This window comes from Natator depressus, chromosome 6 (genome assembly GCF_965152275.1).
Source record: "Natator depressus isolate rNatDep1 chromosome 6, rNatDep2.hap1, whole genome shotgun sequence".
In the NCBI taxonomy this organism is placed as follows: Eukaryota; Metazoa; Chordata; order Testudines; family Cheloniidae; genus Natator; species Natator depressus.
This window is the reverse complement of record NC_134239.1, coordinates 54,311,616-55,465,048: the sequence shown is the minus strand read 5'-3', so window position 1 is coordinate 55,465,048 and position 1,153,433 is coordinate 54,311,616. Positions and strand designations below refer to the sequence as shown.

At 41.1% G+C, this 1,153,433-nt stretch overlaps 2 protein-coding genes and 2 long non-coding RNA genes across 9 annotated transcripts; 2 read left to right on the top strand and 2 right to left on the bottom strand.

The window, feature by feature from the left end:
- Positions 1-291,917: 291,917 nt before the first annotated feature.
- On the top strand, positions 291,918-1,152,104 carry LRRC4C (leucine rich repeat containing 4C). Of its 5 annotated transcripts, none has more exons than XM_074955295.1 (5): positions 291,918-292,570; positions 659,479-659,568; positions 786,434-786,567; positions 990,289-990,375; positions 1,149,509-1,152,104. In XM_074955295.1, the coding sequence occupies exon 5, from the start codon at positions 1,149,551-1,149,553 to the stop codon at positions 1,151,462-1,151,464; it is 1,914 nt and encodes a 637-aa protein (XP_074811396.1). In that variant the 5' UTR covers positions 291,918-292,570; positions 659,479-659,568; positions 786,434-786,567; positions 990,289-990,375; positions 1,149,509-1,149,550; the 3' UTR covers positions 1,151,465-1,152,104. The 5 variants fall into 5 exon arrangements, with proteins under 5 accessions (XP_074811396.1, XP_074811398.1, XP_074811397.1 ...); XM_074955296.1 differs by lacking the exon at positions 291,918-292,570 and adding an exon at positions 640,115-640,268; XM_074955297.1 differs by lacking the exon at positions 659,479-659,568.
- Positions 426,364-433,161, bottom strand: LOC141989057 (syncytin-B-like). Of its 2 annotated transcripts, none has more exons than XM_074955302.1 (3): positions 433,078-433,161; positions 430,930-430,982; positions 426,364-428,202 (listed from the first exon to the last, which is right to left on the bottom strand). In XM_074955302.1, the coding sequence occupies exon 3, from the start codon at positions 428,152-428,154 to the stop codon at positions 426,652-426,654; it is 1,503 nt and encodes a 500-aa protein (XP_074811403.1). In that variant the 5' UTR covers positions 428,155-428,202; positions 430,930-430,982; positions 433,078-433,161; the 3' UTR covers positions 426,364-426,651. The 2 variants fall into 2 exon arrangements, with proteins under 2 accessions (XP_074811403.1, XP_074811401.1); XM_074955300.1 differs by lacking the exon at positions 433,078-433,161 and adding an exon at positions 428,963-429,029 and having other exon boundaries at positions 430,930-431,125.
- LOC141989058 (uncharacterized) lies at positions 465,567-467,896 on the bottom strand. The gene is made up of 3 exons (XR_012639900.1): positions 467,686-467,896; positions 467,452-467,601; positions 465,567-465,844 (listed from the first exon to the last, which is right to left on the bottom strand). It is a non-coding gene; the product is annotated as an uncharacterized LOC141989058 (long non-coding RNA).
- LOC141990050 (uncharacterized) lies at positions 886,211-940,858 on the top strand. Its single transcript, XR_012640064.1, has 3 exons — positions 886,211-886,288; positions 929,257-929,369; positions 940,805-940,858. It is a non-coding gene; the product is annotated as an uncharacterized LOC141990050 (long non-coding RNA).
- Positions 1,152,105-1,153,433: the final 1,329 nt, after the last annotated feature.

The window sequence follows — 1,153,433 nt, the reverse complement described above, 5'->3', positions numbered from 1 at the left end:
CTAATCAAGAACAGGGTCAGTCTCAGGCAGCAAGCTGACCATTTTAGTTATATAAGAAGAGAATTTGTATGTTAGACTGCTTTTCCCCCCAGCTTATGCAAGCCATCCTTTGTTTGCTCTTTTTTATGTTTATTATTTATTTATTTAAGCAAGCAGGAGGCAGCCCTAGTCTGGGTACTTCACAAACATTAACTAATTTATTCTCATCACACCTATGTGAAGGAGGAAAGAATTATTATCCCTATATATTAGGCAGGGAAACTAAGGTACAGAGGGTATGTCTTCACTGCACAGTTAACTTGGGCTCTTACCCAGGTTTTAGCCCAAAGCCCCTACCATCTATGTAGCAGATCTTCTGACCTGGGTTTGGAGTTGGTTTATGTCCACGCTAGCTGACCCAACTGGGAGAGGGAGGTGTGATTTAGAACCCAGTTGTGTTTTAACTCAGGCTGGAGTTTGCAGTGAGGACACAGGCTAAATCAGTCAAGTACTGAGAGTTCTCCAAAGCCTGCCTTCAGTTTCACCTGTAGGACAGACAAGTTCTCCTGCAATTGACAGAGTTGACTGGGAAAGAATCCTAGATTATCTCAGCACAAAGAACCATGGGATATGCCCCCATGGGCACACAGGCGAGTGCAGAATTGTGAGGACACAGTAACACGGTCAGGGCTTTGCTGTGGGAATGCTTGTACCCAGGCTAGGCTAACCTGGATGCACTAATTATATAGTGAAGACATATCCAAAGAGGTCATACAGAGTCCATGTTAGAGAGAGAAGTGGAATCTGGGTCTTCTGAGTCCCTGTTCAGAGTCTTAATCACAAAATCATCCTTCCTTTCCTTGTCTTGTGATTATGACCTTTGTGTTCTGACAGAGGTGAAATTTTACATGTTTTTTTTTAAAATTTTTATTGAAATATTACTTGTTTCTTCACTGTGGGATAGACTGTGATACCCTTGCCCATGTTAAATACTTAGTACCTTATACTTTGAGTAGTTCTACTGAAGTCTATGAGGCTACTATGAAGTAAAGGTAATAATTAGTGTGAGTAAAAATGTGACGACCTGGGCCTGTCAACTTTGCTATTTTCAACCACCGCAGATACTCACGCTTGCTTTTCTTTTTTAACCTGATGAGTCTTAAGTGATATCTTCCTGTTTGGAAATCCAATGCTCTACCTCCCAGAGTACACCATCTGAGTTACTTAAAAAAAAATAAGACCAGGTATCTTGACAAAGTATAAAGTTGTGTGTGGAATAATAATTTATGTAGGTTCATTAGAATCTTTTCTTTCCCCCATCTGTGTCTGAATTTGCAGTCACACTGAGTGAACTTCCTTCTTTCCCTCTGATACAGATTGTGAATTATGGCTAAATACCAAAGCGTTATTTAATGCAGCCTGGAAAGAAAGGAGTGAATGATAGCCCATTACCACTTTACACCCCGAGATCATTCTCTGAGTTCAAGGCTATTCTCTTTGCCATGCCAGAAAAATTACACAGGCACTACTGGTTTTTATAACCCCCTTGGGCAATGCTGAAGCTATAAACATGATGGGAATGAAGTCTCACCATGTGTATCTAATAGCACCAATGAGAGTAGCTAGAATTGATGCTGACACAGCATTTGGCTTGTATTAGAGGTTTAACATACTACCCAGATCCCCTTTGTGCATCTTGTTTGGAAGTCTTTAGACCATATGGAATGGGTGCGAGGAGGGAGTGACCCAGGAGGGCTCATGTGCCAGTAAGTGTCTAATGGCACCAAAATAGGTAGAAGTAATGTGCCAGTTCTGTATTCAAATCTAGACCGATGTCTGGGTAAAAGTCCCAATAGAAATCCACTTCTATACTTTGTTTGCCTAAAACACAATTATCCTGGAAAACCACATGATGGAATGTTAATGTTTATACAAAATTAATGCAAAACATTATCAGTGATATCATGTATTAATGTATGGGTGTTATCTATATGCTTTATATGACTCATATGTTCAAATACATAATATCACATGTGTATAGAACTTTATTCTTCTCTCATGTAAGTCAAGAATAATTCCATGGAAGTCAGTAAAGTTACACAGGTGTCAAAATGGTGTATATGGGGGGAGAATCATGCCTGCAGAATACAGAGATGGATTAATACAAAATCAAGCCTTCTCTGCCTAATTCATTATATTTTAAATTTATGTCATAACAAAGATTGAGTGAGTATTTCTCTGGGGTTCATTTATTCAAATATTTATTACTTTTTTCTTTTTGCAAATTGTCCAGGAACAGCTTGCAATTTTCCTGAATTTTGTTTGTTATTCTAAATTTGCATAATACATGCCATGAATAATTCTTGGTCTGTGCACTATTTACAAGCAGTTCAGTGTAAATATTTGCTATTCAAAATATGAGAGATACTATTGAGTTTTCATTTTGATTTCAAAATCCTCTTTCTATGAATGTTCGGAAGTTTCCACTTAAAATTCTCTGTGTCCACGTGAAACATTTCTTCTAGGGAGCGTCATATATTTGCTAAAATGCACACAGAAAGTGAATACTCTAGGACTCCAAATACAAGTAATTTTAATTTAAGGGAATATTCACCAACAGTTATTTTGTAACTATTTGATAAGCTCTGGCCATAGTCCTCTTATTCCTCTCCTTCCCAGAATAAACAGTCTTAGTCTTCAATGTGTGTCCATATGGAAACCTGCTTCCCAAACAACTCCAGGCCTACTGTCATTGTCAGTGCCATTCTTTAGCCCTTTCCTGTCTTTGTTGATAAGTCCTTCTTGATATGCAGCATTCAGGTAATCAACCTAGCGTTGATTTTTGAATAAATATTTCCCATAATTTATGTTCTTTAAGCAATACCTGGATTAGCTATAAACTTTTACCAACTGGGGGATATTCTCCCCTCGTTGCCCACATATGATTCCACCTTACTGGATGCAATCCTGCCTGTATTATGAACAGACTATGAGAGCTTCATTCCTCCCAACTAGAGAAGAAGTGTTTCTACTGCACATAAGGAGGAAGTATTTAGAACTCACCTCATTTCTGTTCCCTGCTTTATTCCCCCTTTGCCCTTTCACTTTAGCTTTGTTGTTGCTGTTGGCTTTAAGCCTCATTTAATGATCACAGTTCAGAAACACTGAGCCCTCGAGTTTCCCTGTGCAAGCTGGACTCAGGGTCAGAGGTAGTTGTCTTTAGCCAGCTTTTGGTTGATGCTGTACCCAGCACTAGGTGAAGCAAAAGCTACATTTAAATTAAATAAATAAATAAAATCTCTGGTCAGAGATGATGACAGCCGAAGAAATGTTGTGTGGATGCGGAAACTATTCCGTGACTCACTTGTTCACAGTGAGAAATGGCAACATGTATTCCCATTCCCTGCCAGAGACTGCAACATTGGCTGCAATACAGTACTTATGCATGCTGGGATGAGTGTACCACAGCATTCCCTTTAGTTTTTCTGGCCCTTTTAAAATTCAATATCCTTCTACCAAAGTTCTTTGGGGGGTTGAAGGGGAAGGAAACAGAAGCTTATTTATTGCAAGTCACTTCAATTCCAGCTCTGTCAACAAATAACAAATATCTTTGTCATCTTGCAACTTGTCTGTAGTCTGTGTGAAATGAATGGGGAGTTCCCAGGCTGGCTCTTCACCATGGGGGAGGAATTTGGTAGCAACTGTTGCACTGCCATTTGTGCTTCTATCCATGGCAGCCCTTACTCTGGGAGTCCTTACTTCCGCCTCTGCCCTTGTGTGACCATGTAAGGCTTAAATGCAATCTACCCTGATTTAGGACCTCAAGATCTGGCCCTGAGATAGGTCAGTTGCCTGACCTACCATGTCAGAAAATTAAATTCCAGTCAGATTCAATATATCCAGTAAACTGAAGAATAATCGTGTTTGTTACTTGGCTACTTTATGGTGGTGCACATTATTTGGTGCTACCCTGACATAGCTTCTTATCCCAAGACTCAGTATTTCCCATTGTCTACAAAATGCAGTGGATGCCTTTTATCCCCCAAATGAACTTCAAGGTTATTGCCAGTATTTAAAGTATTACAGGAACAGTCTAAAAGCGCTAACATTTCACTTAAAAGAAGATATATAATATGCTTCTCAGATAATTGAGCGTACAATTGTAATACTAATTTGAAAGTTCAGAGACTGAAAAAAGGCAGTTATAGAACTTCATGTGAAAACTGCCCATTAGACATATAATCCTCTATTATTCACGCACAATTATCTGATTTGCATGTGCTACTGCAGTACCTTTGCAAAAAACAAGGTATGCAACCACATGTGCATTTTTATGTATTAGGATGCACAAGCAAATTCCTGAAAATTATGATTGCATTGTATGATAATAACAGTAGTACTTATTCATAATTTTATAGGGGTCCAAGGTCTAACAAAAAAAATCTAATTTAGAAAAAAGATTGGTAACCAAAAAAAAGCAACATGTCAAAATATTGGCCAATCCAAAGCCAAGAACACAAGATAGCTTGTCTCTCACCCTGTAGGATTCCACAGATGGGCTCTGAAAGAAGAGCATTTTAGAGTCACAGGGCTTGAACAAGGAAGTCCCTGCATGTGTTCCGTCTCTCCGGTGGTGCAGATGGCCTGGAAAACTGAGGTAACTGGCCAGCTGGGGCGTCCCATGGCATAGAGGAAGGATCATGTAGCATACACCCACAGCAGTTTCCAGTGTAGGGGTTGTATTGGGGAGGGGCTGGCGTGCTGCTGCCCTTGAAGCTCTTAAATAACAGGAAGTGATAGTTAGAATTAAGATGCTTCAGAGAGAATTTCAGACAGTAGATTAGAAAGTATCTAGTGTGTCATGGCTTTTACTTGAGACAGGCTATATTCCACAGGCAGCCTGTTCTGGAATAATTGCAGCACATATATTAGCCATGTTAACCATTCCATAGTCTGAATCACGCTTGTATAAAATCTTAATTCTGTGTAATTGCTGTCAGTATTTATTAAGCCTCCTTGCAAAGGGAGAGAAAGACAGGTAAATCAGGCTCACTGGTGAGGTTGCATTAAAGAACAAAAGCTTGTTGCAAGTTTCACACTGTATTTGCTTTATCATTTAGAACTGTGTGTCTTGGTTTTAATGTTAATGCAGCTCACTTCCCTTTGAGAGCCCCCGGGGCTAAATTGCCCCCTGTGGTTGAAGGACGCAAGATTGGAGATAAGGAGTAAAGGAAAACTCTTTCCCCAAACTCCTTCCATTGTGGAGAGGAGGTTTACCCTCTGAGGATCAAAGAACGGGTTCCTGCTTCCAGACCCATGGACCCCATGGGAGCCAGAGGAGAACAGTTCATCTGTGTGGCAGTCTTGTGCCTTTGCACCAACTCTAGAGGCCCCTGCAGCTCCTTATGCTCCCAGGAAACACATTTCCTGCCAATTAAAATATGGAGAATTCAAATTAAAATGACATGAGGATTTCCGTAGTATACACAGAATGAGGATCCGTGAGCTCTTCTTGTCACTAAACAAGGCCATCATGTCTGCTGTGGAATATAAAGCAAGTCTGCAAAAGTTTTCTTTAAATTGCTTATTTCTATCTATTCCCAGGAGCATCAATAATTCATTGTTATCCTTGTTCCATTTTCCAGGTGCCCCAAGTACGAAGCCATAAAAGAAAATAATTTTTCTTCCAGAGATCATTTCGACGTCCTCCTCCAGCTCAGAATAGCATTCCACCTTATCTCTATGGGCTGTCTCCAAACTACAGGCATTATCCTCCCACCAAACCATAACATCCACCACAGCAGCTACACCATCTCTCACAAATATAACATCCGGCTTTCTCAAATCACCTTCCTTATTCCTCAGATGAGGTTCGATCAATGCTTTCCAACACAGCTTGTTAGTGTTATCAATCAAGGCATGGAGTATCCTATTATGCCTTTTAATCCGGGCATTTTTAATTTTAAAACATTGCCCAAAAATAAAGGGAATTGTCTCCTAACCACACCACCTATGCATTGTGTTCACATTTGGCCGACCTCTGGCCAATGGCCCTCTAATAGGATAAACATTAATACTCAATTGCAGAGCAGCTATCAGAGTAGAAGAATTGACCAAACAGCGATACTTCAAAAATGAATTACTAATCAAAGCATTCTTAAAATAATTTAAACCAACTCCCTGACATTTCAAATTACTTCATTTACTAAACTCTTCCTCCCTCCATGTTTTAGGATTTGGGGCAGAAGCACTATGAATTAAGATCTTATCTACCAAATTAACTCCAGCATATATAAAAGACAAATCTACCCAACTATCATTTAGAGAAGACATGCCTTCTCCATTTTTGAATGGCTACCTCTGCCTCTCCCCCTTAAATGAAGTAGTGGGTTTCACAATGTAATAGTGGCCATGGAAGAGTTAATACAGCCTTAGGGTTCCCTATGAGGTTTGGATGGATATGCTAAACATGCATTAAATTTTCTGTGAGAACATTAATTCTCCCTCCCCTAGGCGCAGACCAACCTGCAACATCCCATCTTGCTCACAGATGGATTTTAGGGCATTTGCAACAGTACATCTCCCACAGGGCCAGACGCATGCATGGAGTGTGAGTTCTGTTTGTGGAACTAGAGGCACTATTTCCCCTAACTTTTCTTTTTCTTGATTTCATTCTGTTTCTCCTAGTTTTATACCCCCATGGGCTACTCGAAGTAATTCCTCTTCCTCCTTGGACTTCCTATCTTTTATATATTTGCAGACTGTTGTCATAGAAACCTAGATGTCTCTTTGGGGCTCCATATTTGAGAAAAGCTCTGATGAGATGTACTATGATTGGCTGGAGACATAGGCTGGACATGCAAAAGTCACATTATTTTAGTACTTCTGCTTTATATTCTGGTTTCAGTTCACAAGTTTCGTGACTCAGATCCACTGGGATTAGTTCCATGGGATTTGCACCAATTTGGCAATTTGTGATATTTGGTTGGGGTTTGATATCCCTTAAAAACTTTAAAGTTTGAATCCTCACAACCTCCCTGTGGTGGAGACATGTCTTATCCACATTTTACTGATGAAGAATCTGAGGCTCAGAGGAACATTTAAGTGACTTGCCGTAAAGCCAGATGGCCAAAGCAGGTTAGGAGCAGTCCAAAGCCATGATAAAATGCATGCGAGTGGTCAGGAGCTGGCAAGTCAATCCATATCAGAGGCAGTCCAATGGAATGGCTAGAGTTCTTTCAGGGGTCCATAGCTGGGAGATCTAATCCAAACGGCTGGGTCAGCAGATTAGGAAGGAGAAAGTGGATAAGGCAGTAAGGCAAGGTCAGGCAACGTAGCAGAGCAGCAAGGCAGGGTCAGACGAGGCAACAGGGTATTGGGGCAGAATCAGGCGAGACAGCAGCATGGCTAGGTAAAGTTACGCAAGACAGTGAGGCAAGGCAGTCTAGGCTGCAACCAGACAGCAATGGCCTGTTGGTCAAACAGTTCCTTTTCTTGTTGGGGTCTTTATATAGTCCAATGAAAATGCTATCTGTCCAGCCAATCAGGAGCCTGGGGCGTAGCTGCTGTGAGGCCACAGGCCCTGAGCATTCAGACTGTTGGTCGGGGCAGTGGCTCAGTGTACAGTCATGGTGTGGAGTCTATGGGTGCCATCCAGGGACTCGGAGGACCGGGGTCCTGACACTTGCTCAAGGCCATAAAGCAAGTCTGCAACAGTTCTAGGAATATAAACCTAGAGTTCTGACTCTTAGTGCTGTGCTTTAGCTCCTAGATTTGCTCCATTCCTCTTGACCTGTGTCTCTTATGAGACTATTCTAGTCAGAAAACATTTAAATGCAGACAATAAATAAATCATCACCAACTTGTAAGCTGAGTCTTGAATGCTGAGTATTTATTCCTGGTATTGCTGTTCAAGGTCAGAAGGAAATGCCTTCATTTTCAGGTCATTTGCAGACCTGACAGTTAGGAAAAACAGCTTTTGATTTGAGAGACAAGGTTAGTAAGGTATTGTCTTTCACTGAACCAACTTCTGTTGGTAAAACAGACAAGCTTTCAAGCTTACACAGAAGTTTGTCCAATCAAATACATTATCTTACCCATCTTGTCTCTCTAATATTCTGGGCCCAACATGGCTACAGCACTGCAAACAAGATTTTAATTTGCACACTGACATCGCAGTGAGAAAATTAATATAGAATTACAAAAGATGACTTTTACAAAGCCATTTGCCTATGTCTGACCATAACTGTGCTTTAAATACTCTCTGTGTCTCTTGGCCTGGATCAAGCGCAGGGAAATAAAATTTCTTTTGAGAGAGGGAAGTGGGAATCTTTCAATATCTTCATGTCACTCACTGCATGCAAAATCACCAAGCAAAACCATGCTTCTTGGGCCTTAATTAAATAACCCTTGAGGATGAAGTACCACAGGGGACAAGGTCATGGTGAAAACTGTAATTATTTCCTAGAGCTATTGATTTTACGCTAATGATTTTAAATGATGCATAGCTCTGCATTTAATAATCTTGCCTAGAGTGGCAGGTGGTGATTTGAGTTCTCTATGTCACCTGGGACAGGGTGTTTTTGGACAGATTTCAGCGTGTCTCCATCATTTATTGGGAGGCTGGGGAGGAGGGAGCACAATCTCAAGTTGAGAGCAAAGTTTCAACTCTTTGGTGGAGGACTGAGAAGAACCAAAGCAAAGGGATGATGAACGTTCCTATGAGAAAACAGACTGTGGGAATACCTTGTGGAGGAAGTAGCTGTAAGTATCAGCATGCACACCATTAGTATGGGAGGTGTTTTAACTAAGGTTTTCAGTAAACTAGTTAGCTTCTTCCATGCATGGAACACTACCGCACATCTTGTGTTTCAGGCCCCCTCTTTCTTTAAATCCCTTCTAAAGGCCCATACGTGGAACATATTTACCAGTGACTCCTTCCTCTAGATTCCCGAATGTGTCTTGCCTTCTCATGTAACTTGTCTTCTCTGTTTATCTTTGATGCTGGAAACTCCCAATATAGAGATTATCTAAAAATAACTCTTTAGTCTACACACATTCTGCAAGGAATGGTGGAAGGCAAGAAGGCACCTATTTTTACTTTCATTTATTAATGTTGTAATGATTCCATAGCTATAAAACCTTTAGAGTCAACGACTGTAACACAGATTGCTACATATTTATACCATATATGATCTCATGGGTTTCCTTCTTATAAGCAGGGATAGAACTCTGCATCATCTGTTCTAGACATAGAGGCCCTACTCAACTGAGCTAAAGGAGAAAGACTACTGTTGTTACTACAGTTTATTTATTCTGTAGGCTGCAATCCATGGGGTTGGATATAATCATATATAGCTAAATTATTCTAACATCCTATCGAGTGGGGCTCAGCCACAATAGCCAATAACCAGTGAAGTAGGAGGGTTTTCTCCTGGGAAAGCAAATGAAAGAGGGGCTGAAAATGTATCTAGCTCTGAACTTATTCATTGAGCAGCACCAAAACTTTAAGGTATTAACATACTTCACCACTATCAATAAAGACAGCTATTCAGGGTATTCCTCTTAGGGCCTGGTCTTCACTACAAAGTTAGGTCAACCTAAATTGAATGCGTCTCACTCCAGTTAATTTTGTGGACATATGTCCAGAGCACAGAATCACCATAATGTACGTCGCTAATAGGCTACCTTGTTTAGCAGCCTCAGCAGAGTCTCCATGGATTAAGTGGGCCATGGGGATTGAATTCCCCCACTCTCAGAAGGGTATGATTACTCTAGAGTAGAAATGAGACACGTTGGCAGGACAGTGGGCACAGGGGAGCTTGCCCAGCTGCCACCCAAGCTGTGCTTGTTTTGTGGACTAATAAACAATTTCAGTCTCTGGGGCTATCAATGTGACACCTTTCACTAGCTCACTGAGAAAGAGAGTGAAGAAAATAATCAAGTTAAAAAAAAAGGGAAGAAAACACTTGAAAATGATGAGAGACATTCTGATGGTAGCTTCCCCTTTCTAATTTTACTGGCTTCTTATAGAACAAATTCTAAGTTTTATGCTCACTGTCTGGTCTTTACATACCAGTCTCCATTGGATTTTTCTTGTTTTTTCTCTACTCACATTGCCCAGACTCTAGCTCTCTCTAGCTATTTAGTGCAGGCTAAAGTCTCCTCTGCCTTTCTCACTAATCATCACTGCAGATTACTAATGGCACAAGGTCCATTGTGCTTTGCCCTTTGTGGCCGGCTACTTTTAATTTGGTTGGCAGCAACCACGGGAAGGGCAGAGGGCAATTACAGAGCGACTGATGTTTGGCAATAGACTTAGGGATGCATTTTTCCACTGATGGCTCTCCAAAAAATGGAGAACAAGGTGAAGTTTCAGCTTTCTGAAATAATTCAAAGACCCTATAACTCTTCCCACTCCTTTGATCTGCCACCAAAAGAAATAAAATAAAAAAGCTTTATATGAAACCTTCATATCTGATTATCACAAACCCAGCCACCCGATCTGCTATCATAGGGGCATATTATAAAATTCTTACATCAGTGAGCATTTATTCATGTGAATAGTCAAATAGTTCCACGGAAGTCAATGGGACCACTCATGTGGATAAATGCTAATTAGTGAGAGTAAAAGCTTCAGTTCTTGACACTTAGTGAAAAGTCTTGAGATATCCATGTAGCTATTGTTACTACAGCCTCCATTTCCCCCTTGCAGTACACTTAGGGTCAGCTATGCTATAGGTGTGCCAGTTTGTCTGATTCACCACAAGATGTAATATCAGTATAACTTACTTGATTTATGTGGTGCCCAGTATCTATCACTGAAATGCAGCCAGCTGTACTGTACATGGTAGTTATTTAACAGCTCGGACTGCCCGGCAGCCCTACACAACAGTTTTGAAGATAGGGAAGATCTTGTATTTGATTGAAACTTTGGGAGAAATTTTAGGCAGCTGGAACATACTCCAGCTACTTATTTGGAGTTTATCCAAGTCATGGTGGCTTCTATCCCTACACCTAAGATAAGTGTTTTTAGGATCTTTAATAGTCAGAAGGGCTTAGGACATCAGTTCTACATTTCAGCATAACCTAGTATCTCCAACAGCATAGTGCTCACAATGCGGGCATTATTTTGATATTCATGTAATGTGAAGAAGACCAATTTAAATTATGAACTCTTTTTCTTCAACACCTACAACTGGTTTTCCTAGGGGTATCCTGTCCAAAAACGGATCAGGCAAAACACTGCTTATCTTATCAGATATTTTATGGCTGTGGAGAAAACAGAGTAGTCAGTTCATATAAAATAAGAACCACTCCATCACAACTCCGAAAGCCCTCACCCATTTCTCAAATTAAATTGAACCTGGAATAATTTGATCCTTGGGAAATTCAGTAAAGATCTTCTCCTTCCATGGGATGGAGATGGCGAAGTTCAACTATGCCTCTTACATCCTTTCATGATTCCATTAATTCTGACCCAATGCATTGTCTTCTAAGGTAGAGCCGTATGGCCCGGTACACACTTCCAGTATTAGTCAGTGGGTAACTTGGCAACCCAGTCCCCTATTTTGCTGCAAATTCTCTTTAGGAGGCAGCTTTCCATCCCTCCCCACTCCAAACACGTCCAGCTCTCATCACCAGGAGGTAAACAGCTGGTTAGAAATAACCCAGAAATAGCAGCAGGAACTGCTGGTGAGGACTGAAGTGACCAGCCTGTGGGGGGAACACAGAACTGGAGAAGCAGAGTGGGTTGCAGATTAGGCTTGAGGTGCTATGACAGTACTGTGCAGGGCACCCAGGACTGGGTTAACAGGCGGTGTGGGCAGACTGGGATGGAGATGAATTAACAATCTGTGTGGGGGGAAATCTTGCACAGCCCTGCCCACACTATTCCTCAAGCCATCAGTCCATAATACGTTTTTTTCAAAGAAATCAACAAGCATTAAAATAGCAATTATTCATTGGAAGGCATTTAAACAAAATCACATGAAACTCACATTAAATTTTTATCACACTTTTTAGTGTGCTAACATTTCAAGCAAGAGCAAATAATCATCTGCTTTAGAAGCACCACTTGTAAGGAATAGTGGGTTTTTTATTCTTGTAAAATAATCTTCCAAAGAAAACATAATCTCTGCCTGGTAGGAGCCATATGCACTTCTACTGATATTACTTCCCTAGGCAACACAGTGTCTTCAGTAAGAGAAGAAATTAAAAAGCAACAGGTGAGGGCAGTGGGATGATTAGATCATCTGTACACATATCTGAATAAAACTCAGACAGTGACGCACTGTCCCATACTGTTAGAAAAAATCAGCCTCCTCCTTACTTGAAAAATGTGGTCCAGGATTTTCTTTTACTTTTAAATAATTTAATATTCCTGGGAGATCTAAGAGCATTTGCCATCTCTGCAACAGATCAGAGGGGATTTAAATTTGTGACAGTTTGCATACAAAGCACACCACTATCTACTACTAGACTAAATTACTATCCTGAAAGGTGCATGGGAGACTGAACTCTTCAGTTTTGCCAAAGAGCATGTACAGACCAGAACAAGCACCATCACTACAAGCTTCCTCAAGCAGTCCTACATATGTCTCAACTCTTGGACCAGAGGGGCCACTTCTAGGGGCTATCGTGGTGCAGTTCAGTATCTGTGCTTATAAGGATGCCAGTTATGGTGGTGTTTTCTGAGATGGGAACATCTGTCACTAGGAACTGGCTCATTTCACACAGGCCACCATAAAAGATGTTGGATAATAATGACGTGGATACTATTGACCTTGGATGAATTTGAACAGATTAACAATTGCCAGAGCCCTCTTGTTTCCTAAAAGCACATATGCCATGTGACACAGAAATATTGATTACAATATCAGCTCCACAGTGCAAAAATTTGCAACAGATTACTTTGCTAACCCTTAAATGTTCAAAGCACTATGCAGGAATTTAGCTACATGATTGTGTTGAACTTAAGTGTAAGCATCTCCAAAGGGACACTGTCAAGAAATGTAGCCACCAAATTCTGGATTGTTTTGAATAAAGAAATGGAGGTTTGGGAGGGTTTTAAAACCTGTTTTATTTTAAATAAAAATAAAGAAACATAGGGTATGTTTTTCCTTTTTGCCTTTAAATCTTCCCTATTCTGTTGTAAATCCAAATTCAACAGCAGTACAATCTATCCAGAAAGTGAAGTAGATTACAGCCAGAAAACAAATTTGGCCAATTTAGTTTCACTGTCTGAGATGAGTAGAGTGTAAATGAATGGTGTGCATAGTGAGATGTGTATTAGATTTAAAAAAAAATCTTTCAGTTATCATAAATGCACAACTATTTTTAAACATACATTATCTTAATCTTGACACAGTCCCTATAAATCAAGAAAATTCAGAAGATGTGGCTTCTGCTCTATCTAAAAAGCTTACCTGCACACAAACTGTTTTACATTTTTAAGGTTTTGAGTGTTTTTGTGGTTTGAGTGATGTTAAAAACTTTAGTTGCAGCAATAGAGGCCCAAAAACATAAATTGAGCATGGCAGAAAAGGTATAATCTATGCTTTTTCTACAGTTAATGTTCTAAGTATGTGTGTGTGTAAATTTCCACTAAAAAATAAAATCCCATTGGAAGTGTATGAGACACTCCAATAGTCTAAGGCTCATTAACCTTCTACACAGTTGTATTCATAGGCATAGGGATGCTTACGTGAATTAGAAACATTGTGTCTTTAATCAATGGATTATTGATGTGGTCAAGTCAATGAGATTGTATGTATTTAGAAAGTAATGATGTATAATGTACTTATTCAGCTGCATAGGTGCACTAGGTGCTTTGCAGACTAGGAGACTCAATATTTATATTTTTATAATAAGAATGTTATTTTACATTTACGTGACCGCAACCAAAAAATCTAGATCCAGAGCCCCTCTCAGTTTTGGAGAAATTCTGATCTAACTTCAGATTCATGTTTGCAGTTTAGCCCATTTTTAATTCATATAGAGTCTTTCATCCTGAAATACAATTCTGGGACTGGAGAGTAGCAGCTAACCAGTTCACAGCATGTTGCACGAGTGGGGGGAAGATAATTATTTTGGTAAAGTCACTAGGATAAACTGCTACTCATATAAAAAGTGTGATGAGATCTTTAATGAACAGAAAAGTCCTTGGAGTTTAATGTCTCATCTGGAAGAGGCCTGTTTCAAAAGGATAATTGTGTGGAGTTTACCAGCTGGTAGCCAGATTCTCAACCCTCTCAATCAAGTTTCATTACCAAGATACAAAGGAGAGAAGGTCAGATAAAGGAAAATCAGACTGAGCCTTTGATCTGCTGTAACTGTACCAACTGTTTGTGAACTTGTAGGTGAGGAAGTGGTACCTAGGAAAGTCTATTCTCTTGCAAACTTTTCAAACTTTTCAGTCCTCCCTGTGATAAATCTTACTTCCTCCCTGGGGAAGGGAAAATGAGGTGGGAGGCTCTTCAAGGATCCAACATCTTTTTAGAATCCTGTACCTTTGCTGGCCTGCAGCTCCTGTTTGGAGATGACTGTGACACAAATTCCACTTTGGGGCTACTCAGAAAGAAGAATCTCAAGTTGGGAGAACTGCAGAAACTTTTTCCTCTATCCCTACTTCCCCAGCATGTCCATTTCTTTTTAGTAGGCTAAAGACTACCTGAATGCAATCTTCACCTGAACTGGACTAGGGAAAATGTCCCTGTGTTTAGCTTTTTTACCTCTTTCATGTACAGTATTAGACATGACATTTTCAGCGAGTGTCAGTCCTAAGTCTCCACAAAGTGGGTAGGAAAGGGGAAAGGGGATAGAATATTTGAGAGACTTAAGCACAAAAGTAGGTAGCTTCACTGAGTATCCAGTTTGGAATGTCTTTCTGCATTTATGCTCTAGCAGTTTAGTTCAGCAAGGTGATAGCTGACAGGAGTTCAATATCTCACTGTAATAGACAGTCTGTCCTATATTGAATGGATCGATGCTTTGATTAAATGCTGCAGATGCAAGCCAGTTAGGGTGATCAAACCTTTTTGGTACTATTGATGTTCTCCTGAAACCCACTGAACCGTATGGTCCACAAAACAGAGTGGCGTATTATAGAATGATAATTAAAGGCAGGGCATTTGGTAATGGATTCACCCTCTCTTATGCATCCGCAGAAGCTGGCTATGCCGTTTTCAAACAGCACAGTTGGAATGCTCCACTTCAGTGGCTTCACAAAATCATTTAGGGAGTTCAGGACAATTTGGCTTAACATTTAACACAACAGACCTATTAAAGTGCAGCCACTTGTCTGGCATGGAAACCACTTAGCTGGAGAGATGGTAACCTTTTTGGACAGTGAATTTCTACAGATGTGCAAATGAGGGATGGAGGGACAGTCTCTCTTGCTGCAAACATGTAGGGATTGAAGGTGAAATTGAATTCTCAGGTCAGAGAGGGCTGTTAGTGTTGCTTCTACTCCTGAACGTTTGTTAAAGAAAACACTCCAAGATTAAGGGACAACATGCTCCAGAAATAGAAGTAACTTACTAATAATTTGCACATTTCAAAGATCTCTAGTTACTTTACAAACATTAAGTAAATCTTCCAACACTGCTGTGCATTAGTTATCTGTCATACAGATAGGACATCTGAGGAACAGAAAGGCAAAGTTGCTTGCCCAGGGGTACACTGTGAGTCAAAGGGAGAGCTGGGAATAGAACCTAGGTGCTCTGGCTCCTAGTCTTGTTCTCTAATCAACAGATCATACCCCCTGTCATTTTAACAGCTGTATTCACAAATCGGAGAACTGATAAACACCAGTAAAACTAATTGGCCTTTGGCAACCAGCCTGGCAGTCTAGTAGGAATCCAGTCTATCATTTCAGGAGTCAGGAGAGACAAATGTGGGCATAGTAACCAGAGCTGGAAAAGTCTGGGAGTGCCATGGAAGTGCTCAGTGGGGAAAGGATAGGGAAGTAGGAATAATTCTCACAGCTCTGGCCATTTTCAGAGTAGCATTGACAGGATGAAGAGGGGACCATACATATTTCCCCCTTGCAGTGTGGACCGTAATAGTGTTTATGTTGGGGAGAACCAGTAAACCATTCTTCTCATAGCCACCGTGCACCAATCAGTCTAGATTTACTTCCATATTCTCAACACTGATTATTTTATAAAGGATTTATGTGGCATTTCAGGAAAGTAATTGGGTTTGGGAATTAATTAACTTCTGTAGCTTCTTTCCATTACCAGAAATATACTTTGATCATGCTTTTGTTTAGTGGAGCTGTCTATGCAGAGATTGTGAGAAACTGAAACAAACCTCCTTCCTACCTGTTTAGGACAGCAATGTGGTTTACAGTGACATGGAACCGATAGTCCTATGTGTATGTGTTTTTAAGAGCTATTAAATAAATGCCTTGGTTTTTCAAGGCATTAGATTGACAGCTGTGAGGATTTAAACCCTCTATCCACATCATAGAGTGTAGTAAAGGCATGTGGCAGTGCCAGCGCCAGCTTCCCCTCTACTTTACCTTCATTCCTGTCCTGTTTTGGAATGTTCGCATGTAGCGATGAGGTGAAACTAGTGAACAATTAGTCCACTTCACGTACAGTAAGCTACCCACCAAGCATCTATTCCCCTTCCCCCCCCATCTCCAATGGCAACATGGATCAGAGAAACAAAAAGGGCTGGTCAAAAATTTTCCGTTAAAACTTTTCTATGGAAATCTGAGTTTTTGGCGACACAGATTTTTAGATTCTAATGTCATAAGGAGCCATTGTGGTGACCTAGTCTGATATCATACCGGCCTTAGAACTTCTCAAAAAGAATTATATGCCATTTATTTATCATCTAGCCAAGTGAAACATATTTAGTTCTTTCACCCTTTCCTCACCAAAGGTCCTGTATTGCCAATCTGAAGCATTCAAATAACACGTCAGACCTCACAGATCATAACTTGCATAAATATCTTTTTTTTTTTTACCGATAACTTTTAGGGGTTTTTTTCTCTGCTTTCTGGTTTTTGAGCTTTTAGGGTGCACTCGCTTCACGTTTGAATTTTTTTTTCTCCACAACCCTGAGAGCTAGGAACTGACCTTTTTCTTTAAATGAAAGATACGATTCTCATGCAATCTTCTGATTCCAGCAGCTGTGGCCTGAAGAAAAACATCAAATATCATGAGACACATGATAAAAAAATGTGAGAGCTGGTCATTCTCTGCAGCCCTCTTATCACTTCTCCTGCTGTTTTTGGAATTCTCTTCAACGCGTTATCTTCCTGGTATTCCTGTGTTCAAAACTGAACACAGTGTCCTACGTGTGGGCTTACAGAGCCACACTGAGATGGGCAATTGTGAAGAAGTAGGAATTTTCTATAATATTTTTATGAATGATATGCGTGGCACTGACTCACTTGACTGGGGATTTCTACCCAGTCGGCGCAAAGGGGTTAAAAAGCTGCTTTTTTTAGGAAAGACTGTGTGGGGTGGCATGTGCATTGAGAGGAGACAGGAGGCTAGGATAAGAGCTGGCCTTTCCAGCGACACAAAGCTGGCTCCTGGTACGGAGAGACAAAGACACAAGTATGGGGCGAGAAAGTGAAAATGGATTCCACAGCATCTTGGCTGGCTAATCAGCACTGGCTTGGCCACTATGGACTATATGTTAATCTTTGCTAATCTGTGCCAACCTAAGGGCTTCCTGTTGCTGTGTTCTAGTTGACTAATAAGCTGTGTTTTGAAACGGGTGCCTTGTCGCTGAAGAGTGTAAAAGTCTCTGACCAGGAGTCTATCTCAGTAGGACTCATTGAGCAAAGCTCGTGGTGTGAAGCAGGAATGCTGGAGCCCAGAGGCATTGAGACCCCGAGACCTACCCTTAAGGAACTGTGGGACCCCTTGGGGGTCTTGTATACTCAAGGGGGACCTCCAAGAGTCTGTTTAAAATCTGGGAAATAGCACAAATCCTGTGGATCCATGACTGCAATCTTGTCCTTACTGTCCTTACTCTGCTCCCTGAAGTCTTTAAACTACGATTTGAGGACTTCAATAGCACAGATATAGGTGTGAGGTTTTTTTTTTTTTTTGTAGGAGTGGTGGGTGAAATTCTGTGGCCTGCGTTGTGCAGGAGGTCAGACTAGATGATCATAATGGTCCCTTCTGACTTAAATATCTATGTATCTATGTATCTATGTATGGCAGAAGGCCCACTGGCTTAAAAGCAATGAAAAATCGGTGATGGAGGAGGCTACTGGTATGGAGGAACTAGTATGCTAAAACATTTGGCAGGAATAAATACCGTGGTATGGTGGTCGATGAATTAGCCTAAAACTAGAGATGAAGGATGCTAACCTGGGACTTGGGGAACTCAGATTTAATTCCTTGTTCCACCACAGACTTTGAGCAAATCACTTAGTCTCTCTCTCTTCCCCCCCCCATGCCTCAGTTTCCCATCTGTACAATGGGGCTAATAGCACTTCCCCATTTCACAAGGGTATTGTGTGAGGGTAAATACATTTAAGAGTGTGAGGTGCTCAGATACTATAGTAATGGGGGCCATATCTAAGAAAAACAGAAAACTTTTGGACAACTTCTGTAGGGACTGCTGGATAGTACGACTTGTTTATTTCCCCAGGATTGTGGTATATTGGGATTACACTCAGCTCTTTTGTTTAAAATAGGTCTTGAATTTTGTTGCTATGTATTTTCAGTTTTTAAGAACCATTTTTCTAGTTAAAAATATAGATTTCTAGAGACAAAACTTGTTTGCATGTAGGAATTTTCCACTTCTAGTGCAAACAACTTAGGTATTAAAGGAGGCCTTTAAATGAATAATAATGCTTTTTCAATTTTTTAGCTGTCCATAAAATGCAAGATCTGGCTTTTCTTTCTCCCCTGCTTCCCCTCAGCTGATTGTAGTTCTAACTGACAGAAAGCTGAAACACTATAGGATCCTTCATTTCTTCTGGCCAAATGGTATAATCACGGTGTGGGGCCACAGGTCCAAAGGAGCAGAGTCAACACATTTCATATAATGACAGGTTTCAGAGTAACAGCCGTGTTAGTCTGTATTCGCAAAAAGAAAAGGAGTACTTGTGGCACCGTAGAGACTAACCAATTTATTTGAGCATAAGTTTTCGTGAGCTACAGCTCACTTCATCGGATGCATACTGTGGAAAGTATAGAAGATCTTTTTATACACACAAAACATGAAAAAATGGGTGTTTACCACTACAAAAGGTTTTCTCTCCCCCCACCCCACTCTCCTGCTGGTAATAGCTTATCTAAAGTGATCACTCTCCTTACAATGTGTATGATAATCAAGGTGGGCCATTTCCGGCACAAATCCAGGGTTTAACAAGAACGTCTGGGGGGGGCGTAGGAAAAAACAAGGGGAAATAGGTTACCTTGCATAATGACTTAGCCACTCCCAGTCTCTATTCAAGCCTAAGTTAACTGTATCCAATTTGCAAATGAATTCCAATTCAACAGTCTCTCGCTGGAGTCTGGTTTTGAAGTTTTTTTGTTGTAATATCGCAACTTTCATGTCTGTAATCGCGTGACCAGAGAGATTGAAGTGTTCTCTGACTGGTTTATGAATGTTATAATTCTTGACATCTGATTTGTGTCCATTTATTCTTTTACGTAGAGACTGTCCAGTTTGACCAATGTACATGGCAGAGGGGCATTACTGGCACATGATGGCATATATCACATTGGTGGATGTGCAGGTGAACGAGCCTCTGATAGTGTGGCTGATGTTATTAGGCCCTGTGATGGTGTCCCCTGAATAGATATGTGGGCACAGTTGGCAACGGGCTTTGTTGCAAGGATAGGTTCCTGGGTTAGTGGTTCTGTTGTGTGGTATGTGGTTGCTGGTGAGTATTTGCTTCAGGTTGGGGGGCTGTCTGTAGGCAAGGACTGGCCTGTCTCCCAAGATTTGTGAGAGTGTTGGGTCATCCTTCAGGATAGGTTGTAGATCCTTAATAATGCGTTGGAGGGGTTTTAGTTGGGGGGCTGAAGGTGACGGCTAATGGCGTTCTGTTATTTTCTTTGTTAGGCCTGTCCTGTAGTGGGTGACTTCTGGGAACTCTTCTGGCCTATCAATCTGTTTCTTCACTTCCGCAGGTGGGTATTGTAGTTGTAAGAATGCTTGATAGAGATCTTGTATTGTAAGGAGAGTGATCACTTTAGATAAGCTATTACCAGCAGGAGAGTGGGATGGGGGGAGAGAAAACCTTTTGTAGTGGTAAACACCCATTTTTTCATGCTTTGTGTGTATAAAAAGATCTTCTATACTTTCCACAGTATGCATCCGATGAAGTGAGCTGTAGCTCACGAAAGCTTATGCTCAAATAAATTGGTTAGTCTCTAAGGTGCCACAAGTACTCCTTTTCTTTTTACATTTCATATAGTGCTTGTATAACTCTCTGGCTGTAGGCAACAAACAATGCTGAAGGAGCAGGTCAAGTCTATGAATCTTGTGAAAGCAGCCCTCTGGGATCATGAAGCAAAAATAGAGAAGTCATTTATTTGACACAGAGTTATTTTTACAGAGCCCCACAAATTCCCGTAATGTAAGACTGGTTAACTCTGTCAACAGATAAAAGGAACTAGAGAGAGAAAGAAACACACAGAAAGAGAGAGAGACCTTTCACCCTCCTAGATGTCTAAAAATGACTCTATGTGCCACAAAAGACTAACGAAAGATTCAGCTACTTCAGTTTAAAAAGACCAGCCCTGTTTAATATATGGTCTTGTGTCAAGCACTTCCCTGAAGTGGTTGGAACTGGCTGGTTAATTAGGAAGTGGAAGACACTGCACATTCTCATTATAGAAATCTATACTTTGTTAAAACGGAGACTGGGGCCGTGGGGGGCGGGGAGTTTCTGGTTCCTATGGGCTGCTTAGAGAATGGAACCCAGCAGAGAAAGCACTAATTGCTTGAGCTTTTTCCCATTCTTCTGTGATGTGTACAGTCTACAATTTATAGTCATTTTTAAACTGAGCTAGGATGTGTGTAAGGACTTCCATGCCACCAGGGACACAACTAACATGTCAGCCTTTCCAAGTGTATTTCCCTATGCTTAGGAATAGGAAATAACTCTGGTACCCGTGTGATTGACAATTTTGGGGCTAGATCCCACTTCCACTTTAGTCAACATAAAACAAAATCCCATTGGCTTCAGTAGGAGCAGGATTGGGCACTTAGTCTTTTTTCAATGGATACTAATGTAGATATTTCTGTGATACATTAATTTGTAAGTAATGTAGACTTGACACAGTGTCTGCAGCCTGTATCTCCAGATGTAAAATATATTTCACTGTAGTTTCTGGTAAAAAAACAAACAAACATTTGTATCTGTTGATGGGGAAATTTAAAAAGGTTCAGGCAAGATAAGCACCCAAAAGTTTTGGATGTTTTTCCAATTCTCTTGGATCTTCAGCATTTGGCTGAACATCTGACATGCAGCAAGGTTTTTTCATGAGATTTTTGGATATTTCCTGCTTCTGACTAAGGAAGTCATGGGTGAAAATAAGGAAAAAATAAGGAAAAAAGTGAATGGAAAGTTTCTGAATTGTTAAAAAGCTTTATTTTGGGATTAGAAATGGAAATGTATAAAAGGTTCAGAGGGCAGATTTTTCTTAACAAGTTCACCTTCCCTGAGATAATTCAATGGCCATATAAAGCCTAGATCCATGTCAATCCAGGTCACAGGGTAGCTGGTCTCTATGGCTTGAATATGCCCAGTTCCCCTGGAGTGGAGCAGGAGAGCCTAATCCAGCTAATTAAAGAGGGCTGGGCTACACCAGGGTCTATGAAGGGCTGCTAGCAGGCAGCTGAGAGGGAGGACTGTGGCAGGCTGAGCCCCGAGTAGCAAAAGTTACAGAAAATGGGAGCTAACTCCTGTGGTGAGTCCCTGGAGCAACTTCCTGTGGCTGCTGCCTCAGGAGGGGGAGCAGAGCTGGCTGAGGCTAGAAAGCTTCCAGAGTTGGAATGTGAGAGTCCCCTGGGAGGGGTGGCCCTGAAACCTGGGGGCCAGGTACTGCCTTAAGACTGCATTCTGGCTGTTTGTTTAATCTTTGTCATAAAAGAAGAACGCTCCTTAACTGGGGCTGGGCATGATTGTGCATCTCTGGGAGCTGGGTTGCAGTGGCAGCCATCTTGGTGACAAACAGAAATGCTGAAGAGCTATCCTAGAGGAGCATTCTTATAGCACCCAGTGTACTAGGTGCGTCACAGTATAGAGATGTGGTTCCTACCTCAAAGAGTGTACAATCTTATTAGAGATGTGACATAATTAGTATGGGTAATATCCAGTATGGCGTGAATAGGGTCAGAAGCTTTGTTATAAAATTCTGGCCACTGTAACAAAATCTATACCTTGGAGATTTTGTCAATATTTCATTCCTGGATGATCTAACTAGACTGTTTCAGGTATTTAAATTCTCTGAGATTGATCAGATTTTTGAGAAATGTAGAGATATTTTTCACTTTCTAGACCAAATCAGGCAAGAAAGATGGAAAGAAAGTGTTTCCAAATTGAATTTCACACATTCTAGTTTCAAAGCCTGACAAACTATTAAGGGACTGGGTGAAAATACTAGTCTGAGCAAGAGAGACTACCCAATCATACCCTCTCCATTGAATCCCAGCTGGTGACCAGTGAAAAAGCTTGTAATCCAGACAAAGCTCTTAGCCATGCAATTAAAATGGTGGTTGCTGACAGATGGTAACTTCTGAGTGAGGATATGAACTTGATGGCTCCTTTTACTGACTGGCCATACATAAATTGCAGCCTAACAAGGCTCCTAGTCTATCTGCAACAACTTTGTCTCTCACTTTGGGACAATCACCAAAAGCTGGCTGCTTTGATTTTTGGAGTGTTATACCAGGACTGCAGCATTCCAAAAGTCTTTTGCAGAGCAAAGTTTGTAGCTGTTCCCAAGCCAGGGAAGTGACTGACCGATCCAAAGAGCTACCAACATTTCTTTGCTGTGTTAGCTACAAACTGATGGACAAACTAATCCTAATGCAGATTAATGAGATGGTCTATCCTCAGATGCCTTGCATTCAGGCTAGATTCAGGAGCCAAAATCAGGTACTCCATCCAGCTCAGGATACCAAAACCACACTTGGGTCAGGAAAGAAAGTTGGTGCAGTCCTTATTCATCTGGCTGCAACCTATGACTGTGTGACAAGCTGGACTGACTGCCCAGCTGCTGCAAGTTATTTCTTGTAGTCCAATAATGTGGTTCATTCAAGAAATGATTAGAAATGGAAGTTTTATCCTGCAAGTAAGGGAGAAAATCAGTCTCCTTAAATGTCTCTGCAATGGCCTTTCACAAGAGTCAAGTTTAGCTCCCATTTTGTTCAATATATGCACATATATCCAGAAATGCAGGCCAAGAAGTATGTGCATGCTGATATCTATATTACTGACACTGGAAACCATTTCCACAGAATTGAAGGGAATCTCAGTGAGGGAATCTCACTAGGTCAGACCACCCATGTCCCAGCTAACACCTGTCCTCTTTGAGTTCTCAAATAATGGTTCTGAGATTGTTTCAGCTAGTTACTTGGGAATGCTAGGGTGAATTTCATCAGGCCCTGATGACTTGAATACATCTAATATCTATGTGATATATCTAAATAATCTTTTACCTGTTCTTTCCCTATTTTGGCTTGTGTGCTTTCCCCCTTGTTGTTAATATTAACTGTCTTGAATATCTGGTCACCATTAACCTTTTTAATGAAGCCTGAAGCAAAATAGGCATTATACACCTCAGCTTTCTTATTGCCATCAGGTTATTCTCCTTCCCCACTAAGTAGAGGAATTACACTTTCCTTTGTCTTTCTCTTGCTCCTAATGTGTTTATTCCCTTTCATGTCCCTTCATAGGTGCAACTCATTTTGTGCCTTAGCCTTTCTGATTTAGTCCCTACATACTTGTGCTATTATTTTGTACTCCCCCTTAGCAATTCATCCATGTTTCCACTTTTTGTAGGAATCCTTTTTGACTTGCAGGCCATTAAAGAGGTCTTGATGGAGCCATATTGGCCTCTTACTATTCTTTCTGAGTTTTCTTTTTCACAGTGGGAGAGCTTGCAGTTGTGCCTTTATAATTGTCTCCTTTAGAAAATGCCAGATTTCCTTTAAACTCCTTTTTCCCTTATTTTCCCCCACCATGGGACCTTACCTATCAGTTTTCAGTCCTAGTCTGCTTTTTTGACATCCATTGTCCTTATAGATCCTTCCTTTCCTTAGAATCATGACATCTATCATTTCATGATTACTTTCACCTTAATTGCCTTTCACCTTCAGATTTGCTACCAATTCCTCCCTGTTGGTCAAAATCAAGTCTAAAATGGATGCCCCCCTGTTTACTTCTTCCAAAACAAAAAGTTGTCTCCAATTCTCTTTCATGTGCTCCCTAATTACTTGGTCTTCCACTCTCCCGGACACCTCTCTTTCACTGGTGGCTCTAGTTCCATTGGAATCTCCTGCAGCTAGTTTGTTCCTGAGGACAGCTCTTTTCCTCTTCCTCTCCTGCTCTTATGTACATTGACCATTATATGAAACAGGCAGGATCATTGTCCTTATCCCACTATTTCTACAGCCCTCCAACCTGTTCTGTGTAATGATAAGCCTATACATTTTTAGATGAAGCTGGAAACAAGGAGAAATAATCAGCATCAGGTGTTTTCCAGCAGGTGCTCCATTGACCACAGTTTGAGATTTACTGGCAGAAGAGTTTGGGGCAGGTTGTGGAGAGAAATCTCTGCAGTTTAGGGCCCAGCTGGAGAGTTTTTAGGGAGATCTAAATTAATTTACTTAAATCAATGCTATGAATTGTGAACATGCATCCCATTTCACCAATGTAATGTGCTATTCATTAGTGTCCCCTAAAACACTAACATTTCATTCTTATATTGACTTTTGATATTCATGCCATGTTTACGAACATTTGCTGATTTTATGGTGTTTTTCCCCCCCTCCTTAGCTTGTTACATGATTATAAATTATTTTGAAAAATTAAATCACAAAGACTTCCAGCCCTTCCCTCCCCAAAAAAGAGAGATTACATGTTTTACTTCACCTCAGTACAGCACCAATAAGCAAGAGGCAGGAACAAGATTCTGCTTAATGTCTATTACTGTGATAAATCCAAATGGGGAACTGTCTTAAAATATAGGTAGACGCCAGTGAAAGTACACAACAGGTCAGGCAATCAATGGCAATATTGATCACATTGTGTCTTTAAAGAACTTGAATCAGAAAGGCTTTTCTATTGACTCATTCATGCTGAGTTAAGTAAGGTTTAAAACAGTGCAGGATTATGAACTGTCTACCTCTAACCTTTGTTTGCTACGTTCTAAGATACTTTAACTCCAAGCTTATATGTGCTGACCCTGGATGATATTTTATTGTATTCTAATAATAGTATTCATTGTGTATGATTGTCTTAGACCTATTGGAAACAATAAGAAGACCAAGACTAGGAATGAAGTACATCCTAGATGACAGTGTCTGTGTGAAATGAACTAATTCCAGTCTGCCTATCATAATCTTCTTGTAATTTTAATTGATACCACTGTTGTCTTCACTTCTTCTTCCACTAAACTGTAATATAATATTGTGCTTCAGTAAGCATGTGCATTCCACCACAGAGGTGGCTCCGTTCACTGATGGTTGAAGTGAAGTGATCCCCTTATCTAAAGCACAGGCGAAAGTGCCATAGTCACTAGGCAACCTCATAGTGTGTCTATCACAAGAGCAGTTCCCTCAGGGCGCTTGCTAGTTCACAGCTGTTATAAAGCATAAATAAAACCAAGTTCTCCTCTTGAATAGAGACTGATAAAGGACCAGTTTTGCAGCTATAAATCCGGATCTGTTTAGTCTTCAGCAAGGGCCTTTGTTTGACAGTGCACAGCAAAACGGAGTTGCCTGAGCATGTTGGTCAATGGTTTCTCACTAAGAAGGGCTCATCCTTCCCTTTTGCCTGCGCACTAATCCAGCGGTTCTCAAACTTTTCAGCAACTTGAGGACCCCCATTTTGATTTAAAAATGTCCATGGATCCCTTAGCCTACTGCTGTTCATTTACATTTGAAAAAAATGCTCATGTTCATGAAAAGCTCTATTATTACTAAAATTACCACTACTACTATTATTTTGTTGTTGTTTATTATTCGACAGAGATCCATAAATATATCTCGGTAAAGAACTATTCTTTATTTAATATAAACAGCTAGAAAACTTCATAAAAAAAATCCCCAAGCTGACAAAACATTAATGCAAAGGATGATGTTTTGCTGAAACAAGATCACAAATATTTGGCTCAAAGGTGGAAAGCTGTATTCTGAGATCTGGTTCCACATTCAGTCAGTTTCTGTATTTTGATTTCACATATAAAAGTGCAGAGAATGCCTGTTCACATGCGTTGTGGAAAACGGCATTAAAAACTTCAACGCTTTGCTTGATAGTTTGGCATAATCAGGTCTCAGACTTAACCAAAAAGTCTGCCAGACTGCACGGATTGCTCCACAAGGCTATTTTCTTCAGATGAAGTTCAATTTTTGGGGGGTGTTGACATCTACATTGAATGGATCCCTGATCCAATTGTTACCAGAATAGGGAAGAGGAAAATAATCCCTGAAGTTGTTCTTCAAAGCCTGCAAATGTTCAATGAGAACGTTTTGTATTTCATCAGAGAGCTCTTCATCAGACATTTCAAGAAAATCATTCAGCGTTGGAAATGATTCATACACACAGTTCTGAAGATGATTTGACCATAAGTCCAACTTTTTTAATCAGCACTTCCACTTTGTCTTCAACTTTTTTAAATATAGTTACAGCTACTCTTGTAGGTTCAAATTTAGTCCGTTCAAACAGATGAAAACATCAGCTAAGTAGGCTACCACAGCTAACCATGAAAAAGCATTGAAATGCTTGCTCAGTGGAAATGTCGTCCCTATGAAAAATATTTGAATTTCATCACGCAACTCAAACAAGCAGTTGAGTACTTTACCACAAGACAACCAGCAACTTCTGAATATAAAAGAAGCTGTTTATGATTGCTAGTCATGTCATCGCAAATGGCATTAAAGATGTGGGAATTTAGTGGACAAGCATTAATAAAGTTGACTGCTTTTACCACCTCATCCAGCATTATGTTTGGTTTTCTTGCCATTTTTCTGGCAGCTAATGATTCTCAGTGTATACAGCAATGATTCCACGTAACTGTAGGTATGAGATCCTTAACATGAGCATGAGTCCTCTGTACTTTCCTGACACTGCACGAGTCCCATCAGTACTGACTCCTACACATTTTGACCACTTGATTTCATTTGTTATTATGAAATCATTCTGATTATTAAACGCCGCTTCAGCAGTAGTATGTGTTGGTAGTGCATGGCTAAATAAATAGGAAATCTTTGTTAATTCATATTGAATGAGTGCCAGCAAATTAGTGTTGCCAGAAACATCTGTACTTTCATCCAGTTGCAGTGATTAATATTGGCTTTTGCGTACCCTTGTAATTAACTGCTCTTTTATATTCACAGACATATCTTCAATTCTACAGGTGACAGTGTCGTTGGATAGTGAGATAAAATTTTTAAATCTTTTGCAGCTTTATCCCCCAGCACTGCACTGGTTATTGCTTTTGCAGCAGGTAGAATTAGTTCCTGTGTGATACTGTGAGGTTTCCTTGACTTTGCTATTAGTAGGGATACTTGATAAGAAGCAAACACAGCCTTTTCGTTTTGCAGCCCGTTGAGTTTTTTTCAATCGATTTCTGGCTTGCATGTAGTTCTCACTGTTTGTTTTGGAAAAATTCTACAGATTTCTTCACGTGCTGCTTATGTTTCATTTCTAGATGCCAGCGAAGTTTGATTGGATAATAAATCATAACAGAGAACACATTGTACTTTCTGGCCATCTTCATAGTCAGCACCTGTAAATCCAAACAATATGTATTTGTCACAGTACTTACATATTTCGTGTTTTAGTTCCTGTGTTTTGAGTAGTTTCGCCTGAGCATGATGCACCTGCACTTGAGTCAACATCATCATTTTACATTTTAATCAGCGATCCATAATGCAATACCACAAGGTTAAGAACACAACCTTCAACGCACAAGCACTAGCTTTTAATTTTGAGCACCAGAGAGTGCTCAACCCACGCTCAGACCTAGGACCCACCCCCACTCCACAGCTGTTCCAGGGCCTGCAGGCAGTGGGAGGAAGGGGGAGGAGTTGATCAGTTATGGCAGCCCCAGCCATAACTCGCAGACCACCTGAAGCCAGACATGACTTGCAGACCCACTGGCATACCTTCACGGACCCCAGTTTGAGACCCACTGCACTAATGCATAATGTCACCAATATGTTGGACAATAATTAGGCCCTACCAAATTCACGTCTATGAAAAACGCATCACGGACCGTGAAATCTCGTCTCCCCCCGTGAAATCTGGTCTTGTGTGTGCTTTTACCTTATATACAGATTTCACGGGGGGAGACCAGCGTTTCTGAAATTGGGGGCCCTAACCCAAAAGGGAGTTGCAGGGGGGGGTTGCAAGGTTATTTCAGAGGGGTCTCAGTGTTGCCATACTTACTTCTGTACTGCCTTTGGAGCTGGGTGGCTGGAGAGCGGTGGCTGTTGGCGGGGTGCACAGCTCTGAAGGCAACGTCCTGCCAGCAGAAGCGGAGAAGTTAGGGTGGCCATACCATACCATGCCACCCATTACTTCTGCGCTGCTGCTGCTGGCGGTGGCTCTGCCTTCAGAGCTGGACTCCCGGCCAGTAGCCACCGCTCTGCAGCTGCCTAACTCTGAAGGCAGCGCCACTGCCAGCAGCAGCACGGAAGTAAGGGTAGCAGTATTGCAACCCTCTCTACAATAACCTTGCGACCACATCCCCGCACAGCTCCTTTTTGGGTCAGGACCCCTCCAATTACAACACCATGACATTTCAGATTTAAATAGCTGAAATCATGACATTTACAACTTTTAAAATCCTATGACTATGACACTGACCAAAATGGACTGTGAATTTGGTAGGGGCCCTAACAATAATATTCACTGGGACTGAGGAGAGAAATACATGTTAGATCATATCTTGCACTGATCTCCGATGGTGAATTATTTCTCTTTTCCTGATGCTTGTTGGTAAAATTGATAAGAAAGTAACTAGGAGAAAACATAACCCTTACCTGTAGTCTGTTGAGAAGCATAGCTTTGCACAAATGGATGCCTAAGTCCACTGCAGAAGTGACTGCATTTCAGTGTGTGGGAGCGGTAGTATGAAGGATCTATTAGGAAAGTATTACACCACCACTTAAGTCCAAAACTCATGTGGATACAACCTTTATAATATACTATACCATCCTTTATATATCATCTTAAGAGCTAGCACTAAACCAGAATGCAATACCAATTAGCTTCTTTAATACTTAACTTTGGTATACTCTTAGTGCAGGTGAACAGCTCCCAACTTATCCCTGGTATTTTCCAAGCTGCAAATTAAGGGCCAGTCCTGACCCAAGGGAGACAATGGAAAAGCTCCCATTGATTTCAATGATCGAATTATAAATACTGAGTTTGAGTAGAGATTGGTGGTACACATTTACCAGATGAGCACCAGAATATTTATTCTTTAGACTATCCTTGAGGATCAAAAACATGTTGCTGTAATTTGAAAGTCCATCAAGGCAAGAGTTTGAAGAAATAACATAATATTAAATCTTGGTTCTTAAGGGCCGGGATGGGGTTTGTGGCACAATAAACAACAATGATCATGTTGTGCTGTCTTGTCAGAATGTTCTTTTCAAACACATTACTTTGAATTATATTTTAACAACCAAGGCGCAGTGCATAATCTTGTTGACGTCAACCAGGGCTCTATGAATTGAAATTAATATTGGAGTGGGATCATTTCCTAATGGGTTCTCATACAGCAAAACCCTGTTTTTGCTACAGTACAAGTTGTCTTCAGTTCCAATTACTCAGAACATGCTTCCCTGCAGTTCTCATGATGCATTTTGTTAGGAAATACATTTCTCTGGGGGGAAAAATACAGATCTGTCTTTTGGTGATTCCAGATGGCAATTTATCTGAAGGAGGGAAGAAAAAATAAGAGTCTGTTTTCCTACAGTATTCACTATATGAAATTCAGTCCTGCGCAGATGGCCAGCACAAGGTCTAGGTAACTACATGTGGGCTCAGGTAGTCTGAGTTCAATTAGTAGCATTGCCACTAACTTTGGGCAAGTCCATTTTATTTCACTACGCTTTTGTTCTGTGTCCTCAAAATGGGGATAATATGCTGACTAAAGCTGCTTGAAAATTTTGTGTTGACACTAGTTTTAAATGAAAAATGCCCTGTTGTCCAAAATGAAAAATGTTCATGCAAAAATCAATTTTTCATGGAAAATTTTCCATTTTAGATGAAAATCCAAAAACTGGAGGGGCGGGAGTTCTTAAAAACAGAATGTGTATTTAAAACAAAAGAATTATAATTATTGGATTTCAGCTTTTTTCTTGGAAAAAAATGGAAAAAAAATCACTTTTTTTTCCTGGGAAATACTTACTGTTTTCCTCTCAGCTGTAATACTGACCCATTCTCATAGATCCATTATGAGGATAAATTAATTTATATTTGTGAGGTGCTTGAATGCTGCAGTGGTAGGAGCCTATACACACCTAGATAAATCTGGACTCTGATTTTCAGGGTGTCATTGCTTTTAGACAAACTAGAGAATAGCTGCTCTTCAATCCCCGCAGTCACACAGAGAGCTAAGCAATTTGCCACATGAACTCTCTGTGTATTCTGTCCATGTGGCAGATCCATTCTGTCTTAAAGGAAAGCAGTGTGCTCCAGTGGATATGGTACTAAACTGGAAGGCAGTAGGCCTGGCTCTACAATCAATTCCTGACTGTGCCATAGACCTAGGGCTATCACCTGGCTGGTATTTGACTGCTCTGGCCAGTTTTTTGGTGGATTCGCCAGTTTCCAGAAAAAAATAATTTAATCTGCTCGGGGGGTAGGGGTGGTTATATGGGTCTATATATTTGCACTATTATTACAATACACTGGGATAGCTAGTGTTTAAAAGTTTTTGTGTCCAGCTAAAGATGCTATGGCATTGTCATTAAACATAAGAAATTGCTGGAAATGGAAAATACAAATTCAAGAAATAGACTCAATGGATTTTCTTTATGTATAAAGTTCCAAAACATTCACATCCTACTACATATTTAAAATGTAGAATCAATGAAGTGTGAGGGAGGAAAAAATAGAGACAGACACAAACAAGGCAGCTTGGAGAAACACAACCAAGGTAACAAAATTATGTTATCAATCTTACCTATATATGTTAATTCTCTATATACTATAAATGGCTGTTGAAAGGGGTAGGGGTTACAGAGTTGCCTTGTGGTTGGGAGTTGGGGTTGGAGTGGAGTTGCCTTCTGTGTAGGGTAACCCTACACTGACCTACTGACTGATTTTGGTCAAGTTCTTCTCCACTTCTCCATGTCTCATGATTTCCACCTCAAAAGCCTGTAGTAATGAGACCAATTAGAGAAAGAAGAGAGGACACATGGTTTAAATATTGTCTGGTCACTCAAGGGTTAAATGGTGGCCCACTGTTGTTACATGGCGGTGGTCAAAAGCTGATTTCCCATCACATGTTTTCCTGATCAGTCTGAACCACTTTTCTGGCAGAAGCAAGCTTTTCCGAGGACTGGCTTGATGTGCCGAGAGCTGCCTTTTTGCAAGCTAATAACGCTTGTTGAGATTACACTGAGCTATAAATCATCTCTCTTTCAGAGAGGAAAGTGGTGTTGAGAAAACTAATGTTAATGTCAGTTTTATGTGACTATTTATATAAACAAGTCTGCTAGAGTCGGTTACGTATGTAATGCATTGGTTTAGAATCTTGGCATGTGCACATCCGTACAGAGCTGACTGACTAATAACGTAGGCACCAAGCATGTATGTATCACCAGTTTACATGTGCTATGTAATGCATATTCTAAGAACTTTGTGACTGTCCTGGACTTCCTGGTTGTCGTGCTGCACAGCACATCTCACAACTTCACGGAAATAAGATGAAACTCAGACAGCCATTCTTCATAAGAACAGGCCCCTTGTTCTGTCTGATCTGAAGGTGAATCTTCATTAATGGTTAACAACACAGAGCCTGTGTCACAGAGAGGAGCAGTCCTGATCTCATCCAATAGAGGGAAGTTGTGCACACTAGGTAATGCCTGACAATATTGGTTTATTTTTCCTGGGTGGTATTGAGCATAACATATTTAAAGCAAACCAATATGAGATAACACAAACCCTGGTGAGTTTCTGAACTAGAAAAGACCGTCATCAGCTAGATGCTTATGCTGGACCCAAGTCCTCTGGTCCCTTCTATATGTGCATTAATTTACAGCTGAAATGAGAAATTGGGATGCTTGATGCTTGGTACTAGTAGAACAGAGTCTTCTGAATTTTTAGTACTCTCCAGTTTCCATTGTTGTCATGTTTCCCTCATGTCTTCTCACTCAAATTTGTGACTTGACAGCTTCAGCAGCCCAGCCTGCCCTATGAATCCAAAATCTTGATGGAACATCCCAGCAGTTCCCTAAAAATCCCATCATGCTCAGGGAAAGTACCTGGCAGTGGTTTATCCCATCACAGGGAAATTTCTTGGAAGCCAGTCCATGAAAAAATGGGAAAGTTTGGTTTGAAAATAAATTTAAAAATAGGGTTAAACACAAATGAAAAGATAGAGAGAGCTACCAGTGACACCTGATTGGATTTCCTCCTTTGTAAATGGAAGTACAGCTGTTTGGAGAGGAGAGACAATTCTGGGTTCTTCTTGCAGTAATTAGGAAGGCAGGGCTGCCAAAAACTGTTTTCCCATCTGCTGCTCAGTTTGCAGGATATTTCTGGAGCCCCTCTCAGATGGCTAGGCATCCAGAGATCCCATTCAGCTGTGAAATTGGACTTGCAAAAAACAAACATTGCATCAAGAGAGCCATCCTTAATCTGAAGTTATTGCAATTTTTTTATCTTCTATTTTGAGAAGGGAAAGCTAACTGATACAAAAAAAAAGAGCCAAAATATCTCAGCCTTGGTAGTTCCCAAGAGTAGTGCACAAATTTATCCTCTCTTATCCAAAGTCACTGGTCATTTGGAAGGCCCTGCTGTAACTTGACCATCTATGCACCTTTCCCTCTCCTCTATTCTGCTTTAGAGCAGAACTGAAGGAACAAAATTTGGGTTTTGTGTTTGGGGAAAGCTCTTCAGTCATTTTTTGATTTTGCAGATCCAGTCTTACTTTCTGCCCCTCCCCAGTGCAATTGTAAGTGCTCATGGCTTTGGATGAAAGGTTCTAATTTTGTCCCATTTCTATGGTGGAGAAAATGGATTGGGTTAAAGGTAAGTATTCATAAGCAAGAGTCCCTGCCCCAGAGTTCACTCACTCTCAGAAGCGGTATAGGGAGAAGACTTGGACAATGCAAGGGGCCAGACTGCAGCACAGAAGTGGAAAAGATCTCTTGGGTAACCTGATCCATTTTCCTCTGCCAGTACAGGATCGTTGCTTATGGTGTAGCCCCCATTGTTCTGTCCAGTCTGATTTTAAATATCTTCAAAAATGGAGTTTCCCTTGGGAGACCCAAATGGTCTTTCTATATTAGTAGTCATACTGCTATCTATATTTTTCAAGCACATTATGACCATTTAAAGGAAAATCCAAGATGAGGGACTTAAACTGCTTCCCTTTAGCATGTGTATAGTACATAGAATGTCCCTGTAGCTGACATGAATTCTTAGCTTTCACAGGCAAATACTAGCAATTAATGTCAGTACTGGAAAAATTGAAAACCGCCTACACAAAATAAATACTTACATATATACTATTACTCATTTTTCCTCATGTTATTTAGGAACATTAGCATTCAATACTGAATTATGTCATCTACTGGTGAAAGGTTTAGTGGGATGGATGTACAAATATAACAGAATAAGCAAAGTGAATAGGGAGGCATTGTGATCAAGTAGTTATATCAGGTGACTGGGCATCAGGATTTCCAGATTTTGTTCCTGCATTTACCACTGACTCACTATGAGACCTTGGCCATGTCAATTAATCTCTCTGGGCTTTCGTTTCCCTATCTGTAAAATGTGGCTAACAATGCTTTACCCAACAGCGTGTTTTGAGAATTAATCAGAGTTTGTAAAACACTTTTAAATCTTTGAACTGAAGATGCTACATACAGGCAGAGTATCACTGTCCATCAGTGATCATTCTTACAGATATTATATGTTTTTACAAACTTTCTTGGAGCCTATAGAGTGGTACAGTGTTAGAGTATTGTGTGTATAGTAAAAATGAAACTAAGCATAGCTGAATAAATGAGATACACTCTATAGTAAAATGCTTATAACACTTGTCATAATGGATCTATCATAAAAAAATAAAAGTTTAGAAAACATTGAAGAATATAAAATGTTTGCTAAACCTGCAATAACACCATTCCAAAATAAATTTCCACTTGCATGGGAAAAAAATGCTACTTGCTTTCTGCTACAAATATTTATGTTGCAAGTCAAGATTGGAGTGGAATCTGATTTATGACACAAATAAATGTAAAGGGTATTAGTAAGATTAGTGCATGGGAATGTTAACACAAATCAAAATATACAGCACCAAATTGGATTGCTTGCTGCACAACAAAAGAACAGCAAATCTAATAAACTGGATATCGGATGTCATTAAAAAAAGAACAGAGCAAGGTAGAATCCAAGTATTGAGCAAATATATTCATGTTGTTAATAATGGGGTACCACAGGGTATTAGGCCTGGTCTTATTAAATAGTTTCATTAATAATCTGAAAGAGAGGAGTTAAGTGCATATTAGTGAAATTCACTTATGATGATAAATTGTGAGCAGTTGTGAACATCAGTGAGGAAAAAGAAATAATATAAAGAAACCTGGATAGATTGGTTTTAACTAAGGAAAATACAGCTAGTAGATTCTTAGTCCCTAGATAGTATGGGTTAGGGGACTTATCTGTACATGTCTAAGGTACTTCTATGTACAAACAGCCGCCTCCTCCTCCTCCAACATCGTGGCAAATAGAAAGTGACATAGGACCCTTTCAGATCGAACACAATTTAGATCTATCTCTGGCAAGGAGTTACAGGCAGTCTGGCTGCATAGTCAGTTTATGTCTATCACTGGCAATCTTATTGCACCACCGAAGCTTTTGGAGACCACACGATCACCACCAGTAGCATTTCTTGGTACATATGCTCTGGAATTCATTGGTCTTCCATTCTAATTATATGTCCATAACAAGAAAGCTGAGTAATGCAAAACATATACTTCAGTAGGAAGGAAATAAACTGAGAAGCACGAAAAACTGAAAGCAAGACCAAGGTATGATAATGGAGATAATCAGACAAGGATTTGCAACGCAATGTGGCTGCAGAAAATGTCAATGCAATGCAATTTGGGCCTAGGTATGCAGAGCCATCATGTCACAGAGCAATAAGGTCTCTCTCTGTGGCTCTGGTGGTAGAACCACAGCTGAAGATCAGATCCTCATCAGGCACAGACACCAGCTTCCAATTATCCTAGGGGTGCTCAACCCCTGCTCAGCCCCAGACCCTGACCCCATTTTACCCCTTCCCCCAATGCCCCACCTCTGCCCTGCCTCTTCCCATCCCTGCTCTGCCACTGCCCTGCCTCTTTGCCACCTCTTTCCGCCCCTTACCCCAAGTGTACACTGTCTCCACTCCTCCCTCCCCCACCGTTCCAGCACTTCCTGCATGCCGCAGAACAGCTGATCCGTGGCAGGTGGGAGGAACTTGGAGGGAGAGTTGATCGGCAGGGCTGCCGGAGGTGGTGGGAGGGAGGGAGAGGCGTTGATGGGCAGGGCCCCCGGTGGGCAGGAGACATGGTGGGGGGGGGAGCTTGGCTGCCGGTGAGTGCTAAGCACCCACTAATTGTTTTCCGTGGGTGCTCCAGCCCTGGAACACCTGTGTCAGCAGGTGTTCATTCAATAGCTTTGTTGAAATCAATGACTTACATCAGCTTATGGTCTGTCCCTTACAATGCTGAGTTAAATTCTGAGTACATAATTACAAGTATGCAAGGTAATTAGTTATAAAGAATTTACAGAACTGCAAAAGAGAATGTGCTGAAGGGAGCAGTCCTGGAAGTTGTGTAAGGACAAAGAGTGGATGCTGCAATGGAATGAGATAGACTCAAATGTTTCCAACTTCTATGATTCTGTGAATTATACTTGTGGCTAATGTTTCTTCGTGTGATGGTCACACTGAAAATAAATTAGTGGATTTTTAAGAGTTTCTTTTAATAAACCACACAAACAGTTAGACCTTTAACCTTCATAAAATTAATCAGATGATTAAAACCAAAAATAGGTCATCACAAATATCAGTATAACTGTGTCGATGTTTCTGCCAGAGACAAACAAGGAAAAATCACTGTTAGCATTCTATCAGATCCCACTGATTTACTGTTTCTTGAGAACAGTGTTGTTCCCTAGGGTACAAGTTTGTACAAAGTGTATGGTCTCTTCATGGTATATACACATGCCACCAATAGTTGGTTATATATACGTATTGGCAAGAATGGACCCCCCCCATGTTCCTGAAAATGATAATAGGTGAGTATAGAATCCCTTGAGAAACACAGGCTGAACTCTTCAAAACAATCTAGTTTGTTGTAATTGCAAGTGTTTGTCTAAATCCCCTTCACTGCTTTGAATATTTCAACCATAGCTGATAACAGAGGTGTAAACTGATGAGTCTGGAAGGGCAGTTATGATTACAGAAGTGATTACGTAAAAATAGCCTCCTTTTATGTCACAAAACTGCTCTTCATGTATCTCCAAGTTATATCAACTGATTGGTTGATTAAAAACAAGTTTTGACTCCTGTTAGTTTTGTTTGTTCTTCCTTGTTCATCATCAGGAAGGTAGTCTGCTATTTGTAAGATCTTATTGCAATGTAGAGCTGGGCAACTTTTCAGAGTGAACAGTTTCTGTTCTTTGTCCTGTTCAGGAATCAGTGATGCAGAGCCTTCCATTTTTATTCATATTTTAATGGTTTGAACATTTTATACAAACCTCTTTTAGCCTATGGGATTTATGTTTGCTGCAACTATGTCACTGATGAACTTCTATTCATGGTGTGTAACTAGCTGCCTGTGGCACATTGTATGGTTTTGGTTCCTGAGTGGAGGAGTGAAACATTTTTGAGAAGAGAGTGAGCGCTTCTGGCATTAGTAGTGCAATCTAGTGTTCATGCATGAATGTCAATCCTTGTTAGCATGCAAATAAGTACTCAGATGATTAAACTCAACATTTGGGCAAAACATTTGAACCACTGTTAACAGAAAAGTTGACCGGGGGAGGGGGAGAACTTGGCCAAACCAAAGTGATTCAGAGCTTGTGAAAGTGTTTTTGAATTATTTTCCCAATTATAACCCCAATTCTGTTGCAGAAACTTTGTTGATAGCGAGGATATCTATTGAAGAGTCCAACTGATGTTCCATGGTGTTATGTTCAGAGTTCAACTGCTCTTTAACCACCACAGTCTGGTGCTCGCACTAACAGCACCTGCCATAATATTTCAGGTGTGTAAAGTTATAGGAGATACCATGCCTGTGGGTTCAGAGACCTGCAACTGGCTGGCTGTCTCATTAGCCCTGCCTGCTGCACTTGGGAAAAAGAGCTGAAACTCAGTTGGCTGATCCTCATAAAAGAAGGCAGCAGCAAATGGATCTGGAGCCAGCAATATCCTCCAGAAAGCTGAGGGCCCAGTGGCTGTGCACACAAAGGAGTGCTGCAGGAGCAACTGTATTGCTAAGGTTTTGAGGTTAAAGCCAGGAAAGTTGGGTTGATGAGCATACTGGTGTGAGGCACAGACTTGGGAAAGGGACTACTCAGCCTGCACAGACTCTGAGAGAAGAGTCTGAGGTTATTGATTTGTTTGTTAAAAACATAAGAACGGCCATACTGGGTGAGACCAAAGGTCCATCCAGCCCAGTATCCTGTCTACTGACAGTGGCCAATGCCAGGTGCCGCAGAGGGAGTGAATTTAACAGGTAATGATCAAGTGATCTCTCCTGCCATCCATCTCTACCCTCTGACAAACAGAGGCTAGGGACACCATTCCTCGCCCATCCTGGCTAATAGCCAGTAATGGACTTAACCTCCATGAATTTATCCAGTTCTCTTTTAAACCCTGTTATAGTCCTAGCCTTCACAACCTCCTCAGGCAAGGAGTTCCACAGGTTGACTGTGCGCTGAGTGAAGAAGAACTTCCTTTTATTATTATTATTATTCCTGTTTTAAACCTGCTACCCATTAAGTTCATTTGGTGGCCCCTAGTTCTTATATTATGGGAACAAGTAAATAACTTTTCCTTATTCACTTTATCCACACTACTCATGATTTTATATACCTCTATCATATCCCCCTTTAGTCTCCTCTTTTCCAAGCTGAAAAGTCCTAGCCTCTTTAATCTCTCCTCATATGGGACCTGTTCCAAATCCCTAATCATTTTAGTTGCCCTTTTCTGAACCTTTTCTAATGCCAGTATATCTCTTTTGAGATGAGGGGACATATCTGTACACAGTATTCAAGATGTGGGCGTACCATGGTGTCAAGGTTCCTCCCCCACTCTGAACTCTAGGGTACAGATGTGGGGACCTGCATGAAAAACCTCCTAAGCTTATCTTTACCAGCTTAGGTCAAAACTTCCCCAAGGTACAAAATATTCCACCCTTTTGTCCTTGGATTGGCCGCTACCACCACCAAACAAATACTGGTTACTGGGGAAGAGCTGTTTGGACACGTCTTTCCCCCCAAAATACTTCCCAAAACCTTGCACCCCACTTCCTGGACAAGGTTTGGTAAAAAGCCTCACCAATTTGCCTAGGTGACTACAGACCCAGACCCTTGGATCTTAAGAACAATGAACAATCCTCCCAACACTTGCACCCCCCTTTTCCTGGGAAATGTTGGATAAAAAGCCTCACCAATTTGCATAGGTGACCACAGACCCAAACCCTTGGATCTGAGAACAATGAAAAAGCATTCAGTTTTCTTACAAGAAGACTTTTAATAAAAATAGAATTAGAAATAAGAAATCCCCCCTGTAAAATCAGGATGGTAAATACCTTACAGGGTAATTAGATTCAAAACATAGAGAACCCCTCTAGGCAAAAACCTTAAGTTACAAAAAAGATACACAGACAGAAATAGTTATTCTATTCAGCACAATTCTTTTCTCAGCTATTTAAAGAAATCATAATCTAACACATACCTAGCTAGATTACTTACTAAAAGTTCTAAGGCTTCATTCCTGGTCTATCTCCGGCAAAGACAGAATGTAGACAGACACACATACACTTTGTTTCTCTCCCTCCTCCCAGCTTTTGAAAGTATCTTGTCTCCTCATTGGTCATTTTGGTCAGGTGCCAGCGAGGTTACCTTTAGCTTCTTAACCCTTTACAGGTGAGAGGAGATTTCCTCTGGCCAGGAGGGATTTTAAAGGGGTTTACCCTTCCCTTTATATTTATGACACATGGATTTATATAAGGGCAATAAGATAGTCTCCATCTTATTCTCTATCCCTTTTTAAGTGATTCCTAACATCCCATTTGCTTTTTTTGACTGCCGCTTTTTTTTTTTTGACATTGCATGGATGTCTTCAGAGAACTACCACAATGACTCCAAGATCTTTCTCCTGATTAGTTGTAGCTAAATTAGCCCCCATCTTATTGTATGTATAGTTGGGGTTATTTTTTCCAATGTGCATTACTTTACATTTATCCACATTACATTTCATTTGCCATTTTGTTGCCCAATCACTTAGTTTTGTGAGATTTTTTCGAAGTTCTTCACAGTCTGCTTAACTATCTTGAACAGGTTAGTATCATCTGCAAACTTTGCCTCCTCACTGTTTACCCCTTTCTTCAGATCATTTATGAATGAGTTGAATAGGATTGGTCCTAGAACTGACCCTTGGGGAACACCACTCGTTACCCCTCTCCATTCTGAAAATTTACCATTTATTCCTACCCTTTGTTCCTTGTCTTTTCACCAGTTCTCAATCCATGAAAGGATCTTCCCTCTTATCCCATGACAACTTAATTTACCTATGAGCCTTTGGTGAGGGACCTTGTCAAAGGCTTTCTGGAAATCTAAGCACACTATGTCCACTGGATCCCCCTTGTCCACGTTTGTTGACCCCCTCAAAGAACTCTAATAGATTAGTAAGACATGATCTCCCTTTACAGAAACCATGTTGACTTTTGCCCAACAATTTATGTTCTTCTATGTGTCTGACAATTTTATTCTTTACTATTGTTTCAACTAATTTGCCTGGTACTGAAGTTACTGACCGATCTGTAATTGCCAGGATCACCTCTAGAGCCCTTTTTAAATATTGGAGTTACATTAGCTATCTTCCAGCCATTGGGTACAGAAGCTGATTTAAAGGACAGGTTACAAACCATAGTTAATAGTTCCGCAATTTCACATTTGAGTTATTTCAGAACTCTTGGGTGAATGCCATCTTGTCCCGGTGACTTGTTACTGTTAAGTTTCTCAATTAATTCCAAAACTACCTCTAGTGACACTTCAATCTGTGACAATTCCTCATATTTGTCACCTACAAAAGATGGCTCAGGTTTGGGAATCTCCTTAACATCCTCTGCAGTGAAGACTGAAGCAAAGAATTCATTTAGTTTCTCTGCAATGACTTTATCATCTTTAAGTGCTCCTTTTGTATCTCGATCATCTTTTGTTTCAAAGGAGTAAAATAAAAACAATAATAATAATAAAAAACAATTAACCCTTCTGGAAGCTGCTTGCCTGGATTCCGTGAGAAACCCAAGAGGATTATAGACCCAAGAAGGAACGTAAGGTTTGCAAATCTGTTGGAGGAGGAGCACTTGAAATTGCCAGGATATGATCTGGATCAGGTTTTAGTCCAGCCTGTGAAATTGTATGCCCCAGAAAGGAGAGTTCAGTTTGTCTAAATTTGCATTTGGACCTATTGAGCTTGAGGCCTCCTTTGCTGATGCAGTTTAGTACATGACAGGTTATTGTCATGCTCCTCAGAAGTGTTTCCAAATTCAATAATATCATCGAGATAGCACTGAACTCCATGTTGATTCTTCAGAATCAATTACATCATTTTTTGGAAGACACTTGGGGCAGATGCGAGACCGTATGGAACACGTTTAAAACAAAATAGTCCCTCGTTAATAAATGCTGTGAGGTCTTTGCTATCTTCATGCAACATAGCCTGATAGTATGAGGTCTGCAAATCAAGAGTAGAAAACATCTTTGCTCCACGGAGTTCGGCAAATACTTCTTGTATGTGAGGAAGAGGATGGCTGTCAATCACATAAATATAAAGGGAAGGGTAAACACCTTTAAAATCCCTCCTGGCCAGAGGAAAAAACCCTTTCACCTCTAAGGGGTTAAGAAGCTAGGATAACCTCGCTGGCACCTGACCAAAATGACCAATGAGGAGACAAGATACTTTCAAAAGCTGGAGTGGGGAGAAACAAAGGCTCTCTCTGTCTGTGTGATGCTTCTGCTGGGGACAGAACAGGAATGGAGTCTTAGAACTTTATAAGTAATCTAGCTAGATATGCATTAGATTCTGTTTTGTTTAAATGGCTGAGAAAATAAGCTGTGCTGAATGGAATGTAGATTCCTGTTTTTGTGTCTTTTTGTAACTTAAGGTTTTGCCTAGAGGGATTCTCTATGTTTTGAATCTGATTACCCTGTAAGGTATTTACCATCCTGATTTTACAGAGGTGATTGTTTTTACTTTTTCTTCTATTAAAATTCTTCTTTTAAGAACCTGATTGTTTTTTTATTCTTCTTAAGATTCAAGGGTTTGGGTCTGTGTTCACCTATGCAAATTGGTGAGGATTTTTTGTCAAACCTTCCCCAGGAAAGGGCGTGTAGGATTTTGGGAGGATTTTTGTGGGAAAGACATTTCCAAATGGGCTCTTTCCCCTCGTTATATACCTGTTAGACATTTGGTGGTGGCAGCGATAAAGTACAAGGGCAAAAGGTAAAATAGTTTGTACCATGGGGAAGTTTTAACCTATGCTGGTAAAAGTAAGCTTAGGAGGTTTTCATTCAGGTCCCCATGTCTGTACCCTAGAGTTCAGAGTGGGGAAGGAACCTTGACACTTTATTTGGGTCCTTTAAATCCACACAAAGGCGAATGCCTTCACCCTTCTTCTGCGTCGCTACTATAGGTGAAACCCATTCCAAGGAGTCAATCTCCTCAATAATGTCCTTTTGAACAAGTTTTCTAAGTTCCTCTGAAACAGCTTCCTTGAATGAAAAGGTAAGCGCCATAACTTCTGTCGCCATAACTTCTAACATGCCTGACTAATCTAATCGCCTTTTATGATGAGATTACTGGTTCTGTGGATGAAGGGAAAGCAGTGGATGTATTGTTTCTTGACTTTAGCAAAGCTTTTGACACGGTCTCCCACAGTATTCTTGTCAGCAAGTTAAAGAAGTATGGGCTGGATGAATGCACTATAAGGTGGGTAGAAAGCTGGCTAGATTGTCGGGCTCAACGGGTAGTGATAAATGGCTCCATGTCTAGTTGGCAGCCGGTGTCAAGTGGAGTGCCCCAGGGGTCGGTCCTGGGGCCGGTTTTGTTCAATATCTTCATAAATGATCTGGAGGATGGTGTGGATTGCACTCTCAGCAAATTTGCAGATGATACTAAACTGGGAGGAGTGGTAGATACGCTGGAGGGGAGGGATAGGATACAGAAGGACCTAGACAAATTGGAGGATTGGGCCAAAAGAAATCTGATGAGGTTCAATAAGGATAAGTGCAGGGTCCTGCACTTAGGATGGAAGAATCCAATGCACCGCTACAGACTAGGGACCGAATGGCTAGGCAGCAGTTCTGCGGAAAAGGACCTAGGGGTGACAGTGGACGAGAAGCTGGATATGAGTCAACAGTGTGCCCTTGTTGCCAAGAAGGCCAATGGCATTTTGGGATGTATAAGTAGGGGCATAGCCAGCAGATCGAGGGATGTGATCGTTCCCCTCTATTCGACACTGGTGAGGCCTCATCTGGAGTACTGTGTCCAGTTTTGGGCCCCACACTACAAGAAGGATGTGGATAAATTGGAGAGAGTCCAGCGAAGGGCAACAAAAATGATTAGGGGTCTAGAGCACATGACTTATGAGGAGAGGCTGAGGGAGCTGGGATTGTTTAGTCTCCAGAAGAGAAGAATGAGGGGGGATTTGATAGCTGCTTTCAACTACCTGAAAGGGGGTTCCAAAGAGGATGGCTCTAGACTGTTCTCAATGGTAGCAGATGACAGAACGAGGAGTAATGGTCTCAAGTTGCAATGGGGGAGGTTTAGATTGGATATTAGGAAAAACTTTTTCACTAAGAGGGTGGTGAAACACTGGAATGCGTTACCTAGGGAGGTGGTAGAATCTCCTTCCTTAGAGGTTTTTAAGGTCAGGCTTGACAAAGCCCTGGCTGGGATGATTTAACTGGGAATTGGTCCTGCTTCGAGCAAGGGGTTGGACTAGATGACCTTCTGGGGTCCCTTCCAACCCTGATATTCTATGATTCTATGATTCTGTCAGGAATCACATTATTCTGCATTTTAACTTTATGTAGAAACCCATAAGCACAGCCGAGTTTCTCCTCAACCTGGTGTTGGGTCCCAGCTGAAACTGGTGTGTGTACCACAAGAGTGCTTTGCTGAGGAAGATCAATTCATCCATTAACTACCCTGAGACTTAAAGCAGCCAATAAATCTCTGCCAAGGATAGGAGTGCCTTTGTGGACAATGTAGAACTCTGCAGTTACACAGCAATCACCAAAAGTAACTGTTGCTGGCAGGCAGCCATGTACTGGAATATGGTTTTTCAAATAGCACACCAAGTGAAGTTTGGGTTCAGTAAGAGGCACATCTTTAAAGTAATGCAAATAGATGGAATCAGGTAGTATAGATACTGCTGTGCCAGTGTCCAACATTAGCTGAATAGAGTGTGATTTGCCTGAGGGTCTGGCAGAAATGTTTACAGTGCACTTTATTTGATCTGGAATATGTGCAGTAGTGATTTTGTCCACGCTTAGCACAGTAACATCTGGTATTGTAACTGCTTGCACCTGTTGATTGAACTGGCTGCTGCGACATTTTAGCAAAATGTCAAATCTTTTTGCAATGATTGCACTTAGCTACTTTTGCCGGACATCCTGCATAGCTTGCAAGGTGTTGTGGGGATCCACAGTGAAAGCATGCTTTTACTGTATTTTGAATTTGCTGATTCAGTGGTTTTTCATTAGTTTTCCTCTTGGAGTCATTTGTCTGCAGCGATAGTGAACTTTTCTGCGAAGGAGTCACAGCCTGGACTGTGCCTCCTGTATCCATGCTCATTATTGTGGCTTCAGCTATAACTGACTCAATCTGAGTAGCAATGGTTATTGCTTTTTCCAGTGTAAGTTGTGGTTCTAGAAGTAAGCATTCTCTTACATGAAGCATGGTTGTTTTCTCAATGAGCTGGGCTCTAATCATCTCATCTGCCATATTCCCAAAGTCACAAGTTACAATCAGACTCCTCAGGGAAGCAATATATTGCATTATAGTCTTCCCTGTTTTCTGCTCACGCTGGCGAAATCTGTAGCGATTAGCTACTACATTTACTTTTGGCACAAAACAGTTCTTTAGTGCAGTCTCATATTTATCATCTGCAAGGGGAAAAGTGTAAAATATATGCTGCCCTTCTGCTCCAAGGCAGTGGATTAGCAGAGCATGCTTTCTTACTTCAGAAATCTCTGTAGCAGTGATTGCAAGCAGATAAATTGTAAACATATGGATCCAGGCAGTAAAAGCAATTGGAGGCTCACCTGGGTTTTGTAGAAAGGGTGCAGGTGTGTTCAGAGGCAGAAGATCCATCCTCATTGCCAAAATGTTGTAACAACCAGGCCCGGTACTAACAAACTTCAACAGGACTTTATTTTTAAAGTGGAAACCTCTTTACCAAGCTGCTGCACTGTCGGTAGCTCTCACTCCGCCTCCTCAACTTCTTCCCCCTCCTTCCTGTTTCCTGTCATTTCAGACTCCCAACATCCAGTGCTCCCAGTTCTAATAATTACAAAATTACCCCAGGGAGTGGCTTGGCAAAATAAAAATCTAGCAGGTAGGAGGAGTATGTGATGATATAGACCCCAATCCTTTACAAGGGGAAAGAGCGTGTGTCTCTAAGGTGTGATGCACCTAATCAATTAGGGATTGGTAGCAGGTCCTCAAACAATTTTCTGCTCTTTCGCCCCACACCAGACAATTTGGGAACTGTTGGTAGTATAAATGGAGAATAGTAGTAATACTGTCTAGCACTAATTATAACAAATGGTTTTTACTGTGTTAGTAAGGACTGCGTTCTTTAATGATAATGACTAACCTTTGATTAGTGCCTTTCATTTCAAAGTATCCCAAAGAGTTCTTCAAATTTTAAACCTGACCTTTCAGAGCACATGCAAGTCCTTTATCAAGGATGTCTAATAATGATGACTCGCTCTATTATGCAAAACTATTGATCTATTTTATCTTTATAATATTTAGCTCTTTTGTAGTACTTATCATCCAGAGATCTCACAGCAATTTACAAAGGCAGGTGCTATTATCTGCATTTTACACATGGCAAAACTGAGGCAAAGAGAATAAATGACTCACCAAGGTCATACAAATCTGTGGCAGAGCTGGGACTAGAACCCAGGTATCTAGACTCACTCCAGTGCCCAATATACTTATTTATATATAAAATAAAACTACTGCGGTGTGTAGTATGCATACCAACCTACCTTATTCTTTCCTCTGATCCTGCAATCCTCCAACTTCATACAAACTCTCCTCCATCATATCACATATATACTAGGTTTTAAACTCCTTGGGGCAGAGACTTTGCCTACTTTCTTTACATAAGTGCCATGCACACATGATATTGTGTACCAATATTAAATCATAACAATGCTCATTGATTTGTCTGAGTCAGGACTTCAGAATTGGGCCCTAAATAATTCAGAAGCACTTCATCCATCACTGAAATGCAGTAATTCCTGAACAGATAACAGCACAAGAGTTCAGGAAAGGAAGTAAAGATGAACATCTTATTCTGCTGAAACCACAGGGGGAAGTTTAGGCAGGCAGAATGGAATTAACCAAATTAAAATCTGGCCAGGACATCAGGAAAAAAGTGCCTGGAGGTTTAATGACTACTAATGGCCAGCACCTCTACTTTATGCCTCCGCCAAGTTATAGTATTTCCAGAACAACAGTGGGATATTGGCTCACTATGGAATCAGGGAGAAGAATGCCAGTTAAGTAAGAGCTATCCTCTCTGCAGCGACTGAGGTTTCCTTAGAGGTCTCCATTCCAAGTATGGATGCTCCGCATGTCAGAGCAGCAAAACTAAAGCTTGGCTTTGAATAGCTGCATGCTTCTTTGGAACAAGATCTTCCCTGAATTAAGAAATGTGGGAAATTCTAACTATTCTGTGGACTTTATGCCTGCTGTTCCATCAATTTGATATTCTCTGAACATATTTTATGAGTCACAGCTTTGAAATATGGCACAAGGGAGCCTGACTACTGTCTAAACCATTGACTTCAATGGGGTTTAAGCATATGCTTAAAGTTAACTGCTCAAGTGCTTTGCTGAATCTGAGCTTTTGTTGCTCAAGCCCCTCTTTAGTCTTATTGCTTTTCTGGGAGAACCTTTCTGCCTTTCTCAGCGGCAAGCATCAATAAAGAGGCCTGATTACATTCCAAAAATGTCTACCAAATCCACTGAATGCAGACTTTTCAGGTCATCACTGGTGGGAATAGCAAAATGGATTTTACTTTGCAAGGTAAGATTAATTTCTAAATAAATGAGGCTGAAAAATACCCTACACAGCATCTGTGGGCTGCGCTGCTTCCGCGACTGGAGAGAAAGAAAAAACAGAACAGAGCATTTTAAAAGCTTTCAGTTTGAAATATGTTGCAATATCTTTTGTTTATTTTCCCTCCTTAAAAAAAAAATCCCAACCAGAAAGATTGTACACAAAAACCATGGGTAATAATTTCTCCTAGTTGCTCTACTTTAAAATAAGAGATTGACATTTCCTCTGACTATAGTCTTATAATGCTCCAACATTGAAGTAAATGAAATATATAAGAAGGCTGATCAGCCCATTAGAGAGCCAGCTTCCAGTGTTCAATAAGCACCTTTACTTTTAGGAGTGCTGTAACAATACTGAGCAAAGCTTCTGAGACATATTCCAACTAGGGGGAGAAATGCTAGGGATTCACGAGCCATAGCTGGCTACCGTCTGTGTGAACAGTAACATTTACCTTGTGTATGTTCCACATTGACTTAGTGTGTGTCAGTAATTGCTATTCAATAATAACTATACAATATATCATGCTTTGGTGGATTAGTGTATCACTTCAGCAGCCTGCCACTGATGCCGATTCTATAAAGCATTCTATTACACTAGCCATAAAGTAAAACTGGTCTGCCCAGGCTAGTAGAACACTTAGGATGGTGGTGACTTAGGCAGTGGACAGGGACTCAAAAAATCTGGTCCAGTTCCTGACTTTTGCTTGACATTTTGGCAAGTCACTGTGTGCCCCATCTGTAAAATTGGTATAATGCTTCTTCCCTAATTCATAGTGGTATTGTGAGGCTAAATCCATAAATACCTAGGAGATGCTCAACAACCATGGAGATGGGGGCCAGATGAATACCCCACTAGCTAGCCAGAACACTGCCTGGCCTCCATTGGGAAGAATGCACCCTGGAGCAGAGGGGGCCTAGCTAGCACAAGAAAGTGCATTTATACCCTTTCCCCATCTACAGGCCAGCACCAGTTTCTTTGCGCCATTAACAAATTACTAATCTTCGCACCCCCTCAGTGAGGCATGTAACTACTGTGATCCCCATTTTACAGATGAGCAACTGAAGCCCAGAGCGTTTAAGGGACTTGCCTAAGGTTAGTGTCAAAATTAGGATTAAAACTGTGGTGTCTGTGGCTTCAGTATTGTGCTGACTCTCCACTCAGCATTGCCAACTCTTGTGATTTTTATCATGAGCCTTGCAATATTTAGTATTTTTTATAAAGCCCCAGCTCCTGAAGTTACATGAATATGTGAAACTCTCAGCTTTCATTTAAGGAAAGGATAAGTTTCTAGACATTGCGGTTGCAGAAAAAAGCTTGACAATGTGACCCAACTGCACCCTAAAACATCAGGAACTAGAAGGCAAAGAAAAAGAAGTCCAATTATACATATATGTAAATGATTTTTAAGACAATCTGTTGATATTTTGGGTGCCTGAAATATGAGTTTTGCACTATTGGAATTGGCAGTACTCCTCACTAGCCTCTACTGTGACAGCATGTGTAACCCAAAATCTGTGAAGAGGAGGAGGACAAAACCAGGAGGCAAAGAAATGTGATTCTCCAACTTCCAAAATGTTAGACCCCAGGACCAGTTAATACATTACAATCTACATACGAGGCCACCATCCTTCCAGTTGATCTTGTTTCATTATTCTTTATATATAGGGTTGGAAGGATTAGATTGTTATGGGTAAATGTTGGTATCTCTTATTAGAGTCAATTTCACCGTACATATAAGCTGATGAAAAAGTATTACCATTGATAATAATAAAAATTTACATATAGGCAAAGTTAGAAAAATGCTACTTGAAAACTTATTAGAGTTTGATTTAAGGATATTTACTTTATTTGGACATGAGTTTGATCATTTGTGTTTCAGAAAATTAAAGCTTTATTACCGTGTCTCAATGTCTGTCATTAAATAATTGTCTGCCCCCACATAATTTCCCGTAGTTGTGATATTAAAATGGATGAAAACTGGAAAAAAAGCTTAAACATAAATATCACTATTATCTTGATCTTGTCAAAATTATTTTAAAAAAGGAATTGTGCCAAGTCTGTTTATATACTGTATCTCATTTAAATGGTCCTTCATGTTAACAGGGTAAACTTGCTAAATATCAGATAGAAAAATGTAAATACAAACCCTGTTGGGTTTTATTTTTTGCTCCCTGGCAGCATGCAACTCCTACCTAGTCTTAATTGACCGTCTTTTCTATTTTTACACATCTTGATATACTAGGGGTGTCAGTATTTTCCCAATGATATTAACGTAATCTGAAATCAACTTGCATTAGCTGGCTGGCTGGGGTTGCAACAAGGGGTTAAATATTTTTGTTCTGTTCAGTAGGTATTTTAATGGATTCAGTTACATGCTTTATTGAGCCACTTACACCCGTTTAATGACAGAGATGAGCAGGAATAGGAAAGAGCTACCTTTGCTGTTCTCCCCTTCAGAGCCAGAGGAGTGTTCTACCCATTAATCACAGGTGTATACTTTCTAGCATGTCATTACCTGCAGTGATTTGGGCAACAAACAGTTATCTTAACTGCATCTTTGTGTAACTAGATGGAAAATTGGTGAGGAGAAGGATAGTTTTTATTAGGAGAGAGAGCTGGATGCTAGGGTCCTGAACATGTGATTGGATTTGTGAGGATGAATGTCTGTGCCATACTGCACAGGCATCCATCCATGCATATTCAAGCACAGAATCAGAGCCTAAAAGTGGATCATTTGTTGAAATGAGAATTATTCACTTCCCTGGTGTCCTGTTGCTTTCTTTGTGATGTCAGCACAGAAACCTCCTATTAAGGCTAAATCCATGGGAGTGCAATGTAAAAGCAAGAAAGTTAAACAAAATAAAGTATTTGTGCATATTGTTTCTTGTAAGATGCATGAAAATGGCCTTATGATATTCATTTGGAAAAAGGTCTGCTTTCTGGTTTTTTAACCCTAGGAATGTCACATTCCGGATATCACCCTTATATTTAGGAGAACTTCAGCAAGTTTCTGAAGGACCAGACAAAGGAGATTGAAACCTCAGCAACAGCTTGTCCATCTTGGGGGGGGGCGGGCATGCTGACTAGTAGGGAATGCTATAAAAAAAATTCTTACTGATCCTAACACTGGTGTTGCAGTGGCAGTAGAATGCCACTATAGTAGAATGCTCTGACAGCCATTTTCAGCGCCGCTTTGGTTAACCCTGCTCAGGGCATGCCTAAGTCACATGATGCTGAAAATGGCTGCAAGTGCTGCAGAGCCATCTATAGTGTGGCTCCCAATGTTGTTAATGCTGGTGGGAATGCTTTTGCTAAAAAATTTCTACTGTAAGCAGCATCTTAAGCTGTGTGAGATGTATGATTACTATCAAAGGTATTTGTAATGTAGCAGATACTATCCAGTCAGGTATTCCGCCTCTAACAGTAGAAAATATTCATTGCTTCAGAGGAAGGAAAATAAATTATAATATGCCTGGCCTATTGTGCATGAAACATTCCTCCCTGACATCTCCTAATCACCCCACGGTCAATGAGCTAATCCCTTCCCTGAAGCATGAGATTTGGCTACTCTTACCACTATTTTACAAATGTTGTTAGCACTCATAAAATTGTTCAGTTCATTTAAAAACCCAACAACAGCAAGTACTCATTTGCAGAACTTTTGATTCTCTTGTGTCTTTCAATCTTTCAAAGTGCTTTATTCTTGTGGTTGAAATGAGTTGGCAAGCTGCAGCCTGGGGTACCAGTACTTTTATGGAGACTTCCTTCTTCTACTCCAGAATCTAGTTTTAAGTTGTTTTGTTTTTAAACAAAATCAAATCTCTAGCTCATGTGATTACATAGAAAATCTTCAGTTTGTGAACCAAGTGTAACCAAGTGCAGCTGTATCTGCCTGTGCCTGCAAATGGCCCGAGACAATAGCTCTGAGAACGAGGAAGTGCCCATACTTGTCTCAGTGGACTGTTAACTTTGAAGCCTAATAAATGATCATTAAAAATTCCTAGATTGTTAATTCTGTAACTGAAACTCAGTTTGTTTTATCATTACCTCAGCCTCCCAACCCACGCTTACCCATGTTGTTTCATCCACCTGGTGTACTCTGTCAGATTGTGAGCTCTCTGGGGCAAGAACTCTCTCTTCTTTGCTAAATGTCTGCAGAGCATCTTGCACAATGGGTCCCTGATCCTTGACTGCGGGGTCCTGGGTACTAAAGTAATATGAATAATAATAATAATGATAAAAAAAGAAAACAATGATCAGCTGATGTCACTAAAAGTATGGCACATAAGGAAAAAAGGGCCATCATATTAGGAATAACTGCAGTCTAAGGTGAGTGGCATCTCATTTGGGTGTATGAAATGGGTGGGGCCCAGTTCACGGGCAGAGCTTGACAGAACACTACCATTATTTGTCCACCTAAACTCTTGTTTGTCTATCATTTCATTCACCAATGAGCTATAGCTGCCTCTGAGGTAACACAGCAGTTCTTGAACAATGCAGAGCAACTTTGACAGGGTAAGGTATATGTCAGGGTTCCTCCCCCACTCTGAACTCTAGGGTACAGATGTGGGGACCTGCATGAAAAACCTCCTAAGCTTATCTTTACCAGCTTAGGTCAAAACTTCCCTAAGGTACAAAATATTCCACCCTTTGTCCTTGGATTGGCTGCTACCACCAAACAAATACTGGTTACTGGGGAAGAGCTGTTTGGACACGTCTTTCCCCCCAAAATACTTCCCAAAACCTTGCACCCCACTTTCTGGACAAGGTTTGGTAAAAAGCCTCACCAATTTGCCTAGGTGACTACAGACCCAGACCCTTGGATCCTAAGAACAATGAACAATCCTCCCAACACTTGCACCCCCCCCTTTCCTGGGAAATGTTGGATAAAAAGCCTCACCAATTTGCATAGGTGACCACAGACCCAAACCCTTGGATCTGAGAACAATGAAAAAGCATTCAGTTTTCTTACAAGAAGACTTTTAATAAAAATAGAAGTAATTAGAAATAAGAAATCCCCCCTGTAAAATCAGGATGGTAGATACCTTACAGGGTAATTAGATTCAAAACATAGAGAACCCCTCTAGGCAAAACCTTAAGTTACAAAAAAGATACACAGACAGAAATAGTTATTCTATTCAGCACAATTCTTTTCTCAGCCATTTAAAGAAATCATAATCTAACACGTACCTAGCTAGATTACTTACTAAAAGTTCTAAGACTCCATTCCTGGTCTATCCCCGGCAAAGACAGAATATAGACAGACACACAGACCCTTTGTTTCTCTCCCTCCTCCCAGCTTTTGAAAGTATCTTGTCTCCTCATTGGTCATTTTGGTCAGGTGCCAGCGAGGTTACCTTTAGCTTCTTAACCCTTTACAGGTGAGAGGAGCTTTCCCCTGGCCAGGAGGGATTTCAAAGGGGTTTACCCTTCCCTTTATTTTTATGACAGTATAGAAGAGAAGAAGATCTCTTTGTCCAATTAAAGCTACAGGGGGAAACATCATTCTTGAACTGTGGATATCAGAACTGGATAGAGTATTCCAGAAGCAGTTTCACCAGTGACAAATACAGAGGTAACAGACCATCTCTACTTCTACCTGGAATTCCCTTGTTTATGCATCCCAGGACTGCATTAGCCCTTTCGGCCACAGGATCACACTGAGAGCTCATGTTCAGCTGATTATCCACCACCACCCCACAAATCTTTTTTCAGAATCAGTGTTTCCCAGGATAAAGTCCCCAATCTTGATACTTCTTGATTTGCTTTGCTTATAGACACAAACTTTAAAGCTATCACAGTGTAATTTTCTGTCCACCCACCCCGTGTTCTTTTCAAGTTTTTTGTAATTTTTGAGCTTTTTTTCTTCCTATTTCATTCTATCAAAACACCACCTTTTCCCACCTTCTTCCTTCCTCAGCAGGAGATGCACCATAAACCCCTCATTCCTATTTAAAAAGTGCCAGAGGCAGGCATGAGATCTTTTCCCTGCTGACTCATTGGGGTGTGACTTACTCTATGTACCAAAGGTTAACATAAAAAACACTAGTTCACCTTGAACAACTGTAGTGGACAGGATTTTGCTATGTTATATAAATCCTTTCACAATTTATATTCATTAAATATTCGGTCAAAATTTATATTCAGGTTATATTGTAAACCTTCCTGGACAGGGACCATGTCTTTCTATTTGCATCACAAAATGCTTAGCACACTTTTGGACTCTGTACAATAATAAAAAATAATTTGGCTTAGAGCTGCCACGTTCTATTCAGAGGAAGTTACCTCATGGTCTATGTGTTAGATGGCTGGTTATTGTCACAAATGCACACACACAGCCATTCAACGCAGGTGATGAGGTTTGCTGCATCTGCTCAGAAGTTGGGAATGAGTGACGGGATGGATCACTTGATGATTACCTGTTCTGTTCATTCTTTCTGGGGCACCTGGCACTGGCCACTGTCGGTAGACAGGATACTGGGCTGGATGGACCTTTGGTCTGACCCAGTATGGCCAATCTTATGTTCTTAAGTGCTCATTTCAAATCCTATGTCTCCCCATTGTGTTTGTCCTCTGCAACATGTGGAGGAGCAGGGCTGAGAACTGAACACACATTTTTTCTTTCCAGGAATATGCATTCTGGCTCGTTTGCCCTGACCGCAATAAAAATTTATATTATGGCATTCAGCTAGGGGAAGTTTACGTGTTTGTTTTGCTTCAGGTTTAAACAGCTAGGTTTACAATATAAATTGCATATGAGAACAACCAAATTACATTTTAATCCTCCTACCACTTTAAACTTCAGGTACTGGAGACAATAGGAACACTACATATTGCAAACCCTGACTTCCCTCCCCAACGCCCCAAGAGCTGTAAATACAACCCAAGAGTTATGATTCCCCTCTGATTTTCCTCCTAGCCAACAAACTTACCATCCTTTCATGTGAGTGAGACAAACTTCTTAACACATTTCATTCCTTGTGGAAATAACTAGCAGAACTCACCATTACTGAAGGAGGGGATAGGGAGGGTGGAAAAATGGAACTTTCAGAGAGCTCTCCCAATCGCATTCTCTCCATTCAAATATGCATGAGGTGATGAGGCAGATAAATTGTTCTGCTATTTTACATCTGTCCCTGCTCCCTCCTCCACGTGTGCACGCAGCAAGCACTTGCTGTCACATTGTGACCTTGTGAAAGATATTCATTTCCCACTCGAACCAGCTGTAACAAACAATTTGTGCATGTTGCATTTACTGAAGGAAAATTATACTTTTTTTTCCTTTGTATTACTGAGTGATTTTTATTTTGAAAACATTTTTCTATTCCCTGGGTTTTCCTTGCTCTAGATTACAGCTGGGATTTTTTCAAGCAGGAATATGAATAGTGCCTGGAACTGTCACATTCAGGTGTGATGAGACCATCATAGAATCACAGAGGATTAGGTTGGAAGAGATCTCAGGAGGTCATCTAGTCCAACTCGCTGCTCAAAGCAGGACCAACCCCAACTAAATCATCGCAGACAGGGCTTTGTCAAGCTGGGCCTTAAAAACCTCTAAGGATAGAGATTCCACCACCTCCCGGGTAACCCATTCCAGTGCTTCACCATCCTCCTAGTGAAATAGTTTTTCCTAATATCCAACCTAGATCTCCCTCACTGCAACTTGAGATCATTGCTCCTTGTTCTGTCATCTGCCACCACTGAGAACAGCATAGCTGCATCCTCTTTGGAACCCCCCTCAGGTAGTTGAAAGCTGCTATCAAATCCCCCCTCACTCTTCTCTTCTGCAAACTAAATAAGCCCAGTTCCCTCAGCCTCTCCTCATAAGTCATGTGCCCTGGCCCCCTAATAATTTTAATTGCCCTCCACTGTGTTCTCTCCAATTTGTCCATATCCTTCTTGTAGTGGGGACCCCAAATCTGGATGCAGCACTCCAGATGTGGCCTCACCAGTGCCGAATAGAGGGGAATAATCACTTCCCTCGATCTGCTGGCAAGGCTCCTACTAATGCAGCCCAATATGCTGTTAGCCTTCTTGGCAACAAGGACCCACTGCTGACTCATATCCAGTTTCCCATCCACTGTAATCCCCAGGTCCTTTTCTGAAGAACTGCTGCTTAGCCAGTTGGTTCCCAGCCTGTAGTAGTGCATGGGATTCTTCCGTCCTAAGTGCAGAACTCTGCACTTGTCCTTGTTGAACCTCATCAGATTTCTTTTAGCCCAATCCTCCAATTTGTGGTTCCAATTCAGCATGTGCTGTTGAGATAGGAGAAATTTGTCATGATGCTTGGACACCATGCTGATCTGACACAAAGTGAGCCAGCTATATCCTATACAGCTGGCTTAGAAGAGCACTTTCCTCTAATGAAGAAACATCACTGCAACATAGTGAAGAAGCTGTTTCCCCAAAGGACTGACCCAGAAGAATCACTTGCTCTAGGTATCCATGCTTGGAGGATGGTGAGAAAAGGGCTAGTTGATTTTCCATGCAGCCAATCCAGAAGATGCCAGCTCTTACACAGGGCCATGAGTCCGTGGCACTGGAATTTTCTGTGTAATCCATCTCCACATCGTAGTAGAATCTGAGCTTTCTTTTCTTTTTAAATTAAGAATCTGGCCCTTTTGACTGCAAAGAAAAGCTTCCATATGTGAACTAATGCAACATCATGTGTCCAAATCTGTAGATGGCATGAACCAGTAGCTCAGCATGGCATATACGTTCTCCGTTCATCTCAATGAAGTGTTAACTCTGATGCCTAAGGACTATAATTTAAATGTTGGCATTGTAAATTCTTTCAAGGTAATCATGTGACCTTTTGTCTTGGGTAAAATGGTTGTAGTCTGAAAGTTTACTCCCTAGCTGTCCTATTTCAAAGCAGAAACCACACAGGCAGCTTCTCAAATTGGCTGCAGTTACCTGGAAATGGAAACACTTGCTGTAAAGTGCTATGTAGTCCCACTAATGATGTTGTGGGATTCCAAGGTCCCATTGCAATCATCTAGTCTGATCTCCAGTGTAACACAGGCCAGAGAACTTCCCCAAAGTAATTCCTAGAGCAGAGCTTTTAGAAAAAAAAACAAACCAATTTTGATTTCAAAATTGTCAGTGATGGAGAATCTACCATGACCCTTAGTAAACTGTTCCGATGGTTAATTACTCTCACTGTTAGGAATGTACACCTTATTTCCAGTCTGAATTTGTCTAGCTTCAACTTCCAGCCATTGGATCATGTTGTACCTTTCTCTGCTAGACTGAAGAGCCCATTATTAAATATTTGTTCCCCATGTAGATACTTATAGATGTAACCAAGTCACCCCTTCACCTTCGTTTTGTTAAACGAAATGGATTGAGCTCTCTGAGTCTGTCACTATAAGCCATATTTTCTAATCCTTTAATCGTTCTTGTGGCTCTTCTCTGAACCCTCTCCAATTTGTCAACATCCTTCTTGAATTGTGGGCACCAGAACAGGACAACCGCACCAGTGTCAAATATCTACTCCTACTCGAGATTCCCCTGTTTTATGCATCTCAGGATTGCATTAGCTCTTCTGGCCATAATGGAGGGATTAAAGGGATATAGTGAAGTGCAGTCTCTCTTTGAGACTAGAGAGTGGAGAGACCAGGAGGGTTGAGGAGGAAGCCCAGGGGGAGAGTTGGCCCTGGGATCCTCTCCTGAGTAGGAAAAGACTGGCAAGAGGCCAAGAGAGATTCAGAGCTGTCACTGTTGGTGAGCCCTCATTACAGAACAGGATGTGGAGGACTCCAGAGAGAGAGAGAGGCCTTCAAGGTGTTCAACTGGGGAATAGAGGAGGAAGAATGTCAAGTCTAAGGAGGGCAGAAAGGGATTTACATTTGTACTTATGGTTTGGGATTTTATTGGGAGATTCCAGGGGAAAACCCTATGAATCCTGGTCCTCAGAGAAGGGTGAACCTAGAACTGTTGTGGGGAAAAGGCCTGAAAAAGAGGCTACAATAGGAAGAAGTCCAGGGAGTCTGAGCAATAAGTTTGACATAACAGACCTTGACTGCTGCTTATAGGGTCCCTGGACTGGAACCCAGTGTAGAAGGTGAGCCAGGGTTCCCCTACCAACCATTGATAAGGTGGCATGAGGCCCCTGAGAAAGAAGACAAGGATCACTTAAAGCCTTGAGAGAAGGGTGGTTCACAAGGACCAGAGTCAGACTTAAACCCCTTTATAAGGACATTAGATGGTTATTTGTTGGACTTTGCTAACCCAGCAAAAGTGTGATGAAATGTGACCTGGCCAGAGGGGCAAGTCATGAGAAGAGGTGGAGTGCTACAGGGCTTGAGTGGCCACTGGCAGGTGGCATTAATCAGAAAAGAGCTGCAACACTAGGCCTTGCCCAGGGTGTGTGTGCCCCTATCAGCAGGTCCACGCTTTTACTGGAAGCCAGCATTTAACTACCTTAATAGGCTGTCCAGAAGTCAATACGTATATAATGTTCTATGTGCTGATCTGAACTTACAGATGCACACATGCTTGAAAACCAAACCGTAAATATGGTGTCAGTGGGAGTTATGCCTGAGCAAGCATGAAGTAAAGACAGGGCTTAATTTGGATAGAGGTCCTGGGGCTCAAGCAATTAGGTGCTGGGGTTCAAGCAACTTTTTTACATTCATAACTGGTGCATCAAGCCAAGAGGTAGCAGGGATGAGCCCTGGTAAGCTTCAGCACAAATTAAGCACTGAGTCAAGACTATAAATTCAATGGGAGTTTTACATGAGTAAGGCTTGAAACTCAAGAGGAGTAATAGTACAGGGCAAATCCAACTTTATTCCCATTCATTCTGTTTCTGAGAATGCCAGTTGCAGGGCATTTCTTTTGATGGACACCTAACCATAAGGGAATAGACTGAGAGCCACTCAAATCATTTACACAGGACAAGAAGATGGTAACAACTTGCAGTCCCCACTAACCTAGCCCTTAATCTAGCAAAACACCTAAGTACCTGCTTAATTGTAAGCATGTTGGCAGCTCCATTTAATACTTATACATGGATTTGTGCCAGTGACCTACAAGTGAAAGGTTCTATAGTTCATTTTCAAGCCATCAAGTTATCTATTTGACTGCAAGAGTTGGTGGTTGTTCTTATTATTGCTAAAAAAATAAAAATAAAAAAGCCCAGGTTAATCTACCAGGTATGGAGAGATTTTAAATTCCATGTCTGCAAAATGTCAGCTTTAAGTAAGTCATGCAAAAACTCTATTTAAATGAATGAGCCTATCACTGACTATGAGAAACCAAATGGGAAATACTATTTGGTAGTTAGAATAAAATGGTCTGTATGGTGGGGATTAGATTAGGTTGCCTCACAGTCACTGAGCAGAGATAATAGGAGATGATATGAATGTGGAAATAGTAATTTGCGATGGGCCTCATAACACTCGCAGCATGTGTGAACAGGAAGAGCACGGAGGTCTGGTTCTTTCTTTCCTTATTTAATGAAAGCTGAGGCCCAGGCATTTGCCAGGGAGAGCTATGTGCCGCTGACTTCTCCACCCTGATGTGACATGTAGGGAATATTCTTTAAGCATCCGGGCATTGCATTAACTGTAGCAATATCTGGGTTACTGCAGTCAGAGAGCAGGAGTATGTACCCAAAATTCACAAAGTGGCCACTGTTATTGTGGGACCTCTGTTTTGGGGTTTCCTAGTCCTACCTCTATTTTGACACCCAAAAATGGAGGCCTGCAAAATCAGTGTCCTCCACGGAAACATTCATGTAACATCTAAAGTCATGCAGAGACAGATACATCCTGGAGGTGAATGCCTGTCTGCGAGGATTTTGTCGCCAGGAGGACTTCAGCTTCCTTGACCATGGGATGCTGTTCCAGGAAGAGAGACTGCTAAACAGAGATGGGGTCTACCTATCGAGGAAGGGGAAGAGCATATTTGGCTACAGACTGGCTAACCTAGTGAGGAGGGCTTTAAACTAGGTTCAACAGGGGCAGATGACCAAAGCCCTCAGGTAAGTCAAAAACATGGAGACCTGGGAGGAGGATCAGAATCTGGGGGGAGCATGGGCTGTTATAGTAGAAATAAGGGAGAGACAAGACACAGCTGGGGGATGGGAATCAAATCAGTATCTTAGATGTCTGTATACTAACGCAAGAAGTATGGAGAATAAGCAGGAAGAACTTGAAATGCTAGTAAATAAACACAATTATGACATAGTTGGCATCACGGAGACTTGGTGGGATAATACACATGACTGGAATATTGGTATAGAAGGATACAGCTTGCTCAGGAAGGACCAGAAGGGGAAAAAGTGTTGAGGTGTTGCCTTATATATTAAAAATGTATACGCTTGAACTGAGGTTGAGCTAAAAATAAGAGACAGACTTGTTGAAAGTATCTGAGTAAGGATAAAAAGGGTAAAAAACAAGGGTGATGTCATGATAGGGGTGTACTACAGACCACCAAACCAGGTAGAAGAGATGGATGAGGCTTTTTTTAAACAACTATCAAAATCACCCAAAGCACAGGACTTGGTGGTGATGGGGGACTTCAACCCAGACATCTGTTGGGAAAATAACGCAGCAAGTCACAGATTATCCAACAAGTTCTTGGAATGTATTGGAGACTATTTTTTATGTCAGAAGGTGGAGAAAGCTGCTGGGGGGAGGCTTTTCTAGATTTGATTTTGACAAATAGGGAAGTACTGGTTGAGAATTTGAAAGTGGAAGGCAACTTAGGTGAAGGTGATCAAGAAATGGTAGAGTTCATGATTCTAAGGAATGGTAGCAGTGAGAATAGCACAATAAAGACAATGGATTTCAAGAAGGCAGACTTTAGCAAACTCAGGGTGTTGGTAGGTAAAATCCCATGAGAAGCAAGTCTAAGGGGAAAAACAATTGAAGACAGTTGGCAGTTTTTCAAAGAGACATTATTAAGGGCACAAGAGCAAACTATCCCCCTGCGTAGGAAAGATAGGAAGTATGGCAAGAGACCACTCTGGCTTAACCAGGAGATCTTCAATGATCTAAAACTCAAAAAAGACTCCTTCAAAAAGTGGAAATTCAGTCAAATTACAAAGGATGAATATAAACAAATAACACAAGTATGTAGGGACAAAATTAGAAAAGCCAAGGCACAAAATACGATCAAACTAGCTAGGGACATAAAAAGAAACAAGAAAACATTCTAAAAATACATTAGAAGCAAGAGGAAGACCAAGAATAGGGTAGGCCCGTTACTCAATGAAGAGGGAAAGACAATAATAGAAAATGTGGAAATGGCAGAGGTGCACTTCTTTGTTTTGGTTTTCACCAAAAAGGTTGGTGGCAATGGACGTCTAACATAGTGAATGCCAGTGAAAATGAGGTAGGACCAGAGACTAAAATAGGGAAAGAAGGAGTCAAAAATTACTTAGGCAAGTTAGATGTCTTCAAATCACCAGAGCCTGATGAAATGCATCCTAGAATACTCAAGGAGCTGACTAAGGAGATATCTGAGCCATTTGCAATTATCTTTGAAAAGTCATGGAAGATGGGAAACATTTCAGAAGTCTGGAAAAGGGCAAATATAGTGCCCATCTATAAAAGGGAAATAAGGACAACCCAGAGAATTACAGACCAGTCAGCTTAACCTCTGTACCCGGAAAGATAATGGAGCAAATAATTAAGCAATCAATTTGTAAACACCTAGAAAATAATAAGGTTATAAATTACAGTCAGCATGGATTTGTTAAGAACAAATCATGTCAAACGAACCTGATAGCTTTCTTTGACAGGGTAAAAAGCCTTGTGGATAGGGGGAAAGCAGTAGATGCGGTATATCTTGACTTTAGTAAGGCTTTTGATACTGTCTTGCATGACCTTCTCATAAACAAACTAGGGAAATACAACCTAGATGGAGCTACTATAAGGTGGGTGCATAACTGGTTGGAAAATTGTTCCCAGAGAGTAGTTATCAGTGGTTCACAGTCATGCTGGAAGGGCATAATGAGTGGGGTCCCGCAGGGATTGGTTCTGGGTCTGGTTCTATTCAATATCTTCATCAATGATTTAGATAATGGCATAAAGAGTACACTTATAAATTTTGCGGACAGTACCAAGCTGGGAGGGGTTGCAAGTGCTTTGGAGAATAGGATTAAAATTCAAAATGATCTGGACAAAGTGGAAAAATGGTCTGAAGTAAATAGGATGAAATTCAGTAAGGACAAATGCAAAGTACTCCACATAGAAAGGAACAATCAGTTGCACTCATACGAAATGGGAAATGACTGCCTAGGAAGGAGTTCTGTGGAAAGGGATCTGGGGAATCATAGTGGATCACAAGCTAAATATGAGTCAACAGTGTAATTCTGTTGCAAAAAAAGCAAACATCATTCTGGGATGCATTAGCAGGAGTATTGTAAACAAGACACGAGAAATAATTCTTCCACTCTACTGTGTGCTGATTAGGCCTCCACTGGACTATTGTGTCCAGATCTGGGTGCCATATTTCAGGAAAGATGTGTACAAACTGGAGAAAGTCCAGAGAAGAGCAACAAAAATGATTAAATGTCTAGAAAACATGACCTATGAGGTAAGATTGAAAAAACTGAGTTTGTTTAGTCTGGAGAAGAGAAGACTGAGAGGGTCCATGATAACAGTTTTCAAGTACATAAAAGGTTGTTACAAGGAGGAGGGAGAAAAATTGTTCTTAACCTCTGAGGATAGGACAAGAAGGAATAGGCTTAAATTGCAGCCAGGGTAGTTTAGGTTGGACATCGGGAAAAACTTCCTGTCAGAGTGGTTAAGCACTGTAAAAAATTGCCTAGGGAGGTTGTGGAATCTCCATCATTGGGGATTTTTAAGAGCAGGTTGGACAAACACCTGTCAGGGATGGTCTAGATAATAATTAGACCTGCCTTGAGTGCAGGGGACTGGACTAGATGACCTCTCGAGGTCCCTTCCAGTTCTGATTCTATGATTCTATGTGTCCCTGTGGCTGGAAGGTTAAAGTGTAAGGTGACAAGTCAGCTATGTAAATTATATAAGTCAGCAGTGAGAGAAACCCTGACATGTCTGTTTGTTTAGGATAGGGAAGCTGGGTAAAGATACAGTTTATTCAGTTTATTGCCATGAGCATGACAAAGAAAGTCAACATGACTGCCAGAACTCAGGGTCCAGATTTTTTTCAATAGACAGTGGCCTAAGCAGCTGTGTTTGGATTCAGGTCCAGATCCAGAGTTTTGGTTTGGCACATTATAGAGATGGGTCAAATTGTGAAGTTTAGCTCCAGATAGAGAACCAAACCTCTCCAGAGATCAGGTCAGAGGGTTGGTTCAGTTTTATATCTAATGCTGAAGTGGCAAAAAAGTTGTCAGTGTCAGAAAATAGTAACATGGCTATTGTGGAGCTGCCACAAACCCCCTCACATTTTCAATGGGAGGAGGTTTCATGCCAATGGTGGCACCCTATAATGATTCTCTGATCAATCATCAGTGCATACAGAGGTGGGTAAGAGAAACGTTATGGCACTGAATTCTCAATGACATCTTGGAAAGGAGTCCTCAGATAGTATTTTGGTCCTTTGTAGTTTAGTATCAACTTTATAAATGTTATCTGTATCTATGTGAACCAGGGATTTTTATTCTGGCTCATTGGGGGAGGGGAAGTTACCGAGCTCACCCCAGGAACCTGTCAGCATATTGCATTTACTCTGAATGCCTTGATTTGCCACTGCCTAGCAGTTGGATAGGTCATGTACACTTGTGTAAAGGACACCAAGATGCTATCGAAGGAGAAGGGTAATGTTTCTTACACATTTTGCACTGGTGCAAATGACACCACCAGGGGCTGGGCTATCGTGAATCAGGCCCAATTTCTTTTCTAATTTCCTTGCCATTTTTAAGGAACAAACTGTGCTCACAGTTGCATTAACCCTGGACCTCCTATCCTTATCATACCATTTCGGATTTGTTGTTAATTAATATCTGTGCAGTGCTCTGAAAATGTAAAATGTTGTGTAAGTGCCAAGTATTATTACAGTTTCTCGATGTAAAAAGAAAACAAAACAGACAAAAACCATGACCGCTTTATCTGTAAAAGTTAATTAATGACTGACCCATTAAACTAATAAATAATACTAGCAATGAAATACTACGGTTATATGTTACTAAGGCATCCAATTATCCACTTGCCATTCATTAAAATGGAATTTCTCTAGGCCTCACAAATAAGAAAGCCTAGCAGCTTCAGTTCCTTTGTGCAGCAGAAGGCCTAGGTTGTGTGTGTTTGTGTACTGAAAGGGAAATATGCCCTGTCAATCTTGCCCACCTGCTCTCCACATTCTGGATCCCCTAATCCCACAAAACAGCCTTCTGTGATGCCAGGTGGAAGCAGGGGACCACTGTTGCATGGGCAACTGAGTCCCATTTTCATGCAGAACACAGAAATCCATGCATAGAATATCCCCTCTGCACATGAATGTCTTTGGTATATTCAGCACCTGTATTATTATGACCATTTTACAGATGTGTAAATTAAGGTACTGTGCTGTTAGTGGCCAAGACTATCAAAAGTGGCTTCAGAATCAAATCAGTGGGAGCTGTGAGTGATGAACACCTCTGATAACCAAGCCCAATGCATTTCATGTTGGGCACCCAAAATCAGTGGCCACTTTTGAAAACTTGGGTTCAAAGGACTCAACCTAAGTTTAGGAGTGAGTCATATGTAGAGTTGGAAATAGCATTTGACCCCGAGTTCCCTGCTCTAACCATCAGCCCACACTCCCTCATTAGATAGGCAGGCTGTGTATATGTAACACTACTTTGGGCAGCTTTTTAAAAAAAATTACACCATTTTACTATTAGCAAGCATCACCAAGCTTTCTTCAATGGGATTATGTGTTACAGTACATGAGGAGTGTCAAAAGAACTTTCATCATGATTAGTGGGGTGACAGTAAATAACAAAGGAAAAAATAATAGTTTGCCACTTGTTATCAGGTAATTGCTGCTTTCTTTGTACAGAATGCTAATTTGTCAGGAAAAATCCTAGGCAACGCTTCTGTGGAGATCCGAAAAACATATTCACTCACATGTGAGTGCCCGGCACAATGAGCTTTTCCACTAGGCCAGACTGTGGCCTGGGCTGTGTACCTGTGCAGAGCATAAAGTGGAGGAAGAAAAGCCCCTTGCTCAAATCTTGTGTCTAGCCACCCACATGTAAGTGGATGTTGCATGCCGGCTCCCCTCCTACTCACACACTAGGGGGTGGGCATTGCCTGTATTGGGGTGAGAGGATTACTACTTTGCTACTGCAATAGGTCAGCAGCAAACTATTGCACCCTCTACCTCCCTGGAGCAATGTGGAGCAGAGAGGGCTTATTAAAGGCTGGATTGTAATTTCCTTGGTACAGGGACAGACTTTTTGGTCAGTTTGTGCAGAATCTAGCACAATACAGACCTGGCCTAGGAATAGGGCTCTGAGGCACTACAGAAGTGCAAATAATAAATAATTGTGCCTTTAGGAACTGCCCTTCCCCTGCCCCCGGAGGAGCCTTAGGGCTTGGAGAATCAAACTTCCTTCTCTGAAGCAAAGGGAGAAATATGGGAGGGGGTAATTTTTTTTATCAGGTGAAGCATACTCCCCCTGATCACTGTCTGAGTCCCATGGTTTGGTATCTGAGGGGGTGTGGCAGTGGGGCTGCTCTTTAAAAGCCCATGCAACAAAGCAAACCATGCCAGGCATACACAAGGTCTTAGCTTCCTGCTTTGAGCAGGGTGACCCATGCCATAAGCTTGGCATCAGTCTCTTAAACAGTTAAGTAACAAAATAACTCAGAAAGGTGGCTGTCTGCACCTTATAAACAGAGAAACAAAAAGCCTCAAATGCAAGCAAGTTTTTAGTTGCAGCACATCATTCGGGGTAGCTCTAAGGCACACCTGCCCCACCACACTCTCCCCCAGGTCTGCCAGTGAGAAGTAGCAGGCAAAACTTCTTCACTGGCCTGCTGGTTCCAACTGACCAGTGTTTCTCTGGGCTCATCTAGGCCTTGGGAGGATTGCCTTGTTGGTAGTCTGGTCTGAGTGGGTTTCTTTGAGTGGGGCTGCCAGGGTGCAGATGGCTCCAGTGGAAGGCAGAGAAGATCTGATAGACTCTGTCACAGCTGGGCAGAGCCAAGATTCCAACAGGTGGACCTGGTGCATGCCCCTGGATCCAAACTGTGCCAAGGACCATGGTGGCGTCCTTTTTCCCTTGACAAGCCAGTTCAACTGCGTAAGGGCCAAAAACATCTGGTCCTAACTAATCAGAATTAAGTATTGGAACTATAAGCCTTTTTCCTCTGTGGCATAGATTTAGGAATCTGTGACATACTTCATTTTCACCTACAGATACTGAGTCCTTATATAAGTTTGTTTGATAAAGTTCAGATAAGCTCACTTGATACTAAAAAGTTCTGATTCTCTCAGTGGAAGAAATTAGATTTGGGATTTGTTTGCTTCCAAAATGCTCTCTCACCCTTTCTCTCATTGCAGGAAGCAGAATCTTTGTGACAGACACTTTACTTACTTTTTCCTTTGTGAATTTCACAGACTAGCTAAGGACACTCCTGGCAAATGCAGAGTTCTGACAGTTCTTTCGTGCATAGGAACGCATAGGTCATTAGCATCTTCAGTCTCATTTAATAATACCCTATCCTTTATAAACTTCTAACAATCTCTTACAAGCCTTTCGGCACCATCTTATAACTTTATGGAGAGTCACGCTTGCAGTTTTCATAGAAAAGATCCAACAATAATTTTAGACAAATTTCCAAGAAATCATTTATTGATGCTGTCTTGGAATGACCACAGTCTATAGGAGGGAACCTCCTGGAAACAACCCACAGCTTGTTCAGCCATTTCAAACCCACTGCTGCATGCAACATAATGAAAGAATGAGCTTATTAGTAAGGAGCAAAAGGGATCCCATTTAATCATGTATAGTTACACAAAAGATACCTACTTGCACAGCTTACTAGGCTGGTTGCAGATGCCCCACACTGAATTTGTGAGCCCTATCCTAAATGACCCACAGTGAACCCTGGGCCCTCTACTCTGCGGGCTTGGTTTGCTCCCAGGTTTCCACTGTCACAAAGCAATGGAACAAAGACTCTGAGTTCCCAGAGTTGGGAAATCCACCTGGAGGGGAGGAAAGGGCAGCAGTTCAAGACACCCACAACACCCATGTTACTTTGTCAGGTGCTTGGAATAAGTCAGCTCCAACCCAATGCTAAGCAGTGGAGGTCGAAGAGAGGTCATGGTCAGGGAACTCTGAAGATGCTCTTATTCAGGAAGCCTGTGTTGGCAAACTTCCTAAGGGGAGCTCTGGATATGTTTGAAAGTTGGCTTCCCCTACAAAGCTCAATGAGGGAAGGTAATAGTGAATGCAGAGTCAAGGCTTGATTCATCCTTCTGTTACAATCTATCCCTTCTTAGAGTTTCCTGCTTCGGATAAGTAAATTCAATGATGGTGCTTAGTTCTAACTTTTTTTTATTCTCCCTATAATGTTACGTGCATGGCTCACTGATTGCATCTATCTGAGAGTTTTACCAACACAGGACCCTGCTGTTCTAATTGGTACAAGCTCAGTAAGTACCCTTCATCGCACCAAGTAGTGCACTTCATTCCTTTGATATCAACTACAACTCTGTGCATGTCAGGTAGAATTTTACAGACTTAGATCTGCTAGTGCAGATATCACAGCAATTACTAGAGTATAATTATATCGGGAACATATGCAAGAATTTATTACAAGTGCAACCAGTGTATGTCTCTGTACTTTTATACTATTCAATGTGTACTCTATGCCAGTTACAATAAAGCATTATTGAAGTGTATTCTGTTCTCCAAAGGTGCAGCTAAGTTGTATTCCTATCTGTATGAAAATCTTAGCCTAACCTGCCTGCTCTAGAAATCGCAGTGAACAGGTTGCTCAGGCACTGTCTTCTGACTCTCTGGTTTCACCAAGGTAATAAGGAACATGAAACTGATGTTTCTCAGGGTGTCTCTATCCTTCTGTTTATGGCAATAGCCAAGACCAAGAAATATAAAAAAAGTTAAAATAAATACAAATACATAATAGGCTGAAGATCTAAGTTGTATTCCCATCTTTCCCCAAGAGTGACTATGTCATGTTAAGTAAGTCACTAAGGCCAACATTTTCATAAGTAGTGGCTGATTTTGGCTTCTCAATTGTTGGGGGGTTGGGGATCAAGATTAAGGCCTCTGATGCCTGATTTTCAGGGCTGCTAAGCACTCTCAAACCCAGCTGAAGGCAATGGGAACTGAAGATGATTATCACTTCTAAAAATCAGATCCTGGGTGTCTCCGATGGGGTACTTTTTGGCTGTCTCAGTTTAAATCAGTGGCTGTGTTTCTTTTTTAATATTTGACTGTAAGGGTCTTATCCTACTACCTATTAAATCAATGGGAAGACTGTAAGTAGTCATTGGAAGTTATAGGATGGGAGGTGCCAGAGAGCACCAAAGCATTACCCTGAAATCTAGCCTCTGATGTATAGACTACCCTATATTGGTAGTAATTCCTTGGCTCATGTCAATCATTCTCCAGCTGTTTTCATGGGAGGGCTGGTGAGCCTCTTCATAATTCAGTCAATCAAAAAAGCATAGCATAAACGGCCATATCTGAGAAGATATGTCAGTCAAAACAGCTTTCCAGTTGGTTGATATTCCATTGCTTTGGAACACAAAATCCACTAATGAAGGAACCTAGGGTAGAAGGAATGGGAAGGAAAATAGGAAGGGTCAATTTCCTGAATAACCTCTATTCCCTTTAGCACTACTATATAACATTTATAGAGGGGCTGGGTTTATAAGTCAGGATGCTAGAGGCCTGGTTTATGATTTTTCACTAGCAACGAGTTGAGATGTTGTCAGTTGGTTGTATTATCACACGGTGCCTCCAATTCCCAAGAGGCACTTGAATGCTACTATGAGAACACATTCAATGTAGAGTACAACTCATACAGTGCTCTAAAGGGCCAATGAACCAGTCTGGCTACAGAGCTCTTAAAGCACAATTCTGGGAGGGCTGGAGAGGGGTGGGAGGGTGCAGAGGTTTACTGAGAAAAGGACAAGAAAAAAGTAATAAATACTTTAAGCAAACAGGAAATTAGTCAGTTTTTCCCATCAATACTTCCCTCGTTGCCTGACAGCCATGCCCCCAGACTCCTAATTCCTTAAAAGGTGCCCCTAGTGGTGTAGTTAGAACTTGCATACACATGTAAGCGGAGGAATAGTCCTGCTATTGTGGGGAACTTTCCTGGCTTCTGCACTACCCCGGTGATGTGGGCTAGTGAAAGGATCCGAGTCCTCGCTCCTACTTCCTTTACCCAGTGGCATCCCTGCCCTTGAGAACTCCCCTTCCACTCTCCTGTCTGGCAGAGTCCTCGTAACCCCAACAAGGCTGGGCCTAGGATTCCTGGGGAGCTCAACCCCCAACCCTGCTGTGGTCACCTAGGACGAGCTAGAGTGTCCCCACTCCGGGGTACTCTCTCTGCACTGGGCACTTCTCTGACCCACTGATCATTACATACAATTTAAAGCAAATGCAAATTATTTAATCAACAATTAATTTTAAAAAGAATAAAGGAAAATGGGAAAGGTTGAAGGAAACACATCACCCCGCTCTGTGGCAGGGAACATCACAAACAGTGTCTCTGGAAGGTCAGGGTAGTTCACAGTCTGTTCCTTGTAAGTCCCAGGCCTTCTTCTCAGGCCCTGGCTGTGCTGCAGGGATGCTGTGGGTTGGACACTCGTTCTGGTGGCGACCACATGCTCTCAGGCTCTAGGTGGCAGGGCCCTTCTTCCCAGCGTTGCCCCTGCCCTGTCAGGGTTACCAATCCCCCTCCGAGTCTGGCCTGCAGAGACTCCTGGCTGACGCGTCTCCCTGTGCTGGGCCCACTGCCCAGGGTCCCCCCTCGCTCTCCCCAGCTGCTCACGACACCCGGCTCCAGACTGCTCCAGCCCCAACTCCAGTTCTGCTCTGTCTCAGCACAGCTGCTGCTGTGCCTCCAGCTCCCTGGGCTGCTTTTCTGGCCCCTCTGGCCCTGGTTGCTGCAGCTCTGCTCCCAGGGCAAGTCTGCTCTCTCTGGGCTGTGCCTCTAGTTTTGGGGCTGCAGCTCTGCTCCCAGGACAGGGTCTGCTCTCTCTGGGCTGCTTTTCTGGCCCCTCTGGATCTGGCACAGCTCTGCTCCCCAGCTCAGCTCAGGCCCCTGCTTTCTCCGTAGCTTGGCCCCACTCTGTCTGACCCAGGCAATTCCAGCTCACATGGAGGATGGGCCCTCCCTGGCCTCCTGATTCCCTGATTAGCCTGCTCACCCTGTCATTCAGGCTGTCCTGGAGCATTGGCCTCTCCCCATTGTTCCTGGGGGCTGTCAATCTCAGGGTCCTGATTCCCCATCGGCCCTTCCCCTTTTAGTACTGGGAGCTCTCAATTAAAACACCCCCACTGGATGTTAGTAAGGGGGCAACAGTCCCCTTAGAGATAGCAGTACTGAGGACTCTACTTTTCTTTGAGCCCTGTTCTTCCAGAGGGATGTGGCTGGTAAGTGCAGTGGTAGCTGGGGAACAGTCTTAACCAATAGCAAGAATCCAAGCACAATGGTAACAGCAAATTGAACCCTTCTTATGTAAACACACAGGGCAGTCAGAGATTCTATGCAGAAATGCAGGGTGTGTGAGTCCTGTATAAACCAAAGTCCATCACCCTGTGTGTCCTTCCCCTGAGGTTTCCCTGACTAACTAACCAGACAAGGGAGAGGCGTCTTTGCAGATAAGTGGCCTCTAAATGTTTCAGGAATAGGAGCCAGTTAATTAGTCCACAGCAGACAGTTCTCACTTCAACTCTTCAGAGGAACTAATAATGCTCACTGTCTAAGCAGTGAATTGTCCTCTCAGCATCACCGGGAAAGCTTCCATGAACTGGAACAGTGGATCAGATCTTCGTTGCTTTGATTATGGGACAGGATGGAGAAACAAACTGCAATTACAACTGTTTCCTCTATCAGTGAACACTTTTGTACTAGTGCAGCAAACTTCCAGCCCTTAGTTAAGACCTGACTGTGCAATGCTTGTGGGAGGGGCTGAATATGTTATCTCGGGAACACTCCAAACACCTTGCAGCTTTGTGGGGCGGGAGGGAGGGAGGGAAAGAGAGTGGACCTAAGACTAAAACACCACTACGATACAAATCATGCACAGTTCCCAATGCAAAGCTCCATACAAAGAACACTACTGATCTGACTTTGGTGTTAGCAATCACTCCTTCTCTTTGTCTCTGACCCAAACATTTCCTCTCTTGTATGTAGCACTCAGTAACAATCTTGGAGAAGCAGAAGGTCATACCATGCCAATTTTGTCTAACTAATACAACTAAAGCTTTATTAATAGTCTTTCAGTCTAATGAAATGGCAAGAGCCTGGATGGGAACAGAAGGTGAAAATTGCCATGCCAGTAAAGCCTGCGTGAAATGACACACACATTCATCCATGAGGTGGTGTCAGTATATCCTAGGTCAGTGTTTCTCAACTGCTGGATGGTGACCTTCTGGGGAAAGGGGGAATTGTGAAGGGTTGACAATTTTATTACAATCTAAAGCAAATAAAATCTCAATTTCCCCACTCGCTGAACATCCTTACCCTTCAAAGTCAAGTATGGATTGCCAACCTACACACACACAAACTATATAGGTTTATCATTATCACAGATACATTTTTAGGGTTACAGTAAATCTAAGGGGCCTGTGAAATATTTTTACTTCAGATAAGGGGTTGCCAACCTAAAAAGGTTGAGAAATACTGACCTAGGATCATACCTATCTCTATCTATTGGCCCTGATCATAAAGGGTCAATATGAAACACCCAAGAAGCGCAGGGAGCCTCTCTCTGCATTTGTAAAATCCTGGCACATTTAGACTTTTCTGGTCTTGCCAGATGAGTATAATTGTATAACACTGAATGCCTGTAAAACAAACAAATAAACAAACAAGCAAAATCGCTGCTTTCCTGTAAGATTTAGTTGACACGGAGCTCAACCCGGTGTGTATGGACTAACAGCAGCTGGGAATAAAATAAGGTCCTAAGGCCAAGTGCACAGGCAATAGATGAGCCTAGATCTTCCTTGATTATATTTTGGCTCCGTCATAACATAGCAGGTTAACTTTATAACTGTTGATGTTGCAAATAAATTCAGGGTTGGGGTCAGGTGAGTACATTCTGACAAATCTCTTCTTGCTTGTCCGAACCAAAGCATCTCAATATAAATTTATTCCTCCAATTTGCTCACTAGTGTAATTAACTCTGCTTAGCTCTAGATCCAGGAATAGCTGTTTTACAACTGCTGCAAATCAAATTGCTGTGCCAGTGAGGTAATCACTTGCCAGGAGACTGTGGCACTTCATTCATTAAATGGTTGATGTTTGAAAACAGCCCCCTTTTCTTTGTCCCTATGAGAGTGTCGCACTAAATGGACATCCTCTATATAGTTGTACTGAGGGGATGGGAGTTGAATCAGCAACATTCTTATAATGCTTAACCTCTATTATTCTACATCCAGGAGCACTAACATTTGCATGGCTTAGCAAGTTGCAAGCTGTAACAACAGCATTTAGAATGGGCAGCAGCAGGACGGAGATCCAATGAATGTAGAAGGTATAGCCCAATTTCAGAATTCACCTTACAGAGATATGCAGAGCTGTTCAGCACATGGCTAATGGTCCCTAATTCATTTGGTATTCATTGTAAGAGACTATTATTCATGCTACAGCTATTTGCTTTTAACATGGATGTAATATACAATGCTATCAAAAATTCCAAGTAATCCAGCTATTACATTTTCAATAGCTTCTACTTCTCTGCTGTGCTTTGTCCACTTTGAAGGTAAGAGAAAAATGTACTGCTGACTGTGTAACTACATATGGAACAAAAGCATTTATTTCCCCTGCAATTTCATTCTACACGTGGTATATGCCAAATGTGTGTACGTGTGTGTATATATATATATATATACACAAAAATGTCTATCTCTAGTTAAATATCTTTAAATCACTCTCCAGTTAAATATCACTATCATATGGATAAACATAAATGGTGAAATACATAATATGTAACTTATGTAAAATACACATGGGATGAGATACAATGATGCTGAAATAAGGCTGTCTTGGATCTGTCTCAGATTTTTACAAGCTGTGAGCTATATATTTGATGCTAATGTTTTGTACTGATATACTTGTAGCACCTTTCATCCAAGAATCTCAAGGCACGTAACATAGTTTATCCACATCTTTGAGGTGGGTAAGTATTGATATGCTTGTTTTACAGATGGCTAAATTACAGTCAAGAGCTTAATCCTGCAAACCCTTACTTGCATCAGTAGTCCCACTGAATTCAAGGACTATTGATAAGGTAAGAATTTGCAGTACCAGATGTATCAGATGTCTTATTTGGAGCCGCACAATAAGTCAGTGTCACAATGAGGAAAGAAGGAAATAAATGAGGAAATAAAAGCTGAATGGGGCAGTGCCATGAAAACCAAAATGCAGAGTGATGTATGTCATAGTTCATGGCAACTGCACCTGTATTTTCCCCCTCATGATCCAGCAATGGAATCTACTCCAGGCTCCTGGCTTCTCAGGTGTCACCTCTCTTGGGTGGAAACCCACATCTCTTTCCCTCCTAACCAGGATTTTTCTAGGCTGCATTATTCCCTGCCTCTACTGTGAGTTTCCTAGCAATACAAATTGGCTAAGCCTGTGTGTTTTGCTTTCTCTTCAGAGGACACATACAGTGTAATTATTTACAGTTGTAAGTTACCACACCACCCTTTCTAAGCAAACACATTTATTTTTAAAGTGAAAGCATTGTAGAAAAAACATTAAAAACAAAAAAGAACCTACATGCATGCTAATAAGCTTAGCAGAGATCACCAACTCCAACAAGAGTTATGGCAGATGATCTGAACCCCACCAAGGTTTTTTTTTCTGTGATTACAAGGCCAAAACAGCTATTATGTCAGAACAGTCACACACACAAATCGTTCAGTCTTTTCTATATATGGTTTGGGCCTTTGAGCTTGTCCTCACATAGCAGGTGATCAGCAGACAAAGGTCCACTCCCCAGGATGAAACTTCAAAAGTCCAAGTTCTTGCATAACCAAAGGCAGTATGTTTGCTTTATATATAGCTTATAAATAGTCCTTTGAAGTTCATAACACTACTCAGGGTTTACGTTGGTCACATCTCCCCCGATAGAAGTTACATACACATTCACAATAATACATCAACTTTGCATTTTTAAAACAATGGACTCCAAAGCTACTTAAAGTTTAATTCAGTAAGGTTTTTTCAAGGATATAGTAGGAAACTGTCATATCTTAATTATGCATGGACGAAGAGGGGAGTTAAACCACTTCCACATGCCTGGACTTCAGGTCTCAGAGTGTAAGGGGAAAGCCTGCACTACGCATCTGGTACCTGCCTCCTGCCATGCCCCAGTTGAGCAGAGAATGGATAGAACATTAGCTCTGCTGACCATCACAACTTAGTTAGCACAGTGTGGTATGGGTCACTAGCAGATTATTACCCGCCAGGCACAAGGAGGAGGAGGAAGGAATTGTGCCTATGCGGGGTTGCATTGCTTTGCTCTGCCTCTTATACAGTCAAGATTGTATAGCCACAAACTTGCCCCAAGGGAGGACAAGATTTTGAGAAACAGGGCATTGTCAGAAGTATGAAAGACAGAAGTGGGGGTCAAGAGGGATGAGGACTAAATAAAGACCATGAGATCTGGTCATGAGGAGGACAGTGGATACCTTGGTGAGAGCAATTTCAGTGGAGGTGGGAGAGAGTGGACGCCAAACTGGTGACTTTATGGGAGAGTTCCTTTTTTCTAATTAATTTTTTATATCTTTAGCAGCAAAAGCAATAAGAGGACATAAAGAAAAATATGATTCCATTGTAACCAGTGGCTTTCTTAATACCTTTCACTCTGTTAAATTGTCCAGCAGATGGTTAAGATTCTTTTCCCCCGATCTTTACAGGAGAAAGGTCAATTAATTACCAGTTAGATGGCATGCACAGTCTGGCAAAAATAAACCAGTGCCCTAGTTAATAAAATGAAATGCTGCTTTGTTAATATAAATTGTGTCCTCCAGCGGAAGAAAGCAAATAATTTCAGTTTATCAGCATCTGGAATGCACCCAAATGTTGTTCTCTGGCTAAAGCATTTATCACATTGAAAGGACAATTCAAAACAAGAACTCTAAACATTCCCAGGTTGGGTTTGCATTGACCTGACTATTGTTTATTATTAGGAATTGTAATAAATTCTTATACATTAGATTATATATACACAATAAGAAAAAAAACCTTATAAATGGATTAGGAAACAGTCTGGGTGACTGAAAAAAACTTATAATAAATAATTAATAATAAAAAGTACTGTTTCTGTGCAATAAATTACAGGAAGTTGATGTGTAATTGTACAGCTTTATAGCTATTGGGTTGAATTTAAAATTATATGTACTGGAAATTTAGTGACCGTTGACATTTGAACAGGGTTACACTAATTAATAAATTGGCAGTTGCAGTTCTGATTACCAGTTGTGATTGTGATTAATAGCAGGTATTGATTAATCCCCCAATAATTCTGGCACAGTTTATGTCCAGAATAAGATGCATATCACGGGATGCAGGAAGCATGATTAACAAAACCAATAATAAAATCACTTCATTCTCATTACAGAACTGTCTTTGGGGACAAGATTTGTGAAGCTGGGAAACATGGATAGACTCTCTGTAGGTGGAAGCCAAGGTAAAACATTTTGCCAAAAAATGCCTCAATAAAAGAGATTTATCGGAAGACTGGGTATATTTATATAATGATAAAGCTGCACCATGTTTACATTCATTACACCCCCCTACTACACAAGTCTGTTTCCACTTCAATGGTGTTTTCATTTCACATTGCTCCTGACTGCTGCGTTTTTAGTTCTATGGAAAAATATATGTGTTCTTTCCAAAATGCCACATGAGGTGGTTCATTCTCAACTCCTTTTGCAAAGAATCACGAACTGAAGGTCACAAGGTGATGAAATATATTCATGCTAACTAGAGCTGACTGGAGGATGAAACTGAAAAACAAGAAGGCAGATTAAAAGAAACCAAACTTAATTGTTTTATTGTTGTTGTTTTTAATCTCATGATTTTTAAGTCTATCTCATGATTTCTGAGAGCCTGACTCATGATCTCTGAACACTTGTGGCTGATACTACAGTTCAGTTAACTATTTTACTGGACTAAGGCACTGATCCTTAAATCCAATGTGTATGGAAAGACCCTTAATTATGTGTGGAGCCCCTCTGACTTCAATGTAATGCATGCACAAGGATCCCACTCACGTGGCCCCAAACGATGGACCAAGACTAGTCAGGCTGGTTCCCTGACCTGAAGCTTTCCTAGATAATTCAGTGCCAGCATTCTCAAAACAATTCCAGACTGTGAGGTCTGACTGACTTATCAGTGTAGGTTAAAAAAAAAAAAAAGATGGGCCTAACCCTCAAAGTTCTCCTCTGCATCTGAGCTTCCCTGAAGTTCAGTGTGTTTTGATCCAAAGTCTGGGTTTGGGCCTGCTTCTCTTAAAGAAAATGCACTAAGATTTAAAAAAGCAATTAAAAAACAAACAAGGAAAACCAATGACTATAAATATGAAGGGAATCTGATCAGATGTATCAAAATGTTCCTAACAGCGCATCCAAATCACAAGCCTTCTAAAGCTTTGATCTATTTTGTGTGTCTCTCGTGAGAAAGAAAGCCACAGGGTAAGAATTAAGATACTTAAGGATACATTTTTAGAGTGATGTCATGTTTACATGAAAGGAATTCGGAGGCTAGGACCAAATTCAGAAAAAAATATGACTCTAAAAATCTAAACAATGGGCAGAATGTTGACTTTTCTTTTCCCCTGACACAAAGAAATATTTTAAATATCACATTTAAATAAAACATGAGTGAAAGATTTCACTGTGTAGAAGCTGTCACAGTTTAAGGTAGCTGCATGTGTATTTCCCATCCCTGCACACTAGCTGAGGTCCGCTCCAGGAGTGCCCAGTCAGGTCTCTGGCCTCCAGCCATCATCTGTCTCTGGGCAGGTATCCCTGTCCCACTCTTTTCTGACCAGGTGGTTTTGAGGCTGATGTACATACATTACCAGTGATTCAAGGGATAGATTAAAAAGGAGGGGTAGGAGGTAGCAGCCCTTTTGTATCTCTCTTTCTAGCTGAAATGTGAGGGAAATAATTCCATTAGTTAATACTGAAGTGAGGGGAGAGTTGTAGAATACGCTGACCCAATTCAGGAATATTGATCCAAATCCAAATTTTTTTTTAGGACAGCCATTGAATAAGGCCATTCAACCCTATCAAAGGCCCTTTCTGCATCTGAGCTTGCTAGATCAAGTGAGTGATTTTTCTGGTGTTATCAGCAACCAATCATCCTATAATAAAACAAACCTGATCTGTGTGTATAACTGATTGCATGATGGTGTTCCGTCATATCGCTAAAATGTTTGCAATTATTTTGCAATCTATGTTCAATAGAGATATGGGGTAGAAGCCACCACATTTGTGATCATCTTTGTTCTTCTTTAATATTAAAGTAATTAAAACAGTTCTCACGTAATCAGAAATGGTCCCTTTTTTAAATGTTTCAGTAAATACCTTTGAAAGAATAGAAGATAGCTGATTACAAAATGTTTTGTACATATCTACTGGAAAGCCGTCCGTCTGAGGGCCCTTGCCAGAACTCATACTTTTTATAGCCTGTTCAATCTCTTTGTTGAGAAGCTTTGTCCATAAACAACACTCCTTTTGAAAAGTTAGGGTATTAAAAGACAGGCCTTCAATGAAATGATTGAATTTATTAGAGTCAAATTGGTTGTCTGATTTATGTAAAGCTTGATAAAATTGCTTAAATTGATTATTCATCTTTATTAGTTTAAAGATGGCACTCCCAATTTCTTGTTATAAGAAAGAAATATTGTTTGTTGACTAGCTCCATCCTAAGTCTTGTGGCAAGAGGCTTACCCGCTTTATGTCGCCATTCATAATATCCGTATTTGACACTGTTCAGTGTAAATGCAGCTTGGCTGGATAAGCATTCATTATATTTATATTTGTCATTGATTAGAGAGTGCAGGAGGTTTTCATTTTTTTGGGTCACTCTTGTGTGTTCTTGCCAAAGCATCTATTTCCTTGGCCAGAGAGTCTAGTATCTCTCTCTCCTTTCAGAAGGCGTACTTTATTCATTCACCCCTTACAGTCGCTTTCAGAGCTTCCCAAAAGATGGGATCTATGCTGAGTGCTTATTTTCTCATAAGAAATTAGAGATGATTGAATCACCTGTGCAATGAAAGTTTGCATCTTTTAGTAGCAGAGTGTTAAGCCACTGCCTAGAAGACTTTAATAAGTTGTAATCAGAGTCTATGGTAAGTATAATTGCAGCATGATCTGAAATGAATATATTATCAATAGTTGCTTCCAGATATGCTGGAATCAGGTCTGAAGACACAAGAAAAAAAATCAATTCCTGAGTAAGATGAATGTACTGTGGAGAAATATATATAGTCATGCACCTTGGGGTGTCTCCGTCTCCATATATGTTTTAATTGAAGTTCATTCATTAATGAGGGTTGCCTCTTATGCTTTGAGAGCTGGGTCTCATGTAATTGGATTTGCCCAGGTGTCTATCTGGTGTCATATTCCAATTGCCTCCCAGTATTACCAGAATGTCTTTTTTTATTAGAAAGAATGTCTATAATGTCTTTGAAAAATTCAGAATTATCTTGACTTGGATTGTAAATGATTCTTAGAACAGAATAAACTTTTTGAGTTGAAACAGCCTTCAAGAAGGATGTATCTTCCTTCAGGATCAGACCAAGACTGTAGACATTGAAAAATTATACTTTTATGAATTAAGATGGATGTGCCTCTCCTTTTAGAATTCAGTAATGAATGATACTCAACACCTACCCACATCTTCTTGATTCTATTGCATCTATTTCTGCTAGATGAGTTTCCTGCAGTAAAGCTACTTGGCTCTTTTTTGATCTCAGGGTTTTAATTTTTTTTAAGGTTGATTAAGTCCCTCACATTCCAGGAGCACAGTCTAAAAAAAAATTCATGTCAGAGTCTTAAAAAGGTATATTCAGAAATATAACCTTATTCTAAAGATACATATTTCCCCATTTATATTGTCTGTATTTATACATATTAGATACTGTTTAGTTTTGAATGAATTTGTCTTCAGTTGATCTTCTAAGGGTGTCAGATACAAATATACTTTGGAAGATACATTATATTTAACTATAGAGCCTTTTGTGTAACAGAAAACAAACAATTAACAGCTTTAAAACAAGCCATTGTGGGCATGTTCAGATCCCTGTGGGTTTATGCTCCTCCCTTCCCTACATTATCTAATACTGTAAACACTCTAAAGGCAAATATATTTAAGTCAAATATTACCCTGTAAGTGCCAGTAGGTTTTCTAAGAACATGTATAATATATTCAAATGTACAGAAGTTGATATGTATGCAAACATACACATATGTATGTACGTACATATTTAGACTCATCACATGTAAATTTACAATTGCTTTAGCAAATCAACACAAATTAGGACAATCTAAATATGAAAAATAGTATATATATATATTTATATATTAAATATATATTAAAATGATATTCATAATATGTCCAATGCCCTGATGAAATTGAGTAACTAGTGCTATTTAAAGTTTAGATGATAGTCTAGTTTACATGCCAGAAGTATTAATTGCTCCAAGGGTCTTGTGGTTACCAATAACATGGTCCATCAGAGGCAGAATTAGATGAGATTCTGAATAGCTGTGCAAGTTATGATTAGTGTGGCTAATGCTTCACTCAGTAGATGGTGCTCTATCCACCAGCTTAGTGCTAAACTGTTTCTCTACACATTGCAGTCATATTCAATTGTTGTTATTGCTCTGTACAAAAGGAAATCAATAGAAGAGTTCAGCCTAGCTGGTTATCTGCTAGGAGCCGGAAGATTATATAAGAGAATATTACCATATCTATAAGGACACATATTAAAATAAACCAATTTTTAAACTTCTTGAGATATGGGTGGAAATAAACATTATGCTATTTTTGCTCAAATCTGTTCTCAGTCTTTGAAATGTCTGTTAAGCGTCAGAGGGGTTTTGCAAGATCTTGTGGAGCCTGCTAAATCCATAGTGAAGGTGAATGGGTACCTGATGTTGTATCTGATGTTAGTTTCCCTCAGGATCTGCTTTATGCCATTGAATACAGCCCTCTTTTTGTTAAGCTCAGCTGAGAATTCAGGAAAAGAAATCTTGTGGCATTTGTACATAAGGGATCTAGTTTTTCTGGCAGCATTCATTAACATTACGGCATCATTGACCTTCAGCAGCTTGAAGATGCTGGGTCTGGGCTTCTCAGACTCTCACCTTCAAGTATCAGGAATTTGATGAGCCCTTTCAATATCTAACAGGGGTACTTGGGAGTCCAATTTAATAGTTAGGGAGCAGCTTCTGAAGAAATATGATATTATCCTTCTCTAAACATTCACCAATGCCCAAGAGATTAAGGTTGTTTCTTCAAGATCTGTTTTCTAAGTCATCCTGTTTTTCCTCCAGTTGATCTAGTTTAAGCTTTAGGAAGGCAGTTTCTTCTTTAATTTCATTGGTTTCAATGGCAGCCTTTTGTAGCTTGTTTTCCAAGTGAGGCATTCAGGATTTTACATCACATACATCTTTAGATCTTTACATTCATCTTTAGAGGCCAGGGATACCTCTGGAGATTGAATCTAATCTTTCAGTGAAGAATTCTTTCAATACCGCCCTATCCTGGGCTAGGTTCGGCTGTGGCCTTGCGGTCTCCCACTTTAGCTATGTAGGTGATTCAGGCCTAGGTCTTTTGTTACCTCTCATTTTTTCATTTGAATCCACATTCAACAGTTTGATATTTATTCAGGAGATTAAATTTTTATGACAAACTTATTGCCAATTTGCTAGGAAAGTAAATTATTAGAGACTAATTAATATGTGAGGAGAGAAGAAGTCTGGGACTAGACAGTCATATTTCTCCTGGGTACCACATGATCCCACAGTTCTGTCTGTTTGCTGGATCAGAAAGAAGGCCCCAAGTCAGTTTAAACACAGTGTTTGGTTGTTTTTTTTTAATCAAAAGCCCTTTTTTTTTTATATTCGTCTCCAGAAAACTCAGTTGGAAGCAGTACATGCAAGCCTCCCTAGGGGGTCATGCCTCTCTGGTATTTATAACCTAAATGATCTTAATTGCCCCTCACTGTTTTTGGTTCATGGAGGAGCTGTGGTAACTCTCCCCCCCTTCAAGTTGCTTACGATCCCTGGTCCACCGTGATATCTAAACTATTCATAAACTTAATATAATGTGATCCCCAAAGATATTTCATGGGGAATAGAAGCCATCATTCTATCCCTGTAACCCAGTAATTTGATGAAGCTGCTGCCTTTTTGGTCTATGGGGCCAGTCATGTCCTCATCCCTGCTCCTCTTGATTAGTGAGTAATTTTTAAAATGTATTAAGGAGTCTTTTGAGCTTTAAAAAGCATTGTTTTTAAGTTGGATGCCATTGTTTGGCTGCAAGCCAGAGACAGCAAATAAGAATAATGATGACCTGAATAACTTCGTTCTGCAAATGTAAGTAGCTGTTCCTAATCTTCTTGGGAGCACAGAAACACTAATGGGCATGTCTATGGAAAGTCATTAGAATTAGCAGCTAATGGGAAGTGATTGTCCTCAACTGAGGGGTCTTGTACACCGCTGGGATCTCCAGAATCAAAATACTGAAGCAGGTGGCCTCCTATCAAAAAGGTGAGAGAAATGCAGGGGCGGGAGAACAGGAGTCGGGTCAGCTAGTTCAATAATAATTAGGTAGAATTAGCTTGTAAAGATGATATAGAAAAGAAGGGCTGTTAAGGCACTTTGAAAAATGCTGAGTTAGATACCCACAATGCAGTGACTAATCCAGGCAAAAATGTCACTCTATGTCCTGGGCAGTAGCTCACATGGAGCCTTGGACCGGTTTTGTTCACTCCCCCACATGCTAGTCTTGTCTTCACTGGAGAGTTAACTCAATTCATAACTCATTTGTCCCCTAACTTCATTCCTTTCCACACACAAAACATCTTTACTCAAGTGCAATGGTGCTTTGAGCTTGTGTTGGCTGGCCAGTTGGGGAATAGGCTAAAGTTTAAGTGAGCACTACTCATCAGCTGCTAACACAACCAGTCTGCATAGCTTTAGTGATATTCCAGTGTGGCACACTCACCACAGCTAGGCTACCTCTGCAGTGAATTCAAGCACTCAGTGCAAGGTAGGCCCTGTACAGCCATTATTCCAGTCACTGGGTCACAATAGTTGCTGTAAACTGTGCTCTGCCTTCCTTTGTGTAGATGATTGTGGCACCTGATGCCAAATAAGTGTTATGCTGGGAGTTTTCTGGGGCTCCAGAATCCTCTGATTGAATTGTACCTATTCTAGGTTGTTTGAGTTCTTCTTGTGACTCACTGTGACATACCAGGGTACAATCCAGACTAATGCACCCTTTCCTGTAATCTGGGGTCCCCTTTATAATGCCTTGCTGTTGCAGCCTCCAACCTGGACTGCTCACAAAAGGCCTAGCATGTAAGTCACTCCCAGTTATGTCTGTGTGCTGCAGCCAGCCAGCCATACACTGGCTCTTACCAGTCTTGGTTATGCTGCAGGGTGACCCCAATATTGCTAGTCCCAGATTTCCCCCCCCCCCAGAATTGTGTCCTGTACTGCCCAGCCCTCTCCTGGACAGTACAAATACCTTAAGTCCGTTATTCGTTTAAGAGAATAATGCACACACAACTTGTTACACCAAATGGAGTTACCCAGACACTTCAACTTGAACACACTGGATTAGATAAGACAATAAAACCAGTTTATTGTTGACTAAAAGCTAGACTTTAAGCGAGTGCAAATAATGATGCATAAAAGTCAGAAATGATTACAAGAAAAATAAAGATACAACACTTACTGTTGCCAAACTTAACAAACTACATCAGATTCAAAGCAAAGCTTTCTCACCATGTGCTTTCAGTAGTCTTACTGACCAAACTGTTTAGGTCAGAACCCCTCCCCAGAGTCCAATGGCTGCTTCCTTGACTCTTTAGATGCAGTGAATTCAATGGTTGAATGGGTGTGCCTTGGGGTGTTTGTCCCTCTTTTTAATAGTTTTAGTCCCCCTCTTGAAAAACATTTCCAGCTGAGATCCAGGAGACAGAAAATCTATGTGGAAGGATATTCCCTGCTGGTTTTCTCCCCCGGTGTGAACTTCCTTTGTTTTCCCTCCCTGCTTGATGACTATGTTTACTACTTAAATGCAATTAAGGCAAGCATACATGCTTTCCTTTGTTTAGGACAAACCTGAATTCTGCCTGTGCAGGGCTGTGGGGTTTGGAACATGTATTAAGAACTTCATAAAGGGGAGTCTGATAACTTCACACACAATTTTGCAACACATATTTTATCAGGACAATACTGACCAGCAAATTATGAGTTCTCAAATGATGCCTTACAAGGCATACTTTGTACAAAGATTATTACAATAGTATGTAGTATAGTGTGTAACAGTATTATTACAATAATATGTGACTAGAGGGGTGTTTTCCGTCAAACTCACCCAAAAAGATGGTATAGGAACCCTGCAACAATTGAACTCTGCTGACTCACTGTAACAGGTGCAGCCCATCCTTAGTATAAGGAAGGTGGGAGTGGTTCTTCTGATCATATTGCTCTTAAGAGAGGAACTGTAGTCACAGCCAAGCCTGCGGAGAACACTTGTACTGGAGTTTATGCTGCATGTTTTGTATTAATTTGTTAATAAAACTAAACCCAAAGAAGAGTGTGAGCTTTGGAACCTAAGCAGTGCTTTGATTGTTGGAATAGAGTGGAAATATCACCCATTTAATACACTCATATCAAGAAACATTGTTGGAGTGAGTAAAGGCACACTGGTGACTGATACAGTTTAGGTATCACCACAAATAATCATAGACCTGGAGGGCTGAGAGGGATCTCAACATGTCAATTCTGTGCTGAGGCAAGATTTAGACTATCCTTGAGAGGTGTTTGCCTAACCTACTCTTTAAAACCTCCAATGACGTGAATTTCAGAACCTCCCTTGTTAACTTGTTCCAGTGTTTAACTATCTATATAGTTAGAAAGCTTTTCCTAATATCTAAGCTGAATCCCCCTTGCTGCAAACTAAGCCAGTTACTTCTTGGACTACCCTCGCTGGACATGCAGAACAATTGATCATCATCCTTTTCATAATGACCTATTATATATTTGAAGACTGCTATCATGTCCCCCTACAGCCTTCTCTAAACTAAACATGGCCAGTTCTTCCAACCTTACATCACAGGTCATGTTTTCCAGACCTCTTACCATTTTTGTTGCTCTTATCTGGACTCCCTCCAGTTTGTTCATGTCTTTCTCAAAGTGTGGCACCCAGAGCTGGACACAACTGAGGCTTCACCAGTTAATATATCCCAGAATTCCAGTTACCTTTTATGCCACTGCACTGTTGACTCATATTCAATTTATGATCCACTATAACCCCAAGATTTGTTTTTGCAGTACTGTTGCCTAGTTATTCCCTATGTGCTACACAACCTGATAGGAGAGTGGGAAATCAAGAAATCCAGCTAAGTTCATCTCTAGGTTTATTTACTTACTAATACTTTTCCTTCAGATAGTTAACTATCTTATTGGAGCCTTTAGTGGCTTGCTGTACTCATTTTATGTTCTGTAGCATTGTTTGTACTACCAACATGAATTACCTTATGCAAGAATGAGTTATCAACTATGTAGAGCCAAAATATGGGCCCCAGGCACAGTGGGAGTACCCACAAAAATGACCAGACTCTGTACATCCCTGCATTTGAAACATAAATTAGATAATTGGCCACATACCCATTCTCAGGCGGTTTCCAGTCGGAGAACACTTCAATCTCTCTGGTCACGTGATTACAGACATGAAAGTTGCGATATTACAATAAAAAAACTTCAAAACCAGACTCCAGCGAGAGACTGTTGAATTGGAATTCATTTGCAAATTGGATACAATTAACTTAGGCTTGAATAGAGACTGGGAGTGGCTAAGTCATTATGCAAGGTAACCTATTTCCCCTTGTGTTTTCCTACCCCCCCCCCTCCTCAGACGTTCTTGTTAAACCCTGGATTTGTGCTGGAAATGGCCCACCTTGATTATCATACACATTGTAAGGACAGTGATCACTTTAGATAAGCTATTACCAACAGGAGAGTGGGTTTGTGTGTGTGTGTGTGGGGGGGGGGCGAAAACCTGGATTTGTGCTGGAAATGGCCCACCTTGATTATCATACACATTGTAAGGAGAGTGATCACTTTAGATAAGCTATTACCAACAGGAGAGTGGGTTTGTGTGTGTGTGTGTGGGGGGGGAAACCTGGATTTGTGCTGGAAATGGCCCAACTTGATTATCATACACATTGTAAGGAGAGTGGTCACTTTAGATAAGCTATTACCAGCAGGAGAGTGGGGTGGGGGGAGAGAAAACCTTTTGTAGTGGTAAACACCCATTTTTTCATGTTTTGTGTGTATAAAAAGATCTTCTATACTTTCCACAGTATGCATCCGATGAAGTGAGCTGTAGCTCACGAAAGCTTATACTCAAATAAATTGGTTAGTCTCTAAGGTGCCACAAGTACTCCTTTTCTTATTACCAGCTCTGACTCTGGTCTGCTGCGTAAACTTGAACAAGTCACTTCACCTGTCTGTGCCTCAATGTCCCTATCTGTAAAATGGGATTATAATACTTATGCTTCCTTGTAAAGCTTTTCAAGACCTATGTCTAAACAATGCTATAGAAGAGCTAAGTATTGTCATGACATGCACAAAATTATGGGGATTATCACTGCAACACACTTTTTGGAAGGGAATCCAGGATAGTAGTTTGGTCCAGTAATGTAAATTAGTGTCAAGGATACAGATCATTGAGAGTATTCATGAGAATGAACATGCTCGCATTTTCTGTGTTTAGGCCACGTATAGAGGAAAGGTTGTGTTTAATAGTATCATTTGCTTTAAGTTTGTCAGAGAAGTACATTCCAAAAGTACACAGGATCTTGAGGCCACATAGCTTCTGGAAGAGGTATTAAAGTGTGCATATCTTCAAGCCAGAGTCACTAATGATCATTGCAACCAGTAGGTTTCCTTTAAATTTAATCTAAATCACCTTGAGTAACTTCTGCTGCTCTTGGAAAGGATAAGTAAGAGGATGAGTTTCCATAGGAGCAAATTTCCATTCTGAAGGTCCTCTGGAATCATTTCCCTTTTATCTGAGAGATTTTCATATCTGTTTCCATATTGGTTCCATACATCTTGCACTGAAGCAAGAGGGAAAAGGATGTTCGCTTCTGTATCAGATAAATGCCACAAAGCAGCTAAACTTGGCCAAAATTATAAATGCCTTCCCTCAGCAGAACAATTTTCACTCCCCTGTAACAGGTGGAATCAATCACTATGCCCGTTCATATGCTAATATCTGTAGCTTCTCCACTTCTCCAGTGGAGACTTGGGCACAAGACTCTTACACACAGCAAAGGGGAGAACAGAACAGATTAGGAGGAATTACTAGATCTGAAAAACGTATTGTTTAATGAATAATTATACAGTTACCCAGTGGCTGCCAATAAGCATTCTAGGCTGTGCTGTGGTTTACCAGGCCTCCGAGACCTTGCTGTCTAATTAGTGTGGCATCCAGAAAAAAATCGATCAGTATGTTTCCTAGCAAGTCTGTTTCCCCTGTCGTCAGCTGGTGGTAGTTTTATTAGTCAAATGGGCTGAGTCATACCGTGTGGGGTTTATTTATCCAAATGAGGCTGTAGGAGACATACCAAGCTGAAATGTCTTTTGGCTTTGTGCTGAGAGAGCTGGCTGTGGACAAATACATGATAGTTCCTCAGCAGGCAATTGTAAGGAGGCAGGCACCATGTATACCGGGGACGGAAGTTAATTCAGAAGTAGCCCTGCTGGAGTTGATGGAGTGATATTAATTTAAAATGAATGTAATAGGAATCATGCACACAATTACTTATGGCAACAGCCAAGTTTTTTGTTTTTCATTCAGCCTGTTTCTAACAGGTGGCTAGACCTCTGTCTGATGGCACCTGCTGAATTAATTGTGTAGTGAAGAATCAGAAAGCACCCACTTTGAGTTTCTTAGCAAAATGCCAGTAATACACAGCCTCCAAAGAATGAGAAAGGAAAACATCAGTTTAACTAGCACCCTTTTCTACACAACTCCTTTTCCTGGGTGAGAAAATACGGATGCAACGTAGAACATTAATTGCAACAGTACATCATCTTTTGTCTTTTCCACTGTAGCCAACAGGAATGCATTAACTCACAGTGACTACAGTATAGGGCATATGTATGCACAATGAGATAGTTAATTTAGTTACCCAAGTAAAATATTGTATAAAACATGTATCTTATACTAGTGAACATGCTGTATGTAATCACTTGTGGGAAACTGCAGGCATGTGGATGATGATGGATTCATTAGTATATGCATACATTTCAAGTTGCCATTTATAACCCAGGATCAAGTGACTTGTGGCAATATTTTGTCTCCATTAAGAACACATGTGGTTTGGAGATAGAAGCAAAACTTCTTATTTTAAACACTGATTTGAAGCAAAATGAACCTCCAAACCTTCTGAGCTTTGTCCAGCCCTTGTGCTCATTAGCTCGGAAAAGATCAAGAACAGACCAAAACTTGAACACAGGTTCTGGAGGCAGCTATAGGGAATAGCACTGCCAGGAAGCTAGGGTGAGGGCAGGGAACCTGCACAAACACAGGGCCTCCATCCATATAGCTTTGGCCTCATGGGAACCATGAGTTTTGGGGATGGCTCTGCTTCATGGTCATTTCCTTGGGGAAGGGCAAACCATGCTCCTCTGACGGACGACAGGAGGAGACATTCATAAAGAGTTCTTTGTGCAGATTTCCTGTCTAGGAATCTTTTACATGGGTTCCCCTTCCCTGCCCCCATACATGGGATGATCTAGGTCTCTGGCCATCACTTTTGCCATCTCTATAATGTAGATAACAATGCTTCTGTGTCTCGCAGGAGGTGGTTGGAGGATAAAGTTACTACTGCATTTGAGGTGTTCAGATACAATAGGGATGCATGCCATAAAGAAGCTTATATATGCAGTATATATAAAGAATGGTTTGGATTCTATTGCTCGCTCCACCATGTCTTACTGACTGGGCCTGCGAGTCACTTATCCTCTTTGCCTTGTTCTTCAGGTAAACAGATGCAATATTTAACAATGTGAACTGATAAGTATTTATAAAGCACTCTGAAATGCTAGTATGAAAGGTGCAGTAGAAGCAACAAAGCATTTTTATTATTTGATATTTTACATGTATAATGACCCCAGTGCTGCCCACTGAAAAGCAACAGAAGTTTGCAGACATCCAACAGGATTCTCATTCATTGTCCACAGGAAACCAACAGAACCTGAGAGACTCATGAACATTTCCTCACAAGATCCTGCTGTCTTTCAGCAGATGACACTGTAGGTAAAAGTGTAATAAGAATACATTTTATTTTTATGGTCCTATCCAGTGAAACCTTCTAGATGCCTCACAAAAATCCACCATGCAGTTAAAATACTACATTAAAAGTATCTAAATCACTTAAAGTAATATGTGACCAAAAAGAAGACCGGCACATACAAAAAAGAAAAAAAAAAGAGGACTTCAGCCTTTTTTCAGAAGAAAATGATTATGTGACACTTCTACACGGTATTTTAATTACTATGATTATGACTTACATTACATTTATATGGTGCCTTTTATCTCCAGGGATGTGAAAGTGCTTTACAAACTTTCCATAGACAAGAATCACTTCCGCTGCTGAAAATCAGCCACCCTCTATGATGGAACATGGCAGCTGCTTAAATACCATTTAGAACAAGAAATGCAAAATGATTCTTTGATGTGCAGTCCCTTTAAATCTTTGAGCACTCTCCCATCTCCACCTCACTTTCATGTTGGTTTTGATTTTGCTGCCAGAACAATAAAGCTACCACCACAGCAGACAGCTGTGTTTCTCTCAGCTCCCTCTGTGCCCATCTCCTCTGCGGGAGACAAATATAACTGATCCTGATTCCAACTGAAATGGTACAGAGGGAAATTTGGGATGCAGATTGGAATGATCCATCTTGGAATTTGGGCTGGACACTGGTTTTAAAACATAGGTCCTAAAGCTATTGCAAAAATCTCACCCTCCACCCCACTCCCCGGAAAAATCACAAGAGGCCCTCGGTTCTGTTCTTTCTTCCTATGCCAATCACTGTAACACCTCCAGAACCAGGTTGCCCTGAATGTCATGCCAAAATTTTGTCTGAGTGCTTGCAATGAAGAGTGATACCTGCTGAATCATTAACATCCCATCCTTCATCCTAGATTTACCAAACATAACATCCATGGAAACTGTGGGGAAAAAAAGGAACTGCCCTATCTTTACTCCTGTCATAAATTCAAGCCTTACTTAAGTTACATCCAAGTACATGTCATATCCATTTAATATCTTCCAATCTACTGTCTAATTAGAGGCTTCTTTCTTGAGTGAGGCAGTCAGACAAAGATATGTGTCAATGTTTAACTCTCCATGACATTGAATGAGCTTGATGTATTGTATCTTGCCAGGGTACTGAAGTGTGTCACAGTGTATCCAAAAAAACCCAAATGATGGTCCACAGATGGTAATTAAAATCCTGCTTTTCCTGGAATCTAATTCTTGACATTTTCCCCTCTCCTCAAAAAAATAAAAACTACTGAGAAATGGTGTTTTTCTTCGGAAACTTTTGTTTCTTGTTTGTTTCGCACTTGCAAAGTCCTTAGTGTCACCAACTAGGTTCCCTAGTCCAGGCCCATTCCAACACGATTTCCCCAATCACTGTAGGATGTTTCCAGAGCTTTCCCCAGTACAATTTTAAGTCACTCAAGCAATGGGGCTTCAATCCTTTCCCTTGGAACATTATTCATTTTTCTAATACCTCCCACAGTTAGGAGGATTTTCTAGTTATCAGGCCTAAAGTTTCCTTTATTCAAATTCATCCCCTGGGAACATCTTAAATAATCACTCTCCCGTCTTTGTGTGACCTTTGAAATATGTGTAAAATGTTACCATATTTACTACCCCAACATACCCCAATTTTAAGTTAGGTGAACTCTATGGGGAGAAAAGGGAGACATTAGGGATACGGTTACAGCTCCCTGATTCTCAAGCCCCAAGCCTATGGGACCATACATCATCTGAGAACTGGAATAGTGGAGTGCAGTTCTGCTGTGTGCTACTCTCAACACTCCCCTGTAGTACTTGGCATAAGAGCCAGATATGTTGCTTTATACTATCTCTGACAAAGGAATTCCCAACAGGCCAGTTGCAGCCAGATTACATCCCCTTTGTCCCATTCCAATGTCAACTAGGGCTGAGAATTTGGTTCAATATATTTAGTTCTTTTAATAATCTTTCCTCAGAAATTTGATCCTCCTGCTCCTTAAAGTCATTGCTCTTCTTTATTGCTCCTAACTCTCCAGTTGGCCATGTATTTCTAATCTTGAGAAAACCACATTGAAACAGTATTCCAGCTCTCTCACTCGATATATATAGTAGATCCTGTAGTGCCAAAATAAAACCTAAATTCAGCAGGATATCAGGGAAAGCATTTCCACTAATGCAATAATTTACTTCAGAAGATAATCATAGAAATCTAAGGCTAACAGGAGCCTTAAGAGGTCATTTGGACCAGTGGTTCTCAGACTTATTTGATCACACATCCCTTCTTTGTGCCTGTAGTATACGCTCCTCCTGCCCACCACCCAAATACATATACTGATTAAAAAAACAACACACAACTCTCACTAAATATAAAAACACAGTAAGGCATTGATTCAAACAGAGCTATTTAATTATATAGTATATAGCTCTCCAGCTGCCCAGATCTGAAGGCAGCGCCACCACCACCAGCAGCAGAAAAATAAGGGTGGCAATACCATATCATGTCACCATGACTTCTGTGCTGCTGCTGGTGGCCTTCAGAGCTGGGTCCCTGGCCAGCAGCCACTACTCTCCGCTTTGCCTTCTCACCTCCCCCCCACCCCAGAATACATTCTGCACTCTGCTGGAGAGTGCACCCCCCAATTTGAGAACCTCTGATCTAGACCATCTCTCACACTGATGCAGGATTAAGTATACCTAGACTATCACTGACAGATCTTTTTCTAACCTATTCTTAAAATCTTCCAGTGATGGGGATTCCACAACCCCTTTTTGTAACCTGTCCCAGTGCTTAATTATCCTTATAGTTAGAAATGTTTTCCTAATATCTAACTTAAATCTGCATTGCTGCTATTACTTCTTGTCCTACCCTCGGAGGAGATGGAGAACAATTGATCACCATCTTCTTCATAACAATCTTTCACATATTTGGAAACTGTCATCATAATTCTGTCTCAAGCTTCAGTGATGTTGAAAAAAAAGCTATGTAATAATATGTAATCGTGCTAAGCCAACAATGCAAATAATTTTCTACAAATATTCTTTCAAGTTTTTAATTAATTCAAATTTTTTATGTGCTACCCCTTTTGAGCTCATTTTCCACACATATTGATGTGATTGAGCTGTAGTGGCAAAATATGAATTTCAAAGTCATGTAACTGAGAATTTGCAGACGGAACATTGCATTCACATTGTGCGTATTAGCTGCAGAGATACTTATAAACTGATCCAGTCAGGGAACAGAAACAGTGCCATGTGACAAAGATCTACAAGAATACCCATGTTTTGCACATGAATGAGTGTTTGCATTAAGTACATCCAGTATTTATCTAATCTAATCTTCTTTTATTGACATCCTTGTTCATGGGAAATTGAATTTGCATGACTTATTTGCATGAAGGAAAGCCATTCCTCAACTCTCTGTTCTTGCGTTTTGACAAATATTCACAAAAAAGTGATCAAGAAGAGATGCAGCTATGGATGGATAGGAAAGTGAGCTGATATCTTCAAAGATGTTTACAACTAATTTCTCTAACAGTTGACCCATCTCTGGTCTGTACAGAAGAGATCAAACAAAGACCCCTGAAGGAGTCATGTTTGAGGGATTGTCTACATGGGAAACCTTGCCGGTATACTTATACCGATATAATTAAACCACTATCATTATACCGATATAATTCTCTGTGTGAACACTGTTTTTCTGGGATAAAAGTTGCTTGTTCTGGTTTAGATTAAACCTCTTCCAAAGTGACAAACTAAATTGGAAAAAGGCACTTATACTGGAATAAGTGTCCCCACAGTTATAGTGGTTGTGACTGAATGCACCCCTATATTCATACCCTACACATTCTTGTAATAATATTTGTACAAAATATGCCTTGTGAGGTACCATTTAAAAACTAGTAACTTTCTGGTCAATGATATCATCATAAAATACTTGTATATATATAAAAATGTGAACATAAACTGAAATTAGATCTGAAATGTGTTTACCTGACAAGTCTGGTCAAAGACAAAGGACAAGCTGACATCACTAGCCAGGTGTCATCAAAGTTGAGGGGTAATCACCTGTCAAATGGCCATTCTGTGGCAAGGATGGGGGACAGGAACAAGTTCCTCATTTTAACAAACAACAGCATTGAACTTCTTTCACCATAAAACTTTGTCTCTGTCTAAGGGTAAACTTTAAGAAAATACATTTCAGAGGGTGACTGAGTTATAAAAGTGAGGAGCAAAAACACCTCAAGGTATCTTTCCCTATCCATCTCTCTCTCCTTCACCTAAGAAGGCAAAAGAAACAGCCTTTGTACTGTGGGAGCAGATCCTGACCTGAGAATTTGGTCAACAATGTTACTGGAAACGTGGTAAGGGACTTCACCTAAAGCCAAGTCTAGTTTATTGAGTTTTAATACTAGGGAACATTTTATCTTTATTTCTCTTGTAACCATTGCTGACTTTAATGCCTTATACTTGTATTCACTTAATATCTCTCTCTTTGTAGTTAAATAAACTTGTTTTGTTCTTTAATTGTTGGGTAACTCCATTTAGGGTAGCAAACTGTTGTATATTGATCCCCTTAGAGGAATAACAGTCCTAATATATCTGAACTGTCCAGGATAGGGCTGGGCAGTGCCTAACACATGTTTGGGAGGAAATCCAGGACTGGGCATGTTTTGGGATCACCCTGCAAGTAGTAAGCAAGGCCTGTGGAAGCTGGAATGTGACTAATGTGTGGCGGGCAGGCTACAGCTATGCACAGACACTCAGGGTGTTACCTGCATGCTGATAGGCAACATCAGCAAAGTATTGTGAGGTACCTGAGTTTATAGGGCACGGGTGACAGAGCCTCTCACTGGTCTGGATTGCACCCTAGAATATCATAGTTCTAAAACTATAGTACTTTAAATTGACACCCAACCTTATACTGGTATAACTTCCCATGTAGACAAGCCTTGGCTCCTGAAGATGACAAAGAGGTTTCCTCTGCAAGGATTTATTGCCATGCAGAACACTATTGCTTGGCTTGTCATTAACATCACAGAAAAGGATCCCAGTAAACACACATGGAGCTTCCTGTGGGGCTTTTTACATTTTTATATGAACAATTTATTTAATGATGTCACACAGCAATGTTAAGTAATTTCATTTTTAAATTAGTTTCTGGAATTAAAAGGGTTATATTTAGAACTTATTTAATTAAAAATGGATAAACTATATTTCCCGTGCATAATACAAATATTCTCAGAACTTTCTACCATTTGCTATTTCACAGATATAATTAACAGGAAGGGTTCTAGTGCATTTCCAAGAAGAAAGGGCAAAAATTTCTTTTTTCTTTCTAATGATAACAAGCAGCCCCAATCCTCTGGACTCTGTAAGTGGATAGGAAGGGAATGTTTATTATTCAATGCAATCTGCTATGCTGACGTTTCTTATCATTTTAGCATAACAGGGCCAGAGGGTCTGTAAATAGTATTTGCCTCCTGGCAATTTTACACAATGATAATATCTTTTGATGTCAGGGCTGTGCCCAACGGACATGGACCCTGAGGCTATCTCTGTACTTCCCAAAGTTGATAAACCTTTTTCTGCAGCTTAAAAAATCAAAACAAAAAAGCAACAATGTCAGGGTTCCCTCCCCACTCTGAACTCTGGGGTACAGATGTGGGGACCCACATGAAAGACCCTCTAAGCTTATTTCTACCAGCTTAGGTTAAAAACTTCCCCAAGGCACAAATCCTTTCTTCTCCTTGGATGGTACTGCTGCCACCACCAAGTGAGTTAGACAAAGATTCAAGAAAAGGACCACTTGAAGTTCCTGTTTCCACAAAATATCCCCCCAAGCCCCTTCACTCCCTTTCCTGGGGAGGCTTGAGAATAATATACCAACCAAGTAGGTAAACAAGGTGAGCACAGACCAGACCCTTGGGTTTTTAGGATATTTAAAACCAATGCGGTTCTTAAAAGCAGAACTTTATAATAAAGAAAAAAGTAAAAGAAGCACCTCTGTAAAATCAGGATTGAAGGTAATTTTACATGGTAATAAGATTTAAAACACAGAGGATTCCCCTCTAGGCAAAACTTCAAAGTTACAAAAAACAGGAAATAACCTCCCTCTTAGCATAGGGAAAATTCACAAGCTAAAACAAAAGATAATCTAACTCACATCCTTGCTATTACTTACAATATCTATCATATTAGATGTATCATTTCAGTAGAAGCTGGATTACTTGCTTGGTCTCTCTCTTTGTCTCGAGAGGGAACACACAGAGAGCACAAAACAAAACCTCCCGCTCCTCCCCCAATTTGAAAGTATCTTCTTTCCTCATTGGTCCTTCTGGTCAGATGCCAACTAGGTTAATGGAACTGATTAACCCCTTACAAGTAAGTGATTCTGTACCTCTGGCCAGGAGGGATTTGATGTTACTGCATATATAAAGGTTGTTACCCTTCCCTTTATATTTATGACAAACAACAGAAAAATTGCATTCAATAATTACTGAATTTATTTTTCCACAACAGAGGCAGGAACAACAAGCTTGACGGTTACTGGACAAATTCTAAATGGAGAAGAGGGTCCCTCAGAAATTTGTTCTGAGCATGCATTGTTCCACGTACATACAGAGTATTTACCATTCTGTAACATAAATGGAGAGCTTTTTAAAATTTAGGAATCATTAATACCATATAGAGCCTGAGTTTCACAACTGTTGAATCCCCACAGCTCTCTCTAAAGTAATTTGGAGTTATGGGTGCTCAACACCTATATGAATCAGTCTAGATCTCTTGTCATGTACAGGAGGGTTAGCAGGAATCTTTTCAAAAGTCTGTTGTAGGTGACTCCAGCAGCATTATTATTATTTTTTTATTTATCATCAGTTTCTGGGAATGCTGTATTAGGTGCTTTTCAAATACAAAAGTAGGCATGATAACAGCCCCAGGGCATTCCAATCTAAAGGCCTGATCCAATGTCTATTGAAGTCAATTGAAAGACTTCAGTAGAGTTTGGATTAGTCACTAAGGATGAAATCCTGACCCCACTGAAGTTAATTGAAAAACTCCATTGATTTCAAAAGGGCCAGGATTTCACCTATTTGTATAATAATAATCTCTCGTTATAGACACTGATATATTTCTGTGGTAGGTGATGTGATTCTTGGAAATATATCAATATCTATAACAAGAGAGATTATTATTATACAAATACGATTTGTACTGAAATGGAATGGGATATCAAAATACAATACACAGAGAAAGGGTGAATTTCACCCAGGAGGGCTTACATGGGACTTGCATGTTACATAGACCTTGTGAGGGGTGAATTGCCCTGTAGCGAATGTGATGCTGATGTGTCTTATATGGAGGAGTTTGGAATGGTGAAGTGACAAGTGAGTTTTGCTGGTCATCCCAAATGAATGGAATTGGTATTACAGGGAAATTGACACTAATTGTAATGCTGCATGTGACAGATATGACAATATCCTGGACAAACTTTATGGAATTAAGTTAAACACTGTTGAATTGGGGTTAGGTGCTTAAGAACTCATTGTATTAAAAATACAATGTTTATGTGTTATTGTGGGATTGTATATAAGCTTTAAAAGTACTTTAGGGGACAAAACCTGTGAAGTGGATTTCCTAGGAAACGCTTTGGATGCGGGAAATGCAAACGCCCCCCCCCCCCCCCAATCCACCCTTTTGAAGCTGTGACTTGAGCAGAAAATCTGTCTGGCTGAGTAGGTAATCAAAGTCTCTTCCAAGGCCCAAACTGGATAATTGAGTGACTCTCAGGCTGTGGCTACACTATAAGGCTTTTAGCAACACGGCTGTGCCGCTACAGCTGTGTCACTAAAAGGCATGCAGTGTAGCTGCTGTTTGTCGGCAGAAGAGAGCTCTCCTGCCAACAAAAAACTTCCACTCCCCGTGAGCGGCAGCAGCTTTGTCAGCAGGAGAGCGCTCCTGTTCGCACCAGTGCTTTTCATCAGCAAAACTTTTGTCGTTGGGGGGTATGTGTTTTTTTTAACACCTCTGAATGACAAAAGTTTTGCCAACTAAGTGCCAGTGTAGACAAAGCCACAGCATCATGAGACTTCTTGTTCTGGGCAAAGGATGTTATGAAGTTTAAAACACAGGAAACACCCTGTGTGAGTGTGCGAAGGACTGCTTACATGGTGATCTCTGGTAATCTTGTAAGCATGTAAATAGATTCTTCTATTGTTTTTACTATGTTTTTCTTTGTAATACTTTATATCTGGGAGGGGAAAGTGCTTGCTTAGAAAAAATGGTTTGGTAACTTAAAACTGATGGCAATTACTCTGCTAGTTTCTGAAGAGATATCTAAAGGCTGATGCTGGACTTTTAGATAGTCTGCATTTCTGGGGAATATCACAGTATAGTCAGGGAACTGTTCAACCTGGAAATACCTCAGTCAGAAGAGAAAGAGATGCATATCTCCACCCAAAAGAGGGAACACCTGGGGAATCAGAAGACGAGGGTGGGTGCCTGCCTTTGCTGGACCACAGATGGGGGATACAGTGCAGCTGTCCTGAAATGTGACACTTCAGTAACCATATTTAATGTTAGAAACATTTTCAGTATTTTAAAAAATAATTTACATTTCCCCCCAATTGGCTTGTGCGCTGCCCTTTTGGATCACTTTTCCATTAACAAACTTGGCATTTTAACCCTCCTTCCCTCCCCTCCCGCCCCCCATACATGTACTGACAAGTGGCTGCTCTTCAGACAAATATCCATAGTCACATATAAGCCAGGTTGTTCCTGTGGATCATTTAAAATGAAAATATGCAATTTTGTAGAACATGGAATTCTCCGCATGTTTTCCCTGTGCTTCCACCCCAATGAATATTAAACCGTCTCTTCTCTTTAAACAGAGGATCAAATCAATGTCATGTCTTCATTTTTTGTCTTTGCATTTGTGGCTATGGCAGGCCTAAAAGTGCCTTTTGGGGCAGCCTCAAGATTATTTTTCACTCAGAGAAAAAGTGTGCAAGACAAAAAAATGCCTTTGAGATTTAATTATCTTTCTTTAGATAATGCACTAGAAGTATGCACAGATTTCTGTACTAGCTGCTCTTTTTGTTGTCAGTGGCAATATCTTTTAAAATGAATGACACCACCTTCCTTTCTTTTCCCCTTCCTACTTTTCTCTTGCTCTCACTGTTTCTTTTGTGTGCATAGATGGGCATAGGAAGTGGTGGAAATAGGGAAAAATTACTATTGGAACTCACCATATTTGTGTGGCAAGAGTTGGTGAGTTTACTGCTGACCCATAGCTATTTCTCCTACAGGATCTGGGGTGGGTTGTGGAAGATCTTCCCATGTCTCTTGGTCAAAACTGCTCCTTTCACTGGGGAAGAGAAACCTCTTTCTTCTCACTCTGCCAGCTTATTTCCACTTCGAATTCAGAAAAAAAAAACCCAAAAAAAAACCCACAGGGACTTTTTTTTATTGTCTGAAATGTCAGCCCAGCCTTTGCTTAGGACAAGCAAGCAGGAAAAAAAAGTCCTTTCATTTTCTGGTTTCATTTTCTGTGTACTTGCCTGAGCCTCCTCACAAAGAGATCTATCAGAGGAACTGTTTAGAATAAGCTATATCCTAAATCTATAGACGACACTATTGAGTGGTTTCTAGCCTGAAGTCAAATGCCTCCCCCCACCATATCCTGGTGCTTTTTTTTTTCTTTTAACTAAACTGGGCATGTCTAGATTACCCACAATTCCTGGAGGGTGAATTCCACTCCACCTGCATAAAGCCTGGGTGTTCAGGCTTTATATAAGCAGAATGTGGAGCAGTTGGGTGAAATCTACCCTCAGCCCATCATCAAGGTATGAGGCCCTTGTGCAGCCGCCTTCAATCCCCCTCCTGTTGCTATGCCATTCAGCAAAAGACGAGCTCTGTGGAAGATCAAAAGTTTACCTCTCACCAACAGAAGTTGGCCCAATAAAAGATATTGCCTCCCCCACTTTGTCTCTCTATAGTTTTTTCTCTGTCAGCTGAGGCCATTGAGGCGTCTGGATCTGCAGCTTCTCTCAGGCCCCAACCCTGACTGTACCTTTCTAAACTATATTATACACGACCAGTGCAGAGACCCTATTTATGGGGAGTGCACAGGTACCCCATGTGATCATTACACCAGCAGTTCATCAATGCAACTCCTATACAAGGGTTAAGTGATGCAGAGCGGCTTGCCCTGACCCTCCACATGATCATCATCATGACTCACCTGTCACAAGGACATTATCAGGTTATCGTAAAAAGAAAAAAGAAAAGGAGTACTTGTGGCACCTTAGAGACTAACCAGTTTATTTGAGCATGAGCTTTCGTGAGCTACAGCTCACTTCATCGGATGCATAGCATATCGTGGAAACTGCAGAAGACATTATATCACGATATGCCACGATATGCTATGCATCCGATGAAGTGAGCTGTAGCTCACGAAAGCTCATGCTCAAATAAACTGGTTAGTCTCTAAGGTGCCACAAGTACTCCTTTTCTTTTTTCTTTTTACGAATACAGACTAACACGGCTGTTACTCTGAAACCTATCAGGTTATCACAACTCTTCTCTCCAACACTTTTACAAATAGAATACTTGTTTTTTCCCACTGGTTTGTGGAGACAGTAGCTGACTTTAGATACATATGTGGTCTCTTTAAAATATTTCACCGTTGTTTAGGGCTAGCACAGGTAATCTCATACAACTTATTAAAGTCATAGGCAACTCTGTCCATTGTGAAAACTAAGCAACTACCACCACAGTTCTTCTACATCACTGATTTCATCACTTAGCACTATGTTTCTGACCAGGACTTTGGCCCAACCAAAGTAGAGACAACATCTAAATTAGTGCTGTGCATTTTTTTCTTGCTTACTTTTGGCACCTACATTTTTTCCATGCTTGCTTTATTGGACCTATGATTTTATATGTACAAAAAACAAGATGAGGGGCCTTGGTACAGCATCTTCAGGTGATCATGTCATAACCCTGAAAGGTATGTGACTAAGAGGAGTGAAAACCAAGGATGCATGTTATAGGCATTTCTTGACTATTGCCTCTAACCATCCCAAGGCACTTTTCCTAAGAGATCTTGTCCTTGAGGCAATTTATATACCCCTAGTTGTTGTGTAGCTTTGCTATTTGTTGGATGATTTCTGCATTCCTCCAAGAAGCAGCTGAATAATACTGGTCTGTAAAGTGAATTGAATCCTTTGGAGAATATAACATTATTAGTATTATAATATATCTAGACTTCACTTTCAAGAAAGGAATTTTGCCCTAACATTTATTAGGGTTTTGCACTTCAGTGCTGAGTTTTCATTAATTAATGACAGGATCCCAGTGATGTGGAACACAATCATAAGATTTACTGAGCTATTTTTATCTATAGATTTGAAAGCTGCTTAAATATACTTTCCCTTTGTACCAAACAGGGAAATCGAGGCATGGAACTGTTAAGAGGCTTTCAGAAGTTAATTCAGGAAGACTGCTGGAAAGCAGGTGTAGACCCAGGTCTTCTGAATTCAACTTCTGTCCTCTAGCCAGTGGGCCACACTGCTGCCTCAAGCATATACCTTGGTTATATGCATTTTACAATGTAACATGTTTTAAACCGTGTTGTGTTATGACTGAGGTTAGCACAAGGGTGATCATGTCAGATTGTTCTACCATTGCTTGATCCAGTGCAAAATCCTTGATGACATCTACTGTCAAGGGGGAAAGAATCCATTCCCACTAACAGTTGGTTTTGAGTGACCTTATTTTTTAAGACAAAAAAAAACCCTATTTTTTCAGCCATAATACTTTTGAAGGTTCACAATACAACCTTGTGTAACTTGCTGATTTTTTTAAAAGCCTATTTAAGCAATACGTAAAGATAAATGATCCATTTGCAGCTCAGGTACTTTTACCTTTATCCATATAGACGCTTACTGTATAATGTCAGACTTACTGTATAATGTCAGATTTTGTCCTCCTGAGGCAAGTTAACTTTGCCTCAGGAGGACGAAATCTGACATTATACAGTAAGTCTGACATTATACAGTAAGCATCAATTTGCAAAATGTGCCGTCTGCCTTTCTCCAGGAGGAATAAAGAAAAGAGCGGATGCTAAAAGAGAGGCGTAATGTCCTAGCGTTTGCCTTAGACGTAAAGCTAAACAAACAATGGGCCAATTGATTGAATTGTAAATGAAGCAAGGAAGGAAAAAGCAGCTCACAAAGAACTACATTTCTACTGCATCCTACTCCCTCCACATTTTCCCCAGAGAAGAAAAGCAGACAGCTGACATTGATTTAAAAACTCTTGCCACAGGGAATGGCATTTGGTGACAGAACAGAGGAGCTGCACGTGTTTAACAGGGAGACTGTGGGCCTGATCTAAATCCGATTCCACTCAATGGGAATCTATCAACTTCTGTTGCCTTTTGGGTCAGGTCCCATACGTAATGTGAAGGGAGAACAACTTGATGCTGGGAGGAATTGATTCATGAGGAAAGATAAAAGAAGGATTGAAAAAGAACTGGGTTGGCTAAAAAAATGACGGGGGGCTATCTATCTACAAGTGAATGAAAGAAGTTGGCTAATGTGGGCTACTGAGGTTTAGCCAGAAGCAATGGAGGGAAATTGAGGGTAAAAATCTAGGCTGGATATCAAGAAAACTTCCCACAGCACAAGGGCTTTTTAGCCTGTGGAAAAGTCTTCCAAAGGATCTATCACTGGTATCATTTAAATTAGATAGCTCTAAAATGATACCTCAGGATACAATTCTGCACTGGCCGGGGGTTGGACCAGATGGTCTCATGAGACTTTTTCATTATGATTTCTAGGATAATAAATCTCAGCACTTTGTTTTCAACTGGGTCATCAACAAGGTGTATTTTTTTTTAATGTTTTATTACTTGTTTCCTTCAACTGCATTATGCTTTAGATTGCTCTTTTCTGCTGATAGCTCCCTTAATATCAAACCAGAACAGATGTGCTTTACGAATGTATAGTTACACATCGTGATTGCTTTTCAGTGTTGAGAATAAAAAGAGGGTTTGATGCTGAGAGAGCAAGAGAGTTTGAGGGGGAAGGTATAAAATTTGAGTTCTCTAGGTGTGATGAACTGCACATTACATTCAAAGCTGCTGGTTTGAAAGAAGAGTCATGTTTGGGTATGTGGGGAAGAGGGTGGAAATGTTTTTCTTTCATTGGGGTGCATGTTGACTGTTGCTCTTCTTGAAGCCATCCATGCCATTTGCATAGAATTGATGTCACAGGATCACATTGCCCTTGTAATTCCATGATAGGATTGTGAAATAATCTCTTTCTATTTAAGGCACACTTCCTGATTCATATATTTGGGAGATTCTAGTCAAACAAATTACTGCCTAGAATTACTCCTTTCTTGAAAGGCCATAACAAAGTTTATTTCCTGTTAGGCACAATCAAATGTCCATTCTCTTGTTTGCTAGTGGTGATCATTTATTCTGAATCTTCGTTTTTATATCTGACCTTCTGAGAGTGTACTCAGAGAGAAAGTTAACAGATGACTTGCTCAAAGTCTAGAAGTACCTACATAGATAGAAGATTTTTGCTAGTAGAGGGAAGGCTTTTCAATCTGACAGCTACACAGAAAGATCAAATGCTGGAAGCTGAAGCTACACACATTCAAATTCGAAATAAGGTGCACATTTTTTACAATAATCAACAGAACAACATATCTAGGGATGCAGTGGATCATCTATAAGTCTTAAATTCCAACTGGATATTTTTCTAAAAGATCTGCTCTAGCGTAACCAGAAATTATGGGCTTGCTGCAGGAACCACTTAGTGAAACTCTAGGTCCTATATTATGCAGAAAATTAGACTGGAAAATCATAATAGTCCCTTCTTACCTTAAAACCTATCAATCTATTAAACCTTCTACTTCAAGTTTCATTTGGTTACTGAACTGTGAGAATCAAATATTTACTCCAGAGCTGTGGGAGAGTCAGCTGGATTGTTTTCTCTTACATCATTAGCAAAATTGTCCACTCAGTTTTGCTGCTCTTGCTTTATTATGGGTGATTTGGTAAGAGGCAGAAAGAACCAAGAGACCAGGTGGAATTTGCAGGTCTGTCAGTTACAACAGCAACAACATCATCTTTTGACTTCTAAACTCAATCAGATTAACAGGAAATCAGTGAGAGGGAATGAACACAGAACCTCGGGATGTTATTTTTACTGACTCACTTTTCTGACTAGAATCATACTTTGAAGTATACAGAGTATACAGTACATAAGATACTTGAAAGCACTAACTTTTTCAGGAACTGCCTGCCCCAAGTTAAACCTAATTTAAACAATTCTGGCTTTAGCATCACATCATTTTAAATTGACATAATTAAGCACTCTTCAAAGGAAAATAGATGCTGATGCCTCCAATATTATTAAATATTTAAATCACACATCATTGCTGTAAATTTCTTGATGGAGAATAATTTTACCGAAGTAGATCAAATGAGAACATCACATCCCCTTGTAGTAAGTGTATCCAGCTCCTTGAATTATTCACCACCATATAGCTATATACATAAAATATACATGCAGTAACTGTACAAAATAAAGTCTGGGTTAGTCCATGAAAGCATGTCTAGAATATGTTTTGCAATACCCTAAATCTCAGTTTAAGCAGAAAGCACACTTAGCTCTGTGTGCTCCACAGGAAGTATTTCCCCCAAAGTGACTGATTGCTCCAAGTTGTGGTTGGGGAGAATTATAATTATATTGTGTATATCAGTGGTTCTCAACTAGGAGTACGTGTACCCCTGGGCTCTTCCAGGAGGTATACCAACTCATCTAGATATTTGCCTAGTTTTACAACAGGCTACATTAAAAAGCACCAGCAAAGTCACTACAAACTAAATTTTCATGCAATGACTTGTTTGTACTGCTCTATATAGTTTTCACTGAAATATAAGTACAATATTTATATTCCAATTGATTTATTTTATAATTATATGATACAATTCAGAAAGTAAGCAATATTTCAGTAATAGTGTGGCTGTGCCACTTTTTATTTTTATGTCTGATTTTGTAAGTAAGTAGCTTTTAAGTGAGGTGAAACTTGGGGGTACACAAGACAAATCAGACTCCTGAAAGGAGTACAGTAGTCTGGAAAGGTTGAGAGCCGCTGGTGTATATGATTGTGTTTCTTGGGAGTTTTTCTCCATTTCACCTAATCAGGAAAGAGCTTGGGAATATTGTTCATTGCTAAACTACTTTAATGTGATGCCAAAATTTTGCCATGGAAGAAATGAAACTCAATTAAAATGGTTAAACAATAAGTTAGTGGAACCAGCATACTTTGTGGCACTGGAAGGCGGGTAGCATCATTGATAGTAACAGGCAAGCTGGATGAACTGAAATAATAAACTTCTTACACTTTCACCTCAAACATTAATTTTTATTTGTTTCATGTGTCGGCCTATGCAACATGAGTGCAGTGTGTCATTTTCTTGACCCCTCCCCCTTTCATCAAAGGCCATCATTGCCCTTTTCCCTCTTGCTTGATTACTGCATCTTCCTTCCTATGGCTTTTCAAGTAACTGCTCTTAAAACTCCAGCATGTGCCAAACGTTGTTGCATGCTAGCTTCACTTATGACAAAAAAGCCTGACTCCTTCTGCCTCCTCTCTCCACAAGTAGAGTGGTGAGACTATTTCCACCAGCGTTTCCCTACAGAGAAGGGAAAGAGGAGAAGAAAGAAAAGAACCATACCCAAACAAAACAATGTGAACATGGAGCAAAAGAGTGCAGTGCCTTTATGGAAAAAATGTTATTGTGATCTCAGACTTGTATTTAACACCTAGATAATACAGTGTAGATCTCTAAATCTCCTCTGAGGATAGGAAGGATAACTTTGTGGGGGGATCAGTTTCCTGTGTGATCTTGAGCAAGCATCTCATCTATCTGTCTCAGCTACAAAATGGGGAGAATCAGCATAGTGTGTCTTCACCAGATGTGCTGCAGTGGTGCAGCTTCATTGGTACATCTGCGCTGCTGCAGCACTGTATGTGTGGACGTGGCCTAATTCAAACTCAAACTACAGGATTCGTTTGTATGGAATATTATTGTTCTTGCCTTTGCAGACTTAACAAATCCAATGCCTAAAAAGAGGACAGATAGTTTATATAAAATTTTGTAAACAGGTCTGAGTTAGACAGATGTTAAATGCTTTTTGAAAGCTACATAACTCTTGGATGTATGGAATTTCAGGCAGATATGTACAATAGCATGCTCCAGCAACTGGGTCAACAGAACTAGCGATACTGCAGTCAAGAAGCAATAAAACCAGAATAAGAAGCTTGCTGGGGGAAAGAAGCATGAGCGAGTCAGTTCATTAGTGAGTCTTCCATGATATTATGAAGCTACAAAGTACTGTATTAGCCCTCTTTTAAATTTCTTGACTTTTGAGTTTGCATTTGTGAAAAGAAAGTATTTAGGTCATACGGTGAACTTACATTTTATGGAAGGTAGAAAGGAAAGGGTATGCGGAGGCATTTTCTCAAGCAGAGAGGAAGGGGCTTTGTGTATGGAGTGACGGAGTGGGAAATGTAGGCCAAGGAACCAAAATATGGAGCTGAGTCTAACTGTGGTAGCACCTGTGTGCAAATCCAGAACTGACTTCATTGGGGTTAGTCTGGGTTTGCACTTGTGCTACTGAGATCAGAATCAGATCCAATTAAAAAGCAATCTGCTGCAGTCCCAGACACTTGAGACCTACAAAGATAAGACCATTTAATCACATGGCTGCCTGGGTGGATGAACATCCTACTTTGTATCATCAGTGTATAGGGAACACTGGTAGGAATCTGGTAATTGCCAAAATCTTATTACTTCCAGAACTGAATATTGGTTATCTGCAGGCTTACTCATGATGTTGGGAGCCCAGAGTGTGGGAATTCCAAAGAAAAATCAGTACAGGCTCATAGCCTTCTAAATCTAGTCTATTAATTCTGATGCAGCAGGCTTAGGGTCTAGCTGTGTCTGTTTGCCTGCAGAATCTATCACACTGGGTTATCAGCAGGGCTTCCTAGTGTCTCCATTGTGGATAATTCAGACTAACCTACATCTTAGGTAACATATATTCATTGACAATATGACAATTTGTGAAAGGTAATGTTATAACTTGGCAGCTATTAGCATTGTCACTGATAACAGTTAAGCCAAATTGGATAGGCTGTGCATTGTAGTCATCAGTCCCTGCCCAAGACTGCTTCATCTGAGAGAGGGAATCTGTAGTTCAGGCCTTATTTATTTGTTTATTTAATGAACCCAGTCTCCCCTTTTTAGTGGGGATCAGATGATGGGAACTCAAATTTTCCCATAACTAGCCTGTCCTAACCCCCTACTATAAACAAACAAGAGGCTAGAGAGAAGGAAAATTGATTCATGAAGGCTCACTGTCACTGATACCTATTTCTCCCTCTATCATACATCGGACCAGGGTCCTAGCTAAGGTAGGTGTGGGACAACTAAATGCAGATGACATCTCACACCATCCCACTCAAGATAGGCAGGTACTGTATGTCACCTTCACTTTCCCTAACACAAGGAGACAATATCATGGGAAGTGTCAGTGAAGATTTATAGCCCTTTGAGATCTTTCCCCCCTTTCCCAAGAACTAATGTGAGCAATAAAGTACACAAGCACATGAAACCGCATAACTCTTTCTGTCAGCCATGTCACTTGGATTCAATATATCCTGGTACAAGATGACAACAGTGTCTGCTATTGTGTAGTGAATGTCCTAAAAAAATGTAATTCTCCCCCTTCCTTTACCCACACAACAAAAACCGGAATCAAAATCCTTGCACATGAGCAGGTCTGTCTAGCATTAATCTATTTGTCTCATTTATCCCCTGATTTTGGAGCGCCTTTCTTTTTTTGTAGCTTCTGTCACTTTTTCTTTCATTCAATCTTTTTTCTTTCATTTTTGTTTTTCATTCTTTGGATACAGAAGTAGCAGAATGCTATCAAATCATCAATAATTCTTGACAACTTACTCCTGTTAGGTCAAAACTGTAGCCATCTAAGCATTGTTAAGGCAAGGAGTATTTTTTCTCCTCCCCAGATAGCAGAGATAAAGGTCCAAATGAGATCTGTCACCTTCCAGAAATGAAAACTTGCAGTGAGTGATTATGTAACTTTAGGTTGAACTTCTCAGCATTTTTAAAATTTGTATTTTGTCAGCACTATTGCTAGTTGAAACAACCTTTTAAGAATCTGCAAATGGATGGCAGGGCTGTGCATGTGACACCACTGGGGACATGTAAATGTAAGCTGGACAAAGCACAGCAAAATATATTGGAAGGAACTGACAAATGTATATGTGTATCAGTACTCTGTCTTGGCTGGAACTGGAACTGCTCTGCTGTGTGTTTATAGGCCTTTTATTACTAATAACTGAAAGGGATTCTCATTTTGTTGAGAGACAGTTTTAGAGGAGGAGAAGCATGTTATAGGAGGCAATGTGGGCAGGTATTAGCAGAGGCAGATTATGATTTTGTGGGCCCTGGCCAAAGCAAGTGGGGACTCCTCCACACCCCTTCCGCCTGCAGTCAGAAGGGCTGCCCCGTGTCTCGGGCAGTGCAGCTTCGTGGCCTTAGTCTTTAATACAGCTCTTGCTCTCAGAGTAGTGTGGTCTACTGGCCAGAGTCAGTACTACAGCCCTTGCTGTCGGGGCAGTGAGGTCCAGTGGCCAGAGTCCGTAATACTGGTGAGTGGGGCCACCACTCCGGGGTGGGTGGTGGCCAGGATAGGGGGACCCAGGCCTACCCTTTCCACAGGGTCCCAACCCAGGGCCCTATCGGTTGCCTGCCACCAGCTCGTCGGGGCTCCAACCAAAACACGCCGAGCCTCGGTCCGGTTCTGTAACCGTTTCCCTGCAAAGCTTCCCTGGGTTACTTCCTACCCAAGTCTCTAAGGTTCTCCATCTCTGGGATTCTCCAATCTCTCCCCTCTCCGCGATGTCTCATGCCAGTGTGTCGGGGTCCGTCTCCAACTGGCGGGCCACTGCATCTTGGAATACAGGAGCTGCCATCAGGAGCTGGCAACACACCTCCTTCCCCACCAGCAGTCAGCCCTGACTGAGCTGCTCTGTTGGCTTTTATATTCTGCTTCCAGCTCGAGCATGCCTAGCAGAGCCGGGGGTGTGTGGCCTCCTCAGCTAAGAGAGAAAGGTTAACCCCTGCTGTGCAGGGCTGATACATCCCATCACAGCCCCCCAGTTGGCCTGGGCCCCAGGGCACGGGCCCCATTGGCCCAATGGCTAATCTACCACTGGCTCTTAGCATTGCCACTGATAACAGGGGAGCCAAACTGAATAGGCTCTGTTCTATCCCCTGACTGCTACAGTGAAGTGTAGAAAAAAATGGTGTCCTCTGCACAGCCTGACCTCGCATGCATGGTGTGTGGGAGGTCACGTTGTGCAGAGGACACCATTTTGCGAACAAAATGGCTTTCTCTGTGTGGCAAAATTGTCAGAATATTGTTCGAGTGTGGCTCAAGGAATGTACCCATCCAGAACCCATAGCAGACCCCAGGTGGTTTAGAGGAAATAAAGAAGTTTTCCTTTGTCTCATTAGTATCAGTAAGAGCCATTGTGAAATATGAAATGTGTGAAAAATTAGTTAAAATAGTTTGCATTTATACAGAAGATATTAGATGATTTTTTTCTTGAGGGAGCTCATTCACTAAATTGAAGAGTGGTTATATCGCAGCACCAGTGAGCCATTTTAGTAGATTCCACACTTACTAACACTGTCCTGCTGTTTTGGCTTAAGTGTTGAGTCCTCTGCTATATCACACTGGAATAACTGGAAGCATCTTATCTTGTGGTCAGTCCATATGGTGTCTAATGCTGAACTATAGGCAGAACAAGTACCATCTCAGGGCTGTGTGAGATTAAAGAAATATACTGTTCTTCTCAAGGTGGTCCCTTTAAATTTAACTCTGGGCTCACTACTCTCCATTTACTTTTTTCCTCTGAATGTAGCTTGGGTGAAATATCCAGTTTAACAGACAAAGAAAATGAAGTCTTTTTTTAAATCTGGGCAAGGTGCTGTGCCATCGTCTCTCTGAATGTCCTGCCAATGTGCCTCAGTCCCAAATTGGAGGGACCATTTCTTGGAGTAAGAGGAGAGTGTAGTCTCTATGGTCCATTAAATCATTGGCACTTCTGCTGAGAATAGTGTGTGTGTGTGTTTAAGGTATTTGGATTGAAACCAACAAGTCATTTCATGTAGCCCACCAAAAAGCTTCCAGGTGATATTTACTTTTGCTCAGATGTACTACCATCAGTCTGGAGAGTGTTCAAACTGGTAATCTACAGGTGAAATGTTTCATATCCCAATCCATTACCAGTGCTATGAACCATCCACTTGAATGCATGGATCACTCAAGGGCAAAGTTCTTATCTGTTGTGTGTAGATCATTTATGGACTTCTCCCCATTGTGAAGACATCAAAATAAATGGAATCCTAAAACAAGGCCCAAATTCACACTATAGTGTACCTGGCAGAGGTACCATTTGTATGTCACTGGCAGGCCCTCAGGAAGAAAGCATGGCACAAAAAGTAGATGGGCCTGACTATCAACAGTGGATGGGCAAGGAGGCCAATGGGATGTGCTATGGCACCAAGGCTTCTGTGAAATCCTGACCCCTAACTTAAAATGGTTTCCTGGTGAAGGAAACCCTGAAGGAAAGGGAGGCAGTGGTAAAATCATTTGCTATCCCTTTAGTGACTCCCCCCTGTAAAAGTGAGGGGTATCTGCTGGCACAGGGCAGAATTTGCTTGTCCTTGCACCAATTTAGATTTTCTTAGCTTCAGGAGTTTGATAAGAAGGATGATGAGATACCTCCAGGCTGTCTTCTCCCTAACTCCAGTCTTCAGAAGACTGGAGAGCACATTCAAGAAGGCACGTCTGCTGCACAGGTCCAGTGTGCCGCTCCCAACTAACAGAAGCTCTTCTAAAGTACATTCAGATGGCAACAGCTATTGCATACACCCTTACACTCCAGCACATTTCCAGGCTCTTAGCTGCGGCTCATTACCTTCCTGGCCCTGAGGCAAGATTGGCATTTTAGCAAGGGCAGAAATGTGGGATTTTGAGATAATGAAATCTGTGTCCAAAAAAATTTAAACAACTTTAAAGGGTTTAAATTAGAAAAATTAATGTACTGTGTGCTTTGCTAATTATGTCTAGGGGTTTTTCTGCTTTTTTGTGTAGCCAGAGTAAAGGGTGGAAAGCTGCAAGCTGTTTCTTATTTTGCTGTCTCCATTTAGCAGTTAGAGGGAAGGAAATTACAGTTATAATTTTGCTTTAATTTTATTGTTTTTGTGCTTTGTACTCATAATTAATATCGTGTTCTGCACTACAGAAGGATGAAATTATATGATCATTATGGAATTAATTAAAGGCAGATTAAGTCAATTGATTCCCCTACTCTGTCTAGACTTTTTGCCTTGTGTGGCCTTTTGGCAGTAACTACGATAGCATCTCTCCTCTCTGATTCCTTTGCAACTCTGGTGGATTCTTCTGCTTCCAACAAAAGTCAGAAGAAATAGAATTGCTCTTCTGTTCTTTGGGTTTTGTTATATGCCCTGTAGAGGGGTGGCTGCCCCACTCCTGGAGAACAGGGGTTAAAAGCAGCCAAGCTAGGCTGATTGGGGAAGCAGCCACAGCTGGGGCCACACCCAATCAGGCCCAGCTGGCCCTGAGAAGAGGGCTTGGGGCCAGGAGCTGGGGGAGTCTCACTCTAGCCCTGGAGTGAAAAAGGCCTAGCTGCCTGGGAGCAAGGTACCTGAGGCAAAGCAGTGCTGGGGAAGGGCAAAGGGAGCTCCAGCCTGGTAAACCCCCAGGCTGCAGGTCTTGTTGGAGGCCTATGAAAGGTACTGGGGCTGCAGAGGGACAGCCTGGGGATTGGCAAAGGTCCTACCACCTTGCCAATGATGAGTGGTTTACAGACTGCACTCTGCCCCAGTGAAAGAGGGCTAGATGATGACTGGCAGTAGCCACTGAGGAAACGTGGGTTTAGAGGGTTGGGGGTTCCCCTGGGAGGGGAGATCCAGAACATGGAACCAGAGTAAGGCGGTACTGCTGGGGGCAGAACCCAGAGGTAAAGAGGCACCGGGTCCAGGAGGGACATGGGGCCTGAGGCAGGTTAGACACGGGCCAGCAGAGGGGGCTCTGGAGCTGAGCTAATTCCCAAGAGGACCAGCAGGAGGTGCTGCACTGGTGCATCTTGACCTCAGAACAAGCCCTCATTATGCTCATCCTATATGTGTCCAAGTACGTTGTGTGTCAACCTGAGAACAAATCTCATTCTTCTTTGTCCTTTCACTTCACAAAATTCCTTTGTCTCCTCCATGAATTTAAAGTAGCTGGAGTAACCTCTGGACAGTGGTTCCACAATTGCTCCCCATGAAGCATAAAGGCCTTAAAAGCCTAAATGTTCGCCATGGGTATGCTAAAAGAATTGTCAAGGAAGACTCCCAAAAAGCTTTGTAAGTAATGCTAAGAGAAAGGTAATAGGAGTTTATTAACAGATATCATTGAAACTGTTTTCAAGAGTAAAAGATCATAATATAATTTTGCAATCCATTTTAAGACACTTTCTGCTATACTAACCTGTAGCTGAAATGGCAAGAAATGGTACGCCGGTTAAGACAGTTAAGAAAATGTAGCTCACCATGCAGGTATATGGAAAACTTGTTTTTGCTTGTGCTAAAGTTATATAGAAGCTATTAAAAATAGAGATGTTACAGCTCAGAGGAATTACATTGGTATTTCTGCTCTGTGGCCCAGCAAGGGCACCCACTCTAGGCTCCATGCTCACCAGCTGTCACTGCTTTGTGGTGGAGACAAACAGGGTGTTTCCACGCTGCACAGTTCATGAACTATGATATGATATCCCCACCAAAAGAAAAACTGAGTAAGCAGGCCTGTACTGCTTTCTTACACAGTATAATTGCCACAGGTATAAGTTACCACACAGCTCGTTATAAATATGGCGGGGTAGGTACACCCCCTCATGGGGTGTCAGGTCACATAGGGATAAATGGAAGGGCGGAGGCGATTCTGCAGCTGGTTAGGTCCTACGCTGATGACCCTTACTGTAACATGGGGTAGTGTTCCTTCGTGACTAGAGTCACTAAGCAGCCCTTCCTATCAGGGTAGTGTGGTCCAATGGCCAGAGTCAGTGAAGAAACCCACCTCTGTGAAATTGCATGGCTGGTTGGCCCATTGAGGGAGTGGGGTACCACTCAGGGGGGTGTGGCACCCCAGGTAAGGGGGCTCGGGCCCTCCTTGCTCCTCCGAGCCTCAGCCCAGGTCCCTGATGATGGAGGGGGTGCTCACCACCGAGTCAGCAGAGATCTTCCTGAAACATGCTGACCAGCAAAGAGTTCAAGTCCCTTGGGCTGCTTCTTACCCTTTCCCTCTCATTGAAACCCCCAGGGTCTCTAGGCCATGCTCCCCTGGTGTCATCCTTTCTCTGGACTCATCGTGCAGCCTGGAGTTTCCAGTCAGAAGAGCCATAGTCGGAGTTTGTAGCAACTCCCTACAGGGCGCTTGCAGTCTGCATCCTTGTCCATCAGCAACCTTCTGAGTTGGGCTGCTACCTTTTATATGCTTCCTCCATGCTGCGCATACCCTTCAGGGTCGGAGAGATGGGGCTTCCTCAGCCTGCCAAGCAGAGTTAACCCTTTCAGGGCTGGTGCAGGGTAGGTACACCCCATCACAATAAGCAATCACATTTATTTGTAAGGTAAAAGCAATACAGAGAAAAACATAGGAATGGCCATCCTGGGTAAGAACAATGGTCCATCTAGCCTGGTATCCTGTCTTTCAACAGTGGCCAGTGCCAGATGCCTCCAATTGGATGGACAGAATAGGGCAATTTTCAAGAGATCTGTCCCCTGTTGTCCAGTCCTAGCTTCTAGCAGTCAGTTATTCGGGAGTTGCTGAAGATTCTGGCTAACATCCATTGATAGATACATTCATGGAGGATAGGTCCAATTCTTTTTTGAACCCAGTTATACTTTTGGCCTTCACAACATCTCCTGGCAAAGAGTTCCACAGGCTGATGACTGCATTTTGTGAAGAAGTAACTCCTTATGTTTAATTTAAACATGCTGCCTATTAATTTCATTGGGTTCCCTGGTTCTTATGCTATTTAAAGGGGTATATCATAATTCCCTATTTACTTTCTCCACATCATTCATAATTTTATAGACCTCTATCATATCCCCCCTCAGTTGTCTCTTTTCTGAGAAGAAAAGTCTTTTCACCTCTCCTCATATGGAAGCTCCATACCCCTAATCGTTTTTGTTGTCCTTCTCTGTATTTTTTCCAATTCTAATATATCTTTTTTGAGATGGAGCAACCAGAACAGCATGTAGTTTTGAAGTTATGTGGCCTACTATGGAGTTATAGTGGCAAGAAATATATTTTCTATCTTATCTACCCCTTTCTTAATGGTTCCTAACATTGGTAGCTTTTTTAACTTCCACAACACAGTGGGCAGATGTTTTCAGAGGTCTATCCACAATGACTCCAAGATCTTTCTTGAGTGATAACGGCTAATTTAGACCCCATCATTTTGTATGTGTATTGTTACGAATTACACGTGGTAGGATACGCACACAACTGCTGCGAATTATACCTGGTAGGATACGCACACAAATGCTACGAATTACACCTGGTAGGACATGCACACAAATGCTGCGAATTATACCTGATAGGACATGCACACAAATGCCACGAATTACACCTGGTAGGACACGCACACAAATGCTGCGAATTAAACCTGATAGGACACTCACAATTCGAATCTAGGCTGAGGCACATAAACAAAGTCCACAACTGCAGAGTTCCCAAAAGACACTAAGTTTATTATGCTCGAGCGTGGTGCCCCCCTGCTAGCCAGGAGGGGACCCTCAATACAGATTATACAAAGGCTATATACTTTTTAACAAAGCATGTTGCCCTCGTGCATCGGAAACCTTAGCCAATAAACAAACCCATGTCTTATGTACCACCTATCCCTGCTTGGTTCATTCCTCGTGCTATACCAGTATGTTAATTACACAGCATGGTCCTAAAGCCATGCATCAGTAACCTTTATTATCAGGATGGGAGGCCTCACATCAAGGCCAAGAGACAGGGAGTTAGAGACTGACAAAAACCAGATACTGGGAGTCAAGGCAGGCTGGAGACAAGGAGGAGGATTTTCATAGGGATTCAGTATCTAAGGATCACTCCTCCTGGTGTATGATGTGCTGGCATTTAAACAATGGTGGGCCCCAAACCAAAATGGAGTCACGTGTGCTAACTTTTCCTTAACAGTATCTGGGATTATATTTTCCAATGTGCATTACTTTGCATTTATTAACAGTAAATTTCATCTGCCATTTTTTTGCCCAGTCACCCTTTAAGCCCAGAGGGGGCCAGATTTCCACATCCCCAAAATGTGGTTATAAAAAAGGCCTAAAGTGGCTGAAACTGGAACAGAAGAAAGAAGGTGCTCCCACAGGATTAATGGTTAGGGGAAAACCGTATCTCTTTAAGGACCTGGGACCAAGAGCCCTTTAGTGTAGAGTGGACAGGACTCCTGTCTCTAAGTCAACTGGGATGAGGAAAATATATATATGCTTCCTTCTCCTTCTTAACAGGAGGTGTTAGCAGAAGGAGGAAGCCTACTAGGAAAAGGGACTGAGTAGAAAATAGGGACCAACAGGAGAGAGAAAATAAGGCCACTGATGACTTGCACAACATCACATAGCAAATCAGTGTCCGAGGCAAGAACAAGAAACCAGTTCTTCAGTGATTACCAGTGAGACTAAATGCATCCCTGCATTCACATCCTACACACTATTGTAAGAATCTTTGTACAAAGTATGCCTTGTCAAGTATCATTTGAAAACTAATAACTTGCTGGTCAATAATATGATGTGTGCAGCAATATTCTATGTAAAGCTATAAACATAAACTGAAATTAGGTCTGAAATGTGTTTACCAAGATCGCTAGCAGGTGTCCTTAAAGTTGATGGGCAATCACCTGTCAAGTGGCCACTCTTCGGCAAGGAATGGGGACAGGAACAAAGTGATCTGAATTTTAACAAACAACAGCATTGAACTTCTTTCATTGCAAAACTCTTTGTCTCTGTCCTCAGAGTGGAAATTACCTTTATCTAGGAATAGACCTTAGAAAAATACATTTCAGAGGGTGACTGAATTATAAAAGGGAGGGGCAAAAACACCCAAAGTAACTGTCCCTATCCATCTCTAGCTTTCACCTAAGAACATAAGGCCTTTGGACTTCGGGAGCAGAATTTGGTCAGCAATGTTACTGGAAACATGTGGTAAGGGAGTTCACCTTGAACCAAGTCTAGTTTGTTGAGTTTTAGTAGTAGAAAGAATTGTATTTTAATTTCTCTTGTAGCCATTTCTGACTTCATTGCTCTATACTTGTACTCAAAATCTATCTTCATAGTTAAATAAACTTGTTTTTTTCTTTAATCAAAATTAATCGAGTGTTGTGAATTGTTGGAGTAACTCCATTTAGGGTAGTAAACTGTTGGATATTGTTCCCTTAGATGGACAATTGACCTAAAATACCTGAACTGTCCAGGAGAGGGCTGGGCAGTGCAGAACACACGTTTTTGGGGAGGGAAATCTGGGACTGGGACTGTGTTGGGATCATCCTGCAAGTAGTAACCAAGGCTGCTGGAAGCTAGAGTGTGGCTGGTGTGGTGTGGACTAGCTAATGGGGTCAGAGTTGCTGGACCAGGGCTGTGACATGCATGCTGGCAGGATGATTGTGAGTGACCCAAGTTGGAAGTTACAACAGCAAAGCAACGTGAGGCACCTAAGGTTGCAGGGCAGGAGTGACATGGCCCCTCAGTGGTTTGGATTGCACCCCAGAATGTCGTCATAAATCTCTTGCTATTATAACCACTAGACAGTTGCTCCCTGAATCAATACAACACAATGAAAATTCAGTATCACAGCAGAAAGTCAGTGTACCACAGTGGGGAAAAAATCAGTACAACACAGTGAACACATATGTAAAATAAAGAGCAGAAGTAAATTTCCATATTAAAGTATGGAGTTGAATAGAAGTATCAAACAAAGTGCTGCTTATGTATTTCAGTGTGGGTACATTTTCTTTAATTAGTAGGTGTCTATTTGCTACTCTAACAGAAAAGAAACCTCAACAAAATAGGAAGAGCCACATGACTCCCTTGGCAAATGCAAAGGAAAATTACATTCCCATTAAAAAGAATAGAAAGATCAGCACAAAGAAAGGAAAGGAGAGACAAGAAGCATAAGAAATGCATCCTCAACAAAGTCTGGAGACAAGCTACAAGGTGGATGTTGCACACACAAAATCATTTGAAAATGAAGGGACCTCTTTTGGATTATTCACTCCAACAGCATTCCAAATGTCAAGTGTTAGGTAAGTTCAAGTCAGGTGGTGCTTCCTTTGTTAAATAATACTTGCCCATATTTTTGTGTTTAGTATCTGGATTTCTTTTTAAGGAAAAAGAATTCTTTGAAATGATTGGAAGGGAAAACACTTTGCTTGCTGTACGAGGGAGGGATTAGCTTGGATCAAGTGATTAGGAGTCTGAAGTCTTGGTTTATTATCCCTGCTCTCACTAACTTGGTATGTGACTTAGAGTACTATTACCTAAGATGGAGATCTAAAATTAGACAAGTAAATCCATATTTATGCACTTAAATAAATGTTCTGAATTTCAAAGACACACAGCTCCCATAGACTTCATCTCAGTATGAATGTAGCTCCCTAACCTTAGGCCTCCAAGTTTGAAAATTTTGGCCTCGCTATCTCTGTGTGTCGGTTTGCCAGTACTTACTAATTGTTTGTGGAGTGATTTGATATCCTTGGAAAAAGGCAGCAACATAAGTTCAAAGCAACATTATACTTAAAAACACCTTCTAGGGCCAGATCCTCAACCCCTGCCATGATCTTTCCCCACAGTGCTATACTGGCTGTACACTACCTGCATATAGAGGGGAATCCTCAACTTCTCCTTTAGGGCAGCTTTCTGGCTGCTTTGCCTGCTGAGGAAGCACAAAATAATTTGGGCCAAGGATCTGCTTCTTTATTCTCTTTAAAAAGAAAAGGAGTACTTGTGGCACCTTAGAGACTAACAAATAGTTTCTAAGGTGCCACAAGTGTTCCTTTCCTTTTTGTGGATACAGACTAACACGGCTGCTACTCTGAAACCTGTCTTTATTCTCTTTATGGCTCAAATATATTTTTCTGAGAATCAGAGAAGTGGCTCAGTAACCGAGGGAAACCGAAAATTTCCCCACAGAGCATTAACGGAGACTGCAATTGTAGGCAGTCCCTGTGGCAGAAAAGTTCTTATCAGAGCTGGGTGGGAACTAGATTTTTCTATTTCATTATTTCAAACTTTTTTCCATTACAAAACTAAAAATCAAGTAATTTTGAAATTGCCCATGAAACAAAATTCCATAAACATATTTTTGGGTTGATAGTGATTTCATTTTGCTAAAAATCAAAACAGTTTGTTCTAATTTTGACATTTAAAAATTGATTTTTTTTTCAAAAATCACTTGAAAACAAAACAAAAAAATCAGTTCCAGAAATGCCAAAATGGGACATTATGAGATTACAGAAATATTTTATTCATGTTTTTTTTCAAAATGAGATTTTGGTAAAATCAGCACAGTTTTCTAAATGTTTTGATTTAGACGAAAATGGCATTTTTTCTTTTTTTTTTAAAAAAAATCCAACTAGCTCTAATCTGATCGTAGAAAGGATATGATCCATTTATTTTCACTTGTCTATCTTAGATACTTATGACTCCCATTATCATATGGGGTGAAAACCTCAGTCTTTAATGTATTTATCCTCACAACAGCCCTGAGAGGTAGGAAAGTTATCACCATTTTACAGATGTGAAACTAAGGCACAGAGTGACAAAGTGACTTGGCTAAGGTCATACAAAAGTCAGAGCTGGTCTCCCAAATCCTAGGATAGTGCCCTGACCCTCCTTCCTCACTTCACTGTCTTCCACCCATATACATAGATTGCAGTCAGAATTTCTATTAACACTAACTGGATTGCCAAGTAATTTTATCCCATCTCACTACAGCACATTTTATGAATGTGCATCATGCTCCAGACCCAACAAATCCACAAGTTACATGCTGAGCAATTCTTCTTTTACTGACCAGTCTAAATCTAGTTGGTAACATTCCCTTTGCACTAGGGGGGCAGTGTGCATCCCCCGGCTAGATAAGCAATACATTTCACTGTGAATATTACAGCATCCTACTGTTACTAGGCCAAAAAACCCTGACTCTGCAAACAACGATCTGGCAAGACTGTGCAAGTGAAAGAAATAACCCCATGTCAGCAACCCTTTGCACTGTAGAAAGAAAGCAAAATATAGCACTGACAAGGCATAAAAGTCTATTACCTAGTCTTCTGAAGTGACGAATTAAGAGAGATTTATATTCTCCTCTGATGTTGGTAGAAACGACTCTGACAGTGCTGCTCCTTATTTGTTCAGGTGATTTTGACGAATGTAACTAATTGTTTTATTGCTGTTATCTGTTGCAGGTTGCTTAATAAGTCTTCATAAAATGCCTTAGGGAGGCCATTACCCTTCTAGTCTTTGAAAGGACACTATAAAATGGAACTATTAGACTATTCCTTTGAGGTTCCACACTGAAGACTGATAACTGGCAAGTCAAGAGTCTAGGCCAAATATATTTTATTAGGTGAAAGTAGTAATAGAGCTTCTACCAGGAATGGCACAGACCCTCAAGGGGGGAAGAAAGAGGCACTGTTGTGGATCTTTTATTTTTCTCCTTGAATAAAAAAAATGAGCTCCCTAGAACGAGGAGAGAGAAATCTTGCTAGCACCAACCAATATTCCTGGACAAATTTTCTAATCCCAGAACACTGAGAGAGCCAGCCAGGTGCTTTGGGGCAGGAAGTGTCACTTATATTTGCACAGTGCCCAGCACAATGGAGCCCCCAATCTTGATTGGGGTCTTTGGAAGCTACCGTAATATAAATCTTCTGTGACATGGAAGATCTACAACGGAGAAGGTGGTCTGAAGTTTAATACTGTAACTCATTCTCTCTGCCATGGGTGGCCTCTGGGTGCTTGGCAGAAGTACCCCAGGTAAGAGTATGGCATTGGCCTCACTCCACAGCAAGATCTCGGGATGGATCAGGAGAAGTGCAGATGTGCACTAAGAAGACTTCCATTCGATCCACCTCCATGGAAGGAAGGATGTTCGCTTCAGTGTGGGGTGCTGATGAAAGAAAGAATAAGGAGACTCTCCCTTCAGAAAATCTGCTGTCCCTGCTCCCTAAGAGACATTATAATATTACTTTGCACATCTATAGCCTCTGTCCTTCAAGGATCTCAAAGCAAGTAGGAATCAAGCCACTCACACACTTGTGAGATGGGTTAATATTATCCTCATTTCATAGATGAGGAAATTGAGGCACAAACAATCAAGTGACTTCCCCAAGGCCTCCGAGTCCATGGCAGAATTCAAAAGACTGAGTCCCTGACCGAGTGCATATTCAACCATTAGATCTCACTCCTTTGAGAAGGCAACTGAGGATGACATGCAGATGTTATCAAATTCATTTCAATAAGAAGGGGATATAAGAGTGTAAGGCTTGCCATTTATGGCTCCAACTGTCAGGTAGCTCAATCAATACTTCCATTATCTAAAAGGGAAAATAAAACCAGGACTGAACCATTTTCCATCATTCCGAGTTACTCTTTTGTGCTATTGACCCTGGAGCACCTGCTTTGGAGGTTCAGTATTTGGGAAAAGGAACAAACAACTTTTGTAAAGCTGTAGCTGTAGTTGTTCAAAACTTCAAATTATTATACCAAGTTCTATGTGGGACCCCTCAATGGTCTCTGCAATAAAGTACTGACCTGTACTTTTTTCAAATCTGAATTTGCTCTTTGTATATCATTACTTCCAGGAGGTATAAGTGAAAAGAAATGCAGTGGAATAACATGCACTGAATTAATTGCCTTCTTTCTGGCAGTCTTAGGAGACAGACGGAGACAGAGGTCGTCTGTCAGGGTTAGGTCACATTGTCAGGGAGTCATGCATGTGTGAAGCTTGACCTACTGCTATCCAAGCTGTAACACTCACTGGGTAAATAAAGAACATCAAACCTAATTTGGAGCTATCACTCTATCACTTTTCAACAGCACTAAAATTTACTTTAAACAAACATGCCCATTAAGCAAAGGTCATTTAAGTTTGTCAGACATTTGACAAATGGCCAATAACTCATAGTCCTTTTTCTATGTGATATTTAATGGCAAAAAGCATTAATTAAGCTAATGACCTTATCAGATCTTTGGCAGTGTTGAATTAAATTCAAGTATTAGGTCTGTAGAAAACTTGTTCCAGGGCAGTGCCTGCTGCTTTCTGATGATCCCCAGACATGAAGACAGTCATTTTCAAAAAGTGGTCACAGATTTTGGGTGCTTCAGTTTTTGCATGCTTAAGTTTGGCCTGACTTTCAACTCCTGAAAGCATCAGCTGGAGTTGTGGTGTTCAGTTCTTCTATATACCAGACTCAGGCTCAGACTTTAAAGAGTGCAAACGCTTAGACCTGGTCTACATTACACCACAGGTCAATGTATGCTGACTTATGTCGACCAAGCTGTGGAAGTGTCTTTACTTAAATTTGGCTGACATAAGTGCCTCTCTACGCTGACTTAATAACACCACCTCCTTGAGTGGCGTAGAATCACGGTCAATGTGATTAGGTCAGTGCAATGTCAGTGTAGATACTGCATGGCTTACACTGACTTTTATTGGCTTTCAAGAGCCCTCCCACAATAACCCATACTGACAATACAATCAACACAGGTGCGTGAGGACATGCACTGCTGATACAAGGGGCCAAGTGTTCACACACACAAGTGATTTAATGACTGTGGTGGCTGTATGCTGACGTAAATTCAGCTGACATAATTTTATAGAGTAGACATGGCATGACTCTCTAGAATCAGCAGGATTTGACTTCAAGTGTCACTACTCACCTGTGTAAGGTTCTGCATGTGGATAGGTGGCTGCAGTTTGTTGCCCATCAATGCTCTTCATGCTTATGGAAGTTGAGAGGAGTAAAAGAGCTTCTCTTAGAGTGCAGTAAACTAAGCCAGAAAGCCCACCTTTTCACTGCTCTGATCCTGCTGCTGCTCTGTGCTGGTCTGTCTCCCTGTACTTTGTTAGAGTGGTCTGAGGGTGGCCATGGTCATAGACTAGTGAAAGTGCAGTCAAGGTTTGGTGTACCGCAGGAACATCTATTCCATGCACTCATTCTCCTGCCACATCCTCTTTGCCCTACTACGCAGGCTGCAGGGTGTGGAGTAGCTTATAAGTCCCTGTGACCTCTACACAACCAGAAGTTCACTTTTACGTGGGGATGGTCCTCTACAGGCTGGTTAAGATAGCTTCACAGATACCTTATGCCAACAATGTGGCACAAAGTGGCTGAATTGTGCTGGAGGATCTGGCCCTATGTCAACAATAAGGTGACAACAGCAAATTCCAGTATACGGTAACCAAATGTAATACAACTCAGGTCACACCTACAGTATTTTTCTTTCATTAAAATGAGCATCTTGCTGAAGTTACTTTGCTACTGTCTGTGTTTTGTCAGAATTAATCATTGACTTGCTGTCAATGTGGCCAGCTTGCCATGCTAATGAAATCTCTGCATACTTTTAAGGGATCAGGTTCATTTTTATATTCTTATGAAAGAGTTTGAGAATTCAGCTGCCAGAACTAAGGGTCTATACTGTGTTTGAGCTGATCTCCTATCAGCACAGGCTTGCACAAGGGTAATGGCAATTTGCTAGAGACTGAGGCCACACTAACAATGTATATATTTACATAAAATTTGTTACAAAAAATGAATGCACACAGCAGTCCCATTTACCCGCACTTACGTCTTCCTTGGTACATAAATAAATATGTTCTGAGATTTGTCTACCTGTATCACACTCATCCTCATGATTCCTGATGTAAATGTAGTCCTTGCCCAGAAGTTACAGGAAGAGCGTAGCTAGAATTTAGAACTTCCTGGCTCCAATATGGTCATCAGTTTATCCTCTCATAATGTAAAAAAGCTTCATGAATATCAGGTATCCTTCAATCAAAGCAACGGTATGCCTAGTATGTGGTAGATTTTAAAAGCACGATGTGGACTGTTAGGCCTAGGTCTATTTATGAAGATCCCAAATTAAACCCTTCGGATCTTCCTTTTCTACATATATTTTGTAAAATTTCTTTCCTAAGGCAGAAGTATTGCAAGACACCATAAGGAAGCCAAGGCCTTGTTACAGACATTGTGTGAAGACTTTGATATATCACAAATATTATCAATATATAATCTAGACACACAAGAAATAGAGAGAAACTGTAACACATCAGTGCAATTCAATCTAAGCTGAGATAGAACAGAAAGGCCGATGTAACAAATGCAGATACTGACACTGTTAAGAAGCATAAAGGCTCCAAGTGCCACCTGCTGGTCAAATGTCTCAACATGCCCATATGTCATTGGAGCTCCCTAGCAGAGACATTTTTCATCCCTGGAAAAAATAGATACTACTCTATTCCAGGCTGTAACTTTAATTCTCTTGCCAGGAAGAGCAATGGAGCCATCAAGAGACAAAATGACATTTCCCCCACCCAAGGTTTTGAACAAGCTGGCTAACTGCAATCCCAGAGTTTATGTTCCATCATACAACACCAGTCATTAAAGGTTTAGGCAGGTTAATTGGCATGGTGAATCTGCAGCCAGGGAAATCTAAATGCAACAACAAATACTACTCCCTAAAGCTGCTGTACTTGACTGAGATAAAAACCAATTGGTAATTGTTAGTTTCTTGCCTTTTCGCTCTCCCTTGGTGGAATGGGAGAGGGGTATCCTAGGCATTTAGATAAGTCTCTTTCTTCTAACCTCTTTTATCCTCATCACTCAGAGCCTTCTGTGGGTGTGTGACCATTTCTAGTAGCTTCAACATATTGGAGAATAACCATTTTATAACTGTCCCATGCATCCCAACAAGCTCTCTGAGGGCCAGAGCAGAGACAATGAGACAAGACAGGCCCCTTCTCAGTAGAGTTCAGCCAGTGGGAGGCTTTGCTAAGGTTTTCTCTACACTGAAAGCTTACACCAGCATAGCTACCATCTCTCAGGTCTGTGAAAAATCCAGACCCCTGAGAGACATAACTATACCAACCTAACCCCCAGTATAGACAGTGCTAGGTCGATTGAACAATTCTTCTGTTGACCTTTCAGGAAGGTGGATTAGCTACAGTGATTGGAAAACCCTTCCTGTCATGGTCCACACTAAGAAATTAGGTCAGTATAACGATGTTGCTCAGGGGTATGAAAAATGCACACACGCACACAGACCCCAGAGCAACACAGTTAAGATGACCTAACCCTCCCTAAAATGGGAGAATTCTCCTGTCAACCTAGCTACTGCCTTTCAGGGAGGTGAAGTACCGATGCTGATGGGAAAACCCCTCCCGGTGGCATAGGTAGTGTCTTCACTGAAGTGCTACAACAGCACATCTTCATTGCTGCAGCTGTGCCACTGTGCATTTTAAGTGTAGCCGTAGCTTAAGACAAATCCACACAGACATCAGCACTATTGTCTGCCTGGTGGCCCATGTTTTGCTTGAACCAGACATCACCTTCATGACAGAGGCAGAATAGAGTGCAGCTAATCAATCTTCTCTAATCCATAATTTAATAATCCTAACAGCCCCATGTGAAGCAAATAAGTATTGCTCTCCTGATTATTCAGATGGACACACCAAAATACAGAGATTAGGAACAGGCAGATTAAGAGTGGCCCATGTTTGGGGGGTGGTGAGGGGGCAGTCAGTGCATGAGGAACCAAATGTCATATCATGATGTTACTGCTGCATGGCACTGACTTCTGCACTGCAGTGACCAGACATTAACATGATGCCAACACCATGCTCCCTGCTGCCCAAGCAGGTGGGATTTTCTGTTTATTCTCAGTGGGTGAAAAACTGTGCCAACTCCTGCCCTATAAGGACCTGGTCAACAGTTGTACTGCAGGTCCAAGCTCAGTGTTGAGTTCTGGCATATTTGAAGAGAAACTTGGTCTATGCTATATTATTAATTACTATTCTGAGTTTTATTTTTTTTTTTCTTGCTGGAATTTGAAGACTTATCTCTTAACTATGCCGAGCGCAGCTCTATTGCCCAGGGCTTGCAGTTTCTTCCCAGAGTATGGGGCCAGCACAGATAACACTAACTCACAATGGCCAAGCAAGCAAAGCATAATAACCACTATTCAGCCAGGCAATGCAGCCACATTCTTCGCTCAATTAATGGTTTCCTGCTGTTGTGGCCTTTGTTCAACTGCTGACAACTTCTCGGCTTTCTCATTAATTTCTCAATTCTATAGTGTGGTCTGAAATCCCATTTCTGGGATGAGTAGGCTCTGCCTTGCATGACGCTTCGAGCTTTGGAGCCTCTATCACCTCATTTAGTGTTTGCAAGAGCACGCTTCGCTCCCATTCATTGCACTTTAAAAAAGCCTCCCTTCTTCTCCCCAGCTCAGTATAACAAGTTCCCATCCTGACTATAGCGCATTAAGATTTTCAACTAATGCCTTAAATTTGCATTGCTCTTGAGTTCACAAAGACAATTGCTAAATAGTAGTTACATATGAAATGATGATTAAACACTTTGTCATGGTGCTGCTTACACCCTTTTTTCATTCCCCTGAATACAGCCTTTTCGAGCATCAGGCCCAAGCCCCCTTCCTCTTTGGGATGGGGCCCCAAAGCACAGCCACTCCTGGACTGGGTCTCTGGACTGCACTCTCCTGGTAACCAGGTGTAATACCTACCACTTCTAATGGATTTAGCACTTGTCAGACTTTTCCTTTTGGAGCCTAGGGACAGGGTTAGTATGCAGTGACAGACAAGCAGCTCTCCAAAACAAAGTAAGATTTGTTTGCCTATAAAATAGACAGTGCTTAGAGAAGTGGATTTAAAATAACAGAGGCATATTGTCTTACCTACACTCAGCATTCATTTTGAGCCCTTAGGTGGACATGACTTAGCCTTGGCATCCCCCGTTCTCTGGGGCACTGAGTTGTAGCCTGCTTGCTGCAGACCCTGGATCTCAATCAATCTGGGTCAGTCTGAACCATGCATTCTGTGCATCAAGTTCCAACAGAGCTGATCACTTCCCTCCTCCTTTTTGAACAGGGACATCTTTTAACAGCTCGGTGTCTTCTGACTCTCTCTTCTCAACCTTGACAAACAAAGATGTTACTGTGGTCGCATCTGAGGAGTTCCTCTTCACGGCTGAAAACCTGGGTATTGTGTTTGAGAAGAGGTCATTGTTTTACCTTTCCTGCCTGGTTACTTCTAAGGATCCTTTTTGCTCTAGCTGTGCCTTCAAGCAGTGTAATATCACACAGATACACTGAAGGGTATATGATAGTTATAAAAAATAATCAAAATATTTCCCAGGTTTCCACACAGTAACACAACCATTTTGTCTGTATATATCCAAGGAAAAGTTAATCTTCAATATTTTGCCTCAATGAGATGATTTAATTGGGCCAAAATCTTCAGTCATTCATCAAACAAACTCCCATTGATCTTAAAGGGAGTTTTTCTCAAGTCGGAAATGCAAGACTTGGTTGAGTGGCCAAAAAAAGTCAAAAATAAGTCATAAATCCCTATTTATGCATCTAAATTTGGGATTTAGGAGTTAAGTCTCATTACTGTATTGGTAATTAACAACTGGAACAATCTACCAAGGGTTGTGGTGGATTCTTCATCACTGATAATTTTAAAATCAAGATTGGACATTTTTCTAAAAGATATGCTCTGGGAATTATTTTGGAGGTCTATGGCCTATTCTGGAGGTCAGACTCTGATCCTTTCTGGCCTTGGACTCCATACATTTTCAATCCCTTCCTTAAGATGCTTAACGAGTGGCCTAATTTTCAAAAGCACTGAGCTCCCAGCAGTTTCCACTGAAGTCAGGGAGGGTGTTGACCACTTTTGGAAATGAGGCCAGTTATTTAGGAGTCTAAATATGGTTTTAGGCACTTACCTTTACACCCCTATTTTTCAAAATCTTGGCCTAAGTGACTTCCGCAAGGTCACATGGGGGTGTCAGGGCTACTCAGGTTTGGCACCATGGCCCCTCTATCATGACCCCTGTGCACCAGGTCTCAATGCCACTCACTCAATTTTGGTCCCACTATCCCCTCCCTCCTATCATGACAGAGGGGCTGTTGGGCCAAACCTATGGTGTGCTGGTACCCCCATGTGCAGGTCACAATGCACAATGCACCACTCATTCAGTCTGAGAGGTCCGTGGGTCCAAACTTGAGTGTACAGTGTAGTTGCCAGTGCTGCTACTCCTTGTCAGTGCCGTGAGACCAGCTCCTGCACCAGTACTCCTCCCCAGAGGCCTACCCAGTGTCACCCTGCTGCCAGAAGCTCATGTCCCCTCTGCTCTGCCTGCAGGACTCACTCAGCAACAGCTCAGGACCTGCAACAAGTACAGGAATTTGTGGCAAGTGCCTGCACAGAGAAGTCATCCAGGAGAGGGGCAGAGGTGAGCCCTGGGGAGGAGGGTGCTGACATGCGGGGGGTTTGCCTCGTGTAAGATAAAATAATATATGTGTACATGTTACATTACGATAAAGTGTGAGTGGCTCAGTTATGTGTACCATGTGAAAGATTTCGGGAGTACCCTGGTTGTACTTTGAATTAACAAGCCTTGATTTGTGTGCCTAGTAGCTTAGGGGTGAATTTTAGAAGGGCCCTTCTTCCCCATCAGCACTTACTAGCCAGGAAGATCCAAGGTTCTGTAAATGTTTACATTCTTTGGTGACATGGTATTGGGCTATGTCCTGCAGATAATAGTAAAATCTATAAAGCCTGATCCGAAGCCCAGTGAAATCAATGGGATTCTTTCCATTGACTTTAATGGGCTTTGGATGAAGCTTTGTATGTACACAGCCCCTTTCATCCCAAGGGATGCCAAACTGCCTTACAGACTGCAATTCCTTCATTCGCCACTGAAGTTTAGCCTCCTCTGATGTGGAATGTAGCTGCTATCTAACAGCGCCCAAAAATCCTACATAACAGTTTTGCAAAAAGTGAAGAATACCTTATTCAGTTAAAACCCACAGGTATTTGGATTAGATAGATGGATTGTAACTCCACAAAATGGATTCTGGCTTGGAGCCTGAGGGTAGCACTTCTGACTCCTACTCTTATCAAAAACTCCATGGGATCTTTAAAAAAGGAGTACTAGTGGCACCTTAGAGACTAACCAATTTATTTGAGCATAAGCTTTCGTGAGCCACAGCTCACTTCATGAAAGCTTATGCTCAAATAAATTGGTTAGTCTCTAAGGTGCCACTAGTACTCCTTTTCTTTTTGCGAATACAGACTAACATGGCTGCTACTCTGAAACATGGGATCTTTAGTGATCACAAATGATTAGGACTTTTGTTTTATGTTTAAAAAACGAAAAGAGCACCTCTAGGAGCCAGTATCAGCACTGTACTAGGACATTAGTTCAGTACAAAGAAAGAAGGCTTTTCTATGCTAACTCATTTTGATGCTGTGATCCCCAGCGTGCATGTATTCTCACATACATACCTAGCACTTCTTCCAGCTCATTGGCATCGAGGCTCTCTTTTTGTTCTGTGTTTGTACAGCATCTAGCTAAATTGAGTCCTGATCCAAGACTGGAGTTCCTAGGCACTACTGCAATAGAGAAGGGCAACAAAGGTGTGACAAGATTATGACTATCAACAGATGGCTTAGGCAGTGGTGCTATAAGGAGGGCTTTGGGATGTATGGCCACTGGGAGGCATTCATGGACAGAGGACAGTTCTCTCAGGATGGACTTCATCTGAGTAGCGAAGGAAATAGACTTCTAGGATGGAGGCTGGCACAACTGATTAAGAGAGCTTTAAACTAGGAATTTGGGGGAGATGGTTGGGAGATGTCCAGGTAATCTCCACGCCGGATTTTAGCATTGAGAGGGAAGAAAACAAAGTAAGAAAGGATACAGCCGTGGGTAGGAGAATGGATATAAGGAGGAAGGGCAGTGTGGATACCAGTCTAATATGTTATACTGATTGTAGAATGACCGTGCCTCATAGGGTACAGAATGTGAGCAAGGCCAAACAGCAAAAATTAAGATTTTTGTACACCAATGTGAGGAGCCTAGGTAACAAAATGGAGGAACTAGAGCTACTGGTGCAGGAAGTGAAACCAGATATTACAGGGACAACAGAAACATGGTGGAATAGTAGTCATGACTGGACTACAGGTATGTGCTGTTTAGGAAAGACCGAAATAAAGGTAAAGGTGATGGAGTAGCATTGTATATCAATGATGAGGTAGAATGTAAAGAAATAAGAAGCGATGGAATGGATAAGACAGAGTCCGTCTAGGCAAAAATTACATTGGGGAAGAAAACTATTAGAGCCTCCCCTGGGATAGTGCTTGGGGTGTGCTATAGACTGCTGGGATCTAATTTGGATATGGATAGAGCCCTGTTTAATGTTTTTAATGAAGTAAATACTAATGGAAACTGTGTGATCATGGGAGACTTTAACTTCCCAGATATAGACTGGAGGACGAGTGCTAGTAATAATAATAGGGCTCAGATTTTCCTAGATGCGATAGCTGATGGATTCCTTCATCAAGTAGTTGCTGAACCGACTAGAGGGGATGCCATTTTAGATTTGGGTTTGGTGAGTAGTGAGGACCTCATAGAAGAAATGGTTGTAGGGGATAATCTTGGTTCGAGTGATCATGAGCTAATTCAGTTCAAACTGAACAGAAGGATTAACAAAAATAAATCTGCAACTAGGGTTTTTGATTTCAAAAGGGCTGACTTTCAAAAATTAAAGAAATTAGTTAGGGAAGTGGATTGGAGTGAAGAACGTATGGATCTAAAGGCAGAGGAGGCCTGGGATTACTTTAAATCAAAGCTGCAGAAGCTATCAGAAGCCTGCATCCCAAGAAAGGGGAAAAAATTCATAGGCAGGAGTTGTAGACCAAGCGGGATGAGCAAGCATCTCAGAGAGGTGATTAAGAAAGAGCAGAAAGCATACAGGGAGTGGAAGATGGGAGGGATCAGCAAGGAAAGCTACCTTATTGAGGTCAGAACAGGTAGGGATAAAGTGAGACAGGCTAAAAGTAAAGTAGCGTTGGACCTTGCTAAGGGAATTAAAACCAATAGTAAAAGGTTCTATAGCCATATAAATAAGAAGAAAACAAAGAAAGAAGAAGTGGGACCACTGAACACTGAGGATGGAGTGGAGGTTAAGGATAATCTAGGCAGGGCCCAATATCTAAACAAATACTTTGCCTCAGTCTTTAATAAGGCTAAAGAGGATCTTAGGGATAATGGTAGCATGACAAATGAGAATGAGGATATGGAGGTAGATATTACCATATCCGAGGTAGAAGCGAAACTCGAACACTTAATGGGACTAAATCGGGTGGCCCAATAATCTTCATCCAAGACCATTAAAGGAATTGGCACACGAAATTGCAAGCCCATTAGCAAGAATTTTTAATGAATCTGTAAACTCAGGGGTTGTACCGTATGATTGGAGAATTGCTAACATAGTTCCTATTTTTAAGAAAGGGAAAAAAGGTGATCCGGGTAACTACAGGCCTGTTAGTTTGACATCTGTAGCATGCAAGGTCTTGGAAAAAATTTTGAAGGAGAAAGTAGTTAAGGACACTGAAGTCAATGGTAAATGGGACAAAATACAACATGGTTTTACAAAAGGTAGAGCATGCCAAACCAACCTGATCTCCTTCTTTGAGAAAGGAACAGATTTTTTAGACAAAGGAAACACAGTGGATCTAATTTACCTAGATTTCAGTAAGGCGTTTGATACCATGCCATATGGGGAATTATTAGTTAAATTGGAAAAGATGGGCATCAATATGAAAATTGAAAGGTGGATAAGGAATTGGTTAAAGGGGAGACTACAACGGGTCCTACTGAAAGGTGAACTGTCAGGCTGGAGGGAGGTTACCAGTGGAGTTCCTCAAGGATCAGTTTTGGGACCAGTCTTATTTAATCTTTTTCTTACTGACCTCGGCACAAAAAGTGGGAGTGTGCTAATAAAGTTTGCGGATGATACAAAGCTGGGAGGTATTGCCAATTTAGAGAAGGACCGGGATATCAGGACCAGGAGGATTTGGATGGCCTTGTAAACTGGAGTAATAGTAATAGGATGAAATTTAATAGTGAGAAATGTAAGGTCATGCATTTAGGGATTAATAACAAAAATTTTAGTTATAAGCTGGGGACGCATCAATTAGAAGTAACGGAGGAGGAGAAGGACCTTGGAGTATTGGTTAACCACAGGATGACTCTGAGCTGCCAATGTGATATGGTAGTGAAAAAAGCTAATGCGGTCTTGGGATGCATCAGGAGAGGTATTTCCAGTAGGGATAAGGAGGTTTTAGTACCGTTATACAAGGCACTGGTGAGACCTCACCTGGAATACTGTGTGCAGTTCTGGTCTCCCATGTTTAAGAAGGATGAATTCAAACTGGAACAGATACAGAGAAGGGCTACTAGGATGATCCGAGGAATAGAAAATTTGTCTTATGAAAGGAGACTCAAGGAGCTTGGCTTGTTTAGCCTAACTAAAAGAAGGTTGAGGGGAGATATGATTGCTCTCTATAAATATACCAGAGGGATATATACCGGAGAGGGAGAGGAATTATTGAAGCTCAGTACCAATGTGGACATAAGAACAAATGGATATAAACTGGTCATTGGGAAGTTTAGACTTGAAATTAGATGAAGGTTTCTAACCATCAGAGGAGTGAAGTTTTGGAATAGCCTTCCAAGGGAAGCAGTGGGGGCAAAAGACCTATCTGGCTTTAAGATTAAACTAGATAAGTTTATGGAGGAGATGGTATGATGGGATAACATGATTTTGGTAATTAATTGATCTTTAAATATTCATGGTAAATAGGCCTAATGGCCTGTGATGGGATGTTAGATGGGGTGGGATCTGAGTTACTTGCCTCAGAGAATTCTTTCCTGGGCATCTGGCTGGTGAATCTGGCCCATATGCTCAGGGTTTAGCTGATCGCCATATTTGGGGTTGGGAAGGAATTTTCTTCCAGGGCAGATTGGAAGAGGCCCTGGAGGTTTTTCGCCTTCCTCTGTAGCATGGGGCACGGGTCACTTGCTGGAGGATTCTCTGCTCCTTGAAGTCTTTAAACCACGATTTGAGGACTTCAATAGCTCAGACATATGTGAGAGGTTTTTCACAGGAGTGAGTGGGTGAGATTCTGTGGCCTGCGTTGTGCAGGAGGTCGGACTAGATGATCATAATGGTCCCTTCTGACCTTAGTATCTATGAATCTATGAATACAGATAAGTAAATAATATTAATATTCAGGATTTCACCATCATGATTGCACTTGCTCAGAAGAAAACTTAGCACCATTGCTAAATCCTGGTCCTTATGCACCATTGTAGGACCATCAGCTACAAGTACTGAACCTGCAACAGTACAAATGGTGCTCCCTGTGCTATCCCTCCGTGCTGCTTCTCCATGTTTACTGACAGGCAACAGAGACGCTGCTTTTGTTCTTTCTTGATGGTTTACCTTAATCTAAGATAGTCACTTTTGTGTGTGGAAATATATTACTATTAATTATCTTTTAAAATCTTGGCCATTAAAAATGCTCTCATCAGTACTGGATGTGCTATGAGGAAGTAAAATTTCATCTGCTTTCTATTCAAACCCAGGCTTTATTAAACCATGTGTTTTCCACAGTCAAAGAAGCCATGTGTAGAATGCTCAAGACACACAATTCCACCCAGTGGCATAACACCTTTTTCAGAGTAGTTTGCTCTTTTCTTGGCTTAATTAGTCTTTGACAGGGACTGAAGCTTTTCTGTGTTATGTAGCAATGCAGTAAGTGATGTGGAGAATCTCTTGAGCTCTCGTCATGAAAAGCCTGTGCCATGAGCTCTCAACATGATCTCCTCACTAATGAGCTGTTTCTAACTTTATCCACAACATCACAGACTGTCAGTACATTATGGATTTGAACACTTCCACCCAATAGCTGGCATCCCAGAGCAAGTCAGGATGCCAAAAGACTATTATGTGTAATCCTTGATTTCCTCTAAAATGTACTTCAGGATTATCAAGCTAGCAAAGAGACAAACTTTGGTTTGTTTTCCTTCAGCATAACTCCAGATGATCTGACATCTGACAGAACTTGCACAGCATTTGTGCATTTTAATCAGGAAGGGAAAAAAATCCCCCGAACAACCCCAAATTAGCTGTAGAACAGAAGAAAAAACTCCATGAATTATTCACAAAGTAACATATGCTCCCACCCATCTTGTCTCCACATGGGACTTGTCAAACCTCTGTTGGGATACTTAGAAGCCTGAAAGCAAAGAGTGATGGTGTGTGCGTGTGCATGCATGTTTCTATCACAATATTGGTGTTGTATAGTAAAACTCAGGTAAGGCATTTATCAGCAAGACAAGGTCCCAGCTGCCATAACTCAGTTGGGACCGATTAAAAAACACTTTGCAAATCCTCAATCCTACAACTGGATCTATGTGAGTGGATACCAACTGAGCTAAGTGCATTGTGAAGGGGTTGATTTACCGGTGGCTCATCCTTGTGGCAGGCAGTGCATAGCAGCTCTCCCCCCGCAGGATGTCTCCTGCCAACAGCTACTCTGCCTCTGTGGTGACCTGTTTCTTTCAATGACTCAGCCGTCCGGGCAGGTCACTTTGAAGTCTCTCCCCTTCTGGGTTTGTCCATGAACAAAAAGCAAGAGAATCAATACAAATAACTGAGTTAATAAGAAATAGAGGGGACTGGTTCCCTATCAGGGTGTGTCAGGATCTGGCCCTCCCTTCCCTCAGGCCTGGTCTACACTACGAGTTTATGTCGGATTTAGCAGCATTAAATCTGAATTAACCCTGCACCCATCCACACAGCGAAGCCCTTTTTTCTATATAAAGGGCTCCTAAAACCGATTTCTGTACTCCTCCCCAATGAGAGGATTAGCGCTAACATTGACGTCGCCGTTTCGAATTAGGGTTAGTGTGGAAGCAATTCGAAGGTATTGGCCTCCAGGAGCTATCCCACAGTGCACCATTGTGACCGCTCTGGACAGCACTCTGAACTCGGATGCACTGGCTAGGTGTACAGGAAAAGCCCTGGGAACTTTTGAATCTCATTTCCTGATTGGCCAGGCGAGCTCATCAGCATAGGTAACTATGCAGTCCCTGAATCGAAAAAGAGCTCCAGCATGGACCGAACGGGAGGTACTGGATCTGGTCGCTGTATGGGGAGAGGAATCCGTGCTATCAGAACTACGTTCCAAAGACGAAATGCCAAAACATTTCAAAAAATCTCAGAGGCCATGAGAGACAGAGGCTACATCAGGGATGCAACACAGTGCCGCTTGAAACTAAAGGATCTCAGATAAGCATACCAGAAAACCAAAGAATCAAACGGACGCTCCGGGACAGAGCCCCAGACATGCCGCTTCTACGCTGAGCTGCATGCAATTCTGGGGGGGGGGCACCAGCACTACCCCACCCCTGTCTGTGGACTCCGATGATGGGGTACTCTCCACCATGCCTGAGGATTTTGCAGATGGGGAAGATGAGGAGGAGGAGGACAAGCTTGGGAAGAGCACACAGTACACCGTTCTCCCTGACAGCCAGGGTCTTTTTATCACCCTGACTGAAATAACCTCCCAACCCAACGAAGCCAGAGAAGGGACTTCTGGTGAGTGTACCTTTTAAAATATAATACATGTTATAAAAGCAAGCATTTTTTAATGATTAAGTAGCCCCGAGGACTTGGGATGCATTCGTGGCCAGTACTGCTACTGGAAAAGTCTGCTAACGTGTCTGGGGATGGAGCGGAAATCCTCCAGGGACATCTCCATGAAGCTCTCCTGGAGGTACTCTAAAAGCCTTTGCAGAAGAGGGAGAGCAGCCTTATTCCGTCCTCCATGGCAGGACACTTTACCACGCCATGCTAGTAGCAAGTAATCTGGTATCATTGCATGACAAAGCCTGGCAGCGTATGGTCCCGGTGTTTGCTGGCATTCAAGCAACATCCATTCTTTATCTCTCTGTTATCATCCTCAGGAGAGTGATATCGTTCATGGTAACCTGGTTGAAATAGGGGAATTTAATTAAGGGGACATTCAGAGGTGCCCGTTCCTACTGGGCTGTTTGCCTGTGACTGAAAAGAAATCCTCCCCGCAGTTAACCATGTGGTGGTGGTGGGGGGGGGCATTGGTGCTGAGCTGTTCGCGTTTGGCTAGCAGGGATCTTCCCTGATACCAGCCAGGCTGTGGAGGGAGGGGAAAAGCGATCAACCCAGAGAATTGGATGCGGGGAGGGGGTTAGTTTGTTTTCTGGTGATGCACGTTAACAGGAAAACCAGAGCACTAAATGGCCAACTCAACGGGCGTTGCTTGGTATGGGAAAGGAGGGTGCTGCTGTTATGAAGGTTGAAGAAGCCGAAAGACTATGGCTTACCATGGCTGCTTGCAAGCCGAATTCTGTTGCCCGGCACTGCGTGTGTGATCTCTAACACCAAAGCCACAGGCACTCAATATAAGATGCAAAATGCGACCTTGTACCAAAATCTCATGTGCTATATAATGTAAATAGTGTCGTTCACCGTGAAAGAGTATAGCCATTGTTCTGTAAAATGTATCTTTTTAAATACTTCACTCCCTTTTTTCCTCCAGCAGCTGCAAATGTTTCAAGCCTCCCTCCTCTGTCCCAAAGGCTATCTCAGATAAGGTGGTGAAAAAAACGCATGCACGATGACATGTTCTCTGAGCTCATTCAGTCATCCGGCACTGACAGAGCTGTGTGGAGGGACACAATAACAGAGTACAGGACAGTGGCCCATGAACGTGCAGAGAGGTGGTGGCAAGAAGATCAGAGGAGGCATGAGGCAACACTGGAGCTACTGCGGGATCAAACGGACATGCTCCGGCGTCTGGTGGAGGTTCATGAACGGCAGAAGGATCACAGACTGCTGCTGCAGCCCCTGCTTAACCGCCCTCCCTCCTCACCAAGTTCCATAGCCTCCTCACCCAGACGCCCAAGAATGCGGGGGGCGGGGGAGGCTCCGGGCACCCAACCACTCCACCCCAGTGGACAGCCCAAGCAACAGAAGGCTGTCATTCAACAAGTTTTAAAGTGACCTTTTCCTTCCCTCCTACCCTCCTCCCACACCTCACCCAAGCTACCTTGTGAGTTATCTCCCTATTTTTATAATCAGTTAATAAAGAATACATGTTTTTTAAATGATAGTGATTTTATTTCCTTTGCAAGCAAGCTGTGATCGAAGGGGGAAGGCGGGTGGCTTACAGGGAATATAGAGGCAACCAAAGGGGCGGGTTTTCATCAAGGAGAAACAAACAGAAGTATCACACCATAGCCTGGCCAATCATGAAATTGGTTTTCAAAGCTTCTCTGATGCACAGCACTTCCTGCTGTGCTCTTCTAACTGCCCTGGTGTCTGGCTGCATGTATTCAACTGCTGGTAGGACTGAATCGCCATGAGACGAAACTTAAAAGGGAAATGACCTGGCTGAGTCACTCCCATGTTTACCCAGGCACCCCGACCTCATCGAGGTCAGTTAAAAGAGCACCCAGGACTACGTCGATGACGGCTACCAGTCATACTGCACTGTCTGCTGCCAAAAGACAATAAACTGCTGCTGTGTAGTAATGCAGTACCGCGTCTGCTAGCACCCAGGAGACATACGGTGACGGTTACCTGAGCAGGATCCATGCTTGCCGTGGTATGGCATCTGCACAGGTAACTCAAGAAAAAAGGGGCAAAATGATTGTCTGCCCTTGCTTTCATGGGGAAAGGGGGGCCTGATGATATGTACCCAGAACCACCCGTGACAATGTTTTAGCCCCATCAGGCACTGGGATTTCTACCCAGAATTCAAATGGGTGGCAGAGACTGCAGGAACTGTGGGATAGCTACCCACAGTGCAATGCTCCGGAAGTCGACGTTTGCCTCGGTACTGTGGACACACTCCGCCGACTATATGCACTTAGAGTATTTGTGTGGGGACACACACAATCAACTGTATAAAAACACTTTCTACAAAACCGACTTCTATAAATTCAACCTAATTTCATAGTGTAGACATACCCTAAGCAATCTAACTCTCATTGCTTTCCAGTGAGATTTAGGGGGAGATTTTTGAAGCAAAAAGGGGAGTGCGGCCTCCTTGTGCCTTTGAAAATCTCCATAAATTACCTTTGAAATGGGACTTTAATCTCCTAAGCCATTTAGGTGCTTTTGAAAAAAATTATCTTAATCACTTGTACTTTAGCTTCTCCATCTGTAAAACAGAAATGTGAGTAATAATACAGTCCAGTATGTACTTTGGTTATCTCCTCTTTGATAGATACGTTCAAACTGTTGTAACAATGGAAAGTATTATTAAGAGAGAGAGAGAGAGACAGACTATGTTGCCAGACTTTCCTCTAGCAGGTTTTTCCATAGCTGCCAGTGACATTTTAACATCTTCCAATAGTCCTGTTATGTGTTGTCCCTCCAGTTTTTTCTTCTTTTTTCCCTGTAGGCTTTGGTCTGTGCCAGTAACTATAGTTATGCTCACTAGCAGTGGCAGCCTTGTGCATGTCACCCCAGAGTTTTCTGAAGTTGCACTCTGCCAATAGCTATTGCAGCACAAGTGGCATGTGTTGGCTTTCCCTAGTGAAATGTCATTCAATATTCTTCCCTGTTATTTACCATTCACCTCCTCCTCATATACCCCAAAACTTGGAACTGACATGACCAACCCTGTTAGTTGCCTGAGCTTGATTTTAGCTGAAGGGTACCACAACAGGTATCAATTTGAGTTTCAAATTCTCTCTTTCCTTGGTGACCACCTAGCCCACCTGTTCATTGTAGTCTGCAAGTGGCTTGGGAAAGGCTGGTTATGGTTGGTTTTGGTTTTCAGTCACTGCCATTCATCCTGATGCTTGCATCTGATTACTGAGACTTGAAGATCCCTGTCCACTCCATTGGTAACCATTTGATGTGATAAAAGTTTTGACATATTGCAATATGAGGCAAATTGCCGTGTCAAATTAAAGACAAAATCCCTGAGCCAAATGTGTTTGTGGGAGGTAGTCAAGTGGGGAAAACACTTTGTGACATCTTAGTAGTTTCCATCCCATTTTGAAGTAGGCCTAAGGTTTTGTTGCAGGGCATACCTTTCCTATAACCATCTGTAATCATTTGGCAATTTAGTAGAATTTATTTCCAAATACCATGGGGCAACATACATTGCATTTATATGCTTCTGTGGATCACTGCATAGTTACACATAGCAGATCAAAAAGCAATTACCATGCAACCAGCACTGCAGTTTAACAGACAGAAACTTACAAGAAGATTGTAATGACTATGTAATTACTGCATGATAATTAATTACTATGTAATTCAAGGGTAAGCGGTTACCATATAAAATAAGAAAACATACTTATTTCAATGTAAAGTGTGGTCTTTCATTTTATAAAGCTGTATTTTTCTAAACTGATTTACACAGTACATCTTGTGCACGTGTATGCACAGAGTTATGATACCTCATTGTACTGGTGCAACTCACAATGTCAATACTTTAATGACTGTACTTAATGCAAGTTTAAAATTGTTAACCATTGAAAAACGAACCCATGAATAATACCTTCTAGTTCTATAATGTCTTCTATCTGAAGAGCTCATAGAATTTTACATAAAGTCATGAAATGAGCCCCACAGTATCCCTTTGTCCATATTATTATCCTTGTTTTACAGCTGGGGAATCTGAGAAGCAGAATGATACAGGAAAATTTTCTCAAAACTAGCCATTGATTTTGGCTGCTTCTATTTTAGGTTGCCCAACTTTGGGCATGATTTTCAGAAGTGCTGAGCACTGGCCACTTCAACAGACTTCAGTTGGGATTGTGGGTACTCAACACTTCAGAAAATCCAGCTCTAAGTGTTCCAAGGTACCAGAAACCAGAGGCCCCCCACATCACTGAGCATTTACAAAAAAAAAAAAAAATTGGATCAAGTGATTTAGTCAAAGAAGCTTGTCTCAGAGCTGGGAATGGAACCCCAGTCTCCTGACTCCTAGCCCTATACTTTATATCTATCCTTCCTCCGTCTGTCTCCCTAAATGTTTTCAGCAATCTGTAAGTCAAGAAACAACTGAAGACCAAGGTCCATCATGGGCTGCGCCTTCCAAGTGCACGGAATTGATTGTGTGGACATGAATCAGGTGTATGTTTCCCTATCAGCAATCCACATAATTGTAAACATTGCTCCCAAATCCCTTTTAATATGCACTGTGCAAAACTCCTTCCTGGGCCCAAATTTGGTGAATGCTTCTGTTTCCCATACATAAAGAGCAACTGTGTACTTTCAGTCTAAATTGTGTTTACTTTAGATCAAGGAGAACCAACAAAACAAGCAAGGTAAAAAGTAATGCCACCATGAGACAGAACAGTGCATGTGTTGTCTCTGTAACAGTCTACAACATAACTGAACACAAAATGGCAGCTGTCTTCAGGATAGAGCACATGGCTGGGGATTTAAATGTGCAATATCCACAGAAATAAAATCATAATGGTTACATAGCTTACGTGCATGTACAGTTCATGTGATGGAGAAAGCCCCATGAGTATATTAAGGATCTGGTAAATAGAAAGTTTGATTCCAAGAACATGTGGATTTGGTACAGCCTGCAAGATGGCTGAAAAATCTCACCATGCTTGCAACACTAAGCAGAAAACCGATAGCAGAATTCAGCCCATCCAACAGAATTTAGTTTAAATTCTTTCAGTAATAAAGACACACATTGGATGGCTCGAATCCAGCCTGCTGTGACCATGTGCATTTCTTCTGGGCAGAACCTTAAAGGGAATTTAGCAATATTTGATGTCAGATAAATCTTCAAATGTTGCGGAACACAGTTTTATGTCAGTCAGCAATCCAGAAATGGATTAGATTTGTCTGTCTAAACAAGGGGCTTAAAATGAAAGTGCTAATCATGCATCTTGTTGGGTAAGCACCTCTCTCCACTGTTTGCTTTGTGAACAGTGAGAAACAACTGCAACAAGCATAACTAAAAAACTCTCAATTATATTGGTGCAACTGAAATTACCTCTAGATGTGTCTCCTTTCTCTGCCCCAAGGGCTCATTCCTAGCATCTCAAACTGACGCATGAAAACAAGGCAATGGAGGTGGGCAGCACAAGTGGAAGATGCTCTCTTTGGAAAGGACAGTGGGGAGCTGATGCAGTGGGTGGAATTATTGGTGTGAGGGCAGATGTGAGGTATCCACTAAAGACTGGATCCTGGGTGCTAAATTAACACTTACTTCATTCTGATACCCTTCCACCTTTTCTGGGGTAAAGAGCAACCGGACTCTGGATCTCCAACAACAGACACCGCCACTTCATAAATATAGGTCTCTCTTTTAGCTTCATACCCATTTGCTTAACAGCTCTGTTGACTTGATTCACATTTCTCTTCACCACCAATTCTTCTGGCTGGACAGCCTTGCGTTATATTACTAAGGATTATATCTGTTCTCATTTGAGTTAGAGTTACTTTCTCTGTCTGCCACATAATTGTGTATGAATGCAGCCAGTGAAGTCTGGAGAATAGCTATTCATCCTCATTCCTCTTATACCTCACCCTTATGTTTATCATCTGTATTGGTGTTTCTCACTCAAGGAGAAAAGAGCAACCCAAGTGAGACTCATGCCCAGCCAGCCTCTGGTTGCTGGAGTTGGGATGTTTCATGGAGGTGATATGTGGGGCTCTAGCAATAAGCGTTGTAATGGTGCTATGTTCTCGGAGTTTTCTGTTGTCTTATTTGTGGTAGGATTGATGGCAGCCATCTTGAAAGTGAAGAGAGGTAGCGTACCTTTCCCATGGTGCACACCGAACCTGGGGGTAGAAGGAGTCTCCTGGTGAAACCACAGAATGAGCAAGGTGATAGAAAACTGAGAACCATGTCCATGTCAGTCATCTGTTTGACTGACTGAACTGAGTCACAGAGTGATACAGGGGCAATTCAAAAATAAAAATAATGATAGTGTCCATAGTAGGAATTTGGACAAATAAAGAGTGGAAACAGGAGAGAATTCCAGGATTCTATAGCAATGTATGAATCCTTTTAAAAATCATTGTGAACTCATATATTGGGCCATTGGCAAGTTGGCTTTTCTCCCAGAGATAGATAGTCATTTTTCTTATGGATTGTTCCAACTATATGGGAAAATTTAAGTGTACAACAGAAGAAATACCATGGAGATTAGTAAAATTAACTTGCAATGCATGTGTTTTATTGCAAAGACATCTCTGACAAGAGGCCTGTGCTTTGACTGTAGTCTTGAGGAATAGGTTGCCCTGGTACTGTTCTTCTGTACTGTTCAGTTGACTCATTTATTATTTATTAATTATTATTATTATTATTCAATATGTGTATAACAGTGGTGCCCAGATGTTTCAATTAATATCAGGGCTTCCCATTGTATTAGGTGCTGTACAAACACACAGGCATGGCCCCTGCCCAGAAGAGCTTATGATCTTTTCAGAAAATAAAAATGATAGGATTCCAACCTAGCTAACAGAAACCAGAGCATTTCTAGTGAGAAATGAAGCTCTGTCCCTTCCCTCAGGCCATTGCATTGCATTCTGCCCACATCCAACACACACACACACACACACACACACAAATTGTGCGAGTTTGGGGTGGACTTCAGCCTGAGAGATGCACTTCCTAGTTTAAGTGCACACTAGTCTGAGGTGACACATTTGTATGTGGATGGACAATAGGTTGGCTGGTTCACGCTATAGTCTCACGCTTGGTATTATCTATGTATTTCATAATGGAAACAGAAGGGATTTCTTCAACACAAATCCTGTGCCTCAGTCCCTTCTGCTCACTTGCCAGGCACCAAAGAACAGTTAGGGAATGAATGGACTTTAGTGTAAGGAAAACCAGACAAGATATCCTGTCATCAGCAGGTGTTACTGTGAGTAGAACATCATGCTAGAAAGAGTCTGTGTCTTAGGCAATAAGCACCAATTTTGATTCTATAAAATGCACTTCCATGTCCTTTAGAAGAGATTGAAGTAATGCTGAGGAGGCTGCTCTGACAGATATGGCTGGTGCCACAATAGTGTTTGACAGCTTGTTATGAAGGAGTCAGATTGAGCCTGATAGTCTAGTATATGGGAGCCAAATGTTGCAAACCATGGGGAAAGCATTGACATATTTGGTTTCTTCTGCTTCCTTGATAGTAGTTTACAAACAGCTACTTAATGTATAATGCACATTACTCTTCAACATTGTTACTGAAATGAATCCATGACTCTCAGAAGGAGGATAAGATAGACCTATATAACGGTTGATAAGCAAAAAAATCAAGATTCAGATATTGTATCTGGTGAAAAAGTTAAGTAAGCTGCAGTTTCTTACCATACAGCTGATTGTACAACTATTTAGGAGTGTTATTTCTAGTATCTGTACAATGATAAGAAATGTACAATGCTGTGGTTGTTAAGAATATTACCCAACAGGTAGGCAAGAAGGACAAAAACTTGAATCCAGCAGTTAGGGAACAAGAAAGTAGAATTATGCACAGAACAGAAGCTCAATTTCACAAAGGATTTTGAAATTGTTTTGTTCCAATAAGGAATGAAACACAAACCAAAAAAAATTAAATTCTCCATAAAGGAGAAGTCTGAACAAATACAGTTTTTGGAGGAAGGGGGTTCATTCAAAATGTTTCATTTTGACAAAAGCAATTCATTTTGTTTCAATTTTGACTTTTTTATTTTGTATTATATAATGCATGATATTGAAACATATAACACAAAGAAGTTTGAAACAAACAAGTAATTTCCAATAGAAAAATCAAAATGTTTTGTTCCAAAAATGCTGAAATAGAATGTCTCAACATTGCTGGAACTTGTTTCCCCAACGTTTCTCCAGAACGTAATTCTGGCAAAATCAACTTGATTTCATGAGGTGTTTACATTTTGACAGAACTACATATTCCAATGGAATATAGTTCCATCACAATTTATCTGATCAGCTCTGCAAGAAACTATCGAAGCTCAGACAGTACAGCAAAGAAAACCATATAAGTATCTAGACAGACACTGCAAAAAATCAGAGAAAACCATCTTTCTACTGACTTTGGTGCACAATACATATGTGAAGCATTTGGCTGGACAATGGAATTGGTGGATGTGGTGTGGACAATGGAGGAATTCCTACTTTGTCCAGTTGGATGAATGTTCCAGAGAAGGCCTAACTGATGGAGAAAGCTTTGTTTAGTTGTCAGAAAAGATGAGCTCAAGATACATAATTTGGATTCAGATAGAGATTTAGAGTCCCAAAGTTCTCAGGTGTTTGGGTTAAAAAAAAAGTTTCATCCACACCTCAGGCTTCCTGAAAAAATTGGTCAGTTTTCTGCAACAGGCAGGAAGGGAATTTTTATTTTTCTGGCCTACTTTCTAAATAGGTCTGGCCAGCATTTGAACATGAAACCAGGATTTTGTGTGCACAGTCCTTTGAGTTTTCAGCAAATTTGAATAGATTAACTGACATGAAAAAAGTGGGGGTTTGGAAACATGAACTATTCTGTAATTTTTGAAATAGTGTTTGAAAGTCTGGCTCTAGATCTGACCTTGAGACCAATAGCATTAGCTGGATTCAGTTAAAAGGAGGGGGGAAAAAAGCTAATAATCTCTGGCCAATTTCTGATCTCACATGAGTATAAAATGAGAAGTCAATGGTGTAAAATTGGTGTAAGAGACACCAGAATCAGGCTCTGGGTCTGCTACCCATACCCATTTTGTCTTACACTAATATATATATATAAGGTATTTTCTTTCTGATCTTTAATTTAATACAATGATTTCCCTTTGCAAACCCGGGTATGAGAAGAAAAAAAAATCCATCACAATCTGTCCCTCCAAAATAAATATTAAATATACTGGAGTGCAAATAAACTTTAAAATTAACATAAAATTGATGGATTGTTTCAGATTTAATTAAAAAAAAACCTGAAAGAATCTTTGCCTTTATTTAATTTCCTTCACCTTCATTGAAGTTGGATACTTTTAGGTGTTTTTGCAATTTTAATTTTTATTTACTTTCAGGGCAAATGCTAACATGAATTCTTAGGTCTGCCAGCTCAGAATGCAACTTTGATGGAGATTATAAAATTCAGTTCACTTACCAAAGGCAGCTCTTTTCTTCAGCACATCCAATTAAGTTTTCATCCTAAAGCAAAGTCTTTACAGTTGATGCTGGAAACAAACATATAAGGGGGCTGGCTTTGACTGTTAATCATGACTTCTCTCAATCTACCCCACGTACTGTGGGTTTAACTGTGACATTCAAAATACTATAAAAGAACTGCAAGCTGCATTTTTAAAATAGTATTGTTTTAAAAGTATGTGATGAAGCCTGCATTCATCTGGTACAATGTAAATACAGCTTTCTGAATTCCTAAGTTCAGAAGGTTTTTCTATAAAGAAACAAGTGTCAGGGAGCATTATGTATATGCACTTATTTATAGAGAGAAGTATTATGTAATGGTTTAAACAAAGTTTTGTTTCTTGTAAAGAAATCTATCATGTTTTAACAAAGTAGTGGAAGAGCAATGGGATAATTCTGTGACTTCCCACCATCTTTCAAGCAACCCTGCAAATATGGAAGGAAGCTTTAACCTGTTACTACGGCTCAGAACACCTATGCTTTACTCATTAGCCAGGATGACTGAATGGTAATAAATGCCTGTGTTATGACAATTCACATGGGTCATGAGAAGAATTTGATGTTCTGATCACGAGCACTACAGCACAGATCTCTCCCATTTGAATCAATGTGTGATTGATTCTAGCAGGTGTGACGATGTGTAGTAGGCATTTGCTGCCCCATACCCAGAGGCCCCACCGCCTTGGAATACCTCTCTCTAAGAGCATGTCTATGCTATGAAATTAGGTCGAATTTATTTAAGTCGACATTTAGCATCCGATTTTACAAAGTTGATACTGCATGTCCCCACTATGCACATTCTGTCAGCGGAGTGCATCCTCACTACCATAGCTAGCATCGACTCACGTAGCGATGCACTGTGGGCAGCTATCCCACAGTTCCTGCTTCCGACTGGAATTCTGGGTTAGGCTCCCAATGCCTGATAGGACAAAAACATTTTCGTGAGTTGTTTTGGGTACATATCATCAGCCTCCCATGATGCACTTGCCTCGTCCCTCCCTTCCTGAAAGCAACGGCAAACAATAATTTCCGTACCTAAGCCTGGGTTACTCGTGCAGACACTATAGCACGGACCCCGCTCAGCTGTACACTGTTGTTGTGAGCATCGCAAATACCTTGCATATTGTCCTGCAGTATTTGGAGAGCCTAGCCAGGAGCCACCGCATGGAAGAATGTGATGCCACGCAAATAGCCACGCTGAAAACCATAGAATGGAGCAATTTGCACATGCTGGTGGCAGCAGCCGGGCTTGTTGACATGATGGAACATCACTTCTGGACCTGCGAATCAAGCACAGACTGATGGGACTGCATAGTTATGCAGGTATGGGATGAGGAGCAGTGGCTGCATAACTTTCAAATGCGTAAGGCCACTTTCATGGAACTTTGCGAATTGCTTTCCCCAGGCTTGAAGCGCATAAATACCAAAATGAGACCTGCTTTGACAGTTGAGAAGCGAGTGGCAATAGCCCTGTGGAAGCTTGCAATGCTAGATTGCTACCAGTCAGTCGGGACTGAGTTTGGAGTGGGTAAATCTACTGTGGGGGCTGCTGTGATCCAAGTAGCCAGGGCAATCTGCTAAGAAGGGTAGTGACTCTGGGCAATGTTCAGGATATAGTGGATGGCTCTGCTGTAATGGGTTTCCCTAACTGTGGTGGGGCGATAGACAGAATGAACCTCCCTATCTTGGCACCAGACCACCTTGCCAACCAGTACATAAACCGAAAGGGGTACTTCTCAATGGTGTTGCAAGCACTAGTAGATCACAAGGGCTGTTTCACTGATATCAACGTCAGATGGTTGGAAAAGATACATGATGCGTGCATCTTTAGGAACTCCAGTCTCTTCAGAAAGAAGAAACTTTCTTCCCAGACTGGAAAATTACCATTGGGGATGTTGAAATGCCAATAGTTATCCTTGGAGATCCAGCCTACCCTTGCTCCCATGTCTCATGAAGCTGTACACAGGCAGCCTGGACAGCAGTAAGGAGCAGTTCAGCCGTAGGCTGAGCAAGTTCAGAATGGTGGTAGAATGTGCCTTTGGACATCTAAAGCAGAGCGCTGGGCAGCAGATTTTGGTTTGCAGACAGGCATGGTAAGCACACAAGAAAGGATAGGTGGTGTCAGGACACACCCAGGGACATTTTTTGATGGGGAATTCTTGGCACATAAACAGGCTTTTCCAGGGAGCACCCTTTGCATAGCTGAACTTGCTGCCACTGAATCTCGTTTACTTCAGATTAAACATTAATCACAATTGTATTTAACCCCTGTAGTGTGATTGCAAGTGTGCACTCACCAGAGGTGCCTTCGCCGCCATCACAGTCCCGCACTGGTGGGTCCTGGGAGGGGACTGGCTCCAGAGTTAGGAAAAGGTCCTGGCTGTTGAGGAGAATGGATCCTCCGCTTACCTGCTGCACATTCTGCTCCTCCTCTTCTTCCTCAATAACAATGTCCTCCCCATTGTTGCCTGTGGCCACCTGGGGCCCCTGGGAGGTATCCACGGAAAGTGTTGGGGTAATCGTGGGGTCCCCACCTAGAATCACATGCAGCCGCTCACAGAAGCAGCATGTCTGTGTCTCAGAACCAGAGCAACTGTTTTCCTCCCTTGTCTTCTGGTACGCTTGCCTGAGCTCCTTTATTTTCACACGGCACTGCTGTGTGTCCCTGGTGTAGCCTTTGTCCCCCATGCCCTGTGCGATTTTGGCATAGATGTCAGCATTTCCTCTGCTGGTTTGGAGCTCTGCCTGCACAGACTCTTTTCTGCACACAGAAATGAGATCCGGCGTCTCCTGTATGCTCCATGCTGGAGTGTGTTTGTGGCCCTTGGCAGGCACGGTCAGCTGTGGTGGTGAGCTCTCCATACTGATCAAAAGGAAATGAAATTCCGAAGTTCCCGGGGCTTTTCCTGTTTACCTGGCTGAAGTGCAGTGGAGTTGAAAGTGCTGTCCAGAGCAATTACATTGGAGGACTCTGGGACACCTCCCAGAGGCCAAACCTGTCAAATTACACAATGTTGTGTCTACACCATCCCTAATTCGACCTGGGAAGGTCAACTCTAACACTACTCCTCTCGCCGAGGTGGAGTACAGGCATTGATTTTACAAGCCCTTTAGGTCAGTGGAAAGGGCTCGGTAGTGTAGACAGGCACATTATAAATTTGACCTAACGTGGCATATGTCAATCTAACGCCGTAGTGTAGACCAGGCCTAAGAAAGTGTCATTCTGAAAGGGAAGAACAATGAGTTCAGACCTCCAGGGATGCCTAGAAAGGCTTCCCATGATCAGCTGCATGCAGAACAGAACCAGTGAGTGTTGATTCTCAGACACATAGAAGGGCCAGAAGCAGGCAGAGGTCAATCAGAGCTCAAGGCAGGCAAGATAAAAAGGGCTGGCAGCTTCTACTACGGGCCAGTTCTGGGAAGGAAGGATCTCCCTGCCTTAACCCAAATAACCTGGCCCAGTCAGGGGTTAACCTTGACAATCTTAGTCTTGGACCTTTATGAAAAACGAGTTTTTATATTATGGACTTTAATGCCCAGGAGATTATTCTGAGTTCATATTTAATTATTTTTCAGTTAACCCTGGAAGGGGAGTGGACTGAGAGCTGACCTGCCTGGAAGGCAAAGCCACGAGGCAGCACACCATTGTGTATCCAGGACACAAGTGAGGCAGCGAAGGTGCTAGAGAGGAATGCTGTGTCCTCCTGTGTGGGGGTGCTCTGGCAGTGAATGCATACTATTACAGTAGATACCAGAAGTGCGCTGTTATCCTCATGGACATGCCACTAGAGAAGAATGCAATGCATACTTTACTAGCTAATTAGGAAGCTTTCCTCTTTCCTCTTGTATGAAGAGTTGACCAGGGGGTCCGAGTCAGGTGTTCCTTGCAAAGCTGAATTTTTGTAACTCATTATACCTGCAGTTGAAGTTGATAGCCACTTATTGTCCAGCTTATGTAGAAGGTGGCAGCATGTCTCCTCAACATATGTAGCTTCCAAAAGCACAGTTCCCCTCTGTTCTGCACCCTCCACTGATTCTCAGTTCACATCTGAGGCTAATTTAAAGCCTTAGTCCTGATGTTTAAAAACAACAACAGATCAGGACTCAGCAACATCAGACACCATGACTTATCCATACAACTGTGATTTCTTGGGATGTACTGGGGAGACCTGGAGATAAAATGTCCTTGATCGAAGACACAGTGGTAGGTGAGCAGAAGGAGAAAGGAGAGAGAAATGCAAGGGAGTAGGTTATTAATATTGTTTATTTTTGGTAGCATAGTTTGTTCTCAAATATAAAAGAAGGTACAATACATGCTTTTAGATCCTCAAGTCCAGTCCAGTTCTGCACTAAACCACCTTTATACCTCCAAAATCTGAACACAGGATAGGCACTGATTTGGCTTCTCGTACAATTTACAACTAATTTGTGCCTGGCTGGAAGATCATCAAGGCCCGCTGGGGATCACTGGAACACAACAGCAGTTCAGTCATGTCCTCTTCTCGTAGCCATGTCCCAGCCATACCATATATGGTAGGGATAGCACAATGGATGGTATATGGTCAGATATATTGTGTCTATCTTGCCTGAGGTTCTCTTTACATGAGATATCCTGAGCTGCCCATTACATCCACCTTTTAAGTCTATCCTGTGCCAATGGAGCAGCATAAATCAGTCTTAGTGGGGCTGAGAAATTGTCTCTCACAGGAGGAATGTCTATAACGTTTGGCAAAAGGCACACCTTGCCATCTATACAACAAAATTAAACTAAGGATGAAATTTCTAAAGAAACCTCAACACATCTGGTAAATATGTCCATCTGATGCATGCAAATGACATACGCAGGCACAGATCTGAGTTTGAAGGTGTACAATTTAGAGGTCACTTTGGGAAATAGGAACATTGTTTTATTTCAGTGGACAATAATGATTCAAACCATATGCAAAATTGTAGGTTTACTTCAGCAGAAGCTGGTGACCTCTGAAATTGGATAGCCAAACTTGGTGTATAAAAGTACAGGTTCAGAGCCACTCACAGCAAAAGGTAGATGATATGATGTATCTGATTCACAACAGCGCAGGTACTGCTCAAACTGCCTAGGGTAAGAAGTTTCACATACAAACTTTTAAAATTCTTGTACATTTTTCTGTCATAATGTCCCCACATGGCAATACATACCCAATACGAATATATATATATATATATATATATATATATATATATATATATATATATATATATATATTCGTATTGGGTATATATATCATATATATATATATATAAAAATGTTATGTTGTTGCAAAACCCAGGCATGATAGCACAATGTTTACAATTCACTAATAACCTGGAATAATGAACATACTCTGCTAGAGTTTGGTTTTTCAAGGTAATTACATAGGTAAACTTTATTCAGATTCTGCAAGGACAAGAGTCCACATTCTTAAGCAAATTATCAAAATTTAATGTACACAGAGGATCTTCAGGATACCTCTAGCGTGGGTACAAATGACTAGCCAGGTTTTTCATGAAGCTAATAACTGGCTGATGTCATTTCTAAATTCACAAAAGGGCAAAATCTGACTGTTTTAAGGTTGCCCATTGTCTCTTTTTTTTTTTTTTTTGGTGGGAGGGGAGGTTGTTGTTTAAGCAAAAACAAGCCTCTCTCTCTCTCTCTCGTCATTTCTGCCAAAATGCAGGAATGCTGCTGTTTTCATTTTCTTGGAAACATGTTTTATTCATCTCTTTCACAATTGATTTCACATCTACTTGCCTAAAATGTTCTGTATGGTAGTACAGCATGTCTTGTGTGTATTTACCATAACATTTCTCCCTGCATGTCAGCTAACTTTTGCCCTCCAATCTGCCACAGGCAGTATTTTGATAGCATCTGAATTTAACCCATGTGTGCTTGGTGCTTTTTTTAAGGTGGGTGGAGGGGAATCAAATTGTATAAAGTACACTAGCCATGGTGACTGGCTTTTGTGTTCTTGTCAGACCTACTGGGGAACTGTGCATTTTTGGACACGGTGCTTGACTGATCATTTGTTTTGTTACTTGCTGATGCTAATTATCTAATGTGCTCAATGGCTTCTTAACAATGGGTGTTGTTGGATTTCACAGTGCCCCATTTGGTGTATTACAATTAAAAATCATTTGCTGCTGGTCAGGTAAATCACTTTTAATTATATTGTTTCTAGCAAGGAGCAGTGTAGCTTGATATATAACCAGGCATATAAAACATGCAGAAACATGAAACTGTCCTTTTCTCATTTGTCTTTGGCACTGGGCTGCAGGCTGGAGTCATCAGCTACCATCCTAACATCCGATTATTAATAGAACCCACTCTTGGAACATTTCAATTTATTTTTTTAAAGTGCATTTAATGCTGCAGAGCAGTGCCAAAATGACAGATCTAAAAACTGACAACAGATACACTGCAAATAGCAGTTGTGTAGGATTCCACCCCTCCACCCACCATGTGTGCCTCAGCCTGGATGTGGAGGGACCACTTCTTGGATGAGAGGGGAAGTTAATAGCCCTACATCACTCACTGAGTCCTTTAGCCTATCTGCTCAGACTGATAAATAAGGGTGCCAACTACGGTCATTCAGGAAGGTATCTTTTCTTCTACAAACACCTTTCCATTTGGAACAGGTCCAAAACCCAGCGACAGTTTTTTTTTCAGCTAGGTAGTCAATGATAACACACTTTTGACAGGAGTATGTTCCACACAAATATTTAGAAAATTTGTTTATTTTATTTTATTTATTTTTGGGGTAGAAAAATCAGCAAAATATCTGGGTTTTTTTAAAATCATTTTTTCCCTTTCTACATACAAGCTATTTCAATGTTCAACTTTCAATGTTATTTCAATGTTCAATGTTCAAGTTCAACTTTTCACAGCCTGGCTCAACCAAAACTGAAATAAAAAGTTTTTTTTAATTATTTTGTCAGCTCTATTAATTTAACTTAAAATAAATAAACAAATAAAAGAGGTCTCTGTGTCTGTAGGTAATGTCTTCTGTTTGAAGGTGTGCTAAATGAGGAGACAGGTCCTATCTACACAATCAAAAAGTAAGCAAAACATGTACGTGGTTAAAACAAACCTAAACCATCATTCAAACCCTGTAAAAGTGAAAAATGAGTCTGCAACTTGCAGCCAGAGGAACTGCAAACTAAAGATGCAAAAGACAAAAAAAAATATTTTTAAAAAAAATTCAGAAACATGAACAGCCCCAAATGAATGAATTGCTGCATTGTCATTTCCATTGTTATTTATGTCTGGAAACCACTTGGTGGCAGAAAAGAATGCAATAATTTATAAGGTAAGTACTGTCAAATGCTTTTGGGTCTACACTGGGTCTAAACTCGTCCCCGTTTTGTTCTGGAACCTGATGACAACAAGAAAATCCCATTATGGCCCATCAGTCATAATAAGATGCATTATACTGACATGATGTAAAAGCATGACTGAAAATACAATAGCTACAGAAAATTGAGATATCATCTGCCTGTATAGAAACCCTTATTCTGCCTCACCAACACCCATGTTAATGAAAATAGATTTCAGAGGTGAGACATTTATTATGGCAGCAAGTTAACAAAAAAGACTTGTCAGTTTGATGGAAGAGGTTATTTGTGCAACAAAACCAGAGCATGATGAAATTTTCAGAAAAAAAACTATGCCTCAAGAAGAGCCAACCCCCTTTCCTTCAGGCTTGTACATGGGACATTGCATCTTGCCGACAGACGATAGCATGAGCGGGGACTGGTTAATTCAGGAGATTGGGCTGTGGAGCATTTGCGTTCTCAAGCACAGTTTCAAATACATCCTAATATGGTTGAGAAATAGAGCGGGTCAAAGAGTTTCAGAAGAAAATACTTTTGGATGAAAAAGTGACTTGTTCCTAAATGTCATTTTTGCGTGGAATATGTTATAGTTTTCCAGTTTTTAAAACAACAACAACATTGTTTAGATTTTGCTGGAATGTTTTGGTAGGCATCCCAAATGCATCTTTAGTGTATGGGAGTGAAAGAGATCTGGTCGTCTAACAGCACCCCCTTGGGGTTTAAAGGGGTTGTGTACTCAATCCAGCACTGCTAACTCACATGAGGATGCTCAGTAGGAGTGTGATGGGGACAGAGTTTCAGCCCTTTGGCTAAGTCCTTCTGGGTGTTTACTTCTTTCAGGTTTCCAGGAGAACAAACAAATAGGTGTAGTAGGAAGAGAGCCTGAGATGTAAGCCTCTGTATCAGAGGCCTGGTATGAGGCAGGACCAGCTCACAGAATTTGGCAAGAACAGGGCTGATATTACAGAAATACACATTCCTAAGAAGTGCTAGTCACAGAGTGCTCATGCAAACACATCCCAATATCAAGTGGTACCAGACCATCCCGATATCAAGGATGGTACAAAAACATTACCCAAGGATAGCAGGAACCCACTGGCCCCTCCTAAAAGATACGGTCACGATGACAGTATGTAATAGAGATCTTTTGATAAAAACCAACATGTACAAGATGATGGGTGATAACCAGTGATGTCAGGGGGCAGTAACCAATTATGTCAAAGAGGCAGTACTAGCTTGTTTGTATCAGGGTATAAAGATGTATCTCAGAGGGATTATCTTTGTCTGGCCTCGGGAGGAATGGAAAGTCCCACCGTTCAGTGAGCTGGTCCGTTGTTATGGGCATACGTGTATTAGTGGTTCGGTAGAGTCTGCGGGATACTAGTACCATGCTTCGTCGACAATAAACCTGGCTGAGTGTCTTCAGCCCTTAATGGATCTTGTGATCATTGGGCAGTTCGCTCAAGGTCTGCCATGCCAGCTGTCTGTGCAGGGCTGTGGTGGCACACAGAGGGAACACACATATGCAGCCAAACATCTATCAACATCTAACAACAACAGGAACAGGAAAATAAACAAAGGGAACCAAAGTAGTCACTCCGAGCTGAGCTGTCAACCTCTCTTCCATCAGAGGGGCCTTGGCCAGACCTGAGTTTGGCTCAGAGTCTGGTAAGCTGGGAATGGATGACTGGGGGTGTGGGGGATTATTCAAAGATTGCCTGTTGTGTTCATTCCCTCTGAAGCACCTGGCGTTGGCCACTGTTGGGAGACAGGATCCTGGGCTAGATGGACCATTAGTCTGACTCAGTATGGCCATTCTTATGTTTTTTCACCAGAAGAAATAGGTCCAGCCACCTTTTGTCTCAGGGAGTTTATTCTTTCATTAAGTGAGGGAGCAGGTTCTGCCCTCTCTCGGGTCTTTTTCTGTGAGCTGGGGGGACCAGCAGTATACTCTCCTCCCAAAGCTGCCTGCTACTGAATGTACTACCCCCTCCTGCCCAGTGTCCATTTCTGACAGGACTTGCGGGTGGGAAGGGGCAGGGCCACTCTGTTGTTGGTCCTTCACTGAGTACAGCTATAGCCTAGAACAGGGCTACTCCCAAATAATGTTCTTGATTTAATGGTTTAAGGGAGCTAGTCAAAGTATTTTGCCCCTATAAAATATTAATGTGTGTGTGATGGTGATGGTTGGGGTGTGGGGGGCAGGAGGTAATCAATTCAATTTCTACTGATTTCCATAGAGCTGGGGATCTGATTACCTTCAGCAGGAGGGCCCTATATTAATGAAGAGACAAGCTACAAATGGTACAAAGGATTAAGTGTTATAAAGAGAACTCCTGTATCTGTGCTATATTTTTTCCTAAGTCAATCAGAAGAGTTATAAGTAGGATTCAAAATTTTAATACAGTCATAAAAGTTTAATATCTAACTTGCCAGGCACCTTCAATCACTGAAAAGAGGAAAATCTCTCCATTCCTATGCAGGAAATGGTATCTAACTCTAACACAGAACATGTTCTGTAAGTAACTAGTAATAAGTATCAATCAGCATAACTTCCATGACTACAGAACCATTGGGCTGAGATATATTGTCCAGTGAATTTTGAATTCTCTGCCAACTTGTAGCTGCAAGTTTAGCTTTGACGTGTCCTTTCACTGCTGCTTTTCAAAAGGCAATAAAAACCTCAAGTGTGGAGGAAAAATTAACATCTCTTTCTAAATTATATACTCTCTGTGACTGTATCCTATTCTCATTCCACACAGGAGGTCTTTCAATAACTGTGCAGCTAGGGAAGTTAGAGCCAGAAGACAGAAGAGACCTCAAGAGGCTAACAAGTCCTGCCTCCCTGAACTTAATGCAGGTTCCTCCATCTATACTACATTGATTGTGCTGTCTAATGAAGGAAGCAGTGCTACATTATCACTCCTGCCCCCGCACTCCACCACCTTCTCCCCACAACCATCCAATAAAAATGGTCATGACAGATGGCATAGAAGTCAAGGCCCAAAGGAATGTCGATAAAAAACCATGAAGTTGCTCTCAGGCAATTTCTTCCTTCATTCTCTTGGTCCTAACAAAATGCACAACTAGAGGCAGAATATGAAATCAAGACTAATTGTGTGATGTCCCTTGGGAACCTGGAATAATCTCACAACTTGCTCCAAAGCCCATAGAAAATAACGTAAAGACTCAGGCCTTAAGACTCAGCATTCATGTAAGGAGCTATCAGCCTTCTCAATCATACCCACTCTGGTTGTTGTTGGACATCTACATTATGCTAACTAAAACTCTGAGGATCTGATTCTCATTTCAGATGCCCTAATTTCAAGGTAATTGCCCCTGTATTCCCCCTCCATGGTCCATCAAGGGCACTCACTTAAGGTTTCGGCTCCCAGCTTGGGTAGAGACTCACTTCTCTCTCCTGCTTCACTGGGGATTTTAAGGCTGCACAACCCACGCCCATCCCCAGCAAGCCAAAGGCCAGCTTCTGGGCATTGTTTTCTCTCAGAGGACAAAAGCCTTACAGAGTAAACATACACAAAACAGTAAACAACCAGAAATCATTCATCTGCCACAAAGGAAGTCTGATAGGCCAATGTCCTTTCCAACCCATCAGTAAGGGTTGGGGCCTCTGCTTGGACAGAGTGTCATGTCAATTTGCTGTATCAAAATGAAGGCCACAAGTGATTTCAAGCTCATCCTTTTATACCAAAAGCTCTTTCTTTGTTTCCCCGTCTGAACTAGTATATGCAAACTATCCCAGAGTGTGGAACATAGCAAGTGGAACTTCTCTAGAGTTGTTTAGTCTCAGTGACTCTCCTGAATCACACCCCACCATTTTTTAGTTCCTGTAGGAACAGTGGTAACCCTTCCTCATGGAGTATAACACAATCATTCATAAACCATTCATAAATTAAATACAATGGTCCCCAAAGTTACTGCACGGGGTTGCAATATTTGCCACACCCTGAGGCTACTTTTTGCTGGTCCCACAGTGTAACAGAGACTTAAAATTTGTGTGAATGTAATTCATGTCCGTACGGTAAATGGAAATCAGGCCCTGAAAGTCCTGTCCCACAAGGCGGTATATAAAAACATGGTATAGGTTTTATAAATGCAGCTTCATCTTCCATCATTACAAAGTTTTGGTGGGACAGTAACATGGACAGTAGAATAAAATCAGGCTCAGGATATTAGCTATTGAATGATACTGAGACACCATGAAATGAGTCCAAGTAATTTGTGATTTGGATAAAAAATAATTTCTCTTCTAGAAAAAAGTGATGGGCGGCAACTGGTGGGAAGGTAGACACCGTGTGGCTAAAAAAACAACAACAACCCGCATCTACTATGTACCCCATCTGTAGGAAAACAACTTGACAGAAAGGAAAAAAACATCTTAGCAAAATTTCCATAATGTTCTTGAAATTTCACTTAGTTTTTGTCGTCAGTGGTGCCCCAGACCTCACCCCAGCCTTGTACCTCACTCTGGCACACATGATGATTTATATAAATCTGATCATGGTTATCAGCATCTGAAAAGCCCATATGTACAAACTTCTGGTTTATTTTGCGTCGGGGGGAGGGGAGGATAGTAAGCTACAGGAAGCCTCTTCCACCACTGGAACACTCATACATGAGCAAGGCAGCTTGCAGACCTAAATTGTCCCAAGGGACTGGTAATGAGGCAACAGTCTCTCACCTCTAGATTGTTGTTTCACACCTGATGCGGGACAGTAGTGATGGAAAGTGGCCTCAGTATGTAAAATTAATTGGTGGCCACAGTTACTGTCAAGTGCCTAGTTGATAGGAGTCCTCACTATAAAAACAACCATAACAATAAGAGAAGGGTGAAAGCTGAACCCAACTCTCTCCCCCTAGTTTTGGAATTTGAGATAAAATGGCAACCTCCCAACAGCAATCTTGTGCAAAAGCAAAACCACCTTGATTTTTGCCCATCTCTAACGTGACTGGTGGTCTCAGCCAAAAAGTCTAGCAATGAATGTACATGAAGATTGAACTCCCCATCTTGTCTTTAGTACCTCCCTAGAGCAGAGAGGTAATGGACGAGAAGTTGGTCTCGCCTGTTCTATGGCTAGAAACAGAGGATGTCAATCTCTGGGGCAGTCAACCTAGCTCTTTTCACCAGCACAAAATTTACTACAAACATAAAGGTATGAAGTGGTGTACAAGAGAAATCAAATACCTGCTCTCTGAATACCCATCTCGTGCAAGCAGTGAAGATATGTTAAATATAAAATGAAGATAAATTCATGAAGGGGTAGGAAATTACATGAACATCTCTGGTAAAAGAACGATAACAGCTGTAACAGATTATGGCTAAGACAGATGGGAAAGGCAACTGACTTTTTTGATAAAACATCAATAGAATTATTACTGAGCAGGAAAGGGTTGCTGATATAAATATGCCTGTGCCACTTTACTTGAGCATGTCACACTGAGAAGGGTTGGTGTGTTCTGTGAGCTGTATCTAAAGATACTTAAAAGCTTTTCACTGCTCTATGTTAAAGGAAAGGGTAATAAATAATTTAAGAGAACAAAATTTTAGCCCTTTTTTCCCCTCTGTGTCCCCCCCGCCTCCCTTAACTTGCCTCCTAAACTAGGTGAAAAGTGAAATAAATAAATAAAACAATGACGACGGCAACAACAAACAATCATGTGAAATCAGGACAAGTTCACCGAGATCAAGAAAAAAAAGTTTTCACTGTCTATTCTGTCATAGCCACCAAAACCAAAGCCATATCGATGAGTTGGGAAAACTTCTGTCTATCCCTTAGAAAACCAATAACCATGAGCACCCAAGAATACAAAGATTGCATTGGCCCTTGGATGTGAGATTTCTAAGGAGGGGAAAAACAAAAACAAAATCAAACAGTAACTACAGGTAGTGTTGCTGGAACTAGGTTGGGTTTCACTAAGAGTACGTCTACACTATGAAATTAGGTCAATTTTACAGAAGTCGATTTTTAGAAATCGATTTTATACAGTCAATTGCGTATGTCCCCACTGAGCACATTAAGTTGGTGGAGTGCATCCTCACTACCGTGGCTAGCATCAATTTACGGAGCGGTGCACTGTGGGTAGCTATCCCACAGTTCCCGCAATCTCCGCCACCAATTGGAATTCTAGGTTAAGCTCCCAATGCCCGATGGGACAAAAACATTGTCAAGGATGGTTTTGGATACATGTCATCAGTCACCCCTCCCTTCGTAAAAGCAACAGCAGACAATCGTTTTGTGCCTTTTTTCTGTGCAGACGCCATACCACGGCTGGAATGGAGCCCGCTCAGCTCAGCTCACCATCACTGCTGCTGTTGTGTCCTGGGAGCTGCTGTCAGCAGGTGGTACAGTAGGACTGCTAACCGTCATCATCCACCGTTTCCACTGCAACTCTGCTCTCCTGGTGCCATGAATCCACCTCGCAGGTCCTCTCATCGTTCTCTATAAATATCTATTATTGTGGCAGCTGTCGTCATCAACTACTTCCGTTGCAACTCTGCTCTCCTGCAGACGCCATACCATGGCAAGCATGGAGCCCACTCAGCTCACCGCTGCTGTTGTGAGCATTGTAAACACCTCACGCATTATCCTGCAGTATGTGCAGAACCTGCAAAAGCAGGCGAGGAGGCAACGACAGCGCAATCACGATAGTGATGAGGACATGGACACAGACTTCTCTCAAAGCATGGATCCTGGCAATTTGGACACCATGGTGGTAATGGGGCAGGTTCCTGTCATGGAACACTGATTCCGGGCCCAGGAAACAAGCACAGACTGGTGAGACCGCATAGTGTTGCAGGTCTGGGATGATTCCCAGTGGCTGCGAAACTTTAGCATGTGTAAGAGCACATTCATGGAACTTTGACTTGCTTTCCCCTGCCCTGAAGCGCAAGAATACCAAGATGAGAGCAGCCCTCACAGATGAGAAGCGAGTGGCGATAGCCCTCTGGAAGCTTGCAACGCCAGACAGCTACTGTTCAGTCGGTAATCAATTTGGAGTGGGTAAATCTACTGTGGGGGCTGCTGTGATCCAAGTAGCCAATGCAATCATTGAGCTGCTGCAATCAAAGGTAGTGACTCTGGGAAATGTGCAGGTCATAGTGGATGGCTTTGCTGCAGTGGGGTTCCCTAACTGTGGTGGGATGATAGACGGCACCCATATCCCTATCCTGGGACCAGACCACCTTGGCAGCCGGTACATAAACCGCAAGGGGTACTTTTCAATGGTGCTGCAAGCACTGGTGGAACACAAGGGATGTTTCACCAACATCAACGTGGGATGGCCGGGAAAGGTGCATGATGCTCGCATCTTCAGGAACTGTGGTCTGTTTGAACAGCTGCATGAAGGAACTTACTTCCCAGACCAGAAAATTACTGTTGGGGATGTTGAAATGCCTCGTTATCCTTGGGGACCCAGCCTACCCCTTACTGCCATGGCTCATGAAGCCATACACAGGCACCTGGACAGTAGTAAGGAGCAGTTCAGCTATAGGCTGAGCAAGTGCAGAATGGTGGTAGAATGTGCATTTGGATGTTTAAAAGCTTGCTGGCATGGTTTACTGACTAGGTAAAACAGGAAACGCTAGCCAAACAGGAAATGAAATTCGAAAGTTCCCGGGGCTTTTCCTGTCTACCTGGCCAGTGTATCTGAGTTGAGAGTGCTGTCCAGAGTGGTCACAATGGAGCACTCCGGGATAGCTCCCGGAGGCCAATACTGTCGAATTGCATCTGCACTACCCCAAATTCGACCCAACGACGTAGATTTTAGCACTAAACCCCTCGCTGGGGAGGAGTACAGAAATCAATTTTAAGAGCCCTTTAAGTCAACAAAACAGGCTTGGTCATGTGAACGAGTGCAGGGTTAAATCAACCTAACACTGCTAAATTCGACCTAAACTCATAGTCTAGACCAGGGCTAAGTTGTGACCTTCCCTCAAAGTCAGTGCTGTACCCCTGCCCAAGTGTGACTTCAGATGGACTGAACTTCAGATGAAATGTTAAACAGAAACTTTGATTACTTGTGGTTATTAATGATTCCTTACCATTTTTCACAAGTTTAAGGAAGTGGTGTTAGCATGAGGATCTCAGGTCAAATTCCAAATTTGGGCACCTATATCCTACCTCCAAAAAATTCTGGTATCTCCATTCCATGCACCAGAGCTCAAAACCTTGATTCCAATTCTTTTCAAATCCATGAAATTGTCCTGTTTTAAATTTCGAACAAAAACAAAGTATAAAGCAAAGAAAACAACTTGACAGCAAAGAAATTTTGCTTCTATCTCTTAATCACTGAGAGTTCTCCCATTTATTCCACACAACAGTTTGATATGAGCAGGATGGAGATACCACATGTAGTGGTGCAAAGACCGATGGATTGTCCTCAGCAGATGAGTGGAAATCAATCATCATCCCTAAATATTATAGATCAACTTTCTTCAGGCACACATACCAGGTTTGTTATGAATGGGTTCTCCTCTAAATGGATTTGACATCATGTGTTTTATAACACTGCACAGTGGATGCTTTACACTGTGTTTGAATTCTGTGAATGCTGGGTTGGAGAAACGCACTTACTGTGCTTACTGACAAGTTAATGTCAAGCCAGTATTAAGCTTTGGAGCCTGTAGTCAGCATTCTAGTCTACGACTGCTTAGTTCAGGTTAGGATTTACTGGAGACACTAGATATCAAAGCTGTTCGTCAATCAAGAGCTATAGGACCAGAGAGAACTGCGGGGTTTATCTGAACTCAACAGTCTCAGTCAAATCTTTTAAATTATATTAATCTGGGATGAGGTGCCTGCCCCCACACTACCAGGAAAAAGGTTCACCAGAGCTAGAAAGCTCAGCTAATGTGTCTGGCCACATCTGGACAGCCACAATTACAAATGAATTTTATCTGGGGAAGGAGCTGGAGGTTAGTCTACAGAGAGGAAATTTATAGCAGAAATGGGACTACAGGGAGAGAGGTAGGAACATGGCAGTCACTGTCTGGCCTCAGAGAATGGAAAGAGCCCTGGGAGGTGTTCAACTGAGGACCAAGGAAGGGTCAAGCCCAAGGAAGGCAAAAGGGATTTTAAGTTTATACCTTTATCCGAGGATTTATTGGGGATTCCAAGGTAGAACCCTGTGAATTCTAGCCCTGCAAGAAGAATAAGCTTAGAGAGGCTGTGCAGAAGCCTACTGGCAGGCTCAGGTAGGAAGAAGTCAATGAGGTAGCAGGATTGGGTCGGAATATAAACAGACCTTGCATGTTAACTACAGGATCCCTGGGCTGGGAACCAGAAGAGTGGGGGGGGGTGAGGGTCTTTAGTCTCCTACTAGCTGCTGGGGAAGGTGGTGGGAACTCCCCCTGAGAGAGGGGGATAAGGCTGACTGAGCCATGAGAGAAGGGTGAGAGGATCACAGGGCCCAGAGCCAAGGCTAGAAAACATGATGTAAGGACTTACTTTCTGTTACCCTGTAAGATGTGGACTTAAATGTGAACTGACCAGAGGGATGAATCAGAAGAGCTGGAGCACCGTAGGTCTGGAGCGATGGTTTGCCAGGGTTGGTAGACAGAAACGAGGTGCTATGCTATGCCCATCCATGCCGAGGTGCACCGGCAGTGAGTCCACTCTTTTACATAATCTCAGTGAAGTCTTCTGTTGCAATTACAAATGATACAGATGGGTGTCAATAGATGCAATCAGAAAACAAGCTTTTTCTAACCATATCCATCTCCTGTCAAGTACTATGATTTAAGCCAAATAAGCCAAAAAATTACATTTAAACACTGGCACCCAATATACAACATAGTAGACCCTAATTACGTGACATTCCACTGTCTGAACTTCTCAGCACGGCTGACTATTGTAATGTATTTGGACTCATAACTATCTGATCTCTCAATTAAACATGTGTAGGCATCCCTGGAGTAATTTGGGTTTCCTGTTTTCTAATAGAAAAACCTAAACAAATAAGTCAAAACCACTTATTGTTCTTTGCCCATCTTTAAGGAATGGCCCTCATAGGTATGTGTGCATGGGAGGGGAGGGTATTAGTGAGAAGAGGTAATACTGTAGTCGGAGATCTGGATGAATTCTAGCTGTGTCAACTAGATTTTCTCCTGGGACTCAGGGGAAGCACAAGTTATATAGAGAGCTCTGCCATACATAGAAAGGGTCCAGAATGTCATTCCCATGCATTGCCTTAACTGACTGACATAGTGGCATTTGGTAAGGAGGTGCTAACAGCCATGGCCCCAGCCTCACAGCATACCCTATAAAGTGGCTAGTGTCTCCACTTGCCTGAAACAGACCTTGAACCCAGTGTGTGCAGGGGCGGTAACATGGACTGGGTGGAGAAAGGTAGATTACCATCCCACACACAGCCATGCAGGGCAAGCTACAGTCTGGCCCTTTGTCTTTCAAAACAGTGAGGTTAACTTCCCTCTCCTCTGCACTTTCAGGCTCCAGCTTGGAGTGGACAATAGAAGGGCCCAAGTAGATGGCTTTCTTGCAAGGACTCTGAAACATTCACTTCTGGCTACTGGTGGAGATATAACATGAGGCTGCCTTTTTTGTTGCATTCTGACACTTCCAGTTGTAATTCCAGTGGGACAGGGAATGTGGTGCAGTGAGAGGGAGAAGCTCATCACTTCCAGACCTTGAGAATGTTCTGGACGTGAACCTGGCAAAGCTCTGTTGGTTCTTCTATCAGAACTGGTTAAACCATCCCTGATGCAGTCTAGGCCACGATTCTAAGTGCTCTGGCATATGCAAGTGAATCCCAGCTATACTTCTACAAATTCTGGCTGGGCAACTAATGTAAAAATTGAGTTCCAGTCATAAAATTTGGTGGCAGATTTGGAATAGCCCAAAAGTGAAGAGGTGTTTAACTCCACAGTTTTGGTTTACATTTAACTTTACTATGCCAGGGGAGAGATGGTGATCTAAAGCTACATTACAGTTACATCTTAACATACCTCAGAGAGGATAGAGAGCAATGACGTTAGTGGAAATTACAGAATAATGTGCACCAGAGCACGTTTAAAATTAAACTCTCAACTTGCCATGTTATGTAAAGGGGGGGAAGGGGAGAGGCAGGGGGAGCAAGGAGGAGGATCAAAAATAGTCACTGTTAGAAAAACAGATGTGTCCTAGGAGGTCTTTCATACATCAAGATCTGTAGCTGAGCTGCTTTCTGGATCCAAAAGATGCCTTGTGTTTTCTTACTGGCAAATTCTGTACACACTGCCTCAGATGTTACTGTTTACCCTATGCAGAGAAGCTAGCAGCTGACTGCTGCAGCATTAGGAAGTCAGAGATTTACCCACACTGCCACCTACAGCACGTTAAGCAGATCAGCAAGTAAGCAGAGGCGATTAAGCCAAACAGATGCTCCAGTTCCTTTTTTTGTTAGAATATGTAGCACTTGTCCAATCACTCACATTCTTCATAGCTTCATTATGGTACATTGCAATGCCGCACTCACTTACATTCTTCCCAGGTTCACTGCAGAGCAGCACTGCAGCTCACTGCATCTTTTCCAGGTTCACTGTACAGCTACATTTTGCTCATTGCATATTTCTATTGCTGCTCACCTGGTAGAGAAACTATCTGTGGATCATAAGGACCCCTGTTTGAGTGTTGGCTATGGTAACATAGTACCAACATATGTGGTCAATCCATCCACCATATGTAGAACTCTAATATCTGGTTAAGTGCCACTCTAGTGTCAAGTCACCAGCTGGCAGACTTAGCTCGACTGCCACTCTGTTCATGACCAAGTCAGCATTTAGAGAAGAAGGAAAAGCCCCAGGCTGTTTCTTTTTCACTCATAAGACTCCACAGGGGAAGTAATAGCAACAGGTGCAGTCTCATCAGCAATCCTTGGCAGTTACAAAGGGATAAAGAAGGCTGAAGAGTCTCATCAGTGTTCAAGAAGTCTCTAAATATACTAGAAAAATACTCTACTTGTCATTCTTAATGACTCTCTGCTGCCACTTATGGTGATTGGCGCTCCATTTACAGTTTTTTCAATTGAAACCATCTCAATCTTAGAGCAAATTGAACAGATCAGAGAGTCCACATTTCAAAGTGCTGAATGGAAACTTCGCCACTCTGGATATACACACATTTAAAAAACCAAACCAAACCCTCCTTTTCTCTGCCAAGCTCCTTCTAACCCATATAAAACTCAATATAGTTTGTATACAAATCATTCCTTTCAAGTGAATGAATGGGTGTCAGCTGTGTAAGAGCTGCTGTATTCTCATCTGAATGCTCCATGCTTATCCAACAACAGGAAATAACATCATAATGTAGAAAGTCTCACAAAGCCAGTCTGTTTTGGGGGCAGAATACTGGGAGGGAATTTTGACCCTTGGCATTCATAACATTGAAATATAATGGGATTTCATATGAACTGAATATGTTTGTTAGACCTTCAGGATTTGGTGGAGGAGTGTAAAGAAGACAAAAGGTTATGAGGAGAGAGAAAGATGAAAATAAACATTTTAAATAATTCTTCTAGAAAGCTTTTACTTTTGAGAATTTAAAATCCATCCTCCCTAGAATAGTTCAGATGCTGCTTTACAAATATGGGAAGTTTTAACTCAATTTGGTTCTATCAATCTAGCCTGATCTTTTGAAAAGCAGCAAGATTTATTTATTTTTCCCCTCAAGAAGAAATAACAGGAATAGAAATAAAATCCTTCCTGACTTTCTGTCTCTTTCTTTTGAGGCATTAAGCAGCAGTCATGTTTTGATGCATGGTTTATTGTTGACTTATTTTGGAGGCAGAGGAGGTTGTCCCCCTGACAATATCAATAGCCACATTTGCAACAAATACAACTCCCTCACATTCAGAGTCTAACAAACTAATTCTCAGAGGGGGCCTGCTCCAAAGCTCATTGACATCTATGGCCCATTAACTTCTGTGGGCTTTAGATGAGGATCAAGAAGGGTGACGAACCTCCTTGGACTTGGCAAGGTATCTTGGATAATAAGAACTGGCCTGAAAATAACACCAAAACTCAATTTTTTAAAATTACATTTGAGAAGGTTTCATTTTTCTTTTTTCCACATTTTTCTGTTGCCTTTGTACCTTCCTGGTTTCTTTTCAAAGCCCTGGGATAAACTACGAGAAGAAGCCATTCCTGTGATGTTTCTGACACCTGAAACATTTGAACCTCCCTAATGGATTGCCTATTAGAACACAAGAAGCATTTCTTTCTCATAGGCATCCTGACCAGGGCTCTTAGAGTCTGAGGTCTGGTGAGCCATTTAGGATATATCTACAGAGCAAAAATAACCCTATGGCAATGAGTCCCTAAGTCCAGGTCAACTGACTTGGGTTTGTGCTGTGGGGCTAAACCAAAAAGCAGCATAGACATTTGGGCTTAGGCTGGATCCTGGGCTCGGGCTGGATCCTGGGCTCCAAGACCTGCCCCCAATGCTGTGTTCAGAGCCCAGGCTCCAGCTCACACCCAAATATCTACACGGCTATTTTGATCCCTACAGCAAGAGCCCTATAAACCTAATCACTTGACCCAAGCTCAGAGACTCTGCCACAGGGCTTTTTTGTGCTAGACATACCCTTAGGATCACAAGGCAGATCCTCAGCTCCTGTAAATCAACCTAGGTCCTTTAAATAAAATAAAGATAATTTGATTGACATCAGCTGAAGATCTAGCCCCATGTTTCAGGGAACAGCATACAACTATGTCTTTGTATACTCACAGGTCTGAAACAGAGCTGTCTTAGAGCATTCCTATCAAGTTTTTCACCAGGGCTTAGATCTCTGCAAACAAGATCACTAATGTTCTAGGGCCAAATTCAGGCCTGGTGTAAGTGCAGTTGCACCTGCCTAAGTTATAGCACCTAAGTTTGCCCCCCACCCAGATTTTAGAAACTTTAGGACTGCTTCTTGAAAACTCTTTGCAGTGCTGTTCTCCAGTTCTGAAATGCCAAGTCTTACAGTGTTGGCTTGGAAAATGGTAATGCTTCTTTGTGTTTAGATAGCAACTTGTGTCTGGGACTCTCAAAATGCTTCATAATACAAACAGTAATGAATTAATAGGCAGTCATGCTTATCATCATTTATTAGATGGAGAAACCCAGGTACAAAAACTTGCTCAAGGCCTCATTTATGGATCTGGGTATAAAAAAAACTTTTGCTTCTCTGTCACCTGCTCTAATTACTACACTACACTTCCCTGTTGGATTGCCATGCTAAGAAAGTACAGTTTTTTCATGCCATTTATATGTCATCCAACATCAACGAAGCATCACATCAGCTAGTTACACTGAAAGATGCTAGCATTCTGAATTCATTTATTCCTTCCTTGAGGGTATTCATTGACTTAAGTACCCTTTTGTGGTTTCTTAGGGTCCAGATATGCAGTGCATCTCCTTAAGAAACAAACTATAAATGAACAAGACTGGTCTTTTTAGAAAACTGTGAAACTGGGCTTTTTATTCCTAGTTTTGCTGTTCTACCCATCACTAGAAGCTTAAATGTCTACTAAGGACCATTATGCTTCTCTCATAACTTAAGGAAGGAGCTGTCTCTTACAGAAAGTAATCCCAGATGACACTGGAGTAAAACTACACACCTGCCTGATGGGCTCACTCACCAGGCTGGGGAAATAATTGGCTACACCCCAATCAGTTCTGTAGGGCCTCCCATCTGTTTACAGTCCTCTACAGAACCACCTCAGCTTTGACTGTAGTTACAGGAGTGTTCCCCTACCTCTCTCCTGGTCACAGGCACCCTAATTGAGCTGGGGCCCTCATCTGTATCTCCTAACCAGTAATCATCAAACCCAGTCACCTGATGCTGTCCACATGGATCTAATGATTACCAGCACATACTTGCTGGTCTCCTCCCTGGAACAGGGCGGGCCAGTCCCCAGGCCCACTGGTCCTTAAAGGGATAGACTTCCCTGTTGTGTGATGGTTTAGTAGTAGAGAGAATGTATAGGTAGGAGTATAGGAATTAAGAGCTTCACTGCCAAATTCAATAAACTGCTCTTTCTCAAGGTAAAGACTCAAATGGTTTTATTTGTAAGGATTTGCAGTCCTAGCCCTATATCAGTACTTCCCAAGATAAACCAAAGGGATTAGAGCTATTTTGAAAAAAACTCACTCCTCTAGCAAACATGGAAGAAAGAAGATTTTTTTTTCTTAAATGGCATCTTAAATTTTCCCACATAGCTGAAATGCAGGTTTTCAATGGTAAGAAAAAAGATAATTTCTCTGCTGACCAAAAACTGTTTGCTGAGAAAATTATGAATTTCTACCCTGGACAAACTCAGTGGCGCCGGTGATTTCTTTTATCCAAAAAAGTGACACATGAAACCGATGGTCACTAGGAAAACAAGCACCATTTTCCACTAAGTCCAGTTTGCAAGTGCTTGTGAAAGTTTTAGCAGTACTATACACCATGAATCGCTCTGATGATTTCAGCTGGATAGTTTGTGGACTTTTGATGATGACCCTCTGTGCTGGGGTCTGGTGCACCAACACTGCTGTTCATCTCCAGTGCAGTCTGATGATTCTTGGGCTGCTCTAAACCCCAGCATCACTTACAAAAATCAATTATGCATTCTAGCATCACAAATGAATGGGAGGCAGCAGGCACTGATTGCTACAGCTGGCAAACCAGTACAGGTTCCCAAAAAGTTGGGAACCAAAGTACAACTTGCCTTCAGTCCCTTATCCATCCTCTCTTCCTGGACAGACTACAGGATACAAATGTCAGGCAGGAAGAGTTTCATCTTCATTAGCTTGTCCAGGTTCTTTGTTTTACCCAGTCTCTTTAAGACCAGATGCTGAGAGAAGCTTTATTAAAAGTGTGGGGAGATTTTTTTCTTACTTTTCTTCTGACCTTAATAAGCCACTGAGAAACTTAGATGAGATAGAGAAACCTTTTAAAAAGCCATTTTAAGTATATTTTCCTCCTCCTCCTTTCCCTTGATGATTCAGACCTATGCTGTCTCTTCAGAACCAGCCTTCTTGTGAAGGAAAAGGAAGCATACCTAGAGCATACCAGTGACACTTTGATAAGAGCATGCAAAATGGAAATATTGGCTTGTCCCTGATACTTCTTTTAAATGCTTTTCTTTTTTCTGCAGTGCAGCAGATACAGTTCACAGATATTACTGTAAAGCAATAAGGGATGGCACTTTATTGGCTGAACATTCCACAGCTCAGAGAAACTGTTTGGAGAGAGAGGGTAGAATGCACTCAAACATGGAAGGGCTTCTTGTAGGGGAGTCATCTTTAATCTAGTACTCTATGGTACCTTCAGGAGCCTTACAAATTATAACAGAGAATCGCAAAACACAGCCGCTGCTACTCTAAAGATAGTCACTCTTTCCCTGAAACTGCAGTGCACAAGCACATCTTCATTACTGTTTAACTCAGTAAGAGCTGCTGGACTATGTCCTTAAGAAGTCCTGAGTAAAAGGTAGTGCAGAAGTTACACTACCCCAGGAGAATCCTGAGGAGGCATTGTGCTCAGGGACATTCCTAGGAAACACAATTCCTTCCCTGCTTCCCCTGTGCCCAGGGTTGAGGAAGGGGCAGTATTAATTTGGTGTGGGAAATTATGAGATCCCCTGCACTAGCTCAGTGAAAGTGGCTAGTGCATTGTGGGAATGATTGTGGTTGGTTCCCTCCTGGTCCAGGAGTAAAGAATGAGCAGGCACACAGAACCCACTTACTCCTGTGTGTCCAGTCTCAAGGCATAGATAACCTCCTTACATTCTTGTGCGGGATATTACTGCCCCTTGCTTCCTTCTATGGACTGGTAGTCCAGATCACAATCTAGCCCTAAAAAGCAAACTCTCTCCCTATAGCAGGGAATATACAATTACAAGCCAGTATTTTTGTGTGGGCATTCACTATTTCATCTTTCTAGTTGACTGCAAGCCAGATGTGGGCCTTGCGCTCCTGGCAAATTTCCAGTACAGTCATTGGTGTCACAGAGCCCAGATACTCTTGTATGAGATGACTAGTTATAAATGTCATAGAGAGCATGGCGATAGGGGGAATTCCAATCTATGCAAAGTGAGCTTTCTTTGGTTTCAGTAACCAGCAGTTATCAGTAATCGGCACTTTATATCAAGTGTCCTCCTTCACTCTGCACTTCATTTAGACCTAATAAGATAGTGATTGAATGTTAAGTAAATATCAAACAAGTATTAAGAACATCAATTTTTTAAAGTATCACAATTATGCAGCACAGAGATGAGTCATTTTTGTCTAATTTGAAAAGTGCTGCAAAAAACCAAAATAAACAAAAAACCAAAAAAAACCCCACATATGTTTGCTCATTGCTAATCTGTTGAACTTTTTCACGTGCTCTCCCAGTGTTAGAGAATTGTTCACATCACATAAGGGGTGCAAAAAACTGCCTTGCAGCTGTGAGCCGCTCAGCTAGGGAGAGGATCATTTTTGGCTCACATTACAAAGCTACTGGCTATGGAAAGTGAAGGTTCTAGTAAGGATGTCAGTTTAGTGAGATCAGACTCAGTTCCCACTGGGCCAGATACCAGTTCCCATTAAGTCCTCTTGGTGCCACCCCAGCTTCTCTTCTGGGGAATGCGGCAATGACAGGAGTAAGGAGTTGAAAGGGATTAAACCCAGGGTTGTGAGTTCAATCCTTGCGGGGGCCATTTAGGGATCTGGGGCAAAAAAAATTGGGGATTGGTCCTGCTTTGAGCAGGGGGTTGGACTAGATGATCTCCTGAAGTCCCTTCCAACCCTGATATTCTATGATAAGTGCTGCAGAGATACAGAGGGGATATCAGATTCATGCTCCATTTACTTCAGTGGTTGCACCTAGCCTGTCTCATCTGTAGCTGTTAATCACCTGCTGGTGTTAAACAACAATCAGCCATTCCCAATCAGCTGCTCCCTTTACAGCAGTCCCCTTCCCATTTTTCTTTCCAAAACAATATGCCCATATTATTGAATCCTTTGCCTGTGGACTTACTGGTTAATAGCAGATACATGTCAAGCTGTGCAGTGTTTTGAACTGGGGCTTTGGTTTCTCTATATGCAGTTCTATCTATAAGACCATTACTGCAGTAACTGAGTACCACAAGCACATTAATGCATTGTCTCACAATACCTCTGTAGATAGGAAAATAAGATCCCCAATTTGCAGATGGGGAAACTGTGAGACAGAAAGTTGAAGTGATGGTCACACAGAAAGTTTGCAGCAGAACCAGGAACGAAAGCCAGTTCCTCAGATTCCCAGTCCTGTAGTATACCCTCAAAACCATCTTTCCTCCCATCAGCCTTTTATAAACAGAATGTACGTCTGCAAAACATTTCAAACACTCCCATAGGCAGGTTATTTGGAACCTGGGTTTTAGCTCAGGGCCACCTATTGTTAATACAACCCTTCTGATACACTTTGTTAGGGATGCTAAGTATTGAACAAGACCAATAGCATTGATGTACCATTAATCCTATGATTGTGTTAACAGGTTTTTCACTCAGAAATCAGCATATGTTTAATCTATCATTTTAAACACACACTGTTGACAAAGTGTTGTCTTCATTTTGAAAATTAATTTTCTCTTATTACCTTTTCATAAAATCCTGCAGCCTCAGATGAGGCAATACCCTCTTGACTTCTCTCTTTGAATTCTCTGAAAATCACAGGGAGTCAGATGCACAGGACTGGCTGATGCAGAGGCCTAGCTAAGTAAGAGCTCACACACAGCTGCACACAAGGCCAGTCAGGGTGTTTGCTCTAGTTCACTGAGGGGAGAGGGGTAGGAATGATTGGTGTTCCAGAGAATTCTTTGAAGCTCTCTGGAGTGTTAATGCCAACGTCTTTTGAATGAAACATGATTTCTCATGGCTGTTAAATATTGTTATTATTTATGTAAGGCTAACAGTGTGCTAGGTGCTTTAACCATTATTCCCATTTTACAGATGCACAAACTAACTTTCAGATAAATTAAATATTTTTACATCTTTTCACTCAGCAAAGCAGTGTAAGAACCAGGATTAAACTCTGGGGGCTTCATTCTGTGCTGTGCCTCTCAGGAAGTGCAGGCCAGGAGGAAGATTTAAGTTACATGTTTGTCTCTTGAATGCTTTCAGGGCCATATGACAACCAGTTTGAGTTAGGACTGTTCCGTAGTCTGCTCTAATTTATGTCCACCTTCATTCCAGAATGACTGAACACTGAGCACCCTCTACCAGGGACTGCAAGCGTTGGGAGACGTGCAGAACTCTGTAAACTAGTTCTACACACCTTCTGTGTCATGGAAATCTCAGTAGCTCAGGAACTATCAGGTCTAAAGCTAGGTTCTCTGTATCTCATCTGAAAGCTGGAAATCTCCCCTCAAAGAGTACAAAGTTCCTATTTCTAGCCCTGCAAAGTCATACGCGAGCAGACTGTAAACCTTTTTCTGGTCTTTCTCTCTCATGGGCCTCTCACAATTTTAATCTGTGTGCTGCAAATCTTTTTTTTTTTTTTTTTTTTGAGATTGGTGATGGAGAGAAGCAAACATTTCTCTGGAAGGTCTTTTGGCTTTTTTAAAGCTTCTCAGGGGGTTTGGAATGTCAGTAGTAGTCCTAACAGAGACGAATTAGTGAGCAGAGTTCAGGTGAGGTGTGAATGGTACATGGTGAATGCAATTTATCACAGGGCTATCACCATCACATTTGTGGTATGGTGATAGCTGGCAGACAGATATGTAACCCAGATAAGGAAGCCTTATATAATAAAGAGTAAAATAAGAACTGATACAAACAGCAATTACAGAAACATGTAACCCTTCTGCCAGGTGCTAAGGCAGCAATAAGGGCATGTGTCAAAGTGTCTAGGAGTCCGTATCTAAAAGAAATAAAACTATGGCTCAAGTACCCATCCAAAGTCATACTCTTTGTAATGCTGCCTATAGTGACTCAAGAGTGTGAATACCAACCTCAGGGCAGACTGTTAAGAACCAGGGCACAAATGACAGATTGGTTGTGAATTCTATCAGTTATCAAGTGTGAACTCCTTAAGCACTATAACAACCTTAACATGGAGTCATAGACAGTGCCCTTGAGTTATCTGATCTATCTTGCCACCCAGGTGACCTTACCTTTGTGATTAATGGTCCCTTACACCAAGAATCACTGAAATATTCAGGTTACTCCCAGGCCCAAAGGGCCAGTCACTTACCCCTGGTCAATTGTACCTTAGATTTCACACTAAGGACAATGCTTGTAACCAATCCTATAATAAACGGTATAAAGGTTTATTAAATAGGAAAAGGAAACAAGAGAGTTATTTACAAGGTTAAAGCAGGTTGAACATATATACACAAATGAGTTATAATCTTAAATTTCAAAAAGTAATAGAAGTTTCTATAATAAGCAAGCTCTACATGTCATTTAGGGCTAAGCACCTGGGGATCTTTTGCTTATGCCTAGAAAACCTTGCCCCAAGAGTCCAAGCAACAGAGAGATCCAGTTCCTTCTTGTTAGGGGTTTTTAACCCCCTCCTCCCTTGTGCCCTGAGCTGCAAGCTCAGATGATGGGAGGAATCCACTGCCATGACTCATCTTCACAGGGAGGGGGGAAAAACAAATGTATTGTGTCCTTTTTAATTTCCCACAATAGTCGGTCTGGTGTTGATGGACCTTTCCTGTTGGGCAGGATGTAGCGTCTTCTGTAGGAGATCAGCACTTCACACTAGTTAATCTCTCTCTCCTGTCTGGTAATTTGCACAGTCACAGAGACTCACAATACAATGGGTGAAATATTACATTGCAATGCGGGATACAGAGGTTAGAGGTGAGATAAATGCATGCAGCACTCACAGGTATTCAATAAAGTCTAAACACGAAGCACATTCTTATTATTTTAATACCTACTTTAACAATTCTAACCCATACGTGAGCCACACTGACTCCAGCTATGTATTTGTTAGTATTCAATTGAGATGTGAGCTGGCACTTAGTCTGCCAGCATCTCAACCCTATTTCTAAATCTGGGAAATAAAAATATAATCTCCCTTGTCACCTTTCTAGTAGGTTCTTCTTTACTCACAAGCACTCAGAGTCTTTTGGAGCATGGCTCTACAAGTATATTTTATTTGGGGAGCAAAGGAAAAACCAAACAAAAGAGACATATTAATCACATATATATTTACATACAGCTAGTAGCTGAAAGCCTGTGCCGTTGCATGAATGTAAAGTCACATGTGTAAAAAAGCTTAAAATGGCAGAGAACTTAATAGTGGGTGGTAATTGTGACACTGCACCCCATATTCTTCATAGTGGTCTGATTATGATATGATTATGACATAATTATGTTGCGTCTTGTACAAGATATGTCTTGTCAGGCGTCCACGAAAAAGTTATGATTTGCTGAATATGATTATCCTAGTTGTATGTATGTATCATTTTTTGTATTTGAAGTTATGAATATTCATTAGGTATCTGTATTTCATAGAATCATAGAATAGAATCATAGAATATCAGGGTTGGAAGGGACCACAGGAGGTCATCTAGTCCAACCCCCTGCTCAAAGCAGGACCGATCCCCAATTAAATCATCCCAGCCAGGGCTTTGTCAAGCCTGACCTTAAAAACTTCTAAGGAAGGAGATTCCACCACCTCCCTAGGTAACGCATTCCAGTGTTTCACCACCCTCCTAGTGAAAAAGTTTTTCCTAATATCCAACCTAAATCTCCCCCACTGCAACTTGAGACCATTACTCCTTGTCCTGTCATCCGCTACCACTGAGAATAGTCTAGATCCATCCTCTTTGGAACCACCTTTCAGGTAGTTGAAAGCAGCTATCAAATCTCCCCTCATTCTTCTCTTCTGTAAACTAAACAATCCCAGTTCCCTCAGCCTCTCCTGTAAGTCATGTGTTCCAGTCCCCTAATCATTTTTGTTGCCCTCCACTGGACTCTCTCCAATTTTTCCACATCCTTCTTGTAGTGTGGGGCCCAAAACTGGACACAGTACTCCAGATGAGGCCTCACCAATGTCGAATAGAGGGGAACGATCACGTCCCTCGATCTGCTGGCAATGCCCCTACTTATACATCCCAAAATGCCATTGGCCTTCTTGGCTACAAGGGCACACTGTTGACTCATATCCATCTTCTCGTCCACTGTCACCCCTAGGTCCTTCTCTGCAGAACTGCTTCCTAGCCATTCGGTCCCTAGTCTGTACTTACCCACAGCTAGCCTTTCAGGTACAACAATGAGGAAGCTAAACAGTGCTGATGGCCCATCAGCAAAGACAGTAGACTATGGAAGAGTTTTGCCTTCCCATAAACATTTCAGCTGGCCTGTAAGTAATGGCTGCTATGACTCAGCAAGGGTATGTGACCAGACCACAGGATACTGAACTTTTCACAAACTGGGCTTGGAACTGAGTTTGGAACAAAGGGTTCGTGCCATATGTTAAAGCTTTATAAGGTGGGGTGCGACATCATCTAAGGGCCTCCCTGGCCACACAAGAGAACTCCTGGAAACACTTGAGGAACAAAGACTGAACTGGAGGTAGTACTGGTCCTAGACTAAAGGGATTTCTGTCCTGTGTATGGAAACTTGGTGGACTGCTTGTAACATCAGTAACAGTGAGAAATTACTAATTCAAATTCTATCTAGTATGTTAGGCTTGGTTCACTTTTTTGTTTATTTACTAGGTAATGTGTTTTGATCGGTTTGCTATAACTTGTTTTGTGTGTCATCTAAACCAGTCTGCCTTTGAGGGAAGTAGCTGGGGAAAAATCTCAGCTTGGTTAACATAAGCTAGTTGTGCATATCTTTCCCACATTGAGGGGAAACAAAACATACTAATGAGCTTACTTTTTACAGATCCCTGTGCAGTGTAAGACAGTATAATTCTGGATTTACACTCCAGCAAGGGTGCAAGGCGGAGGAGCTGGTAAATTGGCTGTTGTCTCCTGGCTGTCTTTGAATGGCTGAGGTAAAGCACTCAGGCAGCTCAGTTGGGTGTGTGGAGCTACCTGCCTTCGTATTGGGTGATACAGCCAGCCTCACCAGACCCTGTTATCTCCAGCAAAGCAGTGTGAGCAGAGCCCGCCTAGCTGGGTGGTTAGAGGAGCACAGCTGTTCCCATGGTTCCCAAAATGCACCACGGAGGTGGAAACCATCACAGTAATAAACTGTGAATCCTTACGGTGGTTGAACCTGCTGATATTCTAAACAAAAGGAGCTCTCAATAATGCTTGTAGCTGTTTCCATTACTTCACACTCACTCAACAGACATCCTAGACTACAGAATGACAATCCTGGAATCTTGTTCTATAAATAAATAGATAAAAAAACAATTAGTCTATCAGAAGTATGGCCAACACCACAGTTATAATATATTAACTCTCCATTTTGTTGAAGTCCAGAAGTCAGTCAGACAACACTCCTCACTCACCTAAAACCCTACTCACAGGTAGGGTCCAATTAGACTCTGTGATGGGGTATTCAGGGTGTCTATCCTCTGTTTATCTGCTCCAGTCCAGAGAAGTATGCATCAGCACATTCTGCTCCAATATACAGCTAACTGGTCCAGTTCTGTGTTGTCCACTCTGCCACTACTAATCTTGTAAGACCCTGTCCTGAAGTTCATCTCTGTGCTGCTGTGTAGTCAGCTCTATGCTGCTACTGCTGGTCTGGTCAAGACTCACTGCAAAGTCAGCTCTGTGCTGTCTCTGCCATGTCCAATCCCAAAGCATCACTTCACACAAGTTCCAGAATCTCTAAGTGGGAAACACAGAGAAAAATTCTCCTGGTCTCTGACAGCCTTCTGTTCTCTTATGGAACTTCAATCCTGTTCCCAAACCAAAGTCCACACTACCTGTGAGTTCAGGGTGATTCACACATTCCAGGACATGTCTTGCACAGTGTCAATGCTCTTTCATGTGTACAGTTACAGTATCAATCTATTATTTATACAATCAGAACACAAGAAAATTTCAGCTAAAGCAACAAAATACAGTATGTGGAACTGTGGGTAAGCAACATTATAATTCACCTAAAAGAGGCTGGCCAGAGTTGGCTTTTCCGATATAGAAGCAGCTTACAAATATACATATCTAGCTAATAAATGTCTGTAGTTGGATGTGGGATTCTTCACTTCCTGTCATAAATTGCTGCTATGTAATGCAGTGTTGTGCTGTGTTCTGTTAAAAAACTGCTGCCTTTCACCCCAAAGAAAGCTGCATTCACTTGGGGGAGTGAAATAATCCCTGCACACAGCTTGGTCAGAGGTCTGGGACCCATCAGGATAAAAGGCAAGCAAGTCAAGAGACAAAGCACTTTAAGAGCTGCTAAGTCTCTGGCTACCATCAGTTAGTGACAAATTTGGCCATGTACCTATGAACAGCCTTAGGCTGCAACTCCAGACCACTAAAGCTTTTCACACACAATACTGGAGGCATCAGTTCATGAACAGCATTTCTAATGGACCTTTGAGTGCACTGCTTTCGGGTCGAAAAGTGCTGAAACAAAGGAAAACTAATGCCTAGGCAGCACTACTGATTCCCTGTGGCATGGCACTCACTAATAGACCAGAATGGGTGGGTTGAGTGGAGTAAGGAGGTTGTGGAGAGGCACACTGCTTTATTAAAGATGACTGTTTCTGCTAGAAGAGAAGAGAGAGCAGGGAGAGATTAGCAGAGCTGCTGACTGTGCACAGGGAGAACAGATGTTCATGGTTAATGGAGCATTAGGAAAAGAAAAAAAAAATCAAAGTCTCCTAATACCTGGCATGGTTATTGGAGTCACAAGATTCTTTTCAGAGATACACAAGGTTTATTCTCAGTTGGGAGTTTAGAGTAAGGCACTGCATGGTACTGTTTAGCATAATGGCTTTTCATAGATATATATTGAGCTCTGACGTTGCCCTACATGAGTTTGTTGCATCAGAAGCATTATCTGTTATCAGGCTTTCCCAAGTGTAATAGTGGCACCACCCCAAGCAAAAAGAAAAAAAAATGTGTGGGAGCCTCCCTTATGGAGTGATTTTATGTAATAAGATGACAAAGCACAGGACCAGAGACAGACATACACATTTGAGATATTTATGTATTGTTGTTCTTCATTGACCAGGAGTTCTGACAACAAAAATTTTGGTGCCCTCAGAGTGCAGCCACCAACTCTTGCTGGTGACTGCTCTGACAAATTTTCCTAAAATACTTAATTAACTTAGGAAAAACAACTAAATATGCACATATACATGTCCAAATCATTGTAATGTATTTTTGTAGGTTTTTTTTTTTACAAACTCAATAATAAAAATAATGTACAGTTATATTTTGGTGACTCTGCTGCCTCCCCTTCCCCTACATCCATTCCCTCCCCCATCATCCTCCCGGGCCCTGATGCTTCCCCCCTCTCATTGCCCTCAGCTCCCTTCCGCAGCCTTGCACCACAGGCTCATCCCGTTCCTTGCCTCTTGACCATAGCACCTCATAAGGCCAGCCCTACTGAATCTCTGTAGCTCTGGGATGAACCAGGGGGGAAGGGGGCTTGAGCTTGTCCCTGGAGTTCCATGGCTGAAGCTTCAGGCAGGGTGGCTGAAGGCTGAAGTCTGCCTCTGCCTGAACCAAGGGAAGGGGCAGAAGCCCATTGCTGGAGCCTCTGGCTGAACCAGGGGTGGGGGACTGAAGCCCACTCCTGCAGTCCCATGGCTGAAGCCAGGCGGGGGAAGCTGAAGTCTGCTCCTGGAGTACAGCAGCTGAAGGTGGGGAAGAGGAGGGGGGCTTAAGCTCTCCTCTGGAGCCCCTGGGCACTGCAGGGAGGGGCTGCTATTTTCCCCCCTCCCTCATCTCTGTCCAGGAGGCTGTCATGGCTGTAGGAAAACCCCCTGATGACCACATTTGAAAAATGCTGCTTTGGAGTACAGAAAGAAAGTAGTTCATTTACAAACCATATAGATTAAAAGATGTTTGCCATTTTAGCACAGATAAACTACAGTGATGGGAGCTTTCAAAATGCAGAATTTGTACAAATATTTTTTATAATAATAAGGAACCTCTTATGCCATAAAAATATAACTTCAAACCATACGGTTTTCTCTTCACTTGGTACAGACAGCAACTATCCTAAGCCATTAGACTAGGCAAGCATATTTCAAGAAAACCACCATGTGGATTTCATTGCCGGTTAAAGAATTGCTGTACTGACAGATTTGGAGACGAAACCATCTGCTTATCAAAAGAAGCACAGCACAGGCTGTAGCAATGTAAGTTTCCCTCAGACTGCCTGTCAAGGTGTGGGGTGCAGTCCAGACCAGTGAGGTATTGTGTCATCACCTGCCTTGTAATCCTGCTGTTATTGCTCCCTTGTCTGGACACTCCCAGAGAGCATACGGGCATGCATTGAGTGTCTGTGTGATAAACAACTCTGGATCAGTAACTCTGGCTCCAGCAGCCTTCTGGTTAAACCACAGCCACATTCTGATCTTGTATACATCTGGCAAGCTGACCCCAACACCCCCGAATTGTCCCAAAACCATCTGCTCTGCAATGTCCACCCTTTCCTGGCCCATTCAGAGGAATAATAAGGTTTGTTTACTCATCTGAGGAGACAACACACAGAGCTTATCTCTTTAATTGGAGTTAATAATCACTTCAGTGAAAGTGTGACCCTGGGTTGGTTTAGATTAAAAGAAAGACAATTTTTTTAACGAAAGGAAATAGTATTTTAAGTGAGTTTGAGTATAAAGGATAGTGTTAGAAATGGTTACAACAAATAAAAGTGAAAAATATGTTACAGAGACTAAGACTTAACAAAACTAGTCTTAGTTCAAGACTATACTACTTTCCACCAAGACGACTGACAACCCCCTTGGTCAGGATCTCCCACAAAGTCCAAAGTGCTTGGTTCCTTTGTCTTCTTAGATGAAAGATAACTTTCAGTTTTTTGCCCCTCTCTTTATAGTCCAGTGAACCTTTGAAATGGATTGTTCTGAAGATTATCCACCAAAGTAAAATTCATTCAAGCTGTGAGGAAGGCAACATGGAACCTGGTGATGAAGAAAGTCACATTCTGGTTTCTTTTCCCACTGGTGTTTGCTAAAATGCAAATTGATCTGGTCTTGCAATCTCCGCTCCTGCCGTGATGTAGAGTGGTCATCTCCTCCCCTTGTTAGCTTTATGGTTTTGTTTACATTTTATGTAAATGGAATACCAGTATCTCTTAATGTATCCTGGAAGTATTTTCAAGGTGGAGGAACCACATTCCTTTGTCTAGGGTAGGTAAGTTCAGCCCTGCCTGGCAGACATACTTTAAGAACATATTTTCCAATATATTTGTAATTTTGCATTTTTCTCCACACATACATCACACAGTAATATTAATGATCAGTTTCTGTTAGCTTTCTATTGATACCTTTTAGATACAGGTTATGGCATTATGAGTTGGGGTACAACTAACTGGTCAAGCCAGTTGAAACTCACTACCAAATGCCAGTGTGCCCCCAGACCTCTTGCACTGGGGTGCTGTTTGGGTCACACTGCCCCTAAGCAATGTGCCTCAAGCCCAGCGTAGAGGGACCATCTCTAAGGAAAATGGCCATGTCTCCTGGTTTTTCATATGATGCCCACTTGTCCCAGGAACTGCTGGCATATGCTAGTTTCCACTTCACTAATCAAGATGTTTTGTTTTATAACTACAAAATGTCTGTTCAAGGTGTATTGCTGTATCTAATACAATTTCCTCTGTGTTGACCAGGAACAAGCAGTCCATTGGAATAACTGTCTAATGTGGAGAAGAGTGTTTGGGGTGAAGAGAAAGTCAAACAAGCATAGACACTTTATAAGCTGTTGTTTTGCTCCAGGCACTTAAATTACTGGTGAAAATCCTGCACTCAGAGAAACATGCATCTGTCACTGTTGAGTCAGAAGCTGGCAGTAGTCACACTGGTTCATTTTTTTTAAAGGTTACTTTTGTATGAGTATTGTATGACCATGAAAATGGCAGCACAAGAATGATTTTTGATATTGAAAATATGGTCATTCTATCTGCACAGAAAAATTTAGTCTCTGTGGCTGATCAGATACTACTGTTATGGACTCTGTGGAGAACGTTAAGATATGTATTGTGTTGATATTATTTTAGGTATGAGGGTTGTGGGAGATAAAACATGAGGATGGAAGTAAGAGAGTTGTTTGAAACCCAAGGAGTCTGTGAGGACCCATTGCGTTGCTAGGAGTCACCCCGGAGTATTGTTCCAAAGTCATCAGTAGGAGGAGGACTATTGAAGCAGTGAGTGTGGAAACTAGCCAGCTGGAGGTGGTTTTGTCCAGGCTTGTTGAGGTTGCCAAGAAAGGTCTCTCCAGACTCCAGAGACTGGTTCATCATAGATGACAGAAGTCTGGACTACCGAGAGGATAACAGTGAGACCACATTGAGAGAACATCAGATCCTAGGGCTTATGAAAATGAAGCCTTAAGTGAGGTATGAAATAAGACTTTCTGGGGGCTTGAAATGGAAAAGTGGGCTCTGCCAGATTATCAGTATTAGAATTCATGCAGAGTTCATAAATGATAAATTATAAGTTGCTAAATCAGTCGGAGTGGAGCTGCGGTGAATGGGGATTTTTGGAGTGGCCTTTCAAAGAACACCTGCCACAACTATCACAGGACTCCCCCACACTCCTGGGAACAGGATACTTGTAAAAAAGGAGCAGAGGGAGGGGATATCCGAGTTAAAATGTCCATGTGAGAAGCATCGTGGTGGAAGCAGGTAACCAAGATGGTTGCGATGAGCTCAGTTTAAAATAGATAGATTCAGTCCTTTGTCTCTCTCCTGAGACTATAAAGATAGCAGTCGTGTTGGTGGTTTTGTGATGTAGATACCTGCCCTATTCACTGGGATGGAAACCAAGACCATCAGATTAATTCCACAGAGGACACTGACAGAATGTTTACTCTTCTTCTCTGGCAGAGAAACCTGCTGCTCATTTTTGGGGAGATTGGCTCATCTAATTTTACATCCAGTTCATTTGGATTGAAGCTCTGTGGGAAAAGGGGCAGAGTGAAATAAGTTTGGGCTTCCATTCAGAATCATCTCTCATGGATGTGCTCCAGCCTATATCACAATTCATGTCTGTCTCTCTAGCCACTAGCCCCTCCCTTTGCACCCACTTGTAATCAATCCCCGACCTTCTCCCTTGTCACCCCCCACAATCTTGCTGCTGATGGTGAAAGAACCTGTTCTATTCTTTCTTCTGTGGTGTTCACTACTGTGCTACCAGATGTTTTCTGATGTCTGGATCAGTGTTCCTGCATCTCTGCATCTCACTGGCTCACCAGTTCTTTTTTAAATCTCAGCTGAAAACAAATAGGGACAGATCCTCAGTTGGTGACTTCAGTGAAGCTCTGCTGATTTATACCCACTTAGGATCTCTTTCCTATCTTTTAATTTATTATTCCCTCTGCCATTATTATTTAAGTCTCTCACTATATTATTTAACTGTATCAAGCATGTGGGGGATACAGTCTGCAAGAAAAAGGCTATAAACGATGAAGCTGACATGTATAGCACTGTAATCACCTCATATATAACAAGGCTTAAAATCTGAACATCAATCTAAACATCCTATGTTGCTAGTGAATTTGTCTCATCATTGGAGAAGCTCCCAGATATTGTCCCTTTTTTACTTCTGACATTCTTCTTCTGTTTCTTCCAAACAGCAGTTTTCCAACTTGCTGGCTCAGGTATGTCTGCGTAAGCATGTTCACCCCCTAACTAATGTTAAATCAAGCCCTTTAAAAAAATGGAAGAGAATTTTTTTTTTTGTTTACAAATTATTTTTTGAACTGAACCCATTCCTTTCCCATTATTCAGAGGACACATTTGTATCATTTCTTTAAATTCACACCCTGATGCAATGCATTGGAAAAATTACTTACTTGCAATATAAACCCTCAACTAAATAGTGATGTGTTGTAGCATAATAGTCTCCACATATTTCAAGGGTATACACACCAAGGAAGAAGATGAACTATGAGTGATCTGAATGGGTCTAAGGACAGTTAATAAGATGAAGCTGAGCAAAGGAAAATCTAAGATGAATAGCTGCAGAAATTTCTCAAAAGAGAGGTGTTCTAGACTGTGAAGAGAAGTGGTGGAAATCTTACATCATGGGGCATTAAAATTTGCGGATAACACAAAGTTGGGATGTATTGCCAAAATGGAGGAGGAGTGGAATATCATACAAGAAGATCTAGATGATTTTGTAAACTGGATTAATAACAATGGGATGAAATGTAATAGTGCAAAGTGCAAGGTCATGCATGTAGGGACTAACAAAAATAATTTTTGCTATAATCTGGGGATTTATCAGTTGGAAGCGACAGAGGAGGAGAAAGACCTGGGTGTATTGGTTGATCAGAAGATGACTATGAGCTGTCAATGTGATGTGGCTATGAAAAAAGCCAATGCAATCCTAGGATGCATCAGGAGAGGTATTTCCAGTGGAGACAGGGAAGTGTTAGTACAATATTCAAGGCACTGATGAGACCTCACCTGGAATATCGTGTGCAATTCTGGTCTCCCATATTTAAAAAAAGATGAATTCAAACTGGAACAGGTGCAGAGAAGGGCTACTAGGATGATCCAAGGAATCGAAAACCTACCTTATGAGAGGAGACTCAACGAGCTTGGCTTGATTAGCCTCACCAAAAGAAGACTGAGGGGAGATATGATTGCTCTCTTTAAATACATCAGCAGAATAAATACAAGGGAGGGAGAGGAGTTATTTAAGTTAAGCACCAATGTGGCCACAAGAACAAATGGCTATAAACTGACCATCAACAAGTTTAGGCTCAAAATTACATGAAGGTTTCTAACCAACTGAGGAGTGAAGTTCTGAAACAGCCTTCCAAAGGGAGCAGTGGGGGCAAAAAACCTAACTGGCTTCAAGACTGAGCTTGATAAGCTTATGGAGGGGCTGGTATGATGGGACTGCCTATGATGGTATGTGGTCCATCGGCGACTGCCAGAAGCAAAAATCCCCAACTGCTGAAGACGGGAAGGACTCTGAGTTACTACAGAGAATTGTTTTCCGGGTATCTGCCTCATGGGTCTTGCCTCCATGCTTAGGGTCTAACTGATTGCCATATTTGGGGTCAGGAAGGAATTTTTCCCCAGGTCATATTGGCTGAGACCCTGGGGGGTTTCCACCTTCCTCTTCAGCATGGGTCATGGGTCACTAGCAGGTTTAAACTAGTGTAAATGGTGAATTCTCTGTAACTTGAAAATCTTTAAACCATGATTTGAGGACTTCAGTAACTCATCTACAGGTTAGAGATCTATTTCAGAAATGGATGAGGTTCTGTGATCTGTAGTGTGCAGGAGGGCAGACTAAATTATCATGATGGTCCCTTCTGAACTTAAAGTCTATGAGTCTATTAAAAATGGACTAGACAAACCATTCAAAAATCTACTCTTGTAAACAAAATGTATCTCATAAGGTTATCATAATGAGGAAACACTTTAGAGAATAAACTTGTAGTAGCCAGGATGATAAATAAGATGATCTATGGGTCTTTTTCAATTCTATTTTGGCAGTCTTTTACTGACAGGTAGTACACCAGTCTGAATGTTACCCAGTCCTTTATGTAAAAGCAATTTTCATGTTTTGCTGCCATGTCCTCTAAGAATATAGGAATTGTCAAACAGACTAATGGTCTACTAGTCCAGTCTCTCCAGTGGCCCGTGCTGGATCCTTCAGCAGCACATGTAATGCCCCGTAACATCCCCACAGTAACTGCGCAGTACTGTACTATGTAGAGTAATCTTTTTTTGCCTCCAGCTGGGCATTAAGTTCGAGGATTGATAAAGCTTGTGATTTTCATTCTGTTAATTGTAACTGCTTATGTTATTCATCTAAATCAGTGCTGAGTCTAAAATTTTGGGCAGTTCAGAACTAAAAATCAAATTTTGTGTACTGCTCTAATAGAATAGTTAACCTTTTGCTAAATCTTATCCACTTCATTTGCCCCAATAGTACCGTGCACCTATGCGTTTCCAAAGGTCAGTGATACGTTGCGGGAAAGGATGTCCTTTGGTCCATTTTATAAATGTTCACTTTTTGTTTCTTTTATGATGGGGTAAATTAATGATCAATTAATATATTTCCACAAAGGGATAAGAACCCAGTACTTCAGAACTACCACAATTGCTTTAATTGATCTAAAAATTCTTTAACTATTAGGGGGTTGAGAAACTATTTTTTTTCTGTTTTCAAACCCAAATAACAGCCTCCAGCACTAGCCAGAAGTAAGCAGTGAAGGTAAGAAACTAACGAGGAAAGGATATAAATTATAGAGTCTCTGTTTTATTCCTACAAAATGTCATTTGAATGCAGACTCTGTGTTCCCAGTTTTCATCAGCTATAGAAATGCTGAGCAGCTCACAGTCTGCATATAAAAAATATCACTGACTGGTCAGACAAGTTGATCCCAGTTGTATAAAATTCCCTGAGGCATAGAATCTCTCTCTCTCTCTGTGTTTTATAACATTTCTTCAACAACAAAGTGAGAAGGCGGTTTGCTAACTAAACTGTATCCCCTAGTGTTGTGGTAACCATGCAGAGGTATTGTATCTGAAATACTGCAGTATTTCGCTATATTTGTAAAGGGAATAACCTAAATCATCTTCCTATTTATCTAAGCATTTACACCACATTCATCACGGTAGCCATAATGATGGTATCTGAATAGTACCAATATCTGTAGGTAAATACTGCCATTTTTATGAGCACTGTGCTTTATTAATTTCAGAAAGGATCAAAGTTTCTTTGTAAACGGATCCCACAGAGTCATCACCTACGCAGCCGTTTTCATTTCTATTATTCTACAGGAGAAATAAAACTAAGCTCCTGACTACATGGGACCTTTAAGGACAATAGGGAATTTTCTGCAGAATTACTTTGTAATTAGAATTTCATCAGGGATGATAGGGATAACTACATTCTGCTTACATAATTTTTTCCCTACATTTCAGTGGAATATGGTATTCTTCTTCACTTCCAGTCCTAAATTGTTATGCAGTGAACTATTGAACAGCACCTGTTTTCTACCTAATAGGTGGCTGAATTTCAGTAGTGGAGGAAGTGATTCATGTGTGAAAGAGAGGGAGAGAGATAGATGTGTAATTTTCAGAAGCGCCAAACCTTCACAGCTCCAAACTGAAATCTATATAGTCTTCTTTAGTGCATTTGGGCTTTCCAGCAGGATGAAAAACGTTATATAAATGAGAGATTAATTTATTATCACATTCCTTCAAGAAGCAAAAGAGAATCATCAGCTGGCTTGGGGCACAGAACTGGCTGGCTTGGGGCACAGAACTGCACAGAAGGGGGCACTGCAACATAAGGAGGAGTTCTCCATCTCCCCCTTGGTTTGAAATGACTTCTTAGGTAAAACCTGCAGATTCAGGAAAAAAGTTTAAACTGTTTGTTAGTTTTGTCCTATAAGCATATACATCAACTCTGATGGAACGGAGCTGACCTGGTGGAGTGTATCACTGGAAGTGCCTTTCTCATATACCTTACTCCTCCTGTATGCGTAGCTGATTTTCCACCTTGCACTGGAAAATCTCCAGGATAGGAACGATTACTGAGAAAAAGCTGCTCATGGTGGGGAAAAGGAAGATACAGTGCTGTGCTAGTCCCAGATTTGCTATGCAATTTTGTTTTTTGATGGGGCAATAGAAAATGACAACAGAAGATAGTTAAATACCAAGATACATAAGATACATAAAAGACAAAAAGTGGCTTCAAAGAGTGGGGTGGGTTGAGAAAGTGCTGTAAGGCTAATATTGATCCCAAACTGCCTTTCTATGTATCTTATTTGCACATCCTTGTCACAAAAGTTTTTGAGAGAACATCGCTCCATGTGGAATGGGCATGTCTATTTCTAATTAAGACCAAATTCTACTCAGTTACTTAGTTGTAGCTGCACTTTAGTCACTGGGATAATATTAGTGAGAGCACATTTGGACCAATTTTTTTACATACTTATATACCCATTTTTTTCCTCTCAATTATACTGATACAAGGCCATTGAGTTCAGTGCAATTGGATGTAATAAAGAGCCGAATTCGTCTGACAGAATGAAAAACAAACACAAACCTGTTGTATCAACAAAATAGACAGCCGACACTGACTCTTCACACTAATTACCACTTAACACCCCCCTCCTAGTATTCTGGACTTAAGGCACTCACCTAGGATATGGGCGACCCATGGTTCAAGTCCCTACTGTTCCTTATTCAGAGACTCACTCTTTCTTGTGGTTTTTCATGAACAATTTCTAAAGATCTCAGTTTTGTGCCAATGTGGAACAAAACCAAATTTCAAAACCTTGAAATTTTTCATGGAATCAAAATTGTTTTTCAGCCAATCCTAAAAACATTATGCTACAGCTGACCTGTTGTGATATGCGCAGCACAATTTAGCTCGTATGGATCTTAGAAACACTAATCCAAGTTCACAGAAAACATGCTAGAAGTGTCACCCAGCCCTCCTATGGCAAGATGTTACTAAATATACTAAATGCCTTTAGGAAAAGTAGTACAATAAAGGGAGCTGGAGAGGTCATCTCAGTTCACATAGACAAAGTGAATCGCACAAAGGCCATTTTAACAGGACCCAGTCCCTTCAGATCAGAGCTGTATAAATTATTACCCAGTCCAACTACATTTTTCAATTCTGCTCGTCTCACCACCCAGTCATTGGTGTCTGTATGCGTGTCACTTAAGGAGTGTGTGTGTGTGTGTGTGTGGTGGCCTTACACAGTGTGCTATCCATTTCAGCAGTGCACAAACTATAGAGCAGTCAATAAAGAGGTGCTGCTTGAGAGCCTTAACCTGCCTTGACCTTTAGCCAGGTCTCTGACGTGACTAACTTTGGAGTAGCACATGAGCACTCTTTACCCTTTCTGCAAATACTGTTTGGGGACTGTGATACAGGAGGGCCAGGAAGCAGTGGGAGAGTGTTAGATATATAAGATCAAGGCTAATTAAGGCGTGTTTCCCTGTAGACTAGGGAAGGTGGCTGCAGATTAATTGGAGCACCTGCAGTCAATTAAGGCCCTGTTAGGAACCTGATAAAACCCCCTGCGTCAGGCAGACAGAGGAGGAGGAGGAAGGACTAGAGCTTGGAGGTGTGTTGGGAGAGTTGGAAGACCTGAGAATTGGAATAAGGGAGACTCCCTTCTCCCTAGCAACTAAGGACTGAGGTTAACCCCACCTAAGGGGGATGAGGGTAAGAAACCCACAGGGGTTGAGAGGGGCTGGGACTCAGTGAGGAGCAAACCCAGACCCCTCCCCTGCTTCCTTCCTCTAGCATCTTCCTGGGCCAGTAGTGGGGCCCATGGCACCCAAGAGCAGGGGCAAAGGGTGGTATCTTAGCTCCCTACCAAGAAAAACACAGGACCCACCAAACTAAAATCTGGTTTCAGAGTAGCAGCTGTGTTAGTCTATATCCACAAAAAGAAAAGGAGGACTTGTGGCACCTTAGAGACTAACAAATTTATTTGAGCATAAGCTTTTGTGAGCTACAGCTCACTTCACTGGATGCATTTAGTAGAAAATACAGTGGGGAGATTTATATACACAGAGAACATGAAACAATGTGTTACCATACACACTGTAAGGAGAGTGATCAGGTAAGGTGAGCTATTACCAGTGGGGGGGGGAAGCCTTTTGTAGTGACAATCAAGGTGGGCCATTTTCAGCAGTTGACAAGAATGTCTGAGGAACAAAGTGGGGGGGTTGAAATCTGCTATCTTGCCACAGGACCCACAGCCTCACCTCAAGCTATTGTGTTTGCTGGGCCAAGCTTTTGTGTGTTTTGGCTTTGATGACTACTGCTGACTGATAGTGTGAGTAAAAGCTCTGAATGCATGAGAACACTAGAAGATGCTCAGGGGCAGAATCAGAAGAGGAGAATAAGATGGAGCTGTCCATAATATCAAAAATGGATTCTTTATTCAAGCAAACTCTCAAAACTGTGCAATGACACAAGTTTGTTCTCCCTTTCCCATTCCACCTGTCTTCTCTAAGCTCCTGCTAGGGCTGGCCAGTATGAACTGAAGCTACTCACTTCTGCTTGAGCAATTAGCAATATATACAGTGACATAATTTGCTGGCTGCCTCACTGTGTTATACTCATCTTTTGTAAGATGAAACCAGGGAAGCTTTATAGGTCACATCACTTTTTTTAAAATATAACCTAAGCAATATACTAGTTTGTACATCAAAACACAGCTCTAATGGCATTAAACCAAAATAAGGCTTTTGGGGATAGAATGGAGATAATCAGGGGTAGAAAACAAAAGATGGTCTCTACAGCTCTGCCTTTAATTATGAAACACTAATATAAAATCATTCATAACAGGTGCGATAAGGAAGCCCACAAGGGGCAGCAAGTGTCAGTGTCTGTTTAAAAGCTGCAACATCCACACACTAAACTGTTTGGTTTTGGGGAGGGAAATTAAAATCCCTGTTCTCAATTGGATTCCCAAGTGGGGAAATTAACAAGTAACACACACACTCATGCACAGCACCAACACTTTACAATGAAGGAGGCTAACAGCTCTCTCACTGAGCTGGCCATCTTAAATTTACAGGTAACACAGGCTAATAATTCCGCTGTTGCTGCTATCCAGTTAAATTAAAATCCCAGGATAAGAAAGGGGGAAATAATCTCACATACATAGCAGTGAAATGGAATGTAAGTTAATTCTCATTTTTAATGAATGTTTTCAGTAGCTTGTTCCCTAGCAAAAGTAATATGTGAATGATTTTATCCAAACAGAAAAATTGCTTCTCTCGTGTGTTGTGATGTGCAAGCAGAAGGGCCTCGGACATAATAGCAGCAAGCTTGGCTTGAGAAATGTTATAATGGAAATGCTGTGTTGTAACTTTAATTACTGTAAAAAGTGGCATTTGGGATCCCCTAGAATGCCCACCTGATCTTTGTCCTCTCTTTTATATGATGGTTTATCAGCAGTTTGGACCAATCAGGAGCTGGATATTGCTCAATCCTCCACCTGCAAAGAGGTAATTTATGGAGAGTGTGTGGGCTACAGCTCTCTCCTCTTTCTAGAGAGGAAGCTGCTCACAGCCTTTGTCACTTCAGAGACTGAGTGAGCAACATTAGGGTCATTCTAGCTCCTTTTTCCTGTCAAACTATTCCAGGAGTGGCAGTTGGGACAGGCAAAGTAACTCACCCCTACTCTGGAGCAGGGACTATAGAGGCAACTTGCATCTCCCCAGTTCTAGGGCTGCAAAGGCTAGTTTGTCCCTGATGTAGATGGGTACATCCCAGCAGACAAGCCCTCTACGTGTCTATCAGTAGATGGGGAATAGCCAGGGTGCAGGACTGCTCTGGCTATGCCTTTTACTGACTCTGACATGACTCCTCCTGGCCCCCATGCTGCTCGGGGAACAAACACTGTGACAGTGGTTCCTGTGCCTGCTGGTTGTTCTTTGGGGTGGAGTTGGGGGTTAAACTGTCACAACCACAAAACTGCAGTAAAATGGCAGTGAGGAATTCATTCTGGGGTGTTCAGGAGGGATCAAGCATTTCCCTCCAGAGTTTAGAAGCTCTGTTTGCTGGGACTTACTGAAACTTTTCTACTTCTGTAATGACACTGGGCAATCTTTGGCATTGGCTAGTAAACATAAAATAGCCTGGCTTTTGAAGCTTGAAGGGTGAGGAAGGCAGAGTTGATCCTCTCCCAGCTGCTAGTCCTCTGTTCCAGGCTATGGCTTCATTTCCGCTTATGTCACTCATGTAACATGCCACTCAGGGGTGTGAATAAGCCATCCCCTGAGCAACATAAGTTACACTGACCTAAGCGCTGATGTGGAGAGCTCCTGCTGCCATTGCTGCCACCACTTGTTGCAGGTGGATTAATTAAGTCCAACGGGCAAGCTCTCTCCCACCAGCTTAGAGCACTTTACGTTAGAAAGTTTACAGTGGCACCGCGGTACCAATGCAGCTACATCACTATAAGTTCTCTAATGTAGCTATAGCCCTGTCATAAATATAAAGGGAAGGGTAAACCCCTTTAAAATCCCTCCTGGCCAGAGGAAATCTCCTCTCACCTGTAAAGGGTTAAGAAGCTAAAGGTAACCTCGCTGGCACCTGACCAAAATGACCAATGAGGAGACAAGATACTTTCAAAAGCTGGGAGGAGGGAGAGAAACAAAGTGTATGTGGGTCTGTCTACATTCTGTCTTTGCCGGAGATAGACCAGGAATGAAGCCTTAGAACTTTTAGTAAGTAATCTAGCTAGGTATGTGTTAGATTATGATTTCTTTAAATGGCTGAGAAAAGAATTGTGCTGAATAGAATAACTATTTCTGTCTGTGTATCTTTTTTGTAACTTAAGGTTTTTGCCTAGAGGGGTTCTCTATGTTTTGAATCTAATTATCCTGTAAGGTATCTACCATCCTGACTTTACAGGGGGGATTTTTTTTTTATTTCTATTTACTTCTATTTCTATTAAAAGTCTTCTTGTAAGAAAACTGAATGCTTTTTCATTGTTCTCAGATCCAAGGGTTTGGGTCTGTGGTCACCTATGCAAATTGGTGAGGCTTTTTATCCAACATTTCCCTGGAAAGGGGGGGGTGCAAGTGTTGGGAGGATTGTTCATTGTTCTTAAGATCCAAGGGTCTGGGCCTGTAGTCACCTAGGCAAATTGGTGAGGCTTTTTACCAAACCTTGCCCAGGAAGTGGGGTGCAAGATTTTTGGGAAGTATTTTGGGGGGAAAGACGTGTCCAAACAGCTCTTCCCCAGTAACCAGTATTTGTTTGGTGGTGGTAGCGGCCAATCCAAGGACAAAAGGGTGGAATATTTTGTACCTTGGGGAAGTTTTGACCTAAGCTGGTAAAGATAAGCTTAGGAGGTTTTTCATGCAGGTCCCCACATCTGTACCCTAGAGTTCAGAGTGGGGGAGGGACCTTGACAAGCCCCACATGCTGATTCCCAGTGATGTGAAGGGTCATTTATCCAGTGGTGTCTGAATGCTCCCAATTCTTTTTATGACCTCAACAGACACTGAAAACTTTTCTGAACAAGTAGACGTGAAAAGAGGAGGGAATGGAAGTTATTCTGCTTAGTCTGGCTCCTACCCAAATGTGTCTATTACAAGGAGTTTTGCTTTGTATTTCACATACACATGCCAAGAGATTCTCAGAAGCATTTTCAAATGTAATCAAGTGCAAGTGGGTTGGTATTCTTATTTTACAGATGGTGAAACTGAGGCACAGAATGGCAATGCCAAGAACAGAACCTTTGGAGACCTGACTCTCATTCTCCTGACTCTAACCACTAGAACATGCCACCATAAGGAAAATTATTTTCTGGGAAAGCAAGTCACTTTTCCATAAATATCCTCCCATTTTTAATTATCTCCTGAGGTTAGAGTTTCTCAACCAGAAATATTGTGAATTTAGCTGTACTACAATGGGGTAGCACAGAGTATAAATTACAGTGGAAAATGGCCTCTAGAGAGCAACATAAATTATACTAAAGTCTAATAAATAGACCCAGGGTAGAGAAAGTAAAACAGTAAACAGACACTGAATCGTGTAATGGGAGGGAACTAGCTTCTATAGATGGGCCGAGAGAGTTCTCTTCTATATCTACCTTCTGTGAAAAATGCAGATGGTGACAAGGTGACATTTTTTCAGTTGCTTTCCTGACCCAGACATGACCTAAACATTCAGCAGCTATTCATAGAGCTTGTGCTTCTCTTCAGGCTCCCAGCTGTCTCCCTTAATGTTTGTCCCCTTTCTCCTTCCTTTGCTCTCACTTCCTATAGGCAAAGCTGATGTGCTGTTCATCCTCAGATGCTCCTCTCTTACATATCAGGCTCAGAAAGATGAAGCCTGGATATTTCTTCCATCTCTCTCTCTCTCTCTCTCTCTCGGTGGCATCTGGCTTCTTGGCAGAGGTCTTCGGGCAGCTGTGTGACAGCTCCAGACAACACTCAGGGCATTTGGTTAGGGCCACTGACTGGGCCATCTGAGGTGCTTTGACCTCTCCAAATGACATTTTCTTTAACTCACCTTTTGGTTCAGTCACGTTTTTACACAGCTTTTTTTATTTTAATCTCAGTGTCTGAAACAGCCTCAGATGTGGACAAATGAGAGGAACTAAAGAACAGCCTAGAGATCTCTTCAGTTCCTAAATAGGAAAAGCCTTTTATGTAAGAAACCTTTATTTTGGAACAATGGGGCATTTTGTTCCCAGCCTGGATGACAAACAAGTCAGCAGCTATTCAAACAGCTTCTGCACCTGGAAAGAGGAGGTTGTGCACCAAATGACCTTACTGAAGTTGACAGCAAAGAGTATTTTCAGTTAGATTTGCAAATGGAGCAATTCCAGGAGAACATAACAGCTATATTGGGTCAGACCAAAGGTCCATCTAGCCCAGTGTCCTGTCTTCCAACAGTGGCCAATGCCAGGTTCCACAGAGGGAATGAGCAGAACAGGTAATCAAGTGATCCATCCCCTCTTGCTCATTCCCAGCTTCTGGAAACAGAGGCTAGGGACACTATCTCTTCCCATCCTGGCTAACAGCCATTGAGAAGCTAGATTTAATACCCAGATGCTGAAAACTTTAGAGCGGGGAATGTTTAACAAATGAAAGCTTCTGTGACTAAGGGTAAGTAACATTCACTTGTTCACTGTACCTGACTATTGACATAGCCTCATCTGCTAGTCTCCATGACACCCATGTCACCTTCTCCATTCCATACATAGTGCAACTACCAAGATCTTTCTTACCAGCCCCCTCTCTGTATCTTCCATCCCTATCTGTATTTTGCTTTGCACCTTTGGCACTTGCCATGGAGCCAAGCAATCTTCCTAACTCCGCTCCAATTTTTTATAAGCATCCCACAGCAAGGCTGGTATCTCTGCAACCCTAACATAGCAAAAGGGGGTGGGGTGGACTCTCCGGCATGGACGTACAGACCACTACTCAAGGAGGTTGTGATTTACAAAGCTGCCTAAGGGATTTGAACACCCAACTCCCATTAAACATAATGGCATTTGAATGCCAAAATCCCAACCTGAGATACTGGCCCGTTAGTGCATTGTTTAATTGCTGAAAGCCCAGCGTCACACATACAGTGCATCCAAAGGGTTAGTAGTGAATGTAATTGTGGGGAAAAACATGCTTATCTGCTCATCCATTCAACCATAGATATTCAGGGGACTGACAAAAATACAATTCCAAAGAAGCTAAAATGCCCCTGAGCTTCTGATGTTATCTTGTCAGCGATAAGGAAACCTCTCCAAAGAAAATATTGGAGTCTTTGCAAAGCCCAGGTGGTGCAGAAACAGAACGATAACAAAGGCAGCAAAATGTTACTTGGAGATTGAAGCAGAGGCACGGATTAAAACTAGAAAGAAAGAGCCCTCCTATAATAAACCTTAGTAGTAACTTTAGTAAACAGTGGAAGCTGCTGCTCTCCCACTGTTACTTTAAGGACAATGAAAACTCAGGGCTCCTAATTATATACAGGGAGGAGAATGTTGCTATACAGGCAGCCCTCTACATTTTTGTGCATTCTTCCATGTGCACTCACACAGAGCAGAGCCAAGAATTTACATTAAACACAGGGCAACCAAAAAGGTCCCTTGCAGAAAGAACTTCATGGAGTCGCCAGTCTGAGTTTTTTTTACACTGAAAATAATTAATCTTCCTAAACTCATGCCGGAATAAAATCTCTCCACTTCTGATGGCAAATGCAGCTTTTTAGTAGCAAATGGGGCAAAATTATTTCCCATCAACCCTGGGAAAACCATGCTTTAAAAAATAAATGTGGTTGGTGCTTCTCCGTACAGATAAAATGGCAAGCTTCTTACCCTGAAGAGTTTATAATCTTAATCCCTGAACCTGCACCTATGTTGGGGGCGGGGCGGTGTGCATGGATCTGCTAGTACATGGGTGTGCATGGGTCTCCGAGTGGCCGTGGTTCGCTGTGATCGGCCGAACCTGCAGATGTGGCAGGTAAACAAACCGTCCTGGCCTGCCAGGGGCTTTCCCCGCACAAGCAGCGGAACAAGTTTGGGAACCACTGCCTTAGGGACAGGTTTTGTATTTCCTTTTATTTCAAGCACTGTGCACACTTAAATTACTCTAGAAATTATGGTTATCCCACTGGCAGCTACTGATTTACCATCTAAAAAACCTCCTTTTTTTAGGGAGTCAGTATTGTTCTATTTCACAAAATGGGCTCTTTTTCTTCCCTCACCTCACTGGTAAGTGAGGCCAGAGTATTTTTTGCTGCCTGCTCAAGTAACCTGTAGTTAGGACCAAACAGATAATTTGCAGTAAATACTTACCGGACATACATAGCCTCCTTCTTCTGCATGCAGAATATCTGCAAAGAGATCACCAGCTCATTGCATTTGAATTTGCTCAGGTTATTTTTTGCTAGTTTTTGTACTCTTAACAGTTGATCTCAAACCATTAGTTATAAATAGTCAATACACTTTCTGAAATTCAAGCAGCTTATTTGCACCGGCTCACATATGGTATGTTGTTCCTTCTGCTCTCCAAGTGGATGAGTTTCCTGAGAACTCTGGTTCCAGGACAGTCTGCCTGGTTGTCTACCCTTGTTTAACTCACCCACTTAGAGAATCAAAAGGTCCATATTATAGTCTAATCTACTGAGGCTGTAAATCTTTCAGGGAAAGAGTGTAGATAAACCAGATTTTATACATTTTTCCCTTCTGAGTGGATCTTGCAACAGGCATTGCCCCTAGTAAAACCAGGGGACTGTAAACTTAATTTATTGGCATGTTGCAGAGCGTAATATAACCTCCATTAACCACACACACACGGTAACTGTGTGGGCAGGAAAGTTCTGAGCTGCGTAGGTTGTGGTCAAATCCTCCTCTGGCCAATTTAATTACTTCTGTGTGAGGCCTCTGGTGAGGGGTTTTGAGGAACCCCGCTATCAAGCAATGACCCACAACATGTGAGTTTAGACTTTTGCAATTCAAGATGTGCAAGCTTAAAATATGCTTTCTGTGAACAGCAATTACTTAGCCATATATGGATTGTGCACACAGAAGAGGTTGTGAGTACCACTAGAGGGAATTCATTTTTGTTCTGCAACATTGTTACAGTTTTGTCTGTTATGATACCTAACTACACAGAGGCAGTGCTACACCCCATAATCATTAGTGGACCAGACACATATAACATGGGAGACAGAACACTAGACTTTGTGCTCCAGAAACTCAGGCCTCTACTGTCTGAGCTAAAGAAGAACTTCCATCCACTGTCAACAATATTAGTTTGCATCCTCTTTGCCAGCCCCAAGCCACTAGACAGACAGTCACATGCACTCGAACACAACTGATTTCACGCAGTAGATGCCAGAGCTGGATTTAAAACAAACAAACAAAAACAAAAACCCAGAAGCCAGCACCATTGAAACTTACCTCTAGGTAGGCATCCTCTAGCATATAAACTCAGCTTTTCTTAGATGGTACTGGTGATGCTGCATTTTAGACAAGAATGTCTGACTTTCCTTCAAAATGCTGCTAAACATCAGCAGTATTCACAATGTCAAAGCTGGCATGATGGAGCTGAAGAAGAACCAGTTAACCCAGGGCAAAGCTATGGTAGCTAATGCAACAGACTTTTCTCTTAAAGATCTGGAGACAGACTATTGCCTCTATCATCTTCCTGTGGATGCTCTCAAGAATTTTTTTACACAGAAATGTTTAGGAATCATTGCTGGGGGGGGGGGGGGAAGGTGTTTGACTGAAAAATAAAGAGAACATTTAAAATTCAGGTTCCAGAGCTATCTAAGGACCACATCAGGCTGGGAGAAATAACTTCTTAGGAGGTTGGGGGGGGGGGGCGGGGGGAGAGTTCATTCACCTTAATCATTTAATTCTTGGTTACAGTGCTGAGACTGCTAATAAAGGAACCCAGTAGTGCCAATTGTGAAGGTGATTTGTATGACGTGGTACTTACCTAGTCCCTCTTACTGTTATCTATTTCTGAGAAATGAAAACCATGATCCTAATTGTAAGTTGCCACTGAAGTCAATGGATACTGAGCCTGTCCTATGTGAGACATATTCACATTTGTAACTCTGACCCAATTCAGGAAACCAAGGCCAGGTGAAATTCTGTCTCTGACCACCACTCCTGTGTGTCACACTTTTATGGTGTGGCAGCAGGAAAAAAACTTCCTCTTTGCAGAGGAGGAAATAAAGCTGTCTAGATCCCTCAATCTGGAACAGAAGCTGGCACAGAAGTGGAGGCAATTTAAAATTTTTCTGGGAGCAACTGATATTACAGAAAAATCAGACAGTGAAATCTTCTGCAATGATGTATGTGCCAGGCCCAGAGGCATTACTGGTTTACAATACATTCCAGAAGGGACAGACGGATGCTGCAAAATGCCAGGCAATAACTTTCAAAAATATGAAGAATATTGTGCTCCAGGGAAGAATGTCATTGTGAAAGACACATTTCCTTTAGAAAAAGCAAGCTGCCCAGGTAAGACAATTGATTAGAGCTGGGGGGTGGGGGGGAATCCATGAAATATTTTTTCATCTGAATTTGCCAGTTGGTCAAAATCAAAATGTTCCTTGAGACACTGGATTTTGATGAACTGTCAGAAACCATACAGGATTTTGATAGAAACCCTGCCTGGTTTCCAGCCAGGTGACCTGCGTGGCTCCTTGGAAGCCCTTGTGGTGGGCTAACATGGAGCTGAAAGACTTGAAGCAGTGGGAGCCCTATCTTCTAAGCTCCTGAACGGCCCAGGCTCTTAGAGCTTCCAGGCACTCTGGCTCAAGGGTAGCCCAACAGGCAGACTGTCCTGGAGCCAGAGCTCTCAGAAAACTAAACCTAATCAGAACGGAACCAAATTTTGAAATTTCAAAATCCTCCGCAAAACAGAATTCTCCACCCAGCTCTACAATTGATCCTTGTGTAACAGACTTCAATAATAAAGCTAAGTTACGTGAATTGGAACAGTTAGTAGATGGAACTAATTAGAAAAGAAATTGTTTGTAGTATGTCTGATATCATATCAAAGCAAGGTCACATCAACAAATTGATTTAACAATGAAAACACTGGGGGTATTTGTAGGATTAATGAAAACTGTCCTTCCCAAATGAAAGCATTAGCAGGCAGTGAAATAACAACAATGCATCTAATTAAAAGTGCACACCTAGGTGTAAATATAGAAGCTCAGAGCCTCAAAGGTATTTTTAGACATCTAACTCCCATTGATTCTGAGCCAGAATGCTCAAATTGCAGATTCCAGATTTGTTTGCATTACACAAGGAGGCAATCAGAATATAATGCAAAATGTCCAGCATAAAGAGTGTAGTGTCATACATGTAATAAAAGCAACCAGGGATGGGTTGCTCTCAGTACAAATTACAAAAGAGATTTAAAGGCAAAGTTCATTCCAGAACAGAGAGCTGGATGATAAAGCTCTGATGCTGATACAGAGTTCGGTCTCCAAATAAATTTAGAAAGCAAGATTTTACAGCAAACTTGGCTTGTGATATTGAAATTAAGTGAGATGCACCTGATTATAGCAGGTATAATTTTTTTAGCACCTTTTTTAAATTTTTTAAGAAATTAAAATTTTTAAGCCAAAGGAGAATCCTACTTGCTTTTCCAGAAGGGTCACATTACCAACAAGCAAAATGTTTTAAAAGTGATGCTTATTCCTTGATGTGATCATTGCTGAAGGTTTTTGCTTTTTTGTCTGGGCTGCTGTTTTTAGTGCTTGGTGTTTATGTGCAGGCAATTTAGATTTTTTTTTCCCCCCATTTACATCCAAGTACTGTATCAGGATGCTTCATCAATATGAAAACCCAGTTGGAGGAAGCTTAATCAAACAGTCAGTCAATTTTTAAATTAAAAAAACCCCCCACCTCTAGCTTTAAAAATTACTTCCATTAATCAGCACAAGCAAGGGCAGCAAGTAATAAATGAACTAGTATCACCTCTTGCAAACTAAGACATTCATGGCTCAGTACAGAGAAGATCTGGTGTGGAACAGACCTGGACTGGACCTACATGCAGAATATTAGGGGCAAGAATTACCATCATCAGTATTTTCCTACCCATATCAAAAACAAAATGAGTTTCAAAAGCTAGTACCTTCTAAGTGGAAAATTGCAGACCAGCTGGAGTTAATTAATTTGCAATTATAATTAACTCCTTTGCAAGATTATGCTTAGGTACAAAACTGACCTGCCAGTTCTAAGGTGTTCCTAAAGCACATAATAGTTATGGAAACTGGTGGAGGTTTGAAGAGTCAGATAAGTGCCTTTAAATTCAGATTTCAGAGTAACAGCCATGTTAGTCTGTATTTGTAAAAAGAAAAAAGAAAAGGAGTACTTGTGGCACCTTAGAGACTAACCAGTTTACTTGAGCATGAGCTTTCGTGAGCTACAGCTCACTTCATCGGATGCTATAGCACACTATCTCAATTTCCTTAATCTACAAATCTAGGCTGGACACTTTGTAACAGATAGAAACTTCTGGTGTTTTGGCACCTCTATCCCTGCTGTCAGCTGCAGTTTAGATATGAAGGGGGAAAAAATAGGCTAACCATTGAAAAGCTACCACATGGTTACATGATTGCAGAATCAGGTAAAGGCTTCACTGGGATTATTTGTTTTCCAGCTTGCACTTCTAACAGACAACTGTATTTTAGGCTGGGAATACTGGGAGAGTTTATGCTCTCACATGAGATTCTTGCTGGTCTTGATTTGACTCTGAATTACCTCAAAACAATCTTTCTTACTGTATTGGTGCATAGACTGTTGTCTATTGATTAGCGAATGGGACTCAAAGTCAGGACTCCTGGGCTCTGCTATTGAATATGCCACGGTTTTGAGCTCTTAATTGTGTGTGATCCCACTGACATTCCAGTGCTAGTTTGAATGCAGCCTTCAATAAGGCTACCACCGTGAATAAGGGCTATGAAGACCTGAACAAGACTCTTCCCCTAATTTTGCCTCAGTTAGTAATGGGGATAATGATTCACAGGGGTGTTGTGAGGAATTCATGTTTGTAAAGCACTTTATGATCTTGACATTGAAGGTGTTATAGGCAATATACCTCCTAGAGACGAACTCTGGAAATGTCTCTCTAGGAGCTAGCCCAGGGGTCGTCAACCTTTCAGAAGTGGTGTGCCGAGTCTTCATTTATTCACTTTAAGGTTTTGCGTGCCAGTAATACATTTTAACGTTTTTTAGAAGGTCTCTCTCTATAAGTCTACATTGTATAACTAAACTATTGTCATATGTAAAGATTTTCAAAATCTTTAAGAAGCTTCATTTTAAATTAAATTAAAATGCTGATCTTCTGCCGCAGGCCCGCTGCCAGCCTGGGGTTCTGTTCACCTAAGCTTGCAGCAGGTTGAGCGGAGCCTGCAGCCGGGACCCTGGCTGGCAAGGGGCCAGCAGCCAGAACCCCAGACTGGCAGCAGACTGACCGGGGCCAGTGGTCAGTACCCCAGACTGTCAGTGGGCTGAGCGGCTCAGCCCGCTGCTACTCAACCAGCTGCCGGTCTGGGGTTCAGTCCGCCGGCTCCTGCCAGCCAGGGTTCTGGCTGCAGGCCCCACTCAGCCCGCTGCCAGTCTGGGATCCTGGCCCTGCCCACATAGAGTGGGTACCTACCTTCTCCCTGGTTCTAGCCCATTCTCTTCCTCTCTCTCCGCACTGAGCGGAGGGTGGGAGTACACTGAGCACAGGTCTGGGGGTGAAGGAGCAGGCTGGGGGTTGGGGTGCAGGGTCTGGCCAGGAGCTAGAATGAGGGTTGGGGCAAGAGGTTTGGTTGTGGAGTGCTTACCTGGGCATCTCCCATTTGGTGTGAGGGGGGCAGGTGGGAATGTGGGGGGGGGTGAGGGTGCTGGGGTTGTGGGGGCGTGCTGAGGTTAGGGCAGAGGGCTGGGGTCATGGGGGTGCTCCCAACCCCCTGCCCAGATCGGCTCATGGCAGGGGACTGGAGGGGATATGCCCTGATTCCATCCCCCTTCCCCAAGGCCCCGTCCCCATGTCTTCTCCGCCTCCTCCCCGGAGCAGCGAGCCCGCTGCGGCTCTGCTTCTCCCCCTCCCTCGCAAGGGCCATCAGCTGGTCGGCGGCAGGGAGGGAGAGAAGGAGGGGCAGGAACCCAGCATGCTGTGGGAAGAGGTGGGGGAGGGGGGACCTTGTCTGCTCTGTAGCAGCAGCTGGCAGGACCAAGCTTCTTCATCCTTCCGGCTGGGGGGGATGCAGAGAAGAGCAGGCCGGGCAGGATTTTTAATGGCATGCTGCAGCCTGCCGGTGTCCCAGCCTGGGTTCGGCAACGGGCTGAGTGGGGCCGGTGGCTGGGACCCGGCAGGCAGCAGTGTGCCATTAAAAAATCGGCTCGCGTGCCATCTTTGGCACGCGTGCCATAGGTTGCTGACCCCTGAGCTAGCCAAAAGCAGGGCTTAGTCTGTTCCTCCTTCGAGGGAAGGAGCTCCAGGAACTTCCTCTCCCGCAGAGCCCATGCTTTGGCCACCACTGTCATCACTTCCACAACTGATGTTATCTTGCTTACTTACACTCCCACCCAGAGAAAGTGTAACCTATACCTGCTTGGTCTGGTGCTCTGTCCCCATCTAATGGCAACTATCCCAGCTAGAAATTGATGAGTCTGCTATAGACTTAACTAAGAGCTATGTGGCTTGTAGCTCATGTAGTGGAGGCTCATGTGCTAACCTTCAGAGTTCCCAGGATTGATCTGGTCTGTCGGCATGATGGGAGACTGTCAGCATTACAGGAACAATGGTAAGGTAGCCCCTCAGACTTGCAGATGGGCATTCCTGTAAAGGTGTATATGCTAAAAAATGTCCACTGTCTCATGTCTACCAGTCCAGAATCCCAGTACAAACCACCCTGCTGGCTCTCTGCGCAATGAGAGAGGCCCTGCTGTGCTTTTAGAATCTGGGGACTCCTAGAAAATTGGGAAGCAAAAAGACCCTGAAGAGAACTGGTCATCAGATACCTGCCATCCCAGCTTCAAGTCCCAAGGGTAAGTGGAAAAGGAGGACATCACAGACAAAGGTCTTGTAATGTGCATTCTTGACATTCCTTGCATCACAAAATCACCAAGAATTCCTGGATCAACCACTTCTTGGAAAGAAGATCCTGACCCTAAGATATTGACTAATCATTTGAGTAGAAATGCATATACTTAGTCAATACAGCCCTGCACTATATCTAACATTGCTCTTTAAGAGCAATAGATAGGTAAGGCCCTTTTGCCTTAACCATTAATTTTTTGCCATCTTCTAATAAGCCCATCCCAACCCCTAATATATTGAATATAAGCTGTCAAGGCAGCAGTGCAAGACTTACTGATGAAGAATCATCAAACATTTTTTGAGTGAGGGTAAAACCACCTGGAAATTGGAATTCCCTATATAAAAACTGTTTTTGTAAGAGACTTCCCCCAGGAGAGGTGTACAAAAAACCAACAATTGTTGAGCACTTGAATTCACACAACCCTATTCAGAGAACTAGAAAAAAATAACCCAGAGGGGACTGATGTTATTAGGAGTTGCAGGTCCTTAGCATCTCAGAGAAATCCAGCACAAGCTGTCTCAAGTGAAGCATCCCAAATTGAGGTGCACAAACTTAGTGACTGTTTTGGGAAATGCATATCTTACCTCTATTTTAATATTAGGGGATCTCAGGCAGAGAAGTTAATACCTATCTCACAGTGATGTATACATATACTAGAATGCAGAGCACAGTTTAAATGACTGGATGGGAATCAGTTACCATTTGAAGATAAAAAACTCTGTATTATTTGCTAAGTATTCTTTATTATACCGATATCTAGCAGCATTTGAGAAAGCACTGTCTTAGGATTTCAGATAGAACATACTGTAAGAAGCAGGCACAAAACTTTGGATAGCTCCTTCTACATGATGTTCTCAAAGCACTTCACAGCATTTATTAATTAATCTTCATCTTACCCTTATGAAATGGGTACAGTAAGTATATATATCCCCATTTTACAAGGGGGAAAACTGAGGCAGAGACATGACATGCATCTTCCAGAGTTTATATCACAAGTCAGTGGCAGGCAGTTATAGAAGCCAAGGTGAAATCAAAGCCCCAGTTGAAGTCAATAGGAGATCCCCAGTTCAAGAGCCCCCGCTGACTGATGAAGAGAAGGGATTTGCACAGTGATCTGCCACCTTTCAGGAGAATGTTCTAACCACCAAACTATGCACTATTCTGATGTGGGGCTCCCTTAACCTCTCCTGTTGAAGTTGTTCCACTTTAATTAAACATTAATTGGACAAGAGTGAGAATTATTCTGTTGCGCCGCCTCTCCACCTGGTTACCTTCTTTAATGCCAATCTGCTTACAGGTTTTGATGGACATGTCTGGGTTCTTCTGGATCCTGCCACCCACTCAGCAGGGTGTATCTTCTTTATTTTGCGGTGCCTCCACCCCCCTCGCTCCTTCCTGGCAGGGTCACCAGAGCAGCTTGGGAGGAAAACTCCAACCACAGGGTAATCCCCACTTACTTGCCAGATAGTTGGAGACTTCTAAGAAACAACACAAACACATAAAATATATTCAACATAATAATTATATTAAACAGGAGACAAATATAACATAACAGGGTAAAACACTATTTTTAGGTTCACGGGTGCCCATACTGATAATACCCATGACTTTCCCCAGTCATGGGACCTGATGTAGCAAATGTAAGATTAGTGTCCTATTGGTACGTGTACTTTGTTGGGGCCCTTGATCACCTATGAACACAAAATTCTTCTCTGCAGTAGTTTAGCAGTGTGGCTGACTGGGTTCAGTACAGCCCAAAGGACTCACAAGTGGGAGAAGGTGGTAAATCCCTCCACAGGTTTAATATGCAGCAGGTTATAAAATCCCCAAAACCTTACTCCCTGGCTTGAGGACACCGTTTAGAGAGTAGGGGTCCCCAAAACAAATTCCCTGACTAACTAAAAGATGGTGCACTCACAAACTCCATGAATGATCCTCAGGTTCAGAGATGACTTTGGACTTCTCAGTCACTGCAGAAGGCAGGGATCCTCTTCAGGCAGGAATAAGACTGCTTCAGTCCCAGGATTTCCCCTCACCACAAGGGGGAGGAGAGCTCAAGGTATAGATTACACAACTGTACTAAAATCTAAACTATAGTCTCCTAGCCCAGCGTCCAGACACACGCACACAGCAGGCAGCATCCCTGGACTAGCAGACAGAGCAGAGCTGACCATGTGGTGACTGGTCTCAGCTAGGGAGCCGGAGGGCAAACTCATCCTGGCTGGGGAAGTTTCCCAGCAAAACTCTACAAACTGGGAATCATCAGTGGAGAAGGAAAAGCCCAGCTGAAGGATCTTGCTTTCCCTAGATGCCCGTTTTCAGAGGGAACCCTGCATGCGGGCCTGGGACTTACCAGCTCCCCACACAGCCATTCCTGCCCTTGCCCTAGCTGGCTCCAGACTGACTCAGAAATGGCTTCTCCCCTTTCCTGAACTTCCTGGGAAGGACATCTCACTCCCTATTTGTTGTCGGGCAGACTCTGAGCCTGCCTTGGCTCCCCCTCCCTACCAGGAACAGTGTGCCTCTCCCTGAGCTGCCAGCAGACAGAGCCCCAGGAATCCAGGTAATCTCCTTGGGGGTTACAATTCTATAGCCCAGTAGTTAGGGCACTCACCTGGGCTAAAGGGTATACGAGAGTGGCTTCTCCTTCTTCTCATCCCCCTACCTCATTTTATGTACAACTAGGTGGCCTCTAAGTGCACATACTGGATCATGCCCTACACTCAAGATAGGCATTCACCCACCTGCATTATCCTGCTTTGTGGATTGCAAGTGGAGATACCTACTCCCTCCAGCCAGGATTTAGGCACCTTCTCCATAAGAGGTGTGGGACTTAGAACTCACCCCTTTTGTCAGCATCTCATATTGGCTATCTTAGGCAGCTCCCTGCTTAGTGTGTTGTTGTTTGTGGATTGCATTTTATCAGCGCCAAAGCATCTAACCCAGTCTTTGTGCATGATATTGTTCCTGTGATTTTATGGCACTTAAAAGTCAGGCAACATCTACGTCCCTGACAGTTCATGATCTACTGACTTCTCCTTCTGGGGTGACCTTTAAACAATCATGCCATCAAACTGGTTAAAAGCCATCATTGAAGTGAGAGGGGACGGGAGCAAACGCTTTCTGAACTATGTCTATCTTCATACTACTGTTAGAGTACAGAACACGTGCTTATCCCTGCTCCCTGAAGGCTTGGGGAAATATTTGGCCAATATGAACCCTTTAACAATGGCAGGGGAGCTTTGCTTCTATCAAGCCTTAATCAGTTCTCCAAGCTGTTTGTTTGAGCTGATTAAAATGCAGAATCTCATCAAGTTCAGTTCCCTCATTTCCTCTTGCAGTCTCATATCTAGCTTCTTGCCAATGCTCTCTGCCTGGCAGCCAGTCATGAAATGATGATCAGTGTACAGTGAAACAAGCCGTTCCTTTTAGTCCTATTCCTGAGCTTTCCTTGTTTAAACTCCCTGAAGGGGAATGGGAGGACTTGGGTGATTCTGTTAAGAAATTACAGGCTGAATATGTTTGCACCCAGAGAAATGCAATGTTCTGCTGTTTTTTCCCATGAGCTTTTTTTTTTTTTTGCTGCTCTTAAAGAGGATTGAGCTAATTATTTTCTGTTCTAAATAAAGCACAAATCAGGCTCAGATCTACCTTGTGTCAGGCATCTCATGTGGCACTCATTAATTTTGTAGCTCTGCCACACCTGCCCACTTCTCAGGTAAAATGTCCTGAGGGGTAGGGTAGGATGTGGAGGTTGGTACTATTCAGCCTTCCTTCAAATCCCTTCTAAACCCCCCTTTTTACATGATGGCTATATAGACTGTCACTGGGTTTTTTTGTTTTTCCCCCCATACAAAAAGAAACCTCTTTTGCAATGCCCCAAATTTCAGCTGCTGCTCAGCCAAAAGTGCAACATTATTTGCTGTTACTAGCAGGAGAGTGGGGTGGGGGGAGAGAAAACCTTTTGTAGTGATAAACGCCCATTTTTTCATGATTTGTGTGTATAAAAACAAACATCTTCTGTATTTTCCACAGTATGCATCCGATGAAGTGAGCTGTAGCTCACGAAAGCTTATGCTCAAATAAATTGATTAGTCTTTAAGGTGCCACAAGTACTCCTTTTCTTTTTGCAAATACAGACTAACACGGCTGTTACTCTGAAACCTGTCATTATTTGTTTTGTGGTAGAGCTCTGGAGATCTCAGTCAAGGATTAGGACCCCATTGTGCTAGCACTGTACACAAATATAGTGAAAAGATGGCTCTTTCCTAAAGAGCTTGCAACCATATACGGGAGACAATGGATGGAAACAACAATTGAATGGGAAGAGGAGAAGGCAGGAATGAGTACGGCTGCAATTCTTTCCTGGAGATCGTGGAAGTCATGGATTCTGTAACTATCCGAGACCTCTGTGACTTCCGCAATGGCTGGTGCAGCTAACTTCAGGGCCACCTGAGTGGCTGGCCCCAAGGCCAGCTGCTTGGGAACCCCATGGCCAGCTGCACCACCCACTGCTGGAGCAACCCGGGGCCAGCTACTCCAGAGGTCACCAGGGCCAGCCACACCAGCTGTTTCTTGGGAGGAGCAGTGGCAGTTCAGCTGGTCCCGGGGACTGCCCAAGCACCCGTCCTGGGGGTGGGCCCCAGGGAGCATCTGAGCAGCGGTCCTGGGGTCTGCCCCTGGGACCAGCTGCACTGGCTGCTGCTTGGGTGACCCCAGGCAGTTAGTTCTGGGGACCGCTGAAACAGTGGCAGGGGTGGCTGGCTGCAGGAAGCACCTGAGCAGCAGCCCTGGGGGTGACCTGGGGACCACCCAAGCAGCAGCGGTCCTGGGGCGAAGTGGCTGTGGGGTAGTCAGCCTCCAGCACTGGAGCGGGGTCCCAGAAATAGAGATTTAGTCACAAGTATTTTTGTTAGAAGTCATGGACAGGTCACCAGAAATACCCATGACTAAAACTTAGCCTTAAGAATGAGACAGTTAGTTCATTAGTGTAATAAACATTGGTCCCAGCTGTACATCATTTTACCTTTGCTCTGGAAATTAAGAGTTTATTCAGTTCAGTTCCATGCCCAACTACAGTGTGAAAATAATGTTTATATATGGCCCAACGTTTTGTTTTTCATAATATCTATTTCAGTGTTAGCCCCAGTTCTGGTAAACCATCTGTGAGCTGATTCTGATCTACAAATGATGAAAACATTCAAAGAGTATCATGCACTGAATAGTTTCAGTAAATAATTTTGAGTCAATGGTTCGTTCTGACCAAACATTTCAGCTGGTTTTTTGTGTTCTGTGACTCGTCATCTAAATGACATAGTATTGTATCTACTCCTTGACTGGATGATTCCAATTTTTGAACAGGTGAAAAACAGATAATAAATAACCAACTTCCAGAACTAAATTTTGGATGACTAAACATTCTTGCTAAAATTAATGAAGAGTTCAGATTCCATGTCCATTTTCACAAATACTTGTAAATAATGGATAACGTGACCCCATGATTCATAGTGACCTGTTCTTAACGCTTTAATTTGTGAAGATACGTGTAATCTGGATTTAAACAAAAACCACTTTTTTGATCAGCTCTACTGAGATTGGAAACTAAAGCCAGTCTTCTCCTGAATTAATAAGTCACTGATTTGATAGGCAAAAGCTCCCATGAAGCAAAAAACACCTGTTCACCAAATAACCATGTTGAACCAGACTGTTGATTGTAGAGAGAGAAAGAGATGACACACAGATAATGTGACTAGGTGCCAGAAACTCCAGCTTAGTTTAAATCACTGGCTTGGTCTTCTATTGAAGTTAGTGGGATTTGTACGTACATAGGGTTTCCAGGTTTTGGCATCCTTACCTAAGCTTTCTTAATTACAAATGTTAATAAGCATAGAATGACTCAGCCTATAAACTCAGCCCCAATCTATGACTCAGCACCTTCCTGTGACAGTGTGTTCTAGGTGCTACAAGAAGCAGTACTGGTATATTTTTCCTAGCATTAAAAATTCTGCTGATCCTTTAATTTTGTCAAGTGATTGTCTTGTTTTCACTTCATAGGACTATTCCTAGTATGGTTCCAGTTTAGCAGGTACCTTAAGTTAAACATATACTTAAATGCTTTGTTGTACAGTGGTGGATTGCTGCATTGGCACCTGTACCCTTCATAATTTGAAACCTTCCACTTCAAGTATATTTCGCAAGTTTCCCTTCTGCAGCACTATGAAGAAAAGGAGACTTTGATGTCAATGAATATATCTTACTTTCTACGTGCACTAAATAATTTTTAACTGTGGGTATAATATAACGAGTATTATGGGGAAAATGAACAGCTACTCCAGTTTATCTCGTTAAGGAAATAAGAGAAAAATAACAATTAAGTAGATCTAGTCAGGAAACGGCTTTCCAATCCTGTGAGAATTTTCAAAATTTCTAGGTTTTTTTTTCCCCATCCCATATCATGACAAAAATTCGAAATCTGTTTTTTTTCACAAACTGAAAATGTAAAAAAATTCAAATCCATCAAAACATGTTTCGATTTTGACCATTTTAATTTTTAAACTTTTTTTACTATAATTTCTCTCTTTGTTTCAAAAATAAATTCAACCCCAGAACTGAACATGTTCACTTAAAAAAATCTTGAAATATGACATTTTGACAATTAAAAAACAAAACAAAAACCCAACAACCTTGAAACAGAAGTGCTCGTATTTGCCTCTTGCAGAGATTTCATTGATGTTTAAAGGAAGAGGGAGGGATGCCTAATAGCGTTTTCAGAAGAGATGATGGAGTATTTGGAACTGCAGCTATGCCACCCTCTGTAATACAAACTGTAAGCTACAGATAACAGTAGTCCATGCTGAGCTCAGTCAGTCAGCTTTGTTTTTTTTCCCCATCAGTCATTTGGATTTTTCATGTTACCCATCAGGAACAAACTCAGACATGGTAAATCCCTATTGCTCAGAGCACAAGCTGGGGGTACTCACTCATTTTGGTGCTTCAGTTTTCAGTTTCAAATGAAAAAAAAATTGAGTTTTGCTCCCTTTTGCCTCAGACTGAACAATTCACATACATATAAATATATATTTGTTCCTGGCAGATTGCAGCTGGGTCATTTCTAGAATATCATTCAAGTGATGCACAACAAAAAAATGATTGAATACGTAAGTTTTGAATTGCTATTATGCTTGCTGAACTGGCCCTGAGTATGGGTAGAACTGAGTTAAAGGCACTCGAGCATCTCAGGTTACGCTTATTACAAATGTTTCATCATTAGATATTTCTGTGTAAGTTAAAAATGTAGGTTTGTTTCGTCAACTGAGGGACTAGGTGAATCAGGTTGGAATTTCATAAATCAACAAGAAGTTTGGTCAGAAAGAGAGTGTTGTGTAGAGGTGAACACAGGACTGGGACTTGAGTTCTGCGTTCTTTCTCTTGCTTCGACATTGACTTTCTGTGTGATCTTTGGCAACTCAGTTAATCACTATTCTCTAGGTGTATCCCAGCAATGACATGGCTGATTGTCCGCTTTTTCTCTGTAACAGTTTAGCACATCCACGCAAAGCATGCTTTAAAACTGAACCTGTGTCCCTGTGCTGGCAACGCTTCCTGCAACACTTATCCATAGTATCCAGCACAGTTCCTGAGGCCAGGGCTTTTACCAAACACAGGCTAACAATCTTCTTCCATGTGTTAAGGTGTACTGTGATTATGTGTTCACCCCCACACCAGCATGGAAGGGGTTAAGGTGGCCTAATTAACCATCACAGATGCACCAGGAGGGAGGATCAGGAATTGATAAATCACTAATTGCTGATGAAGTCTAGCTGGGGGAGAAGCTCAGAGAGGCATACACAGAAGAGATGGGGGATGAAAAAAGGCTGTAGTGAGGAAACCGGCAGTTATTCTCTGGGAACCAGATAGAAAGGAGGAAATCTAGTGGGAGAGTAGAAACCCTGGGGATCCAGTTCCTGTAGGAAGGGTTTATCCAGAAGGGTGGTGGAGCAGAAGCCTGAGAGAGGCAGAGTAGGAAAAGGCTCAGGGAAATAGCAGCAAGGTGGGACATTGCAGACCTTGACTGCTGATTAGAGGGTCTCTGAGTTGGAACCTAGAATAGAAGGTGGGCCTAGTTTCTTCTACTAGCTATGGAGGCGAAGTCTGGGCAGTGAATTGGAAAACTGCCTGATCAAGTTCAGATGGAGATCCTTTGACGCTCGGAAAGGAGGAAAACACATAGTGATCTGGCCAGAGGACTAAGCCCTGAAGAGGGAGCAACCAACTCATGAAATGGAAGTGCACAGAGTCCCAAAGAACACAAGGAGAGAATGGAGTGATGGAAGGGGGAATCATCCCTTGAAGGATCGCAGAGCAGTCAGAAGGAGGTGTCCCAGTAGTGAGTGAACCCTGTTACAGGTACACAGACAATGTTGGTTTAACCGCTGGGATGGCTGTTGCATGTAAACATCCAACATAATATGGATGTTGCAATTTCAAAGTGTTCTAATCAACTCTTTGTGGCTGTAATTTTTTCTTCTTGTAGACAAAGCCTCATTGCCTCAGTTTCCCTAAGTCTGAAGTGAGGATCACAATTCCTGCCTCACAGGAATTCATTAATATTTGCGAAGTGTTTTGAGATCCTTAGGCAGAAGGTGTTTAATACAGTACTTTGAACTTCTATGAGTAGCTGGATTAAATGAGAAACTCAAGGGGCCACTTTTGTTGTGAGTATTTAGATGGTATATTCTGGTTGTAATAGCGAATCAGAGATTTGTGTGTTCCAGAATTACTACAAGCAATTGAGTCAGGGACTGTACAGTTCACCTTTGCTCTAATTGGATAAAATCAAGAGCATTTGCCATGTTATATTCTCTATAGCGGAATACATCTAATAGCAAACACATGAATTACTTTCATTTGAGTTTCTTATGAATAAAAACTAAAGAAAACGTCAAATGAATGAAAAAAGTGCTTTTGTTTAAAAAAACAAAACAAAAAAAAACCCTCACATTTATCTGGTAGCTAACTTATGCTGTCTGTATAATTTGTGATGGAAAAATCATAAGAACATGCCTGGAGTTGGCAGTCCTGGGTTCTATTCACAGCACAGCAACTGGCTTGCTGTTTGATCACGAGCAAGTCACTTGACCTATATACTGCTTAGATTTCCCAGCTATAAAATGAGTGATCCATTCCAACCTGTAAAGCTGTCTGGAGTGGCTCACGAATGTGAGTGCCAATCTCAAGGCAGACTGTCAAGAAGCAAACTGGTTGTGTGTTCGGTACTTAGATTTCACCACCCTAGCAATACATGTTAACTCCTAAAGCACTATAACAACGTCACACACTGTCCCCTGAGGCATTCCAGTCTGTCTTGCCCCTGGCAAGCTGGGCTTTGTGGTAGATGGTCATGTTAACCTAAATATTATTTTATAATTTTTCATGTATTCCCAGTCCTAAAGGACCACCACCTTACCCCAGCTCAATTGTACTGAGATCTCAAATCAAAGAATACTTGTAGCCAGTCCTGTAATAAACTAACTAAAGACTTATTAATTAAGAAAAAGAAATGAGTTTTTTACAAGCTTAAATAGGTAAGCATATACACAAATGAGTTACAGTCAGGTTTCAAAACATAATAGGAGCTACTATTGTAAGCAAACTGAATATCCCTTAGGGCTAACCTAGGTAAAACAGCTGGGGACTCCTTGCTTATACTTAGAAACCTCACCCCTCAGAGTTCAAGCAGCATAAGCATAATGATTTCTCCTTAACAGGCATTTTTTATTTCCTTCCCACAGCACTGAAGCTGGGATGGGACCAGGGCTTGTGCATATACAAGGAATAAGTGTACCCCATGGGTACACAGAGGTCTTCTGGGGAGTACATCAACTCATCTGAATATTTGCCTAGTTTTAGAACAGGCTAATGAAATCAGTAGAAACTAAAATTTCATACAGACAATGACTTCCTTATACTGCTCTCTCTATATACCATACATTGAAATGTAAGTACAATATTTATATTCCAGTTAACTTACTTTCTCATTTTTTCATTATAAAATAAGCAATTTTTCAGTAATACTGTGCTGTGACACTTTTGGGGGGGTATTTTTTAGTGAGGTGAAACTTGTGGGGTATGCAAGAAGAATCAGATTCCTGAAAGGGGCACAGGAGTCTGGAAAGGTTGAGAGCCACTGATATAAACAAATGTGTGGAGAATTTGTCTCTAATTACTGTAGGAATTAAATGTTTTGAAGCATAATTTAATAAGATGGATTGCTTTGAGTGAGATGACTTTTGAATTGTAGTTTGAAGGATTTTTTTTCCCCCACCCCGCAGAAGCCAGTATATTTACAGTACTACAGAGATGCTGCATAAAGCAGCATGGTTTTTATTCTCTATTCTATTTAGAAGTGGAAGTAAATTTTTTGTGTGCTTTCACACAAATGTTTGTGTGTTCTATATGTTGCCCTTCAGAGTAGACCTGATCAGGATTGCCCTGGGAATCGGCTTCATCCCAATCAGTACTCCATACTAGTCATGGAGAAATGGTAGCAAATGTAATCTAGGGGATTTGGGACTATGTGCACAGAGGTATCACAAATGAGATGGTTCTCTGTATGGGATCAGTCTAATTCCTATTAGAGTCAATGGAAAGACACCATTGAGTTCATTGTGGTTGGATCAACCCTATAAGCCTTTGGTGAAAACACACCTGGAATACAGTACATTCCAATTCCATAGGAAGTCCAATAACTCTAAATAGTTTGATTAGTACTTTGTGTGTTTTATCAACTTTATTTTTGTCTCACTGGGTCCTCTAAAGTTCTGAAACAATAATACTTTGCATTTGCCATCCTAAGATCTCAAAGGGCTGAGAAGACCAAACTGAAGACACTAGGTGTTGCAGGTAGTGTGCATCTTTTGAAAAATCAGCTGATGGATTTAGCTGCCTAAATATGGATTTCTGTCTTTAAACATTGGTACCTGATGTTCATATCTGGGGCGTAAATAGCTTTAGCTTAGTTTAATGGTAAGTAATGGGACACATAAGAATCTACTGATCCTTGAACAGTGTAAACACACTGAGATCACTGTTTTAGTGTGGTATATGCAGGTCTAAATAGAGGTAGTAGGATGAAGTTATGAAAACCTAGCATTTAAATGGAGTATCAGGAAAGGTTTCTTAATGGTGAAAACAGTCAGGGGAAATAGTGAAACTCCCATTACTCAAGACATTTAAACAGATAATATGCCCCAGTAAAGCTGGTAGAAAATTATTCATCTTATTTTTTATGACAGAAAAGAGCTCTTCAGTGAAACTAATGCACTAAATCATCTAGTAAGTTCTTTACCATTTCTAACCAATATTTACCATTTCTAACCAATACACTTCCATCACTGTAGTATCTGTGCACCTCAGGACATACTGCAAAGGCCATGTAGACGGGGCATGCTGAGGCTGCTGAAGGAGGGGGCTGAGGTGCTAAGTGTGGGGTCACTGTTGAGAACTGGAGGGTTGGGAAGTTTAGGTTTGCTGGCTATATGGTGGGTAGGATTTGCTGCTGGTCTTGTTCTTTGGCTATGGACTGTATTTTTAACTAATGTTGAGAAACCTAGATAGGCATCTTTAGGGGAGGAGGGTTTGTCTTTTGATCAGCTGATGAGAAGTGCTACATAATAAGATAATAGATACCTACCTCTTAAATATCAATTTTCATTAGTAGAACTCACAGCATTTTTCAAAGGAGCTAATATAAGAGCTAGGAAATATTATAATATAGTGTCTCATCAGCAGATCAAAAGATAAATCTTCCTCCCCCAAAGATGCCTATCCCAATCTTAATCAAAAGGGTTGGAAAAAATCTCAGCCTTCTTGTTTAAGAAGCAAAACATAATGAATTGGACCTGACTTTATTTTGTAGAAGTGGATATAAATTAGGTAACTGTACAGAGTGTGATTTCTGGAGCCTTCATATAATATATTGAAATAGCTTTTCTTTTTTTGTCAGTCTCACAAGGAAATGTTTGTTCTTATCCTTCTATTCTGTATCTCTCCGAGAAATAGAAAAGATTGCATCTCCTTTATTGCTGGAATAGATCATCTTTAATGCTCCTGGAATTTCTCCTAGGTGTCTCAAATCAGCAGAATTTGGGAGCCATAATGAGAAATAGCATGGTGAGATTTAAAGGGAAATGCTTCAGAAATAGACATATGTAAGACTGCCAAAAGCTTTCCATTTCCTGAACAGCAGTGCCACACTGACAGTGAACATGTAACTGCACTGCCTGGAAAATGAACCCTAGAAAGTTTTGAGTAGGACTATAGAACCTTTTCAGAAAATGAGACCAGGGTAAAAATAGAAAAGGCGGGAAAGGGGGGGGGTGAGAAACGAGTTGCCTGTGCCACACAGGTAGGTGTGAGAAATAAAGCCATGTGAGACTAACTGAGAAGCAGGAGAAAAGTGATGTTCATTTGTTGCATCTCCGTCTTTTGAAGGAATGAATAGTATAACAGATATAAGTGAGCTGCGTTGAGCTCTTCTTCCATTTTCAGATGGGATGTCAATGCTGTGCATTTCTATTGCATTCACAATAGACCTGGGCTCTGCACTCAGTTTGATATATAAACTAATTGAATAATTGGTGCTACTCCACTGAAGATTCAGTGAGGACTGGTGGAAGATATGGATTCCAATCAAGTGTGGGTGGAGGGTTCACTAGATCCCTTTTTAAGTGTGATAAAGGTATTGGGCCATGTCAGGGTTCCTTCCCCACTCTGAACTCTGGGGTGCAGATGTGGGGACCCACATGCAAGACTCCCTAAGCTTATTTTTCCCAGCTTAGGTTTAAAACTTTCCCAAGGCACAAATTCCAACTTGTCCTTGAACAGTATGCTGCCACCACCAAGTGATTTAGACAAAGAATCAGGGAAGGGAACACTTGGAGTTCCTGTTCCTACAAAATATCCACCCAAGCCCTTACACCCCCTTTCCTGGGGAGGCTCGAGAATAATATCCTAACCAATTGGTTACAAAGTGAACACAGATCCAAATCCCAGGATCTTTGATTTTTTTTTTTCAGTGTCCAATCAGTTCTTAAAAGAAGAATTTTATTATTTTAAAAAAGAAAAGGTAAAAATCCCCTCTGTAAAATCAGGTTGGAAGATAACTTTACAGGGTAACAAAAGATGCACAAAACACAGAGGAACCCCTGCTAGCCTTAGTTTCAAAGTTACAACAAAACAGGGATAAACCTCCCTCCAGCAAAGGAAAAATTCACAAGTTGAGAAAACAAAGATAAACTAATACACCTTGCCTGGCTGTACTTACAATTTCTGTAATATGAGAGACTGGTTCAGGTTTGGAGGACATGGATTGATGTCCCAAGAGTGAACGAACACAGAAACAAAGAACCCAAACAAAGCCTCTCTCCCCTCCCCCAGATTTGAAAGTATCTTTTGTCCCCATTGGTTCCTTTGGTCAGGTGCCAACCAGGTTATTTGAGCTTCTTAACCCCTTACAGGTGAGGAGGAATTTAGGCTACCCTTATGGTTATGACAGGCCAGATGCTGCCCTAAGGCAGGGGAGTATTGCACCATTCTGTTCGCACAAAATTGTCAAAAAGCTGGCCCAGCTGGCCTGGAAGGTGTACCTCGATGCAGGGAAGAACCGCTAGTGGTGGAGAGCTGTGGTAGAGGCTCCTACGCTGCCACCACCTTTAGGGCTGGTTCAGAGACAGTACCAACATCCTGAGTCCCAGGGATCACCAACTGCTGTATCAATAACTTAAGGCAGGGATAATCAGTTATTTTTGTCAGGGTTCAAATTTCTCTGTCAAGGGGAAAAACCTTGAGAAAATAATCACCAATAAATAAGTAAAGAGATTTGGGGGTCTGAGTTTGGCCCACAGTCTGCCTACTGATTACCACTGACTTAGGGCCATTGACAGCCAGCACGACTTGGGGCACTCTGAAGGGTGCCCCAACTCGCACTGGAAGTCCACATAGGCTTGAGTAGCCCTCAGGTTCCGGGAGTACAGAAGTAGCTTAAACCAAAACACCATTAGTATTGCCAATCCTAATCTCAAGAAAGAATATGTCCACATACTGTTGCATGCTATTTAAATCATCTCCTTGGGTGGGAAGTAAGGTGTCATGACTGCAAGGCTAGGAGTGTGATACTTCGACTCTAGGAAAGCACTGGGGGGGGAGTAGGGGAACTGGAAGATGGGTGAGATTGATTAGAGAGCAATAGGGGGAAAGTGCATGCTTAATTTCCCCAGTGTGAGATGTGTATTATTGTTGAAGGATTATAAATATATATGGTCCTTTCCTGTTGCTGGTTGGCTATCGAGTATAAGATACCCATTGTGTTGTCTAGACTCAGTCCTCAGCCTGGACAGCCAACAATCCAGCACAGACAAAAAATCAGGATGCCAGTTCAGGTAAAGGGAGGATGTGTAATGATTATCAATGAAGAGACCAATGTAGGAAGATTAATTAGGAATAATGGATTGAAATTGAGAGAGAGGGAAATTTAGTTCTACGTCAGCAAAAAAACTTCTAGTGACGTTTTATTAGACTGTGGATTAACTTCGTAAGGAAAGTAGCAGTAGAAGAAATATTACTAGGGACATTTACAAGTAGGCTGGACAAAGCATTGGAGAACAGACTGTGGGGAGCAATTCTCCATTGTCAGGGAGATGAGCAAGATGACCTGATATCTTTCCCCATCTCTCATTTCTGTGATTGCCTTTAGTAGTTCCCTGGAGCTAGGGGCTTACACAAAGTCCCACATTATCCATTCTATTCTGTATGTACAGAGGAGTAGATGGCTTCAGTATTTTATATTAATGTTGACGCTAGCAGCCCCTTTGTATCCCATTGTTCCTGAATTGTTGGCTCATTGTTTTTAACTGCTGGCCATTTGCCATTGCAATTCGTCCTCTAAACTGCTGATCTCAGCAGGCAGCAAGCATTTCTGAGGGGCTTCCCACCTAGCCCAGCTCAGTAGGTGTCAGGCTAGCACCTTTCCGGCTGCCTGTACAGAATATGGAAGAAACATGGACCTCTTGATTTTATGTTGCCTTTTTTTCTTTACACTTGTTCTGACACACCATCTTTGTCCACATGTCAGATGCAAATACATGAAAACAAAAGTGACTTATGTTTAATTAAAATGTTTTCTAAAGTGTTACTGAGCATAAAAGCTTTTGTAAAAGTACAGGCCTTGAGTAAGGACTCTAGATTACCATCTATAGAAAGGGATTAAAAAAAACCCCACAATACAATTACTTAGCAACCTGAAGTCCCAATTTAATAATTCATGCCATTTCTACTTGCTGTTACGCAAAGGAATGACAGGGAGAGGTCTGCAGAAACCTATTACAAGGCACATTCTGAGTTTCCATCACATTACAACTTTGCAGGTGGCCAACAGAATTGGTGACTACGGCCACATCCCAGAAATGTATCTTCTGACCTTAAACTGTTCAGGATAACTCTTTGGTGCACGCACACACAGTCAAAGAAAAGGCCTTCTTTTTTTTCTGTAACAGTTTGTGTGTGTCGGGAGAGAGGGGGTAAGTAGCACTCTTCATCTCAGTTTATGTACATGCTGCACACACAATACTTACGCTTCACAATCCCTCACTGAGGAAAAGATCTATTATCCCCTAATGGATGGGTGAAATGAGCTATTGAAAGTCTGTCATTTGCCCAAGTTCAGAGAGCAAGTCTAGCTGATCTGGGAATGTAGGCCAGGAATCCTGACTCCAGTTTCCATGCTTTGACTTCAAAACAATACCACTTCCCTTCTAGTATGAGAAAACAATGCCATGCTGTGTTGCCAACTCTGGTGAGTTTTCTTTTTTAAATCACAAGCATCATGGTATCTTAAAGTCCCACTTTTTGAATCTGTGTTTAGAGAAGAAATTTCTTAAAAATTTTGTTACTAGACCACATGGTTGCAGAGAAAAGTTTTAAAATGTGAGATAAGTGTGACCTAAAAGCTCAGAAACCAGAGAGTGAGGGGGAGGGAAACTGCACCAAAATGTTAGATTTTTAAATCCAGAGTTTGGAGGGCCTGATTCATGATTTTTGAATGCTAGGGGATAGCAGTACTGTGCTCCTGACTGTAAATTTACCAGCATTTATTTAGGAGCTCAGAAACATGTTTGCCTCAAGTGAGTAAGACCACTGGTCTTTCAGATCTGATATCTTGCTACTGGAGACAGGATGCATCAGTTAAGACTGACTGACCCCCTTGCTTCTCATAATACATATGGTCAATTGTGTGCTGCCATGAAAGGGGGCAAAGGAGAAGAGTGGGTTCTTTCTTCCTCTTTGTCCTGTACTGTGACACTTCTCCTTGAAACCATCCTTTGAAATAGACAGACCTCGATAGAGACGTTTGGAGGACAAGGTGGGAAAACAGTTAAAACTGGTTATAAATATATGCGGGATGTGGCCCTCCCACACAGGAATAATGGCCTTATAAATAAGAATATAATAATTAGCAGTATAGTGTCCATCTCCTCTGCCCACAAAGAGAATTCACAAGAAGAGGGGAAAATCTAATTGTTTGGGTACTGTAAATTGCTTTCAAATTAAACTGCACTTGGATTATAGACATTGAACATACTATGGAAGTATTTAAAACTATTCGGACTTTTTATTTTTAAACGGTCACTTTATTTTGGATTCTATGAAGTTATGAAAGGACGCAAAGACAGAAGCATGTACCCAATTTTACTTTGCAAAGTCTGCCTATACTATGAGCTAAGGGTGTGATTTCCACTGTTTACTTACACACACGCTAGCTTGATGCAGCAGTGGAGGCATGGTTTAGCCATGCTGACTATAAACACACCGGAAACTAGTGGGTATGTATGTGGCACAGCTGAGCTATGCCTCAGTTGCCCTTACCTGTTCTACCATGTCTACACTGCTATTTATACTCATTTACACTGTGAGTATGTATCCCTGAGCAGGGGAAATCACAATCCTAGCTCTCCGTGTAGACGTAGCCAAAGGCGGATGTACTGTGGGTCATTGGTTAGCACAGTGATGCTAGGTATTTAAGTCAAAAACAGGAATCCTTACTAAATACATCCTCTAGCTGGATGCCTGCATTTATCATCTTGAGATTTATTGAAAATGTGCTCATTCATGAAATGATGATAAAAATCCATACCAACTGGACCACTATTAGCAAATAGCTGTCAAAGCTATTGTGTCCCACTCTTCCCTATCCTCCAAACTAGAGGCCAGCAAAAACAAAGTTGTCAGATTTCTGCTTTGGTGAACCAAGATGTATTCAGGAAGTGAGGTTCCTTTACTGAGCTTGCTCTGCCAACAGTCCCTTCCCATTTAATACAGGAGGTTGTTATCAGGAGCTAATGTGCCTCAGTTGATTGTAGTTGTTGTGAATGTCTAATGGTGAGAGAAACTTTGCAGTAGCCAGAACTTAGACAGTGATCATGTCCCAGCATAGATTATGTGTATGTCCCAGAATAGAAACAGTAGTAGTTGATCCAAAATCAGGAATGCAGAGGGGATCTAATAGTTACCAAGTACTTCCTCATGTAATCGCCTCCCACACTCTGGCCCTGAGTCTCTTCTTCCATATACTTTTCATGAGACAACATAAAAGTCCATGTTCTTAGGAGAAAGCTGGTTGCTCTTCCAGGTGTTCAGCCTTCTCCTACCTTCCATCATCTAAGGAGTAGGCTCTGTGACCTACACATCAGTTTCAAGATTTGCAGCACTTTGTGGCTGAACACCAAACTCACTTTACTTTTTTTCTAGATTTGTCCAAAAGCCTGACTGGGATCTTAAATGCCCTTTATATTAAAAGATTTTTACATTCATCTTTAAGTTGTCCCTTATTTTTTCAAACTTCATTTGCAGTAACTGATTTTACCATATTCATTTAAAAGAGAATTTGCTTTAGCGGGAAAGAGAAAATTAAATATATTCTGGCACATATTGCATTTATTCTTAACAATTTTATTTACAAGACATTTTGTCTAAATGGGCTTCAATGTATTATTGATTCTCTATCACGCTGCATTTCCTAAAATATAGAATTTTTTTCAATTTTGTCTCATCACCTCCTCTTGTGTTATAGCTCTCTCATAAATTAAAATTACATTATATTGTATATTTTCATACTCTCATATTGCTGTCCTAGCATATTGCTTTCCATCTACAGAAGAGGTCTCCAACCTTTTGGCTATTACTGAGCCACATAAATATATATCTGTTCCAGGACTCAAGAGAGCCAAGCATCAGGATGCAAATGAATCACATGGCAGAGAGGTGCGGGGAAGAGACCAAAAAAAAGGGGAAAATTGTAGGGAACAAGACTCAGTAAACAAAGGGTTAAACAAAGTAAAGGGACAGCATGGTTTAGTGGTTAGAGCCAGGAACTGGAATCATGTCTTTGGGGTTCTATTTCCTACTCTACTACTGATTTACTGGGTGAACTTCCTAAAACTTAGAGGTAGGGAAAAGAAGACTTGTTCTGTACTGCAACTCCCTTCCAGAGCATGGCTGTCGTCAAATGATGGGGCTTTTATTTCATCTGCGAAATTATTTTTTTAAACATATACATAAAAATAAAATGTTTTCCCCTGTATCTGGCCTAAATTTCTCCTTTCTAAGTTCATTTATCAACCTCTAATCTATTTATAAAGGCACCTATTGCCTTTCAGGGTATGTTTACACAGTGACTAGACATCTGCGACTGGCCCATGACAGCAAACTTGGGCTCTGGGACCCTGCAAGGCCTAAGGCTTTCTCAACACTATGAAAATGACCTATATCTGATAATAGGTGTCAACACTGGTAGTAGATCTGGTGTATAACCTAGCTTAACAAAAATAACTGCATTTGGTACTAAAGCAAGTTTCTGAAACACTGCCGAACACAGTTTGTCCTTGTCTGTGTTTGGGTGCTGAATAGGATTAAACAGTAATCGGCTGCACTCGTTGGCAACACTAGTCAGCAAGATGAACTTTTTTTAAAGTGTAGATAAGGCTTAAGTAATTTTCATTTGCAACTATTAAACACTTATTGATGAATTTTGTATCCCTGTAGCTATTGTGTGGCCAAGCTGCACATACTTAGTTCTTGACATTTTTTCCCCTTGTGCTGTATGTCAATTCCTCCAGACTCTTAATCATTTTTGTTTGTTTTTTTTCTCTGAGTTGCCTCCAAACTAAAACATATCAACATTACCCAATCCAGTTAAAAGAAAATAGATGACAAAGTCTTATCCAGAAGTGTACAGGAAAGTGGGGAATGAAGGATGAGTTCCCGTTCTTCCAAACAGCTTATGTAAGGATAGGCACCTTCATTAATTCTGCTTTGTGTGCAAAAGCTTTCGTGCTGCTTCAGGGCACAGCACCACCTGTAGGGCTCCAGTAGAAGCAGATCCAACAACTAGGTGAAAAACCAAAGCCGGGGATGGCACCTGGCTATAATTTAATTTGCCTTGATATTTGAAATTCTGCAATTCTTGGCTCAAGTCTCTTCCACTAAACGCTCTGGGTGATGTAGTGTTCCCCTCAGCACTGCAGTATCAGCATTATCTGCAAGCCTATGAATACTGTTGACTTTGACTAGTATGGACATTCTCTGCCTGAAATCTAAGCTGGCAAAAAGCAAACCAATGATGTAGATAAATATTTTATAATCCAGCTCTTCTCTGACATTGCCAGCTGCTGAGAGAATGTGTGATATTTAATTTACATAGGGAAAGAACTGTTTCTTAGAAACAAATTTACAAACTGTATCTAAAAGATTCAAAGATACTGGTTCTTGTAATGTATCAATGGTCTGGTGAAATAGGGTAGCTGACCCTGTGCTTTCTTTTTGAGTGCTTTTTCTGAACGATGTCATTGTGGTATTCAGTATTTATGCTGGATCTGCCTGTTGGGCCTGCAATAATAGGTTTTAACAACTGGAAGAGTTGGTAATTAATCAGAATCACTTAAATGGAAACTGCATAACTTGAGTAGCAATAACAATTGTCTGAAGCCTGGAGGTCTTCGGGACAAGTACAGTCATTATTACCAGCCATACAAGATCTCCCTATATGCACGGTGGGCCAAATTCTCATCTCACATTTGCTAGTGTGATTCTAGGGTAATTTCATTGGGCCAGATTCTGCTCTGTGCACAAAGATTAAAGAAGAAAGGAAAAGGAACAAAGGGTTTTTTGTTTGTGTGTTTGTTTTTTAAGAAAAGCATCTAATGGACAAGTGACAATAATCAACCATCACTTATAAGCTTCTTGCTGGAGCCATGGCTGTATTCCGTTGAGTAGGCAGATTGCCTGGTTCATCTGAGATCAGGTTGCTGAAGATACTGTCCTATTGCTACATTGTTTCCCCTCCTCTCCCAGTGACAGGAGCCAGTATCAAATGAGCAGGCAAAACTAAATATAGCAGTGTCCATGGTATTTTGATATAATCCAAAACCTATGTTCTGAGATTTCATACCCATACCTTGGAGGGGGGATATAAAGAAAAGAGCCAGACACAAAGCAACATGAAGATCTACTTATCCCCTCCATTTTCTAAGTGATTCTGGAAAATTACAAGTTTGCTCGTAAGTCTTCTCAGGGTGTTCCAATAGTCCTTCTAGCCCAAACAACCTTTATTTATTTAGAAAACAGGAGATTTTGGGGCCATTTAAAAACACCAGCAAGAGTCTTCAGTTTTCAAAATAAAGTTAAAAGAAGGCTCCAGCGTGTAACAGAGGGTTTTTATTAAATGTTTAGAAGACCTTCTCTCAAATTTCTAAGGTGGTAATTTGCAGGCTATAATTCCATAAAACACTCTCCTGGAGTAGGTCATGGCGGCTGGTATATCACCATGACAAAGCTTCCATTGAACTTGGACCTACTGACATCAAGGTTGCATTTGACTCGGTTCACTTAAAGGCTTTTCTTTAATAATTTGTATCATACATATGAATGAAAGTGATTTTAAAAAAAAGCCTTTGTTTTTTTCCATTGTTAATCCCATGCATATCCCTCATCCACAGATGTAAAAGCTGCTGTTAAGGCTCTTTAGGGTTTGTAAAACCCATTTCTATGGCGGGAGTCATTCCTGAAGTTAGATATACTGATTTTTGTTGTGGTGGTGGTGGCTTTTTTTTAAAAGCCGGTATCCCCCTATTATAGTTGCTTTGCTGATTCATACTACTTCTCCCAGCTTTCTAGAGAACAACTTGGGAGAAGCTTATAAAATGTGCGTTGATTTGTGAAATAAGTTTAATGTTCAGGGCATTCCCCTTCTCTATCAATGTCTGTGATTTATTAGCCCCAAGATGTATTGCAGTGTTTTCTCCCCCACCCTCCTGCTTCACTACTGAAAACCATCACAGGTGTCTCTGTTTACATGAGCAATGCCAGCTCCTCTGTTGGTAACTCACATAATGCACAGTTCTGGATAAGCTTTGTTATGGCATTTTAGCCACTGTTCCAAAGAAAATGTTCTCATTTTTTTGCCAAACTATTAATTTTGGCCTCTTTCAGCTCTCCCCAAATAAGCAGATGTGTTAAGCATGATGCAAAAATATGTTTAGTGCCTAAACTTGTACATATTAGCAGTGCCAAACCCTGCAGTCATTAAAGCCTCTCACTGTGATGCTGGGGTAATAAGGGCTAATGTGATCCTTGGGTATATCAATAGGGCCCTACCAAATTCATGGCCATGAAAAATGCATCACGGCCTGTGTGAATTCTGGTCTCTCCGATGAAATCTGATCCGTGTGTGTGTGTGAGAGAGAGTGTGGTGGTACAGAATTGCCACACTTCAGCACGGCTGCTGTTGGCAGTACTGCCTTCAGAGCTGGGCGGATGGCGAGCGATGTCTGCTGGCGGGGAGCCCAGCTATGAAGGCAGCACTGCCGCCACCAGCAGCAGCACAGAAGTGAGTGTGGCATGGTATGGTACTGCCACCCTTGCTTCTGCACCACTGCCACCAGCAGCTTCAGGCAGCCAGGGGAGGTTCCCAGGGGTGGGAGCCTGGAACTGGGCACACAGTATAAGCCCTTGGCTGGGGTGCTTCCAGCACTGCCCCATCCTGGCTCCAGGTCCACAGCTTAGGTGTTAAAGGGGCCTTGGGCTGGTTGTGTGTGTGAGAATGTGGGCCTAAGCATGTTGCTAAATCTGTAATACCAGAAGGACCACTGAAGGGTTGCTTTTTTACCAAGTATCACCTAGTAAATTAAAATACAAGTGGCCTTGCAATAGCTGCAATAACCTCAGTAAAAACACTAATTTTTATGCTAACCTTTATAAAGGCAGCTATGCCCAATTGCTCAAACTGTCAAGGCCAAAATGTACCCAGTGTATAACAACTGATTTCCATCTTCTAAAACCTTAAGCAACTTCTTTGGTTACCTTTTGTATTATTCAACCTGGTTTTCCCTATTAGTACCACAAAGGACTCTCAATCTCAGATTATCAGAAACCAAAATTTAACAGTTTTACTTTAGTTTAACAGGCTTATCTTAAAACAGCCTAAAACTAAATACAAGGCAATGACTTGGTCCTGCTTTCTCTGAAGTCAATAGCAAAACTTTGACTACAAAGAAGGAATGTTTAGATTGCAAATACCAGTAGTCCTTTCCCCCAGAGAATAGTTGGTCACAGCAGGACTGAATGTGCAAATATGTTATAAGGGGTCTCATCTAATGAGAAACCTGCTACTGTATTTTATATTGCTATTGAATTCTGAAGAGAAGAGAGAATAAAAATGGGATTAGTTTCTATAAGAGAAGACCATATTGCAAGTTCTTGGGTACGTTAGTGCTAAAAAGTCTTTGAGTTCTCCTGTCCTCCTGCTTCTCTCTTTAGTCAAGCACAGCCATACCATCACTGGTGATTGATTGATTATTTATTTATTTATTTTTTGCAACACTTTCAACCATCTACCACTTCTTCTTCTTATTTTTTTTTTTTACCAATTGGCCTTATTATGTAGCAATTGTAACTTGCAATTAGAGACTGTAAAAGTTTCTGTATCACTCTGGCTGAATTTCCAGATAAACATATATACATTAATACTGGTTTTGGTTACAGCTGTATGTCTACACTGGATTCTTTCCTTCTCAAATGTTATCAGCAAATCATAGTACAATGAAAATTAATTGTAAACTATTGGTTTTTTAAGTCATGATCCTGATTTTAATTAAGAGTTTGTGTGTGTGTGACATCTTGGCTTTGTTGGTTGCAGCACAAGCCTTTGTTGTTCTGGCTGTTGTGTTGCTGATTGCATGCACAACAAGAACAGGGCAAGGACTGCCTTGTCACTGACTTAATTATTTTCTCATCTATACTTGTTTTTGAAGCTTATCAGAGCAAAGTATTGTAGGCAGCCCAGCTGTCACTGTTATCATTGTATTTCTGAATGTTGTAGTACTGATTTTCATTGTAATGCAATTAATCTTCTGCTGTGCACTAATGGATGAACAAGCATATTTACTACAGCATAAAATCCTAATTATTTTTGAACAGATGCATAAAGGGAATTTAAATTAATGGCAAGTGACAAATATGATAAATGTGGACTATATCTTTAAATACTAACATGGTTGCAATGCAGACTCTATTTACTCATGGTGGCCAAGTGCTCCTTTACAGCAAGCACTTATCCTTCTAATGAGATGTGAATATCTGTGTGAAGTACTTTCCCAGGCCGAAGTTACAGGCGCACTGTAGCTCAACAAGCATGGTGAGGAATATCAGAACCTTTGGGATTGCAGACACCCATTAGCTCCATGCAAGTTTGCCAGGAACCTATCACAATCCACAACAAATGCTCAGGTTCTTCTACCAGTGCTGGGGCACCAACATCAACCTTTCAAAAGTCAAGATTCAGCCCCTCCGCTCCCCAACCTAATGGGACTGGCTTAAAATCATGGAATGAGTCTTTTAGAAAATAACTGAGGCAGTCTCTTCTATTTGCTTTTCTGGGTTTTGAGCCTTTAGGGTTTTTCTGGGTTGCATTTTCAAGCTTTTCTCTGCCCCACAAGAGCCCATAGCTAGCTAGCTTCAAAATGAAAGCTGAGATTCTTAAATTAATTACATTGCTCCAAGTTCTGGGAGCATCAAGAAAAACACTGAGCCTCACAATAAAATCATGAGCAGTGGCAACACTGCAGCAGCACTTCCTTAGCTAGAAGAAACTTACAAAATGCAGTGTAGCCTTTCCCCTGTGGGGCAGAGGTTTAAGGGAAAAAGTTGGCCTGGTTATGAATAAACTTGTATTCTAAATGCAGGGAAAATAAGTTAGTTTAAAAGAGAAATATGTGTGAAAAATTAGATTTTATACTTTTAGCAAAGATGCTTACATGTACTTTCACTTTTGCATGGCTAGGATTTGTCACATCCATGTGGAAGCTCGGGTACTATGTTAATGGTGGACATATAAGAACCTAAGATCAATGGGCAAATAGCGGGGTGTATGCGCGCGTGCTTCTCTAAATCTTTTAAGGGTCAGATTTCAAATACTGTGTTGTAGCCTCCCATTCCTGGCCTGCCTGATAAAACACCCTCCATTTTATGTATCCCTATTGTCTGTTGCTCTTTTTAAGTGAGAGAGAGCTTGTATTTGACCATTACACCACTTTACTACAACAGGCTGCAGTCAACATTAGGCCTTGAAGTCCTGAATGCTGCCTTACAAAATGGAGGATGAGCTTTGATCCTTGCGTCTACACCTGCACTCTGAGAAAACAATAGCTGCTGCTCCATACTGTATTTGCTCTGCATTTACTCATATCTCCTCCATTCAGTTTCTTCCCTTCATTCGCACAAACCATACCTTATTTGACCCAAACCAATCCTTGGGATGAGTGCGGCCTCATGGCACCATACAATTCTCCCAGCAAAGAAAAAGTGCAGAAATGCAGGGAAAAAACAAAGCAAGATGCCTGTAAAAATAAGTAGGATAAAACACTAATTGATAAAACATTCAACTGACAAAAAGCCCATTTTAACACTTCCAAACCATTTATGCTTTTACCCATTAGTGATTGGCTTCTTCCCTTAAGTATGAAGGCTCACATCCTTGTATGTTCATATCCTATGTAATATAACTGGGATGTTCTCATAACTCATGTAAGTACCTGATGATTTTTTAAATGCTACTTAATCTCTTGGCCTTGTGGCAATGAGTTCCACAGGTTAGTTATGCAGTGTGTTTTTAAAAAAGCATTTCCTTGTTATCTTTACATTTGAAGTCTAGACAATCCTTCATTATAACCTATTACAATTCATGTATTTTTCCTATAACCCGTCTGGCTGGTTCTCCAAAACTGGATATTTTTTGTTTGTTTGTTTCATGAGGAGATAAGTTTGACAGTCATCCATTTTGAGTGTAGAAAGCTGTTCTATTTTAAAGTCATTCCATGACCTCAGTGTCACCTGACAGAATGCTTCCAAGTGCATTCTACTTGAGGAACGGAATTTATTTATCCTACTGTAATGTTGTGACTTCTTGGCCCCTTGCACGCGCACGTGTGTGTCTGTGTGTGAATGAATTCAGTCAAATTATTGTGCTTATTGACAATGTTCATCTTGTGCAAATCCATCCTACATAGGCTGGACTTTCAAAGCGCAGGTAGAATGACAGAAATACAGGGCCCCAGAAAACATTATTGACATTCCCACCAAGCTTAGTTGCTACAAATACAGTCACTCTGTGCAAACGTATTGTTCTGGCTAGATTTGAAAGCCTTACAAAAATCCACTGATCAAAAATAAGATCCTGGGAGATGGTCCATTTATGAGGCAGAGACCAACAAAGGCTTTTCTGGCATTAACACTGGAATGTGTGGTTATTTCTTTTATCGAGTCACTAACTGACACCTAATGTACAGGAAATAAATTTTCTAGGCATGGGAACTTAATCTACCAAAATTGACTCACTTTATAGTCATCTGCTTATGTATCTGTCTGCCTTCCTCCTCCCTATTGTTTAGGACATATTGGAAGAAACCCTCTGAGATGACGGTGTAGGGAACTGCTTTGGCAGGACAAGCTGATTTAGTAGCTCTTCACCCATTGCCATGATGCTGTGGACTTTTTCCACAGATAATCTATCCATGTCCCTTTATATTACCGTACCTTGTGCTCTTGAAAGCACAGGTGTGGTCAGAAAAATGGCACCTTATTCCTTAACAGATGTGTACTCAGAGTAGAGACTAAGGTAAAGCGGCGTGTGTGTGTGTGTGTGGTTTTTTTTGTTTAAGTATTGCTAGCTATACAGAGCCCACACAGCTATGGAAGAGTGTGACAGATTCTCTTCGGGCTTGTTCATCCTCAATAAAAATATCCTTTACTACAAGTTCAAATTTCAGGGCCAGGCTAAATTCAGTTAGACTCGTGTAATACAATGAAGAATCTAGGTCTGCACTGTGTGGCCTCTTTATCGCTGATGATACAGGAAGCAGAAGGAACACAGTCTGACTCTTACCTAAGGCACTTGTAGCACACCCACTACTGTGGTATATAGGCAACTTTCTGTAACAGCCAACACTGAGTTTGCTGGACTGTCAGTTAGAAAAATGTTTCTTTGGGTTTGATTTGTGCCTTGTTAGCCCAACCCATTGTAAGGGGTGGCATAGAGCTGTACTATCCCAAAAGGAGCAATGAGAAGAATGAGTCCCCAGCCCCACCACACATGCTCCACTGCATGCCTTTTAATCGGCATCATACTAACCCCCTCACTCCCCCAGCCCCATAGCCAATGACTAAAAGGATCCTCCTCTCCATGAAGCCCCATCTCTTTTTGGGACACTGTGTACCCGCAGAGCAGTTCATAGTGTAAGGCCAACACCCCCCGAGGTAGGTTGTTGGCAGTAGAGATCAAACCTGGGATGTCTGGTTCTTAATGCTTCTACTGCAGAAGCTAAAAGACACATCTCTTCGCCAAGTCTGTAGCAGGCCCAGCAGGCCCTAGGTGGCTTCTGCCCTCCTCTGGTGGGGGTGAGTCCTATACCAAGTGGGCATGGCTTACAAGAGGGAACAGTAAGGAGAATAAGTTCTTGTGCCCGTCCCCACCATTCTGCACACTCTAAGGAGCAGACAGACTCCCTCCTTTACTTGCAAATTGAACCCACTTGAGCTGGAGCCATAAAGACAGCAAGTATGGAACCACACAAGGCTGTTTATCAGTCTCATTTTAGAGTAGAATTGCATTTCAGTTCTCCAGACCTGTCATTCTTGCACATTTCACCAGCCCTAAAAATCAACAAAACGCAGAGAAGAGAATTTAGAAAAAGTGTAAAACTGAGCTGACAAAATGCACAAATCCATTTGTTCTGACATCCGTTCAATGGACTGTGTTTTGTTCTATCCCAGTGATGGATTTGTGGGTTTATTTTAAAAACATGTCTTGCTGTGCAACCATTCCCATAGACTGTGAGTAAAGTTATCCAAGCAAAAATACAATAAAGATTAGAAAAAATCTTCTGAGACACTGAAAATAGGTGACCTTCTCCCCCTAATCTGTATATTTATAGCATGAATTGGGATGGGAATTGGCTGTGATCAGCAGGCTGTGAAATGTCATCAGGAACAGCTAAATGACTAATGGGAAGAACCTTGATAAGTAGTTATTTGAGCTGAAATCCTGGAAAAATAAGGATTATGCCCCCTAATTTCTTTTTGATAGCTCTTAATAGCAAATGCTTTAGTAAATCCCCTCTAGTAAACTAATAATGAATTTAGCACATTTACGTTTATCTCTAGAACTCAAAGTACTTTACAAAAGTGGCTACACATTTATCCTTATTTTACATTTGGGGAAACTTAGGCATAGGGAAGTCAACTGTCTTGCCAAAAGTCACCTGGTGAGTAAATGGCAGGGCTAGGAAGAGGGGCCCAGTTCGCTGGACTGCTATCCTGATATCTTTTCTACTGGACCTTGTGGTGTCCTGAAGGTCCTGCTCCTCCATTTCTTGCACACTCAGGATTTCCTGTTCTCAGTTGGGAGTTTTGGATGAGCAAGAAATACGTCAAAGGGTCAGAAAAGTAACTCCATAAAATATGAAGTCATTAAATCAAAGTCTGAGGCATTGGGGATGTTCTGGTTGGAATAAGAAAAGGAGTACTAGTGGCACCTTAGAGACTAACCAATTTATTTACGCATAAGCATCCGATGAAGTGAGCTGTAGCTCACGAAAGCTTATGCTCAAATAAATTGGTTAGCCTTTTTCTTTTTGCGAATGCAGACTAACACGGCTGCTACTCTGAAACCAGTTGGAATAGAAATTGATGGAGTCTGGTAGTTTCTTTAATGTAAACTTGTTTATTTACAAAGAATGTACCAAGTCCTTTCTGTCTGAATACAGAAGAAACCAAAAACAAAAAGGAACTGTTTTTAGCCAAACCTCTTTAGCCAAGAGACAGAAAAGCTTTTTCCAGGGTGATACTTGTGTAGGTCTTGACATGAGTACCTTAATGTGGGAGAAGACTGGATTAGGGAGGTAATAGATCAGCAGGCTGAAAACAAAATGTATGTGCTAAGATAAGCAAATGGGGCAATAAAGTAACAAAAATGTCTGAGCTAGATAAAATATGAGGGGCAACACCCAGGAAACCATTTACTAAGAACCAAACAAGGGCTAAGAAAAGTCAGGAATGTAAAGATGAGGTAAACAATAAGTTGCACATGAACAGTGCTTGGCCAGAGCAAGCTGTAAGGGATTGGTTCCTACAAACTAACCAAGCCAATCCCAAAATGTGTAATGCAATGTCATGTAAAAAGAGTATCTAAAGGAAGAGGTTTACCATGTAACATTGAATGTGTTGTACATCCTATATCTACTCTATGTTTTAGGCTGATAAAGTCAGCCTAACTTTGCTACATGCCTGTCACATTGTGGGGCTCAATCTAGATCACTGAGGAGTTGTCACTGTGATGGTCTATACTGTTGTGGTCACTACTTTTATAAGACTGATAAATTCTGTACAAAGTATGCTTTGTGAGCTATCATTTGAAAAGTCACAATCTGCTGAATATCATTGTCTTGGTAAAATATGTGTATCGACATTGTATATAAAATTAAGTTTCTCCTGTATGATTGATACTGAAATATGTTGTAATTCTGGATAACGCCCACAAACCAGTTTCTTGGAGACAGACATCATAACACCCCAGACAGGTGATAAAGGGCCATCTCCTACTAAAGCTTGGGGAAATACAAATACAACTTTTACTTAACCCAGAAGACAGAAAAGCACTTTTAATTCTCAGAGGGGTAACCGTGTTAGTCTGTATCCACAAAAACAATGAGGAGTCCGGTGGCACTTTGAAGACTAACAGATTTATTTGGGCATAAGCTTTTTTCTGGGGGGGGAAATGGGGCACATCTGTTTTTTTACCCGGGAAAGCTTATGCCCAAATAAATCTTAGTCTTTAAGGTGCCACCAGACTCCTCATTACTTTTAACTCTGTTTAACTAAAGTCAGAGTCACTGCACTGTAATAGGCACATCACATCATCAGACAAAGATTAGAACTCTTCAGGAACCAGGATTTCCATTTTGCAGGATAGCCCATGATTTTGAAGTGTGTGTTTGTTTTTTGTTTCAGTTTCAAACTGGAGCAAAACTGAATTTCTAAATTTCTTGTAAAACAGTTTCTGGAAAAAAAAATTCATTTTGAGGTCAGTGTTTTGTTTTAGATTTGGACCTTTTTCTAGTTTAACAAATTTCAAAATGAAAAATTGTCAGAATTTTTGTTTCAAAAGTGGTGAAATCCTTCCCCTTCTCTCCCCATTCCCCCCCCCCTTCCGCCCCCTCCACTTTCCGGGGGAAATCTTTGGTTTTTACAAAATGTACTTTTCTGACAACTTTCAGCCAGTTCTAATACAGAGTCTATGTTGGAACTTGAATGAGAATTTTGATAATACGTGAAGCAAAATAGAATCTAGCTCATGTTCCTATAGTTGTTCTGGCTCTGCAGGGCTAATGAGTGAAAACTTGTTCTGTCATGAAATCGGCAGATGTGATTCAAATATACCTTAGGAAGTATAAAATACTAATAAGAAGGGGACATTTTGTACAGACTTGTTTTCTGACCATTTGTATAATCCTGTCATTTATAATTGTACTAAATATGGGTCTCTTTAGAGCATATAAGATTGGGGAAATAGGATTGATCTCAACATTGAGATGGTGGTTTTTTAATTGCCATTTGGGCTGTGTATGCATGCTATCTGTGCACCATAATATGACAGAATAATGTAAAATATCCATTATTGAAATAACTGACTGAAGAAAGCAGCCAGCAATCTGTGAGGGGAACATACACCACACATAAAATGTCTGACTTGGAAAAAAATACCATTGACTATAAAAGACCAGATTCTGTGGTCTGCAAAGACCATTTTGTGCCATGTATGTGGCACATAGTGACCTTTTAAAATGACTGGAGATAGTAAGTGGAGAACTCTCCTGGTTTAGGGAAACTGTTGGATGTCTCTCTTCCCCCCCACCCCGGCCCACCTTCTGCTGCAATCACTTCACATCCTGTCATTAAATGGAGGGAGGGGGTCACATGAAGAGTATTCTGGAGTGTGGTAAGGGTGGGAGGGATCCTCTATGTCATAGCAGAAATTAGAGAAGACCCCTGACTTTTCTCTAATTTCCTTTGGGGCTGGACAGCTGAGCATCAGGGCTGCTAGCTCTTTATGGCTGCCACTCCACTATGTCCAACTGCAGCTAAGACATAGTAGAGAATCAAAGCCTAAGACTCCGTGACATTGAGTGATTCAGTTTAAAGATCTCCAACACATTCTACAGTACTTTTTTTTTCCTTTCTGGCTTCAGAGACTGGGATGATGGAAACTATGTACTGACTGTTCAATATTAGCCCTAATTGTCATTTGAATTCACCTGCTCTATGATGATACAAAAGAAAATAAGTCATTCATGTCAAAAGATGATTGCACTTGACAAGCAAACTTCATAGCTTATTAATATTTCAAAATGATTTCAGTGTTCTGTTACTGATGGAATATTTAATTGCTTGTTCGGTCAATACCAATGTGCCATTTATTATTCATTAAAGGTAAATACTGTGTAATGCCTCTGGACTGAAATGTGTTACACAGAGATTATTAAGAGCACCCAGAGTTGATTTATTATTTAGAAATCGATTAAACTTTTGTACGGACTTTAATGACTTAAATAACCCCTCACCTCTTTAAAGTTAAAGTTTTTTTTGTTGTTGTTTGTTTTTGTTTAAAGAATGGGTGTGAGCATACATATAAGACAAAGGAGATTTACAACCTTGAGGTCAGAAAGAAGTTCTAAGCTTAACAATTATGTTGAGGTCTTAGGTCTGATACTGTTTCTTTCTTGTTCACACATCCTCACACATGCTTTCTTCACTTTCTAATGTGAGTGTGTCAGCCGCCTGCTTTTAGCACATGCTGTGCTCGGTCATAACTCTGCCACACTTCATTCCAGTGCTCCATGGAATCAGAATATCCCCCTCCCCCGCTTCCAAGTTGAGTTAGTTGAAGGGCCTCATGTATAATTCATAAAGACTACTCTCCTCTAATTCTTCTTTGGTTTCCCTAAGTGAGGCCAAAGCTCAGAAATGGAGAAATCCATTTCCTTTGACTCCTGTCCCTAGTCTCTCACTGTATCTGAAAAGCAAAGAGAGAAATGATGCTTTCTTCTCTGTCCCAACTGGTCAGTCAGTCTAGCAGTGAAAGGCCTACTGAGTTCCTACTAATGAGGCTTGCCATATATATCGGTAATGTCCTGAACATGCAGGTGGGTGGGGGTATGCACACAGCTCTCCTCTGAGTGAAATCCAGAAGTGCTCAAGAATGTGATTTTTACAGCTGTTTACTCAGGGGACGCTCACTTGGAGAAAAACAGTTAATGAAAATTCTACTTTAGCATACTGGGGGCAGATCATAGGTTCTTGACCCCATGTGGCATCTTAGCGGTGTGACTGTAACATCTGTCTTATGGAGTGAATACTGAAGCTAAGATTTCCCCTAAAAACTAAGATTTCCCCCTCATCTTCCTTCCTGTATCTGGACCATACTACCTCAAATCTTCAAGGGAAAGTTGGGTACATTTTTATAGAGTGAACAACAAATCAAGGTGAAGTACTAGCAACTCCCCCCCCCCCACACACACACTATCCCCTTTGAGACTATTAGGGCCCTGAGTGTGCTGTATCTTTCTCCTAGGTTAGAAAGAAACTGCTGTTTTCATTGTGTGGAGTTTTTCCTACTTATTCTTCCCTTTTGAATATGGGAGCTGCTTGTCCCCCTGCCCCTAAAGGAGAAGCTTGCAGTCCTGATACCCTGAATCATGGATCCTAGAGAGTTACAGGGGTCAAGGACCATTCACAGATGCCCCCTGACTCGTTCTGTCTGGAAAGCATACCTTCTGTGGGAACTATACCTCCTGGTAGCTATGCATGCCTGACTCAGATACTACTGTGATAGGCATAATCTAGGGGAAAAACCTAGGTGGACGAAAGCATCCCCAACTCACCCATCCCACCTCCCAAAACACAATAGGTGCTAGCTTCCTGTGTTAGTGCAATGTGGGGAAGGTCCGCACCTGGCTCTTCTGCTGTCACTACACCCTGGGGGCCAGCTAGCAGAGGGATGTGGTGATAGAGCAGCTGAAGTGGGAGGTCTTGGAGCTGGAGAGGCACCTGGCCACTAGCCCTGGGGATCCCTCTCTACAGAGAGTGCCAGGAAAAGTTGGAGGAGCTTCAGGCCTTCAAACCTTTGTTCAATCCTGCATCTACCTCCTTCGGGAGATGGGTTGCAGCTCCCACTTCTATGCCCCGAAGAAAAAGAATGTGGGAGGGGAAGAGGTGGGAGCAGGAAGCACCTCACCTGCCTTCTGGCTGGAGATGGCACTCCCCATCACAGATCCAGTGGAGATGCGTGGGAGGGCCAGGGCCTCTTCTCCCCAGATTCAGCTGACACCTATGCCTGTGGGGTGCTCTGGGATGGACTCTGAATAGTCAGCGTAGGGGACCAGAACCGGCTGGAGTTACCTCTTACTCTGGCCGAGTTCTCGGAAGTCCTCCATCTGATTCCCTCTAATAAATCCCCAGGCATGGATGGGCTGACCATGGAGTTTGACCATGCATTCTGGGATGTCCTCGACCTGGACCTTGTCATCATATGGGCTGAGTCCTTAGGGAGCAGAGTGCTCCCCTGTCATGCAGGCGAGCCATGCTCCTTGCTACTTAACAAGGAGGACCTCTGTGACCTTCTAACTGGCATCCCATCTCAGTCCTCAGCATGGACTGCAAGATCGTAGCAAAGGCCATCTCACTGTGGCTGGAGTCTGCTGGTTGACATGGTCCAACTCGACCAGACTTACTGTCCCGGGCTGTACCGTCTTTTTGATTGATTGTTTGGTCCAGGTCCTCCTTGGGTGTACGGATGGTCTGTCATTCACCATCCTGTCCCTGGACAAGGAGACTGGACCACTGGTATCTGCTGGGCACTCTGTGGGCATTCAGCTTTGGGCACCAGTTTATGGGCTTTTTCTGGGTGTTATTCCCTGGAGGCAGGGAATATTTGGTCAAGCTCAGCTGGCCGCTGAAAGTCAGCTTTATCTGAGAGGTGCATCAAGGCTGTCTGCTGTCAATCCAGCTGTACACTCTGGCCATTGAGCCCTTCCTCGGTCTTCTCCACAGGAGGTTGATGGGATTGGTGCTATGTGAGCCAGAGTTGCAGGTGGTCCTGTCAGTGTATGCCAATGATGTGCTCCTCTTGGTAGGACCAAGGTGATCTGGCACACATGGGTGACTCATGGGAGGGACAGAAAGGGGCGCACCAGCTAGCAGGGGAGCATGTGACCTCCCTACATGACTCATCACGTGACTCCTCCCCACCCCGTCTCCAGCCTGGGCTCCTGCGCTCTCCCTGTCCCCTCCCCATTCCACATTAGCTGTGGGGGGGGACTCTGTCCTCCCGCTGCACCGGATGCCAATTTCAGTCAACCAGAGAGTGGCCCCATGCCAGCGGCTCTCTGACATGGCTGTACTGTTCCCTGCGCTTCCACACAACTGCGTCTGCTGGGGCCTGTACAGCCCCATTGCAGGACAGGGCTGGGGGTGGTACCAGTATAGCCGCACCGGAGGAGCTACTGTTACGGGGCACTGGGTCCTGGGAGTGGCGGCCCCACGTTCTGCTCCTTTTGCCCCTGTGGTTCACCTGGGAACCCTTGTTACATAACCCCCAGCTCAATGTGCAGATGGTGGAGTCCCCATTGTGCCAGAGGTTGGTCCTGGCAGGTGCCACCAGGATCAAAGACATCCTGGACTATGTCTGGGGGGACTGGTTGGATCCCCTGGCACTCGGCTGGTGCATGGAGCTCTCATCCCCTCCTAAGACCCGGTGCATAGTGCGGGCTGCCTGCCTCTAGGGTCTTTCTTGAGCAGGAGGGTGCTCTCCGCCTGCCCTTCACCTCCTTCCCTCCAGACCTTGTTATCGGGCCCCTGTTCCATGAGCCCCCCCCCAGCCACCTCCTCTGTGTATCCCTAACCAGCTGCGTGATCTACAGCCAGTTCATTTCTGAACCACACCTTGGACACAGCTGTACATGCTTGTGCTCCACACATTTCATTGCCTCACCCTTGTGTCCCACCCCGACACCAAGTGATGGGACTTCCTACCACTCATGGAGGATGAGGAGCCCTGGTGGGCCAGTCTGTATTCTACCTTGGTCCCCACCAGAGATATCAGTTGTCTCTGTGAAGGCGCTGCCATGAGCACAGGCATGTACTTGGCACAGTTCACCCCTGCTCCCTTTCTGACACTTGTCCCTTCTGCACCCTAAGGTAGACTGCAGCCTGGCCCACTTAAGATAGCGCACATCTATCTTAAGTGGGCCAGGCTGCAGTCCCTTTTCTGGCTCCTTCAGAACCTTCTCCTTAGGTTCTGGCTGCACTCTTCTCCACACCTACTGATTTTACACACAACCCATCTGTGGCCACCCACAGTCTTGAGACCTCTTCATCAACTTCCTCCTGGTGCTGGCCAACATGGCCACCCACCATACGAGGTGGAGGTTGTTGGACAGGGAGGCATTCTGTGACTGTGGGGCCTATTTCTGCTCCTCCCTTCAATTACACATCCTGGTGTAGTTCCTCTGTGCTGTGTCCTTTGGCTCTCTGAGTGCCTGTGAGGAGCAGTGGACACTGTCCAGAGTTCTCTGCTCAGTGTTCCCTTCTGCCTCCCTGTAACCCTCAAACCCATTCACGTTTTATCATTTGTCCACCAACTTTATTTGAACCCTGGGTTTAGTGGTTTCTTGCATTAGGTTGGGGGAGGAGCCTTCAGATGTGGGCAGGCATGCACCCACCCACCTCCCAGTACTTCAGCAGGGGCTAGCTTCCAGCACTCTATCACAAGTTGGTTTAACAGTTCAGAAGGAGAAACTGTTAAACTTGTGCTGGTTTCTACCATATTTCTGGGATGGAAAGAAACAAGAGGCATTGAGTCAGCTCCTACCCTCCCCTCTCCTGATACTGGCCAGGGCCTCTGGCTCATCAAGTTTGCAGGGAACAAGCAACACATCACATGGGTAGACTTTCCCCCTTTCTGCAGCACGTGCTCTCCTCCTTACATGGCCATGACGGGAGGGGGGAAGGGGAGCCTGGTGCCTCTTGTCTTTTCTGTGCATATACTTGGTACAGGTCTGTGTTTCACTCCATATTTGTACCACACTAGCATTAGGACTCTCCATGAATAATCTTCATCACAGGAAGTTGGTCTAGAAGCAGGTTTTTAGAGTAACCTTTGTGCGCGCGCACACACACAAGGTTAGTTTGTACATGCAAACAAACTACCACACTCCCTAAATCCCATGCACAGGCAGACATCTTAGACATGAAGAAATATTTACTTAGCACACTGTCAATCACAGCCAGAATTGCACATAACTCTGGAGCTGTCAGGAGTGATGGGGTAGCTTCATTACAGGAAGACTAGGTAAGGGGGTGGGGGAATAAGAAGGAATTTCAGTGCTGAAGAAAATGTAGCCTTTGGCTGCATTCTAACAAATTGGTTAATTTACAGTGGGTGGCCTACCACTGGAGAGAGAGTACTGCCTTCTAAGCTGTCATAAGAGTCTGGAGATGTCCACAGAGAATTGTCACAAACTTTACCCTCAAATCATCTTGTCATTAAAAGTAAAGGGAGAAAGGAGTGTAAATATCACCACCTTTGTGTAGCTTCACCTGATGTTGGCACTACTGAATCACAGCTCTGCTTTTCTTTTGATTCAGTCTCCCATAGAATGGAGGGTTGTGAGCTAGGTGAGTCTGCCTTGCTTAGCTAAGAGGGATTTGTAACCAGGACTGAAGACCATATGGTGGCTCTGAATAGGAAATGCGATTGGTGGTGGATGGAGAGTGAATCTGCTGAAATAAACATGTGTTTATTGGAAATAACTTGCTAATTTTTATAAATCTAAAATATGTATTGGCATATTTTTAAACCCATTAAAATCAACTTGATATTATACATGCCACATTCTTACAATTAACCTATGCAATAATTATATAAACTAAAAGAATGAAATTGAGTGATTGAATTCTAGTAAACATAAGTAATCATATTAAAAAGACGTTGTTGGTTAATTCAGGACCAAACCTCAGTTTTGAGTAAAGTAAAGGGGTTTAATAGAACCTAACATTAACTCCTTATTGACAAAATTATTTCAGAAAGCACAAAAAACATTTAAGCAGTTTCTGATGTGGTGGATCAGAAGTAAAGGGACTTACTGAAAAATTACTGAACTTTGTAACTTTTAAGCTTGGCATCCAACTAGTTTTCACTGAAGAATATATGTCAGGATAAGTTTAAAGAAAAGAGGGTTTAAAATAAAGCTATGAATATCTAAACCTGTGGAATGTATGTGCAGTAATAACTCTTAGTAGAGTGCAAGCTACATGTTTAAAGGGACCAAACTTAACTTAATAACATGCTTTTGTCTTAAAATGATTTCAGTGTCGCTCCATATGAGCAGACTTACAGGAACTAGGATCGGGGCCTCTGATTGTAGGGCCAAAAAAAAAAAAAATTGCCATGGGACTCACTTTCATGACTACACCTGATTTTAATTTCCTTTAAAAATACAATAAAATATTGGCACATTTAAATTTAAATGTGTTCCTTTAAAGATAGATGTGATGTGCATGTGTGTGCAGCTAGTTGGTTAAAAGATGTTACCAGCTCCACTGGAAAGACCAGGAGAGCATTTAAACTCGACAAGCTGCATAGTTTAGATTTTTTTTTTTTTTTTCAAAAATGAGAAGGGGGTATATGTGAAATAGAACAGAGAAAATAAAGACAATGGGGGGTGTGTGTAATATAGAGAAATGCAACTGGAAACAAAATCCTTGTATTAACAATGGCAAAGACATGGAAATTTTTAAGGTTCTAGCAACAGCCCTGATTCCAGCTGCTTCACCCAAATACTCTGTTTTCAATTCGTTTTTGTTTTTCTTGTTAAATGTGTAGCCTAACATATTATGATTTATCAATGTGTGTTTAAAAGTTCAGAATGTGTAATATGAGCTGATTAAATATTGTTTGATTTTAGGCCTGTGGACAAGTGTGATACAGTCCATATAATGTACTTGGACTTTCAGAAAACCTTTGACAAATTCCCAAACCAAAGGCTCTTAAGCAGAGTAAGCAGTCATGGTGGGATAAGAAGGAAGTTTCTCTTGTGGATGAGTAAATGATAGGAAACGAAGGGGGAAATAAATGGTGAGTTTCCACAATGAAAAGTGGTAAAAAATCTCCCAATGATCTGTACTGGCACCTGTGTTCAATATATTCATAAATGATCTGGAGAAAGAGCTAAACACTGAGGTGCCAAAGTTTGCATATAATACAAAATTTCTCAGAATAGCTAAGTCCAAAGCTGGCAGAAAATAATTACAAAGGGATCTCACTAAACTGGGTGACTGGGTAACAGCATGGCAGATGAAATTCAATGCTGAAAAGTGCACAAAGTAATGCACATGGGAAAACATCATCCCAACTATACATACAAAATGAGGGTTCTAAATTAGCTGTTATCACTCAAGACAGAGATCTTGTAGTCATCGTAGATAGTTCTCTGAAAACATCTGCTCAATGTGCAGTTAGGAAGCTTGCAGTCAAGGAAGCTAAAGGTCTTTAGCCTTTAGGAACCTTTAGGAAAAAAGATAATACAGAAAATATAACAATGCTGCTATATAACTCCATGATACACCTTCACAGTTGCGGTTGCAGGTCCACAGGGCTTCAGCACAGTGCTTCAGGCAGACTCCATTCTGAGTGACAACAGTGCCCAGCAAGCCAACCCTGTCTCTGGTGCTGCATTAGTTCATCCCTCCGTGGTGCCTGTGAGCACACCTAGGGCTGCTGCCAGGGAGGGAGGGAGGGAATAAGTGAGGGAGGAGGGGGGAAGGGGTACAGAGGAGGGAGCCAGCCATTGGACACGGAGCAGCCTGCACACCCAGCTGTCCCACTCCTCCAATAACTGACTTGTCAATTCTCAGGGTGCCCAGGACTGTGAGTCATCTTGTTACCGCCTTGCCTCCAGTGAGAGATTAGTTTGTGCTTAGCTGAATGTCTCTTGACCTCTCCAGTCTGTTAGCCCAGAGGAGAGTGCTTGGATGGCTATGCAGCCTTTAATTTGCCTTGCAGGATAATGATAGGTGTAAGCCAGTCCCTGAGCCCCTTTGAAGCATTCCCTTGTAGTGTCCAGTCCTTAACCCCTGAGCACTCACCAGGTCTGCTGTCCCCAAGGGAACAGAGCACACATCCGCTTGAATGATTCAGCTCAGGATTAGCTACTGGTATAATATCACAGTATTGAGCTATAATCCTAGTGAAAACAATCATAAATTTATTATCAAATATAAAGATTTAAGACCTAGTATCAGAGGGGTAGCCGTGTTAGTCTGTGTCCACAAAAACAATGAGGAGTCCAGTGGCACTTTAAAGACTAACAGATTTATTTGGGCATAAGCTTTCATGGGTAAAACTCCCCACTTCTTCAGATGCATGGAGTGAAAATTACAGATACAGGCAAGGCACAGTGAGTAAGGATGATGGAAACAGAATGATTACAAATAAAACAAAATCATAACATGATTCCTAGAGACTAAACTTGATGGGCTAACCTCCACTCTAACTAAGTTTCTCACCTCAAATGTCTTCTGCACCATTTTCAAGCAAGCCTGGTTGTAATCCTGTGTGGGTTTTTTTTTGTTTTTTTTTTTTGAATGTAATTGTACTGCCCGATTACTTCCTATGTGCAGGATAAAGGGTTGTCTTCTTTGCCTTTTACTTACATTGGGAACAGCAACCCTGGCCACTGGGAGCTGCGGGGGGCCATGCCTGTGGACTATCAATGTCCGCAAAATGTCTTGTGGCCTGCAATCAGAGTACCCTGATGGGCCACAGGTTGCCCACCACTGTCCGAATGCCTTGAGAGTGCACCTCTCTCCCTAGTCACTAGCAATTAGGTTCTTCTAAAGTACTCACTAATTTTCTTTAAACTTGAATGTCTGAGGCTGGGAGCTGGTGGTAGAGCACTGTGAGTGCAGATTCCTCCCAGCAGATCCAGTGTGTCTTAATCTCCATAGTGCTGTGCAAAGCCCCTCTATCCATGCAGGCTTTTGACTCTCCCATAGTAGCAGTGGTGGGATTTTTGTTTATAGTATTGCTAAAGTAGTGGGTTGGATTTTAACCTTGTTTCTATGTTATAGCAGGGGGTAGCTGTAAATTTAAGGGCCTTTCTTTTGCAGTCTGCTGTTAACAGTGTGATGTTAAATGGTGTTTAATTTGTAATATAAATTCACCCAGAGTCTGAAGCAGTGAGAGTATTTGCTTGTTTTTTGTTTATTTGTAACTCAAAACCCCACATTTTTTGGCAAAGAATAATTAGAACAGAGAACAGTCTCTTCCTGCAATTGTAACTTGCACCAAAAAAAGGTGTTTTTTGAACCGAGAGCATTCCACGGTACTGTAATTGATCTAATTTTGGATCAGCAAAATATTTCTGCTCTTGCAAGATATTTATTCTATTGACCTATATTTAGCTTCCTTTATATAGGGCCCAATTCTACACTGCCACCAGTTTTATACTGGTGTTACCAGCTTCCCTGGTGCTGCTTTTAAACCTTTCTTCTCCCTCTGTGGGGCAACAACCCCACCACAGGCTCTGTAAGGTGAGCCAGGCTCAGCCTTGCTTGTAAACAGACAGCTATCCCCCTTCCCCTGAATGTGATATGGAGACAATTATAATGATGGACCACAGCTGTTGGGGATGGAATCCGAGAGGGCTACATAAACAAAGTGCAGAAATACCCAGGAGAAAGGAGGTAAGAAATTCTTTTTTTCTGGGAAGTACCTGTGGAAGGCAAACTGAAGAAGGTCACAGGGACAGAATTAATTCCTTGGGTGGGCCCTAGAAAGGAGGCAAGGCACAGAGACAGTCCTAGCAGGTTAGTGTTCCAACAGAGAAAGAAGGTGAGGACCTAGGGAGAAGCTAGAGGCCTGAGAAGCTGAGGAGAGTCTGAGTTAAGCACAGGCTCCAGGGAAATAGCATGAGGTGTTCAGTAGCAAGAACTGGGGCAGGGAAGCAGCTGAGTGTCTGAAGAAGCAGCCCTAGCTGCTCAACAAGTGTCCCTGTGCTGGAATCCAGAGCAGAGGATGGACCTGGGTCCCCCTACGATCCCTGAGGAAGAGGGGTACAAGCCTGACTGGGGCTAAAGGATGGGCTGGAGAATAACCCAAGAGAGGGCAGAAGGCTCTTTTGCATTGGTTTGGTTTGGGATGTACTTCTGCCACCTAATAAGGGGTCCAGACTAGACAAGATTTAGTCTGAGGGCTGAGTCACAACAGAATCAGACCATCACCAGGCCAGAAAGGTGACCAAGAGGGGGTGCTAGTGACAAAGACCCCCTATTGCTCCCTGACCTGATGCCATGAGACGCTGCAGTGGTAAGTGCAGCTGCTTACACACAGGCACCCAGGATGTTTGGTATTGCTATTAAACACACCTACTGATGACAGCACCATTACTGTGTATTTAAGATGCTGAAATGGTTTCCATTCAAATCAATGTTTTTTACTATTGCTATTAACTTCAATGAGGGTATGAGTCAATGAGATCTCAGAGGGCAAGGTCTGACAAGTATTCAGTTCTTTGGAACAGAAAAGAAATATGGCAGGGGTTTTTTGTTGTTGTGGTATTTGTTTTTTTTTTTTTAAATGCCAGAAGTCAGGCTTTCTGGTTGCTGGAGGAAACCTGTATCAGACAGAGCAACCAAACCATATAATCATTGTCAGATTCCTGTCTGTTCAACACAGGGCTTTATTCTCCACTGTCCGGCACCTTATGTAGTCACTTACACCTGTGTAGACTGAGAGCAAAAGACTGCCATTCTAATTTGGTGGCATTTAAAACCCACTGTGCACAGATGTAAATGACTATAGAAAAGGGAAGGAAGCAGAGAAGCTGGCCCAAACACCTTACCATGCTCACTCTGAGAATGAGAGAGATGGTGGACATTCTTGTAAACAGCTGGATATACATTTGGGTTTTCCTAAACAAATTCCCCAGAATTATAGGAAGGGTTTATGGGATTCTAATGAGGTGCAGAATAGGGTGGTTGTCAGTCTCCCACTTTGCTGACTATTAACTCTAATTATAGTTTGGTAGAGATGTTTCATCCTCTCAAAACCAAAATGTCTGTCATAAATATAAAGGGAAGGGTAAACCCCTTTAAAATCCCTCCTGGCCAGAGGAAAAATCCTCTCACCTGTAAAGGGTTAAGAAGCTAAAGGTAACCTCGCTGGCACCTGACCAAAATGACCAATGAGGAGACAAGATACTTTCAAAAGCTGGGAGGAGGGAGAGAAACAAAGGGTCTGTGTCTGTCTGCATGCTGCTTTTGCCGGGCATGGAACAGGAATGGAGTCTTAGAACTTTAGTAAGTAATCTAGCTAGGTATGTGTTAGATTATGATTTCTTTAAATGGCTGAGAAAAGAACTGTGCTGAATAGAATGACTATTCCTGTCTGTGTGTCTTTTTTGTAACTTAAGGTTTTGCCTAGAGGGATTCTCTATGTTTTGAATCTAATTACCCTGTAAGGTATCTACCATCCTGATTTTACAGAGGGGATTTCTTTACTTCTATTAAAAGTCTTCTTGTAAGAAAAGTGAATGCTTTTTCATTGTTCTCAGATCCAAGGGTTTGGGTCTGTGGTCACCTATGCAAATTGGTGAGGATTTTTACCAAACCTTTCCCAGGAAGTGGGGTGCAAGGGTTGGGAGGATTTTGGGGGGAAAGACGTGTCCAAACTACGTAACCCAGTTAGAGTTTGGTGGTGGCAGTGGAGATCCAGGGACAAAGGATAAAATTAATTTGTACCTTGGGGAAGTTTTAACCTAAGCTGGTGAAAGTAAGCTTAGGAGGTTTTCATGCAGGTCCCCACATCTGTACCCTAGAGTTCAGAGTGGGGAAGGAACCTTGACAGTCTCCAAGGTTCAATCCAGAAACAGCTTAAAGCTGCTGGGTGAATCTACTCAATATTAGAGCTAGGTTATTTGGTTGGCTCTGTTATGAACTTGATTCAATCATAAACAGGATAACTGTCATGCTGGAATTCGCTGCCTGTGACAATTACAGGAGCTCCAGTTATGATTACAATAGTTCATAAGTAATTGTAAGGGCTGATCATTCAGCTATGGCTAATTATACAGCATCCTGAGATGCTATCCTGAAGGATGTTTGGCACATGAAGACAAGTTGTTGCCAATGTCAGGCAACCACTCAAATAGTTCCACTATATCCACTGCTTCTGAGAGGCTAAAATAATGAAATAAATGAATTTGACGTGTTAAGGGGAAGAAAGAGAACCTCAAAGGGTACTACTTCTTGGTTGTCTACTGTATTCTGTCTTTCACCATCTGTCTTCTAGATTGTAAACTGAGGCAGAGGTTGTATTCGTATCTGGTCCTGTACAGTTATGAGTTCACCATCACTTAATAAACAAATAATAATAAAATCAGAGTTTAGAGCCGGAAGGGCCCATTAGATCATCTAGTCTGACTTAATGTATATTACAGGCAATTCAGTTTCACTCTTGAACCCAGTAACTTGTGTTTGGCCAAAGTGTATCTTTCAGAAAGGCATCCAGTCTTGATCTGAAGAAATAAAGACATGGAGAATCCACATTTCCTTTGGTAGTTTAGTTCAGTGGTTAATCATCACAGTTAGACACAATCTTTTTTAACTTATATTTTGAGTTTGTCTGGTTTCAGTTTCCAGCCATTGGCTCTTAATTAAAGAGCTCTTTAGTACCTGGTATTCCCCACCAGGACAATACTTGTACACTGTAATCAAGTCACTTCTCAGTAGTCTTTTTTGATAAATTAGACAGATTGAGCTTTAAGTTACTCACTGCAAGGCATTTTCTCTAGCACTCGTGGGTCTTTTCTGCAGCCTCTTCAATTTTTCAATATTATTTTTAAAATGTGAACACCACAACTGTGTGCAGTATTTCAGGATTTGTCTCTCCAATGTCATATACAGAGGTAAAATCACCTCCCTAGTCCTACTTGGTACTCCCCTCTTTACGCATCCAATGTTCCAAATAGCCTTTTTTGCCACAGTCTTGCACTGGGAGCTCATGTTAAATTGCTTGTCCTCCAGGACACTGTCCCCCATTATGTAGGTATTGCCTACTTTCCTTGTTCTTAGATGTATACCTTTTTGCATTTGACTGCATTAAAATGCATTTTGTTTGAATAGATACAGCTTATCAAGTGAAGTACATAGCTCTGTGTGATTGGGTTGTCCTCTTCATCATTAATTACCATGCCACCAACCTGTGTCATCTGGAAGTTTTATGAACAGTGGGTTTATATTTACTTCAAGATAATCTGATGAAAATGTTGAATAGCATTGGGTTTAGTATCAAGCCTTGGAGAAAGTTCCCTAGAGGCACCCCGATTTGATGATGATTCCTCATTGTGTCAGTTCTTAATCAGTTTCTCCTGTGCTTCATTAATATTGCATAGTGCTAACTTTTTAATCAGGAAGTTGTGGGGTATTCAGTCCAAAGCCTTACAAAAGTATAGGTATTACATTATCATGGATCTTATGTGGCATACTCATTGGGCTCTGTCCTATAATATTGAGTTTCGTCATAATGTGACAGAACTGACTCCACTTTGTGAAGCACAATCCATTCCCTGTAAGTCATGTGGCTCTTGTAAGGTTATGCTATGAGGCAGATGCTGGAGATGTTGAGGACAGTCCTGGGATTCCTTGCATAAGACAACATATTTCTCTTCACCTCTGCTAGCTGTGAGTTCTTCCTTTCCAGCGCTGCTGATGTATGCTCTTCTCCTTAACAAGTGCCTATCTACGAGAAATGGGGAACATTGTTCAGTATTTAGCGATGGACTATAGAATCATAATATGTGACTTAAGTGACCAATTACATGGCTCAAATTGCTAATATTCATGACTCATGGTGAACTGCTTGTGGACAAGCTGAAAACCTAGAGTTATTTTTCAGAAATTCTACCTAATAATTTTGAGTAATAAATAATAATCATCTGCTTGGGGGCAATTTGCAAAGAGGAAAAAATGAGAAACTTGTCAAATTATCCATTTGCTCAGCTCAACATATTGTCTTGGAGACAAGCTGGTGATGTTCAATAGGTCATAATTAATCTTGCCACTGAACTGTATAAAAGCCACTTATAACTTTCCATCAGATAACCTCCTTGGCATAGAGTATATTATTCAGTTTCAGTGAATAAGAGAAGAAAGAGGAATTCAAGCACATGAAATTGACATTTCATAAGACTTCCCCTCCCCCCCATCCATTATAATTGAAACCAAGTTTGAACAAAGCCCGCTTCATCAAGGAACAAAGCCTTTAAAGCTCATTGTCTACAGTGTACAACTGCATTTTTTAATAAGTTAAAATGTTTGTGTGTACCATAACCAAGAAATCCCCCCACCTCTCAGTAAGGGGAAGCAAAGACAAGAGAAAAGAAAAGGGGAGCAAGGCTTTGTCTACACTAGCACTTTTGTTGGCAAAACTTGTTAGTCAGTGTGAAAAAACACACCTCTGATTGGCATAAATTTCACTGATAAAAATGCCAGTGTGGACAGCGAGAGCATCTCCCACTGACATAGCTACTGCCACTTGTTGGGGTTGGTTTAATTATTCCAACAGGAGAGCTCTCTCACGCCAGCATCAAGGTGCTACACAGCTGCACCAGTACAGATGCACTGCTGTGAGGGCCGTAGTGTAGACATAGCCTGAGTCACGGATCTGGAGTACGCTTCCATAAACACTGGAGGGAAAGGGGGGAAAAAAATCTAAAATATTTGTTTATATATGCAGTGTGGGCCAGTCTCCACCCCTGATCTGGCCCATACGTGCCCTCTGAGAGGTTGGAATCTGCCTGCAGCTGTCAAGTTGAGAATTCTCTTAGCAGACATGAATTTTAAACTGACATAAAGCTAATGGAGCTGGATCCTGCACCAGCTGCCACCCATTCTCTGGTGTAAGGAGCATGTTGGGAATGGAGAGGTGGGGAGAGTATGGGACAGAGATTACAGTCTCTCTCTGGAGCCATAGCTAACTAAGTCAGAACAGCCCCTAGATTGCTGTACCTCATGCGAGGGCTGGGGAAACTTGAGAGTAAAAGAGCCATAAACAGCTCCCTGGTAGGCTTCTCTCTCTCTCTCTCTCGCCCTCTCTCCTTTATTTAATTTACATATTTAAGGCCTAACCACACAAATGGTGAATAATGAATAGGCAAAGAAAGTAACTTGCCAACAACCCAAAGGCAGAAAATATTGCATAAAGAGTGCATGGAATTACAAATGTGGAGGGGAATTAAAAATCAAAGTGCATTGATCAATGACTTGTAAACAGAAAAAAAGGGCAAAATTCACTGAATACATTTTGCAATGAATTCTTCAGTTCCTTCTAATCCTGAGTCCTGTTCCAGACTTTGCTGGTGAAATGCAAATTTCACTCTCTTGAGGCTGACTGACTTGCCAGAGGTTACTTAGTGAGTCCGTGGCAGAGCCAGGAATAGACAGAATGAATACTGACCCAGCCTCCAGTTCTAATCAAAGTGCTCTAGTCATGGGCTCCTAACACACCTGCCAAGGAACCATTTTTATGTCTTGTTGGAAATATGTTTTATAACCCTGAGTTGCTTTCTCACCAGAACCTGGCCTGGTATTTAAACAGAGGATTCTGGACATCTCTCATATAATTCCAGCTTTCCCACTTACCCACATATCCACGACCAAGTCACTTAAATGCTTTTTTACATATTTTACATCATTTAGCACCCACTGAAAAGTTGGCAACTATATAAGATAATACGGAATTGGTGGAGATTTGGAAGGAAATGGACACAACAAACTTGGTAAAGAGCTACATATGGTAATTTGGGTTAGAAAAGGAAACAGTGTTTCATTTCAGTCCCATGTATCAGAATTTAAATGAAAAATCTTCCCATTTATTTTCTCACCTGTCTTTCACTTTGTAAACAATAGCTTTTGAGGGCATATTTTAGGTATAAGATTGTGATCTTCTGTAATATCATGTAAAGTGCTGGACAGAGTAGTATTTATCAGATTATAATGGTGTTACTTTCTCCTCTCTCTGTGTTGGCCTAAAAAAAAGAAAAGGAACCTAAAAGCTCTCTTGCTATAGAAAGCTAATGGGATATTTCTTTAGGTCTAGTCAGTGGCCTTTGTACAGGAGGTTATGACCTGAATTCTACACCTATTGTGTATAGAATAAGACTAAAGACCATTGTGCTTGGTTATATTTGGGGCATGAATTTGGGCAGCTGTTCTCCCCCCCCTCCCCCTTTTTTTTTTTTTTTTTTTTTTTCAGGACATGTAAACTGAGCTGACATTCTTTAACAGAACGTGCTGTTGTCTTCACTTTCATTGAGGCTCCAGGCGTGCGCATGTTTGCCTGCGTGCGCGCTCTCTCCCTCTAAAAATAAATAAATATAATTTGGAACACACTGTACTTTTTCCCCCTTGCAAATTAGTACCGTATGCAATAGCTTGACATCAGCCTTCATGTTGCTGAAGAAAACGGTTTTCTAAAGGTGCTTATAAACCGATCAGTATGTGCAGTGGTGAAGATGACAGTTTAATTTAAATACCACATCTGACAGGTTTGGATCTAAAAGGACACATTCCCTGGTTGAATACGTGTTTTGATACTGTCAGCTTGCCTTTGTCATCTCTCCAAGGAGATCTGCTTCTGTGCCTTGTGTTTTCCTAGCCACTGCTCCAAGAAAGAGCTGGGAGACAATCAATGGTAACTAATGCAGTGTTGGCTGTGATGCGGAGCTGTAAGTTATACATGATTGAGCCACATTCTAGCAGACAGCCTCATTATAAGGAGCCCATTCCTCATCTAACTCAATCAAGCTTTCCTTTCACAGATTGTGGAAAGATAAAATGTTGCCTTAGCTCCTGGTTACAAAATCACATCCTCACTTGGTGCCCCTGGCTAAAGATCTGGCAAGACTCAAAATGGGGGTGACATTAGGTTTGTAGAAACACATTTCCCACTTCGGTAGTGTATGTGATGGCCTTGCCTGAGCAATAAGCCACCAATTGCAGTGATGGCACACCACAGGGAACTTGGTAATTGATTTTAAGAATTCTCTCATTCCAAAAAGCTGCAAGGGATGCTGACAAAAAGTTGAGGAACTGACTTGCTAAGGGCCTTTCTTGATGGTAGGAACAAGAGATCTTGGTTTAGTTCCTCAGCTGCTGAAAATCAGCATAGCTCTGTTCAAGTCAGTAGAACTACATCAATTTATGCCAATTGTGGGTCTGGCCTGGCATATCTGAAGCAAAGCTGGAGACACAACTTATGTATTTTTTGTGGGTTTTATACGAGGGGAAAAAAAAGGCAGTCTGAAGGCCATAAGAAAGCAAAATAAGAGCTAGATAGCAAGGATCCCCTTTTTCCTCGTTTGAGCCCATGCACGGAGCCCAGACATAAACCTAGTCCTTGAATTCAAGGAATCCAAGGACTGCATGTGTGCCTCAAAAGGGGGATGTGGAGGAACAGAAGTAGTCCTAAACAGGGGCAGGGTGTGATGCATCTGTAGAAGTGTATCACAGAGTTCTTGCAGACCTACAAGTCCCCTGGAGAATTGTGTCCTGGGAATTAAAATGATTAAAAGAGGCTGGAGGATTTAAGGAGTGGAACTAAGTAATTTTATGTGCATGAATCCCGAAACTCAAGTCTCATTGAAACTAGTGGGGCCTCTGCCACTAAGTTTAATTAGGGGCCTTTGAAAATCCCATCCTAGATTCAGTCATTGATTTATTGTATTTTCATAGTAAAGAAAACAAAACTACAGGAGTGGATGAGAGCTGGGTACTGATCAGTGTCAGAAAGAGCTTGGCTGTAGGCTTATCCTGCCTTTTGAAAAGGATTGATTTATGAGAAGAGAGATATCAGACTAGTTTGGCTGAATAATTACTATGAGCATACAGGACAAATACCTACAAAGGTTTGAAGAATATGAACACCAAGGAGGGAGATGAATTGTTTAGAGTATAATTAGGACTAATAGGAAGAAATTGTGCCTATGAAAATGTAGTGGGAATAGCAAGGAACCATTCTTATAGGGAACAGGCCTAATCCTGTTCCCATTTACTTCAACTGGAGCAGAATCTGGTCTGAAACTTATTACTGTGAATAGTTTCCTAAAGGAATTGGGTGCTTGGACTGTACCTGATCTGTGGATAAACAGTAATCTTTACCCTCCAAGAGCTGTCAATTTGGGCCCTTTCACCTTTAACTTTAAGAAATCCAGCATTTCACCCCAAGAGTCATGGTTGAAGCTGGGCAAAACATTTTCACCAAAAAAATCAGATTCAGGCTGACTGAAACATTTTGTGAATTTGTCAAATTCACTAAATTGTTTTGCCCCCCTTCCCCCCAAAATGAAACCAAACCAAAACAAAAAAAGCCTAAAAAAATCAAAATGGTTGGTGTGACACTACCAAATTAAACATTTTGATATTTTTTCCAATTCAAAGTGACTTTTCACTTCAAATTTAACTACCCTTTAAAAAATGGGGCGGGGGGGGGGACATAAACAAAATGTTTTCTTGAGCCTGGAACTAAAGTGACGTGGGTGGGGGGTTGTTTTTTGTGGGTTTTTTTTCACTAAAACACTCACTTTTTTGTGTGTGTGTGTGGGGGGGGGGAAGGCAACAAAAACTACCAATTTATTTCAGTTCAACCACCGAACCAAAACCTCAGTTATTTCCACAGCTCTTGTCATAATTCTTATCCCTTGATCAAAGAACAAGAAAATGCTCTCTCCTGATCATTGTGGGCCCATTGATCCCTGAAGTTTGTGAATCTGTGGGATGGAGTTATAACAGGGGTGAATTAATTCCAACATGTTTAAATCTAAGGCTATGTCTATTTTACAGACCTTACAGCAGCACAGCGGTACTGCTGCAGCTGTGCCACTATAAGGTCTCCTTGTAGCTGCTCTATGCTGGTGGGAGACAGCTCTCCCACCAGCATAATTAAACCACACCTAACAAGCAGCGGTAGCTATGTTGGTGGGAGATGCTCTCCCACTGACATAGTGCTGTCCACGCTGGCGCTTTTGTCCGTCAGGGCAGTGTCCATCTTCTTGCTACTCTGGTGGTTGAATCAGTTTCCATCCGAAGCACATTGCCAATCCAATGCCTCCTGGCAATGATGGTGCTCGTATTCTCTTGGCTGCACTGTGTCATTAGATATTGGTTTGAGATTGTTCTGGGTCAAAAGATATGGAGAATTTTTCTAAGGCAGGTTGTATGGAATGAAGACAGTTTGGATATGCCATACTTTCTCATTCCCCAGCATTCTGCTCTATAAAGTAGTGTTGAAAGTATGCAGCTCTGATAAAGCTTGAGTTTGGTTTTGGTGTTGTATTTTGATGATGTCCAGACTGTATTTAAGCTCCTGAAGGTGTTCCTGGCTTTACAGATTTTGTTCCAAGTGTCCTGGCTTGTTCTACCATCCTGGCTGATGGTGCTGCCTAAGTATGTGAATGTTCTACATGGGTGAGAACATAATCCTCTATCTGTATTCGTGATGTTAAGGCAATATTAAAGGTCATGGTATGTATCTTATTGTGGTTGATTTTTTCAGTCGAATTTGCTGGCTGAATGCTTTGAGTCGAGTTTTTTCTTGTATACGGTGTTGGATATGTGATAGGAGAGTGAGATCATCTGCGAAGTCCAGGTCTTCAAGAGATGAGAAGCATGTCCATTTAATGCCGTTTGGCATGTCTTCTGTTGTACACTGCATTACCCAGTCGATAGCAATATTGAAGAGGATTGCAGACCTGACACACCCTTGACATACTCCTGTTTTGACTTCAAAACTGAGCTCACTGTAATCAACGCTACATGTAAAGCTGAAGTAGCTTTTGATGTTGATTATATGGAGAGAGATTCCACATGCCTGCAGAATGCACCATCGGCTGGTCCTGTAACTACTGTCAAAAGCCTTCTCAAATTCTATGAAGTTTATGTAGAGTTGCTGTTGCCATTCTAAGAATTGTTCTATTATTTTTCATACAGTGAAGATCTAGTCTGTACATCCACACGCTTTCCGAAAACTGGCTTTCTCTTTCCTAGGAACACTATCAACTGTTTGATACACACTGGACTATGATCTTGCACAATGCTTTGCTTGGCACAGATAAGTGTGATACCAGACCAGTTATTACAATCACTGAGAGTTTCCTTTCTTTGGTATCTTCACTAACCCCATTAGTCCGTTCACCTGGCACTTTTTTTTCCCTTTCCCAGAATGATGTGAATAGAGGGGTCAGGATAGATGCTGCTAACTCAGGATTTACCTTGAACAATTCTGCATTCAAGTTGTCCTTGCCAGGAGCTTTCCTATTTTTAAGGATTGATGGCTTGAATGATTTCTTCCTTAGTTGGGGTGTCTGTGTTGACATCACAATCATCTTCTGCCTCCTGGATGTTTGCTTCCTCTTTAGGTGACTCCCTGTTCAGCAATTCTTTGAAATGCTCTGTCCAGTGCATTTCTAGTTATTTTTCTGTTTAGTAGGTGGTCTTGTTTGTCCCTGATGAAAGTTTGTTGTGGGGAGGGGCCAGACAAAACCGACACCCTGGTCCTCCAGGTTAGGCACAGGGCTAACAGCCTTGTCCCATAAAAAACAAAATATGTTATGGAAACAGCGATGGAGAAATCGACCATTACTGTGTGCGATGGCCTTCAGAAGTCAGTGACCTGTATCAATAGTCCATCTGGCTTATATACAGAACTGTAGATGGTGGTGTTTGCACGTGGGAAAAAGACAATCGGTTTCTAAGGATATTTAGTGCCTGACTACCAACAAAATTCCTTTCCAGTTTTCAAGCTCTGATGCATAATCAAGGTAATGTTCCTTGTGTATATATTAGACCAAAATGAGCTCTCATTTCCTATGGTGGTTAGCTGCCTGAAAACAAGCCTGTCTAGATTAATGTAAAAAAATCCTCTACATATAACATAATAGGCATAATTTAATTATGAACACTGTGCCTTTTAAGCTGCAAGTGGAAAAACAGCTATTAAAATAGTCAGTGACAGAACTATCCTAGATGCTTTGAGTGCCAAACTGTGCATACAAGCACAAGAATAGATGAGTTGGAGAGTGGGTAGGCCTGAGTCAGGGAGCAAGAAGAGAGGGGTGATGGTAAAATAGCAGTCTAACGTATGTAAACTCCAAGGGAGTACTTATGATTTTCCAAGCCATAAATTAGGAGCAATAAGAAAACTGAGGCTGAATGTTACAGATTACCTCCTAATTTTGAAATCTAGTAATAAACTATGGAATGGTCTTGCAAGGGAAGTCTTGTTGTAGTTGAGTGGGAAGAGATGGGCAAGAAGATATAGGTGAGAGAAATGGGAAAGACCTAGAATATGATGCCATGGAAAGCCAAACTATCCTGATGTAAAATTGAATCTAAGAGGAGAAGGCAATGGAAAAACAAGTGGGATTACTAGAATACCACACTCTGAAGTCAGTGGAGTTGAAGTAGTGTAACTGGCTAGAGACTTTGGCCCTAACATTTAATACAGAGGCTCTTAGTTCCACTTAATGAAAGAAGAAATGACGTGAGGAATACATGGGTTACATGTGTACAGTAATGCTGAGTAAAATAATTTGCTGGGGTTTGTACAAACACTTCGTTAGGAGGGGGGACTCTTCTTCTTGATGAAGTCCAGCTAGCATTTGTCAGACCCAATGGACCACAGTTACTACATGGAGGGATGCAAAATGATCATAACACTCTTCAGACCATGACAGAGCAAAAGCCTTTTCAGAGAAACCTGTGCTAAAAGCTTTGACTATCTACTCGCTGTTTGTCTGAGGAATGGAAGGCTGGTCAGGGTGTGATCCAAGATGACTTCTTGTTTCCATTGGCCATGCTATCATGGCTGAACTTATTGGCCCCACCATAATCCTGCAAAGATGTTCGATTGGACTTTGTAACATCTGTCCACCCTCTCCTGCACCATCCTGCTTACTAGGATATACATGAAGTAAAGGTTGTCTGAGAGACACAGACCCTAGCTGGACTGGAGTTCCCTTTCCACTCCTCTGGAGGTCTCAACGTGGTATGTATGGTGTGGCATAAGGTTGAATGAAGATGATATTCCCCCAGTAAGGGAAATTCTGACAACTTGATCAGGTGGCAAAATACAGTTCTCCTAAATGTTTTGCCTTGGGTAAAATACAGTAAGTCAGAGATCAATGTACAGAAGGCTGTCTAAACTAGAATATCTGTGTGTGCCTTAATTTCTGTAGGTTTCAGAGTAGCAGCCGTGTTAGTCTGTATCCTCAAAGAACAGGAGGACTTGTGGCACCTTAGAGACTAACAAATTTATTTGAGCATAAGCACAGCTCACTTCATCCGATGCAATTTCTGTACTGAATGATTGGACTAACAGAGAAAGGAGTCTGACAAAAGCTTCTACTTAAGGTTTGTTTTGTTTTTTTGTTTTTGTAATGGGAAATGTCTGCACTGGGGCACAAATGTATTTCTCTTCAGTGGGGGCTATTTCCTTTTCATATTTCATCTTTACAATCCCTGCTGCACCAACACTAGAGCTGTTCAGAATATCATTGGAAGAATTTTTCATAATTGGTAAATTGCGCTTATTTTTCACACTCCTACTCAAACAGCTGAACTGTTACATTTAGAAAGTCTGAGAAGGATCTGACTATAATCGCAATGAAGCAGATGCTAAGCCAGGAAAATTTCAGCCGCAAATGAGAATAAATTGGAAAGCTGTGAGTGGCTCAAAATATGGAGTTAGAATAGAAACATTCTGTGACCTTAATTGTGGCTGTCATTACTGCTCCTGTTATAATATATTTATATATCAATCATACAGAAATTTCTTTAGAGTACAAATCTGATTTATAGGTCTGAGACATCTTAATAAATGTACCTGTCACTTTCTCAGAATGAATAGCCTGTTTGGGACCATTCCTTGTAGTGCCAGTCTAATGATGGCTCACAGCTCTGTCTGTGTGCAAACCCAACCACCTTAACATTAAATTTTAATCATGATCAAATTACTTTTTTTGTGCCTGGGACTCCCATCATATATGTCCTGGAATTGAACAGAAAGATAAGTTAGGACTGAATGTGGGGGTCTGGATCATCAGTGGAAGAGACACAAAACCAAGGTCACATCTGCGTCTAGAACTGGGGCTGGATTAAATAAGTGAGAAGGATTTCAATTTCATCCTCATTTGACGTGCTTTATATTATTTTTTCTATTACTGAAAGAGGACCGAGCCTTTGAGTAAAAAAATAAAATAAAAGCTCTCTATACTTGCATGTACATTCATAATTAAGTTTAAATAATTTAGCAACAGCCTAATCCTTTTCATTTTTAAATACATCACATTAATCAATTCGTAAGATATCATTATTTCTAGTTCTTCTCTGAGACAGAATAGATGAGCTGAATCTTGCAGGGTCTTCATAAACAGAAAGGTGACTTTTTTTTTTTTTTATGAACCACTAGAAGTGTGATGCCTGATTCTCTAAGGCTCCTGGGAGCTGAGATTGTTTTCCGTAAGATCAGGCCTTCACTTTCTATTTTCAGGCAGGGGGGAATAACCAAGAGCAGGAATCCCCCTGATACAAAGTTTGATCAAGCTCCCAACGAAGTCAATGGGAATTTTGCTATCCACTTCAGTGGATGCAAGAATGAGCCCTCAACTGAGTAGTATGATTGGGAATTGTCCATGTTCACTGGTGCTGTCTGTCATATGCTATCATTATTGTTTGAGAGGAGAAGTTGCCACAGGGATGAGGAAGATCCTAGCTCTGTAGGAACAAGAGATGCTTGTGATCTATAAGGAAGGAGATGGGATTATAATGGTATATATATTGGATGTATAAATGAGGATATTGAAAATGAATTGAACCCAGTTAATAACAAAAGGACTGCAATTGACCTATGCTCACTTAACCCTATAACATTGAATCATAGAATCATAGAATATCAGGGTTGGAAGGGACCCCAGAAGGTCATCTAGTCCAACCCCCTGCTCGAAGCAGGACCAATTCCCAGTTAAATCATCCCAGCCAGGGCTTTGTCAAGCCTGACCTTAAAAACCTCTAAGGAAGGAGATTCTACCACCTCCCTAGGTAACGCATTCCAGTGTTTCACCACCCTCTTAGTGAAAAAGTTTTTCCTAATATCCAATCTAAACCTCCCCCATTGCAACTTGAGACCATTACTCCTCGTTCTGTCATCTGCTACCATTGAGAACAGTCTAGAGCCATCCTCTTTGGAACCCCCTTTCAGGTAGTTGAAAGCAGCTATCAAATCCCCCCTCATTCTTCTCTTCCGCAGACTAAACAATCCCAGCTCCCTCAGCCTCTCTTCATAAGTCATGTGCTCTAGACCCTAATCATTTTTGTTGCCCTTCGCTGGACTCTCTCCAATTTATCCACATCCTTCTTGTAGTGTGGGGCCCAAAACTGGACACAGTACTCCAGATGAGGCCTCACCAGTGTCGAATAGAGGGGAACGATCACATCCCTCGATCTGCTCGCTATGCCCCTACTTATACATCCCAAAATGCCATTGGCCTTCTTGGCAACAAGGGCACACTGTTGACTCATATCCAGCTTCTTGTCCACTGTCACCCCTAGGTCCTTTTCCGCAGAACTGCTGCCTAGCCGTTCGGTCCCTAGTCTGTAGCGGTGCATTGGATTCTTCCATCCTAAGTGCAGGACCCTGCACTTATCCTTATTGAACCTCATCAGATTTCTTTTGGCCCAATCCTCCAATTTGTCTAGGTCCTTCTGTATCCTATCCCTCCCCTCCAGCGTATCTACCACTCCTCCCAGTTTAGTATCATCTGCAAATTTGCTGAGAGTGCAATCCACACCATCCTCCAGATCATTTATGAAGATATTGAACAAAACCGGCCCCAGGACCGACCCCTGGGGCACTCCACTTGACACCGGCTGCCAACTAGACATGGAGCCATTGATCACTACCCGTTGAGCCCGACAATCTAGCCAGCTTTCTACCCACCTTATAGTGCATTCATCTAGCCCATACTTCCTTAACTTGCTGACAAGAATACTGTGGGAGACAGTGTCAAAAGCTTTGCTAAAGTCAAGAAACAATACATCCACTGCTTTCCCTTCATCCACAGAACCAGTAATCTCATCATAAAAGGCGATTAGATTAGTCAGGCATGACCTTCCCTTGGTGAATCCATGCTGACTGTTCCTGATCACTTTCCTCTCATGCAAGTGCTTCAGGATTGATTCTTTGAGGACCTGCTCCATGATTTTTCCAGGGACTGAGGTGAGGCTGACCGGCCTGTAGTTCCCAGGATCCTCCTTCTTCCCTTTTTTAAAGATTGGCACTACATTAGCCTTTTTCCAGTCATCCGGGACTTCCCCCGTTCGCCACGAGTTTTCAAAGATAATGGCCAAGGGCTCTGCAATCACAGCCGCCAATTCCTTCAGCACTCTCGGATGTAACTCGTCCGGCCCCATGGACTTGTGCACGTCCAGCTTTTCTAAATAGTCCCTAACCACCTCTATCTCCACAGAGGGCTGGCCATCTTTTCCCCATTCTGTGATGCCCAGCGCAGCAGTCTGGGAGCTGACCTTGTTAGTGAAAACAGAGGCAAAAAAAGCATTGAGTACATTAGCTTTTTCCACATCCTCTGTCACTAGGTTGCCTCCCTCATTCAGTAAGGGGCCCACACTTTCCTTGGCTTTCTTCTTGTTGCCAACATACCTGAAGAAACCCTTCTTGTTACTCTTGACATCTCTTGCTAGCTGCAGCTCCAGGTGCGATTTGGCCCTCCTGATATCTTTCCTACATGCCCGAGCAATATTTTTATACTCTTCCCTGGTCATATGTCCAACCTTCCACTTCTTGTAAGCTTCTTTTTTATGTTTAAGATCCGCTAGGATTTCACCATTAAGCCAAGCTGGTCGCCTGCCATATTTACTATTCTTTCGACTCATCGGGATGGTTTGTCCCTGTAACCTCAACAGGGATTCCTTGAAATACAGCCAGCTCTCCTGGACTCCCTTCCCCTTCATGTTAGTCCCCCAGGGGATCCTGGCCATCTGTTCCCTGAGGGAGTCGAAGTCTGCTTTCCTGAAGTCCAGGGTCCGTATCCTGCTGCTTACCTTTCTTCCCTGCGTCAGGATCCTGAACTCAACCAACTCATGGTCACTGCCTCCCAGATTCCCATCCACTTTTGCTTCCCCCACTAATTCTACCCGGTTTGTGAGCAGCAGGTCAAGAAAAGCGCCCCCCCTAGTTGGCTCCCCTAGCACTTGCGCCAGGAAATTGTCCCCTACGCTTTCCAAAAACTTCCTGGATTGTCTATGCACCGCTGTATTGCTCTCCCAGCAGATATCAGGAAAATTAAAGTCACCCATGAGAATCAGGGCATGCGATCTAGTAGCTTCCGTGAGTTGCCGGAAGAAAGCCTCATCCACCTCATCCCCCTGGTCCGGTGGTCTATAGCAGACTCCCACCACTACATCACTCTTGTTGCACACACTTCTAAACTTAATCCAGAGACACTCAGGTTTTTCCACAGTTTCGTACCGGAGCTCTGAGCAGTCATACTGCTCCCTTACATACAGTGCTACTCCCCCACCTTTTCTGCCTCTAGGCTGCAGGGCTGCAGTCCCACTACCAAAAAAAAGGGATTATTTTTCTTTTCTTTTGTCAATTACCAAATTTTACCAAAATTTGCAAACAATAGAAAATTACTCCAGGTAGTTAAATCTGAATCGGACTGCAAAGAGTTACGAAGGGATCTCACAAAACTGGGTGATTGGGCAACAAAATGTCAGGTGCCATTCAGTGTTGATAAATGCAAAGTAATGCATATTGGAAAACTTAATCCCAACTATACATACAAAATGATGAGGTCTAAATTAGCTGTTACCACTCAAGAAAGAGATCTTGAGTCATTGTGGGTAGTTCTCTGAAAACATCCACTCAAATGTGCAGTGGCAGTCAAAAAAGCTAACAACGTTAGGAAGGATTAGCAAAGAGATTGATAATAAAACAGAAAATATCATAATGCCTCTATATAAATCTGTGGCACACCTACATCTTGAATACTATGTGCAGATCTGGTCACCCCATCTCAAAAAAAACATGTACTGGAATTGGAAAAGGAACAGAGAAGGGGAACAAAAATGATTCTGTATGAGAAAAGATTAAAAAGACAGACTTTTCAGCTTGGAAAAGAGATGATGAAGATATGTAACAGAGATCTAAAATTTTGAATGGTGTAGAGAAAGTGAATAAGGAAATATTATTTACTCCGTCACATAACACACAAGCTAGGGTTCACCCCTAATGAAACTAATAAGCAGAAGGTTTTAAACCAACAAAAAAGGAAGCACTTCTTCACACAACGCACAGTCAACCTGTGGAACTCATTGCTTGGGATGTTGTGAAGGCCAAAACTATAACAGTGTTTAAAAAAAGAACTAGATAGGTTAATGGAAGATAGATCCACCAATGGCTATGAGCCAGAATGGGCAGGGATACAAGCCCATGCTCTTAGTGTCCCTAACCTCTGTTTGCCAGAAGTTGGAAGTGGACAGTGGGGTGGATCACTTGATGGATCACTGTTCTGTTCATTCCGTATGAAGTACCTGACATTGGCCACTGTTGGAAGACAGGATACTGGGATAGATGGACCATTGATCTGACCTAGTATGGCCATTCTTAAATTCTTATGTATCTAAAGAGAAAAAGTTTGGTGACTGTTAAAATCTCTGATATTTATACCTTTCTGCCATCATTTTAACAGGTAGGAAAGGGAGTATGAGTGGGATATGGGAAAACATTCACTAGTTGCAATATCTGCCTCATGATGATGGAATAATTTGCATTTAGAGTCACTTGTTACATCAACTTACATTCTATAGCTCCTTTCACCCAAAGGTGTTTGTCTCAAGTGTCATTGAGATTTACCAGATGGATATATAAACTCAAGGGTGAACTGCAACAGCTGGTGTTTTTTCAATAGCACAGAGCAACACACTACCCAACTCACTTGTGGCTGATAATTAGGTAGTGCCTACAATGCGTCCATCATGCTGTCTGGAGTGGTTCACAACCATGAGTGTTTTTTGACCATCTGCCCTGAGGTTGGCAGGGCAGGCATCCCAACTGGTCATATAATCTATAATTAGATTTCACCAATCTAGTTAAAAATGTGAACTTCCGAAGCACTATAACAGTCTTACCAAGGAGTCACAGAGACTGGAGTACCCAAGGAGCTATCTTGCCACCCAGAAAAGTTGGACGAAGTGATAAATGGTCACTTACATCAAAGATCACACAAGATTCAGGTTGCTTCCAGTCTCAAGAGACCAGTCACTTATCCCAGGTCAATTTGTACCTCAGATGGCATACTAAAGACAATGTTTGTAGCCAATCCTATAGTAAACTAACTAAGGATTTCTTAACTAGGAAAAAGAAATTAGTTATTTACAGGTTAAAGCAGGCAACATATATACAGAAATGAGTTACAATCAATGGTTCCAAAAGATGTTATAGTAACGTGTCATCTCTGAATGTCTTTTAGGACTAACCTAGGTTGACCCTGGGGATCTCTGCTTTTGTTTCCTAGCTCTAGCCCTGTTGAGAGTCCAAACAGAAAAGAGACAAAGAATTTTCATGTCAGCTATCTTTATTTCTTTCTTCCAGAATTCAAACTGATGGGATTATCAGTTCCTTGCATGTGACACCTTCATGGGTGTAAGAGGGCCATCAACGCTCACATGCAGCCCTACAGTGGCACAGCTGCACCAGTGTAGCTGCACAGCTGAAACCCTTTAGTGAAGATGCTACTATGCCAACAGGAGAGCTTCTCCCACCGGTGTAGTTAACCCACCCCTGAGTGATATAGTTATACCAGTATAGGTCTGTAGTGTAGACCTGGCCCCAGTCTTTGTATCAGAATGGCCCATTTAGTTTTGATGATCTTTCTTGATGCATAGGAGAACCACTCCTGCCTGGGCTCACTAGTTCAGAGTAGGCATTTGTACTGGCGCAGCTGTGCTGCTGCAGCGCCGTGATCGTGAGGCATAACCAAATGGCAGATGATGTTGGATTTGGCTTAGCCAGGGGCAACTGGAAGCCAGCATTCTGCGCTATTTGCAACCTCAGCAGTCAAGAGGTAGTCACTACAAATGGCATCCTGAACGACATCCAAGGCCATCCATATAAATCGGATTATGCCATCTGTCACGCTGGGTGGAACATTATCAGTGTCCTGAACCATCCCCCAGGTGCCACTTGTTCAGAGCTGGATGATACGGCAGTCACTGTGGTTCCAGATCCAGACATTTATACTGATGCACCAACATTGGATGAAGTGAAGTGTGCCATCTCTAAACTGAAAAATGGAGATGCAGCCAGTGCTGATGGCATCCCCTCAGAGCTGCTAAAATGTGCTATTGATCCTGGAGCAGAATCACTTCTGGCCATCTTTCATCTGTTGTGGAGAACTGAAACCCTGCCAGTCACCTGGAAGGACGGTATTGTGATCTCACCCTATGAGAGTAAGGGACCATGCAGTGAATGTAAGAGCTACAGACCCATCACCTTGCTGTCTATTCCAGGGAAGGTATTTGCGCATGTTTTTCTGGCACGTCTGGAGACTTTGTTACATCAGAAGCGTGGTCCCCAACAGTCAGGCTTTACAAGAAACAGGTCCACATTTGATGCCATTTTGGCCCTTTGCTTGTTGTCGGAGATACATCGTGAGTTCAGGAAGCCCCTGCATGTAACATATGTTGATCTTAAGGCTGCATTTGATTCAGTAGACCGTGTCACGTTATGGAAGGCCTTAAGGGGCGTAGGTGTCCCTACCACTCTGCTGGACATGATTAGAGAGCTGCATAATGGAACCACTGCTCATGTTTGTCTGGGGAACCAGATGTCAGCCCCTTTTAAAACAATATCTGGTGTTGGGCAGGGTTGTGTTCTGGCCCCTGCACTTTTTTGTCGGGCAATGGATTTCATCATGCAGCATTCCATCAGGTCCATAGTCATTGAGATTGGTGATCTCTCGCTCACAGACCTTGCCTACGCTGATGACATTGTTCTTTTAGTACAGAGCCCGGACAGGTTTCGTGAGGCACGCCAGCGTATGGAAGAGGAGTCAGCTAAGACTGGTCTCCATGTTCATAGTCAAAGACAAAACTGCAAAATCTAGGACCACATCCACCTGCGACTCCAATCTCTTTGAACAACTAAACTGTTGAATCAGTTTCCAGCTTTTGCTATCTGGGTTCCATACTTATCAGCTCCTCCAATTCTCACACGGAGGTTGTCCATTGGATTGGCATCCCAGCATCTGCCATGCGATGCCAGCGGATATGGAATCATCATCATCTTAGTATGACAATCAAGTTCAGGATTTATTCAAGCTATATTCTTCCCATACCATTCTACGGCTGCGAAACATGGACAATACGCTGCACAGATTGGAAAAAGCTGGAAGCTTTCCACACAAAATGTCAATGTCGTATATTGGGCATAAAGTGGAATGACTTCATCTGTAATGCAAATGTTTATGGTCGCTCGAATCTACAGACTAGTGGGGCTATTGTACATAGGCGACGCCTTACGCTTTTTGGACATGTAGCAAGGATACCACAAGACGTTCCAGTGAACGCCATTCTCTGGGTGGCTTGTAACATCTGAGATAAAATTCCACCAACCGAAGAGTGGAGGCAGCCCAGAGGCAGACCCCCTATTGCATGGGTTCATCAAGGCTGTTCTGATGTTGGACTTGCAGGCCGTCAAGCCTTTGCGGTTGAGCAGGAATGGACGAAATGCTGAACGATTGCTGTGGCCGACTGTCTGGCTAAGCACTGAAGAAGAGAAGCTGTGCTGCTGTAGCACTGTGTGTGAAGGCGCTACTACGCTGATGGGAGCGTTTCTCCCCTCCACATAGTTAATCTGCTGCCCCAAGAGGCAGTAGTTATGTCAATAGGAGAAGCTCTCCCACCAACATAGCACTGTCCACACTGGTGGGGTTAGGTCAGTATAACTACATGGCTCAGGGGTGTGGATTTTTCACACCCCGAGCCATGTAGTTATATCGGTATAAGTCAGCAGTGTAGACCTGGCCTTACATATTACTTTATCGCATGGGATAGAGACATTGCAAGTCAGATTAATGCATGGAGCAATTTACAAGCATTTTATAGCACAAAAGTACTAAAACACAAGTCTACAAGTCTAACACCACTTGAACAATAGAAACATACAGGTGAACTGCTCTGGTTTCTAGCTATGAATTTTAGTGCTCAGAGGATACCTATAGCCTGGGCAAGAGCTGGCATCTGGCCTACCAGCATCACAGTGCCTCGTGCTGTTTACACACACACACACAGAAAGATACACTGTGGACCAAGTTCTTTGCTGATAAAACTTAATTGACCTCAGCGGAGTGCAAGAATGTCAATGGATTGACGCCAATAGAGAATTTCACCTGCAGTCCCCAGAGCAACACAGAAGACGGGCTGATGAGGGAGTAGAGTTGTTGTTGAGACAAAAATAAGCAATGATTTGATCAGATGTTCAAATGAAAAAGTGACTTAATGACAAAGGCCATCTGTCTGTGTGTTCTGGTGCATTAAATGGCCATCAAATAGGTCAGCAAGGAATTGTACATGCTATGTTGCAGACTGCATGCTTCCTCTGTTGCATTTTCTCCCACCTTCCTCTGAAGCATCCAGTATAGGCTACGATGCCAGACAAGGTGGTCCAATTGTCTATTCCATTACAACAATGCCTAGCAGAACTTAGTTATTGTATTTACTTTGGATGTTCTCAGACCTAGAGCGCTGAGGGTTATCAATACTGTATCTGCAACCCATTTTGTTTTCTACATGTATACGGCATTATTAAAAAAATAATTGGAAAAATGTGAATATATAACCTGTAATTCTCCTCAGCAGTTAGTTATACAGTGTGTTTTTATTGCATAATGGTTGAATCCATCACAGAATATACTTTTACCCATTTAGAAATGTAACTGTAGCATGGCAACTGGATTACTTGGAGGACTGAGCATGGGATGTAGTTCAGAGCTGCACCAGCCACAGGAGGGTTCAGGGAGACCTCAAGGGCAGAAATCGTTTGGAGAACTACTTTCTCCACCGCACCCCCACAAAAAATATTATTCTTTCTTTAATGTTTTGAGTGAAAAATACGGAGAGGGGAGAAACTCAGCTTTTTGGATGTTGTTTCAGCATTTCTATTCCCAATGAGAAATGTCAGAAATCATCTCAAAAGTTACCTGCATTTTGTAAAATCTCAGAGGCTCAGGCTGGTTATTATCTTAACTACATCAGTTCTCTATACCCAAGGGCTATATTCTGCCACCTTTCTGTACTTTTCTCCAAGAACAGTCACATATAAAGGAGGGAAATGGGATGAGATTTAAAGAGAAATAGAATTGGATGAAAAGACTGCTTCTTTGGGAAGCACAGGAGGGCAAGAGAACAGGACAGCTGAATGTAAGTAGTTTTGAATAACCAAGAGTTCCCATTTATCTTTTCAAATTAAGATATATTTATTCCTTGATGAGCTCTGCACTACAGAGCAATATATACAGGAACTGTGGCTAATTTAGTTTTCAGATGTACGCTAAGGGCTCTAAATAAAGTCAATGGGATGTACATATTCACTTGTCCTTTCACTTATTTATGTTTTTACATCTACACATAATCTATTTGGGTAAGATTAAGATGCCTCATGAACTGTCTTTCATGTGCTTTAGTTGCCTCCATCCCTTTCATAGATAGCAAATTCATTGCTGTCACAGACATAATGTAATAATGTTATGAATACTGAAATGTAACAATTGTCTGAACATTGTGTGTGTTGTGCAGGGGAGTATGCAGTGTAGTTATAACTGTGTTGGTCCCAGATTATTTGAGAGACAAAGTGGGTGAGGTAATATCTTTCTCTAGCCAAAAGAATTTGGTTTGAGACAAATTTTTGAGCCACGTAAGTGTTTTTTTTTTTTTTTTTTTATTCAGGTCTGGGAAAGCCTGAGGTACTCTGAATGTCACACCTATCAGCTTCAAGGACCTTGCATCCTGTTGCCTTGGAAGGTGTAAGCTTGTCTTGCCATGCTGAGAACTTGGAGATCAAAAGGATACTGAACAGTTTTAAAGTCTTCTGAGAAGAGGAAGGGTATCACTTGTCAGAAACTCTCTAGGGAGACAGAGATCCACTCTGCAGATGGAGTTTAAAGAAATTGGACCTTCCCAGATCGAGGGAATGATAAGCTCTGGGGAAAAGCTAGATATGTATATTGTTGTTTTTTAAAATATTTTCTTTGAAATGTTTTTCTTCTAGAGAAGTGATACTCTGCTTTAAGGAGGCTGCTTGGTTACTGATTATCACTGTAATTGCCCCAGAGGGAATAGACTAGCAGTGTTTGGATGAGTCAGACCTGCAGCGGTAAATCAGCAGAAGACTGAAATCTGAGGCCTAGTCCAAGAGTGGGAGAATCATGTGATTCCACCCCAAGAGACGTGACCGCTAGAGACTTGAGACCTTGAAGGGGTGCACTCAGAGATACCAAAAGGGGATCAGATGAGCAGTTTGCCCCGTAACTTTCAGAAAGAATTACTTCTGACCCATTGCAGCTTTGTTCTCCATTAAGTTATAGAAGTCCCCCCGGCTCCCCCGACCTTTCCTTCTGATTTAGACACTTATTTCACCTTGTAAAAAGCCAGTCAGTTTTATCTGGATGTTTGGGAAAATCATACATGTTACTGTATGTGACAATTGCCGTTTACTGGCATGGGGTCCTGGACTTGCTAGAAGAATGACAGGTATGCTGGAAAGAAATGGCTAGCCAATTTTCCTGCGAAAATCCCTGGAGAGAGCCCTGCTGAAAGCATTAAGCTAGTCTGGGTTTTCAGACTTTGCAGTTTTTTGTGTGTATTTAGTTTTTTCTAGGAGAGCATCCAAAGAAACAGGAGTTTCTTTAAACCTCTGGATGAGTATTTCTTAGCTACCAAAGATGAAACATTTTCTTTAAAGAAAACAGTGAAGGTTTGTTTACATCAAAATGGTGCCTGGGTGCTTATGCAGCATTGAAAGTTATTGAGCTGTTTTTTCCTCTAGACATTGATGTTCAAATCCTGTTAAAGTCACAACTAAATGTGACTGTGTAAAGCTTGCAACTGGTCAAGATTTGGGGGCATTAGAAGATCTTGTCACAGTTCAGGGCAACTGAACCTGTATTCCCCCCTCTGTGGTCCACCAAGGGCAACCACTCTAGGCTCCTGGCTCCTCAACAGTCCTCTCTTTTCACAAGAGACCCATGTCTGTGTGTCTCTTGAGCAGGGGTTTTCCAGGCTTTACAGTTCCTGGCCTACGCTGTAATTTTTCTAGCAAGCCAGACTGCCTAAATAGGCCAACATCTTCACTTTGCTTTCTCTTTGAAGGTTGTAATTATGATACAGAATTTGCTTGCTGAGAAAGAGCTATCTTAGGATGGAAGCATTACAGAGAAAACATTTAAAAAAACAAAACAAAACAAAAATCCTACACACATCCTGATAAACTTATCAGAGATCACTCCCCCCATCCCAGAAAGGGCTCTGGTAGGAGTCAGTCCTTCAAACCCCACAAAGGGGTTTGAAGTGTTCACAAGTTCATAACTGCCTTGGCTCAGATATGAATAGTTCAGTCTTTCTTTTCCTTGGGCTTTTCATCTTGAGACTTTGGGAACAGGTAATCAGTGGACAATGGTCCTCTCCTCAAGGTGTAGCTTTAGAAGGCTGGGTTTTTGCAATTAAAGTTCACCTCCTCATAGGTATTTCCCAGGAAATCTGCTTCACATGTGTTATCCCAGAAGTCCATTCTTGTTTGGCATGCTGTTCAATATAAATCTTTGATCAGTCACACCTCACATCACATCTCCCCGCTAGACAGGCTATATACAACCCTGGCTCTACAATAATCCATAAATTTTTACATTTAGTACAACAGATCCACAAAGATATTTAAATGTAATTCAATAAAGTTTTTTTTTTTCCAAAAGGATTGCAGTAAATCACCAATCTGTCACAGAGCTATGTTGGGGAAGGCTTGCACATACAGCACCTACCTACATGATTTGTGGCTGTAAATCAATGTTCTCAAACTCTGACCACTAAAACTCATGCCAAAGTGCTTCAGCACTTATCACCACATTTGCATTTAGGATAAAAGGAAAATTGTGTGTGTAGAAACTACTGTGAGTATTTGTGTGTGTGAATTTATTTAAGATAGAGAAAGGAAATGGAGTTTAATCTACATTGACAGAGACCCCTATAGGAACTCATGCCATTGTATTTATATCCAACATTATAATTCTCATATGGAAAAGTATAGCATTCAACAGCAGTTGAGTGAAAAGAAAGAGATGAGAATACGGCAGCTCCTCTCATACAATAGTCGGAGCAATTGATTTCTTTTTAGCAATAAGAACAGGTGGTCTCCACAGACCCGCAACTTCCTTTTTCATATTCCTGACCAGAACTTTGGAAAAGCACAAGGTGAATATCCATAGAGAATAGTCTCCAGGTTTTTACATTGGGCCCATTGTACACAGAGACAAAACTTTTGGAATTTAAGGCTTGATCCAAAATAGAGGAAAGACTCCAAAGGCATTCAGTGGGTTTTGGATCAAGACTTTAAGTGCTGTGTGAACAATCAACCAGTGCAGACATGATCAGTAAAATGTGGGGCACAGCATAGATTCTCTTTCTCAATATGCTTTGCCATAGTAAAAACATGTCAACTTTTTTCTGAGGATGATTGATCTCAGGCCTCTTTCCTTTCCCCTCAGAATATAATAAACTACTCAAGATATGATATTGTCCAACATGATCCATTGCGTCATAGCTGTTAAAAGGGACAGACTAAGTCTCTGGGAAAAACATCTGTTTATAAAAAGTATTCCGTAGCAATGGTCCAAAATGCTACAAGTCATGCTAGTATGGCAGAATTCTGGGCTATTACTAGACCTGGTCAAGAAACTTTTTGCCTTTTTTTGTTGTTGTTAATTTGCAAAAAATGTTGACAATTATATTCCATGGGCTCTTGAACTCTATCAACTTTGACATTTTTTTTATTGATTTGTATATTTTTTTCAAAACCCTAAATATTCCAAAATGCATTTTCTTTTGAAAATGTTCAATTTTTGAAAAAAACCCAATTGTGACTGAATTGACCAATCAAAAATGGCAAAACAACTGAAAATGTTCAATGATACTGAAAACCACACACAAAAACAAACTGCCAACAATTCTGGAGAAATTGAAAAATGAGACTCAAAACAGGTTTGCAAAATATTTCTTTTAAAAATGACAATTTTTTTTAAAAGAGACAAATGAAAAATTCCAGCTACCTGTAAGTAACTACAAATCTTTATTTTTTGGTTATAAAATGTCTAATGACTAATTTAGTGGAGATTCTACCGTTGGAGAAATAGAACAACATCTTCACCCTGCTTCCTTTAGAAAATATAAGCCTTAATCTAATACCTTAGATTTTAAAATGAAGGTCTTTAGCAGGCTGGGCAGATCTGCCCATTTTCAGAAGGGATCTACTTCCCACTTAGCCAAACACTGCACAATCGGAGACAGCAGGACAACATACCTGCTACCAATATTGCTGCTGTGAGGAGCCACCTACTTGGAGCCCTAGTGAGGATGGGGGAAGGGAAAGAAAGCATACTGCAAAAAGAACGTTAGTGGGCCTGGAGGAGGAGAAGGAGGTGTGGGCAAGTTAGTTAACAGACTAATAGATTTAGGGGTGGGAAGAGTGTGAAATTAATGGGCATGGTATTTTTGGGGGGGGAAGGGGGAAGAGTATGGAATTGATGGCTTTGTCTGTTTTTGGTGTTTGGGGGAAGAGTATTTTGCCCAAGTAATGGTACATGCTAATATTTTGGTAGCACAACACTGAGAATAAAATGGTTTTGTGATTAAAGGGCTTGTCTAGCACTTGAGATCTGGGTTCTCCTGATTCTGTGATAGATGGCAAGTGAGAGAGAGAGAGACACACAATAACCAAGTAACTTAGGTGGCTTGAGCTCAGTGCCCATAAATTAAGGTGCCTCAGGTTCATAGACAATTGTGAAAATTCAGACCCTAAATGTCAAGTTAAGTGTCCAAATTAGTGTATGCTTTTTAGAATGTAGGTGAATGAACATCTCTGGACCTGAATTCTTCCATGTGTAAAATGGGGCTAATATGATTTCTCTACTTCAGAGGGATACATTCATTGGGAGGATACATTGGGAGGATACATTCATTAACACCCATGCAGTGCACAGACACTATAATGATGAGTGCTATAGAAAGGTCTGTAAATTAAATTAAATACCCTTCCCGCCTGACCTTGGCTACAGCTATCTGTGAGAGAAGGAGAGTGCCAAATAACTATGAGAAGTGGGTAATGTATTCAGTACTCTGAGATTCATTTTTGCTCCTGGCTTTAACATTCTCTTCAAGCTCCCAACATACACACGGCATGTCCTGAGGCTAGACCATGAATACCAGTGCAATCCTATTCTCTTTCAGCCAAGCCACTTATCTACCTAACTAAACATATGAGCAGCAATTCTAATGTTTCTGACATACGCTTTTTCTTCATAGCCAGAGACTTTGCTTCCCATTCACAACTTAAAGCACTGGATTTTATATTCAAATAACTTCTGCTGCTGCAGCTTCTCTCGCCCTCTGCTGGGAATCTGTAGAATTGCAGGTGTTTGCATAATATTTTTCCAGCAGCAATTTTTCCATCTTTATCCTGAAAACCACACATTTTTTGCCCATCCTGTTTCATGTTTCACACACTCTGCTCTATGATAGCTATGCTTCCTTTCTAGTCATGCTGCTCTAAAGTAGCTTTGAAAACTGAAAATTATTAGAGTATTTTTATTTTTAGTAAATTAAACCAGGTAGAAAAGCTCAATGTAATGTAACCAAAATGGAACTAATACTAATAATTAGGTTATATAAAGTTATTCTAAAACCCGATAGAAGATAATAGAGAATGATTTGTCTTTCTTCAGAAAAGCTATTTTATTAGAGGTCTATAACAGGGATCTATAGAGAAGGTAAATGGCGTGTCCAAAGTCACATAGCAAGTTAGCGACAGAATCAAGCATAGAGCTCCCATGTCCTGGTTTTCTGCTCTTGCCACTGGTCAACAGTGCTTCCTTTTGAGATCAATTAGTACTCTGATACATGGGTATTAAATTTAAAGCAGAAAGCATAACTTTGTCAGAATAAAGTACAGACATCACTGTCCTCAGGGTAAGAAACAAATGTTTGTCAAACTAACAGCTTTCAAACAATGGCCTTAACTAAGAGAGAAGGTCAGCGACTCCTCCTCTGAGGCTTTTCTCTCCCACCTTAAAGGCACTCCCAGTCCTGAAGTCCCTGCTTTCAACTGCTGGGAATGGGCAGGTGTTCTCCTTTCCCTTGCTGTTCTGTAATGCTCCCTCAGCTGTCAATCTCTGCCAAACAGAATGGAAAAGCAATTTGAAAGGAGTAAAGTGCCTGCTATAGTGAAGTTCCACTGTACAATTCTGTGATCAAAATGCAGTGCATTAGATATCTCTGGTAATAGTATTTATACTTCCACATAGGTGCTGGAACTAGGAGTGTTGGGGGTGCTGCAGCACCCCCTGGTTTGAAGTGGTTTTCTTTACATACAGGGTTTACAGTTTGGTTCAATGGCTCTCAGTATTCCCTTTATCCAAATTGTTCCAGCACCCCTGTATTCCCATGCATTAACTGTATCTAAGGTATCAGGTTGTCTAAATTATCTGTTGTAGGACCACATTTTAAGCTCATGTAAATCATCCCACTTAAACTTGCTGAGTATCTGGCCTGTAATATCTAGACACTGATTCAACATTCCTGCACATGGATTTTCAAAAACTAGAATTCCCCTTGATACACTGTCATTCCAACACTATGGGCCTGATCCAGCCCCATTAAACTCAACGGGACTCTGCCACAGACTTCAGAGTGTAGAATTAAACCTTCAAGGGAAAAACAAAAGTATTTGTAGTACATAGAAAAATATAACTTAGGACTTGTGTAACATAACACTTTGCATGGTAGCTGAACAAACTCTGCGGGAAAGCAGCACTCTGATGATATGCATTCAGTGGACTGGATTTCAAACAGTGGCTGATACAAAGAAAATGCTTTGAACCTGAATTCCAAAACGCTATGTGTTAAATAATTTGCTTCTGTGATTCTCATTATTCCCATGCAAATACACAATTTGCATGTGTGGTTGCAGCAAGTGTGGATTAAAATAACATTTGGGGGGAGGGAGAGAGCTGGAGGCAGATGTAGACTCTTTTAACTTCTTCAACTTTCTCAAATAAGGAAGCAGTGATGAATTCCACTTAGGGGCAGCAAATAATGGAAGAGATCCCATAAGGAATCAGGTAGGAATCTGTTTCCAGAGAGATTGGGTTTAAATTGAACACCAGAAAGGATTTATTCAGCTGGAAATTATATGAAATAATATGACAGCTATACAACTTTGTTTTGTATAGTATCTTGCACAAAAACAGTATCCCTAAATTCTTTGTCATGTTAAGCAATCAAGTTTATTTGCAAAGTGAAACTGCAATTACCATATTATAGACAAAGCCCAGGGTTAAATTCTGTGAAAAAATCCTTTTTAACCCAGAGTGCATGTAATTGTGTAGTAAACTGGATTTATAGCCTGTGGAACAGCCTCTAGTGTTTGTGGAGCTTTGATGTGTCCTCGAAAAATCTCTGCAGCACCTTCATTTAATTGTTAGAAATTATTTTAATGAGTTAAATGTGAGAGTCAGTATGGCCAGAACAGTGTCCTCTGATAAGTATGTTGATATTTAATTCAGTTGACTTTTCAATGTGACTCTGAGTTATGTTATGACAACACAGATCTGCACTGTAGAAGTGGTTAGAGAAAACAGGAGACTTTGGCAGCTGGGGGCAAGTGGGGCTTCTGGAACTTCGGGAAGTGGGAGGCCAATTAGAATTGTGAGAAAAGAACAGTGGATGGATATTTCTGCTTAAATGATCAGTGGAGAAATAATTAGTCATCTTTTGTTCTATCGGCACATCTCTCAGAGCCGTAGTGTTTGGTTCTCTGCCGATTCAGAAAGAAAAAAAAATTGCTATCTTAAAATGAAAGACTACATTCTTCAGCATGATTCTATGGTGAGGGGAAAAACAATTGTAAAATATACATAGCCCTGATTATAACATCTTGCATGCAGTTACTATAACTTTCTCAACTAAAAATTGGCTAAAACTTTTCAGGGTTGGTCTCTTCTTGGAAAGCTTGAATAATAATGATTCATCTCTCTTAGAGTGAAAGGAATAAAATAGTGTTAGGCTGGGTGGCTTGAGGATGTGTGTCTTTGATTTATAGGCAGGCACAAAACTTATTAAAACTGGTGGGTATGATAGCCTCTTTCCATTCAGGTTCAATGAGGGAACACTTAAGTGCCTCTCCATTTAGCTATAGCTGAAACAATAGAACCCACTGTCCATGTCGGAGATCAGCATGACAAGGCTGGAGGAGGGTTGAACCACGCAGTCTGAGGGCTTTTACCTGGGGTCTAAATGCAAATGCCGTGGTTGGATATTGTTTTAGTGGAGCTGTGTACAGTAATAAAAGTGTGGCTCAGAGAGCTTTTTGGTCAGTGCTGGCTGGAAAGAGGCTTGGAATTGTCAGCAAAGAAACTTCCCTGAGTTGTTTGATTCTACCTGTGTTCAGGAAAACAGGCCTTTGTGTACATTCTTTGTAAATAAATGGGATTGCATCAAAGAAATACCTGACATAGTCAATTTTTCCCAATGGAAATAACCTGCAAGACCCCAAATATTGATTAACCTTTAAAAGGGGGTAACAATAGTTTTCCCATTGTAGAATAATTCTAGTGGCCTTTCTTTTTCTTTAAAAAAAAAAAAAAGACTCTATTGCCTAGAATAAACCTAACTGAAGTTATTACTTGTTTGTTTTGTGGCACCAAGTGTTCTAGATACTTTCCAAATAAAAAAGTAAGTAAAATCTACACCAGCCAAAGGAGTGGCAGAGATTACTTTCTCACTTTTGAGCAGGAGGAAACCAGACATTAGTATGACTGAGTCAAGATCTGGCTCCTGCCCTGCTCCTGGGGCAATGCAACTGTGTACTGTCTTTTACTTGTTTTAGATTTTAAATTTATAATCCACCCCTATATAAGAAGTGTATTACGAGGAATGTGACTATGTAGCTAATACTTGGTAGGCTTTTTAAAAAAATATATATTTATTCCCAGTTACTCTTCACACTTCTCAATATGTCAGTTTCACCACAGGCAACATGTATATTGTGAGGTTTCAGAGTAGCAGCCGTGTTAGTCTGTATTCGCAAAAAGAAAAGGAGTACTTGTGGCACCTTAGAGACTAACCAATTTATTTGAGCATAAGCTTTCGTGAGCTATAGCTCACTTCATCGGATGCATGTGAACTGCTTCTGTTGGTCTGTCTGAGTTATGAGATTTAGAAAAGTAACTCTTCCCAAATGTAATGGATGTGTTCTCCAGCATTTTTTATCCTATAGTGTTTCTTAAAATCATGAGATGATAAAACCTTATTTTGAGGTGAATAAATATTTACCCAGTATTTATATCAATATTAGAGTAGCTTTCGGATAATGCAAAGCAAAGATATCAAAATGTTTGAGTAGCAGACAGTATTTATCATCTACTAACATAACTGCTATATTTCCTGTGTTGGTCAATGCTGACATACATAGAAAAGGCAATAGATTCTAGTCCTTGTGTGTGCTTTTATTCTCTTTCGTGGTGATGCAAATTCATTCTTTGATATGTAATATGAAACGTCAGTAACAAACTACGAGAAACAAATCATTTCGTAACATGTTTGTACTTGAAGAGCTTTAAAAACTAGTAGGCCCAGATCCGAAGTTAATAGGAGCCTTTCCATATAATGAATTAAGTCTCACAGTATCACTGTGGAGTAAAATGTCCACCATGTTACAGGTGGGAAAACTCAAGGCACAGGGGAAAAAAAATCTCCTGAAATCACATACAATGGATGAATAAAAGAGCTTGGAACAGAACCCAGGAGGAGTTCTGTCAGTCATCTGATCATTAGCATATGACTCAGTCACATATTGGCAGTCATTAATGATGATCATGCTAAATCGATGACATACATGTATCTAGACATCAATAACTATTCCTGGATATATCCGAAGAGAAGATGTGCCTGGTGCTGGGAGGTGGTGGGTGGGTGGGGGTGTGTGTGTGAGAGAGAGAGAGACATTCCAAGAGAAATAGCAAAAGCCCCAACACTTAAACAAAATGAGTCCTGTCAGTTTTTATTGACTAACGTGCAGAAGAAAAATCACTACTCATCTTAGAGAAATTACATTCAATAATTTAAAAAATATACTTAGAGATATCCATGAAACATTAAGGGTAGTCTGAAATAAGAGCTTTCGTGTTCATCATCCACATGGACTTTATCTGGTCCAGCTGTCATAAATTTAAAATAATGACTTAAAAACCCCATATTTTGTTCAATTTATAATTTCCTCTTTTCTAACTGCTTAAACATAATTTATTGCTAATAGTTTAGTATCCTGCATCACAAAAAGTTCCTAAGCTCCTATAAAATGTAACTGATTACAAACCATGGTCCTCATCTTACAAATCTTTACACATGTAAATAACTATGCATGTGAGTTGTTTGAAAACCACTGCCCTGGAGTACAATCGACCAAGGGTCCGGGGCTCACTGGGGGCCCATGAGCAGGAGGTCCACCAAGCAGGGCTAGCATTAGACTTGCTGGGGCCCAGGGCAGAAAGCTGAAGCCCACCTTCTGGATCTGAAGTCAGGGGCTCCAAGCCCTGCCACCCAGGTGTGAGGCCCTGGCCAATTGCCCTGCTTGCTACCCCTAACACTGGCCCTGGCTTTTATATGGAGAAAAACAGTTGTTGTGGCACAGATAGGCCGTGGAGTTTTTATAGCATGTTGGGGTTCCTCAGAAAGAAAAAGGTTGAGAACCCCTGCTCCAAGGGACTACTTATGTACAGGAAATTACTATGTACTTAGCCTCTGGAAGAACTGGGTTGTACATATATACAGGACATTTCATGAACAACTGTAATGCAGTCTATTCTAGGGTGGTGGACTGTACATAGCAGCGGTGTAGGTGTACAGTGGTGATGTAGCGTTAGTAAGTGAAGAATACTCTCAACACTTTATTGGGTGAGGCGGTTAGCACAAGAGAGCTAGGCAAGTGGATTAATAACTACTCAAACTGGAATTTGAACTGGTAATATCTGTAGTCTATGAGATGTGCTGTAGGATGTTTTTGGAGTGCCAGTGGTCAGAATCTAAGTTTTAGGGCACTGATTAATTTCTGCAGCATTGATTTAGAGGCTTACTAGGGCACTGATTGGGAGGAGATGGTTACGTGAGTGCTGGAAGGTATCTGGGATGTTGGGGAGATGGTGCTAGAGGGAATCTGGAATTCCTGATGATGTCTGGGGGTTCTGGAATGGGTGGGTATGGGGTGTAGCTGGGTGGGAATCTGGAGAGTGGGTAGAGGGATAGTGGGAGTAAAGCTGAATGCCCCTGAGAAAGCTGGGGAAGCTGGTGGCCCGTTAGCAGGGGGCTGGGTGTTTAGCAGGGGATCGATGTCCAGTATTTAACCTGGGGTTGAGGAAGGCTGTCTGGTGTGAGCTGGATATTGTTTAGGTGTCTGGTGCATACACTGGGGGTTGTGGGTGCTTTCTAGGTGTCTGGAAGGGAGGGAATCTGCAGCATGAGGAAGAAAGCAAGAGGGTAAACAAATGCTGCTTGACTACAGCAGGTATTACATCAACCCTTAACCCTTAATAGCCAACAGCAGCAAGTGCCGCTTATTATGGAAGCCCAGGGGGATGCTGGATGTAGTCCAGCCAGATTACTACATCTAAGCTGGACTGTGACCATGCAAAAGGGCCTGTCAAATGTGCAAGTGTCAGGCAACTCAGCAGCCCTATTTAAGCCACATTTACACCATTCTGATTCCAGCTTCCTTCAGGGGCCAAAACAGCCCCAGGTATAATTGGAGCTCCTGGGGGATGTTCCAAGTTATAGAAGCCTGTGATTTCTAATGCAAACTAAAATTGCTGCCGTGGTGTGGCCTACGGCTCCACCCCTGGCACACTGACTGTCCTTACAGGTGTGGCCTCCAACAGAGATCTACTGCAGCAGCTGCACTGGCAGAATTCTCCCTGGCACGTAGATGCTTCTCCAGCAGCTTACAGGGCCTCTGCACCTCGAAGTCTTTAAACCACAATTTGAGGACTTCAATAGCTCTGACATAGATTAGAGCTTTGTTACAGGAGTTGGGTGGGTGAGATTCTGTGGCCTGTGTTGTGCAGGAGGTCAGACTAGACTATCATAATGGTCCCTTTTGACCTTAAAGTCGATTATTCTGTGAGTCTATGGAGCAGGGACAGAATCCCATCCAGAGCGAAGTGTCGTGCTGAAACGGAAACACAATGTCCATTGACTTGGATGGGAGCAGAGCTAGATCCCTAAAGAATGGTGTGTAGGTGATGTCCTTTATTTTATCTTTACATTGCCACAGAAGCAGCATCCCACCCATTTAACGCACATGTATTTTTCCTGAAAACAAAGTATCATGTTTGGCTCCTCTAACAAAGAGCCTCACAGATAGTACGGCCTGAAGAGTTTGAAAGCGTATCTTTTTCACCAACGGAAATTGGTCCAATGAAAGATATTACCTCCCCATCCTTGTCTCTCTAATATCTTGGGATCACCACGGCTATACCAACACTCTATCACAACAAGTTGTTCTCAGCTTATCACCCCAGTCTCAGTAGCATGTTCTCGGTGCATGCTCCAGTCAGAAAGGCAGGGCTTCCCCGGAACCTGGCTCATAGGAGGGGGGAGGGGCTCAGACCCCACTAGAAAGGCAAGCCCTTTCCAGAACCCAGATCACATGAAAGTGAGGAGGGGCAGGTGGGTCAGACCCCATAGATGGACAGGGACCTCTTAGATCCTGGCACAAACACAGGGGTGAGGTAGGGAATGGGGCTCAGGTACCCCTATGTGGGCAGGGACCCCGGATTACAAGGGGAGTAGGGAGTGGGACACAGACCGCTCAGAACATGGCTCACATGAGGGGATCAGGGAGGAGGGTAAGACCCCCCCCATAAATGGGCAGGAGCCCCCAGATACTAGAATGGACATACAGTGGGGCAGAGAACCAGGGTTCAGAACCTCCTAGAGATGCTCAGACCTCCTGATCTTGGTGCAAATGCACATAGAAGGGGAGAGTATGGGACTGACAAGAGCCCCGCCCCTATTTTGCCCCAGTAACTTTGCCACTCAACCCATGTCCCCTTCCCAACGTCAGTCCCCATAATCCCCTTTCCCCTTGATGCAGCCCTCAACCCCTCCACCCCCTAAAAACCCCTTCCTCTGCCAGAAAGCATTTGCATGTCTAATTTTTGGTTTTGTTACAAAAAATACTTAGAAAACATTCCTCTTAAACTAAACCCCACCCCACAGAGACCGATTTTAGCTGGGGGATCAGGTTCAAAGGACTACAGTTTATCCTGATATTTAAATCAAATGGTATGAATGGGAAAAGTTTTTAAACTTGTCAAAAGCAATTGCTTGAAATTGTTTTAAATGTTGTACACCAATTTCCTTGGATTTATAAAGAAGGGCATCCTGATAACAGCCGTTAACTTCTAAAATATGGATACTTGAGATGTCCCTAAAGAATATAGACTCAGGGCTGGCCTACACTTAGGACGACATAGCTGTGTCAATCAAGGTGGGGAAAATACACACCCCGAGTGCTGTACCCATGACAACCCTAATCTACCGGTACAGATGCAGCCATGTCAAAGGAAGAATGCTACCATCACGCAGGGAGGAGGTGTTTCTACACCAATGGGAGGAGAAAATAAACCCTTCTGTCATTGTAGGCTTATCATTGCTATGGGGTTAGGCCAACAAAGCTACAGAGACCTAGCTATGCCGGTATAGGCTCCACAGCATAGCCATTACCTCAATAAAGTAACCTTCAGTCCCCTATATTAAAGAACAGGGGAAATACAATCTTTGAAATGAAATTTCAGCACTTTTTCTTATCTCAGTAACACTGGACTGGGGAAGAGTAATTTCCACACAGCTGGTCCGGGAGTTGGTTACACTGTGGGATTCTGCAGTCAACTCCCACAAGATTTCAGAAGTTTTATATATCCAGTGGCAGCTCTGCCTAGCTGAGGAGGGAACAGAAATTGCTGGAAACCCAAGAGAAACTAGAAATGTCAGCCAGGCTGAGGAGACCACTGTGCCTACCGCTCTTGTATGAAGGCTATTGCCACCCTTAAACCTCAAAGATTCTATGAGGGAAGAGGAGCCAATATGACTAATGGTTGGACCTATATTATTGCATATGCACATTTTGTGTATGAATATAAAGAATGTATATTTGCCTTATTTGAGGGGCTTCACCTATTTATCATAAATTCATGCACTTGTGGTGCTTGTACTTGTCATTTGCCTTTTAACTAACACTATTAATCCTTTTATATTTGGGTTGAAATCCTGTAGGGCAGGAACTTTGTCCTCCTAGCCATCTATACAGCACCTAGTACCCAACTGACACTATATCAATAGAGAGGGGAGAGAGTCTTGAGGATAAGAAATTGGATTGGGATTTAGGAAATCTGGGTACTATTCTTGGCTCCCATACAAATGTCCTCTGTGACCTGGGCAAGTCACTTAACCTCTCGGTCTCAGTTTCTCATCTGTAAAATAAGGCTAATAATACTTACTTTTCAGATACTGAGAAGATAAATTCCTCAATGTTTGTGAGCCTTCAATTTGATTGAGATAAGGGCCAGAAAAGTACACAGATATATAATTAACAATGTATATTTTCTTCAGCTATTTCATGCAATTGCCTGTCTAGTTTATTTGCATTTAGTATGTTTTCCCCCCTGAATAGGCAGAGAAACAGCTAAAGCATTTAGTTGGGGTAATGTCCATTTTCTTGGGGTAGTGTAAAATAAAGATCCTTTTTCATGGTTATCTGAGTGTCTTTGTCCCTATAATAGAAATAGAAATAGAAATCCCTCTACACAACCCCCTCATTTTCCACAACCACAGCTCCAAATCAAAAGTAAATCTCTTTGGAATTTCCTTTTTTTTTAACTGTCATTTCTATCTCATAATAGCAGGGGGAGAGCACATTTTCATGGAATATCACTGCTCTTTTGGGGTGATTAAAGGCACGAGTCTGCTTAAAATCTCACTTGAGGTAAACAATAATCCCCCAGGAAAACACTGGTTCTCTTGAGCTTTATTGCTTAAAGTGAAGTTTTAGTCAGTAAAAATGACCTTGTGAGCTCCCCTATTTCATTCTCTCCCAATGACTCCAGAGCACATTGCTCAGAAGATGATTTTTGTAACAAACTCCACTTGGGATCTAAAAATCTCAGGTCCGGCTGGCATCATCACAAAACTAATCAAGATGCTGCAACTAGGAATTTTTAGCAGGCAATTTTGCAGATAATGATGTGTGAGGCAGAATAGAATCTAGCTCAGTCTCTCCTAACTGGATTGGCTTTGCAAGGCTGTGAAAAGTAAACATGTTTCTGTCAGAAAAGCCAATAGTTATGACTCAGACATGCACAGGGATGAGTTTGTTGAGTAAGAAGGCACATATATATTAAATAAGATAGATGATTATTTTTAAAAAAGCAACACAATATATTCTGAAAAGAGCTGTCCTAATCAATCCTGTTTCAAAGAATATATTACCTAGAACAGTGGAGTCACCACGTTGTCTGGGTCAGGAATGATGTAAGAGAGTCTACTCTATTTGTATGAAATACATACAAACAGAAAAAAAAACAAGGAGCCTGGCTGGCTCATGAATTGGTAATGGAATATGGAACCTGTCACATCTCTCTATAGACTTTGATAGAAAGTGATACACTTTCTACAGAGACTTGAACCATCTTCTAGAATTTTAGAGAATTTCATTACAGAATCATATTCCTGCTATAGAATTCAATAGGGTGCTTCAAAATACAGTAGAGAGATCATTCTCTAGTATGAGCTAAATCTTCATTGAGAAGATGAGGAAGGTAGCTGTAAGCAGTATATTGCTGGTTCTGAATTTGTATGGGGACCTTTTAAGACACATTTAGCTGCTGCAGGAAGTGGCACTGGTGACTTGTGAATGGATGCACTTCTCTGAATCAGTACTAAACCAATTCTTAGAATGCTGTTTGTGGGAAGTATGTTGTTGGAGGTGCCATCTCTTGGGTGAAAGGTAAATCTTGAGTCCTGGACCTCTTGTGAGTTTTAAAGACCCCTTTTAATTTTTTTGAAAGAGAAGAACGTTAGTTCTGTGAACAAGGCCACATTACAGTTCAGGCAATTATATTCTTCCTCCCAAGATTTTCTCTTTAATATTCTTCTTCATTTGCTTTCCTAAATTGCTGTATAGGCTGTCTTCACTGCAGAAATAGGTGTTTGTTTACATGGAAATAACTCCTGAGTACAACCCTGGTGGAGTGCAGTAGTTTTGTTCCTCAATGTAGTTTGTCTAAGTAAATCCCAGGTGGGAAGTACAGGATTGACTGTGACTAGCTACACTGAGGTAAAAATTACCTGTGCCTGGCCTCCGCTGGGACTTTACATCAACATAGCTATCTTGAGGTAAAAATACACCTATTTTTTTTGCAGGACAGACATAGCTATAGTGTTGCTGGGGGCTGTTAATCAGCTGTAACATTCCTTTCTAGAGGTGGCTGCCCTTTAGTGTTAGGTAAAGTGAACCTTAACCTACCTCACACAGGTGCTGTTCATGTTCACTGGTTAAAGTTCTTCGAGATCTAAGGATGAAGGGCAACGTGCTATTATGTATGTGTGAGGCAACAGCTTGTTGAAATGCCTGTTAGAAGCCTGAGGTAAAATACTTATAACCTGTATTTTTGTTCTATGAAATGACAAGCGTATTTCTTTTATTAATGAGAAGAGCAATCTTTCTGAAGTTGAACACTATCACCCAGCTGTGCAGTTTATTCCATTGTTCAGTTATTCCACTTATTCAACAGCACTAGGGACTCTTTTCCCCACCCCCTTCAGAACATGTAACAATTAGTAAACATTATTGCTTTGGCTGCTGACTGTCAAAAGTAATGTTGGTCAGGGTCATTCTTCAGTAATGTCCATTGGTCTGTGAAGTTAGAAATGTGTTCCTCTGTAATAACAATAGAAACCCCTAACTACTGCAGATCTTCCAAATTGCAGTGATTTCTATGCCTACATTTTGTTAAGGACACCGTTTTTGCAAGGGGACTAATGTAACCTAAGGACTGATGTGGTGTCCTGTGGCTAAAGCTCTCACTATTGCACAGGAAACTGAGACTTCATGTCTTATTTCTCTGAGCTGGCTGACTTTGGGGGCACAGTGTTAAAAGCCCCTTGAGCATTAACTGGGAGGAATGATGGGTGGAGCACCTAATGTTGCTCTGCAGTCACAGCAAAGGCTGATCTGGAGGCTTGTATACACACACAGAATTCCACTGCTTTAATTTAAGGCATTATTTTAAACTGATTGAGGTGTGGTCTATACTAGGAATTGACATCTCTCAGGGGTGTGAAAAATCCACATATCCTGAGCATAGGCACCGACTCCATGGGTGCTCCAGGGCTGGAGCACACCGGGGGGGAAAAAAACTGGTGGGTGCTGAGCACCCACTGGCAGCCTCCTTATCAAAGCCTCTCCCTCCCCCCAGCGCCTCCTGCCCACCAGTGGGCCCCACAGATCAGCCCCTCCCTCGCCCTACCCATGTCTCCTGCCCACCATGAATCAGCTGTTTTGAGGCATCAGAAGGCGCTGGGGGAAAAGGAGGATGAGCAAGGGCTCAGTACGCTCAGGGGAGGGAGCGTAACTGGGCAGGGAAGAGGAAGGGCAGGGCAGGAAGAGGCGGGATGGGGATACCGGAGAAAGGGGTAGAGTGTGGCCGGGGCCTGGGGGTAGCCAGGGGGAGGAGCATCCTCTGGCAGATTATAAACTCAGCACCTGTGCTCCTGAGAGATGTAGCCATACTGATGTAGCCCCCATCACTACATTGATGGAAGAATTCTTCCACTGACCTAGCTACCACTTCTCGGGGAGGTTGATTACTTATGCTTATGGAAGAATCCCTCCATCAGTGTCAATAGTCTCTACACTGAAGCGCTACAGTAATGCAGCTACAACAGCCCAACTGTGTACCACTGTTGCATTTTAGGTGTAGACAAGTCCTTATGTAAATAGGTGTAGAAGATTGTGTGGATGCTCTTGTTTCAATTTAGTTTAAACAAATTGGGGAACAGATTTAAAACTAATCCAAAATCAGACATGAATGGAATGGGAGTCTCTACACAGGGGTTTGAACTGGCTTAATTCAACCAGTTAAAGGGCTTGTCTACACACCGTTTTTGTTCTGCTGTAAATATAATGAGTTAGAATCTGATATAGTTCAGTGGTACAATAGAGTAGTGTGGACCAAGTTATACTGGAATAAAAGTGTTTATATCATTATAGTTTTATAGGAATAATCAATAAAAGTACCTTTTTAGTGATATAACTTCATTCACACTAGGGGGTTGTACTACTTTAAGTATATTGGCATCTACAAAGTTATAGCAGTATAGAAACTGTCTTTAACAGCCCTAAATAAACCTGTGTGTGTGGTTGTCGACAAGGTTGAGGGACTACTCAGAGATCCTTTTTAAGGGAGTCTTTTGTTGTCAAAGAAATGTCATGGGACAAAGGATATACAAAGAAGGATGGGGAGGTGCCTGTCTTTATTCATGGAAGACTGGCCACTTACATTGGAGGATCACAAAGTGTTTTAGAAATACAAATGAACAAATCCTCACAATACCCTCAGAAAGTAGGCAGGTAAGATTAGCTCTATTATACCTATAGGGAAACTTCTGGACAGAGAGGTTTAACTAGCTTCCCAAGGTCACACAGGAAGTCTGTGGCAGAGCTGTGAATAGAAATCATAACTTTCCAGACTCTGGGCTGCTCTGGGTGCTGGTGTGACACCTGATGTGGATTAGAGCAGCTCTGTGAACTGCTCTAACTTGTAGCAGCCTTACCTAGCTGTCTGTAGGTTGTGCTCCAGCAACTCCCACTCCCACCCTGAAACACCTCCTCCTGGTCTTGCCAATGGCATTCCTTTACATTGGGGGCTTCCAGGGAGCATAGGGCTGTTTGTTTGTTTGTTTTTATATATATATATATAATTTTTTTTTCCCATAGGAAAACTCGATGATCAGTGCTCACTAAACGGGAAGCTATAAATGGCTGGTTTTATCCTCTTGTTCAAAGTATAGCTCTAGGCCTTATTTACTGCACACTATTCAAAGGCTGCAGTAAAGAGAGAATTATTAATTTTTTTTTCCACAGGCTTTTCTATGGTGCTCATCACTGGAGTAGGAGTGTTTCACAAACATGAATGTATTTATTTACACGACAGCCCTAGCACGGGAAAAGATTGTCTCCTTAGTCCAGGGCCAATGCTGGGCACCACAGCAGCCCAGAGCAGCAATTGCAAAAGGAAAGTCCTACTTAGTCCCTGGACTACAACATGGTTATTGTCAACAAAATCTTCAGACTATGCTTGCCAAACTCTAGCACGTCTCTACTGAGCCTATGTGAACTGAGATTTTCAGGGTCTCATTACAGGTCTGAATCTGGGTGATTTTTCACAGAAGCATCAAAAGGAACACCCCTGATTCTCCCTCCCTCTGCCACATTTCAAGTCCCTGCTCTAAAGCATGGAGGCACTAGAACTTCTTAAGAAAGCAGTTATAAGATTTTATTTTTTGTAACTTGGAGAAAACCATGTATTTTCCCTGATCCCATTCTCAGAAATGCCTGAACTATTTTTGCTGAAACTTTCCAAAAACTTGAGGAAGACACAGAATGGAAAATTTCAGCCCAATAGTTGACGTTTACCAAAGTTAGAAGCAATTGGGAACAGCCTTAGTAAGAGAAGTGTCAGGCAATCTTAGCTCAAGTTGGTGCTACTAGCTCTGTCTAGCATAGTTTGTCATAGAATGTTATCATTTACAAAGGAGAGCAGAGCTGAACACATTTTTCCTGTTCATGTATTCCCAGTGTTTCACACAGTAATGAAATCCTGATATCTGTATTCTGTATCTTCATGTTGTGTTCCACTTTCCTTTTTGTTTTTCCCTGCAGGATTATAAATGCTAGAGATGGAAAACACCTGCTGCATTAGGTCACCTACCACCTCTCCCTGCCAATAGCAAGATTGTTCCCTATTGTGCATTTACTACTGTTTTGTCCAGTCTCCTTTTAAATAGTCTAAGTCAATGGGCTTTCACCATTTCTTTAATTACTATTCTACAGCCTAGTACATTGCATCACACAGGTTGTCTGATATCCAAGCTAAATATTTACTTACCTTAATTTCTTCTCACTATTACTAACCTCTTTATGACACAAAATTATTCCTATTCCTCCTTAAAGAAGACCCCAGTTGAAAGTTAACCTATTGTTCTCTTGTCCCTATACTGGATACATTTAATTTTTAGGGCAGAATTTTTGTCTGGTGTAGTAAATTGGTTCAGCTTCATTGAAGTTATCTGGTTTACACTAGCTGAGGATCTGGCCCTTTCTTCCTAAATCACTTTATAGCCATAAACAAGGCTTTCAGGGTGTTTTTTTGGTTTTATTTTGGTTTTGTATAATGACTCCCTAAATCCCTCATTGTACTTCATTTCCTTGCTTAATCTCCCTTACCCTCTGTTCTTTCCTTGTTAATACAAAACCTGGTTGGATTTTAGTTAGTCTCGCAAACTCTTTCTACCTTTTTTCTGCAGCAGATTTTCTGCACATTTTCTCACTCCAATCAATATTCCTAGGGGCATTTCACGTTCCCTCAAAGTCAGCTTTTCTGCTCCCGACATTCGTAGAGGAGATATTTAACTTTTTCTCTCCAGGTGTTTCCTTAGCTTTTCTATCTCTCTGATCTCCTACTGAGCTCGCCAGGAGATAGGATACACCCATCACTTTAGGATCTACTGGAGACGGTTTACCTTCTGCATTCTTTTTAACCTTCATTCCATCTCCAAAATATGCCTGAGGAAATCTCTGTAGTGTGTCATTGCAGTGCCCAGCACCATAGTTCTGAGTGCACTTGCTGAAAGTACGAAGTTTATTAAGGTGGGAATGATGCTATGGTTTGTAGCCAATTAGTTTTATTTTTGTTGTTTTAATTGTGTTAGCTACTGTCATGGTTAACTCATTATTTCATATTTAATCAATGTGTGATGAATAGATTTAAGTATATAAAGTAAAGATATAAGTAGGACAGCGTCATAGGAGTATAAGATCAACACTTTTATTTATGAGTGAGGAGAATGTGGGTGGTATATAAGTAAAGTAAAATTTCAGCTTAGTCATACTAAGCCTCAGCCCTGACATAAGTAGGTAACCCAGGAATAACTCTGTACCAGTAAAATTGCAAGATTATCGTAAAGAATGTGCCAGTAGGTGATCATGAAAATATGCTACAATATACCTGTTTAGGCACATCATTGTAACATCATGGAAAGTTTTGCTCTCACCATGGGTTACCATGGGGAAAAACATTTACATAGCTACTAATAAGATGCTAGTGAGACTAAGGGGAACTAAGAGAACACCTCTGAGAAGAAGGATATGCCAAAATGTGTGGGGTGTGGAAGTACAGATTAAAAAAAAAGGCTGTTGGAACCCTCATGCATATGAATAAGGTGGTGGATGTGGTCAGAACACAGGACAAAAAAGGGTTCCCTGGTATGGGAAGGGTGGTTCCTCATCAGGACCCACCTCTCTGTTGACCACCTGTTGCAAGATCCACCCAACTTGATGATATCTTTGGGTATGGCAGTATGAATATTAGCTATTGTATGGGCTCCCTCAGGTTTTGTATGCATGCTTGTGATTGTAACCTTGATTATCTGCTTAGTTACATTTATATTACAGACATAGTCATAATACTTGTGACTTTTTGCGATCGCTGTATTTGTTCTATGTTTACTCCTAATGATTCTCCTAGGTTGGGAGACTCTAAGGGTGATTCTCACCATATCGATCTTAAAACCGGTGCAACACAGGTCCTGGACACTCTCATTCATGAGGGATGCTGTGGTTTAACACACAACTATTGATTATTATATCCATTAAGTTTAAGTAGAGGGTAGAGGCTCAGTGTGTTAGTAATACTACACAGAAACTTTTCCCTCTGGATCATCCAGCCCAGATAGATACTGACCAGAAAGTGCTGGCAAACAATGGTTGCTCACTGGTGTCAGTTGGGATTATCAAAGGAGCTTCAAGGAAATAGGCTGCACGCCCAGATCTCACTGAATTTGAAATGTATTTGATCATCTAACTCCCATGGATGCTTTTGAAAATCCTTAACCCAGTATCCAGATTCAGCCTCACAAGAACATTCCCCTTTAGTGGCACTTGTAGCAGAGTAACCAAGGAAGGAGTGGACGATGGTCCTCTCTCACCTTCAGAGGAGGTTTGTCTGAATGAGGGTTGAGGCCCAGTCCTGCAAGCTGACCCATGCAGCCAGACCATTGTTGAGACCCACTAACCTCACCCCCACCCTTGAAGGATTGTCAGTAATTGATAGTGTCGCTAATACCATTTGTAGTAACTGCTCAATAACTAATGAGGCATATGCATCTGTGCATAGTTTCATGTAGTGGAGCAATGTCGTGGGTATTTTTATATTTGTACTAGGAATAGCCGAACTGGTTCGGACAAAATAAAAACCAGCCTGCATTTGAGGTCAGAACTGAACTGATGGGCTCTAACTTTTCTTTTTCCTTTTAAAGATTTAAAAAAGTTTAGCACCAGGAAAACTGCTGACCATGGTGATGTGCAGGTGTTGTTAGCGAGGGTCAAGAAAAGACAGGTTGAGAAATTTTCTTGTTTTATATCATGGACAAGGCTGTAGCAAATTGGCAAAAAATATTAAACAGCTGTTTATACCCATAATAGCCTAGCCTCATTATGTATGAGGCCCCCCAGCCCTGCTCCATCAACAGATCTATTTCTGAGATAATACAGCCTAGTAGATATACTTACAGTAGCTCTTTACAAACATTAACTGTATTTGAGGTCTATTAGACAGTAGAACAGTCTCCTAAGGAAAGTGCATGGGAAAACTTAAAATTAGACTGGTCAAAGGCCTGGTAAATGCACATTAGGGAGCAATCCTGTGCTGACTGGGAGATGGACTCCATGATGTAATAAGTCTTTTCCGTCTCTAACTTTTTTATGAAATTATGGGGATTGCAGTTGAATGCAGTTACTTCATCAGCCTAGGCATATAACTAGATTCTCTCCTTTAGAATCCCTCTCATAATCATGGCTACTGCTGCTTTAGCAAGAATGCTGCCCCTTTTAAAAAACTTGCAAGTGCAGCTGTAATGTGTAAAAATTCTGATTTTGCCTCTATTTTAACAGGGAGTCTTGGGCAGTCAATTTGCCTAGTTTAAGGAAAACATGTAAATTAGTTTCTCTTATATAGTTTCTGCTTGATAGAAAAACATCTGAATGGTCCAGGTGAAAAAGAGACTGGGTTGGTCCCATAGAGAAAAGGATTCATGTGTTCTTCATCTTTCCACATTCACCCAACTGATCATACAAGTGAAACCTCAGAAGTTTTAGTGGTCCCACAGACAAATGACATGTTTATTTCAGACCCAACCTGGAGTAAGGTTAGAAGACCCATTCAGCTTTTGTTCAAAATGTCTTTAGTATGGTAAGAAGCAGAATCTCCCTATCTCAAAACCCTTCCTCCCAGGAACACAATTACCAGCTAGAACCCTTTTACCTTCCTGTTGAATATGGGAAAAGGGAATCTTAGCCCAGTACAGTCCTTTACACACCCCACTCCCTAGCATATCCACTTGCAATTTATGTATAATAATAAAAACCCTTAGTACTTCTGCATTTTCAAAACATAATACAAACACGTTTGAGAAATAACTTTCTCTGAGAGGTCATTACTGCCTTTCAGATTCTCTAGGCTGCATAAGGAATAGAATCACTAAAGAGGCTGTGTTCTGTTCAGATAAGCATCTGAACTACACTGAATTTCCGAACTCTTCTGGAGAGTCTCTCTTAGCCACACCTGCAGTGTAAAGATGAGTACAAAGCTTGCTTGCTGAATTCCTTTTCATGCAAGTGGGACTCAGAGGGAAAGTCAGACAGCTGCTGAGAGAATGAAAATGTCTGAAGGGTTGAAATGTTGATGAAACTATCCCATTCACCCTATCTTTATTGGCAGTCAATAAAACTGGAACCAGTGTAAATATCAGAATCACGTTCATAGACAAAGAAAGGACAAAATTGAGGTGCAGTTGAACAACTAAAGGTTCCAGGGAGTTTAACACTGAATCTTGGATCACTGAATCTTTCAGTGATCCAAGAGACACATGTAATAGTTATGGTTTATAGCTTTAAAATATTTTTCCTGTGTCTAGTTAAAGATCATTAAATGGGACTGTGACCTTCTAAAAAGTAAATTAAAAATAATCTGTTACTAATAATCTCTTAGAGAGCTAAAATACAACAGATTGTAAAACTCTGATTTGACCATCGATGCTTTTACTTGCTGACTGTGGTGAACCTACACTGGTCAGTCTTGTTTTAGATTAGTAAATTTTGCTCTGTTTCTCAAACAATAGCACAACATAGCGAAGGTGCCCTGTATGTCTTATCAGCCAAGTTGTTTTCGCTACAAAGACAAATGCCTGAAAGAAAGATGCAGACCTGTGGTTTGAAGAAGTCAAATTTTGATAATTGACCCGTCCACTCCCCTCCCCCTAACGAAAGAAAGAAAAGGCATAACACCAAAGATGACTGCAAGAGCCTACGTCAAATCAATCTTTCAACAGGGGAAAAAGTATCAATAATTTTATTGATGTTGATAGGAGTCAGATATCACCTCTATAATTATGTTGGTTTTTTAGGAGGGGGCAAGAGGAGTTTGGGTTTTTTTTCTTCAAAAACACACTTTCCATCGTTCCCTTTTTCTTAAAAGAAAAAAAATCTAACATTTTAGATCTTAAATTACTGGACTAGGCCCTTTAAGAATGTTTTAACCGTGAAATGAACTGTTTATTTCAAAATTATTTTGTTTTTGAAACACTTCCTCCCTCTAATCTTGTGTGTGTCACAGATAGGTGTTAGTCATCCAACTCTCACTGTTTTTTTTTTTTAATTAAAATTGGGTGCCTAACTCTCCTAGGTCCCTTTTAAATACCCCAGCCTTAAAAAATAAAAGCAAAAGAGCACAAATCAAAACCAGAGCAAGAGCATGCTGGAATACAAAACATAATCAACCAGAAATTATGGGCTTGATTTAGGAATTACTGAGTGAAATTCTATAACCTGTGCTATGCAGGAAGTCAGACTAGATTATCAGAATGGACCCTTCTGGGTTTAACATTTGCAGATGAATAATATTTAGTATTCCAAAAGAAAATGAAAAAAAATACTCAGACATTCACAAAGTCTCTATGAAGGGTAGATGGCCATACTTTGGGGGTGTTTAATGTTTTAGTGTGGTACTGGGATGCACTCATTGGGTGGCACAGTGAAGAACTCTGTGTGAGGCTGCACTTTTTCTTTTTCTTTTTTTTTTTTTCCGGGCAAAGGGCTTATGGACAAGCCAAGTCATTGGGATTGGGAGTTCCCATTTGTGGAGAGTTGACAGGATCAAGCCCATTGTGGATAGCTTTTTGATTTTTCCCTTTCTTTTGTAGAGGAGAGGTTTAGAGAAGACATTTATTATGATAAACTTGTACCGTATTGGTAGGTTGTGGTCGCATTGTACTAAGCACTGTACTATCTATCTATGTTCATCACAAGTGCATACAATGCACATTTCTATTTGTTTTGGGCTTTCAGTTACTAATGCTGTGATTCTCTTTTTTGGGCAATAGATCCTCCTGTGGGTTCACCTTCCCTTCCAGACCCACAATCTCCCATTTCTGTCTTCCGAACATCTATATGTAGTTTTTATTCAGCATTCAGAAGACAGGTTGATTGAAGAGCAATAAAAACACTTCTGCTAACCACATAGCTGAGTCTGCATAGCCTTCTAGGAACAGCTGCTTCACACTGGGCATGCTCACAGGCTTCAACACAGTTATTAGCATGTCATTGCTTATACCACGTATGCGGTGTTGTTGTAGCCATGTCCGTCCCAGGACATTAAAAAGACCACAGGGGTGAAGTAATATTGTTTATTGGACTAACTTCTGTTGATGAGAGAGACAAGCTTTGGAGCTACACAGAGCTCTTCTTCAAGTCTGGGAAAGGTACTCATACCATTATTTAGTCTCATTTACAGAATGATAAGCTATAAAGATAGTTCAGTACCTGTGTTGAGGCCATATAGCCATGATGCTTCCTGACTCAGTGATACTCCTAGTGAAGGCCCTGCCAAACCAGAGTGGCATGTGTTTATTTGTAGCTAAATCCCAGCAGGTGTTTTCAAAGAGACACTCCCTGTTGATAAGTGACTGGTCCAAGTGAGCTTAGGTAAGAGTTAGAACCTAAGAGGAAGATCAGCTAATTTCAGGGAGAGGAAGGTGTAGGCTGGAAATTAAGAGAAGGCGCTCTAGAGACACCACATCTGTCTGAGCGGCAAAGAGTCCTGTGGTACCTTATAGACTAACAGACGTATTGGAGCATAAGCTTTCTTGGGCGAATGTATTCATCCAACGAAGTGGATATTCACCCACAAAAGTTTATGCTCCAATACATCTGTTAGTCTATAAGGTGCCACAGGACTCTTTGCCACTTTTACAGATCCAGACTAACACAGCTACCCTTCTGACATGACATATCTGTCTGGTTTGTATTTTTTGTAGATGGCTCTAGTTTTTGTCATTTGTCTAAACTGCATAAACTGAATGTGATCAGAGGCTCTGATGGGATCTTGGTGGTGGTTTTGATTGCATAAGAATCCTGTAAAAGTAACTTGAGACTCCAGAAGATATTTTGTCCCAATTGCAAATTAGCATGGCATATCATTTGTGGCAGGGGGCAAAACTGACATAGAATCATAGGACTGGAAGAGATCTTGAGAGGTGTTCTAGTCCAGTCCCCTGCATTTGAGGTGGTACTAAGTATTATTTAGACCATCCCTGACAGGTGTTTTTCTAACCTGCTCTTAAAAATCCCCAATAATGGAGATTTCATAGCCTCCCTAGGCAATTTATTCCAGTTCTTGACCAACTTGACACAACGTTTTTCCTAATGTCCAACCTAAATTGCCCTGGGTGCAATTTAAGTCCATTGCTTGTTATCTTATCTGCAGAGACATCGATTCTTATAATATGGACCTCTTCAGAGACTGAATGAGACTGGTGGCCAAGTGGCTATAGTTTGAGAATTGCTGCTAACTATCATTTATTCTAGAGCATCCTTTATTAAAGTCCATTCTTTCGTATGCAGTTAATTTGAGGCAGAAATAATAAATTATAATGGAAAGTCTCTTTCATATAGAACCTCTTATTCAGAAGGATCCCAGAATTTTTAAGTATGAGGTGTGAATTCATCAAACCATCTCGGTGGTTACAGTTGTTTGATAACACACACCACAACAATGCTTGGGATAGGAAGTATACAATGCTTTAGTCAGCTGTAACTAGACCAGAGGTGGGCAAACTACGGCCCACAGGCCATATCCGGCCTGCGGGACCATCCAACCCAGCCCCTGAGCTCCTGGCCCCTGCCCCCTCTCCCACTGTTCCCCCTCCCCCGCAGCATTGCCACCACACAGGCAGCGGGGATGCAAGCTCCTGCCGCTCTGAGCAGCATGGTAAGTGTGGCGTGGCGGCGCGTGCGTGGCAGTCGGGGGGTTGGATAGTGGGTCCTGGGGAGCAGGGGCGGTTAGGGGTGAGGGATCCTGGGGGGCAGACAGAGGACAGGGGGCGGTTGGATGGGGCGGAGGTTCTGGGGCGGTCAGGGGTCCGGGAACAGGGGGGTTGGATAGGGCGTGGGAGTCCTGGGGAGCCTGTCAGGGGGTATGGCTAGGTCGGGGCAGTCAGGGTACAAGGAGCAGGGGGGATTGGATAGGGGGTGAGATCCTGGGGGCACAGTTTGGGGTGGGGGGGTCCCAGAAGGGAGCAGTTGGGGGGGCGGGAAGTGGGAGGGGGCAAATAGGGGATGGGGGCCAGGCTGTTTGGGGATGCACAGCCTTCCCTACCCGGCCCTCCATACAGTTTTGCACCCCGATGTGGCCCTCGGGCCAAAAAGTTTGCCCATCCCTGAACTAAACAGATAACTTTAGTGTGGCAGATTGTGATTGTCCACACTGGAACTTGACAAGGACACTGGTGCTTCCTTACAAGAAGTTCTATGGGATATTTAATGACCACAAGTGGCAAACCTAGCTTCTTGAGAATCATTGAGCCTACTAATACCATGGTGGAGTATTGGTTTGGTCCTTGTTTGAAAAGAAGAGCATCTGTGGTTCCCATTGTTTGGTTAGTGTCATTGATGTTTGTGGCTTAGGAAAATTATCTTCCTTAAGGAGTTTACAGACAGTGATGGTAGTAATTGTGGGTGGTGTGGAGGGGAAAGAATTGAAACATAAAAACAAAGGGAGTTGGAACAGTTATGCTAAACACATCTTATTCTGAGATTTTTTTATATAAATCATTTTATGTTAAAATTGGAGCATGAGCTAAATTAGGGATGGTTGGTCAGTGGTAGAAGGCTATTTTTTCAATCTTCTGAATCAGTTCCTTATAGCATCTTCTGTTTTCCCATCCAAATGCAAAACAGATCCAGCCCCATTTTAAGTTGAATGATCTGGTGAGCCCACAGTCCACACTTTCATGGTTGTAGGGTTCAGTTACCAACAGTGCATCGTTATTCAGTACTTACTGTATTCCCACTGATTATATGGGTTTCTGATAGGTGTGGAATTCTTTGCCCTGAACATTATTCTGAGCAGTAATAGCAGTGCCAGAGGCAGTTTCCCCATGCTGCCCAACCAAAAAGGTCTGAACCCTGTCCAGGAAGGACCAGTTAAAACAGTGGGAAGATAATTCCATCTCTGTGCCCATTCAGTCACCATTTATTTTTCAGTCCTTGACCCAATGCTACCAATAAGGGGTTTGACTAAAGCTAATTGTGAAGGTTCTATTTGTGATATGGGCACGTGTATGCTGAGACTACAAAACTCATTTCACATGTATCATTGACCAGCTATCTCTATCTGGTATTGATAGCATTTACTGCTGGTCCACGTTGGATTCAAACCCTTAATTTGGAAGGCTCGATATCTCATTACCACTCCTCTGAGCCATCCAGTCTAAACACAGTCATAACATTAAAAGTATACACCTCTCTTTAAAAGTTTTTTTTTTCTTTTGTTTGTAGGTTTCCCTTCCTCTGGTTCCTGAATTGAGTAATATATAGTGTAATCTGCTGGAAAAGACTGGGATTATAAATAATAAGAGATTACCTGCAGAACATCGCTCGAATGCTGAACCTAAACAGAAGAACCCAGTAAAACATCACTGACTGAGCAGTCTTCCAAGAGAGCGAACCACAATGTGGATGGTGCTCCGCAGCTAGGATTTGTACACCCCGGATGCTCAAAGGCTAATGCACCGATGAAGGGCCACTACTTAACCAATATACTACAATTCCATTCTGTTGGCTGCATAGCATCATATTATTGAAGTACACTGTGCTGATAACTCCAAACTCATTTCACATCACTGAAATATTTCTGTAGAAGAATAGATCTCATTGAGAAACAGAGAATTATAAAGCACTGCTGGAACCATAATGTCTTATGTCTATCAGTTCAAACCCTGCTTGACTCACTAATGTTTTTTCACCTAATCAAAAATCTGTCTCTCTTTATACCAGTAATCACTCATCTTTGAATATTTGTTTGCCATCTCAAGATTGATAGGAAGGGGCTGCTTTTAAAAATCTTGTATATGTAGTGTAGCGGTGGATTTAAAATATTGCCTAGGTCCCTTTGAGCCTTTTTACTAATCTAATGCATCTCTCTCTGAACATTGTTTCTCTCACTACTGCCAGGCCATGGCCCCAGGCTTCTAAAGCATTTAGCACCCTCCTTTTATCCTAAATAAAATAAGATCTCTGGCTCTGATATTCCTTGAAAGTAATAATCCAGATTAATTCAGGCTTCTGTAGCAGTGTGGAAACAGTTTCCCATTCGACCTGCAACTAAATCTAGAGACTTCCCCACAGAAAACACACACACACACATACACACCACACACACAGAGTACATAGAATGCCTTGAAGAAACTGTAGCTAACCACCTTATTAGTATTCCTCCCTCCTCTGTGTTTCACTTGCAGCAACAGAGGACTGAGCAAAATGCAGTAGAACAGGGACAGAGACAGAGCTGGCAATCATCTCAATGCAGGCTGCTGAATGTAGGGGGTGGGGGGATGCAGCAAAGCAAGATTAATAACCTTGCCATAATCCTGTGCACTCTGGAAGGAGATACCTCTGGTGACGGAGCCATTCTTGTCTTGATTAATTGGACTGAGTGAGTGACTGACTGGCAATCCACCCGGTTTGGAGGGGACCCCGGGTTTTGCTGTTCTTTGAATCCTCTACCCATCTGAGAAGGTAACAGTGAGACCTACCATCTGCAGCACACACAGCAGCTATTGGAGGCTACTACTGACAGTTTGCACTACAGTTTTTGGTGAGCAAGAAGCCAGGTATAGTGTACAGTGGAGATTAATATACCCAGGCCACTCAATTTCACAGTCTGGTCCCCCAGCCACCTCCCCCACCAAACACCCTTTCCCAATTGCCTTTGAGTTCCGGGCTCACTTTTGACATAGTCTTTTGGACACATTTTGCTGGGGATGGAAGATCAGTAAATGGAACCTTTGAAAAGTAATCATTTTGCTCCTATGTGACTTGAAAAAATAAACAGAAAAAAAGAATCCAAGTTCATCTGGAGGAATTTTTAATTTCCTTTGGAGAAGTTTTAGGAGGGACCATCCAAAAGGTAAGTCCAGGGGCTTGCCTGCCCCTTCTTCCTCCTTCCGTTGTTTATGCTTGATTTGTTTAATCTAGAAAGAAGCTAAAAGATGAGTATGGAGCACCTATAGTGCATGGTGACACTGTGTCGGTGTGTTGTGGACTCTGTGCTTGTCATTTGCACCCCCCCACCTCTATTTGCTTTCCTTTTTGATTTACCTAGTATTTGCAAAGCTAAAGTACCTGTAAAATAATGATCCAGAGTGTTGAGAAATGTTGGTAAAATAGCATTTGAAAGCTTTTTTTGGTCTGAGTCCAAAGGAGTTCTCTCTCACACACTCGCAAAAAGCCCACGCAATAACTTCAGTGGGTGTCTCTGTATTTTCACAAATCATGTTTTTTTTTCCCCTCTATGCATTTCAGTCTGCTCTGAAGTGATGAATATGCGAGTACAGAAAGCTGCTCCTGCTGCTGTTAGCTGGAGCAGATGACAGAATGGAAATTGTTGAGGATTTGTGGACCACTCTGTTACGTGGAGTTTCTCTGCTATTGCTTCTCATTAACCTATTGAATGCATCTTGCATTGTTTTAAGGCTACAGCATTTGTGAAATATTTGGGGCCATAGCTCTAATCCTTCCAAATCAGACTGAAGTGCCAATCGCAAATGGTTTCTTATTGCCTCTCATTTATTTGGATGGGAGGGGGGACATAAGAGGGAGGTTTAAGGTAGCATCAAGCATACAGGTGTTCTAAGTAACTGCCTTGTCCAGCATGTTTTATTGTAAGTTAATGTTTCCCAGGATCTATTAAATCACATGTCTTTTGAGATATTCAAGGTCTGAACCTAGATCTCCCCACAGGTGCTTTTCTTCAGAAATGCTGAGACTCTTGTAGCCATTCCCATCTTCCAATTATTTAATGAAAGTAAAATACTATTATATCGCAATAACATCAGGGATCCTGCACTTGAAGACGTTTTATTGCTGCATTGACAGCACTTAGCTTTCCCTAAGAGGTGAGAGATCCATTTGTAAATACATTTCTGAGATGCCTGGTTCCCCAAGTGGAATTGCTAGGGACTTATTCCTTCTCAATTATATGAATATGAAGGACTAATATTGAAAGACGTGGTATCTATTTGATGGAATTATGTACAGCTGGCTAGCTGGTCTAGAAAGGCACAGGTATAAATGTGACAATACTGAATAGGCAGAAATAGAGGGGTGTTGAAGTGTATATATAATGTATGTTACAATGCATCAGACCTCTGAAGGCACATCCTATTTGATGTGGCCTTTTTTATTTGCTCCATTATGTATGAATAAATGTAATGAGGCTTTTTTTTTTTGATTGGGTGTTGCATTGTAAAACTAAACACTTAATGAACAGGCCTCTGCTACAAAGTAATTGAATAATCTCACATTATTACATCTTTCCTGTCAGTCAGTCTCTCTGGCTGTGTTTGTGGCTGTTCTCTTATACCAGCTTGACAGAGGGATTAAACAAGGAAAGCTGGTTATAGCTGTGTTTCCCCTTGTTTTCTGCAAGTGATATTCCATCCCACAACAATGTTACTGTATAGGAATATGACAGGCAAATCTGTCTCCGGTCAAGGTATAATTTACCTTTTTTTTTTTTTCGTTCCACTATGCTTCTCTTCGACCCTCCTCATCTTCCCATGAGGCGCATGAATTGTGATTGCTTTTACATTTACATTGTCTCAGGGGGAGGATTTTAAATAAAATCTTATGGGAATCTCCAGGACTCTTTTTTCTTTTGAAGAGATAACTAAGCTAAAAAAGAAAGTTAGGGGGTGGATAACATACGAACTGGAAATGAAAAACTTTCATATTCTGGGAGGATGGAGGACACACAGGATCTCCTAGCCCAATCCGGTCAGGTGCAAATTATCCTCAACTCAGTGGGACAACAGTGGGAATTGAAGGATTGTCATCACTTCAGTTGATTGGACTGTAATGATGCAGCCTAACCATAGCTAAATCCATAGAGAAAAGGCCACACTTCTCTTTGGTTTGGATGATCTCTGTGTTTGTGTGCATGAGGCCAATGTTTTCTGTTTTTTGTTTGTTTTTGTTGGATGATTAAGCAGCAAAGATCATCTGTAGCCAACAAACTAATTTAAAAGTTATTCTTGAAGTGGGTAGATTAGCAAAGTTATTTAGGGAGAATGACAGGTTTCAGAGTAGCAGGCGTGTTAGTCTGTATTCGCAAAAAGAAAAGGGGTACTTGTGGCACCTTAGAGACTAACAAATTTATTTGAGCATAAGCTTTCGTGAGCTACAGCTCACTTCATCGGGAATGCATCTCTAAGGTGCCACAAGTACTCCTTTTCTTTTTAGGGAGACTGCTTCATCTTACTTCTTGACCAACTGTTTCTCAATTTAGATTCCTACATGGTTCCCTGAAACTAACCTTTCGTGGACTTGATTACTAATTTCCTGAATGTAATGTTCCATAGGCATTTTCTTCTGTGTTGTAAGTCTGATAACTCTATAGGATGGATGTAAAAGTTACTGAAACAGTATTAATTATCCTTATGGCATGGAGGAAGCAGATAAAATTCAGTATTGCCAGATTTCATGACAAGCTAGTTTATCTAGGAACCGATTTAAGCATCAGCTTGGAGTGTGTGGGAAATTGGAATATAAAAATGTACAATTAAAACAACTATTTAAATGAAAATATTAAATGTCTCACTTGTATGAGGTTCCCATTTTATCCCAGTTCATGGCTGGGTTTGGAGATACAATTTTTTGCATTGCAGAAATATGGAGAATTCTGTAGTTAATACTGTTTTCCATGTATTGTTTGAGGGATTATAAAAGCTCACCGTTCTGCATACTGTATGTATCAGCATGTTGCTATTGGAAGGTCCGTAAGAGTCCTTAAACCAAATGAATGTAGTGCCTCAGTAGAAGCTTCCCAGCAGAAATGTAGGTACAGTGAGATTATCAAAGACTGAATTGCCTAAATATTATTTTAAGAATATGTGGAAGATAAAAGGAACATTCAAATTTCTTCCCTATTTAGTTCCAGTCAGTTGAGCAGTTCCTCTCTCTCTTTCTCTCTCATTGCTGAAGTCAGCCAACCAGGCACAATGATCCTCCAGCACATGTTTCTATGTTTTTAAGACCCTGGGTGCTTTACACATGAATTCTTCCCTTCCTCAGAAACAAGCTGAGCTGACAACTGGCAAGTGAGCTTAGGCACTTTGTACAGGCCAAAAAGGAAGAAAAAAGAAAAGAAACAAAATCCTTCCAGCAATGCAGGACTTGAACCAAAAGTAAAAGCTCTGCAGGTTGACAATGCATAGTTTTGATTGTTGAGTCACCGTATTAGTCTGGAATATTATGTTGCATTAAAGTGCTAACATTGGGACCAGTTTTGAAATAAATGGGTACGGTAGTTTAGTATAGAGTAGAGTAGTTTAGCAGTAAACATGTACCCTGGATTGAAGAAAATGCACTTTCCTAGTGGCAGATGATTTTGCAGGTACCCTGTGACTGTTTACCGCTTTAGAAATAACCCTATGCCTAGAGCCAAAGGTGGACTGTAAAATTAGAATGAGGAGGAGGGTAAGAGGGGATATCGGGTTACTTGGTCTTGACTGGAGCACCTAGTAATAAAAGACCATCCAGGAGTTTCAACTGCTGTAACAAGTTAGCCATCTGAAACTTTTTATTAATATAAATATTACTCATAAATTAAATGTACCATGCGCTCAACACTGCTTAAAAACAAAAAACATAGAGGACACTGCAAGCTCTGCTCTACAGCCTGCAGTTTCAGTGCAGTCACATTACCAGTCTCTCTCTTCCCTTCAGCAGATGCCCAAACTAAAGTTTATTAGGGAGGCTGAACAATCTGTTCGTCCCTAGAGAGGACAGTTCTTTCAGGCCGCCATCCAGGTTACCTGGGAGGCAGCCGATGTGCAATGTCTTATGTCTCCTGGAAGAAGGCTTTATTTCTTGACATTATGAACTATCTTAGGTTCATTTTTAGTCAAGGTGAAATAAAAACACACTGACATAATCCATTTAAAAAAATGCTACTGTGGCCCAGAATCACTGCTGTACCAGTACACAGGATAGAATTTGCTGCATCTGTGACTGCATGTGGCCTGCTCAACAGTGTCATCTATTGGCATGTGACATTTTTATTTTCTGGAGACAGCTTTCATTGTTCTGCATTACTAACACAATTTTCTTATATTTGTAGTTTCACCAGCTATGTCATTGAACATATTTTGTGTAAGAGCACATCTACCTTGCCAGTTGGGAGGAATGGAACATCTGGTGTCTGTGACAAATCATGACCTGTTCCTTTAGCTTGTTCAGTTTGTATCCAGAAAGTTTTCATGTTAGTAGCACAGCTTCTTGGTGAGTTGTTGTTGTTGTTTGTTTGTTTGTGAGGATTGGATCTGGAACATTTGATCTGAACTAAAAGATGCAGCTCTGTTACCTTAAAGGCTATATAGTCTCAACTTCTGAATGGGTCAGCCTCTAGAGAAGGACAGAAAGCCACACTGTAAGCATGGTTTACACTTACATATTTACCCACTAATGTCTTTACATCTTAGTTAAGAGATAATTTAGAGAACTGCTGCAGGGGAAGTTACAAGATATAGGACTGGGGCTTCATGTTTGTTATTTCACTGTAGCATTTCCCTTTATATATACCCACTGCAGTTTAAAATATAATCAAGGTTGTGAAAGTGAGATTAGATAACTCCTGGAGATTAGTGACACAAGACAAGATGAAACAACCTTACAAAGGGATTTGAAGGAATGGAAAGCTTGCCCGGTGAACAGGAGAAAGGAGCCTGTTCCAGACATAGCAGTCAGCATGCTAAAGCTGCAGAGATGTGAGGACGGAGGACATGGGGGAGCACTTAGAGAAAGGTAAGGAAAGTGCAGAGGATGAATATTGTGGAAGACAGTGGGTTGGAGAAGGTGTGGGGGTTACTCCAATTAGTGGGGTTGGGACATGAGAGAAGGAAGATATGATAGGGAGTAAGGCAGTGAGGAGGTCAGTCTAGTAAGCAAAGGCAGAGCCCTGTAGGACTGTGAAGGTACAAAGTCTGAATTTAAGTTAGGAGGATTGGGAGGAAGATAGAGTGATGGGTGTCAGAACAGCAGCTAGAGACAATGGAATATGGATACAGTGGAGCTTGGAGAAGCAGTCCCCAGGATGGCACTAACACAGGTGGAATAGATGGAACCTTTCACATTTAAGTGTTGACCGAGTGTCCAAACGCTATATCTGGAAGTCCTATTCGGACTGACACTTTGAAATCTGCCTCACAGAAGAAATATGGAGACCCTTCTATAAAAGCAAGGAACTCATGTCAGTGGGTATTTTAGTTCATTTTTAAAAACCCAGCCATTGTGATACTCTAATCTCTCAAGCAGTTTGTGCGACTGAAGTAACCCCCAGGGCATTTGGGTCCTGCAATGGCTTTTATGCAATCACACACCCATCTTTGAGCGAAGACTGAAGCCAAAGCTAAAAGCTGTAAGGGCTTCTTTGAGTGTTGGTAGCGAAAGGCACCCATAAATGTGCCATGTATTATCTGTCCTGATATATATAAAGAAACCTTGCTATTTGTCAGTTGGACTAATTAATACAGACTTTGGAAGCCAAACAGAAAATACTGTGTGTTCTTTTCCAATTCTGCATGGTTTATATTGAGGCTGATCTGAAGGCATGTTTCTCTCTCTCTCTCTCTCTCTCTCTCTCTCTCTCTCTCTCTCTCTTTTTCTCTCTCTCTCTCTCTTTATGCTACTGAAATTTCAAGACTGTTCTACTTTTTCTGCAGAAGCCTTTGGCCAGAATTGCCTAATCTTAGCAGTGCTTTTCAGATGCAGCTCTTGTTCTTGTGTATCATACAGAAGATACAGTGTCTGTCAGTGGAGTTTAATGGAGAACAAAAGGGTCTCAGCATAGCAGGAATTGCCTTAGTCCTACCATACTCTGTACTGTTATATAACCACCACATGTCTTGGCCAAGCACTAAGTGAGAGAGGGACAGAGTGTTTATCTTGCCAGGCTTTTCCTTTCCTCTTTTGTCATAGATATTTTGTGGATCGCTGCGATAACCTGGTGCCCTTATTCTGCAGGAGGTCACAGCCTTTCCAAACTGTAAAAAGATCTCTAAAAATCGGAATTCCCTGACAATCAGCTTTGTAGTATAAGCAGCTTTACCCAATCCTGAGACCAGTGACAGGGCAGAGAGGTAAATGAGAAGCTTCTCATAATAAAAATACTTGGCTTGGCAATGCCTCCTTAAGAGTCTTAGACTGTCTAAAAGAGTCTCTTAATCTGTGCTTTAATTCTTACATCCTTGTTCCTGAAGTGGGCAAGGAGGTAGGATCTCTCTCTTTGTCCGTTTAACTTAACACAGAGGTTCCACACTTACCTTCAAACCTCTGGAGTCTTTTGAGATGCCTCTGTTTTCCATGAAGTTCATCTGGGATAAGTTTTTCCTTTCACTGAATCATTGGAAGTCTTAAATCTTTCCATAACCTTGGAGACCAACTATCTTTCCTTTTCTACATAGAGAGAAACATTTTGGCTCCTAAGTGGGTCTACATAGTTTCTGTAAAGGAGATTGAAGACCAAGCTAGTAAACATTCCCTGTGTTGAAGTCTGCATGTGAAATACTCATTTAATGCAGGAGATCTCTATGTCCCTATAGAATATAGGTGATAGAACTAGGGGTGCTGGGGGTGCTGCCGCACCTCCTGGCTTGACATAGTTTGCATCGTATACAGGGTTTACAGTTTGGTTCAATGGCTTTCAGCACCCTTACTATAAAGTTGTTCCAGCACCACTGCTGTAGAGAAAACTCATTGTACAGAGAAGAACTTGAGGAATAGAAAGCAGACACCTTATTTCCACATGGAATTTAGTCAAACTCACCCTGTAGTACTTCTCCAGCGCCACAGTTTTTGTTCTTTACAATTCTACCTCCCAACACAAATACTAGCTACAATGTGAACCTCATAAGGTTCAGAGATTGTTCAGAATTTTAATTGAATCTTTTGGTCAGCAAACTTGGACTGGACTTCTCCACTGCCAGACTTGTGTGACTATCCTGCACATGTTCATAGGCACGATTTGACATAGCCCTTATTGTCCATGGGCAACGGCTCCACCAGGTGAGCCAGGCGGAGGTTGCTGCTGGTTATCCCCAGAAAATGTGGTGAAACTGTCTTGCCAGGATGTCACCCTTTGTTCCTTGTTACAATGGGAGATAGAGGGAGGAAGATTTAGGAATAGAATTTTATAATCAAAATGATAGCTTTGAGAATCCAGGGCTATTGGAAACAGGTAAGAATACTATTCTGTGATGGGCACTGATGTAGTTCCCATTGCGGGGAATTATTTCTGTGTCTTGTAGTGAGGGAGAGAAGAGACTGGCTCATCATAGACAGAAAGTCAGGATTGCTGCAAAGCCAGTGATATTAATTAGCAAAATGCCATGTCATCTTGGATGGATTTTAAGCAGTAATTCCTCTTCCAGGGATTTTGTCTGGATGAAATTCATATGTTTAAAAATAAGAATATCCTTCCTTTTATCACAAATTACACCTTACATTACTAAGACTGAAATACTTTTGAAAATCTAATTTGCTTCCGAACACTAATGCCGTTTTGTTTTTCCTTTTTGGTTTCATTCACCTCAGGCAGTGAGGCTACACTGGCGACTCCCTGGGCTGGATCCTCAGGTAATGTAAATAGGCATGTAGTTCCATTGGAGCCATGGCAGTTTGCACTAGCTGAGGATCTGCCTCCCAGTGTGTAGCCAGTTTTAATTATGATCTTATTTGTATTGCAAAGCACTGTCTGGAACAGTGAATTGACACAGCACTCTACAAATATAGGGGCAATCTTGCAAACTCTTACTATCTGATTTGGGCCCATCGACGTTAATGAATTAAGCCTGGTAGTTAGCAGTACAACCAGGAGTAAAGACAAGGTCTTTGGGGCAAAGAACGTCTTAAATCTAAGGCTCTGATTTTACATTTGACTTAAATGGGACTGCACAGATGCCCAGACCCATAAGGAACTGTTTAGGATAATAGTCCTAAAGGTCAGAATTTACTGCCGCTAAAATCATGAGCTTTTTCTTTTTTTTTCTTTTTTTTCTTTCTTTCTTTTGCCATTGATGACAATGGAATTGGGACTTGTGTAGCGCAATGCTCTTATGTTTGAATTTCTAAGACTACAGGGGAAGCTTTAAAATAGGGGGATGGTGGAATACTTTCACTGGTTTATTTTCTTAAAGCAAAATTGAGAACTTGTCTATTCGTACATTAGGGTATGTGTCCAAGCTTTTTTTTTAAGGATAGATACCTTATGTTTTGGGACCTAAGCTCTGATTTTCTGCATTGTCCTTTTAATGTTCCCATTTTCTTTCTATGGTCTGGGATAGCTGGTGAATGTGGAGCTCAAAGGGAAGAGTGAAGTGATATATGTAGGGACGAATATATGAAGCCACACCTCCCTCCCATGCCCCAGATTGGAGGTCTGTTAAAATTCATTGTCTCTGTATGCTCCTGTGACTCTTCTTGTCTTCCCCAAAAGCCTCTGTGAAAGTAACTCACATCAGTCTTTTGTCCCTCTCCTTCACATCGGCAAACCTTTCCCTACCCAACTCGTGTCCTGAGAAACAAGATCTATACTGCTTCCAATAAATATGAATCTCCTTTAATTCTAGTATGAGGGGCCTGTGCTTTTGAAGTAGGAGGATCTATGTTTTGTTCCTGCTGCTCCCATGAAGATGCAAGTAGCCATGTTGTGAAGCCACAGCTAACCATGGATTTAATACAGTATGATTATGCACATACCCTGTAGTTCCCTCATCTGTTTCATGTGTTGTATAGTGTAGTATAGTAAGGAACTTATTGATATGTCCAGGATGCAGACTACTTAGTCAAGATATTATATAGCTTCCCCCCCTCCCCACCCCAAAGCAAGTCAATGGCTCCTGCTACACACAGCTAGTTAGTCTCCAGGACGTAAGTGGCAAAAATCTGCTTTTTTTTTTTTTTTAATTTCCCCACTCTTAAAAGTCATGCTAGTTCTGATTAATTTATTTTCTCTTCATTATTGGAACAAACGGCTTTAATGACATTTCATTATGCATATAATGCTTTGAGTACTTTATACAATGAAAAACTGTTTTTCTTGCTAGGGCTTTGAATTTCTACTTGCAGGAGTTCTGCAAGCTGTAATCATTTTTGAATTTGTTCTTGAATAGCTTTTAACATTAATTCTTTTGTGAAACAAAACAGTACTTCTGGCCTGAGATCATGCTGTCAACCTGGCAGAGTCAAAACAGGGGAAGGAGCACCATAAGGCCAACACATTTCTCTCTTTGCTGGCAGGAAAGGGTCAGGGATTCAGGCAGTATCTCAATCTAAGGTTTATTAAATGGCTAATGCTTAAACCATTCTCTTCTTCTCAGTCCCATTCCCCACAACTTTCTCCCAAGACCCCCTTTTCCCCTTGATAAGAACTCTGCTCTTTTCACCAGGTCTCAGCTCCCTCTCTTCTCCTGGATGTCTAGCTCAGTTTGCTTCTCAACTTTCTCACATCCCCTCCCCATCCACCCAGGGTTAACATCTGCCCCTCTTACCCTGCCCACTCAAATATGCATGTTCAAATATGCTTTGTTATGGGTAGTCGCCCCTTTAATATCTGAGGCCTGGTGCCACCATTTCACTTCTTGGATGATAGCATAATGGCCAGCTCCAGGAGCGCGAGGACTGAAATTGCAAAGGGCGCTATTGAGGCGTAGCATCAAAGTGCATTGGCATAACTGGTTGGGATTCCAGCACCGCAGTAGTTATTTCAGGTCAGGAACAAGGTGTGGTGGCAGAGCTATGTGTGTAATACAGTACTGTATAGGACAGTAGCAGATAGTGCTGATGCATCTCATTCCTGATGCATGGTACTTTGCCAGAGCAATGAGGGGGAAGCTCCTCTGCACCTGCCCTGCATAATTCAAGCCTGATCTATTAATCTCTCTTCACTTTATTTAATTCCAAATAATTAAATTAAACTATCATTAAATGTTTATCCTGGGCTCTAGGCATCCTTGTGATCAGTTACCAATACTAAGACCATTACAGAACAATACAGTGTCTTATTCCTCTGCCGCACAGCCATCACAGCATACAGCTGCAAGTCAACAAGAAACCCCTTCTATACCAAAAGGGGTCCCATCTCCAACTGCCTCAGCTGCCCCAGTCCCTGTTCATAGGGGTGAGCTTTGCAGTGTTCCCAGAAGGTCTCCAAATCTGGATTATTTCAGACTAAAGGTGAGAGGAGAGTGAATTACACAGCTGAGGGACCCTTGAGGAAAATACCTTACTGGCAACTCCATTTCTTGTATATCAAGGGTGATCCAGCTCAGGTGCCTCTACTGACCTCCGCTAGGGCAGTACAGCCTGGGGAAAAAGGGGGTGGTCATTCAGGTAGGCCCCAGACTACTTTTGCCTCTATAAGTGAAAGGCAACATACTAAACTCCACCTAGACACCTATAGGCAGCCAGTGCAGATTATAGAGCATGGACATTGTGTTCCTACTGAGATATTCCCACTAATCAGCAAGTTGATACGTTACACGCTAGCTTCAGCTTGTGAATGGATTTAAGAGAGCACCCATAAGTGCGCATGCTTTGTGGAAAAGTGCTACCAAATTTAATTTCACAAAGCCATAATTTTCTATTTTTAGACTACCCTACAGAACTTAATAGATAATTATATTCCTCTTATATAAGATTCTATTGGATGGTTCATCAAACCCTATAGAAAGATGATGTTCCATTACATTCCAACAGCTTTAAGAGCATTATTACATATTCCAAATTTCATCCATATTAAATGCTATAGGATTCTTATTAAGGGACATACATCCCTTTAAATCTGAGAGCAAAGAATCAAATACTGGAGCTGCATTTTCTTCAAAGTTCTTGCCAGAGGGCTTACTTCACTGACAACTGCAAATTCAGTTCTGCTGAGGATAGTTGGCCGAAATTCTGTAGGATCTGCGAGCCCTAGTGCTCATCTAACCTGAACTCCAAACCTTTCAACCTTTGCCTGCCACTGCTCTCAAAATGCTGTCAGTCTCCAGTTTCCACTGTACAGCTGCACAAAGATTCAGACAGCAGAACACCTGCCTGGACTCCATAATATTCATCTGAGTTTCTCAAACTGATAACACAGTTCTGTTTTGTTGTTGCTTCTTCCCTACAATGAAACACTATCGACCCTGTGACCCCAGAAGACAGAGTATTGTAATGTGATGTATTAATGCAGACTACAGCACAGATTATGGCAGGAGCTCCACACCCACTAGTAACAAAAGGCTAAGTAAAAGCGACATTTTAAGTGAGCTGCAGTCACCAGCCATGTGAGCTGAAGCTTCACAATGGGTTCGGTGACTCAGCTCCTGCTTAATGCTCCTCAAATTATTCTTAGATTAGCTGGTGTGGAAAAACAAAATTAGAAGTCACTTGTGTATTTATCTCCATCTGTCCTGATATAGGATGAACAAGCACATGAGTGAAATAAAAGGAATTGTTACAAGATGGCAGCAACATTAAAAAAAGACCTTGCTAATATTTCCCCACCGCTACCACCCACTTCCAAACAACTTGTATGTGGTTGTAGTGTCCACTACTTTGACATGCTGACTTTATCCAGTTTTGTCAGTATTGCATTTAGAAGACACAGTCGAGGGGCTACTGAGGATGGATCAGAGTGAGTCATCTGGAAGTGGATCATGCAATCGTGATCTATTGCTTTATCACGTCTACACTGGACTAACACAGTTCTCTCGGGTGGAGGAGTATGCACATCTCTAATGACTGTGTCAACACACTAACCCGATATCTAACATCCTTCATTCTGGTACAGTGCTCACCATTTGCCAGTATAGACATTACTGTTGTATCTGGGATATCTGCCATACTGGGTAGAGGGATTACCACAGTAACACTAATTGGTAGAAAAAGGAAGATTGTAAAGATTTTATTGATGACCGCTGTATCTGGAACAAATGATCTGAACTTTTGCTAATGTTGGTAAACTCATTAGAACCGGAGTACAGCTTGCTCTCAAGTGGATTGTGTGTCCAGTATGATCAGTTGCATCTCTAATGCACATGCAGAAGCTGGAACGCTCTTTTAGACCTCTCAGGTTGATCAGACTGGACTGGACAGCTTTGGAATAGGCTTTCTCATGAGAGGTTATAGGTGTTTCCTCTCTCTCTCTAAGGCAGATGTTCTCTCACACTATCCAAACCCTCCTGGGAAAACCAGAAAGCAAAGAGTGACAGGGAAGTGAAAATAATAATAGGGAATGGGGCGGGGGGAGGCGCGGGAGGGGGCAAAGGAGTTTGAGTTTTGGGAAAAAGTTCAGATGTGTTGCTGGTTTTCTAAAGTGGTTTACCCATCCCTATTTTACACCTCTATCCACCTCACACAGGTAGATGCTAAACCCTCTGAACACTGCCTACATTCAGTGAAATATGAATGTAGAATTAGTCAGAAAACTTGGATGGAATCACTTTCTGTCAATAAATGCAGTTCTACCAAAGTCTAAATGCTTTGTAAGATCATATCATTTTCTCCAAAATAAAATTTTGGCATAAAAAAGCATTGTGACAATGTCAAAATGTCCTGTTTTGATGTTTTTTGGATGAAGTGTTCTGATTTTTTGTGTTGAAATGACTGTTTAGAAATTTAACAATTTGTATTATATAAAATAGATGGAAATTTGAAACATTTTTTCCACCATTTTCTTTCACAGATAATTTCAAAATACATGATTTCATCCCAAATTGGAATGAAGGTAACTGTTGAAATCTCAAATTCCTTCACAAACCAACTTCTGTCCTCTGCACAGGTCTAACTATAACTTTAATTTTACATTATTTATGTATTTAATATTATATGTTGTTTTGACGCCATCAAAATGAAATATTTTAGTAAGGTTGTTTTGATGTATCTGACTTGAAATATTTCAGAATATGTTGTTCTGCAGAAGATTTTTGTCCTGATTTGGGACAAAAACAAATTTTGAAATGTAGGTATTCCTTGGAACAGAGATTCAATTTTCTGATCTGCTGTATGTGAACGTATATGGCTCTTTTCCCATGTTGCAGAACAATAAGTTTTTCAGACTCAAGTCAGGAATGGAAGAGACTGCCTGGAATCTTGCACCTCTCTCCAGTGCCTGTGAATAAGGAGGATATGGATGAATAGATATTTAATATGTGGTGCAGGTTCTTTCTTCACACTCTCTCACTTCTGCTGGAATCAATAGCAGATCTATTATACAAAGAGGAAGACTCTTGTATTTCTGACCATAACAAGTACCAGAATTCTTTTTTTAAAAAATGTAATCTAATTAGCTTTGCAAAACAAAAAGGAGGAACAAATTTCATAACTTCCAACCAGCTTCTGAATGTGCATTAGAGATGCAACTGATTACATTGGGCACACAATCCACTGGAGAGCAAGCTGTACTCTGGTTCTAATGAGTTTACCAACATTAGCAAAAGTTCAAATCATTTGTCCCAGATACCAGATGTTCCAATCTCAGCATACACATGCCAGGCATGTTGAATTTCATGCTTCTCTGATTTGTCATTCCATTGCGGGCACAAAACTCCCATCTATCTTTTTTTTTTTTTTTTTTTTTTTTAAGTTCAAGTCCATATCCAGACTTTTCAAATATCTGTTTTGGTGATGTGTGGATCCAGATCCCAACTCTGCCATTACTTCTTTAAATCTTCTGAGGCTCCCCCCACTCACAACTTTGTCTGGACTCTTTACTGAACTTTCTCATGTGGCCCTAATCTATTAAATGTTTTTAAATCTATTAAATGTTTTTGTTTTGTTTTTTTTCATGCCTTCGAAACCAACTATACATAGCTTTAATTTAGCATGATCTTTCAATCCAATTTATCATGGTACACTATAAGCCTTGGGAGCACTAAGTTACCAGCAGTGCTCATGAAGCACCAGTTCAGCATGATTTCTCTCACCTAATTACAACTTCAAAAAGCACACAGCCAGTAAGAGGCCCTGGGGGTAATTACAAGTGGAATTTCTAAGGACTACAGTCTTGCCATGTGTCCTAACGAGCACTAGGTGTTGCTGTGGATCTGTGTTATATCAGGTCCAGAAGCATCCCCACAGGAGAAGCAATTTTTGCTTCTTAAAGATGGTCCACCTAACTCAGAATGTTTTACCTTATTAAAACAGATTTCCTCTAAGCAAACATAAGGTAGTTGTTCAAACAGCTAATTATTTAAATAGCTGCATGTGCTAATGTGTCTTAATATACTTAAAGGTGAGTACCTCAATCCAATAAAGATCAAGGGAAAACTTGTCCCTTACCTCATCTACCTTTTTCTGCTCTACTCACAATGATGATCATAGAAAACTCAACTTTAAAATTATTTCCTTTAAAAAATCATTGTTGTTCCCAAATTGTGGAACTCATTATTAATCTTTCCTATGCTGAAGTGCAGCTGCAAATGTAGCACAGCTGCTTGGCTTTTTATTTTCTTGGTTTGCTTTGCTCAGCATGGCTTGTTCCAAGACAGGCCACATTTGTCTGACATGGATTCTTCACAGGGAACAGCTGGGCCAGAGTGTCAGAAAGTATATCTCAAATCCATACAGTGTTTATCATCCTGGAGATCCCAAAGTGGCTTCTGAACTGTAGGAGCAGAGAATTTGCAGTAAAGAATTGGACCATTGGTTCATTAAATTTGGTCTCCTGCATCCAGCAGGGCCAATACCCAATGCTTCAGAGAAAGGTGAACATGTCCCATATTGCATCTAGTGAGTTGTTCAGCATAATTATCATAGCATCAGGCTAAGAATGCCTTCTTGACCATAATATTGGGAGAATGTTGAAATCAGATGGGAAAGCAGTTCAAACTATTCTGCATATCTTAAAAAGCTATACGTAATATGTATTAATTTACAAATTATATTATTTTACATTTAACTCTTGATTTTGAATCATCATAAAGTGGTTTATAAAGTATGTGGAGCTATCACTGAAAGGAAGACACTTTTGGGGATGAATGTGGCAGTTGTTTTGTATCTCACTGCAGCAATACATAAATGTTTTAGGATAGGAAGTGAAAAAGAATATAAAAATTCAAAGCCCTAAGTGTACACCATACCAACTTGGACCTAAATTCTGGAGCAGACTCTCCAGATTCTGTTACATTCTGGAAATTTTATGATACTTTCAGCTACATTTTTTAAATTGAGGATTTTATTGAACACAGTGAATATTGCAATCGGTATAATTGCTACACAATTTATTTGGGTATTTATTTTGTGCTGTCTCTGCATTTCACTTTCCAGTATGCAGTAGACTTTTGCACTGATATTACCTAACTGCATCATAGAAATTGAGAGAGGAGAAATAGGAGACTGGTAGCAGGAGAGGGATGGGAAATGACTTGGGATTTTGGGATAAGTATACTAGCTGAGTGTTTTTTTGCTAAAATAATCAACAGTGAAGTAGCTAACAATATTAGTCTGTGTTTATCATCTTTTGGTTTCAGAGCCAACGGTCCATTGGTATGGATATGACAACATCTCACCTCTGGGTTATTTCAAGATGTATGGAGACTCAAAAGTACATTGCATTGGGTTACACTCAGGTCATGTTTTCAAAGTTACATTGAAACTGAGGCCTAGAAACAGAGTTGCTATTTAGAAAGAAAGCTTAGATCCTGGAGCACCGTTCTGCTGCAAGGAGTGAATTCTCTGGCAAATTCCACAAAATGATGGAATAAATGAACATTTAATTATACCCAGATGAAATTGGCTAGGTCTAAAAGTAAATTATATTTTCACAGTGGATCAGAACATTAGTCTATCAAGCCTGTATCTCATTTTCATTAATACCCAGTTCCTTACGGATCTGAAGAAGATGACACACCCTTACACTGCACCTTGCAAATTGTGTAACAATGTATGTGACTGTGTAAGGGAAGAATGTTGTCCCCACTTCTGTGGTAGTCAACCTAATCCATGAAGCATGATGATTGATTATCCTTATCCTAGCATGTAGAACTATTCTTACAATAGGGGATTCCCTAGGGTGACTTAGAGATAGATTAGATCTAAATCAGTGATAGTCAGACCTTAGTGGTTCAGGAGCCAAATTAGCAATCAACATTACCCAAAAGACCTATAGTAGTGTGAATTCATTGTTTCATTTTCTCTTTCTCATTTTATATAATAAAAACATATATATATATAAAAAATTCTCACAGCAAAATAACTGACCAAGTACTCTACAATTGGTTAATAACATAGTAAAAGCATCCTGATTGGTTAATAATTAAATCACATGGTGTTTTAATATCATGTGCTGCAGAGAGCTGCAGGAGACGCATTAAAGAGCCACTTGCAGCTCCTGAGCCTCAGTCTGAGTACTACTGATCTAAACAGTCTCTAATGTCTATGATTCAGGCAGTGTGAAGGAGCATTGCCTTTTATTTGTTTTAACCTGAGCACCATTAATTTTAGACTTACAGTGGAAATGTCACCTGTCACACTCCTCTTGTTTCCCTCATTGAAAAACAAAGCATGTGAAAAAAATTTCATGGAGGTTTCCATGGAGCTTTTGCTGCTTGTAGAGAAGTGCTGGGTAAAACCTAGAAGAGCTGGAGAAGCATCTTGAAAGCTCAGATTCTTCTCTCAGGTTCTATTTAACTTCTCAGAGCCTCTGTGGCTTGGAGCTGATACACAATCAGTCTTTGCTCTTCTGGAGGGAGCAGAAAGCTGTATTATTCCCTGTGCTGCCTGTTTAAGTTTCAACTGATGCCTGTGCTTTCTGGATAGGTAAGAGGCTGAGGTGTAAATCAATACCATGTACACAAAGGAACATAACATATCTGTTTTTCCCCCCAGTAATTAGATGCATTAAAATGAAACCATCACATTTCTAATACATTCAGGGAAATAGGGGCAAGTCAGATACTCACAATAAGAATTTTTTGGCACATATGTATTGTAGCAATTTACATATTTAAAGCTTTTTACAAGTATTAGAAAAAAATCTCCTGGTCACTTTGTGACGTAGATAAGTACAGTGCATCTTTATTTTACAGACCTAGAAATTGAAGTTGAGAGTTTGGCATTCATGTGGGTGATGGGATTAGAACTCAGCTCCTTGGTACCAACCCAGTGTTAAATCCATAACATTCTCATTAGAGAATGGAGTTCAGAGGTACATGATCACCTGCTGAGAGGTGATAGGGGCTAGAAACCCAGCATAAATAAGTATATCATACACTGCAATAGAACCGGGTATTGTAAATTCAATTTAGGAAAAATCCTGCTGCATATTTATATTGTATACATAGTGGATCTGTAACAAAATGTCCCGTAATTTGCCTATGTGCAACTATGTAAAATACATTCTTTGTTTTATTTTTGCTAACAAGACTCTTAAAGACCAGTTTACAGCTAGTCCTGAGGATAGAGTCCAGTTCTGAATAGCTCTTTGTTGAAGTAGTAGAGCAAAGCAACACACCATTTTATGGCACAGAAACCATCAACTCTCTCTCTCTCTGAATTTTTGTGTTTGAATTTTAAAAAGAGTAATTTCAGCATCAGTGTAAATCAGTGTCCCAGAGATGCAGATTCAACATCTATAATTGATCTCTCCACCGTTTAAAACAAGGCCCAGTTGATGATTAGTGATTCATGTTGATGTTTTACAGACAGCTGAAACTGCAAGTAACCCTTTTTTCCTCTTTTTTTCATCTGCATAAACTTTGTATTTTGTATTTTCCTTTCCCTTAAGAAATCTCACATGACATTTAACAAGGGACATTTGTAAGAATGTCAGATTGATAAGAGCTGTTAGCTGAAGTCTTACTATATTTATTCAGCTGAACAATATCCATTGTTAAGAGCCATAATTACCATGAAAGTGTTTAAAGGACAAGCTTATTGCTGTACTTTGGCAACATGCTTTTGAGCTGCTGGTTACACAATAGTAATAGTTGGCACATATATTGCTTTTCACTTCAAAGTACTTTACAAATAGTATATAATGCAATTAATTAGTCAATATCTGTTGGCCCCTTGTTTTGTGGGAGAGCAGTTAATAATTGTGCTTATTCATTTATATAGCACAGTTTCTGAACATCCTAGTTTTTAACAAAATGCAATGGACAGGCAAAATAACATAAACAATGAAAGATAAAGTACAACCACTAGGAAATGGAAAGGAAGTTTTAATGATACTTTTTAAGAAGTGAAACTGAATTGTTTGCTTCTCTGCTTTAATGATTTTGATTGCCATGGTCTGACCCATCGAATCCATGTACTTATAGCACACCTAGCCCTCTGGTGTCTGGGTTCTGTCCACATTATTACCATTCAAATTCAGTTCCAATGGCTCTCTCCTCTACCTCTCTATCATATTGTGCCATTTGAGTGAACATGGAATTGGGTGGGTGTTAGGTTTTTTTTGTTGTTTCATTTCAGTTTCTTATGTCCAAGGAAACGTACACAGGGCTGAGGTTCTAATATTGTTGGCAGAAAGATTGTACTAAGTGATGAGACTTACATTTTGCTTTAAGGTTGCCAGACTGCATCTCATTCTAACTTCCGACAGAATGGAATTCTGTAGCTGAGAAAGCCCTTCAGACTGCATGTTACTAGCATGGGCATGGTGTGACTATGCAAATGAGCTGACATAATGTTAGTAGCGAGGTGGCTTGCCAAAGCCTCTCGGAACATGCTCTCAATGAACTAAATTTCCCATAAGCCTCAGCAAATTCAGACAGAAATTGAGTGTTTGATTAGTTAATAAAAATGCAGAGTATTCTCTCCAAGCAGCCTGACCCTGGAGATTTTACTGAACCTTTTACTCTTGAGACCTCTACCCTGGACCTCTGTCAATAGTAGAGTTCCAGATGATGGCAGTTGTGGAGGGAAAAGTAGTAGTAAAGGCTCATTCTAGTGAGCTCTAAATAGAATCACAGAAATGTTGGACAGAAAGGCACCTTGAAGGGTCATCTAGTCTAGTCCCCTGCACTGAGGCAGGACCAAGTATTACCTAGACCATCCCTGACAGGTGTTTGTCTAACCTGTTTTTAAAAACCTCCACTGAGGGAGATTAACTTCTTTTGTTGTGTTTAGCAATTTTCAAAGGATCAGGGGCAGGACTGGGAATGGGGAATACCGAGTGGTAAACTCTCTAAGGGAATTAAGAAAATTTTGAGAAGGGAGTTGAATGAGAATTGAATGACAAGAATGAGACATCAGGCATATAAGAGAAGGTATCTATCCTGTGAAAGAAGGTGATGTACTGAATGTGTGGCATGACCACCATCTACTTGGAGAGGTTTGTAAACTAGGACAAGAGAAATTGATAGGGAACAAGGCCAAGGTTCCAGAAATGTATGGTAGTTGGTTGATCTGGGCTGACAGTTGATGAGTGATAAACTGACTATCCTTCCCTGCTTTATTACACTGAGATGGCATGGCTGTATATTGTTAGCCAAACAAAAATGGGCCTTCGGGCAAGAAATAAGTTCACACCTAATAAAAATTAGCAATAGCATTGTTCCACCTAGCTGTTCAATTTAGCTAAAGTATTCTACACTTCTTGTGCTGTGTTGCTGTCAACTGTGAGATGGGTTGTCTTGTTTTACTTCAGAGATAGCCACATTTCACTGTTGGGTTGCAGTTATTCCTGCAGTTTGTAAAGCGCACTGGAACAGAAATTGCTTTGTAAATACAATACCATTATAGTGAGCTCTGTTCCTGTGAGCAGCCCTGAATCCATACACTTCTATGATCTTCACCCCTTTGTCACCAGTTGGTCTTAATTATCTGATACGATGACAGCTGGTTCCTAGTTTTCATGAAGCAGATCAAATTCAGAGTAGGGACTGCTTTCCAACCTCTATCACTGGAGAGTGCTTCCCTTCATTATGTGGACAGCACTTAGCACATGAGTAATCAAATGATGAACCTGACTCTGGGCTCTAATAAGCAATTGGTGCAGTTTGATAAAATGATTTGCTGAATGGCAGCACGGGAACCTAAATACATAATTGGGTCACATCTTGGAAGAGGTGCACATCCGGCCCATTGACTTGCTATTTCAAACATGTCTCTTTTCTTCTTAAGACAAATGTGGAAAGGTCTTGATTTCATTCCACGTTAGAATGGAAATCAGTGTTGAAACCTCAGTTTTTTGTGAAACCAGGTTCTTGTTTTCCAATCAGTTCTAGTGCACACCACCCACAGTGGGAGCCATATTCTTACAAGAACTCAGATCTCATTTGGGCATCTAAAGAAGGCCATATTGTAACAATTATGATTGCATTTTGAAAGGGGTTTGACACATGGTGAGCTCTCCCAAAAATCTGGCCTTTATTTTAGTACTGAAATGGGAGCTGAGCTCTTGGACATTGGGGCAGGCAAGTCTGAAGAACCTCAAAGATAACACAAGTGTGTAATTACACTTAGATTACAAGTAAGAGGTAAGTGTGGTGCAGAGTTCAGAACAGATTATTAGGAGTCAGGTTCCTGGGTTCTATTCCTGACTCTGCCATTGACTCATTGAAGTGGCTGGGAACTACAGTTAATCAGCAAGGGTCAGGCTTAGGCCTTCAGTACAGAGTATCTTTTCCTCCATATTCAGCAGCACTGGAACATAAGCAATAAACACTTCATTCATAGCCCTGAAGACCTGTACCCTGTGATCCCAGAGTAAGGAGTTCCCTCTGAAGATGTAGGTTTGGCAGGATTATCTGAACTGGCCCTGGCTCCTGTGGTTACCTTTACTCTGAGTCAACAACTTCAGGGAGGTGTATTCCCTAAGCATTAAAGGAAGATTATAAACATAAATACATAAATCAAGCTTTGTGCTGCTTTTGCCATTATTTTTTCCAGTTATCTTTTTGGTGTCACTTTATCACTCAGAGAACAGAGTACAAGGCACTTGATATGAAATGGAGCATGAGTAAGTTGGATCCCAGTCTCTGAGGACCTAGGAAGCAGTTGCAATGACTCAGCCACATCAGAAAATCTCCATCAGTTGTTCTCCTTCACATGAACCAAACAAGCTGTCATTGAGAAATCCACTGTGGTGGTGAGCATTGCAAATACTAGTGATAATATTGGTGTTGTGCACACACACACCCCAACCCAATATGCACCTGGTGATTTCACAGATGATTATACTTCCTTAATTAGTGTGGGAAATTCTAGGAGAGAGTCATTAAGATTGTTCTGGGCCTGGGGAATATCAGTGTGCATATTAAAGGGGTGACAGCGCCTCTTGAGAAACGTCATTGGGATGTTTCCTTCAGCAATATTGCTGCTGAGGCAGCAGACATTTTCTGTGTGTGGGGTTTGGAGGTGCGGGAAGCAGTTTAATAAGGATGTTCACATAAAAAATTTGTCTTTGGTTTAGTATTTTGACTGCTCCTTCTGCTTATTTTTCATCTGAAGTCAATACATCATCATCTCTAGCAACTGAGTGTGATTTAATAAATGGAACATAATAGGCTTGATGCATTCCATGTGAGAGGGAATGGAGTAGTATGCCCAGATGGGGTAGGGGTGGGGAGAAGATATAAATACAAGTGGCACCACCCTTGTCAAGGGAAGGCAACTTTAAATTCCAGGGAAGGTGCCTGGGAGGTGCACTGAATCAGCACATATCTTGGGAGACTTTGTCCTCAGCCAACCCCTTTTGGTCAGCTCTGCCCATTTTGGGGGCTGCATCACTTTATGGAGCAGGAGGTTTGTGGGTGGAGCAGAAGATTGAGTGTTTTGTGCAGCTATGCCTGCCTTCCAGGTAGATTTTCTGGCTCTCAGAGCCTGCTACCTAGGTTTGCTCTCACATCCAGTGCCGTGAATCTAGCCTGGTCATTTCTGGAGGGAGAATAAACAGGAAGAGTGTAGGAATTCCTAAGGAGAGCTGGGCAAGAAACAGTTTCCCCATCTTGTGAGAAGAAAATTCAGATTTTCAAACTTTTCCCCATCCTGAATCAGGACCAAAAGGTCAAAATCTCAGATTTTTTCATGACACCTCATCCCATCCCCTCCAACATCCCAAAAAATTCAGGTCCTGTCTATCAAAACATTTCAGTCATTTAAAAATGTATCATTTTTTATTTCAACCTTTTAAACTTTAAAATATTTTTGCTATAAATTAACTTAATTTTGAGTTGAAAAAGGTTTCAAAATCAAAAATAAACATTTCAAAAAAATTGACTATTTCAAAACTTTTTTCAAAATGGGAAGTTTGTCAAAAACTTTGAAAAGTTTTGATTTCAACAAATCAGCATTTTCCAATGAAAAAAACATCTTGTCAAAAATATTCCCAACCACCTCAACTTTTTAGGCAATCAAAGGGAACCTTACCCGTGCACCAAAACTTCCTTGGAGGCATTGGTGGCTCTTTAAATGGACACTTGACATCCCTGGCCCAGAATAATTTTCATAAACACCAGCTTTTCCTCCAGTGCAAATGAGCTGCAAGGGGGCCATGAACCTTTTCCAGTGAATACCTCTATAGCAAGAGGCCCCCTAAGAAGCCAGTTCTATGCTCAGCTGTGCAAGGCAGCTGGATTCTAAATTGGGGCAGTTGTCAGGTTTTCCCTAGCCTGTGCTGGGGGTCAGACCAGCCTGTGGAGTCCGAAGATGGGCTGCAGTTCCTTTTTTTCAGGCTTCTGACCTGTGTAAATCTTGCTCTTTGTTTGCTTTCCCCTTTGTCTATTAAGTCAGACTTGGGCAGCCTTCCTCTTTTTTCTCTTACACATTTTATATTTATAATCTCTCCCTAATGTAGCTGTACTTTTTTAATCTATTTTTCCTAAACTTCCTGTTTCTTCATGCTGCGCCTTTTTCAGGAACTTACACTCAGCAACTGTGTACCTGAGCTGTCCATACCTCTTGACAGTGAAGGAAGGAGTGCAGTCTAATGGTCAGAGCATGGCGTTGGCAGCCAGGACTCCTGGGTTTTAATACTTGACCAGCCACTAGCCCTGTGTCAATGATCTGTGCCTCAGTTTCTACATAAAACAGAGTTTACATTATTTACCAACCTCCTAGGGGTGTTTTGAGAATTAGTGACTTTAGATATCCTGGAACAGAGGGGCAAAACATTTTGCCATTGTATATGTGTCTTCATGTGTGCTCTGTGGCTGATTTCCTGCTCATCCGTATTTCTGATTGATACCCCACTGTGGGACTCCTTCCCATCTGGGTCCCAGCTTATAGGCCTCCTTCCTGCATGATTTCTGTAGGAAATTTTAAAAATAAAGCTTTAAATGTTTCCTTATTTCCCTGTGCTTTTAGTCTTATTGTTGATTATGCCATGCAGCTCTTTGATACAATGCCTGTGAAAGGTGCCTATTAAATTAATCATGCAGTAGGGAAAAATCTATTTTATAGGAGTCAAAATGTCTCTAAGTAGTGTCCTGTGCCCCTTTCCAAGAGGCATATTTAAGCTGCATCACCTGAACTGATCTCACACTCAGATTGTTGAAGAGTTTGTTTTGAAAGTAAGTGCATAGTGAGTTTACAGAAGATGAAAGAAGAAGCTCTTAAGTTGCTACTTATTGTCTTAATTAACTACGCAAACCCTCTCCACCTTGATGTTCTGCTTTTCAAAGCCGAATTACTGTTGTGGACTTTGCACAACTTTCAAATCTCGCTTGTAGCTTTCTCCCCAATGCTGGCCTGATTGGCTGCCTTGCTGTTGCTATTCGGCTTGCTCTGCGGCAGTCCTCTTTAAGAGGCGCTCTCTTCGGTAAGCCTGTCAATTGTCAAGATGCTGAAGGGAGTCTGAAAAGAGCTCTGGAGTCCCTAGTGGTGACAGAGGGGAAACAAGCGGCTCTTTCTTCCCCGTTCATTCCAAGCAATGAGTGAGAAAGAGAAGATCGCAGCAGCACCGCAGTGAATGCTAACAAGCGGTTGGTAGGGCACTGAGAGCTTTTTGATGCTGTTTACTGATTTTTGACATGGTGGTTTTGCCACTTAAGACTTCTGGCTGCTGCTTTGTGTCACATTTGCAATAAGTCTCCTTAGCCGGACCTTGTTTTCCTCAGGTTTCTTCATTTTAAAGGAAACAGCTTGACTTAGGAACAATATGGATAAAAAGGTTACTTTCCAGAGCTTGCTTGTTTTCTTTGCCCTGAGGTCAAATTCTTCATAGTGCAAAGCCGGAATAATTGTTTCCCCCAGCAAAATCTGTTTGTGTGTGTGAGATAACCCACTTTTTCTGCTAGTGTGTTTTAGTGTTTGTATAATCCAAGGAAAAAGCTGTGTTAACCTATTTAGAGTGAGAACGTTCTCTTTGACATTTATTTTTCCTTGTGAAATGTTGTAGTTGAACATTCATGATGATAGTGAGGGACTTTCTCAGTACAGTATATTGTGGGCAGAAGATACATAAACTTCCAACATTCAACTACGGTATCTCTAGATATTCTAGTTTAGACCCCCTCTGCTGAAGCACCTCAATCCTTACCTGCAGTACTCTCTGCTCATCCATTCTTGAGCTCCCCCCACTTAATATAGGTTTGCTGGTGCCCAGTGCATCTGACCTACAACAGTTTGCTATGCCATGTCTGGATCTTCCTAGAGACTCTCATTTGTTATACATGGTGCAATGTTTTTATGATATGGAATTGGATAATGATGATGATTTATTATTTGGGTTACTGAGTGCTATGACAATACAAGTCAGTATTGGAGCTCCATTATACTGGGCATTTAGCAAACACACAGTAAAAATATACCCTGAACTGTTTACAGTCTAAATAAAGAGAGGACTTAACAGATGGGCATAACACACAATAGAGGAGGAGTAGTGTGATTTACATGGGACTTCTGCCCAGGTCTCCTGATCCTCTCCATTCTTGACACTGGGAAAGTCCCACAATCCAGAGACCCCTTTGTCCCATTCCTGTCTTCTTGTTGGTACCATAAATACAGTGTGACTAACACTTGGGATTTATATGGCAGATACAGTATTTTAACTGTTTTCTTCTCCTTAATGGAAGAAAACTGGAGTGACCACTATCCTTGAGCTTTAAATAAGATTTCACCTGTGCTGCCGGGATGGAGGGCCATTGTTGTTAGTTGTTGCTGCAGGAAGCCTGGATTGTTCCAGCAGGACTCATCATTCAGGGGCATGGCATTTCCTTGCAGTTTGAAGGCTCCAGGAATGTACTGGGAGGACAAAAAAAAAAAAAAAAAGGCTGGGATGTGAGCGGGATGGGTTTGTTTTTTGACGTTCCACTTTTTCTTGCAGTTTCTCTCTAACTAGGAAGCAGCTGAATTGGTGCCAGTGGAATTTTGCAGGCTTTAAAGAAAAGCGACGTGACCCATATAATTTGTTTTTAAGTTGAAAAAGCGTTTTCTGAGCTGCCACCATGCGAGGCGATGACCCATCTGCGCTCCCTTGTGAACTGAGATGGCAGCAAAGCTGAGCCATTGACTGGCATCTTGTACAAACAGGCCACCTGCCAATGTCCAATAGAACCAGTAGAGTTCACTCTGCCTGTACTGAGGCAAGAGGCTGTGTGTCTGTGCATGCACGTGCTAGGGAGAATATGATGAACTGGCAGGTAGATACAGTGTCTCTGTTGGCATGGATAACTGCATGTGCTGGGGCAAGTATGTATCTAGTAGGTGTGGTTATGATGGAGTGGGTATGGCACGTGTTGGGGCAGCCATGACTAGCTTAATTGTGGGTTGCAATAGGCATATATAATATATGTGAGGGTCAGTTCTGTACATAAAAAGTGCCTACACCATTTTCTTACTTCACAAATCAACATACAAACATATTTCTGAACCCCAGCTGTATTCCCTTCCTAGGGAAATAACTGAAGTCACCTTCCAACAAACCTAGTTTAAGATGGAACACAGCTAGTAGAAGGTGCTAAATTATGACCAGTAGTAAACATTTAGTAGGTAGATATTTCAGATTCAGTCTCTCTCATGGGCTTGATGCACCTTCAATGAACCAATGAAACGAACAAAAATAGGGTGACTTTGAAACCCTGAAAGGGAACATGGCTAGAGCACAGTTTTCTCTTATTGACCGATTATCTTCTTTTACTGTCCCCAAGACCTGCTGCAGTGTCACATGAAAAGGTACACTCTGTCTCTCTGATACCATCCCTTCAGTGCCGGGACTGCCCTCTTGGTAGTTGCATCAATATTGCCTTGCAGTGCCACAGAATACAGGATGGAGTCTGTGCTGAGTTAGAATACAGTTCATCACAATATCAATAATGTTATTGATGCTATCTGCACTGCTGCTTGACAGAATTGCGCAAACCCAAACAACACGGTAATCAATTGTAGCTGAAAAGGTACTTAGCTGGGAGAGAGGGCTTGCAAAAAAGCCAATATGACCTTTCAAAATCATCACTCTATTTAGTACAATTAATGAGAAGGCTCCCATCTTGGGCTGACTTACCAAGGAATCCTCAGTTTTGGGGATTGTCTTTTAGGAGCCCAGAGGGAGCAGGACTTGTGATGGGGAAATGGAATATAATGAAACAGGCAGTCCTGGCGAGTGTCTCAGGTATGCTCTGTTTTGCTAACACCCTGTCAGATTATTGAAATTAATGTTGGTGTCACTGTTTACGTCACCACAACATGTCTTCTGACACCTTTGGCAATTTACCTCTCAACTGTGTATCATTTTTCATCTTCACTATGCGCCAGGAATCTTTTATCACCACCGCAGAGCTGCTGTGTGAGCGTGCATAGCTCTGCTTGGAAGGAAACATTTTTACAATGGGTTAGGAACTCAGACAACCATAATTTCCTTTTCAGCAATGCTCCATTTGATCCATTTTTACAGATCAAATAAATGCACCCAGGGTCAAGGAAAGGGCACTAAATCGAACAGCTTAAAAACCCACCATGCCAGTTAACTCCTGTATTTTATATAAACACTGGCACTCGATCCCCCTTTATTTAAAAAAAAAATCCAAGTCCTTGCCAAAATCCAAAGCCTGCCCAGTTTGTATTTCATCACTTGTTTGTCACTGTCTGGCATATCTTGCGTGAATGGTTGTTATACATTAATTCTTCTTTGTTGCTTTCTGTTGTTTTGCTGAAGCAAGAATGTCACTGAAACATTGCCTCTCACAAAAGGGGATCTTAGTGAATCATTTCAAACCTGTTTTTTTGGCTCTGTCACAATGATTTTGTGTATGTGTAGGAAGTACAATAGAGCCGGTCAACTGTTGTATCCATCTCTCTCATTGTCTTCAAGGACTAGTTACAACCTCGGTTTCTTCAGAGAAACACACACAGCTGCATGGTATTTATTCAGTCCTCTCCTAGTAGCTATTTCCTGGCAGGAACAGAGCGGAGTGAATTTAGAAATCATTTAGCGAAAGACTAAAACAGCTCGTATGTCAGAGAATGGCCTGATACTATTGTTTAGGTGGTTTTTAAGAGTTTATTGAATTTAAAGTTTCAGAATGATAGATTGGGTTGGGGAGAGGGAAGAAATACTTACTGCAATGAAATATGTGTGCAGACTCCGGGATCATCTGTTAAGACCAGATAGTGTATATTGTACCATCCATTTCCTGTAAGTGTGTAGCGCAGCGGTTCTCAAACTTTAGCAACCTGTGGACCCCCATTTTTTTATTAACATTTTTTGCAGACCCCTAAGCCGGTTTCTAATTTTCCCTGGGGTGCTCAACCTCTGCTCAGGCCCCACCACCACACCCCCCTTCCTCCCACAAGACCCCGCCCACCTTTCCCCGTCCCCCCTCTACCCCTGCCCCTCCTCTTCCCCATCGCTTTCCAACCCCTCCCTTGAGTGTGCCTCATCCCGTCTCCTCCCCCTCCCTCCCAGCACCTCCTGAACACTGCTGAACAGCTGTTGCGCGGCATACAGGAGGCACTGTTAGGGAGGGAGAGGAGTTGATCAGTGGGGCCGGACATGACACATGGACCCCCTGGAATACCTTGGTGGACCCCCAGGGGGCCGCAGACCCCAGTGTGAGAACCACTGGAGTGGAGTATACAGGCATGGGGAAAACTCAAGCTGCCTTCTGCAATTTCTGTGCATATGTCTACACAGAAAAAGTTGTGCATGAACTAGCTTGAATCCAGCTAGTGCAGGTAACAATAGCAGTGATGACCGTGCAGCTCGGTCTTCAGCACATGTAGTACAAGCCTGGCTGGCATGGCCCTGTGTACATACTTGGTTCACTAGCCCACTCTGAAGCACATGCTATGCTACCTTTGCTGCTATTGTTACCCACGCTAGCTGGATTCAAGCTAGCTTTGGTAGGCTAGCCCGTGCACAGGTTTTGCTTTGTAGACATACTGGATGATACAATGGTGATCAGTATTAACATGATGACTAGCCTGTGCAATTTTTTAAGATTTCTCATAAGATCTCCCTCTAAAGAGAGACATGACAGAAATAACTTTCCGGGATCAGAGTCACCGGTCACAAACCATACATATTTACTGTTTAATTTTCGGTTTATTTAAAAAGTGCCCATTTAGGGCTTTGGGAACTGTAAAATCACTATGAACCAGGAAACTCAGCAGGTCAGAATCGCCATAAAATAAAACTTCTCCACTCACCAAACCAACCTGCTCTCTTTCCATCCATCCTAAATTCCTAGTCAATGTGTATTTGGCCTCGCTCTACAGATTCCTTTATGGAGGCGGGAAATGCTTTCCAGGGTTGAGTGCCAATCAAGAAGATTGTCTGGGAGGTTCTTGCAGTTGCTGTCTTTAAAATCTTTTCAGTTGCCTTTGTAACAAATTACAATATTACCGAAGTACTCACGGTATTCCTTATTCCAGGGGTTCTCAAACTTCATTGCACTGCGGCGCCCTTCTGACAACAAAAATTACTACACAACCCCAGCAAAGTCTGAGTCCGCCTGATTCCCACTGCCCTGGGCAGGAAAGGGGTCAAAGCCAAAGCCCAAGGGCTTCAGCCTCAGCCAGAGGGCCTATAACCTGAGCCCTGCCGCCTAGGACTGAAGCCCTCAGGCCCCACCACCACAGCCCTGAGCCCAGCAAATCTAAGCCAGCCCTGGTGACCCCATTAAAATGGTGTCATGACCCACTTTGGGGTCCAGACTCACAGTTTGAGAACTGCTGCCCTATTCTAAAAATGGAGAAAATTGGAAAGTGTTCAGGAGCAACCACTGTAGCTTCATCAGTCCTGGATGAACATACTAATCATAACTGCCTTGGTATGAGGAGGAAGGTCTGAACTAAAGCTGGGTGAATTTTTTTCTGTGAATAATTTGTGCCAAAAAATCCAGTTTCAGTCAACCTGAAACTATTCATGAATTCATGTCTAGTTCACTGAATAGTTTAGTTTTGACAAAACCAGTAATGGTAAAACAAAATGTTTTGGTTTTGACCTGATCTAAATTCTTCATTTCAATTTCAGGCATTTTCAGAAAAGCGAAAACTAAATTCACAAAATGTTGAAGGGGAGGTGTCCCTTATAACCACTACCTCATTGGTTAGTGTACTCACTTGGGATGTGGAAGACTGGGGAGAAGGGATTTGAACTTGGGTCAGAAAATATCCTGATGCCATTATATAAAGCCATGGTGTGCTCATACCTTGAATATTGTGTCCAGTTCTGGTTGCCCCATCTCAAAAAGATTATAGTGGAACTGGAAAAGGTTCAGAGACGGGCAACAAAGATGAACAAGGGTATGGAATTGGTTACATATGAGGAAATAGTAAAAAGATTAGGGCTGTTCAGCTTAGAAAAGAGATAATTAAGGGGGGATATGATGGAGATCTATGCAATCATGAATGATGTGGAAAAAGTGAATAGAGAAGTGTTATTTTCCCTTTCCCACAATTCAAAAACCAGGGGTCATCCAATGAAATTAATGTAGGCATCAAGTTTAATACAAAGAAAAGAAAGCACTTTTTCACAAGATGCACAATTAATATGTGGAACTCATTGCCTTGGGATGTGTGGTGATGGCCAAAACTATAACTGGGTTCAAAAACAAACTGGATAAGTTAATGGAAGATAGGTCTATCAATGGCAGTTAGCCAAGACGGTCAGGGATGTAACCCCAGGCTTGGGGCAACCCTAAACCGCTGACTACCAGAAGACAGGAAGGGAAAATGAGGGGTGGGATCCCTCAAATTGCCCTGTTCTGGACACTCTCACTGGAGCTCTGATATTGGCCAATGACAGAGAGAGGATAGTGGGCTAGAAGGTCCATTGGTCTCTTCCAGCATGGTGGTTGTTATATCTCTTTATATTGCAAGTGAGTGTCCTAGCCACTGGGCTGTGGGATTTTCTGGTATGGGGATCTCTGTTTATCTAGTTGGAACTGTTCCTGAATAAATACATAATTAGCCATTGGGGCAAGGACTTTAACTTGGGTCTCCCACATCTTAGGTGAGTGACCTAACCACTACTCTACAATCCTTCTTGCTACTTTCTTGGCCCAATACCTATTTATTGCCATTCGTAATGGCAATTCACAGTCATTCATAATAACAATTGGGCCAGGGAAAGAGCGATAGAGTTGTTATAATAATTTTGATGGGAAATGGATTAGATTCTTATCTAATACCTAACAGTGTAAGATACGCTATTGAGGTCCCAGGACTCCCGATCTCTAGGTGAGTTTCCCGCGGCATGGAAGCTGAGTAAATAGAATGTGAAGGCTTGCAGTACCTTGGGTATAGCCTACACATTGCTTCTTGAACACCCACAAGCCCACCACTACCTGTCCAATCAGGTTCTGTTAGCTGATTGGTTAGTAATAGAACCAGGGATGGGGATTCCTAAATTTGAGGGCTGAGGCTCTGTGGTTTAGCATCATTTGACCTTTGCCTCTGTCCACCCACAAGGATACTGAAATACCTACCTGAAAAATTAGGTAGTATGAGTTTTCCTAGGGAGATTAAATATAGCAAGGAGCCTCTGTACAGACTGGTATGCTCCCCTCTGTTTCTCCTCACCTGCAAATATTATCCTGGATTGCCTCACTCAGATTTCTCTCTACTTGGTCATATCTGGCACTGCATGTGTCCTCATTGCCTTTAATCAAGCCCAACATTTGTGACAGGTAGTGGAGTATATGTAACAGCTCTCCCTGTTTTCCCAAGCTCTCTTGGACTCTAAAGAGTCCCCATTTGTTTAATTGTGTCTTTGTTGCTTTTCAGTTCCCCCTGACCAGTGGAATGTAAAAAAGGGGGCCATTTCCCCCCATACAGCTTGTATCAAACAGCAATGCTTTGGCTGATGCAAAAATTAGTCATTCAGCATCAGCCATCTGTTCCTCTAATCTAAATGCCATATCAGATTGGCAGGGACCCTTAGATTTTAAGGGAAAAAAAGCCCTTCGAGTGAGAAAATGACATTAAAGTTTTATGTCTTCTCGTGGCCTAATAAACAATATTAATGACAAAGCATACAAAGGATTAATATATCCTTCCTTCAGGGCCCCAGTTATATAATCTGGAAGAATTCTGCCTGCTAAAATATGAGTCCTACAGTATCTCTGCGGGCATAAATTATTTGGCTTCTCTTCTCCTTGAAGGATAACCTGTCACTCTGAAGGCAATTTTTCTTTCTGATTTCTATGTACTGTAATTTTCGTGCACTCATTCCAGTGCATACACCCACACACAGCATGTTGCTTCCACATCTACATTAATGTGGGTGCTTTAACAAAGAAATAAGTTTCTAAGATCCTAAGTGGATGGCTGCTTGCTGGTAGCAAGTCAATTACTCTGGCTAACCTGAAATAGGACAGCAGCAGAACCACGGGGTTGTTGGGCAGTGAGTTCTCAGAACCAGACTCCAGAGAGCCACGTGTATACCTGGTGTCTATGGGCAAACCCCATAAGGATGGATTTGGATGTAGAGCTGATTGGGGAATTGTCTGACAAAATGCTTTTTGCTGCAAAAATACTGATTCGTCAAAACTGACTTTTTTTTGTGGAAATGTGTATTTTAATGATGCTTTCATTGGGCAGCTTCCTGAAGTGCAGATGGAATCTCTGGGGGAGGGAGGTGAGAGGAGAGGAAGAAAGAGAGAGACCCACACCAGAATAGCCAATCAGCTGCTGGCTAGATCACCCACCTCCCTCAGCCTAGGTGAATGCCCTAATCCCTGGGCTATAGATCAGCTGCTCTTTCTTTATGTCCCAATGAATATTTAATTTATATAAAGTGGAACAGCTTCAAGAGGAGAAACACACTGGCTCTGTACCTCAATAGTAAGGGCACTTGCCTGGGATATAGAAAACCCAGGTACAAGTTCCTGCTCTCAATCAGACTGACTTGAACCTAGGTCTTCTACATCCCAGGTGAGTGTTCTAACCACCAGGTGATTGGCTATTCTTGGGTGAACATGCTCTGCATCTCTGTCATTTTCATGAAAATGTAAAGAGGTCATGGTTTTGCTCTGATTCAGAATGAAGTACTTCGATGATTGCCTGCCTAAAAGCACACTCCTTCAATGTGGATTTGATGGCCAGACAAAAGGCCGTGGACCTATTCCTTGACTGGGACTACAATTAAATGTCCAAAAGTCCACATGAACTCCAGATGTTGGACTGGAGTTAAAAGGAGCCTACCTAGATGCAGTAGCAGCCAGAGAATTCCTTCCCTCACACAGGATTAACACTCTAGTCAATTTAGGCTCTACAGTACAACTCAGCCCTCAAACATTGGCCAGAAACGGTCTCCAGCTACTGGGACACATGGTAGCAGGCATATTTGTAATAAATCACGTCAGATTTCACATGCACTGCCTTCAAGGTGGCTCAGAACAGTTTATTTACCAAACAAACACAGCTTAAACAAACTTCTCTTGAAGCTCTTGATAGTCAAAAAAAAATCCCTCAAATATTGGAAAAACCCTCACAATGTCTGCGCACCCCCAACCAGGCCCTCTCAGAGGTCCAGAGAGGCCCGGGCCGTAATAAAAATTAAAAAATGATGATGCATGAAAACAAAATAAGACACGAAAAAAAGAGTAAGACATAACTTTATTTTTTTATTTAACAAATGCCGTTCTAGCCTTTTTCTGTGCAAATGCACTAATTATTGAGGAAAAATCTAGCTTTCGTGCTATGTCACAGTTAATATTAAGCATGGCGAGCCCATTCAAATGGTCTTGTCCCTTAGTTGAATGGTGATAGTTCTTTACCTGCTTCAACACATTGAAGGTGTGTTCACCTGAAGCCACTGATGCTGGCAAACTCGCAAAAATATGCAATGCAAGTGTCTAAATTTGAGGACCCTGTTGAGCTTGAGGCACAGGCCAAATGTCCCTCCTGACCCCACCTCTAATTGGCCTTTACCACAACATTAATATTAACTATGGATGTATCCCTGTTGGGATGGGGAGCCCACTTGGACACCCAAGCTGTTCAAGGCAGGTGGTCTCCACTCAAGTACGCTCCATATATCAACTTGCTGGAACTCAGAGCAGTCAGAAATTCCTGTACACATTGCCTCTTGCTGATCAGGGCAAGCACATAATAATCATGATGGACAACATCTCATGTATATTTTACATAAACCATCAGAGAGGAGTGAGATCACCTTCCCTTTGTGTTGAAGCAGTGAACTCTGGAATTGATGCATTCACCATCACATCAACATCTCAGCTGCTTATCTCCTGGATATACAAAACACTATGGTGGATGCTCTCAGTGGACAATTTCAGCAGACACTTCTCCCCAGGACCACGAATGGGAAATAGACCCCTCCATTCTTGACTGCATATTTCTATGCTGGGGAGTCCCAAAGACTTATTCACCACAGTCAAAAACAAGAAATGCTCCCAGTTCTGCTCCAGGGCCAGTCAGGGTCAACACTCTCTTGAAGATGCCTTTCTCCTACAATGGAACAGAGATCTCTTGTATGCCTGTTCATCTATTCCTGTAATATAATCTCCTGTTCGTAACAAAGAAAGAGCGAGCCAGGGTTATACATGTAATTCCCACATGGCCAAGACAAACATGGCTTCCCTACCTTATTCACTTCGCAGTTTGCCAACCAATCCAGACCTCCCTTTGAACCCTTGGCCACCTGTTTCCTTCTACACCTACCTATGAAGATCACATTCCTAGTGGCTATCATTTGCTCAAAGAGTGGGAGAGATAGGGGCTTTAATGGCCTACCCCCAGCTTTACAATATTTTTTGAAGTCAAGGTCACACTATGACTACATCCAAAGTTCCTCTCAAGAATATCTTTGAACTTCCACATAAACCAACTTTCAACTTCCCAGTTTTCTTTCCACAAATGCACCAGGACAAAAGGAATGTGACATTGCACCCTCTTGATGTCAGGAGAGCACTAGCCTTTTATTTAGATAGGATTAAGCCCTTCAAGAAATCTCCCAGACTTTCTCTCCATTGCAGACAGATCTAAGGGATCCTCAATCTCTAAACAAAGACTCTATAGGTGGATATTGACTTGCATTTCCTACTGCTATTGGTCATATGATCTTCAGCTTCTTTCTAGAGTACAAACTCACTCCATGAGATGTCTCTCCACTTCCATATCCTTCCTCAAAAATGTTCTGGTCACCGAAATATGTAGACCTGCGACTTAGACTTTTGCTCATACATTTGCTGAACATTTGCAATCACCCACAACTCATCATCTGATACCATATTTGGCTCTGCTGTCTTATCCTCAGTTCTAGACTTGACTCTGATGCTCCACCCTCCCTTAGGGATACTGTTGCAGAATCATCTAGAAAGGAGCAACCATAGGGATACTTCTACTCGAAGAAGAGAAGATTACTTGTCATGTGCAGTAACTATGGTTCTTCAAGATGCGTGTCTTTATGGGTGTTCCACTACCTATCCTCCTCTCCTCTGTTTCAGAGTTCTTTCCAATGAGCTCTGAGGTAGAGAAGGAACTGAGGGTGTCCATTCAGCCCCAGCAGCACTATATAGCGCAGTGCAGGGCACCAGACAGGGAGAGTGCATGCATGTGCCTAATGTATACTGCTACCTAAAATCTCCGATCTGAGATGCTGGGGGTGCAAGTGCACCCAGAATAGAACACCCATGGGGATACATATCTCGAAGAATTATAGTTACTGCACAGGCTGAGGAACCTTCTCATCACAGGTTGAGGTTTAAAGTTCTGCCATGAATTAGAAAATTAGAAACTGGTTGAGAGAGCGAGAGAGAGAAGTTTAGGAATAAATGGTCACTTTTTTCCATATGAAAGGAGATTAACAGCATGGTGCCCCAAGGATTTTTATGGCAGTGCAGGACAGATGTGGGTTTTTGATTGTTGTAAATGATTTTTTTTTGTGATTTTTTTTTTTAAATTGAGTTTTCATTGAAATAACAAAAAAACAAACAAACGAAAAAAGAAACCTGGTATTGTTGCCAAAAACTGAAAGATACTTTTTGTTTTTTAATGAACCCCCTCTCCCTCCCTCATCTCTGTGGAAAATAAATAAAAAGTATTGAAAAAAATTCAACACATTTTCAGAGGAAAACAAATCATTTCCTGCTCTGCTCTATTAATAATGATCTGAAAGCAGGGATGAAGAGTGAGGTGGAAACAATTTGGAGGATGAAATACCATTGTTAGGTTTGTCAATTCTAAAGTAGTTTATGGAGAGTTTTAAAAGGATCTTACAAAGTTAATCCAATGCAGAAAAGTGCAAAGTAATGGAGATTACAAAGAAGAGTTTGAAATGTTCAGACACATTGATGGGTTATAAATCAACTGCAGCTACTCAAAAAAAAAAAAATCCAGGGTATCATTATGAACAGCTCACTGTAAACATCTACTCAATATGCAGCAGTAGTCCATTAAAAAAAAAAAAAGAAAAGAAAATATTAGCCTATAGTAAGAATGGATAGAAAATAAGATAGAAAATATTGCCAAATACAAGGTTTGTTTTGGTCTTTCCATCTCTGAAAAGAGAGTAGAAAATATCCAGAAAAAAGCAGCAAAAATAGGGCTTGATCTTACACTAATTGAAATCAATATTAAGCTCACTTTGACTTTAATGGTGCAGGATCTGGACTGTTTTAGGTTATAAATTGGGTAAAACTTCCATATGGAGAGGAATTATTTACTCAACAGTCCTAATTTTCAAAGGAAACTAATAGGACCTGACAAGGTAGACAAACAAAATGATGAATAACATGCAGAAATAAATTGGGAGCTTTCAGATAATTAGAGCTGGTTTACACTTTTTGAATGAAAAAAGTCAAAAATGGCCATTTAAAAAAAATCTGAAAAAAATCATTTTTGTACTTTAAAAAAAATTTCTTTGAAACCTGATAATGAAGTAAATTGGGGGTTTCCAGTTTCTCTTCTCCTTCATCCAATCCCTTTCTACTCATTCCCTCCACTCCTACTCGTCTTTTTTAGCCCCCCCCCCAAAAAAGGTGGGAGGGGGAATCCAAACATCTTCAATATGTTCTTTGCCATAATAATAATAAATAATAAAAATATGAAATAAATAAATTGTTCCTTTTCAAAATATGACATTGAAACTTTTTGCAGAACAGCTTTACAAATAATACAAGAATAAGAGAGAATATTGAGATTAAAACACAACAAATTTAGAACAAATGGATTTTTTTTATAAGATGCTGCAAATTAGCCTGTGGAACTTGTCGCCACAAGGTATTACTAAAGGGAAGAGCTTAGTAACTTTCAGAAAAGACTCGTCAGCTTATAAGGAAAATAAGAATATGAATGCTTACACTATCCAAGAAAAATATTTATATTGCATGGCATATCAATCGTCATGCTTTAGCATAAACAAACCAGTAACTGTGTGGGATTGGGAAGAAATTTCCCTCATAGGCATGTTACTGCTTTATTTTCTATTATTGGGGATTAGAAGAGGAAATTTTACATTTTCTTATGAAGCACTTAGTATCTCCATGGTTGTAGAGAAAATACCAAATGGAGCTGTGCAAATAACTGATTTGTCATTTTGCTGGCAGTTCTGAAAAATAAATAATAAAAAAATCATTTGGGGTCAACCCCAAACTGAATTATTTTAGAATTTTCTCTCCCCTCTCCAGTGAATGCCCTAACCACCAGGCCATAGAGTGTGTTTGGGGGGGAGGGGGGAAGAGGTGTCCTCTCATTCTCCTCTGTTAAAGCTGTCCCTTTTTGTGTGAAATACTTATTCATTGGTTTAACAAGAAAGTAACAATGACTCTATGTCCTGCTGGTTAGGGCCCTTACCTGGGAGATGGGGAAACTTGAGTTCAAAGTGGGGATTTGAAACTAGGACTCCTACAGCCGAAGAGAGTACCCTGGGCTATTGCCACCATTTCTTTGATTTTGTGAAGATACCTAAGTCCTCTTGTGCATCTAGTTCAAAAAACCAGATATGCCTCATGTCAAAGTGAATTGTTTTGACATTTTAGGGGGAGAAAAATGGAAACAATTTGAAACACACATGAATTCACTAACTGTTTCAGTCAAGCTAAATCTACATTTTTTTCTTGAAAAAAGGTTACAGACAAAAAGTACATCCATCTTTAATACTGAACTCAGTAGCCCATCATGAGTCTGATTTGGTATGGTAATTCCTCTATTTCTACTTTTCAGTGCGGTTTGGGTCCTATGTACCTTAAAGTGCATCTTTCCCTCCATGCATTACACTATCATTGCTATCATCTCGAATGCTTTGAGCCAACATCTCCTAGGTTTGGTCATCTGTGTCTGGGGGCAGGGCCTAATTGGTGACAGGCCTGTGGCTCTGCAATCCACTCCCCCTTTGGTTTGAAAAGAGCAAGAGTGTATTGACTGTCAGAGCATATGTTGGAGGCCTTCTGTTTACTCAGGCCTGGTGCAAGAGTGAGCTGGTGTGAAGTTGCAGTGTACTTTTGTAATCTAATATTGTTTGGCTTGTGTATTGCTTTTATTGTAAATGTGGCTAGAGCTTGACAAAAGGTCCATCTTACAAATGGAACTGTTTAAATAAACAAAACAAAACAAAAACACCTGCAAGGGAAGGAACATAGCAAAACATGTGGCCAGCTCAGAATTACCATGGGCAGATGGGAGTTAGACTATAAAGTGGGATGAAACGTTTTCTTTAAATGTGTTAATGTAACATACTGTGGTGTTTAGATGCTGCTTAGTAATTATTAGAACTGGGAGCACTGGCTGTTGGGAGTCTGAAAGGAGGGCGGGGGGGGGGGGGGGGCTTGAGGAGGCTGAGTGAGAGCTACCGACAGTGCAGCAGTAGCTTGGTAAAGAGGTTTTCCACTTTAAGAACAAAGGCCTGTTGAAGTTTGTTTGTACCATGCCTGGTTGTTACAACATTTTGGCGACGAGGATGGATCTTCTGCCTCTGAACCCACCTGCACCCTTTCTGCAAAGCCCAGGTGAGCCTCCAGTTGCTTTTACTGCCTGGATCCATATGTTTGAGACTTATCTGCTTGCAATTACTGCTACAGAGATTTCTGAAGTAAGAAAGTGTGCTCTGCTAATCCACTGCCTTCGAGCAGAAGGGCAGCATATATTTTACACTTTTCCCCTTGCAGATGATAAATATGAGACTGCACTCACTGCATTAAAGAACTTTTTTGTGTCAAAAGTGAATGTAGTAGCTAATCACTACAGATTTCGCCAGCGTGAGCAATATAATGCAGTATATTGCTTCCCTGAGGAGTCTGATTGTAACTTGTGACTTTGGGAATATGGCAGATGAGATGATTAGAGACCAGCTCATTGAGAAAACAACCATGCTTCATGTAAGAGAACGCTTACTTCTAGAAGCACAACTTACACTAGAAAAAGCAATAACCATTGCTACTCAGATTGAGTCAGCTACAGCTGAAGCCATACTAATGAGCATGGATACAGGAGGCACAGTCCAGGCTGTGACTCCTTTGCAGAAAAGTTCACTATCGCTGCAGACAAATGACTCCAAGAGGAAAACTAATGAAAAACCACTGAATCAGCAAATTCAAAATACAATAAAAGCATGCTTTCGCTGTGGATCCCCACAACACCTTGCAAGCTACACAAGATGTCTGGCAAAAGTAGCTCAGTGCAATCATTGCAAAAAGATTTGACATTTTGCTAAAATATGTCACAGCAGTCAGTTCAATCAATAGGTGGATGTAGTTACAATACCAGATGTTACTGTGCTCAGCATGGACAAAATCACTACTGCACATATTCCAGAACAAATAAAGTGCACTGTAAACATTTCTGCCAGACCCTCAGGCAAATCACACTCTATTCAGCTAATGTTGGACACTGGCTCAGCAGTATCTATACTACCTGATTCCATCTGTTTGCATTACTTTAAAGATGTGCCTCTTACTGAACCCAAACTTCACTTGGTGTGCTATTTGAAAAACCATATTCCAGTACATGGCTGCCTGTCAGCAACAGTTACTTTTGGTGATTGCTGTGTAACTGCAGAGTTCTACATTGTCCACAAAGGCACTCCTATCCTTGGCAGAGATTTATTGGCTGCTTTAAGTCTCAGGGTAGTTAATGGATGAATTGATCTTCCTCAGCAAAGCACTCTTGCGGTACACCCACCAGTTTCAGCTGGGATCCAACACCAGAAACTCGAGGAGAAACTCGGCTGTGCTTATGGGTTTCTGCATAAAGTTAAAATGTGGAATAATGTGATGCCTGTACGACAGAAGTTATGGTGCTTACCCTTTTCATTCAAGGAAGCTGTTTCAGAGGAACTTAGAAAACTTGTTCAAAAGGACATTATTGAGGAGATTGACTCCTTGGAATGGGTTTCACCTATAGTAGTGATGTAGAAGAAGGGTGGAGGCATTCGTCTTTGTGTGGACTTAAGGGAGCCAAATAAAGCTATTGTGATTGACAGCCATCTTCTTCCTCACCTAGAAGAAGTATTTGAACAACTCCATGGAGCAAAGATGTTTTCTGCTCTTGATTTGCAGACCTCATACTACCAGGTTAAGTTGCATGAAGATAGCAGAGACCTCACAGCATTTATTATACACAAGGGACTATTTTGTTTTAAACGTGTTCCATACGGTCTCGCATCTGCCCCAAGTGCCTTCCAAAACATGATGTCATTGATTCTGAAGAATCAACATGGAGTTCAGTGCTATTTAGAGGATATTATTGAGTTTGGAAATACTTCTGAGGAGCATGACAATAACCTGAAGTCTGTACTAAACTGCATCAGCAAAGCAGGTCTCAAGCTCAGTAGGTCCAAATGCAAATTTAGACCAACTGAACTCTCCTTTCTGGGGCATACAATTTCACAGGCTGGACTAAAATCTGATCCAGATCATATCCTGGCACTTTCAAATGCTTCTCCTCCAACAGATTTGTAAACCTTACTTTCCTTCTTGGGTCTTACCTCCTGGTATGCAAAATTCATTCCCAATTATGCTTCTGTCATTGAACCGTTACGAGAATTACTTAATGTGGACAACGGATGCACAAGCTAGTTTTGAAACGGTGAAAGACTTGATTGTACATAGTCTAGTACTGGCACTATTCAGTCCTGCATTGCCCACAATTGTAACTACTGATGCTTCTGAGTATGGACTTGAGGCTGTCTTCACACAACTTCATGAGGACAACACAGACAGGTCTGTTGCATTTGCTTGAAGGACACTAAGTAATGCTGAGAGAAAATATTTTACAGTCGAAAAAGAAGCACTTGCTTGTGTCTGGGCTATTGAAAAATGGAGAACTTACCTGTGGGGCTGCATGTTCAAGTTGCGCACAGACCACAGCCCTTTGATGTTGCTCACCATGAAAGGACTGGGAAGAGCAGTCGGTGAAATGGTGAAAGACTTGATTGTACATAGTCTAATACTGGCACTGTTCAGTCCTGCATTGCCCACAATTGTAACTACTGATGCTTCTGAGTATGGACTTGAGGCTGTCTTCACACAACTTCAAGCAGTCGGTGAAACGGTGAAAGACTTGATTGTACATAGTCTAGTATAGGATATCATATTGCTAGATGGTCTGCAAGACTACTCTTTCAGTTATGAACTGGAATATAAGCCTGGAAACAAAAATATGGTAGCTGATTGCCTTTCTCAACTGCCTTTGCCTTCACCAGGTGCTCCACCGGAGGATGAGGATGTAGTAGTTGCGCTTACTGCAAGCACTCTTACTGCAGTTACAAGAGAACAATTTCAAGCTCCTTGTTCAGCGTGTCCAATTCAACAAAAACTACGGGAATTTCTGAGAAAGAGATGGCCCAGTAACCCTAAAAACCTTGACCCAGGTTTGCTACCTTATTTTGGAGTTCGGGATGAACTTTCTTTGCTTGATGGCTGTGTGCTACGAGGTACACACCGGCTGCTTGTGCCAGAAGAATTACAGTCAAAACTCATACACCTGGCACACGATACTCATCAAGGAATTGTCAGAACGAAACAATGACTACAGGATCTGTATTGGTGGCCAGAGATGGACTCTCAAACTGAAGCACTCATAAAATCCTGTGTCACTTGCCAAATGCATGATAAGACAGCAGTGACATGTACCCCTCCATTACACCCTGTTCCTCTTCCTGAATCTGCATGGGAAAAAGTGGTGATTGACATTGTAGGACCCTTTGATACTGCTCCAAGTGACTGCCGTTATGCCATCTCTTTAATAGACTATTTCAGTAAATGGCCTGAGGTAGCATTTACATCACAAATTTCTTCTGCTACAGTAATTAAGTTCCTTTCTTCAGTTTTTAGCAGGGAAGGTAATCCCAAAGAACTGGTTTCAGATAATGGTAGTCAATTTACTTCCCTAGAGTTGGAAACTTTTCTAGCAGAGAGGAACATTTTACACAGAAGGTCATCCCTATAGACCCTCAAGCCAATGGGGAAATCAAACGGTTTAACAGATGTTTGAAAGAGAGTTTGCAAACGGCTAAACTGGAAGGGCATTTGCAAACAGCTAAACTGGAAGGGCAATTGTGGATAACCTTCACTACTGACTTCTTGCAAGCATACTGGGCTACATGACATGCCACATCACAAAGATCACCCGCAGAGTTACTGCATGGGAAACAGATGAATACTAAACTGAACATTGTTGGATTGTTACAGGCACGACCTGATGCCCCAGCCAAGGATGATGTGAGAAAAACAGTTGAACAGAACCAAGCAAAGTATAAGGCTTTCAGAGACAAGGGGCGGGGTGGTATGGAACCAAAGTTTGTGTGGTTCCTACGTTAGAATACGAAAACCTAGAATTTTACGAAAAGGGGATGATAAATTCACAGCTCCTTTTAAAATCATAGAGAAGAAGGGACCTTACACCTATCGACTTTCTGATGGGCAGGTATGGAATGCTGCTTATCTTGCACTTGCCTATGCACCAAGAGGAGATTATGCCAACACACGGTCTGCATTGGATGACTTCACCGTAGTATCAACACAACAAGACATTGCACTGGAACCAGGGCTTGAGACGGCCTGTCAGACCCAGATGACCACCTGTCTGGACTAGACTGTTATGTAGTATCTACAATGTTTTCAGTGTCATATTTCTTCCAACAGTATAGTGTCTTGTTTCATATTTGTTCCTGTGGTTAGAACAACAATGTTTATTTTAATAGGGAGAGTTTCTTAAGAGAGAAAGTGGTGTTTAGATGCTGCTTGTAATTATGAGAACTGGGAGCACTGGCTGTTGGGAGTCTGAAAGAACAGGAAACAGGAACGGAGGGGACTTGAGGAGGCTGAGTGACAGCTACTGAGGGTGCAGCAACAGCTTGGTAAAGAGGTTTCCACTTTAAGAATAAAGGCCTGTTGAAGTTTGGTAGTACCTTGCCTGGTTGTTACAACACATACTCTTAAAATATGCATACATTATGGCTTCAGTTACATTTCAGGGCATTGGTGACACAACTCCTGTGGTTTATGATATGAACTGCCTAGGGTGATGGAATTAGAACTGTATTGTGCCCCATTGTGGGTATGTTATTCCTTACAATAAATTAGCACACAACAGGAATGAGTGCTTTTTATTTGCTAAGCCTGCAGTCTTCTTGGTACCAAATTGATACATGCAAGGAGAGGGAATTTCAGTTTCATACTTTATGCACACTAGCATTACTGAAAACATGCTGTGTCTCCGATATAAATGTGTGCTACAGTATTTCGTAAATATAAAATGAGAGAGTATTTAATGTTTTGGGTCTGCAACATATTGGCATGTCTTCAATGACTTCATATTGTGACAGGGTTGGGCCAGATGGCTACAGGAGAGTGATAGAAGGCAGATATATTAGCACCAGGTTAAGCAGGTCCCTTTTCCCTGGGTAAGGTAACAGGGGCAGTTCCAGAACAATCAGGAACTTGCTGGAACCAATTAAGGCAGACAGGCTAATTAGGACACCTGGAGCCAAATAAGAAGCTGCTAGAATCAATTAAGGCAGGCTAATCAGGGCACCTGGTTTAAAAAGGACCTCACTTCAGTCAGTGAGGGGCGCGCAAGGAGCTGAGAGTGAGAGGGTGTGCTGCTGGAAGACTGAGGAGTACAAACGCTATCTGGCATCAGGAGGGAAGGTCCTGTGGTGAGGATACAGAAGGTGTTGGGAGGAGGCCATGGGGAAGTAGCCCAGGGAGTTGTAGCTATCACACAGTTGTTACACGAAACACTATAGACAGCTGTGATCCACAGGGCCCTGGGCTGGGTTCCAGAGTAGAGGGTGGGCCCGGGTTCCCCCCAACTCCCCATTGGATACAGGAGTTGTTGACTTGGACTGTGGGTCCCACCAAAGGGGAAGGTCCCTGGCCTGTCCCCCGACCCACTAGGTGGACCAGCAGAGACTGTGGGGATTGTTCTTCTTCCTTTTCTCCATGCTGGCCAGTGATGAGGTTAGTTGAGTGAAAAGCAGGTTTGAGCCACAAGCAAAAGTGGCCAAACTGAGGGCTGCGGTGAATCTCTGAGGCAAGCAAATCCACCAGTAAGCACAGGACCCACCAAGGCAGAGGAGGAACTTTGTCACGATATACATTCATTGCTTCACAAAGCAGTCTTGGGCCAGCAGCATGCATCCTGTCTCCTTAATTGACTAATCTTGCTACTATGTCCAATTATGCACATTTCAGACCCTTGACCCTTGCACATTTAATTTTTCTCTGAGAAAGTATTCGGGTTTTTTTTAAGTTAGTGCTGGTGAAAAGTGCTATGTTGACAGCCCTGGAGCCTGAGGTCCTGCTTTTGTTTACAGAACATGTTCTACTAAAACAGCAGCAGATCAAACATCGAAATTCACATTGTATTGTCCAAGTGCCTTAAAATTGCCCTGAAGGAACTCCCTATAGGACTGAAGTGGGAACTTCATTCTTCACACTCATACAGTGCTTGGCCTTTCTCTTGAGATTTCCAGGTGTGATGGTAGTTCTCCTTCTATGGACACTCTTTTCTTCATCACTAGATTGAGACCACTAACTAATAAGCGTTGAAAGAGTCATCAGCTAGTAATGATTTTTGACCAACATCAACCTACACTCTTTTGTCAGGAAATGGATTTCATAATGCAGCATTCCATCAGATCCATAGGCATTAAGATCGGTGATCTTTCGCTCTCAGACCTTGACTATCTGGATGAAGATGTTCTTCTAGTACAGAGCCCTAACAGATATTGCAAGGCACGCCAGCAAGTGGAGGAAGAGTTGGCTAAGGTTCACCGCCATGTTTCATGGTCAAAGACAAAGCTGCAATATCTAGTATGAGGTCCACCCGAAGCCCCAATTTCTTTCAATAATGAAACTGGCAAAGCAGTCTCCATCTTCTGCTGTTTGGGTTTTATACTCACCAGTTCCTCCAGCTCTCACATTGAGGATTTCCACTGGCTTGGAGCATTTTCCGTGGGTCGTTTACAGTGAACATGGAATCAGCATCATCTTGGAATTACAACCAAGTTCAGGGTCTATTCGAGCTGTATCCTCTCCATACTACTGTATAGTTGCAAAACATGGACACTGTGCCACTCATACTGGACAAAGCTGGAGGCTTTCTACACAAAATGCCAATGTTGTATATTGGACATAAAGTGGAATGACTTCATTTGTAATACAGATATTTATGGTCACTCTGGTCTACAGACTGCTGGGGCCATTGTCCTCAGATGGCGTCTTATGCTTTCCGGACATGTTGAGAATGCCACAAGAAGTTCCAGTGAATGTCATTCTCCAGGTGCCTTCTAACATCTAGGATAAAATTCCACCAACTGAGGGGTGGAGGTGGCCCAGAAGCAGACCCCCTATTACATGAGTGCATCAAGTCTGTTCCGACGTTGGACTCTCGGCACAGGCGATCAAATGGTGATCGATGGCTACTTAGCCGTTTGGCTAAGCATTGAAGAAGAACCTCCACTGAATTCACATCAGTGACCTAATGGGGAATTCTATCATCCATCCTTCGTGAAAGTATCTTATGTATTCTATTACCCTAACAATTTTTGTTCAAAGATCCTAATTCTCCAAGGAAATAAAATGGTTATTGCCCAAAGAACACCATGTAGAGAATCTGATATTACCAGCAGGATCGTGTTAACAACAAACTCTTCTTCTTCTTCAAACAATTTGGGTAATATCTGATGTTTTCAGCTTTCAGAGGATACTGGATTATTATTTACATACCCAACAAAATACTAATGGTAAATTACAGACATGCTGACCTAAGATTTTTTTTATGCCCATTGGTATTACATTTTGGCTCCTCATCTCACATTATTAAAATTAAACTTATGGTAAAGAATTATGGACCAAGGGACAAGGGTTAGCAGATTTATTTTTGTGCTTCAAAGAAGGATATCTAGGTGTCTCCAGCCTCATGAGTTTAGATACCCATGGCACAATGGGCATAAGAATTTACGTGGGGTAGGAATAATGCTAATACTTCCACATTAACTTTGAGATTTACAGTAGAACCTCAGAGTTATGGACACCAGTGTTATGAACTGACCAGTTAACCACATACCTTATTTGGAACCAAAGTATGCAATCAGACAATAGCAGAGACCAATTTTTTTTTAAAAGCAAATACAGTATAGTGCTATGTTAAACTTAAACTACTAAAATAAAGGGAAAGTTTTTTTTAAAGATTTGACAAGGTAAGGGAACTGTTTCTGTGCTTGTTTCATTTAAATTAAGATGGTTAAAACCAGCATCTTTCTTCTGCATAGTAAAGTTTCAAATCTGTATTAAGTCAATGTTCAACTGTAAACTTTTGAAAGAACCATGTTTTGTTCAGATTTTAGAGTTACGAACAGCCTCCATTCCTGAGGTTCTACTGTATTTCAAATATTACTCTGGAAAAGATTTGGGGGTGATGGTGGATAATCAGGTGAACGTGAGTTTCCAGTGTGATGCTGTGGCCAAAAAAGCTAATGCAATCGAGGTGGATAGAAATCAATGATTTTTAAAAATAAAATAAAATAAATCAGATTTTTTTAATTTAAATAGACTTTTTCCTCAGAAAGCATTTTATCAAAAAAATCCAATCTAAAGATAGTTTCAATTAAGATGCACTATAGCTCAAAGATATCTCATCATGGATTGTAAATTCTCATTCTATAGTATGAAACAATATATTCATGTAATGTTTAAGAAAAGTTTTGTAAATGAGTTCCAATAGTTCATGGATTAGGGACCCAGTCTTATGGGGTTCCAGGGGCTTCTGTATAGATTATTTAGGTTAATCTTTCTATCTACCCAATGGGACTCAGTCTAGAAGATACCATCAGAGATGCTTAGTTCTGCAGTTCTCAAACTGTGGATTTGTGTCTCCAGAGATAAGCTTGTTAACAGCAAAAATGTTTTTAAATAAATAATATATAGAGGTGAGAAATAACAGACCTCAACCCTATTGTCCCTCTGCAAATTTGTGTACAGAGTCAATCCCTTTCCTCTCTCTAAAAGTGCAAAGTTTAAAAAAGTTCAATGAATAGAAGATCGTTGGGGGCAGAATAGATCTGGACAAGGAGAAGAAGTCTGGAGATAAATGTGAGAAGGGAGGGACAGGCAGTAGAAACAAAAGTAAAACTGTTTGAGCAGCATATTCCAGAAGTCTTGAGGTCTTTCTGAGTGTAGCCTTCATTGATTTGAGACCTACCATATCCTTCTCTCACTAGAAGGGAAAACCTATAATGGCAGCATGCCATAAAAGAGACCCAGTTTGTGAATATTTTAATGAAGTTCCTCTACCTGTGGGTGAGACCGGCATGCATACAAAATGCAAACAGTGCAACAAAGAAATGCAAGGCCTGGTTGTCCAAATGAAACAACATCCTGAGAAGTGTTCCTTCTCAGGAGGAAGCTGCATTGAAGATGATGAAAGGAACATGTCTGAAGATACAGGATCTTCAGGGTGGTAAACTTTTTCATACTTCTTTCTTAAGAACTGCCTGTCTTCCTTCTGGACTATTCTTGAATTCTCATGTTTGAGCACAAAATATAGTTGTTACTCTATGGTACAATCATTTGAGATGCAGTTGTGATAAAAAATAAATAGCTGAAATAGGCAGAGCTTCCTTTTACAATTTCTCCTTTAAAGTAGTATTGAGTGTAAGTGAATGCAATAAGTAATACTAAATGAGCAGTATGGTAATAATAATTAAGTAACTGCATTGACTTATTTTGTTTAGGAGAATCCATCCTCAACATACAGGATTCTGAAGAGTATCCACCTTCAAGATCACCATCATTTTCTATAGTTTCAGAGTTATCTGCCAATGATAGTGTTTCAGTCACATCATGTAGGTCACATAGCCACAGTATATCACCAGTAGCAAAAAGAAAAAACAATTTCCGTCATCCAGAAACAACCATAGATAAGTTTGTGATAAGAACCAGCAGATTACAAAAAGAGATAATTGATGAAAAAATTGCCCTGTTGGTTTATGCAACAAACTCTCCTTTCTGTATGATTTGAGAACCCACACTTCATTAACATGGTCCAGTCATTAAGACCAGGACACAATCCACCCAACAGAGCAGATGTCGCAGGCAAATTGCTAGATGAAGTGTAGAAAGCGAAATTGAGCAGTGTGCAAAAGGTCTAGGGGGTGAAATTGTTAACTTGAGTCTTGATGGGTGGAGCAATGTCCACAATGATCCTGTTTTATGTGCTTGTGTGACAACAGAAGAAGGGAATGTCTTCCTTACAGAAACAATTGATACATCAGGAAATGCATACACAGCAGAATACTTCCAAGAAGTAGCAGTAAAAGCTATAACAAACTGTGGAAAAAAAATCAAATGTCTAGTACACAGCTTGGTCACAGACAATGCTGCAAATGTATCCAAGATGAGAAGAAATTCTTTAGAAGAGAGTGAAGAGAGTCCCAAGCTAATAACCTACGGTTGCAGTGCTCATTTGATGCACCTCCTAGCCAAAGACTTCAGTGTTCCAGAAATAAAGGCTAATGTTGAAATTGCAAAATACTTCCGTAACAACCACTTTGTGACAGCTGCTCTGAAAAAAGTGGGAAGAATCAAGGAAAGTCTCCCACAAGACGTGCGATGGAACTCAGCAGTGGACTGTTTTGAGCACTGTATCATAAACTGGCCTAATCTGATGACAGTTTGTGAACAAAATCGTGAAAAAATAGATGGCACGGTCATAGCCAAAGTTTTCAACATTGGGCTTAAGAGAAATGTTGAACACATGCTAAGTTCCCTGAAGCCTATTTCCGTAGCCTTGAACAAAATTCAGAGAAATAACTGTTTTATTGCTGATGCCATTGAAATTTGGAAGGAACTGAGTGAGTTCTTAAAAAGAGAAATATGCAATGACAGAGTTAAATTAGAAGTATTTTAAAAAAACAAATGGGACAAGCGCTATCTCTAGCTCATTTTCTTGCAGATATTCTCAATACTTGGTACTAGAGTCAAACCTTAACTGCTGAAGGAGTTGGCTATGACATGGACATCTAGCAATCCTCCCTCCATAATCCCAACTATAATAAACTTCAGCGCTAAGGGTGAACCATTCAAGAAATATATGTTTGCTGACGATGTTTTAAAGAAGGTCACATCAGTGAACTGGTGCAAGTCATGTAAGCACTTGGATTCAGAGACTGTTGAAGTGATGATCTCACTTTTAACAGCAGTAGCTTCTTCTGCCAGGCTAGAAGTAATATTTTCTTCCTTTTGGACTAATTCATTCCAAATTGAGAAATCGTTTGGGACCTGAAAAAGCAGGAAAGCTTGTTTTTCTTTTCCAGATTATGAACACACAGGAAAATGAACATGAAGACGACTGAGTTAGCTGCAGAAGCCAATATTTTAAGTTTTTTCATGTTGACCTGTCTGAGCTAGTCAATTTAATTTTTGTGGTTTTTTTTAAATATTTCATTTAACTATTTTAGTTAAAAACAATTTTAACAAAAACAAACCTGATTTTAAAAAAAAACTTGAATGTTTAACTAAATTCAAAAATTCATATGCTTGTTTTGTTGAAATGTTATATGTTTGCTGTTGAAGAAAAAGATCCGGAATACATAACATTGTTTATCTGGTGGTGGTCTCCTCCTAATACAGCATGGCAAGAAAATCCTCCAAATATTAATGATTAACCTGTTGAATTGAAGATAGTTCACCTCCCAGTGACTTCATAAATATCTGCTTCAATTACTTTTGGTAAATGAAATAACCAAACAATCATTCATTTTCTGATATAGCTGTAAAACTAGTCTGAAAAGTTTTCAAAATAAATCACTTAAAAATGTACAGTGTGTACTTCTAAAAATGAAACCTACATCTATCTCTGAGTTGTGAAGAATATGTATTAAGATTATAACCACCAACAAGAATGCACTTTTATGGAGAAATCCATGATTAAATCAAGTCTTCCTGACTAGTGATTTAAATCAAATTGACCCTGAATGCATAAACAGGGGAATTTCAAATATGAGCATAAAGGTTATTCTGCCTCTGCGTTTAGTACTGGTGTGTCTGCTGCTGGAACACTGTTGAGGTCTGGTGCCCACAATTTGAGAAGGATGTTAATAAACTGAAGAGGTTTTAGCTTAATAAAGAAAAGGTTAAGGGATGTGATCACAGTATATGTATCTACATAGGGAATAAATATTTAATAATGGACTCTTCAATCTGGCAGAGAAAAGTGTAACATGACCCAGTGGCTGAAAATTAAAGATAGACAAATTTGGTCTGGAAATAAGGCATAATTTTTTTCAGGTGAGGATAATTGACCATTAGAACAATTTACCAATGGTCGTGGTGGACTCTCCGTCACTGATATACTGTATTTTAAATAGAAATTGGAAGTTTTTGTAAACGCTCTGCACTAGGAATTATTTTGGGGAAGTTCTATGGCCTCTTACTCTGGAGGTCAGACTAAATGATCAGAGTGGTTCCTTCTGGCCTTGGAATCTATGAATCTATAGGCCTTTTTTCTCTACTTCGGGTCACTCATCTGGCACTTGCGTCTTCTCTGTCCAGCTATACAGTCACTCATACTGTCAGTTTAAGTGTCTTCTCCTCTTCATCTACAGCTGTCTACAACAGACTTACCGTGTATCTGCACCACTATTGGGAAATGTTGTGAAACTCTGAAACAAGAACAGAGAATACTGAAGGATGCCCAATAGCATAGGATGATAGTCACATAGCATGGAGCATCTCTAAACACTCGGGATCCTTTATAGATCTATTATTGCATATTTACAAAAATGATTGATGCACTTACAAAATAAATAAACTCTTGTGCATGTGGAGGAAAAAGAGAGCTGCTTTGTTCGTTATGCCTGCATGTATCCAGAAACTCAGTAGTACACAGACATACCTTCAAGTGCTCTTTCTTATTAACATAATGCAACCCATTACAATTCCTTAAGCATTTTAATTTTTTGAATACATGCCAGCTGACTAAAATATTCATGTCTACGGTTCGCACAATTAGGGATGTTTACAACATCATTCAATGTTAATTGTAGTAGTGTGGTAAACTAGTGCTCCAATTAGCCAGGCCTCTGCATACATGGTTATAGCACGTCTGATCAAGGTCCAATATCCTGATCCCGATATTACTTCAACATCAGTAATTGTTGGGGAAAATGGGAATATATGTTACATTGATTTTCCACAGTATGTTTGTGTTTGTGTTGACTGTTTCACAGCTGGGCTTCTACTCCAGTTCTTCTGATGCTGCAATTCTATTGATTTTTTTTTTCCCCATTGAAGCTAGTGAAATGTTGATCCTACATGTGGATGCACTTTGCTTTATGATTAGTGTGTGTGTGTGTGTGTGTGATTGCACATATGCATATGGGGGAGAGAAAATATGTATTTAATATACATAGAGACCATGTATGATATTGATAAAGTCTGTGTACCCATGGGTTTCATTAACAGCCTCGGGAAGGATCTGCTAGTGCTATGGCTTGAAAGGGGAAGACTCTCAATGAAACCACTTCAACAAAGCCTGTTGCCTTGGGGTTCACCTGCAACTGTAAGTGGGTATGATACAGTATAAGGCAGAAGAGACACAGAAAGGTTTAAGGCCATAATGGATGGAATTGCCATTGTTTTTCCATAATTTACATCCTATCATGTGCTGAGCCCAAAAAAGCAGAAGACTAGCAAATATATTTTTCCCAAATATTTCATGAATATGGAATGAGTCTATATATCCCAATAGCTCTCAATAGTCTTTTGTTTGATCTTTGCTCTAGCATCACAATTACAGAATTCTTTGTGGAGGCTTCTCTATTTTAGATCACACAAGCTTATCTCAGCCAACATTTTTTCCCCACAAAAAAGCTACTGATCTCCAGGGAATGCTGTATAGTATAAAGGTGCTTTAGAGTCATGTGGCTTTGTCTGAACTAAATCAGGTTTTTGGCAATCCAGTGATGACTTAGGGCATGGCTACGCTTGCAGATGTAGAGCGCTTTGAGTTAAACCTGCCTTCGGAAAGCGCAGTAGCGAAAGCACTGCAGTCTGTCCACACTGACAGGAACAAGCGCACTGGCGTGGCCACATTTGCGGCACTTGCAGTGGCATTGGGAGAGGTGCATTATGGGCAGTTATCCCACAGAGCACCTCTTCCCATTCTGGCACTGTGGCTTGTGGAAAGGGGGCAGGGAGTGCGGGGCATTTTGGGTCCCGTCCCAACGCCCCGTGATGCATCGGTTCGCATCCCAGCAATCCCTGGGATTTTTGTACTGCGCGCTCTGTCTTCCCTTTTGGTCTGTGAGCATGGAGCCTGAACTGCTGAGGAGTATGCTGATGAGTCTCGCCAGCACGTCACGTTTGGCAGTCGACTTATTCCTTATGATCCAAGTGACAGTGAGAGCTCCGATGATGATATAGACTCAATTAACGGATATGACATGAGTTTGCTTGTGGCATTCATGAACATGTTCACCACCGTGGAACGCCACATTTGGGCTCGGGAAACAAGCACTGTGTGGTGGGATCACATCGTCATGCAAGTCTGGGATGATGAGCAGTGGCTCCAGAACTTTTGGATGAGAAAAGCCACTTTCATGGGACTTTGTGAGGAGCTAGCCCCACCCTGCAGTGCAAGGACACGATATTGAGAGCTGCCCTGACAGTGGAAGCTGACAACTCCAGACAGCTGTCGATCGGTTGCTAACCAGTTTGGAGTGGGGAAGTCGACCGTTGGAATTGTGTTGATACAAGTTTGCAGGGCCATTAATCACATCCTGTTCAGAAGAACTGTGACTCCGGGCAACACGCATGACATTGTGGATGGCTTTGCACAAATGGATTTCCCTAACTGCAGAGGGACGATAGATGGCGCACATATTCCAATTCTGGCACCAGCCCACCGAGCCTCTGAGTACGTTAATCAGATGGGGTATTTCTCTGTGGTTCTCCAGGCGGTTGTGGATCATATTGGGCTTTTCATTGACATTACTGCAGGCTGGCCCGCTTGCATCTTTCAGAACACTGGCCTGTTCAGGAAGCTGCAAGCCAGGACTTTTTTCCCAGACCAGAAGATCACCATAGGGGAAGTCGATATGCCCATTGTGATCCTTTAATGCCATGGCTCATGAAACCCTACACAGGGAACCTTGACAGCAGCAAGGAGCCATTCAACAACAGGCTGAGCTGGTGCAGAATGCCTGTGGAGTGTGCTTTTGGCAGTTTAAAGAGCCGCTGGTGCTCTCTGTATGGGAAGCTGGACCTGGCCGATGACAGCATCCCCATGGTTATATCCACGTGCTGTACCCTCCATAACATTTGTGAAGGGAAGGGTGAACAATTCACTCAAGCGTGGAACTTGGAGGTTCAACACCTGGAGGCTGAATTTGAACAGCCAGAGAGCAGGGCTATTAGAGGGGCGCAGCGTGGGGCTGCAAGGATTAGGGATGCCTTGAGGGAGCAATTTGAGGCTGAAAGCCACCAGTAATGTCTGGTGCCCTGCTTGGGAGTGAAGTGCAGTGGTACCAATGTTAGTAGGAATCTGTATTTGCTACGCTGACTTGCAGTGCCTGTTTCTTTCCTGAGCTAAGGTATCTTTTACTTCGTGCAATAATAAAGAATGTTTTCAAAGCCAAAAAATCAATTTGTTGAAAAGAAACAAAACTGCTTGAAAAACAGAAATGGCAAGGGGCTGGGGTGGGGAATGGTACAATCTTGATATTTGCCCGAAGGTATCGTAATTCCTACGGCTGGAGCGCAGCTGGGACTGGACAGCTTCCTCCTCCGAAACACTGATGAGGTCCAGCACCTCGCCATTGCTCCATATTGGGGATTGCATGGAGGCCTGGTCACCTGGAAAGATTTGCTGAGAGTACTCCACACCTGGCTGAGCAAACAGGAAGAGGATTTTCAAAATTCCCAGAGAATTTAAAGGGCGGGTCTGACGGCTGGTCACCTGAGGGCAGGGCAGTAGAGTTCAAAGTGATGAGCAGAGTGGCTAGCACAGGCATTGTGGGACACTTCTGGAAGCCGATCAGAGCGCACTATAGGACCAGGGCATCCACGCTGGCGCCGCGGTGCTCCAGCAGTGGCACAGCAAACGTTATTCCACTTACCGAGGTGGAGTACCAGCACCACTGTAGCCGTGGAGTTAGAGCGCTCTGTGCTTTGCCAGTGTGGACGGGTAGTGAGCTAGTGCGCCCTGGGCTCCTTTATCACGCTGTAACTCACAAGTGTAGCCAAGCCCTTACATATATCTTTTGTAGATGTTTCATAAGAAACTCTATTTTAGCATAAAGAAAGGAGACTGGCACATATAGTAAAATATATTTTTATTGGTGCATCATAACATTTGCTCAGTTAGGAATCTGACACACAAATGTGCCATGCCAGAGTTGTCCCAGAAAATGATTGAGACTCACAATGTAAAGTAAAATACATGAATGCAATTTTTTTTTTCTTTCTTTCATAGAGTTGGTGCTGGGGAGATATGGTTATTGGCCTCAGCTATGATCCAGTTATCCAAGTGCAGTGTGGGTCAGAACATTTTCTTCTTTATACAACTATACCTAACCTTATTTGACTTGACCCTGAATAAAGCTTTACAAGTAAAATCAAACTGTCAGATGGCAAGGAACTAATTCCTTTACTTCCAGAGCTACACTACACCTGCCATGCTGTCATTTTCCTCTACTGACTTTGTATTTAAATCATACTTGGCTGTCTAAGCTTATCTAAGGTTTGATTCTACCTTGCTGGGCATAACTGGTACATACAACACAACAGCAGGAGCCTTTCCTGTGGTACATTCTGTAGTACAGCATTGGCTCTCTACCTCAGTTATACTGTGTTCAGCAGCAGTCAAGAAGACTTTTCATGCTAATTGAAGTCTGTAAAATGTGTGGGTAAGTGCTGGATAAAACTAAAATTCCTCCAAAATTTTGGTAAATTAAAAAGAGAATTTCAGTGGAATTTGGTTAAAATATTTGTGACTTATTATTTCCCCAACTGTTACAACTACCCAGAGGTGAACTCCTTTTCAGATATCCCAATTATTTTCTCTATTTATGGAGGTGGAAAAAAACCCCAAACAAACTGCTAAGATTGTACCACATATCAAATTGTCAGTTTGAAGCTGAGGCAGATTAAAGAACAAATCAGAGTTGTGTTGTACAGAGTCCTCTATCTGTAAAGTGTCGAAAAGAACAGCAGAACTGTGTGAAGTCCCTTCCCCACTGCCGATTTTAGGTAAAGACATTTAAATGATCTGTAATTTTTCATGTTTTACTAATGTATAGGAGAAATGATAATGAATTGAACCTCATAAAAAAACAACCCTAGGAAATCAATGCAAAAATAATATGAGCCAATATGCTTTTTGTCAATTATTTCCTTGGAGCCAAAATGCTGCTGCAAGAACTAACCAGAGTGAGAGAGAGAGAGAGAGAGAGTGTGTGTGTGTGTGTGTGTGTGTGGAGGGAGGGGGAGACTAAGCTGAAATGAAAGTAAATTAGTTTGCTGTATGTTTTCATACAACCTTCCAGGAGACAAAACTGAGTCACTGCCTTTTAGGGGGAGAGAGTAGTTTGTTGGAGTAGAAGCCAGAGTTAAGATTCCTGATTTCTGTTCCTGGTTCAGCCGCAGCCTTGCAGTGGGATTTCAAAGAAGTGATTGAACCTTGTGTGCCTCAGTCCCCCATCTGTACAAGGGGGATGATAATAGTAATCTACCTGAAATAGATTGTGGTCTAATTAGTGTTTGTAAAACATGCCCCCATGAACTATGCTATGCAAATGCAAAATATCAAGTCCTGGGGGAAAACACACCCCTATTCACTCATTAATAGAGGTCAGTGGCAAAAATATTATCTACTGTATTCCCATGCACAAAGAACATTCTTACCCACCAGGGAAAAGGGATATAGACTACAGAATAGTTGTACTGAGCTTTACTGTGAGAGTAAGAGAAAGATCTATGGGCAATCATCTGGGAACATCTCATGCCAGAAGAGCTGCAATTACTTACTAAATGTGTCCTGCTTATCCTAAAGAGATGGATTAGCTATCTAGCCATTTGAAATGCCATCACTACTCCATAGTAGATAGGAATTAAAACTGCCTGCTCATTTATTTAAAGGTGCCTAAGAAGATAAGCACCTGTGTGTCTGTGCAATAGTCTAGGAAGCTGGACAGATTGGACTCTTGGCATGCTATATTGAAGTCACTTAAAAATAATTGTATCAAATTGAAGTGTTATGGGAAATGAATATATATTGCTGTAACAGTTAATATTATTGTCCTGAATAAATATTTACACTCAACAATTATACTGTATATTCACATGAGGTTCCATCATATTTTACACTTACCTATACATAATAGTATATAAATTAATGCGTATCTATTTTCTGTGCGTGCTCTACTGCATAAAGGAAGAGAGACACTTCCAAATTCTCTTCTGGCCTAACTGTTAAAATCCATGGAGCTATGTCAGCAGAGAATTTGGTCCACAATGTATGTCGGGAAGGGATACAGGATTTGGATACAGATGTATTTCAGGCATAAGATTGGTATTAATGTAGTATTACAACTCAGAAAAATCAAAGCACTACGAAAGCTAGGAAATACATAGGTAAGGTTGAAAGCTCATCCTTATCTTTATCCACTGGTGCTGACTTTCATTTTTCTGGGTAGATGCTCCACCCTGGCTTTGCCCCGATGCCTGGCCCCTGCTCTGCCCCTTCCCCTGCGGCCCTGCCCTCGCTGTACCTCTTCCATTATGGTGCTTCATTGCTGTATCTGTGTTCCCTGCAAAGCAAATATTGCATGAGAAAGTTGACTTGTTGCACATTGGTTTATTGCGACAAACTCTTTTCAGATACGTGCTTTAGACCCTTACATAGTTCATGGCAGCTCACCTCTTTTGTCGCTGCATAAAGGTATCCTTCCGTTCGGTGAACCAATGAATGAGGGAGAGAGACATGGAAGGGTGACTGCTGCCTTCATGTTTCTCTCTGCTTGAATGAAGGAAGCCCAGCTGCTTTTAGACAGCAAGACTAAGAGAACCAGATTACATACTGAGAATAATTAGGAGGCAATGGCTCTCATTTAATTATTTCAGGGCATTATTCAAACTATTGCACAGGAACTGCTGTGCCCTACTGCCTTCTGGTTCCCATGAATGCAAAATGGCCTAATTTAAAAATCACCAGGGCCAGGAAAAACCAGAGGGAAAAATGTTGGGAAAAATTCCTAAGAGCAAATTTACTCTGCCCTGTCTCTCTCCCCCCACCCCGCCCCCCAATCTTTCTGGTTGATCCAAATAACTTCCCATTTGGAACATGAAACACCCTGAGATCATCTATAAAATAAGTCATGTGCCTCATCTCCTTTCTCCCCAGGTGGCTTTGGGAGCCTCCACTTTATCCTTCTTCCCTAATACTTGAAATTCAGTGCTCTTTTAGAATGTGCAGCACCATCTCTTCTGGGTGGGGAGGGGAGAGAGCAATAGAGAGAAGGGACACTTGGATTTTGCAACTGTGAGTGTGAGGGGGAAGATGAGTACGCATGTGCGCGCACCCACAAACAAATAATCCAAAGGAAGAGCTGGTAACCATGGCAACGCTGAGGGCATGTTCTGCATAAATGTAAAATCCCAGCTGCTTAGGACCATATGCAGGCTATATTTAACCACTGCTCAGTGGTAAGTGAGTTTGGAGTTAACTCTTCCCAAAGGCAGTGAGCCCTGCACTTTTAATATTTGCTAATGTTCCCCTTGCCTTAGTGCCTTGTAGTTTATCACTTCAGCAACACAGTGGATGTGAATATGTGCAGGGAAAAAGCATTGATGTACCTGATCACAAAATTGATTCAAGTGCTCAGATGTCCTGCTTTTTACCTAATGCTTCAACAAATGGAGTGGTAATTTTGAAAAATTAAAGTGCAAAATAGAGCTAATTAGGTGGTATAATTAATGGCATACAGTTCTCTTCCTCCTATTCCCACTTCTGTTTCTCATAAAACAATAATAAAAATTTTCACTTTCAGTCTGTGACTTTCCTTCCAAATTAAGGAAATCAACCAAGAAAAAAATTGATAAATTTCCAGGTGGGGGAGAGACCAGATGTAAGTTACTCTGTAACAGGTTCCTTGACTGACTTGTAACACTCCCTTGCCACCTCATAGTTTAAGGTGCAGTACACACAAAACAGGTGTGTATATATATATGAAAAGCCTTATGATTGGATCTGTGTATACATCAAGCTCCCATCTTCCTGACAGGCTTCCTTTAAGATTTTCTGCAGTAGGGCTAGATCCATGCTGGCCATTGAGCCCTATTCAGCCCCATAGATGCCTCACCTGCAAGAAATAGAAGCCCTTGGATACACTCTCCCTGAGACTGGAGAGCAATATTATCCTATTAGGATCATGCTGCAGCTTATATCTGCTGCCATATACCAGTGCTCTACAAATCCATCAAAGGCGTGCAGGTCACGATCCTGATAGAAAAGATTCCTATTGTAAGGCCCTGTTTTCAGTTACTTATAACTTTGCCTAATTTTAACCACTGGAGCTGAAATGGTCCATGCCAGGTGTTAGCTTTGGGCTGATTTTATTTCAGTCAGAATTATTCATCTGTTTGTCAGAATGAGGCTAGCGGGAAATCTGTTATTTTGCCCTTGATAAAAAGTCCTTGCCATTGTTTCACTGAGAAGCTTTAGTGACCCCAGGCTTTGGAGCAGGGATTTGAAATTTGGCAGTAGGGTCACCATATTGTCAGGGATATGACTCTTTACCATGGGTGGTGATCCACCCAAATTTGGCCAAGTTACGAGTCTCTGAAATTCTGTTTACAAATGCTCAGTAGAGACTTGTTAGAGTTTGACAACTAAATTCTCTAATTTCACCTTCACTAAATGAGCTCCATCCCCACTCTCCTCCACCATGCTCTCTGATCTGTATTTGCACCATCACCCCTTAACAAATGAGCGTGCTCCATCTTGGAGCTGGAGAGGCAGAAGAGGACTTTCTCTGCAATTGTTCCACCTGTTAGTTGGAGGCTGCAATGGCTCTGGGTGCCAAAACTGAGAGCAGGGAGACTCACTCTCTCCTGTGGTTTCAATGTCTTCTGTTCTGCCCAGGCAGCAAGGAAGAAGGAACCACATGTGAGCAGGCTGGAGCAACTAGGCCTGGGGTGCTAGCGGGGGGAAGTAACATGGAGAAGGGGGCAGGGATGAGGAGCCCCAGGAGGCTGGGATTGGAAGTGGGATGAGGTCCAGATGGAAATACTAGGCATAGAAGGGGTCAGACTTGAAAGAAGGAGGCAAAAGGATCTGTGACCACTGACCTCTGCCACTTGAGCTAATAGCATAACTGACATCAGTAGCAGGATGCTATGCTCTGTGAGTCATCCACTACAGGCAGATAAGGACCCATTTTCTGTGGATTTTTCACAGTATTATCAGTATTCCCCCCACGTGCTGCAAATACCTTTAACACACTGGAAATACTTACGATGCCACCATAATGTCAATTACATTCTAATGACAAATGTCAACATTTTAATGGTATCTGCTGTAGGCTGAACAGTTTCCATTTGATCAGCAAAGTACACTTGCAGCTACATCTGTATCGCAAAAAGGACGCATGTTGTGTTTCTACAGGTTAGATACAGAAATATGGTTCCAGGTTTAAAATAAGCCCAGGTGCACATTGCAGCCTGTCGGTATCAGGCCCCTCAGTCTGGTCAACTGGTACTACCTACTTGGTATTAATCTGCAAGCTACATCCCTCAGAGTGCTCCAGGCTCTAATGTGAAGTAGTAGCCACACAGTGTTTTCCTATTTAAGTGCACCCTGCCCACTCTCAGTGCGTTAGAAAGCATGCCAGCAGACAATTGCTATCTTGAACTCTTGTATTAAATTAAAACTGGGCTAATATTAAGGTTCCCTGTTAATGTTTAATTGCACATTAGCTTTGCAAAAAAAGAATCAAACACACTTCAAGGAAGGGAAAACAATTGCTTAACTTTGCTCCCTCTCTGAGCTACAGGCATGCATCTAATTAAACGGAAGCAATTTGGGTTAAAATGAGACTAAGGAGACTAGCAAAAACAACAAGAAAATAGTAGGGCAATAGGGGAGATGCACAGAGGTACCATTAATCCAAATGGTACAGATATAGCCCACTACACTGAGCACAAGAGAAATCTCTCTGATTGTACTTCAGCATTCATGATTCTTCAATAGAAGCACTGAGAGACAATAGGGACAGTAAAATCTGATAGCCCTCCTGAGGGAGGCCAAACCTGAGTGGTGTTGTGACCCCCCTAGGCATCAGGCCACTAACAATATTGCTCACTCAGTTTTGGCCCAACTGCCCTCTTGTCACAACTAAGAGCTGGCAGGGCCAAACCTGAGCAGGCAGCAGGGTGGTCAACACTGCTCCTCCGCACCACTGTCAATGGTACGTAATACATAGGAACTCTGGCAGAGGCAGGGATAGAATCCAATTGTCCGGAGCAGTATTCATCTGTCTTGACCATAAGTCCCCCACCTCATTCATTATACACATTCCAGTGTCTTTTAACAAATGAGGTCTGTAGAAACTGCACAACACCCTCATTGACCATACAACCCCAATAACTCCCCAAGTACCTTCTTTTCTGTGCACTGAATGAGGCGAGTCTTGTGGAAAGAATAGTAGTTGATCATGTAATTAAAGATTGTATCATAATGCATATACACAAGGAGGCCAAATCAAGGTTTCAAAGGCAACTGAAATTCTCCCATTTTCTAACCTTGGAGTATCTGTATTTGCAACCTTAATGTAGTTTGTGTGTAATTTTCTAGTTTTTTTTAAAAAAGGCAAACTGAAAAAACAAATTCCACCCTGTGGCATCATCCTGACACCCATATGGTTCATCATCAAAGACAGCCCTAGAGCTGACTGAAAAGCAGAATTTCTATCCCACAGAAAATGTCAAGGTTTCAAAAGAAAAAAATCATCCCACTTTGGGGCAAAAAGTAAAAATCTTGAAATTTTTCCACGGGACAGATATTTAAAAAAAATATCAATTTTGGGACAACCAAAAGTGACTCCCCCCCCCCCCCAGCTTGCAGGCAAAAAGAAAATTGTTCCTTCCAGGTGGGCTAATGGAAGCTGAATACCCCAGTTCTCATCCTCCTGGCCTCTCCGGCAGCATAGCTGCCAGAGAGGCAGCTAACTATGGGGCAGGCAGAAAGCTGGGAAGCTGAGCCTTTTCACCTCCTCACAAGCCTTGTGGTGGGAGAGGCAGCCAGAGAGGGGCAGAGAGGAGGAGGACAGCCAGGGCACTCAGCCTCCAGTAGCCAGCCTGGAATACTCCTGTCAATTTCCTGATGAAAATTTTGATTTTGTGAAAACAGCTTTTGACATCAGAGAATCATTCTCAACCGGAGAAAATTCCCAACCAGCTCTGGTTAGAAGTTGAACCTCTGGATCTACCTCACAGACCTCTGCTCATTTGACATTTCTGATGGGAAGTGCCAACATTTTAAGGGTAAATCCTAAGCTCCAAACTAGCAACATATACATTTCTTTTCCAGTTTGCATTTTCTTCAATGATTCCATTATTCATAAAGGAATGACTGCCTCCCCTTATAGAAAAGCTCAATAGAATTTAGTAAGGTGTAAAATGATAGGGTTCTGCAGAAATTGCTGTTTAATGAAAAAGGAGGAGTGGGGAGAGAATATAGAGAATTTAATGAAGAATTTTATAGTTCTATGATTTATAATTTTCTGTTAAATTATATAATCCTTGCCATTGAGTTCTATAAACTAGTTTACAAATTATATAAAAAAGTTATCTATTAAATTCTGAATGACTTTCCCCATAAGGTTTATTAGTATTTAAGCTTTTAAAAAGTATATAGATGTAAATATTACTCTAAAAGACTTAACTCCCTGGTTAGGTAAATTTAGACAGCTGCAGATATCATACATTTCTTTCAGGTGTCATTCCAAGTGGTTATTCCTTTAAGAGTAGGCTTGAATCAAAACCTTAGACCCAAACTTTGGGTTATTTGAGGAATGGATCTGAGTTACGCACTTGAACCCATTGAAGTCCTACCCCAAATCTGATTGTTGCTCAAAGAGCTATACAACTCTTCCATTAGTTTGCAACCCTCATCTTTGGTGGAAAGAACTCAGCATGAGTCCTGGTATCATGAGTCATGTGGGAGCTCCTTGCATCAGTGTGTCCCTTTTGAAGGACTCAGGCCAGGTCAGAAATCCACCCCCCTGAGAGTTGTAGTTATACTGACCTAACCCCGTCATGTAGACAGGTGCTATGTCAGTGGGCGAGCTTCTCCCATCAACATAGCTACTGCCTTTCGGGGAGGAGAATTAACTCTCCTGTCGGTGTAGAAGCATCTTCACTAAAGCACTACAGCAGTGCAGCTGCACTGATGCAGTTGCACCGCTGTAGCGCTGTACATGAAGACAAGCCTTCAGGGCCCCTTCAGTGGTAGTTCTCAACTGGCTGAATGCTTCTAACTCCTAGCCCACAGGTGAAGCAAGGTGCTTTGTATTATGGTGTAAGACAAAGGGACTGGTGTGAGCTGCAGAGTATGGAAGCGCCCACATCTATGGGGTTAAGTCCAGCTCATCTCTAAAGAAAAACAAATGCTAACTCTTTCAGTCATTTTTATGAGTGAAATTAATATTTTTACTTGTCTGAAGATATACATTTAAATAAAATGAATTCCCTGATCTTTTATCAAAGTTTTATTCATTTGTCCAAGTCACTTTATTCAAACTTGTTACATCAGAATATATCCCTTGGCTTTGTGTCACAGGTCTGCAGCCAGACATCTGATCTGTTTACAAGGCCAGATTTAACTCCTGTAGAGACAATCTCAGAGGAGCATAGACACTTACATTATAAATCTTTCATTTTGTAAGGCTTATTAACTTGTTGTAAAAAAACACTTATTGCCAAACTGAATTTATTATTACAAGGTCTTAGCCCAAGACCCTATTAATTTTCACTGGAGAAAGACAAATTGTGTGTAGTGCTTTTTTGTGTGTGTCAATTTCAGCCACTTTTAACCTCTGAGTAAAAAAGTTAGTTTTAGAAAATATAACTTTTCAGGAGGGTGTCCTTATGAACACTATGCCCCATTATGTATGTCAAATCCAGTATAAAAATGGAATGGAAAGGGCTGTGCTAGCGACGTTAAGAAAGCAGCTACTTTTCACATAGGGATTCTGTGGAAGTGAGCCTGCCTGGGACTTGAAAACAGGTAAGTAAAAATCAGATGGAATATATTTGTTCCCCTAAAATTAGTTTTGACTTGAATAGCCTGCAGCCACATCGCTGTGCTGTGTTGCCAGAAACTAAGCAAAATCTGGTAAATACCGTGCAAAATGTTGTGTATTTGTAACCACGCCTTAGTGGGTCACAACTGAGGATGCCAAATTAAGGACAAACTGCTGAGAAATAGGGCAAACACAATCCCAAACTGGTGGTTATTCTTTCATAAGATACCAAACCATCCACAAAAGTAAACTCCTGTTCCACCACACTGTGAAGTCATAAAAGCAATTTCCACACTGTGAAGTCATAAAAGCAATTTCCTTTGGCATTCCAGTCTTTGTATCACCACCAAAAACACTGGATTCAGAGATGAGTGGTTCTTTACAGTCTCATAAAATGAAAGGTTCTTCTGATCCCAAAGGACCAGCCACACACCCAGGTCAATATATAACTTAGATCTTCCCCCAAAATCACACTGATGTCAAACCTTTAGTATCTAAAATCTAAAGGTTTATTCATAGAAAGAAAGAAAGAAAGATAGAAAGGTGAGAGTTAAAATTGGTTAAAGGAATCAAATACATACAATAATTGAGAAGTTCTTGGTTCAGGCTTGTAGCAGTGACGGAATAAACTGCTGGCTTAAACCTCTGCTTGCGTCCAAATTATTGAAATTATCACCTCAGTCCATTGTTAGAATGCTCTCATTAGTATAGTCCAGTGGTTTGGGCAAGAAAGAGGCTGGAGCAGGATAGAGGCAAAATGAAGGGGTTTCCAGAGCCATTTATATCCTCTGCCATGTGGAGGGAAACCCATTGTTTCAAACAAAAACCCCAGCACAGCTAGTGGAGAATCACAGGTGATCAGACAGCATTTGGAGTCACATGGGCAAGTCACATGTCCGTGCCCAATTTCGCTCAGTCATTGCAGGAAGCCATTACCTATATTCCAGACAGCACGTTTATCGGACAGTCCACTCAGTATAGATGGGAGTCTCCCATGGGCCACTGTGACTTAAGTGTCCTTTTGATGGACCACTCAATTTCAATAGTCCCTCCAAGATGTGCTGGCTAACTACTTCGTGGGCATTACCCGAGGAGCAAACATTTGAAATACAGGTATAGAATCAATATTCATAACTTCAAATATAAAAATGATACATGCATACAGGTAGCATAATCATAACCAGCAAATCATAACCTTTTCATAAATATTTTACATGCCACATTTTGTACAAGTTTCATTGTAAATATATAATAGTGGTTCAACAATTATCTATATTGTCATATTTTAATCAGATAATGCCACAGATTTGTACAGTTTTTTTCATACTAATCATAGCCCCAGCATGTTTTTCAGGGTTAAGAGATGTGATTGCAGAGTTAAAATGTAGAGAGAGATTAAAGCAGCTAATGAAAGTAAAAGGTATTATTGGCTAGGGAGATGTTCTCAGTTAACATTTGTAAGGAGGCAGGAAGTTGATGAATCAGACTGATACAGGGAAGCTGCTGTAGGTGGAAGGGGCTGCAGATGAGAAGACACTTACATAAGGACCAGCAAGACTGAATCGAAGGGCAAGGAGAAGAGTGAAGTTGAAGGACTGTAAAAAGGAGGGCTGTTGTGAATTAGAACCTGGAATGGGTGGTATTGATGGGAGGGGAGGGTCATTGCTTGGCAGGGGTGGGGGGGGAGTAACTGACAGGAAACGCTTATTGAAGGAAGTGGTATTGATAATCCAATAGAGGTGATCCTTTTCCCTCGGAGTCCCACTGAAGCTGTGTTCTGGCATAGTTTAAAACTTATCACTCCTGTTTATTGGCGTGAGAGGCATAATCAACAGAACAAGATGTTGCTATTAAAAATCCCATGGCACTTTGGTATAGAGAGAGTTAACCTCAGTGTTCTAGCCCAAATCCAACTTGGGTAACTTAATTTTGCCACCCTAAATTTCCCCATGTAGTTTCAGTTGTATATGGCATTCTTTATCATTCCTTGCAAACTTGTGTATTATTGCTGTGTGCTAGATATTTGCCATATTTCTCCCAAGAAGTGGCTGCATTTCAGAGCTTGGTGAAGTGATCACTTTCTTTAGTTGGGTTTATCAGTTTAAATTTGTAAATAACTTTGGGAACTTTAGGTTGAAATGACTATTAATGTAATATGATGGTATTGTGTTTGAAACTGAGACCTTTGTCTAGATGTCAGAGGGATGTCATGAAACAGATGTAATAGACACCTACAATGTTTTTGGTTGGATTGATTTATAGTTCAATTCTATGTACTGATTTATACATACAACATTTTTCTTCAGGAGGCAGAATGATCCAGTGGATAATGGGCTAGACTCAGAGTCAGGACATGTGGCTTTTACTCCTGGCTCATCTTCTGTGTGACCTTGAGCAAGTTATTTCAACTCTGTGCTTCAATTTCCCCAACTACAAATGGGACTAATGATACTTTTCTGGGTAATGCTAAATATTAATTATTAGGGCTGTCAAGAATTAAAAAAATAATTGTGATTAATTGCACAATTAAAAAAATTAATTGTGATTAATCATGCGATTAATCACACTGTTAAACTACAATAGAATACCATTTATTTAAATTTTTTGATGTTTTCTACATTTTCAAATATATTGTGTTCAGTTACAACACAGAATACAAAGTGCACAGTGCTCACTTTATTTTTTATTACCAATATTTGTGCTGTAAAAAACCAAAAGAAATAGTTTTTTTAATTCACCTTATCCAAGTACTGTAATTCAACCTCTTTATCATGAAAGTTGAACTTACAAATGTACAAAATTAACTGCATTCAAAAATAAAACAATGTAAAACTTTAGAGCCTTCTTGTTTACAGTGTCACCTGAAAGTGAGAACAGACGTTTGCATGGCACTGTTGTAGCTGGCGTTGCAAGATATTTATGTGCCAGATGTGCTAAAGATTCATATGTCCCTACATCTTCAACCATCATTCCAGAGGACATGCATCCATGCTGATGACGGGTTCTGCTCGATAATGATCTAAAGCAGTGCAGACCAATGCATGTTCACTTTCATCTTCTGAGTCAGATGCCACCAGCAGAAGGTTGATTTTCTTTTTTGATGGTTCGGGTGCTGTAGTTTCCGCATTGGAGTGTTGCTTTTTTAAGACTTCTGAAAGCATGTTCCATACCTCTTCCCTCTCAGATTTTGGAAGGCACTTCAGATTCTTAAACCTTGGGTTGAGTGTTGTAGCTATCTTTAGAAATCTCACATTGATACCTTTTTTGCGTTTTGTCAAATCTGCAGTGAAAGTGTTCTTAAAATGAAAAACATGTGCTGGGTCATCATCTGAGACTGCTATAACATGAAATACATGGCAGAATGCAGGTAAAACAGAGCGGGAGACATACTATTTTCCCCCAAGGAGTTCAGGCAAAATTTAATTAACACATTATTTTTTTAACTAGTGTCATGAGCATGGAAGCATCTCCTCTGAAATGGTGGCCGAAGCATGAAGGGGCATACAAATACCTTGCAATGCCGGCTACAAAAGTGCCATTCGAACGCCTGTTCTCACTTTCAGGTGACGTAAATAAGAAGCCGGCAGCATTAGCTTCCGTAAATGTAAACAAACTTGTTTCTCTTAGCAATTGTGTGAATAAGAAGCAGGACTGAGTGGACTTGTCGGTGCTAAAGTTTTACATTGTTTTGCTTTTGAGTGCAGTTATATAATTAAAAAATCTAAATTTGTAATTGCACTTTCACGATAAAGAGATTGCACTACAGTACTTGTATGAGGTGAATTGAAAAATACTATTTCTTTTGTTTATCATATTTATAGTGCAAATATTTGTAATAAAATAATAATATAAGGTGAGCACTGTACAGTTGTTATTCTGTGCTGCAATAGAAATCAATATGTTTGAAAATGTAGAAAAACATCAAAAAATATTTAATACATTTCAATTGGTATTCTATTGTTTAACAGTGTGATTAGAACTGTGATGAATCGTGATTAATTTTTTTAATCACAATTAATTTTTTGAGTTAATCTTATGAGTTAACTGCAATTAATTGACAGCCCTATTAATTATTAATCATAATAGTTAATTTCTACAAAGTTTCCCCCACCAGGTTGTTCAGGGCATTGTGCCTGTAAATAATCATTTCTAAAAATACAGGAAAACATCATTTATCACTTCTGGAACACTTTTGCATCTTGTTACAGGTATTAATGGGCATATATACAAAAATAGTTGATGGCGAAAAACTGCGTTAAGGTTGCTTGGTGGTATGTCGTGCCCTTGTGGAATGTTGAATTGAGCAAAACTCAAACCGCTGAAAACCAGGAAATAAACTGTTAAGGTTGCCTGAGCAACCTTAACTCTGCCTTCTTTTGCAATGCCCCAGCACTCCTCATTAACATGAATTCACCTTTACTCTGCCAACCCCACAGTTGCTGGAATGTACAAGCTCTTTACATCCTTTCACTACCTATTCACTTTCACTCATAAGATTCCTTTTAATACTATTAAGGAGGGGACAGGGAGGGAAGATTGTCCATACCACCTTTCCTCTACTCTTTTTGAGGAATGCCTACTCACACTGGTCCCTGATACTATAAGATTTGGGCAGTTCCATATCCTGGCATACACTCAAGCACTCTGCCAAGTCCCCAGAAAGAATAGCACACATGTACGCCTGAAGAATCAGTTCACAGCTTTTTACAACTCCCTTACTCTTTCACTTAACTGTCATATAAACCTCTCAGATTCTGCCTCCCTGCTGACAATATCCCATGTCATAAAATTCTTATGTCCAGCTACAAACACAACTTATGCACTTCTGCAGAGAAACAATGCATACTGCATTGTGAAGGTACACATGCATCTTTTCCCTTTCCTCGGACAAATCAGGGTGTAAAGCACAGATCTCTTCCTATCACAATCAAGCTCTGCCAACTATCTCAAAGTAGTCTTCAGATTTCACAAATATACTTCCATAAGCAGAGGTAATTACTGCCTCCACCGTTCAGTATAGCTATCCCTTCAGTATAGCTAATCACAGTTTACCTGGAGTGCATGCAGATCATAAATGCTTAGACTGCTCACATATCCCTACTTGCTACTGGCAATACCCTTTGTAATAAACCCCTGTGCTCTGCTAATTGTATAACATACAGAATTCTGCACTGAAGTGATGCATACTGGATCTTGAAGCTACACACATGTTTCTTCCCTTTGCTCACACACTTTGGAGGGTGCAAAACATAGATTTGCTCGTATCATCATCATAGCTGTGTCACACATCTCAAAGTAATCCACATGTCTTTATAACCCAAACACACCTTTACCAAGCAGGCCCAACTACTGCCTCCACTATTTAGTGTAGGTACACCTAACACACTAACTGCACCTGGAGTATATCTAAATAATTCCCATTAATAGTGATAGGTGGAATCCTGTGTGAGAGTGAATAGGTTGTAAAAGGAGGTGAAGTGCTTGTGCATTTCAGCAACTGTGGGGTTGGCAGAATAAAGGTGTGTGTGTTAATGGGGCTTATTGGAGCATTGCTGAAAGAGGACAGAGTTCAGGTTGCATGGGCAACCTTAACTCAACATATCCAGATTTTCAGACGTTTGAGTGTGGCTCCTCAATCTACTTCAAAGGGATGACATACCACCAAGCAACCATAACTCAACACTATATTAACAATTTTTTGCCATTGAATTTCCTAGGCTTTTTTGGCTTGGAAACGATAAGTTGTTGGTAGGAGTTAGTAGTCATTTAGGCAGTTGCACATTGTTGTCCCAAAATTTGCATACCAACCGAGCCCTCCCCCTGCCATCCGTCACCTAGGACCCTCCAAAAACAGCTCTGGCACACTTCCCCAGCCATGCCACTGACCCATTTGCTGTGTTCCCCCTCCAACCTGGCCCCCTCCCCACTACTGTACCCAGGCCCCTCCACTGCAAGCGGGAAACATATATCCTTAAGTCCTCACTCCCTGGTTCATGTCTATTGCCATTATGCCACACACCCCCAGCCCAACTCACATGCAATGCCTGGACTAATGGACAATGATGGTACAGAGGAATGGTGTTTCTGGTTGTGTTTCAGAATGGTCGGAAGGTGGAGTATGTGGCAGGGACAGCAAGAGAAATCACAGACAGGTTTTCTGTTCCAAAATACAGATCATTTTACATTTTTTACAGTGGTATTGTGTCTGTGTTGGTCCCTGGGTATTAGAGAGACAAGGTGGAGAGGTAACATCTGTTATTTGATCAACTTCTGTTGGTGAGAGAGACAAGCTTTTGAGCTACACCAAACCCCTCTTCAGGTCTAGGAAAGGTACTCAGGGTGTCACAGCTAAATACAAGGTGGAACAGATTGTTTAGCATAAGTAGTTGACACATGTTGTAAGAGGCCATTCAAGGTGAAGTGGTCTGTTACCACCTCTGTGGTCATCAGACAAAAAGGAATTTTAGTGGGTTCAGATTGTTGGAATAGGCCATAAATCCAGTGTTTGATGGAGAGATCCTCTGATCTCTGTCCAGTAGATGAACCCCATCTCTGACAACTTGTCTTTGCCTACAGTGCGACTGTCGTGATTTAGTGAAGATGCTACTACACCGATGGGAAAGTTTTTACAGTCAGCGTGGTGTAATTCACCTCCCGGAGAGGGGGTACCTATGTTGACGGGAGAAGCTCTCCTGTTGACATAGCACTGTCTACATGAGGGGTTAGATTGGTATTGCTATATCTCTAGTTATACTGATATAGGTCTGTAGTGTAGACACCTCCAAAGAAATCCTCTACAGTTTTTTCCCCTTTGTTGGTGAAAACACATGGTAATCCTTCCTGACTGCATGTTTACACAAGCAAAGAAGTTGACATGTTCTTAAATGACATTCACATGTTGAGTCCCCCAAAGACTTAGTGGATACCATGTACTACTAATTGACTGATAGGCTATTTTGACCCACATCACCACAATAATTTAATCTCTAGATCTGTTCAGGAAATAAATAAAACAACAAACAACCCTACCAACTGAGATTTTTTTTAAACTACTTTTTTTCTGGGGACTTATGTCTTCAGACCCCTGGCTCAAATAGCTCCAACTTTGGGTCACAAATTGACTTAGCACTCCCATGGGGCACAGCAAATTTCAAGAAAATGTGTGCAAATGTGAATTTTATAGCACTTTTAAGAATCTTCCATTAAACAGGAAGACTATAGTGAGACAAATGGAGGAAAAAGGCTCCTCTACACATTCATCTACACCTGCTACTGTAAGTAACAGTAAAAAGTACTGCCTGTCACTGTTGACCAGAGTTGACAGCTACAGCTGGCTCCCTCTGGAAAGTCTTCTCTGGTGGACCCAGTGGTCAAGAAGATATGATTATCTCCCTGGCTGTAAGGGTGGATGGTAAGAACTGTGTGGATAGCCTAGGACATTAGCACTTAGGAGGGTGCTGAGGGAGTTGACTGATGTGATTGCAGAGCCATTGGCCATTATCTTTGAAAACTTGTGGTAATCGGGGAGGTCCCAAATGCTTGGAAAAAGGCTAATGTAGTGCCCATCTTTTAAAAAGGGAAGAAGGAGAATCCGGGGAACTACAAACTGGTCAGCCCCACCTCAGTCCCTGAAAAAATCATGGATCAGGTCCTCAAAGAATCAATTTTGAAACATTTGGAGGAGAGGAATGTAATCAGAAACAGTCAACATGGATTCACCATGGGCAAGTCATCCCTGACCAAAATGGTTGCCTTCTATGATGAGATAACTGACTCTGTGGATATGGGGAAAGCGGTGGACATGATATATCTTGACTTTAGCAAAACTTTTGATATGGTCTCCCACAATATTCTTGCCAGCAAGATAAAAACGTATGGATTGGAGGAAAGGACAATAATGTGGATAGAAAGCTGGCTAGATTGTCTGGCTCAATGGGTAGTGATGTATGTCTCAATGTCTAGTTGGCATCGGTATCAAGCAGAGTGCCCCAGAGGTCAGTCCAGAGGCTGGTTTTGTTCAACATCTTCATTATTGATCTAGATGATGGGATGGATTGCACCTTCAGCAAGTTTGCAGATGACACTAAGTTGCGGGGAGAGGTAGATATGCTGGAGGGTAGGAATAGGGTCCAGAGTGACTGAGACAAATTGGAGGATTGGGCCAAAAGAAATCTGATGAGGTTCAGCAGGGACAAGTGTGGCCCTTAGTGAAACTCGCCTAACTGAAAAAGGACAACTTACTGTAAAAGGCTAGCTATACCTTCTTCTGGAGTGGCCATAGTAAAGAAGAGCAACATGTAGCTGGTGTTGGGTTTGCCATCAAAACACTGCTAGTTAACAAGCTTATGAATTTCTCAAAGGGTATGAATGATAGACTCAGGCTAATGGGACTCCCACTGTTTGGTAAAAGATAAGCAGCTATAATCAGCACCTATGCATCCATCATGACCAACTCATATGTGATCAAGGACAAATTTTATGAAGACCTGTGGTCTAGGGTGACCAGATGTCCTGATTTTATAGGGACAGTCCTGATTTGGGGGGATTTTTTCTTATATAGGCACCTATTACCCCACCACCACCACCCCAATTTTTTATACTTGCAGAAGTGCCGAAGGCAGGCAAGATCATCATCCTTGGTGACTTCAGTGGTAGAATTGGTGCAGCTTGACAGGCCTTGGGAAAGGAAACAGCAACAAGCTCCTCCTCCTGAGGAAATGCGCCTAACACTACACCTCATCAACAACACCGTCTTCCACCTGTCAAGCTGCAACAAGATGTCTTGAATGCATCCACGCTCCAAGCACTGGCATTTCATTGACTATGTCATCATCAGTAGAAGAGACAAACAGGATGTTAGAATGACAAAGACTATGAGAAATGCAGAATGCTGGATTGATCACAAGCGTATAGTCTGCAAACTGAGTATCTAGATAAATCCTAGTAAATGACCACAAGGTAAAAAAACACCCCCAAAAGCTTAATGTCTCTAAATGGAAACAGGAGAGTGTGAAACAGGCTTTGTTGAAGAACTGCACAGCCAGACTTGTAACAATTGATACAAACTCTAATAACATAGAGGAAAGTTAGGCATCCTTTAGAGATTCTGTGTACTTGGCTGCATCTAATACAGTTGCCTCACACGTAAACATTAAGATTGGTTTGATGAAAAGTATATTGACATAGGAAGACTATTGAATGAGAAACATCAGCTCCATAAGGCCTATTTAGAAGACAGCACTTCAACATGTAGGAAGGCAGCTTTCAAAAACATCAAGAGGACTGTCCAGCACAAACTTAGAGAAATGCCAAACTACTGGCTGAGAAACAAGGCAGATGAGATTCAGTCCCATGCAAACAGGAATGATATGAAGAACTTCTGTGATGCTCTGAGGACAATCTATGGGTGAGGGGTATCAGGAACATCTCCAATACTGAGTGCCGATGGCACCACACTACTCTCTGACAAAGAAAAGATACTGCAAAGGTGGGCAGAACACATTAACAACATCCTCAATCAACAATCATCTATTAGTGAGGAGACAACTGGTCGACTGCTCAAGACTGTTGATCCCCCAATGCTGACTGAAAGTGCGAAAGTGATTGACCTGCTGTCAAAGGGCAAAGTACCTAGACTTCTGCTGGTATAACAGCTGCTTCACAAGGTCAGAGTCTTGCACATGGATCTGAAACTGACTGACTGTCTGACATTTTCTAGTCAATATGGACTCAAGGAACTATACCCCAGGAGTATAAGAATGCATCTATTGTTCGTCTATACAAGCAGAAGGTAACAGACAACCCTGCAACAGCTATTGGGGCATCTCCTTGTTGTTAATAGCCAGCAAAATTCTCACCAAAATTCTGCTGAATCACCTTGTGCAACACATTGAACAAGGACTCCTGCCTGAGAGTCACTATGGCTTCAGGAAGGACGCAGGACCATAATGTTTGCAGCTCATCAACTTCAGGAGAAATGCCAGGAACAGAACTCCAACCTGAATATGACTTTCTTTGACCTGACAAAAAGCATTTGATACAGTCAGTCGGAAGAGCCTTTGGAAGATCATGACAAAATTCAGTTGCCCAGAGAAATTCATTGCAATGGTTTGGCAATTCCATGATGGCATGCTCTCTTGCCTTATGGATGGTGGTGAGTCATCTGAACCATTCCCAATCACCAATGGAATCAAACAGGGCTGTGTGTTGGCCCCAACTCTTTTCAGTATTGTGTTTTCTGCCATGCTTACAGATGCTTTTCATGACACTGACACTGAGATTGGCATCAGATACCAGACTGATGGCAAGCTTTTCAGTCTGAGGAGACTACAAGCAAAGACAAAGGTACAGGAAGTGACTATTTGTGATCTTCTGTCTGTGGATGGCTGTACCCTGAATGCCAGATCTGAGTCTGACATGCGGTGGAGTATGGACTATTTCTCCTCAGCTTGTGCCAGCTTTGGTCTCACAACATCAAGGCGACAGAAGTGATGTACCAGCCTGCATCAGGAAAGCCTTATGTAAAGTCTATTATCAAACTATATGGCCAAACCCACGAGGCAGTGGACAAGTTCACCTACCTTGGCAGTACACCGCCACATTCAGTTCACATTGATGATGAAATCAATGCCAAAATTGCCAAAGCAAGTGTGGCTTTTGGCAGACTATGTGCCAATGCGTGGGAGCATAGAGGCATTAGTCAACAAACAAAACTGAAGGTCTACAAAGCCATTGTGTTGCCAACTGTGGTGTGTACATGCAAAACATGGATGGTGTACAGATCCCATGCTCTGAAGCTGAATCACTTTTACATGGGCTGTCTGAGGAAACTGATGAGGATAAGATGGCAAGACAAGGTTCCAGACACTGAGGTTCTCATACAGGCAGGCAATCTGAGCATCCACACTCTGTTGATGAAATCACAGATGAGAACTACAGGCCACGTCACCAGAATGTCAGATGAGCAACTGCCAAAGAAGATATTTTACATAGAGCTAAAGGAGGAAAAGCGCTCTCAGGGAGGCAAGAAGAAATGGTTCAAGGACTCTCTCAAGTTATCCTTGAGGAATTTCAACATTGATCCAGAGTTTTGGGAAGATCTCACTCATGATTGTTCTACCTGGAGAAGCCTCATCCATACTAAAGCTACAGCCTATGAACACTGGAGAACTGCCGAGGAAGAGCAGAAGCACCAGCAGTGTAAATCTTGCAACAGAAGCATGTTCACTGTTAGTCAAGTAACCCATCGCAGAATTTCCTGTTCAGTGTGCCACAGACAGTTCAAAGCTCAAAGTGGCCTGATCAGTCACTCACGTGTTCACAGAAACCAAACCAACCTGTGATGCCAGGGTCATTTTTTAACTTGAAGGACCAACAACATTCTTCTGCAGCTGAGGAGGCTCTGAAAGATGTGAATAATCCCATTCATCTCAATGTGTTGTTCTCAGCTGAACAAGACAACTCAATGGAGGTGAAGACCAACTGAAATGACTCCAAATGGAGGAGAAGACTCGAATGACTCCAAATTTGATTCACTAACCCTACCCTGTACCTTCTAAAGCAAGGTAGTCAATTTTTTTTTCAAGGTCCAAATTTCTTGGTCAAGATATAGTCAAGGTCCAGACTCCAGTGAAAATAATTTTTAAAAAGCAGCAATAATAAGTAAATAAAAAGATTTTAGGGTCTGTGCAAAAGAATCTGGCAGTCCGGATTTGGCTTGCGGTCCTCCCACCTTGTTCCACCTACCACATTTCAAAGAAATCTAAGGACATAGAAAAGTTCACCTTTAGACAGATGACGTGATGCAACCTTATTGATAGCGGTGCTGCTGTGCCACTATAATTAATAAGGTGAACACAAAGGTAACTGCAGAATTGGTTAGTCTCTAAGGTGCCACAAGTTCTCCTTTTCTTTTTGCAGAATGGACACTTAATCCTAGTAAAACTGGTGGCTTTCTTAGGCATCTTGTTCTTTTCCATTGGATATATGAACTTGAAGACCCTATGTGGATATGCTTATCTGAGTAATGTTGTTTTCCCATGCCATTTTTTTCTTTGTGCAAGAATAAAAATATTCCCAGTGTTTTAGCCACGCACCCATTCTCTAACTAGAGTGGAGTGCTGAGTTTGTATTTCAGGGAGCAACGTGGCATAACTTTTCTTATGTTAATATGTTGTAAACAGCCAGCCTTGGGCTTGTCTAAAAGGGTCTTTGAAAAGCTGTACGTGTTCACCAGCTCTGTTAAGGCTTGATATGCTTATCCAGTTTATTTTCTCTCATAAATATTTTATAGCTATTCATGCTTGAGTGGTTTTGAAAAGTCCTTCCATACTAGATTCTGTGCCTTAATGATGCAAACTGAAGGAAATTCTCTGCTGCAATATTAAAGGGGAGCACAGGACTTCAGGAATGGGACCCACAGAGGACAGATCCCTGATTGAGTGCTAACAGCAGGCCTGCCCTTGCATTCTCATGCAATTCTCAAGGCTGCAATGTTCAGTTAAATTAGAAATGGACTTAATTCCCACTGTATGACGATGCCGTCCGATCTCTGTGCTCTGACTTTCCGGGTCCTTTTGGTTCTCCTTACAGCTAAAAACATCAGCTGTGTAGATTGTTAGGTTTTCTTTGCATTAACCTATATTTCCTGCTCTTCATTCTTTCTCTTCTTCCCTCCTTTATCTTCTAGCTCAGAAATGTCCTATGTGCCAACTATTGAGCCTGATTGGCTGTGGTGGTAGGAACTGATTAGCTCAGATCGGTAATCCACCTGTCTCCTATCCACACCCCAATCTTTCTATTTAGGGGGTCACAAGAGGAATTTTTGCTGATTTGTTTTACTCATCTCACCCACTAATACCCAGTTTGGATTGTATGGACACCCAACCAGCCAGTTAGCTATAATATCCCTGTTAGTAGCTGTTCTCTACTTGGTTTACCTGTAAGGGATTTTAAAAAGCCCATATGTAAAAGGAAGGGAGTGGGCACCTGATCAAAAGAGCCAATCGGAGGGCTAGACGTTTTTAAAGTTGGGAAAAAACTTTCCCTTTGTTTTTCTGTTGTTGTTCTCTGGAAAGAGGAGACACGGAGCAGGAACAGGGCTGAACTATGCTGTAGGAAGTTTTAAGCCAGGTATGAAAAACCATCTGATCATACCTAGAGACTGTTTATTTGAAAACCCCAGATATGTAAGTAGATCAGGGAATGTCTAGGAAGACATGATTAGGTTTATCTCTTTTTTCCCCCTTACTGGCTTGTGGACTCCTCTGTGCTAACCATCAAATGCTTTTGTTTTGCTTGTAACCATTAAGCTGGACCTCAAAAAGAACATTCTTGATGCTTAATTATTATATTTGCTCTTTTCAAATCTAGTAAGAACGTAAGTTCCAGATGTATTTTCTTTCTTTTTGTTTTTAATAAAATCTACCTTTTTAAAGAACAGGATTAGGGTTTTTTGTGTCCTAAGAGGTTTGTACATATGTTGTTTAATTAGCTGGTGGCAACAGCTGATTTCCTTTGTTTTTCTTTCTCAGCTCTTCCCTGGAGGGGGTGAAAGGGCTTGAGGGTACCCCACAGGGAGAAATTCCCAAGTGTGCCTACTTGGGTGGTGGCAGCATAGATCCATCCAAGGTCAGATAGAAGCTGATCCAGATTTGTCTTCCAACCCCACCTCAATGTTCAGGGTTGTTTGGATCCAGGGGTTTGGTTCAGGCCCAGCTCTGCTTGGATAAATAATGATCTCTGAGCTGTATTCCCCCTAAAATCTGTTTCCTCTCGTACTGCTCATAAGTGCAGTTGCATAAGAGCAGAAAGTGCTCTAAATTCTCCCTCAGAAGAGCAGGTACTTAAGCAGAATGTTGCTTAAACTTAGTGATACAGTCTGTCTAAATGAGGAGGAGAGTTCATTCCAGATACTGCTTCAAAATTTGCATCACCAGTACTCATAGTCCAGCTGATTTAAGTCCTAGGTTTTTTGACAAGTCTTCCTCAGCTAATGGGAGTACTGTACACTGTCACGTGACAGGTCTTGGTTGAATACCTGATTCGTCTCTCTTGCTCATTGGGATGGGAAATGCTAACTGAGCAGTGGCTGGAACATGGTCATATGCTACAGTGATGAGCATGGTATCAAAACTTATATAGAATAGAGCTGCCTTGCTGGATTGGAAGATGCACCTACTTACCTCTAGGAAGTCCTGGCAGCTGAAGGAGGTCATGACTCTGTGCTGGACAGTGTGATGATAGTTAAAGATGGGTGAACTGGTAGAGATGGGGAAAAAATCTGGAGCATCTGATTGAATCCCAAACTATGACTCCTGCTGGACATCCTTTATTTCATGATATCAGCAGGCTTTCTACTGTTACTTTGCAGAAATCCTTCTTAGCATCTCAGCAGGTCTTGCAAGAACTTTTGGTCATCCTCGTGATCTCTTTAAATCTTGTAAATTCTGGGTGCAGGAGAATCAGAAACTTCAGATACATTTTGGAGGCTCATCAGAACCCCCAAACTTTGGGAGATTCACAGAATATCAGGGTTGGAAGGGACCTCAGGAGGTCATCTAGCCAATCAGCCATCTCTAACGATTCAGTGTGATATTTATGAAAGTCAGGGAGCTGTTACTCTTACATTTTGAACCACTGAGCAACCTGGGTTGGGAGAAGAAGATGAATTCCCTCCCCTCAATAGGACCGCCTCAGGATTGTATGTGTCCTTCTCAACACTTTGTTTAGTTAGGAGCATAGATGGACCCATCCCACACAGCCTTCCTCTAATGAAATAGAATGAATTGGTAAAGGAAACTCCCCAGCTTACCCCTTCCCCTGCTTTGTGAGCCATGGGGATAGGGTCAAGAACCACATACCATTGTTTTCATTTAAACCATTGCCTGGAAACACAGTAACACTGTGCTGTGACTGCATAGTCCAGAATTAGGGCATCTATCCTGCTATATAAAGGTATCACCACAATGCTCCTTTTACAAACTGAATTTTTCAGCAACTGTCACTGGCATGCTAGGATATTAGATACCATTAACACAAACATCAAAAATAAATTGCCCAGGGAGGTTGTGGAATCTCCATCTTTGGAGATTTTTAAGAGCTGGTTAGACAAAAACCTGTCAGGGATGATCTAGATAATACTTGAGTGCAGGGGACTGGACTAGAAGACCTCTTGAAGTCCCTTCCAGTGCTACGATCCTGTGATTAGTGTGCACCTGTAAGCTGGGACTTAATAATCATTAATAATATCTAAATTATATCACCATGTATGTATATGGCTCTTTACAGGTAAATACTTTTCCACTGGGTTTACAGTCTAAAGCTAGACTGAAACCAAGAACAAGGACAGCAGATCATATAAGATGGGGATGACGGAGAGAGATGCCAAAGTATAAAGGGTGTACCTTTTGAGAGCAGAATTTCTCAGAAAATATGGGACTAGTCACTTAAATTTAATATTTCTCGTTTGTTATTTTTTTTACACAAATATAGAGAGAGTTGGACTCCAGTTGGTGTAAACTGGCATAACTTTGTTGAAGTCAATGGAGCTATGTCAAGTTGCACCAAATGAGCATCTGACCCATTTTTTAAAATGTATTTATTTTGTAAAAAAAGACAAAATGAATGATTTTCTGATAGTGGATTTCCTTGGTGGACCTTTCTCTGTATTGGGACTTCAGGAAATACAAGGCTAACAGCTAACCAGTCACCCCATATAATGAATGAAGGGGGGAGGGATCCTACTCTGGGAGACTGAAACCAGCCAAGGACACTTGACATCACTGAGCAAGAAACTTTAGCAGCTGAGCATTAATTGGAGAGCTGCGTTCCTTGTTCTCATATGACTGAGCGGAGTACAGCCATGGCCATTTGTTTGTAAGAGAATGATTTTGAGAGAGAAATGCCAGGGCTTTTGTGTAAAGCATTCTCCTTTCACATCCTTCTCCTTTCTTTCTTAGGGTAGGTCTATACTTGACATGATGCATCAGTGCAGCTGCGCCACGGTAGTGCTTCAGTGAAGACTCTGCTGTGCTGATGGGAGAGCTTCTGCTGTTGGCATAGTTAATCCACCTCCGTGAGAGGCAGTAGCTACGTTGATGGGAGAAGTCCACATAAGGCTGTCTACACTGGGGGCTTAGGTCGGTATAACTATGTCGCTCAAGGCTGTGGATTTTTCGCATCCCTGAGCAATGTAGTTACAGCAGTGTAACCTGGCCTTACACTTTTTTTACAGTCTCTTGTTCTCCTGGAGGGACTTCTTTTTGGATGACACAATTTTCACAGGTACATACAAAAACTAATGGCTTTTCAGACTTGAAGTGACATCTGGCATTTTGGCTGACTCTTTCCAAATGAAACCAGTATTTACTATATAGCTTTATATCTCTAGGGCTGAGATAGCATTTGCATAGCACCTGCATGTTACAAATAGCAACACACGTCTTCCCAGCAGCAGGTCTTCAAGAACAAATATTTAAAGGGACACTGTCAAATTATTTCAACTCAAACAAATGCCAAAACATAACAAAGAACATTCATCCTTGAAAGTCAAATAGATTTCTAAACCTTTCATGTTTAATGCTAAGTGTATATAGTTTATAGACTTATATATCCATCCAATTATATATATATATATATGTGTGTGTGTGTGCATGTGTGTTATATATATATATATATATATATATATATATATATATATATATATATATATATATATATATATATATGTGTCTGTTTACAGGGAGGAGAAGATATTCCACAGTAAAACCTTTATAGCATTACAAAACCAGTATTATTGCTTGTTGAAAATATATGCTTAGAAATAAAATTCAATGACTATGCTTGGAGCTACAAAGGGAGATGAAGGAGAGACCTTCCAAAAAATCCTGTAAATACTCTGGAACATCAGGGCCCGAGTGAGAATACAACCAAAAGAGATTTTTAATATCGACTCCCCTCTCCTTTCTTGGACTCTTTGAGTTTGGAAGAATTTTGGCAATCCTGTGATGTCACAGATTATTTGGGCACAAGATCTTCTCTTGTGCCCATATATTTGTGTGACACTTTGAACCAAGGGTTCTCTGGCCCAGAGATGAGATAGCAGCCATGTGTTTGCTACTCTGCATTAGAAATATTGATTGATTGTACTCTTTAATCTGACTACTAATACTGCTCCAATAACATTTTCAACCCCAAGGACGTCAAAACATTCAACAACCTGAGTGAAACCTCATAACATGTCCTATGAATCAAACTAATTTATTGCCTTGTTTTGCATATGACTAAACTGAGGCACAGAGTGATCTGAAACCTGACCAAGGTCACACACAGTCAGTGGCAAAGCTGAGAATAGAACTCAGCTCTCCTGACTTCCAGTTCTGTGTACTAACTACCAGACCATGCTGTTTTTCTAATTTCCCTTCTGCCCTCTAATATGAGTGACCAATAAATGACCCATGTTGGTTAGTGTTGGAAACATATTTGTCTGATTTAACTTGATTTAATCTTCTCTGTTTAAGCATTTAATTTCACCTTCGATTGGATAACATTACAGCAGTGCTGTGTGGGAGCCTGAGCACCAGAGAGGGAAGTACAGCTCAAGACAGTTGGAAACTATTGGGCTCGCTCCGGGTTCTACAGGTGCAGGGGAAGATATTGCATGTGAGTGAGTGAGTGAGCAAGCAATCAAACAAACATCCTTCCCTTCCTTGGCACTTTGTCAGAACCTATTTGGCAAGCTTACTTTGGCTTCAGGTTGTCTTACTGATACAAAGAAGGCTGCCTCAGAAGACCCTTGCTTAGACAGGTACTTACGCACTTAGACTGATTTAGGTTCTGGGCCTGACTATCCTGAGAAGAGAGATCCCTGCCAGAAACTGATCAGACACTATCTTGAATAGTGGTTCCTGCTCACTCCAGTGGAGTTCCATTATAACTACATCATGAGTGCCTGAGCTTTATTCAGGATGACCACTATTACATCAGCGGGCAAATTAGTTTCTAAAGCACATGTGCTGGTGTGGAATCTCTGGCTGCCTTCTGCCTGCTTTTATTAATGTTGATATTTAAACTTAATTTTCACATCTATGAAGGAGACACCATTGCAAAACTGAGTGCAGCATCCTGGTTGTTTGAATTTCTGTTGAATCAGTTTCAAACATTAGGATGTCTTCATCTGGATTCAGGAAAAGATAATAACTAGTGCAAAGCATCAATATTGCCTGGGATATGCATCCACAATACTGACTTGAGAAAATCTTTTTTGGGGGGTGATATTCACCGAGAAAGATAATAAAATGAAACAAACTAATTACAAGGAATGAACTAGTGAATTATGAAAATGTTTTAGATTAATGGAAGATGGGATTTAAGAGATTTGTTAATGGGAGATGGTGACCTTAAATCTAACGTAGGTTGGTAGTGATTGAACGTCATTATTGCCTGAAGGCTGAAGGCTGGTTTATGTGAAATCAGCTGGTGATCTTCGTCCGGCATCCACATGGCATGAAAACTAGAGCTGGCTGGAGAACAACTATTCTGTTTGTGACAACTTTTACAGTTTCAAAGAGTTTTGCAAAATGGAATTGTCAAAGGTCAGGTTTTCAATTCAGCTCTCTAGCTTTCTCTCTGTAAGCAAGCAGATAGTCTGGCTGCACCTCAGAAGCCTTCCTGTCAAAAATGTCATTGAAATCGATACGTCATCACAGAACATTTCAGCTTCCACAAAACAACATTTATGGACTAAGACCCTCCCTGCACAAACAAACAAACAAACAAACAAAAAGTCTCACCAACATTTATTTGAAAATGTTCCCACCAGCTCTGATGAGAATCTCAGGCACAATATTAGCTGTTTGTGCAGAGAGACCCAGGACTGAATGGGCACATAGACAAAACTCTCCTTTCACCTTCAGGCTTCCTCCAGCTCATGGTGAAAGTACACAGGGCGAAGGAACCTTGAACCTGCCATGTCCCTGCTGTGCCATTCTAAAAAAAGAGAAGAATCTCCAGCTAGGCCAATCTTTCCCATTGTGTATAGTCAATTGCAAGTCAAGTAGTAGAGGTTTCTTGTCACACAGACCCTTTTAAAAGGGATGCCCAGTAACTGAGGTTAAATAAGAGAATATCATCCCAGTTTTAGCTGGACAGTGTACACTTTTTATAAGGAAAAGCCACTCTTTGCTGGAAGACTCATTTCTGTGTACTTGCTGTGCTGTTTTAGTTCAAAGTTCTATGCTGGTAGGGCTCCCCTTGGCTGTTAATGGCTGGAGTCAGAGTTCAGAACAGCCTAGCATGCTCTCTGGCTTTGTGCTTTAAAAGGAGTAGTCTGGAGACCGACTGATGGCGGACTTATAGTTCTGGGATCTAGATGAATACATGGGGCAGATATCAAAAGAGGGAACTTGGAGGCCCCCATATGAAAGAAGGAATGACCCATCCTAAGGGAGCCCACCACAAAATAAAAAGGCATTATGGTCTCTGAAGAAAATAGGGCTGTGTTAGGGATTTAGGGAGCCTTAAACAGGAAAGAACGTGATAGGGAAACTTCAAAAGTTTGTTTTCAGATAAACCCTAATGCTTATATATGGCACACAAGGGCTGCCACTTTCACATGTGCAGGATTTCTCATAGAATCTCAGCACATCTGCTTCGTGGACCCAATTAAAAAAAAATTAGCTGAACTGGTTTGAGAAACTTCCAAAATATTCCCTTAGGCAAAAGTTTGCTTCAGTGTTCACTGTAACTGAATCTCTTTGCCCATATTTAGTGGCAAGCAGACCTTCATGTGATAGTGTAGTGAATGTCTCCTGGATATGGTTGATTACTCTGAGCTTTTTTTAAAAAAATCTTATTTAGTGTTTGGAGCAATCTAAAGACAAACAAAATGATAAATTCTTCTTCAGACCCTTCTTGACACTGGTAACTAACTTATATCATAAAGTTTTATTTCACTTGAATTCTCTTACTGCTCTTAGTCAATCACCATCTTAAATGGATTTCTGTCCTCGCTGAGCTTTGTTTTTGTTGTTATCGCTGTTGTAAAACTACTTGTTTGTTTATTTTATTGTACATATTTTAAAGAGAATTTAGAGCTTAAGAGAGGTGCTCAATTTCAGAGCTTTGGGGAGTGAAGTTCTGTTTTTATTTAAAAAAAAAGTAAAAAAAACAAAAAAAACCCTACAGCCAGAGGCAGTGGAAACTTCTCCTTGGCTGCCCCTTTCTAGTTTAGTTCAATCATGAGTTAGAGGAGCACCTTCTAAGAATACGGAAAGGAGTCAGTATCTGTGGCCTTTCTGTCTTTAGTCTCTCTTCCGTGGCTGCCAATGACAGTACTGCAAATTTATGATGGTGGTGTGGTTTGTATGCTACTGACCCATGTTCATTAGGAACAAGATTGAGACCCACAAAATCCATTTCAAGCAGGTTAGTAGGCAGTTTAAAAGTAACAACACCTTTATTCCCCCTCCATGGTCTACCAAGGGAACCTGCTCTAGCTTCCCAGTTCCTCAGCCATCATCATTGTTGGGCAGAAACCCATGTCTCTCTCCCTCCTCACCGTGTTTTTCCCCCCGGGTTGTGATATTCCCAGGAAGACAGACTGTCTAGACAAGCCAGCATTTAGGCTTTGCTTTCTCTTGAGAGGCTACGAACAACATAATTGTCCACAACTGCAAGTTACCATACAGTCCTTTTCAAACAAGCAAATTTATTCTTAAGGTAAAAGCCTTACATAGAAAACATAGTAAGAATAAGAGAACCTACACACATGCTAAAAAGCTTATCAGAGATCACCACAACCTCAGGCTCCAGTGGGTCTCAGATTCAGACCCAGAACTGACACTGAGCAGATCAGCCAGTTTCTTTATACAGCTCGGGCACTTAATCATGGCTTCTGGTAACAAAGACACTCTCCTCAGAGCAGAGCTTCATCAGGCTGGTGTCACATGACTGGAACATGGACTATTGTGCCTGCTGGTCAGAGCAAGAGTCAGTAGCTTGGAATTGGCATCCAGACTTTGAACAGGAGTCATAGGCCAGAGATGAGGGTCAGAGTCAAAATGAGGAATTGGAGCTGAGGGTCAGAGCCAGGTTACCTGGAGTGAGGCAAGGCTGGGAACAAGGCAGGAGCTATTGTAGCCATGGACAAATGCTTCAGGAAGCCACTAAACTAGTGTGCCTACTGCTGCTGGGCTTAAGAACTGTTCTGCTGACTCTTCCAACCTATCAGGAAGACTGTTACAGGCCAGCTGCACTTGTTAGGTTGCCTGGAGACTGGCTCTGCTGCATGCCCTGATTCCTGATAGCATTTTGGTTTTGCATATCCGGAGTTGAGTAATTTGCATTAAACTCTCCCTGGGGAATCCCCAGGAAATCCACTTAATACTTATTGTCCCAAAAGTCCATTCTTATCTGGCACATTTTCAATATAGTACTATGAACTCCGAGACCTCACATTACATCCCTTCTCTAGGGATGTTATGTACGACCCAAGCCGACAATAGTACATAAACTTCACATTTAATACAATGAATCCCAAATATACTTAGATTAATTCAGTAAGGTCTCCCAAAGATATGCAGGAAATATGTATATTGCAATATATGTCACTAACAGCTTTCAGTCATTGCCAGCCTGGAATGGATTAGAACCAGCAACATAGAGGTAAAAGGCTTTATAGCTTATTAATAACCCCTTGAGCCATGCCATTGGTGACATAGAAACTTGTAGAACAGATCACTCACCTAGATGCTTAGTTAACATGCTAACAGCTAGTCTTTGCCAGAACTGCATACCAGTGAGCATTAGGGTTGCCAATTTTGATTGGCCGTATTCCTGGATGTTTCATCACATGATATCTTTAATTAAAGATTAATCTTTAATTCCTGGAAACTCCAGGACAATCCTGGAGGGTTGGCAACTCTAGTGAGCATCACGTTTGATTCACTTGTACTGGACAGGGGAATACAGTTTGCAAACCTTGTACCAATGGAGTCAGCTGTGCCTGAAGGCATAGGAGCAGACTTCCCCCTAACCAGGGGGTGCCCTGCTCCACCCCAGGCCCTGCCCCTCCTCCGTCCCTTCCTCCAAGTCCCCACCCCCCTCTTCCAGCCCCCACTCAGCCACGTCCCACCTCTTCCATGCCTCCTCCCACAAGCGTGGCCCGTCCCCACTCCTCCTCTCCCTCCCAGACCTTCCTACATGCCGCGAAACAGCTGTTTTTGGTGGGTGGGAGGCGCTGGGAGGGAGGAGGAGGAATTGGTCAGTGGGGCCACCGGCAGGTGAGAGGTGCTGGGGAGCAGGGGGAGCTTGGCTGCCAGTGATGCTGCTGAACCACACCAGCCATTTTTTCTCTGTGGGTTCTCCAGTTCTGGAACTCCCACGGAGTCGGTGCCTATGCCTGAGGGGGCTATCATTGAGGCCACCTGAGGGTAATTCTGCCACAGGACGACTGTTTTAAGTATGGCTTAGCCTTCTTAGGAGGCCAAGAATGGAGGCAGCCCTGGGGCTCTGCCAAATCAGCATGTTTATTGGGCACCCAGGCCACAACCCTTCCATATCCAGTGCTACTTGTTTGTTCTCCCCGGGCTTTCATTTACACCCCCACCCCTCATCAGTGCACTTCACAGTCCAGATTCTACTGGTAAAAGCTATGGCACTTTGAGCTGTGATATTGTATTACAGAAGATTGAGCCTGGTCAGTACTTGTGTGACAAACCTCCCAAGAGAACACTGGCAGAAATGCCTGAATAGCACAAAAGTGTCTGCTCTCATATTCAAAGATGCAGGTGGTTCACATCAGCTTCAGAAAAACATTCAGATATATGGATGTTTATCTAAACCTTACTCTTTTAAGGTTCACATTTTTTAAAAAAAATATCCAGCCTGGTTAAATGCCTTATACAGCCTAAGAAAGCATTTTTGATATAATGTGATGTTTTATTAATTAATGTAAAAGATCAAAGAACCTGGAGAGACATTTGGGAATTCCTGGGGTTAGCAAGATAACAGCAGCACATCATATACATCCTGATTTTTATCCCCGACACAGCCACCAGTGAAAAGGCCCTAGTTCAGTTATATCTCAACACTCCCTTGCATTTTTAATATAGACTTAGGTGTCTTTGTTCTTTCATAGCCCCATCTCAAACAGCCAAGATGACTGCATTATTGTGGAAGGGATTTCACCAAGGAAGGGAACATGGAAAATTAAAGCAAAGGAAAGATCAGAAATAAACTGATTCTAATTGGATATTGGAACAGCTGCCCAGTTGAATTAAATCTTGCAATGGACAGCGTCCAAGAGCCTGTGCTATTTGACCCTGGAGAATTAAATAGATTCCATCCAAAGTTTCAGATTGGTATGAAAGCCAAAACACCTTGTAACCTGAACCAGCAAGGCAGTTTATCTCTGAACGTGAAACTCCTGTATTGATTGCATTTGGCTGCCTACTGCTCACAAAGTCAAATCTGATGGGCTAAAGGATCTCGGGCTCCCTAACTAAAAGGGGGGCTTCTCTTCATGCAGATGGTATTAAATCCCTTCCAAATCGATACCATTTGCTCTAACTCCTTGATCACAAAGCTGGGTTATCCTAGTCCTTGGAGATTAACTCTCAAGAAATATCTCTCCAAAGCTTCTACTTCCTCTAATGAGATGGTTTTGTAAGTGTAGCATGGTTGGTCTGTTAGGAGGGACTGAGGAAGAGAGAAAGTACCAGTGAGAATCCAAAGTAGATATGATGTTGACATTTTCTGTCTGTCTGTTAGTAAATCAGTGTTACTTGGATTATTTAACCCATTTTCTGAGCTAATACATTTCTAGTGTTTTAGAAGATACTAACACAAGCGACTATCTGCCATTTGCATTTGCTCATATTCTGTCAAGCATTTGTGATTAACTTTCCTATTCTGCTCTGAAATACATCAACTGCTAAGCATGGGTCTATTACAGTAAAACAATTTGCAGCCATGTTATCCCAGGCTATAATCCCATCTGAGTTTTCAAGATAATCAACGTCAGGCTTGGTTGGTATTCGCATGCTTGGTTATAAGGAAATTCTAGTAGGTGCCATTCTTCCCTCTGAGAAAGCATTGAACCAAACCCTCAGCATGATGTTAGGAGGCAGTGTTGTGTTGGAGGGTTTATCTTTTAGAAAAACCAAGGTGCTCACTTCTTGTCATTGTAAATTCCCCCTGGAATTTTCTTGCAAGAGTTAGGGGTGTTATCTCCTGCGTCCTGACAAGTTCCATTTTGGGTAATTAGATTTTTCTTATTTAAAATCCCCCCTGTTGTTGAGTTCTTTATTTTGTAAAGTAGACTGTGGTATTGTGGTGCACATTTCCACACCAGAGGTGTCTGCATTACAGTCACAGGTGAAGTAACTCCAGTAGATAGAATTATGGCCTTGATTGGGATGAAAGGAAAATTCAGCAGCAAGGAAGCATGGTTCAGTGGTTAGAATGCTGACTTGGGGGACTTGGATTCAAATTCTTGCTCCCCCTTGCATATTTCACTTAGGAAAGCGAGGTACTGACAGGATATGTGTAAAATAGGGATAATAGCACTTCCATACCTTACAGGGGTATTGTGAGGATAAAATACAATAAAGATTTTAAAGTGTTCAAATTCTATAATGATATGGAGCCGTATAAGTAAGTACATTAGATGGAAATATATCCTTTATCATTCACCTACAGACAGAAAGTAAGACAGATGGGATATACCATCTTCTGGGCTGAAATAAGAACAAACAGTAAGGAAAAAGAAATCTCTCTGTGCTGGATAGTATTATTCAATAAGATTTATCTCCATGGAGAGGTCCTTCTGTGTATGACATTTTCAGTGGTCCTGCGAGTGAGAAACACATGCAGTAATTTCAGTGGACTCACTGAAGCCCCCTGCAAGTGCAGCCTCCTCTCGTATTTTGGTAATGACAAGTGCTTTGTGCAGAACTGTTCGAAAGTGCTATCTTTCCACTCTTTGGAGTTGGTTCCTGAGCAGCTAACCTAGGGATGTCAGAGGATAGGAGGATGGCAGATGAGGGTCTGAGGCAGGGAGAATGGAGATGCTAAATGAGTGTTGCTGCTGATTTACACAGGAGTCTCGTAGCTGTGCAACTGCTGGGGCAATGATAGCTGCATCAACCCCGGAGGTCTGCAGGCTTCTAAGCCCAAATCAGGGTAGTCACTTTAATGGTTTGTATCTGCCATGTTTGCAAAGAAGCCTAAAAACATGGGCATGAGGAAGGCTTCCATAAACACAGCTCCACTGCACTGTGTGATGAGGCCCATCTTTGTTTGAGGTTTGAGCACTGTATCTTATTGCCTTGTGTAGTGTTGTTATGTCCTGATCCTGCAAGCTGCTGTGAATGGGCAAACCCTTGCATCCATATAGAGCTCTATTAAAATCAATGACGCTTTCTGAGGATTGAGCTCAGGGAACAGCTTGTAGGATCAGGACCTTTGGACATTATAAAATTTGGAAACATTTTCTTTTTTCCTCGCTTTTGCTTTATTTTTCTCTCTTTGGGAACCCCTTTTAACCAATCTGTAAAGCCTTATTTTACCATTGTTTTATTGCTGCTCACCGTCCTCATTGGATTCAAAATGCTCGCAAAGTTAATGATCAAAAAGTTGGGTATGGGTGACACTTATGCAAACCTTATGAAGACTTGCAAACCCTTGTGCATCTGCAAAATTTCTCCTGAAATATCATGGGGACAAAATATATTACTGTATTTTGGCACTTCCTTTTCCGGTCCCAGCCAGAACACAAGCATAGTCTAAGCAAAAATGAAAAATAATAATGCAAAATATAATCTGACAATTTCTGAGGGGTGGCTTCTAAAAAGGTCAGTTAACATTTTGGGTTAGTTCATGCATTATCCAATCTTAATTTCAATTGGCCATTCCTGATTTTGGCTTATCTATGTGAAGAAATCTTCAAAGAAATACAGTGTGAGTAAATGTTTTTGCCAAAATAATCTTTTGAGTCATTTAAAGATTTTCTCTATCTGCAGGAGTAGGACTCAAATTATACCTCTTCAGATAGCTTCCATGATTGTTAGTATTAGTTTTCCAAATGACATTGGAAGCTTGTTTCGCCAATAATTTCCACTTAAGTGCTATTTCCATAAATAGCGTTACATTTATACTTCTTTGTATAGTGCCCAACAGACTTTAAATTCTGTGCCAAAATTTAGACACCTAAATCCATGTGGGTGCTCAGCACCTTTGAAAAATCAGGTCATTTTGATTAAGGTGCCTAAAATGGATTTAGGTGCCTAGCTCTTGTTTGAAAACATTGGTGGCTGTAAGTTAAGACACCCCCTTATATATATTTATTACAGCATCCCTGGTATAGCATCAGACGGTTGAGGTCCGAGGTGTTATATCAGGGCTGAGCATGGCCATAGATGTCTATTTCAATGAGGATACAGTTATCTTAAATTAGACAGTATTTCATTCAAATTAGAGCTGAGCAAATAATTGAGGTTTGTGGTGCAGTAGCTAACTGTGGGGGCAGGGACAGAGGGGATGGATCATTTTGAGCAAAACTGATTCCCCACCCTCCCATTTTCTTGCTGACATAAAAAAACCAAAAAAAAAAAAAATGTTCAGGTTGATTCAAATTGTCCTTTTGGAAATGGTTCATTTGAAAAGGGCCGAACTGAACCATTTTGACTTTTTTGAAAAAACAAAACAATTGTTCCTCTTTTTTTCTTTTAATTCAGCAGAAAGGCCAAATTGTTTCATTTTTCCTGAAACTGCATTGTTCACCAAAATGTACTATTCATTGGGGCGGGGGGGGGGGTGGTGAATGTTACCCAGCTCTAATTCCAGTACGTCTGCTTCTGTTTTACAGAATGAATTATGTGGATTTCATAATTTGGCCTGATACATCCAAATGCTGTCAAAATAAGGTTGGTTCAATGCACACAGTAGGGTGGCCATGATCAAGCAGGAGCATGTGTGACACAATAGTGAAATGATCTGGCTTTCGTTTGCACTATTGCCACATACTGAATAGAGTCAGAATCACTGAGCTGTGTGGTTTTGGCACTACACTGCTAATTGAGGCTCTCCACTAGCTCAAGTATTAGACGCCAGGAACTTTTGTACAGGAGGACCTGAGTTCTCTTCCTGCTGTGGTGAAGTTCCAGATGGCCAGAGTATGTACTGCAGTGACAAATGTGAGGTTTCCAGGGTGTCCCAGATTTGTTATATGGGGGCTATATAGAATACAGGAATAGACTTTTGGTTGGTGGCATGGGAGATTTATATTCATATTAAATGAAGTGCACCAACCTGAATGAAGTGGGGGTTGCTCTGCTGGGAGAGTACTGCACCAGAGAATTTCAAGTTATGTTTCTGTGCTATGCTGTGTACCGTCGGGTCTGTCATTGTTGGAGTCAAGGGTAACAACATGTATGAATCACAGTTCTTTCCACAGTCCTCCTCAGTTGGGGTTGAATACTGCTTGGCCTTCTATGTGGTCTTTTCCATGCTTTCTGTGTCAGAGATACTGAATACAGTTTGCTCCCATCTACATCAACAGCCAGACTATATTTAATCCCAGCTGAAGGAGGAGACAGGGAGGCTGTGATTGATACCCATTCTCACCCAGGTTTCCAGATCGTAGTTCTGGTACAGCTTTTTACCTGCTGTCAAGGGAAGATTCTGATCATCCAAGGACACTTTTCTAGGAAGCATCCATCAGAGTTTCCATATTTAGCTAAAGGAGATGACAAATCGAAACATCACTTTGAAGAGTAAATACGCCATGGTATTACCCCTGTGCTGACCAGCTAAAGTCTGACAGCTTAAAGAACAGACTTGTTGGTGAGCTCAGCTAACTGAAAACCAGCTTATTTTGACAAACCTCGTTCTTTAAAATGATGTTACCTTTATGAATGGCTGGATTTTTGACACCTCTCCCCAGTGCAATGCATACACCACAGCTCTGCACACACAGCCACAGAGATTGTTCACTGGGATTTTAGGTGGACTTAACTGTGCCTCAGTACATGGCTGTCTGAGGGGCTGGGTGCATTTATATGCTAGCTCCCTTCTTTCCCCTCAAATTATTAGTGTCAGAAAGAGAGAGAATTAAAAGGTTGAAGATGAATGGCCTAATCCTCTGCCTTGAATTCTTTCATTTTTCTGCATTATTCATATTTCTTGGCTGGGTTCAGGGAGCTTAGGCTGAATACTAATGCTTGTGCCACTTGCTGGCTGCTCGCTGCCACCATATTTCTTTCCAGGAGGATCTCTCCAGTGAGTAGCTATTCTTAAATTCATGATTTTTGGAAGTGTCACAGCATTGAGTGTCTGGCATTCTTTTAATCCTATCCTATCCCCCTGCTTTATTCATACAGCATAAGAGTTTTCTAACTAGGAAGGAACACAGGCAGTGCTATTGCCTGGAGAATGTAAGCATCCAGGAAGGAGATAATTTTGTGTGTCTGTCTGTCTCTTTCTCTGGTAGGTGGTTACCCTATGGCATGTTTTCTTTCTCTCTGGCTGTTCTGTTTTCCCCTCTTCTTGCCTTCTGAAACTGTGCCTGTTCCCTTGTATGAGATGGAGTTCCCACCTATCTTATGTTACTGAACAAAGCCCCATATTTTCACCCCTGCCCCACTACTTCCCGGCATAGGACCAGCTGATGCATTGTTTTGAAATGTTGCTGTCTGTGCAATAAGCAAGGCCCAGCTTCCAGCTTGCATAAGTATAAATCCATCTGAGATACAGCTCCAGGAGGAGGACCTTTATAGCTGTCCTTGTAAATCTGATATCTATGAGGGTCTGAATTCAACTTCTAGCGGAAGCAATGTGCAAATCACACAGTCAGCAAGATGGGATTGTGGATGATGTCAACTCTGTTCATAGATTAAAGGTGAAAATCAATGGGAGTTGTGCTCCTAACTCACTTAGCGTGGAATTTTAATCACTTCAGGTAACTGGCCTTCACCTGAGAGGCTATTCCTGTTAAACCCTTGTGGATGTGAAGTAGAGTATCCACAGGTAGATGCATGGGAGAAGAATTTCATTTGCCCATTTTCTCTCTCTCTTTATTTTTTTTTTTATTTTTAATGTGAATGGGTGGAAAGGTACCTGGGGAGCTATCCTAGTGTAATGACATAGTGGAATTCACATAACCACAGAGATTGTTTTGGACACTCTACTACTTAAACTTCTGTGGCTAGGTTTTCACCGGCACAGATGAATGGCAACTAAAAGTTATCACAGCTGTTCAATGAAGTGAGTTTGTGCTATCAGTACACTTCTATTGAAAAGACATTCAATCTACATCCCAAAAATCATCACACTTTGAAATACTTGGCACCTTTGCTGGCACACAGCAAGGGAGGCCAAAAACTGAATGAACCACAGACACTAAACTATAGAGGTTGGCAGGAGATAGATTTTCTGTTTTGTGGGAGAGCTTGTAATTTTTATTTTTATTCTCCATTCTGAAATGGGATAAAAACAAATTTGAAATTTCCCACAAAATGGAATCCTGGAAAAAATTGCTTCAGGTGGACTAAAATGTTTCATTCTGATTTCAACTTTATAGATTGGGGGCGGGGGGGAAAATGAAATGCAAAGTCATTTAGAAATGGAAAATTGAAACTTCCTGTTCCAAAAAAGTCACACTGGGATGTTTCAACCTTATTATAATGCTCTATTGCAAGCTTTTTCTAAATAAAATTTCACTGAAATCAGAGTTTATCTGCAGAAAATTTTCGGATTGGAAAAATGTTATCAGGAAAATTTCTGGCCTGCTCTACGGGATTATCAATTCATGCTGGGATGAGCCCCTCCAGGTCAGGCTGGAAGCACATTTGTGGGATAAAAAGTTATAGGATCCTTTAATGATCAAGTCTCATCCTGGAAGGACACCTCCGGGTCAGCATGCTGTAATGCCACAGGGGGACATTCGGTTCAGTACTGGGGCAGCACCTCCAAGTGAAGTAACCCTTCCTGCAGCACCTGGATTTGTCTTAGAGACCTTCTATCCAAGTACTTACAAGGACCAACACTGTTCAGCTTGCAGTGCTCTATGTGCATTCATTTTGTGGTCTCACTGCAAAAACTAACACAGATGGCTATTGTACCAGTTGTTATGGTTTTATAGTAATGTGGGTGACTATCTGTGAGAGAGTATGCTCAACTTTCCAGCTCATGTCAAGACACTTGAAAGACATATAAAACTGAATTCTAACTAGGACTCTGTTGAAAGGTTTTCTGCTATGCTATAATCTTTCTCCATGCATCCCCACTTCACCTCCCTGAGAGTCTCTCTGTGGGCTTGGTTCCAAGTGGGGAAAGATCAATGGCAGATATTGCTATGACCAGCTTCATTGCAGGCTGAGATACTAGACCCATCCAGCAAACGTATGATTCTGGAGCCACCAACAGCACCAGCCCTTCCAATTAGAGCTGTTTCTGGGCACAGAGCTATTGCAGCAGCAGTCAAGGGGTTAATAAGTGAAACCCAGGAGTGGTAACTCACAGCTCACCTAGGATGACCTCAACTCTGTGAGACAGCAAATTAGCATCTTACTGACTGGAAAGCTGAATCCTGATTGTACGTCTGCTTATCTGAGCCATGTGTCAGTCTGCACAGAGTCAGTGTGAACAGAATGCCAATTAATGCTCAAGTAATACCAGTGCATGCATAGCCAAACAATGCCTGAGGCACAAGGTATTCCCTAGGAAGAGTGACTGGCTAGGAGGAGCTGCATCTCATCCCTGGGCAATGCTCTGAGCTAAGGCTCTACATGCAATTAGAATCTGAATCTAAAAATACGTCAGCAGGTATGTGGGAGAACTTTAGTGCAGTCAGGCGTCTGGATCCTCACTCCCTTCTTCCCAGTGGAAATAGGAATAAAAAGAGATAATATCCCCTTTTCTATGGAGCAGTGATTGAGAAAACAGGCATTTGTTTGAGGACAGAAAGCAGACCTGCCTGAGGAGCCCTGGTGCTGCTTGAGAAATGATAGTTGAGGGCTCCTTCACTGATAATGACATGAGTGAAGAGTGGCCACACCATGGGTAGGGCAAGGTAGTGTAGAATTTGCCCTTGAAACTTTAAATACTGGTCTAGATTGATTCAAGCATCCTTGTTTTTTACTCTGTCTCTAGGCATTTTGCTTACTCCTTCTTGCTGTGGTATTTGGGCTCCTAGAAAGACTCCAGTAACTCATGCTATTTGCCCGGGGTGCTATAAATATTTTGCCTGAGCATGAGAAGCTTTGCTTTCCCTTGTGTGTTGGTCTCCTCCCCTTGCGCTGGCAGTTTCAAGTCACCCCATGGACTGGTTCTTCCTGATTCCATGGCAGTTTTGGGTTCCCCCCACGTGTTGGTCCCCCTTCCCTTACACTGGAAATTGCAGATATGCCCACTGTGCTGGTTTTTTTCCCAAGTGCTGGATGATCTCCTGATGCACTAGCAGGTTCAAGTATCCCCCATGTGCTGATTCCTCCCAAGAAACGGCAGTGTCAGGAATCCCCCAGGCCCTGGTTCCCCTCTATATGCACTAGAAATTTCAAAAAAAATTCCCACACACTCCTTCATTTCCACATTGTGGCAGGTTCAGGTTTTCCCCACACAATTATTCTGCACCATGTACTGTCAGTTGCTCCATGTGTTTAGATTATCAAATTTCTGCCTGGCACTCTTAAGAACTTGCTGTTGGTGGGACTCTATGCAGGCAGCTTTCTGGAATATTTCCCCGTTTTTTTATTATCATTATTCCATTTACTGAATGAATAGAATGTGGCGGAGCCGGAGATTAGGTGGGTCTTTCCCTCCTCCTCCCCGCTTCACTTTTTTGTGATAAGGAGCATTGCTGTCTCCAGCACATAAAATATTAATGACCCTCATTGCAATTTCTCTCTTTAATGTGCTTTATTTTGGTACCAGTCTGAGCTGTGGAGATGAACCCCACTCTCCCCCCCTTGGGACCTGCTGTAGAATATAATTTGCTCTGCAGTTTTGGCTGTAAACATGATAATAAATTAGAGGATGCGATGAATATTCATTGAAGCATGCAAGGTTCCTTCTCTTCCTCCCCACCCCCACTCCATCTCTACCCGTCAATTCCCCCCGCCACCTCAACCCTGATAAAAGAGCCTTTCATGGATGTTGGCAGCCAGTGACTTGATGTGTTCACTGCATTATAGACAAGATATCTGCCTTGGGAAAAATATTTACGATAAAAAAGGTCAGAGGTGTCTTGTTCTTACAAAACCCACTGCAGAATCCCCAGGTCCCCGAACTTCTGTTTAATGTAGGTTAGCAAATTGCAGGCCATAATAAGCACTTCTTGATGTGGGTACAGCACCATTAACTTAAATGGGGCTATGCCTGCTTATACCGTAGTTGAATTTGGCTCCTTGACTGCAGTGAGATCCATGTCTGCAGCCCATGGCTTTTCAGATGTACTTCTATCAGGTTTTGCTTCTCAGCACGGTCACCCCAGGTCAGTTCACAGTGAACTTGGTTACAGTAAAATTCAGTTTATAGAATAGGGAAAGAAATGTCCCAGGTTGCTACAGTAACATTACATTGCATTTTCAGCCCATTATAGTAAAATTTTACTCCGCTCATAGTGAAATTTCACTGTACTACAATAGTACCCTTGAGATTATAACTTGGAAACTGTCACTACCTTATGGGGAGAGGGGAGGAGGAATCCCTGGCTTCTGAATTATTTATTCTGTGGAATTGCTGCCATCAGATGTGATTGAATCATCAAATACTGTGGCTGGATTTTCAAAAAGGGCTGAATCAACTGATGACCAGTGATATTTGTATTCTGCAGGCTTGAAATAACGGCAGTGAAATATTGGGCTTCAGAGAAGAAGCTGATCACTTAAAGGGTTGGGAAATATTTTTTCCTATGCATAGCACTGAATTGGTAAAACATATTATAGTAAGTTTTCACTTTCCACAGGAAGGAGATTAGACTTGTGGTCCCCTTTAGAACTGGTTGGTGTAAAGATATCTTTATGAAAGATTGTGATTTGGATATACTCCCTCACAAAGGACAGTGCTGTGAGTGTGAGAATTTGGAAATGTGTCCTGGAGACAAGGGTTGGGAACAGTGCATGGCTGTGTGCAGCAGTTCACCAGAGATGCTCTCCAGTATTTTTAATTAAAGTTTTATTCCTTTCTCATTCACTGGGTTGTTATTTAATGAACTCCGAAGATAGTTACAGTTGGAACATTTCTGAATATAAGAATGGTATGACACAATATGCCAATGATTTATCTAGCCCAGAATCCTGTCATCAGACAGTGGCCAGTGCCAGATGCTTCAGAGGGAATGAACAGAACAGGGCAATGTATTTAGTGATCTATACCTTGTCGTCCAGTCCCAGAATATGGCAGTCAGAGGCTTCGGGACACCTGAGCATGGGGTCGCATCCCTGACCATCTTGGCTAATAGTCATTGATGGACCTATTCTCCACGAACTTGTCTAATTATTTTTTTAATCTGGTTTAACTTTTGGCCTTCACATCCCCTGGCAATGAGTTCCAGAGGTTGACTCTGTGTTGTGTGGAAAAAGTACTTCCTTTTGTTGGTTTTAAATCTGCTGCCTGTTAATTTTCATTGGGTGACCCCTGGTTTTTGTGTTACAGGGAAGGGTAAATAACACTTCCTTATTCACTTTCTCTGCACCATTCATAATTTTATAGATCTTTGTCACCCCCCCCCTTACTTGTCTCTTTTTCAAAGCTGAACAGTCTATCTTTTTAATCTCTCCTCATTTGGAAACAGTTCCATAAGCCTAATCACTTTTGTTGCCTTTCTCTGTACTTTTCCAAATTCTAATGTCTTTTTGAGATGGGGCGTATGGTCACAACATGGATTTATACAGTGGATATATATAATGGATATATATGATATTTACGTTCTTATTAGATATCTCTTTCTTAATGGTTCCTTACAATCTGTTAGGTTTTTTTGATTGCCACTGCACATTGAGCAGATGTTTTCAGAGAACTATCCACAATGACTCCAAGATCTCCTTTTTGAGTGGTAACAGCTAATTTAGACCCCATTCTTTTGTATGGACAGTTAGGATTATATTTTCCAATGTTCATTACTTTGCATTTTTCAACAATATATTTAGTCGCCATTTTGTTACCCAATCACCCAGTTTTGTGAGATCCCCCTGTACTGCTCTTCACAGTCTGCTTTGGATTTTACTATCTTGAGTAATTTTGTATCATCTGCAAACTTTGCCACCTCAAGGTTTACCCCCTTTTCCAGATCATTTATGAATATGTTGAATTACACCAATTCCAGTACAGATCCACTATTTACCTCTCTTGATTCTGAAATTTGACAATGTATTCCTACCCTTTATTTCCTGTCTTTTAATCAGTTACTGATCCATGAGAGAAAGCTCCTTTTTATCCCATGACTTCTTACTTTGCTTAAGAGCCTTTGTTCAAAACCTTTCTGAAAGTCTAAGTACACTACGTCCACTGGATCACCTTTATCCACATGTTTGTTGACCCCCTCAAAGAATTCTCCTAGATTGGTGAGGCATGATTTCCCTTTACAAAAGCCATGTTTACTCTTCCCCAATAAATTCTATTCCTCTTTGTGTCTGATAATTCTGTTCTTTATTGTAGTTTCAACCAATTTGCCTGGTACGGAAGTTAGGATTACTGGCCTCTAATTGTCAGGATTTCCTCTGGACCTTCTTTTTTAAAAAAAAATGGCATTACATTAGCTAACCTGCAGTCATCTGGTATAGAGTCTGATTTAGGTGATAGGTTACATACCACAGTTACTAGCTCTGCAGTTTCATATTTGAGGTCCTGCAGAACACTTGGGTGAATACCACCTGGTCCTGGAGACTTATCACTGTTTAGTTTATCAGTTTGTTTTAAAATGTCCTCTATTGACAGCTCAATCTGGGACAGTTCCTCAGATATATATCACCTAAAAAGAATGGCTCAAATGTGGGAATCTCCCTCACATCATCTGTAATGAAGACCAATGCAAAGAATGCATTTAGTTTCTCCACAATGGCCTTATCATCCTTTAGTGCCCCTTTAATAATTTGATTATACAATGGCCCCACTGTTTGTTTTTCAGGCTTCCTACTTCTGAGTACTTAAAAATATTGTTAGTTTTTGAGTCTTTTGCTAGTTGCTCTTCACATTGTTTTTTGGCCTGCCAAAATACACTTTTACACTTGACTTGCCAGAATTTATGCTCCTTTCTATTTTCCTCAAAAGGATTTGACTTCCAATTTTTAAAGGATGCCTTTTTGTCTTTAATCAGCTCTTTTACTCTTATGTTTAATCATAGTAGCATTTTTTTTTTGGTCCTCTTACTTTTTGTTTTTTCTGGTGCAACTTTTTATTTTGCTGAAGCTGACACATTTTGCATAGGCATATTGACCTATTGGTTTTCATTGAGAACACTTTTAGGGAGACAGAGACTGACTCTCTTAAACTATAATCAGCTGATTAGGGCACTAGTTAGGGATGTAGGAAACTGCGGGTAAAATCCCTGCTCAAATTGGAGTGACCTTAGATGAAAAATGTGCTCTTATTCAGGCAGAGAAAGGACTAGAACTTGGCTACGTCCCATGCCAATGCCGTAAACCACTAGGATATAGAGTGAGAGTCAGTTTCTCTTGACAGAAGTGACCAGAGTGCCCTGGACGAAGAATCCTTCCTGAATCAAAAATTTCTGAAAACAGACATTTCCATACAATTTTGTTTTCACCAAACAACTTCCTGGAGCAACCCTTCAGGTTTAATAGGATGCTTGGCCAATCAGAGGGCCACAGGGTACTATCACTCTGGGTCTCTTGGGCAGTACTTCCTGTGTCACTTACTCTCCACAGTGCTCTTTGGCTGTGCTTCTGCATGGCCTTCTGGTTGTACTGTGGGAATATCAACTGTCCTGAGTGCTGTACACCTGGGTTTAAGTCCTTATAAATAGCTATGACAAAAATGTTAATAGTTATCAATGTTTGAGCTTTGTAGTATATCCTGAAGGCCAGTTAAAGTTGGGAAGAAATTTCCTCCAATAATAAAATAATGAACAGTTAGACACATCATGAAGATTTTATGCCTTCCTGTATAGCATCTGGCATTGATTTTATGTGTGAATCACAAAAAATACCAGATTTAGAATGACCATACATCTATCATGACTTGGCATTTCATAAGAAATCTGGCTCCCATTAGTACAAGGAATCAAAGTGGGTTATTCGCTCATCAGTATGTCATTAATGTAGTGTAACTCCACTATCGGGTTTTGTAGTCCCCAAAAATACCCCCGTGCTGTAACACTGGGTAAAGTATACACCTCCTGCCTCAGTATTGTTAGTTCATGACCTGCTTGTAATCTCAGAGATTTGGATTGGCCCTGACTTCAATACATCTTGCTTTATAGATACTTTGTGTGTCAAACAATTAACTACGTAACTGCTGGTCCCTAAAGGGCATGGTGGGGAGAACTCATGTTAAGAAAAAGACTTATTTATTTATATTTTAAACATACAAACCTTAGAGAGCCTATGTCAGGCTCTGCATGCCATAGACAAATAATAAAAAAATGCAACCCTACAAAGACACAGGCAGCAGCGGCAAACTAACAATCTTTCTTTGCACAAAGTCACAAAACTGAAATTTTCCAAACTTCAGCTCCTAGTAAGCTGATTTCCCCTCTAGTAAGTCCTAAAGGTCTTAGGACTACTTCAGACCAAGGTGTACATGGAGGGGGAGGGATGAAATCCAAAGTGAAAGGTCCCTTCACGGACAATGCCCTGACAGAAGCAACCCCTTTTATTTACGAAGATAATTTCAGCTTGAGTACCTCTGCATTCAATTGGGACATTACGGCACAGAGAAAGATGAGGTCCCTTGTGTAGACAGTTGTGATGCTTCTCAGGGGCACCAAGGGTTGTGAGGCACTCACCTTCACCTGCCCTTATCTTGAGGAAGCCATGTTTGTGTCTGCTGTGGATCAGCTCCCTGAAACCAGTAGCCTCTGGTAGCACACACACTAACTTCCAGGCCTTGCTTGCTCTGTACAGGTAGCAACAGACACACATCAATCCCCGAGTCCTCAGAGTGTTCCCTACATGGTCCAGCCCCTTATCCACCGGACACTCACAGAATTACCAGGCCTGCTGTTCCCAAAGTACACACCAGTTTGACAGCTTAAATTTAGGATCACTACTTTGCTTAATACCACAGCACCATAGGCACCGATTCTGTGGGTGCACCGGGGCTGCGCGAGGGTGGTGCAGGGGCGGAGCTGGTCGAGCACCCACTGGGAACAGTGGAAGTCAGTGCCTATGCACAGCACTTAGAGATATTTATAGTGAAGATCAGAATAAATGTATTATCTGAGATCCGAGATTCAAGTGAGTAAGCATATTGGAAACTAATAGTTACATAGAAAATTTATAACGTGCTTTCTAGAGACTAAACTTAACTAACAGGTTAACCTCCTGTCTAAAAAAGCTTATCTCACCCAAATTGCTCTCTGTTGTTTTCAGTCAAGGCTGGTTGAGACCCTTCTTTCATGAAGAAAAGGTGCTGTCCATTTGCTTTCTAGGTGAAGGATGATACGGTGTCTTTTTTGCAGGGGCAATGCTAGAATAATTAGTTCAGGGGAATGAAGGGGTTGCAAAGATTGGGGGAGCAAGGATTTTGCTACACATACTTTATAGAATGGGGATAAGTAATGTTGGGAACATTTTATTTACCTTATTGAAGCTGGCTACACCTATTGTGAGCAGTAGAAAAGCTGTCAACAAATCTCTTCAGATCAAGAGACATTGACAACTTTTTTTAATAGCCATTACAGCAAAGTCCCATAATTGGTCACGTGTCATGCAGTTCCTCAGGTAATCTTTCACCCGCTGAAGGCACGAAAATGTTCTTTCACATGCAGCACTTGATGGAGGAATATTAACACCAATCATACATAATTTATGCAGTTTGTGGAAGTCAAGTTTATATTTATCCAAGAAAATTAGCAGCTGCAGCAAACTGTCAATCCTGGACTTCTGTTATTCTTCATAACATTCAGTTACTATCGGCGAGAGTTTTACCTTGGTCTTCACAATGTTAATATCATATTCATAGTGTTCTTCAAGTGGCTTTCATTTTAGAAAGTCAAAAAAGTTCTCATACTTTGAGTTAAGGTAATAGACATCATCAAGAACAGATATTTTCAGAAAATCGTCTTTGAGGTTCTCTTGTTATTTGATCAGGCACTTGCAAAAAGGTGCATTTCCTGAAGTCTCCTTTATCTCAAAGGGGCTGTTCTGCACTTGACACTTCTTCAGTCAAAATGTTTTCCTGAAATTTTAAGGCACTTTCATACACGGCTGTGTATTCCCCAAACTTCACAGGGCTTCAAATAATTTTCTGAAGCTATGTTAACAGCTTACATAAGCATATCCATATTAGGTCAGACAATGGTTCATCTTGCCCAGAATCCCGTCTTCTGATAGTGGAAAGTGTCAGATACTTCAGAGGGAATGAACAGAACAAAGCAATTTATCGAGTGATCCATCCCCTGTCATCCAGTCCTAGCATCTGGGAGTCAGAAGTTTAGGGACGCCCAGAGCATGGGGTTGCATCGCAGGCCATCTTGGCTAATAGCCATTGATGGACCCATCCCCCACAAACTTATATAATTTATTTTTTGAAGCCAGTTATACTTTTGCCTTCACAACATCCCCTGGCAACCAGTTCCACAGTTTGACCCTGTGTTGTGGGAAGAAGTACTTTCTTACATTTTTTTAAACCTGCTGCCTATTAATTTCATTGGGTGACCCCTGCTTCTTGTGTTATGTGAAGGGGTAAATAACACTTCCTTTTTCCCTTTCACATTGATGAGTTTATAGATCTCTATCATATCTCCCCTTAGTCATCTCTTTTCTAAGCTGAACAGTTCCAGTCTTTGTAATCTCTCATCATATGGAATCTTTTCCGTATCCTGAATCATTTTGTTGCCCTGTTCTGTACTTCACTCCATATTTTATCAAATGTCCCTTCCAAATCTCTCATTTTCAGAAATTCACTGATTAATATGTCAAGAGATACGTATGCCTGAGACAAGTCACACTCAACTGCTTGCAAGTAGTCATGTATAACTTTAAGCAGTCAAAGAATTTTTGTGAACATGCAAAGGAGGACAATTAATTTAGTCCTGAACTAAAACCTCTTGCACCCAGTTCCCTGTCTCTTCTTGACATATCTTGAGGTAGTACGGTGAGTGTCACAAGCATGGATGAAATTGTCTTTTTTACAACATTACAAGCAGAAACTTCAATTCCAAGACTTTATTTTTGGGTTGTACTTTTTTTTGGAATGGCTATGAATTTTGCATGTATAGCTGATCTGGAGAGAAACATGTACAATTTCTCCAGGATAGTGGAAAAAATCATTTCCTGTTTGTTTCCTTTGCATACATCAACAATACCTAAATTGAGCCTGTGACAGAAACAGTGAACATGCTATGATTGCGGTACTTCTTCCCATAAGAGAGCTTGCACACCATTAAAATTTTTCATTGAACACTGGCATCTGAGCAATACAGTTCTGTACATCAATACCACACCATGTCAGTGTGTTCTTCATGTGCTGAAGGAAAGAAATCAAGTGACTTGGCAGGATAGAAACCAAAAAATCTTCCCCATGCAATGCCATGCAAATAATATCTCAACATGACTGACACTTGTTCTACTTTGTAATGTCTTTAGTTTCATCAACCATTATATAGAAACATTACCTGCTTTCATTTCTTGGCTTAGGCATTCAAGTACCATTTCTGACATAAGGGGAATGATTTCATTTTGTATTGATGAATGGGTGTATTTTGATTGCATGTTCCACTTTAAATTTTCTTTCTTACCATATCATGGCATTTGGCTATTAGAGTCAGGTGCTCTAGGAAGTTGCCTTCCTGGTCGAGTCCATTCAGAGGGAAAGAATGGAGTCCTGCTTGCTGGGGTGGGGCACAGAGAGGGAGGGTGTGTGTGTGTGTCACTGTGACAGTTCATTGCAGTCACATAACCTTTGAGGATATTCCCCAAAGAAGCAAAGACAAAGGATGGTCATGAGTGTGAATCTCACTTCCGCGGATGTGTGTCCTGTAGGCTGTGCATTGCAGCAGAAATCTCCCTGCTCCCTGAGGTAAGGAACTACTTGCTTGTATTTCACTAATCACGTCTACAGTCACAGCTCACACACTATAGTAAGGGAACAAACGGCCTCTGCTGCTTATTCAAGTGGAGTAGCGGAGAGGATAGTAGGATGTATTTTGGGTGGGGGAGGAGGGGAGGAGAGACCAGCATTTCTCAAATTGGGCGTCCTGACCCAAAAGGGGGCCACAAGGTTATTTTAGTGAGGGTCGCGGTATTGCCACCTTTACTTTTGTGCTGCCTTTAGGGTTGGGTTGATGGAGAGCAGCAGCTGTTGGCCGGGTGCCCAGGTCTGAAGGCAGCTAGCAGCAGCGCAGAAGTAAGGGTGGCAATACCATACCATGCTACCCTTAGTTCTGCACTGCTGCTGATGGCAGATCTGCATTCAAAGTTGGGCTCCCGGCCAGCAGCAGCCGCTTTGCCAGCTGCCCAGCTCGGAAGGCAGCACCACCGACAGAAGCAGGGCTAGCAACCTTCCCTACAACAATCTTGCAACACCCTCACAACTCCTTTACGGGTCAGGACCCCTACAATTACAACACAGTTAAATAGCTGACGTAATTAAATTTACAGTTTGAAAAATCCTCTGACCATAAAATTGACCAAAATGGACCATGAATTTGGTAGGACCCTATACATAACTCCTTACACAACAATCACATATGAGTTTCACGATGATATTGATTACTTCTGTGACACCCAGCTTTTATTTCAGATTTCCCATGACACTCTTTGCTGAATTAGAATGTATTTGCCAGACCCAAGAGATACCCATAATCTCTCCGGTTGGCAATCAGAGGTTCTTGGGTCACAACAATACCCAAGTCATTTATGGCTTTATAGATTAGAACAAACCTGAGTCATGCTCACATGCTACTTGAGGAGAGAGCTAACCCTTTCTGTGTCAGCTTTAGTTTTCAAATTGATTTTAACATGGAGCTCCATGTGTAGCATATTGCAAGTGTCTAATCTTGAAGTGACAAAGGCATGGATGACAGTTGCAAGGTCCTTACTGAAGAAAAATGTCATAAATTAAATAAATTTACATCTTGATCACTTTTATCTCAGCAACCATCAATTTTTAGTTCAGTGATCAATTCATATTAATTAATCAGAATAAATCCTAATATAGCATTACCCTCCAGTTGGCTGCAAGACGTTTTGTGTTACAAAGTTATAATCTATAATTTTTAGAAGCACCAAGGATGATTTCCTAGTGGAAGCATGAGACCCGCAGCATGTGCCCCCAGATAGAGGTTCCCCAGGATAATGTAGTCTCTCTTTCTACACATTATAGATATTTAAGGAGCTGCTCATTCTGTTCCCTTGTCTGATTTGGTGGGTTGTAAGAGACCCCCACATGTTCCTTATTTTGGGGGTTATCAGTTAGAACATTGATCCTTAAACATCCCAGCCTTCTACACCCTGTCCTTTTGAATTGTTAGTAACTCTAAAGTAGGTAATGGTATCTTTCATATAGGTCCTCCTCAACGCACCACCTCCTCCCATTCTATCTTTCCTATATAGGGTGTATTCAGTGATTTTTACCATTTGAGTCCTGTAACTCATCCTATCATTCCCGTTCTGATCACTGGACAATGCAGCCAATAACCTCAACTAGTGTATGGGAATCTGACCTTCTGCCTTCCAAACTGCTTTCAGATAAGAACTGGCTCACCCCATAGGCCTTGAGGTCAGGGATTTCTTGACAGCCACAGCTAATGAAGATCACATTAGCAGTCATTTTCTGTAAACCTTGACTCTCAACCCCACCGGATTACAACTTTAACAACTCACTTCATTATTAACAACATGAAGTAAGAGAGCTGCTTTTCCCTGCCTCTTGAAATGTACTTGTCAATAGTAATGCAATGCATCAGGCTATTAAGCGAGAGGAGATAGCATGACTTTTGAGGAAATATGGGATTTACTGCAACCTCATGAATTGTGTCAGCTGCCTTGCTCACATGGCCTGAGTGAGTGGAAATAAGATTGATGTTTCAATGGAGGCATTACTGTGGGCAGACTCCAAGGGTCCAGAGGCATCTCACCACAGTGCTAGGTGAGAGAGAGGAGTTTCAAGTCCATGCCAAGGCTGTAGCTGCAAACAGTGCCAGGCTTCTGAGGGTTCTATTATGGCAGCACTCCCTCGCAAGTGGGACCCCAGCCCATTCTTGCCCTGATGAAAGGTGCCTTGATCCCTCATGCAAGTGCTGGAACCCCCCCGCCCACACACACACCCTGCTAACAAACACCCCAATCCCCCTCCCAGCTAACAAAACCTTCCAGACCTATGACTGTCAAAGACTGTAGCACAGCACATGGCATATTATGAACAACAGTCCTCGTGCATTCCTTCATATACCCCCCTGCACATCCTAGGGTCAGCGCTGGCTATTCAGACTCTGGGAGCTAGAAAAACTTTTTTCTTTTTTTGCTCTCTGTCTCTCCCTACTCAAATGAATCAAAATCAACATTAGCAGGCTCCTGGGGGGATGATGGTTGCAACATTTCTTTGATGAGAATGGGTCAGTCTTAAGTGGAGCCCTGGATAGGGAAAGGAGAGAAATAAAGGGAAAACATGAGCGGATCCTGAAGTGCCCTTCTCCCACTCAAAAACAAAAACTCTGTAAGATCTAGAGACAGAACTGAGCTATGAGGTTCCTCTCCTGAGGGTGTTCCATTCTAAGGCTGTACGCTGGGTGACTCTCTAGTGAAAGCCAGGTTCTGAGAGCTGTTCTGCACTATTCTTGAAGGTGGGAATTCTATTTTAGAAACTATTTCTCAATGTTTAAAATGCATCAAGTGATGTATATTAAATTATCTTCAAAGTAGCTGTGTCATTAAAAATAGATCTTCACAGTCACTATCTGCTGTTAGATCTTCCTTCTTCTTTCATTTCTCTAGCTAATCCATTATAGGGCCACACATGTGCCTCTCACCTAAAAGCCTTCCATTATCAGGGCAAGGATGTAGGCAGCCAGGCCTAGAGATCAGCATAGGGCAAAGGACTGGATCCCATTGCTAGGGTTCAGAACCAGGAGGTCAGAAACCAAGAGTCAGATACCAGGAATCAGGTCAAGTCAAGACTCAGGATGTTAGGACAGTCCAAAGCAGGGTGGAGCCCAGTTCTACAGATAGCTTCTGTTCCTCAGTTTCTCTAAGGTAAGGGGAATGAGCCAATTAGGAGCTCTGGTGTTCTCCCAGTCAGAGCCCAGGGGTTGACTCATCTATCGATGATGAGCTTCAAGAAATTCTGGTTCTAGCTGATGCCAGTGAGCCATTGGATGGAGGACTGGAGCATAATGACCCCCCAAGAAAGCTGTGGACTTGGGTTTAAGACCCAGGGTTCATGACGCTCACACAGGGTACATCATCTTACACAACACAGAGCCTTATGCCCACTCTGATAATATACAACATGGTCCCAAAAGAAAAGACAATTCTTAGTTTGGGAGACAAAATCTTGTTGTTTTCACTAAAGAAAGTCATAAAATGAAATACATGGCCCTTCCCTTTGATCTTAAAGCATTTTGCAAATGCCACTACGAGGTAAAGAAGTTGCACCATTTAAAAACATATTAGCAGAGGGATCCAGTGGCAGTGATTTACTTAAGGACACAAAGCGAGTAATGGAAGAGCTGGAAGCAGAACTCGACCATTAAGATCCTCTTCTTCAAGTATTAGACCGTGCTTCCCATTTGAAACAAGAGTGGATAACCTAGTGGTGGTAGTCTGCATTATTAGGATGAAAGTCTACTATGAATTCTAAAAAGAGACATGGAGGACACCCAGGGAATTTTGTGTGGTGGAGAAAAAATAATTAAGACAATGCCCAGGAAGAAGCTTAAATTGTAAATGACTGCACTTCTGATTGAGTTCACCTCTTCTACACAGAGATGCAGCATGTCATGACTTCTTCTGTCATATGATGATAATAGAACAATGAAAGCAATGGCATGATTACAGTTGGAACTTAAGGTCTATTATCCAGCCCAGCAGAAGGAGTAGCCATGTGAATGGCTGCAACATGTCCAGGATGAGCATAGATTGGGCAACTGTCTGTGACATATCCGAAAGTGTGCACCAAGTCACAGTCGCAGTTCGGCAATTCCCGCACTTTCCATTTATGGAGCAAGAATGCGTATCTTCCATGTCAGCAGATATAGTTTAGAGCTGTCCATATGCACCGTGGGGAGAAGTCCAGAACTTGCACAGTGAGGTCATTGATTAGATTTTTTTTTGGAATGTCGGCAGCCGCCCAGGCTTCAGACCATCTTCTGTGAACATCCTTATCTTCCACAAAGAGGGATGTGGCACAATGCCATGACTAACCTGAAAGAACAAAGAACTATATAAAATCATAGATGAATTACTCTGTAACATCCTGGCTCAGATATCCCACTTGCCTTTATAGGATAGAATCTATATTAGATCTTCTCTTATCTTAGTTCCTATTGATCTGGTCCTCTGATGACTGGAGAAGTGGAAACGAGGCAATAAACTGTTACAGCTACCAACAGGTAATGGAATGAATTTCAGCTCAGTGTTAGATGCATGTGGGGTCATTGTCAGATGACTATGATCTCTTTGTACTGTGAGTGTGCAATAATTAGTTTGCTAATAGCATATGGTTTTCAGACATCAGATACTTTACTAGTATACACAATATTTGACTTGAACTTAATATTGTGGGAGATACAGGCAAATGAAAGTGAACTTAATGTCAGTACCCAAATAACCTCAAATATCAGTATCATGACTTTTTTTTTTACCAAATATTTAGACTTAGGAGGGGAGAACTGGTATAGTGATCTCCATCTATCATAACACTTTAATTTAAAATATCACATCTATAAATTATGACAATGATGATAAATAAACATCTCCAAAGTGCTTTACAGAAATGGATTAACTAAACCTCACAACACTCAGTTGTGTGTATGTATCCTCCTCCTTTTACAGACAAGAACACAGAGGTGCAGAGCGGCAAAGTGACTTGCCTAAAGTCACACACAACATCGGGGCACAGCTAATAGTGGAACCCAGGATTGACTCCTCACAAGTCTGTTCCAACCAGTAGCCAGCACTAGCTAGTGTGTATAATACATCCATCCACAGCTCACATATGAAACGGCTTTGATTGAAGTTACATTTAGCTAGCAACTCTCGGAGGACACAGATTTATCAGAATGATTCAGCTGAGCTGAAATTTCTGGTAAGCTTTAAAATCCCTAGTATGTTCAATTAAAAGTGGGGAGGGGGAAAGGAAGAAAAGAAAAGAGCTATTTTTCTGGTTTGTGTTTTATATATGCTCCACCCAAAAAAGTAATGAGGGAACTCCAGGGTGTGTGTGGTTATCACGAGATAAAGTCAGCTCGGAAGGATTAGGTATACTTGACTGATCCTCATTCCTTATCACCTTCTTTTTAGGGGTATAATAATCTTCTGATAACTGCACCTTTTTTTGTGTGTCATTAGCGTTGCAGCAATTTTCTGTCAAATCCTGTGGTTAGGAAACTCAGGAATGGGAGTTGTGTAGGCAGGAATAGAATGCTTGATATAACGATAAATAATATTCTAGGAGAATTACAGATGAAATTAATAAAGGGAAAAAAACCAAGACAAAAATTCAAAACCACGAAAATGTTCATGGGAAGGGATTAAAAAAAAATCTGTCTCAGAAGAATTGAAACAGAATTTTGCAGCTTCCCAGCCACTTGCCCAGAAGGTTCTTATCAATTTCACTTTCTGCCTGCAGGAGTGCTCTGCCTCTCCACCCACAGTCCTGCAGGGGTCAGGAGGCTGAGTGGCCAGGCTCTCTGCCTCTCACACCCCAGAGCTGGGAGGGAGACCGAGTGTACTGACTCTCTGCCTATTTGGTCCCAGAGTTGGGGGGGGAAGTGGGAAGGCAGGGAGGTGGGGGGTATAGACACTGACTTCTGTTGGCGCCGGTGGGTGCTCGATCCCCCCCTATGCCAGGTCCCACTCCAACCCCGCTCCCTCTCGCCCATGCCCTGCCCCCATTCCAACCCCTTCCCCAAAGGCCCACCCCAACTCTGCTCCCTCCCTTCCCCTATTCCAACCCCTTCCCCAAATCCCCTCCATGGCCCCGCCTCTTCCCCGCCTCCTCCCCTGAGTGCGCCACATTCCTGCTCCTTCCCCCTCCCTCCCAGAGCTTGTTACACTGCAAAACAGCTGGTTTGTTGCAGCAAGCCCTGGGTGGAGGTGAGGTGAGGTGGGGCAGGGAGCTTGGCTGGCTGCCGGTGAGTGCAGAGAATCCACCAATTTTTCCCCATGGGTGCTCCAGCCCCAGAGCACCCACAGAGTCAGTGCCTATGGCGGGTGAAAGAGAACTGGGTTCTCAGTCCAGCCGTTCTGGAAGATTTTTGTCATTTTTAGTTTCGGCCTGCAGAATTGCAAGAGCTGTCCAGGTGGGCAGCTGTCATTTCAGTCTTTTGCCTCAGAATTAATGGGGGGAGGAAATTATTTTTTTTCAGCAGTGAATGTTGATTTTGCAAAAAGGGTATTTTCTGTCAGCATATTCCAAATGAGCTCTAATGACAATATTGATGGGCTTTTTCACTGGATATATTTTCCAGTTTGCCCATTGCCACAGATTGACAAATGAAACAGACATTTCCAATTAGCATTTGCAAACTATTGTGTAACACCAGCCAAAGGAAAGTAGATTAATGTTGATCTGTAAAAACAAATTATGCTGCAAAGTACAAAATGTAAATTGCTGCCTTTTTATTTCTGATGCAGTGAGGGCCAGGGTCAATTCATCGTTTGAAATGCCATGAAAAATCCTTTTCTCTCTTTCATTAACTGATTCACTGCTGCTGAATTTGTTAGGCACGTGTCTTCAATGCTGCTGAAAAGAACCTGTTGGAGAGGGAATGGATGCAAAGACTTTCTCCCATTAAAACCTAGCCAACTCTGGTCACTCAGCCACCACTGAATCGGTAGTTCCTTCACTGATGAATTGTTCAGCATGGAGAAAATATTGCAGCCAAGGAAACAAATGCTGTGAAGGCTGGTCAGGGCTCCCATAGATTCTCCACAGCGGTGGTTTGAAGGGGAGCCAACCTCTTGATGAGGTTGGCTCTGCTGAGAGGTAGGTGCATGGAGATGGTCATAGGAGAGAACAGAAGAATAGACATAAAGTGGGGGAGAGTTGCGGAGAGGCCCAGGAGAGACAGACATTTTTTGCATTATTTAAATGTGTAACCTTAACTTTATACTAGCATACGTGGGTTTTTTTTTTTTTTTTTTCATGTACATTATAATTAGACCCAAGCACACAGTTTCAGTATGAATGTCCCCAAAGTTCAGGGCTGACTGTTGTGTTATATGTTGCTGTATACTTACAGCAAAAAAGAGGTCATTCTGTTTTCTTTGTACTGCTTCATTAAAAGTAGAGGTGTCTCCCTTTCTGCTGTGGCTGGTTCCCATTTGCTGCATTCAAATCAGATGTAGATTTGCTTTCTCTGGGCTTGCTTGCTTTCTCTCATGGAGATTTCATATTATTCTTTTTTTTTCTTTGTATTTTCCATAATCTGAAACAGTTAATATAGACTGAAAATAAGGAGCTTGGATCCAAAGTTTAAATGCTGAGTTTGGATTCGGATCAGACTCTATTTATATTAAATGTCCTTTCCTATTTTAATATAATACTTTAGTTTATTTAAACTGACTAATTATTATTAATAGTTATTTATATTAAGATGTTGTGCATACACACTAGTCAGGATCAGGTACAGTTTTGCTGGGTGCTGAAAAAACCTTAGAGACGTATAGATTTTAAGGCAAGAAGGGGCATTGTAATCATCTGATCTGACCTCCTGCATATCTCAGGCCACAGAATCTCACCCACCCAATCTTAGAATACAGCCCACCCATAACCTGTTGCTGAAGTCCTCAAATAATGATTTAAAGACTTCAGCATAGGAAGAGATGGTCCCAAAATTCTTATAATCCAGCTCAAATGTGTATTTTGTTCACTTTGTACTTCTCCCAGTGAAATTTAGACTGGTCAGTTTCACTTCCTGATTACTGTGCACTAGTGAATACTATTGTGTTTGGGTTGCCAAAAATGCAAAGGAATATTTACATTTTGAAAGAGGAAGAGAAGGCAAAACCCTGTTTTCCATGTAACTTTTCAAATTCATAAGAACACTTTTGATTTGTTTTGGTGAAAAGAAATATTTTCTCTCAAACCCTACACTTTTAGCCTAAGTTAATTGGTATATTCTGCTATACACATAGTCTCATTTTCTCATCCTACCCCATCCTCTACTGCAGAATGAATGGAGACATGAGCAAAGGAAATCCATTTATGATTGTTATGATTAAAAATTGCATTGGTATTTTGAACCAACTTTTCCTAGTCAAGAATGATCTTTTCAGGGGAGCAATCTGTTTGTCAATTATATGAAAATAATAATAATGAAAAAATAGCCATGAAACAACTGTGAAAGAGAAATTCCACACTGAGGAAAGTCAATGTAGAATTACCTTGTGATTACAGACACGTAAACTCATCCTGATATCTGACAGTGCTGTTGTTTTTCTTTTTTTTTCCTGGCTCATGTCTCTCCATGAATAAAGATTATGCAAGTCTGATTCTATCTTCAGTTAGCCTTTTGCAATTCCCATTGCCTTCTGTGGGGTTATAACTGAGGGCAGAACTTGAACATGCAAACTGAACTTCATTAACTATCTCCTTTGAAGATGCAGGAGCCAGAATAGCATCCAGCTCACTCGCCTGGCTCTGCAGAGCTAACAGTGGAAAGCAGTAAAAGCTATAGTTGCTCAAGTCATCAGAAAGAAAAGCAGATCATGCTGAGTAAGACTGTCATTTTTTTTACATTAAAAACAAATCTTGGCATTTTGAATTAATGGAAAGATTGGGTCAAAAAATAATAGTTAGCACTTACAGTACCTTTCCCATTACAAACATTATCTAACACCTATGAGGAGCTGAGGGACATCTTGTCTTTGTGCTTTGCCGGAGAGGATAGTGAGATGCTTTCCATGTTGCTTGTTCTGTCAATTCCTTTTTTTACTAATAGGGTTGTGGGGGGGGGAGGGGAGGAGTTTAGCCTCCAACATCCCCCTCTTCTCCAACTCACCACTTGATCTTCCTCTTCCATCTCCCTTGGCAGTGAGATCAATAGGCCATGTGAGTCTTGGCTTTCCTATTTTGGCTGTGGGAGGAAAGGGGGTGCCTTTTCTTTTTTTGCGGGGGTGGGGAGGGTATGAAAGCTTTTTTTATGTATACACAGTTCCTCCTTCTGGAAGCCTGGACTTAGGGATAGGCTCTTGGCTTTTGGCATCCACACAATAGCTTTGCCATTCAGTGCTCTGTGAATAGTAAGGCCATCCCTGATTTAAAGAGACAGTACCTCTGTCTTGTTTGTTGGAATTACAGATCCAACAGAGATTCTTGTGCAATTAATCTCAATTAGCAGATTAGTTTATGTAAAAACAATTTGTCTCCTTCCTATTCACTTCCCTATTCCTCATGCTGTCCCTCTCCTTATTTGTTTCCAGTGTTGGCTGGTTAGTGCAGCAGTTCTTCGGGAGGTAACTTTAAATTACTATAGCTGGTCATTAAAAATGTATTGTGTTTTTCAGTTAACACACACAAAAGAAATAGCACCCCCCCCCCACTGCTTCCTTAGTTGTTCAATTGGAGACAATAAAACTGAAGTGGCCTAATTGCCAATGTGAGTGTTTGAGGGAGGGGTGGGAGGAAATTTGCCTGTAGAGGAGAAAATATTCAACAGCAGCTTTAATATGGCATGAATATTTCACAAGAAACAAGACATAAAATCTTCTGTTTACAGCAAAAGTAAACAAACAAACAAACAAATAAAAGCCCATTCCTGTGAAGTGCTGAGTGCATTGTGAAAGTGTTGTGTAGTATGCCCTCAACTCCTTCTGAAATCAATGAGAACTGAAGACTCTTCCAGGATTTGGCCTTAAGCATCTTCAAGTGACCTATACACTTTTTTCAGGACAGAACTGGCATGCTGGACATAGAGTTGAACTAAATGTGGGATCATATTATTGCTACCGTCACCCTTCCTCTCTCTCTCTCTCTCTCCCACTTTTCTTGCCCGTCTGTTATTTCTGTTTGTTCTGTTGGATATGAATTCAGATTTTAAGCTCTTTAGGGAAGGAATGATTTCTATTCTTGTTTGTATGAAGCATCTAGTACTGTTTGAGGTGCTCACACATGACATATAACAAGGACAGTAAAGAATATGACTTATCTCAGAACATGTCTACACTACAAAATTACGTCGCCGTAACTTACATCAGCATACAGCCACCGCCGTTGTTAAATCACTTGTGTGTGCACACTTGGCTCTTTGTGTCAGTGCTGCATGTCCTCACCAAGAGTGCTTGTATCGATTGTATTGGCATTGTGGGATGGCTCCTGAAAGCCATTAAAAGTCAATGTAAGCAATGCAGTGTCATTGACCTAATTACATTGACTGTGGCTCTACACCACTCAGAGAGATGGTGTTATTTAAGCTATATCTACACTGCATACCTTAAAATAGCACAGCTGTGCAACCGCAGCATTATAAGGTAAGCAGAGGAGCCTCTCTTTGTCACTAGGAGAGAGCTGTCCAGACAAAAAAAATTAAACCACCCCCAGTGAGGGGCAGTAGCTTTGTCGCTGGGAGAGCGTCTTCCGCCGACAAAGCGCTGTCCACACCGGTGCTTTTCATCGTTAAAACTTTTGTAGTTCAGGGGGGTGTTTTTTGACAAAACGTTAACAACAAAAGTGCATAGCCTAATTACATAGCCTAAATCAGTATAGAGAAGCATTTAGGTTTGTTGGAGCCAAATTTAAGTGAAGACACTTCCACAGCTATGTCAATGCAACTAACACTGCAGGGTAGACCAGGCCTCAGACTCTTAGATACGGTAGTGATCACAGTGTAAAATGGTTGGATAGTCTGGCAGAAGAAGGCAATGTAAATTCAGAAAACATTGTACTAGTGCACTAGGAACCTAAAGTAGAATGGATTAGAAACAAGAGCTGATTGAAAAATCTGTTTTTAAAAAAACAAACTCCAAAAATTTGGTGTTTTCTTTCCCCAGTTTTTTTTTTAATTAAATTTCAAAGTTTTGCTGAAATTTTAAAGCTGAAAATTTTCAACCAGCTCTACTAGAAACACTCTTGAGATTGCCCTCTCTAGTTTCTCTGTCCAACATTGGTAGGAAATTGTAGATGCTTAAGTAACTCGTACAAAATAATGACACTGTTTTTCTCTTGTACTATTATTTTACATTTGCATTTCACCCACCTTGGACAGAGAATCTAGAGGAGTCAGGTTTACTTTGGCGCTAGTCAGTTTCATTTTCATTTTCTATTTCTAATTTTCTATCATCGATCCAGTCATCCACACTGAATGGATCTTAGTCTAATTCTACAAGACTGTTGTGTTTAGTGTCCCATGTTAATGTAGATGATTATCCAGAAAAACGACAATGGAGAGGCTGAAAATTTTGAATAATAAACATGTAATTGACATCAAAATTGATGGCATTGGTAAAACTAGGGGGCTGACAGGGGAATTGCAGAAAAGGACTGAGGTGCATTGGCACTGCTATGTATGTTGGCAGGACCAGGACCTGAATAGTGGAGGGAAAAGCTGGAAGGGTGGAAGAGGGGGCAGCACATCAAGACTGAGCTGCACTAGTAAAACTGTGCAGTTGTCCAAGATTGGGATCACAGAGGGTCTGCAGCTCAGCATTAAAATACATTAAGATACATTAAGCTGTGAGGGTATCCAGAGTGTATTGCACAGTCTTTGTCTGCATTATGGTTATCTCTTGAGAGTAACTGCATCCAGGCTCTCACTTTTATAAGTATTACATTCACTCAAGGAAGAATAAAAGTTAGTTAATTGATATTTCAGCTGTAAGGAAAAGAGGAATAGCTGGTCTTTATTTCAGTGTGAATAAAACCAGGATGAACAGATCCAGCTTCCTTTCCTTTACTGTACAGATGACAAGGGGCTTAACTTCCCATTATTGAATTTCATATTACCCGCGTACCATATAGCAGTGAAACATCTGTCCATCAATTCTGCTGAAGTCAGGTACCATTCTTCCAGGGAACAGTGAATAGGAACTATCTGTCAGACAAGCAGCCAGGCAGGCATCTAAACAACAGGTGCATTGTGTACTTGGAAAGCGAAGAAAGATTAGCCCTAACGTTTTAAATTAAAATAGTTATGATGCACGGACCATGAAGGAGGCAGATCTCATTCTCCCCAAACACTCTTTGATAAAGAAAAGAGAAGAGAGTGAGAGGATTTAATGAGGTCTGTTGCTTTTGACCAGATAAAGTACTCAGTCTACTTCATCTCTTTCTGCTCTTGGCCTCTGCTGCTCATAAATAGTCCTTGGGATCTGCACACTGACAAGGCCACTGTAGGCAATAAGTTTCTTGCCCTTGCTAGGTATTATGATTGACAGTGTAATCTGTGAAAATGTTGTGGTGCCATGCCTGTAGTGATATATATGAAATTTCTATATTGGCTACTGGGCTTTTTCTTAATTGTGATGGAGCACAGAGCTGGATTTATTGATATGCAAAATATGGGCAGGCTAACCAGATTTCCAGTTTAACCTTCACAGATCTTCAGTCTTATTTCTCCGAGTGCCTAGGCACAGCAAGATCTTGCAAATAACTTGAATGCAAAAGCGTGAACCTTTCAAATGGATATTTTTGTGTTGATTTTATATAGCTTATAAGCATTCTAGTAACAAATCCAAGTGCTTAGACAGACACAATTGCTAAATAAATCATACTCACACACGATTTAGGGAGCTGGGACTAAATTCCTGGTCCTTCACCTTAAGAAAACACAGGCTTTCATCACTTGAACTAAAGGAGAACTTGCTTATACTAGAAGTAGGTACCATATCCCCGCGATGGGCTAACTTCCAGAGGACAAAATCACTCATTCACCCATAAGCATAGTATTAGTATAGTATATACTATATACTATATATAGAGAGAGAGAGAGAGACAGCTCTTTGTAGATCCAGCCATTGAAATGAAGGCAGATGCTCTCTCGACCTGAACCTGTGCTGTGCTTTTTTGTTTTTGCACAAGTTTGACACAGAGCTTTTGTACTCCAACCACTCACATGTGTATTGACTGGTAAACACACTATGAGATACAAGTAAGACTCTCCCTTTTTAATATTTCAGTTGCCCTGAGGTTGCTGATAAAATACAACAGAGAACAGAAAACTAGCTCAAGTCTGCCCAGTAATTTCTTCCCACAGCTTTAAGGAGGCTGGAGGGTCAAACAGTGTGTCAAAGCTTCTTTTCAATTCCTAGTTCAGCCAAAATGGAACATGAATGGAATACACCTGATAATAACCCCAGGAAGGCACAAATTCCACAGTTAATAGTCTAAACATTCTGAGGCACCTTCAGTTTCATTTTGACTCACTTTAGAATGCTGGCCACAGTACTGGTTCCAGATCTTGCCCATCTACGCAGGTGACAAACTGATTAAAGTAGATAATACTAGTTGCAATAGTCCATAATGAAAATACAGTGCATCTGATTTAATTGCAAGGAAATTGTATGGTCATAGTGGTTAGCCTCCAGGTTGCCGAATTGCTGGTTTTTATTCATGGCTCTGCTACTGTGTGACTTTGGGGAAATCACTTAACCTTGCTGTGCCTTGGTTTCCCCATCGGTGCCAAGAGTACAAACTATTAAAACTGAGGTTTACTCATTTATAATCTGTGAATGAAGGGTCATATCCGCAGGTGGTGTAAATTGTCCTTGTTCAGTGGAGCTATGACAGTTTCACCAGCTGAACATCTGCCCGAAACAGTTTCAAAGTCAGATTATATGTAATATAGTAAATTGCACTGGACCAAAGCTAGTACTGGATTCTCCTTTGTCTCCAGAACTAAGCAAACAGCTTGTTGGCATGTGTTTATTTTATGAGATCTATTCTGCCCTCATTGTGCACACACATACCGCCCCTGAATCATAATGGGAGTCACACCTTTGAAGGCATTTAGTAGAGAATATGTCCCTCTAAGTATATGCTTTTGCTTCCAGCCAAATTGTGCCTTCAGATATGAGCCACTGTGGGGTGGGAGGGTCCGAGAGCCAGGGCTCCAGCCTGAGCCCAGAAGTCTATCCAGAAATGAAACAGCTCTGTGAGCCCAAGTTGGCCATGGGTTTTTCTTTTCCGTGTAAACATACTCTGTCACAGTAGCATGGATGGTGTCTCAGGCTAGCCACTGGAACACAAACCTGACCAGATGCCCTGGACATGCATCCATATGGCTGGCCCAAGCCACCATCCATGCTACTGTGAGCTACACTGACATTTTTAGCTCACTAGCTAAAGCAGAATTAACCCCCATCTGTCAACCCATACTGGAAGCATTGTCCTGGCTGCAGTGTAAATGTACCCACAGAGAAGGAACTTACTCTAGCAATAGGAATTTTACCAGGGAAGGGACCCAATTTACTGTAAACATTTACACACATGCTTAGCTACTGCAAGTAGTCCCTTTGATTTAAAAGGTACTGCTCATGGTAATAAAGTTAAGTATATGTTGAGGTATCTGCAGGATCAATTCTGCTGGGTGCTATAGAAATTTATCAGTAAATATACAAGTGAGATTCAAAGTCATATGGGAGCAGATACTTCAAATAAGAAGGGCCAGTTCTTTCAGTCATTGACAGTAGCCACCTTTTCAAAGGCCTCAGGTGACCCCTGTGGTGCTAAGAGATACTACAATGTATTGGCCTATGAACTCAGATCTTTGTTTCAGAAGAAAAGGAATAGAAAATAAAACAATGATTTCTTTGCAAAAATCCAGCTTTGTAAAGTTCAGCTTTGTAAATGATGCAAAGTGTCTGGCAGAACCTAACCTGTCTGATGTACTTAGCACAAGTTGCTAATGGCTGACTTTATTTCTACCCTGTGAAGTCACTTGCTATTTCGGCTGGAATGATCCTTATGGTCTCTCTTCACAGCCCGACAAGGACAAATTCTGGAATATGATTTCAAACACATACAAAAAATGTGGTGGAGAATTTTGATAGACAGTGATTGCTACTTTTCAATGATTAAAGTAACCTCCTGTTATCTCTCCTGAATAACAATAGCCTTTACTGTAAGCAACAATGACAGGCCCATTATGGTGGGAACACAACCAAGGTTAATTATGGTGGGTCATGGGAAATATAAAGAATTATGGAGTTACAACGTTAAACAAATACTCCTCTCCCAAAAGACTAATATAGTTGGTTGCACTGTAATTCACATGTAACTGGGAAAAATAAGTCAGAAAAGTGGATTCTTACACTGTATTTCTACCTTGCAGCTGTGAATGTGGCAATGCTGATGTAACAGTTCCTCACGTGGGTCATGGGCAGGGTTTGATCCTGGGGCTTTCAGTACCACAGCACACATCTCTGCTACCTGAGCTAGAGTAACTCTGTCAGTTGGGAGCACTCGTAGGATGTCATTCTCTGTGTGTACTAGTGAGAGAGAACCAGCACATGCTTTGTCAGTCTTATGTAGATCCCCTTGTTTGTCATAGTTCACCTATATGTTATAATGGTAGGGCATATTCTAAATATCTGATAGGGAAGGCTAAAGCTGGCCTTTGAAGCAAACTCATTAGAGAGGGCCGGTGACTGAATGGTCAAAGGAGATTGAATTCCCTGTTCACACACATAGAGATTGTCCCACCAGACAGGGCTAGGTACATTGATGCAGGGAGAAGGGGAAATAACTGTGTGCTGGAAACCTGCACTATTTCTGTTCCATGTTGTCTCCTTTCTTTAGCTGAAAGGGGACATAATTCTCCTGGGCATGTCACTATGGGCATGTCACTACTTTTCACCCACAGTTTTTCTATCTTTAAAACAACATGTAGTTTCTAAGGTGATGATGGCTGAGGGCTGGGAGTGGGTTGAATTGTTGCTTCGGTCTCATCTCCTGTCTGTAGATGAGATCTCAAACCACTTTATAAACATTAAGTCTCACGGTTCCCCTGTTTGACACAGTAGTGTCAATAGTTCATATAACAGACAAGAAGACTTAAGAGACAAAGACCAGTAAAAATCACACATACACACACACACACACAAGGTCTGTTTTACATCATTGAACAAAAACAGTGCTGAAATTTTGATTTTTTTCTTGAAAATCTGTTTTAATTTTCTGACCAGCTGTACTAGTGATTTGGGAGATGACATTTTAAAGAAGCCTGACTTCTGGAAAGTGCCAAGGCACTCCAAATGACTAGTCAGTTTTTAAAATTTGGGTCACAGCTTTAAGGCCATGTCTGTGCTGCCACTTATGTTGGCAAAACGTATGTCGCTCAGGGGTATGAAAAAACATACCTCAAGCAACATAAGTTTCGCAGGCCTAAGAGCTCGTGTGCACAGTGCTATGTCGGAGCCAGAGTTTCTCCCGCCAACATAACTACCACGACTCATTGAGAAGGTTTTATTATGCCGATGGGAGAGCTCTCTCCCGTTGGTGTAGAGCGGCTACATGATCAATCTTACAGTGGCACAGCTGTGCTGCTGTAAGTTCGCTAGTGTAGACATGGCCTAAGTTTATACCTGGGTTTAGGGTCTCTTTGTTGGATCCAGCTTGCTTTTCCCTGTGCAGCCAGCCAGCTATGCTCACTGATGGGTGTGTGTGTGTGTATGTAACACTAAGGTTCTGCCTACTGCCCCTCTCCCCGCCTCCACTTTGTATGCGAGGCATCCCCTGGGAAGTAGGCACTGGGCCTCTGCACTCATCAGACAGTAGGGGCTGTAGTTCTGCCAGGTACATACATGGCTTGTGCAAGTGAAGGGAAAGTCTTGAGGGCACTGTTTTACAAGATAAAGACGAGACAGAATTAGTCCTTTAGTTAGTATCCCAGGGTTACATAATATGTGACAGCAGGTTGTAGATGGTCCAAACTACAGCAAATGGTGGCGTAAGAGCATTGCCTAGTGAATTAATCAGAGCATTCAGTCATAAGGCCCAAAGTAGAAGGAAAGAGAAAACAAGAGGGTTAGGTAAGGGAGACATTCTCCGATGAAATTTGAAAACAGATACATTATCCGTGAGGCAGAGAGATGCAGGAAGGCTGCCCCAGACAACAGGAGAATGCTCATGCAGCCACAGTAAGCCACTTGCTAACAGAAGAATAGCTTCTAAAATAAAAATGTTTTCCCAGCAGTGTCACCGAGGTAGCAGCTTTTCTACTGTCTGCTTTTCTATTACTTTTTGGTTTCAGGACGCATTGGTGCTATACTCCACTGCAGAAGGCAAAAGTCAATATTGTCTAAGGATTACTACAGGGGACCAAGAGTCACAATGCATGGGTTTTGATCCAGCTTTTGCAACTAACTTGCTGTGTGATCTCTCTTCCTGCCTCAGTTTCTTCATCTGTAAATATACTCCCATGGCGGGGGGGAGGGGGTGGTTATGAGTGTTAATTAACTTCTGTAAAGTGATTTTAGATCCTCAGAAGAAGGGCCAGTGTAGATCCACAGTGGTAATATGATGGTGAAAGAGGAGCAAATTCAGCAAGGGCAGTAAAATCTCAATTCTCTGAGATGTTTCTCCATTACACATTCTATCCAACTTAATCATTTTTTTAAATAAAAGGATGAGGGAAAAGTCCATCTTTTATTGGGTCCTGCTGTCCTCCTAAACTTCATTAAAGAGACACACACAGTCTATCAATAATGAGATTCTCCATCTCAGCCAGCTTCATTGTCTATTCATTTTTCTTTCCCACCTGCACTCACAATAGTGGCTGTTTGCTCCCACATACATTCAACAAGGCATCATTTGTAAGCTGGCCCTCATTCATTTCATTCCTGTTTGAAAGGCCTGACAGAAAGCCCTGTTTAAAAGCCTTTCAATGCAAATGCCACTTTAATGACTTGGTTCATTCAGCAGAGGCGAATCTGCAATAACTTGACTTCTTCCCGCCGCAAATACAAGAAAATGTTTTCATAAAGCCCTTAACGTGTCCCGATTTTTAATGAAATGCCTCTAGTTTGAAAACAGAAACCTGCAACTGGAGTTTTCAGTTAATAAAATCTCAGAGTCCTGCTAATATCTCACCCCAAATATGTGGGTGTGTGTCCATCTGTCTATCTCTCTGTCCATCCCCTGCTTTGGAAAAATCGGCAACTTTCTAAGGCTTTAATTTGATTAATTTCCTTAGCAGAATGGCATTTCCCCTTGGGGATTAAATCCTTGTTTGATTGGTTCTTTCTGAGCATGCTTAAATATCAAATTATTGGAGAATTACATGTGTAGTTACCCTTGTTAAAGCCAAAGGACAAACAGACTTAGTCTGTTTCAACAGCTTGGTTTGGAGTTTGGTTTCAGGACAAATATTATTTTTCTTAAATTAATTTCCTTTTATTTTTTAAATCAAGAGAACCATCTCTAATGCATTGTTCACTTTCCAGGTCCATTCAAGCCTTGATCTTTCTAAAGCAACACTGAAAACAGGTGGCAGTTTGGATGGTGGCTTTTGAGATATGGATCCCTATCTTATGTTTGGAACTGACAGAGAAGCTTTCAAATAAATAATAGAGCACAACATACCAGCTGCAGGTCAGCAGCTCTTACCTTGTTTTTCGACAGAGAAACAGACTGAAGATGGCTTTTGTCGTCCCATAGCTTTAAAGTGATACTGTTAATGTGGACCCATTTTCCTGTGCAAAGTCATGCAGTGCATTTGTTTCATTTTCAAAGACTGAAGCTGAACTCTGGTTAAGTTGAACAAGTGAAACTTCATTAAATTCTGTGCACTGCTCCATCCATGTGGCTGAGTTATTTCCTGCCTAACTGCCTGCCTGTTTCATTAGTGCCCCCCCCCCCCCCATAACAGTCCTTCAGGAGAAAAGGGCTCCTCTGACTCCAGTTCCACTGATCATGATGCATCTTTCCTATTTTACAAATAGTTTAATATAAACATTAAAACAAATAATTGATGCCCAGACTCCACCCCATGTCCTTTCAGCGAGCAGTTGCTTGCACATAGCGAAGTTTGAGTCTTGTCTTTACCACAGACTCAGCTGGTTTCATAGTCTTTGAGACAGTTTGGTGTTAGCAGGTGCCAACACTGGGAGTGACCCATCTTTGTCTCCTTGTGACCTGTCTCCAAGTCTAACAAACTATTTCTCTGTGGATGATCCCCCTTCCCTGTGAGATTGGCCTCTGGCTGGCCCTCTCTCTCTCTGTTCTGTGATGTTCTCAGTAGGCTCGCTCAGGCTGTTGTCTACTAGCTCATTAGTGCCTCCTGTTCCCTCAGGTCACTTTTCCTTCTTGTGTGGTCACCTCATATAACTAACAGTATCTCCAGGAACATGGGCCCTCTGACTCTAGTTCCCCTGGTCGTGGTACATCCCTAGTATAAGACCAAGAGCACATTAGGAATCAAAAGCAAAAAATGGTTTAAATTAGGCCATGGAACTGCTACTAGATAGCAGTAACATTTTGTCACTACTGATCTAAGCCAGGTGCAAAGCAATGCCCCTTGTGGAAGCTCCTTTGCTTGTGTATTTTGAAACTGGACTGGACAAATATAATGTAAGGAAACATTCTGCGCTGAGAGTGGGAAGGAAAATGAGGGGGAATGTAGTGGTACGTAATACACTGTTGCTACATCTGTCTTCTTAAAAGATGAAAGGTTTCACTTCTTATTACCAATCCCCTGAGCAATCCACTTCCCGAACACAATTTTAAATGCAATAAAAACCAAACTACTTTTGGCAGTATATAGTGAGACACATTTTCCAGATATCGTAATACTTAGCAATTATGCAAAGCTTTTCATCTTCAAAGAGCTTCACAAATATTTGTTAGTTAATTAATCCTCACAACAGCCGGTGATGTTGGGAAGTCTCATCCCCATTTTACAGACAGGGAAAGTGAAGCAGAGAGGTTAAGCCATTTGAATAAGGCCACAGCGAGAGTCAGCATAAGAGCCAGGATTAGAATTCTGCTGTTCCTGCTCCTATATCTAGAACTGTTGGACGTGTTAGGTTGTTTTTTGTTTTTTTTAAATCCTCAGTGAGTTTTTGCTATTTTATTTCCTTCTCTTTGTGTGCAGAATTTCTAAGTGTAGAAACTCTTTTAAAAAGCCACAACAGCATACATGATTAAAAACACTTTTTCACCTCATACACAGCATGTATTGCAGCTCAATTACCCTCACCCTTGTTAATTCGCTTCTGTGCTGCAATAATTTTATTAGGCTGCATTATGAAACATGTACCAACATAAATAGCCATGGATCATGTCATGTTTTTGTGTAGTGTTGGTTGCTCCTGAAACATAAAAGCAAATGAAAAACAAAACATTATGCAGTCTTTACCATTAGAGAAGACGGAGGAGAAGATGTTACACAGTAATTCATTTTATTAAAATAATAACGAAAGCATTTTGCAGGGTGTGATTCACATAAATGAAAAAAAACTGATCCGAAGAAGCAGCAGAGTATATTAATTGTATTGTTAGTATCTAAATAATTCAATTAATCCATTATCTATACATCTATAAACCTCTCTGCCTTGTCACATTTATGCACACACTCCCACACAGTTTATCCCACTTAGGCAAAAGATTCTGTCTCTCCATACACCTAGGTCTTATATGTCCCCTACCACTGTAATATCTGTTTTTTGTTGCACATTTTTGGATCAGATTTTCATTATTCTTCTTTATTTGTATTGTGGTAGCAGCTAGAGGCTCCAACAAAGATCACAGTAAAATATAGTCCCTACCCTGAAGCATGTACAGTTTAAGGGTGGGAGGGGAAAGAGAGGCCCCAGTGACTTGCCCAAGGTCACATAGTCAGTCAGTTGAATAATCACAAATAGAAACCAGGTATCCTGACTCCCAGTCAGGTGCCATCTGCTAGCCCCAGCTGTCTTCATTGATCTCAATGTATGCAGAGTATCTTTAGGTAGTCATGGAAGTGAATGACATATATTTAAAACTAAATGCATCATTTAGAGTTCCTGGAATCTGTACGCTGGTTTGGATTGCCCATGCTTTTGTTTTATCCTCCATTCGTGTGGAATCTTCTCCATTCACTCTCCTTGATGTTTTCAATTTCCAGAGGGGTCCCAGGATTATCCCATGGGATCTCTGATTTTTCTATGGAACTGCACTATCTGATGGAAAATACTCCATCAAAGATTTTCCATCCAAGCCCAGTCTTTATCCTCCCTGATGTCCATGCTGCCCTGTGCATCACTACAAAGAGCACTTAAGAGTTATGTTTGGATCTGTTAGCTGAATGACAGTTGTGAGTCTGACCCTTTCATGACTTTTTTCTTTATTATCTTTTTTTTCTTTGTGATTGAAGCTCTCTGGAATACTTTCTTGGCACCTCTGCTACTCTGTGTAGAAAAGAGATCACAATGACTGACCCACTGGTTTCCTTATACTACATTATGACACAGCAACACAAGATATGAGAGGGAGCTGGGATCGTAACTGGTACCTGCCTCATCCACTTGCAAGCAAGCTATCCAGAAATCATGGCAGAGAGGGCGGGAGATTGAAAGAGTGTGTGTGACCTTATACTCCCGTAGAAAAGATGGGTAAATCGCCCTATATACCCGCTTAATGAATTTAAAGCCAAAATAAGTTTCTGAGAATTTCCTTTCAGCATATTCTTTTTAGCAATAAAAGTACTGTAACCCACGGGAAAAATTAGTTTCAGTGTCTGTATGATATTTTTCATTAAATGGGAATTGTAAAGTTATCTACCTTTCCAGACTAATTTCGGAGATTCTCCTGCTACAGCTCAGCAGGTGACATTAACTGACACTCAAAGAATTGGAGGCAGCTGAAATTCTATGTGTCTTTAAGTGTTTCCAATATAACTCTCTGGGGATCGCTGTGATGATAATTATTGAAAGAAAGACAGAAAACCCTGAAATGTATTCATTACTTCCAGAAAGTTTGAGATAATATTGTGCACTTACCACACACAGCATTTTTTCCATTTCAACCTCTAAAAGCACTAGACAAATCTATCTATCATCTACTGTATACCACTGCAGTTATAGAGGAAGTCTGGGGCACGAGCCGGGAACTGAACCCAGCACTTCTAAGGTCCAGTCTAGTGTCTTGGCCAGCGAAACTTATGTACTCAGGTAGTCCGGGGTGGTGGTTTCTTTACTCCCTCCCCCTCGCCCCCCGCCCGTATAGTCAGTTTCACTTTCTCATTCTCAGTTGCTGATATGAACATAAGACTCTTAGTTTTTGAGTTTCCAGTGTGAGGAAGGATATTTAAATATCAATCATTTTAATTGATTTTGCTTTTAAAAATCACAATGATATTGTTATTCATGTATGATTTTGTAAAACACTTTCCCATCTCCTCCAACCCTCCTCCCCAATTACTACTTTTTTCCCCCCAACAAACCTTTCTTTATGGGTTTAAGTCCTGGAGTGTAGTTGAAAGTAAACATATATAAACAGGGTGTACCCACTTCTCACTTGAGGACCGTGGAATTTAGTTAGGTTACCTGCTCCTTTTTTTACCACTACTCCACAGCATCTAACCCCACTTTATACTGCCCGTTAAATACATTAAAATAACCCCATTGCATTTAGTACCTTTATGTTTGTTTGTATTTTTAAAGCAATGGTGCTATGAAGTTTATCAGTCTCCCATTAGTGAATTGTTTTACTTACAAGGCTTATGCTTGTCTCTTGAGCCACATAGCCTAAAGACTTGGATCATCCCTCAGAGAGAAGTGGTTTGAAAATCATGTACATGAAGTGAGCCAGGGAATGAATGGCAGTCTGTTGAGCGGTGAAACTCTTGGGATGGAGCAGGGGAAGGGAGGTGCTGGGTTTCAATAGACCAAAGAAAAGAAAAAGGGAAAACAAATTCCTATAGCCAATCAAAAGAAGAGTGAAGTTTGACTACTACAGATGTAGCCCTGCCACCTGCTTTCAGGCATGGCTGCATTGATTTATGCATTTCAGGTTATTTTATCATTTATTTAAAAAATAGAGAGAGTTAAATTTTTGTGTGTGTGGATATACTGCTTATGAAAGATGCCAGATTGGCTGCTGTGTCTGCTATTTTCCACAGAGTATATACTTTGCAGGCAACAACAAAGCAAACTTCCCTTCTGCCCCCTGTGAGGTACCTCACCCTGACCTGGTATTACCTCTAGGTACCTCCACACCAGTTGAGGCTGTGGCCTTTCAGCTGAGACTGCCAGCGAGGATTCTAACTGTGCTGGTGGCTGCGTGCAATGTCCACCTGTCCCCTAGGAAATGCACTGAGACCACTAAAGGAAGCCATTGATGGGTAACTGTGTTACATCCCTTCTGTCTTGAGTCAAATTTGAACCAGCATTCTAGAGATTTGATCTCGATCCCATTCCTTGTCCCTTGGACTATCTAGTCCCCAAATGTGTCTCACTTACATACATAAACATATAATATGCTGCTTCAAGAAACAGACTATAATGCCATGGTGGGGAGATATTTCAGACAATCCTTACAGGTTTGCTTCTCAAGGTGTGCATTGTCTGTGTCTGAGAGGGAAAAATTGAGAACATTTGATTATGCCCCGTATGTGGATTGTGAACAAGGCTACTTTCTGGAGTGGCCTTAGTGCCATTTTTAAATCTCAGTGATGACATCTCTCATTATTTTGTAGTCTCATTATTTTTTATGTTTTCTTGTTTGAGCCCCAACTCCTGTATTCAACTGATTAGGTGAGAATCTCCACTTTTCAATGTATTTACGTATTTAATTACTGAGCAAGTTTTAGCCCTTATAGTTGCAGAGAAAAGCTTTAAAATGTGACCTGAGTGCACCCTAAAGGCTCAGAAACGGAAATTGAATAAAATGACCCCCAAATTATTATTATTTTTAAAAAATGTAATGATTTTAAGCCATGCTCACATTTGTTTGGGCCTCACTGATCATTCTGGAACATTTTGGGTCAGCAATACTGAAATCTGCCGAGGATAGTAACCTCTAGAGACCTATTGACTTTTTAGATCCCTTCTAAAACATTTAGCAACCTAGGTCTCTTAATGCTGTTTCCTTGTTATATAGAGATTTTTGTGTAAAGAAAAGCAAAGTGATATGCTTAGAGCTGCAGAGAATAGCTCTGGATGAAGAAAACCAAGAGCCTGACATGAACATTGCTGGTACAAGTGATCAAGATAGGTATGAAAAATGATGGTTTCAGTCTGTAACAACCAGTCCCTGCTCCATTTCACTGCCAAAATGTGAGACTGCTCTAGCTTTAACAAAATGGCTTCTATGGGCTCAAAGGTTTTTGACAACTGTCAGCGTTCAAATGTCTAGGAGAACATTCAGGTTTCAGACCAACAGTCATGACCTGGAGACCCAAAACCTGCAGGCCCAGAAGGGAAAAGGATTATCCCAAGCATTACTGGGGAGGACAGATGTGGAAGTATGGCCCTGCAAGGAGAGTTGGTTCTTAGGATAATGGGTTTTCTTCAGGCCTACTGTAGATTGGATTTTTGTCAATAGTTTCTTGCACAAGGAAGGGTAAGAGAGAATGAGAGGTGTGATTTAGGTCTCAGAAATAAAGTAAAAAAATCTCCTTTTCTTACCAGCCCAATGCACATATTTTTTTTATGTCTCAGTTGTATTCTGGCCTCCAAATCATTCCACGTATTTGCTTCTGTTCTCTCAGAAAAGAAAATGCTTTGCATATCAGATGTGTCTAGAGATATATAGCTGAGCAGTCCCACAGGCTTCTACAAGAGTTTTAAATTTTACCCTATGTTGTGCCAGCAATCTCTTTCTATTTCTGTCGGTGTTGAAATTATGCCAATTGAAAGGGAGAGAATATGTGCCCAAGAATAAAAAATGGTGCAGAGGATATAGTCTATGCGGGGAGCAAACCAAAATCTGCAACAACAACAAAAACAATTCCCAAGGTATCTGTTCTTTTCTTCTTTCCTATGCTGACCAAAGAAAATAAGGAACATTGACTATTATTTCCTGTAATCATACCTGAGTTCCCTGCAAGGTCACAGATGGAAAACTCTGTATATCCACTAGGCACAGTCCTTATTATGACAAACAGAGGATGTGGAAGGTAGAGATTTCCGGGCAGAACTACAGCAGGATATAACTTTTTAATATTAAAGAATTTTGGTGTAAAGGGTCTGATCCTGTATCCACTGACTTCAGTGGGCACAGAATCAGGCCTCAACTGCTTCACAGTAATGATGATACCAGTATCTGCCATTATCTCATCTACCAGGCACAGATCCTAAGCTGCTGCAAAACTTTATAAAATTAACTTTATATAGGGAGTCCTCTACCTGCTACTGAAATTCAGCTACATCTGGGATAGAGTGTGGCCACATTTAAACTACATTCAGCACTATTACAAAAAACATTCTAGATGTGCAGTCTTCTTTACTTGAAAATGGAGAAAAAATGTGGGCGGAGTGCAATTACCCAACTGGAATTTGGCCAGGACACCTTATTCTTTCAAAAAGTACCCAAGGGTGTGCAATGACCACAAGTGTTTAAATCTAACTTTTTACATTTCATCCAGAAGTCCAGTACGTCCTAATTCTGTGCTAGGGCATTGGTTCAGTGATGACGCAGAAGGAAGAACACACCTTATTGAAGCACCAACACTTCTTTATACCTCCACCAGCATCTTCCTGAGGGGTCCCTTATGGAAGTGCCAGCTGGCTCACTTATGGAAGGAACCTGGCTTAATTTATGAGGCTGTTGAGATTATAGTGTGAGGTGTGGAATGCCTGATTTGACTTTTAAGGGCTGGGTTTATAGCCAGTCTCCTTCCCTAATCCTGCAAAGAAAGTTTAATGTCAGCTCCATAGCTGCCATTGAGTAGAACCACTGATCTATCCACAGGTCAGTTGCTGGTGTGCTGTATGAGAAATTAACAGGGGAAGTTAATCTGACTAGGGAGAGGACAGTGGAAAACAAGTGCCTCAGTGGAATTTGTGGTTTGGTAACATCTTTGGGTTGCAGCTGTGGCAGTTAGTGATATGGCGTCAGCAGAGGCTAGTGACAATTAACAGGCCTGATGATTATATCGTTTTCTTCAGGTATTTACATCCACTAAGGTTTCTCGATGACCAAAGACATCAATTTCAGTGATTGCTTCCTCTCAATATCTTGTTTTCAGTAGCATAGGGAGTTTTCCTTCCAAAATGCTGCTGAAAAACTGTTTCCTGTTCCTTCATCCCTATGACAATGGACCTTAACGTTCTCAGCAATGGGACTCTCTATACTTAGACCCCATGAGTTCACACTTTGCAGCCATCCCTCGGCTAGGCCTGGATCTGAGGATCCATAGATAAACCCTAGGTGTCAGTAACCAATGTCTGATTAATGGCCAATAGTATTTAACTGTCATTTTCTCTTTCCATCAGGGAAAGGCTTACTTGACAAGGTAATAAATTCACCACTGTCACTAACTGACATGGATAATATCTCTTCAATTGTGATGCATTGCAATGTCATTTATTGCCTCCAAAGCACCCTTTTCATGAAGGATCACAAAAGGCTTTCCTGTTGGTGGCTGAATGGAGAGTCCTGGGCTGTGTAATGGCTTCTGAATGAACTACCAGAATGGAGGTATCTCTGGACTGAGACTGGAGTTTGGTATCCTTTGTAAGCTAAATAGGAAAACAACTCAGAAGGAAGTACAGATGCAGGTAGATGGGACAGTATTAGTGGATGAATCATTCCCAGCTGTGGAGTGGGGAGAGCTGTATGAGGAAGAGTCAGAGAAATAAGTCTGAGTAAATCCATCAGAATGCAGGAGTTTTCAGGAAAGACCAGGAATTTTATGCATATAATTTTTTTTATTAGATCTTACTCAGCAATTTGCCATATTATTACCCAGTGGCAGTGAGTTCCTTAGGCCAAATGTTTGTGTATAGCATTTGCTGTCTTTGAATGTCAAGGATGCCTCCTTCTTCTTGCTTTAGCAAAAAGGATAACTAAGAGGGCCTGATATGGTAGAGACAAGGTTATGCTCCTCTAATTCTCCTTTGCATGCTAATTACATCTGTTTAAAAAAAGCTTTTTACGTCCATTGCCTTTTCATCAAGACATTCCCTATTTCTGTCTAAACTAAATGTAGTATTCAATACAAAAGGAGCTGGCTGCATTTCAATAATGACACAATTATCTATCCCTTCTTATTACTCCCTCAAATCTTTTTTATCCTATGGCTGGCACTGAACACTACGCAGATGTCTTCCCTGAGTTGTCAAATGAGCAATCTCAGTCTGATAGGTTACAGCTAGAGCATGGAGGGAATCAGCCTTCTCCTCCCATGAAACTTCTTGAGATTTAATTTTTTGTTCTCATTTTAAATTGGGACAAAACCTAGACCTTTCAGGTTTTTTCATGAAAAACCAGAGGAAGAGATCTCTGCTCCAGAATAGCCAATAGCCCTGTGGTTAATCACAGTCATCTAGAGGCATGAGCGACCCAGGTTCCACTCCCTGGTCTGAATCAGACAGACCTGGCACTTGAATCAGGGGCTCCCCAATGAGTGCCCTAACCACTGGGCTAGAGATTCAGTTCTGGCCTAATGAATATTTACTTATTTATACAAAGTGCAACAGCTCAAACAGGCGGAATTGAGAGAGATCCAGCCCAGGGTCATGGATCCTGTGACTTTTCATGCTCTCTGTGACTTCTGCAGTGGCTGATCCCAGGGCTGCCCAAGCAGCTGGCTCCGGGGCCAACTGCTCAGGTGGCTCCGGGGACAGCCACACCAGCCGCTGCTGGAGCAGCTTTGCAGCCAGCCACTTGGGTGATCCCCAGGGCCACACTAGCTGCTGCTCAGGCAACCCCGGGGTCCACCTGAGCAGCAGCCAACTCGACGGCCCGTGGCAGCGGTCCCTGGACAGCCAGAGCAGCCGCTGTTGGTGACCTCCGGTAGCAGTCCCTGGGCAGCCAGAGCAGCCATGGTTGGCGGCCCCTGGCAGCAGGCTCAGGGTGGCTGGAGCAGCCGCAGTCGGTGATCTTTGGCAGCTGGTGCCACTGGCCCCACCCCCAAGTAGCACCCATCCAGACACCATCCACAGCAGTCCCCCCCTCAGATGCCTTCCCCAGAAGTGTCCCCCCAGCAGTGACCCCCACAATATTTAGTCAGGGGTATTTATAGTAAAAGTCATGAACAGGTCACGGGCCATGAATTTTTGTTTATTGCCCTTGACCTGTCCATGACTTTTACTAAAAATACCCCTGACTAAACCGTAGCCTTATTTATAACTAAATCAAGATACAGCCTTATAGGGACAAACTGTTAAAATCTTTCCTCCTAATGTTCCTTATCTTCCTCTTGAAATTCAAACTAGAGTCATCTACCACGTCTGTTGCCCAGTTACAAGGTTTTTTTAGGCCTTTCTGTGTTCTTCACAATCTTCTCACATCTTGATAGACCTAATTTATTCTGTGCTTTCAGCAAATTTTGCCACTTTGTTCTTTCCCCCCCACTTCCATGTGCCTAATGAACATGGGATCAAGACATGTTCAAGAGCTCAGGAAAGCATATATTCTTCCCTTCTCATATGTTTGATTTCCTGCACAGCATAAAGAAAACTGTACAATAGATATTAGTAATATCCGTATGTTTGATGGTTTATCCAACCACTAACTGTCTGGGGTTAGGAAGAAATATCCTCCATAGGCATGTTATTGAATAGCAGTCTATTATGAGCAGTATACCCTCACTTTGAAACATCTGCTATTGATCCCAGAGATGGAATATCATGCTATAACATTTCCCAATCTTTTGACATCTAAGTCTCACTTCAGGAAAATAAAACTAAGGCTACATCTACACGCATTTATTTACGTCAAATAAATTGGTTAGTCTCTAAGGTGCCACAAGTACTCCTTTTCTTTTAACAAACTTTTGTCTTTCAGAGGTGTTAACCCTCCCCCCGCCCTGAAAGACAAAAGTTTTGCCGCGACAAATGCCAGTGCGAACAGCACGTTGTCGGCAGGAGCGCTCCGCTGCTGACAACGCAAACACCGCTCTTTGGGGCTGGATGTTTTTGTTGGCAGGAGAGCCAACAAACAGCGGTTACACTGCACAACATTTAGCAGCATGGCTGTAGTAGCACAGCCATGTTGCTAAAAGCTGTGTAGTGTAGACATGGCCTTAGTACATCACCCCCACAACCCAGCATGTGCTGGCAAAAGGTCTGCACTTCTTAATAGACATACATCTTCCATACCCCCAGATATTACCTTTGTAATCTGATACTCCCTCTCCTTTACAGGCCTTGCTGATGAGTGAAAGAGTCAACAATGCTGACATTTAAAGTATCTCCATTGGCATCTAAGTTAGCCCCCATTCAAATAAATCAGGCCGTTCACCCCTCATAAAGATTGTTTGAGACGTTCTGCAAACTCAGGCAGATGTCTCTGTGTCGGTCACACCTGCTTCATGCTTTGAAGTTTTTCTTTGCAGCCATAACAGCCACGAAGCTTTTAATTGTTTTTAAAGTGAGTCTCTGATGAAACACTGTCCCTCTCCCCCACATGTTAAGCATTTATGTTTCCGATAGTGGGTGCACCCACACTCTGGGAAACTGCTGTACTGGCAAACCATTGGCAAGCTGTTAAGCACCTTAGCTATGCTGGGTGAGCTGGATCTAAGCTATTAGCATCTATGCTGAGCAGCTGGTCATACTTCAAGTCACCGTTTGCCTAGTTTACAACAGCCCTAGACTTTGTTTTCAGGACTCAATCACCCCATTTTTTTCGTGTCTTCACTGACGTGTCAAGTGTATCATTTTCAAGACGTGTCTGTAGCTCTATGTCATGTTCTGCCCGTTCCTAGCAAAAAGATGGGGAAGCTGTATGGTCTATTTCCAGATCTGCCATGAATATTTATATATTGTCTGCATCTTTACAAATTAGAAAGCAGCAAGATGAATGAGAGTAGTGAATCAGAGAAGACACACAGTGTAATGCTGGCAGAAATTTACTATCTCATTTTTATTTAAAACCTGATGACTCAGAAGGAGGCAGTCCACGTCCATTTCAGTACATTCTTTAATGCTCTCAGACATGGAGGTTTGAATTTCATTGCTTGGTGGGGGCTATTTGATTTATTCCCAGAAAGAACCAATAGATTAAAAAAAACCCAACATTTTAAAGACAGCCTGTGGCGGTTCAATGATGAGACAGAACACAGATTTATCCAAGCAAGCAAGCTGGTTAGCTGAAAAGGGCTGCTGCCTGTCAGCTTTTCACCTTCCCTTTTATTATATTTTTCCCCCCCTGCGCATTACCTACTTCCACCGCAAAAAGACACAACAAAGGAATACATGACTTTGATTAATATTCTTATTTTCCAGCCTCTATCTACTACAATCCTAATTCTCAGGCCTTGAGGCCAGGCCAAGGAAGCTTCCCACGATTACTGTCCTTTAATTAACTTCCCAGGGTTCATATCTGGTCCTTGTCCTTGGATGGAGCAATGTGTTGCTCCTACACAACGGTCAGGGTGTGCCCTGACTGTTTCCAGGTGGATGGACTAAACATGAACCCTTCATCCCTCCGTTTTTTGTTTAATTATACTCGGCCATCTCATGGTAGCCGTCAATTTGCTTTTGCAAGCAATTTAACTCCCAGACAGACAAGGACATAACTCGGGGAGCTTGCCAGGGCGAATCTCTACAAAGCCTTAGCAAAGAGGGAATACATTGTACACAGCAGCAGCAAAAAATAAGCCCAATGATCACAAACACAGCATAACCGAAAAGTTGTCGCAGCCATCCTAGAGATGGCAGCCAACCTGTAAGCCAATTCCAAAAGCCCTCAAACCCCACATCTTGACGTATGTGTGCCGTAAGATTGGCCAACTCGGCCAGTCTAGTTTCTATGGAACGACTATTATCAGTTAAATTAAAACAACACATATGCCGAAACGTGGAACAGCCTAGGTGATGTTTTAAGAGCAGAAAATCAATGGCTGCTCTGTTATCCAAAATTGCATCCCTTAATTCGTGTTGCTCTGCATTAAGTAGGGCAATTGCCTTGGATGTTGTATTAATTGCCTTCGCTGCAAAGCACGCCAGGGCATTTAGGGTTCTGGCTGTATAAGTGGCAAGCCCGGGGACCCCAACAATGGAGGCCGCTAAAGCAGTATACTCAGCACGACTAAAAAGCTTAACATCTGCAACACAATTATCTGAAAGAGGTACACTTCTTTTACTGTGCCTTTGGCTGGCAAAAGGCAATATAAGCGTCATTCTACTAAGACAGCAAAGGGTGCCATCACTTAAATTTGCAGGAATATAACTAAAGGTGCGTGAGCCGCAGGTAAAAAACCACCCTGATGGTAGGATGATATGGCCATAATTGTATGAAACATTCACAGCGCGGGAACAATTTAAGAGGGGTTGAGGAATTTGCCGACAGCCCAAGGGCACCTTTGTACTAGTGCAGTTAACCACACGCGCACAGGTGACATTGTTGGCCCCGGCCGGGTACGGTGTGTGGAGGGATATAGCCGTGTGAGGCAAGGTATAGTTGGCCGGGCCCCAATTAGCCATGCCAGAGTACTGGGAAGAGAGATTCGCATAAGCAGCGAGCATCGTCTCATTCCCTATCTCCTCAGGGTGATGACATACTGGTATAAGGCATGTACCTAACAATTCTCCGGCTGCTACAGAATCAGACAAACAAAAGTGGGTAACATTTGCTATTGAAGCCAATCTTTCCCATATGTTATATGTCATTCGGGCCCGTAACGGGGGAAGCGCTCCCGAGCCAACCCCTACAGGAAATAGCAGGCACAAAAGGCATACAATCAGCACAGAATTAGCAGTGATTTGGGCGAGAATCGCCACAAACAAAGTCTCAGGAGTCTCTGGCTGTTGATTTGCTGCCAGTCTTCGTTGAGCCGCCGCGACCAATGCTTTTACTGCTCCCCATGTCACGGGCTGGCTTGGGACGCTACGCCTCTTCCGTTTCCGTCCCGCCGTTGTCGACCCGGGAGGCACCACTTTCTCCTCCAAGGTCAGCTGAAACTCCGGTATGGGGGTCGACAGCCCCTGGCGCCACGCCATGCTGTTTCAGTGCCGGTCGCACACACCGGGCTGGAACCCACAACGGTCCTGCAGGGAGAGACACAGCAGCATATCCCCGACCCCAAGTGATTAGAGGTACTGGGCCCAGCCACTGCGGATCGGGCAGCTGACGGTAAAAGACACGCGGTCTTTCCAGTACCTCAGATTTGTGAAAATGGCGATCCGCGGGGGTCTGCTGATCTGCGTTCAGCGTTAAATTATTTAAAGTAAACAAAAGGATATGCATTTGTTGTTGAATGTCTCCTAAGGTTCGGAGACGCAGCTCCCCTTGTTTTAATTGTTTATCAAGCAAGGTTTTGAGCATGCGATTGGCACGTTCAACAATGGCTTGGCCCGTGGAATTATAAGGGATCCCATGTTTAAGACAAACGTTCCATCGGGCACAAAAAGTGGAGAGAGCTGTGGAGCAGTAAGCTGGGGCATTATCCGTTTTAATTTGGCTTGGGCGACCCATAACAGAAAAACAGGCTAGCAAATGGTGAATTACTTTGGCAGTGGCTTCCCCACGCTGCGGGGTTGCCCAAAGGAAGCCCGAATAAGTATCAACGGAAACATGTAAAAACGAGTAGGGGCGGAATTGTGGCACGTGAGTGACATCCATTTGCCACAGCTGATTTGCTGCGGTACCTCTAGGGTTAACGGCATAAGAAAAAGCGGCACAGTGGGGGCAGGAACGAACAATGGAACGTGCATGATCAGCAGGAATGTGAAACTGCCGGGCCAAAACAGAGGCAGACTGATGAAAGAAGGCATGGCTTTCAATGGGGTCAGAAAAGAGGGAATTTACCTGACCACGTAACGCGCGATCAGCGAGTTCATTGCCCTCAGTGAGTGACCCAGGCAGAGGGGTATGACTGCGAATATGAGCAACAAAATAAGGGAAATTACGAGTGGAAATAAGATATTGCAAAGACAAAAATAGGCGAAGGAGGTCCGCATCGACCTGAGGGGTAATGAGGGCAAGGGGTAAATGATCAATCACTTGATAAACATAATGGGTGTCCACAATTAAATTAAAGGGACAATCAGCAAAAAGTTGAAAGGCTAAAATAACAGCAGCCAGTTCTGAACGCTGCGCGGAACGCTGAGGCAGTGTAAAACGAGAACGCCAACGAGGGGGGTCACCTGATTGATAGGTGACTACACCTCGATGTGGAGAGCCATCAGTAAAAAGAGTAAAAGCAGAAACAATGGGTTGAGAGCGGCTAAGACGATGAACAATTAGAGGCACCTTTTGGGTAATTACCAACCGAGGATCTTTTGGGGGATTATAAGAAATTTCTCCCACATAATCACAAAGAGCAACCTGCCAAGCCAAAGAGGTGTGGCACAAGGAATCAAATTCACTACGGGACAAGGGGAATACAATATCAACTAAATCAGTGCCAGTGAGTTGCACTGCACGGTGGCGGGCTTTACGAACAAGATCGGACAGGGCATCTAGATATGGGTAAATATTCCGAGGAGGAGTGGAGGAGAGGTACAGCCACTCTATGATAGAGACGGCTGTATTTGTACGGGGTACAAACAGAGCCGCAGTGGGCGTATGAGGGTTGGCAAGAAGAATCAGCCGTAGGGGACGGACCTCAGGGGGTCTGTCCACAAAGTGCTGACTCAATGCTGCATTAATTCGTCGAATGCAGGCAATGTGCTCTTCAGTGATGGCAATAACTGCACCCGGTGCTCGGGCTCCACGTAGGAGCTCGAACAACAGCTGCAGCATTGAGGTGGGGAGACGAAAATAGGGCCGAATCCAATTTAAATGACCCAAAATCTGTTGTAATTTAACAAGGGTTAGGGGTTGAGGTAGAGTTAGTGCCGGACGAACCAGAGCAGCATAGGTTTGTAAAACCTTATGGCCGAGGTAGTGGTAGGGATAAGAGCGTTGGATTTTTTCTGGTGCCACCAACAGGCCATTTTGGCCGAGGATTTGAGACAAAGATTCAATCTGTTGTTCCGTGACTTGGGGACCACTAAGCAAAATGTCATCCATATAATGGTAGACCTTTAGCGTAGGGTACCGGGCACGAAAAGGGGTGAGGGCCCGATCCACAAAAAGCTGACACAAGGTTGGACTATTTTGCATTCCCTGGGGTAAGACCTTCCACTGATACCTTTGAGAGGGTTGCTGATTATTATATTGTGGCACCGTGAACGCGAATTTTTCGCGATCTTGTGGGCAAAGGGGGATGGTGAAAAAACAATCTTTTAAATCTAACACACAGAGCTGATCGGTTTGAGGAATTAAATTTGGATTTGGTAATCCATATTGCAAGGGGCCCATAGGTTGGATGCATTTATTTATTTCCCTTAAGTCATGTAACAGCCGCCATGCACCAGATTTTTTCTTAATAACGAACACCGGGGTGTTCCAGGGACTAGTAGAGCTTTCCAAGCGCTGTGCCAGCAAATGCTGCTGCACAAGCGATTGAAGCGCTTTTAGCTTTTCTAGAGGGAGGGGCCACTGGTCAATCCAGACGGGCTCTAAAGATTGCCATACCAAGGGCAATGCGGAGGGCAATGTGGGTGAGGGAGGATTTTGAGCCATCAGATATTAATATCGAGGGTGGTGTCCAGCTTTGTAAGTAAATCACGGCCCCAAATATTGAGGTGGACAGGGAGCACAAAAGGGCGGATAGTAGCAAGGGTACGGCCTCCCGGTTTAGAGACTGTGACCCAAGACAAACTCTGTCGCCCGGGTTTACTACCCCCAATCCCCCACAACTCTTTAGAAGGAACCGTAGGCCAACTAACCGGCCACTCTGGATCACGAATCACCGTAACGTCAGCTCCAGTGTCCACCAGCCCTGTGAAAGGAACATCATTTAAGAGAAGTGTTAACTGAGGTTTCGAGGGGCAGACTGACATTGTCAGAGCAACAAGTGGAGAGGACGCGCTGTGAGACGGCGAGTGAGACAACGTTGATCCAAAGCCGCCTCCGCCCCGAGTTCGATCCTCGGCAGCTGGCACCTGATAGGGGACTAAAATCAATTGTGCAATTGATCGTCCACGCGGGAGCGACTGTGGAAGATGAGTCCACACCTGAACCTTAATAATGCCGGTGTAATTGGCATCAATGACCCCGGGGATGACAAAAAAGCCCTGTTTCCCAGCATGAGAGCGAGGGAGAACGAGACCCACAAAGCCGGCAGGGAGAGGTCCCGTCACCTGGGTAGGTATGGCGCAGACCTCCCCTGGCAGCCGAAAATCAGTGTCCTCCTGCATGATCAAATCAAGCCCTGCACTTCCAGCAGTCGCCGCCCTCATAGAGTCTATGGATTTTAAGGCAGAGGAACGGTTGTCTGAGTGGGAAACACCCCCGTTTCGCCCTGGGTTCGGGGGGGACCCGCCGCGCGGTTTCCCAGCCCGCTACGACACTGATTAGCCCAGTGATAGCCCTTTTGACACTTGGGGCACTTTTTTGAGGGTCGGGCGGGTGCCTTTGATGAGCGGCACTCCCGCTGGAAGTGACCCTCCTTGCCACAGCGGTAACAACGCTTCCCCTCTTTCCCGGTTCTTTTTAGGGTGGCAGCCAGAACTCCAGCTTTATGGGCTTGTGTGCCGATGTTTTGGCACGCCCATAGCATGTCTGAGAGCTCTAAAATGCCAGAGGCTTGCGCCGTCTGGAGAGCACGGCGGCAATCCTCATTTGCATTTTCAACTGCCATTTTTAACAGGATTTCCTGAGCTGCCGCAGCGTTATCCACCTGTCGGAGGATAGCCTCCTGCAATCTGTTGGTAAAATCCAGAAAGGACTCTGATGCACCCTGACAGATACTAACAAAGCTTTTAGTAGGCTTGCCTGAATCCGGGACCTTCCGGAAAGCATGCTGGGCGCAGGTGGAAATAAGGGGGAAGAGGGCCTGAGGGAGTTGAGTTTGCATCTCAACGGTAGCAAACGGTCCCTCCCCTGCCAAGTGCTCAAAAATAATATCTTCCGCTCTATGAATCTGGGCCTGGCATTCCGCCTCCTGCCGATACTCACTAATCCAAATAACATATTGACTGGGTGACAGCATCATGCGCAACAGCGCCTTCCAATCTTCAGGGATCAGGGAGTATCCACTACCTAGCCCTTCAATGAGACCACGCACAAACGTGCTAGTCAGACCGAACTCGCGAATTGCTTTCTTTACCTCTCTAATCACCGAGTAAGGCAAACTGACCCAGGTTCCAACCGGGTTGCCCTGGTCATCGTTCTGCCAGGTCACCGGACAAACCGAGACCAGCTCAGCCAGCTCCTCTGCTGTAAGATCTGAGCGAGCCTTCGCTGCGTGCACCATTTGTTGCACCAGCGAAAGCCTCTGAGCAGATGCAGACGACCCCCTGGGGGGCCCCGAAGCATGGGGTTTCAGGGGGGGATGGTAATCACAGACCGGCTCTGGCGGGGAAGGTAAGGGAGGCGGTGGTAATAAAGGCACTGGGGGCGAAGCAGGGAGAGGGATGGCTGCAGGAGCCAACGGCGGTGGCGAAATCGGCAGCCCCTCTGTTGGTGCGGGAGAGGGTTCTTCCGAAGCGACACACTGTGTTGCATCGGTAGGAGGGGGGGTGGCTGCAGGAGCCGACGGGCGTGGCGAGATCACCAGCCTCGTGAGGGAGGGCCTGTCCGAGGCGACACGCTGTATCGCATCGCGGCAGAGGTGCCAGGCATGTAAAGCCTGCACGGGCGCCCGAGGCTCTTCATGCAATGTCTGGCCCAACCGCTCCCAGTCCGCTAGCTTAAGGGTTCCGGCTTCAGGGTACCACGGGCACTGGGCACTCACCTCCTGTAGCAGGAGAGTGAGTTCTTGAGCGGGGCAGTCATGCTGAGCCTTACGCAGCAGATACTGTAGCTCATTGCGGTGTTGCACTTGCAAAGCAGAGAGGGAGCTTCCCATACTTACCACAATGAAAAATACTCACCGGGATCCGCGAAGCGGATGAGTGACGCGTCTGAAACCCTTGCCGAGCGAGGTGAGTGCTGAAGGCCCCACGTTTGGGCGCCAGTTGTGGCGGTTCAATGATGAGACAGAACACAGATTTATCCAAGCAAGCAAGCTGGTTAGCTGAAAAGGGCTGCTGCCTGTCAGCTTTCCACCTTCCCTTTTATTATATTTTCCCCCCCCTGCGCATTACCTACTTCCACCGCAAAAAGACACAACAAAGGAATACATGACTTTGATTAATATTCTTATTTTCCAGCCTCTATCTACTACAATCCTAATTCTCAGGCCTTGAGGCCAGGCCAAGGAAGCTTCCCACGATTACTGTCCTTTAATTAACTTCCCAGGGTTCATATCTGGTCCTCGTCCTTGGATGGAGCAATGTGTTGCTCCTACACAACGGTCAGGGTGTGCCCTGACTGTTTCCAGGTGGATGGACTAAACATGAACCCTTCAACAGCCCCAATAATTCTAGTTTAGCTAATCTCTAACTTGTCTCCTTTTTCAACACTCAGAAGCCATAGCCTCTGGCAGTAAACTGTGCACACATCACTCTTCACAGGTTGTTTGTGCACATATGATATGTGGCCTTGTTTTGCAAGTAAAATCTGAATTGGCACGTAGATACCCTGGTGACTCTGTTACCTCATTGGCCTGTGCTTGTGCTATGCAACAAATTCAAACTTTGTGTCCTTGTTCTCAAGGGCTTATCTAACTCAGCAACATTTGCATCTTTGGTCTGGCTTCTCTTTGCATCCCTCTTATGTGCTCTGCGCTCCACCAATGATGCCCGCCCAAATACGTCTCTTCCATCCTCCTTTCACAGCTGTGTCCTCACCCCCTTCTTTGTTGGCCCTTATGCTTGGAACCTCTTTGTCAAGTCACCACCTTTGCCATATTCAGACACCTCCGAGAAAATAGTTTCTGCCATTAAGCCCATAAAAAAGCTAGAGGGAGGTAAAGAAGATAACAACAAAGTAAAAGAACCTTCAAGATGTGTCCATGCCTTACTGAGTAGCCCTCTTGCTAGTGTCCTACTCATCATCCTCTTCCCTTCCCACCATCTCGTCTTTTTATGACCCTCCCTCATTGTGTCATGTAAAATCAGGGTTATGTGCTCATTTTATGAGCTGTCTGGAAGTCACTGATTGCTAGAGAAATACTAATGAGTAAAGTCAATCATATAAATAAATGAAAATATTGTGTTATCTCAGAGGTCAGAGAGCAATAACTGGGAAAAATAAAAAGCTAATGTGATGGTGGTGTAAAATTAATATCTGTGATAAAAATTAACAGAGAGTCCTAAGCAGCATGTAGTAAAATTGAATTGTAATACTAGATACTAACCGAAACATTTTGTTCTTGGTAGTAGTGTTGCTTGCAAAATGAAAATATGACTTTTATTATAGAATTCTTCACCAACAGTGAAACAGTGGGCTGAAAATATCCAGCACATTCTATAACTGGAAGAAGCCTGCTACCAAAAAGAGGTCAAGGTATTGACTTAGGTCACATTTGACTCCCTTTTATTGATCTCATGAATGAAAACTACCAATCCTCAAACTGAAGTCAGCCATGACCTACCATTATCAGTGCAAACATGGGAATACTGACTACATAAACAGCTCAGTGGACATTAATGATGATAATTATTCCAGAGAAACATGGGGCCAACTCTTCAGCTGCTGTAAATCTTCATAGCTCCAGTGAAGTCCGTGGCATGACATTTATTTACACCAATAGAGGATCTCGACTAGGTAGTGCAAAATGCTCACGACATACACGCCAAATTTGCTGTTTGATTATTTTTATTATAATGGTTGATTTTAATTGTGTTATGTTTAAATTCACAGAAGTAAGACATGAAATTTCCCTTTGAATACTTTTTGCTGGGAGGTGAAATGTCTGTCTTGGAAGTACAGTGAGAAATGTACAATGTTTTCACTCTTTGACTCTTGCTTGACATCACCCGTCTACATCATTGTCAGTTGTATTGGTCAAAAAAGGTGTTGAAAAGTTGATATAATGTGAATCTGAATATTTTCTGGCACAAAGGCAGTATTTGAGAGATTCTCATGTACTTGTGGGTTCACTTTTAGAAGATGGGAAGGTGGATGTTGAGAAGAGGAAATTATATCTGCTTATTTGTTGTTTGATGAGCTCAGGTGGAGGATATTGCATACTAGCAAGGGACCATAATGAGTCTGAATGATTTGTTGTTTCCAACCACTCAGTGGGAGCTGGATAAGTGGTTCCTGCAGCCAGCTGATAGCACTTTATTTCATACCAGCCTCTTCCTTCAAGGCCAGATATTTCATCTTAATGCATTCCATGGTATAAATCCATTGGCCCCTGCTTTGTTCTCTCTAGGAGAGGTAAGACCCAGGTAATAGTAATATTCTGTATTTGATAAAAAAGGGTAATCTTTATTTTTCACACGGAGGAAGGAATGTAGCAGCTGTTCTTATTTTGCAGGGGAGGAAGAGTCTTCATTTGTAAACCAAGTAACCGTAGTGTCATTATTTTCCAATGGTGCCTTCAAAAATGCTCTCATCTCAATGTATATCAATGGAGTTAGCAGGTGTACCTTGCCCCCCCCGCCCCTCCTCACATTGTCCCTATTTGTAGCTTTCAGATGTTGACAGGTACGTATGTGTTAGTAAACTGCCAAAACTGAAATCTGCAAGGGAATGTTAATCAGCTCTATGGAAAATATGCTATGTTGACACTTACTGGCTGGATCTTTATAGAGAAGCCAGGTTTATTTATTTATAGGCATTTCTGGTGTGCTCATAACTATAGTATCCGGTGACCTCACTACATTAATATATTGCAGTAGGAAAGCAATAGTCCCCGCAAGTTATAGATATGAATCTGAGGCCAGGGAGATTAAGGGAGTGATTTTCAAAAACACAAAGGGTGATGTGTGCCTTTGAAAATCTCCCATGTGACTTAACTAAGGTCACAGAGGAAGTCTGTGGCAAAGGCAGGATTTGAACCAACATCTCTTGAGTACTGGTCCTGTGCTTTAACCACAAGGTCATCCTATCCTTCCTTGTTGCTAATAATCAAATATTTGTAAAGAACAGATTTCTTTACCTTTGTTATGAATAACCCTGAAAATATAAATCCAAAAGAATTGTTACATTGCAATGCACTTTTCTCCTCCATTTATTATGTTACTGGGTGTTATTTTTTGCAACCCACTTTGCTTGAGCGCAGGTGGAGGATATTACTTGGTAAGTGAAAAAAATGGACTCATCAAACTCCTGTCTCTAGTCAATTTCACTTTCTGGCTTTCATATGCTAGTGCAATGCTGCAATGCTTCAGTGGCAAACGGTGTATGGGAATGTTCATATTCCCCTTCTAGCCCCCATCCCCCCAAAAAAGTAGTTTAATCCTTTTTTAAAAATGGTGTACATTTTCAAAAGTGACTCGTGATTTGGGAGTGCCCCAATTTCTACTTGAGACTTGACACCTGAAAAGCACCTGATTTTCAGCGGGTGGGGTGCTTACTACCTGAAATTGGGTGTCCCAAAACTGAAGCAACTTAAAATGCTAGTAGCTCCTAAAAATGTAGGCCTATGAAATTAGGTTAATATTTGATTTGGTGAAGCATTTTTTTTTTACCAAACTAAAATATTGGTCCTAAGCTACCTCCCAGTATATGCTTAATGGTAGCTTCCACATTTTATTATCTTGCAATTGATATTATCCTTGATACTTCTGGCTACGATTGAACTCATTAACTCATGGAGTATAAATGGAATATACCTGATAAAAACTTAGTAAGGTTGACAATATAATCAGGGCTGGCCATTAGGTACAATTTAAGCAAACATCTAGGCCATACATTTCTGGGAATCCTGCTATCTAACCATACTTTGCAACTCCTGGGTTAACAGTCTGGGAGGGTGACCAAAGAAGGGAAAATTCCTGACAGTGAGCTGTTACTCATTCATTTCCCTACTAGTACCTTTCTGTCTAAATTCCCATGGAGCTTTTTTTTTGCTTATATATTATATGCTCCTTTACTTGCCAAGGATTCTTCTCAGGGGGATTGTAAGCACTGGCCCCACTTCCCACTTAACTTTATTTTTTCTAATGTAAGAGTCATTATTTTAAGGTGCTCTGCTGCTGCTGAATATTAATACAGCAATTGCTCAAACTTAGAGGGTCGTCCCTTTCCATGTTTTCTCTTGGAAAGAGATTGCAGCTTCCTGAGCAAGTTGCGGGGTATGGTCACACATCATGAATGACCAATGATAATTTGGGGGGCAATGCAAATATACCTTTAGAAAGGCCCATGCACATGGGCTAGTTCTGCAGTCTATTCCCCTGCTATTGAAGATATGGGTCAAGTTTAGACCCAGTTTTAATCAGGTCAGGAATTTGCAAACAATTATATAGAGCATGGAATTTCACATGAACAAAGCTCCATAACCTCTTTGTCAGGCCATGTAGCTACACTTATGGTCAACAGGAATGTAACCTAGATAGAGAGGGCGAGTTAAAATGTATGAGCAAGGTTGTGATTTTCCCTTATTTGTGCCCCACAAGTGCCCCACAAGGAGCCTATGGGAGGGGTACAGGTGCCACACAAGAGCAAATCACAATAGCAGTCACTGTAATGCTCGGGTCTTGCTCCATCTAGGGAGTAAATCATCCAGAAAGAGGCAAAGAGGAGGCAAGGCCATGGCCTCACTTCCTCTGGCTCTACACGCTGATATGGAGGGAGAAGTTAATGTTTACAAAACAGAGTAACAGAATCCCCCATAAATGCCCTGTGGTTTCAGGAACACATTTCTAATGTGACATAAAATAGCAACAAGCAGTGCATTCACAGGACAGCTGGTGGATGCTCTTGTCAGCTTCAGCTTTCATTCCAGAGGAAGTATCCTATAAAACTTTCCCTTAATTCAATTTACTGTCCTTCACTGAGTCCACATGTTCCCAGAGTGAACACTTTGGATCATACTTTTACTTCATTCTGAAAAGGTTTAAAGAGATGTTGCATATTGCTGTTAGATAACTTTCCATAACATTAAGAAGGAGGGTAGTGCTGGGTCCCTTCTGCCCAGAGCATTAATGAAATTTACCCATGTGAAACACAAACATCTGCACAAGCTATTTTGGGTTAATATGTCTCTATTATATTTCATTTGTTGCTTTCAGTAGAATGATGGGAGATGAACAAATTTAAAGGTTTTGAGGATGTTTGGTTCAGATAAGCAAAGTGGAACCTTATCTAAACTGTCATCACCTCCCAAGATTGGAAAATCTGGGCTGGAAATCTCATAAAGAACAATAGTCGATTGTGAGATTTCTGGTGCTTGTCATCTGCCTGGCTGCTCAAGACCATTTAATTTCAATTCACTTCCTGGGAAGCTGTGCTTATTTGAAAATATTTTCAGCATATCAGATCGTTTTGTCTAAACACAATAAAATTTTCTCATTTACTATCTATTAACAAGAAATGATTTTCCTTCCAATGTCAATTGGAAAACCATTTTCCTGATCTAAACAATGTCAGTAGAAGAACGAAATGTGATCAGTGTCACAAAATTCAAAGGGGTAACATGGCTACAGTTTTTTCTAGACTTGTGAAATTGCTTTGTATTTAATCAGAAATGTCAAAACCCAATCAGGTACAGCAAATGAGCACCACTGAAATGTATGTTTTGGACAAGTTATGAGAGTACAGCTTTTCATCTGTCTATAAATCTTAAAACAGAACTAACTGAGTGGGCTTGTGCACTAATTGTATTGTATGAGGATTTTCACTATATTCCTGTGACAGGGTTCATTAAAATGTATTAGGTTATATTCAGTTTAAAGGGCCAAATTCCTGTGGTCCTTGCTTGGTGTTTATAGGCAAACTTCTATTGAAATCAGTCAGAGTTTCCTTGAATGACTGAGTTGGGTGTTCCGCATGGTATATTTAACACAGCTGGTAAATGAGAACAAGAAGTGCTTAGATACAGTGGTAATTGGCCGTTATAGAAACCCCATGATAGAGCGAGATAAGGTCTGACCTAGATGTATATCATGGCCTTTTCCTGTCCTTATTTCTCTCCAATTCTTTACGTGGATTATTTCTCTTGTATTGCATGCAGATTCTGCTGCCAGAGCAAATTGATTGAATGATAATTTACCAGAGACATGTTTGTGCTTTCATTTCTATATAAATTCCACTTTTAAGAACCTTTTTCACTTGCCCTCCTTTGCCTTGACACCTAAAACAAAGTCACTGACTTTTTGGTCTTGACTGCTTTGGACTTGTGTGCCCATGTGTGTGTTCAGCCCATGGGTAAGATAGTTTAGAGCAAGGCTTGAAAGAGCCACAGCACTTGTGGAAAAGAATACACCTCTTCCAAATATACTTGCTATGCTGTCCTTACAGTGGTCATCTGTTTCTATCTGAGCATTTAATCTCTCCCATTTTTATTTTTCTTGTTAGGAGATTGTAATGTGGACTCTGGGTACAATGAATTTGCAAAATTACTTTTGTCTGAATCTCTTTTAATATTGTTTTCTCTCTTGCCTTTAAGTTATTATTACACTTCAGACACTGTGGATACAGATTACTATCAAGCTGCCTTGCTAATATTTAGATAATTGCTTTTGCTTTAGGAAAGAACAGGACAGGATTTATAATCCTGACCCGGTCCTTGTATTGTGGTTATACCATGTCAGATAATGGTTGCCTCAGGAAGAGGTATTTGGTGCACATTCTCCTAGTTTTTATTACATTTCTTTAAGTACATTCATTCATTGGACAGATGCACCAAGGAAAGTAAAATGCTATTGAATGAGCAATAGACTGAGGGATGAATTCACCTAATAAATCTAATGTAAACCATAAGAGGTTACAGTACATGTATGCTTTAAATAATAATAATAATAATAAATAGATAAATAACTCACCCACCACTCAATCTGCCTTCTGAAAGTTAATCAAGTCATGCTAGAAAATACTGAGTATTTTCTGTTTTTAGAGCGTTGCATCTTTAAACAACTTTATAAACATAAATGAATGCCTCCCAACGCTCCTTAGAAGTGGGTAAATACATTCATCCCCATCTGAGACATCAAGAAGCTCTGACTTGCCCAAGTCTCCAGAGGGCTCCAGTGGCAGAACCAAGATTAGAACACATGATTTCCTGACTCCCCATAAGTTGATACTTGTTTTATTTACAGAAGATCATTGTGTGATGTTACGCTGTATAATAGTTAATTAACATCACAAATTGTGTAATTTCCAATTTAATCATTGTATTCATCTCTGAGAGATAATCTAGTGTGATGTGTGTTGTAGATATGCTTATAAAGCAATGTTTGTAGTTTTGTTTTATTGATGTTTTTGCTTCTAACGCTCTGCTGGAATAGCTTTGAGAGTATTTTAACATTTTAAATGAGAAATGTGTCTTGCTTGTCTAACTTTGATATCCAAAATAAGTTTGGCACTTATATCGTGCATCCTCCAAACACAAACCAGTGGATTCCTCAAGTCCCTCGTCTCCATGGCTCATTCCCTTGAGGATGGTAGTTCATCACCACTAATGGAATTGACACTGATTGTTTATATGCTCCCATAGAACTCTCAACCATTACTGCATTTATCCTCACAATATCCCTGTGAGGTGAAGAAGTATCATCCCCATTTTACAAACAGGGAAACAGTGGCTCAGGGAGTTTATGATTTACCCAAAAATAGACAGGGTGCATATGGCAGAACTGGGAACTGAACCCAGGTCTCTTGAGTCTGATCCATGGTTTTAAACACAAGGTCAGCCTTCCTACATGTTTCAGAGTAGCAGCCGTGTTAGTCTCTATCTGCAAAAAGAACAGGAGTACTTGTGGCACCTTACAGACTAACAAATTTATTTGAGCATAAGCTTTCGCGCGCTACAGCCCACATAATCAGATGCATGCAGTGGAAAATACAGTGGGGAGATTTTATATACACAGAGAACATGAAACAATGGGTGTTACCATACACACTATAACGAGAGTTGTCATAAATATAAAGGGAAGGCTAACCACCTTTAAATCCCTCCTGGCCAGAGGAAAAAACCCTTTCACCTGTAAAGGGTTAAGAAGCTAAGATAACCTTGCTGGCACCTGACCAGAATGACCAATGAGGAGACAAGATACTTTCAAAGCTGGTGGGGGACGGGGGGAAACAAAGGGTTCTCTCTGTCTGTGTGTTGCTTTTGCCGGGACCAGAGCAGGAATGCAGGTCAGAACTCCTGTAAAGGGCTAATAATCAATCTAGCAATCTAGTTAGATATGAGTTAGATTCTGTTTTGTTTAAACAGTAGGGGGAAAAAATAAACATGGGAAAATAGTTTTACTTTGTGTAATGACACATCTACTGCCAGTCTTTATTCAAGCCTAAGTTAATGGTGTCCAGTTCGCAAATTAATTCCAATTCAGCAGTTTCTCGTTGGAGTCTGTTTTTGAAGTTTTTTTGTTGTAATATTGCGACTTTTAGGTCTGTAATGGAGTGACCAGAGAGATTGAAGTGTTCTCCATCTGGTTTTTGAATGTTATAATTCTTGACGTGTGATTTGTTTCCATTTATTCTTTTGCGTAGAGACTGTCTGGTTTGGCTAATGTACATGGCAGAGGGGCATTGCTGGCACATGATGGCATATATCACAACGAGCCTCGTGTGGCTGGTGTGATGAGGTCCTATGATGGTGTCCCCTGAATAGATATGTGGACACAGTAGGCATCGGGCTTTGTTGCAAGGATAGGTTCCTGGGTTAGTGTTTTTGTTGTGTGGTGTGTGGTTGCTGGAGAGTATTTGCTTCAGTTTGGGGGGCTGTCTGTAAGCAAGGACTGGCCTGTCTCCCAATATCTGTGAGAGTGATGGGTCGTCCTTTAGGATAGGTTGTGGATCCTTGATGATGCGCTGGCGAGGTTTTAGTTGGGGGCTGAAGGTGACGGCTAGTGGCATTCTGTTAATTTCTTTGTTGGGCCTGTCCTGTAGTAGGTGACTTCTGGGTACTCTTCTGGCTCTGTCAATCTATTTCTTCACTTCAGCAGGTGGGTATTGTAGTTGTAAGAATGCTTGATAGAGATCTTGTAGGTGTTTGTCTCTGTCTGAGGGGTTGGAGCAAATGCAATTGTATTGTAGAGCTTAGCTACTGAGGAATGAACTGAGACTACCAGTTCACATCAGACAGGCAGTAAAACAATCACTAATGGCAATGGCAAGATTTGACCCTGTGAGCTAGGAAATGAAAAGCTCTATATTTGTTTTCCAATTATCTGAGCTCTCCAGATACCCCCTATTGTTTGTTTGTTTGTTTTGCTTTGGTGTCTCCCAACCATCTCTGTCTTTTGTTAGAGCTCTCAAAGCCTGCACTTACTGTGAATGTGTTTATTAAAAAAAAATCTTTAATCATGCATTCTAACTAGATCAAAATTAAAATGACCTGACCCTTGAAGAGGTGAGTCAGGTTCTATTGCGGCAGATTGGTGGGTTAATAACAAAAGACAGCTCCACACTCAGTATGTCTAATGTGGTTTCAAGGAGTGTTAATTTATAAGTAGTGGTTACTATTAGACATTGGTACAAAATAGCAGAGGTTAGAGACTGACTCTAATTGCGTAAATATTTGATACAGTATAGGGAATATGATCAGGAGATTTATACTGGGATATATAGAGCCTTTCACTCCTATACCAATTGTTTAACTCCAGCCCATAGGGCAGAGAATGAGTTGCTGGTCCTACCCTTATTTAAAATAAAACGCAATAATATTTCAGGTTATACACTCCTGAATTTACGAGTGCATATTTATTTTTATTACAGTTTGGTGCAAAGACTCAGTTGAGACTTGAGATTCCATTGTGCTGGGTGCTGTACAAACACAAAGGAAGACATTGTCCCTGCCCTGCAGAGCTTAAAATTGAAATAGACGAACAAAGAATGAGAGAAAAAGGAGAAGTGAAATCATTTGCCTGAAGTCTCCTGACTCCCAGTTCAGTGCTGGGATTAGAATCTAGGTCTCCTGACTCCTAGTCCAATGCTGCATGCATTGTGATGTAGAGTTACTCTGTAGTAACTCTGTTTGTAAACTATGACCATTACTGTAGATAATTCATTTTCTTCTAAAGGGTGGTCTCTCCACGTCAAGGTAGAGGCATATAGTTAAATGTGGTCAATTGGGTTGTCTTTCACTGCTACTGGCCACGTTGCACTTGCTGTATGAATAACTAGGGCTTTAGTCTTTGACATGTCAGTCTGGCACCTTTCCCTAGTCCCCAAATTTACTCTAGGAAAATATGACAAAATATAGATTTTCATATCATGTAGCAGTGAGATATCACTGCAAAAGATTCACCTGTCAAGTTGTGTATTAATATAAGGGAGATGGCAAATACAGAGAAACAGACAGATTTGTAATATATTGTGCCTGATTGCTATGGGGATATATGTGTTAAAAAGCAAAGGATTTACTTTTTTTTTTTTTTTTTTTTTTGCTATGCATGTGTCAGACAGGGAGAGATTGAAATTACCTGATGCTTATTTTTAAATGAGGATGGAAGTTCTCTGCTGTCCTTCTGTCAGTGTAGCTGATGAAATGCCAGAAGGAAAAGAAGGTGATGCCCAATCAGTTTTCATCCTGATGGATTCCAACCCTTTTTTTTTAATTTATTCTGCCACTTTTCTATTTCATGAAGAATATGAGACAATTCAAGTTTGGATATTTTTCATAACTTTGTTTTCCCAAATTTATCAGGTCTGACAAATTAATCTATATATTTTTGAAATGTAGAAGTTTCATAAAAAGATGTTTTTTTAAGCTCATGACAGTAGCAACCATCAGAGCATGAGAAACATTGGATAGTATATGAAATACTGAATTCAAAATCGGATAATGTTACGCTTCTAACTTGAAGTTGATAAAGGCCAGGAACATAGAGATGAGACAAAACTAAGTCTCGGATCTGTTCTGCTGTGATCTGGAAAAACAGGGCTGTCTGAATGTGGTTAAACTGTCACAGATGCTGCAAGACCTGGGCACCAGGAGTGGACTAGGGATTGACAAAGGTGTTTGTTAGCCTCTGCATCTCTTAGCATTAAGTTGACACAATTGACAACACAACTTGGTGTTAAGTTGACAACACAATTGCAATATGAACTTTTTTTTGGACACTGGAATTTGTTTTATGAGGAATGGAATTGTGGGGAAGCTTGGGCCAGAACAGCTTGTGATAGGATCTTTTAATTTAAATTTCTGTAGCCACCAGAAGCCTTTGTGAAAACCTTTTCTGAAAGACTGTGTCTCCAGCAGTGCAGCCTGTTCCTACCACCTCAGGAAGATGCCTCCAGTGTTAGTACTGGGTATAAAGTCAAAGGCTGGTATAGGACTCTGAGCCATAACCTGCTGGTTCAGAGGTAAGTACTGATAACTGAGCCACACTGAGACAGTATCCTTGCAGTATGATGTTTTGGAAAGCTTCTGGTACCCAGGAAACAAATATGTGTCCTAACAAAATGTTTGCCATTCTAAGAGGATTTCAAGCAAAAATTACTCTGGGAGATGACATTGGATAAATTGTATTGTTCACTGTGATATGCCTGCTTTGGAGACCTAACTAGTGTAGGGGACTAGAATGTCCTCCAGGGCAAGTTTTCACTGTGCAAAATCCAACATGACTATTAACACTAATATCCTTCTGAACAATCTCAGTGGAGAATATGAGACCTTCCTTACCCTCTTTCAGTTGTATGGATGGCTCCTCTGTGGAACTGTTTAGACACACAGAGACTGCACTTGAATGTTGCTTATGAAGAACCCATTCTGTAAATAACTAGAGATCATCTCTTTCCAGGGCTATTAGTCTACTACTTTCCATGAACAATATTTTTTTCTTAAATCTCCCTAAACTCTATGGCAGTCAAACATCAAAAGTCAGTTGAACGGGAGAGGAGTTGTGTTAGGGGCTTCCCCCTCACCCCTTCCCCTGCTTCTTGTCACGTAGACAGAAAGCAGAAGACCAGAAGTCCGAAGTGCAGGCAAAGTGATGTTTATTGGGGTTAGTTCCAAGCAAGCATATCCATAGCTGTACATGCCGACAGAGACTGTTTCCCAGTGGTCCCTTCCCAGCTCTGACGCTGCAGAGCCTTGCCTGTGTCTCCCTTCCCTACTCCGCCCTCCTCCTTCTTAGCAGGCTGAAATATACCTGCCATGCATGCCCCTAGTCCCACCCCTTACAATTTATGGTCATGTTCCGTTTTGGAGGGTTGTGAGCGTGGGGTCTTGTTAAGGAAAAGTTAGCACATGTGACTCCATTTTGGTTTGGGGCCCACCATTGTCTAAATGCCAGCACATCATACACCAGGAGGAGTAATCCTTAGATACTGAATCCCTGTGAAAATCCTCCTCCTTGTCTCCAGCCTGCCTTGACTCCCAGTATCTGGTTTTTGTCAGTCTCTAACTCCCTGTCTCTTGGCCTTGATGTGAGGCCTCCCATCCTGATAATAAAGGTTACTGATGCATGGCTTTAGGACCATGCTGTGTAATTAACATACTGGTATAGCACGAGGAATGCACCAAGCAGGGATAGGTGGTAGATAAGACAAAGGTTTGTTTATTGGCTAAGGTTTCCGATGCACGAGGGCAACATGCTTTGCTAAAAGGTATATAACCTTTGTATAATCTGCATTCAGGGTCCCCTCCTGGCTAGCAGGGGGGCACCACGCTCGAGCGTAATAAACTTAGTGTCTTTTGGGAACTCTGCAGTTGTGGACTTTATTTCTGTGCCTCAGCCTAGATTCGAACTGTGCGTGTCCTATCAGGTATAATTCGCAGCATTGGTGTGCGTGTCCTATCAGGTATAATTCGTAGCACTTGTGTGCGTGTCCTATCAGGTATAATTCGTAGCACTTGTGTGCGTGTCCTACCAGGTGTAATTCGTAACAGTCTTTGTCCCACCTCTTTTGTATCCTATGGGAGGGGTAAGGAGTGAGGTTGTGTACTGGCCAAGGCCAGGCTTTTCTTTGGCTTTTGTGTGTTGTATGCCTTCCTTCCAACCCCCCTTTCACTCCTAACTGGTTGCCTGACCTTGGCTTGAGAGAGGAGCAAGGCAGCCTTCCAATGTATGCTCATGTATTACACTCCCACCATACCCTGTAACACTTTTAGCGCTATCCCTTGTCTTTTCTCATTGTACTTAAAACTCCATCTGGTTGTGGGAAATGTAGCACACAGTGTCTTTGTTCATTGTTCTTCACATAGATTAGTAAGGATACAAGAGTATCAAAAGTCAAATCCAAAATTCTATCTCAGGCTGACAAACAAACCTATGTACTAACAAGTTGTAGTGGGGGAGTTGCAAAGCTAAACAAAAACACAGCATTGTCATTTTATTCCAAAGCATTCCAATTTTTTTGAGGAATCTTAAACTGTTGCTGGTTCTCTGTATATTATTTTCCTTTTCTTTTTTTCTTTTCCCCAGTCAATGAAAGCTAGTTGTTCTTATCACCAGTTTAGCAACCTGGGACATGTGAGTGCCGTAATTTATGGATATTTTATTAACTCCATGGACTAGACTCAATAGAACAGTGATATATTTGAAGCTCAGGAACACCAAATTTCACATTTCCCATGCAAGTGTTTGCATATTTCCGACACAAGGCCTTTGAAGATGTTATCTCTTCTGTCCCTGGTTTCAGGCAATATTCACCCAGTGTTAGTCATTGCTCTTCCGCTACATTAAGAAGTAATTTGTGTGAGTTTGGCTTCTGTCTGTATCTATATGTAACCAGTATCCCTAACTCTTAATTTTCACAAATGAACAGTTCACTACACTTAATTTCAAGGACAGAGTACCTGGGCTCCTGCTTAGCAATTTGCTACTTGGTTAATCAGTCCAAGGGTATCTAAAGGGCAACTCAGCTTACACACAAAACCATTACATTAAAAAAGCCAGACTCTCTCCCTCTTTCTTCTTCTTCTTCTTGAAATAACAATATCTGCTGGGCAAATTCTTGCTGAGAGGAGCTGCAGACAAAAATAGCATCCACAAATAGGAATCACTGGTATTAAATTAGACAAGCAGCATACAAGGAAATGAACTTTATTTTCTAAAGTGTCTTTACACAGGGAATGTGGTCCAGTGTTACAGCTGGTGGCTAAGACCTCAGACTAGAGAGTTGCCGTCCTTGCTCTGGTACTGACTTATTGTGTGACTTTAGGCAAAGACTTACTAACTTTTATGGATGGGATTTTCAAAATCATCCAAGCAAGTTAGCAGCACATACGATTGACTTTCAATGGGACAGATGCACTTAACTTTCTTAGGCGCTTTTGTGGGATCCACCTGCAGTGGGTCCCTTTATTGACCTGTCAAATGGGATAATACTTTATGGGATAAAACTTCTTAGAGAGTGAGAGCTGCCATACCATGTCTGGTGATGAGAAGGCGTCAGGTAGTGAGCTGACCTTTCACAGTACTGTAAGTGCATTGGAAGCATATTCTGTGAATGGAAAATAATTCCAAAAGGATTTTATGTATGCACATGTAACTACCGGGAACTGTCAGGACTCAGACCCTGCATCTGTATTGTCTCGGTAGTCCTGACACCAACACAAGTCAGCAAGGCTGCCTGACATAGCACCCTGCCTGCTTGGCTGACGAAACCAGCAGACTGGCTTTTAAGCCCAACAGCAGCAGTAGCTCGCTGGCTGCTCAGTGCACACGACCATGGACTCTCTGCCTCCCTGTGCTCATCTCTTGCCAAGCCCCGCTCCTGATTTACTCCTCCATGGCTCCAGTCTAGCTCCTGCCCTGCACTCAGTCTTGTTCTAGTCCTGCTCCAGCCTTGCTCCTGCCTCAGAACCAACCCTGTTCCTGCCTTCCCCGGCTCCTAGTAATCTGGTTCTGACCCTTTGTTATGATTCCTGACTCCAACTCTGTCTTGACCCTTAGCTGTAACATTCAAGCAGTGACTTCAGCTCTGACTGTTGGTTCTGGTTCTTGGTTTTGACCCTGTCTCGACTCTTGGCTCTGGCGTTTGGACTCCAGCCACTAGGCCAGACTCTTGCTCTGACCACTAGGCCTCACTCCTTCTTCAACCTGGTCCCCTGACAGGAATACTATCGTGGCAAGAATCTGTTTTAAATGAGGGGAGATCAAAGTGCTGTTGTCCAGAGTTGAAGTATGTATTTTAAATACTGCAGGGTATTTAGATTGTACATCATGGAGTATTAAAGAAATGCCTAAAGTAAATTACCAAAGCCCTTGTTTTTAGCCTTTTGAAGGACCTTTCCGGTTGCTTTAAAATATTTTCCGCATCTCCCTCATTCAGCTGGCTTCAGGTGCCTCATAGAACAACTCTCTAAAGAAGGGTTGCATTGACAATAGTATTTATGCATATACAGTGCTTACTGTAACATGTCTCCAGAACATCTGCTCATTACGATTGAGGTCTGTTAGAAGCCCTTGTTGAATATTAATTCACACAATTTTGACTTTCTAGCTGAAGGAACCTAATCCAATGGTAGAATTTTAATTCTTGGTCATGCTGGCTATAAAACTGTAGAAAGACTAAAATTCAAACCACATCTGGTGTGGCCAAACCAGGTTCTTGGTTGTGAAGCCAAGAAAGGTTTAGTGTCTGCAGCATCTAATTGGTTTGCCCATACCTGGGTGGAAAAAGAAATGTTTGTCTAAAATAACCAAGTCAAATTGATTTATCAAAATACCCACTGGATAGCCTTTCCATCTTAACAAAAGAGTTAGTACACTTTGTGTGTGCATTTGCAGATGTTGTTTCAGGAATGAGAAGTGAAAAATAGCACAAAAAGAGGCTGATTAAGTGTCATTTTTGTTTTGTGCTATTTCCCCTGTAGTAGTCAGTCTTCTAAGATAACCTGTTCTTGGGAGATTTCAGCTGAAATTTTGAAAGCCGTCTTTCATAGTTTTACAGAGTTTAGAGCCATAAGGGACTATTACTTCATCTAGTCAGACCTCCCATATATCACAGGCCTTTAAATTTCACCCCTGAGTTGAGCCTTATTTCCATTCAGTTTTATTTTGGATGTCTAAAATGGCAAAGGGGTGTCTGAATTCTTTAGGTGGCTTTGAAATTCTCAAACTTCCAGCACAGCTTTTGTAGACTTAAAAAAATGTGGTTTGAAGAAACATCAGAATGTTAAAACCAAGATTATGTACCTCATGGTGTACATAACTTGACTCAACTCCTGCTTGGAATCCTTTGCTCTGTCACTCCCATGTTCCAGCCATGTAGATCTCACTGGGGCAAGGACCACGGAACCTCTGGCTAGTTTAAATCCAAGCCAGTCATATATTTGGAAGAGCTAGACCCCCAGTTTCAAAGTTTAGAGACATGTCTCTAAGCTTTAGTGGAGCAGATTATCCCATATCTGCCTCCTTTGGGGTTCTAACACCTACCTCCTAAAGCATTTAGTTCTGGTCACTGCAAGAGACGATGGATGCTGGATCTGCTTCAGTATGGCAGTTCCTATGTGACTTTACCCAAAAAATCAGTGGTGTTAGGAATCAGATTTTTGGCTTGGACCTGTCACTAATATTAAGAGATGTTACTAATTTTATTTATTCATTTTTGTAATCCATTTAGTTGTGTCACTGTGAAGCTCTCTGTTTTATTTCGTACAAGGACTTCCTCTACCTAGAGAGACTGCCCGTATCACAATCTATTTGATAGATGGGCTTCCACACATATTGCCCATCCAGCACCTGTTTGGGGGCTTCATGGCCCCTTGAAGGGCATTTAGCTGACGTAGCTGAATGTTAAGAGCAAACCTCAAAAGCTTATTTGCTGCTGGCTATTGGAACACTAATGACAAAGGTGCAGGGAGGGTGTTTCCTGGGTTTTAATGGGATGAGTAGATGGCTTATGGCAAAGTTTTGGGCCATTAACTATGCACAATGACTCATTAAACCCCATGAAATGTACTGTTAGGATCATTATTGCTATTATAACCTAAATATCTTTTGAAATCAGTTTACACTGGTACCTTTTTAGGTGGATTTTTCCTTGAATTTCCCATTCTTTGTGCACGACTCCATTGATGATGTTGGTGCTGTTAAGCAGCAATAACGTGTTCAGCTTTGATTCATCTCATACTTTATGGAGTGTTGATCCCTATTTATCACCAGTCCTTCCTCCAATCTCCTTTCAAAGACCTGCTTTCAGGTGGAATTTGACACCAAAGTCAGTTATTGTATAAATAAGCTTTCACAACCCTAACACCAATAGAATTTTTTTTTAAATAGCTGTTTTGGTTTTTTAAAATAAACCTTCCAACACTACTCCTGGAATAAGCTGCTATTCAACATACATACATAAAGTTAGAATGCTAGACATTATGGTTTTCATGATTTATATAGCACTGTAAAGGAGCATAACTGTCACAATTAGAGCGGGCTGAAACTCAGGATTTCTGGTTTGCAAGAAGTTTTGGCATCTTGAAATTTGGTTTCATTCTGATTTGGAACAAAACCAGTTTTTTTCAAAAATTCGCACGCACCAGAAATCTCTGCGCCCTCCACCCTCCAAAAAAATTGTTTTAGAAACACTGGCACGTGGTCCCTGGTACCAGCAGCTGCTGTATGAAATTGACATTTCCCAAGAGGAAGGATGGTCCAGCAGTTTGGGGCACTAGCATAGGACTTGGGAGACTAACATTCAATCCCCTGCTCTGCCAGTATGTATGACCATGGGCAATTCCTGTATGACCATGGGCAATTCATTTAGCCTCTTTGTGCCTCAGTTGCCTATCAGCAAAATGGGGATGATATTTACCTCCTAGGGTACTGTGAGGAAAAAGACAGTGAATAGCTTTGAGATCTACTGCCTGAAAAATGTTGTATATGAGTTACATATTATTGTTATTTCCAGGATCCCTGCTGTGGAATTGAGAGCCTAGACTCAGCATTCTAGTGAGAGTTGTTCTCCCAGGGTTGCCCCAGAGCCATGGACCCTAGAAGCATGGGGTCACTGACCTTAGGCTATGCCGGAGCTGTCAACCCTAGAAACCCAGGCTCCCGGGCTCCAGGGCAGGCCATATGGCAGGGCTCCCCAACAGCCCACTAGTCGAGCTGGCAGGGAATCAGGAAGATTTCTAACAGAAAACAGAAATTTCTAACAGAAAGTGTTTCAAGCCTAACTCACTTTCATGTGAAATTTCAGGTTCAATGGACCACCATTTTCTGATGCCACAGAGGAAATTTCCAACCAGCTCTACTTGCAACCTGCAAAACCAAAGCATCCCAAACATTTCCTACCTGAAGTTGTCGCAGTTGTCTTAATCTGATGAACTGAGATATCTTATTGCTTTTAAAACTAGATCTTATATTCCTAGGCTTTTTCATTGGATGCCATCTCCTGCTGTCCAACCTTCTCTGATCTAATAGACATCTGTAAAGTTCATGTTTGTTTTCCACGGCTCTGACCATGTCCAATTTTTCCTTCTGTCTTTACTCTAATTCCCTGTCTTTTCCCCCCATGCCCATGACATTCAAATTTCCTACTGAGTTCTGTCCTTATTCCCCTCCTATACCTTCCTTTTCTCCCTGCATTTCATCCATGCCTCCCCTCTTGTCCTGACTGCTCCCTTTGGGCCTGTCTGCTGTACAAATACATCAAAGCGAGGGGTATTGTATTACAATGTGGCATCATTGAAACATATTTGTAATGTATAATGTAGATGAGTCCTTTATTGTGTTCCATAACTAGGCTAACACCTCTTTCCCTTTGATAGCACAATGCTATACCTTTTGGTTTTGTATCTTTCACTCTGTTCATGATGGGGAAACATGCAAGGGTGTTTGCGGGCTTGTGGTTTCTGTTTTTAGTGAGTGTCTGTTGATAGTTTAAAAGAACATAATTTGCTACTGGTGAGTCATTCTGCTACAGAATTCAAGATGAACATGAAAGAAACACTTGATTTTTTTTGTTTGTGTATACACTCTCCCTTTAGAAATGTCATAAAATCTCTCACAATTCAGGATATTGCACCTAGGGTTTCAAACTTCCATAGGACAAGGATCCCCAGAACCTCATGTTTTGAATTTATTTTACATGAAACAAAATTTCCCCTCTTAGGACCAGAGCCTCCACTGGTATAAACTGGCATAGCTTCCTTGACTTCAGTGGAGCTAAGCCAATTTACATCAGCTGAGGATCTGATCCTCAGTGTTGTCATATATAATACAGCTGGCCAGAAAGAAACAATTCCATTTTGTGAAAAATATAGAGATTTGAAATTTTTTTTGTTGTGATCCAGCACAAAATCAAGACTTTTGATTATTATTATTTTCCTTTTGCCAAAAATACATGAGAGAGACAGACACCTCTTTTCCAGAATAGCCAATAGTCTGGTGGGAAGGGCACTTATCTGGAAAGTGGGAGGCCCTAATTCAAGTTTGTGCTCTGTGTGATTCAGAGAAGGATCTTGAACCCAGACCTCCTAGGTGAGTACCCTGATCACCAGACTATTAGCTCTTTTCATGTGGCAGTTGGTCTCTAAATTCCATTCTGGACCTGAGAAAACTGATATAATTTTCATCATGACAAATATACTTGCACAAAACATTTCAGTGTTGATAAAACTGCATTTTTAGCTGTAAAAAAGTTCATCAAAAAAGTTTTGATCATCTCTCATTATACCGTACAGAACATAAGAATGGCTATACTGGGTCAGACCAATGGTCCATCTAGTCCAGTATCCTGCCTTCCAACAGTGGCCTATGCCAGATGCTTCACTGGGAGCGAGCAGGGTATTATGTTGAGTGATCCATCCCCTGTCATCCACTCCCAGCTTCTCGCAATCAGAGGCTTAGGGACACTCAGAGCCTGGAGTTGCATACCAGACCATCTTGGCTAATAGTCATTGATGAGCCCATCCTTCATGCATTTATCTGATTCTTTTTTTAATCCAGTTATACTTTTGGCCTTGACAACATCCACTGGCCACAAGTTCCACAGATTGACTGTGTGTTGTGTTAAGAAATACTTCCTTATATTTGTTTTAAAACTGCTGCCTATTAATTTCATTGGGTAACTCCTAGTTCTTGTGTTACATGAAGGAGTAAATAACAGTTTCTTATTCACTTCACACTATTCATGATTTTATAGATCTCTATCATATCACCCCTTAACTGTTTCTTTTCTAACCTGAACAGCCCTAATCTTTTTAATCTCTCCTCATATGGAAGGTGTTCCATGCCCCTAATAATTTTTGTTGCCCTTCTCTGTACGTTTTTCTGATTCTAATATATCTTTTTTTGAGATGGGAAGACCAGAACTGCACATGATATTCAAGCATGGGTGTACCATGGATTTATATAGTGTCATTATGATATTTTGTCTTTTTATCTATCCCTTTTCTAATGGCTCCTAACATTAGCTTTTTTGACTGTTGCTGCACATTGAGCAGGCGTTTTCTCCCTCCAATGACTCCAAGATCTTTCTTGAGTGGTAGCAGTTAATTTAGACCCCATCATTTTGTATGTGTATAGTTAGGAATGTTTTCCAGTATGCATTAGTTTGCATTAATCAACATTGAATTTTATCTGCCATGTTGTTGCTCAGTCACCTAGTTTTGTGTTACACTTTGTAACTCTTTATAGTCTGCTTTGGACTTAACTATCTTGAGTAACTTTGTATAATCTGAAAACTCTGCCACCTCACTGTTTACTTATTTTTCCAGATCATTTACGAATATGTTGAATAGCACTGGTCCCAGTACAGATCTTTGGGTGACACTGCTATTTACCTCTTTCCATTCTGAAAACTGACCACTTAGTCCTACACTTTGTTTGTGATCTTTAACCAGTTACGGATCTATGAGAGGACCCTTCCCTTTTATTCCATGACTGCTTAGTTTGCTTAAGAACCTTTGGTGAGGAACCATGGCAAAGGCTTTCTGAAGGAGAAAGTAGCTAAGGACATTGAGGTCAATGGTAAATGGGACAAAATACAACATGGTTTTACAAAAGGTAGATCACGTCAAACCAACCTGATCTCTTTCTTTGAGAAGGTAACAGATTTTTTAGACAAAGGAAATGCAGTGGCTCTAATTTACCTCGATTTCAGTAAGGCATTTGATATGGTTCCACATGGGAAATTATTAGCTAAATTGGAAAAGATGGGGATCAACATGAAAATTGAAAGGTGGATAAGGAACTGGTTAAAGGGGAGACTACAACGGGTCACACTGAAAGGTGAACTGTCAGGCTGGAAGGAGGTTACTAGTGGAGTTCCTCAGGGATCAATTTTAAAATCTTTTTATTACTGACCTTGACACAGAAAGCGGGAATGTGCTAATAAAGTTTGCGGATGACACAAAACTGGGAGGTATTGCCAATACAGAGAAGGACTGGGATATCCTACAGGAAGATCTGGATGACCTTGTAAACTGGAGTAACAGTAATAGGGTGACAGGTTTCAGAGTGGTAGCCGTGTTAGTCTGTATCAGCAAAAAGAACGAGGAGTACTTGTGGCACATTAGGGACTAAGCAATTTATTTGAGCATAAGCTTTCCTGGGCTAATACCCACTTCATCGGATGTATTCAGTGGAAAATACAGTAGGAAGATACATATATACACAGAGAACATGAAAAATATGGGTGTTGCCATACCAAGAGTAATCAGTTAAGGTGAGCTATTATCAGCAGGAGAAAAAAAACTTTTGTAGTGATAATCAGGATGGCCCATTTCCAACAGTTGACATACAAACACATCATACATAGGTGTTTGAGTAATAGTAGAGGGAAAAAAATAAGCATGGAGAAATAGTTTTACTTTGTGTAATGACCCATCCACTCCCAGTGTTTATTCAAGCCTAATTTAATGGTGTCTAGTTTGCAAATTAATTCCAATTCAGCAGTTTCTCATTGGAATCTGTTTTTGAAGTTTTTTTGTGTAGTATTGCGTCTTTTAGGTCTGTAATTGAGTGACCAGGGAGATTGAAGTGTTCTCCGACTGGTTTTTGAATGTTGTAATTCTTGACGTGTGATTTGTGTCCATTTATTCTTTTACATAGAGACTGTCCGGTTTGGCCAATGTACATGGCAGAGGGGCATTCCTGGCACATGATGGCATATATCACAATGAGCCTCTGATAGTGTGGCTGATGTGATGAGGTCCTATGATGGTGTCCCCTGAATAGGTATGTGGACAGAGTTACCAATGGGCTTTGTTGCAAGGATAGGTTCCTGGGTTAGTGTTTAACCCCCTCAAAGAATTCTCATAGATTGATGAGGCATGAATTTCCTTTACAAAAGCCATGTTGACTCTTCCCCCAACAAATCATGTTCCTCTATGTGTCTGATAATTCTGTTGTTTTCTATAGCTTCAACCAGTTTGCCTCGTACTGAAATTAGGAATACTGGCCTTTAATTGTCAGGATCAACTCTGGAGCCTTTTTTTTTAAAAAACAAATCAGCATTACATTACCTATCCACCAGTCATCTGCTACAGAGGCTGATAGTGGTGACTGTTTGACTGCTACTGTCCTACAACAACAGTGCTACTTTTGTTTGGTTGATCATGAACCTTTCTGGGAGACATGAACTTTGTCTCAAAGTAACACCTTCTCTTGTTCCTTTTGCCTTCCCCATGCTGCATTCCATCACCACAAAATGACACAGTGGCACATTGTCATGTGAGCTTCCTGTCAGATACTTCTACCAGTGATGATATAGCTCTATATCTGGTGCCTGCTAGCTCTGTGCACAATTTATATTACTATATGTAAAATACTTTAGTACTTGTGAAGCATATTACTGAAGAAGAAGAAACAATAACAAGAAGTGGTCAGATTATAATGCTTATAAGTTGCAACAGTCTGGGTTTTGTCTGCACTGAAAACATTTTCAAACTCAATAGTAGTAATTAGCAATCTTCTTTTCTGGCCAAATTCATTGTTAGTATACTAGGTAGTGGCATAATGGAATCTGACCGACCTCAGAGTCTCCCACTTCCTGTTGTCTAGAAAGGCAGCACAATTCATTAGTGAGTGTATCTAAAAAGTGACACTAAAGAGCTGTGCAGTATATTAAGATAATGGGATGGAAAAGCAATCAAAGAAGAAAGCTGCTGATGGAATTCACACAGTGGCCTGGTCCCAGAGGAATACATGATAAATTCTGCAGAATCGCAATGTGGTTTTCTATGTAAACCCTGACTGAATTTTTTTTGCAGTGACTACTAGACCTAAATGGTGGTTATAGGGGTAAAATCTGTAGCAGGAGTATGGTAAGCATAGAGATCTATGCCATATTTATCCATCTCTATAAACTTTGCCACTTCAGTCCCATTCTATTCTAGTCATGTTTGATTCTGCTTTGGTGTAGAATTTAATCATTACTGTTTGTAGGAAGGCACTTGACAATAACCTTTAGGGAAACTTGTTGTTTCCCTTGTTGTTTCACTATATTTTGTTAAGTAAATCTTAGTGCAGAGAAGATGTTTAATTGGCCAGTAGTTGTGGAGGTTATTTGCCTTCCTGATTCAGAAAAGGGACTTTAACCTAGGTTTCCCACCTCCAGATAACTGCTCTGATCACTAGCCTAAAGAGTCAGTCTTCTCTCTCTCTCTCTCTCTCTCTCTCTCTCTCTGAATTAATATGTATTTATACAAAATAGAACAGTTCCAACAGGAAAGCTTGAACCTGCTCAAAATGTGTCAGAGCTTCAAATTGAACCTGGTTTCCTGCATCCTACCTGAGTGCCCTGATGACTAGGCTATTCTGTGGCAGGTAGGTCATCTGTCTCAATCTTAAATATTATCCTAGAAGTAAGAAAATTTCATAGAAACAGATATGTTTCTATGAATTGGCATTTTCTGACAAAACATTTGGTCAAAAAATTCCTGACCAGCTCTAGTATGTACTTTTTGTAGATGCTTGGACAAATGTTTGTATTTCTGGATAGTATTTATTACAGTAAATTCAATTGCTTTCTGACCCTCAGGTTAGGATTAAATTGTGTTTGTATGAATATTCTGAGTTGTAGACATATAGCAGGGCTTTATCGGTTGCAAATTAATTTGTTGGAGACTACATTTCTCTTTTGTGCTTCTGTATCTATACGCATGCCCCAATTCAGCAAAGTATTTAAGCATACTCTTAAATGTAATCATGTGAGTAGTTTGACTGAAATGAATAGGACTACTCATGCTGAAGTTAAGCAGAGTCTTAAGTACTTTCAAGAATCAGGGCCAAAGTGAACACCCTTAAAACACTTGCCAGTTTCCATTTTTACTACGATTTGCACTATTCCATATATTTAGGAGAGGATCACAAATGTCATTGTATCTGTATGATCAGATAAATGTGATATAAACAAATCTTTTTAAGGGCACCTTCTTAAGCAGTGATTTGGTTGGCAGGCTGGAAATTGCCAATTTTCTAACTGCCAGGGTTTTAACTCATAAATGTAATTGTCTGTTTTAGGTGATCTGAATATAGCTGGGAATATGGGGGCTGTCATATGTAAAACCAACAGTAATGTAGCCCTGCCTAATAGCTTTCTGATGCAGGATGAATATTAGAACCACAAAAAGCAATCATTTAAAAAAAATCCCTGATCTTTATTCATTACCCAAATTTATTTAACATATTTTCCATTCTGTTATTTCTAGCCGAGTAGCACAGATGGAGTGTTTGGGGTAACGATAAGCCCTGTTGCTGCTAGATAGTTGTGATGGTTGAGTAAACACAGCAATCCTCATTTAGTCACTGGATGGGTTCACCTACTTGGAAAGGCTTAGGAAACTAAAAGCTATGGCTTGAAGATTTCTCAAGGATGGAGACGTGTTGGAGGCAGCTTGCTCAAAGTTGCAAAAATGTAGATCATTCAACTGTATATTAGGTCTCTGGAACCTGCTGTTTCCAAGACATGCAAGAACACTGGCATTGGCCCACTTTTTCTGTGAAAGATGGAAACACTTTATCTAAAGACTGTAACAGTCAATGTCAAACTGTTCAAATCAAGCTACTTTTTCCTAAACTGTCATTCACTATGAACATGCACTCATATAATAATTAATTGCCGCTTAAGTGGGTTAAGATTCTATCTTTGCTCCAATTGGTTCAATAGATTCATAGAGTTTAAGATCAGATGGATGACTGGATCATCTAGTCTGACCTCTTGCATATCACAAGCCATTACATTATACCTTGTTACCCTTGAGCCCAATAACTTATGTTTAGCTAAAGCATATCTTCCAGAAAGGCATGCAGTCTTGATTTGAAGACTTCAAGTGATAGAAGAGACATCGCTTCACTTGGTAGTTTGTTTCAATGGGTAATCACGCTTACTGTTTTTAAAAAATGTACCTTATTTCTAGAAGCTGTGATTTCCTTTATAAATAAGAGATTCAGACACAGTCCACTAACATATCTGTGTGCCGTGACTGAGGTAGTCACCCTGGTAGGGGGAGATGAGTAAAATGCTGTGGCTAATTTAGATTCATACTGTACATTTACCATATGGTTCAGTGGATATGATTCTTCCCTTTTGAACAACAAAACTAATTAACTTCCTACCAGGACTTGGACAGATACCTTAGTGTGGCTGATACCACGATCCAGAAAAAGAACACTGCACAGTTGGGGAGGTGTGTTCCTTCACAGGAAACAGTATGCTGAGTTTCCATCTGTCTATTTTCAGCAGTTAACCAGTGTATAAAAAATATCTCACAAGAGGAAAGTAAAAGGGGCAATAACTTCAGCATCCCAGCTAACGATCCATCAGTGAATCTACCCCTCATGCTGAAATCTGCCCCCCTCTCCTTTTGGATGTACAATATTGTTCAATGCAGTAAAACAAATGAAGAGAAGAGACCAGGAGACTAAAAGGCCAATGGATTATCTGTTAAGCAGCCCAATCTCAATATGCCTCAATTTGTCTAATGCTTGATTTATTGCCTTCTGTGCAAAGGTCAGAATCTGCCATACTTTCCCTTGGGGTCCACCTCTCTTTTTACCAGCTCCATCTGGTTTGGGTAGATCCAAGCCATGACCACTGTGGACCACTTTATCAATTGACGGTTACTCTTTGGAAATGACTTTTAATCAGCAGAGAGCTTTGACAATGGAGACAAGGAGAGGAATGTTTTGAAGGTTAAAGGCAAATGACTTGGGAAAAGCTAATCTGGTTAGCAGAGGACTAAGAGCCATCTGTAGTGTGCTCAATACATGGGGCAGATAGCCAAGTTTTCTCTCCAGCCGTAGCCTGTTAGGATGGGGAGGAAAAAAAAAAGCAAAGGCTGTAGAGTTTCTGTGGAGCCTCTATTCCCTCCCCCACACACATTTGGAAAGTCTGCTCAGTTCCCAATGGGTTAAGGCAAATATAGCACTATACATTAATAAAAAGCTGTTAAAAGCAAATCTGTAACACCAACATGACTCTGTCCCTCCTCCTCCTCATTAAACATTATGATTCAAGTGGATCCTTACACAAGTGATGCCTTTTATTTTTCATTGAAATAATGTAATTACTAGAAATAAAGGTGACTATGAAATAATATGCATTGCCTGCTAATTTGTTCTATAATTCTTGGCTTTTGATAGGCTTATAAAAGGCAGACCACCAGCCTCCTGGTTGTATCCTTAACAAGGGTTCCTTAAATACAGTCAAGACAGTCCAAAGAAAATTAAAACATTCCCCATCTGCAGTTTATTCACTCTTCATGCATACATTGGCCCTCCAGTCCCCAACCCAGTACAATGTTTCTGTCCCTTTAGTTGGGGGTTTCCTAGTGACCTTTGCCAAAGCTGGGCACAGTTCAAAGTCTCTTCAAGGACTTGTTTTTCACACCCTCTGTTTCCTGAGCATCCCCAGTGTACTGCACTCACCTGCTGCTCTTTATAGGGAATCGGCTTGTCTCCCACAGGTGTGCATCCTTTAGTAATGAGTGTTGGCTAGCCCCAGGCCTTCTAGCCATTAATGGGCAAACAACCCACTGATGTAGGAATATAGGCCTTTTTTAGCCAAGAGTTTCAGTGGGCTATATTGCGTACTCCATTTGTAGACTACATTGGAAAATCTACACTGTAATATTAGAAAAAGATCTATAAAATATGTGGTTTCTGCAAAATTTTTGCAGAAATGAATTCATTTTTCCACCAGGGAAAATCAAAATGAATTTTTAGTTTGGGATAGGGTCAATGTGAATTGAAACTTCTGGGTTTGTATAACTGAATCAAAATGTTTTAATTCAGGGTCAGTTAGATGTTCCCCAACTGAAGAAAGAATCCGAACCTCCCTGCCCCATAATTCCTCCTTTCTGGAAGGAGGTCTTGTGATCTCACTTCTCATATCCAATTGTCATGGGGTCATCAACGCCCTTGCCAGCCAAGCAGTGGCACTCATTGCTTTATTTTCCTTTGGGGGTGGATCTTCAGACATTGGTCTGTTCTGCTGATGTGATTTAGCCCTATGGCCAAGTCTCAAACTTACTTAACGCCTTCTGGGGTATCAAAAGCCCAACTAAAGGGTCCCAGCAACCAAAAGTTTCCTTTGCCTTTTGGAACTTCTCTCTGCCTATCCTCGGGACCTTGTTCCCAGCTCCTTTCTGGGCTATCTTTGAGAATCTTTCTAGCTCTGGGATAGAGCACCCAGACTACTTCCCTGGAATACTGTTCTCAGTCTCTGCTGGTCTCTGTTCCTTTTGTCTTTCCCCACTCATTATGGGGCATTGGGTACTGAGCATCCTGCAAATACAAGCCCAGGGCCTTTCACAGGAGCCTGCTCACTCATTGTGGTTCTGCTCCAGACTATGCACTCTCAACGTTTTTATAAGGCCTGTGTGTCCATTAAACAGTTTGCTGATCCCCTTAGCCCTACCCCCCTGAGGCTGGGAGGAAACTAATTAAATCTGTCACAGGTGGGTCTGGCCCCAACTCTCCTGAAAGGTAGAGGGTGCCTCATGTCTGCTTTTTCTTCTTTGACTGGGCTCACTGGTTGGATACGTATTTCCCAGTTCAACTGCTGTGGTACATTAGGGGAGATGTGATTGCAGAGCCTGACCCATAGAAGAGAATGGAAGCATGGGGGCACCTGAGCTAAAATTTCTCTGTAGCACCACAGTGCCTCTGAAGTTCTGGTAGTTCCAGGTATGGGTGAAATGAAACTTATGTTCAGAAGTCTCTAGAGAGTACTTGGTTTGGAGGCCCTTTTCAATCTCTTAGAGATCTAACTGAACCCTAATATGTTCTCCAATACATTTACTTATTTATATTCTTAATGGGAATGTAAAATTGCACTTTTCCCCTTTTTTTTGCATTAGCTAGTCATATTGAACCAGCTGGGATGACACAAAGGTGGCAGCAAATGCCATGAGAGAAACTAAAAAAAACACCACCTCCTAAATATCTTCAGCCTCCATTTGTGCACAAAAACATGATAGGAGAATACACAGAGCAAGAACGATAAGAGCAGAGGAAAGAGCTGGAGAGGAGCAGGAGGTTATTTACTGTGTCTTGGGTCCCAGGTAGAAAATGCATATAACAGGCAGTTGACTGTACAATAAATTAGACGCTGTTAAGATCTAGGCATGAGTTGTGCCAGATCTGTATGTGGCCCTGTTTGTTATGTCTGGCAGAATGAAATCTGCATGAGGGCCATGTTGCACATCTCTCAAGTTCTGAATATGAAAATGGCAAGATGTCAAGCCCCACCCACCGTAAAAGATAATTCTGAAACAAACGTGCAGAATCTCAGATAGCATATTCTAATCTGCAAGGTAGTGGGTTTTAGTGAGGACCCTGCCTTATATTAAAAAACTTGGCCACCTAATGAAAAAATCAATTAAAAGGATCTATCGCTGTCAGACAAGGTAAGCTAGGCGAGTCGTATAACATTTAAAAGAACTCACTGAACTGTGAAGACTGACGTTTGAGTCATAAAACCAGACTTTGTTTAACAAAGTTAATACATTTTAAGCTTGTTCTGTCTTAAGATTTAATAAAACTGGAGCAATGAGTGATTGCAGAATTGAAAACAGATTGGCTTGCATTTCAGACCACATCAGGTTTAATTTAACAGAGATATTAATTTTGATTTTTTACATTAATAGTTATGGAAGGCGATTGTGAACAATCTGTCAGTTTTACCATTCATATGCACTGCACAGAAGGTCTTTAAACTACCTTGAGATGCCAAGTAATTAGTTTCATATGCTTCTTGGTACCTGTAGTTGATGCTTGTTGCAGAAAAAATGTTGGAAGCGTGAACTTTTCCCTCCTCTCTCCACAAAAACAATTAATTACAAAAATATGTTGTTGCTACTAAGAAACTCAGAGCAGGATTTGTACCTGAAATGCCAGGTGCACTGGAAACATTGGCAATGTTGGGATGTCACATTCTAACTACTTTCCTCCCACTAGTCCATCCAGCTTAGCAAGAACACGTCCCATACCTTGACTGTACTTCATCCTCTTCTGCAGTGATCCGTAAGATTTCACATGCCAACCAAGCATAAGTGGGTTCTATGCTTGGATAGAAGATTTCAGAATAACTATTTAGAGGCTGCAGGAGGTTGTGCCGGTGATTCAGTAGTTGCCATTCTTTGTTGGGATTGTTGAACTGATACCTCAGCATGGTGCTAGAGGGTGCTGTATTGCTTGAGTGATACCAACTTTCAGAGGAGAAGTAAATCATTAGGGCCAAAATGCTCAAAAGTGACCACTGATTTTGGTTATCCTATTTCTTGGATGCTCGGTCTGAGAAACCTAGGAACTGATCTTTTGTAAGGGCTCAGCAACCATAACTCTATTTGAAGTCATTGGGAGCTGCAGGTGTGGAGCTTGTCTGAAAATCAGACTCAAAGTTTGACAGCTGGGGCACCCAAAATCAGTGGCCACATCTAAAAATATGGACCAAAATATCACCAGTTTGGCTTCTTTTGGGGGGAAGGAGGTTTGATGAGGATGAAGGCTGTTAGCCCATGAATTAGACACAATCTACCTGGGTAATTCTAGAGCTGGTTAAATAATGGAGACAATATGTTAATTTATTTGCAAGTTGATGACAAATATCAAATAATGTATATGATGAATATTAATCTGAATAATAAACCAATTTATTCATAAATAATTTATTCATCGGTTGATCGGGAAAATGTATTGTATGAAATAGTCTTGACTTCCATGGCTGAGTGAAATATTCTTGACTGCTGTTCAACCAAATTACATTCTGCATGGTGTCTGTATTGCCTCTGTAGCTTCAATGGGATACAGTACTACTTAAAAAGGTGAATTGCAAAACACTTTCCAACAAATATTCAGACAGTTTTTTAATGAAGTTGTTTTGACTCTTTTTTTTAATGCTTTTTTAAAAATTTTCTTTCTATGGACATTATAAAAACATTATTGCTTGTAACTCAATGTTAACTCCAGTTCAGGAAAACAGCCCTGTTTCAGAAGAGGGCTTAATCACATGCTTAAGACCTGCGTCAATCAATGGAACTTGAGTACATACTTCAGTGTTTCCAGATTTGGGTCCTTTTAACTTAATATTGGAGTAGAATTGTGGAATGTGAATTTTGAGCTTGTACTCAAAATATTAACACTGGAAACCTAATTCTAATATTTACACTTATCCAGTTGGGAAGTGAAATAATACCATGTGACCTCTGTGTCCAATCAGACTAATAAAATTTATCTTTTGGTTACTACTTGCAGAAGATTTATTTTGAACAAACTACAGAACAAGAACTGTTTACCAACGTTATTCATCAAATGAGTAGTTGGTGTTTTCATCTTGCTCCAAATAAAGTCTACATGTGTTGTAGAAGGTTAAACTTTTCCCCTCCGTACAGTTTGTCTTTTTATTATTTCAGAAATTAATTACATAAACTTAACCCTAAACTTTTTCTGTGGTGCTGGTTGTTGTAGGATATCTCTGACCTTAGTTTCCTGTTTCCAGATCCACCTTTCTCATTTCCTGGTGGAGTTCAGGAGCTGAACTAGCCACAATGAATAAGCAAAATTTAATCACCAAGTTGATGATGCAGGGTTCTAACTCTGGCCAACAGGTGGAGTACGAGAAAAGACCTGCATTCCTGTGTGGTTGTATATCGTATTTAATGGGATGTTGTTGCTATTCCTGTTAGGAAAAGTTAGGGTAATCTATGTGTATACAATATAGATTGCAATGTCCTGGCTCCAGTGTTTGCCACTGCCCTCTGCTGGATATAATCAGAACAGATTAACTGTGTACCTCAAGTGCTATAGTGCCAACAGCTAGAAGAAAATTTCCTTTATCTTAAGTGGCAGGCATTAAGAATCCAGCTGTTGTCATGAGTGGCTGTGTTCTGCTTACTGTCAATTCCCTAGATGGTTACGGATATGTTAGCTTTTAAAAGAATCGTATGTCTGTTCCAGCAATCTTGCAAGATGACTAATATCAGGACTAGGAATCTCTTTAAATAATTCCTCAGAGGTGTTCCTGAGCACTGGCTTGATCATTTGGATTCTGTCTACACTAATCTACATTAGCTGCTATGGTACTGATGACAACAAGCGGGTGTGAGCCTCAGAAAAATAAGAATCATTCAGAAACTTCAGTCCGGTAGCTGGAAGAATATTTAGAAATACAGAATACAAACAACCACTGGAGTGACATTTTATCTCCTGCATAAAATAAACATAGAGTGACTGTTCACCTTGGGGATCCAATATTTGTTCTTCCTAATACCAGGTTTGGGTCCAGTGCATCGGAAAAATGCAGATTGTGTCTAACATGACCTTAGAACAAGCATGTCATATAATTTATGCTAAGAATTAAATTCTTTAGCTAACTTATTCTCAATCACTTTTCTTTATGCAGTGTCCTCTAGCGGCTGTGTCACATTCTGGGGTGCAATCCACACCAGTGAGGGGTTGTGTCATCACCTTCCCTGTAACACTGGGTGCCTTAATTGCTCTGTTGCTGTGACTCGCAGCTCAGACACCAACAACCAGCAGACAAGCATGCAGTATCCCAAGTGTTTGAGTGCTATGCAGCCCTGGTTCAATGCTTTGACTCCAGAAACCTTCCTATAATACGACAGCCCCACTCTGGTTTCCACCAGCTTTGGTTACACCTGACAAGATCACCGGAACCCCATATTTTCCCCAAATTGTGTGCTCTGCAAGGTCCATTTCCTGGACCATTCAGAGGAATGATCAGGTTTGTTTGCTCCTTTAAAGACACAACATACAGCAGTTTGCCACATTATCTGGAGTTAACACTTACTTCCATTCAAATACAGCACTGGTTTGGTTTAGATTAAAAATAAAACCAGTTTATTAACAAAATAATATAGGTTAAGTGATGCCAAGTGGAAGGAATAAAGTTAGAAAGGGTTACAAATAAACAAGAATAAAAATATACTTTTTAGTGGGTAAAACTTAACTCAGCAAGCTAAGGCCTTGGCTCAAGGTACATTTCTACCCAATCTTTCGTTCCCAGCACCTTCAGCCCCCTTAATTCAAGCCCCCTTAATTGCTCTGCTTGCAAGAGCTCTAGCCCCTTTATGTCTGTCCAGTGATGGATGCCAAGATGGCTTCTGCTTCTCCTTATATTGTCTTTCCAAACTCACTGTGTTATCCCCAGACTTAGGATGACCTCACACTGTTCTTCCTTTCCTGAAGACTTTCCATCCACTTGCTGATTTGTATGTAAATAGAGCTTCCATTGTTTTGGGTCACACCTTGCTTAAATTCATTGGAGACAGGTAGATATCTGTGAGAGAATCAGTTTCTCGGTATGTTTTGGTCACAGACTTTAAAACAAAATAACATTAAGTATCCATATTTTTATATAGTGTTAATACATACATATCACAATGATATTAATCACTAGGTTGCCATTAGCTTTCAGAGAAGACGTGACCTGACACACTTCTATTATACAATAATATTGTATATAATCAGTTGATTCAACTAATTTCATTTGATGGTCAGATTTCCCCTCAAGAGGCAATCTCCCCCCTAATAAGTGTGATGTCTTTGTTTACCTTTTATGTAAATGTGCTTTCATTGTCACTGCTTGATGACAAGCAAATACACATTCCTTTGTCTAAAGCAGATTGGGTTTATGCACTGCTTGCCAAACACATTTTAAGAATATAATTTCAGCACATACTCATAAGTCTTTATACACACCCTGTAAATACACCATGCAAGAATAGTAATGATCAGCAAATTTGTAGTTTTCCAATGATATCGTACATGACACAGAGTAATGCACCACCAATGGGTCTGTGTGTCATAGGCTGAACAAATACAATGAAGACATGCTCCATGCTCTGTGGAGCTCACTATCCTCTGCGCTTAAGTTCTGAACTCCTACAGTAGTTAATATTCTAAACGCCATTTGAAAACTGGGATTACAAGCACACTGAAGCTGTACAGCATATTGTCTAGCTCTCGTAAGTCTTGACTAACACACTGAAGTGCGGTAGATTTCTCTTGTTGCAGCAGGATATAAAATTTAACTGATCCTTTTGTTTCATGAGAAATGGGGCCTCAAAATGGTCACCGGTCCCTCTGACCGAAGTGCCATTTGGGCATTGCTCCAAAAATTAATTCATTAAGCTCTGCTCCTTGGACCAGTGACATTTTCAGTCTCTAGTTTTGTATTATTTTCTTTATTTAATTAAATGTAGTTATATCATGCTTGCTGCAAAGAAAGTGAGAAGTAGACTGAGAATAAGTAAAGCAAAGATATCAGAGCTGTTGAAACCTAACAATTATTTATTGATTCACGAAGCATCTTTCCTAGGGCTCATGTACACTGACATAATTGTTGCTTGCTGTATGCTATAGATACATAGTCCATTTCACCAAACACCAAAATTGAGAGGCAAGCTGCAACCATTATAATGGCACTTGAATGCTACCTAACAATTTAGGGGCTACAGGGGGGAAAAAAAGATACTTACAATTAAATCAGTAGGGAATTTTAGGCAGAGAGAGTGTAATTTCCATACTGTAATTCAGCTAGGACTTTGGGGCACAAATCTTCCAAAAACTGCATGGGATCTTTAAAGACGAGGAATATAGTCAGGACCTTGGTTTTATATTTCATCCAAAAGACAGCACCAGCAATAGCATGATGTCCTCTAGCATGATCTTGACAGAGAAGAGCACTCAATTGCCAACATCATTTCCTGTAGTATCTTGCTTTTTCTTCTCATGCAGCTACCAACCTGGCTCAACCCTGCTTAGTTTGTAAACTGTAACAAGAGGGCAGCCTGAGATGGCATGGCTGCAGTTACTCAACTCTCTCAGGCTAAACTTTCCTGCCACCTCACCACTTTAAGACAAGAACATTGTTTAGGTCCCTACCTTGCAGTGAGCTGGGACAGAATCTCGGTGTTCTTCTTTCCATTTCAGACCAATGACCGGTTTTTCAGTAACTTCCTTTTCTTCATAGCCGATGCCAACTTGGCACGATGCAAGCTTCCTCTGAACTAGATGCCACTACTGTTTCCTAGACTGGTAAACAGGGAGTTCTTATGTGAGTAAATGCAGCTGGAATCCTCTTCTCCCCCCACCCTCTCTGGGTCTAGAGAATATTACCTCTTTGACACACCGCAGGCTGCTGAACCGTGGAGCAAGAACACAGAATCTCCTGCCAAAAGTGAGCCTTGTGCACAGCAGTGCAATCTACCACAACTAAAATCCTGAGCTAACTTGGAACTACCACTTGATTCAATTAGATTAGTATCTGATGCTCAATTCTGCATAGTAGCTATGCATGTAATTTGGTTGAAATGATGCATGACATACAGCACTGCCACCCGTCTCTCTTCCATTTTGATTTCCTTTTGCAGTTGATTGAAATGACTTCCCTGATCTAAAAAAAGAACATTACGATTTCTCCTCTCCCTCCTCCCCCTTTTTTAAACTTTTACTGTTGCTTCTGAGACAATTAAGATAATTCAGCCATTTAGGAAGCAACAGTCACAGTGGTCTTAGAACCATTTACATTTTTAGTGTTAAAATGCAATAAAAAGCCACTATTGCCTACTGGAGTGTTAATGTTCTCTTATTGTGTTTGGTCTGTAAAGAATGGCTGTGTTATGTCTCTGTGTGTATAAGGAAACTTGTTGCTAAGACCAAAGAGGAATGAAAAAAATTGTGTGTCATTTGCCCCAAAATGGTTAAATTTTTTAGGTTTCCAAAGAGTCATTTTCTTGAGAAGGAAGTTTAGTTGTGCATTAATAATAACATTTAAATAGTGTATTTCAACAGTAGATCCTCAGCAGCTTTACAGGCGTGGGCAAGCATTAATATCCCTATTTTACAGATGGAGAAACTAAGGCACAGAGAGATGAAATATCTTGCCCAAGTCAGTTGCAGAGCCTTGAACAGAACCCAGGTTTCCCTGACTCTGACTCTAGTCCCTATGCACCTGCTCATCTTGGCTAAACATGATGTTGAACTTTCTGTCACCTTTTCCTAGTTATCCTTTCCTTTATTCTCTGAATCCCCTTATTCTTTTCTTTTCCTTCCCATGCCCTCAGTCATTGAAGAAATATTTAGTTTCATTAAAGCCTTCTTCTGCACCCACTGAGGCCAATGTGAATTTTGCACTGACTTCAGTAAAAGCAGGTTCAGACTCTACAATAGAAATATTCTGCAATATCTTAAAAGAAACCCAACTAAATAAATGTAACTCACATGTTATAAATATATATTTCTAATCCAATATTTAAATCACTGTGAAGCTTTTTATAATGTTTTACAGTAATGGTTCAATGCTCTACTCATGTGAATAACGTAAAATATGAAAGAAACCTATGGTTAAGAACATAAGAATGGCCATACTGGGTCAGACTAAAGGTCCATCTAGCCCAGCATCCTGTCTTCCAACAGTGGCCAATGCCAGGTGCCCCAGAGGAATGAACAGAACAGGTAATCATCAAGCAATCCATCCTGTCACCCATTCCCAGCTTCTGGTTATTTTTGACTAATTCTTTGCCAGAGATTGCTTTTGTACAGGTGTCTGATAACTCTTATTATGCATCTCCCCCACTGTCCACCTCCTCATCATCCCAACCCAACTGCAGTGTGGGGAGAGGGAAGCGATTAGCATTTGGGAGAAGTCTGGGTTGGTTGTTAGGAATGAATTAGGGTCTGCAGAACCAGAAGAGATAGCACAGCTAATCTAAAACCCAGGTACTGCCTTGTAAATGTAACTGTACTAAAGGAATTTTGATTAAATTCATAACCTACTGGAAACAGAGATGGACTGATCCTTGCATTTGCATTATGGCACAAATGTGGGCATGTCTATATAGCAAATTAAGGTGTGATGATAGTGTGCATAGGCATACCATCGCTAACTTTAATTTGTCTAGCACACATAACAAACCCGTGAAGACATGGGGGCATCGGCTTCAGCACTGGCTAGCCACCCCAGAACAAGCCAGCTGGGAACCCTATGCACACTGTGCTGCTAGCCTTTGCTGATGCCCATGCCGCTACATCTTCACTGCTATTGTTACCTGTCCTAGCTACATTAAAGCCAGTTTGTGTACGACTACCTGCACTACAATTATCCTTTGCGGTGTAGACATACCCCGCTAAGTAGCCTTATATCCTCAAAGAGCAAGCAACATACTGGAAAAAAACTACTGCACCCTGCTTGTCAATTAGAGCATACTGCATCGGACTTGTTCACTCTATCCTCCATCTCACTGGGGACTGACTTACTTGTAATGTTCTAAGTGTCTGGAATTTAACTGAAAGATCATACTTAGGGCAGGCTTTTCTACACACACAAGCTGTCGTTACAGTGGTACACAATATAGTTAAAGACTATACAGCTATATTGCTATAAAAGTGCTTGTGTATAGAGCTTATTCCGGCACCGGAAGGGGACTACGCTATATTGATAAAAAAAAATAACGAGGAGTCCAGTGGCACCTTAAAGGCTAACAGATTTATTTGGACATAAGCTTTTGTGGGTAAAAAATCCCACTTCTTCAGATGCATGGAGTGAAAATTAAAGATGCAGGCATAAACATACTGGCACATGAAGAGAAAGGAGTTACCTTACAAGTGGAGAACCAGTGCTGACAAGGCCAATTCAGTCAGGGTGGATGTGATCCACTCCCAATAATTGATGAGGATACAAAGCACTTTTAGCCGGGTACAACAGCATTCACACTAGGGCTTCTACTGGTATAACTATTTCTATAAAACAAATTACACCCTTAACTGAAATAGTTATGCTAGTACAAAAACTGATCTCAATAATGGGCATCATCGACTAGAAGAATTAACTGGATTTGCTAGCCTTCTCAGGGCCTGTTAGAGATGCTGCTAAATGGATTCCTAATGGACAGGTTCTGACCAACAAGCAGAGTTCTAGCTCATCTGATTGTTCCTGTGTTGTTTTCTTTTTCTCCTGCATGTTGGTCTCTCATCCTTCCAGAATCCATTGTTGCTATGGGTTTGGAAGAAGGGAAGGTTCACTTTAATTATTTTTTTAAAAAAACAAATGCATATTTGTGTTTTTCATTTCACTTACCAAACCAGTTCCCCCACCCCCATCAAAATGATCAGTGTTCAGAGTAAATTGAAACACCACAGTGAGAGCCAAACTTGTTTCCCAGTAAAAATCTAGCCTATTCGCTCGACAAACATTATAGAAGTGGAAAGTATTATTATTATTATTAGATGTTATGTGTCTCAGAGACAGGAGTGTGAGGTGGCAGTTGCTACGGAAACTAGTACAAAATTGTTATTAACAGCAAATCTCCTTGTAAGACAGCTGTCACTTCTGACACATAGATTAGGTCTATCCTCATTTGTGAGGCTCTTTTAGAATAAATACAAAGTTCTTGTGTTTTCCATATTTATGATGGGAATTTTCCTTTGTCAGTGTAACTTTGTCACCCATAGGAGCTGTGTAGCCTTAATGGAGTTTATATAGTTTGACATATAAGTTCCTTCCTGTACTGGAGTGATGTTTTCTCTCCCAAGCTGGTGCTGCAGAAAACGATTTTCAGTTTCACAAGTACTGGAGATAATGACACCACATCATAGAACGCTGAAGGCTTTTGTTGCCACAGTGGCAGAATTCTAGGTCCCTAGTCTCCCAAGTTTGATGGATTCCTGTCAGCAGAGGTGAATATCTCAGTCTCATAGGTTATGGGTATTTCATAGTTATGCTAGGACTGCTGCCTTAGACTTGTGGATCTTTTTACTATTCCAGTAGCTCCTGAAACATGTAATATATGGAGTTGCCATTGTAATTATCTTCTGTTAGATGATGTCCTCAGCCATTTGTAATTTAGCATGACCAGACTTGAGGCTGTCTAGGTCCTTCAAATATCAGACAGAATGTCCACCGTTTTTCCATTGTCTCCCTATCGTATTTTCACTGCTCATGTAGAAATTTCTTTACATTTCATTAATGCTGAGCCCATGCTATGGGTCTGTCTAGTGTCACATTCCTTTGCTTCTCAAAGCCCTTCTTCCTGAGCCTCATGACCTGGAAGATGAGAGAAGCAGATACAGAGAAGAAAGCTTTCACCGTCAAGGTTGTGAACATATTGACCAAATAGCCTCAATCAAGAAACTTAATCATGGGTGTAAATAACTTTTTATAACTGGTGCAGTAAAGGTGTATCACACCCTCGAGTTGTTCCCTACAAGAAGTCTGTTTGTTTTAGCCAGGTCTGATAGGGTAGAGAAGCTTTCTTCACTTCATTCTCTCTCCCATCAGAAATCCAATGGCCCATCACTTCCTGTGCTCATCCCTCCCTATTTTTTAAAGCCCTCTCCTTAAGGAGAGCAGTTTTCGGAACCATACCCCCTTGATGTGATCTGTGGTGGATATGCATGAAAATTTTCCTTGCACCCATTAACTGTGGGGATTAAGTTTTCTGATTTAACTCCCATTCTTAGTTTTTGGCAACAAACTTTTTTCCATCTGCCTCGGGAAATTTCTCCTTATGTAGTTTTGGGCTTCCATGTGAATGAGCATTTGTGCCCACTGATTCTCTATCCAAATACCTTATTTCCCTCTCCCTCCTCTCAATTTTTACCCTGGTAAAATATGCCATAACATTGATTGTCTGGAATTTTCCTCAGGATGGGAGAAAAGGAATCTGAATTACAGTGATTACAGTGTATAAGTATCTTCATGGGGAGAAAATGCGGGGTACTAAAGGGCTCTTAAATCTAGCAGAGAAAGGCATAACAAGAAACAATAGATGGAACCTGAAGCCAGACACATTCAAATTAGAAATAACCACCATTTTTATTATAGTGATTAACCATAAAAAAGCATGAAGGGAAGTGTGAGTTCTGATCTCTTGATGTTGTCAGATTAATACTGGATGTCTTTCCGGAAGATAACCTTGCATTTGGCTAAAATATTTGGGCTCAGAACAGGGGTAACTGGGTGAAATGTAATGGCTTGTCATATAGAAGAGGTCAGCCTCCAGGCTAGTCAATTATTTCTTGTCAAGGTCCAAATTTCTTGATAAAAGTCCAGACTCCAGAGAAACATTTTTCACACCACAATAACAATAATGATAATAAGTATATCAAATATTTTGTGATCCGTTCAAAAGCATCTGGTGGTCTGGATTTGACCCGCTGTCTGCCTATTGACTAGCCCAGTCTAGACACTTGTGCAGAAGGAAAACACTAATTAATCAGTTAATGGTAGAGATTATGTAATAGGATGAAATCAGTTCAGCAGCACAGATGCCCATTAGAGGTTTGCCTTTAATGACTAGATAAACATGAAAACAATCATTTAATTGTATTCAGAAGTGAAAGACAGTATTTTGTTTTGATTTAAGGCAGAACTTTTCATATGACTGACAAGGCAGTCAGCTCAGATTCTTCTGTTTCTGATACTGGTGACTGGCATAAACATTGATAATTAATATCATTTGCATTATTAGAAGTTTATTTCAGTGACATTATGGTTCTATCTTGAAGTGGGAAAGAGAGGTTTGGGATTTGAGAGGCAGCTGCCAGTTGCCTGCACTGCATTTTGTTTTCTGCTTGCTGTGCTTGGTTGGTTTTTTTTTTTTTAAAACTATTCAAATTTGAGACCAGAAGATGTCAAATATCTTGCTCCCAGGAGGTGTGTGGTGCCAGGGTTAGAAATCTGTGCGTGATTGCAACACATCTCTGACTTTAGCTTTAGCAGAGTGTGCACAACTAGGGAGAACAGCATTGAGGGAATTTAGTGAGAAAACAGTGTGACACTTTGGAGTTCAACCCAGACCAGTAAGGGGTTGTGTCACCACCTGCCCTGCAGCTCTGGTTCCTTAAATGCTATCCTCTGACACCAACATCCAGCATACAAGCATGAAGGTCACTTCCTGGCATCTACCAGCCACTTACTTTTTGCAGGGTGACCCCAATACCTGACACAGTAAAAACAAATTCCCAATGTTCATGGCAGAAGGGCCAAACTGGACAGTCTCTACGCAAAAAAATAAATGGACACAAATCTGACATCAGGAACCATAACATTCAAAAACCGGTAGGAGAACACTTCAACCTCTCTGGTCACTCAGTAACAGACTTAAAAGTGGCAATTTTGCAACAGAAAAGCTTTGAAAACAGACTCCAAGGAGAAACTGCTGAACTTGAATTAATATGCAAACTAGATACCATTAACTTGGGTTTGAATAGAGACTGGGAGTGGCTGGGTCATTACACATATTGAATCTATTTCCCTATGTTAAGTATCCTCACACCTTCTTGTCAACTGTCTAAATGGGCCATCTTGATTATCACTACAAAGTTTTTTTTCTCCTGCTGATAATAGCTCATCTTAATTAATTAGCCTCTTACAGTTGGTATGGCTACTTCCACTTTTTCATGTTCTCTGTATGTGTGTGTGTGTGTATATATGTGTGTGTATATATATATATATATATATATATCCTTACTATATGTTCCATTCTATGCATCTGATGAAGTGGGCTGTAGCCCACGAAAGCTTATGCTCAAATAAATTTGTTAGTCTCTAAGGTGCCACAAGTACTCCTGTTCTTATTCCTAGTAAATAATATATTTGAATGTAGCCCTTGTTCTATTCAGGAATTATCCACAGACATTGATTTTACTGATTTATTTACTTGCATGTGTATTTGTGGGACTTTCACTTTCTGTGAACAGTCTTGTGAACAAAAGAGTCACTCATACTAACATTCGCTGAAAATAAATAAAAAGGATTATGAATGCAGGCAAAGTGAATTCCCTGCTTTCATTGAAACGAATGCTCATGAATATTTCTTGCAGTATTTTCTCAGCTGTTGTGAAGACAGATTTTACTGTAATAGATTTAACCATTGATTGATGATCCTGAATATGTTCTGAGATTCAGTTCCAAATGATTGTAACTTCTTGGGTCTGCAAAATTGGGCTAGAAATCTTGTGAGAACAGCCTTTTGTCTACCCCATGCTTCCAATGAGTCCCATAAAGTGTTTAGAAGAGACTATATTGAAGTATCAGAGGAAGGCTGGTCTTGTGTATTAGGCTTTGGTCTGTGGTTTGGGAGATTTACATTTGGTTCCTACTCTGCTACAGATGCCCTATGGGAAGTCACTTACGCTGGGATTTTCAAAGAAGCCTAATGGAGGTAAGTACCCAAATCCCATTGGAATTCTGTAGAAGCTGGGTCCCTAACTCTCTTAGTGTATGTCTACACTACCCGCCGGATCGGTGGGCAGCGATCAATCCAGCGGGGATCGATTTATTGCATCTAGTCTAGATGAGATAAATCGACCCCTGAGCGCTCTCCCGTCGACTCCTGTACTCCACCGCCGTGAGAGGTGCAGGTGGAGTCAACGGGGGAGTGGCAGCAGTTGACTCACCGCGGTGAAGACACCATGGTAAGTGGATCTAAGTACGTCGACTTCAGCTACATTATTCACGTAGCTGAAGTGCGTAACTTAGATCAATCTCACTCCCCACCCCCTCCCCAGTGTAGACCAGGGCTTAGACTCGCTTGAAAATCCCAGTCATGGTTTCTCTGTGCTTGATATATTGTCACTTCCTCTTCCACTCCTGGTAAGAATCCAGGCATACAGGCAAATAAAAAATAGGGAAAATCAGTTAAGGTAAATATGTATTTTATCTGAACTGGCTTGGCCAGCCTACATTTTTAATCCTTTAAACACCTTAGAATATCGCCAAGAATGGGATTGCTGTGAGCCCTTGTGACCTGGTATCTTTCCCCATAGTCTGGAGAAGCTGGGACTAAGCAAACCTGATTACAGAATGAGCACCACATGACGGGAATCAGGCAGTTCCCCATAAAGAGCAGAAAGGGGCTGCAATAAAGAGGGAAAGCAGGTTTCAGTGGTGACAAAGGGTAGCTGGAGAAAGAGCTAGAATGAGATCCAGGAGTGAAGCTCAGAGCCAGAATAAAAGCCCTCCATGCAGGGAGGCCTGGGAGAGACCCTGGCAAAACAGAGAAGAGATGGAAAATCTCCCTAGCAGGGAGGGATAAGAGAGAACCTGATTAAGCAGGGAAGAGACTGGGGGTCCCAGAGGGGAACTTAAGAAGCTGGGTAGAAAGTGACCCAAGGAAAATTGTAGCTTGATTGAAGGAGCAGACCTAGTCTGTGGGCCCTGTGCCTACTCAGGCACTGTGCTGAGTAGAGGGTGGGACTGGATTTCCCTAGTGGCCCCTGGAACAGAGGCATACAAACTCATTGTGGGGATTATTGAGCCCAGCACAGGGGCTGCAAGCTAAGCGCTAAAGACAGTCTGAGGAATAGCCATGAAGAGGGTAGAAGGATTTTGGTTGTGTTACAGGCTTTTGAGGACTTTTGTTTGGACATTTGTGACACCAGAAAGGGTGGACTTAAGATGGTGACCTGGCCAGAGGGCCAAATCATTGGAAAAGAAGTCACCACAGAACTGGAGCAGCTGTTGGCAGAGGGTGCCAGAGAAGGGAGAGCTGCTACAGCATGTATTGCCATGAGGGGGCACTTGCTGGTGAGTGAACTCATTTATAACCCTAGAGATTTCCATTATACACTGGGTATTTTGTGTTATTTTTAAAGACAGTCAGTCTAGACATAGAAGGAGGCATGATTCAGGAAGGTTTAAATAAAATTGCAGCCGGGCAAACCCCTTCATAGCATAGCACTTAGTTATCTTACCTCAGTTTCCCTCCTGGGTTTTCCAATAGCTGACAGCCAAGAGTAATTAAAATGGTATTTCCTGTCTCAGGGTTTAATGTATAAAGTCCTTTATAAACTCAGTTCTTGTGGCCCTTTCAATTTCCAAATCTTTTCATTTCTGGGGCTTTAAACCTTGGATCTCTTGGCTCCCAATTCCCTCCAAGCAACAGAACTCAGCTGGTTCCACTCATTCCCCTGGCTTCTCTGGAGAGTCTCTCTCCTCAGGTCTATTCTCAGCCCCAATACTGGGTTTAAATTTCTTCTCCTTTGGGACAGGATAAATCCCATCTCTCTCTCTGGGGATTTCCTGTACTCCTAGGAGATCCCAGTTTCCAGGTTCTCCTTATGGTGGATTCTGGGCCTCTGAGAGTTCTTTCTCCAAGGTCTCATCCTTGCCTCAATCCTGGACTCAAACCTCTTCTCTGCTGGGACAAGGTAACTGTAGTCGTCGTCCTTGAAACAGTGCTTCACTTCTGGTAGGCTTCCTCATCCCACGAGGATTCAGTTTTGCTCAATCCCTGGAATATCCCTTCAAGTAGGTAATTCTAGACTCCCACTTAATTGAGCTCAGGGCAGGGCTTTATCATGCTCAGGAGATAGTCAGTCACCTGATTCTAGAAATAATTCTGATTCTAGAATCAGGTGACTGACTATCACTAGAAAATGGGCCAGAATAGCTGTCATGTCTCTCTCTAGAGGTAGCCGTGTTTCATTGGTGGAAGGGTGGTGTGTATACTGAAAAGAACAAAAACATTCTGGCTTCCCACTCAACATTCTTCTGTTCTTCTCAGGTTCTACACTCATCACCAGAGTATCTGAGCACCTTCCAGTAGCGTATTAAGCAAAATGACTACATGTCTGTCACACATCTTTCTATGTAAACTGATGTTTTCAGTGTGTGACACTGTTTACTCTGGAAACACGTTGACTTGAGGTTTTGTGGGTTAGGGAGGGCTGAATGAGCGGAAGGGCAGAAGGAGAGAGAATTGTATATTACATGGGCTACATTTGGGGGCATTGGACCCATTTTATATTTTTCATACTGTGAAATATTAATACTTTTTTCTGATTCAGATTACATCAAGGGAAGGGTTCTACCCAAAATTTGGGTTTTGATTTTAACTTCAGGTTTTGATAGTACTGGGGTCCAAGGCTTTTGTTAGTCCCTATTTTTTATGATGGACCAATCTTCAAATTTCAGACTAAAAAAATCCCAAAGTTCAGCCCCAATTCTGACTCTGTCTGAGTAGATTCTTAGGCCACTTCCCATGTTTGTGGTATCTGAGCACCTCAACAGTTCTATTGATAAATTGAGAGCCCATCTTGGTAACGTATATCTTGCACATCCAGGACCAGCTCAGAATATGTCTGGAATTACCCAGGGAGATAATTCACCACTTGCATGATTTAATTTGTATCTGGATTACTTCAAGCAAGACAAATAGTACTAGCACAGAGAGAATAATGAACAAGGGCAGCTCATTATTGTAACCACTGTCTATTAATAACCAATGTACAGTATGGATAAGATGTCTGCATTTAAAATGTTTATATCTTATGATTTACAATTGCTTTCATGAAACTTCGCTCCATAACTCAAATGCTTTTTAATGCCTCGTCTGAATCATGGAAAGGCTTGAGAGAGGATGTCCTTGCACAATAGTTTAGCTGTGATCACCTATAAATACAAACCTGATCAATCCAGCTCTCATCCTAGTGAGATTTGCCTATCATAGGGATTATTGGTGATGGGTTGCTTTTTTGTGGTTGTGGTGTGTGTTTGTGGGTGTTTTTGTTTGTTTGTTTGTTTGTTTTAATTTTTGCTGTAGAATAAATTATGGATGACTTCAATAAATTCCCTAAAATTTTTGTACAGCTGAAAGTGCGGATTGAATCCCTCCATATGGGCTTGATCATGCCAGATGCTGAAAAACCTCTGAAGTGCAGAGCCTCCTCAAGTTGCATTGAAGGATGAACCCTCTATCTTGAAACTAGCATGTTGGGCTCTAGCAGTTCAATCTTCCCTTCCACTGCGCTATCCCCCTGAGAGCGTCCTTCAGCTGTGGTCTGGAGTGGGTATGCTTGCATGTGAAAGATTATTTCAATTTGCTGAAGCTGTAACTAAGGTAGCAATAGTGATTTTGTGACTCTGAACATCACTTAATGGCTGACATGCCCTGAAGAATAGAGATTTATATCCCATGTATTAACTCCTTCTAGCCGTAGATGTTGAAATTAGCCATGTAAATGATTTTTTTTTAAATCCTTCTTAAACCTCTTGGCTCAAATGACCTCTAGTGACAATGGATTCAGGTGGATAAATATACATGTTAAAATGTTGTCTTCTTTGTCCCAGTTTAGGGATGAAAAGCTCTGTACTTTTGGTATTTAAGGTAAAATTTCCAAAATTTTCCAAGTGACTTAGGAGCCTAAGTATCTTTTGAAAATGGCACTTAGGCTTTTAACTTGTTTAGGCACTCTTGAATATATGACCTTCAGTCTCTTCCATACTTCCTTTTCCCCCAGCCAACCCCTCCATATGATGGCACCATCAAGTATTTTGATAGTACTGACTGTTTTGTTGTTGTAGGAAGTAATAGGTGGAGCTCATGATAAGAGAGTTAATATTTTAACTTGTCTGTGGATGAAGACAGAGGGAAAAGATGGTCTTGTGGTTAATATAAAAATATAAGGGGTACTGTGACCTGTTGGATTAAGTGGAAACTTAGTGTCAATACAGTTTGGTTCAAATCCTAGCTCTATACAGACTTCTTTGTACATGGGATCATCCTTCTGTGTCTGTCTCTATTTTCCCCTCCTCTACTTCTTTATCACTCCATGTGATGATACCCATAGTGTTTACAACAATACCAATCAGGTATGTTGGTGGTGTTGGCCCATTTAACACTGAGAAGTAGATAGAAGTTCAGGTGGGAAAACCACTTGGCAGTAAATGCAGTTGGCCTGCCTAAGTCTTTCTCTGCCAGTATACTATTGTCTGCTAAATTTATCATTAAAAATGTAGCCAATTATGGAAATTATTAAATGAGTTTGTTAGACAGTCAACCAGCTCAAATCATTAACTAAAAAAGTCTTAAATGGTGGTAATGGCCAATTTCTTGGGGATTATTGCTTCATTAATTATCCCATCTTGGCACTTCTATCTTATTAGAATTAAAATGTGGAAGTGTTTTTCTGCAGGCAGGCACTGATTATGTTAGTGTATGCAATGAGCTCTTTGCATGGCCTTGTTTTTAAAGCATGGGGCTGGGAATCAGAAGATCCGCATTCTGTTCCTAGCTTTGCCACTGTCTTGCTGAGTGAACTTGAGCAAACTATTCTCCTTGCAGTGCCTCTGTTTTTTTTTCTCTAAAATGAGAATATGAATACATGTCTACTATCTACATAAATAATTGGAACTAACATGCAGTTACCCATTGCTCTGTTTCATTCCTTTCCCTTGCCTTTCCTCCGTCTTGTCTATTTAGACTACATGCTTTTAAAACAGGGTGGTTTTTCATATTACATTTGTGCTAGGTGCTGTACAATAGGGCTTTCACTGCTGACTTGAGCAGTGTCGGTTGCTGCAGCGTACACAATAATGACAACAATAAATGCAATCTTTCTTTCGAATGGCAGCCATGTTATAATTACAGAATTTCAGGACAAGATTAATAGGCTCTAAGGCCTGACCTCCTGCTTAGCCCAAACTGTAGAATTTCACACAGGGATTCCTGCCTCTAGGTCTGCACCTTATGGCTGAGGCAGAGCATATATTTTTGAAATTTTGATTTAAAAATTTAGTGATGGAGAACATACTGCTTCCCTTGGTCATCTGCCTCAATGGCTAATTACACTCATTGTTAACAATTTGAATCTTTTCTACGATTTAAACGTTGCTGACTTCATCTCCCAGCCATTGGCTCTTGTCATAGCTTTATTTACTAGATTAAAAAGCCCTGTGGTATCAGATATCTTCTGCTTTTCTAAATCACTACAGACTAATCAAGTTGCCTGATCTTCCTCTCCCTCCCCCACCTCCCGAAAAAAAGAAAAGGCTCTTTGAAGATGGTCATGGACCTGGCCCCAGGAGGTGCTCTGAGTTGGGAACCTTTCCACTCCTTCTATTCTGAGGAAGAAACCGAACCATATGCCCTCCAGACCACTACCAGCCTAAGAAGTCTCAATGCCTCTCTGAACCTGGTACAACTGCATAGAAGGGGCATTAAGCCATCAGAAATGAGCCTGAGGCTGGCCCTTACATGGCTGAACAGATATAATCTTAAAACTACTATGCTCTAAATAGGAGACCCAAGCACTGGTATGTGCATGTTCTATTTGCGATATGCATTGATTAGTGCTGAGATCGATGGTGACACTCTTCTTCCTTCTCCCCCCTCCACCCCCCGGAATAGCACTACTTTTGTGGTCAGTCCATCTGGTGTGTGTGCATGTGTATGTACTCCTACATCAGCAGTAAGGACGAGTGTCCGATATAAGATGAGAATGTAGCACAACAGAAACCATAGGAGTTGAGAGACAATGAGTATGCATCCACTGTATGCATTCCAGTTCTAGAGATATGGTTCCAGCAATGTTTCCCATTTTTAGGTATAGATAATATTGCTGGAATCAGTAATATCAGTAAAACTTGGAATGCACTTTTTATGTAGGTTCACTATATTTTAGACTATTTCAGTCATTTTGCTTTTGTTTGTGTTTAGGCCCTGGTAAGATGTAGTCTATGCTATTTGGGGAAAAAATCTTTAAAAAGCGTAAAGCCAGCACTTGAATAAAATGTTCATACATTGGGATGTTAGAAAAAGAAAAGTAGCCTATACCTTCATCAAAAACTGAAGCAAGTACTACTTCCGAGCAAGGAGTTTGTCTCCTTTCCCTTGTTCCATTAGTTTTCATTATTATTGACTCAGACCTCAGCGTCTACCTTGGACCAGAAGTGAAAGACAAACTTGGGGCTTGTCTACATAGTGTGTCTGTACTCATTAGAGGAGTGTAAACTGTAGCGCATTCTAAAGTATTGCACTCTAACTGCCTTGTGTAGACCCTGCTGGGTGCATTGATGTAGTCTTGTTTGAAACATTACTGTACGCTAGGAACCTTTTAGAACATATCAGCTGGAGCTACACAGGGCAGTTAGACCACGCCATCTTCAGAGCTCTGTGGTGTGCATTGTCACACTTTGTAGACAAAACCTTGGACAGTATGCTCCCACGGTTGTAAAGAGAACTGTAGATATGACACATAGCACATATGGCTATAAGATTCTCCTCAAATGGATATCTTATGGCTGGTTGAAATATAAATTGCAGATTTAGCCCTTTATTTTCCTGTTTGAAGAATTTTGTGAACCAGTCCTAGTTGCTGTGATTTTTCTCAAGTTCTTTGTGAGTGTTCGGATAATTCATGCAAATAAATTCCAGCGAACAGGTTATCAATAACTGTTAACTTTGAGTATTAGCAAATTCATTATGATCTGTGACAGAACACGTAACTCACCTGCTGTTTCTGTTCCCTGATTGAATGTTGGAAAAAGGAGGCGAACAAATGGGTAATGATATAATTTCCAGTACAAACTTTCAGGTGAAAAAATATTTGTGCTAAAAATTCATGAAACTTTTGGAATTGGGGTGCTCATAATTACCAGGAAGCCATCCAGATACTTGCAAACTACAAATAGTATGATCCTGAAGTAATGATGAACTGAATTTCCTTCTTTTAGTCACATAATAGTCATAGATCACTTTTGTGTCTTTTGACCAGTTCCAGATTATCATTAGCTGTATTACAGTTGTGCTCCAAATGTGCGAGACTCTACATGGAGATACAGTGAATACAGGGTAAAAATTTCAAAGGCACCTTTGTAATCTAGGAGCGTGCGACCCATTTTCCAAAAGGCTGTAATATTTTGGTCTCCTTTCATTTGTCTGGTTTTATTAGTGGGTGATGATGCTGGGTGAGGGTGGTGTTGGGCTTGACATACAAGAGATCAGCTCAGATGATCTAGTGGTCACTTCTGGCCTTAAGCTGTATGAATAGGGGTCAGATTTACATAGGTGTTTAAGCATCAAAAGTGCTTAGTGGAATTTACAACATTTAATGGGTAAGTCAGTTAATTGTAAGGGAAAGTCAATGGAAGTTAGGTATCTACTGGTATTTACAAAGGCACCTAGTTGAGTTACGTGCCTAAAGATGTAGATAAATACCTTTGTAAATCTGGTCCTTGTATTCAGGAGCCTAAATCTCATTAGAAATAAATTAGTTAGGTTTTTCCATAACTTGGGCATCTTTACCCACAGCCCCAACCCAAAGAGTCTATATACGTAGAGGGGGTGGGAAAGCACTTTGTACCAAACAATCATAGTAGTACAAGTATCGAGTTCAAGTGAGGCATAGTGTGTAGAAAGTCCAGAAAACTACTCTGAACTTGAGAATGTGCGAGAAAGATTTTTATCTCAGGCAATTCAACTGTTCTCATTTCGGTTCATGAGGGATATTTGTCACACAGCTGCAATGGATTTAAAAACATGAGTGAAGCTCTTGGAAAGAAACCATATTCTTTCTAATAGCCACTTAAAGGGTTAAAAGAACAAGTACTTGTGGCAGCTTAGAGACTAACAAATTAGGTTAGTGTGCAGCTACCACTAGGTGTCATGCTGGGATCATCTATTGAAGCAGGACTGATTGGGGAAAGTGCTGAATGAGGGGATGGGACCTCTGTGCTGATAGGTTAGTTTCTGTCACTATTTATCTTCATTCCCACTGAAGCTGTTCCAAACAGGCTAATTTTGCAGGCTGTAATCACAGTGGTCATGTCCAGTGTGTCAGGTATATTTGTGAGAAGCCATAATCATTCATACATGTATCGCTGAATTAGAAATGATCAGAGAAGAAATTCCATACACCAAGCAACACACTCACTGTCTTCTAGGAACTGTATTTATTCTCTTGCCTTTTGAAAGGCGCAGTGGGGGGGGGGGGGGGAGAGGAGTTCTGAGACATCCACAAGCCAGAATGGCCTTTTCCTAAAACAAAAAATGTGCTTCAACTCCCTGGAGAGAGAGTTGTGATATATTTTTAAAAATAAACTTGTCCTTGCCTGATGACGCAAACTTGCAAGGATTTTTTTTAAACTCCTAATTTACTCTTCTTAACTTATACGATACTTGGGAGAGGAATTATCTCTTATACAGCCCGGAGCACATTGTCAAATAACTATTACTGTTCTATCCATCTAAGTATTTTAATTGCCAATCACTATTGGATTTAGGTCTCCAGACCCAGTAGGTGGGCATAAATCTTGGACTTATCTCTGCTTATGCCATGTCCTGCTTGCACTTCAGTCTTCTTGGATAATGAAACTCCTCAGTTTCAGTGGGTTTGTAATGTTTGTTACAACACTTTACATCTTAAAAACACACTGAAGTGCCGAGCATTATAATGAGTTAAACTTTGTGATTCTCATAATAGAGCAATGATCTTCTGTTTTGCAGGGAAATGTTTTGATTTTAAAAAGAAGAAAGTCATGTTATATTGAATTAAACAAAAAACCCTATCGTATTATTATTGAAATGTTTGTATCTATGTTAAACTAATGTTTTGGCTCAAACTTTAATCCATCTTAAAGTATTCAAACACAGTGGATTGTCCTTCCTTATTTTTAAACTTTGTTACTAACCCTTCATGCCCTGACATTTTCCATGTTGCAAATCAAATAATTACTATGGATTATCTAAAATGGCCCTTTCATGGTACTTTCTTTGGGGTCAAGCTTGTGAACAGCAAGCACAGAGATGCAACAATAGTTTAAACAGGCAAGCAAGCAAAAAGTCTACTCCATTCCCCTAAGCTGCAGGAAATGTTCAAATTTTGGTTTTGTTGTGGCTAAGCCCTTACTTTTTACCTGAACTTGTTCACCCTTTCAACAGCCACCTAGCAAAGACAAGTAAATTGGACATCCTTTTACTATTCGTTGTAAGTAATTATATTTGTACAGTGTATAGTACGTTTCCTGTTCTTGAACCCAAAGTAGTTTGCAGAATGAAGAAAATAGGGATCATTCCACTTACCACTGATAGGCATTTATTTCTGAGTTGGAACATGGCAACTGTTGAACAGTGTGCCTCCACATTACCCAGGAGTTTAGGACAGGAACTAAAGACCTTATGTATTTGAAAATGCAGGGAATATTTCTGATAGTGAAAGGTAATTACACAAATTGGAATCCAAACAGGACATCAGGGTACGTGTATCCATTCCTGAGGGAAGTGTCATGGGATCTGCATTGACTGCAAGTGGGCTAGATCTCAATCTTCTGTTCCATCTGAAAGATGGATCATTAGCATTTTGGGTTTATGTGGTCAATCCAACTACTACATTAATGAAGAACAGCTGCAAACATATATAATAATTGTGTGACAAAGATTTTGAAAAATAAAAGCATAAGGTTCACTTCTAACTCAATGTTTAGGCACCGAAATAATTGGTCTGGCTTTCAAAAGAACTCCCAACAGCTCCTTTTAGTTGATGGATATTGCTGCGTACGTGGTACTTTTGAAAAGCCAGCCATTTATTCATGTGCCTTGAATATAGATTTAGGAGCGAGCTCTATTTATTTACACAGCACCTCCACCCCTACCACTTCAGAGTAAAATTAGAAAAGAACTAGTGACCTTCAGGGCGGGAGAGGGGAATCTAGTTCTAATCCTGATGATCACCATGCAGAGAGAATGAGTTGAACAGAACAGGTCTGATGTAGAGTTAAATATTGTACCACAGATCTATGATTGAATGGGAGAAAAATAAGCTGAGCAATATGTTCTGCCTAGCTTAATGAAGGCATAGACAGACTGAGGAATGGTTCACTTGGCCAATTTTCTAGCCAGCCATCATTGCAAAGTCTCCATTTGATCACATTTGAGTTTCTTGTGCTTTCCCTTAGCACACTAGAAACAAGCTCTTGAGACCAAGGCAAGTCATCTCTCAGTGAAGGGAGGGACAGAGTTTCAGAAACTCTTTTTAAAACTTTTAGGCAAGAATGGCAGGACTTAGTTTCTGCCCTCCAGTTTGCTACATATTCTTTGTCATGATGCTAATGAAAAGAATCCGGCTGTTTCCATGATTGTGGTCAATCTTCTGTTTCGTAGAGCATAATCAGGGCAATCCATTCTTTTCCAGCCCTGCCCTTCCAGTATGTCTCAACCCTGAGTTGGAGGGACCACTTCTGTGGGGGACTTATTAAAACTGCTCTGCAAAAGAAAAATAGATGGGGAAAGGTGCACAGGAAATGTAATATTTAGCACTTCTATGGAACCTCCCACCTAAGCAGCTCAGAGTGCTTTATGCTTCAACAAACTCCCCCCTAGACAAAACACTCCTGTGACAGATGCAAGAGTTATCCCTTTTTAATGGAAACTGAGGCACAGAAGTTAAATAACCTCAGATCACACAGCAAATCGCTGTTAGTCTCAGTCCTGTGCTCTAGCTATTAGACAATACTCCCTCACCTGCCTTTAAAGAGCTATTTGGGATGCTATAGGAAGAGATGAGCAGTGTCTTGGTATGATATGAGGGATATTCCCTGTTGCTTAATAGTTGGTTCCAGGCCTGCTTTTGCTTTACTCTTTGCCAAATCATAAATGTCTGATAACTGCAATTTTAGTCAATTTCATTATTTCAGCTGCCACCATCCTGCTAAAAGTATTCCATTTTAATTTCATTTTTTAGCCTCACTGAAGTTCCTTTCCTATTAGCAGCATAGCAGAGCTTCTCAGCTTCACCTGAGAACAGCAGCGAAAGCCTGCAGCCATACCTTGAAGGACTTGACTTCATTGCAAAAGTATGCCCTAATCCTGTCAGAAGTTCTACACATGCTTACATTTACTGTTAATTGATTTCAACACGTAAGTCTTTGCAGGATCAAGGCCTGAGTTACTTGTCATACATTCAGTGAGAAACATAATAGTAATGGGAGGGAGGGAGAGGTAAAAGCCACTTGGGTGCCTTAGTAGAACACAAGAACAAGGAAGTACTTGATCAAATAGTAGGCAATAGATTTGAAACTGAAATATGTATATTCTAGTAATGTTAGGTGCTTTCAATCTTCACATCACAGGGAGTAAATTAATTGTTTGCATATGTCAGGAAAAAAATCCTACCACTGATTATTACTCCCACTACCATAGCTATTTGGACACTTATCGGAAAGAGCTTATCTTCATGCAAAAATTGTGTTGCTTTAACTATGCTAGTAATGCTAATGTGGTATAACTCCCCTAGTCTGGATGCTGTTACTGATAGTCATAAAAATTTAAGGCTAGAAGGGACCAGCAGATCGTCTAGTCTGACCTCCTCTATAACACGGGCCCTCAACACCACGCAGCATCCACTGATCCCATTTCACTTGTTGGGTTTAAAGTATTATGCCCCTTAGAAAATTATGATATGCTACAGACAGACAATAGGAAAATCCGAGGTGGAGCAGTGCCTAACACCTCCCACAATGGCAGGGAACAGATTAAGTGAGATGTACCCAGATAATCCTGGCAAATGACCAGGAAAAACCCTCAACCTCACTGCCAATATGATCTGGGGGAACATTCCTTCCAAACTCCACATATGGAGATCACTTAGACCATGAGTATGTGAGTGACAATCAGCCAGCAAGGCACCTGAGCGAAAGACTGCTTGGTGCTACCTCAGAGCCTTGGCCCTCCCTATTTGCTATCCCAATGGTTGCCATCTCTGAAGCTTCAGAAGGAGGAGACCCAACCCCTCTCTCCCCGCCTCCCAAAAATGGTGTGTGTAGAGGGAGGGGGAATCTCTTCCAGACCCCTGCAAGGGATGGGTTAAAACCCTGAAGCAGGAACCTTTAGGAACGTAAGACATACACTGAAAGTGAGCCCCGGGGCTGCTGAGCCCTGCCCCCTTCCATCACAAGTACCCTTGTAATACAATCACACTTATGAATTGGTCCAGCTCTCTCTCAGAACTAAATAAGCTGTTTTCCCCCACAACTCCTCTTGAGAGGCTGCGTTCCAGAACTGCGTTCTTCTGATGGTTGGAGACCTTCTAATTTGCAGCCTGAACTTGTTCATGGCCACTTTATATCCATTTGTTCTTTTGAGAACATTGTCCTTTTGCTTAAATAGCTCTTTACCCTCCCAGGTGTTTACTTTTTTGAGGTATTTATAGAGAGGGGCTTATATTTGCACAGCTAATTCCTGTAAAGGAAAGGGAATAACCTGTGGTGCTATAAGCACCTTTATACCATTATAATTGCATCCACACTAGGTGTTGTAATGGTATAATTTCTGTAAACAAACAATACTGCATGCTTAAAGGAATTAGTTATGCCAATAGAAAAACTGCACGTAGACGTGAATTTGCTGTGGAGAGGTATTTGTCAACTTCCCTCTCTCTGAATTTCTTTTTTTTTTTTTTTAAACAAACATACATACATGCAACACCAATATGGGTCAACTCCCGGCCTTATTGATGATGATAGGAGTTTTGCTATTGACTTGAGTGGGGCCAGGATTTCACCCCAGATATTTATTTTCACCATCATACCTTTCCCCACTCCCCATGAAAGATGAAACAGGTTTACTACAATGGATGACTCCCCTATTGTTGGGGAATGCTGTGGTGCTTTATGTGGAGGGTGTTGTATGAGAGAGGTAATGGGACCAGACAACTGCTTGTCTGATGTATTCCTTCTTACCTTTATGCTTTGTCTTTTTAGACTGTACGCCTTCAGGCCAGAGGCTCTGTTACTCTGTGTTTTGAAAGAGCCCAGAACATCTTGAGAGCTATTAAAATATAATTAATAGTAATTCAAGAAAATGGAGGCCATTGTGTTCCTATTATGCCTTGCTAAAGCATAAGAATTCCTGCTATTCAGGCAACAAATTGTAGAATGGAGTGAACCATTTAAACAGGAGAGATCCTCCTCCCAAGAGGTCCAGAATATAGTTTTGAATAAGCCTTTGGGAAACATTGAACTTTTGTATACTTCTCTGAACCTAATTTGAACCTTCACACCTTTAGAAATTTACTTTTTTGCTAGTTATTTAATCAGGCAAAAGGGTCAAAAGTCAAATGTTTGTCTTTCCTAAAGAGATTTGTATGGAATCTTTGTGTATATGTTACAGTGAGCCTCTACACTTCGCTCTGCTGAATGGAATCCTAACTGATGAGTTGTGTCATAGGCTATATACTGTTAAAACTTGCTGGGGATTCTCTAATAGCAATTGGTGCGTGTGAGGGGAAAAACCTTATTTCAGCCCCCTTATGGGTATGCATTATGATATACTCTTTAATTACATGACAACATACTGTATTTTCCACAGGAACCCTGCTTCATTCAGTACACAGAATGGATGATGCTTATTAATCAGTAGCTATTCAATATGTTGTTTTCTCCTTTTTTGTTCAATGTGTGGCCACATGCCTTATTTACTGCACACAATTCAAACCCTGCTATGAATACAGATTTATTTATTTCTTAATGGGCTTTTTTATGTGATCACATAATTAAAGACTGTGTCATAATTAAAGCTAGTCAGGGATTTTCTAGTAGAATAATTTTCCAAAAATATACCTTTGTAAAATTGAAATTGTCCAGTTCAAGACTGATCTTTTTTCCTAACAATTTTTTTTTAATGGGAATGAATTTCCATTTTCTGGCCTGCTGTAATCATAATGCATATGTACAAGGATGCCGAATTAAGGTTGCACAGGAAACCTTAACTAACATGTCCTGAGTAATTGCCTTTGAGTAATTGCCTTCACAACTTTAATGTTCTCTTAACATAAGTTTTTTGTGTGTGATTGCCTAGGTTTTTTTCTTAAATGGAAACTGGTAAAAGAGAAATTCTGTCATGGTATCCTGTTAATTCACAGGCAATCAGCAACATTGGCTCACAGATTCACCACATAGAACATTGACATTTGAGCAAATGGAGTAACTGATAGCAATAGTGGGCTGTTATCCCCTGTGTGGACCAGCACTAGAAGGGGATGAGACACACTTTGGCAGAGGGGTCATAGATATTTGCTGACAGCAGAGGAATAGTGAGACTCAGATCTTTTTGGTTCTATTCCAGATGCTGGAGGAAAGTATGTTCTAGTGAGCACAGACTTTTCTTCTGCCCATCTACCCCCCACAACTTTATCACCTTCTGCCCCATCTCTGACTCTCCTTACCTACCTTGACCCTATCTCAACTCCTGGGGCTTCTCATTTCAGTCTTAGTCTCCTTACCCACCTAGTCTCAGTTCCTTCATCTCAGCTCACTGTCCAAGCTGTCTCTTCCCTCCCCACCCCAGGGGCTACCAGTACCAATCTCCCTTCCCAGGCTTCTCATTCAATCTCAGCCTTCCTCCAACCCTCTATCTTGGGGTTTTTGTCCCAATCTCTTTGAAATGTTTTGTTTGACCTGAACCATTTCCCCCCTTTCCCCCCAAACCACCAGTGATCCGAAAAAAGCAGTACCTGCACAGCTCTCGTGTGTCAGAAGAGATTGCCCCTAGGCTGTTTGAGGTTGTGGCCCAGAAAGAAACATACTATGGAGGAGTAGGTGACACTTCCAAATTCCAGAAGGGAGGCGATAAGGGGCACTGAGTTGGCTGTCTTGCCTGAGAAGGTCTCAGAAAGACAACCACAACAGGTTGAGACAGCTAAGCAGAACCAGAAATAATGGACTTACTACTGCCTGACAACAATGGTGCTGATGTCTTAGGGGAGACCCACATGTCCCCGCAATAGTGATGGGCAACTCAGAACCTGATTGAACATAATTTGTTTAGGTAGTAAATTGGCTATAGTGTTTGAAATTCTGTGTTCTATTGATGTTGTTTGATAATGGTTTGGCTGCGGAAGGATGATGTGGGGAACTGTATCTTTAAGTGGCTCTAGCAAGGGCCAGTTGGTATGTTATGCACGCTTATCAGTTAGAACTTGAACACTGAATGATGCAGAGCTCAGTGAGACTTCTTGGTTCTGAGTGATCATTGAACACCACACTGGCCTGGAGCAGCCATTACAAGTAAAGCATGGCTTCACCCCTGTAGCCCTGGGCTGGAGGGAGCATGTTCAGATGCTTTGTGGGGATGGTGCCTGGGCAGTCCTGTCATGTAGGAACTAAGAAGGGATGAAATGTGCTCAGTTGCTCTGTAGGGATGGCACATACAGAATCTGGCCACAGGTAGGAACTGTGAGGGGACAGAGCATATTCAGTGAGGATGGAGTCTTCAGAGATTTTAGCTGCTAAGTCTAAGACGTCTCTACTGAGTAGATGTGAACTGTGATAGCAAAAGGCACCTCTCAGAAACAATGGTCACTCCCTTTACCAAACTTCAAGTCCCTGCTCCAAAGCGGGGGGGGGGGGGGGGTTACTACAGCTGTTCAAAACCAAAAAGTCACCATATTTTTTAACATGGGGAAAACAACTTATTTTCCCTAAAGCTTGTTCTTGGAAATGGCTGAAGTAACTTTGATGAAATTTTCCATAATAATTCAGCCTGAAGCAGACATCCAGCATGGCATGGAGAAATTCAATGCAAATTATTAAAATTTGGCAACATTATACGTTTCTGATATCTAGGGTCTTAGAATAGGAAGCACTGGGCTACCTTCATAATAGTCAGTGCTACCAGCCCTGTCTATAATAATATTTCAAGTGAAGACTTGAATTGGAATGATAGGTTTTCAGCTATACATAACATGCTAGAATGTGAAATTTGACTGAACAAAAAAAAAATATTGTGCTGCCTGCTGGTTTTAATCAAAATGAACCATGACATGAGACAATTTGGTGCAAGATGCTAGTGAATCTGCAGGAGGTGATAGAAATATTCTGATGGCACTGCAGAAACAATTTGGATAAAAAGAAAAAAGAAAAGGAGTACTTGTGGCACCTTAGAGACTAACCAGTTTATTTGAGCATGAGCTTTCGTGAGCTACAGCTCACTTCATCGGATGCATAGCATATCGTGGAAACTGCAGAAGACATTATATACACACAGAGACCATGAAACAAAACTTCCTCCCACCCCACTGTCCTGCTGCTAACAGCTTATCTAAAGTGATCATCAAGGAAGGCCATTTCCAGCACAAATTTGGAACAAATTTGTGCTGGAAATGGCCTTCCTTGATGATCACTTTAGATAAGCTGTTAGCAGCAGGACAGTGGGGTGGGAGGAAGTTTTGTTTCATGGTCTCTGTGTGTATATAATGTCTTCTGCAGTTTCCACGATATGCTATGCATCCGATGAAGTGAGCTGTAGCTCACGAAAGCTCATGCTCAAATAAACTGGTTAGTCTCTAAGGTGCCACAAGTACTCCTTTTCTTTTTTCTTTTTACAAATACAGACTAACACGGCTGTTACTCTGAAACCTGTAATTTGGATAAAAGCATCAATAATAAACTAAGATAGCTTGGTGATTCTGGATGCACCTTACAATTAGTGGAAGTCAATTGCTCTTGTGTGTAAAAGCAATTCTCAGCCTCTAAGTAGGCTTGAGTTTTGACCTTGCGGAACTTGAAATCTGTTTCTAGAAGTAGTGCCAACTTAGTCTCATCTCCAGTTTGTTCAACAATCTATACCATTAGAGGTCTTATTTCTTGGTTCCTTTCAAGAAAGAGGCCAACAGGAGAAAAATAAGACTAAAGTTAGAGATTTCAAGATCCAGCACTCCATGGTTTGTGATGCCCATGAGAGAAAATATCTAGGGAGAAAGTAAAATAAGAAATGTCAGTTCTAGGTAGGATGACTCAAAGGGAATATACACAGCTCCCAACAGAAATGTGATATGAATTCTAATAATGAATATGAACTCTATACTATAAGGGAATGGAGAACAAGATCATTTCAGGATCAGTGTTAGAGAAGCAAAAAGTGAAATATTACAGGGTATTTCAGACCAAATTCAGAAGGAAAACTGAGCCTCAATCAGTTTAGAAGGAGTCTGACAGTGTATTTCTCACCTGCTTCCAGTTCCACAATTATGCTATCACACTTCAAATAAACAAATCCTCAAATTATATTCAAAGAAAATTATTTAAGTTGCAAAGTCAAACATTCATAAGTTATAAAACTTCAGGTTTATGGCTTTCCATGGAACCTGAATCTTGTGTGTCCCTCCTGTGCACCAAAAGAAGTCAGGGTCCTGAGGGAAAAAAATAGTATTAGATCATGTAACTGAAGACTGTACCATAATGCATAAATGCAAGGGGATTGAATTCAGGTTGCATGAGCGACCTCATAGCTGGCACTTCCTAACTTTCAAGTTCTTGAATTTGCAACCTATTTTTTTTTCTTTCAATGGCTTTTTTAAATATATAATTCCCTAATTATTTTAAAGGAAAAAGTAAAACAAATTCTGCTATGTTCATCTGTAATAATCCTTGCATCCCATCTCAGTAGGGTTTGAACTCTAATCTATGCACATCACAGCACAGATTTCTATTATTTGATCTACTGGACTACGTACATTAGCAGGTAACAAAAGAAGGCTGTTATCCTGAAGGCTTGGGCCAGGTGCTGGATCCGGGAGGGTGGTTGACAGAATCTGGCCTGTCCACAACAGTGAAGGAGGAAAGGAAACTAACCAGAGGGTGTAAGAATAGGTAAGTTAAACCACTCATGACCTACTGCAACTTACACCTTCTTGTCCCTTTTTCTAGCTCCTCAGTGTGTAAGTTTTGGGAAATGGGTGTAAGTAGGTCTAAAGACAGTCTGAATCTAAAAGTCAGAGTGTAAGGGTGTGTCTGCCACATGATACATTTGAATTTTACCTCTGGGTCTAAACAGGATAAGTAGTGATTCTCCCCCCCACCCCCGTACTCTATTTTCTGAGCAGACAATCAGTATTAAGAAACATCATGTCAATAATATTCTTTTAGACATTTTTCCCCTCATGATGCTGCCATTTGTGGTTCTTTGAAGACTCCCAAGATTCATATGCTCTTGTCACACTGCTTCCCCTATGAAATGCTGTGGTTGCAGGTTATGCTGTGTGACTCTCTGGCAATTATTTCTGTAGCTGCAGAAGTATTTGGTTCAACTTGAAATCAGCCCTAGTTTGAACATTAATAGCATCCATGGAACCACCATGTTTTCTTTATGCCACCCAAACTGTTTATGCTTTTTTTTCTTGCTTTATTAGTTTACCCACAAATTCTTTCAGCTTGTTCTGATATTTGGTTCATTTCAAGACTGCTTAATTGGGATGGGCAGTATGCGGCAAATCACACGGTTATCTTTCCATTTTGAGTGGTCCTGTTTCATATGCAGTCAAGAAGGGTCATCCAAGCTTAGAAGCAATTTTTAGCTGGTTTCTCAGAGGAAGAAACTACATCTCAGTTAAGCCTCCTGATCCATCTAAACAAATCTTGGATTTAAATACTCTCCCGTAGTCTACCTAGTCTTCATTTCCATGCCTGCCTGACTCTGACACACAGTGGGATAGTACAGTAGAGTCTCAGGTATGAACATTGTGGGAATGGAGGTTGTTTGTAACTCTCAACAAAACATTATTCTTTCAAAGGTTTACAACTGAACATTGACTTAATACAGCTTTGAAACTTTACTATGCAGAAGAAAAATTCCTGGTTTATCCATCTTAATTTAAACGAAACAAGCACAGAAACAGTTTCCTTACCTTGTCGAATCTTTTTTTTTTTTAAACTTTCCCTTTATTTTTAGTCGTTTACATTTAACACAGTACTGTACAGTATTTGCTTCTTTGTTTTATCTCTGCTGCTGCCTGATTGCATACTTCTGGTTCCAAATGAGGTGTGTGGTTGCCTGGTCAGTTCATAACTCTGAAGTTCTACTGTATGGTCATTGTTGATTGAACCTTAACAGTAGGTTCAGCACTGTAAAGAACAAGATGTCTAAATAACATTTACTACCTTGTGTCATTCCTCTGGGAACAATTTTATTTTTATTTTATATTGGCGTGACATAATTATCTCAAACTAAGCAGTTTGTCTCATCAATAACAGCTCAGTTTTCTCTTGCATCCTGAGCACTGAGGCCTACAGAGGGGAAATGGCCCCGGCTAATTATAATATGACAGAGGGAAGATGAGAAATTCTCACTTCTGTGTCCTGTTTCCTTTTACAGAACACACAAACTGCCCACATAGCACCAAAAGTTTGGTTTGGCATTATGAAATGCCACATACTATTAAGGAGAATGATGACAATTCTGCTGGTGGTCCTTCTCATGCTGCCACTAAGCAAATGGCATACTCAGTGTCTTGTGCTATGGTGGAAGACAGAGAATGGGCAAATCATCCCTTACCCCCAAGCACATGCTTAACTCCAACAGTACCCGTCATTTGGTTTGCACTCATCAAAAAAAAGTGCTCATTATCGGACTGTGGTTTTGTGTACATGTTAAAGTTTCAAAACACTTAGCTCATTGCATAAATCAAGGTCTTGGACAGCAGAATGTTGAGCGGCAGCAGGGTGCAATTCTCTCTAGCTTTTATACGTGCTGTGGATGGAGAGTAACCCACATGACCCCAGTGTACTGTCAGGACAAGTGTTTCTGTTATGGATAAAGCCTTGCAGCAGCTGTAGTAGCATGATATGCACCAAACTCCTGGTTGCTGCTCTTTACTCGTTTTCTTCTACTATCTTGTAATCACTGATGATATGGATGGTGCTGGTTGACAGCACTGGCTGCATAGTGAAGGATGTCAGCACCTTACCAAAGAACTGTAGGCTACGCTCATGCACACACAGGATTTTGAGCTTGTAGGAATGTGCAGTATTCTTTCAATTTGCAGCTCATGATTTGTACATGGCCTGTGCTGTCAGGGACAGGCTGTAAGAAATCAGATTGAAAGTTTTCGCTTAGTTACAGTTTTAGGTACGTAGGACTGGAAGGGATCTCCTGGGCCACAGAGTCCAGTCCTCCGCTATCATAAGAACTTAGTCATCTAACCCTGTTCATAAACGTAAGTTTAACTTGTTTGGTTGCTTGCTCACACTGCTCCTTTTGGGAGACTATTTTAGAACCTCACCTCGCTGGTGATTAGACAACCTGTCTATCATTTCCAGCCTAAATGTATTCATGTCCAGTTTATACCCATTTGTTCTTGTGCCAACATTGTCCACTAGTTTAAATAGTTCTTCTCCCTCCCTGCTGTTTACCCTGATGTATTTATAGAGGTGTTCATATCGCCCCTCAGCCATCAATATTTTGGAATTTAAGCCTGTGTAGGCATATAAGAAAATAGACGATATAATAACAGTCCACACAGAATTAATGCATTATCACCTGCATGAATATTGCATGCCTGTTTTGACACCCCTAACCCAATTCCAACACAATTAAAGGTATGTCAACACTGCAGTCAGAGGTGTGACTGAAGCATGCGCCAACATACAGGAGCTACCTTTGTTCTAGCTAGCTCAGATAAGAGCAGCACGGAAACCTTGGCAGCATGAGCTGTACAAGCCTGTGTGGGACCTTGGGTATGTACTTGAAGAGGTAGCCCATGCTGTGCTGCTGCAGTTGTACTGCTATTGTAATTTGAGCTAGCCAAATCAAAGCTTGTGGGTAGGTCCACACGTGTTGCAGTCACACACCTCTGACTGCAGTGTATACATAACGTACAAGTACACAACACTACAACGCATCTGCCTCTACTGCAGCAAACTCCAAAAAGAGACAACATAAAGACTGAAACCAAGGTGGGCTTGTCAGACGCCTGTGTTGAGGAATATAGGCTCATAGGAAGGAAATAAGGACATATAGTAAATGTATAGAGTGGATGGCAGAAATAAAAACGAAGGGATCGCTGTAAAGGTGCCCGGAGAGGATATGCTGCTGTTAACGGCAACCCTTCATTGTTTTATTGGAAGACCAGATCCCCCACAAGGGAGTGACTCTCTCTTTTGCAGCTATATACATGGAGAACACTACACATGGAAGCATCTGTAACTTCTGTATGTTTTAGAGTGTGGAAGAATGTTACGGATTATTTATATAGCACTGAATGTGTTTGGTGCTTTACAGACAAGCAAGAAGATGAGGTCTGCCTGGAAAAGCTTAAGTTCTGAACAGATAAAATACTGATGAAGGGGAAAGGAAAAGGAATGAGACAAAATTACAGACAAGATGTGGTAGTGATGGCACATGTCTTGTTCCACTTCAATTTTTATGCTTGAGATTCAGATTTAAGACAATGAAGTCTGATTCTCATTTGAGGCAGCATCACTTGTGCCTTCTGTATTTGGATTATCCAATACTTTACCAGTTCCTGAGTGCTTCCAAGGGATGCACTGTAATGGGAAGTGGTGATATTTGTTGTTCAGGGAACAGCAGGGGAAGGCAATGTGAAATCGATATGCGTGCACAAGAAAAGTTATAATGCAGGTGTATTCCTACTCCATTCTGAGTAGTAGTACTCTAAAGCTTCCTGTATGTCGCTATCTTACGCTGTGCCCCTTTGCACATATAAGTGTGCAAGAAGACATGGGCTAAGCACTTTCCTCATCTTACTAATGGGGCACTTAGCTATGTTCTCACCTTGTACACCTCCCTCTTCCTACTAGGCAAGAGCAAGTTGGCACCATTCATTTATGTTCTTATTTCATGCAGGATTGGGTTGCCCTGCTCATGTCTCAAAGTATTTCTTGTAAGCACAACATTTCACACCTGCATTGGTCAGTATCAAGACTTCCAAATCTATTTGTATGTGATAATTTCATCATAATAGAATAATTCTATTTTAAAGCATGCTTCAATTTTTATTGGGGGGTTTTCAGTTCAGAAGATGGGAAGCAACCATGACCTTTATATTATCATTGTGTTATAAAACAAAAATAATGTAACATTTTTCATGAAGACCTTTTATTGCCACTTTTTTAAATTAAAAAACAAATAAATATTCAGGTTTTTTTTCTTGCTGTCCAACATCTTGAACTCAAGAAGAACGGGTGGTGGTGGGGGGGGGGGAAATTAATCAAAGCCACCAAATTAAGCACCAGTTGGTTGGCTCTCTTTAAAGTCTTGCTTAATGCACTTGACCGAAATTCAACCTCTTTCCCTTACATTTTGATGCTATTTCTTGCTATTATACGCTATCCAGAATTCAATGCTTAACCTAAAAACATAGTTCCTTGTACATAATAAATGATGGATGGCTGTGTAAATGTTGGACTGTTCAACAGCAGATGCACGGTGAGTTGTTCACTGAAGCAGCACAGAAAATGGTCCACGTTAGAGATATTTGAGCAAAAGCTTCTTCCCCCACACCCTCCTTCTTTATTTTTCCACATAATGGAAAAGGATTTGGCTGCATTCAAGAACTTCTGCTTGTGTCTTCTCCTTGCATCCCGTCTCTCTTCTCTGACCCCAAATCCTTTTAAAAAGAATGAGCCAGACACTGGAAGGTGAAGAGCTGCCACATCTCCCATTGGAATAGGTGGTATTTGCAGGCTCTGGGACCAAGATGGTGGTAATAATAAATAGTAAAAGTACTTTCTAAGGTCCAGATCCTGTTATACTCACTGACATGTTCGTTCTCCAAGCATGGTGGTCATCATTAAAATATATCAACTCTGCACCATAGATACCTAACAATGCCCTACCACCATTATTTCCTGTGCTGAGGAAATGGAATACAGTGGCATACTAGGAACTGCTTGGTGATAAATGTGGGTATACACTGGGTTTTTAATGTTTTTGGTCCACTTGAAAGTAGGAGAAATGCTGAAATCTTTAAGTCTATTCTTGAGGAATTGCTTGTCCAACTTTGCAGATGCAGGAGGTCAGGATGATTTGAAGGTATGTATCATCTATCTACAGATGCTTTCAACTGGGCTGCATAAATTGTGCTAACCTGTAAATACTGAGAGCAGTGTGTGTGTTTCTGGGGGTCTGAGGAAAAAATGTAACCTGATGGAGCTTATTGTAAAATGGGTCTTAACGTTAATACTTCAAGAAACCCTTAGCTGTGATAGCACATAGCAGAGACAGCTTAGCTTTTCATTGCTAAAGTATGCAACATTCTATTATTAAAGTAGAGTAAAATATAGGACTGCATTAATTTGCATAACCTTATGATCAAGTATCTATGTGAGAAAAATCTCTATTCCAAAAGTAAGTAATTACTAGAACTGGTTGAAAAATTTTGTTCAAAAAGATTGGTCAAAAAAGTCAGTGAAGATTCAGGAGTGGAGAAAGGGATGTTGATTACTTAATCTGAAATGATTCACCTATCCTAATTCTCATTCTGTTAGTTAGTTTGACAGAGAGTCTTGTCCAGACTTGGGCGGAAAAGCTCTTTTTCCTGGATATTTTCACCCTTCCCCCTAACTGGAAAGAAATGTTCTGCTGTCATTGGCTGAAGACAGTGGTCTTTGGAAGAGTTATCTATGCATTTGATATTGAGAGCTGAACTATCACTTTTTCCAAAAGAGAGATCTAAATGCTGGAGGAGGAGAGATCCTCTTTTATAATTGCTTGTCACATTGAGGAATGGAGGGACTGCTGAATGGTAAGCCTTTGCTTTTTTTTTTTTTTTTACCAGAAAGCCTTTGCCTTTTTTTATGATCCAACCTATTCTTATCCTGTCAGTGCTCCTCTGGAATTTTCCATTGGGACTTAATTGGCAGGAAATCCCACTTTATGCATCATGGAACCTTCAGCTGAGCCATCCTGAGTAAAGTGTGTGTGTGTGTGAGAGAGAGAGAGAGAGAGTGCATGTGTAAGTGAGAGTAAGTGATGTTTGTTTGTAGGTATTAAGGTTTGCATCTCTTGTTCCATAGTTACCACTTAACTGCTGGTATTTTTCATGCTGCCTGTGCCTGTGTTAATCATAAGAATACTCTAAATGGAAGTTATTTATTGAGAAGTGTTCCTAAATTTTAGGGATCTCCCCATCTGGATGGCTGGTTTCGAATGTCCTAAGTGCAGATTCAATCTAGCAGCGTTATCCCAACTCTGTTTCTGACATCCAAACTTTCTGACAACCGTGAAAGAATATAAACTTTAAAATACATATATGTGCTGAATCCCAGAGAGAAAAGGGGATAACCCTGTTGAAGGCTAAATGGGTCTGAGCATTAACTGTTTTACTGGCGATCATTGTTGACTTGAGCACTCGCTCTGAAAAGTAGCATTACTGCTGTTATTTTAGTTGCACTGGTAACTACTACAGCAGTGCTAGACTTTGAAACAACTGTCCTGATCCATGAATAGGGACCCTTAAAGAAGAAAGAGGAAAAGATGGGCAACTCTCAGAAAAATAAAATGTGGGATTTTCCTAGTCTGGATCACTGGTGGTCAGAAATTTTCCATCAACTTTTTTGAATGAAAAATGGCGCTTCACCTTTGAGAAATTTGGATTGTGCAATAAGAACATAAGAATGGCCACACTGGGTCAGACCAATAATCCATCTATCCTAGTATCCTGTCTTTTGACAGTGGAAAGTGCCCGGTGCTTCAGAAGACCTGAACAGAAAAGGGCTATTATTAATCCCTCCATCCCTGTCATCCAGTCCCAGTTTCTGGCAATCAGAGGCTTATGGACACCTAGAGAATGGGGTTGCATAAAGTCCCCTTTAGGCATTCCAGTCCTTGGCTTACATCCAGAAAACCAAGTCTGGTAAAGTGAGAGATTACTGAAAACCCATTTCACCATATGTGAGGTTCTTACTAATCCCAAAGGATCAGACCCCTAGTCCAGGTCAATATGTATTTCAGATCATACCCAAATATCACACTGTCAGCCAATCCTTAGTAAACTAACTAAGGATTTATGAATAAAAGTAAAGAATAGTGTTATAAATAATTAATGGATCATACACATACAAATAATTGTGAAGTCCTTAGATCCGGTTTGTAGCAGTGATGGAATAGACGGCTAGCTTGCAAAAGTCTCTCTGGTAACTTCCAAAAGTTTGAAAGTGCATAATGCAAGATGCTCCTTTTAGTTGTAAATCCACAGTCCAGACAATTAGGGCAGGAAAGCGGCAAAATAGAGGTGTCTCAGAGGTCTTTTATATCCTTTGTTGTATGCATGAAAGTTTACTGTCCCAAACAAAGCCCACAGCCCAGGTGTATGGAAAGTTACTGGCCCAACATGGAGTCCAGGGTCACATGTCCTTATCACATGTGCTTGCATGCTTTGCTGACTCAGAGGGTCGGCCATTGCCCATATTATTTCTGAGGTGTCCACAAGAAAGGCTTACTGGGCAGGATGAATTTATTCAGTGACTCATTTTGAGCCGAGTGTCCTTAATGGGCCATCAACACATAGATTTACATCAGAGCTAGACTGCTATCTGGGGTGTGTCATCCAGGAATACAAAACATGTTTAAGATACAAGTACACAGGCAATATTCTTAACTTCAGATACAAAGATACATGCATATAACCAAGATAATCATACTTAGCAAATCATAACTTTTCTATTGTTACCTTATATGACACAATTTGTATAAGACTTATGGAAAATGTGTAATAGTGGTAACAACAGTGATATAAATGGTCACCTTTCTTATATACAGCATCACAGTTACGTGCCACAGTGAATACTTCTGCAATTTCGTATGAGTTCCTTCCAAACTCTTGGGTGAATAACATCCGGTCCTGGTGACTTAGGCCTGGTCTACAGTATTCGGTTATTTCGGAATTAGCTGAGTTAATTCAAAATAAAACTGATTCCGTCCACACAACCAAAATGTTTTTTTTCAATTTAAAGGTCTCTTTAATCCAATTTCTGTACTCCACCTCGGCAAGTGGAGTAGCACTAAAATCGAGATCGCAGTTCCCGGTTACAGGTACTGTGGACGTTATTCGACATTATTGGCCTCCGGAGCTATCCCAGAATGCTCCCTTGTGCCAGCTCTAGACAACACTCTCAACTCCGATGCACTAGCCAGGTAGGCAGTAAAAGCCCTGGGAACTTTTGAATTTCATTTCCTGTTTGGTCACCATCAGCACAGGTGACCATCAGCACAGTCCACCATCACAGGCGACCATGCAGAGTCCACCATCACAAGAGACCACACAGTCCCGGATTCACAGATGAGCTCCAGCATGCTCCAAACAGAAGGTACTGGATCTCATCGCATGTTGGGGAGATGAATCTTTTATGGCAGAACTACGTTCCAAAACAAGAAATGCAAATACGTACGCTAACGTCTCCAGGGCCATGATGGAAAGAGGCTACTCCAGGGACACAGAGCACAAAATGATTTTCGTCGTACAAAAATCAAGGAGTTCAGGCAAATGTACCAAAAAGCCAGGGAGGCAAACGGGTGCTCTGGGTCACAGCCCCATACATGCCGCTTCTACTGTGAGCTGCATGCAATTATGGGGATTGTCGCCACCACTACCCCACCACTGTCTGTGGACACCTGCAAGGGGGGAGTTGCACAGAGGGAGGAGGATGAGTTATTGGAGGATGAAGAGGAGGAGGAGGAGGACAGTGCACAGGTGGCAAGTGGGGAATCCTGTTTTCCCCCCTAACCAGGAACTATTCTTAATGCTGGACCCAATAGCCTCCCCCCACTCCCAGTTCGGGTTCCCAGACCGTGACCCTGGAGAAGGCACTTCTGGTGAGTGAGAGCCTAATCGGAGCCATGTGGTCGGGGGTGGGGGAAAACCCAGCCGCGCTGGGCTGTTCGCATTTAGATTAAAGGGCTCATCCCTGCTCAGAGCCTCATCGGAGCCACAAGGTGTGTGTGTGTGTGGGGGGCGGTGTTGTGTGAAGTGATCATCCCAGAGAGCCCGCAGGCCCTCCTTTTTATATGGCAAACCCACCAGGCATTGCTTGCTATGGGAAAGGGGGCCTGGCAGTTTGAAAGCATTGAAATTAATGCGGAAGAAGCAGACCCCTGCGTGCCCCTAGGGCTTACCATGGCTGCCTGCAAGCTGAATTCTGTTGTCCGGCTGCGTGTGATGGCTTACTCACACCCAAGTGGCAGGTGCTTTCAGTATAAGAGGCAAAATGTGACCTTGTACAAAAAGAACATATGCTGTGTACTATGAATTGCCTGTTTCACTGAGAGAGAGTGTTCCCTTGGTTTTCTAAAATGTATCTTTTAAAATACTACCCTCCCTTTTTCTCCTCTCGCAGGTGCAAACGCAGCCCCTATCTACTCCGTCCCAGGGGCTGGTTCAGATTAGAAGGTGGAAAAAACGAACTCTGGACGACATGTTTGCCGAGCTGATGCAGTCCTCCCACACTGATAGGGCCCAGCTGAATGCATGGAGGCAAACAATTGCGGAGTTGCGTAAAGCGTTGCATGAATACGAAGAGAGGAGGGACGCACGCAATGAGAGCAGGCTCGATGCTATGGTCAAGCTCATGGGGGAGCAAACTGACATGGTCCGCTAGATGGTGGATCTAATGCGGGAAAGGCAGCAAGACCACAGACTGCTGCTGCAGCCCCTTTGTAACCGCCCTCCCTCCTCCTCAAGTTCCATAGCCTCCTCAACCAGATGCCCAAGAACACGGGGCGGGGGTGGGGAAGGCTACGGGGACCCACACACTCAACCCCAGAGGATTGCACAAGCAGCAGAAACCTGGCATATCCAAAATTTTGATTTGGTTTCTGGACTTGTCCTTCCCTCCTCCTCCATCCTCATCCCCCTGTACCCCCCGCCCCATCTACCTTCTGATTACTCTCAATGTGCTCTGCAACAAATAATAAAGAACATTTTTAAACAATTGTGACTTTATTTCCTTTCTCGTGTGTGTGTGTGTGTGTGTGTGTGTGTGTGTATATATAGGGGCTGGGTAACTTCAAGAGAAACACAACTGCGACACCGTACCCTGGCCAGTCATGAAACTGGCTTTCAGAGCTTCTCTGATGCGCAGCACACCCTGCTGTGCTCTTCTAATCGCCCTGTTGTCTGGCTGTGCGAAATTGGCCATCAGGCGAGTTGCCTCAACCTCCCACCCCACCATAAATGTCTTCCCTCTTACTTTCACAGATATTGTGGAGCACACAACAAGCAGCAATTACAATTGGAATATTGGTTGTGCTGAGATCTAACCAAGTCAGTAAACTGCACCAGCGCACTTTCAAACATCCAAAAGCACATTCTACCACCATAGGCACTTGCTCAGCCTATAGCTGAACTGCTCCTTACTACTGTCCAGGGTGCCTGTGTACGGCTTCATAAGCCGTGGCATTAAGGGGTAGGTTGGGTCTCCGAGGATAACTATAGGCATTTCAACATCCCCCAACAGTAATTTTCTAGTCTGGGAAGTAAGCCCCTTCCTGCAGCTGTTCAAACAGAGCAGAATTCCTGAAGATGTGAGCGTCATGCACCTTTCCCGGCCATCCCATGTTGATGTCAGTGAAATGTGCATTGTGATCCACCAGTGCTTGCAGCACCAGGGAAAAGTACCCCTTGCGGTTTATGTACTGGCCGCCCCGGTGTTCCAGGGCCAAGGTAGGGATATGCATTCCGTCTATCACTCTGCTGCAGCTAGGGAACCCCAGCGATTAAAGCCATCCACAATGGTCTGCACATTTCCCAAAGTTACTACCCTTGATAGCAGCTGGTCAATGATTGAGTTGGCTATCACAGTAGATTTGCCCACTCCAAACTGATTCCCGACTGACCGGTAGCTGTTGGGCATTACAAGCTTCCACAGGTCTATGGCCACTCACTTCTCAACTGTGAGGGCTGCTCTCATTTTGGTGTCTTTGTGCTTCAGGGAAGGGGACAGCAAGTCATAAAGTTCCATGAAAGTGGCCCTATGCACATAAAAGTTTTGCAGCCACTGGGAATCATCCCATACCCGCAACATTATGTGGTCCCACCAGTCTGTGCTTGTTTCCTGGGCCCAGAATCGGCATTCCATGGCATGAACCTGGCCCAACGCCACCATGATCTCCCAATCGCCACAGGCTGTGCTTCTAGGAATGTCTGTGTCCATGTCCTCATCATTATCATAATCACGCTGTCGTCATTTCCTCATAGTAGTGCACATACTGCTGGATAATGCGTGAGGTATTTACAACGGTCAAAACTGCAGAGGAGATCTGAGCGGGCTCCATGCTTGCCGTGCTATGGCGCCTGCATGGGTAATCCTGGAAAAAGGGCGTGAAACGTAGGAGAGCAGAGTGGCAGTGGAAAAGGTGCTGTTCAGTTCACGATAGTCGAAAAAAGGCCAGGAAATGGTTGTCTTCTGAAGCTTTCACGGAGATGGGAGCCCAGGACAGACAACATGGAGAAGCTCGGCAGCGTGGCAAGAGTGGGAGAGCAGAGTTGGCGGCGGAAGCTGTGCTGCTCAGTTCACGATGGCTGAGCAGATTTGGCAGTGGAAGCGGTCGATGAGGAAGAGAAAGAGTAGATACTTATAGAGATTACATAGAAAGACGAGAGGAAATGTGAATTGGATTCGTAGTACCAGGAGAGAAGCAGTGCACTGTACTGCACCGTCTGCTGAAAGCAGTCTGGCGTCTGCATGCTAAAAAGGCACAAAATGATTGTCTGCTGTATCTTTCACGGAGGGAGGAGCGACTGACGACACACACCCAGAAACACTCGCAAGAATGTTTTTGCCCCATTGTGCACTGGGAGCTTAACCCAGAATTCCAATGAGCAGTGGGGACTGCAGGAACTGTGGGATAGCTACCCACAGTACACTGCTCCGACATTCGATGCTAGCCTCAGTACTGTGGATGCACGCCACCAAATTCACATGCTTTAGCGGGGACACGCAAGACCGAATGTGTAAAATCACTTCCAAAAATTTGAATAGAATAATTTCGAAATAATTTCATACTATAGATGTACCCTTATTATTGTTTCTTTAATCAGTTTGTTCCCAAACCTCCTCTTTTGACACCTCAATTTGGGTCAGTTCCTCAGATTTGTCACCTAAAAAGAATGGTTCAAGTGTGGGAATCTCCTTCCCATCCTCATAGTTCCCACTAAGATGAATAGGTACTTGGAGTGCTCAGCACTACTGAAAAATCAGGCCATCTACATAGTGCCCAGGCTACCCAGTACAAGGCTACCTGGTACCCAGACAGTGAGGATTGGACAGAAGAGACTGCCAATTGTTACAGGCAAAGCTGAGCCTGATCCCCTTAAAGGGCTAGCCCATCTGTGACAAGCACAGCTTTACCTGTTACAATTGGCAGTCTCTCCTGTCCAATCCTCATTGGCTGGGTACCAGGTAGCCTTGGATAATGATTGGACCCAGCTGAGAGTGTGAAGGTTTGCACAAACAGCTGAAAGAACCCAATTACGGCCTGGTTGCAGCTGGAGGGAGTGACAGGCCCAATTAAAGGTGAGCCCTACTGGGAGAGGAGTTAGGCAGTTACTGTGGGCTTCATCTCTTCATAGTAGAAAGAGGCTTGTGGGGAGAGAGGGGAAAGAACTTTGTAGTGCCTCTCTTGGCAGTAGAGAATGTGGCTCTGAGAGATACAGAGAAGCCACCAGGGAAGCTCTGGCGGTGAGTCCTGATAAAAGGGCAGGATTCAGACCTCCAGGGAAGAAGCCCAAAGAGTTGTTCAACTGCAGAACGGCATGCAGAGTGAACTTAAGTGGTATGAAAGTTCAAGCCAGTGGAGGGCAGGAGTATTTTAATTTGGGATTTGTTGAAGGACTCCAGGCAGGAGCCCTGTGAGCCTCTGCACTGAAAGAGGGGCAAACCTAGGGATGCTATGCAACCAGGAAACACAGAGTAGTCATGAAGCCTCGAAGTAAAGTGTGTCAGAACCACTGGGCTTGAAGTCAGGCAGAAGAACTGATGCAAAGTCTTTGAATTATTCATTGGACTCTGTTAGCGCAGAAGGGAGTGGAGGGAGAGATCTATAAGTGGTCTGGCTGAAGGGCCAAGTTATAAGAAGCAGACCACGTTAGTGCCAAAGAGGCTATTTACAGGAGGCACTGGATTGGAAAAGCCTGTTAAGTACCACTGTGACATGAGAGGGCATGCTACCAGAGAATCCACACAGCTGCACTGCCCCTCTGAATAAGGAGGTTTTCCTGAGCCTATGTTTATGTCATGCTGTTTGCCTTTATCCACAGTCTTAGACTTTTTTTCATTTCTAATTCCTCTCCTTCAGGAACTTCCCAAATCACCATGGGGGGGAAAAATCAATTATCTTACTCACAGTGAGTGATGAATGGGGCTACTTGAGTGAGATGCCATGCAACACCAGTAAGAGTGTCAGAATCTGGTCCTTGTTTTGGCAAAGAGGAAAAGTAAAGTTAATATACCATACAGCATCTTATACAATGCAACTTAGGGGGGAAAATGCAGTGGGTATGGGATGGAAACAGCAGATTTAATAACAAGTGAATTATGTTAATGATATTTCTCAGTGTTTGATAAACCCCCACTTACTATCTGATTTTTAGCTTCTTTCTCTTTTCCTATGAAACGATAGTTATTGGATTTATTTATAACCAAAGGTTCCTAACGGTTGCCTTTTCAAGGTTATTATCTAGCTCAGGAGTTTACAGAAGATGGATGGCTGCAAATAGATCTTCACACTACGATAGAAGTGGTCCCCCCCCTTTAAAAATAGTTTAGCAGACAGTCCTTTGGATCATTGTTGGAGCTGCATTTCCCAAATAGTCTTACAGATAGAATAATGTAAAACATTAAAGGAAAGAATTAAGAGAATTAGAGAGAACCAGAGCCAGACGTTACACCCGAGCATTTAAGTAGAGGAAAACCAAAGTCTAAAATGACCCCTGACACACTTCATTTTTTGTAATTCTAAATTGTGGGACCTGAGCGTTCATTATGATGATCTAATCTGACCTCCTGGAAAAATACAGACCAAAGAACCTTACCTAGTAACTTCTGCATCATGCCTATAACTTGTCTTTCAGCTACAGCATGTCTCTTAACACTTCAAAATGTTTATTTTTAAATTAAACACACACTTTCTGTACTATTAAACATGGAATCTCTATTTGTTCCTATATAGATAGCTATCATCACTATATCTGTTAATCTCTGACTGCCGAAGAATTTTCAAACTCAGTGGGTTGATATTGGTGAAGTGAATCTTTCATGACAAGATTATAAATTCAAATCTACCCCTAAGGATATAATTCCATTCTCAGATTTTAGCAGTTCTCAACTCTGCTGTTCTGATCTGGAGGGATTTAATTTATCTATATGGATAAATCATATGTGATCACCCAAAAACTAAAAGTCAACAATGATTGCTCTCTCCCACTCCATTTGTTATTATTTATTTACTATATCATTGTAGTGCCTAGGAACCCTTGTCATAGACCAGGACCACATTGTGCTAGGCACTGTACAAACAGAAACAAAGACAGTCCCTGCCCCAAAGAACTTATAGCTTAAGAATCAAACAAGACAACAAATGGATACAGGCAGACAGACATGGGAGTAGAAGGAAGCAAGGAGAATATTGGTGAGCATGATCAGCAGTAGTATCAGCATATCAGTGGCCTAACTATTGTCAATATTTTTTTTGTAGGCATCATGGCAAAGAAGATTCTTAAGGAGGATAATGGATAGTTTTTGGATATTTACAGGAAGCTCCTCCCAAGTGTGAAGGGCAGCATGGGAGAAAGGAAGAATGTGCTTCTAAGGAAATTTAATAAGTGGGGTTATATTTAGACTGACATTTGCAGGTGGGGGTTGACATCTTAATAATGAAAGAGAGATAAGTAGGGTAGGGTTAGGCTGTGAAGGGCCTTCAAAGTAAAGACAAGCCCCTTATGTTAGATATGCTAGGAAAGGGAAAGACAATGTAGAGATTAAAAGAGAAGGGTGACGTGATCAAAGCAATATGGAGAAGAATTATCTTTTGCAACACCATGTTAAGTGAACACGTGTGGGACAAGATTGTATTTGTCAAGTCTGGAGAAAAAGATGATGACGTAGTAATCAGGATGAGAGACAAGTTTTAGCTACGAAAGGCTGTATCTTAGGGATCTTGTACAGAAAGAATTTGCAAGACATAGATATAGCCTGGATGTGAGCAAAGAAGCAACATTGTGGTCTGAGGAAATTGATTTGAGTCAATAGTCATGATAGAAGTGGGATCTTTGCTTTGGCTGTCAGTACAGAACCTAATTTTGGTGGTGTTTTTTGTGTGTTACTAACTGGACCAACACCCACTTCTTTCACAGAAGCAAACAAACTTTCTCAGTAAGCTCAACCACTATAAAAGCAAGGATAAATCCTGAATGGCCCCTGCCAGAGGATAGGCTTAACTTTAAATGTATTTCAGAATATAAATTAGACAGACTTGAGAAGAAAACGTAAGGTATAGTATACCCAGAAGCAAATGTTGTCTTTAATCTTGTGAGATATCTAGATATCTGCTGTGAGTGTGGGCATTGCAAAAATAAATGCCAATTTTAGATAAACAATTTCATGCATTATTCCTTACACTGTTTTTCCTTACACTGTTTTTTTTTAAATAAATGTTTGCTGGGAGAATGGAGGGAAGAAGTGCATTGCACAGAGTATGTGTAAAGGAATAAAGAATATTTTATAGCAAGGTTACCAGTTTGAATTCAGCACCAAGATGAAGTAGTGACTAAATGTCATTACCTTCTGATGGCTGTTGTTGGGTGGCCTCTGTGAAGTGATTTAGGGTCCCATACAAACCACTAACAACACCTTCATAATTCTTATTCTTCTTCATAGTCTTGAAAGAATGTCCAAGAAATGGGCTGTCAATAGTGCTTCAGGCTCATGGGCAAGATAGACAGGACTAGTGTTGGGAGCTTGAAAGTCAGGAACTGAAGCCATGAGAAAGAGCCAGTATTAGGGTCAAGTGCAGAAATAAGTGAGAGTCAGGAATCAGGCAGAGGGTCAATGCTAGATATCAGGGTCTGTGTTGGGGTTCCAGAGGTTGATGGGGAGTCAGAATCCAAGTCAATAGTGGGAGTTCAGAAATGGTGCTACTTCTCTATCATGATAGCTAGCTAGGGATCCACATTGTTGCTTGGACGCTTCCAATTCGCCCTATGGGCTTGTATAGGATCAAGGATCCAAAAAGGCATTGCTAAGACAACAGTCAATCAGATCACTCAAGACAGAACTTCCCATGGTGTGCAACCTTTGCAGATTGTGGATGTCAAGGAGCAGCCAGGCTACTGCTGCAGCCAGGCGGCAATGTGGGGATGTTGTCCTGCTGGGCAACCTAGATTCAGGTACAGCATGGGCAACAAGTACAGCATGGGCAACCTCAGGGCAAGCTTCCCCATGTGCTGCTCCACCAACGTGTCTCAATGCTTACATAGTGGCCTACCATCTCACATCATGGTGCGCCCTTTCTAGGTCAGCATTGAGACACGTTGGTGGAGCAGCACATGGGGAAGCTTGCCCTGAGGTTGCCCATGCTGTACTTGTTCAGAGGCTTTCAGTTCTGGGCTTTCAGTCTGGCATCTCTTCACCAGGAGCAAGATCACTCTAGGACATTAAAACAAAAAATGCAAAAAAAATGTAAAATATCATTCCCCCAAAACTCTGATGTAGAACTGGATTTCTATTTTCTAATGCTTAACCTTATTTTATATTTTTACTTAAATTTGACAGAATAAATCCACAGGAGTAGTCACACACTGTTTATTCAGATAATCCTAGCACTTATCATGTTATCACTAACAGCAGTAACCTTCCAATGAAGAGCAGTGTGTCTGCCCATCAGATCCACTAACCTGGATTGATTTGGTTTCTTTTGGAGGGGGCGATGACTGGTAGCATTTGTATTATTCTTTCTTACATATATGAAGGCCCCAGGCCAGTTTGTACAACCCTATGAGAAACTCCTAATCTGTTTCCTGGGATAGGTGGCAAATGGGATAATAGGCCGCAGAGCGAATTAAAGCTAAGCTGTAACAAGTTTTGACATTCACATTCTGGTGAATGAGACCATCCAAGCTGGTGAGCTCTGGAAGTTCTTCATCCCCTGTTCATTCAGGCTTTCATCCATCAGCATTAATATCTGATCTTGGTATACCTGCATGTAACATCACAGTTAGTCATAACTGCATACAACCTTGCTATGCAATGAACTTCTGCTGTGGGGACTCAGCTGCTGTGCACCAAAAAGTTGTGTAGTGTGCTTTGACATTTCAAACGGCAGTACGTAAAGTGCACTACAAAACTTTGGGCAAGGGAGTTGACTTCCTATATGTTTGTAAAACACTTTCAGTAAGTGGTGCTATATAAATTACAAATGATTCATTGTCATGTTGCTGAAGAGCAGAAAAATTTCATTCTTAAGCTTTCCCATGAACAGCCCTAAATATACCCCTGTCCAGCTAATGGAGGGGAATGGAAGGGGTGAACCATAAAAACAGAGAGATAGGACAGCTATGTTTTCCATGTGAGGGTTTCTTTATTTGATTTTCCTTTTTATGTGTTGAAGTTGCAAGGTCAGGTTCATGAAAGGATTACAAGGTATTGTGCAAGATTATCAGGAACTCTTCAGAGTACCTCCAATTTGGGAATGGGGTTTATTGATTGAGGGTGGGGAGAAAAGATGAGGAGAATGGTGGATCAAGACATGTGGATGAGGAAGAGCTTCATGGAAGAGAAAAGACAGGGAACATCCATATCAGCCACAGGAGAAAAGGCAGATACAATATCTTAGTAAAGAAGAGAAGGGGATGCCTGACTTGGTGTGTTTGGTGGTTGGGGGGGGGGGGGAGAGGGAGGGGTGAGAAATTGAGTTTCTGCTGTCTCCTGTCATTTTTCCCGTTAAAGGAATCTGTAATATTCTGGCCACAGGGGGAGGATTATTTTTTGGGAGAGAGGGGGTTAGAGACATTAAGGACTGGATCTTCAGCTGTTGTAAGTCAGTGTAGTTCCATTTATTTCAGTGTAGTTCCTGTGACGCTATGCTGATTTACTCCATTTGAGAATGTGGTTCTAAGGCATTCATGGCAATGTTTTTATGAGGAGGTTATCCTCAATACAGTAGTGAAGGAAAAGGGAATTTCACCATCTGGATGGTATCATTCGCAGCAGAGATGTCTGCATTTTCACTGTGTATGTAGTTTATGAAGCATATTGGGATCCTTTGGGATAAAATGTGGTACCTGAAGGTAGAATACCATTGTTGTTGTTCCCAGTTCTAACTTTTGACTGCTCCAAATGAAAATCCACAGCAGTGAATGTTCTTGCCTTAATTAAAATAAATTAAAAGTTTAATTTAACAGTACCACAGCACTAAAATAATCCAGTTGTGTTTTATCTGACCCCTCCAAATACTTCAGGCAAAGGAGTGTGATATAAATGTCTGGGTAAAGAAATAGCATCATTGTCTGGCTGCTTTGCATTTCATAACTGAATCCAAAATGCTAAGCGTGTTCATCCCTAACTCCCCAAAGGATGAGGCTGGGTAGTTAGTCAACAGGAATAACACACTCCTTTGATCATTACAGACTCACGGGTATTTGAACTGAGGTCGGACCATCATTATTTCTTCCAGCCATTCTGTTTATCAAGCTGGAAACAGATTATTGCTTCATTTTGCATCACTTTACAATTTATAGCAGTAAATGTTTTCTAATGGCAGCCATAGATGTCAGGCCATAATAATAAAGCAGCAATATAATGAATCCCAGCCTGCTCTGCAGAGCTCATAAGGTAAAGCAAAAATAGATAGATTTAGATGCCCTGCCAATAAGGTCTCTCTCTCCTCCCTCTCAGACCCTATAATAAAGCAGTTTGGACCCACCAGCAGACATTTCCTTGATTGCGATTTAACAGTGCTAGACAGCTATTTATTTTTAAACAAAAACATGAACCTTCATTTATCTCTGATTATTATGATCAGAATTTTGTCTGCATGAAACTGCCAAATTTAAAGCCAACTTAATTTTGACATTCAGATCAGGATCTAAATCTGTATCTGGTCCCTGTCCTGTTTCAGAACAACCTGTAAGAGTGAGTCTCATTAGCTAATTCAATCATTAATTCATGTGTTTAAACTGCCAACATGAGTGCCTGTCGTGGGGTGGACAGCTGTCCAAAAGGAGCTAGTCTTAACACCAATAACTTAATTCATACAAGTTACTAAGCGGGACAGTTAGTCCTCCTGTCTTTCAGCTACTCGGCCTGTGCCGCTTCTAGCAGCTCCCATTGGCCTGGAGCAGCGAACCGCAGCCACTGGGAGCTGCGATCGGCCGAACCTGCAGATGTGGCAGGTAAACAAACTGGCCCGGCCCGCCAAGGGCTTTCCCTGCACAAGCAGTGGAACAAGTTTGGGAACCACTGCTCTAAATGATAATTACCATACCCATTTAAAAATGAAAATTCCCGAAATAAACCTTGTTGACAACGCCACTAAATTTCTTGGCCACCAAGGCTCGCAAACACATAGTCATGTTTGACTCCTCTCTCTCTTCCCTATCTATCTCATAGGTGGTTCTTCTGGTGTCTAACCATATTGGCATTGGTCATTGTTGGAAAACAGGATACTGGCTAGATGGAACATTGGTCTGACCCAGTATGGCCATTCTTATGTTCTCGTGTACGCTCAAGCCTTTGTTAATGGCTTAGCCCGATTTCACTTTTCTCGGCAAATTTTGAGACAGCATGCATTGCAGTAGCTTCAGTGGAATTATGCAGATTTATACAACTGCAGATCTGGTCCTTGGTCTGTGAATGTTCTGCACTTCACCTCACCCTCCTTCAGTCCACTCAGTAAACTGCTGCTGCAATTCTCTTTCTATCTTTTCTCTTCCTTTTTTGGTTTTCCCTCTTACTTTCACCATCATTTTCAAACTTCTAGTCCTCACCTTCAAGGGCCTTCCAAAACAATCTCCTCCTTCTTGGTGTGTTTGCGCTCATGTCCTTCTAAGCCCCCTCTCACAAGCTCCATTCTGAAGCATCTTTCATAACCACAAAAGTTTTCTTTTCCACACTTGCCCCTCATGCTTGGAATTGTCTTTTTGTGCACCAACCTCCACCTTGTGCTTTAGATCATTCCTCAAACTAAATTCCTTCTGCAAAGCCATTGAGAAATGACCTCCCCAAGATTCAACCTTAAACTCTCATTGACAATTCAGTTTGTGCTATTTAGTCTATACTGGAGTGTAAGCTTCCTGGCACAAAGACCTTGCTTCACTGTAAGTTGGGAGAGTATAGTGAACACTGTCGGCACCCAGTAAATAGCTATTTACAATCACTCTGTTTATTATTTTCGTCTGTCTGTTAATCTAGGTTCTCCTAGGATCATCAAACACCCTGTTTTGGGGGTTTGCTTGTTTAAAGACATTCCTCGTGAGATCTGATCAACTAACAAAAAAGGTAATTCCAAAGTAATAGTGCATGAAACCAACCTAAGCCACCTTCACAGGCCTGACTACTCCTAGGGTTCCCTTTCTGAGGGTTTCTCTTCCAAACTCTAGTTCTGAGTTCTATTCCTATCTCTCTCATCTCTGGGTGAGGTTATGATCCAACTGCTCTCATAAGTCAGTAAAACCTTTTAACCTTTTCCCATTTGGACCAATATTTACTAACTGGGGTGTTTCAAGCAAATGCTGCTAGCCTATTACACTCCACCCATTGCTATGGTATCTGTGAACCTCTATGGTATGTGAAAGGGAGACACCATGTATTATAGCATCTCTGTCTGAATTGGCATTATCCAGTGCCCTGATTCAGAATGTCAGGTGTTCTTTTGCTTTTATCCTCACAGTGTCCAGCCAGCCAGAAAAATGTTTCTTTAGTTAATGGAGCAGGAACAAAGGAAATAGGAATAACAAATAGCTGAACAATTGTTCAAATAAAATATCTTCATTTTTCCCCTTCGTGTGTAAGTCTCTCTAGTTTAAGAGAAATAAAGTAGCCTTCTCATGCAGGTAACAACAATAAAAACAAAATGGTTGCCAGATGAAGGTGTAAAAAGAAATGTGTAAGTGGATGAGTGAAGCTCTGAAAAACATACTTCAAGGATCAGTCTCCTATAGAACATGTGTAGGGAGGGGAGTGAATGACATACTAGAACTCTAAATCTCCAGCTAATTTGAACATGTGTTTATCCTTCCTCAAAAATATGTTTTCAAGATCATATTTGATGTCCAGTATTGCTTGGATGCTGCAGACCTCTATTGACCACTCACAGCTCCAGCTCATGTCAATGGGAGTTGCAGATGTTCACCATCCGTGAAATCAGGTCCTGAGCTTTAGAACATGAGTTTGAAATTCTACATGGAGATCAAAACCCCCTAGTGTTGTTCAGATGATAACAAAATGAGTAAGGGGTGTAGCCAAATCATCTTAATCTTTAGGGGGAAACTACCTGTAAAATTCAGATCACAAAATTGTTAATTCAGATTAGTTGGTGGTGCATGCTTTGAAGTTGTCCATGAATGAACACATGGCATGTGATCTAAAACCTTCTGTTAGTGGAAAGCAGTCGTTTCAGATTAAGGCTGTAGTTCATTAGTACAGGAAGACAGAATCTGTTCTCTCAATAATGGGACATCTCAGCAATAGGCTTGATCAGAAAGATTAATTAAACAAGAGAAGGTACAAAAAGAGCGTTCTGTTGGTGCTAATTATATACTGGTGTGTATGGTCTAGTAATTTCAGAAGGGGAGTAGAAATCCAATCTCTTTAGTGTTCTATTCATGAGTCTGCCTTTGGAAAGTTATTTGTGTTTCACTGTGTCTTTATCTCTAATACGTCTTAAGGATGTCATGAGACTTCATTAATACTTCTGAAACACTTTTTTTAGATCTTTAGGTACAAAGCACTGTGTAAATGCTGTATATTGTTGCTAGAGAAAGTAAACAACAATAAAGTTAAAAATTAAGTGTATTGTAGAAAACAGAAATTTGATAGCAGCATTATAAGCAATCTGAGTATTCTGTCTTTGTAATGGATTAAGATGACACAATTATGCCTGGAAAAAAAAATCTTTCACTTTTTGTACTGGGAAGATATAATCAAGCAAAAATACAACTAGATGACCCATTTCTGCAAGACCGTACTCAAGGGTGTAGCCAAGGCTCATAGGAGCAGTACCTGTCCCATCAAAGACAATGTAAATATGCAAGTGAGTAAGGATTAGGACAGTGGGACCCTCATTATATCGAGCATTTCTCATACCAACTCTATCTCCAAAGACTTCAAGGTGCTACCTAATAATAGGGTGAGTGAAGAGTTAAGTAGGATAGCCATAATGGTGGGAGTGAGGAAGAAGCAATGGGAGGGATAGAGGATTCTGATGAAATTTGAAAAGAGATGAGTGATAGAGAAATACAGGGGAAGGGGCTACAAATGGCGGGAAGCACATCATGGGCAATGGAATTACAACTGCCTCAGTACTGCCCTTTCATTGTTCCTTCACCATGCCCTGAGGGGGATGAGTGTAGGAACGGGAGAGAATAGGTCATTCTCCAATTCCCATTCAGTCCTTATTGTCTGTGGTGAAATTGTAAAGGAGAGAATCCATTATGAGGTGGTAGCTTTTGTGAGGACCGCTGTCCACTAAGAACTGGATGGAAATCATCTCTGGGATTTTTTTTTAATGAATTGTAAAAGTGCCATGCAGTAACTGACAATCTTTGGCTATCAACAAGCTTTGATTATTCTTCCTCTGGGGGAGAGAACTCCATATCAATTATGTATAAGTACCAAGAAGCAGAGAGAGAGGGAAAAGAACCTTTGATCTTTTACACATTTCTGCTGAACTTACTTGCACTCAGTGTAGTGTTCAGTTCCAGGGCTCTCCTCCTTTAACCATCATGAAGAAATCCACAGTCTGCTTCTAGTTTTAATTCAGAGGTGAGGCTGGGGAGCAGCCACTGCTAAGAACTTTTGGTGGGTGAGAACACACACAGAGAGAGGCTGTGAGGCAAATCCTCAGATGGTATAAATCAGCATAGTGTATTAGCTAGGATAACATGATGAGCATTTTCAGTTCCTATGCCCTGTACATAAAAATCACTATCTGGGATCCGGAAAAAAATCACCATTTTGTGGCATATTAGCACTTGGTTTGGTGCATTAGTAGGGTTTAAAATTCCTTTGAGCATCTGGTGTTGGCCAGATATTCTGACATAAGATGTTGAAATTAGATGGATCTTTGGTCTGTTTTGGAATGACAAGGGCTGACAAAAGGAGAAACTATCAGAGCACCACTTCATATCCTTCATATGATTGTGAGAACTAATTCATTTTCAGTCCTGTATGTATGAAGAGGCCCCTGAGAACTGGAACTCCCTCTTGGTTAGGTGGTAGTCTTCAGAGACCAAGGGCTGGCCCTGGATAGGACAATGTTTTTGTTCCCATTAAGTGTACATTCTATTCACAGCTGCTTGAATAATCCTGTCACATACCCCAAAGCCTCATGTGGAGTGAAATTATTCAGTGACATTTTAAATATATGTCCTTGTCTCTCTATTTGTGTTTCCTAAGTCTAGTGGATATATTAGTAGTGAGGGAAGTTTCACTTTTTTTTTTTAAAGCCTGCTGGAAAGGCTTTTGTTAGATCAGCTTAAAAGTTGCATTGATTTGAAACAAATAATTAAAGTTAATTTCATAACAAATTGATTTGAGCTGAACAGCCGTCGAACTTCTAGGAATTCAATAAACAAAGTGAGGACTCAAATGAGTTCAGCTATCAAGCCTTTGTCATCCATCAACAAGCTAATCGGAGTCATCCTCGCTTACAAAGTAATAATTGCTCTTGTTCATCCTTTGTGCTACCGTTATTGTTTTGCTGTTTGCTTTTTTGGTAAATCGATTTCATCAAGAAAGATGGCCAATTTGTGCGTGTTTAAAATTTGCCTCAGAGCAACTCGGAGGCAATGCTATGGCATAGCAAATAATGTCATCCTTGATTAGCAGGGTGTTCCATGTAAGACTGTGCTAGAGTTGGAATGAACTACTTGTCCATTCCAGCATGCACACTATTATCAAAGTACTGCTTGGTCCAAAGCTTGAGAACTGGTTTCTTTGCTCTGCTGGGGATAGAGAATGGCTCACCTAAAGTTTTGTTCATAGTACATTCTGTTTCTTTGAGGCATGAAGTACAAAAGAACATAGTAATTGCTATTGTGGGCCAGACCTGTGGCCCATCTAGTTCAGTGTCCTGTCTCTGACAGCAGCCAGCACCACTCGCTTCAAGTGAAATTGCAAAAATTTCATGTAATGTAAAAATATAAAATAATGTATCTATAGAGGATGTTTCTTTCTTCCCCCAGTCAGTTAGTGGTTTTTGACCTGAACCAAGAAGGTTTATATTCTTATTTAGGTTTATTTTTCTAATCCTGTCCAACGTAACTGTAGATTTTCTCATATTAAACCTATTTATTTTTTGTCTCAATTATATCTCGAGGCAATGAGTTCCCTGGGTTAAATACACATTTAAAAAAAATCATTCCACAATTATCAGCTTTTCATTTGTGGGCTGATACAGTGCTTGCTTGATAGAAAGCCTCCCACTGATGTCAGTGGGCTTTGGGTGAGGTCCTTGTTTTTGTACTGAGGGGTATATAGCACCTTGTGTACTTGTTCTGTACTTCTGGATTCCTTACATCTCCTCTTAAGCCTTGTCTGCATTCTCTTTTCTTTCCTAACAATTCCCACAATTGTTACTATTGGTGCAGCACCATCCGTCGTAGCAACAATGGGATCTGTAGTATACTACAAGTTGCCAGTAATCAATCTACATGCGTGCTACCCACGAATGCCATGGTGGAAACATTTTCGGGGGGTGGGGGAAATGCTCATGGTAATGCACCTTATTCATCTTCCTTCTAAATGAAAGAATGTTAATCTTTTCATTCTCTGTCCGTGTACAAGTATTTCCATGTCTCAAATCACTTTTGAGACATGGACTCTTGACTCCTTCTATTGAATTTATGTTGATTTTTGCTTTGACACTTTAAATTACAGTGCACAACCATCATGTAGCTATTCTTTAATTACATGGTACTTAACTCCTTTATTGTTGTTTTCTGCTGCATCTTTGGCATTACAGTGAATTAAGATGGCATTCCTTTAAGTGACAACAATCAGTGGAATGTTGGCCCTTGAGTGGAGATATATTTGACACCATAGGGTAGACCTCGAAACTTTCTCCTGTATACTGGTGCCTAGAGGTAGCTCTGAGGTGGCTAAGAGGTTTTGCCCCCAAATGTCAAATAATGAAACAGTATTTATGGGCTTTAGTGGATAGCAGTGTAATTATGCTTAATGGAGCAAAAATTAACTAGTATGAAATCTGCGCTTGTTTAAAAACAGTAGGTAACTTGCCACGTTCCCACTGATGTGGCATTTATCATGCCATCCTCAGTCACTGTATGTCAGTTATTGTGTTTGCAGTTAACATGTTAATAATGAGTAGGATATGAGAAGTGGCATTAGTAATTCAGTACTGTCGGGTGCACTTTCTCTTCTGTCAGCAGAACTGAACTGATTTCCCATCATGGTACAAGGCAGCACCATGCTGTAGGAAGTACCCCTTCTCTGAGATGTACAACCAACAACCTCTGACTTCAGGCCATTAAAAGTCCCATGGCACTTTTTTCAAGTGTCTTTTTTTCATGGTGTCCTGTTTAACATCCAGTCTGGATAACTATATTCTTCCTCCCTACATTCTCCCTAAATTTTCTGTGTAGGTATTTTGTATTGTCCCATCAAAGTAATACGTGAGCACCTCTGAAACATTTATGGACTTATCTTTGTGATAACCCTGTGAGAGAAGGAAGTATCCTTATCCCCATTTTGCAGGTAGGGGACTAAGGCACAGAGAGATTAAGTGTATTGAAATTATCACACAGACCATCCCATGACACAGCTGGGAAATTAACCCTTGTGACCCAGTCCATTATCTTAACTAGAACTGGTTGGAAAATTTATGTTGAAACAGTTTTCCTTCAGGAAAGGTCTTTGTTGAAACTAAAATTTTTCATGAAATCATATGAATTTTGACAATTTCATTTAAAAATGAGAATAAAACAGGACACTACAACATGTTTAGAACTAGAAGTTTGATTTTTAAAAGGATCAATATTGAAATGATTTATTTATCAAATTTATCAAAATGTAACATGTTGATTGACCCAAAACATTTTTTTAATGTTACTTTGCCAAAAAAATTGAAAATTTTGGCTTTGTCACAATTCAGGACAAAAAAAATCTATTTTTTTCCCCCACAGGACAGAAAATCCATTTTCTAACTAGCTATAATTTTCACCACAAAACTATCCTTCCTTTTAGCTATAGTATTTCCCCCCCGCCCCCTTGTCCTAAACTGTTGTGTAGTGTTGCTGTATTGTGTGCTATTGGACAGCTGCTATGTTCCATCCCGTCGGTGACTTCCTTTTGGTGATGACTCCTGTATATGTAAAATGCCAGATTCCACACTAAAAAATTAAGATTTGATATATGATGTTGTATAAAATTACAGGGTGTTCTAAGTGCAGTATATTCTAAAATGTGCCCCAATCCAAAATGGTAAGTCACTGTTTCTCTAAATCTTTTGCCTTAGTTCAGAGGATTCCTTTTCTTAGTCAGTTATGTTTCAGCTGCTGTGATGTAAAATGAAATGGTTGCCACAGTCCTATCCCAACATCTCATGTTAACACTAGCATGCAAACAAACAAGCCTTGTTTTTCCAAAGCCACCAGTACAGCAGCTGCCAATGACTTGTAAGATTCTGTGCTTCTGATTTAGCCTTCTGTTTGCTTCCTTTACATTCGTGCTATAAAATGAAGGGGTCAGGGTACTACCACATCTTTTTAAAGCAAACAGTTTTTTCCTTGATCACTTGAGATATGCCTCATTAATAGCATGTTGTATTCAGCTATGTAAATGCCTTTTGGTTTTTAGCCACTGCAGCTCTTAATCTTTGTGAAACCTTTTGTCTACTGAGACAGGTAGTCATTTTGAGAGGCAGAGCTGCTGCAGCCAGTTAACAGAGGAGAGAGACATTGTTTTCTTTTATGCAGCCTTCACCTTTTTTGTCTTGGTTTATTTTATTTAATCTAAAATAAAAATATTCTTACTGGTGTTTTCATATACCATGTGCTTGGTAATACCCTGCAAGGACTCCATATTTCTAAAACTAAATTGGCTCTTTATTAAGAGAACTATTTACAGAGGTGCTGCACTAGCAGCTAGCATTCCAGTCATGTGCATACAGACTGACTTTCTGGTGTCTCCTCCAACCTCTTCCCTTTTGTAATCTGTGATCCAAGTTCCATGCAGATTGCTACAGCTGGAAGTGTCTGCTCTTTCTGTATAGAGAAACATAAGATAGTCCTGGAAAGTGATGCCCCTCTCCCCCGCCGCATGATAAAACTGATTTACCAAGTGCAGCAACAACACATGTTTTCCACACACTACCCTGAAAAAAGAGTTTGAATTGTGACCGAGAGGGACCCTCTCTAGAAAGGATGCTCTGACTTCATGTCTAGTCGTACCTTTCCTGTCTCCATTGTTGGGACAAGTGCATCAGCTGTGATGCTGGTTTTTGTGATATGGATTCCTTTTGACTGAAGTCACCCATTTTGCACTTAGATATTTCTAGGGTGACTAGTAGTACCATGAACGGATGGGAGAGGGTGTACAAAAGTATAATTGTGGCCCACTGAACAGCAGTCTGATCATGTTTGATCATTGTCAATTTGAACACAGCGATGACTACAGGACTCTATTGCCATTCAGCTGTGCACCCTTGTTACATACTTAGCATGTCTTACATTGTGTGCTGGTGTAAGGGTTTTCAATGGTACCTAAAAGTTGAACTTCAGTGAGAGTTGGGTGCCTAACTTCATTAGGTTCCTTTGATAATCCCAGCCATTCACAGTAAGGATGAAGGCACAGGGCATTTGTAAGGGATTCCAGATACAGGAGGCATTGCTGGCTAGAGGTTCAGCACTTGAGTGTCATTAATTCCCATGGAATGTCCTGCACTGGATTATTGCTATTATAAATTGAATTTAATCACCAAAGTTTTTTTTTGTTATGGAAGCTGCAGTTTCAGCCTTCACACAGGCAGTATTACGTGACAAAACTGACCATTCAAATTCTGTGAATGTCTCTGAATTCCATTCATCTTCTAATTGGCATTTATTTTTTTATTGCATTAGGCAAACGTGCTGCAGGGTAGCAACAACTCCATAGCCATATTGATTGAATATGCTTTTAGTTTTGTTAAGTAAAGATTGTGATTTGAACCAGAACTCTACCAAAGTTGAGAGCTATTTGAGTTCTTGCCAAAACATAATCCCCTCCTCCCCCTCACCACTTTCTTCTGATGATGATGATTAAGCTCGAAATACTTGAGGGGAGAAATGATCTTTTAGAACAATATAAAGCTGTCCAAAGGCACCTTTCTTTCAGACTCCAGGACTGAGTGGGCCCATAACTCCAGTGCACCACAATCAGTGACTCATATCAGGCACCTTGGGAAATTGTAGTGATCCCATCTTGAATGGCTATGTAAAAATCCTAGCCTGAACTTTAAAAATAACCGCCAATAAAAAGAAATGCAGGGAAGGGTCAGCCTGGGTTGTGAGGGTATTAGCTGTTTGCACACATAACTGAAGCTCCTGTCCTTACACATGCTGAAAAATGTGTGACTTCTGACTGCAGATACAGTTCACAGAAACTGCTGTTGTAAATATGCTTTGCATCAAGCATCACAAAGCACTTTACAGAGAGGGACTCAGTCAGAAGTTAGAGGCACTGCGTGGTCAAGAATGTTGTTATAAAAGTTTTTCTTTCTTGTCGTGTAGCTAATAACATTGTGTACTCTGGAAACTGAACACATTAAAATCCTATATTTTTTTCCAAGCATTCAATGATGATTATTTTAATTTCAGTTAGCTTAGATAATTAAATTAGATTGGTCAATTTCAAATTCAGTGTAGTGCCTTTTGTGTTCACTTCTGTTTATCTCAGAACTTAGTTGTCCTCCACTGTGGTATCTTAGGACAAAGTTTAAAGCAAACAAGTTTACTGGAAAGAATCAAAGAAACAGAAAATTTTAAGTAAATATTGAGGAATTGCAGAAAGTGTTTGAGCATTAGTGTGTATACTAGGTTTCTATACCCTTAGAAACCTGCTAAGGGTTCCAGGAACAATTCCATGTAGCCTTTGTGCACAATCAAAGCAAACTATGACAGCTTAAATATAATACACGTAATACTCACAGTGAACTGTTCCTGTCTGATTTGTAGGCCAAGAATTTATTCAGAAATGTTATGTACAGATAAAGGCCTGAAAAATATACAATCTTAGAGATACATACAGACAATGGGATGCCATGAAGACTGAGGGAGTTGGTTTTTGTTCATATAAAGTCCTTGTGAGCCTTGCAGAAAGCAGAGAGTTGAAGAGAGACTAGAATATAAGAAGGAGATGGCTTTTGAAATTGTTTCAAATAACAAATGTAAGAAAAGTCTGTTGTAAACAGACAATGAGGCAAAAATAATCAAATAAAAAAATTGCTGACTTATTTTCCCAGCTCGAGTATTTCGTTCTTAGTGCAAATGTTTTTGGTAGATCTGATTGTAATTTTTTGCATCTAAAAGGGTTTTTTTGTGAAAAAACAATCTCTTTATAGAAAACTTCCAACATTTTCAAAATATTTTTCTCACAAAATAATCCATTATTTAATCAATATTTTAGTCAACTGAAAACACAATTTTATTAAAAATGTTCAATAAAAACATCATTTAAAATGTTACTGATTTTTTCACAAAAAATATGGAATGGGTCCATTTCAAGCCCTGTAAAATAAAAACAATTTCAAAATTTAGCACAAAACTGTTTCTCCCACCACAAGCTCTACCTGCTGGGGAGTATTTAGGGACCAAACACAAAAACTATTTCACTGGATGTTTTATTTAATGTACAAATATTTATATCAATGTTTGTTTTATAAAGTTTGAGCCTTCCATATCCAAAAGTTGAACCTAAATCAAACTGGCAGTGCACCTCTTAAGGGGAAGAGGACACTTTAGAGATAAGACTTGTAGAGAGGAAGTGAGAGAATTCAAGACACCTGGGGTATCACAGATGAAAGATTCATCTACCCAGATGCCAACTCCATGTGGAGTGTCACCAGGTCAAGGCTGGAGAAACAAAAGCAGGTGTCATGGGACTAGTTCCCTGGGGAGTTGTGCAGTCTACACAGGTCTTTTTATTATTATTTATTATTATTTTAAATGGATTCTGACCTGGGCTATGTTTGTTTACTTCATTATCGGTGGTTTTGGTAGAAATGGCTATAATGACATGAATTCAGCATGGTCTCATGCAGCAGGGTCAGGAAGGATGAGAGAACAGAGTGGAGCAGAACAAAGCGTTATTTATTTTTAAATAACAATGAATAACAAACACATTAGGAAAATGAACTGGAATTTGTTTAAAGTAGAATATACTTTGAAACTTTCCCTAGTGTATGAGTTATCCTTTTACCACATAAATAATACTAGTTAGCATTCATGTAGTAATTTTTTTTTCACAGCCAGAGATCTTCACACAGCTAATTATTCCTCACACTAACTCTGTGTTCACAAGGATGGGGAAGCAGAGGCAGACCTGTTACCCAGTCACTGTGCAGTAACATTTACCAAAGGCAGAATTAGAATTCGGGCATTTCTGATTTCTACTTGATTGATAGCCTACCTAAACTACTAGCCCAGGCCACTTTCTCTGAGAACATCCTAAGTTTGGCCTGGAAATATCTAAGCACCTTTGTGATTCATAGACTGACTGACTTATACCAGCTGATGACCCAATTTTGAATTAAATGGAACTAAACAAGAAAAGAAGTTGTCCCAGAGTTTCACTTCTAAACTGGGAAAGTTGGCATAGGAAGAAAATTCATGAGCCAGAAAAGTGCCCAAGTAGCTCCACTGGTGTCAGTGAAGTTAATTTCCCCCCCATTTTTTATCATAGCTTTTTATCAGTACTGAAATTCCCTCTTCCCACCCTCCAAAAAGGTCCAAAGGATAACAAAGGGATCATAAGTTCCTTGTTATACACATGGAAAATTGTGATACTGAATTCATTTTTAAAGCAAAAGTTATTTTGCTTTCACACAGTCATATCCCTTCTCGTCCTGTGTATCTTCATGGAGTTAGAATGCACTGCTGTGTGTTTTCTCTCTAAATATCCCTGTTTGTAGATTTTGGACCATCAGGTTGATTGTCAGTCAGAACGTAGGCAACACATGCCTGAATACACCGAATCCACCATATACCTACTATGATCACCTTTTGACTGATGTGGTTTGTTTTTTTAAAGATATTTGAGTTAATTTCATGAAACCAGGGCTCATTCAATCAGTCCCACACAATTCTAGTTAATAAAACAGAAAATCTTCCTGCACAGTGCTGAAATTCTCCCTCTGACTCGGAGATCTCCTTTCCTTCCCCCATCTTGGTGAGTCATCCTGCAGATTGTTTTTTTATTATTATTATTATTTTAATAGCAAATTAGTTTGGATTCCCTTAAATGTGTATAGTGAGGAAGTACAGATTGTGTGGATGGGTGAGACTTGCCTATAGAAGATCTGATTATGAAGGCTAATATTCTCTTCACATATATAAAGTTACACATTAAATATATTTGAGCAAATATAGGGTCTGATCCTGCATAAGCTTACTCACATAAGCAATCTCATTGACTCCAATGGGACTAGCCAAGAGAGAAAATACTACTCACAAGAGTAATGACTGTATTTGTTCCATATTCCCTTAATCCTGCCCCAGACACAACTGTAATTTGTATCTGATTTCAAGGAATTTTATACATAAATTTGCTTCCATACCACACAGACCTGGCATTATCTCACTGTTTCGTACAGTGAATCTTTGGTGTCAGAAGTGTTCTATCATGAAACCCAGGTTCTGGAAAAATGGAGACTGGTTAAAGAAGTGAATCTGCACTACTTCTCAGATTTCTTCTTCCCTTTCTTTCCCCCTTTCTCTTTTTGCACTTCCAGTCAGATTTAAAAAAAAAGAGAGAGCGAGAGAGAAGGAAAATGAGCAGGAAAAGGTGAGAAAAGAGTCAGAAAACAAAAATAAAATATGGGGTATTTGGTTTTTTTTAATGGAAAAAAATCAACTATGTTTAGTCAAAAAGCCATTTTCCATCATTATCATAAAAGATATAACTTTTCAACCAGCTCTACATCATAGTTAGTGTCTCTTCAAATAGCATTATTCTCAGTAAAGTTCTGAAAAGAATCGGCTTCCATAAATATGGCATCTGTAGGAATGGAGTTTTGTCATATAATGGGGCAATCTTTGTCCTCCCTGGTGACAGTAATGTTGGCTTGAGCACATCCCACTGCGGGGTCTTCTGGTCAATACCATGAGCTCAGCTAATCCCTGTGTCTTGCATGTTGTCTTCATGCTGAATGTTGTGATATTCTGAATACCCCAGAAGTCACTAGATATCACTGTAACAGGCTGAGATTCATTATTTAAGTAACACCCGCAATTCTTAGAGTTACATTGTTCTGTAAGGCCCAAAACAAGCTGTATGGGCCGTTTGTGTAGGTAACAATGTGAGAATGACAGGTGCCATTTAAATGTCCAGTTTCTGTTCAAAATGAATTGAAAACACTTAAACTACATAAATTGGCTGACATCCCAAATGATTAATTGATGCAAGGCAGATTAAAAGATTACAAATGAAAGTGAACAAAGAGCAGTGTCAATCTTTGTTCTAATTTTCCTCCACCCACACCCTCAGCAGTCTTGTCTAGACGAAGGATTTAAAGTGTGATACTAGCATGTGTTAACCAACACATGAAAACTAGCACATTTTAAAAGTTAGTGTGGCCATTTCCTTCAACATCTGCTAAACTGGTCAAGTTACGCTTATAGGGAGCCTAGGCTATAACCGGAAAGTAACACCTGAACTTTAGGTCAGTTAAGATTCTGATTCAGATCTGAGTATCATGGGGAAGCCTTTAACATGGGCAAATTGAAACTACAGTTCCTGGCAATTTGGGGTCCTAGGCGCACTCTGCATTGCCCCATCCTCATGCCATGGACCCACTCTGCTTGGTTTGATAGTGACCTGGTGGGGGTTTCTTCCTACAAAGGCAGGGACAGTAGCATGAAGTCCCCTTTGTCCTCCCAGGAGTAGAAGCAGGATCTCTTCCTCCAGGAGTATCAGGAATGGTAGCAGGGGTCCTATCTCCCATCACCAGAGATGCAGAGAGTGGCAGCCTGGTGAGCCCCCCAGTACTTTCCCCAGCTGCTGGGGCATCTGGTGTACCTGAGTGGATAGGCTGGTCCTGCCGTACTCTTCTTTTCTTGCCACACACACACGGAGGTAGGGTTGGGTTGTAGGGTTGCCAAATTTCTAATTGCACAAAACCAAACACCCCTGCTCTACCCCTTCCCGAGGCCTCACCACTTCTCTGACAAGGAGCCTGTCTAGAGGTAGGAGGCAGTCCTGGCTGAGCAGAGCCTGGCACAAGTTAATGACCCGGCACCTCTTCAAACCCTGCAGTAATCAGGCTTGTGGTGTCTGGTGGACCAAGTGGATTTTCCAGTTGAAAACTGGGCACCTGGCAACCCTAAATGTCACCCAGAAACAGAAGCCAAAAACCATACTATCTGGTTAAACCCTGGACAGGCAGCAACCCTACCTGATGATGATGGCAGGAGCCCCCAGAGGCATGCTTCTTGACATTAATGTGGCAGGGTACACATACCAGAGCTGCAATTTTAGGCTCTTGGTAGATCAGTTCACAATTTTAAGCTTTTTCTTTGTACTCATGAGGACTAGAAACATTTTTCCCCCTAAGTGAAAGCGTAGATTCTGCTTTAATCACATGATTTCAGGAGCTGGGACCCCAGGCAAGGACATTTAGGGTATGCAATCTGATGCCCTTGGTTGGCCCGTGCCATCTCAGTGGAGCTTGCAATGCTCAGGCTGTGGGGCTGTTTAACTGCAGTGTAGATTTCTGGGCTTGGTCTGGGACCCTCCCATCTCACAGGGTCCTAGAGGTCAGGCCCCAGCCCAAACTTCGAAGTCTACATTGCAGTTAAACAGCCCCACAGACTGAGGCCCACGAATCCTACTCAGTTGACACTGGCCAGCCATAGGTGTCTAATTGCAGTGTAGACATACCCTTAGTGCCTATGCTTTAATTTGAGCCTTCTGACTCCTCAAACTTGGGAGATGCTTGCATCTGACTCCGGAGCTAAAATCCATGGTTTGGGCACGGTTAATAACTGATGCAAATGTACCCATTTTAAGCATTAACTCTGGAATTTGTGGCGGGTGTTTGTTGGCCCATAGAAGAAATGGCTGTGGCTATGACAGGCTCTTGAGGCCTGCATAATTTTCAATCTCCAAAATCACATTTTTGTGATTGTTTTCAAGCAGCTGTTTTTTTTACTCCTTTCCCCTTTTCTTTTTTCAACCAGAAGAATAGTGAGTGGGACAGATTGGAATTGCTGGGTTGTCTGAGTGCCTCTACAATCTGTGTGGGAAGATTTTGTTTTATTTGTAATTGCCTCTGCTAAGAAAGGAAGAGCCTTGGATGAGCAAAACACTTTGTGTGTGTGTGTGTGTGTGTATTTCCTTCTCTCTTTTAAACCTCCCATTCTTCCTATTTGGTTTTCCATTTTCATTCATTTCTTCTGATTCAGGAGACTTTTGTCTCTTACAAGTTTGCCTGTTTATTTAATCTACAAGCAATTGCAAACAGGGTTCCAAATCACTCCTCTGCTCCCTCTTCCATTTGCACTCTGGCCCCTATAGATTGAACTTTGTCTCCCTAAGTATTTTCCCCATGTGAGATAATCTTTTTTTCATCTCAAGAAAATCTTATGCTGCAGTAACGGCATCCTTGGAAACTGGTAATACAGTGCCCTAGCTAACAGTAATTTTATTCTCAACTGAAAACTGTGGAAGTAGCTATTATGTTGTTAAGTTGCAAGCAGTGCAGTTTACCTTCAAGAAACTCTGCAACCTGCTTGAAACAAAATTTAGGATGAGAAATTATTATTGGTAGCCAGTATTCTTTAGTGTATTAAGCTTAGTTTGCGTCTTTTATTTGCTCAGTAATCTGCTTTGTTCTGTTTGCTATCTCTTATAGTCACTTAAAATGTACCTTTTTGTAGTTAATAAACTTGTTCTTTGTTTATTCCAAAACCCAGTTTGTGTAATTCATAACTGTGTGTGTGTGTGCAAAAAGCTGTTCATATCGTCCTCCACATTGAGGGAGGAGGCGTATTTCATGAGCTTACACTGTATACATTTCTATATAGTGCAAGACAATATAATTTTGGGTTTACACTCCAGAGGAGGTGTGCACCAAAGTGCTGGGCAATTCCCTGAGCTGAGTCCTCCCACACACAGCTGGTTGCAGACTCTGTGTGATTCTACAGCTGGGCATGTCCCTACCTGTGTGTGTGCTGAAGAGCCTGACACAGCAACACAGAGTGCAGGGGGTGGATGGGAACCAAGGCTGGTGGGACAGGTGGGCTCAGTAGGACCCCAGCACAGATGGCACCCCAGAACGGGGATCCAACCCGTCTCAAAGTCCGTGCAGTATGATGAACAGCACTCACTGGGAGACAAGTCAGGGGCAAATCTAGCAATTTCTGAAAAGCAGTGGATATGTCATAATTCTACTGTACACATGGGTATGCCAAAGAGGTGGTCTCCATGTCTCCTGTGTGCCACCATGCATTGCCCTGTGGAAGTGATCTCAGCAGTATGTAGATGGCATAGGAGAGGTTGTGGCTGGAGGTTAGAAGAAGGGTAAGTATAAAGCCAGTGGATTCAAAAAGCTGAGCATACACCCTCAGCATAATGGTTTAATTGAGGGTCACAGCTACTCTTACATTAGCAAGGTCAGATGCTCCTTGCTCCAAGTGGGATTTATTTGTAGCTCCCTGTGACAGAGAGTAAACAGGTTAGCCTGCACTCTGATCACGCAGATGCTAATTAGCTGCCCAGAGGAACTGATTGGAGTAATAATTTGGTCAGGCTGTCTGGCTGGGATAAGAACCCAATTAGCCCATCAGCCCAAGTCTGATAAAGAGGCCCAGAAAGGAAATGCTCAGAGAGAACTACCTGAGCTCAGTTACACAAAAGCCTCAGGAGAACAGGACCTCTTTTTCCCTCAGGTGTTGAGGAGAGAAATTTAAAATGAAAAGGTGCTGTGAGTGCCCAACCACTTCATTCTGTGCAGTTTCTGCTGGGATGAAGCAAAATAACACCACATTATGCTCCCATGTAGTGTGGTGTCTTGTTTTTTGGGTTTTTTTTTTTTTTTGCATTAGGCTTGTTTGCTCCAGCAGCATAGGCAAGGCTTGCTCCAGGATAAGCTTGTTGATTGTTTGGTATTACATTATTGGCCGGTAGGTGACTGTGCTGAAATATCTTTTTTGCATTGTCCTTTTGCATTTGTCCGATGAAGTGAGCTGCAGCTCACGAAAGCTTATGCTCAAATAAATTGGTTAGTCTCTAAGGTGCCACAAGTACTCCTGTTCTTTTTGTGAATACAGACTAACATGGTTGCTACTCTGAAACCTTTTGAAAAGAGTCACTTTTCTCATTGGTTTTTCTCTTCTCAAGATTCTGATATCCATGACTGACAATGCTGTTTATTTGGTGTTTCTCCTACTAGGAAACTATTGCTTTTCTCTTAACTGCTGTTCCTTTCTACTTCCCAGAGTTGTGGTTGTGTGAATAAGCAAATTTCTCCTTTTCTGGGGGATCTTGATGGAATATTATTCAGTTATATGGTGCTCAGTGAAAACTTTTTGGGCTCCTCTTTTATTTTGTTCCATTGATGTTTCTGGGCAACTTTTCTGGTAGATTGGTTGTTCTTAAACTTTCCAAACCACAAACCCATGCTGCAACAGAAAAAAGGTTTCAGAACACATCTCCTGTCTAGCCAAATGGAAAAGGAAGGTGGCGGTAATCCCCTGAAGCTCTTTATGACCCAAGCAAAGGTTATGACCCCAGGTACATAAACCTTGTTACTAGATCATTCTTTCTCTGCTGTCTGGTTGGTGGATCTTGCCCACGTGCTCAGTGTCTAATTTATCACCATATTTGGGATTGGAAAGGAATTTTCCCCTGGGTTAGATTGGCAGAGATGCTGGGGTTGGTTTCTTTTGTCTTCCTCTGCAACATGGGGCACAGGTCACTTGCAGCTTTAAACTAGTGTAAATGGTGGATTCTATGTAACTTCAAGTCTTTAAATCATGATTTGAGGACTTCAGTAACTCAGCTAGAGGATAGAGGTCTATTACAGGAGTGGGAGAGTAAGGGACCCCACCTTGATTATCACTACAAAAGGTCTCTCTTCTCTCCCCCTTCCCCCCCACCCCCCCACCAGCTCTCCTGCTGGAAATAGCTCACCTTTCCTGATCACTCTTGTTACAGCCTATATGGTGACACCCATTGTTTCATGTTCTCTGTGTATATAAAATCTCCCCACTATATTTTCCACTGAATGCATGTGATGAAGTGAGCTGTAGCTCACGAAAGCTTATGCTGTAATAAATTTTAGTCTCTAAGGTGCCACAAGTTCTCCTTTTCTTTTTACGGATACAGACTAACATGGCTGCTACTCTGAAACGTGAAATCCACTGTGCAGAATAAAATGGTCTTGTATTTTAAATGCCTTCTCTCTCTCTCTCTCTCTCTCTCTCCTGCTACCAACTGCTCAGACGCATCCAAAGATCGAATGTGTTCCTTTGTTAGGAAGCTCTGTGTAGTCCAGGAGAGTAAAGTAGCTAGGATGGTTATGTGATTGCGAAAAGAGGTGGAGCAAAGCCAGTTATAGCTTTTAAGATCGCTAGTACTTTCATGGCTTATTTAGAAATTACATTAAAAGATTATGTGTGAGAGAGGGGGACTTCCTGTACGCTTTGAAATAATCTCTTTGGTGCATTAGGACAAGAAAAAGTCTGAGGCTTTAAGCAAGCTCTTTTCCGGGGGCAGAGAGACTCCAACTTAGTTCTTTGTTCAAAAGGAAAGTCAGAAGTCAAAAGTGTTTGCTAAACCTTCCACAGCTATTAGGAGAGAGAAGTGTTCTCAGAGCTTTAAAAGTCTCTCTTAAAAGTCCTTTGTTTCAGTTTCAAAGGAAGTTTAATTACAAAGGAAAGCTTGAATTCTCCCTTGAGGGGACAGTATTTTTTTATAGCTATAATAATCTTTTTAATGTATCAATCCTCTTGAAAATAAGAAAGCTTCCTGTTTTTGGAGCACACGGATACTTATTGAAATGTGCACCCACTCCCACTGGGCTATTCATGAATGAAGATTGATATATTCATGAGGTCTGACATCTGTTACAATTGTATATTTAGTTTTGGCTTCCAATACTTGTCCTCGAGATATTGGAGAATACTGACATAGTCTTTATACCAGTAGTGGATGGATGGAGATTTTTTTTTCTTCTTCTAGGCAATTACCTGTTACATCCATCAGAAACCCAAGAGCAAAATGATAGTTGTTCTAAGAGTGAAATGGTTCATCCTGAATACTTTGCTTCAGCTGTTTCTCTCACTGTACTACCTAATGCTCATCACACATTGAACTGTATCCAACACTTCTCTGGAAATGCTCGGACTATCTGATTATGATGTGGGAATGAGTGATTCTACTGAATGATTGAAATAATGGTGTTACCGTTTTCAGAACCAAGTGGAAATGTTAATCCTCCTTCCAAGGCCAAATCTCATGTGAGTTAACATCAGGAGCAATGTATAGTCACTAGTTGCTTATCTCATATGCAATAGGATTTAGCAATTATTTTTTTTGCCTAATTGCCACCTTTTACATGATATCTAGCTTATCAATTCTGGCATGTCGGTTTCAGAACTTGGGACAAGCATCCGGAATTCAGACACTTCTCTGAACATCTGTGCTCTAGAAAACAGAATTGAAATTTCTCAAAACCTGTCAGTCTTGTAAGATTCTTTAGTCTCAGCTGGGTTGAAAGTACATAGGCTGACTTTGATCCTCATCTCCCCTTGAAGACAATGGGGGGGGGAGCTTTTGCTCTGCTGTACAACCCCTTCTGCAGTCACGTAAGGTGAGTGCAATGTAGAAATAAAATGATGCCATTCCGAAATGGTAGCACGTCACACTCTGCGCAGATTAAAATGACAAGACTACCAAAGTACAAGTTAGTGGAGAATTTAGCCCTGGGAGTTAAGGGAGCTAAACATCACACAAGATCAGACCACATTATGGTGTTGTCTGGACTAGGTGTTAGATGTGGTTTTCATTGAGTTAAACTAATTTGACTGAGAGAACTTGACTGGGGGGAAAAAAAAGCAGCTTTTAATAAGACCTTATGAGAACATACCCAGTGTACCATGGAGAAAGTAGAGTATTCCCATTTCCTAGCCAGTCCTGAAAAATGTAACAAAAGGGTACGATCCACAACAAATGTTCAGATTTTAGGAAGAGGCCTTCAATGATTGGGGAAAAGATGTGGCCTTATTTTTATAACAAACAGCTTCAGCCTTCTCTCATTTCATGGCCTCCCCCTTAAATCCATTTTAATCTTTAAAGCTGAAGCTATGCAGCTACCTTGACGACAACAAAAAAGGGAAAATGTAATTAAAAAATGAAATTGCTGGGATTGCTCTAGCAATAAAGTTCCTGGCTGCAAGCCTTGTTCTTCTGTGCACACTTGTAAATTTGTAACTTTTTATTAAATTTTCTGCATGGGTGCCATGCCTTTATGCCAAGCACTCTCAGAAGTTTATAACTTTTTTTTTCATCAGCTTCTCAATTGTGGAATTTATCTTCAAAGGAGCTTCCAAAACTGTCTCCACAAAGTGTGTGTGTTAGCTCTTCATTAGTACATGTAAACAGATACTTATGAATAAACTGTCATATTGTACTCAATGGTTTTGCACACATTAGGCATTTCGCTTAAAAGGTTAAACTTCTCTGAACCTTCTAATCATCCATAGAACTAATAGAATATGGGCAGCAGCACTGATTGGTTCTTCAAGACCTGATTAGAGCTGGTTGGATCATTTCTGGAGAAATTTCATTTCTCCAAAATATGCTGGTTTGTCAAAGCCAAATTGTTTCATGGAAGCCTATCTCTTTCATTGGACAGGGGTGAGGGAGAAACGGAGAGAGAGCTGTGTCACCATTTGTAGCTTGATGGTTAGGGTATGGGCCTGGAAAGTGGGAGATCCAGATTCAAGTCCCTGCTCTGCCTGATCCTGAGCAAACCTGGGTCTCCCACATCCTGGCTAGGCTCTAAAACCTCATTTCTCCTCCCCAACCCCACTTCCTGAATTGAAAGCCTGAGGTTTCACTCTGAAAAAGGAAGTCTTCACTAAAATAGAATTGTCAGTGTTTAAAAGGTTTTATTTTAATTCCAGTGCATAATGAAAACAAATTTTGAAGCATCAAAAATTGACAGAAAACAGAATTGTTATCCACCAGTTAGCTCTAGACATGATGTCTCAAGGCTGAATGACTTTAGGGTTATGAGATGGTAGTCTTGTCTCTGGGCCCAATGCTAAGTCGGACATTTAGAGTAAATTATAAAGCTGGCTTTTGTGATATGGTCACCTGTCTACTAAGAACTAGGATTTGGAGACATTCACTGCTAAACAGCCACCAATGAGTTTAAAACAGACTCAGTGAGATTTAGATTTTGGAGACTTTTAATGTATGGCGGTGGTAAGTCATCATCCCATATGATATTTGCTTTCATCCATAACTAAAGCTGCCAATTCTTCAGGAAGGGTGTTTTAACCACCTTTTCATCTCTGATCTATGAATAACAAATGCGCCTGTTTAATTTGTGACATGGAGTGTAAGCCCAGTGAGACCCAGCGTGCCTTCAGTGCCAACACCACACCATGAGTCCTATCAGGTCTAGCACCATTGCCCCAACATACTGTTGTCATAACTTGTCCAAAAGGTGTCATGTAAGAGATTATATGCAAACTGGTAACCTGCTGGCCATTAATATTATTGCGTGTATGGATGGTGCATAAAGAATTAAAGATGTGTGATGGAAATATGTGCTTAAAAAGTGTTATGCACTGCTTGCAAAAGCTGAACCTTTCCTGGACAAAGGGATGCTGTTTAGCCTGTTTTCCTATGTCTCCAATGTAAATTGAGCCAGATATACTTTGCATTGTCCTCTGAGGTTATTTACATACAAGATAAACTAAGTAATCATGCTATACGAGCAGGAGGTGGGGATTGGACTGCTTACTGATCATGGCAGGATCTGACAGACAATAGACTTTGGGATATACAAGCAAAGGCAGAAAACCATTTTGGCATCCATCACTGAGGGGAGGATAGGGTACAGCAGCCTTTGAAAGCTGGGTCCTCTTATTCTGGAAGGCAAAATTTGCTGGAGACTTAGGACTTGTCTACACTTACCAGGGGATCAACACATCAGCGGCCGATTTTAGTGGGTCTAATGGTGGAAGCCAGGGTAAGGCTACTGTGCTTTGAGCAGGCTGTTGGTGTCAGGGCTCTAAGCCAAAGCTGCACAGCACAGAAGCACCCAGAGTTATGGGCCAGGAGGTGACATAACCCATTAGTGATCTGAGTGAACCCCCAAAGCTTCACACCCATATGGTGAATAAATGCATTTCCTTTTGTTCACCCCTCCTTAATCAAAGAGGGCCTTTGATTTTCAGTTTAAAGCTGGATGAGAAAGCAAATAGTGTAGATGAATTTATCCTTTGTATATACTGAAAGCTGATGACTAGGACAATACTTTGATAATAGTGAACAAGGAATGGCCTGGGGTTGCAATGTGTAGTGTATGTTAAACCAGATTTTCAGGCTGCTTTTCCACAAGTGTCTTAATATTTCTAAGGATTTTTAGATGTTTTTTTAAGCTTATTTTCTGCAAGTTAGTATTGTTTATCTGTACTTATCCACTGTATAGTACATGGTAATTATGATGGCTAAGTTTTTAATGTAGGTGTCTTAAATTTGATTTCCAAAGTAGCTTTTTTTTGGCAGAAAGTTTTCACTAGTCAGCAAGACATTTAGCATTGTATTTAGTGTATAACATGTGAAGATGTGAGACTGGTACAGAAATTGTGCGCCCTGTCTCCTGGGGAATAGAAATATAAGTAATGAAATGCTAAATGAACAGAAGGGGTGAAGGAAGGGTGGGTGTCAATAGGAGAAGGAGTAAGAGCAGAAAGGCATTTTTAGATAAAAGGAACAGGGGAAGGAGAGGGCATGAGAAGAGAGGCAACTACTGTAGTTGTGGAAGGGCAGACAGAGAAATGAGGGTGGCAGAGATAAGTAGGCAGCTTAGAAGTGAAGTAAAAGTTGGAGCAGGAGTGCAGCTCTATGAAGAATGGGGGAGTGGGCACAACAATGTGAAACCCCAGCTAACTGAAATGTTCTTAGCACACAGCCAAAAACAAACCGAAGTCCTCATCTGCTATTAAGTTAAAACCGGACCCAAGAATTAGGGGCAAGTCAGCTGTTAATGGAAACCAAGCACATGGCCTTTTCAGTCTACAGCAATGCAGACTCTGAATTTGGCAGCAGTAGAGATTTGTGACCCCAGAAAATTGGGGCCAGGCACCCTGAAAGTGAAGGTGTGCACTCCTTTTTCACTCCATATCTCTACATCATCTCCCTTTAGTTGCTCCCTCATGCTACCAATTTAGGCCATGTCACACACTCCATGTTCATTTAGGCGGTCTCCCTGGATGCTAAATTACACCAGTGTATTTCAAAAAAAGCTGTGTTTCCAGTAATTCTAATGTTGGGGGGAGGCATGTTTCAGGAATTCATTACCATACTGAATTCTTTTTCACAAAAGACAGTGAAAATCAATTACCACAGAGGGATATGATAAGGGAAAGAACCTTAAGCCTGGATGAAAACCTAATGCTTTAAAGGTGAACATTATGAATCAAACATCAAAATAATGGAGTTCTCCAAATCCCTGTACAAAGGGAGACATTGTTCAACTGACAGTGTTGCTGATCTGGCATCGTATGTGCAGTGGAATAAGGTCTGCTTTTTCTTGTGGCTCACCAGTAAAATGTAGCACTGGAGGGAAGTTTAGGCCCTATCCAAAGTCCTCTGAAGTCAATGGAAAAAAAATTCTGCTGACTTCAGGGGCTTTGGATCAGGGCCTAATTTTGCTCAGGTATAAAATATTACTTTTTTGCCTTTCAGATCCAAAGCTGAAAGCACTTCACTAATAAAATAAAATATGCCTAAAATACACTGTTTTCACAAATGTTCTCGACAGTAAGCTCATTTAACAGAATATAGAATGGAAACAAAACCAAAGGGGATGTGAACAAAAAGTGTGTGGTGTTTTTTTTTTTTATTTATTTTTATTTAATTTGCTTTGCCCAGCTCTACTGATGACTAGCTCTGGTGATACACCCATCAGTGTTGCTAGAATATTTAGTTGAATTGCATGAGCATATAGAAACCCCATGAACAGAAGTCCTACTGTGGTATGCATAGTGGAAACCTAGATTAGAAGCTCTTTGAGGCAGAGACCTTTTAATAAGTATAAGACAACAGTACATTTGGATAAAACAAACAGATGGGGTGCATAGTATGTTAGGCAATGACTTCAGTATAATAGCACAACATAATGTTTCTGGAACCTCTAAAACTAATAGGATCATAATGTAATTTTAGATTTTTCACTTTTCTTGAGCCTGATGTTGTTGTTCTACCCACACTCGCTGATAAAAGTAAGAGGAAGCAGTAAGGGGAGTTTACCTACATTAGCATGATGACATCTTATGGGACACTTTGCAGTTTTTTTTTTAAACTTTCTAAATCCTAGAGGGGAAACTATAGAGCATTCTAGAAATGTGTGTAATAGCTGCTGCTAACTAAGTAGAGAGAAGTTGTTTGTGTGCAAACTCTAAAGTTATCCTCCCAGTAGGGCTCTTGTGGGGAAAGAGGTTCCATCCTGAGACTAACATAGTCCCAAAACAACCAACACAGATAATATTCTTCTGTTTTTTCCTAGATATTAGCTCTATTAGGTTTTTTCCTCAGCTGATATGTTTTTCAGTAGGCAAATCCCAGCGTTGTCCTTTCCAACAGAACAAACAGTGTTTCTGGCAGGGCTGCCAAGTTGGACAATGAAGCCTGTGCTCCTTTTACTGGAACTAGTGCAATGCCATCCAACAAGAGGACATCTGTCTAGGTAGTGACCCAGTTATCAGCTCTCACACTCACTTCATTCTCTGTCATGTTACTTTCTCACATTCCTGTGGGTAACTGTGATGGAGTGTATAGACCTTGTGCTGCAAGAGTCACAATGGGGTTAATGGACAAAACAGTCACTTACCCACCTGCAGCTAATTATTTAACCCGGAACAGTTGGAGCCAATGGCTGCAGCTCAGGCAGAGAGGAGCTACTGCCAGTCTGCAGTCACTGCTAAGTGCTCCTCAGGCTAACTGTGAGAAAGCAGTGCAAAAAGTCAAACCTCTAAGGAAAAAACACTAGAATCAGCTGCTCTTTGAGGCAGATAAAGGTCGGAAATATCGCAAGGAAGCAGCTGTGAGTCTGAGGGAGAAGACCTTAGTTGCTTACTACAGGGTAACTTGAGCTGGGATTCAAAGCAGAAGGAGGGTCTGGCTTTCCACAATTTACCATCAAGGAAGGGAATGAAAAACTCTCCTGGTGCAAGGCCTGTTTGAGCTCACAGTGTGGCTGAAAACCTGGCAAAAGGTCACTGGACTATTTGATTCTATTACTGCAGAAGGAGTAAGTGACATGGCTGTAGGGATGAGTTGGGACAAGGGGTAAACCAGTTGCGCTTTACAATGTGTTCTTGAATCTAAAAGACTGATATAACACACCTGGCCAGTGAGTGAACCTTCTACATTAACATACCATCAGCTTAATTAGCTGTTCAGCTTTCCAAGGAAGACAGGTTGCTATGTAAATGTTTTTTGGGTTTTTTTCTTTGTTTTGTTTTTTTTCCCAAAGGAGACTTCATATTTGTTATGTATCAATATTAAACGTCCACTGATGCTTTCTATAAAAGTTGGAATTTTTTGACTGAAATTTTGTACTTTCCACACTGCTGTGTAAAATCATTATGTTGTAGCTGGTTGCAGCCCTCAATCCCAGAGGTGACTATGTTTTTTTGAGTTTTTGTTTATTTGTGTAGTATTATGCATAAATAAAATGCATTATTGGGAACATACAATTTCATACAGTAACATAGGGTGAGACCCCCCCACCCTGATAAGCTAAAGAACTGAGGAAGAATGAGAGGTTTCTTGGTATATGGGAGGGCTGTATTGTTCCTTGAGTCTCACTGGAGGGCATGATCTCCAGTCCTCAAATCGTTCTTGTGGTTTTTCTTTGAACCCTCTCCAATTTCTCATCAGACTTTCAAAAAGGAGATAGGAAAAATTTAGGGAAGGTTCAGAGAAGAGCCATAAGAACGATTTGAGGTCTAGAAAACCTGCCTTAAAGTGAGGTCAATCTGTTTAGCTTATCAAAGAGAAGGTTAAAAGGTGACTTGATCATGGTCTAAATGTACCTACAGAAGGAGAAGATTTCCAGATTAAGGCACAACAATATTCAGTGCCTGAAAGCTGAAACTAGACAAACTCAGACTAAAAATAACTCTTTTTTTTTTATAGTGAGGGTAATTAACCATTGTAACAATTTACCAATGGATATTGGAGCTTCTCCATCACTTGAAATCTTTAAATTGAGATACGCTGCTGTAGCTCAATCAGAAATTGCCAGGCTTGATGCAAGAATCACTGGGTGAAATTCTATGTCTCTGTTGTGTAGACTGAATAATGACAGTGGTCTCTTTGGACTTAATGCCTACGAAGCTGAAAAGCAAAGCTGTTGACGTAAGTAAGGGGAAAAAAGTAAATGGAAGGAGGAGACAAAGCATTAAGGAGGGAGGATTACATAAGTGTTGTGTTTCTCTTCCATGAATGTTCTCTCTCGCTCCTACTAATATGCAGCACACACCTTACATATCCTATTATTCATACACAGCGATTCATCATATCTCATACACATAGATTTCCGGCTAAGATTTAGAAGCTTTATGATTTTTCTTGACAAGGTTGTTTGAGGGGAGCTTAAATCCCAAAGCCACTAGGCCCTGAATATTTGTCTGCATTCTCTAGCAGAATGTCTGTAGTTATTGTTTCTCTTTCTGAAGTTACATGTATTTTTCTTCTCCTTAAATTGCATGATCAATGCTGCTCGTTATTCTGACATTGGGCTTTTGTGTTGTCATTCCCTTAATCTGGGACAGAGCAACAATGACTTCTTTTTTTTGGTTTGAAGAAAGCATTAACTTTATTTCAATCAGACGCAATCAATTAAACATAATTTCCAGGAAGTGGCTTGTAATCTGCATAAAATCTAGAGTTAAACTGGATGTTATCAGATAAATGAAAGACACTGTTTAAGGTTTCCAGTGGCACCTTAAAAACTAACAGATTTATTTGGGCATAAGCTTTCGTGGGTACAAAATCTGAAGTGGTTTTTTTACCCACAAAAGCTTATGCCTAAATAAATCTGTTAGTCTTTAAGGTGCCACCAGACTCCTTGTTGTTTTTGTGAATACAGACTAACACGGCTACCCCCTGATACTTGTTTAAGGTTTGCTAATAGTGTCCATTTCATAAAGGGAAACTAGTGATGTGTGCTTCTAATGCCATAAAGATGTATCATTTTGGGAGATAAAGAAAATTTTGATTGTCACTATCATCTTTACACTTTTAAGGAAATCATTTAAATGAAGTGTTTAAACAAACATTTTATGATCCTAGGATTGGGGTTTTGATGACCTACAGTATCAAATATAACAGCCTTTCAAAACCCTTATGCTTTTAGGGTAACATTTATCCTTGTGCAGTGGGCTACCACGGGGCATATGAAACATTTTAGTTCTATTTATGTTCTATTCTGAAGATTTAAGTGGGATTTAATTAATGCTATACAGACCTTTTTACTGGCCTTCTGCAACATGGTGAATTTAATCTTACTCCTCAGGGCACTGAGCAGTTTCTAGGGTGGATGACATCTGAATTCTAGATTTCCCTCCCCCTTCCCCCCAGGGGGGGGCAGGGCTTGGGTTGCTGGTCAAGCAAAATGTGCTAACCCTGGGGTCAGGGACGATTTACAGCATCTTGGAGGCAGGCTTAGTCAGGGATCTTTCCTCCTTGCTAAACACTCAGGTGCTTGGTACTGTACATGCATTGTACAGCATATGATTCTATTCAGAGGAGCTTATAGCCTCAAAGCTATAAATAGATGAGACTAGTCCCATTAAAAAGTCTGAGGAACATGACAACTTCTGGGTTTCTTTTGGTTTTTTTTGTTTGTTTTTAAATCTTAAAAATGTTGGGATGGAGAGGGCAATTGGCCAAGGTTAGTGTCTGTAGATGGAATCAAATAAGTGGGTCGCTTCAGGAAGGAACTGAATGAGGAGGAGGCTGGTGCTTTACAGCCTGGGCTTGGGGCGGTGTTTTCTACAGGAGGGCGGCATGGAAGAAGGAACAAAGGCATGTGGGGGATGGGGATGGAGGGTTATCATTACTGTGAGAGTGAATGGGAGAGGAAGGGCAAACCTGTTAGGAGTAGAGATCTGAGATGTAGGCCAAGGTGGGGATAAGAAGTTTGAACTTGATATGGACTCAAGGAGGGAAGAGTAACATGGTCTGACTGGCAGACAAGGAAGTTTTTGGAAAAAGGGAGTCCCAACTTGTTTTGTCTCTCTACTGTTAGAAACCCTCCTTGATCTCTTGGTTATTCAATCCCAGCTGTTTGGTAAGATAAAGTGAATATCTGGGGAGACAGTGGCACTGCAGGAAGAGTCAGGCTGGTGTAAAATTACTCTCAGGAAATGACAGAAGAGCAAAGTAGCTAGGAGGGAGTTTGAGCTCTTGTCAGGCCTGATCAGTGGTTTGGAATGGTATGGGTGGCTTCAATTTCCTATATTCTAGTCTGCGTAGTTTCAGAGTGGTAGCTGTGTTAGTCTGTATCAGCAAAAATAACGAGGAGTCCTTTTGGCACCTTAGAGACTAACAAATTTATTTGGGCATAAACTTTCATGGGTTAGAACCATTTTCATCAGATGCATGGAGTGAAAATACAGGAGCAGATATAAATACACAAAAGGATGGGCGTTGCTTTACCAAGTGTTAGGTCAGTCTAACAAGATAAATCAATTAACAGCAGGATACCAAGGGAGGAAAAATCTCTTTTTGAAGTGGTAAGAGCATGGCCCATTACAGACAGTTGACAAGAAGGTATGAGTAACAGTAGGGAGAAATTTAGTATTGGGGAAATTAAGTTTAGGTGTTGTAATGACCCAACTACTCCCAGTCTCTATTCAGGCCTAATCTAATGGTTTCCAGTTCTGCAGCTTCACGCTGGAGTCTGTTTTTGAAGTTTTTGTTGTTGAAAATTGCCACTTTTAGGTCTGTTACTGAGTGACCAGAGAGATTGAAGTGTTCTCCTATGGGTTTTTGAATGTTATGATTCCTGATGTCAGTGCACTGTAGGTTTAACCACTACAGTGGATTGGGTTTTAATTGGTGAATGTACCTAGAAGCACTAATGTATTTCATGCAAATGTCTGGGTGCTAGCCCCCCCAACTCCACCTTTACTTGCATTTTGATTTGAGACAATGTTAAAAGGAAAAAAGCAGAACAAAAGAACTTGTGAGCAACACTGAAGAAGCTCCTTATTTTATAAGCTTGAGATACATTGTGCATGCCTCTTTTACAGTACTGTTGTATTTTCAAGACACTTTGTTGGATGATGAATTGCCCTGGCCATAATAAGATGGCAGACTTCTTTTGAACTGAGTCTTTGGTGTGACTTGAAAATTAATAGTGTGTGTGGGGGAGAGTAAATAGTTTGTAATTTTGTAGAATTATATTAAGTATTCTCCTGCCCCCTTTAGAATATTAGCTTTTAGAGTGGGAGGAAAAAATATAGACATTGAACACTCATAGTTTCTATTGAACTCCCCAGCTGCTCTAAACTGTCAGCAGCCCACAGAGCTTTACAAACTGTTTCCCCTTCATCTCATTTGGCATGAACCAGTGCTAACTGTACTTCAAAAGTTGGAAGTACGGAAGGCCTTGTTCCACCCCTCTTCCATCCCCCTCAAATAAATAAATAGAAGTTATTTTATGGGACAGTCATTTAGGATATCAGTCCATAATTATGGACTAAGAGGCACGACTTGCTTTCCAGTTGCTGTAATGATGCTAAAAGCAAGACGGGGGGGGGGGGATTTCTTAGGGACTGTGAGAGGAGTGGTGGAGAGGTGAGCTCCTGTGAACCTAGGCACCCCTATTTTCACACCCCACACAGTACTGCAATAATATTTGTACACAATATGCCTTGTTATCATATGAAAGCTAACGTGCTGGTTATTAACATATTATAAATGCCTGTGTTGTAGAAAGCACCAGCATGGAAGAAACTCTATAAGATTGCATGGTGCCTTTTCTTACAGCAAGGGCACTGGGCCTTGAGAAGTATACATTCCAAAGGTTCACTGGACTATAAAAGAGGGGCAAGGAACTCCAAGTTTTCACCTAAAAACACAAAGGAACCAAGTAGTTTGTACTTCATGGGAGATCCTGACAAATGGAGTGGTCAGCCATCATAAATAAACTCTTTTACTTTTATTCTAAACCAACCTAGTGCTGTGTTTGATGTGAAGTGATTGACTCCAGTTAAAGCAACAAGCTGCTGTGCTTTTGCTCCTTTAAGGGACCAACAGACCTTATTAGTCCTCTGAATGTCCCAGACGAGGGCTGAACACTTCAGGGCAGAAGGTCTTGGAGAAATTCAGGACTGAGGGTGTGCTGGGGTCACTTGGATAGCAGAATCTGAGGCAGGTGGAGACTGGGGTATGAATGTGTGGTGTAACAAGCAGGCTGCTAGAGTCAGTTGCTGAACCAGGGCTGCTGAGCATGCGCACAACCCCTACCTCTTGAGCTACTGCACCAGAGCAGTTTGAGGAATTCAAGGTTACAGGACAAGAGGGACCCAGCCTCTCACTGCTCTGAATTCCACCACCAGAGCATGAAAGCTCCTTAAGGGCCATCTCCCCTTTCCAAAGACAAATGAACATATGACCCTTTACATTTGGTACTTTATCCTCCAAATGGAGCCTAGCCTTATGCTGACTGATCCAGTCGGCATGTGAGAACTAATTTTACACAGCCCTCTAGGACCAACGCTGGGAAGCTACACTAGGGGGCCTGAGGAGGGATCTCTAACACAGCTGTTAATAGGGAGCATGGGCTGTAACTGTACTTGTGAATTTTCCTTAACTTTTAATGCCTTCTGAAAGCACTGATGTGCTATATTCAAGCAGCTTGCTGTACTGATCTGTTACCAACTGCTCCTGGATCAGAATGGTGGTAAAGAGCAATGGCAGGGAAATATGCAAGCTACAATTTCTCCCCTGAATAATAATCATGTTGAGTTATACATGCTGTAAATAATAAAAAATGTAGATTAATCTTCTGTTATGCTGATTCATAAGTGCCTCTCAGAAGCAGCTCTTCCTGTGGCACAGTGTAGTCAAAGCCATTATCCTACCATACAGTGCAATAATGACAGAACACACGCAGTGTAATGTAAACTTACAACCCAGTTCTAGGCAGACATGATTAGTCTGTCATCTTTTCCAGCAGCAGCAATGAAATAAATATAAATAACCTTATTCATATTTATTAGATAGCTCTGCATTAGTTGAAGAAAGGGAAGCCTTGTGCAGACTTTTTTTGGTTTGGTTTGGTTTTTCTTGTCTCGCTAGCTGGGGTTCAGATAAACCCAATTCACACAATCTTGAGAATGTGATCTTGAGGAGGATTTTTTCCTCCTACTTCTGAGTATGCATGAGAGTTTTTCTGTTGAAACATTTTCTTTTTTTGGTGGGAGGGACAAGGAGAAAGACCTGGAGAAACAATTTTTTAGCGAATGAAGTTTCCCACAGTAAAGATTGGTCCACTCATAAAGGCTACATAAGCCCTTTGTGTGGGTTCAAATCCAGGTCCTGTCAAAGACTGTCTATTTTAGATACTTACATGCCCTTCATTACTACAGTAACTGAGGACTTCCCAATCTTCAGTGTATTTAATCTCTCAACTCCCTCTGAGGAAGGGAGGACTTTACATATCACAGCATTACTTGCTCATGGTCACACTGGAAACCTGTAGCAGAGCAGGGAATTGATCCACTGGGTCATCTTATTCTCCCATTGACTTCCTGGAGACCAGGTTATGGTGCTAAAAACTGAAATGATGGGCAGGCCTTTAGCTCTGGTGTGAATTTCTCCTGTAGAGCTTCACATTCCCTTTGCCTGAAAATTTGTTGTTTAACTATATAATCACATTGCCACTCTGTCTGTTTTTGTGTGTTCATTGAGTTTGTGTGTGTACTGTCTAAATTGACAGCTATGGAAAGTGAAGCTCTCTGCTCACAGGATACAGACAAGAGGACAAAACGCTTCCCAAATTATGGCAAAGAGTCCTGTGGCACCTTCTAGACTAACACGGCTACTCCTCTGATACTTCCCAAATTATATGCCTTAACCCAGGGGGAGGTGGGAGAGGAGAGAGGGAAGACTCCTTTAGGCATGAGAAGTGAGTTCAGTCTCCAGGGGTTTGTACAGTACTAGGTCTGTCTGCTGAGACTGCCAATCCATATGCCTAAGAAATGCTGTTTGCCAGGGTTCCCCCCACCCCCACCCCCAGGTGGTGGAGAACTTCTCTCACTAAGAACTGGGTCAGACAAGTAAGTCACTCCACCCAAGCCCCAGAACATATGATGGTTTGATACATGGATCCATTGTCATCACATTTTCTCTTATCCCACATCATGACACCATGGATTATTCATACCACCTTCTTTGCCTGAAGCAGCCTGCTTCCTCCCCTACACCATGAAACGTTTTATTTTTTTCCTTCAAATCCTTCCTCGAAACTCCCATTGTTTGCCTGGCTTCCCATTACCAATCTCTACTTCAGGGCACTCTACTGCTTCTTTTAGACTTGACCATGCAAACAAAAAATACATAAACAATCAATATGTGAAACAGACACTTGTATGATTTGCTTTCCTGTTAAAATAGAGCTGCCCTATACGTGAGTTTCCTTCCTTTTGGTTGCTGTGTTCTTTTCCTCTTCCCTATACTCCTATGTGTGTGTTTCTCCTGGAATTTCTGTATAGGCAAACTCCTGGGCATAGGGACTTGCCTTATTAGATGTATATAAAGCACCAAACACAGCACTGTAAACAAATAATCCAGCCATGACCCTGGATTATGATATCCATAAAATGTCTTTCTGCCTAGGTTCCCAAGATGCACAGAGAATAGAGCGCATGGGAGATATCCCCATCAAATTATTGCAGAGGTGGACATGCTTATAGTCACCTGTACACAGTTATTCACTGTTTCTTACATAGCAATTAGATATGTACAAGTCCAAATTTAAAAAGAACTTTCTGTGTGTAGTCCTACTCTTTGGAAGGCAGTTTTGTGTAGGTCCTATAGAAGCTACAAAATCTGCCATTTCATGCCCTAGAAATGTCTTCCTCTTCAAGTAGAAGCATGATACTTAGAGAGATTTTCTTAAGATGACCTATCACATGGTGCTAATGTACTGACGTATCTTTGTATTTGGCCTTTATTTTGAACATTTATATTAGAGTTTGGCCTCAATTATGATTATTAGTTCTTTAAATTGCCCACAATTTGCCAAGGACTTCCCAAATCCTTATGAATATGCAATCCCAGTAGAGCAAGGAATACAGTCTAAAAATCAGATCAAAATTTCCTCTGTTCATGAAGTGTTTAGATCTGTGAGTTTGGTTTGACTTGGCTCATCATAGGGGTAAGTGCCAGCCCCAAAGTTCAGATGAGGAGCTTTGGGTCAGGCCTTTCTCTAGTTTACAGTAAAGTTCTTTTACTTATGTGTGCAATCAGTTAGCAAGGAAAGTGAAGCCCCTTAAATAAAATCTCCTCAACTAACAGGTAAAATGGAATGATTTGTGGTTGCTTCACTGCTTGAGGTTACATTCCTTTGTGGGAAAGAACTGTTAGAATGTTCAGCCAACTGAGTGATCTGATGGGCTGAACGGTTTTAGGTGCTTTACAATATGCATTAATCAGGTACTAAGTCTTCCAAATTGAAGACAAACACATGGGGGGGGGGGAGGGGCACAAACAAATTAGCATTGCCAAGAAAGGATTGTGTAGCCCTCAAGATTTATCTCCAGCCATGAACAGTTTTCCCAGTAGAGGGGAGGAAGCAGAACATTTTTAAACAAGAAGAAAAGGAGTACTTGTGGCACCTTAGAGACTAACAAATTTATTTGAGCTTAAGCTTTCGTGAACTTTCTTTTTCCGAATACAGACTAACACGGCTGCTACTCTGAAACCATTTTTAAACAAGGAAATTTTCAATTTGGCAAACAGACAGGAAGAAGTTCCAAGATTTTATCCAGAAACACTGCTGGAGAAAAGGGAAATGTTTTGTTATAAAACACTCACTGCCAAATGACTGTTCGATATTGCCCATGTTCAGAAGAGATGGGCCAGGATAAGAACTTCCCATCTGAGCTCCCTTTGAATTTCAGGCGGAGTTTCTCAAATCTTTGGGACAGAAGCCATCCTTTACAGTTTTTGTGCCAAAATGGGGATGATATTCTGATTCTAATTTGGACACTTCTGAAATTTTGCCAGATTTTACAAGGTTTTTGCTATTTGAGAGTGGTTGGCCTTGTTCAATTTCCACCACTTTGTATCAAAATCTGATGAACGTTATGGTGGTTGTGAGATTACCTGCTATCAGATCCATACCCAAACTTTCACCTTTATTCCAAATCCTTGTCTAAACCTAATATGGCGGTACGTCCAAAACTTGTCTCCTTTCCTCCGCCTTTGTGGTGTATGTAGCTGTGATTTTGTGTTTTTACTTCATTTTTAAATGTAGGATGCCTGCCTGCTGTGCATGGGAGAAAAGGAGAAAGAGGAGGGATCTGTGAGACATGTTGAGATTAGAGGCTCTTACAGAGTAAGAGACTCACTCAGCTTTCCCTGTCATGGGGAGTTTATTTTTGTTGTTTTCCTTAATCTGAAACAGTCTGGATGGAAAGTATGTATTTAGCTCTGCATTCCCGTGAAATGACACAGTAACTACTTCTGAGTTACTTGAGTATGCCAGAAGCATGGTTTGGAATCACAGGAGCATAACACAACACCTAGTTGATCAACCAGCCCATCTCCTGGCCAGGGCAGATTATGGCTTTTCAATAAAAGAAATAGAAGCTGCTGCTTCTATTTCCTCCTGTCATTGTGCCTGGATAAAACAGAATAATTCTACTGTCATGTCCCTGAGGGCTGAACTATTTTTGTGATGCCGATAGATGTGTGGCTGTTATGACTCCTGAACCTTTAACTCTAAAGATTCTGCTGTCTGCAGCAAAAGGCAGCCATTTTGAGTTAAATCCAGTTCAGATTGTTAAATAGGGGTTGTGTATTGTCTGCTGTCTCCTGTGGACAAAACAAATATGAACAAAGTAAAGTCTAACTCCCACTGAATTTCTGTGAGTAAAAACATCTGTTTATTCTTTGACTTGGTAGAAACATAAGTCTGACTAGTAACATTAGTAGTTCTGCAGGTTAAGATGGGACATCCAAATGATCTCTTCTTATCAACTCCACCCCCTTTTAAATACATCCACTACATCTACCAGTATGTTGTCTGCCTTGTAGACCATACCTGTACACGCACTATATCTTTGTGTCCACAGCTGAGCACACTGTCAGCATTTAAGTAATGAATAAAAATTATAGAAATTTTGACAAGAATTCATAAGTTTAGTCGTGGTGTAAAATGTTGCACAGGCCTACCTGAGTGCTCATGATGAAAAATGGTAAATCCCCCACTGAAATAAATGATTGTTTCTGAAACATAACTACAGTTTGTGCTCTTGTCTCCCTTTTGTGGCTAGTCTGTATCAGAAAAGTGTTTACTGCAGCTGCTATCTAGAGACATTACTCTGTAGGCTCAAGTAGAAGTTTCTACATTTAGTGCTAAAAGTCCCAGGCTCAAACCCCACTGATGGTTAGGGGAGTGTTTAAAAGTATAAATTTGCTGCATAATAGGGAGAATAAATACAATGCTGCATAATGGAAAACGGAGAGTGAGAAATAAGATGGGGGGAAAAAAACACATAGTGCCAAGTCATTTGAGATCATTTCACATCATTGCTGCTACCAATGAAGAGTTTGTCTACAAAATGTCTGCTATAATAATATGTGGCCTTTCATAGAGGATCCAAAAGTGCTTTAAAAATGTGATATCATTAAGCCCCATAATGTTGCTGTGTGTCAGGTTTGCCCCCATTCGTCACAAGGATACATAAGTCCCTATTTAACTCAGGCAAAAAAACAACAAATAGTATACACTAACCACTAGAAAATAGTGTTTTATAGCATTTCTGGCATGTCTGTTTTTCTTTCTTTGGAGGAAGATAGTAATAATTTCTCTCTTCTCTCTCTCTCTCTCTGGTCGAACAGGGAAAGCTAAAGATAAACAAGGCTGAGAAATGGCTCAATTGTCTGTAATGAAACAAATGCCCTCAGTGGACACTTTCATTTTACAGCTATTACCCTTAGGACCCTCCTTATTCTCTGAACTAGCTTTTGCTGATGATTAAAGTCTTGACTGATGATTATTCTCTGGGTTGCTTTGGCAGGATTTATGGCTTTGAAGTGGCCACCTTATTTGCTGCTAAACTATTTCACTCCTCTTTTCCCACCCCACCACCTCCTCCAACCAAAAGGGGCAGGCTGGGCTGGAGCTTTATTGAAATTTGAATCATAGCAGCTTTGCCAGTGTAAATGTCCTGAGACCCAATTTAGTACAAAGACAAGCTGGAAAAAAACAGGTTTGCCATGTTTTAGATGATGATTATTCCTGGGGAAGGTTTAATGATGTAATTTGTGAAAGTCTTTTTCTATGTTTTACATTATTATTGAAGTGAATAGGAGGTTTGAACAAATTTACAATGGAAGTTATATTTGTTTTATGTGGACACAACAAGAAAGTAAAGATTTTTTTTTTTCAGTAGGCTTCTGGCTCTTTTCTTCTTAGTATTAATAAAGAGTGAAATTGAGCATGCTACTTAGAGCATATTAAATAACTTTAATGACTTGAGTTGCAATGAGCACCAAAGAAAGTTCTAGGATGCTGATAGTGAGGATCTTCTTTTTGATATATTAATGGGAAATGACACAACTTGGTTAAACCCAAAGGACTCAGAAGTGAACTCTCATAAGCCAGAGCCAAAAGGAGGGGAAACTAAGTCAGTTCTAACTGGCGATAACCAAAATACCTGGTGGATATGGGGAAACTGAGGCACAGATAAACAGTGATGTGATTCCAGCTCCCACTGGGAGAAGGGAAAATTAATGTTGGTAAAAGTACTGCCAATGTTATGATATGTGCTGGAGACCCAGATAAGTGTAGCAACTGCTTGGGGAACACAGGGAAAATGGAGATGGAAAATTTTCCCTCAGTCTACAACTTCAGGTTGGTTAGTAAAGGTGTAACTGAACCTGAGAGGGGTGAGGGAGCATGCAACAGCCCACGTCTCCTCAGCAGATAGAAAGGAGAAGAGGACTTGGCTTAGAGGGAAGTGGGGAGATTCTAGCTCACCAAGGGTCAGGGACCTCTTAGCTGCCCAAAGTAGAGTGCTAAGATCCATTCTGAAAGGGGTCAACCCTAGTGTGGCTTCTCTTCCCAATTACAAGTACTAGGGTCATAAGAGTATGTGGGGACCCATGAACTCTGCCCCTATTTACTCCTTCCCAGGGGGTAATGAGGGAGAAGATTTGCATGATGTAGATGGGAAACCTATAATGATTTTCAAGAAACTGTCTATTGGTCATTAGACTCTTGCTGTATGAATGTATAATGTTTCACTCAATAACAGTAATGGCAGATGTTCCCTCTCAAAGAGGGGTCTAAGAACTTTTCCCTAAGAGTAGAGTCTACCTGCACCAACAAAAGCTTAAGAACGCATGGGTACAATGGGTGAGTATCCAAAGGGGGGCTCTGACACTAGGCAATGGGACTGGGATTGGCTTGGCAAGGAGCCAGGATCTGGGAGATGAGTACAGAAATGGGGGAGAGGGAAGTGAGAGCAGTATGTAGAAGGGAGGCTGAGATGTGATGTAGAACCAGGGAGGAGACTGGAACTGCCTGGACAAGGAGACGGGGGCAAGGATCCCCACTGGGGAGGAGGAAGGACAGACACTGATATTAGACGATGTATCTGGGAAGGGTATTGGGACAGGGGAAATGAGAGGGTGGGGTACTGGAGGCCAGGCTGCAGAAGAATGACAGACTGGATGATGACCCAGGAAGGAATGTACTGGGACTGGCTGGACAAGGAGACTGGGGACAAGGAGCCTGCAGGGTTATGGGGAACTGGAAACGGCTGGGGAAGGAGACTGATGCTGCAAGGGGACACTGGGATAAGGAGTTTGAAGGAGTGAGACTATGACATTTTAGACAAGGAGTCTGGAACTGGAATTAAAAGCCTGAAGAGTGGAGATTGGCTAAGTGAGGAGACTAGGACAAAGTCAGGGATAAGGAAGAAACAAACCTGGGACAGGGGCAAGTTTTAGAAGATGGGTTAGAAGGAGTCATACTCAGGGGGAATGGACATAAGAGTCTGTTTTCACTAGAGTCCACTGGAATGGAATCCAATATTCCTGAGTGATACCATTCCTCTGCTCTTGGCAAATCTGTCTGGTTCTGGTCCACACAATCTACTATTGCTATCAGTTCATTAGTTCAAGTGGCAGAGGTCTTATTGGTGGATCTAAGGATTCCAACCCTGCTGATGACTTATGTGGGCATCTATATGTCGTCACATGATAGAATTTCTGATTTTTTTGTTTGTTTGTTTTTTCTAAAAACCTAGGTTTTTGTGTGTAATTTTTTCCTATGCTAAAACAAACTTATTAGGGTTGCAAAGTCAAGCGTTCAAAAGATAGGAAATTGAGAATTAAAGTTTCCTATACAATCATACAAAAGAGATACAGCGGGGCACCGGCAAGTTTCTTCTACCCAGCAGTTACCACCCACGTCCCCCTCTATGTGACAAGTCACAGGGGGTCCTCTGGGTAGGTCAGTTAATCTTCATGTGCATCCAGTTCTCTTCATCCCCACTGAAACTGCCAGTGAGGGTACGTTTTTTGACAGGTGTGGTGGCCAGAGCTGGTCAAGAATTTTTTAATGAGACATGTAACATCAGAAAATGTCCATTTGTCAAACCAAACACTGTGGGAAAGGGTTGCTTTTGACAAATTTCCCCTTTGGAAAAAAAGAAGGCAAATGACTTGTTCTGACACATTTAAAAGGAAAAGGTTCTGTTTTGTGAAGATCAAAATGGTTTTTGTTTGAAATTTAAGGTAATTCACAAGTTGTTTTGTTTTGTTTTTAAGTGAAAACTCATAGATTCTATGGCCAGAAGGGACCATTATGATCTTCTAGTCTGACCTCCTCCTGTAAAGCACAGGCCATACAACTTTCCCAAAATAATTCCTTGAAAATAGATTTTTAGAAAAACATTAAAATATTTAAAAAAAAAAACAACAATTTTTTTGATCCAGTCCATAATTTTGGAGGGGATTTTTTATTTGCAAAACTTTTGATATTTAAACTTTATACTCATTTGGGATTGGAATTTTTTTTTAAACCCATTCCCTGCTCAGTTTCTTTGCTGTAATTTTCTGTGAGCAGGATTACCTGTTTCACTAGCAAATGTTCTGAGGTTCCCAGTTCATTTCCCTTAGGCCACAGCAACTTGTCAGATGAACAGTATTTCCCTCATGCTATTCACCTGGGCTAGGACTGCTTGGTGAAAAGCTCTGTTTTACCCACATTCCCTTGAGGTATTCAGCCCACACCTCCAAAGCTTCCAGTTTATGTGAGGATTCTTGCAACTCAACAGAACTGCTGCCTCTGGTGCTCCTCATTATTTGCTTTTGTCAAGCATTTAAATATGTAACAAAATTCCATTAGAGGAACTTAAATTGAAAAAGAAAATCATTGCTGACTCTCCCACCTCTCTAAACCTATTAGTTTCTGTGATCCAGAGTGGATGATGAAAGCTCCAGATCAGTACCCTGCCCTGGCATGAAGGTCTGAGCGCCACTGATTAGCCTTGTTATGTGCTTTCCTCTGGATATGATGTCCGTGGTTAACATTTTTACCATTAAGTGGCAGGGTTCAAGGACAGAGGAGCTGCAGTGAATGCAGGCTGTGAATTTCAATCCTGTGTGTTTACTCTGTGCCCTTGGAGAGATTACTTTTCGGCTATTGTCTGACACCCGCTGTGCACAGGGACATTCCTGAACCGTAATGCCAGATTCTCATTCTCCCTCAGTTAACAACCCAACATACCTTCTCTCCCCCCCCTTTTAAAAATAATTGCACAGATATTTTCCTTTCTTTCTCCCACACACCTCACCAAGCATCCCTGGAAAAACTGGCTGAGATGCTGTTGCAGTATTGACAAGAAATGTATGAAGGAATGAAAGACGAAACACACATGTGAAAGGTAGCTAATTGACGCCAGCACAGACCGTGGTCTCTCCAGGTGCAAGATGAGACAAAAAGGAGGTGAATTTGGTGGCACTATAGAAAGACCTTTTCATAGTACAAATGTACTAGAGTTTGTATTACAGATACAGCTAACAGTATTACACACATCTTATGACAGAAGATTACTACAGCAGTGAGCCTCTAAAATATGGCTGTTTACATTACTTGGAATTAATGGCTGGATTGTAAATTAATGTCCCAGGGCAAAGCAGAGAGTCATTTGTGTTCTAACTAACCAGTCATTAACCATGGTAATGGCCATTTTTGGGAGAGGATTATTGCTGTTATAACCATAACCGACATCACACAATAGCAATCCCTGCTACTTTATTTCATCTGTTTGTTTGCTTTTCTGGACTGTTGCTAACCAATGTGTCTGCTTTGGAAAATTCGTCATTTCTCGCAAGATAATTATCAATTTTTCAACAAATCGATAAAAATAATACAAATTACAAATACAAATTATTTTGCTGTAGAGAATCATCCATTGTCTTGACATGTACTGCAATGTCTGAGGAAGAATTTTGTGATGGGGTCTGGCTGTCTCGGAAATATTAATATACCTTTCATCACATCCCTCTAGAAACTTGATTTCAAATGCGTTTTGGTGGTGTGGCAAGGCACCTCTTTTTCTCTCGCCAGCCTTAGCGTTTCTCCCCTCTGGCGATGGTGGGTCTGGGATAATCGGTCCCACTCAGGCAGGGTCTGCCTTCCCCCTTCGGTACTCCCTTGATTGTGTCTTCAGGGTGGGCCTGAGGTGTGGGTGTGGAGCTGCTGCTGACAGGCCCAGGGCTCCTTTGCTTCAGCTTCTTGTCTGGGCCAGACTCATCCCGCCCCCGATGTTGCCGGCCGGTGGATTCCCTGGTTGCTGCTTCCCCTTGGGGGTGGGGTGGAGTGCTGCTGGCCTGCTCCCCGGAGGCGGAATGAGGGACTGTGCCCCTGCTGTTGCCGCTGCCACCACCTGACGGGTCTCTTCCGCCTGGTTGCCAGACTGCCTGCTTGTGCTGCTGCCTCTGCTGCTGGGGGAGCATGCAGGAACCCTGCAGGACACTGTGGAGGGGGCCTCCTGAAGGACTGAGTAACTTTCCAAGTTCGCTCTTGTGGTGGGGGTCTTGACTGTTGCTGAGGAAAGATGGGGTGGGGTGTAGCATGAAGCCTGTCCCCTGGTCCATCTGTCCTCCTTACCCCCACCACCACCGTTGCCCACTCCACCACCCTCACTTACCATCTTTCCCCGCTCCTTCGTCCAGGACTCAACTACTTGCCTTGCCCCTTTTCCACCTCTTGAGCCTGTAGCAGCAGCAAACATGGACTGGGCTTTTGCAAGCACACGTGGGCACATGTGCCTATTTCCTCCCCTTAAACTGGCCCTCACCGGTCCTGCTGCTTTTGGCTGGTGGGCTTTCCCATCCTCTGTCTTGCCCAACAGTCTCTCTGCAGCAGTTTGCCTCCCCTTCTCCTTGCTACCTATTTCTCCTTCCCCCCTCCAGCTTTTTTTTTTCCCCTGGCCTCCAGTAGCTTCAGTTTGCCTGCCTCGCCCCAGCCCCTGAAGCTAGTCCTTTCCGTTTGCCTGTGCTGCCCACAGCCTACTTCCGGCCTGTCTGTTTCTCCCCTCCCCACCCGCACTGGTTTGCCCCCTTGCTCTGTGCACCCACATCTCTCCCCCCACCCCCGCCTCTCCCCCTTTTACATTGAATCCTAGTATTCACTGCACTCCCCAATGACTTTATAGTGCTTCTCCCTCCCCTAGTGCAGCCGGAGGAGCCAGTAATCCCTTCTTGTGTTGGTGACTGTGTAATACCGACAGACCCTGGTTACCAGCAGGTGGAATCGAACTTGGGACCTCTGGCGTTTAGTGCATGAGCCTCTACAGCATGAGCTAAAAGCCAACTAGCTGTTAGCTAACACTGTAGATCAGACTCATTTTAGCTCTATCTCTAAGTGGTCTCGGTGCAACTTGATGGGTCTGAACACCACACGCAGGAGGTGTGAGTTACAACTGCACCCCTTCTTCCCTGCCTTGATAGGTGCCCCATACCCGCTCCTCTTCTAGCAACCTCCTCCTTCACCTGCAGCCTAGTGGGGATGAGTGGTCAACCTTCAACTCTGGCTTCTCTCCCACACCCCCCGGTTTTAGTCTCACGTCCCTACTGACTATGGTGGGGGATAATGTGGATGGTGCCCTTCAGGTGGAACCTGCTGTCCCCCCGTTCCATCTGTGGCTACCACCTCAACCGCCGCTGCCAAACTGCCTATCATTACCCCCGCAGGGGCACCTGCGGCGGTGGGCACTGGGGCGGACTGCATTGCTGCCACGCCCCTTGTCTCCCCCGACTCTGGGGGAGCCGCCCCCCCCCCAGTCGGCAGGAAGGGCCAGTGGAATAAGAAGGGCCATTGGCCACGACATCCCTTCCCCCGCTCCCTGTTATCCCCGCCCCGCAGCTCTGGGGCTGTCATTCTCCCGGCCACCACGGCGTACGCCCAGGTGGTGGTAGCCCCCTTGCCCGCTGCCATGTCATCTCTCCTGGCCACCATCTCCGGTTCCAACTCTGGCGGCCACAGCCCCTTCCCCACCTTGGCCAGGAAGTATGGTGTCCGCTGCCTCCTGGTGCTCACCTTGTCCCACATGGAGACCTACGTGTGAGCATTGGCAAGAGTGGTGGGGCCGATGGCCATGGTGGCGGCCTGCAAGATGTATGGGAAAGTGGTCTTCTTCCTGACATCAGAGGCTGCCACCCAGGAAGCTGTGGACAAGGGCCTGGCGGTGGGGGGCATGTATGTCTCTCTCCAGCCACTGGATGACCTGGGTGTACAGATGGTTCTGACCTCTGTCCTGCCCTTCCTCCCTAATGCCGCCTTCTTGCCTTCCCTTTCCACCTTGGGGAAACGGCTCTGTGTCATTAGCCCTCTCCCACTGGGCTGTAAGGACCCCGCCTCCGTCACATCCTCTCATTCTGCCTGCAGGTGCAGCTTCAAGTGTCGCCGCAGCACGTGATGGAGAGGTGCTCGAGGGGTCCTTTTTGGTCCCCAACAGGGGACCCAATACCGAGTGCATTATTCCTTGGGGGAGGCCCAGTGCTACCTCTGCTGGATGATGGGGCATTTCTGGAGGGAATTCCGCCTGGCCCACCATGGAGTAGTGTCCAGGACACCTGAGCCCCGGCAGGGCACTGGCCTTGTCACTGCTGGTGATCCTGGTTGCCCGGCATCCATAGTTGCCCCTCCTCTTTCCCAGCCTACCACCGCTCCACTTGGGCCTTGGGTGTAGCCTCCCCAGCACACCCAGATGAGTGGGCAGGCCCTGCCTCCACTATGTGCAGTATGGTGGGGTCTGTGGAGGAGGGTGCGGCGGGGTTTCCATTGGGTGTGGTTGAGGGGCTGCCCATGGGGGAGATTTCCCTTCCCCATGCTGCCCACCTACTACCCCCCTCCAACACCCCACACCATCTCTCTTGCCCCCTGGCCCCACCCCGCTAGCCAGCCCCCTGATAGCACCTCAGGGCTGGGCCCTTGTTTGGGGGAAGTGGGCTAAGCGGAAGGCGCAGTCTCAGCTCCTCACCATCGATGCGGAGGGACCGGAGGCCCCCTGTAAGACCAGGAAGGGGGTCGCTGGGGCTGAGCCTTCTGCCTTGCCCCCAGATAAGCTCCAACCACTGGAGCTGGCTGGGGAAGTCATGGCAACAACAAGGGACAGTATGGCCCCTCTTCTGGAGTCCCTTCTCGTGGGGGCCTCTGATGGAGCCCCCCCTCACTCCCTTGCCATCCGCGTACCCCGTCGGCACTGAGGCGAGTGTTGCCTTGGATGCCGGCGGGGAAGCCCCCAGGGTAGTGGGTGGAGACTTCTCCATTTTTGAGGAGATTGAGGCCCTGAGTCTGACCCCAGTCACGCAGCGGGAGGACGACCCTCCATCAGCGGGCCTTGATCTGGGCAGCTTCACACCTCCCCCTCTTCCCTTCCCCCAGCCGCTGCTCCCACTCTCACTCCCGGGGAGCTCTTGGAATTATCCACCTGCTCGGCTGTGGCCGGCATGCCACTAGTGGCCGCCAAGCCCACTGCAGCGATGGCCAGTGCCATGTGGCCGGGCCCTGAGCCATTTTCCATCCCAGATGGGGGCCCCTCTGTTGAACTTCCATCTCCTGATGCCATAGCTGCGGGCACGAAATCTGCTCTGGTGCCTGAGCCCGGCATCCCCGAGGGGCCCCCTTCTGCTCCTGTTCCCCTCACCCCTGGGCCCGTCCAAGAGATGCCACAACCCAGTAGCTTGGCTGCTGGGACCCGCAATCCCGGGTTTGACCCCCTCCCCGATCCTGCCCCTGATCCCAGTCCCATCCCTGTTCCCTATGCTGCTCCCATCTCCCCCCAATCACTTCCTGTGCTGATGCTGCCCCTGGAGTCATCTCGTTCCCTTTCCCATCAGAGGACTCTCGGGGTGGCCTTTGTGTTCCCCGTCCCAACCCCTTAGGGGTTGCTGTTTTCCCTCTGCTGCCCCCTCCTGAGATGGGGTGTGAGACAGCCTGTGCGGCGCAAGTACAATGGGTGCCACGCTGAGGGTCTGCCCCTGGCCTGTCTTAGTAAGCCATGGGGCTGTCATTGGGACCCCACTGGAGGACGGCCAGGGGCCAGTGACCCCATCCCCTGAAACACTGAAAGATGAGCTGTGCATTTTTCTCTGGGATATCTGTGGGTTCCAGAATAAGGTGCAGCTCGCTCTCCAGCACTGGGGGGATTTCCGTCCAGTCCTCCGGGCCATGAGGGCCAGTTTGGGGGAGTTCCAAGCAGCCATTAGGGACAGCAAAGTCACAATTACAGAATCCTGTATGGTAAAAGTTTTGCTATAATTTTGGCAAAATATTATAGGTAAAAAACAACATTGGACTAAGTTAAACTAGAACTGGTAGAAATGATTAACAGGTCTCCAATTTTCTTAAAATGATATGATCTCTGCAGCCCATGTGTGAGTTTGTTGGTCTTCCTATACCTAAGTATTTGTATGGCCCCCATCATTGTAATTTTAGAGCAACTCACATAATAATGAATTTATCACCACAATATGCCATGGATGTATTTATGTACATTAACGTACAGATGGCATTTCCCTTACAGCTGTGTTTGTTTATTGTCCAAATTGTCCTAAATGTTAAACTTAATGACCACATTACTGAAAGAGTTGCTGCACTGCCTCACTAATGCAGGGAGAGATCTGAGATGGTCTGCAAGATAAAATCCCATTATACTTTAAAAATGGTCATTAGAATGGATTAGGTGTTGTAACATTTGCTGCTCACATTTATGGTTATGATCACAGAGATGGATTTAAGTTGTACAGTTTCCTGTTCTTGTGGAATGTAAAATCGGAATTTGAACGGTCTTCAAAAGAGGGTTGTAAATTATACAGCTCTGTGATCCTTTCAATGTGATGATTTGGATATTCTGACTTCCTTGCATGGTTTGGTAGGACCAGTAGAAGACTGGCATTCTCCCCCCATTGACAACATCCATCATCTGTAAAGAAAAGGGAACATGTAGTCAACCAGTACAGATGCAAAATATTTAAGTATTAGTATTATGTTATAGTGTAAAAAAAAAAAAGCTAGATTCCTCCCAGTACAAGTAAGCCATGGTCTCTGTCTCGAAGTCTGTTATAAAAGAGTGGATTTAGGAGGTTGCATACATCTGACATTTCTATTAACACATTGTATAGTATGGCGGTGTACGATACAAACTGGTAGAACTCTGGTGATTATATAGATCACCAAATTGGCTAGCACATGTTTAATAATGTTTCTGTAGCACTTTTCATTCAAATATCTCAAAGGGCCTGATTCATTCCAGTTGTCATTAATGGAAACTGCAGATGCTCAGCAACTTTTGAAAATAGGCCCTACATAACCATACAAACAAGAATCACTTCCTCTCTGATAACCTCCACCTACTCTAGCCTCTTGTCACACAAGCACTCACAGGTAGAGCCAAACTGTGCACACATTTGCCTGAATGTAAATCTGGAATAACTGAGTTGAAGTCACTATGAGTCTGGTTTTACACCATGTAAATGAACTCTAATTTGGCTCCTGCTGAGTGTGCTTGTGAGGAGAGTTCAGGAATGGAGTTTTCTTGCTAAACCAAAAGGGAGGGTTGAGAGCCCTGCCAAATTCACGGTCCATTTTGGTCAATTTCACGGTCATAGGATTTTAAAAATCATGAATGTCATGATTTCAGCTATTTCAATCTGAAATTTCACAGTGTTTTAATTGTAGGGGTCCTTACCCAAAAAGGCGTTGTGTGGGGGTCACAGTACTGCTACCCTTACACGTGCGCTGCTGCTGGCGGTGGCGCTGCTTTCAGAGCTGGGCAGCTGGAGAGCGGTGGCTGCTGGCCGGGAGCCCAGCTCTGATGGCAGATCAGCCGCCAGCAGCAGCGCAGAAGTAACCATGACATGGTGTGACTTTACCACCCTTACTTCTGTGCTGCTGCTGGCAGGGCGCTGCCTTCAGAGCTGGGTGCCCGGCCAACAGCTGCTGCTCTCTGGCAGCCCATCTCTGAAGGAAGCACAGAAGTATGGGTGGCAATATCGTGACCCCGCCCCCCCCCCCCAAAAAAAAAAGAAAAACAATTTTGCAACACCCCTGCAAGTCCCTTTTGGGACAAGACCCCACAATTTGAAAAATGCTGGTCTCCCCTGTGAAATCTGTATAGTATAGAGTAAAAGCACACAAAAGACCGGATTTCAAGTGCAGAGACCAGATTTCACGGTCATGACATGTTTTTCTTGGGTGTGAATTTGGTAAGGTCCTACACTTGTGTGTTGGTGTGGCACTTTGTGGTTGCGGGTTTGGCAGCATTATCTGAACTGTCTGTGAAGCCCTATTGGCAATGAGATCCTCATCGAGGATTTCAAATCTGCTCCTCTGCCAACATTTCAAAGCTGCTTATTTTGTAGTGGAATTGTATGACAGCAGGACTAATAATTATAAAGAGAGACCTCCCTCTCTCCCCTTAGTATCACAGGTCACTGAATTTTCAAGTCATTAAAACAATTTCTACTATTGGCATGCAAATATATTAAAAAACGCTCTCTCGTCACAGCCTTTTAGTCTTCACTGGCTAAAAGAGAAAAATCTTCTGAAGGGAGCTCCCAAGTAAGCACAGATTTGTTCACAATAAGCCTGGCAGGACCTATTTTGCCACCTCTTCAGGTATGGCCTAGAGCACTAGCGGAGTGGAACATGTGCGCTTCAGCAGTTCGCAAACCCAGCCTGATGGTGAAAGCCACACTGAGCTAGGGAGATGACACCACAGCTGGTAGCTAGAGTGCAAGGAAACACTCAAGTGAAAGAAAGCATCTGGGCACTCCGCCCCCAGCACTGATTATATGGGAATAACTTTTCAAATGGCCAGTAGGCAAACCCCCATCTGCGCACACCCGCTCTCTCTCTCTCTCTCTCTCTCTCTCTCAGATGCAGATGTGGGGAAAAAAATAAACATGAGGAGAGACAGTGATAACTGCATGAAAACCAGGAAGCTGCTCTGTGATACTAAATTGGCTGGAGTGCTGTGGTAAACAAAAAGCAGGCAGTGCTTCCTGCACAGTGCTGTCTCTATTAGCTTTTAGACAGGCTGCTCATTAGCTTTGCCAAGAGCAGCATGTTGGCTCAGGCCCCTGAGTTTTGTTTTGAGCCTGTTCTTAGAAGGAACCTTGAAATGGGTGAGTTTCCCATTGTTTTGCATTTATTCCAGAGGTCTCTTATGAACTTTCCAGGGCCTGAAGTGCTGTAAAGGAACTTGACTATCCTGCTGATCCTCTACCTCTTGTTGTATTTACAGGTGGAGCTGAGTCACAGATCTCAGTACCTGGATTGGGGATTTGAGTTCATATACATCTGTTTGTGTTCCTGGCCAGTTTTAACACGTTAATCAGCAGGTTATTTGGTTCCCTGGAGTGTGTGTGTGTGTGTGTGTGTGTGTGTGTGTGTGTGTGTAAACACACATACACACCTAAGTACAAATAAGTGATTTTTTTTCTGTTTTCTGTCAATTAAACAAAGTTTTGGGTCAACTTGAAAACAAAACTTTTTTCAATATTTTGGAGAATATAAAAGTAAAGAAAAAAACAAACCAATTTTGGGAAGAACTGTTTTGTTTGACCACACACTATAGGTCTGTCTACACAGCAAAGAAAATCCCACAGCTGGCCCGTACCAGCAGGCTCAGGCTCGGGCTGCGGGACTGTTTCATTGCAGTATAGACTTCCAGATTTGTCCTGGAGCCTGGGCTCTGGGACCCTCCCACCTCGCAGGAACATCAAACCAAGTGAAATCATCTCATGAAACATTGTGACCAGGTGAGAAGGGGTTTTTGTGGCAAACATTTCACACAGATTTGTTTTTAGTAAGGTGTCTGAGATGAGTTTAATTAACATGTTTCAACATGGGCTTCAGCTGCACTAAGTTTCCATGTCTTGTCCATGCTCCTATGTCTTGTGCTGGCCTCTTAGCTAGAGACTGCACATCAGCTGCACCTATAATAGCCAGCATTTAGGTCAGAGTATAAGATCAAGTGATCATTTATATTCAACATACTGGAAGCAACTCACTAGTGTGTTAGCTCCCAAATGAGATCTGGGCATTGTTTGTTTTTGTTTTTGTGTTTTGTTTTGTGTATTTCCTCTAAATTATAAAGCGCACACAAAGCAGCCTTCTGTCAAGGAAGCCTGAATATACAGTATAAATAACTAAAATATTGCCCCAAATAGTCATAAATAACACTTTGCTTTTAATGTATAATTAACACTGAATAGTAGCTACTAACACAGTTGAATAATAATGCCACATTTTAAGGCTATTTTTTTGCCTACTTCAGCCACACAGTCAAGCCGTTAAAATATGTCCAAATCTTCCGAGTCTGGCACAGTAATTTTGAGTTACAAATTCCCAGTGAGCTCTTTAAAAATCTAATTAGTAACAACCATTAGTGTTGGCTTATTCCTCTGCATTAGACAGTAAATTAGCAGCATGTGTTTGCAAAGTAAACTCCTCTTAATGCATTCCGAATACTAACCACAGTGGTTCCTGCCCCCCTAACCCCCTCAAGTCCCTCTGGTTTATCTGCTGGACTGAACAGTTCAGTAGGTTGGAATTTCACACACAATCCCTTTCAGTACACAAGCGCACACACAGTTCCTTCTCTTGCTACCTTTCATTTTGATTTCGGCTCCCACCAGCAGCCCTTTTCTGTGTGCACACACAGGGGAGCCTCTTCACTCACAGAACTGCTGCATGGCAGCTCTTCAGTCTTTTACCCTATTTATACAGTAGCCAGCGTAATGGTGTCCTGATCCTGATTGGAGCCTATGGGTGTTACCTGAAAGCCAATAATAAAACTGCATGCTGGAAGTTAGCTTATTATTTTTAGGCAGTCAGGGACAGGAGGAGAGCTGCTTCATCCCCACTCCCCTCTCTCTTTTCTTGGTTAGAGGGTATCAAAGCAGATGGATGTTATGTTTAACTTTGTTTCAATAACTGCAATTGCTGAGATGTGGAAGACAGCCCCATGCATGATAATCCTAAATAATCTACATTTCTAAAGCAATCACCACTTTGGCTTACATGTGCTATACGTATGTTAGAGAACACAGTCTAGCAACTTCCTCTCTGGCTCTTTGGCTCAGTCATTGGCCTCTGCCTCGGTGCTTTATTTAACACTCAGGGGGTAACGTTGCACCCCATGAGCATATATGTTGTGATAATTCATGAATGAGTGGCCCTCCAACTGTGCTGGTTTTGGGCATTGTCTCTTAGGCACATGCACATAATTCAGCAGGGAAAAAAATAGCAAGACACAACATTTTTCTGTATCAAAAAATATGTGGAGTACAAACGTACCCCAAACATGCTGCATCAAGTATTTGTAGCAGTTCTATGTCCATGTTTGCTTCTAGTGAGAGTATCTTGTATTGTAATAGGTAGCATATGCTAACTGATAATGAATTGCAGTGACAGTGGTTGTGGCCTACAGTCATCCGAAGGTAGAAGGTATTCCAGGAAGGCTTGTTCCTTCCAATCCGGGCTTGTTAGGTATCCTTAACAGAGTAGGCGGATGCTGGCTCTCTTTGCCTAACACTTTTTGAGGGGATTTTCTGTGGAGGTATTGTGCTCCAAACACTGCCAACTCAGGAGACTCTCTTGAGGGGATTTTCTGTGTTGCGGAATTCAGGATGGTGAACAAACAGGCACAATATTCTGCTTCTGACCTTATACAAATGATTTGAAACTCTGAAAGTGAGTTGTCATCAGATGTCAACATATTAGATTATACTGACTTTGAGCCAGATCATGTTAAGAGCTGCTCTGAGAAGGAAGACCGTGTTTCCCTTGATGGTTCATCTTTAGACAGTGGGGAGCTCGTGTTTAGCCCTGGTATAAGACAGGAAGATATGTAGGTGGAGATAGCTTCTTCATTAGTATTCACTTACTTAGGATTTACTCAATGAAAATTTTACCTATGTTAGAACAATGTATTGAAACAAATTAGATATAGCCAGTGAGATACATTCACATCACAGCAGAGAGAAATTATAATCAGGGGTTGCTAAGTCACTCTCACCCTGGTTTCCATTGTTCCAAAGAAGGCATTATTACTGACTTGCCAATCGATGTATCACAATGAGGTTGTAGAAGGAGACAAAAAGAAACTTCAGATAATTCTCCACTATAATGACACTAAAAATGGACCATTTTGCAAGAATGAACTCCTGCAGGTGCAAAATAAAAAGGTGGCCAATAATTCTTTTCTTCAATGTGCTTGATGTTGCTGGCATTGCAAGTTTCATCACTGCAACAATCCTGTTTGGCACCACACCCTGACAAAACAAGTTCCTCTTCTGTCTCGGAGAATGAGCCCTATATACAATTATAAAGAGATGAATCCTAGATACCCATCATCTGACCATGCCCTTCAAAGCAGCACTCTCGTCACTGGGCTCCCATTGAAAACCAGTCACCATGTTGGGTAGTCAAGTAGTAGAGCTCTTTCTCCAAAACAGGTGGTTTAGAGTGCACATGGGCAACTGCTGTAGCTCTTGGAAGTGTCAGATCAACATCCTTCCTCAAGGCTCAGTTCTTTCACCAGTACTGTTCAATGTGTACTTCAGCAACCTCTTGCAGAAGTTTATCTATGCTGACAACATCTGACCTTGGTAGCTGCAGCAGTCCTTCTCAGAAACTCACAAGCTCTTGAATGGCAGACTATTGTAGTCGATGGAGCCTGCAGCTGAGCTTTTCCAAAAACATTTCTAGTGCGTTTCATCTCCATAATGCAGGTGCAAACCATGCCTGTGGCATGATCCAAACGCAGTTTACTTTCTACCTTCCTTTGGGAACTTACAGTGGGATCATCCATGCAGATCAGACAAGCGTATATACTACATGATAGATTACCTACAGTTGTATGGTGTGGACAGGTATTTGCTTCTTTTTAAACAGAGAACAGCAACAAAGCTCCTCTCTTGGGAGATCTTGATGCCTCTGTCAGAAAGAGGAAAAGTTCAGTTGGAGGAGTTGTTTGTGAACATTGAATTGCCCTGCCCAGTTTCTAATCTGAATCAAGGAATTTGTGCTAGTAACCTGTACAAAATCTTATCTGATTCCTCCATACAAATGACTTCTAGTCTCTGAGGTAGGTATGACATAACTGGCAGAGAACATGCTGGGTGAGAGAGAGAGAGAGAGTCTTTAAAGCTATTTTATATTGTTAATGTACTGAATTCCCTATTACCCTGGTTACATGGGGAATTCAGCACGTATATCTAGAGCTCTTTAATTTACACTAAAATAGCTTCGCAGGTCACCTTTAAGGAGCTCAGCTGGCAGTTGCTATGGAACACACACACACTTCTCCCTAATAGGGGCCATACTGACTATATTATAGACGGCACATTTTCCACACTCTTCCGCAGACCATGCTTAGAACTCCCGTGAACATTACAGAGGCACCTTGCAGAATTTTTGCTACTTTAAAGTATGTCTACACTGAAATTAAACACCCCCAGGTGGCCTGTCAGCTGATTTGGGCTCAGGCTGTAGGGCTGTAAAATTTGCAGTGAAGATGTTTGGGCTTTACACCACTAGCATATGGTTGTCCCTCAGGGACCTTACACCAGTGGAAGATTCGTTGCTGTTCCATTCCCCCATGCCTCCTCCCGTTCCCCTCCCTGTCCTGACCACACAACCTGCCCCCTCCTTGCCTTTATGCTGGGGTTCCTGGAACAGCTGGCATAAAAGGAGGCACAACTGCCTCCTCTACTCTACATGTATGCCAGTGGAGAGCTCCGTTGTGCCAGGAAATGTTCTACTGTCCTCTCCAACCATTTTAAGGTCCCTTTGCAGTGAAAAGTGGCCTTAGCAGACTGGAAAATCTGGCTTGTGCTGCTACTACCATCGTTGCTAGTGAAATACTTTCACAACACCAGAGAAAAGACTGTCTAGAGATTGCATTGTTGTAGGGGACACAAGAGCCTTACACTTTGTTCTTTTCAAATGTGTAATTTGGTACAGATGTGTCAGTAGATCAGTAATTTTTATTGTAGAGCTGTGAGCCTTGTGGTCTTGACATGCCAAAAAAAAAAGAAAGTTGCCTTGAGGCATAGAAACGCTATGTTCCAATGGGATCTGATTTCTTTGCACAGCAGAAGAAGGGAGTTAACTGGAAACCAGCCAGTTGCCAAAGTGGGAAATAATAATTCTGCTATCTATCTGAAGATCTAAAAAGTCCTTTATAAATGTAAATTAATTAAGCCTCCGAACACCCTGTGATATAGATGGGAAGAAACCAAGATATGATTAACCAAAGTGGGCAATAGGACCTACACCCCCTATCTCCCAATCTTGTGCCTTCACGACTAGACCATCCTTCCTGCAAAGGGAAATTATTTGAAGTGCTCTGGCTCTGTTGAACCTGCACTACATGTTAGAACATGTGGTGGCTGGTGGGTTAGGTGAGAGCTCAAAACATCTTCTCCACTATTGCTATTATAGAACCTTTGAATAGTCCCTACATTAGATTTATTTGTCATGGGTGAAATTCAAAATGCCTGCATAGAGGGCTAACACAAGGGCTATACACAACTTAGTGCTCAGAGGGTAAGTATCACCTAGGACACATCAAAAAGTAGTTATGTTGGGAAACCAATAAATGAGAACACAAATGGTACTGCACTGCAAGAATGTATTAACATCTTACTGTCATTCTCAATATCTTCTGTTTGCAGAGTACTTTCAGAAATCCTCTTGTTGGCCCCCTAATGTCTCCGTCTTTGACAGTCCTCACAATTTTTTCTATCATTTTGATTGTCCGGTGGACTCAGGGTTCTTGCATCATAGTTTGGTGTATGCATTATTCATAAGGATACAGCAGTGAAGATCCCAGAAATTACTTTTTTAAGTTTAGGGGAGTGATTGCTGTTGGAAAAGACATTGGGTGCCATCTCCTACAGCTGTCACTATTGGCTTCATATCCTATTTTAATTGTACCAGAGAGAAGAAGGTCAGAGAACAGAGAGAGGAAAGCCTGAGGCAAATAAAACTTATTGTAGCTAAAACTATGACACCCTTTTGAAATGATCTCCTCCTCCTCCTCCTTCTCAACAATATCTACATGAGATTTGATTTTTAAGTCTTTCTATTATAAAAGGAGATCTTAGATTTTGAAATATTCAAAGTCTCTTGCCTTACCTAGAACTGGGCAAACTATTCATAAAAAATTTTAGTGAGAGAATTTATTCCCCCTCCCCAAAATAACTGTGAGCAGACTCTGATTTTTTCTTATATAATATATTACTAATCCACGCATTGTTCAAAATGCTTCAACAAAGACTTTTACAGACTTTACTTAAACCTCTGGGAGGTTCAACCTATTTATTCTGAAGATATCTTCAATTGGTTGCTGTTTGAGCCACCTAAATCACATGGTGCTGTTTCTACTTCCCAATTGTATGACTGACATTTGTTATGAAGAGGAGGGAAAACAAAGATCTTACAAGGTGGTGGCATGCAAATGGTCCCACAAATGTTTATTAATGTAAATATTTGTGAGACTTTTTTTTCCCTCTCCTCAAGCATTTTTTGGGGGGGAAATAGTACACAAATGCCAACTGACAAGGAATAAAAGGGTTGTAAATATCATTGAAGTGAATCCAGTGGTATTTTGCAAGGGATTTTTTCTTCTTTTTTTCCACTGACCCAGCTCTATTTTTCACCAAGAATGGACTAATTGTTTGAGTTCCACTTCTTAAATAACAATCTGTCCCATCTTTCTGTTTACTTATACACTTTTTTTTATTTTATCTAACACAAACTCTATCTGACAGATATGTCTGTCCCATCCACATTTTCTAATGAGGGCTGTGTTTTAGGGACAAGCCTGAGGTTTGTAGTGAAATCTAAGAGTTTTGAAGGGCTTAAGATGAACTTCAATTGTAATCATAAACTGCCATCACAAATTTCAGAGTAGCAGCCGTGTTAGTCTGTATCCGCAAAAAGAAAAGGAGTACTTGTGGCACCTCAGAGACTAACACATTTATTTGAGCATAAGCTTTCGCGGGCTACAGCTCACTTCATCGGATCATCAGATGAAGTGAGCTGTAGCTCACAAAAGCTTATGCTCAAATGAATTTGTTAGTCTCTAAGGTGCCACAAGTACTCCTTTTCTTTTTGCTATCACAAAGTATGCCAGAGATGTCCGTCACCCCACCCCGGTCTATGTCCATAACTCTTATAGACCATTTGCTGTAAGGACTGATTATTTTGTCAAGTCATCTGAACTTGAAGTAAGACACTCTACTGTGCCTGTATAATATCTATCCTACATAGCCAAAGGCCTGGAGTTAAGCACAGGGAAATGCAAAGTGAAATATCTTGTTTACTTCAAAAACAAAGAGCAGCCAATTTAAGACACTTGACTTCAGAACATAATGCTATGTAGAGTTAACATTGACTGGATGTTAATTGTCAGTAAGAATTAATCCTGTGCAATATAACTAATGACTATATCAGTCAGTAGATTGTCATGGTTAACAGGACTAATTGCACCTATGTCTTCTTTCTGGTCTCTGAGTGCACTCATTGAGGTATCAGGCCTTATGTCTTTACTAGTGCTGGGGTGCAATTCCACAGTTAGTCCACACTTAGATCAGGCCCTGGGCTACAGCACTTTGTGTCTCAACCATGCATACCCAGCAGGACTGAGTTCTGCAACCTGTGTTTCTTCCCATCAGAATTGCAACCACTGATATACAGTGATCGGATAGCCTTCCTAAGACCAAAATATTGTTCGTTTTTAACAGCAGAAACAAACATTTATAGAGAAAAGGATTTTTAAACCATCTACGCTCATGTCTATCTTACTTAAACGCTTACCAGCCCCTGACGGGAAGCTAGACGGGAAGCCTAACTTCTTCACACACCCCACCAAGTGCCTGTCTCAGTCTTGTTCCCCCAAACTACCCCCCTGAAAAACTACCTCTCCCATGAGAGAGTCCCTTTTTAAACTGCTGTTGGCCTTTTGATGTCTGGTGTGTGCAGGCCTTTTCATTTAGTAGCGTTGCTTAGCAACCCTCAAATGTTTGCAGAAACATGGCCTTTTCTTGAGCTGTTCTGTTTCTTTCCTGCTTGTTTTTCCTTACATCCTGCTATTTAACTAAACTGATACATATTCATACAATAAACCTTGAATAACCAGGTCAACATATGGTATTCATAAATAACTACAAAGCACCTCCAACTCCATTACACGCATTAGAGTATATATGTGCATAGATATGACTGAAACTGCCAGTCAGTGGGCTGTTGAGTATAAAATAGTGTGAAACGTTCATTGAATTCCCAAATACTGACATGACTGACTTATTTTGATTTGGGGATAAGAAGGAGGTTATGGATTTTTAGGAAAGCTGTGAGGTGTGTATTTCAGTATTTAGATGGGTATATTTAAGGGTATAGAGATAATTGTGTATGTATTGCACGTGCGCATGCTCATAGCTCTACTTTCTACCAGACTGAAGCAGAAGTACCCATGTGTCCGATGTTGGTAATAGCTAGTGGATATATTTCTTTAGCTCCCAAAAGGTCAGAGGCCTGTGCTGTTGAAGCAGAGGGTCTGAGTTCTATCCTTGCTGTTGGCGTTGCATTTCAAAATAACTGTGGTGTGCAGCATAACAGTATTTTGGTTACGAGTAGATCTGGTCATCTACTCGTAACCAAAATACTGTTATGCTGCACACCACAGCTATTTTGAAATGCAGCTGAGGTAGATCTATCAAAATGCTCTTGCCAAAAAATATGGTCTCTGCAAAACTGCTAGTTTTTTAATTTAGTTTTCACCAGGAAAAATTGAAATGAAATATTTTATTTTGGGTCAGGGTGACCCAAATTGAAACATTTTGGTTTGTCAACCCCCTTTTTTTTTTAATAGGACTTAAAATTCAACATTGATTACATAAAATTTGAGATAATCACTGCCGTTTTTGATCCATTTACTTGACATTTAAAAGTCAGACGATAAGATTCATATTTGTATTTCTCTTTTTGAATTTTTTGTCAGTATTACCAGTTCTATTTGGTTGCTAAGATGACTTGTTGTGTATAAAGATCCAAACCCTTTGCCAAATGGAGTTATAGTTTTCTGATTTATGTTAGGGCAACAGTTCTGAAGAAATAATGGGCTATTCTGATGGCTAACAATGGCTAATCATGGACTGTTTGTCAAATGGAGTATAGCCCAGAATGAAGTTAAGCCAGGGAGAAAGCATTATGTTGTGGTTACAAGGCCAGGTCTTGACATAATAGTCTGAAGCCAGAAGGGACTAGTAGATCATTTAATCTGACCTCCTGTGGAACACAGGCCGTGAAATGTCATCTAGTTACTGCTGTGTTGAGTCAAGTAACTTGTGTATGACTAAAACGTACCTTCCAAAATGGCATCCAATTTTGATTTGAAGACTTCAAGAGAGGGAAAATCCACCACTTCCCTCAGTTGTTTGTTTCAAGGATTAATCACTTCTATTGGTTCATGTTTGCCTTTCTCGACTAGGTTAAAGAGCCCTTTCGTGCCTGGTATTTTTACCCCATTAAGGTACTTATACAGTGCAATCAAGTCCCAATCTTCTTTTTGATGAACTAAACAGATTGAGCTCTTAAAGTCTCCTAGTGCAGGATATTTTGTAGAGTCCTTGATTTTTTTTTCTGAACCCTTTCCAATAGAGTGGACACCAGAACTAGATTTAGTATTCCAGTACTGGTCTCAACAATGCCGTATACAGAGGTATAATCCTCTCCCTACTTCTACTCATTATTCCCCTCTTTATACATCCAAGGATCACATTAGGCCTTTTCCCCCACAGCATCTCATTCTCAGTTAAGGAGAACTGGATTTTATTTTTTAGCTCTGTCTTTCCCTGGGCAAATCAATGAGTTTAAAATGTTCAACCTGGGCTGCCTACACCTAGGCACCCACGTGCGTATTTAGGCACCTAAAGGTGGCCTGATTTTCAAAGATGCTAAACACTTAGGGGATGTCAACACTGTAATTAAACACCCATGGCTGGCTTGTGTCAGCTGCATACTGAACTGTCTAAAATGTGGTTTATGTTTAATATTTGCATTTTGCCACTAGATTATGAAGTAGCTGGTTATTATGTTGGTACTATACATACTTGTTTGTTATTAGCTTACTCCACATTGAGCTTGCAAATTGCCTAGCCACAGAATGCAGTACAGGGCTACAGATAATGAGTGACATTGCAGTTCTGGAAAATAGGAGGTATTTCATATGCTTGTTCATTTTATTTACAAATGAAATTATTTGGCACAGCCAAAAAGTGGAGTATAGAAACAGCTATCAGTACTAATCAAAAGTGATGCACTCTCAAGGATACTTGGAAGGTCTTCTCCCCTACCCCACCCTCACTTTCCTTTTCAGATTATCTCTGATCCTTAACTGATCAGCTGTTTGCCACAATAGTTTGATGAATCTTTTCAATAAAGTAGAATAATTGTAAGGTTTTGCTGCCACTGAGTTAACCTTATTTTAAATATTTAATTTTCAAGACTTTAGTATGTCTCCGTTGATCCCCCTTTTCATACTAGTGTACATGATTCAAAAGTGGTTCCCTTGGACTCTATTTCCCCCCTTCTGTATATTACAATCATTATTTTATGTTGCCCCACAAGATCCAAAGTTAAAAAGTACTTACAGAGTCTTAGACTAGCAATGGGCTATTTAACTGATATACAGAACCAGAGAACAAAAACTGAATTAGTCCTCAAAGAAGAACAGCAGCTAGAAAACTGCTGAGCTCATTGGAACATAACTTTGAAAACAAAATGTCAATGAAAAATGAAAACACAAAAAATCAAATAAAATCCTACTTTCCAGTTATCTCTGACTTTTATGTTAATATGAATTTACACTTATGTTCATACCATGTCCTTGTCTATGGTCATAAATTGTGTCTCTTGTCCCTTGTCTAAGTCTTGAGAATGAGGGTTGCTTTTCCTTTATAGATTCAGCTCATAGGCTACCTGCTAGTCAGTCTGTGGGAAGTTCTTTATATTAAAAAATCAGATCTATCCTCCATTCATCAGATGAACCTGGGACTTCATTTCCTGTCAAAGCACAGCCTCCACTCAGCCCATTTTAAATGAATTCCCTTTTCCCTCAGGAAAAATATTAAAATGTGCATTTCATGTGTTTTCTTGCCAGCCACCTCCTCTCCGTTCTTGGCATTTACTCCTTTCAGTCACTTGCAGTCAGTTAGCATGGCTTACCCCTAGACTGGCCAATCTTACAAATATGTAGTTCTTTAAATCTTTGCTTATTGGACAGTCCCTTGCACCTTCTAATCCTGTCTACTCTGCAATATGAGCTGAATTGCTTTGTGATTCAAGAAGGGGAAAGCTGGGAAGGGACAGCAATTGCTGTCAATTTAATCTCTGAGCATAGATTTTGACCTTTCGCTCCATGCCCAGTAACCCCCCAACCCTCAGAAACCCTCCTCCTAAAATGAACTGGCAATATACAGTATTCTGAATGCCAGTAAACATGATTTGCTGACACTGCTGGTGCTTGCACCTCTGGGGTTCCTCCTGCTCAGATGTGGAATTCAACATTCCTTTCTTTTGGAAGAGCAATTTCTGAGGCAGAAATTGAGAAGTCAAGGTTTCATGCCCCTGCTTTTAAAACTATGCTCCCCTTTCCCCATGTCACCCTTCCCTCTTCGCATGTAAGATGCATCTGAATGTTACCCTTGCTTTTCCTTGATTGAGCCAGCAAGTAAGCTTGTCACTGCATGCTAACACAGCTAAAGCAAAGGACAACATGTTTGCCTGAATTATTGTCTGATCTGCTGGTTCTCAGATTGTCTAGCTGGGAGTTTTCAATTTTTTCCCTGTGTCTCTTAATTCCATCTCTTAATCTCTTTATAGTACACTTTGTCCTTTCCCTGGCTTTGTTTATCCAGGCAGGTGATGGGAGTCACTCCAGCAGGGACACTGCAGACATAATGGTTCATTGCAGAGAGAACTGAAGGCAATGGCCTTGAAAGGCATCCACCTCACTTCTGTTCCCTACTATGGTCAGAATAATTTTTCCTGTAGTAAGAGTCTGTTTGCTGATACAGTCCAGTGACTAAGATTTCTGGCCTGCATGTATCCCTTGTGTAAATCACTTATTTGTCTGCAGTGGAGTTATATCAGGGATGAATTAGTTCTCTCTCTCTTTAAATAAAAATTCTTTCCTATTCCTTGGTTTTCTGATTTTCCCACAATATGAAGTACTGAAGCACTGCCTTGGATCAGCTTTTTATTTTCAGTGTGATATCTGCAAAGAATTGTTTCCAAATGTTGAGATAAACTGCAGGTAGCAATAGGATGAACTGCATTAAAATGTGTATTGAGGTTGTGAGTTCCTCTGGTACTTTGTGGAAGGAGCTGAACATGAGAGCTGCCTGCAGTGCAAATCAAGGCTTTTGAACAGTTGCTGAAGGGAAAGCCTCAGGTAGAAGAGGTGGGAGGAATCCAGTTTTGTCCATCCAGCTTCATCTTTTTGACTGTGTGAGGGGAAACAGAAATCCCAAGAGTCAGCAGGGACATACAAGCCAGTTGCATGGTCATTATTCATTACCCAGATGACTTTGGAAGGACCTGAATGTGAGAAACAATAAATGATGTAGCTAGTCCTGGTACCATCAGTATCTAAACCCACACAAAATGGCCAGTGGGGGAAGGTGGGTTGAGGACTCTTATGACCGTTAGCCCACTGGGTAGGGCACTCAGTGGTGATGTGGAAGACCTGGGTTCAGTTCCTCTCTCTGCCTGAGGTGGAGGTAGGGACTTGAACTTGCATTATCCACCTCTCAAGTGAGTGCCCTAACCACTAAAACAGCTTATTCTCCTGGAGAGGGTTCCAAGCTGTGAATCCCAAGTAGAGATATGTGCCTTCTTCTGGTCCAGACTTCAGTGCCTAAGTCAATGAGAGGAACCAGGGTTAGGTCACATACCTCTCTTCAGGATTTCCTATTGGCTACAGTAGGTGGCTCTGTGATCAGAGTGCTTGCTGTGAATCCCAGTGTTAAGCACCTAACTCTCCCCATGTATTGTAAAGGGAGTCTAAGGGCATGGCTGCACTTGCAGATGTAGAGCGCTTTGAGTTAAACCAGCCTTCGTAGAGCACAGTAGGGAAAGCGCTGCACTCTGATAGCTTCAAGTGCACTGGTGTGGCCACATTTGCAGCACTTGCAGCGGCATTGGGCGTGGTGCATTATGGGCAGCTATCCCAGCATGCAGGTGACTGCAACGTGCTTTTCAAATTGGGGTGGAGTGTGACAGGGAGAGTGTTGTGTGTATGTGGGGGGAGAGAGAGTGGGTTTTTTGGGGGCTGAGATCATGTCAGCATGCTGTCCTGTAAGTTCAGACAGCAGCAGGCCCCCCACCTCCCCTCCCCGCCTCTCTCTCTCTCTCTCACACACACACAGCATTCCACACTAATGGTTGCTTTGTCTCGGAGCAGATAAGCAGCCGGCTGTCAGAAACAGAGCTTTCAAAGAGCATAGCTGCATTCCTACAGTGATTCAAAAACAATGACAAGAGTGGCCACTTGACTTATGGGGATTATGGGACATTTCAGGAGGCTGATCAGAGCACAGTAATGCAACACCCAATCCACACTGGCGCCATGGTGTTCCAGCGAGGGCGCAGCAAACGTTATTCCACTCACCGAAGTGGAGTACCAGCAGCGCTGTAGCTGCGGAGTCAGAGCGCTCTATCTGCCTTGCCAGTGTGGACGGGCAGTGAGCTACTGCACCTGGGGCTCCTATATTGCGCTGTAACTCACAAGTATAGCCAAGCCCTAGGTGCCTAACTTGGGCTGTGGATTCCATTGTATGGGAAAGTTCATAAAGTTAAGCCTTGTGATATCGAAGTCCCTTTGAGGATCTAGTCCTAACTAACTGTATTGGTATCCAAGATCTATTCTATAATGAAAATTAATCAGTCTGCAAAGTTTTAAGCTATAAAAGTGTGTCTCAGACTAAGTGATTAATTTGCATTTGTTTGACTGAAATAGATGGCTCAAAGAACAGAGAAGATACAGAGCCCTTAGCCTCAGGTTGGTAGTCACTAAAAATCATTATCTGATGGCTGGTGTCATATGGAAATTTAGCCAAAGATTGAATGGACCATGGAGTCTACACTACCTTCATACTATGAGAGGAAGGTCTGTCCAAGCCATTACTGAAGCACACTGGTCGGATGGGGACATGAGCTGGGGTTGGCATGTGTTACTGGTCCTGTGAATAAACTTCATTTTGGGCTCCAGGGCTTTAAATCCATCGTCTGTCACCAGGACCAAATTAATTTAGTAAATAAAACAATCTAAAATATGTTCTCCTGGGGACACATTGGTGTTTCTTTGACCTGATATTAGGGGAGGAAGGCTGAATACTGGGGATGTGAACTCAATAAAGGCTTGGGAACTTGGGTGTGGAGGCGAAACGTATTTTGGAGAGTGTTGATTTGGCCTGTTGAAGACACACACAGACTGTGCCATTCTGATGGCCATCATTGCTAACTATTCTGTTCCCATATGCACTGAAGAATAATATTTTTTCTCTCTTTTGCTTTGGCTAAACGCTAGGCATTACAGTGAGTGGCTTCAAGGTATATGGAGAATTTAAGGGTTCAGCAAGAAATTATACATATGGAGGGAGTCAGGAATAAAATGAAGCTATAGAGCTAGATTCAGTAAGGAGATCTGCCATTATACATTCTTATTAAGGGGATGAATTGCAGAGTTCAGCTCCAGACTTTCCCAAGCTTCAGGAATGTTAGATTTTAAGATCTTTTTCCGGGGGGGAGGGTGGAGGGGGTGAGGCTTCTACAGCACAGTATTCGGATCTAGAGATCACGATTCTTCTCCTTACTCTCTTACAGTTATGAAGCACAACCCTAGGCACTTGACCTCCACCCATAAACTGGGGATAAAAATACTTCATAGATGTGTTGGAAGGCTTCATTCATTGTCTGTAAAGCTATGATGCTCTGATGGACGATGTTACATACATGTAAACTATAACGCACAGGAGACAGCACTTGCAGTTTGTATTGCTATATGTCCCATTTCACAGAAGTGGAAACTGAATCACAGAGTTAAGTAGCTTGTCCAAGGTCACTCATAGTTGTGATTAAAACGGAGAAGCACCTATCTTCCTGTCTCAAGCTTGTTCAATTAAACTCTCTGCCTCTTTCAATCATGTGTAGCCTTTCTTTGGGCCAGATTCTGACCAGCTTGCTCATTCTGAGTAACCACATTAAAACTAATGATGCTATTCACAGAGTAAGGTATGATTCAGTATGAATAAGGATGGCAGGATCTAGCCCTTTCTTACTTTTGGCAATTTTCCTGTGTAAAAGAGGCTAGGCACCTATAACAATTTGTTCTATATTAAACTGATTTCACAAGGCCTTCTTAGAAATTGCAGTATTTTAACCCAATGTGCCAGTGTACCATCTGCACTGGGTAACTGGATCTATATATTCTTTCTTTTACGCCTTGTTCTTGTTCTTGTTCACCCCCTAGGTCTTCCCATCATGCAGTGAGACAACTTCCTTTGATGTGCTCAGCACCATGGGAAGTAGTGCAAGGGATGAACAGGATACAATCTTTAGCAGGCAACCACTAAGTTCTGCCCATCTAGGAAGGAGGAGCAGTGACAAAAGAGCTAAGCTTTTCCCACCACGGGGGTTTGATTCAACACTCAGTTAATTTTCCTCAGGGTTAAGGACAACAACCTGCTGTGCTGAATGAACACTGGGGGGAGAGAGTGCTCTCTTTGATAGCTAAAGCATGTGCCTGAACTAAGGAATGGATGAATCAATCTGAATAAAACAAAAAAACAATGTGGATTTTAGCAGAACCTTTCCGTGTTCTGTCGATCCCCTCTATAGATAGAATTCCCCCTTCTCTGATGATATCTGTACCCTTTCCTCCTTAAAACACACTGATTCTGAGATGTCTGTAAACCCTAGACAAACAACTATTCTTGCTTCCTCCTTGCCCCTTCCTGGTTGGAAATTAAGCACTGGATTAAGAATTCTTCTATTGCTTTCATCTAGTTTTTCAGGCCCAGGAAGTCCAGATGCTTGGGATAAAGTTAATTATAGTCCCACCCAGTCAAATTATGCATTGCAAATAACGTGCATTGTGAATGTCACCCCATTTTCTGTAAGTCAATCTTTTTGCTACCAGATCCCAATTTCTGTGAATTTGTCTGTCATTTGTAAATACTTGCCGAATACTTCTAACAAATAATTCCCAGCCTGTGGACTTGAAACAAACTGTTGAATGTGAACAAGCTGTTTGTTTCAGTTTCTCTTTGTTCATTACTTGTGGTATTGTTTGTCATCCTGGCACGGCACAGAAACTCTTTAAGCATAAGAATCCTCTCCAGCTGCTACACCACATTCAATACTTTCTTAATTTTAATTCTCCACATACACAATTGTTATAGTCATGGTAGGGACATTGTTTAGTGGGTGGGTAAGTGATCTGTATAGTCACAAAGAGGGGAGGAGGCAGTGCGGAGGTTCGGGAATGGAAGAAAGTATGTATGACTGTGAGATAATCTTCCTATTGAGATATAATGCAAACCATGAAAAGATGTGAAAAACTCTGTCTGATGGTTCTCAGGGCACACAGGACTATGAGTCCCCTAGTTGCTCACTCTCTGTAGCAAGAGTGAGACTTGTCATGGGGCTGGATGTCAGCTCCCTATCACCACCAGCCTTTCAGTCACTCAAGTACTCTCCTCCAAGTTATGCGAGCCCTGTCTTGGCCTTTCAGGCTAATCACAGGTGCACACAGTCCTTGAGCCCTCTTGAAGCATTACCCTGCGATATCCATTCCCTGGTACTGGCTACTCACAGAAATCCCACATCCTCTGCTCCTAAGGAAACATTGGATCCCAGCTTACCAGTTTTACCTTAAATAACAGTTCCTGTATAGACCCACAGCACTTGTGAGTACTGATAATAAAACAAAAGTAGGTTTATTTAAGAAAGAATAGTGATTCAACTAGAAACTAGAGTGTGTGATAGAAGCAAACTGTTATAATACAAAACAAAATAATAAAACACAAACTAGAGCCTACACTTATGAATAGTTAGTTACCTTTCCTATCTCATAATCTAGGTTCCTCTCCCCGTCATTTCAATCTGTTGTAGAGGTGGTTAGTTTCACAGAATACAGGATCCAAATGTTCTGTTCCACAAGGGGTTTCCTCAGCACTAGGATTTAGAGAACCTCTCCCACCTCTGTGTTATACTGAAACAATATTTTGTCTTTATTCATACACAGGGCCATCCCCTGTCTGTTATAGTGATCCTTTTTACCTTTAAGTGGTTTTGATTATAGTTTCTTTGAGGGTTTTCCATTGACTTCTCTGTGTGTTATAATAGTGGACAATTGAGCAGCATATTACATATTCAGCTAGTTAGGGAGGGGGACAACTCCCTCTCGCTTGAATGGGTCATCACCAAGTCCTATAATTTCCTGATGGCTCACTTTCGCTCCAAGATAATAAGGGCATAATTTGAATATAGGTACATTATTTCTTAAATATCACCCATGCATACATCTCACAATGACTGTGAGAATTGATAAGTGACAAGCTTTTGCTAGAAACCTCACATGCTACCCTTTATGCATAAATCCCATGAAGGTGGTATATTTGATGTAGTGAGTTTGTCAGATCTGAGATGAGTTATATGAAAAGAATGGAGCCCTTTTACCAATGGGCCATTGTGTCACACCTTGTTTACACTATGGGCAGTTGAATAACTGGCTTTGTAATCCAAAAGTAGTAGAAGTTCTTAAACTATCAGGTAAGTCATAGAGAGCATCTTTTTTTTTTTATTTTCCCTTTATTTCTTCCTCCTTTCCTTTTTCCCTTCTGCTCCCCCTTCCTCTCAAGCTCCTTTTTAACAGATATCCACCATGAGGGAATGAGTTAGATTTACTCAATATGTCAGTTCTACATGACTCATGCTCTGTGTATGTGTTATCTATATGTGACATACTGTCACAGTGCAGGGCGACTGTACCCATACAGTATTTCCTCTCAGTGGTCCAGCAAGGGCATGCACACTTAGGCTTCCACCTCTACAGCTGTGGCCTGTTTTGGATGGAGACCTGTGTCTCTCTCCCTTCTGACTCAGTTATTTCTGGGCTGGACAGTTCCCTGCCTTCACTGTGTAATTCCCAGCAATGACAATCTACTTAAACAGACCTACTTGCATTCTCTTCAGAGACTGATAACAGTGTAATTGATACAGATATAAGTTACCACACAATTCTTTCTAAGTAAACCTACTTCATTCTTAAGGTAAAATTCTCTGTGTTGCAGAGAAAACACATTAAAAACCATGAAAGAACCTACACTCAAGCTAATAAATTTACCAGAGTTTGTCCAAAGTCTCACATGGGTAATGGCAAGATCAGTCTTTCAACACCCGATCCTAGGGGGCTTCCTTGTGGTTACAAGTTCATCAGATCTTTCAGCTCAGAACAAGCATGCAGTCTTATGAGGGCGGACTGATCTGCAGCTGTTAATTTGTATCTATTTATCTATTTTAGGTGCTTATATGGCCCCCATTACTGCAGTATCTGAGTGTCTCACAATCTTTAATGTTTTTAACCTGACAACACCCCAATGAGGGAGGAAAGAATTACTTGTCCCATTTTACAGATGGGGAGACTCAGGCACAGAAAGACAAAGTGACAAAGTAACTTGCCATTTCAAACAGCAGTTGATCAAAGCACACTACAAAACTGTTAGTGCGCAGCAGCAGGGTCCATGCAGCTTCTTAGTTTGTGGCAGGATAGTGTGCTGTAGCTTTACACCACAGAGGTCATTAACTATGTGGCTGATTAGACAAGCCCTAAGAAACATCCGTTGTTAAAATAAGAATAATAAATAATAGTGCACTTCATCCAGAAAGAGAAGTTGTAATTAGAGCTTACATTCCTGAATGGAGGTTCTGTGTGGACTCAGATTCAGATGTTTGGCTTCAGAAGAGGAAAACTGTATTAATAGATGTGATATGAGATTTGCCACTTACTCTGTTGAGCCATTCCCTGCAGAAACCATGAGCCTGAGGCTAGTCCAGAAGTGAATTTCCACATATCTATCCAAGAGAAGACCCAGAGTTCTCTCGCCTCCTGGTAGATCTAAGGGCAGATGTTAGCTCACAATAGTAGCTGTGAGCCTTCGATCGCTTCTTCAGCCAGACATTTTCATGCTACCCACAGTCAGAAAACGAGAGGGAAGAAAACCACTGGATCAAACAGAAAATTTGATGTTAAAAGGAAGGATTATTCCCCTGCCATGCTTTTCTCTTCCTACTGCAGCCTTTGTGCTGTGCTTCCTCGTCCATTGTGCAATGAGAACTCAGAAAGCATTGGCAAGAGATTATTGGAATACAAAGGTGCAAACCTTGCTTGGTGTTTTGTTTTTTGTTTTTAATTTTCATTAAGTAATTGTATCATATCTCAGAGGCAGGCATGCCAATTAACACTAGATTATTTTTTAAAAATAGGTAAGATCTAAAAGACAGCTGTTAAATTTATTACTGTGTGTGTGCACGCATGCACAATTGTATGCCACATATTTTCTCTGCTTCGTCTTTTCTCCATGGTAAAAACACACACACAGAAATAATGAAGGTGCAGAGTGACACACATTAAAATATGAAATATGGATCAGCATGCAATTACTGATATTATTGTATTGTCCATTAGCAAACGGCAGGCTTCATTTATACACTGAAAAACACAAAGACGAACGATGTGAATAAGTTGCACAGAAATATTAGAGTGAAGTGATGGAAGGGTACGTCTGGGGAGAGGTGCGGTGAGGAAATATGCATTAGACAATAAATGATGCCTCAATTTTCATCTTTCCACCTACACTCCTTATGGCCCCGCCATGTGGTTCTTTTTATCTTTTTTTCTTGTCTGTCTTTGTAGTTGAACAGCTTCAAAAACTTTTGAAAGGATGAATAACTTTGAGATATAAATATCTGAAGAAAAACAACTTTGTCAGGCTCTGCCCAACAAGCTGCATTTGTGGTTCTGGCAAACACTGAGGACATAAGGATCATTATCAGTTGTTCCTCCCTTGTGAGCTTTTGCATGTTCATTTTAAAGACAGATTTGGAGTTACGAGTAGGCTAGCCTCTTGTGCTCCTTCCCGGGTGCGCTTGAACACAAACTGCGGCAAAGGAGCAAAAAGCATGTGGAAATGGAATGTAAGTAAAGGGGGGAATCCGTTTTTACCAGACATCTCCCCAGCATAAAGATTCTGAGTGAATTCTTGGTAAATTGAAGTCAATGGCACCAGGATTTCACCCTTTCTTTTCCTTGTATGAGTGCACAAGTAGGTATCCCTTCACCACATCCTTGTGCACCTGTTCAGGAGTCAGATGGCATCCTGGTGCTTACAGTGCAGCACTATGCATCCCAAGTGGTATGGCTGGGTGGGGTTGTAGCCAGGTCCCTGTCTCCCCCAAACAAATGCCAGCACTGGTGGAATACTTATGATTCTGCTGTTAGTCTATAATCCCACCCCCAACACAGTGTGTCTTTAAAAGCCCCAGTGTGGACATCTGTGTTCAGCGCAAGCACATGGGGGGGGGGGGGGACAAAGAGGAAAAGGCAGAGAGAGGTAGAAGAAAAATTAGCAACCTCATAGAAAGAAAGGAATGCAGTGAAAGGAAAATGAGAGCAGGAGCGAGGGAGGGGAAAGGAGTCTTGAGAGAGAAGGAAGACCCAGGAATGGGACAGATGAGAGTTACAGAAAAGAAAGCAATACTCTTGACTGATTAGAACCCCCGCTGAAATAGGTGGGTATGTTTTATTTTCTAGACTTATTTTTCTCTACCAAGAAAAGGGGAGATGTGATTTGGAGAGGCTATGCTGGCATGCCTCCTTTCTTCTTTTTAATCTCCAGCTGCTGATTCCTTCTCTCCCCATCTTCCCTCAGAGGTGAATGGACTGTGACTTCTGAGGGTACATCTACACAGCAATTAAAAATCCGCGGTTGGTCTGGGTCAGCTGACTTAGGCTTGCAGAATTTGGGCAGTAGGGCTGTAAAATTGCAGTGTAGCCGTTCAGTCTCGGGCTGCAATCCCATGAGAGAGGAGGGTCCCAGAGCTTGGGCTTCAGCCCAAGTCCGAACATCTGACTCTACACTTCTTCCCTGTGTGTGTGTGTATAGATATATGTGTGTGTGTATGTATATATCTATACACACACATCTTCCTACTGTGATTTCCACTCCATGCATCTGATGAAGTGGGTTTTAGTCCATGAAAGCTTATGCCCAGATAAATTTGTTAGTCTCTAAGGTGCCACAAGTACTCCTCGTTCTTTTTGCTGATACAGACTAACATTCTGAAACCTGACTCTACACGGGAATTTTCATCCCTGCAGCCCGAGCACCTGGACCCAGTCAGAAGCTCTCAGTGTTTTTGCCCAGCTCTGTGCCATAAAAAGGCATGTTACTTATGTTTTGGTGAAGCTTTTGAGACACTCCTTTAAGGTGGTGATGGTACAGCTGCAGAACTCACATCCAGATTTCAAACCTCAAAGTCAGACCCATTCACACCTGGATTACAGAGGCTAAGGGAAAGCCAGACATGAAGTTTAGATATGGATTAGGATGTGGATGCTGAGTCATCCCCAAATTCAGAGATCAGGGCTCTGGTTTGGGCCCATCTTTACTAGAAACCGATGACAGAGATGAACATTTAACAGTGGCAGGAAAAGTTGACCACTTCTCATCACCCTGGCTTGATTGACTTTCTCCCTTTCCTGTAGAAGCCTCACTGTACTTTCAAATTGGCTTTGAAGGGAGTTAAAAGGCACTCAGCAACTTGCATCATGGAGCCCAAAATACACAGTCAAGTGGGAGTTTTAAGGCATTTTTTTTTCTGTTTCTTAGAATACTGATCTCTTTTAGGTAAGGTGCCCTGAAGGTTTTGGGCATGTGCACTGTGATGCTCATTATAGCTCCTATACATTAAAATGTATATTAACTGTTATTATTTTGATAGCTAAAAGAACTAATTCTTGACCTGCATTAATACAAACAAAACCTGATAATTAGAAAAGGAAAACAATTTCATTTAAAACATTACCAGAATCAATGTTTCCTGTATTAAATCATGTTATTCCCATCTACAGATTTTTTTAAAGTAATATTTTTTCATACTGAATAAATTGTAATGAATCCAGCTGTGTGTGTCTATACTACTGCCCTCTACAGGATGAAAGCATAACTTGTTCTGCAGTGTTTTATAGGCCTTAAACTCCTAACAAGTACTGTACAGCAAGTATCTCTTTTAATTCAAGTTGAAGGGAGCAGTGGTTTTGGAGCAGGAGGATTTGAGTTCTATTCCAGCTGTGGTCATAAGGTTTGCTTTCAATATAGTGGTAAGTACCTATCTTGCCATTCTCTTGTTATGTGTACTGAGTGCATAGATTAAAAATATGAATGTCAGTTCCTTCAATGGCTTGCTTTCTTGCTCTTCATTGCATAAGGGCAGCAGTAGTAATGAGACATGTTCCATCAGTGTCAATGTCACCATTCGTTTCCTTAAATACTTTAATAATATAATCAATTCTCCTTGATTCTGTTGCATTAAGACAAAACTGCTTTCACCTTGTCAACTAGACAATGCAATCTAACTCACTAGCTGACACCACAATATTTTCTAGCTAGAATAACAGGGACATAGGGAGGAAAAATGAAGTGGAAATGAGCTGAAACTCTAAGGGAAATACCTTACCTAGAAGAGCCAGAATCTGCTGGGAAATTAACATACAGAAGGTAAATCAATCTAGAAACATGAAGCAGGACTAGCAGTTGAGGTTTAGAAATAAAGGGGAAGGTAGCTAACAAGGGATTTTTTAAAAAAGACATTGGCAGTCATTTCTTCATTTTGGTGATACCACTCATTCAAAAATCTCAGTGCTCACACACATATTATTCATTCCCCTTTTGTCCTAAACAGTATAAAAATTAATTTAATGGCATTGTTATACCAAATTTTATATGAAGTGTTAATTTGATCTTTATTGTGTCATTTTCAGTGTTAATGTTCATAATGTCTGGCTAAACTCCAATCTAGGTAATTACATTCTGCTGCTCTAAACTCTCCTGGGAGTTTCAGGCAGAGTATTCTTCTTCCCTTTCTTCTGTGCAGCATGACTGACCACTGTTAACACTGTTATACCCCAGAAGCGACTTCATTATAATGGTATGGAGGCACATGGTTCAAGGTACAGTGTAATGCAGTGGTTCTCAAACTTCTGTACAGGTGACCCCTTTCACAAGCCTCTGAGTGCGACCCCCCCCCAGCCCTTATAAATTAAAAACACTTTTTAAAATATATTTATGCCATTATAAATGCTGGAGGCAAAGCAAGGTCTGGGGTGGAGGCTGCCAGCTCGCGACCCCCCCGTAATAACCTTGTGACCCCCTAAGGGGTCCCGACCCCCAGTTTGACAACCACTGGTATAATGCGTTGTTGTGGAGACCGAGCATCTCTTTCTGCCTCAATTCTGAAATAACCTAATTGATGGACAAAACATCAACCACATTCAACAGTAACTTGCTCTAAGTTTCACTTGTTGAGTCTGGGAATTCCTGCTGCTCAGCTAACAAGCGGTTCAGGCCTGTAATTAATCAGCTGGGCCCTGATCCTGCAAACATGTACATGGGTGCTTAATTTACTACCATCAGAAGGCCCACTGTTTTCAGTGGTGCTACTCACAGTAGTAAAGTTAAACATATGCATAAATGTTTGCAGGATTAGGGATTTTAGTTAGTGAGAGGGAAATCTCTTTAAGCCTTTAAAATTAGAAAATCTCATTTCACAGTATAGAAACTGCAGATTACTTGTTTAGCATCATCCAGCTACCAAAGATCTTTAAACCCCAAAGGAAGTATAAGGCATATGTTGTTGTGTTTGTGCGTATAGGATAGGGAGGAGAGTATTTTTATATCATTGTGTTTTTATTGCTAAACACATTTATGCAACGTGTCAGGCCAAACGAAATAAAGGTCCATATTTTTGGAGTTTTCCAGAAGTAAACCTTCAAGTTTTCCCCTAAAAGGGTTTTCCTTATTCAGTCTATGCCACAAAGTCTTTCAAACCAAAAGTCCAATGTTTCTCTGGTCCTGCTTAAGATGGAAGTTCAGTCCACTTCCCTATGTTCTGACTTGTAGTTTTGGTTTGCCCTTTTATGAAAGCCTTCCCTGCCAGCTTTCTTAGTGGTTGCTCCTTTAAATTTGCAAATGACATAGCTGTGTTCAAATTTCCTCTAGCTGCTTCAGGCCGCAACTTCTTCCTTTTTGGCTAAATAATTATTATGCTTCAGGGAAAGTTGGAAACACTCCATAATGGAGAGTTATACATTTCCCTCACCAATCCCAGGCAGTTAGTGCATGGTTTACATCCGGTAGCAAGAGGGTTTATCCATTTTGTCAATTTTATATTACTCTCTATATTATCTCCATTTTACAGATGCATAAACTGAGGAATGTAATACATGGATAATTTATTCTGAACAGCACCTTTTTTGTGATCATATAATACATGCCTACCAGATGAGTACAGCCTAGGCATAAGAGTAAATATAATTAATATTATTTATTTGCAGAGCACTTGCATTATTGTGCTCAGTAGTGCAAAGAGGTCCTTGCCCTGAGGAATTTATGTTTTAAGACCAATCTAAACCACTCACAAAACATATAAGTGCTGGTGGTCATTGTGACAGACTGACAATATCCTATAGTATCCTGAACAAACCTTATGGAGTTAAAATAAATGTTATTGAATTAAGCTAAACCTTTTTGAATGTTGTTGAATTGGGGTTAATACCTTAGGGATACATGGTATTTAAATACAACTGTGTATGTGTTATTGTGACATTGTATGTATCTTGGTAGTGAAGGGGGATGCTAACGGACTCCCTCAGTTACCAGCCTTTGAAGCCAACCCCCATACTAGTTCAAATTGGATACTTCAGACACCAACAGACAAAGAAAAGACTTTTGGATAAAAGCCTGGCTTTTAAACTGACTCAGGGTTTTAAATCTTCTTGATCCAGCAAACTGAAGTGAACCCTGGTCCATTGAGGACCCCAGTCCTTAGGAGAGGATTGGAGAGATTTGGTCTACTGAGGCCCCATAGGACTATGTGCTTGTTCTGAGCTGAAGCTCTGATGAACTTGCAACCACAATGAAATCTCTAGCATGGGGTGATGCCTGGTAAGCATATTGCATGTAAGTAGGTTCTTTTATTGTTTTTAATATGTTTTCTCTGTAATGATTTTTACCTTAAGAATAAAGTTGGTTTGCTTAGAAAGATCTGTATGGAAACGTATAGCTGTAGCGATTACACTGTTGTCTTCTCTTCTCTGAAGAGAAACTAAGCAGTTATGTTTAGGCAAAGACTGTCTTTGATGGGAAATGTACAGTGAAGGCAAGGAACTGTGCAGCCTGGGAATATTCTGGTCAGAAGGGAGAGAGACAGGTCTCTTCCCAGAAAGGGAGCAGCTGCGGAGCTGGAAGTGTGGGTACCCTTGCTAGGCCACTGAGAGGAAACACAGTTGCAGTTATCCTGCAAGAACCATGGTGAGAACTCTGTGTTTTTTAAAAGAACTTTTTTTGTTTTGTTAATGAATCATAGCTCTTCTGGGGGGAGGAAGTGGGTGTGGGGAGGGGAGATTTACACTGCTAGTCTTCTAGTAAATTTGCTGCAGTATGTGAGTTTCTCTTTAATGCCTTAACATTGGGGGTGGGGGGAATCATCAAGGTTGCTTAAACAAATTCTGTAGTACCTTTGATGAAGTCAATACATTGTAATGGAGATTTCAGTCTCCTGTGTTGCATTAACTGCAGCATGACAGCTGTTTTAAGCAGCCTTAGTCAGCTCTAAGTACTGATAAGGGAGAAGGAAGGCAAGTGGATAATTTATTAAATAAACAAGATTTGGATAAGCAGTGTTGAGGGAGGGAATCATATTCACATCAAACTGTGAACTACATGTGAACATGAATTCACTCCTGTCTCATTACTTAAGGTATAATGTAAGGGGATTTTAGATTTTCCAATAGGGTCTTCATAGCAACAGCGATGAAATGTAGTTTTTGTTTTTGATTTTTTTGGACAGCATGCTGTAATATGGGCTATAGAGAATGTAATCCAGGATTCCCCTGAGCATGCATAACAGTAGGAAAAGTGATAGAAAGATATGGGCTATTTATACAATTCAACTGACAACGAGTTAAATTCTCTTAAGATTAAATTCACCTGTGTACAGGACTAGCAACAATGCATCACATAAGCCTTCAAAATAGGATTTAAGTGGTTCATAGTACAGTGTTCCTACCTCTCATGATTTTTATTGTGTCATCATATTTGGTGTTTTTCCTAAAGCACCAACTCTTGGATTTATATGATTACATAAGAATCTCAGCTTTAATTTAAAAATAAAAAGGGACGTTTGTAGCTGTGATGGTTGCAGAGATTGGCTTGAAAACATGAAGTGAGTGCACCCTATGAGCTAAATTAAAAAAAAAAAACCCTCAAAAATTACCCCAAAATTACTATTTTAAAAATATCATGATTTTTAAGCCAATCTCATAATTTTTGGGAGCCTGATTCAAAATTTTTGTACCCTTGGTGTTTACAGTACTGTGAAAGTCGTCTTCTGGCTTGTGCAGGCCTGCTGCACAGGGATGAATTTTACCCCATAAAAGAGCATCCTTTTGACTACCTTTCAGTTGAAACATTTCGGAACTCGAAGGGAAACCCTCCTGTATCTTGAGGCCTTGTGCAAATACAAGCAGCAAAAAGAGAGGTTGAATCTAGCCACTAATTCCAAGGTGGTGATGGTGACGGTACAAGAGACATCATGCCAGATGTGTTCATTTAAAAAAATTACAAACAAAGCAACCTCAAGAAATTATCAGCATAATATTTATGGAGGCACAGCTGCTCTCCTTAACACCTTTCTGCTCCATCTGTATTATGACCTTCTTATAGCTTCCAATTGCTGTGAGTGTACAAAAGCTTATTATTTCACAACCTTCTAAGTACAGAATTTTGGATTGTTTTTTTAATTAGCATTTTAATTGCTCATCAAAGTAATTGAAGACAGTGTTGGAAAAATGGAACATTTGCTAATCCCTTTGGTAACAGTCAACACTAAGCTTTTCCCAAGGTCAAGTGTTGTTCAGTTGTGATAGAGGGAGCTGTCTTTGCTGCTCCTTTACTGGCTCATAGCATCCTAACCTGATTCCAGTGACTTGGTAGGGGGATATGTATTGATTATGCCCTGCAGACTGCCTATAGGGTACTTGTGAAGGGATAAAGGAAGAGGAGTCACCCCGTGCATAGCCACCTAGACAAAATTTGCTTTGAGAAGACATATTACTCTTAAGAACATAAGAACGGCCATATTGTTTGTACCAATGGTCCATCTAGCCCTGTATCCTGTCTTCTGATAGTGGCCAAGGCTGGATGCTTCAGAGGGAATGAACAGAACAGGGCAATTTATTGAGTGATCCATGTCGTCGAATCACAGATTCTGGTAGTCAAAGGTTTAGAGAGACCCAGAGTACAGGGTTGTGTCCCTGACCAGCATGGCTAACAGCCACTGATGGACCTATCCTCCGTGAATTTATCTTATTCATTTTTGGACCCAGTTATACTTTTGACCTTCACAACATTCCTTGGCAATGAGTTCCACAGGTTGACTGTGCATTATGTGAAGAAATATTTCCTTGTGTTTGTTTTGAACCTGCTGCCTATAAATTTAATAGGATGACCCCTAGTTTTTGTGTAATATGAAAGGTTAAATAACACTTCCCTATTCACTTTCTCTATAGCATTCATGATTTTATAGACCTCTATCATATCCCCCCTTAGTTGTCTCTGTGATGGGTTGGGTCACAGAGACCCCCTTGGGACTGCCACCTGATGTGCTGAAACTACCTCTGAGCCCATTTTTCCTGGCAGCTTTGGGACTTCAGTACCCTGTCTTGTTGAGCCAGATATGCTAGCCTGCTACAAACACAGACCCAGGTCTGAACCACATCCCTGACAACTGCAGACATAACTGAAAACAGCTTAAGAAATGCTCCTGTCTCCAGCAGCCAGATACCCATGTCCCAGTGGGGTCCAAACACCAAATAAATCTGTTTTGCTCTGTATAAAGCTTATACAGGGTAAACTCATAAATTGTTCACCCTCTATAACACTGATCGAGAGATATGCATGGCTGTTTGCTCCCCAGGTATTAATTACTTGCTCTGGGTTACTTAATAAGTAAAAAGTGATTTTATTAAATATAAAAAGTAGGATTTAAGTGGTTCCAAGTAATAACAGACAGAACAAAGTAAATTACTAAGCAAAATAAAACCAAAACACTCAAGTCTAAGCCTAATACAATAGGAAGCTAAATGCAGGTAAATCTCACCCTCAGAGATGTTCCAATGAGCTTCTTTCAAAGTGACTATCCTTTAACAAAAAAAAATTCGAAAACAGACCCCAACGAGAGACTGCTGAATTGGAATTAATTTGCAAATTGGATACAATTAATTTAGGCTTGAATAGAGACTGGGAATGGTTGAGTCATTATAAAAAATAACCTATTTCCCCTTGCTTATTCCTTTCCGCCCCCCCCCCCCACTGTTCCTCAGACGTTCTTGTTAAACCCTGGATTTGTGCTGGAAATGGCCCACCTTGATTATCATACACATTGTAAGGAGAGTGATCACTTTAGATAAGCTATTACCAACAGGTGAGTGGGTTTGTTGCAGGGGGGCGAAAACCTGGATTTGTGCTCTAAATGGCCCACCTTTATTATCATACACATTGTAAGGAGAGTGATCACTTTAGATAAGCTATTACCAGCAGGAGAGAGTGGGTGGGGGGGGGAGAGAGAAAACCTTTTGTAGTGATAAACACCCATTTTTTCATGGTTTGTGTGTATAAAAACATCATCGGATGCATACTGTGGAAAATACAGAAGAAGTGAGCTGTAGCTAACGAAAGCTTATGCTCAAATAAATTGGTTAGTCTCTAAGGTGCCACAAGTACTCCTTTTCTTTTTGCGAATACAGACTAACATGGCTGTTACTCTGAGACCTTTCACAGACTAGACTCCTTCCTAGCAATCACTCACACCTCCGTAGTTACTGTCCTTTGTTCCAGTTTCTTTCAGGCATCTCTTTGGGGTGGAGAGGCTATCTTCTGAGCCAGCTGAAGACAAAATGGAGGGGTTTCCAGGGCCTTTTTATATTCTCTCTCTTGTGGATGGAAACCCCTTTGTTCTCCTGTGCAAAATCACAGCAACAAGATGGAGTCTGTAACCACCTGGGCAAGTCATATGTCTATGAATGATTCAGCTTTTTGCAGGCCGACGGCATTGTTTACTAGTTAGTTTGAATGTTCCCAGGAAAGCTCAGATGTGGATTGGCATCTCCCAAAGTCCATTGTCAGTTAAGTGTTTCTTGATTAGGCACTTACTGAGAATAGTCCTTTCTCAAGAAGCTGACCAAATGCTTCACTGAGGCTACGTAGAATCAAACAAATACATAGCCAATATTCATAACTTCAAATACAAAAATGATACACGCATACAGACAGCATAATCATAACCAGCAAAGTACTACCTTTCCATAGACTTCCCACTTGGCCTCCTCTGTACAAGAACTGGTGCAACAATGATCTATACGGTCACAGTTTATGTCAATAACATCACAATCTCTTTTCTAAGCTAAACTTTCCCCATCTTTTTAATCTCTCCTTGTATGGAACCTGTTATATACTCTTAAACATTTTGTTGCCTTTCTCTGATTCCATTTCTAATACATCTTTTTTTGGGATGGGGTGACCAGAACTGCACTCAGTATTAAAGGTGTGGATGTACCATGGATTTATGTCTTATATTATGATATTTTGTATCTTCTTGCTAGCGCTTTCTTAATGGTTCCTAACATTGTTAGTTTTTTTGACTGCCACTGCACACTGAGCAGATGTTTTCAGAGAACTATCCACAATGACTCCAAGATCTCTCTCTTGAGAGGTAACAATTAATTTAGACCCCATAATTTTGTATGTATACTTTGGATTATGTTTTCCAATGTGCATTATTTTGTACTTAACAATATTGAATTTCATCTGCCATTTTGTTGCCCAGTCACCCAGTTTTGTGAAATCCCTTTCTAACCCTTCACAGTCAGCTTTGGACTTAACTAGTTTGAGTAATTTTGTATCACCTGCAAATTTTGCAATCTCACTGTTTATCCCCTTTTCCAGATCATTTACGAATATGTTGAACAGCACTAGTCCCAGTACAGATCCTTGTGGTGGTGGTGGTGGGGGGGGGGGGCTCTCTGCTATTTATCTGTCTCCATTGTGAAAACTATTTATTCCTACCTTTTGTTTCTTATCCTTTAACCAGTTACTGATCCATGAGAGGATCTTCCCTCTTATCCAATAACTGCTTAATTTGCTTAATAGCCTTTGGTGAGGATCCTTTTCAAAGGCTTTCTGAAACTTCAGGTACACTGTATCAACTGGATCACCCTTGTTCACAAGGTCAATGTCTGTCATAGCCAGAGCTCCCTTATTGCAAATGTGGGAGATAAATGTTAGGAGGCTAAGACTGGTTGGGCAGTTGCTTTAATTTATGCACTACTCTTGGACAGTGAGTGAGCTCCAATGGAGCGATTCCCAGGACTACCATTTAACTTTATATATCAGTAGAAACTAAACTAAGGCTCAATACTGTCCTGTCTAGGACGAGTGACTAGAGGGCATTGAATAGGCAAATATTCAAATAGGCTGGGTCACATGGAGCTGCAAACTTTGGGGTAAGGGGGAAGGAGGAAAGGCCTATGAGGCTAGTGGTTGGGGCATTATAAATATATGTTAAAAGAAAAGCAGTACTTTTGGCACCTTAGAGACTAACACATTTATTAGAGCATAAGCTTTCGTGAGTAGCTTTAGAAAAGCTGGACGTGCACAAGTCCATGGGGCCGGACGAGTTGCATCCGAGAGTGCTAAAGGAATTGGCGGATGTGATTGCAGAGCCATTGGCCATTATCTTTGAAAACTCGTGGCGAACGGGGGAAGTCCCGGATGACTGGAAAAAGGCTAATGTAGTGCCAATCTTTAAAAAAGGGAAGAAGGAGGATCCTGGGAACTACAGGCCGGTCAGCCTCACCTCAGTCCCCGGAAAAATCGGAGCAGGTCCTCAAGGAATCAATCCTGAAGCACTTAGACGAGAGTAAAGTGATCAGGAACAGTCAGCATGGATTCACCAAGGGAAGGTCATGCCTGACTAATCTAATCGCCTTCTATGATGAGATTACTGATTCTGTGGATGAAGGGAAAGCAGTGGATGTATTGTTTCTTGACTTTAGCAAAGCTTTTGACACTGTCTCCCACAGTATTCTTGTCAGCAAGTTAAAGAAGTATGGGCTGGATGAATGCACTATAAGGTGGGTAGAAAGTTGGCTAGATTGTCGGGCTCAACGGGTAGTGATCAATGGCTCCATGTCTAGTTGGCAGCCGGTGTCAAGTGGAGTGCCCCAGGGGTCGGTCCTGGGGCCGGTTTTGTTCAATATCTTCATAAATGATCTGGAGGATGGTGTGGATTGCACTCTTAGCAAATTTGCGGATGATACTAAACTGGGAGGAGTCGTAGATACGTTGGAGGGCAGAGATAGGATACAGAGGGACCTGGACAAATTGGAGGATTGGGCCAAAAGAAACCTGATGAGGTTCAATAAGGATAAATGCAGGGTCCTGCACTTAGGACGGAAGAACCCAATGCACAGCTACAGACTAGGGACCGAATGGCTAGGCAGCAGTTCTGCGGAAAAGGACCTAGGGGTGACAGTGGACGAGAAGCTGGATATGAGTCAGCAGTGTGCCCTTGTTGCCAAGAAGGCCAATGGCATTTTGGGATGTATAAGTAGGGGCATAGCGAGCAGATCGAGGGACGTGATCGTTCCCCTCTATTCGACATTGGTGAGGCCTCATCTGGAGTACTGTGTCCAGTTTTGGGCCCCACACTACAAGAAGGATGTGGATAAATTGGAGAGAGTCCAGCGAAGGGCAACAAAAATGATTAGGGGTCTGGAACACATGACTTATGAGGAGAGGCTGAGGGAACTGGGATTGTTTAGTCTGCGGAAGAGAAGAATGAGGGGGGATTTGATAGCTGCTTTCAACTACCTGAGAGGTGGTTCCAAAGAGGATGGTTCTAGACTATTCTCAGTGGTAGAAGATGACAGGACAAGGAGTAATGGTCTCAAGTTGCAGTTGGGGAGATTTCGGTTGGATATTAGGAAAAACTTTTTCACTAGGAGGGTGGTGAAAGACTGGAATGCGTTACCTAGGGAGGTGGTGGAATCTCCTTCCTTAGAAGTTTTTAAGGTCAGGCTTGACAAAGCCCTGGCTGGGATGATTTAATTGGGGATTGGTCCTGCTTTGAGCAGGGGGTTGGACTAGATGACCTCCTGAGGTCCCTTCCAACCCTGATATTCTATGATTCTATGATTCTATAAGTACTCCTTTTCTTTTTATGGATACAGACTAACACGGCTGCTACTCTGAAACCTATAAATATACGTTAACAAGCTCACTGAGCCTTCAGAATTTTCTATGAAACTCCATCACTATATAGTGAAAGATCTCAATCTCCTTTGAAGCCACTTTCTAAATTCTTGTTAACAGTTCTTCTCCATCTCTAATTTTTATGATTCATCTTGTGATTAACTTCTTAACCACACTTGTGCTATAAGATCCACTTTGGAAGAAGTTAAGCAGCCTCTCAAGAGAGATCACTGACCTCTAAGAACACTGAAATATTACTTTCTCCCTTTCCATTTTAAATGTACAATCCTCTGTAATTGAAGCAGCCAAGGGATTTCTTTTCCTACTGCAGTGGAAGTAACTTCCGCTCATAACAATGCGAGGTGAAATCAACATGAAATGGTGGGGGGAGGAAACTGGGCCCTGAAAATGTGGACAATTTATACACAAACCCATTTTAAAATTGCTCTTTTCCAGACCACTAAATAAATTTATTTTTAAGACTAAGGGTACGCCCTTGTTCTCATTAATGCCAGTGGCAAAATGTCCAGTGACTTCAATGGGAACAGGATTGGGCCCTCCCCAAGTTAGATATTATACTAACCATATTCATGCAGCATTGTGGAATGGAAGTCACAGCCTTCTGCTTCAAAAAATGTAGGCCTCTAGCTGTGTGAACTAAAGAATCCCTATTACCTGTTATTACTGGTACAGCTTTTTCGGCCCATTGTTTCTAAAATTGGCCATGGTTTTTGGGTATTTCAAATTTTGAATGCCTATTTTGAGATTCCTTGGGCCTCATTTTCAAAAGTGCTGAGCCTCCACGGCTGCCACTGAAGTCAGTGAGAATTGCAGGTGACCTCTGAAAATGGGGTCCAAGGTGCTTCATGTTATGTACCCCATAAAACAGTGTCCATTTTTTAAAATGTAGGCCTCAGAGTCTTTAGTTACCCATTTGCCAGAGGGAAATTGATCAAAACAAGGCAATTCATTGCACTAGCTCTGGTGAACCCTAAACAGCCATACCAGCTGTAATAATGGTCACAGATTCTCAGAGGGTTAAGGAAAAACATATTGCTTGAAGACGCTTTACATTTTTCTTCTGATCGTTCCTTGGTAAAGGAGGGTTAATATCTCGCTGAGCTTTTTATTCCCATGAAATGAAATTTTGCCAGCCATCACTGAGTAGACTTAAGAGACAAAGCTGCCTGGCTAGTTGATTTGAAAGTTACAAATGCAGTCTGCCATGTTTGAAATAATAAAAACAGCCAGAGTCTGACCCACTAAAATACCTCATACTTTTCACTGCCAATGGGGGATCCTCAGTGAGGCAGAGGAAATTTAATTATTGACAGAGCACAAAGAAAACATGTTTGTTTGCCCTGTTGTAATGGGGACAGCTCAGCAGGCTTGGACCTGTGTGTGCTAGATCCTGAATGAGACGCAGGCTGATATGCTGCAGAGTTGGCAGGGGGTCTGAACCATTTAATTTTAGGGAGTTATTTTACTTGTGTTAACATCAGATTTTTTTATTAAAGTTCAGAGACTAGAATATTTAACCAGCACTTTATATCTTCAAAGCACTTTACACCCATTAAACAGTTAGCTGATACCCCTGACAGGGCAGCTTGAATTTAAAATACAACCATACTTGAGTGAGCTTTCGGGAATAGGATTGGGGGCAACACTTGCATAAGAACCTAAGTTAACTTTGTAGTGAAGACATGCTTTTGTGACTTTCCCAGTGTCACACAGGGAATATTTAGCACAGTCTCTTTGGGGTTTCAGTATTGCACCCTAACCACTGGACCATCCTTCCTCTCTAGTACTTGGCATTCCTGGTAAATTCTGCCTTGTAAGTGATCCTCTCAATACCTATGTATGCTGTTTATTTAAATTAAGCTGATATTAATTTATACACAAAGGAACCTGGCTTCTCTTCCTCTTGCATTCACCTGGAATAATAACGGAAACCTAGAAGATCCATAGATTTTAACAGTCACAGACTGTGCATCTGCAAAATGCAAATACCAGTAATGTCAGTTGGAGAAAATACTTTTAGAACTGTTCTGTTTTTAAAAGCCTGAAACAAGACAGGATGATGTGTTCTGTTTCTAGCTTTGATTTTTAAAAAAAAAAAAAAATAAATAAATTGGGGTCTTTTTAAAGTGTTCTTCAGCCTGTAAAAAAGTGTGTGTTCGATTATTAGGGTGTCATTTGTTACCTACATTTCAAAGTATTTAAAATACATAAACCATTTCCAAATGGGTACAAAGCATGTAAAATCATTTTCCTTATTTACCTACAAAATGTTATTGAGTCTTATTATCACTATGTCCAAATTTGGATTTGGAGCAGAAGAATATTGGGCTCTCCATTGAAAAATGAACTTTGAATCCCTGAATTTAAACAGCCGTTTTGGGGTTTTTTTTGCATGTGATATAAACCAGACTGCAAAATGTAACCCTTGATCTAAGGAATTTTTGAATGGAATTATTTCTTAAACAACTTCTGAATTAAGTAGAAATGTTTATTTTATCATTTCTTCTTGCAGGAATAACAATTATTGAACTATTTATCTGAAACAATCCACCTTGCTAGTGGAGAAAGTATTAAGTGGGTTTTGCTGAATGAGGCCAATGACTTTTTACCCCACTGCATATAATGAAAGTGAGAATTATTCTCTAGGAGAGAGAGGATCTAGGACGTGTCTTTGCAGTTGACCTTTGTTACCTTATTGTTAATATCTTCACTAATACAGCTAAACTTCAGCACAGGGGATGAGTTTGGAGTTTGCATTGTGTGTCGACTCTGGATGTAGAGCAGGTTGGGGAAAAAATACCTGCTCAGATACACCATGTGTTCTGCATGCATTTATTAGAATTTAGGAGAGCAGAGACTCTAAAACATCTTGGAAAAGATTTTTTTTTTCTTATGGCTGATATCTTAGATTCTAGGGAGTTCTGATGACTCATGAAAAATCATGGAGCAGGTCCTCAAGGAATCAATTCTGAAGCACTTAGATGAGAGGAAAGTGATCAGGAACAGTCAGCATGGATTCACCAAGGGCAAGTCATGTCTGACTAATCTAATTGCCTTCTATGACAAGATAACTGGTTCTGTGGATGAAGGGAAAGCAGTGGACGTGGTGTTCCTTGACTTTAGCAAAGCTTTTGACACTGTCTTCCACAGTATTCTTGTCAGCAAGTTAAAGAAGTATGGGCTGGATGAATGCACTATAAGGTGGGTAGAAAATTGGCTAGATTTTTAGGCTCAACAGGTAGTGATCAATGGCTCCATGTCTAGTTGGCAGACAGTATCAAGCGGAGTGCCCCAAGGGTCGGTCCTGGGGCCGGTTTTGTTTGATATCTTCATTAATGATCTGGAGGATGGTGTGGATTGCACCCTCAGCAAGTTTGCAGACGACACTAAACTGGGAGGAGTGGTAGATACGCTGGAGGGTAGGGATAGGATACAGAGGGACCTAGACAAATTGGAGGATTGGGCCAAAAGAAATCTGATGAGGTTCAACAAGGACAAGTGCAGAGTCCTGCACTTAGGACAGAAGAATCCAATGCACCGCTACAGAATAGGGACCGAATGGCTAGGCAGCAGTTCTGCAGAAAAGGACCCAGGGGTTACAGTGGATGAGAAGCTGGATATGAGTCAACAGTGTGCCCTTGTAGCCAAGAAGGCCAATGTCATTTTGGGATGTATAAGTAGGGGCGTTGCCAGCAGATCGAGGGACGTGATTGTTCCCCTCTATTCGACATTGGTGAGGCCTCATCTGGAGTACTGTGTCCAGTTTTGGGCCCCACACTACAAGAAGGATGTGGAAAAATTGGAGAGAGTCCAGCGGAGGGCAACAAAAATGATTAGGAGACTGGAACACATGACTTACGAGGAGAGGCTGAGGGAACTGGGATTGTTTAGTCTACAGAAGAGAAGAATGAGGGGATATTTGATAGCTGCTTTCAACTACCTGAAAGGGGGTTCCAAAGGGGATGAATCTAGACTATTCTCAGTGGTAGTGGATGACAGGACAAGGAGTAATGGTCTCAAGTTGCAGTGGGGGAGATTTAGGTTGGATATTAGGAAAAACTTTTTCACTAAGAGGTTGGTGAAAGAATGGAATGCGTTACCTAGGGAGGTGGTGGAATCTCCTTCCTTAGAAGTTTTTAAGGTCAGGCTTGACAGAGTCCTGGCTGGGATGATTTAATTGGGGATCGGTCCTGCTTTGAGCAGGGGGTTGGACTAGATGTCCTCCTGAGGTCCCTTCCAACGCTGATATTCTATGATTCTATGATATATGAATTTTAAATAGAATAAGAGAAGGGACCACATGTCCCAAGAGGGTGATAGTCTGTGAAACCCACTCAGTTAGGTAACATAAAGATTGATGATTTGAGTCAATCTACTAATTGCTGTCTCTCTCACCATGATATATATTTGAGTCCCCACACTGTAAATGAAAGGAGGCTTGTGGCCAGGCATTCTCCCTGAGGATGCCTCAGCTTTGAAACTTGCTGTCCCTCAGCTGCTGAACCCTGGATTTGTTAACTTCCCTGGCATACTCTGAAGAACATGTTTTCTTTCTCTTTTCCCTCAGGTTATTGAGGATGAACTATATTGTGGGTAGGAAAAGTTATATTAATGGACAGGCCTTTTGTATTAGTTTGTGTGTTTTCACCTATGATTGGCGTCCAAAGCATAGGGTGGGTGCTTATTGCCACATTAAAAATAAAAAGACATAACAAAATCAACTATCCAAGGATGAACTAACTTGTAAAGAATCTAGGGAGTTCTGATGATTCATGAGATTTGCCATGACCTTTCACCACGAGGGTACCTGTTTGGACTTGTCCCAGTCATTATCATCACACAGCTGTTTGAACTATGTGGAATGACCTGGTCATCTCAGCCTAAGGGACAGATGTCCACATCACAAAAATGACTGTCATAAATGACATTATGCAGTGTTGTTGTAGCAGTGTTTGTCCTAGGATATTAAAGAGACAAGGTCGGGGAAGTCATATCTTTTACTGGAACATCTTTTGTTGGCGAAAGAGACAAGCTTTCGAGGTACATAGAGCTCTGTTGAAAGCTTGTCTCTGTCACAATAAAAGATATTATCTCACCCACCTTATCTGTCATAAATGACATTGTTGGCAAACTTAGCAGAGAGGCAAAGTATTGACTGTGGGCCATGTAGACTCAGAGTTGTTTCATTCAGGTCAGACACATGGCTCATTAGGAGGAACAATATTGGGGGAAGTGTCAATTGCTGCTGCCCGTGCTACACCTGCTCATCACATAGATGACTTACGTCTACATTACTTGTATCATTAGTACTTAAACTCATTCTCTCCACCACTACCCCCAGCCCAGACCCCCCCCCCCCCCAAAAAAAAAAAGGATTAATTCTCTGTATTCCCTTTTGCTGCTTTTGGACTGGTGTTTTGTTTTTGTTTGTTCGGAGACTCTCTTGCATTCCTTCCAGTAAATTATAGTTTTAAGGATAAGCGTTGAAATGATTATTTAAAAAAATCAATTAACACTTCTTTTCATAAGCAACATCTTGTGATCTGATGAGTGCACAAAATGTTTTTAACTATAAGGAAATGACTAATTCCCCTTCCCCATCCATGTTTTAGTGTAATGATGCCCTGGTCAGGTTGTGGCAAGGACTGAATCCAGAACCTCTTCAAAAAAATGAGTGACTTGAGCTGAAGGACCAGGTCAGTTGTTTCAGAGCTAGTAGTGGACTCATAAACCTCTATATGGACACTAGAAGGACACTGAACACTAGAAGGAAACAAAGAGCCGCTGTGTTAAATGTACACCTGATCAGGAATTTCCCAGCAAACATGTTTTTATTTGAAAGTGTCGAAACCACAAGGTTTCACAGAAACATTTTGGTTTTGACAAACTTCCACAAAACAAAGGTGCAGGGTTCACCTGGAGGGTTGCAGCAGACCCCAGCGCTTCCAAGGTCTGCTGCTCTGGGGCAGCTCTGCCATGGCAGCTCTTCCATGAAGTTGAGGACCTCAAGGCTTCCAGGTTCCCTGCTGCAGAGCCGGGAGGAGCCTTGAATCTGAGCTTGAGATGGGGCTCTCAGGGTTTCTGGGCTCCTCATTGTGCATTGGAGGACTCTCCTGACCCCGAGGGACTCCCCATGTAGCCCTACCTCATGAAGTCAGGCCACCTGGGAAGTCATGCGGAGTTGAGGCAGTGAGAGGAGTTCCCTGGGAGTCAGGGCAGCTGGCTGCTGTTTTGCTTCAAAAAACCACCTCAGATTGAAACATTTTGATTTTTCCCAAGTGATTTTTGGGGGATCTCTGTTGCATTGGAAATTATGTATGCAGCGTAATTCTAGCTGCATCAGTCCCAGGATATTAGACTCGCTTTATTATTGGAAATTTTGAATGTCTTGTTTTTTCTTGTCTGATTCAGAACAAAATCTTTTTGGAAATATCAGAATTTCCTGTGGAATAGAAATGCCTAGTTTCAGCCCTATCTAGTTAAATATGGGTTGCATCAGTAAAAATATTGGCTAAGGTAACATGTTCCTCAGTCTGTTTGGTTCAAGTCAAGCATAATGATTCTGTAGAAATATATGGAAAAACATTACATCTTCAGCAAATTCAATTTAAAAAAAATCTTTGTTCTTGTCTTGGGTGTACAACAGGAGGTTCTTTGAGGTAAAAAATGGTTTTAACTCCTCTATATCCAGAAACAATTGACATTTTTTGGTGTTCCTTTTTATTTGTTTTTTTTTTCTTGGAAGAAATTTAATGATTTGGACTTGTGCGAAGTTGGTGAATGTTGTTTTGCCGAACATCAGGAATTTTGCCGAACATCAGAACATGCCAATTTGTTTTGCATGTTTCTGCACGCCTCAATTGGTTGCTCTCTTATGATTCCCACCCCCCCCACCACACACACACACCCATCCATACCAAAAGCTACTGCAGCTTGAAATATTACAGGTGTTTTCTGTCTGAAGTAAAAGGGGGATCTAGGGAAATGGATGTATATTTGTGCACTTAAGGAGGATTCATTCCTGAATATCTCAGTACTGATTGAATGTTTACATGGCCAAAACTGATTTCCTTCCAAACTGTCTCTACTCCCTCTATTCTCTGTTACTGTTGACAATATCATCCTCCCTGTGACACATACCTGTAACCTGGGAGTCATCTTCCACTCCTCCATTTCCCTTGCTCCTTATATTAGGCCAGGTTCAAATCTTGCCACTTCTTTGCAAAATGTCTTAAAGATCTGAGCTTTTTTTCTGTCCAGGCAGCTAAAACTCTTCTCCATGCCCTTATCAGCTTGAAGCTTGATAATAGTAACCTCTCCTCACTGACTTCCTTAATATACACTGTAGCCCACTATAGTTCATATGAAGTGCAGCCGCTAAGATCAGTTTGCTGGACTGTCGTTGTAACCATATCAGCCTACCCCCATCTCCTTGAATTCCTCCACCATCAGGGCCAAACGTAACTATCCTCTCTACTTACTGTCCTTGTCCTTTAGCACATTTTCCCATTTCTTACGCTCTGCTTCACCAGTGTGGTCAGCCTCAATGCCTTATTTGTCCATTTTTTCACAACCATCTCCTTGGTGAGTAACTATGTTTTCTTGATGTTACCTTTGTCTGTTACCCTCCTCATCACGTACTATCTAATACTGATTTGTAGCTCCTTGTCCAGGGACCTTGTATTTTTTTCTGTACTGCTGAGTGCTCAAGTACACTGTAAAGAATAATAAGTAATAATATAAGCAGTATGCCTTGGTGGATTAAGACCAGAGCTATAATCTGGGAGATCTGTGTTCTTCTGACACTACCTTAGGCAAGCCGCTGAACTTGTGCCTCAGTTTCCCTGTTTGTAAAATAGGAATACTATTAACCTACATTAGAAAAGACTTTCTGAGGCTTTGCTACACCATATTGGTAAAATGCCAGATAAGTGTAAGAAGAAGCAGGACTAGGACCTGGGTCTGTGGATTGCCCTGGAGGCAACCACTCCATGCCACCACCTAATAGCTGTGGCAGCAGAAACACTTGGCAAGTCATGAGCCTCAGGGGCCCAACCACCACAGGATGTGCCAAATGACAGGATATTTGTGACTGGCCCAGACATACTATTTTAGTTGGGGGAGGATACAGGAAATTTATCTGTGCAACTAAGCAGATCCCCAGCTATCTGCTGCTACAGTCCCTGCTTTCTTGCACTGCTCTTGATCCCTGGGTCTTGATCTTTGCCTTACCTCCTGGCTCCAGTACCCAGTTTCTGACTTGGCCTTGTCTCCTGTGTATGACTTCTCATTTCTAATCTCAGCCTTACCTCCGAGCACCAACTCTCCTGACTTAACCTTGATGCCTGACTCTGGCCCCAGGTTTCTGACCCCCTGATCAATCCATGAGTCCAATTCCTGACAGCTGACTCTGACTCTAGCCCCTATGCTGATTGCCCATGACCCAGTCTTCACAGTATGTGCTAAGTATTGTTAAAGTTAGTCAGTTGTAGAGCCTGGCTTCAAATTTAGCCCTGTGTTCAATCTAATATACAGGTACACATGGAAAAAAAATTCTGATGTGTCATGGAGGTTTCATGAGCTTTAGATAGGTCAGTTTTGTCAACAACACCACAAACCTTTTGCAATTAACATTTATCTTTTCCTGGGGTTAATCTGAACCTCCCATTTCCTCTTTGCCTGCTGCTACTTACTGCTCCATGGACGGACATTTGGCACTCATCCAGCAAAGTGGCACTGCAGTGGTCTGATACCTGCTTTAAAAAAAAAGAAGAAGAAAAGAATCATCCTCATTAAATTAGATGACCTAGCATTTGCCATGGACAAAGCTTTTTGGCCCTGGTGTGAACGCTGCATGCGACCCTCAAAGTTCATTGGATTAGATGTGCCCGTGAAAGGATCTGTGTCCGGTTAACCACTGCCCTCTGCTGGATAGGATCTGACCTATTTAAGTGTTTATTATGTCACCCTCTAGTTCTGGGAGGCAGGCCAGATACCACGATACCACCACAATAAGCACGATACCACCGCTACCAAATAATGGCAATTTGAGTGAGATAGTAGATGCCTGAATTGTTATACCAATGGGCTCTGAACTCTCTAATACCTTCTAGATATGCCTGGTTTAAGTAGTAGAGATCATGCTATCTGTATGTTTGTGTGTGTGTTGGTTATAGATGGGTGTCTGAACAGACATCTTAAACTTAATTCAGACCATGTGAAATGTAATCTGAAAGGAACAGTTCAGGCGAAGATGCTCTGTTACCGACTCTTCTGAATTTATCATAAGTCTCGCAATATTTGGTGTTATTTTTAAGACCCCAGCTCTTGGAAACATATTATGTGAGAATTCCAGCCTTCATTTTAAAAGAAAAAGTTTCTCGATATCCTGGTTGCAGAGAAAAGTTTGAAAACATGAATCAGAAAGCAATTAAATAAATAAATAAATAGACCCGCAAAGGTCATTTTTATTTATTTATTTTTTGAAAATCTCATTATTTTTAATCCAATATCATGATATTTTGGAGCCTGACTCATGACTTCCAGATACATGTGATTGGCAATAATGCAATATCTTTTCCTCCTCCACATGAAGCCCTTTGCATGTGAGGAACCAATCATAAGTTATACATCTCAGCTATGTCAAGGGAAATAGAAATACCCCCCGACCAGGGTCAGTCAGCAGGCTTAAAACATGATCCAGGCCTTCTTGGAGTATAGGCCACCCCCGTACTGAGTCATCATCTCCAATATTATTCTAGTGAGCTAAGAGCATATTGCAGTGTTTGTGAAACAGAACAGTAGCTTACATCCTTGGCGAGGAACAATAGGGGGCCACTGAAGCAAACAAACCTCTTGTTTGTTGTTTCAAAAGTGCAACAGCAAAGGAGGAATATCTATTTATAGCCAGATGAGAAAAGGGAGAGGGCTAGAGGAGAAACAGTAAGCAGACACTATTTATTAGTGTTACAGGAGAAGTGTCGTCAGTCCCACTTTTCTCCTTTTCTGGAGGGATTTTCAGTTGCAAATTGTCTGATATATATATATTTCTTTCATATAATTTATTTTTTCTTTTAAAACGTTTTTGCAAACGAGTTTCAAAGGAGCTTTGATTTCCACCCTTCCACCTCCATTCCAGAGATTGTGTCTGTACCTGAGTGACTGATTGGGAAGGTAAAAAGAAAATTCCATTTCCAAAGTTAAAATTGGCTGGAACTACATGTCAGCTGTCTTCACAAAGTTTTGACCTGAAGAGGGGGATAATTGATTATTATTTTTAGCTAGAGGCCTTTACCTGTTGGCATCATGTAAAGACAATAAAAAGTAAAATGAAGGATATGCTTAGAGACATTACCAACTGTTAGGTTTTTTTCGGAGCTCATTTCCCCAAGGCTTCCCGTTGCCTCCCAATATACAAAGAATAAGAAAACATCCTTGTGTATTTAGGCATTCAATAAATATTTGATACATACAATGTGTGATGGTCAGCCAAAGGTTCCTTATCCGTTATCAATAGTAATACTCCACAACAATGAGGAATAAGTGTTGCTGCAATGTCCTTGGATTCTCTGACACTCTAATGGATATTGTGAAGTGATGCATTAAATAAATTGAGATTTTTATTGAACAACACTGTAGCAGAGAGTTATCCAATCGGCTGTGGGCTTGTCTGCTGCCTCAGTTTCTCCTTCTTCCCCAGATAATCACAGAGGGTTTAGTCCCAATAATCTTCACTTTTGGGGAGTCTGCTTTATTAACTTAAAGATCAAACCAGCACTGATTTCCCACCTAAGCAAGATCACTACCCTTAGTGCAGGGTTCTAACATCCTGTACCTACTGAGACTTTCCTCTAGCATGATCAACTTCCCTGCAGATCTTTCTCCCAAGCCTTCTTCAAAGGAGATCTACTCAAGTTAGGCCTCTTCACTAGCCCTTTTTCCCCCAATAGTCTTTAACAAAACACTCACTCTCAGAGCTGCTGTACCTGGAGTCTCCCTCATTGAATGCGGGCTGTTCTTCATATCTCCCAGCAGGCCTGGTTCTGAGTCACATGCTTCCATCATGTGATCCCTGGACTCCATTCTCTTTACTCAGGAGTTGGGCCACACCTGATACAAGTGAGGCTGAGTTCCAACCTCCTTGAAGAGCCAGTTCACCATATGACAAACACAATCAATATGCTAAGTGCTGTGTCATGAATTTTTATATTAAATTCAGTTTATTGTATGTCATTCCCACATTTTTTGCTTTCAGGATGATGTGAATTTTTGTAATGGCACTACCAAACTGCATCGTAGAAATTGTCAGAGGAAAGCTAGAGGCTTTGGCAGCGAAGTAGGGCAGTTGGTACCAGGGAGGCACTGGAGGCCGTTTGGAATTGTGGTATAATCATATTAGCTGAATATTGCTTCCAAAATGATCAGCAGTTAAATAATTAATAATGTTGTTATTTCAGAAAACATATTTAGATCTCAAAGTTAACAGATCATTGTGATGAATGGGGCTGTTCACACTTCTCAATATTGTTGTTCCATGCTGTTTGGAGACTCAGGAAGTCAACAGTACATCAGTTTACATTTTAGTCTTGTTTTCACGATTATTTTTTTCAATCATGAGGTCTGGAAACCCATGGCTAGACTCTTAAAGATGCTCAGCACCCACAACTAGGGTCAGAGTTTCAAAAGTACTTAGCTCTCATTTAAGAGGCATAAATGAAGTCGTCAGATTTTCAGAAATTTTAGCAATCAGAAACACTTAAGAAGAAGAATAGGAGCTGCTCAGAACTACTGAGATTTTTCGGAAAAAAATGGAAGCTGTGGCTCCGCAGCTCTTTTAAAAACATGACTACTTAAATTCAACATTGTTAAATATTTCTCTGCAGATCATTTTAGCACCAAGATTATTTTTTTAAATGGTAGCTCAGATCCTGGAGGTGAATTCTGCAGCAATGGAAATTCATGGGTATAGAATGGCAGAACACATGGTGCCTTGTTATAGGGTATACATACTTATGAGAGCTACCTTCTTCCTACCCTGTTCCTTTCCTATCTCACCATGGCTTCCAGGCTTCAGCAAGAGAAAGACTGTGGTAAACCCAAATCTGCATGTCTGTTGTATGTGTTACAATATTAGATGGTACTGTTTAAACTACAAACAGCTTGAATCTTAAGCACTAGGATTTTCTTTGGCTCTTTTCTCTCTCTAACACGTTGCAGTATCTTGTCAATTCAGCTCCATGGTTCTGATTGCTTAGGAACAAATTTCTTCCTGAAAATTTATAAACACTCAAAAATTGAATGTAAATATGAGCATAGTATGTTTTTCTAAATAATAATTTACAAATAATTCATTGTTTAAATTGAAATGTGAATTCCAGTAATACATGGATAAAGCAAGCAAATAAACAAAACACGACGTTTTTAATAACCCTTTTTTCCCCAACAGCCTTGCATAATATGTTATATAAGGCCTGTCTTCATACTCTGATTTTTTTCTGTGGGGGGTGATTTGAGCTGGCCTCTCTCCACACACACACACACCACTTCTCCCCCTGCCTTTGGTGGGTCTGTTTCATTTCCTTTGTCTTTTTATTTTTCTTATGTGTGTATCCATAGCACCTAGGAGCCCTAGCTCTGGACCAGAACCCCATTGTGCTAGGCACTATACAAAAACAGAACAAAACAAACATATCTTCCCCAAAGAGCTTTACCTTGGAATAAACTCACAGCTGTTGTAAGAGGATGCCATTCCATTGACTTCAGAGCATTTCCATACATGTATTCTGGAGACTGAATTTGGTCCATAGGGTTAGTTTGGTTATAATCTGTCCACTTTATAATTTATTAGAGACAAAGCCAGTATGATTCTATAGGAGTTATTTTCAGAAAATGTATCGAATTTACTCCTTTCTGTGAGTTTATTGAACCATTCAACATTGGACGACCACCATTTCTTTTTTCAATACTACTAAATGGTTCATAAATCCTTGAAATTATATGATTTTCTATTGAATTCTACATGACTTTTTTCATGAGAGAGAGAGAAAAACAAAGTAAGTAGCTGATACAAGCACTACAAGGTAGTTATACAATGAGCAAAATTTAGCAAATAGTCAGTAGACGGCATTCAGGAAACCACTTAGTACTGCAGCTTTAAATTTCCTTTTTCACTGTTGGCAGAGTGACTGCTATTGAATATCACCGAGTTCCTGTTTAAGAAAAATATCTATGTGGTTAGATTGGATTATTATATGTTAGGGTTTTTGTTTTGGTACCTTAGAATTTAACAGAGATGAAAGTAATAGGATTCTGTAGGCATTATTTTAAAAACCTTACATAATGTACTTCTTTTTCTGAGTTTTTTGAACCATCCTGTGGAATTTTATAACACAGATATAATTCTTTAATTTTATCACAAATTTCTGGGACCTTAAAATTCAATCTGACACACAGAATACTCCCTTTCAGCAGGTCAAGTTGAGTTTTAAGGCTTCCAAACTGTACCTGTTGCACAAATAACCCCATCTCTGAGGTTCATCTGCAGTCAAACATTCAGAGTTTGGAGGAGGGGGAGGGAGTTAGAGAGAAGAGTCTCAAGAAGAGCAGTTATAAGGAGCTTGCTCTAAACTCCATCAGTTTGGGACCTGGAGCAACCCTCTGTTGTTTGGGTGATGGAAAGCCTCACTCCACTTCTTCCTGGGCCGTACCTTCTGCACTGGAACTCCTAAGAGCTGCCACACACGATCTTGTGCAGTAACAATTTGTTGTGGAAAACACGTAAGACAAATACGTTAAATAGGTAGAAAGGTGGTTGGTGTCAAGTGCAGGAAAAGTGAAGCACAATTTAGGATCACTGTTTGATAGCAATGAAGCGAGTTCCCTTAGAGATATGGGTCCCGTTGCCTATAGCAACAGATAACTGCATTAAGTGCTTTACCAGTAAACAACCACACTGTGTACACAGTTACTGTAGGAACTGTGGGTAACAATAGTTCTCCCAGAAGTGCATTTTAAAATAGCAATGTAATTAAATTTAATAACAATAATTGAACATTCCCTTTCCTCCTCCCCTTGCCCAAAAAGAGGAAGATACAGAGTAGTTTAACAGGAATATAGCCTATTTAATTCATTTATGTTCTGTGGTAGGGGATTATACTGTAATGGCTTTATTAATCACTTACAAATGAAGGGTTACAAAACAACAGATTGTCTTTTCTACATTGAAGTCACTGAAAAGACTCCCATTGACTTTAGTGGACCTTGGATCAGAGCCTTAGTGATTATGAAAGGTAACAGATTGACAGCCCTGGAAATTTAAATTTTTTATCCACAGAACAGGTATTATACAGGCATAAGCAGTGCAAGCATCACCATATAGACCAACTCTAATGCACCTCAACCATGATTTAAAAGAGAACCCAGTCAAGAGAGTTTATATTGTCACTGCATAATTCTAAGGATATATTTCCCCCCACACAGCTGTAATTATGGCATAGATTTTAAATTTATCTTCACTCAATTTTAGCCAACTGTGTAACCCACACGGAGTATACATATGATATATTTCTGTTTTTATGGGATACATTCAAGAGTGGCCCCTTTCATTGGACAATGTGCTATGCTAGTAATAAAGGAAATTTAGAACACATGTTTAGGTTTCTTTGTTAGCATTACAGATGCGTGTAGGATTGATTTTGCTTTTATTCATATGTCTTACATATAGATATTAAATCTGATGTAGTTCCATTATTCTATGAGAAAAGCAGAAAAAGTGTGAGTTAGAATAGTTGATTGACTTCTCAAATAATTAACATTAATATGGGAGTTCAATTATGTCACTTAAAATATGTATAAGGTGAATAAGCAGCCTAGGGTAGGGACAAATGGAAAAATATCATACACTTCTTTCCCAGGCAAAAGCAGTCAGACATTGAATTAATTTCAGTTAGTGAGAACACTGTATACTGAAGTGCAATTATACTCCAAATAGCAACCTGTAAAAATTATTCTTATTCACTGTTTGTGGCTACTATGTTTCTTTACAAGCCAAAAGAGATTTTCTAACTTTCCAGTACTTCAAAGCCAACCAGGGATATCAAGCTTCTTATTTCTTTCTGCCTCTTACAGTGTAGCATGCGCTATGTTTCTGGTTTTATGGGATAAATTCCCTTCCTCTTGGAAAATGTGCTATACTCATTTTTAAAAGATGTAGGATAAGTACAGTACTTTAGTTTTCCTTGCTTTTCATGCTGAAAGCATGATTGCTTTCAGCGTCATGCTTACTTTTATACTTTCATTGTGTGTACAGATATTAAATGTAATGAAATGGAGTAATTCTACCTGGAAAGGTGAGACAGCATTGTTTAGTGCTTAGAGCAGGGGAAACCTTAATCATGATAGTGGTAACTGATATCAGGAGAACTAAACGATCATTGACTTTGTTCCTGACTTCTAAACTGTTGGGCAAGTTTGTTTTCTCATTTGTTAAATTAAGACAATAATACTTTCTCCCTTTTTTCTAATATTGTCTGAGATCTCAAGATTGCTCCTGCTATATGTTGCAGGTGTATAATAGTTATTTTAAGTTGTTATCATTAATAAACTTTCTGCAATGAAATCTTCAGTCATATTTTCTTTTTAAGGCAGAACAAGCATCCAGCTCTGTCCTTAGTGGCATTGGTTCTGCATGGCTAATACTAGGAAACACTTGACATTATTAATAATGTGATCAAAAGTGACTTAGGCACATTTACTTCAATGAGGCTCTGCCCAAGTGCAGTAGTGGGCCTGCACATAGTGAATTGGTGGATGAGGGCCTTAATGGATATGTCTACACAGCAGCTGGGAGTGTGGTTCCCAGTGCGTGTAGACAGACCTTCACTAGCTCTGCATGAGTAGCACACTAAAAATAGCAGTGTGGCTGTTGCAGCACTGCCCCAGTCCTAGCCTGCCTGATCCCCTGTGTCTAGCTTGGGTAGAGCCATTGCCAGTGCCGCGATTTCCACAGTGCTCTTTTTAGCTTTGTTCCTCAAGCTGAGATAATGCAAGTTTACCTACCCGCATTGGGAATCCTAGCTGCAGTGTAGATATACCCAATGATGCACAAGGGAGCAGAAATGTGTTCATACACTGGCAGAGCGTAGGTCATGTTATCCTTTAGGATCTCATCCACTAGAGCAGAGGTGGGCAGACTACAGCCTGCAGGCCACATCTGGCCCACAGGACCGTCCTGCCTGGTCCCTGAGCTCCAAGCCAGAGAGGCTAGTCCCCGGTCCCTCCCCCGCTGTTCCCCCTCCCTCGCAGCCTCAGCGCACTGCGCCGCCAGCCCTCTGGCCCGCCACTCCTACCGGACAGCACGGCGACATGGCTGGATCCGGCATGATAAGGGTGCGGGGATCAGGAGAACCCGGGGGGCAGTCAGGGGACAGGGAGCAGGGGGCGGTTGGATGGGGCGAGGTTCTGGGGGCGGGGCGGTCAGGGAATGGGGATGGGAAGGAGGGCTGGATAGGTTTGGGAGACCCGGGAGGCCTGTTAGGGGGCGGGGTAGTCAGGGGTAGGGAGCGGGGGGTGGTTGGATGGAGCAGATGTTTGGGGGGGGGCATCGGGGAACAGGGGGGTTGGATAGGAGTGGGAGTCCCAGGGGGCCTGTCAGGGGGTGGGGCAGTTGGAGAGGGGGTGGGGTCCAGTGGGGGCGGTTGGGGACAAGGAGCAGGGTGGGTTGGATGGGTCGGAGGTTCTGAGGGGGGCAGTCAGAGGGCGGGAAATGGGAAGGAGCAGATAGGGGGTGGGGACCAGGCTGGCTGGGGAGAAACAGCCTTCCCTATCCAGCCCTCCATATAGTTTTGCAACCCCGATGTGGCCCTCAGGCCGAAAAGTTTGCCCACCCCTGCACTAGAGGATGATAACCTCTCGATTCTGTGCAGAGGAAGGATGGGCCAGTGGTTAGCTTGCTGGCCTGGGGACTCAGGATTCCTGTGCTGAATTTCCCGTTCTGCCACAGACTTGGTCACTTAGTCTCTGAAGTCAATGGGAGCCTTACTGTAGATTGCAGAGGGCACAGGGTCAAGGTCTTAGTCTCTGTGGGTCTACATCTCCACTGCAATACCACACTTGTGACTCAGGCTTGCGGGGCTCGGGCTGCAGGGCTGTGCAGTTGCAGTGTAGATATTCAGGCTCACTCTGTAGCATGGCCCCTGGGACCCTGTGGAGGAGGGAAGGCATCTCAGAGTGCAGGCTCCAGCTCCGGTCAACACTACAGTTTTATAGTCCCACAGCCTGAGCCCCAGAAGCTGACCCAGTGGCGGGTGTTTTATTGCAGTGTAGTCGTGAACCCTCTGTGTCTCAGTTCCCATATGTACAATGGGGATAATAGCACTTTCCTACCTCACAGTGATAGTGTGAGGATTCAGACATGTATTAATGCTTGTGAGACACTACAATAATGAAGACCATATAAGTATCTTAGATGGATAAGATAGTTAAAAGCTAATGGAGAATGTCTTTAGCTCTAGTGGTCTGTGGTGCAGAGCTGAAAGTCTTGGGTTCAAATGCTGCAGATTATTCATGCAGGGAAACATTACATTACAAAAGGAGCCCTTTTTCCTTAGCTTCTTATTTAGTGAGGGTTCAAGGTCAAAAGTTTTGGTGAAGCTCCGTAAGTTACCTTAGATGCACAAGCACTTGTGAAAGTGCACTGCTGTAGCTGCCAGGTTATTCAGCGTAGTCCTGCTTTTGAGCTGCCTTCTGGAACATGCACTATACTCCGTAGGCACTTGTCCGCAGATCCTTCATATGGCAGAGCTGTGAATGGCGCATAGAATTGGGACCAATCATTTTACTCTGGCTTTGCTTTCTTATTTTTATGAATGTACCAGAGCTTTATCTGCCTCACTGACAGAACCACCACCAGATTGATTATTTATTATATCGCCCTTTGTGACGTGCTTCATAGCAACTGAAAAATGATCTCTTGAATGAGTCCCTGAATTTAATATGCACATCTAATGAAAGATTTTGGAACAGCTTCTTCTATGATCATTGATTAAGAACTTATTATTAAATGTCTTTTAACCGAAAGTTTCATAGAGATCTATTAAATGATGTAGCTGAATGCTGTTTTCTGAAGGCATAAACTTCAGTTTGGCTTTCTTGCTGGGTCTCTGAGCATTTCATTATATGCTGAGGCCTCTTGTAGTGACAAGGTAAGTATACAAAAAGTAGTATGTAATTACAAAATAACTGCATGTTGTGTCTTCCAAAACACTGAGCAGGCTACATTATAATTACTTTTGGAGCGACTAAATGAAAATACACAGCAGTATTCAGGAACATGTAATTACTCATAGGATTTGCTTATTAGATCTCTAGCTTTTGTGAAAATATTAGTTCTTTTCACTTGTACAGTACCTTCTACTGGATGACTTCAAAGCCCTTTACAAATTTTGCTAAATGTATCCCCCCCATATAACTCCATTCACCTTAATGTTATAACACTAGAGGTTAAGCCTGGCCCGTTAATTAAGCCTCACCACAGTCCTATGCAGTATTATACTCATTTTTCAGATGGGGATATTGAAGCACAGAGAAGTTAAGCAATTTGGACACAGCAAATCAGTGGTAGAGATGAAGTCCTCACTCTAAGCCCCTTGCCTTAATCACCAGTCTTCTAATATGTAAATGATAGATAGCAGTGGTAAGTTATTTATGCATTGCAAAATATGGCAATATTAAACACCCACTCAAACAATTTACAAGTGGAACTTGCACTGTACAGTGTGATGTCCCTTTTCTATTTATCAAGGCTTATATCCATTTCTCACATGCCTTCGTGTAATACAGCTGTTCATTAAGGGTCCACAATTCTGCGCACTTTCTTTTTGAAGAAAGAAAATCACGGCCTCAAAGGAGGCCATTTTCTCGCTGAAGGACAAATACATCTGTCGGGATTTCAGATGCTGTGCAGCACGTCTTCTAGGAGGAATTCAGTCATTTAGACATTTTCAACATGTAGACAGTGGTGAGCTGTACAAATACCAATATACAACCAAGTAATTCATTTGCATATTAAGACTTAGTTTCAATAGTGGCAGGTCCCATCTCATTCACTTTTTTCTTTTTTGGTAAGATTTATGTTACAAAATACAGTTCAATCACCTGTAGAAGCTACAAGGATGAAAATGAACTGAAAGTATCTGGATGTGCCTAATAATTTATAGTGGTCAGGGAAGAGCATACGTTATTGACACAAGTCACAAAACACTGAGACAATTACATTTTACACTTTGTGTTGTAATGTTTCAAAAGATTGGTTTAATAGTTGATCTGCTCTGATGTCTTAAAAGAGAGAGGATCTACTATGCCGAATAGTTAACTGAGACATTAGGCTGGCAAATTTTAAAGGCACTTGTGCAATGGGGGGGTTTGTTGAGAGGGCAACTGTACCTAGGGATGTGAGGTTTAAAAGTAGCCTAAATCAATGTCCCAGATTTAGCAGATGGAAAAGTAGCTGGAGCTCACATCACACAGGATTGCATTTTCAGTAGGTGATGCTCTGGGCACTCAGTACTCCAAAGAGCATGGTCAGCTGTGCATATTCAGCACTAAAAGAAATTCACTGAAACTTGTTCGCACAACTAGCTCTTCAGCACAAACCTCCAGGAAATTATCTGTATGTGGGAACTGTCCTCACGCCTTTCTACAGATTTGTTCCATGTACAATATGTTGTCGTTCCAGGCACCTTTGCCAGGTGTTGGCAGAGAAAAATGGTGGGTTTGAAGTAGAAGTGGGGGAAATGCCAATGCACCCAGATGAAAATCAGGTACTCAAAAGAGGGGAGACTTGAAATGTGAAGTGCTTTAAATGAGACCATTTTAACCAGGCGTCCTCTGAAGATGCCTACTACTAGTAAAGTAGCAGACACTGCCTGAGTCAGTGGCAATGTCTGAATGAGTGGCAATTGGATTAAGAATGACAAATTGTGGTAAAGTGAGTGGGAAGATTGATTAGTGAGCTAATGCCACACCTCTGTTCACTTGCAGTGGGCACCCCAGGGGCAATTGCTTTCATACACTTCAGCAGTGTCTATATGCTTCAGCAATGTTGCTGAGCAGGTCTTTACCACTGTACCATACAGCGGGCCTGAGAATGTGGATACGGAATATGTGTATTAGTCCACATTATGTCCTCTATTTCAATTTTGGATAAGACCTCAGACTGAATAATAATGGCAGACTGTTTAAGGGGAAAAAATTGTGATACATATTCATCATGGAAGGGGAAAGTCCAAGGCCTTAAACTGATTCCAGGCTCCAGGAATAGGGACTTGTGAACTGTTTCCAGTGAGAACTTCATGTCTACAAAAAGCAGGGGTTCTCCCTTTACTTGCCATTGCCTTCAGATTGCTACACTGCTGGAAGGCAAGTAAATAGGACACATGAGGTACACACCTCCTCTTGAGAGTTGATAAATACTTTTGTAAAAGTAACTGGACTTCTAGTCAAAGAAACAAGATTCTTTTCATTGGCCCCTGGATGTTATTTTTTGAGCATTAACAGTATGGTTGGTGGTGTATAATATGTAGGGGCAGATGCCATTTCTGCCCCAATCTGGCAGGTGAATATAATTCTATTCACTAGGGCAACAGTGAATTACAGAGTTTGCTGTATAATACATAACTCATGGGCCAATGGCAGATGGTCTGGATAATCTAACAGGTATTTTCCATCTCCAGCATTTGGTATCAGAAATTGCATGAGACCTTGCAGGTGATGTATTAACTGGGGTTCAAGTTTTATAGCAAGGTTCATGACTTTGTTTGTTCCCTTGGCTGGCAGTATTACACTGCATGCTGAAGAAGAAAATTTGAGATGCTTTGCCACTCAGGGAGGATGGGATATTGCTGCAATTCTTAGTATACTTCAGCTGTTCCGTAAGTGCCTTTTTAACTCCTTGAGCAACTAGGTAAGCAATGTGTAATTTCATTGAGAGGCAGGGATCTTTGTTCACCAGGAAATCTCTATTGTTCTGTGCACCATATTCTTGACAGACTTGGGGCCATGCATGAATGTACAGTGGGTTAGGATCTCCTAAATTTGGATGTGGCTTAAATTCTGGTGGAGAAGAAAATTTCCAAGAGACAGGCTGTAGCAACACAAAGAAACTTCCAGGCAGCAGTGAGGGCTAAAGCAGCCCTAAATGTGGATGGCACTGGCTGTGTTGGGGGCATAGTTCTGGCATTAGGGAGGAGGTATTTATCTGAGCTGGAAGTAGGCCAGGACACTATGTTTAACCCTTCCGTTTCTTATTCAAAGTGCCACTTCAATGACTCCCCTTTTTACATTTCACCCTGTGCATAGAATGGTGGAAAGGTGAGTAAATCATCAGGAAACCTGTCCTTAATGTGCTGACTTAGCTATAATTCTTGCAGCTCACTGTATGGTGACAGGTGCTTGATAGAGCAGGCAGCACAGAGGTAGATGAAAGCCGCACTACATCTAGCACTGTCTGCTAACTGTCTTCTATTTATGAAACTGACCTCCTATGAGGCTTTTCCTAAGTTTAGCAGGAGCTGCTCAGTTGAAGCTTACAAACTTCAGGCAGAGATACAATAGCAAGATGGATAATGTGTAATCAAAGAGTAGCACTTAGGGGGAACCTCATGCCAGCATAATCACCTTGTGTTTATTAAAATAAATATCCCCAAGCAAGGCACTGCCAAGAAGTTTAACAACAGAAATATTTTCCCCATCTTCCTGCTGGTGAGTGAGCTTAGTCTAAAGGTGTCATCTTCAATTGAGAGCAGCCTATGTGCTCATAACGGTTAAAGTTAATTTAGTTGTATATGATAAATAACTGCAGGTCAGAAAGTGGTGGTTTAAAGCAAAATTGAGAAATTCTCCAGCTGTCTGAGAAAAGGTAGCAAAGTCCCCTGCATTATTACAACCAGTGATGATGATAAAAATGTTATAATGTAAAAATGAGCCAAGGCAGTTGCAAGCCTTACCCTGGTTTATGGGTGCATAGGTTATTCCAGTGATGCACTTATATCACAGTCTAAAATGTCTCTAGGTCCAGTAGGAATATGAACCATGCAAAAATGCCAGACTGATTATGTGAGAACTGATGTCACTAAACCAGGAGTAATCTAAGCACCTGAGGGTCAGAATCCATTTACCTACTCTTGATACTAGAGCTGGTGGGAAATGTTTAATCACAATGATTTTACTGACAGGGGGAAAAAGGCCCTTTTCACAAAACTACAGTTTCCTGTAGTAAAATTTCAGTTTTGCCAAACATTTTCAGGACTGTTGAAATGATGATAGCTCCCTGACTGCCCGCTTGGATGCTTTTTTGTCAATTTAACTTTGGCCTGCAGCCAGGACATGAAATTGGCAAAAGCTTTCCCTCAGGGCTACCCAGGCTGAGTGCCCTGATGCTCTACCTTTCAGTATCCCCTGCCTCTCCGCAGCTCTGAGGCTGGAGAGGCAGAGATCCCACTCTCCTCCCCAGCTCTTTGCCCCTCTGAGTCCCAGAACTGGACAGGGAAGGCTAAGTACTGAGGCTCTATGCCTCTCCAGCCGCAGAGCTATTGAGGAGGCTGACTGATCAGATGCTGTGCCTCTACAGTGTCTGAGATCTGGTCTATACTAGGAATTTACTTCAGTATAGCTACGTCTCTTAGGGTTGTGAAAAATCCGCACTCTGAGCAACACAGTTAAACTGACCTAACCCTCAGTGCTAGGTTGACAGAAGAATTCTTCCGTCAACCTAGCTTCTTCCTCTTGGGGAGGTGGATTACCTATGCCAATGGGAGAAGTCCTCCTTTTGGCATAGGTAGTATCTATACTGAAGCACTACATTTTAAGTGTAGACATACCCTGAGTGCCTCACAGTCATTAACAAACATATCCTTACAACACCCCTGCAAGGGAAGGGAGTATTATCCTCTCTTCATAGTGGGGACTGGAAGTATAGAGAGGTGTAGTGACTTGCCCAAGTTCACAAAGGAATTCTGTTGGCAGAGGTTGGAAATAAATCCAGATCTTCTGAGTTCTAATCCAGTCCTTTAATCTCAAGGCTTTCTTTCCCTGACCATGAAGGATCCATGTTCTATATAGAAGCCAGCCAAGTTAAGAGTTGGTTAAATTGTCCGATCAATAAACAAAGTCCTTCCAGGAAACCAATTTCATTTGATTAATATGGCAGGTCAGGTAAGGACTTTATTGAAATTCAACACATATTTGTATTGCAAAAGCATTTTTTAATTGCAAACAGTCCTTAGTATGTAACTCAGTCAGTGAAAGACTTTATAGAAGAACAGGTGCTAGACAGAGCTCAATTGCAATCTGACAGTGACCCTGATTGCCTTGTGATCTATTACAGCAACCTGCCAAGGATGCAAAGACTTAGCTGATTAGCACCATATGCATTCAGATTTCCATATGACATTAAAAGGTTAATTAAGCCAGAGAGTGAAAGAAAGGAATGTGATGAATGGGCCTTGAAGTGGAACTTTGGATATGGAGCATAAATCCTGTTTCTTCCAAAGACAGATCAGAGAGGAAAGTGAGCATTGTGAGATGGGTTTTACTAAAATGGGAAGAAAACAAAGCTGACTGTTAATGTGCAATGATTGCCATAAAAATGTCAGCATTTACTCAGAGCTGGCTGTTAGGTGGCTTATAAATTTAAATCAGAGATTTAAAGAATATCATTTGCTTTATAAAAAATCAGAAGTGGGAGAGAAACCAGCATGGCATCAATACCAGACAGCATGGTTTCTATACCCAGCAGGGGAAATGAAATTTTATCTGGGGATACACATCAGAAGAATACATTTCGAAGGCTTACAGAACTATAAAGAGAGGAGAAGAGAACCTCTAAGTTATCCTTCACCTGAGGAGAAAAAGAAACCCAGCTTTTGGGCTCTGTGTGTTGGATCCTGGTGAAGAACCATCCAGCCATGCTGGAAGAATCACTATGGTGAAGAAACTTTGAACTAAAGACACTGATTTGTAAAGCTGAGTTTTAGTTTTGGTAGCATGTTTTCATTTTTGTTTGTTTGTAACCATTTCCTACCCCTATTACTTCTACTTGGTATTACTGAAATCTATGTCCTTATGTCAATAAACTTGTGTTACTTTTACTGTAAACCAACTCAGTGCTGTGATTGAAGAGAATGATGTGTTATTTCAGTTAAGTTAATGAGTTGCTGGACATTGACTTTTTAAATGAGCAGCAAACTTCATACAGTTTGGGGGGTGTTACAGCAAGAGGGGCTGGGCACTGCAAAAAGATGTTTGTAGGGCTGGAAGGATTGTTGAGGTCCCCCTGCAAGCATTCCCCCGGGAGCCACAGCTGCAGACCATTTAAAACACCCAGAGTTGCAATACAGGTGGTGACTGAATACCTTACTGGCCTGGATGAACTTCAAAGTGTCTCAATGACATCCAGTAATTGAAATCTGAAGCCAGACAAAGTCAGAGTAGAAATAAGGCTCAATTGTTAAGTGAGGGTAATTGACCACCGGAACAACTTACTGAGGGGTTTTATGGATTCTCCATCAATTGAAGGTTTAAATTAAGGCTGGCTATCTTTCAGAAAGATATGCTGTTGCTCAACCAGAGATTATGGGCTTAAGAACATATGGGCTTGATGCAGAAATGAGTGGGTGAGGTTCTTTACTCTGTGTTATGCAGGAGGTCAAACTATATTAACAAAAGGGTCCCTTCAGACCTTAAAATCTACGACTGCATGATCATACACAAATGTGGGGTGGACGGTTTCCCCCTAAAATATCACAACAAATCTGCATTTATTTAGTTAAAATCTCAGTTTTATGATCCCATTTGGAACCTGACTCCCCAAGAGTTTTGGACACCTGATTTTGTCAGTACTGTCCTTAGCTGCATAAAAAGTAGGAAATAAACCCTGAAAGACAGCTTGAGCTGCCAAACTTAGAAGAGAAGAGCTGACAGCTGCGGCTTATTGAGCTGCTGGGAGGCAGAACTGACAGCTGTGCCTCCTAAGCAAAATAAACTGAGAAGAGAGAGAAGTTGCTCTTTGCCCAACCTAGGAGTCTCCAAAGCCAGACCACAGGTAAGGGAAAGGAGTAGTTGGGAATTCTTTGCTTTGTTTCTTCTGAGGACGACTATATTGGTGTGCAAAGAGTAATATTTACTTTTGTTTTCTCAACTTAGAACATTGGCTTAATGAAACAGCCTTGTGTGGTTTGCAGACAGTGGGAGTAAATAGAAAGAAAACACCATGCTTAGCTTGTTTCATTTGGACCGGTCTGTGATTATTTTATTTCCTCTGGTGGTGGGACCTGACTTATAGGGGACTCTGTGGAAAGCTAGAGATCCTACTCCATGATCCCTTCTTAAATATCTTTTTAGATAGTGCCTTTCCCACAGGATCCCTAATTACCTGTCCCTATCCTTGTGCCCACACATGTACAAGAATTGTCTTATAAAACACTGAAATTGAGCAATCCCTTGGGTGAATCATGGTAGCTCTTTAACAGTGTACAGCAACACTACACAGAAGTCTAGGATAGGAAAATAAAAGTAATATATATCTGATTACAGATTCCTCTGCAGCATTGAGAACAGAATACAACTGAGAATGTGGACAAGTGCAATTAAGTACTAAAATTAAAAATTCTAATATTACCCATAAAAGACATTACCCATAAAATGACAGTCCTTTTTGAGAGTTACGGAGTGACCAGAAAACTCCACTATGGTGTATTCTCCATATGGAATATCTTCCAAAGGGGGATGGTTTGGGAGCAAGAGCAAGATGGAAGCATTCTAGGCTTCTAAATCTAGTGGATCATTGAGGAAGGACATATCATCATCCATGAACACAGGATCCGTCCTTCACAAACTGCTCCTTCTCCATGTTGCTTCAGGGATCAGAGTCCTGGATATGACTCCTTTGGTTTTGTGCTGTGGTTGCTTTTTCCTGCAGCTGCTTATATACCACAGGAGTCAAGGGTGTTTCAAGAAGGATTGCAGGTATTACAGCTAAGCTGCCATTTGGTCAGCAACAGACTGCTGTGTTGGACTCAACCTTTGGATCCCTTTATGTTTTTAAGCCTAGTGGGTCTCAGCAGCATCCAGGCACTGTCTCTACAGCTATACTTACACTACAGCCTAGGGGTGTGGCTTCATCTGCTTGCATAAACATAGTCGTGAATATAAACAGTAGTGTAGCTATGATATTATGGATAGCAGCAGTGGAGGTGTGGCTTAGCCATGCAGCATATGTGCCCACCAGTTTCCAGTTGTTAGATCCTCTGCTAGGTGTAAGGATTCTTCCCAACACACCTGAGTGTCCTGACCAAGAGGAAGGTTATGATGCAAAAGTGATGGGTGCAAAACAGTTTACAATCAAAATAGCATTCACCACACAGAACAGAGTTTGCAGATTGGTTATAGGCTTTTTACAGATGTACTAAATACTCACGCAGGGAATATAGAATGGCACCATGGAAGTGGCTCTTCTGTCCCCATCTTTATATGCCAATGAAAAGTTCATCCTCACTAGGTTGCTTTTTCTTATGGAAGTCAAGGGGACCATCTGAGCCCAGGTCATGCCAGTCTCCTATCTGTGGTATGTTAGTGCCAAATTTACTAATTTTAGATTGCTACTTTCAAAGACAGTGAAAACATTGTAATCCCTTTGAGCATGTGACTTTTAGTCCTTGCTGCCCATCTACCTCTTCAGCTGATATGCAGCTGTTTGAAATGCAGACCATTTAATCAGGAGAAAATCTTTTTGTGAACACTAAGTTGGAATGACTGATAATACTGGGGATTTTATTCTGTTACAACAGCCAAGTGCCTAGACACTTTTATTGATGTGTTATCATGATGTGGAGTGAACAAACCTCAGCAGGAGAGGCAAGGACATGTTCCTTGTGTTTTATTGATCTGCAGTCTCCTATGTAAAATACCACATTTCTGAATTTCTTGAGTGGTGTTATTGATGTAACTTCTGCCAGCATAAGATCTGAACAGCAGCAACAAAATTGATTTGTCTTGTCAGATTTGAAACTCCAATCTCCTCCACAAAAATAAATAAGCATATAAAAAATAAAAGTAAATAAAATAAATAAAATTGAAAGGTTTGTGCAATATCTCAATGCCCCATTCAGGTCTTGCTACTACTGTGAAGAGCTGAAAGAAAACAAATACCCAGGCAGCCAGCCAGTTGGCCCTGAATGCACTTAGAAAGCGTGGAGCATATACTCAGTACAACATATGATTATGTTGTATAATGGAATCCTACATGGGAGCTCAGAAGATGGTTGTTTATCATCATTACCTGGCCATCCTGCCAAGGGTAGAGCTGTCATCGAAAATGATCACCAAACTGCCACAGCAACTTCACGAAGGGCCAAAGTAATGTCATTCCCCAAAACATAAGGAGGTAACTCTCTTTAGACAGGTTTCAGAGGGGTAGCTGTGTTAGTCTGTATCAGTAAAAACAACGAGGAGTCCTTGTGGCACCTTAGAGACTAACAAATGTATTTGGGCATAAGCTTTCGTGGGATATAACCCACTTCATCTGCATCTGATGAAGTGGGTTATATCCCATGAAAGCTTATGCCCAAAGAAATTTGTTACTCTAAAGTGCTACAAGGATTCCTCGTTGTTTCTCTTTAGACAGTGTGAATGACTGATTCAACCAAACAGGCCAACAATGGTTTCTTTCTGGAGTTATCCCAGGTACCTTTTTGTTTTTGAGGGTGTTGTTTTGTCTTATTGTAACGAAGAGTCTGTATTAGTGCCCTTTTGTTTGCTTTACATGGACATGCTCAGAAATGCATCTTGAAAGGAGCATGTACAGTTACAGTGAATTTTAAGCAAATATTGAATATTCACAGAAAGCTTTTAACTTATAAATATGAGTATTGTACCCAACACTTGAGTGGGAAGCTATAACTTCTAATCAGGGATTTGAAACAAAGTCATGTTTTCTACGTGTGCATTCCAATGTATTGAGTGTGCAAACACTTGAATGTTTCACCCACAGCATCCTTTTAGCCCCAGTGGCGTTTGTGGGTATAAATTCTAGCACTTGCATGCCTTTGGGAGTTAGATGTCTCAAAGACCTCTCAGGTAACTGTTAGCAGGAATTTGCACTTGCGAAGTGTAGGCACAAGCTATGGCAAACACAAGTAGAAGCTGAAGGCTGGAAATATCTCCCCTTTTGCCATATAGTAGCTGTTAAATCAATGGAAATATGAAAAATGTTTCTCTTGCTGTTTCTTCGGAACAAAATTGTGCTTAGCTCTTTGGTTCATGGAAGAATAACCTCATTCCAATACTTGTGAGATTTCTATAACATTTGCTGGATGGTTACCAAACGGATGTGTTCTTAGCTGCTAATTTGCAATGCAGATCAAAGAGCACTTCAGCAGCAAGACTTCAGTGTTTTGCCAATAGCTTAAATGTTAATTTAAAACAATGTTTAAGAAGTGTTCAGAAGAGAAGAGAACATAACAGAACTCATTAAGGGGGAACATCAGTGTAATATACAAGATATTCTAATCACCGCAACTAATTACAAAGAAGAATAAATATGTAAAAAATGTTTTCAGAAGTGTCTTAAATATATTGAAGTAGGATTAACAATAAAACAAGAAGATGACTATTTGATAGATGTAAAAAATGTCTCAGTGAATGGCGTCACCACTAGAAAGCATTTGAAATGGAAAAACTTTACAACAAATTTTGAATTTCTCCATTCCAATCTCTCCTGAGACTGTAAGGTTGGAGACCCCACTTAAAGAAATGAGTCCTATAGGCTAATGGAAATACTGAAACAGTGATAATCATTTCTTAAGATTCACTATTTTAATGCATATTTTTATTATAAAAGAATATTTTGCCACTACATTGTCTATGATCCCTGCAGTCTCCCATTATAATCCCACAAAGGAATTTACAAATTCTTATGATTGTCACTGTCTCTTTCCAACATCACTTGTTCCTATTCATTTTCCTGCCTGCTGTATTGTTAGTACAAGTAAAGATGGACTCAAATCTAAATTGTCAAAATCTGGACTTAAGTTTTCAAATCCAGGTCCAGAGCCAAACACTCCCAAATTTCCCTATGCTCAGCCCGTTTTAGAAAGATTTCAGTTAGAAACTACCATCTGAATCTGTTATCATGAACCAACCTGAGGTCCAAGCCCATCTCTGAATAAAATAGTTTTGCCAACTCTTCAAATATTTTGTGTAGAGGAATATTCATAATATTTTTTTAAATTATTCTAGTCCTTGTGGTTTCAGATAAAACTTGTAAATGTGACCCAGGTGTGACTGAAAAGCTCAAAAACCAGAAGAAAAAGAACACAACATTAAAAAAAAAATCTAATTTTTGAATGTTTTGGTTTGGCAATGTCGGTAAGAGCTTCCCCCTCCCCCTTAATTCATGGCTTAATCCTACAACCATTTGCTACTTAGTTTAGTGCTTATTAACATGAGTAATTGTGTTAGTCTACTCACAATAATAAGCCCCACTGGTGGTAATAAGCATTTGCTTCTTTGGACTCCTTGTCCCAAAAGGAGTCATCTTTAGTGAAACATAGTGTAAAATGGTTACTCTTTACATTAAATTTCATGCTGACCAGAATAATTTTTGCTTTCTTTATTAAATGCATTTAAATAAAAATATTCAGTAAATAACAATGTACTTGGAAGGGGTTGAAATACTCTTCCTACTCCAGCCAAACAAACCGATTTGAAAATGGAAACAAAATAGCGAGGAGACAGCAATGAAACCATAACGTTATGTCAGGAAATCTTTGCCTGTGCAGACAGGCCCTTTGCATACAGTGTTAGGGGCTTGTCCATCATTCCACACCAATGATTTTCAGAAGCATTAAACATACTCAAGTGGATGCTTTTCTTCAAGCAGTTTCACTTCAACCTGATACCTAATTTGATGATTTTGACATAAAAAGATTGTTAAAGATGAACTGGAAAGCTTTATTTTATGTAAATAAATTGTTTAAGGTCCCAAATCAATACCAAATACATGAGTAGGTCTGAAAAAGTAACAAGGGATTACGTTTTAAAACAAGAGGGTTGAAAATCCTGCCATGGCAGCAGTTGATGGTACAGCATTGTAATGGCTCCAGTTGTTCCTTTTCCGCAGAGCTTGTTCATGTTGGGTAAAGGTTCCTGCTCTATGAAGGCCCTCAACTGCAGGGTCCCAACTATCAACACTTCTCCTCAAGATCTACATGAGAACACTGGGAGAGACAGTGAGATGCCATTGGCTTGGCTGCCAACACATAGTACGCCAGTGACACGAACTATATGACTCATTCTCAACTGACGCAACCATTGCCACTACTAAAATATCAAACTGTGTCTAGGAAATGAACTCTTGGATGGAGAGCAGCTGGCTCAAGCTGAACCCAGGCAAGACTGAAGTGATGATGGTGGAAAAGGGGAAACATTTCAAAGAACTGGACATGAGGCTGTTTTTGCCTCCCATCAGATGTATACAGTTCCCATTCATCACAGGGGAGCAAAGCCTCAGAGTCCTCTTGGTAGCTCATGTTTCCAAAAATGTCATCTTTCACCTCCAGCTGGTTAGGAAACGTCATCCCTTCCTCCTGGAGCAGGACCTAGCCACAATAACGTATGGATTTGTCACCTCCAGGCTGGATCACTGAAGCTGAATGTGGAGATGACACAAAGGCTCCAACTGCTACAGAATACAGCTGCCCACCATCTACATGGCTCAAAAGTAAATGGATCAATCCATAGCTACATCAAAGACCAAATTTTGTTGTATGAACCATGACAACAGATACAGACTTCTGAGACAATCAGACCACTGGAGGAAACTTGAGAGCTGAGGACAAACCGTTATCTGTCAAGGGGATCTAGATATGTTAACAATCTTCCAGAGAACTTCAGGCAAATCCAGAATCTGACTATCTTTAAGAAATGCTGTAAAGCCCTTCCCTTTGAGAAAACCTTTCCACCATAAGTGATGCTCACAATTCCAACATCCCTTTTTATTATTGACTCTCTCCCAATGCCTTCACACCCCCCTCCCAAGAAAAAAAACAGAATTGATCCAAGAAGGAGAAGACTTCATGAAATCCACAAGGGGCTTCATTATTGCTATTGATTTTACAGGGAAGGCACTCAGATATTACGATGATGGATGGGCCATACAAAATTCTGAAGGAAGTTAATAAAGAGGGAAAACTCGTTTGTACTTTAGTTGATTGATTGACTTTGCCTTGGTTTTGCATGAGAAATACAGAATTCTGAACATAAATTTTGGGACTTTAAAAACATAAATTCTACAGAAATTGGCCAGATTATTGTCGTGATACTATATTTATATGACACCTTTATACCCTGCTGCAGGCAGAATCCAGGGAAGTCAACTATGACATTGAGTCACTGAGAGAAAATACATGTAGATTCTTACAATGTGGATTCTTTACATTTTTGGGGGACTGTCTCCTTACTGGAGTGTGGTGTGAATAGTGACACTCTGAAAGTGGCCTACCAGGGTTCTGATGTTCTCTCTCCATGATTCAAAATCAAATTTGTCAATTTTTAAAATATATTTCCTATTGATTTTTTTTTCAGAGCTGCAAAACTCCTACTTTGGTTTGGAGAATTGGGATTAATTCTTTGCTTCTCGTGGATCATCACCACCAATAATACAGAGGATATAGGCAAAATCATGCTTATTACATTCTTCTATTATGCCCTCATTTACAAGTGTGCAACTCCATTATGCTTCATTGGTGTGGCACAGGATATAAATGAGAGACTAACTTGCACTTCAGAGGAAGAGGAAATAATCCACCTTGACTTTCAGATTCTCAGTAGAATTTGCAGGGCTGGAAGTTAGAAAAACATCTTCAACTTTTAAATGGTGAGAACACGGTATTAGTGAGGACTCTGTAAACCCCATGATGCCATTTTTACGTAAGCACCAGTCTCTAAAATGAATTCTTCCTTATTAACCTGAAGTCTGCTCATGCAGAGGCACGAAGAAGGGTCTTAAGACATATCAGAGATTTAGCTCTTTTGGAGCTAAATGCCTGGGGAAGGGCTAGAATGAAATAATACTGAAAATCACATGAGGAAATGTGAAGTTTTGCTGGGAAAGGAGATACCTGGCTAATTTAAATGAATAAGAATTAATAATCTCTGGTTTGCTTATGAAATTCCTCTTCTAACTCTACTTGGAGAGACTTTGATTCAATCTCCAGTTCTTATGGGACCCATTGTTCCTCATTAAAGTAATAAGAATTACTGGAGTAAGGAACTGACTTGGCAGCTTGCCTCTTCCCAGCAGTCTTGATGGGAGTTCTCAGAATGGGAGAATGCAATAAAGGATAACAGAAAAGATCCATAGTCCTCTCTACTGGAAATATGACCATGTGGTACAATCTTTTTTAAGGGTTAAGACTTTTAGTGCAAGGAAAATTGGATCAAAATCTTTATTTACTTAAAGACTCCTCAGCAAACACGCATTTTACCATGATCCAACCAGTTACTGTAATTTCATCCATAAAAGCTGCAAGTCTAATTAAACATAATCCAGCAAATTGACTTTTATGCTGTTCCAGGTTCTCTTCTTTTTATGACAAGTTGTTGACATCTAGGAGAGGAAGCCTAGTCCATGTTGAAAGTTAAGAGTCTGCCAAATGCAGGCTATGAGAAAAGAGAGCAGAAAACACATCTTTGTTACCACAGCAACAATAAGGAACTTTCCCCACTCCTATTAACTTAAAAAAACACTCTCTCTCTCCCTTCTTCTCTTGCCACCATTCCTGCAATAAATTAGATATAAAACATTAGCCTTAAAAAATTCTCCCGTCTTGACTGAACTGACTAGTGCCTTTATGAAAGTAGAACAACAACAAAAAGTGTTAACCCAAGGGTATCATAATGATGTTTTTAATGATCCTCAACCCCATTTTAATTTAAATCTAAATTATCAGGATTTTATTTGAAAAAAATCAAAACTCCAATAATTTTAACTTTTTTTCTTTTTCTTAACCTCATTCTTTTTTTAAAAGGAACTAAACTTAAATCCTGCACAGCTGGAGCAGTGTTAATGAGTGTCAGGTCCAGATCAGAGGCACATTTCATTGCCATCTGAGGAACATCAGTTGTCATGGCGATTCTTTATTGCAGTCATTGCCTTTAAATACAACAGCCTTTCTTGATTCTGCTTTTCTGCACTGATCTCTTTCTGGCAAGGAGGGAGCCAGTGGCTTGCTGACTGCACTGAAGTTTACCACAGGTTATGTGAAGGACCCCATACTACCCTTTATTTGCATGCAACCTGTACTACTCTTTATCTGCATGCAAAGCTTCTTTTAGTTTGTGTAGGAGTAGCATGCACAGACTGAGGGACTGCCTAGGGTTGTAGACTGTCTTCTTGTTTTAACTGGTATTAAAAATGTAACAGGCTTGCAACCATATTAAAATACATGAAAATTGCAAGCCTTCAAGTGCAAACAGAGTGAAACTCATTCCAGTGCAAATGGCTGATCCAAGATCTATGCAAAGCTTAAGACTCTCTGGTTTCTGTGTGAGCTAAGTTGCATCCATCTTTACTGATGCTCTACGCAGGGCTGAAACTCACCTGGAAGGACTATGAATAGGGCACATTAGACCATACATTGCATGTCTCCGGATCATTTTGAATCAATCATTGCAAATATAATCCATATTAATACTGTACAGACAATCTAGCAAAACTGTTTTGATTAAATCTGTAGCTAGATAACTAGAGTGTACAATATAGCCAAGATTAATAATGTTTCACCTGAAGACTCTATTTTTTAAAAGAAATCCCTTAGCTGCCTCACTTAATTTGTCTGCCAGCTGTGTTTTTGTTTCTAACATATGTCTAAAAAATATCAGATTTAGTGGACATAATTGAATTTGTAAAATCATCTCTGTTCCCCCCGATTGTTTCCTCCTTCTAATTTTTATGGTATACGTGAATTGCTTAGTGTACCAGTTAAAACAAGATAAAATATCTATTGGCCCTGGCAGCACAGTCCATCATCTAGAAATCCAGTCGTGTTCTTTCTGCTTTTAGATATTATCACCAGTCATCACTGAACAATAAAATCTTGGAATGGAACTAAATTGGCCAAATGGAATGCAGTTCTGCTTTGCCCTGGTTACATTGGCTTGGTAGTGCTGATTGCAATAAAAAGGTATTTTTGTCAGTAAACTAAGCAGCTATGATGCAGAAGGGAGGTGGGGCCATCCACTACAGTTGATATGTAATAAAGTGCTATTTTTTTTTTTACAGATTGTTTTCTAGCCATAGGTGTTTTATGTACCGCATAATGGGTAATAACATGAAGAGGATTCTATGCTTGTAAAACTCTCTTTATTAAGAGAACTATTTACAGAGATGCTGCAACTGCAGCTAGCATTCCAGACGTTTGAATACACACTGACTTCCTGATGCCTCCTACAGACTCCTCCCTCCATCTTCCATGCAGGCTGCTACCTTAATCGTATTTGATTTGTGTGTTTTTTTTCCCCCTCATACCACATAGACTTTACAGTTATGAACATTTGACTTGCCACACGAGAACAGACTAAAGCTCCATTTACTGTGATAGTAACTCCAGCAGTGTCATGGCAATTACACAGGGCCAGTTTTCCAATGGTGCCTATGAGAAAAGGAAAAATTGTAGAATAGTGTAACGTACCGGATGTATGTGCACCACTGAACTTCACTAGATGGAATATCAGAGGTGTACATGGCTTCTGATCCAGTGACTACAGTCTGGAGAAGATGTAAGATCTTCTACTACTACATAACAAATGTTATTCTTTAGCTCCAATGATAAACAAGTGGTCTCTTGAACAACAGGGCCTCCTGAATTAGAACAGAAGAACGGCCATACTGGGTCAGACCAAGTTAGTATCCTATCCTCTGACAGTGGCCAATGGCAGGTGCCCCAAAGGGAATGAACAGATAGGTTATCATCAAGTGATCCATGCCCTGTCACCCAAACCCAGCTTCTGGCAAACAGAGGCTAAAGACACCATTCCTGCCCTAGTTAATCCTGGCTAATAGCCACTGATGGACCTATCTTTAATGAATCTATCTAGCTCCCTTTTGAACCCCGTTGTAGTATTGGCCTTCACAACACCCTCTGGCAAGGAGTTCCAGAGATTGACAGGGTGTTGCATGAAAAAATACTTTCTTGTGTTTTGTTTTAAGCCTGCTGCCTATTAATTTCATTTGGTGGCCCCTTGTTCTTCTATTATGAGAAGGAGTAAATAACACTTCCTTATTTACTTTCTCTATACCACTCATGATTTTATAAACCTCTGTCATATCCCCCCTTAGTCGCCTCTTTTCCAAGCCAAAAAGTCCCAGTCTTATTAATCTCTCCTCATATGGAATCCGTTCTATACCCCTAATCATTTTTATTGCCCTTTTCTGAACCTTTTCCAATTCCAATATATCTTTTTTTTTTTTGAGATGGGGCGACCACAGTATTCAAGGTGTGGGTGTACCATGGATTTACATAGAGGCAATATGATATTTTCTGTCTTAAATTCTATCCTTGTTGGTAACTGATTGGTATGCAGAATAGCTGATGTCCATGAAGTGCTGTTTAGGCATGGTGCCACTACAGTAACTAGATTGGTTATACATTTTCTTAGCCATTTCCTACACCCTCAGTTTGATAAGCTGCGTCCGTTTGAATACTGGTGCTGAGAGGAACAATGTTTTTTTGGTTAAGGGTCTGGACTTGACCTTAAGAGAGCTGGGTTCAGGTTCTGGATCTGTCACAACTTTCTAGGTGATCACATAATCTCTCTGTACCTCCAATCCCTATCTGTAAAATGGAGAATATAAAACTTTGTGTTTATATTGCAAGTTGTTTGGGGAGGTACCTCAGTTTATTATGTGTTTTGTACAATTCATAGCACCCACAGATCCCTGATTTCAGTTGGGGAGCTTTGAGCACTGTCAGAACCCATATAATGGTCTTAAACAAGAAATCTTGGGGTGGGGAGAGGGGCACCAAGTCAGTGGGAAGTGCCCAACTAATGGGACATTCATTTAGATAACATTGTTAAGACCCAAAGTCCAGTGACACCTTGTGCTAGCATACAGCTTTGTGCTGACTGACAGCAGTGTGGAAAAGTAACTAGATTCTCCTGAGGGTAAAAGAGAACACACCAGCTCAGCACACACTCCCTACCAGCCTCCTACTCCCCATCTGGCATTTGTGGTACAGGGAGGAGGTCAGATAGAAAGACATGCACTGAATCTTGGTCTTCCTTGCCAGGGTCTCAAATGAAAAGCCTCACAGAATTCCCCAGATCTGCTGGAACAGGCACTATTGAGAAGTTGATTTTTTAATGAATTCCCAGGTTACCCTTAGCACACATTTATCTCCTCACCCAAAAGTAGTGGAAGGGGGTTTTTCTTCCCTCTGGACAGAAATAGGGCTCGTCAGGAAAGTTCACACTGCATTTTGACTTTGACCAACTTTTGCAAAAACAGGCAAGTTTCCATCAGAAGCTTGGTGGGCTGCTGGGGAGACTGGGTTTCCATAGTTCCTGGCTCAGGGGCAGTCCCACTATGCAGGCTGTCCCAAAGCTGGGGACCCTGGGTTCAATGACTGTTCCACATGACGGTTTCAGTTCTATATATTTTTTCCAAATGAAACTGACTCCTTGGGCTCCTCCTGTCTCTGGCGGACTTCCTGGGCTATTCCTGGTGAGGTAGTGGTAGCCTATGAAATCCTCCAGAGTGAGGGGAGTCCCACACCAGTAGGGACCCTAGAAGCCTTAAGAGTTCTGACTCCAGCTGGGGCTCTTGGTGCTTCTAGGCTCCCTTCTGGGGAGCTAGGGGCCTAGACCCTGAAGCCCCAGATTGACTCATGGCTTTCAAGTTTCCTGCCACAGAACTGGGCAGCCAAACAAATTGGAAACTGAAACTGTTAGATTTTGCTGATTTTTTTTTTTTTTTTTTTTTTTTGGTAATTTTATATTTTGTGGGAAATCTTGAAATCTCTAGTTTTTGTTCTGAGTAGCGTTGTGGATTTTTTTTTCTTTAGTAGTGTTAGAACTTCCTAGGGATAATTCTGAGTTTCAACCAGCTCTACTCTCAGACACAACTCTTACAACACACTTATGTTTATCTAGGGCAGAATGGATTCTCATATGTTAGGAACAAAGTATCACACTGGCACTGAAAACTTCATAAAAGTAGCACTTGGAGCTCAGTAGTTTGGTGAGGTAACAGGATATATAGAACTAAATGTAAAAATAAATGCATCCTAATGTATTTCGAAGCTAAAGGGGAGATGACACTGTCTGGTTCTACTATATCTCTGTGTCAGGGGGCTCAGAGGGCTAGGCAGCCTAGGAGTCAGCACACCTTCTTGTGCTTGTCAGGGCAGCAGCAAAATCTGTTCTTGACCTTAAGCCAGGAATGTTCCACCTGCTTCTGGGCCTCAGCACTTGAGAGGGTGCAGTAGTGGGGGCCAGGGCACACTCCTTCCACCAGGTCCCCACCCAGGGCCCTGTAGGAAGCAACATCAGCAGGCTCCCACCTGAAGTAAGGCCAAGTTTGTCTCCCTGGGTTACTTCCTACCAAGAGGTCTCTTCAGTCTGGGGCATGGTATCTGTAGTCCAGTCAGTCAGTCTCTCAAGAAAAAAAGAGTCCAAAGAAGCAGTGCTCTGCAAGTTCTCAAAGGGGATGGTAGTTAGAGAAGGCCCTGCCTGTAGTCCACTCTCAGGCTCAATCTTCTATCTAACTTCCTAGAGAAGGTTTCCTCTCTACTGCAGCTTATTTACCACCCTTTGCTTGGGCTTCTGAGCTCCTTTTAATGCATTCCCCCAGCTGAAGCATGCTTGGCAGGCCTGGAGTGGTGGGCTACTTGGGCCCTGTATGGTCTTTTAATCCCTCTGACCCTGTGCAACATTTGTATACTCCACCACAATCTCTTTATATCTAAGCTTTACAGTATCTAGATTTTGTTAATGAAGAGGGATACAAATGATGTACTGAATATAAAAAAAAATAATCCTCACTTTTTTTTTATTCTTATAGCACCATTTTGTGACTTAAATTGCAAAAGTTTTAAAAATGGAATGTACTTTGGCTTAAATGTGCCTTTTCTTCACTTTTTTTCCTATCACGTATCTTGGATAATAAAATTAGATGGGACAATGTCACTTTCTTAGTTTGAGTCTCCACTGTCTATGCCAGGTTTATAGTGGGGTGAATCCATTAACTGCAATGGATTTACCCTAGCATAAAATCAGAGTAATGCACCGTTCAAGATGTCTTCATTTCTAGTCAATTTCACTTTCTGGTTCTCATGTACAAGCCTGATGATGATGATGATTGAGTTCACAACACCGTGGGAAATAGATAATTACAGAAAGGAAAATTTAAAACAACAACCCATCAAAAAATATTTCTGTTCACATAGGGTTTAGTTAATATTAGATCTTTGTTCATACTCATTGGAATTATTTCTCCCCTTAATAGTTATTAAAAGTGGAAGGAAAATATCCTTCAACCAACCTATATTTGGCAGTTGCAGCCAAAGAAAGAAACCTTCTTTCAGTATTACCTGTTCTAATAAAAAGAATATTTCAATTCAATGAGCACATAGTTCTGAAAGACATAAGAATACATTTGTCTTTTACTTGAACTTGTTTCGATGGATTTTTTTTGTTGGAGGAGTTTGTTTCAGTTAAACCAGAGGGCTGCAGATACTAGGGTTTTAGTAGAATATACTGTATCCAGATGTTTCCTTTCTGTGTACCATCATCAGACTTCTGCTGCTGCTTGTTTCTCTGTCTCCTGAACCAGATTGCCTTACGTGGATATGATGTCTTTACAGTCACTGGGAAACAGCTTGACTTTTGCAGTTTGTTTTCCTAAGTCCATTTCATATCTCTTGGGAAATGGTTTATAAATGTGAAACACCATTAAATATTACACATGAGCAAAATGTACATACAGTTAGAATATTCACTCTGTAGAATGACTAAAAATGAAAATAGTTCTTGTAGCCTCAGAGGTGAGGGATGTGGTTTTTTGTTGCTTCTCTTAAAAAAAAAAAAAGTGAAGGGAACAGGAAGGCAAATCGCCAGTCAAGCTGTGATTTAATCACATGTCTCAGTTTCAGAAGCTAGCTGTGGTTCCTCAGCTGGGGTATTTTAGGTAGTCAGAATAAAAATACTCTGCCTCAGTGCCCTAGGGTAACTTTTAGTTTAACATTCCTTCTCTTACACAAAATTCACCCATCACTAAGGTCTTCCTATTGACTCAAATTGAGGCCATCTAATTTGAGCATCTGACAAAGGTGGATGTTCCACAGCTTCCGGAGATTCATCTCCTATTGCCTTCATAGATGTCTAGGATAGAACTTGTTAGAACAACTTTGATGGACCAGTTTTCTTTTTAAAATGCTGTTCTGTCAAAATCTAAACACTTTGCAAAATTATGTCTTTCACTGCAATTTCATTTTGTGTTTAAAAAAAGTGTTTGAAAACATTCTATTTCAACATTTTCAAAATGAAATATTTCAATTTCCCACCTCACCCCTTTTTCCTAACATTTTGGAAAATGCATAAGTAACTTGGAGTCTCTCATTGAAAACTAATGAGACTTAGGATCCTCAGTCACTTAGGACATATTGCCCATTACTCATACTAATATCCCTCTTAAGATTCCTAAATTTAACTCTGTTTCAGGGGTAATCTGAAAACTTTGCAAAACAGTATCTTTAAATTTACAATAGTCTAAAGCATCTTCAATAGGCATTCCACTGAATACATTTTGAGCTTTACCAGTAATTTCACAATCAGGGTAGGAATTCTCTTATCATCTGGGATTTCATGTATTACGCACAGCCTTTCAAAGGTAGTCAGATATTCAGCAATATCATCGTCCTCACTGTATGCGGGACATAAGTGTTCCCACTTGTGGATTTTTGGAGTGATGGGAGTCATTGGGGTCAGTGGTTTCTGGATCTGCTACTCTAAGCGGTCCAGTTGGTATTTTCGCTCTCTCTTTCAATTGCAATAATCTCTGGTGCTCCCGCTCCTTTTCTGTAATCTGCAGCCTAAAAAGCTCCAACTTCACAATCACTCACTGCTTCCACTCATTTTCCTACTTTTCTGTCCCTATTTCCCTTTCCCAAAATAAGCAAACGGAAAATAAACAAATCTGCGACCTCCTGACTGTTCTTAGGCACTGCATTTAAAACTCACTTAAAATCACAAATATCAGTGCTTAAAGTGTGAACTTCACTAGGAGTAACAAGCCATACATACATATACAACTGTAGAACTAAATGGACACATGTGACTGGTTGGATGGAAAAAGCACAGATCGGGTGAGCAGATGAACTCAGATGTATTATGGGAGACTAGATAACTAGCCATCCTTTCCATAGAAATGATCCCTTCCATCTCTCGCTCCAATGTGTCGTATTCATTGTATCTTAATTATTTCTGTAGCACTCGTCACCTATGTATCTAAAAAACCCCAAACATTACAGGTGACTGATGGATGATGTGGACTTCCCAGATACTGCTGTGAAGTGAGTGTTTAAGTGTCTATTTGTTTAAGCATATCAAATTCTTGCTGTTGGGCACCTGCCCGGTCCCACTTAGCATTCTGCCTCATGAACTGGTTCTCCTGCTTCAGCCAGGTGTGGGCACAGCTTGGACAGAAAATTTGTCATTCCTATGAAGTGCTGTCCCCCTTTCACATCCAATAGAATGGACACATCTGAGTGCCTTGATCCTGTTGAGATTCTGCTTTCAGTCCCTGTGCTATGAGCAGATGTTCAATGTATGCCATCTCACATCGTTTAAGTCACATTTTTCTGGGTCGAGATTTATGTTCTTGTTCCTGCATCACTATAGAAAAGCTTGTAGTTTTCTGCCATGCTCTTGTAGTAGTCTCCCTTCACCTATAACAAGGATATCTTCTGCAATTATTTTCACCTAGGGTGAATCTTTTCTGGAACGCCTCTAGTGCTGGGCTTATGGCCATTGATGTGTAGATCCATCTTTAGTGACCAAATGGTGTTGCAAAGGTTACCAGCATTCTGGATTAATTTTCCATGTTTATGTGCCAAAACCCATTTTTCAAATCACTGACCATAAAGATTCTGGCTTTGGAAAGTCCTGGCAAGATGTTATCAATTGTGGACAGTGTATAGTGGCGTTTTTCCAATACCCACTTCAGTGGCTTTAGGTTTATGCAGACATGTAATTTGCCTGATGGCTTCTCTACCACCACGATGCTGCTTACCCAGGCTGTACTGGCTTCTACAGGTGCTATGATAACACTGTTCTGCAGACTTTCAAGCTTCTTGAGTGCTGGATTATATAGTGCCACTGGAATGTTCCTTTGCGGTAAGCGCACAGTTCCATTGTTGTTGTTCTGCATGGCTAGGTCTATGTACAACTAAAATTCCTCCTTCTATTGGGTCCATTGCTGAGCTGGGTTTGTTTCTGCAAAATGTGCAGCTCTGTGGGCTTCAGACCAAGTTCCCTGGCTTATGTTGACACCTTCTGAACTTCAGACACCTCACACCTCAGATGCTGCTGTGATGGGTTCAGTCACAGAGGCCGCCTTGGGACTGTCACCTGACGTGCTGGAATTACTTCTGAGCCCGTTTTCCACTGCCGGTGTGGGACTCCAGAACTCTGCCTTGTTGAGCCAGACACGCTAGTCTGCTGCAACACAGACCCAGGCCTGGTCCATGCCGCCAAAGCTGTAGTTTTTAACCAAAAACTTCTCAGCAAGTCACCTATCTCCAGCACCCAGACACCCAGTTCCCACTGGGATCCAAACCCCAAATAAATCCATTTTACTCTGTATAAAGCTTATACAGGGTAACCTCATAAATTGTCCATCCTCTATAACACTGATAGAGAGATATGCACAGCTGTTTGCTCCCCCAGGTATTAATCACTTACTCTGGGTTAATTAATAACGCAAAGTCCTGGAGACACTTCCTCTCTGTTTCATTACACCATTTTCTCGCTCTACACTTCAAGGAGGGCCTTCATATTCCCTTGCTTGAAATTTTCTTGGAAGACTCTCTCTTAAAGCTGTAGTATGTCACTATGTCACTCTGCTACTAACATAGACATTTGGCGTTATGTTGTGTTCATTGTAAGGTGTATATTTTCATTGGGATTAGTTTCCAGTTCTTTACCTTTGTAATGTTGACAAGCACCTGAATGGGATAGTGAAAGCTGTTTCTGCTTCAATTAATCTTTGCATTCTGAGGTAAAATAAAACCAGTTACTGAAGTTTAAAAAAAAAAAAAAGGAACACAGTGAGATTACAGGAACACTTGTCAATTTACAGTATCGCTGTATCTTGATAAGATATTGCTGCTAGGATCATCTGATTCATGTGTAATTAAGCCATCAGAATGTTCTCTCTTGTGTCAAAATGTTTAGGGCAGCTAGAGGACATAATGTACTGTACTTTCTTCTTTCAGAATGTATGTGATACATTTTTATAGGAAGAAAAAAACAAATGGTCAATTGCAGATCCCAGGAAAATATTTACAATAGGTAGAGTTATTAAACTGCTGAATAGTGGAGGAGCATTGGATACTATACTGTAGGGGACAGTCTTACACTGGGGAGATGGGAGGATAGACGGCTTCACAGAAGATGAACGAATACGTCTTTCTGGTGTACAAATTCTGATCATAATATGGTGACAGCTGCATTATAAGGCCACCTGAGTTGGCTGATAGCAGGCACAGTATGGTTTTTTGCATACAAGAAAAGTTTTTCAAATCAGTTTTCAATATCCTTGTGTTAATCTAGAATCATTTCCCCAAGATATTGAAAACAGCTGCAATTAGTACTAATTATACTGACGTATATCTTTGCTATATAAAATTATCAAACTGTCAGACTGTTTCATTACAACACAAACATGACATACATTGATCAGGAAAAAAATAATAGGATGTTTCAATCACTACTAAGGAGCACCGGTCCCTAATGATTCTTAAAACAATATTAATTGAGAATTTTGATGATGTCATAGTATGACAAGTCAGATGTAGTACTGCATGATATGACATATTGCACTACTACTGACATGTAATGAAATAATGTAAAAAGAATAAGAGTAATATAAAAGAAAAAAAAAATTTTGAAACAAAAAAAATCATTTTGAAAATTTTAAAAAATGTTCTGAAATGATTTTTCCCCCAGATTTTTGTTTCAGAATTTCCATGTCACAGGAAATTATGAAAATATATATTTTTGTTACAGTTTGGAATTAAAGTAAATTTATAAATTTCCCAGAAAATGGAAATTCTGAGTTTCAGCCAATTCTAGAAATAAGCCCCTTTTATTGAAAAGTAGGAGCTTTCTCTGTCTCTTTTGTCTTCTTCCCAAGCATGTACAGGGAACATTCATTCTACTACTGAGCCTGTATCCTTCTCATATGTGTTGGGTATCCTCTTGCTGGGCTGAAGAAAGTGAGTGCCTGCTGTAAGTAGGTAAGAGGACTGCTCTGCCCTTATGATCACTTTGAGGTTTTTAATGCTTGCTCAGCAGACCATCTTTGGCAGCCTGGGACTGAACTGACATTTCCTTGACTAGAGGCAGTGCATGCGAAGAGACACTTGGCAAATAATATTCAAAAGCAAGTGAGTCCTCAAACAGCACAGATATGCCCTTTTTATTAATCACAAACTCTGTGCGTGGAGCGTTCATCAGTTTTCCATACAGTTGTCTGGGATTTCAAATAACATCTCCATCTTAAAAGAGATGCTTTTTAAAACACTACAATGTAAGATGCTCTGGATATGTGGATTAAAAAAAATACATTCTGAGTCTTTGTAATGGGAGATAAGATACTGAACTCTTAAGTTTCATGGACTGGAATGGGGGGTAGACACAAATGTCACAAAAGCTTGACATTTCTATGTTTAGAAAAAGCTGGCACTTCGCTTGGGGTGAACCTTAACCATCCTAAGCTTTGGACAGAGGCAAATCCAATATTTGAATGCAGAGGGGAGAAACATTTCCCTTGATGGTGGATTAAAACAAAAATGGTGAAGATCCTCAGGATTTGGGAATGTTAAGATAAGTCCCAAAGAGGGAATATGTGATGTGGTCAGCAGTATGTGTTAAATACTTCTATCACATGGATATTGTCTTTCTTGTATGATATAAATGCTAAAAAGGATCTTGGGTATACTTGAGAATTGCTATGGCCATTCCTTGTAAGAGATTTGGAAAAGGAGTCCCATATTTTTCATTCTCCTGTTAAACAAATGGTTATGTGTATAACCCACTCTAGATAAAAAAAAAAAAAGAGCTATTTTGAGAACTATTGAGATTTGAGAGCTCTGAATTTCCACAGAAGATCTGTAGCAAGTTTCCAATCCCAGGTGTTTCAGTAATTATGGTACACTTGAAATTTCACATTGTTCAATGGCTCTTGGCTCAAGGGTCCTCAGACTCTCATTCACCTGTAATATAGTCTGTCAGTAAACTGCACTGTAAAGAAAGAAATAAGATTATCAACTGTCTTGAGAGATCCAACACAGATTTCCCCTCTACACTCTGTCTTTATCATCTAGTGTGTTTCTGCTTTGTATGCAAAAAAAGGAACCTTAAAGGGGGAGCAAGATATATGTTATGAGACTAGTTTTGAAACTGGGAGTCCCCTGGTTTTTCAGATGTATTGACACATAAACTGATGAAAATTTATTACAATCTGCTTTTCTACTATCAGTCTCAGGTGAACAAACCATTCAAAATGCCATATACTCTTTTAGCCTAGATTAATGCATTGAAGTTTCATTAATATTTGTGTTAGTTCTACTGCAAGATACAAAACTATGGTCCTTGCAAACTTTTTACTGTTAAATTTAGGCTTGCTGTTTACTGGAAGCTATCACGATTCATAATACCAAATTATAATCTCAGTTACACTAGTGTATATTCATAGATTTCAAGGCCAAAAGGGATGACTGTTCTCATCTAGTCAGACCTCCTGGACTTCTTTGAAATAATCCCTACAACATATGTTTTTGGGGAAAAAAAATCTTGATTTGAAAATGGTCAGTGATGGAGAATCCACCATCACCCTTTGTAAATTGTCCCAGTGGCTAATTACCATCACTAATAATGCATAATTTTTTATTTCCAGTCAAAATTTGTAAAGTTTCAACTTGGATCTTGTTATATCTTTGTCTGCTAGACTGAAGAACTCATTATCAAACATTAGTATCATTATCATACTAAGAAAGCAGGACAAACAGCAAGTTATCTCAAGTGCCTATACACAAATGCAAGAAGCCTGGGAAACAAGCAGGGAGAACTGGAAGTCCTGGCACAGGAATTATGATGTGATTGGAATAACAGAGACTTGGTGGGATAACTCACATGTCTGGAGTACTGCCATGGATGGATATAAACTGTTCAGGAAGGACAGGCAGGGCAGAAAAGGTGGGGGAGTTGCATTGTATGTAAGAGAGCAGTATGACTGCTCAGAACTCCGGTATGAAACTGCAGAAAAACCTGAGTGTCTCTGGATTAAGTTTAGAAGCATGAGCAACAAGGGTTATGTCATGGTGGGAGTCTGCTATAGACCACCGGATCAGGGTGATGAGGTGGACGAGGCTTTCTTCTGGCAACTAACGGAAGTTACTAGATCGCAGGCCCTGGTTCTCATGGGAGACTTCAATCACCCTGATATCTGCTGGGAGAGCAATACAGTGGTGCACAGACAATCCAGGAAGTTTTTGGAAAGTGTAGACAATTTCCTGGTGCAAGTGCTGGAGGAACCAACGAGGGGCAGAGCTCTTTTTGACCTGCTGCTCACAAACTGGGAAGAATTAGTAGGGGAAGCAAAAGTGATAGGAACCTGGGAGGCAGTGACCATGGGATGGTCGAGTTCAGGATCCTGACACAGGGAAGAAAGGAAAGCAGCAGAATATGGACTCTGGACTTCAGAAAAGCAGACTTTGACAACCTCAGGGAACTGATGGGCAGGATCCCCTGGGAGAATAACTTGAGGGGGAAAGGAGTCCAGGAGAGCTGGCTATATTTTAAAGAATCCTTATTGAGGTTACAGGGACAAACCATCCCGATCTGTAGAAAGAATAGTAAATATGGCAGGCGACCAGCTTGGCTTAACAGTGAAATCCTTGATGATCTTAAACACAAAAAAGAAGCTTACAAGAAGTGGAAGATTAGACAAATGACAGGGAAGATTATAAAAATATTGCTCGGGTATGCAGGAGTGAAATCAGGAAGGCCAAATCACACCTGGAGTTGCAGCTATCAAGAGATGTTAAGAGTAACAAGAAGGGTTTCTTCAGGTATGTTAGCAACAGGAAGAAAGTTAAGGAAACTGTGGGCCCCTTACTGAATGAGGAAGGCAACCGAGTGACAGAGGATATGGAAAAAGCTAATGTACTCAAAGCTTTTTTTTGCCTCTGTCTTCAGGAACAAGGTCAGCTCCCAGACTGCTGCACTGGGCCGCATAGCATGGGGAGGAGGTGACCAACCCTCTGAGGAGAAAGAAGTGGTTCGGGACTATTTAGAAAAGCTGGACGAGCACAAGTCCATGGGGCTGGATGCGCTGCATCCGAGAGTACTAAAGGAGTTGGCGGATGTGATTGCAGAGCCATTGGCCATTATCTTTGAAAACTCATGGCTATCGGGGGAGGTCCCGGAAGACTGGGAAAAGGCTAATGTGGTGCCCATCTTTAAAAAAGGGAAGGAGGATGATCCTGGGAACTACAGGCCAGTCAGCCTCACCGCAGTCCCTGGAAAAATCATGGAGTAGGTCCTCAAGGAATCAATTCTGAAGAACTTAGAGGAGAGGAAAGTGACCAGGAACAGTCAGCATGGATTCATCAAGGGCAAGTCATGCCTGACTAATCTAATTGCCTTCTATGATGAGATAACTGGCTCTGTGGATGAGGGGAAAGCAGTGGACATGTTGTTCCTTGACTTTAGCAAAGCTTTGACACGGTCTCCCACAGTATTCTTGCCAGTAAGTTAAAGAAGTATGGGATGGATGAATGGACGATAAGGTGGATAGAAAGCTGGCTAGATTGTCGGGCTCAATGGCTCCATGTCTAGTTGGCAGCCGGTATCAAGTCGAGTGCCTCAAGGATCGGTCCTTGGGCCAGTTTTGTTCAATATCTTCCTTAATGATCTGGAAGATGGTGTGGATTGCACCCTCAGCAAGTTTGAAGATGACACTAAACTGGGAGGAGAGGTAGATATGCTGGAGGGTAGGGATAGGATACAGAGGGACCTAGACAAATTAGAGGAGTGGGCCAAAAGAAATCTGATGAGGTTCAACAAGGACAAGTGCAGAGTGCTGCACTTAGGACGGAAGAATCCCATGCACCGCTACAGACTAGGGACCGAATGGCTCAGCAGCAGTTCGGCAGAAAAGGACCTAGGGGTTACAGTGGACTAGAAGCTGGATATGAGTCAACAGTATGCCCTTGTTGCCAAGAGGGCCAATGGCACATTGGGATGTATAAGTAGGGGCATTGCCAGCAGATCGAGGGACATGATCGTTCCCCTCTATTCGACATTGGTGAGGCCTCATCTGGAGTACTGTGTCCAGTTTTGGGCCCCACACTACAAGAAGGATGTGGAAATATTGGAAAGAGTCCAGCAGAGGGCAACAAAAATGATTAGGAGACTGGAACACATGACTTATGAGGAGAGGCTGAGGGAACTGGGATTGTTTAGTCTGCAGAAGAGAAGAATGAGGGGGTATTTGATAGCTGCTTTCAACTACCTGAAAGGGGGTTCCAAAGAGGATGGCTCTAGACTGTTCTCAGTGGTCTCAAGTTGCAGTGGGGGAGGTTTAGGTTGAATATTAGGAAAAACTTTTTCACTAGGAGGGTGGTGAAACACTGGAATGTGTTACCTAGGGAGGTGGTGGGATCTCCTTCCTTAGAAGTTTTTAAGGTCAGGCTTGACAAAGCCCTGGCTGGGATGATTTGCTTGGGGATTGGTCCTGCTTTGAGCAGGGGGTTGGACTAGATGACCTCCTGTGGTCCTTTCCAACCCTGATATTCTATGATTTGTTCCTCATGTAGTTAGTTACTGCCAATGATCAAGTCATTCCTTAACATTCTCTTTAAACTAAATAAAGTAAGCTCCTTGAGTCTATCAGTATAAGACAGGTTGATTGATCCTTTTAAAGCATTTTCATGGCTCTTCTCTGAACTGTCTCCAGGTTATCAATATTCTTGATGAATTGTGGAGACCAGAACTGGACAAAGTATTCCAGCAGTGGTTGCACCAATGCCACATATAGAGGTAATATAACCTCTCTTCTCCTACTTGAGATTCCCTTGTTTTTGCATCCAAGGATCACATTAGCCCTTTTGGCAACAGCATCACACTGGAAACTCATTTGTAGCTGATTATCCACTGTGACCCCCAAGTCACCACTTCCTAAGATTGAGTCTCCCATCCTGTAAATGTGGTCTACATTCTTTGTTCCTAGATATATACGCCTACATTTAGCTGTATTAAAAACCATATTATCTGCTTGCACTCAACTTACCAAGCGATTCAGGTTGCTCTCTATTGGTGATCTGTGATCTTCATTATTTACCATTCCCCAGTCTCTGTCATTTGCAATCTTCAGTGATTATTTTGTTTTCTTGTAGGTCATAGATAAAAATGTTATAGTGTAGGGCCAACAATTCTGTAGGACCCCACTAGAAACACACTTGCTCAATGATGATTCCCTGTTTACAGTTACATCAGTTAGCCAGTTTTAATCCATTGAATGTGTGCCAGGCTAATTTTCTATCATTCTAGGTTTTTAAAATCAAAATGTCATGTGATACCAAATAAAACACCATACAGAAGTCTAAGTATATTACGTTACAAGTTTCATAAATGTGTTAATATCATTTTTTTAAAAAAAAGACACCAGGATCTATTAATAGGATCTGTTTTCCACAAACCTATGTTAATTGGCATTAATTATATTAGTCTCCTTTAATTCTTTATTAATAGCTTCCCATATGAGCCACTCCATTATTTTGCCAAGGATCAATGTCAGACTGACAGGCCCATAGCTACACTGGTCATCCCACTTACCTTTTTAAAATATTGACACAACATTAGCTTTCCTCTAGTCTTGTGGAACTTCCCCAGTGTTCCAACACTTATTGATATTAATGGTCCAGTAAGCAACTCAGCCAGTTCTTTTAAAACACCTGGATGTAATTTACAGGGCCCTGCACATTTAAAAATGTTTAACTTCATTAACTGCTCTTTAACATCCTCATGAGTTACCACAGGAATGAAAAGTATCATCTGTTTTTTTTCCAAAGTATAGAATGGAAATATATATAGAATGCTTCTGCCTTTTCCACATTATCATTTATAATTCTATCCTTTCCTTCTTGTAATGGATCAATAACATTGTTAGGATTCTTTTTGTTCATCATATCTATTTTAACTATATCTCCTTGTGTCCCTTTACTTCCCTTATCACTTTTCTGCAGTTCCATGCTTCTGATTTATAATCATTACTATTGACTTTCCCTTTTGTCTGTTTTTTATATATGTGTATAAAAATAGCTGCCTTCACTTCCCCTCTAATCCAGGTCATTTTTTTAAAATTAATATGGTCTTCTTCCTTGATTCTGTTTTTTGGGTCATCTGGTCAAGTATTCTTTAAAGAATTCCAAGTTATCCTTCTCCTTTTTTTGATTAAATTCTTCCTCATAGTTAACATGGCTTACAATTATTTTCAGCTTTATGAAAGAGGCCCTTTGAGAGCACCATATATGTATCCCTGGTTTGGACTTTATTCTGTTTTCCACATGACAAATGTGACCAAGTCATGATCACTTGTAGACTAAACTACCACTAATTTTTTATTTCTCTTATCAGTTTTGTGTGTGTCAAGACAAGTTCTAATGTAGAATTTCTTCATGTTGGAAACAACAGTTTTTGAGATTGGAATTTCTAAATATTATAGATGAAAGTTTCCTATGACGTTTTATTACTGGCAGTGTGAGATCTCCTGTATATGTCACTCAGATTGAAGTCCCCCGTGATTACACAGATCTTTTCCCCTTTCGTTATAGATAGGTGTGTAACAAGCCAGTCATCCTGTTCTCTAGTGTAATTAGACGGTCTGTAGCAGACACCAACTAATACCCCATATTGTGCTTTTCTGTTAGGACATTGAACCATAACGATTTAAGATTGTTTTCTTCCGAGTTGTCAGTGACTCAAACAGGTAATGGCATTTCTGACACAGAGTTCTGCTCCCTCTCCCCTCTTGCCCACTCAATCTTTTCTAAATAGGTTATAATCATTGATTTTAACATTCAAGTCATGTGAATCATCCCACCAGGTTTCAGTAATACCAATTAGACTGAATTTATGCTCATAAATGAACTATTCCAATTCCTTTGTTTTGTAACTCAAGCTCCTAACATTGGTATATAGGCAATTAAAGAATTTCTTCTCTTCACCTCTTTTGTTTACTTGATTAATTTTGTTCTAAATGTCTCAATTTTGTGTTGCATAAGGGCTCATTTCTTCCCTCTTTTCGCTCTTCCCTTTTGTCATTAATGTAATGCCCTCCTGACTACTCTAGCCCACTTGTCCCAGAGAAGCATGGTTTCTCTTCTACTTAGATGGGGGCCATCTGAAGTATACAGCCCCCTCTGTCCTCGTAGAAGGTGGAACAATGTTCCACAAAACTAAAATCCTTTACTCTACACCACTTACCCAGTCACCAGTTCACTTCCAGAATCATCTGCATTCTTTCATCCTTCGCTCAAGGGAGAGAAAGTATCTCTGAGAAGATTACTTGGATGTTCCTCTTCAGTACTTTTCTGAGTTCCCCGAAATCATTATGCAGTGTCATTAGTATCTCTATGAACCATCATCAACCAACACGTGGCCACTGACTTCAGAAGCCTATCTTATTGTAGAGTGATGTTTGTGTACTGGCTCTGAAAAGACAGCACACCATCCTGTTTTCTGCCTTTCTCTTGCAGAATGTTCTTTCAGTTCTTTTTAGTGTAGAATCACCAACAAGGATCATCTGTCTTTTTTTTTTTAACTGGTTAGAGATCTTTGCAGGCAAGCTTGATTTTCTTACAGCTTTGGCCAAGCAGCCATCTTCAGGTGTTTCCTGTGCATCTCTCCATTCCCCTAGACCACCTGGATCTTCAGAGAGCTCTTCCACAGTTTCCAGACTGAGGATGCAGTATGGATCGGAAACTTCTAGCTTTGTGGAATTCTTCTTGGTCCTCTTCTCTCTCTCTGGTGGCCACGCACAGCCTGCCCATCCTCATCTGTCTCTAGTCGAATAGAATGCTGCCTTGATCTCTTGCCTCTAGTGTATATGAACTTCCAAACCTCTTCGCTAAGTTCCTCTCTCTCCAAATCCTTTATGGCCAGTTCTGTTCTTCCTTGAACCTGGGGTACTCATGTTTCCTGAAGCTGGTTGTCTAGGAAAGTCTCAGATTCTTTCATTCTCCATAGATTCTCTCTTGCCTTTCCAGTCCAAGAATCTTTTCTTCCAGCACAGTCACCAGCTTGCTGTCCATTAACAGGAAGTATCTTCTGGCTTCAAGCAAGAAAGCAAACATGGCACTTCCATTGCAGATCACCATTACGCTTCCATCATTGGCCAGCCTAGAATTAAACATAGACCTTGAAGGAAAGCCTCTCACACTCCCTCTCCAAACTCTTTCTGAAACTCTCCTGTTAGCTGTTCATGGCTCCTGACTTTTTATACCAAGTATCTCTACTAAGCTCAGTTCAGCTCTGCTCCTCACCATCAGGGAATGATTAACCACTCAGAGACTTTGGCCAGTGGAGTTACTCCTGATTTACATAGGTGTAACAGAGCTCAAAATTTACAGGTAGAAAAGTTGCATTACATTGTTTAGTCAGCCTCTTTAGCAAAATAGGATTGGTCCCTGTTAAACACGGCCTTTGTCCATATCCAACACCAATCTCTATGGTACCACAATTGATGACTCCTGCCAACTCAAATTGTCATTTATCATTTTATTTGTTTTTAAATGCAGGCCAAGTTAATTTAGATTACTTTAGAGAATAAGATTTCATGAGACAGTGTACCAAATTATTTTCTAATATCTTGTTATTTTACAGCCACTGCTTTCTCTCTAGTCGCTAATTTAGTACTTCTATTAAAGAAGAAATCAATCAAGTTTTTTCTAGTAAAATCTATTCTGTAATAAACCTCAGTGCTGCCTATTGTTTGTTTCTGTTATGCTCTAGAAATTGTGATTTGTTTTCTCTTACTATTTGTTCCAATATTTTTTCTAAAGATAGATGTTAGATTTATGAGGTGGTGTTGGCTGTCATCATGCAGCCACTAGCCTTACAAGAAAGAGAGCCTGCAGAAACTATTTACATTTGCATTGCTTAGTCAGCAATATTTTTTGCAAAGGCTGAAGCCACATAAACAACTGGGGATACAGATGGGGAAAAAAAATAGGTATGTTCAGAATGAGGTCAAGATGCAGGAAAGGTAACAAAGCCACATTAACTATTGTGCTACAGCAAGTGAGATGGGGGGGGGGGGGCTGTGACTGAGTGTTAAAATTGCATTTTTTAACACGTCTGAATTGCGTAAAGGGTGTCTAATGGAATGACAAATGAGTGTTGATTGAAACTCAGAACATCACCTTTCCATGCTCTTCTGGCTCCCAGTAAACTGTTGCCCAGCCAGAACATGCACAAATAAATAGTCGACTTTCAGAAAGACCTTGGATGGTGGTAGCACGTTGGAAGACCGTGGAGGCAGTCTCTCAGGAATACATCAGTGGAGCTATTAAGCCTGCTGCTAAAGTCGTCTCCCTTTACTAAAGTTCTGATCACATCACCCCAAACCTACCGCCTCAAATCTCTTCTGACATCCTACCTTTTTATCACATTAAGTTCAAGCTGTTTTCCCTCACCTTCAGAGCTCTTCACAGTTCCTCTAATGCCCTTTTCATCTCTCAAACTATTTCTTCTTAGTCTGAGGGCATGGCTACACTTGCAGATATAGAGCTTTGAGTTAAACCAGCCTTTGTAGAGCACAGTAGGGTAAGTGCTGCAATCTGTCCCCACTGACAGGTACAAGCGCACTGGCGTGGCCACATTAGCAGCTCTTGCAATGGCCACAGAGAGCAATGCATTGCAGTAGCTATCCCAGCATGCAAGTGGCTACAACATGCTTTTCAAATGGGAGGGGGTGTGGAGTGTGACAGGGAGTGTGTTTGTGTGTATGTGGGGGGGAGAGAGAGTGGGTTTTTTGGGGGGGCTGAGAACATGTCAGCATGCTATCTTGTAAGTTCAGACAGCAACAGACTCCCCTTTCCCCCGCCTCCCCCCCCAGCATTCCACACTAATCGTTGCTTTATCTCGGAGCAGATAAGCAGCCGGCTGTCAGAAACAAAGCTTTCAAAGGGCATATCCATATTCCTGTAGTGATTCCAAAACAATGAGAAGAGTGGCCACTTGACTTAAGGGGATTATGGGACGTTTCAGGAGGCTGATCAGAGAACAGTAATGCAACACCTCGTTCACACTGATGCCGTGACGTTTCAGTGAAGGCGCAACAAGTGTTAATCTTCTAACCTAGGTGGAGTACCAGGAGCGCTCTAGCCGTGGAGTCAGAGCGCTCTAAGTGCATTGCCAGTGTGGACGGGTAGTGAGCTAAGGCACCCGGGGCTGCTTTAATGCGCTCTAACTCGCAAATGTAGCCAAGCCCTTACTCTTTACAGTCCTCTATCTATTGTCTCCATTCACTTTAAGCTTTGCAACTTCTTTCATGCCTCCCCTGATGCTTGGAGTGAACTCCCACTTGTTGTGTTCAAAGTGTCCTTCCTCTCTCTGACCTTTCAAATTCTTCTTTAAGCACAGGGGTTGTTGTTTTTTGCAAAGACTTTCATCATTTTTTGCCCTCTAACCAAATTGTTTAGCAAGGAAAAAAGTGTCTATCCTGAACTTTTTAGATATTTTTGACGCAATATTAAAAGGGTACAATGACATAAATACACCAGTAGGTTTCCACAAATGATATGTCTGGAATTCGCAAAAAGAAAAGGAGTACTTGTGGCACCTTAGAGAATAACAAATGTATTTGAGCATAAGCTTTTGTGAGCTTTGTAGCTCAAGAAAGCTTATGCTCAAATAAATTTGTTATTCTCTAAGGTGCCACAAGTACTCCTTTTCTTTTTGCGAATACAGACTAACATGGCTGCTACTCTGAAACATGTCTGGAATTGTTACTGTCTTTACTATTTATCAGTCTTGATTAGATTATAAATTTCTTGGGGCAGAGCACATGCCTTTTTATATTGTCATGCTTTTTCATAGTGCTCTGTAATTAATATAATGATAATACACTGTGGCTCCTAAAAGATGGAGCGAATAACTTTTGGGGGAACAACTTGGTTAAAAAATTTAGCTGGATGAACAAATTGTGAAACCCTCAAATGTATTTGATGTTTGAAATTTTAGTGAATTTCATTAATCCGTAACTGCTTGTCTATAGATCAAGAAAAGGAGTACTTGTGGCACCTTAGAGACTAACCAATTTATTTGAGCATAAGCTTTTGTGAGCTACAGCTCACTTCTGAGTGGCTCTAAAGTGCCACAAGTACTCCTTTTCTTTTTGCGAATACAGACTAACACGGCTGTTACTCTGAAATCTGTCTATAGATCATTCATTAAAAAAATTTTTTTCATAGTTATATTTAATTTAGCGTTGGTCAATTATATCAGCGACATGGAATTGTTTTTCTTTGTTGAATGACTCTTGACTAACCAATACTAGTGCAAATTTTGAATTGAATATTTGAATATATTTAGCACTTTACATAGTTGTTGGCTTACTCTGCAATTTGAAATTTGCTGTTTGTGAACATTCAATGTCTAATATTTGCCTTTTTAAAAGTGTGCATGCTTGTAAGGCTCATTCACTAGAATACTCACGTAAAGCAAACTGCAAAAGGATAGCAACGTGGTCAGAGCAAATCTGTTTAAAAATTCAAATGACTATTTGCAGAAAGTGATTGTTAGTATATTCCCAGCTCTACTTGATCCCATGCTTTGGTTGTTATCTTCCATAAATGCTGGCATACAGCAAAGGGTTACCTCAAGTCAGATGAGCACCACCATTCAAAATACTACTGTGAATCTGTTTTCTTTCTACCTATGGTCATGATTCATGAAAGCACTTAAACACATGTTCTTAAGTTGAGGAATGTGTTTAAGTCACATTGACTTCAGTGGGATTTAGTCACATGTTTAACGCTAAGTGTGTGCTTAAATGCTGTCCTGAATAAGTGTACTTTCTTGAATTGAGGTCTAAGTATTTGGCACTCATCATCATAGTGCCTGAGAACCCCAGCTAATATGCAAGGTTGTTTATATAGCCGAACCAAATGATTGCAAGTATATTTGTTCAACAGACTTCCAGGAAATGTGAACAATCAATCACATGAGTATTGCAAATCACTAGGTGTAATTTCAGAAAGCATCTGTCTCAGGCACTGGCAGGGACTTTTGAAAACAATCTGTACTTTATCTTGGTGTTTAACAAAAATCACACAGCAACCAATACACCATCAAAGCCACAAGAAGAAATGAATGAGTGGCCTACTGTTGCCTAGTTTTTTGATAATTGGCACTAGAGCTAATATAGTTACATGCAATTCATAGTTATTTCATTGTAATTATCATATGGATGTTCCTTATCCTAGACAAACCCCATCACTCATATCAAATGCTGAGTGACACAGAGTCCCTCTGACATCTCTTGATGTTGCTAAGTGGTCTACTCTTTACTAATTGTAGTCACAGTTTGCTCTCAAGTCATTATTTCCCCTCATTTTAAAGAAATAATAATTTTGAGAATGCAGGGAGAATAAAGCAAACATTATAGAAGCCTCGCAGTACCTCTGTGAAGTACGCAAATATTAGATTACCCACTTGTAAATATGAAATAAAATGAAAAGAGGTGGGAGATATGAGAAGTTGCTTAAGGTTAAACAGTGACTCAGTGGCAGAACTAGAAATATAAACCAGGGTTTTGTCTCCCATTCTCTTCTAACCACTCCATAGAGTTTGTCATCCTTAGTCTGCTTCTGAAAGCCTGAAATTGGGAGAGGTTTTAAATAAAGCTCAATTTGGTGGAATTTTGCCCTACTCTCAGAACAGAATTTCAGAAGCAGGGTTTGAAGAATGGCATCAAAGTCCAGAACCTATTCTTCTGCAGATAGACCTGCATATACTGTTTATTTTTATATATTTCACTCATTTATATGTACAACTCTATCTTTCCTCAATGACAAATGGGAAAATTAGATGACATGACAAGGTTGATAAGAGAGATCAAAAATAAGAGGTCCTATCTTGGGAGTTGCTGAGTGCTGCTTTTGTGGTGCTGAGCATCCTCTACTCCCTTTGACTTCAGGTGGCACTCAATTGCTTGAAGGATGAGGTCCTAAATGCACTGTTTTGTTATCCTTGTTTATTTCCAATGGCACGCACAGACTCATCCTGTGGTTTTTTTTTAAATAGATTAACATTCAGAAGGGCCCAGTAAATTATGTGAATAAAATGGAAAAAAGACTAAATAGCATATATATTAGAAAAGAGTACTCTGTGTATAGCTAGAATGTACCACATTCAAACAAACACCACGCAGCAGTCCTTGTTTTGTACTCTCCGAAGAGCTTCTGAAGTCTTTTCAGTCCATGGTGATAAATTTTGGAAGTAGGCACGATAAACTAGAAATTCTGTCTCGTCAGGGAAGTGTCTCACATTGTTGAATGCATTTTGGCTGGGGGAAGAGGGCAAAGGAGAGAGTGAAAGGATAGTGATTTGACAAAAGAACCAACTCATGAACTTTTGTATCTCACTTGTGAGAGAGATTACTGGCTTTAAACCCAAATCGGGGCTTCCCAACATCATTACTATACCCGTCTGCATAGAACTTTGTACAGTAATTTAAGTCAACTCTCACAACCTCCCCTACTCACGTAGAAGCTTAAAGTGGTCCATTGTTCAGCTGGAGGATTGGGCCAAAAGAAATGTAATGAAATTCAACAAGGACAAGGGCAGAGTTCTGCACTTAGGAAGGAAGAATCCCATGCAGCGCTACAAGCTGTGGACCGACTGGCTAAGCAGCAGTTCTGCAGACAAAGACCTGGGGATTATAGTGGATGAGAAGCTGGATATGAGTCAGCAGTGTGCCCTTGTTGCCAAGAAGGCCAATGGCACATTGGGCTGTATTAGTAGGAATATTGTCAGCAGCTTGAGGGAAGTGATTATTCCCCTCTATCCGGCACTGGTTAGGCCACAGCTGGAGTACTGCGTCCAGTTTTGGGTCCCCTACTACAGAAAGGATGTGGACAAATTGGAGAGAGTCCACCAGAGGGCAATAAAAATGATTAGGGGGCTGGTGAACATAACTTATGAGGAGAGGCTGAGGGAACTGACCTTATTTAGTCTGCAGAAGAGAAGAGTGAGGGTATTTGATAGCAGCCTTCAACTATCTGAACGGGGTTTCTCAAAGAGGATGGAGCTAGGTGTTCTCAGTGGTGGCAGATGACAGCAATGGTCTCAAGTTGCAGGGGGGGAGGTCTAGGTTGGATATTAGGAAACACTATTTCACTAGGAGGGTGGTGAAGCACTGGAATGGGTTACCTAGTGAGGTGGTGGAATCTCCATCCTTAGAGGTTTTTAAGGCCTGGCTTAACAAAACCTTGGCTGGGATGGTTTAGTTGGTGCTGGTCCTGCTTTGAGCAGGGGATTGGACTAGATGATCTCCTGAGGTCTCTTCCAACCCTCATATTCTATGATTCTACTTAGCCATACTCTGCTTAGTATTCACTGACTGTTCCTTAAGCTGGTGTTGTAAGATGGGAGAAAGATATAAAACAAATTGTGTTGGTGAATCATTAAGTCCTACTGTTCCTTTGTAACGCAGTGGTGAACTAGTGCCTTAGAAAGGTGCAGTCTTGTTTTTTGGATGATATATAAAACCAAGTTCCTGACTATTTATAGTAATTAAACATTTATTAGACTCCTTCTGTAGGAGTAGAGGTCTCAACCAAAATATCAGTTCCAGCAGTTACATTCTGCCTTGAACAACATCTGAAATTGCAATTGGAAAAAAAAAAGTATTCTTTGCTTCCTATCCTAAACCGTTGTATAGCATTGCTGTGTGCATTTAAACTGCTGCCTTTTATTCCAGAAGTATTTGAACAGTGGGCGAAGTGACTAGAGGTGGCCAGGAAACCAAAGTGTTGTTGCATGAAAGCAAGTTTTCAGAAATATTTTTCTTCCTGAGTTGGGATGAAAAGCTAAAACAACATTTTCGAGGAACAAAAATCATATAATTTAGTTTGGAAACAAGTTCCCAAGTTAACAAGAGTCTGGTCAATTTCACCGCTGCTATTCAGGGCTGGGCAGCAGTGAAACTGATGTTAGTTTCAGTCAGCAGCTGCTAGGGCTTCTAGGGTCTATGGCTCCATGACAACCAGCCTGGTACGCTGGTGGGGACCCAGGGAGCCTGGAAGCCCTGGCTCCCAAGTCTTCAGGCTCCCAGATCAGCCAACGCTACCATCGTGCCTGTTTTGCAACACTGTCTGATTTCAACAACTCTGCAACCTCCATTCACAAAGTGTTTAATCTGAATTCTTCTGACCAGATCTAAAGGGGACTCCTCTGTGTCGTTTGTATGGCACTTTGTAATATAGTTTAATACAGTATAAATGTGTAGGGGACTTGATTTAGATAGCTCAGTTGATGTTTATTAGTCAAAGATGGATCAGTACAAACAGAAAGGTAAATACATACCAAACCCTGGGAAACAGCCCTGCAGTTCAAATCTGTTCAAAGTTGGTCACAGATCTGTGGGCTTTTATAGCCTCCGTGTTTATTTCTCTCTACATTCTGTGATTAGTTGTATAGCATTTATTTTTTCCCTGCAGTCAATACATCCTGTACAGGTACTATGATTAATTTCTCAATACATTTTGTTCCATATGTAATAAAGTTCATCTGCTAGTAATTCTCCATTATTTTCGTATAACTATGCAAAGCTTTGTGGGAGACTGGCTCAGGTTTAGTACCAAACTCAGTGCCTCCAGTTTTTAATATGTGATTATGCAGTTAAACCATCCAACACAGCTGCAAAAATAGGTTGTGGAAATGGATCGCGCCCTAGATATATTCTCCTTCCTTTCAGGGCACATCCTATGTAAGTTCAGTATGCTCATAGTCAAGTATACCTTTAGTTCCCCTTGACATAACCATGAGGGATGCTGGGAGCTCTAGGCCTATATGGGAACATATGTAAGATCAATATCCTATGAAATCCAAGCAGATTAGTCCATTTTTAGATGGACCTTGAATATACTACTGAGTGTGTCACAAATTCTTAGTTGGCCCTTCTCTCTTTCTGGAACGGTTTAGGTCAAGGGCTAATCCATGGTGTTAATAGAGGAATCTCTGGAGAAGAAATGTTGTCACTGCTTTTTTTCTTAACATTGTCCCATCCTGTCATAAATATAAAGAGAAGGGTAACCACCTTTCTGTATACAGTGCTATAAAATCCCTCCTGGCCAGAGGCAAAACCCTTTCACCTGTAAAGGGTTAAGAAGCTAAGGTAACCTAGCTGGCACCTGATCCAAGATGACCAATGAGAGGACAAGATACTTTCAGATCTGGATGGGGGGAACAAATGGTCTGTCTGTGTGATGCTTTCGCTGGGAACAGATCAGGAATGCAGCCTCATAACTCTGTTAGTAAGTAATCTAGCTAGAAATGCGTTAGATTTCCTTTTGTTTAATGGCTGGTAAAAAAAAAAAAAAAGTTGTGCTGAATGGAACGTATATTCCTGCTTTTGTGTCTTTTTGTAACTTAAGGGTTCGTCTAGAGGGATTCTCTATGTTTTGAATCTGATTACGCTGTAAGGTATTTACCATCCTGATTTTACAGAGCTGATTCTTTTATCTTTTCTTTAATTAAAATTCTTCTTTTAAGAACCTGATTGATTTTTCATAGTTCTTAAAGTCCAAGGGTTTGGGTCTGTGTTCACCTGTACAAATTGGTGAGGATTCTTATCAAGCCATCCCCAGGAAAGGGGGTGTACGGCTTGGGGGGATATTTTGGGGGAAGATGTCTCCAAGTGGGCTCTTTCCCTGGTCTTTGTGTAAGACGCTTGGTGGTGGCAGCATAGGGTTCAAGGACAAGATAAAGTTTGTACCGTGGGGAAGTTTTTAACCTAAGCTGGTAAGAATAAGCTTAGGGGGTCTTTCATGCAGGTCCCCACATCTGTACCCTAGAGTTCAGAGCGGGGAAGGAACCTTGATACACCCCTCTCTACACACACACATTCCCTCTTTGTCTATAGCTTCATTTGTTATTATTTAAAACTGTTTGAAGCCTGGATTCCTGTTGTATTACAGACTACAGTGCATTCTCATGGGTACAGGATTATAGATAGTTACACTTGAACCCTACCACAAAGGGTCACAGAACTCACAGAAATCAGTTAAAACAACAACAACAACAAAAAAACCCTATGTCTTTAGCAGAGGAAAAAAATGCTCAGACATGCCACAGAATTCCAGATGCTCCAATGTCAGCTTCGAGATACCAAAACAGAACTAGTTAGGATCACAGACAAACTGATTTGAGCCTTTGCCAAAAGTTCACTTTGAATCCAAATTTTTGAAGTTCAAAAAAAAAAAAGTGTTTTGTTCACTTGTTTCTTAGGGGGACGGGTGTGCACGAACAAGGAATTTACTGCTTAACTCTGGGAACTGGAAGTTGGGGATTTCAAGTTCTATTCCCAGCTCCGTCAGAGACATGCTGTCTGACTTTGGGAGAGTCACTTGACTCCTTTTGGGCCTCAGTTTCCCCTTTCATCAAATGAAGAAATTGACTTTACTCACAAGGGAGTGTTATTAGGATTAATTGTAAAATGCCTTCATATTCTCAAATGGAAAAGTCTTCGTAGCAAAGCCCTGGATTTTTAAAATATCGCTTCTCCTTCAGGAACTGCTTTATTTACAGGAACTCATCGCTGTTCAATAGACTGCAGCCTACAGGATAATAGGTACTTTAAGAGGGAAAGGAATGAGTAATACTATTCCCATGATATTTCTCATGAACTCAATAAATCTTACCGATCTTACTAGATTTCCAAACTATTTGCTTTCTCAACAAAAATGCCAAACTCTTTTCTGTTTCACACATCACTAAGTACTTCAGCCTTCATTAATCTATGTTGGGATTTCATGATTTTGTAAAATGTGCTAAACTCTCCATGCAACAGTTAAAAAGAACTATAGAAAACTATTCTTTTGCTGTGATGGTTATTTTTAGATTCTCACTTTCTGCTTTTTTAATTTAATGTAGCTGAATGTTTACTAGCACTAAATCCATCAGATACTGTTTTTCACAATGAGGAATACTTCCCGAGGCAAATCCTCAGCCTCACATTCTCCTCAAGGGTTAAAACAATACTAATATGTCATGCAATTTTCCATCCCTCTCTGAAGTCTCCCTCTTCCCTGCCCCCTTTCAGTTCTCACAAAACCCACCCCCTTCTTAATTTCTTACCAGGGTGTCTTAACTTTTTGTTTCCCTGTCTGCAAGGCTTTTGGATAAACTGTGCATTTGGGAGAAGGGAAGGTAGTGGGATTGTACCAGTGACAATGACCCCTCCACTGGCTGGTGACATCACTTGACATGACCCATCTCCAGTGGCCAAGCTAGATATCCCCACCAGCTTCCTCAGTCTCTTCTCCCAAGAAACCCCAGTTCTCTTATCCTCTTTTCCATCTCCCTCCTGCAGGCCTACCACTCCCTCCACATTTCCAGCCCCTTCCCCAATATCCATCAACTGACTCCAGAGCCTCTATTGCTGTGACAAGGGTGCTCCAGAGCCCTACATCTCCACCTAACTCCTGAGCCTCCATCTCCTCTGCACAGACGAGACAATTTATTGCCCAACTCTGTACATGAGGGGACGGGTCATGGAAGAAAAAAGGGGGAAACAATCTGGGGTCCCCAGCTCCAGGGAATCCCCTTTACTTGAGCTAGTACCCTCTCCTCCCCTGATAGCTCACCTTCTCCCCCTTCAAAGCTCCTCTTTATGATAGGGGCTGTGGGGGAAGCCACTCGTCAAGAGTGGGAGATGCAGCTGCCTGGTCCTGTGATAGATGGGGAAAACAACACTGGGGGAATAACCACTAGGTAAAGGCTCAAAGAGAGCAACTGGGAGGAGAGGAAGCTCCTCCCTACTCACCAGGCATCTGGTGCCACTATTGGGGGTCTACTGGGATAGCTCACCCAACTCCCACCCTTCTTGTTACTTATTTAGCATCAAATCATCCCCATCTCTCCCTCCAGCAATCTCTACCTCTCCCTCTGAGGGTCACTGGAATTTTGCTCCTCTACTTCCCTTCTCAGCTGTCTCCTCCCCAGTCCTACAGGAGGCTCTTTATTCCCGCTCAATACTGCTGTCCTCTACCCACCCTCAATCTCTCCTGATATGCATGTACCAAGTTCCCATGTTTTCCCTCCCTTTGCAACTATTGTCTCCTGCCTTAACCAGGCCTCAACTGATTGGAACTGTATTGTTTCTAAAGAGAATTGTGACTTTATCTATGACTGATACAGTTAAAGAAGCATGCTGCTAAGCCTTTTTACCACAAACCTTCCCATAGTGCTTCCAAAAGCTCTCCCTCAGATTATTATTCTGAAAACCGAGGTCCATCTCTCAACACTGGCAGCTGAATTGCCTTTACAAAGTCCAAAGACACAAACCTCTGCCTTTTAAAATAACAATCTCTGTTAAAACATCTCTCTGGCATTGGTGGTATTAGGGATATATATAGCAAACAAAATATGTCCCTCTTCACCCATCTCCAGCTATCTGACCCTGTACCCTCACCCCAGTTCCATTCCTCCCTCCTTCCCTGACTGTTGACCACTATTCCTGTCACTCATTTGCATCAATATCTTTACACAAGATGCCTCCAGCCCCACATCATCCCCTTAGTAATGGGAAACCTGGTGTCTGAGTGCACCCCAATGGTGGTTAGTGTCCTCTTCCACACTAATGGCCTCAACTCCTGAGAAGACCCAGGCAGTTCCTTGTGCTGCTGTTGAGTCTGTACTACATTGACATCTGAAGCTGTCCCAGAGAGCCCAAGCAGTAAAATTCCATTTCTCATACCTGTCTCCTCAGGTTTATTTTATTTTTTTTAATGATTCTTTCCCTGCTACTTGGGAAATGCTTGTTCCCTAATCAAGGAGATTAGCCTCTATTTGATCATCTCCAACCCCAGCCCTTCCTCCTCCACTTCTATTTGTACTCTAGTTCATCCCAACCCCCACACTTTCCTCTGCCCCATGTGCACCTCTATTAGGCACAGCCCTCAAACCAAGCTCTGTTTGAGTAATAATTGCCTTCACCACTAGCCTCATTCCTCTGGCACTGTGAGCCAGTCTCCTCCACCCACTACTTCTTCTGTCCTCTGCATCAGCTGCTATTGCCAGATCTCATGACTCAATTCCCACCACTAAGGGGGGGGAAGGTGAGCAAGGGGCTTAACTTGTGCCCCTGTCCTCTTTCAACACCCCCTGCTTTTGTCGCTGCTCCTGTTCTACTATGAAATTTGCTGCAACCACCCTGCCTAATGATGCCTGTTCTTCTACCACAAGTCCTGTAGCTGTTACTGCAGTACAGCCCTTCACCTTCTCCTGGGTCTCCTTCCCCAACCTCTCCAAACTACTAGTCCTTTGCACCCCCTGTGACCTGGTCACAGGAGCCTTCTGGTTTACTGGTTGCAAGAACTAACCCTGATGGAGTAGGCTTACCAGGGAAGCCCTTCTTCCATTCCCAGACTTGCAATACAAGCCCCTTCTCCACTGCCCTAAACTGTTCTCCAATACCTCTTTCTACCCTCCAACTCTCTTTTCTTCTACATCCTTCTTTTCCCCGCTCCTTGAATGAAAGCCGTATAAAAGACAATTGGACCTTCCCTCAGGTGTCTCTCCTGTAGAGTTGAAGGGCAGCCACAGACCCTCCTGACTCAGTAACCATCTCGTACCTTTCATCTAAAACTGATGGGATAAGGCACCCAGTCTACCTGTGATAGATTCTGCTAAGGAGAATGAGCTGCTCCTTTGAGTAGTTAATTACCAAGGTAACTAAAGAGCAGTCAATTAGCTAAGGGCAACATGGGCCTAATAGAGGGTTATGAGGGCTCAGTCAGCAAATTCTTAGACACAGGAAGCTCCTAAGGAGATGTATTTCTTATGGGAGCTGGGTAGGGAGCTTGTAAGAAAAGGAAATCTATGAAGGGCACTTCTGAAGGGAAGAGGTTCTGAAAGGGGAGAAAGCTGAGAATGCTAAGCACCTAGGAGAGACCTGAATTGAGCAGAAAGACTTTTTAGCAGGTGGATCAGATTGCAGAGGCAATACATGCTGCTCTGTAAACAAGTTGCAGTAGTTTGACCTAAGTGGGGATCCTGTGTTCCGCAAAGGAACCCTTCATCTGGTGATGGCAAGAGACTTGACTCCGGAAAGGGGTCTCTGGTCAAGAGGACTTTACTAGTAAGGAGGAGACAAATGGACTCAGGTGTGGTAGACAGACTAAAGAGTTACTTGCCCCCCTTTTTCCACACTCTTTTCCCACCAGCTAGATACTGGGGTTAAGTCTTGCTTGTGTACCATGTTTGGCCTTTGGCTAAATAAAGTAGATTCATAGAGGGGGCACTATTCACTACATAAAAAGTTCATTGAACTTACTGAAAGCTCTTTAGGGGAAACTGAAGTTGTTCCATAGTGGGTTGGCAGAAGGTGTGAAGGATAACAGGCTAGCCTTCACACAATGGGTCCCTCCAGGGCTGAGTGCCCTCTGTAACACCAATATCATTAGCTCACTTCAGTTGGAGCGCAGGTTCGTATATCTGAATTGTTAATATTGTAACAGGGCCAAGTTTTGCTCTCAAACTGCTGAAAGCCAGTCTGCATCTCTTAATAATTACACAGATCTAATATGTCATAATCATAGCTCCATGGAGGGCTGACAAAATTGTAGAGCTGTATCACACTACCTGCTTCCACTCCATGAGTATCCAATGGCAACACTGATCTCTTTGCAGGTATTTCAATCGTAGACTTTAGAGATGACAGGCCTATTTGATTATCCAGTGCATTGTCTTCAACAGTGTATATCTTTCTATGATATTGTTCAGTTTGACGTTACTAAAGTCTTCTAAGCAGTGAAGCCTATACCACATTATATTTGGAAAGCTATCCGATTTTGCCAGTGGAGTGACCAAAAAGGGAACTCTGCCTAAAGCTGAGAACTGTCACTTCCACTGCAGGGTTATTTTCTATGGGTGGGATTTTTCAAAAGCTCTTAACGCCGCTCTAACTTTACTCCCATTCAAGTTAATGGTAAAGCTACCTTTGCCTTCAGTCGGAGCAGTTAGGCCAATGCTGATCACTCTAGAAAATCCTATTGCACATACATACTTACTAGTGCCTTGTCCAGTATATTTGAAGTGGTCAGGCTTGCACCATTTCCCCAGGGAGACCATTCCAAAGTTAATTAGATTTCACTGGTAGAAGTTTGGCTTGCTACTCCACTCAAATGTCCCTCTTCTTCGTTTGTTCCTATTAGTAGCCATTACAAAAGTGTAGAAACAGGTGCTATTCTGGAGTACCACCCAAACAAATTGCTTCAAAATCCTTCTGTCCATATTGACCAAGGTGAAATGTCCTCATTTTCATCAGGAAACAACCTTTTAGTGACAATAATGGCACAGATTCATGGCCCACAGCAAACCTGTAAAATGGAGGTGTTTTGCCACAATAGAAAATACACTCGTTTTTTCTAGTAAAGCATAATCTTTTTCTCATAGGAGAAAAGAGAGGGAGAAAAAAACAAACAAACAAACAAACAAAAACTGCTCACAGTCAAAATTCCTTGTATTCTACATATGAAAAAAAAATTGTGTCAATTTTGAGGTACAAGTGCTGCAATAATAAAACCCTACTCTCTTTGTTACATTGTGATTTCCTCCCCACTCCCCCATAGATGTGTCAATTGGGAAGGTTTTGTTTTTCAGCGCTTGTCACTTATGTGCAATCTTCAATAGTCTAACTTAATGTCTTTTTTTTTATTTGTCTTCTCCAGAAATGAATTTCTCTCTTGCAAGAATTCAAGATAGTTTAGTGATGTGGGAGCCAAACAAGCTGACATTCGATTGGATAGTCTGAACATCATGTAAGTTCAATGGGTTTATGTTAGTGATGATAGCATATGAGTTTAGGCTAACGGGTGTGACTGGTTTCACCCAAAGAGCTGATGGTTAGAGATTTAAAAAAAAAGCATTTGGGTAATAGCAGCACCCAAAATAATATGAGAAATTCTGTCAGATGTCAGGCCTTTCTGTTGCCTTTAGTGTAATTTTGCCTTATACCTTATGGTACACAGTCTCTTCTAGGTGAGATAAGCACAGAGAACACCTTGTAAGTGAAAGCCCCAATTTTCCTTTAAAAGGAATTAAATTTAAAAGGTCCATCTGCAAGATAAACTCTCTTTGGAATCCTCCTTAATTATTCATTTTCTGTCTTCAGACTTAATTGACGTCAATGGGAATTGTTTTCCCTCAAGAATCAGCCCCGTAGGTAAGCTGTATTAGGGAACACATGGAGGCAGCAAGCCATGAAACTAGCCCTCCTCTTCTGGACCTCTGTCAGTGCTGCTGACTTGTGTGTCAACTGAAACATGAATGTCAGGCCATAACATACTAGATTCATGGTGATCAGTGGGAATTCTGTCTCTGCTGAGGACGCTGTCTCTTAGCCTCACTCATAAACATTAGTCTTCATCACATGCTACTATGCAATAGATAACCTCAGCTCAGGGAGAATCCATGACAACACAGGCCAGGATTTATGATAATTCATAAAACTAAGCACTAGAGAAAATTATACAGAGCCTGCCTGGCCAAAGTCTAGATAGACCTCGCTATTAATTCTCTTGCCCAAAAATAGCATCATCTTGACCTTTATGTAGCAGGAATGCTACAAACTAAGCTACAGAGCGGCAGCCAGTGATGTAAACTTTGATTAAACTTTTCAGCTCTGAGAAGATCCTAAGTAATATTAATGACCTTCTCAGGTTTAATGTACTAATACACCAGGGAAGGACAAAAGGCCATTTATTCCAAGTCTCATTGCAATATGCACTAAGCACGGTCAGTCTGGAATAGCCAAATCATCTCTGATATTGCTGTTGGTGGGATTGTAATTCTTGATTTTTTTTCCCCTATATTTGTTGGACGTCCCTGCCTAGAGCCCTTTTGGTCTGATATAGGTCCAGTGTAAGATTCCAGTGCAAAAAGATTCTGCAAAAAGAGTGTCTGTGAAATTTCATTTGAATTTTGAATAGTGGCTTGGTTCTACTATGTTCATACTCTTGTTTACCTCCCTCCTGCCCCCGTTCCCATCAACAGTATTCATAAACATTTGTGAGAACAGGTTTTGCTCACCCAAATACTTGGGAACTGGATGTTTGTCCTGTTTATAATACCCAAATTATCATGACTGCAAAGGATTTTGTGCATAATCAAAAAGATTCACTGTTGTTTGATAGTTGCTGTTCACTGCTTATAATTCTTTTAGTTATTCTTGTGCTTTAAAAGCTCCAGTGAGAGAGTAGAAATGATACTATGTGACTTAAATGACCAGTTACTATTCCAGAATAGTGAGTAGCCAAATTGTAAAGTTTGTAAACAACCAATATGCTAAAATTTGTTCACAAACACGTTTCAAACAATTATGAGTAGTAAATTAATTAGTACAAGTAGGTCTGTTCACGAATGACTTATGAAAAGAAATAAGGGCTAAATTCATTGAAGTTCTTTTGCAACCAGTCATTCAACTATCTATCTGTGGTATCCAGATTCATCCCTTTAAGTAGGATATTGACGATATTTATAGTTTCATTCATGATAAATGCAAGATAAGATTGCAGAGGAAAACAAATATTTTCATGAGTCTGATCTGTACATCAAAATCTACAATCAAAAATGTGTTTAAAAGATCGGTGGTAATGTGGTTTTAAGTTCAAAATGTTCATTGTTTTGGAGAGAGAATAAATTTTCAAAACTTAGTTTGTTCACTAAAAATGTCCTTACCATTTATTTTAAAAGTTAATGTTTTAAAAACTTACTACAGTGCTGATGTCTCAAACCCAGTACACTCTTGTTCTAGAATGAGTGAAACTGACCATAGAGCAATTTAAAAATAAAAATGAAACTACTGACTACAGGATCTTGGGGTTGAGGGTTGAGCAAGAAGCGTCCCAATCCCCTTGCACAGCTGCATGCAGTAGCAGTCCATTCATCCTCTGCCCTCTGGGCTGCACAGGGATTACTTGCTCCTGCTCCCCTTTGAGCAAGAACAAGAAGGATGCAGAGATAAAGAGGGGCATGCCCCACTTCTGTATCAGAATACACAGCAGAGCCAGGGCACCAGTGGAAGCAAGTGTAATGGGTGGAGCACATTGTTCACACCCTATACGCAAAATTTCTGCCTCTGGCAGCACATGTGGGTGTACTTGTGGTAGCTGTAATCTAGCTAGTTCAACAAAAATAGATGTGAGGATGCAGAGGCATGGGTTTCAGCACAGGCTGACCAGCATGTGTGTATCCAGAGGGGTCAGGCAGGATCGTGCAGTCTAGGCTGAAGCCTGTGTCACTGTGTCCTCATGTCTTTTTTTTTCGTGAGCTACCTAGAGTACAGCTAATGTGGATATGTCTATACAAACTGCAATGTAGACAAACTGTAAGTGAAGTCCCCAAACAATGAACAAGATAATTAAACATACCCCAGTGTTGGGATTTTCAAAATCTTTATTCCCAGCTAAATAAATGTTAAAACTTCCACTGACTTTCGGCAATGGCCTAACCCTGCTGCCATTGAGCATTTTAAAAATACTTTCAGTTTCAACAATTTGGGTGGTGCTAGTGGGAACCCATATAAGGAATATCTTCAAATGGGTTTTTATATTGACAGTGCCATTTTAAATTGAATGCATTGAGAAGTGATGGCAGGAGGCTGTAAAAGAAATGGCTTCTAATTAAAAACATCACATTCTGTATCAGTACATGAATCACTACTGTTTTCAATTTTAATATAAAATGGGCACAACACAAAGCACAGAAATGAGCAACAATATGTTTAAGGGGACCCATGCAAAAATAATCTCTGTTTACTGAGGCTCCAGCTTGCATGCGAAAATACAATTTAGCTGTGATAATAGAAATTACACTTCAATCAATAGGCTCTTTGCTATTCGTCCTTTTTCCCCCTTTTCCTCTGAAGAGCCCTTAATAATATGTTAGACAAATCATACTATTTAAAAAGTCATTTGAAACAGAAGTGCCTTTGAATTCTTGCGATTCAGGCACGTGTTTTGCAGGAATAATAATATGGTCTCTCTTGCTGTTAATATATGGATTCATACTCCTATATGTGCATTAGCATCCTTTTTTTTTGATCTGGTTATTATTGTAAGCAATTGTTGCTGAAGATACAGCATGAAACATTTCATCCACTTGCCCCCTCCACAATCACACTTCCTAAATATCAGAGATATAGCCAAGAAGCAAAGGCTCTGGAGTTGAACTTCCCCTCTGATTGTTTGGACAGAATGCTTTTGGTTAGAGTGAGAGGATAATGGAGGAGTTTGATACGACTTTTAAATTATCCCAAAATTCCAGAGTGCTCAGATCCCAGGAACTTAGTTTGTCTTCGTCTAAATACAAACAACCAAAGAATCCTACCTCTCTTGTACATTGGTTACTGAGGAAGGAAAGAGGCCATAATTTATATCTTTCCTGTTGTGTATGTATCTCTTGTGACTTGTTTTCTGTCTACTATACTTTTTACTATAGTAAATGGAGAGAAGCAGCTGATATTTTGTGTTCTGATACATCCAGCTACACCAGAAACACACACCAGCTCCCACAGAGAGTTTGCTTTTCCTCTCTTTTGTTTCTTATTTTCTTTAATTCTCACTTAGACTGAGGTTATATTGGCAGCTGTTACCATATTACCACTGAGTTACAGTTTGCATCCAGCCATCTCAAAGTACTATGTAAACAATTACTCTCCTCGCCCTCCTGAGGTAGATATTATTATTATTTGAGTTACTTCCATATCCCTTTGCCTGTAAAGTCAGATGTCTTATCAACCTCAAATCCAACTGTAAAGATCTCAGCGTGTGTGAGAGATTGCGGGGAGTAAACAAGCTGGATTTGGAATGCTACAGTAAATCCTGGGGAGATGGAGTAGTGATTAGGTGATGTAGTCATAAATATACGATAAAGAGCATTGGCATTTGATAAATAAATTGAAGCATGCAACTGATTGCACAGGCATGTAGTAAATATATTACAAGTTTCTTCAGTTAATCTAATTGAAACCACCTCCATAAACAGGGTGGATGGGCTTGTATATACACATAGCTGTATCTATAGAGAGTGAGTGTTCTGAATGGAAGCAGGAACTATGTGAAATGTCATGAGATCTCCAACCAAATATTGCAGAATTAAGTGATTGGGGTAGTTCAGATAAACACTGCAGTTTCAGACACTTAGCAGAATGCTCACTCTGCATGAGATTTGCCAATGTTTGCAATAATGAACTCCGTATCTGTAGTGTTTGTGCTTCTGAATTCCTGGCCGGGCTTGCCATTAGCTTTGACTTATGCTGTAACTTCTATCAACCACCGTAAAGACGAATGTAGCTGTTGTCACACTAAAGACATTTGAGATTAATCAAACCAGCTATGTGGCTTCAGATGTTCTCACTGTTGCACAAAAAGAACCTGACAATGGATCACTTCCATTTGCTGAAATGTGTCTAAACCAATTTGGACAAGAGAATCATAGAGCTGCCACAAGCTGTCTCAGGGCAATAGTCGTAAAATATTTCAAATATCTCCTTGGCTAAGACTGGAAGTAGCTGATCTCAACATACCAGTAGTTTCTATTTAATCTGCAGCAAACTGTTTCAGTCAGGGCACTGAGCTTCAGTTTGAATGAACCAAGTATCAAAGTAGTCACAAAAGGCATTTTTACGTTGCCTTTACATTCAGAGTTTTTAAGCATGTGGGGCTGAATGAACCATGAAGAAAGAAAGTAGGCCTGGCCAGAAAACAAGAATTCCAATCTCTGGAAAACATTGTGGTTTGATTATTTGTTTTCATTCCAGTGACGAATGAAACTCAGACCATTTAAATGGTTGGGGGGAGGGGAGAAACATAAGGGGACGGGAGGAAGAAAAAGATATGGGGTGGGGGCGGAAAGAGAGACCCACATATTTCAGAATAGCCAATAGCTCCATGGGTAGGCCCTCATCTGGCAAGTGGAAGACCCAGGTTCAGGCAGAGCCTGGGAGTCTCTCATTTCAGGTGAACACCTACCACATAGCTATTATGTGATGGGGTCTCTCCCTTCTGGACCTGAGAAATTTTTATCAGAAGTGACACATTTCCACAAAAAGTTTCAGTTTTGACAAGTTGATATTTTCTGACCCCAACAAGCTCTGTTCAAAAATTCCCTACTGGCTCTGGAAAAAACAGGGCAGGGGAGGTAGTTTCTGAAGTCTTAAGATTCTAAACAATCAGACTTCATTTAAAAGTTTGGGTACCTATGTGTCACCTGTTTTATACCCCTCATTCCACTTTAGATACCTGTTCTGTGGTGTGTACCCCACACAGGCCCTAAAGGAGTTAAAGTGGGCCTGAGGCCAATTAACATACCTGGCAGTACCTGCGAGACAGAGAGAGCCAGGTGTAATGGATAACTAAGTCCAGCTGTGGAGGGGCTAGGTTATAAAGCCACAAAGTCTGTAGCAGAAAGGGGGCTGCACAGAGCAAAAGAGAGCGTGTGTACACACGTTAGAGTAAGTCAGTCGGTCTGCAGTCATTATCGGGGGGCAGAGTAGTGCACCTGAGAGACATCAAAGAGTATGAGGGAGCAAATCTTTGATGCCGGCTACAGGGTCCCTGGGCTGGAACCTACAGTAGAGGGTGGGCCTGGGTTTCCCTACCAGCCACCAAGGAAGGGGAGAGGAAACCGTCTGAAAAGATATAAAGATAATGGAGCCCAGAGACTGATAGAAGACTTCCTGTAAGGTCATTGAACTATAGCTGGGTTGGACTCTGTTACGCCAGAAGGGGTGGACTAACGTGTGACCTGGCTGAAGGATTAAGCTGTGGGAAGAGAGATCACAGCAGTGACGGAACAGCCATCAGTAGGGGAAGCTATATGAGGATACAGCTGCTATGCTATGCCTGGCCATGAGGAGGCTCTCCTGCAGTGAGTGGACCCCTCTACGCTACCAAAATGGTAGTGTGACTATATCAGGTAGGTCAATGCCAAATATAGGAACTAAACCTAGGAATCCTGTTTTGGTGTTCTGCAGGATTGATGCTCTACAAATGCCTGATTTTCACACAGGCGTCAGAAGCTCTCCAAGACCTTTAAAAAAAAATACAACACTTGTACAGTTGAAAATATGGTATAGATCATACAGGCTGGCCACAGCAAAATACACATTTTGTCCAATAGAGAGTGCAGGTAGTCTTTTCTGCTTGTTTTGAGGGTGATTTTTGTGCCTGTCTTTCATTGTAGGAAGTTCAGTCACAAACTGAAATGAATCTTAGATTAATAAAGCAACTTGCCTAGGACCAGATGTTCATCTTGTGTAAACCAGCGTAGTTGCAATCACTTCCATGGAACTATGGCAGTTTACATCAGTTGAGGATCTGGTCCTAAACATTGCTACTTTTTTGTGGGGAATCTTGCTGGGAACTATGAGAAGAACTGTCTGCTTTGTTTACTATATGCAGGTGTCTTCAAGTGGTGTATCATCTTAATGCTATGAGGCATAGTACTAGCTTTGTTGTCTGTGGTATAATTTAGGTCCTGCTAAGGTTCATCACAATGAACTTGTGTGAAAAGCACTGTCCAAATCTGGGTGCTCGCTTCAGCTGTGTGAATGGAAGCAAAGGGATAGCTGAATAAAGAAGTTACTGTCTAAGAACAGTCCTGCACTGCTGGAGGCCAGCCCTGAGCGCAGAAGAAAGAGAAGGCTGGTCCTCATTGGTCTGCCATTCATTGCTGCACTCCCTGGGTAATGTGCTCGAGGGCTGTGGGTGGTGTAGTGGATTCATGTTTGATGCAAGTTTGTGGTTGGTTCCAGAGTCTGCATATCTTATGTTCCCCTATCCAGTGCTTGCTCCTCAGTATTACACGGTTGTTACGACACTGACTGGACTGAGTCAGTGGCTCCGAGTTCTACTCTCAAATCTTTCACTGACTCATTGTGTGACCTTGGATAAATCAGTGTGTCTTAGTTTCCAGGTCCATAAAAGGTGGGTAATAACCAGTATGAGACCTACAGATGAGAGAAGTGATATGTAAGTGCTAACGATTATAATTTACTTTATGATTATTGGACAGAATGGTAAGGAGGGGAAAATGTCTTGTTTAAAAACAAAACACAAACTCTTCCCGCTTCCCCACTCACTATAATACATTCAAAGTTATCTATCACCTTATCATGTTTGCACTTTCATGTCTCAAATTAAAGCATTCAGCTAGTGTAGGCTAGAAGGAGTCAAAAATATAAACAGCAGGTCTGGATTTCCTACACAAACAGATGCGCTTATTAGCTGCCAAGCCAGGAGAGCTGTGCCTTTGCAAGTGTGTCCACATAGTGTTGTGAACGGGAAGCGACATGGAGGGCAGACATAGACAAACTTCTTTCTGGCTATACCATATTTATTATTAACTCATTTAATTCCCAGTGTCCACATAACTCCCCAGGCATCTAAAAACACAGTGCAAGATAGCTTTGGGTGATATACTTGATTGCTCCTGACATGAGGTCTTCCTCCTCTACAAACTGCCACAGAGTTTGGACATGATTCTTCTGTTTTGCTTTACAGTCTTGTCACCTGATATCTGAATCATTCACAATGCGCAATGTCCTTTAATTTCAATAGACATAACCAAGAGGCTCATAAACATACATACATAAAGCACTTGAGAGAGTTCATCTAGTCAAGTTTATATGGTGGGTTGACCACTGTGTAGTTTAAGATGCTAATTGGTACAACCCCAACTGGAGGGTGCTGCATTTGCACTGTTTAGATGAAGAAGACAGTTTGGTGTTGCAACTGTGATGTTTTGTTTTACTTAAAAAAAATAAATACATGAAAAATAGAATCTTGAAAATTATTATGGATTTTTAAAAAATGCTTAACTGTGTTTTTTAGTGTCTTAGCCCCTGAGCCTGATGGCATTTTCTTTATTACGGGGAGCATGTGCTCACAGCTGACATGAAACATTTCATATTATAATGTATTCATCAAACAGCAGTGGGCTTGGCACTTTTCAAACAATTGAGACCTTATGGTTCCTACCCAAGGGTCTTACAATCTTATGTCATGGTCTGTTTGATTCTGTCCAAATTGCCCAAGTGGCTGTTATCAACATTGGAGCAGAAGAAGTAACTGCTGTCAGGTGGAGTAAGCAATGTTCTGTGTCCGTTCATATATCCTCTCAGACCACAGAATATAGTGTTTGGGGTCTGATTCCTCTAGCATCTGCTTGAGATCACATATCAGTTCATAGTATAAAGTGCTGCCATTAAGTCAAATGGGGTCATTACAGAACAATGTTATGCTTAAAGGTCCAAGGTTGGGGAAGGCTGCTTCCTGAACCTTCTGACTGCTGCAGACAGCCAATGCATCAGCCCATCCTCATGCTTAGTTCTCTGGGTAAAAGAGAGCTGTGTAGCTGCCCTGAGCATTTGCTCGTGTGCAATGTTTGAGGAACAACCTCAAATCTAATAATGTTCATGTCTGGCTCATCTGTAAAGTACCTTATCATGCAAACAACATTCTAAGGCGCTGAACACTTTGAAAAGGATTATACATGAGCTCAGCTAAATGCAATCTTAAAAAGAGAGAGTCGTCATCTTACCTTTTAAAAACATGGTAGCAAGTGAACATCACTGACTGAGAGGAGTTCAGGCTGCTTTGCAGATAAAAAGGGCAACCTGTGCAAAAAGCCTCATTTACCGGTTGAACAACAAAAGTAGAGCTCTGGAATAGCAAGTGACTGAGAACCCAAGGGAACTGTAACCGTCATAAGTTTAGGGTAGGAAGCCTGTGAAATAGGACAATGCAAGATCAATGGAGATATTTCTGGGTAAGAATTAAGATTATACGATCAATATTTTGGCAAACTATCACTGTAGCTCATTCAAAAAACACATACACCAGAAAAATGATATGACCAGATGATGGATTAATGGACAGGAGCATGCCTGGCATGATTGTCCCCTATGTTGGAGGTACAGAACTAGAACCATTTAAAGGGGGCTTCTAAACATACTCTGAGCTGACAAATAAGACAGTGAGGAAGTGGAGAATAATTTGCATGGAAATACAGCACAAACAACATTGTAAGAGTCGGCCTCTGGGCTCTCGGAGTGAGGCTTGTAGAGTGGGGCTCTTTTACCCAGGAGACAGGAAATTGCTTTTCAAAATTAGAAGTTGATGGGGTAGGGCACGACTGGCATGTTTCTTCCCATGCTCAGGTTTGTTGGTACAAGACTTTTTCACAGGAGGAAGAGTCTTGGTTTTTTGGGGTTTTTTTTGTTTTGTTTTGAAAGTAGTGGCCTGATCTTCATAGGGCAGAGGCCAGGCCTGGCTTCATAGGAGACAGGAAAGGCAAGTGCAGTCATTCTGGCTTTCTTGAGTGTCCCACCCCCGCACCCCCCGGGGTTTCATTGCTAGGATTTTATATGGTTTCTGAATGAAATAGAGTGGACATTTTTAGTGGAAAAGATAAACATTCCAGGAAACTTTCCTGGCATTTTTTTGTCGTGAATAATGTCAATTCCAAGAGAGGTTACTGAAAACTAGAAAACCTGACCTGCAAAGTAGGAAACTGGGGTCCGGATAGGATTTTACACATAATTGTTTTACTTTTGAAAAATATAAATATAAGAAAAGAGAGAGGGATTCAAAGGCATGCTGTTTTAATTGAATTTTTTTTTTTAGTGTTTATTTTTAGGAAATATTTGGTTAATTTCTATTCATTTTTTTTTTTATATTTTGGAAAGAAGAAAGTGTTTTTTTTTTCCGTTTAAATCTATGGTTATGATTTTCCTCCTTGAATTATATAATAAAAATTGGCCTTCCAAAGGCTTGCACTCCCAGATTTCTTCAAGCATTTTTTAACATTACAAACAAAATATAAGATATTACTGGTGTATGTTTTCTTAAAAAACAAACAAAAAAAACCCCAACAACCCTCACATGTTTGCTTTACCTGGGATTTCAAGGAAAAGGTTGGATCAGTTCAAACTGAATTTCTGAAATAAACAAGGAAAGAATGGAAGGTAAATGGTTACTGAAGTTTTAAAAATTATCAATGAGCTTAAGAATTGGAAGAGTTTCTAAACTGATAATCACAGGGAAGGAAACCAGACAATTGAAATAACTTTAGGAAAGCAGGAGACTTGCTGGGGCCACAGTCATTCTCTGGTTTTACAAAGTTCTTATTGTTGTCCATGACACTTAACCATGATGCTGGGTTTCACTTACTCTCCATTGATTAGGCTATTGGTATAAATGCAATAGGGAGGGCAGTATATTTAGTGATTAGAACAGGAGCCGAGAGTTAAATTTTTTTTCCTATACTTGTTGTACTACTGACTTGCTGTGTGACCATTTAACCTCTACTGTTCCTTGTTTTATCCTTTTATAACATGGAAATAGTCATATAAATGTTGCAGAGCTGTTGTGAGAAAGGTTTGTAAAATGCTTAGATTTCCTTAGATGAAAGGTGCTATAGCAGGGATCGGCAACCTTTGACACGTGGCCTGTCAGGGAAATCCACTGGCGGGCCGGGACGGTTTGTTTACCTGCTGCCTCCGCAGGTTCGGCCGATCGTAGTTCCCACTAGCCGCGGTTCGCTTTTCCAGGTCAATGGGGTCTGCGGGAAGCGGCGTGGGCCGAGGGATGTGCTGGCCAGAGAAGCATTTTACAGTGGTCCTTTTGGACTTTGTAACCCCAGAACGGGTGGACTAGTTGGAGCTCTGATCAGAGGGCCAAGTTACTAGGAGAGACTATCATAGAGCGAGCAGAAGGGGGCAATCAATGCCATGAGACACCTTTCCAAATCTAAACACAAGGAGGTGCAGTAGCAGTGAATGAGAACCCTGTAACAGGGCCCCATAAGACTGACTGGTGACTTCTTGTAAGGTTTTAGCCTGCATACAGGAACTTTTATTATATTTTTTTCTGAAATGCTTTTACCTTAAGAATATATTTGCTTACTTAAAAAGAGCTGCGTGGTAACTGATAACTGCTGGCAATACACTGGTCATGTGCTCTTGGTGAGAAAATAAACTACAGGCAGAGTGGCTTGCTGGGGATATTACAATGTAAGGCAGGGAACTGTACAGCCTTAAAACCCTTGGTCAGGAAGTAGAGAGGTACAGGTCTCTACTCGAGAGAAGTGACAGATCGGAGCTGGAAACCTTCAGTTGTTCCTTTGAGGGACCATGAAGCAGGAATACAGGTGCAGTTATCCTGAAACTGTGACAACTAGAGCATGCAACCTAGTTACAATATTCATGAATTAAGACACTTTCCCTGCAGTGAATATTAGCCAACATTTTAGACCTGGAATGGTGCCAGCAATGATGAGACATATACGTATGGTATGTTACAGTAACTCATTAGCAAATGGTGTTAATAACAAGCCTATTACCTTTGCAAGTACTCAGTCACCTTTACAGCATGTCAACCAGTGACACGATTTTAAAATAAACTGTTTCTAACAGTGGAAAAACTGCTTGACGTGCTGTCAATATGCTGTGCACAAAACATTCTGAAACAAGAAGGGAAAGGAGCATGTTCCATTCTAGAGATGGGTTAATACAGCAAAAAGTATTCACAGGAACAGCAGCTGATGGCAGGACTCAGGAGAATATTTTGTCAGTTTGCTAATTGTGTGCTTGTTGGCTTTTTTTGGTACTTAAAGGTTTAGTATTTGTGAGGAAAATATTGGCAATTATTTTTTGCATCTAGTCTCCAGTTAGCATTTAATACCTCAGTGTGAATAGTTGCTCACAAATTCTGTATTTGCTGATTTTTATATTTATAGCTATTTATCATATGTTTAATCTAGTGAGCAGGAGATTTAAGATACTTGAAAACAAACAACTCTTCTGTAGTTCAGTTCCCCGAGTGGTACAAAATGGTTTCAGATATAAACATCACAAGCTTATTGTACCAGCAGCTCAGAGACTGTATCCAGCATTGTTCTATGGGATACATAACTGGACCCACAGAAAGGCCTTTATTTATTTTGTGCATGAAGAAATGTGTAAAAGGATAATTAGGGATCTAATTAACAGATATGCATGTACAAATGTCCATTTATGCATGCAAAGGCTAGACTATGCATGACCGAGTACTAGGATTCAGATATAAATTATTTCTTGGCCCTGCCATAGATTTCATAATGGCCTTGTGAAAATCCCTTAACCACATCATTACTCAGTTTCCTCAAATGTAAAATGGGGATGATATTTACCTCAAAGTGGGGCTGTTGGGACACATTCATGAATGTTTTTCGATGCTTGGGGAGCATCAGAAGGAAAGTGCTATGGAAGCACAAAATGGTGTGGTGGTGTTAGTGAAGTGTTATAGATACTACTACAAGTAGCTGTCATTTTAGGGGTGTGCATGCCCCTGCTGGCTCTTGTTTGGATATTTTTGGTAGCAGTGCCCACAGAGTCTTGCACCCTAATCTTCCTCATGCTCTAATACAAGGACATAATAGGGGAAAGCTGACCACTGCTCCAGTTCCTTCTCAACTACCTGCAGCTAGAGGTGGAGTTTTCCAACCGCCATTAGCGTCAAGCATAGCTAGCTTGCTTATTTTTATCTTTTTTATTTTATTTCAATTTAATTTTATTTATTGTTTTATTAATTCCTTGCACATAGTATGTGTGCTTTGGGGGCTTGAGAGACAAAGGCATCCTTGAGCAAAGGTTCCCCATTCTTTGCAAACAACTCTTATCTCAAACCTGAGAAATTCACTATATTAAATAAATTGCTTATAGGCTATTTGTCCATAAAGAGTAACATGTAAGGTCTCTATTGAAAGCTTGCAGCTTACTGATGTTCATAATCATGGCATGCTGTGTGTATGGGTAGTATTTAACTATATGTTAATGTAACTATATTGAAATGTATGCCCTTGTCATCTAAATGTTAAAAGGAGTCACCTAGGAGTGATATTACTTGATGATGGCCTATTCATACAGGGGAGAGTTGCCACTCATCCCTCGTTAGCTGGTAATGTAACGCAAGACTCAATTGTCTACCTTTGCCCCATCACAGAACAGTCAATGGAAAATCATAAAAGACAGCTGCAAACAACTGAAACCACTTGGAGGTAAAAAAAGAAAAAGAAACATAATCCATAGTCTGTTATAAAGGCAAAAGACTGATTCAGAATATCATAGTGGAGAAAGACACTCTTTATCCATTCATTGAGGAGACATGTTGTGGAACGGTGGTGTGTTTTCCTAAACATTTGGATCCTGGCTCCTGTGAAGTCAGCCAGCTCTGCAACAAACTGAACTCTTGACTGAAAACTATTTTAAGGAAAGGTAACTTGATAAATGTAGGCCCTAGTTTGTATCTTGTGATTTTTGTTTTATGTTATAGCTATTTGTTCACATCACTCTGTTTCTAGTGGAGTTTTTCATAATCATTTTTTTTTTGTTTTATTGTAAGTGCTCTCAAGTGCTGTGTATTATACAGGAGTGGTGACTTCAGGTTAAACCAGGACACGCTGTTCCTCTGGGAGCAGGGAATCCATAATTTCTATGAGTAGCCTCTGTCAGAGCTAGATATCAGAGAGGAGTACTTCAAAGAAACTTGGGAACTGGGGTGCACCTTGGGTTAACTTGTAAAGCAAAAATCAGGGCTGACATCGCGAGTGGCAGAATGATTGATTGAGTGGCTGTCAGGCTGGTGATATTAAGGAGCTACCACAAACTAGACTCCATCTAAATGGAAGCAGGAAATAATAAGGTGACTCTCACTCTAGTGTACCCTGAGAACTGTCAAAGGGGACAGCGGTCCCTCCCACTTTTTTGTTTTTGTGTTTGTGACTCCCTCACATCTGACCTGGGCTGCTTCTCTTTGCCTGTGGCCTTCTGTCTTCGGGGGTATGCCCCAAACTCCTGACTTCAAGCCCTGCCAAATCTGAAGTAGTTTTTTCCCACAGAGTTGGACATTCCAGCTGCTTCTGCTCTCTTGGAGAGTACTACATTCTGTCTAAGTGCAAAGACTGCACTGGAGCATAACATAAGAGCAGATCCAGGAAGCTGAGGAAAGGCTCAAATTCCTCCTTATGGAATGTTGTTGTTTTGAAACCTGCTACCACTTTGTGGCCCAATTTCTTCCCCTATTTCCTCCACCCTGGTACGTCACCCTCCGTCTACCTGTGTGCCTGGGCAACTTCCATTTCTCCAGCTTCATTGAGAAGAAACCTGGGGCCACCTTCAGACATTCTGAAATCTTCTAAGAAGAACAGAACTAGATCCCACAATAGAGGGACTAAGAAGAGGTAGAAGTTGCCCCCCAACCAAAGAAGCAGAGACCTCGCATCTGGTACAAGTACTGGCAAGGCTTCTGCCTCTTCTGATACTGAGATCTCCATACTGGCAAAGGCAGCCTCCAGTGTGCTGCACACTGAGGTTTCTCAACAAAAGCCCCCTTCTGCACCAACTTTGGTACCCGCCTCGGAGTCCTCCAAATGCAGGAATTCCTCAGAGAAACCACATGCAACCCTGACCCCGGCACCTACTTCTTCAGGTTATGGTGGAAGGAGCCCCACTATGTTTGCCGTGGAATTCTGTGCCCCCTGCCCCCCCCCCCCCGCAAAGATCACCACCACAGATGTCTCCTTAGCAGGCAGGGTAGCTCACCTTCGGAACCTCACAGTAGAAGGCACATGGGGTCTCAGTAGTTTCCTCTTTAAATCAATCTACTTGAGCTCAGAACAGTTCACTAAATATGAAGCCAATTTCTACCCAAGATCAAGGGTAACACAGGCAGAGTCCCATTACACAACAAAGCAACTGCCAAGGAGGAGCAAGATTCAAATCCTTGTGTGCAAAGGCAATAAAACTTTGGAACTGGAGCATAACCTACTGAATCAACATCTTGGCAGTATGTCTACCAGGTCTGGAAACCACCATAGCAGACACAGTGAGCAAACATTTCTGTCTGGATCATGAATTAGAGCTGAGTGATCCTATTCTATGGAAGATTTTTCTCACTTTGGGCTTCCCTGGGATAGACCTTTTTGTGACATCGTCCAACACAAAATATTGTTGATTTAAGTGTGAGGAGAAGACATGGTTGCAACTCTTCAGAAGATGCCTTCCTTGTTTCCTTGGCCTCAAACTCTGGTATATGCATATTCAGTGGGGTCCTGCAGGGATCAGTTCTGGATCTGGTTCTCCAATATCTTCATCAATGATTTAGATAATGGTATAGAGAGTACACTTATAAAGTTTGTGGATGATACTAAGCTGGGAGGGGTTGCAAGTTCTTTGGAGGATAGGATTAAAATTGAAAACGATCTGGACAAAGTGGAGAAATGTTCAGAAGGAAATAGGATGAAATTCAGTAACGACAAATGCAAAGTACTCCACTTAGGAAGGAACAATAAGTTGCACACATACAAAATGGTAAATGACTGCATAGGAAGGAGCACTGCAGAAAGGGATCTGGGGGTTATAGTGGATCACAAGCTAAATATGAGTCAACAGTGTAATGCGGTTGCAAAAAAAGCAAACATTCTGGGATGTATTAGCAGGAGTATTGTAAGCAAGACACGAGAAGTAATTCTTCTGCTCTACTCCGCGCTGATTAGGCCTCAACTGGAGTATTGTGTCCAGTTTTGAGTACCACATTTCAGGAAAGATGTGGACAAATTGGAGAAAGTCCAGAGAAGAGCAACAAAAATCATTAAATGTCTAGAAAACATGACCTATGAAGGAAGATTGAAAAAATTGGGTTTGTTTAGTCTGGAAAAGAGAAGACTGAATGGGGACATAAGTTTTCAAATACATAAAAGGCTGTTACAAGGAGGAGGGATAAGAATTGTTCTTAACCTCTGAGGATAGGACAAGAAGCAATGGACTTAAATTTCAGCAAAGGAGGTTTAGGTTGGACATTATGAAAAATTTCCTGTCAGGGTGGTTAAGCACTGGAATAAATGGCCTAGGGAGATTGTAGAATCTCCATCATTGGAGATTTTTAAGAGTAGGTTAGACAATCACTTATCAGGAATGGTCTAGATAATAGTCCTGCCATGAGTGCAGGGGACTGGACTAGATCAGTGGTTCTCAAGGCTGGTCTGCTGCTTGTTCAGGGAAAGCCCCTGGTGCGCCGGACCAGTTTGTTTACCTGCCGTGGTTCACTGCTCCAGGCAAATAGGGGCTGCGGGAAGTGGCGCGGGCCAAGAGACGTGGTGGCCACCCTTCCCGCAGCCCCCATTGGGCTAGAGCGGTGAACCACGGACAGTGGGAGCCGCGATCGGACGAACCTGTGAATGCGGCAGGTAAACAAACCGGTCCGGCATGCCAGGGGCTTTCCCTAAATAAGCGGCGGACCGGCTTTGAGAACCACTGGACTATATGACCTCTTGATGTGCCTTACAGTCCTATGATTATATAATAGAACATGAAATATAAGTCAAAATGGGAACAAAATAGTTTGATCAACCTGAAATGTTTTTAATTTTGTTTCCTGGGAGATTGTTGGGGAGAAAAAAATCTTTGTTCTGTGGGAAAATCAAAATGGTGGAGTTTCCTGCAAAACAGAAAATCAACTATTCTCCAGTTACTAATCTTGTGATTTGCTAATCTTAAATCTAAAGATTTAAAAATAAATGTGTGTGATGTCCTAAAACAGCAGCTGAATAGACTTCTAAATCTCAATTGACTTCAGTGCTTGCTGCTAGGAACTTGAGTTACCTACTTTTGAAAGTCTTGGGCTGGGTGACTAAATATTTCTTCCTTGAACCGTTGCCTTCTCGCTTTGCCTACTGTTGATGTTCACTTTGACTCCATTACACAGGACATGATCAATCATAATTTTAATGGGATGTTTTTATATTGTTCTCCCCAGTCTCCCCTCACAATCCTGCTGCCTTGAGTTTGACAGCTGCTCCCTTGATACCTCCCCAAACTGGTCAGACCTTATGAGTAAATGATGACAGGCAAACTGAGACACAGTGCGGGATTTGCCTCTTCACCCAGCTATCTTTCATGTTGACAATCATTTTTCATTCCCAGAAGAGACTGTCAGTTTCTTGGCTGACCGCTCAGGCTTGCTGCATTGCAGCTGCATTTGTTTTTATTTTTGAGAAGTTCAGGAGATAGAAATGTGAAATGAATGACCCTCTTCATTCTTTACTTTGAAGAAGAATGAAATTGACAAACTTGTGTCACTTTCAGAGTTAGTTCAGCATTTTTTGTTTTTCCTCCTTTTGATCTAGAAAAAAATTTTCATTGTGCCATATTCGAAATGGGAAAGTGCAGCACAAAAAGTATTCATGATATTCTAGCAAATACAGCCTGTCAGTTTGCTACACTCGCATTCTTAATCTTGTCAATTAAGAACTCTTGCAAAAATGAGGAAAAATATATATAAAAAACAAAAATTAACATCCTGTTAATGAATATTTATATACTGAAATATCCTGTTAACGAATAATTTATATACTGAAAACTGAATTATTCCTGTTTTTTGATTGGATGACTTACGAGCAATACCATGCGAATTATGTGACCAATTACATGCAAGAATAAAAAAAAATCTCAATCTTTAATATCAAATATTAAGTAAGTTAGCCATCAGTTAAATCATATTTTTCCAGTAATTATCAATAATGGACAAATCAGTAAAAAAAAAAAAATCATGATCTCTGAATATTTTGGAAAAAGGGAAAAATAACACCACCACTAGAATCAGGAAATTCCTTGCATGAGCTTGGAGCCTGCTCTCATAAGGAACCCATCCCACTTTTTGCAGACCCAAAAGTTAAGGATATTCAGAATCCACATATTAGGCTTATCTGAAATAAGAAATTCACATTGTGGGATTTCCTATTGCTACTTTGATGGCACATTTATGGTATATATGTGACAGCTTCTAGTCCACAGACATACATAGCAGTCTGTTTCAATGGTGAGACATTGACGGTGTCATTTTGGTCATCCTACTGGAAGCATGATAGAATTTCAACTTTCTCACAAAGGAAGGTGGCCCCAACATCCCTCACAAAAGGCCTATACCTCAGAAAGCAGAATGTGCTGTGGTGCAAATGAATGTCCACTGAAAAGAGGCGGGGGAGATTGGAGCCAAATGGGTGGAGGTGGCAGAAGAGAAAAACTGGTAGCAGTTGGGGCAAATATCAGAAGGGGCAACCCGAAACAAAACCCTATCACCAGGGGCAACCCAAGGCCCCACCTATATCCCAAGGAAAACCCCAGACACCTTATCGTCCCACCATTCTCCAGCAACCCACCTCGCCCCAGTGATCAGTCAACTGGGAGATGTTTTAAATGTAAAAAGCTGGGGCATGTGAAGGCCAACTGCCCCAAGAACCCCAATAGATTACAGTTCATTGCACTGGGGTCACCCCAAAGGTCCTCAGGCCTAGATGCCTCCCAGATACCCTTAGAGCAAAGGGAACCTGTGAGTGTGGGCAGGAAGAAGGTTACAGCATGGAGGGACACTGGAGCGCAGGTGACAGCTATCCATCAGTCCTTAGTGGAGCCCAACTTAATCAACCCAGAGGCCCAAGTGATGATTCAACTCTTCAAGTCCAACTCTTTAGATTTTCTTACAGCCAAGTTGCCTGTCCAGTACAAGGGCTGGTCAAGAATGTGGACTTATGATGATTATCCCATTCCCATGCTGCTGGGGGAAGACTTGGTCAACCAGGTAAAGCTGGCCAAGAGGGTGGGAATGGTCACCCGCAGCCAGACTAAGCAAGCTTCCACACCTATCCCTGTTCCTGAGCCTTCCACCTGGGCCCCATCTGTGTTACCAGAGACCCAGATGGAGGTGTTGGAACAGGATCCCCTGCGAACAACTGCAACGGCCGTAGTAGATCCAGTCCCAGAGACCCAGCCAAAGCCAGTCCCAGAACCGAAACTGGTGAAGCAACCAGCACCAGAACCATTGCCAGCACTGAGTCCAGCGCTTGCAACCCCGTCTACAGCTCCAACACCAGAGGGCATCACCAAGCGTGAACTGGCAGCAGCAGCAGATGACCCTACACCAGAGGCTCAGCCAGAGCCTGAAATAACCCATAGCACACCAGTGGAGAGCGGTTCACCATCAACGGAAACAGCCCCATCACCTGTATCGCTTCCAGAGGAACCAAGCTCAGGTCCACAATCCATTGAGGAACTGATGTCTCCAGCATCAAAGGAACAGTTCCAGGTCAAACAGGAAGCAGATGAAAGCCTCCAGAAAGCTTGGACGGAGGCATGGAGCAACCCACCGCCTCTCAACTCTTCTAATCGATCCTGGTTTGTTGTAGAAAGAGGACTTTTATACAAGGAAACTCTTTCTGGTGACACCAGGAAGACTGGCATCCTCAAAGACAGTTGGTAGTTCCAACTAAGTACAAGGAAAAGCTCTTGAGATTAGCCCACGATCATCCTAGTGGCCATGCTGGGGTGAACAGGACCAAAGACCGTTTGGGGAGGTCATTCCACTGGGAGGGAATGGGCAAGGATGTTTCTGCCTATGTCCCATCTTGTGAGGTATGCCAAAGAGTGGGAAAATCCCAAGACCAGGTCAAAGCTCCTCTCCAGCCACTCCCCCATCATTGAGGTTCCATTTCAGTGAGCGGCTGTGGATATTCTGGGTCCTTTTCCGAAAAAGACACCCAGAGGGAAGCAGTACATACTGACTTTCATGGATTTGGCCACCCAATGGCCGGAAGCAGTAGCTCTAAGCAACACCAGGGCTAAAAGTGTGTGTCAGGCACTAATAGACATTTTTACCAGGGTAGGTTGGCCCTCCAATATCCTTACAGATGCAGGAACTAATTTCCTGGCAGGAACTATGGAAAGCCTTTGGGAAGCTCAAGGGGTGAATCACTTGGTTGCCACCCCTTACCATCATCAAACAAATGGCCTGGTGGAGAAGTTTAATGGAACTTTGGGGGCCATGATACGTAAATTCGTAAATGAGCCTCCAATGATTGGGACCTAGTGTTGCAGCAGTTGCTCTTTGCCTACAGAGCTGTACCACATCCCAGTTTAGGGCTTTCACCATTTGAACTTGTATATGGCCACGAGGTTAAGAGGCCATTACAGTTGGTGAAGCAGCAATGGGAGGGGTTTACACCTTCTCCAGGAACTAACATTCTGGACTTTGTAACCAACCTACAAAACACCCTCTGAACCTCTTTAGCCCTTACTAAAGAAAACCTACAGGATGCTCAAAAAGAGCAAAAAGCCTGGTATGATAAACATGCCAGAGAGCGTTCCTTCAAAGTAGGGGACCAGGTCATGGTCTTAAAGGCGCTCCAGGCCCATAAAATGGAAGCATCGTGGGAAGGGCCATTCACGGTCCAGGAGCGCCTGGGAGCTGTTAATTATCTCATAGCATTCCCCACCTCAAACCAAAAGCCTAAGGTGTACCATATTAATTCTCTAAAGCCCTTTTATTCCAGAGAATTAAAGGTTTGTCAGTTTACAGCCCAAGGAGGAGATGACGCTGAGTGTCCTGAAGGTGTCTACTACGAAGGGTGAAGTGATGGTGGCATGAAAGAGGTGAACCTCTCCATGACCCTTGGGCGTATGCAGCAATAGCCGATCTAGGAGCTGTACACTAGGTATGCACTGACATTCTCAGCCACCCCAGGACTGACTGAACGGGCATACCACTCCATTGACACAGGTAACGCTCACCCAATTAGAGCCCAAACTTACCCGATGTCTCCTCAAGCTAAAACTGCTATAGAACAGGAGATCCAGGATATACTAGAGATGGGTATAATCCACCCCTCCAGCAGTGCCTGGGCATCTCCAGTGGTTCTAGTTCCCAAACAAGATGGGGAGATACGTTTTTGCATGGACTATAGTAAGCTAAATGCTGTAACTCATCCAGACAATTATTCAATGCCATGCACAGATGAACTATTGGAGAAACTGGGACGGGCCCAATTCATCTCTACCTTGGACTTAACCAAGGGGTACTGGCAGGTACCGCTAGATGAATCCTCCAAGGAAAGGTCAGCATTCATCACACACGTCGGGCTGTATGAATTTAGTGTGCTCCCTTTCGGGCTGCAGAATGCACACACCACCTTCCCAAAACTTGTAGATGGTCTTTTAGCAGGATTGGGAGAATATGCAGTCGCCTGCCTTGACGATGTGGCCATATTTTCAGATTCCTGGGCAGAACACCTGGAACATCTACAAAAAGTCTTTGAGCGCATAAGGGAGGCAGGACTAACTGTTAAGGCTAAGAAGTGTCAAACAGGCCTAAACAGAGTGACTTACCTTGGACACCAGGTGGGTCAAGGAACTATCAACCCCCTACAGGCCAAAGTGGATGCTATCCAAAAGTGGCCTGTCCCAAAGTCAAAGAAACAGGTCCAATCCTTCTTAGGTTTGGCCAGATATTACAGGTGATTTGTACCGCGATACAGCCAAATTGCCGTCCCACTGACAGACCTAACCAGAAAGAAACAGCCAAATGCAGTTCAGTGGACTGAAGAGTGTCAGAAGGTCTTTAACCAGCTTAAAATGACACTCATGTCTGACCCTTGCTAAGGACTCCGGACTTTGACAAACCATTCCTAGTAACCACAGATGCGTCAGAGCGTGGTGTGGGAGCAGTGTTAATGCAGGAAGAACCGAATCAAGAGTTCCATACTGTCGTGTTTCTCAGCAAGAAGCTGTCTGAGAGGGAAAGCCACTGGTCAATCAGTGAAAAGGAATCTTCTGCCATTGTCTACGCTCTGGAAAAGCTACGCCCATACATTGGGGACGGCATTTCCACCTGCAAACCGACCATGCTGCGCTACAGTGGCTTCATACCGCCAAGAGAAATAACAAAAAACTTATTCGGTGGAGTTTAGCTCTCCAAGATTTTGATTTCAACATCCAACACATCTCAGGAGCTTCTACAAAGTGGCTGATGCACTCTCCTGTGAAAGTTTCCCAGAATCAACTGGTCCAAATCGTCCTTAAGATGTGGGAAATATTGTTAGACTACCAACTGTATGACGACTATTTAGAGATGCATGTCTTTAATTAACTCTGTTTTCTCCTAGAGCTCCAGGAAGAAATCACAGCCAGTGTTTCACCCTATCTGTGATTTGGGCGGGGGGGGGGGCGTGTCATAAATATAAAGGGAAGGGTAACCACCTTTCTGTATACAGTGCTATAAAATCCCTCCTGGCCAGAGGCAACATCCTGTTACCTGTAAAGGGTTAAGAAGCTCAGCTAACCTGGCTGGCACCTGACCCAAAGGATCAATAAGGAGACAAGATACTTTCACATCTTGGTGGGGGAGGGGGGGAAGGCTTTTGTTTGTGCTCTTTTTTTAAGTGGTTGTTCTCTCTTGGGACTGAGAGAGGCTAGACAGAAATCCATCTTCTCCAACCCATCCTAATCCAAGTCTCCAATATTGCAAACAGTACAGGTAAGCCAGGCAAGGCAGATTAGTTTATCTTTTGTTTTATGTGAATTTTCCTTGTGTTAAGAGGGAGGTTTATTCCTGTTTTCTGTAACTTTAAGATTTTGCCCAGAGGGGGATCCTCTGTGTTTTGAATCTGAATACCCTGTAAAGTATTTTCCATCCTAATTTTACAGAGATGATTTTTACCTTTCTTTTTTTTTTAATAAAATCCTTCTTTTAAAGAACCTGACTGATTTTTCCATTGTTCCAAGATCCAGGGGCTTGGGTCTTTGATGATTTTGTAACCAATTGGTTAGGATATTATTCTCAAGCCTCCCCAGGAAGGGGTGTGTGTAGGGCTTGGCGGGGATATTTGGGGGGGGGGGGGAAGAGTCTCCAAGTGGTCTCTTTCCCTGTTCCAACACTTGGTGGTGGCAGCATACTGTTCAAGGACAAGGCAAAGTTTGTACCTTGGGGAAGTTTTTAACCTAAGCTGGTAAAAATAAGCTTAGGGGGTCTTTCATGTGGGTCCCCACATCTGTACCCTAGAGTTCAGAGTAGGGAAGGAACCTTGACAGTGCATCTGTGTGATCATAAGATAATATTGAAGGTAAGGCTTCAGAAAATGATTACGCATTTGTAGGGGTAATGAGCACATACACAATTATATTAAATACAAAAAAAGTGTAAGGAATGTGAGACCTTGTACTTCAGAGTATAAACCAACCTCTAGCAGCCTAGATGATGGGAAGAAACTTTCCATCAGCAAGTTATTCAATAACTCTGCACTTTCCACTGAAATATCCAGGAGTGTACACTGTGGGGACAGAATAATGGATCACCTCTGATCTGATATGGCATTCCCAATATAGTGCAGTTACACAGGCACTGTCTACTGCTGAGAATAGGAGGTGGGAGAGGACATAAGTGGAAGGAGAGGAAAGAGAAAGCTAGAAAGAGAAATAGCGTTCAACAGTGTGAACTGTGAAGGTGTTCAGTTGATGGATATCTTTTTGTCTTTGCATCACTGAGACTCATTCTGTATTCATATAGTCACAATACAATTTTTATAGCTTACAATTATCTTTTTATTGTAGGGATAAGCAACCATTCATTAAGCTAAATGGAAGATAGTGGTTATGCACAGTAAAACAACCTGTCAATTCATACATACCCTGTACAGTTTCAGCAAAATATTAAATGCTTGTTTCTAGATGTTTCTTCTGTTCCTTTTAGGTGTAACTGCATAATATTTGAGTCTGTTCTCATTCAACAGGTCTAAAGAGCTAAGAGAAGTATTTTGGGGTGCAGAGAATCTGTATTTAATTGGCAAATAAGTTAAAACTGTGCAACTGGCATTTTTCCTTGCTGCAGCATTGCAAAAATAAATAAATAATCCCCAATGCTTAGTGGGAATGAGGCTGTGCTCCACTGGGGCAATTACTTTATTGAGGAGGAAAACTGAGAAATACTGACATTATTTATCTGTATTGCACTATCTCTGTATTCAGAAATAAAGTTAGATACTTGGAGTGTTGGGATGTCAGCAGAATGGAATATCTCTGTCTCATAGTCTTGCAAGTGTTACTAGGTGCACATCAAACAAATACTGTCTCTTCAGTCGAGCTGGCTCCTAAATATAGTTATTAATCAATTTTTCCTACCAAGCACATATGCAATTAAAAACAACCACATGCAGCTATAACAAAAGGTCATGGTTTTAAATGTATTTCAATTTCAAAAGCAGTTTAGTTCTCATTCACTAATAATTCTATACAATCTCTTTTTAGCATTACTTTTGGCAGAACTTTATGGGTGCTCTTTAGCATAGCCATAATAAATGCTTAGGATTTAGGCCTTCATATGCCAACAGTTGGAATTGGGGAAAACTTGTACAGAGAGCTGTACAAAGACATGTAAAGAGAACCTCAACTCCAGAAAGCTGACACCCTTAACAGATAAAGGGTTGGAGACATGGAAATCCTTCTTAATCTTTCCCTGTTTGCTGTATAGGATGTTAATCAGGTGGTTTCACAATTTCTTTGAGAGTGTGTGGCACAATCTCTCAGCATAGTCTGTGTGATATGTAGATTGTAATGGGTTTGTTACCTTTGGTCCTTTTGGTATGATGTCCATCTGTTTGCATTTGGAAAGGAAGATGATGTTTGTCTGTATCTGTACGAGTTTTTTTCATGAAGTTGATGGATTTCCATTCCATATGGCTAAGTTTCATGCAAGACCTGGAAATGGCATATAAGCAAATTAACACAGAGGTGAGCTGCACAGTTACATGTTAATTATGTTTTACCGTTTTGTTTCTAAATTGGAGGAAGAAGTAGGGAAAAAGACAGAGATGTGACATGTTAGATAACCCTTACATTAGATAATGTAAAAGGAATATTAGTGTTCTCATCTAGAGCCTCACCAGCTTAAAATATATGTTCTTCACCATGTGGAAAAAGAATCCCTTCTGGTCAATTATTGTTTGTTTCACACTGGCTTCCAGAAGCCCCAGTTAAGATAAAAGTCCATTTGTGCAGGGCAGAAGAGTTAAAATCTTTCTGGATGGAACAGTTTTCAGTTTAAAAAAAAAAAAAGCTTCATCAAAATTTTTGTGTGAACATGTTGACTTTTGTCAACATTTTTGTGTGAACGTGTTGATGTGTGTCAAAATATTTAATAGTATGAAAGTTAAAACAAAGTGCTGACTTCCTTATCTTTTTTAATAAGGTCAAAACATCTCTAATTTCAGACAGTGGTGTTTTCACTCTACTGTTTTGATTGATTTTATTCTGACATATTAAAATATTATTTCAATAATATACATTTCTATCAAAATAAAATGATTAGACATTTTGTTTCAATAACGTGTCAATAGCCCCGAAAGAAGAAATTTCATAATTTATTGTTTCTTGGGAAATTTTGGCATTTTTGCTCTGATTAATAACATTGTGTAGAAGGAAAGTCTTCAAATGGACTTTTTGTTGACCGTGTCCTTTAAGTTGATTTGTGTGTGTCTTTGTCTGCATGTATGTAAATATACATGTATAAAAGTTGGAATTTCCTGAGTAATAGAGATTCATGTTCCCAGCAAGCTCTTGTGCTGCATAATGAGAAAATGCATATTAAAGCACAGCTTCTGTACCAAAGATGTAACAGGTGGATTTAGCAGATGACTGTATGTGTTGGTAAAGGTTGGTGATGGGCAATGGCAGTGATACTGAGTAGGCTTGGATGGTGGTTAAAGCACTGCTGACTGACCCTGATGGTTTTATCACCAATAAGAAGCAAATTCATTTCAGTAAGAAATCATGTCTCTTTTTCTGTTTCTCTTTCTCTTTCTAAGATGTCATTGGATGTTAAATGTAGAAATGGAATAAAAATTCCATTAAAAATATAACCAAGCTTAACTGAAAATATAACTCTCCAGTCAAGAGATTCAACTGTCAATGAGATAAACAAAATATTAAAATATCATCTCAATGTGAGGCATTTGTACGTCTCTGTGTATCTACTCTGTAGCTGCTGTTTGTAGTTGGCTCAACTACATTACTTTTTTCTTTTTTTTTTTTTTTTTGCCCTGCACAGTATGTGAATCCCTTTAGCCAGTTGTTAAGCAGATACCTTAGGGTTTTAGTTGCTCCTAATGATAATGTTTAAAACTGATAAAATGTATTCTAAGCACACTGGCCTGTGTTGTAACTGGGGATGAATCTCAAAAGGATCAGAGTCCAAAAATGTGAATACTGATCAAAACTCCTTTAGAGCTCAATCCTGTTCCCATCCAAATAATTAGTAAATGAATAATTGTCCTTGATGCAAATGAAAACAAATTATATAAAGTCAAAAATAATATTTTGGGTTTTTTTAAGAAAAGTTTTCCATGAGGCATCAGTAACTTTTTAAATGGTGTCACTGATTCTCTGTCCTATGTCATTTGAATGCTGTTGAAAGGATGCCTATTGATATTTCTGGAGACCCTACAACCATCCCAGAAAAAGGAAACTTGCCTTCAGCAGTGGATTTGACTATAGAAGCATGAAAAGGTATTGTGACTTCTGTTTTATTTATGTGCATCTCATTTTTCAGCTGTAGATTAGTTAACACTAATCGCCTTTGAAAGGGTCAGCAAATATTTGTCTCATCTGGTGGTGCAAAAAATATAAATACTAAAAGCGGGGAGGGGAATGGAGTGGGAAACAAATGAAGCTGGAGTGCTAACGGAAATCCGATGAGGCAAAGCTGTTTAATTATTCTCCAGGAGGAAAGGACTGACTATTTTTGTTTGACTAATCTTAGTCGCCATGAATTCGATGTGACAAAAATGTGCAAAGTAAGATTTTAGGCCTACTGGGGAAAACTGTCCTAATTCTACTAGGCCAGGGAATAATCTCCCAATGGAAGATGATTCTCTCAAGGAATCTAGTGGAACTGCTTCTGTTTGGCTCTTGTAAATTTAAACTGGACAAAGTACTCGAGAATATACCATAGGGACCTGAGGATAGACTAAGGACCTGGTTCTCCAGTGCCCTTCATCTAGTGTAATAATTTACATATATGCAAATTGGTAATAAAATGCTGACACCAAAAGTAAGTCGGTGGAAACTTCATGATTGGGTAGCATTGTATGTCTGCTTTGCTCAGGCTGTGGAGAATCTGGCGCCAGATGACCTGATAAGCTGCTGTTCTTTAGGAACTAGTTCATCATAACAGGAAAAAAAAATCTGTAAAATGAAACAATCCTGGATTAAGATTGTGGAAGACAGTGAAGAAACTTTTCCTTCTCACAGTCCATTCCGAGTGACTAATAATTATCTAGATGTGGCTCTTGTATGAGGGCAGCGATTTGTGTTCACTTGGTTAAGTAGACTGACTGCCTGGTATGGGGATTTTTTTTTAAAGTAAGTACAAAGTGAAGGGGAAGAGAGAATACATTCACAAAGTCATAAGTTTAATTAAGAAACCGTCTTATACTTCTATGGTAGTTCCAGGCCCTTTAATACTGGTCAAAGTAGATATATTACCTTTTTTTAGTAAAGCAAAGCTAGCCAGTAAAGAGAACGATCTTTGGGGACTGAATTTATGTCCTGTAGAGTCCTTAATTGTCTTGCTCTTCTGTCAAAGTCTGATGGTGAATTTCTTCTTCTTCGGGCCTTGCGACCAGAGGACAATAAGTTGCTGAATCATTGCAAGACCCTGAGGCTCCATGAATTGCTTGTAGAGACTAGAAACTATCAATAAGGTTTTTACATTAAACACATGAATAGCATGTCTGAACAAACATGTTTTTGAGTAGCTGAAAGTATTGGATTAATCAAAATGGTAATAGACAGATATTTGGTTTATTGTTACTAAATACACAGTATTTCTGATGCCACGGACTTCTGATTTTCAGTATCTTATTTTTAAATCCATTTTCAAAGTAAAGCTTGCAATTATAATACAGTTTAAATAGCACATCCAAACATGAGACATCACAAATTAGTAAGGAGTACTCCTGTAAGTAAATTAAAAGTATTGGACCCAAGAATACCCAATCAAAAAATATGATGGGTTAAACTTTTAAATCTCATCATTTAGTTCTATATAGAATGCTCAGTTCAACACACAGGTCCTCAAAAACTCAGTTTAGGTGACTAAGTGCCACCCACAATTGCTTGATACTATAATCTAGGAACTGAAGAGTCAAAATCATTCTGAAAAGGAAGAATAGATTAATTCTGAATTGCCAAATTCTAGACACTGCTTATTTACTTCCTTGCCCACATACCTTACTTTCCACTTCATGGGAAAGGGAGGAAATATTCAGCGTGTAAAACTGTTACTGTATTTGCAGTGAAGAAGAAACACTGTTAGTAGTACCCACTGCTGTATTCCACATCATAGACAGTTCATTCCACTGGGCTTTGTCAACCCAGGCCTTAAAAACCTCTAAGGATGGAGGTTCCACCACCTCCCTAGCTAACCCATTCCAGTGCTTCACAACCCTCCTAGTGAAATAGTTTTTCCTAATATCCAACCTAGACATCTCCCACAGCAACTTGAAAGCATTGATCCTTGTTCTCTCATCTGTCACCACTGAGAACAACCTAGCTCCATCCTCTTTGGAATCCCCATTCAGGTATTTGAAGGCTGCTGTCAAATCCCCCCTCAATCTTCTCTTCTGCAGACTAAATAAGCCCAGTTCCCCCAACCTCTTCTCATAAGTCATGTGCCCCAGCCCCCTGATCATTTTCGTTGCCCTCCAATGGACTCAGCTCCTTCCTACTTTCTCCTGGGTCTCTGCAGGTCACTTCATCCCTGTCTGGGTGGCTCTTTAGTAGCTTGCTGGCAGGAGCTCCTTTCTCCAGCCTCCTCACTTCCCTAGTAGCCACCCCACCCCTCTGCTTCCCAGCCCTTTTATTCTGCCAGCTGCTGAGAGGCTTCCAGTCATCAGGAGCTGGTTGTGCCTTTAACTCTTTGGTTGCTGGGCCACCGTGAGGTATGTAAACCCCATGACAGCTTGTCACACAAGCTGGCTCTGTGCTATACAATTAAATATTTCCTTTTGTTTGTTTTAGAGTTTCTGCTATATGCTTAGACCCGTTGTTGTATTATGGGGCAGCATGAAAAGGAATTATTCACTTTCCACCATAGAACCTTCATTATTTTAAATACAGGGTAACTCCGATCAACCAAACGCTCAAGAAGACTGAATAATCAGGGCACTTTTCAAGCACAAACTTTTTTGAATAAGCACATTGTTCTGCTGGCAGTCTAGGTGCCAGCTCATGCCAAGGCCCCCAGGATTCACTGAACGCTGACAAATGTACAGCTGGAACCAGTCCGGCTCACCTGTGTATTAGCATTGTTAAAATAGATGTTAAATTGATAAAAAAATGTGTTTGGCATTTAGACTTCATGAAATGCTTGTAGGATTCTGTATATGTTAATCTGATTTATAACATCTATAGCTATAGGAGCTGACTCCGAGGGTGCTCTGGGGCTGGAGCACCCCTGGGGAAAATTGGTGGGTGTTCTGCACCCACCGACAGCTCCCCGCCCCAGCTCACCTCCACTCCACCTCCGCCGCCTCCCCTGAGCGTGCCTATCCCCGCTTCTCCCCCTAGCTCCCAGCGCTCGCTGCCACGAAACAGCTGTTTCACAGCAGCAAGCACTGGGAGGGATGGGGGAAGAGGGGGAATGTGGCGTGCTTGAGGAAGAGGTGGGGCCGAGGCGGGGATTTGGGGAAGGAGTCCAATAGGGGCAGGGAAGGGGTGGAGTTGGGGCAGGGACTGTGGGGAAGGGGTTGGAATGGGGGCGGGGCAGGGGCAGGAGAAGGCAGGGCAGGGGTGGAGTCAGGGTGGGGCTGGGAGGGCGAGCACCCACTGGCACCAGGAAAAGTTGGCGCCTATGTCTGTAGCCCATGGTATAAAGCATTGAGTGTTTGCGTGGAAAACTTCTGTAATTGGGTAGCTCACCAAACAGGAAAGAAGCATTAATTAGTGTAAAATGCTGGCTTCTTACACAAGGTATTAAGTCTTGAGCACAAGAAGGCCCATTGAAACCAAATGAGTCACTATGAAACATTGAAGGGAAAAGATTTTGTTGATTGCTCCCACCCACACTCATGAAGAGGGGACCTGTGTGTAAACTCATCCCATCAGCTTGAACTCTGTGGGAAGAGAATAACAATGTCCAACCAGAAGGAACTGTATCACTATTTTACTTGGAATTTGGAGAGGGTAAGATTTCTAAGTCTGAACGAGGAATCCCCAAGCTTCTTAGTTTGGGTTAGCCCTAAAGGACATACAGAGCTTGCATATATAGCAGCTACTATCACCTTTTGGAACCTAAGACTGTAATTCAGTTGTGTGTGTATGTTTACTTTTATGCTTTAACCTTGTAGATAACTATCTTTTTGCTAGTTAACAAACCTTTTAGTTAGTTTATTATAGGATTGGCTCCAAGCATTGTCTTTGTTTTGAGATCTTAGGTGCAATTGGCCTGGGGTAAGTGACTGGCCCTTTCGGACTGGGAGTAACCTGAATATTGGTGTGATTTTTGGTGTAAGGGATCATCTGTCACAGAGGCAAGCTTACCATGGTGGAAAGATAGACCAGAATACTCAATGGGACTGTTGTGACTCCATGTTAAGGCTGTTGTAGTGCTTGGAGTGTTCACACTTGATACTTGGGTGCTGAAATCGAAGTATAAAACACACAACCAATTTGGGGTTTCTTCTGTGTTTCTTCAGCCTGCCCTGATGTTAGTGTAACCCACACACCTCCTGGGTATGGTGTGCTGTCGCATCTAGTGGCACCAAGACCACTTAGAGAGAAAAGAGATTGAGTTTGTTCTACAGTCTTAGCTAAAAGTCATATGGCGTTTAGCTCATGCAGTAGTGGCTCATGTACTAAGCTCCAGAGGTCCCAGGTTTGATCCCACCCACCGACAACCAGGGTCTGTTGGTATTACATTAGTACCCATGGTCATGAGCCACTCTAGACACCTTGAGACACACACGCGCGCGCACACACACACATCTTCCCAGTTATAGACATTCATCTAGATTCCCCAAGACTCTCCAGCTTTTTAGCTTCACTCCTGCTTAGGAACTTGGTAGGAATGTCATTTTAGTCATATATTGCACGGAGGGGGAAGGATAGATTTTTATTTTTATTTATTTATTTTTTAAGATCAATATTGTATTTATTAGGTACCCATCATGATGGTATCTGGTTGCTTCATAAGGCTCATGTTGGTACATTGAGTTAGGCATGTTTAATCCTATTTGTTCAGGAAGCAATTTCCAGGAGCACAGACCCTGCTACCTGGAAAGCTTGAATAACAAAGAGGGGTTTTTGTTTCATTTTCTCTTCTTTTGTTTTCTGATTTGGATGATACTTTCATCAAATCCACTTTATAGCATGAGACATATATTTTACTATTTTAGTCAAATCCTTCCCAAGCTAAATAATCTTAGTTTTATCACCACAGATAACAACATAAATACCTATGACATATAACCTACATTGATGAAGGTTAACACAGTATTAAGTTTCAGAAATTAATCTGATCACCTGTGTAATGCTTCACAGTTGGCATTTTTGCTTTTCTCTGAATTATGTATAATATTAGCTCCAGAAGCAGAATATTGGATGAGACAGACCAATAGTATCTTTTGCTTGAAAGCCAAACATTCTCTATGCTGCTTTAAAATACTGCTGAGGTTATATCAAAGGAAGCAGTAGTGACCTCAGGAGACCCCCCCAAAAAAACCCTTACTATTTTATAACTACTGATTCAGCTATGGATGAAAACCGTTTAGAGCTTTAAAAATATGAAGGTGTGGATGCTCATCAGAGTTGGAGAAGATTGGATTAGGCAATTTAAAGGAAGAGAGGGATTTAAAAAAAAAAAGAAACTTTGTTTTCTTTAAGTGACAGTCTCATTTTTATTTTTGGTTGAAAGGAAAGGTCAATTTCAGCCCATATTTAACTCCTGTTCAGTCCGTGGACTTACGCATCGATTGCATTTGATCTTGAAGTTTCGTCCACTCTTTGTAGTGTAAAAGTGCATCCCATATCACAAGTACAACTCCAGAGCCATAGCTTTGCTAACATAGTGGACTCATCAAAGATCGCTCAATCCTGCACCATGGCAGCAGCGGACCCCCAGCACTGCAGCTGTGGGCTGTCATTTTAATTTTCAGATTTCTGATGAGTAACACTCCATGCAACATCTGTGGCTTTTAAAGTGACTGCCACCTTTGGGAGGGTATGTGAGTGGATGAAGGGGATAGGTGCTGCATGAATGGCAATTCAGCCACATTAAGGATTATGCTTGGGGGAGCACATGGAGGCGTAATCACTATACTTTTTACAAGAGTAAAGAATATTCTTCTATGCTAGCAGGGCATAGTGACAGGGAAGGAAGATACTCTTTGGGCTCGCTAGCATGAGGATGATGCAGAAGCTCTTGTCTTCACAAATTGCAAACTGTGCACAAGGCATTATATGTTTCAGAGTAACAGCCGTGTTAGTCTGTATTCGCAAAAAGAAAAGGAGGACTTGTAGTCTCTAAGGTGCCACAAGGCATTATATGGACTCCCTGCACCCTTTTCCCCTACCCAACCTAGGGGACCCAATTGTAGCTTTGTTTTTATGTTCACAGCTTACAAACAGAAGTTAGAATTAAAAAAATAAACCACATAAATACTCTTGATGGAAGGCTCCAACATAACACTACTTTATTTCTGAGAATTCAGAATGTTTTTGGATTCTCTCGTGTTATCAAAGGGAGAGAAGAATGAGACACAGTTCACTTGCAACTCACTTTAAACGGGATCTCCCCAGACTGCACCTGCTTGTACATTTTGCTGCAGAGCCCTGTAGTCTGCAAGCAGGACTAGGGAACCCCCTGCCCACCCTACTGTACTCTTAAAGCCATAGCTTGCAATTGCAAGACAGTCCTCAATACACCACACTTTTTCATTTGACAAACCTGGGCAGTATCTGTGCCATATCACACGTGCTCTAATAAGCTTTTTCAGGAAAAAAATTGAAATGTTTAGAACAATTGAAAGCATCTGCATTTATTTTCTCCTGTGAGGAACAGATCCCACATGGTGGCTGGGATTTGGCAGTTAACTTAGGACCCTTCAGACCCCCATATCTTGTTCTATTGGGTTTGTATAGATTTCAAGGGATGGCCACTGTACCGTTTACATTACATAATACACAATATGCATGTGGGTCATAGATACGCATCAGGCGCTGAATCTTGGCAGGCCTCTGAAAGATTACAGTTAGATTCTAGCTTGCAAATTGGGCATGCCTGTCAAATCTAAATCTGGTTTCCATTTCAGCTGTTGCCATTCCCGCTGTAGTACTGTATGAAGCCTGACTTGAAGCTGTTAACAAAATGATGAAATTATGAATTATGAAATTATGAAGCTGAGGGATCCAGAAAAACCTATTAACAAACTTGAGAATGGGATTTCTATGGCATTTGATAAGCTTTATTCTTCTTTCATCACAACGGCAATATCTGTTGGAGAATAGATCTGCTTGTTCTCTTAATGGGTGTAGTGTTTGTGAGAGGTGTACCATTAACAGCCCTGGAGTCAGGTATGGCATCCACAGTGCAAGCTTTCCTGTGCTGTTGCCTGCTACAATAATGTAATGATTGTAATGATACCTTTAACTCTGAGTTAAAGGTATCTGTTTTTGAATTAAAGTAAAGTTCACTCATGTGTCTATTCAGGTCTTGGCCTCTGTGCTTAGAGTCGGGGGGGAAGTGGAAATGTATACTACTTTTTTCCCCATATGGATACCTGTCTGCTGTGAATTTGGCTATGACTATGAAACGCATTCCACTCAGGCAACTGAAAAGCCATAATAATTTTTGCTTGTTGTTAACCTGGGCTGAAAGGTTTCAGAGCAGCAGCTCAGACAGTTGAGCCTTCATATTGCATGACCCTTTGAATTATCCAATCTGTTTGTGCTTAGGTTGTAACCTGCTTGAGTGTAAGATTCAGTTTTAGGCCAACTTTCACATTTTTGGTAGGTAAAGCTTTTACTTTATAACTGTGACGGAGTTTGGTTACAGAGACCCCCTTGAGATGGTCACCTGTTGTGCTGAAACTGCCTCTGAGCCCATTTTCCATCAGCTTGGGACTCTAGAACCCAGTCTTGCTGAGCCAGACACGCAAGCCTGCTGCAACACAGACCCAGGGTCTAAACCACATCCTCAAAGCTGGAGGCTTTAACCGAAAACCACTCAGCAGGTACTCCTGTCTCCAGCACCCAGACACCCCGCTCCCAATTGGATCCAAACCCCAAATAAATCCATTTTACTCTTATAAAATGTATACAGGCTAAACTCATAAATTGTCCACCCTCTATAACACTGATAGAGATGCACAGCTGTTTGCTTCCCCAGGTATTAATCACTCACTCTGGGTTTAATAATAAACAAAAGTGATTTTATTAAGAATAAAAAGTAGGATTCAAGTAATAACAGACAGAACAAAGTAAGTTACCAAGAAAAATAAAACAAAACATGCAAGTCTAAGCCTAATACATTAAAGAAACTTGAATACAGGTAAATCTCACCCTCAGAGATGTTCCAATAAGATTCTTTCACAGACTAGACTCCTTCTTAGTCTGGGCTCAGTCCTTTCCCCTTGTACAGTCCTTGTTCCAGCTCAAGTGGTAACACGGGGATTTCTCATGACTGGCAACCCCCTTTGTTCTGTTCCACCCCCTTTTATAGCTTTGGCACAAGGTGGGAATATTTTGTCTCTCTGGGTCTCCACCCCCCCTTCTAAATGGAAAAGCACCAGGTTTAAGATGGATTCCAGTACCAGGTGACATGATCACATGTCACTGTAAGACCTCATTCTCTATTCTTTCAGGGTTGGCCTGCATGGACCCAGGAAGGTATGCGAGTAAACGGAGCTATGCACACCAATTGTCCTAGTTAATGGGAGCCATCAAGATTCCGAGCCACCATTAATGGCCCACATTTTGCATAGTTACAATAGCACTTCAGAGTAATACTTCATATTTCTAGCTTCAGATACAAGAATGATACATTCATAAAAATAGGATGAATGCCCTCAGTAGATTATAAACATTGTAATGATACCTTGCGAGAGACCTTTTGCATAAAGTATATTCCAGTAACATTATATTTACCCTCATAAGCATATTTCCATAAACATATGGAGTGCAACGTCACAATAACATCATACAGTTGTCAAGGGTTATTTCAAAAAGTAGCCAGGTTTTGTAAATATTGGCAAAACTAGTGTGCTCTGCTGATTTTTCTGTTTCACCATATTTAATCCTCTTTCATTTTACAATAAACTCACTGTCCCAATAGTGAATTTTGATGTAAGAAAACAAGATATAAAACTATGGGGTGAATTTTTTTAAAGAGATACAAGTAATCTTCAGGTTGGCAGTAACTAGTAAGTACAACGTTTTCAGGTGGAAATGTAAACTCTAAAAATGTTGACTGAAATATTAAATATTAAAAAACTTTTTGGTTTACATTTTATAGTTGATAGCACTTTATAGGTAATCAGTTTGTTTTGTTGATGAGCTGTACTCTTCCCCAGGACCTGTGAGAGTCTTTCCCAATAGCAGTGGCAGCAAATCTGAAACTGAAGAGGCAGCAGTCAGAAGTGTGCATAGAGAGAGGAGTGGGGAGAAGGATTTATATCTAAGTACCATGCAGTGTTGCTCATGGGTCTGCTGAAAAGGTCCTGCTAAACATCAACAGGGAACAGAACTCTCCCTCCCCCCCTTTTATAGCAACTTTAAAGAGTAATTACAAACCATCAATATATGCTATCTAAAGGTTCTATATCATAAAACTTGTTTATTTCTTCAGACAGTTAAATAAAATAAAGTTGACAGTATTCCTTTAAACTCATCAGCCTGGAAAAAAAAATACATTAGCTTTAAGGGCACAACCCAACTCCTTTGAAGTAATTGGAGTCTTTTTAAAGATTTTAATGGTTGTTGAATTGCGTTCTTGGTGCAAATCTTTTCCTACCATTCTAACACAGATCTGCTCCAATGAATCTGGCTTAGATAATAGGAGATAACGTATCTAACCTAATAATGACACGTATATTCATTAACTGTCATGTCATCGTTCATCACTTGCTGATAAGTTATGCAAAAGTGATGTTACTGAATGAATAATGAAAGAGCAATTTAATATATGCACATGTACACCATCCTGACCAAGAATACAGGCTGTTAAAAATGCATGATCTCTGGATAGTTCATGTGAAGCATTTAAGCATCTACAACTTAGATTTTTGTTAATGATATCTTGTTTTATTTTTTATTCATCATTTGGTATGAATCTACTGAATGATCTAATTGCTGCCCTCCATTCCCTTCCCTCTCATCGGATTATAAATTACCATGTGATGTCTTAAGTTAGGTCCTGATTCTGCAGACTCTTACTCAGTAGTTCTTACTCACATGGTTAATGCAGTGGAAATCCCATGCAAACATTTGTTGCTATGTAATAATGGTAGTTATTTTATCTGTGGTGTCTCCATGCATTTTCCTTTATAAGCTCCCTCCAAGATTCTTTTCTTTTAACTCCCATTAGGCTTTTTGTTCAAATTCTACAAACAGCTGCTTGCCTTGTCCATTTCGCTTTCCTTTCCCCAGTCCCAAAAATCCTAATAGGAAATTATCCCTTGTCTCTACTAAATTCTTTGTATTTTGAGTGAAAGATGCTCTTTTCTTTCAATTTTTCCTATTTTTTTGCTTGCACTAGCCAAATTTTTTAAAAACCAGTGGAAAGGAAATGCTACAAAAACGAATAAAAGCAGCTTCTTTCCAAGGATTGCTTATACTGAAAATATCAAAAACACAATAGGGACCAACTATGAAAGTGTTTCTCCTGATCATACGAAAAGATCATGTAAAGTTCCTAGTAGAAAGACAATGGCTAAAGCTAAATAGGCGTACAACGTTCTGTGCTTCAGCTAATGAGCCTTAATTTGAAAAGAGAATGTGATGAAGCCAATGGAACAGAACAAGATGTATTGGATTATCTCTCTCTATTTTTTATTTGGTTGAGGCTGCATCCTGAAATTCACTTCATTTGCTGGTTTGTGCTCTTAATGCCAAGGATATTTACACTTGAGTTTAGTATTAGAGAGACAAATGATAAAGGTTGTTATGAGTTAATACTAGTAAATTGTCTTTCATCTCAGAGGCTCTCAAAGAATTTTATAAACTATGCCAATGTATGTATGTATGTATGTTTGTTTGTTTTTAAAAATCAACATGCAGCAATTGCTTTTTCTATTATTACATTTCCTTAGGGAAATATGGCAACTTTTCAGTAGTGCGTATGAACTCTGTCATGGTTCCAGGGCAAGCTGCACTTTAGACCCTGTTTATCAACTATGTTAAACAAGCAGGCCCAACTGTGTTTGGCACAACTTAGCCTTTTTTCTTCAAGAGTCTGTGACAATGGCTGATTATGGTGACTTGAAAACAGTTTATTCAAAGCCAAGCATTATTTATCCATTCACTGACAGGTACACAGCAGGCAGAGCAAAGGTTTTTTAAAAAGTCTACATAAACATTTCTCCTCAACCTAAACCTTAATTTTTCCTTGCAAACTTTAGTAAATTCCATTCAGCCCATTTATGTCCTTCTCCAGGTTGGCAGACAGCCTCCTTTCTCTGTGTGTCTTTCTCTCTGTCAGTGTCTCCTCTGTGGGAAGCTGCTGATAACCCAATCAACACCCTTTCTTCCCTAAGCTAACATATTTAAAGTTTGAGTGTCTTTTTTTTATTCTAAGCTCACACATGGGAAGAATAAATTTTTGCCAGCCTGGCTAGAATCAGGCAGAATATTCCCCAATTAATAGCTTCCCCATTGTTTCCTCAAGGAGCCTTGATATTCTCTAGATTATGCCATATTTCTGTAATTGTTTTTTTCACTCCATCAGCTTCCTTTAATTTAACTCTTTGTAGCCAGAAAGGGTAATATCACACCGGTGCTAATATCAAACTGAGGTGCATGTGATATTTATTTTAAAAAAATACATACCTCTCTCGTTGTCTACAAATACTATACAACAGGAAAGGAATAATAGGACATGAAATGAATAATATTGTCACCAAATGGGAATATATAATGGGAAAATAATTTAATAGCAATGCTTTCATTTCTGATGCCTTCCATCCATGGCAGCTTTTGATAAGCGCTAACAAATGACCACTCACAACACCCTCCTTAGATAAAATTGCATTATCCATATTTTATATTTGGGGAAATGGAGATACAGGAAATCAGTGGCAAAGTAAGGAACTAAAAAACAGATCCTCTTCATCCTGTTCTTTAGTCACAAGAGTATCCTTCTTTCTGCACAAGGTACTAGTATCAAGCTTTCTGGAGTGGCTCAAGCATGTGAATACCAACATCAGTGCAGACTATTACACAGCAAGGCACGAATCCCAAACTGTTCTGTACTTAGATTTCACCAACCAAGCATGAAGTGTGAACCCCTCAGGCACTACAACAGCCTTAACATGGAGTCACAAACAGTCTCCTTGAGTACTAGGTCTATCTTGCCAGCTAATCACATCAATATTCAGGTCACTGCCAGTTGGAAAAGACCAGTCACTTACCCCAGGTCAGTTGCACCTTAGATCCTACACCAAAGACAATGCTTGTAGCCAATCCTATAATAAATTAACTAAAGATCTATTAAGTAAGAAAAAAGAAATGAGTTTTTACAAGGTTGAAGCAAGTAATCATACAGTTGCAAGCTCTATATATCATCTCAGGCTAACCTAGTCTAAGCAGCTGGGGATCCCTTGCTTGTGCTTAGCAATCTTGCCTCTCCAAGTCCAAGGACCTTAGAGATGCAGTTCCTTCCTGTCAGGGATTTTTATTCCCTTTTCTCAGAGTACAAGCTGATCCGACAAGCCCCATGCATATCATCTCTTCATGGGTGTGAGGGGAGCAATTAACAAAGACTTTTGTCCTCTCATGTTCCACAATGGTTTGTCTGCTGTTTCTGGGCCTTCTTTTGTCGGGCAGGAAACAACACCTCCTGTGGTAAACCAGTATTTCACATTTGGTAATGCATCTCTACTAACGGCAAAGTTTAGCGTTTCAGATTAAACACTTTTTTTATACAATTACTGTGCAAACATTTAAATATTACCTTACAACATGAGATACAGATATTATAAGTGAGATTTTCATAAACATAATACCTTTTTTAACAATTCTAACACATAGGTGAGCCAGACTGGTTTCCAGCTATTTGTCAGTGTTCACTTAAAGCTTTGGGGCTTTGGCATGAGCTGGCACCTGGTCTGCCAGCATAACAACTAGCATTCAACCTGCTAAAGTAATCTCACCTGAATCATACCTCAAATTCCTAGCGTACTCCTCAGGACAGAATTGTGATGATGACTCATACTATGAATTCTCAGGTTTATTAGGAACCATACTGGATCAGTCCAATGGACAATTGAGACTGATATCCTGTGACTAACGCTGCCTAACACCAGAAGCTTCAGAACAAGAAATCCTGAAGTGTGCAACTATGGAATAACCTGCCCGTAAGAAAGTATGTCATTTGTGAGCAGTAAAATGGCAGCTTTACTTCGTTATCGGCTGATTTTGGTTCAGCATTTGTAAAAGACATGAATGTTTATCGGAAGGCAGAGGTAACATTTTGAAGTACTATCTCAGTTTCCATTATCTACAATGGCTGCCATTTAGAAAGTGGTTACTTAGCCTGGGAAATAATTAAGTTATCACAGATAACCCTGCACAAATGATAACCTTTTAATGGTGACTTTTAGTTCCCTACTTCCAGTGTAGCTGTCTCAGGATTAGTAGTAATAATGGTGTGGTCAGTTTTGTATAATAATTCTTCAGGTCTATATACCTACTATATTGAACATGAGGATCAGGGTTTTTCCATCCCAACTGGACATCAAAACAAATTTCAAGGGTAGAGTGTAGTCCCATCCAGGCTGCTAAAATTGACTAAAATTAGTTAAAAAGAAATAAAAGCTCAACTTGTTGCAGGAATTTCATATAGTATTAAAGAACTGAATAAGGAAAAGCCTGTAATAAGCCCTTTTCCTTGCAGTATGGAAGTTGCAGCTAGGGTGACCAGACACCCAAGTACAAAAAATTGGGACTGGGGGGAATAGCCGCCTATATAAGAAAAAGCCCCAAATATTGGGACTGTCCCTATAAAATTAGGATATCTGGTCACCCTAGTTGCTGCTGTAGATAATATTAGTTAAGAGTCCCAGCTTCCAGAGCACATCAACTACCTGACATTTTAAATGTTTAGGTGGATGAAGTGGTTAGGAGAAAAGATACCTAATTCTTTGCCCACAATTCAAATACTATCTTTCCTTCAGGTTCAAAGCAGTCTGGTTGACTTACTTTTAACAAACCTCTGGAGTTCTGGGCTACAGTCCAATACAAAATTGCTGAAATAGTTTGAGATTGGCCCTACATGTGAAATTCAGATCTGGTTCCAAGTGCCGTCTAGATTTAGATCCAGTGTTTTGGTTTAGCCTATCTCAGAGATGGCAAAATTGAGACTGGCTCCAAACTCAATCAAATTTAATATCCTGGACTTTCATCTCTAGAGAGAATCTGCTGTGGTAGTTCAAGCCCAACTGGAAATACCAGAGCTATCAGGAGGGAGCCCCTTTTCCTGACCTTTTCAGCTCAGTTGTAAAGACCAGAGAACATTAGCTGCTCATGTGAATCATCTTGACATATGGGTACATTTGTGAACACAACATAGGAATCTTTGACATTCCCTTGTTAATTATTCACCTCATAATGTTTTGCTCTCTTTCTTTCACACTATATTGGGTCTTTTATGTTCAGCAGGTCTTCCACTGAAAAACATTTGAATTCTTGCCAAAAATAAACAATCCCCCTCTTCCCCCTCCCCCCGCAAAAAAAATTGCCTTCTTCAATGATGAGAGAATTTTAAAGGGCCAAAATTGTATATACCAAAAGATTTAAACTCTTCCCTCCCCCACCCCCCCACCCCCCGCAAAAAAAAAAGGGAGGTTCTGCCTTATTCATGATTGGTATACTCTAGCTGATCATGAAATCTGCAGAAAGTGCACTGGGAAAGAATTGAAGTATCTTCAAAACAATACTGTTACACCCTTTAAAAACTATTGTCCTTCTTCACTAGGGAAAGACTGAAACCCAGAGAGTCCTTTTGTGTTCTATAGGTGTTTCAGATGAAAAGGTTTTCTTAGTAAATATATAATTCATAAGGGGAAGGGTGAAAAAGCTCTATTTTTGAAATTCCACCAAATTGTATCCTGCTGCAGATACTGGAATTTGCAGAATGTAATAACGTATATGGGAACAAATGGCCTCGTTTGTGAATAGACCTGAAAGGGACACCCCTTGGTGCCTCTCCTCACCATATACATCATTCTATTTTCTCCTTTACCCTGTGTTAAGTACTTAATTTATTTTCTCTCTCATTCTCTTAAACATCTGTGCTGGTGAAAGTTTATTCACTGACAGCCTTAGAGACTAACAGCTTTTAATTATCTACAGAGCAAGTACGGCATAGGCAACTATTGTGCACGTTTCCTACAGATTGCCAGCATGTCTCAAACCTGACTTGGAGAAATTTCCTCTGGATGGCAAAGATGTTTCAGTCTCTATGGCCACTTTGTTAGATGGCTCATGATGAGGACATTTGCTAGGAAGTATACTAAGTAGAGCTAGTCAGAAACCAGATTTTTCTGTCCTGTGAAAATTTTGTGTGTTGTTTTTGTGGCGGCGGGGGAGAGGGGGAATCTTGAATCAGGATGAATAATGAAAATGTTTATTTGTATTTTTTTTTTTTTGCCAAACAAAATTCGGGCAGGGGGACAGGATATCAGATCAATCAAAATGTTTAGTTTCTATACAGTCAAAGCATTTTTGTTTCAGTTTCAACTATTCTTTTTATTTTTTACATGAAATACATTTTGAAATAAAAAATTGAAACTTTCCATTCCAAACGTACCAAAACTGGGTACTCTGACATTTACAAAACTCTTTTCCCCCCCTATTTTTTAAACTAAAATTTCATTGAAATCAATATAGTTTCATAACACAAAATCTGTTTAGGAGAAAAAGCATTTTTTGAGAAAAATCTGGTGTTACTAAATTTTTTTGACCAGCTATAATACTGACACCAACCGCCGCGTTTCACTGAAGAGGAACCTTCAGAAACTCATTGGATACTAAAAACTTGCTTGGTCACTACAGGGAACTTAGAGGTAAAAAGCCCAGCATCTGACTCAGAGTCCCTAGAACGAGGCAGGCCTTTTATGTGCTTTTTATTGCTACTGTGTTAGATTATTTACATCTGGTCTTTTCGGGGGCTGGATTTGAGCTGACACTTACTTTTAAAGTTGGAATAATTATAAAGTAGAATTTATTTAATAGGAAAATCTCATCTGCATTTCCAGTATGGTACATACATTAAAAATTACATATGGTTTCTGCCGTGAGTAATCCGCTCTGGGAGTTCTGGATTTGATTCAAATTACATGTACAATATTTGGAGCTCTTCTTGGATTTTTTTTAATGAGGCATTAGATTCTAAGCCTAAGAAGTTAAAACTTGCCAAACAGAACTTGTAAAAAAAAATAGTAGCTTCATTTTTAAAAAAAGGACACATTTTTTCTTTTTCTTTAACTTTCCGTAACTTTTGCCATTTTTTAATATTCAGTACAAATATTGAAAACAGCAAAATGTTTTCTGAAATTTTTCCTTTACCTAAAACTAGGATTTTCTGTGAATAAAAAATTCCAGTAACAATTTTTTAATAATTTTGATAGCAATGCTGGGAAAGAAAATATTGATAGATGGCACTTTGTTTGCCAGTCACCATCAATGCTGACTTTTGAAGGCAGTATTTCAACAAAAACTGTTGACCAGCTGCATTGCTCTGTAATCCTGTTGGTCCACCATGACAGTAAGGGATACTGTTACCCACTTTGCCCATTACTTTGGGGTATGCTCATTTATTAGGGTTACTTTTCTGGGGAGGGGTCTGTACTTCTATCGACGTACTGCTTGTGTCACTTGTGTTCTCATATGGAGCTCTACTTCTCCCTGTTGCACGTTCCCTCCCAATGGAGCTATCTTCCAGCCCCAGAATCAGATGAACAGACACGCTAGCAGAGCGTGACTGAAAGGACCAGGTTAATCAGCACTCCCAAGCTGACCCTTTATATGTCCCTGGACTCAGCAGGGCTGGGTCGAACAGCACCCCCAAGCTGTCACCCTCATATGCCAGGGATACCGCACCAGAAGAGAGCACTCCTGAGCAGGCTGGGTCAATCAGCACTTTCAATTTGCCACCCTCCTATGCCCCTGGACTCAGCTGACTGGGTCGAGCATCACTTCCAAGCTGCCACCCTCATGTGTCCCAGGTTCAGCATGTCTTTATCACTACTTTCACATTACAATTGTTCTGGTAGTAACCTGCTAGATGAGCAAACCCCACAGGATTTTTGGGCGCTGCAGGGATCTTTTAGCTTAGGTATGAGGAGCGTTGCTGAAGAGCAAATGGGGAAACCAAAAAACACCCATGAGGGGAAGGGGGGGAGAGAGAGAGAAGCATCTAGATTAATCGTGAAAATTATTTATTGCCAGGTAATAGCCATAGGGCAACCAAACAAACAAAACAGTTATAAAATTAAATCTAACTTAAACTTGATTATAAAAGTCATGTTTAGAAAACTATAACTGATCAGACAAGTCAGGGTCAGAAGTTTATGCTTATAAAGAGAGAGAGCTGGGTTTTCTCCACTCCATGAAGCTTGAATCGATTGGGGGTCCCAGGTAGTGGTGGTAGCTGGGTATCCGGAGTGCTGGAGACAGGCAGATTCCACACCATGATCAGTCAAGAGAAGATGAAGTCCCAATGGAACTGATGCAGATTTTGGTTCTAGGCATCAGAACACTTAATTGAGCATAGGTAGAGCATAGGTTTTTGTAGAGAAACAACAATGGTTCAAAGGAGAACACTAGCTTTGTTTATGTATTAACAAGGGAGTATACCAAAGTTGTTTTGTTCAGGCTAGACAACAGGAGCTGATCATTCCTGAATATGGGCAGTGTTCCTTGGAGGGAGCTCACAATGCAATTCGGGAGCTTCACTATTTTGGATACTAACAAAGGATTTATGAATAGAATTCGACTGATAACTACTGAGCTGGGTGTGTGCAGACGTGGGTTCATTAACATCTGAGGCAGAGATCCCCCATCATGCAGTTCTTCTCTGCTTTTCTTGTCCCAGAGTTCCAGCGGTTCTTTCCTTGGAATCTCTGTTCTCCATTCTGTATGCTAATGGAGATGCCTCCTTGTCCCATCTCCAATGCAAATGAGGCTAGGGGAGTTTCCTTAATCGTGTCACCTTTATCCCAGGGGTTTAGGTGTGTCTCTCCCTGCCTTTTCATTGCTTTTTGTAAGTCTTTCTTCTAATCGGTTTTGATTCAAGCAGCGGCTGGGGGTGGGGATTGTGAGGAAAGGTCTTTAGTGAGTCAGACAGGCTGGGTACTGTGTCCTGGTTCCCCAAGAACACAAAGCTGCTAAGTAATATTGCTATAAAGTTAGAATATGACCTTTCTCAGGGGAAGTAATACAAAGGCCAAGACTCCTTGGTTGGGAGCCAGTCCTATGCTTATTTACAAGTATCTCCACTGATATCAGTATAACTACCCATGTGAGCCAGGACTGCTCATGTGGATAAAGGTTTGAAAAATGGAGCTCACAGTTTTAATTATGTATAGCACTTCTAGGCTTGTGAAAGAATTTATTCAGAAAGTAGCATTTTGTTTATTTCCTGGAATTAGCATATTGAAAGTTGGGGGGCAAGGAGAGAAAATCATGAAGGTTAATCCGTGTAAGGCATTAAACTGTCTTTAAAAGAAATAAAACATTGGAAAGAGTCCACAGATTAACTATTACAAAAGGCCAAATGGTGATATTTCTAGACAAAAAAAAATTAGGCAAAAATAGTTTCTATTGTAGGAGTAATTTTAATGGGATTTTCTTGGAACCAATGGGAAAAAATATGAAATGGTTACCATGACTAAAAGACAAAACAAAACATATTTCCATTAGGATCTATTTAGTTCTTGGATAAATTCCTTTTAGTACTGAGTCAGAGTAAGTAATTGGAACAAGTATATTTTATCCTCTAGTTCTAGCATACTTCTTCAATGTTTCTTTCTTGGGCGTTGGGTGTGTATGAGAGAGAGACTTTTAAGGTGGTGGTGGCGGCGGGTGTGTGTGTGTATAATACATTTCTAAGCCGTTTGAGACAGGAACTGTCATTTTGTTCTGTGTTTGTATAGTGCTTAGCACAAATGGGTCCTGGTCCAGGGATGGACCTCCTTCATGGTACTACAATACACATTGTTTTTGAATGGTGTGTGGTTTTGCTCTCTTGTATCACCTGCTCCACTTCAAACTTAACCTGAATTGGATAGTAGAGGGCATAGAAAGTTTATCATTCACTGGAGGGAAAAATCACTGTTTTGAATCTAAGTTACATGTTGGCTCATTTCTCCCTGAAGCCAACCTGCTACAAATACTAGCCCCAAAACTCTCGTCGCTTGGTACTGTTTAGTATTGTCGGAAGCAAGGACCGAGGGTGGCATACATTTAATCACGATGCTACTGAAGCACACGTACCTGATGCACAGATGAAGGCTATGTTTATTGTACAACCTATATGAGAATTAATAATTTTTTGCACATAAAGGGGCCTGTCTAAAGATCTCCATGTCGTTTATAAAGGTGGCTAAGCATTATTAACGGCGTCTCATTTTCAGATCAGGAAACCAAGACATAGAAGTTCAGTGACTTGACAAAGGTCACACAGTGGGTCAGCAGAGTTAGAGCACTGGACTAATAACCTGACATCAAATAAAACCCTGTGCTGACTCATTCATGTACTAGATAAGTCTGTGCAAAGCCTTTGTCATTTGGGTATAGATAAAATGTATTTGAAAACCAGCCTGAAAATGCCTTCACTTTTTTTAATTTAAATATGTAAAATCAAATCCATCCATTCATTTAGAAGTGGAACGCACTATATTCTCAGATATTTTTTAAAAAATGTATAATTTTAAACAGTTTTCTTTTCAACAATTGTTTTAATAAAATTGATTTAAAATTTTTAATTTCAATACAAATTTTAGCCTATGGCAAATTGTTTAAGGCTCATCTATAAATCATTCAAAATTGGGTTAGAAAGATAGTAGGTTGAATAAACTCCTGAATGTATACAAACCTTGTGACACTTTTTGAATAAAATTTTCACCATTTTTTTTATTATTATTCATCCAGTTCTAGGCTATAAAGAATGTGCAAACGTGACTGTCAAATGCAGCAGTATGACTGAAACCACTTTATTACATCATTTATTATATATGTAGAATGGCTTCTTTGTTGCCTGTTTCTCTCTGATATTACAAAGCTTACAGGAAGATAAGTCTTGGGGAGATTGTATCTTCCTCTGTGTTTGCACAAAGGCCCTTCTGATGTGGGCGTTGGTCACTTTCTCAATACAAGAGATGTTAAAATAATAAACTCTTGATCTAGTTAGTGAATACCAAATGCTAGGAGCACTCAAACAGCTATTCAAAGGTAAATGCTTTCTATACCCCCAAGGGGATATAAGTAGAGAAGTTCTTCATATGTTGTAAAGCACTAGCAAAGAATTGATGTATAAACACATGCTTGAAGCTTTCTTCAATAAAGCTATTCATTGGGTATTTTGCTCCATTAAATGACACATATTTTTGTTTTAAAGCAGTTATCAGAGGATTCGGTAGAGTAGAAGAATCACCTCTAGGATTTAGAAGGTAGTTTAGCCTTCTTGCTGATATTTCATTTAACGTTTATATTATGATAACACATAATGCCCACAACCAGCTTGGATGCCATTGTGCTTGGTGCTATACAAACATCATAGCCAGCACTCATGTCCTATTCATTTTTGGGTCTGTCCACTGAGGAAGCTAACAGGAGCCCAAATAAAGCCAACTTTGCTTGCGCTTTTTGTGCCGTAGATTTGTGAAGTGTTACCATTTGCCCTGTTTCGTATAGGAAAAGCCATAAGAAGGTAACAACCAGAAATGGACCTAAGTCACAAAACCTAGATCAAGAATCAAATTTTAATCGTAATGTATCTAAAGTTTGCAATGTATATGAAGGTAGTGGTTTGAAATAGTAAACCTCAGGTTCTGAATCCCTTGAACTGTGATGAAATTCATATCCCAATCTGGATTTGGGAGTTTGGGCCTGCTTCCACCAGATAGAAACCCCCCACATCCCCTTTGGCATTCCTAGTTTTGTCCCCCAATATTAGGTCTGTTTTGTTAGAAAATACACACTGATCACATGTTTCAAAAGTGACTTGTGTATTTTGGTGCCTCAACTTTTGGGTGACTATCTAGACACATTTTAATGAAGGCTGATTTTCAAAACTTTTTAAGTCATCTTAAGTAATATATGCAACAATGGAGGTAACAAAAATCATTAGTAACATGACCCAGTAACCATAGCAGGAATCTAGGAAAAGCTAGAAGATAAATCTGAATAACACAGTTGGAGGACACAGGGAATGATGATGATCTCAAGACACTGTAGAATATGAATTTGATTCAGATCATAACTTGGAACAGGAAAATAAAAGTGTAAGCTATTAAAAAAGAATTAACTCAGAAATGGTACTCACAACATTAACTTCGGACATCTTTTTCCTTTCACTGACATAAGTAAAGTTAGGCTCTGTCTTTTGAGAACATAGCCCAATCTGACTTCAGGGGTATGTAATTCTGACCCACAAGATGGATAAAAGTCATTTTGCTAGTGCTAGGAATTCTAACCAGTCAATCTAATTTAAACAATGAAGTGCTTCCCTAAGCAAATTTGTTCTGCCTCATTAGTTAAATGAACTTGATATTTGATAAAGTAAATAACATTTTGTTCTTCTATAATGCCTTTTATCCAAGTGTCTCAAAGCATTTTGCAAACATTGTGTTACAGTACCCCTACAGCAGAGGTTCTGAAACTGTGGTCCGTGAGCGCCATTTAAGTGGTCCGCAGATAGTTCCCTGTAAGGTGCGTGCCTGGGCAGCCGCACACAAGAGAATGAAGGGCCTCCCACCAAATTAGTGGAGCCGTGCAGGCATGGTGGAAGCGGGGAGTGGGGTGAGAAGAGGGGGTGGGGGGGAATTTGGGATGTACAGGGTTGCAGCAGCCAGAGAAAGAGGTGGTTTTTCCCAGCTCCAGGGCTGCGGCTGCATAGGAGAGATGGCCCTCCTTCCCAGCCCCAGCTCTGTGGCTCCTGTGGCAGAGGAGAAACTCTTCTCCTTCCCAGCCCCAGCTCAGGGGCTGCCATGGCAGGGGAGAGAGGGCACATCCATCGCATTAGAAAGGTAAGACTACTGATATTAAAATATGAGTTGTGTGCTATGTTAATTATTTTAAAGTTTTATTTATATATATATATAAATCTAAATAATATAATAATAATAAATCTTTGATCTAAAGCCCTGTATAATAGTTAGCTACCAGTACAAACATTTGGAAAGTTCATTAAGTGGTCTGCCGAGACCCTCAGCAATTTTCAAGTGGTCTGTGGGGAAAAAAAAAAATCTGAGAACCACTGCCCTACAGGATGGATATTAGCTCTAATTAACAGATGGGGAAACTGAGGCATGGGTAAGTGAAGTGAGGCATGGGTAAGAGACCTGAACAGCAGCTGCATCTGTAATGGAACACAGCTGTATAGGAGTTACACAAACAAGGGGGTTCCCAGTGTCTTTGGCAGCTCTCTAGAATGTTACATACTTACTGTTTCTCAACTGGTTTAGTCTGGAGGCCCCAGTTGTTTTCTGGTGATCCTTCTTACCAAGATTCAAGAATTACAAGCAACCAGCTTCCCTGCCTCTTTCACAGCAACTTACTCATTTATCACTACATAATTGTTCCTTTCTTACAAGCAGGCGAGCTCTGGACTTGGCTCCCACCATTAGGCAGAGTTCTAGAGCTTTGCCCTTTAAAAGCACAATTCTTGTACTATAATAACTCATCTTGGTGGTTTGACAGTGCTTCCAGCTGCAGTTAAGGGGGTAAAAAAGGTCACCATTGGATTCTACTTCAGCTTTCTTCAATGTCCAATATATTTTAATTGAGGTTATTTATTTATTTAGACTTACACAAAGTAAGGAGTGCCTATCCTTTGTGCCGGGAGTTCCTTGACAATGCTTAAATATACAGCTGTAAAAAACTATTCCCTTGTTTTATGGGAGTCTCTTCAATGGTAAAACTTCATATTACTAAATCCATCTCTCCTGTCCCTCTGAATATGTATCTTATCACATACTTTATTCTAATACACAACAATCAAAGTGTGCAGCTGTTACATTACTTACCGAGACCAATATAAAATTGCTGTTTCCTGAATTTAATGTGGCTAAGGCAAAAGCTGGTTGAATTCATCTGGTATAAAGTAGACTGCTTCCCCTCCTTCCCCCACAGGCAATCTCGTGTTTATAATCGGCTAGCACTGTTGCTAGATTCTTTTTTACTGAGGTGACCATCCACTTGAATTATCACTATGGCTGAGATTGGTGCTGAGATGGCTGAGATTTTATGTTTGGCAGAGAAACTGTACTTTGTCATTGGTTCTCTTGACATTGCTGACAATGGGATAGGACACAGGCAAACAGACCTGCTGAAATTAGACAGGGGAGCAGGAGTGACTGAGAAAGCAAAATAAAATACAACACTGCTTCATTTGGCATAGTTTCTTTCATAAAAACTTAATTCCAATATTATCTACCAAGTTTAAAAGTGGCAGAAATTAAGAGGCTTAGGCGAGCCTTTTTCAGATATATTTCAAAAAAAAAGATGGAGAAACTTGCTGCTGCAAAATCGGCAGGAGCTGCAGCAGAGAAGATTGTTGTACCAACCACAGCTCGATTATTATTATTAATTTTATTTGTATTGATTTTGGAGACACAGATGAGGGCTGATTTTTAACAGAGTTGGGACAGTGTTTTAAAAAGAACAGAGACAGTAGGTCTGCAGGAGAAAATGCAGCCTAGTATATAGTCAGATCTAAAAAGGAGATCAGTATTGAAAAGGATTTTAAACAAAATATAAATCCTGTGGAGATTGTTGAACATGTATGCATTTTGGTAAAACTCCTTTTCCTATGCAACGGACGCAGAGAAGAAGGGCTAGATAGTTTAAAAAGCAAATTGCACCATCAGCTTTTCCAGGATATTAAAAATAAAATTCTGGGTAAATAGAAACTACTAATATATATTTTCTCCATCCCCCACTCGAAGATAGACTGCATGGCTGCACAATGGGACTCCAGTGCTTCTCTAACATTTGTCATCTTCAGATTAGCAATGTTTAGCTCTTAAACTATCACAAAATGGCAAAATATTAATTGTGTTTCCTGTAATAGCTACAATCCATTTTAGACTGTCTTTGAAGAATGATTAAATTCAAATGTTAGTCCTTGTGGCTATATTTAAATATATCTTCACTCTGGATCCGCTCAGTTTTGACCGATGATGCCAGTTTACAAGCTAATGCTTGTAACATCTGTCATCCAGCGACAAATACCTGTACAATAGTAATCTGTTCCGACTAATATGACACTGTACCTGGCTAATTATAATGCAAAAGAGGATGCTGATGACTTGATTTGTCAAGGACACTTTTTTTTAAACAGATTGCCAATGGAATTCTTGATTTATAATCGAGACAAGTATACTTTAAAATGTACTTAGAAATACAGAGTGCTTAAGCTTCAGATTGGATAAACTACTTGGGAAGTGATTCCTAGGTAACATTAAAAAAAATCTATAAGAAGTAACATTGGCTTTGGGATCTTATGAAGTTCAATGGGTTAGGCGAGCCTGGGTCAGTACCTGAATGGGAGACCTCTGTGGAAGGACCCAGATGCTACATATGTTGACTTAATATGTGGTGGTCTGTCTTGCTAAACCAGTATTCAATCCAGTTTCCCACATGGTGATGTGCTTCTGCAGATACCATATTTCTAGTGAGTTAAAATGATGATCCTGAACACTTCTTATCATTAAAGATTCCACTGTACTTTTTTTGGTAAGAATAGGGAATGGTTAGTTTTGATCTCTTAGTAAAACTGCAATTTTACTAATACTAGTCGAACTGTCTAAATGCACCCTGTAACTTTACATGAATAAGGGTTCTGTTCTAAAGGGCTGGCAGAGTTCCTGAGTGCTGTTAAACAATTGCTGTGCTATACTCCAGAGTTGGTTGCATTCTCGTAGTGAATGAAATGGCTCAATTTATTATCTAGTTTGTTAAATTCTTAAGGTGGCTGTCAGAGTGTATGATGCCTTACCTCAACATCATCTGCCCCTAAAACAAAGAAAGAAATTAAAATAATTGGCATACATGTTGTTAATGGGTTGACACTTCCATGAGCATTATTATTTATTTACATTACCATATTAGAGAAACACACGTTCTGAGAAAGAACTGATATATGCAGGATCCTCTTGCCAATTTCTTAGGAGCACACTGTAGAGGTCTGAACTCAGGAAAAACAAACTCATATTATATGGCATGATCTTGTTCCCTCTCTAAATGTTGGGCAGGTGGAGAATTTACATGGCATTGTATGCGTTTGCACTGAAATTCCCATTTCTAGAGCACACCGATTGTAAGAGGAATTTCAGAAATGCTCTCTCCTTTTCTTTACAGATAAGTAGAGGTGTTTTCAGCAATATATTCCCCACGCAACCCAGAAAGCAAAAAATAACTCTTAGTGTCCAGCATGTAGTGCTCAAATGCAAAACCTTAACAGTGATCTCAGCACTGTTAAGGCAGAATAACTTCCCAACTGTGTGGACTATGTGATTGTCAGATGTCCTGATCCATTACAACTGATCTTAAAGCTTAAGGGGTCACTATTAAGGTTTTGCATTAGAGTGAAAGTAGGGTATGTATTACTTCTTTCTCTAACAGAGACAAAAAAGTAACAGCCTTATGTGGAGCACTGGAGTGTGTTCCTGATAGTATTGTAGCCAATGTGGAGTGGGAAAGGCGTACACAAGTGTTTCTCCTTAACTACTTATTTCTGTGTTTTTAAAGTTTTAGGTAGATGGAGTGCATCCTGCCACAATCTTAACTGCCACTAAACCTAGTTTTTGTTTGTAAATAGAGATAGCAATAAAGGAATAAAATAAAGCTACCAACATTTTAGGCTGATAATCAGGACACATTTCCAGGAAGTGACCTTGAAACAATTTCCCAGGGGATTTCGTGGAAGCCCCATCAATTCAGTTATTCAAAGGGGACTGGATAAAAGACTGGAGAATATCCTGTATTGGCAGCAGGATGGAGTAAACAGTGAAGTCCTAATAGAACTTCACTGTCTTTAATTTCTGTAGTTCTGTGAACACTGTCAAGAGGGGACAGAGGGTAAAATGGTGAAGATCTTAAATTTCAAACTCCAGGCAAAGAGACAATATCCAAAACCGAAATAACTAAAACAAAATGATTCAAGAAATAGATGTAAAAGGACACTTAGGGAGCAACAGTCAGGTCTCCTTCACCCCCCCCCCAGCCTTTCACTGTTATTTTATATTAAACAGTTGGCACCTTTGAAACTGAAAACTACTTCAATACTGAAACAATCCAAAAGCATTTGCTAGGCAAACCTGGGCAGCCAGAGATGTTGGAATATGGTCCTGACTACAAAAAAGTACTGGAAAAGGATTGCATTGTTTCCTGTTGTAGAAAAACCAAGGGCAGAGATAAACCACCAGATGGTAAACAGATTAACGTTGCTTCTAATGTGTTTGTTATAGTCAACTCTATGTTGTTTGCAATTTTATGGCATTTGGCTTTCAAACAACTATTTCATTCATGTGAAGAATCCATTATGAACCTATATAAAATACTTCTTTTGATGTTTGTCATAGCAGTGAGAATTTACAGGAGTTGCAAAAAGAAGGCTTGCATTTAAGGTACAAAGAGTTTGAAGGACCTTCTGTGATGTATTTATAGGAGAACTTCTTGTTCTATGGCTGCTAGTGATTTATGCTACAGGTGAATTGATGGGGCAGGATTTGGGGAAGATCAGAGTGTAGTTGTTTTTTGGATGGAGGACTTTAATTTCCAGGATTGTAGATGTCTATCACTTTTCACCAGTACTAACATTTGTAAAACAAACAAAATAATAATAATAATAATAATTAATAAAAGAATGTGCTGTTTTAAGTAGGTTAAGAAACTCCAGCAGAGTTGCAGTCAGATGGCATATGTTGTATTTCCAAACATCCAGTCTCTTTCTGCATTACATCGGTCCAATGTGCAGCATGTTGGGAAAGAAACGCATCGGCTTTTCTGAACAGCAGATCTAGAAATTATGATTCATGTTGGTGGCACGGCTAAGTTGCATCAGGGACTAAGAGGAGAAGCAACATCAGTTGTGTTTGAATAAATAGAATCCAGGTGGTATCATCTCCAAATATTGGCTGCTACAGGGAACGTACATTTTTCATGATCCCAGCGGAGGACAGTCTAAGAGATGAAACATTTGTGTCAAGGTTGCAAATATTGAAAAGTTAAATGCAATGCCAAGTAAATTTTCAGCAGTTGTTTCAATTAGCAAAAGCCATCTGAAAAATCTCTTAACAAATGCAGAAAGAAAAGCACATGCACACCCTTCCCCCTACCTCTGTCTGAAATGTTCCCTTTTCTGTCTATGCCATTGTAAGTCCTGAGGGATCCTGATTATGAAGGGATTTGAATGCCATATAAAAGTAAAAGTCACAGTTCAATTGCAACACTGAGGATAGTACAGAAAAACAAGGACCTTTCTGGCTATAAAGCCCTAAAGTATCCATACTGATTTATGATTTTTTTGATTTTTAAAAATTTGTTGGTACACAGTGTCTCTTCAGAACAACAAAGGGCAATTGAGCGAATAGCCTGGGTGTTCTGGGAGCCTGTTTCCTTGACATCTGGGTCAAGAATCTGATCTTAATGTAAATTGGGAGTAACCCCACTGAACAGATTTACATGCGTGTAAGTAAGATCAGAATCTGAACTCTGTAGTCTGCCTGGATTTGGGGATCCTTGATATTCTCAAAAGTCGTCTCAGCCATTATTTTGGCTTTACTTGAGGAAACCTGTTCCTCACTTGTCCACACAAGAACAAACCTCCAGAAAAAACCCCATAGCTACTCACAAGCTAAAAACTAGCTTACATTATACTGACGCAAACATATACTCATTTTAACGGCAAATCTTTAATGCAGAGCTGCTGAGTGGGCTTGGGCAGGTTCACCCCTTAACACTGCTAGTGTCTCCCACTAACCCTAGTATGTACTATGCACTGAAAGGAGCAAAGATGCCATTATTTGTTAGGAAGTGATAGGAAAATTATGTGGGATAATTCATAGAATCATAGGACTGGAACTCCCTGGCAGGCAGGACTAATGTATGGCAGGACTAAGTATTATCTAGAACATCCCTGACAGGTGTTTGTCTAACCTGCTCTTAAAAATCTCCAATAATGGAGATTCCACAACCTCCCTAGACAATTTATTCCAGTGCTTAATCACCCTGACAGGAACTTTTTCCTAATGTCCAACCTAAACCGCCCTTGCTGCAGTTTAAGCCCATTGTTTCTTGTCCTATCCTCAGAGGTTAATGAGAACAATTTACCTCTCTCCTCCTTGTAACAACCTTTTATGAACCTGAAAACTGTTATCATGTCCCCCCTCAGTCTTCTCTTCTCCAGACTAAACAAACCCATTTTTTTTCAACCTTCACTCATAGGTCATGTTTTCTAGACCTTTAATCGAGACTTTATTGTGATTATTAAAATCTGAGCTACCAAAAAGAAGAGCAGATTTTTTTAAATTAAATCTCCTAACAGTACATTTGATATACCTGTAATGGATTCAATTCACCAGTGGCATAAATGCAGCCAGAACGTCTTATGTCACTTTATGCTGACATAAACAATAGCAGAGGGGAGTAGACTTCACTGTCAGAAAGTGGCCATGTTGGCTTTATAGAGTGTGGAGCCATAAACGGTCAGTGCAACAGCAAACTTAGGTGGAGTTTTGTGATGAAAGGGAGATCAGCCAGAATGTCCATGATGCAGTGACCCTGGCTGGCACACTGACAATGGAGTGCCTAGTGCAAGTCAAAGCTGCCTATCTATAAACCCAGGTAGGACACAGATCAGAATTATGGTCTGCTAGAAATATAGGAATTCTAGGATAATCATTTGATTGGGGAAATAAGATGCTGAAGTTCTCAACAAATCACATTGACAAAAAACTCTTTAATCAGCTTTACTGCCCATCTCCTACAAAGATTATCTGGACCCTGCTACCATGGGCTTTGCTCAAGTGGGATGAACAAGAGGTTAGCTATACCAGTAGCTCTCAACCTTTCCACGCTACTGTACCCCTTTCAGGAGCCTGATTTGTTTTGTGTACCCCCAATTTTCACCTCACGTAAAAAAACTACTGGCTTACAAAATCATACATTCACACTACTGAACAATTACTTACTTTCTCATTTTTGCCATATAATTATAAAATACATCAATTGGAATATAAATATTGTACTAACATTTCAGTGTATAGTATATAGAGCAGAATAAAAAAGTCATTGTCTGTATAAAATTTTAGTTTGTATTGACCTCACTAGTGCTTTTTATGGAGCTTGTTGTAAAACTAGGCAAATGAGTTGGTATACTTCTGGGAAGACCTCCGCCTACCCCCAGCGGTACGCATACTCCTGGTTGAGAACCACTGAGCTATACAACTCCCTGCACCAGTATTGCTGAATTTGGTCCATCAGACATTTTATTTGAAAAGAATTAGCCATGTTCAAAAGCATATTTCTACAGAGACATTTCTGTGATTATATGTGGATCTGCTGCATTTTATATTTTACACTTTGGCATATTTCAACAAAGGTACATTTTTTAGACCTGTAGGCTGCCTTTATGTGTTTGACATTTATTGACTCACGTCCCAACCCTGCAAACACTTACCCCTAGTTTAATTTTACAGGTCAGTCACCTTGTTGATTTAAATGGAGCTGCGCAAATTATTAAAGTGTGTGTGTTTGTGTTTTTTCAAGCTTGGGGTCTTAGTTGTTTTCTTGGCTGAGTTTGATGGACATGGACATGGACATGGACAGAGGTCTCCAAATTCAAGTAAAAAGGAAAGGCCCTCCAGTGTGCAGATGATCTTAAATGTTCATATTCTTCCTTAATTTGAGCAAGGATCTGCAAACTCATGTCCACCAGGAGTTGTAGAAATTGGATCATTTTTTTCCTCCTCAGCAGTGCCCTTTCTAAGGAAGTGGCCTTTGAATATAAAGCTTAAAATTTATCAAGATTTGGAATCCAAATATCAAAGTATCCGTTTACAGCATGCATCTGTCATGAAGCTTCTTTAGCAATAAATAATTATTTGCTTTCTTTTATTTCCTCATTTAACCCCCTCCCCTCATTAATTGTTACTTGTTTAATTGGTATCACAGTGTCCCTTCTCCCCCCACAAAAAAAGCCTAATAAAGAGAAGTTCATAACCATAACTACGTGTGTATGTGTTAAGCTATTTAGGATAACATATTAAGACTTCTGTTGAGAGTTGTCTCATACTTGGGTTGATCTAGTCAGGTGAATACAGTAACAAAATTACTGCAAAGGGACCAAGAAAGACCGGTCATTTAATAATTCTGGACCTAATTTTCTTCCGGCTCTAAGGAGCTCCAGGGGTTTCAGTAGAAGAGAACTTGACCCTCTGAATCTAACACTTAAAACTGGGGCAGGACCTATGTCTTCTTATGTATTTGTAGAATACCTAACACAGTCAAGGAACTGTTATAAATGGGGAGTTTGGGCACTACTACATTATAAATAATATTTTATTTTGACATTTATTAATTGTAAAGTCAACTTAATGCTGAGGGGAGGGAGCTGCTTATATATGTCAGAAGTGATGAGGATATGATAAATATCCAGTACAGATTTTGGTTTTTGATTCCTCCAAAAGACACAGATTTAGTGGATCAATTTGTATGCAACTCAGCTTCTATACAAGTACAGCATGTATGATGTGCAGAGAGAGAATATATCATCTAAGTAATCTACAGTGTATCTCAGATTAAATTCCACAATTTTTGTCCTGTGCAGGTATAAAACAAAAGAATGTTCAGGTCATCTGGCAGACAGCACTAAAAACAAAACTAACAAAAAAAGCAATCCATAATTATTACAAATCATATATTTTTCTATAGTTTTTAGAAATACCTTTTACTGTTTCACTGTCTCTATAGATGTGAATGTTCTCTCAGGAGCGGCTATTGCTGTTCTGAATCTTCCCAACTGGGACCGTAGTCTGACTATGTAGAATGCAGGGATGCTACTCCCATTTTGAATGCATGCTGTTGCAGGGGTAGAAATCACTCAAATTATAAATTCTCTTAAATATTCCACATTGTTAAAGCAATAATCCTGTATTGGAAGGCAGAGGGACTAGGTGACACAAATAGCCTTTTCCTTTTCTAGCTTGTATGATTCTATGATGATTAATTGAGCAGTTATTAACAATTTATTACAGATGTATAGATCTTACAGTACATTTGAAAGGCCTTTGGCATTTGTAATGAATTAAAATAGAAGATCCGTTCCTGTATGTCTTTCTGAGAACTATCAGATTATCAGAATGATAGCATCATATCTGATTACTGTTCCATCTTTATTATATGGACCAGATCTAGAGCTGTGCTGATTTATACCAGTGGATAGTTATTTTTTCAAATCCAGGTTTATAAATGTAGTATTGGTTAAGTTATAAGAATGGAGAATGAAGTAATCTTTTTAGCCACAGGTGAGATATGTACAGGTAACAGCAGTAGAAGCTGCTTCACAATGCCACCTGCCCAAAGAGGCTGTATATGTGGGTACCACTGCCTTTGACTAGGTACAGTCAGAACTGTGCATCTGTGTGTCATATGCTCTGTACTGTTGATAACTAATGGGAGATTGTTCTTGAGAGGCTTGTATATTTGAAGCAGCAGAATCTGTATTCTATCTGTACTGACACCATGAAAGTCCTAGGTGACCACAGTTTTGCTACTATTTTTACTACCTGAGAATTCTCCTTTTGTGGAAGAAATGGCAGTGTTGCTGGTGAAATGGAAAAGATGTGCAGTCAAAATGTGGTGATTCCCGGCTCATAGCACATATTGTACTTGCTTGACATAGATGGGTTCAGTGACCCAACTGAAACTTGTAGCAGGTGTTTGAAAAGTACTGTTGTGTGATTTCCTACTGTTATACTGTTGTCTTTACTGTCAAAACTACAAGATAGACCAATCACCTGAATGACATTAAGAGAATCTGTTCTTTTTGTTGCTCTGCCTGATGGTTTAGCAGATGAATTGTGGCAAACATTATTGCATTGACTGGAATGAGTTTTAGGGTCATTGAAAGGGTCAAGTTTTTCTTTGACTGAATGTGCAACATTGCTTTCAAATCACTCCAGATAGCCCAACACCTCTCTTCCTTATTACTTGCAGTAAAGCATCTTTGACTGGGAATGCAATCTGATCTGCATTTGCAAAGGACGCACTAAAGATGTGCCCTTCTGTTGGATCTCTATATTTGTGAAGAAGCTGCTGATGTCCCTAAGTAGCTTGAATAATGCACCTCTCTGCACTCTTCCAGGCAAAACTGTTACCTGATTAATTTGCTTGGTGCTTTACCATACCATGAATTAGTGGTAGGTGCACCTCAAAGTGAGCAGTAGCTCACGAAAGCTTATGCTCAAATAAATTTGTTAGTCTCTAAGGTGCCACAAGTACTCCTTTTCTTTTTGCGAATACAGAATAACACGGCTGCTACTCTGAAACCACTCAAAAACTTTAGGTTTAGATTGCCTAAATAGCTTATAAACATGCACAGGAAGAAGCCTGATTGCTTATTAACTTACTGAGTTCCTTGGATCTGTGACTTGGAAATCTCAAGAGAACTGTAGCTCTCACGAGTTACTTGAGTACTTCGTACCTCTAGTCTATCTAGTATTTTGGCACTTGCGTTTTCAGTCTTGGATGGATCCCCAGAAGGACATGAAAATAAAGAATAATGTGGGAGAGGTTGTAGGAGAAGGAGTCAAGTTAACGATCACTAAAGTTTTTATAATATACAATGAAAAATATGGATCATTGGAGATTTTCAGTGAACTTAGTCCATGGCATTGGGGTGGATGTTTTGAGACCATGGATTTGGACTTCATTTCTTTGTGAGAATAGACTCTCAAAAGCTTTAATTGAATCTTTAACATCATATCAATCAAAGATTATATGTACTCTTTTGCAGCTCACATAGCTCCCTAAAGCCAGTGTACTATTCTGAAAACAAGTCCAGCAAGTTCTGCAAATTTAGTTGCATCTCTTTGCCTAACTATTTGCATAACAGCTATGCCATTCACTATCCAAGCTGTGGGCATGTTGAATGCTGACAGTTGATACACTGATTTTGTGTTTTTTTTCTAATTTAGGCAATAGCTTACTTTCGCAGTTTTGTTCCGGATAGCATCGGAGTAGAGCATATGGAACTGTGGGAAGCTCATATGTGAAAACTTCCTTCAGACCAATCTCTTGTTTTTGCAGCTACTACAAGATTGCCAAACAACTCCATGTCTGCTCATATAGTCAGTATCTTATCAATATTACCTTTAGATTTAATCATCTTGCTTAGAGATGCAAATGTCTTGATCTTGAACTTGTGCTGTTGATCAAAGAATCTAGTGGTATTTTGAATGTATGTATTTATGTCTGTGATGCTGACAGTTGATACATTGACTCTGTGTCTTTTTTCTAATTTAGGCAATAGCTTACTCTTTGCAGTTTTGTTCTGGGTAGCATCAGTGTGCCAGACCACTTGCCAGCTTAAGCTAAAGCCTCCAGGCCTCAAATGAACACTGACAAATGCATAGCTGGAACCAGTCTGGCTCACCAGTGTGTCAGTATGGTTAAATTAGGTATTAGAGTGATAAAAATGTGCTTAGTGTTTAGACTTTATGGAATGCTATTAAGTTGCTGCAGGCATTAATCTCACTTATTATATCTGGGTCCCATGTTATGAGGCAATATTTAAGTGTTTGCTCTGTAACTGTAAATCACCAGACAGGAGAGGAACATTAACAAGTGTAAAATAGTAGGTTTCAGAGTAGCAGCCGTGTTAGTCTGTATTCGCAAAAAGAAAAGGAGTACTTGTGGCACCTTAGAGACTAACAAATTTATTTGATCATAAGCTTTCATGAGCTACAGCTCACTTAGCTCAAATAAATTTGTTAGTCTCTAAGGTGCCACAAGTACTCCTTTTCTTTTTGTAAAATATTAGTTTGGTAGAGGAGGTGGTATCTCCTGCCTAATAAAAAAAAAAAAAGGCCCATCAACACCAGACGAATCATTGTGGAACATCAGAGGACAAAGACGTTGTTCACCCTCCCTGATCCTCCCCTCTACATGAAGAGGAGACTTGCAACTGAATTTCTCCCAACAGCTGAACTTGCAACTCAGAGTAGAAAGAGGGAAGGAATAAAAATCCCTAACAATAAGCATCTTTTATGGTGCTTGGAACTGAGGGGCAAGATTTGCTTCGCATAAGCAAAGATCCCCAGTGCTTGGCCTGGGTTAGCCAGAAAGGAGACAGAGAGCTTGCTTATTATAGAAGCTTCGATTAATATTTGAAATTTAAGAGTGGAACTCATTTGTGAATATATGTGTTTATCTGCTTTAACCTTGTAAAAAGCTCTTATTTCCTTTTTATAGTTAGTTTATTATAGGACTGGCTATCAGTGTTTTCTTTAGTATGAGATCTAAGGTCAAATTGACCTGGGGTGAGTGACTGGTCCTTTGGGACTGGGAGTAACGAGAACACTGTTGTGATTTTTGGTGTAAGGGACCATATATCTGTGACACTACACCCCCTATTCTTCATAGAAATATTGTTATAGTAGGAGTATGGCATAATTATGATGTATTTTGTGCAAGATAAGGCATGTGAGATATAATTGAAAAGGTTATGATTTACTGAATATGATTATCATATTTGTATGCATGCATCATTTTTGTATCCAAAGTTAGGAATATTGTCTATTCACCTATTACAAATGGGTTTACAACTGGGGAACACCCATTAGACAGAATGGAAACAGTCTAGATTGCTTGCTGGAAAGAGCCATTAGGAAGAACAATAGGTCTTAGAAGATGCTAATCTTTCATCTGGAAAGTCTTCCTGGGGATGGTGCAAACAGACTCTGAGTTATGGCTGCAGTGTCATGTAATCAAGTCACTTTAAACTGGACACCATGATAATATTAGTATTTTTCCACTGGCCGGGGTGGGAATCACACTGGAAGACAAAGGATTCCTGACATACATAAAACCTATTTAAAGCAGGGGAGTTACATAATCAGGGTTCTTCTCTGCATCCCTGCCCAAGGTGACTGCTGTAAACATGTAAGAAACAAAGACTGAACGAGGGGAGAAAGTTCTCTCGCCTTGAATGAAATATCTGATGGTTTAAGCTTGTGGCAAGTGCAGCTGGTTTTCAAGAATCTCTGAAATCTTCCTGAAACATTTAGGGTAATAAATTACTACTTGTAACCAGTTTCTTTAGTATCTTAAGCTTAGATTGTGTGTTTGTTTTATTTGCTGGGTAATCTGCTTTGATCTGTTTACTATCCCTTATAATCACTTAAAATGTATCTTTTTATTTAATAAATTTGTTTTTGTTTTATCTAAAACCCAGTGTGTGGAATTCATAACCGGGGGGAAAAAACACTGTTGCATATCTCTCTCCACATTGAGGGAGGGTGCGAATTTCATGAGCTTACGCTGTAAGTTCTCTGTGAAGTTCTCTGTGCAGCACAAGATGGTACAATTTTGGGTCTACCCTCTAGAGGGGGACGTGCACTTGAGTACTGATCTGAGTCTTCCCATGCAGAACTGATCTCAGCATCTGTGTGTGTAAAGCTGCAGCTGGGTATGTCTCTACCTGTATGTGAGCTGGTAAAGTGCAGTCTGAAGCCTGAGGGAGGGCTTGGCTGGCTTGCCTCAGCAATACAATGTGAAGAGAGCCCAGGCTGGTGGGTCAGGCAGGCTCGGTGGTAACCCAGTTCCAACTGGCACCCGGAGGTGGGGGAACCCATCACACTATCTCAAAGGCAAACTTGTCAAGATGACCAGATAGATTGGAGCACCCAAGGGACAGTCTGTGATTTCCTGTTTAGGTTGATATAGTGCCTGAGGAGTTCACACTTGATACTTGGTTGGTGAAATCTAAGTATAGAACTCACAACCAATTTGGGATTCATGGCCTACTTCTTAACAGTCTCCCTGAGGTTTGCACTCATGGTCATGAGCCACTGCAGGACAGCTTGGCAGTGTCTTCCACAAACTGTTTCATTGTTTTGATTCCTGTATTATTTTCAGTAACAAGCTTGGTAGAAACCTCTGGGGGTGAAACAATACCAGTTGCAATGTTGAGTGAGTGCTATCAAGTCAGCATTCAAATCAAATGGTTTTGTCATAGGGTTGGTGGTGGCATAAACAAACTCATTTACATTTCCTTCATCAAGTTCCTTCATCAAGTGATGTGATGCAGTCTCCTTGTGTTTTCCTTGTGAAACAGCTGAGTCTACCTTATCACACGTTGCCTTAATGGAAGTGATGAGACATCTAGCCAAGGCTTCTGGTTTCAAAGTGAAACCCACTAGTACTCATTTTTACTTTACTGTCACAGTGTACTATTTGGTCAAGTGCCATGTCTCCACAGACTTTGCTGAAGTTTTAACTCGACTGAGCCACAGCATGGTTTCTTTGAACAAACTGCTCATGAATTTCAGGGGCATAATTTGGCAGAAGCTTCATATCGCTCGCGTGCACAGATATCCAGCAGGCATAACTGATGCAGAGAAAGGCAAAAAATAGCAGTAGTATCTGTGCAAACACTGCAAGATGCAGGTTCTAGTTGCTTTCATGTTCTGCTCTAATGAAACGCATTAGGATGCTAACCATTTCTATGTAAGTAACCCAGGAGGCAAAGGTTTGGGAAGTTGCTGTTCCAGTGCGGAATCTGTGTGATACATCCTGTACTTTCTGGAAGGAATCACTGAGCTGGGAAAGTGTTGCCATTAGACTTGTTGTATCATTGTTAGAAATTGCATTTTGACATTCCTGGAGCTTTCTGTTGGTGAGGTCTACAGCACAGTCAACCTCATTTTCTTGTACCCATTACAAAATGCTTGCCACTGCAGCCTGGCCAGTGTCTCCATTACCAGCCTGTGGGCTCTCATTCCATGGCTGGATTATTTGCCTTGAAGTAGAGTGCTTTCTGTGTTTCTACCAAACATCTGTGATTCTATGAGGCTGTCTTCCAGACCACTGTCTTCATAGTGCTTTCCAATTACTGCCAGAAATGTCTGTACTATTTTGAAACCACCCATTCTGTAGATTTCCCCTCACCCCCCTGAAATTCCTCTGTTCACCTCCACTGAATCTCTTTAACCTTAAAATAGATAGCCTCATCAAATATCAAGACACTATGATTTTGTCCAAGTGTCCTAGACATCTTGCTGACGTTCTTCATTACAGGGAAAACTGTACTCCTTTCAGTGGGTGATGCAGCAGCACTAGGTAGTAGACATTACTGTTGGTACAGCAGATGAAATCATCACATTAAAAGCTGGCCATCCTACTACCTGCTGAGCATTCACCTTTTCAAACTCAACCTCAAAGAAAGTGGTTGGGCAGCATCTTAGAATTATCGATTGCAGACGAAGGTTGGCAGTTTGTTGGCAAGCTTCAATATTAGTATACAAGTTACTTTTTACTTTTCTCACAAAGTTAGGTATAGGGTGTCTCTCTAGCTAGTATGAAGACACCCTTGTCCACGTTCTATTGCTATTAAAATATGCTGAAAATAAGCTGTTATTTTCTTAGAAATTACATTTGTAAGTAGATCATAAATTACATATATAGACAAAACAACAAGCAGAGAACATATTTAAAGTTGCATTTGCCATCATGAAATCAATATAGTATGAAATCAATGTATAATTGCACACACATTAAAAACAAGTAATTACTTTGACTTTTTCAAGAAATTCATGAAGGCAACTTGACATGCTTTACAAAAGCACCCATAATTCTCAAAGTTAACACTGCATAATGCCACATAATGGCAAAGCCCTCGCTGGGATGATTTAGTTGGGGATTGGTCCTGCTTTGAGCAGGGGATTGGACTAGATGACCTCCTGAGGTCCCTTCCAACCCTGATATTCTATGATTCTATCCCTCCATAAAATCAATCTTGGGGGTTACTCCCTTCATAAAAAAGTCTTAAAGCTTTTCTGAAAGGGAGGCGCTATGAATTTCAAATTTAGGCCTGGTTATCCATTTGGGCCCCCAGACATAGTTTCTAGGCTCCAGGTCTTCTCCCAGTCCAGCACCTCTCATGCAGAGCTTTTAAATCCTGCAAATTGCTCCCTGAATAATGGTCCTGCCAACCATCTCGGGTTTCTGATCTCCCCAGAGGTCCCCCATTCTGGCTTGTTTTACAGCCGTGTGGAATTTCTGTGGTTCATTTCCTTCCCTTTTCCCAGTATCTCTGTGCTTAGGAATGCTGACCCCACCCAAGAAAATAATCGTACCCAATTATCTTTGTAATTGGATACTTGAATGGCAAAAATACTGGGATACAGAAATAACAGTTCAATGGAATGTTGGAAGAATTGCTTCTACACTGGATTTGTTTTGAGGCTTCAGTAGGTCTTTAATAATTTGAGCATGAGAAAATTAAGCTCTGTAGAAATCCCAATACTAAACTCCTTCAACCTGATTGTTTTGCTGCTTTAAAGAGGCTCTTCCTCACTTCCCAGAATAATACCACAGGATGTTAGTGAAGTAGCAGCAGGGTTCCGCTTCAAAACAAATCCACATTTGCAAGGCTCTTTGGTGTTCATGTGAATTTACATGCTGAAATCTGAATGCCCAGCTGATGAAGTCTGGGAGTTCAGTGACAAATCCAAATGGTTAGTTAATGAATGGTTAGTTTCCATTCACCGCCACAACACATAGGCAGCATCTTTAGTTTCTTCTGAGGTTTCAAACCAGGAAACTCTGTGGGTTTTCATCTCCCCACATGTTTAAAGCAGGAGCCATATTCTCAAAAGAGGCACTGCCTGCTAATTTCATAGCATCAGCTGAGAAGGGGTGCTGTACAGCTAGTCTGTAGAGAACCAGCTGGTCCCATGCTGTCTCCTATTCCTTGTTTCCAGCTACTGAATCACACATTAAAAGGACAGTTTTACACAACATTATTTCTTAATCTTTACTTTTCCACGTAAGGAAATGCTGTAGGTGCTACAGAGATTGAATGCAGTCACAAATAGGAGAAGAGGTGGGACATACATGATTATGCAGAGGAGAGGAGGTGTCCGTAACACCATTTGCCTATTAAGGTGTGGTCATACCATCAAACAGTTTAAGAATCTCTGATTTAAGCTACCTTATTATTATTTTCCCCTAAGACAACTTCAGAATGTGTCCTTTCCTAATGCTAAAGCCCTCCCACTTTAACTACTGTGGCATCCTTATTCCTTTTCTCCCTCAGTCTCTTATCACTCCCAGCAAATCTTTCCAACATGCTGCAGCTAAATAGCCCTCTATGTACCTCCCACCCTTTTGAATCCTTTTAGTAGTTCCTGATCTCCTCCTTTAGCATTATATTGAAACTATTCATCTTTATACTTCTAGTCCTGATTATGTCTTGTTTCTCATCAACCTATTAGTATTGTAACTTGTAAAGAATGCAAAACCACTATACCAGGCTGTCTTCTTCTAGTGGCAATGCCTGTTCTATGGAGACCATAACTCAGAGATGGAAGAGAATTACTCAAGGTTCTGTTGTTGTTCTTAATCTTTTTTTCTGCTTGGAAGCATGACAACAGGAGGTTAAGCAGCTGATGCTTCGTAATGTGCTGAGATGTTGCCTGTAATGGCCCCCTGAAATGAATGTATTATTGTAACCTGCCAAAATAAAATAAATAGTAACGTTCAAAGTAAAAAAGAAAAGAGAAGAAGAAGAAGGGGGACATAAAGGAACAGCAATAAAAAAGTACATACATTGAAAAGGTCACAAAATTCATTTTGCTCATTTAAAAAAACAGCTACGTCTTGTCAATTTTCAAACACATTGTAGAAAGTATTAGTAGGTAGAAAAATTATGTGTTCTTTCCATGAACAGTCTTGCCCGTGAGCAAGAAATCCTCGTGTGAGAGATTTAAATCCTAAGGCTACAAAGTCTGAAGTGCAGGACACAGCAAGGATGTTGGAATAAAGTTCTCCCCAGCGCTTTTTTTTTTTTTTTTTTTTTTTGATAGTTGCTCTGGTGAAGGTGAAAGAGCCTCATGGGACTTCACAAATGAATAAAGAGGATGTTGCTAGCATGCTGACCAAACATTTCGTCTGACACTATAAAGAGGCACGAATTACCAAAGTTGCATTAAATAATGGGTGTGTAGATGCTCCACCAATTCATCCTAACTCCTCGTACTACAGGAAACCTTGAGTGTGAAAGATGGCTTCTGACAGAAATTCGTAGTTTAGAAACCAAGATACTGGACTGTTCTTTTGGTAAAGCCATTAACCCCTTTCAGCAGCAAGAGGGTTGAGATTCTCCAACTGGCCTGAGCTTGATGATCAAATGTTTGAATGGAATGATGAATGAAAGAAAAATAATTGTTTGAAAGAAATTTGACATTTTCATTTATTTTAATACCTTAAATTTCAGTGGCTAAGGGCCAGGTCATGGCTGACCCACATAGGTGGAAGCCATGGAGAGAATGCAAGCCTCACCCTTCAGAGAGGTGGCAGTGACCAGGGTTCTGCGTTGCCTGTGCCTGATGTACACACTGACCCCAAACTGATCAATCTGTGCATTTTACTATAGGAAGGAGCTGCACAAAACCCTGGGTGAGGCCATCCCAGAACTTTGGGGAAGTTTGGATTTTGATCCAGATTGCAATCTGAACTTTACAACCAGTCCTTCTCTCTGCACTGTAACTCCAGATCCAAACCTTACCACCCCAACCCCCCTTGAAATTTGGTAAAGTTCACATCCAGATTTTAATTATAGCATGTAACTTCCCCAAACCCTGACCCCACGATGTTGTAGAGGTTGGTCTGTCTGTGGTCACTACAGGAGACACTTTGGTCCCTTATGTGCTGTCTTCTGACACATGTTTTGCTTCTTCTGTGTATAGCTGAGGCCGCCCTTCGTTTGTTGACTGCTTTGGGATGCTTTTGCTATTGGTTTAATTCACCTCTGTGCAGAGGACCAACATAAGGCATTTAGGGCTTAAGTGGAACTAAAAGCTTCACAGGCCTTGAGCTGACCCCCTATTAGGGATGAATGTCACTGTTTATAAATGTAAGATACATTTATTTATTTATTTATTTATTTAATGTTATAATTTTATTAATTCTTAAAAATCTGGTTTTGTTTTTTGTTTTTACTCCTGTGATACAGAAATCAAACACTGACTCAGGGTATTATTGTACCTCCTGTGAAATCATCAGTGGAGCAGCGAGAGCTCTCTTCCCTGACAAGTGGGGAATGGCAGGACCAGCAGGGAACGATACAGCCAGTCACATCTCATACCCGTCTCATCTGATGGCTGTGTGCAAGGACTAATTTTAATGCTCATGTCAGCTTGACATAAATGTGGATTACTGCATAGCTCTCTGCAAGTGCAAGTAAAAACTGGAGCCCTGCTGAAACTGCAGAATCCCCAACCCCATTCTCCTACACTACATCACAGAGTTGTATGCGGTGGAAAAGTTAATGGCATTATTTTCTACCTTATTTTATTCATGGGGAGGCTTATTGGGGGTGGGGGGAGGGAAGGGGAGAGAAAACAACTTGGAAAAAGGGAAATAGAAGAAGCAAGTAGGTATCTCCCCCGCAGTCTGCTTAACAGCTCAAGAATCCCTTTTCTATCTATCACTAAGACTTCTCCTCATCCAGATAAATATTATGTCATCTTGCCACAGCTACAGACATACTAGCAGATATGTTTGCCAAACAAGACAAGAAGATTATCAGGTTTGTAGTTAACTATCACCTGACTGATACACTTTCAAACGTACACATGATTCTGCCAAAAATGAGAGCTGAGGAGGATATAGTGTGAGAGGCCCTGTTTAACAATCTAGCACAATAGGAGAAAGATAAGTTTTTCTATCTATCTGTATATGTATAGCAGAATCTCTCTAACTTACACTTACTATTTGAGAGATGAGTTGTAAATTGCTGAATTTTACAAATTAGCAGGCTTAATAGGATGTACAGCACTTACACAGTGCCTTACATGTCAAAAAGACTTTCCAACCAATAACTAATTAATCCCCTCAGCACTGATAAGAGCTATGTAAGTAAGCACTGTTATTCCCATTTAACAGATGGTGAAACAGAGAGGCTACGTGATAGCACTGGAGCCAGGACTATAAATCTCAGGTCGTCTGGATCCCAGTCCTGTGCATGCACTTCTAGGCCATGCTGCCTCTTGAACAATTCATAAAATAAGAGAGGCTACTGCATCAGAAAGTTTGCCTTGATCATTTATTTGAAGAAGTGTAGTTCAGTTTTAATTATTTACCATAGGGTTGCCATGTGTCGGGTTTTCGACGGGAATGCCCGTCGAACAGGGACCCTGGTGGCTTTGGACAGCACCACCGACCAGGCTGTTAAAAGTCCAGATGGTGGTCCTGCAGGTCTAAGGCAGGCTAGTCCCTACCTGTCATGGCCCTTGGCTCGGGGTTACCTCGGGCGGCTCCCAGTCAGCGGCTCAGCGGGGCTAAGGTAAGCTCCCTGCCTGTCCTGGCAACACCTCGGAAGCAACCACTGGCTCCTAGGTAGGGAGACCACTGGGCTCTGTGTGCTGTCCCCACCCCAAGCACCGGTTCTGCACTCCCGTTGGCTGGGATGTTTAGTCCTGGCCCCACCACCTAGGAGCCGGACCTGCTGGCTGCTTCCGGGGTGCAGCGCGATGCCAGGACAGGCAGCAATCTTGCCTTAGCCCCGCTGCACCACTGACCGGGAGCTGCCTGAGGTAACCCTGAGCAGCAACCCCTTGCCCCAGCCCTGAGCCCCTCCAAACTGGGAGCCTTCTCCTGCACCCCAACCCCCTGCCTCAACCCACAGCCCCCTCCTATATTCTGAATCCCTCAGCCCCAGCCTGAAACCCCCTCCTGCACTCCAACCCCTTGGAGGGAGAATGTAGTGAGCAGGACGGGGCCTCGGGGAAGAGGTGGGGCAGGGGTGGGGCCTTCAGGAAGGGGTACGGCTAGGCTATTGTGTTCAGTTTTGTGCAATTAGTAAATTGGCCACCCTAATTTACCATCCTACTTCATCGCATAATAGTAAATATTCGGTAGTGTATCTTGAGTATTAGTGATATGAGGTTTCACTACAGCACTGTCTTAGCTATTTAATTTATGCTGAGAAGTGAGGAAAAAATGCCTTGGTGTTCTTGTGTGGGAGAGCTATGGACTCTGTGAATAAGCAATGTTCTATTATATCTCCTTTCATGTATATAGAATTATATCGGTAATAACAAAGGCACAGCAGCTGACTGTGTAGACTCTGTTTTCTAATCTGATTCTTTCAGAGATGATCTGCTAAAACACTCTTGCATCCCTTCAGTTAAAATAATTTCACACAATTCACTTTGATATGCAAGTGTTTCCTGGAATCTGCTGCAAGTATTTGACAGGGCAGCTGTTTATAGTTTGCCTATCTTCCTGTGGGCATATTGTAAGACGTTCTTGTCTTTTGCAGTTGGCTTGATACCATCAATGCCATCCATGCGTTCATTTGTTACAGAGTGACTCTGGCTCTCTCAATTTGGAATCCCACTGACCTTTTGGTCTCCTTGAGCAGCACTACCATAAGAATGAAACTATTTGTTTGCTGGAAAGAAAACTGCCAACTCTCAGACTGGGAGATTTAAGGTGAAATGTGTGCCAGAGACATCAATTGATTTTTTGCTTTCAGTTATTTCTCAAGTAGTTTATGTAATAAAGAGATACACAGATATTGGTAGTTCCGTGTGCTTATTTGTAAGTTTTTTATCTGATCACTAGGAGTATAAAAAACTGTGTATTCCTTCCTCCGCTCCACACATCTGAGGTTTAGTGTTTTGTTTCTTGGTTTGGTTGCTTCAGATTTTGTTTACTTTCAGGCTGTGAGCTCCTTGGGGCATAGACTGATTTTTTTTTCTGTGTTTGGAAATTCCTTGGCACTCTATGGACAATAAATACGACAATATCAAGAATAAATAATCACCCAAATTTTCAAATTTAGGACAAGATTTTTAAAGTGGGTACCTAAATTTACATTCTGAAAATCGTTATTTAAATGTCTAGGGTTTGTGGTTTTTTTTTTTTTTAAGTACTAAGCATTAACGTAATTAGGAAATTTTTGAAAATCCAGACACTTTTGAAAATTTGGGCCTGAAGTGCCGAAAGGTAGACTCTTAGATCCATATTTAGACACCTAAAGATCCATAGCTACAAAAGGATCTCACAATACTGGGTAGCTGGGCAACAAAATGGCAGATGAAATTCAATGTTGATAAATGCAAAGTAATGCACATTGGAAAACATAATCCCAACTAAACATATAAAATGATAGGGTCTTAAATTAGCTGTTACCATTCAAGAATGAGATCTTGCAGACATTGTGGATAGTTCTCTGAAAACATCCACTCAATGTGCAGTGGCAGTCAAAAAAGTGAACAGAATGTTGGAAATCATTCAGAAAGGGATAGATAATAAGACATAAAATAACATATTGCCTTTTTATAAATCCATGGTATGCCCACATATTGAGTTATGCATGCAGACATGGTCACCCCATCTCAAAAAAGATATATTGGAATTGGAAAAGGTTCGGAAAAGGGCAACAAAAACTATTAGGTATATGGAACGGCTTCCATATGAGGAGACTTTTCAGCTTGGAAAAGAGAAGACTACATATGATAGAGGTCTATAAAATCATAACGGGGTGGAGAAAGTAAATAAGGCAGTTTTATTTATTCCTTCTGATGATTTCATTTGGTGACCCCTAGTTCTTGTGTTCATAGGCAGCAGGTTTAAAACAAACAAAGGGAAGTATTTTTTTCACACAACACATGGTCAACCTGTGGAACTCTTTGCCAGTGTATATTGTGAAGGCCAAAACTATAACGGGTTTCAAAAAAGAACTAGATAAGTTCATGGAGGATAGGTCCATCAATGGCTATTAGCCAGGATGGGCAGGGATGGTGTTCCTAGACTCTGTTTGCCAGAAGCTGGGAATGGCAACAGGGGATGGATCACTTGATGGTTACCTGTTCTGTTCATTCCCTCTGGGGCACCTAGCATTGGCCACTGTCAGAAGGCAGGATAATGGGCTAGATGGATCTTTGGTCTGACCCAGTATTGCCGTTCTTATGTTATGCTCTTATTTAGACACCTAAATAAAAGTGACCTGATTCTCAGATGTGCTGAGCACCTGTGGCTCCTATTGACACGAATGGAAGCTGAAAATTCCCAGCACTTCTGAAAATATATCTTGATCATAGTAAGAGTTTTGACACAGTCCCACATTACATTCTCAAAAGCAAACTAGAGAAATGTGGTCTAGAGAAAATTACTATAAGGTGGGTGCACAACTGGTTAAAAGGTCATACTGAAAGGGTAATTATCAATAATTTTCTGTCAAACTTGTAGGGTGTGTCTAGTGGTGTCCCACAGGAGTCATTCCTGTGTCCAATACTAGACAATAATTTTATTAATGACTTGGATAATGGAGTGGAGAGTGTGTTTTTTATAAAATTTGCAGAAGATGCCAACCTGGGAGGGGTTGCGAGGACATTAGAGGATAGTATTAGAATTCAAAATGATCTTGGTAAATTGAAGAATTGGTCTGAATTCAACGAGATGAAATTCAATAAAAACAAGAACAAAGTACTTCACTTAGGAAGGAAAAATTAAATGTGCAACAATAAAATAACTGGGTAGGTGGTAGTACTGCTGAAAAGGATCTGAGGATTATAGTAGATCACAAATTGAATACGAATCAACAAAGTGGTGCAGTTCTGAAAAAGGGTAATAATATCATCCTGGGTGTATTAGCAGGAGTTTTGTATGTAAGATGCAGGAGGTAATTGTCCTGCTCCACTCGGCACTGGTGAGACCTCAGCTGGAGTATTGTGTTCAATTCTTGGAGCCACACTGCAGGAAAAAATGCGAACAAATTGGAGAGAGTCCAAAGGAAACCACCAAAAATTATAACAGGTTTAGAAAACCTGACTTGTGAGGAAAGGTTAAAAAAACTGGGAATGGTTAGTCTTCAGAAAAGGAGACTGAGATGGGGACCTGATAATCTTTAAATACGGTAAGGGCAAGAAGAGGATGGTGATCAATTGTTCTCCATGTCCATTGAAGGTGGAATGAGAAGTACTGTACTTAACCTGCAGCAAAGAAGATTTAGGTTACATAATAGGAAAAACTTTTTGACTATTAAGCGCTGAAAGAGGCTTCCAAGAGAGGTTGTGGCATTTCCCACACTGGCAGTTTTTAAAAACAGGTTGCACAAACACTTGTCGGGGATGGTCTAGGTTAACTTGGTTCTGCCTCAGCTCAGGGGCTGGGCTAGATGACCTCTCAAGGGCCCTTCCAGCCCTTACATGTCTGTGATTCTGTAAACATCAGGCCAATTTTATTAAGGTGACAAAGTATAGATTTAAGGGCCTAAATGTAGGCACCCAGGTTTGAAAAGGTTACCTTTTAATAATAAGTAGTTAGCATCTAAATACTTCCATTTTCCAGCCCTTAAAATCTCTGCAGAATTTCATTCAATAATTATGACTAGTTGAGGGGTGGGGAGCAGCTTGTTCTATTAGGCAGGCTATTTAATTAATATGTTCACAGCTGGGATGTGAGAATGTAGGTCATGTCTCTGTTAGAACATACCTAATCAAATAGTTCAGATAAAAGTGTTCCTTTTTATAACATGCTCACTTTCTTGATGTTAATCTGACAGTTTGTTGGGCTAGAGTTAAAGAATAAGGTGCAGGTCAACCAGTGCACTGGGGTGATGCTTTTCCCATTGAAGCCAGGCACAGTCGAAGCAACAGGAGTCAGTTTTAATGAGACTGATGCTGCCTGGGACAGACATGGACCATAAATTAACAGCAAGGGGAAAGAAGAGACATAAAGGGATCCAGAGAGGAAATAAAGCACGCTTGGCTGACAAAATAAGGTGGCCTCTTACTGAGGGCAATCACAGGCCTTCCAAATGAAAAGACTGTGGCAGTGGAGCTATTGTCACCAAGATAGGGTTTTTTGACGTGAATTATAGTATATTTGTAGGGGCGTGTGTGATGGGGAGGCAGAGTGAGGGGATTTTCTGGGTTCTTGGTGTACTGTCTCCCATCCCACCCAAATAGCTTGGATTGTATCGAAGTTTGAGTCACCTCATTGTGTTGTTGTCACCACAGAGCATAAAGGAATGCTTGCCTTGAAAGTGCCCGGCTTTTGAATCTTCACTGAAAAGCTTTAATGTGGACTCATGGAGGTTAGTAATTAAAATTGAGCATTTTGAACGCAGCTCCACTCAAGAGAAATGGGCTCCCCTCTCATGGTGGCCTGGCACTCCCTTTCACCTTTCATGTGCTCTCTTTCGTCATGAACATTTGTAAAGAACAGGATCTGCAGACGTGTTGCAAAACAAATAGATAATTAAAAGCTCCCTGTGCCCTTTGGTGCCTTAATCTTTGATTATTCTAATGTTGGTAATCATAGGTTTTCATTATCCACAGAAGCTGCTTTTATGATGAGAGAAAATTAAATTGTGTGCTGGGATGCTTGCCATTGGAGCCTTAGCCACGAGTTTCTATAACCTACATGTATTTGTCCTTTCCCAGGAGAACAGTGGTGATATTTATTTTAGGGACATATTTTTGGTAAAAGAAAAATAGACATCAGCTGGCATCTCTCTTTTCTTTCCTTGTTTAAGCGTAACACTGGGCCTGATTAGAACAATATCAACAACCCAGACTTAAACCAAAATCTATTCTCATTCATTAGTTTTCCTGGTAGCCTGATTTTGAAAAGGTTTGGTAGGCTAGTAGGTATCAACATAGCATTTGCTTGCCTCAAAAACATTAATGAACTTATCCTCGCAGCAACCCTATGAGTCAGGGAAATGTTATTACCCACATTTTATTGCTGAATAACTGAAGCACAGTGAGACTAAGGGCCAGATTTCAAATGTGATTAGCATCCACAATGGGGGCCTGGTATGGAAAAGGGCTCAGCACTCACCATCTCCCTTTGTTCTAGCTGCTGTACGTTTAGCTCATTTGCCAATCTGATCACTTGCTTAGGTGCTGAACTGTTGTGAAATTAAAACAGACAGACGGGATAATAAAATCCTGGTCCTATGGAAATCAGTTGTAGTTTTGCCATTTGCTTAACGGAGCTACATTTCATCCGAGGCTCCGTGAGACTAAGTGTCTTGTCCAAAGTCACACCTTAAGTCTGCAGAAGAACTGAAAATTGAACATGCCAGTGTCTCAACCATGATACCGTGCTTCTTCCTAATGCAGTTTGACTTCTTCTTCAGAAGGAATTATTTCATTATTCAGAGATATCTAGTTGCTGGTTTGTTTTTTTTAATATCACTCTTGCTCAGAAGAGAACTCGCTTGTTCATATAGTATAAAAATGACACATCATTTTCATATAGTCTTCAAACTGTGTTGAAACAGTCTGAAGTTGGCAGCCATCTGTGGTATAGTTTGATTATTTTTTAGCAGTGGTGCTGATCCCAAATTGGCCAAAATCATGAGACAGATCCCCAAAATCATGAGATTGGCTTAAAAATTATGATAATTGTAAATAATACATTTTAAGTTATTTGTCTTTGTTTCTGTTTACTGAAACTTTAGAGTACATTTCAGTCATTTTCAAGTTTTCACCGCAACCATGGGGCTAGAAACTTGCTTTTCTTTTTTAAAATGAAAGCTTAGACAATCCTGAAATAAAATGACTCCAGGACGTGGGGCTTTAAGAAAAACGAACACAGATCTTGAGACTTGTGATAATAAAATGAGCGTTGGCATTACTTATTAGTGATTTGAGACTGATGATTTATTCAAAAAATCTACTTTCTACAAGAAAGGTCTGTAAATACCAGAATCTTATACATCATTGATACTGTGACATTGCACTACATATGATTTTATGGAAATATGGTAATGAGTGTGAATATAATGTAACTGGAATATGCTTCATGCAAAAGGTATCCTGTAAGATATCATTACAAAGCTTATAATCTACTGAGGGTGTTCATCCAATTTATAAGAATGTATCATTCTTGTATCTGCAACTAGGAATATAAAATATAACTCCGAGGTCCTATTATAGTTATGCAAAGTGTGGGCCATTAACGGTGGTTTAGAATCTTGATGGCTCCCATCAGCTAGGACAATTGACTCTAGATGGCTCTGTTTACTTGCAAGCCTTCCTGTGATTCAGGCTGGGAAGAATGAAAGCTTGGGGTCTCACAGGACATGTTGCCATGTCACCTGGTACTGGAATCCATCTTAAACCTAGGGCTTTTCCATTTAGAAGGAGGGGTGGGGACCCAGAGACACAAAAGATTCCTGCCTCATGCCAAAGCTATATAAGGGTGTGGAACAGAACAAAGGGGGCTGCAGTCATGAGAAATCCCCTAGCTACCACCTGAGCTGGAACAAGGACTGTACCAGGGGAAAGGACTGGGCCCAGACTAGAAAGGAGTCTAGTCTGTGAAAGAAGATTATTGGAATATCTCTGAGGGTGAGATTTTATCTGTATTCAGTTTCCTACTATATTAGGCTTAGACTTGTGTGTTTTTGTTTTATTTTGCTCGGTAACTTACTTTGTTCTGTCTGTTATTACTTGGAACCACTTAAATCCTACTTTTTATATTTAATAAAATCTCTTTTTACTTATTAATTAACCCAGAGCAAGTAATTAATACCTGAGGGATCAAACAGCCATGCATATCTCTCTATCAGTGTTATAGTGGGCAGACAATCTATGATTTTACCTTGTTTTAGCTTTAGACAGAGTAAAACGGATTTATTTGGGGTTTGGATCCCATTGTGAACTGGGTATCTGTGTGCTAGAGACAGGAGCACTTCTTAAGCTGTTTTCAGTTAAGTCTGCAGCTTGTGGGGGACATGGTTCAAACCTGGGTCTGTGTTTGCAGCAGGCTAGCATGTCTAGCTCAACAAGACAGGGTACTGAAGTCCCAAGCTGCCAGGGAAAACAGGCTTAGAGGTAGTCTCAGCACATCGGGTGGCAGTCCCAAGGGGGTTTCTGTGACCCAACCCGTCATAGATACTATGATTGAAATAAATCAGATGTTTATTTTATATTTTGTAAAGTGTGTGTGTGTGTGTGCACGCGTGCGTGCTCACAATTTTTTCTTAAACTGTTGGACAGCATTACAGCATATCAATAACAGCATGAGACAATTTCTCAGAGCTTTGGTGGCAAAGATGACAGGGGTCCCAAAGACAATCAAACATTTCAGTTTCATTCTCCTGTTCTGTGACACTTATGTGACAGTATATGAAACCCTGCCTTGGCCCCTCCTGGTTATCACCACAGATACAGAATGCGATCAACAATCTTTTTAAGAATGCAACCCCCCCCCGACACACACACACAAAATCCCTAGTACTCTTTAATTTATTTATTCCATTCTCTCACTCACTGAGTTGATAGGGGTCTAAGGGGAGATAACTCCAGCCTTGACCTTGTTGTGCTATGAACAAATAAATTGTATATTTCCAAGATCTCCTTTGACAAGGCAAGAGTCTTGAGCATTTCTCCCCACACCCTCCAGTCTGCTGAATAATTAAACTTTCATGCTCTAAAAAGAAACAGAGCTGTCTTCCTGAAGAAGTAAATATCGCCAAACTGCTTAAAACATTTTAGGGGAGGTAATTTCCCTTATATTTTGTTTTAATACCTAGTTACCTGATACTGCCTTATATACACATTAATTTAACCCTGAAATCCCAGTTTTAAGAGACTATGAGAGCAGGGTCTAAGAGACTGTGGTAATCCAAAGCTCACAATGGCACTGTGCCATCCGTAAGCAAACACAGCTCTATATGTCTTCTTGGTGTTGCAGATCCATAAATGTCTCTGCTTCCCAGAGTTCTAGGGCCCTGTGTAAATGTGCAACACTGCTTTGTTTACTCATTGCCAGTCTTACAAGGTGGGTCTTACAAGATGCTTAACAGATGTGGAATAAGTTTTAATGACAGTTTCTGGAATGGAGCTGAACATAATTTTTTTTCTGGCTATTTTTGCAGTGAAATTATATTCAACACCATTTCAGCTAAGCCTGAAAATTTCACCCATCCTGAGCCACAGGTAACATCTGTAAGGTAGACAAGCCATGGGTTCTGCGAATCTTATGGATTTCCTGTTCTTAGGCTTCCTGGAATGTGAAAACATGCTCCCTGCATGCCTCTAAAATTATTAACAATGCTACCATTTAAAGTGTGTTACAGTTTTCAAAGTTAACTGAAATTGAGATGAATGAGGAGGGGGGGGGGGTCACACTTCTCTTACAGTGATTGTTTCAGGCTGTCCTGCAGCAGACAGAGCGCAGCATCGGTTTATACACCGTTCACGTTCAAAAGGTTTTCTTAACAATCATAAGGGCTTGAAATGTGTTTTGTTTCTTTTTTTCTTTAATTAAAGCTCAGATTGTCCAGATACTGATCATCCTCAGTGGAGTCAGCATGCATTTTCTCCCTCCTCCCCAGCCCCCTGGCCAATTCCCCCATGCCCACAGCAGTACTCCTAAGAGGCCACACAATTTGCTGTATGCAGAGAATCTGCCGTTAACAGATAAAGTAAGATCACCATGGAGTATATTTTCTGCCAAATACAGAGGTGAGAGCTGACTGATACTTTTTTGTTTTAATTTACGCAGATTATTTATTTTAAAGAAACCAATTTAAGCCAAGCCCTTTTTTTTTTTTTAAAAAGTGTATACTCTATCCTAAACTACAGTTTGTTTGGTGATGCCACCACTAAATTTTGCCTTTTATAGTATTATATTTTACTGCATTACATCTTTCAGAATTAAATTATTGGGTTGGGTGGGTTCATGACATGTAGTTGAAAAAGTCATCGTGTTTGGCCACACTTGCACTACCTAATAATGTTTGGATCCCAGAATTCTTTATGGTTACTCTAATCATAGCTTTTGGAAGTTAAAACCGGAGGTGGTTTCATTCTATGGCCTGTGAAGGATTGCTTTCCTCCTATGGCCACCATGGAAACCCCTTGTGCCAAGTACTGCTACTTGATGCAGGGTAGTAGGAGAGTGGTGAGAGAAGGAGAATTTGAATTGGGGAAGAGATGCACAGAAAATACCATACAGTATCCTCAGAGTTATTGCTTAATTATAATATTTGTAAGCATTTTCCATGCAATGGCTGTGTCTATGTTGATACACCAACCATTGCACCTTTCAGAACAGATACTGAAGTTATGGCCTGACCGTGAGAACACTTATTACTGATCTTTCTGACATGACTTCAGTAGACGTGTGCTTGGTAGTAAATGCTTAATGAGACCTTTATGCTATAAACCATTCAGGGCAAAGGATTCTGGTTGAGATTTTCAAAGTACTGTAACAAATTTATCTTCCTTAATTTTAATAGGCTGTTTGTTTAAATTCAGTCAAGATGGCTGTGAAGATCTCAGTCTGTCTTTTTGAGATGATGTGTACACAAATATTTACATTTATGGTGCTATATAAATAAATTAAATAATCAACATAGTAATTAATAATGTAAATGATTTATTTTCATCTGTTCATGAAGGCAGCGTACAACGGATGGTCGTATATTTTAAAAACATTCCATTTTTTTCTTTTTACTTTATTTAAAAGTATTTCAGTAATGATAACAACAGAGTTTTGCATCCCAGATCACTCTGAATCAGACAGATTTACACATGGATTGGTCTCCCCATGCCAATGTCATACCATAGGCATAGGGTCTGCCTCGCTCCCTTTCCTTCCTTCCCTGCCTCTTCCCTCTCTCCAGATGTGACCAAAAAGCCCTGGAGCCAAAACATCTTCCTGACGAACGCTACATTGGAAATGTTTTGACTTTGGTGAAACAACATATTTCAACAAAATTTCATTTAGTCAAAAATTTTCTGACAAGATCTACCAGTCAGGCTGCTTCAGTCACCTCTCACTGTTCCCATCAATTTATAATAATAATTTTTGCTCAGGTTTTCATTGGCCTGAACAGTGTTGACCTTTATTTTGTTTCCTCACTAACTGCACTGTATTCATAATATTTTTTATCATAGGGTATCTAAATATATGCATTTTCACAGCAAAACAGACAACATAGTCTACTAATGGGAAAAAAATAAAGTTACAACTTTGTGGAAGGGGAAAAATACAGAAGTATTTGGAAGGATTTTGTTTTAATCCCCATACAAAGTTTCCATAGTTACAATTTTATTTCTCATATGAGAGAGAGAGAGAGAGAGAGAGAGAGATTCCTCTTTTTCAAACAAAATATATTGGTTTCTTAGGTATGTTGTATATTTTTCAACTCTGACTTTCCGAAAGTGTTGACAAGTGGATCAAACATAGAGGTAGTTTTGGCAGACATTGTGATAGGGACCTTAAACTTTATTAATATCTAGATTGAAACTCAACAAAATCATCCATATGTTATGTGTTTCTGTATATATAGAATTCTTTAAAAATATTATAGTTAATGTTGAAAGTCAGTTTCAGAGGAGTCCTGACAACACCACAAAACCCCAACCCCATTCCACTTTTTTTACAAAAATTCTGCTTTTATAAAACTCAAACGGTTAGAATGTCTAGAGATGAACAACTAATGTATCCAGTCTGCTCCCCTGTGTAGTTGAAGAAACCTTGCTATGAGAGGATAATAGACATAATTAGGTGTCTGGAAGGACTAACTTATGGGGAAAGAGATTAAAAGAGCTAAAAATGATTGGCTTGGCTAAGCATGATTCAAGAATGTCATATCAGTTTAAATATGTTTGAAGAATATGTACACCAAGGAGGGGAGAGTATTACTTAAGACAGTATATATGGATATAGCTAGGAGTAATGAGACAAAATGAAGAAATGGAAAAATATAACATAGATATCAGGAAAAGCTTCCTGACAGTGCAATCCCTTTGGCTGTGGAATAAGGACATTGGAGGAATCCTCATCGTTTGGGACATTTAAAACTAGACAGGACATAGCGCTAGAAAATGTCCTGCTCTAGCAGTGTGAGGATCATAATTAGGTCTATAGAAGAAACATCTGACCCTAAATATTCTAAATTATCTTAAATATAAAGCATTGAAGGCTTCAAGAGAGGTTCTGAAATGCCTCTACTGCGATTGAAGTTACTCAGAGAACTCAATAATTCACAAGATTGGGTCCTTAAAGAACAAGGAGAGAGAGTGTGTGTGTGGTGTTTTTGTTTTTTAACTTATGCAGGCAAACAAGCCTAAAATATGATTACACTACCACCTCCCACACAATGTAAAAAACCCTAGCACGTCCCATAAATAGATAATTTCAGATTTATTTGTTTTCTAGCGAGTACAATTCGAACCTTGCTCCGCAGTCTGGTACATAAGTTGTAAAACTGACTTCACACCAGTGAATGCTCCTTTCCTGCGCTTTGTCAGCAGAGCAGGGACAGTGGTTTGTCGCAAATGTGCTGCTCTGTGCTGGAGTTAGCACCACGGAGGGAAAAGAAGATGCAAACTTGTTGTTTTTCCTCTAATACTGAAATTCTTCAGTAAGCACCAAGAAAATATCAGCAGCAGTCTAAAGGGCTGGTTTGTCTCTATGAGTTAGTCCTGTATCATCGCTCCCTGCAGCAAACAGTATACTTTTAATACAAATCCCCTGGATGTTGAGATGAACAGGACCGTGTACTCTAGTGTTCAGTATCTACCGCCCACATACACTGATTAGGTACTTTACTTGTTTTATACCCTGCTTCTCACACAAACTGTGTATTAATGAAACTGAAACAAGCTCTGTGTGTACTCAAATCACATGCTATGGCTGGATTTTAAAAGTCTGGGAGGATTCATGACCCACAATAGCATTTATAGCTATCCAAGTCAAATTATGAGTGATCAAATAACGGAGTACAGATACTAATCCACCTGTAACAGATATCTTCATGTGGTAGAATATAACACAATTGACTGTGGGCTAGATTTTCAAAAACTTCAGGTGCCTAAAAATACAGAGGGATTTCAATGGGAGTAAGGTCCTGAACTGCTTAGGTTCTTTTGAAAATCCCACTAAGTGGTGCTCTGCACTTTTAGGTGTGAAATAAAACATTTGGAAACAGCTACTACACAGGGCCTAATCCCGAATAAGCTGGACCAATGGTCTCATCCACTATGTTAAGTCCTATGTTATCTTGAAATGTTTTTGTAAATATCTGACGTTAACAAAGCTGAATCAGACTGACATCGCCTCTCTTTGTGCACCACTATGGAAGGTGGAGGGATGGGAGGTGCAAGTGTAAAGCCTGCAGACCTCGGTTGTCGACAGGCGGGATCGAACCTGGGACTTCTGGAGCTAAAAGCCATATGCCTGTTAGCTAAGGCTGTAGAGCAGACTCATTAATCTCTCTCTAAGTGGTCTCAGTGCCACTAGATGGGATAGAAAACCACACCCAAGAGATATGTGCATCACACAAGGGCTATATTTTGCATGTCTCATATGCTACTAGTGACAATGGTAGAGCATGCGAGAGGGCTTTTCCTCCTCCTAATAGTGGCTGTGGCCATATCAATAGCAGGAACAACCTGCAGCTCAGCCTCAGCAGGGGCTGCCAATGTTAACATGTCATGCCAGCTTTTGCATTTTTAGGTGAACCTTCCAAATAGTCCCACCCATCCCATATTTAAGTTAACGTTGTTTGCCAAGATTACCACTGTACTCAGGGCTGCCTTAAAGATGCGGGGGTATGGCCTAGCAAGATGACTCTTTGGGGTGTGTCCCAAATTTAACTGACCCATTTTACGTACAAAATGAGCGAGTATTTGATGGGGATGCTCATTGTCTGCCCTTTCTTTAGAAGTGCAGCCCAGTTGCTTGTTCTTTTCCGTTTGTCATTTTATGTTTTCAAGGCTTTTCACAAGGAAAAGGGATAGAACATTATTTGTTTTGTTTTGTTTTTCTCCCTAGCGGAAGATGAGGCAGTTCTTCATGGTCTGGTTCTGTTAACTAGGGAGGGGTTATGTAAGTCTCCTTCATCTCCTCAGTGAGTCTGATGCACCTTCCTCTTAGGTCAGTTGCATACCTCTCATTAATGTCAATGTACCAGGTTTAGTTCATTTTTCATGTACAATAGGAAATAGTAATGTGTTCATGGGCTAAAATGGATCTAGATAGTTTGCAGGAAATCAGATAGACCCATTACCTCTGTAATGTACTAGCTCTGTGTGCATGCCTGTATAATGATCTTCTTCTGACTCTGCCCACCCTGAGGATAAGATCTACTATTAGGAAAAGCTACAGACATTTTTTACCTCAGGTGGTTGGTGCCTGTAATTCTGAAACTGAAACACCAAGGTTTTAGCACTAGCTTCCCTGCATGCGTGAATTCTTTTTAATAATTGTGCCTATTGGCTGTACTGCATAACTTAACTACATCTCACACTTTATCCAAATATACTATACTTTGAAAATGAATCACGTGCTGTAAATAACATGAATGGCCTTTCCATGGGCATGGAAAACAACAGTAATTGAGCTCCATGAATCAATAAGCTTTTCAGGTGGTGCTTACAGCCAAGATATCAATCCATCTCTGGGTAATGGCCATAAGGCTGACACAGAGTACTGAGCAGTGAACCTTCTGAGCCCTGCTTCTCTGCCAAGGTTGTGCTGAGAAACAATACTGTCAATAACAAAGGCCTTCTTGCTATTGTATTCTGCAGTGTTGTATTCTCATTAGGATGATTGGTACTATAATTAACCACCAGGGAAAATAAAATTAAAACAAAAAAAATCCATTATAATTAATTTTCACAGAATGTCTTGGAAATCTTACAGGGGACATTATTAGCCAACATCGTGTCTGTTTATAATTAGCATATCACAAACACTAATGGATTTCCCCAACAGAGACAGTGAATGGAAAATTGTTGTTGCTGGGGTGTCTGAATGGATTCACTCTCTTAATGTGTGTCCCTTTAAGATATAAAGATTGATGTCCAGATGGGGTAAGTTCAATACCATGCCTTCCATCTCAGCCAGAGGGGGAGACATCTCCTTGTCTCATGTGACAGAGCTGCTGCATGTGGACCATAGGTTTCTGCGTTGAGCCTCATCTGCAAATGCATGTAGGACACAGAGCAAGCCTAACCGCTGGAGAGGGGAATTCTGCTCTTGCTTAAGTTCATTTTAATCATTGATGTTATATAGGTGGTAAAGACAACAGAGATGAATTATCCATAGTTCACTGCCATTTACCCACAAATATGAGCAACAGTGGGATGGGAGCACAGAATCCCAGTTCCACAACACTTTCTTCTCAATCTTGCAAAGTGATGAGCACTTTGTCCCTAATCCAGTAAAACACTTACACACTTGCTTAACTTGAAGATCAGTGACACTTTCACACATACACACTTAAAGGTAAAAAGAAAAGGAGTACTTGTGGCACCTTAGAGACTAACAAATTTATGTGAGCATAAGCTTTCGTGAGCTACAGCTCACTTCATTGGATGCATTCAGTGGAAACAGCTCACGAAAGCTTATGCTCAAATAAATTTGTTAGTCTCTAAGGTGCCACAAGTACTCCTTTTCTTTTTGCGAATACAGACTAACATGGCTGCTACTCGGAAACTTAAAGGTAAGTACATGATAAAGTGCTTTACTAGATCATGTCCAGAAAGCTCAGCATTTTGCAAGATTGAGCTTTTAGTAACGATTTTAGAATTCAGCACATCTTTTAATTTAGACTTCATGGGCCAATCATAATATGTTAAATACCTAGAGGTGGAGCTTGCAGTCTTCCACATCCACTTAGTGCCGCATATAGCGCGAAATGGAGGATGACGATTCCATTTCATAACAACGTTCAATGTTTTGAAAATTTGGTTTTCTTCCGCTAAACAAAACCTTTTTGCAAAAGTTAAATTGTGTTGCCATGTCCATTTTCAGACCAAAACCTGAGTTTTTCAGTTTGAGGAAGAGAGTTTGTCCTAACACCAGGCTATAGAGTATACTGATACATCTCTACAAAATATTTCAATTTCAATAATAAAACAGCATATTTTGGTGAAATTTCATTTAGCTGAAGGTGTTCCAACCAACTCTAGCTGCATCATCTTATGAAGACAGCATGGCCACTTCCTGTGCCAGCAGTCCCCTGCCTCCTTGTACAAACGAGTTGAAGGGGGCATGAAAGAGTGGGGGGAAGGGGAAGGGAAAGGTATGGCAAAACTGAGTGCTGCTACACCCGATGATCCCTTGCAGTTTTAACTTATGCCAGGGTTGGGATGATCAGCACTGGGAAGCTGCAACTGGCTTCATTGTGGTTATCCTGTCACTGCAACCAAATATCACTGGCCACTGTTTATTATCTTAAATATATTTATTGGCATTCATTTATCTTACACATCAGTTTTCTTTCCATATAAATATGGTGGGGGGTTGTTTGTTTGTTTTTTAATCAATTGGTATTGGAAAAAATATGCAAGTGTAATTCTGTTCCTATTAAATGTAACTACTTAGAATTAAAAAGAGATGAGTATGCTACTAAAGCAATTGCAATTGATGACTAAACAGACAGTTACTGTGACTTAACTAATAGTTGAGCAAAACATGTACTTTACTTGATTAATTTATTTAATTAATTTGGCTTCTCTCTTTTTCTTGGTAGGGTATCTTTGAACACATAATAACTGAATCAGTTAGTATTTCTGACTTTCTCACTCTTTGGATTAGTCACAAATATTTGAAATTCAGGTTGTGTGCCAGGATTGAGAATGGTTCAATTAGTGATATTATTTCTGTTAGCTGATTAGATGAGGTCATGAGCATTTCTTGTAACCTGCATCAGACTATGGCTCCTTTCTAATACTTCAGAGACAGCTAAAAGAGGGTTCCTGTGTGACAACATCTTCGCCACACGTGATGTTTAATCAGTTGTATCTATGCATCGCTGTATGTGAGCTGAAAAAAGCCGATTGAGGTTTGCAGATAATCAGTATGGGTCCTGAAGTGTGAGATTTGATCACGCTTATAGTTTGCTCTCTAGCTTTACAGAGTAGCAAATAGGAATAGTAGTCGGACAGTTATCCAGTCTTTTTATATTCCAGATATTGTATTTATCTCAGTCTCTTATGAAAGCCACAGAATGATACACATGTATGCTTTTGAAAAAATACTATTTCATACAGTGCATCCTGCCAGATTAATTCAATAGCTCAATAAATCCCATATCCTTACGGTTTTGTTTCAAGTTAACTAGCCCTTTGTTTCAAGTGCTCATTTCTCGCTGCATTCTAATGAGAGAGGTTAAAAGGAAACACTTTACAAATAAACTTAGTACAAGAATATAAATTAAATCAGAAAACCATAAAACAAACAGGAGTCCAGCAGTTCTCATCTAATTCAAATCAGATCATAAGTAGCCTGGCTATTATCAGTCCAAGTACTGTAGCTCACCAAGATGTACAATCAAGGAGAAACCAAACATTGTGGACTCTATCAGGAAGCTATATTACCAAACCATTAGCATTATTATTTAAAAACACAATATTATATCCTGTGTAGGCATAAAGTTCATAGGAGGAATGAATGAGAGATTATAGAGGGAGAACAGCTTAAACTGTCTGAACATCTAAAATTGCTTGGTAATTTACAAACACTTCTCTTCATGGATGCTGAAGAAATTGCAGCAATACTGTTAGCGCTTGAACAAGAATCAATTAAAATATGACAAACTGTCTTGAAAAAAAACTTTCCAAACCTTTTTAGCACAGAAAAAGAAACTAATCTATTCCATATAGTTATGAGTTATTTACACTATTAACTGTGGCGGAGAGAGAATGTATTCACTGATACAAATAAGACCTGCAATATACCCTTTAATTTTATCACTTGAAACAAAATTTAAATAGAATTGTTAAATGGTTTATGGCTGTTCCATTTAACAGGTCTAACAGCTGTAAGGCTAAGAGTTTAAAAAATGAAGTATATATTATTATGATAGTTTATTATATTGCAGTAGTTTCTTGAGGCCCTAATCAGGTCTTTGGATCTCACTGTGTGAAGTGGTGTACAGCCATTTTCTTGCCTACTGAGCTTACAATCTTGGTTAATGACAGGAGGCAACAGGCAGATGAAACAAAAAACTTGGTTGGAAGACAGGGAAGGAGTAGGAAGAAGGGTTGGTAATGATTCATGAAAAATAAAGGGAAAAGACCATGTCTAAATTTACACTCTGAGGTTTATTGTCAATCCTAAACCTCAAGGAATAGTAGCTGGGCTTTTTTAGTGAATTGTAAGATTTCAGACACTCTGTTATCTTATATCCGGTATTCGTTCAGCTAATCCATTTACAGGGGCCTGTTGTGAGCCCGCCAATTGCTGTGCAAACAAACAAAGCATTAACCACGAAAAACACAAAACCCTAACTAGCCCAATACAGAGCCAAACAGCATAAAGAAAAACCTGGCACAAGGGCAAACTGAATTTCCATCAGGCAAACTACCTATCTCACAAAGAGATCATTTCTCAACTAAGGTAAATCATTGGGGGGAAAGGGAATAAAAGATGCAAACACAAGGAGGGAATCAAGAATAAGTTGACTGAAATGGATAGGACTTACAACATGCCCTATTGAAAGACACTAAGGGATTCCTCTGGAACTCATATGGGGGTGAGTTCCACAAGCAAAGACCTTCAGCTAAGAAAACATTTATCCCAGCCCAGTACCAGCGGAACCTAGGAACCAAGTACAGATTTCTCTCCTCAGCTGCAACTGTTGAGCAATTAAATAGGGCTTTTAAAGAAAATACACCAAAATGGTACATCTCTAGGAGAAATAATAAAATTCTGAGTGTGCTTTCATGGAGAGTCGCAGGATTACACATTACTAGAGGTTTGTTGTCAGAAAACTCAGCTTTAAAGGAAGTGCTATTTTTTATATTTCCATATATTAAGCAGTGTGAATGCAACAACTTTAATCAGAGTTTTGACCTACACATGGGTAGTAGTCCACTTTTGGCCGCTAAACTCAGTTTATTGCCATTTGTGCACATTCAGTACCTGATTTTAAAATTCACAAGAAAATAGGCAATATAATCTTGTTTTTAAATGAAGTCCCTTATCTCAAAATATCCACCCTCCTCCCAGTATTTTGTAAATTGAAATCATTTCGCTCACCAAAGATATGCAACCACCTTTGAGGTGAAACATGACATCCGGTTAGTATGTACAGAATTGCTTCAGTAAGGACACAGTCCTGCACAAACTTTGTACTTAGAATGGGGTGACAAAACAATTGTAAATGCTCTGAGAGTTTTCGGGAGAGAGAAAGTAATTACCAAAAGTGGATTTGACCAGGCCATGGAACCTAACAAGATTCAGCAAATCTTCTCACTCAAAAAATGTTAAGGAGGAATGTTTTAGAACTGTCTAAATTGCACATTCTGATAATGTCAAAATGAAAAGTTTAGGATTTTCACTTCAAAATAACTTTTTGTTTTTAAATTAATTTTATTTACACTAAATGAATGGGAAAAGGTTGAAAATGGAACAAAAAGTTTTGAAAATATCAAAATAAAACATTTTGATTGATCTGAACTGATTTAAGATTTTGGTATGCAATTTTTTTGTTTGTTTGTTTTTCTAAGATATCAACTTTCCATCCACATTTGAGATGGGATTTATTTATATATTGAAAATGTTAATGGGACAAGGAAACGGTTTCCTCCTCAGCTGTAATGAATAGACTCATTTAAGTCAGTAGGACTCATATGCTTAAAGTTAAGCTCATGTGTAAATGCTTCACTGATTGAAGCCAGAATGCTCAATACCTTGCAGGTTAACAAATAAGAGTAGTTATAAATAATAAGAGTAGTTAAAAAGTATCAGTGTTTAATATAATGGCTAATCTGTGTGCATACTACTAACATCTACTAGGCCTGTTCAAACCCTACTACCACTGTAGGTAAAGGTGATTCTTCTTTAGCTCTAGTGTTTGAGGTCTAGGCTTCTGAAGATTTGGAGGCCTGCTCTAGACTACAGAGTTAGGTTGATGTAAGGCAGCTTACGCTGACGTTACTCCGTAAGCGCTTACACTAAAGTGTAGCTCCCACTGATGTAACTCGCTGACTTAACTCCATCTCCACAAGAGGTGAAGTAGTTAGGTCGATGCAGTGTCAGGGTAGACACTGTACTGCTTACATTGACTGTTCCTGTCTTTCAGAAGGCGTCCCACAGTGCCCCCACTGACCGTTAAATTGGTGTAAGCACTGCTGGTGAGGATGTGCCCCGCTGACACAAGGAGTGTAGTGTGGACATGCAAAAGCAATATAATTACTGCGGTGGCTATATGTCGATGTAACATAGCTGGGCTTAATTTTGTAGCGTAGACTTGCCCTGAGTTCTATTCCAATTTATGGCTATATTTGAGTTGCCATGGGTTTGTTACGGCCCAAGAAAGGAAAGGGAAAATCTGGCTATGAATCACTCAGTCTAAATGTGAGTATAGAAGAATTTTATGCAGAAGTCTGCATAAATGTTGCCATGTAAACTAAAAAGCTGTGTTGGGGAGGAAATAAGTTTTAAGGACTATTCTGACTTAAACAAGGAAGGCAGCAAAATGTTGCTGTGGTGAGGTGAGATGTTGCTGAAAGCAACTCTGCAAAAGGATAATTAGGGCAAATGAAAGTCCTAATTAGTGAAATACATTGAGAAGCTGACTAGAAAGAAAGTGGTTCAAAATGTATTGCTGTTTGGAAGTGAAATCGGCAAGACTCATTTTGACAGAGAAAAAATGTTTAAGCATTCATTGTCATCTTGAAATTAAATTAAAGCAAAGGATTGCAAATCAGTAGCACAATAAAAGGTGCACGGAGCTAATGGAACCTTTGTTTCAAATTGTAAATGACATTTTTGAAATTCCACAGTAAACCTTAAGTGATGGCTCTATTAATTACAAAGTAGAAGCTCTGCCATTTCCCTTCCACAGCTGTACTCACCCAGCTGCCCTGCTGCTTTGATCTGTGACTCTCTTTACAATGCCTTTCAGGGATGGGGAAATGGGAACTCATCACTGAAAGACACTCAGTGATTTTGATGATAGATTTGCAGTGTCGCTCCCTGATCCCTGAGACTTGGAGTCTTCTTTAAATGAGGAAGTTAAGTGAAACCTAAGAGAGTGTTGTCTATGTTGCTGTTTCACAAGGCAGTGAAACTATTAATTGAGTGCATGAGCATATCTGTTTATAGTCACTTCAATGTGGCAGAGTAGGGCAAGTGCTCTCTTTGGTAACGTAGAAATAGCCAAAAAGATCAGTAATATCTAGTGTAGTCTCCTGCCTCTGTCTCTATTTTAGACTATGTCTACACCATTTACCTTACAATGGTGCAGCTATGCTGCTGCAGTCGCACTGTTTTAAGTTAAGCAGCGTAGCCGCTCTTTGTCGAAAGGAGAGCGGCTCCCACCAACAGAGCACTGGCACTTTTCGTCATTAAAACTTTTGTCGTACAGGGGAATGTTTTTTTCACACCCCTGAGCGACAAACGTTTTAACAACAAAGTGCCAGTGTAGACAAAACCTTATACTTATAATTTTCTGAACCACTTATCTCTGATGTGTAAAATCTGAGGTATATCAAAACTGATCATAGTATTGAAGATGAGGTAGCCCAAGAAAATATACCATACGGGAAAAGCTGATACTATTAGGGGAGGAAGGTGTCCTATTAGTTCTTTTCCATAATTGTTCTGAGTCTATGCTCATTGATTTATGTAATGCATTTCTGATATTTTCTGTAGTATTCTCCCTCTTCTTAACCACTTTGGTACCTCCAAATTTACTGGGGGGTTAGGTGAAAATGCCTCCACCAGTGTTGCCTTATGTACTTCATGCATCTCCTCTGGACTATCAGCATCCCAATGGAACGTATCTGAATCTTGCAGGTAGCAAGATCACTGTAGATAGAACAGCAAGTAGGTGGAATAGTGCACCAACCTTTCATATCTGATGTCCTGCTCATGAGGGGCTTGCCAGACTCTGAAGAACAAGATAATAGTTTGTAAACTCACTAATATCCATTGCTTAGGCTTTCTTCCAAGAAAGAGACTATTACTGCTAGTGGCAATGAGTGCTCTGGTTTGTGTCCCAACTCCTTTTCAAAGATAAAACTGGTCAAAAATGATAGGTATCTTTTCTGAAAAAAAATTCATTTTCTCAAAAGATTTCACAAAAATATCAAAATTTTCATCAAAAACTGAAAATGCTTTTTTTCTTTTTTTCCCCAGTTATTCTCTTATTTTCATTTTTCTTCCTTTTTCCTTCCCCTGTCCAGGCTTTTTTTGGTCTTTGTTTTTGTGGTAAAATCAGAAATTAAAAAAAAAAAATCTGGGAACATTTTGTCTTCCAATGTAGCCAATTTTTCGTTTTGTTTAAAAAAAATGTAAGCATTGGAAGCAGCACTGAAATAGTGATAAGCTGTGATGAGTGGGAGTCTTTCTGATGGTACCAATGATTTGGTTTGTGACTTAAGATCCGATTCTGCTTCCTGCAAATTTCATGGCAAAACTCCTGTCAACTTCACTGGAATAGGATTGAGTCCTTAACTTCTCTGTACCAATTTCCCATTCTGTAAATTTTTGGATAATTCATCCCACTTAATAAATGCTTTGAGGTGTTCAGATGAAAGTTGGTATATAAGAACAAAATGTAATTAATTCACAATCCTTTAATCAAACAGATATTCCAAATTGATCTACATCTAGCAATCAGCAAAGAAAGACTTTCCCAAATAACTGAGATGATGATGATTTGAATTTACTCAGGAGTGTTTTGCATTTAATAGGTAGTTTGTTCATTGTGTTGAAAATGTGAAGTACTATGCACTTGATCCTATACCAATGAAGTCAACGGGAGTTTTGTCATTAATTTCAATGGGAGAAGGATCAGGCCCAATAAAAGTGTTAACTCCTATTACTGTTACATCTATAGGGAACAAGACAAAGAATTATATCATGTTTAGAACATGGGACTTGGAGTCAAGAGTTAACTCCCTTAACTCCCTTTTACTTCTGTACCTTAATTTTCTAATTTGTAAAATGGAGATAATAAAATGTTCTAATTAGTGTTTTTAAGCGTGGTGAGTTTCTCAGATAGAAATTGCTATAGAAATGGAAAATATTGTTTTATCATTATCATGTTAGCTTAGTTCTGTGATACTAATCTTCATTCATTGAGAGAGATATCATAAATCACTCCACGTATTGTGCATTATTTCTCTCCCTTTTGAGAAGTATGTCACATCAGCAACAAACTACCATGTATTTTGTATATATGTACAGTATATTCCTATGATATGTGAGAGGAAAAGTGTTTCTGATTTTGCTGAATATAATTAATGTTCATTGATTGCAGTGATTCCATTATTCCGAGTGGCATGTTCTGTTTTTACCACATCTTTTTTTAAACTCTGTTCAGTATTTTGACTGCACAGTTGTCTTTTGTGAATCCAGCAGACTGTGCTATAGGGAAGTGAGGCTCCAACTGATACTGTGGCAGCTGAATTAATTAGCATTGTGGCAGTTCTGATATACAATACGTAAGTTGTTGAGTTGTATGTGTGGTGAAGGCACATAATTTATTTAAGAAGTGTATAGGTATAATAATGTAATTCCACATCATGATTCTAACTACATTAATGTATATCATACATTAGGGGAAGTACAGTACTTTACCTTAAAGTTAGAGGTTATTTACCACTGTCAAGGTGCCCAATACATTAATTTTCTGGAATAAACTAGAAGAAATACCATGTATGATTAACGGGGAGTAACCAGATGGCATGCTTACAGTTGATTTTACAAGTTCTGTTTGACTGTATGGAGAGATTGTGGGGCAAATATTTTGTTTTAGTGGTTGTGCAATTCCTCTGTGTGTATTTTTTTTTAACAGTGCCAAAAGACAAGTCAAGTCCATTTTGCTTTAGTCTCTTTGAGAGAATAATTTCCTAGATGAAGAAATGGTGCCTACAGGTTATTCCGATGCAAGGAATAAGAAATATTAAATGATGCCAAATCAATACATGTAACTTATAGACATATTGTGGAAGTGCAAGAGTTTCATTGGATCAAGTAGAATATTTGTGAATTACTGAATTTTCAGGGAGTAAAACTGTGTAAATTAGTATTAATGTTAAGGCTACATTAAATTGTTTACAAACTTTATGCTATATTAACTAATTTGCATCTGTTCTTTACACATGCGGAGGTCATTATTAATAACTGATAGATTAGACGCTAATCATGTAAATCATTAGTTTACATACACAATGTCAATGATATTCACTCTGTTTTTTCTACAATGCAATGAACATTCATACAAATATTGCATAATGTACACTCATGGAACATTTCTTTAAAGACTTCACTTCCAAAGCCAAGCCCCTCTTTTAAGTCAGCATTTTAATGTATACCTAGTGTTTCCAGTAAAAATTTGCTTGATCACTAGTCAAAGGTGAGGGGCCTGATCCTGCTATCATACTAAGAGTACAGGAATGACTCTACTGAAGTCAATGAATTTACATGGATATAAAACTAATGTAACTTACACCAGAATCAGACACTGGGTCTATTAGATGGCATAACTTTACTGGTTCCTTGGGAGATTGTTTTGTTCAAAACAGGGTTTGCTGTGTATAGGGTTGTGATTTGAGCTAGGTGAAATTTTTCAGCTGATGTGGTGTCCCCCCCCCCCCCGCAATTATTTGGAGTTGCCAGTGAACCAACAATGTATTATTATTAACACAACACTAGTTGTGGTTGTATGGACACGTTATTGCCGTGCAAGGGGTATTCTTGCGTAAAGAGTATAAAGAGCCCATAAAGAATAATTCCTTGACCTTTCTTGAGTTTCTGTGGAAAAGATGCACCATAGGATGAAAGTAATAATTCAGGTGACCATATCTGCGTGTGTGCAGGTGTGCATTTGAGAACTGCTGGAAAGTAAAGTTTGGTTCCTGATGTGAAGTTTTCCAAATTATAAGGACTTGATTCTGTATTGCCCTTCACCTTGTGTAGTCAGGTAAGTGCAAAGTGACTGAAAAGTGGGTGTAAAATGTCAAAAAGTAGCATATTACACACACTTTTCACTAGTGTGAGTGCCAACCACAGGCGGAAGGCGAGAGAATGATGTCCTCAGAAACAGTATATAACACTGGTGTGTGTGCATATACACACACACACCTATGCACACCTGCTTACCTTTAGTACTTCAGTTTTTTTCTGTGTGTGTGAAGGAACACATTTGCCAGCATTACATTTTGAAATAAAATGTGCAAGTTAATGCAAATGTCTTTAACTCTATTAATGTTAAAATTTGATCTAGAGTGGATGTGTTGCAAACTGTTTAACCTCCAGTAAAGAAGTTGTTGCCCCAATCAGACTAATTTCATTTATGGCACAAGCAAACGGAAGTGATTCATCCCTGACAACTCGAATGTTTTCATTAACTTTAGTACATAATGAGAAAAAGGGTAACTTTGTGTAACATTATGACTAATGCAGAATACTTAATTTGGAAGATAACATTTCTAATCACAAAACAAGACTTTAGCTTGTTAATACATTTTGATCTGAGCAGGATTATTTTCTACTAATGGAAACAATGAGACTGTAATACTGTAATGTTTTGCAGATGCATCAATTTTTTCTTCTGATGGGGACTGCAAATACTAAACTGCCCTACACTACGTGTATGCATCCGATGAAGTGAGCTGTAGCTCACGAAAGCTCATGCTCAAATAAACTGGTTAGTCTCTAAGGTGCCACAAGTACTCCTTTTCTTTTTTCTTTTTACGAATACAGACTAACACGGCTGTTACTCTGAAACCTACACTACGTGTGTGAGGTATGTAAGGGACACACTGCAGAGAGAGGCTTAATCAAGATGTCAGAGACTTTTGCTGAACTCCTGGTTTTATTGACATCAATAGGAGTTTTGCAGTTGACATCAGTGAAGCCAGGACTTCACCCCTCAAATCTTGATTTCCTTCTCTAGATCTGAGTTGACCAGAATTGGAAACCACACAGGTGCACTGAAGATTTGATTTGTTTCTTTGGATCTGTGGATCCTTTCACTTAATTACTCAGCCTCTTTGAGGAGAAAGTTGATTGTGTAAGCAATTTTTTCTACTTTTGCAATAAATTATGAGAACAATTAGTTTCTTTTCAAATAGTTTACATGAATTGTTACAGAATTGTTGGCTTCCCACAGTTTTTCCTCACCATTTGCTTCCCGGTGAGGGATTTTTATAGGATAATAGCAATGCAAATCCAGTCCACGGCTTACTTCTGTTTTGTGTATGACTCTTTTTCAACAAAAAGGTCATGTTTGCAAGGTACTTGATTGATTTTGAAAGAACCTATATAAAAGGGAACACATCAGCCTTTGCAAGCTTCTATCAATATCTAGTGGTGAGTTGTGTCTAATGAAACAAAGATCTATTCAGAAGGTAATGAAGGTCCTTTTATTCAATAAAAGGAAGTGATTTATTTTAGTTAAATATGGTCTGTTAAGGAGATTTAATTTTCTTTGCTGGTGTTGAAGCTTGTTGTGACCCACAATAATTTTATTTTTCTTTTGAGGCTGCTCTGTGTTTAGCACATCATTTAAGGATGAAAAACAATTTTGACACCAACCAATAGACTTTATGTAGGAAATGGCCAACTCATTTTGCCAAGCTTTGAATACTACTGTAAGATTGCAGGCTTGACCCATATTCAAATGGTGTTTGGTTTTCATTCTGTTTGAGAGATACAGTGGGAAAAGAAATGGTAAGAAAATATCCAATGGGGGGAAAAATTGGGAAATAGAGAAGAAAGAAAATCTGAAAATAAGGAGAAGAGAGAAAACATAAACTGAAGACAGAGGGTGGAAAATACAGCAGAGCACAGGGCAGACTGAAAATGTATTTCAGAGAGAAAGTGAAAAAGGAGAAGATGAGATGGAAGAAAAATTGTAATATAAAATAAATACAGTTGGTCAGTTCCTTCATTACATTACAGTCCAGTGGCATAAAGGGAATGAAAAGCTAGGGTTGGACATTGATTGGATATAATAAATCAAATACCAAAATAATAAAAAGCCTATGAGAACACATCAGAGTAGCAAAATCTTGAGTTTGTATTGTACTGCCAACATGGGAGTGTGCACCTAGGTAGTAATGATCAGAAGTGAATTAACACTGACATGCTATATGTGTAATGAGATGTTTCCCTCAAACTTTGGTCGTGTTCTGAGATAGAAAATCTAATGAGAGAGCTTGTGAGCATCTAGCTGTGGTCAAATTCATCTGAGTACATCAGTTAAGATAGTCATGGTACTATTTTGAAGAATGTTAATATAGGAAGCATAGCTTCTATAAGTGATACAGTACCTCTGAGAGTGATGTTATTGTGACAGATGTCCATTTCCTGCAATATCCTGAATAAACTTTATTGAATTAAATTTAATAACTTTGCGGTCCATTGTATTAAAAACACAGTGTTTTTGTGTTATTGTGGGATTGTATATAACTTTTTTTTAGCGACATGACTAATGTAAATGTTAGGAACTTAAAAAAAAAACCTGTTCGGGACAACATATGTAAGATGTGTTTCCTCAGAGGAACTTGAGAGGCTGCCGCCTTGATCAAGCAAATGGACAGAACGTCTGGTCTATGGAAGGCCCCAATCTTTAGGTAAGGCTTGGAAGCACTTGGCCTACTGAGGCCTGATAAGACTGTGTGCTAGTTCTGAGGAAGGCTGTTATGAACTTTTGGCTACAAAAGAGACCCCTTTGTGGGCGAGGGAAAGGAGATCTTGGTTGGGCAGGGTGGTTGGAAGACTTACCTGACAGAACCCATATTGCAGACAGTTGGGGTGGTCTCTTGTAATCTCATTAGCATGTGTGTAGGTTCTTTTATTGTTTTTAATATGTTTACTCTGTAGTGTTTTTAGCTTAAGAATAAAGTAGGCTTGTATAGGAAGTGCTATGTGGTAATTTGTAATGTAGCAATTCAACTGTGCATTGTCTCTGAGGGGAGAAGTGAAGTAGTCCTGCTTAGGCAGACTGTCTTTTGCTGAGAATAAACAATGAAGGCAGGGGACTATTCTGCCTGGAAATACCTTGTTCAGGAGGGAAGGACAGGGATGTGGATCTCCACCCGAGAAAGTCAATAGTAGATGGCCAGACACCTAAGAGTGGGTACCCTGGAGGGCCCACTAAAGGGAAATATATGTGCAGTTTCCCTAAACTGCGACAGTCACCATGTTGTCCAGAGCAGTTGACCTTGCTACTGACCATCAATTTTGTTAGATGAACAGGGCTTATGATGCTTTGGTTCAAAATGGTGATGAGCAAGCTGTTACAAAGGGCATACCATGCAGTTAAACGTGTCTGCATTGGGGGGAGGACTCCACGATAGATGGCAGTGGGAAAACAAACTGTTAGTTCATTCGCTCCCTCTTTCTTTGGCCAGAACAGGATGGTTCCCTACAGATCTATTTTCTTGTGCTTTGTCTAGGCTACTTGTAAATGCCTCAAACTTCCACCATATTCTTTTGGAGACTATTCTGCTGTTTAATACATCTTCACCTTTTTTTTCTAACATGCAGCCTATCCTTTTCTTTTCTTAAAGTTCCAACACATTATTTCTAAAATTATACCCCATATAACATGTTGACTGATTATTCTTGTGGTTGCAGAACCTTATGGCTACCTATGTTCATCATTATATAGCCAAGCTATATGTATATAATTATTTTAGTTCCCATTAAGTCAATCCCTCCATCCTTTTAATTGTTTTTTTTCCCTCTGAACTCCCTTCCAATTTTCTTGAAGTTTCATCAGTTTTGGAGAGGCCATCCCAGGGAGTGACCAGTTACTTTATGATTTGGGGAGTACTCACCAGAAGTGTAACTAAGCAGCTCACCTTCCATGTCAGTGTCCTTGTCTAGTAGCAGGTGCTGTGAAGTTAAACACATTAATTTAAAATTAAATGAATCCCAGTTGAATCATGCTGGTATATCACCCATGAAAATACAATTATGTTGCTTTGGCTCATGGAAAGCTCTTCATCACCATGTTAAAGTACTTTCCCCCATTCATGAATAAATCATGTTCCTCAGGCTTTGTGAAGAGGATATATTATTGGTGGGGGGAGGGATGCAGGGACAAGGGAATGTAGATATATAATTGTAGAGATAAGGGGAAGTATATTGGATGAGTCTAGCCTCTTAGGACTTCCCCAGAGGTTCTTGAAGGGTGGAGAACATAACTGGAGGATATTTTATACATTGGGCTTGTTAGGTCCTTAACCAGAGGTGCTGATCAGCAAGATATCCCACTGACTTGAGTGGGGGTTGAAATTGCTCAACACCTCTCAAGATTAAGCCCTTAATGGAGGTGACTATAGAATAATCATGAGCCTAAATTGTACTACACCGGAAGATCCTTTTAGAGGTTAGAGGGACATGTGTCCAGATATGAACAGAGAGTGTCATTTGGGAGCGTGGTAATAGTGTGTGGGTATAATGGGGGTCAAACAGGTCCCTGCTTTTGACTGATGTATTTTGATGCATTCCATGCATTAAGGATATGAGATGTCCATTGACATACGTGCTTCACCATCCCTTTTGATATATAAAGGTTCTACTGTATAATACAGTATTAGACCATAAAAAATAAAAATAGTATTCCTACAGTAGTGTAAAAATATCATTCCTATATATCTAACCCAGTGGTTCCCAAACTTGTTCCGCTGCTTGTGCAGGGAAAGCTCCTGGTGGGCCTGGCCGGTTTGTTTACCTGCCTCATCTGCAGGTTGAGCCGATCGCGGCTCCCAGTGGCCGTGGTTCGCTGCTCCAGGCCAATGGGAGCTGCTGGACGCGGCGGACAGTACGTCCCTCAGCCCACGCTGCTTCCCGCAGCTCCCATTGGCCTGGAGCAGTGAACCACGGCCGCTGGGAGCCACGATCGGCCGAACCTGCAGGCGTGGCAGGTAAACAAACCAGCACAGCCCGACCCACCAGGGGCTTTCCCTGCACAAGCAGCAGAACAAGTTTGGGAACTACTGATTTAACCTATCCAAACTTTTTTTTTTTTTGTTTTTGCCTAGTTGCCTCTGTCATATACCTTCCTATTACACCTAGTTGTAGCTTATTTTCACTCCGAGTAAATTCTATCTTGCAGTATCACAAACTCATTCTGGGACCTGAAAATCCAGGTGTATTTTTGTTCTCTCTCACATGGTCACCATTCAAAAGTGAACTTTCATACAGTAGTGTCTGAGATACTTCATTTATTTCTGGACTTGGTCGACACCACTTAAAAGTTTCAATGAAAATTTTATTTTTCCCCAACAAAAATCTATTTTTGACAAAAAAAAAAAAAAAGTCATCACATATTCATAATTGGAGAAATGTGGACCAGCTTTATTGTTAGCTGAAAAAAAATCCAGCCAGCCAAGAAACAAACACACAAACAAACAAAAAGTTAATGAAATTTTTCAAGTCTTTTTCCCTGCCAAAAATTGTTTTTTGTTTTTTTTGTTAAAAAATTTCACTGAAAATTTGAAGTTCAGAAAATGTTGAACAACTCCAGCCAACTTTTCAGTGGCTATTTCCACTTTTACTTTTTGATAACGGATCCAGTTGTCACTTTGGAACAATCATCACCGTAATAAAGTTTCTGTTTTCAGAACTTAGCTGATAGCATTATTGATGGTTCTTAAGAGTTTGTGCAAGATTATGCATAGTAGAACACACCCTACTCCCTTGCAAATGTGTGTACCCTGCAGGGCTCAAAGGAGCACAAAGTTATGATCAGGGAAAGTCAGCAGATAATGGCTCAAAGCTGCACAGGGGCCAGATATGCTGAGTGCCATTTTTTAATAGTTACTCTTCTGAATATGACAGCACTTTAAATTAATGCCAAATTTTGTCTGCTACTGAGTAATGCACCTAAACTGCCCCTTCATCTTCTCTTGTAAGAAGACCTGACCTAAATATGTTTGCAGTAATCCTTTCCAGAGCTATGGTCTAGCATTGCCATTAAGTACTTTTCCCCCTGCCTTTTAATGATGATGATTACATGCTCACAGTTTACAAAGTATTGTACTCATTTCAGCTGAAAATTGTGAGCCTTTATCTTTTGACAGCAGAAGGGAATTACTGCACATTTAAATAGCCTTCGTATTTTGTTCAAATAAATTATTCGTACTTCTGATTTCATGATGTCTTTTGTTGATTTCTTTGAATGTGATCACCAGCATGTGAAACACAGAGAAATTCACATTTTGAAAATGTTATAAAATTATATCTTTTGGTGGATGAAAGATACTATCAGATATAGTTCTTTAATCCTTTTTTGTTCCTTCTAGATGTTGTTACTCTAGCACTTCAGGCAAAGAAGAAAGAATAAACAAGGGAGTAGTAGGTCAGGAGGAGTAAGTCAAAGTTTGGGGTACTTTTTAAATTATTATTCATGTATGTCTGTTGTAATGCCATGCTAATAACGGCTCAAATCCTGAAGTGCCTACTTAGTCCTTGGGTGCAAAACTTCCCTTGCCTTCAGATCAGGACTTGGTCCACATTAAGTAATTAATACCATTGTTGTTTATTTGTATTCTAGTACCATTTAGGGGACCCTTTGTACTAGGCACTGTAAATACACGTCCATAGTAATAGACAGGCCCTGTCCCTACGAGCTTTTAGTTGAGATAGACAAGACAGACAAAGAATAGGAGGGGAGATAGGTACAGAGAGGTGAAATGACTTGTTCAAGCTCTCAGAGCTGGGATTAGGACTTAGGGGTGAAATCAATAGGGCCAGGATTTCATCCGAGATCTCCAGATTCTTCTCCCGGAGTCCTGGAGCTCACTGCCTTTATTAAATTTATATATTTCTTATTAGTAATAAATACTAAGTTCACACCAGAATTCCACACCACAGTGATGGTAGTGGTGATGATGACGCTAAGGGTTTTGGGAATGTCTAGAATGCAATTAGACACCCATGGCTGGCCCATGCCAGCTGACTCAGGCTCACAGGAATCAAGCTGAGGGGCTGTTTAATTGTGGTGTAGACGTTTTGACTTGTGCTTCAGCCCAAGCTCTTGTACCCTCCCACCTCACAGGGTTCTAGAGCCCAGGCTGAGCCCGGACTTCTACGCTGCGATTAAATGGCCCGTTACCTGCAGCCCTGCAAGCCTGAGTTAGCTGGCATGGGCCAGCCATAGGTTTTCAATTGACGTGCAGACATACCCTTAGTTTTTAAAGGTAGTTGCAAGGAATATCCTTAAAAATGTATGGGTATCTGATAATCCTTGCATTTCTGGATGCACATTAGCCAATCACCTGATGACAAGATGACACCTACTTGATTTCCTAAATTCCCAATTTCATGTGTGCATTAGCTGCCACAAACTTTAAATAAAGGGGGAAGGGTATCCACGTGAAAGTTGGTAAATAAATGGAAAATTAAATTACAATAATAATGCACTAAAATTTTCCCTGAGCCAAATAAAGATGCGTGAGAGATGTAGGGTGAAATGAAAGGCCTCTTTTCAGCATGATTACAGGTGTTCTTCACATTTGAGTTCCTGAGCAGTGTGATAGTAGGATTGCCATGTAGAGCAGCTATCCATCCTTCCCCTTGTTATAATTTTTTAGGCTTCAATTCCGAGTATGTCATCCATTGGCATGTCTCCAAGATCACTCATGCCACCTTGCGCATCGTTCTGCATTTTAGAAAGAATGCAGCAAATAACCTCATATGTAGCAGGAGGCCAGATAAGAAAGGTCTGGGAGACAGAGCAATTTAACAACATAGTTTGTAGGTAGTTCCAAAACTTTTTATTAAATCTCTCATTCAACCGTGACCTGCTTGGTGCAATGTGTAGTGCTTTCTTTTCTTATGTGCTGACTCCAGTGTAGCTATAGAGGGGGGAAAAATGCTGGCAGCACTGATCTTGGATCCAGTTTTATTTCTCCCATAACTTGTAACATACAGCTCTCAGGACTCCAAGGGTCCCTAAATATATACAACAGTGTGTGCTCATCACACATGCAGCAAGCATCGATGGTGTGCTTGGACAACAATTTTAGTGAAGTCCAATCCACAACTGTATGGAAAAGTGTTAAGGTCCACAGACACGTTGTTCTGCTTTCTGTCAGGGAGGAAAGAGAAACAGTAAAATGTCTCTGATTTATGCTTAATTGATCGGGTGATCTTAAATGGCCATTCGTGGCTGTAGAAAGCACTGTGGAGATGGCCAGACTCACATTTCTTCACATGCCTTACACTGTGCTGAGATGAAGTGTCTGAATGTTAGGAGTTGTAGCACATTTCACTGTACCTTGATTGTAGGCAGATGAATGAACAAACCTCCCTAACCTCAAGATTTTAGCCTAAGAAGCAAGTTTTTTGTGGAATTCCTAAATCAGTCAGGTCTGACTTCAACATTTCGGAAGTTTTGATTGTACAAACAGCATTAAAGTGATGCTGAACTGAAGGTGAAATAGAGGGGCTAGGGAGAATGTAAAGTAGTTTAAAATTAGTATAGGGGACAGAAAAAGGGACACATTTCCATCTTTTAATGTGTGTGTTTGAGGGCAACAAATCAACTCGTGTGTGTGTGTGTGTAATTATTCGTACCTAACAGTACATTTAATGTTCGAAATACTTTACAAACATGAGGCCAGATTCTCAGCTGATGTAAATCTATGTAGGCATGCCAGTTTACAGCAGCTGAAGATCAGTTCATTGTCTATGGTAATTAATTCTCTGTGATGTAGACAAGGAAATTATTTCTATTTTATAGATGGGATCTTGAGTAGGAGTAGAAAGGCTTTTACCTCTACATTTGGCACTGATGTAACTGCTGCTAGAATACTCAGTTTTCTTCTTGTGTCCACAATTCAAGAAGCATGTTGATAAATTTGAGAGGGTTCAGAGAAGAGCCATGAGAACGATTAAAGATTTAGAATACCTGCAGTATAGTGATAGACTCAAGGAGCTCAAGCCATTTAGCTTAACAATGAGGAGGTTATGAGGTGACTTGATCATTCTGTTTAGTACCTACGTGGGGAACGAATTTTTAATAACTGACTCTTCAATCTAGCTGCCAAAGTATAACAACATGATCCAATGTCTGGCCATGGACAAGTAGAGACTGGAAATAAGGCATGCATTTTTAACAATGAGGGTAATTAACCACTGGAACAACTTACCAAGGGGTTTTGGTGAATTCTTCAGCACTAAGATTTTTTTTAAATAAGATTGGATGTTTTTCTAAAAACTCTGCTCTAGGAATTGTTTTGGGGAAGTTCTATGCCCTGTGCTGTGCAGGAGATCAGAGAGATGATCACAGTGGTCCCTTCCGGCCTTGGAATCTATGAATGTATGAGCTGAGGGAGAGAGATGAAATGATTTTTGCACAACCAGAGAGAGAGAATCTGATTAGAGCCCGGATTATAACTGAGGACTTCCAGAGCTTGTGCTTTGCATCACAGACCTCACCATTCTCTCACTTTCTGTAGTAAACTGTTGTGATGCACCTTTTATCAGATGCAATGTTCCATCAAAAACCTTGAGGACATGCTACGGATTATGGAACAAAGGATGATTGTGATGGATGGGGAATCACAAGTTCGGGGTGGGAGATAAAATGGGGAGAAAAGGAGGAAGAAAGGGACATATTATAGAACTGGTCAACAGAAATACTTTTTTACACAGTATGTAATTGAACTGTAGAACTTGAACTATAGAACTCATTGCCACAGAAAATCATTGAGGCCAAGGATTTAACAAGATTCAAAATGAAATTGGATTTTATATGGATATCAAGAATATCCAAAATCACCATTATTAATGGCAACAAAAAGTTTGGAAGGGATATTAAACCTTGCGCTTCAAGGCTTCAGCCAATCTCTAACTGAAGAGATCAGGATGGCACCTAATGTAGGGAACTGATTAACCTACCTCTGCCTACTGCAGGGTCTGCTTTTGAAACTTCTGGTACTGGCCTCTCTCATCTACAGGATAGTGGAATAGATGGACTTGAGTCTGGTCCAATATAGCAATTCCTATATTCCAATATGGGCAGGCCAGGGCTGCCATGGGTATCCTCCTGTTGCTAGTTATCCATCAATTCCCGTATTGATGTACTCTAACTCCTCCCAAGTAGCCTTCCTTTTTACCCAGCATACCTGTTATTTGTACGAATTCACCCCTTCTGTTATATACTGTCTTCCCTCTTCATTGCTCCCCGCATCTCCCTATTCAGTCTTCTTCAATAGAGCTGAGGAACTCTGGTGCTGTGCGACTCCATCAGGAGACTCCTTCACCCCACCCCATGAATATTAGGAATGTTTATGGGAAGAGGACATGTCAGGCAGGTAGCAATGAAAAGGAGATTCATATGGCACCTCACTCCCCCCATACTCTCCTCCCTTACCCACCAATCCTTGCTGTCACCCCAACATTTCCCAGAATCCAAATCCCTAACCTCTATAATCTCCCAAAGAATATTGTGATGGTCATCCTTATCCTTCAACTATATCCCTCCCCACATAATGGTTTCCCATTAATACTGATCCCCTAGAACCATCTGCACCCTAGTGTGGGTGATAAGTGACAACTATTTGAATGGTCCCTTGAAATATGTGTTAACAAATTATGCTAGAACAATCAGTTACACCTTGTATTTAGCTGTGATACTCTGAGAATGTTTCCCAGACCTGAAGAGGAACTCTATGTAAGCACAAAAGCTTGTCTCTGTCACCAACAGAAGTTGGTCCAGTAAAAAATATTACCTCAATCATCTTATCACTCTAGTAACTATATTTGTAAAATCCTTTAGGCTTAAATGAATCATATATATGTATAGTTGTCACCAATGAAAAGTCAATGATTGCCAACAAATATTATTACCAAAGTTATTTCATCTGATATAGGGACATTCTGCAGAATCGCAAGGACCAGAATGTAGAAACCATTGGTAAATTTTGGACTTCTTAGTGATGATTAGTAAATATATTTTACTTTGGTTATTCTCTGAAGTTGCCTTTCTTGACCATTTGGCATGTTATAACACTCTTCCATGAATATTTCTTCTTCTTGAGACTAAACATTTTAAGGTAGGGGGGAAAGGTAAGTGAATCTTTAAGACTCTTCTGAGCTTTACTTTTAATGGTGTGACATATTAATGCTGCCCTACAGGAAAAGAATCAAAGGACTTTAATTTAATACTGTGGTTCAGAAAGGAAACATGACAGTCGTACATTACTGCAAATTGAATTTAATGAGCTTCTTAGTGCTACGCGAGTGATTCTTTGAAACAGAAGCTATTCAATTTAGATAATTTTGATTATAATTAAATCATTTTACATTTACCATGGGCAAATTTATTCTTAATTAATTAGACACTTGTACAAAAAGGTGATGCCATTTCATCTCTCCATATATTTGTTTAATCAACTATTAACATGCTCACAATATCTAAAATTTTATATTTAAATTTAATGTCATTTTATTTTATTTTAATTATATTTTATATATTTATATTTTATATATTTAATAAGAAAATAAATACATAAATGGCAGGACTTCCTCTAGTGGAGGTTTATGTACCAGGGCACTTCCTGTTTCTGAACTGGGAGTACAGTTGATATCCATGGAAATGTCTACATATCCACAATTTCCACACAGTGGCATCTGAAATATCAAAGCACTTATCTACCCAGACCAATATTTTCTTCCTTGGTCCAGCCACTAGAGGGGAAAAAAGCCAGGCACTGTCAGGATGGGTTACACTGATACTTAGAATAGTTAATAGCTGTGATTAGACCTTGGGTATCTGTAGACACATGTCAACTTTTATTAATGGCGACTCTTGTACACAATGTAAAAAGCATAAAGAGTCAGTAAAGAAATAATCTATTTCTGTAATTGGAATTTTTTTTATCTATTATATGCCATGCAATGGTTTCTCTTGTAACTAGTTTATCACTATTTATTAAAATTAGTAACTGTTATTTCTTATTTTCATTTGCCGCTAATGTCATTATTCTTCATAATGTTTGAATGAATATAATTTTAAAAGCCCTTACCCTGAACTGGAGTCTAACATGTTCCCATGCTTGGCAAGGCTTATAGGGTGTCACCTTCCCTCTCACTCTTCACATGTCCCTGACAGGTTTTTGCTCTGCAGGAATGGGCAGAGACCTGAACAATTGCTCTGTCTCTCCCATAATGAAGCTCTTTAGCAGCACCCTCCTGGCGCCTTTCTCCACACAGAAGGAAAAGGAGTTTGTTCCCCACCTTCTTTTCTGTTGGGCATTTAAAGGTCCAGACAGGTTAAAGTGGAGAGCCTACCACCTGATGGCTTCTATCCTTGCAGAACTGTCCCAGGCAGTCCTCAGGGTGCAAAAGGAAGGGAGCTGCTGAGAACCCCATCCCCCAGGACTTGGAAATAAAGTCTGCAGGTATTGTGGGAGGGGAGACACTGGCACATTAAATCACTTTGATGCAGGTGGCTGGGGATGCAAGAGGAGTAAAAGACCTTGACTAGGGTGAGACACAGGATGGCTGTACGTAAGTTGTGGCAGTAAAGTTTACATGGTGTTCTTTGTACCCGGAGAAGTCTAAGCTAAGGGTACAGATTGTACATTTGACTGTGATTGTGAGAAATAAGGTATGTGTACTGTTGTTGGTTATATGTTGGAAATGAAAAGGAGTTGTTGTATCCGTAATTGTATTTGTATTAGGATGTTGGAGTAGTAACACATCAGTTGTGGTCAATATGCATGGGATTGTGACCTACATTAAGGGGTGTGTGTGTGTGTGTGTGTGTGTGTGTGTGAAATATGTCCTCTTATTTAATTTAAGCAAATATTTTCAAATATTAAAAAATAAGCTCTAAAGTTAAGTGTTTTGTGGAGGATATTTTTGATTGCAGTCTGGGCTGTTGATTCACATTCTGACATAACATAAGCCATGTGGAGGCCTATTAGAAATGAGAACGTTTGCATTTTGTTTTGTTTTTGTTTCTTTAAACAAAAGAATTAATTCTTTAAACTTTAACTTTGAATTAATTTGGGCTGTTTTGTGTTTGTAGGGGAGGGGTGATTTGATGGTAAATTATTATTAGTCACTGGGCATGAGGTCAGAATTCATGCAAAGCTACTTCTTCTGCCAGGAAGCACAGTCACCTCTTGCACATGGCAACATTATTCTAATTTATTTATCACTTGACTTACTGTGGTACGTAGGACCCATGGTTATGGACCAGGACCACATTGTGCTAGATGTTGTACAAACACAGAGCAATAAATTAATCCTTATCCCAAAGAGCTTACAATTGAAGTATAACACAAGAATCAACACATGGCTGCAGCCAGACAGATAAGTACAAGAAAAAAATGAGAAAATATTGGTAGGCAGTGATCTTAATACACCAATGGCCTAACCATGATCTAGGTTATTGTAGGCATTGTGGAAAAGGAGAGATTTGAAGGAGGATAATGAGGTAATATTGCGGTTGTTTATGGGGTGCTCCTCACAAGCATGAGGAGGAGCAGCATGGGAGAAAGCTTGAAGATGCTTGTTTGAAAATGTAACAAGTGGGCAAAGGAGACTGGTATCATGGGCCAATCAGAGGCAATCATGACACTGCAATAGTGAATGAGAGATGACAGCTATGGGGGAGAATAGATCATGAAGGGCCTTGAAAGTGAAGACAAATAGCTTATTTTAGATACCATAGAGAAAGCAGATCCGATGTAAAGAGAAGGGTGACATGGTCAAAAAGATCCTTGCAGTAGCATTCAAAATGGATATGAGTGAGGCAAGATTGTATTTGTGAAGGCCAGAGAAAATGATAGTGCAGTAATGAAGATGCAAGATGGTGACAGACTGGGTTAGAGTTTTAGCTCTGTGGATAGATGAGAAAGTCCATATCTTAGATATGTTATGCAGAAAGAATTGGCAAGATTTAGATATAGCCTTGATGTGAGGACTTAGAGACGTGCGAGTCAAAGATTATACCCAGATTACTGGCCAGAATTACAGGCAGTAGCTGATGTTAACCACATTGATCAAGAAAGCAGGTATTGGGGATGGCTTGGCAGGAAATGTAAGAGCTCTGGTTTGCTTAAGCCAGACATCCATGAAGAGATGTCAGAGAATCAGGCTGAGGGTTTAGCTTGGACAGTAGAAGACAAATCTGGAGTTGAGAGTGAGATCTGTGAGTTGTCAGCTGAATTTGTTTGTGGACAAGGATACTGAGAGAGAAGATGTGGAAGGAGAAGAGAAGGGAACCAAGGACAAAGCCCTGTAGAACCTGCACTTCACCTTTATATGTGTGTCCTAAATGTGCTGCTTAAACAATTCATGTTTTATAGGGCAGGCCACTAACACATGCCTCGTTAGTTGAGACAAGTGGGCAATGAATTTTTAGATCATAAACTTGAGTTAAAGAAGAAAGAATTCAGGTGAACACTGAAAGAAGATGGGCTAGATTCAAGGCAGAGATATCATTCTGGAAATATAAGTTTGGAGTATACATGGAATCAAAAGAAACTTGGCACACAGCATTTCCTACCACTGAATTTGAATCTTTTCCGTCAGATTTGGGGCTAACTGATTGATTTATTTTTTCAGAATGCTGGCTTAATTCTCTTTTGTACAATATTCACAATTGATGAGGTGGAAACTCTGGACCTGAATCCAAAGGGATCTCACGAAACTGGGTGACTGGGTGACAAAATGGCAGATGAAATTCAGTGTTGATAAATGCAAAGTAATGGACATTGGAAATCATAATTCCAACTGTAAATAAAAAATTAGCTATTACAACTCAAGAAAGAGATATTGGAGTAGTTGTGGATAGTTCTCAGAAAACATCCAGTCAATGTGCAGCGGCAGCCAAAAAAGCTAACAGAATGTTGGGAATCGTTAAGAAAGGGATAGCTAATAAGACAAAAAATATCCTATTGCCTCCATATAAATCTACGGTATGCTCACTTGAATACTGCATGCAGATGTGGTCACCCATTCTCCAAAAAAGATATATTGGAATTTGAAAAGGTACAGAAAAGGGAAACAAAAGTGTTTAGGGCTTCCGTATGAGAACTGATTAATAAGATTGGAACTTTTCAGCTTGGAAGAGATGATTAAAGGGGGATATGATAGAGGTCTATAAAATCATGACTGATGTGGAGAAACTAAATAAGGAAGTGTTGTGAAGGTGAAGACTATGACAGCATTTAAAAAATAACAAGATAAATTCATGGAGGATAGGATTATGGCTATTAGCCCTATGGGGAGGGATGGTGTCCCTAGCCTCTGTTTGCCAGAAGCTGGGAGTTGGTGACAGGGGATGTATCACTTGATGATTACCTGTTCTGTTCATTTCCTCTGAAGCACCTGGCATTGGCCTCTGTCAGAAAACAGGATACTTGTTGACTCAGTATGGCCGTTTTGATGTTCTGAGTCTGATTTCACTTACTCTGCTTTTACACATGGGTAACCCCACTGATCTGAGTGGAGTTACTCATGATTTACACAAGTATAACTGAGATCAGAATTATGCCCACAGTAGCATATTTGCCTCAGACTTATCTAACATAGAATATAGGAACAAAAAATGTAGGCCATACTTAGAGGATGGGGGACTCTATCCTGGGAAGCAGTGATTCTGAAATAAAATTGGGAGTTTTGGGGGCCAATCAGCTGAACATTAGCTCCCAGTGCAATGCAGTGGCCAAAAAGGGCTAAAGTGGGATCCTTGAATTGATAAACTGGGGAATCGCAAGTAGTAGAGGTTATTTTAACTGTATGTTTGGTACTGATGTGACTACTGTGGAATATCATGTCCATTCTGGTGCCAACAATTCAAGAAAGATGTTGATAAATTGGAGAAGGTTCAGAGAAGAGCCATGAGAATAATATAAAGGATTAGAAAACCTGCATTATAGGGATAGACTCAAAATGCTCATGCTATTTAATTTAACAAAGAGAAGATTGAGTGGCTTGATTAGTCTGTAAGTACATACGTGGGGAACAAATATTTGATAATAGGATCTTCAGTATAAGAGATAAAGTATAACATCATCCCATGGCTGGAAACTGAGACTGGAAATGAGTAAACTTTTAATAGTGAGGGTAATTAACAATTGGAACAATTTGCCAAGAGTTATGGTGGATTCTCCATTGCTGGAAATTTTTAAATCAAAACGGGATGTATTTTTCTAAAAGATATGCTCTAGGAATTATTTTAGGGAAGTTCTATGGTTTGTCTTATACAAGAGGTCAATGGTCCTGTCATCTTTTTATTTTGAATTTTAATTGAATATAATGTTGGTGAAAGATGCTGTGTTGACAGATCTGGAAAACAAAACTTTCTGTTCCCAGAATGGACATAATTCAGAAAGGGGTAATGCAAATTTCTCCCTGCAAATGCTTCCACCTTGTTATGGAAGGACAGCTTCCTCATGGTGAGCAGTTATTTTAGGGTTCACCTTTCTGGGAAGTCTCAGCAGAAACATGAAAGATTTAAGCCCATATTTTCAAAAATGTCTGTTAATTTGGGGTTCCTTAATTTTGAGGTGCCTGATCCAAGACACCCAGGGTCTCATTTTTCAGAGTAGCTAAGTACCAACTATTTCATTTTGAGACAATGTAAGATGCTGGTGCTCATCGCTGAAAATTAGGTTCCAGGTATCTGAGTTTGGGCTCCCAAACAGTAAGTCATCCAAAATCTTCAGTCACATTTGAAAATGTTGGCACTTAACATTCTGGAAATTGAATAAGCCTCTTATCTTTAACAATGGTACCTCTATATCCAGGTGGGTGGTGTGGTTAAAGGAGGCCTATAGTACAGCTACTCATGGTGTCTCTATTCTGTGACTGAATAGAGGACTTCATCTCCATGGCTGTCAATGCAGCATGAAATTCAGGTATTTTTACAATTATTATTTTAGCTCTGTGAATCATTCTATGATGTGTCAGGAGATGTGCAATAGATAGATGATGGGTGATGTATAGCTAAAGTGTTGAGGTGTGATATTTGAGATACATTGCTGACACTTTGTGCCTCTGTATCATTTTGTACAGATATTTCTGGTCATATGAAAAACAATGATTCAAACCTGGGCAACACTTTTTCAAACTCAACTCTCTGGTGGTAAACTTCAAGACTGACAGAAAATACAGTACAAAGCATGTTATTGCCATATCAGATCAGATGATTGACTCCCCGAATTCAGTATTCTGTCTCGACTGATGACCAATATCTGATAGCTCAAAAGAAGGTGAATGTCCATTTATACCTCCTCTCCCTGCAACTCCTCAAACTGACAGACAAACTAATCCAAGGCCCATAATGCTATTTAGGAAAGAGGGAGCTGGTGATGGCAATTGTTTTCCTGACCCCAGCGGAAATCAGTTTTCACCAAGGTTGGGATTGAGAAATGCTGGGAGGAGGGAATTGCATGGCTGCCTCATGTGCTGTATTTTTTCCATGCAGAGAAGACTAATTGGCAGTATACGGTTGATTCATTAAGAGCACATCTCAGAAAAGGGTATATTACCTCTTTTATGAACAGGAATCACTCTTTTTATCAATTCTATACTATATCACAGTCACATCCATCAGAAGAACATAATTTATTACAATTTCAGTACTATATATTGTATTAAGTCAGTAAGAGGAAGTAATGTGAATGAATGCAGCAAATAGTTACTTGAGAAAGTTAAAAGGTACAAATCTCCCACCAGGGTTTATAAAGTGCCTCTTCAATACTAGAATCTCTTATTTCCTACTGCCAGGTGGCTGAAACTAAAATTCCTGATGGTCAGCTGTCCTTTCCTTTCCAGCAGTGTTGTTTATTCTTCAGAAAAGCATGTAGCTGTTAAAGGTTTTATTTATTTATTTTTGAAATGTCAAGATTTCTTATTTAATAAATTTAAGCTGTATAGGTTCATTTTACCTTTAATTCCTTGACTAGTAAATGTGTTCATTTTTGTTGTTTTCCTCCAGTTGTAAAATGACTAGATAGCAGCAGCCTGCACCCCATAGTACAAATTACGACCAAGCACAAAGTGTTTAGAATTGTTCCATTGGCACCAATAGCAGAACTGTAATGAGACAGCCAACCCTCATGCAATGGGCTTTTTGGCTTTTAACCCCGTACCCACGATTCCTTGGTGGGGTGCAGATTCCATCATCTTGTAATATCTCACTTTCCCTTTCTTTCTATGATCTGGAGAAATTGCTCTTCACACAGCTTAACCTCTCTTATTTTTGCCACTGGCATACAGTATTAAGTTACAGAAACTCTTGGGAAACTCTTATATCACTTGGGAGGCAGCCTAGGATAAACTTTTCAATGATCTATTTCCTGAGGGCTGATTACTAGTCTGGTGTACACCAATCATCAGAGTGGTTATCTTGATATATTTAATCAATGAAGAAGGGGCATGAACCATATGGGTCAAGAGGATGGGGTTGGGGGAGGGACACATGTCAGTGTGCCTACAGGGTTTCTTTTTTTCATAGAGTTTAGTTCTTCAGAAACCAGTGGTATTTCCTAAAAACATGTTAAAGAACCATTCCAGGAGATCCTCAGGGAAGGAAATTTGTGAATGTCAAGCCAACTGTAACAGGCAAACTTAAGAAGGTTTACAGGTTCTATCTGGATAATCAAACACAGGTTTGGATACTTACCTGAGCTCTTTAAACTAGGAATTTGGGGGAGGTGGTTTGGAGATGCTCGTGTAATCTCCATGACTGTTTCTAACATTGAGTGTGAGAAAAATCAAGTGAGGGAGGTTACAGCAAAGGAGAAAGGAACAACAGAGAGTAGGTGAATGGACTTCAAGAGGAAAGATAGTGGCAGTACAAATAACATTAACAGCAGGTAGGTGATACCGGCAGTAGAATGATTGTACATAATAGGGTGAGGAACCAGAGTGAAGCCAAGGAGAAACAACTAAGATATATGTATGCCAGTGAGATGACCTTAAAGAAAATGGAGGAATTAGAACTACTGGTACAGGAAGTGAAACCAGGTATTATAGGGATAACAGAAACATGGTGGAATAGTAGTAATAACTGGAGCACAGGTATTAAAGGTTATGTGTTGCTCAGGAAAGACAGAAATAAAGGTAAAGGTGGTGGAGTAGCATTGTATCTTAATGATGACTCACACTGTCAAGAAATTAGAAGTGATGGAATGAATAAAACAGAATTTATTTGGGTCAAAATCATTTTGAGGAAGAAAGGTAACAAGGGTTCCACTGGTATAGTGGTTGGAGTCTGCTACAGACCTCCAGGATCCAGGTTAGACATGGATAGAAATCTCTCCAATATTATTAATGAAATAAATATTACTTGGATCTATGTGATTATGGGAGACTTTACTGTGCAAGATATAGTTTGGAGGACAAGTGTTACTAATAATGGTAGGGCCCAGATGTTTCTGGATGTGATAACTGATACATATCTTCACCAAATAGCTACTGAACCAACACAAGGAGTTATCATTTTAGATTTAGTATTAGTAAGTAGCAAGGACCTCACAGAACAACTGGTTGTAGAGGACAGTCTCGGTTCAAGCGATCGTGAGCTAATTCAATTTCAACTAAATTGAATGAAAAACAACAGTAGGTCTACAACTAAGGTCCTTGCTTGCAAAAGGGTAAAGCTTAAAACATGAAGGGAATTAGTTAGGAAGCTGATTGGATTGGACTGAAGAGCTCAAGGATTTGAATGTGGAACAGGCTTGGAGTTATTTTAAGTCAAAGTTGCAGAAGCCATCTGAAACCTGCATGACAAGCAAGGGGGAAAAATCATACAGAAGGGTTGCAAGCCAAACTGGATGAGCAAGCATCTCAAACTGCTTATTAAGAGAAAGCAGAAAGCCTTCAAGGAATGGAAGATGGGAGGATCAGCAAGGAAAGCTATCTCTTGGAGGTCAAAAAGTGTAGTGAAAAATTAAGAACTGCCAAAAGCCAAGGGGAGTTGGACTCTGCAAAAGAAATTTAAAACCAATAGTAAAAGGTTCTATAGCCATTTTAATAAAAAGAAAACAAGGAAAGAAGTGGAACCGCAAAGCATGGAAGTTGGGGTGGAGAGTAAAGATAACCTAGGCATGGCTTAACATCTAACCAAATACTTTTGCTGAGATCGTAATAAGACTAATGAGAATCTTATGAGTAGTGGCAGGGTGGCTAATGGAAATAAGGATATGGACGTAGAAATTACCACATCCGAGGTAGAAGTCAAACTCAAACAGTTTAATGGAACCAAATCATGGGGCCTGGATAATCTCTATCCAAGAATATTAAAGTAATTGGCACATGAAATTGCAAGCCCAATAGTAGAGTTTTTAATGAGAATCCATAAACATACCCTATAACTGAAAAATTGCTAATATACTACCTTTTTTTAAGAAAGGGAAAAGAGTGATCTGGGAAACTACAGGACCATTAGTTTGACCTGAGTTGTATGCAAGGTCTTGGAACAAATTTTGAAAGAGAAAGTAGTTAAGGACATAGAGGTAAACAATAATTGGTTTTACAAAAAGTAGATTGTGCCAGACCACTCGGATCTTTCTTTGAGAAAATAACTGTTTTTTTTTAAAAGGAATTGCAGTAGATCTAATCTAACTGGATTTCAGTAAAGCATTTAAAGTCTTTAAATCATGATTGAAAACTTCAGTAACTCAGCCAGAGCTTATGAGCCTACTACAATGGGGCGGGAGAAGTTGTGTCTCCTGCAATGTGCAGGAAATCAGATTTGATGATCACGATGGTCCCTTCTGGCTTTAAAGTCTGTGTGTTAGAGCTGCCAAAATATTACAAAATCATGTTCAGAAATAATCATTTAAATACTTAATGGCTGTTCAATATTTGAAGACATTATTCAAACGTGTCTTTTCCACACACATATTTGAAGATGGGTTATTCTTCATTCAGACAAAACCCCACATTTGTGGGTAACCAAGGGGATTAGTTTACTAACAAGGTTATTGACATTTGTTTCTCACTATTCATTATTCTTCTTAGAAAGTATGTCATCAGTGCTAGATTAAGGTGATCGGGGCCCTAAGAAAATGATGACATAGGCCCTCCTGGCTCTGCCCTCAGACTGTGACCCTGTTCTCCTTTGAGTGGGCATGGGTCTACCTCTCCTCCTAGAGAGGTAGATTCAGTGACATGGGACATCTTCTCTACCTTTATAGATTAGGAGCCTCCTCCCTTCAGGATCAGCAGTGGTGGTCCCCACAGCACTTACCCCAGAAATCAGAGCATTTCTGTTGAGGTAGGTGGGTTAGCCTGCTGCATTTTTTTTCTCTTGCCATGTGCACACTCTCCTCCTAGGGTGAGGTTAATGGGGCTGATCTGTAAAGTTTTGAGTTAACACCACACTGAGATGCATTGGGCAGTTTATGCTCCTCAGACAGATATTCTTTACTGCTTTCTGCAGACTCAGGCAGACATCATTCCAATAGGTACACTTTGGTCATGTCATTTGACTTAGGAAGCAAGTCAGACCCCACAAATAATGACTAGCGACAGCAGTTTATGAACAAGCCATAAGCTGAAAAAGGTTTGGCTGAATATTTTGGTGACTATTTCTAAATAATAAAGATGGTCACAGAAATCAGGATTGGTTTGTGAACAATTCACAAATTTATTGTATTTTATACAATGGTTGAACAATAGCAATTAATAATTCATCTGGACCTACAAACTATTCAAACCCATATATATATTTTCAAAACTGAGGTAGATGTCACACACACAAAAATATTTGTCTTATAAGATTCCTGAAATGGCCAGCTGATGGCCAGGCTGGAAATAGCAAGGCCAATGCTGCTGTTATGATCATTGTAATTTCAGAATGTAATCATTCCCATATTCATAATTTATGCATAGCTCCAAGGTATCAACAGCCATTTAATCTGGGTATCTTTAATGGATTTTAGAAAAATTACCACTCCTATAGAGCCTCACAATGTTAAGTAGTTAACTCTCAAAACACACCATTATGGAAAAGAATAGAATATACTGATATACATTGTTGGGCTCTAAATTAGCTGTATTCATCAGAAGGAAAACCTAGGGCATCACTGTGGACAGCTCTTTGAGTATGGATGCTTGATGTGCAGCAGCATTAAAAAAGTAAATAATGCTAGCCCAGAAGAGCCCATGCTTTGGGGCCTGACTCTGGAGGATAGTCAACAGACAGTGGTCAGCCAAGAAAAGCCCTTATCTTTGGATTTGCAACCCTAGAACTCAGGGAGAATAAAAGAACTAGATGCTTCCCTTGGTTGGTTCTCTGTTGCCAACCACAACTTCATGAATGAGCTTCCAGAGCACAAGACTTTCTACCAACCATCCTTCCCCTGTCAACCACACTCTGGGTAGGAGCTCCCAGATCAGAGGCACTTATAAGAGTAACTACCATGAAGCAGCCCTTCTTTGCCAAGAACTGATTGTTGTCCTGCGACCTGCTCTATGGGAACAAGTTGAAAGAGCACAAAGGTAGCCAAGTGACAAAATTGATTTATCAGTGCATCATGGAACAAATATGGTAACTGCATAAAACACTTTGGGCTGAGTATATCTCCTTTCATGGCTGCTAAAAGTTTGAATCCAAATGATTTCAGTTTTGTGCTAAAAAGTTCAGTTCCTAGGCTGAAGAAAGAGCGGTGATACTCAACTTTGTCCTTTATTCTGCCTGCTCTTTTCCCCCCTTTGGTCATATTTTTTGCCTCCCTCCCTCCCCAGTTCTCTCAAAAACTGTGCTTTGTTTTTAACTGTAAGTTTGGAATGTATGACTGTAGAGGAGCTACATGAAATTCACAGGTTGGGCCTATTTTACCTCTTCAAGGCCAATAAGGTTGCACCAGGGATAAATTTGGCCCCTGAACCCAATAATAATTTGCAACCACAATTAAATCCAATCATATTAAGAGCTAGGGGATGACCCAAATGAATATTAAATCATTGCAATGAGCTATTGAGCAATTTGGCGTAGAAAGACTATCCTCCCCATTTTTATCCCCAGCCAATGAGGGAAACATTTTCACATTACGTGAGATTGGATGTTGTGACCAGAAGGGAAAACAAGCTGCTGTGTTCACAACTGACATACCAGCCTTGCTCTGTGGCCATCTGGCCCATCTAAATGTCCAAAGGATGATAGCAGTGGTGGAGAAAGGTGAAGGAGAGGCTGGGGTTGGGGGAGTCCTCGATAGAGATGACTTTTACTTTCTTTTTCTCTCTTTGTTTCTCCACTCAGTGCAGAGATTGTCAACAAAACTATTATTCCACTCATTGGTCAATATATGTTCATTTTCTGCTGACTGCCTGGGGAATCGATGCATTGTATGCTGATCTTTTTCTCGAGTTCATTTTCCCAGGGACAGTAATGTCTAATCCTCAGTTCATCTGCATCATGCAAACATCCTGATTATAAGGTTTTCAGAATGCTGAACTAATTATTCACCTCTGTGGTGACTCAAGGACAAAAGGGGCTGATGTGCTTTTCTCAGTGCCTTTCTTAAAGGAAACTGCTGGGTTTTTTTTATCCTTACATTTTCCCCCTCCTCTATTTCATTTTTTTTTTTTTTAAGGAAAGCAGATTTGTGGTTTGACACTCTGAATGGAACTTTAAGTGAAACAAAGATAAGAGAGCAAATAACTAACTTGAAGTGTTGCTCTGTACTTTTTAACCCACGCCACACTTTCTAAAGGGATGCTGTGACATTAATGTAAAAAAAGAATGTCCACTCCATTAAACAGCTGTGCTCTCTGGTATTATTTTTTGTAGACTTTCTTTGCCAGGTCATTATATGTAAATCAGCCTATGTTTTCAACACCAATGGACCAGCTTCTAGACCCAGCTCAAGAGGGATATATGAGTGATGTGTCTGATATTTGCTGTGTATGGATTAATTACACTAGGAAATATGTAGGAAAAAATTAAAAGTAGTAAAACTACTTATGCCAACAGGAGAAAATTGAACAGTGCTGGAAGAGTTCAAGTTGCTTAGTTAATACCAGACATATCTAAGTTATATGGGCAGCATGATGAGACTCCACCTGACCTAGCCAATAGCAAGCATCTATCTTATATTAAGAGAAGTGCACAAGCTAGTATTGGTCTGTCCAATACATTTGTAATGCTGATCAGTATCTGACCATAAAGGAAGGATTAAATAATAATAATTGTAAAAAGTATCATCCAATGCTATTTACAATGCTTTATTACAATATAATAGTAATTAACACAACTTCTAGATAATCTGTATTGTAGGATGCTATTTATTTAAGTATTGTTTATCCAGATGCATGCATTTATTATAATAAGATAATTATCTCAATGTGAATTAGATATGGAATAAAATGTTCTATGCATATAGGAAGTTTGTGTATATAAATATATTGTGATTTAGATAGTACAGTTGCTAATGAATAAATATGAAGCTTATTTTTCAAACCACTTACACATTAGGATCTTTTTGGTTTAAGCCATCTTTATTTTCTCACATTCAGTATAAAATTAGAGACTGGCTGGTCTTGAGAAGTGAAAAACAATTCATGTGCCAATCATAGTGTCAAAGATGAAGTTTCAGTCTTGACATACATAAATAATAATCATGAACACATTTTTTGTCTTTGTCTGGAGCCTTTCCTTCTCTCTAGTGAGGGGACCTACTTACCTCTTTTTCGTAAGCTAACAGGGTCTAGCACAGAATAGTATGATGAGGAATTAAGGCTTGTCCACATGCAAATTTGCTCTGAAATGACCAATTCAGTTGTAATGCATGCCTTCAGTTATTTGTGTACACTTATATTTCAGAATAAAAGTACCATGTTTTGATTTAGCTTGTCAGTACAAAAATAACTTAAGCTAAATCAGTATAGGGTGCCCTGAAACCAGGGGTGAAAGTAACATTAATTTCTTACTGGTTCCAAGGGCTGGCTCCGGCCCCCAGAAGGGGTGGAACTAGGGGTCAGCCTCCCCCAGCCAGCCCATCCACGCTGCCTGGCCCCTGCCACTGTGGCTCTGGCGACTATTTAAAAGGGCTCGGGGCTCCAGCTGGTGCCGCAGTAGCAGCGGTGGCTGGGAGCCCCGGGCCCTTTTAAATTGCTGTCCCTGGGTCAGCTGCTCCTTTTGCCCCCTACTGTCAGCGGCCCAGTGGAGGAAAAGGGACAATGACATTAAAGTGCTGCCATGGCAAAGGACCCTTCTTTAACGTTGCTGCCCCTTTTGCCTCCCCCGTCGGGGGCCCTGCTGCTAGGGCTGGGGGGAAGGGGCAGCGACGTTAAAGCGCGGCCACAGCCGCACGTTAAGGAGGGTCCTTTGCTGCAGCCGTGCTTTAACCTCGGTGCTTCCACCTCCCTTGTCAGTGGCCCTACCGGCAGGGCCACAGATGGGAGAGGCAAAAGGGGCGGCCGTGCTTTAATGTGGGCTGCGTACGGGCCAGTACCGGCTTCTTACCAGTACGCCATATCGGCCCACTTTCACCCCTGCCAGAAACTGAAAAAGGAATGTCCACACACAGACTTGCACTGAAATAACAGAAAGCGTGAAGGACAACTGAATTTGTTATTTCAGGGCAAATGCATGCGTCAACCTTTTCTTAAAGGCTTTCCTACCAATATTCAGCTACATTGCATTCTATTGATTTCCATTCCGTCTTGCTACCCAACATGTCAGGCTGTTATTGTCACCTTTTTGTGGCTAAGGGGAATGGGACTAGTCATCGTTTGAACGGGAAATCTCCAAGGAAACCCATTCTGCTGCAGAGAATATAAATATATTAAAGCCTACTCTCTATCTGGACTGCGTCACTTGCTGTTTAGGGGGATGCTCCACTGCTGGTGTTGTCTTTTGGCTAAGATGTGAAGATAAGACCCTTACCACTTACCAAAATTGAATATGGCACTCTTCACACTGCCTTTCAATATAAGTAATCATTATACATGTGTAAACTGGGTTTAAAATACTCCCATTCTGATGTGGTAGCATTATACATCTACATTGTATTCACTTTGCACAGGTATTACTGACTACACAAGGTGATGGGCAGCGGAGAATCAGACCCAAGATGAATGCATCAGTGGTAAAAACAAAATTAACTACTGTTGTGTTGCCGATTGCTTCATTTTTGAAAGGGATGGGGGAATAGAAAGAAAAATATGCCTGAAAGTTATCAGGAGTGAATGGCAATATCAGGCAGCATAGAGGCCCGGGAAAATAAATAAATAAATTTCAAAGCAGTTGTAAAAAAAGGTATTCTAATAGAATAATGGTAATGAGGAAGCAGCCATACTATGCACCATTCAAAAAAACATAGTTTATAAGCCTGCCTTTGAGTCAGTTAATCTGTTCTCTGTAGGGTGACCAGATAGCAAGTGTGAGAAATCAGGACATGCGTTGGGGAGTAATAGGTGCCTATATATAAGAAAAAACCTATATAAGAAAAAACCCCAAATATCAGGACTGTCCCTATAAAATCGGTCACCCTAATTCTCTAGTTGTCCACTTCACTGAAGACTTTTGGAAACTGCAAATTTAAAACCCACATATTGCTCCCCATAAATAAATCAAGGGGCTAAACACCAGAGAGGAAGAAGAGGGTTTAAGCTAAATGACAATATTGGCAGAAAAATAAATTGCTATAAACTGGCTATAAATAAATTTATGCTGGAACTAAAAAAGAATCTAACCATTAGAGTGGTGAGGTTCTGGAACCATCTCCCAATAGAAGTAGTGGAGGGCAAACAACCAAACTAGTTTTAAGATGGAGATTGATAATTTTATAAGTATGATTATTTGACAGAGTTGCTGAGGTAGCAGGGGACTGGGCTTCATGACCCAGGAGGTCCCTTCCAGTCTTGTGTCCTGCATTCCTATGCTGTACTTATATGAGACAATTTTTATATTGTCGGTGTGCATTCCAAATTTGCATGATTTTCACATTCTGCTCCACCATAGGTGTTTATCAAATGTTTAAAGAACATCTTTAGTAAGCACACAAATGAACTCTCATACCACTATCTTTGCAATTGATTGGTATGGAGAGCATGAAATGTTATGTTTGCAGGCATGAAGATGAAATAAGAAGAAGCTTGTCTCCTCTGAGGGCTATTTTTATGTGTAGGTCCATAACTTCAACAGAAACTCCTAACAAGGGACAGCTGCTATTACGTGCCAAGATGACATCCTGAGATCTGGTTCTAGGTGGGATGAATGCCCCCATTGGCCAGGATATGGGTTTGATGCTCTAATTGATCTTTCCAGTCTCTAACTTTTATGATTTTATTATTTGAAATGGAAAGATGAAATGAGTGAGTTTCAAGGGTTTTCTTTTGCCTTTTTTTTTCTTTCTGTTTTGCAGGTTATCTTTTTTTAAAAAAAGTTACTGTGACTAATCAATATAAATAGAAAAGGGATCAAAAAGGGAAACACTCAACATTAAACAGAATAAAAGAGAGCTTACAGCTGAAACTAATTGATTGAATTTGCATGGATGATTATGCTAAATGCCCTTGTCAAAGTTTGAGTGCTAAGAAACAAGTTTAATCCTTTTTCCATGTCTAGAAAAGAGAAAGAAGTGTGTATTTAATGCAAGTTTTATAACTGTGACGATTCCAGAAGGTTGTATGAGCTGGTAGTAAGACCAAGAGAGTAATACTTATAAGAATCATGGGTTTAAATCCCACTGAGTCTACTACAACTTGTTTGAATTTGACCTTGTGTCTGCTGAACTTAACTTGAAAAAAAAATTACCTAATTTCCTAAAACAAGCAAGACCTTAGTGAAAATCAGATGCCCTGTATTAGATGAATGCTCATGGGTAATATAGTGCCATATATATATGTTCTGGAAAAGTTCATAAAAATTATATATTGTTTGTTGCTTTATTTTATTTTATTTTATTTTATTTTATTTTATTTTATTTATTAGTGTTTTGGATAATTCACATTTGTAATTTCACACACATGCACAATTCTGGATTTTCCATGTCTCTAACTCAAATTTAAAATTCCATTAATCAGAGAACATAATACAATGGAGTTTCTCTCAGTTTACACTAGGGTGACCCAAAAGCAAAATGTGGCTGAGTATTTCTGTAGGGAATATGAAGGTACAGCTATTGCCTCTTACTCTATTTAAATATAAAACAGGGAAAGATGAATACTTCAGCCTTTCCAAACAGCGTAGTCTCTGTGGCAGCGCTGGTTAAAAGATGAGTCCAAGTGAGATTCATATTGAGACATCAATGTTTATAAAGCAGAAAACAGAAGCTGGTGATGGATCACCTCCTCTTGTCAAACTGCCAGAAAGCATGGCCCAATCAGAATCTGAAATGTAAGGGCCACAAAGTGAGCTGAAGTGATTTGGACGACAGGTTTTGATTGAAATACAGTAGAGAGTGGTATGTGTTATAAACCCCCTCCCATTAAAAAAAAATAAGAAACCGTGTGTGTGCTGCTGATGGATGAAAGGTCAGTCTTTCCTCAAAGACTGCTACACTTGACCAGCTGGAAAAGCAGGATCAGGAGCTGAGTTTCTGGGAATGCAACGGAAGGAGAAATGAGCCATGAAGTATCTGTTTTGAGGTTAAGGATATTTAAGTGCTCACTTTAGTAGCACTTTCCAAGTGTAATATAGGTGACATTGAAAGCCAGTTTCAGGAAATTTGCTATAGAGACTTTAAATTCAATTGTATTTTCTCTATGTATCTCAAAATAAGTTTGTTTGACAATTAAAAGGGGATATAAACAACAATGGAAAGTGGCTTTGTGATTTTCTTGAGGCTGAAAACATTTCTAAAGTAAACAGAACAGGAAGTATGAGCAAGAGATTGAAACCCAGAATGCACAATACCTTTCTTAAGAATAACATTCTATCTTTAATCACTGAAACTGGAAAGAAAGTATGGAATAATCTGGTTTTCAAAGCAAGACAATTGGGTATAGAGTCCCTTCCCTTCCTATAAAAGGAAGTACATGGTCCCTGTCAGACCCTGGAAAGCCTCAGGTGTTCCAACCCTGCCCTGCAGAATATGAAATGTTATCCCCCTTCTACATAATCAAGGCTACCCCTACCCTACAAACCAAGATAGTTTTGAGGTTATGTTTTTTATTCCCGAATATAAAATGCACACAGGCTGCAATCGATTATCTAGCTACAGTTAGTTAGTCCAAATTAAAATTATTATTATCTGAGCTATTCTTACCCGTAACCTGATAGTTTGAAAGTCTGGTTAGTGGGTTCTTTTGTATTAGGATCACTGTGTAGTATTTTCAGATGTTTTTGAAGATTGATATTGAATTTGGATTTTACTCATTCCCTGAAAGAAGGTCCCATATATTCTTCACAAATATGAAACGTAGTAAAGCAAGAAACCCCCCTCACAAAAACTAGATTTGATCTTGATTTGATTGTTAAAATAGGCATATGTTTACATGTGGGCATTAAAAAGTCAACAATTCCCACTTGCTGGTAATCTTCACTGCCTGGGTTTAGTAATCCTTTACTAATAGTTCAAATTATCTAGTAAATGAACTTGCAGCTATACACCATTGCTGAGTGCTTAGTTACATGTGCTAAGTTACATTGATCAAGTAATACTTGAGTAACCGTAAGAAGGATTTGTTGTGGTGGTGGTGGTGGTGTCGTCTAGAGGCCACTGTTGTGCCAGGCATTTTACAAATCCATTGTAACCCACAGGCCCTACCCCAAAGCGTTTACAGTCTAAATGCAGAAGTTGGACAACGGATGGGTGAAGGGAAGTATTACTATTCCCATTTTACAGGTGTTGAACTGAAGCATAAAAAAACTAAGCAACTTTCCCAAAGTCACATAGAAAATCAGTGACAAAACTAGGAACTGAACACAGATTTTCTGAATCCCAGCACAGTCCCTTAACCACTAGACCATCCCTCCTCTTAATTTTTGGGCAAAGGCACGATAACTGTGGATAAAAGATGACTTAATAGTGACCACTATACACATGAAGTATAAAAAATAATGAAAAGCTTATCATAATGTCACAATAGCTCAACTAACTTGAGTTCATGTTATAAAGTTAGCATGATTATTTAACATACTGTTAACTCCAAAATGTTAGGTGCTATTTATCTTGGTGATATGCATTAATTAAGAGATTGAGGACAGGAATTGTTTTACTGAAGACCAGACCTGAAAATCTCAAACTAAAAGGAGGTTTCTTTGTTTTCATTCAAGCAAAGAAAGTATCATCTCCCCATCACTTTGGCATTCTTAATATCAAGGGACAATGATGAATATCTTTATACCAGGATTTAATATCTTACTCTAGGAAAGAAAAATCTGTGATTTTGTTTGGAAGTCAGGACTGCATCTGATCTATTTCTATCCTTCATTTGTGTGCATTTGTCAAAGATGCTGTGTAACATCCTTGCGGGAGATGAAATACTGATGGCAGATACATGTAATAAAAGATTTGAAATTCATTTATGCTTTAATAAAACAATATTGAAAGATGAAATATACCTTCCTGTTCCCTGCTGGAAGGTTGGCTCTCATAATTTTCTATTAAACATAATATATGTTACAGGATCATTTTCTAATAACTTTTCCTTGGCTTCACTTTTTGCTTTGGTTTCAAATGTAAGTGGAATGTTTGAAATGTTAATACTAACATGGGACCAAATCTTGGTCCATGTGCAGAGCCTGAGTAAACTGGTTGTCTGTAGGGGCAGTTTTTGGGAGAATCTTGTCCCGCAAGCCTTAGAATGTCAGTAAACTTTGCAGCAGCTGCTCTGTATATATGGATAGGATAGGGTAGCATGTGGTGTGGCCTATGAATTGTTGTAATCATGGATACACTTGGACATACCCCCTTCCTCACTGAGCTATTTTCCCACCATAAATCTTCCTTGTTTTTTATGGCGGATGATTTCTCCCATTGTGACTAGAAGAGTGGCTGCCCAAGTAGGCAACTGAGTAAATTTAACAAGTAACATATTTTTAAGCTATAGCTTAGTGAAAATGCCTGTTGCAAATAATAAACTGGTTCCTGTGAGTTTCATTTAGCAACCAGGTTTTAGAGCAATGGGTACAGGGGATACAGCTCTTCCAGTAGAAACTACAAAGTGTCAATAGCAATCAACAATGAATAGAGGAAACTGAATGAAGAATTCTAATAGAGTTCATAAATATTTCCACTAGAGCAAGCTATGATAATAAGGTCAGTCAATGATCAAACCTGATTCTCCATGATATAAACTGATCATCTGTAGAAAAGAGGGTTGTTAGTGTGATCAGAAAATATTTTTTCCATGTTAAGCCTTGCACATTAGATGCATTTTCTGCTTCCCTGCAAATACTAGGTATTGGCTATTGTTTGAGATGTGATATGCCAGTAATGAGAACCAGCATGGCAATTTTTATCTTTCCAAGGAAAACAAAGCAAATATAGAGTATCTTGGATAATATGAACAGATCTGTGTTAAATGTGGTCTCATAGACTTTAAGGTCAGAAAGGACCATCGTGATCCTCTAGGCCCATTGCAGGCCACAGAACTTTACCCACCCACTGCTGAAATAGACCCCTAGCCTCTGGCTGAGTTACTGAAGTCCTCAAATCATGGTTTAAAGACTTCAAATTACAGAGAATTCACCACTGACATTAGTTTAAACCTGCAAATGAACTGTGCCCCATGCTGCAAAGGAAGGTGACGCCCCCACCCAGAGTCTCTGCCAATCTGACGTAGGGAAAAATTCCTTCCCATCCCCAAATATGGTGATCAATTAGACCCTGCGCATGTGGGCAAGACCTGTCAGGCAGATACCCAGGAGCAAATTATCTGTAGTAACTCAGAGCCCTCCTCATCTAGTGTCCTGTCTCCAGCCGTTGGGGTAGTGCAAAGGCTGCCCTAGAGAAAAGCTGATTTGATCAGTTCAACTGTAGTTTCTCTAAAAAGAAAAAAGAAAAGGAGTACTTGTGGCACCTTAGAGACTAACCAGTTTATTTGAGCATGAGCTTTCGTGAGCTACAGCTCACTGCATCCGATGAAGTGAGCTGTAGCTCACGAAAGCTCATGCTCAAATAAACTGGTTAGTCTCTAAGGTGCCACAAGTACTCCTTTTCTTTTTTCTTTTTACGAATACAGACTAACACGGCTGTTACTCTGAAACCTGTAGTTTCTCTGGAATTTCTCATTCTTAGGCAAAAACCAACAACAATAAAACACTTTGAAAAGATTAGGGTAGGGGGTGGGAATATGCTACAGACCTGTAATTTATACACTGTCAATAGAATGAAGAAGTCTGTTCTTTAAGTCTCTTTCTGCAGCTGTATTGTATGACGTATCTGATATGATTTCCTGCCAAAAATACACACATGTGTAAGAGCCACCTGCCATTGCCAAGTGCATAGGCCTTCTTGCCAAGCTCCATACAGCACAAGTTTGTCACCTTTTAAGCAGTAGCAGATTATCCAGTGGACTGACGGGGCTCATTCCCAGGAGCCTTGGAAAAACTGGCACCCTGCCCACAGCTGAAATCTGCTGCAAAGTGGCAGAAGCCTGGAGTCCTGCCAGAAGCGCTGGGCAGGGCGGGGGAAGCCCCCGCTCTCTGGCAGAAGTGTGGGGGTGGTGCAGGAAGCCCCAGTGCCTGGACATCAGCTGTGGCTCTGAGATTTGAGGAGTTCTCGCTCCCTGCCTGATCTCAGGGCTGGGGGAGCTTTCCCCGCTGTGGCCCTGGGGCTGTGGTGGGGGGACAGAGTTTCTCCAGTCTTGGGGCCATAGTAGGGGCAGAGGGGCAGAAAGGAGCAAACAGGTTGCTGGGCCACAATGTGGAGAGGAATGTGGGTGGACCATGGGTGGAACAGGGGCGGGACTGCAGGCGGGGGGCGGGGGGAGGCGTGCAGGAAACCTTGATTCAGCTCTGCTTTTAAGAAAACTAATCAATAAACATAAAAACTGTACTTCAAATTGAAGGAGTTATTTTTCATTTCCTGTCCTAAAAAAAAGTTAAATACAGCTGATGTCAAAGTAATCTTGCTGATTTCATTCCAGAGGCATCTGCATTTCAGTAGTGGGTTAGGAGATTTTCACACTTACAGATTGTAAAGTGTTCTGGGGTCCATCAGGATGAAAAGCTCTGTATACATAAAGTGCAATTCTTATTTATTTTTATTATCCCCTTTTTCACACAGGTCACCAGGGGAGCAGGAATGGACCGTGAAATTTGTTGTTAGGAAATATCCTAACAACATGACATGCCAATGAGAAAGGAAGTGGAATCCACTTTGGCAAAGAAGAGAATTATCCAGTGAATGATCGACTACAGGTAAACTGAAAGTCGTCGTCTTTCATACACCCTTAAGATGTACTGATGTTGTATGTTTAATTAGATCTGACATCTCCATCCCACACATCACTGTGTTTACCTAAAGTTTTGATCACTACAACCGTATTTTTTTCTTATTTTCAAGAAGTGAAAAATGATGGTGGTGTTGGTGCTTTATTCCTGTGATGGGTGTCCAATTGACCCTCAATGTGATATTTTTAAGCATCTCACTGGGAGCTGAAACAACAAGAGGTTGAAGTGCTTAGGATTCATCTGCATAAATCTTGCAAATGTGCTCTGTTTTGCTGACAGCATTCTGTGTTCTGTGTCTGGGTGCCAATTGTATCATTACCATAGAACAAAGTGTTTTGGAAAGTCATCTTTTTTTTTTTTTTTTTTTTTTTGAGAGGCTGGCTTTGGCAGCTCAGTGCTGCAGTGAAATGAAGATGTTTTCTGTTAGGCTGACATAGAGGTTGCTGCATTCTAATCAAGACAGGGAGGTAATTCAAAGTCATATGTGGAGTTTTCAAATCACATGACTTCCTCTGAGATCTGTGGTGACCTCAGAAACATGCACTCATATATGCTGTGTCGAGAGAAATAACACAGACATCCCTGTAGACTACGGGAGTCTACAAACTAGAATTTCTCAACTTTGTTTCGTGCTAGATCTGTCATAACCAACATTACCCATCGCTAGTGAGAATGGTTTTCAGTTTGGTCCTAACCAGAGTTCTTCATTCAGTAAATATGAATATTATTCAACAGAATTCATGCAAACTTGTATGTAGTTTTTGGGTAGGATGTGGGGCATGGTATCAGAACAAACATAATATGATGATTTTAGGACACTCTGCTGTTCTGGGTTTGTATAGCATCTAGAATAATGGGGTCATGGTCCATGACTAGGGTTTCTAGGTGCTATGGTAATACAAATAAAAATAATATAGTAGATGTTTCATCCTTTGACTACAGAAACCTCTTAAAGACAGTATACCTGACACTTCACTCTCTAGCACAGTGGTTCCCAGACTTGTTCTGCCGCTTGTGCAGGGAAAGCCCTGGGTGCTGGGCTGATTTGTTTACCTGCCGCATCCGCAGGTTCGGCCGATGGCGGCTCCCAGTGGCCGTGGTTCACTGCTCCAGGCCAATGGGAGCTTCTGGAAGCGGCGCAGGCTGAAGGATGTACTGGCCGCCGCTTCCGGCAGCTCCCATTGGCCTGGAGCAGCGAACCGCGGCCACTGGGAGCCGCCATCGGCCGAACCTGCGGATGGGGCAGGTAAACAAACCGGCCCGGCCCGCCAGGGGCTTTCCCTGCACAAGCGGCGGAACAAGTTTGGGAACCAGTCATCTAGCAGCTTGTATAATCTCTTACACTGCACCCACTTTTCACAGCTGTAACACCAGGTCAGAATAGTAGCAATTTATATTTACTTTGCACAGAGATAAATGACTATTCAAACTTTAAGGCAGGGGAGGATCAGGCACAAGTATTGTTTGCTTTTATTAGAGGGAGCCCTCAGTGCTTATGAGTTTGTTTTGTGTGTGTGTTCACTAAGCAAGACGAAGGAGCCTGAGATAGTGAGCTCCACTGTCCTCTCCCTTAACTAAAGGATTTCAGAAACATGTGGGAATAAATAGAAATAAAGAGACTAATGGAGAAATATTTTAAAGTAATTAATGAAAAGTAAGGAGTCACTATAAACCATGACAGAGCACTACTGGCAACAGGCTAGTAAAGGAATACTTTGAAATAAACGACCACCACCACCACCCTGTTTGGAATCAGTTTTATGTCCCATAGGTTTCTTAAATAAAGTTCTGCCATCCACATATATACACACCTCACATCATAGGCGCATAATTACATAGCAATGAAGCTGAGAGCAAAGGAAGATAAGTTGTTTAGTTATGGAGCATGCAATGCTGTTGAATGTTTATACATTATATTTCTGGCAGAGTATCCCACTGAGTACAATAGTGACTCTCACATATTTCCGACTGTGGTAAGAGACTCTTTGGAAACATCAATTAGTGTTTTAACACAATGAAATCAAGGACTTCTTCCCTGCATGAGCTATTTTTTTATGGGTAACACACTCCGGCTGTAAAATATAAAGAATGGGAAATCAGTGGCCTTGACCTCATCATGAAAATTTCTATGCTAACCTCAACATATCATGGAACTGCGTGGCTGTTGGAGGGTGATGAGCACCTCTAAGGGTGGAACCCCTCAGACTTTTAATGGCTTTTAATAAGTCCATGATTCCAAGGCAATATTTCTTGAGGTGCCTAAGGAAGTTAAGATTCCTAAGGGAGGTGTGTTGTATATTGCTAACATTAAGGGAGATTCTTCTTCAGCTCAGGTAGTAGGGTCCTAAGCTTTTAGAAAAGGAACATCATAACCTATCCCTCAACCACTAAGAAGTTTTGAGGGGCCATAGTAACAACTGTAACAACTGGTGACAACAAAATGGTGACAACAAACTGGTTGCACTTACGATATTTAAGATAGAAAGAAATAAACACTCTTATAATGAAGCTGTTGTTCCATGGACCATCATCGCTCTAAATGAAGTTCCCCATATCCTTATTCATTCTAAGCAGGTTCCACTGTAATTACGAAGAAAACTTGGACTTGTAACACATTTTAATTTTAAAGAAATACAACCATGAACTGATGTTTACATCCATCAGTTAGTCAGTGCTACTCCAGTATGGTTTTAAACGCATTCCTTCATAACAATTTTCACACACACACACAAGGTATTATTCTCCTTATGTGGGCTATCCTAGGGGAAATAAAAGTTTTAAAACTCCCTTTCTAGAGAATTTTCATATTTTTGAAAAGAAAAGCAAGGCCATTATAAGTTCCCCTAAAAAATGAAACAACAAAATCTTCCTTTTAAGAATTGGCCCACCTACCAGTCACTTGGCAAGATTTCCTCCATCTCAGAAATGTTTCAGAGAGCCCTTAGGGTGAGTTGTATCAGTCTGTTCCATCATCTCAGAAGATGAAGCGGTGTGCTGTAGGCATTTTTCTCTGAGGGGTCGTATTTAGCATTGACTCTCAAAAGTCTGGGTAAATTACCTTTCTCCAGGGAAGAAAGGGCTAAAACTCCAAATACACTCTCTCTCTCACACACACTCTCACACACACACACACACACACACACACACACACATACTCCCTTGTACAATGTATCAATCTCTCTCACACACACACACACTCCCTTGTACAATGTATCAATACATTTAATTTTCAATACATTTTATGTCATGCCTGGAAAATTAATTGAACCTACTCTGCCCAAGTCCTAAAGATGTTACCATATTTCACCCTCTCTTTACTTAGGCAAAATTGCAGTGAATTTGTTTGAGAATTTTGAGTGAGTAAGGATCTGAGGATTAGGCTCCGTGTGAGTATTGCATTGTGAGACAAGCAGAACTTATGCCAATAGTTTCAGGTATACTACAAATGCTAATTGTTAGTTCAAACTAATTATTCTCTATTTATTGGCACTGTAACCCAGCTAATATAGCCCCAAAATCTTCAATGAAACACTGAAAAAAAGAATTACAGATACTCTCTAAGAAACACATTGATCACATTGCTGAATTAATTTACTTTGGATGGCCTAGGGATTCATCTGTTAGATTATTCTAAATTGGTTCTGGAACTATTTGTCTTTATCCATTAGGAATTCATTACCCTGAGCAGAATATACTCTGAATAGGGAAACTTACCTGGCCATGAATATAAGGCCCTTTCCAGCCAGTGGAGTTAAGAAGACTATTTTAGCAACAGCTCCCAGTTCTCAGAGCTAGTGTAAACCTCTTTATTTTTTTATGGTGCCTCAGTGGTTACTGAATTGTAGATGTCTGAGACAGAAAAAGCCATAGTACTATTGACTTTGAAGGAAGAAAAAGGTAAAGCGAAAACAGGAAGTAGGAGGTTGAGAGTCTAAATGCTTGAAGCCAAAATCTGCTCATAATTTATACTAGCATAACTTAATTCCAGATCAACATTCAACTCTCTAGCTCAGTGAAGTTACTCTTTATATAATCAGTGTAAATGAAAGCAGAAATTCAGCTTCATTTTTGGGATAAATTCTCAATACATATTCCAAGCTAAACTCAATCAGTGTCACTTTGAAACTAAGCACTTTAAATTTCAAGGGGGATTGTGCAAACATTCTTTAGTGTGAGTTCTCTTGAGCTCACATCTTTTGAGTTTCTTTTGGAGGCATTTGATTCAAACATTATCAAACAAATCCAAAGTGTTGCCAGAGCCATCATGTTTTCCCTAGTTTCACCTGGAACCATAACTGCCTCCCTTGCATCCTCTTCCCTGGGAGAGAGATCATTCAGTAATGAGACCATGTTCACCTATATAGTTTGAAAACCTCTGGCAAACCTTGCCTATGTTTTGGGTTCATAATTAATCTTGACAACAGTTGAGCTTTTCATGTTTTGTTTGTTACAGATCTTTCTTTCTTTCTTTAAATTCTGAACTCTTATTTAACTCTCAAATTCAGATTATGGCTGAAAAAAATGAAATATCCTGAAGATGCTTCAGATGTCCCTCAGTTATGTCACATCAGAAGTCTTACTTTAAGAAATATCTAAAGTAATCCTTTTGCTGACAAAATATCCACAAGAGCAGTATCCCAATAGAGATATATTCTGTCTTTTTTTTTTAACCTTGCAGCGTGTCCTCTTCAGATAAACTAGATTTTTTTTAATGTCATGAAGGTGAGATTTTCATAGTACGATACAAATTAATGGACTCTGAGTCTAAAACTCCTGGGTGGCTTTGAAAACATCAGCCTAAATCTGTGTGCATGTGTGTCCTTATTGTAATACAGAAGGTGCATGGATACATTTTAGTGGTTTCAGTTCTAAGACATGGCATGAATGTACCTTTAATGGCTAGTAATTAGGAACATCAATAGGACTCACCATAAAAGGGAAATTGTAAAGAAGACATAATATGGGTGCTGAGCTCTGTAACCCCAAAATAACTTAAACTGAAATTTACTTTTCTGTGTGGCTTGGCAAACATCACAATATAGTGACACAGTGAGAATTTCTTACAGTGGCAATCCAGCATGTGATGCAAAATATTTTCATGGTGGCGTACTGCGGGACGGATGTTTTCCAGTTTGCACAGGACAGGAGAAACCTCATAACTGCAGGAAGCCATTTACTAACATATTTGATAAAGGGATGAAATGGTGAACGCTCTTAATAGTCAGCAAGAGGACTTTGTTTTGTTTTGCTTTTGTTTGTTAGCTAGTTAGTGGGTTAGCTAGTTAGCCCGCCAGCCACATGGTACAGTGTATGGAAGAAGAAAATCATAGACTGTTAAGGTAAACCAAGTAATAATTATTCACTTTTACTTTTGTAACATTACAAAATAAATACTATTAATTAAAAATATATAAATACATGAAAGCTCCTCTGGATTCTTCCAGCTATTCTTCCCACTTTCATTCCCATTCTGAGGTTCTGTCCTCTAAAGTTGTTGCTTTTCTTCTGGCTGCCTTGGTATTTTCCAAACCATGGTGGCATGTTGCAGTAATCTTTGATATTTTTGGTTTTGTGTTGGAAAAGGCAGCCTTAGTATGAGTGGATGAAATTCCCCTGAAGTCTATGCCATGCCTGAGTAGTTCAGTGGTGGGCTTAATGTGTTTCCAAGTCATTGCAGTAGACACTGCATGATGCAACTAGCAACTTTCACAGTAACTAAGATATTTCTATCCCTGAGTGTTTGCCGTTAACAGGTGACAATAATTATTTAAAATTGATATTGCAGTAGGATCTGGGATCACTGTCTGGGCTCCAAAGTGTTAGATGATGTACAAACATATATGAAGACACAGTCTTTGCACCAAAGAGATTACTACTCAGAACTGTTGTCACTGTACAAGAGATAAGAAGAAAATTTCAAATATTGTGAATAGAAAAAATAGTTACTAATGCCTTCCATTTTTGTTTCTGGGTGACTCAAACTCTATTTCATCTAGATTGCACACACACATTATTAGTATCTAAAAACCAGTTGTGCAGGTCACTTCAAACAAGTGTCACTTCAAGCTTCATACGACACCACACAACTCCTATAGTCTGTGTGCCACATTCTACAGCAAAACTATTTTTATAAATATTTTTGAGCATTGTTTGTTTGTTCATTCATTTGTTGCGACTACCTTTCATACGTGGCTGCCTACAGGTTGCCTTTGTTACCATGAGTGCAAGTGTACAGGCCCTGGAGGGAGAGGGAAATTCTAATTCACTTGTTTTATAATCCTCTAAAAATAACTGGAAATAGATTATCTATTCAGGTGCAATATCTTGGGCCTACCCAGGGATATAGAGAGCAAATGTGTTCAGTTGAAGGAAGGGAATCTCCTCTTCCCCACATTTCTAGCTCTGCAGAGTTATGGGATGTAAATCTCCTGAATACACGATTGCTGATTTCCAAGCTAGGACTTGGATAGCTATAAGGTTAGGGAGAAATTCCACAGTTAAGGGGAAGAGCATGAAACTTTTTCTGGCATGTTGTTTTAAAATACAATGGTTTGAGGCTACTCAGAAGGTTAGTAGTAGACACTGTAAAGAGAGATTACTGGGCAAAGTGTAGGTGAGGGGTTTAAAGGTGCATGATAAATGCACTTAATCATGTAAAAATGACCACATATGATCTATGTTGTTGTGAGGGTAGGAAGGGCCTTTCTGGAAGATTACTTTAACTGGCTTGGTTGCTATATTTGATTTAATAAATGTGGTTTAGATTTTTTTTTTAATTTACAGATATTACTGATCTAAATTATCTAATACATATTATATTTTTGAACACTGAAGTTAGGCTTGAGGAAATTTATTGTAAAGAAAATAAGAAACAAAACCCCATATAAATACAAGCTATACCATTCTCACTTAATATTGGAGGTCTGTGATGAATTGTACGACCTGTATAAGGCAGACCTCTGAGCAAGATTGACATATGAATGGTAATATCCTGTGGGGAAATGTACAGTGTAGCCAGGTAATAATATCCCTACCTGGGAAGTAAAGGTCACATACAATAACAAATGCCAAGAAATAATCATGGATTTTTTTAGAGCCTCGTCGGTCAGTAAAACCTTGGTAGACTTAGGTATTTCTTGAGCTTTGCAAAAGTGTGGGACAGGGAATATAAGGAATTGAAGGTAAAGTGCAAACAAATGTTTTTCTGGCCTGAGCTAATATAGCTTGGTCTTCTAGGAGGATGTTTTCGGTTAGGAAGTTCAGTTTTATCACTGGTTTTTCTTCGTAATTTCAGAGTAATTGGCCTGATTTGCAGAGGTGCTGATCATCCACAAATACAGCTATGGTCAACAGGAGCTGTAGGTGCTCAGTACCTTTTGAAAATCCATTCTTATGTTATATACTATTTTAGGGACATATGTTTTAAACTGGCCATGTATTTAAAATTGTTCTGAGGCACTGGATTGCCCAAGGGAAAGGTATGGATACAGAAACTTTTCCCATTCGGTCACCCTATTGCCTCCAGCAAAATAGTAATAAAAGTAAGTGGCACTAACAGTTATTCAGTGACCTTTGTTAAAGAGTTAGTGGGGCTCACTCCAGTTTCAGATGAGTGGATGTTCACATCACAAAAATAACCACCATACATAATTGGCACTAGTTTGGCCCTTGCTGCTAGTCTCATCAGAGAGGCCAAATGGAGGAATGGATAGTGAGGTAATATCTTCTTCTCAGTGTTCGTGCTTACACATAAGTGATGAGCCATATTGGCACAAGAGAAATTAGCAGTGCCGTTGCCTATGCTGTGCTTGGATAAATAGAGAATTTCAGTGACCAAGGCTGTCAATCCAGCACCTTTCATGATAACTATAAATAGCCCAGCTACCCTAATTGCTCTTGTAAACGTATTGATTGACATATACACCATTACTTTTATACAGAAATATGTGAATGCTTCTGTTCATGTTTGTGTGTATGCAAAACATATCATTACTATCAGAAAACCATTAACCTCTGCTTTCAGGTTTGATGACCAAATGCTTTTTCAATCTGAAATTTCAGTTTGTCAAGGGTTCATCTAAATCTAACCAATATCTTTACATTCTCCTTTATAGAAATCTTTTCTAAAGTATTTGTGCCTTGATTTTGAGCAGAATTTCCTTGCTCTCAAAAACCTGACCTACCGTGGAACTTTGTTTGTTTGTTTGTTTGTTTGTTTGTTTGTTCTCCTCCAGGTCATGAGATGATGGCTGGATAACATCTCTAAGATAACAACCTTTCCTATCCGCTTCCATCCAGACTGTCTTCATGTCAATCTCCATTACTGCAACATCCTTCTCTCTGGCCTTGAAAAATGCAATATTGTCCCATTCATATCCATTCAGAATGCTGCTGCAAAGATCATTTCTCTAGCTTGTTGCTTTGACCATGTCACCCCCCTCTTTGAATCCCTCCACTTGCACCCTCTATTGCGTCAAACATAATCTACTTGTCTTCACTTTCAAGGCCCTTCATGGTCCACAGCCGACCTACCATCATGTCTCATTTATTAACTCCCACCTCTTAACCATTGGAACAATTTACTAAGAGTTGTGCTGGATTCTCAGATTTTTTTAAAGCTATGCTCTAGGAATTATTTTGGGGAACTTCAATGGTCTGTGTTATAAAGGAGGTCAGTCTAGATGATCACAGGAGTGCCTTTTGACCTTGAATCTATAAATCTGTTATTGGCTCATGATGCTGTACCATCCACTTGTAAAATTTTCAAACAAGCACCTTTGTGATTTCCCCCAGGCTGCTCCTTGTGCTTGGGAGGAGCTCCACATAAACCTCTGCAAAGCTACCTCATTATCCTCCTTAAAACTCTCTTTTGCTGTGATGTCTACAAAAAAAACTTGACAATGATTAGGCCACTGATGTGTTGAGAACACTGACCATTATTGTTTTCTTGTGCTCTCCTCCTGACAGTATCCATCTGCTCTCTCTTTTCTTATAATTAGTTGTAAGCTCTTCGGGGCAAGGACAGTCTTTTTGTACTGTTTGTACAGAGCCTAGCACAATAGGGTCCTGAGCCATGATTAGCACTCGTAGGCATCATGGTAATACAAATAGTAATAGTAGTAGTAACAATAATAACAATAATGGCAGACACATCTTATCTGTTGTTTTCTGATAGGATGTGAAGATTGCCTATGTTTTGGGGATACAATTAAATGCAGATAGCTTATCTTAGAGGAAAGTACCTCCAATGTAAATCACAAAAAGAAAACCCAGGCTGTCAATTAAAGCTCTTTGATATTCCAAAAGAATCTTCTGAACCATCTAGACAAAAAAAAAAAAAGTATCATCTGTCAAACTAAACTATGTCTAAATGCTGGAGGGGGATGAAATATCTGTTGGTACATACCATAAAGTTGTATCTCAATCTGTCAATATAGGAATCAGAAAGCTTGGAATTTTGATAGATATGATCTTTACTGGACCATCTAACGGAACAGTAGTAACAAATTATTGTTAGCAAGGGCTTTCAGGGCCTTATCTAACTCTCACTGAAGTCAATGGAAGTCTTTCTGTAAAATTATATCTGACTATCCTTTCAGCCATTTCTCTGTTTTAGGGTTTTGTATAGTACAAATACCCAACATAAACCCTTAGGTTTAATCTGCGTATTTCTATATTACTTGTGTTTGTGAAGCACTGACAAAGTCATTGCCAATTTCATACTACTATATAAATAGAATGTTATATTTTACTTTATGACGTTAACCTATATTGTTCATCCTGTCTCTTGACCAATGAAGGGAGTTTCTTCTAACTCATTGTATTTAAGACTCCTTGTTAAAAATAGTTGGTTGCTATTATACAATTCTGTGGTTCTTTAGAGGCTCTATTAATGGGTGTTAAAAGTGTTCAGTATTTCTCAGGTGCTGAGCATCTTATAGGATTTGGCCATAAGATACTTTTGCTTACAGGTGTGCTAAAGCAGATAAAGCAATTAAAGCTGATCTTGTTTAATATATTTTTGGTATACTGTCAATGCTATTGGATGATATCTATGTGACACTGAAGATCACTCGTGAGATTGATTCAGTAACCATAGTATTGGAATAATACTACTAAGTCTCATACTTTAAACTTCTAAACTATGACAAAGAAACAGATTCTTGGGGGGGGAGGGGAATGATTCTCTTCCTTTACCCCTAGTCAAATGCAGCACTCTGTGTATTTGCATGTGATGCTCTGGCATCCAAAAAGTTGTAATTCTGTTTCTTCATTATCAGTTGTTGTTTGTGTGACATATAGCTGACCTAGCAATATCTTGTGGGCTCAATTTAGATCTTGATGTGCAGGCTTTTCCCTGGGGCAGGTAGTGTCTGCTAGTTGCATTTGTAACGCCTATTCTAGAAAGAAAAGGAGTACTTGTGGCACCTTAGAGACTAACCAATTTATCTGAGCATAAGTTTTCGTGAGCTACAGCTCACTTCATCGGTTGCAACATCGGGTGCATCCGATGAAGTGAGCTGTAGCTCACGAAAGCATATGCTCAGATAAATTGGTTAGTCTCTAAGGTGCCACAAGTACTCCTTTTCTTTTTGCGAATACAGACTAACACGGCTGCTACTCTGAATCCTATTCTAGAAGTACTTTCCTCTCTTGGTGTTCCCCAATATGTCTTGGTTTAATAGTTTATCCATCAAAAGTTTCTATGGCTTCCCAATGTTACTTTTTTTCTTCTGTAGAATCCTACATGTTGACACTAATGCAATAATGGAAGCTGTTCTTTACTAGAACATTTTTGACCTTTGACTTTCCTTTGATCTTTTAATCACAAGACTTTCTTTGGGAATCTGGGGTCCTCCAAATAAAGTCCTCAGAGGCTTTTATAGCAACATTTTGCTTTTTATTTGAACAGTTCAATGCACTTTCCGTAGTTTAAATAATTAAACCTTTAAACGCACATTTTCAAAGGGTAAGCATTATAATCCTCATTTTAGAAATAGAGAAATGTGAAATGATTTCCAAATGTTAAATAGTAAGTCACACAGTTAATATGGCAGAGGTGAGGATAGAACCCACCTCGTATCTCCCAGTACTATAATTTTGTCAGTAGTCCATATATTCTCTAATGGGAGCCTACATTTCTTAGGAGATCGGTAATGGGTCATGAAGCTTTTTACTTGTTCACATCCAGCCTGTAATGAAATGAGGAGTCCCTTTCATGACTTCTTAAACCAGAACTTAGGGAGACAGGCTGTATGGTTAGACTGAGAAATGCAGAGCCTTAGAAGAATTACAGAATTCGTGTTTATCTAATAGTTTAAAACAAGACTCATAGATATTAAGGTCAGAAGGGACCATTATGAGCATCTAGTCTGACCTCCTGCACAATGCAGGCCATAGAATCTCACCCACCCATTCCTGCGAAAAACTTCTCACCTATGTCTGAGCTATTGAAGTCCTCAAATCATGGTTTAAAGACTTCAAGGTGCAGAGAATCCTCCAGCAAGTGACCTGTGCCCCATGCTGCAGAGAGGCAAAAAAACTCCAGGGCCTTTGCCAATCTGCCCTGGAGGAAAATTCCTTCCCGACCCCAAATATGGCGATCAGCTGAACCCTGAGCATGTGGGCAAGATTCACCAGCCAGATACCCAGGAAAGAATTCTCTGTAGTAACTCAGATCCCACCCCGTCTAACATCCCATCACAGGCCATTGGGCCTATTTACCATGAATATTTAAAGATCAATTAATTGCCAAAATCATGTTATCCCATCATACCATCTCCTCCATAAACTTATCGAGTTTAATCTTGAAGGCAGATAGGTCTTTTGCCCCCACTGCTTCCCTTGGAAGGCTATTCCAGAACTTCACTCCTCTGATGGTTAGAAACCTTCGTCTAATTTCAAGTCTAAACTTCCTGATGGCCAGTAATACACATTACAACTGATTGCTTCCTGTCTTTTCTGTACCACGAACGATGCTACACATTCCAACTTGTGACTGACGCAGTCATTACACTCTGCTGGATATTTAGTGGCTTATGTGAAATGAGTCCCTGGTCTCACTCCAGTTTCTAATGGACACATGTCCACATCGCAGGTGACACTAAGTGGGACCCTCATTGGAGGACTCATCAAAGAAGCCTTGGGATAAATAGGATATGGAAGCTGAACCACTTTTTCATCCTTAGCGGGGTTCCCTGTAGACGAGGGTTGAGATGCGCTCACAGGATGTTGCACTGTCCTTGCAATTGCTGTCTCTTATGAATGGAGCAAAAGCTTATATTGTTTGGCTGTTAAAAACTTTATATTTAAGTAAACCAAAGATGAGCTTTGTGACCCAGGTATGCACTGAGCTATCTTGCACCAGACACCTTGCTAAGGCTGAGATCTCATTCACTGCATTGTTAGCCTATAGAAATCTAGAACACAAGCGCTATGTAAAATGTAAGGTTTTATTATTCGATAGGTTGTTTTTACAAAGATATTTATACCATAGAAATAGTGTGCTAAGTGCTGATCAGACGTGTATGGAGATAAGATCTGTGCCTTGAAAAGCTTACAGTGACGATAGACAGTGTACACACCTCAACTGCTAGAAGAGGGCCTCATCGTCCTTAATTGAACTAACCTCGTTACCCCTAGCCTGATTCTTGCTTGCATATTTATACCTGCCTCTGGAAATTTCCACTACATGCATCCGACGAAGTGGGTATTCACCCACGAAAGCTTATGTTCCAATACGTCTGTTAGTCTATAAGGTGCCACAGGACTCTGCCGAGTGTACAGTGAGAGGATGGACAGTGGGGCTAAAGAGAAAAATTAGCCTATGCCTTAGTGCCATGATTTTTGTGGAGTAGAGGCATAGTGATTAAAGATTTTCCACTGCTTATCTTGGTCAACACAAGATATTAGTTTCAAGAATCCACTTAAGAAAACAAATCAAACCACTCCACCTGATTGCAGGGGGTGCTCTTGCAACATTTTCCCTCCTCAGTGGTTTAGCAGGGTAAATCCATGGCTTGTTTTAGACCATGTGCCGATTGCATGCATGCTCACATTGCATTTCATTGAGTCCTCTGCACAGCCTGAGGCTTGTTAAAACTCAGTCAGCTCTAGCTCATCTTAAGCAGAGAGGAGGAGGAGGAGGAAATATATAGCATAAGATTCTGCAAGAGATATTTCAGTTCCTTTCTGGAAGAGAGTTTGCAGAATTAGCAGCGTGCTCCCGTCACTGTGGAGTTTCACTTGAGGGATTGCACAGGCAGATTAGAGAACCAAGCGTCTTTTCCGCTATTCTCCAGATGGAGTCAAGTCAGGGTTGGTTAGTTGGCTGTTTGTTTATTATCATTTTAGTGCTTTGAGGAATTGCTCTTTCATTGAAACAGAATGCCTTCAATTATCTAGCATCCGTTGATTCGAGGAAGTAAGGAACCCACTGTGAAATTGAGTGTAGTCACAGGGGTGTGTGTGTGAGAGAGAGAATCAGATTTTTAATTTCAAAACTCCCATTCAGTATAGCAAGCAGGTATGCTGGGAAGGAAGAGACAAGAGAATGCCATTCAGGCTCTGAACCTCCCAGCTCTTGCCCAGTGCAAGTGGAGGCATAGTATGGGTATCAGAAAGGTACGGCACTAGGTGTGTCCTTTGCTTAGTGTTAGTACATCTCAAGTGCCTTACACACCTACTCCCTTTGTGCACAAGAATACAGGATAAAACGGGGCAAGGTTTAGGTGTAAAATTGGCTTGAATGGGGAGACATGGATTTAGATGTAATCCTTGTAGTAATAAGGTATCTAGTCACCCTCCTAGCTCTCTTGCCTGCTACTAGGCAGCTGCAACTTGATACCACACAGCAGCAGTCCCATTAATGCAGGATCTTAGTCTCCTGCACTTCCACCATTGCTCATCATTTTTTACTTGACTTTTATTCATGCAGGCAGCACTTTGCACCCGATCTGGACAGGATCAAGTCCTCACTGCATGTTCGTGCTACTCACTGACACTGAAGGGTCCTGGGCACTGGAATAAATAGTAGTTCGTGGTACAAATTACTTGACATTCTAATGTTGCAAAGAGTGATGAAATCCCAAAGCAAAAGCCGAAGCAAAAAGGGAAAAAAACAAAACGGTGTGCAAGCTGGATCATTGTACAGACTGCAGTAATGACTTCTAGGTATCATACTATCAAACTGGCTCTGAATGTAAGGAAGAGGCAGACAAGAGCAGCATCTTGTCTTGAGCTGATCAATCTGTCTGTTTAATATGGTATTTGCCTACGGTATCCTCAGCCGCACTTGTCATTCTGGAGAGAGCTGGAGGCTGGCTCCTCTCTGCCTCTGTCTGCTGATGGAAACTGTTTTTGACTTGGTGTCATCACTGTGTAGATGCCGAAAAATGAATGATGAGGTGTGTCTTGAAAACTCTCAAATCTACAAACAAGAAAAAAAATTCTTTCTTTGTTTCAGATCCCATGCATGAAGAGATGGGAGGGTTACAGGCGCCGAGGAGAATGATTTGTTTTTGATTAATCCCAAACTGCAAAGGGTTTGAACTTCACTAAACTTTTTACTTGTATGCTTGACCCTTCATTGCACCTTGGAGCATGTGGGAATAACATTCCACAAGGCTTTCCCCGCTTGGAACACTCCCTCACCTCCACATCCAAGAAAGGCCCAGATGCAGTATAAGTACTGCGCTGGTATTTTGTGGAGGGAGATAGTGTCTGTATAGAATGTATGTGTGTGGAAGTCACTTTTTCTGTGCTTTCACAAATTTGCCTCTCTCCATATAGCACAACATGGAGAATATGTGGGCCAATTGCTTCCCACTTGTTCTAACACCAGCCTTGCCTGGAACTAGCCATGAGAAGCTGCCATTGCATGCAAGTGGCTGCTTCTGGTTCTATTGACCCAGGAAAAACCCTATGTGGAAAAGAGAAGCTAAGGTTTAGTTTGACTGGCCTGTGGATAAGACACTGAATGTTCTGTATTCCGTATAACTATATATACACAAAGACATGATTTAATTCTGTTTGTTTACTTGCCCATTTATTTATTTATTTAAGAAAAATATCATGACACATTTCAAAAATAGATAGGGCCATACCCTTATCTGGTGTAAATTGGCATAGCTCCACTGAAGACAGTGAAGCAGCACCAACTTATATGCAGGTTTTGAGCCATGTACTTTTTAAAGTGAAATTATTTGTAAGGAAACATGCTAGATTGATAACCCTTTCAGTGCACAGAACAGGACAATATGGTACCGAACTTCCAAGCATACTGCCCCTTCAGGTAATATATTGCAAGTTTGATCTGTAGGGGCCAAATCTATGTAATTTGGCCAAAAGTAATAATAATTAAAATAGTCTCCATGACTATCAATCTGTGGCTTCTGCTAGGAGTGCCAGCAATGGTGCCAGTGTAATTCTAGTGGCTATGCTGGTGATTATGAACACCTGTTTGCCAAGAACTGGGCTAAGATCTATCAAACTTATTTCAAACAACAAGTGAGAAAAAATCCACCATTCTTAATATAAAGTTTGTACTCAGATCAAAGCTGTCAGACAGTTTCTATGATCTCAGCATCTATACTGATTCCTGCTTACAGAATAAATGAGTCATCAGCTAAAACAGCATTGAAGAGCAACTGGTGAAGATCATGCCCATATGTATATCAGCCCTTAGAACAGAGATATATATTCAGAGCTACATTTGTTTAAATTACTGGTTTAGCAGACTCAAAAGGGCTAATTTAGTTCAAGGATTAACTTTATAAAACCTTTACAATGAAAATACAAATGTTAAACAGATCCCTTACCAAATTGCTTCCTGTTATAATTTCAGGATGTATAAAAGGACAAGCCATTTCCCCTTCCTACTTCCAGAGCACTGAGTCACTCAGCTTCTGAAAACAAAGCTTGCTTTTTTAATTTTTTTTTCTTTTCAGCAGACGACACACAGAGGCATTAGATTTTGTGTGCAGTGTGAGGTATATTAGATAGGTAGTACCCAGTAGAGATTAGCTGAGTTGGTTCAGCAAATCTGACACCTCCAAACACATTTATGTATTGGTTGAGTGTTAAATCAGAGTATATTGGAATATGAAGATGAAAGAGGCTGGATATGGCTGGAAGAAACGGAGACAGACTAGACATAAGACAAGTAACCTAGCTGAGGATGTCCGGGATGGGGGTGGTGGATGGTGAGAGATGTGGAAAAGTGAGAGGTCAGTGTAGTATAAGAACTGGGTAGACATAGCCACTGTTTCCTGTAAGCTGTGCATGTGTGCGCACGCACACAAATCCTAAACTCCATGCACACCGCGAAACACTATGCGCACAAAAATTTTCACAGAAGCACAACAATTTGCACAGAAGAAATTTTTTGCGCACACAGCCTGTCAAAAATTAGAGGGAACATTGGACATAGCTATTGGAGATTATCCAGTAATAAGGTTGGAAATATATATGTAGATCTCATCAGGGCTAGGTAGACATGGCCAGTGGAATCTGAGGCATATAGCTAGTAGTGGCCAATGGGAGCCAAGAAATAGGACTGGACACAGCTGGGGGATGTTCAAAGACACACACTATGGCACATACATCTGTGAAATCTGATGTCTCATGCATATAATCACTCTTGTAGGATGAGTGGATGGATGGAAACTAATAGATCTAGTGGGTGAGGAGAAGAAGAAATTCAAGTGGCTGATTAATCTGCCTTGGCATTTTCTGAAAAAAAAAAACTGGGTAACTGGGCAACAAAATGGCAGATGAAACGCCGTTCTGATAAACACAAAATATTGGAAAACATAATCCCAACTATATATACAAAGAGATGGGCTCTAAATTAGCTATTACCACTCAAGAAAGAGATCTTGAAGTCATTGTGGAGAGTTCTCTGAAAACATCTGATCAATGTGCAGTGGCAGTCTAAAAAGCTACCATTGTTAGGAAACATTAGGAAAGGGATAGATAAGACAGAAAAAATATCATAATGCCACTATATAAATCCATGGTATGCCCACAACTTGAATACTGCATGCAGCTCAGTCACCCCATCTCAAAAAAGATGCATTAGAAATGGAAAAAGTATAGAGAAGGGCAACAAAAATTATTAAGGGCATGGAACAGCTTCCATATGAGGAGAAATAAAAGATTGGGAGTGTTCATCTTGGAAAACAAATGACTAAGGGGGGATATTCATGAATTTATAGACCTCTATCATGTGGAGAAAGTGAATAAGGAAGTGTTATTTACCCCTTCACCTAACACAAGAACCAGGAGTCACCCAATGAAATTAATAGGAAGCAAGGTTTTTTTTTAAAAAAAGAAAGCACTTCTTCAGACAATGCGCAGTCAGCCTGTGGAACTCATTGCCAGGGGATGTTGTGGGTGCCAGGGGATGTATAACTGGGTGCAAAAAAGAATTAGATAAATTTGTGGAGGATAGGTCCATCAGTGGCTGTTAGCCAAGATGGCCAGGGATTCAACCCCATACTCTGAGTGTCCCTAAACCTCTGAATGCTAGCAGCTGAGACTGGACAACACAGAATGAATCACTTGATAATTACCCTGTTCTGTTCATTCCCTTTGAAGCATTTGACAATGGTCACAGTCAGAAGAGATCAGAGTAACAGCCGTGTTAGTCTGTATTCGCAAAAAGAAAAGGAGTACTTGTGGCACCTTAGAGACTAACCAATTTATTTGAGCATGAGCTTTCGTGAGCTACAGCTCACTTCATCGGATGCATACTGTGGAAACTGCAGAAGACATTATATACATTATATACATTATATAATGTCTTCTGCAGTTTCCACAGTATGCATCCGATGAAGTGAGCTGTAGCTCACGAAAGCTCATGCTCAAATAAATTGGTTAGTCTCTAAGGTGCCACAAGTACTCCTTTTCTTTTAGTCAGAAGAGAGGATACTGGATTAGATGAACTGTTGGTCTGACCTAGTATGACCATTCTTATGTTATGTTATGAATGGTTAACTCTTTATCTTTATTTATGGCTGCAGAGACAGAGTGGGGCGGGGAGCAGAGGGGGATTGACAAGGTGAGGTTTACTGTGCCAATATTAAATGTTAAGAAATTGAAAACATCACAAGAGTTTGTGTTCTCCTCTTTCTCTCTTAGGAAAGTGGATCTACGCAGTCCTAAAAGCATTCCCTACACATACAAGTTTGTATCTGAAACCACCATGTACAACTCTTGCAGGCCAACTATGCAGAATTTATTTAGCAGAATAAGCAGTTGTCCATCCAATAAAAACACATCTTGCTCCAATACACAAGGGCACTTGTATTCTGGAGTGCAGGAGCAACAGCATTTCCTGGCATGCACTTTGACAAGAGTTTGTGTCTGTGTCTATCTCTTCTTTCCAGGAGCCAGCACAATAAATCCAAACTAGAATTAAGAATTCAAACCCACCCAGCTAAAACCTCTTATTTGAAGTATTACTGCCTGCCTTCCCTTGGGTTGTGCAATTCAGGAAAGCATAATAATGGCTTTCATACAGCAATGGCACATTTTCAGACTGTGCCTCTTCTGAGCTCTTGGGTAATTTGTCACGCCAGCAGTTTGTGGTCAAAGTAAGTCACATCAAGTTGCTAATGGTGTCATGTTATTAGCTAACCATGTCACCTCATTATCAGGTTCGGACTCCTCATAACTGGGTGTTCAAAGCACTACCTCAAGGTGATGTCATGTGATAGAAAGCTAAATCTACCCTCATTACACTGTGACTACAGCTGGAATATTATTTAACAAACTTGGCATTTTTTTCAAATTATTTGACAAAACTTTTATTTCATGGTTCACATAGGGTGAAATTCTAACTCCACTGAAGTCAATGACAAAATTCTCATTATTTCAGTGGGGGTCAGATTTCACTCCTATTATAGCCAGATGGTGAAATAATTTGCTGATGAGTTATGCAAATAACTTGTTCAACTAATGTTATGAAAATTTTCAAATAAAATAGTCAATTAATATTTTTCTCCCTGGTATGTTCACCTCTAAAGGCAGCCAAACATTCCTACTCAGAAATGTTATAAGTGGAAGGTACTATTTATAATTTATTACTGTTGTTTTATTTTATTAATGCTACCACATGGACCAAACACTGGGCCAAATTGTTCCCTCGTGTAAACATAGCAAGTCAAAGAATTTACATTAAATTGACCCAGTGACATTATCTGATCTCTACAATTCCTATGTGAATGGGCAGGGGATAATGGAGAGTCAGGAGCACAGTTTGTGGACCATGTTCTCAGCTACCGTAAGTCAATAAATTAGTGTTGCTCCATTGAAGTCCGTGCCCATTACACCAGCTGAGAATCCTACCTGTGTCATTAAAACTGCATTTGTATTGCATTCTACTGTAAAGCTCCTGGGACTTGATTTCCAGGAAAGCTGAGCACTCACATATCCAAGTAAAGTAAAGGATAATGAGGGTTCATCTGCAATCTCTGAAAATCAGGTCTTTGACTTCTAATAGGTGAGTGCTGTGTATAAACATTGGGTTAAATTCTGCTCTGATTCTCTCTGCAATCCCACTGTACCCACTGGGGTTTTGTGACTGGATGGTATATCCAGGAATAATGTGGTTTATAGTCTGAGTAAATCCCATTTGTTTTCCAGGTTTATTCCGAAGACGTTTGTTTTGTTCTCAGATAAAATTTGTACATTTCAGTCTATCGCATCCTTTTGTATTCCCTGGGCTTGAACCTATTTTTGTGACAGGCTGTGTCTGGAGAAGGAAGACAGGGTTCAGTAGAAAGGGATTGGCTAATGACTTTGAAGAGTTTGGGGGGGACTGAATAAGATGTTTGCTGCGGGGGTGGGGTGGGGGGAGCAGTGGAGTTTGAATGCCAATTCCCTTGCACTGGAAGCAGACAAACTATTTCGGAGCTTGGCCTCTTTCTAGTGCAGAGAAGTAGCATTAACAAACGTCAAGTCCAATTGAATTTTGCCCATGCTATAATCTATCCATCCCCTGGACACACATTGTGCACGAGGGTAACAGAGAAATGATTGCTTTCTCCAACTGCAAGGAGTTTTCACACAAGCATTGGGGATTCTGCTGATTCCCTCCATTGATTATTGCTTAAAAAAAAAAAAAAGTGTTATACTAAGGCCAGTTTGCCGGGCCTGTTACTCTGGATATATGGGTGGTGGGAGAAAGGAATCTCATGGGGCAGAAGTCAAAAACCCGAAGTAATGTAAACTTCTGTTACACTTGACATTTGAGCTTTTCCAGTGAGCTCTTTGTCTTCAAGTCCATTCCTGGGCATTACTGTCACTTCTGCTTTCACTATGGAACATTAACTCTGTTTTTGTTGCTCACATCTAGAAATATTAGATGGAGCGTGGCATATCCAGGCTGATAACCTAGCATTTTCTTTCTTTTTAAACAAACACACACACACGCACGTGCACATATACCCTCCCTCTGCTTTTGCTGAGATTCTGGTTTCCATGTAGAAGAGAAAGAAAGTAACAAGACATAAATACATGCACAGCCTCTTCACTCATGGGGATTTTCTGCTGGGGCATTAGGGATTTATTGTGTGCGATGCTGAGCATCATCTAGCTAGCTATTTATCATTATGTGACCCCTATCACTCTCAACTCCATTTCACAGGACAGAGTGAATTGTTCTGAGGATAAAAGGAGTTATTCACTATTAACAACATGGGCTGTAATAGGATGGATGTGTCTCAATATTCTAATGGTTCTAAATGGAGGGTGGTTAGAAAAAAAGTATCCTAGGGAACTAGGAGTGATGCAGTGAGTTAGCACAATGACCTTTGACCTCTAGAGACCTGATTCTGGTTTGGGACACTTGTGAAACCTCAACTTAACACACTGTTTGTACACATCAGCAACTGCTGCACTATTTAGCATGGTTGCCAGTCACCTATCTCTGTTTAAGAAAAAACCAGGAGTTGCAGCTGGAGATTAAGGCACATTGACAGAGCAGTCTACCTGGTTGGAATTGAGTGGGCCAGGACAGGATTGGATTGAGTTGGCAGAGCAGTGTGGGCCTGGGATGTTCTAGGTCTGGTTTGGGATGAATCAGAGTTGGTTTTGGAGGTGAGTGCTAAAACCTACAAAGTTGAGAGTGTGTTGTGCCTTGATCTGTTCAAGGTTACCAATGCCTGACTTTTATGCCAACTGGCTTATTAATAAGTTTAAATGAGTGAAGTTGGTCCAGGAGGCTAGAGCAGAGCATTTGATGTGAGGGTTTAGGAATCTTGGTCTCTCTTTCTGGCTCCTTTACTGACTCCGTGGTTCCAAATAAACTGCTTAATGTGGCCATGCCGCTGTTTACCTATCTGTAGTGTGGGTATAATAGAATTTTCTACCTCACAGGTACATTCTCCTCACAGGTGGTTTTGTGAGTCATGAATAATGTTTGTAGCATGTTTTAAGATCTTTGGAGGACAAGATTTGTGCTTAAACTGGAAAGAGGAGAGTGAGGGCACTTGTGTAGTGTAGCAGCCTGTTAGGCATTGCTCAAAATAGAGCTTGGGGAGGGGATTTGTAAGAGTGAACATGGACAGATAGGGCCATTCTGAATCTCAGATTAATTTCTACATTTCTATCCACCCTTTTCCCCACCATAGTCTTAAAAGGGAGACTGGCCAAGGATAGATCTATTCTAGGTAAGAGTTAAGTTTAGTGCGCCTATCACCCTGGTTGGATGACTGGATACCATGGTGATAGGCACACTGGAACACTATGTATTAGGTAAAGCAATGTGGAGGAAGTTTGCACTCATCCTGTCAGTATTGTAAGTCTTCTGTTGAGCATTGGGTGTGGTTTGGCTTTGAATAAAAAAGTCTCAGGTTTTGCAACAATTCTATGTATGTCTCCTATGCCTGAAATCACTAATACACTAGGACTTCCTTATGTCCACAAGAGGGTCATTCATTTTGTGAATTGCTAATTCTTCACATAGAACTATAAACACTTTGAGATTTTAGAGGCAGCCAAGTGTGTATGAGCTTCGCTAATTTCCATGACTGTCTTGAAAATTATCCAAAATATTTTGCATTAAAATTTGAGTTTCATATCTGCACATCTTCCATATACCACTGCTGAAAATTAAACTCACTTGTACACTAGGAATGGAGCCAATGCAATCACAGTAGAAAGCTGAAGTGCCGGAATGATGTCCTGGCTTTAAGCTAGCTCTTTTGTTGCCTGTGTTGGCACATTTTCAGCACCCCACTTTCACTCAAGCATCACTCCCCAAATTAGTAAGCCTCCTGAGAGTCATCAGAATATATTACTAGGATGATTTATGGGGTGAGGAGGATGGGAAGCACACACCGGGAAGTTAATTTGATATTATGGTAGGACTTTCAAACTGTGCATTTGCCAGTCATGGAGAATGTGTTCTTATGTATGCACATTGTGTAACTCAAAATAGAGGGACAAGCTAATGACTCCTCCTTCACAAATGTCACAGGGGTCTGTTCCTTATTAGGACATCTGACATCTAGTAGAGCAGACCTTCCTATTTTTTTCAGCTATTGGACCAAAAGCATCAAGTTTATTGGTTCACACGGATGTAATCTGTGTCAGAGCCATACCACTCAAGTTACTAATTCAACAAAAAAAATACATATTTTTGTGTCCATTAAAGTATTTTGTACAGCTGGTTAATTTTTAAGACCTTCCTTCTGGCTTTTTAGACATTTTACATTTTTTGAAAGTTTTCATTTAATTAAGTTTAAGAATTTGTATAATTTTTCATTTATTGATCAGTAAATGAAAAATCTATGTAGTGATTTTATAGCATTTCAATTAAAAATTCACAACTAATTTTGAAAGAACAAAAAATAAGTCAGTTTCAAAAACTGCAAAATGAAAACACTGAAATTCCAATTTTTTTCCCCACTTGTTTTTTTTTTTTTTCCATTTTTTGACCAAGCCTAAAATTGTGTGTGCTTAAAAGCAGATTTCCTTCACTAACGGTTTCAGTATAAATATGTCCTCGTCCTCAAAAGAAATCTGCAAAACACCTTCAAAAGTTGAGCTTGGGTACTTAAATTAATAACTCTGTTAGACACTAAAAACAGTGGACTTAAGAGAAACACTGGTTTTATGGCTCATTACAACCCCACTCTACTGGGATACTGACCTTAATTGCCCACTTCATTTTAAGTGGTATCCTACAGCATGTGTGAACCCTTTATGCTTTACAACCTATTCCATCTTGTATTTAGCTTAGATAGTCTGCTTACCTTCCCCAGAGTTGAAGAAGAGCTCTGTGAAGCTCGAAAGCTTCTTCAGTCCACCAACAGAATTTGGACCAATAAGATATTCTCTCCTACGTTGTTTCTCTGGTGATGGATTAAGTCATTCCTGTCTCCACCCCCCCGCACCCCCCCCCCCCGTTTGTGTGGACCTAGCACAATGGGGTCCTGTTTTATGTCTAGGATTCCTAGGTGCTACTGCAATGTAAATAAAAATTAATAATATAGGACTCAAATGATGGCTCTTTGAGTGAGAAACACACTGATGATGCGGGGAAAAACAATTGACGCTCTACCTGAACTGAGATGGATGGAGGCATTATGCTAGTACAAGCAGAAGGAAGAATATTACAGGGACACTGGGGATAATTAGCATATTGCTTTGAGTTACTATACTTTTTGCAGAGTGTAGACTGTGTACTTCTCACTATTGCCCCAATGGTATGCAGAGTAGGCAAGGTCACAGAGAAGCTCTCCAACCATAAGATCCTATTATCGTTAATAAATGGGCATCAAAAATTTGGGTTCTCACCTTTATCTCAAAACCTATAAAATCATTTTGACCCTCTTTTCATTAATCTGTTTTATATACCATAATGAAAAGCTTGGATCAGGAAGCTGAGTGCATTAAAAAGTGGGGTACAGAGGGCAATGGAGTTCAATTGTCTGAGCTTTGGGCTGGAGTCTTCTCATTATTTGCATGGCATAAGCCCATCATAAAACTCATTAGTTGCATTAACTTGCAGTGCAAAGTCGTACCACATAATGTATTGTTAAAGCCACAGCAATATATCCATGTGTCTACTCTGTCTTTCGACCTAGTAGCTTCCATACCAGATCAGACCAAAGCTCTGTCTAGTCCTGTACATGTTGCTTCTGTCAGTGCCCCAGTACCTGATGGTTCAGAGGAAGGTCAACCCTATTTCCCTCATAATGTAACTAGGCTGTTGAGCAGTGGTGGGGCATAAAGAGAAGAAAAAATGTTTCTCCCCCTGGTATGTCTGTCTTGAAACATGAATCTTGTGTTCCCTAAGCAGAAGCTGCTGATCTCACCTTTGCATGCACAGAAAAATCAAATCTTGTTTTGCGTTATGCCAGTCTATTGGCTTCTGTGTTTAGCATATCTGTGGATCATGTCTGTGTATTGTACCCTCACATATTGTAATATTGCACAAGGAGACATCTGTTCAGTAATGGGCAAATCCCGCTTCTGTGCTCAGTGTCTGTAGCACAACCAGTCTGGTTCTTCTGGGCTGAGGGAGCGGAACACCTGGAGCCCACACGTGGTGTGTATGCTCGTATGCCATACCACCATATAGGACAGGGTTTGTGGAAGTGTGGGGCAGAACCCTACAATTCATTATTCCAAGGATCCATTGGTCAGTCCTCCACCTGTAAAGCAACAGTGGTGCAGCTCCAGGGCAAAAGATTTGCTCCTTATCCTATGCAATGCCCGTATTGGTGGTGTTTTTGTCCATGGACTCTCTTAACAAAAAGAATATGTTTTACAAGGAGATTAAGCTCTCTTAGTGAAATATCTATCTCCACAAGGGTTACTTAAACTAGGGTATGCATGTACATTCTCTTACCCAAGGGTCATGTCAATTTCTTTCAATTCAGAAACATGGCTACATACTCCAGATAATAGGCAATTGTACATGTATTGAATGTGTACCTAGATTCAGACAGAGCAGAGAAATAGGGCCAGTTTTGTTACGTGGTCCATCCACCTTCCCCTAGTGCACAGTTGTCTCCTTCAATGTATCTGCAATGTATCCTTCAATGTATCTCCTTCAGTGTATCCCGAGCCACTGAAGGAATGTGTTAATCCATCCTTGGGAAAGAGCTGAATGAATAGAGACAAAGGGCATTTTTTCCTCGTCTATTTTGTTCATTCTGACTGAAATTCAACCCACGCACAGTGCCAGCATGAGGAATAGGAATGTGAACCAATTAAGCACTCAAAGGTTCCTTCCTTTATCCTAAATAAGGGCAGCAAAAAGAGCTGTGAAACTTCACAGAAGTAATTCCACTCTCATAACCTCTATCTCTGAACATTTTGTCCAGCACCCATTGCCCCCAGTCGGTATGAATACTAATACTTCTGACAAAGGTACACTATTTAACATTTGCATATTCAAGTGTTAGCAGCTGTTGTGCCTGCAAAGTATAAGCACACGTTTGTGCACACACAGGTAGAAACTGAAAGTCGCAAATGTGCCTCTGTATATCTGACATTCATATCTCTTAGCCCCCATCCTCAAATACATGTCTCCTCTCAAAGGGAGGAAAGCATTCTACCATGATAGGTATCAAATCAGGCAGCTATTGGTCATGCCTACTGCTTGGCAATCCCTAATGCTGACGCATAATAGCATGTTGTTTATTTTCCACAAATGAACTGCTAGCCTACAGCTGGACCACATTGAATTGTGTTATCTTAAGTTCCTATAAGCTAGTAAGCAGCACCTGGGCTGCTCTAGACATGACCCTAGTGAAACCTAGTGGAGGCAGGTGAGGAGAGGGGGAAGCTTGTAATGCTATTGTAAGTTGCTAGTACCTCTTCGATGAAGGAGGGATGGATGGATAGACAAAGGAATTCAATCACAAGTGGAGAAATTCTCTTATGTGGCACATGTTTGTCAGGAGTAGCTTACATCCACTTTAAGAAGAGAGAAGAATGTGAGTGTCCATACAGATTTCCTCCCATGTAGACTCATAGATTTTAAGGTCAGAAGGGACCATTCTGAACACCTCCTGCACATTATAGGCCACAGAACCTTACCCACTCCTGTAGTAGGCCCACAACCTCTACTTGAGTTACTGAAGTCCTCAAATAATTGTTTAAAGACTTCAAGTGACAGAGAATTCACCACTGACAGTAGTTTAAACCTGTAAGTGACCCATGCTCCAAAGGAAGGTGAAAAAACCCCAGGGTCTCTGCCAGTCTGACCCAGGGGAAAATTCCTTCCTGACCCCAAATATGGTGGTCAGTTAGATCCTGAGCATGTGGGCAAGACCCACCAGGCAGATACCTGGGAAAGAATTCTCTGTAGTAACTGAGAGCCCTCCCTGACTAGTGTCCCGTCTCCAGCCATTGGGGATTTTTGAATTTACAGTCACCAATGGGCCACAGGTCATCAAGGCAATCTCATCATCTCCTCCCCTCCATAAATTTATCAAGCTCAGTCGAAGACAGTTCGGGTTTTTTTCCCCCCACTGCTCCCCTTGGAAGGCTGTTCCAGAACTTCAGTCCTCTGATGGTTAGGAAACCTTGGTCTAATTTCGAGCCTAAACTTGTTGATAGCCAGTTTATGCCCATTAGTTCTTGTGTCCACATTGGCGCTTAACTTAAGTAACTCCTCTCCCTCCCTGGTATTTACCCCCTTGATATATTTACAGAGAGCATTGCTATAGGAAGTGTCTGGACCAGGGATAGGCAACCTATGGCACGCAAGCTGATTTTCAGTGGCACTCACACTGTCCTGGGCACTGGTCCCGGGGGCTCTGCTGCTGGCCTGGAGTACCGGCCGCTGGCCCCCTGCCAGCCAGGGTTCTGTCCGCCAGCTCTGCTCAGCCACTGCTGGCCCTGGGTCTTGGTCACTGGTCTGGGGGGCTCTGCTGCCAGCCTGGGGCTCTGCAGCCACCCCCAGCTGTGGCCCACTGGCCCCAACCCGGGGGAGTGAGGGGTGCAGACAGGGGCAAGAGGGGGCACAGCTCAGCACCCTTAAAAATTGTTCCCGCGCCACTGTACTGGGATATTTTTAATTCCTGATTTGCTGCTTACATCACTATCATGCCACGTGGAACAGCGCACTGCGTTTGACGTTGAGATTAGAATGTACATGCAAGAACTGGAATCAGAATTTTCTGACAGATTTCAAGATTTCCAGCAATTTGGCCCAATGCTTTCTTTTCTAATTAAACCTGAAAAGTTCAACAAAAGCGACTTAGATTTGTCTTTATTTTAGTGGATGGGTGTTGAAGATTTCAAAGTGCAGCTCATTCAGTTAAAAAGCTCAGTATTGTGGGCATCAAAGTTCGGAGATCTGCGGAGTGCACTTGAAGCTACCGAGAGAGATCATGGGGCCTCTATTCTGACCTGCTGGACGTCCCTGCCAGTGAAATTTAACTGTTTGAAGAAAATTGTGTTTGCAGTGCTTTCAGCATTTGGATCTACATATCTGTGTGAACAGGTATTTTCACCTGTCCTCTGTCCCTCTTGGAGCCAGTTAACAACTGATCACTCAGAAGCCTGTGTGCAGCTTAAAGTATCCGAATACGTTCCAGACATTGGAAAACTTAGCAAGGAAAAGCGAGGGCAAGGATCACACTAAACTGATAAGATCAGCATTTTAATTTAATTTTAAATGAAGCTTCTTAAACTTTTGAAAACCTTATTTACTTTACATACAACAATAGTTTAGTTATATATTATAGACTTTTATGGAAAAAGACCTTCTAAAAACTTTAAAATGTATTACTGGCATGCGAAACCTTAAAGTAGAGTCAATAAATGAAGACTCGGCACACCACTTCTGAAAGGTTGCCAACCCTGGTCTAGACTATAGAGCTACAGTGGCACAGCTGTAGTGCCATAGCTATGCCATTATAGTGCTTACAGCATGGATGTGTCCTAAAGAAGCTTGATCTGAGTGGGAGTTGTGCTGGGTGCTTACATAAGGCATCGCCAAGAGACAGGGGAATTAGAGAGGGCCATTTTCTCAGGCCTAGCTGATTGGTGTCTGGCATAGCTTGAGTTGGTATGTAGCATTTCTAAGCTTTGGCAACTTTAAGGGGAATCAGTTATCTAGGTATATTTATGTCCAATCACTGTAGTTTCTGAGCACCATTTGAACTTCTTTCACAGCCATGAATACATTTTCAAAATTTGCTTTGGATTTTATCATTATAATTTACACAGAGCAGTGACAAAATGAGTCTTATCAATTTGTGATGCTTGTTTGAGCCTCATGTAGCTCAAAAAACATAGGCTAGGGGGGTCCCTTCCCCTCCCATGAGGAGAGGAGTACTAGAGGAAAGCAGCAGCTCTGAGGATGGAAGAGCCTCTGTGTGGACACCATGTCATTGGGGATCTGAGTGTTTGGAGGGGTGTAACAGGGTAGAAGAGTGGCTGCTGTAGGAGGCACGCTATGTTGTGCAGAAATACTTAAATCTGCAGTACTTTCCCCTGGACATTATCTCATAAGGTACCCCACCATGGCATTAATGACTGTAGAGGGAGTTGTAGCTGGTGAGCCAACGTATAAGAGCCATCCATTGCTACTAGTGCTGGCACGAGGCTGGCAGAGTATACTGTGAGGGTGTTTTGTTGCACAGGTCTTATCAGGATCTGCAGGGTAGGATTGTATTTCCCAGCAGATACCCAGCTTAACTTTCCCTTTCATGAGACCACCCACCCTGCATACCTGTGGGAAAATCACATCAGAATCCTCACTCACAGCAACTTTGTCCCTCCTCATTTTTTTCACGTGGGAGAGGATGATGGATCCAAACACTAAATAAATGTTCTTTAGTCGATATTGCAGATGGAGACAGTCAGTATTTCGGAATATGGAAGGATCTAAAAGTTGAACAGTACAAATAGCTGGTGGGCCTATAAAAGGACATATATTTTGTAACGTTATGGTCTCTGTAATAAAATGATCAATAAGGATGTTGGGTTATGCCAGACCTTTTAGCGTTCCCTTATCATACTTTCTGTGCATTAATTAATATTAATCAGGATATATTTTAAGTTTTTTAAAAAAATATAATTTAACTCACTGGGTCTCCTGGCTCATTAATCTCTTCAGTGGTGCCATTTAGGATCAAATGCCTCATCAAATAATAGTGCTTTAATTAAAGTTCACACAGCCCAAAGCCTCTCTCAGTTCCTAGCATTCTGTTTCCTAAATGGGACCAACTGTTGTCTTTCTTGGCTCATTTCAGATCAGCAAAATAATCCCTTACTTTCATGTAGAAACTTTCACCCTTACTGAGGGAAGTGTATAGGCTGCCTATGCAAGCTCTTACTTTATTACACCTTCAGAATGCATTCACCTTTAGGGTAGAACTCAGTGACATAATTACAATCTTGCCATTTGCTGCTACTCAGTGATAAGGGTTCTATGCATTGTAGAGAGATGTTTATGGAAGATTGTGATTTGGAGATGCTCCCTCATAAGGGACTGTGTTGTGAGTGTGGAAGTTTGGAGATGTGCCCTGGAGGCAGGGATCGGAAACAATTCACCAGAGATATTCTCCAGTTTGTTTTATTAAAGGTTTATTCCTTTCCCATTCACTGATTTGTTATTTAATGACCCCCAAAGATTGTTAAATACATTACCTTCATAGTGGAAAAAACAAATGTCGGTACCTTGTATTTTAACAGCCACACTGATGATGTGATCTTGGGCTACTTCAGGAGATCAAGGTTCTGAGCATTTCTTTTGTCCTATAGTGCCTTCAACTACCCATCTTATACTGCTTTATGATAATGAATGAAACCTCAAAGGGCCCGTATGAGATAGGTGTGATGGCTTCCATTGAAATTTAACATTTACCCACAATTACCATACAGGGATAGCTGAAGTACCAGTTGTTTCCTATTCTAGGCATGACTATGTGGAAACTGAAGGTACTTTCAATGCCAGCGACTGTGTTCCATTTTACAGATGTAGATACAGGCATATAAATTGGGATTCACAAGGGGGGCGTAGGCAACTAATTTCCACTTTAGACACCTAAGTCCAGAACCTGTGGTCACCTGCTGCTTAACCCTGTAGATACCTAACATCGCTAGCATCTTAATTTCCACCAGTGAAGTCTCAGTGGGACTCTAATTTCTGCCTCTGGGCGTGTGTACAGCTACTTCAATTCTGACATCACTGAGCACCTCGGCACCTAACTCATGCCTAAGCCCTATTGAGATTCACAAACAAGGCATTCCCCCAACTACCTCACATGCAGGGCCTGATCTTGTAGACAAAGTCAGAGGCCACTTCAGAGCATATCAGATCAATCCTCCATAAAACAGGTGGTAGTGCCAGTGACACCCTTACACCCAATAGTTAGAGCACTCACCCCACATGTGGGAGAGTTGGGCTCAAATCCCCACTCAACCTGATGTGGAGTAGGGTCTGTAACCCAGCTCCCCTACCACCCATGTGAGAGCTCTAACCACTGCGCTAGAGGTATTCTGGAGTGGGTCTCTCTCAATCTCTCCTGTTGAAGCTGGTCCACTTTGTATAGAATACTTAAATAATCATTAGGGCAGAAACTTTAACTTGGGTCTCCTAAGGATGTGCCCTAACCATTGGGATATAGAGTTTCTTTCTCTGTTGCAATGATACCCCAAAGCCCAGTGGTTTTGGCACATAATTGGGAGACAGGAGACCTATGTTCAAATCTCTGCTCCCCACCAGGCAGAGGAGGGATTTGAAGTTGTCTCCCACAGCCTAAGAGAGAGATCTAACTAGTGGGCTATTATTATAAGGGGTGGCACAACCACCTGCTCTCAGGATTTCTTGAAAAAGGGCTCAACTGGCTTAGATTCCAAACTCCAGGAGAGGGTTCACTGCTGTGAATCACAACTAGAGCAAGGCACCTACTTCTGAATGGTGGTACTTAGGCCACACCCCTCTCCTTTGCATTTCCTATTAGCTAATGAAAGCCACTCCCCACTTAGCACTCTGTCTTCTGTGAATCCCCTTTTTAGGCACCTAAATCTTCCCAACATAGTATTGTGATCCTGGGCACCTAACTTGGGGGTTATGAATTCCATTTGGCAGGAGGATGGATAAAAGTTAGGTACTACAGTGCTCAGCCTAAGTCCCCCTTGTGAATCTAGCCCATAGTAATTGTGGCTTGTCTCATGTCAGTGGCAAATGGGGAACAGAATCTACAAATCCTACTGCTAATCTCCTCTTATAACAACTATCCTGCTCTTTCCCGCTCCTGTGTTAATCATACAGTGAGCAGTCTTAATAGAAGGCTGAGAGATTAAAACAACCCTCCAAAATGAGCTGCAATTAACTAATATACATTACCATCAAACAGAGTCCACTCCTGACTTCATTATAGCTGAGGGAGCAGAGGGAAATGCAGCTCCTCTTTCTTTGTCATTTAGCTTAACCCGCAATTCCAGCACTAGTAGGTTAAACTCTTTCTATGTCACACGTTTCCTTGGTCTTATTTTCATTCTTTATCTCTCTTTTTCACTACCTTCCCCTCCTCCATTTTACTCCTGCAGATTAATGCACCCCAGAGGAAACTTGACTGTTCCTTCCTTTGAGTTGGTCCGATTCAATTTTAAATCCCAGCTTCACTGGGCATCCTCTGATTTACACTCCCAGACACTACAGCTATTGGATGATCAATTTGGCTCCAGCACCTATTGAGACATGTGCAGAACCTAATTTTACTTGTGATTTATGCCATTTGGGACAGATAAACAACTGATAATCTTCCGGAGAGTAGACCAGCTGTATTCTTACTCCAGTGAATGATGGCAGTTCAAGATTTATTCCCATTTCTTGCTCTTCTTTTTCACTTTTCTTTTTGGTTTTGCTGCCCATTATGGGAAATCTCATATCTCCTATATATTGTAGGAAGCAGTCCATATGAAAGCTTGTGTCTGCTAGTGCATCCAGAGTGAGTGATCATTGATTCCTTTACAGATCCCTGTAGTGCACGTGGGGATGATATATAATTCTCACGAGCTTGTAACTTGACTAAGTGTATGTGAGCCCCGGCATGCAACCTTTATAATTACTTACTAGTACAGTGTTTTCAAAGGTCTTCAACTAATGTCATGGTTGTTTAATATATCAAGCAGAGAACCACAAAAATATTTTTATTATTGCTATAGCTATCTCTTCGAGATATATAGCTTTCCAACTATATATATATAATGCACAATAAATTATGAATATATAATTTATAGAATTGTAAATTATTAAACATTTTCTCTCTTCTTTTTAGTGGCATTTCAAAGTTGTTCGCCCAATTCCTTAAAAAATGAAGAAAGAACAAAACAATTGAATGGCATAATTTTCAGGGTTTAAAGGCTGCTAACACATATGTGCCTAGCACTTTTTTGGAAGAGTATTGACCCGGATGTCTTGGAGGTAATTTGATTGTGCCTCCCACAAATCCCCATCTAGTTTCAGTTAGGTAAAGTATTCTGCTTAATTTTCAGTCCCAAAGTATTTTGTAGGATTGCTGTGCATTTTTAGGACCTGTTTCTACTCCAACTGAAATAAATGGGATTTTACTATTAAATTTAATTAGGGCATTATCAAACCCTTAATCAGCTACTGCATTTTGCCATAAAGGTGGCAGCATTTCAGTGGTGGATAAAGTAATTCCTGTAAAGTACTTTGGGATCCCTCCAAAGAAAAGACGTGCTACATAGGTGTATATTAATTATCACCATAAAGCATTTTTATTTCACATTCTAAACTATATAATGGAAAGATGATTTGCAAATGTTCTGAAGCTGTTAATACACTTCTCCCAGCTTTTCAGACTCATTACTAGACTTGCTGTGAATGCATTCATATTAAAATTAGTAGAGCTGTAGACCTAATTCATCTGTTGGCTGTGTCTGCAGTTGGAGCTAGGGGTGTGATTCTGAGCTCACCTAGACATACCTGTGTTCGCTCTCGTCAAGCTCGTGTGCTAAAAGTAGTAGTGTAGCAGTGATAGCACAGATACTGGTGAACAGGAGCTTGGGCTAGCTGTCCCAGGAGGGCCAGCACATTTGCACGTGGTGGCTAGCCCATACCACCACTCATTACTGCCCATGATTACTGTGGCTACATTACTATTTGACGACAGCTAGGATGAATATGTCTCTGAGAGCTGAGAATCACACCCTTAATTCCTAGTGCAGATGTAGCCTAAGGCTGGACAGCTCCATTGATCTGGTATTGGGTGTGAATAAGGTCAGTATTTCATTGCTTATCAATGGCACAACTTCTTATCCTTTTTTTAAAGACTTAAACCACATCCTTCTCTATTCCATATGCAATTAAACCTGAAAAAGGTATGTTTTCATAGTACTGAAGTGATCTGCACAGTTGTAATTCAAGTCTTTCCATAACTAGTCTTTCACCAACCCATCTACTGCTGTCAAACTTCAACCCTTTCAACAGGGCATTTTTCATTCTTCTAGCACAAGAAATGCTTATGACTCATGAGTTAACACTGCATGGTGAAGAATGTCATATACATATAGATAACAACATACAATGATATCAGTAAGCATTAGGAGCTACTAGTAAGTGGTATACACGTGGATGTAGCTAGTACAGTTAGTAGTTCAGCAGCTGGACAAACATAGCTCACTAAAAAGAAAAGGAGTACTTGTGGCACCTTAGAGACTAACCACACGAAACTCACGAAAGCTTATGCTCAAATAAATTGGTTAGTCTCTAAGGTGCCACAAGTCCTCCTTTTCTTTTTGCGAATACAGACTAACACGGCTGTTACTCTGAAATACCTCACTAAAAACACAGCAGGTATACTTGTGTCCTGGTACATTCAGTAGCATAATAGCCTTGTTCTGCCTGGATACATCTGCTATTCAGGACCACAGTAAGTGCATTCTATAGGTTGGATATTAGGAAAAACTTTTTCACTAGGAGGGTGGTGAAACACTGGAATGCGTTACCTAGGGAGGTGGTAGAATCTCCTTCCTTAGAAGTTTTTAAGGTCAGGCTTGACAAAGCCCTGGCTGAGATGATTTAGTTGCGGATTGGTCCTGCTTTGAGCAGGGGGTTGGACTAGATGACCTCCTGAGGTCCCTTCCAACCCTGATATTCTATGATACCTGGAAATACTTGGTATATACAGCAGTTGTGTTCTGCATGACTGTATATGATACATCCAGTATCACAACCGCTTGCTCTACCTAATATAACGGTTAGAAAGAGGATAGCTGTAATGGGAGTTATTTGTACACCCATCCATAGGTAAATATACTGTTTAGAATGTGGCTTACATCCAGAAAATGAAGGAAATTAAAACTTAAGGATGATACTTTAAACTTTACCATTGTTCTTGAATATCTCCCCGGTTTCTAAGCATTAAGTGATATCACCTGCAATATACAGGGATAAGGGGAGATGTCAAAGATTGAATTTCTGTTCTTTAATGAATTTAAGTCAATAACCTGGCTAATACCAATACAAAAGAACATAGTTCTTTATTGTTTTAACAAATGTAGGAGCAAAAATCTTGTCCCAGTGAAGTCAGTGAAAGTTTGTGTCAGTGAAAGGGGGGAGAGATAGCTCAGTGGTTTGAGCATTGGCCTGCTAAACCCAGGATTGTGAGCTCAATCCTTGAGGGGGCCATTTGGGATTTTGGGCAAAAATTGGGGATTGATCCTGCTTTGAGCAGGGGGTTGGACTAGATGACCTCCTGAGGTCCCTTCCAACCCTGGTATTCTATGACTTCAGTGGGACCAGGAGATGACCTGAAGTTATTTGTGAAAGAAATGTTGTTTTGCCAGGTGATGGCTGGCATGGTTGTCCAATCTTTATCTTGGATTTAACCAATGAGTGGTTTCTCCTTGTCCCATAGACCCACTGTCAGTGAGTTTGCATGCAGCTGGGACTGGATCCATAGTCCACCATGTGAGAAATGAACCTCCCTCCTGGCCCAGTCTGTTGGAGCTGTACTGAACTAGTCTAAACATGCACCTCTGTGCTTATTTTTAAGTAATTCTTACAGTTCAGGGTAAATCTTGTCGTTCCTTATGCATTTAGTATGTTCCTCTGCCAGCATTAAACCATCATGTAAATAATGTGGGCTTGTTTGGGACATGAGGTATGGGATATTTCAAATTATTTTTTCAGCTTCATGATCATTAATTAATATTCACCCATCTGTCTTTTTGCAATTCCAGCTTCTCTACTTATGCAAATAAGACTATCAATTAATCTAGAGGCTGGCAGACCAATAAGGGGCCTTTTATACAAATGTGTTGCAAACACACACTTTTTATTTCCTTAGTTAGAAGGCTCCTACATGGCTTAACACTGAGTCTGAAAACATAAATAACATCTAGCATCAGTTCTTCGGAATGATCTATATCAAAGGTTTATGTGAAATGTGCCAGGAATGTATCAGGTGTGTTGCTGCAAGGGTTTGGATCAGTGAAATAAGATGAGGAGCTCATTATAAAGCAGACCACGGAGGCTGTTGATGGGGTTAACACAGGATCAAGGCCACTCTGTTATGGTACCTTGCAGTCACATCCAGACATAGGCAGGTTTATCTGATAGCTTCTTAAATTCAAGCACTTTACGCTTCCCTGATCCGAATGCCCTTGTTGAGGATTATAAGCCTTTCTGTTTTGTAGGTGGGGAAGTACATGAGAGGAGAGAGAGTGACAAGGGAGTCAGGACATGCTTCACTTGAGTCCTAATCCAAGCCCTGATTTGTTGTGACTGAATGTTAGGTATTTATATGCCCCTTATTGCCATAATACTTCAGTGCCTCACAACCTTTAATGTATTTAAAATACTTGTGAGATAGTAAAGTGTTACCCCCATTTTACAGATAGGGAGCTGAGGCAAAGCGAGAATAAGTGACTTGCCCAACATCTGTGGCAGAGTAGGGACATAAACCTAGGTATCCCAAGTCCAAGGCTAGCACCCTGAGCACTGGACAATCCTTTCTCCAAAACCTAAACCAAGTAACTTTGCCTGGCCAGTATCTCAATTTCCCATAGGTCAAATGGAGTTAATAATGCCCACTTATTTCAGAAGAAGTGCTATGAGGCTTTATTAATGCTCATAAAGCATTTTGAGAGATCCTTGGATGACTTAAATGTGCTGTACAAGTGTAAAGGAGAATTATTCCCCCTTCTAGGGTTTGTCTTTGTCTGTGCTACTGTAACTTCAGATTTCATGTTCAACAAGAACCTAAGAACCTGTATTTCTATTTCCAACAAACAGGCTAAATCATGAGTTCTCCTTATTTTTCTGTATCTGTATGTGTAATCAAATACGCGTGCTGTCTGCATATTCTCTGTGCCCCTGTTACATCTACATAGCATTGATTTCTAGTACCAATTAAAAATTTCTCCTCACCATGACTTTTTCTCTTATATAACGTTAATATATATATATATATATATATATATATATATATATATATATATATATATATAAGGCATATTATGGATGGATTTCTGCATAGGGTTCATAGAATCATAGAAGGTTAAGGTTGGAAGAGACCACAGGAGATCATCTAGCCCAATCCCCTGCTCAAAGCAGGACCAACCACAACTAAATCATCCCAGCCAGGGCTTTGTCAAGCTGGGCCTTAAAAACCTCTAAGGATGGAGATTCCACAACCTCCCTTGGCAACCCATTCCAGTGCTTCACAACCCTCCTAGTGAAATAGTTTTTCCTAATATCCAACCTAGACATCTCCCACTGCAACTTGAAACCATTGCTCCTTGTACTGTCATCCACCACCACTGAGAGCACCCTAGCTCCATCCTCTTTGGAACCCCCCTTCAGGTAGTGAACGGCTGTTATCAAATCCCCCCTCACTCTTCTCTTCTGCAGACTAAATAAGACCAGTTCCCTCATCCAATCCTCATAAGTCTTGTGCCACAACCCCCTAATCATTTTTGTTTCCCTCCACTGGACTCTGTCCAATTTGTCCACATCCTTTCTGTAGTGGGGGGCCCCAAACTGGATGCAATACTCTAGATGTAGCCTCAGCAGTGCTGAATAGAGGAGAATAATCACTTCCCTCAATCTGCTGACAATGCTCCTACTAATGCAGCCCAACATGACATTAGCCTTCTTGGCAACAGGGCACACTGCTGACTCATATCCAGCTTTTTGTCTACTGTAAACCCCTAGATCCTTTTCTGCAGAACTGCCGCTTAGCCAGTCGGTCCCCAGTCTGTAGCAGTGCATGGGATTCTTCCATCTTCAGTGCAGGACTCGGCACTTGTCCTTGTTGAACCGCAGCAAATTTTTTTTGGCCCAACCCTCCAATTTGTCTAGATCACTCTAGACCATATCCCTACCCTCCAGCTTATCTACCTCTCCCCCCAGCTTAGTTTCATCAGTGAACTTGCTGAGAGTGCAATCCATCCAATCTTCCAGATCATTAATGAAGTTGTTGAACAAAACCGGCCCCAGGACCGACCCCTGGGGCACTCCACTTTATATTGGCTGCCAACTAGACATCGAGCCATTGATCACTCCCTGTTGAGCCCGATGATCTAGCCAGGTTTCTATCTACCTTATAGTCATCCATTCATCCAATCCATACTTCTTTAACTGGCTGGCACGAATATTGCGGGAGATCGTATCAAAAGTTTTGCTAACGTCAAGATATATCACGTTCACCGCTTTCCCCATATCCACAGAGCCAGTTATCTCATCCTAGAAGGCAATCAGGTTGGTCAGGCATGACTTGCCCTTGGTGAATCCATGCTGACTGTTCCTGATCACCTTCCTCTCCTCCAAGTGCTTCAAAATGGATCCCTTGAGGACCCGCTTCATGATTTTTCCAGGGACTGAGGAGAGGCTGACCAGTCTGTAGTTTCCCAGATTCTCCTTCTTACTTTTTAAAAGATGGGTACTATATTTGCCTTTCTCCAATCATCCAGTTTAGAAATCAGTGGGTTTGCATATGTGTATCTGAGGGCGGAATTTGTTCCTATGTGTTTATATGAGTGTTTAGACATAACAGAAAAATTACCAGAGGAACACAGGAATTTCCAAACTGGATCAGACCTATTATCTGGTCCAGTAACCTGTCTCCGATAGTGCCCAGTATCAGCTACTTCAGAGGAAGGTGCAAGAATCTCTGAGGTGGACACTTATGAAAAACAAACCAAAACTTATTGTTATCCTCCATCAGTTAGTGGCTGGTTTATGCCCAGAGGTATGAGAGTTTAAATCCCTCTTTTAAAAAATTACCCTACTTCATGTAACTGTTAATGTTCTCATTTAATACATACATGTCTAATCTTTTTTAGACTATTACTAACCTCTTGGCCTCACTTATCTCGTGTAGCAGTGAGTTCCACAGATTTAATTTAAATACAATGCCTCTTCAAAAAAAGGTTTCGTCAATTTAAAACTTGTTGCCTTTCCAGATATAATTGAACGTGTCCCTGGTCTTATACTACTAGAAAGGTAAATATGAACATACACTTTGCCTTCTTTGTACCACTTTTTTATTTTGTATAGCTGTACCATGAGGGGATGGTTCCATGGTTTAAATATCACGTATGAACTACCTAAACATCCCGTGGCAAAAGCCCAGGGAAAGTGAATATTCTGCACCTTCTCTTTGAATTGTGCAGTCTGATCCCCCAACATTCTTCACCAGCTCATTGACCTTGTGTAGAAGGAGAAGCAGGGCCAATGGCCCTTGATCTCTTCTTTGAAGTGGTTTGCACTAGTATGGAGATGATTCAGTGAGGAGCATTCTATCCTGGAGCTCCCCTTGGTGGGTGCATATGTGGCTCACCTCTGACATGTGCCATTGTCTAATGGCACCATCTAGTCCCGAAACAGTCAATGCTGTAGCCCTCAAGATAAAACTCCTAATGAAGTCAAAAGAGGGTTATCCTAAGTAAGTACTGAAGACACTACCCTTCATTAGAGTGAATAAAATTAGTGGTTAAGATAAATTACACATCTGGAAGTGTTGAAACACACTCAGAGGAAAGACAGTTATCTGTCTGCTCATCAGAATGAGATAATCAAGCTGTGGGGAGGGTGCGGGGAGAAAGAGAGAGAGAGAACACCTGCCTGACAGTATATTGAGTAATATACATATAAGATGAGATTGTTGTTCAGATGGAACATATGTACAAAAATCGAAAGTTCAAGGGTGGTGTGTGTGTGTGTTTTGTGCTTATCACTTTTATTTTTAGTAGCTGAAATGGTCTCTTAGGCAACATCAGAGGAAGGCAGATGAGAATGTTAAGGTCAGAATATGAGTAGTAAAATAATGGTGGGCATTTCAGAACTCTCATAGCTCCAATCTGTGATCTAATTACAGTTGTGTCAGCAGTTTAAAACATTCGTATTAGATTCAGTTGGTAATAAGAATCACTAAAATAATACCTTTCTTTTTTTCCCTCCCCTCCTTTTTCATCCCCACATAAGTTGGTATGGAGAACTCTTCCAGCACCTTATGCAGCATTCTTCAGCAAAGATTTTAGAGAAATTAGCAGATTGTCTGCGGCTCCTTCATACAAAACGAAAAACCCAAGGGGACTGAATTGCAAAGTAATTCATTAATGCAGTGATCGCTTAACACAAAGAGTCACTTGCTGATGTGTCCCCTGAGGAGAAGGGCATTTGTTGAAAAAGGGGCTCAGAAGAAATATCCAGACCAGTGGGCATTCTCATCTCAGAAGAATATTTAAATAATAATAAACCAATTCCAAAGGAAAAAAATGCTGGCGTGAAGGGCAGCTGAGGACATTTGCAACAAGGAGAAATTCAGTTAGTAGAACTTACACTTAGAAATTAGTAACACACTTTATACAGTTGTGGTCAGGGAGCACCACTTCTAAACAAACAGCCCGATTCTGGAAATACTTACCTCCAGAGATAGATTAGAACTGCTTTGGTCACAGCTGTGCCACAGGGGCCCTAAATCTGCCTTAACGAGACAGCTCTGGAGTGGGGGAATTCCCTGCCAGTGTAGAGCTGATAGGGAGTTTTACCCTGTCACCAGTTGGTCTTCCTCCATTCTCAGTGTAGCAGGTATTTGGGGAGGTGCCAGGGGAAATGGCATAGCCCCTATAGATCCAATACCAACTGATGTAATACTAGTTCCCTGCATTGAGCTGTAAGGAAAGGGATCTGGCAGAGGCTTAGATAGCACACACGAAAGTTACCATGCTCAGAAAAATGAGCATGTTAAATAGTGTGGAGTGACAGTTAGAGACAGGGAATAACTATATTTCAGGGGGAGCCTTTGGACCTGTGTATGAGGCAATGGTCTCAATGGACATAGGCTCTAAAAAAAGTGTATTCTTGCCACTCTGTGACCTGCTGTCCCGGTACTGCCACTGCCAGAGGCAGTTCCAGATTGTCCCACCATAAAGGATAACTGGAAAGACTTTTTGGGAACTGCTTCTTCCTATGGACAGTCAAAAGGAACGCGCAGCAGTTTATTTTAGGTATTCAAGACAATATATTCGTTTTGTGCTCTTGTGGTGGACTTTAATGTAATAACTGAAACATGAGAAACTTATTTTTTTCTTTAAAGAAACTGGCATTCCTTCTCTATGTATAAAATGTGTGCTATCAATGTTATATTTTTATTCAGTATATTTATTACATCATTTAGCTCATCATTTTATTAATCACAAAGGCATTGGAAGGATTTGTTCCATAGCTGAGGCAATAGCTTGTTCAGATAGTATTTGAACCCAGCAGGGGATGTCTACAACAACCTGCACCTGCACTATTTAAGGTAACACAGCCATGAGGAACCAGCCCCTAGTACTTCTGGGCATTATTCTGAGTGCAGTGGTGACTTTGAGCTGTGTTTGTCACACCACCCCAAGCCCTGCACTGAATGTAGCTTGGTTGGACTCAAGGATCAGGTCCACTGGTTTCAGGGGGACTGCTTATAGTAGCAACACCATCTCTGCTGTGACTTATGGTTTATACTGAAAATTTTATCAAAACAGTTTTGTTTTTGATGAATCTGCATATTCCAATGAAAAACCATTTGGTCAAAAATTTTCCAACCAGATCCATACACAACACATGAACAACTTAGGATCTGTTTGTACTAGCCAGCTCTTGTATACATGAAGCCAATGAATTGTGTGTTATATGTATGTGTAGTGCTTGCAGGATCTGGAATGGTTCTCAGCTACCATCAGGTCACCTTGGACTTGATTAAATATTTAAACAAGGCCATATTACTGACAACACATCAATGACTCTCTAACTGTTAAAACCAAGATCTGTGTTGATAGTGTCAAACAAAAAAGCACTTGAAACATGAGACTGACAGGCTGTGAGAGGGTAAAGATGCAAAGACTTGACAGACTTAGGTGGATCAGATTTCTTAAGGGGTTTTTTGATTGATCTTTTGAAAGTAAGAACTGCCAGGGCTACAATAATAATCTGACATCTAATAAATTCAGTCCTGGAGGGTGGAGAAATGGGGTAGAGTGAAAGGAGTGAATGAGGGAGGCAACCTAGTGACAGAGGATGTGGAAAAAGCTAATGTGCTCAATGCTTTTTTTGCCTCTGTCTTCACTAACAAGGACAGCTCCCAGACTGCTGTGCTGGGCATCGCAACATGGGGAGTAGATGGCCAGCCCTCTGTGGAGAAAGAGGTGGTTAGGGACTATTTAGAAAAGCTGCACGTGCACAAGTCCATGGGGCCGGACGAGTTGCATCCGAGAGTGCTAAAGGAATTGGCGGATGTGATTGCAGAGCCATTGGCCATTATCTTTGAAAACTCGTGGCGAACGGGGGAAGTCCCAGATGACTGGAAAAAGGCTAATGTAGTGCCAATCTTTAAAAAAGGAAAGGAGGAGGATCCTGGGAACTACAGACCGGTCAGCCTCACCTCAGTCCCCGGAAAAATCATGGAGCAGGTCCTCAAGGAATCAATCCTGAAGCACTTACACGAGAGTAAAGTGATCAGGAACAGTCAGCATGGATTCACCAAGGGAAGGTCATGCCTGACTAATCTAATCGCCTTCTATGATGAGATTACTGATTCTGTGGATGAAGGGAAAGCAGTGGATGTATTGTTTCTTGACTTTAGCAAAGCTTTTGACACGGTCTCCCACAGTATTCTTGTCAGCAAGTTAAAGAAGTATGGGCTGGATGAATGCACTATAAGGTGGGTAGAAAGTTGGCTAGATTGTTGGGCTCAGCGGGTAGTGATCAATGGCTCCATGTCTAGTTGGCAGCCGGTGTCAAGTGGAGTGCCCCAGGGGTCGGTCCTGGGGCCGGTTTTGTTCAATATCTTCATAAATGATCTGGAGGATGGTGTGGATTGCACTCTCAGCAAATTTGCGGATGATACTAAACTGGGAGGAGTGGTAGATACGTTGGAGGGCAGAGATAGGATACAGAGGGCCCTAGACAAATTGGAGGATTGGGCCAAAAGAAACCTGATGAGGTTCAATAAGGATAAGTGCAGGGTCCTGCACTTAGGACGGAAGAACCCAATGCACAGCTACAGACTAGGGACCGAATGGCTAGGCAGCAGTTCTGCGGAAAAGGACCTAGGGGTGACAGTGGACGAGAAGCTGGATATGAGTCAGCAGTGTGCCCTTGTTGCCAAGAAGGCCAATGGCATTTTGGGATGTATAAGTAGGGGCATTGCCAGCAGATCGAGGGACATGATCGTTCCCCTCTATTCGACATTGGTGAGGCCTCATCTGGAGTACTGTGTCCAGTTTTGGGCCCCACACTACAAGAAGGATGTGGATAAATTGGAGAGAGTCCAGCGAAGGGCAACAAAAATGATTAGGGGTCTGGAACACATGACTTATGAGGAGAGGCTGAGGGAACTGGGATTGTTTAGTCTGCAGAAGAGAAGAATGAGGGGGGATTTGATAGCTGCTTTCAACTACCTGAGAGGTGGTTCCAAAGAGGATGGTTCTAGACTATTCTCAGTGGTAGAAGAGGACAGGACAAGGAGTAATGGTCTCAAGTTGCAGTGGGGGAGGTTTAGGCTGGATATTAGGAAAAACTTTTTCACTAGGAGGGTGGTGAAACACTGGAATGCGTTACCTAGGGAGGTGGTAGAATCTCCTTCCTTAGAAATTTTTAAGGTCAGGCTTGACAAAGCCCTGGCTGGGATGATTTAATTGGGGATTGGTCCTGCTTTGAGCAGGGGGTTGGACTAGATGACCTCCTGAGGTCCCTTCCAACCCTGATATTCTATGATTCTATGAAATTTGTTTTTCATATCTTATCCTTTTATAATTGTTTATTTGCTGTCAGTAGGTTACAGTGCAAACAATTACAGGGTAAAGATGCTTGCACTCACACCTAGGAGTATATGGATGCTCCCTGTCTACTGAAGGGAAAAGCCTGTTCCATACATGAATCTCCATTTCCAGTTACAACACGGAGCTGGTATAAGTATATATGTTCCTGAGATGACAAATCTTACATTAAACGTTCAAACTAGCATTTGAGGCCAAGAGAAAGAATGGAAATGTTCAGACTTGAAATGGAGAAAAGAAATGGGAAGATAAAATAAAGCAAGAGATGGAAATCACAGGTGTGTAGTGATGGATCAGAGAGGGAGCAACCCTACTACCAGTTTGAATGGGATTAGGAATCAGCAGATCTGTGTTCTGTTCCTAGTTCCCTGTGAAAACTAAGGGCAAGTCTCTGCACCTCACTTTTCCCAGTGGGGATAATATACCTTCCCCATCTTTTAAAAACACATTATTATCCTTAGATAAAAGCACAAAGCATTATTGTTGTTTCCAATGTTAGGTCCAAAGGTTTTCAGTAGAGCTAAGTCAAATCAACTTCTAAGGCTATTTTATTTATCCCAGCCAGTACACTGATACATTTATACTTTGTTTCAAGGTACAAAGATGGTTGCTAAGAGATTTTTTCATTGATTGAATGAGGGTCACCTAATCTTTGGTGGCTATATCTCTGCAGTCTCTGTTGGGTAAGTTCTCGGCATCAGTGTAGGTGGCAACACTGCTAAGGACTTATGTTGTCTCTGTCTATTGTCTGCTCTATCTGACTTTCATAGGACTAGCATGCTTAAGGTTTGGCTTGGAGTTACAGACCTTCTGAATAATGGTTGTAAACTTCCTATATCCTCATACAGCATGTCACCTTATATGTTTTCACAGTGCCTAGCACAATGGGATGCTTAGGTGCTGCTGAAATATACATATTAATTATAGGATTTTGCCTAAGAAGGCACTGAGATGCTATGGTCTTGTTTACAACAACAAAAAGCTAAACAGATTCCTAGAAATTCAAAGCATATGAGAATATATGGCAGAGAGACAATTGTGTTGGCCATGGTGGCAGAGAGGATTGAGTGGACTTTATTACCTAATAAGTCTTTTCCACTTCTTGTTTCTAGGTTTCTCTGAGCAAATCATTTTCACATTTTGAATTTACTTTCAGATTTGATATGTTAAGATTCATAGAAGTGCAGCTTTTATGGACACTGTACTTTTAAAAATCACATAAAGAAAAAAATCTGGAAAAAAATGCTTGGTTTCTAATAATCTGAAATTTTTTTCTGAGTTGTTGGAACTTGACTCTAAGTGGGCGAATTGAACATATCATTTTGTTGCATGTATATATTTATTTTATGCCTTAAGAGTAGGTAGTCACATATGGTTGTGGTTGGTTGCAATCTTGAAATTGGATTTAAGTGATCAAGAGCCACATTAGCAGAATGAGTTGTTCATTTCTTCTAATGAATCAACTGATAGACTATTTCCATGGCAGTATACTTTATTGACACCAGAGCTTTCCTCCAAACATTGGAACTCAACACTGTGAAGCCTGACTTCATTAGATTGGCTTTAGCTCTGAATCCAAAGGACTTTTTACTTAGTACTTGCTATACATAAAAAAAATAGCAAAAGGACCTTGCAGTTTTTGACAATGCCTTAAGCCTCACAGGCCTCTCTTTCTAAATTAAATCAAACATGAAGTGCAAACGTGTTTTGTCATTCTCCACTCTGTGATGCCTCTTAGCATTTCATTACAGTAAGCATGATTAGGTTAGTATATTGGTTTTCCCATAAGAACTTGTTGTGCATAAGAAAAAATGGAATTGTTCTGTGCCTGGGAATATTGTCTTATTTTCTCTCCATGGAATGACATTAACATTGACAATTATAAATATATGATAATTCCACATGCCCGGTATTATAATAGTAATTCTGATCATATCATGTATGGGGAATATCAGTGGGTGTATCCCATTAGCTCATTTCTAAAGTTACTAATGTCATGGGCACAATATGAAAATCTGAATAGAATAGAACTTGTAATAACTCTCACCCAAATGGCTGCATGTCATCCAGATGGATACTTTGAAAAGTGTAAGGAAAGGTGAAAGTCTCTGTGAAGTACCCTTCCTGGCACTTCTTCCTTTTTCTTTCAGCAGGGTGGTGGTGGCGATAGGAATTGCCTCTTGAAAAAAGCAACACCATCCTGCATCATTAGGGTTTGAACCTAACTGACAGCAATGTTATCTGTAAATTTATCAACTAGACAGGGGTAATGTAACATAGAACCAATGGGGTAACATAGAACCAATTGGGTACATGCTCCTCCTGACATCAGATGCTCGCAGAAGAATGATGACCGTGTGGTTAAGCCACTGGTCTGCTACTTAGGAGATCAGGGTTATTTCCCCAACTCTGCCACAAGCTTCCTGTTTGACCTTGAGCAAATCACTCAATTCCCCATCTATACAATAGGTATATAATACAGGTTTTCTTCCATCTTTTGTCTATTTGATTTTAAACTTTTCTTGGCAAAAGCTGTCTTTTTCTATGTGCAATACTTAGCACATTTGTGTCCTAGTCTAATTTGGGGGACTGTAAATGCTAGTGTAATATAAGTAATAACAAAAGGGCTACCAGAATTCAGGCATTAATTTTTCAAAGATTCTCACCTGTCTGGAATGGTATGAACCGAAAACTTTCAGCACCATAGAACAAATCTCTACAAGTGAGCTAAAGGAATCTTTCCCTTGGCTAGCAGCAGTAGTAGGCTGTTATTCTCCGTGGCATATTCAGAAGACAGGACCATGGACTTCTGAATCACAAAACAGTGGAGAAATAGCAGAACTGCAGGGCAGAAGGAAAATTGGGAAGATCCTTCAGAAAATCACCCTTGATACGGAGGGTGAGTAGGCTGCAATGAACGTAATAGACTACAGCAAGAATGTGACAGGAGTGGTAAGAGAACTATGATGATTTCTGCAGTGGCTTTGTGGATGGACTAGAGCTAAGTGAGGAGAGAAGCAGAGAAGAGGACTTTGAGACAGATGAGGTAGGAGAAGATCAAAGTTTGGAAACAGGTTTCAGAAGTAAGGATAAATAGAAAACAATGCATCTGAAAGACGTTGCAGAGAAACAATTGACTGAAGTCAGCAACATCCTAGATGTGGGATGTGCGAACAAGGAAAACAACAGACAGGAGATAATGTGACATTGAGATTGCATTGCCTGGTTATAGGGAGGATACTGCAATTATCGACTGTGGTGAAGAAGAGAAAGAGGGAGAAAGGGTCTTGAGGAAAGACAGAGATAATTATCCATGTGTAGCTATAGAAATGACTACAAATATCCATAAAACAAATGGTCGGCTACTGTCACAATAAAATCTGCAGCAAACGATTTCCAGCTTTGCATAACGCCTACTGAGTCCATCTAGGTGCAGGCTCCTTTGGCTCACTTGGCAGAGCTGCTTTTTCCCTTCCTCAAGTGTCCTGGTTCAAGTCTCAGTTGAGAAAATGTTCAAGGTGAACATACATGCAGCATGACCCATGGATGGAGGTTTGGCTGATTGCTCCCACCTACTGTGGTGTTTGCCCTCCTGTTTGCAGACTGTAAGTGTTATTGGCTACTTAGCCTCTACAAAGCACACCAATATTTTTCCTTCCTTTCCCACCCCTCCACCCCAATGTAGTCACGCAGGTAAGTCAACCATGAAAGGTGAACCAGTTCATTGAACTCAACAAAAAGCTCAAGTTAGTAAATGCATGGCCTCAGGCAGCACTCCTGATAGCTTTTTCTTCTCTGTTGTTGTTGGTAGTTTTTTTTTAAACTCACTTGCTTTTTTGTGTCTGTGATGGATGATGTGACACAAGGATTCTAACAAATTGTGAATACAAAATGCATAGTGGGGGCCATCCCACCTTTGGCTAGCACTGGGAGCTGAGTGCATGGATGTGCTTGCACTGAGGTTTACATTCTTCAGGGGGGCTTTTTCATGTCTCAAAAGGCACTTATGTAGAAGCTAAAATAACATGGTTCTTGTTACCTTGTGGTACTTCAGTTTATGAACAGTGGGAACACCATGACTGAAAAATAGATCTCAATTCATTTTAGTCCTTACAAATGGCTGTCTGGGGCAAGAAAAGCCAGTGGGAAAACATGCAAACATATAATTGCAGTAATTCAGCGCTACACAATTATTGAGAAATGAGGATTTATTTAGGGTCTCAACAAGAATTCATAGCCACCCCTTTTCCACACGCAAACAGTTACAAATAATTGTGAGTTGAAAACATTCATGAAAATACTTTATACCTATATCTGCCATCTAAGATATAGCACTCTACAAACAATTAAGCCTCAAAACATCCCCTGAGGTAAGTAAATGTTGTTATCCCCATTTTAAACCAAAACTAAACACAAAGAGGAGAAATCACTTTGAGTCAATTTTGGCATAGACAGCAATAGAATCCTTGAGTATGGATTATTAGTACCCTTCTCTAAAGACTCATACCACAGCTGCCCTCCCTAAAACATCAAATTAGAGCAATTTGGTCTAGATGAAATTACTATAAGATAGGTGCGTAACAGGTTAAAAAACTGTATTCAAAGAGTACTTATCAATGGTTCTCTGTCAAACTTGGGAGCACATATCTGATGGGATCCCACAGGGGTCAGTCCTGGTACTATTAAATATTTTCATTTATGACTTGGATAATGGAGTGGAGAGTATGCTTATAAAATTTATGGATGACACCAAGCTTGGGGGGGGGCGGTTTGCAAGAACGTTGGAGGACAGCATTGGAATTCAAAACAGCCTTGAAAAATTGGAGAAATGGTCTGAAATCAACAAGATGAAATCAGTAGAAACAAGTGCAGAGTACTACACATAGGAAAGAAAAATCAAATGCACAACTACAAAATGGGGGATAACTGGTAGTACTGCTGAAAAGGATCTGGGGGTTATAATAGATCACAAATTGAATATGAGCCAACAATGTGATGCAGCTGTGAAAATGACTAATATCTTTTGGGGATGTATATACAAGAATGTTGTATGTAAGACACAAGAGGTAATGATCCTGCTCCACTCAGCACTGTTGAGGCCTCAGTTTGAGTATTCTGTCCAGTTTTGGGTGCCACACTTTAGGAAAGATGTGGACAAACTGGAGGGGAGAACAACAACAATATTAAATAGGTTAGAGAACGTGACCTATTAGGAAAGTTTAAAAAAACTGTACATGTTTTTTGAGAAACGAAGACTCATGGAGACCTGATAAGTCTTAAAGTACATTAAGGGCTGTTAGAAAGAGAATGGTGATCAATTGTTTTCCTCTTCCAGTGAAGGTAGGACAAGAAGCAATGAGCTTAATCTTCAGCAAGGAAGATTTAGGTTATATATTAGGAAAAAAACTTCCTAATGATAAGGATAGATAAGCACTGGAATAGGCTTCCAAAGGAGGTTCTGGAATCTCGATCATTGAAGGAAGAACATATTAGACAAATACATGTCATGGATGGTCTAGGTATACTAGCTCCTGCCTCAGTGTAGAAGGCTCGACTTTATAACCTCTTGAAGTCCCTTTGAGTTCTACATTTCTATTAACAACATTTTTTTAAAAGATTGCAGTTACCATTTGCAAACATTAACCTTCCAAAACAAAGTATTTTTAATAGAGTTTGAGGGATGATGTTCCGTGAGTGAATTAAACACCCTATGGGCCATCACATCAAAGGCTTGGTAACAAGACCCTCTAGAAGGCAGGTAGTGTCCAAACATAGGTATCCATCAAGATAAAGGACCATGACCTTGGACCTGGAATATACTTTGTCCTTGCTCATTGTTGTCTGAAAATTCCAACACAATAGTCTTCACAGTCAATGTGGCTCTTTGGAAGCAGCCAGGATATGAGTACGATGCAAGAGTCAGCAGACCATCACTGGTCATTGTAGTAATCAAATTCTTTAACTTTCAGCACAGAGACTGAGGGGTCAGAGATAATGGCTCCACTCGAAAAGATGGGTAGATAATGATAGAAGGATATTTGGGGGTGGGGAGCATTGCTATTTTCTCACTTTGGTTTCATTCCTTTTATAGCTGCTTCTCCTACTTTACCATTTTTCACTTTGTGGCATTATTTTAACTTTCCTTCATTCCCTTGGAAATTCGCCTCACTTCTCTTCAGTCACCCCTCCTATTTTTTCCCTCTCTTCCTCCATAGAACCCCCTACAGTCTTCCCCAGTCAATTTCAGTGTCCCACATACACAATATGTTTCTTTCCCTCTGCATTTCCCCCCACTTCTCACACAGTCTCTCTCCACAGTCATGTCCTCTCCTTGTGGTTTATTTCTCCAACATGCAATTCTTCTTTCCTTCTACCATTTGCCTTACTTCCTTGGAAGTTCTCTTTACTCCTGACATGGACATCCTCTTTGCTTCTCAACAGTGCCCCTTTATCATAGGACTCCTCACCTTTTCACAGCATCCTGTCCCCCAAATCCTTCTCTTTGCCTCTCCAATGTTTTCATCAGTCCTCTCTTCTCCTCACACCACAGTTCTGTACTCTCCTGTGTATCCTTTCCCCATTAACTCTCATGCTACAATGACCTTCCTCCATTTCTCTTCTCTTTCACTAGCATGATGAATGCTGCTGATCCCAAGGGATTAATGTGTGGGAAGGTTCTGACTGAGATCTAGTGACTGTTGCACAAAGAATCTGAATATTTCAATTCCCTCCTTGCCTGATGATAAATCATAATCTCTCCCCTATGCCCACCACCACGCCCCAGAACAAAAATTGCTTTCCACTTACAGCAAAATGTGAAGGAATTTCACGGGGCAACAAGTGACATTTTTCACTGGATTTCACAACTTGGGTGAATAGGAACATTTACTCATTGTTTTCTATGCCTTAATCTGGAGTTTTGATTGATTGATTTTTTTTTTGCACTTACCTCCTCACATTTGTATCGGAGCCACCAGTGCAATGCAAAGGGCACTGGGGGCTGGGGCAGAGAAGAAACTCTGTTTCTGAGCATTAGTCTGCTAGTATTTGCACAACAATCCTCGCCTAATAAAACATCTGGCTGAGTGCTGCTGCAGCGTTGTAGGCTTGCGAACCTTAGAGTCCCAGGTGGAATGAACAGGTGGAGTTCTCAGGGATTTCAACTGACTCCAAGGCAACTGATGTGATTCAGGCCTGTCACTGTGTGTGTGTGAGGAAGGGAAGCAAGTTAATGGCTCTGTAGCAATAAGTACCGGTACTACTTTGTGTATCAGGTATAAATAGCATGGCACCATAGTAAAATAAATCACAATGGTCTAGTTAGAGCAGGAGACCAGTAAATCCTTTCCCAGGTGCTGCCACTGACTCACTGTGTGAATCTGGGACCATTTTCCTGAGTTTTTCCATCTTAAAAAGACAATAATAACACTGAATTTCTCACAGGGTACTGTGATGTTCAGAAAGAGCTTTAATATCTTCAGACAAAAGTGGCTATATAACTGTAGTTATATTTGTGTTTTGTTGTCGCCACTTTTGTTTTTCAGCTTCTTGCACCTGGGTTTCCATGCCCTCCTAGCCCAGTCTGAGGATAAAAGATTGAGGGCCTTCCTCCATGGTACAGTTGACAGAGCAGTATATTGATTGTAAATACAAAATTTATATAGTCCAGGGACAGAATTTGATAAAGGAGGAGGTAAAACTTCTGGATGGTGTCATTTTTGGAGTTTGGCTCATTGTATTAGTGAAAAATTCATTTAAATTATGTTCCAGCTTCCTGGACTGGAGGCCCCATGGAGATGCAGTAACTCACAGATCAGTTCAGTCTCCATCTCCACTGCTAGAAAGGCAGTCCAGAGGGGGAAAAACTGCTCTGTGGAGCTGAATTGGAAGAGTAGGAGGCTACTGGAGGGGAAGACAACTTTCTACTAGATCTCTCCCCACCTCCAACAGTGTTGCTAAGGGGGAAGAGAACTTGTAGTCTACTTCGCTCCTTGCATACTTCCATGTGTTTGAGGTTTCAATCTTGCGAAAATCCTGGTGATCTAAGTGACACATATGGCTTCTTTAAGAAGCCAGCGAATGGTGCAGCTAGAGAACCCTGAGCAGCAGCATTTCAGGACTGTCATCCTTCCGGGATTTACCAAGATAGCCTCTGAGTGGCCCAGTGACCCGTTAAATTCAAGACTTTTTTGTTATCCGAAAAATACATTCTTCTTATAATGCAGAATACTTTTCAACCACATAAATAACTTAACATCTTGTATCCTTTCATTATTGATGATGAACCTAAAGTGAGCATGGCAAGAGATTTTTTTTTTCTATTTACTTTTCCAGTGTCTCGCTTTCCCCCCCTCTTTTCTTTTACCCCTGCAGTCAGCAGTTCTTTTTTTCTTCCTCTCTAGTCAGCTTCAACATAGCATCATATATTTTACAATTGCAAAAGTTCCATTAGGTTATCTTCTCCATCCCTAAAGAGCCAGTGCAGGATTTTTTCCTTCTAGTTTATACTTGCATCATAGAATCATAGAATATCAGGGTTGGAAGGGACCTCAGGAGGTCATCTAGTCCAACCCCTTGCTCAAAGCAGGACCAATCCCCAATTAAATCACAGCCAGGGCTTTGTCAAGCCTGACCTTAAAAACTTCTAAGGAAGGAGATTCCACCACCTCCCTGGGTAACACATTCCAGTGTTTCACCACCCTCCTAGTGAAAAAGTTATTCCTAATATCCAACCTAAATCTCCCCCCACTGCAACTTGAGACCATTACTCCTTGTTCTGTCATCAGCTACCACTGAGAACAGTCTAGCGCCATCCTCTTTGGAACCCCCTTTCAGGTAGTTGAAAGCAGCTATCAAATCCCCCCTCATTCTTCTCTTCCGCAGACTAAACATCCCCAGTTCCCTCAGCCTCTCCTCATAAGTCATGTGTTCCAGTCCCCTAATCATTTTTGTTGCCCTCCACTGGACTCTTTCCAATTTTTCCACATCCTTCTTGTAGTGTGGGGCCCAAAACTGGACACTGTACTCCAGATGAGGCCTCACCAGTGTCGAATAGAGGGGAACGATCACGTCCCTTGATCTGCTGGCAATGCCCCTACTTATACATCCCAAAATGCCATTGGCCTTCTTGGCAACAAGGGCACACTGTTGACTCGTATCCAGCTTCTCGTCCACTGTAACCCCTAGGTCCTTTTCTGCAGAACTGCTGCCGAGCCATTCAGTCCCTAGTCTGTAGCGGTGCATGGGATTCTTCCGTCCTAAGTGCAGGACTCTGCACTTGTCTTTGTTGAACCTCATCAGATTTCTTTTGGCCCAATCCTCCAATTTGTCTAGGGCCCTCTGTATTCTATCCCTACCCTCCAGCGTATCTACCTCTCCTCCCAGTTTAGTGTCATCTGCAAACTTGCTGAGGGTGCAATCCACACCATCCTCCAGATCATTTATGAAGATATTGAACAAAACCGGCCCCAGGACCGACCCTTGGGGCACTCCACTTGATACCGGCTGCCAACTAGACATGGAGCCATTGATCACTACCCGTTGAGCCCGACAATCTGGACTATAAGGTGGATAGAAAGCTGGCTATTCATCCAGCCCATACTACTTTAACTTGCTGGCAAGAATACTGTGGGAGACCGTGTCAAAAGCTTTGCTAAAGTCAAGGAACAACGCGTCCACTGCTTTCCCTTCATCCACAGAGCCAGTTATCTTGTCATAGAAGGGAATTAGATTAGTCAAACATGACTTGCCCTTGGTGAATCCATGCTGACTGTTCCTGATCACTTTCCTCTCCTCTAAGTGCTTCAGAATTGATTCCTTGAGGACCTGCTCCATGATTGTTCCAGGGACTGAGGTGAGGCTGACTGGCCTGTAGTTCCCAGGATCCTCCTTCTTCCCTTTTTTAAAGATGGGCACTACATTAGCCTTTTTCCAGTCGTCCGGGACTTCCCCTGATTGCCATGAGTTTTCAAAGATAATGGCCAATTGCTCTGCAATCACATCCGCCGACTCCTTTGGCACTCTCGGATGCAACGCATCCGGCCCCATGGACTTGTGCACGTCCAGCTTTTCTAAATAGTCCTGAACCACTTCTTTCTCCACAGAGGGCTGGTCACCTCCTCCCCATGCTTGCTGCCCAGTGCAGTAGTCTTTGTTTAGTCTAGTTTGAAATGTCCCAAATGACGAGTTTTTCACCCCTTCCCTTGGGGGAGGCTATTCCACCGTTTATAACCCTCACTGTTAAGAAATATTTCCTGATATCTAGCCCCATGTTACCTTTTCTCAGTTCTATTGATCTATGTAACGTGCCCAACCCTATAGTATCTAGATGTTATTTTAAAATAACATGACAATTAAAGCTCAGAACAGCCTTTCCATGACACACAGGCACACTGTATGTCTGCACATTTTGTGTCTCTGAATCTGTGAATGTGAAAAGAACATTAGTTGATTATTCGGATACTGATGCACTGTGTTACTATACATCGCTGTCCTGTTTTCCAAAGGTGGCAGAGCCTGAGCTACTGCGAACAGCTAACACTAGATGTCATTCGTATAAACCTTGCAACATTTGGCAGCGCTTTGCAGCAAGCAGTAAATCACTAATTCCTCAATTATTCTGTGTATCATTAGTTGTGATATTTCCTCAAGAATCCCCTTGTAAATTAGCATCAGGGTCCACTCAATGCAAAGTGCAGCTGATATATTTTGATGCAGCAGAATCACCCAGTCTAAACCTGCATGATATTAGTTAAAGAAACCAATGAGTTTATTAGTTTTTAATGTATATGTTGCATCTTTCAAGTGGAATATTGGGAATCTTTTGAAGATGTAGGGAAGAATGCTATGCAGCTAACGACAGAAAATAGAGCTGGAATATTTCTTCCTAGCAGACCGAAGGCAATTACTTTTGGATGTTCTTATTGTAATCAACAAGGCTGCAGCATATCAGCTCTTACCACATAAAGTGGTGAAAACTATCTCTGTAGCTCCATCCATCCCCGCCCCCCTTGCTCTCCATAGAATCACCCCCATGTGGACGAGGCTCAGTGGAGTTCAGAGAGGCTGGAGCAGGAAAATTGCTGGGTTGCATGGCACCTACTGTGACAGGGTCCCAAGGTGCAACCTAGAAGTGGGGTATCACTGAGCTCTCTGTCTCTCTAACGTGGGCTCCTTCTCTCACTGTGATGCTGTGACAAGCTGCAAACTTCTGGCAGGTACTGCACTTACATAGACATCCACAGGAAGGGACACATGAGTTACCTGAATGCTCCTCCCAGCCACTCAGGAACTAACAATAGATAGGCTCCAGCCAATACCTCAGTCTGCCCCTCCTGAGCTGCATCATTCTGCCCTGGTTAGAAGCCTGGCCAGTGTAAGTTTATAACCCAGTCTGCCCCTCCCTCAATGTGGAGAGGACGTGCACCAGCTTTGTACTTGAGCTGAGGTTTCCCAAGCACTTCAATCAAAATACACTGTCTTAGGTATAAAACAGATTTATTAACTACAGAAAGATAGATTTTAAGTTGTTATAAGTGGTAGGCAAAAAAAGTATAATCTAACTTTTAAACCATATTACATTCGGCAGTATTCAGATCAGCAATTTTCTCACCCCACTGGATATAACCGTTCTTAATACACAGGCTTCCCCTTAAGTCTGAACCAGTCTCCTCAGATGACCTTTGTTTTCTTAGTGCTCCAGTTGCTTCCAGTTTAGGTGGGGGAGGAGAAAGGCCAAAACATGCTGCCACAGTCTTTAGGCCATGTGCCTAGAAGACACTTGCTGAGACACGTCCTGGTGCGCTTTGCTGACTCACTGTGCTGGGCAATCCCCCTGGTGTGGTCTTGTGGTCTGAGTCATAGAGTTGAGCTTGGACAACTGTCATTGAATTGTAAATCTCTTGTTTACAACTCCTCTGCTGATTAATGGTCATGGGCTGGGGTCCTATGTATCCCACTAGCAAATTTGCAGAATATTTCAGTAATAACTATTCAGCAAAATCTCATAACTTTACACACGCTAATGATATACATATCTGGACAGAACAACAGGTTTCAGCAGGTCACAACTTTTCATCTGATATCTTACATGGCATGCTTTGTATGAAACATCACGGCCATATATGAATGATGAATATGGGTGTTCCAGAGTGCTGCTTTGAGGCACAGAGTGTCACACCTCCCCCCTATTTACACCCTCTAATGTGCAAGTAGATACCCTAGTGGGAGACAGCATTGCTTGAGTAAGCACTGACTCCAGTGGAGCAGCTTCAGGGGGACACAGTCAGGGCCAGCTTTCCAAGCAGGTGCTTGGGGCGGCAATCAAGATGGGGAGGTAGTCTGTGTCCTGCGGCAGCTCTGCCACTCCTCCCGCCGCAGCGGCTTTTGTGCTGCAGCTCCGCCACTCTTCCAGGGGCAGCGGCAATTCGGCGGCGACTGCTTGGGGTGCCAAAATTGGTAGAGCCGCCCCTGGACACAGTAATGTCTTTACGGTTCCTGAAACTGCCAAGGGGAGGAGGGTCACTAGAGCAGCGTGGGAGGGCACCTGACAATACAGACAGCTTCATCCTCCACCACCTTCTCCATGGATCTCCAGGTTTTGTGGGATTGAGAGGTCTTGCTCTCTGCCATCTCTGTGGGTCTGCAAATCCCTATCCCTAGAGAGATTCTTAGAAAATTCTGTGAGGCTTACCCCATGGATATTTCTCACTGGTTCCCTCCCTTATTTCCTCCTCCCTACTCCCCTACTCCCAGGGCCGTCCCTACCCATTCACAAAGTACGCAGCTGCAGAGGGCACCAGGAAATTTGGGGCACCACATTTCCTGGTGCCCTGCAGAGCTGGGTGCTGCTCCAGCCCCTGCTCTGTCCCAGCCCCGCTTCTTCCCACCCCTGCTCCGCCCCCACTCCCCTAAGGACTGCTGCAGAGGTCGGGCCTGCACTCACCGCATGGTAAGTGGAGCAACCTGGCTCCAGCCTGCTCCACTCCCCTGGCTTCCAGCTGCTCTGCTGGCGAGTGTTGGAGGGCGGTTTGCCCCTGCCTCCCGAGGCTGGGAGCCAGGGGAGTAGAGCGGAGCAGGCTGGGGCTAGAGGGTGGTTTCCCCCTGCCCCCAGCCCCTCCCACGGACGGCTGGGGCCACTACAGAGCCCTGGGGGGGCTGCGTAGGGCACCAAAATGGTTCAGGATGGCCCTGCCTACCCTCTACTCTGAAAGGTCTGATCTGGCCTTGAGAAATCTCCAGCAATATCAACTGTAACAGCATAGTAGTAATTACATGACAGAAAGAGGGCTCTAAAAGCCTGCTCATTTGCAGGGGGAGTGAGAGACCTCTCCTTGTCATCTCTTCATGTGGGAAACTAACTCGATCTGAAGAAAAAGAACTACAAAGTTATTCCTACACCAAGATGGTAATATGAGTCTCATGGAGGGAGTCAGGCACAGAATCATAGAATATCAGGGTTGGAAGGGACCTCAGAAGGTCATCTAGTCCAACCCCCTGCTCAAAGCAGGACCAATCCCCAACTAAATCATCCCAGCCAGGGCTTTGTCAAGCCTGACCTTAAAAACTTCTAAGGAAGGAGATTCTACCACCTCCCTAGGTAACGCATTCCAGTGTTTCACCAGCCTCCTAGTGAAAAAGATTTTCCTAATATCTAACCTAAACCTCCCCCACTGCAACTTGAGACCATTACTCCTTGTTCTGTCATCAGCTACCACTGAGAACAGTCTAGCGCCATCCTCTTTGGAACCCCCTTTCAGACAGAATCATAGAATCATAGAATATCAGGGTTGGAAGGGACCCCAGAAGGTCATCTAGTCCAACCCCCTGCTCGAAGCAGGACCAATTCCCAGTTAAATCATCCCAGCCAGGGCTTTGTCAAGCCTGACCTTAAAAACTTCTAAGGAAGGAGATTCTACCACCTCCCTAGGTAACGCATTCCAGTGTTTCACCAGCCTCCTAGTGAAAAAGATTTTCCTAATATCTAACCTAAACCTCCCCCACTGCAACTTGAGACCATTACTCCTTGTTCTGTCATCAGCTACCACTGAGAACAGTCTAGCGCCATCCTCTTTGGAACCCCCTTTCAGATAGAATCATAGAATCATAGAATATCAGGGTTGGAAGGGACCCCAGAAGGTCATCTAGTCCAACCCCCTGCTCGAAGCAGGACCAATTCCCAGTTAAATCATCCCAGCCAGGGCTTTGTCAAGCCTGACCTTAAAAACTTCTAAGGAAGGAGATTCTACCACCTCCCTAGGTAACGCATTCCAGTGTTTCACCAGCCTCCTAGTGAAAAAGATTTTCCTAATATCTAACCTAAACCTCCCCCACTGCAACTTGAGACCATTACTCCTTGTTCTGTCATCAGCTACCACTGAGAACAGTCTAGCGCCATCCTCTTTGGAACCCCCTTTCAGATAGAATCATAGAATCATAGAATATCAGGGTTGGAAGGGACCCCAGAAGGTCATCTAGTCCAACCCCCTGCTCGAAGCAGGACCAATTCCCAGTTAAATCATCCCAGCCAGGGCTTTGTCAAGCCTGACCTTAAAAACTTCTAAGGAAGGAGATTCTACCACCTCCCTAGGTAACGCATTCCAGTGTTTCACCAGCCTCCTAGTGAAAAAGATTTTCCTAATATCTAACCTAAACCTCCCCCACTGCAACTTGAGACCATTACTCCTTGTTCTGTCATCAGCTACCACTGAGAACAGTCTAGCGCCATCCTCTTTGGAACCCCCTTTCAGATAGAATCATAGAATCATAGAATATCAGGGTTGGAAGGGACCCCAGAAGGTCATCTAGTCCAACCCCCTGCTCGAAGCAGGACCAATTCCCAGTTAAATCATCCCAGCCAGGGCTTTGTCAAGCCTGACCTTAAAAACCTCTAAGGAAGGAGATTCTACCACCTCCCTAGGTAACGCATTCCAGTGTTTCACCACCCTCTTAGTGAAAAAGTTTTTCCTAATATCCAATCTAAACCTCCCCCATTGCAACTTGAGACCATTACTCCTCGTTCTGTCATCTGCTACCATTGAGAACAGTCTAGAGCCATCCTCTTTGGAACCCCCTTTCAGGTAGTTGAAAGCAGCTATCAAATCCCCCCTCATTCTTCTCTTCTGCAGACTAAACAATCCCAGCTCCCTCAGCCTCTCCTCATAAGTCATGTGCTCTAGACCCCTAATCATTTTTGTTGCCCTTCGCTGGACTCTCTCCAATTTATCCACATCCTTCTTGTAGTGTGGGGCCCAAAACTGGACACAGTACTCCAGATGACGCCTCACCAGTGTCGAATAGAGGGGAACGATCACGTCCCTCGATCTGCTCGCTATGCCCCTACTTATACATCCCAAAATGCCATTGGCCTTCTTGGCAACAAGGGCACACTGTTGACTCATATCCAGCTTCTCGTCCACTGTCACCCCTAGGTCCTTTTCCGCAGAACTGCTGCCTAGCCATTCGGTCCCTAGTCTGTAGCGGTGCATTGGATTCTTCCATCCTAAGTGCAGGACCCTGCACTTATCCTTATTGAACCTCATCAGATTTCTTTTGGCCAATCCTCCAATTTGTCTAGGTCCTTCTGTATCCTATCCCTCCCCTCCAGCGTATCTACCACTCCTCCCAGTTTAGTATCATCTGCAAATTTGCTGAGAGTGCAATCCACACCATCCTCCAGATCATTTATGAAGATATTGAACAAAACCGGCCCCAGGACCAACCCCTGGGGCACTCCACTTGACACCGGCTGCCAACTAGACATGGAGCCATTTATCACTACCCGTTGAGCCCGACAATCTAGCCAGCTTTCTACCCACCTTATAGTGCATTCATCTAGCCCATACTTCCTTAACTTGCTGACAAGAATACTGTGGGAGACAGTGTCAAAAGCTTTGCTAAAGTCAAGAAACAATACATCCACTGCTTTCCCTTCATCCACAGAACCAGTAATCTCATCATAAAAGGCGATTAGATTAGTCAGGCATGACCTTCCCTTGGTGAATCCATGCTGACTGTTCCTGATCACTTTCCTCTCATGTAAGTGCTTCAGGATTGATTCTTTGAGGACCTGCTCCATGATTTTTCCAGGGACTGAGGTGAGGCTGACTGGCCTGTAGTTCCCAGGATCCTCCTTCTTCCCTTTTTTAAAGATTGGCACTACATTAGCCTTTTTCCAGTCATCCGGGACTTCCCCCGTTCGCCACGAGTTTTCAAAGATAATGGCCAAGGGCTCTGCAATCACAGCCACCAATTCCTTCAGCACTCTCGGATGTAACTCGTCCGGCCCCATGGACTTGTGCACGTCCAGCTTTTCTAAATAGTCCCTAACCACCTCTATCTCCACAGAGGGCTGGCCATCTCTTCCCCATTCTGTGATGCCCAGCGCAGCAGTCTGGGAGCTGACCTTGTTAGTGAAAACAGGCAAAAAAAGCATTGAGTACATTAGCTTTTTCCACATCCTCTGTCACTAGGTTGCCTCCCTCATTCAGTAAGGGGCCCACACTTTCCTTGGCTTTCTTCTTGTTGCCAACATACCTGAAGAAACCCTTCTTGTTACTCTTGACATCTCTTGCTAGCTGCAGCTCCAGGTGCGATTTGGCCCTCCTGATATCTTTCCTACATGCCCGAGCAATATTTTTATACTCTTCCCTGGTCATATGTCCAACCTTCCACTTCTTGTAAGCTTCTTTTTTATGTTTAAGATCCGCTAGGATTTCACCATTAAGCCAAGCTGGTCGCTTGCCATGTTTACTATTCTTTCGACTCATCGGGATGGTTTGTCCCTGTAACCTCAACAGGGATTCCTTGAAATACAGCTAGTATTTCAACAGATAGTTGAAAGCAGCTATCAAATCCCCCCTCATTCTTCTCGTCCGCAGACTAAACAATCCCAGTTCCCTCAGCCCCTCCTCATAAGTCAGGTGTTCCAGTCCCCTAATCATTTTTTTGCCCTCCGCTGAACTCTTTCCAATTTTTCCACATCCTTCTTGTAGTGTGGGGCCCAAAACTGGACACAGTACTCCAGATGAGGCCTCACCAGTGTCGAATAGAGGAGAACGATCATGTCCCTCGATCTGCTGGCAATGCCCCTACTTATACATCCCAAAATGCCATTGGCCTTCTTGGCAACAAGGGCACACTGTTGACTCGTATCCAGCTTCTCGTCCACTGTAACCTCTAGGTCCTTTTCTGCAGAACTTCTGCCGAGCCACTCGGTCCCTAGTCTGTAGCGGTGCATGGGATTCTTCCGTCCTAAGTGCAGGACTCTGCACTTGTCCTTGTTGAACCTCATCAGATTTCTTTTGGCCCAATCCTCCAATTTGTCTAGGGCCCTCTGTATCCTATCCCTACCCTCCAGCGTATCTACCTCTCCTCCCAGTTTAGTGTCATCTGCAAGCTTGCTGAGGGTGCAATCCACACCATCCTCCAGATCATTTATGAAGATATTGAACAAAACCAGCCCCAGGACTGACCCTTGGGGCACTCCACTTGATACCGGCTGCCAACTAGACATGGAGCCATTGATCACTACCCGTTGAGCCCGACAATCTAGCCAGCTTTCTATCCACCTTATAGTCCATTCATCCAGCCCATACTTCTTTAACTTGCTGGCAAGAATACAGTGGGAGACCGTGTCAAAAGCTTTGCTAAAGTCAAGGAACAACACGTCCATCATTTTCCCCTCATCCACAGAGCCAGTTATCTTGTCATAAAAGGCAATTAGATTATTCAGGCATGACTTGCCCTTGGTGAATCCATGCTGACTGTTCCTGATCACTTTCCTCTCCTCTAAGTGCTTCAGAATTGATTCCTTGAGGACCCGCTCCATGATTGTTCCAGGGACTGAGGTGAGGCTGACTGGCCTGTAGTTCCCAGGATCCTCCTTCTTCCCTTTTTTAAAGATGGGCACTACATTAGCCTTTTTCCCATCGTCCGGGACTTCCCCCGATAGCCATGAGTTTTCAAAGATAATGGCCAATGGCTCTGCAATCACATCCGCCAACTCCTTTAGCACTCTCGGATGCAACGCATCCGGCCCCATGGACTTGTGCTCGTCCAGCTTTTCTAAATAGTTTAGGGAGGGGCACTTTTTTGGGATAATTCAAATAAGAATTCATATGCAATTTCAGGAACATTTTCAGATGTTCTTCTCATTACATATAAGCAAACAAATCCACCCCACAGAAATAGTGTACCTACTGTATGCACATTGTCCTTACTCCAAAGTATTCTGCTTTCTCACCAGTGTAAATCAGGAGTAATTCCACTGAAATCAGTAAGGTTACCCTGATATAAAATCTATGTGAGATCACATTCAAGTCTTTTGTCTTTAGAAAGTCTCAGTGATATTCAGAGGTGCTGAGCACCCATAACTCCCAATGACTCAGCACCTCTGAATGTCAGACCTATACTGTGCTTATCTGCAGCCTTTTCCAGCAAACAGATCCCTAACCGGTCTGAAAACTTGTGAATTCACCTTACCCCTCTACTTAGTTTTCTTTTCTTTGTTATAATTTAGCAGCAGCCAGCAGGAAATTCTATGCTTGTGCATAGGGAACTGCACTTTTTTTTATGTCACCTTTTTTCCAGCTATGAATAAATAAACTGAGAAAAGAAAGAAAAGAAGGAGAAGGTTCTATTCTGACATGCTAATTAAATCTTACAAGACGAGCTTATGCACTGCAGGACTCAGATAAAACAAAATACCACATAGAAAGTAATTGTAGTTTTGTTTTCAGAATATAAAATATTAATGCACTATCCTCAAAGTACATTCAAAGGTGTGATGGACTTCATAAAAAATGTAATCAGATCTATCTTAAGCACTAGGCACCCTTGGAGACCTATTTACATGCAGCAAACTGTGGTGTTTTTAGCGTTGAGAGGATTTGTGTTTCTGCTGAGAAAAGAATAACTGGCACGTTTGTAGAATGCCATCACTGTCTTTGACTGAGATACTCTCTTTTTTAAACAATAGTTGTTAATTTTTTATTTTAGCTTCCCTGTATAAATGGAAACCTGTGACTGTATTTATGGTTTCCCCAGGTCAGTTGAGGCATTTTTCCTTTCGCATTCATGGGTTGTTTTTTTTTCTTTCCTCCTTATGATTTGAGGCTATCCAAAATTAACAAAGCTGCAACCACGATGTCTACAGCATTAAATAAAAAGAAAAGGAGTACTTGTGGTACCTTGGAGACTAACAAATTTATTAGAGCATAAGCTTTCGTGAGCGACAGCTCACTTCATCGGATGCATACAGTGGAAAATATGGTGCGGAGATTTTATATACACAGAGAACATGAAACAATGGGTGTTATCATACAGACTGTAACAAGAGTGATCAGGAAAGGTGAGCTATTACCAGCAGGAGAGCCGGGCAGGGGGAACAGGGGACCATTTGTAGTGATAATCAAGGTGGGCCATTTCCAGCACTTTACAAGAACAGTAGGAGGGGAAATAGTTTAACTTTGTGTAATGACATATCCACTCCCAGTCTCTATTCAAGCCTAAGTTAATTGTATCCAGTTTGCAAATTAATTCCAATTCAGCAGTCTCTCCTTGGAGTCTGTTTTTGAAGTTTTTTTGTTGAAGAATTGCCACTTTTAGGTCTGTAATCGATTGACCAAAGAGATTGAAGTGTTCTCCGACTGGTTTTTGAATGTTATAATTCTTGATGTCTGATTTGTGTCCATTTATGCTTTTACGTAGAGACTGTCCAGTTTGGCCAATGTACATGGCAGAGGGGCATTGCTGGCACATGATGGCATATATCACATTGGTAGATGCACAGGTGAACGAGCCTCTGATAGTGTGGCTGATGTTATTAGGCCCTATGATGGTGTCCCCTGAATAGATATGTGGACACAGTTGGCAACGGGCTTTGTTGCAAGGATAGGTTCCTGGGTTAGTGGTGTGTGTGGTGTGTGGTTGCTGGTGAGTATTTGCTTCAGGTTGGGGGGCTGTCTGTAGGCAAGGACTGGCCTGTCTCCCAAGATCTGTGAGAGTGATGGGTCGTCCTTCAGGATAGGTTGTAGATCCTTGATGATGCGTTGCAGAGGTTTTAGTTGGGGGCTGAAGGTGATAGCTAGTGGTGTTCTGTTATTCTCTTTGTTGGGCCTGTCCTGTAGTAGGTGACTTCTGGGTACTCTTCTAGCTCTGTCAATCTGTTTCTTCACTTCAGCAGGTGGGTATTGTAGCTGTAAGAATGCTTGATAGAGATCTTGTAGGTGTTTGTCTCTGTCTGAGGGGTTGGAGCAAATGCGGTTGTATCGTAGAGCTTGGCTGTAGACAATGGATCATGTGGTGTGGTCTGGATGAAAGCTGGAGGCATGTAGGTAAGCATAGCGGTCAGTAGGTTTCCGGTATAGGGGGGTATTTATGTGACCATTGCTTATTAGCACCGTAATGTCCAGGAAGTGGATCTCTTGTGTGGACTGGTCCAAGCTGAGTTTGATGGTGGGATGGAAATTGTTGAAATCATGGTGGAATTCCTCAAGGGCTTATTTTTCATGGGTCCAGATGATGATGTCATCAGTGTAGCACAAGTAGAGTAGGGGCATTAGAGGATGAGAGCTGAGGAAGCGTTGTTCTAAGTCAGCCATAAAAATGTTGGCATACCGTGGGGCCATGCGGGTACCCATAGCAGTGCCACTGATTTGAAGGTATACATTGTCCCCAAATGTGAAGTAGTTATGCACTTCAATCTCTTTGGTCACTCGATTACAGACCTAAAAGTGGCAATTCTTCAACAAAAAAACTTCAAAAACAGACTCCAAGGAGAGACTGCTGAATTGGAATTAATTTGCAAACTGGATACAATTAACTTAGGCTTGAATAGAGACTGGGAGTGGATGTGTCATTACACAAAGTAAAACTATTTCCCCTCCTACTGTTCTTGTAAAGTGCTGGAAATGGCCCACCTTGATTATCACTACAAATGGTCCCCTGTCCCCCCTGCCCGGCTCTCCTGCTGGTAATAGCTCACCATTCCTGATCACTCTTGTTACAGTCTGTATGGTAACACCCATTGTTTCATGTTCTCTGTGTATATAAAATCTCCGCACTATATTTTCCACTGAATGCATCCAATCGAGTGAGCTGTAGCTCACGAAAGCTTATGCTCTAATAAATTGGTTAATCTCTAAGGTGCCACACATACTCCTTTTCTTTTTACGGATACAGCCTAACACGGCTGCTACTCTGAAACCTAGCATTAAATATATATCCCCTTGTTGTACCAAGATATCTTTGTTTATGTACCTGTATCAATGATTTGATCACAGTCCGGAAAAGAATGCTGCCAGTTCATAAGAAAATCTCAAATAATTTAGGCCCCCAAATTAGGTAGCTGTATTTTTATTTTTGTAGCTTTTTTTTTCTTTGGGGGGCGTAGGGGAGGTTCGTGGGGAAGGGAAGGATTTACAAAATCTGAGATCATGAGAAATATTTTCAGGTTTCTGGGTTGTGTTCTTGTTTTACTTTGATCTCAGTGAAGGGGTGGAGTGTGTATGTGAACATGCATGCTTGTGTGTGTGTGTGTGTGTGTAAGAGAGAAACATTTTCCTACTGAGTTGGACTCTCATATCTTGCAGCATTTTGCACCGACATTGAAAGTGAAACTGACTACTATTAATATTTTTTTAATTTAATTTATTTTGCAACTATCGCCATGGGATATGGGCAAGGCTTAAGATGGAAGAATTTTTGATATCTCTTTGTGAGACACCAAACACTTTCTGTCTGATTATTTATGTATTTAAGCTATTCTCATCATTGTAGAATTTACATTAGAAGCTCTTTAAAGAAAGGACCATGTGACACTTATCTGTACTGTGAGATATCTAGCAAACTTTTAGGAACTGTAAAATAATAAAAAGTGAAGATCTAGAATAGATCATGGCTTTATGATTCATTTCATCTATGAAAGCTTCCACTCCCTTTCATAGGTCCTGTAGATATCCATATAGATTACAGAGGATGGTGAGACGTGACCAAAAGAAAAGAAGGTGGCCTGGGCTGGATGTATATGATTTTCCTTGCTCTCTGCATAATTTTCCCCTTAAATTTAATACAGACAGGGGCTGTCCCTCCACAATGGCCCTCTCTCCCCTTTAATGCAGGTTTGGAGATAGCCACATCCATGGAAGTCACTGATAACTTTTAAACATTCTCTATCTCCTGTTGAAAAAACAGTATCATAACAGAGCTTAACTGAAACTGGCAAAAGCTAAGGAACTTTCATCTAGGGTTCTTAAGCACAGGAAAAGGTTGCACGAGGACTCAAAGAGCAAAGCAGCAGTAGATGATGCTATAAGAGCATGTGCAGGGCCAGAAGAGCATTGGACGAACTGTGGACAAGAATATTGGAGTGTTGGTGTGGAACAGATGCACAAGAGAGCAAGGACAAAATAAATGAGAATTCTGTAAATAAAAGCCTATGCACATCCTCTATTAGGACTGATGGTGCAAACAAGTTCTTAATGTACTGTGTGGGGCGGGTATTCACAAGAATATTTATCTGAGACTAGTAGAAAGGTCAGTACAATACTTCGGTTACAGTAATTTATGAAAAGAACAAAAGAGAATGCAATTTACCTGGATAACTTGGAGCTGTGAGGTTATATATGCTGGAAGGGGTTTGTTTGGCATCCTTGTACCCATCAAATTAATGCTCATATGGCTGGTGGTGTTGTGTATAAGTCTTAGTTGCAGCTCAGCTTTGCAGTGGCATGTGTGTGTGTATGTGTCTGTATCTTATTCACAGGACAAGAAGTGTCAATGAAAAGGTCTTGCTGTGTTTTTAGAATAAAAATGCTTTTATGTATTCCAGATGCATGTATTACACCTGCAGGCAGGTTGCCGCAATAGATAAATGATCTCTCAAGAAGTTTAAAAGCAAATTATGACTAAATCAATGATAAGGTTGATTGCAAAAGACACATAGGGATAGCAAAGTTGCTCTTTTTCCTCTGACTGTCTCCTGCCTCTGGTACAATGAAAATGAAATGTAAACAGTAAACATTCTGCTATCAGACCCAGAAGATTACTGGCATTTTTGTAAACCAGTCTCTGCAGGTTTGGAGAGATACAGCTTCTGGCATAAAACATAATTTCAAACAATGTATTGAGCTTACTTAGGGACAGCTGTGTGTGTGCTCCTGTCTCTCTCTCTAATGAAATCTGAGTGCACTACTGAGGCAATGGCCTTTCACTTCTGATCCTGGTGCAAACAGCACAGGGAAGAGCATTAAAGTCTGTGTGCTGGGTTAACATTTCTGTGGGTTTAGAAATACTTTGTGCCAAGGCAAACAAAACAAATTAAACTACTGCAAACCAATGGTGGAAAATAAATACTGCTATGTTTGGTTCCTTATCTAATTGGGTCTTAAGTGAGCTGCCCTATTGGCTGGTCAAAGGGCAAAAAAACCAAACACACACCAAAACTGTCAGCACAGCTAAAAAAGTGGGAAGAAAATATATTAAGGAAGGATTAATATCATGGGAGCCCCCCACATTTCTTTCATTTGTAGAGTGCTTCAACAAGACGCTCCTGCTGTAGTGTAGTGGGTTGGCTCATAGTGCCCAATTAGTTCATATATACAACTTTCAGTGATGGATCTCAAGGCTACTAAGTTTCACACTTCCTTGGGGTAGATGATAATGTTATTGCACTTTTACACCTGGATAAAGTTAGGCATGGAAAGTTACATCAGAGGTCTCAAACTTGTGGCCTGTGGGCCATCTGTGGCCCAAGAACCTCCCCAATGTGGCCTGTGGGGCTCCAGCAATTTAAAATGGCCCAGGGCCCCACTCACCACCGGCTTCTGCCTGCTCGCTCCACGTGTCTGACAGCCCCTTCCTGCAACCCCGGGGCGGGGCTGTGCCTCCGCATGCTGCCCCCACCCCGAGCGCCCCTGCAGCCAATGGGAAGCCATGGGGGCAGCAGCCTGCGGAGGTCCCCCGACCTGCCCCACCTTGGAGCCCCAGGTAAGTGCCACATCCCCCATGCCCCTCCCAGAGCCTGCAACCCCTCCCCTTTCCCACACAGCCCCCCTGCCCCCAAACGCTCTTCCAGAGCCTGCAACCCCACCCCCTCCTCCTGCACCCTCACCCCCTGCCCCAGCGCAGAGCCTGCACCCAGCATCCAAACTCCATCCCAGAGTCTGCACCCCAGACTCCCTCCCAGAGCCCAACCTCTCACCCCTTCTGTGCCCAAACTCCCTCCCAGAGCCTGCCCCAATCCCCTACCCCAGACCTCCTTCCCCACCCAAACTCCCTCCCAGGGTAGGGTGACCAGGTAGCAACTGTGAAAAAATGGGACGGGGGTGGCAGGTAATTGGCGCCTATATAAGCCAAAGTCCAGAAAAACGGGACTGTCCCTATAAAAATGGGACATCTGGTCACCCTATCCCAGAATCTTAGTCAGGTGGGGGGCGGAGTTTTGGGGGGCGGGTTCTGGGCAGCATGAGTGACATTATTGGCCCACTGGGAGGATTTGAGGACTGGCACTGGCCCTAAGGTAAATTGAGTTTGAGACCCCTGGGTTACATGATTTGATCCACATTTCTGTCGGTCACCTGCAGAAATGGGAGTAGTAAGAACCAAGGAGGTCTTGATTTCCTGTTGTAATTAAATGAATCTCCTATAGGATAGAGGATGACTGATTAAAGGTGACTGACTGACTGACCTCTTGATGGATCACTGATTCTTTGTATTCATAAACTTTATCTCTTCATATATACCATTGTCCTCTAAAGTTGCTCTTTTTGCTCTCTAAGTAGATACCTGTGGGTTTTGGGTCCCAGACATACTCCTGAGCTTTAGTTCTGGTGTTTCACATTTGTGGCTGGTCGCAGCCAACAGTTTCTGTGCAGGTATTGGACCATGGTTTTGCATTTTATGAAGGAGCTGGATTTTGCAGGGAGGAGTTGGGGAAGGGGTGCTAGAGAATTGGTGTGCTTCCAGAGCTGAGAAAGTGGTTCTTAATTGAGAGAGGCTGTGTCTGGATATTCTTTTGAGTCAAGTTACTTTAGGTTCCTCCTTTAGTTTGGATGAGCAACTGTACTATTTTACTTGAAACATATTAGAGCTGAAAAATATTAGTGATGAGCCCTTTTGTACCACTGGCCTATGCTGGCTTCATCAAATATAATGGACTCCGTCATTCAGATGAGAATTGAAATTGGGGCCCTGGCCATATGTTAGACATCCCATGGTGTTTTTTCCCCTAAGTTTCAGTAGGCTGATAAAGTATTATTTATAACTTCATAACTATTGTGTGATACTGTTATGCAGCTGCTGTGGTCCACCCCAGTGGTGGGAGAAGTGATTAAATGTTATGTCAGTCTTGAAAAGCAGCTGTGGATTCCTTCAGGATGAAAAGACACAATATTAGTGTTAAGAGAGTATCACTGTTGTTAGTACCAAAGCTAACAGTGTTGATTTTAGATCTTAGAAGCACAGCCTGGTTATGGGTCATGAATATGAATTTGGCTGCCTCCTAGAGAATAATAATAATTCCATAGCACTGTAATAATTTTATAGCACTGATATCACTGTCATAGAGCTTTCCATAGAGGGTAAATATTATTATTCCCTTTGAGGCACAGAGAGGTTACACTGCTTGCCCAAGATCTCATAGAGAGACCGTGGCAGAGCTGGGTGGAAACAATGTCACAGTTATCAGGGGAAATTCACCTCTGATCCCTCCTGGCTTCACTGAATGCACCCTTCTCTTAGGTCTCAGGCCACCAGCTGCAACTTGGCTCCCACTCTCAGCCCAGGCCCCAGGTTGTAGTCTGTCAATGCTAAAACTGATTTACCTCAACAGGTCTGAGGTAGGTCTGGACCCTGCAATTCTGAACCCTCTGGGTCAATTAGACCAAAAAGCCTCTTTCAAGCAAAGTATCATTTATTCAACAAAATAATTGAACAGAAAAATATCTTAAGAACAGTAAACCAGCCTATAAGTATGTCTACTTTCCAGGTGTTTAACTGTCTTCCACGTGGGGACCCACTAACTGCCTACAGACTCTTCCACAGAGCATCACTCTATGTGTCAGTTTGTCTCCCCATCAGAACTCACTGACAACTCCCTGGCCAGCCCTTGGCAACTAACCCCCCTTCACAGAAATCAAATCACCTTTTAACTGCTTACAGACCTTTGATTTGATAACTCCCAGCTCTGGCAAAACAAGGTTTGCTTCTTTGATGGAGACAAGATCTTTGAATATAGTAGCTTGGCCATTGACTTTCAAATGAATGCTGGGTGTTCATATCAGAAAGCCATTGTGTTGTTTCCCTATCCTTCCCAGGCCCCCCAGTATAAGTTAGATCAGTACAGTTACACAGGAAATTCTTATACAATAACTTCCCCTCCCTGACCCATTCACATACAATGTTCATAAAATTGTTACATCTCAGCATTCATAACATTATTACATATCACCTCAACTTCTGCGGCAAATTAGACCAATGATCTCTTAACTTCACCACACCACATTGCCTCCCAATTAATCTATGGCTAGTTGACTAGCTACCACAGTTTGTATATCATACGATATTAATCTCAGAATGAATACTGCATTTCAAACAGACCTTTGCTCTGTGGATGAAGCAGGAAGACAATGGTTAATGTTGTCACTGGCTATATTCCTTCTGGCTGCTGGAAGCACGCAAATACTCTAGACTCAAGCAACTTGCTGCCTCTGATTGCTTACAGTTGTTTTCCTTAGTGGGTGTTTCAGTAATCAGTAGGAATTTACTTTGAGTGAAATGGGCTAATTCAGTTATGTAAAACATAGAGTTATTCAACCTGTCTTCGTCTTTTCTTGTTTTAAGATTAAACACCAATGAAAGTCAGAATGATTCACATAACCTGGGTGCTCCCAGCAGCTAGACAGTTCCACAGTAAACCTGTACTTAACAAGGAATCTTAAGCTATGTCTACACTGCACTTTTGTCAGTCAAGGGTGTGAAAAAACCACACCCCCAACCGACAAAAGTTTTACCGACGAAAAGCACTGGTGCGGACAGTGCTTTGTTGGCGGGAGACACTCTCCCGCCAACAAAGCTACCACCCCTCATTGGGGGTGCTTTATTTTGTCAGCAGGAGAGCTTTCTTGCTGACAAAGAGCGGCTATATTGCATACCTTACAGCGGCACAGCTGTACTGGCACAGCTGTGTCGCTGTAAGGTTCGCAGTGTAGACATAGCCTTAATGTACATAGGTAAAACATTTCCTCAAAATGGCTTTCAGAGTAGCTTGGAAGAAGGTAATGGGTGCCCCAGGGACCTGGAATAAGAGTATAAATTCATAGATATAATTCAAGAATTCATGATGATTGTCTAGTCTGACTTCCTGGAAATGAAGCCTTTCACTTCTTAATCACCAGTTCAAGTCCATCCCAGAGTAATTACCCACTATATTATGTTTGTTGTCCAGTGGGAAATGAATATGATGGTCTTAGTCAATTTTCTAATGGGCAAAGATCCACACAACACAGTTAGGATATAGATATGCAGTCCTGCCTGTAAAGGCCTATACTTTAAGAATTTAGGGATATGTTTATCATTTAGCTCATTATAGAGGTATAAAAGAAAGAATCAAAATTACTGTCTGTCTGTGTCAGGTCCTTCTCTCACTGTGACAGTTGAGGCCCTGTTCTTAAGCTAAGGCCTTTGGCTAAGCAGCAGAGGCAGCCATAAACTGGGAAGCGACCGGTCACATCCTCACATTCCAAACTAGTCACATTGAAATAAGGTGTTATTGGGCTGTTAGGAATACAATCCTGTCCTGATTATGCCTATCACCACCAGAGAAAGATGGTTAAAGAAAACTTACTTTGATAGCATCCTGTCTGGCAAGAAATGACTTATCAATGGTTGTGGTTGTGAAACTCTCACTTCTGTATGTTTTATCTTTATGGCCCCCACTTTTCTATTGTTAATCTGTCTGGTTTTCTAATTGTTTCTGTCTGCTGTATAATTAATTTTGCTGGGTGTAAGTTAATTAGGGTAGTGGGATATAATTGGTTAGAGAATTATGTTATAATATGTTAGGATTGGTTAGGTAAATTTCAGTAAAATGATTGGTTAAGGTATAGCTAAGCAGAACTCAAGTTTTACTGTATAGTCTGCAGTCAATCAGAAAGTAAGTGGCGGGGGGGAGCCGGGAAATGGAATCATGTTTTGCTAAGGGGGGAAATGGGAACAGGGACACAGGCAAGGCGCTGTGGCATCAGAGCTGGGAAGGGGGACACTGAGGAAGGAAATTGGAATCATTGCTTTCTGGAAGTTCATCCCAATAAACACTGAATTGTTTGCACCGTTGGACTTCGGGTATTGTTGCTCTCTGTTCATGCGAGAAGGACCAGGGAAGTGAGAGGGTAAAGGAATAAGCCCTCTAACGAACACATACCACCATCACATTTTACACTAATTGTCAGCCTCAGTAAAGAAGCCAAGAAATCAGTGGGTCATGGAGACTAAGCTATCCTTTTATTCCTAGAAAGGCATTCACCATCTGATTAAGGTCAAGATGCAGAGTAGGAGAAGTTTTAAGAGCTTCTTCCTGTAGAGCACTACTGCCATGAAAGGGGCAAGGGGGGTAATATATGAGAACAAATAGCCCAGAAGTAATATATATTACATCACATAATATATGAGCTAATTTGCTTTTCCTCAAGCCTGAGGCTCCAACCGATTTATTTTGAACTAACAGGCATGGAAGTCCACTGAAGTCAATGCAGTTGCAGCCACTTGTACCTAGTTCTTATTTTCCCAGACTCTTTAAAATAATTTGATGGCACATCTAATTACTCTGTTAAATGATATTTCATTAACAAGGGTTGTGAGTAAATTTTGTACTATTAAATTAGCTGGCCTTGAATTTGGGGGGGAAAGAAGCAATCTCTTGCATCTGACAAGTGAAGCAGGTACCTGTTACAGTGTTGACAAACATTAATAACTGCCTTTGATAATTATTTAAATAACATGCAATGATTCAGATTTAATCACACACTGAAATGCACAGTTAGGACTATTTTAAAATGTCAACTACAAAATCTTCTAATTTGTTATTCCAACTGCACCACCTGCTACTCACCTTGAGGTTTCTGAAGCTGCCTCTTCTAGCCATAGGGCACTTTATGGCAACAGTTACATGCATATACTGTAGTATTATTTTCCCCGTGATGACACCTTGCTACAAGAGCTGAAGTGACTCACTGATGGTCATCAAATAAATGAAGGCTGAGGAGGGAATAGAATGCCTGACTCACTGTCCCCTGATTCTAACCATAATCTCACTCTCTCCCAGTGCTGGAAAGGGAACTCAGGAGTCCTGGCTTCTAATTTTACAGAGCCACAGTCAATCCTTTTCAAATCCTCTGCTGGGAGGAAGTAATTAACCATAAATTCCCTTCACAAAAATAATTTGTTTCTTCATTAATCTAATGGACCAGTTAAAAATCTGTTCAATGCCTGGTTCTTTGTGCTGCCCCAAAGGCAACCTGAGTTCAGTTTTTTGTCTTCATAGATTACAGGTATATCTGGGTATTGGTTGACCCCCCCATATCCTAGTGGTAAACATGTCTCTTGGTGCACCTGTATCACTGATATTAACAGAACCCTGCAAGTGTTGTTCGAGTCGAAGGAAAATTAGGCACCAAAATTAGGACATTTAGAGGGAAAAAGAGAATTTACAAAAACTGATGTAAAGTAAATAGACATATTTTTGTTTTGTGTTCTCACTTTACTTTCAATGAAAACTAACCTGGGTGTGATTTCTTTTATCTTTAGGTGTATGTAGCCGTCTCAGGCTTTGTAGTCTAGTATTTAAAGTTCTGTACAGCCATGCCAGGGCCTTGGTAATTCCTTGTCCCACTCCTTAGGATCAACTAGATCCAAGTTTAGAAGCACCTGGCTGCTGCCCTGTATCACCTAGTTAAGGCAGGTAGTTAGTACCTCTGTATTTAAGAGATCTTGCTGCAGTTGGGAATGGAGACCACTGGGATTGAAACCACTGGTAGATGCAAAAATAAAACATGCCACTCCATTTCTTCCACTGTGCAGTACAAAATATTCCAAGAGCATTTTTTTTCCTGGTGTCTGGAGGCCAATTTGAGACATTGTCTCAGTTGCATCAGCTTTGACAGGTTACTTCTCTCGAAGGTAAAGCCAAAAGGCACTGTTCACCTAACTATTGTCAGATTCTGCATCAAATGTATATTGCCTCTGCTGGGGCCTGACTTCTCATTTTCCCCCTTTCTTTCCAGGAGGGAGACTCCAGTGCCAAGCTTGCATAAAAATAGCTTATGGTGTGAGTGGTTCACATCTTAACTCTGTGCTAGCAGGTGTCATGATTTCCCATTGCTGAGTTTCAAGCCAAGAATGAGGGAGAGTCTAATATCTGGTGCTTCACTAGTTGGCAAACTGAAATCAAACTGCATGCAGCCAGTTGTACAATGCTGCTATTTATTTTGTCTAAGCCAGTTTGTGCTTCCCCAGTTATATTCTCCGTTCAGTGTTCAGAGGGGGTGTGTGTGTGTGTGTATGTGGAAATTTTCCTCCATTAAACCTGTACATGCAAGATTTCTTTTTAGCATGCACATCTTGCCTTTCCTCGTGCTCCCACAAAGTCAGATGATGTGTCACTGCCTTACACTGCAATCTTCTCTGATCAGAGACCATGCTGTTTCTATGTCTTGTAGAGATCAGAGTTCAGTCAGTGTTTTACCTATCTATCCCATGCACATCACTTTGGTGTCTAAGCACCTAAATTTTCCTGTTGCCATTACAGATGGCAAATCTGTTCCATTATGGTACTGTGATGTTTGGGAAGTTATGGTGCTTCTCCATGAAGATGTTTCAAGATTTAGACTTGAGTATACCCAATGGTGTCAGGATTGTCCCTTGGATAATGGATAATCTTTTTACACTTGCCCCAAAGCTTCCCTTTTTCAGAAGAACCTACAGATGGGAGAAAATAATATAATAAGGCATGAGGTTCACTTCCTGCATTTGAACATTCTCACGGTCAAGGAAATAGGGTTTTGGCCTTCCAGACGGTAGACGTCTGTAAATCTTGTGGGACTTAAGATATCTTGGTGGATGGTCTTCTTTCCACCCTACTCTCTGGGGTATCTTCCTCCCGGGCAGCATTGTTTTCTTATGAGTAAATGTAGAGATAGTTCTTCATCTGGTAGAAGTCAGCATAGCTCCACGGAAGTCACTGGAACAATATTAGTTAGCTCCATTGACTTCCAGTTTATACCAGATGAGAACTGGTAAAATCAAGTGTGTATGTGTATACCAAAAAGGAATTTGGGTTCCCCTTGAGAAGAGGGGAGAGGACAAACAAAGGGCACTGGGAAACTAGTAACAGCCAATACCTTTCCAGAGGAAAAAGTACTGTGCCAACAGAATAGGTCTAGCTGTGGCTGTGCTAAAGGATACATATTAGTTATTCCAAAATTTACCAAGGTGCTAAAAGATATGCCATGCGACACCCTGTACCTTATTGTAGCCTTTTATTTAAAGTGAATTTAGTAATGGTGTATTATACCACCATGTGTTTGGCTTTGATGGCTTCAGTTTCAAGTTCAGAGTGAAAGTTTCCTCTGCTACTTGCTTCAGATTTAGTGCCTATAGGAACACATGGCGATCAATGATAGTGACCACACGTGCATTCACAAGTACTAGACCTAGTCTCTTTTACAAGATTTATTAAAGTTGCAATTAAGGTTATGATTACCATGCATATCGAAATCCTATAAAGACCTATGCACAAGTAACCAATATAGTTATACTCATATTCTTAACAATATTCTTAGGGTCTGATGGATGTCTTGCCAATTGATCATCAGTAGAGGGATGGTGCCTGCTGGAGTTTCCCGTCGGTAGCCCATTTTACCCCATCCAGGAGCCCTCTTTTGTCTTGTGATTCTAACTACACCTAACACTCTGTGCATGTGTATGAAGTTGCCAGCCCTCTTTTTCCTTATCTGTATTGCACCCTGTAAGAATATGCACCATTTTTCATAGGTTGTTTATAGTTCCTTTTATTCTCATTAGCATCTACGTATAACATGTACCCTGTGATGAGGACACATTAGAAAAAGACATTACAGCAAAGTATCTCATGATTTTTGAATGGTACATTGCAATCTGTTTTTCATATCACCACCCATTAGCACATCTTTCTCATGATCTTGTGGCATAGGGTCATTCTTTGGCCATTTACTTATGTCAAGCATTTCTTAAGCCTATGGCCTAGTATAGCTAAGCTGATGTTTTACAGGCCTCAGCCTGTAGGCTTTGCTTTTCAGCCCTGCTTTTACTTAGATACCTAATGCATACTTATCACTTCTAAATAGTTATTCATTTTATACTTCTTGAATCTATTTAGCATACAATGATTATATATGGCATAGCATATGAGTTAATCATAACATCATACAATATACAATAAATTAATGATAAAATGAACCCGCAGGCTACGTTACTGCGAAACGTTCAGGCATCAGGTGCTCATTATACCGAAGCATCACTGATACATTCAGTTTGCCTTGTTGACTGAATAAAATGATAACTACAATAACATGAAGGAGGACAATAGTAGACAATAGTAAAACTAATGGTAGAGGCTGCTGCTAAAGTTGCCATTGTTAATGGCTCTGTCGGTATTTTCATTATAAGTTCCCCCACCCTGCAGTTTTCAAGGTTTATAACTAAGCCATGAAAATTCCCTGAGGGTGAAAGTTGACATCCAATATCTTAACTCAGGAACAATTTTAAAAATCATCTTTTGTTTTGCAATTTTTAACTTGATAAAATATTTAAAGCCTTTTCTGATCCTTCCCAGAAAACTTTTGAGAACCATTGTACTCAGAAACAGCTCGTGCCTATGTGGTATATTTTCCCCCTCTCTTTTGTTTAATGGGTACCCGCATAGAAACAGGATTTTTGCTTTCAAGACCTGAAGAAGAGCTCTGTGTAGCTCAAAAGCTTGTCTTTCACTAACGGAAGTTGGTCCAGTACAATAGATTACCTCAGCCACCTTTTCTCTCTAATATCATGATACCAGTGTGACTACAAAAACACTGAATATGGAAGATCATTCTGTTAGTAAAAAGAACAGGAGTATTTGTGGCACCTTAGAGAATAACAAATGTATTTGAGCTCAAATAAATCTGTTAGTTTCTAAGGTGCCACAAGTACTCCTGTTCTTTTTGCAGATACAGACTAACATGGCTGCTACTCTGAAACCTGTCATTCTGTTAGTGATTTCAGTCCTTTCTACTGCATTCAGCAAGGGAAATTACAAACAGAGGACTCTGATTTCAGGAGTGGGAATCAGCAGCAGCACAAGGTATGTTCTTGGAAACAAAGATCCTGGAATACATTCTCTCTTGTCCTGTGCCATAGACAAAGCAAGCAAGGAGAGAGGAGAGGTAGAGAAAAAAGCTGAACACTACTTCAAACTATGGACATTCAGGAATGTGCTTCAGTTCACTGTAATTGACTAAACTATCAGGTCACTACCTTCACTGGCTTTCTGTGATTCAGGGGCAGAACAGAATACTTACAAGAAATTAGCTCTTGGATGAAGAGCAGCTGGCTCAGGCTGAACCTAGGCAAGAACAAAGTGATGCTGATCAAAAAGAAGAAACTCTTCAAAGAATTGTCCAAGATATTGTCCTCTTCTCCCATTGAAGGCATATAGCCCCTATTTGTCCAAGTTTCAGAATCCTGTTTGACTCCTCACTAAGCTTGAGTGACCAGGTAGCATCAGTTTCAAAAATGCCTTCTTTCAGCTCTGGACAAGAACAATCCATGTGTTTTTGCCCCTGGGTTGGATTACTGTAACTCACTGTGTCTGAATCTGAAGACAATACACATACTCCAGCTGATACAGAATGCCCATCTTCTCAGTGGCTTAGGCCACTGGGAGCGTATCAGGCCTATGCTCTAAGCCCTGGTGGGGTGGGGTGTCAGTGTAACAGCACCCTCCTCTGGCCAAGCATGGTGTAACCCGTGGGCTCACATAGCCCAGTAGGGCTCTCCATCTATTCTTGGTCCCAGGAGTCTGAAAACCCTTTCTCCAAAGTCCATCAGGGGGTTGGTGGAGGAACCCAGGCCCACCGACTCCACTGGTTTCCAGCTCTGGGCCCTCAAGTTAGGTAAGCAGGGTCAGGGTTCTTCAACTCTGACAGCGCCCTGAGTTTCTTCCTACCTTCCCCTGGATTTGTGCAGGCTCTCCAGCCTATTGGTAAGTTCATCTCTTCCTGGGCTGTTGCCGCTGGGCAGCTCTTTAAGTAGTTTGCTGGCAGGAGCTCCTTTCTGTAGCCTTCTTTTTCCTCTGGTAGCCAGCCCATCCCTCTGCTTCTCAGCTCTTTTATCCTCCCAGATGCTATGAGGCATTCTATCAGCAGTGGCTGGCCATGTCTGTATTTAACCCTTTGGACTGTGTGCCAGTGTGGGGTACATACCCCGCAGACAGCCCTCCACTGCCTCCTGGTCAGCTTCTGATGCCTGTTTAAGGTCTTAGTACTAATTTAAAAGCAATTAATGGTCCATGTCGTAGCTACATCAAAGACCAAGTTTCAATATATGAATCACTGCAACAGCTCCATTCCTCTGAGACAATGAATATCACAAAGCCCAGTATAAACTTCAGTCTATGAAAGTAAGTGTGTGAGAGTGCTGGGGGAAAAATGTTCTCAGTTCCACGGCTGGATCCCCTTAATCTTCCTGAGGAAAACAGCTGAATCTAGAATTGTAACTTTTGTAAGGATAGTCAAAACCTGAGAAATGAGGGAGTCTTTCCACCAGAACTTTCATAGTATAAATACCCTTTCTATTCCCAAACCCTATCGACCCCTGTTATTGTCTGGAGTGCAATCCAGACAGTGAGGGGTTGTCACACTGCCTACCCTGTAATCTTGGGTGCCTCACAATGCTTTGTTGTTTTAGCTCCCAACTGGACAACGCACAACCAGACTACCAGCATTCAGATCGCACCCTGAGTGTCTGTGTGCTCGGCAGTCCTGGTTCAGCAGCTCTGATCCCAGCCACCCATCTGCAGCTCCACAGCCCAACTCTGGGTTCCACCAGTCTTGACACTATTTGCAGAGTGACCCCCAACATGCTCCCAGTCCCAAATTTTCCCAAACCCTTCTGCTCTGCAATGTTCAGCCATCTCCTGGGCAGTTCAGAGAAATAATATGGTTCATTTGCTCCTTTACGGAGACAATACATAACAATTTATCACATTAACTGAAGCTGACATACAGTTTACAGCAAACACAGCCCTGTTGGTTTAGATTAACAGTCAAACAAGTTTATTGGTCACACCCCTCCCCTCTCCCTATGGTTGTTGGCTCGAAGCTCTGTAACATTTTTGTTAATGACCTGGAAGAAAAAATAAAATCTTCTCTGATGAAGTTTGCAGATGACGCAAAAATTGTGGGAGTGGTAAAAAACGAAGAGTACAGGTCACTAGTACAGCGTGACCTGGATTGCTTGGTAAATAGGATGAAAGCAAACAATATACTTTTTAATATGGCTAGATATAAATGTATAATCCAAGAACAAAGAATGTAGGCCAGATTTACAGGATGGGGGTCTCTATCCTAGAAAGCAGTAACTGCAAAAGATTTGGGGGTCATGATAGATAATCAGCTGAACATGAGCTCCCAGAGCATGTGGCTAAAAGGGCTAATGCAATCCTTGAATGCATAAATAGGGGAATCTTGAGTAGGAGTAAAGAGGTTATTTTACCTCTATATTTGGCACTGGTATGACTGCTGCTGGAATACTGTGTCCATTTCTGGGGTCCACAATTCAAGAAGGATGTTGATAAATTGGAGAGGGTGCAGAAAAGAGCCATTAGAGTGATGGGTAGCAGTATAAAACCCTAAGATAGATAGAACAGAATAGGGACATGCCCCAGGGAAAGGAAGTGTGTTACACTTATTCATCAGCTTTCTGTCCAGTGCTCTTCTAAAATGGCAGAAGTCCTACATGTGTGGGGTGCAATTCACCCAGCATGAGGTCTATATGCCACCTAAGTACCCAAATAGTACTTAAGTGCAATTTAAATGGTGCGTATAGGCATAGTATTAGCCCTTTGCACATGGGTACTTTTTCACCAGGAATGAGCATCACTTAGTTCAGCTCTACACTGGAATAAGTCAGCATGGACAGTGCCAGGCCACCTGTGCCTCCCTGCCAGCCAGCAAGGACATTGGCAAGAGAAGGCGAATCATGGATTTGTCTCTCCTGTCTCCACTGGAATTCTGGGAATCTGCCACTACTGGGCCAAAGCATAGTGTTTCATATGCACCTGTATTGTAACAGAAGAGATTTGAGTGGTTTGTTTCCATGCAGATATTTATCCCTAATATAATAGAAATATAGGACCAGATTTTTGCCAACCTTACTTACAATGACTAGTACCCTAGTCTTCAAGTAATCACATTGATTTCAGTGGAACTACTCAAAAAGTGAGGTACCACTCCTCATGAATAAAATTGGCAAAATCTGACTTATAAAATATTGAGACAATGACATACATAATTGGAATTATCTGGAAATATGATGTTCTATTTCCTGTTCCTAGCCAGTTTTACTTTTTGTAGCTCATACACTAGGTTCCCAACGCTAATTAAATCAGGGAACATATTTTCAATCTTAAAAAAACCCTGACATTTATGTTAGTTTACATTTGGGTCCTGAACTTCTTGATTCTTTTTTTACATATTGCCTAAGGGTGTTTTTACCTACTGGACCATATGGCTCAAAGTGAGCACTGCTATCAGTGAGAGGAGTTACATTTTAACTATAGCTCTGAAATTTCTCTGCATCTATTGATGTTAGGGAGACCTTGAACATTATTTGAGCTTAGTTTATAATTATTTTTGTATGGTTTCAGTAATTAAAAGGTTTTAATCATATTCACTGTGGGCCTGATCCAAAGCCCAATGAAATTGGTTGGTGTACTTCTGCTTACTTTACTGGGCTTAGGATCAAACCCCATATTGGTTTAGTTTTGCTCACAAAGTTATTTACTATATATGTTGATAAAAACAGTGTGTCACAACCTGGCTTGGGTACTCTGTACAGTGGTCAGTCTATTACAAACGGACCCAATCGCTGGATCCCACATGCTTTCAAGCCAACTAGGTGTGGATAAAGTCTAGTCTCTGTATCTGGCTTTGGGGCTTTAGGGAACACTCCCAGGTTCAGATCTCTTTTACTGATGCCTTTCCTTGGGATGTCAGGTGCCACTTCCTAGCCTAGACCCTGAAAACCGATGTCTGAGTCCCCCCCGGTTGCTTACACATGCTTCACCACATCTCCAATTTGCCCTTCTAGTTTAACCTCTGATGGGGACAATGTGTCAGGAAAGAAACGAACACAGATTTAACAAAGAAATTTCTTAACCATACTGACTTTCTTTTTTAAGTGCTTGAGAGTTATAGATCTTTGAAAACAACAAAATTCTTGAGATGCGCCCTCTTCATAACTGATCTCACCTCTTCTATGAGTCAGAGATTTGTCAGAATTGCAGACTGGGCAGTGTGCCTCCTATGCTCTCTCTTTTGCATGTCCTCCTTATGTGTGGCAATGGTTGGTCTCTTCTCAGAGCAGCACCAGGCTCTTAAGTAGTCTCTCTCTTTTGCCATGTCTCAGGGCTGGTTCAATGCATAGACAAAGGAGGCACATGTCCAGGGCCAAATTTGTGGGAGGACCCTACATTTCCATTGTATCTATTTTTACTGATGTGGGAAACAATTCCACTCACTGGTGTGAGTGGCATTGCAATCTGGTGCATAGGGTTTCAATGCCACTCAGATTTGCCCAGCACACCCCTCCCTAATGATGTAAGGGTGGCTGGGCCAAATGTAAGAGGTGCTGTGATCTTATGTGCCAGATTGCAATGCCACTCACTCGATGAATGAAGTTCTTTCAGTTTTTGTGTAAATTCACACCAGTGGATAAAAGGGCAGAGGTAGTCCTCAGACCCAGCTGAGACTCACTTTGCCATTCCCAGCAGAGCCACTGATAGAGGAGGACATTGAGTAAAGAAACCGCTTTCTTCTCCAACAGCAGTAAGAGAACAGGCTGGGATGGGAATTTGCTGCAGTGACAAGTATGGGAGGAACATAACTGAAATGCATTTCCCCCCATCTTTCCTTCCATCTATCCTCCTTCAAATTAGAGGATAGGGACCAATAGGTGTATGTTTGCCAGTGATGGGTTAATCCAGCTCTTCATGTGCTCCATCCAGATGTTCTGGCTCCTCTGTAGAAAAAAAAATGGTTCCATGAGGTTGCCAGTAATTGAGAGACAATCAAAGTCGATGACCCAAGATTGCAATCTCGATGGCTTTTCCGGTACAGTCTTTTGAGGAGATTTTAAGCGCCTTTCCCAGGTAAGGCAACTCTCTGGAACGCAATGCAATAAACTGTCCTCAGGCAAGTTTAGTCACGTGTTCAACACATAGTGCAAAATGGAGTTCATAATTTCATACAGACAAATCCACTTGGAGATAAGATATTGGTTTAGTAAGGTTTGGTTGTGTGTGCCTGTGAAACAGGAGTCATAGAGCTGCTGCTGTGCAGTGAACTCATTATTTTGCTTTTTGCCCTTCATTTGTGTAATCCATCTCCTTTTATGCACTGAAACACACTCAGTACTATTGCCAGATTGAAATGCATTTATATATATGTAACATAATATATATGTAATGTATATTTGTAACGTAATATGAAGTATTCATGGGGGCAGGATGAAGTCTGCTTCATTCTCCTCTTAAATAAATAAATAAATAAATAAATAAATTGGAAGTCTCAGCAAGCCTGGAATAAACTTCACCCCAGTTGTCGGATTCCGCAGTGGAACTGATGAAGCACACCCTGGGTGCATGATGATCTCACCTGAGATTCTGCAAACATGGTCTATTTCTGTAAACACTGTAGAGGGAGAAGGAGCTGGTGAGGTAATAGAAGAAAACATAGTTTGGGGGAAAAAGGGGGGATAAAAATGTTCAGCATTAGCCATGTAGAATGTCTGAGACCGTAATGCAGAATGAGGATAGAAAGGGGGATGTGTGGCACACATACATCAGAAAAGGAGGTCAGGCTACAGGTTGTCCCAGAGACAATTGCAATTGCATTAGCAGTGCTGAGCTTGACATTAAATGTCATGTTCAATTGCAGCTTATTTAAGGTGATGCCTGTGGCTGTAGGAGTGGTGAAAAGGCAGATGAATGTTTTATCTAATAATAACCGGGAGATCAATGGGAGTTTGGCCAAACACTGCTGAAAGGGAGAGAGAAAAATGTATCCACAACTTTGTGTTACCAAGCTGCATTTTCCTGACTTGAATCTTTGATCTAGTTTGAATCTCTCTCTCTCTTCCTTTTTTCCTATTAGAAAAGAAACTCAAAAGTGTTCGGGTGAACAAAACACTTTAAAATATACACTAGGGAACAATCCTGTGTTTTCAGGGAAATGGACTGCATGATCAAATAGCTTTTCTCCATATCTAATGTCTGCAGTGATATAATACAATACAAGGAAACTACAATTTGCTTTTTCCAGTCAAAGTAGGATCTTGCTGCATCCATTTGATCAGAACTCATTTTGGGCTCCAGCCATCACACGCCACACACAAGGGGATGTAAACTTGAAAGATTTCATCATCCTTTTGCACCCACAATGCAGTGGCTCTGCACCATTTTAGTCCCTGTTATGTCTGCCACTCAGCATCACCACAACCTTTAGCCACTCCAAAGAGTGCTGGGAGGATAAGGTGCAATAGCACCATCCTAGAGCTGAATATCAGAATTGGCTGCATGTGCGGGGGAGCACATTCTGTACCATTCTATGGGATAGAATGGTGAACATGCTCTGGGAGCATGCTAGGGAGCTCTGAAACAATCTTGATTGTCTGGGGTGGAGCAGTTCCTCATCATTCCAAGAGTGGGGTAGTTGAGCCCTTTGGATACATTTTTAGTGGCTGGTTCTCCTCACTGCTCCAGTTTCTTCCTTTGATCCTTGTGATGATGTTGAATAAGTTTGGGGACTATTTATTTAATCCTTCCTTGCAAGCAGTCTCTAGATTCCATGCTGGAGATTACTGCAATTTCTTCATATCTCAACTCTCAGCACCTGTTTCAGAGTTTGCATCTTTGGTAATGCTGGCATCAAGCAGAATTAATTATTACATTTAATTGCCTCCCATCTGGAAGCACTATGATTTGCTTTTTATTGACAAATCTTATAAAGGATCACCTAAGCAGTGAAGGCACCTAGCCTAAGAGACTAAATGTATAAGAACATAGGAATGGCCATACTTGGTCATCTAGCCCAGTATCCTCTCATCCACAGTGGCCCATGCCAGATGGTTCAGACGTAGTGAATGGAACAGGGCAATTATGGAGTGATCCAACCTCTGTTGTCCAGTCCTACCTTCTGGCAGTCAGAGGCTTAGAGACACCGTGGACATAGGGTTGCATCCCTGATCATCTTGGCTAATAGCCACAAATGGACCTGTTCTCCATTGGTTGACTGTGTATTGTGTGACAAAGTACTTCCTTATGTTTGTTTTAAACCTGCTCCCTATTAATTTCATTGGGTGACCCCAGGTTCATGTGTTATGTGAATGAGTAAATAATATTTCCTTATTCACTTTCTCCACACTTTTCATGACTATAAATACATTATAATGAATTAAGCATTAAGTTCTTATTCACAACTATTTTAGAAGAGCCATATTATTATTTCTATTGCAATACTGACTAAAAATCCCAATTAGGGATCAGGGCCCCATTGTACTGGTTACCATACAAATAACACAAAAATAGTCCCTGCACCAGAGAACTCATAATCTAAGATTTAGGCAAAACACAGTGGGTGAATAAACAGACAAACAAGTGGATAGGAAAGAGGAGAAGAAATTATAATAGTGACAGGAGTGTATTCATAAATTACTCATAACAATGATCTCAATAGGCACAGGCGGCACCAGCCTAGGCAGTGCCAGATGGTAGTGATCTATAGGCACCATGCCAGACAGAGGTGGGTTTTAAAGAAGGATTTAAAAGAGGATAAGGTGGTGGCTTTGTGAATTCTGAGAGGGAGTTTTTCCCAAGTATAAAGGGTGAATTGCGAAAAAGCATGAGGGTGTTTGTGGGAAAGGCGTGATCAAAGCCAACATGATTGGGGGAGCAAAATCAGGTGCTGACATTGTGATAAGAAGTTATATTTGAAAGATAGGGAGGGCTTTTTGGTGGTGGGGAGCGCTAAAATGTGAGAATGAGGAGCTTGCGCTTGATGCAGTGTAAAATCAGGTGACAGTGGAGATACACTAAGGCTGGAGGAATGAAGTAGTCAAAACAAAAAGCCAGGGAGTTGATTCTTGAAGGAATACATTTTGAATGGACTTAGTGGCAAGGTTGGAAGCATCCAGACCAGAAAGGAAGAGATTACTGTGATCGAGGTATGAGATAAGGGCCTAGATAAAACCGTTAATAGCCCATATAGACACAAACAGCCAGATCTTTGAGATGCTGTAGAGGAAGAAGCAGCAAGATATAGATACAGTCTGATATCCAGGGGTGAGGGCTACAGCCAGTGAAAACATTTTTGACAAAATGAAATTTTGCCAGCGTATGCTGTTTCATTGAAACTGAAATGGGAAGATTTTGAGAAAGGTAAGGAGAGGGAGACATTATAGCTAGGTAGCTAGCGTACTGTGTGGGAGGTGGGAGAGAGAGCTGCAAGCCCCTGATTTGGAGTCATCTAGGATGGAAGCACTGCTCTTAATCAGATAGAACAGGAACTTTGAATGTGGGTCTTCCATATCCCAGACCAGTATCTTAACTGCCAGGCTATAGAGTGACGTGTACATGTATTTCCTTTTTCATGAAAACATTCTAAAAGTTTTGATTTAATTCCAGTTGCAGCGAAGCAGAATTGTATGCAATGCTGTTGTAGCCATGTTGGTCCCAGAATATTGGAGCGACAAGGTGGATGAGGTACTATCTTTAATAAAAGATATTTAATAAAGATGCCTTGAATAAAGATATTCCCTCACCCACCTTGTCTTTCTACGAAACAGAATTGTCATCCTCCAGTCAGCTATCGAGAGGGCTGAGTCAATGATAACATCCAGATGATGAGCCTGAGTGACAGACCGTTTCCTGGTATCCTTCATTCACATCGGATTTTCCCCAAACTGCCAGTCGTGTATTGTGATGTAGATTAGGGATAGGTAAAATGGTTCCAAAGAAACAACAACCTTCTTTCCACTAGAAACTTTGCTCATTTCAATATCTGAACACCGAAACAGGCTCTAAAGTATAGAGTAAATGTTTCCCCACTGTTGCTTATTCTCCTACTCTTCTGCACTTCTGGGCTCTGATCAGGGTAAGAGCAGCTGAAACACCATAGCAGGGGCTGGACACCTGGTATTTACAGCCCAGTCAGAAGCAAGATAAGCAGAAAGTACTGTAAATTTCATAGGATGTGATTTCCAGACTAGATCTAGTGCTGTAGATTACATGCTTTAGATACCTCTGCAATTTCCTTCATGGTAAAGCAAATCATTTGAAAGTCCAGATCTTCATTTTTTTTCTTTGCAGTGTCTAGGATTCTCTGCTTTCCCTTTAACAGGTTTATGTCATCACTAATTACTTAAGGCACTATAAAGGATACACTTCCCTTGCCCTGATTTTCAGTGTTGCTTATTTATAGCAGCTGTTAGAGGGGAAACACATAACCACAAACTCAGACCATAACAAAGAGAAAATTTTTCACTTCACCATTAAGGCCTGATTTTTCAGAAACAAGCTTTAATTATTGTGGTTGCACCTTTGTACCAAAAATTAACTGAAGGTGCAAATGCTAGCATTTAGACATCTTAACTACCTGATTTCAATTATAATTCAGGGAGTTATGTATTTAATTGTCATCAAACATGTACTATGTTATAAGTGGTATTATTTGTGGATGTAGAATCAGACACAAAAATATGGTCTTTTTAAACATAAGTCTTTCAGTTCCTAGTGATGAATAGATGACCTGTGTACATATCTCTAGTTACAGTACAAAGCAGCAACAACAAGACCACAAGATGTATTTCTAAAGCATTTCTAAAGCCTCTTTCTGCTTCACATCTTTAACTGTAAAATTCCAACCGTGCTTGCTGAGAGCACCATGCAAAATATGTCTTCAGCTCTCAGCGGAAGTGAAATGTATTGTTTAATAAGGATTTTAACCTGTCAAGGTCTTATATTACTGTGGCACTTGGTAACATTGTTATGATTAAGATATTTTGTTAATTGCCAACCATCTATCTCTTATAAAATGTTTATCATAGGAGGCAGAGATGGGGAAGATTTGTAAGTAGAGCTGGCCAGAAAATGGAAATCCCTTCCTGTGGGGAAAAAAATCCATTTTAAATTTTTCTTTTCTTTCCTGAATTGGGGAAAAAAGTCACAAATGTGTCTGTCCCTCCTCCTTCCTGCACCCCCGAATGGATTTCCATAAACATTCTATTTTAGGAGAATCAAAACAGTATTTTTCAAGTTGCTGGCTGCCCTCCTGGAAGGTTTTTGTCAATTTTACTTTCTCCCTGCAGAAAGATAGTGAAATTTAACGAGAACCTTCCAGATGGGTTGCTGTGGGTTGTGCACCTAGGCTTCCCTCCTCCTGCCCAGCCCAGCTGCTGAAGAAGCAGCTGGGTTGCAGAGCAGGCAGAGAGCTGGGGTGCTCAGTCTGCCCAGCTCCCAGTCCTGCAGCCCAGCTGCAGCTCGTTGGCTTCCTGCCTGGGTAGCTCTTGTCAATTCCACTTCCAGTTTTCCGATGGAAAACTCTAATTTTGCAAAAAGGACATTTCCTGTTGAAAAATTCTAGACTCACTGTACTTATAAGGCAATTTATCTTCCTGTTAGGACAGGATTTCTCCATAGAAATACACATCTTCCAGCACTTTGCCCAGTCTCCTTCTAAATCACACAAATAATAGGAATTATGACTTGGGAAACTATTCCACATTCTAATTAGATTGAACTACACCTGATATTCCTCTCCTTTAACTTCATTTTAACTCCACTGATGTCAGTTGAATTACTGCTGATTTACACCATTATTTTTGCCCATTATTTGGAATTTTTCCTGATATTCAGCATAAACTTCCCTGATATGGAGGCTTGGGATGAAATCCTGGACATACTGAAATCAATGCGAGTTTCACCATTGACTTCAATGTGGCCAAGATTTCACCCTATTTTCATTTTTCTGAGTTTCATCCTCTTATTCTTAAAAGAGTTCAGGTGATGCCAAAACTCTTACCCTGGCCTGCGATTCATCCCAGTATGGCTTGTGACTCTCATCACTTTTGAAATACTTACCACAATCAGATTCTCTTTTCACTTACACGGTGGTGCAAACCAAGAGTAACTCCACAGAAGTCCATAGAGCTACACCAGTATAAAACCAGTGTAAGTGACAACAGAATGAAACCCTTTGATACATGATATAAAGTTAAATGCAAAGAAATTTCTCTTTACTGTACCGAGACATTAATTTGATCATATTTTGAAGCAAGGTTTAAATTTAAAAAAATGAAAATCTATTGTTATATTTACACTAAGCAGTGATTGAAGAGTTTCTATTTGCTGAATAAATTGCAGAACATACTTCTGTCTATACCGTGAAAAACTAGCATACTGGTTGATTCTAAGAATGGCTTAATAAGAGCACCAGTACTTACATGATGAAGAATAGTAGCAAGGTAAATATGGAAAAAGCTCCTTCGCCACAAATGCAGCATGTCACATTCCCATTGATTGTAGCACTTTGCCTGTAGATGCAATTCCTCCAAAAACGGTGGTGATAAGACAACTTGCTGTATTTTAGGACATGGCATTAGCCAACACAGAGAGGAGAGTGAAAAGAGAATGAGAAGCTTCCTGACCCATCTGACATGTTTAAAATAATGTCCATTCGTGCCTATGTACCATAGCATCAGCCTTCTGCTGAATCACTAAACCTAAGGATATAAGATACTCTGACTTTCTTTGTAAGCTTCCAGTCATGTGTATCTCTATAAAACTTTGTAGTCAGGCAGGGAATACTGGATGTCCTGCTTCACATCTCTGAAATTCTCAGAAACCACAAATCTTATTGAAGTTCATGAGAGCACAAGTCTTCAGCACCTCTGGAAATCAGACTACTTTCACCCTACTGTGCAAGGTGCTGTACAAGGGTAATAAAGTGATGGTCCCTGCCCTGAAGAGGTTATCTAAGTACAAAGATAACTTTAATTTTCCCACATTGTGCACAGCTTTTCACTAGGGTAAGTTGTTACATCTCAAACCCTTGCCAAATTCCAATTTAGGTAAAACATTCTGCCTACCTAAATTCCTTCCATAGTTTTTAGATGAATACAGCATCTTCTGCATTTATTTCTTAAAAGTTTTCTGTTGGGTTGCTATGTACTGCCACTTTCCACCTCCACTCAGTCTGCACTTCATAGGCAGCTAATATCTGTATGTGAATTTAGGCAAGGATTTGGGATGTATCAGCTTATTCTAGTGAAAAGTTTCCATTAAGGAGTCGGGAAATTCAAAAAGTAAGGCTCCTGGGATGATGATGATGATTATGTATTATTTGTATTGCAGAAGCATGTAGCATCTTCAACTCCATTGTGCAAGGTGCTGTCCAAGCATACCAAACTGATGGTCTCTGCCCTAAAGAGGTAATCTAAGTGTACAGATATCTTTAAGTTGCCCACACTGCACATATGGGGAGATTTTCAAAAGCACCTAAAGAATTTAGGTTTACAAATTCTACTGACTTTCAATGGGATTTTTGCTCCTAACTCCCTAGGGTGCTTTAGAAAATCATCCTCCATATGAAATATTTTGAAAGACAGTGGGCTCAATTTTGCCTTCAAATATGGACACATTTTCCACTGACTTCAAAGGGAGTTTCAATTATCATTATTTATTTAGTTATTTATTATTATTATTACAGTAGCATATAACTGTCCCAAACAGGGATCGGATGTGTCAAAGGACTTAATTGTAGTTATCTATCTATCCACCCATACATGCACAGAAACACAGTACACTGCTACACAGTCTACTTCAATGCCTGATTTTAGTTAATGTCTCTAGTTTTCTCCAAATTATACCTAAAAAGAGTAAGCAGGGTAACATTTTGTGGTAAACTGGAGAAAAGACTTAACAGCTTGATAGGAGCATAAAGAGAAATGGGAACAACAAAGAAATCAGAGGGCACAAGTGTGCCCATGTAATATGTGTGACTAGATCTCACTCTACAAAAGAGCATGCAGCTGAGTTTGAAACCATCCTTCCCTAACTAATTTCACACAGGAGAGGCACTAGCTCCTTTATGGAAGTTCTGGGTCGGAGGTGAATATGGAAGTGGCTAGTTTTCAGTGGAGCTATGTGGAACATTCTGTATCTGTAGCTGTGCAGGTAAAATTCAACCTCGTTCATGTTCTTAATGTACACCAGGATCTTAATGTAGCACTATCCATCTTAGAGGCCCAGATGAGTCAAGAATTTTAAAGCCACAAAGGGTCTAAACTGTGTCATGTTTTCAGTAGCAATGGTGGTTTTGATTAAATAAGGATTTACCTAATCTTTCTGAGGTTGGAAAATTTCAATTTTAAAAACATTTATGTGTCATTTTTATGCATCTTTGGGTGTCTGGGTTCCCAATGCAGAGAGGCCTCCATCCTGTCTGTATGAGAATTTCAGCCCAGCCTTGTAGTCACAAAATTGGACCTTGGACACATTAGTATTTTTCTTAAAATTTCCCACACAGCATCTTTATTCCTAGTGCAGCCATGTGCCAGCTACATTTGTGCATCTATAGCTAACATGCTACCTCAATTTGTTTGAATATGCTCTGGAAGAACCGAGCAGGTTTCTCATAGTGCCTCAATGAAGTGATCAGAGGACATGTACTCTGACCCCAATCCAACAAAGCACTTAAGCACATGATTAAAATTATGTACATGATTAGAACCTTTGAAGTCAATATGTGTACTCACAAGCTTAAAGTTAAGCACATACTTAAGTGCTTTTCTCGTTCAGAGCCACAAACTGGTATATGCATCCTGTGGGGCATTTTGAAATGTCCTGCTGCACTGGAAGAAGAAAAAGTAAAAGGTATTGTTCTAGGGTTTTGTCTACTTTGTTGTTTATTTGGGTGTTTTTGTTTTTAAAGCATTGTGCCAAACCATTTCTATACCTTGCTATGCTAATAGCATTGGTAAAACATTTTTACCCACTATGGATACTAGCTACAGGTAAACTATGTATTTACAGACTAACACGTTAACTGTGTACGTAGAAACAAAGGTTTAGACTTGCCTATATTGCTAGCTGGTTACAAACTCAGTCAAATATAATGTTGTTTGGAGGGTCTTTGTAACTTTTTAATTCTCTCTCCTCTTTTGGCATTTACCTCTCAACCTTTTTTCTACTTTCCCCATTTTTTTGATTTCTGTTTTCACTCCACTTTCGTTCACGCTCCTGATTTTATCTACACCAAAAACTAATTAAATAAATAAACCATGTAGATTAAAACAGTTAAAAACTAAAACTAAAACAAAACCCACTCCTCTTTGTATTTTTTTTAAAGAGTAACATAGAAAAGAACTGCTAGGAAATCTCTCCTACTCTGTATCCAAGGAAAGCAGCCAGCTGTAATTACACTCTGACTGCTAGTTGCCTGGGGACAAACACATTCAGTGATTTTGATGGAGTCCACACTTTTGGCTGTGGTTTCTGGTTGGCACAAGTATAGCCTCGGTGGGGTTCTCTGTAGGACATATTCTGTATCTGAAATTAGGATAACAGTTAGTGGAAACTGATTCAGAGTGGCCTGTATTCAGGGTATAGCCATAAGAAAATTGTGAACCGAATGTGAAGACTGTCAACACAACATCAGCCTCATCACACAGCACTGTCAGCCTGTTAGCTCCCATGTTCAAGGGAATGTAGTAGGGCAGCAGAAAATGTCTAGGAAGGTTTTAGGAGTGCAGGGCTCTTCTTTACAACTTGTTTCTCCATGAGCCCACTCCTTGCCTGCTGTAGTAAGTCCATCGGTTTTAAAAGGCAGTAAAGCTGGAAGCCCAACTCTGCTGCACCATCTCACTGTTCCAGTCTGTGAAGGTTCAGGCTACATAATGTGCAATAAGTTCAGCAAAATTACCCAAAGCTATGTTACATAGCCTTCACTTTCTTTATAACCCCTAAACCATTTACCAGAGGCATCAAGTGTTCCACATGCTTTTGGCTGGTGAGAGCAAAAAACATCAGCAACAAGCAAAGGCTTAGCAATCAAAGCATCAGACGGGAAACCTCAGGGTGAAATTCTGCACTGTGACTCCAAGCTCAGAAGGAAGTTGAGAGGAGGGAGGCAGCACTCATGTAGCTCTTTAATCCATCTGTGTGTCCTCCAGATGCTGATCTGCTCCAGGGCCCCCAGCAGAATTTACACAGCTCTGGGGACCTGTCTAAGGTATAGCACTTATCTCTAGCTTCCTTTGATGTCAGTCATTTCCCTGTGAAAGATCTGTCCCTGTATCGAGCAGTCCATGGTCCCAGAATCTCTGCAGTGCTGTGTTTGTGACTGTAACCTAAGCTCTGTCTCTGCTATGTCCCCTTTACATCCGGGCTTGCAAGGTGGGTCCTCAGAAATCGGGGTGGGAATCCTCCTTCACCTTGATTCCAGGTCTTTTAGAGCCCCTTTTCACCACTGTGGCCTTTTAACCTGACATAAAGGAGGCCAGAGCAGCGTGAGGATCTCACCCCTAGATTCTGTATAACCACAGGTTCAAATCTAGGTGGATCAGACTCAGCTTTTCATTCTCCTGAGGTAGATAATCCAAATTCTACGCAGAGTGTGGGTATTTCTGATGAGAAGTGGCAAAATGAAGTTCTGCCTTCTCTACAGGGGCGTTAAAGTTGTCTTGGCATTTTTTGTAAACATAAAGGATAATATTCTCTCTCTCCCTAGTCTTATACTGTGTGCGATGTAATGGATACTTGTAAAGGTGCAGTTACACTGGGGGTGTTGGTGAGTGGAAGGATGGCTAAAGAGTGAAAATGAATCCTGCAGCATCACAGAGGGATTTCAGTTTCAGTAGGATAGTAAGAAATTGGTGGGATGTGGTTCCCTCATTTGCCTAAATGTATGAATCCATGGTTAGTCACTGCCTTCCAACTCATAATTGGCTATATTTCAGTGATGCTGTATATCTAGTACACCATTTTCTAAATGCTTTGGTTCCTTTGGAGTGAAGAATTCTATTTATTTAAAAAATCTCTCTAATAGTAAACTATGTGGGTCTTTCGCCTCCTACAAGGTATATGCATGTGACGGATTGGATCCCCTTTCGGGGTACCACCTGATGTATTGGGGTCCCACTAAGTCCGCCCGTTACATCAGCCTTGGCTCCCTCACCCTGTCCCGCTGTACACACACACACACACACACACACACAGGTACAGACACACCCAGCTATAGAATCACACAGAGTCTGCAATCAGCTCTGTGTGGGAAAACTCAGCTCAGGGAATTTCCCAGCACTCAGGTGCACAAACCCTCTGGAGTGTAAACCCAAAATTATATTGTCTTCCTCTGTACAGAGATATACAGCATAAGCTCATGAAATTCACTCCCTCCCTCAATGTGGAGGAAGATGTGCACAGTTTCCCCCCCACACACACACCCCAGTTATGAATTGCGCAAACTGGGTTTTGGAATAAACAAAAAATAAGTTTATTAACTATAACAGGTAGATTTTAAGTGATTATAAGGGATAGCAAACAGATTAAAGCAGATTACTGAGCAAACAAACACAAACTAGGCTTAATACATTAAAGAAATTGGCTACAAATAGTAATTTCTCACCGTAAATGTTGTTTTATGCGGGTTGCAGAGTTTCTTGAAGGTAAACTGTACTGCTTGCAGCTGAAATCTCCCGGGATATCCTTCACAGGCTGACCTTTCTCACCTGGGCTCAGCCCCTGTCCCCTTCCCCCCAGCTTAGTTCCTTTGTTTTTTCAGGTGTTTTCAGCAGTCTTCTCTCTTGAGCAGGGAAGCAGTAAGAAGAGCCAAGATTAAGGGTATGTCTTCACTACCAATGTTAAAGCGCTGCCCCGACAGCGTTTTAACGTGGCTGTGTAATCGTGGCACCAGCACTGGGAGAGAGCTCTCCCAGTGCTGTAAAAAACCCACCCCCACGAGGGGAGTAGCTCCCAGCACTGTTGCACTGTCTACACTGCCACTTTACAGCACTCAAACGTGCATCACTCGGGGGGGGGGGTGTTTTTTCACACCCCTGAGCAAGAAAGTTTCGGTGCTGTAAAGTAGCATTGTAGGCAAGGCTGAACTCACTTCTCAGCCTTCAATAGGATTTGCAGATGGTGGGAATCCTTTGTTTCATAGTTTGACCGTCACCCCCTCTTAATGGAAAAACACTAAACGTCCAAGATGGGGTCTAGTACCAGGTGACACAATCACCTGACCCTGCAGTGTCCAAGCAGAATCCCAGGAAACTTCTCAGGAAGGAGGGAGATTAGTATCTTCAAAGTCCTATTGTTCTTCCTCATGGCCCATTGCAGGCTGATTGCCTACTGTCTGGTGGGTGTTCCCCAGGTGAAAACACAGTTGTAATTATTACATAGTCAATATTTCTAACTTCAGATACAGAAATGAATCCTGCATATAAATTGGATAATCACATACAGTAAATCATAACCTTTTCAATGATACCTCGCATGCCCCATCTTGCATAAAACATATCTTAGTTATGCCATATTCATATCTAAGCATATCTCTCTGAAGAATATGGGACATAGGGTCACAATGTGCACCACTCCCTCCTACTGACTACATAAGTGAGTTTCATTGTACCACTTTTAATGGGTAGAGATTACAGAGGGTGCTAATGCTACAAACTGAATGTTAATCACAGAATCATAGAATATCAGGGTTGGAAGGAACTCAGGAGGTCATCTAGTCCAACCCCCTGCTCAAAGCAGGACCAATCTCCAACTAAATCATCCCAGCCAGGGCTTTTTCAGGCCTCACCTTGAAAACCTCTAAGGAAGGAGATTCCACCACCTCCCTAGGTAACCCATTCCAGTGCTTCACCACCCTCCTAGTGGAAAGGTTTTTCCTAACATCCAACCTAAACCTCCTCCACTGCAACTTGAGACCATTACTACTTGTTCTGTCATCTGGTACTACTAGATCCATCCTCTAGATCGGGTCACTTGCTGGAGGATTCTCTGCATCTTTAAGTCTTTAAACCATCATTTGAGGACTTCAATAGCTCAGACATATGTTAGGGGTTGTTACAGGAGTTGGTGGGTGAGATTCCGTGGCCTGCATTGTGCAGGAGGTCAGACTAGATGATGATAACGGTCCATTCTGACCTTAAAGTCTATGATTCTATGATTCTTTGGAACCCCCCTTCAGGTAGTTGAAAGCAGCTATCAAATCCCCCCTCATTCTTCTGCAGACTAAACAATCCCAGTTCCCTCAGCGTCTCCTCATAAGTCATGTGCTCCAGCCCCCTAATCATTTTTGTTGCCCTCCACTGGACTCTTTCCAATTTTTCCACATCATTCTTGTAGTATGGGGCCCAAAACTGGACACAGTACTCCAGATGAGGCCTCACCAATGTCGAATAGAGGGGAATGTTCACGTCCCTCGATCTGCTGGCAATGCCCCTACTTATACAGCCCAAAGTGCCGTTAGCCATCTTAGCAACAAGGTCCCACTGTTGACTCATATCCAGCTTCTCGTCCACTGTAACCTCTAGATCCCTTTAAGAAGAACTGCTGCCTAGCCATTCAATCCCTAGCAATGTTCTCTCTAATTTTTGACAAGCCATGTGCGCAAAAAATTTCTTCTGTGCAAATTTTTTTGCTTCTGTGCAAATTTTTGTGTATGCGGAGTTTTGCCGTGTATGCGGGGTTTAGGATCTCTGTGTGTGTGCGCACAGCTTAGACGGAACAGCGGTCCCTAGTCTGTAGCAGTACATGGGATTCTTCCTTCCTAAGTGCAGGACTCTGCACTTGTCCTTGCTGAACATCATCAGATTTCTTTTGGCCCAATCCTCTAATTTGTCTCGGTTCCTCTGTGTCCTATCCCTGCCCTCCAGTGTATCTACCACTCCTCCCAGTTTAGTGTCATCTGCAGACTTGCTGAGGGTGCAATCCATGCCATCCTCCAGATAATTAATGAAGATATTGAACAAAACCAGCCCCAGGACCGACCCTTGGGGCACTCCACTTGATACTGGCTGCCAACTAGACATGGAGCCATTGACCACTACCCGTTGAGTCCAACGATCTAGCCAGCTTTCTATCCACCTTATAGTCCATTCATCCAGCCCATACTTCTTTAGCTTGTTGGCAAGAATACTGAGGGAGACAGTATCAAAAGCTTTGCTAAAGTCAAGAAATAAAACATCCACTGCTTTCCCCTCATCCACAGAGCCAGTTATCTCATCATATGTTTACCAGATTGCTAGTTAATTAATATTGTATAAAAGGGGTATATATAAAGAATTAGAAGACAAACAGGCAAAGTAAAAGATAAAAAGAACACTACAGTAATGTTTAACTGGAAAATGTACTGTCGTATTTACCATCCGATGTATCTAGTAAGACTATATAAATATTGGTGTCTAGATACTACAGTAATTGGTGTATTAAAAATGCCTGCAGTAAATAGAGAGCAAGAACTGAGAATCTAGTATGAGAAGTCAGACAATGATGGTTTAGAAGTTGGGTATGGATTTTCTAAAATAGTGCAGAGTTGAAGGTAGCTGATCAGCTGGAGATTGACAGAAAGACTGGCAGTTAGTCACCTGATCAAAAACCAGTCCCAGTTGTAAGCAATAAAAGCAGGCTGTGAGGGATACAACCTCCACCGTAACAGTTATAAATAGGTGTCAAATAAAGTGAACTTTCACTTCTGTGTGTTGAAGTCTGTGCCAATCCTTTCAAATTGAAGAAGAAATGAAATAGTACAGAAACTGATGGAATGAAGCTAGCAAAAAGAGCACCAGAATTAATATATCTAAGACCAGAACCATAGGCTTGTGATTAGATGAGACTGCAACAACAATAGTAATAAATTAATCACAGGTCACATAGTTTCTGAGGTCAGTGTTTTTTGGCTGCATCAAGGCAACATTACTTTTTACTTGACCATTCAAGCAGGTACCTCAATGTTACTATTCTCCCAATCCTTATCTTTCCGTCCCTTTTTTAAACAGAACCTGTCCAACTACGTGATACGGCAGCCTATCCTGTTGTCCTGGTAATCTATACCATAATACAATGGGTTGAGGTCCCATGTTACATAAAAAGTACCCCTCTAAAGTAACATTTCTGCCACATAACTTACTACAAAGGATTAGGGAACACTGAAGTGGTCAATAGTACTCCTTTTCCCTCTGGTTACCTGTGACTCCAGTGCCTTTATGCAGGTTTCCTTCAACAGCTGGGCACGTGAGATCACATTTACCATATATGGTTAAACATTACAAATCATTTTTGTTCCCCAGTGTCCATTCTGATACCTGGTTGGTATAATTCTTGTGTCTTGGTTGCGACATCTTGAATGATTACAGTAGTGTCATTAGTCCAGCCTGTGAAGTTCATGAACTCATTTGTATGGATGATCTCCTGCAGGTAACATTCTTTGGGGTGCATCTCCAGGCCATAATGTCGTTATACCTAGGCCCCTACCAAATTCACAGTCTATTTTCATAAATTTCACTGTCATAGCATTTTACAAATTTTGAATTTCATGTTTTCAGATATTGAAATCTTAAATTTCATGATGTTGTAATAAACATGAATATATATTTTAAGATGGCAAAATATAAACGTATAAAGCCTTTAAGACTTAGGATTTCTCAAACTGGGGGTCCTGACCCAAAAAGGGGGTTCCAAGGCTATTGTCGGGGGGGACATGGTATTGCCACCCTTACTTCTGTGCTGCCTCCAGAGCTGGGTGGCCAGAGAGCAGCAGCTGCTGGCTAGGTGTCCAGCTCTGAAAGCAGCACTGCCGCCAGCAGCAGCAGCACAGGATGGCAATACTGTCACCCCTCTACAGTAGCCTTGCAACCCTCTTTTGGGTTGAGACCCCCCCAGTCTCAGAAAAGCTGTTGTACTTTTGTATGCTTTTACCCTGTAGTACTGTATAGTATAGAGCATTTTTATAGTACATCATAAAAGTACACACAAGAGCAGTTTTCATAGGGGATGGGGGGAGGTGGTGGTGTCCGTGACGTTTTTCATGGCCGTGAATTTGGTAGGGCCCCAGCTATGGCGTTGGGATTCATACCGGTCACTTGCCTTACCCCATATCATTATAATACATTTGGTTTCTTTAATTGATTTATCTGTCCAGTGGGAGAATGTCTTGTCCTGGGCAGCACTGGAGTATGCTGCTCCCAAACAGAAGCCTCCACAAAAAGAAAAGGAGTACTTGTGGCACCTTAGAGACTAACCAATTTATTTGAGCATAAGCTTTCGTGAGCTACAGCTCACTTCATCGGATGCATACTGTGGAAAGTGTAGAAGATCTTTTTATACACACAAAGCATGAAAAAATACCTCCCCCCACCCCACTCTCCTGCTGGTAATAGCTTATCTAAAGTGATCACTCTCATTACAATGTGTATGATAATCAAGGTGGGCCATTTCCAGCACAAATCCAGGTTTTCTCACCCCCCCCCCACAAACCTACTCTCCTGCTGGTAATAGCTTATCTAAAGTGACCACTCTCCTTACAATATGTATGATAATCAAGGTGGGCCATTTCCAGCACAAATCCAGGGTTTAACAAGATCGTTTGGGGGGGGGGGTAGGAAAAAACAAGGGGAAATAGGTTACCTATTTCCCCTTGTTTTTTCCACCACCCCCCCCCCCACTCCTCAGACGATCTTGTTACTCTGAAACCTGTCATTATGCAAAAGAAGCCTCCACATGATTTCTGCATATGGACATTATGTCTTTTGAACAGAGTAAGCTGATTGGCATAATAGATTTTATCAACCTCTTTATTTCTCATAATTCTAATGTTATACACTGATGAGCTCGGTTTAGCCCTGATATAGCATGGACCAAGCTATTTGTACCATAAGTTATGCTCTGATACAGCATATGACAGAAACATGACCTGGTCTCCTACCTTCCAGTCTTTTTTTTTTCAGTGACAGCATTAAGTTGGGCAGATAATCACTCCAATTCATGATAGTCTTGTGGAATCAGTGACTTGGCGTAGGGAGGAGGAAGTGTATGAGCTGGCTATGGGTAGCAAGGAGGGTTAGAGAATGATAGTGGTCCTTTGCCAGACCAACCAAAATGTTGCCCTCTATTTGAGCCATAAATGAAAAATCCTTGTCTTCTACCATAGCCTGGAAGTTTTTATTTTGACAACTATCACAACTATATTTCCCCCAGCTGGGAAATGCCTGCCATCTTGATGTTCCCCCAGGACTGTCAAGTGTAACCGCAGCAGCAGCTGCCACTACCTTTTTTCTTTCTACTTTGGCCTTTCCTGCTATTATGCTGTGATATGTCTGAGTCATTAATTCCAAAACATCATTTACTTTGAAATCCAGTCAAAACAAAAGCTCCACCCAGTTCTTTGTGGCAGTAATTAAATTCTTTACTAACAGGATAATATAGTGAATATCATTTGCTCTATTGTCTATACCATTTCTTATCCACACTGAAGCTGACCATTCATGATAATTCACGGGGACTTCTCCTGGCTTTTGTTTGAGCTTGTCCACTAAGGTAATGCATACGTGTCCAGACTGCAATACGTTTTGGAGCTGAGATATGGTGCCACTAAAACTCATCTCTGTTATTTTGTAGACATGAGGAAGAGCATTTCATGTGGTTTTGTCTCTTGTCATCTGCACTACCTTAACGAAGTCTGGATCCTCTAAATCAAACAGCTGTGCCTGTTGAGCAGTCCTAGTCCTGTGCACTGCCATTAGATCACCCTTTTTATTATCCTCGCCTTTTTTGCTACTAAACCCAACTTCTTTATATCAGTGGATGCAAGTGTGTCTCCCTGTTCTTGTTCTTTATCTGGGGAAAAGTCAGTGCTATTCCTATCATCCGCTCCTGGATTTTCAGTACCCCTCCTGGCATGTAGTTCCCTCCTCTTTCTCTGCCTCACTTATTGCTGCCCTTTGCCTCCTATTTAATGGAGCTACAGGAATTTTAACCTCTTTTTCCTCTTTTTTTGTTTGGCTCTTTATTATCTAACCAGGGTTCATCCTATTCATAGACATGTTCCTTGTCATCCTCATAAGGAGAATTTGGGTAAGGAGGCATGGAAGGTCATGTATTTTCAAGCTTCAATGCCACCATCTGTCTCTTGAATGCATGAGACTCCTCTTTTATAATCTTCTCTTCCTTTCTACATGGTGTATGCAGTGATTTGCCTTGTTCAACTCCTCCCTGGCGACCAGGTAAGCCCCTTTGTACTCTTCTGCTTGCTTCTGCCAGGTCAATCTCTGTCTGTTCTCTTTGCTGTATCAGATCTGGCTCCTTTATTTTCTTTACTATTTTCTTCTTTAAAACTATGTGCTAGAGATGCATTTAACCCACGTGCATTTTCAAACTGTAATCTTAATTCCACATTCTGTCCTTTCTCCCTTTCAAGATTCTCTTTTATTTCCTTGAGACCCTTTTCCATATCCGTAACTGTATAATCTAAGGCTTCACAGGCAATAAACAGACATTGGACAGTCATACCTTTTATCTTTGTCCTTGACTTTTGTCCTACCTTGGATGCAAACAATAAACACATATGACTCCACGGGACAGATCCTTGGACCGTGACCAGCACAATTGAACCCCTTCTTTGTTCAACTGTATATTTACAAACAATTCAATACTCTCTTTATTATTATTATTGTTTATTTATTTATTAGTATTACTCCTATTAGCTAGGAATTTATTCTTTATGGTGTTTAGTCTAATTAGCATTTCAGTTTATTATATTTTTTCTTATATTACTTATTCAGTAGTATTTTTCTCTTTGTTCTTGCATTTCTCATTCAAGTTTTCGTTTTTAGCATTCTTATTTTCCAGCTCTCCCCCACGCTGCAAGGGCTCTGTGGTGCTTTATGCATCTGAATTGTCCCAACCAGAGTCCAGACCTCTACACTGTTAGCTTTTTCCCCTGATAGGTAGATTGTAACCCTGCTCTGTCAGGTTTCAGTCAATAGCATGAATATGAGGCCCACTAAGGGTGCCTATGTTTTACCAGTTCAGGTTTAATCTTGTTTCATGATTAAGGAGACCTCCGATACCTATGCTTGAATGATATTTATTAATCAATTATTAGTACAGCACATAACAGAAAGGTATATACGTTACCAAGTCTGTGGAAACAAAACTTGTAGACAATGGCAAAGATGACAGACTGATCTCGGTTCTGTCTAGTTCAGCTGCTTGCATATTTCTTGGACTTCTTATAGCTTGCTTGTTTACAATTTACAACTTCGTCTTTCCTGTCATAAGAATAAAAATATATGTTTGTCTGGTATATTTCATAAATTTCCAAGTTCGTGATCACACATCTGTTACTTAATCATAATCTTTACCATTAGTGTATTAGTTGTGCATTTCTGTTTGTTTTTGTGATTAGTACATTCCTTGCAAAATCATTTTGTAACTCAAACAACAGAGTACTGGACTAAAGGTTTCACAATCTGGCATTTTCACATCTTACAGCAATCAACAGCCTTCTTAAAAACATCTTGGGAGTTTGGTTCACCAGTAGGCTTTATGACTACTACAAATCTGACCTATGGGTCAACATTACACATATATAGTATCTTTTCTGCACTGATTTTGAAATGCTTAATTAAGACTCAGAATATCCCTGCAAAATAGATGGTATTATCCCCATTTTGCATATAGGAAAACTTAGTAATGGAGAAAAAAAAATGAGGAGTCCTTGTGGCACCGTAGAGACTAACAAATTTATTTGGGCATAAGCTTTCGTGGGCTAGAACCCTCAAGTTGCTAAAGTCATCACCCTGAATTTTGGTAGAACAAGGAATAGGACTCACTCCCAGACTTCTGCCATAACCACTAGACCACTCTTTCTTCCTATCTCAAATGGTTATTCTGGGCCTAAATCTCTGTCCACTTCACCATGTGTTGTCATCTAAACATAGCAAGGTGAGTGCAGACTGGGTGTAAAATGCTACCAAACCAAAATTCTCTACTCACTTGCACCAATGGTAGGGATTTGCACCTATTTTGCACTCTCAATTACTCCATATCTTAGTGTAATACTATAAGTAAAGTTAGACTAGCATAAAACTGATATAACGGAGTGGAGGATAAGATATTTTGTGTCCAATTACAAATGACTCTACATAATGCAAGGCAATGGAGAACAAGGCCTACTGGGTGGAGAGGTACTTTAAGGACTTACAGATTCCCGAAGATCATTATGTCAATGGTGTGTAATCAGGTGTGATGATTCTTTCTAGACTACAGACAACAGCATTGAATCAAAAGGAATGTATGTGGGTGTCTGTAGACTATTGATACTCCTTAGATGTATGCTAATTGAATTCACACTGTAAATAGGATGTTTGGAAGGTGGCTGCCATGCATGTTCTGAACTTCTGTTAGAGTTGGGATGGGACTTGGACACTGAAATGAAGAATGTTAAATGTTACCAAAGCATTAAGTAGGACCAAATATTTAAGAAACCCACAGTCAGACCATCTAAGTAATGGAAAAGCCTTCACACCAAATACGTACACAAGAGAAGTGCCAGAATGGGGGAGAGGGGGTGTTTAGAAATTTGTTCTCCCTTTCTAGCATATTCAGAGGAGACGGGCTCCCCAGCTAACAAGCCAGAATCTTTAGTCAGGTTCTCTGAATGTTAACTTGATCCCGAATAAGTAACGTATGCAAGATGTAGTTTGTTAACATTTGATTGTAACTTTGCCTTAAAAAAAAAAAGAGGTTAGAAAGAAAAGGAGGAAAGTCCAACTCCACCTCCTAGCTGATACCAAATAGACACTGAAAAACAATGCATTATAACCAAACTATTAGTTTTGGCGTCTGATATCATAAACACAAAATACTGACATTAAAGGAAGCTACTGTAGTAACAGAGTTATGATGTGTCATGCCATCTGAGTTTGGGTCTTGAATGGGATACCCCCAGTGATGAGCTGCCAAAATCTTAACAACCGGTTCCCTATAAAAAGCTCTGATTTAAGGGATGTGCCCCAATATGTATTTTTTGTACCATACGTCCGTATTTTCCCGGACGGCGATTTAAGAACCAAAAAGCCTGACCTGTCTGGGAAAATACGGATGTATGTTAACCCTGCCTAAAGTTCTTTTTTAAAAAGATGGGCCTGAACTAGAAATGAGCTCCGTTTCACATGTGTGGGTCCCCGCCACTCCCTGGGGGTGTGTTCGGGTGACCAGATGTCCCGATTTTATAGGAACAGTCCGGATTTTGCGGTCTTTTTCTTATATAGGCTCCTATTACTCCCCACCCCGTGTCCTGATTTTTCACATTTGCTGTCTGGTCACCCTAGGGTGTGCACATGTGTGGGTCGCAACTGCTCCATGCCCCCCCCCCATTGAAGCAGGTGTGCAGGGTTAATGCCCTGGGAACTGCAAGGCACCATGGGACGTGGGGCCAGTTGCAGACAGGGGAGCGGGGCAGGGCTAGCTGGAGGCACGGGGTGCGGGGCTGGCTGGAGACAGGGGCTGGCTGCAGGCAGGGGGTGCAGGGGTGGCTGGAGGCAGGGGCTGGCTGCGGGCAAGGGGTGTGGGGGTGGCTGGAGACAGGGGCTGGCTGTAGGCAGGGTGGTGGGTGCTCACGGGGAGAGTAGCTCGGAGCAGACCGAGCAGCAGGACGCAGCCCAGGCCCAGCAGTGCAGCCGGGGACTCACCAGGCAGCAGCGGGATCCCCAGGGCCAGGGGTCGGGGGAGCAGCAGCAGCACCAGGGCTTGTGCTCAGGGCCAGGCGGCAGCCCACATGGCTCCCACAGCGCAGCGCCCCCAGCGGCCGGAAGAGGAATTACATCACTTCCCGGCCAGAGCCCATCAAAGCCTCAGCGCCCACTGCAGGGAAGCGGGTTAACAACTGGTTCTAAAACTGCTTCAAAAGTTAAAAACAACCGGTTCACCACTGGTTACGTGCTACTGCCCCCCCTCATTTCTGCAAGCGCAGAGCTGCCCAGCTGCATCTGGGCTCTGCTGACTCCGCAGCTGAATGACACCTCCTGGGTCCTAGTGCCGGTCATGTTCCCCTTCTTTGTGCTGGGAGCCTTCCTGTTTTTGGTGCAACAGTGAGTGTCCACGGTGGGGCGGGGGGCAGAGGAAATGAGGGAAGTGGGTGGGATAGGATGGGGAAGAGGCAGCGGGGAAGGAAGGGGGTGGCATAGGGCAGGGGGAGGGGAATGTGGGAGTGAGGGGAGGGGGATGGAGAAGAAAAGGGGACAAGGGAATTATGGGGGAAGTGGAAGCCCGGCATGCAGCATCCCCTCGGCAGCCCTTAAGCAGGCCCATCAAACCCTCACCCTGAGAAACTGTACCCATCTACACTTGGACCTCTCTGATGAGCCCTCCACACCCAGACCCCCACCCTACTGATCCCCAACCAGCTCCACCTGTATCCTTGCCCCATCAAGCCCCACTCCCCCAGCACCCAGACAACCCAGACCCACCCCTGCTGAGCCCCAACCACCTTCATCTGGATCCCCTGAAGAGTCCCATTGCCCCTGCACTCAGAACCCCCCAGTGAGCCCCTGTACATCCAGATCTCCCACTGAGCTGCCTGCACCCAGATTGCCCCACACAGAAACCTCTCACCCCATACCTGGATCCTCCAACACTAAACCCCTCCATACTTGGATCCTGATGGGCTGAGCCTGCCCACCCACATCTGGTGCACTTGGTACAGAGGGACAGGGCCCCAGGGTGTTTCTGGGGCAGGACCAGCCTGTGTCAGGGTCAGGTGCAGCCTCATTGCCAAGTCCCTGTACCAGGTGAGGTGGGGGGCTTCATGGTGATCTCCTACCTCAATGCAGTCAGTGGCCTGTGCTCACCACTACAATGCTGGAGCCACATTTGTTTATTTACAAATAAAATTTGCAGAATTTTAAAATATTGTACACATAATTTTTATTTTTTGGTGCAGAATTCCCTCAGGAGCATCTAAATACATCACTATATAGTACCTTTCTTTGGTTTACCCTGTAGCTTTGTCCCTTGTCCAGAATCCAGTGGCATGGAACTCTAGCTCAGAGGTGGTAATAATCACAAGTGCACACTACTCACAGTGGATAGGACGTAATGTTATACTGAGAACTGGGATTTGAAAGAGCTAATCATTGTAGCTAGATTCTTTGTTATGAGGGTTCTCTGAGCCTGACTCTCATCACACTATGGAACTCATCACGTCTTCTACATAGCCATTGTTCTTCATTTATTTTCTCATTCTTTTCCATTTAGAATAAGCTTTTAGAAGCAGTTAAAGTGGAAATAAGGATGGTTTCTAAGATTATTATAATTATTTTTTTTTTATATTGTGGTAATAACTAGGATCCCCAGTCACAAAAGTACAGTGTCTGTATCAGGTAATGTGATACAACAAAATTAAGAAAACGTGTTTTTCATTTTAGGGTTCTTTGTCAGTAGAACATGACCCAGCAATTGAACACCTCTTCTATAACTTTTTCCTTAAAGGATCTTTTCTGGAAAAAGCCACGTGTTCAAAACCTCATGGCTTAACTTCTGTCACTGTATATTTAGAATCCATTTCAATCCTTTAATCACTTTAAATCATAAAAATGTAACAATTGAAAGCCCCCAAATAAACACTTCTATTTATGGCCTGCCCTTACCTATGAGTCATAGTCAAACAACCAAAAAGATGTGCCTCATGACAAACTCTGAAAATAAACAAATTGATTCTGATGACTCTGATGAGGCTCACAGTCAGGGACATTCCACTAAATATTTCAGAGCACATTTCTAATTAATAAAAAAAATTCCTCACTCTATCTCTGTAACAGGAAGAGTGATAGTCACTAATGTAGTTAAGTCTTTCCATGTGGCTTTATATATTAAAACCATCACCTTCAATTTCAACTTAATGTCATATGGGAAGCCAATGTACTTTTTGAAATATAGGTATAAAGGTATGTAAGCGAAGGGGTTTGTAGGATAAATGCTCAAAGGTAGGGAATGGGCTATATGGAGATTTTTACTTACGTGCCACTAGTTCAAATCTCATCCAGGTGTAGAGTAACCAAAAAGCATCATTTGATAGCCGACTCATGTCATACAGTATGTGTAGTGATTTGGTGATTGCAGTTCAGTTTGTAGTGGACTGGTATCCACGTTGCAAAATTAAAACAAAACAAAAAAACAACACTTACACCATATGCACACACAAACATACATTTCAGTCATAACTGGCACCCTTCTTGTCATTATCATTAGAAAGACCTGGATTGATTGATCCATGGACAATGAATAAACTTTCTTGTCCCGAAAGGAGGCACTGTAACTGCCTGTACTGTATCCGTGCAAGATAAACAGGAGGTCTTCAGTTTGTCCAGCCTGTAGCTTTCTTGTGCTAAGTTAAAAACAAAACTGTGGTGGTCATTTGTATTCACCTTGTATTCTGCCAGGTATATACACAACTGTATACTCTAGACTACCTACCAGGAAATCAAAAATAAACTTGTTGCTCTAATTTTCACTGCAAAGCTCTAATATGTTTGGATTTAGATTTTGTTTTCCCTGAAAGATTTCTATTGTTTTAATGATGTTGGAATAGAGAGAATTGAAGCAAAGTCTTGATACTCAAGGACCTGTGTGGGAAAGAGAATGAGCCTTAGAAACTAGCAGAGATGTAGCCAGCTACTAAATAGCACAAGAAAGCTGCTGAATTATTAATAGGCCCTATTATTACTCTGCCATCCCCACAGGAGTAAAGCAGGAGAATTTTTTTTCAGCTTATCCCTCCTTTATCTTGATACCTTAGTGTAAATGTTGGTCTCCTTTCTACTGAGTTTGGTTATCTAACAGACCTCAACACTGAGCAGCCAGTTATGCTCCAGTTTCTTTGATGGGGAGCTAAGGGGGAGTTTCCTGAAGGAAAGGAAGCTAAAGTTCTCATAACATTTTCCCCTCTTAGATTTCCTTCCTCTCCTTTACCCTCTGCTAACTGGAGGGATAACCTCACTGCATAGCAATGTTGCAGTAGGTCAAAGTGTCTCTTCAGTGGGGACTCATGGCATTCTTGTACTGTCTGTCTAGGAAAGGCATTTGAATCTAAGGAGCAGCCAAGACCTTTTATCAGGATGTCATCTTCTTTACGCCAAAGGTTATAGCCCTTTTCTTTGATGTCAGTGCTAGATTGAAGGCAGGAAGAACATTTCAAATCAATTGGCTCAGCAGGACATTCTAGGATTCAGATGAAAATCATATGTTAATGCAAGTCATCCATCATTACTGTGCTTCTTTTAAGTAGAAAGCTATGCCTTCTTCGTCCTTTTTCAGTTAATCCTGGTCAATGTGGAAGTGACACATTCTTTTGCATGTATATAATATTCAATTCATGCACTTGTAACATTTTTTCTTTTGTACCTTCTTATTTTAGCTCTGCATCTTAACAAGTCCCTGTTTGGCCTCTATTACCCCCCCAGATAAGTGAGCCTATTTCATACACATGGAGACTGAGCTACTATTGAATCCATAATGCTATTGATTGCTGAATCTTAAAGGTTCATAAACATTTTCATTCCAAGGCATCAAGTTCAACCACTTACAATCAGCTCCTCCTCAGAGTGACCTCAGAACCCTTACCATTAGTTCTTGCAGTATTTCCTAGGAGTCTTTTGTAGGACCTGGTGATTTGATATGTAAGGAGATAAGTTATTCTGAGGATGACTGTGTCAAGTGGCTCAGCAAGACCACTTCAACAGCATATCAGAGACAAGGGTATTGGATCTGGCTGGGAATCCCTCAGATAAATAGTGGTGACTCTGGGATGTTTTACTCCACAGATTAAGAACTGTTTAAAGTATGCTAGACAAGCGTGTATCACCCCCAAAATATTGTACAAAATATCCTATTTATGGGCTTTTATTGAGGCTCAGGGAAGACAGAGGATATATCCTGGAGGAAACTATATACAAATCTAGAAACTATAAATCCAGAATTGTTTATGTTATTTTTCCAGCATCTTTAAAATCAGAGTAATTCCAGCATCCCATTGCAGGATAGTAGTGAGTTGTGTAGCTTTCTGATGATTCTTTGTAATGGTATTGGTGAACTAATGATAGTCAGGTGTTTTATATGTTATTAAAGAACAGCTTCCACTTGGTCAGACTCAGGGCATTCTCTTGTGTTGGAAATGTTGAAAACAAGTATGTAATAAAAAGAAGGGAAAATTGCTTTTCGATGGGGAAGCCCATTTTGGTTTGAAACTTGTTCCCCTCCCCTCCTCCCCCCGCCCCATCTAGCATATCTAGTTCAAATCTGAAAGACCAAATTAAAGACATATACAGATTAACTCCGTTTCAGTAAATTCAATACAAGCCAAACTGAGTAAATAGTCAAAAACTGGAGGTTGTGAAGGAAGGTTGTGAACAACACATTGCTTTGTCCATGCTGTTCCTCCACCTTTTTGATGCTAAAAGAATGGAGCCAAGTAAAATATGGTTATTGTTTAAAAAAAATGTAAAAATGAGACTTTCTTTGCTCAACTAAACTGTTCCAAGTGCATCTTGAAGTCATCTCTATTTGTCAGCATTTTACTGATGCAAGTGTTCATTCTTGCTAGTTCTGCATAGCAAATAGTTATTTGACAGTGAACTGGGCTCTATTCTATCTGATGTACTAAGAAAAGTATCCATTAAATTCATATTGCAGAATATTTGGTACCAGGGAAGTAGTAAGTAGTAGAAAGAACACAGGTGAACACAGGTTTTCAGATCGTAGGTGGGATTTGTAATAATTACAGATAGAGAAATCATCTTCCCACTTGAAAACTGAGCAGACTTTTTAGTGGGATTCATTGGGAGAGAATACTTATAATATAGAAGCTCACAGTGGGTTTGATTGAGTTCCTATTGAAAGCTTTCCATTGACTCCGTTGGGAATTGGATCAGACTCAAAGTCATTTTTATGGACTATGCCCACGCTTTAAAAGTTGTCTTGTCCTCTTCTCTTAGCTTCACTGAGGCATTGGGGAAACAAAGACCATTTTTAGTTCCTGACTCCTCATGCCCTGCCCCTTCCATTCATGTTTTACCCTCCTTTAGCTGCAACAGGATTTAGATTCCTACAATTGAGAACAAAGTTGTGTTCAAAGTTAGAGCATATTAATGGTTTCCATTTTTCTATTCTTCTCTTATCTAATTGGCCTAGATGCTATTACTTGTGTTGGCAAAGTCTCAATTGTAACTTAGATATCCTTGCTCAAAAATGACAATATCCCGGTTTCCCACCACCTCCGATACTATATTTTTCAAGAGGGCAAATATGACGTCTGAGTCTCCTTCTCACTCTTATCTACTCTGTCATCTCTGCTCTCTCCTACACCTCAAAGCTCATCTTGTACAATCTTAACCCTATGACCTCTCTAAGAGGTCCCCGAGTCTTCAAAAACATTCACTTAGCTGTTCAGGCAGGAAAATGTTGTTCTGTAGAAATAATAATAATTAAAATACATCAAGTTAATCATGATACCAGAGAGGGACTGCTACAAAATCAGGCACCTAAGCACCATGCTATTTCACATCCAGGATCACAACTATTTTTTTTAAAGGAACAGTGCATACGGTATATTCCTCAAAGCATGCAAGAGGTTAAATAGTGAACTGAGAGCTATAAGACACATTCCACCTCTTCCTTCCTCCCCCTTCTCCCCCGCCCCCAAAAAAGACAGAAGAATGTTGCAGGTTTCCTTATAAGAAGTGGAATAATTTCCTTTTTAGAAAACCCTGTGACCTTAATCGGTTAATTACTTGATGCACATATTGATCAGTAGATCGGACACAGCTTACATGTGTGTATGCATGCCGCATTCTATCCTGGCATCAATGTGGCAGCAATTGGGCAGCATATGTTGCTGATCTGCTGCCTGGCTACAGTGAAGTTGTCCATTAATGTGCTGCATAAATAAAGCTGGCTGCTGATTGATGGGCCTTGACATTTTGTTACAACATATGGTGTTGGATTGCCAGGTATTCAGATTTTAATTATTTATATTTTAACCAGAAAATTAGTTCTGATTGAGCCCTTCCTTCAAGCATATGAGATTCTGTGGAAGATTCATGATATTAAGCAGGTTTGATTCATATTTGAGGCTCTGGAATGTTAAATTACATGACTAAAAATAAATATTCTGTGGTTTTATGAAACAGTTTCTCTTTTAAATATTAGTAAATGTGTGTCTTCTGGATGAGACATAAAACCAAGCCCTTGAACCACCATCTGAGCACATTAAAGATTCTATGGCATTTTTAATAATGTTAGTCCCACTGTCCTGGCCAAATTCCATTTTGGTTAATAGTTATATTCTGACATCCTAAAAAAAATTTCTTCTGTGTTTTCCAGTGGGAAACCTATGTGGCTTCATTTTAGGTCCTTAATGGTTCTGTAGTGTTGCTGTGTGTTGTTCACCCAAGTTTGGCCTGCATTTCAACTTTGGTGGAATATGGCTGTGAAGGAGGGAGGGCTTCTGGCACCACTTAGTGATTAGGCAAGGAAGTGTTAGGTGCTCTTCAGTGTTAATGCCACCAGTTGACAGTCATCCCTGCCCTGCAGTGGTCCCATTTTCTGTGACTCAGCCCTCCAGCTGAGCCACAAGTTGCATCAACCCCTTCAAGGGTACCCAAAGAATCCAACCAAGGCTAGTTCCATTTCAGGCCTCACCTGGCCAAAGTTCCAATGTCAGGACTCTCTGTGATATGGGGTCTTCCTAGACCTGGGTCTCTGATATCAGGTATAGGCTTTTCACCGTATCAGGAGGTAGGTAGGGGAACCTAGGCCCACCCTCTCCACCAGGTTCCAATCCAGGGCCCAAAGGGTAGGCAGCTAAGTCCTGTACCTTGGAGTGCTATGCAGCTGTCTCCCTAGATCACTTCCTACCACCCTCCCCATACAAGAAAGTACAGCAAAGGCATGTAAACAAAATAAATCAAAGAATGAGTCTCCAGCCTTGCAGAACTCCAGAGTGTTTTTCCCTGAGCAGGTCTGGTAGATTATCAATAAACAGGGCCCCGAATTTGGGCCTCCCGTAGTGCTCCTTTTGCAGAGCTTTAGAGCATAAACCTGATCATCTCTACTGGCTGCCTACAAATGAACTACTTTGTTCCCCTATTAAGCTCCTCTCCAGCCTGGGCATGTATTGCAGACATGGCAGGACAGAATTGCCTGAGCCCAGAGCAGCTCCTCAACCCTTGCCTCTCCAGAGGGGGTTCTGCATACCCTATTCTCTATTGGGCTACACTTTTTGTAATCCTTTCTACCAGTGTAAAATGAATTGTTATTTGTCCTTCGAGTTTGAAGATGACCATGGCATCACTGGTTGGTTTGGTTTCTGTGAATACGTGAGTGGCTGATCAGGACAGTTTGAGCTTTGACCTGTCGGTGGCACGCTAAACAAGAGATGCTGGTATGGGTTACTTGATTAACAGCAGACATGCAGTTGTGAGGTTTACGCTGCTGGCGCTGCTCCACTACTTTGACAGTTCTTCAATGCTCATAAATTGTAGTTCCAGTATGGATAAGGCTTCACCAGGTAGAACGATCATTAATGAGATCTTCCCAACACTCTAGGTCAATGTTGAAATGCCTCAAGGATAACTTGAGGGAGTCATTGAAATGTTTCTTCTGACTTCCCTGAGAGCGCTTTCCCTCCTTTAGCTCACCCTAAAAGATCTTCTTTGGCAGGTGCTTATCTGTCATTCTGGTGACATGGCCTGCCCATCTTATCTGTGATTTCATCAACAGAGTGTGGATGCTCAGATTGTCTGCTCATATGAGAATCTCAGTGTCTGGAACCTTGTCTTGCCATCTTATCCTCTTCAGTTTCCTCAGACAGCCTGTGTGAAAGTGATTCAGCTTCATAACCTGGCATCTGTATGCCGTCCATGTTTTGCATGCATACATCAGAGTTGGCAACACAATGGCTTTGTCGACCTTCAGTTTTGTTGATGACTAATGCCTCTACGCTCCCACACATTTGCGCATAGTCTGCCAAAGGCCACGCTTGCTTTGGCAATTCTGGTGTTGGTTTCATCACTATCAGTTCATCATTACCATTACCAGTTGGTTACCAGTGAAGTTCCTCAGGGATCGGTTTTGGGACCAATCTTATTTAATCTTTTTATTACTGACCTCGGCACAAAAAGTGGAAGTGTGCTAATAAAGTTTGCAGATGATACAAAGCTGGGAGGTATTGCCAATTTAGAGAAGGACCGGGATATCATACAGGAGGATTTGGATGACCTTGTAAACTGGAGTAATAGGATGAAATTTAATAGTGAGAAGTGTAAGGTCATGCATTTAGGGGTTAATAACAAGAATTTTAGTTATAAGCTGGGGACGCATCAATTAGAAGTAACAGAGGAGGAGAAGGACCTTGGAGTATTGGTTGACCACAGGATGACTAGGAGCTGCCAATGTGATATGGCCGTGAAAAAAGCGAATGTGGTCTTGGGATGCATCAGGTGAGGTATTTCCAGTAGAGATAAGGAGGTGTTAGCACCATTATACAAGGCACTGGTGAAACCTCATCTGGAATAGTGTGTGCAGTTCTGGTCTCCCATGTTTAAGAAGGATGAATTCAAACTGGAAGAGGTACAAAGAAGGGCTACTAGGATGATCCGAGGAATGGAAAAGAGATTGGAAGGAGATTCAAGGAGCTTGGCTTGTTTAGCCTAACTAAAAGATTCCTCTCTATAAGTATATCAGAGGGATAAATACTGGAGAGGGAGAGGAATTATTTAAACTCAGTACCAACGTGGACACAAGAACAAATGGGATATAAATTGGCCATCAGGAAGTTTAGACTTGAAATTAGACAAAGGTTTCTAACCATCAGAGGAGTGAAGTTTTGGAATAGCCTTCCAAGGGAAGCAGTGGGGGCAAAAGACCTATCTGACTTCAGGATTAAACTCGATAAGTTTATGGAGGAGATGGTATGATGGGATAACATGATTTTGGTAATTAATTGATCTTTAACTATTCATGGTAAATAGGCCCAATGGCCTATAATGGGATGTTAGACGGGGTGGGATCTGAGTTACTACAGAGAATTCTTTCCTGGGTATCTGGCTGGTGAATCTTGCCCACATGCATAGGGTTCAGCTGATAGCCATATTTGAGGTCGAGAAGGAATTTTCCTCCAGGTCAGATTGGAAGAGGCCCTGGGGTTTTTTCGCCTTCCTCTGTAGCATGGGGCACGGGTCACTTGCTGGAGGATTCTCTGCACCTTGAAGTCTTTAAACCATGATTTGAGGACTTCAATATCTCAGACATAGGTGAGAGGTTTATTGCAGAAGTGGGTGGGTGAGATTCTGTGGCCTGAATTGTGCAGGAGGTCAGATTAGATGATCATAATGGTCCCTTCTGATCTTAATATCTATGAATCTATGAATCATTGATGTGAACTGAATGTGACAGTGTACTGCTGAGGTAGGTGAACTTGTTCACTGCTTGGAGGGTTTGACCATACACTGTGACAGTAGGCTCTACGCAAAGTTTTCCTGGTGCAGGCTGATACATCACTTCTGTCACCTTGATGTTAATTGTGAGACCAAAGTTGTCACAAACTGAAGAGAAATAGTCCATACTCTGCTGCCCGTCAGACTCAGGTAACAGTCATCAGCAAACAGAAGATCATGAACAGTCACTTTCCATGCCTTTGTCTTTGCCTGTAGTCGCCTCAAATTGAAGAGCTGGCCATCAGTCTGGTATCTGATGCCAATCTTGGTGTCACAGGAAAAAAAAAGGCATCTGTAAGCATGGCGAAGAACATCATACTGAAGAGGGTTGGGGGCAACACAGAGCCCGGGAAATTAAAGTAGAAGTAAAACACTATCAAATCATAATGCCCTGTAGTGGCTGTAGTACATGGGCGATATAAGCCCTAGAACTATGATAGCTAATGACTGGTGTTATGGTGAATGTCCTTTAGCTCAAGTGCTTTTGATACTGGGCCAAAAGATCCTGATTTCTATCCCCACTGACGACCATGTATGCAGCTATGAACTCATTACTAATATGAGGGTGGTATGAGAGTGAGATACTGGAGGAAGGATACACTTTTTACTAAAATATAATAAACCACCTTTGAATTTTCAAAGATTATTTTTTAACAAAAAAGGAATTCCTGGGGGGAACACGCCACAGTAATAGCCCCAACAATTTTTGGAAAGGCAAAGCACCGTCTCCACCTGGATGTGTGTGGGGGGTGAAGTCACAGGGGTGGTAGCTGGAAGCAGGAACCATGCACTCCAACAAGATTCTGATAGTCTTGATTAGTAGATTGGGTGAATATCCATTATTTTGGTGCGATGGCCAAAAGTAAATATAATAACAATAATCTTGGGTCACCCTGAAATTATTTTTTTAATTTATTGTCAAACTGGTAAAAAGTTTTTAAAAACTTTTGAGTTGAACAAAACATTTTGTTCAAACCGAAGCAAAACTTTTAATTTTGTTTTCGATGTTTTTACATTTTTTTTAAAATAAAACGAGTAAAATTCTAAACAAAAAAGTGAACTGGAAAGTCAAAGCATTTACTTTTGAAAATGTCAAAATAAAACATTTCAGTTGTCCTGGATTATGTATAAAAGCATAAAAATTATTGGTGAATTTGCCCTGAAGTCGCAAATCGTTTCAAACAACCTGTATTTTCATTTTTGGCAGAAAAAAAGTTTTTACTGAAAAATTTCACACAGCTCTACATGTGTGATTAGACAAAAAGGGCTCCTTGTTCACTGGTGCAAGGATTAGCCAAAATCTGTTGCTTGGCCCTTTCTTTAAGAATAATGCTAATCTGGGAGCTCAGTGGCCCACTCACTGATCCCCAGGAAATACCCTGCTTTCTGATGTTTATCTCTTTTACAAGGAAGATAAACAGAATTATAGATTATTTTTATGGATGACACAAATTCAGACTGGTGTGTAAAAGGAATTGCTGGAAGCTGAATGCCCAGTACATTAGCTATTTCAGCTATTTACTATTATTACTACTGTTACCTGTGCGAGCTCTCAGTAGTCCATCCAGCTGGTCTTGGGGCATATATTGCAATATTGCTTTATTCCTTCTTGAAAAATATGTGGTGATACCAAAACCCTATGCCATCGTGTGATCCATTGTCAGGGCTCAAGCTCAAGCAAAGCAAGTTTTCTTGAAATGTTCAGGGAAGACTGATAAGTAGCCACATTAATCACTCTTCTCATTTTCACAATATCCTAGGCCTTTTGCTTTGAGGGTATATCTTTACTTTTTACAGCAGAAACAGACCAAAGCCCAGGCTCAGATAATACTGCACTGCACTCCCAGGGTCATCAGTAGTTGTGCAATGGGGAGAGCTGCTTCTGTGATTCCACTATGCCCCTTTCATGTGGTTAGGGCTCTGGCTGGCAATCTGGGGGCTGTACACTGTACCACCTAGGGCTGAGGAAGGGTACACCTTCCATGACTCTTGAGTCAGAATCTTATCTGGTGGTCAGCTGCTGGGCCAGTGGCCACACTCACGAGGCTCATGGCAAACCCACAACTGAGCCTTAATTTTCTAGGTATATAGCTAATAATTATCCTTTGCATTTAGATAGCTTGTTTCATGTGAGAACCTCAAAGCAGTTCTACATTAAAGGAGGAAACTTCACCACAGCCCAGAGAGGTAATTATTTACACCTGATTTGCACACAGATCAAATGTGTCACAATGGGTGAAATTCACACACAAGTATCCACACAAGCCCTATGCACCACTCAAACTCACAACTGGGACTTAAGTGGAATGAGTTTCTTATGTTTGTCCTCTTCACAGGGCTGAATTTTCCCCCACAAGAGATCGAAGTCCAGATTTTCAAAAGTGCCCAGGCACACTTATTTGCAGAGTTGGTGAGCACCCACAACTCTAGCTAGAGTCAATGGGAGTGGCAGATGCTCTGCATTTGAGAAAAACAGGTGCAAAATATATCCAATTAACTCCCCTTCCCCCCCATATTACTATTTTAAAATGATTTTTTAAAAATAATCTTTGAAACCTCCTTTGCTTTCCCCAAAACAGCACCCTTTATATTAGAACAATCTTATGCTCACAGTCAAGCTGTGAAATTTCTCCTCCCAAAGTGTAGGGATGACTCCACTTTATGCTAATGTGGTTTCTGCCAGCATGCCCACAGGACAATAGATCTCCGTCTGATATGAAAGCTTCTGTCATGCTCAGCATGTAAGATAAAAAGGAGGTGTCTGTTTCATGTAATTGCTCCTTTACGGTTATTTTTGGGGCAAAATTGTGAGGAAAGACTAGCACAGATGGTCAGTATCCTTTCAGGTTACTTTGATAGCACTTCATGTCCTTTACAGAAGGTGGAAAAAATGAATAAACCAAATAATACTGCTATCATCCAGCTGCCTTTTGTTTTCACACCACCTTGAAAAATAGTAAGAACCATAATGGCATGCTGAGTATGTCTGGCAATAAACAAGGCCCTGAAATGCTGAAAACCACAAGTCAACTTGGCTATTGACTCTGGTACAGAAGCCAAATAGCAAAAAAGACGGGTTTGTCCATTATATTCCACAGAACTTCTTATTGGTACATATAATAATGTAATTATTGCTATGGATAATATCACTATAGCACTCTTACTCTGAGTGACTTGGCAGACTCTGGCCCTGAACCTTGGCTGAGGCCAAGGAGGCTATGGCATTGGAGAGGAAGGTGCGTCCAGGGTTAAACTGCTGGGGTCTGAGGGCTTAAAAGACCCAAATTCAATTCTGTGGTCTGCCAAAAGCTTCTTGTATGACCTTGGGTGAATCACTTAGTCTTTCTGTGGGTCACTTCTATAAAATATGGATAACGATATTGCCTACCTCACAGGGAAGTTATGAGAATAAATACATTAAGACTGAGGCTTTCACATATTATAGTTATGGGGGATGTCTACACAACAAGCATCAGCCCATGTCAGAGAGTCTGACCTCTAGCCCAAGCCCAAATGTCTACACAGCTATTATTAGTGCCAGAGCACAAGCCCAGGACTTCAGATCCCAGGCTCTGAGACTCGCTGCTGTGGGCTTCTGTTTGCTGTATAGAGGTACTCATGGTGGCCAAGACAAACACAGAGCATAATCCAGGCAACTAGGGATCATGCAAAGTTTAGGCACTAGCTTGATCCTAGATTGGCTGTGCACTAGACCGGTCTGCCAGTATAAATCAATGCAACCTTGAGGGTGCCTTATTTTGTACTGGCTGTCAAAGGCCCCAGTGGGTTTTTATAGCAACAGAAGAACCCAGGGATATGGGGAATGGCCTGGTATTGCCTCAAAAGTTGTGATCCTCCCATAGCCATTTGGGTTCAGGGCCAATTTGTTGGTATTGAGCTGTGCGAAATGGTCAGACCATAGCAAGGAGCAGGACCTCAACTATTTCTGCTGGGCACAGTAAAACAAATTCCACATTCCACTCAACTACATAACAAGGTTTAGGAAGGGAAGTGAATAACGTCTCCAGCTGAAAAAAAAAATTGAAGGGGATGGAGAGAATATAGGTTATCAAAATATATCCATCCATTCTAGAAACCGGTGAGGACATTAGTTGCTGTGCTTTGCCAGAGGCACTGTGGAATTTGATAAAAACTACTAATTGTCAGGATTTGGGTTTTACAGCTTGTCCAAAGAACAAATGTGGAAAAAACCTGGAGGACGAACTATGTAGCTTTTTATATTTATGTGAAATGTATACATTATATTGTGCTACATTCCAACAGTGCATTCACAAAGACATAGACAACCCCGATATTTTTTACATTAATTTGTATGGCATATATCCTCGCCAATGTGAGACTTAGACAAGTTGTCTTTTGTTTGTCTGTCTGTTTTTTGTTTGTTTTCTGTTTTAAATTTAATAGAAATCAGCTGATATGTTGGGTTTGACAGTAGTGTGATGGTCCGTGATCAGGTTCAGATTTCCAAAACGGGACAAAAAGAAAATAAATAGACTTATTCACCAAATCTCTCCAGTGATGCTCTCCCTAACATCTGTAGGTGGCATCATACTACCTTTCTCACAGAAACCACCAAGAACTAAATGGACCATGGATACTGAAAGATCTTTTCACTTTCTAAATGTCATACATGTAATGCAGGGTTGAGGCATAACAGAAGCTCACTATATGGTTAACCATGTTGTACCCGTTCATTTCACCAAATCTATTATTATTATTAGTCAGCTTAGTATTATTTTTTTCAGTTTTATTATTTTTATTTGCGTAGCACCAGTGCAGTTCTAGACACTTTGCAGACTTTTATGAAGACCAAGTCCCTTCCTGAGGGTCTTTCAGTCAAAATCCTATCTTTTTAAGAGTATTAAATGCATTTTAAAACACAACTAGAGCTGACCAGGAAATGTTTTTTCTGTCACATGAAAAGTATTGAGATTTCAGTTTTATTCACTATTCCACACTGGGACGAAACCAAGCCCTTTCAGAATTTTTTGTGAAGAAAACAGAGAGAGAGAGAGACCTACCATAGATTAGTCAAAAGCTACTAGGGCACTCACCTGGGATGTTGAGACCCAGTTTCAAGTCTCTTCTTTGCCTGATTTGAAGTAGGGACTTGAAACCAGGTCTTCTGTATCCCAGATGTGGGTCCTAACTACCAGGCTACAAAGTCAGTGTCTCTTGCCTAATGAATGCTTAATTAATTATACAAAGTGGATCAACTCCAACAGGAGACATTGAGAGAGACTGACTGCACAGCCTCTTGGCTGGGGCACTCACCAGGGATATGAGAGACCAGGGTTCAAGTGCCTGCTCCAAATCAGACAAAGCAACAACTTGAACCTGAATCTTCTTTATCCCCACTGAGTATCCTGACCACCAGGCTCTTCTGGAGTGAGTCTTTAACAAAAGACATTTTTATCAAAAACAAATTGTTGAAAAATTCCCAACTAGCTCTAAGTCTAATCATGATGAAAGAGAGCCTGCTGTCAGATAACCAAGTCAGCAAGTTTTCTAGGTTTATCATAGTGAATTGAGTATTATGTGGAGTGTCTACATAGAACAGTAATATTACCATGAAGATGTGATTTTTTTTCTACCAGACCAAGTCTTCTAAATCTGATTTCGGCTTGGCTGCCATCTTCATATTTGCCAAAAAACCCAAGTCCAATTAGCAATGACTGAATGGAAGCAGAAATTATTTTTCATATCTTCATATCTTGGATTTCAGGAGAAAGACTCTAAATATTCAATGTTTGCAGACATATTGAAATATCTGACATTACTTGTGAAAAAATACATGGCAGGTGAGGAGAGAGGTGTGCACTGCGGGGCTTCTGCTTGTCTGGTTGCCAAACGTATCCAGTTGCAATTCACTTGAAGTGAAGTTATGTTACCTGTGTCAGTGCTTGATGATGACACTGTATTTGGAAGGACAAATTACAGAATATTTCCTTATCAAGGGATTATTAGTGGTTCATTAAAGGACTGTTCTGCCAAATAAGGAACAGAGAGTGACAGACATTTACTTAAACATTTGTGAACATGGGGGGTTGCAGGTTTGTAGCTTAGCCACTTAGAAACAAAGAGGGAGTGGGAACCATGTGTCACAAAAATGAGAGCATCACTCCCCACTCCTTAAAACCTTTACTTAGAAAGAGTAGCAGGGACCTTGGGAGTCTTACACTAGCACCACCAAGCCCAGAAACTTTGGATCCTCCACCATCCCCGTGAGCTTCTCAAATCTGTCTCATTAAAGTGAAGTTTAGTGTGCATCTAACATGATAAAATAATTTCTCTTTGATAACTATTACAGAAACATGAGGAGACAGAGCCTTGGTACATTGTAGCTTATTGTTTTGAAAGTAGAGCCAGGATACCTATCCTGAAGTAATAGAAAATACTATGGCATAGCAGGAAATTCCCTGTCGTCTTTCAGTAAAGCATATCCAACAAACTTTAAATACATACTCTACATTCTGTGTCAGGATTCATATTTGTTTGTTATTACAATTAACATAGCCTCCGAGGGGTTTCCAGTGCTTTACTGATCAATAGGCAAGAACTTGTGATGTGGGTCAAACTAAGCTAGACCCAACCAAAAGAGGGGACATGTAGGCTGTGAGGAGCAATTATAGACTTTGAGTAAATCCTGGCTGTGAAAAGTCCAACTTTTGAATCTTGGGGGGAAAATTTCAGAAGTACCTAAGTTACGTAGAAGCTTAAGTTGTTTTCAGAGGTGACTTAGGCCCAGAGTTACATAAATATTGAGAGGCCTAAAGATGCACATAGGTTCCTAGTAGGGTTTGCAAAAACATCAGTTAAGCACCTAACTCCCATTGACTTTCAATGGGAGTTAGGTGCCTAACCTTCTTTGGAGCTTTTGATCCCACTAAGTGCCTATTTGCATCTTTAGATGCCTAAATAATTCGTAAATCTGGCCCTTAGTCACTTAGTTCAGCCCAAGTCTTACTGAAAATCAATGGGTCTTAGGCTCCTAAGTGTCTACGTCAGTTTTGAAATTAGGACACATGCTCCTAAGTCACTTAAGCACTTTTAAAATGTTTATCTCTTGTCTGCAAGAAGGCCTTTGGCTTGAGCTCTGGGTGTAGGCAGTCCCGTTTCCTTAGGTTATTGGAACTCTAAATCTTCGAAGATTGTTCTTAACCTTAATTGTCATGGCTTGTAAAGGCCTAAATTTTTAATACATTTTCACCAAAAATAGAGTCCTGCGGACAATTCCCATGCGATACTGAAGATTTACTTTACTGCATTCGTCAAATGATTGCTTAGAAGAACATGATGATGATTGTTCTCTTTTTATTCTCAGGGGTTTTTTTCCCCCCAAAGAGAAAATAGACTATATTAATTAGGATTGAATGTTTTAAAGTTCAGACTGTTTAATGTACTCAGAAATAACCATTTCTTTCTGATTTAAAGTCAAAACCATGATTTGAACTCTTATTCCCATTTCAATCAAGTTGAAGTGCAAGAAGTTTACCCCTGGCAAGTATAGAGTTTAGCTTTCAGAGTGTCTTCTATTGTTGCTACCTAACTCTTAAAGTCAGCTAAATGAATGCAGGATTTTTTTTATTTGCATTATAGTAATACCTAGGGGCTTCAATTAAAGATCAGGAACTCCTTGTGCTACACACTATACAAACAAGTAATAGAAAATGAGTCCCTGCATCAGAGAGTTCATAAACCAGGTTTATGGCAAGATGCACCAGAACAGACAAACTTCAGGTTAGGGGTGGGAGGACAAAGTTATGGTACAATGCAGATGTTTCATGTAAAAAGCAGTATTCTCAATTCTCAACCTGCCTGAGCATTGTTCACTATGTAGCTAAGGAATGTAAAGAAACTGGAGAGTGCTGCTCTGAATTGGGTGTAGTGATGGCATTAACTGTTGTAGAGGAAACAAAGACTTGTGAGTTCAAGACTTGGGCATGATCTTGATCTGTTTTGTATTGTCTTGAATACAATTGTATTCAAGACAATATTGTATTGACTTTGTATTGTATTGAAATGTATTTATTTCCAGTATTTAAAAAGACACTATTGTCTTTATGTAAGTCAGTAGTTACAGTTAAGTGATTTTACACTTGTCTCCAAGTTTTCTGGACAAATTTTGTGGTTTTACAGCCACATTCTCCTGTCTTTCTTTTCCCTGTAAAAAAATCCATGTAAACAAGGGGGAAACTCACCAACCAACTGACATATGGGTGCTAGGGGGGAAGGGAAGTGAAACTGACAACACAAAAAAGCGCTATCAAATATGTAAATTAAGCAAGCTGAAAAGGAAAGCAAATTGTCTTTTTTTTTAAATGCCTTAGTCTAAATAATTTTAGGTTTACTAATAATAGTTGCACAGAGATGTGATTTTTAATCTGGTGTCCTTTTAAAGGTGATTACAAAGTTTGCAAAATAAAGTAAAATGAAATATAAATAATTTTATAAATAAATAAAATGAAATAATTTTATTGCAAGATTGCAGAGGGAACTTTACCTAGATATTTTATTTGTATAATCTATTATTGCTTAATTCTGGAAAATGCTGAGTACCCTCAACTCCCAGTCCCTCAGAGTATTTTCTAGTTTATATTTTCAAGCAGTTTTTCAAACAACTTTCCAGTGTTGAGGTTTTTTGATTGTTTATTTTCTTTGTCTCTGTTCAAACAATGTAAAAGGGAAAGAATCCACCTTCCTGTGTACCATCATTGCATCCAGATCCTTTTAGTCATTTGGTATGGTGGCGTGTTTGTGAGTTTTCTAGCTATTCTACAAAGTCTTCCTTTTCTGATCAAAGATGGGTTACTTGATTAGAGGTCTAAGTAATAGAAGGTGATGGCAACCGCTAGCTTGTTTGGCTCTAATGAGGTAGGTAGAAATAGGGTAGAAAGGTGACTCTGACCGGGGGACATTCTTAACTTTTCCTCCTTTTATATTTTTATTTAATGGTTTGACATTCTATGATAATTATCATTGTTTCTGCCCATTTTTTCCATCTGAAATAGTTCTCACACAGATCAGTGCATCTCAGTATCCATTTTTTTTAAATACAGCAGCAATGTTAGACACTGACAGCTGGAAATCTTAATTGGTCTGATAACAGAAAACATAATGACTATTCATAGAGTCATTTATTCTTTCTGACCTTGCCATTCAATCAAAAGTTAAATGCTCATTTTTATTTGGGAATATTAAGGATGCTGAGAGAGGGAGATGGAAAAATCACTCTTGTGAAAAAGACATTGTTAAAAAGGCCAAATAAAAAATTGATCCTCAGTTATGGCCTGGAGGAGCCACCTCTAGGGACCTCACGACCATTTCAGTGATAGCCCTGCCTTCTGACACTGCCCATAAGAACATAAGGATGGCCATACTGGGTCAGACCAAAGGTCCATTCAGCCCAGTATCCTGTCTACCGACAGTAGCCAATGCCAGGTGCCCTAGAGGCACGAACCTAACAGGTAATGATCAAACGATCTCTCGCCTGCCATCCATCTCCACCTGCTGACAGACAGAGGCTAGGAACACCATTCCTTACCCATCCTGGCTAATAGCCATTAATTAACTTACCCTCCATGAATTTATCCAGTTCTCTTTTAAACCCTGTTATAGTCTTAGCCTTCACAACCTCCTCAGGCAAGGAGTTCCACAGGTTGACTGTGCGCTGAGTGAAGAAGAGGTTCCTTTTATTTGTTTTAAACCTGCTGCCCATTAATTTCATTTGGTGGCCCCTAGTTCTTATATTATGGGAACTAGTAAATAACTTTTCCTTATTCACTTTCTCCACAACACTCATGATTTTATATACCTCTATCGTATGCCCCTTAGTCTTCTCTTTTCCTAGTCTCTTTAATTTCTCCTCATATGGAACCTGTTCCAAACCCCTGATCAATTTAGTTGCCCTTTTCTGAACCTTTTCTAATGCCAGTCAATCTTTTTTGAGATGAGGGGACCACATCTGTATGCAGTATTCAAGATGTGGGCATACCATGGATTTATATAAGGGCAATAAGATATTCTCCATCCCTTTTTTAATTATTCCTAACATCCTGTTTGCTGTTTTGACCGCGGCTGCATGCTGCATGGACGTCTTCAGAGAACTATCCATGATAACTCCAAGATCTTTCTCTGATTAGTTGTACCTAAATTAGCCCCCATCATATTGTATGTATAGTTGGGGTTATTTTTTTCCATTGTGCATAACTTTACATTTATCCACATTAAATTTCATTTGCCATTTTGTTGCCCAATTACTTAGTTTTGTGAGATCTTTTTGAAGTTCTTCACAGTCTGCTTTCGTCTTAACTATCTTGAGCAGTTTAGTATCATCTGCAAACTTTGCCACCTCACTGTTTACCCCTTTCTCCAGATCATTTATGAATAAGTTGAATAGGATTGGCCCTAGAACTGACCGTTGGGGAACACCACTTGTTACCCCTCTCCATTCTGAAAATTTACCATTTATTCCTACCCTTTGTTCCCTGTATTTTAACCAGTTCTCAATCCATGAAAGGATCTTCCCTCTTATCCCATGACAACTTAATTTACGTAAGAGCCTTTGGTGAGGGACCTTGTCAAAGGCTTCTGGAAATGTAAGCACACTATGTCCACTGGATCCCCCTTGACATGTTTGTTGACCCCCTCAAAGAACTCTAATAGATTAGTAAGACATGATCTCCCTTTACAGAAACCATGTTGACTTTTGTGCAAAAATTTAAGTTCTTCTGTGTGTCTGACAATTTTATTCTTTACTATCGTTTCATCTAATTTGCCTGGTACTGATGTTAGACTTACTGGTCTGTAATTGCCGGGATCACCTCTAGAGCCCTTCTTAAATATTGGCGTTATATTAACTATCTTCCAGTCATTGGGTACAGTAGCTGATTTAAAGGACAGGTTACAAACCAAAGTTGATAGTTCCGCAATTTCACATTTGAATTCTTTCAGAACTCTTTGGTGAATGCCATCTGGTCCTGGTGACTTGTTACTGTTAACTTTCTCAATTCCCAAACCACCTCTAGTGACACTTCAGTCTGTTACAATTCCTCAGATTTGTCACCTACAAAAGACGGTTCAGGTTTGGCAATTTCCCTAACATCCTCAGCTGTGAAGACTGAAGCAAAGAATTCCTTTAGTTTCTCTGCGATGACTTTATCATCTTTAAGTGCTCCTTTTATATCTCAGTCGTCCAGGGGCCCGACTGGTTGTTTAGCAGGCTTCCTGCTTTTGATGTACTTAAAAATTTGTTATTACGTTTTGAATTTTTGGCTAGCTGTTCTTCAAACTCCTTTTTGGCTTTTCTTATTACATTTAATTTGGCAGTGTTTATGCTCCTGTCTATTTACCTCACTAGGATTTGACTTCCACTTTTTAAAAGATGCCTTTTCATCTCTGACTGCTTCTTTTACATGGTTGTTAAGCCATGGTGGCTCTTTTTTGGTCCTTTTACTGTGTTTTTTAATTTGGGGTATACATTTAACTTGAGCCTCTATTATGGTGTCTTTGAGAAGTGTCTATGCAGCTTGCAGGGATTTGCACTGTGCCTTTTAATTTCTGTTTAACTAACCTCCTCATTTTTGCATAGATCCCCTTTCTGAAATTAAATGCCACAGTGTTGGGCTGTTGAGGTGTTCTTCCTACCACAGGAATGTTGAATGTTGTTATATTATGGTCACTATTTCCAAGCGGTCCTGTTATAGTTACCTCTTGAACCATAAGAGTGCTGGATGTCTTGTGGATGCCTGTTAAGATGCAACTGGATTAAAACCATCAACTGATTTAATAAAAAAACCCATAAACATAAGAATGACCATACTGGGTCAGACCAGTGGTCCATCTAGCCGAATATCCTGTCTTCTGACAGTGACCAATGCCAGGTACTTCAGAGGGAATGAACAGAACAGGCAATCATGTCATCCAACCCCTGTTGTCCACTCCTAGCTTCTAGCAATCAGTTGCTAGGGACACCTAGAGCATGGGGTTGTAGCCCTGACCATCTTGGCTAATAGCCATTTATGGACCTATCCTCAATGAACTTATCTAGTTCTTTTTTAACCCTGTTATAGTTTTGGCCCTCACAACATCACCTTGCAATGAGTTCCACAGGTTGTCTGTGCTTTGTGTGAAGAAGTACTTCCTTTTGTTTCTTTAACACCTGCTGCCTATTAATTTCATTGGGTGACCTCTGGTTCTTTTGTCATGGGAAGGAGTAAATAACACTTCCTTATTAACTTTCTCCAGACCAGTCACGATTTTATAGATCTCTATCATATACCCTCTTAGTCATCTCTTTTCCAAGCTGAAAAGTCCCAGTCTTTTTAATCTCTCCTCATACAGAAGCTGTTCCATAACCTTAATCATTTTGTCGCCCTTCTGTGTACCTTTTCCAATTATAATATATCTTTTTTTGAGATGGGGTGATCAGAATTATATGCAGCACTCAAGGTATGGGTGTACCATGGACTTATATAGTGGCATTATGATGGTTTTCGTCTTCTTATTTATCCCTTTCCTAATAGTTCCTAACATTTTGTTTGCTTTTTTTTACTGCCACTGCACATTTTCAAACAATTATCCACAATGACTCCCAGCTCTCTTTCTTGAGGGATGACAGCTAATTTAGACTGCTTCATTTTGTGTATATAGTCGGGATTATGTTTTCCAATGTGCATTACTTTGCATTTATCAGCATTGAATTTCATCTGCCATTTTGTTGCCCACTCACCCAGTTTTGTGAGCTCCCTTTGCAACTCTTCGCAGTCAGCTTTGGACTTAACTTATCTTGATTAATTTTGTATCATCTGCAAATTTTGTCACCTTACTATTTACCCCTTTTCCAGATTGTTAATTAATATGTTGAATACTGGTCCCAATACAGATCCATGGGGAACACCACTATTTACCTCTCTCCATTCTGAAAACTGACCATTTATTCCTATCCTTTATTTTCGGTCTTCTAACCAGTTACTGATTCATAAGAGGACCTCCCCTTTTATCCCATAATTGCTTAGTTTGCTTAAGAGCCTTTGGTGTGGGACTTTGTTCAAGTGCACTATATACACTGGATCACTCTTGCCCACATGCTTGTTAATAACCTTAAAGAATTCTAATAGATTGCTGATGCATGATTTCCCTTTACCAAAACGGTGTTGACTCTTCCCCAACATATAATGTTCATCTATGTTTCTGATAATTCTGTTCTTTACTATAGTTTCAACTGTTTTGCCTGGTACTTATGCTAGGCTTACTGGACTGTAATTTCTAGGATTGCTCCTGGAGCCTTTTTTTAAAAAAAATGGTGTCACATTAGCTATCCTCCAGTTATCTGATATAGAAGCTAGTTTTTATGATAGGTTACATACTCCAGTTAGTATTTCTGCAATTTCATATTTGAGTTTGTTCAGAAATCTTGGATGAATACCATCTGGTTCTGGTGACTTATTACTTTTTATTTATTTGTTCTAAAACCACCTCTATTGACATATCAGTCTGAGACAGTTCCTCAGATTAATCAGTTTATGTCCTGAAACATGAGTTAAAAATATAAGAATGGCCATTTTGGGTCAGATCTATCATCCATCTAGCCGAGTATCCAGTCTTCCAACAATGGCCAGAAGACCCTTATCACTATCTTCATTAGTATGGCTACAGGCATATGAAAAGTCTTTAAATTATCTGTTTCTTTTAAACATTCCATTCAGAATCCTTGTTTGGTAGATCTGTTTCAGGAGACTGAATTCTGCAGTGCAACTACAAATTGTGTCTCTAAATATAGCCTTTTTATTGTTGCTATACTTACAGATTTTGCAATGAAATTAAACAAAAACAAAACAAACATGCAGTGACTATTTTTTATTATATTCCCAATGTTAAATCAATCTCTAAGGATCTGGGTACTGCTGACCAGCAGCAGCATTTCATGCCTTATCTGAATTTCTTTGGGCACTACTATGTAGATGCATTCCAGTAGTGAAAAGAACGAATTCTTGTGTGTATTTATGCTGGTGTGTATATTAATTTATGTAGGTGTATGTACAGTAAGTGTAGTGCAGGTTTTCACCTCATCCATTACTCTTTCTCTGGGTAAAAGATCCTATCTTCCAGCCCATCAATATTCACGTCATAGCTTCTCTTGATCAAACACTGTTCTCTGTGTCAATGGGGCTGGTTTTATTAGTGGAAGGTACAGGTCTTGTTTTGTGTCGGAATTTTCACAACTGTCTGTGTTTGCTCATTTGCCAAAGGAAAGTCAGAGAGAGAGTGGGAGAAAAAAATCAGTGAGTCACCCATTAGATATTAACATGGAATATGTAAGTGTTGCTATTTGGTGCTAAGGGGGATGGGAGTTGCTCTGTTTAGAATCTAAGCTGAGATACAAAATGAAAATATATTGGACTCTGTGGAGGGCAGACCCTTGGCAAAAGCATCCCATGCTCTTTAGTACTGTTGACAAGCTTGGAAGCATAGCTTTCATTAATTCAGCCTGTGCAAGGCACTTTCCTTTTAACTCGCCTAATTGAGCTGTTGCCTACAGCTTCCTGAGTGAGCCTTGGCTACAGAAACCTGGAGGACAAGCACGTGTTGACTTGGATTAGAAGGGGCTCCGCTAAGTAGTAAAGTCTGATCAAGTTTTGACAGATGCATTATTATACTGAGTTGTAACAATTTCTTCATCTACAAGAAGGGTTTGTTGCACCTCTGGATAACTTTTGTTGGAAATGGTGTATTTTAGATTATTTGGCAATCTGTTTTTCCTTCAGGCTTCTGGAGCTATAAAAAGACAACACATTGCTTTCTTATACACCAGGCCTAATCTCGCAAGCAATATAAGAACAAGCCTGAACAATTCTTGGATGGGAGATTTCCAGGGAACCCAGGTTGTTAGAAGATATGGTAATGGTGATGTCGTAGGTAACATTTTTCCTTTTGAATCTGTATGAACCAACTCACCAACATATTGGTAGAGGGTGATGTGCATCTGGAAATGAAGACAGAGACGGTCTTGACAACTTGTGGTCATTACAGATCCACTGGTGCTATATGGTGCTTTATAGCACCATAAGATGCCTTAGTGTACTGGCCAAATTTGAACTGGCTAATTACATTCCGCTGCTCTAAATTGCCCTGCTCTTTCCACTATATATAGTGAGCCTGATTCTCTGTTGCCCTGCACTTTGTGTAGTCATTTACCCAGTGCAAAGTGAATGTGGAAATGCTACTAAATCAGAAGAGTAGCGTTTTATCATTGCATTGGTGTAAGTGACTATGTTAGGTGCAGGGTAATGAAGAATCAGACCCACATTTTCTATCCTAAGTGCTGTCTGATGTGAAGTGTTAAACAGTTTCCATGTTCTACCCCAGAGGCAGCTGAAACAATTCCTGAAAATCTAATGAGCTGAAGTGTGGCTACCCATGTGCAGATGCTCCAGCGGGGAAAAGGATACAGATGGCTTCTTTTCCCCACATATAGCATACCCATACACGAGGCAGCCAATATACTGTCTTATAGCATCTCTGAGTTGCAAGGCATCTCCAGAGGAGTAGAGAGTGCATGCTACAGCCTCCTAAGGAGTGGTACACTAATATGCTCCCTCTATGTGCTGAGCAGCTATTGGAGGCTCTCTGAGCTACAATGAATCCCATCGTTCTCTCAAAAGATGGTGTAGTTTCACCTCCAATATGGGCCTTTGCCTAATAGGATGATTAGGACTTAAAGGTTTATTAGAGAGCAATAGTTTGTCTCCAGTGTTCCCTAACATATTCTCCCTGCACAGTCAAAATATCTCTGACTCCTTCAGTTCACTCTCTACATTCTGTCTTATGCACCTCCGGCTGTGAAAGAGAATGTGGCCCGTGGTTTGAAACACACTTTGAAATCCTTCGGGAAGCAAAGAGCTATATAATTGTGAGATGTCATTATTATTACAGTATGTCAATTCATTTTCCTGTGCAGATGAGTTTCTTTGTTTTATACTTGCTCCTAAAAAGGCTGAACAAAATCTATTTCCTGAAATCCAAGGGAATAGCTAATTCTCTAGGGGAGCAGAAAGAAGAACCTTTCACTGACTCTTCTTTCTGAAATGCATCACTGATGTGCAGTGGGGGGGAACAAGTAGTAAATTTAATTAATAATGGATTTTTGCACCTCTCAGCTTCCAAAATAGAATGTTTCTCCCATTTTATAAGGTTTTATTTTATTAGCCACAAAAAGAGAAATAATGGTTCATTTAACTATGTCAAAGACAATCTAAACTCTCTGCTATTTACTTTCCTTTGTATAAATTTTAATGCATTTTTAATTCCACCCCACTGGTTGGTAAACCAACCATTGAAGTTATTGCTGCCCTGTAATGTATTTCAGTCATTTCTAATAAACCTGGACTTTAAGATGATGTATTATTATCTCTGTAAGCTATGAAAATGTATCCACTGCGTGCACTGGAGTAGGAGCTGCAGCCCTTTCATTACTTAGAGTAGATTTTAGTGAAACTGAACCAAACAAAAATGACCAAGTGTAATACAGTCAGTTTTTAACTTTGCAGCTTTCTTTGATGAAGGAACACAATTCTATCTGATTCAGTCACACTACAAAATAGTGCAGTCCTAAAATATAGGTTTTGTGGAGTAACAGAATAAAAGGCAATGGGGTTATATAATCTAATATTAATACTTTTTTCATATTTCTTTTTTAATTTCAAAGATTTTTTTTTCTATTTGAACTTTACCCCTCCAGCAGTTTGTAGTCTCTTTCTCCTGGACTTAGTGGGTTTTTTTTTCCCCCTGGTAGTGCTCAAATATCCTCTGTGACTAAAATCAGAGAAGGAATTCTACACCTTAAATCTGAACTTTAATAATTGGAAAAGTGTAGAAAGTAAAAATAATCAAATAAAATTAGAAAGTTCTACACTAAAATATGTTATCACGAGTTGCACAATTTTTCTTTAGAGATAATCTTCCCTGATTGGCACTTGTACCATAACCATAATTCACTCAGTTCTTAATTTCCTGAAACCATATTAGAATTATTTATTACTATTGTTGGTTTGTTTGTTTTTGTCAGGGCTTTGGAGCTGTGCTCCGGCTCTACTCCAGCTCAGGGCAAAAACCTGCAGCTCCACAGCTCCGGGCTCCACTCCAAAGCCCTGGTTTTTGTGTTTACTACAGTAATGCCTAGGAACCATTGGAGAATGGGTCCCCATTGTGCTAGTCACTACACAAATGGAGAATAGTAGCTACTCCAGTCCTTGCTGCTGCAATTCACAGCTTCCTAAGAGTTTCCTCTGTTTCTTTTACAACATGCTTGCATCTAGAATCTTCCAGTTCCTGAAATGGACAGCTTTTTGTATCTCCAAACACGTATTATAATCTCTGTGTGCAAATAATTGGCTACTCAGCTGGTGATTTTGACTGGCATCTCGACAATTTTCTTTCAAGAAATCTTTCTCAATTCATCCTGAGTTTTCCCTCACTTTCAGATTGCTCAGGTGCATTAGCAAGGTAATGTGGACAAGCTTATGCAGACATTGTTCCTGCTGTTAGTCTTTCACTTTCCACCAGCACTAAGTATATCTTATCAGGGAAGTTCTGTCTTAAAAGAACTAAAGGGTTCATTTATTCAGGCCTTTGAAATGCCTTTGACCATAATTTCTAGAGATGAGCTATTCAAGTAGATAAGTGATTTCTTATGAAATTTCCCTTAAACCTTTGTTATAACTCTTTCTGTCTGTATATGGCAAAATACATACATTTGTATTAAGCAGCTGCTCTGTCTGACCTGTTTACTGGAATCTGCCTAATTCAAAGTTATCATTCAAATTTGTATTGCAATTCAGTGGAGCAGCTACTTATAAGAGGGCTTTCCCTCCATCCTCTTCTCCCCAAGCTAAGTTAAGGTACACCAAGGGACCATCCTATGAACAGCTAGCCGAGGCTAAGATGGGTGGGTGTGTGCAAAGACTTCCTTTTTAGGGTACCACTCCCATATTAAGCTGAGTTGTATGCTCTTTTTGCTGGAAGATATGGTCATCATATGGGTAGTTGAAGGCTATGGCAACCAACTCTGTTTCTTTTTTTGTTGTGAAACAAATAACTTCACCTCTCTGGGACTCAGTTTACGTTTGTCTGTTTTTTAAAAGGTAGGTAATGACAGTGTCAGAATGGTGCTGTGAGGATTATTTTATATTAATTGCACTAACAATATTCTGGATGCTGTTCAAATATAAGTTGAAACACATCCCCTACTCTGAGTAGCTCACAACCTAAAAAAGATTAATTAGTTAATGTTTAAAAAGCATGTTGGAGTGCTAACTATTATGATTCATTCAAATGACTACCAAATACCATTTCATGATATTCCACAATTACTACTCTGTATTTTACAGATACAAGCCAGATCACTGGTGGAAGGAACCTGGCACACATTTTATTGATACCTGTCAGCTACAGTCAGTTGGCTTTTCATAACACTAATAAAAAGTAAATGACTGGCTATTTATTTTCTATTGCAGACCATAAACCTCATGAATGGTTATTGACTATTTTGATTCTAATCTTTACTGTACTGCTAATACCGTTAAGATCTCCTTGTTCATGACCTGAGGTGTTGTTTCCGCTATCAGATTGCAGTTGGGATGGAAAATCGGCATTTCTGCTTCCCAGATTCATGTCAAGTATACATCCTCAGATTTGTGACATACATTTCCATTTGCTGAATTTGTTCAGGATGAGACCTGAAAATCTATGAGATGGTGGGGGCAGCTAATAAAAAGTATGTAATAGGTGGATAGGAGCAGCAAGAATGATTAGGGACTGCAGGGAATGATTTATGAGCAAAGATTAAAAGAGCTAAATATATACTGTATAGTTTATCTTAATGATGGATTGAGTTAGGGAGAAGGAATCTAAGGGAGAGACATTATCATCATCTGCACTTCACCAAGGGCTGACATGTGCCAGTTAGTTGCAGCCCTGATTTGGGCCAGTGCTGGGAATAAGCCACAGTGCAACATTCCTTGGGAAACCCTAGAGTGTTGTAACCTGCTCTCCCTGGCATGCTGGACAAGCTTCATGGGTTGGTGTGGAATCGAGTAGGGACATGATCCCCCATCCTTGACCCCTTTGCGATGATTTGTGTCTCAAGAGGCAAAGAGAGAGAGAGCGAGAGAGAGAGAGAGCGCACTTCCTGCCCTCCCCTGAACGCAAGGACTCTGATTGTCCCTGCTTCTTGTATAGGGTATGGAAATAAGGAGCAGTGAGAGGTATTTTGTGCTAACCCTCCCCCCCACACCACCATGACCAAAAACACATACACACCGATGCAAGGCTCTGGACAGTCAGGCCCAAAGTACCAGGCAAAACATCTTAACGGTGAGATCTACCATTTTCTGCCATAGTCTCCCTATTGGTTGGAACATTAAACACTAGAAAATAAATGGCAGAGAGTAGTCTTATAATGACTCAGAGATGGACTGAATTATTTATTTGATCCTTTCTAAAGTTAGAAGTGGATCCTGGGATCTGAGCTCCATAGAACATAAGGGAATTTAGGACCCAAATCTGGATCCAGACTGTGCGTGTAGAGCACATATTCACAATAAACTGGAGCCTGAGATACAGACACCCTGAAACTTAATCTGAACCTCTGAGCTCCAGCCCTTCCCCATGTCTGACATCTCTAATCCTGTGAACAGTTGCCACTGCTATAGCACCATTCCTCTGAGCATCTTAAAGAAGGTGACTAACCTGAATGAATTAAGCCTCACAACACATGTGAATAAAATATCTCAGACTTGCAAATAGATGAAATGTGGCATAAGTGATATACCTCAGGCCTGCAGATCAATTCAGTGGTAAACATGAGATTAAAATCCACTATTGCCAACTGTCATCTCCATACTCTGACCACAAGTAAATACAACTACTGAGCTTCCCTATTTAGCAGATCTTCCACAGTAATTCTAAAGGTCGTTGCAAGTCCATTGCTTCTTTATTTCTGTTGGCAGTATTGTGCATTGTTTCTACTGCTGAATATTGGCTCATCTAACTGAATGCTGATTAGAAACTTACATCTTGCTTTGCAAACATCCATGTTGAATCACAAATTTAACCTGAGACATTGGCTGCAGGAAGTTCATTGCAGCATTTCCTGAAGACTTGACTTTTAATTCTGCATGTTGTGAGCTGCAGGTTTATGTTGTTAATGGTTTTCACTGTTAATGGCTTTCATCTCTGAATCTTAGGCATAATTGTTTCAAACATTAATTGACAGCCCCCCCCACACACACACACACACATACACACACTTTAGAACTCCTGTTGAGCTTCAGCTATAAGCTTAGTTTTTGCAATGACTTTATATTTGGTTTGGGTAATAGGCTGGTCTCTTACACTACATGAATTCTTTATACTGATTGAATTTGCTTGCTGGATTTGTTTAAATGGCTTGTCCATATTTCAAGGTTAAATACCAAAAGTATTGCTGACGATTAATTCTTTCTTTGAATGATGTGCGTAGTTTGATCTGGTACTAGCGATTAAATTAATTTCTACCACTAGTTTAGCCCTGCCTTTTTTTCCCCTTCCCCCTTTTTGTTATGAATCTATGGCACTCCTGCTCATTTTGATAGGAATGAAGCAAACTCAAAAATAAACTAGTCCTCATTAAACTGATGAGTTTTGCAGGCCTCCTTTCATCCAGTATATTGAAATATTACATTCCTGAAGAATGCGTTTAGCTGTAAGAAATTCAGAAATGAATACAGTGCACCCAAATCAATCAAAAGAACTTAAATATCTCAAGGGCAACTGGAAATGAAAATCGATAGGCTTTTTCCAGATGATGACAAACAGGAAGATCAATATGACAAGCTTGGGGTTTGCCTCCACTAAAAGCCTAGGTCATATCTCAGGTAGCATATGTCTTTAGAAATCACTGTAGTTTCCTGATTCTGCAAATCTAGATACTTGGAATCATGTAAGATTCCTTCCAGCTTGTTCCGCTTTCTGAGTTTGTTTTTTAGCCTTGACTGAAATTCACATTGGACTCGGGAGTTCATAGCATCAGACAAGCCTAACTGACAATGGCTATTTCTGTCTCCAGAGTGGATGTTTCTGTTTTGAAAGTATCTGTATCAAAGATACACACAAATCATTAGGACACTTAAAAACTCAGGTGGCAACTGGGATAAATAATCTGTTGCAAATGAGCAATGAGGGAATAAATTCATCCCACATCTATCATATTCAGTGTATATCTTGTGTGACAAAGTTCCTCCTCTGTCTTGGTGGGTCCTGCGCTTATTGGCGGATTTGCTCGCCTCAGAGGTTCACGGCAGCCCTCAGTTTGGCCACTTTCGTGGCTCAAATCTGCCATTCACTCAGCTAACCTCATCACTGGCCGGCATGGGGAAAAGGAAGAAGAACAATCCCCGCAGTCTCTGCTGATCCACTTAGTGGATTGGGGAACAGGCCGGAGACCTTCCCCTCTGTTGGAACCCACAGTCCAGGTCAACTCCTCCGGTATCAAGTAGGGAGTTGGGGAGATGGAGGGAACCCAGGCCCGCCCTCTACTCCGGGTTCTAGCCCATGGCCCCGTGGATTGCAGCTGTCTACAGTGGCTCCTGTAACAGCTGCGTGACAGCTACAACTCCCTGGGCTACTTCCCCATGGCATCCTCCCAACACCTTCTTTATTCTCACCACAGGACATTCCTCCTGATGTCTGATAATGCTTGTACTTCTCAGTATTCCAGGAGTACGCCTTCTCACTCTCAGCTTCTTGCGCCTCTTGCTCCCAGCTCCTCGCATGCACACCACAAACTGAAGTGAGCTCCTTTTTAAACCCTGGTGCCCTGATTAGCCTGCCTGATTCTAGCAGCTTCTTGATTGGCTGCAGGTGTTCTAATCAGCCTGTCTGCCTTAATTGTTTCCAGAAAGTTCCTGATTGTTCTGGAACCTTCCCTGTTACCTTACCCAGAAAAGGGACCTACTTAACCTGGGGCTAATATAGCTGCCTTCTATCACTCTCCTGTAACCTTCTTATTTATGCACTCCCTATCCGTGGCCGCACAAAGTCACGGGACCTCCGGGTCAACCTCCTCCTTGCCCTGGCTAAAATGGCCATCTATAAAACCAGAGTGAGGAGGTTGGCCGATGGAGTCTCCTGTGACTGTGGGGCCTATTTCTGATCCTCCATCCATTCACATATCCAGGCAGAGTTCCTCTGGGTGGCGTCCACTGACTCCCTTGACGCCTTTGAGGAGCAGTGAGCGCTGTCCAGGGTTCTCTGCTCAGTGTCCCCATCTGGTTCTCTTTGTTTGACCCTTTGACCACACTACTGTCCCTGTTATTTCATTAGTTGTCCCCCGTATTTATTTGGTGTCCAGGTCCTGTAGATCCCCCTCTTAGGCTGGGGGAGGAAATCCTTTAGTTTCGCCCACTCACTTCCCAGATCCCAATAGGATCACTCTCCTGTAGCCATCTGGCGTGACCCCATCATACTTGTTACACATACACACACTTTGCCTGGAGTGAGAGAAACAACTAACATTGATCCCTTTCATCTATCTAGGGATATAAGTCCAAAATTTGTCAATTACAATATTTCATGTCCTAATGTTACCAGCATCTGCACAACATTTGGATTAATTAAAGCAGCAAAGGTGCCTCCTTGGTGGTAATGTATGGTTCTCATCCAGACTCAGAAAACAATATGAATGTATTAAGTCCTCTAAACTACTCTCTGGGCAAAGAGATTATCTTGGTTTGGTTTGGTTTTTAAAGGTTTTGCTTTTCCAAGTGTGTTGTGAATTCTCTTTGGTTTGAAAGAGCAAATAAATTCTTTCTGTATCTGATGCATCAGATGTATGGCTGTCTAGCAGTAGAATTGAAATTCCTTTTCACATAGACTAATTTGTATCATTTGAGACTTCTGAAAGCCCCTTAAAGCTCTCCAATTTGTAGAATGTGCCAAGATCTGATTGTGTCATAGTCTATTGCCTTACAATATCTTAAATCATTGTAGATGTAGAGCTTGATTTTCCAGATGTCAGAAGTCCTTGGATGTTAATGGTGAAATACACACACCTATGTGTAGTTCCCAGAAGTTCACGTACATAATGTTTGAGTAAAGATGCCTGGCTGGATATCTGTGCATACAAGTACCTGAGTTGTGAAGCTGGTCACAAAATTAAAGGGGTAGAGGGGGAGGGAAGGAAAAAAATAAAATATTTTCCTTTTGTATTTTTTCTAGTTTTGAAATTTTGCTGAAATATCAACATTTGAAAAAATTCAGCCAGCTGTACTGATTTGTGTCTGTGCAATGGAGATAGTTATAGATAACAATATTGCAAAATATTCCTGATGATCTAATAGGTCCTTTCCCATCCCTACTCTCTCTGACTGTATGAATTGTTCATTTATTCCAGGTGCATCATTGCATCGATGATTTTACTGGAAACCCTGGGCTTCGGCTCCATTTACTAGATTCTCTATTTACTAGAGCTAGCATTTGCACTAGTGATTATATCCAACAAAATCCATGCTTAAATTTAAGGACATGAATAGTCCCATTGAACACAATGAGATTACTCATCTTCTTGAGTGCTTTGCCAGGTTGGGACCAGTATTATGATAAAGTAGAATGAAAATTGGTGTAAGTCCCATCACTGTTAATCTCAGAACTAAACACTGACATCAGTTACATTTTGCATAACTGTCATTCAAAACTCTGTGTGTTTCATTCAAATAATTTTAGACAAAATTGGGTTTTTAGGCTTTTTTTTTCCAGTTTTGAATGCTATATGTTTGCACCCCATAAGCTTCCTTGGAGTCTGGGGTTCAGACAAATGCATATTAAAATGAAAACTCTGCCAAAACTACTGAGCCTCATCTAGTTTATAAAAGAACCATAAATTGGATCTACCTTTGTATGAAACTGGGCCCAGTTTTACTCAGACGTTTCACAAAACTTTTGAAAAAGCAGGGCTGAGTTTCAGGTTTGCAGAGAAATGTGAAGCCAGTGAAGTTTCATACTGTTGCATACTACAATTTTTTCCCAGCTTAATTCATAATTGGAAAATCCAGATTCATGTGCTGGAGAAAATATTGATACTTTCAATCCTTACCGTGTACTTCTTCATGATGAGCTAATTTATGTTTTGCCCTGGTAGTTTTCTCTTTCAATTGTAATGGGCAGATAGAATGTGATTACAAGAGCTGGGTAAATAATTCATAGGAAATTATTCAGCAAACTTCACCTCTTTTTCTTTCTACCTGTAGGCTGCAAGTAGGTTTGTATTTTCTTGAACATATTGATTTGAAATTATTTGCAGACTAATTTTTGCTTAATTTGGATTGGGCTCAGAGGTCACATGGAATTGTTTCTGTTCCTTGATTGGATAAGTATTACTACTGGAATCATGTTTCCAGTGTGAATATGCACAGTAGATGAATTAAAAATTTCTTATTGCAAATGTTTTCCAATATTTTCTCTTTCAGCACAGATTTCAGCCAGAAACTCATTTGCTATAATATTTGCTTGCTGAATTAAAGGGAATCACCATCTTACCCTGAAGCATGTAGTATCACTATAACAGAGGCACAGTACAGCACCACATATACCACTTGTCTAGCTTGCTGTGCGGAATAATATCTTTACAATCTTTAGTACAGTAAGTAAAACTTTAAAAAAACCCACAAAGTTAATTTCTTTGGTGTTTACATCATGAAAGGCTTCCTTTCTCTGTTTCTACTTTATGCGGAGAGGATGTGGAAAAGAGAATGATGTTTCTCGGAATGTCTGCCCTTCTTGAAAGAAGGGAGCCATATGTCAGGGCCCTGGCATTATTGAATATAGTATCTATGAAGACTACCCCTCTGAGCAAGAAGCTTGTATCTAAGGGTATGTCTACAGTGGCAGAGTTACAGCACTGGGAGTTACAGTGCCACTCATCGAGCACCGAAGGGAAACCGCTGTTGTGTGTTCACACTGTCAGCTGCCTGCGCAATAGCGTGTTCACACTTGAGGCACTTGCAGCGGTATTCGGAGCGGTGCACTCTGGGCAGCTATCCCACAGACCATCTCTTCCTCTTCTGCTGCTAAGAGTTGTGGGAAGGCAGAGGGGGTTGCGGAGCAGCCTGGGTCCTGTCCCAATGCCCCGTGATGCATTGCTTTGCATCCCAGCAATCCCTGTGCTTTCATTCGCCTTTGGTGCCATCTTTCAACAGTTTGTGTATTGCGCGCCCTGCCTCTTCAGTCTTCAGGAATGGATCTCAAACTGTTGACCAGTATGCTGCTTGCTTTGACTAACACATCACGAGTGGCAGTGGAGTTATTCCTTAAAATACAAGGGCAAGAGGAATGCGACTTTGATCTTACCATGCATAGAAGCTATGACATGAGATTGCTTGTGGCATTCACGGAGGTGCCAGTGGAATGCTGCATTTGGACTCGGGAGACAAGCACTGAGTGGTGGGATCACATCATCATGCATGTATGGAATAAACTTTAGGATGAGGAAAGCCACATTCATGGGACATGTGATGAGCTCGCCCCAGCCCTGCGGTGCAAGGACACAAGAATGACAGCTGCCCTGCCATTGGACAAGCACATGGCGATTGCAGTGTGGAATCTGGCTATTCCACACTGCTACCAATCGGTTGCTAACCAGTTTGGAGTGGAAAAGTTGACTGTTGGACTTGTGTTGACAGAAGTGTGTAGGACCATTAATCGCATCCTGCTCTGAAAGACTGTGATTCTGGGCAACGTGCGTGACATTGTGGATGGCTTTGCACAAATGGGCTTCCCTAAGTGTGGACGGGCAATAGATAGCACGCATATTCCAATTCTGGCACCAGACCACCTAGCCACTGAGTACATTAATTGGAAGGGTATTTCTCTATGGTTCTCCAGGTGCTTGTGGATCACCGTGGGCATTTCACGGACATTAACGCAGGTGGTCTGGAAAGGTGCATGATGCATGCATCTTTCGGAATACTGGTCTGTTCAGGAAGCTGCAAGCAGGGACTTTCTTTCCGGAGCAGTAGATCACCAGAGGGGAAGTTGAAATGCCCATTGTGATCCTGGGAGACTCCGCCTACCCGATAATGCCATGGCTTATGAAGCCATACACAGCAAGGAGCAGTTCAACAACAGGCTGAGCAAGTGCAGAATGACTGTTGAGTGTGCTTTTTGCTGTTTAAAGGCCCTCTGGCGCTGCCTATATAGGAAGCTGGACCTGGGCGATGACAATATTCCTATGCTTATAGCCACGTGCTGTACACTTCATAATATTTGTGAAGGGAAGGGTGAAAGCTTCATTCAGGGCTGGACCGCTGAAGCTCAGCACCTGGAGGCTGAATTTGAACGGCCAGAGACCAGGGCTATTAGAGGGGCACAGCGCAGGGTCATAAGGATCAGGGATGCTTTGAGGCAACAATTTGAAGCTGAAAGCCTCTAATATTTGTTGCTATGCTTGGGAGTGCAGTCCTTGTAATGCTAGGAGGTGATTGTGATAGGTGCAGACGATGCAATATAAAGGTTTAAGATAATTGTCTGTTGCTTTGCAGGGCTATGTTTGCTTTCAATTAATAGAAGAAAGATTGCTTTCAAACCAGAACAATTCTTTTATTAAAAAACAAGATCCGGAGGAGAGAGACAGAAAAAACAAAACACATCAGCACTGAGAGGACTGGGGGAAGTGAAGGTCCCCGAAGGAGGTGGGGTCCCAGGACGGTTAAAGATTTGTGTATGTCCAGGAATCATATTCAACCTTCTCTTTGGAGTACAGTGCAGCGGGTACTGTACTTCAACAGGGCTAAACTTCAGAGGAATGGGTGTTGAGTGCAGTGGGTACTGGGAGTCTGCTGTGATGGGGGGGGAGTGGAATGCCGCAGGTACATACTGGAGCCAGGAGGTTGATAAGAATGTGTTGGCGGTGTCTGGGGGAGCACATGGAAAAGTGTTTTGTGGCAGCAGCTGCAGGGGAGGGTGGGCGCAGAGCTGCCCAGTTTGCAGTGCTAATATCCTCTTGGCGCTCCATAATGTTTAAGAGCTGCTTCATAGCTTCATTCTGGCACGCCACATTCTCCTTTAGGTCCCTTTTCTCGCTGTCCCATCACTTCTTCAATTCCTGTTTTTCAGCCGCGGAGTGCATCATAACCTCATGCAGAAAGTCCTCTTTGTGGCCACTTTCTAATTCTGCGCAGATGATCAGCTGGCGATAACAAAGAGGGAGGCAGGGCTCCCAGGGTCATCTCTGTGAAGCCAAAATGCAACATTTTATGGAAGCAGTATTGTTTGCAACATACAGAACACTGATTCAGTGTTTTAAAACACAGTCACTATTCACATTCCTGTCACTAACTGGCAGACCCCAGGCAAACACACATGAGCCACAAGACCCCCAAAATGGTGAGTAGCCACAGAGTCAGGGTAAATCAGTGTTCCTGGACCCTACTGTAGAGTGGGCACATGGCTCTTGGGGAGAGCCAGCACTGTATGGTGGGCCTGATAGTCATTCTTGTCCCCACGTTTTCCACAGGCTGTGTTCATTATGGAAGATATCTCGCTGCTGAGGGTGAGCAGGGAATCAAGGGAAGGTCTTCTCCAAGACTGCGGCTTAAACGGATTGCCTGTGTGCAGCAATGGTGTGTCTGTCCCCCGTCCATGTTCCTCCCCCACCCTCCCCCTGGATGTCAGAGTGGCTCAGGAAAGTTAGCGGTAATGGGACAAGAAACAAAGCAGCTCTGCTAAAGAACCCAGAGATCTCTGAGGCAGATTCCCATGAAGTGAGGGAGTCAATCAACAGCCTGTTCCACCATTCAGATTAGGCATGTGGTGGTACACACATCATACAGACACAAGCCTGCTTTCTGCAGCCCTCCTGCCCCCAACAACTCACTTCAGCGATTGCCAAAATCAAATCCACTTATCAAATCAAAATCAAATCCAGGGGCCTCCTCTCCTGTTTGTGCTTCTCCAGGATCTGACAGTAGTGACTGGCTAGCCTCTTCCGGGGTAAAAAAGAGCTCCTGCCTGCATGCATCTCTGACCTCCGAGTCGTCCTATGCCTCTGGGATCCACCTCCCACTCCGCATCCTCGTCCAAGATTTCCTCCTCCTGGCTCAGTCCACTCTCGACTGGCACACGAGCTACCAAAGTATCGACAGTAGCCCTCTCAGTTGAGGTAGGGTCGCCACAGACTATTGCATCCAGCTCTTTATAGAACCGGCAGCTTGTGGACGCAGCGCTGGAGTGGCGGTTTGTCTCTCATGCCTTGTGGTAGGCATTCCGCAGCTCCTTCACTTTGACCCTGCACTGCAATGTGTCCCAGTCATGGCCCCTTTCTGTCATGCATAGTGAAATCTGTCCGTAGGTATTATAATTCCTACAGCTGGAGTGCAGCTGGGACTGTACAGCTTCCTCTCCCCAAATGCTGATGAAGTCCAGTAGCTCGGCATTGCTCCAAGCGGGGCATCACCTGGTGCGTGGAGCAGGCATGGCCACCCGGAAAGATGCACTGAGACCACTGCACACATAACCAAGCAAACAGGAAGGGGACTTTCAAAATTCAAAAGGAATTTATGGGGTGGGGGTGACGGTTGGTCACCTGAGGGCAGGGCAGTAGAGTTCAAACCGATGACCAGAGAGGCAAGAATAGGCATTGTGAGACACCTCCGGGAGAGCAATTGCAGCGCTGTAATTGACCAGGGTGTCTACACTGGCTGTAGCTCTTGCGCAGAAAACCATATGCCTCTCTTTTTAGAGTGTTTTTTTACAGCATTGCAGCTGCGCAGTTTCTGCATGCCATGCGACTTGTCCATGTGTACACCTCAGGAGTTACACCGCAGAAAGCTGTTTTGCTGCGCCGAAACTTGCCAGTGTAGACAAGGCGTCAGAATGATAATAAAGTTGATGAATGGCCTTCACGTGCTGTCTTTGGAACTGGTTTTGCCAAGTCTGAGACATTCCAGGAGGCAAGCACTCTCACTGTTTCATATAGCAGGCCCATTTAAGCAACATGCTAAGTGATTGAATTCAGTTCAAACTGAGGTAGGAAAAAAAATACAAAACACTGTGAAAGCAAACTTTGCCAAGTAATAGAGTGCCAACATTCTTTTGTTGGAAGGATAACGTTTCATATGAATAATTGGAGCAACTGATTGCTCTGCATTTAGTGAGCTTGTTATTCAATTTATTAGGGATGGAAGCACAACAGCAAATGATAATAAATCCCTGGAGGAGAGGAAGGTGTAGGTAACTCTGGGAATATTTAAATTCTCTTTTGGCTCACAATCCACACTTTCTAACGTGCTCAATTCTGTTTAATGACAATGTTCATTTCTCCCCAACATGAATAGTGTTGCATTTTATTGCTTTCCAACAAGGTCGATCAATGTCTCTACTCAGTCAGATGTGTTTGCAGGAAACAGTGTTCTTTTTAAGGTATTTTGTGGGAGATGGGTGTGGGGAGGGCGAGATTTAACCGCTGTTTCCAGGGCTGAGAAATGAATTTGATTTTTTCAGATCACATCTCTTTGGCCTGCGAGGCTCAGCCAATGATGACAGCAAGATCTATTAGGATGTGAAATCGTTTCATGAAAGAAGTGGTGGAATCTATCACAGTCTCCAGAATTGAAGTCAGTAGGTGGGGACATGGGATTCTTCCAGGGGGAAAAAAAGGATTCTGTAGCAAGTGGTATGGGTGATTTAGTAGATGACATTTTTCTTTCTAAGTCAGAATGGAACCAGAGCCTTGGCCCTCGGGAAGGTGCTGTGCATCTTCATGTGCTACCTTTCACACAAAGTGTAAATCTGAACCTAATGTGTTGACCAGATTCTAACTCTGATAATTATATTCTGTTCATTTAGAATCCCCTTGTTGTTTCAACAGAATTACTTTTCTTCACCTCTTTTTTCCTTAACTGTTGCAATGTGACTAGTGTCATCATTCTAGCTGCTGTATCCAACAGGTTCCATTTCAATGCAAGGTGAAGTGGTCTCTGCACATTCCAGGACCCTTAAAATGTCAGTGTCCTTCAGCAAAGGGATAGCATCTTTATTACAGGCCCTCAGTGTTATTCAGTAGAATGCACTCTGCATGGAAGATAAAATGTTAAAGTTCCAGGATTGGGTGTATATTGATAATTTTGTAAAGCACCTTGGTATTTGCAAAACTGCCCTCTATACCAAAAAATATTTAACACTTATCCCAGCACTTGATCTGCTGGACAATACTCCAATACCCAGAAGCATTCAGATTATGAAAGGGTCACCCACAGTCTTGTCTCATGTCATCCTCTTATCTTGTCTTGTTACTAGAGGGATATATTGGGAAGCAGTGAACTAATCCCATCAAGATGGAATACTGCCAGTCAGCTAGAATGGGCTGCCCATCTTCCTTCAAATTTTATGAGCTGAATATTTTTGATAGTTTCATTTCTATTTCATTACCGTGCAAACAAAACAAATTGACAGAGAAAGCAATCAGCACATGATGCATCCTCCGGAACCTCTAATGTAAAATGTTGGCTGCTTCTGCAAACACTGCCAATTATCAGAGGAACTGAAAATGGAAGCAATAGCCTTTTGCAAAATAAGCAGCAGGGCATTATGGACCACAGCCCACATACCTATTACTGTGTGGAGAGTGGGCATAATATGTTGGAATATTTTATAAATCAATCATTCTGGACATGAATCACATTCATACCACATAATAGCAAGAATACATGCTGGTGGACATACTGTATGGAAGATTGCAACATTTACACTAAATTTTAATGAAATGCATGTTTGTTTTTATCAGTCTGTCCCCTCACTCTGTTCCTTTCAACTCTTTTTCCATTCTGTTTTGCACATATGGTAGTTTTCCTATTAGTTTGTCTTACTGATAGGTCTGGAATAAAAGTATGAAAGAGTCCAGAACTGAATGAGAGAAAACAGCAATGGACTGTATTAACAAAGACTCAATGAACTGATATCAACTGAAAATGCATGAGCATGAGACAGTCTCCTTCATTGTAATAAGGGACAGATTTCATTTGTCCTAAAAAGTTCTTCCCACCAAGAGTTCCCAGCAGGATATCCTATTATAGGAAGCCTCAGAACTAGCTCTCGGTGGTTGATCATACCCAAGAACATGACGCATCCAACTTCAGAGAGCTGCTTTTACTAATTTAATGTTTTTTTTTTAAATGTGTTCTAGTTCAAACAGGAATTAATTCAGGGAATTCCTATGGCTCGTGTTAAACAGGAGGTCAGACTAGATGATCATAGCAGTTCTTCCTGGTCTCAGAATCTATGAAATTAACCATTTCATGTGTGTTTTATACATTCTGGTGAGAATCAACAGTTTCCAACTGAAAGAGTGGATATAATATACCCAGACTTTAGCAATGCTTTTGAGACAGTCTCACATGACATTTTCATAAGTAAATTAATGGGCGGAGAGTGACCCCTGCATTTGGGGAGGCTGAGCATGAGCACCTTCGAAGCTCCTTAGAAGCTGCGGGGGCCACCAGTGCCCAGATCGTGGCCCCACCCCATGGTCTGCCTTGAGCCCTGCCCTCACTCAGCCTCCTCCCCTCCGAGGCCCTGCCCATACTCCACCCCACTATGCCCCAGGCCCCACTCCTGCTTGGCCCCTTCCCCTGCCTTCACCTCTCTGCTCCCTCTCCTGACATCCCCCGCCTGCTGCTCATGCCTCTTCTCTCCCTCCCCCGAGGGGCCCCCCACCAACTGCTTGCACCTCTTCACACACCCCCTTGAGTACCCCACCCCCCGATGCCCATGAGTAAACTGGAGAAATGCAGGTTCATTAGAACTACCATTAAGTGCATACCTAATTGGTTAAACAATTGCAAACAAAGAGTAACTATTAATGGAATGATATTGGATTGGAAGGAGGTCTTAAGTGGGGTTCCACAGGGATCTGTTCTGGGTCTGGTGTTATTTAACATCTTTATTCATGATTTGGATGTAGGAATAAAGAGAATTTTCAGATGATACAAATATCTGGGACGGGAGTTGCAAACACTTTGGATGATAGAGCTAAAATTCAAAGGGATCTTGATAACTTGAAATGCGCTAAAGACAACAAAATGAAAGACAAATGTAAGGCGCTACTCTTAGGGAAAAAAAACCAAATACATAAATACAGAATGGGGGATAACTGGCTCAGCAGCAGCACTGCTGAAATGATCTGGGAATTGCGGTGGATCACAACCTCAACATGAGTCAGCAATGTGATACTGTTGCAAAAAAAGCAAATGCTATTTTTGGGTTGCATTAACAGAGGTATAGCATGCAAGGTATGGAAGGTGGTAGGTAAGGCTGCGAGTCTGTCATGGAGGTTGTGGAAGTCACGGATTCTGTGACTTCCACAGCTGCAGCAATCAGGGCAGCTGACACCAGGGCGGTCCCAGGGGTAGCCTGAGCACTAGCCGGTGGGCAGCCCCAGAGGCCTCGGAGCAGCAGACAGCCAGAGTCAGTTACACCACAGGGCATCAGCACCATGGGGCCCCTAAGAGCAGTGGTGCCCTAGGAGCAGGTAAAATTTAGTCAGGGGGATTTATAGTAAATGTCATGGACAGGTCATGGCCGTGAATTTTGTTTTTTGTTGCCCGTGACCTGTCCATGACTTTTACTGAAAATACCCATGACTAAATTGTAGCCTTAATGATAAAACCACTCTATTTAGTGCTGGTTGTGCCTCAGATGGGGTACTGTATCCAGTTTTGGTCACCAGTGCATATAAAGGATTTAGAGAAAATGGAAAGGATCCAGATACAAGCAACAAAGATGATCAAAGGGATGGAATGGAAGCTATATGAGCAAAGGCTGAAGGCATTGCGTATGTTTAGTTTGGAAAAGAGGAGATTACGAGGTATATAATAATGATTTTCAAATACTTAAAAGGCTGCCATAAAAAGATGGAGAAAAAAAATTTCTCTTGCCATGGAAGGCAGGAGATGAGGCAATGGGTTCAAACTTCAGCATAGCAGATTTAGATTAAATCTCAGGAATTCTTAATTTAAGAACACTAAGACAATGGAATAAACTGCCTAGGGAAGTCATGGGAGCTCCTTCACTGGAGGTTTTCAAAAAGAAGCTGGATAGCCATCTATCTTGGATGGTTTAGACACAATAAATCCTGCATCTTGGCTAGACTAGACTAGATGACCTTTGTGGTCCCTCGTAACCCCATGTATTGTTAGCCCCGTTTTACAGAGAGCCAGAGGGAGATTGAATAACTTGTCCAAGGTCACACAGGATGTGAATGGCAGAGTTGGAAACTGAACCTTGTCTCTTCAATCCCAGCCTGATTCATTAACAGCAGAACCATTCACTTGTCGTGAAAAATAGAGGGACTCCTCACAGATTCTATAAAACCTTGTCAGAAATCAAGAAAACCTGTGGTATAAGAAGACATTCTTTCCTGAAACTAAGGATGGCCTGAAATTATTATAAAGCACCTATTAGGTCTCCAATTTGGAGAATTGGTGTCTGTGACATGTGAACATAATAATTGCCTTGGAGACACTTCAAGCTAACTGTTCGGAAGCTTTATGATGAGCTCTTTATTAAGTAAGAAACAATGTGCAGGGCAATTTTTAGCATTCAAAAATCTGGAGATTTATTCAGTCTTAGGGATGAGTAGCCTCTGAAATACATCAGGAAAAAAAATCCTCATTTCCTAACTGTGCAATATCTTTAGCACTGCCAGGTATTATCATGCTATGGAGTGGGCAGCATCTGGTGCTTTGTTATTACTGGACAGTATCTCTGCTCTTCAGCATCATTTCAGACTCTGGTATTTACTAATTCTACATTTTCTGTTCACTTGCTGTGGATGGGGTACTGCAGCTATCCAGTATCTTGATTTGTAATCACAGATGGAAAATTATCATTTTTAATAACCCATCTGTATCATCACTGGCATGCCCCCTTTTTTCTTTGTTTTTAATAGCTAGTTTAACTTACATTGTTTAAAAGACTGTGGTACAACATTTTGTACAGAACCTTCCAACCAGAAGAGCCCCAAAGCGCTTCACATACAGATGGATTGGAGATGTATTGTTGGAAATGGATCCTCAAATATGAACTCCTCCTTTGGATTGCTGAGAAATATAGACTCATATCCCTCGACTTGAACGCTGATTATAAACCCCTAATATGGATTTGAACGCTGCCTCCTTAGGCTATAACTAATTATATTTATCAATCATTTCATCTACAAATGAAATGCAACTATTTCTATATTGGAATGTTGCTGGTTTTTTGGTAGAGGGCATTAATACCAAGTTGGGCTGTTGGGTTAGTGCTGGCTCAGAGATGACACCACGTGCAGCAATGCCCTGGGGTTTCTCTGGAGGTCTCTTATCCAAATATTAGCCAGACACAGCCTGCTTAATTTGTGGGATCTGAGGAGCTCAGAGCCCAAGGTTGTATCACTGCAATCTCTTCAATGTGAAGATAGTGCTGTCTGCAGTTAATGTATTTATGAAGTTTCACATTCTGGGGTGCAGTTCAGTGAACAGTTGTGTCACTGCTTGTCCTTAAAATGCTCTGCTGCTTCAACTCCCTGTCTGGATGCTCCCAGCCAGCATACACACATGTACTCAATGTCTGTGTGTTGAGCGGCCCTGGTTTAGCAACTGTGAGTTCAGCAGCCTGTTGTTATACCTCAGTCACACTCTGGTCTCCACCAGCCTTGGTTACTGCTAGCCAAGTTACCCTAACACACCCCCAGACCCAAGTTGCCCCCAAACCATCTGCCTTGAAATGTACAGTCCTCTGCTGGAACATTCAGAGGAATAACAAGGTCTGTTGCTCCTTTAAAGAGTGGAAAGCACAGCAGTGTGTTGCTTTAACTGGAGTTAATTACTTCAAGCCAAACACAGCAGTGGGTTGATTTCGAAAAAAATAAAACAAGTTTATTTAATCAAAAAGAGAGAGGTTTTAAGTGAGATCCAGTATAAGTGATAAAATCAGAAATGTTGGTTTCAAACAAATAAAAGTGAAAAACACTTCCTAGTGACTAAGACTTAACAAAACTATAGTCTTGGTTCAAGGTAAGATTCTTAACACACCTCCTTGCAACAAGGTGCCTGGCCACCCTCTTGCTCATGATCTCCCTCAAAGTACAAAGTGTTTGGATCCTTTGTTTTCTTAGGTGAAAGGTAACTTGGGGTTCTTTGCCCCTCTATTTTATAGTCCTGTCAACTTTTGCAATACAGTAAAAGCTTTGTTATCCAATATGTTGGAGGAATTGGGGGTGCCGGTTAATCAAAAATTCCAGTTACCTAAGAGTTATACTTACCAATGGAGGGAAGGAGTTTGGGAGCGGGAGGGGGCTCGGGGCACGGGAGGAGGTGCGGGATGCAGGTTCTGTGGGGGAGTTTGGGTGTGGGAGGGGCTGAGGGTTGGGGCACGGGACGGGGTGCTGGGTGCTCCCTGTAACTGGCGACATGTCCCTGCTGCTCCTAGACGGAGGCACGGCCAAGAAGCTCTACACACTGTCTTCGCCCGCAGGTGCTGCCCCTGCAGTTCCCATTGGCCATAGTCCCCAGCCAATGGGAGCTGCGTAACCAGCGCTCGGGGTGGGATGGGGGCAGCACACGGAGCCCTTGGCCATTCCTCTGCCTAGGAGCAGTAGGGACATGTCACCGCTTGTGGGGAGCCGCTCAGATCCAGCACTCCGAAATGCCGGTTTCTAGCGCTTTCCAGTTGGTAATGTACCAGATGATACAGCTTTTACTATATATCCTTCTCAAAGTTCAAAGCTCCTGCAGTGAGGAAGGGTACCATGGAGTCTGATGGAAAAGTTTGAATTCTGGTTTCTTTTCCTGTGCTGCTTTCTACAATGCAAATTGATTTGTCCCTGCCACCTCTCATATGCCAATGAATGGCTGCTTGACTGTGATTGCCTATTGTCTGTGATTGTGTTTGGATGGAAACAGCCTTTCCTTTGTCTGGGGAAAAAAAAACTGTTTACCCTCTCCCCAGATCTTTCTGATTCAATCACATTTTATTAACATCTGAGAGAGGGAAATCATAACTTCACTTATAATGCTAACACATGCATTTTACAATGACATTAATAACCAATGTATTATTAGCTTTCATGTGATAACTCACACAGTGTATATTGTACAAATATTACTGCAGCAGTGTGTAAGCTGTGAATACAGGAGTCCCTAGGGTCACATGAACTTATTCAGATTTCAAGTCCCATCCCAAACCAAGAGTATTAATGCACTATATCTAATTCTCTGTCCTTATGTCTTCCTCCGAATACTTATAACATATTGATTTAGCCCAGTTAGTCTGTAGAAGTTCCTTTTTCAGCTGTTCAGTGCTGTTTCCTAGACATGGAGCCCAGTGAATTTGTTTAAATCACAGTGTTTCCTGTGTTAAGTTTTTGACACAAAGAGCTTTATCCCTCTCTTCATTTCCCAGGCTTTTTCAAACATAGTAGCGGATTTCTACAAGGCACAGACATCCCCATGTGACAGTGGGCAGTGTCAGGAGTGTTCAGATTTGGAAGCTGTTTTACAGCCTCCTCTTCATGTTATTTAAAATGGAAATTACTTTATTAAAAATAACTTGGTTTGCTTCAGTGCGTCTATTTCTATGCAACAGCAAAGGCACCCGTGTTCTATTAATATTTGCATTATACAGCACGTTTGGAAATGTTATAACTCAGGTGGAATACCCTCACAGGAACTACATGTATTGTTCCTGCCTCAGCTCTCATTCTCTGTAGATGTTCAATTGTTAAATGATCTTCAGGTTTCCCCAACATGTTTGCATCCAGAATCCTTAAATAGGGATTACTCAGGCAAATAATGGAGAAACTGGTTCTATCACCTCACTACCTCTTCTGAACTGTTCCATTCTTTTAGAATATCATTTAACTACATCTGCTCATCATGAGCTTTGTCCTCTGCCCAGGTATAACTAGCAGTAGCTTTGGGGCTATTTTGATCTGGATTAATTATTTGTAAACATAATATTGAAGATTGTGGTGGTATTTTTTTTAAAGTAGGTTGGATTATTGTGTGGCCATAGCAACAGTGTAGTTATAGTACACAGGCTAATGGAAGATAATAAAATCTGATGTTTCCTCTGATTCCCACAAAGGTAATGAAGGAATCTATTCCCCCCTCCTCATCCAGCTCCCCATAAAACCAATGGCATAACTCCCATTTTCATCAGCAGTGCAGGATGGGCCCACAGAACACTGCTTCACTAGATAAGTGCACTGTGGAACTTTTTCACCTCCTGCTCCTGCATCTTCAGTTTCAGACACTGCCAGATTTAGGATATTGGATGTGATGGACCAGTGCTCCAATATCTTATGGCAAATCTTGTGTTCTGCTATGCATGTACTGGCTGTCCTCCTGGTTAATAAGAATAGCTCTGGTTCCCATATCCCTAGGCTGACTGAATCTAACATGCATCTCTGCACAAAATGTTTAAGTCAAAGATATTTTGCCATATTTTAATTTCCATTCATTCAGAATAACATTTCCCTTGGTCACCACATCACTGTTCTCCAGCCAATATTTTTACAGGAGAATGACTTTGACTAAATAGGCTTTACTGAGGCAAACTTATACAACAGATGAGCCTGCAGCAGTTGAAATAATGGTTGTCCAAACCAGGAGTGTCTGATTTGTTAGTAAACACTCAAGTAACCATTCTGATCAGTGACCTAATAATTATGTTTCTTTACTCACCTTTACCAGACCAAATCTCACATGCACTAGGACCCGTAGGCCATAAAAGGCCTTATGGCAGCCTTATCATGCCAATATTTCATGTGTTTGAACACAAGCATGGGCTTCTGTCCCTCTGCAGCCATGACATCTATTTCCCATGTTCTGATGGGGGTGTTAAGACAATATATGGCAGCTACTGCAAAAAAAGTGCAGTGTTTTCCAACTGATCCCATCCTAGGTCCCTGAGGAAGAATATGGAAAAGGATATTGTGTTGTTCCATTGCCTTTTTACAGACTCTTTGAGTCCCAGACTCCACAGTATTTCCTTGGCCTCATACAGATTAACACAAGGAAGATTTCTTTTGTTTACCATTCACTTGGATATCAATGTAATTTTTCAAAAACAAAGTTGAGTGACATAAAATATCTCCAAGGACTAGTAATGAGATAAAAATCATTTCATACCAATCGCAGATTAGCAGTGACTCAGTTGATATGAGATGTGTTGGTGATATCGTTATTTACATAGTGTAGCGTAATAGGAAGAAGAAGACAAAGAGCCCTTGAGGAGTTTACAATGTAAATTACCATCACACTAATTTGGCACCTTGCTGACAATCTCACCAGACCAGGATGAAAGGACTCATGGCCTCTCCTCCCTGGAGATGCTCCCTCTATGTTAGGGTTGAGGCATATCCACAGGGTTGTTTGTAGGATGCTCATTCGATTGCTGCTTTTGCAGTGAAGAAAGTATTTCAGTCTCCAGGGCTGGCTATTTCACCAGCATTAAATTCACTAACACAGATTAGTTTGTTTTCCAAAGTTAGAGTGCATGTGAACTATTTTCCTTTTTGTTTTTTTTTTAAAACCATCATGACTCTTGACTCATTCACCCCGGGCCTGTTTGAAATGTAAACCAATGTTATCTTTGTGATGACGATTTCTCTGCGTCATTCTTGAATTGATATCCAGATGTCAAGTGTCTGCATGGAGCCAATAACTCAGTTCTGTTTCCCGTGCTTTGCCACAGAAGTCCTAAAAAAATTCTGACAACTTGTTCTCTTCTGTGGATTTTGGGACAGGAGGTACAGCCCTGATCCCATGTGAGTGAAACAGTTTGTGACAGGTACAGTGTATGATTTATTGAAAGGCCATGTTATCCTGTCAAATTAATCATTGTATCATATCCACTTCCATCATGGCTGTGACTTTGCTCTTTCTCCCCCATCTTATCCTTTTGGTTTAGAGGTACATCTTTAATAGTCTAAATTCCTCAAACAAACAAGGTCATTTGTTTCCTTTTTTTGACGAAGGGAAACAAAAATAAATTGTTGTTTCTGTAAAGAAAAACACTTTATAATGTCTCAGGTGTTGTTTATATAACTGTTCATCTAACCTTAAATAGGAAATTAAATAATTATAAGGTTTATAAAGGAAGAAGACAGTGTATTTTGTACATGAGTACAATAATTTTAAGGTCCTCTTTATGCATTCTTAATATCCCATAGAAAACCTCCATAGCTATGTGTGAGATTGCAAAGAGATAATCATGAACCATCTATCTGAATCAATTGCATGGATAATTAATTAATCAGATTGGCAGACCCCTGAAATTTGCATGTCAGTGGTTAGCCTCTGTATGCAAGTAATTCCCGTCTCCACCCTAACTCTTCAACATGCAGTGATTAGTTGAAGAGAGGGGGATAAAGTGTGATGATATCTAAATGACAGTCAGTCTCACTTGGCAATGTTTAAATACTTTTGGCCCATTCCAATAAGGTGCCACCTACCAGTAGACTTCCAGTGGATTCAATGAAATGGGAAGGATGAGGGTCTTCAGTATTTCAGCAGATGCCTAGCATCGTGCAGGATTGATCCCTTTGGTGCTTAAATGGGGAGGGATTTTATTGGTGGGGGTGGGGGTGGTGATAGTATTCACAGAATTTTTTTTTAACATATGTCAGGTTTTTAGTCCAGTTATTTTTTCTCAATATAACCTTGTTATACCCAGCTAAACTAGTGGGTTTCCAACAGAAAGCTTGCCAATATTTTGGTTTCCACTCTTCCAATTTTTTTGCAGTTTTCCTGATTTCATGGGAATGATCCTTCAAGCTTGTGGGGCATCACAGAGTCCTGAATGACATCTGATTCTGCCATATAACACTGTGTTGTGATGTGCTGATATAACACTGTGGTTTAGCTATTTCATCTGTATCTAATTTATCTTTAATCTAGGTTTATCTAATCTATCTCTCTAACCTATCTCTGAATTTCACTGATAATCTTCATAGTCATTGAGTATCATGGCAAAGTTACATGAAGATTATCCTGCAGTATGAAACCGTTAGAGATGTGAACTCTCCTCATCTGGAATGCTGTTACATAGAGAAGGTCAGTTGTTAGAAGGGTACTACTTTGTAGCACTTGGAGGAGAAATCTCCCAAGGATTTACTTAAATATAGGACATACCAGCTGTCAGAGTTTATCCAGAAGATTATTACAGCAGAGCTCAGAAATGTGAGTTAAAAAGAGCAACTTCCCAAAGCCGAGACAGTAGCTATTGCTATTGTATTCATTCAGCTGGTAGTACTTTAGAATGCAGTTGAAGTGTATTTGTATATATTATGAACCTAATAATGTCAGGACAATAGATCAGGACATAATTTGCCTTGAAAAAGTGAAGTCATGTCCCAGTGGATGCATAAGAGTGACTAACAGATTAATAGATATGTGACCTTATTATTATTGACTCAGACCAAGTTGATCATTCATTTCCTGTTGTAAATGGCAAAATAATTTCAAACAAATGTATTTACTGCTCCATTTCTGAATGAAGGTTAAACAGGTTGGAAGACCTGTAATAAATAAAATGAAGACACATTCTGCTACTTTTCTCATATATAATGTAGATTTAAAATAAATAAATAAAAATAGATATGGAATAAGAGGGAAAAAGCCTTATAAACCACTGTATTTCATTGACAAGCCATTCATTCCACAGAGAAGACCAAGCACAGGAGGTCAAATAAGATGTAAAGTTTTTAAGGCAAAGGGAAATATCTGTGGAAATAAGTTTTATTTCACACGTTTTTTGTTTTATTATTTTACTACAGTACTACACACCCAATAAGTCATCTTACAAAATAACTTAAAATCTATGACAACATACCTAGCTCGAACTCAAGATAATTTGAAAGTGATATGGAAAGGATGGGAAGGAGCATGGAAGGAAAGAATTGCTACTGCTGTGATTATTACCGTCACCTCTAGTAAAGTCATGACTAATTTGCTTCCTCTGACTTTCATTTGATCCTTGCTGTGGTGGTGTACATCCCCATCCCAACCAGGAAAAGGCTAATGAGCTCCGCTGGGCTCATTTGCTACCAAACAGACACACCTACAGAGGCTGCTCCAGCTGGAGGAAGCAAGCTTGAAAAGGAGAACTAGTCACAGAAGGGATGGCAACCGGGAGAAAATCTGCTGCATCTTGGGAGGCGCTAACACTTGCTACAGAGTAGCTGAGAGGATGTGATCCTAACAGCATCCCAGTGCAAGAGAGCCAGGGGTTCATGGGTATCTGGTACAGTTTCTGCTGGCCTGACCAGTTCAGTGTACCCCAGCTCATTAATACCTTAATCTGTATCTAAAAGGTGCCATGTAAGATATCAAGAGAAAGCTAATAACTACTGATCATTATTGTGTGGCATATATATGGAGGACAAATTCAAAATTACAAACATAGTGGAAATTATCAAAGTGTGTCTTCCAGGCAGGCTACTCCACCCTAGACACAGGAATGTGGTTCAGCCACCTGCAAGTCATCTCCAAGGTACCTTAAAAAACAACAGGAATGCAAATCACTTAGAAGGTAAACAGGACTATCAAGACGGCAGTGGGAGGAGAATGTAGGAAACAGATCAGTTTGCATTTTGGCAAACGCCAAGTCGGGGAAGAAACTAGCATGGAACTTCCTGCACCAGGAGATTCCATCTCACCTTCCTCACAACTTGAATAAACTTTACTTTGTGGAGTAATCTTCAGAAGAATCCATTTCAGTGGCTCACTGGTCTATAACGAGAGGGGCAGAGAACCCCAATTTGTCTTTCACCCAGGAAGACAAACTAACCAAGCACTTTGGACTATGTAGGAGATCCTGACCAGAGGCATTGGTCAGCTGTCTTGCTGCAAGGTAGATTGGTAAACAAACTACCTTGAACAATGGCTTTAGCTTAGCCTCTAGAAAACATTTTTTACTTTTATTTGCTTGTAACCATTTCTAACTCACCTACAATCTTATCTTTTGTTAATAAACTTGCATTACTTTCAATGTAAACCAATGCAGTGCTGTGTTTGATTTAAAGTGAATGTTAACTCCAATTAACGTGGCAAGCTGCTGGGCATTGTACCTCTAAAGAAACAAACAAACTGTAATAGCTCTCTGAAGGGTCCAAAAGAGGGCTGGATATTGCAGAGCATGTGGTTTTGGGAGTGAATGTGTGGTGGGGTCATCTTGCTTGGTGTAACCAGAGTGTGGCTGTGGTGCACCAAACAGAATTGCTGAATCAGAGCTGCTTAACCTACAGACACTCAGCACAGTCTTCTGTGCTGGCTGGGAGCTTCCAGACAAGAGAACCACAGCAGCAGAGCCTTTTGAAGCACATAGGGTTACAGGGCAGGCAGTAACACAATCCCTCACTGCTCTGGATTGCAGCCCAGAGCGTGACAAGTAAAAATATCTGACATACCTCCATTGCCTACAAAGACTCACCAAAAACCAGAAAGGCCTTTGAAAGGGGAAAGGGCTCAGAAACCACCTGAGTGTGATCCCTGAGAAAGGCCCTGCCTATCACACTTGCAAGGAACAATATTGCAGTGGAATGCTATGAGGTGTGGGGGGTAAGTGTGTGGTGCCTGCAGAACTTCATAGCCATGAATTTCTTTTCTCTCTTTCTGTCTCTGTCTTGGGCCCTGTTTCTCTATAGCTCCCCATGTCATTTCTTTAAAAAAATGTGAAAATGAACTAAATAGATTTTTTTAATAGGCCGTTTGATATTTCTTCCAACAAAGGCTATCAATGGAGCCTTGGTTCTGAGCACAAAGCATATATTACTGCTCTTACTTTTATCTGAAGGTCCATAAGGGCCTCATCTAATGCTTATTGAAGTCAGTGGAAAGGCTCCTGTTTGAACAGGTTCTAATTTTCCAGTGGCTATCAAATGAAAGAAGAAACTTGAATAACTGAAGGATTCAGTCTCCCTTTCCTTTGTCTTACCCTCTCCCCAATATATGGAGGACTAGGTGACCCAGAGTGGCATTAAAAAGACACGTGGCTTTTTCTATGTCTGTAGTAGAAATCTACACATGGATCACTAGTGACCAAAAGATTTTACCTTCTGGCACTGTTCGGTGGCTGCTATTGACCTGGTGGAGTCCAGGTCCCACTGGACAAGTTTTTTTCCACACTATTTAAATCATCACTACTGCCACCAGTGGTTGCCTCAGCCAAAAGTATAAGGACTGAGTGGTTATGGAGAACGAAATGTCTGTTGGCATCAAGAGGTGGTTCCTGTATGTTGGGGTTTAATCATATTGACTGGATAGCGTGGGGAAGATTTTGCTGTTTCTGCCTGTGCTGCACTTGTTTCGATAAAAAGAACATCAGAAAGCAGATGTATAAGAGTGTATGTCCAAAGCTAGGGAGGTGAGAGAAAACGTTGCAACTTCAATTTTAGATAGTGGGAATCATATATATATAAATCCTCACATGGTGCTTAATAATGTATCAATAAAAAGATGAGCATTCTAGTCTGGTATTGAATATACCCAGTGCAGGTTATACCACCAGTCCCTTGTATCTTATATGTAACTAAAGGGAATACTACTTGCTGTGGATCCCCTGGGTGCTGCAGGTCAGGACTGAGATGTAGCAGCAAAGAAGTGTGTGTAAAAATTTCTCAGCTCCTGTTCCCCACAATTGTTCAGCTTGTCTCTCACCTTCATAAGCACTAAGTGCTTCACGACTTAGGAGCCTAAGGGCTTGTTTACATGGTGCATTAGCCTGCACCAAAGGCATGTAAATTCTAGGGTGCAGTAGTAAGTTGCACACTTACTGTCCCATGTGGACCTTGCTGGAATGCACAAAAAGTTTCCTAGTGTGTGTGAATGTAGTCCTGTTTCAAACAACATACTAGTGTGTACTAGACTTTACACCTCTGTAGTGTGGACTAATGCACCATGTAGACAAACCCTAAGTCCCATATTCAGAAGTAATTTAGGCACTTAGAATCCTAAGTCCCATTGACTTTCAAATGGGCTAGATTCACAAAGCAGACTTAGAGTCAGCATTGCAATGCCTAATGTTTAAGTGCCCTGCTGCCTAGTATAATTCTCAGCCCTGAATTAGGCACCCAGACTCCTTATAAAATGCATGGAGAGAGTTATGCACCTAAGAATGGGATCAATGAAAGCCAGCATGCTGAGTGGGCAACTGCCTAAACTAGACAAATGGAAATACAAAGGATAGGGGTATGGCCTAAGTCCTGCCCCTCAAAGGTATGTAGACACCTAACTCCAGCCTAGAGGGAGTAACTTTCCTCTGCTCGGGATTCATGCTATGAACTAGCTTCCCAAGTTAGGTTCCTAAGCCAGGTCAGACAGACCTTTCCTATCCAAGATGTGTAAGACACAGCTTCATATACCCAGTCTGCCTGATGCTGAGTAGGGATTTGAACTCGGGTCTCCTACTTGTTTGGTGCATTCCCTAATTCCATTGGTTTTTCTGAGGCAAGTCTCACTGTTTCTCCTGTTGAAGCTCCTATTGTTTGTAACTATTTAAATATTAATTGGGCCAGAGAGAGTTAGGATGACTGTATAGCATTACCGCAACGTGGAAGTTAGGCACCTAAATCCTTTTGTGAATCTAGCCCTAATTGCCTAAGGTATTTTTTGAAAATGGGACTTCTGAATCATTTAGGTGCTTTAAAAACATTTACCTTAACATTGTACACAAGTTTTACAGACTTGTGTATGAATAACATTTTTTATAGAATTTCCTGCCATCAGCCATTGTCTCTGAGATAAGGTTGTTTAATGATCTGTAGTTAGTTTTATGCATGAAAATGACAGAGACGTAAATGAACTGCATACAAAAAGTATTAGAAATAAATCTCACAACGTCACATTTAATGAAAACATCAGCACTTCTACCCAGCAAACTAAAGGAGCAGATCCTCTGGGTCCACTAATAGAGTAAATTGATACAGACAGTGTTTCTGTTATGGAATATATTTGGCTTGCTGACAAATACCTAAGATCACCAGTCAACCTAAATAACCTCACTTAGTTTCTATATTTTGAGTTTTGTTATAAGGGTTATCTTGTACATCACCATCTTTTTAATCTTATGTTTGGTCCACGATAAAGGGGAGGGAGTAGGGCAGTACCAATAACAATGGAATCACTAAATACACACCCATAGTTGTTTGTTTATAGTGACAGTCTGATTAGTAACAAAGGGTTGGGGAGGGATTTTTTTGTTGTTGTTTTTTAAGTTTTCTTGCTGGTTTTAGAGAGACTTGTTCTACCCTTGGATTTCTCCCTCAGTGGTAAAAGACAGAACTTTCAGATGTCACCACCACCAAACAGCAGGAATGAACATCTGCTCCCCTCATAAACTTATATTAGAAACCTTCCTGTATAGAAGCATCCTAGGCCCCTGAGTATAAGCTTGAGTGTGGCCATATAACTATATTATACTGAAGTATTGTCTGGGCCAGATGGTTTAATTAAATGTATTTATTTATATCACACTGCCAAATTTTTTAAACATACATGAAATGATCCATAAAAATACAGTCTGAAAAAAGGAAAGAGCCATGGTTACATTAATTTAGGGGCACTTGACACTACAACAGTTTAGGGCTGTCAAAAATGTACCCAGTAGTGTAAATCTAAGTGCAATGTCCATGAAGTTTCATTGTTTCTGGAAAACGCAATGTGCTCACAAGTGATGGGCTTCTGATTTGCTGACAATTCACAAAAGGTACGTAGGATAGATCCAGAGTGAATTGGTTGAGGACACTTGCCTTACAAAACAACAGAAATTAGAGATGGAAAAGATCTGTTAGATCATCTAGTCTATTCCCTGTCTGGGTCAAGATTCTTCCCTACAGTATATTCTCAAGTACTTTGGCCATTACAGTGATTTGGGGTCTACCAAAGCCCTGGAGAGATTATGCCACCATCTGATAGGTTTTTTTTCTCAGTTTAATCTCATTATGTCTCATTAAAAACACCAATGAGAAAACATCAATGGAAAAGCAGCAAGTGGGGCAGAAAGTGAAAATTCACCTCCTCAGCAATATGGGCTATGAAGAGTACATTGTATCTGTATACTGATCAATTTACTAGCTGGTTCCTTGTTGAAAACTAGATCAAGTTTTTCAGTGTCCATAATGGAGAGGATCCATTGATACCTAAAGAACTGCATTACTCTTTGATAACAGTATATACATTGCAGTGGCTGAGTGGAAGTATTTGTCATAGCACAGAGAAGGAGAATGGAAAGGAAACTTTAAATATGTAGAGTAGATCACGTTTTTGTTTGTTTTTGTTTTTACCCAGGAAGGTACTCAGATACAGCAGTGATGGCTGCATTATGAGAGCCTTTTTAGAACCAAATAGAATTATTATACCCTTAATTTCATCTTCAAAATCTAGCTTTAGCAACACTGTCAAGACTCAAGGTAATCACAATGAATGGACTGAACCTTACCTTAAATGATATAACAAATCCAAATTCATTTTCTGAAGGTTGAAAAAAATAATCACACCTCTTCTCTTGGTTTCTTCTAGGATAAGAAGCAGAAATAGAGAAATTACATTATCTTTATATTTGGCCCAAGTAAACACTGCAAATCTGTTGGGAAAAAAGCATATTTTTAGGAAACATTGAGCCTCATTTATAGAGAAAGAGCTTAAGAATAGTTAAGCAATAATTCAGTTCACTGGAAATTTGTTGATCAAGAGTGAAAACTTTTTTTTTTTAAACCAGTCTAGTTTCTTGTGGTCAAAATAATTTCAAGTGGTATAGTATAGGATTTTAAAACAAAAAATACAAAATCAAATTGGCTGAATACCAATCAGATATGTATGCCAGTAATTCTCTTAATCCATCATATTATAAATGAGGATAATAACTGCAATATCAGCACAATACATGGTTTATATTTAGTACTGATTGAAACTGAAAAGCCCTCATGTCTATATGCACCCTCATATATATAATGTGAAAGTACAGCTGTTTATCAAAACACACCCTTTGGTTTATGTAGTAAGGTAACTCTGATTGTTGCAATTTTCAGTAAAGTGTTAATAGGCTACATCCAAAGGCATTTCTTGTGAGTTAGTCCAAATTGGTTGATGGTATAGTGAGTAACACGTATTATGCTCTCTCTCTCTCTCTCTGTTTATTTGTATTTATTAAGCCAACATTTCAATGATACATTAATATACTGCATCACACATTGCTTATTCAGGATCAGGTTAATATTCAAAGAACCTGGCTAAAGATGCTCCTCCTCTTAGTACTTTTTAAATTTGTTGTTCCCTTTAACATTAAAGTCATTCATACTGCAAATTCATGACAAACCTTTGTCCTTAGAAAAAAAACAAAGCACATCAAGTCTCTTCAGTGTAGAATCTGGGCTGGAAATCTTGTTCCTGAGAAATGTATACTACTCTTGTAATCATATTAAAATAACACTGTGGGACACACCTACTAGATTTTAATAGATTATCTCTGCTCATTGCATCAAAAGAAGGGGGAAAAGTTTCCTACCAATATTCCCTGAGGTAAAATTCCTTCCTAAACCAAATTTAGTTAGTGGTTCAATCTTGATCCATGGAAAAGATTATAATTCACAAGAAGAAAACCTGAAAGACATTTTACAACAGTGATGCTTTTTTTCCATTCCTACTTAAAATAAGGATTAAAATGTGGATTTGGTCAGAAAAACGACAATGTAAAAATTGCACCTTGAACCACTTTACTCCACATTTGTGATCCCATGTGAGCCTTTAAGTCTTATCTGTTGACTTCACTGAAGGGAAAAAATGTTATTTTTCAGCTCTGGGTTGGAATTTGTGGTATTAGAAGTTAGAAACAAATCATCCTTTGATTTGTAAATTTGAGCTAATTTTCTATGGAAGTGATTGAGAAGGGATACATATGGAATAACATAAGAGTGCTGTAAGTATTTTGACTATAAGACACTTCAAGCTTCTGTTCATAGATCCTGGAACTAGGGGTGCTGGGGGTGCTGTCACACCCCCCAGCTTGAAGTGATTTCCATTATAGACAAGGTTTAGAGTTTGATTCAATGGCTCTCAGCATGCCCACTATGTAAATTGTCCCAGCACCCCTGCTCCTCTTTACATGGAAAGGATAGAGTACTGTGACATTCCCCAGGGTACAACCTGAAACACTGAACTGCTGTGTCACCTTAATTCTCCAGATCAGGATGTCTCTTACACTGCTCTGCTAGTGAAGAACAGTCTTTCCAGGCCCTCCTCAGACAGCCATTAACATGTAAAGACATAACCAGCAAAGTCACATGAACGCTCTCCCAGCCACTCATGAACAGGGCAACACCAGCATGTCCCTCAAACCCAGCATATCCCTCAATCCCTTGCACCCCATAAATGTGCATTTTACACTGTTCTGGGCCTGCCCCCTCGCCCCAAACAGTGCAAGATCATTAAAAGTTCTTCATTCCAACAAGGGTAATGAATATGTGACAGCCTTTGTTAACCTGAGTAAAGATTCCCCAGCCACTTCAACCAAAACCACACTGGTTTGGATAAACAATGAAACAAGTTTATTAACTAGAGAAAGACAGATTTTAAGTGATTATAAATGTATACAAGTAAGAATTGGTTACAAAAGAAAATAAAAGAATAAAACCACAATCTAATTCCTAGACTTTACCAAGCTAAATAGGATTTGAAAGCAAATGGTATCTGTCACCCAGAAAGTTTCAGCAGTCCACACTAACTGGAAAGCCTACCAGTTAGTATCAATCCTCCTAGTTCAGTGATGGTTCTTTGTCTTTCAAACGATCTTGCTATCATGCGTAGAGATAGGGGAGGAGAGGTAAATTGTGTTTTCTCCATTCTTATACACTCCTCCAGTCTTTGAGGATTACTCCCACCCTCCGCTGGGGTTTAGACAAAGCAGGTCCTGTGTACAAGTGTCTTTCAGGTGAATTGCAAATTTCTTGTTCACACCTTCTGTGTACATGATGTTTGAGACTTCTCCGGGATGTTATGCAAATCTTTTGTTTACCGTCCCCCACAATGGCAAATGGTTGCTTCAGTAGCTAATAGTTTTAGAACATCAGTGGTCAAGCCTTTATTGTCACTGAGGAGCTAGCCTATGAGCATTCCCCAGAATTACATGTTTCAGTAACAAACATATAGCAAAATCTCATAACTCCATATGCAATGTTCAGACACACCTTTCAACAGAACAATGATGCTCGGCAGATTGAGTTTTCAAATGATATCCCACAAGGCATACTTTGTACAAAGTATATCATAACCATACAAAAGTGGTGAACATGGGGTACAGAGTATCATATGGGGTATATCGTGTCACAGGTACACACTCTCTAAAAGAAAAATTATGAGTAAAAGTTTGTCAAATGACCGATCTGTAAGAATACTCCAAATATCTTCCTCCAGAGGGCCTGTGGAGAGAAAGAACCCTCTCAGTTTTATAGGTAAAGCCAAGATTCCCAGGTGAAGACTGCTTTGGCATTCAATAAGGAAGTCTTAAGTTTAGAACTTAAATAACCTCTCTGATAAATACAGATAACATGGTGATTAGAACTATCTTGATCCTCCCACCTCTGCCCCCTTGATTTGAATATGATGGTGTGACAACCAGAAACTGTAGATCCAAGCATGCAGTGCTGCATCTTGATCTGAATGAAAGTTTGCTTGGATCAAGATGCAGGGTCCTGTAGTCGTCTTATGGCATGCATCTCTGTTCACGAAATAGGATAAAGAAAATTATTTTTGAGGGAACAAGATTGATGGGGAAGGCTTAATTTCTTCTCTCTTCATAACAGTCTGAGAGACTTACCTTCTTTTGATGTTTATTTCAACTCTTCAAAGAAATGTGCCCTGTATTGGGTTGGTTTGTGTCTTCTTTAACTAAGATTTCAAACTGTGTTTTAATTCAATGCCAATTATCCCTGCTTAGGAGATTTAGTCCCTATTTCAATAGCCAAATAAATAAAATTAAATTACTATTACACTGTCATTTCAGAAATTTCTCTCTAGCACGTGTTTTAATTGAACTGGAATGTGTGCCCTTATTTTTATCTCCAAACTTTTAGATTTAGGCAAATACAAAATGGATCAGTTGACCATCTGATAGGTTCAGTCAAGCTGCCAGAGTCAAAGTCTCAACTTGCTGACACCAACTGTTATAAAGTGAAGTTAGGAGAACTGATTAAAAAACAGGTTTCAGAGTAGCAGCCGTGTTAGTCTGTATTCGCATAAAGAAAAGGACTACTTGTGGCACCTTAGAGACTAACAAATTTATTTGAGAATGCTCAAATAAATTTGTTAGTCTCTAAGGTGCCACAAGTACACTGATTAAAAAACAAAGATCTAATCTGATTTTCTTGACTCCTTAACCTTTTCAGTGAGTTCCACTCCTGAATTCCAACCAGCCTGAAGAAAGGCAAGTAATTGCATTGTGATAAGGAGAGGTGCACAGAAGGATTTGCCTGAGGCTTAGAAGACTGAATGTCCAATAAAACCCAAAAATGTCCATGAGCCCCAGAAGGCCACTGAGGCTGGATCTGCTGCAGGCTAATGAGCTTAGGGAAAGGTCAGCCAGTTATGGAAGTGCAAATAGCAGACCCTGCCTCTTATCTCAGCAGTTGAAAGAGTCTAGCATCCAAGTGGGAGGGATTGGTATAAGTGTTTCCCCTGTTGCTCTAGGGTTTTATTTTACTGTCTTCTATTTTACCCTGCCTATTCCCTAGTCACCTTAGTAGGTGGCTGTGCTCCAAGTGGACATAAATGGACTCTAATGTGAGCCTCCTGCACAATTGCTATGAGATAGGAAAAGCTAGGAGTGCCAGGTCCATTCATCACCTCTATGGTTTTTCTCTCTCTCTCTCTTTTTAATCATTACTTTACTGAGCTTCCCTCTTTCATTTTAATATAAACACCTAGTACAGAAAAGTCATCCTGCCCTTTTCACTCACTTATGTGAGGGGTGTTTCCAGAATAGACAGGGGCATGGATGGGGATCTCTTATGCCCCAGCAGTCCCCTAGTCTCAGCATGTCCTGTTGGGTCCATTGGCAGTCACCAACATTTAAAGAAGCCCTCAGCTTTAACTTAGGACTGGAACAGATCATCATCTCCATAGCTTCAATCAGGAAAGCACGATAGCTTCAAAGCACTGTTATTGGCCATCACCCCCACCTCATCCCCATCTAAGGTGTTCCATGAACTTTGGCTGCATTCCAGGATCTTGGCCATGGGATTCTTTAACAGTCCTTCAGCAGTGAGTACCACAGGTGGTGATTACACAGAGTGTAGTTTTCCCTTTCATTTCTTATAAATGTGGCAGCCATTCATTTAGGTGAACATGCGGGCTGTTGATTATGGAAGTAGGGTAATAGGAGAGACTAATGAGATGTAATGCAACAAAAAAATCATTTATCCATTTGGTACATGTTTCTATTTCATGATCTCTCTTTATGATCGGAGTATTTTCTTTCCCCCAAGATCTGGCTGTGTCAACCCCTAAAGTGTTGCAGTATTTTCACCAAGGGACTAATTCTTCTTTCAAACCAATTCACTGATTCAGGCTTGTTAGAATGTTCTTGTGGTCTAAAATTATATTCATCCTCATAGCCATTGGATTAAATACATATTACACAATAAGCTGTTACAGAAAGATACTCAGAGGATGCTTACGTGGTTGTCAAGGAAACTATATAAGAATTCTCTGAGTAGCAGTATTTCAACCATGTGGAGAGTGGGGGGTTTCTATTAATACCAAACTAAATGCCATTTAGCTCATAAATATTTTTTTTCATGGATGAAAGTCAGAAAGAGGAGCTCTCTGTACACTATTAATTATACTTTCAATGTCATCAGCAAATCCACACCCTTTCCCGCACTTCTTTATATATATATTTTTTTTTCTAAATGACCAATTTGTATGAGTTGGTGCTAGATTGGCAGCACTGGAAAATGAAGTCCTGCTTATCCACAAAACAGATAACAAGCTTTTTTCCTCTGCCAAAGTACTTCAGTCTTGGCTGGAGAGATCACCTATAGGGATGAGCTGTGACCTGATAAGTCAAATTAAGTCAACATTTAGTGATAACTGTGATGGTGGCCATTTTGTGATGGACAATTGAGACCAGCACTTCCTCTCAAAAATGGCTGCCACTAGATGGTAATGATTTTCGGACAATAATTATCAGATCCAAACTGGTGACTTTCTTTAGGAAATGTCCATGAATTCAGCACTATTATTTGGGTTGGTGACACAAATCTCTGCACTTTTCACATTCACTATTCACCGTTCCTTAGCTTTGTTCTTACTGATGGAGTTTGAGGGAGGTCAGTGTTTGAGGTTGTTTGTTTTGTTATTTTCTTGTTTTTAAGTAAAGACAGCTGTGATTAACAGTTAAAATAATGTCAAGGTCAAAATTTCTGCTCCTAGTTCTCCCTGAGTAAACTCATTAGTTCTTACGGAGTTTTATGGGGGTAAATGAAGGCAGAGTTTGGATGCATAATTGTAGTGCAGCATGGTAAAGTTGCCACTTCAGCCCACCCTCTCCTGACTGGAGAGTATTGTAGTACCCTTTTGCCCCAGTTTCCCTCACTTTCCTTTGGCCAATTCCAGTTGTGAGAGTGTCGTGGCCCTCCACCCAGACCCGTTTGCCCCTTCCAAAGCTGGCTAGTTCTTTACCAAAGTCCAACAGAAACATATACAAAACTAAGCCTTCAGACCAGCTGAGCTCAGCTGGTAGCCACCTCATCGCAAGTGTTCCTCTGCTGTACTAGATCACCCTCATGTCTAACCACGGGCTTCTGGGCCTCCATCAACGGCATGGTCCAGAAGTTGGCACAACTCCTCCCTGCACTCAGGGGTTCAGGCATGCTACAGATCCTCAGGATGCCCATCTCCAGTGAAGTGGAAGCCTGACCCCTGAAGAAACCTCTCTGCTCTGCTTCTCAGACTTCTCTCAGGCTGCCTGAGAAAGAAAACTCTCTATCTCCTCTCCTCTGGGTTTCCCTCCCGCAACTGTGCTCACCCACCTCTTAGGATGGGGATGTGGAAACTAGCTCTCCCACAGCTGAGCTTTGTCTCTAATTAGGCCTGGACCACCATCCAGGTGTACCCAATGTGGGTAATTTGCCTCTCAGGACCATATTAACCCTTTCCTGGTGTGTGTGAGGTAAACACCCCATCATACATGAGTATCAGTGATTTGCTGCCAATATTTTAACAGAATATATTTAAACCCATGTGCTGTGTTGCTTGTGCTTGCAGAAAGGAGAGAGTCTAAGGGATCTGCTCACTACTTTCCCCATTTCCTCACAGGTGTAACACCGGTCGAGGGAAGCACCATTTGGAAAAGAAAGTTATTAAACTGTGGTAGAAATGAACTGTGTCCATCTTCAGACCAGATCCTCAGCCTCAGTTCTTACTGCATTGCACCGGCTAGGAAAGCCAGCTTATCCAGCAGGCCTGGGAAATCTCTAGATGACAGAGAGTAGGCATAGCTGGTTCCTACATCGCCCTGCTTCTGTCTGGGTGTGTGGTCAGGAGGAAGGGGGCCTAGCCAGAGCTCTACTGTGCTCCAGTGATCCCCAGTGGGCTATAATCAGCTGGTACTGTTTAGAGCAGCTCTGAGGTTGCTCCCTTGTGTGCCACTCAGCCGTGACGAGTGAGCACTAGTTGTAGCTGTGGACGTTAGCCCACAAAAATGATTTTGGATGGTGAGTAAAATGATTTTGGATGGGAAACACAGGCATCTCCTTGGGGGTATCTCCACTGGCCAGTGTGGAAGCCCATGAGCCCGCCTCCTCCTTTAGGGTGGCTACTGTTGTCAGGCAGAAATAGCCCTTGGTCTCAAAGGAGAGCAAAGACTGCAATTGTACCCAGCCTCTCTTCTTGGGGAGGTTCCTTGCACCTTTCTGTTTCATGCCCAGGCAAGCAGGATCTGACTGTAAAGGCCGAAACAAAACAATGCAAATGGTGATTTGGATGACCAAAGGGAGACTGCAAGGAGGTTGTTTTCCTGTTTTAAATAGGAGCACAAAAACTCTTGTAACTGCTGGGTTGACACTGTGTGTAGTTTTGCCATAAGGAGTGTGTTTGGAGCCAGATTTGAACAAGGAGAGGGTGGTTGCCTTGCACACAAGAGGTGCTTCATTATAGTAACACAATTGTCATCAAAACCACCTGTGGCCATTGTTTGGCATCTGTTGTCACCGTTGCCCACTAGTGACTTCTCTCACCACTAGCACTGCATGCCAGGCACTTGAGGATACTCTCATCTTTCTGTGTACAGCAAAGAGTTATTACTCAAGCAGTCAGGTGCCTTGAAATGGCTTCTTCTGAGAGTGAATGTCTGTGGCAGTGCTAAAAGCTCTCTTCCTAACAGAGACAAATGCTGTGAAAATACGCACAAGCACATTTTTAGAGCTGGTGAAAAGAGCCAGACAGGATACTGAAGTCCTCTGTTTATCCACAGCACAGTCACAACACAGGCAGAAGCAGTACAAGCTTCCCACTTGCATTGAATCCTTTTAGTGGTGCCTCCAGCTTGTTCCAGAGGGAACACATCTAGGTTTAGACTGTTATTTGTGCTTCTTGGTCTCTACAGTCCTTGGCCACACCTCTGAGAATGCCAGTCAAGGTTCAAATGATGTTGCTTCTTGTCACTTGGGCCATCCTTGTCTGAGAATTGAAATTAGCCGTTGACTTATTTCACATAGGCCACCACATGGTAAAAAAAAAATTCAAGCCTGATCCAGATTCGAATCACTGACTTTCAAGTGGAAAGCTTTGTATCCTAGTACCACTTCTGCAACAAATCTAGTATCTCACCCATTGCCCCTTACACCTTTTCTGAGTACACAAAAGAGTGTGGTAACACATGGCAGCCAGCCTTTTTAGCGTATTGCAAACAATTTGAGACAAAAACAGCAGTGTTGTTGTAATCAGAAGAAAAGAAACCACACTTCAACCACAGTAGTGTAGGTGAGGTGTAGGAAAATGATGGCATAATGGCCAGGTGTCTGCCTGCAGGATATTTTGGGTTTGCTAAAGGGGTTGGAAATGTCTCCCCAGGTGCAATTTTTGTCGAGGCATTTTAGAATTAAATTCAGCATAGCTGGACAAGGAAGGCAACAGTGCTTAACAAATATAGTTTAGATTTTCAAACCCACCTCTAGGGCTATGTCTACACTGGCAATTGAATGACAAAACTTTTGTCTTTCAGAGGTATTGAAAAACATCCCCCCTGAAAGAGAAAAGTTTTGGTGACAAGAAGTGCCAGTATGAACAGCGCATTGTCGGCAGGAGCGCTCTCCTGCCAACAATGCAAATGCCACTCGTTGGGGGTAGAAGTTTTTTGTCAGCAAGAGAGCTGACAAACAGCAGCTACACTGCGCAACTTTTAGCGGCAAGGCTGCAGTGACACAGCTGTGTTGCTGAAAGCTGTGTAGAGTAGACATAGTTTAGGAAACTTTGAAAATCTCAAATTCTAGCTGATTTAGCTGAAATGCCTCACCTATAAAAATAAGAAAAACTACATTTTTATCACGTTGATTGTTGAGCACAGAAGTGAGGAGATTGTGCCTCTATCCCTGGGGTAGGGTATTTGATTAATAATTAGAGCTGGGTGAAGAAAGGTAATTCCTTTCTGGAGGATTTTGGTATTTTGAAATTTGGTGTCATTCCAATTTGGAATTAAAACCAGAAATTTCAAACTTCTCCTAAAATGTTAATGGAACTCTGTATGTAAGGAAGTTTGGCAAGTGGGTGACCTGGAGCCATGTATCCTAGAAGTCCTGGGATCCCCAACTCCAGAACTGTCTAGTAGGCAGGCTGCTACTGAACTGGACAGGCAATCTGACAGGAAACTAGGCAGGAGCTTTCTCACAATTGAACTGTCTCCACAAAACATTTCAGTTTTGACAAATTCAAATGAAAAAAAAAATCCTCAGGTTTTTTTTCCCAGCCAGCTCTATCCAGAGCTGTAAGCCAAGCTACAGGGATATGAGAGAGCCTTCACATCAATATGTTCCTTTCTACAAAAAAAATCATGGTTGAAGAATGGAAAATAAAAGGGTGACCTTTGAGGAAAAAAAGGGACTGATGCTGCCTTCCTCCAGTCACATGTCAGAATTTTGAAAAAAAAAAAGTTAATCTTCCTGATTAGACAACGCATAGGCCTGATTCTCAGGTTGACTGCACTCATGCCAATCTGGAATAACTCTACTGAAGTCTTTGGGGTTAGCCCAGGTTAACACCTGTGTAAGCAAATTCAGAATCTGGGCCACGCAGTCCAAAGGTGAAGGCCCCACATGTTTTTTTTTCTGTGTTTCACTATAAATATGAGCAAACATAAAAAAGCCTCTTAGTATCTCTAAGCCATATCTTACTCAGAGAGACAAGGTGGGTGAAAGAGTATTTTTTATGGCACCAACTTCTATTGCTGAAAGAGACAAGCTGTTGAGCTTACACAGAGCTCTTCTTCAGGCCTGGGAAAGGTACACAGTGTGTCACAAGATGGAAATACAATATGGAATTGATTGTTTAGCACAAGTAGTTAACACACATTCTAAGAATCTAGAATCTATGACCTGTGAATTCTTGTGATTGTGGTGAGTGGGAATGTTTGCAATCTCTCCTGTTCACTTCAAAGTTGGTAACTTTATCAACTCCACATATGCCAAATATTGCTCTGCAGCATCTGGCTGTTAAGATGTTTAATCTCCTGAGAGTATCTTGGTTTAAATCTATGACTAACAATCATATACAAGTAAACAAAAATCATATACAGACTAACATGGCTGTTACTCTGAAACCTATCATATACAAATATGTCCGAGCCAGATGTCTTTCAACTTGCATAGCTTTTGATATTGGGGTGTGTACTCTAGTTACTCAAGTTTTCAGAATATGCTCCAAGCAAACCAGTCTTTCTTTTTTTTTTTTCCTGAAATTTCTATAGGAAGGACTTTTGCAAACTAAACCTATACATTTTTAATTGGTTCCTTGACTTTAAAGGTTAGAGAGCTTGAGGATGTTTCCTACATCTCCACTTTTGTCTTGAGAGAATTGATTCAAAGGGTTAAGATCATTGGTTATTCTGTAGTTTGGGGTTGATGCTCTTGTGATACTTTGGGTTGCGGAGCCTTTAAGATCTGACATGCCATGTTAGAGGATAAATTATTAAAAAAACAGAGAAAAAAGCTAGATCACACACCAAAGGGGAGCTAACTGTGCTTGTAGATGAATAAGAGATGTTTTAAGAGTGAGCACCTGTACAAACAAGAACAGAAACAATCCCTGCCCTGAATTATTCCTTCTGTCTCTGTAGGGGGAAATTCTCAGAAGAGCTTTAGAGTAGGAACTTTTAACTTTCTTATATCTTGTTGACTCTGTAAGATATCACTTTAGTCTTTTAAGCTTAATAAAATATGTTTACATAATTTAATCAAATCTTTTAAAGGGTGGACTTGTATCTTTTTGAGTTTGGCCAGGAAATTTGCTTAAGTGTTCCACATAACCAGTTAATTCTCATTTAAAATACATATATAAAGCTGATTGGAAATAAAATTAAAAAGAAAGCTCAAAAAAGAAAATAAAAGGAAAAGGGGTAGAAAAAAGACAATTAGGGTAAACAAGAAAAAGGAAATAAAAAACTGAACAAAAGAAAATGGAAAAAGGAATACCCATTAATTTAGTTGCACATCACCATTGTGTGGTAGGTTAAGATATTTATAGCTGGTCAAAAAACCTGGGGAAATGCCCTTTCAAATTTTTTCTATGGGAAAATTCAAGAATACGGAGAGTATTTTTTCCTCCATGCTTTTCGATACATACTTCATTAGTAAGAAAGAGTGAAAAAATGAGAAGAAAAACATTTCTCACTTTTAAAAGTTACACTCACTTTCAGCTGCTAAAATTCTACTTTCTCTCTAACTTTCAATATTTATTACAGTTTTCTAAAAAGCAAACATTGAAAAAGAATAACAAAGTGTTTTTCCCCAATTTCTTACCTTATTTGATTTTTTTCCAACTTCCAAAGGCTGGAAAACAATCAAGTGGGAAAGCCCCACAATTTTGAAACGAATAACATTTATCAATTCACCAAATATTAGTTTTAACTAAATTTTAAAAATGGAAACTTGTTCATATTTTTCCATTTAAAAAAAATCAGAAGACTGAAAATGTTGAAAATATTTTTTTTTCTTTGAAAAGAAAATGTTTTTGGAGAAACCCTATTTTCTGCACAGTAGTAATAAAATCATAGGAGAGTCTTCAGATCGAATTATCCCCATTTTTCAAATGTGGAAACCAAAGTTCAGAGAGATTACTTGATATACCCGGGGTCACACACACATTTTGTGGGAGAACTGAGAACATAAGCCAGGAGTGGGTGGGTGTAATTCTACAGTTTGCAATGTGCAGGATCAGTCTACTCTAGATGATCATGATGATCCCTTCTGGCCTAAAATTCTGAGTCCAAGTCCTTTTCAGCCTGGCTTTTCTTGCTTTGGTAACTAACTTGTAATTATTTGGACCATTTGTGTTTGTGTGTGTGTGTAAAAATTCAGTAGTGGGTAAATAACATTGTGTGCGTGTAAAAGACAGTGGGGCCTACGAAAGTTGTGTGTCCTTAAAGTGAATTGGGAAATGTCATATAATCCCAGCCCACAGTCTGAACCACATGCTAAACGGTCACTAAATGTTTTAATGCCTTTGGTGATTCCTATTCATCAATTAGCACAGAACCAGCATTGAGGGCTCTCTCTCCTTCTTATTAAGATGTAATAAATAAACTCATTCTATTGGATGAAAATACAGCTGTAATTATTCTCCAGCAGATTCAGTTTAAAAGGAAGTATGAAAAAGACCATATCCAGTTGAAATTATAGAAAGGTTTTGGGCAGTCAGAATGTAATTACATAAAGGGAATTTGGCTGCACCCCACCCTTCGTCTTGTTTAAGGTATTATGGCCTCAGCTGTACATCACACCGAGAGAGAGGCACCTTTAACATTGGCACAGCATTGACTCAGGGGCAGGTATGCAAATTACTAAGGTAAATTTTTCAAAGGGCTGAGGCCTGTAAAATTTGTACTCACACATGTGCCTGCAAAAATCTATCAATGATGATTGTGTGCGTTCAGTCTTTGCCTGGCATGTGGGGTGGTGGGTGAATGAACAGCAAAAACCAGTTCCTGGGGTATCAGCAAATTCTGTGTCAGGCTCCATTTCAAGCCCTAAAAGGCATGTGTCTGAAGATATCACACGCTAAAGCAGATTAGAATCATAGGGTTAGAAGTTCCGCCAGGGTCATGCAGTCTAACCCCCTGCCAACATGCATGATTTGTTGTGTCTAAACCATCCAAGACAGATGGCTATTTGCCCTCTTTTTGAAAACCTCCAGTGAAGGAGCTTCCACAATCTCTCTATACAGTCTGTTCCGTTGTCCTACTGTTCTTACAGTTAGGAAGTTTTTTTCTGAGATTTAGTCATACTGTAGTTTGAATCCATTCCTCTTGTCTTACCCTGTATAGCAAGAGAAAACAACTTTTCTCCATCTTTTTTATGGCAGCCTTTCAAGTATTTGAAGACTGTTACCATATCCACCCCTTAATCTCCTCTTTTCCAAACGAAACATACCCAGTTCCTTCAGTCTTTGCTCATATGGCTTGCGTTCCATCCATTTGATCATCCTTGTTGCTCACCTCTGGATCCTTTCCAGTTTCTCTACATCTCTTCTATGCGTTGGTGACCAAAATTGGACACAGTACTCCAGTAGAGCAGTACTATCACCTTCCATGACTTGCATACTCTGCCTTTGTTAAAGCAACCTAAAATTGCCTTTGCTTTTTTTGCAATAGCATGACATTGCTGACTCATACTGAGGTTGTGATCCTCCACAACTCCCAGATCCTTCTCAGAAGTTCTGCTGCCATGCCAGTTATCCCCCATGTTGTATTTGTGCATATGGTTTTTCTTCCCTTACAGTACCACATTACATTTGTCTTTGTTGGATTTCATTTTATTGTCTATAGCCCAGTTGTCCAATGTATCCAGATGCCTTTGAATTTTAGTTCTATCCTACAAAGTGTTGGCACCCCCTCCCACCACCCAGCTTTGTCTCATCTCCAAATTCGATCAGGATGCTCTCTATTCCTAAATTCAGGTAATTAATAAACAATGTTAAACAATACTGGACCCAGAACAGATCCCTGTAGAATCCCACTTGAGACCTCCTTCCAATCTGACATCATTCCATTAATAGTGACTCTTCGTTTGAAGTTGTTTAACCAGTTATGCATCCACCTAATGGCAGTTCCATGAAGTTCACATTTCTCCAGCTTACCTATCAGAATGTCATGTGGGACTGTGTCAAATGTCTTGCTGAAATCCAAGTATACTATGTCAACCCACATTCCCCCTATTCACCAAACCACTTACCCTGTCAAAGAAGGAAATCAAGCTGGTTTGGCATGATTAGTTCTTCGTAAATCCATGCTGGCTGCTAGTGATTAACCCTTTCATCCTCCAGGTATTTGAAAATTGAATGTTGTATATATTGCTGTATTAGCTTCCCAGGTATCGAAGTCAGGCTGACTGGTCTATAGTTCCCCAATTCTTCCTTTCCCCCCTTTTTAAAGGTGGGCACTACATTAGCCCTTCTCCAGTCTTCCTGGACTTCTCCTGTTATCCATGAGTTTGTAAATATTATTGCCAGTGGCGCTGAGATTTCTTCAGCTAATTCCTCCTTCGGTGAATAGTATCCAGTCCCGCTGATTTGAATTCATTCAATTTGGTCAGAAGATATCTGACATGTTCCTTATTTATCCTGATCTGCATCCTTTCCCCTTAATTGTCTGTTACTTCACCAGTCATCTGGTCACATGTTATTTTTTGTGAAAAGACTGAAGCAAAGTAGACATTGAGCAACTCTGCTTTCTTATCATCTTGTTACCAGCTTACCTTCTCCACTGAGCAGTGCACTCACACCATCCTTGATCTCTCTTTTTTGTCTGACATATTGGAAGAAACCCTTCTTGTTTTCTCTAACATTCCTTGCAAGCTGCATCTCATTTTTTGCCTTGGCTTTCCTGATTTTGTCTCTACAAAAACACACTATTCCCATGCATAATTCTTTGGTGACATGCCTAGCCTTCCATTTCCTGTATGTATCCCTCTTGGTTTTTAGATAGCTAAAATGCTCCTTGTACAGCTACGTTGGCTTCCTGTGGCTCTTTTTATCTTTCCTTTTTGTTGGAATAGCTTGATGCTGAGCCTCCAGTATTACATCTTTTAGGACCTAACATCCCCCTTCAACTTCTTTTCCTCCTAATTGTTCTTTCCAATGGGATCTTGCCTACTATTTCTCTGAATCAGTTGAAATCTGCCTTTCTGAAGTCCAGTGTCCTTGTTTTGCTCTTCTCATGTTCTCCTTTCCATAGGATCTTGAATTCTATCAAATTATGATCACTTCCTCCCAAGTTCCCAATCGTCTTCACTTTTCCAACTAATTCATCCCTGTTGGTCAAAACCAGATCCAAAATGGATGTCCCCGTAGTTGTTTCCTCAACTTTCTGAATCACAACGCTGTCCCCTATACACGCTAAGAATTTGCAGGACATATTATGTTTTGCTGTAATAGTCTTCCAGCAAATACCTGGGATGTTGAAATTTCCCATTAACGCTAGTTCATCCTGTTACCAGCTTGTAGAATGACTCATCCACTTCCTCTTCCTGATTTGGAGGTCTGTAATAGGCCTCCACCATAGCATTGCCACCCAGAGACTGAGTAGGTCTATTGCTTGCTTCCTCTTGGACCTTGAGGCAAGTGTATACATTTTGGATATACAGTGCAACACCTCCTCCTTTTTCTCATACCTATTCTTTTGGAACAAGCTATATCCCTCAATACTGGTACTCCATTATTACAGCTGCCCAACACTTCCCACCTATTTTTTTAATTAAAACGTCCTTTTGTTTTAACAAAATATTTATTTATTTATTTATTGCAACTTTTGACACACATATTCCAAAACAAAATTTAACATTTTTCAATTTTGGGGTGTTCAGTTATTGTCCCTCAGCTCTGTTTTCCCAGCCCCTGTTAAGCAGCAAAATGGAAAAAGGATGTAAAAAAGCAGGGAGGAAAACATATTTAAAAATATTTGGTTTTGGTTTCAAAAACATTTTTGTTTGGGGGTTTTGTCCAAAAGAAAAAATCAGAATAAGTTGAAATTCTCCGCAGCAATTCTTTATAGAAATTTCAAAACAAAATTGTTTTGAAACTTTTTATGGAATATACTTGCACTTAATCACTAGCTGTAATTCTTATGTATTGTCTGAACACCAATGCATAGTTTAACTTCGTGTTAGAACCACCAACTCTCAAAGAAGTGAATAATTCAGCCTCAAAGTGTATGTACAATGAATTATTTCTTGTTCATATACTAAAAAACATTATCTAACCTTTGTTCTACAAAACATTTTCTTCATTGATTGCTTACTAAAAATGACGCCATTTTCCTTGCCTCTCACTATAGCTAAGGCTGTAATCTTTTCCTACCTACCTCACATTTGATATAGGTGTTTGTGTGGCTGATCCTTGATTTTAGTTTTATATAGGACTTATGAGACTCATCAGTTTTGTCTAGCCTATTATTATTATTATTATTATTTTATTATTTACATTGATAAAATCTGACTAATTTCCTCTCTATTGCCCCATCAGCCGAGCTTCCTACTCTACTCCTGAGGGAATTCTGTTTTAAAAACTTAAAATTCTATGCACAATATTTTAAAATTCTGCAAATTTTCTTTGTCAATAAATAAATGTGAAGGCTCCACAATGGCAGTGGGAAGCACAGGCCATTGGTTGCATGGAGGTGGGAGATCACCCTGCAGCCCCTCTCCACCTCTTCCAGGGACATGGACTCAGCAGTGAGGTTGCATCAGACTCTCACACAGGGCAAGGGCTGGGCCTGCCCCAGAAACACCCTGGGGCCCTGCTCCCTGTGCCACGTGCACCAGGTGTGGGCAGGCAGACTCAGCCCTGCAGGATCCAAGTGTGGAGGGGCTTAGTAAGGGGGAATCCAGGTTTGGGTGAGAAATTTCTGTGTGGGGCAATCTGGGTGTGGACAGCGCAGTGGGATGGTACGGTGGATCTGGATGCACAGGGGCTCGTTGCGGGGTTCGGAGCGCAGGGGCTATGGGACTCTGCAGAGGGGTCCAGGTGAATGTGGTTGGGGCTGAGAAGGGGTGGTTAGGTATGGGGGAATGAGGCTCGGCAGAGGGGGTCTGGGTACAGGGGGGCTCCAGATACAGGTGAGGCTCAACAGGGTGGGGTTTGGGTGCGGGCGATTTGGTGGTGTTGGGGTTCTAGGTGCAGGGGGTGAGGCTCAGTGGGGGGTCGGGGTTTGGGGGTTCCAGATGCAAGGGGATGGGTGGATGGAGGAGCAGCTCCCCATATAGTGACTCCTTCCCCAATGGCTGAGGAGTGATAGGAGCAGGAAATGGTGAGGAGGTGAGGAGCTTTCGGCAGCCAGTGGAGGTTTATGGGGGAGGAAGTGAGGAGCTTCCTCCAGCCCTGGCTACTCCTTGCAAGGGAAGAGGAAGTTCCATCATGCCCAGCCCAGCTGGAACTAGCTGCTGAGCACGGAGCAGGGTGGGAGTTACCAGCCAGGGCATCCCCAGCCTCCCTCCATGCTGTTCTACCTCTTCAGTGGCTACTCTGGGTGCCTGAAACAATACGCCCAGGCTGCTGGGGAGATTCGTGTGACCACTCTTGTGGCTTCCCTTTGCTTTCCCATCAGAAAGTCATTTTTTCTGCAGGGAAGCAATAAATCTGCAGGGGGACGTGAATTCTGCATGCATGCAGTGGTGCAGAATTCCCCCTGGAGTACTACTCATATCATATTTGTCTAGCTAAGTTTAACGATTGTCCTAACTCATTAGCTGGCCTTTTGCAAGATGTTTTGAAAGATTGCAACCAGTTGAAAATTCGTTTCTCAGCAAAGCCAAGAGTCCATCGCCATATGTATCCAGTTCTTCATGAGCCCTGTGACCATCCTATGCACCCAAGTATCAATTGCATGTTTCTTAAATTAACTATTAATAGATGAAACAGGGTAGGTGAGGTAATATATTTTATCTATCTAATATCCTCAGAACTGATATGGCTATACTGCATATTAATTTTGCAAAGTTTAGTGCTGTCTACTTAATCGTAGTCCATCCATCCAGTTACTAGTCAGGATTGGTGGCTTTTTTTTTAATCTTTACCCTCAGTAGGTTCTTTCCATGCCTATTAAAAATAAGAAGAAAACACTTTAGCATAGTTTTAAGTAAATGTAAGATCATAATGCAGATTGAAAATAGAATTGTCCTGCCTTTTGTTCTATTATAAAACATCTAAAGTTAATTACTGATGTGGAAAATGATCTTTTGAGTTTTGTTTGTTGTTTTGTGTTAACAGCCATTAGCACTGCAATAGAATAAGAGAATGTCAATATATCTCACTAAAGAGCTCTGAAGTTGGTATCAGATACTTCAGAAGATAGGTGCCCCTGATGCTAACCAAATTCTTGAATCCATTATGTGAAACTTTTGTATGTCGTCTCAGGTATTTCATAGTGAAATTCCTCCAAATTGTTGTTAAAGTAAAGCAGTATTATAGGCTTGAATCTTCCTATTATTTTTACAGACAAGAATGTTTCACATCTTAATGTCAGCATTGGACAGAATGTAATATTTCTTTTTAACCTGTGGTTCTGAGAGGCAAATTCTCTTAGTTGTGTAGAGAGAATTAAGTATGCATCTCAAGTAAAAAATAAAAGGATGATTAACTCCACATTCATCCCTTCAGCTCTGAAGTTCTCGGTGCATGTTTTGTGTACTGATGGGTGAACTTCAGAAGGTTTGGAGGTTGAAATGATTCTAACTGGATGTGGCTTCTTTCACTTTGAGCTAAACCCACAAGACCTAGCATTGCAACACCTAACTACTAGGCTTCTTGATACCCAGTGGAATCCTCCACCAGGAGCTAGGTGCCCTGGCTCCCTATACAATGCATGAGGAGAGTTAGGTGCCAGGGATGGAATTCACAGAGGCCAGTATGCTGAGTGGGGAGCCATCTAAAATAGATAGCAGGAAATTCCAAGGAGAGGGGCAACCCTCAAAAGGAGTTAGGCATCTAACTCCATTCTGGATTCACAACCATGAACCATCTCCTGAAGTTAGGCACCTAAGCCAAATCAGGTCAGCCTTTTCTCATAAAAAACCAGAGAGGAGAAACCCACCACATTATACCCAATACCCCAGTGATTATAACACTCACCTTGGATGTAGAATGCTGAGTTTCAATTGGCCTGTCTGCCTGATTTGGACCAGGGACCTCCTCATGCCTGCAATTCTCCTCACCATATTATTTTCTACTACCTGTATCTTCTTTTCTTCCATCTCCATAAGACTTATGGTTTCCAAACCATAGACCAGGCAAGGACCAAAACTTTTCTGTTCAGTCTATTAGTTAATTGCTTGTCCCACGATACTCCTGCCACCTTTTTCACTACCACCAATGAACACTGGGGTCTTCTTTACAGTTCTCCAGATCTCTCTCTAAGTGTAGTTCCCAAGTACACGATTTGTTTCTTCTGAATCAGCTTCTGTTCTGCAACTTTAATCAAGGACTATTTTCCACCTTCTCTTTATGCATTACTTCAGTTGTCTTTGTGTTTACCTTCCAACTATAATCTTCAAATACAGATGCACTCTGATATCATATTTACCAATTCCTCTTTGCTGTCAGCCAAAAGGGCCAGATCATCATCATACATTATTCTTCTCTCATTAGTCTCTCCAGAGGTTCAGTTCTCCTACTAGTTAACTCCATAATTAGAGTGAAGAAAAGTGGACTCAGAACACTGCCTTGACTCAATCCCACCGTCACCTCAAAACTTTCTGAAATTCCATGTTACCACTTTAGCTCCTCTATCATCTCCACTTCTTATGCTCCTCTGCCATCCATCTCAATACATAGACAACTCCCACAGAACCATGTCATATGCTTTATCTTTCAAACTTCTGTCTCATTGTAAATATTTTATGTGTGGTATGCCTTCCATGTTGCTCCTCTCATATTTTTCTTAACCTTGCCATAATTCAAGATTTTATTTTTGCGTCTGTAGCACCTAGTTTCCTGCGGACATATTATCTGCACTTTCCTTCTAGCCATTGCCTCAATCACCGCTCCTGACATTCCTGTAAGTGGACCTACATTCTAAGCTGCAATTTCTAGGTCTTTGCCAGTTTCACACTGTTGCCCAGAAGAATATGCATTGGTTACCCCAACACAGTAGTATGTTTTAAGTGACTCAAGCTTGAAGAATCCATGATATACAAAGGACTTGGGTGCTAAGTAGCCCTCTGGCACTGTCCTACTTTGCTGACCCTGTGATGGCTTTCATTTGTAGTTTACCTTCTCTTAGATTATCTGGCATCCAAAGCTTTCAAGAGCCAAGTTTCCAAAAGCTTTCTGAGAGCCATTTTCTGCTCTCAGGGCAAAAGCTGCTGTTCCCTACACACTCATCTGCCCAATTAGCTTTTGGCAATTTTGGGGGTTGGTCACTTATACCTGCAAACACTCACACCTCAAAGATGTATTTGCTATTCAATGAGTGTTACGACCCTCTACCATGTGTTGGGATTTTCCGTTTGCTTCTCTTTCTCTCTCTGGCCCAATTAATATTTAATTATTTATACAAAGTGCAACAGCTCCAACAGGAGAGATTGAGAAAGAGAGACTGACACTATAGCCTGGTGATTAGGGCACACATTTTGGATAGTGGAGACCTAGATTCAAGTCCTTGCTCCAAATCAGCCTGAGTGAAGAAAATAGGTTTCTCACATCACAGATGAATGCCCTAACACTATTGGGTTTTCTGGGGGACACACACATGCATGCATGCATTCCCAGTCTGGTCACCCCAGCTTTCTTTTGGGAGAGGCCTGATCTGGTAGGTGTGCTCTGAGCATGCCTATCAAGTCATGCCCAGAGGTGAGATGGGTGAGGATAACGCCTAGCTGGTGAATCTTACTGGGGCTCTGACCTGACCTAGGACACCAAGGAGCTTGGGGGCATCAGGACTTAAGTGGTGGAAGTTTTGGCACCCAGGGGACTTTACTGGCAGAAAGTTAGTCACCTAGGGAATTTAGGCAGCTACAGAGTTCGGTGGCAGCTGAGTAGTAGGGGATTGAAGGATCTCAGTGGGGCCTAAGTCTCTTTCTGGCTCTAGCCCGTTGTGACTTAAACTGCTGCAGTGTTGTGTGCTTTTTAACAGCTGCTGTATCCCATTCCAAAGCCAATTGCATTTTAGGCGTGATTCCAGCTTGTGCAAAGAGATTCGTGCTAGCTCCCATAGAGGTAGCATGCTAAAAATAGCAGTGTAGCACAGGCAGCAGGAAGCAATGCAGGCTAGCTGTGCCAAGTCCACATCCATAGAGTATGTATTCAGGGCAGCTAACCCAGGTCACCATTTGCCAGCTCACAGTTACCCCAGCCAGGCTACTATTTTTAGCATGCTAGATCAATGAGAGCTAGCACTAATATGTATATGCGAGCTGTGAATCATGCTCCTTGCTCACAATGTAGCCCTCGTGGTGGGTATTTCTACCTGCTTATATTGTATGACACACTGCCAACATCTTTGAGATTCATCTCAGTGAAAGGAACTAATAAATATAAGATCAGAAACTCACCCAGGAAATTAGATGCTTAGAAGGGCTCTCCAATCTTCTTAAGTATGCAAACATGGGCTGGAAATCTTGTAGAATAAGTATATTAGGCCACGAACATAAAAGGAGTAATTCCACTTTTTGTCTTGGTTGTAACCAGGAAGGGCCTGATTTTGGAAAGTCTGAGTACCCACAGCTCTCATGGCTATAAGCAGGGGTTACAAGTGCTTAATAGATCTCACAGTCAGGGTGCTATTAAGGCTATTTAATGTTGGTATACAAACAGGATTGAAACTTTTCACCATCACTAGTTATTAAAAGTGATAGTGGCCATTCGGATGGAGGCAATACTCAGTATACAGCTCAGTTTCTGTCCTGCACACAGAAAAAGCTGCTTATTTGTATAGGGTGAAATGTTACCCTGTACAGAAGACTCATGTAAGGTATTCTGTTAATTCTGACAGAATAAAATGAGCTCAGAGAGTCAAAAGTGTTAACATGACCTTGTTATTGTACAACATTAGACCATTAAACATGGTTTGGGATTTTGGCCTATGGACCACAGATGACTTGAAAATAGATCTTAAATGATATGCAAGTGTCCCTAGGCCTTGTATTGGCCCACAGACCAGGGATGAATTCTAAACAGTTTACTGATTGACATGACACATTGACAAGCATAGTAAAAGACCATAATAATATTGAAAGACTGCTTTGTACAGAGTTTCTGGGACATGCATTATGCACACAGTTTGAAAATATGTTGTCCTCACTGCTTTGGTGTCTGAAGAGCAAATGAGGGACCCTAAAATGAAAGGAAGCTAGTTTCAGTATAGATTTTCTTAGCACTTTGGATCCTGAAAATGCTTTGCAATATGATTAATAGTTTCTATGCTTAGAATCTGGGTGGTTGGTGGGGGCGGGGCAGTAGGGAATTCACATCTAATATGAACACTTCCCCTTGATATCTTTCTGAATCTGAAGCCGGCCTGCTATGCACATAAATAAGTGTCTCAGTGTGAGGGCTATTTTTGAACTCAATGCTTCAAAAAATGAATGTACAGTTGCAATTAAATATGACTCACACAGCATTAAAACTCTGCAGAGGACTAGTTTAATTGTATATAAAAAAAGAGAAAAAGGTAAAATGCAAAAGAAATTTTCTCATAATAAAAGAAAATCTCTTTTTTCCCCGCAAGAAAAAGGTATTCTATCCATCCATCTATCCCAAGTGCCATATTCCAGATAGTGGTCAGGATTTAGCCAAAGCCTCTGGGTCCCCATCACTGGTGTGATAGGTGAGGATGCTTTTCAGAATGAGAATGAGGACAGTCAAGACCAGTGGCATCATGGTGGATTCTGAGGTTCCAGAAAATGGTGGGAATGGCAGCCATGATTGTAGAGCTCGCTCCTTTTAGTCCCATATCTACACTCTGTTGATTTCCTTCCCCCCTCCAAGTCTCTATTTAAAGGTCCCCAAAAGGGGATGATGCACAATCCCCACTCATCCTATCATCTCTCATTTAATACTAAGTTGTTGATGCTCACCTCCAGTCATCACATAATGCCAGCCTCCACCGTCCACTTATTAAATTTTCAAACATCTTTTCATTTTCACCCATGCTGTCACACATGCTTGAGAGGGTTTCCCCATGAACCTCTGCAAAGCTTCCTCATTATCCATTTTCAAATTTGTCCTCAAAACTTTCCTTTACCATGATGCCTAAAAAAAACCTTGACAATGGTTAGGCAGAAACCATTGCCTGTCATGCTGACCAGTGTTGTCTCATTGTTTACTTGTACTCCTCATCTGTCTGTGTCCATATATTGTCTCACATCTTATAGCTAGTTTATAAGGTCCTTGGGGCGGGGAACATCTTTTTGTTTTGAGTTGTACAGTTTCTAGCACAGTGAGGTTTTGGGTCATGAGTATGGCATATAGGTACTATGGTAATAACTAATTTTTAATAGTCAATTAATAATACTATTAGCCCAATTTTACAGATTAGGAACTGAGATACAGACATATTAAGTGACTTGCCAGAGGAATGCAGTGGCTGTATACAGAATTGAACCCAGGTTTCCTGAGTTGCACGCTAGCACCTTAATCAAGTATCATCTCTTAAAATAAAAATCAAATTACACTTTGTTTGGGAATTAAATTTTTGTATGCTTTACACTTCTAATTGCAAACTATCAGGAGGAAAAGAGAAACACTTTTGAGGAACTTGTTAATATTCTAGCTGTAAGAAGTTGAGGAAAAGATTGTAACCACTCAAACTGTTGTTTGGTCAGCATGGTACAGCTAACATGCCACCTCTTTTGAAAAGTTCATGAAACATAACATTTTTCAGAGTAGCAGCCGTGTTAGTCTGTATTCGCAAAAAGAAAAGGAGTACTTGTGGCACCTTAGAGACTAACCAATTTATTTGAGCATAAGCTTTCGTGAGCTACAGCTCACTTCATCGGATGCATAAAAGTGGAAAATACAGTGAGGATGTTTTTATACACACAGACCATGAAAAAATGGGTGTTTATCACTTCAAAAGGTTTTCTCCCCCCACCCCACTCTCCTGCTGGTAATAGCTTATCTAAAGTGATCACTCTCCTTACAATGTGTATGATAATCAAGGTGAGCCATTTCCAGCACAAATCCAGGTTTTCTCTCCCCACACCCCACTCTCCTGCTGGTAATAGCTTATCTAAAGTGATCACTCTCCTTACAATGTGTATGATAATCAAGGTGGGCCATTTCCAGCACAAATCCAGGGTTTAACAAGAACATCTGAGGAACGGGGGGGGGGGGGGGGAGGTGGTAGGAAAAAACAAGGGGAAATAGGTTACCTTGCCTAATGACTTAGCCACTCCCAGTCTCTATTCAAGCCTAAGTTAATTGTATCCAATTTGCAAATGAATTCCAATTCAGCAGTCTCTTGCTGGACTCTGGTTTTGAAGTTTTTCTGTTGTAATATCGCAACTTTTATGTCTGTAATGGCGTGACGAGAGAGATTGAAGTGTTCTCCGACTGGTTTATGAATGTTATAATTCTTGACATCTGATTTGTGTCCATTTATTCTTTTACGTAGAGACTGTCCAGTTTGACCAATGTTCATGGCAGAGGTGCATTGCTTGCACATGGTGGCATATGCTTTCCAGGAGCCTATTCTTCCTTCCCTCACCTCTTTAATAATATACCTCTCATCCACGAAATGGGGATGTCAGAAGTCTCCAGTGTCTGCTTGGGGCATCCTGGAGTGCGTTGGGTTTAGAGCTGTGATATTGCACTCCATATGTTTATGGAAATATGCTTAGGAGTGTAAATATAATGTAACTGGAATATGCTTTATGCAAAAGGTCTCTTGTAAGGAATCATTACAAATCTTATAATCTACTGAGGGTCTTCATCCTATTTGTATGAATGTATCATTCTTGTATCTGAAGCTAAAAATATGAAGTATTACTCTAAAGTCCTATTGTAACTATGCAAAGTGTGGACCATTAATAATGGCTTGCAATCTTGATGGTTCCCATTAACCAGGACAATTGGTTGTAAATGGCTGTGTTTACTCACAAACCTTCCTGAGTACATGCAGGCCAACCCTGAAAGAATGGAGAATGAGGTCTTACAATGACATGTGATCATGTCACCTGGTACTGGAATCCATCTTAAACCTGGTTTTCCATTTAGAAGAAAGGGTGGGAACCCAGAGAGAGACAAAGGATTCCCGCCTTGTGCCAAAGCTATAAAAGGGAGAGGAACATAACAAAGGGGGCTGCAGTCATGACAAATCCCCTAGTTACCACCTGAGCTGGAACTAAAAAGAACTGAGACAGGGGACAGGATTGGGCCCACACTAAGAAGGAGACTAGTCTGTGAAAAAAGCTTATTGGAACATCTTCGAGGGTGAGATTTACCTGTATTCAGTTTCTTAATGTATTAGGCTTAGACTTGAGTGTTTTTGTTTTATTTTATTTACTGACTTACTTTGTTCTGTCTGTTATTACTTGAAACCACTTAAATTCTACTTTTTATACTTAATAAAATCACTTTTGTTTATTAATTAACCCAGAGTAAGTGATTAATACCTGGGGGAGCAAACAGCTGTGCATATCTCTCTATGAGTGTTATAGAAGGCAGACAGTTTATGAGTTTACCCTGTATAAGCTTTTATACAGAGTAAAATGGGTTTATTTGGGGTTTGGATCCCATTGGGAGCTAGGTGTCTGGGTGCTGGAGACAGAAATACCTGCTGAGTGGTTTTCAGTTAAAGTCTGCAGCTTTGGGGGCATGGTTCAGACCCTGGGTCTGTGTTGCAACAGAGTAGCGTGTCTGGCTCAACAAGACAGGGTTCTGGAGTCCCAAGCTGGAAGTGGAAAATGGGCTCAGAGGTAGTTTCAGCGCGGCAGGTGACTGTCCCAACGGGGCCTCTGTGACCGAACCCATCACAATAGCTATATATTTCTTTATATATTTCTCTTCACTAACCTATTTGAAAAGGTCAACAAACAATATTGGAATAGAGTTCAGGATTTAATCCAGTATGGGTATGTTAACATGACATCATCTTCACTTTATATCATTATCACCTAACTGTGGGCCGAATTTACCATTGCCTTAAATGGTAATTTACCATTGCAAAATGGGTGTAAAAAGTGGCTTCCTTCTGTTCTGACCAGTAGTGTTTTGCACCCATTTCATTCTCACACTGCACAGATGTAAAAGATAACACAAGGTGCAGGGCACCAGTAAACTGGACCCTTTGTATTTTCAGTGAAGTATCCAAAGACATTCCAGCTAATAAAGCTTATTTCTATGGATTGCTTTCCCCTTTAGTCTACTTTTATACATTCCTGGTAGGGCTCAATGCACAGAGTTTAGGATTAAAGCATTCATTTGGTCTGACTGGTGGGAAGAAGCTTTGCCTCTTAGGATGACTTTTAGCACTAATAGCTTTATTAATCCAACGAAAAACTGATATAGATTTTTTTCTTATAAAACCCACACAAGTACTTTTAATGACAAAGAAAAGAGATTGTAGGAAGCAACGATTATTTGTGCCTCATCATGTATCAACAATGGCACTTTTCAAATGTAGCATGAAGAGCTGACTGTCATCAGTCTGAGTCATGTACAGTGACATTTTACCTCATCTTCACTTCTTGATGTAAAATTGCCCATGTTTCCCTTCCCCCCTCCCACTTTGCTACCCCAAAATATAACCATTAAGGGAGCTGGGACACCTCGAACAAATTAGTGAGGTGTCTGGTGTAAATAGTCACGTTTCTTGGGGTACATGGTCTTTTCCTGCCACTAAAATATAGGATTCTATATAAGTCTAAGGAGGAAAAAGATGAAACCAGACCAAGGAAAATTTAGACTGGCAACAAAATTCTTAATGGTGTGATCTGTTCCACTGCAGAATAGTCACCCAAGAGAAGTGATGGAAGCCACATTGCTCAAGTTATTTGATGCTGATTTTGTATCAGGGAATATAAGTATCAAGGACTATAACATAAGGAATATTCCTGCAGTGACGAAGAAGACAGACAAAAAGGGCCACATTTTCAAAAAGTGGCTTCTAAATTTGCATTTGCACAAGTTTTCATGACTGAGTTCTTGTACATGTACAAACTGCATGTACCCTGCCTGTAAATTGGGTTGTCAGATTGATGAACTGGTTTACACGGGCACCTGAAGTTTATGTGAGCATTGCCATATTTCTGATATACACAAAAACTTAAGCATGGAAACATTAGTACAAAAATACCTATGGAGGTTGTAGAGCCAAGATAAAGCTTGTTTGACAATGCAGCCCCACAGACTTCTGTAATCTCTAATTTCTGACTATTTCCTTTTGTATCATTGCCTTGCACACAATTTTCAAGGAAGTTTTAAGGTGTAAGCCTATTGTGAGTTTTTAAAATTCTAAATAGACTTATTTATACTGCATTGCATGATCCTCAAATCTCTCCCTTTAAAATAATAATAATAATTAATAATAAATAATACATGATTTATTTTTATAGACTCTCCTCATGTATTCTCACAATGTAAAACCCCAATGGTTTTCTTGCAGATTGCAACAGACTGACTTGTTTTTCTTAAACAGAAGCCATAATAGGATGAATTAATTAAACCAGTGTCTTAAGCCAACGATGATCACTTGCAAGAGAGAAATAAACTGTTTACGGTCATGTGGGAAGCAATCCATGAGTATGAGGTGCAGAAATAACAAACTCACTCTGAGCCAGATATCCAGAGCTTTTGGTAACAGAAATGAAATTATTTTCTCTGACATTTATTTTATACTGACCATTAGTAGGTAGTGAATCCAAGAAGTAGGTGGCTGTATGTGAGACAGAGCTATTTCTCTAACCCTAAAGACAGGGAGGCTATTGCTGAGATCAATAAATTCAAAGCTAGATTATTGTTTTGCTCAAAGATAAACAATTGCACATTTATGAGATATCCGTTATATGTGTTTTTCCCCTCAGCACCACATCTTGTTCACTTGGGTGGCAACTGAAGTGTGCAGTAATATGCTGAATTAAGTGAAGGGCTAAATGAAGCAATTAATTCCATTCTCTCGAAGACAACAAAGGTACCATGCAGAATATAGAGTAGCTGTATTTTGACACTTCCAGCTATTTGAGTGAGAGCGAGAGAATCAAATGTGATCATACAATGTTTATTCAGGATCCATTCCCCAATCTGTTTTTGCTTGTTTTCTACCAGCTATTTGAAGCTGCATGTGGAGTAGTTGGGCTGCACATTGGGGAGCTCTACAGGAGCTAGGAAGGAATCAGTCCTCCCTGCCAGGCCATGGTGCCACATAACATCTTCTTCAGGGATGCAGTAGCCCTCATGGCCACTGCACTCCCCTTCATACCATGAAGACTAGCTGGTCAACACTTGAAGACCCCTATGCACAGAGTACTGTAATACAGGGCCACTATCACCCCACAGACACACAGAGCAGAGCTTTGCATTGAGAGGGAAAGTCACATAACTATACAGAGTGCCCAAACCCTGCTCCTTTTCCAAAATAGAACTACATTGGCTTTCCATCTGTGAAGGAGGGGACAGGATTTATTCATACTTTCTCAGTGATTCTGAGAGCAAACATAGCTCAGGCATGACAGCAGTCCAGCCCATGGAATTCTACAAAGCAGTCCTCATTTGCAATATAGTAGTGCAGGCCCTGGGGACTGCAGGTCCCAGTATGTAATACTCAGCTCTAATCCAAGAGGAAGGTTGCTCAGCATGATATGCTGAGAGCTGGAGTCCTTAAAGGCCTCAGGGCCATACTGAAAGTAAGGATGCTTGCAGTCTGTTTCATTGGATGCAAACAGGATGTGGCTCTCAAGCCCTGAGGCAAAATGACAGTGCAGCCTTTAGCAGCTTCCCTGATCTGATGCTTTGTGCTCACTCTTTGAATTTATGGAAGGGCCCTTTGTTATTTTTCTTCAGCTAGCTCTGTGCTTTTCTAGCCAAATAAGAATAATTCAAAGATGAATTGGTTCAGACATTTCAGATTTAGAACCTAAGACTGAAGTGAAAGTATTATCAGGGGAAACACACACACAATATGTTTGGGGACATTCAGAGCTCATGTTTTGGTAATTGAAACAATGGGACTCAAACTTTCTCAGCACTGTGGCTGTCCAGATCTAGGATTTTGATTCAAGATCATTTCAAAAATTTTGTTACCATTTGATGACTCTTGGGTAGCTTAGGTTATCTTAACCTACTTCCCAGTCCACATCCCATAAACTATCACTATAGTTGCCACTAATTTAGCAACATTATAGAGGCCCCAGATTTGAATGGACTACAGAGAATGAACTCCTGAACTTCTCTCCTCTCTCCTACAGGGTAGTCTTTAGAGTCAGGGATGATGGACTTTAGAATGAAAATCAGTGTGGAAGTGGGTAAGGAGAATGAATGCCTGTGGAGACTGAAGAGGTCCATCCATGTCAGGGTTCAGGCAATTAGCAAAGCAGTGGAGGTAGGGAAGTTTGCATTGTCACTGTGCTTGCTACACTTGGTTTTGATTCAACAGAGAACTTAAGTCTTAAGGCAGGTTTCAGAGTAGCAGGTGTGTTAGTCTGTATTCGCAAAAAGAAAAGGAGGACTTGTGGCACCTTAGAAACTAACCATTTTATTTGAGCATAAGCTTTCGTGAGCTACAGCTCACTTCATCGGATGCATTCAGTGGAATGACTCATCGGATGCACTCAGTGGAATGCATCCACTGAATGCATCCGATGAAGTGAGCTGTAGCTCACGAAAGCTTATGCTCAAATAAATTGGTTAGTCTCTAAGGTGCTACAAGTGCTCCTTTTCTTTAAGTCTCAAGAGTTATCAATATAACACCTACCATCCATACTAATTTACTAAATTTACTTTGAAGAATAAATATGTACATATTATTTGGTTTAATTTTCTTGGGGTGGGGGGGGTAATGAATATGAAATGGAAAATCTGAAAATCTGAAATATGAAAATATGAAATGGAAAATCTGTACTAATCAAGCTTTTCTATTCATTCCAATCATTTCCATTTACAGGGGAAAATAATGTGGGAAATAAAACGGAATTCAAAATTTAAGTGAATCTCTCCTTCCTATATTTCCTTCATTTTCATCTTTGCTTGCAATGACAAGTTCACCTCTAGCTGAGACCACAGCATTCTAACCCTGAGTACCAAAGACAAGGTGAGAAACTGTAACACAAATACAAAAACTTCCCATACCAACCTGGACCAGCATACTGCCAAAAGGTCAGGTATGATTCACAAAACTCTTCTCTGTGAAACAGTAATATAAAGACAGGTTTAAGAGTAGTAGCCTTAGTCTGTATCCACAAAAAGAAAAGGAGTACTTGTGGCACCTTAGAGACTAACCAATTTATTTGAGCATAAGCTTTCTTGAGCTACAGCTCACTTCATTGACTGCATGCAGTGAAAGATACAGTGGGGAGATTTATATACATGAAACAATGGGTGTTACCATACACACTGTAACAAGAGTGATCAGCTAAGGTGAGCTATTACCAGCAGGAGAGCCTGGGGGGAGGAGGAAACCTTTTGTAGTGATAATCAAGGTGGGCCATTTCCAGCAGTTGGCAAGAACGTGTGAGGAACAGTGTGTGTGTGTGTGTGTGTGGGGGGGGAAATAAACATGGAGAAATAGTTTTACTTTGTGTAATGACACATCCACTCCCAGCCTTTATTCAAGCCTAAGTTAATTGTATCCAGTTTGCAAATTAATTCCAATTCAGCAGTCTCTCATTTGAGTCTATTTTTGAAGTTTTTTTGTTGAAGAATTGCCACTTTTAGGTCTGTAATGGAGTGATCAAAGAGATTGAAGTGTTCTCCGACTGGTTTTTGAATGTTAGAATTCTTGACGTCCGATTTGTGTCCATTTATTCTTTTACAGAGACTGTCCAGTTTGGCCAATGTACATGGCAGAGGGGCATTGCTGGCACATGGTGGCATATATCACATTGGTAGATGTGCAGGTGAATGAGCCTCTGATAGTGTGGCTGATGTGATTAGGCCCTAAGATGGTATCCCCTGAATAGATATGTGGACACAGTTGGCAACGGGCTTTGTTGCAAGGATAGGTTCCTGGGTTAGTGTTTTTGCTGTGTGGTGTGTGGTTGCTGGTGAGTATTTGCTTCAGGTTGGGAGGCTGTCTGTAAGCAAGGACTGGCCTGTCTCCCAAGTTCTGTGAGAGTGATGGGTCGTCCTTCAGGATAGGTTGTAGATCCTTGATGATGTGTTGGAGAGGTTTTAGTTGGGGGCTGAAGGTGATGGCTAGTGGCGTTCTGTTATTCTCTTTGTTGGGCCTGTCCTGTAGTAGGTGACTTCTGGGTACTCTTCTGGCTCTGTCAATCTGTTTCTTCACTTCAGCAGGTGGGTATTGTAGTTGTAAGAATGCTTGATAGAGATCTTGTAGGTGTTTGTCTCTGTTTGAGGGGTTGGAGCAAATGCAGTTGTATCGTAGAGCTTGGCTGTAGACAATGGATCGTGTGGTGTGGTCTGGATGAAAGCTGGAGGCATGTAGGTAAGCATAGCGGTCAGTAGGTTTCCGGTATAGGGTGGTGTTTATGTGACCATTGCTTATTAGCACCGTAGTGTCCAGGAAGTGGATTTGTGTGGACTGGTCCAGGCTGACGTTGATGGTGGGATGGAAATTGTTGAAATCATGGTGGAATTCCTCAAGGGCTTCTTTTCCATGGGTCCAGATGATGAAGATATCATCAATGTAGCACAAGTAGAGTAGGGGCATTAGGGGACGAGAGCTGAGGAAGCGTTGTTCTAAGTCAGCCATAAAAATGTTGGCATACCGTGGGGCCATGCGGGTACCCATAGCAGTGCTGCTGATTTGAAGGTATACATTGTCCCCAAATGTGAAATAGTTATGGGTGAGGACAAAGTCCAGCCACCAGGTTTGCCGTGATATTATCAGGGATACTGTTCCTGACGGCTTGTAGTCCATCTTTGTGTGGAATGTTGGTGTAAAGGGCGTCTACATCCATAGTGGCTAGGATGGTGTTTTCAGGAAGATCACCGATGGATTGTAGTTTTCTCAGGAAGTCAGTGGTGTCCCTTACAGACCTAAAAGTGGCAATTCTTCAACAAAAATACTTCAAAAACAGACTCCAACGAGAGACTGCTGAATTGGAATTAATTTGCAAACTGGATACAATTAACTTAGGCTTGAATAAAGACTGGGAGTGGATGTGTCATTACACAACGTAAAACTATTTCCCTATGTTTATTCCCCCCCACTGTTCCTCACATGTTCTTGTCAACTGCTGGAAATGGCCCACCTTGATTATCACTACAAAAGGTCCCTCCCACCTCTCACCCCCACTCTCCTGCTGGTAATAGCTCACCTTACCTGATCACTTTCATTACAGTGTGTATAGTAACACCCATTGTTTCATGTTCTCTGTGTATATAAATCTCCCCACTGTATTTTCCACTGCATGCATCCGATGAAGTGAGCTGTAGCTCATGAAAGCTTATGCTCAAATAAATTTGTCAGTCTCTGAGGTGCCACAAGTACTCCTTTTTTTTAGTAGTATAAAGATTACTCCTGCTAGCATTTCTACCATATCTACCATTATGTAATGAAGAATGTTTGGTACATTAGAAATCTGTTGAAACAGAGTCTCTCTCTCTCTCTCTCTCTCTCTCTCTCTCTCTCCCTCCTTCCCCCCACATTTTGCAAGATTGTATCCAAATAGTCTAGTTGATGAGCTAGATTTGTTTATAACAAGTCAGTTTCTGATCTTGCTAGATTTTATAAGTCAAGGAGTGTGGAATCTATTCTATTTGGGGACGGAAATCTTCAAGGCAGTGGAATACCAGGTCCTGAGACAGTTTTGATCCAATATTCATTGTATTGGGACTTGGCATGCTGTTGAGTATTGTGTTTTAGGGAGGTTCAAAAGCTTAGGTCCAGAACTAACTGAACCTCTGTGCACTTTTTGCAAGAGTTGGAGTTTTAACCCATGTGTTCTAGCCAAATTCCAATGTGGGTAATTACATTTTGCCTGTCTAACTCCTTCCTTCCCCGCCCCCCAAATTTTCAGGTGTATAAAGAGTTTATTTTTATTTTTCCCTTTTTATCCTTAACTGTTGTGTAGTTTTGTTTATAATAATAAACAGCTGCCACATTCTAGTTCAGAGGTGGCTGTGTTGCAGTGGTAGGAAATAGGATTCCCACCTGTAATTTGTAAAGCAATTAGGAGTCCTTAGGACTATTAGTGTAAGTTGTTCTCATTAACCGTCCTCTGCACAACCAGGTCTGAAGGGGGGTGGGGTTGATTTAAAACTTGTGCGGGGGAGTTAAGTTCACCATATATGTTTTCCTTTAATTCTTTTGTTTTGTTTTGGTTTTTAAGATTTCATGTGACAATTAAGTACAGTTCCATTGAGGTGGGCTTTTTTTTTGAGAGAGAGAGAGAGAGCTGAAAGCAAAGCACCCTAACACTGTTAATAAATAGTTCAGCGTAAATCATGCACAATCCAGTGGACATGAGTAAAAATAGCACTTTACATTCTCACAGCTGCTCTTCCATTGGCTTGTGGCCATGCCTTATACATTTGAAAAGAACAGGGTAGATGTAAACAAAAGTGTACACTGCTATATTATCCATCAGTGTCTTTTGCACTGAAGCCTATACAGAGAGAGCTCCTTGATGAGATAGCGTAAAATAACAGGTCCTTTAGGAGGCTTTTACAATCCACAGTTGTTCTTGCAAATGGGTGATAAAGAAGAAAAAAATCCAGTTCCCCTTTACTCTGCTTTTCTCATGAGTTGGGTTCTATTTCATCTGTCCTTAGTATTATGGTAGTGCTGGCAGACAGCTTTGGAAAGAGAGTATCAATGTTCTGAGACATCGCTGTATTGCTTGTCTGATTATTGGCACAAGACTCACAGTTGTTGGTAAATACCTGGGTTTATGTGCTGATCCCTAATAGGGCTTCCATGTCCTTTGATTATTTCCCTTTCTATGTCCTTTTGTAATTTCCTCATATCTCATACAGAACCTTTTCAGTTTTACTAGTGATGTCTCAAACTTAATTTCTCTGAGTTAATATTTATCACCAAAATTCCAGAGGACAAATTTCATTCTGCCTTTAAAAATTCAGAGATCTGTAAATACACATATGCATGTGCATAAACAAGAAATAGTTGCAAATGTAAGTACCCACAGCATAATATAAAGGGTCAAATCCTGCTTACCTTACTCTTGCAATTCCACTGAAGTCCCTGGCTCTACTTATAGGAGTAAGGGCAAGCAGAATTTGCTCAGTAATATTAAAGAAGAGAACTGAGAATCATACTTTGATACCTCTGCCCTCCCACTGCAACTAATCTACACTGTACTAAACCAGATCCAAGAATCTGGTTTATTTTTTCTAGTACTAACTGGAAGAAAAATATTTTAATATCAGCAGTAACTATATATTCCCTAATATATCAGTATTCTAGTGTTACCTTTGTCTTTGTGTATCTTGCAATTTCTGCCATTTTATTTGGATTGAATCTTGGATTTTCCTCTAATAAAAAGAAACTCACCTTCTTTCTTAACTACCAATATATGAAAGAAACTTTTAAGATATCTGCATCAAGAAAGAGAAAATGCTGCAGTACTTATTTCAGAAACCTTCTTCTTTTGACCCTGACTACTTCTAATTTGGAAACCTTTCTTCTTGAGACACACTTAAATGTCAGCCAGAAAAAAACCTATCTAAATAAACCATAAATAAGAGCATACATTTAGAGGACAGTTTCATCCAGAAGGATCCAAAAGCAATGCTTTATTTTGAAATGCAGCCACCTCTCAGGTGGAAAAGCAGTAGCCATTTTGTGCTAGTCATGCTGCACAACATACTGTATTTTAAGGTTGAGAGGAACTTCTGCAGTTGAAAATGTGACCATAACACCAGAAAACCATCTGTACCTGCATGATTTCAGTAAGGCTCATAGATAATGTTCAGATACCTTACAACACCTGGCTAATAATTTGACAGATATTATCACTGCTGTCAGTCACTCTTGTGTTAACAAGATGTTATTAGAATGAAGAATTTATGTTGTTCATTTCTAATCCCTGTCTGAGTCACCTCTGCCATATTTTCTGTCTAGATGAATGGGTGATAGAGCATTTCCCTCATAAAACACCCCTACTATATGGATTAGCACAGTTAATGCTGCTTTTCCCTGAAAAAAATGCGCCAGACTCCTACAGTACACAACTTCAATCCCCTCCTTACAATGGTAAATCCAGCACCAAGGACAGCAAGGAACAGCTGCCACAATGCTGAGCATCCCTGGAACATCACTGACTGTCTCACAGCTCACCCACTTCATGCTGTTTTGCCCCTCGCAGAGATTAAGAAGAATGAATAAATCAGATACTACAGCAGGAGCACCACATACTGGGATAACATCATCCCTCTCAGGTTACTTTTATTTAAGCTGCTAGTCAACAATGCAGCTGCCTTCTGCTGTCATGTGACATCATGGCATGGCCAGTCTACACTCAGATTGAAGCAGGTTTAATTAAACGTTGACATTCTAACAGTCTCTGTGTAGGATTAACTGTTATTTTGGTTTTCCCTGTGCCATTAGCAGCATATGTAATGAGTTACAGTGAGGTGTGGAAATAGTCCTGCTTATGAGATAAAACATTCTATTATTCACCTACGGCTTCAACAAACAGAGAATTTCTCTATTCTTCCCATTGGGCCCATGGCGTCTTTCCTATAGGCACAAACATACAGTGAACACTGTCTCACAGTCATGGAAGTTACGTACAGCTTCAGCTGAAAGATGAGAAATGGCCTAACAATGATTATTTATTTACTCTATCTATAAAAACAAGTGTTTAGAAGTACATAACAAGGAAGTATTTTTCTCCCCATAACGTGCCCATTCCCACTCTCATTCAAAGGGTAACAATGTTGAATGTTATGAAGAATTATATACAGAATAGAATATTAACGGCACATTCAAGTAATTTGATGTGTTTGTTTCCAGGATGTTAGTTTTTCAAGAGTGCCTTAAAATTTCCAAATAAAGTTCATCCTGTACCTCTTTGCCAGCTGCAACACTGCCTCTGATTGTGCTCTTGTCACCACTCACAAGCTAAGTAGGGTCAAATGTGGTTAGTACTTAAATGAGACACTTCCTAGGAAAACTAAAGGTGATGGAATAGTAAAGGGTTCTCTTTCTTCTCCTGAGGGAATTCTGCACCAAAAAATAAAAATTCTGAACACAATATTTTAAAAATCTGCAAAATTCTGCAATTTTTATTTGTTAATAAATAAATGTGGAAGTGCCAACATGACAGTGGGGAGCACAGACCACTGGCTGCATGCAGGTGGGAGATCACCCTGCAGCCCCCAATCCTGGGACATGGACTCAGCACTGAGGCTGCACCCAGCTCTGACACAACGCAAGGGCCTGTCCTGTCCCAGAAACAGCCTGGGGCTCTGCCCCTCCATATCAGGTGCACCAGATGTGGGCAGGCAGGATCAGTTCAGCAGGATCAAAGTGTTGAGGGGCTTAGTGTGGGGATATCCAGATGTGGGTTGAGAGGGTTCTGTGTGGGACAGTCTGGGTACAGGCAGTTCAGTGGGAGGCCATGTGTGTCGGGGGGATCAGGATGCAGAGGGGCTCAAGAGGGGTTCTGGATGTAGGGGCAATTGGCCTATACAGGAGGGTCCAGCTGAAAGTGGTTGGGGCTCAGCAAGGGGTTCTGGCTGTGGGGGGGATGGGGCTCGGCAGGGGGGTCAGGGTGCAGGGGGACTCTCGATGCAGGGGGTGAGGCTCGGCAGGAGCGTCTGGGTGAGGAGAAGTCCAGATGCACAGGGTTTGGGCAGATGATGGGAGCAGCATCCCATATAGTGACCCCTCCCCCTGTGGCTGAAGGACTAGCAACTGAGCCCAGTGCATGATAGGAGCCACTGACTGAGGCTTCCCCATCCCCACTTCCTATCCCCAACACTGATTTACCACTCTGCTGGCTGCTCTAGACACCTGAAACAATACGCCCCACATTGCTGGGCAGGGGTGCATGCCCATTCTTGCAGCTTCTCTTCGCTTCCCCATCAGAAAGTCATTTTTCTGCAGGGAAGCAAATAATTCTGCAAGGATAATGAATTTTGTGTGTGAGTAGAGGTGCAGAATTCCCCCAGGAATATCTTTCCTGTGAGTCAGTGTGGACCCAGAGTCCTAACATGTTGAGAGGGTAGCATGTTGTGCTGCTTGGAATGTTATATTCCAGATTAAAGATGGTTGGGAATTTACTGACAAAATGATCTTTCGTTTGGAAAATGCTGATTTGCCAAAACCAGAATGTTTCATAGAAACATTTTTGTTGTGACTAACTTCTGCCAAAATACAGGCAGGGTTCCAATGAAACAATGCCTACTTGGGCTTACCTTGGAAACCTGCCTGACTTCATGCCAGCTTACTTGGTGGGCTGCTGAGAAGCCCAGGCTTGCAGGGTCTACAGTTCAAGGGCAGCCTATGTCATGTGAACTGCTTCAGAGTTGGGGATCCTAGAGCTTCCAGACTCTCTGATCTGGAGCTTGGAGCCTGGCAGCCCTGAAAGCCTTAGTTCCTGATCAAGGTTTTCAGGGCTTCTGGAGTCCCTGCTCTGTGATGGGGGACTTTCCGGGGAGTCAGGGCCATCTAGGACATCCACTGGAGTTGGGGGAGTCCCTGGGAGTTGGGCAGCATGAGGGATCCTCAGGAAATGGCTGCTCAGTTTCATTCTGGCAAAAATAAGGAAAATATTTTGACTTTCCAAAATGAAAAAAAAATGGGATTTCCATAAGAAATATTAACATTTCAAGTTTTTGTTCTTTTCAAAATGTCAGAATTTCCCACAGAATGGACATTCTGAGTTTTCGCCATCCATGTGGTCATTAAAGATTCCAGAGCATGTTTTTCTTTTTCAAGAGTTACTTAGCTGGTGATCTGGCCAAATTCTAGTTTTTATAATTATGTTCTGCAAAATTTCCGTGCAGATAGGCCTGCAGACAACATTCTTTGCTTCCTGTACAAAAGTGCTGCATGTTGTCAGCCGTTAAGCAGAAGTTGTGTTTCTCCGCCACTGCTGGATATGTTTGTTGTTGACAAAGTGATTCCTACGTAATGATTTTGGATGTATTGTAATGAAAAGTACTACAACTTCTTCTGGTTTTTTTATTGTTATAATACTTTTAAAAACATATAGATTCTTTCATATTATAATGCCAATAACAAATGAATGAGTGATCTAAGGGAATAATGGTCATTAGTTCATATCAGCCAGTCATTAGTCCCCCAAGAAATTATCTGGACTCCATCATTGTTGCTTATATGTTGCTCTAATAGGGATAACTACAATGGGATTTAATGTAATTTCCATTGAAGCTGGTTATCCATAGTATTTTAAAAGAATCAATTTAGGGTGGCTGAAGTGTAGATGTGACTAGAAAACTTTGGCACCAACTGCTAGAGAGAAGAAACCTTCACTGAGGGCAGGTTGAACTAACTTTAGAATAGTGCCTCCCTGACCTGCTAATTGTGTTTTAGAATCATTTCCTCATGCTGCCTTTTATTTCCCCCCTTCTTAACTTCATATCAGAAGATTAGAAATACATAGTAGATACTCTAGTCATGAACTGAAGCTATTTATGGGAAAGGAAGGGATGAAAAAGCAGGAAAGGTAAAGCTACCAACGGTCACCCTGTGAAAACAACAGTCTCTGACGCTGTATGGTCTAGAACAGTGGTTCTCAAACTTTTGTACTGGTGACCCCTTTCACATAGCAAGCCTCTGTGTGCAACCCCCCCCCTTATAAATTAAAAACACTTTTTTTACATATTTAACACCATTATAAATGCTGGAGGCAAAGCAGGGTTTGGGGTGGAGACTGACAGCTTGCGACCCCCCCACCCCATATAATAACCTCATGAAACCCCTGAGGGGTCCCGACCCCCAGTTTGAGAACCCCTGGTCTAGAAGCTAGGCCAAATATTTAATTGCATTCATGTTTGGCCTAGCAGTTAAAGCAGTGACCTCGGTGGGTTCAGGAATGAACGTTTGGGTTATGTTGGAAATTTTGAAAATGATATACTAGGCAAATCAACTATTGTCACTGAACCTCAGTTTGTGTATGTACAAAATGAGTACAGCAAGTGGAAAATGGGGGATGACATATTTGAGAAAATTGCTTTCCCTGTTTTTCATCAAAAATTCAAAATTTCAACAAAAATATGTTGACATTTTGAATTTTGTCAACCAGCTGTCAAAATGAACTTAATATTTTGCCAGTCTGAACACTCAGGAGACATGCCATTCAGGTATAGATTAAGTGCACATCTCAAAACATTTCCCTCAAATATTTTTTTCTCTTGAATTGAGGGAGGCTAAATGAGTTTATCCTTTTGCATTCACTTATTTATAATATCCTAGCAAATGAATTGTAATAGAAACAGCAGATAGGAGACTGATAAGAGAGAATGTTCTTAGAAAATACATTTCAAATTTGTGTGAGTTTTTATTTATTACTTTTGTCATACCAGAAACCTGAGTTTTCTGGTTCAAAAAAATCATAAGCTGCCATAACCAGACTAAATTCATCTAATAGAATTAACCACTATGAATGATTCATTTAGCTCTGTCTCCACATCAGTTTTGAGGCACTCTTGAAAGGGAAAGGGACAAATGGGTGTTGGAAGTTTGTATGGCTGTTGTGTGTCCTCTGCCCATTCCTTGGGTGAAGAGTGATGGGCAGTCTCCAGAACTCTAAATCCAGCACCTTTCACCAGTACTAAAATTGTGTATTTTTTTAAAGTAGAGATATTAAAACTCTTTGTGCAGTCCTGATTGTATTGATAATCCATTCCAAATTGGCAAGGAATTGTGAACATATAGTTTTTAATATTTCAGGCTGCATTTCTCAATAGTTAATTAATTGTGAACTTAGAGCTTGAAATGTTGCACTGATGATTGGGCAATTTTAAAGATGAAACTTGCGCAACAAAACCTGGGAATTCTTGTTCCAGCACTTGGAAAGTCCTCCTGATCAACGACCTCTTTATTTCTGACTTCCTTCTCCCTGAGGATACCTGGTTTTCCTCATTGGACTTGTCAGCTGTTATTGCCATCTCATTTAGTAACCTCTCCTCTCACTTCCTGCTCCTATGGCCTCAGTGGCAGCTTTGGATTTCTCCTCTTCCCCTCTGACTGTTTTCAGACCCTTCCCTTTCCCCCCTCTTCATTTCAGTCTTCACCTTTCCTCTCCCTCCAACTAGCTACTACCTCTTTTCTATTTTTTTAAAAAATCTGACTGTGGTGGCTGGCTCTCTTTTTGTCTCTCACCCTAATCCTATATATACATCCTGAGAGATTTAAATTTCCATATACTCATGTCTTTGATTTTTCCCTCGGAGGTCCCCTCTCATTAACCTCCTCACCAGACATGCCAAACCCATGGAAAAAACACAGAAATTGAGCTTGTTTTTGGCTTAATTGGCTTGTGAGTTGCTTGTTTTTGGCTTGTAGCTTGTTGCTTCTTTTTTTTTTTTTTGATTGGCTCCCAGAAATCAGGGGCGGGGGAGGGACAAGCAGGGGCAAGGGGGGGAGAGAGTCTGGGGTGCACAGTGGGCCCACCACTGTCCCAGACTGCATGCCGGAGGAATCTAGTCACATAGAGTGTTGGGGTTCTTAGGGATGGGCTTGTTTTGGCCTTGTTTTGAAATAGGATTAGCTTGATTTTTGGCTTCTTGTGAAAGTTGGGGTGCTTATTTACCACGTGAAAGTTGTCAACTGTGCTCCTCACTCAGTCTCCAGCTTTGGGCTGATTCCCCTACTAACTGTCGTGGTCACTCTCTTAAAGTGCTAGTTGTTCAGTTTCTATTAATTCTATAAATTCTAGACCTGGTAGAATAGTAGTCAGTGAATTCTAAACTTGTTGAATTGTGACCCTTTTTCAATTCATGAAGCCTTCGCAGGCCAATCTTGATTAATAATTTATGTATTTATTTCAGTGGCTGTTAGTACCCTGACTCACATTACCAGATGCTTTACACAAACACAACAGTGAATCCAGGGCCTGGAGGGTGACAGAAGCATTTCCAACCAAGAGACCTGCCTTCACTTACAAGGCTTCTCGTTGTTTGTGTGCTCTGCACTGTGCTTTATGACAGTTGCTCTGAGTAACCCTCACACAATGAATAATAATGTGTCATAGCTGCATCTCATCAGACCTTCACTCTCACTCCTACTTCTGTGTCTAACAGACTCCTCTACTCCCACACTGTTGTGAGACAAAGGGCCAACATATATTTACATTCAACCAAAACATGGAATCCCTGTCCCATATCACTTACAATCCACAGGCCTCATCCCATGAGTTACAGGGTAACTATCCTATAACAGTGGAAATTGAGGGTGCTCCGCAGTGCTTTTCAGAATCAGGACCCCAAAGGTATGGGTGGGTACAGTACAGAACAAACAATCCAGAACAAGCAGAGTGGTTGTGAGTTCACTGCACTTAGGATGCATAATGAAACAGGTGTTTGAAGATTTTATTAAAATGGAGAGGGAGAGTGCTTAAAATCTTACATTTTCTCCATCCCAAAATAGCTGCATGTTCTCCCAAGTAAATTTGAATCTTCTAGTGCATTGTCAAAGGCACAATCCCGCTGCACATTCCTCCCATACTGAATTATTTTGCTGACCAGAAACTTTAACTACTGAAGAATAATCCCTCTGTGCACAGTCTCCCAGCTCATACTGCATGCTGATAACAGGCTAATTATCTTCTGCTCAAAGGAAATAAGCTTAACACCTTCAAATGACAAGAAAGAAGCTGGGGCAGGGGGAGAGGAAAGAACCACCATTGTCCTGATATCATTAAGATGACTTGAAAGATACTGATTATCTTTCAGAAACCCCAGGGTAGGCTTGGGAAAGCCCCAAAAGCTTAAGCACTAAGCATATATTCTACTTTCTGTGGATATATTAACAAAACAAAAGCATTCTTGTTTGAGGGTGTCTCCAAGATTCACCAACGTAAAGTCAAAGAGAATTAAGTGCCTAACTCAGTTAGGCACTTTTTGTAAATCTGAGTGCTGATCTGCAAATGTAGGCACCTACATACCTTTATAAATCTGGTCCAAAGGCTTCATTTACAGAATAAAGTTAACAGAGGTAATAGGTGAGTTTCATATCTGATATATCTCAGATTTGAAAGAAACAAATCTTTGGAATTTATTAGTCAAAAAAGAAACCCCATTTAAAATGTTGCTCAGTATAGCCCTGAATTTCAAAAGGGCCACCTGTTACATAAAAGTATGTGCATGTATGTTTGTAGGATCTATATATGTCTAGAGATTGGAAGAGAAGATTGCAGTGGTAGGTTCAAGGCCTGGCCCACAACTACTGTGGCTCTAGTCTTTTCATTATTGATCAAATATTTTTTTAAAAGATCTGTGTTCGGTGATTATGGCAAGTCAAAAATTACTTAAGGGAATGGATTTTTTTTTTAAAGAATACCAGATGTTTGGAATGTTCTTTTATAAAAATAGATCTCCTCATGCAATTGTATTGCTCCTAACATATCTTGTAAATAAAGGTTACATAAAATGTTGCAAATGTTTAAGGCAAGCATTCTGGAGATAGTCATGCATATATACACAATACATATAAACAAACAAATAAATAATACACAATAAAGAAAGAACCAAACCAAATCTTGGCTCTAAAGCTGTGCAGGGAACTGGAATCTCCGTTCACCAGAAATACTGCAATTTCTAAATTTGTTTTCATTCCAAATTGGAAATAAATTTGGAGAGAGCATGATTTCAAAATGAAAATCAAAACATTCTGATCTGAAATTGTTGAAATGGGATGTTTTAATCTTATCCAAATGGTTTTCTTCATTTTTTTTTTTAAACAAAGATTCATTAAAGTTCACACGTTCCTCTAGAACAATGGTGGGAAACCTGCAGCCCGTTGTCCACACTCGGCCCATCAGGGTAATCAGCTGCCGGGCTGCGAGACAGTTTGTTTACATTGACCGTCTCAGGCACTGTCACCCACGTGCCGGTCACCGCTTCCCACAGCTCCCATTGGTCGGGAATGGAGAACTGCAGCCACTGGGAGCTACAGGCGACCGTGCCTGCAGACGGTCGATGTAAACAAACTGTCTCGCGGCCCATCAGCAGATTACCCTGACAGGCCGAATGTTGCCAACACCTGCTCTAGAAAGTTTTGATTTTAATGAAATTGCATTTTCCCGTGAAAAGATATTCTGATGAAGATTTTTCAACCAGTTCTACATCCTAGGCTTTGGGAAAGGTCACACTGGATCTGAACTTTGAGTGTAGCTACTATCTCTACAATGAGTTGAAGAGAAGATTGGATTCAAATTCACCTGAAATTTTGGAAAGTTCTGACCTGGAATGAGACATGAACATTGCAGTCCAGAGTTATTTCTATTGTGCAGACTCATGGAAAGAGGAGACCTATTCCAATCTGCAACACTTCCAGTTTGCAATACCATACACCTCTTGAAGCAGTATAGAACTTCTGATAGAGTTTATATATATATTTGTATAGATCCTGCTTCTTGGCCAAATGCTAGCGATGATATAACTTCCTCTAGAAGTCTCAGAAAAGGTTTTCAAAAGTGATGAGTGGTTTTGGATGCCAACTTAAGACTTTAAATGGGCCTTATTTTCAGAAAGTGCTGAGTTTCTGGAAATCAGGCCCCTTTAAAATGTCTCAAATTGGAGGCACCCAAAATCACTAGTCACTTTTGAAAATTTTGGCCAAGGTGTTTAGTTTCCTGAGAAGCAAAAGATTGCTTCCCCTTACAGTAGCATTCCTATCTACTGTCAAAAGACTGTCAGTGTTGTAATGTATGGTATTTGCCAATGCATTCTAATCTACTACATGGCAGCTAAGTTTATCAGCATTGTAAAAGGAATTCCACACTACTGAAGCAATGAAGTGGAAGCCATATGTAATAGTGAGGAAACTCAGTTCCAGCATAAACTAGTGGAGAAGGAAGGGGATTATTACAGAAAATGACAAAGAAAAAAAAATTCCTGCAGGTAGTGAGAGATGCCCAAATTCCTACTTATATGGACCAAGCCCAGACTTTCTCATATCACAGACTGCACTTTCCTGCATTGTTGTGTAACCAACATGTGCAAACTTGTAATATCTGTGTGTCTTTCCTTGCAGGTGTTGATGCCCTCTTCATCACCAGAAATCATCCTCTTACAAAGCAGCTCTTCCCTAGATCTTGAAGATCAGATCAGATTTGTTAAGGTAGGACTGTATGTTATGTTGCACGAGGAAAAGTGAGAAGGAAAGATGGAGACAGGGAAGAAAGAACCAGAAAGATCTATGTATTAAAAATAATGACCTAACACATTAAAACCCTATATAGTCTCATTATTTTCACAAACCTGGACTGAAGAGGCTTCCCATCTTATTATCCTGAGACCTAATGGACAAACAGAATAGAATGAGAACAGTTCACAACAGCCAGTTCCTATTATACCTTTTTAGAGAACCCTGTCTTAGTAGTATCTATATATATACGCTTATATCAACTATATTCCCCTTGCTCATTCCAGAGTATATGTTCATATTTTTCCCCATGTGTGTTTGTATTGCACATGCTAAAGAAAATCAAGATGTATATTGCTCGGATAACAATCCAATATTCTGGCATATCATGAGCAGCTATATATCACTTATATATATCCTATCCGTCTGTCTGTCTATCTAAAATATGACTCAGGAACCTTCCTGTAACCTCTGTGAAGCCCAGATGATTTAAATACATAGTAGTTCCAGGAGTATATTTCAACACTGTAAGGCTAATCTGATTTCTGAACACTAGAAAACCATGATGCATATATTTGAAGAAAGGAAGATAGAGAAAATAAAATAATGCATTGTGAAAATTTGGATACAAAGCACAATTTTAATAAGAGTGAAAGAATAGGAAAGTGAAAGAATAGGGAGCTGGCCACTGTGTGGCCAGCTCCCTATTCAAGGTTAAGGCTGTTCTTTTAACTATATTTTAATACATTTGTGTGCACATATGCAGAGCCTCACATCTCTCTTCATTGTGGGCTAAATCCTAAGGCCTGTACTCAGTTTTTAATTGGCGATTACTCAGGCAAACACCTGTTAAAGTACAGGCATGTTATATAGCATACACAGATCTCAAAGCATTTAACAAAATCAAGGGTTGGTCTATTCTGGGAATTTACATCAGCATTGCTATGGGCCTTGAGGGTGTGAAAAATCCAGTCTAGTGTCCTATTCACTCGACCACACTGCCTCAAGAATTGGCTATTAGAAAATAGTGTACAGTGCATGAACATTACACTTAGGCTTGACAGAATTTGATTATTTTTATAATTTTTTACAGATAATATTGATATTTAGTTTTAAGCATTTAAAATAAATTTTCAGAGTTGTGTAAAATTATGGAGTTTTAGCATTTTGTATTTATTTAAATAAATAATTAAGTCAGACAGTTATTTAATGACAGTCAATATTGCAATTCAAAAAGTGAAAGGACAAATTGTCAACATCACATGTCAAAACATACCAATTATTTATCCTTAAATCAACAAATCAGACATGTTTTTGCAATTCATTTGCTAGTCCATTTGTAACAAGCCTAATTCAAAAGTCTAAATCACTAGATTTTGACACAAATATGTTTCCAGGCATTTTTTTTTCTTACTTTATCTGTAAATGTTGATTATTATTGATGGAAATATTTTTATCAGTTTGTGTGTGTACAGTGAAATGGATATTTACCAACATTTATCATTAAAAATATAATCTTTCCAAGCATAAAAACACTATTTTCAAATCTTAAAACTTGAACATGTCTAAACAAAGTTTTGTCTCACATGCCAAAGGCACTTTTGCTTGTTGAGGATGAAGTATATGCTAGGTATGACAATTTTAAAGAGGAGACTTCTTTAATTTATATAGACAGAAAAAAAGTCTCTGAAAATGTCTTAAATGTTGGGAAAATACCACTTATTTTATGTTGAGAAATCTCAAAAAAAGGCCAGATAGAATTTTGTCTGATCTCCAAAAATTATGATCATATTTTGGGCTTAGAACATATTGATAAAATTTCAATCCAGAGGTTAATTTATTTAGAAAGTTATAGCACTTGAAAATAGAGGCTTAAAATGAAAGTATCTTCTAAACTACTGTGAAGTCTAACAACTTTCAGCTGTGAGTACTTGAAAAGAATACAGGAAACTTCACCTAGAGCAGATGTGTAAGACATAGTTATTATATACTTATGCCATGAACATTTTTCCTCTTGGCAGGGATCTTCTCTATCTCTGGCAAGTTATTCAGATACAGACCGTTCCTGTTTCCTCACTTTATACCTTTCTTCGAGGGCTTGCATTGATGCCTGCAAAGCATTATCCCTCTGGATGATGGGGACTTTGGAACCAGCTATTGTTCCTTCATCCTTGGCTCAGAGTTCTCTGTTAAACAATGTGAGGCCCTTTTCCTCCTCAGAACACATCATTCTGAACCTGTGCTGAGCAAGGAAACAAGACAGCAGAACTTAGACCTATATATCTCCTGCTTGGCACTGCAGAGCAACATGGCTGCTTGGTTGTCTTCTCATGAGTATTTTTAGGCACATACAGTTAAGATTTGATTCTCAAGTAAATAAGAATTGTATTTTCCAGTCACAATAACTTCTTAGGAGAAAAAATTAAGATGTCTGAAACATCCCCTTTGATGTCAATGCATCATATTCTTGCGACTTTAAAAACATAGGGGAAAAATTGCTGTCACTTTTTAAGTAAAAGCGATAATTCCTAAAGTACTCTATCATTCATGTCCATGTCTTCTTGTCTTAGGGTTTGCAATCTTATGAATGCAATTTAGTAGCAACAGAGAGCTATTCTTCCTTTTCACTCTACTGACATTTACAAAAGCACCTATATATATGTAGAGGATGGTGCATGAACCATTAAGGGCCAAAATATATTCCCATGTACACCAAAAGAAATCTGGAGTGACTTCACTGTATTCAAAGAAGTTACTCCTCACTTACACCAGTGTAAATGAAATCAGACTCTGACCTCAGTGGGGCTCCATCTTGGTGTAGGAGTCCACTGCTGTGTGCCTCATACTGAAGGATCAGGACTTGAGGCTGCAAAAGTGTCAAAACTTTGAAGTGGGAAATTTTGAATGAAAACATTTGGCATTTGGTTACAAGCCATTTCGTGAATCAGAACTTCTGTGGATTTATGTGGAAAATAGGGTCATTTATGAGCAGGGCTGGCTCCAGTCACCAGCTTTCCAAGCAGGTGCTTGGGGCGGCAATTAGAATGGGGCGGCAGTCTGTGTCCCGTGGCAGCAATTCGGCGGCAGCTCAGCCACTTTCCCCACTATGGCGGCAATTCGGCGGCCGCTCCACCGCTGCTGTGGCGGCAGCAATTCGGTGGCGGCTGCTTGGGGCAGCAAAATTGCTAGAGCCGACCCTGAATATGAGAGCAAATTCATCAATGTCCACTCAGAAAATTGTCCAAAAATGACATAGTATAGGAAATTTGCAAAACGTGGCCATTTCCAAAAATTCAGAATGAAATGGAAAAACCTTTTGTTCTTAATTTTTTTTCTTCAGGGTGTGTGTGTGCATGTACACAATTATCGTTGTTTGCTATGACTACCACTGTGAAGGCACATTTTGTCTGCCACTACGCCTTTGACCTTTGGAATGACTTTACAATTTGGAGAGCCCCAGATTGCCATGGTGGTGGGAATCAAGCTATGTATTTCTTCTGTATCTACTTTCATTGTTGTAGGGGCAAATTAAACCAATTTGTGATATGAATTTAGTAAAGGACAGAGAGTCCCAAGATGTCATTTGTGTAATTTGTACCTAATGCCTGTCCAATTTAGTACATACTGCTTTGCCCCGCTCTTTCAGCACCCCACGTTGTTGCGGGGGACACCTATCCTGCTTATGCCTAACTAGTCGAGGTGAGTAAAGGACTGACCCTGAATCACCTTTGTTTTTTTTCATTTACGACATAGCCTTTGTCCGTTGTGATAACTGTAGCAGTAAAGTTGGAGCAGAAGTTATTAAAAGAGAATATTCTGAACAAAGATTTCAACACAGAGAAAGAACCTATGGAGATCGGACACAACTCAAAGTCACATGAGAGGAAGATGTTTTGGATGAAATTCTGGCCTCATTGAAGTCAGTGGGAGTTTTGCCATCGATTTCCATAGAGCCAGAATTTCACTCATTGAGTATTAAGAAGACATTTTTACACGCCAATTTTCTGATTATATTCATACCATAAAGTTTTACAGACCTGACCCTTTAAATGTCTAGGCAACTTCAAATCCCATTAAACTCAATAGGGCTTGAAGGTGCTTAGCACCCTTTCAGGGTTGAGCTCTTATGCCTTAAATTCATAGGGACCTAAATTTATTTTAGTAAAACCCTGGACACTAGACCTCCCAATTTGGTAATATTACAGCCCAAAGAGATGCTTAGAAACAAATTGACTCTCTGTATTTCTTATAACTTTGTCTGTTTATACCCTTTCATTAATGCAGTTTTTCTTCACTTAAATATTAAGGACATATTTCTCCTCACAGATCCACAGTGCTCATCTTTGTTGCTCATTCTGTTCTCATTCTATGTGCAGTCCTCTCAGGTGAAAAAGAGAACCTCACTGCAGATTAGAAAGGAGAATTTTGCCCCAAGAGTAGAGGGCTTTTTACTTTCTTTCACAAAACTTTCAGTCACTAAATGTTAGGTCCCTGTTTCAAAGAAGCTTGGATGCCACTGAATTCCTTTTCACAGATCAGCTGATCTTTCTATGCAGCAATTTGTGTCCCATTGAAGAATAGTGCACATTAAAACCCAGACATTTTTAACTGCCAATTGTGATATTTGTGTCTGCAGCTGTCCAGTTGGATTAGCAACACAAGATTCAAAAAAACATTCTGAGAATTTCACTGTGTGAAGTGGAATCAAGTTTACAAGGAAGATATTTACAAATGGAAGATGCAGCATCTGGTATTTTCCTTCCAAGCAAATATTTTATGGATTCATAGCTTAATAGCGTTTAAGGACAGAGGAGACCAACAGACCATTTAGTCTGATCTCCTGAGTATTTCAGGCCATTAAATTTCACTCTGTTATTCCTGTATTAAGCCCAGTGACTTGTGTTTGACTTCTCTTAACCCACCCCTGTGTTCCAACAACTGTATAGCTGTGAAACCGAATTTCACATTTGGGAACTGTGAATAGGATGAGATTAAATCTCAAATGAGCTGGGGGATCCTTATATATACAAAACAGTATCTCTGAACTCCTAATGTTGAAGGCTTTGGAGCTGAATTTGGTATTACTCACACTGGAGTAAACCAGTGATAATCAGTGGAATTGTATATGTGTAACATTAGTGTGAGTCAGATCAAAGTCAAGCTTTGATTTTCTTACTGTATCACAATCTCCCTAAAATATACTGTTGGATTCTCACCATCCCTTAGTTCCTGAGACAAGCTGTTAAGTTAATTAGAGTAGAAAGGGCCTAATGCAAAGCCCATTGAAGACAATGAAAAGTTTCCCACTGACTTGACAGATTTTGGATCAGATTCAGGCAGTTTTCTTTCTTATTAAAAGTATCAGACTGAAAAGAACCAAAATGACAGTGATGTTTCCATGCACAAATAACTTCTTGTCAGCAATGTTTTATAAGGAAGGAGGATTATTTTCCAGAGTTGCTTTTGTGACTATATACAAGGAAGGTGAAATGTAATTGTATCAGAGCAGATAGATAGCTCTGAAACTGCCTCTCACTGTCCTTTTTATTAGCAACATTGTTTAATTTTCCTTTTTCACTCCTCTCCCTATACTTCGCCAGTTTTTACACTATTTCTTTCCCCCTCTTCAGGCTTTTCTGACTGTGCAGTTGATGTCTATCTCACCCTCTTTATCCGCAGGTCCGCATTATATTAGAATATTTGCTTTCCCAGGGACTAAAGATATTTCTCTTCCACCAAATGATTGACAACTTTGAGTATCCAGTCTTTTACCTTTAACCATTCTCAATGCCACTCCGACATAGAAGTTCAGTTCTTTAGCCCCAATTTCCTGCCAATAAGGAACAATTGTGTTATTGCAACCTGCAGTTATGTTGCCAGTCACATCAACATTTGCTGCACATGCCAGTAAGCATTGATATTCTCCCTTACCTAGGATTGGGGAGATCAGTTGATGAGAAACAAATGTGAGTTGTTTTAGTCCATTTGTCAGAATGTTACTAGTTATCTTCACTAATCAACCTCTTGGTCCTTAAATGGAACTGGAAGTCATTGAGACTATGATTGTGGCCTTTGTCCATGTGCATCACCAGCTGCAGGATAATGGACTTTAGCTGCACTGTTGCAGGAGGGGTCTGTGGATCCCTATGAGCAGCCAGAACTGCTAGTTGTCCAGGGGCTGCATCTCCAAAGCATCCATTTAGGCCACAATGTGCGCCTTCATCATTCAGACAGCTGCTACCCTCCTTCAGACCTTCCTTCCGCCTAAATGGAGCAAAGGTGAATGACCATGTAAAGATGAAAGATGAAACCAGAGTACATATATCCCTAGCCACTTCCTTCCCCACTTGGCCTTGTCTGTGTCAGTATTTGTGCTTTGTAAGTGTGTGGATGGATGGCTAGGTGTTATTCTATTCCTTCCACATGATCCAAGATATCTCCCATGGTACTTCCATGTGAAATGTAGAGCTATTGTAGAAGTGGATTTTGCAAATTGATCTGCAGGGAGTTGTTGGCTCCTGAAAGTTCCATGCAAAGAGAAAGATTGAAGACTCAAAAACAGCATAAAACAAACTTGAAAAAACAATTAGTATAAAGTGTCGGGGGAAAAAAATATTTCACCCAACCAAATTTGACCAACTTGTAACCATTTACTTGCCTGATGGATATATGAATTGATGAATGATTAAATGTGCTGATAGTTTTTAAAAATATGCTTTAAAGATATTTGGCACCTAGCTGACTAACAAGCCTGGAAACCTGACGATTTAATTCCAGATTGCTTTGAGGTTATGTTGTGAGTGACTAGTCATTTTATTGTCTTTGTTTTATTTGTTGATCAACTATAGTTAACATATTAAAAATAGAAATTTTAAAAGAGGAAACCATAGTTTTAGTCTACATGAGAATGGCTATACTGGGTCAGACCAATTGTTCATCAAGCCCAGTATCCTGTCTTGTGAAAATAGCCGGTGCCAGATGTCTCAGAGAGAGTCCCCAGAACAGGGAAATTTATTAAGTGATCCATCCTCTGTCATCCAGTCCTAGCTTCTAGAAGTCAGAGGTTTCAAGACACCCAGAGCATGGTGTTGCTTCCCAGACCATCTTGACTAATGGCCATTGATGGACCTACCCTCCATAAATTAATCTAATTCTTTTTTTGATTCAGTTATTTTTTGGCTTTCTCAACATCCCCAGGCAATGAGTCCCACAGGTTAACTGTGTGTTGTATGAAAAAGTACTTCTGTATATTTGTTTTAAACCTGCTGCCTTTTAATTTCATTGCATGACTCCTGGTTTTTGTATTATGCAAATAGGTAAATAACACTTACTCACTTATTGACTTTCTCCACAACATTCATGATTTTATAGACCTCTATCATATCCTCCCCTCATTCATCTCTTTTTCAGTCTGAACTTTTCCAGCTCTTTTCCAGCTCTTTTCCAGTCTTTTAAATCTCTCCTTGTATTTAATCTCTCCATACTCCTAATAATTTTTGTTGCCCTTCTCTGTACTTTTTCCCATTCTATTATATCTTTTTTTGAGATGGGGTGGCCAGAACTGCACTCAGTATTCAAGGTGAGGGCATACTGTAGATTTATAGAGTCGCATCATGATATTTACAGTCCTTTATCTATCCCTTTCCTAATAGTTCCTAACATTCTGTCAGCTTTTTTGAGTGCCTCTGCCATTTGAGCAGATGGTTTCAGAGAACTATCCACAATAACTGCAAGATCTCTTTCTTGAGCCGTAACAGCTAATTTAGATACCATCATTTTGTATGTATAGTTGGAATTGTTTTCCAGCATGCATTACTTTGCATGTATCAACATTGAATTTCATCTGTCATTTTGTTGCCCACTTACCCATTTTGTAAGATCGCTTTGTAAATCTTTACAAACTTTGGATTTAACAATCTTGAGTAATTTTGTATCATCTGCAAAATTTGCTACCTCACTGTTTACCCCTTTTCCCATATAATTTATGAATATGTTGAACAGCACTGGTCCCAGTACAGATCCTTGGAGGATCCCACTATTTACCTCTTTCCATTGTGATAACTGACCATTTATTCCTATCCTTTGTTTCCTATCTTTTAATCAGTTACTGATCCATGGGAGGACCTTCCCTCTTATCCCATGACGTCTTACTTTGCTTACAAGCCTTTGGAGAGGGACCTTGTCAAAGCCTTTCTGAAAGCCCAAATACTATATCCACTGGATCAGCCTTGTTCACATGTTTGTTGACAACCTCTGAGAATTCTAATGGTGAATTTTCCCTTTACAAAAGCCATGTTGCCTGTTCCCCAACATATCACGTTCATCCATAAGTCTGATAATTCTGTTCTTTACTATTGTTTCAACCAATTTGCCTGATATTCAAGTTAGGCATACTGGCCTGTAGTTGCCAGAATCATGTCTGGAGACTTTTTAAAAAAATTGATGTCACATTAGCTGTCTGCCGGTAATCTGGTACAGAGGCTGGTTTAAATGATGGGTTACATACCACAGTTAGTATTTCTGCAAATTCATCTTTGAGTTCCTTCAGAACTCTTGGGTGAATACCATCTGGTCCTGGTGACTTATTACTGTTTAATTTATCAATTTCTTCCCAAAGCACTTCAGCCTGGGATAGTTCCTCAGATCCGTCAACTAAAAAGAATCGCTCAGATGTGGGAATCTCCCTCACATCCTCTGCAGTGAAGACCGATGTAAAGAATTTATTTAGCTTCTCCACAATGGCCTTGTCTTCTTTGAATGCTCTTTTAGCACCTTGATTGCCCAATGGCTCCACTGATTGTTTGACAGGCTTCCTGCTTCTAATGTATTTTAGAAAAATTCTGTTAGTTTTTGTGTCTTTTGCTAGTTGCTCCTCAAATTCATTTTGGGCCTGCCTAATTATGCTTTTATACTTGACTTGCCAGAGTTTATGCTCCTTTCTATTTTCCTCAGTAGAATTTGACTTCAAATTTTTAAAGGATGCCTTTTTGCTTCTAACCACCTCTTTTACACTGTTGTTTAGCCATGGTTGTTTTTTTGTTTGTTTGTTTTTTTGGTGGTATTACTGTTTTTGTTATTGGGATATACATACTGTTTGAGCCTCTGTTATGATGTTTTTTAAAAAGTATCCATGCAGCTTGTAGGCATTTCACTCTTGAAACTGTTCCTTTTAATATCCATATAACTAGCTTCCTCATTTTTGTGTAGTTACTCTTTTTGAAGTTAAATGCTACTATGTTGGGTTTCTTTGGTATTTCCCCCCTGTAAGGATGGTAAATTTAATTACTTTATTGTCACTATTACCTAGTGGTTCAGCTATATTCACCTCTTGGACCAGATCCTGTGCTCCACTTACGACTAAATCAAAGATTGCCTTTCCATTTGCGGGTTCCAGGACCAGCTGCTCCAAGAAGCAGTCATTAATGGTGTCTAGAAATTTTATCTCTGCATCTGGTCCTGGTTCCTAGTAAATATGGGGATAGTTGAAATTCCAGATTATTGTTGGGTTTTCTGTTTTTGTATCTCTCTAATCTCCCTGAGCATTTCACAATCACCATTCTGGTCAGATGGTCATTAGTATCAGATGTGAAGGTATATAAGCATGGAATTTCTATCTATAAAGATTCTATGGTACTGTTTCATTCATTTAAGATTTTTACTCTATTTGACTTTGCTTTTTTTCACATATAGTGCCACTCCCGCACCAGCATGACCAAGTCTGTCATTCCTATATATTTTATACCCTGGTACTCCCGTGTCCCATTTATTATCATCATTCCACCAAGTTTCTGTGATGCATATTATATCAATATCATTGAATACCAGGCACTCAATTTCATCTGTCTTAGCATTTAGATTTCTTTCATTTGTATAAAAGCACCTTATAAAATTTCTCAGTATTTATTTGTATTCCTTTGTGATGTAATTCAGTGGGACTCTCTTTCATTTGACTGTTTCTCTTCAGTTCCTACCTGTACTTTATCAGCATATTACTGCCCTGATACTATTTGTTTAGCTAAATCATGTCTACTTTAGCTAATATATTATTTCTATATATATTTCATATAAATACTAGTACCATTTAACAATTCACATTTTAATGCCATTTGGAATGACATCAAAGCTGCATAAAGTGCTAATTTCTGGTGAAAGGGTAAATGAATATTAGTCTGTGTCCAAATAACTGATGTATCTACTGCAGAAGATTGCATTTGAGAATCAGATTAGATCTGCAACAGCTAAGCATAACCACTTACAAAGACCATTTATTTGATTTTAACAAACAAACAAAAAACTTCAGATTTGTTCACAGACTCTTAGCTTTAGTAGGCAACTGTTAAAGGCACCTTTAATAACAAAGTCAAAAATTTTAGCCAGGTTCTTTGAATATTAACCTGATCTTGAATAAGTAACGAGTAGTGTACAATGTAGTATGTAGTATGTTAATGTTTAGTTGTAACTTTGCTGTAGTAAAAAGTAATTTAAAAAAAGGTTGATGGAAATATTTATTGGGATGTGATATTTTTGCACTTCTGAAAAAAAAATATTTGTTTTGATATTTATTTAGATGAAAATAGTAAAAGGATAAAAGTGCTTATACAAAGCTCTAGGAGTCCTAATGCTTGATAAATATCACAACAGAAGTTCAGTAGCGTCAAACAGACGGATAGGTAGGAACTTGAACAGCCAGCTACCAAAAAATGTTCCCTTCTATCCCTTCATCATTTCTGGTGCATACCCTCAGCTACCTTCACAAAACCCCATTGAATAGAATGCAGCATGCCTGGAAAACCACCAAATTTGGGTTGCTTGTTATTGATCCAGGTCCTGATCCTTTACCCATTTAAGTCAATGTGTATTTGCCACTGACTTCAATGAAAGCAAATCAAAAGCCCTAAAATATATGATTGATTAAGAGCCAGAGGATGATTCCCTTATTCGCACTAATGTGAATGTTACTTCACAAGTTCGGTCACTGAGTCACTACAACTAGAAGTAATGTACAACTGGAGACTGAGCTCCATGGTCTTTGCTATTGATCCAGTAAATTTGTTACTGAACTGAAATTAACCAGAAAATATACTCTACAATTAAATAAATATTTATATAGCTACATGTTCAAGTCCCATACTTGTAACCGTGACACTTCCATTCTCTCTTCTCATTTTCACTTTTGCCGAGATCATATCAGAGAGCTAGATTAAGTAAGGATACCTCATATATATATATATGTATGTGTGTGTGTGTTACTATTGGGGAGAGCGGAGTGAAGGTGTAGCTGTGTTATTGCATGCTAAAAATAACTGGAAGCAACTGTTTGATTTATGGAATCCACTATAATTACCATCAAAGAGCTTGGCTCATTTTTGGGGGGTGGGGTATGCATGTGGCAGAGTTGGATCTATACATTCTTTCTTTCTCATTATGAGAGCAACAAATGCAGGAGTATAGTGTATCATCCATACTCTGCTTGCTTGCCTTGCTCCTATAAACATTTCCACATATAACTTTCCACATGTGAGAACTTCCACTGAGTTTAGGTCCCAATCCTGCACACACTTATGAACATGCTTAACAGTGAGCATGTGAATAGCAATTCAATTGACATCAAATTAAACACATCCATAAGCATTTTCAAGATCACTGGCTTAGTTTGTAAACTTGAACGGAACATTGCATTACAATTCCAGTTCCTCTTCCCTCTCCCCCACTTCTGAAAAATCCTAGGTCAGATTCATTCCAATGGAGTTACATCAGAAAATCTGTGAGTCTAGTAATTGGGCTGGTCTGCACTGAAAACTTAGATTGGCATAGCTACTGCACTCAGGGGAGTGAAAAATCCACTCCCCTGAGCTCTGTAGCTATGCTGACCTAATCCCCAGGGTAGTCACAGTTAGGTTGATGGAAGAATGCTTCTGTCGACCTAGTGACTGTCACTCGGGGAAGTGGAGTTTCTACAGAGATGGGGGAAAAAAAACCCTTCGTTGCTATAGTCTGTGTCTACATTATGGGTAGGCTTGGAAGGATTCAATTTCTATTTGTAAATGTCAGTAAATGTCGATTTCACCAAACACACACAAACTGACAAAAAAAATATTTCCATCAATAATAATAAAAATAAAGATAGGCAAAATAAGAAAAATAATGCTTGTGAACTTATTAGGGTTTGTTTTCAGGCTATTTACTTTGTATATTCTGACATGTGGTGTTGACACTTATGTTGTAATTGTTATAAAGCTTTTACCTTTTGAATCTCAATGTCTACAGGCATTAAATAATTATTGTCAGATCTCCCATAATTTCCCTCAATTGTGAACATTTAAATAAATACAAATAAAAAAATGCTTACACAATATCATTTTGCACTACTGTGAAACTTTAAATTGTTAAAAAAAATTAAAATGCTGAAAAATAAACATTGAATTTTGCCGTACCCAATTATGAGATTACAGAAACATATCTATGGCATTGTAGCTGTGCTGCTGAAATGCTCGTAGTGTAAACATGGCCATTATATTGTGATCGTGCCACTTAACTGCTCACAAATCTCCTGAAACCATAAGGCACTTTAAAGATCTTCCAGTCTGTTAATTAATGTGCAGGTGTTTTGTACTGAGTGACACTTGGGTTTCTTCAAATTATGGAGATAAATGGTTTAAATGTGTATTAATGTGTGTTTAGGTGTGTGTAATGTAAACATGTATATATGTAAAGGTATATATGGACGTCGTGTTCACAATTACATGCCTAGCCACAAAAGGTGAGAGAAAATTACTGAGTAAAATGAAATATAACAGATTTCTAAGGAGTGATTTTATAGAAAATCATTAACTTTCCCTATCCTTCTGTGGCTAGGCATGTACCTGTGAGCACAGTTGAGCTGCCACAATCAGGCAGGCTTTTAAGAAAATGAGTTTTGACATTCCTTTTCTCAAGACGAGGCTTTGTTTTTCAATTACTCCTTCGCACTTGGAGGTTTCTTGAGGTAACAGTGAGCCTGTTCCCAGACTGTCCGCCAGGTGGCAGCAGTGCCCTATCACAAGAGCTCCTGTACCCTTTTCCTTGACATCAAGTGTTAATGCAATTGACCAATCAGTGCTAAGATGATGGGAGGTAATTGGGTAATTGTATTTTACTGATCACAAGCAGAGAAAAGGGGGGGGGGGGAGAAGAGAGAATTGAAGACGGGAGAAGGGACGAGTGTAGGCAGAAAGACTGATCCTGGGACCTTTGGAAATACTGAGGTGCCATTGCAAAGGTGGTGGGGGCGGGGGGTGAGAGAGAGAGAGCGCAAAGCTACTCCCCGCAGCAGCTGACTGGAACTGGATATATGTAAATACATATACATACACACATATAAATATATGTAGGGAGAGTTCGAGCTGAAGCTGATGGCAGGGAGGAAAGGTTTCTGCGGTGCAAAGGGCTGTGCATTTCTGGGATAAGGCATGAAAGAAGCGGCTGCGCTCCTGGGAATGTGTCATCTTGGAGAGGAGGGAGGAAGGGAGAAGGTAACTGGAATGTGGAAGAAGATGGGAGCCTAAGCCACTGCTGTGCAGAAGGGGATACCAACTTGTAGATCTGAAATATACCAGCCTGATCTTGGCAATGAGATCAGAGCTGCAATTGCAATAGATAGGGGGAGGAAAAGGGAGGCAGAGATTGGAGGGCTGTGTGTGTGTGTGTTTCTCTCTCTCTCCCAAGAAGAAATAGAAGAAGTTTATCCGTCTCGATACTGCTGGATCTTTATTCCTGCTGGACAAAAGATGGAGAGGAAGCAGAAATGAAGAGGAAGGGGAGCCCCGTGCTTGTGAAATTCAGAGTTAGGAGGACAAATCACGCCTCCCCAGGGAGCTTTTGTGCCCCATCGCGGGAGTTTTAACGTCAGGAAGATTTTGAGAAGTGGGGGCAAAGAGAAGAGGGAGAGTCAAAAATACCCACCCCACGTGTGTAAAAAAAATTAAATAAGGGATGGATTTATTATTGACAGCTGGTGGGAACCTTGAATTTTCCTCCACTCTCCCCCACCCCATTTCCATTTAATGTGAGATGATGAAAATGCAGAGGAGTTGGAGGGAAGGCAAAAGGAGATAACGTGGAGTTTGAAGAGAGGAGAATGGTGATGATGCTGTGAATAGCTGGCTTCTTTCTGAAATCAAAAATCCAATTGCGCACTGGGTTGTGATTGGAAATCTAATCAGATCTTTGGAGAGGGGGGAGAGAGAGACCAAAAGTTTATTGTTTTAACATTCTAAATGTAAGAAGACACTCTGGTGAAGGTGTGCGTGGAGGAAAATAGGGAAAACAGAAGATGGGAACCCCCTATCTAACGTGGAAACACATGTATTGGATAATTGATAGTGCAGCAAAGAAGGGGGGAGAAGAAAATTGCCTGGAAAGACCTGGATCTTAACAGTCACAACAAAAAATGCATTAAAAGCAAACGGCCTCACTTCAGATAGAGGGTTGTTTAAAATAAAGAAACCTCTCTCTACCCTCCAAAGGAAGAAGAAGAAAAAAAAGTTGGCAATGGAGAACAGAGGAGCCAGAAAGGCAAAAACCCTCAAAGAAAGGAAACTAGGAAAAGGATCCACACTGGAATGAAAAGTTTCAGAAAGGAGAAGGACCATTCTTGCTCTGAGGGATTTTTTAAATGTTTAGTTTTTTTAAAAAAAACCTCCCCCAAGAAGACAGGAATTTAATGATACAACTACGACCATTTTAAGCAGAAAAGTTAAGAGCGACGGGAAAAAAAAAGGGGTGGGGGAGTGGAAAAGAAGAAGAATCTGGTGAGGGAGAAAAAAACAGCAGGTTGGGCTGGATTGGAGCCTGTATGGACTGAAATTGATCGAAAATTGAAGTTGGATATTTTATTTTTAATTTAATTCCTTATTTTTAATTTTCGCTTCGCTGCTGCAATGAAATAGTTTGCCACCTCCTGCCTTTTTTCCCCTTCCCCCCCTTAAACACTCGGATTTCCATCTGGATAGTCTTCTGTGCAATCTGAAATACAGTGAGTGCCTTTGATATTTTCTTATTCTTGTTTCTTGGGAAAGAAATCATGCCCCTCGCTTTCTTCCCTTCGGATACAATCTTGGTGAATTATACGAACTGATTTGGTGGGGCGGGGGGTATAACTGATAATTTACGGTAGATCCAGTGTTATGGTTAGTAAAATTCAAGCCCCGGGAGGATGTTGCAGATGCCTGCATCTGCAGGGTTTGTACATGTTCACTAGCAAAGAAATCTCCCAAGGAAGCCCCTGCAGTGTGTGGTGGTGTGCTGCTTGATTGCCCAAACTGTGCAAGCGCGGCAAGTTGCACGGCAGCCTCAGGAGTTTGATGCACAACGATCCCCCCCCCCCCTTTTGACCATTGGAAATCGAAGGGATCCAATTTAATTTTTATTATGCAACCTGACCGTGCAGCTCAACATGGTGTATTAACATGGAAAATGATAATAAGGAAGGCGGGTGAAGGGTGGATGGCTTTTGGGGGGCGGGGGACGCGGGGGCTGGCAGTACAGGGAGAAACGTTACATTGTGCACGGAGTGATTAAGGACGGTTATCAGCAGCGAATGGGGATGGGTATTCACTATTGAAGGGGAGTTTATGATACTTGCCACAGATGTGCTCCAGATCTCTTAGGCAATTTGTTGTGGTTTGGTGGTAAATCCCTCTCGCTCCCAGAGGGCTTTCACAGCAGTTGTAGATTTACTGTTGATAAACAGATAGTATTCTGCAGCGTTAGGAGTTAACTTTAAAAAAAAAAAAAAAAAAAAAAAGGGAGAGAGCGAGTCTGTCTCTGGTAGGGTTTACTGATTAGGAGAGATGGGTAGATAATGGGCCGAGCTAGTATCCACTAATTATGTCGGTCCTTGCCTACAGAAACGGAGATTGGGGGAATAAAAGCGGGATAATGGTATTTGAAATAACTGGGGGTCCCTGTGTGCTAGTGGGGAACAGTGCCGCTTTCCTCCTCGCTTTTCTGCTGGCAAAGCTGCTGGCTTATTAGATATTCCCTTTCCCTGCCCCCAACCCTGGCCTCCATGTCCAGGGACTCAGATTGAAGGTCTTTACTGGAATAGACTGGAATGTAGTGAAGAAGGAAGTTGGAGGGGGACCCCAAACACACAAATAAATGACCCATAATGGGCAGATAATGGCAATTTTTGCCAGTCAATGTGCAGAATTAGCATCACCACTGATTTCCTCCCCCCGCTCCCTTTAGCTGCAATCTAATAGGGGAAGGGGAGAGATCTTGATTAGAACTCCTCACTTGCTGACAATCTTTCCCTCTTTCTCAGGCTTTCTGTCTTAGAAACCACAAGTTCAACATAGCTAGAACTTCTGGCAATAAAATAAAATAATAATAATAATAAAATAAAGGTAAACCCCCCCCCCAAAACTTGCCCTATTTATTTGATAGAAACCTTCCTGACCTTACTGGTTTAATGGAAATTAGAGTTTCTGCCGTTAAAAAATATCCCATTCTTCTGCTCCTCAGAGGTCATGTCCCTTAAAGTAAACGTTGGTTACTTGGGAAGGATAAAAGATGTTAGGGGCAATCCTGCTCCCAGGGAGGTCCAAGGGATTTTTGTTTGCCATGGGCACAGAATCAGGCATTTTATTCTGCTGGGTTTAAAACAAGAAGCAAGTTGGCACAATTACAAAAAAAATCCCTTACATCCACATCTATTCTTACCTTTCTCTTAAGTCCTTAACTAAGCATGTTTAGTATGGAATGTTTTCAGTCTCGTTTATTTTTCTGGAAAGGTGTTTCCTGTGGGGACACTGAGTGGGCAATAAATTTGTTAGTCTGTGAAAACAATCGCATTGTTTTCCTCAACCCTGTGTAAGGTCCTGAATATCTTATCATAATTCTGGGCCCTATTGGGGCTACACTGACATCACCAGTTGCAGTAATAGAGCAGTTAAATGTGTGTTTAAACTGTTGCTCAGTAATTACTGAAAGAGAGAGAAGCTGGCCAAGTGAGGTGGGAAAAAATCTTCAAGCTTTTCACTGGATTGTTGCAAAGTGAGCCCATAAATAGAAAACCTCTAGGGAAAGCCAGTCTAGTCTTTGACAATAGGACGCCTGATTCATTTTTTACAGTAAATAGCACGAGGGGTTTTTTTATGTGCTGAAGAAAATGTAGATACAAATCTGGGCTATGAAATAGGCAAAGCTTGTCAACATTAGAAATATGAAGATGTGTCTCAGCTTCTAAAGATGCAGTAGTTGTACACTTCCATGAATCACTCACTTGGTAAAGTAGCCAAAGACACATGGAATGTAACTCTTTCAGTGATGTAATAGAAGAGTGTTTTGCGTTCAAATAATTTGCACTCTGATGTTGTCTAGATCTTAAGGTGCTGGGCAAGATAAAAATGGTAAAAATATGATAGATAACAAAATGAGATGAAAAGTGAGGATTTCATGGGAACCTGAGTAGAAATGATTTTGCTATTTCCATCTCTCGTGTCAGAACACCAGTGTAGCATTCAGCAATATATGATATGCAAGCTGCCTTCATTTTCAGAGTATTGGGTAAACCATCTGTTAATTACCTTGGCAGGTAGGAAACTGGTATGAATAGTGTGTGTGAAGAGAAAGTACAGTGTGAATAGTGAGCAGTTATGTGAATAGTAACATGTCAAATGCCAATGCAGAAGAAATTAGAATACTGTGTATGAGGGCCCTATTTTATTTGTTGTATTTGCTCCCCTGGGGCCAAAAGATCACTTAATCTAAAAATGCAACCTCTCTTGGTAATCTGTGGCTGTGATGCAGAAGTTATTGCTGATATAAAACCAAGGCAATCCAGGTCTTTTCACACTTCAGAAAGGTCTTTCACTGAAGTATAGTGGGCCCCAGATCAGTTTTTATTGCTGAAGTAGCCTCCGGATCACTGTGACTAGGATTGTAATCTTGGTGGAAAAGAAGACTTGTAAAGGCAGTTAATAGAATGTCAACATATTTATATGCTATATAGACATAGATTTATAAACTCATATTTTGCTCCTTCAGTGTAAGCTAAAGGTTGCGGAAGAGATTATCAAAATATTAAGAGTTTAAGATAAGGTGTGAGTATCTTTAAAAACTAATTCTATTGCACCTGGTTAGCCAGTGTCATTCTCGCAGTAGTTACATCAATCAGCAGTATGAAAATGGAGACCCTCTATAGCAAGACATACCAGTATGTATGTGGGATTTCAGGAGGGTTAAAAACAGTGACTTGCGTTTTCATTAAGATTTGTTTCCCCTTATTTAAAATGTAGAGGAAATTTGACGCTGGTGAAAAGCACCTGTTTGACAGCCCTGGGGCTGAAGTCCCTAGTATATACTGTGGGGATGGGGGGGAGGGAGTACATCACAACTAACTGCAGTGTAAACTTCACTCCCAATCCTTTCAATGTGTTTCCACCTTGAACTGGAGAGATCCCTTGACCTCTCTGATGAGATTTACAAAAAAGGGGGCAATTAGCTCCAATTGCAATGTGGACACCTGTCCACAAATAAGAGGACTGGAGATTCACCAGCCTATTTCTAGAGCATCCAAATCTCTGCCAAGCAGTAGTGGCTTAGATCACTGCCTACCTGGAGCCTGATCCTGCATATCCTTACTCATGTCACCAGCCTCAAGGAAATGAACAACCCTGCTGCTTTAAAAGGTGATTGATTACTCATGTGGTTAAAGCTTGGCAAGAAAGGTTGGAACTAACCAGCCTTGTACAATTCCATTCACCTCAGGAAATAACTTCTTGAAAACTGTCTTTAGGAGGGTCCCCCACACACATCTCCCCAATATCAGCATCATGGAGTAAAGGACAGGAAAGTAGCTTTTTTTGCCATCACTGGTAAATTTTTTTAAGAATTCTGCAAGACTGCCTTTATCCCATGACCAAAAGATGAAGGGCTCCATGTTTCATTGTACAGCTCCAGAGCTATTCATTCTCTCTCTCCTTCAGAGAGTTTTGTTGTCTACTGTGTGTTCCCTCCCCCTCTTTTAATTGCAGATATACAAGCTGTCTGGATGAATTAAGAAAAAGTGATCGGGGTGGGGGAGAGCAGGAATATTCTTATATACATTAGAGAGAAAAGCCAAAGTCAGGCACGCATATGCACAAAAAGAGGGAGTGAAGATTTACATTTGGTATCCAAGGAAGCAAGAACAGAATCCTGCAGGGTTTTCTGTTCATTGTTTAAATGTTGCCATGGCAATATCTTGGGGCACAAGTTACATGTTTTTCATTTCTCTAGTTGAGCTTTTCTTAACAACAACAAATATTCCTATTGAACTTGGCACAACAATAGGCAAAAGAGTGAGATGGCCTCATTGTCTGTCCCTGGCCTTCTGCAGTTCTACCCTCAGATCTGTTAATGTACAAGAGACCTAATTAAGATAGAACTGCTGGATGGAAGTGGAGTGTGAGGCTGCTTCTTGTTGTGAGGACACCGAGCATATTACAATATTTTGTGTAGTGGTGATATGTTAATTGGATAGCTGCAGGCAAGTGAAGTGTAGCAGTCGCTGACAATTAGAAAGAACAATGAACTTGCTAGGACTCAATCCATTCCTCTAATCACTGGGTGGATTAAAATGCATTGCAGGCATATGCTAGAGTTTCTGTAGATTTGAACACCACAATGCTACAAGCTCTGTAAATTCTGCTTTCATAAAGCAAGGACCAGATTTATCTTGCTGTCTGCAAAAGAGAGAGAGAGAGGCAGCACTGGATCCCTGAGCAAAGTCTCTGTTTGCAATTGCTGCAGAACACGTCCTGCCATGCAGGAGTGTTTGTGTGCAACGTACCACTGAAATCAGTGCATTTTTTAACATAACACTGATGTTGGCCCCATGTCGAATTAGTTAAAACCAGCTCAAGAGAGTCACTGCAAAAGAAAGGCTTTTGTCTTGAAAGATTCAGGACATTGGAGATGCCCTTTGTGTGGAGGGATCTCCCTTTGATTATTTTTTGCAGCAGCTGGATCCATGAAGCCTGATGCAACAAAATAACTCATGGAAACAAGGATATGTTTTTCTGTCACGCTCACGTGGCCAATTTAATGTGAAATTGACTTCTGAAGAGCCTCAATAGTTAGTACTTTTTTACCGCTATATGTGTAAGAATAGTTCTCGGATGCTTTGAAGGTCATACCCAATCCTGAGAGCCTAGTACTGTATTAAATTTTTAAAAAGGTATTTAGTGTAGTTCGGGTCTTCTCATTTAGCACTAGTGGAATGTAGTCATCTATTTATCCACAAGATTAAGTACAGCACTCACATTAGCTGTCTGAATGCCTCAGTCATAACCCTAAGGTAAGGTTCACCTTCAGAACTGGGACAGGCTCTAAAACAGTTTCCCTAATTTGAGCAATCCTTGGCATCTCTGAGATGGTCAATAAAGTTTGCTAATTTTGATTTGGACTGAGGTCATCAATTCACTTCATATACCTAGGCAACTGACTAGCCATCAGATGGTTAAACACGTTCAGATGCTGCTGACTTGAATAGAATTTGAACTAGTGACCTAGAGATGAAAGTTTCTTCCTCCATATTCAGTTCTCAGAGCCATGCAGTATTATGTGTTTTGATCTACAGGGTAATTTATTTTTGGGAAGGGGTAACTGACACGGTGAAGTGTTTATACAGTGTCATTAACGTTAATAAAATCATGTACAATGACAAAACTATTATTTTGATTTTACTTATTTGACATTTATCTGTTCAATCTCTGATGCACACACCACTATAGGGTCAAGGTGCTGGCCCATTGTGCTGTAACGCCTAAAAGCAACCACGTGGTTTCATTTCATTTATGTATTTGTTCCTCTTTTCTCCTTTAATCTGCAATTCCAAGCTCTTGTCTCCCACTGATCTCAATGAGAGTTTTCTCAGTGACTTCCAGAAGGGCAGGATTGATTCTCTGGTTTATTTTTTGTTTGTCTTCTTTCCCTGCCCCTCCCACCCCTGAAATGTGAAACCTGTTTAAGTTTCCAAATCAATAACAGGTTAAAAGTTTAGGCTTCTATAAAAATAAGTATTATCAAAGTTATATGCTGAATCACAACATTTTGAAAAGTTTCATAAGCTCATGAAAGCTTATGCTCTAATAAATTTGTTAGTCTTTAAGGTGCCACAAGTACTCCTAACATTTTGAAAGTCCACGTCCTTATCTATCGTATTTGCCAAGTGGTCTGTGTTACCTTTGCCATTCTTGATGTCATCCCAAGCAGTTAGAAAGAGGAAGGAACATTTCTCTCTCTTTGCCGTTCAGAATGTTAGTGATCAGTGCTATTTCACCAAATCTTCATCTGTTACTGCAGAAGCACAAGTCCAGTGAACGTGAAGGATAGATACATTTTCAACTCTTTTGTTTATAAAATCTCAATGCTTCATACTTTAAGGCTGAGATTCTCAAAGGATCCTAAATTAGGTGCCCATATCCTTAAAGACTACATGCACAGAACATTCTGTTACATTGATGTAACCTAGTTATTTCATTTAAAGCTTTGTCATTAACCTTTTAATGACTACAGAGGTGATCTGGAAGGTGGAAAAATGGTGCAGAGAGAGAAAGGGGTTAACTTAACACTCTCCCTCTCTCATTGCATGAGAGTTTGAAATGGGAAGTGAAGACATATATTAAATTCTCTAACCTTATTTGCCAAAGGGCATACGTGGTATGCTCGGTTCTTTCTTTGCTGTTTGGTGTTTCAAGACTTTACTGTGACTGTAAAGCTGATTGTGAATCCTTATTTGAAGGGAAGGCTCTTAGACAAGGGGTAATATATTATTTGTCTGGAGGCAAGCTTTTATTTTCAATACATCCTTTGGAGAGCTGAGTTTCATTTCAATTGGGACTCTTTACTTCATAGCAACCAAGGAGTTTTGATAGCCTCATTAGCCTTTCAGGCTGCTCACATGTAGTGCCTGCTCCCTTCAGTCAGATGCAGGTAGAACTTTCTTTGAAGCCCATGTGAGGTTTGTATGTACATGACGTATGGAACTATGACCAGAATGGTTTTCTCCTTTGCATTGGAAAAAGTGCAGAGACACTCATCTTTGAATATTGTTCTTTTTGATATTTTTCTTTCTCTAGTGTGAATCTCATGAAGGGCAAAGCCACTGGCTTGACAGCCTTGGAGACGAGAGTCCTCTATATGCTCACTCCAAAGTCCTGGAGAGAGTACTCTTGGGGGTCTCAGACAGACAAACACGCACTCACAAAACCCCACACAGAACAAGATGAGTTGTTCCTTCAACGCCTGTCTGTAATACGTGGAAAGAAAAACTATTTTGATTTGGAGAAATTCAGTTTGGGAGATGTATGCTAGTGGTCTCGTGCAGCCAGCATTAAAACAGTAGAGTTCCTATTTTATTTAAGGTAATTTTCTAACACAAAAGGTCTGGTACCCAACATGAGGTCAGCCTATTTTGGCCCTCATAATGATGGCTAACAATGAATTTAATCATTCAAATGGCACTTGTTGGTTGCCTAGGTTGTGCCAGATTTACAATGACACCAGTGGCTCCATGGAGCCGGGCCCATGCTCAGAAGTGCCTGCTGACTCCCCGCCGCCCACCACTTGCTCCTCAAGCCGAGGGCTCCTCTTCACCCCTCTGCCCCCACCCCCTTGCTCCTCTCAGGCCCCTGGTTGGACCCAGTGCATCTCCGGCTCCAGGCAGTCTCTGCTTCCCATCACCTGTGGGGCCCCATCTGTCTCCCCGGACCTGAGCTACCTGGGACTGGTGCAGAAGCCTGGCCAGTCTCAGCCAGGTGTGGGGGGCAGGTGACAATGTGTGAGGTTTGCCTGGACCCCTCCAGGCAACTGCGTCTTGAGAGAGCCCAGCCGGGGCAGGCCATGGCCTGGCTGATCATGTGATTCCCGGCCCTGGGACCAGCTCTGGCTGCGCTGCTGGATCAGCCCAGCAAACAAAGTCACCTCCCAGCAAGGCCGGTGAATGCAGCCAGAAGGCAGGGGGTGGGGAGTGGGTCTCTGGGGGGTGCTGGGTTGTGAGGTGGCAGGGAAGATCTGTGTGTGTTGAGGCACTAGGGAGTGGAGGTTCTGTGGGAGGTGCTGGGGTTGTGGGCAGGGGGGCACTGGGCAAGGGTGGTGTTGTGCAGGGTGCTGTGCATATGTGGGGGGATGCTGGCCATAGCAGGTCCAGGGGGCCTCTGGCCACAGGGAATCGGGGGGGGGGGGGGAGAGCTATGTGGCATGACATGGGCCCGTACCCGAGGGGAAGGGGCATGCTGACAGCACAGGGACAGCTGGGCCACTGTGCGTCTGGCAACTGCTGGTTTGTAAATAGTGCCCTCGCACTGGGCTGGGCAGAGTGGAGCTGCTCCGGCCATGCCATGCCCCATTGCCTCTGGCTGGCCCCTTGCTCTGGGGACTGACGTCCCCGCAACATGGTCCACTGCCTCCATTGGGGCCCACAAATATTTTTGGTGCCAGGCCCACAAAAGGTTAATCTGACCCTGTGCCTAGGGAGCAGTGATCATGACCTGATTACATTCAAGATGACCAAACAGTGGAAACTCCCAAACAGTAAAGTATATAGTTGGTACTTCAAAAGGGCAAATTTCCTGAAGCTGAGATAAATTGTTATCAAAATTGATTGGGAGGATAAATTTAGACAGAAAAATGTGAATAAAAATTGGGAATTATTTAGAGTGTATTATATGGCCAAAATCCCACAATTCCCTAATCAAGAAAGAGGACAACTTTGGCTAATAGCCCATTCTGATTCAGTGGCAAAACAAAGGCAGCAAATAGAAATTTAGAAAAATGTAGCAAATGGGAAAGGAAACAATAGAGAGAAATTGATATAAATTAGAAGTTATGAAATGTATAACATTGATAAGGGAAGCTAAAGACATCAAGAAGAAAAACAGTGGCTGGCAGAGTTAGGGACAATAAGACAAAGTTTAAAGTATATTAGGAACAAAAGAAATCCTAACAATGGTATAGGCACATTAGATAGTAGATAGTAAAACCATTAATAATGACATGGAAAAGAAACAAGTCTTCACTAAATATTTTTTCTCTATTTGGAAAGAAGTAGAAGAATGTACTTGTATCATATGAGGATGATGAAGTACTTTCCTGTGCATTAGTAACTGAGGAGGATGTTAGATAACAATCTGCTAGTATTAAACATTTTTAAATCAGCAGGCCCAAATAATTTGCACCTGAGATTCCTAAAAGAGTTGGCTGAGGAGATTTCTGGCCAAATGTTAAATTTTAATAAATCATGGCATGCTGCGGAAATATCAGGTGACTGGAGCATGCCAATATTCAGAAAAGGCAACCTAGATGACCTGGTGACCTATAAACTGGTTAGCCTGATATAAATCCCAGGCAAAATAATTGATAAACTGATATGGGATTAAACCAATGAAGAATAAAAGGTTATGCCAATGAGCATGATTTTATGGAAAATAGGTCTTTTCAAAGAAACCTGATTTAATTATTTGGTGAAAATAGAAGTTTGGTTCATAAAGGTAACTACTGCATAGATGTAGTAGATTGTTGTAAGGCATTTGGCTTAGAATTGCATAAGTTATGCTTAAAATAGCACTATATAATATCTATAGAGTACGCATTACATGAATGAAGAAATGACTCACTAGCAGATATCAAAGTAATGGTGAATGAGGCATCATCACTAAATAGGGACATTTCTAGTGGGATTTCACAGGGGTGGGTATTCAACACTTCCATCAATGATCTGAAAGTAAATATAAAATCTCTGCCAATAAATCTTCTGGGCGACACAAAGATTGGCAGTGGGAAATAATGATGAGGACAGGGCAGTTGTACAGTGATCTGAATTATTTGGTGACCTGGGCCCATTCAACAAAATGTGTTTTAATACTGCCAAATTCAAAGTTATACATCCAGTAACAAGGAATGTAGGCAATACCTACAGAATAGAGGACTGTATCATGGAAAAGAGTGACTCTGAAGAGGATTTACAAGCCATAGTGGACAAGCAATTGCACGAGCTCCCATTGTGATGGCAGAATGGGCTAATACGATCCTTGTATGTATATAGAAGGGGGTAAGGCATAGGAGTTGGGAGGTTATTTTACCTCTGTATACAGCAGTGGTGAGACCAGTACTGAAATGTTGTGTCCAGATCTGTTGTCCACATTTGAAAAAAGCTGTTCAAAAATTAGAGAGGGTGCAGAAAAGAACCACAAAAATTATGTTAGAACTGAAGAAAATGCCTTATAGTGAGAAATTTCAATAGCTCAATCTGTGTAATTTATCAAAAAGAAGATTTAGATGTGACTTGATTACCATATAGAAGTACCTCCATGGGGAGGGACTACCAGCTACTAAAGGGCTCTTCAGTCTAGCAGAGAAAGGCATAAAAAGAAACAATGGCTGGAAACTGAAGCCAGGTAAATTCCAAATAGGACCAGAACCAAATTTTGAAGTATCAAAATCCTACATGAAACAGAATTCCCTTTCTTTGCCCACTCTCCTTATTTCATACAGATCACTAAACAGTTCTGAGATGATCTGTACAATAATGGTGTCTACCTCTTTCTTCTCAACCTTTAGTAAAAATAGATGATTAGTTTGTTTTTGTTTGTTTGTTTGCTGTTTTACTTTTGTTCATATATGTGGGGGTGGTGGTGTATGATATGTGTATAATGAAATTTGTGGGGGAAAACTAAGTCAAAGACATGTTCTGTATTTAGTGGTGAGATCTGTGGTCCTTCTTCCCTCTTATAGGAGAGAGTTCCGTAGTCTAAATCTAGTTTCTGTCTCCTAAATTCAATATTCTCCCTTAGTTGTTGTCATTTTCATTGTTCCAGTTGGATGTAGTTATCATGAGAGGTCATGGGAACAGAGAGAGAAGCAACCTTTCAGGTATCAAGGGCAATCCATTGGAGGTAACTATATTCAGTCACTACTGACTGTGAATTGTTAGCAGGTTCCATATCCTGAGACATCCAGTTTCTGTATCTACCTCCTTTTAGAAAATACTTGCCAAATTTGCAAGTCTAAGGAGATCCCAACATAAAGTTTCCAGTATACTTTCTCTGCCAGTGATACTGCAGCAGTACGAGAGTGGAAGGAGGTATATCACAAAGTGACAGGGGTTGCTTTCCTTTTCATATCACCTTCTGACCCCTACTCACCACTCTCTATCCAAGCAGTATAAATCTACCTTAATTAATACACAAATGTAATTAAATATGTAAATAAAATAGTATCCTCTATGGACGCTAAATGTAATACTCTCCTCTTTACCGCTCTTCAGACAGGGAGTGAAGAGGATAATGGGATATATTCCTCTTGCAGTTTGCCTTCAGGAAATGCTATTGGGGTACTGAGTCAGTGCATCAGGAGGAGAAATGGCTACATGGTGGGGTAATGCACCCTGTGCGGGGTTTATTGTTAAAGTGCACTAATATGCTGCACATTAATGGGTCCAGATGGACCCTGCTGGTGTGCACTAGAGGCTCCCTTTGGCTCTTTAATGTAATTCTATTTCAAACGGTGCAAAATTAAAAGTGCACCAGGGAACATTTAGTGCAGACAAGCAGGGTCTACATGGAACAGCTAATATGTAACACAATAGTACACCTCAGAGATCACACCCTATTAGCATGCATTGCTGCTCTGGGTAGACAATACCTTAATGGGCCTGATTCTCCACTGCTTTCTGTCATCATTTACACCTGTACAAAGAGGGTGTCAGATGCTACCAAACCCAAGTAGTAGAATTTTTCACTCATTTGGCACAGGTGGGAATGACTCTATGCAAAGTAGAGGACAATCAAGTGCTTTGTAAGGAAATTAGATTCCCCAGCAGTTCTGCAGGCACTGCTGGTCTTGGCCAAATCAGGAATATTTTGAAGTGCAAGCATCTAGGTAGAGAAAACATCATGCCTCCAACAAAATTAATGTCTCACAATAGTTTTAACTATTTATTTTTCTGTTCTTGTCATTTGGTGGCCTTGAGAAATTGTGTGTAATTTTTTAAGTTGTCATTTTTTTTGTGATTATTTGTTTTACTTTTACTCTCTCCACTCCATTCTCAACTTCCTACCATAGCCCAGTGTCATTCTCAGATATATCATTTTCATTTTTTAAAAATATTTTGTTTAGTGGTTTTGGAGGAACACTCTCATATTTCCTTAGGGGAAAGAAGGATGGATCTAAAGCCTTCTAGTGGGGATTTTCATAGGGGACTAAGAGAGTTAGGTGCCCAGATCTCACTGGCCTAACCCAAATCAATGGTCTAACTCCCTTAGGGTCTTGGAAATCCTATTAGCATCTGCATCTAGGATTTTTCTGATTCTCTTTTCATTCCCACCCCCTAAGAATCCATTACCTATTTATAGTTTTCTTTGTGATTGCATATTGTATTGTATTGTATTTCCTTCTTTGTATACTCCCTTCATTTTATCACAGATACTTCTGGCTTTCTTCCACTCATTAGGCTGTGAATATAATAGGGGAATTAATTGTAGCTGAATATTTGTTTCATGTTTCTCGTAACTCGTTATTGTCAGTGCCCCTTTGAATGTCAAATAATGAAGCCCTAGTCTATCAGCGGAGACTCGACCAGAACACTTTACCTCCACCCATATCTTCTTGCCTTCCCACCCTAGATAGCTATCCAATCTCTCTCAGAACCATTCATCCATCTGGGAAGCAGCCAAATGACGGAAGCAGCTTCCAGTAAGAATTTAGTTTGATTGACAAAACTACCTTTAGTCATTCCACTCCTCAGACCCAGAGCTGAGTTTCTCCTGGGTGATGGTTGTCTGTGATGTCCCATCACTGGTTCCATAGTTGACATCGTAGAGTAGCAAGTGTGTGTTTTCTAAGGCAGGAGTAATTTTAGAATACAGATGTCCCAAAGAACCCAAGAACCTAGTAGTATGCTTGCATCTAGACTCCATATCCAGCCTTCCTACAGCATGGTCAACGGATATTGACTGTAAAGCCATCTGTTGAATCTAATTTGTTGTTCTTGATTGATCTCATGATAACCAGAAGCAAAAGATACATGTATTTCCATTTGTCACATTTTTTGTTCTTACTTAATTCTCAGTCTTGCAAGCTGAACGAATGTGTTAGGCTACAGAACTCATGTGGAGCCATATTGACTTTGATGGGTCTCTACAAAGGGTTAAGGGTCTGCCATTGGCAATCACTTTGTAGGATCAGTGCCTGAGGTAGCTCAGTTTCTGACATTTTTCAAATCAAGTACATTAAAAGCTCTCGCTTTTCTGTTGCATCTTAATGTATATCTGAAATCCTAAATGTGAAAGAAAATGAACCACTGCAAACATGTATGTAATCAATACACTATATAAAATATCTAGATAAGTTTTTCCAAAAAATATTGCAAGATTTATGTATTTGTTTGTTTTTAAAGTCCTTTAAAAACGTATTTTTTCCTACTCTGTTTCCTATCTAATAGTGTGGTTACTCACAACTGTAAAGTTAACACTTAACCAGGTGTGTGCCATAGACTGTAAGGCCTTAGAGGTAAAGTCCTGCTATCAGTATATCTGTTAAGCACCATTCATATAGAAGGTGACATGTAATAATAGCATCAAAATCCCTATGAGAACAAAAAAAATCAAATATTCCATTATCCTGCTTCTCTAACAATAGGATCATTGTCGTTCTTGCTGCATGATGCACACTAGGGAACAGATAAAACAGTCAAGTAGCTGCTCTTTTCCATATTGTCACAGCCCAAGGGGAGATGCAGGAAGAGAAATACAGATTTTCTTAAGTGTGTTTCTATCCGTTTCTGAATCTGCGTATCATGAAAAGCTTTTGCACGATCCAGTAATCCAAAATGCATCAGTACTTGTCTTTACAGACACAGTTTATTAAGATGCTACTGTCCTTAACAGGAAAATCTGGAGTTTGTTTCATATTGACATAAAAAAAATACAAATATATTTATTTAACTGGATATGCTGTATATATACATATCATTTTGAACTAAACCTTTTGGAAGAGGATATATAGTATGTAAGAAGTGGAATTATATTAGCAGCTGAATTAGTTTGAGAAAGCAGGCTGCAGCTTCCCAAATGCTGCATTGATTTTCTGTAATGATCTATAATAAAGCAAAGAGATAAAGGAGATGCATGTAACCGTTTTAATCGAGATAATATGCTCAGCAACCTAGGAACTAGGAATTCCTAAATTCTAATCCTGGCTCCTCCACTGACTTGCTACATGACCTTGGGCAATTCCTAGCCCCGGGATCTCAAGCATTTTTGTTTTCTTCTGTAAAATGGGGATACTATTTCTCTATTTCACAGGGCTGCTGTGATGATTAATTAGTTAACGTCTGTAGATTTTTTGAAAACATACAGTGTACTGCCATATCTCTTTGTAGTTAGGAAGGGTAGTCTTGTTGCTAAGGCACAAAAGTTTCAAGACGGTCAGAAGGTCTGAGCTCAGTTCCTGCCTCTGCTACAGAGTGTTCTGTGGGATCTTGGGCAAATCATTTAGGCCCAAATTTAATAACCAGGGACTTTGAGTGCCTCCATTTTTGACTGCTAGAGATCACATGCATCAGCTAGATAATAATGAAATCCAAACCAGTGATATAGAGATTTAAAGTGGCCAATTTCACAAAACTGAAAACAATTATGAGCCAAATCAGCTGGGAGGAGGAAGTTACTAGATGCCCCAAAAGCCACAATCATGGAAGGAGGCCATATTGGTTTTTAAAACCCACACTGGTTTACAGGCAAGTGAAGGCAGCTATAAAAATAATATATAACAAATGAAGAAAGGGGAAGTGGTAAGTGATGAATATAAATCAGATGCTAAGAATTGTAGAAAATCTTTAAGGGAAGCAAAGGATGCAAGAAGAAATCTATGGCCAGCAGAGTTAAGGACAATAAGTAGAAGGTATTAAAAAGTATATTTGGCACAAAAATAATCCTAAAAATGGTATTGGTCCATTACTAAATGGAAATGTTGAAATTTCAATATTAATGCAGAAAAAGCCAGAAGTGTTCAATAAACACATTTGTTCTGTATTTAGGAAAAAAAACAGATGCAGTAGTCAGAGCTTATGATAACACTCTTTCCATTCCACCAATATGTCAGGAGGATGTTAAACAGCAGCTACTACAATCAGACATTTTAAAATAATCAGTTCTGGATAGCTTGCATCAAAGCGTTTTAAAAGAGCTGGCTGAGGAGCTTGCTGGACAATTAATGTTAAATTTCAATAAGTTTTGGAATATTGGGGAATTTCCAGAAGACTGGAAGAAAACTAATGTTGTGTCAATATTTAAAAGGGTAAATGGGATAACCCAGGTAGTTATAAGCCTGTCAGTCTCACATCAGTCCCAGGCAAAATAATGGACTGGATGATATGGGACTTGACTAATAAAGCATTAAAGGAGTGCATCACCAGACCCTTCTCCCTGATTCCAAAGCATGTGCTGCCACATCCAGTCCTTTCAAGGAGGTCTGTTTCTTTAACAGAGGTTATCAAACAGAAAATCGTCTTAACTCAGTTCTTCAGGGCCACCTCTCCTACGGGTATCTGGCACTCCAGCTCCTGGCAGTCTCTCAGCTGCGGTCAGCTTTGCTCTCCTCCTAGAGCTTCTCTGAGTACCTAGCTCCTTACTCCAGGGACCCACAACAGGAGTTGTCTCTATTCCAGTGTGATTTTCCTTCCCAGGGCTCAGCCTATCTCAGTCTTTCCTAGCTGCCTATTAGCAGCCCTTTTATAGGCCCAGGTGTAGCTCCAGCCCTCTTTGGTTTGATTCAATTGCTCTGATCCAGGGGAACTGGGCTCAGTGTATCCACAGGGACCAGCTACCCTGTGACAGAGGGTAATATATTCAATGCACATCAACATGAGTTTTGTGGAAAATAGATCCTGTCAAACTAACTTGATTTTTTTTTAATGAGATTACAAGTTTAATTGATAAAGGTAATAGTATTGATGTCGTATACTTAGACTTCTGTAAAGAGTTTTATTTGGTACTGCAAGAGATTCTGATTAAGAAAGCTAGAATGATATAAAATCAACATGGCGTACATTACATGGATTAAAATCTGGCTGATCTCAAAATGTAACTGTAAATGAGGAATCACCACTGAACAGGTGTCTTTCTAGTGTGATCCTGCAGGGATCAGTAGTAGGCCCTATGCTATTTAAAATTTTTTATTAATGACCTGGAACAAAACTCAAAATCCACTGATAAAGTTTGCAGATGAGACAAAAGTTGGGGAAAATGGTAAATAATGAAGAGGACAGGTCACTGATTCAAAGTGATCTGGATTGCTTGATAAACTAGGGGCAAGCAAACGATATGCATTTTAAAATGGCTAAATGTAAATGCATACTTCTAGGAACAAAGAATGTCTCCCTCTCTTGGTCTGCAGAAGTGACTGGAGTCAACGGTATTTCTCAGTTTTGTGTATATTTGTAGCTGTTATGATACTGGTGCACAGAGGGGACAAATGAGAAAACGGCATCTGTGCTGACTTTTTTCTGCCAAACAAACTAAAAATACTCAAATAGCGAAATACAATGACCATTAATATAATGAAGGCAAAAGGGGACCAAAACTGGTAAGGAGGTGAATTAGGTCTGTAAAAAGAGGATGATAGAATCAGAATGAAGTAAAAACAGCCCTATAAGAAGGGCAGCTGAGTGAGTCATTTAAGTATTTCCCTGACTTTCTCTGGCTAAGCTTAACATTATTCAGCTAGAGTTCTTGGTGAAGGGTTAAAACTTTCAAAATATGGCCCTAATCCTGCCAAATTTCCAAGGAGGTGGATTCCTGAGTTGGTATGGAGTCTCATGGAAGACAATGGGACTCTATACTGGCCAAAAGCTCCACCCAGAAAGCTCAACTTTGAGTGGTTTCAATAGCTTCAATGGGATTACGTATGAGAGTAAAGTTATGCATATGCTAAGTGTTTGCAAGATCAGAGCCTATAAATATAATGGGCTGCACATTTGGGAAGAGGAAAATAGTGTGTATTTGTTTAAAGTATCTACTGCATTTTTCCAATGTGGAATGTGTTTCTTTTTGCTTTATAAATTGCTTTTAAAGGGAATCAGATAGTGCCTCTATGGACAGGATATCTCCACTGTAGGAAAACAGCAGGGAGGTATTCCTTTTGATTTATCTGCCAAAGCACCAGATTCCATAAACCTCTTTGTGGGGGAGGGGAATAGAAGTCTCCACATTTTATTCAGCTGGTTCCCTCTGGCATTTGAAGCATTGGGTAATACTGTAGCTAGCTGCAGTGAAAACTGTTATTCAAAGGAAATCTGTTTTAAAATGAATGACTTTTTTTTCTTGATTTGTTTTGTTTTTCCCCAGTGTAGCACTTTCTTTTTTTTTTTCCAGAAGAAAATATGCATCAGTGATTATGTTTTTCCTGTTTCAATTTTTTTATTTTAAAGGGTAAATGATAAAAGGAAAATTATAGGGATCCATTAGGCTGGGGGGAACAGTGCTAGAGTGCTAATCACAGAGGATTGAGAGTCAGGACTCATAGGATTTTTTCCAAGTTTGGCCTGTGATTCATTGCATGGTCTTGAACAAGTCATTTAACCTCTTTTGTTCCTCAGTTTATCTCTTTGTAATGTGAAAATAATCATATTTATAAACCCAGGGCCAGATCCTGCACACCTTACACAACCAAACCTCCCCTTGAAGTGCAGGTGTTCATGAAGGGTTGGGAAGCTTAGTTAATTCATGATTGCATGGTACTTTGCAATCCTAGAATGAAATATAAGTGCAATAATTACATTCACTAACACCATATATAATACATAACTCTTCAACATGGAGTAACAGAGACAAAAGAGCATGCATATTCTATGCACTGAAACATTTTATTAGTTATACAGTTCTAGAATCAGAGACCATTTCTTCCTTCTTATGCCTCCATCCTAACAACTTCCTTTTTTCTAAATTTGCCAGCATTTTTGTCCTACCCCTAACCACTTCTCCATATTCAGACTTTTAACAAGTGGACTTTGTTTTCATGACTTATTTTGCCTGAGGCATAAACTGAATTTAAAAAAAATCTAGGTAACAAGCTGAGTTCTTACTCATAAGAATAAGTGCTTACACACATGAGCATGGAGTCCTTACTTATGTACGCAGTGCATTGATTTCCCTGGATCGCTTAGGTGAGTAAGAAATATTTGCATGCATTAAGAGTTTGTAGGATCAGGCCCCTGCATGTTCTGGGCTGGATGTAATATTGATTTATTTTTATTTTGTACAATGGAATGATTAAAAAGACAATGCCTTAACTCTGTTTTCATTGGACAATGTGGAATTTTTAATTATATTCCTAAATGCTGCGGTCGCTTGTGAGCTTTAAAAGTGACTAGTTCATTTTGCCATAATCTACAACTTTGGTGTTTCTGTGGGGGACATGATTAGTTGTTGTATTCAGTCCATGCACCACTGCCGGATGGAAGAATTTTAAATCATCCCATGACTATATAGATTTCCTCTGTTGGCTGAATGAGTGGAACTGATCACTTTAGCTCACTTTAGGAGAAGGTCATAAGTGATTGATCGTTGATGATGCAGCCGGCTGAGTCATGAATGGTGGTGTCTCTCTGTAAGTGGCTCTGGAGAGTTTAGCTACATTAATGACCAGGGACCTGATCCTGCAAATCTTTCCTCACATAGTACTCATATTATTCTGGGGGGTTGACTATTCCTGATATTTGTCTCTTTGCATTATTTAATGCTGCTTTGAAAGTCTAGGGTGAAATTCATCCCTGCTTAGAGGGTCAAATCAAGGCGCAGGCATCACTCAAACCTCACTATGCCGAATGTTAAGGATTTAAATGGTATGGAGGGGCCTCTGCAGTTAACCGAATAATAAAGGAGAAGTTGTTCACACACTGAGTTCATCTGTCACGTTCCAGACAGTAAATAGTTGTGGTGAGTTTTGCAGTCAGCTACTCCCACTGGGACATATTTATCTGGCGAACGTGTGTTAGACAAAAAAAATCTGTAAAATCTCCAGTTGATGGAGAGAACAAGATATTGGAGGGTTTTAGGTAACATATTTACCTCATATAAAATTCCTCAAACATGTCACAGCCCATGTTTTGCCATTTTACACACCCTCATTACCAGTGCAAATACCAATAAGATGTTTATCTCTTCTAGAACCATGGAGTCATTTCAATTCCCTGGAGATATTATGTGTTCAGCGGCAGGCCAATGTGGCAGTAATGTTTTAGATTCTCCCACCCACCCAGGGTATATGAAAATAATCACACTGCAATGCTGTGAAATCAATGTCCTACCACTTCTCCAAAAATCTGCCCATTGAAATAACATGTAACTCGTGTCCCGCTGATTTGTAACATTGTGGCCAAAAGAAAAGGAGTACTTGTGGCACCTTAGAGACTTACAAATTTATTTGAGCATAAGCTTTCGTGAGATACATTGAATGCATCCGATGAAGTGAGCTGTAGCTCACGAAAGCTTATGCTCAATAAATTTGTTAGTTTCTAAGGTGCCACAAGTACTCCTTTTTTCTTTGGAACAAGCGCTCCCAAGCAGTATGCAAACTAATGGAAAGTGGCTTCACTAATTAAATGAAACATCACTGTATTTAAGTGTGATTGGCAGAAACAACAAATAGTCTGCTGCATCTGTCTTCTGTATGTGAAAGTGGGTTTCTCTTGTGAGAGGGAAAATAATATAGGACCGTGTTTCGGAGCATATCTTTAACAGGTCAGTGCCAAAATAATAATCCTACATTTTAAAAATGCGCTCAGCTGTGGTACAGTCAACACCTGAGATTAAAACTGAAAGAATTTTAAAAATCTAATTTTTCACATAAAAAAAAAAAGCACTTTGCTCAACACGAACAATAAAACTAGACTGGTCAGTTTAAGTCATATCTAGTTAGTTTCACTTTCTGGTTTTGAAGCACTATAAAGAGATTATTGTAGATTCATAATCCAGCATGAGGATGTTAATTCCAGGAGAAAATACTGTCTCTGAAATTTAAAAATACCATGAAAACTTTTCTGTTCATCGTAGGTTCAGATAAACACTTAAATATAAATAAATAACATATCTTACAGTTTTGGCATCACTTGGGTTGCTTGCATCCCATTCAATTGCATTCCAGCTGTTTGTTATGATGGATTTAAAAGTCTGACCTCTAGTAGTAGTAACCTAATCTTTGTGTGTTTGAGAATAAGCAGCTGACCAGTTTGATTCAGAGTCCATCGCTTGTAAAATTGTCATCCAGAAGTCTAGATTTTCATTGTAAATCTGTTGGGGTAGGCTGAGGGGGATTCTAGCCCTTTCAATTGCAAAGGAAACCTTGGAAAAAATGCACCAGATATAAACAATGTTTTCCAGAGGCTGTAGACAGCTTGAAAAATAGCTGTTTGAGATGTGATTTGTCCATTTCATTTCAATGAGATATTGACTCTGAATGCTAGTGATGAGAATTAAACCTAATTATAGTTGACTATCACACTGCTAATCATTTTGGCAGAAACCTCCAGCTAATGTGCATATCTCACCATTCTAAACCACCTCCCAGGCCTTTTCAAGTGTCAAATGCCCAACCTAAATATTTCTGTATAGTTTGTTTATTATCCATACAGATATGGTTGGTATTAAGCACTGAAAATATAGGAGTGGTGTAAAATAAAATAGATTATTTTTTTTAAAAATGGACACAGGACACTGATTGCCTTATTCAGTTTCTTTTTTATTTACTTTTAAAAATAACATCTAAATTTTAATTTAAATTAAACCACATAATTTCCATTCTGTCATAGCAGAACATCAAAGAACCCAGGAAATTTGCAGCAGAATTTAGACCCAACTTGACATGGAGCCTCAGTTATAATCAGTGGCTATGCTATAGGCAGCTGTAACTAAGATGGAAAGTTCAAGAGAGGAATGCACATGTGCAAAAGGGAAGGTGAATTAGAAATAGAAGAAAACAGAAAAGCAGAGAAATCTTTCCCAGCTGCTTGGCCTCTGTGGTGATGTAATTCACTCCTCAGCAAGAATACAATGTTCAGAATCCTTTTCCTGTGCTTCGGAGTCTCTGTTATCTAAAGAGATTGCTATCTAGTGAAGGCATGTGCTCTCTAGAATGTCCCATGAGTTGGTTTCAGCAAGTCCCAATGGCTTTTACCCTCTCAGATACAAAAAGAGGGTTCAGTTATGCCCAACAGCTATAGGTTACAACTTAAATAGGGTTCATTGAGAGTGATGTTTGGGGGGGGGGAAGAGGGGGGAATTTTTTCACTACACAAATTGTAGATTTTGAGGTGATTGGGAGAGAACATGATCAGGAAAACAAACAAGAATCCCAGCTGATTCTATATAATTAATTATCAGCTGTCTGTCAGAGTATTTCTGATCCAACAGAACAAGGTTTGTAACAAGACCAGAGGTGACACAACCAGTCTGGTCATTCAGAGGCATTTTTCAGTTTTGTATTTATTTCTCCATAAGGCTAAGTTATAGAAACCATTTTCTGAAAAGCCCAAACTGTGGTTCACCAAGCAAAGCACAATTGTACAGCAGAATCTGTATGGGAGTGGGGATGGGGATGAATAATCCTACCCCAGCTCTGCTGGTGGATCTCTGTTCCACATAGTCACATACCCACATAGTTTCTCTGCCCATGGGATGTAGCAGAAGCTGTGGTCCATGAGTCCCTGCACAAAGCTTTGGACATGGATATGTGTAATCCATGCGCAGAGCCACTAGCCATATCTTTGCCTGCCTGTGAGACCCAAGAAAGAGCCACTCTGCAGTGTGAGTATTGGAGTTCTGTACATTCCCTCTGCAATCTGGCACTTCACCACCGGCAGCAGAATAGCCCTGATTCTGCTGCACTTCAGGACTTGTGTTCTCAGCAGCATTTGGCTGATACAGAGTTTAGCACTCATGAAACATGCTGCATTGACAATGCTGAAGACTCTTTGTCCATAGTACATTTGCAGCACAAGCAATAATGAGGCTGTGCCTTGTGTGCTATGCCTCCAAAGAAGCATGGCATAGAATCAGACTGCAAGAGTTTTTGTGACATCAGATGGGGCATCCTGCAAACTTTAGCCAAGCTAATGTCAATTAATATGGGAGAAATTCTTATGTATCCTGATCAAGAACAAAAAGCAAGGTCTCAAAAGGAGTGAGTGTATCTGAAATGGGGGGGGATTGAACTCCAAAGATACTATATTAGTAGACTGGGGCCAATATAATTGATTCTAACTTTGGAGAGTTTTGATTAGTAGTTTCTTTACCTCAGTTACTCCCCATCCATTATAGAATGCCATAATCGAATGCCCTTATGTGTGATAGCCGAGGACATAGGCTAAAATATTCAAACTTGGGTGATTCATATTAGACAGCTAAATCCAGATATAAGTAACTAAACAAAAAAGGCCTGATTTTTCAACGGTTTTGAGCACCTGCAGCTCTCATTGATTTCAGTTGACTTCAACTTTAGGGACCACATTTAAAAATCTTGGCCTCTAACATAATGCAAAGCACCTATTTCATTAGACCTGTCTCTCTCTCAAAAAAAAAAATTACTGTATTTTAGTTTTACATTTGCCTTTTAAAATATTATATTGCTAGATTATATGTCAGTGTGCTGGAATAGATTCGAAGATGGATGATTGCTTTTCAGTTTTGTGATACAGGCTGTACTTATGAACACTTAAATCAATCAATAAAAGTGGTTTAGCTGAGTCGTACAAGTCCATGTATTGCTAGATATATTCTATATAGGCAATACGTATATCACATCTAAATCCAAACCTGATACAAAACAATATATTAAAGTGACATGCACAATGTTTGTGTGGTACAATTTATCTTTATTCTTCTTATAGCTTATTCCTTTAGAAAAACCACTTTGTGTCCCTAAATGGAAAGTGTATTATGGAGGGTATATAAAGCAATGAGTTATGAGTGCTGCTGTCTATCTACTTTCATGATCACTGTGCAAAATATAATTAGGTTTAACATCAAATATGTAATCAGGAAGCAGATAGATCTCTTAGCAATAGCCCATGGCTGGCCAAGAAAATTAAATGTGAACCAATTCTGTAATTTGACACCCTTCTCCTGTGTGTGCTTTTGCTCTCATGTGTGTCCTAACAGGTGACCCTGTTGCAACAAAAGAATTAGAAAAAAATAATTTAATAAATGTATAAGGCAATGTCAATGCTCAGGAAAGGCTTGATATTTTCTGTACTTATTTTTTTTTCTATAGCACCCATTCCTAGCATGGGTGAATGGATGGCTAGAAAGTAGGGCACCATATAGCATTGGTTAGAATTAAGCATATCACAAGTATACACTGTGCATGCTTCCAAACATGGCAGCAGAAGCATTACAAAATTCCATATTGTGAATACATATATAGTCAATTATTGCATACAATTATTTGTCTATGATCGTATCTGCTAAGTAATTACAAAGGGTAAAACAAAGGAGAAACTGACTTCATTAAGTGCGAAATATACTTAATTAAAAATATAATGAAAAACTTGGACAGTCTTGTAAAATGGAAAATATCGTGTGTACAAAAATAACCCTCTCCATGTAAAATGTATTGCACAATTAGGACGTGACTGGGAAACCCATACTTATGTGAATATTCCCACTTGCTTTAATACATGAAATTCAAATTATTGTATTGGGTATGAGTTAGCAATACAGATGGCACTAAATTAAGAGATAGACTGAGCAAGTGCTCAAAGCCCTGCATAAGGCAAAGAATGTAACTACACTATCCAGGAGGAAGTCTGGGGAAAGGAATGATGACTCAATCACAATTCCTACCCTTCTCCTGCCTTGATCCATGGGGGAAATAATTTATTGCAGTGCACTGAAGGGTTCTTACTTCCCTCTTTGCACCGGCTCAGCTCTGCTTACTTGTGTGTTGGAGGGAGGAGCCAAGGTCCTGCCCACTCCGCCTCTTTCAGTCTCCTCACCTGAAAATGGGTGCAGGAGAAGTGAAGCCACAGTCTGCTTTCCCCACATACCTATAGTTTGTGATCTGCTTGGGTAGGACCGTGGGACCTTCAGGAATCAGGGCTGTGCTACAGAGTAACTCCTGCAGGAAGTGTAGAGATGCCACACTTTTACACTCTAGATGCAGTCTTTGGTTTGCTAGACTGGACACACTTCCTGTTTGGGCAGAAACAAAGACAACAAGGAAAGGGGAGTTGCATGCTACAGCTACACAGTGTGGTTTTGTTACCTCCTTTCTATATATAGTCCCTGTGTATAATAAGGGTTTATCTTGACCGGGGTGGGCAATAATTTTCACAGGGTGGGGGCACTCCATGAATTTTGGTAAGTCATCACGGGCCTCACATTTTTACTATATTAATGGAGGATGTGCGGGGTCTGGGAGGGAGTTTGGATGCAGGAGGGGGTTCTGACCTGGGCCAGGAGATTGAAGTGCAGGAGAGGGTACGAGGTGCAGGCTCTGTCCAGAAAGTACTTACTATAGGCAGCTCCTGGCTGGCAGCACAGCAGGACTCAGGCAGGCTGCCTATATGCTGTGGCCCCCATGCCACTCCCAGAAGTGGCTGTGGCCGGCTGCTGCTGGCACGTCTCTGTGCGCCCCTTAGGGGAGGGGTGGGCAGCAGGTCTCCGTGCACTGCCCATGCCCGAAATGAGATGGTTGAGTTCAGGATCCTGACACAAGGAAGAAAGGAGAGCAGCAGAATACGGACCCTGGACTTCAGAAAAGCAGACCTTGACTCCCTCAGGGAACTGATGGGCAGGATCCCCTGGGAGAACAACATGAAGGGGAAAGGAGTCCAGGAGAGCTGGCTGTATTTTAAAGAATCCTTATTGAGGTTACAGGGACAAACCATCCCAATGTGTAGAAAGACTAGTAACTATGGCAGGCGACCAGCCTGGCTTAACAGTGAAATCCTTGCTGATCTTAAACACAAAAAAGAAGCTTACAAGAAATGGAAGATTGGACAAATGACCAGGGAGGACTATAAAAATATTGCTCAGGCATGCAGGAGTGAAATCAGGAAGGCCAAATCACACTTGGAGTTGCAGCTAGCAAGGGATGTTAAGAATAACAAGAAGGGTTTATTCAGGTATGTTAGCAACAAGAAGGTGGTCAAAGAAAGTGTGGTTCCTTACTGAATAAGGGAGGCAACCTAGTGACTGGGGATGTGGAAAAAGCTAATGTACTCAATGCTTTTTTTGCCTCTGTTTTCATGAACAAGGTCAGCTCCCAGACTACGGCACTGGGCAGCACGGTATGGGGAGGAGATGACCAACCCTCTGTGGAGAAAGAAGTGGTTCAGGACTATTTAGAAAAGCTGGATGAGCACAAGTCCATGGGGCCAGATGCGCTGCATCACAGGGTGCTAAAGGAGTTGGCGGATGTGATTGCAGAGCCATTGGCCATTATCTTTGAAAACTCATGGTGATTGGGGGAGGTCCCGGATGACTGGAAAAAGGCTAATGTAGTGCCTATCTTTAAAAAAGGGAAGAAGGAGGATCCTGGGAACTACAGGCCAGTCAGCCTCACCTCAGTCCCTGGAAAAATCATGGAGTAGGTCCTCAAGGAATCAATTCTGAAGCACTTAGAGGAGAGGAAAGTGATCAGGAACAGTCAGCATGGATTCGCCAAGGGCAAATCATGCCTGACTAATCTAATTGCCTTCTGTGACGAGATAACTGGCTCTGTGGATGAGGGGAAAGCACTGGACATGTTATTCCTTGACTTTAGCAAAGCTTTTGATATGGTCTCCCACAGTATTCTTGCCAGCAAGTTAAAAAGTATGGGTTGGATATATGGTCTATAAGGTGGATAGAAAGCTGGCTAGATCATTGGGCTCAATGGGTAGTAATCAATGGCTCCATGTCTAGTTGGCAGCCGGTATCAAGCGGAGTGCCCCAAGGGTCGGCCCTGGGGCCAGTTTTGTTCAATATCTTCATTAATGATGTGGATGATGGTATGGATTGCACCCTCAGCAAGTTTGCAGATGACACTAAACTGGGAGGAGTGGTAGATATGCTGGAGGGTAGGGATAGGATGCACAGGGACCTAGACAAATTAGAGGATTGGGCCAAAAGAAATCTGATGAGGTTCAACAAGGACAAATGCAGAGTCCTGCACTTAGGACAGACCAATCCCTTGCACTGCTATAGAGTAGGGACCTAGTGGCTAGCCAGCAGTTCTGCAGAAAAGGACCTAGGGGTTACAGTGGATGAGAAGCTGGAGGGGAAGAAAAATGATTAGGGAGCTGGAGCACATGACTTATGAGGAGAGGCTGAGGGAACTGGGATTATTTAGTCTGCTGAAGAAAAGAATTGGGGGGATTTGATAGCTGCTTTCAACGACCTGAAAGGGGGTTTCAAAGAGGATAGACTTAGACTGTTCTCAGTGGTAGCAGATGACAGAACAAGGACTAATGGTCTCAAGTTGCAGTTGGAGAGATTTAGATTGGATATTAGGAAAAACTTTTTCCTTAGGAGGGTGGTGAAGCACTGGAATGCGTTATCTAGGGAGGTGGTGGAATCTCCTTCCTTAGAGGTTTTTAAGGTCAGTCTTAACAAACCCCGGGCTGGGATGATTTAGTTGAGGATTGGTCCTGCTTTGAGCAGGAGGTTGGACTAGATGACTTCCTGAGGGCCCTTCCATCCCTGATATTCTATGATATTCTAAGCACCACTCCCACAGCTCCCATTGGCTGATTTCCAGCTAATGGGAGCTGTGAGGACGGTGCTGGGGGTGGGAGCAATGCGCGGAGCCACCTCCTCCCCGCCAGGGGCACACAGAGATGTGCCAGCAGCAGCCGGACGCTTCCAAGAGCAGCATGGGGCCACAATAGGCAGGCAGCCTGCCTGAGCTCCCCACTGCACCGTGGGACTTTTAGCAGCCCGGACTTGGAGATCGCAAGGGGCAAAGGAAGCCGGACAGAAATGTTAGTCATCGTGGGCCAGACAGAAATGTTAGACAGGCTGGATCCAGCCCTCAGGTTGTATTTTGCCCACCCCTGATCTTGACAGTGGTCTGCTCATCAGTGAGATACTGCCTGATACTGGACATGAAACATACAGCATGCTGGAAGAGGAGAAGGTATTTGTGTGTGTTTGGTTTTGTATTGGTAGTATTTGTATGTGTAGAGGCTTGTAGGGGCTTTGTGCTGGGAGAGAAGCTGAGCCCTGATTAGGGGGCGGGGCTTCACTGACTAGGGGTCCTATAAAGGTAGCAGCCAGTCAGGCAGTGGCACAGACAGCTGCAGCGGCACAGGAGCTAGCATACAGAGCTGTAAACAGGGGAGTTTGAGTGGGAGCTTGCAAGGGGAGTTTGTCTTGTGGTGCTTGTGTGGGGTTTGGTTTTGCTGTGGGTGGTGGTGTTTTGGTGTGGTTTGTGTTTCCCAGATTAACAGGATTTAGGTGGGAAGGCTATGACAGATACAGAGGCAGCAGTGGGAGTGACCCATGTAGCAGAAGACACAATGAAGATGACTGGATGTGGAAGCTGTGGTATGTACATGATCCTGGAGGGGGCACCTGGTAAGAGTTTTGTCTGCATGAAGTGCCGTCTGATAGAGCTGATGGAGGAAAAGATCCGAGGTTTGGAGATGCAGGTGGAAAGTCTGGTAGAGTTTAGGAAGGGGTTTGAGCAGATTATGGAGCAAAGACATGAGGTATCTGAAGGGAAAAGCTCAGAGTTGCAGATGGAAGCAGGACTAGGGAATTCTGAGGGGAGACTGGGTGAGGAAAGTGGTCAGTGGAAGCATGTGACTAAAAGAACTAGGCAGAGGAAAAGACGGGCTAGTGAAGGAGAAATAGAGCTTAAGAATAGGTTTGCAGAGTTGGAAAATGAAGAAGGGGCTCAGCAGATAGTCACTGAAGGTGGAAGGGCAAGGAAGAAGAGAAGAGCGGCTAGTCCTATAGGAAAAGGGGAAGAGTTAATGGAGATTACACCAAATATGAGCCCCAGGAGGATACAGGATGGGTTAAAAAGGATTACAAGGGAGAATGGGAATGGAAAGAACTTGCAGCCAGAGGGAACAGGGGATAGACTGGAGAATAGCACCGTCACTAGGAAAAGGCAGGTCTATGTGATTGGGGACTCTTTACTGAGAAGAATAGATAGGCCTGTAACCAGAGCTGATCCAGAAAATAGGAGGGTGTGCTGTCTTCCAGGTGCTAAGATACGGGATGTAGACCTGAGGTTGAAAAGGATTCTAAAGGGAGCGGGAAAGAATCCCCTAATTATCCTTCATGTGGGAACAAATGATACGGCTAGATTCTCGCTGGAAAGTATTAAGGGAGACTATGCTAGGCTGGGGAGGACGCTTAAGGAAATTGAGGCTCAGGTGATCTTTAGTGGGATTCTGCCTGTTCCTAGAGAAGGGCAACAAAGGTGTGACAAGATTATGACTATCAATAGATGGCTTAGGCAGTGGTGCTATAAGGAGGGCTTTGGGATGTATGGCCACTGGGAGGCGTTCATGGATAGAGGACAGTTCTCTCGGGATGGACTTCATCTGAGTAGGGAAGGAAATAGACTTCTAGGATGGAGGCTGGCACAACTGATTAAGAGAGCTTTAAACTAGGAATTTGTGGGAGATGGTTGGGAGATGTCCAGGTAATCTCCACGCCAGAATTTAGCATTGAGTGGAAAGAAAATGAAGTAAGAGTGGATACAGCTGTAGGTAGGAGGAAGGGCAGTGTAGATACAAGTCTAATAGGTTATACTGGTAGTAAAATAACCATGCCTAATAGGGTACAGAATGTGAGTGAGGCCAAACAGCAAAAATTAAGATGTTTGTACACTAATGCGAGGAGCCTAGGTAACAAAATGGAGGAACTAGAATTACTGGTGCAGGAAGTGAAACCAGATATTATAGGTATAACAGAAACCTGGTGGAATAGTAGTCATGACTGGGCTACAGGTATTGAAGGGTATGTGCTGTTTAGGAAAGACCGAAATAAAGGTAAAGGTGATGGAGTAGCACTGTATATCGATGATGAGATAGAATGTAAAGAAATAAGAAGCGATGAAATGGATATGACTGAGTCCGTCTGGGCAAAAATTAAATTGGGGAAGAAAACTATTAGAGCCTCCCCTGGGATAGTGCTTGGGGTGTGCTATAGACCACCGGGATCTAATTTGGATATGGATAGAGCCCTTTTTAATGTTTTTAATAAAGTAAATACTAATGGAAACTGTGTGATCATGGGAGACTTTAACTTCCCAGATATAGACTGGAGGACGAGTGCTAGTAATAATAATAGGGCTCAGATTTTCCTAGATGCGATAGCTGATGGATTCCTTCAGCAAGTAGTTGCTGAACCGACTAGAGGGGATGCCATTTTAGATTTGGTCTTGGTGAGTAATGAGGACCTCATAGAAGAAATGGTTGTAGGGGATAATCTTGGCTCAAGTGATCATGAGCTAATTCAGTTCAAACTGAACGGAAGGATGAACAAAAATAAATCTGCAGCTAGGGTTTTTGATTTTAAAAGGGCTGACTTTCAAAAATTAAGAAAATTTGTTAGGGAAGTGGATTGGACTGAAGAATTTATGGATCTAAAGGTAGAGGAGGCCTGGGATTATTTTAAATCAAAGCTGCAGAAGCTATCGGAAGCCTGCATCCCAAGAAAGGGGAAAAAATTTGTAGGCAGGAGTTGTAGACCATGCTGGATGAGCAAGCATCTTAGAGAGGTAATTAAGAAAAAGCAGAAAGCATATAGGGAGTGGAAGAAGGGAGGGATCAGCAAGGAAAGCTACCTTATTGAGGTCAGAACATGTAGGGATAAAGTGAGACAGGCTAAAAGTCAAGTAGAGTTGGACCTTGCAAAGGGAATTAAAACCAATAGTAAAAGGTTCTATAGTCATGTAAATAGGAAGAAAACAAAGAAAGAAGAAGTGGGACCACTAAAAACTGAGGATGGAGTGGAGGTCAAGGATAATCTAGGCATGGCCCAATATCTAAACAAATACTTTGCCTCAGTCTTTAATAAGACTAAAGAGGATCTTAGGGATAATGGTAGCATGACAAATGGGAATGAGGATATGGAGGTAGGCATTACCATATTTGAGGTAGAAGTGAAACTCAAACAGCTTAATGGGACTAAATCGGGGGGCCCAGATAATCTTCATCCAAGAATATTAAAAGAATTGGCACAAGAAATTGCAAGCCCATTAGCAAGAATTTTTAATGAATCTGTAAACTCAGGGGTTGTACCGTATGATTGGAGAATTGCTAACATAGTTCCTATTTTTAAGAAAGGGAAAAAAAGTGATCTGAGTAATTATAGGCCTGTTAGTTTGACATCTGTAGCATGCAAGGTCTTGGAAAAAATTTTGAAGGAGAAGGTAGTTAAGGACATTGAAGTCAATGGTAAATGGGACAAAATACAACATGGTTTTACAAAAGGTAGATCGTGCCAAACCAACCTGATCTCCTTCTTTGAGAAAGTAACAGATTTTTTTAGACAAAGGAAACGCAGTGGATCTAATTTACTTAGATTTTAGTAAGGCGTTTGATACCGTGCCACATGGGGAATTATTAGTTAAATTGGATAAGATGGGCATCAATATGAAAATTGAAAGGTGGATAGGGAATTGGTTAAAGGGGAGACTACAACGGGTCCTACTGCAAGGTGAACTGTCAAGCTGGAGGGAGGTTACCAGTGGAGTTCCTCAGGGATCAGTTTTGGGACCAATCTTATTTAATCTTTTTATTACTGACCTGGGCACAAGAAGTGGGAGTGTGCTAATAAAGTTTGCGGATGATACAAAGCTGGGAGGTATTGCTAATTTAGAGAAGGACAGGGATACCCTACAGGAGGATCTGGATGACCTTGTAAACTGGAGTAATAGGAATAGGATGAAATTTAATAGTGAGAAGTGTAAGGTCATGCATTTAGGGATTAATAACAAGAATTTTAGTTATAAGCTAGGGACGCATCAATTAGAAGTAACGGAGGAGGAAAAGGACCTTGGAGTATTGGTTGATCATAGGATGACTATGAGCTGCCAATGTGATATGGCTGTGAAAAAAGCTAATGTGGTCTTGGGATGGATCAGGAGAGGTATTTCCAGTAGGGATAAGGAGGTTTTAGTACCGTTATACAAGGCACTGGTGAGACCTCACCTGGAATACTGTGTGCAGTTCTGGTCTCCCATGTTTAAGAAGGATGAATTCAAACTGGAACAGGTACAGAGAAGGGCTACTAGGATGATCCGAAAGAAGAAAACTTGTCTTATGAAAGGAGACTCAGGGAGCTTGGCTTGTTTAGCCTAACTAAAAGAAGGTTGAGGGGAGATATGATTGCTCTCTATAAATATATCAGAGGGATAAATACCAGAGAGGGAGAGGAATTATTTAAACTCAGTACCAATGTGGACACAAGAACAAATGGATATAAACTGGCCACTAGGAAATTTAGATTAGAAATTACACGAAGGTTTCTAACCATCAGAGGAGTGAAGTTTTGGAATAGCCTTCCGAGGGAAGTAGTGGGGGCAAAAGATCTATCTGGCTTTAAGATTAAACTTGATAAGTTTATGGAGGAGATGGTATGATGGGATAACATGGTTGTGGTAATTAAATATTCATGGTAAATAGGCCCAATGGCCTGTGATGGGTTATTAGATGGGGTAAGATCCAAGTTACCCGGGAAAGAATTTTCTGTAGTATCTGGCTGATGAATCTTGCCCATATGCTCAGGGTTTAGCTGATCGCCATATTTGGGGTCGGGAAGGAATTTTCCTCCAGGGCAGATTGGAAGGCCCTGGAGGTTTTTCGCCTTCCTCTGTAGCATGGGGCACGGGTCACTTGCTGGAGGATTCTCTGCTCCTTGAAGTCTTTAAACTACGATTTGAGGACTTCAATAGCACAGATATAGGTGTGAGGTTTTTTGTAGGAGTGGTGGGTGAAATTCTGTGGCCTGCGTTGTGCAGGAGGTCAGACTAGATGATCATAATGGTCCCTTCTGACCTAAATATCTATGAATCTATGAATCTAAGACCCAGTGAGAGAAGTAGCATGGCAATGGCTGCTGCAGAGCCTATGTCTGAGAAGCAGGGGAAATGCTAAATGTGTCTGAAAATGGTTCAAAGAGCAATTTGAGCTATGTATGAAAGACCCAGTGGCAAATAAACTGAAGAATTGCAAAAAGATTGTTTTGCTGTTAACAATGACAAGCTCAGAAGCCCGAGATGTATACTATGCATTCCATACAAATGGTGGTAGGGAAAGAGAACAAAGCTTTGCAGAAATAATGATAATGTTTGAGAATCATTCTGTCCCTAAAAAAATACTTAAGACGATTTATGTTCAGGATGTGAACACAGTACAAAGGGAACGAAGTTCTGTGAATATGGAATATTAAACTCTTATTAAGGACCAGATTGTCCCAGGGTTTAACCATGAAAAAAGGTCATGAATGGTTACTAAGGGAGATGGATATGACACTAAAAAAGGCAATATATATATATATATATATATATATATATATGCCAAGCAGCAGAAAAAACAGAAACATAAACAAAAAGCCTAGAGAAAGGCACAGAGCACGTTTGTGAGTACTGTAGTTAAATCAGCAAGAGAAAAGTTACTTGAAATTAAATTGGCCAAGGACAGAAACATAGAAAGCAGGAAACAATGCCAGCCATGTGGTAACCCACATGATTATAGGAAATGGCCAACATTCAGGCAAATGTGTAGAAACGATAATAAACCCAAATGTTGTGAAGAGCTGTTCTTAAACACAGTACTGGAAGAGGCTGAAATATCCAAAAATATTAATTAAAATGTGCACAAAGGGTTTTTATCTAACATGCAAGATGGATACAGGCTCAGAAGTAAGTGTAACAACAGAAACTGAAATAGAGAAATATAAGGAGCACATATAAAAGTGGAAGAGTCAAAAGTGAAAGACTATCCTGGAAAAACCATTCCAGTGATGGGTGAGTGCACACTGACACTCAAATGTAAAGGGAAAACGATAAAACAGGGGCTTGTCGTGGTGCCCTGAGGCAAGGAATCGGTCTTGGCCCTATGCACTTGTAAGATCCTTGGTCATGTTAAGAGGATGTATGCCATAGAGAGACAGAAAGACAACATATATGAAAGTTTCAGAGTAACAGCCGTGTTAGTCTGTATTCGCAAAAATAAAAGGAGTACTTGTGGCACCTTAGAGACTAACCAATTTATTTGAGCATAAGCTTTCGTGAGCTACAGCTCACTTCATCGGATGCATACTTGCATAATGACTTAGCCACTCCCAGTCTCTATTCAAGCCTAAGTTAATGGTATCCAATTTGCAAATGAATTCCAATTCAGCAGTCTCTCGCTGGAGTCTGGATTTGAAGTTTTTCTGTTGTAATATCACAACTTTCATGTCTGTAATCGCGTGACCAGAGAGATTGAAGTGTTCTCCGACTGGTTTATGAATGTTATAATTCTTGACATCTGATTTGTGTCCATTTATTCTTTTACGTAGAGACTGTCCAGTTTGACCAACGTACATCGCAGAGGGGCATTGTTGGCACATGATGGCATATATCACATTGGTAGATGTGCAGGTGAATGAGCCTCTGATAGTGTGGCTGATGTTATTAGGCCCTGTGATGGTGTCCCCTGAATAGATATGTGGGCACAGTTGGCAACGGGCTTTGTTGCAAGGATAGGTTCCTGGGTTAGTGGTTCTGTTGTGTGGTATGTGTTTGCTGGTGAGTATTTGCTTCAGGTTGGGGGGCTGTCTGTAGGCAAGGACTGGCCTGTCTCCCAAGATTTGTGAGAGTGTTGGGTCATCCTTCAGGATAGGTTGTAGATCCTTGATAATGCGTTGGAGGGGTTTTAGTTGGGGGCTGAAGGTGATGGCTAGTGGCGTTCTGTTATTTTCTTTGTTAGGCCTGTCCTGTAGTAGGTGACTTCTGGGAACTCTTCTGGCTCTATCAATCTGTTTCTTCACTTCTGCAGGTGGGTATTGTAGTTGTAAGAATGCTTGATAGAGATCTTGTAGGTGTTTGTCTCTGTCTGAGGGGTTGGAGCAAATGCGGTTGTATCGCAGAGCTTGGCTATATAGGGTGGTGTTTATGTGACCATCGTTTGTGTGCCAACATTTTTATGGCTGACTTAGAACAATGCTTCCTCAGCTCTCGTCCCCTAACGCCCCTACTCTACTTGTGCTATATTGATGACATCTTCATCATCTGGACCCATGGAAAAGAAGCCCTTGAGGAATTCCACCATGATTTCAACAGTTTCCATCCCACCATCAACTTCAGCCTGGTCCAGTCCACACAAGAGATCCACTTCCTGGACACTACGTACCAATAAACGATGGTCACATAAACACCACTCTATACCGGAAACCTACTGACCGCTATTCCTACCTACATACCTCCAGCTTTCACCCTGATCACACCAAACGATCCATTGTCTACAGCCAAGCTCTGCGATACAACCGCATTTGCTCCAACCCCTCAGACAGAGACAAACACCTACAAGATCTCTATCAAGCATTCTTACAACTACAATACCCCTCCAATGCATTATCAAGGATCTACAACCTATCCTGAAGGATGACCCAACACTCTCACAAATCTTGGGAGACAGGCCAGTCTTTGCCTACAGACAGCCCCTCAACCTGAAGCGAATACTCACCAGCAACCACATACCACACAACAGAACCACTGACCCAGGAACCTATCCTTGCAACAAAGCCCGTTGCCAACTGTGCCCACATATCTATTCAGGGGACACCATCACAGGGCCTAATAACATCAGCCACACTATCAGAGGCTCATTCACCTGCACATCTACCAATGTGATATATGCCATCATGTGCCAGCAATGCCCCTCTGCCATGTACATTGGTCAAACTGGACAGTCTCTACGTAAAAGAATAAATGGACACAAATCAGATGTCAAGAATTATAACATTCATAAACCAGTCGGAGAACACTTCAATCTCTCTGGTCACGCGATTACAGACATGAAAGTTGCGATATTACAACAGAAAAACTTCAAATCCAGACTCCAGCGAGAGACTGCTGAATTGGAATTCATTTGCAAATTGGATACCATTAACTTAGGCTTGAATAGAGACTGGGAGTGGCTAAGTCATTATGCAAGTATGCGTCCGATGAAGTGAGCTGTAGCTCACGAAAGCTTATGCTCAAATAAATTGGTTAGTCTCTAAGGTGCCACAAGTACTCCTTTTCTATATATGAAAGTGTTATAACATCATATGAAGATGTATGCACAGGAAATGGGTGCTTCTGGTAACATACAAGAGACAGTTAAGAGACGATGTAGAAGCTGTGGTCACATACTGTAAGAAAGAGGTTAGAAAAAAAGTGGCAAAATATGACAGCAAATGGTATCATTCAGAAACTAGAGGAACCAACCAATTGGGTCCACTCGTTAGTAATTGTAAAGAAAAGGGATGGGGACAACAGCTGCGGATAGACCCAAACTTGCTGAATAGAAACATAAAAAGATACCTTTTCCATTTGCCCACAAGAAGTGAACTGTTATTTGAGATGGTATGAGGCATATTTTTCAGCAAATTAGATGCATCAGTGTGATTTTGGCAGATCCCCTTGGACAGTGAGAGCTGCAAGATCTGCACTTTCAACGCACCATTTGGCAGATATTGCTTCTTAAGATGATATTTCAGAATATGTTCAGCTCCAGAAATATTTTACTGTACAATGAGCCATACGCTAGAGGGTCTAGCAGTCACGAAAGTGTACATTGATGACATAATAATTTGGGGCAGCACTGCCATTAAATGATCAGGAACGATTGAGGAGACTACTGGTAGTTGCAAGAGCTAATAATCTTAAACTGAATAAGGCCAAATGTTAATTTCAAAGAGGAAAAAGAAAATACTTGGGAGAGAGATTGACTTCCAAAGGAATCTTGCCTGATGAATTAACTATTCAAGCAGTAGTGTACATGCCAAGACTAAAGTTAAAAAAGGAATTCAAAGGCTGCTAGGCATGTTGACTTATGTCTGCAAATTCATACCTAATTGTACACAACTCACCTAAGACATTTCCTCCACAAGGTCACTGAATGGCCCTGAATGCCAGAGCATGAAAGCATTCAGTGATTTAAAGCACTTTCTGACATCAGCTCCAGCATTGCAATTTTTTGACCCACCAAAAGGTATCAAATTCTCCACAGATGCTTTGAAAGGAAGTCTGGGAAGTAAGGCTATTACAGATGCAGAGAAGATGTACATACAGACTGAAAAAAAAAAAGACACTAGATCTAGCAGACATAGTTCTGGTACAAGATTTCATGACTTTAGTTTCTGCTTGAAAGCTAAAACCATAAAGAAATCACAAATCACTGATGGAAATACACAAAAAGGAACTTGGAGAACACCACCAAGGAAATAGTGATTACTTTTGAAATTACAGAACTACGAACTCACCCTGGAGTTCCAATGTGGATGCCACTTAGGAATGGCAGACACACACTCAAGAGTGTGTGCTCCATCTGACATTACATGACCTGATGATCTGGAACAAGCAGTAAACATACATGGTAACATGATAATAGTGTCACATGCTATATCCCCAGGCATATCGGATGAATTAGTGACAGAAACAGCTAAAGATGAAATTCTGAAAACAGTGATAGATGCAATAAATAAAGGAAGGGGAAAATAACATTTCTCAGCTGCATATTCCCACTATAAGAATGAGCTTTCAGTGATCTCAGTTCTCTTGAAGGGAACACAGATCGTGGTTCTCACAGTCTGATGAGAAGGAAAATATTGGAATGAATACATGAAGGGAATGACCTGGGAATGACCAAATCAAAGAGCAGAGCAGGAGAAACTGTATTCTGGCCACAGATGAATAGTGACATTTATAAAATGGCGAGCAGGTGTGGAACATGTCAGAAGTAGAGATTCCCAGCAGAAAGCACCAATAACTAGCAATTCCATGGGACAAAATTGGGATTGACATGTTCAGTTTAGGAAGACACAAACCTGTTATAATGGACTACTTTACCAATTTCCCAGAAACTTGAACACTTGAAGACACCACAGCAGCAACAGAATCAGGCACATTAAATCTGTATTTGCAAGTAATGGACTTCCAAAGACAGTAATAGCTGACAATGGACCACAGTTCAAGAATAAGGAATTCCTGGACTTTGCTAAAACATATTACTTTCATCATGAGACATCTAGTCCCAGATATCCTCAAATTAGTGGATTAGCTGGATGTGCTGTATGTATAGTGAAGCCATGGATACAAGAGAAGATCCATATCTAGCAATTCTCAACTATACTGCTACTGCTGTATTCCTCTACAACAGACATATAAATACTCAATTAGTAGATATGCATCAGAATGCTTCCCGCAGCTCCCATTGGCCGGGAACAGGGAACTGTGGTTACTGGGAACTGTGGGCGGCCTTGCAAACGTAAACAAACTGTCTGGCAGTCCACCAGTGGATTACCCTGATGGGCTGCGTATGGCCCGCAGGCCACAGGTTGCCCACCACTGCACTAAATGATCCTGTTATTGACCAATAGACTGAACAGTCTGTTACAGACAAGGATTTGACTAACGAGTGTTTGCAATACAGCAGATTGGGAAGACTGCTGAAATGCTCTAAGAGACTGATTGAGACAAGTTTAAGCAACCTGAAGAATTGTCAGTTATTGTACTTGTAATAGTTTGATAGTTTATTTTAATAGTGTTTCAGTTAAGTAAGGATATTTTTAAAAGAGATCTGAAAAAGGGAAATGTGCTATAGAATAAGTGTTCCAGGAAGTACAGAGGTGCCACACTTTGTGTACATGCTAGTCTTTGGTTTGCTGGGACACACTTTCTGCTTGGATAGAAACAAAGAAGGCCAGATCAGGGCAGTCACAAGCTGCAGCTACACAGAGCAATAGAAAGTTCTGTTGCCTCATTTCTGTACATAGTCCCTGTTCATAATAAAGGGTTTATCTTGCCAATTCTCTGTTTGTCAGTAAGATATTACAAGGGCAGGCAGGTGGTGTTGGAGGGCTTTACACCTCCTCACTCTCCTTTATGGATTCATTAGGGCCAACCACAGCCTGAAACTAAAGACTCAGTCCAACAAAGCTTAACTGGATCTGGGCTCTGCATCTGGCAGGATTGAGACCCGTATCAGAAATATAAATTGAAGTAATTACTCAAGTGTCCAATTGGATCATGAAATCATTGTAGGCTATAGTTTTTCAGAGCCTTTCAGGATCAAAGATTATTAAACAAACAAGAATGATTTTAGATCACAGGCACTGTGTGCATTGGAACTTGGGTTCATTATATTTTCACATAAAAAAACCCTCTTGCACATAATTTTGGAGATATAATGCATACAATTTAGTTTATCGAACATATAAAAGCAGATTATTGTGTATGTAAAAACATTATTGAATGTATAAAAATAATGTTGCAGATTATTTTTGTGTTCAAAAGTTGGATGTTTAGATCAGTGATTCTCAACCTGTGGCCAGGGTCCAGAGACTATGTCTAAGGGGTCCACAAAAGACTTAGACTGAACAAAACACACACACACACACACACACACACAATAGATGTCCAAGGGTTCCGCACCTCCATTCGAAAGTTTGTAGGGGTCTTCAAATGAAAAAAAAAATGAGAACCATGGTTTAGATGAAACTGAAATTTATTTTCCTGTTTTGAAATATATTTTAGGTAATTTTTTCAAACCTGGGTACCTAAAGTTAGGGGACTTAAATATAAGTATCCTGATTTTCAAAGTTACTAAGCACATTTTTGCACATATTTACTTGTGTTTTGTATTTAATTATTGAATACATAGTGTATTGTACTGGAAAATGTGTGTATGCATTCCTCTCCCTACAGAATGGAATCAGAACTGCATAACTGTGTCATAGGAAGGATGGTCTAGGGGTTAGGGTGCTGACTTTAGATTCAGGAGACCTGATTCCTACTCCACTGCAAATTTCTCTGTGACTTTGGGCAAGTTTTCTCTCTCTGCCCCTGTCCCTCCTTCCCCCTACGCCTTGTAAAATAAGGACAATAATACTTCCCTATATCAAGGAAGACAAATGCATTAAAGATTGTGAGATGCTTAGATGTTATTGTAATGGGAACCATATAAGTACTACTTCTGAGGGCATTCTGCACCAAAAAAGTGAAAAAATCTGTGCACAATATTTTAAAATTCTGCAAATGTTATTTTCTCAAAATAACACTACATAATCATGCCAGTTTACATTATTTTGGTTTTGTTTTTTCAAAATACCTGTCAGCAAGTATGTCTGTAACAATACAGACAGACACACACACAAAAATTCCCCCGAAAGTGGAGAGTTAAAGAAACCTCTATAACAACCCAGTTCCAAGTTCTTTGTCCCCTTACACCCCTAGAGCCCAGCTCGGGGGGAGGGGGCAGACACCCACAACCCCTCCTCCCCAGAGCTCACCTGTGCCCCCCCATCAATACACCTGAACTCCCTCCTCCCCAGAGCCCAACCGCAAGGGGGTCCCCAGCCCAGATACCAGCACCCCATCCCCTCCCCCCCCGAACCCAGCCATGGGGGTCCCCCTTGCCCAGGCAGACACTCACACCTCCTCCCCCCCAAGTCCAGGCATCCAGAGGGAGAAACACCCTGATGCTCTGTCCCAGACGTGCAGAGTTTCCTGTGCACCACCGTTTCCTTCCCTCAGGGCCTGCTGGGAACTGCAGCTTCCAGGAACCCTCTAGCTCCCTCTCCCTCCCTCCAGCAGTGTCTTCTATGTGGGAGTTGGGCTCTGCTGGGTCCAGTGGCCCCTAGTCGCAGCTAGTAGCACTGCAGCCCATTTCTGTGGGGGGCGGGGAAGAAAATTCTGTGCACACTGTTAATTTCTGCAAAATTCTGCATTGTGCAGTGGCACAGAATTCCCCCAGGAGTAAAGTGTCAAGAAAACATAGGTTACTAAGAAGTAATTGAGATTCCTCTTTAGTTCATGTAGTCGGTAGGAGTCTGGGTTTGGGAGGAGGATTGGAGCTCTATCTTCTCTGCTGTTGTGAAGTTCTGGCAAATTACACTATTGAATATAGTGTCTCCTCTGTGTTTCATGTGCCAGCAAATAACATGAAAGGACTCCTTGCTTCTAAAACTAAACTTGCTCTTTAGTGAGAAGAAAACTATTACAGAGATGCTGCAGTTGCCACCAGCATTCTAGCCATGTAAATATAAGACTGTATTCATGGTGCTACATCCAAACCCTTTCCTCCTGCAGCCTATGCTCCTTCATCGACATTCCATGCATATTGCTACACCATGAAGGATCAGCTGGCCAAAGGTTTGTAACAATATGAATGTACTTGTCACTCTGCCTAAGTAGGTCACAGCTGAGAGTACCAAATTCAGGAAAAAACCCTGAGAAATAAGACACCCCAAACTGATGGTTATTCTACCATTAGATATACCAATCCAATAACAAAAGTAAACTTCTGTCTCGCCACACTGGTTAACAAGAAATCAAAAATGCAGTCTCCTTAGGCATTCCAGAATTTATTTCACCATCCAGACACGAGACTTTATGATGAGTGGTTATTGAAAACCAATTGCATTAAAAAAAAAAGAAAAAAAAAAGTTCTTCTGATCCCAAGAGATCAGCCACGTCAATATATAACTCGGATTTTATCCAACAATTATGCTGTTGCCAATCCTTTAGTAAATAAAATCTACAGGTTTATTTATAAAGAAAATGAGAGTTAAAATGGTTAAGGAAATCATACAGATAAAGTAATTGCAAAGTTTTTATATCAGATTTGAAGCAGTGATGGAATAAACTGGAAGTTTGGAAAAGTCTGTCTAGAAATTACCCAAACAGCTTGGAGGTCATCAGTCCTTGTTTAGAGCTTCCTTGTTAGAAATTCAGTCCAGAGAAGTGAAGCAAGAAGTGGAGACTGTTCCCGGGTCTTTTATACCTTCTCCGATATGGATGGAATTTTACTGTCCAAAACAGCACCCACAGTACAATTTGTGGAAAAGTACAGGCACAAGATGGAGAGTCCAGGGTCACATAAGCAAATCACATGCCCTTATGTGGCTTGCTGACTCACAGGGACAAGCCACTGGCTGCTTGAAAGCTAAGGTGTCTGCAGGAAGAGCTATCTGGGTGTAATGAGTTTCTTCCATGATCCATTGTGAGAGTCAATTGCCTTTGATGGGCTGTGTGGCATCAATGTGATTTTTCTTGGTGCGTTACCCAAGAAACAGACACATTTGAAAAACAGGTATGTAGTCAATATTCATAACTTTAGATACAAAGATTATACATGCATATAAACAGGATAATCATATTTGATAGATTGATACCCTACATAACATACTTTGTATAAGATTTGTTGCAATTGTATAACAGTGGTAGCAACAATGATATACATGGTCATATTTCAATCATACAGCATCACAGTACTGCATTTCTAACATCCTAATATCCTGTTCCTTCTCCCCCAACGTGCAAACACTGACAAATTGCAGCTCATTTCTAGATATGCAAAACCCCTACTATTCCATTCTTGAGGGCTTCTTGAGTGGAGTCTGCCAATTGTCAGTTTTCACCGGATTAAGCTATATTTTAGATCAGTTTAGCAAACAGAAAAAGAGAGAGAAAAAGTAACTCCCCCCCATGCCTGGTTAGAAATGGTCACATAATCTGTCAATCAAGAATCATCATATGCCTGGTGCTGAAAGGGAAGGGGTAACAGTTTCTTGAGAGTTTAAGAGGATATTTAAATTATGTCTAAAAATTAGAGTTTGTTTTTGCAAAAATGATTGTATTACTTTTTTAAAAGACCCTTATCCTGCAAACACTGAACATCCCCTTAGTAAATTCTCATATGGAAATATTCCACTGAACTTGCACGAGCAGAAGAGAGTGGAAGCCCCAAAGGTAAAACCAAGCAGTCTTGTTGACCTAGCTGAGTAAAGTGCAGAAGGAAAGCAAACTGAATAACCAGTAAAGACTAAATTTGATTTTCAAATAATTTCCTAATTATTTTATTTTTAATGGGACTCAAGCACTTGTGCTTGGCTGAATAGGGATGATCATAAGCAGATGCTTAAAATTAAGCACATGCTTAAATCCTTTGTTCAATCAGGGCCCATGTGCCTTACACTGCTACTTAGATGTAATAATGAAAATGTGTAGAAAACTGAGATTTAGGATTCTTGTATTTCGGAACACTCATTGCAAAAGAATCATAAAAGCACATAGTGATTTTTGTTTTGAAAAGGTAACAGTCTAAGTGGTTCATGTTAGTTTCAAGAGGAAGATACCCTTATTTGAGGCTGATGATATGAGCATCTGTTGAAGGAAAAGGTAATATCAGGATGCCTGCAACTATTGCTGGATTATATATTTTTTTCTTCCTTTGCCTTTGACATTTCAAAATGTATTTGCACTTTATTTTTAATATGAATATGACTTTTCAAATTAAAATCTAGAAAACCCCCAGCTTTTTTTTTTTTAAAAAACTAGAAACTTCTCAGAACACTGAAGCTCAGAAAGATTTACAGATACCGGGTATTTCTTATCAAGTATTTGAAATGCAATTTCCCAGTAAAGGTCAGGATATTTTGATTGTTTTTAAAAACATGCAGTGATAACTATTTATTTTCCTATGATATCAAAAGCTTTTAGGTCCTGTTTTCTATAGTTGCATGGAATCTTCTATATCACGTACTTACAGTTTTGTAGACTTTTTCGCTCACATTTTAGAAAGCTTTTGACTTTTGGTCTTTTGTGTTTTAAAGAAAAGTGTACGTGCGTGTTGGGGGATGGAAGACAGTCATGGCATTTAGCATTTTTTCTGCCCAAGCCTTTCTTCACCCATCTATCTATCTAGATTTTTATAAGGTCACTAAGATACCACGGTGATGGGTGACCTTATAAAAAAAAACAGATGAGTGCAGACGGGCTCCATTTTGCAGGAAAAATGCTAAATGCCATGGCCAGTGGCTGCATAAAAGAGGTTTTCAGAGACAGAAAATGAGTCAAGTCTGAAAACATTAGGATAAATACAGTGATGATATAAGCTCTTTATTTAAAGTAGAGGGAAAGATAAGAGAAACAAGGTCACAAAATTATATGTTTTCATGGCTTCTGTAAGAGTGCTGAAACGCAGTGATGTTCAAAAACAGTTGACTAGAGGGAACATTCTCACAGAAATTAGAGATCTAAATAAAGACATATTTAAATAATCTAGTATACATCTACTGGGGTGTTGGGGACAGTGCATGATTGTTTCTTTCTGTCTTGTGCTTTATCTACTCTACTTTCAACAGTTCCAAGCAATAGGTCTAACACCACTCCCCTCAAAAGATTATTTCACAGCCTGACAGATCTTACTCTTAAGAAAGTTTTCTTAATATTCAGCCTACATTTTTCCTTCTTTATTTCATCCATTTGCTCCTCGTTTTTTTTTTAAATTCTCATCTTCCTTATATCACACTAAATAATTCCTCTCTCTTTTTGATGTTTATACCCTTCCCTTTTGTATAAATGATAATGTTCCCTCTCAGTTATCAGTGAGCATGCTAGACTTATTTAACTCTTCCAGTCTTTCCTCATAGGTCAGTACCTCCAGTTTCCTGATCATTGCTGTAGCTCTTCTATTAATTTCTTCTGTTTGGTAATGAGGTATCCAGAATTAATGCAATTTTCCAGGCACAGCTACCACTGACCCATGTCAAGAGACTATTGCTTTTCTGCTTCATTATGTGATGCTGCTGGATTTGGCTAGTGTGGAACATGTATCTGAAATAGCTGATTCAGCATTTTCAGCTACCTCTTTCAACCTTTTTCAAATACAAGTGATACACCCCTCCATAACCATATCAAAAGAGTTTTCATCTCAACTCCAGTGATAGCCACTTCTTGTCATGGATGGGGGTAGGGTGTGCAGTGAGTAGCTGGCACTGTTGTTGTCCAGGATGGTATTTGCTCGGTGGCAGAGAACTTTAATCCCCAGCATCTTTCACCCATATAAATGGCTGAGTTTGGGGGGAAAGTTTTATCTCTGCCAAAAACCTTTTAAACATTATTCTAAAGGGTCCATTCTCCCCTCAGCATGATTCCCATGAGAACTTATGGGAGCAGTAGATCTGCATCAAGGATACAGCTAAAGATCTATCTATTAATTTTTGAATAATTCAAATAGATAGTAACAATAATATGCAACAATATAATAATACTTAGCCTTTCTATAGGCTCTACTGTCTGATGATCCCAAAGTGTTTGACAGATGTTAACTAATTAAGCCTATAACTCCAATGAAGTAGGTAAAAATTGTTATTTCCATGTTAAAGATGGGAAACTGAGGCACAGTGAGGTTAAAGCTCATATTTTCAAAAGTGTCATCTAAGTTTGTGGTCCTTGGTCAGTGGATAACCAACTTTAGACCCCTACAAGGCCTGAATTTCAAAATTGCTGAGCACATATTGCTCTTATGGAAATCAGTGGGAGCTCAGCACCACTGAAATGCAGGCCTCTATGTTTCCAAGGGTGGACACACAAAACCCAAGGCCCCCAGAATTAGAGGTTCCTTTTGAAAATGTGTCTCTAAATGACATACTCCAAAGAATCAGGAATTCTGTGGAAGAGCCTTGAGTATAACCCAGATCTCCTGGCTCTCATACCTTACAAGACCATTCTTTCAATTATATGCACAAAGTCAGGAATAAATATATTAGACTATTACAAGCCTGCTCAATAATAGTTTGTAGGCTATAAGCAGTAACCTCAAAATTCAGATGCAGAGGTGTATTAATTTGAGAACATCTGTCATAGTTTGCTGCATTATTTACATCCAGAAGTGTTCATATTATGCTAGATGCTTTCCAAACAGGAAAGCAGACAGCTCCTGCCCCCAGGAACTCATAATCTACTTATTACCTATTCAGTTTGTTGTAGAAGGAAGGAAAACCATTATGACTCTCTTAATATTTTGTGTAATAGTAAGAGAGGAGACAAATATAATAATAGTTGTGTTAAATGGATGGGTCTTGCCTGCATGTCATCCTGCAGATATATGTTCCATTATAGTTTCTTCAGTTGTATACACAGACATTGAATAACATATTGTCTACTGGTCATTTTGAGTACTATTGCATAATATGGATATGACTCAAATTTCAGTTTGCCTGCGTGTACAGTACTTAAGCAATGACACCAGGTCAGGCCTTTCATGGCAGCTAATGACTGACTGCAGCCCTTGAGGAATCTTAACCCAGCTGGTTACTAACTGAAGAATGGCCAACCTAGAGGCCATTACTGCTATTATAAACTATGACAGTATAGCAATGTAAAGGGGGAAAGAATACCCTGTTTTCAGTCTACTGTGTCAATGTTTTTATCTGCTGCTGGTGGTACAGTTGCATTGTCTATATACTTCTTAGAAAAAGACAAAGTAGCCATCTAGAAAATGGGATTTTATGCTCCAGGCTGCATTAAGTTTATAATGAGGTGAAGTCCCAGGTGAAAGGTTGTTAATACAATAGCAACACAAGTCCCATAATTGTTCTATTGATTTTATACTTGGCCTGAAGAAACCACAGTGGAAATTGGTGGTGACCAGTGAGTGAGTCACCATTGTCACAAAAAGCTTTTAAAAACCCCTGTTTCCGCACAGCAAAGAAGCTTTCGTGAACTAGATTTCTCTTATTGTAGAAAAAAGGTGCTCAATTTATTGATTATTAATATAGGCTAACATTGTTCTTCTCTTTTAATTGGATTATTTTTTGGCCTGGAATGGGGAGATTTAAGTTCTATTCCTGGCTCTGCCATAGATATCCTGTCGGCCCTTGGACATGTCACTTCACATCTCTGTGCTTCAGCTTCTTCATCTGAAAGATGCAGTAGTAATATTTGTCTGCCTCAGAAGAGTGTTATATAGCAAAACCTACTCTTGCATTTTTTGTTTAAGACTATGGAGAAGCTCTTGGTAGAGCAACTCTGAGTATCTAAGTGTTTCATCTCTCCTGTATCAAGCTGGGTATAAACCTGTGTACCTCACAGAATCTTCACTGGTTGCTTCTTTTGATGATAGATAAAGTTTAGCTGTCAATGCTTATTCTATTAGATCTATTATCTGCCTTCATGCCCTAATGGGAGTAGATAAGGATGACTTTTGGTGGCTTCATTCCTTTTGCTGGTGGTTTGAGGATTTGGGGCTGGGAATATTTAGTGTTTTTTGCTTATAGTTATGTTCTGTTTTGTTAATTTGAGTTAATATGGGGTCCCCACTTGCTCCCTTTGGAGTCACTGGGAGTATTTGGATTGACTTTCATAAGAACGGATTAGGAATGATGCCTAATAGTTTTGGTGTGGGCAGCATGGGTGTCATCCTCTTATGGTGTCTTATTTAATTTATCTATTAAATATTTTTGCATTCCTGAGTACATTGAAAGTGCCCATCTGCCATCGTGATAGATGTTGCATATATCATATATATAATATTTATATAAAAAATAAGGCACATTCTTTTAACAGTGAGGGTAATTAACCATTGGCACAATTTACCAAGACTTGTGGTGGATTCCCCATCTCTTGAAGCCTTTAAATCAAGAATGGATGTCTTTTTGAAACATGTGCCCTAGCTGCAGAAGTTATGGACTTGATGTGGATGTGAATGAGTGAGATTCTATAGCTTGTGTTATGTAGGAGATCAGGCTAGATGATCACAATGGTCCTAAATTCTATGAATACATCTAATTTTGCATCCATCATTTTCAAAGCACTTTACAAAGGAAGGTAAATATCATTAGCCTTATTTTTTACAAGTACAGATTGAGACAGGAAGAGTGAAGTGATTTCCCCAAGGATAGAGGCAGAACTGAGAATAGAACCCAGATTCTCTGACTTCCAGTCTAATCTGTTGGACTGCCCAGCCTGCCAGCCATGGCGATAGATATAATATCTATTGTATTAGTCTAGGGCCCTTTTGTTATTTAAATCACATCTGTTCTTGCCACTATGGTTGCAAAAAGTGGCTCATTGTTTGATCCTGCTGGGTTTAGCAGGAGGTGAAGGTGCTCAGCACCTCACCGGATTGAGCCCTGAGTCAGCACAGTTATTAAGGGCCCGATTCTACAATATGCTGAATGCCCTTCAGTCCCACTGAAACCAGTGGAAGGTTGCTAGGCATCTTCCAGTGTTAGTGGATATCATAGCTTGCTTAACACATGTCAGCGTATATAACGTCATTTGCAGTATTTGATTAACATGACATTTCTTTGCCCTCACCATGGACTTTTCCTGGGATTACAAGCTTACAAGAAGTGGAAACTTGGACAAATGACTAGGGAAGAGTATAAAAATATTGCCTAGGCATGCAAGGATGTAATCAGGAAGGCCAAGGCACAATTGGAGTTTCAGCTATCAAGGGAAGCGAATGGTAACAAGAAGGGTTTCTACAGGTATGTTAGCAACAAGAAGAAGGTCAGGGAAAGTGTGGTATCCTTACTGAATGAGGTAGGCAACCTAGTAACAGATGATGTGGAAAAGCTGAAGTATTCAATGCTTTTTTTGCCTCCGTTTTCACAGACAAGAGCAGCTCCCAGAGTGCTGCACTGGGCAGCACAGTATGGGGAGAAGGTAAGCGGACTTCAGTGGTGAAAGAACAGGTTCAGGACTATTTAGAAAAGCTGGACATGCACAGATCTCTGGGTCCAGATCTAATGAATCCAAGGGTGCTGAGGGAGTTGGCGGATGTGATTTTTTAAATTATATTTATAATTTTTTACAATCATTCCAAATACAACAAATATATCAAAATTCCAGATTGATCTTAATATTCAAAGTAAGTAAAGAGGGTTAGGATAAAGGGAGAGGAGGGGAAGTGACATACCTATCTTCAGGGTCTACACTAATCAGAGATTTCTAAAATGTAAGCCCAGTTCTTTTACATGAAAACTGAGATTCTCACCTAATCACTTTCCAGGAGCAGGGGCTTGAAGAAAATCACCTGTTGTTGTGAGACTCATGGTAAAATCATGAGCTTTCAGAATGCCTCAGATAATTTATACATAACTGGATGTTTTATAAATCACTCCCTGGTCACATGTGGGATATGGTTAATATCATTACAGACTATGGGTATGAGCCTGACAGGTACTGTTCTTTTATAACTCTTCTGCTGGGAGTTCCAGGGTCTCAGCCACTCCCAGGGTCAAGCCCAATGTCTGTTGCAGGGAGAGTTTTTACAATGTCTTAACAGGAATCTCAGTAATCAAAACTACATTTTAAACAAATACATGCTAGTTCCATCATAGTTCAGGTTTATGTCTGCATTTCCACTTCTAAACTGCTGTCGTTAGCATCATTTGGGATTCTTCTTTTATAATTACTTAGTCATGATGAATATCTGTTCCAAGCTGAAATTTGGCACCATGATGCAAGGTTTCTGCCAAAGAATTATTATTTTTGTACAGAACTTGAAGAGAAAAAAATCTATTTTTATTTGTTATTGAATTTATAGGAGTGTCTTTAAAACAAAAAATGTTGAAAAGGTTTCAGGTACTTTTTAAAAAATGTGCTGATACCTTAAAAATGGCTCTTGTGCTGAAATTTTACTACTGATTACTAGGGTCCTACCAAATTCACCATCCATTCTCGTCAATTTCTTGGCCAGAGGGTTTTAAAATTGGTCAATATCATGATTTCAAATGTTTATATCTGAAATTTCAAGTTGTTGTAACTGTGGGGGTCCTGACCCAAAATAGGATCACGGGGAGGGGGTTGGCAAAGTTGTTGTAGGGATTGCCACCCTCACCTCTGTGCTTCCTTGAGAGCTCGGCTCTGAATACAGCACCGTCCCAGCTTCCTGAAGTTAGAGGAGGTTCTCGGAGGTGGAGATGGGTAGGATCTCCCACATGCTGCTGGGAGTGCCCCAGGTGGGGACTCCTAGCTGCTAATCCATGGTAGGGACAGATTAAGGTAGGGCCCCCCGCCAATTTGGGTCCTCCCTCCCCCAGGAAAAATGGGTGTCCCAGCCCCTGAAGAAGCACCAGGGCAGAAGCCCCTACCAGGTCACCCTGAGCCCCAGCAGTAGCCACAGGGGAAGAAGCCTTGAACCCAGGAAGCCTCGAGCCCAGACTGCCCCAAACCCAGGCTGTAGTGGCAGGGGGACGGAAGCCCTGAGCCCACGCTGGGTGGGGGGCGGAAGCCCTGAGCCCACACTGCCCCGGCTGGAGCAGCAGAGGAAGCCCCCAATCCCGAGCTCCCCTGAGCTCGGCAACTAGAGCTGCAGCAGGCTGTGTGTCACCCTCATTTCTGCACTGCCTCTGGAGGTGGGTCTGATCTCTCCACCAAGAGCAGCCATGCAGGAGAAGGACAACTCCTGTCCCTCGCAAGTGCGGCCGGGCTAGGAGCTCCAGGCTCCCAGCAGTAGGGGAGATCAGATTTCATGAGGGAGTGCTGATTTCATGGTCCGTGGCAAGTTTTTCACGGCCGTGAAATTGGTAGGGCCCTAGCCATTACTCCTTAATTTGGATGAGTGTTTTGGAAAAAATTCCAATGTTTCCAGTTGTTTGAAGCAGCAGCTTTATTGGTAAACAATATATACAACTTGTCTAAATACCTATTTCTCAGGGATTGTACATAAGAGTATCACATGAGGCCATAGTCTAGTTTCTGTTACACTGTTTTAAATCTGGAGCAACTTCATTGATTTGGTGGAGCTACACTCTATTTATGCAATTGAAAGTGAGAGCAGAATCTGGCCCAGTGTTTTCTTCAATTTTGTCCTGTGCCTCATTTCCTAATTTTTCAGGGTATTTGAACCTCTTTTCCCTTAGAACATAAGAACGGCAATACTGTAATATAAACATAAGAACGGCTATACTGGGTCAGACCAAAGGTCCATCAAGCCCAGTGTCCTGTCCTCTGACAGTGGCCAATGGCAGGTGCCCCAAAGGGAATGAATAGACAGGTTATCATCAAGTGGTCCATGCCCTGTCACCCAATCCCAGCTTCTGGAAAACAGAGGTTAGGGACACCATTTCTGCCCATCCTGGCGAATAGCCATTGATGGACCTATCTTCCATGAGTCTATCTAGCTCCCTTTTGAACTCTGTTATAGTATTGGCCTTCACAACACTCTCTGGCAAAGAGTTCCAGAGGTTGACAGTGCGTTGCACGAAAAAATACTTTCTTGTGTTTGTTTTAAACCTGCTACCTATTAATTTCATTTGGTGGCCCCTTGTTCTTGTATTATGAGAAGGAATAAATAATACTTCCTTATTTACATTCTCTATATCACTCATGATTTTATAGACCTCTATCATATCCCCCCTTAGCTGCCTCTTTTCCAAGCTGAAAAGTCCCAGTCTTATTAATCTCTCCTCATACAGAAGCTGTTCTATACCCCTAATCATCTTTGTTGCCCTTTTCTGAACCTTTTTCCAATTCCAATATATCTTTTTTGAGATGGGGAGACCACATCTGTACGCAGTATTCAAGGTGTGGGTGTACCATGGATTTATATAGAGGCAATATGATATTTTCTATCTTATTATCTATCCCTTTCTTGATGATTCCCAACATTCTGTTCACTTTTTTGCACATTGAGTATATGTTTTCAGAGAACTCTCCATGATGACTCCAAGATCTCTTGCTTGAGTGGTAACAGCTAATTTAGACCCCATCATTGTGTATGTGTAGTTAGGATTAAGTTTTCCAATGTATAGTTATGATTATGTTTTCCAATGTTTCCCTTGCAGATCCTAGACTAGTCTAAGTGGTTCCAAGGCTACTGGTTTCACAACAGAGCTAGCAGGACTTGCTTCCCCAGTCCTTTGCTTGGGCAGGCCCTGAACTTCATCCACAATGAATCACTCTATTGTTTCCTCTTGGGGCAAAGGCAACTCCCAGGAAATTTTGTACTTAAAAGAGCAGGTAGGAATTAGGTTATATGCTTTATCATGATCTCTATAGCCATTTATATAGCACTTATTACAGGTGTGTCTTTGCAAGGATGTAAAATGCAGGAAAGTTTGCATGAATCAATGAGATCTTCATCCTCCTCGAGTTGCGATAAGGTCCCTACTAAGAATAAGAAGTCAGTTTTCTGTTCCACACCCCGGTTTAATCTTGCACTGTTATTTTTGAGAACCATTGAGTTTTCTTCTGATGTGGTTCTTCAAAGAATGCGATGGCAGTGATGGCAGAGATGGGACGCATCTGGGCCCCTTTAAGATGGTATTCTTGTGAAGAGGTTATTCCTTTTGTTCTCTTTAGACTATATATGGGTACTGATGAGTGTGTTTTGTCCAATGCTCATAGCTAGCTTGGAAGTTTCTGAAAATAACGAAATTTAGAAAGTAGTGTTATTATTTAACATTGGTATGTAGCTATTTATTTGCTCTGTAAAGCATTATGCACCCCGAAAGACAAGAAGGGCTATCTTTGCTATATTGAAATTAGTGGGAGTTTTGCCATCTTTGTGCCACTTTTTGTTGGTTTGTTTCATTAATATTCAAACACTGATTTATGAGCATACAAATACATGTTGGGGAGACATCACCCATGAATGTGATTTTGTGAGTTCATACACATTTAGGGATGTTCACATGCAATTGATATTATTCACATTAGAAGTGTCAGTGTGACAAGAACAAAGCAAATGTTAAGTCTACTACCAGTGTCTCTTTGCCCCTCAGTAAGGGAACACAGCTGATTTTAAATCTGACGTCCATGTACGCAGCCAAAATACTCTTTCTTGAAGACAGGAACATATCTGAATTGTCCTAAAGTTCCCTAGGTCTGCAATCTCTCTTTCCCTCTACCAAAGGGAATCAAAGCCACAGAGACTTATCTTGGTGTGCTTTTGATCTGCAAAGCATAGTTCATTCACTCAGGGAACAGAAATGGTACCATGTGATTTAGGTAACCAATCACACACAATAAAAAATAATGGATTTATAAAGTGCCATTATTATTATTATTTATTAATGCTTTGGAAAAAATAGTCATTACAACTAAGAAATAAAATAAGAAAATTGGCAATTGTTGCATGAACAGTTAGCAGACAGGATAAAGGACTAATTTCAGTGAATAAACAATTTATGATTACTTTGGTCTACTCTAGTGGAGCAAAACGAAGCAGTTCACTTCTGAGAAATAACTTTTCAATCTAGAGTGTCCAGGGGATTTTAATGGTGGAGTGCATAACATGCTCTGGCTCTGGCTCCTTTTTTCTGTAGAAACCTATTCCAGCCTTTGCATAAAATATTTTGCAGCATTTACCTGAAACTCAAAGTTCAGAATATTGCAGAGAAAATTAGTTATACGCTTCCTCCTGCTTCCACTGAAGTCTCCACCTCTTTTTATATAAACCAATTATTTAAATTACTAATGACATGTTACTGATGCCCTTATCACTGCTCTTGCTTGGCAGATTTGGTTTTAACGTAAAACTTCTTATTAGAAAAAAGAAGTTAACTGGCTCTGTTTTTTTTTATTGGACCAACTTCTGTTGATGGGAGAGACAAGCTTTCAAGCTTACATAGACTTATTTTTCAGCTCTGTATACTCTCGAAAGCTTGTCTCTCTCACCGACAGAAGTTGGTCCAATAAAAGGTATGACCTCACCCACCTTGTCTCTTTAATATCCTAGGACCGACACAGCTACAACAATACTGCATGTAACCAATTTGACGGATGACAGAAACCGAGTTAGGAATTTTTAACTTTTTAAAACATGGCAATTAGTTTATACCCTATGATCTATGAACAGAATATTGTGCATATTAACCCAAAGGGGTTAATTTTCCTGTTGGTTATGATGATATGTTGGTAATGTGGTAAACTGCCAGAAAGGTTGAAAATGAGACTTCAGTTCCATTAGACCCAACTCAGATTTTTATTGAGACCCAACAGCTGTGCAATTTAATACTCAAGGTTAATATCATTAAATGGAATCTAGCACTTAATTAAAATAATAATTATTAAAACTAATTTATATTGTAGCATAAATTTGCATAGTGCTTTACAAGCACAGAGTAAGGCATACTCCCTTCATGGATGTTGAAAATGTTTAAGACAATGTCTTAAAAGCAAAATGTGTTTCTGTTATATTCTAAGATAATCATGTAATCAGTCCAGAGGGAATTGCACTGAATGAGTTAGTGTGTGCTTTGTAATTAAATGTATAGTTGTGCAGTTGCACCCCTTCCCTCTGTTGGATAGAATCAGTACTGCTCAACTGTGGTCATAAACCCTATGCAGCTAATAACTGATGGAGATCCTTGTTTCCTTTTGGAACACAACAATCTGAGTTCTACCCCATCACCACTGTGAATTTCTGAGCGGCCAGAGTGTGCAGTATAATGATTATCATGAAGTTCCTAGATGGCCAAATGATTTGTTAAGTATATCTAAATTAAACAAAAAGTCATGGATTGAAGCTGTGTTATTCATTAATAAGTAGGATTGTGCTAGCTAATTCTAGTTAGCAAAAACATGGATATCGAGCTATTTGTCTACAGAATGTAAGGATGAATGCTATTTATTATTTCTATTTTGTTTTAAGAGTGTCATTTTTAGGACTTCTATGAACTCCAAGGGGGCTTCCTCCTTCCTGAAGTTATAGGCACATTTACAACAATACTCCATAGACATGGGCATATAATACAGAAGAAAACATGTTCTTCATATCTTCATGAAGGAGGACTGGCATTTTGTAACTAGAGGGGGATCTTCAAAAGGGTTTGTTCTCACTAACCACAAGGAAGCATTCCCTTCTGAGTGACAAAAACAGATAGTGTTGCCTCCAGTGCTTCTCATGTATTGGCCTGGGAGAGTGTGGGGCAGAGGACGGACTAGACAATCTGGTAGGTCTCTTCCATCTCTGATTTCTTTGAAACTCCTTGATATTGTTACTAGCACTAGCTAGATTAAAGCTAATTTGGATATGTCTGTGCATGCTGTCGTCATACTTTTGATTGCAGTGTAGACATACCCTAAGTGTCTGGTAAGACTTTGAGCAAGTTGACTTCTCAGAACCTCATCTTCCTCTTCTATAAAGTGGGGATAATGCTCCGACAGATGGCTATGAGAGGCTTCATATGTGAGACTTCATCTATACAGGTTTGTGAAATGGCCTAGGAACCTTGGCTGGAAGCTGCTAGAGGAAGGCAAAAAACTATTATAATTAATACTGAAGAGTGGAAGAATACCAGGTCTACCATCAGGGATAGCGGTCTAAAATGACACAGCGAGTGCCAGGGTACAGTTCAACAGAATACAGTCTAGAGCGGCTGAGATTGTGGAGACTGGTCTCTTCATCCATGGTTTACTTTGCAATGTGTCTATCCCACCCTTCCTCTCTCATTTTAGTCACTCCAGACTTAGCGGTTGGTGAAGATAGCACTAATTTATCTCTCTCACTGCATTTAAAATGCTAGACAGCACTATTGAATACTCCTCACTTCTAGTCTCTTTTCTTCTTTGTGAATGTCACACTGTGTTGTACAAACACAGCAGGGATGAAAGCTAACACAAATACATATTTGTATCTACAGCACATAAATGTGTATTTATAGATGCACAAACCAAGGGAAATCTTTTATAAGCAGAACAGTGTTAAACAGCTATTTGTCAGAGGAGTATTTGGAAAACAGTATTTGCTAGAAGAGCTGGTCAGAAAATAGGGGGAGGAAATGGGGGGAAATAAGCAAAACATTTTAAAAGTGTATCTTTTTTGGTCAAAATTTCATTTTTCCATTTCTAATCATCTTCAAGGTTTACTAATTTGTAAAGTGCTTACTCCATTTCACACTGTACTTAGGTGCACACCTGTTGAAATCAATGAAAGTTTATAGGTAATGAGTGAGAATGCAGTAAAACCTTAGTATTTGACCCAAAAACAAAAAAAGGCAGTCAATGGTTAGTAAATTAAGTTCCCCATTGTATATAAAAGAACCTCATCCATCAGGTTTAGGTAGGCTTTCTCCTACATTAGATGGGAAGAGATGGCATATACAAATGACAAGCCTCCTATTAATTATGGACCTGAAGTGTGAAGGGGAGCAGATGTAAAAGAAAGGGATCCTTTGCAATGCTGTGTCCTAGAAATTTCAATGTGAACTATAGTTCGGATTGGTAATGATTAAAATGGTCTGATGCCTTTGTGATTCTCTCTGTGAAATTATATCATGTGATATTATTAAAGGTTCATGTATAGTGCACGTAGGTGTCATCGTGCTTCACAGTGTAAGGAAAGACATGGAGTCTTCCCCAAAGAACAAATTGATGATGAACAAGGCCCGGGTACTCAGGGAATTAATTACAGGCAAGGAGGGAGGCCGGGAGGAATACCCAGAATAGGGTTAAATGAACACCTATGCTTAGGTGGGTAATATGCAGCATATAATTTTCTAGCTCTCTGCTTGTTTTTGTTTTGAGTTTGGAAGTATCAACTCTATTTCTAGTAGACGGATACATCCACAACTGAAAACTTTTCCCTCCATCAGAAATCATGGAGTTGGATGGGCATAAAGACCGAACAACCTTCCACATCAGCAATCTGAGGCTCATTCATAGTAGGTGAATTACACTGTCACTGCCTAGGCTATACCTGTTCATGGATATATTATTGTTAGTTATTTAACATTTATATTGGAGGTAATGCCTGAAGGCCACAACCAGGTTGGTGCCCATTGTGCTAAGTGCTGTACAAACATAAAATACATGACTGTCCCTGAGCCAAAAACTTACATTTTATTCTCCAGGGCTGTCAATCTGTCATTTTCCATAAATTCTAATTTCACTTTACATCATGACAGTTTGTGGTATTATCTCTAAAACCATATATAGCAGACTATAACCCCTTTTTATTTCACTACACACTCTACTCTAGCACTTAAAGTAGTTCTGACCAGGAGAAATTAAAATTGTCAAAGACAGTGTTCCACATCATAACCCATAGTAGCTGGATATTGTGAAATCACTCAGGATTCATTCACAGGATGAGAATTCAGGTTGCCATCATCATATCCACAGCTAGTAATAATATATGGCTGTAAAGAGAATATCTCTGTATGCAACTGTACAGAGCAGCTTTTTCCTCTGTATCTGGAAGGACTGTTAAATGGTTTATGTGGGCAGATAACATTGTGACTTTCACATTTTAATAACTTTGTCCTCACTGTGCCTACTAAAATATAGATGTAAACACCCAAAGCACATTTATTTTTCCTGACAATATGTCTCATCTCTTGCTTTATAATGTAGGTAGATTCTCAAATGCTGTACATTTCCTTAAAATAGTGGATTTGTTGGTATTGGTTATGTTTGGTTCTATGTATTTTTTATTTATTATGCCATTACTACAGTACTTATAAAGTTTTTATGCAAGTACCTCTCACCAAACTTACTTTGATCACAACTTTCTTTTTATAGATATCTTTTTGTTCAGGTAACTGTATTTTGAGCATTTAACAGTGCCTGAATAGAGCATTTTGTAACTTCAGGGATTTCATGTCTCTTATTTTTCCAATGTGTTTATAGCTGATATTTAAAGAATTGGGCCAAATTCTGATCTCAGTTACACTGCTATATGTCTGGAGTAACATCAGGGTAATGGGGATCAGGATTTGACCACTGGAATAATGTGTCCTGTTGTTAAGAGCTGACCAGGGTGGAGAGGAGGTAGCCGGCCAAAGGGACAGTTTGTCCCAGGCTCCTACTTCATGACTTGGCACATGGGGTCACAGCACCACTCAGGTTTGGGCCAGTCATCTTTCTGTCATGAAAGAGGAGGCCGAGCCAATCCTGAATGGTGCTGCAGTCCTGGCTGCCAGATCACAACTCCTGGAGCATGGAGCTGAGCACAGCCCCTCAGGGCAGTAACGCGGCTGTGGGGCTAGTGTAGGGCTGGTTTGCGCTCCAAGACCCACGCATGGCCTCCTCTCATTGGTAATGTTTTTGGAAGGATGCAGGGAGGGGACTCAGTTTCAGGTTTTGCCCTGGACCCTCAAAAACCTCTGTGCAGACCTGCTTGCAGTCTTCCTTGATTAATTAGGCTGACCCATGTTTTAATCATTTATCTATAGTTTGTGCAGTGCTGGCACATTTCTTGATAATACTTTTGCCTTGCATCACCTTGATGCTTTATTTCATCACCATCTTTGCGTCTCTTTTTGCTGCTTGTGTGTGGGGACCCTGATGCACTTCATATTTAGGGAGAGATCATAAATTGCAAACCAACCCAGTATGCAACTCTCTTTCCTAGGAGGGTGAAGTGAACTCCTGGCTCTACTAATTTTTTTAAGATAAAAACCAAGGCAGTTGGGGTTTTCCTTCTTTAAAATCTACTTTCAATCTTCAGAAATTAGGATGTGACCTTCTTCTAATATCCTTTTCCAATAACCTGTACAGCCTCTTTTTTCTCCAGAGTCTGTTTTGGTGCTAATCGCACTTTCTTCATTATACAGTCAAATCCATTTATTAGAATATTTGATAAAAGAATAAACGTGTGTGCATGCTTATTTTTGATTGTCCATTTCCATGATTTCAGCTTGGCTTTGAAGTTGATCCCTCACCTGGGTGAATGTGATGGTAGAGTTACGAGTTTGTATGTCTGCTGCTGTTTATTTGAAGATGGTTCTCTGAAAGGTTGGGTTCACAAGCAGCAGCACGAGATCTTACATTTATTCCTTGCAAGAGGAAAGAGCCAGCAACTTGATTTTTGTTTTAAACCGAATGCTGATTGTGATAGATATGAGACCTGGGAAATGTAAGGAGTTTGAATGACTATATTGAAATGTGCCAGACAGGCGTGGACTTTTGGGACAACAATTACGTGTGTTTCCTGAGGAATCCCTGGGTAGTGATTAATGCAAATGTCACAAACCTGGTTATGCGAAAATTCAGCCTTTTGAAACCTATGTTCTGTGAAGATAAACATTGACTAGTGATCTCCTGTTCCTGAAGATTAGATCAAAGGCTCCAGCTGTATAAAGAAACAATTGAACTGTCCAGCTGGAGCCTGGTTCCTGATCTAAAAACTGCCATGAACTTGCAATCAAGGGGGAAAACCCAGGTGGGGCGTGAAAGACGGGAATTTACCAGAGCTCTATATTGGAATTGGGGATGTCCTCTAGTAAACTTTTAGCATGCATGTAGGTTTTCTTTTATTGTTTATATGTGTTTTCTCTGTAATGCTTTTGCCCTAGGAATAAATGTGGTTTGCTTTGTGAAGGCTGGTTTGTAACTCGTGTACACTGTTAGAGCTTCTGGAAAAAGATTAACCGCAGATGCTGGACCCAGGTCATAGCTGCTAGGAAGTCACAGTAAGGTGCAGAATGACTGCAATCCTAAACCCCCAGTCTGAAGGGAGAGAGATATGGATATTCAACCCAAGAGACAGGTTTCCAAGTGGTAGCTGTGTTAGTCTGTATCAGCAAAAATAACGAGGAGTCCTCATGGCACGTTAGAGACTAACAAATTTATTTGGGCATAAGCTTTCATGGTTTAGAACCCACTTCATCAGATACATGGAGTAAAAATACAGGAGCCAGTATAAATACATGAAAGGATGGGGGTTGCTTTACCAAGTGTGAGGTCAGTCTAACGAGATAAATCAATTAACAGCAGCATACCAAGGGAGGAAAAATAACTTTTGAAGTGGTAAAAAAGTGGCCCATTACAGACAGTTGACGAGGGGTATCTACAGCCAAGCTCTAAGATACAACCTCATTTGCTCCGATCCCTCAGACAGAGACAAACACCTACAGAATCTCTATCAAGCGTTCTTAAAACTGCAATACCCACCTGGTGAAGTGAAGAAACAGACTGACAGAGCCAGAAGGGTAATGAGAAGTCACCTACTACAAGACAGACCCAAAAAAGAAAGTAACAGAACGCCACTAGCCGTCACCTACAGCCCTCAACTAAAACCTCTCCAGCGCATCATCAAGGATCTACAACCTATCCTGAAGGACGATCCCTCACTCTCACAGATCTTCGGAGACAGGCCAGTCCCTGCTTACAGTCAGCCCCACAAAGCAAATACTCACCAGCAACTACACACCACACAACAAAAACACCAACCCAGAAACCAAACCCTGCTACAAACCCCATTGCCAACCCTGTCCACATATCTATTCAGGGGACACCATCATAGGACCTAACCACATTAGTCACACCATCAAAGCCTCGTTCACCTGCACATCTACAATGCGATATATGTCATCATGTGCCAGCAATACCCCTCTGCCATATACATTAGCCAAACCAGACAGTCTCTACACAAAAGAATAAATGGACACAAATCTGACATCAGGAATCATCACATTCAAAAACTAGTCGGAAAACACTTCAGTCTCTCTGGTCACTCAATAACAGACCTAAAAGTGGCAATTCTTCAACAAAAAAAACTTCAAAAACAGACTCCAACGTGAAGCTGCAGAACTGGAATTAATTTGCAAACTGGATACCGTCAGATCAGGCCTGAATAGAGACTGGGAATGTTTGGTTCATTACAAAACCTAAACTTAATTTCCCCAATACTAATTTCTCCCTATTGTTACTCATACCTTCTTGTCAACTGTCTGTAATGGGCCACTCTCTTACCACTTCAAAAGTTATTTTTCCTCCCTTGGTATCCTGTTGTTAATTGATTTATCTCGTTAGACTAACCTCACACTTGGTAAAGCAACCCCTATCCTTTCATGTATTTATACCTGCTCCTGTATTTTCACTCCATGTATCTGATGAAGTGAGTTCTAACCCACAAAAGCTTATGCTCAAATAAAGTTGTTAGTCTCTAAGGTGCCACAAGGACTCCTCGTTATTTCAACCCAAGAGAGGTGATGGCTAGGAAACCTAAAACCTTAAGGAAGATTTGCCGGGGGTCAAAGGTGCAGTTAACCATGGAATTGCAGCACTGATACTCAGTGGAAAGTGGACATAAAACAAATTGCGTATAATTAGAGGTGATCAAATATTTAATTTTGAATAATATTTATTATTATGTCTGTGTATTATGGAAGCAGCCAGAAGTCACAATTGAGATCAGGGTCTAATTGTGCTAGGCACTGTGCATACATTTGGTAAGAGATGGTCTCTGTCCCAAAGAGTTGACAGCAGGAGGATAAATAGAGGCACAGGGAGATGAAACAATACTACCTGTCAGTGGCAGAACCAGGAACAGAATTTAGGTCTCCTAACTTGCAGACCAGTGACCTCTGATTGCCTAACTTAGTCCCCTTTTCAGACAACGAACAGTCTGCAGATCTATTCTATTTTCTGTGAATATCTTCATTATTCATAAGTATCCATAAATAAATAAAACATTTGAAGCCTGTGGCTGGTCTATGAATGATTTTCAAACACTTGTTTGTTTGTTTGATTGGTCACTTAAGTCATCTGATATTGTTTCTGCTTTCTGATTGGATAATGGGAAATTTTTCAATTGAGAATAACAGATAGCAAATACCTCATTTCCCAGTACAAAATTTTGGCAGAATAAACATTTGTGCTTAAATGCAGGCAAATGCTGAGATTCACAAACATCTTTACACCAAAATGGTTTGCATGAATAATATCAACTTGAGAATCATAGCAAAACAAGGCAGGCACTTTTATTGGTGTTTTTTGTTTGTTTGTTTGTTTGTTTTTTAAATAAGGTGGTTTTTGTTATTGTTGTCTTTGTTAACTATTTACCCAGCCCTACGTGTTAAGGAGATCTGGGTTCAGTTAAATTACTCCACCTCTTCATGCCTCAATTTCTCTATCTGTAAAACAAGGTTAATAATATTGACCTACCCCATTGTGGGGCAGGATGAAGTATTGATCCAGTGATATCTGTAAAGCCCTGGTTGAAGTGACAAGAGAAGTATGAGTCTTACTTAGCAGTGGGGAGGAGGTGTTCTGTGCAGCCATCAATACACGGCTATGTCTACACTTGGAACAGGGGTTGTGATTCCCAGCTTGTGTGGATGTATCTGTGCTAGCTCTGCTCGAGCTAGACTGCTAAAAATAGCAGTGTAATCAGGTTAGTGCAGGTGCTGGCTTGGGCTAGCTGCCCGACTATGTATCTAGAGGGTCCAGGTGGGTACGTACCTGGAGTGGCTAGTTCAAGCCACTGCCCATATTATCCCAGCTACACTGCTATTTTTGGCATGCTAGTGTGAGCAGAGCTAGGGCGAATATGGCTACGTGAGCAGGGAATCATGCCCCCTGCTCCAAGTGTAGGTGTAACCAAAGAGCAATAGAACCTAATAATCAACCATAGTAATTCTTGATAAAATGGGGAAGAGAGTCAATCAGAACAAGACTGAGGAGATAACCCCACTCCAGGAAAAGCAGAAGGAAGCTATCTTTCCTGTCCCTAGCTTGATAGAGCAGCACGTATCCATAACTCCCCCCTCCTCATTGGCTGGTGCAGTGAGACACTCCCCCACCACCTACTTTAACCACAGCCCCTTCCAAACCCGCATGCCTTGAAGAGCAGACCCAGTGAGAGATTGCAGAGTTTTAAACCTTGTTTCCTTCCATGGCATGGATGCTGTAGCGGGGGTGTGCTAGTGAGTCAGTATTGCAGTAGTGAAGCATGTGCATATTATTCAGGAACTCCATGGCTACTGGCAAGCAGGAGGCTTACACAACACTTGATATTCCAGGGTGAAAAGGCTTATGCAGACTCAACCAACACAATTAAAGAGGCTGAAAAAGAGCAGTGCCCGTTACTGCCGGGAGCCACTGGAAGGGTTCCAAAGTCTACCTGCCTTAATGAAAAGTGGGGCTTTTTCAATTTCCCAGCAAATCCAGGGTGTGGTGGTGGGTTATTGGATCAGTGACAGCTGTGTTCCTCAGTGAGGTGGGGTGCTTTGGGTTTGTCGTTTGATAGAGAGAACAAACAGCTCTTTGTTTTCATATCCTCCTTATATGACATTCCAATAAATAAAGAAATGAAAACCCTCCAGAATCAGTATAGACTAAGAAAGCTCTGTTGAGGTTGCTAGGCAGCAGAGGCCAAAGGCATAGAAAGCAGGCAGGGCTTTGAAAACAAAATCCATGACTTATGGGTTATCTGAAATAACCACTTATTGTGTCATCTTTGTTATAAATAAGTGAATGTGGAATTCGTTTGTTTATTTCTTGGGTAGATGAGCAGCATCTTTAAGAAATTTGAAATGAAAGACCTATTTTTGTATCTCATTCCCTTTAGGCTTTTGGGATTATACATATAACTATTATTTATAATGGTACTGATCGATTTAATTGAGATTTTTGACTCTGCAGGTCCTGACTTGTGCCTATATTCTAGAAGCAGTTTGGGGCAGCAGGTTGGTTTGTTTGTTTAATTGTTGCTTATGTTTGATTTTATATCACTGTGTGTATGTATGTGTATATATATGTAAGAAAGACCCAACCTCCAAGGGTCAGAGCACCACTTGAGATGTGCTTGCCTCTCATTGATACCAGTGGGAGATGAGGCACCTCAACACCTTCTAGGATCAGTCCCTATAACGAGATCCCTCACTGTCAAACTGTTGCACTAACACAAGGCTTTTCCTATCACCACTACCCATATTACAAGGCAATAGCACTCCCAATAGGCAGGGAATTCAGACGCAAGGTTAAAATTTTGGGCCACTTGATCTCCTTGACATCCATGTTTAAATAAGTGAATTCAGGTTTCTCTGGAGAGGACTGTCTCCTCAGGGTCAGCATGTGTATGTTTATGGAAGGGTCCAGCCACCTCTGTGGCACTGTCTTTTACACCCCTAGTACTCCAAGGGCCCGGCAAGATGAGGAAGTCCTCGGGTGGTTTGGGAGTGGACGACAAGCATCATCTCCCCTTGCTAGTAAAACCACAGAAAAGGTAATGCAGTGCCTGACCTTGTATACAGTCTGCTTGCTGAGCTCTGGAATACATCCGTTAGGGGGGGTTCTGGGAACATCCACCACAGGAGAAGACCTGGCATTATGTTGGAGGGGGAAGGGAACACAAAGCTTCAGAAATATGGAGGCCCAAGTCCTCTCCATGGTTTGTCCTGTACCTTCTGAAGAACTCCCAGCGTCCTCAGGATTTAGGGTCCCAATCCCCTTCTTTTGCGTGTGAGGCAAAACTTGCCTCGTCCCATGGGATAGTTCAGAGGAGAAACCTTCTGGGTTTTTTTATGTGTGTTTGATTTTTAGACCCTCTGATGGTCCTGTTAGGAATTGTGTCTCACAGGTTTCCAATGGTAATCCGTACAGTACTGTCCGCTCCTGATAATACAACCATATCAGCTGTATAATGGTCTTGAACAATAGGGGCATGTTCTGGGGAATGGGGAGGACTGAAAATATAAATATTTTTCTGTAATTCTCTTGCTTGGTGTGTGATTCCCTTTTTTAAACCACTCTTGTTGGTGTTAATTGTCAAAGCTTTGAGACTCCAGAGAATGTATGGACTGCAGGTCCATAGTCTCACAGCATCAGGGTGAAGAACATCACCAGGTGACCCAATACATTTGTAAGCAAGGTGATATTGTCATCCTTATTGCATCCCAATCGAACTGAGCCATGATATCCCAAATGAAATAAACCATTGTATTTTTCCATTGGCCCAAATAATCAGTCACCTGGTGTGAATCTGCCACTTAGTTCTGAGCGCTCTTAGCTTGCAGTGGTATCTTCACTACATACGTATTTAGTGGTTCTCAGCAAAAATTAGGTTTGCTGAGCAAATAGATTTTGTGCAGTCATCCTAAACAGATTATTCCCAGGATGATTTAGGAAAAATCTGACAAGATGACTCATTCCTTTCATTTATTGTGCTATAATACCTGTGCAGGGCGAGAAAATGTAGACAATGGAAAATCATGCTAATTAGACAATGCAAACTGAAATGGAATTTCTGATGGAAAAGTTACATTAGTAGTGTCTTTCCACTTCTGACTCAGGGCAAGGGAAGCTAGATAGAAGTTTATCTCAGCTAGGGAAGCTTTTGCCTCTGCTCAGCTCTTAGTGACGTAGATAGGCTTGGCTGGTTGAGTAATAGGCTGGGCTTTCAAAAGTCTCAGGGAACCACCTTCCTTTTTTCTTGCTGGTGAGCTCCCTCCAGCTCCCAGGCATCCGTTAATTAAAGCCATTCAGAGTTACCACTGCTGCAATTCACAAATCGCTTCCATGCTTTGCCAACCTTGGCAGCCTCAAGACAACAGACCAATCTGCAATCATAATCTTGCTGCGAGTTACATTTCTACATGGCCTGCAGCCCTGACAGAGTGTGAGATCATGAGGCCTCCATATCTAAAGACAGGTTTCAGAGTAGCAGCCATGTTAGTCTGTATTCACAAAAAGAAAAGGAGTACTTGTGGCACCTTAGAGACTAACCAATTTATTTGAGCATAAGCTTTCGTGAGCTACAGCTCACTTCATCGGATGCATTCAGTGGAATGACTCATCGGATGCACTCAGTGGAATGCATCCACTGAATGCATCTGATGAAGTGAGCTGTAGCTCACGAAAGCTTATGCTCAGATAAATTGGTTAGTCTCTAAGGTGCCACAAGTACTCCTTTTCTTTTTGCATATCTAAAGAGAGCAGCTACCTTTATTGTGTTTGACTGAGAGGAGCTGATAGATACATTCCCAGAGGAGAGGGAGGGTAGGTGGCTGGGGGGTTGTGGGGAAGGCAGGGGGACAGGGTGGATCTTACATTTGCCAATGTTCAGATCATTCATTTTATTCCCCCACGCTCCATGGATGTATAGAATTTTGCTTTTCTCCCTGTTCCACCTTCCCCTGCAGTTTTGAATATTGGCCTCAAAATTTTCAGCAAATGTAGCATTGTTTATTTTATTTTGTTTGAAAATGTCCAAAGAGTCTGCAGAAATTGGTTTCTCAAAACCTGGCACCAGCAAAGGGAAGGAATAATGTGCTTGTAGTTAAGGAACTGGGCTGGGACTCAGGTGATCTGCATGCACTTCTTAGCTCTGTCTCAGATGTCCTCAGTGACTCTAGGCAATCTATCTATGCCTCTATTTTCCACCTATAAAATGGGGCTAACAATACTTCCTTACTGCACAGAAGTTTTGTGAAGATACCTTCATTAATGTCTGATAGCTACTTTGATAGACTGTGATTAGGACTTTGAAAGTACCTAGATAGATAATCCTGGTGCTGCTGGTGTCAGTTATGATTGTGGGCTTTGTAGCCAATGGGAAAAATTATTTCCTCACACTAAGGACATAGCTAAAAATATGTGTGAGAGAAAAGTGTCTGAAGTTAGACCAGCTGGAGTTAAGATCTTCAACTGCACATACTAATTAGTGTCAGCACTTAACCTTAAGGGGGAGGGTGGGGGAACAGGGTGCTGCAGGGAGTGGGGTTAATGTCTTAATAGAGAGTGCTCTTCAATATGATTCACCACAGAGTCAATACCCTAGGTGGAGCAAGGGGGGCACTGTGTCGTTAGAAGTGTTGTGTGGCGGGGCGGTGAGATATAAAACTGAGCTCTTGATTGTAACTGATTGTTTAAGACTTGGCTCCAATATTTAATGAAAGAAGATTTTGTTTTAGCTGAATTCTAACTTTGGACATTTAAGTAGAGCCTCCTCTTGCACCTTCAATTGAATATGGTACTCTCCCTCACTTCTTACCAAATTTTGCATCCAGTGAACCATGTTTAAATTTAATATAAATCCAATGGAGTCACTCAAGTTTCACATTGGTGCAAGTGTGGACAGAATTTGGCTCTTCCTCTCCTCAGCTCCTGTATAATATTTCTGTGCACTATTAAACAGCTGCATTCAACCCCAGAGGTGGCTGCATTTCACTGTTAATTTTTTTGACTAAATAATTTGTTCGGGTTTCTTAAAGATGAAAGGTTTCAGAGTAGCAGCCGTGTTAGTCTGTATTGACAGAACCAGAAGAGTAACCAGAAGTCACCTACTACAGGACAGGCCTAACAAAGAAAATAACAGAACGCCACTAGCTATCACCTTCAGCCCCCAACTAAAACCTCTCCAACGCATCATCAAGGATCTGCAACCTATCCTGAAGGACAATCCCTCACTCTCACAGATCTTGGGAGACAGGCCAGTCCTCACTTACAGACAGCCCCCAACCTGAAGCAAATATTCACCAGCAACCCCACATCACACAACAAACACTCAACCAGGAACCTATCCTTGCAACAAAGCCCATTGCCAACTCTGTCCTCATATCTATTCAAGGGACACCATCATAGGGCCTAATCACATCAGCCACACTATCAGAGGCTCGTTCACCTGCACATCTACCAATGTGATATATGCCATCATGTGCCAGCAATGCCCCTCTGCCATGTGCATTGGCCAAACCAGACAGTCTCTGTGTAAAAGAATAAATGGACACAAATCAGACGTCAAGAATTATAACATTCAAAAACCAGTCAGAGAACACTTCAATCTCTCTGATCACTCGATTACGGATCTAAAAGTCACAATATTACAACAAAAAAACTTCAAAAACAGACTCCAAAGAGAGACTGCTGAATTGGAATTAATTTAAAACTGGACACCATTAACTTAGGCTTGAATAAAGACTGGGAGTGGATTGGTCATTACACAAAGTAAAACTATTTCCCCATGTTTATTTTTCCCCCTACTGTTCCTCAGACGTTCTTGTTAACTGCTGGAAATGGCCCACCTTGATTATCACTACAAAAGGTTTTTCTTTTCTCTCCTGCTGGTAATAGCTCACCTTACCTGATCACTCTCAGTTACAATGTGTATGGTAACACCCATTGTTTCATGTTCTCTGTGTATTTAAAATCTCCCTCCTGTATTTTCCACTGCATGCATCTGATGAAGTGAGCTGTAGCTCACGAAAGCTTATGCTCAAATAAATTTGTTAGTCTCTAAGGTGCCACAAGTACTCCTGTTCTTTTTAAAGATGAAAGATGCTAACTGTTAGATATATGGGATCACAGTCTCACCTGGTGTATATCTGAATAGCTCTGTGAAAGTCACAGCTCTATGCTGAACTATACCAGCTGAGCAATTTGCCTGTTGTTTTTATTCCTGTGGTTTATGGTAAAGTGTAATCACTTTGTGGCACCTTATAAGAGAGTTTGATGTCCATCTTGAAAAAATGACAGTTACATGACATGCAGCAAGTGTTAGAATGTTTGTTATAAATGTTGAGTTATCAAGTAGGCATTGTGAAAAACCTGTTGGACCCTAATTGATTAAGTCCCATGTGCAGATTAAGTAAGAAGTATAAAAAAGAGTGATTCAACTAATAGTTTTCAGAGTAGCAGCCGTGTTAGTCTGTATTCGCAAAAAGAAAAGGAGTACTTGTGGCACCTTAGAGACTAACCAATTTATTTGAGCATAAGCTTTCGTGAGCTACAGCTCACTTCATCAGGTGCATAAAGTGGAAAATACAGTGAGGATGTTTTATACACACAGACCATGAAAAAATGGGTGTTTTATCACTTCAAAAGGTTTTCTTTCCCCCCACCCCACTCTCCTGCTGGTAATAGCTTATCTAAAGTGATCACTCTCCTTACAATGTGTATGATAATCAAAGTGGGCCATTTCCAGCACAGATCCAGGGTTTAACAAGAACGTCTGAGGAACAGTGGGGGCGGGGTAGGAAAAAACAAGGGGAAATAGGTTACCTTGCATAATGACTTAGCCACTCCCAGTTTTTTCCCCTTGTTTTTTCCTACCCCCCCCCCCCCCACTGTTCCTCAGACGTTCTTGTTAAACCCTGGATTTGTGCTGGAAATGGCCCACCTTGATTATCATACACATTGTAAGGAGAGTGATCACTTTAGATAAGCTAGTACCAGCAGGAGAGTGGGGTGGGGGGAGAGAAAACCTTTTGAAGTGATAAGCACCCATTTTTTCATGGTCTGTGTGTATAAAACATCCTCACTATATTTTCCACTTTATGCATCCGATGAAGTGAGCTGTAGCTCACGAAAGCTTATGCTCAAATAAATTGGTTAGTCGCTAAGGTGCCACAAGTACTCCTTTTCTTCAAGTAATAGTGAGGGCTCACTTCTTTCCACCTTCCCCCTGTCCCCCGACAAATGCACATACCCACATATAGACCTATGCATGCCAGATGTATTCTCAATGGCTACAGATTTTAACCTGCATATACACGTCTATTTCTGGACAAGCAGAAAGCAGTTGGGAGTTGACAGAACGACAGTCATTATCAGGCAGTTGTAATTTTTCATGTAAAATTATGTGGGCAGCTTCCATTGCTACCAGGCAAATTTAGACAAATAAAATGATCAAGTGAATAATTTTTGATATTCTGTATATGTATAAATGAAAGCTGGTAAGCCTCTGTTCACTCAGTTTTACTACTAAGATGTCTGTGGGGATTTATTTTAGAAGAAAGGACCCTTAGATGGAACCAAAGTCAATAACCCTCAAGAGACAAATGGAGGCAGGAGAACTTAGTAGCAATTCCTTTTTATATTTCAGGGTGGAATAGAAATAGTGATGTGACATGAGTAGATCATTTTGGATCTCCTTGGGATAAACTGAAAAATGAAATGTAAAAGGAACAAGCTTAGCCTGGTGAAAATTACAAGTCCAGTCATGCAGTCCTTACTCACCTGCCATACATGTTACCCTTTCGCTTTCCAAAGCACAATGTTGTTGCTAGAAGCAGCTTACCCATTGTATATCATAAATTTTAAATGTTCATGGCATTCGAGTGAAATTCTGTCCCCATTAAAATCAATGGCAAAACCCCCATTGATTTCTGTGGGGTAAGAATTTCACCCAGTGTCTCAATTATCTTTTGTTTTTCATTCTTGAGACCTTTTTTCAGTATGTTTTTTTTCTTTCTGTGCTTTTGCCACTATCTTTTAAAAATCATCACTCTTTTCCCTCTTTCATACTTTCTATGCTATTCTCTCTCCACTGTTATGTCTCTTCCTTCCATTTCTCACCCACCATGGTCCTCTCCTCCATTTCACATCCCATCCTTCCCATCCCTCAAGTGCCTCCCAAGTTCTCTTAGGATGGGGGATGGAATATGGATTTCCCTCACCCTCCAAATGCAGGCAATGAGCGTGTCATGGAAGATGATTGTGTGGGAGAATGAATGTCCATGTTTTACCCTCCAAATGTGGGTAAGACAGCTCTGCCCCATGGAATTCAATGGTACAAATAGACTGCAATTAAAAATCTATGGTTGGCACATGTCAGCTGACCCAGACTTGCAGGGCTTGGGCTACGCAGCTGTAAAATTATGGTGAAGAGGTTTGAGCTGTGTCTGGAGACCGGGCTATAGGAATCTATCCCCGTGTAGGATCCCAGAGCCTGGGCTCCAGCCTGTGCTTGAATGTCTACACCAGAGTTTTACAGCCCTCACAGCCCCACGAACCCAAGTCAGCTACATGTGTTTAATTGGAGTCTGGACATACCCTTAGAGACTATAGGTACACACCCTAAATCATTTGAAATCTCTCTACACAGCAGGCTAGTTTCAAATAGTAAGTTCAAGAGGCTCTTCTAAGGAGAAGTTTAATAGTCAATACCCCTGTTTTTCTTCTAGACACCCACCTGCATAGTGACCCACTCATGTTGCTAATGGAGTCTTGCTACATTTTTGAATTCTGATAACTGCAGATTTACTTGTACAGATTTTCGGATTAACCTCCAAAACAAAAGCCATTAAAAACAAACAAATAGCCCTGCATTTCATTCCATAAAGCAAGCAAGCTCAAACAAACCCTTAGTACATGGGATGCAAAATATAACAGCTAAACACCTATGTGCAATTAGCTAAAGGTAACTTTTTAAAAAAATGATTCTACAAAATGTTTCATGTGAGTATATTTTCAATATACAAAAAACTTTTATTCCATATTGTACAAATAGTCTGTTTACAGTGCCATATGGGCACACTATATTTTGCTGACATATACCATAACAATGAATCAGGAAGCTTTCTTTAATTCTATTGATGTGTAGACTTTTTTATGTTGCTTATAACCAGAGTATCTGAATGCTTCAGAAACTGTAATTAATTTAGATTTATAAAATAAGAGAGACCTCTTTGAACAGTCTAGCTACATCTGACCAATACTTAAAACTACAGTAAATGAAAAAAGGAAACAGCAACCTATGACTTACAAGTGTACTAAATAATCAGACCACAGAAATAATCAAAATTCCTAAATATTGCATCTATGTGCTTGTTTAGCAGTCCTTCTTAAAAGATGTCCCATGTAGTATACTCTAAATGTTAGTAGATCAGTGGCATTATCTTTGTGCATACACTCCATGAACGTTATAATTGTCCCATTTTACAGATGGGTAAACTGAGGCACAGAGATTAGGGACCTGACTGAAAGCCCATTGAAGGCAATCAAATGATTCCCAGTGACTCCATTAGGCTTTGGACTGTGCCCTAAATTACTTGCTCAAAGTCAAGCAGGAGGCCCATGGCAGAGTTTAGAATAGAACCCAGATCTCCTAATACTGATTAAACAAAACAAAACAAAATGGCATCTTCTACTTTATGGCTCCAGTCCAGCAATTTGATCTTCTAATGTGAATCCTTTTTCCTGTGCAGAGCCTTGTTGGGGCTAGCAAGAATCCCTCCTTCCTAGTGAGACATACAACACTTGTTTGTAGCCCTTGAAGGTTCTATTGCATCAGACTTCAAGTCTGTGACATATTGAGGTAAAAAAATGCTTATTGTAGGTCATTTTTGGAGGTGGTTATAGAAATGTTTATATCGATCGCTTCCCCTTCCAATTCCTGTACACTCTTTTAAGGGTGGGAAAATTTGAAGCTCATTAAAGCAAAGAGCTAATAGCTAAAGCAAGCCTAGTAAAGACTTGCTGCTGTGCAAATTTCCCCCATGTTGTTCTGCTAAGAGAGTTAAAGTGCCAATGCTGCTCAGTCAGTGTGTTTTGAGTCCTGATCTACAGCTCCTCCTACTATTCTAGTCCTGAGCTGCTTCTAAGCAGACACTGATTATTGCAGCTGATTGCATGGTTGTTTAGTAACGCTGGCAAATGTTCACTAGCTACAGAGTTGAGCCCTCCAAACTCATTTCATTCTTTTACACCAATTAAGCATTAAATTGAACCCATATTTCCATAGATGAAAAATTTAAGCGGTTCTTTTAGAAAAGGAAGAGAATTTGAGACCCAGCTGGTTACTTGCAAATGAAGTTTCAACCTGACATGTGGCCAAGCAATATACCTCTGAGAAATTGGGCTTATAATATCTACCAAATGAACCTGAATTGATTCAGCAATAATGAATGAAAGCCACATCAAGCCTTTGTGCTCCATGCAAGGTCTCAGAGTGAAAGCCCCCAGTTTCTCGCTGGTTTAAATCTTAGTTCTAATTAGTATGATTAAGGATATTTTTTTTTTAAAGTGCAATCTGTTTATAAAGTCATGTCAGCCAAGTGATGGTCTCTACCCCAATATACGTACCATACCAGCTGTATGAGAGACGAGCAATTGGCTAAGGATTGCCACTTGAGCTTTCTCCTGAACTCAAACCTTAGCCTGAAACATTTCTCAGCTGACAGAAAATTTGGCAAACCTTTTTTTAATATGCATATGCCTTGAAGTTTCCCAGAGTAAGAAGTGCCAGAATGCTGTCGGAAATGCTCTTCTGATGAGATTTCCAGCATCCTGGTTTTCAGCTTGATGAGGTTCATGAAATTAAGGACAATGGCATTTTTCTTTTCTTTGTTTGGTGTTTGATTGTTTTTGTTTTATTTCAACCTGAACTATAGATAAAATAATGCAAAAATACTGTTGTTTTGGGAGGTGAAAAGTGAATCCCAACTTTATTTGTTTGCGATTTAATCTGGTATCATGGTGTTATAAACTGAGTTTCACAGTTATTTAGGTGTATTAGTAGAACACATTGATGTGCATCATCAGTTGCATCTTCAATGAATGTTTCCATCAGCTACCTTTGTTCAGGGATCTGGATGTGATGGAGAGGGGAAGATCCATGTTTCCATGGCTTATCTCAGTGGTTCTCAAGCAGGGGTCTGGGGCCCCCTCGGGGGCTGTGAGCAGGTTTCAGGGGGGCCACAAAATAAGGCCAGCATTAGACTCGCTGGGGCCCAGGGCACAAAGCTGAAGTCCCAGAGCATGGGGCTGAAGTCTGGGGTCCTGAGCCCTGCTACCTGGGGCTGAAGCCAAAGCCTAAGCAATGTAGTTTTTGTGGGGTGCCCTGTGGTGTGGGGCTCTGGGCAGTTGCCCTGTTAGCTACCCCCTAACGTTGGCCTTGGCTTTTATATGCAGAAAAACAGTTGTTGTGGCATAGGTGGGCCGTGGAGTTTTTATAGCATGTACTGGGGGCCTCAGAAAGAAAAAGGTTGAGAACCCTTGGCTTATCTGTCTGGCAAAAAGGTTCAAAGCTTTTGGGGCCAAGGAAATAGGAAGCGGAGTTCCAATTGTTCTTTATTCTGTCATGCTCAGAAGTAACTCACTGAGAGAAATAAACTTCTTTGGCCTGGTCTACACTAGGAAAGTAGGTCGGTATTCCCACTCCCGAGCGACACAATTAAACGGACATAATCCCTGGCGTAGACAGTGCTGTGTCAACAGGAGAGTTCTCCTGTCAATCTAACACTGCCTCTCATGGAGGTGGAGTTCCTACACTAATGGGAGAACCTGCCCCATCAACGTAGAGAGTGTCTTCAGTGAAGCGCTACAGTGGCACAGCTGCAGTGTTGCAGTGCGGTTTTGTACTCTCTTGCTATATCACCCGCACACTGGGCAGAGAAATGTCAAGTTAAAAGTAGTTAAAACCAGGGAACAGGTAATAATTAAATCGCGGATCATCCAATTTCCAGGGTTACATTAGCAACCTAACCTGTTTTTATCTCTCTGAAATGAACCTCCAGATGTTTTCAGAGTCATTCATCATGCCTAAATTCTGGAGTCTTCAGAGGAGGCAAGAGGGAAATGAGACAAAACGCAAACCTTCTCAGGAACATGGGACTTGCCCTACGCAGGGCATGATCTGCGGCCCGTTAATGCTGATGGAAAGACTCCTTTTGACTTTGCAGGGCTTTCGGCCAGCCCTGCGGAACAGACTGTTAGTGATTTGGGAAGATGTGTGAAGTATTTCCTTGAATTTGATTTATTCTCCTTATTCTCACATTTTCCCCTCACGACTACTAATGAAAAACTCTTGTGTGTGTGTGTTAATTCCAATTTCACCCTCACATTTTAGTCTCATTTTCATAATGCTCAAGATCAGAATAATCTCCAAAGTATGAGAAATGTCTAAAAGGATGGGAAAAAGCACTCATTAGACCTAAAGGGAACATTATTACTATTATTATTATCTATTAATTAGTCATTCAAGACTTATATTCAAGGAAACATAAAAAGTATGATTCTGAAAAATGCTGAACATTCCCAACCCTTGCTGAAGTCAATGGAAATCCATGATCGATGGGGGTGCTAAGAACCTCCTGCATCAGGCCCAGATTGTCATAAGTGTACACAGAGCTTTATAAATGAATAGAGGAACATTCACTCCAATAAATATATATAATATTCTCTTTCTGCCAGTTATAATCTTAACTCATTTCTTAACTAATATAATCTTAATTATAGTCTTACCTCATGAACATGCTAGTAGGAAAGAAATCAAACTGATAGATTTTTTTTTCTGTAAACAGCAAAAAATACCCTGTATGTTAAAATAAAGCAAAACCAATGTGGGATGCAGTTAGAAAGCTTGACAGTATGTAAATCATTTTGAACTTTATGTTTATCCATTAGATTCATGATTTTAACCTCTATTACTCCTAATGACAGAGATATTTGTGCTTATCTTACTCGTGTTATATAGGAGTCACCACTGTAATTAAAGGTGGAGTGTAACATCCATTATAAACCCCATTTTCTCTGTTGCTTATAACTGTCTTCAATAAATCCGACTGGGGTGGAATTTTACCCTGCTTCTTCTCAACACAGTAGTAGACATTATTTTATTTATTCATTCATTTATTTAATTTCAGCAAAATCTATTCACCACTGTGAGTTTTGTCCATATTAAAAACTGAACATTTGTCCCCTACTGTCTAATCAAACATTCTGTGCTCATAATTGTTAGTGGCAGAACTTGATTTGTTCCTTAGATCTCTTTGATTTCTTGACATTTCAATGTGAGATTTTGCAGTAGTAACATTGTATTGAGCCTAAATCTTCACCATGGAATTTATCTTGGTGGGTATCCCCACGCTAAGAAAAAAGGTGTTTTCATATCTCATTTTAAGTGGGTAAAATCCTAAAGAAGACAAGGCAGTTTGTCATTTTTACCTCTGTTAGCATGTTGAGAGAGGAGGGAGAGCCTAGGGTTCAACCTGACCTGCTAACATGCATTAAAACCACAACTTTCTTGTCTTCTGTAGGATTTCACCTCATGTTAGTTAGCACATTACCCAACATGTGGTTAAAAAAAAAATCACCTTTTCTTTGTAGTAAAAACAAGGTGTGTATGCACGTGCGTGCACTGGTATCAACCCTTATTTAGAGTGCCTAACATTTTCCATTTAAAATATCCTTGGGGCTTTCCTTGAGAAACTCTTAACACCTCCATTGCTTGCAGTAGGCCTTTAAAATTTGGCACAGCCTTCAAAAAGAAGAGTGAAGTGCCTTTTCTGTACTGCATGAAATTCCATTCAGGTTTGACTGAGTTATAAATGTTAAAAATAGTCATTTCTCTTGCTTTGGAAGAGAACATTTTGGCAGCATGCCAAAATAATAACAAAACCAAACATTCTAAAGAACTAGGCCCATGCCAACACCAAAGCATCAGCAGCCCTGGGAATGCCTGGGAGCTGACTTAGTAGTGAGTGCGGGGGGAGGGAGGAGGAGGAAGGTCAGGTCAAGATAGGCTCCTCCTCCTCCTCGCTGAGCACACCTCCCCAGACCTGGAACAGGTTCCAACATCCCATCCCCCTTTCTGGCGGTAGCAGATGAGGCAAGAGCCCACTCACTGCCTGGAGTGTGTGGGAAGGAAAGAAAACCAGGCTAAACTGGGTTTCTCCCACCCACCTCCTGGATCCAGCACATGGTGCCAACAGTCCATCACCCTTTGGGATAACAGTCTTTTCTTGCTGTCAGCTCATATAGTTAGTCACAGAGGTCAAGTTGTAGACATCTGTACTACATTCCTGAATGTTCAGGGTTCAAACCCTGCTGATGTTGCCTGACGGAGGGATTATTACAGTTATATGTGACAGAATTTGCTTTTACGTTTTTCTGGGAGGACACCCTATGAAATTACCTAAAAAAATCCTACAAGGCAGGGTTATTAAAAATGTTATTTTAATTGCAAAAAGTCAAATACTTGAAAGGTCGGAATTCCCATATTTGTCATTCTCTTTATGTACGTGATCACACAAACTATTTGTTTTTGTTTCTGTTTTCTACTGGACCCTACCTCATTCAGTGCACAGTTGCATAAGGGAAAAGAATTATGGTTACAGGAGCCATCTTAAATCTGGCATTTCCCAACTTTGGAGTGTTTGACTTTGCAACCTAAATAACATTTTTTAACTAAAAACTTCCACTTTCATCTCATACCCACGTTGCAGATTCTTAACTCTGGTAATCCACTCCCTGTTCAAAACTGCCCACCCCCCAACTCCCAGTGAAATAAATGGGAGATCCGGGCATCTAGAGACAGTAAAATATTGCACTGAGCTCTGGAATGATGCTCAAAGTGGAACATTTTGCCCCACATCTGTATTTCCTCAGGTTGTGGGTACTGTGAGTTTAAAGGGATGGTGAGAGTGAAACAAACCATGTGCCTGAAGACTGAAGTTAATTGCTTACCTTGTATTCCTTCAATCTCTCTTCCCAGAAGACACATGTATGTACTTTTCCTATAATAGAATTTACCTCCTCTATTTAAACCTGCTATTATTTGTGAAAGTTAAAAGGAGAATTGATTAACCTTCCAATTGCTTCCCCCCGTCCAAAGTCTGAAGAGATGCTCTTGATGTTTTTGGTGTTTATTTGATTGTTGAGTCATAGCTAAGGCTACATTTTAATCATGGGTATTTTTAGTAAAAGTCATGGACAGTTTACGGGCAGTAAACAAAAATTCACAGTGTGTGACCTGCCCATGACTTGTACTATATACCCCTGACTAAATCTGGGGGTGCTGTGGATGCTCAGGGGGGTGGCCTGGGGGACACCGCGGATGTTGAGGGGCGAGACACCAGCTGGTGCAGGGGGGGCAGGGGGGTTAGGGGGGCTGGCAGACTCCCTACCCAGTTCCATGCCTTCTGGGAAGCGGCAACATCCCTCAGCTCCTAGGCAGAGGCGGAGGTGCAGCCACGCAGCTCTGTGCGCTGCCTGCCCCTTGAGCACTGGCTCTCCAGCTCCCATTGGCTGGGAACCATAGCCAATGGGAGCTGCAGGAGTGGTGCCTGCAGACTGATGCAGCACACAGAACGCCCTGGCCACGCTTCCCCCAGGAGCTGAGGGAGCCCCCCGAGGTAAGTGCTGCCCAGAGGCATCACCCCCTCTCGTGCCCCAACCCCCAGCCCTGAGCTCCCCACCCAAACTCCTGCTGCTGTTGTGGGGGGCGGGCGCAGAGGGCCGGTGCCTCAAGACTGCCCCAGCAGTGGCCGGTGCAGCTGGCCGCTGCAGAAGTCATGGAGGTCACAGAAAGTCACGGAATTTGTGACCTGTGTGACAAACTCACAGCCTTAGTCATAGCATATATTCATATGATGCGTACTCCATGAATCCATTAGGGTCTTTGCTATTGATTTTCTGTGGATGGTGCTGAGATACTTTAGTACTCGGGAGCAGAATAGAGCCGTAAGATAGACATACCTAGCTCTTAAATAGCACTTTTAATCAGAAGATCTCAAAGGAGGTAAGCATAATCATTCCCTATTTTACAGATGGAGAAACTGAGGCACTGAGCAGTAAAGTTACTTGCCCAAGGTCACCCAGCCAGGTGGAGGCAGAGCCAGAAATTAAACATAGTCTCTTGTGTCTGAGTCCAGTATCCTATTTGCCTGTCATGTCTGCAAGGCAACCTACAACCCTAAAGTATCCCCAAACCTACTAAGTACAATTCTTGTTTAGTTCCAGTAAGCAACTAAAATTTATCAGCCACTTTAGCGCTCACATAAGACAGTTTTTATTGCACTTATTTTTACTAATAAGATAGGTCTGATTCTTGAAGGGTCTGAACATCCTCAACTCCCATTGGAGCTGATGTGATTTTAGGGTATTCAGTACCTCTCAGCATCAGGTACTGTAATGCTCTACATCACAGATGTCTGTTGGCTTACACTTGTTCTATTATCCAAATGCACTTTATCATGAAAGTGAGAGAGCAGCCAAGCTTTGAAATGGAAGTTGTTGAAAATATCATTTATGTTAAAGTAATTGATTCCTGATCATTTTAACCTCTCTGCCCTCTTCTTGTTCTGGTGCCCATCATATTGTGTGTTCATGACACATCTGGACCTTGGCTTAATGGATTTGTTAATCGATAATGCCCCTTTTGTCGTGACTCTGCCAGTCAAAGAACTGGCTGTGATGGGAATTACATCTCTTATGCCAAAGGCATATAGCAGATGTCAAGGTCAATTATCAGGTAGAAGAGTTTGTATTGAAAAGGAGCTAAAATAGTGCTACTGGGCTTTGCATTTATGCACCACTGAGAAAATACTAAAATGTTTGCTGTGCTTGACTTGAATACCAGGATTTTGCTATTGGCACTCATGTTTCTGTGTGGGTCTTTAGAGATCAAAGGATTCAGGACCAGGAGTGTGTAGAAATTACCACCAGAGCCCTATGCACAGAATTGATAGGCAAGCGGTGATGAGTGGATATGTAGATTAAGGTGGGTTGGGACAGATCACAGACGGGAAAAGAGTAAGATGCTTCATAAAGAGCCCTATGAAAGCTAGAGCTGTCCCTGAGCTTAGATTTTGAGAACTGTAAATTCCTATTTGCTTGTCTACTTGAAGCATTCAGTCAATAAAATTGTATGTGCAGTTGCAGCAAATGCATGTGCAGTTCACCAACTTTTAAACACACAACTGTGCATACAAATTAGATGCACAAATACATTTGCACAATTCTGAAAATTTGAATCATCATGCTTCCTGATCACATTACACGGAGAACAGTGTTAAAAGGAAACAGGCTGATTCTGATGAAACTTGAGCCCTCCAATTTGCCTAACTATTTGAAAGTGAGTTTGACTGGCTGCTGTACTGATGACATTTTCTAATTCAATTTAATGATTCCAGCATTTTCCCAAGCTGCTACGGAAATCTCCCATCGACTGCTACCCAAGTCATCTTTTCATCTGCTTGTTTTTTTTATTTCTGTTATAATCTCCTACTTATTTTGCACCGTCTGATCAGATGGATCTCCAGCAAATGCCTTCTATCAACTTAATCCCAATATTGCCTACAATTTCCCATAATGATTCTACCCCACCTCTAGTTCACATTAGGTCTTCTCTCTCTCAGTTACTAACTAAACCTTGCTTCACAGAAAAAGACTACTAATTTCCCCTCCGTTCCTTTCAGTCTCCAACTATTTCCTTACTCCTCCCTGAGCTTTGATTCCCTACAATGTTTTATTTTAAAACCATGATGGTCAAAATCCTTTCTGCATGTACAGAATATATTTGCATTTTTCCATATTCTTCACTTTGTTTTTTGAAATATATATTTTACAGACAATAGTCAGTGCTGTCTAGTTGTCAGAGTACCAGGATTCTTCTTCAGCTACTGACTCACTATGTGCGCTTAGGCAAGTCACTTAAATTATCTGTGCCTCAGTTACCCAATCTATAAAATGGATGCCATAATATCTAATTCAGAGGGTGTTTATGTCTAATTAATGAACTATATGAAAAGTGCTTTGAAATGTTAATTTGAAAGGTGCTGTATAAGTACACAATAATAATTTCCTTTAATTTCATGGGTTTCATCTGTGTTTCCTGAGGGTTTATTTTTCTCTCCCACACACACACTGCTTCATTTTTCTAGGTCATACTTATGTTATTTCACATCTTAATTTTGCCACCAAATAATGACTGGGTATTGTGTATACATATATCAAAGAGGATTTTAAGGATTAATTATTCATGTTCCATATGAACCACTGGAGTCTTAAATGATAAAATAAGCCTTTTGAAAAATGTAGTTTATTTTCTTTTCACATTTGTCTATGTTTTGGAGGCATACGGTGATAATAACAATATCATAAATTAGGCTGTACGATATTACAGTGATGGAGAACTTAGAAAGATACTGCCATTTACATTTTCAAGAGTGAAAACTGTGATTTTGACCTTCTCAGTTTGTGGATGCCCAACTTGAAACATCTTTTAAAAAGCCTTATTTTCAGAGAGTGAATGCCCAGCACCTTCTCCAAATGACGGTTCTTTAAAGTGTCTCAAATTGGGCATCAGAATCACTAGTCACGTTTGAACTTTTATGCCTTTGCCTCTTATAGGAAAGGTTTTACAAACTCTTAGATATACCCTGTAATTTCTGAAATGGAACCACAGTTAGAGTGTAATATGAAAGCTGTTTAACACAACAACACTACGCAAAATTCATGACAGGAAGTGAAGAAGAATATTGAATACAATTGAAACTGTAGTTGGAATATTAGACTGGCAGCATATGGATTGGGGCAGGACTCTGAAGTTAAAGGTGCTATTACTCAGGTGAAAGATGCTGTGGGATCTTTAAAGATCACAAGTTGTGAATAATCAATTTTCAGTTTTCTGTCTCATCCTAGAGACCTGGCTTTATTTTGTGTACGTGAAGAGCCAAATACCAGAAACATTCATGTAAATAAATTTATTCAAAAAACAGGCAATTGCAGGATTAGGACCCAAGACTGGCATCCTCTTTGTATCTAGTAGCAAATGGCTCCATTTTTTATGTATGGCATATATATATATATATAATTATATAATTATATAATATAATCTTTCCTTCATTTCAAATTATTCCATAAGCAAGAACATGGGAGTGAAGAAACAGGACAATTTCAAAGCTAAAGTGCTTTTCAGCAAATTATACAAGTTACTGGCATCATTCACAATTTGCTCAGCACCATTATACTTAATGTAAGATGACTAGCTTCAATAAAGCTGAAATATTAACTCGTGTGAGAGATGGCCAACTACAGACTAGCAATGACTCCATCCTCAATTGTTGCTTAGTCATTTGTAATCATCAGGCAAAAATGCCTTCTCCAGAATAAAGAAAAATATGTATTTATGGATATAAAAATAGTTGCCAACAATTACTATGTAGCTGACAAAAGTAAAAGAACATCAGAGATTTGGAAAAGATTTTAGCACAGCTAAGATTAAATTAGAATTATGTGAGGATAGATAGTAAAATGGAAAAAATGTTAGGGAAAGAAATAAGAGGACAATTGTTATGATATCAAGATAATTATACTTTGCACTTCTGCAGCATCTTCCCTTCAGTACATTTACAACTATTAATTAACCCTCACAGCACCCCTGTGAGTTAAGTATTTTTAGTCCCATTTTACAGACAAGACACACAGAGATGAAGTGACTTGCCCATTATCACAAAGCCAGATGCTGGCACGGCCTTGCATAGAATTTAGAAATTCTGCCTACAAATTCCTTGTGGTAACCTCTAAAATATACCCTCTCTTTATTATGTATTATATTATCTATATTTGAACTTGCAGAAGAAGTTCAAATATTTATTTTTGTATTTATAATAATCACTGACTTTAAATGTTACAGAAAACTCAGACACCTACCTGCTTGTGTTCCCTATGAAAATAACTAGCTGTACAGCAAACTGATTCTTATATTTAGCATATAACAAAAATTTATTAAGAATAAGACCACATTTTCAAATGTGATCACCTACCTTTCAGTTACATAGTTTGTTATCACAAATAACAATGCAGGTTTTCTATGAGCAAATGAACAATTAACATAGAAGTACAATATGCTAGATTTGCATGCACACGTACCTGCTTTCACATACAAACACTGGCTTTGAGTGTACAAGCCATGTTACAGCTACATTTCCAAGGACCACTTTGAAACTTCTTCTGGTATATGGCTTCTCATGGCACAAACAATGAATTAGGTATTGGATAAGTGATGTAGCTATAGCAGCAGCATCTGGAGACATGAAGCACAGCAATCCACCATCAAGATGATAAAGAAGTCAGTCCGTAACCAGATGTCACACTGTTCATGAACTCCACAGGGGCAGAAAAGGAGCATAAGAAACCCCAAAGTTACAGGTCTGAGTTAAACTGCCCATGACATATCCAGTTGTAACTAAAAAGAATCTTTCGGTTCATATGATTGTTCTGAGGGACTTGCAAGAGCTGAACCGGAGAGACTAGGACATGCAGATCTGAGTTGTCAATCTGCCAAGAAATGTGCCACTGATCCAAAATGCTGCCCCACACCATCTATTGCCACACTTCCTTAGGAAGGTTGTGTCTGATGTACAGTCTGACATGCTCAACTATTTCAGGAAAAGGACATCTTGACTTAAACTGGTGTTTTTGATGTAGCTTTGAAATAAAATTGTGAAGTAAGCTATCTTGACAGTTGGCTGCATGCAGTAATGCAGCAAAGACCCTGATTCGACACCTAATCGCTGGGAGAGCAATGCCAGCCAGGACTGGAAAGTTGGACACCTTATATATGTATATACAAAAGAGCATCAGCATGAGTACAGATCCCTGGGGATATCTTGTTCATATGATGTGGGTGAGATGATTCATATCATTCGGCTATTTGAACTGTCTCCACACTTGGCAATCATTGTTCTGTTAGAAATCATCTGGATAGTAAACTGTACAAGTTCTTGTCTGGGACCATAGACTAGTCCACGGTGCCACACTGTAAAAGTCAGCAGAAAAAGCACCGACCTTCTGTCCTGCCTCAAAGGCATCCTCAATTAAAAAAATCAGTCTAATCACTTGATCCTTAGCACTATGGCCGAGTTGGAACCCTGCCTGGTAATGAGGTAACTGGAAGTCAATTAAAGGCAACAGTCGTTTATATACCAGTCTCTCAAGCAGCTTAAAAGTGATGCTGATCAGAGTGGTAGTTCTTCTGGTCATCTGCCTTCCTTCCAGGCTTAAGAAGAGCCACGATGTGTGACCTTCACGAGGGCTTTTGGACTGTACAACATTCCAGGCAAGTATTATAGAGCCTTAGTAGAAAGTTGCAACAGGATGAGCTCATGGGATGCAGGAACTCCCCATGGATGTTGTCTAGCCCAGGAGTTTTGAAGATTTAAAAAAAAGAAATAGCTGATTCCAGTTTCTCCTTAATGAATGACTGGGATAAGCTGGAGTCAGCAGTGGGGGTTAACAAATCCTTGTGAGAGTCGACAATACTTCCAATCATGATCTCTGTTTGTGATTCCTGGTCAGCTGTTGGCCACAAGGTGGACTGCTACAGCATTTGCTGAGACACATGCAGGGCATTTAGGGGTCTCCTCTGCCTGAATGTGAGGAAGGAGGCCCCACACTGCATGGCTTGAGTGCTGGATGGCTTGAGTACCTGAAGTCAGCACTTTCAATTCATGCCACCTTTCCAGCCTCTTAACACTAAGATGTTCCATTAACATATTAGCTGCTTGTTTGTCCCCTCAGGTGAAGCAGACTGTGTGACTTTTTGAAAGAGGTTGTCACAGACATCATCCCAGCAGGGGATAAATGCCCTATGAAAACCACATGGAATGAACTTTCTAGCTGCACTTAACAAAGTCTCACAGAAGACCATGTAAGCAAAGTTCACATCATCAGCCACATGCTGTGATTTCCTGACTGTGAGGAATTTGAATATTTTCCTTCAATAGTATCCTGTAGTTTGGGAAACAAAAGAATTAAAGATGCCCTGATAAAGGGCCTGATTCTTTGTTTCACCACTTCAATAAACGGCCTGATTTCCTAAAGGGCTGAAAACCAATGGTAACCTTTGGAGTTAGTGACTTATGAGCCTAAATTTGGGCACTCATTTCTGAAAATCTTTTTTCCATGGAAGTCTGTAGGGATCTGATATAAGCAATTGATTGCTTATTGATATAAACAATATTAGAGTAAGGACTCAGTCTTTTAAATTTCCTTTTTTCCAGCATTCAGAGTAGTAGCCGTGTTAGTCTGTATCCGCAAAAAGAAAAGGAGTACTTGTGGCACCTTAGAGACTAACACATTTATTTGAGCATAAGCTTTCGTGAGCTACAGCTCACTGGTGATGACTACTGGTGATGTTGAGGATGATGATGATGATGTGAATGATGACTAATACTTTGGGTTTTTACATGAGGAATGGTCTGCGTATACAAATGAACTAGATCCCAAACAGCTGGACCATTCTGTATTACTTTGCTGGGTTAGAGTGTGTGAAATTTTCCTAATTGTGCTAATAAAATTATTGCAAATTTAAAAGGCCATTCCTAAGTGTGAGTGTCTCTTGCACATCAGGCTTCTCAACTAATAACTCTGGTTCTGATCTTGAGACAAGACCCTGCAAAACCACTGAATGTTAAGCTGTAGCTCACGAAAGCTTATACTCAAATAAATTTGTTACTCTCTAAGGTGCCAGAAGTACTCCTTTTCTTTTTTCCAGCAGTCATAAGAACAACTATTATGCAAAGGAATGATTTTTTTAAAAAAATAGGTAAAATACAGTTGTGGGAAACATATTTTATTTTAAAAACGAGAATCAGAAAATGAGAGTGATAGTTTAATTCCAAAACCTTTTTTGTTCTGTTTTTATTATTTTCTGTAGTAAAATATTAATAGAGATGGTTTCTCTTAACCAAAATCATTTGTATCATCTGACTAACCTACATGGAATTAAAGAAGAATGAACTTCAGCTCTTTAAGAGAGCAGCAGATAACAATGCAGCATGACAGAGAAATAATTGAATTTGCCAGCAGTATTTGTGCAATGCTTACTAATTTACAAGGGCATTTGCAAGTGTTTCAGTGGTTGGCAATCCTCAGGGGCAGCTCACTTGGGCACTGAAACTGAATCAACGTTTAAACAATTTTGTTTTTAGAGTGGTTTAAAAAAATCCAAAGTAAATAGATGTTTTCATAATTAATACAGTAACTGCAAACCATGCAAGGACCATTTGCCTTTGAGGGAGAGAGAGAAATACATTCTCATTTGGCTGGGTCTTGTGCACTGTGTTTGTCTAGAAGTACAAAGAGGAACACACAGGTTGCTGGGTTAAGATCACTCAGTGGTTCACCAAAACTGGTCTCTATCTAGTGCTTCTCCTTTTATAGATAATGCATCGCTAGTGGAGGCCCTGTGGTCTGGTGGATAGGGTACAGCATTGAAAATCAGGGAACCTGGATTTCCTTCCCTGTTCTGCCGTTGACATGCTGGATGACCTTGGGCAAATCACTTCATGCCTCTGTGCTTTGTTTTCCAGATAAGTAAAATAGGACCGGTAATGCTCTATTATAAAGTATTGCCCAAGGGTAAAGCATTAATATTATGTGTTATTGGTTCACACAAAGCCCTATACAGGTAGAAGTATTTCCACTTTACAGAGGACATCTATTCATCACATCACTGGTTTGTGCTGTGCTAGTTATGTGGGGCAATGTATCATTATAGTCTTGCTGAAAGTGGCAACACTCTAAGGGGTCAGTATGAGGGAAGCTTGCATTACTTTTGCCCCTGCTGTATTTTCTCTGGGCATTTATGGAGGGTTGTTGTAGCTGTGTTGGCCCCAGGATGTGAAAGAGACAAGGTGGATGAGGTAATAACTTTTATTACACCAACTTCTGTTGGTGAGAGAGACAAGCTTTCAAGCTCACATAGAGCTTTTCTTCAGGTCAGTTGGTGTCATTCTTCACACTTGAGAGCAGCATCAATTTAAATCAGCTGAAGATCTGGCCCCAGAGCTGAAGTAAACTTGTTGGGCACCTCACAGGTGGGCTGCAGTCCTGCAAGGTGATTTCTGAATTCCACAGCTATGTTTGAATTTGTGTAACGGGGTAACTCCTGTCTCTAAATTAACCCTTCTCTTTGTTAGGCTAAGATCAATAGAAAACAGCTGGGAGACCAATTATTTTGACACACTGAACAGATGTGTTTGTTTATTTAATTTAACTCCAGATAGCAGCTGTCAAGTTCAATTATTCTTAAAAAGTATCTTAGCTGAAGTACTATGCCCAGTTTTAAGAAAGATGTGGACAAATTGGAGAGAGTCCAGAGAAGAGCAAAAAATAATGAGAGGGTTAGAAAACCTGACCTATGAGGAAAGGTTGAAAGAACTGGACATGTCTAGTCTAGACTAGAGAAGAGAAGGCTGAGGGGGGACCTGGTAACAGTCTTCCAATACGTAAAAATCATTATAAAGAGGATGCTGATCAATTGTTCTCCATGTCCACTGAGGGTAGGACAAGAAGTAATCCGTTTAGTTTGCAGCAAGGGAACTTTAAGTTAGTTATTAGGAAAACTTTCTATGTATAAAGATAGTTAAGAAAGAAAGTAAGAAATCAGTGTATCCATCAGGGATTGAGTGGCATTGAGGATTAATGTCCTGGAATGTGGTCTGTGAAAACTATAGGTCAAATGTGAAATTTGTTTGGTAATGCAAGTTTTACAGCTCAGTTCTGTCACACACACACACACACACACACACCCCCATGAGTTCTGAAATTTTAGCTACTATTTTAAACACTGTGTTGTAATAAATTGTTTGATGGAAAGAGGCTGTAATAAAATCTCTACAATTTCTTCTCCAAGTGTCCTAAAATTTCCCAGTAACAAAGGTCTATGTTGTTATATTATTGGAATACTTGCGGTCTAGTAAATGACTCTGAGTTTGAGATGAGCTTTCCGACAAAGTGGGTATTCACCCACGAAAGCTCATGCTTCAATACGTCTGTTAGTTTATAAGGTGCCACAGGACTCTGCCGTTTTTACAGATCCAGACTAACACGGCTACCGCTCTGAAGCTTGAGTTTGAGAGGAGACATAACCAGTTAGCAGAGTCCAATCTGGTGCTTGGACTTGCTATTGGTGTTCCCGTCAGCTGAGACTCTCACTAGAGCCGCTGTGGCTGTCTCTGAGCGAAAGGGGACCTGGTAGTAACTATGCTGAGCTAATCTTAGTGGGAAGTTCTCTAAAAATAACTGAAGCTTATTTATAAACTTATCACAGGGGGAAGGTCCAGATTCACTGCAAACTTTGTGCAGGGTAGTATAGATCCATTTTTTTTTTATCTCAGTTCCTGTTTTCACAGCAAAGCATAAAGCAAATATCCTTTGAGTCTCACTTTGGACCCATCAATTTTGAATGGGCTAGAAATTAGGCAAAATAAATTGCCTTATCACTATTGACTGATTATGGGGGAGAGCTATGAGGCCTGTTCTTCTGTATCCATTATTTGGAAGTACTTGGGCACAATTGTCCACTGGATGTCGCTGTTGCTGTACAGACAAGTGACTGCAAGCCCATTTCACTGGCTGAAGATAAGCTCTTTGGTTTTCTCTTATTGCTGCACGTCTTTCATAGCTCATCAGCTGTCCAAAGACAGTGAAGCACTCAAGGGATATGAGGTGAAGGGGTGTAATGATGAATATAGGTTAGGAAAAAGTGGAATGAAACCATGACAGGCTACAGAGCAGTTTAAACATTGAGGCAATGCACAGTTGTTCTCTAACCAGGAACGATACTACGTTTGCGAGCTCTCTCTCCATCATTAATTAACTGGAATATTGTCCAGGGGTTATACCAGGAAACTGAGTGCCAGTGGTTTCTGTTTCTGTGCTTGCCCCTGATTTTTTATATGGCATTGGGCAAGTCTCTTCAATTCTTTGTGCCTCAATTTCCCCACCTGTAAAATGAGTTTTTAACCTACTGCAGGCACAACTGTGGCCTCCAGCTGCTACTGCAATGCAAATACTACTACCACTACTAACCATTAATAATTTAAAGTGTTTGACTCATTCTTGCATGAGTTATGCTATAGTGTAAAATATGTATTATTGTTCATATTCATACATTAGCTTCACTTCAGGGAGTCAAGCATGTGGCTGTTCAGATGTCCCCTACAAAACTATGCTATTCCTGGCTGTGACCAGCATTATTAATCACTGATTTCTAAATCCATTCCCAAATAATAAAACACTTTTCATGAAATTATGTTTTGCTTTATAATTTTGAGTGAAGGAAAATGTGTATATGTTCTGATACGGTAGGAATAGCTTAATCCCTGTTTTCCCTCCTTTAGCTGTAATCCCAGACATTAACAGACAGTAAAGTATAGCATCTGGCAGGTGGTAGAGAAGAATGATGGGTTTAGGGTAAAAAGAACGAGAGGTACTTGTGGCACCTTAGAGACTAACAAATTTATTTGAGCATAAGCTTTCGTGGGCTAAAACCCACTTCATCAGATGCATACAGTGGAAAATACAGTAAGAAGATATATATATATATATATATATATACACACACACAGAGAAACATGAAAAAATGGGTGTTGCCATACACACTATAATGAGAGTGATCAATTAATGTGAGCTATTACCAGCAGGAAAAAAACCTTTTATAGTGATAATCAGGATGGCCCATTTCCAACAGTTGACAAGAAGGTGTGAGTAACAGTAGGGGGCGAAAAATAAGCATGGGGAAATAGTTTTTCTTTGTGTAATGACCCATCCACTCCCAATCTTTATTCAAGGCTAATTTAATGGTGTCCAGTTTGCAAATTAATTCCACTTCAGCAGTCTCTCATTGGAATCTGTTTTTGAAGGTTTTTTTGTTGTAATATTGCGACTTTTAGGTCTGTAATCCAGTGACCAGGGAGATTGAAGTGTTCTCCAACTGGTTTTTGAATGTTATAATTCTTGATGTCTGATTTGTGTCCATTTATTCTTTTACGTAGAGACTGTCCAGTTTGACCAATGTACATGGCAGACGGGCATTCCTGGCACATGATGGCATATATCACATTGGTAGATGTGCAGGTGAACGAGCCTCTGATAGTGTGGCTGATGTGATTAGGTCCTATGATGGTGTCCTCTGAATAGATATGTGGACAGGGTTGGCAACGGGCTTTGTTGCAAGGATAGGTTCCTGGGTGAGTGTTTTTGTTGTGTGCTGTGTGGTTGCTGGTGAGTGTTTGCTTCAGGTTGGGGGCTATCTGTAAGCAAGGACTGGCCTGTCTCCCAAGATCTGTGAGAGTGAGGGATTGTCCTTCAGGATAGGTTATAGATCCTTGAGGATGCATTGGAGAGGTTTTAGTTGGGGGCTGAAGGTAATAGCTAGTGGTGTTCTGTTATTTTCTTTGTTAGGCCTGTCCTGTAGTAGGTGACTTCTGGGTACTCTTCTGGCTCTGTCAATCTGTTTCTTCACTTCCGCAGGTGGGTATTGTAGTTGTAAGACTGCTTGATAGAGATCTTGTAGGTGTTTGTCTCTGTCTGAGGGGTTGGAGCAAATGCAGTTATATCGCAGAGTTTGGCTGTAGACGATGGATCGTGTGGTGTGGTCTGGATGAAAGCTGGAGGCATATAGGTAAGTATAGTGGTCAGTAGGTTTCCGGTATAGGGGGGTGTTTATGTGACCATTGCTTATTAGCACCGTAGTGTCCAGGAAGTGGATCTCTTGTGTGGACTGGTCCAGGCTGAGGTTGATGGTAGAATGGAAATTGTTGAAATCATGGTGGAATTCCTCAAGGGCTTATTTTCTGTGGGTCCAGATGATGAAGATGTCATCAATGTAGTGCAAGTAGAGTAGGGGCATTAGGGTATGAGAGCTGAGGAAGTGTTGTTCTAAGTCAGCCATAAAAATATTGGCATACTGTGGGGCCATGCAGGTACATAGCAGTGCCGCTGACTTGAAGGTATACATTGTCCCCAAATGTGAAATAGTTATGGGTGAGGACAAAGTCACAAACAGTAGTTACACATATCCAATAGCAGCAACAGTTCATTGCTCTTAAGCAGTAGGGAGAAGTGGTTTTTAATTTCTTGGAGACATCGTTATCCAAGTTCCTGATTTATGGAACAACCAAGGAGACTGCCCAGTCAGAGAATCCTCCCCAGATTTGGTTTTGCACAGAACCTTGTGTATGCTGAGAAGTCTTTGGAGGTGTGTGTGTGTGTGTGTGGGGTGTTAATGAGTACAGTGTGAACACTCATGCATTCTAGATATTATCAATAGAGCTTATAAATATAATAAGCATAATGGCTTTAGATTAACATTTGAGTTTAAGAGATATATGTACTCACTCTCCTCTTTCAGGCTCCCTTGAAAATTCCAACCATAATATAAGTAAATAACATATTGAGACTCAGCAGTGGCTTGATTTAATGTGCTCCCAGTCACCTAGGATATGATTACCATTATTTATTTTACAGCAGTGTTTCTCAACAACCAGTCTGTTGACTGCTTCTGGTCCCTGAGCTCTACCTGATGCAGTTTAGGAAGGCAACAAGCCAGTCCTGTATCAAAGAATTGAGAAACACTGTTTTAGAGCACCCTAAAGTGTGCAAGACATCTCCTAATACAGACAAGAAGACATGGTCCCTTCTCTTTAGAGCTCACACTCTGAGAGCAAACATGACACATGAATAAGATTATGGGATTACTCAAGAAAGACTATTGCACACCAGAAAGATATCTGTGTACCAATACCCATACAAATAACATTAAATTACATTGTTGGCTTGTGATAGAAACAGCCTCCTTAAAGAAGCATTTGTGTGAGGAGCACCATGAAGTAATCAACTAAATCTTCATTCCCCTTGATGACTACAATCTCATGCACCTAGCTAAATGATAAACTGTGCTTTTGCACTGTAGCTTTGTTTTGATTAAGCACAGATGCATTTAATTAGCAGTTTGTTCGATCAATTAGAAAATGAACCCTAAAGTTACCTTCTTGCTTAGATCTCCTTTGAGCAAGGGTTTTAATCACAGTGACATCTCCTAAAGAAAAGAAGGGGAAACAATATATTTAAACTATTAGCACAAAGAAAAAAACTTTACCTGACTATGCAGAATGGAAATAAAAATATTTTATCTCTAACATGTAGAGATTACCAAACAAGACCGAAAGGCCAAAAGTTCAATGTATGGGTAATGGGAGTTCTTTTCACCTCTTTCATCATTAATTTGGATCTCATCTAGGTCAGTAATGACTACGGATGAAAATTTCAGCAATACTTACCATTCACCTAGCTCTGCTCCTACTTCCATTGATTTTAATGGGAGCCAAGTTAGATCAATGCTGAGTGCTTTTGAAAATCTAAAAAGTCACTATGATCAGACTGTTGTTTGGCCAATGTGACATAAATTTGTATGTCTCACTTCGTACTTAGACTTCTTTGAGAATGTCAGCCCTATTTCCTAGTGGACAAGTGGGAAGGTGTGCTGGACACGACTATGTAGAACCAAAGAATCATAGAGTTTAAGGTTAGAAGGGACCATCGTGATCGTTGAGTCTGACCTCCTGTACAACGCAGGCCACAGAATCTCACCCACCCACTCCTGTAACAAACCCCGACCTATGTCTGAGCTACTGAAGTCCTCAAATTGTGGTTTAAAGACTGCAAGGTGCAAAGAATCCTCCAGCAAGTTACCCGTGCCCTACGCTGCAGAGAAAGGCAAAAAACCCCCAGGGCCCTTGCCAATCTGCCCTGGAGGAAAATTTCTTCCCGACCCCAAATATGACGATCAGCTAAACCCTGAGAATGTGGGCAAGACTCACCAGCCAGACACCCAGGAAAGAATTCTCTGTCGTAACTCAGATCCCATCCTATCTAGCATCCCATCACAGGCCATTGGGCATATTTACCGCTAATAGTCAAAGATCAATTATTTGCCAAAATTAGGCTATCCCATCATACTATCCCCACCATAAACTTATCGAGCTTAGACTTGAAGCCAGATAGGTCCTTTGCCTCCACTGCTCCCCTTGGAAGTCTATTCCAGAACTTCACTCCTCTGATGGTTAGAAACCTTTGTCTAATTTCAAGTCTAAACTTCCCGATGACCAGTTTATATCCATTTGTTCTTGTGTTCACATTGGTACTGAGCTTCAATAATTCTTCTCCCTCTCTGGTATTTATCCCTCTGATATATTTATAGAGAGCAATCATATCTCCCCTCAGCCTTCTTTTGGTTAGGCTAAACAAGCCAAGATCTTTGATCATCCTAGTAGCCCTTCTCTGTACCTGTTTCAGTTTGAATTCATCCTTCTTAAACATGGGAGACCAGAACTGCACATAATATTCCAGATGAGGTCTCACCAGTGCCTTGTATAACGGTACTAACACCTCCTTATCTCTACTGGAAATACCTCGCCTGATGCATCCCAAGACCACATTAGCTTTTTTCACAGCCATATCACGTTGGCAGATCATAATCATCCTGTGATCAATCAACACTCTGAGGTCCTTCTCCTTCTCTGTTACTTCCAAGTGATGCGTCCCCAGTTTATAACAAATATTCTTGTTATTAATCCCTAAATGCATGACGTTGCACTTTTCACTATTAAATTTCATCCTATTACTATTACTCCAGTTTACAAGGTCATCCAGATCTTCCTGTATGATCATAGAATCATAGAATATCAGGGTTTGAAGGGACCTCAGGAGGTCATCTAGTCCAACCCCCTGCTCAAAGCAGGACCAAACCCCCATAGTTGCCCCAGATCCCTAAATGGCCCCCTCAAGGATTGAACTCACAACCCTGGGTTTAGCAGGCCAATGTTCAAACCACTATTGGCAATACCTCCCAGCTTCGTCTCATCCGCAAACTTTATTAGCACATTCCCACTTTTTTGTGCCAAAGTCAGTAATAAAAAGATTAAATAAGATTGCTCCCAAAACCAATCCCTGAGACAACTCCACTAGTAACCTCCTTCCAGCCTGACAGTTCACCTTTCAGTATGACCTGTTGTAGTCTCCCCTTTAACCAGTTCCTTATTCACCTTTCAGTTTTCATATTGATCCCCATCTGTTCCAATTTAGCTAATAATTCCCCATGTGGAACCATATCAAATGCCGTACAGAAATCGAGGTAAATTAGATCCACTGTGTTTCCTTTGTCTAAAAAATCTGTTACCTTCTCAAAGAAGGAGATCAGGTTGGTTTGGCACGATCTACCTTTTGTAAAACCATGTTGTATTTTGTCCTAATTGCCATTGACCTCAATGTCCTTAACTAGTTTCTCCTTCAAAATTCTTTCCAAGACCTTGCATACTACAGATGTCAAACTAACAGGCCTGTAGTTACCTAGATCACTTTTTTTTCCCTTTCTTAAAAATAGGAACTATGTTAGCAATTCTCCAGTCATATGGTACAACCCCTGAGTTTACAGATTCATTAAAAATTCTTGCTAATGGGCTTTCAATTTCATGTGCCAATTCCTTTAATATTCTTGGATGAAGATTATCTGCCCCCCCTCCCCCATTTAGTCCCATTAAGCTGTTCAAGTTTGGCTTCTGCCTCAGATGTAATATCTACCTCCATATCCTCATTCCCATTTGTCATCCTACCATTATCCCTAAGCTCCTCAATAGCCTCATTAAAGACTGAGGCAAAGTATTTGTTTAGATATCGGGCCATGCCTAAATTATCCTTAACCTCCACTCCATCCTCAGTGTTAGCAGTCCCACTTTTTCTTTCTTTGTTTTCTTCTTATTCATATGGCTATAGAACCTTTTACTATTGGTTTTAATTCCCTTTACAAGGTCCAACTCTACATGGCTTTTGGCCTTTCTCACTCTATCCCTACATGTTCTGACCTCAATAAGGTAGCTTTCTTTGCTGATCCCTCCTATCTTCCACTCCTTGTAGGTTTTCTGCTTTTTCTTAATCACCTCTCTGAGATGCTTGCTCATCCAGCTTGGTCTACAACTCCTGCTTATGGATTTTTTTTCCCTTTCTTGGGATGCAGGCTTCTGATAGTTTCTGCAACCTTGACCTGAAGTAATTCCAGGCCTCCTCCACCTTTAGATCCACAAGTTCTTCAGTCCAATCCACTTCCCTAACTAATTTCCTTAATTTTTTAAAGTTAGCTCTTTTGAAATCAAAAACCCTAGTGACAGATCTATTTTTGTTTATCCTTCCATTTAGTTTGAACTGAATTAGCTCATGATCACTCGAACCGAGGTTGTTCATTATAACCATGTCTTCTGTGAGGTCCTCAATACTCACCAAAACCAAATCTAAAATGGCATCCCCTCTTGTTGGTTCAGCAACTACTTGGTGAAGGACTCCATCAGCTATTGCATCCAGGAAAATCTGAGCCCTATTATTATTACTAGCACTTGTCCTCCAGTCTATATCTGGGAAGTTAAAGTCTCCCATGATCACACAATTCCCATTAGTCTTTCCTTCATTAAAAACATTAAAGAGGTCTCTATCCATATCCAAACTGGATCCCTATGGTCTATAGCAGTGGTTCTCAAAGCCGGTCCACCACTTGTTCAGGGAAAGCTCCTGGCGTGCTGGACCGGTTTGTTTACCTGCCACGTCCACAGGTTCAGCCGATCACGGCTCCCACTGGCCACAGTTCACCGCTCCAGGCCAATGACGGCTGCGGGAAGCAGCGCGGGCTGTTTGGCTTCGCTCACATTCTTTACCCGATTAGGCACAGACATTCTACGACCTGTATCACCTATTAGACTGGTATCTACACTACCCTTCCTCTTTATGTCCATTCTCCTATTGATGGTTGTATCCTTTCTTACTTTGTTTTCTTTCCTCTCAATGTTAACATCCGGTGTGGAGTTTACCTGGACATCTCCCAACCATCTCCCCCAAATTACTAGTTTAAAGCTCTCTTAATCAGTTGTGCCAGCCTCCATCCTAGAAGTCTATTTCCCTCCCTACTCAGGTGAAGTCCATCCGAAGAGAACAGTCCTCTGTCCATGAATGCTGCCCAGTGGCCATACATCCCAAAGCCCTCCTTATAGCACCACTGCCTGGGCTATCTGTTGATCATCATAATCTTATCACACCTTTGTTGCTCTTCTCTTGGAACAGGCAGAATCCCAGTGAAGATCACCTGAGCCTCGATTTCCTTAAGCGTCTTCCCCAGTCTGGCATAGTCTCCCTTGAAACGTTCCAGCGAGAATCTAGCCGTATCATTTGTTCCCACATGAAGGATAATTAGGGGATTCTTTCCCGCTCCTGTTAGGATCCTCTTCAGCCTCAGGTCCACATCCCGTATCTTAGCACCCGACAGACAGCACACCCTTCTGTTCTCTGGATCAGCTCTGGTTACAGGCCTGTCTATTCTTCTCAGTAAGGAGTCTCCAGTCACGTAGACCTGCCTTTTTCCTGGTGATAGTGCGATTCTCCGGTCTATCCCCTGTTCCCTCTGGTTGCATGTCCTCTCAATCCCTATTGTCCCTTTCAATCCTCTGCAATCCATCCTGTATCCTCTTGGGGCTCATATTTGGTCATGTTATCTCCATTGACTCTTCCCCTCTTCCTATAGGACTAGCTGCTCTTCTCTTCTTCCATGCCCTCTCACCTTCAGGGACCATCTGCTGTGTCCCTTCTTCATTTTTCAACTCCACAAATCTGTTCCTGAGCTCTATTTCTCCTTCACTAGCCCGTCTTTTCCTCTGCCTGATTCTCTTAGTTACATGCTTCCACTGTCCACTTTCCTCACCCAGCAGTCTCCCCTCAGAGTTCTTTGGTCCTGCTTTCATCTGCACGTCTGAGCTTTTCCCTTCAGCCTCCTCATGTCTTTCCTCCATCATCCACTTGAACCCCCTTTTAAACTCGACCAGAGTTTCCACCTGCATCTCCAATCCTCGGATCTTTTCTTCCATCAGCTCTATCAGGCGGTACTTCATGCAGATAAAACTCTTATCAGTTACCCCCTCCAGGATCATGTACATGCTGCAGCTTCCACATCCAGTCATCTTCATTGTGTCTTCCACTGCTTGGGTCACTCCCACTGCTGCCTCTGTGTCTGTCATAGCCTTCTCACCTAAATCCTGTTAGTCCGGGAAACACAAACCAAACCAAAACACCATCCCCCACATCAAAACAAACCTCCAACGAGCACCAAAACGGTGCCAGACCACCACACACCCCCTTCACTAGCCTGTCTGTTCCTCTGCCTGGCTCTCTTAGTCTTCCCCCAAAACTCCCCTTGCAAACTCCCACTCAAACTCCACTGTTTACAGCTCTGTTTGCTGGCTCCTGTGACGCTGCAGCTGTCTGTGAAAATGCTTGCAACTAGGATGACCAGATGTCCCGATTTAATAGGGACTGTCCTGCTATTCAGGCCTTTTTCTTATATAGCTGCCTATTATACCCCATCCTCTGTCCCAATTTTTCACGCTTGCTATCTGGTCGCTCTACTTGCAACAAACCAGAAACCACACAAAACTCTCCTAGTTTGGGTTTTACTAGAAAGTGAGTAATCTAATCAGGTTTCCAAACCCTCCCAGTAAAGTGAAACTAGGTTTCAGTGGATCTGAGACCAATTAACATTTTGCCAGAGAACCAGGAGAACCTCAGCAATTACAGTGTTTCTCAATGAGTTGTTGAGTGTCAACTCCAAGGGAAACTCCATTAAGGGCATGGAAACAAAGGAAACATACCTATGAACACTTGTGAACAGTGAGGTCCTCACAGCTCTAGTGATGAACTGGCATATTGCAGGAAACCAGAGGCAGTCCTGGGGCATGCAAATGTATCACATGGCAGCTCCTCGGTGACCAAGTTGCAGTGTCTGACACGTGGGGGCATAAAGAAAATTATATTATTGTTGTTATTATATATTAATACAAAAACGAGAGAAGGGGTGAGAGTGGTGGGAGTGTTATTGGCAGAACAACTAAGCCTTTGATGGCAGAGGGAAAGAATGCGATTAATGAAGAAACCAGTGGGCTGTTATGTATTATTATTCGTTGATATTAGTGTAGCACCTAGAAGCCCCAGCTGAGACTGGAGCCACGTTGCGCTAGCCACTGTATAGATAAATGGTGAGAGATAGTGTGAAATCTACACAAGACACATAAAGGATGATGGAAGGGAATATGATCTCCATTTTAAAGATGAGGAAGTGAGGCACAGAGATTTAGGCCTTGTTACAAAGGGAAATTGACAAACATAGTTATTGCAGAATAATCTATTCCTCAATAGCTCCTTTTTTGGAATTCTATTCTGGAATAAAAGTGATTTTATTGTAGAATAATTAATCCTCTTTGTGAGCTGCATAATTATTCTGGGATAAAGTTACTTTTATCCTGGAATAGAGTGGCCACATGGAGAGTTTATTCTGCAGTAGCTATACCCATCAATTTCCTATGTAAACAAGGCCTAAGTTATATGCACAAAGTCATACTGAAGGTCTACAGCAGAGCCATGAGCTGATTCCAGGTGTCCTGAGTACTAATCCAGAGCCTTAACAAGATGATCATTCCTCTCTGAATATCCTATTCCTCTGGTGATTCTCACATTTTCTCTGGCAATATGTAAGTCCAGCATAGATGGGAACCCTCTCTCCCCAGAATCGATACACCCTTAACTTCAATACTATTGAGTTTTTCTTAGGAAAGGAAAATATCATGTTTTGTGCTGTCTATCTGCACAGCTGGACCTTTGCAGTCCCATCTGTAAAATATTATGTATTAAACTATGTCAACCTGTGGAACTCCCTGCCTCCCTGCCTGAGGAGATTGTGAAGTTTAGGACTATAACAGGGTTTAAAAGAGAACTAGATAAATTCAAGAAGGTTAAGTCCATTAATGGCTATTAGCCAGGATGGGTAAGGAATGGTGTCCCTAGCCTCTGTTTGTCAGAGGGTGGAGATGGATGGCAGGAGAGAGATCACTTGATCATTACCTGTTAGGTTCACTCCCTCTGGGGCACCTGGCATTGGCCACTGTCAGCAGACAGGATACTGGGCTGGATGGACCTTTGGTCTGACCCAGTATGGCCATTCTTATGTTCTTACTGAATAAGGCTCAATCGTGCAAGTTGTTCTGCATGAGTAGACCCCAAACTAAAGTTGTTGAGGCTCCACTTAGGCATGGGGGCCTGGTGCAGAGCTTATTGAAGAACTGGGGCCTATGCTCCAAATCCTGCTAAGCTAGTGAGATCTCAAAAGGTCACAGTCCAGTGGGAGGACCCTTATATATGCTGTATAGTAAAAATAAACAGTAGGGTTTCTGTGTGAGGAGAAGAAAATACAAATTTTGTAGGACTTAGATTTATACCTACCTTCTTCAAGATTCATATTTTGTTCTGTTTCTATACATCTACAGTGCCATTTCAGCTGTTTGAGAATCCAGAGGATGCTTCCACTGGACCCTGCAGCTTGGGACATTAATAAGGGTTTGGACTGAATACAAAGGAAGTTGCTGTGGCAGGCAGCCTGCTTTTTTTCTTTTTTTTAAATAGCTACAATTACTAAATCAAATACCAGATTGTCAAGAGAGTAATAGTCTCCTATTGTGCACCCAACTTTAGCCAAATAAATAAGAAAACAGGCTCAGAAGAGAAATCTGAGTTATTTGAAGTAATTTAAGAGGCAGAAACTTAATCCAAATAAAAGTTGGGAATCAAATAATATCAGACTTGTATACATATACTCATCAAAAAATCCTGGTGTCAAATACGCTTCCATCCATTGTGTTTCATGTCACCAAGGTTACTTGGAAGCTTATTTCCTGAAAGAAGACTAACCCCCCTTTCTCACCTTTCTACATACTTTACTATGTGATATTGGTAGGATATGAGCTGTTTAGCAATGGAAAAAGAAAATTGCCTCTGTCACCCCATTGTGACTTAAATATTTCACTCGAATGATAGTAGTGAATGGTGTGATGAGAGGTACAGTTCCACTGGAGACATTTGATTCAATCTCTCTTTCATGGTCCTAACCTCCTATACAACTGGGATTTTTTTTAAAAAAATATCTGTTAATGGAAAACATCAGCACTAATCAAAATCCACCTGAGCTCTCTCTTCCATCTTTGGTGTTTGAATTTAAAAATATAGTTTGTTGTAATAACATTTATAGAGGCACTTCTGAGATAAAAGAAAAAAATTAAAACTATTGGTTAGGAGATTCCTTACATTTGTGTAACAAGTCGGTATTATTTACCTGAAATATCCCACCCAGTTATTGATGCAGGTATTGAAGCAGCTGGAAAAAGGTTAAGAGGGTTCTGCTGACCCTCTTACTCCCAATCCCAATAATTCAAATATCAGGAGTCAACCCCACCAAAATTATGGGACTTTAAAATATGAATATTTGAGGAGGGGTGTGGGATGTTTATTTTTTTCCATTTTCCTTATGGCTTTTAACCCTTTTACCAACTGTTTGCCCCCACATTTGTGTGAGCATTTCAGGGTCAAAATTCAATCTGATATGCAGATGTAAAAATGCAGGCTTCTCCACTGGTTGCTAAGAGTGGACCTCCCTATACCTTCTCCTAGCCATTGGATGGGAGAGCTGCCATTCTATTCCTCTCTGTCCTCCTCCCTTATTGCTACCCTGTCTCCTTCCTGAGCCCACCTGGGCTTCCCACAGTCTCCTGTTCCCAGGCAACCCTCCATAATTCTCTCCCTTTCCCTTTACACTCTTGTATCAGTTGCACTTTCGCTTGCATTCCTGCATCTTACTTGCATGTTTCCCAGGATCTCTTCACAGCTCCTCTTCAGGATGTCTCCTGCTTCCCACATACTCCTGTCTCCTCACAGTTTTCTATCCAGAATATTTACCATAGCACCCAGGAGATGGCCATCTTCCTTGAAGGCTGCCTACTTCACTCTCATTTACAATAACAAAATTTATCCATCTTTACTAGCAGTCTCCTTTCTACGGTCAGAGCCTGCATGAAGTGATGGCTATGCAGGCTGAGGGACATTTGGCTTTCGCCCCATTTAAAGCGATGGGTAATGGCAGTCATTTTGAATAAGGGAAATTTCTTTAGGTTTGGACCCAGGAATTGTCCAAATTAAAAAAAAATAATGAGACATGATAAAATCATGAGTTGGCAACAGTGTTCAGAGGCAGGTAGCTATAAGGAAAGTGGGAAGGGTTCTCTGTGGAGAGAGGATCTAGTATGTGGGCTGAGCAGTCCCAAGGAACTATATGTTATATTATGGTATGTTGTTAGTTTCTGATATATAATAAAGCCAAATTCTTTGTACATTGTATGGACTTTGTTTTGGAGCAATCTGGGAAAGATGCCCTGTCATACTGTGTTACTAATAGTACCCTAAGTTATTAAAGCTGTTTACTTTTTTAAAAATAATAAAATCCTTCTTTTAAGAACCTGACTGATTTCTCTATTGTCCTAAGACCCAGGGGTTTGGGTCTGTGATCACTTTGTAACCAATTGGTTAGGATACTATTCTCAAACCTCCCAGGAAAGGGGGTGTAAAGGCTTGGGGGGATATGGGGAATAGGAACTCCAAGTGGTCCTTTCCCTGATTCTTTGTTAAATCACTTGGTGGTGGCAGTGTACCGTCCAAGGGCAAAGAATTTGTGCCTTGGGGAAGTTTTAACTTAAGCTGGTAGAAATAAGCTTATGGGGTCTTTCATGAGGGTCCCCACATCTGTACCCCACAGTTCAGCATGGGGAGGGAACTGTGACAGGCCCAGTGACTCTTTATTTATGCAAAGTGGAGAAGCTTCCACAGGAGAAATTGTGAAAGACCCCCCAAAAAATATCCCACTGCCCAGTAGATAGGAGTCTCTTGTAAGTTTATAGGTCTAGGTTCTGGATTCCTGCTCAAATTGGGCAGAGAGTGGGGTTTTGAATCTGTCTCTCCTACACCCTAGGTGAATGCTCTAATTACTGAGCTAAAGGGACCACAATCACCACCACCATCATCTTATGCAGGTCTTGATCTGTAAGTGGCCTCTAGAAATATTTGCCAGATTGACCCTCACAGGTGAGATAGGTGAGGCAATGCCTAGTTTGAGAATCCCACTAGGATTTGGGGCATTGGGACTGCGGTGGCTTTGTGCATGCCTAGTGGCAGATTTTTAGGTGCCTAATGGACTTTATTGGTGGAAACTCAGGTGCCTAGGGACTTGAGGCAACTGTAGAGTTAGGTGGCAGCTAATGTGTGTTTTGAGGATCTAAATTTTGCATTTAGGAACTTAAAAGTGTCCGTGAGGTGCCTATGTCCCTTTGTGGATCTAGCCCAAAAAGATCAACCTATTTAGCTTATGAAAAAGAAGATTGAGAGGTGACTGGATTACAGTGTACAAGTACCTTCCTGGGGAGAAAATATGGGGTATTAAAGGGCTCTTTGATCTAGTGGAGAAAAGCATAACAAGAACGACAGAATTTTAAACAGGCAATTCACATTGAGCATTTGTGGTCTTTGCACTCTGCACTTCACTCAGCTTGGCAAGACTAGTCAGTTTTGCTTCCTATTTCTCATGCACTAGCACAATGTTATTTGGGTTCACAGCACTACAGGGAATTGTTAAAAATGTTTAAAACAACTGTTTTTTTAAATTAAGTTTCTGTTCACAATTAAATCTTGTAAAATTCCCTTTTTTAATACAAAACTTAAATGTAATGTGGAATCTAATGACCTTGACAGCCCAATTGAACTTAGCACGGTCCTCACTCTTCTCAGTGTTTCTAATAAGGCAAACCCATTTGTATTTGTGTATGTAGGCAAAAGGTTAATTTCTATGGGCCTGTCATATTTTCAGAATGAGTCCTCCAGCTACAGATATTTTTATGTGTGCAAGTGATTGGACACACTTTTTGCACACTGTCACTTGTACACATAAACAATAAAATTTACAGGTGCCAAACTGGTTTGTATTTGCAGATCTAGGGTAAATTGGGATTTTGTAACACCTATAGCTGCATACACCAGTGATACTACATAAAAATTGTATGCACACAAGTTGAACCCCCTTGGTTAATTTAGTGATATGGTGTTTGAGAACTGAGCATTGGTTTATAATACAATCAGGCAGTTTGAACCTTTTTTTTTTTTTTGTAACCAGGCAATGACAAGGAAGGCTGTAGGTATGCTAAATCAGTCAGGGTCACAGATATGGCAAAAATAAATAAATACATAAAAAATAGAGCTCTGAAGTGAATCAGAGACATGATTGGTTTCTGGCAAGAGGCTGATCTGTAGTAACTGGCAAACAAGGAACATATTGTTTACTACTTAAATTCCTTGGTGTTTTACTGAATATTTTGTGCTCTTTTCAAGAAATGATGCTGCTAGAAATGGCTCTAATGTTCTTGTGCATGCTCTGGGAATGAGCTTTGTGTGTATTTCAGTTTGGAAATAAAGGTCATTTGTTTATTTTGAACTAAGCTCCTAGAGGATGGTATCACTGCGGTTTGCCAAGAGATTCAGCATCACTTTATACTGTGGTGTTGCCACTTTGGGTCTATCTCTGTGTATGTGAAGGCAGCCGCTCAGTGTTTGTGATTGGCAAGTTCAGACCATTTCATCAGGGAGTCCTATTCTCTCTCCATTTCCACTCCTTGGCAAGGTACAAGTAACTGTCAGTGAAGTCCATGATCTTTTTTCATATCCTGCTGAGGGAGGTCTCCACTGCACTCTGCAATATCTAGCATTTAAGAGACTCCTTCCCTGCAGAAAGCAGTTGCACTAGAAATGAATAAAACAAGTCCTAAAATTTTGTCTTAGTCTAATGAAATTCCATCATCAACCAACAGAGACCTGGTACTTCTCTGAGACTTTTTTAAAGCTCAAATTAAAAAGAAAATTACATTTAAAATTGGGAAAAAACAACAACAAAATAGCCTTTTTCTTGACAAGAGGTGAGTCCAGGGTGTTGATGGTTCTCCATATAGTGAGCCTAAAGGAGCATAAAGGGCAGTTACCTGCACTATGCTAGGAGGTCAGTGAAGTTATCTCTTGTAGCAGTAAAAAACACGGACTCCTGCACTTGTCAGTGTTTGATATGCAAGTGAAAGCAGGAACTGATTTTTAAATATTGTATTTGGGCGGGAGCGTTAAATGGAGATTTCAATGAGGGCTTAAAGGCATATATTTCAAGAAGGATCTCAATTCAGAGCCTACTGGAATAGTGACCCCCCTCTCACAGAGAAATGCCCCCCTGCCTTGGAATTGGTTTGTACTCTTATCTTTGAGCCATCTCAGAAGAGAGAGGAATTGTCATACTTGATAAGACTAGTGGTCTGTCTAGTCCAGCTTCCTGTCTCTCAGGGTACGTCTTCACTGCAGTCAGGGATGTGACTGCAGTTCGTGTAGACCTACCTGAGCTACCTTTAGTCTAGCTAGCTCAGGTACCAGACCAGTGAACGTGCGGAGTCCAGGCTTGTACACCCCAACTGAAGCCCATAGTGCTGAGGCTTCACTGCTCCGGTAACTAAGCTAGCTAGATGGAAACTATCTTGGCTATGACTACATGAGTTGCAGTCACACCCTGAGAATGGCCAATAGCAGATGCTTCAGAGGAAGGTGGAAAATCCCCATAGCTTGTACCTTCTCTTGGATACAAAGCAGGATTTCAGTCTCCAACATGGGAACTCCAGCCCCTTTGACCAGCACTAAATTCACAAAGAAGAACACACAGAAATATTTCTCTTTGTAATGCTCGTATCCTTGGGTCAGGATCCTGAACAGCTTTTAGGATCAAATGAAAACAACAGTTCTGCTGTGAGAGTCCTTGCCCACCCCAGCATTTCTCTCTCAGCTGCTCAGGCTCTGCGTGTGAGAGTTCAGATGTAATTTTGCATTGGGCACCAAGCCAATCTCTGGAACACTGAGAGAAGTGATAGTTCAGGGCTGCTCTTTTACTTCTTTTCATCACTGCTGAATGTTGTTTTACTTTCTTCATTTCAGAAAGAAACCGATCATCCAGTGTGTGGGCTGTCAGCAGCTCCCTGGGTCTCTCATTTTTCCTGCAGCAGCCCAGAGGGGATTGCCAGCAATTCAAAATGTCTACACATCCTAGCTGATGCATTCCTCCCTTCCCCCCACCCCACCATTGCCTGCAGTGCATACCTATAAATCCCCTAAGGCAGACATGCCATTACACGCAATATGATCACTAAGGCAGCAGCTGCAGTTACATAAAGAGATCTAGCAGTATGCTGCATAGGAGCATAGGTTTTACCATATTGGATCAGATCATAGGACCATTAAGTCCAGTATCTTGCGTCCATGAAACGAAGCTGAAGGCACCACACAGGGTAACTAGGGAATTGTGCTATACTATATGTGTGAGGAACAGAGATTTCTTTCCTGAGTCCCTGATCAATGAGCCAATGACCTGAAATTAAATTATGATTACCCCTAGATCCAAGTAGTCAGAAGTCCCTTTGATGACTGCTGAGTCCATGCTAGGACTTAAGGAGACCCTGTGTGATAATACCAGGCAGCATAGGCTGTGTGCGCTGAGTCTGGCAACTATACAGAGAGAGAGCCACAAAGTCTGTGTGTCACCGGCCTCAGTAAAGAATCCCCTTTATATCCATCACAATCAAGTCTCTTCTGTAACAGGAGGAAGTACACATGATGATATTGGTCATGAAATTATCCAGCCTTTTTAAAATCCTACCATGGTGCTTCACTCAATAAACTCCTGAAGCAGCCAGTAAAATCTTACCCCTGCCCCTGATCACAAGGAATGCTGTCTGTACTAGGGTGGTTTTTCCCTTTCAGGGCCAAAGGCCTGGAGCTGGCCACCCTCTTACAATTAGCTCTGCCTGCCACAGAGGTGTGGTATTTAATTAGTGGAATCAACAGTGTATGGGACAGTTCATTCTCCTACAAAAAGCAGTAGGAAGCTGAAGAGTGGACGGGGAGGCTGGTTCCCCTACTTCCTCTTTCCAGGTATGCCAGGCAGGGCTGCAGGCCACTGGCCCTGAAGGGGACAAGCCACCCCATTACACTGCCCCATCCTCTTCAAACCCAGGCACCCACCCTTCCCCCCAAAAATAAACAGTCCATGGAATGTACTAAAGTATCCTATCTACTCTGAAATACAGTTTTCACCTGGTTTCACTTGCTTTGTTTGTCTTGCTTAAGCTACCATTAACCAAAAGTTTGAGCAAAGCTCTTGATTGGTTTCATAATGTGGTCATTAGCACAGTTCTGCCACATCACTGAAGCTGCTTTCTGCCCATTACTCCTGGGGGAATTCTGCCCCCAAAATTAAAAATTCTGCACACAATATTTTCAAATTCTCCATATTTTATTTGTCAAAATAACACAATAGAATCACACCAGTTTCACTTATTTTCGATCACTTATTTCAAAATACCTGTCAACAAGTATGTCTGTAACAATACAGACAACAAAAAAGTTTCAGGAGATGTTTTTTCACAAATAAATTCCTTACTAGGCATAGTAATACAGAACTCTGAGTAATAATTTATTTAAACAACAATACAGAATCATATTTCCCGTACCCTTCAGAAGCAGTTCAAAGGCTTGGTCGAGTAAGGGGGTAACAAAGGTTTGAGGGAGAGGGAAGTAATTGCTGGAAAGGAGCCTGGGTGTGAACTTGGAGGGATGTTGGGTATGGATGGGAAAAGTATGGAACAGTTTTTTTGCAGGCTGGGGAGGGATTGTTATGAGGCTTCCACCATGCAGACCCTGGCTGACCCCTAGCCTCTCCCATTCAGTCAGGCACATCTGCCCTTGTCCCCATGTGTCTCTGTTCCCCCACTCAGCCACCTCCTTCCCCCCTGTGGCCCTGTGCCTCCACTCCCAATCAGCCCCTGCCCAAGTCTGTCCTCCCACACTATTCCTTATGAGCCCCTGTCTGTGACCCCCCACCCAAGCAGCCCCACGCTGTCTGTCTCCCCATAGCCCCTGTCTCCTGACTTGGCCTGACAGGTGCTGTGAAGAAGGCACTACAGGCTCTTTTTCTTCCCTAGTTGACCAGGAACTGCTGTTCTGTTCTATTGCCACAGTGCCCTCTGGTGGGCAAAAGGCAGAACTTCAGTAACTTTCTGGCAGAAGCTTTTTTCTGTGCAAAAAATTAAAAATATGTCTGGCTCATTCATTATGTATGCATGCAGTGGAGCAGAATTCCCCCAGGAGTAGCCCATCCATAAATCACACTGAGGTGCCTGAAGGTCTCTACACAATGTATCTGAGCTATTAGGTATCTTGTCTGCCTCTGCCAATCTTATGTCTCTGGCCTTCCCCAGCATTGAACAGCTTGGCCTTATATTCCCCCCAAATTGTGGGATTTATGAGATTAGTTTCTATGTTGGTGGGAAGCTCTTTGCAGGTAATTTTTCTTGGGTAGGAGTGAAAGGATATCACTTTTTTTAATGAGTCTTTTACGGTAATATTATAGATAATTGCAAAAGGAAAAAAGCACTCTATGCAAAAATTAATGGTTAATTTGCTTTCCAGCCACCTCAGGCAAATCTGATTGTGGTTGTAATCCAGTGTAATGACTGATTTAGGGAGAACTGTCCCATATTGAAATTCCTTTTTTTCTGTAATGTACATCTTTGTTTTCTTCCTAGTTGCTGTCAAATAGTCAGCACAGCCAAGTGATCTTGTGTATCCATCAAATGAAAGCCTGCAGCAGTGTAGTCTCAGAGTGAAGTTTGGGGGGGGGGGGGGGGACACAACCTGGGAGAGCTGGAGCCAAGCTGAGCTCTGAGGCAAGCCATGTTAGGTGGAAGGCAGTGTTGTCAGGGGACTGCATGTCAAGGCAGCTAGCTTCTGTTCCCAGTTCTGCCACTGAGTTTCTGTGTGATTTTGGACAAGTCATTTAAGCTCTATGTGCCCTTGTTTCAGTATACATCTCTGAAGTCCTCAAATGAAAGGTGTTCTATAAATGCAAGCTATTGCCTTTGTTTATTTAGAATGACAACCAAAGAACTACGTTCTTGAGTACTAACTGCACCGATCAGGGGGCAAGGCTACAGTATGCCCAACCTTTCAATCAGCAGAGGTGACCAAGGAATCCACTGACAGGCTAGAGGTGCGTAGTCACTGCCACTTTTAGCAGGGCTACAGTATACTCCACTCAGCAACTGGATGAGGTAAATACATATTATACCTACCAGAGCCACGTTGCAGCAGTATGTGGGTTCTTTACCCTCAGAAAGCAGCATAACTATACAGGAATCTCCAGATTAGATAGAGTACTGCTGCAATGCTGTTGAATGTAGGAGGCAGGCACATCATACAGACCATTGGTTTCAATGAAACATTAACACGGACCATGATATTACAGTGAGTTTAGTGAAGGACAGGCAGACTAATAATTAAAGCCTGAACCTAGTAAGGTAGTGGGGGAATCTTCTTGGACTTCTATTATGAAGGATGAAGTTATAGTTCATTCATTTAAATGACCATTTCTGGAGTCCTGGCTCTTGTGCTAACTTAAGAAATCCTTCTAATTTGGACTCTCTTGTTCCTGTTTCTTTGGAAAGCAGCCTTACTCCTTCACTTCAGGATTCTGAAAGGATAGATGCTTAAGTATATATACATGAACATCTGGGTAAAAAGTCTCTTCTGTAATTAGTGTCTTAGATAATTACACAATTAGTTTACTGTGTAGCACCAACAATAAAAACCTTTAATGTTTTTATCAAATCTTAGTTTTAAGAAAATAATTATTTGACTACAATTTTTCACCAAATCAAGAGACCAGCCCACCCTGTAATATATGCAGAGTGGGTGGCTGCTCAGAGGTATGGGAAGACCTTGCTATTGATATACGCATTCTCGCAGTTACTCCTTGCATTCCCCCTCCCCATCCCCTGGCCAATGTGGCCCTTCTGGAAATATCACTTTCCTCCAAAATCTTTCTAGAGCAGAGAAGACAGAGATAGGTAGGCAGGGGAGTGTTGCTACTGAAGCTGATATAAATACAGTCTGGAAAACTCTCCTCTTCCCTGTATCTGTCGTCTGTCCTGGCTAGTACCTATTGGTGGCGGCCTGCCTGGCTCACCATCTTTCCTCCCAACCTAAGGGATGGCATCCTTGAAGACTGTCTTGCTGGAGCACAGCTATCTTTGAACCTATCACACCCAACTATGTTCTGCTTTGGTAATCAGGTCAAGCGATAGAGAGAGGAGAGACAAGATTGCACAAATCTTGATGGAGAGGCCCCCCAGCTGGAATCACCCAGCTACTAAAAGCATCCCTAGACTTCATTGGTTTCTCGTTACTGTATCTATATACAAAATGGAGACACACTAGTCCCTAGGTAATTTTACATGATGCCAGATCTCCATTATAAGTTTTATGGGCCAGATTTTCAGATGATATAAAATTACATCAGTAGTAGATCTGCCCTGTATGTATGCAATAATTGTGAGGCAAGTTATGACCTATAACTTACAAATTGATATTAGGGTTGGGATGATGTAAAATTAGTTTGTGTGTGTAGCTTAAAGGCTTAATGGAACAAAGAAAATATAAGCACACATTTTTTTAAGGAACATATTGCCTTCCTGTATTACTGATATTAAAAATGAAATTATTTTTAAAATCATTTTTGGCTTGGAAGCATTGCTGGGTTCTTCACTCTTAAAAATCTGTCACAGTTTGAGGAATGAAAACACAAGTCAGTTTGATTTTGATTTATAGTCAGTTTCACTCTCTGTTCTTTCAGTACTAATGCAATGCTGATGCCTTATGATTGGAAGGGGGATGTTTAAATCCAAACAAGCAAAGGAACAACCAGATTAACTCTGTTTTTATATTTCAAAAGTATTTTGTTTTAGCTATAAAAATTTGTTAACATTATTATATTCTGTATAATATTTGCAATATTGCAAAAACATCACAAAATTTAAAAAATAATAAATGTGGGGTTCTATTAATTTGATTTATCGGTTTTGGACCTTGCGGGGAGCACATTTTCAAGCTTTTCAGCTTAATATCTCTTAAATAGAAGCCACAATTTTCACGTAATGACATGACTCTGGAGGTTTGGGCTTTGAGAAAAGTGCAAACGATCACAAGACTTGCAATGAAATCACAAGTGTTGAAAATATTACATTTATAAAATGGAAGAATGGATAGTAAAAAAAACAAATTTCTAGCTACACCATCTGTAAACATAATCCAGATTTTAAGATGGCAGGCTGGAGGAACGAGTTATGAGCCAGACTATTCCACATTTTCTGATGTTTAGTACTTTACTCATTGTTTCATCGTAGATGTGACAGAATCTGGCTCTGCACATATCACTTAAACAACTCATATTCAACAGAAAGAAAATATAGACAAGTTGGCAGTAAGAACTAGAAACTAGCCAAACTTATTGAATTATACTCTGCTCAAACTGGGGCATTGTGCTATTAATGTAGTTTCATTATATTTTATTGCTGATTTCTGGGACACTGGTATAGAACACTGTGTGTTCAGATAAAGCTCATCTAAAGTGCCAATTTATTGAAACAGTGGAACCCTGATAGCAATGTGCAAGTTAAGATAGCTTAATGGGTTATAAAAGCACTGTCCACCCTAAGGCTATTCTTGGAATCTGATAATATTTTCCTCGTTCTAGCGATCGTAAAGTGATTGTGTGTTTTTTTAGAAAATGGTGATCTTCATGGACTTTTTGAGTTGTTTTAATTTTGGTTGAAAAATGTGTGCTAATTATGATTTTGTAACCATATTATCACAAGCTATGATCTCATTAACTAACCAGGATTGAGATGGGTCAGTACATGGGTGGGAGACTAAAATGTAAAATCTTTGGTGCTGTTGGTGTTGACTATTCAATAGGAGGCTGTCATACTTCTTTACAGATTCTAAGACCAGGATCATTGTGATCATCTAGTCTGTATAGTACAAGTCATAGAACTTCCCCAAAATAATTCCGAGCACATATCTTTTAGAAAAATATCCAATCTCGTTTTTAAAATTACTAAGTGATGGCAAATCCACCACATCCCTTGGAAATTATTCCAATGTTTAATTACTTTCAGTGTTAAAAATGTATGCCCTATTTCCAAACTGAATTTGTCTAGCTTCAACTTCCAGTCATTGGCTTGTGTTATAACTTTCTCTGCTATACTGAAGAGACCATTATTAAATATTTCTTCTGCATGTACTTGTAGACTGTAATCAAGTCACCCCATCACCTTCTCTTTGTTAAGCTAAACACAGTGAGCAACTTGAGTCTGTCACCAGAAAGCATGTTTTCTAATCTTTTAATCATTCTTGTGGCTCTTCTCTGAACCCTCTCCAGTTTATTAACATCCTTCTTGAATTGTGGGCACCAGAAGTGGATACAGTATTCCAGCAGTGCATGTAGCAGTGTCAAATACATAGATAAAATAACCTCTCTACTTGTACCTGAAATTCCCCTATTTATTCATCTCAGGATCACATTAGCTCTTTTGGCCACAGTGTCAAACTGGGAGCTCATGTTCAGCTGATTATCAACCACAACCTCCAAATCTTTTTTAGATTTGCTTCCCATGATAGAGTCCCCCATCCCTACATTCTTTGTTCTCAGATATATACATTTACATTTAGCTGCATTAAAATGCACGTTGTTTGCTTGTGCCCAGTTTATCAAGCGATATAAATGGTTCTGAACCAGTGACCTGTCCTCTTCATCATTTACCACTTCCCAATCTTTGTTGCATCTGCAAACTTTATCAGTGATGATTTTATGTTTTTTTTATAAGATGTGAAATGTTAAACAAGGCCAATAACCGATTCCTACAGGAACCCACTGGAAACAGGGCTGCTCAGTGATGATTCCTATTTACAGTTACAATAAGTTTGAGACTTATGAGTTAGTATATACTAAGTATATTACATCACCACTATTATGTTTATCAACCAGATCTGTAATCTCATAAAAAAGGTATCAAATTCACTTGACATAATCTGTCTCTCATAAATTCCTGCTAATTTGTATTAATTACATTACCTTTCATTAGTTCTTTACTACTTGAGTCTTGTACCAGTCCACACAAATTTATATCCCATCTTGGTGTTAGGGGATGCTATTCTGCTAGAGGTGTCATCTTTCAAATGAGACATGAAACCCAGAATATGACCATTGAAGATCCCATGACACATTTCACAAAGATAGTAATGTCTTACTTTACAAAATGAAGAAAGCCTCTCCAAGTGATTTGATAGTATGAAGGCTGAGGTGAATATTAAAGTGAATGTGCAGAGTCTGTTTTTTTTTGGTTGATGGGCCTGTTTTCCAAGGCTACTCAGTCTGAAAGACAAACTGGGATTTGGAGACATTCATTAACTACAGTAACTAAAGGTTTGAGCTAACAGCTTCATTTTGTTAAAACATTTATTTTTCAATCCCTTAAGAACAAACATTAGACACATTTGATGAGGATTTTGATTGTACCTGGAGACTGAATGGAATTCTCCTTTTCTCTCTGGCTCCGTTCTGATGCAGCACACCACTAATTAGAATTATGTTCGGTTGGTTCACTGTACAGAGATTAGCTTAATTTCGGTGAAGGCATAATATTGGGTCCTTGAGTTAAAAATAGGTGCTGCAGATGTTTCTGCAGAGCAAAGCACTTTGAAGTATTTCCTTGGGTGTATAAGGTTCTGTGCATTTGTGCTTAGCAGTGGAGCATAATTAGATTTCAAATTAATGGGTTGCATATGACTACCCTGGAACAAAGCTGAGCTATGGTGACTCAGTAGCTAAGTGCCTTAATTTTTTCCTTTGAGGCCCTAATTCCAGTCCTTGACTCTTTGTGTGTATGTGTGCATATGTGTTTTGTATGTACTCTGTATGTGTGTATTAACCCCTTAAACTGATCACATAATCTGCAATCAGTTGTGCTAATGCCCTCAGCAGGAAGAAACAGTGTATGTCAGAAGTCATGATATGCTCTCCTGAAAAGTGTGGGAGCTGGAAGAAGTTGCCAAGAACCAACATTAACAAAAGGGGAGTATCTGGCCAAGGTACTCATTCTGTGTCGTAAAACACTGTTCTGGGACCCTCGATCCCAGCTTTGGAAAGAAGCTGTTGCTAACAAGGATAGCAGCTAATACCAGCAGTTTTCACCTCCTCCAGTATGTATCCATGAAGGGCTCCCTAGGGCAGTTCTGCAGCTTCCCACATCTTTCCAACTGGTGTGCACTGGAGAAGAGAGGAAGGATTGTGGGTAAGAGGGATGCTACTTTGAAAATTACCTATTGGAGGGAAAAAGAGGACTTCACAATCTCTCCAGGAAGTAAGATTTAAAAAAAAAAAAAAAAAAAAGGTTTCAGACATTACACCCGTCTCCAGAATGATTTTATCCTTCAGGTTATAAATTACTTCTATTGCCCTCAATATTTGTATTCTCCAAAGAGTCTCTCGCCCCTTTTTTTCTCTTTGTGGCTGTATATTTAGCTATGAAACAGAGATACAAGGAGGAAGTGGGGTGGGGAGAGGGTGTCAGAGAGAGATGGGATCTGTATCTCTGATGAAATCCTCCAGTTTTTCATACAGATGGAAACATCATGGTTCTGTAGAAATTAAACAGGGTTCTACAGAAGTTATTTTAAAAACATACAGGGTCAAATCCTGGTCCTACTGAATCTAGAATTCTTTGAGAGGATCAACAAAAAAGGGGTAAACAGTGAGGTGGCAAAGTTTGCAGATGATACAAAATTATTCAAGATAGTTAAGTCCTAAGCAGACTGCACAGAGTTACAAAGGGATCTCACAAAACTGGGTGACTGGGCAACAAAATGGAAGATGAAATTCAGTGTTGATAAAGGCAAAGTAATGTACATTGAAAAACATAATCCCAACTATCTATGCAAAATGATGGGGTCTAAATTAGCTATTACCACTCAAGACAGAGATCTTGAAGTCATCGTGCATAGTTCTCTGAAAACATCTGCTAAGTGTGCAGCAGCAGTCAAAAAAGCTAACCGAATGTTAGGAACCATTAGAAAAGGGATAGATAAGAAGACAGTAAACATCATAATGCCACCCACACGTTGAATACTGCATGTAGTTCTGGTCACCCCATCTCAAAAAAAGATATATTAGAAGTGGAAAGGGTACAGAGAAGGGCAACAAAAATGATTAAGGTACAGAACAGCTTCCATATGAGAAGAGATTAGAAAGGCTGGTACTACTGAGTTTGGGAAAGAGACAACTAAGGGGGACTGTGATAGAGGTCTATAAAATTATGAATGATGTGGAGAAAATGAATAGGGAAGAATATTTACCCCTTCACATAACACAAGAACCAGAGATCACCCAATGAAATTAATAGGGAGTAAGTTTAAAATAAACATAGGGAAGTACTTCTTCACAAAACGTACAGTCAACCTGTGGAACTGGTTGTCAGGGGATGTTATAAGGCCAAAATTATAGCTGGATTAAAAAAAAGAATTAGATAAATTAGTGGAGGATTGGTCCATCAGGCAATTAGCCAAGATGGTCAAGGATGCAACCCATGATCTAGGTGTTCCTAAGCTTCTGACTGCAAGATGCTGGGATTGCACGACAGGGGATGGATCACCTGATGATTGTCATGTTCTGTTCATTCCCTTTGAAGCATTTGGCACTGTCAGAAGACAAAAAGAAAAGGAGTACTTGTGGCACCTTAGAGACTAACCAATTTATTTGAGCATGAGCTTTCGTGAGCTACAGCTCACTTCATCGGATGATGAAGTGAGCTGTAGCTCACGAAAGCTCATGCTCAAATAAATTGGTTAGTCTCTAAGGTGCCACAAGTACTCCTTTTCTTTTTGCGAATACAGACTAACACGGCTGTTACTCTGAAACCTGTCAGAAGACAGGATACTGGGCTAGATACTGGGCTAGATGGTCCATTAGTCTGACCCAGTATGGCCATTCTTATGTTCTTATGAAGCCAGTGACAATTTTGCTTTTGATTTCATTGCGGATCAACATTTCAACCTTAAAATTTAATTGGGCATGCTCTTTTCTGTAGCATTGTTGAGCCGTCCTATAGAATTCTATAGCAAATTTATCATTCTCTATTAAAGTCTATGGAATTTTTTTTAAACTATAGTAACGTTTTCATTTTCTATTAAATACTGTAAGTCTTTCCCCTAGGGGATGTGAAAAGTTTTTCCTGGCCTCTGTCCAGTTTATTATTACCAAAAGTATTGTGTATGTTGCATTACGTTGCATATCAGGCTATAGTTCAATAGGTTTTGTTCATGGTTTTTTTGGAGGGGAGAATGGGATGGAATAACAAAAAATTCAGAATCAAATAAGTATCAAGAAGACATAACTTATTGTCTACCTGCTTTGCTCTTAAATTATAGATAATTCAGGTGAGTCAAAGAGGTAATTAACAGTCAATCAAAGATTCCACTTCATTCATAATTATGAAAGAGCATCTTTTGAGTGTACTCAGTTGGTGTGGAACCTTTTCAGTTGTGATTTCGCACCACATGAGTCAATGGTACTAATGAGCCGGCTTTGGCTATAGTAATTAACTCTGTAGAGCTGCTTTTTTTTCATCTTCAGCTGACCCTTTATAGAGGAGAACCATTTAACTCCATGATCTAGAGGCAGGAAGTTTCTCTGCTGAGCTTCAAAATCAAATCTGCTTCATCACAGTTTGTGCAATGACCCCCAGCATGTTTCATCAGAAGGGTTTGAATCTGCAGTCTTCATCACTGCCAGACAGACTTTCACTACTTGTACTAAAGGAGTAACTCCTTTAGCTGTAGCAAGTAGTAAGTTGTTTTCTCCTCTGTAGAGTTCCCACTAGAGGGTGATGTGACACACACTATTCAGGTGTCTTATGTCTGGGCAAATAGTGGGGAAATTATTCACAACAATGTTTGCAAAATCCAGCTCATCATTCCATCCAACCACATTTGTGCGCTATTGTATTTACATTGTAGCAAAAATAAGTGACCGTATTTGTTTGTTTGGGGGTGAGATTTTTATCTTTGCAAATCCATGCATGACTGTGTGCAGTTGCATGAGAAGCACTCACTTGAGTTTATCCAGGTGTGGAACAGACACCATACCAGGTGACTGTTGATCAGTCACACATGTGATTGAATGTGATGAATACTTAATATTTAATATCATAGTTATGTGAATAGTGGTGAAAAACCCATAAGCCTGAATATGGTTTGTATATTAGAAATAATGAATAAGAAGTTCATTTGGGAAACTCACCATAAGTTTGTAGATAACTTGGAAACAAAAATAGGGCCAAATTCAATACAAACAACTCTAGTTCTGTTCCTTAATAGTGTTTTTAGAGTCTGACTCCTTTTTTTATTCAATATTTGTCCTCTTCTTCAATGCCCTGGATAATTCCCTGCTGCATACATATCTGACTTAATCTCTTCTGGTATCACCTTCTTTCTTAAATGTAAATGTGACCAGACTCATTTGTCCACTTCCCCATAATGAACCTCTTATTTTTCTTCCAAACTACCCATAGCTTTTGAATTTCTCCCATTTGCATTCTTCTTAGCTACTACCCACTACTTCATTTAAATCTCCCTTACACCTGACATCTCCCACAAAGCCTACAAGACATGAGGCAATAATATCTATAGATAGAGATATAGGCTAGGCAATTCAAAGCAGCCTCAGGGAGTTAGCTCTTATGTCCCACTGGAATCCAATGGGAGCTGGACATCTAACCACACTACAAACTTGGGTTAACTCAAGTTATATTGGTGCCAAAGTTTCTATATCACTTGGACACACACATACCTGGTTGCTTGGGTCAGTGTTGCATGTCCTCACCAGAATTACGTTTTCCAGTGCGCCACGCACCACTATCTGGTGCAGTGTCTTTTGGGAAATCTTCATAATGTGTTACAGGATAGAAATTACTCTCCCAGAGCTCTCGCTGTGCTTGCCAAGGTGGGCAATCAGGAAAAGGCAGGGGATGGCTTCCCGTCTCTGTGACCCCAGGACTCTAGAGTTTAAAATAGTGACCACAGTGGTCACTGTCATAGTGAATGGGGCATTGTGGGACAGCTGCTGATGGACTGTTAGCATAGACACAGATCATGGAGTGTCTACACTCGCACTGCGTCAACTTCAGTAGGTTGAGCAGGGCTCCGTACTGTTTGAGGAGGTGGTTTTACTGCATCGCTGTGAAGGGTGCTTACATGGTCAGACAAATCTGAGGGTAGACAAGTGCAAACATAGGTAAATGAAAGGCAACTTATGCTTACCTAACTGTAGGGTAGACCAGGCCTAACTCCCATACGCTCCTTTGAGAATCCCAGCCAAAAAAACATATTTGTATTACTAAAATATCTGCATAGCTATTGAGCAGCTACATGAACTTTTTACTACGTTCATCTTTACCCCATCCCTCCCCTACAGCTTATTAAACCCATTTATCGCATCACATCTACAATCAGACTCCAGTCTCTTGGGGGGCAAGAACGTCATCCTTTTACTAGTGTTGTCAAGTGTCTAGCACACATTATAGCAACGATTAATATCTGATATACTAGGAGTAGATATGCAGGGGTGCCTGAAACAAGCAGCCACATGGAGCACCAATATGGTAGGGACATTCTACAGCAAGTTCCAGTATGTGGTGCACCTACTCCTTCCATCGACACCACCGTAACTTCTCACAGCCACTGTGCCTGTCTCTGACCAAGGATCTAAACGCATTTAATCACATGGAAGCTTTGATTTAGGTTGCCTTCCATATGCAGGCAAGCCAATGGCATTATTAACTTCTCTGTCTGATCAATGTGAGAAGGAGAAAATGGGCTTTTATTAGCATCCATTTCTTCTGAAGTGAAGCAAAAATCTAATCTTTCATTTTGTTAATGAAATCCCCTGCTGCTATAAAAATCCCTCCCCACACTAATCCCATAAGAGATGTTATCTGCTTTCATTTGTGGCAACGGAGCTATAGCTCACCTTGTGACAGTGCATATTTGGCCAGAACAATTAAAACCATTTATACATAAAATAGGAATTGATTTAGAATATATATATAGTTTTCATTTCTTTTTTAGGCCTTGCTGAAATTTTTGCAGTGTGCAAGAATTTTTATTATTATTATATAGTCACTTAAGCAATCTGTGAGTTAAAAGATTTTCCCGGCTTTATTTAACAAGGAGGAACCAGAGTGTGGCATTATCAAAAGGTTTACATAGCTCTGTTAAAAATTTAAAAAGGCCTTATGCAAGCCTCAAGGCTCTTCCCTGCATTTTTTAAGAGGATAGCAGATTGAATAATGGAAACATTTATTTGTGAACAGTTTATTCAATGACCGATGGAAAAAAATGTTATAAAATATTCACCTACTATTATGTGATCATCAAAAATATGCTCAAATAATAAAAAAATGCATCGATGCATATTTCTTCCACACCCACTCCTTGTATGCATGCATGTAATCCCAAAGGGTTAAACACCACCGGTTCTTAGATACTACAGACAGAAACACTAAACATAGCTACAGTTGAAAGGAGTAACAGACATAATTATAGCAAAAAAGAAAAAAAGGGGGGGGAGGGGAGGGGACAAAGAATGTTTTATTTGGACATGTGCCATTTTCCTGTCCAGAAAGCCTAGAACTCTACCCTTTTAAATGAATATGAATCATTTTCCCTCTGCTTACATTTGTGAATGACACCGTAAACTACAGCAAATCATACTTTTAAATATGATTTTTGACAATAAACTGCAGGCCTTCAATCAACCTTAGGTTAATTTCTGAGCTACAGTCTCTTGGCAAAATGCTTTTGTAGTTTCCAGATTTTGCAGCCTGCTGCTTTGAGTAACAGGAAAAATTCTATTAGCTCACACTTGCCTTTGTCTGAATAAGAAAGGAATCAAAACATCAAAGATTGTGGTTACCTTTTTTTAATACAGCCCTGATATTTTGGCACACTTTGTTCTAACTCGTTTGATGTGCAGTCATACCCTATTAAGATCAAACATTCAAGATCATGGAAGACTCCAGTATGTATTGTTAACTCATGTTTAAAACGAATCTGCAACTTTAAACAAGAGTAAAGGTTTCTGTATATCACACAAGAGAATGTGCTATTGGTAAGGAGTATGGCATTGTCTGTAGGCAATATGGTAGGCAGCAGCTTAATAGGAACATGTGGAAGGAGCAATTATAATTTCTGTTCTGGACTCTCCTTAATCGGTCTCTTGATAAATGGCCCATCAATTACCCTTGAGTAAAGTGAGTAGGGAAACAGGAAATAGAATCAGTTCATTTCATTTCAGGACCTCTAAACAACTGAAAAATGTCACACCTGCTTGTGAAAAGTAAACTGCATGATTGGCGTGGTATTTGGTAAGGGTCGTGGGTGGTTAGAGGAGAAGACTTGGATTTAGGACCTATGAGTATTGTTCCTGAGTTTGTCACCTACTCACCAAGCAACTCTGGCAAGCCATAGTGAGAAGAGTGAAGAAAAGAATTCAAATGTCCTGATTCTGAATTTCTTGTTCTAATTGCTTCCACTGGGGAGACAGCACCCTCACCAGTTCCAAAAACCTGGCCCTTTGTGACCTATTCCATAGAACCCCCAAACCTCCTGTTGATGATTCTTGTGATACAAATCCAACAATCAATCCAAAGGACTATGGAAAAGTACCATGGAGGTTTGCAGGATAATTGTGTGGGTCATTCTGTGGTCTGAAGACCAACAATTTTGAGAACGATTGTACTGGATAAGACTATCCCAAATACCATGAACTGAATACTAGTTAGTTAAGTATTAGGGCACCTATAACATCGGAGGATTAATTAACATTGATATTTAATAAATAAGGACATTAAACTTGAATGAATAAAAAAGCAGAGGGGAAAAACATAAACAAAAACAAAACAAAACAAAACAAAAAGCCAACAACTCTCAACAATGAGCACTATGAGGCAAAGAAAAGGACAATGGATACTATTTTTTTTAAATGTATTTCCAGCTGCTCCCAATTGTCCTTAGTCAGCATATTAATTAAAACACAAGAGGATATGACTGGACAATGTGAGTGAGAGGCTGTCTGAATGGCTATATGGAGCCAGGTCCTCTGCCAGTATGATCTGGCATAGATCCATTGACTTCAGTGAAGCTACATTACTTTACACAAGCTGAAGATTTGCCTTATGAGCTGTATTTTTGACAGTAACTGTGGCTACAGCAATGTGAGGACTTTTTACAGTCATTGTTCGTATCACAAAGCATTAGACCTACATCCATAGCCCCAACAACGGTCGTGTTGCTTCTTCTGTACAGGCACCAGAGGTCTGATAGCTCTATTCTGTTTCAATTGACTTCAGTGGAAAATTCTCATTGAGACAGGGACCAGAAATGTCTCCAAACATTGTAATCCCAAGTGGAGATGGGGGGGGGGGGAATACATCATCATATCATCTCATAAAATATATAATACAATCTTCTTTTCTTTTCTATACTCTGAGGGACTAAGGGTCAGATTATCCCATGTGGGGTGGCACAGGAAAGTCTGAACCCAAGGAGTTTCAAGTAACTTATCTGATTAGGGTTTGGCCCGCTGTGGAATGGAGAGTGGCATGGCCTCAAACAGTGCATGGAGCATTCCATGGGATCCCTCTGCAAACTCACACAGCTGAGGGGAGAAAGAAGGGATGGGATACTTACTCCATGGACCCCCAGATTACCTAGCACAGATGTCTCTGGAATTTGTGTCCAGATCCATACTGCCCATTCTCAGATAGCTGTTGGGGGGGGGGATTTCTTACTTTTTTCTTGCAGATAGTTCCATGATGGATCAGCATTGTTCCTTTGCAAGTTATGAGGGAGATGATGCAAGACCCCACTCAGAAACCACAGATTCCTGAAGCATAGAGGGTGCTTGAATGGCTTCAGGGGGAGGAGAGTAGTGCAGTTTCCCCACCCTAAACCCTTTTAGAAGTATCAGCCACTGCTTGTGTATTCCCTGTGTGATGATCTGTGCCCAAATTATGTCTCTCAGTGCATGTTACCTTCTTCCTTTACCTCTCAGTAAACCCAGGAAAATGAAGTAGAGGAGTGAAGTGTGATCAAATTCAGTGTAGCAAGCGCCTTTCTCACACTTAATTGCTGTTGGTTTAATTTTTGAAAAATGAAGATGTTGTTACTGTGAGTATGAGGGGGCTTGACAATGAAAAAAAATCCCTCCTAAACCATTTAAAAAGCTGTGCTTTTTGCAGCTAAGTAATTTTCAAATGACTAAGCAATTTGCCCTGTGTTTGAGAGGAACAAATAAATTGCAACTGAACTGACAACTTGGATGCCAAACTGCAGGGAAATGCATTTTTAAAGGGAATATTTAGTATCCCTTTGAAGAAAAAAACCAATGTTTTAGATTAGAAATGCTTGACAAACTCTTAATTAAACTGAAAGGTGCATTGTTGTGCTGCTGTAATATCTTCGGGAGAGACCATTAATATGGCCTCCCTGGCTGCAGGATACTGCAGTCTTGCAGTTTTCAGTGATGGGCTGCAGCCCAGGGTGGCTTCCAGAGGCCAGAGAACTTTGCCATCTTAGAGACCATTAAATGGTTAGAGACAAATGTTGCTGTGGTTGTATTCTCTTGTTCTTGTGCCTGCCCAGAGTGAGGAATTTAAATCCCAGTATTTGTCATTGCAGAGATGCTATAGAGTCACCCATTTTCAGCATAGGATGATACAGTAGTTACCATAGGTACCCAAGGAGGTGAATATTGAATTTTAATGTTAACCCCTGGATGACAGTTGATTTCTTACACTGTTTACTCTTCTTCACTTGTATGGAGAGAGAGGATAACAAATGGCTAAACGACAGGTTTCAGAGTAACAGCCGTGTTAGTCTGTATTTGCAAAAAGAAAAGGAGAACTTGTGGCACCTTAGAGACTAACCAATTTATTTGAGCACAAGCTTTCATGAGCTACAGCTCACTTCATCGGATGCTAAATGGCTAAACAGTTCTCAAATAATCCCTCATATTCTGGATTATGAAGATAGATATCAGAGACTAGCTAGTCCATATCTTTGTAGAGTCTGAGGGATAGATTGGGTACCAATATATATATGTTACTTTTGCTTCCACCAAGTAATGAAATTGTGCTCAGACCCCCTTGGATAGTTAGTTTACTGTGTATCCTAAACTGAGCAACATTGTGTTTGCTCACCACTTTCATGGGAGACATCCAAGAAAAACACAGTGGGTTGCAAGAAATGAATTTGGTGACAATAGGAGGGAGTCTTTCCCTTTTAGCTAGTCCGGAGACAGTACTCCAATACTGTGCTATTGGAGATACTATCTTTGAAATGAGATATAAGAGAGGTGTCCTTTCCACTGTGGTCATTAAAGCTTCTATTTCACTTTCCACAATGGCAGAGATGTTAATCCTATTGCCTTGGCTGAATTTCAATTTTAATTACATTGTTGTGATGGGTTCGGTCACAGAGACCTCCTTGGGACGGTCATCTGATGTGCTGAGACTTCCTCTGAGCCTGTTTTCTCTGCCAGTTTGGGCCTTCAGAACCCTGCCTTGTCGAGCCAGACATGCAAGCCTGCTGCAACACAGACCCAGGGTCTGAACCACGCCAAAGCTGCAGACTTAACTGAAAATAGCTTAGCAAGTACTCCTGTCTCCAGCACCCAGACACACCCAGTTCCCAATGGGGACCAAAACCCAAATAAATCCATTTTACTCTGTATAAAGCTTATACAGGGTAAACTCATAAATTGTCCATCCTCTATAACACTGATAGAGAGATATGCACAGCTGTTTGTCCCCCCAGGTATTAATCACTTATGCTGGGTTTAATAATAAACAAAAGTGATTTTATTAAGTATAAAAAGTAGGATTTAAGTGGTTTCAAGTAATAACAGACAGAACAAAGTAAGTTACTAAGCAAAATAAAATAAAACACGCAAGTCTAAGCCTAATACATTAAGAAACTGATTACAGATAAAATCTCACCCTCAGAGATGTTCCAATAAGCTTCTTTCACAGACTATACGCCTTCCTAGTCTGGACCCAATCCTTTCCCCGGTACAGTTTTTGTTAGCTTTAGCTCAGTTGGTAACTAGGGGATTTCTAATGACTGGAACCTCCTTTGTTCTGTTCCACCCCCTTATATAACTTTGGCACAAGGTGGGGATCTTTTCTCTCTCTGGGTCCCCATCCCTCCTTCTAAATGGAAAAGCCCCAGGTTTAAGATGGATTCCAGTACCAGACATAGTCACATGTTCTGTGAGACCCCAAGCCTTCATTCTTTCTGGCCTGACTCACAGGAAGGCTTGCAAGTAAACAGAGCTGTTTATAACCAATTGTCCTAGTTGATGTGAGCCATAAAGATTCCAAACCACCGTTAATGGCCCACACTTTGCATAATTACAATAGGACCTCAGAGTTATATTTCATATTTCTAGTTTCAGATACAAGAATGATACGTTTATACAAATAGAATGACCACACTCAGTGGATTATAAGCTTTGTAATGATACCTTACAAGAGACCTTTTGCATGAAGCATATTCCAGTTACATTATATTCACACTCATTGGCATATTTTCGTAAAATCATATGGAGTGCAACGTCACAATTGTATCTCCCTAATTTCCCTTTGCAGTTTGAATTTAATATGGTATTCTTCATCTCTTCCTGCCATGTTGTGGTACATTGTTATCAGGTGCTATATTTCTCCCCAGAATGGCTGCATTTCAGTGGGGAATAGGGTGTTCTTGGTACAATATGTATGTTGTTTATCAGTGTATTTTTAAAGCCCACAGGGATCCTTCAGGATAAAAGATGCTATATAAATTTAAGCTATTGTTATCTATTAGTCAATTTAAAGCCTCCTAAATCCCTGGCACACCAGACTTAACACATTATAAAGGCTGTAGATAAAGACCACTCTTGATTCATCATAGTGCATGCCTGTCATATATTATTTTGCAGCTGCCATTGCAAAGAGGCATCAAATGGTAATAAGGAGTGGGAGGAAGGGGATTGCTTATCATTTGAGAAAAAAAAAACTAGTTTTCAAAGTTTATTTTTACAAACTAAAAATAAATGCAGCCTTCTGATGTGTTATTATCCCCCTTCCAGCATTTTAGCAATCTGAATGCAGATCTCTTTAATTAACACAATTAAAACAAATGTGTTTATATCATCTTTAACAGTACCAGCCTATTTTTATAAAGGGTGCTTCATATTAGTAATTTGTTATCTAAACTTCTCAGTTTTAATTAAGGATGAGTGATCCCAGTTCAGAAAATAATAAGGGGCCCAAACCTCAGCTGCTGTATGTTGGTATAGTTCTATTGACTTCAACGGAGCAGTGTCAATTTCCACCAGCTGAGGAGTGGCCCAGTATTCATAGAATCATAGGGGAAAAGATTCCCTTGCACTTTCTGGAGTGGAAGAGTGGGGAAAAAAAAGAACCAAGTGATTTCTCTGTGACATTCTTCCCAGAACCAGGGGGAGGGAGGGGAAAGGGAGAGGCTTATGTGTAAAGGGTTAATTATTTTTCAGGTTATGCAAGAAAAAAGAGCCTAAAGAATTAGAGCTATAGTCTTACTAGTAAGTCAGGTTCCTATGGCTATGCCTGTTCTGTAACTCTGATACCCAGAAAAACTCCTGCCTTTGCTAATGTCCATCTTAGAGATTTAGGTCCCCGTCCAACAGTCAGGTCCACTATAGACCTCTCCATTGGTTATAGGTACTGTTGGCATATCATGTCAGTTCCTGGGCTTTCTTGGGTTGTGGAGGCATGAGGGAAGCAATACATTGTTGGGATTAACAAGGAGGAAAAGGCTGTAATTTTGCAAATTTTCTATAACTCAGGCTTTCAGACTGCTCTGTCGGAATGTGGCTGGACACCCATTGCCACTTGGTAATAATCATCACCGTATATGTGTGCACAAGTACATATACCTGGGGATGCCAGGTGCATGGTGAAAAATACCCTAGATTTAAATGAACAAAATTTCGGTGCCATCGAGGATGTGCTGCAAACAGCACCTCCAGTGATGATGATCCATATACCAGGCCCTGTAAAGTGCTGACATTCTATGTATCCAACTGTACAGGCCACAATGGGAAATGAAATATTTCCTTTAGATAATAATATCATATTTTAATATCTTACAATCTACCAGAACATGAAATACGTGTCTTATCTCACTGGTAAGGGCATTCATTGGTTCCTAGTCAGATACAATTCTCATTTTTAATCTTTATAAGTCCCAAGATATTGGACCTTAAACAAGTCCTGGGTCCAAGAGTAAATTTTGCTCGTCCTAAGTCTCACACCATTATTGATTTGGAGTACAATTCTGCATTTGGGAGAAAAAAGGAATCATTTTATTGTCAGACTCTTCTTCTTCTAACAATGCAGTTTGAAGAGCTTTGTAATGATAACAGTAGTCCTTGAAAGAAAGAATAATGGGCAGAATACAGATGATATGATCAAAGTTGCATGATGAATGCAGTAGTCAAATGTCTTTGTCATTTGTCATGCAGATTTAACCATGCTGGGTGGCATAGATTTGAAAAATATTTAGCGAAATCTCTGCCCAGCAGAGTTAAAGACAATAAAAAGGAGGGGTTGTATGTATAGTAGGACCAAAAAACCCTCTTCAATTGTATTCGTCCGTTACTAGATGGAAATGGTAGATGTCGAAAAGACAGAAGTGTTCAATAAATATTTCTATTCTGTATTTAGGAAAACCATTAAACAAACAAAAAAATAGATGATGTAGCCATATCATATCATATATGATTAAACACTTTCCATCACAATAGTAACTCAGGAGGCTGTTTAATATCATCTACCAAACTTAGACGTTTTAAGATCAGCAGCTTGGATAACTTACATCCAAGAATTTTAGAAGAAATTGCTGAGGATGTTGCTGGGTCACTAATGCTGATTTTCATTAAATCTTGGAACACTCAGGAAGTTTCAGAAGACTGGAAGAAAGCAAATGATGCTTCTATTTTTCACTTCCTTGGAGCTATCTGAATAATTACCTGGGCTTCAATCCTCAGCTGAGCCCAATAATTTCTGGGTGCAGTAGATGACATGGAGGAGGATGGTCTCTCTGATCCTGGGGCAAGTTCAGCCATCTGCTCTAAACAATGTCCATTTAAGGCCATCCATCAGCCAGAGGTTTCTGGAGTTCATTGGCATTCCAGCCACATGCACGCATGCATGCATGCAGACAGACGCAGGGGAATCCTCAGCTAAAGAGATCTGGATGCTCTGTTTTGGAATGACTCAGTATTGAGGTCTGATTAAACAGTAAAGCCCCCAAAACCTCAGTTTTGGCTATCATCCTTATATTTAAATAATTCTGGGATAAAATGTTGGATTATATTCTAAAAATTATTTAAAAAGCCCATTATAGATATAAATAAATTATACACACAAACCTATGTGAAAAGAACATTATTAATGTTTCAAAGTCAAACACTCAAAATTTAGGAAATGCCAGGCCCCCTTCTGCATATGTATTATTATTATACAGTCTTTAATTATATGAGCCCATGCTATTTTTCCCCCCACAAGATCCCCTCCATTCAGTGTGCAGAATACACAGGCAACTTTAATTCTGGCATCTCCTGACTTTTGAAAGCTTGACTTGGCAAACCTAATAATGCTCTTTTAGCATTGTTTTTGGTGTTGTTGGGGTTTTGTGTGTGTGTGTGTGTAATTTCTTAGGTGTTTGAAAACTGAAAAAGCAGACATTCCAAATCAGAGCATTTATTGACACCCACATGAATCATCAGCAGGATTGGAATCTCTAGATCCACTACCCAAACTTGTGCCATTTGAGCTAACAGATAGCAGTAGTAGTTTGTCATCCTCTGAATGGACCAGCACTAGAGGGGACTGAGAGACACATTTTGCCACTGAGTTTCACAGATATTTGCTGACAGCAGAGGGATGGTAAGGCTCAAGTATCTGGGGTTTCATTCCAGGCTCTGGAGGGGAATGTTTTCTAGTGGGCACAGACTCACCCATTCCTCCCAAGCTTGATCCCTTTTTGCCCCATCCTCTCCCTGTCTCAGTCCCAGTCCTGTCCCTTCTTCACCCCTGGCTCCTCATCCCAGGCCCATTCACCTCACATAGACAGTCCCAGTCTCCTATCCTTGTCATTCTCATCCCAGCCCTACTCTCCTTGCCCAACAAGTTTTAATCTCACCCCTCCAAAGCCCCATCCTACTTCCCTCCTACTCCCACTCCATCTCTTTGACTTAACCATTCTCAATCTCCCCCATCCACCCCAGCTCCTTGTTCCCAGTCTCCTTGCCCAGCCAGCCCAAGCCCCCCTGGCCCAAACCCTCATCTAATCTGTCTCTTTCACCCCCAGCCTGCAGACACCCTCCCTGTCCAAGTTCTCTTTACCCATTGGCTCCATTCCCAATCTCTTTCCCCAGGCTCTTTGTCCATTTTCCTTGTCCCTTGTCCTAGTCCCTTTGCCCATTTCTCCCCTGTACCCTGCTCCCCGTTAGATTTATTTTTATTCCCCCTTTATCTCCTTGCCTCTGCCCACTAGTTCTCAGTCCAAGTTTTCTTGCCCTGCCAATCTCAGTCTCCTCCTACCTACTGGTTCCCGTTTCTCCCATTTCATTCCCTGACCCATGGCTCTAGTCTCCTAACAAATGTTAGTCTTACCCCCACCCCAACTCCCAGTGCTAGTTTCTCACTCCCCCGCTCTTCCAGCCTCCACTTCCAGTCTCCCACTTAACGCTCCTTCTCCCAATCTATTTCCTCCATTCACAGAGGCCAAGCTCTTGTCCTCTCTGCATTTGAATCAAGCATCTTCCTCCACCATGCTGCCCGGGCTATCAGGGGGGTCATTGAGAGCACAGGAAAGACAGGATCTTTGCTTTCAGTTCAAATGTCTGGAACTGGACCTGGCATGGCCCGCAGTACCCCAGAGCTACAATTGCGGGGAAAGTCCTGGTCAGACACAGGATGGAGCATGCCCAGTTTGGATTGAACCTTCTGGGATTTTAGCTACTAAACTCTAAGTCTCTTCTAAGTATGCGGAACTGCAATTTTTCAAAGGCTTATAGTGTGGCTATATTTGGGTGGACTTTCAGGGCGTGAGCAAAGGCACATCTCACAAAGGCCATTCCTTGCCCAAGACCCTGCTCCAAAGCTTGTGCTAGAGCTTCTCAAAGAAAAGGTCACCAGAATTTTTAGCATGGACAAAACAATGTATTTTTTCCCTAGCCTTGTTCTCAGAAAGAGCGGAACTGTTTTGGATGATTTCTTTCAAAAGTCAGACACCTGGCATGGAAAACTTCATCTCAAATAATTAAAGTTTGGCAAAGTTCTAAACAACTGAATATAGGCTCATATAACAAGAAATGTCAGGCAACCTTAATAGTAGGTGATGCTACCAACCCTGCCTATAATAAAAGTATCTCTATTGATATATAAATCAGCATGAGTAAAAGAAAGGCTTACTGCAAACAGGAATATTTGTAGGCACTCTAATAACATTAGCCATCAAATTTATACTTCATTGGAAAGATAATTTTCAAGTATGTATTGACCCATAGACTTACTCTGTTCATATAATATATACATTTTAAAGGGCTACAGCTGTCAAGCATAATAGCTTGGAGTCTTTTATTAATATTCAGAATTGTATGTATTAATTTCTTAATAATTGTTAAGTATTAGACCATTTTTACTTCATAGCACTCTTTCATGTATAGCAACTTTATACTTTTAGCTTGGTTGAGTCTTGACTCCCTACCATATTTTGCTAATGATTATATTTTCTGAAAGTTTTAATTAAAATGTTTAAACATTTTCCCCCACTAACTGCATTCTACAAGAATGGTACCAAATCACTGCAGCTTACAGCAATGATATCACTGTGGCCCTAAACCTGCCATTGGATCTGCATAACTCAAACCTTATTAAATTTGGGAGTGAAATCCTGGCTCCATTGAAGTCAATGGCAAGACTCCCACTGACTATAGTTGGGCTAGGATTTCACCCCTAGTCTTCCCTTAGTGGACCCAGTGGCATGATTGAGGCCTGTATTTAGGTTATGATCTAAGGAAACTGTATTATCATTTGGGCATTCTGAATAAATGATCAGTTGGACACAAAGTCATTCCAGATTGTTGAGAATGTAAGCTAGGAATTTAAGATGTGCTTAACTTGAGGTCAGCAAAGTACTCATGTGCTTAAAGTTGAATACATGCTTAAGAACCTGGCTGAATTGAGATCTCAGTTTCTACCACATGTACCTTCCCTTTGGTCAAATGCAAAATGTTACTACAATTACTTCAGTGAGCTATGGGCATTCAAAGTGTAGGCAATAGACCAATAAGTAAATGTATATTTGTAAATTTATGACAATTTCATCAATTTACCAAACATGTTCCTACCATGGGAATATATAAAACAGGTATGCCTTCTCACCCTTACCAAGTGCTGCCACAAAGTAAACTATCAGGTAAAATTGAAGTATCACAGATGCTTGAGATAGAAAGAAACCTAATAGGTCATGTAGATCAGTGGTTCTCAAACTGTGGCTGATGGATTATCAGTCGTCCGTGACATATGAGACAGAAATAATTACATTACATAGTTTACCATGTCAGAAATTGCTGTTGATGAAATAAGGATGGAAATCAAAAATAAGTGGTTATTGTGACTGTGATTAGGAAAGGAGGTTGGGTCCACACTATCATGAATTAGTGGGAAGGTGGCCAGAAGAAAACCTGCCTATTACATGGTCCACACTATGAGAACATTTGAGAACCACTTATCTAGTCCATTTCCTGCTAGTGCAGGATTTTTTTCAAGCAGTATGAGATACTGCTCTCTGTGAGAGAGGTGGCAAGCTTCTTAGGAATGCATTAGAATGATTTAAGTATTTCCTGGAGGGACACATCGAAAGAGTAGTGATGTGAAACTGCACCTGTGCCACTAGACCTCTCATTTAGAGGCCCACAGGATCAATTCTCTGTCTGGTTCTATTCAACATCTATATGCAACCACTAGCTGAACTGGTAGAATGACATGGGCTCAAATGCCAGCATCAGTATGCAGATGACACACAGCTATATTTATCTTTCACCACATATGAACATACCCAACCACCAAAATGGCCCAGTACTTGGATGAGATCAGTTCACAGATGAAGAACAGCTGACTGAAGCTGAACCCAAGCAAGACAGAGATTACGCTGGTGGGCAAAGGAAGAGTTTGAAGAATTTGCAGCCACAATGCATTCTTCTTTGGTTGAAGGTTCACACTCACAACTAGTCAGTTCAGTCTGTAGCTTAGGAGTTCTCCTAGATTCCTCACTGATGCTAAGCTCTCGTATCCCTGAGTAGCACTTTCTATTAACTCTAGTTGGCTAGAAAAGTCTGTCGCATGTTGGCAGATGGTGGATGGATGATCAGTTACTCACACCTTCATAACCTTTCAGATGGACTACAGCAATGTGATAAACCAGAGCCTGAAACCATCAGCCCTTACAAAACTCCAGCTAGTACAGAACAGTGCAGCACACTCTATTGCGAGCACATTAGATCTGTCCTCTACAGTGGCCTCACATAAACTATTGAGTCAAGTACAAGGTCTTGGCATGTATTTTCAAGGCACTCAATAGGCTGAGCCCAGAATAGCTAAAAAATTGTGTCAGGCTTTGTAATGAATACTCCACTCCTTGAGCACAATAGAACTTTCTACCATTAAGATGAAGCTCATTGGCGTTTTCTCAGGGCCTGGTCCAATAATATGGAATGAACTCCCAGAGGAACTAAGAACTATCACAAATCTCAACATGTTCTGCTCCAAGTGTGAGGCACACTTCTTCAGTCTTGCCTTGTCTGACATAAATGCATAGCAGCATGTATGTACAAAAAAACAACAAATAATAAACACTACCAAAACAAAACACTCCACAGCATACACAATTCTTCTCTGGGGAGAGGATTAGAGATAGAACAAATTACATGTGACATATTTTAGTCACATCTCTTAATGCACGACTGGAAGGTGCTCAAATGTTACAGTGATGAGGATAGCACAAAAACTTAAATAAAATAGAATAGAATACAGTATATTTTCTAATGGTTTTACCGAAGTAATTTTAAATGTCATAAGAAAATGACAGAACTTCACCTAGAAGATCATTTGACAGCCTAATATGGATGAAATATGTTCTTGTAGGAGTGAGAATCAGTAGATGTAGGCTATTTTCCCACCTTTTTCACTGACCCCAAGTCATTTTAATCTCTCTGTGCCTCAGTTTCTCAGCTATAACATAGGGATAATATTACTTTCCTCCTTTACAGGGGTATTATGAGGCTATATTAAAATATGTTATCTCATTAATGTCCTCTGGTCAAGGGCACTGTGGAATGCAAATCATCATTTTAAGATCTTACCACTAGACAGTTGTTTCTGATACTAAATGCATCCTCCTTTTTGAGCCTTAAACAATTCCTTTCCTGGTGCCTAAGCTTATAATCCTTGTGAAGCCAAAGAGAGTACAGTATCAAGTCAAAGTTTGTTGTTCCCACCCATGAAATACTTGTAGGCAGTTGTATTCCCCCTGAGTCATCACAGAGCTTCACTCTTAATTTTATTTCACTTGCTGCCTCCTACATTGACTTGAAATGTTTTCTTGGTTGTAATATTCAAACCTGTACAAATATTGTGTGCAGGAGCTCTTGTGACCTATTAATCGGTCAGCCGTGATAGATCTGATAATAATGTGCTTGCTATTCTAGCTGTGCTGCACTTTACTAACACCAAGGGTTTAACTGAAAATACAGTCTGACCTTGGTTTTGTTCACTGGGCACAGGAAGGACGTAATTGCTATATATCTGCTGAAGGACGCTATTGAGAAATGTCACATTGCTAATTTTGGCTTCTCATCCACCTTCAGAATCTCAGATCCCAGTAAAAAACAATGTGTTGCAGTTGCATAAAACTCCAATAAAACTAGTAATTTTCCAAAAAATTAACTTCTTATTTCTCTGTATCTATTTGTTGTATCCAAAATTCTATCACAGTATGATAATTGCATTGTCCCTAACAGTCTCATATTCCATCATAATTAAATAAACAGCTTGTAAATTGCAGGCCATAAAGTATCTGTGTGCCGTTCTTACCTTAAGGGGTTTCCATAGTTACCAAGGACAAGAAGTTTAACCATCATTTGCTGGACTCCAGGCTATTCACAGCATTAACTTTTTATCTCTTGTCTCCCTTTTCTCCCTATCTCTTTGTTTATTAACAGAACAAGGGAGTAATTTGGACTCAGTTAGTAACTGCAAATGCAATAATGCAAAATGGACTCTCATGCTTCAATGTCATTTCATTATTAGCTGGATATGTTGCTCCAATAAATGTGGGAAAGAAGTTTTCTCAGAAGAAAACATGCCAGGTGGATGTAGCCTGCAGTCACTATGGTTATGTAATACTGTTATCCATCAACAAGCCAGCTCAACACAGTATACTGAGACCTTGCTATTATAATACAGTGGTGAGGGCCCTATAAGTAGACCTTTTAATTCACATCCCAAAATGCTGACTTATGCCTATGTTTCAGTAAAGGTTTGATATAAGACCATTGTAGGGAGACCTCATGTTACTAGGCTGTCATTATTTTTTCAAAATGTTCTATTTTGCACATTATCAAATACTCTTCTTGTCAAAGTAAATGATCATCCATATCCCTGAAATGGACTTTCCACCTTAACTTCAGCTGAACCAAGTCTTCTGTCTGGTTAGTCTCAAGACAATGGGAAGAAAGGAAATGGTCTTCCCCCACCATCTCAAAGTTTGGTCAGAACATATCTGATGCATCACATATGTAAGATGCTACTAATTCATGACTGCAATGCATGTTCATCACTCTGAAATATCAGGCCTCAATATTTTTGTCTCCTTCTTAAGTTTATTGTGAACAGGAGCAGGGTTGATATAGTACATTGAGTTCAAGAGCTCAGCAAGGTTCCGAAAAGGATTGGACCTTTATATGGATAGCAAAAATATTCAGAGTTATAATAGTAAATAAATAAATAGTAGTTTGGAAAGGACATAATTCCTCATATTTTAGGACATAAGCTAACCTCTAACTTTTGGAGGTAAGGAAGAAGCTTTCTTAAGGGACAGAGTATCCCATAGCTGTCTTCTTTCCCTGGAAATATCTGGAGTGGGCATTGTCACAGATAGGCTACTGGACTAGATGTCTGGCTGGTCTGATCCATTATGGAATTTCCGTTGCTCCTGTTTTTCATTTTGTGGGCTTGAGGCATAATGATTGGTTGGGATTTGGTGATATAATTTTGGATTCTATCAGCTATTTGCTTATTAAAAGGTATTACAGTAATGACCCTAAATCCTGTAATATTTCACTACTTTAAGCTGCAGAATTTTGGAAAACTGCTTTAGAATACTACATTATTTCATCAAAAAGTGAGGTTGCCTATATGACTTAAGCTTATATGACTAAATCACAATAGCAATGCATAGTAATGGTCCAAAATGCTCCATTTTAAAATAGTCTTATTGCAGGAGTTTGGATAATTACTGTAGTACCTTAAAAGGGATGTTAGACCTTAGATCAGGGTTTCTCAAACCCCTCGTCCCCGAGGGGAATCCAGGTGGTCCGCGGGCCCTGCTGAGAAACTCCTCCCTTCCTCAACTCCTCCCCATCCCTCCCAGGCATGCCTCCAACATGCTGGGAAACAGGCTTTACCTGCCCCAGCTCCCCACTGCTCCCAGAAGCGGCAGGCATGTATCCTGGGGTGGGAAGGCCATGGGGTCTCTACGCCCTGCCCCCGCCCTGGGCGCTGACTCTGCAGCTCCCGTTGGCTGGGGAGCGGTACCTGCAGGTAAGGGCAGCGCGCAGAAACCCCTAGACCCCCCCTTCCCCCCCCCCCCCCCCCCCGCCTAGGAGCTGCATCCAGAGGGATGTGCTGGTCGCTTTCAGGAGCGTCCCAAGGTAAGCAACAGCCCATCACCCTCTCCTGCACCCCAATGCCTGCCCCAGGCCAGAGCCTGCACCCTGCACCCTCTCCCACACCCAAACTCTCTCCCAGAGCCCACCCCCTGCACCTCCTCCTGCACCCAAATTCCCTCCCAGAGCCCACACCCCCTCCCGCACCCCAACCCCCTGCCCCAGCCTGGTGAAAGTGAGTGAGGATGGGGGAAAGCGAGTGAAGGAAGGAGGGGGGTGAAGTGAGTGGGGGACAGGGCCTCAAAGAAGGGGTTGGGCAGGGGCATGGTCCCAGGGAAGGGGGTGTGGCAAGGGCTGAGTGGGAGGGCTTGGGGGTCCCTGAAATTTTAAATCAAAATGGGGGTCCTCAGCTTGCTAAAGTTTGAGAACCGCTGCCTTAGATGACTGTTACTATTCTTAAGTTTAAAGTTCTACAGTGTTCCAAAGTAACATCCCCAACCTCTTAGTAACACTATTGGAATCTGTAATGTTTTGGAACATTGTTTTAGAATACCAGGCCACATTTATTGTGGATTGTTTATGCATTATTTTTTGTTTAGGTTCCCATGTGCCTTCCAACATAGGAACCTACAGATGCGTTTTGGTTATTATTATAAAGCAAATGTCAGCTTAGAAAGCGCCTCTTTAATTTCAGTTTAATCATTATCGGTCGAGAGATTTCTGGCATGAGAGAGTGGCATCCAGAAGGTGCTTATCTGACTTTGATTCATGGTACAGTTAGCATGTGAGGTGAATTAACATGCTAGTGCGAATAATTACAAACTCTATGTAGTCAGGGTTATTACAACAGTATAATTGCTTATTTTGATCTCCCTGCTTCCTTCCTCATAAATATCTTCCATAAGAATATGGAAGATGAAAACAGTAAAAAGCCTTCACAAGAGCCATCAGCAGTTACGGAAGTGAGAAAAGCAAGATTGGACTTTAGTAACCCAAGGGATGAGTAATGGGGTGGCAAATCTTTTATTGTTAGGGAACTGGTTGGAATCTTTTCCAGAGCAGTAGAGAATGAAAGTTGCTAATACCTAATACCACCAAATCAGTGCCCTGTGAAAAATTAACTTAGATCAGTTCTTAGTGGACAGATCACAAGTGGCACCAATTAGCCCCACTCTGAACAATCTCAGCAGAGAGGCTAGGAATTGATTGGGTCATACTGTCCTTGCAGTATTCGATATGGTTACTCCAGATCAGAGGGGAGCAGATAGGCCAACAAATTCTTCCTCATATACTTCTATATCCGCCAAAATATACTTTGTCTTATGCTCTCCAAAGTTCTCATTCATGACTGAAATCAGCACATATTAGGAGCAATAGAAAGGAATGCAATGTGCAAGTGAAAACTGAGATTAAAAGAGAGTTGCTTTGGAAATAGACACTAGTCAGATGTTCAGCTGTGTGTGTGTTGTCCGTGTGCTGTTCCAGCTCTGCACAATAGCTGGCACAGCAGATCTCGAGCGAACCGCCCAATGACCACAACATCCGTTAATGCACGGTAATAGCTCCCCAGACTAATGTCTACAGTTGCACTAGCACATATATGACCGTGACTATGGATGCAGCTCAGCCAGTGGCGGGACTTTCCACTGCTCCCTCTGCTGGACAAAGGCACTCCCTCTGAGATATATCTTTGTACACCAATACAAACAAGTTACGTATCACCCTTGACGTATCAGGGTGCCACCGTCTGATGTATTAGGGCGCCACCCATTGCCTTATACCTGTAGGTTTGATGAAAACATCTCTATTCATCATGCTGTCATCCTGACCTTATCCTTAAAATGGGTTATCATGTTCCTGTTATCTTTGGGGAATGTATTTATCGGGGTGTTCTGGTACCACCCTTCTGGAATATGCTTCCATGAGTATTTTGTGCCTGGTACCTCTTAGGAATATGTGTTTTTGAAATTTCAACTCGATCCTTGCCAAATTCTGTGAGCAGGGTCTGCCTCTTGCTCGCAACTTAACTTTGCTTTATATCAGCAAGGTTTTGACTACTTTAGCCCAGGCCTCAGACCTCATACCAGGCCTCTGATACAAGGGCTCATGTCTCAGGCTCTCTTCCTACCACAGACACATGTCAGAGTTCACTAGTGTAAAAAGCTTTCCAGTGTCCTAACCTGATATTGCTATCAGAACATGCATGTACTGACTGCCCCACTTGGAAGAATATGTACATGGGCATCATTTGATTTAATTGAGACTGTGAGGGGAAACTACATGAGAAATTAGGAAGATATAAGGGAGAAAACAAGAAACCCTGTTGGAAAAGACAATGAAATAAACCTATTTACTGTGAAATAAACTGAGAAACATGAGGAGAAAGAGAAATCAAACCAAATTCATCCCTAGAGGATTCAGTGGAGATTCAGTAGGGATCAGCTTGCCAACTGAATTTAGATCTTTTAGGGGAGTATCCTACCACAAGTGGCTGGGCTGAGTGCTGGAGATAGGGTAGGGAGAGGAAGGGATTTGTGGAACTGGAGTATTTGCTGTAGTTCCTGTACTCCACGAGAGGCCGTGGTGTCATGCAGCATAGCAGTGGATCTCCATACTTGCTTCTCTCTTACGCCATTCCTGTCCCCTGCATGACAGAGATACCAAAGAACTGTGATCTGAAGCATGCAAGATTTAGATTCGTTGTAGATGACTCCAATGCTGGATTTACTCTTGGGAAAATGAGAAGCGATACGTAAACCACAAAAGTAATGTGGGATCCCCTGATTTCTATTATGAGGGAGAAGGAGTTGTGTGGGACATATGGGGACTGCATCCTCCAGGGCTCACAGGGAACATAAATCATCCCAAAGATAGCACCATGGCCCCTCTCCCACATGCGCTGGTTAGTGCTGCTTGGTGAAAACAGGCTGTACTATCAAGAGATGGTATATTGTGTGCACGTCCCTTGCATGCTGTGTCACTCAGGGAATGACTGTGGTTCCTGAAACATAATCTCTTCTCTGAGATCCACCTGAGGCTGAACACTTCCACTTTTCCCTTAACTCAGGGCTAACTCAGGGCTGTGCTTAAATGTAACCCCATGCTATTTACAGTCCTTGTTTTTAAGGTCTTCTGGTTAAAGAAATTCTGAATATATTTGATACCTTTTGATGGATAGATTTTCAAAAGTGCAAAGGGTAACAAAGTGCCTATTTCCCATGGAAAATCAGTGAGAGTTGGCCCCTAACTCCTCTTTGCACCTTTGAAAATCTGCCACTGAATTTGTAGCCACAGAGATCATCCTCAGGATGCCCCAGAATGTGCAGAGTTTAATAAATGCTGATACCTTTGGAATGTTTTTTCTTGCTAAGTTCTTCAAGAAGGCTGCGGTGTTCATGGATGCATGATGTGAAAAGTGCACTGAAGGGGCCTTTCCCTGATGCATGCATGTTTGGTTAACTTCATGTCAAAAGTGAACTTGCATGGCGTTCAGGGAGGGATACTGCCTTTGGAGACATACCTTAATGACTTGATCTCACAGATAACACAGGATATACAGTTTCTCTACAGCCTGCATGTGAGTAGCAAAGTGGGCAAGAAGTACATATACAGTTTCTCTACAGCCTGCATGTGAGTAGCAAAGTGGGCAAGAAGTACATAGTAAATTGTATTAAACAATTACTACAGATTAAGACCTAGAAACTTGACAACAGCTGAGCTTGAGGAGTGCTCAGCACATCTGAGGAGGTTGGGACATAAATGTGCACTGGGCATGCCCATGCTTTTCACAAGGCCTGTCCCTAGACTCATATGAGAGCAGCCTGCACTAGCTGCTAATGCCCCCACCTGGCAGCTAGGAATCACCAGTGTTGGGGAAATCTCAACTATACCCCCTTGCTTCCTTCATCCTCAGGGGAATGGGGGAAGGGACCTTGAGTGGGGTATAGGGGAACTCCTACCCCACTCGTGCTGGCTGCTAGTGTCAAATGTATGGGTGGAAGCAGACCTTTGACACTTGCAGCCAGGACAAGGAGTGGGGTAGGAGTTCCCCTATACCACTTGAGGTTCCTTCACCCACTCCAATGAGAATGAGGATCCTTCAAGGCTCTGATTTGCTAGATTCATGGTCACGGTATACTGGGAGAGTTGTACAAAGAAATAAAAGTGCAGCCCAGGATTGGGGCCTAATTATACATCACTGAGTAACAGTGAAACTTTGGCATCTTATAGAGGCCACCTAAATTTATGGTTAAATTACTATTATAGTTAACTGCCTTTTATTAGAGAGACAGGGTGGGTGAGGTAATATATTTTATTGGACCAACTACTATTGGTGAGAAAGGCAAGCTTTCAAGCTTACATAGAGCTCTTCTTCAGGTCTGAGAAACTTACTCAGAGTATATTGCATTTGAGATGCTGTGTTCTGCATGTGTGTGCAGGTAGATTAGCTTTGCAATTACTGTAACTGCTTCATCCCATGAGTTGCACCTAAGGAAAGCGATGCTGTACATTTCTGCACAGGTACATTAGCTTCATCTTTAATTGCTCCATCCTCTGTTTTGCAACTAGAGAAGGCTGTGCTGGTGCCTCAAAAGAAAACGTAAAGTGCACAGCACCTGACTGAATTATTGACATCAATTCCTCAGGGAGAAGAGTCTATTTCAGTAAAGTTCTTCAGAATAATTGGCAATGAAAATAATTTAAACAGTCATGAATGAAACAAAATTTTACAAGGTATGTGTGTATCTAAGACTGCAGAATAAATATTATGGCATTATAATGCATTATTTAACATGTAGCATGTGATCCTATAATTAGAGCAGTATCACAAGTCACATACTCAAGGCACAGAACTGAAGTTATGCATGCAAACTTAATTCAACAATTTCCTGACTGCTGTGGGAGTTAACTGTGCAACAAGAAAATTCTCAGCATTTTAATGGAGTTTTAAATATATACAGCAGAGGGCAGCAGTGTTATTGAATTGACCATAGAGTTTGTATCTTTGTCACTAGGAAAGAGAGACAGAAAACTTAGGTTTCAGAGTAACAGCCGTGTTAGTCTGTATTCACAAAAAGAAAAGGAGGACTTGTGGCACCTTAGAGACTAACCAATTTATTTGAGCATAAGCTTTCGTGAGCTACAGCTCACTTCATCGGATGCATACTGTGGAAAGTATAGAAGATCTTTTATACACACAAAGCATGAAAAAATGGGTGTTTACCACTACAAAAGGTTTTCTCTCTCCCCACCCCACTCTCCTGCTGGTAACAGCTTATCTAAAGTGATCACTCTCCTTACAATGTGTATGATAATCAAGGTGGGCCATTGACAGCACAAATCCAGGGTTTAACAAGAACATCTGGGGGGGGGTAGGAAAAAACAAGGGGAAATAGGTTACCTTGCATAATGATTTAGCCACTCCCAGTCTCTATTCAAGCCTAAGTTAATCGTATCCAATTTGCAAATGAATTCCAATTCAACAGTCTCTCGCTGGAGTCTGGATTTGAAGTTTTTTTGTTGTAATATCGCAACTTTCATGTCTGTAATCACGTGATCAGAGAGATTGAAGTGTTCTCCGACTGGTTTATGAATGTTATAATTCTTGACATCTGATTTGTGTCCATTTATTCTTTTACGTAGAGACTGTCCAGTTTGACCAATGTACATGGCAGAGGGGCATTGCTGGCACATGATGGCATATATCACATTGGTGGATGTGCAGGTGAACGAGCCTCTGATAGTGTGGCTGATGTTATTAGGCCCTGTGATGGTGTCCCCTGAATAGATATGTGGGCACAGTTAGCAACGGGCTTTGTTGCAAGGATAGGTTCCTGGGTTAGTGGTTCTGTTGTGTGGTATGTGGTTGCTGGTGAGTATTTGCTTCAGGTTGGGGGGCTGTCTGTAGGCAAGGACTGGCCTGTCTCCCAAGATTTGTGAGAGTGTTGGGTCATCCTTCAGGATAGGTTGTAGATCCTTAATAATGCGTTGGAGGGGTTTTAGTTGGGGGCTGAAGGTGACGGCTAGTGGTGTTCTGTTATTTTCTTTGTTAGGCCTGTCCTGTAGTAGGTGACTTCTGGGAACTCTTCTGGCTCTATCAATCTGTTTCTTCACTTCCACAGGTGGGTACTGTAGTTGTAAAAATGCTTGATAGAGATCTTGTAGGTGTTTGTCTCTGTCTGAGGGATTGGAGCAAATGCGGTTGTATCGCAGAGCTTGGCTGTAGACAATGGATCGTGTGGTGTGGTCAGAGTGAAAGCTGGAGGCATGTAGGTATGCCATCATGTGCCAGCAATGCCCCTCTGCCATGTACATTGGTCAAACTGGACAGTCTCTACGTAAAAGAATAAATTGACACAAATTAGATGTCAAGAATTTAACATTCATAAACCAGTCGGAGAACACTTCAATCTCTCTGGTCACGCGATTACAGACATGAAAGTTGCGATATTACAACAAAAAAACTTCAAATCCAGACTCCAGCGAGAGACTGTTGAATTGGAATTCATTTGCAAATTGGATACAATTAACTTAGGAAATGGCCCACCTTGATTATCATACACATTGTAAGGATAGTGATCACTTTAGATAAGCTATTACCAGCAGGAGAGTGGGGTGGGGGGAGAGAAAACCTTTTGTAGTGGTAAACACCCATTTTTTCATGCTTTGTGTGTATAAAAGATCTTCTATACTTTCCACAGTATGCATCCGATGAAGTGAGCTGTAGCTCACGAAAGCTTATGCTCAAATAAATTGGTTAGTCTCTAAGGTGCCACAAGTACTACTTTTCTTTTTACAGAAAACTTAGGGTTTAAAGGGGGATCAAAAAGAACTGGAGAAACTGGTTGACTGTCCACGAATGCTGTTCCTGTCTGGATTTATAAAGTCAAACCTTTATATGTCTCTAGCACAAGTGAGGGAGATACTGAATAGCGAATTGCTAAAATACAAATTTGCAGTTGGGTCTTTATGTGAACCCTGTTAAAATTATCACCACAATATTTTTTTTAATGCTTTAAATGAATTTTCCACATTTTTTATAGTGCCATATATTTTTCAGTTTCTTATTAAGGTGAAATTGAGCTGGACCTGCACAAAAACTTCCACGCTGCTTAAGTCCTGAGGTGAAGGAGCCACCAGCAAAACAGGGAGGGCCACTTGTAACCCAAGTGCACTGGAGGGGTAATATTTGTGCTAGCACATAGCCTGGTGCAAAGGCAGCAGACCAGAGGAGATTGCAGATAACCGTGGCTGTTATACAACACACAAGTGTGTTGGCATGACTACAGCTATCCCCTCCTCTCCCTTATTGGCCACAGGGGCTGTTCTGTGGCATCAGACCCCAGTTTGGGGAGACTGGATTTGACCTTCTCAACCATGCCACCCCTGTACTTCAGCAGCACAATGCCTGATTAATGACCTTATGCTGATTAAATGAATTTCACCTCATGTATGTGAAAGAGAAAAAATATTGAGTTATATAAACAAGTCCAAAAATAAAATCAAACAGTAGCTACAATAGCTAAGATCCCTTCGCCCCTGAAATAAGATGCTTGTTTATAGATCTTTAACACTCGCATGCTAAAAAAACCCAGAATAGGATCCAGAGATATTCAGAGAGAGAAAGAGACAAAATGAACAAATACCCCTGATATGTGTTAAAACAACTGCACATCTTTCTTCCTCTTTGTCCTCTCATTATGGGCAGTTTGCAAAAGTATCTGGCTTTGAAAAATTATATTTAAAGTACCCAATTAGTTGGCCAAACTATATAGGTTGTGATGCAATTGTGTACGTATTTGAAGAGTGCAAAGCAATTGCTGAAGGTGCTTTCAGAGAACATGGGCCTGGTGCTTGGGTGTGGATGATATATGTTTGCAACAGGACCCAAGGGGGAAAGGTAAAGATGGCTGCAAGCCTGGGCACTGCCTTGAGCAGGTTTGCATTCAATGAAAATTTGAGCAGTTCTTGGCAGCTCCACATGTGAGGCTTCTTATGAATCAGAGTCTCCAATTCCTTAGTTCCTGAGCAGTGGCTATCCTTCCATATTCACTTGAAATAGATGATGGGAGAGCCCCTAAGCATGCATACAGACCATGTTTATATGGATGATAGAAGAGGCAGCTGGAGGCGATCTTGCTTCTGGCATGGGTGAAAAGGAGAACCTGGAGCAGGGTTTCTGGTGAGGAAGGGAAAAGTGTTCTTGGCACAGCTGACTAGGGGAGCATTTGGTGGAATTGGTGGAAAATGCCTTTTGTATCTTGAAGGTCTTGTCTAGGGCAGCTGGGTTCATGATTTAAGATGCCTATGGCAGTTGGGTGTGTGGGAATTAGTGGCAGAGTATATGAAAGTGGGGATAAGAACGTAAGAATGGCCATACTGGGGCAGATCAAAGGTCCATCCAGCCCAGTATCCTGTCTACCAACAATGGCCAATGCCAGGTGCCCCAGAGGGAGTGAACCTAACAGGTAATGATCAAGTGATCTCTCTGCTGCCATCCATGTCCACCCTCTGACAAACAGAGGCTAGGGACACCATTCCTTACCAGTCCTGGCTAATAGCCATTAATGGACTTAACCTCCGTGAATTTATCCAGCTCTCTTTTAAACCCTGTTATAGTCCTAGCCTTCACAACCTCCTCTGGCAAGGAGTTCCACAGGCTGACTGTGCGCTGAGTGAAGAAGAACTTCCTTCTATTTGTTTTAAACCTGCTACCCATTAATTTCATTTGGTGGCCCCTAGTTCTTATATTATGGGAACAAGTAAATAACTTTTTCCTTATTCACTTTCTTCACACCACTCATGATTTTATATACCTCTATCATACCCCCCCTTAGTCTCCTCTTTTCCAAGCTGAAAAGTCCTAGCCTCTTTAATTTCTCCTCATATGGGACCCATTCCAAACTCCTAATCATTTTAGTTGCCCTTCTCTGAATCTTTTCTAATGCCAGTATATCTTTTTTGAGATGAGGGGACCACATCTGTATGCAGTATTCAAGATATGGGTGTACCATGGATATATATCAGGGCAATAAGATATTCTCCATCTTATTCTCTATCCCTTTTTTAATGATTCCTAACATCCTGTTTGCTTCTTTGACTGCCGCTGCACACTGCGTGGACGTCTTCAGAGAACTATCCACAATCTCTTTCCTGATTAGTTGTAGCTAAATTAGCCCCCATCATATTGTATGTATAGTTGGGGTTATTTTTTCTAACGTGCATTACTTTACATTTATCCACATGAAATTTCATTTACCATTTTGTTGCCCAATCACTTAGTTTTGTCAGATCTTTTTGAAGTTGTTCACAGTCTTCTTTGGTCTTAACTATCTTGAGCAGTTTAGTATTATCTGCAAATTTTGCCACCTCAATGTTTACCCCTTTCTCCAGAGCATTTATGAATAAGTTGAAAAGGATTGGTCCTAGGACTGACCCTTGGGGAACACCACGAGTTATCCCTCTCCATTCTGAAAATTTACCATTTATTCCTACCCTTTGTTCCCTGTCTTTTCACCAGTTCTCAACCCATGAAAGGATCTTCCCTCTTATCCCAAGACAATTTAATTTATGTAAGAGCCTTTGGTGAGGGACTTTGTCAAAGTCTTTCTGGAAATCTAAGTACACTATGTCCACTGGATCCCCCTTGTCCACATGTTTGTTGATCCCTTCAAAGAACTCTAATAGATTAGTAAGACATGATTTCCCTTTACAGAAACCATGTTGACTTTTGCCCAACAATTTATGTTCTTCTGTGTGTCTGACAATTTTATTCTTTACTATTGTTTCAACTAATTTGCCCAGTACTGATGTTAGACTTATCGGTCTGTAATTGCCGGGATCACTTCTAGAGCCCTTTTTAAATATTAACGTTACATTAGCTATATTTAAAAAGGTTGGCAGTGCCAGTATTCTCTCCCAGCCTTGTCTTGCTCTTGCTGCTCCCTCTTGTAGTACTGTCACTGCCTCCCTGCTCTTGCAAGCTGCCCAAGACTGAGGAGAGAGAGCCGAGTAGCAAAAACAGTGACAAAAAGGCATTTGGCAGCCTGCAGATCAGCTGCTGCACAGTAGGCCTTTGATGGTGACGGAATGAACCACAGAACTATCCCTACAGCTTTTGTGGATGCATGATGGAGCTCCTGACTGCATGTCATGCCAGATCCATAATGACCCTTGAGAGCTCTGATGTTAAATATAGTTGGCCAAGTTCTCTTCTCAGCTACATTGAAGTCCATGGAATTGCACCAAAGCAATTGAGAAAAAAAAATTGTTTCTGTGTTTCTTTGTTTTATTGATTGCTGATGTGATTCATTACTGAAGCCAAGATGTTTTGGGATAAGACAATTAAAAAAAAAAGCCACAATACTAAAAACACAAACAATAAAAACTTAATAAAATCTTGCCCAGTGTTTCCAAAAAATAATTATAACGTGCAATTCAATGGAAAATTTATCCAACAATATCAATTCATCTTATAAACAATAATGGCCTGATTCTGGTCTCATACCAGTTTTACACTAGTGTAATCTATTGATTTCATCAGAGTCACTCCTTTTTTTACCACAGTGTAGGAAAGATCAGAATCAGGTCCTGGTTAATTAAACCTTAGCACTTCTCTCTGAGGTTGCTAATAGAGAGCTTTGTTTTAAAGTTGAAGAAATTAAGACAGAGAGAGTGAATGGGACATGGAAAAAGAGAAACAAGTGACTTATGCAAGGTTGCAAAACACACTGGTGTTAGTTTAATCAATAGATACTACAGTGATTGGTGTCTATAAATAGCAAAAATAGACTAGATAAAGCAGATAGATACAGCCCAGATCTCCTGATTCCCAGTCCTGTGCTTTAGCCATTGGACTAGGATAGTCAAGTTTTAAGAGTGCAAAAGAAAGCCCTTGGTAATGCTGAGATATTGTTGCAAATTACTACCAAGCATGCATAATTAAATTCATAAATATATATTGTCAGAACACATGATTATAAAAATTGTCTTTCTTTAAATGGACTGCTCTGATGTACAACATATTTTTTTTTTAACTGAGATGGCTTTTTACTACAAAATGAAACAATTTGAGGTTTAAAGTGAAAAACCTTTAGCTGATAGTTTTTTGTTCTGCTGAATGCATGTATTATGCATCAGGGTGCTCAGGGTTGTAAATGTGCTTTGAGCTTGCTGTAATTTATAAGACTTCACTTGTGGCTGATCTATAGGAAATTTCATTAATCTCTACAGTGGAGGGACCTTGCAGGTAGCAGCAGATTGAAAATGTACCCAGGACTGGGGGCTTTAAGAACTACCACAAATGAATCAGCACTGAAATACTTTGAATGGTGATGATCATTTGCAGAGTGTAAAGGTCTTCTCCCCCGTTATACTAAGATCTGAAGGAACATTTTTTGGAGGTAACAGTGAAATTACCAACCCTGCAGCTACCGAGATTTTTTTTTTTAATTTGAACAGCTATTCTTTATTTCTGTGCTCAGCACACATTTACTAATGAGTGTTTCTCTGCTGCTAAAGCAGAGAATAGAGGAGAAAATATCATGAAATTGAATGAGCCTGTTTCATGGTGGGGGAGAGCTGATGCTCAGCAGTTCTCATAAAGCTGGGGTTTTTTTTATTCTGCTTTCCTGAAATAAGCAAAATGTTTTACTAGCATTTTTGTGACCTTCTACATCCAGTAGTAAAAACTTTGCTTGCAATAAGACCCCAGTCTTGTAGTCACATTTGCAGTGGTGTAAGGGTTCACATATGCAGTTCTGATTGTAAAACAGGGAGTTGGGACTTTCGCTTGCACCTGCCAGTGTTTCTTTGTAATGGTTCTTTTATGTAGAATGTGCACAGCAAATTTAAAACCATGCATAATTTGGGGGTTCCTATCCTAACCATTATTACCTGTACTGGCTTTTCAGGTTCTTGTCACTGATACTCTGGGCTTCCCTTCTGTACCTTAAGGATGAGTCTTTCTGCTAAGCACTGTTGTGCTGGTACTGGCTATCTGTCATCCAGTTTTGTACATTATAACCTAAAATGAAGTATGGACTGAGAGTCTAGTTTCTGGAATGGCCCAAGCTCCATTGCAAGTTAGAGCCTTCAGAGTTGCAAACATTAAAATCTGTGCCTAATAGAATAGGTAGAGTGTCACTGAAAAGTGTGGAGATATATTGATCTATAGCACTGTAACTTCTAATATTTAGAGTTAATTTAATGTTATTTTTCCCCTCTTTCTTTCTTTCTTTCTTTCAGACAATTCAAACTCCAGAAGGACCAACACCAAATAAATTATGAATGTTGAACAAGATGACCTTACATCCACAGCAGATAATGATAGGTCCTAGGTTTAACAGGGCCCTATTTGACCCCCTGCTTGTGGTGCTACTGGCTCTTCAACTTCTTGTGGTGGCTGGTCTAGTCAGGGCTCAAACTTGCCCTTCTGTCTGCTCCTGCAGCAACCAGTTCAGCAAAGTGATCTGTGTGCGGAAGAATCTGAGAGAAGTCCCAGACGGCATCTCCACCAACACACGGTTATTGAATCTCCATGAGAACCAGATCCAAATAATTAAGGTGAATAGTTTCAAACATTTGAGACACCTGGAGATCTTGCAGCTGAGTAGGAATCATATTAGAACCATTGAAATAGGGGCCTTCAATGGTCTGGCCAATCTCAACACTCTGGAACTTTTTGACAATCGTCTTACCACCATCCCTAATGGGGCTTTTGTATACCTGTCAAAACTGAAGGAGCTTTGGTTGAGAAACAACCCTATTGAGAGCATCCCTTCTTATGCTTTTAACAGAATCCCTTCCCTACGTAGGCTGGATTTGGGGGAACTAAAAAGGCTTTCATACATCTCAGAAGGTGCTTTTGAAGGTCTGTCCAATTTGAGGTATTTGAACCTTGCTATGTGCAACCTTCGAGAGATCCCTAACCTCACACCACTCGTAAAACTGGATGAGTTAGATCTTTCTGGGAACCATCTGACAGCCATCAGGCCGGGGTCCTTTCAAGGGTTAATGCATCTTCAAAAATTGTGGATGATACAATCCCAGATTCAAGTGATTGAAAGGAATGCCTTCGATAACCTTCAGTCACTGGTGGAAATCAACCTGGCACACAACAACCTAACACTACTGCCTCATGATCTCTTCACACCACTCCACCTAGAAAGGATCCACCTGCACCACAATCCTTGGAACTGCAACTGTGACATTCTTTGGCTCAGCTGGTGGATTAAGGACAAAGCACCCTCCAACACTGCATGCTGTGCTCGCTGCAACACACCTCCCAATTTGAAAGGAAGGTACATCGGTGAGCTGGACCTGAATTATTTCACATGTTATGCTCCGGTGATAGTGGAGCCACCAGCAGACCTCAACGTCACAGAAGGCATGGCTGCAGAACTGAAATGCCGAGCATCGACCTCCCTGACCTCTGTATCTTGGATTACTCCAAATGGATCGGTTATGACGCATGGGGCATACAGAGTTCGGATTGCTGTGCTCAGTGATGGCACATTAAATTTTACAAAGGTGACCGTGCAAGACACGGGCTTGTATACCTGCATGGTGAGTAACTCTATTGGGAATACCACAGCTTCTGCCACACTGAACGTGACTGCACTGGACAATGGTTACACATACTTTTCAACTGTTACCGTAGAGACTATGGAACCTTCTCAGGATGAGGCCCGGACCACAGAGCAAATTGGGCCCACGCCAGTTATTGACTGGGAGACCACCAATGTGACAACTTCTCTTACTCCACAGAGCACAAGGTCAACAGAAAAAACATTTACCATCCCAGTCACAGATGCAAGCAATGGGATCCCAGGAATAGATGAGGTTATGAAGACTACCAAAATCATAATTGGTTGTTTTGTGGCTATCACTCTCATGGCCGCTGTGATGCTGGTAATTTTCTACAAAATGAGGAAACAGCATCACCGGCAGAACCACCATGCTCCAACACGGACTGTAGAGATCATTAATGTGGATGATGAGCTTACAGGTGATACACCCATAGAGAGTCACTTGCCCATGCCAGCCATAGAGCATGAGCACCTAAATCATTATAACTCTTATAAGTCTCCTTTCAACCACACAACAACAGTTAACACAATAAATTCAATACACAGTTCAGTGCATGAACCGTTATTGATCCGAATGAACTCAAAAGACAATGTACAAGAGACTCAGATCTAAAATATTTACAAAATTGGGGGGAGGGGAAATACAAAAAGGACGGTTTATAAAACAAATGACACAAATGACTGGGCTAAATCTACTGTTTCAAAAAAAAAGTGTCTTTACAAAAAAAAGAAATTTATTTATTAAAAATTCTATTGTGATCTAAAGCAGACAAAATTATGTGTATTCCTCAAACCCTCTTTTTGCTGCACTTATTTACCCCACTTCCTCCTTTCTCCCTCCCCTACCTGCCCCAACTGCATTTGCCATATTTTTCATAGGAGATCTTGATTCCCTAAAAGAACTGGTCTAGGAAATTTTGTAAGAATTCTGTCATACTTTGGGAATTTTTATGGTGAACTCTAGTGGTGAGATTCAGTCGATTTTGTCTCTTTTTTCTGTTTTATTTTTTCTTTTCTCATACCCTTCTTGAAACGGTTCTACAGGGAATGGAGCATTAGCAGTAGATTTGTAAGTGAGAACCAAGGAACAAGCAACAACAACAACAAAAAAGCAAAGCCTTTTTTTAAATTTTTCATGTAATAACCTGTTCTGTATTTACCAAGAGGACCATTCTGTGGAAGAAGAAACAAAAATCTAAGAAAATAATTTACTTGTGAACATCTACAAAACCCATGATCTTTTAAACAATTCTAGAACCAGAATTTGTAGTTCAAACACTAAAATAAGATTATAAATAAAATATTGTTGTTTTTTTTCTGTACTCGGATACAGCTTATTTTCAGTGTGGCTTTAAAAAAATTAAAAGTTTGTTAGAAATTTTCAGTATTCTGCTGTGATGGTCTAAAACACAACAGTTTAAGAGTATTACTGCTGCATTTTGGATCATTACTGAAGAATAGCATTTTATATATATATATATATATATAACAGCGTACTAGATAATAAAAATACCTGACTTTTAATGCAAAATTATAATGACTCAGTGTAAGGGAACTTTCAATTATCTCCATTGTATTCCAAGAAGTATTCCGCAGTCCGTGGAAGATGTCTAGACAGTGTTCAGGTACAAAAGGGCTGACTAGACAATGGTGGAAGTTTTGTTCTTATTTTAAAGAAATGTTACTTGTACATGGGGGTGTGTCAAAATTAATAATATTGATTTTAATCTTCAAAGCCAGACATTTTGATTGCTTTGGAAGTTCTCCTAGGTGTAAATATGAAATTTATTTAGATACCCAAGATACATCTCTGAGTCCATATTCCTGATCGTTGCAAAATGAAATCAAGGTGCTTTGAAAGAAGTGGATTACCCAGAAGAAAAATCAGTCTAACACACCCTTTTGGCCAAATTCACAGATGAGTCCAAGTTGCTGTAACCTGCACCTTCTTTTGGTCCCCTTTACATGTATGTGATGCCATGACTGAAAGGATAAATGCTCTAAGGTAGCATGTGTAATCCTAAAAGTTGTAAGTGAATATTACAGCGGAAAGTCTAATCTAAAGAAGAAACTGGAGAGAGGTGACACTGAATCACAATGTGCAGGAAGCATAAGTATAGTGCAGAGGGAAACCCAAAGTCCTATAATAATCTCAGAAAAATATTTGGAGACATTATCCTTCAATGTATTACATGAAAAATAATATATATTCTAAGGGAATTGTAATAGGGGATGAAGAAAGATCTGGATTAGACATACTGAAATACTGGGAAGAAGGTTGTCTTATGGCTACTTTGCTTGCTAGTCCTCCACTTGAAATGCACTGCTCCATTTCAGTAGTGCTCCTGTTGAATTTCATATGAACATTGTGGCATAGTCTACCAGAAACATTGCAGATGCACTTTGTTCAAGCTAAGGTGTTCAGATAGTCTGGTGATGAGAGTGCTATAAGAACCTATGTAGAACAGAGTATCTAGTCTGTCCAGGAGGTGCATTTTGCCTAAGGTGTCTGCTCCATCCAGTAGCACCAGAGGTGTGTTAAATTTTTGTTTCTTGTACCTTGGTCATCTGGAAGCAGCAGA

Bases quoted from the DNA above. Each gene is read 5' to 3' on its own strand.
- LRRC4C (XM_074955297.1), top strand. From the start codon at position 1,149,551: ATGTTGAACAAGATGACCTTACATCCACAGCAGATAATGATAGGTCCT.
- LOC141989057 (XM_074955302.1), bottom strand. From the start codon at position 428,154: ATGGCGTGGCGCCAGGGGCTGTCGACCCCCATACCGGAGTTTCAGCTG.